At 47.0% G+C, this 1,153,433-nt stretch overlaps 6 protein-coding genes and 9 long non-coding RNA genes across 36 annotated transcripts; 9 read left to right on the top strand and 6 right to left on the bottom strand.

The window, feature by feature from the left end:
* Positions 1 to 26,056: 26,056 nt before the first annotated feature.
* Positions 26,057 to 47,927, bottom strand: TNFSF8 (TNF superfamily member 8). The gene is made up of 4 exons (XM_068211474.1): positions 47,284 to 47,927; positions 40,053 to 40,098; positions 28,725 to 28,796; positions 26,057 to 28,124 (listed from the first exon to the last, which is right to left on the bottom strand). Exons 1-4 carry the CDS (start codon positions 47,476 to 47,478, stop codon positions 27,733 to 27,735), a joined length of 705 nt encoding a protein of 234 aa, XP_068067575.1. The 5' UTR covers positions 47,479 to 47,927; the 3' UTR covers positions 26,057 to 27,732.
* Positions 47,928 to 77,150: 29,223 nt separating this feature from the next.
* Positions 77,151 to 149,578, bottom strand: TNC (tenascin C). Of its 7 annotated transcripts, XM_068211465.1 has the most exons (27): positions 149,261 to 149,578; positions 124,672 to 125,260; positions 122,506 to 123,726; positions 121,044 to 121,307; positions 119,928 to 120,043; positions 119,691 to 119,847; positions 118,846 to 119,115; positions 117,622 to 117,807; positions 116,777 to 116,866; positions 115,889 to 116,152; positions 106,127 to 106,399; positions 103,898 to 104,170; positions 102,554 to 102,826; positions 100,042 to 100,317; positions 98,162 to 98,434; positions 96,354 to 96,626; positions 92,026 to 92,148; positions 90,670 to 90,813; positions 89,331 to 89,450; positions 88,627 to 88,770; positions 87,411 to 87,541; positions 86,334 to 86,466; positions 84,257 to 84,408; positions 83,327 to 83,423; positions 81,787 to 81,948; positions 79,648 to 79,811; positions 77,151 to 78,451 (listed from the first exon to the last, which is right to left on the bottom strand). In XM_068211465.1, exons 2-27 carry the CDS (start codon positions 125,132 to 125,134, stop codon positions 78,341 to 78,343), a joined length of 6,153 nt encoding a protein of 2,050 aa, XP_068067566.1. In that variant the 5' UTR covers positions 125,135 to 125,260; positions 149,261 to 149,578; the 3' UTR covers positions 77,151 to 78,340. The 7 variants fall into 7 exon arrangements, with proteins under 7 accessions (XP_068067566.1, XP_068067567.1, XP_068067568.1 ...); XM_068211466.1 differs by lacking the exon at positions 100,042 to 100,317 and having other exon boundaries at positions 149,261 to 149,577; XM_068211467.1 differs by lacking the exons at positions 100,042 to 100,317; positions 102,554 to 102,826 and having other exon boundaries at positions 149,261 to 149,575.
* Positions 149,579 to 268,707: 119,129 nt separating this feature from the next.
* On the bottom strand, positions 268,708 to 290,888 carry LOC137486309 (uncharacterized). 7 transcript variants are annotated; one of them, XR_011005679.1, is made up of 6 exons: positions 290,476 to 290,888; positions 286,847 to 287,406; positions 281,595 to 281,696; positions 278,819 to 280,234; positions 269,150 to 269,976; positions 268,708 to 268,835 (listed from the first exon to the last, which is right to left on the bottom strand). It is a non-coding gene; the product is annotated as an uncharacterized lncRNA (long non-coding RNA). The 7 variants fall into 7 exon arrangements; XR_011005683.1 differs by having other exon boundaries at positions 268,708 to 269,976; positions 281,595 to 282,510; positions 290,476 to 290,887; XR_011005678.1 differs by having other exon boundaries at positions 268,708 to 269,976; positions 290,476 to 290,886.
* Positions 290,870 to 306,271, top strand: LOC137486310 (uncharacterized). Of its 2 annotated transcripts, none has more exons than XR_011005685.1 (3): positions 290,870 to 291,013; positions 303,922 to 304,019; positions 305,890 to 306,271. It is a non-coding gene; the product is annotated as an uncharacterized lncRNA (long non-coding RNA). The 2 variants fall into 2 exon arrangements; XR_011005684.1 differs by lacking the exon at positions 305,890 to 306,271 and adding an exon at positions 304,746 to 305,378.
* LOC137486311 (uncharacterized) lies at positions 298,462 to 301,664 on the top strand. The gene is made up of 2 exons (XR_011005686.1): positions 298,462 to 299,107; positions 300,254 to 301,664. It is a non-coding gene; the product is annotated as an uncharacterized lncRNA (long non-coding RNA).
* Positions 306,272 to 422,522: 116,251 nt separating the features above from the next.
* Positions 422,523 to 423,278, top strand: LOC137486414 (uncharacterized). The gene is made up of 2 exons (XR_011005720.1): positions 422,523 to 422,869; positions 422,979 to 423,278. It is a non-coding gene; the product is annotated as an uncharacterized lncRNA (long non-coding RNA).
* A 35,560-nt stretch (positions 423,279 to 458,838) lies between these two features.
* Positions 458,839 to 464,670, bottom strand: LOC137486298 (uncharacterized). Its single transcript, XR_011005671.1, has 3 exons — positions 464,517 to 464,670; positions 461,762 to 461,891; positions 458,839 to 459,222 (listed from the first exon to the last, which is right to left on the bottom strand). It is a non-coding gene; the product is annotated as an uncharacterized lncRNA (long non-coding RNA).
* Positions 464,671 to 469,475: 4,805 nt separating this feature from the next.
* On the top strand, positions 469,476 to 477,233 carry LOC137486299 (uncharacterized). Its single transcript, XR_011005672.1, has 3 exons — positions 469,476 to 469,660; positions 476,759 to 476,860; positions 477,092 to 477,233. It is a non-coding gene; the product is annotated as an uncharacterized lncRNA (long non-coding RNA).
* A 41,972-nt stretch (positions 477,234 to 519,205) lies between these two features.
* Positions 519,206 to 699,121, top strand: PAPPA (pappalysin 1). 4 transcript variants are annotated; one of them, XR_011005673.1, is made up of 24 exons: positions 519,206 to 520,115; positions 545,846 to 546,914; positions 570,517 to 570,662; positions 575,138 to 575,431; positions 579,292 to 579,484; positions 585,557 to 585,678; positions 591,155 to 591,662; positions 608,715 to 608,843; positions 610,427 to 610,518; positions 622,978 to 623,174; positions 640,465 to 640,578; positions 640,981 to 641,116; positions 644,697 to 644,910; positions 654,138 to 654,309; positions 660,815 to 660,998; positions 663,625 to 663,835; positions 664,433 to 664,604; positions 668,038 to 668,185; positions 670,731 to 670,840; positions 677,406 to 677,477; positions 681,723 to 681,821; positions 692,695 to 692,871; positions 693,229 to 693,311; positions 696,901 to 699,121. XR_011005673.1 is itself a non-coding variant. In XM_068211463.1 (22 exons), the coding sequence occupies exons 1-22, from the start codon at positions 519,719 to 519,721 to the stop codon at positions 692,800 to 692,802; spliced, it is 4,887 nt and encodes a 1,628-aa protein (XP_068067564.1). In that variant the 5' UTR covers positions 519,206 to 519,718; the 3' UTR covers positions 692,803 to 693,034. The 4 variants fall into 4 exon arrangements, 2 of the variants coding, with proteins under 2 accessions (XP_068067564.1, XP_068067565.1); XR_011005674.1 differs by lacking the exon at positions 696,901 to 699,121 and adding an exon at positions 693,846 to 694,517; XM_068211463.1 differs by lacking the exons at positions 693,229 to 693,311; positions 696,901 to 699,121 and having other exon boundaries at positions 692,695 to 693,034.
* LOC137486301 (uncharacterized) lies at positions 614,434 to 617,077 on the bottom strand. Its single transcript, XR_011005675.1, has 3 exons — positions 617,060 to 617,077; positions 616,755 to 616,962; positions 614,434 to 614,536 (listed from the first exon to the last, which is right to left on the bottom strand). It is a non-coding gene; the product is annotated as an uncharacterized lncRNA (long non-coding RNA).
* A 7,191-nt stretch (positions 699,122 to 706,312) lies between the features above and the next one.
* ASTN2 (astrotactin 2) lies at positions 706,313 to 1,026,141 on the bottom strand. The gene is given in 24 exon segments (XM_068211459.1): positions 706,313 to 707,254; positions 713,050 to 713,233; positions 714,459 to 714,559; positions 736,605 to 736,746; positions 786,325 to 786,473; positions 787,603 to 787,736; positions 798,744 to 799,009; positions 821,256 to 821,435; positions 822,862 to 822,966; positions 823,337 to 823,461; positions 840,885 to 841,073; positions 843,759 to 843,925; positions 856,862 to 857,012; positions 886,782 to 886,919; positions 887,349 to 887,423; positions 887,567 to 887,651; positions 897,040 to 897,207; positions 908,644 to 908,790; positions 922,075 to 922,182; positions 930,353 to 930,502; positions 945,402 to 945,534; positions 945,536 to 945,787; positions 974,346 to 974,533; positions 1,025,723 to 1,026,141. Coding segments are annotated over 24 exon segments (3,921 nt in total). The 5' UTR covers positions 1,026,069 to 1,026,141; the 3' UTR covers positions 706,313 to 707,016.
* LOC137486297 (uncharacterized) lies at positions 748,626 to 750,390 on the top strand. Its single transcript, XR_011005670.1, has 2 exons — positions 748,626 to 748,867; positions 749,759 to 750,390. It is a non-coding gene; the product is annotated as an uncharacterized lncRNA (long non-coding RNA).
* Positions 808,001 to 815,654, top strand: TRIM32 (tripartite motif containing 32). 2 transcript variants are annotated; one of them, XM_068211460.1, is made up of 3 exons: positions 808,001 to 808,042; positions 810,753 to 815,091; positions 815,125 to 815,654. In XM_068211460.1, exon 2 carries the CDS (start codon positions 810,820 to 810,822, stop codon positions 812,761 to 812,763), a length of 1,944 nt encoding a protein of 647 aa, XP_068067561.1. In that variant the 5' UTR covers positions 808,001 to 808,042; positions 810,753 to 810,819; the 3' UTR covers positions 812,764 to 815,091; positions 815,125 to 815,654. The 2 variants fall into 2 exon arrangements, with proteins under 2 accessions (XP_068067561.1, XP_068067562.1); XM_068211461.1 differs by lacking the exon at positions 808,001 to 808,042 and adding an exon at positions 808,602 to 808,727.
* A 40,191-nt stretch (positions 1,026,142 to 1,066,332) lies between the features above and the next one.
* LOC137486293 (uncharacterized) lies at positions 1,066,333 to 1,068,438 on the top strand. 2 transcript variants are annotated; one of them, XR_011005669.1, is made up of 2 exons: positions 1,066,333 to 1,066,535; positions 1,067,911 to 1,068,438. It is a non-coding gene; the product is annotated as an uncharacterized lncRNA (long non-coding RNA). The 2 variants fall into 2 exon arrangements; XR_011005668.1 differs by having other exon boundaries at positions 1,066,359 to 1,066,448.
* Positions 1,068,439 to 1,111,522: 43,084 nt separating this feature from the next.
* Positions 1,111,523 to 1,123,094, top strand: TLR4 (toll like receptor 4). Of its 4 annotated transcripts, none has more exons than XM_068211456.1 (5): positions 1,111,523 to 1,111,742; positions 1,112,417 to 1,112,519; positions 1,114,080 to 1,114,299; positions 1,115,086 to 1,115,252; positions 1,116,597 to 1,123,094. In XM_068211456.1, the coding sequence occupies exons 3-5, from the start codon at positions 1,114,102 to 1,114,104 to the stop codon at positions 1,118,851 to 1,118,853; spliced, it is 2,622 nt and encodes an 873-aa protein (XP_068067557.1). In that variant the 5' UTR covers positions 1,111,523 to 1,111,742; positions 1,112,417 to 1,112,519; positions 1,114,080 to 1,114,101; the 3' UTR covers positions 1,118,854 to 1,123,094. The 4 variants fall into 4 exon arrangements, with proteins under 4 accessions (XP_068067557.1, XP_068067558.1, XP_068067556.1 ...); XM_068211457.1 differs by having other exon boundaries at positions 1,112,414 to 1,112,519; XM_068211455.1 differs by having other exon boundaries at positions 1,111,523 to 1,112,519.
* The last annotated feature ends 30,339 nt before the right edge of the window (positions 1,123,095 to 1,153,433 follow it).

Raw genomic sequence — 1,153,433 nt, 5'->3', positions numbered from 1 at the left:
CCTGCTCTCTCTGGTTCTGGGCAGGATGCCCAGCCCTGAGCAGACCAGGATTTTACAGCTGATGTTACAGTTTGGTTCACACTGAATGAACACCAGATGAACTCACACAGAAATTTTATCATCGGCCTTCACTGCCAGGTGTTTATGGCCACCATCACCTGAACCAATTAAATTCATAGAATCAAAGAATTCCAGACTTATTTTGTTTGAGGAACCTTAAATATGATCAAATTCCATCCCCCCCGCCATGGCCAGGGACACCTTCCACAACCTCAGATTGCTCCAAGCCACATCCCACACTTCCTGAGACGGGACATCCACAACTTCTCTGGGCAACCCATTCCAGTGATGCCACCTAGGCTGCCCTAGAACAGAGACTGGAAGGAATTAAAGAATAAAGTAGGGATTTATTAAAAGGCCTCCATGGATCCGCCTTGGGCAGCACAAGAGCCCAGCCAGGGCTGCACCCAAGGTGAACCCAAATGGTCCCAAAATGCACGAGCGCTCCCGGGGGCTCTCACTGTGATCAGCTCTGCTCCATTGGCACATTGCAGTTCATTGTCCAGTTCCAGCTCCAGCCCATGCAGTCCCATCCTGCTTGTTTTTCTCTCTCCAGCCCACGTTGTTTGTGCTCCTGGGCCTGAGATTTGGATCATTTGTCCTTGGTGCCCAGCTGGAGAAGGAATTGTTTTGTCTCCCTGCTCTGTGCAGAGAGCTCACCATCCCCTCATGTGAATCCTAGACTTACACAGTAAAGTAGCACAGAATGTGAAAAATAGAAAAACTCAAACCTGAGGCATCACCAGTGCCTCATCACCCTCACAGTAAAGAATTTGTTCCTAAAAATAATGCAATAAATAAAAAAATTATTGCCAGGATTGATTGGATTAATGCTCTGATTAATGCTGGAGGTGTTCAGCTGCAGGTAGCAGACAACAGGCAGTGCTGGGACATTTCTGGAAATTACTCCCTGATATTGGCAACTTGTCATGGCTCCAGTGGGAGGAGATGGATGGAATCTCTGCTGGGTCTGGAGGCTGGAGCTGCAGAGTGGAGTGGGGGCAGCATGCGCCCAGCAGAGGATGAGGTGGCCATGCTCAGCCTGCTGCCCTCTTGATCAGGATTTTAAGTGACAATCATGTAATTTCCTGAGCAGGAATGGACCCACCAGGATGATCCAGCCCAGCTCCTATCCCTGCCCTGACCCCCACCAACCCCACCCTGGGCATCCCTGGCAGCGCTGGCCCAACGCTCCTGGAGCTCTGGCAGCCTCGGGGCCGTGCCCATTCCCTGGGGAGCCTGGGCAGTGCCAGCACCCTCTGGGGGAAGAACCTTTCCTGCTCTCCAGCCTGACCTGCCCTGGCCCAGCTCCAGCTGTTCCCTGGCTCCTGTCCCTGTCCCAGAGCAGGGATGGGAGCTGCCTCTCGGGAGGAGCTGCAGCCCCTGGGGAGCTCTGCCCTCAGTCTGTTCCAGCTGAACCAGCTTCTCCTCCTGGCCCTTCTCTGTGTAATAATTACACATTTCCTGCTCTCAGCCTTTCAGCCCACTTCATGTCCTCTGCAGAAACCTGATCCTTTGGGTTCCCAGTGGGATGGGGCAGAGCATCCCCTCCGGGCTGTGACCGCCGTCCCGTCTCGTGCGACCAGCGTGGGAGACTCCTCACTTGTATCACCCTTCCCTCCCTCCAACACACCCTTTCTGTTGGCTGCAGTTCTGAAGAAGCTACTTGCCCACACAAAACTCTTACTGAAATGAGGGATTAAGAAATAAATGCACTTAGCAGAGGCTGGAGAGTCTGCCTGCTGAATGTACAGTTCTTCAGGAGCTGAGCTTCCAACCAGTGTTCTCAGAAATGTGATATATCATGAGAATTTCAGTGATCCAGGTGGAAATGCCACAGGAAAGTACTCCAAGGCTAGTCTGGAATTTCTAGATCTCTGAAGCAAATCTGTGTATCAGAAACAAAGCAGGCTGGGAAAGGCATATGGTTTGTCCATGAATTTATTCTCAGGCTGATCTTATTGTTTCATCCTCTCTCTCTCAGAGGCTGTGGATGAAAAAGTGTCATTTTGGGTCTTTTCATTATTTCAGGCGGATTTTACTTCTGTTGACACTGAGATTATAAACCCATCACAGGTACTTTTTTGTGGAATGTGAAGTACAGATAAACAACTGCAGTTTGTTATTCTGACCCTGAAAAGAAGCAGGCATTTATCCCAGTGAGGGTAGAGCTCCTAGAGTTCACCTTGCAGTGGGATAATTGCTTATTGTTTATTGATCCTCCTCCTGTACAAAGTGACCTCATTTGTTAATGAAAGCAAATCTTTCATGGAATTGGAGCCCAAATCTTTGCAGAGATGGGAAACACCAGATTGTTGGGTGGACAACAAAGCACATTAAATTTCTTTGTGCTTCAAGACTTTTTGTCTCTACCTCTTTTCCCTGGAGAACAGTGGATAACCACTGGAAATGTTGCCAGGCTTGCAGGAGATGCTCAGATCTGGGGGGACAGAGACCTCTCAGGGCCAGCCTTTTGCCAGGTATGTCCATATGTATTTGCAGGGTTGTCAGTATATATTTAGATTATGAAGGATTATGTTTCTCTTTAGCCAAACCAGTTTTAAATTGAGCCTCTCTGACCTGGTGTGTGACTTGAGAGCAGTTGTCAGGCAACATTAAGGCTCTTCCTATCCATCCATCCATCCATCCATCCATCCATCCATCCATCCATCCATCCACAAAGTGCTGACCTTGTATTTCATCCCTGGAAGTTGCAATGTATGTGTCAGACAGTGTGTGATTATGTTCTCTGGGATTTGGGAGGCTGGTTCAGCCCAGAGCACAGCCTGTACAATTAAAAAAGACACTGTCAACACTCTGTGAGGTCTCATGAGTTGAGTGGGCAAATTCTGCTCGTAGTGAGCAAAGAAAACCACAACTTCCTGGGCTGTGAAAACCACAGCCTGCTGCATGAGAGGTGAGGACATGGGAATTGCAAAGGGGCAGAGGAAATTATCGTCATCTTGCACAAAATGTGTTGTTGTGCTTTTGAATACAGAAGTGACATAAATATGAGTGAAGAGGAACAGATTCCAGCCTTCACTTCCCTCAAGCTTTGTGGTTTTTCATACTGAACAGACTCAGGGATGATTAAAACACCTGTGGAAGCTGCACAGAAATGCAGAAACCTCTCAGTTTTACAGAAGTACAACATAATCTCATTAGCTCTAGGCAGCAGCATGTGTGGCTTCTCCCTGTGAAGTACTGGGTCAAAATTATCTTTACACCTGGGAAATTATTGTCCAGAGAAGCCCCTGGATCCCTGGCAGTGTCCAAGGCCAGGCTGGACAGGGCTTGGAGCACCCTGGGTTGGTGGAAGGTGTCCCTGCCCATGGAAAGGGGGGAATGGAACTGGATTATCTTCAAGGCCCCTTTTAACCCAAAGAAGTCTATGGTTCTATGAAATGCAGCTATTACAGGAACAATTCCTGACATCTGCTTTTCTTAGGCAGATCAGGCCTACTTTTCTTGAGCTGATGCCCAAAAGAAGTTGAAGAAAACTGTAGCTTCCCCAAAGGAAAAAATCAGTGCATTCCTGAGATGCACCATTTGGACAGGAGGAAAGCTGGGAAGCTCCTCCTAGTTATTTGAGGTGACGTTTGAGAGGCAGGAAGTCTCCTACCAGGACAAAATGTGTTTGCATTCATGTCTTCAAAGGAAATGCTTTAGAATTCATAATTTGATTTTGATTTGGGGTTCATAATTGGAACTGTTTGAAGAATGGAGATTGGTTGGAAGAGTTAATCAAGTGAATATATAAGAATGTGCCTTTAGCTTACTCTGCCTAACTACTGACCTGGGACAACAGAGAGCTGCACTTGCAGAGGGTTCACCCCCCAAATACTAACCAGGGAGAAAATAACTGCACCAAGCATCAGTGCAGACCACAAAAATGAGTAGCAATAAGACAGGACCTCTCCAGGGAAGTGCCCTGACCCCCAGGTCGTTGTGTAGAGGGGCTGCATGACCCAGGTGCTGCCACGAGCTGCTCAGTGAGTTTCCCATCCCTGGAGGAGAGTAGTCAAGGTGTGGAAGAAGTTTTACAGCGACTTCTGTGAGCCAGAGAGAAGTTTGATAAGAGGATCCTTATTTACCCCTGAAAGAATTTTCTACCAAGGTCGTTGTCACAGAAACCAAGAAAGAAAGCGGGATAAAGACAAACCTGCAACTGCCTGTTCCAATGAGCACTTGGTTTGTATTTCCTGACCAATGAGTAAAGTGTAAACTTTTGAGTTTGTAAGAATGTAGAAAAAGCATGCATGCTAGAATAAAAACAGTTTGAAGCCTTCTGAAAATGGAGTGTTGCTTTGTACTGTGACCCTCTCAACTATGACAGGCAGGAGACAGGCCTGAACTAGGAACATATCTGGCTTTGTGGGTGGATGTGGCAGCAGGATGAGAGGGCAGCAGGGGAAGAGCAGATGTGGGGAAGAAATAATGGCCAAATGTCATGGTCAGCCTGTGCAGAAGGACCTGCTGGAGGTTTGGAACTGGTTTTACACTTAGAGGAGCTGAGGTGGGAAAATGGGACTGTCACATCCAAGGAAGGTACTTGCAGCAGCTTGAATGCACCTGGATGGATGAAGCCTGCTCTGATACCACAGTGTTTTGGTGAAAGTCCTGGTGGAATTAGGATGGATTTGCAGCTTTGAAGCCATGTGAGGATAGTGCTGAGAGGAGCTGGTGGGTGTGACTGTGAGGCAATCCTGCCAGGCATTATTGCTCTGTCAGCTCCATGGGGGCAGTGACATCCTGAGTGGGGGAGGAAGGAGACTTGTTGGGACAACCCAGCCTGGGATGCAGGATCTGGGTAGGAGTCTGTGCAGGCTCCTCTTCCTGGCTGCCATCTGAGGTCAGGAGTTTGCTGCTTCTTAATTAGGCCTTTCTCGCACGCCAAGGAAGTTAATTAGTCAATTCCTGAAACTTTCCAGCAGGGCTGTGCTCCCTCATTTCTTCCTGTGGGCTCTCCTAGCACGGTCTCACTGTGGGATGAGAAGCCCTGTGCATTACGCACTGGCTTTGTGGGTGAGCCCTCACCCAGCCCATGACCACACTGCAGGACACGACAGGGGTGTGCCAGTGTGGACATGCAAATGAGGAAACAGAGACATCTTCTCCAGCATGTCCACGAGCCTGGAACAGTGATGTAACAGCCCTCAGCTCCCAGCCTTGTTGTTTGGGCAAAGCCAGTGAGTCAGGGAACTCTGGGGAAGAGAAAAAATGTTCTGCACCCAGCATCAAAGCTGAGATTTCCGGTGGGTGAAATAATGGGAGTATTGCTAGAGTACAGCAGTGGCTCATGGAAGGATCTGTTGACACAGGATGTGACTGCCTCCATCCAAATGTCTTTTGGCTGCCTGATAAGGCTGATTGCTGCTAATTAAAGCTCATGACTTCTGTGGAGCTGAACTCTGGGCTGTAGTAGGCAGTAGAAGTTATAGGTTGACCTATAGATAAATGAAGCAATAAAACTTTCTTTTTTCTTTTTAAATTTTTTTTTAATGGAATCAAATAATTAGTTGAAAAGCAAAATTCTCTAAAAGCTTTACATTTTTTCCCACTTGCAGCCTTTCTGGTATGGCACAATGAAAGGACAGTGGTTGAAGTGAAAGGTGTTACATGGGGAAAATGCTGAGAAACAGATGCTCAGCTTAATGGCTCAGTCAGTGCTTTATCACAAAATTATACCTAATCCTATACCTAATTATACCTGCAGGCTTTATCTGCAAGTGCTTGTCATTTCCCAGGTTAAACATCAGCTTGTTTTTGTAATGCCATCTAAACTAATTGTTACTTACACACAGCTGTCAGGACATAATGTCCTGCCTCCGGAATGTTCTATCAGCTGATCTGGTGGGATTTGAACCCCATAAATTAACACACTGCCATTGACAATGGGAAGAATTTTCATATTTTTAAATCTTTTGGAGTAGAAAATGCAGGAATGTTATGGATAACTGGAGGTCTCTTGTAGAGAAAGGTTGTTCCCTTGTACTCTCCCCCATTCAGTCATTTAAGGCAAATCACTTCTGGTTTTACACTTATCAGTAAAGTCTGGTCTTGGTTTGTCTAACAACAGAAGAAAGGTGAGAATTTAGGCTGGGGGAGATAATAATTCTATTAGACCAAATATCCTGGGGTCATCCTGGGGAAATAACAGAAATACTTGATGTTCCTTATCTGATTTCCCCTTGCCACACACACCTGTCCTGTAGCTCACACAGCAACACTCCCAGTTCTGGCCAGATTATGGCAGTGACGTGGCCTTACAGAGCCACTCTAGCCCCAGAGCTGTCCTGCTCCTCCAGGCACACAGTGACTCCCCAGTGGCAATCAATTCCCTGTTCCACCCAGCTCCACGGGTGGGAGGGGGACAGGGAAGCTTGGAGGGAAGTGCTGGAATGCTGCCAAGGTAAACAAAACAAAATGCAGAAGAGTTTTAGCCTCTTTTCCTCATCCATTTCTTTTCTGTCTTTCAGTGTCCTTACTACCAAGGTGAAGAATGAGGACCAGGACATTCAGAAACACCTGGGGAGTCTGAGCAACACACCTTAGAGGATCAATTTGGAGTACTGAGAAAGGCTCTGTGGTGTAAGACTCACTGAACAATGACAGCAGGGACACAAATCACACCCTGTCCCCCTCCCTTCTGCTGTCATAGGTGGGTCAAACAAGAGCAGCATGATTTCTTAATCTGCAGAATAATTTTGCACTGTGTTCTCACTTCTTTGTCAGGTACAAGATGGTATCAGCTATAGCTGAAGGACTAATGCCTGTTTCTTCGTAATGAGTATTGATTAAACTCTCCTGTTGCTGGAAGATGAGTTATTGTGGAAAGCTTTAACATCTGTCTGCACTGTGTAATAAAACTGCTATTTGTAGAAATGCCATGCAGGCTGCCATGCCATTCCCAGAAATTTTGCCTATTATCTGAAATTGTGAAGAATAGAAAGAGGGGAAAATATCCAAAATAATCTCATTTCCTTGAGTAAGCAGTGGTCTCGAGAAAATGAAGCGGCAGAAAAACCACAGGAGGATCATCACAGTGACTGCTACAGCTTTCAGCAAAACAGTCTTGATAAATAAAGACAAATGATTCATCTGTGTGTGTTCATTTGGAGCAGACACTGGATGAAAGATGCCCCTGTGCTTCCTTTATCCTGTTCCACTGAGCCTTCCGCAGAGCAGCCTTCCCCACCTGATGGGAGGAAAAGGAGCTCAAATCATGAAGCTGTTCCTGCCTCCCTACCTAATTTAGAGACTCTTCTGTTTTGTTTTTCCATCAATTTGTTGAGACCCAATTTCCCTCATCTTCCCAAGTTCTGCTTCCCTCTTGTTCTCTGGGTCATTCCAGTAACACATTTTTACAATGATGAATAGTCTTCCAAATTCCCAGTGGGATGTCTGAGCCCTCTGGATTTTGAGGGTTCTGCCTCAAGTCTTGGGCATTCATGGGGAAAATCTCCCTCACTGAATGACCTAGGACTGGTGTTTGGAATGTGCAATGGAAGGGCATTTGGGGTGATGTGGTATCAGTAATGCTGTGTTTAACGGAAATTAAACACAATTTAATTTTAATTTAATTAAACACAATCTTCCGAGAAGATTGGAAGAGAATTGTATTACTAAAAAATTGTTATTTTCTCACTGGAACTGTCTGATGGTATGACAGCTATAGGTTTGATCTTGCCACTGCTAAACAGAGATGATACTTGAAATTTCCTTTCTCTGGGCCATCTTCAGATATTTTACTTTGTTTTCTTTCAGTACAGAATGAAAAGAAAGAAGAGAAGAAGAGAAGAGGAGAGGGGAGGGGAGAGGAGAGGAGAGGAGAGGAGAGGAGAGGAGAGGAGAGGAGAGGAGAGGAGAGGAGAGGAGAGGAGAGGAGAGGAGAGGAGAGGAGAGGAGAGAAGAGAAGAGAAGAGAAGAGAAGAGAAGAGAAGAGAAGAGAAGAGAAGAGAAGAGAAGAGAAGAGAAGAGAAGAGAAGAGAAGAGAAGAGAAGAGAAGAGAAGAGAAGAGAAGAGAAGAGAAGAGAAGAGAAGAGAAGAGAAGAGAAGAGAAGAGAAGAGAAGGAAAAAACTAGGGAATCAGGCAGGAAGGCTTCTCTTTTATCTAGATCTAGATTCTTTTTTTATTTTCTCCCATGCCTTTCTCAAATGGGGCTTGATCCAGGAGGCTGCAGCACCTCTGCTCTGCCTCCACTCACTGCACGTCCCCACCCTGCAGGATCCTTCCTGTGCGTGCCAAGCCATTTGTGCCACCCCTGGGTCACGGCTGCATCCGTGCCTGGCTGCTGCCAGCAGGCAGCAAACACAGCAGGGAGAGCAGCTCTCAGTGTGGTGGCTGCTCTCCTGGCAGAGAAGTCACCTGGAAATCATCAGCACCCCTTGCACAATCCCTGGCACGCACGGCCCGCGGTGCTCTTCTTCTCTGGGCTTTGAATTTTCAACAGGAAAATACAGGCTGGGATTCTGAGCTTCTTACTTCACATAACCATTCATGTTGGAATAACCATTAATGTTCCAAGGTCATTGGTCCCAGCCTTTGTGAAGCACTTGATGATTTAATCAGAAATCGTTATTACTAATATTACTACTCTTAATATTACTACTGGTATTGTTATTGTTGTTATTATTATTAAGTAAATTTCTCAATGGCAGATATTGCTTAAATGCTAATAATATTTTCACCTGTAATATCAGTGTTGTTTAGATCAGTCCCTGCTCTTTAGGATTGCAGATCTAGTATGAAAATACTTTTTAAATCTTCCCAGATTGCATAACACAAAAATTCTGCTGTTTAAAATAATGGCTGGGAAGAAAAGAATGGCAGAACTCAATGTGCAAAGAAGGTGAGATGCAAAACCTCAATCCCAAGGTTCATTCACCCCTTGGCACCTCAAATTGAGTCATGTCAGAGTTAACAGAATCTTTCTGATAAAAATATTTTTCCTCTGGAAAGAAAATTAGCTTGAATCAAGTGAAAACTTGGAGGAATGATGCTGTCAAAAGCAAACATCAACAGTTTTCATTTCAATGATATTTGATTGTCCTGTTTCAACTTAGTTTGACTTAATTTCAAAATAATCCCTCTTTTCTCTGTTTTGGCAAAAATTAAAAAAACCCCATCATTCCTCTGCTGCAGTTAAATATTGGACAAATCAAGGGATTATATTCAAGGAATAATTTTCAGCTTTTCATTCTGTACTGAAAGAAAACAAAGTGAAACATCTGAAGATGGCCCAGAGAAAGGAAATTTCAAGTATCATCTCTGTTTAGCAGAGGCAAGATCAAACCTGTTGCTGTCACACCATGAGACAGTTCCAGTGAGAAAAGAACAATTTCTTAGTAATACGAACAGAATATAGAGAAGCACATGTCCAGAGCTGACTGTGTTCTGATTTCACTGATCAGAAACAATTGTTGCAATATTTCCCTCTGCAGAGTCTTTGTTTATCTATTTGTTCATTTAGAAAAACGATGTGCTAAAAAATAGCAGCAGAATTTTGAGCTGTTTCACGATGAAATGGTGCAATGAGCAGTGTGAGATGAGCCCAATGGCACAGTCATGTCCACATTGCTGTGGTGCTACTCCAAGCAACTTAATCCGTATTTGTCAGAGTTCCTATTATTAGCTCATATTCCCAATGTTGTTTGAGGTTACCAGAAGGAGGTCACTGGAGGTTCTCTGGACCCTCTGATCCTCATCACTTCTCAGCGGGACTTCCTCACTTTTATTGGAGGAGCCTGGGAGTGACTAAATGTAGAAATACCAAAATTCAGGTCTGAGGTCAGGCTTAGGCCTGACCCACGTTAGATTTCACCCAGCTGGGTCGATGGATTGTTTTACCTTTTGATACTTCCCCCGTGCCATGTCAAGTTCTCCTTGACAAGCTACAGGAGCACGAAGGCTCCTCCAGCAGCCAGAGGAGCTGGGGACAAACTCCTGAGCCCAGCTCTGCCCTCAGAGCCACACAGAGCTGTCCCTGTGTCTGCTGGGACCCACTGGTGTTGTTTGGTCCTCCAGTGCCCTGTGCTCAGGTGAGACCCCACCTGCAGAACAGCCCCAGCCCTGGGAGGAGCTGGAGCTGCTGGAGAGATCCAGAGGAGGCACCAGGGGGATCAGAGGGATGGAGCAGTTCTGCTGGGAGGGAAGGCTGGCACAGTTGGGATTGTTCACCCTCAGACGAGAAGCTTTGGGGTGACCAAACTGTGGCCTTGCAGGGCCTGAATGAGCCAACGAAATGGAGAGAGACAATTGACAAGGGCCTGGAGTGCCGGGACAAGGGGGAATGGCTTCAAACTGAAAGACAGTGGGTTTAGATTGGAGATTAGGAAGAAATTCTCCCCTGGGAGGGTGGGGAGGCCCTGGTACAGGGTGCCCAGAGAAGTTGTGGCTGGCCCTGGATCTCTGGCAGTGTCCAAGGCCAGGCTGGACCGGGCTTGGAGCAACCTGGGAGTGGAACTTGATAATCTTTGAAGTCCTTTCCAATCCAAGCCATTCTCTGACTCTGTGACTATGAGAACAAACTGTCGTTTTCTGCTTCTGTGGGGGTTATCTCCCTTCTTTCCCAGCTGGCAGCTCCTAAGGAAGCCCAGGATTTTCAAGATCTCTTGTTCACAGTCTCGTGTTGCAACAAGTCCCATCTGGTCACTCCAGCTTGGAGGCCATTTGAGGCTTTGTTGTGGTTCTTCATGGCAGCATCACACCTCCTCCACATGAGTTCCCACCAACTCTCTTTCCCACCATCCTGCATGTGTGAGAGGTGGGCAATCATGAATCAGAAGCTTTTGTGCATCACAAAATTTCTTGTGGTCACTTTGAACAGACTTTACAGGAAAGACACTTTGTGACAGCTGCCCATTGCACATTCCTGAGGGGAATGTTCTGGGGACAAAGCTAATGAGCACAACATGCAAGGACTCCATGCGGCCCCAGGTAAGGATGTGGTCCATGATTAACACAGATCAGAGGATTAAGTTGGAAAATAGTTAAGGAAAATTTCAATTTTTTGTTTTGGTTGATAGACAATATTCACTTTTCTCACTTTGCTGGCCAATCAGAGCAGCCCTGTTTAATTCAGGAAGCTCCTCAGCCATGACGGAAAAATACCCAAGGATGAGAGAAAAGTTCCAGAAATAGTGCAAAGCTTGATATTCTCACACTATTATTCACATTTCCAGTGAAAAATACCTGCTTCTATCTCTGGATGTGATTTACATAAAGATGCACATGGGAAAAAAAAAATAAAAATAAAGTGTTGGAATCCCACGCATGTGATCACAAGGGCTGAAAACCCCATTGCTTGCCTCAACACACCCTCTGAAAAGTGTTTCCTCTCTTCCACTGCGACTGGGGGTGGCTGAGAAGGCCACCCCCACGCAGAGAAACTGCTCTGCAGCTCCTTGAGGAGTGAGGCACCGAGGAATGACGTGGGTGGGACAACTCCAGGGAAACCCGGACCTGCCAGAGGTAAAAGGGATTGAAAACAAACTTTTTTTTTTTTTCTCTCCAAGTACTTGTGCTCGAAAGGAATGCAGTGAGAGTTACCAGAGTTGTGGCAGGGTGACACTGCTCTTTTGGTTCAGGGAGGGGAAAACACCAAAATGCAGGGAAGAGGAATTCCAACTCGTGCTGTGCGTGCAGCTGGCAGTGCTGTTGGGTTTGTGGCAGTGCTGGGAAAATTGGTACTGCTTGTTGCCAATCCAGTGAAATCAGTGGAAGGAGTTCTACAGCTTTTGGTAAAGATTTGGGACAGGCCTCATTTCACCCAAATGATGGCAAAACCAGGTGTTTTCTTTTTATCTTGTTAATAGTCAGGAGAAGAGAGGCCGGAAAACCAATGGGCAAGGTTAGGGCTCTCCACTTGGTGAGAGTGAGACTGTGTTGGGAATGTAATGTCCATTTCTGGATCAGGAGAATAGAATAGAATAGAATAGAATAGAATAGAATAGAATAGAATAGAATAGAATAGAATAGAATAGAAGTAATCTCAGTTGGAAAAGACCTACAAGGATCATCTCACCCAACTGCCAGACCCCTGCAGGGCTGACCAAGTGTTAAAGCAGGTTCTGAGGGCATTGCCCAAAAGCCTCTTAAACACAGCCAGGCCATTCCTCTCCAGGAATTCTGGTCCAGCCTTTAACCACACTCTCTGTGAAGAAGGAGTCTGAACCTGCCCTGATGCAGACTTGAACCATTCCTGTATGTCCCATCCCAGGGAGCAGAGATCAGCACTGCCTCTCCACTTCCTAGAGATGCTCAGGGTCCCACCAAGCACAACTTGGGAGATGTTGAGGGAGCTGGGCTGTTTTTGTTTTTTTTTTTGGCAAAAGGGAGCCAAAAAGTCCTGGTAGTGCCAGATAATGCACCCAGGATGCCACCACTGCCTTTTAGGAGATGGATGATGGAAGCTGGGGTAATCTTTTTCACTCAGAGGGTGATAGAGCTCAGGAACAGGCCCTAAGAGAAGTATCTGAAACCCTTCCCTGGGGAGATGTAGGGACTTGGCCAGAGAAAGCCATGACCAAACTGACCTTGTGCCAGTGCCAGTCTTGCTTTGAGCAGGAGGCCAGGGTACAGATCCCCAAAATCTGGTCCAGCCAAAACACATATTTATATCCACATGTAACTCTTTTAGCCAAGGACTTTGATTAATTAATGCTGATAATGTTATTAATAATCATTTAAATAGCACCCTTGTAGTGTCAAGTTTCTCATGTCTCAGATATTGTGCAAAGTGAAACAATCATTGATTATGCAGCCAAATTCCTGCTATTTCCTGACCTAACTTCCTCCAGCTTTGCTTAACTGGGAGAGTGACTGGCAAGACACTTTTCCAGCACATAACTCCAGTTTGGGATGGGTCCAGTTATCACTGCATAAAAGTTTACATAGCAGAGAAGTTGCTTTTCCTGAGATTTCTCTGGGGCAATGTTTGGATGCCTTTGGAGGTAACAATTGCTCCCTGCAAGGGGAGAGATGGCCATGTGCCCATGTGAGGGGGGATTAGGATGAGGCAACACTGGCCAGCAGAGCAGGCAGCACTGCGGATTTCTATCTATGTCATTGCTTTGTTTTCCTAATTGTGAGATGATGACCGCGATGACCACAAGCAGACGTGGAAAAAGCAGAAGGAAGACTAAAGCAACTGCTGTGAGTCAGCAGGGCCAGGGGTTTGTGGAGCCCTGCCTGTACAGCTGCCTGGCAGACCTTCCCTGGTATGGAATGTGCCCAGCACACAGCCAGGGCCCAGCTGAGGTTTCTCTGCCTTTGGGAATGTGTGTGGGGCAGAGTGCTGGCAAGGCAAGGGGGACCTCACCCTCCTTTTGGCCTCTTCTGGGTCAGAGGACATGCTCACCTCATGGATCCCGAGCAGATGTGGAGCACACTCAGCCTTCCCAGGGGATGTGCAGGTCCAGGAGGGCAGGAGGCTTCACCTGGCTCTGTGGTGGCCACTGGACTTCCTGCCATGGGAGCCCATGTGCTACGGATGGCTGGCAGCAGCCCAGGAAGGAGAAGGAGGACCCGGAGGGATCGCAGGAAGTATGTGGGAATGGGTTGTCACTGACAGCACAGAGGAGCTGTAGGAGAGGGATGTTCTCTGGGGCAGGGGAAGCCCAGTCCTTCCCACAGCACTTCCAGGTCTGTGGCTGCCCACAAGTCAATAGCAAAGGAAGCGTGGAAAAGGCTGACCAGTTTTTGGAAGCTCAGCAAGGCCATGGGGGTCAGACAAAGCAGAAAAAACAAGTCCCCAGAGCTGAAATATCCTTTTGTTTTTCCCTCTCTCCCTTTCTTCAGTGGGAGAAGATCCCAAGCTGCAGCCAATGCCTCTGATGAGTAATTTATTTAACTCTGTTCAACTTTCTTTTCTAAAAGTTTTTCTCCCCAAAACCAGTCTTCCCTTCCTGCCAAGGGCATGTTAATTGTTGACTGGATTGGCCCAAGTCCTGGAGTTGTTCAGCTCCCTAGCAAGATCCCACTGATTTTGCAATGTCTGGTAGGGCCTGGTCACATGTTGTCTTCCTGATTAAAGAACCCCTTATCTGTGTGCTTCAGAAGAAGACCAAGAGCAGCAGAAGACATATGCAGGGCTGCTTAACATGCACAGTGCAGAGTTAGGCATGAAGGAAAGAAATTAGGATGGGAAATGTAGTAGGACCTTGAGGTCTTGCACTGACGTTAATGAAAATAACAACGTAAAACAGTGCCCGATGGGCTGCTGGCTATTGTGTCTTTGATTAAAGTGAAATTGATGCCCATTTAATGTTTCAGGCTCTTTAAGCAGGTGAGAGGCAGTCTCAGGGCACTGTGGCCGCGGTGGAAGGAGCAGAAGCTGGATGCTTTACCTCACGGGCATGTCTGAACACATGTGAGCTGGGGATGTCCCAGCATCCCACACCGGGACCAGCCCCGTCAGGACGTCACTGTGCCCTCAGCAGGTTATGTAACTTGTTTTGTTTGATCCTCAGCAAGAGGCCAGGAGTGAAAGGGGAGCATGGAAAACAGGAGGCAAATTGGTTAACTCCTGGGCTTGTGGTTTTTGCCCTGGTGCTTCTCACTCTCCTCCACCCTCCTTAATTGAGCTCCTTGCGCAGTTTCAGGAGAAAGTGGCAAAGATGGGATCACTGCCTGTGCTGTCCCAGGATAAAGTCTAGCAGTGAACACATTTATCCAACCAGTTATCAGGCTGAGCAGCTCTTGCTGGCTCCTGTCTGCAGCACTCAATCTCAGGTCACTTTTGCTTTTAGCAGGACAGTACGTGGTAACATCAAATGTTACCACAGGGTTTTGTATTGTCTGTGATCAACCACATCTTCCACTTGCACAAGACTTGTGTGTGGGCCTCTTTGCCTGACTGACATGATCCCAGATTCTGCACAGATTCACAGTGGCCTCTCCTGCACGCTGAGCAAGCTGCCAACAAAGCCCTGCTGTTGAAATGTGATGAGTGCTGACTGCCTCAATGCTTGACAAAAGATCTATAAAATCACTGCTCTTTGCTCTGCCTTGAGTGATTCCCTCCTATTTCTCACCAAAATGAGTTGCTGGATGAATCAGAGCGTGGGGGTTTTGTTGATTTATTTGGGAACCTGCAGGATCTCTTTGGTTAGATAAAGATTTGCCTCTTAACCTTGCACCTTTATTTGTCACTCTGCTCCTGCTGGCTGGGAAAGGGGCGGAGTGCTAAAAGTTTTTTCCTTGAGCCACAACAGCAGGAGAAGTGCCAGAGGTCCCAAAGAAATTCTCTGGGAAAGAGAATTCACAGGGAAAGAAGGAAGGGAAAAGTACAGTTCCAGGGGTTTTCCCTGACTCACCATGGCCATGTGCTGCCCAGGCCTGGCTTTATGAAAATCAGTCTGTATGACTTCATGAATGCCTTGGCCCAAACAAAATGTGCTGGGTTCGTGCCTCAGCCCAGGAATGGCTGGGAATGCTGCTCTGCCAGCCTGGATGGGGGCTGGGCTGGGATGTGGCAGCTCTATCCCAGGGCACAGCTCGGGGAGGCTGAGGGAGTGTGGAACTCAGAATGCTTCTTCTGGGCAACTCTGCTCGGTATCTGGGAGCAGCGAAAGGAGGGGAGCTTATCCATTTTCATCCGAAAAATGAAAGTAATGAGAGCACTGCACATGAATAAATGCCTAAACAGCATTTCACAAGATGAAATCCAGCATCCAGCACTTCCAAAGGAAGTTGAGGAGAGTCTGTGATTGCTTACAGCCTGTGATTAATTTTTCTTATTATTTTCTAGAAAATAATTAGAAAAGGATTTAACTTTCCATTATATGAGACAGACAATTATTTTGCACCATAAGTTTGCATTTTTTTTGACCATTCCTTCTATCTCAATATAATATAAACTCTAATACCCCACATGTTAAGATCAAATTATTTCAAGTAAAATGAAATATCCTGAAAAACAGAAATCATGATTAAACAGCAACATTTTGGACAGAGGAATGCACTGAAATTCCAGAGAACTGAAGAGAATAGCAGAATTAAGCTTCTTTGGAAGACACCTCTCTGCTTGAAGTAGACATCAATATGTGATGTACAGTTGAAATGCCTCCAAACTATTTTGAGTCTACGCTTCATGCTGAATTGATTATGCTTCTATGGCATTTGGATGCTGATCAGGAGCACTGGGGGAACTGCCTTGGATCCCTTTGTCCCAGGGCTGATCCCATAGGGGTAGTTCATCCATATGCAATAGCGAAAACTCATCTGTGAGAGCTTCTGGTCTTTCTACAAATGCACCTGTCAGTGTTTGCAGTTTCTCTGAGAACATTAATCCCCAGGTTTTGAGCACCCATTTATGATGGGGAGTTGGAGTAGTGTTTGGTGTGTTTCAGGTGTGTTTTATTGTGGATCAGGAAGCAAGCCTCAGACAGGATATGGGCAGAGGTTTTCTTGGATCATTTTGTGCAAGTGCCTTTGGAGGGTGGTGAGAGCAGGGATACACCTCCAGCAGAGCTTGAAATGAAGACATCTCATTGGCCCTGACTTGCAAGAGCTTGCAAAGGATCCTGAGCCCAGCTTTAGTGTCCCTTTGCTGTCCTGTGCTGTCAGTGCAGGGACTGGCACAGCCAGGAGCAGGCAGCAGGACACGGAGTGAGGTTGATAAGGGGTGTGAGGGAAAGTGACCCTCACTGGGGGCCAGGAGAGCACCTGCCTGCAGGTGAGCCAGGCCATGGCCTCTGTCTGCCCTGGAGCAGCACCACTGCTCCCAGGATCATTCCTGGATGGTCCCAGCCTCACTGGTGTGGGATTTGTCACACCCAACCCACCAGCATTCCACACTGGGACTGCCCCATGCCAGCACCACACCTGAGACAAACTCTGCCCTCCGGCTGGTGTGGGTACAGTCATCCTGAGCTGTGGCAGAGCTGGGAATGATCAGAAGTGCTGTCATTTCAAGAATCTGCTGTCCAAATCACAGTGGGTTTCTAAGCAAGCTGTACGTTCACTCTTTCAGACTCCTTGGAAAACCCCAGGCAAAATCCACTCTGAGCTCTGGCAAGATGACAGATCATTCTCTGCAACTTGCAAAACAGTCTTCTTCTTTCTCCAACTCCCACAAGAGTTTCTTGTGAGAAGAGGAAGCAGGCAGTGGTGTCCCAGTACCCTTCCACTACAGAGTTTGTGTCTTACTGTGTTTGCAGGACACCTCCCAGTGACGTGACCCTCCCCAGGGTGCTGGAGGGAAGGTCACAGAGTGCAGATAGAACACAGAAAATCAATGTAGGAGAGAAAAGGACTCGAGGAAATGGAAAGAGGAAGAGCTGGCCAATGCCTTGCACTTCCTGCTTTTCTTTGTGGTGAGAGGAAATGACAAAGAAAAGTCCTAGCACATATTTTCCAGGGATTCCCTTGTTTTTAAGAGAGGAGTAAGAGCCTGATGGCAACAAGACAGTGAGGCAGAGCTGGAAAATCAGTGAGAGAGTGAGCATTCTTGTGATGCCTTGTGAGGGCTGCCCTGGAACAGAGGCTGCACAGAGCTAAAGAATAAAGCAGGGATTTATTAAAGGCCTCCATGGATCCACCTTGGGCAGCACCAGAGCCCAGCCAGGGCTGCACCCAAGGTGAACCAAAATGGTCCCAAAATGCACGAGCGCTCCCGGGGGCTCTCACTGTGATCAGCTCTGCTCCATTTGCACATTGCAGTTCATTGTCCAGTTCCAGCTCCAGCCCATGCAGTCCCATCCTGCTTGTTTTTCTCTCTCCAGCCCACGTTGTTTGTGCTCCTGGGCCTGAGATTTGGATCATTTGTCCTTGGTGCCCAGCTGGAGAAGGAATTGTTTTGTCTCCCTGCTCTGTGCAGAGAGCTCACCATCCCCTCATGTGAAGCCCAGACCCACAGACTAAAGCAGCACAGAATCTGAAAATAGAAAAGCTCAAACCTGAGGCATCACTTGGCTGCCCAGTGCTGTTCCAGGTGCTGCTCCAAGGGTGTGTTTGGAACAACCTGGAAGGATGGCACAACCTCCTCTGGGGAGTGATGGGCATTTCCAGAAGGCTACAACAACTATGGACTGTAAATTCTGAGCTTTTCTCTCAAACCCCCAAAACAAATAACTGACACTAATTTATCAGAGCTCCGACACAGAGATAGGGCATTCCAGTTCCCTAGGGGAAATCAGGTATTTTTGGACCACCAACCCTTCCAGCAGAGGAGTTTTACTGGACCGTCCCCAGCAGCAGCTCCCAGATTCAGTTTTCAGCACTGAGGTTCTTCCTTAGCATTTTTGGGACTTTTAAAAATCTGTCATTAGCAAGGAAGCACCAACGCTGCAGGCAAGGAGAGGGACACCCCACCAGGATGTTCTTAACCACGGGCACATTCCCGTGTTATTATCAGCAATCTGAGCAGGGCTGGGCCAGGTGGAAAGCTTTGCAGCCCCTCCTGGCTCTGGGAAGAACCAGATGCCCTGGATATTTTATGTTAATACCTCGGTCTTTCTGTGGTTTTGATCAGAAATTCCAGCGATGCTCTTAGCAACCCCTGTTGATACAAGCTCCAGTGAAACTGGTACTTTCCAGAAAAAGTGAGAAAATATTATGTCTCGGTGGAAAAATCCATGGCTTATGTTTCTGAGACATTGGTTTTCCTTATGGGGTGAGCCCTGAAAGCTTTGGGAGAAACAAACAAATCTTTTGGGTTCAGTTTCTTTTCTGTGACACTTCCTTTTGTTTTCAACATAAACTTCATTTTCATTCTCTAGTGGGTAATTCCTAATGAAGAGTGGAGAAACAAATGTCTTTTTTACCCTCTGGACTCTGAGTTTCCTGAAAAAAAAAAATCTGGAATGATAAGAGTTTACATATTCAGCAATACAGGTCCTATTAAACAGGGAAGAATCAGGTTGTTTGCTCTGAGTAGGCTCAGATTATTTTAGAACCCTGGAATGTAAACAAACTGCAGCCTATAAACTTGGAAAAATGATCCGGGGAAAATTTTCCTTCCTGTTAGGAGCTGGGATTCCTGCTAATGGATGGGAGTGGATTTTTCTTTCCTGGATTACATGTTGCAGTGACTGCTGTTCAACACACTCACTTTGAGAGGATTTGGGGAGAATGGTAAAAATAGACAGTTTCTAGGAACCCTTTGAGATGTATGAAACCAGATTAGCCGAGTTATCTCCCAGTTATGCAGGGGGTTCTGTGACTGGGCTGCTTTTCACTCTGAGTTTCATTGTTTTCTCTTTTATCCTCGAGCTTCCTCTCTGGGTGGTTTGATGACAGGTCCCTGGATTTATGCATTTTCCCCTGGTTTTTTTTTGATGGCTCAGGTAGCAGCAGGAGGGAAAAGTTGCAAAACTGAACAAAATCAGCCATGTCACCCCGAGTGAGGGCCGTGAGTCATTTCTGTTTGGGGGACACGGGGAGGAAACCCAAGCAGTGATGGCTCACCCTGGCTGAAAGGTGCTTAATTCAAAACAACCCAGAGGAGTTATTCTCCCCTTCACATTGCTGAATAATTAATTAGTCTGTGCTTGTTGCACCTCAGGAGGTTGCAGTGGTGGGACTTTAATGTGATCTCTTTTGATACAGCATGTCTAGAAGAGCTGAGACATCTCGTGTCAGACCAGGGGATCTCCTGGTGGGATGGACTGGGGCATGGCACAGGCCTTGCCCTTTTACCTGCTGGGTGCTCCTGGTTTTGACTCAAGACCAGCAGGTTTTGTTTTCCCCTGCAGTGTTTAAACCAGCTTTACTTCAACTTTACTTACCAACTTTACTTTTAAAAGGCTCGTGTTGCAGTAAGGTAGAAAAATTATAAAGAAAAGCCATATAAAATCAGGGCTGCTCTGGCTGGCCTGTCCTTTCTTCTAAGTCAAGCCAGCACTGTGCAGGTTCCCATGTGAAAGCAATCCTGGTGTGAGCAGTTCATTAGCATAACAATCTATTCCTGGGTCAAAAACAACTTGCACCTATATAAACTGTTTATCTGCTAGATTTTAAAAATCTGTTTTACATCATTAGATTAAAAAATGATAACTATCTCTCACAAACAACTTTCCCTGCACGTACACACCGAGGGTTTGAGTGACCAGTTAATACAGAATAACAAGTTGTTACTAACTAATAAAGTAATTGGCAAGAAAGCTCCTGACCAATGGGAGTCACATATGAGGTCTGTAAAGCTGTATAAAAAGGATATATGTGAATAAAGAATAAAGAAAATGGAGTTCCATGTGATTTAGTCCCATAGCTCAGCCTTCAGCTGGCAGTGCTGCCTCTAAAGTGCACCCTTGACAGTAACATCCTAATGAATCTGCTTCCATAAATCACATCCTTCCTTCATGAAAGCAAATGTCTGACCAGAAATTAAAAAAAAACAACAAATTTTGGAATTGTACATGGCATGTACCTCATGGGGCAGATAATGAGTAAAGTTATTTTCTACTTTCTTTATCTTTCTATCAAGAAGGAAGTTACTTTGAGTAATCTTCATGGAATTTAACATAAGAGATATGGAACGAGTCAAGTCTGTTGTATTTTCTTCTGAATAGTTAGTGTAGTTTTCTTTTCATTTTTAAAATTTTTTTTCCAACTAAACTCAGCTTAAGATTTTTTTTTCTCTTGTCCTGTTATCCTTTGAGTGAATTTACGTAACACCTAAACAAAATGCACATTGAAGTCCTTGTTGCTTAGTGAGTTTTACACTTTTTAAATTGATGTTAGTGAGGTTTACACCCTTTAAATTAAATTTATTTGGACCTTAAAACACCCCCCTAATGTGTTTTGTAGTGAAAGGGTGCCCAGAGAAGTTATGGCTGCCCCATCCCTGGAAGTGTCCCAGGCCAGGTTGGAGCAGCCTGGGATAGTGGAAGGTGTCCCTTTCCAAGGAATGCAGTGGAATTACATGACCTTTAAGGTCTTTTCCGACCTAAAAAGTTCAGTGATTCCATGATCAAAGCTGCAGGGAAAGACCAAGTGACTCATTAAAAATACTGGCACTAAACAAAGGTATCTTACTCACTTGTTGATACAACGCCGTGACCCCGAGCTGCTGCGGCACCTAACTCCTGCACTGTGACTGTTCCTGCTTAAAACCACTCCAGAATTTAAGTGGCTGTGTATTTTCAGAGCCTCTTGGTTGCTATTAAACACCTGCTGGGAGTGAGGGCTGCACTGAAGTGTTCCTCTGCGTCAGAGCACGAGCCCTCTCCAGGCCTGAATGCCAAAACTCGGGCTAGCATTCAGCTAAGTTTGAATCATTAAATCTTCACACAGACATTTTACCCTCGTGGGAGAAAACTAAAAACCTGCCAAGCACTGGAACATCCTGCAAACATCTCTGCAGCTCTGAAATGAATCAGAGAACCACAGGGAATGACAGAGTCAATTGGGTTGGAGAAGACCTCTGGGATCATCAAGTCCAACCTGAGCATGGGGTGACAGGACAGGGGAATGGCTTTAAGCTGGCAGAGGGGAAATTTAGGTTGGATATTAGGAAGAAATTCTTCCCCATGAGGGTGAGGAGGCCCTGGCACACGGTGCCCAGAGAAGCTGTGTCTGCCCCATCCCTGGAATTCTCAAGGCCAGGTTGGATGGGGCTTGGAGCGACCCAGGATAGTGGAAGGTGCTCCTATTTTCCTGTCTTTATTTTTCCATAAAAGTGGATGGAAAAGGAAATCAAACATAAATTAAGGAGAGAAAAAGGAAAGAAAGCAAAGTGTGGAGAATTTGGGAAAACATCCCAGCTGTTTGAACAGTTAAATGAGCTCTAAGAAGCTCTGACTCCAAGGATGTGAGGGATTTGGCTCCAAAGCCAGGCTGGACAGGGCTTGGAGCAACCTTGCTACAGCCCCCAGTGAACACTCACAGCACAGTTAGGTTTATACATGAAAAAAAAAACTCTTTAAATATAAAGGCTCTGCAATACTGCTCATAATTCTGCCTGCCAGAGGCAAAAGTCCTGCTCTCCCACCACTGTCCAGGTTAACTTGTCCTTAACTTCGTTGAGGCCCCTGGAGTTACATTCATATAGATTGTTTTAAAATTGCAAAAAATTAGCATTTTCACCATAAAACTTCTTTTTCCTCTACAGCATGAGATGTAGAAATTGCTGGTTTCAAATTGTGATTGATGTTAATATTGGAATCAAAGGATCCCAGACTGGTTTGGGTTGGAAGGGACCTTAAAGCTCATCTCATTCCCCCCATTCCTTGGGCAGGGACACCTTCCACTAAGCCAGGTTGCTCCAAGCCCTGTTCAGCCTGGCTTTGGAGCCAAATCCCTCACATCCTTGGAGCCAGAGCTTCTTAGAGCTCATTTAACTGTTCAAACAGCTGGGATGTTTTCCCAAATTCTCCACACTTTGCTTTCTTTCCTTTTCCCCATTTACCTTATGTTTGATTTCCTTTTCCATCCACTTTCGTAAAAAATAGAGACACAAAAATAGAAGAAAAGAGAGGAAGAAGCAGAATGACAAAAACCCAAGGAAATTAAAACTGAAGGAATGAAAAAATTGTCAAATATTTACTACACAGTTTTCTATGAGAAAAGTAGCTTCAAAAGTGACTTTCAGTTCTGAATTGGTTCTTAATTCCAAAACGTGTCTTTCCCTCTGTCAGGTCTGGACAAGCCCAAGGAATAAGTGGAATAAAAATGACCTAACAGGCAAATCTTATTCTTGTGTGGCCATAAATCTATCAACTTGCTCAGTTGTCATTGTGTTTTACCTCACAAATGTGTCCTGCTTGGAGGCCTCTGTCCATAAATTACCCTTGGAAAGTGGCCATAAAATATCAAGCCATACATTAAATAATCTTTTCTTTATCTGGAACTGCATGAGGCTGTTGAGTTTGAGGTGGCTGGACAGAGTAAAGACTCACTCAGCAGCTGAGCCTGGCTTTTCTAGGCAGCTATTTTGGCTGCTCTGACTCACCTGGAGCTTCCTGTTTTACATTAGCTTTAAGAAGGAATTAGGGAGCCTAAATTTAGAAGTTGTTGACGTGAAGGAAGTGGAATATCAGGACTGCAGGATATGGCAGCTCAGGAAAAACGGATGGCTTCACTCCTGGGGTGCAGCATCCCTGACTTACACCAGAGCACAGAGGCTGCTGCAATCCCAGGGAATGCTGAGCGTGGAGAAGGCTCTGCCCCCATGGAAATGTCCAGCTCTGGGGTCTCACAACCTTCCCTCTCCTTTCTCCTTCAGCCTGAATTTCAGACGGTGCCATGCTGTCCTTGGGGCTCCACCCTTTTCCATCCCAAACCTTCAAGCTCCTGGGATCAGCAGTGAAAAGAAAAACTGGGAATTTAAACCATGGGGGCTGGGGGTGGGGGGGTTCCAGGTCTGACTCCAGAATGTGCTCTTCCAAAACATTTTTCCAAGACCCTCTGTCCTCACATTCATTGAAACTGAGCCAATTAAAACCATCAGAAGCTGAGCCTGGAGGAGGTTTTGAGGTCACTACGTGCAGTTCCTGCTGCCCCAAGTGTTGCTCATCAGAATCTGCATTTGTTGCAGTCATTCTCCCTCCAGAAGCTGCCTTTGCTCTGAGGTTTTCTCTTGCAGTTCGCACCAAACACCACTTGTATCACTTCCACTTTCTAAAGACCCGTTGCAAGGTCCCAGATATAAAAGTTTCTTATTTATTTTGCTTTTTAGGTTGGTTATTTGTGTTGAGTAGTCCCTTTTTTATGTTATCTTCAGGATAGGGTGCTTGAAAACAGTAGAGCTGCTTTGAATTCTTCTCTCTAGTAACATTATGAATAATAATAATAATAATTATTTAAGAGCATGAGCAATTAGCCAAGAATTTTGCAGAGTGCTGCTTGTTCTCCCAAGGGATCTGTGTGGCTCAGAGCAGTGCAGAGTCAGGCAGTTGCTGCACAGAAGGTCAGGGCCCTATTGATCCAGGTGGGATCTTTAAATAGGCACTGCTGTGCATTTTTAGGTTGCCAACAGCCCCTGGTTGACCCTTGGCACAGGAAGGGATTTCTCTCTAAGTGACTGTGATGTTTTCTTCTAGTGCTGAACAAAAAATGAAACAAACCCAGAAGTGAAAGTCCCTCCATGAATAATGAATCTGTGTCACACAAACCATGGCTTCATTTTCAGAGCTGAGCTTTGAGGAGTTTGGGCTGGGGCCAGTTTCATGGGAGGTTTCATGGAGCCTTGTGAAATCTGATTGCTCTCGTGGTTTCAAAGTCTTCACGGCTCCAGCAGAGCTCAGATCCAGCTCTGTGATCTCTGATCTTAAACCTGATCAGATTTTGGGCTGCTGCCCTGGGGTGAGCTGGGATGGAAATGTGTTACATCAGCTTGACTGCTATTGAAATTCGTGTTAAAGATTTCTACAGCAATCAACAACAGACAGAATTGAGCCAATAATAGGAACTTTTTTTCTCTCTCAACCAAGATTATGGATAAATCCTATAGATGCCCCGTGGCCAAGCAGATATGAGATTAAGACTGCAGCTTTATCAGTGACTGGGGAGGGCCCAAACCCCTTGACAGAGCAGAGCTGTGGGATTGTTGCTGCTCCCTGTGTCTGCTGGAGCTGGCAATCACACACAGGCACAGAAAACCCCACATTTGCCCCATCTGAGGACTAGGGGAGGAATTTGTACAATTTTTCCTTGACTTTGATGCCTTAGGATTTGAGCTTTTCTATTTTCTATGTATTTGTAGCCCTGCAGTTCTTTAGTGTATAACTCTAAACTCCACACCCAGTGTGAGCTGCTGCTTTCCCATTTTGGGCAGATACAACAATTCCTCTCCAGGCCTGGCAATCAAGGACACCTCACTGCCTCAGGCCCTGAGAGATGGAAACAAAAGTGAGTTGTGGGGGGAGCAAACTTGGGGTAAATGACTTCATGACCTGAAGCTGGAATTGGCAGATGAACCCCCAATATGCAAATGGACCAAACTTATAAAAGTGTGAAAACCCGTGACCCATTGTCCATTTTGAGTATAGCCCCTGGGGGTCTTTTTCTGCCCTAAATGTATCTGAAGGCCCTTCAATAAATATTCCTGCTTTTTATTCCCTTTTTTTTTGTCTGGCCTCTGTTTTTAGGTAGTCCCAAAAGGCATCAACTTCAGTGCATTTAGGATTGCTCCCCTCTCCTGGGCTGAGCCCTGTGCAGGGGAACCAGAGCAAGGTGTGGTTCCTCAGAAGACCTGGGCAGAGCCAGGACCCTGCTGCTGCACACAAGGCAGGGAATTCCCCACAGGGAATTGCTGCTGATGCTGCTGGAGAGACACATCCTCGTGGGAAGGACCAGCCTGGGGATTTTTTTAAATACAGGTTTGTTGTCAAAATGACCCACTTCAAAAACTTAGGGAAAAAATAAATGAAGGAAAAGGGATGAAAGAATGAAGAGGCTTGGAGTGTGCCTGCCTCAGGGCCTTGCTTCAGTTAAAGCTATTTAAGATTTTTGTAACTGATGGGGAAATTGTTCACTATTAATGGCCTTTCTTTCTGGCTATACTTTATTCTTATTTCTCAGAGGCAATGGGGTAGAGGCCAGATTTCTTTATCCAAAGGTATTAAAATGCCTGGGGCTGAGCAGCTTAGTATTGCCTTGTCAGAATTTTTTCCATCTGGCAAAATAATAGAATAAAATCACCCTGTGGAGGGGGAGCTGCTTTATTTTTAAAAGAATGCCCTTTCTCTTTCAATTCAAAGCCTTGAGGGAGAGGAGGAGTGGTGGGATGTGTGAGGAGATGCATGTTTTCACTCACTGACTGCTTCTATATTCAGGAGCTATGATCCCTCACTGCCAGGCTTGCTTTAACTTCTCTGGAAACTGGTTGTGTGGATCAAAGTGGAGGCAAATAGAAGTTAAAATCTCTATTCAGAGACATGAGGGATTTGTAGGGCCCAGAGGGGTGAGGACATCCCAGAGGAGGTTCCAAAGTCATAGGCAGGGTCAGCTGACTCATATAAAAATAAATTTATCTTTGCTAAGAGAAAAAGAAAGAAGAGAAATCTAAATCCATGGTTTTTGTTTTTTTTTTTTTTTTTCTTTTTGATTCAGTTTTCTTTTTTTTTTTTTTTTTTTTTTTTTATTTTCCCTGAGTCATTAACAGCAAAAGGTATTTTTGTTTGCATCAATGTTCATCAGAACAGAAAGTGGGTATCTCTAGCAGTGAATCATATCAGTTGTTCCTGACTTTTGGAAAGTGTCTGGTGTAATTTGAAGTCACCTGGTGGATGAGACTAAACCTCATTGATATGCACCATCAGTTTCTGGTGATGTGAAACAAGAAAGAAATTACTGCTCTGAGGAATATTTGGAGTGTGTTCACACAAACTGAGCCACATCAGTCACCAGCATCCACTGAGCTTGGATGATAAACCACCGGGTTTCTGGAGCCAGAAACTCAGTCTATGACTAAATGTTTGCTGTGGAGAGTTTGCCTAGCTGCAGTCAGAGAAGAATGTCAGTTGTGCAAGGGGAAAAACTCCAATAATGGTGAGAATAGGCTTTCCCGAGTTCCCAGAGATAAAGGGGAAAAGGGGAAGGACTGAACTGGGACCAGCTTTGGGAACATCTTGGTCCCTTCCCTCCCCGCACTGTAAGAATGAAATTGCAAATAAATGTCTGGGTTACTGCATTTCATGAAACAAGAGGGTCTGAGATTCTTCTTTTATCCTGCATTCTTTAAATATTCCAGGCATCCAAAGAAGCTCAAATACCACCCATCCTCTGGCCTGCTCAAACATCTCAGCTCTCAGCCGAGGGCCAGTCTGAAACTGTCTTTGGGAAAGTTTGGACTTTGGGGAAGTCTGGAGCCCTGGCTTTCCAGGAAGTGCTGGTGTTGGAGGAAGATTCCCAGCCCAGTGTGGACTGTGTCACACAGGGACTGCCAAACTGCCAGGGCAGCACTTGAGTAAAATGCATCCTAATGAACTTTACTGTTTGCCAGATTGGCAACTCCATTGCTGTTTTAATGTTTAATGTGAAAAGGTCTGAGAACCCCAGGGGAGAACAGAGGCTGAGGACTCTGCTTAGACAAAGTCTCTGTCCCAAAGAGCTTTATATTTAAATAGAAAAGATGGATAAATAGTGACAAGGAAGACACTTGAAAGAAACGACATAAAGTCCATAGCAGAATGCAGCACAAAAATATCCTGTAAATCCCAAATCTCCTATGTCCTGCCCCAGAGTTTCAGCTACCAGCCCGAGAGTCAAGATATTCATAATTTCTGCTGTTGTACAATGAATCTACTCCAGAGTTGTCATTGAGTGCCTGTGGTAAAGAAAAGCTTTGACTACTAGCTTTGATTGATGGGTTTTTTGAAAGACCAGGTTAAAAAACTACTCCATAAAATAGAGTTAAACAGATTTCCCAAAGTCCTGAGCACAGGCATTGTGCCAGAAGTTTATGACCCTAAAAATTTCCGTGTTGTGGATTCTTACCATGATCTGTCTGGGTTTTAGTCTGTGTTTGCACAGATTATTTCGAGGAACCCTTGGTGGGTTATATGCTGGATACTCCAACAATCCCACCCGGAGCCAAGCCAGGGAACCTGGCAGGTGTGGCTTTTGGAGTTGTTTTTTTTTTCTGGGACACTCACAAAGTTCCTTGTTCACTGTAGGGATGAGGTGAGGTGTGAAATTTAAACCAAGGTGGTGCCTCATAAAAGCAGGCTGCTGGTGTTCAGAGAAAGGGTCTGGGCAGCAGTGGGAGATCAGGGAGCTGCTCACATTCAATCGCTGTACCTCAAGACCCCGAGAACGTTTTCATTGGGAAGAGAAACGTCATTCAGGAATTCAGGATGGTTCAGTGTTACTGATATTCGGTCCTCCACTTTCAGGTGTGTCAAGTGCAGCTGGAGCAAAGTCTTAAAAGTCTTGTCTTCGCACGTTTCCGACGCACAGAGTGTGGACAACGTCTGCCTGTCCACCCTGTCGTTCACCAGGAGCTCAATCTTGAGGTCGATGGGGCTCTTGGAGCAGTTGGGAAAGTGAAAGTTCAAGTGGCAGAAGATTAAGTAGAGGCCTTGTTCCCTGATCACCAGCTCCTGGCTCATGCACTGGATGGCCTCACAGGTCCCCTTCTCCACCAGGCTCAGCTTGGAGCTGTTCACTGAGCTGGACACTGGAGGGAAAGCAAAGTGCTGTTAGCTCTGAGCTCCACTGAGCTCCCTTCAGCCCCAGGACACTTCCAGCAGTGTTTCCTGCTAAAAGGAGACACCTGCTCAGTGGTTTCCTGCAGGAAACTCCAGGAAAACTCTTGGAATGACAGCTGGGAGCTCACACATGGAGGTGGGACACTAAAAATTCCAAGGGTTTACTCAGCCCTCGGGAAACCCGGGTCAGCGAAATGCATGAGTGTTCATCTCCATTATTTCTCCACTTGGCATTTGAAGGGAATTCATAGAGATGTACATTCATGTACTTTCCATATTCATGGAGATTGTACAGTTCATGGAGGTGTACATTCCTCTGTGCATGTGCAGAAGGTAAATCTTTATTTTTATTTATGTTTATCAAGTTGAAAAAAAAGGGTCCTAGGATCAGATAAGGGTTTGCCAATCACATTCCAGGAGAGCTAAGGAATTTTTTTCCTATAAAATGCCCATTTGGACAAAAAGGCTATTTGCTACTAAACCCAGTGTGAATGACATGAGCAGCTTTTCAGACAGCTCTGAAATTCCCTTTCCCAACCTTCTTCCCCCACCCTGGACTCCCCACTGACCTCTCATGTAGGCAACAGCTCCCTTGTCTGGGACACTCTGTTGGATTTTCAAATAGTCTTCAAAGGTGTTACCTGAAGAAAACAACAGATTAACTCATCGCTCCTGACTATTTTTTTATTTTGGTACTGTAAAATGCAACCAGCACTTGGTACCCTACTTCCAGCATGGTTCTTACTCCTTGGCTGAGAATATCTGATGTGCCCCGGGAATTCAGAGCAGTGTCACTTAACTGGTAAATCTATAACAACCTAAAGCTCTGGCAGATTGCAGCACTCGGCCATGAAAAAATTAAATTCCTTACCCTGCTTCTTGAAAATAGGAGTGTTGGTTTTAAATTAGAAGAGGGTGCACTTGGAATTCATATAAGGAGGAATTACAGTGAGGGTGGGCAGGCCCTGGCACAGAGAAGCTGTGGCTGCCCCTGGATCCCTGGCAGTGTGCACGGCCAGGCTGGACAGGGCTTGGAATAACCTGGGATTAGTGGAAGGTGTCCCTGCCCATGGCAGGGGGTGGAACAAGATGAGCTTTAAGGTCCCTTCCAACCCAAACCAGTTTGGGATTCTCTGATTCTATGAAACAGAAATTATGTGCAGGTAAGCTTAATTTAACCAAGTTGTTTTTGTGGTGCAATTACAGGAAGCTTTTAAACATTTAAGTGGGACATTGTTCTGAAAATGTCTCCTTGGGTGCTTCTGGAATGTTGCTCTGTTCCCTCACGGTTAAAATGTAGATTTCACCAGGACTTTAGGTTGTTCATATAATCCTAGAGTGCTTTGGGTTGGAAAGGATCTTAAAGCTCATCCAGTGCCACCCTTGCCATGGGCAGGGACACCTCCCACTGTCCCAGGCTGCTCCAAGCCCCGTCCAGCCTGGCCTGGGACACTGCCAGGGATCCAGGGGCAGCCACAGCTGCTCTGGGCACCAAGGACCCGAAAGCTGCTGCTGGAGGGGCCGAGCCGGCCGCGCTCCTGCCCCGCTCCCCCCGCGGGCACGGCCCGCCCGCCCCGGCCCCGCGGTTTCGAGCCTAGGGCAGCAGCCTTGTCCCAGCAATTCCCCAAATCCAAAGCATTCCCGGGAATGCTCCCGGGACGGGGAGGAGCCGGGACTGCTCCGCCAGAGCCGCGCGGGGACGGCTCCATCCCACAGGAATTGCTCCATCCCTCGGGACACGGGAATTACTGCATCCCACGGGAACTGCTCCATCCCTCGGGACACGGGAACTGCTCCATCCCACGGGACACGGGAACTGCTCCATCCCTCGGGAATTGCTCCATCCCTCGGGACACGTGAACTGCTCCATCCCACGGGAACTGCTCCATCCCTCGGGAACTGCTCCATCCCTCGGGAACTGCTCCATCCCTCGGGAACTGCTCCATCCCACGGAAACTGCTCCACCCCTCGGGAACTGCTCCATCCCTCGGAAACTGCTCCATCCCTCGGGACACGGGAATTGCTCCATCCCACGGGAACTGCTCCGTCCCACGGGATACAGGAACTGCTCCATCCCACGGCCGCGGGATATGTTTCCTCCCACGGGATGCGGGAATTGCTCCATCCCACGCGACGCTGGGATGGCTCCATCCCACGGGATGCAGGGATTGCTCCCTCCCACTGCCTCGCGGACTGCTCCATCCCACGGCCACAGGAATTGCTCCATCCCACGGCCGCGGGATCGGCTCCATCCCACGGCCGTGCCCGGCACTGCAGGCGGCCGCAGCGCAAGGAGGAGCCGAGTCCCATCCCCTGCATCCCGGCACCTCATCCCTGTGATCCAGTTCCTGCATCCCAGACCCTGCTCCCCACTTTTCCCCGTTGCATTTCACCTCCTTTCCCTCCATATTCCTGCCTTCCATCCTCTCTGTAAGTTTTTCCTTCTCTCACCATACTGGATATTCAGTTAATGGCACTGATTATCCATTCCTGGAAGTGTCCAAGGCCAGGCTGGACGGGGCTTGGAGAAGCCTGGGATAGTGGAAGGTGTCCTGCCCATGGCAGGGGTTTGGAATGAGATAACATTTAAGGTCCTTTCAACCCAAACCATTCTAGGATTCCGTCAATGATTCTGTGATTATTGTGTCTTTATTCTGCATGACACAGAACTGTCCCCTAGGTCCACAGGTGGATGGACACACAGACACGGTATGGATTCAGGAAAACCGTGCATACCCCAGTGCTGCAACCTGACAAGTGAATGGTTATTTCTCCTTGCATTTGCTCTCCTTTACATCTCCTGGCCCTGCTGTGGCTGTGGAAGTGCACAGGAGCTCACATGGCAAATTGGGAATTTTCTGTGTTTTATTCCACAGCTGAACACCAAGAATAAAGCAGGAAGGAGTTTCAGTAAAGCTTTTTCACATTATACTCCCTCTCCCAGGGTACACAAAACTCTGAAGTTTTCCTGCGACTCGGTTTGTAAAACTGATACCACAATCCCCAACCCTACAAGGGTCTCTGAAGTGTCAGTTAATGCAAAAAACTAAATCCTACTAAAACCTGACATCAGATGTTGTGTGTCATGATCCTCACATGTCCCAAATTGCTGGTGTGGCCTCACCTCAATCCCTGGGGGCACTTTTGAGAACCACAATTAAAAGAAAGATCTAAAGCTGTGAGAGAGTGTCCAAAGGAGAGACACGGGGATGGGGAAGGGTCTGGGTTGGCCCGGGAGGAGCAGCTGAGGGCACTGGGATTGTTCAGCTGGAGCAGGCTGAGGGCAGAGCTCCCCGGGGGCTGCAGCTCCTCCCGAGGGGCAGCTCCCATCTCTGCTCTGGGACAGGGACAGGAGCCAGGGAACTGCTGGAGCTGGGCCAGGGCAGGTCAGGCTGGAGAGCAGGAAAGGTTCTTCCCCCAGAGGGTGCTGGCACTGCCCAGGCTCCCCAGGGAATGGGCACGGCCCCGAGGCTGCCAGAGCTCCAGGAGCGTTGGGCCAGCGCTGCCAGGGATGCCCAGGGTGGGGTTGGTGGGGGTCTGGGCAGGGCCAGGGGCTGGGCTGAATGATCTCTTCAGTCCCTTCCAGCTCAGGATATTCTGTGCTTCCATGATTCTAACATGAGCTCTATTTATATGCAGAGTGGGATAAGGATCTTAAGTTTCATAGGATTCCTGAAACTGGGGGTAATGATAAGAGATTAAAATCTCCAGACCCTTGCTGTATCTACATGACCTGATTTCTAAGGGAGTTTTGATAACAAGGATGGACAAATCAGGGAGAAGCTGGTCCCACACCCAAGTTCCCCTGGCTGGAGGGGGTTGGTGTGGTGTATATCGCACCTTTTGCACTCTCCATTGGAGAGAGGAACTCTGGATATCTTTAAAAAAATTGCAATATTTCTCTGATTACAGTAGTTTAAAGACTTTTGTGGTGAACAGGAGCTCACTGCTCTCCAAGAATGAGTAAGTTATGTACCAAAGTCCCTTCACCATTCTGGAAATCCCCAAAGAAAAACCAAAGCCTACTTTCCTGGTGTTAGTCATGTCAATCTGGTGTTTTAGTGAGGGCAGAGATGTGGAGATATGGCTTAGGATGGGCAAAAACCCTTCTGGCCCTTATTTCAGCTAAAGCTGTTGTGGTGATAACAAGAGTCTGGTAACACAATCAGCATCCTAACCCCACTCACACTCCGTGTGTCTGCAGGAAGGGGGAGATTATTTCGGAAACTCAGTGGTATTTAGGGGGTTTACCCTCCAAAGGCTGAAAATCCCCTGCTGCACAAGCAGCCCTTGGAGGCTGCAGCCCTGTGAGCTGTGCCAAGCCAGGTGCTGAGCCTGCCCAGAGCTGCCCTGACCTGGCTGGGCCTGAGCTGCTCAGGGTGCCCATGGATTCTCTAAAGATCTCCCCTCTCTGATATGGCTGCACTGTGCATCTCCAGAGCTGTATTTAACATTTATTGCTGACAGCAATAAATTGGTTGGTATGTCTGCGTTTAAATTCAGTGACATCAGCTGCATTAGTCAGAAGGGAAATTATGGAAAAAAAATTGTTTTAGAGAGACAGGTCTGGTCCTCACTCTGCTGAGACAACTTTTATAACCATTTTCTACTTTTAATTCTCAAGTTAATTATTTTATCTGAAATATTTCCGCTCAAGCCAAGAGAGGCTGAAATTACAAGAGTTGCAGGACTGATCGATGGATGTGCTCACATTTCCTAATTGGCTTTGCACGAGTCATGGTGCAAATCAGAGGTAATCCCTCTGCAATCAGTGGGATTAGATAAGCTTAAAAATACTGTGAGGAGGAGGAAAGACAAAGCTACACTTGGGGCAAAAGGCCAAGGAGAACACACTGGTTTCACTGTGTGCTGTGAGGCACAGGCACTGCAGATCTGCTTTAAGGAGATCTGCTGGGAAAGGGAGGGGAAACCCTAAAGAAGATATCAGGAGATCACTCAGTTTTGTCTTTTTGACCCCTTTTATGGTCGGATGGGCATCCAGAGGGTGCAGCCCCAAGGAAAAGAGCCTGGTTGTTTCCAGGAGGTCCATGCAGCTTTTCACCAATGAGCCAAAAGGGGCTGGGAAATGGGACTGGGAAATGGGACTGGGAAACAGGACTGGGAAATGGGACTGGGGAATGGGACTGGGAAACAGGACTGGGAAATGGGACTGGGAAATGGGACTGGGAAACGGGACTGGGGAATGGGACTGGGAAACGGGACTGGGAAACAGGACTGGGAAATGGGACTGGGGAATGGGACTGGGAAACAGGACTGGGAAATGGGACTGGGAAATGGGACTGGGAAACGGGACTGGGGAATGAGACTGGGAAACAGGACTGGGAAACGGGACTGGGAAACAGGACTGGGAAACAGGACTGGGAAACGGGACTGGGAAACAGGACTGGGAAACGGGACTGGGGAATGGGACTGGGAAACAGGACTGGGAAACGGGACTGGGAAACGGGACTGGGAAACAGGACTGGGAAACGGGACTGGGGAATGGGACTGGGAAATGGGACTGGGAAATGGGACTGGGAAACAGGACTGGGAAACAGGACTGGGAAATGGGACTGGGAAATGGGACGGGGAAATGGGACTGGGAAATGGGACTGGGAAACAGGACTGGGAAACGGGACTGGGAAATGGGACGGGGAAATGGGACTGGGAAACAGGACTGGGAAACAGGACTGGGAAATGGATCTCAGAGAAGCTGCAATTTCACTGAGCCCCCAGGATTTCCCCCTGTGGTGCAAAATGAACCCCTGGGGTTCTCTCAGAGCATCAAAACACAGCAGCACCTTGTCCAGCCAGCAGGAAGCCGAGGGCTCAGATACATGAGGATGCATGGGCTGCTGCCAGACAGGTCCAAGAGGATGTGACTGTGCCGGGGAAAGTTCTCTCTGCTGCCTGCCTCAGTTTCCCCACCTCTGAGATGGGCCTGACAGGAGCACCAGCAAAGGGCACTGAAACCACGAGCTGAAAGTGGCTCTGTCAGCATGGAAGGTGCTGCTGCCCAGACAAGGAAAGCCCCTTGGGTGGGGTTCCTGAGGCTTGTCCTGCTCCCAGCCATCTCTGGGTGACATTCCACTGCCGTGGGGGTGGCATCACCTCTGGCTGGGGGCTGAGTGTGGGCAGGCACAGGAGCAGGGCAAAACCCTGAATTATTCTATGAGGTAAAGAAGTAAAAGCAGGCAACAAACAGCTTTTGATTCCTCTGTAACGCCCATAGATTTAAATGCTTATGGAATTAGGCAAGGTGATGTCACACAACTCTGTCAGCATGCCAGAGTTAGCATCATTTGCCTCATTTTATTTCTCAGCAGCCACACCCTGAAGTCCCTGTAGCTAATTTTAACTCTCTCCTGCCAGTCCAGTGCCCTGCAAACAGCAGCCAAAGGACTGGCCCAGCCTGTGATGCTGTGACAAGTGGCAGCTGGGTGACATCCCCTTCTGGGCTCCGTGACAGAGCTCTGGGCTCAGCTCCTGGCTGTGCCTGTCACACACACACTGAGAGCCTTTGGTCCTCGAGAGCCCCAGAACTGCCACTCAGGTCTGACGGGGACTGAACTCAGCTGGCCAAATTTCCTTCCAAAACCAGAAATTAAAGAAATATCCCTTTTTTTCCCACCAAATTTAGGAAGAACCTCTGACCCTCACTGCACACCTGAGTACTGCCAAACCCGTGGAATTTTAGGTCAGAACTCTTCAATTCTCTGCCTGCTTGCCAGTGTAGCAAAGGACACATAATATCATGAGCTATTCATATATACATATATATATATGTGTGTGTGTGTGTGGTGTGTGTTTGTGTGCGTGTATATTGATATATACTAATATATATTCACATATAGCTTGTGTTTTAGGTGTTGGAGAGAGGGCAGACCCAACACTGAGCATCCTGAGCAGTACCAATCAGCCCAGTTGTGATGTCCTCAGCCAGCAGCCCACCCTGCATGTGTGTGGCGCATGTCCCCTGATGCTGGCCTGCAGGAGGCCTCTGCACTCTTTCTAGCATTTGCAAGCCCAGGCTTGCCCAGATTTTTCAACCTGAGAAACACAACTCCTCTGCCCTGGCCTCAGGCAGGGTCACATTTATGCACCCAGACACCCCCCTGGACTGAGGCTGACAAGGGGCAAACCTTTATGGCCTCAGTGTGAAATACCCATTTCTGAGGAGCCCACTGCTGTGGGATTGGTGTCTAGTGCCCTGCAGTGTCATCACACAATCACAGGTCATCGAGCTTGGAAAGGACCTCCAGGATCATCAAATCCACCCTGTGCCTGGTCCCCACCTCAGAGCTCTGAGTGCCACCTCCAGCCGTCCCTTGGAAACCTCCAGGGATGGGCACTCCAAACCTCCCTGGGCAGCCCCTGCCAAGGCTTGAATTTCTCCTTTCCATGAGGAAATTCCTGCTGATGTGCACCCTGAGCCTGCCCTGGCCCAGCCTGGGGCCGTTCCCTCTCCTCCTGTCCCTGTTCCCTGGAGCAGAGCCCGACCCCCGGCTGTCCCCTCCTGTCAGGAGTTGTGCAGAGCCACAAGGTCCCCCCTGAGCCTCCTTTTCTCCAGGCTGAGCCCCTTTCCAGCTCCCTCATCTGCTTCTTATAATGTTGGGATCAGATTAAGTTGCAGAAGGCCAAAATGCCCTCTAAGACATGGCTGCAAATCTGAAAAGGCTCCTTGGCCCATTGGCTTCAGCCTGATTTTCTCTACAGTAGCAGGTTTATGACTGTCACCTGTATTATATTAATTTCTCAGAGCCACATTTTTATTTGGGAACATATTTCCCATTGAAACTGAAACAAGGGTGCTGGATTTCTTTTCCTGGTCTGTCGAGTGTCAGAGAAAAATACCTATAACTTGTGTGTGCGTGTGTGTTCATTTGTATCTGCAGTTTTGGTTTTTTTTGTTTGGTTTTTTTTTGTTTTTCCTCTTTTGTAAATGAGAAGAGATTTTGATACCAAATCTTTGCAGCTCAAATAACAAGAAAAGCCATCAGCCCAGATTACCCAATTCCCAGTGAAATGAGGCTCGGAGAGGCCAGCAAGGAGATGATGAGGGCTGTACCTTTCCAGGTCATCAATTTGTCTGTGAGTTCATTTTCCCTCTAAAAAATGAACATAACAATACTCCTCAGATCCACACTAATCGATGATTTGTTATTTGTGAAATGGGGATGAGTTTCTGCAGAGAAATGCTTCCACAGAAAGAACATTTCACAAACACTTGGTGATGGATTTAATTCCTTCCCCCTGTTGCTCAGGTACTGCACCGACAGTGGCACGGAGGATTGGAGGAGACCGATCCCATTTCTCACACAAACATTTAATGAGCTGCATTGCATCGCTCTCAGCCTGTGCCTGTGGATTCCTGCAGCCCATCCACTGAGGCCTGACAGCTGAGTCAGGGCTGGAAGACTCCCATAAATCTTCTTTAGTGCCCACTGGTGTTTAGCTAACAATGGAACATAATCTCATTGGAGATTTAAATTAAATCATTGCATCTCCCTGCTTTAATAAGACACAATTAATCTGTGTTGTGGCTGGGTCTGGGTTGCTGCCTGTTGGCAGCTCGGTGAGGTCTCTGCTTGAGTGACCTCAGCTGGACCGAGCACAGAATTTTGTGTCACAGGATCATGGAATGGTTTGGACTGGGAGGGACCTTAAAGCTCATCCATGGGCAGGGACACCTCCCACTATCCCAGGCTGCTCCAAGCCCTGTCCAGCCTGGTCTTGGACCCTTCCAGGGATGGGGCTGTGTCCCCCAGACCATCCCTGAGATGCTGGCAGTGACACAGGGTTGGAGTCAGGCCCAGCACCCAGCTGGGCAATGCTGGTTTTTCACTCCCTTGCCCATTTTAACAATGCAGGAGTCCTGGTTCATGGCTACAAACCACACCCAGTTTCCATCTGGGCTGCCTGGGAGGCAGAATGGATCCAAATCTAAATCCACAGCAACTGCAGCCTCAGCTCAGTACCTTTCCTGAATGTTTCTCCTGCTCCTGTCTCTGGGTAGGACCTGGCAGCAGTTGCCACAAGTCCCTGCTTGGTTGCCAGCAGGCAGCAGCTGACAGAGCTCCCTGTGAGGGGCCCTCAGTAAATTATCCACTAGGTATATTAATTAATTGTTGGGGTACACACAACAGAGAGTACTTTGGACCTTATTAGCATAAGAGATTTGATAAACAAAATGCCTTGGCAAGAGCAAACAGAACTTTGAGGATTAAATCAAGACTGCAAGAAGATTCAATCTGACGGGTTTACCAGAAAAAGAAAATTACATCAGACTTCTGCAAGCAAGAGATGTTTAAAATGTATATGTTTGTTTATGTGATCTTTAACCCAGTCATTGTAGTAAAACATTACTAGTCTCCCTAAAATAGTAGATAAGCATTTGTATCCCACAGTAAAATTGGATTCTTTGACCACCTCAAAGTCTCCCCCGTCTCTCTTCTTTGCTGATAATTAATAAGCTCTGCTTTATGCATTTTAAGAGGAAAATAAAAGGCCCTGCCAATTTGCTCACACTTGAATGCTCTGTTACCCTCCGGTAGAGACTGATGGGCTGGGAGAGCATTTCAATCCACTAAAACCAGCTTTCAGCAGCTCTTCCTCATGTGGGCTCTCACTCTCAACCCACTTCGGTCCTTCACTAATGGCATCATCTCAGACTGAGCAGCAGAATTCGGGAATTCAGAGCAACAGGCTGCCTGGGATTGACATGGACCTAAAGACAAATGTACTGGCTGATGAAACAGCATCCTGGCCATGCCAGGGGACAGCACACTGCTCCTCCCTGGCACCTGCCAGCTGCTGGTGAGGAGCAAAAACAACTGCATGAGTTGCTTGAGCTGAAATAAAATTGTGTGTGTGTGTGTGTATATATATATGGTTTATATATGGTATATATATATCTATATATATTATTTTATTTCATATAAATATAAATCAATAATATAAATTTGTTTTTTATATTCTGAATACATTTAAAATATATTTATAAATTTCTATTTATTATAATTTAAATTTATTTATAATTTTATATTTATATATTATATAAATATATAATATATAATATATGTAATCTTTATATAAATATTACATAAACATGAAATTATTAATAATATTATATAAACTAAAGTCAACAATATTAATAAATTGATGATTAATAATTATTTATTTTCATTTTAATTTTAAATTTAAATTTTATTTTATATAATTAATATAAATAAAAAATAAATATAAATAATAGAAATATAACTATAAATGGACTTTTGGGGCAGTGACATCTCTCTCCCTGCCCTGGGAATGCCCCTACCCCTTGTGCTTTGCTTGACCTACAGGTACAACCTCTGTGGCTCCTCCTCTGTGGATCATAACGCTCCGTACCTTCAGATCCTGCTCTATTTCTGAGCCTCTTCGGATACAAAATAAAGCACAAAAAGACTTGAGAAAGGCTTAAGAAGATTTAAGGGGATGCTTAGGTTGCTAGAGAGAAAGCAGTGTGTGTGCTTAGGGAGAGCCTAAGGGGAAAAGAAAATTCCTCCAGGTTACAGGAATGTTAGAACTTACAAAAAGTGATGGTCAGGCAAGATGTGAGGGTCTCAGGAAGGACATGGGGACACGCAGGGACTGCTTGGGGAGCTGTGGGCTGTGAAACAAGCCCAGCACGGGAGAGTCAGGGATTCAGAAGTTACCCAAAATGGAGTGGGGGTGTCCAAATGCTGCAAAAATGCAGCTGCAGAAAAGGTGATTGTGGGATTGGGACTCTCCAGACCTTGGGCTCCTCTTACTTAGAATTCTGGAAGCACCGAATGTCCTGAGCTGGAGGGACCCACCAGGATCACCCAGCCCAGCCCCTGGCCCTGCCCAGACCCCCACCAACCCCACCCTGGGCATCCCTGGCAGCGCTGTCCCAATGCTCCTGGAGCTCTGGCAGCCTCGGGGCCGTGCCCATTCCCTGGGGAGCCTGGGCAGTGCCAGCACCCTCTGGGGGAAGAACCTTTCCTGCTCTCCAGCCTGACCTGCCCTGGCCCAGCCCCAGCCGTTCCCTGGCTCCTGTCCCTGTCCCAGAGCAGAGATGGGAGCTGCCCCTCGGGAGGAGCTGCAGCCCCCGGGGAGCTCTGCCCTCAGCCTGCTCCAGCTGAACAGTCCTGGTTTCCTTCAATCTCCCCTTCTGCTCCAGCTCTGGATGAACACGGGGCTTCATTTCCCCACTGGGGTGGAGGCAATGGCATCTCCTGCCCTCTGGGACTGGGCACCAACTTGCTTTTGCAAGGAGTCAAATATTGGTGCTGAGATCTGTGTGAGGCAGAGTCAGGGACACGAACAGTGTCAGTGACATGAACAGTGCTCCTGATTCATGCTAAGGCAAAGCAGAATCTTGGTAAATTGTCTCTGTTAGACAGATTTTCTTATTTCAGGCTCTCTGTGCTCACACTCTGCCTGTTCCAGTTCTTTGCTCTGTGCCTTTTGCTGCTGGTCTCCCCTTGTGCCTTCTTGACCCACCCACTCCCTTCTCCCTTTTCCCCTCAAACCAGGAGCTGTTTTGGGACAGGTGGAACACATTTTCACCCCTCCCTCGTGAAGACGAGGGCTTTACATATATTTGCAAGAGACAGCATTTAAACTAAAACCTTAAAATCAGAATGATGTTGACATGTCCTGGCAAAAAGCTCTTTGGAACAGACACCCCAGGGCACATTCAGAAATATTTATTTCCTCAGCCATGCGCTGGTTCCTGGATGTACTGAGTAATTTGAAAGCTTTTTTCTCATTTTCAATTTTCCCTCCACCACTTTATTGGAAATGTTAAGATGTGCACAATTGACTTGTGACCCTGACCAATATTTGCATTACAGATATGACAAATTGCCTGTGTTGTTTAGGGGTCTTACCTGTCCTGATGGGTTTTTTGATGCCCTCCATGGCAGGATCAGCTACCTGAAAGAGAAGAAAGAGTAGAGATGGATTATTTTGGGAATAGGAAATGCTCATTTCAAGTGCAACTGTGGATCTGAAACATTTTTGGTTTTTTTTCTAACACAGAAAATCAATATTTCTGACACAGTCAGATTCTCTCAGTGCAGTAAGAAAATGATGTGGGTTCTGTTGGGGCTGTTTCAAAAGCCCAAGTCCTAAAAACCCCTCTCTGTATCTTTCAAGGCTTGGAGAGAGTAGGACAGAGTGGGACTGGACAGCCTGGAGAGCCAAGTGCCTGGGAAAGATCATTAAAGCCCCAAACAGGTGACAGTGATGTCCTGTTTCACTTCTCCTCCTACTTCTTGCTGAGATGTAAAACCAAGGGTGAAAATGGCACAGGAAATTATCCTCAATCAGCATGACATGAGAAATTCCCAAAAAACCAACTTCAGGGGTGAAATGCAGCAGGGTTCCTCTGATGACACCTTTCTGTCACCCAAACACACACCCCAGAGCTCAGGGCAGCTCATAAATGTCCAGCAATGCCCTCAAGGAGCAAAATATTCTCCCAACAGCTGAGGAGAGCACTGGGAGTTCCTTGTTGCAGTAAGGTAGAAAAATTATAAAGAAAAGCCATATAAAATCAGGGCTGCTCTGGCTGGCCTGTCCTTTCTTCTAAGTCAAGCCAGCACTGTGCAGGTTCCCATGTGAAAGCAATCCTGGTGTGAGCAGTTCATGAGCATAGCAATCTATTCCTGGGTGAAAAACATCTTACCCCTGTATAAACTGGTTTTACACTGTTAGATAGAAAAATGAAAACTATCTCTCACAAACAAGTGTCCCTGCAGGTACACACCGAGGGTTTGAGTGACCAATTAATAGAGAATAACAACTTGTTAACGAGCAATAAAGGAATTGGCAAGAAAGCTCCTGACCAATGGGAGTCACACACGAGGTCTGTAAAACTGTATGAAAAGGAGATATGTGAATAAAGAGGGTTTTTTCCACCATGAAGAAAATGGAGTCTGTGTGATTAATTCCCATAGCTCCTCACTGTGTGTCACATCCCTCCAGTCTCACCCTGGCTGATCCCACAGGGATTCCAGTGACACAGAGTGGGCTTTGCTCAGGCTGGGCTGAACCAGCTCCTCTTACCTGGGTGCAAATTACCTGGGCTAATTGTGCAGGCTAATCAGGCCAGGTCCAGCTTGGCATATTGGAAGGGATCCATTAAGTCCTTCTCCCTGCTCCTCACTTACCTAAAATTAAACCACAGAACCTAAAACCTCTCCCAGCTGCTCCTTGAACCCTGTCAGACTTGGTGGCCTGAGCACTTCCCTGTTCAGTGACTCACCAGGATACCCAGGAAGGAGAAATTTGGGAAGCTGTACCAGCTTTAAGACAAGATCTGATATCTCCTGGGAGAAATATGGCAATGCTGTGGTGGGAACAGCTTCATCCATAGTGCTGTTACAGCACAAACACCTCATTTCTGTGTGTGAAGCTGGATCTGTTTGTGGTACTTAATGTTCTAATCTTAAATGTTTAGGAAGGTTTTAATTAGATTTTGGCTTCATGTGGCTATGTTTTGAACAGCAGTGGAGTGTGGAGCTGCATCTGCTCCCAGCAGAGAGTTGTTATGCTTTGGTCTGATGCCAAATGCTGTGTCCTGCAGAGGTGGCAAAGCTGCTCCCAGGGGACTGGGCAGTGACAAGTTAATGGCTGGACTCACTGATCTTTGGGCTCTTTCCCAGTTTGAATGATTCTGTGATTCTCCAGGAGTTTGGAGAACTGTAATTTGTTCATTTTGTCTCCCCACACCTCCTGTGGGCCTTACACGCTGCCTGTGTAAGGCAGGGCAGAGTCGCCTGTTGAGCCAATATTTCTCCAGGTGACCTTCCTGAGCTGTGCAGGGAGGTGCTGGGCAGCAGAAGAACAGGAACTCAGAGATGGAATTTGAAAAAATAGATATCTCCAAGCTTTTTGGCCCTGAGACAACATCCTCCCTTGGGAACTCTCATGGATCTCATCACATATCACCAAATGTTAAACTGAGCAGGGTTTGGGCTGAAAACACTCCCAGGAATCTCTTCCAAGACCTCTCAGCCCCTTCCCTTGCCCCTGCCCTGGGCTGTTGTCTCACACACACTCAGGGCACAGGGAGGTGTTGCTGTTCAATGCAATATCTGAATGTTCCTGTTCTCTGTGGAAAATTCGGGATGTTTTAGGTGACAGAAAAAGAATGCTCTGCCCCCAGTGAGATTGCACTCAACGAAATCAGACAGCCAGGGAGATGTTTGCCTTGCTGGTGGCTCAGAGCCTGCTCTGCACTCAGGACATAAAAACAAAATTAAAATGGACTAAAGGCATTGTGTTCTCACCTGGAAAGGCTCCAAGCGAGTAAAATCAGCACATACCAAAGCAATTTATTTTAGTGACAATTGAGTAGATACTGAAATAAACCTTTAGGACTTCCTTTGAAATATTACTGGTATTTTTTCTTTCTTTTCCAGCAGCAAGAATATCACATGTAATGCTGTCATTTGGAATGCAAAGAAGTGCACAGGAGGAGCCCAAACAGATTAAATTCTACAGTGCCAGCTCAGAAAAACTTCAAGACAACAAATTTCTCCCTGTCTGGAATTATCTGGGGGCTGGTGATGAAGAAGCTTAGTCTTTCCTCAGCAAGCAGAATAATTTGAGTTTGCTTTATTAGCGAAAATGATAATCAGGTGCCAGGGAAAGTGATTTATTTCTTCTTTCCCTTAATCATTTTACAAGAAACTTTCTCAAGCTGAGGAAGAATAAAGGGTCATTTTCAATTCCTGGGTCACAACAGTGAATATTCATTGAACCAGACACCTCTGACACTTGGGAGGGTGGGCAGGCCCTGGCACAGGGTGCCCAGAGCAGCTGTGGCTGCCCCTGGATCCCTGGAAGTGTCCCAGGCCAGGCTGGACAGGGCTGGGAGCAACCTGGGACAGTGGGAGGTGTCCCTGCCATGGCAGGGGTGGGATGGGATGAGCTTTAAGTCCCTTCCAGCCCAGACAAGTCTGGGATTCTGTGAAGTCTTTTTCTACCTCTAGAAAGTCCAAGGAAGTTCCCCCAAACCACAGACCCCACAATGGGCCTGGGCTCAGGGCGACTGGGCCAGGGAGCATCTCCTCCTTGCAGCTCTGTGGGGAGGAGCTCTTTGGTCCCCTGCCCTCAAAGGAAATGCTTCAACTTAAAAAGAAGCCCCAAGGCTCTCCCGTGTTTTTGCTCAGCCTTTAACCACCATGATTTGAGCAGGAATTTCCCCATGGAAAGGGTGATTAAACATTGGCAGGGGCTGCCCAGGGAGGTTTGGAGTGCCCATCCCTTGAGGTGTCCCAGGAAGGGCTGGAGGTGGCAGTCAGAGCTCTGGGCTGGGGACAAGGTAGGGATTGAGCACAGCTTGGATTTGATTCTCTTGGAGGTCTTTTCAATCATTCTGGGATTTATTCTACAACCCAGCTCTGGCTGGGGAAGAAGATGGGGGCACTTCCCCCTGAGGTGCCAGGAGGCAAAGGTTGAAGCTGGACATGAGAGTGCAGGAAGCAGAGCACTGTCCCCACTGTCCTTCATCTGATAATGAGCTTCACAGGAAACAGAGTGAAAATCAGTTTTTCCTGTGCTGACCAAAGCTGTCAAAGTGGCACTTCCAGACAGCAGGTGACTGTCACTGCACAGAACATCCACAGCAAGAGCTGGGCCAGGCCAGTTTTCTCCTAAAATTCCTCAGTGGATTTTCTGTAGTGCTCAACGAATGGGAAATCTGCTTTTAGAGGAATTTTCAGTATTTTAATTTTATTTTATTTCTAAAATTTTATCTTCCTGTCTGTCAGGGTTGCCACAAGAGGGGGCCAACAAGCCCTGAGTGGGGCACCTAGGGCCAAAATGAGCTTTTAGGAGACAAAACCGCAATAAATAGTGCAGGGTTGTGCTGGCTGCTGTATGAGTCATTCACAAATCTACTGCTAAAGGTTCTTAACAGCCTTAAAGAGCAGATCAGCAAATAGAAAAACCTGCTCTGACCTTTAGTATTTGCTGGTGATAAAAAGGTTTTCCCCACACAATTTAGAGGTTCAATAGATGGAGTCTACAAAACCCAGAGCAGTGATGGACTAACCCAGATCATGGACTCCGGACATCCACACAATTTGTTAGTGGGAGGCCCAGGTGTCTGATGAACCTTTCTGTACAGCACCAGACTTGTGAGGGTCTGTGTGCCTTAAAATGACATTTTCCAGCCCTTCCTGTCCCATTCTCTGTCACTGGTTTGCCACGTCTCTCTCTAAACACACAAGTATCTCCAGAGGTGGGTATATACACATATATCCAGCAGTGAATGCGGCAGGCACAAGGTGTGTTTATAACACACTTATAAACAGTGTTAAGAAGAAATATGATGGCTCCAGACCACCTTACAGAGACTATGCTCATTCCAGAGGAAAATTGAGTCACTTGTGAAAGACCAACAATGGCCTGAAGCCAAGTCGTTCTGCAGATGAAAGCTGAAGAAATGAACTGACTTCAGCACTGCAAAGAGTTCCAAAAAAACAGAGTTTAGCTCTAAAATTGACCCTTCCCAGATATGGCACTAACATGCTGTGCCACCCTTCTTAAAAACAAGGCGTAAAGGAAATTTCTTGGGGTGCTGGAAAGTGGGGAGGTGTGATAATCTCTGGTAGAGGTGCTGTAGGATTCAGAGAAGCAGCTTTGAATCATAGTTGCCTTTTTCATTCAGCCTTTCATGTTGTGTTTCCCTTCTTTGGAGCACCCAGATTGTGGGGGTTGCAAGTGCCTGGTTTCTGCAGAGTTTGATTTTCCTTTCCCAATCTGTCTTCCTTCAACTTAAATTAGGCAATTATGAATTCATCAAAAGGCAGTCTGTGATGGGGGCAGGGACAGAGTGATCTTGTCACCACAAGCCTCTTAATGCTGTGGCACCCAAGGGTCCAACCCTTGCATTGTCCCTGTGACCCCCAAACACCCCTTGGAACAGAGGGAAATAAAAGCTTCTCTCTCAGCTCAGCAGAGCAGGGTGTGAAGCTGCCCCTGAACTCAGGGACCACTCACACAATCAGCTGGGAACATCTGGAGGGAAAACCTCATTGTCCCCAGGAGATGATGGCACAAAATGTTGGTCCTTTTGTCAGACTTATAGAGAAAACAATGAAGTCAGCTGGTGGTGCTCTGATCCCTACAGCAGCTCAGGGCTCCAAGGGTTTCCCAGCCCCTCAGGTGCTGGTGGTCAGTGCTGGAGATACTCAGATTCCCAAAAGATTCCGAGCCCAGCCTCACTCTGACAGTGCAGCCAAGAGCTGAGGTGTTCTGGAGCAAGCCTGGACTTCCCTGTGGAACCTGTCCCACAGAGCCAACTCTTTGCTCTGCTCTGGGAGAGGACTTGTTCTCTCCTCAGGACCAGGCACAGATGGGGGAAGACTGTTCGGCTTCTGAACTTCCTGAGAGCAAAACACAATTTGTGTTTCACTGCCAAATTCTCCTCACAGCGTAAAATTGCTGCTTGATTTTATTTGTTCCTCACACCCCTCAGCTTCGTATTTCCTCCTTCAGCCAAGCTCGTTTTCAAAGCAGCTGCAATGGTGTCATTACTCTTTTAAGTCAAAACCTTGGCTCTTTCAGCAATCTTGTTCCTCTGGCAACTCCTGTAACTGCTTTCTCCTGATGGAGAGGTGATTTAATGCTTGCTTCCATAATCAGTACAAATGAAAACCTCATTATACAGAAAAGCTGTGGCAAGTCTGTAATTACCTAGACTGTTATTTTAAAGATCTCCCCTGATAGCCCACTATTTCTCACTTAAAAAGCCCCATGTCTCATGGTAACTGTCCTCAAAGTGCTTCTCTTTTGGGAGAACACTGATTACAGGTAAATGATTCCTCTCTTGAAGGAGTATCAGTCAAGGCTTCCTGCTTTAATTTCTGGGTAATGTGCATACACGGGCACACAAATTGCACAGGGTAAATTTAGCAAGAGAAAATATTGAGTCAAAGGATCATATTTTGTTTTCCATGGCCAGTTCCTCCAGCAGCTCTGTGCTGGAGCTTTCCCTCTATGAACAGTAGTGGGGGTAGCTCAGCACTTTGATTTTTGCAATAAGATTTCAGAGACTATAAAACTTCTAACCTGACATTTTACCTTGGTAAAGTTGATGGTAATGCCCCTACAAGGTCAGAAATTCACTTTTTATCCTCACAACCATCTATCTCTGCTCTGGCTGTCACTGGTTCCCCATCAACCCCAGATCCATTTGAAAGTAGTCTTTATTTTAAGAAGCTAAAGTGACTGTTGGTAGAGGGAAGAGTTGTGTGTGTGACCTTGTGTCACTGATATCCTTTCTACAACTCTGGTTGTGCCTTAAAAATCGCACCCAAGGCAGGACTGAGGGGACAGGGGGCATGAGGGACTTCCTTGGCCCCCAGCACTGCTCTGGGTGCTTCAGGACAGCTCTGCCACACCACATCAGCAGGCAGCAGCACAGGGTGTCACACAGAGCTGTGGCATGTCCCTGCTGCAATCCATTTCAGAGGACCAGACCAAACCTTCTCAAGAACTGGTTGCTCTCCAAAGCACCAAGAGGAGACACACATTAAACCAGGTGGGACAGAGGCTGCTTGGCACCTTGGATCAGGAGTCTTCTCTTTCCATTTACAGAGTGGCAACTGCATGCCAAGAATTAATGTTATCTATGGAGAAAGGTCCTCTTTTCCTGAAGTTCTTTTATCTGTGTTTCATCTTTCCCCTAATTCATGGGTGTGTGCATTTATAACAGAGGTAGAAACCGTTCCTCTGGCCACAGAATAGGGAAGGGAAGGGAAGGGAAGGGAAGGGAAGGGAAGGGAAGGGAAGGGAAGGGAAGGGAAGGGAAGGGAAGGGAAGGGAAGGGAAGGGAAGGGAAGGGAAGGGAAGGGAAGGGAAGGAAGGGAAGGAAGGGAAGGGAAGGAAGGGAAGGGAAGGGAAGGAAGGGAAGGGAAGGGAAGGGAAGAGAAGAGAAGAGAAGAGAAGAGAAGAGAAGAGAAGAGAAGAGGAAGAGAAGAGAAGAGAAGAGAAGAGAAGAGAAGAGAAGAGAGAAGAGAAGAGAAGAGAAGAGAAGAGAAGAGAAGAGAAGAGAAGAGAAGAGAAGAGAAGAGAAGAGAAGAGAAGAGAGAATCAATCTCTTACCGTCCTCTGGACGACCAAGACCATGATGGTAGCCAAGGCAAAGACAAGCAACACACCCAGGGTGGCGATGATGAAATACAAACAGATTTTGTTAGTGGCTCCAAGCCTCCTGGGAACAGTGTCTTCATTCACATTCATGGCTGATTCATGCGAGTCCTTTGCCTGAGAAAGTGTTTGCTCCTGTTCCTGGCACATTCTTATATAGCTCTCCAGGAACTGCTCTGTGTCTCCCCTTGGTCAGGTTCAAGTTGCAGCCCATCTCTGCTCCTGGCAGGATTTTCCCCCTTCATCCTGGCTCATGTGATCTGGAAAAAAAACTTCATCAGTTGCTGTACAAAGAGAGGGCCCCGGGGGCGTGAGGCAGGACGCAGCTGTGAGCAGGGGAAGGAGCTTCATGTTCTTGCTCAGGGATTTCTCCGCCGAGGTCCTGTGCTGCAGCCGAGGTTTCTGATGTCACAAGGTGCACAGACAGCAGATCCCCCGCCCCAGGCTGTGAAATGGGGAGACCTGCAAATTCTCTTTCATTTTATACTCCGTGCAGCTGCAGTTGGGCTCAGGGAGTCACCCCGAGCTCTGCCTTCCTGTTGTGCACTGAAACCTCTGCTGCCTCCCAACAGGGAGCCACCTCCAGAGCTCTGCATCCACGGGTGGTCTTTGGGCAGCTCCACTGTGCCCTGGCGTGCCCCAAGCACAGCGTCACCAGCCAGGGGACGGAGGGAGGAGATGGACCTGCTCTGCCCTTCACCTCGAGTGCTGGGAGCAGTTTTGGGCACCTCAGCAGGACAAGGATATTGGACTCTGAGGGTTGTGTCCAGGGAGGGCAACCAAGGTGGTGAAAAAGGCACCAAGGGCAGGACTTATGAGGAACATCTGAGGTGTTGGTTTGTTCAGGCTGCAGAAGAGATGGTTGAGGTGGGGACCTCATGGCAGTCCAGAGCTTCCTCACAACAAGAGCAGGGCAGGAGCTGCTGATCCCCTCGCCAGGACAGCACGGGAGGAAAGGGAGTGGAGTTGCATCAGGGCAAGTTCAGAGTGGACATTATAGAAAGGTTCTACCCTGAGAGGGTGGCTGATCACTGGAATAGCACTAACCCTGTCCAAGGGTAAAGGAACCTCTGGGTGATCCTCTTGCTCATGGGAGTTCGTGTTGGGCACTCCTGGGAGGAGCAGGGAGTTGGACTCAATCCTTATGGATCCCTTCCAGCTCAAAATATTCTATAATTCTATTATTTCCCTTGACTGTGGAGGTCTGAAGATATCTGGGTGAGATTTTCATTAAGAATTACACAGAAATGTGTCAGAAATACATTTCTGATGCAGGGTGCAAGTTCTGGGCAGAAAGGAAGTGGTGGAAGTGGTGACACCGAAGTAGCTGAATGCAGAGGTTGGGATGTGCTCACAGAGGGTGTCAGTAAGCACAGGTTTATCTGCAATCAGGGAATTCCTGCTCACTTCTGTCCTGTCCTGGCCTGGGGCTATCACCCCGGTTTTGCACAGAACTCAAGTGAGATTTATCTGGAAACATTCCTACTCTATTCCAGTCTTAAAGGACCCTGCATGTTTTCTCTGGGATGACTCCTGACTTTCTGGCCAGTTCAAGTTTTCTCTGGGATGACTCCTGACTTTCTGGTCAGTTCAAGTCAAAAGACACCTGAGTCTTTCTGTCAATTTTTCCAGCTGGATGTGTGTCCCCTTTTGAATCACATCCATTCAAGCCAGTTAATTTATTTACCAGGAAAACAAATCCTGGGTTGTCTCAGCTAATCCCAATTTGATATTACAAGGACATCAGAGAGGGCAAAGAGGATTTTACCAATGGTCCATCGAGCTCAGCACCTTGTCTTCAGTAGAGAGCAACAAGACATTCCTTGGGAAGAATATCAGAACAGAAAAACCAGGTATTTATTGAGTGCAATTCTCCAGTTTCATCTGATTTGGGCTCACAGCCTCCCAGATAAAAGGTAGAACTTTTCAATTTTAATCCTATTGTTCTTTACACCCCTGACACGGCAGAGTTGTGGCATTTTCTTATCATTACCACTATCTTTAACAGAATCACTGGAGCACAGCACTACAAAGGCTTGTACAGATTTGCAAAGCATCATTTTTCACAGCATCCCTTATCACCATGGGAACAGGCACAACCTGTTTTAAGCAGAGACAAAGGGATGAGAAAATGGTCTCACTTGGTCAGACCTGGCAGGTTGGATGAGGTGGATCCTCACCTTCTTGGTGGATGCAAAACTTCTGGACAGCCATGAGCAGCAGAGGTTCTAGTTCTGGAAATTAATCTTTATTGGAATGGAAAGATTTACAAATTCTTCCTGTGAAAGTTCATTTGACCCCTTAAGGCAGCAAGTGCAGAGCAGCAAATCCACTCTTTGGGAAGCAGCACATGGAGATCTACCAAAGTAATTTCTCCCCAGCCCTCCTCAACAATGTGACAGTTCTGAAATGCAGGAAAATCCAAATTCCCAATGTCTTGCAGTCACTCTAGAGCAGGCAGTCAGCAACTCCTGCTCATGACTGAGCAGATCAATCCCTCACCAGGGTAGATGATATTCCAGAGGATAATGGAGGTGTAGTTTGTGGGATGTCACCTTGTGTGGTGTTATGAGGAGGGCCCAGTTCTCAGCAAGCTCTTAGGCTTTTACACTCACACCTGGATTGCAGGTCAGGTCTTCAAAGAGAAAAACACCTGTGCTAAACTCATGCAGGAACAGCCAGGTGGTGGTGATGGCTGTAAAAGGAAAAGAGATCAGTGAAGGCCAGTGAGAAAAAATGGGATAAATTTGTGCAAACAAGTGCAATCCAGGTGCACCAGACCTGGTGCTTTCTAAGATAATCTGGTCAGCCCATGAGCACAGCACTGCAAACCCACATGGTGAGCTGGAAAGGCTGGGAAGGTCCTATAATCACAGAATCCCAGACTGGTTTGGGTTGGAAGGGACCTTAAATCTCATCCCTCTGCCTGGGCAGAGACACCTCCCACTGTCCCAGGCTGCTCCAAGCCCTGTCCAGCCTGGCCTTGGGGCACTGCCAGGGATGGGGCACCCCCCATGAAATAGGGGTTCTGGGGTACTCTGGCTGTGTGTTCTGGCTTAGAGGTGGTGATGTGTTTTCAAACATAACAACATCACCCTGCACACCTTTCACACTCTCATCTGCGGTATGATGCTGATTCCCAGAGCACAGTTCACTATTTCATGTCTTCTGACCAGTGTTGCATCAGCTCTCCCCAGTTCTGGTTCAAGAGGTTAAATAGTTAAATTTGCCCCAAATTTGCATTGGCACGAGCTGTGTCCTCTGCAGCAAAGAGCTTTGCATAAAAGGGCAGGGAGATAGAAAACAAGCCAACCACAAAACCAGCAGCTCTAATTATTTCTTGGTAGATATTACAAGTGATTGCCTTTGTCAGGAGAAATACAAAACATCCCAGCCCATTGTTAGTACTTATTGTTCTGCTCCTCGGCTGAAAGGAAATGAACTCACTGAGAGCTGAGAACCCATCCGTGGGGTCACTGGAAATTCAGCCTTGACTGAAGTTGTGATAACTGAAACCTTTATCAAAGACAATAATGCCCAATTTTTGAGAGAAGTGTGGGCATCTAGGTGCCACTGAAATCCAGGGGGTGAAGAGTGTAGGTGCCTTTGGAGGTTCCTGGGTTTATATGAACTGTGTCCATTTCTTGGCAAAGCCATGTTTACATCCATGTAGTTGACTCCCAGAACCTCACCCAAGATCTAAGAGACAAAATGAACCATAATGTCTCTTTTATTACCCTGAGTGATTCCTGCCATCATCCTAATTGAGGGCCATTGATAGCAGGGATGCTGTCAGACTTCTTATGGAATCAGGGAATCACAGAGGGGTTTGGGAAGGAATGGACCTTAGAGATCATCCCTCTGCCATGGGCAGGGACACCTTCTACTACCCCAGGTTGCACAGAGCTCCATCCAGATTGGAATGAGATGATTTCCAAGGTCCTTTATGTTCAGTGAGAGCCCCAGTGGTTGCAGGGTTCTCCAGCCCCCTCTGAGCTGCAGCTGATTGCAGAGACATGAACATGTGAGCACATGTGGAGAGCATTTGATATGGAAATGCAAAATCAGTAAATTGAGGTGGCTGCAAAACACCCTGAGCACTGTGAGGATGAATCACCTCGCCGGAGGCTTTGTTTCCTCCATGAATCACTGCGGGGCTGTGTTTGAACTCCACATCTCAGCCCTTGGCCAAGGCTGAAAAAGTGGTTTGGGTTTATTTTTTAACAGCATTTATTAGAATCTCTGGGTGATCCTGAATCCTGATTAGAATCTCTGTCCATTCACATGGTCCTGAGCAAAGCTGATCTCTGTCTGAAGGAAATGACACTCCAATATCTCATTCCCAACACTGCTGTGAGGATACCTTTGGCTGTCAGCACAAAACACTCTTTTGAGGGAGATGCTGCCTATCTCCCATCTCTCATCCCAGCCTCTTGGAGGGTTTCCAAGAATAGCAACGTTCTTTACTCATTTTGTTTCTCAAATAAGATCACTGTATAAAAATAGACATCAGACAGGAGGAAAATGAGGGGGAAAAGGAAAGGTTAAAGCTGCCACTGAGTAGTATTATCTCATCGGGAAGCTGCAGAGGGTTTATTCATGCTGTGCTGCTGCCTCCTTGCTCAAAAGAATTATATCACTCAGTCTTGTAAGAATATGGAAAATCAGGTGTATTAAATTAGCTGAAAATTGGTTATGGGAAAAAAAAAACACCTCTTGATACTGCAGTGGATGTGCATCATCCATCTCCTTTGGAGCGCAGGTAGAAAGCAGAGGTGTTAGGAGAGATAATAAAATGCAATAATAAAACAATACAAATGGAACAGTTACAAAGGTGCAATAACTTCCACAAATTTGTCAGAGACAGAGTTTGCTCAGTGGGAATTATCGTCTGCTCCAGCACATCCAGAGTCCTTCCCATGTGGCAGCCCCCAAACTGGGGAGCTGGAAAGCCTGTGGTGCCTTTCAGCAGCACTTGAGAAAGTCAATCCAAATGGAAAACTAATTTCTGGGTATTAAACCCCTCTGTGTTCTGCTTATTGACCATAAGAAAATAATGCATGAATTGCAAAGCTGGTAGAAATGGAATAATTAATATAGTTAAAAAAAATACGCAGAGTTATTCAGAATGAGATTTTCAGGCATGTCTAGAGATTTCAATCACTGAAATTCTACTTATTCTGTTATGGAACACCAGAAGAACATTCATTTCCCACAAGGATCTTATAATTTCTTGAAAACCAGGCTGTGTGATTTCAGCAGCATAATAAACATATTGAGCTATATAGAAGTACATTCAGACTCTTGTGCATACTCTGGGATCTAATTAATAAAAAAAAAAAAGAAGATGATTGTATCAATTTCAAGTTCATTAAGAGAGAGAAAAAGAACATTTACACTTGCTGGTGTGAGTGTGGTTCTTAAAGTCTCTGGAAATCTTCGCCTGAGAAAATCCATGAGGTGGATTTGTGTCAGGAGGAGGAAATGCCAATGTAAGGATTTGGGTAGCAGGAGGAAACAAGCACTGGAGCCCATGGGTGTGAAGGGAAAAGCCCCATTTCCCTGTGCTGGGCAGGGGCAGTGACACTGGCACGGTGCCACACACACCCAAAACGGGCACAGAGAGGCAGCACCACCACAAGAGCATCACTGAAAAGGATCTTAACCACAAAATCTGCAGGAGAATAACAGGATTTAAGCCAGAAAGGGCTTTTTAGATCATATAATTTGACACACTGTTCAGGAAAGGGCACAGAGTTTTATCCCAAACCCTGGAAAATGAGAATTCTGCTGAGCACCAGGTGGGGGCTGAGCCGTGGGGCAGTATCAGCATCCTGCACCTGCATGTGGCCCTGTCACCCACCTAAGGGACAGTGTGAGGCTTGTGGGCTCCCAGGGGTGGGGATGAGCATTGGTTTTGGAAGTGAGGACACTGGTCAGGGCAGCTTGGGTGTCTTTGAGACACAGATCTGAGGGTCTGGGTTAGGACAGGCAGGACTCTGGAATGGCTCAGCTGTAATAATCAGAATTTCCCCCTGTGTGAGTATGAAATATTAATCACTGGCCATGGACAGAAGTGTAACTATGAACTAAAGGTTGATCAGTCTGATTTAGGGAAGAAGCTGTTATTTGTGTTCCCTGTGTCTAAGTATTGAAAGCTTTTGATAAAAGAGAGATGAGAGATCTGAGGTCAGATTGAAAACAACCAAACCTTTCTAGGGACCACATCTCTGGTTAGACTTCACTGGGAGAGCAGTTACCTCACAGCTGAATTCACCTGGCAGCATAAGGTACCCAGATTAGAAATAAACCCCCCCTCCAAAAGCTGGCATTCAGCATTTGACAGCTCTTAAATCTCCGTGTGTCGTACAAACAGGGTCTGCTCAGCATGGCATTCATACACTGAACCCTACTGGGCAATAATATGAGAACCACTGAAAAATCAAAGTTCCACCAGCTTGAGAGTCAGTCTGTACATGAAGGGAACTGCAGGAATGTGGGGTGAAAGTCTATTTATAATTCTGGCAGGTTGAAAGGCTTTGTGAGTTCACCTTTCTCAAAATAAGAAAGCTCTATCACTCTTCTGCTCAGGCAAGAAACTGTGAAGTTGTTTATTTTTTCCATCCCTATAGGGCAAATAAGGAAAGATCTTGCAAAATTTCTCCTGTAGAGTGCCTTAGGTGCCAGGGCCACCTTCTGTTCCTCAGCCTGGGGTGGGTTTATCCCCGCAGCAGCTGCTGAGGTGGGTCAGTGTTGGTGTTCCTCCTCTACCTCCCCGTTAAAAGGCTGAAATGAAGCATCAGAAGGTGGAAGTGCCTCTGTTTTACCTCGGGGTTAAACTCAGCTATGCCCTCCAGTCTGAGGACCCTCTTTAGGTGTCTGTGCCCCTAAAGGCCCCCTGAAGCAGTCCCTAAGACTCTGGGGGAGTCCTGGGGATGCCATGATTGGCAGACATGCCAACAGCCATGGTTGCCAGGCCATCACCACTGCCTGTTCATTTACACAAAACACAAAATGTGTAAATCACAGGACAACAGAAAAGGAAAATTAAAGTTGATGCAAACGACTCAGGAGCATGAGCACACACGGAAAAGCTGCAGCAAAGGATGAAGTGCTGTCAAAATCCCCCCAAAAAATCAATGTTAAAAACAAAAAAGTCAATGTTAAATGAAGGCAATATAACCTGTCTCCTCAGGGGGACAGGAGCTTTCTCTCCAGATGTGAAACTGGTAAAAGTCTTAAGAATGAGTTCTAAAATGCCTAAAGGATGGAAATTACCTGGACTTTATTCATGGTGATTGGAACAAGTTCAGCTTGAAGCTGCTGGGAGCTTTTGGTTACAAGCTGAGGCCTGGGACACCTTCAAGCTGGAGCTGCTTTCTTGGGTTCCCATCAGCACAGTTAAAGACAGAAATCACCAGAAAAGGCAAAAGAGAAGCTGGAAGTTCCCTCCTGGGAGCACTGCAGCACTTGGCTGGCCAACATCTCCAAACAGAGCTGTGGAGATCACAATTAATGATCCTGCTAATTGGGGTGTGCCAATGCACAGCTGTGGATCAGCACTGCTCTGCAGGGCTGGGCTTCTCACAGGCTCTGCTCATTCACAAGGGGCAAGATTCTAAAAAAAAAAAAAAAATTAGGATTAATTTATTCTGGGCTCCCCGGGCCAGTTCTGAAGGTGGCATCTGTGTAAATAGACAGTGCTTTCTTGGTAAATGGTTCATCCTGGCTTATCTGGCAGAGCACTTTGGTAATGTTTGTAATTACCAATACCAGGGCTGAATACAGAAACAGCCCAAGCAAGTTCTTTGGTCTAGATATCTCTGAGATAGATAAAGGCAGGGAAAATTACTGAGAGCATTTGAGAGAAGGAGCTCATTTGGGAGCAGGAGCCTCATTAACAGGCAGAGGGTCGGAGGTTAATTATTATTATTCTTGTGAAAAATCACCCCCAACTTTTGCCATCACCCTTCTGAGGGTGGCAGTCATCAAATAAGCATAATGCACCCTGCCTGGGAATGAAATTATGGAAGGCTGTCATGGAAAAGGGATGATCCAGGGTTTGGGAGCCATCACAGTCAGGTACATCCAGGGGGGAGCAGTGACAGTGGGGTAAGGGAATAGGGGCATCCCTGTGTCACACAACAGCCATGATTGTCAGGGCATCACCACTGCCTGTTCATTTACATAAGCCACAAAATGTATAAATCACAGGAGAATGGAAAAGGAAAATTAAAATATTCAGCCTTGAGTGACAGTCTTTGTTTGTCCCTACAGAGGTATTTGTCAGGTAAAATCCTGCATCTGCCAGCATTTTCTCTGGAACAGTTACCCTGAAATCACCCAAAGCCTTTTCAGAGCTGTTTTTCCTAGCTGCAAGACGGACACATCCACTCTGAATCCTGTTTGGCTTGCCCTCTGTGGAATTAAGTTTGGCATTTTTCTTTGATTCCAATCAGGACATACAAAAGCTCTGTGCATTCCCATTGATATTCACATCATTTCTACTCCAGCTTCTCTTGAATTAAAGAAACACCAGAATCTTTGCAATGTCACTCTCAGTTTATGCAGGTTGAACAATTTAATCTTGCCCGTTCTTGAATTCTGCCTCCCTCTTATTCTTTTCTTTGATGCCTTTGTGCAAATCTCTTGGGGCTTCTTGGGCACACCACACACAGCAGGTTTTGCTGGTGGAAAAGCAGGATTTTCCCCTGTCCAGAAGAGCTGGGCACTGAGATGCCTGAAGGACACTCAAGAGAAACCATCAACATGAGCCACTGTAACAAAAAGCATTTTTCTGGCAGTTCTACTTTTCCAAACTTTTTCCTTAGATTTTCCACAGTGGAGCCCTGCCAGCCTACATTGATCACAGAATGGTTTGGGTTGGAAGGGATCTTAAAAATCATCTGGTACCACCCCCCTGCCATGGGCAGGGACACCTCCCACTGTCCCAGGTTGCTCCAAGCCCTGTCCAGCCCGGCCTTGGGCACTGCCAGGGATCCAGGGGCAGCCACAGCTGCTCTGGGCACCCTGTGCCAGGGCCTGCCCACCCTCCCAGGGAAGGATTTATTCCCATTACCCTGTTTATCCCTGCCCACATTTATCTTAAGTCCAGTCCCCCTTGTCTCATCACTACCCATCCTCATGAAAGTCTCTTCCCAACCTTCCCAACCTTCTTCCTAGCCTTCTCATAAGTCCTCTCAAGCACTGGAAGCTGCTCTAAGATCTCCCCAGAGCCTTCTCTTCTCCCAGAAGAAGGAATGCCACAAGGGGAAGCTCAGCTACACCCTGCAGAGGTGTCACCAAGCAGCACTTGGGGACCTGTGTGTTCCCAGAGCTGGCTGACAATTCCCAAGGAGCTGAAGCCCTGTGGGATCCAGGAGCTGTGGTTTGGTGAGTCAGCAGCAAACAGCTCCCAGAGCAACTCAAGGTGATGCTGAACTCAGTGAGCAAACCTGGCCTGCGGTTTCGTGCAAAGCCTTTTTCCTTCTTTTAGTCTGCGTGGGTTCATGCCCCCTAAATTTCACTCTCAGTTTCAGGTGTGAATGAATTCACTATCTTCAGGTTGTATTCAGTTAAGTGAAACTCCCCAGTTTGGACTGGTTTCAGTACAAACCTAAGCAAAACCACAGAACTGCTCATGGTCTCCAGACCAAACCATGCAGTTCACCTTTTTTTGGGGTTTCATTATGAAAATTTCATGGAGTCTGAAATAGAATAGACACAAAGCTTTGAATTGTGGCCTGTCCTCTTCTGCCTACTGGGAATATAATGGTTGGTGATGGAAATCTTTGCTGCCGAGAGACATTTCTGTGCTCCCCAGTTGGTTTTAAGTGAAAATTGATAGATTTATTTGCCCTCCTTGAGTCTTGAGCTTTGAGCTTGGTTTTGGCCCTTGCTTTGGTCTTCTTAGCATGGATTCAATCCATGTCTGGAAGACCAAAAGTCACAGATTCTTCCTCATGGTGGGAAATCAGTGCAGGCATGGCATAGCCAAGCCTGTATCTTCTATATCTCAGTGTTTAAAGAGATTTAGAAAATGCTCAGACTCTGGTGTTGCTCTCTCTTACTGATTAACAGGGGATTCTTCCAGGGGAGATTAAAACTTGGATAATTTCTAAGTCATGGAAATGATGAAGCACTTGGTAATTCAGAGTTTCACACTTATGTGAGTGTGGTGCACATAAAAGACACCTTCAGCCTTGAATTTGTGACAATTAAATAGCAGAGAAATGAAAACGTGAGTGAGATGGAGGGTGGGCAATTCTGGAGAAAATTTGTAGAAATTTTGTCTTGAAATATTTTTAGTATCATTTTTAGTGATACACAAGCAGATGTGTGTATTTTTCCTGGGTACACTTCCAAAGTCTGTGTCTCACCTACTGAGCCAATTCTGTCATCCAGGATATATCAGTACTAATCCATTCTGCTGAATTCCTTAGGAATTACCTTACTGAGCACAAATGAACCAAGAAACAGCTAGACTGGAAGATTTCATTTTAGAAGACAGCCAGGTTTCAGCTCAGAGGCTTCCAGTCAAGATGGACTTGCCTCTTCTTTCAAGGAGTCACGACAATGTTTAACTAACTCCAGTCTGATGGATTTGCTTCTCTTTTCTGTTGGATTGACAGACCCGGAGAGAAAAGAGGAAAACCTTGTGGATTATTTTCCTTCAGCTGTCATTAACTCACATCTCACATTTCCACCGGTCTAAACTTTCTTTATTTTAACCTAAATTTGCATTAACTCAGGTTCAAATTTCCTTCTTTCCCCAGCTAGAATAAATAAATAAACAGACAAACCAAATTTGTCAAATGTCTCTTAGCAAAGATATTTTCTAGACCCCAAACCATTTGTTCACTTCTGTTCCTGTTGAACAGGGAAAATCTGTACCCAATTTCCCCTGTTCAACAGAGAGAGTGACTTCTCAAAACATGCAGGATGGGAAAATGCAACTTCAAACAGTGTTTTGAATGAATGAAATAAAAACACAGTAAACTATTGAAACATCTGAGGCATCCACTCAAATGCAAAAAATATGCCCTCCCTCTGTGGCCGCTGCTAAATGTAACGAGGCAGTTTCAGGATGTGTCTTGGTACGCTGCTTTTGGTTGGTTTGGTTGGGTTTGAACTATTTTCTAGACAAGGTTGGCCTGTGGGAAAAACCCAGACTGGGAGTAAATCTGGTTTCACATCTGGTGTCTGCCCAGGGCTGTGTCATGATGGTGTCCCACTCCGTTGGCTCTGGGAGAAAGGAGCATGGCATGACCTGGGAGGGTGTCAGCGTCCCTTGGAAGTGAGGCATCATTTTAGAGGAGATATTCAGGACTTTCCCTCGGGTTTCTTAGGCCAGAAGCCCAAGGGAAAAAGAGTGGGAGAGGAGCAGGGACCACTCTGCAAGGAGTGTCACCAAGATGTGCTCTGCACTTTTCTGCTGCTCCATGAACACCTTGGGAAGGGAAATGTATTTGAGACCAGCTCTGAGCAAAGCACCTCATTATGATAGTATCTATGTGTCTAAATCCAGCTATTTTCACCCCACAGATCAAATCTTATTAGAAACAAAATCTTCTTGATTTTTACTACTTTACACACAGAAAACCTCAGGCCGGGGCTGGAGAAGTGAAAAATGGAGCAGAGACTCTCCAAAAACTTGGCTGGATGAATTGGGCAAGTGAGGTCTGTGGAGCTGCAGTGGGGTACTTCCCTGAATTCCAACAGGACCATTGGCCAGAGAAAAGCTCCATGAACACTTGTGACAAGGGGTTGTCCCTGTTGTCCCAGCTGAGCCTGAGCTGGGCAAGGCAAGGAATCAGGGAGGGATGTGGTGAAGATCATGAGGAGGTGGTGGTGTAGGTTGTGAGAGAACATGAAGCAGTTTTGACACAAGCAGAGGAAACTTCACATTTGGAATTTCAAAAAGTCGACTCGACATTTCTGCCATAGCAGATAAACATCTCAGTCTCTTTTATGGCTGGGAATGGTCTTTTTCTGTTTATAAATAGAAAAAAAACACAATAAGTTATCCGGTGTTATTTCCTCTGGGGCTTTTTGGGGGTGGATATCTGTGGGTGGTAAACAGCCCACAAAGAAGTTGTTGTGATTAATAATCAATGGGAAGCAGGGGAGGGCAGGGGCTGAGGCTGAGATGAGCCAGGTTTGGGCTCACCACAAACAAATATAGGTGAGAGAGGGACAGCACAGCCACACTGCTGCTCTGGGGCTGTGATTATTGGACACAGTCTCAAGCTGCATCAAGGGAAATACAGGTTGGATATTAGGAAAAAGTTTTTCACAGAAAAGGTGATAAAGTTCTGGAATGGCTGCCCGGGGAGGTGGTGGAGTCACCATCCCTGGATGTGTTTAAATGAAGCCTGGATGTGGCACTGGGGTGCTGCACAAACACACTCCGAGGCAGTCTGGTGAGTGCAGCCTGGTCAGGTGGTGCAGAGGCTGTTGAGGAGGAGACGCACAGGACATTTATCAGGGTTTTGAGGCTCTGTGTCCCAGTCTGGAGTGCAGGAACTGCCCTTGTTCTCCTGGAGCATCCCCGGACTGGGCAGCAAAGCCTTCAGTGCTGGTCCTGCAGGGGATGGATCTGCCTTTGGGGAGAGGGCAAGAGAAAACCTTTGGAGTTGGAACTCTGAGGTACCCCAGGCATTTCTGCATGCCCAGGTGGGCTGTGGCCATGGGCACAGTCCCAGCAACTGCCAGCTGGTAAATCTGTGCCAGCTGCATCAGCAAACCCAAGATACCCTAAACCCTGTGGGTGCCGTGGCATTTGGGATGTACTGGGGATACATCTCGGCAGTGAGGCTTTAAAGTGACCTTCAGGACAACCTCAGCCATCAAATCTGAAACCAGCTGGAGCTTCTCAGGGTGCCCAGAGCAGCTGTGGCTGCCCCTTGATCCCTGGAATTGCCCAAGGCCAGATTGGACAGGGCTTGGAGCAGCCTGGGACAGTGGAAGGTGTCCCTGCCATGGCAGGGGTGGCACTGGATGAACTGTAAGGTCCTTCCAGCCCAAACCATTCTGGGATTCTGTGAAATATTGCAGTGGATTCCCCTCCTCTCAGAAATGCCATTTCACTAAAAGCAAAACTGGATTTTGGAAAGGTAATCATTCTGATAAATCTATTCAGAAATAATAAAAAAAAGCCCCTTTTAATAAGCTTGAAAGACACAAGTTCAGCATTCGGAGAACAGAATTATTTCATTTTTCTATAAAAATGACATTTTGTTTTGGAACTCTCCACTTGTTATTAATTTATTCAATATTTTTATTCAGCTTGAAACTATGGGGAAAATTAAGTCTTTTGATCTATGTTTGCTACATTTTAGTGGTGGAGAAAGGGACTTTTTCCTTGTGATACATTTCTAGGAATTTTTTTGTAAATAGAATTTATTCTTAAGCTACCTCATTACAAACCAAACACAACAGCTAATTAATTCCTGATGAAATATTTGCATCACTGGCAGTTTTTCAGTGATAGCAAACTCTGTCAGCACTTCTATTCAGCAGTTCAGGAAGTCTTCCCTTACTGCCAACCTAATGGATTTTGTAACACTTTAGAAAAGGATCAGGTTTTTTTTATCTCCTGAAGAAAAAAAGAATTCCTCACTGCAACAAGGGCTGGATGATGATGCACAAGAGGGGACAGGGACTTGCAGGCAGGAAAAATAGGTGATTATAGGAAGAGGTGGAGAAGGAAGGAGCTGTAGGGTTAAGTGAGGATTAGGTGGCTGAAAGATTAAACTTGTGGGTAAAAGGGAATGGGAGGGATGTTGTGATGAACTTTTCACAGGACCTGGGCACAAGAAAAGGTGTCCATCCTTGCAGGGCACTGTCCAGGGGATGGAGCCAGGCAGAGGTCAGGCAGCTCCAGCGGAGCAGCAAGCTGCTGCTGACTGGTGACTACACTGAATTTCTTTAGGAAATTCTTTCGGGCACCGTTTTTCTGATTAAAGCCAGCGGTTAGATCAGGGATTCTCCACACAAAGAGGAATTTTCTATCGGCAGCCTTTGAGACTTCTATATCTCTGTTCTTATAATGTCAAAATCTAAATATTTAGCCTGGCCTCCAGCTGAGTGTGCAGCACAAAGGGAAGGAAAGCAGCCAGGTGGAAACCAAAATGACAGAGCACATTGTGGACCTGCAAGTCAGAACAAATCCCAGTCAGAAGCAGAGTCTGGTGACCTCAACCAGAAGTTCACTGGGTGCAGCCATTGAAAGGCAATTAATCTGTAGGATTAATTGAAAGGTAGAGGAGGAAGTGCCCCAAGAGCTCAGGTTAGCACAGGATACAGTCCTAGACGGCTGCACAGCCCACAGCCCAAGCTTTCAACACCCTGCAGTGGAATGGGCTGTGATAGCCATCTCTGTGAGCAAAGATCTGCCTGCCAGGAGATGCTGGGGCTCTAAAACTGGGAGAAAATCATTCAGTGACTCATCAATTCAGTAGAAAAGGAACTTTCAGGTTGACCAAGCCTGTTCATGAATTTGAGTTGGGTTTTGCTGAATGGTTGAGGTGAAACCACAAGTATTGGAAGTGCTGAAACATGAGAATTAGACAAGAAAAAGCTGTGGTTTAGATCCAAGATTGCTTGCTTGGTTTGGCTCTTGCCAAAACCTGAGACATATGATGGAGGTATTTTTCCTCATCCATTACTAGGCTGGTTAATTTGCCAATGGTTGTCATAATAGCAGATGTAATCTCCTCTCTGAGTAATTCAGAGCACAGATTTGAGCAATCTTCCCCCATCTTCAAGAAATCATGACTCTGACAGCATGCACAAATTAGAATACCATAATCCGAATGAAAGCATAGGAAAATACATGATAATAATTCCATGAAAACTGCAAACTAAAATTCCCTCCCTAGGAGTCCCAGAATGAGTACATATTAGAGGAGTCTGTGAATTCGGCCACTGATGACCTCAACTCAACAGGAGATCAACAACCCTTTCAATATTAGCTGAGTAAAATGAAACTCCATCTTGGCTTCAAGTTCTACCTTTATTTCTATGCCAGGAGCAGTGATAGACACAGAAAGGTGAGTTCCATACATACTTAATAAATAAATAAATGAATACATACATAAATAAAGACATATATAAATAAATAAAACCATTCTGGAGCCCAGCAGGGACAGATTGTCCAGAGCCACCTAACCAATGGAATCACAGAATGGCTTGGAAGGGACCTAAAAGGATCATCTGATTCCACCCCCTGCCATGGGCAGGGACACCTTCCACTGGAGCAGGGTGCTCAGAGCTCCATGTAGCCTGGCCCTGGACACTTCCAGGGTCACCACCTGCTGTCTTTGGTCTGCAATGAGCACAGAGCAGCCCAAATGCCCATCCAGCCCAGTGCACCATCAGCAATAACTGAGTACCAGATGCTCTGGGAGAGAGGAAAAGCCACAGCTAAAATACATCAGGCATTCACCTGAGTGAATTCCTGCTTGAGTCCAGTTACACCCTGTGGCAGTGATATCCATGATTTAATTGTGCAATGTAGAAAACAAGCATTCTTTTCATTTATTTTAAGTGCTGAAGAGTTTGTTTTCCTGGCATGCTCCTTAGGTTTGTTAGGTCATGGCCTGGATTCATCTCTGGCTCGCTGCCTCCCCTCAGTCAAGATTTAATAGGGATCTTTGAAATCTCTTTATTTTGAAATCAAGAGTGAGAAATGGAACTTTTCCAAAGGGGATTGTCCAGTTTATTTTATGCCTCTGGTTCAGGAGAGCATGGCTCATGTCCTGTCCCTCCCCAGAGACTCTGCTGCCATTGGCTTCAGCTGAGAGAGCTCCATCCCTGGGACACTTCAGTGTCTGGGCAAACACAGCCTGGCTGGACAGGACATCACTGCCTGAAGTCTCAGACAAGGAAAAGAAGGAGGAAAATCAAAAGCAAGGTGTAGTCTTGATATGAATCCTGCAGGGCGGCCAGACCCAGAGGGCTGTGGCCCCTGTGGGACAACTCAGAAAATGCCTGAGTTTCATCTTGGAGCAAAGGCCATTAAAAGTGAGCTGAGTGAAAGGGGAAGGTGTCTCTGCTGGTTTCTAGGATGAAGCAGCTGCAGGACCCTGCCCCATGGGGAACCAGAGCTGCACCCCATCCCCTGCATGAAGAGCCAGCAGGGATCACAGAATCACAGAATAATGAGGTTGGAAGAGACCTCTAAGATCATCAAGTCCAACCTATGCCCTAACACCTCAACTAGATTATAGCACCAAGTGCCATGTCCAGTCTTTTTTTAAACACATCCAGAGATGGTGATTCTACCACCTCCCTGGGAAGACAATTCCAGTACTTTATTATTCTTTCAGTGAATTTTTTTTCTAATATCCAGCCTATACCTTCCCTGACGTAGCTTGAGCCTGTGTCCTCTTGTTCTGTCAGTTGCTGCCCAGGGGAAGAGACTGACCTCCACCTGTCTACAACCTCCCTTCAGGAAGTTGTAGAGAGCAATAAAGTCACCTCTAAGCTTCCTTTTCTCTAGGGATGCAGCCCTTCCCGAGGCCAGCCCGGCTGGGAGGCACTGTGCAGCTCTGCTTGGCCTTAAGTGGTTTATCTGAGAGCAGAAAACTCCAAAATCATGAAGAAAAACTGAAATGAAACAGTATTTGTTCGTTAAAAGAGCTGAGGCAGCTGTTTAGGTTTGTTTTCATTTCAGCGGATGCCAGGTAATTTTTAATTTTGATGTGTGTTCTTTCTCCCATCCCTACAGATGCGGGCACAGTAAGAACACACCTCAGGTTGCCTGACAGATTTCTGGTGTGGTTTTGTAAGGCTTCCTGAGAATCAGGGGACATTTCTTGTTTTGCAGCATTACAAAAACCCACAAGTGCCTGAGTGCTCTAACAAACAGGTCAGTGTGGGGAGAGGTTACCCAGGGGCACAAATTGTGTCTCTGCCCTGGTCAGCTCCTCTGCTGGCCCGTGGCACAGAGCCACACTGAGGCTCCTGGTGGCCCCTCAGGGGTTGGGATGTGCCAATGAGGTCCTGGAGCTGCAAGGAGAATGTGGTTCGTATTTACCAGCACCTGTGGCAAATTCATCTCAGAGCCTCCCACAGCGCACCCTGTGTGCACACAATGATGCAGAAAGAACAGGAGGAGGCAGCTGGTTGTGTCAGATGTTCCCCTGGTGCTGGAGAGTTTAGTTTTGAAAGAAAAAAAAAAAAAAAAAAAGCTTTAAGGTACTTTCTGTTGTTTTTTCAGTTTTTTTTTTTTTTTTTCTTTCACTGAGGACATTGGGTGGAAATTATTACAGCAGGAGCCAGGCAGGCTCTGTGTGTGAGCTGAGCTCTGCCCAGCCCTGTGCCTCGAGGAGTGAGGATGTGAAGGAATGGGGATGGTGGCAGAGCAGGGAGGAAGGAAAGGGATGATGCTTTGGGCTCTGGCAGTGATTTTCTCTGCTGGTTTGTGACTGTGCTCAGCTCTTGACACAGGTGAAATGGAAATCCCCAGGATTTGGTGTGTTTGAGGGGTTCCTGTAGAAAGTGTTTTCCAGCAGATTTCTCAGTGAGAAGAAAAATTTAACAGAAGAAGAGGAAAGATTAGGAACATTTATTTTACCTTCCTTGCCATGCCCACATGGACACCTCTATCTGGCTGTGCCAGATAATTTAAATATATAATTATTAGCTATATAATTATTTAATATATATAGTTAGATATATATACTATTAATGTATAATTAATATAATATAATATAATATAATATAATATAATATAATATAATATATAAATATTATAATATATCTAATTATATAAAATTAGATATATAATTATTTAAATAGATCATTATTAGATATATTTATTCGATAAATAAATAATCATTAGACAATACTAAGAATTATAATTAATTTAAATAGAAATATTATAAATAGTAAATGTTAAATTTAAAATAATTAGAATTAATAATATATAATTGTAATTTTGTGGTAATACAAGCAAAGCTTTAAGAAAAGGCTTTTTCCATGAAGAAAACCCTCTTCCCTAGGTGGGAGACAGCGAGGAGAATGCAAAATTCCAGAAAGTTGTAGAGCCAACGACACTGGGTGATTAATGAACCAACCCATCTGTCTTGCCCCGACCACAGCACCACAATGGACTTTCACCTTCTCCTGAGGGCCAGGCTGCTTCGAGCTGATGTTTCTGCACTCAGAAAGGGACTGGGCTCTCACAGGGGAAGGCACTTCTGTAGAATTTCTGGTATTGCTCTGTCCTGAATGATGTTTATGCCAGGAGCAGCAATAGACACAGAAAGGTGTGTTCCATGCATACATAAAATAATAAATAAATACATAAATTCATCAATAAATGCATATCTAAATAAATAAAACCATTCCGGAGCCCAGCAGGGGCAGATTGTCCAGAGCCACCTAATCCGTGGAATCACAGAATGGTTTGGAAGGCACCTTAAAGGATCCTTAAGCAGCTTTGAAACACTGCAGTGTCTCTTACACTGTAACATGTGAAACAACTCTTGAGATGATAAAGATATGAAAAATAATCTTGTGACTCTTGCAAGGACTAAGGGTGTAGCCTTCACATTAATAAAATATAAATCACACTGGTGCAATTCATTGCTGTCCACTCCCTAGAAGCAGCATAAGCCAAGAAATGAGAGCTGCCAGATGTGAAAACTGCCCAGAAATGATCTGCTTTTGACAACAGCACGATGTATCCTGCTGGTTGAAATCCAATAAAACTCATAAGAATGTGCTGACTACCTTCAGCCCCACTGAAAGTCAACATGGAGGTCCTGTGTCTAAGAAAGAGCCCTTGAAACATCTCACCTTGGCCAGGTGCAAATGAAGGCTTCCAAAATGCCAGGTGTGGTCACAAGGGCTGAATGAGAGCCATTTGTACCAGACTTGAGCCTCCCCCATAGGTCTGTAGGCTTAGAGCTGTATGCAGTTTGAAATCATGAAAAAAGGAAAGACTAATAGAATAGTAGAATAAAAGAATCAAAAAATCCCAGAATGGTTTGGGTTGGAAGATATTAAAGACCATCCACCACCACAGGCAGGGACACCTCCCACTGTCCCAGGCTGCTCCAAGCCCCATCCAGCCTGGCCTTGGGCACTGCCAGGGATCCAGGGGCAGCCACAGCTGCTCTGGGCACCCTGTGCCAGGGCCTGCCCACCCTTCCAGGGAACAATTTCCTCCCAAATATCTAACTTAAATTTCCCCTCTTTCAGTTTGAACCCATTCTCCCTTGTCCCATCTCTGCAGGTCCTGATGAAGGGTCTCTGGCTTCCAGCTGCTGTGAGGTGTCCACACAACCCGCTTGTCTCCAGGATGAACATTCCCAGCTCTCCCAGCCTGTCCCCATAGGGGAGGTGCTCCAGTTCCCTCACCAATTTCACACCCTCATGTGGACTTGCTCCATGCCCACGAGGGAACTTGAGAGGATTTTGGTGCCAAGACTGCACCTGTGGCTGCCTGTGCCTCAAAGGATGTTTGCAGCACCTCCAGTAAAACAAGCTGTGGCAACTTGAGGGTAGGAATTTTTCTTTCTGGTGAGGCCCATTGGGCAGCTCACCCACAAACACAGCCTTTGGGACCATGGTGCCAACTCACAGCCCTGGATCACTGGAATTTCTGATCAAAACCACAGAAAGACCAAGGTATTAACATAAAATATCCAGGGCATCTGGCTCTTCCCAGAGCCAGGAGGGGCTGCAAAGCTTTCCACCTGGCCCAGCCCTGCTCAGATTGCTGATAATCAACACGGGAATGTGCCCGTGGTTAAGAACATCCTGGTGGGGTGTCCCTCTCCTTGCCTGCAGCATTGGTGTTTCCTTGCTAATGACAGATTTTTAAAAGTCCCAAAAATGTTAAGGAAGAACCTCAGTGCTGAAAACTGAATCTGGGAGCTGCTGCTGGGGACGGTCCAGTAAAACTCCTCTGCTGGAAGGGTTGGTGGTCCAAAAATACCTGATTTCCCCTAGGGAACTGGAATGCCCTATCTCTGTGTTGGAGGTGCAAAGTTTTCGTTAGAAATAAATGGGCCAGTGGATTTTTTTCTACTTGAAGAGTGTTTGTTTTCTGTGCTTTAATTTTTTCCAGGAAGAGATAACTGAATCTCAGAACTGATGCACTCCCAACTCTTACACGCTGGCACTGCTTATTAGCTGCTTGCTCAGTGGAGAATATTCTTCCTTATATAGGTCTTTCAGAAAGTAGGTCAGGGGATTAACGTGAGTACTGCGTACTAAAAATCCTCTTTGACAGCCTGTCTTCCTTCATTATTTTCTCACTCTGCCCACTGCAGATGCCAACACCTGCCAGCTCCTCTGCTGTTTTCTCCTGGGGTCAGCAGGGATGACCACAAAAGGTTTCTCCACTTGGATCCCGCAAACAACCTTGGCCCGTTGGTTTTTCTGGCGTGTTTGATCCCTGACATCACTGAGCTTTGAAGAAGGAGAGGTTGTTTTCCAAAGAAATATGGCAGTGACACACCAGCCCAGGCATTGGGGTGATTTGTCAGTGGAAAAACACCTGGGCAGAGACGGCCTTGGCCACTGAAGGATGGAGCACTCAGATCCTTTTTGGGAGTTGCTGTTCTGAGAAAAGAGCAGCCGGGCCCAGTGCCAGGCAGGGTGTGAGGAGCTCCCACAGCAGCCCTGCAAGCAGCTTCATCTTCTCTATGGCAAGTGCTTCTAGGAAGTTCTGCAGGGCAAATAACAACGATCACCACCAAAGCCTTCTGTGAAATGTTTGCTCTCCACATGATGTCCTCGGTTCCGTGGCTGCTGGTGGTGCTGCTCGTGTTTGTGCTGATGGGGCATTTCTTGGGCTGTTTACAGGAGATACAGAACAGCTCTCTGTGACATCCTTACAGTCACACAATGGCCTGGGTGAGCAGGGACATTAAGGATCATTTCATCCCACCCCTGCCATGGGCAGAGACACCTTCCACTATCCAAGGGTGCTCCAAGCCCCGTCCTTGGGCACTTCCAGGGGTCCAGGGGCAGCCACAGCCTCTCTGGGCACCCTGTGCCAGGGCCTCACCACACTTACAGGGAAGGATTTATTCCTACTATCTGACTTAAATTTTCCCTCTGCTAGTTTAAAGCCAATCCCCTTTGTCCTATCACTACTTGCTTTTGTAGTCTCTCATATATATATATATATATATATACATATATATATATATACACACACAAAATACAAAATTATATGCCTATACATATCCATGTAGTCATGTCACCAATAAAAGATCTAAAACCCATCTTTAGAAACTCATTTGCTTTAAATAGAAATTATTTATGAGACAAAACACAATACTATTATCATATATTCACTTCACAGACACTCTTAAGCTGAGTCTGTGTCTGTGTGCACATCCACGCCTGTCTCGGAAGATGTCTGAGGGGCCCTCAGCCCTGGGTGTCCCTGTCTGTCCCTGCGGGTCCCTGGATGTCCCTGGGTGTCCCTGGGTGTCCCTGAGTGTTCCTGGGTGTCCCTGAGTGTTCCTGGGTGTCCCTGTGTGTCCCTAGGTGTCCCTGTGTCCCTGTCTGTCCCAGTCTGTTCCTGTCTGTCCCAGTCTGTCCTGGATGTCTCTGTGTCCCTGTGTGTCCCTGTGTGTCCCTGTCTGTCCGTCCCTGTCTGTCCCAGCCTGTCCCTGTGTGTCCCAGTCTGTCCCAGTCTATCCCTGGGTGTCCCTGTCTGTCCCTGTCTGTCCCTGTCTGTCCCAGCCTGTCCCTGTCTGTCCCTGTCTGTCCCTGTCTGTCCCAGCCTGTCCCTGTCTGTCCCTGTCTGTCCCAGTCTGTCCCTGTCTGTCCCAGCCTGTCCCTGTCTGTCCCAGTCTGTCCCTGTCTGTCCCTGTCTGTCCCAGTCTGTCCCAGCCTGTCTCTGTCTGTCCCTGTCTGTCCCAGCCTGTCCCTGTGTGTCCCTGTGTGTCCCTGTCTATCTGTCCCTGTCTGTCCCAGCCTGTCCCTGTCTGTCCCTCTCTGTCCCAGCCTGTCCCTGTCTGTCCCTGTGTGTCCCTGTCTGTCCCAGCCTGTCCCTGTCTGTCCCTGTCTGTCCCTGTCTGTCCCTGTGTGTCCCTGTCTGTCTGTCCCAGCCTGTCCCTGTCTGTCCCTGTCTGTCCCTGTCTGTCTGTCCCAGTCTGTCCCTGTGTGCAGAGGGCAGAGCAGGCCCAGGCTCTGCTCCAGGCCCAGCGATGGCCCCAGAGCCCCAGGCAGGGCCTGAGCCCAGCAATTCCCTGCCCAGGAGGCAGAGCTCCTGCCCCGGGCAGTGCCAGCCCTGGGCAGAGCCCAGGGAGGCTGTGGGGTCTCCCTGACTGGGAATATTCCAGAACCATCCGCCCTGTGCCCTGTGCTCTGGGGTGGCCCTGCTGGAGCAGGGAGGTGGCAGCAGTGACCCCACTGTGGTCCCCTCCAGCCTGACCCACCCTGGGATCTGTGGTTCTGGGATTCTGTGAACTAACACACATGGCCACTTAGCAGGGCAGATGTACACTCAACAGGGTGACCTTTGTGCAGAAATGCCAAGGGCAGAACAGCCCCCAGCCACCTGCTGTACCAGCAGTACCCGGGCAGTGTGACCACCTGGGAGGGAGCAAAGCCCTGGCAAAGGCCCTGGCTTTGAAGCTGGTCATGCAGCCTTGAAATGAAAAAGCAGCTGAAGTTTCTTTGGCCAGGGACAGATGCAAAGCTCAGAGCTTTTTTGCTGCAGAGACATTGAACTCTCGCTGTGTGCTGTCACTTTGCAGTTGCAATAAAAGCCCCTTGCCAGCCACTGCATCCTTGCTGCTATTTCTTCTCCAGATCATGGCCTAGCAAGGTGTGCACAGAGTTACCCCCTGTCATGTGAGCCCCCGCTCCTCACACAGCTGAGTGTGCCCCCATTTGCTTTCCAGCTGCAGACAGCCCAGCCCTGGTAGCCGCCTTTGCTTGTGGTGCCTTTGGGATGGAGCTGAGGGAAATTCCTATTTTTACTGCAGATGAAAATTGCTCTTTTCCTGTCCCAGGGGTGCTGTGTGTCCCCAGTTTTGCTGCACTGCAGCATTCCCTGGGTACCCACAGAGGTACCCTGATCAGGTGGTGATTATTCAGTGTTCAGCTCAGAGGAGGAAAATAGATTTTTTTCCAGCAGCCTGAGTGTCACAAAGCCTCCAAAACCAATGCTCTGTTGAGGTGGGAAATCTGATGAGAAGTGCCAAACTGTAGCAAGGAAAGAGGCTCTGAGGGCATAGTTTGATGAAATTTTTCCGTGGGAGATGCAGAACTTTCCAGATAGGAGCACTAAAGCTGGGAGTACACCTTTACTGTTTCTTTATTTCAATTTTGTTCAACACCTGCCCGAGCCTGAGGCACACGACACAAGCTCTGATCTGGGCTGAATCCCTCTCAGGACACAGACACCCTTTGGCTCTCCCTTTCTTTTCCTCTCATGTCCTTTGAAGCACAGACATCAGTGATTTTACAGGAATCACAGAACTCCTACTCATAATCACAACTTAACAAGAAAGAACATGATTCCCTCACTAGAATGAAGTGGAAGAGGGGGATCCATCCCAATATTTGGGAGTGCTGGTGATCCCTGAGTGCCTCAGGGTGGGGCTGAGGGCCACAGCAGCCCCAGGCAATGCTGTCAGCTTTGAGATCAGCACCTGCTGCCACCTGAAACCTCGGTGGTTTCCTCTCACTTTCTAAGCTGCAGGAAACACTGACATTTCTGCTGAGCTGGCAGCACCCTGGGGTCCGAGTCCCAGTGATGCTCCCAGCTTGGAAATCGTTATGTTTTATAATGCTTGTATTTATTCACATTTAGTTTTATAGTTATATGTGGATGTTTGTGGGCAAACACAGACATGGATAGTCCTTACATGTATATACACACCTCTGCATCCACATATCCTTTAGAGTTATGCACTAAAGAATTGCAGGATTACAAATAGATGAAAAATAGAAAAGCTAAAATCCTAAGGCATCCAGTGATGCAGGGGGGCTCTGTCCTTGTTTCCAGGGAGCAGGATTGCTGTGAGTGCATCTGCCCCACAGCAGAGCTGCCACAGGGGTGTCTGTGAGTGCCAGGACCCCTCAGCTGTGCCCTCCTGCCCCCAGACCGAGGGCAGGACTCAGCAGGGAACTGCCCTGGTGAAACCCCATGTGCTGGAGGATGTCAGGGCTCACTGCAGGTGTCACAGCCCGGCCACTCCTGCTCCATCCCGTGCTGCAGGACAGTCCCTTTGGGCTGTTTTATCCTGCTTGCCTTGGGAGAGCTGCTGTGGGTTGGGAGAGGCCACGGTGATCCCTTAGGATTTGAGCTTTTCTATTTTCCATATATTTGTAACCCTGCAGTTCTTTAGTGTATAACTCTAAACTCCACACCCAGTGTGAGCTGCTGCTTTCCCATTTTGGGCAGACACAACAATTCCTCTCCAGGCCTGGCAATCAAGGACACCTCACTGCCTCAGGCCCTGAGAGATGGAAACAAAAGTGAGTTGTGGGGGGAGCAAACTTGGGGTAAATGACTTCATGACCTGAAGCTGGAATTGGCAGATGAACCCCCAAAATGCAAATGGACCAAACTTATAAAAGTGTGAAACCCGTGACCCATTGTCCATTTTGAGTGTAGCCCCTGGGGGTCTTTGTCTGCCCTAGATGTACCTGAAGGCCCTTCAATAAATATTCCTGCTTTTTATTGACTTAATTTTGTCTGGCCTCTGTTTTTAGGTAGCCCCAAAAAGGCACCATCACATCCAAGAGCTGCTTTTCCCTCCAAGGCCAAGTGAGATGAGAAGGGTTTGGCATGGGGGAGATGGTTTGGACTCAGAATTGCTCAGGATCACTGAAATTTTGGTGGTTGAGAGGCTTTTCCCCATTTCAGTGAGAAGAGTTCAGAGCAGTGGCTGGAGCTGTGGGTGCTTGGAAAGGCAAGAGCAGAACCCATGAATGCAGGTATAGCCAGGGTTGGGATATATTGACACAAAGGGCTTCAAAAGAGACTCCTCAGGGCTGATGTGAGACTGCCAAAACACTGAGCTGCCACCTGTATGTACTTTTTATCAAGAAAAAATTGCAATTAATTTGACTGCTGTGCAAGTACTGCATTGCTTGTGGGGGTAATTTCCAGGTAGTCTTGCTACCATAAAGCAGAGGATGCACCTAGATTACAATGAAAACAAATTAAAATTATAATCTCAGGGGTCCAATCTAATTTTTACTGTTTATTTCCTAGGGAAAAGTCAAATGGTTCAGCATATAAGGCAACTCAGAATATGATTTTTTTACTTTTGTTTCCAGTTTCTCTCAGCCATTTACGCTTCTTTGGTTAGTCATAATGGAGTTGAAATAATCAAAATTGTCTTTTAAAACCTTTTTCTAGGGAAGACCTGGTGGGTTTATTTTTGCTGAGTACCTTCTTTGCAAGCAGCATTCTATTTGCATGAAAGCCTAGAATATCTTGTTAATAAAAAGTCCCAGCTCTTCCTAAAGCTGTGACTTTTGCAATTGGTGTGATGACAAAGTGGGAATTATCTCTCAGACTAAATCTGAATGCTTGTGCTCTCTAGTGACACAGCCAGGCATTTTTTCTTTCACTTGGACAAAACCCAGCCTTTTTCACATTATTTCTCCTCTCACTTTCACAGAATCACAGAACTAGAAGGACAAGGCACCAAGTAAAGTAAAAGTAGAGGCAGAGGAAGGGTGGGGAGGAAATGAGCACTTTGAGTCCTGAAAGTAGTTTCAGTTTAAGCAGGGGACCAATTTTCAGGTTGTTGCTTTTAACCCTCTCTGCTGCTCTAAAACAGGGGGATGCCTCTGGCAGAGTGAGCCATGCAAGTGGGACTGAAATGGATTATCTGCACCGAAACCACCGTGTGTTGGTTTTCCCCCCACCCCAATCTCTCTATCTGTGTTGGTCTCTTTCTCTCTTTCCTCTTTGCAGCACAGAATTTACAGTAAAAACACAGGAAGCTGAATGATTTCCTCTGAGGAAAGTACCTGACGGAGAGGTGAAGGAGCAGAGTCATCATCAGGCCCTTTGAGCCATCCCTGCCCCTGCAGTCAGTGGTGGTTTCAGGAGGTGCTGCCTTGGAACAAGATGTCTTGCAGGTGGTTTTTGCCAGGTCAGGCAGGCTGGCACAGGAGGATTGGCTTTTTCCCTGTGGCAATCCCAGAGAAGGGAGTCCTGAATTTGTGAGTAACAGCAGCGGTTGATGATCTGTGAATAACAGCAGATATTTATTTATTTGTGACGCTGCTCCCTGTGTACCAAAAACCACTTAACCACAGTCACTCTGCCCACAGTGGTGTGGAGGCCTCTCTGTGCCTCCAGGGAGTGTGAGATGGCCCTGGGGAGGGACTAAGAAGGCACTTAGGGAGGGACAGACACATTTTTACCTGCCATTCCAAACATGTCCCTCCCCTAGGAGCCAAGCTGGGACAGCCAAACAGCAGCACTGAGGAAGGAGACCTGTGCCCCCTTCCATTCCAAGACCCCTTGGAAAGCTCAGCCCAGACTTCCGAAATTTCAGAGGTCTTGAAAGGGGACTTTTGCCCTAAAAATACCCAAACCCTTATCCTCAGGGTCAGCTGAAAGGGCACATGTGAGTAACCCTGCAGATACCATCTCAGAGAGACCGTGAGCTCCCCACACTTCATGAGTGACTAAACCTGAAGTGGATTTTTCAGCTGAGTGGGCCTAAATGTAGGAGTGGAAGGGATACAGAGATGGGTACAGCACCAGCCTCTTTAGTTTGCAATAACTTCTCCTGTCCAATAACTCCTGCCCCCTCCAGGAAACTTTCCTTTAGCTTACAGAGCTGTTGAAATGCTTGTGTGTGGTTGCATTTTCCTGCTCCAGCCTCCACTCGGGATCTCATTGCCACTGCGAAGTGCAACAGGCCTGATTCATTTTGCAGCAGGAACGTGATTGATGCAAGCCCGGATGGAGACTCATTCTCAGCCCTGTGGAAATTCCTCACCAAGGCTGAAAGTCAAGTGAAAACCTCACTGTACAATCATCAGGTTGTGTTTCTACTCCTAAACCTTTTGGGATGGAGCCAGGAACAGCTTGTGAGCAGGCGAGGCTGACCCAGAAAGCCAGACTGGTTCTTACATCATCTTTTATTCTGGTTTTGTCTGTTGCTTTTTTCTTTTTTTTTTGTTGTTTTATTTTTGCTGAGAATCGTCTTTCCCTCTCACCTACATAAACTCCTTCGCTTTAGATTGAAGCCCTGATTAAGATGTGTGTTTTTCTAGGGCCCTCCAAGAATAAAAATCATCCGTGCAGTTCTGGCTGAGCTTTGCTCGCAGTCTCCTGCTGACAAACCACACCTTGTTTATCAGGACCAACATTTGTTGTACACACACAGAGCTGCTGGAGCTCTGAGGGCTGAGATTTCTGTACCTGCCGGGGAAATCACCGGGGAAGAGGTGGAGGAACAAAGGCTGGAGCAGAATAGAAAATGCCAAGGCAGTGCTGAACAGGGACTCCAAAGCTGCTGGGAGGGGTTCATGTCTCCTTTATTTTCATTTTATATTATTTTTTCCCACTTCCCATTAAATAAATGGTATCATTTTATCAGTTCCCTGTGTTTGTAACACTCTGTGAAGAATTCCACTCTGCCTTGAGCTCCTGATGGAGTGCAGAGAACCAGCAGCAACCAGCCAAGCACCAACTCAGCAATCCCAACTCTGTTCCTGGGTCATCTTGTCCTCATCCCTGGAAGTCAGAAATAGGGCAAGATACCTGTGAGGCTGATGCCACCTCCTTGCCATTTTCTGGGATCAAGCTGCTGCTTGTTGATGACACCTAAACATTTCTATTCTGCTTTCCTTTCTAATCAAATTCTGGTAGAGAATGTTCAGTGGGTCGAGCACAAAGAGTGCTGAGAAAAAGGAGAAGACAAAGATGAAGAACAAGATGAAAAGAAGAAGCAGAAGGAGAAAGGAGAAGGAGAAGGAGAAGGAGAAGGAGAAGGAGAAGGAGAAGGAGAAGGAGAAGGAGAAGGAGAAGGAGAAGGGGAAGGGGAAGGAGAAAAGGAAGAGAAAAAAAAACAAAGGAAAAAAAAGGTACTGCCCCTTCAGAATTTAAGAAGATTAACATGGCAGCTGCAAGAAAGTTTTTCAAGGCTGCAGTTTTGGATTCAGGTCATGAAGACTGATACCAAATGAGTAGCAGGGGCAGCCACTGGATCACTGTGTACTCAATTTCGTGTTTTTCATGCTCTCTGACCCTCAGTTATGCTCAACTGCTTTTAAAGCAAACCAAGCCAAACTTGTAATTTTGATTGAAGGGACATCCTTGGGCAGGAAAGATGGGAAATTTGTGTTTTCTGTCACAAATCACTGGGCTATTTATTCACTACTGCAGACTCAGGTGAGATTCCCTGGCTTTCTGGTGACATTTAGCCCAGCAATGGGTGAGATCAGTTCCGTTGGCTGGAATTGCATCAGGAGAGGAGGTGAGGGAGCTGCACCCAGAGGTGATGCGGCAGATGTGGGTGCTCCAGCTGAGCTGACATCAAGGTATTACTGTGGCAGAGGGAAGAATTTAAGGTATCTGTCATCTCCCACATCACCCTGGAGTTCTCTAATCACTGCACACTCATGCCTGGAGACAGAAACCACATCATTTAGCGGTTCAAGTCTCACAAAAAGCCAGGGGATTGAATAACTGGAAAGCTGCCATCAGTCTCACTGCCCCAAATTATGCATCCAGCTGACTTTTGCCCACCTGGCTTGAAGCTTTCACCTCACCCAGACTAAAGTATGAAATCAAGACTGAAGTCTTGCTCAGACTGTAGTTAAGGTTAGGACAGTGACACTGGAAAAGGAGTTTTCTATCCACTTGTCTCATAGATAGATATGTATACCTCATAGATACAGTCCTAACCCCATAAACCCCTCTCATGCCCCCAGATATCCCCTTCAGTGCCTTTAGGACCTTAAATCTGGCTGAGGAAATAATTTCGAAGCCCTTCCTCTCCTGCCCCCTTGAGGCTCCCATACTGCTTCATCACGTTAAGGATGAGCACCAGCACTGAGGCTTGGCAAGTTCATGAACAGATTTCAAATCTTAGCGTGTTTTTAAACTCTTCTCACAAGTTACAAACAGAAAAGGGGGACAAGCCAGTGAATTTCTCTTCCAGGAGCCCGTGGTGGAGCTGCTGGTCCCAAATCAAGCTCGTGTCAGCTCTGAAGGGTGTTTTGGCAGGTCTGACTCCAAGGATTTGCCAGCTTCCCTCTCACAGTGGGGATCACAGAGAATACCAAGCAGGGCATCTGTCAGTGAGTAATTACAGGAAATATCAGCTTCCTTTTGTGCAGTGTGTTTGAGTCTTGTCTGGGGCGAGGCACAAACCTGAGCCTGTCTCCAGGAGCTCTTTGGAGCTGCCAAGGTAAATGACACCAGAGGCAGAGCCAGGCAGCTCTGGGATGTTACCAGAAATGAGGCAATCATTCCATAAATGTCACTTCTTCCCCCGACTGTCTGCAAACAGACTGCCAGAGCTTTCCAGCGCCCAGAAACACGGATCCAGTGCCATTTCCTAATAGCTTGGAAAGCATCTGGAGAGAAGAGCATATTTCTTCATTACTGGATTTGTTCTCCTTTATGCTGCCTATCATTTACTGTGATAAACACCTAGGAAGGGTGATTAATTACAGAGAATTAATTTAATATAGTGCTGCCAGTGCCCTGGAGGGTCAAAGGAAATTTATGTTCCCCGTGCAACACAAACAATGTTCAGGAGTGTAACTTCAGTCGGGGGGGGGAGGCAAGAAACTTTTACAAAACATTTGCAAAATGTTTGCAAAATGCAGCCTTGAAGTAGGGCAGAGAGACCAGATTAAAACAAGAGATCTTTTATTGTCTTGAACTGCAGAGTGTGATACAGAGGAACTACATGGATTTTCATTCATAGAAAAAAAAAAAAGAGAGCCCTTTATTTACACAAGTGTTCAAACTGCCCATGGTACCTAACAACTCTGGGTTCTCCTTGTTTTGCTTTGTTAGTTATTCCCACCTAGATGGAGCAAGCATTGGTCAGTAACACTTAGGAAAACATGAAAGAAGCTTTTGGGCAGGAAAAAAAAAAAGAATTTCATTCTGAAAGAACCCAAATCTTCATGGGTATTTCACTGTAACAAAGCCACCAGAATAATTGCAACCACTCACTGACAAAAGGAACAGTTTTCAGTAGGGTCTCAGTAGCCTAATTAATCTCAGTCTGTCTTTATTTCCCCATCTAAGTAAATATATCCTGGACATGCACAAACTCCACATGGATGAAAAAAAAAGGTAGAAATTTATTTAAAAGTAATTGTGCTTTTATTTATAAAAAAAAATTTACAATCAGACACTGTCCTGCTGTGTTTCCAAAAGCATGGTTCTCTTAAAAATGACAAAATGTAGCTTATTATTATCATTATTATTATTATTACTTTGTCTTTATATTAATAATATTAATCTTATGCTTAACTTTAAACACATACTGCTTTCTCTTCCCGTTCCCTCCTTCTCTGTGGTACTTGATATATATAAAAAAAAAGGCATTCAAACCACCAATTATTTTCACTTATAACTAATAATAATAATAATGACAATTAATCTTACACATTTCTGTGTGTAAAATATGGCTGGTTCTAAAACAAACTACCAATGTACAAAGCTGTTCTCCCTCCCCTCCCCTGGGCCACCCAAGAGATCGTCAGATGTTGGAAGAACTTTATCCCAGACGCTTTCTGGCAAAAAAAAATTAAAAAAAAAATTAATAAAACAACACAGAACTCTTGAGATCGTTGTCTTTGGTGTGGAGGACATTCCTGGTGGGCAGCTGGAGCTGCTCTGCTGGAAACTCTGGGATGCTTTAAGGCTTTTTTTTGTTTGGAATGCTGCAAAGCCTCTGCCGGACCACGGCTCACCGATGCTTTGGTTCCAGTCCCAGCTCCTCACACCCCCAGGCCAGCGATGCCAGAGGGTCTCCCCACACCCCCCTCTCCATCCCCTCCCCAGCCCCTGCCCGCAGCCCCCGGGGCTCTACGCTCGCTTCCGACGCCCCTCCAGGTTCCGGAAGCTGGAGGGTCTCAGCTTCATCTCTGCAAACTGGATGGAATACTCATGGCCCTTCCAGTGGAACCAGTTGACACCCTGTGAAGGCAAAGGGGAGAGGTTGGAGGTCACACTTTCATTTGCTGCCCCTGGTTCAGACTGGGGATGTTTCTGGTTTGGGCACAGAGGCATCACAAAGTGGAGGAGCTTTGGGAAGCACAGGGGCTGTGGAATGTCCAGCCTGTACAACCCCACCCACATGACGTCACAGAATCATAGAAACACACAATGGATTGGGCTGGAAGGGACCTTAAAGATAATCTTATTCCAACCCTGCTGTGGGTGGGGACACCTTCTCCTGTCCAGCCTGGCCTTGGGCACTGCCAGGGATCCAGGGGCAGCCACAGTTGCTCTGGGCACCTGTGCCAGGGCCTCCCTACCCTCATAAGGATGAATTTCCTCCCACTGTCTCATCTAAACCTATTCTCTGTCAGTGTGAAGCCATTCCCCCTTGTCTTGGCAGTCCAGGTCCTTGTAAATCTTCTCCCTCCATCTTCCCTGTCAGCCCCTTCAGGCTCTGCAAGGCCACTGAGCTCACCCCAAAGCTTCTCCCCTCCAGGTGAACAATCCCAGCTGTGCCAGCCTTCCCTCCCAGCAGAGCTGCTCCATCCCTCTGATCCCCCTGGTGTCTCCTCTGGATCTCTCCAGCAGCCCCAGCTCCTCCCTGTGCTGAGCCAGGGCTGGGGCAGCTCTGCAGGTGGGGTCTCACCTGAGCACAGGGCACAGGGGCACAATCCCCCTGTCCTGCTGCCCACGCTGGGCTCAGCCCAGGGCAGGGGGTTCAGGGCTGGGGCAGCTCCAGCTCTCACCCACAGCACCCCCAGCTCCCTCTCCAGGGCTGCTCCAGCTGCTCTTCCCAGCCTGGATTGTTCATGGGGGTTGCCCCCACCCAGGTGCAGCACCTTGAGCTTGGTCTTGCTAAACCTCTGTCCCTCAGAGCTGTCTCTCTTTGCCTGGCTTTCATGGCAGGAAAAATATTTTTGTTTCACACGTTGAAAACTACAATTATTCTCTGCACACTTGGGGTATTCCCGTGGAAAATCAGACAAAGCCAACAAGATTCCACCAGCTGATGTTAAATTCTTGTTTTTTGACTGCCCTTACATTTCCCTATGTTCCTGGAGAGTGGGAGGAGGGGATGCTGTGATTTTTGGCTGGCTGAACCATCAGAAAAACACATAATTGCAATTCCCCTTCCTCTCATGCATTAGAGAAGCCTTCAGAGCCAAACTAACCTGACTGTGGCTGTTGTCACCATATCTGCCCATCAGGTTGACTCGGTGGCAGTTCTTGTACCAGAAGGCTCCTTTGTATGACAAAGCACAGTTGGTGATGGCAGAATCGTGGTCCTTGTCAAAGGTGGAGAAGGACCTTCCATTGTGGTAGGTCATGGAGTCACCTGGATGGAGGGACAAAAGAAAGAGCAAGGTCACTGGGTTGCCTGGTTTAGATTGCATGGGTGTGCCCATTCTGCAGAAAATATTTGGACTGTGCCTGTCTGCATCTAAATTTTTAAAAATTGACTTGTTTTAATACAGAAAGAAATGCACAATTTTTGGTTTTGCAGGCACATCAAAATATTTTTTCAGGTGGTCTCTAATCCCCAGTATATGAGGTGGTTTTTTTTGTGCAGCTCAATTTCTGTACTTCTTGCTAAAAGCTGGATTTTACAGTGTGGACAAGCCAAGACCAAAGAGGTGTTCACAAGCAAGGAATCAAGACCACACTGGAGTCCACACTGACTGAATCCTACTCATGGTAGCAGCTACTACTACTCTGCACTAGACAATTTGCATTAAATCACAGAATCATGGAATGGTTTGGGCTGGAAGAGACCTTAAAACTCATCTCATTCCACTCCTGCCATGGCAGGGACACCTTCCACTATCCCAGGTTGCTCCAAGCCCTGTCCAACCTGGCCTGGGACACTGCAGGGATCCAGGGGCAGCCACAGCTGCTCTGGGCACCCTGTGCCAGGGCCTGCCCACCCTCCCAGGGAAGGATTTCTTCCCAATATCCCATCTAAATTAAATAGACATTAATTCTGCTGCTGCATTTCCTGTCTATCTCTGTAGGCTGTGTAAAAGCTCTTGTGTGGGTCACAGAGCCCACAGCTCTGCCCTGGTTTATGTATCCAGCAGTGTGAAATGATCTCCTTTTAAGACATAATGTTAAACTGGATTTATCTCTTAATCCTGTGAAGCCCTGAAGAGGACTCACCAAGGGCTGCAGGGTTTGCCCCAGTGTGATTACAAAAGGCAGATGATTTGTTCAGCAAAATCATAAATCACATTACAGCAGGCTTTGCTGTAAATTCTACTGACAAGAGAAGAAGCTGTGCCAGGTTATTATTGGCTGTATAAATGACAGCCAAGATTGGCCAAATGAGATATATTATGGTTTAATACACTTGTTTCAATGCTGCCATAAGCAGGCCATAAAATATGGCACCAAAATGCCTGGAGGATATAAAACAGAAACATAAATATGTTGATATGTTTGATTTTTGAACACTTCACTGTCCTGGGTTGTAAGATATGGTTTGGGGGTATGTATTTCCATCTGTCAGAGGTGGGGCAGTTCTCTGCTGTTCATTGGGCAGTTTTCTTTATCTGTCTCACAACCAATCCTCCCTCCAGGAGATCTCTTCTGTTCATGGGCCATTAATGATTAATTATCTTCTGTTCATGGCCACTGAGTGTCCCTGCATGGCTGAGAAAATTCCACCATCCCATGGGGAGATGCTCCGCCCAGGGGAGGAGCCAAGCATTCCTACCTGGATACAATCTGACCTTGGAACACCACAGCAGCCTTTGCCCACTGCATTCCCAGAGGAGCAGCTTTCTTCCCCACTGCATTCCCAGAGGAGCAGCTTTCTTCTCCACTGCATTCCCAGAGGAAGCCCAGGCCCATCTCCACCAGCCCTGGAGCTTCAGAGGAAAACTCCACCCTTCCCCAGGATCCCTGCTCCAGCAGAAGCACAGCTGGCACTGCAGGAGGGCTGAGCCACCATGGGATGGGACTGCTGCCACCACCCTGACCCACAGGCTGCCAGGGCCTCTTCTGACTCTGGTAGTGTCTTTTTGCATACTGCATTTTAATTTTTACTTTTCCTATTAAAGAACTGTTATTCCTACACCCATATCTTTGCCCGAGAGCCCCTTAATTTCAAAATTAAAATAATTCAGAGGGAGGGAGTTTACATTTTCCATTTCAGGGGAGGCTCCTGCCTTCCTTAGCAGACACCTGTCTTTTCCAACCAAGACACTCACACAGGAGAGGCACCGGCTGATCTGCAATATCCACACGGTTACCTTGAGTCAGCGGGGAGCAAATGGGTCATTGGAAGGAGGACAGTCAGTGTTTGCCCTCACCTGCTGTGCCGCTGTAGCCATCCACGCGGAGGCGGTAGCGGCTCTTGGCGTCGCCCACGCTGAAACGGTCGTACACGGCGTAGGCTGTGTTTCCCTTGTCCCTCAGGTCCACCCGCAGCTCGTACTGGCCCTGGGAAGTGATTTTGTGCAGGTTCTCCAGACCTGTGGGCAGGAAGGAATGTTTGTGTTGATGTCAAATGTTTTTTTGCCTTTTTCCTTTTCTGTATTCTCTGTATTTTTACACAAGTATTTGGAGCTCTGTAGCCTATTGTTGCATTCCTACTTAGTTTTCCCAGTGCTTTTCCCTACCTTTTCCCCAGGCAGAAAGACAAAACACATTCCAAAGCCCCTATCCCAGGTTCTCCCTGGGAACCAAGGTCAAAAGAAGCTCTTTGAGACCCATTTTCATCAATAAAGTTCAGTTCCATCTGAGGGGGGAGGATTTAGAGGGGTCTCAAACTGTGGGGAGATTGCATCACTTGTGCTCCTAATTGGTGATTTTGTCAATTATGGTATTTTGTTAAACTTTCAAAAACTGTGTTCACCCCATGGAGGGCGGGGGGGGGGCTTTTGTGGACATTTTCCATTTTCACCTTTAGAGACCTTCAATAAAGATCAACCTTTACATTACTCCTATACTAATCTTATCTCAAAAATGTGTTGTTTGCTTCCCAGGCTCCTTAAGGCATCAGTCTCTTGATGTTTTTTTCTCTCCTGTGGTGGGTTCAGTGCTGGTCACTGAACCCAAAGCCATTCAACTGCCCCTGGACATTGCTGAAAGAGAGAAGTGGCCAAAGCTCTCCCTCCCAAGCAAAACCAGGACATTTGCCATGCCATTATTCCATAAATGGGGCCATACTGGACTGTTCAAAGACAGCATGACACCAGCACTGGTGGGGACACTGAGCTGGATCAGCTCTAGGGTGATGTCAGCACAAAAGCAAATAAATAGTCCTAGGCTGACTGGGAGAGATCTTCCCTTCATAATAGAAACAGGTTGGGCAAAATAACCAAAGTTGTGCTGTTGTGATCATCATCCTCAACATCATCCTCATCTTTCATTTACAGCCAGAAAAATGCAGCACAACCTTTGAAAATGTGGAGGGTTTACTTCTATTTTACCAAAATGTGAGTTTATGACTTCTACTTGCCCTGCTTTTCCTCTCTGGACTGTAAACCTTTGTTGCTGGGGGTGTCCCAGGAGGACAGGAAGCAGAACCTTCTTCCCAGGTCACCTCTGACTTTTCCCAGAGCCCCAGTGAGCATCGGGTGGGTTCATTTGGTGACACCAGCATGACATCCTTTGACTGCAGCTGGAGGTACTGGCCCTTTCAGTCTCCCTCATGTAGGGTGTCCCTGGCTCCTTTTCTGCTGTTCTCCTTTGCAAATACTCCTTCCAGCCAAATGGAGGCCTCTCAGTGGCTCCTGGACTTTTGGGCTGTGTTTCTGGTTTTTTTTTTTTTTGGTTTTTTTTTTTGTTTGTTTGTTTTTTTTTTTTTTTTTTTTTTTTTTTTCAAAAATACAATTTTTCAGCACTTACCTATCCAGAATTCATCCTTAGGATCTCCAAATCCTGCCACATAAGTATTCCAGTTCTTGTAGAAATCTTGCTTTCCATTCTGACGCCTCAGGAACACCTAAAAGCAGGAAATGTTATGGACAGACTGCCCTGGCCAGAAGGAAAGAGCTTTTACAAACACAGAGCTCAGTGTTGCTCCTGCCCTGCCTTTACCCCTCCCAGCAGAGCCTCACTGCAAGGACTGAGTTACACCCAGGCTGTTGGATGCTCCATGTAGTTTTTAGGTCTCCAGTTTCTCTGTTGGGATCCCAGGCTCCTCTGCATGACGTGGCCTCTCAGTATCCTGCTCTCTGCCCTATTAAACCCATCCTGCAGTTCTGGATTTCTCAGCCAAGGGTTTTTCCACCCCTCATCTCCCAGCCAAGCATTCCTCCAGCTCCTCCTGCCTTTCTGTGCCCTGGGTCCCTTTGGCATGTTCAAATCTGGGGATGTCAGTGTGGAGAGGTGGCAGTTACTGCCATTCCTTTGTTGGCTGGGTGGGATGGGTCCCTTGCACAGTGGCCTTGGAAGCCACTACACCCCGTGGCTGCTGAACAAATGCTTCCCCTGGGCTGTGCTTTACCCTCCCTCACTCCCTCTCTCATTCCTACAGAGTCAGTTCACCCTTCCCTCTCCCTGTTGATTATTTAGAAAATGTGTTATCCAATATGGTCATTTCAGCAGCCCTTACACCAGTGGAGAGGGATCAGGGTGAAACCAGGGGTGTGACCCCTCCTTTGGAGACACCTCTCTCTCCTCCAACTACAGAAAGTAGTGCTCTGGGCACTGGAGTGTCCTACCCAGGATAAAACTCCCCAAATTTATAGACCAGACAGCCCCACTGAGATAATAACACCCTGAGGGTGCCTGGGATGAGCAGGATGGGATGTGCTGCCCCTGCCCCGTACTCACGATCCAGCCGCCCCCGTCCTCGCCCATGTCACAGAACACTTGCAGAGGCTGAGCCTTGTCCCCATTCAGGTAAATTGTGTAGAGCCCAGAGGTGACTTCTCCATTCAGCAGAGCCTGGGAGCAGTCCTTGGGGTAGGGATAGAGGAGCCCAGCTGCACACACAGGGAAGAGAAAGCATTCCTTAGGAAATCAGCAGTTACAAGGAATGTGCCAAATGCAGATGGCTCGGGAAAATCCCTTGTGGGACAGCTACAGATCCCAGGAACAGGTTTGTAATTGCATCCGGCATGCACAACATCCACAGGATACAGCTGGTGAGGTGAATTCTTCTTTTGAATGTGGTTTTTCACATCTGTCTACACTTCTGGAAGTGCTGGGAATGTGAGATATCTACTCCCTGCTAGGATGGGAGTGCATCCTCCAGCTAAAGGCTGAAATTCAGGAGCTATGTTACAGCAGCTTTTGGGGAAAAACAAATCTACCAATCTCTGATCATGTGACAGAAAAGGGAGGTGGGGATACAAGGACAGGACTTCAATCAAAAATAAACTAGTTGTGAGCGTTTTGCTAGCAAGGACAATATAAATGTGTTATACACATCTAAAAAACAAAGCAAACAGCAACAGCTGAAACCTCAGGAAAATGTTGTTAAGCTTTTTTTTCTTACAGCAAGCCAATACAATCATTGCAGTCAGAATAATTTCTAACCTCCCCAAAATATTTTCTTTTTTTCTTTTTATTCACTCAGGTCATTAACTTTTTCAGCCAATTAAGTGTTGTTCCAGGTGTGTCCATAGGAGAGTTTTTATCTGCAGCTTCTCACAGAGTGCCTGCTGGTCCTTGCCAGTGTTACACATCCCTGCCTGTGCTTCAGCTCCAGAGAATTTCACAGAATCATGGCATTGTTAAGGTTGGAAAAGACCTTTAAAATCAAGTCCAATCATTAACACAGTCCCACCATCATGTTCACCACCATGTCCCCAAGTGCCACCTCCACAGGTATTTTGAATACTTCCAGGGATGGGGACTCCAAAACTGTTTGTTCCAATTCTTGCAACTCTTTCCATGGAGAAATTTTTCCTGATACTGAATCTAAACATCCCCTGGTGTGATTTAGGGACATGCAAGTTTCCACCAGCTTTGGGATTTGGAGAAAAGTGACTCTACAGTCACTTCAGTGTTTCCCTGTCACTAAATAGACACAAAAGTATTTTTAGAGTTAAGGCCATGCTTAAGCCTCTGCCTGCATGAGTCTGACACTGTTCACATGGCTGAAGGCACCTGGTCAGTCCCTGTTCATGGTCAATTTGCCAAACATCACCTAAATACCCCCAGATTTAATTCCTCTCCTGTTTCTGGATGTGTTGGTGAATTCATCCTGCTCTGCACAAGCAGTGACAGGGCAGACTTAGGGCTGGGTGACTTCTGTCTGTCCTTGGGCTGGAGTTGGTGCCAGCAGCAGGAGGGGGAATGGGGATGACAGAAGGTCCTGCTGGGTCTGAAAGGCTGAAAACTGGGAAAAGTGAGACAAATGACAGGCAAAGTGTCACAGCTAGTACAGAACAACTCCTTTTTTTAATGTCAGCTGTGAAGTGACCTTCAAAGAAGCCAATTTATCCTTGCAGAGCTGTCCTGTTGGGCTGGAGCTGACGTGCAGAGGAGCTTTGAGACAGCCTGTCTCAGAGAGAGGAGAAACACCTGCCCAGAAATCCATCTCCTCAGCCCCCAGGACTGATGTGTGCCTTTGTGGTTTGCTTCATTTCAGCTCCAAACCCTGATTTGTTTTCCCTGCTCGCTGGGATTGATACAGGGAGAAATCAAGGTGTCAGCTGGATTTTAAAGAATTCCTGCTGATATTTCACATGGGGAAGGCAGGATGTTTCACCAGAGAAAGGACTGTGAGGATGATGTGGATGGATATTGGAATTTCATACTGCCGAGGAAGAACAGGTCTGGGGGAACAGGGACTTTGCACCAACACTAGAAACGGATTAAAATCTTGTGTGGGGTCTGTGTGTCCTCACAGCAGAGCTCAGCAGTAATTTAGATTATTTTAGCTGTGTTCTAATGTCCTTACTGGTGGTGAAAATGGTCTGGATGGTTTTGCTCCTCAGGGCCCCACTCAGGGCCTGCAGTTTCACCGTGTACTGCGTGGAGGGGCTCAGCTCCGTCAGGCTGTAGGAAGTTGTCTCAGGGTTTAGGATGACTTCCTGTGGGGAAAAGAAATAATACAGGGAAATCTCAGGGAAATAAATCATAATGACCAGAATGGTTACATATTTTAGTCTGTCACATTATTTTTTGTCATAATTATTGGTGGTATCTTTAACCATCTAGATTAATTAATATAAAGCTACTCCTCTAAGATTTTTACCAAGCTAATCTTTAAAAGTTCAGTAAAGCCTTCCTGGAAATGAGTGTTTACCATCATAATGTACAAGCTGGGAGGTTTGAAAACAAGGCAGCGTTAATGTTTACATGTCCTGAATGTATAGGTTGTGAAATTCATAAAGAACTGGGAAACTCATCCTTTAGAACAAGGAAATGTTGCACTCCAGGCTTTAAAGGGCCGTTTTGCTGTGACATTAAAAGACTGATTTTCAGTGTGCTTGGGGAATTTGCCTTCCTGAAAATTAGCATCCTCTCCATTGATCCCGGCTAGGCATCTAAAATTTTCTTTTTTCTGGGATTCACCTGATTCATATTTAAGCATTTAGTGTAATCTAATTATTTAGGAACAAAATAAAATTATAGAAGAATAAGAGGTACTTCTACAGGCAGTTCATCCTTCATTAGACACCCCTTTGCACAGGGATTCCCCTGAATTTAGAAAAGTGAATCACATCCTTTGGGGCTGTGAGTTTACTCCATGATACAGGTCTGGAATGAAGGAAAATGTTTGTGCTTTTATCTGTATTGTGGAGGGATGAAAGGCAAAATTCAGTCTTCAGTGGAGCTTCTGTTTCAGGGTATAATGTACAAAAGTCCTTTAACAGCTTTTAAATGCATTTGTGTTCAGTCTAGCACTGAAAAGGGCAGTGAGTATTTTAAAATTTAGTGTTTAAATTAAGGCACACGAATATGTTGCATTGCTGGACACTTCAGAGCATCTCCACTGCCCAGATTTGAGGCACAGCCCCTCAGGTTTATTTACCTTGACTCTGCCATCAATGGATTCATAGATCAGGAGATATCCAGTGACTGGAGCACGGGGAGGCCTCCAGCTTATCACAGCTGCTTCTGACTGCACCTCAGTGGCACTCAAATCCCTTGGAGCATCCAGCCCTGCAGGAGACACCACAGCAATTACAATCACATCCATACAAAGTTAATTCCACTGGTTATCTTGTGGGCCATATATTAAAACAAGCCAGGAAAACAAACCTTCTCTCCAGAGAAATTTGAAATGAAAAAACACTTCAACCTTAACTTTTGTGGTTAAGAATTAATTTTCCCATTGGTAGTTTAAAACAAAGGTGTTAACTTTATCTAAGTTAAAATATTGGCTTGTTCCAGGCACCTTATTTTATGAGCAGTTGCACTGAAATGTCTTTTGAGACAAAATGGTGCATTTCATTATTTCTCTCAAGAAGACAGAGTGGAATTTACATATTCCCAGGAAATAAAACTCTGGTTCCAATTATGCTTTTTTTTTCGAATAGGAAACCTTTATAGAATAGGAAAACTTTTCCTGCTTGGTCTGGCTCCAATCTCCAGCCTCTCTTCCCCTCTGTGATTATAGGACTGGATTGGTGCTGCTCCCTAATTAATAACCTAATTAATACAAGCCAAGGCAGGAAAATGAGAACTATCCCTGTTTCCACTGATGCTCATGGAAAGCCACGAGTGTGAAACCAGCTGGGCACCTTCAGGAGCCAAAGAAGAGCTCCTGTTCCTCTCTGTGTGAGACTCTGCAGACTGGTGATCTCATATTTTTATAAGTTCTGCTCCATTTGCATATTGGAGTTAATTGTCCAATTCCAGCTCCAGCCCATGCAGTCCCATCCTGCTTGTTTTTCTCTCTCCAGCCCACGTTCTTTGTGCTCCTGGGCCTGAGATTTGGATCATTTGTCCTTGGTGCCCAGCTGGAGAAGGAATTGTTTTGTCTCCCTGCTCTGTGCAGAGAGCTCACCATCCCCTCATATGAAGCCCAGACCCACAAACAAAAGCAGCACAGAATGTGAAAAAAATAAAAGCTAAAACCTGAGGCATCAGGGACAGAAAACCATCTCTGATCAGCCACACCAGGCTCCCACCAGAGAAAGGTTGATGCAACCGCTATCAAAATTCAGGTTTCCAGTGAAAAAGGCACCAGAGGAGCACAGAGCAGGTGGGACTAGAAGGGCTGCAGCTGTGGGGTAGGATGGCACCTGTGGTGAAGTGTGTGGAGAGGCTCTCGCTCCTCTGCGTGTCCTTCTGTGCGTGGACGCTCAGCGTGTACTCCGTGGCAGGCTGCAGCCCCTTCAGGTCATACTCCACCGTGTTCCCTGAGACCATCTGGGTCACTTCTGGCTCTGAGAACAGAACACAGCAGAAAAGAGATGTTGATGTCATTCAGACACATCACGATGGGCTCAACTCTGTGCTCCACTCACTGATTTATTTTATTCCTACTTGGTGCAAGTGCAGAATGATAAAAGCTCGGAGCCCATGGCTGTGCTGGCACCTCTGCTGAGTCTGGGTTCCACCAGAGCCCTTTCTCTAAAAGTGTGAGCTCTCTCTAGTGTTCATAGGAATTATAACACCGCCTCTGCTTCCCAGGAATGTCCCTTATCTCTGTTCACGGCTGAATCGAGAGTGCTGAATTAAGATAAATTTTTAAATGCTTCCAGCAAAGCCCCTTCTCTAAATAACATCCCCGAGGCTGCCAGAGCTCCAGGAGCGTTTGGACAGCGCTGCCAGGGATGCCCAGGGTGGGGTTGTTGGGGTGTCTGGGCAGGGACAGGAGCTGTGCTGGGTGATCCTGGTGGGTTCCTCCAACTCTGGATATTCTGTGATTTTCCTGGAGTTACAATCAGCACCTCTTGAGAGCTTTAACCCTTCAGCTCCCCAACCCATTCCCAGCACCTCTCACCTTTCTCAGAAGAGTAGGACACCACGTAGTTATCCACAGCAGCAATTGCTGGCTGCCAGGTTGCCAGAGCCTCAGAGTCTGTGATGTTCACCACTACCAGGCCTGATGGGCTGTCCAGAGCTGGAAGAAAAACAGATTGAAGGAATTTGACAGTCTCAGCTCTGTGCAATGCTCTGCTGTAAATTCATGAGAGAAAATGCCCAAAACTCAGTGCAGCTTTTATGACTCCCTTTGGAATAATGGAGTTCTGCAGGAAAGATGTCGGTGCCTAAGAAGAGACACCAAAACCTCCACTGGAAAGGGAGGTCAGTGCTGGAAGAGATGAAAGTCTGGGAACAAACAGAACTAACTGCGTTCTCAGATCACTCTTGATACCATCAATCTCAACAGCTCTGTCAAAGCTGACATATTTCTCTCAACACCCTCAAATCTGGGTTGTTTTTTAGAACAAATTCAGGAGACAGAGCTGGGAAAAAGAACCAAAGTGACAGCAGCTGATGGCCCCTGTGACCTTCCAGCAGCTTGTTTGGAACAAAGCAATCCCACATCCAGCCAGGCATCCAAAATCCCCCCACATCCTGCTTTGCCTCCTCACAGCACTCCACTTTTCACACAGGTTTATGCTCTCCCTGAATTAAGATGGATCTTTGACTCCAGAACAGCTGGAATGGGTTATAAATCTCCTGTCATTATCCAGTACTCATCACCTTGTTCTTTGCCTCAGCTCTCTGAATGTTTGTTAGCCCCCAAGAAGAATACAAGGAGGGATCATCAGGATCAGAGTGAACTCTCATTTCCTGCAGGGATATTTAAAGAAAAAAATCAAGAGACAGAATACTGAGAAAAAAATCAAGAGACAGAATACTGAGAAAAATATTGAGAGAATATTGAAGAAAAAATCAGGAAAGAGAATGTTTTTGTGCTTAGGACAGTCTGGAACCTGGGACATGTGAAGTCTACAACAGCAACTGGTCTGAACTGCTCAGATGAGCTGGCCCTTTGCTCCCTCATCTCAAAAACAGCAATAATTACAAAAAAAACCCAAACAAACTTTTTTTGTTGTTGTTGTTTTTGGTTTTTTTTCCCTGATGAATTAGGACTGTAAATACATGATTTGTCTCTACCCCATAGGTTTATTTAGCATTTAGCAAATGGCAGCCTGACCAAATTTACAAGTTCCATCCTCATGTAAAATGCAAAGACAAAGAAGGAGTGGGGAAAAGAGCTTCCTACAGTTTGTGTGGGCAGCAAAAATGGGATCTTGGTGGGTCTGCAGCTCCAGTCTCTGAGTCAGATGATCCATTTAAAGAGCTGCTGTTTCCTGCTTTCATATTATTACCTGTTTTCAGGATGCCAGAGACGGGCTCGCTTTCTTCAAAGCCTTTCACAGAGATGACGCTGACATTGTAGTCCACACCTGGGACCAGCTTCACCAGCTTGGTCCTTGTCTTGCTCCCTTCAACTGTGACAACATTTGGAGTACCTAGGATGAGGCCAAATGCCAAGGGATGAGTGACACAATACTCCAGGAAATGCTTGAAGGGTGTTTTTCAAGTTAAAGACATTATGGCCACCATGGATGTGCTTCTACAGCAGGAGAGGAATTTTCTCCAGTTAGTTACAACCACTGGTGTCAAATATTGTTGCCAGAACACCTAAATGTAAATAGTTGTTTTGTATTCAGTAAGAAAAATTAACATTTTTAGTGGAAGGTATCCCTGCCTGTGACAGGGAGTTGGAATGAGATTAGCTTTAAGGTCCCTTTCTATGCAAACCATTCTGTGATTTCTGTTCAGAAAAATACAATTTCCCAGACAAGGTGTAAGCAGAAACCCCAGCAGTCTCTACATGGGAGTTCAAACACCGTGAGGACAGGACTTGCAGTTTAGATCTGCCTTGTTTGTGGTGAGGGCTGGAAGATTCTCCTTTACCCTCCTCATTTAGAATAAAGATCCAGTATATGTTATTTTAAAAGGTGCTCTGTGTGTGGCTGAGGACTTAGCACCCATATTTACTCCAAATCCTGGCTTTATTCCAGGAAAGCACTTAGACAACTGCCTAACTTTATGTCTGGATTCCTTTTCTTCTGTGGGACCACTGTATTTAAAGCTGCACGTGTGCTTCCAGGCTGTATTGTCTAAAGATCTAAATCTTTCCTTGTCTCAGTCAACAGCAGCAGTTTTCTTGGTGCTGATGTCTTTAGTGTTTGTTCTTTAGCTGTTTCCCTTCAGAGATGTCCCTTCAGAAGTTAAAAATCTGTTGAAGTAGAGGATGTTTTTGAAGTTGGACACTAAAACGGAATGAGACAATGCTGGGGAGCACTGAGTAAATCACTGCCTTGAAACTTTATTATAACCATGGGTTAGGATTATTATTTCCAAGGGCCATCTTTTCCAGTGTGCTCAGCTCATGAAATACCTACAAAATAATGACAGTTTGGAAACTAGTCATTGCTGAAGAGGTTCAGACAGAGACTTATTAGGAGTACAACCACTCCAGCATTCACCTCTGGGCCGCCTTACAAGCCCTGCCCATGGGATGTGGACACGGTGTCCAAAGGTTGGTTGCACACCCTCATTCCTGAAGAAGAAGAAGAGATGATCTGTGCAAGATCACCTGGGAGATGCACTGAAAGGAGGGATGGCAGCCCAGCAAACCCTTCCTGCTCTCCCTGGCACCCCCTGGCCCAGCTCACCTCCCGTGACGGGGACGTAGGAGATGCGGAAGTTTTCCACTCGGGAGCGAGGGGGGGTCCAGCTGACTGTGGCAGCATTTTCCGTGATATCAGAGAAAGAAATTCCCTTGGGAGAGCCAACCGCTGTCAGGGGAGAACAGAGAACACACCACACAAGAAGAAAAGGTAAATCATTTTTTATCAGCCCTTAGTGCTGGAAAACTGATTTGTTTTATCACCCTAAACCATGAGCTGGTGCTGTCAATGTTCTGCTCTGAACAACATTAATGTAGGGGGTACAAAACTGAAGGGTTTTTATTACAACAACAACCCATTTGGTCCAAATTTTCCTTTTTTTCAGGACCATTCCAGTATTGCATAGGTTAAAAATACCCAACATGTATCTACATATAAAAATAACAGAGATTTCAGTGCTGTAGAAAAGCAGGAGGAAAATGCATAGAAATTACATTCTGCTACCCATGGGATGCTGTATTTAAGATTTTTTCTATCCCAGTTTCACTTGGAGGATTTTTATACCTTCCACTGAGACATAGAGACCTCTGTGACACACAGCAATGACAACCATGGACAGATCTCTCTTCCTGAGCATAAAGTTCCTGATGCAGGATGCTCCAAGGACACCTGGACTCAGGTGTGGCAGCCCATCAAGGCTCCTCTCAAGGATTCACTCCTGGAACTTCTGTTGGCTTCAAACCAGAAGAAACAAGATTTTCCTCCTGGAATCTCTCTCTGAGCCCATGATTTTTCTTTCAAGCATATCCATCCAGAGAACATCCAAGTACAACCATCATGGGGAAGGCACCTGTGGCTCCACTGCAGCTCTTTGTCATAAAACTCAGCCTTTCCCTATCAAAACCTGAGCACTGCCCTTGCCTGCATAAATTAAATCTGTAAGCTGGGCAAATGAAGCCCAAATTTTACCAAAAATAACCCAAACTTAAACCCAACATGCATCTGAAACATTCCAGTTGGAGGCTTAATTAAGATCCTGAAGAACAAGCATGGAAAGGGCTTTGGAAGAACGTGGTAAAGAGAGCTGCCACTTCCAGGTTTACATTGAGCATCCCACTTCCAATCTTTCCAGCTTTTTTTGGCTATAACCAAAACAGCCCTGAGGTATTGCAAAATAAACAGCATGCACAGAGCAGGCAAAGAGGACGAAAAGAGGAGAGATCCCAAAGATCAGCCATGTGAAGAGGAGTGGAGACAGGCTGAGAGCAGGGGAAGGGGGGCAGAGGAGGAAAAAAAAATAGGGACTGGGCTTGAAATAGCTTGGAAAGAACGTGCCTGCGGGAAAGGAGTCAGAGGCTGTTTGTTCCATGTGTCCCCAAAGCAGCAGGGCACTAAATCAACTGAAAGGCAAGGAAAGAAAAACAACTGAGCTCTCAAGAGAAATGTAAATTATGTCTCTGGAGCTCACTAGAAGTGTTGTGTTGGTGGGGTTTGCTCACATGGACAAGCCAAGGGAAGAAAAGAATTACAGATAAGAAAGGAAGCAAGGTGGGGTTGGAAAAACTACGTGGCACAAAAAGGTGCTGCTGATTTGGGTACAGGCTGAAGGAAATCAGAGATAATAAAAGAAAATGTAGGAAAGATAGAGAAATTAAAATTAGATTTGTTTTGCTTTACATTATAGGTAGCCTGAGAGGCTGAAGAAAAAGGGAGGTGGTGATTTTGGAGACCAAACAGATGGACCAGCACTTAGTTTGCATACACATGGAGAATTTCAGCCTTTCCCAGAAAATAAAATCCCCAATCCATCCCACTTGGACTCTACTGTGCACATTTCCATGGGCCTCAGGCTTGTTTTCTGCACCAGGTGAGCTGCATGACAAAGAGCAGTAAGAAGAGCTTTGATGTGAGTTTTCCACATCCCCAAGTCCCCCAGCTGCAGCTTTCCTGGGAGAGAACCTGGTAGGAAATATAATGGACCATCAGAGCATCTGTCCTGGAATGAGTCCCAGAGATGGGAGAGATCTGCACCTTTGAGCACAGAGAAATGAAAAAGAAGTGAATGAAATCATCTTCTTGGGCTACCTGAAAGCCAGAATGAAGCAGGCATAGAAAGCAGCCAGCATGCTCCTGACCTGGCACTCACAGAGAACCTCAGGTCATCTGTTGGGCAGGCACAGGTGAATTATCTTTATCCTCCAGCATCATCCCCAAAGAGGTGTATGAGAGACAGGGAACTCTCCTGAGAGGCTGCTAAAGCATCCATGGTACCTGAGAGAGGCTGGTTTTTTTAGGGATGCTTTTTGCTAATTGTTCTTTCATTTCTAGCAGACTAGAGGAGGATGTTGCCTGGCTTTCTTCTCCCAATCAACGGGGAGCAGCAGGTTGCATTAATCACAAATCAAGAGCATGTGAAGTGTTTTGTGATCATCTCAGGAAAATAATGCTGTCACAATGTGGCAAAGCACCACTGGAAGAAGAGGAAAGGAGCAGCATGAGACTCACACCTCCCACAAGGATATTAATTGGACCATAGATGTGTTGTGATCTCCCAGTGGGGGATAAATTGCACCTTAACTGAGATTTTACAGATAAAATTCTAAAAGACACCAACTCTGAGAGCAGCAGTGGATAAATTCCCTCTTCAGGGATAGAAATATTTCCTTGCAACCACACTGGAAATGCTATAAATATCCATATGTTTGTGCAATAATCCACTCCTAAAAAAGAAATTAGTTGGCTGCCTTGGCAGCCACCCACCCAAAGTGGTGTAACCTGCAGCCCAAATTATTTAGCTGGGTTTTCGTGGCTCTATTGTCCATTATTCATGGGCTATTTACAGCTGACAAACATCTCTTGGGCTATTGGCTCCAGTAAGTGACATGTGCTAAATCTCCCTGCAAGGGCTGCACAGGGACTAGTCATGAGGAAAATGATAACTCTCAGTGGCTTCCCATAAATATCCTGGGAGTCACTGAGGATGGGGACCTGCTGCTAACAAGGGCAGTGGACTTTAAACGTCCCTCTCCATTAGGAGTCAGCGTGCAGGAGCCTGGCCAAGGGGGGCTGCTGATGCTCGTTCTGCTTCATGGAAGTGTCAGGGGGATTGTGAGGGTGGCCTGGCTGTTTATGGCAGGAGTGCAGCTGGGGCCTTTCTGCGCTTGCAGCTGAGCCCACAGGCAGCAGGGTGGAGGATGAGGGCTCTGAGGCTGCCTCAGGAGAAGCTGTTCAACACTGAGTTGTTGCTGCCTGGTGAACGCCTCCTTAAGGCATTCCTGTTGTTTTGCTCACTCATGGAGCTTAGAATCATATCCTGAGCTGGAATGGACCCCAAGGATCACCCAGTGCCAGCCCTGTCCCTGCCCAGACCCCCACCAACCCCACCCTGGGCATCCCTGGCAGCGCTGGCCCAACGCTCCTGGAGCTCTGGCAGCCTCGGGGCCGTGCCCATTCCCTGGGGAGCCTGGGCAGTGCCAGCACCCTCTGGGGGAAGAACCTTTCCTGCTCTCCAGCCTGACCTGCCCTGGCCCAGCTCCAGCCGTTCCCTGGCTCCTGTCCCTGTCCCAGAGCAGAGATGGGAGCTGCCCCTCGGGAGGAGCTGCACTCCTGGTGAGATCTCCTGTCTCATTCTTTTCCTTTCCTCCCATAATTCATTTGATTTCAAATTACCACATTTTCACATCAGCAAGCTCAAATATTTTTAAAGAACAAATTTGGCTCACGAGACATTGCATCACATGCTTCAGTCTTGAACATGTTTCAAAATGAAACCACGATTTTGATGTGGAAGAAAAGATTGAAACACTTCATTCAAAAGTGCCAAAATGAAACGCTTCAATTATGAACCTGAATCAAAGCTTTGATTTTGGAAAGAAACTCAAGTCAATTTGAATTACGCAGCACATGTTGCTCCTGGTAAGATCAGTCTAAATTAATGGTGCTTAGGCCTTTGCTGGTCAAGTCATAAATAAACTTCTCAATGGCCCTGGTAAATTCATTTTGTCATAACTCTTTCCTAGGGAGGTAAACTGTTGTGCAGTGCTGAGATGTAATTAGTCACAGAAAATCACTGAAAAAGGCTGATGCACAGACAATATTTCTTGGCTCTCAAAGACAGTGTTTTAATTGCCACACTCTGCTGCCTAATTCCTGATCATTAAAGTAATTCAATTAAACCATATTAAATAGACAGTGACGAAGATTGGGAAGCTGGGACTGATTACAAATAACCACACCACGCTGAACCAGTGACTTGGACAAGGGACATGCAGGAGACAGTTCAGGACACCTCTGGAACAGCACGAGCTGGCTGTGAAAAGGAGCTGCTGAAAGGAGCAGGGAATGTCACACTTTTCCCACTGCAAAGACAATACCTGTGGATGCTACTGTGTTTACGGGCTGGGAACGTTGTCCACTGCTAATTCCATAGAGCTCAATCTCATATTCAGTGCCCTCTTTCAGCCCTGTTATATCCTGGGTGCGCTCATGGCCTGGCACTATCAGCTCCAGGGGGTCAGATTTCCTTTTGGTGTCCCTGATTTTTAGAACAAAACTGTTGAAAACCCCGTCATCTGCAGTCCAGGAGAGACGGAATCCATCTGGGGTTGCGTCTGAAACCAGAAGGTTGTCGACCTCGGGTTCTGCTTCTAAAAAAGGAGAAGATAGCAGTGGGGAAAAAAATGATTTTTTAATCAGTTGATCAGAGACCTGCCTGAGGTCTGGCTATAGCACACTGCAAGAATCCGACCACAGTTCAAAGCAAGGGGAACAATCTGCCAGCTATTAAAAAAAAATAAAAATATTAGTGTTATACAGAACAGGATAAATGTGAGTGTGTGCAGGCCCATTCTAATTTCCACTCTTGAACAGCAAACCACTGCATGGACACACAGGTTTGTCTCCCACATGCAGAGTTACACATGCTAAAGGTGAGTTTCCTGGGCATTTGTCCCTCCCTACCTGTGTGACACATTTATGGCCAATAAAAACAAGCTCTTGTTACAGAACTGCATGTCTGGAACATCGGCAGACCTCTCTCTGCTAGGAGGACAACATAGAAGCCACTGAAAATTCTTTTACTCCATGCAAACCCCTTACTTCATGCACTTCTGGCATCTGTGATGATTCTGATCTGATTAATCCTTTACTGTGCTCTTAAACAGCAAAGGGGAATAATGAAAATTCCTCTCTTAAACAGCACCCTTCAATCTCAATGCAACAGCTGCTGCCTCTGGTTAATGAACCCATTCAAAAGGATCCCAAGGGCTCTAAGTTATTAATTACCTACAAATCACCTCTAACTCATATGGTCAGGCACCGTTAGCTAGAGAAATGCTGCTGGAGTGGTTATGTCCTACAGCACCTCCAGTGCAATCCTTCCTTCCACACACAGCCATTCCTATTTCTTTCCTCTCAAACCTCCCACCAAATGCAATCCTTCCTTCCACACACAGCCATTCCTATTTCTTTCCTCTCAAACCTCCCACCAAATGCAATCCTTCCTTCCACACACAGCCATTCCTATTTCTTTCCTCTCAAACCTCCCACCAGATCCGCCCCCCCCAGCTTCACTGCTGCCCAGACAGGAATGTGCAGATAAGAATTGATGGTTCTGGGGCTGGAGAATCAGCCTGCAATTATTTCCCAAGAAAGCTCAAGTGCTGCTGGAGGACAGCAGCTCTGATGTGGTTGGAAGTATGAGCTGGTTTGAGGAGAGAGGTGACAACTTTAGGGTGGCAATGATCCCACTGTGGGTGGAACCCACACGGAAAGGCAAAGAGAGGAGGCCATGGGAAGAAGTCCATGGCTCTTCCTGAAGGTCCTGATGGCTGGAATGTGGGAGAATGATGCTGTTGGAGAATGCTGATGTGCCCAGCTGTTAACAAGACGAGCTCTGCATGCAGCCATTCTTCTTTCAAGATTTTGTTAGAGGTACCTGCAAGACCAAAAGGAACTTTAACCCCTCAGGCCCCCACATGCTCCTCCACAGGATCCCTCAGAGGGAAACATCCAGTTAAAGGGAACAGAATTCCACTGGTGAACCCATCAGTCACGAGGCGTTACGTGGAGCCACGAGCAGAGAAGGATGCAAAAGCCAAGGTTTGCACAAAATGCCTTCTGTGTGAGAAGGAAAGTGAGAGAGAAAAGGGTGGAAGGGAACAATTTGCTCACATTGAAATACCTGTAACAGCCAGGGCACTCAGGGGCTTTGTTTGGTGCCCCTTGGCAAACCCATAAAGCAAAACCTCATAGCCAATGCCAGTAATTAGGCCTTTAAGCTTCAGCTCTCTCTGGGTTCCCGAAAGGAGGAACTCTTGTGGGTCCAGCAGCTTGCCAGAATCCACCACGACTACTAGAAAGTTGTCAAAGGCATTCTCCGATGCCATCCAGGACACTGTGAACCCATAGGGGTTCATATCAGACACTGTTAGGTTTTCCAGTGGGGGCATGGCCTCTAAAAGAAGGGAAGGTGCAAAAACACACACACACACAAAAAAAAAAAAAAAAAAAAAAAAAAAAGAAAAAAAAAAGTGAAAAACATTGCAAATTAGAAAGTGTCACAGATTCCATCAAACAAAAAATCACATTTTTCCCCCTAGTGTGGATTTAATAGCCAAGACTATAAGATGAGGATTTTCAATGGAGCTCAATTTTGAATTTTTCTCAAGGATGTCTCAGCACCTCCTCTCACAAGCTTCACTGAAACCCCTCCCAGATCCCTGTGTAAGCACATTTCTGCTGCCACCCTTGCACTGTGAGAAAGTTATAACCAAAACTGCTTTAGAAATGCTGCACATAAAGCTTTCAATTATTTTTCCTTCTCTCCACCATCAGTGCCTTAGGGACAAGCCTCAGTTTGGGCATTCGCAACTCTTGTATTTCGCTTCTTTACCTATTCCACATGAATATCTCCAGCTTTAGTTTTCAGTGCTGGAGGGGTCAGAGGTGCCAGAACAGGAACATTAATCACTCAGGGTCACAGCCAGTGCAAATCAGCTGCTGCTGTGCTCTATTGACAACTTAAAGAAATTCCACTGAGGGCTCCTTTTTCACATCAGTGTGGCATTTGTCAAAGCGAAAAGATGTGGAAAATGCTTCAAAATTTATCCACCAAGTCTCTAAGTCTCAGCAAAAAAAAAAAAAAAAAAAGGCCAAATTTTCACAAGATTCTCAGTGTATTTTGCTCACTCAAAATCTGACAAGTCAAATAGGAAGATCAGGTGGCTCTGCTAAGCCCTGGCCTTGATCCTGGAGCCCAGGCACTGCTTATATTTCTCTACAGTATTTGTCCAGCCTCGCTCTGTTGGCTCAGGAGCTGATTGAGCCAATCTTCCAACCACTCAAAATCCCACTCACCTCAGAAAACACCAGTTAGTTAAAGGCAGAACCTTCTCCTGAAAAGGGCTTTGGGTTTGCTTTTGACATTTCACAAACACTGAAACGGATTTTGTTACAACTTGCCATAAAAATTACCCCCAAAGAGTTATAATTTGGAATTCCTTATGTATTAATATTTACACATTTGAGTACTCATTTTAGACATATTTTTGCATCTTATTCACTTCTAATCAAGCAATCCCCAAGATTCACGTATTGGGTAGGTCTCTGGAAGGGAACATCCTGGGACAGGAGGTGTTCCACGAGCCAGCCCTGTCTGATGAACTCCTGAGCAGCAGGCAAATTTCTCCCTCAAACTTCAGGAGTTATAAAAGATTATTAGACATGGGAGAAAAGCTCCAGAGGGGTCTTAATGACAGAATCATGGAATCACAGAATAATTTGGGTTGGAAGGGACCTTAAACTCATCCAGTTCCATGGGCAGGGACAATTTCCACTATCCCATCTTGCTCAGAGCCCCATCCAACCTGGCCTTTTAACTCCCTTTAAACTAATCCTGCTCCTAGGAATTTTTTTAAGGTCAACATTCCTGTTCTGACCCCTCTTTGCACCAGGTTTTCAAACAAACCCATCGCTGCTGGCAAGCTACTCGGTGCTGGGGAGATCCTTTTTGGGACGTGCATTTCCCTGAGCCAAGAAAGGGACTCCAAAGCATGGAGGTACCTGTGGTGACAAAAGCAGTGAGGGGCTCTGTGTGGACACCTGCCCTGGTGGTGCCCTGAATGTGAATGTCATAGGCAGTGTGGTCTGTGAGGCCTGAGATGTGGGCGCTGCGGGTGCCCCCCGGCACCGTCAGCTCCTGGGCTTCGTGTGCCGCCAGGGAATCTTGGATTTTGATAACAAACGTGGCAAAGGGCCCATCTCGGGTGGTCCAGGACAGGTTGAAGCTGTCAGGGGTAACGTTTGTGAGGGCGAGCGTGCCCAGCTGTGGCTCAGGCTCTGGGGGAGAAAGGAACACAGGTGAACAGGCAGCTTTACTCAAGGGGGTGGGGGAATCAGCAGAGGGGGGTTGTAGGTGCTCAAAAATAATGTTTTAGTCTTGTTTTGCTGTGTTTGAATTAAAAAAAAAAAAAAATTAAAAAGCAGCGTTGCAAGAGCTATTTTGTCAGGTTTTGGAAAGCAGCCATGAAATTAGTGCTGACTTTTATATTTTTTCATTAAATTTTCTTAAATAAACTTAACTTGCCTAATGAAATCTGGGCCTGATTTACAGAAGCACCAACAACATAGACATACAAATTGTGGGAGTTCCACACCGGGAATTTGATGGGAATTCAGACCCACAGCAATTCCAAAATAGAGAAAGTAGGATTCAGGCAGGAATCCTTGAAATCGCAGTCCAGGTTCTGTTTGGTGTTTCTGTTGCCTGGAGTTTTAGATACATCTATTTTTGGACTCTAAGGTTTATGAGGGATTTCAGGGATAATCTCAGCACTAATCTCAGCCCAAAACCTCCCTGGACTCCATGGATAAGGTGTTCCTCATCCTCTGATTAGGCACAATCAGAGAATGTCTAATAAACAATAAAGTCCACAACACTGCTCTTGCTCTCCTTCCTGACGTTCAGTGGTCAGGGCATCTCCTTAAGAAGCCAAGACTTCCCTTTTATGCTGGAGAAAATTCAAATTCACATCTTTGCCCTGCCAGGAGGGAAACTTGTCCTTCAGGAGAGAGAGAGAGCTCCTTACCCATTCTCTTTTAAAACTCTTACACTTAGCACAAAAATCATTAAAGCTTCATTAAAGCCCAGAGAGAGAACAAACACGACCCAACAGTCAGAGGGTCAGAGAATCCTGAGTTTGCTCTCTGGGCTGATTTTCTAATTTTTATGTTGCCAATTAAGTAGGAACCAAGAACACCTTGGGAAATGCAGCCAGTGAGACACAGAAAAATAATGATGGAAGAGTGATCCATGCTGGGAAAAAAGTCAGAGAGAGGATCCCACTGACAGAGGGTGGTGAAAGAGTGAAATCTTTTTCTTTGCTAAAACAAGTACTGCTGCAAGATGTTCCAACTTTGCTCCCATCCCCCACTGCAAGACTTTTAAACCACCTCATTCTCTGGAATTGTCTGGGAAGAGGTGAATGGAAGTGGCCCCGATTAAGGACACAGATGTCACAGATGTCATGCTGTCAACCAGTGAGCATGGATGCCTTCATGGCTAGCAGGGAAGATACCACCATAGTGCTCTTGAAGACAGGCAAGGAGATGAGAAAATATCCACAAAGCAAACAGGCTTGGGTGGAAAACCCAGGAAAACTGAGCCCTCAGCCCCACATGCAGCTCAGAGAGGGCAAACGGAGCCTTTCCAACCTCATCCTGGCATGGCCACATTCCTTCACATGCCACCTGCATCCATGGTCAGGCACATTCCCATCATGACAGTCCGACTCCCAGGAATGTTACATGCAAAATGAGCTGTAATCATATCCTCAGGCAAGTCTTAGTGATCTCCTGCCATCCTGGAATCACCACCACCCAGGGAAACAAGACAGGCTGTGGAGACTCAAAGGGAGCAATGCAAGGGACAGAGTGGTGGGCTGACCACCAAGAAAAGGGGAATTTGTTTTTTGAGCCCTGCTCTGTGCTGAGAACATAAAAATCCTGGGCAGAGAAAATATCAGAACCAGCAGAAGGAGGCCAGACCACTCCATGCAGTTTGGGTCGATCATTTCACATGCGGCACAAAACGCCCACCAGAGATGCAAATGCCTTGGGAGACATTTGGGTTTAAGGAAGACAAAACTGACATGCAGGTGCCTCTCCAGGCTGAGAACCACATGAAGGCCTCTCTCCCACCCTCAGAAAAGCAAGTGAGGGTGGGATGAACAACTTAATTCAAGATCAAGTGCAAAGATGCTGAGTGAAACACATCAACCATCTGGAGCAAGGCAATTATATATACACTGAACTTGCAAAGAGGTGTGTATATATAAGGAAACCATCATGGTTTACTACTGCCTCTCTTAATGCTGGGGGCACTTTTTCAACCTTTTCCATTGCCAAAGATCTTTTTCCAAGCCCTCTCAGTGCCTTTCAGCCTCCCCTCATGGTGATATCCCTATAATTCCCCAAGGGAACGACGGTGAGTTGGAGCCACGTTTTAGAGCAGTTTGGTGGACAGCAAGAGAAAGGAGAATAAAAAGCAAACCTGGAAGGTGAAACAGTGAAATACCTGTGGTTGCCATGGCTGTCAAGGTCTGCCCACCTTGCCCATCAATTACCCCATGGAGCTGGACTGTGTAATTAGTGGCAGCTTTGAGGTTGGTCACTACAGAGTGCTGGGAGTCCCCTGGCACTGTGAGCACCAGGGAGTCCAAGGGGAAGTCAGAGTTCCTGACTTCCAGAATAAAGTGGTCAAAGGCCTTGTCCTCTGCCTCCCAGGTGAGTGACAGGCTGTCTGAGGTAGCGTTTGATACACTGAGTTTGCTAAGGAGAATTTCCTCTACTATGGGAAGAAAAACAAATGGAAATGTATCAGAGTTATTAAAAGCCAAAGCAATAAAATAAATTTCTAGAGAAGTTTGAATTCACCCAACCATGGGTCACAAGGGTCACCCAGCCTTGTGTTTCTCTATGTTTCCCATACCCCTGCTGTTACCCTGACCCTGATACCCATCATCAAATGAGAATATTCACCGTCTGCTGCTGCTGGAGATTGATATTATATTATCTGATAGCTGAGATTTGATATTTTGCTTTCACTGACCACATTACTCCATTCCTATGACAAATCACTATGGCAACTTTTCCTAGAGGGGCAAAATTTGGTGGAGGTGTTAAACAATCACAACATGAGCCATTATCTGCCTGCAATAACAATGTTCTGTTTCTGTAGTCCAGTCCTCACTTCCCACTCTCATCCTGAATATTTGACTTCGCTGTCTTATCTGGGAAAACTGTCAACTGTAAAACCTTGAAATGTTCTACGTGCCAACAACTCAGTGCCTGCCTATTCCCTTCTCTGACATCAACTCAAATGGACTTTTCAATCTCTCACCCAACACAAGCTGAATAATTGAAGCTGAATTCGAGCATTGAATGTGCCTTGCAGGATTGTGCTGGCACAGACTGAAATGTGCCTGACATGTCTTGGGAGAATCAGGGTAAATCTGTGTCTAGAAATCAGCTTATCTGAGAGAAACTGTGTCCTCTCTGAGCTGTGGGACAGGTGCACACACAAGTTGAAAGGTGACCATAAGGAATCATCTCCCACTTGGATCTTGGGATATTTGCTTTGCTTCTCTCCTGCCTCAGAGGCTGCCCCAACCTTGATGTCTAGACTCATTGTGTGAATGGAATCCCAGCACGATGTGATTGCCTGCCTGACTTTGCTGGATGGGATGGTGGCTCAACATTCACAGCTCCCAATGTCCCCGGCCGGGCTTCCTCGGAAGGCGTAGAGGCAGAGGATTGGGAAATGGGTGGGCTGTGGGGAAGCTGAGGGCAGGGAAGGGGGCACAACCTGTAAGGAAGAGTTCAAAAAAGCAGAGTTAGCACTGAGGTAGGTTTTGTGTACCTGTGGTAGCTGCAGCACTGATTGCCTGTGTGCGGAACCCACGAGAGATCCCGGAGAGGTAGACAATGAAATCAGTGCTGGGAGAAAGCCCTGAGATATGAGCAGTCCTTGAGTTGCCTGAGAGATTGAACTCCATGGGCTCCAGCAACCTGTTAGAATCAATAATTTCAATGGTAAAGGCGTCGAAGTCCCCGTTGGAGGCTGTCCAGGAGAGGTTGAAGCTTTCGGGGGTAATGTCGGAAACCATTAGCTCAGCAACGCCGGGCTGCTCTCCTGGGGAGGGAAACAACACCGGTCAGAAGGGGCCCCCAACCTCCTCCTGCTATCAAAGGCTTCTCTCTGCCACGCTGGCAGCGCTGCCAGCTGGGGAACAGGGTGTGAGTAAGAGCTTACTACAAGCAGACAGGTACTAAGGGGAGGAAATCAAACGAAAGCATCACAAAATGTTAGATAAGAAAAAAAAAATCAAAATAACATTTAAAACTATGGTTATTTCCCTTGCCCTTCCAGAGCAGCCATGTCTTTGAGGTCTGAGCATGAAAGCAGATGCAAAAGGACTTTCTTGAATGCCCCTGGGGCATTTGGAAAATATAGCTTCCAGTTTTAGGAGAAGCTAAAACCAAAGCTGTTGCTTTATCCAAAGGAAAATCTTGTGTTTTGTTTACTCTTCTACTTTCCCTTTCAGCTTAAGTCTGTGAAAGCTGGCTTGTAATTTTGGAGCTGGAGCCAAAATGTAAAACAGGGAGAGATGCCTTGGGGTTTCTTCCTCTCTGCAGACATCCCCATGGTGTTACAGGAAGGTTCAGATATTTTTTAACAATTGGAAGTCCCCAGAAGGGAAGATTTTGAAAAGCCGGGTGCTGAGCTTGACCTAGAAAGGGAAGGGAAAACCTCAGCAGGGCACTTTCTGCTGTTTTCACGAGGGTAAAGGAAGGGAGCACATTGCATATTGAGGCAGGACACCCATGATGTGTTTCCTGCTTTGTCTCTTTGTCCAGCACATTGCTCTGTTCTCCATGGGCATCTGCTCCCAGCTCCTGGTGAGGACTCTCAAAGCTCAGCACTTTCACTGGGACACAGCACAGACATTCCTGCCCAAGCCAGGCTGCTCTAAGCACTACAGAAACAAGCAAGCTCTGCTGCACTTCATGCTTTAATTCTGCTTAGTTCTCTCAGGTGCTTTCATCCCTTTCTGTGCTGGGTGCTGTGTGCTTGGGGGAGCCTGGCATGAGCCAGCTCTGGCTATCTCACAGAGACAGGAGGTTGCAAAGGCCTGGAAGGGAGCCCAAAGGCAGCAGAAATTGTCTACAAGAAATGATCTGAAGGAAAGGCCACTGGTGCCCCTTTAGAGCCAATTAATTCACACTGTTCATTACAGTTATCATAACACCTGGGAGGATCAGAGAGCCACACAGCAGAGATGTAAATATACATTTATCTCTCACGGTCAAAGCCTGTGATAAGCTCCTTTTTCAAACTGTTGCGTTTCACATGATTAGCCAGAAAATGATTTTGGGGCCCTTGATGAGCTTCATGCAAACTCCTGATAGCACAGAGCTCACCTGCCTCCTTTCAGGCCAGTTCTATCCCAGCATAGTTCTGTTGAATTTGATCTTTTGCATTATATCTTTTTCAGGCCAGACTGTTCCATGATCTTAGATGGCTTAATGCTTTTTATTTGTTTTATTAGGAATTAATTTGTGTCCTTTCCTATATGAGAACATATGGAAGGTGTTTGTCCTTGCTCTGAGTCGGGTACACACAACTTTACCACTCGGAGTCTGAATTCACACAGAAGCTACTGCAGAATTTCAGAGGCAGCTTCTGAAGGGTAAAAACTGAAAACACTCTCAAGCTTTGAGTATCTGGGCTAATAAATGAAAGATTTTTATAATTTTACCAGGCAACCTGGCCTTTCCCAAGCAGGTACAACATCCAGCTGGGTTTTGCTGTTAGTGTCAGCCATGTAAGTGAGGAAAGGGAACAAAAAAAAGCTGTTCTGAGGTGGGGTGGGGGAAAGCAGGGAGGGAAGGGCTGCACCAGGGCACTGAGGCTCTGGCTGGGAAGCCTGACCATGAGGCATTTCCATGCCAGAGATGTTCAGCCAAGCTTTAAGGAGCTCAGGGCACCCCGTGCAAGGCTGACCCAGTGAGCAGGATTTGCCCGGCACTTGCAGGAGCTCCGGCTCACATCTCTGTCAGAAAGAATGTGGGGCTGCAGGAAAGGTACCTGTGGCAGTCTCAAGAGAAAGGGGCTTGGTCCTGTAGCCGCGAGTGACCCCCTGAAGGGTGATGGTGTAAGGAGTGTTGGCCTTGAGGCCGGTGACATTCACAGAGCTCAGTGTCCCCGGGACTGTGACATTGCGGGTCTCCTCGGGCTTGCCAGACTCCTGCACCTGGAGGACAAAGTTCTCATAGGCCCCGCCGGCTGCTGTCCAGGTGAGCTGGAAACCATCCCAGCCAGGCTCTGATACTGATAATTTCCCCAGCTCAGGTTCCTCCTCTGGATAAGGACAGAGAGTCAATCTGTTACTTGGGTTGCAGAGGGGTGCTGATGTCGGATTATTTAATGAGGTTCTGCGTTAATGAATTTCACATTTAATCAAGGCCACAGAGATGCTCCCCTGCCTCCCTGCATTTACATTATCAGCTGCCTCAGATAACTTCAATAAATCCTCTTTGGAGATATGGCAAACAGAACAGTGAGAGAAGGACTGTAATAATTAATAAATATTTAGAGGCTGCCCACAGAAAGCAGCTCATAGAGAATCTTACAGCTATGAGTGTTTTATCAACATTAATCACAACTCTCTATGAGAAAAGTGGGTATTACCGTGACAACTTTACTCAGTGTGATACACTGAGCTGTGAAACAACTTTACTTCAGTGCCATTCTGAAGTGACTGAAGTGTTGTAGGGGTAGGAAAGGGTGTGGTTTAGAGTACTTGGGATACATATTAAAAGCACATTATGCTTTTAATTGCATCCACTTGAAGGATGCTGCTTATGTTTCCAAACTATTTCTAATACAAAACAACAAAGAAGAGGAAAATGCCTCGATGTCTGCATGTCTAGAATGGATTTGTCTCCTTTTGTCACATTATTCTACCCACAGACCCTTCCTGTGGGTGTAGACAGGACTTTCAGAGTTACTGATATTAATCTAAAATCAAAATGTTCCTTCACAGAAATTAACATTCTTGCAAAGCTCCACAGGGGTAGCCAAGGAAGCTGGGAGCCATCAGAGGTAACTGTGCTGTTACATCTGAAAGTAGAGGTCACTTGCTCAGCAAGAATGGAAAGTTCTTTGCTACAAAGGAGATACAACTGATTCCTTAATATTAACAGTCAGAGGGGAAAATGAGAGAGCACTGCCTGGTTTTTCTACCTGGAAACTCCTGTGTGCTCTATCACTGACCTGTGGCCTGTGATGATTTTCTAGCACTCTTATGATTTATTTGAATTGTTGCACAGAAGTGTTACAGTAAGAACAGAGTGTCTCTGAATAATCGCATTCTGCATGACTGAGAATTCATAAGAGATGCTGCATGAAGGGAAATGGATCTGATTTGTCAATTGTAAACTTCAACTTCATGCATGTTGTAATACAGAAGTTAAGGGGGCCCTGGAATAAATGAAATTTAGGCTCAGTAGCATCACTCATATGGAGTTTCTCCCTGTAAAACCAGAGTGATTGTTGCATGACTGCTCAAAGCCTTAGGCAGGCAGCTGGGACTGGATTTTCAGAGGTTGAGCACTCATAGATCATAACGATCTTCAGTAAAATTCATTAACAAATCAGTAAATTGCTACAATTCAGGAACACAAGTTCTGTTGAGCTTTTCCCATCCTGTTAGAAGGAAAGAGATTGTTTATGACATGATGACAATGTTCAACAACAATAAAAGAAATGCATTAATCCAGAGCTGTCTTCCTTTATCAGGAACAGAAAGGAGATTCATTGAGGTAAAATAGGAGTTCTGTCAAAATAGGACTGTTATCTGGAAAAGAGAAAGCAGAACAGAAAGGGAAGTGATTGTATCAGAGATCACGATCTGTTGGTGGCAACAAAAAAAAAAAAAAAAACCATTTCCTTAAAATGAAAGTGAAACTAAAGTTACAGTGAAGATAAATCTTTTAAATAGAAGCTTGGTTATAATAAGTAATGCAGGAACCACCACAGGTTGAAAGCAATTCTGATTTCTCTGAAAAGGCTCAGTTTCATTCTCCACGATGCACAGCCCCTTGTCCTGCCATTTGTTTCTCATGCATGTCTGACAGAAAAACAAACAACCTTCTCATGCTCTCCAGGGACCAAGGGGCTCTCCTGTGGAATCATGCACCAAACAGGATTTTTGGGGAGCTCCAAAATCCTCAGCCATCCAACAGGGATGACAAAGCAACCACAGTGTCATTGTAAAGATCAAGGGATGATGTTTCTTATTTAAAGAAAACAAACCAAAAAAAAAAAAAAAAGAAAAAAAAACCACAAAAAAACAAAATCAGAGAGAGCAAACCATGCAGAGGTGAGACTGGTCTGGCCCTGTGAAACAATCTTTGTGTCTCTACATAAGTAGTTTACCTCATGTTGGGAATTTGGTTTTGAGGATGGACAAGTACAGTCCTTAGTCTCCAGACCTGAGCTCACACCCTGGTGCTTTGGTCATTATTGAGCTCAGCCCTGTCACCTCATGAAATTCATGGACCAGGGGTAAGAGGTGGGAATTTTTGGAAAGGTGTCACAATCTTTCTTTTCTCTGACATCACCACTTCCATGCCAAGCTCCTTCCGTGTTTAAGCCCAATCCAGACAAGCACATGCAGCATCTCTCTGCTCCCACATCCCTTATGAGCAGCAGATGCATCAAGGTCTCTCTTTGCATGCAATTTGAAAAGAGAGATTTGATGCTGCATCACCTTCAAAATGGCATGGGGCATTGTCCATGCTGCAGCAGCCAAGGCTCTCATTCCATAGCTGTATGAGTTTCATCCCATGCAAAAGTTAGAATAAACCAGCCAAGAGGAAAAGCATCACTCACAAAGCCTAAAATCCATACCAAAGCCATATGGAAATGAAGTTCTGGATTTTGAAGCAGAAAAGGAACACGTGGCTGTGAATCCATGGGAAATACCTGTAGCAGCTAGAGCTTCCAGGGATCAAGAGAGCTGGCTTTGAGTAGTTCCACAGAGGTTAATCTGGAATTGTGAGCCAGCTGGGAGATTGGGAATTTCTGTTTCTCAAAGATTTCCCAGCAGAAATATTTCCTGTGTTCTGTTTAAAATGGACAGGCCTTTCAGAGTGATAGGGAACTGATCAAATACCTCATCCTGTGCTGCCCAGGACCGGGTGAAACTACTGGAAATTGTGTGGGTTATGTTAAGGTCATGAAGAGCCCCAGTGGCTTCTGAGCTGGGCAGGTGAGAGGGCACTAAAAGCAGAGCAGGAGGGTCAGGGCTGGGGGATGTTAAATAACTGAGCTGGGGAGGATCAAATGGTGTTTCACTGTTTAATTCTCCAGGTGTGGTGGCCAGAAGTGCTGGACAGAGGTAAATTGCAAGTTAAAATTTCCTGATAATAACCCCCCAAACAACAACTAACACCTACTCCAACACACTCGGTGGCTGTGCATTGGGAGCTCTGGAAACAAAGCAAACAGAGGAGTTCTCCTGGTTTTGGAGGTTGAGTCCAGGCCTCGAGCAAAGGGACCATCAGCACACACAGGCTGGTTCTCACAGAGCCACCCTGAGCAGCAGATCCAGAGCAACAACCAGCAAACAGAGATGAGCTGGGATGCTTCCAGGAGGTGATAGTAAAAGGGTTTAAAATCACGGGGATCTGGGGAGCTAGAAGGAAAACTAAGCTTAGTAGGCCCTGGAAAAATACCCTGGGAAAGTATAGGCCTTATACTTGCTAGAACTGCACCTGTGTAGCTGGTATATGATAAATGATGGAATTGTTAGATGTGATGATTGTTTAGTAATTAAATATAATTACTGTTTAATCATAAGAATAGTCATGGGAAACTGTGGTCAGGGGCTTGAGAAAGATCGCGAGAAATTAATTCTTGGATAAAGTCAATGTATACAATAGAACAATATAAGTTTAATAATTAATATGTAAGTTATATAATGATAGACTATAAAAAATGTTCAGCTCGAAAGCCATGTCAGAGTCAGATTTGGGTCTGTACCCCTGATTTCCAGAGCTCTGCAATAAAAGCACCTGCATATAATCATATCCCATGATTATGTGTGTTCCTGAACGCTAACAGAGGGAGCTGGCACATCCTCAGCTGATGGAAATCAGTTCTCTTTGATTACTTCCAAAGAACTTTGCTCATTTACATCACACTGGAACCCTGAGTATCCAAACATGCCCTTTTCCTACACCCATCAGTGAATACTCCTGATACAAACCATGAAGGAAATTCATGCCAAAAATCACAAACACATCCAAACCCAGGCTGAGAAATCACAGCAGAAACATGCTAAAGCTCCTCATATCCTACCAAAAACAGGCTTGGATAAGTTATCCTTTGTGATACATGCAGAAGAAAGTGAAGGGGACACACATTCTTGCCTGAAAACTAGGATAGAAAGAACTTTAAAAATATTTCTTATAGGAGATCCAGGGATAGAAAGGGGAAAGGCCTGGCTTTCAACATGCTGAATGATCTATGGATATATCCTGTAGAACAGTCAGATTCTGGAAATCTGAGAGCTGTGGAGGTCACAAGCAACGTGTTTCTGATCCCAGCCACAAGACACCAGGCAGGGGATTTCTCTGACATGCAGAATTATCTCCTCATTAGTGGGAACCCACATCATTTCACACCTCGGTGACTTCCTTGCTTTCATGCTCCACTTGCATTCAATAAGAGAAAGCAAGTCATCGAGCACCATCCATCAGCTCAGCACAAATATGTACTCAGGATTCATTACAGGTCTCCAAATTCACGCATTCATCACAAAGAAATACATTTTCAGAGGAGCAAAATCAATTAGAAATGTTTTCAAATAGATGCAGAAATGTTATCTTGTAAATATGCTCTCAGGTCTACTACAGGTGTGAAAACATTGTTTTCCCAGTGTGAGTTTTCTGCTCACCTCTGGGAAGGAGAGAAGCCTGTAAGGCACAGACTGATTTATATTTATATATAATATAAATATTTATATTTACATATGACATTGATACTCTTGATTTAGGTAAGAACTGCCCTTAAATCACCCCAGACATGATCTGAGCAGGCTCTGCCTATGCTGCAACCTGGAGATAACCATGTTTCCATCACATCAGCACAGCTACAATGCTCACCACTGCCATCTTCTCCTTCCCAGTAAACCACTGTCAGAACTGTTATCTGGCTGCTCCAGGGCTGCTGAGCTCATGGAACAAAGCAGGAAGGTTTGGAACCATTCTGCAACTCCCAGCTGCTTGTGCATTAGCAGGTGCCAAGCAAATCTTTCTTATTCTGGTTAGAGGCAAAAAATTACAGCATCAAGAGCCCTGGCACTTGCTTGGTCTAAAAGTTGTTCATTTAACAGGCACAGAGGTGGCTGGGCTTTGCTGGGAGAGTTACTGCTGAAGACAAGAGTGGGCAGCCCAATGGGGAAGAGAAGGCAGCAGTGCATCCCACAGGGACAGCTCCCCCTTGGAAACTGAATCCTGAACTGGAAACTGAAGATAAAAAGTTCAAAATACAAGAGGCAACATAAAATTAGGGTGGCATTACACTCCTGATGTTCTGAGGGTGTGTGAGACAACCCTGTGTAAGATCATAAAACTGGCCTCTCATTTTCCCTGACCAACCCACATTTCTCCCACATCCCTGCCTGTTCTAGCACAGCCACACAAGGATTTGGTTACTCCAGTCTAGGTGGAAAATGCAGCAGCAGTTCAAGTATATTATAAAAAAAAACTGAGGGACCAACCACCTGTGTGAGATTTGAGTCCAGAAATTTGCTGGATTCACAAGTGGATTTATTGTATTGCGCCAGCTTTGGGAGCTACATGGAGGTTGCCATGTACAGGTTGTTCCATGGAACATAGGGAATGTAATTATGAATATTACTTTGGACTTAATGACTCCACAAATGAATTTCTGGGTGAGAAAGAATGGTTTTCCTCTACCACAGATATTAACACTCATATATCCCACATTCAATTCATGTGTATCAGGGGAATATGTGGCTTTGTGTACAAACAAACAGGAGATGGACAAATTTAAATTCTATGAGTACATGGAAAATACTCTGATAGCACAGAAATATCAGTGTCCTTTGTTGAGCAGGCAGAATGCTGTAACAGATAATGGAAAATCTGGAAAACAATCAAACTGTAGAATAACAAGAGTGGTGGAGCTCAAACACTTAACAATTTAACAATGAGGGGAAGATTTAACAATGAGGAGAAGAGATGGGCAGAAAAAAAAGAGAGCTCTGGGAGGTTCAGGTGGGTGGGTGACAGCCAGAGAATGATTCACAGTGGTGAGATGAATGAACAGAGATTGAAGCTGTGTAAAAGGGAAACTGGATGGATAACAAACATACACTCCTTCCCAGGCTGGAATACTTCTTACTGTCAGCTTAGGAAATAGCTCAATATCTCCTGGTAAAATCCCCAGGCTGAGCCTGGCCTGAATATGTCTGTGGTGTGATGTTGGCCTTTTGAGGAATTCCACTGGAATGTTTCTCTGGAGGTTTTACTAAAAAGGATGCTCGTGACATTTCCCCAATTCCTTGGGATAGAGCAAGAAGTATTCCATATTACTTCTTGCTTCTGAATCTGGGATTTTAAATTATTCCCCAAGAGGGGCTCTCAGCCACTTTCCCAATCTCTTGTGTGAGACATGATGACCCAGCGAGGTTTTCTTTTTAACCCCCTTTGGCTAAACCACTTTCCCCTCTCTTAATCAGCTGATTAAATTGGGCTTGCAGTGCCTGTGCACCTCTGAATTTCATGAAGAAACCACTGCAGCACATCACAAGGCAGAAATACTCCAGAAATGGAGTAGCTACCTCTAAAAACCCTCATCTTGAACTCGGGCTCCAGGTGCTCTCAGAGGAGGAGTCAGCTGAACAAATGGACAATCTTCCCTGGCAAATTTAGTTTCCCAGTGCTCAGCACTGCACTTTCCCATGGAACTGGCCCACCTAATCATTCTTGATAATGTTTCTTTGAGTTTGTGTAAAAAAGGGTGGCGCAATCTGAGCCTTGGAGAAGCCAGGAGAGGAAGAGGGGCTGACGCACACCACGGACAAGGGCCTTTGGTAAACAGCATAAATCTTGTGAAAAACATTCAGCAGAATGGAAAAGTCACTTCTCCAAGCCATGCTTTGCTGTACAAACTCGCTTCCAGAGGCAAGACAGTATCACATCCACCATTCATCAACAGTTGCTGCACAATCTGGGTCCTTCAGCAGAGGAATTTGGGCTTGGCTCTTGGTTTCTCTAATGCTCACTCATTCATCTCCCCAGGCCTCTCATGCCTGATGTATTGCCATCCATCCTGCTCCAGGCCCCACATTGTGCTCTGCAGGCAGGGTTCCAGAGGCAGAGCAGGAGAGAACAAAGCTGCAGACTGAGTGCTGGGCTGCTCAGAGCTGGGCTACGTGCTCACCCTACAGATGAGCTGCTCATCTGCTGGGACATGCTGAAGGCAAGGTCCCTCCAAGGAGTAAAATAGCTCATTATCTTTAATTTCTGAGGCAAACCTTTGTGCAATGGCAGATGGGACCCTCGTGATACCTTCACTAATAAGGGAAAGGAGTTTCCAGCTTCCAGAGGAGCAGAGTGCTGCTCTCCAGCCAATGCACACACCTAGGTTTTATAGGAAGTGTTGGTTTGGAGGCTGTCAATCCCAGCTCTCAGGGGTTCTCTGGGCAGGAAGGGCTCTGCTGTGACACTTCCATGCACTCCAGCACAAAACTGCTGTGGGTTCCTGTATTCACACAAGACACTAAAGCTGTGTGGTCTGTTCCCCTCAGGACCACAAGGTCCCTCATGGAATTCTCCTGCATTTCTGAAGCCTTTGGAGCAAAAAAAACTCATTTCAGGGAGCTCCTCTGGGTCAGGACTCAATACTTGCATTAGGGTTACACTACATGGAGCTACAAGAGACAAGCAAACAGAAATGTGAAATATTCAGTCTTTCCTTTTCAGCAAAATTTAGCAAACTTCACTCTATTTTCTTTGCCATCCCTTGAGTGCAAGATCAGGGACGTCAGTTAAAAAACACTTTGTCGCTTGAGCTGCACTTCATCCCTGTGAAGAGACAGAAGCAACAGTGGCTTCCATCCTGTATTATGGAAGATTTTGTGATGTGTCCTTTGCTCTATGTTCATGAGTTCTGAATGTTTCAGCTTGCCTCCACAAGAGAGGGCAAAACAAAATTGTTTGGCTTTAGCCTGAGGACTTGGGACCTCCCAAGTGCTGGAACATGGATAAAGAGGAGTGTCTTGAGGGTAGAAGGAAAAGCAAACTGAAGAGACCACTTGTCTTATACCGCCCAGGCTTCCAGAGAATTTCTGCTCCCTGTGCTCTGTGTTTGGATTTGTCCATTCCTATGCAGGAGAAAGGTCACAGAGCCAGGTTATGTCAACTGCTGCTCCCAGGAGCCCACTGCAGAGCCCTCTCTGTTTACTGGTGCTCTGAGTAAAGACTTAAAATAAATACAGCAGCCAGATGAAGGTATTTCTAAAGAAAAAAAAATTAAAAGGCAAACAAGAAAAAAGAAGCCACCTTGTGAAGCTTTGTAAGCTGGTGTTGGAAAGACCAGGCTGTGAGATTCCACAGCACATTGTTTCTGCCTCTTCACCAGCTCTGAAGACTTCCTTGAAACCTCTCAGTCTTCCAACAGAGAAAGATGGAAAATTGAAGCTTGCTCACACCTGCCACACAAACCTACAATTTCCTTTTTTCTGTATGTGCCTCAAGGCTTCCCAGTTTTTCTCTGCACTGGACACAGGCCTGACTTAGGCATCAAACAACTCGTTCTGGACTGATGGTTTCCAGACCATGTAACTCTCTGATGGATTGCTTTCTCTATAAAGCATTCAGAGGTTGTGCTGGCATGAACACTGCCAGGGAATATGAACCCAACTTTGATCATTTAAGCTGTGTAGGTATTAATTTGTAAAATCCACAACATCTGGCATGTGCTCACCTTACAGATGGTCTTTGGGGAGAAAAGGATAAACACCTTGGTATCTGCTAAGGACAATAACTGTAGCCCAGCTGATTGTGATTTCACCATCTCTGCTTGCTTAGAGCAGTTAAGGCTTTGCCTCACAGGATTTAGGCTGAGAAACCTAAAGTTTCAGGACTTATTTGTGTTCTATACTCAGATATAATTCTCTATACAACAAACCTTGGCTCAAAATGTTTCACAAATGATAAAACCTTGTTCAAGAAGCCATCTGACACTGGTCAGAGGGAGTGGTTTGCACAAATGGAGATGGCAGAAACAGACAAATATAAGTCACAGTACACAGTGGAAATGGTGGCTTGGACCAGATTGGGGCAGGAGTCTTTCCCACTTTTGGACGAGAAAACTGAAATAGGGAAACATCAGAGCCCCGTTGGCCCTGCTGAGGGATGATGGCCTGCTGTGAAGAGAATAAATTAGGCAGGAACAAACATGTTAAACACATTCTGGTTGCTCTTCCTCTTAGGTTTTTGGCTGTAGAAAGCAAAACATGTTAAAAGACATGATGTACAAAAATACCCAACCTCACCTAAAGAAAAGAATGAGTTCTACATCCATGCAGGACCAGTGGATGAGCTCTTTGTGAGGCCTCTCAAAGGATGAGCAAGAAATCATTGGGAGCATGAAGGTGAACTCAGCAGGGAGGGACATACAGAGCTATCCTTCACTCTCATGCTGGCAGAGCTGTCTGCTCTGCAGGAGGTTCCCCAGATAGGGATTAGGAAATCAGGTGAAGTTATCCCTGGGCTAGTCCTTGCCCAGTGACCACCAAAAGCTGTTACTCACCTGTGGAGCCCTTGACAGTGGTGGGTTTGCTTTTGTGCCGTCCCTTCTCTGCCAGCAAGCTGATGGTGTACTCCGTGCCTGGCTCCAGCCCCCGCAGCAGGAAGGAGGTGCTGTCCACAGGGATCTCCACCTCGCTCTTCTTCCCTGAGGGACTGGTGTAAACCAGGCGGTAGTGGTCAAACTTGGCCACCGGCCTTCTCCAGTGGAGGGACAAGGTGGTCTCAGTGGGCTCACTGACTTCCAAGTCCTTGGGGTTATCAAGATCTACAGGGTGAAAAACAAGCAAAGTTGAGGTGTCTCTGAACTGCTCAGAGAGAGTTTTTCAGGCATCTGTAGAGGAACATCTCCACTGGGGGTCTGGCAGCAGCTCAGGGTCTGCCCACCTTTGGGACCTTTTGAAGTGGGTAGAGGATGATGGTGCTCTTCTTTACAGACAAAACCAGAACAAATTTCCCCTCCTTATACCTGAGAGGCAGAAATAAAGCCTTCAGATAATTCACCTGGGAAAAGGGTGATAACTTCTGGATTGGAAGGTCCATCAGGAGTACTGCAATCTCTCTTTGTCACATCAACATTTTGGCCACCACCATTCCTGCCAGAAACCCTCACAAATAGAGGAAGATGGCCAGAGAGATCAGTGCAAGCATCATTATCATTAGGGAGCTCACCTGGAGATGAAACTCCCAGAACATTAAGAGGAACAGGAAAAAGAAGTCAGATTCAGAGGTCATGGCCTTTGTGGGAATTCTTTTTCTTTTCCTTGAGGGGAAATGTAGCAAAATGAAATGAAGACCTTTCTAAAATATCTCTTCAGCATCTCTTAGAAATGAAAGAGTGGTTCCACCTGATTTGCCTCCTCCAGAGCTCAAATGAGATCAGGACACTCACCAGTGCCAGCATTGATGGTAGCAGGAGCACTTTCCCTGTCGTTCCTCACTGCTGTCACTCCAATGCCATATTCAGTTCCAGGCCTCAAACCTACGAGATGAGGAGAAGAAATGTGAGTTCCTGACCATGGAATATGCCTGCAGGCATTTGTTGGAATGAGGAAGGCTGAATGGATGCAAAGTAAGAGATCTGCTTTCCTCTCTGCAGACAATTGAGGTTTCTGTTGACCCTCCAGCTGACAAGCTGCAGACTGGCACCAGTGAATCCCACCCCTAGCACGTGAAAATGCCTTTTGAGCTCAGGATGTGAAGCCACTTCCACAAAACTGCTTAGAATTAGGGGAACTGATTCGTTGGATTCAGAGATGCATGTGGAAGTGAAATGGCTACATATCTTCTGCTGGCTGGTAAATCCCTTTCACATGGCTTTCAATTCAATTTGGTCTACTCAAATTATAGAATCATGGAATATTCTGAGTGGGAAGGGACTTAAAGATCATCTTGTTTGACCCCCTGCCATGGGCAGGAACACCTTCCACTGTCCCAGGCTGCTCCAAGCACTGTCTAACCTGGCCTTGGACACTTCCAGGGATCCAGGGGCAGCCACAGCTGCTCTGGGCACCCTGTGCCAGGGCCTCACCACCCTCTCACAGAATAGTTCCTTCCTAATATCTCATCTAGTTTCAAATTTGTAACCTCTTGTCCCAAAAAAATGTGCTTGAGAGCCCTCAAAATTTGTTTGCATCTCTAATGTATAGTGACCACAAGGACATTTTTTCTCCATGTCCTGTGCCCTGGAGTGACAGAAACAATGTGACATTAGTGACAATCTCTCCATTCCCCTACCTGTGAGTGTAGCTCTGGTTGTGGCCTGGCTGCCCTTGGGCACCGTGATCTCCACATGGTCCCCACCAGAGATGGGGGCAAATTTAATTCGGTAATTATCGACATTGGCATGGCTGTTCTTCCACTCCAGGGTGATGCTGCTGTCAGTCTGGGACACCCGCTTCAGGTTCCTTGGAGCATCCAGGTCTGGAATCAACCAAGCAATAAACAAATAATTAGGAATATTTCTCTTCCCACAGCAGTCTCTTGTGACAGTGCTTTTTAGAAGGTGAAATGGCCCATAAAGCTTCTTCTCATACGATCCTGTTATTTCTTAACTGCAAACAACAGAGATTTTCTAGCATGAAAAGCAGAGTTCACTGGCTTCAGTTCAAGAAGTTTATCTTCTATCTCCTGTGACAAAAATAACATTTTCACTTGCAATAATTAGTTTTTATTACAAAACAGGTTTGTGGAAAAACATATTTGGATGAAAATACTGTTTTCCTTTACAATTATCTCAGCTTTCGAAAGGAAAAAAGAGCAAAGAACTGGTCATCTCTAGAATTTCTCTCCAGTAACATCTTGTATTCATGCCTGGAAGGAACTCTAAGTCTTAAAAAAAGGTGAATATTATGGAGAAATTCAATTAACTTTCATTTTTCACACCTACAGTAGCCTCAAATCCTGCTCCAAAATAACAACTGTATTTTAGGATGAAAAGGGATGTAATTCGCAGCTCTCTTAATGCATCAAGCCTTGATAATCTGCTAAAGGACCCACACTTTCCAAAAACATTCCCAGAATCAGTGAGGAGCACAGTAAATTTATAAAAGAATGGCAGGAAATATTTGCAGAACTTAAGAAAAAAAAAAAAAAAAAAACAGTTCTCTGCTTCTAAACTAATTAGGCAAAGAGAAATAAGATGGAATAGGAACTACAGAAGATATTTAGCTCATCAGACAGACAAATGATCTAGAGGAATTTGCTTTTTGAAGTAGAGATTTAGGGTAAAAAACACAATACCTAATTCCCATTTTTAAAATACATTTAGATTCTTGTGGGGTGGTCTAAATATTTTGGTGAGCCAACAAGGCATAAAAGGCACAGGAAATTATTCTCTGCTTTCATGTGCTTCTAAAACTGGGCTGATTTTGTGTTGATCAGCAACTGCTAACTCCAGCAACAAGACACAAAGAGCACAGGAGGATGGGTGGTCCCTGTGGCACCTTCCCAGCCCCTCACCTGTGACAAAGACTTCCTTCACAGGGTCGCTTTCCATGTCCCCTCGACGAGAGACGAGCGTCACCTCATACTCCGTGTGTGGCCTCAGGTTGCCAATGGAGTATTGGTTCTCATCTTCAGAGAGGTCAATGGTTGTCCTGTCCCCTGGAATGTCCTTGGGGCCATAAGTGAGCTCTACACCTTCAACTTCAGCCAAGGGTTTGGACCACGTGATGAGAGCCGTGGTGTCGGTGACGTCTTTGGCCTCCACCTGGCTGGGGGCATCAAGCTCTGTCACCAAGCAAAAGAGAGGGGGAAAGGGGCTTTAAAAAGAAATCTTGCCATGAAAAACACCCATATTCTTATTCTTTTAATTGGTGATTCAGGACAAAATTAAAATTAGTAAATCCTCATTTACGCTCTTCCTTTAGTTCCTATAGTTTTAGACTCCAAATGGAATCAATCCATCAGAAACAAATCCATCAAAACTCCTTCAAACCAGGAGATGACAAAAGAAAGACAAGCAGGAACACTGAGAGCTTCCCCACCTTCACACACTCTTCATGCAAACATGATCAGGATGAAACAAATTCTAGCAAGAAATTCTAGTTTCTGCTGATGTGCATCTTGAAAAAGGAATAAAAGTGCATGCTGCCTGCTACCTTCTAGTTGGACATAAATTTCCCTTCTGCTTCAAACAGGGAATTATTTTTCCTCATGTATTCATTAGCAACTCCACTATTTCCTTTTCTCCCCCTATTAACTCACAGTGTAGAGCTTTAATTTCTCTTTGTTTACAAACCCCCAAACAGCAGATGTTTTGTTGGTTGCCAACTAAAACCAGACCAAACACAGGATGTGCTTACTTGTGGTGATGACTTTGGACAGTCCTGGTCCTCTGGTGTTGTTCTTCACTATATGGATGGACACATTGTACTGCTGCCCAGGTGCCAAACCTGGCTGCATGTAGGATGTCTCTGGCCTTTTCAAGCTGCTGGTTATGTCACCATTATCATCTTTTTTCTGGAACACATGGGACAATCAGTGAGTACAAACATAAAAATCCAGGATTTTTCACTCTATACGTGAAACTGCTTCCTCACCATATTATGGAAGACCAGCTCCCAGCCATCAAAAGAAAAGTTCAGAGGGTCCCACTCCACCTGGACGGATGTTTCCCGAACAGATTTGAATCTCAGACCTTCTGGAGCAGGCAGATCTGTGGCAGAAGAAAGGGATATTCTCACATGAGCAGCAAATTCCCATAAATAGGGCACTGGGGTAGGACATCTTTCCACTTCTAGAAACATCTGCCAGGTGGGGATCTGCAGATGAGGTGTTAAACTCTCCTCAGATCCAGTTATTGTGACTTTGGAGAGACTTTCCTGAGCTGGTTAAATGTCACCTTAGAATAAAAAGAATTTTACCTTTGAAATCTCTTTTTTGTGCCCTCTTGAAAGAAGACTGGTGTTGACTTTGGAAGTCAGGAGAGCTGCATCCTGCCCCAGCTCTCCAGAAATGAGCTCAGTGACAGAAATCAAAGAGCACCTTTTGATATTGGGATGTTTAGATATGACAGTGATGTGCACAAAACAAAAAGAAGATGAACAAGAGAAGTATAGACAGGCAGATAAAAGGTTAGTTGTAGTAAATCACAGCAAAGATACAAAAAAAAAAAAATAACCTCTACTTTAGCCAAAATAGTTTGAATGCAAGTGATTTCATATTGCTCTTGTACACGCTGCTACATTTTAATATTTTTTTCTCAGGAAGAACTACCAGAATTTTTAAAATGAACATTATAATAAAGAAATGTACATTATAATAAAGAAATGTGCATTTTAATAAAGAAGCCAAGGTTCTTAATTCACAAAGACCCTATAGTGGGAGACATTGGGAGCAGAAGAGTTTGTGAACTGTGCTTCTAACAAAGTCCCTGGTATTGGAAAAAACTAGAAAATGGAAGTGCAGAGGGCTGTTTTTTCCAGGCCAACATTTGAATTGGAAGTAGAAAATACAAAAGAAATGATATCTCAAAAACTGAATGTAAATCAATACATCTGAACTGAAAATAAAAAAATGCAGAATAAATTCCCTCAAGAAAGGGATGCAAGTCAACGCATACAAAGTGAAAACAGAAAATACAAAATAAGCAACACCTCTAAGAGAGATGCAAATGGAGTAGACAAAAGGATGAATACAGGGAATATTAAACTCACATGTGGCTACCCTGGCGCTGACTGGAATACTCTTCTTGTTTTTCAGGATTGCAAAGACACGGATGAAGTACTCCACCCCCGGCTCCAGCTCATGGATGGTGGCAGCTGTGTGGTTTCCTGGCACGGTGAACTGCATGTCCAAGCCCCCACTGCTTGTGGGGACATAGGTGACGAGGTACTCATTGACCAGGTTCTCGTGCTTCCACTCCAGATTGACAGTTTTATCTGTCACATTGGTCACAGTCAGCTCAGTTGGAGGAGACACTGGGAATGGGGTGGGGGGAAAAAAAAGCCAAACCAAAGTTATAAGAAGTTCTCAAGGCTCAGGAAATAATGACTTGCCCAGTTTCACATTTTCCCAGGAGCGGTTCCTAAGGCTCATCTCACACGCAGGGAATGGGGAAGGCATGTCCCACAAATTAGCTGCTGAGGAAAGGAATGCTCAGCTGATGGAGACTCCAGACATTTCCAGAAGCCGTGGGCCAATTTCTGCTCTCACATTTGCACACAGCCTCTGGCTGACTGTGTTCCAGCTGCTCCTCTCATGGCTGCAGCACAAGACTGCTATAGCTGGGTCCCGAGGGATTCATATGTTTAATTCAACTACCAGCAGCACGTGATTCTAGAGCTAGAAGTCCTGGGATTTGCACAGATTTTCCAAAGTAAAATAAAACATTATTATTTGAGTAAATACTTGCCATAGATCTGCCTGTGCAAGATCACAAAGTGGAGTTTAGGCACCTTCCAGAAGGAGGAGATGAACAATGAGAATTTCTTTTAAACGGTATTCATTGTCTTTTATAGTGTTCCCAACCCCAAAGTACTCTTTGATTACCAAAATTTAGTTTCACAATTTCTCCCCTGGATCTACTAAAGAAAACGACCTCATTTACGGTGTATTGCCTGTCATTATCAGGCTGCCAAAATTTTCTATCAATTTCTATAGAGTCAGTGGTCCTGGGAAACCAAGCATGTGACTTTATAGCTAAGTTTCCACTCCAGCTGATCCTATGATTTTCCTCTAAACTTCTGTGAGATCTAATATTCTCTGGAACATTTCCCTTTTCTCCTTAGCTAGAACAGCTTCTTCCAGCTATTTTTTTCCTAGCATCAAGAGGTACTGTGAGAAACTGAAGGGTCATGGTGACAAATCCCAGCCAGTGCTGGCTACACCACCAGTGACATTGTGGTGGGAGCAGAAATGGAGGTGACAAAGGCACTGCAACACCATCAGCAGCCTGTTGTACTGGTGACCACCAAAAGCCACCAGAAACTGCTACGTTACTTAGCCCTGATATTTCAAGATGCCAAGAGCTACTGGTGTTGTTGCATCTCTGATCCTGCTGTTTGGACTATGTTGGAAAAGCAGCAACAGGGCCCTGCTCTATGGAAAATCTTTGTGGAGTGTCCATAGCTGTTGGCTGGCCCAAGGAGAAGCAGTTCAGAGGGACACTGCACCTACCATCAGAGCAGTCATCCCCGATGTGGCCATCCTCGCAGACACAGCGCCCGTCCACGCAGCGCCCCGCGTTGTTGCAGTCATTGGGGCAGGAGCGTTCCCGGCAGTCCTCACCCACGAAGCCCTCGTGGCACACGCAGCGCCCATCGATGCAGCGCCCACGCCCGTGGCAGTTGTTGGGGCAGGCCAGCTCGCCGCAGTCGTCGCCCGTGAAGCCGTTGTCACACTCGCAGCGCCCCTCCACGCAGTGCCCGTGGTCGTGGCAGTCACTGGGGCAGCGCAGCTCGGCGCAGTCCTCACCCGTGTACCCCTCATCGCACACACACTGCCCGTTGACACACAGCCCGTGGCTGTGGCAGTCGTTGGGGCACCGCAGCTGGCCGCAGTCATCCCCGGTGAAGCCCTCATGGCACACGCACTGCCCGTTCTCACAGTGCCCGCGGTTGTGGCAGTCGTTGGGGCAGCGCAGCTCCCCGCAGTCCTCCCCGATGAACCCCTCGTGGCACACGCACTGCCCGTTCTCACAGCGCCCGCGGTTGTGGCAGTCGTTGGGGCACCGCAGCTCCGCACAGTCCTCACCCAGGTACCCCTCGTGGCACACGCAGCGCCCACCCACGCAGCGCCCGCGGTTGTGGCAGTCGTTGGGGCACCTCCTCTCGCTGCAGTCGTCGCCCACAAAACCCTCGTAGCACACGCACAGCCCGTTCTCGCAGCGCCCGTTGCCGTGGCAGTCGTTGGGGCAGGTGAGCTCCCCGCAGTCCTCGCCGGTGAAGCCCTCCTCGCAGAAGCAGGTGCCGTTCACGCAGCGCCCGCGGTCAAAGCAGTCATTGGGGCAGATGAGCTCGCTGCAGTCCTCGCCAGTGTAGCCCTCGTCACACACGCACTCGCTGTCCACGCAGCGCCCGCGGCCGTGGCAGTTGTGGGGGCACAGGGGCACGCTGCAGTCATCACCCACAAAGCCCTCGTGGCACAGGCATTGCCCACCCACGCAGCGCCCGTGGGCACTGCAGCCCTGGGGGCAGAGCTCCTGGCCACAGTCCGGTCCCGTGTAGCCCTCGAAGCACACGCACAGCCCGTCCACGCACTTGCCCTGGTCGTTGCAGTCCGAGGGACACGAGGCCTGGCTGCAGTTGGGGCCCTTCCAGCCGGGCTCGCAGACACAGCCGCAGATCTCAATGCTGTAGTTGCCGTGCCCACTGCAATAGGGCGTGGTGTCCAGGCGACCTGTACCAACGATCCCAAAATTCATTACCCCTAATGGTACTAGGATGCCTTAGGCCAGCGTGGCACATATGACCCAAAAGGGCTCTGATTTTCCTAGTTCCCTACAAGACATTGTTTTTTAAAGTTTTTAAATGAGAATCTCTCTTTCTTTCTCCAGCTAGATTTACTTTACCAAGAAAGCTTTAATTCGCTCTAATGCCAGGGAAGATCCCCTGCCAAAGACTTGGTAATTGAGCATGCTGGATTCCTCCTCCCTTCTCAAAATCCTCTCCCACTGACTGAGCAGCTTTCCTGACTGCTTCATTAGGGCATGCACGATGGAACATCCATTCACCCCAGAACACAAAAAGTCAGGCAGCACATTGTGTCATGAGCTGTGTCAGCAACTAGGAGGCTGATCTGAGCTCAGAGGGACACATTGCTCCGAAGAAGACTTGTATTTCTTCTCTTATATGACCAACCCCATCCCTCAGTTTAAAAATCAACCAGACAGACACAATTCTTCCCTCTTCTATAACTATTTGTGCTTGTCTATTGCCTTATGTCCTGCTGTATTTTTATTGGTCTCTACTAAAGAAAACTTGGAAGAGAAAATGGTTACATTGGCAGCTTCCTCAAGGGGACAAAAAGTGGAGCCAAGAACTTGGACTGTGAATTTTAATCTTAACTCCAACACAGATTTACCATGTCCAAGTGCTGTCCATGCTCAATGCCACAGCTACAAAGAGTCCCAGGTCACCTCCTGACCCACAGATCCGTAAAGCTGTGGAACTGTGAATAAATGTACCTTGCACGCTGGCCAAACACATTCCCAGTTTTGATTACGTTTCAAATGTAAGAGGTTGACTTGTGCTTATTCTTGAAAGAGATTGGAGTATCACTCTAAACCACATCTACAGCCAGCACAAGAATTTCCCCCAAGAGCAGCTCCCCAGCCTGCCTTACCTTCTACTGCCTGGGAATTAGGACAGCATCCAGCCCCACTGGCACACTGCTCCCGCAGGGAGGAGACCAGCCCCTCCAGCTCTTCTAGTCTGCTCAGCAGATCCTTAATGTCTGGGGCAGCTGCACAGCCACAAGCCCGGCGGGGAATGTTAATCCTGTGAGTGAAGACAATCTGGTTCCCCTCATTCACCGTGTGCTCCTCGTAGTTCTTGACAGGCTCAACTTCTGCCTTCAGGTCAGCGTCGCCGCTCGCCGTGTCCAGGTCCACGGAGCAGAGGGAGCCAACGGGCAGCTTAATGTTGTAGACATGGTTGAAAACCACAGGCTGGTTATCCTCTGGCAAGGTCACGTTCAGCCCAGTCTCCCTCTTCTGCCGGATAGTTCTCTTGATGAGTCCCCCAGAGACATGCTGGGACAGCAAAGCGAGGATGGCGCAGGCCAAGACCCGGCTGTGGAGTCCCATTGTAGTGCCTGGTTCCCTTTTGAGTCTGAGAGAGTCTTAGGTCTGCTTGGCCTTTGTAATCTGCAGCAGAAATAGGAGAGCCAAGCCGAACCAAGCTGGAGATCCTTTTCTTTCCTGGTGTGTTCCCTAAAAGAAGAAGGAGCAGTGTAAGGGATTAACAGGAGCTACACCACCCAGCAAAGTTGTGACACTGCTCACGTGCTGCATCCTCAGAGAACAGGACCATCACAATTCACCCAAGCTGCTGAGCTTGCTCTGATGTATAATAACAGTGGTTTTCCTGGATCTCAGTGTGATTCTGAAGGAGATGTCGCCTGACATGAAGAAAACTGCTGTTGTTTCCAGTTTAGAGCAAATACAGTGGGTTGTAGAAAGTTTAACTGCCTCAAGCAGAAGACTGTGGAAAAGATGGCTGCTGAGTCTCAGCTCAACTGAAAACAGAGGTTCATAAAATATATATGTGTTCTGTTATGATTTAACCAATGTTAAATTCTGTATTTCCTTCACCCTCCACTGTTTGAAGGCTGTTCAAGATTGGACCATGCAAGAAACTCGAGACACTGTCAAAAGGTGCATCAGCACCACCAAGCTCATTCTATCCCTTTTCTATATATTTTAAATTACTCCAAGATTGCTGTGGAATCTGAACTCCAGGACTGGTAGCTCCACAGTAAGTTCTACTATATGATGATTTATCAAGAGCAGGGAGATAAATGGAACTCTCTGCAGGTGGAAGGTTCTGGGGTCAGTGCTTGTATCACAGGGATATTTTAGTATAAAAGTAGTGAGACACAAGAGAAGCAGAGACTCCAGCAACAGACAGCAATAAAACTACATGTGTAAAAATGCCTTTTTAGCAGCCAATATCCCTTTCCATCGGGCACATTTCCCACTGTCTAATCTTTCCTCAGCTATAGCACAATAACTCGTGTACAGTTACAAGCACCTGGCTGGGCTCTACAGCTCCTCCTGAAACTCATTCCTTTCAATTAGCTCCACTATTTCCTCTTCCTCCTCAGACTGTGCATGTTCCTTTTCAATGGAGTGAGCCAGGGGAGTGGAAAGACATCCACTGACTTCCATGCAGGATCAGCCCCTCTGCACGTAGAGCAAGGAGCCAAAGAAGTAATGGACTGCCTGAACAAGCACACCTAATAAATGTCATCTCAGCATTTGTTTTCCTTCCCACTCCCAGAAGAGCTTGGTTTAATGGTTAGATCAGTGACTGTGCTTTCAGTGGTTGCAAGCTATGAAATGCCAGTAATGGAGGAAACAGCAATTTATTCTCTAAACATCACAGTTTTGATGCTAATTTATTTGTCAGATGAGAGTCCAGCCTCTTCCACCCTTCTGACTTCCCCAAAGTGGAGGGATTGTTTTTCCCATGTTATCCCAGCTGCTGTTGTGAGGGAATGGCAATAACACATCAGACATTTCACTGAAGTTTAGTGGGTTTTTTAGGGAATGTAGAGCTCACAAAGGGCAAACTTCACCCCTTTTTACTGAGGAATAAATCAGAAGTAAACAAGCAGCAGGGAAGGCTTTTTCCTTGTTACGGAAAACCGCTCAGCTTTAAGGCATTTCTAACACTTACCCCCTTTGCTCAAATATTTCTGCAAGCCCTGCCTGCACCAGAAGAGATCACAAGAATAACAGAGACAGACATGATCCAGGTCCCATTTCTGACTCAATCCCTAAACTGGGTTGCCAGTTCATGAAATGTGTTCACGACTGTATTTGAAGTGGGGTTTTAGTCTCAAGCACTCCCACTTGGGCTCTGCAAAGTGCTTCCCATGCAGTTCCATGTGCTGCTATGCACTTTTTGCCCCAGGAAAAGGTCATACAGCTAAAACTGGTGCCTAACCCTCAAGCAGTCATTGAAGGGACAGGCTGCTTGACAGATGGATAACCAATGGAAAATGGAAAAAACTGGAGGCAGCTCTGCATCTCATTCTCACTGAATTTTAGTGAAAGTTGAGCATCCATTTCCTTATGGCTACTGTAAATCCCAAACCACAGGAAAACAGGCCTTGCCCAAACCAAGGAAGTTGCACTTTTTTCTGCTGACCAATGTGAGTTGACAAATCATTTAATCATGGTACAAACTGTGATTTCTTTAATATGCCTGGAAAATGACAAACCCGCTCTGGCAACAGCCACTGACACCTTCACTACTGATGAAAGCCACATGAACACCAGGACTCTGAGAGGACACTTGCGGCATTAGAGGCAGCCAAACCTCTCAGCTCATAGATGATCCTGGAAGAATTAACATATCTTGGCTGACGCACTTTTGAAGTTTCTGGAGAAACATTGTGATGGTCTAGGGGCAGCATTCCCTGCCTGCTCTGTGACCCCTGTGCTTTGACACCTCGTGTGATGTCTGAGCTAATTCATCCCCAGCAGGTGTTTCCTACCCCACGTGCCAAGGGCCCAGCATGGTTAGCTGAGCTCCACTCTTGGATCTGACATCTACAAAACAAGACACCTTCCTCCAGTTCTTTATACATTAGCCATGGTCTTGGCTGGGAGAACAAAGAGGACATCCTTCTCTCCAACCCCAGCTCCTCAAACACATCCAAACAACAGCTCTGACCACAATCGACCACCCGGGAGCAGGAGAGAAATGAAGCCACATTAACTACCAGGCTCTGTTGTCCCTTCATTTTCCCTCCTCTTCCCTTCAAACAGCTTGTGTAGATTGTATTTTAAACCTGTCTCTTGGAGAAATCCTCTTGATATTTTCTTTGCAGACATCAGCTGCTGGATTATTTAGGGGCACCTAAAAGAATTGCAGCAAAGGCTGGCAAAAAATGACCCTTCCCAGCACGAGTTTGGCCTTGTGGTCTGTAGGAGGAGCTGAGTGATGTCTGACATCTCTCAGGTACTTTGAGAGGTCTGTATGACCCAGAGTGTGTTTATTTTTACAAATATTTTGTCTAATAGGGAACCTCTCTCATCCTAATGAGCTATGCCCTCGAGTCTTCCTGCCACCTTGACTACAAAAATCCTGGACACGATGATGTGGATGATCTGCAAAATGTTCTGCTTATCATGCAGGACAATAAATCCAGAGCTTGTGTTCTCCCCATCTGGTCATTGGCACCTTCCCACCCTCCTTGGGCAAGAGTTATCTCCTGCTCTCCTGCTCCCCGAGGCACAACCTCAATATAAATAAGAAGAGACTGTGTTGTGACCTCTCACACATCTTAAATATCTGATTAAAAAATAGAGATTATGAATTGAGAAGCAAATCACAGCATTTCTGCAGTACAAGCTGGGGCAAAAGGAGATGCAGGTAAGAAAAGAGTTTTCTTATATGAACATTAACTTTAAAAGTTAGATTTTAACGAAAGCAGAAAAGGGCTATTTCTAGAAAACACTTCTTAAAAACCTGATCACTGCCTGGTGATACACTTAATAATATGTGGTGGAGGTAAGGTGGACTGTCAATAGCACAAAGGGAAGGAATAATTTTCATTTCCACTGCAGCCCTTTCATCTGAAGATCTGAAAGCATGTCACAGTCTGGCTGTCAAAAGCTGAAAAAATGTTATTAAAAAGGATTATTTCTTTGTTTAGACATCCCCCCTTCCCCTCTCCCCCTCCTGGCATCAGAACTTTTTCAGGACCTTCCATTTAATTAGAAATTTGTTTCTTAATAGGAAATTTTCAATCAATCTTGAAAAAAACCCCCAGGAATCCTGACTCCTGAGGAATACTAAGCAAAGGTAATGCATGGATATTTCCCTTCCCTAAAGCCATATTTGCTGGAAAGCAGCAGGTGTGAGAAACTAAATTAATATCTGCATGCTTTAAAGTCCTGGTGTAGCACTCCAGTCTCTTCTGAACGTTCAGGAGTGGCAGAATTGTGAGATGATTTGTGGGTATGTGGAATGATAAATATGCAGATGAGAGCCCTGTGCAATTTTAATCAAAACAGATTGCAGCAAGGAAGGGATGGAGGTGTTAAAAACTATCTCAGCTGTCCTTCCTAACGAAGGCAGAAGGCTGATTAGATTTGCTCAGACACCCTCTACATGTCATGACTTGGAAATTAGACATGAAAATGGCAGGGAAAAAAGAGAGGGGGAAAAAAAGGAAACAATTCCTGTCTAAGAAGATACTTCCTACATTTCGGCAGGAGGGGTTCAAATATTGTCAGCACCATATTGGATTCAAGCACATCTTGTTAAAATCTGGGTAAAATAGCAGCAGGCTGGATTGTGACAGGGAAGACTCAGCTGGAGAAGAGCCAAAGCCCTCTCCAGGGAACACAACGAGGAGCATTTTGAGGTTTGTAAATTGCTAACCCCAAAACAGTTTTCTGTGAACTGTTAACTGCAGGAAGTTCATGTTTCCAGAGTTTCCACCAAGGCGTGCTGCGTGTGTTCCCTGCAGCCTGGAGTGCCCAGCAGGGCACTGTGGAAGCACTGACACCACGTTATCACTGCCCCCTCTCCTCAGCTACTGCCACAAAGACAGAAATGAGTTATCTCCTGGGGATATTGATCTGACCTGGACCATTCCCTGTCTGCAGACATGGGGAATTCGTGCATTTTCTGCAAGGAAAACAAGCAGTGCTGTTCCACAGGACTCGTTAATTGAGACCATCTGCCAGAGGGCATTTTCACAAGGCAAGGCCTCAAAAGATGCAACCTCTCAAAGCCAGAGGGCTGGGCTGGTTTTACCAAGAGCCTGTGACTCCCGAGGCTCTGGGAATCTTCTCCAGAAAAAGTGGATTGAATCTGAAGTCCCTTGAAATGTTCTCAAAGCAAGGGACTGGGGGGGACCTGGAAGTTTTGACATGTCAGGCCAAACCAGGAACGGCTCTGACTTCATCATCTTCCACTGCTGTTTCCACACATTCATAAGTGCAGAAAATAATTTTCTTCCCATTCCAATTCCAACAGGGTGAAGGAATCAGCAGGGATGCTCAGTGTAGGTCAAACTACATTAAATCACAGTGGAGAGCAGAAATTCGTAACACTCCTAAGACATCAGGCCTGAATCTTTTCAGCAGAAATTATCAAAGCCAAATTATCACCTTTTTTTTCCCCCCTCTTCTTTATTTACATTGTATCCTTTCTAAGGAAAATAATTTTAAGGCAGCCGAATTTAGAGTAATTCAGAAAACCCAGTGTGTTCCCCAAGGCTCCCAGAGAACGTGGGTGCAAAGAAGTGTGGCAATTGTTTCAACCCCACAGATATGAGCAGGCCCTGAGGGTGTGAAGCTCCAAAGGGAAATTTTCATAATTCAGGAATTTTATTCAAAGTCTTAAATTGGCTGCACAAGGAGGTGAAAAGAGGGTCATAACTTTCAAAGGGGACAGGAGGAAGCTGATTGCCTTTTTCTCCATGGTTCTAACAGATAAAGTGCAGAGTGATAAGCAGGAATCCATCCAAGTTGCAAGTTGAGGACTTACCTTGAAGTTATAGTCAAACATCTTCACTTCTACCTCCATGACCAGGTCACAAAGAATAAACACTCTGCAAATGCTCTACAGTTTTCTAGATAAGAAATCCCACATCTGGGAAGCCCACACAAAAGTATAGATCCAGGCTCGGTGACCTCCCTTTAATAAATAGCACAATGTGAAAGCACTGAATAAAAAGCCTTTGCCACCCCACCTATGCCAGATTTTCAGAGTAAAGCTCTTCCTGGAAATGACAAAGGGAGATAAGCATTAACCAAAATGATTTGGCTGGCTGTGGGAGTGCAACGAGAGTGAAAAAGAGGGGAAAAGCAAGAGAGCCTCCTCTGGAAAAACTCCATGGAGAAAGGAACAGAGAGGAAACAACTGGAAGGAAGTTTTAAAAGTTGTTTAACTAGAAGAGTTGAAGTGTAGGGATACAAGTGACACAAATCCGCTTTTTCAGTCACAGAAGGGACTCAGTGGTGTTCTCAGCCCCACAAGAGGAGCCTCATGGCATCCACATGTGCTGGAGGAAGGCAAAGAGCCTCTTCTCTGAAAGCTTTTTAAATTATAATGGATAAACAAAGCACACTCCTCCACTTTAAATACAGAGAACTGGGACATGGAGAGGCTGACTCCCAAGCTCCCCAGGAACCTCTGACTTTCTGCTGAGGTATTTTACCCACTGCAAGCCAGAGGAAGCTGATGCAGCTTTGCTGAGTCCCACCACAGTGGTTCAAACACCTCCCAGAAGGCATTTATGGCTCTTAAAGCACATAAAAAGCACATTTTCCTCTACATGTGCCTGCCTTTGTGACTTGAATCCTTCTCATTTCAGGACAAACCAGCAGTTTGTGTTTGATGTGGGTGAGCAGCCACAGCTCAGGGCTCTGGATGCCCCCTGGAGCCACCTGTGTCCCATCTGGTGCTGGCACTGCACGTTTCAGAGCAGTGGAACTCTGTGGGACTGATCACAGACACAACCAAGAACACTCTGAATGCAGAGATGGGAACTGCTCTGCACAGTTAATTCAGGATTGACTCCTGAGCTGTCACAAAGGACAGTTTTCAAGCCCAGAATGCTTCCATCATCCATTCCAAGGGCTTTGCCCATGCCACTGGAATTAGTCATAAAAAGAAGAGGAATTTTAGATTATCTTAAATCCTATGAGAGGTCCTGTGATCACCTCAGACTCTTTCAAAGAACTGCAATTAAAACAATTCATGGGTAGTTTTTGCCCCATGCAGCCCCTGAGATCCTGTATTAAATATCACTCAGCTAAGCCTGAACTCTTCACTCCAGCTCAGTTTTCACCTTTGGCTCTTAGATGATGTTCCTGTTTTGGGGAAGCTGTAAGTTCTCTGGTTCACAGATCCTACTGCACTCCATCTTGAAATAAAGCAACTTGGATGCATTTTAGCCTCCACCCATTCTACCTTGGCTGGAAAGCAGCACTGCCAGAGCTTTGCCAGGGCTGTTTTGGAAGGAATTTTAATTAATTGTTTTGTGTACAATTTAGAATTTAGCAAAGGCTCATATTTCAAAGCCATCAGCATGACAGTGCCACAAAGGGGAAGGAGAAATAATCCACTGAAGCCAACATCCATAAAATGTGAAAGAGCTCTGGTAAATTCTGAATGATAAGCATAAAAGGAGACCCATGAGAGATTAAACCTTCTGTTGTACAGTTACTATTTTGAGGTAAATGAGCATGATTATTCCATTATAAACTACTTTTGTTTCAGAAGTTTTGTCCTCTTAGCCATGGAAAATCTCTCCAGGTCTATCCTTGTTCAGGATCTCAGAGAGAGAACAGAACTTTCCAAACTAAACAATGAGTTTGGCTCTTTTTCAAAGCAGAGTAAAAATTCAGGGAGGTGGTCTTATTCCAGTATCAGTGGAATAAACTTTGGTCAATGAAATATTGAATATATTGAGCCAATCTCATTAATTAAATGAAAAATTAAATCAGCTGGCAGAGATACAGCTGGTAGAAAATGACTGCTGAAAACATGCAATAATTAAAGAAAAGTGAAAAACAGATTATGTGATGAGGTGCCTGCAATAACAGGATATGGAACCCAGCAATCAAGAGGTGCCTTCCAGTTTCTGGGTCCTACAGACTTTGCTGATTTATGATTCTTAGGAATTACCTGGCTGATGATGAGAAAAGCAAAGAAATGCTGCCTGAACATACCATTGCTATTGCTATTCCATCAGGAGCAAAGGAGCAAGAGCTCAGGGGAGAGCCAGGAATGTGGGAATGGCACCAAGCTGGGACTTGGGAGAGCTGAGATCATCCCTCACTTCTGCCATTTCAGCCCAGTCAGTATTCACCCTGATTTCTAAGAAGTCTAAACAAAGTACAAATAACTAAACTTCCTATTTCTATGTTTCCAACTGCTCTAGAAAGATTCTTCAGTTTACCCCTAATAAAAAGGCTTTCTCTGCTCTCAATTTTTGTGCATAAACTCTATGCTCTTCATGCTAGAATGTTAATTCTTTTAATATACCACCTGGATTAGAGGTAGCACAGCTCTTAATAAGGTTTAATCACAGCCACCCTCTAAATAGGTCACAGGTGGGGACAAGATTGATGGTGAAAAGGACAAAAGAGAACTTGGGAAATGGTACAACCTGGCAGGAGCAGAGCTGCTCTGACACCACCACTGTGGTGTTTAGGGCAGTACTTACTCTTCAGGCCAATTATTTGTAGAATAAACTCAAACCTTGAGGCTTTGCAACATCCCTCTCCAACAGGTATCCCAAGCACGATGAAGAATTCACATTACAGGAGCAGAGCCCAAGGAAATGGCATCTGCTGAGCCCTGTGGTATCCCAGCTCACCTTGGCTCATGTCCGAGCCTTGCAGCTATTTAAGCTGTTGTTTAATGAAAAGCATCCAACATGGCATTGTGTAATAATTATATATAGGCAGCCAGCCTCGGGAAGAGACCACACTAAAAACAGGAATCCAAAGCTCTTAACTCATTTTTGGTACCACCAGATTTAATAAAATTATCTACATTAAAAATGAGTGAAGGTAATTGCTGAGTGACTTAGAAACATGGTGCAGAATAAATCAGACCACACTGGTAATGTGGTGTTTAATCTTTCATGTTATTTCCTGCTAAATATGCATAATTAGAAACAAATAAATACATCTCAGTGTGAGCCACAGATGTGCTGCCTTCCAGCATGGTTATGAGCTCCTGACTAGGGATAATGGAGCTTAAACCAGGTCTCCAGCTTGGGACTTGACAGTGATGCCTCAGGTTTGAGCTTTTCTATTTTTCACAATCTGTGCTGCTTTACTGTGTAAGTCTAGGGTTCATATTATGGGATGGGGAGCTCTCTGCACAGAGCAGGGAGACAAAACAATTCCTTCTCCAGCTGGGCACCAAGGACAAATGATCCAAATCTCAGGCCCAGGAGCACAAACAACGTGGGCTGGAGAGAGAAAAACAAGCAGGATGGGACTGCATGGGCTGGAGCTGGAACTGGACAATGAACTGCAAATGGAGCAGAGCTGATCACAGTGAGAGCCCCCGGGAGCGCTCGTGCATTTTGGGACCATTTTGGTTCACCTTGGGTGCAGCCCTGGCTGGGCTCCTGTGCTGCCCAAGGTGGATCCATTGAGGCCTCCTAAGAAATCCCTACTTTTTTTTTAGCTCTGTCTCTGCTGTAGGGCAGCCTTCACAAGGCATCAACAGGATATTGCCTTTTGGTTCATTTTACTTCAAGAACTGCAGGAGTCCTTCCTGCATTTCCTTGGAGACCTTGTCCAGCAAAAGTGTGCCAGGGTGGGGAGCTGGGAGCTGCTCGCCACATCCTCCTCTTCATCACAGGGGCAACAGGAGCTAACTCTTGCCACCCAGACTGAGATCCCAAAGCACCTGGCTGGAAACCCACCAGCAGGGATGATATCCTTGGCATATTGGTGCCGTCCAATATTAGGTGCTAAAGGCCTTGAGAGCTCCCAGACACCACAATGGTGTCACTTCTCATCCATCAGGGAGGGATTTGTGCCACCTTTTGGCAGAGGGGGAGGTTGGGGAGTGCTGTGTGTGACCCCACAGAGCTGCTCCCAGCTGCCAGGGCTCCGAGCATCCAACAAAACCCCAACACACAAAGGGAGCTGGGAGTGAAAACCAGCCCTGCTCCGTGAGTGCATCCCTGTGCCAGGGCTGGCTGCCCCAGCAGGGCAGCGGCCCAAAGGCAGCTCCAGCCAGCAGGGCAGGCTGTTTGGGAGCAGAAAATCTGAATTTCCATACGTGTTTTGTCCCAGACACTGAGGAGGACATTGGCAAAGTGTATGCCCGGCCAAGGGGAGGTGGATAAAGCACTTCCCTGCAAAGGTTTATTTTGGGTGTGCTGGAGGCTGAATTCCTGTGCTGGAGTAATCCTGGGGATGAGGTCATGTGCTCCCTTGAAGGGGCTGCTTTGTAGCCCGTGTTAGTTAGCAACGCTTTTTCTCTTATCAAGCATCTGATTAAACTCACAAAAGAAGGGTCTTTAAAAAACAGGCTCAGGCAGAATCGAGAAGTGAATAAATAAATTGAATTTGAGGTTTTCTCTTTTTTTTTTTTTTTTTTCTTTTTTTTTTTTTAATTTTGCCCGACAGGAAAAGTAGACAGGAATAAGACGGGAAAGAGAGATGAGACACTGATTCCTTGTTCTGAGATGACAGAACAAAGACCTTAATCTATTTTCAAGAATTCTACAGAACCTGCCCTGTGGCAGACACCAGTTACACCCATCCATGTGGCAAATGTCACCTGGGAGGGACTCAATGCAGCACCCAAACAGCACAAACCATTCCACACCTCTCCCTGCCAGAGTGATCCAGCACCCACCTTTTGCAGCTGTGAAACCCTTCACCAGAACTGGGCTTTGGTTCCATTATGGAGGAGGTAAACTGAAACTGGACTCCAATATTTACTTGACTTGAAGAAAGACTTGGCTGATTTGCACTGATCTCTCTGTAAGCACTCAAGGATATTTATAAATTATATCTGCTGTACTTATTAGAATGACAGTGTTTCAAATCAGTTATTTGGTGGCATCAGTGGTCCCCTATATTAGAAGAAAATATTTCTCTTTGTTCCTCTCATTTTGTATAATTTCATTCAGTATTTCCCTCCATTGTCCTCGCCATTGGATGTCCAAAAAAAAAAAAGTGTAAAAGTTGTCTCTATAAAAGAACTGGCGCCAAGTGATGATAAATTAACAGGTACAACTGCTTGAAAGTTTTTCACAACACATATTTGGTCATTGAAAGGTGCCATTTTTCATTTGATTCTGAAGACTCAGCAAGAAGGAAAGTAAGAGGGAGTCAGCAGCATTTCAGGCGTTCCTATTCTTGAGAAAAAATTCCCTGACAAATCTTTTTTGTAAATCTTTGAAACCAGTAATGGCTTGCTTTGAACCAAATGGCCTGTTGGAAAGAATAACCACCTCAATCATTTCTTCAAAGGATTCTTGCTCCTTTTTCTAATAGAAGCTGGAGCAGCCTGGCCTTCAATTACTAAGTGAAAATTTATCAAAGTGAACCCACAGTGCTCGTGCTCTCCTGCACCCCAGGGCAGAAAAAAGAGAATTAATTTCATGTTCACTCCCACCTCTAAAAGCTCAGAGTTGTGCCCATCAGGGAGCAAAGCATGTCAGTGCATCTTCAAACACCAAACTGAATTTTCAGGCAGAAAAATGCTTCAAAAATACTGGTCCAGGAGCCAGAGGGCTCCTTATTGCTGGCTGCTCTGCCCAATTACCTTCAGCTTGTTACCATCTCCAAGCACAGGGATTCTCCTTTTCCCAAGACAAATTCTGCTTGTTATCCACCAAAGGGTTGTAACTATGGATGAATAACACTCTCCTGCCCCCCAGGATGTTTGGCTGGGAGTCAGCTTGGCTCGAGCTGTAAAACAAACAGCTTGGAAGAGTGGGCAAAGAGAAGAGAGCAGAGCTGGGGAGGGGCAGCAGAGGAGACAGACACTGACATTTCTCAGGTTTGGGATTTGATGGTGCTGCTCTGGTGTCTTAGACAGCTCCACTTCCCCTTTGCCTCCAAAACATGTTAGACCAGCTGGTGGATTTGACCCGTTGGCACTGCAGGGATTCACAGCAGCTAAAAATATGTGTGTGTATTATGTTTTTAAAAATCCTGATTTTGTGGAGGCAAAAAAAAAAAAAAAAAAGGGTAAGAACATTCAAAAAGGATGCTGCTGAATGAGTACAAGGGAATAATGCAGCCTGGAGTAGATTGGCTGAAGTAATGTCTCACTCATGGTTTATGTTGCTCTTTCTTAGAGGTGCAAAGCCCAGGAAATGAAAAAGCTGCATCTATAAAAAGCAAAGGGTTTTTCTTACAAATTAGATCTGTTCCCTTTAGGATGTGAGGAGGTGAAACTCTAAATGCTGAGCTGGAAAAGCCAAACAAATGCTCATTTGAAGTAATCTCATTTTTTAGAATATATTTCAGCTAACATTTCCAACAGTGGCATACATGTGGGTGTGATTTTGATCCTGGTTCTCATGCAGCATAAGGAAAGGAACAAATTCCTTCTGGATTTGTCCTGCAGGGACTTGTGGAAGGTGATGGACAGGAAAGGGGGCACAGAGCTCACCTGTACTTTACCACAGAACTTTGGCTTGTGGTGCTGTGACCTTCTGGAGAATATAAAATCTCCTTTATGGAATTTGGGAATACAAATTGCCAGATTGGTTTACCAGGGAGTCTGCTGAATGGTGGGGAAATCTAAATTGGAATAAAGTTTGAGGTGAACCAATAGGGCAGCCAAGGAATATGTTCACTTTGGAATTAGAGTTTAGTGGAATTGTGAGGAACAGTATTAAGGTGTCTTTGCAAAGTGGGAATGAACAGGTCTCCCAGTGAATGGATTTCCCAGGCTTGGAAAGACTACATCTCAACAATAAAGGTTGAGAGAAAACCTGCCTGACTGAGGGTCTGCCATCCCGAAGTCTTTTCCATAACAAGAGCAAGGGACCCATGGAATTGCCACAAAACCTTGTGCTCTCAGCAAAGATTCCAGAAAGTGCCCACAACCTTGGGGTTAAAGGTGTGGTCCCATGGTTAGGACTGAGGACTGAAACTCAGGCATCCTGCTCTGAAATGATTTCATAAATCATCTGCTGTGCCTCTGTTTAATGTCTGGTAAAACCTCACAGAGGCAATGTGTGTCCCTGTGAATTAAGCATTCGAAGGACCTCACAGTAAAGGTGCTGTTAAATCCTCATTTCCATAATTCAACATCTTCCTGAGGAGTGCTGTAAAGTCATCAGAAAATGCATCATTAAAAAGCAAACAGCTGGAGTGTTATCCCTGCAGTGTAGGAGAGAAAGAGAAATCTTCAGAGCTGCCCCTGCTCTGCCCCAAGCACAGGGAGGAGCTGGAGCTGCTGGAGAGATCCAGAGGAGGCACCAGGGGGATCAGAGGGATAGAGCAGCTCTGCAGGGAGGGAAGGCTGGCACAGTTGGGATTGTTCACCTGGAGGGGAGAAGGTTTTGGGTAATTGTAGCTTTCCAGGACCTGAAGGAGCCAACAAGAAAGATTGAGAGAAACATTTTATAAGGGCTTGGAGTGCCAGGACAAGAGGGAATGTGTTTAGACTGACAGGGTGAAATGGGATATTGGGAAGCAATTCTTCCCTGTGAGGGTGGTGAGACCCTGGCACAGGGTTTCCAGAGAAGCTGTGGCTGCCCCTGGATCCCTGGAAGTGTCTAAGGCCAGGTTGGACAGGGCTTGGAGCAGCCTGGGATAGTGGAAGGTGTCCCTGCCCATGGCAGAGGTGGTAGAATGGGATGAGTTTTAAGGTCCATTTCAAACCAAGCCATTCTATTGTTAATTGATTCTCTGAAATCTTTTGCTCTGAAGAAGAAATTCTGACCAGATATGCAGCACAAATGCACAGAGCCACAGGAGTGTCTGAAATTCTGGGGTAATAATAGAAAACTGCAGACTTACTCAGAAGCCAAGAGGTTGTGCCAGGCCAATTACCAGAATGAGAAGATGAATCCATGGAAATAAATTGTAAGGTTACCAAAACCCACAGAGAAAGACACCAGAGAATTTGAGAAAAATCTGCAACTGACCCAAAATGCAAGGGTCCAGCTCATTCTCTTACATCAATTGAAGGTGCTTTCATCTCTGGAAATTTTATGGGATCTGAGGGATCATTCCCACACATGTGCACGATCCTCCTGCACCTTGGTGTGCCAATGTTTGCTGCTGTTACACAACCCAAGTGATTCACCCCTGTGGATGGGAAGTGCAGGAGAATCCTTCATCCAGTCTGACCACAGAAGGAATTTTACAGCAGCCACAAGAAACAGCCTGGTTATTTTATAGAGCAGATCATTCAAATGTGTTGCATATAAAGTAAAAAAGAAAAAAAAAAAGAGAAGCAGCATTACAGGAGGTAACCATGGGAGAACTCACACCAAACCCGGCTGGTCTAACTCACAGGGACAGGGATGAGGCACAAGTTAACAGGGAATTCAGTCTGCCCTTGGAGCTTGGTTTTTGTTAAAGGCTCGGACGCTTGAGCATCAATTTCGGGAGTTCAGAAAAGAGAAACAAAACAAGCAGGTCAGTGGGGAGCTCTGGAGCTGCATTCAGGCTCCTGGCAGGGGGCACAGCAATCAGCCAAGTGGAGCAATTTGCTACAAACTCGGGAGAGGGGAAAAAAAAAGCCATCTGCTAAATACTTTTTTCTCACATCTGCAAAGCAACTTCTGTTCTTGCTGTAGCTGTCAGAGGGGGAAGAAAAAGCCCATGCCAGATACAGCCTGGACAAAAACTGTGGATTAGAAACAGCAGGGCACAACAGAGATGGGAACAGCAAAGACAACAATGGATTCAGAAAAACTGGCGCCGTTCTAAAAACAGAAGCAGGGCTGTAGAAATGGGTCACATCCGAGGGACTCGTGGAAAGCAGAGTTGATGGGACACACCTTCCTTTTGCCTGGTTTTTAATTACCTGGCTATCATGGCCAGACACATATTCTAAATGCAGCTACTGAAAAGGGAATACCTTTCTCACACCTTTGCATGTGGGTTTGAGTTCAGAGCAGCAATTCTCGGCACTGCTGCTGAAAATGTTTTTCCACTCTAGCACTGATTTACAAATATAAAGAATTACTTAATCCTTCACTGTCCTATGAAACATGTATACTACTAATTTCATAGCTGGGTAAATAAACCAGGAGCTTATTAAGGCCACATTTATAGAAGGAGAGTGTGCTGCAGCTTCCTTTTCCTTCATATGAAGTTATGTGCTAAGCATTTTCAAAACCAGGGCTGCAGAAACACCTGGTTTCTGCCTGAACCCCCTGTTTGCATTTCCAGCACAGGAGTGACTTTTACCCATCCCTCTCTGAGGACACAGGCAGAACTCTGGGCTGCTGAACAGGGAATTGAATGCAGGCCATGGCAGAGCTGCTGCAGACACAGAAGCCTCAATTAGTGCCTTTTACAATATTAAAAAAAAAAAAGACCCTTTCACAGCAAAAGCAGCTCCTGTACATAACCTCCCAGCAGAAACCACTCCTGCCTCTTTAGTACGTCCTGTACCTTTTAATAAAACCTTTGCTAATAGCAAAAGCATTTGGTTGGGCTCTTGGCTTTTCCCTGCTCGCAGCAAAGACGCGGAGCTGGAAAGGATCTACGGTTTTCTAAACTTGTCTTTGGAAAGTTTCTCTGCCAAGTTACACTTTGTCAGGAGCTCATTATTTTCTGGAGGCTTTGCTTTGAAATACTTTGAGGGCTTTGCTGATGCAGTTTCAGACCATGAGGTTCATGTGCTCGCTCGCATGAATCATGGCAACTCGTGTTCCTTCCACACACACAGCTCTGCTTCATTTCCAGGCCCTTCTCCACGCTGTTACTTCCAAAACCACCTATAAATTTTCCAGGGCCCATTTCACAAAATTCTAGGTGGTTTTGGGATGAGATGGGAAGAGCAGAAATTCAAGACTTCTGAATTTTCTTCCCACTCCTTTCATGCCAAGCAGGAGTTGCTGAGAACAAAGGAGCAGCCAGTCCTGGAGATGGGAACTTGGCCATTGTAATTTGTCTCACAGATTCATGATTTAGGTATCAAACATCATCCTTTTTTACTGATAACGAGAGGTAGGAAATAAGCCATCAATACAAATCAATAAATATAATAACAATAGGTGAAGGAATAGCTGGTCTGCCATAAAAAACAGATGCCAAATTAATATATAAACCAAAAACATTGGTGAAATTTGTGCAATAGAAATAAGGATCATTTATAAGAACCATAAACTACTGACATATTAAACTTATACACAGTGAATAGGCACTGAGATAGCACTGCTTTGTACAGCACCTCTGAGGAAGCTGTTTTTCAAAATTCTCCTGGAGGTCAGGAGCAAGAGCTCCTGATGAGCCAAAATTCTGCTCCACACACCCAACCCCACACTTTTCCATATTTAAAATCATTTTAGCTGAAGGAATGTCACGTACAGAAGCAAGAGAGGTTGAATTCTTCTCTTTTAACAGCTTTGCTGTAACTAAGAGCACGAACAATTTACATTTATATTGGTCTGGAAAAACTGAAAGTATTTAATTGTACGGATTGCTGCAGATGATATTGGTCAGCAGGCAGCGGGGTACTTTCAGAATCCATTATGAATATTTGCATGTGCTTTATAATTTTACTTTGATTTAACCATATACTTATTCAAGCAATAAAAATTACTCAGAACTCAGCCATAAAAGCCTGCACTATTCCGAGGGACCAGAATTATCATTCCTGTCATTAGCAGACTTCGGGCATGGTTTTAAAAGAGGCTGAGGAAACAGACGGGTAGCCCTTCACCGGGCAGTTCCTTCCTTTTAAACCTATTATGAGTTTCCCTGGGCAGCTTTTCCTCCCTGCTGGAGCTCCTCTGTCCTTGGTACTAGCACCTCAAACACACAGGAATGTGCACATTTTTCTAACTCACAAGACCACAGAAGGATTTCCTTGAAATCTGACTTCCAGTAATCGCCCCCGGGCTGCAGATCTGCCTGGCCTAGTTCTGTCACATGTGGTAGCATCAAGAATTTGCATCTTTGGCAAGCCAGGGAAGGATAGCAAACTCAGAGTAGAGCAAAACACTTCATGAAGAGAAGATGGAATGAAATCAACCATGGCTTGGCAAGGCAAAATGAAATATAAATGAGAGGCACAAGATATGAAACAAATTGAGTGCAAGGCGTTTGGAAAAAGAGAGGAGGCTGCTTCTGAAAAGTCCAGTCTGGGGATGTTTTGCACTGCTCTGATGTAAAGCAGAGGCACTTATGTAATGTAATGGAAATTGCAGCCATAAACACAGCCCTGAGCAGTGATTAGTGACTGAACTCGGGCAAAAATCTGCACTGCTGCCTCAAATCTCAACAAATTGGGCACTGCCACATTAATGGGAGACTTGAGAGATCTCCACCATCTCCGACCTCCTTTTCTTAACCCACAGTGACTTGAGCCCTGCCTGTGCTGAAGCCTTGGCTGGCAGCAATTTGAGCCGTGGGATGGTGAAAGGAGGGACATGGAGCTCAATTATCCAGCACCAGATCCCCGGTGAAATCAATGCCATTGTGTCACATGAGAATTTGGCTGGCAGCCCCTGAAGTCTGCCCAGGAGAAACCCATCCCCTCAGCAGGGCAGGCTGGAGGGGACAGGGGACAATGCAGGCAAAGAAGGGCGACTCTGGGCATGGAAAATGCTCCGTGGGTTCTGATTTCCCCTCTGGCAGCCTGGGTTTGTCCCTGTGCTGCTCCAGCAGCAGCACTCCTGACCTATATGAGCACAGACCAAACTGGAGCAGCCCAAGGCATCCTCTGCACAAAGATATCATTAAGGCAATGTGTATTCTGTGGACATCCAACACCCCGCATCAAAGGGAATTCAATCTTGCTCCTGTCAGCAGGAAAACTCTCTCCCATGTGGAGCTTGACATCACACACTCAGTTTTTTGGTTAAATAATTTAATTTTTAGTTAAATTAAGCCACACCTAACCCCTTTTTTCCCTTTGTAACTGGAATATTAGGATACAGGATTACAGGATATATAGGGCATAAATAACACAGAGAGGCTGTGGATTCCCCATCCCTGGAGTTGCCAGGGGTCAGAACAACCAAAAAGGCGTCCCTGCCACATGGCTGGTTGTAATAAACTGAATTTCCTTGTTTTCTGACAGCAGCCCTGGCAAATCCCAATGTGCTCTCGCTAAGACAAATAAACAATATATGAGGTAACAGCCAGAGAATGAAAAATATAGCAACAAATAATGCTGATGTGTTTGAGAATGGCACTCTCTGGGTGCTGCAGGCTTTCCATCAAGCCTGGAGCTGCAGCACTTGGAGTGCTGGCTCCCTGTGATTGACTTGCTAACCTGTAAAGTGGCTAAGTCGACATCATAATTAACACTTGGCAGTGGAAATATAAATTCCCTGGCTTGTAGGTGGTATATCCTCCTCTAAACACTCCACTTGGCCACCAAACTGGAAAAATAGATAGGACATTCATAAGGAGCGCTCGCCATGGGAAATGCCAGCGGGTTTTTTTTTTTTCCTGGAAACCGTGTACATGGCCAAAATCCTTCAGTAAGAAAAATGATCTGAGAACTTTCCCTTCATATGTATCCCGTTCTCCCGTGCCTTGTGGCCCACAGTGTGCAGCATTCATCGGGAGTCAGCCCTGAATTACTGTGGAACAAGCAATGCAGGAGGGAAGTACAAGCCACAAGCAAAGGGAAAATATGCATTACACTGGCTCTGGCCAAGAGGAATGGGCTGCCTGCAGATCACAAGCTACCTTTATATCTTTCTTGGCATAGACCTTTGTCCTGCAGCACAGAGAAGCTATTTAGGAGGATTCAGCATACCCAGAAGAGGCTGGCCTTCCAAAGGGACCTGGGGAGACAAAGAGCCAGTGCAAAGTGGCCACTGAGCTCCTTTTGAGAGGCCAACAAACAGCTCCTGACAAGATGAAATCCTGAGGAGGGAGATAACCACCAAGGGTTGGTGCTGAAGTGCTCAGCACACACTGAGAGTGACCCCTTCCTGTCCAAATAAAGGCTTTTCATCACAGCAAAGAGGCACAAAACCACTGTCCCCAGAGTCCTCCCTCACCCCACAACCCCACAGCCTCCCTCACCTGCTGGCCTGCATCCTGTGCCTGAGAAAAACCCCAAACTGACCAACAAAATCTGCCTCTTTCCAGGTCTTTTGATTTCTTGGCAAGGGAAAGTGAACTTATGTCTTGGAAATAAAGCTTTTTTTAGCCCTTTTCCAGCCTTTCCTTAATGGTGGAAATAACTCTTTAGCCAGTTCTGGTGGGCACACAGGGAAAGGATCTCTCAGTTTGATTTTCATGTGTAAGCAGAAGAAGAAATTTGTGTTCCCTTTTAGCTTTGTGCTGCCAGCATGCTGGAAAAGAAGATAAATTTAAAGAACAATCAAGACTGTTTAGATCAATATTCTGCTAAATATCCTAATTCCATAACAAAATTAGCATTTGCAATTTTAGGCTTATGAGCTTAGCAAGTTCTGGTGCACGTTGGGCAGAGTTAAAGCCAAAATCATTATAATGGAATTTCCCCAGGCTCTCAGTTTCAGCCTCCTGAGAGGCTCCTGGCCAATATCTATCCACACATAGTCAATGCTCCAGCCTGCCATGGGAAGAGGCAGCCACTACAATAGACCTCTGTTGAGCCCAGGATTCAAGCAAGCACTTTTGGAAAAATCTGTATTTAAGGTTTCTGTCCTACCACCCTGCACTTTCTCGTCAGTTGCTGAAGAGAATATGTTTTCTGAGCATGAAACAATATCATTTTTGTGGGCAGTTTGGAAAGCGAGTGCTTGTACGAACCGAAGAAAAGCTTCCTTTCTGTGGCCTGTGCGGGGCTGGGTTTGGGGAAAGGCCTTTCTGTGTGAGTAATCTTTCAAAGTAGGAAGCAGAGCTCCCCCATTGCTTGGGAAGAATGGACCTCCAGTGGGCTAATATGTGATGGATGACTGAATGCAAACTTGGCAACGTTGCCCTCCGCTCCCCAAAGAATACAAAATGTCACTGCCTATTCGGGCACCGGGACTCTCCCGTTGGAAGTGCTGAAAACTTGGCACCATCCCACCTTAGTTTAATTGAAACTGCAGACAATTAAGGATGGGAGCTTGGAGAAATTTCTTGCGACGAGATCAGCTCAGGATGGATTTGTCTTGGGTGATTGGCTCATGCATAAGCCAAACAAGAACATCAGTGAGGAGTTATTTCCCACTGACTCCAAAACCCGAGCAGCAAAATCTCACATTTGTTTAGGAGGGGTGTGTTGGGAGGTATAATTTATATTAATAAGTGTTATTCAAATTCTACATCTGGATATGCTCTCTGAAGCTATAGGTGGAGGTTTTTTGATGTTATTTGGTGAGCAAGAGTTCAGGCAGCATATAGGAGAGAGAAACTGCATTTAGAAAGCCAGGTAAATCTTACATTAAGGTCAATTCTAATTATAAGGGCACATCTATTATTCATTCAATGCTAAAAAGTGACACTAAATCATTCAAACTTTGCCCTTTTAGCAGAAGGATCCCCATCTATTCCTTCTTTTAATGCCCAGACACTTCCTGCAGGCTCCAGAGCCACCTCTTGTCAGGCAGGATCCCACTGACTCCTCCTCCCAGTCTGCCCATTCCACAACGTGGGGTTACATCATGCACTCAGGGATTTCAGTGGCTGGAACAATGCCCAGTCTCTAACTTTTCCCACATGTGGAAGGCTTTTAACTCCAGCTCTGACTGGCCAGAGGGTCAGACACACGAGTGGACAGCGAGCACCGAGGGAGGGGAGGTTTCACACTTGTAGAAAGCCTGAGCTTGGTGGAAACTGCAACCACTCAAGATTGTCCCTCAGGGTTCTTCATTTCTCTGCCTTCCAGTCTCAAAGAACTGCCTTCTTATTTCCTTTTTCTCTTCACTGTACAAAGAATTTTTTTGGGAATAGCTAATAAGAGGAATTGCAAGTTCTCTGTGGTAGAGAGCATAATTTATTAAACCTCCTCACTCCTTCTAGTGAGGCTCTAAAATGCTGGAGCAATTATTACAACATCAACCAACCAAAGTCATGGACAACAAGTCCTCCTTAATATCAAACAGTTTAATGAACAAAATTGCATCTTAAAAACTCATAAGCAATCTGTACACATTCCTTATTTTGAGCTCTTGACCTCAGGTTATGGTGTTTCCTGTCCAGAACTCATTAGTTACTAATCCTATAATTGCTTGCAGTTTTGAAGATTACTGAGCCTGGTAGATGACAAAATATTAACTTATTTCACTTAGATTGCTGTCTTCCTTAGTTTCCCACTTCAGCAACAATGATTTTTTCTGCAATATGACATCATCAGCTTCCTTAAAACCACTAAGGGCAGCTATTACATTTTACAGTAGTTTCAGACGTCTGCAGTTTATAACCACAGGGTTAGATCAGAGCTCAGTCTTTGAGCAGGGTGTGCTAAACTCACACTAGTAATTAAGTCTGAGAAAGCACACGTTGGTAAATCAGAGCCCAGTTTCAAAGCCCTGTATCTCAAACTGACACAGTTCAAAACGAATTCCTTTTATTATTGGAAAGCTGAGATTTCAAACTTTCCAGGGATGTAAATCATCCACTCCTAAGCCTGGAGTTTTATGAGCCACTAGACCTTAAAACTGTCAGTGGCCCTTCAGCTTAGCAGACTGTGATGGCACGAAGCCAAGGAGGAATTTATCAAGTCACAGGCTTCAAATGAGAGTAATTATTTAAGCACTCTGGATTTCTCATGGCACAGAGGTAGGACAGGTGAATGTGTAGCTGATAACCAAGCAGACACCACCCTCTGCATTAATCTTCCTTCCAAAGGTAATATTCCTCCAGGGATACCAGGGCTCTCTAGGGGATATGGGACTGGATGGAAACTCCTTCTCCCTTACATCCACTTCCACCAGATACCCATTGTCCAACCCAGGACAATTAAATGCCATCAGAACCACTTAAACCTTTAGACACATCCTACAAGGCTGGGTAGACAGAAGCACCATGGTGTTGTACCAGGAAAACAGCACAGAACTGGCCAAGCTGGTTTTCCAAATGGTTTTGCCAGGAGGGATGAAAGGGTTAAAGCTCTGGCTCCAAACCAGCATCACTGTTTCACAGACACTTTTGCTTTTTAGTTCTGCCTGACTCTTGAAAAGGATGAGAGTCCCAAAAGGCACAGACCCTGCCATTTAATCTCATTTTCTTATCAAAAAGTGAGACAATGCTCAAGAACAAACTTTGACAGCCTCTTTATAGCAAGCCAGAATGCCTTCACCCATGAATAGTCTTTGGCTTTTTTTAGATATTTTATAGAAAGTACTAATATGAAAAAAAAGCTGAATGTCAAACACTTTTAGAAATTATGTTAGAGCAACATGATAGTTAAGTTTGAGTGAATACTGAGGAGAAATGATCCAGTTTTAAAGAGCTGGGTTAATAAAAGAGGATGGCTTTCAAAAAGTCTCCAGCTAACAGTTTCTCAGAGTTTGTGGAGCACATTTTAGCCTGTGTTTAGGGATTTTCCCAGTAAGTTCTAACACCATGAAGCATCACTCTTTCAACAGGAGATTTGGGTTTGGTTTGTCTTTTCCATGTGCCCATGACCACCGTGTACCTGGAAGGGATTTCTTTAGCAGAATTTCTGCTTTCTCTCCAGATGAGACCTGACATTCTCATCTGCAGGCTGAGGGCTTTGCAGCAGATCCTTTGGCTCTTCCACAACTCTAGGAACACTGATAAAATAACTCTAGTGACAGGATTAAGGACTGGGACTTGCAAAGAAATTTCTCTAGGCTGAAAGGAGCCTAGAGGATAAAAATAATGAGCAAAAAATAAGGGAAGTGAATCCAGTTTGGTATTTGGGATAGTGACTGTGCCTGGGTCAGTGATGGGAGGCACAGCCCTTGTCACTCCTGTCCCATCACTCTGCTCAGCTCAGGTGCAAATCCTTCCCTGAGCACGGGGCAGCACCTGCACTGGGAACACCCTGACACCTCTTCCAGCTGCTCCCCATATTCCCTGCCAGGGAAGTTGAGCTGCAGACAGACCAGTTATCTCCTCTTGGCTAAACACTTTCATCTGGTCAAACTTCTTCAGATTCAATTTGCCCCTGCGTTCCCTGTATCAGTAAGAAACAACCCAAAAGCCATCACATTTCTGCAAGTTCCCCTAGGATTCAAAGGATGGTCCCTAATCCCCATTGTCCACCTCAGTTTTGGACTCCAGCACTCCTAAACTGTGCAGCCTGGTCTAATGGAAGGTGTCCCTGCCCATGGCTGGAGCTGAATGATCTTCAAGGTCCCATCCAACCCAAAACATTCTGTGATTTCACAGCTTTAAAAGGCAAATACACAAATCCAGCACAATAAAACAACCCCCACGTCACATTAATCAGAAAGTGGGTAAAATGAATTCCCAATATTCACCATGGTCCTAAAAAAATTAAACCAGGAGAGAAAACCAAACCCAAAAGCTGGATAGCAAGGCTTTTACCCAGACCATAGAATCACATCCACCTCATTGTTTTCTGTTTTTTCATTAAGAAAAACTTTTATAAGTATTTTTATTTTGCTCTTTAATTTTATATTTCCACTGTGCAACACAACACATCACCATCATTTCAAACTGAAGATTCCTTTCCACACTATGAGACAGACTTTTCAGAAGTTTAGATTAACTGCCAAAAACTTCTCTGTCCTGGTAGCCAGACAGAAAATCAGGCAGGGAAAACTCTGCAAAGGTGATGTAACACGAAGTCTTGAGTGAGTGAGTTTAGCTCCTAAATGAATCTAGAGTGTGTTCACCTTCTCCCAGCCAGCTTCTCCTTTTTAAGCCAATTTGAGCCTCTCTGGTAAGTGCAGACACAGTCATGCAGAAAATCTCAGTGCACCAGGGAGCAAGGAGCTGAGACTCAGAGCAAGTGCCTCTGTTTTTCCATGAGGATGGAGAATTTCACCCTCCCGCTCCCAGAACCCACCCAGCAAAGCAGGGGTAATAAAATACCAGTTGAATCTTCCTTTGTGCTTTGCTCCCCACTGCAGGCTAATATTACCGGACTTTTAAAAGTAACTGGAGCCCGGTGGGGGTGGGGAGGAAGGTGACAAAGGCTTTGGTGCAAGGAGAAAAAAAAAAAAGTGTGGGGACAGCAAATGACCAGCGGGAAGGGCCCAGCTCTCATCAGGTCACAGGCAGGAGCACAAGAAGAGTTACCTGGGAGGGTAAAAACCTGCGCGTGGATTTGGTCTGGCTCGCGAGATGAGGATGGGGGAAACATTTCTAGCACTCCAGGAGCCAAGAGGAAATCCCAAATCTGCTTTCCTGCCCTGCCTGTCAATCCAGGCTCTGTCTGTGCTGGTGTGGGTGTCCAGCATCCAGCCAGCTCCTGCTCCATTCATTCATTGGGTCGGGTGGCTGTCACCGAGACATTTCTGACATTACTGCAGCGGACAGTGACAGGCCTCGAGGCGGGCATGCTCCAGTCCAGAACGATTCCCTGACAGGATCCCTGCCCGTTCACCTGACAGTCCCAGCCACGAGGGTGATGCCGGAGCACGGGGTCACTGCAAACTTCTGTGTGAGAGCAGTCTTTAATTCAGGGGGGAAGCAGACTTACCTTAGAGACTCTGACAGAGCTTAGATCCCGCTGTGAGCAGCCTCCATGAAATAAATACGGTGTTCAAAGCCAGCTGGGCTCTCCTGACTTTGTTGCCGTCCTGTCAAAACTCGGCGAAGTTGCTTTGTCCGGTGCCGTGTGCGAGCGCCAGGCAGCGAGCTTTGACAGCAAGGCAAACTGGTCAGAGCAGCCAGATTCTGCTGGGTTTATATAGCTGAGCTGCAAATCCTGATCCTTGGCTCGTTCCACTGTAATAGGACGCCTGAAGGCATTTTTTTTTTTCAGTTTTGCTTTAAAGGAACAGCCTCTCTGTCTCTCTCTCTCTGGCGTGGCTTCTGAAAGGCGCACACACACACTCACACACTCACGCTGTCATCCACAGGCACACACACACACACACACATACACACACAAAAAGAATTTGCATGCGATTTATGGCTAAAGAAGGAAACCCCCTGAACCTTTCAAAAAGAAAGTCAGCTCAGGGCAAATGACTCAGAAAGCAGAATATTTTCCCTACAGCATCAGCGGAGTGCATTATCAGGAGTTTTAATCCCCTCACCCCCATTATTTTAGCGTTGTGAAATAGTAGCAAGCTTGCATGAAATCAGGGGAAATACAAGCAGGGTTTAAATTCTAGGGACTCCTACAGAAATTAATGGGTTTAATGTCAGTGTAAATAGACCCCACTCCACTGGAATCCACTGCAAAATTCAGATTTGCACAAACAGAGGATCTGGCATGTTCCCATCTTTTCAAGCCTGTGATCTCTTTTGCATCCTTTTGCCCTCGTGCCCTGAAGAGCTGGAGGCAGAAGAGTGGGGAATTCAAGAGAAAAGTGAGCAGAGTCGTTGCCTGAGTCTTTGTAAAACGAAACACAAACAAAAAATCCCCGAACTAAAATAGGAGAGATAAAAGCGCAAAGAGGACAACACAGGAGGGGTTCCCTTTCTTCTCAGATCAGATAAAAAGAGATTACGTGTCTGTCTGTGTGTACAGATAACCCGAGCACTTCTGTGAGGCTCAGGGCTTCCCTGCTTCCCAAACCGGAGCTATCAGTGACACTCAGAGCGCTCAGCTGGGACCTTTCCAGGGCTCTGTGTTGTCTCGGAGTACCCCTGAACCTCAGGCTTGTGGCAAAAAAGAGAAGATCACCGTTAAAGGACTCTCATTCGCACGGATTCCCTCCTCCTGACATTAAAACCCTGTACCCCAGCCCGCTGTGCTCTGGGTTTCTGTTTCCCTCGGGTTCTGTTGTTGGGGAGGTGGTGGCAGAGGAGGAAAGAGGGTGATTATTCTTGAACTTTCAGATCTGTCTTCCAGGAGAAAAGATGAAATCACTCTTCTGTGGGATGGTTTAGAAAGCAAGACTTACCCAAACATCTCTGAGGGCCATGAAAACAGAAACCTCTGCTCCTGGGATCCTCCTCAGGAGCAAAGATGCTCGTAAGGATAAAAACGGATTGCCTGGGAATTTTGGGTGATATTCCTCCCTGAACACATCTCCTCCCAGCTGGCCTTTCCCTGGCTCCATGGGCACATCAGTGAGGGAAGGGCGTGAATCTGTGTTGGACAGGCTCAGGCTGGGGATCAGGAAAGGCTCCCCAGGCTCCAGGAGCATTGGGCCAGCGCTGCCAGGGATGCCCAGGGTGGAGTTCGTGGGGGTCTGGGCAGGGACAGGGTCTGGGCTGGGTGATCCTTGGGGTCCCTTCCAGCTCAGGATATTCCATGATTGTGTGGTTCAGGATTGTTTTCCTTTTTGCTCCTCCACAGCACTACCAATCTTACATGTGTAGGAAAGGATGGGGGAATCCCTGACCCTGAAATTCTGACTATTTTAGAAGACCATAAAATGCAGAGCTTTTTTGCCCACTGAACTACTTAAATTTCACTTGCTGTGTCTTTTCTATACAACATTGACCTCCTGTGTGCCTGCTCTTATGTCTGATTACATCACTAAGCTCACCCTAAGCTCTCCACACACTGCATAAATTTTAGTCTTTTCCAAATATCAACACCCATTTCCAATTTCTGCATTAATTTTGTGAAATGCTGTGTTTCATAACAGTCATGCCCTCAGAGAAGAAATGAGCCTGTGATGAAAAGAGGGTCAGAAATATTACTTAATTCCTGCTAAAGGCATTGAACCCTCCTTGAGCACTGATTTCTTAGAAGAACATCTTCTTCTGGGCATCTCCACCAACCCCAAAGGGTTGTTGAGTACAGTCATCAGCAGGTCTTCAATTTTTGTGTGCAATTCTCAGAATCTTCTCCAGCTGGTCCTGCAGCCAGCCTGGGCCAGCTCTGCTTCAATTCAGAGTGTGAAATAACCCTGAGCTTGTTTGATCCTTCACTTCAGAGTTGGACTCAATCCTTGTGTGTCCCCTCCAGCTCAGAATATTCTGTGATTTAAGGATGATTTCTAATTTGACGAAGTGTGTATTCAAGACTAAACCTGCATGGGAGATGTAACACAATTTTTCCAATAAAATCAGAATGGGACTCAGGAAATGACAGTTCTCCATACAATGAACTATTTCCTGTCTCTTATTTCAGTAGTTCTTTCACAAAACACTTTATCTCCCTGTTCATTCACACAAGTCTACACAAAGTAAAGTCAAACTGAGGGAAGTAACTTGTGGGATTTATTTTGGGAGCATTTGCTAATGCCATTTTTTCCACCAACAGCTGCTGAATCAAAAGTTAAACTAATGTTTTCTCCAATAATTCACCACCCACTTGCTTGAGTTAAAAAAAAATAAATATGCCACGGGAGATAAGTTCCAGGTAAGAGTTCAGGCTTGTTCTTGTTTTATCTTTTTTGGGCTCACCCATCCTTAATCACAGTTTGTGGCAAACATTGAACCATTGGCTGAGTCAGAAACAAATGATAACATGAAAGAACAGGGAAAATGTATTTTAATCAGAATGTTAGCTCCAGGTTGTGCTCTCTAACGAGCAGGACCAGCACTGGATTCTGTGCCCTGCGGTGCCCTCTTTCATTAGATGAATGTGAATAGAAATTGATTTTCTTTTAAAATGAAAGGAACAGGGAGAAATTAAATAAACACTGAATATGCTGGAGTTTGTTGCTGTGGTTTTATGGGCTTGCAAGTCAGTGTTAGTGATGAAATTCAAAGATCTATAGAAAGTCATAAATTATAAACAAATCTAGGATTAGCTTGATATTTATGAAAGCCTAAAAGAGACCTACTAATTGTTTGGGGAAATATTAGTGAAATGCAAAAAACCTCCTCATTATCACCTTGGGACAAAATTGTTACAACACAGGTAATTAGATTTAGTTCCAATTTAATACTTGTGCTGGTTCACCCAGCCCTAGGAATAATCTGCTTTGTAGCAGCATGTTTGAGAGTGAAAGCTGCTCTGAATGTGAATTAACAGCACCCTTAGTGGAGCCTGAGAATCTTTTGCCATGCACAGAGCGCAGCCAATTTCAGGAGCACACAGATGGGAATGCAGTGAGCCTCTGCAATACAACATCTGAAACATAAATGACAAGAATTGAACAATTTTAGGAGCTTTCAGTGCTTGTGGCTGGAAGGAAATGTATTTATCAGAGAAAACTCATGTTAGAATAGAATCACACAATCACAGAATATCCTGAGTGGGAAGGGACCCACAAAGATCACCCAGTGCTGTTCCTGGCCCTGCAGACACCCCAGCAATTCTACCCTGGGCATCCCTGGGAGCTCCTGGAGCTCAGCAGCCTCGGGGATGTGAGCACAGAGCAGGACAATGCAGAGCGGGAGCCTGAGAACAGCCCCAGGTGAGTCCCAAGGAAACCATCCTGCTGAAAACAACTCCTTTAATTGCAAGAGGAAGAGGAAAAATCAAGATTTAAAGAGAGACACTGATATCACAGGGCTGATCCTTAAGGAGACTTTAAGATCCTTTCTGTGCTCCATTCTTAAGATTGATGATTTTAGGTCAATTTCTTTGACCTTTTTTCACTGAGTATTCTTTCCCTAAATTTTCTGTCTTTCCAGACCATATTCACAAGTTTTCCCTGGCACAGAACCAAGATCAAAATGCTTTTGTCTTTCCACCTGCATTGCCTTCATTCCTTTACCACTGTAGCCAAATACAGCTCAGTTAATTGTGGTTCATATTGAGCAAAATTCCAGCAATCCTGCTAAAGCTCTGGCTCTTGGATTACCACCTTATCTGCTACTTTTCTGTTGGTTTCCCAGGAATTTGCAGAATACCATGTGCTGCTTCTTCTTTGACAACTGTTTGCAAACAAACTGATTTTTATGAGAGCATTTCCTTACAACCACTCAACACAATTAAACAGGACACTTCAGGTTACTATCCCAGAAAACATATCAATTATTGCTTTAAATATCTATTTACAATAATTAATGTTATTTCTACACTAAAATTCCCCCTTCCCTGATGTGATGGCTCAAAAGGGCTTCTAAACACTGCACTGGTCACTTTTCCAGTGAAAATACTCATTTATATAATTATAATTTATATAATTATATATTGATAGAGCTTCCCAAATACTATGAGTAATGGTCAGACTACCATGCTGAAGACAACATTAATTTGGGAAGGGACTGGTGCTGACAGTTGCAGCCCATGTTAAAAGGTGCCCACAAGTTTGGGAGCAGAGAATGCAGAAGCTCATTCTTAACCCTGGGGAAGTCTGAGCTAAATCAAATGCAGAGACTGAAGGTGCAAGTTTACAACTCCTGCAGAAGTAGAAAACTGTAAAGGCAAGGCCCCATAACATTCACTGATATATTAAATATCACACCAACCACTAAAGAAAACAAAGAAAAAATACTTGACAATTTTGGAATTTTTAAGAGATGATCTCCAAAAAGGAGAAGGAAATTTCCTCTACTATTTGTATTTATTGTTTGTATCAGGGCATTTCCCAAGGGCTGCATTCGTTCCCAGAGTGAAGAAATAGGAAGCAGCTGTTGGGGACAGATCCACCGGGGCTGTGCAGTGCCTGGGGTTGTGACAGACACCCCCTCAGCCTCTCCAAGGAGCTGACAGTGTCCTGCCTGTGTTTGCCAACCCGGGAAGGCCACAGGTTTAATGACAAACAAGCAGGAATTGAGCAAATATTGGTGTTTAATAAAGTTACTTCCAGGTCTCTGATCACATCAGTGTCCCAAAGCTGTGGGACACCTGAGAGTGGGACCTGACCTCGATCCTCTCTTTCCCTGATCCATAAAATAAAAGTCCTTTGCAAGAGAGGCATCAGCACACTGATAATGACCAGACAAAAAATATGTTGTTAGTGATATCACAAACATTTACAAAGATAATCTCCAGGCAAAACTCCCTCGAGGAAAATCAAAATAAAAAGAATAAATAGACAATGACGACTATGCTGGTACATAAATATTTTCCATGCAAACTGCTGGTGTCAGACTCGGTGAGACAGAGTGACTTCTTTGGCTTTTATCATATTTGCAGTACATTTATTAGAAGTTTATGTGACAGAATATGGCTTTGGCTATGCACCAAGGTATGAAAACTGACAAAGAAGAGAACATCAAATCCCTGAGGACTGAGGGAGAAAGTGAAGCTCATCTGTGGGCTGGTGTAAAGTTTATCAGCTCATTAGCATCAATCCAAGAGTGTTTTATCCAGAGATGGCACAGGAAAAACAACTCAGCTGCTGAAAAGTTTTTATCCTGTGCCACAGCAATTTGTACCCTCTAAGTGCTTGGCTTCATAAAAATGCTCAAGTGCTTCTACACATCCCAAAATACTTACATGCACTTTGCTGCAATCATGTTTTTTAAGATTGTTGGTGTCAAAATTGCAGCTAATCATGTTAAACATATCCCAAAATGTCTTGCAGGCACAATTTCCCTACTGAAGCTTAAGTAAGGAAAACAGCAAGGCATAGATCCATAGTTCTTATCCATTCCAGAAGAAACGTGTTCCAATATGATGAAAACCAGCATGTGCCCCACAGGGAAGAGGACTCCTGCTGCTAGTGAAGGGCAGAGAGTGGATAATTATACAGCACAGACAGATGTGAGCACACCTGAGCATCCATTTGATAGAAAACCTGATGGAAATCCACAGAATCCCAGAGTGGCTTGGGTTGGGGGGACCTTAAAGCTCATTTCATTCCAGCTCCCTGCCTTCCACCAGGCCAGAGCTCCATCCAGCCTGGACCCTTCCAACCCAAACCACTCTGGGATCCCATGGTTACTATTCAATTCACTCCAATAAGAGCAGAAGGGACCTGTCTGTCTGTCTGTCCTTTGAGTAAAAAGAAAAATCTCCCCCAGAAGAAAGCCATCTGTGCAATGCTGAGAATCTCTAGGTGTGGTTGAGAAGACAAGAAAAATCCCCAAATAACTGGAAACCTGTTTGTGTTGGCCTTAGACACTGAAGTCTCTGGCCTTTAAAGCATATCCTAAAATTGCTTTAAAGTATTAAACCATGGTCATAGATTAGGTAAAAAAGGGATATTAAACCTCCCCCTCCAGCAGACAAAAACATCAGGGGAGTCAGGAATGTGGCTGATGGAGAGCTGAGCATTTGCTCTGCAATTCTCAGCCTCTGCAGGCAGCAGAAGGTGAAGGGGTCCCAGAAAGAGCAGAGAGGAGGAGCCAGCAGAGCTGTGTGAGCACAGCACTGGCACAGGGGTTTTGTGTGAAACTTGGAACTGGTCTGTGATTTTCCAAGGAAGAACTAAACTTTGGATGTAGAACCTCATGCTCAAGAGCAAAATCCCAGGAGCAGGGGCAGGGTGCTGGTTGGAACAATGCATATAATGAAAACATAATTTTGGCTTCCTCAATTACCAACAAGGAGGTTTTTATGGCTAAATTTTCCTGATTATTTCCTGACTGCTTGATAACATAACAAAAAACATGGTCAAGGAAAAGCAGACTTGTGGGAATTTCCACTGGGTTTCCCAGCTTTATCTTGATTTTGAGTGGAAAGTTTGAAGTAGTTTCTGTCTCTCCTCTGTTTTTTATCCAAATTTTTCCCCTGCCCATCTGGAATATCACATCCAAATTGTTAAATATTGCCAAGAGCCAGCTCATGATCATCCCCCCTCACTTACAGGAGCCCTCAGAACTGTGGGGACTGAGGAGCTGCTCATCTCCAGGTGTGAAGAGGGGGGAGCACAGCCCAGGTCCTGCTGCTGCCCCATTTATCTGGGATTTCAGTGGAATCAGCAAGGGGAAAAGAGCTGCTGTGTGTTCCCAGAGCTCTGACCCCTTTCCCTGGCAGTGAGGTGCTGGAGTTCTGGATGCTGAGAATTTTAAACTTTCTGTGCTGAAGGGCTCAGACCTGCAAGAAAATGCTGTATTTGACCTGGGGCCGTGGAGAAGGCTTCCAAAATGGATTGAAAGCACTGGGTGTGTAGTTCGAGTGTGTAGTTTAGTTAGAAGTGTGTAATATCACTGGGTAGAAGACTTAGAGTTTAAGGTTTTAGAAAATAGTGATATATATGGGAAGGATGGAGGTTTTAGGGCAGGGCTGGTTGCTCTTCTTCATCTTCTTCCTTTTTCTCCATGGGTTAAGGTGGTGTTTTGTAATTGCGCAGAAAAATCCACATTGCAGACTTTGAGTGATTGGGTTAAAAGTGAAAACAATTTAGGTGTCATTTCTTAATTGGATGGTTTAGCCTTAAAAGACCTTATAACAAGAGTTAGTTAGCGATTTTGTAGCTTGTTCACAGAATTTACAGAATTCACAGAATCACTGGGTTGGAAGAGACCTTCAAGATCATCGAGTCCAACCCAGCCCCAACCCCTCACCTAAACCCTGGCACCCAGTGCCACATCCAGGCTTGTTTTAAACACACCCAGGGATGGTGACTGCACCACCTCCCCGGGCAGCCATTCCAGAAATTTATCACTCTTTCTGTGAAAAACTTTTTCCCAATATCCAACCTAAATTTCCCTTGGTGCAGCTTGAGGCTGTGTCCTCTGGTTCTGTCAGTGCTGCCTGGAGGAAGAGCCCAACCCCACCTGAGCACAGCCACCTTTCAGGAGCTGTACAGAGTGATCAGCTCACCCCTGAGTCTCCTTTTCTCCAGGCTGAGTGCCCCCAGCTCCCTCAGTGGTTCCTCACAGGGTTTGTGTTCCCAGCCCCTCACCAGGTGGGGCTGGTTGTCTCCTCTGGATGTTGCCTCTTCTGGACGTGCTCAAGTGTCTCAACATCCTTCCTTTTTAGTAGAATCCTTCCTTGCTGTAGAACTCGCCACTTGTAATATAGATAAGAAATAATAAATACCTAAACCTCAACACAAAATATTGTCTCGAGAGCTTCAATCCCACTTTGCAGAGGTCGAAAAAAGAAGCCAAAAACCGGCAGTGAGAGGAGCTGAATGAAGCTCCTTCTGCTCTCCCCTCTCTGCTGAGGTCACGTCACCAAGCCAGAGCAGAGGAGCAGAGGGAGCCTCTCTTTCCTTGCCTTTTCCCCCAGCATTTCCGGAAGGAGCCCGGACACCTCTGCTCATATCCTGCATTTGGCTTCTTCTGGGACCAAAGGGAAACCTCAAAGCAGATGGGATTTAGCTTACTTACATTCTCTATAGTTAACTCAGATTTTATTAAACACAGCTGTAATCCCAGACTTCTTTGGATGCGTGAGCTCACTGCTGACGTCACTGCTGGGCCTTTGGAAATCCAGCCTAGCAAGAATTTTGAGGGGGAAGAAAAAAAAAGAATGAGACCAAGGATTTGTCATGAATTTGTCATGAATTGAGCAAAAAAACCTAAGTTTGTAACTGAGCCCTGAACAATCCTTTTGTTCTTCACATCCAGCTTAGACTGAGAGCAGAGTCCATCAAATAGCACAGAAAAAGAAAAATATACACCAGACTAAACCAGGATAAGGCTTGACTGACTTCCCCTTATACCAGCTGCCTTTCCCGCACTCTCCAAACCCCAGCAGCACCCTTTGACCTCCTCACAAATTTGGGGCTCTCTCAACATCAACAGCACATGAGCAAATTTAGTTCAAACTTTCTTTTAAACTTTCTTTCTTTCTCATAACCACCTTTCTCAGCCCACATTTAAGTTTACCTTTGTTCCAGAGCCAGCAAATAAAGCAAACCTCCAGGAGTGAATAATCCAAATCATTGCACGTTAAAACAAGGTTGATTTTATGACAGTGCAACAATAGACATCATGTAAGCTGCTTTTATTCTGAATGCAATCCTTTTATCCCCACACTGTTTGAGTGCCAGTGCTATGATGGTATTGTACAAATACTCCTCCTAAACTTCATTTACAGCATTGAAGTTAACTGAATGCATGGGTTCTGTCACAAAAGAACTGACGTTTCCTTTTTTTAATTTCCCTGCTGATATTGCACATCAGTATCAATAATTTAACAATACCTTTGTTTCCAAAATGACCCAAGAGAGAGCAGAAAAGTGTTGTTGTAAAGGGGTAAAATCAAGAAGTTTTTTTGTCCTAAACAAATGGCAAGCATGCAACTGAAATGTACATCTGTCTTGGGGTGGCTTTATGATGTTGAATTGTGTCCCCATTCATCTATTTAGCCCAGAAAAATTATTTAACCAAAAAAAAAAAACCCAAAAAAAACCCCAAACAAATTCCTGCTGCTGTGAGCAGGATCTCTAATTTAATTTTCCCTCTCCAGTACAGCCCTGATTTGTGAGAGTGCAGTTTAATTTTTTCATCTAAAATAATTTTTAGGACAAATGTCTGCATATGAGGGTTTTAGTGCTGCTGTTGTTTCAAACTGCATTTATTCTGGCAAAGGCAGTGCCTCCCACAAGGCTGAGACTGATGTCTGGAGAACAGAGAGAAGTCAGAACCTCTGTAGGTATCAAATTCCAAATATTTTATTTCTCTCCTAAAAGCTTTTTTACAGAGCCCGTTGTGCAAGGAGCTTTAGAAGCTCTTGTGTAACAGCCAGGGCTTTACTATCCCAAAATGATCCTGTCCAAGATTGCTCATTACAGTTAGGAAGTGATTCCATTCTGTAAAGCCAACAAAAGACACTTCCATGTCATGAATTCCAGTCAATTATAGCCAAATTCAGCCCGTGGCCTCCTACTGGAGTTTTCCACAACCTCAGCATGGCAACAGAAAAGTTTGTATCTCACTATGTGTTGCTAAATAAAAATAAACTACAAAAAAAAAGGATCAGTGGGGTGGGAAACTTGGAATTCAGCACATCAGGAGTCTGGGATTTCAAACTGGCTTTTGGCCAAGGTTCAGGAGCACTTGGGGACTTCACACGTATTTCTCTGATAGTATTGTGACTTCTGTTTTTATTTTATTTTCATTCCCCCCTGCCCCGTTCTCCTTACATGAGCAGAGTCTGTTCCCAATTTGCTGTGTAATGCAGTGACCCAGGGTTTAGAAACATCCCTTGGAACAGAGTCCACAGAGTCCCCACTCCCAGAGCTGCTGGGGACACTGGTGGCTCAGGGACCAGCCGTGCCCGAGCCCAGGGCAGCCCCGGCAGGGACAAAGCCCAGGCAGAGTCTCCAGAGCGGGCTGGGGGGAAGCAAATGAGGACACATTTTCCACACTATAGCCAGAGGCCCATCTTACGGGAAATTTCAGTCAGTAAAAGCAAAATGTTACTGGAATGTTGCCTTCTTTGGGCTCGCATGGAATTTTTTATTATGATTGAATTTGGAGAAACAGGTGTGAAAAATCCATCCCGATCCCGGCTGGGCTGGCTGGGATGCTGGAGGTTGTGTGGACTCTGCTCCTGCCTGGCCCAGTTACCTGCAGACAAATCCCTGTTCCCAATTATCCACAGGTGCTCCCCTGCCTGCCCATCCCAAGGCAAACCAGGAGGAAAACATTTGGCAATTACAGCGATATTGTGTGCTCAAAGAACTGCCAGATGGGCTCGGGGGCTTCCTTTTCCAAGGAAAGGCACTGTTCTCCCCTTTAGGAGCCCACCTCTGGAATCTGGACATTGTAAGGAAGTGAGCTGGAGCATCTCAGATCCTTGGGAGCAGCCCCAGTGGAATAAATTTTCCTCTGGAGCAGAGCATGCTCAGCCCCACGGGGTGAGCACAAGACCTGTTCAGTCCCTGCTCCTCCCTCAGGTGAGGCAGCACAGAAAGGATCCCCCAGAGCCAGAGGGGATCTTCCCTGCCTGTGCCCCCTCCCATCCCTGCTCCCGACCTCAGGCATGGCTGCCAGGGGCAGATTAACCCTTGCTGCACCCACTCTGCCTCTAGCACAGAGCCAGCAGTGTGAGTGCAACATTACTCACTTCAACATTCCCATTTAGGAGGTTTACTAAAGGTTTTTAATGAGCCAAGAGTGTAAGCAGGTATAAGCAAGCCCATGTCCTGTTTAGTGGAGGTGCCACAGTCCTACAACACTGGAAAATATCAAAGTAAGAAGCTCCTCAAGGAGGCAGCCAGACAAGGAACTGGGAAAAATATGTCTTTTTTATTCCCTAGGGCTCTCAGTTGTGAGCTGTGTTTGTTTAAAGACATTACAATTGAGGAAGGACAGCATAATAGAATTTACTCCTTTCAGCAACTGGCTCAGACAGCAGAAACTTGGATTCAGGGGGTCTCAGATCCAGAAATTAGATTTAATAAGTACAGAGAGAGTAACAAGCAGTGCCTCAGTGAAGCAATTTGCATCTGCAGGCTAATGGACACTTGAGGAAGTTGTTAAAATATAATCTTGGAAGTGACTCTTGGCACCTGTGCCTGTTCCAGCGCTGTGGTACAGATGAATAAAATAACCCACAGTAAAAGAGGAAAAGGATTATTTTACATTCTTTACATCGACTGACAGACAAAAGCAAACAGCCCAGTAATGAGAGCAGGGAACATACAGAACATTCTGGGTTTTCCAGCTTAACTCATGTCCTGTCCAGAAGCTGGCTGCAAGGGATGCAGTTGGTGTAAGAGCAATATTGAGAGGAACAACAGGAGTCTTTCAGGATTCCTCTTCTGAAAGCAATCCAGGGAATGCATACTTTCTGTACTATGTATAAAAAAATAAAAGAAAATACATAAAACACACAGGAAAAAAACACAACAAAACTTTCTGGTTTCAGTCCTTTCACCTTATTTTTTAAGTGCACTTTGCCAAGGTGAGCATGAATAGGATGTACTTACTACAATGGGAATTTTCTCTCCAGACCCTGGACTAAGGGAGTTCTCTCAAGGCAGCACTCAAAGTGAACTATTTGTTCCATAATTAACCATTTCAGAGACGCTGCCTGTGCTGCTGTCTAGACCTGGTCTGGCAATTCCCTTTTCCTTGTGGGGTCTAATGGAGTTGCTCATGTATCACATGTCCTTTATTTCATTTTACTTTTTTAACCATGAAATTAAATCTCTTACCTCATTAAAGAAGAATCTGATGAAAGGCAGATCTATTTCAGGGTGAGTTGATATATTTACCACAATGGTCGAGGACTGCCTGACCTCCAGGTTGCTGGGATTTAATGTGGGAGCCACAATAACGCCAATGTTTTAACTGGGCAGGAAGAGGCTGAGAGGAAGGAGAGCACTCAGGAGCAAATTCTGCTCTTAAGGGGGTGTAAATCAAAAATAGCCTCACTGAAAAAACATGTCATTACTCAGGTTTTGATTGGTGTAAATGAGTTTTGCCCCTAAATGACAGGTCAAGAGTTAGGGAGGAGGAAAGGAAGTGGTTAATGTTTCACTGCGCTGTAAAAATCCAACTGTGTCAATAGACTGAATTCCACCTGGAGACAGAAACTTTCTGAATGTGGTCAAATTTGACATCAGAAACGCAGAGCTGCAGCCTCCTCTGCAGAAGGAGGAAACACAAGGCCAGACAGAATTTGTTGCTGGGGTATTTTTTCACCTTGGGAATATGAATAATGTGATCATTGAAAATGTGGCTCGGGGACCCTCAGGACTCGGGGTGTGCGATTCTCAAATTCCTCCACAGGTTAATAGGTCTGTTTGGAGAAATGTCAACAATCTGGCCCGTCCTACAAAGCTTTCTCCAAATGCCCCCTGTCAGTTTGGCTTGGAAAGCAGGTTGGGCACAGCAGGAGCCTCTGTTCTCCTCAGAGACTGCCTGAGCATAATTTGATCATTCCTTGTCCTTGCTAAATGCAAATTGCACCAGAGGTTTTGAGGATTGCATAAACATGACGATGACTTATTTTTCTGGGAATGAAAGTTCCTGATCACAGACCCATCCTGAAGTCAATTCTTTTTGGGAAGAACCAACAATTTCCATTCTGCAGACAGAGTGGGCAAAGGATGTGAGTTGGCTGACACCCCCAAGGTCATGCAAGTCTGAGTGCACACCACCACGTTAGAAACCACTGGGCTCTTAGTGTGACTTCCCAATGCTGGATAATCATGGAAGATCACATTAGAGGACTTCACTGTCCCTCTCACCAGATCCTGGCACCATTATCCACAGAAATAATGTTTTCCAGGAGCAAAAGCTTACACTGATTCTCATTATCTATCTCTAAAATCATCTTTATCTCTGGGAATAGACTCAGACTCAGAGGTCTTCTTCTTCTCTCCCTGGGGATGCATGACTCTTCTCTCTCTGTCTGTTCAAACTTCTCACAGATTAGAACTACTTTACAGTCTGCTTTGGCATGGAGGCCCTTTGCTCCATATCAGTTTGAACATTTTAATCTCCCCATACCTTCACGTGTTAAAGGGAAAAAGAGTCTTTCTCCATAGCTTTACAGGAGGATTTCAGCCCCAAGATCAAGGCATCTCCTCATCCCTCCCATCTGGGACTTGACTTCTTCTTTTCTTTCTTCTTCTTCTCTTAACCAGCAGGGTTGAGGAGGGAAGGAGGTTTTAGAAATCAACTCAACATCTCTGTCATCCTCAGGACCAACAGCTCTCCCAGCAGTCCCTGGACCCTCATGCACTGGACAAGCCTTGTCCAGGACGTGCTGCTGTCACCAGACCACTGCCAAAATTTGCTCAGGGAAATATCTTTCCTTGTTAATTTTACACTCTTTGTGCAGACCAATCCCTCTGGTTCCTCCTGCCTGCAGTGGAAATGAGAGGTAGAGGAGCAGGTCCTTGGTAACTTCTGTTCTCCCAGCCATTTGTCTCTCCATTCAGCCTGAATTTGGGATCCAGGAAAAAGGTTATAAGCAGCTTGTAAAGGTGTTCATAAACTACCACGATCACAGAGTTCTTGCAATCAGCTGTAGCCTCTTTATTCCCTTTAAAAAGATGTAACATGGTTTGATGTCCAGGAAAAATGCAATATAAAAATTGTAAGACAGCTGATGCCAACTGGTTTTAGTCTGGATGTGAGAGGGTGTGAAGGCACAGAAAATCAAGTTTCTATACAGATTATTTACTAACATTTGCTTCACATCAACAGGTGTGTTTCAGAATCCCAGGAGTGTTCGAAGCCCTCTGAGCACCACAGAACTGAGGAGTTTATTTGTCTATACTTGAGCCAAGGTTAAACTTCTATCCCAGCACTGACCTGCAGTATAGACATCCCCAAAGGCTCCATAGAAATGTCTGGCTCTTTCAAATAAAAAGAGAAAAAGAAAAGCTAAAGGTACTTGCCAAATCCCAGAGACTCCCAGCAAGTGAAATATTTTTGGTAGTGACTTTTGGACTGGACTTTCCCCTTTTGCCAGGGGCTCTGCGTGGGTCCCTGGCAGAGCAGGCAGGACAGCTCTGCACTGGGCACAGTCCTGCCCGACTTCCAGGGATTTTCCACTTCCCATGAGCATTCCTGCCTGGCTGGGGTGACTTCCCTCGAGCTACTGAGCACTTCCAAACACATTTTAAGCACAAAAGAAAAGAATGTGACAGCTGAATTGGGAACTGCTAATAAAGACGGACTTTTTTTAAAGCTCTGAACAGATTGTAAAACTCATCCCTTTTTATCAGCTGAAAGAAGAATATAAATAACAGAGTAGCAGAAATTTTCTAAGAATCTTTGCCGTGGAAAAATTTTCAGCAATATGGAAACCCCTTCTATTGACAATGAGTTCTTTAGAGATCTGTAACATCAACTCCTTTTTAGAAGCTCCCAGGTGAGCTCTGCCCTGGAATAAAAGGGATCTTTGGACTTGCAGCAGTGTGATCTCTGCTGAAAAGGGTCCTGTTCACACACCCCAACATATTTTTGGGATTCAGTTGCACAGAAAAATGTAGATAAAGCTTCCTATGCTGCTGTCACTGTGGTGACACAGATAAAGGCTGTGATAAGGAGGTGGTGCTGGGGATTTGGCTACAACTGAAGTTGCCTTTGAGGGTCTGCTGGAGACTGTGACTGCCCAGTGCTAAAATCTGATCTTATTTTAATGGTCTTTACTATTCAAGCCTCCCATTTTGAAGCTTACTTGGAAATCCTACCCTTTGATGGTTTTTGTTTATCAGCTCTGTTTTGCTGGCCAATGTGAGGGCAGAGAGGACAGGTGGGCTCTGAAGGGAGTTCAATGCAGGCTCCTTTCAAAGCAGTTGAAGATCCCCTCAGTTATGGCACAAAATGACATCTACAGGCACTCTGCCTACAGAGGCTTTGTGAATTTGTGACAGAAATCACTCCATTGTTTAAGTGGGTAATGAATCACAAAATAACAGGTGCAGGTTGGAAGGGATCCTTAAGATCATCTCATCCCCCCACCACCATGGGCAGGGACACCTTCCACTAGACTGGGTCCTGTCCAACCTGGCCTTGGACACTTCCAGGGATCCAGGGGCAGCCACAGCTGCTCTGGGCACCCTGTGCCAGGGCCTGCTCACCCTCATAGGGAAGGATTTCTTCCATTTATTTAATCCAAACTTATTCTCTGCCAGTGTGAAGTCATTCCCCCTGACCTGGCACTCCAGGTGCCAGGTAAGCCTTCTGTCTCCATCTTTCCTGTACCTTCAGGCTCTGCAAGGCCACAGTTAGGTAACCCAGAAGCTTCTCCTCTCCAGGTGAACAATCCCAGCTGTGCCAGCCTGTCCTCCCAGCAGAGCTGCTCCATCCCTCTGATCCCCCTGGTGCCTGCTCTGGATCTCTCCAGCAGCCCCAGCTCCTCCCTGTGCTGGGCCAGGGCTGGGGCAGCTCTGCAGGTGGGGTCTCACCTGAGCACAGGGCACAGGGGCACAATCCCCCTGCCCTGCTGCCCACGCTGGGCTCAGCCCAGGGCAGGGGGTTCAGGGCTGGGGCAGCTCCAGCTCTCACCCACAGCACCCCCAGCTCCCTCTCCAGGGCTGCTCTCAATCCCTTCCTCTCCCAATGGTTCCCCTTCCATAGCTCTCACTCAAATTTCAGATGTATTGACAAACATGACTTTGCTCCCATTTGCACTGTCTGACCAGCATTTACTGCAAACCATTGTCTGGCAGACAATCTTGTGCCATCTTCAGTTCAGAGTTGTAGGATTTAACAGGATGTAGGATCTAATTGCTCCTACACATTGTGAGTTCCAAAGTAGGATAAATCCTGGCGGGATATTGCTCAGTGTCATGGGGTCAAGCAGCAGCAAGCAAAGTGATCTCATCAAAGACATCAAGTCACCTCTTGGAGACATTTGGATGCAGAGGCTATGTGGGGGACTGATTTCATTTTGTAGGAATCCCAGCTATAAACAGATTAGCAAATTATTGTGACAGACAGAGAGCCCTTCGTGAGAATGTTTACCACCAACTTCCACGGGCCAGGCTCTAGCCAAGCCTTCATCCAATGAGTCCAGACTTCCAGGAATCAGCTGCTGCTCAGGAAGGTGCTGCAGGACAGGCTGGGAGCTGAAGGATGGCTGTGGAAAAGGTGGCAGGGTGTTGGGGTTGGGTTGGCAAGACCCCAACACTGTGAAAGTCCTTTTTCCTTAGCCCGGCAGCCAAAGAAGACGTCTGGAAGGCGTGAAGCTGAGTTTTCAAGGTTGTTTATTTCTTCTTATCTAAAATATTTTCTCTCTGACCTGCCGAGGTCCAGCTAATACAGAAGCCATGGCAGTCTGCCCCGAGCCCCGGGCGTCTCCCACATTATAGACTCAAAATTACGTGTACCATGTTCACAGTTCCCATACCAATACCTAAAATCTACGTTGGACAGTGTGTCCCTATCCTAGGCCAATAGAAAAGTGTCACTATTACACCGAGACATGGAGGACAAGAAGAAGGAAGAAAAGGCTAGGGCACGCCCAGATTGCTCCATCTTGTGCCCCTGAATTACATTCTATAAAACCCCAAAATTCTACTTTTTCACCCTGTGTCAATTCCCTTATTTCACTACTCGAGCCCTTTTGGCTTGTAATTCCTCATATAAGGTTGGCAGCCTCTTCCATGGGCTAAAATTGGAGCCACAGGTGTTTTTGACTTGCTGCCAAGTTCCCTGAGCCCCCTGCCAGGGTCTCGAGACATCCAGAGCAGCCAAAGGAATGTTCTGGACTCCGACAGCAGGGTGGTGGGCGGTGACATTCTTCCTGGGCTCTCATTGCAAGAATCAATTCTGGCAGCCAAGAGATACCGAGCCAAGGAGCTGAACACATCTGGAACTGCAGAGGTGACAGTCAGGAGAGCCTGACAAATGGAGCTGTGCCCACAAACCCAGCCCCAGAGGTGCCAGGCTGGAGCTGTGTGAGGACAGATGTTTGGTTTGGGCTTTATCTGCTTCGTGTTAGAAGCATTTTACATTTTACATTTGGGACCTCACCACATCACTTGTCTCCTTGGTGTCCTGTGAGAGCTCCAGAACCTGCTGTGTCTGCTGCAGTTGCTGAGGTTTTCTCGTGGTTTATTTAAAAAGCCTCTCCTGTGGCAGCTTTTTCCTGCAGAAAGATATCAAAGTGTTGGAGTCATGCAGTGAAGGATGGAAATATTTGTAGAGGTAGTTTCCTAAAGGAGGAAGAATAAGTATTCTGGGATACCAATCTTGTTCTTCCTGGTGTAGCAAACAGCATAAAATTCTTCCTGTAATAAGTCAGGGCTAAGTTTGAAAGTTGTACCTGAAAAACAATGGATTGTGCATAAAAGTATTCCTTGTCTTTTCAATATCCTCTGCCTGGTGCCCACCCTGTGACACAGAAAAGGCTGCACAGGGTGTCTGGAACAGAGCCAGGAGCAGCCAGATCTCCTGGCACCCAGGAGCATCCTCAGCCAAACCAAACCCTTCATCCCTTCCCAAGGCTGCACTGGAATGTGTGGCTTCTGGGCAAGGCAGAACCAGAAAGGAAACCTTCTTTGGAATTGACATATCTGGGAAAAAACCATTTCAGCTTTTCCAAAAGGAGGAAAACCAACCTAACAATCCTTTCCCATCTTTTAAAAGTTACTTTTTCCTAATGACTCATGGTGTCTGTCAGAGCCTGAGCTTGCAGACATACTTTGAGCTGCAACCACATCACCAAATCTGTTGCACTGGTGTCACGTTGGCTCACTGGGGGCACAAGCACAAAACTGAACAAAGCTTATGGATTATTAGAGCCAGCAGGGAACAAACACATCACTGAAATCAAACTTCTGCCCTCAACAAAGCCAAACACTTTCTCTGTTTCTTCAGTACACTCATATCAACACAGGAGTAATCCTGAGCCTGAAATGAACATCTACAGCACTGCAAAGCTGCTCAGCTGTCCAGAGCTTCAGAAAGGTATCAGAAAGCTGGGGAAGTATATAAATTTCACTGACCCCCAATGTGCCTCAAGAGCCTCAGCCATGTTTGCCCTTTCCATTATTATTAATGCCAAGTAACAGCGCATTCCCTACCAATGATGGCTGTGTTCATAAATATTTACAACTGGCTGAATGAAATCATACTTTGTTCCATCCACCCATCCACACTTAAGTGTGTCAGAGAGCCTAAACTATTGCCCTGCCAAAATGCAGAGAACTCCATGAAATATAAAGCAGTGCACTTCAACTGTGCTCACAGAGAGTTCAGCCAATTTCCCTCAGCTGCAGATCAGGGTTTGTGTATATTTTACATTTAGGACCTCACCACATCACTTGTTTCCTTGGTGTCCAGTGAGAGCTCCAGAACCTGTTGTGTCTGCTGCAGTTGCTGAGGTTTTCTCATGGTTTAGTTAAGAAGCCCCTCCTGAATTCAGGGGGTTCTCACCCAGCCTGTCAGCCCTTCTGAGAGCCACACCTGGAGCTTTCTCCAAAGGCACAGCTCAAACACAGCTCTGGATTAACATTTTTGGCCCAGGGCTTTAGGTTTTTTCCCCCTTTATTACAAGGGGTTATTTACAAATGGATTATTTACAAATGGAAGGGAACTTTGGGATGGGAAGAAGAAGGCTCAGAATCTGCTCTCATTTCATCTTCCTCACAGAAAATTAAACAGACCTGAGGTCTCATCGCTGACTTTACTGAAGGAGCAGCAGCCAGGTTTTTTCTTAAAATATCAATTTATAGACAACGAGGTTCTACCCTTCTCAGTTTTGTCTCATATTTCTAATTACTGATAAGACTGGATTTTTTTTTAATACAACTATTAAATATAAATTGAGCTGTAATTTCAGCAGCTCCTCCTGTTGCTGCTTTTTTGTGTTTCTGCCCATTGGACACTGAAATTGCTATTTAATGAAGGTTTTGGCTTGCTGCATTTATTCTCATTGATCCTGAATGTAAATAAAGTTTCAGCTTGTTGGATTTCCGTTGACAGTGTGACACAATGTTCTGTTTCACAATATTCAGAGAGGGAAAAAAAGGAGAGAAATCAAGAAAAGAGCGAGTTCTCAAAAAGACAAAGAGTACTGCTGGAATTCCCTAAACCAAATCTGCTGCTTTTCCAAGAAAAAGCTTTGCCCGAAAAGGGGTCACCCATTTTCATGTGTATGTATCCCTTGCCTTGACTTTAGATAAAAGTATTTCTTTGTTATTCCCTGCAGTGGTAATCCAGCTTCTCAGGATTTAGATGAAAGCTCCTTCAGCTCCTTCAGAGGATGGCATGCTACATTTTCAGTGTACAGTTTATATCCATTTCAGGTTTACTTGTGCTTTCTTTGTTGCTTTTCCTTGTTAAATCAAAAGGCAAAACAGATCAATAAAACAGAATATATTAAATATGATCAAAGTTCAGAAGAATGTGGAAAGGCAATCTTGCAATAAATGCCCTGATAACCCCCAAGACACAGAAAAAAAAATCATATTCTTTGTGCCTGAGTTTCCTCATCCACTGATATCTGTCCTATATTTCTTCCAACTTTTCAGGTCTTCTGCCCATAACACAACAGATTAAAGCAGGACCTGTAGTAAGACAAGTAATGCAAAAAACCAATGGAATTGAGGAGAAAATTAGACCAAGATTGTTCAGTAAATGTCCTGCATCCCAGTTCTTATATACTGGGATCAAATCAGAATTAAGTTCAGTGTCAAAAAGAAAGAATCAACTCCACAAACCCCCATTTTCCACAACCCTGGGATTCAGTGACACATTCACATCTGGGTTTAAAGACAGGACACTACTGACTGCACACAGAATTCCAGCAGGTCCCTGCCATGGGGGTGTTGGAACAACTCCTCAATGTCCAGCTCCTGTGAGGAGAATTCCCCAGGCATTCTGAGGGGTGAGGAGGAGGAGGCAGCTCCCTGGCTGGCCTAGCACAGCCTCTCCATCACTTTCCTCTCCCTGTTTGGAGGGAATGGGAGCTTTCTAAACACCTGCAGGCAGGAGAGGCCATAGGTCCCAAATGCCCTCAGTGACTCCTGCTCCCTTCCCACACATCCCTGCCCGTGGCAGTTGGGTTTCTGCAGGACCTGCAGGGTTTGTTATTTGCCCTGCAGTGTTTAAATCTGCTGTGAGGAAGCTCAGGGGATGTTAAGCAGAGCTTCTCCTTTCCTGTCAAAATATGTAAACATGGACAAATATGGGGCCTGTCTGGAGAACATCAAAGTCAAGTCACACTTAGCCCGGCACAACAGCCCAGAGCTGGGGGGACTGAAGTGTGAAGGAGTTCTTGTTTTACATTGCTGCTGGGAAACGTCACCAGCCCGGGCTTAGAGCATGTGCTGGCTGGGATTCCACAGCCTCAGCTTCAGCCCTTCTTCTTCTTCGAGCTGCCTGGAGCCTGATTGTTTCAACCTTTTGTTTGCTTTTAAAGTGTCCTGTGCTGCTCTTCTCCAAACATCCCACGCCCTGCATGCCAGATGCTGCTTGTCCTGCTCTGCTGGCTGGAGGCACATCCTGGCCTCGTGGGGAGGGAGGAATCACTGCTTTAATGTCACACAGGACAGAGACAAATGAAGTGGCCACACCATGCTCCCAAACTGTGTGGGGATCCACACAGAAACATCTGCTGGTGTCTCAGCCACAGACACTCCAGCTCCAAACACTTCAGGGCAGAATCGCCCTTCCCATGACTCAGAGCCCTGCTGTGAATTGATCAGACCTGGAATTCTGACAGAGATATCAATCTGTACTTCTGTGAATAATGAAATTGATAAGTCCTGTATTTATAGACTATTTATGTCTAGAAATAGTTATATAGTCTCTATTTTCCTACATTGTCTATGTAGGAAAAAACTCTGCTGGGATTTAAACTTTTCAAGGATACAACATCCTCTAGTCTAAATAGACTGTCCAGGTTTTGGAATTCAGGGCCATATCTCTGTGCTAATACAGCACAGCAGATTTTGGGGAAGCCATGCTGAGTAACAAGCTGGTCTTCCCTCATTATTTCATCATTTTGAGTTGCCCTTGCTATTTTAAAAGACCTGCCTGGGGTTTCCCATAGCAGAGCTGACCTCCAGGCTGCCCTTTTGCTGTGATGACACAATAATTTCTAATTGCAAGCCCTGAGAAAATCTTGTAAGAACATTATGGACCATTCTTGATCAGCCTTCCCTCACCCAGTTCAAAACACTTGGCTCAGGGATTCAGCTGCAAAAATCAGCTAGAACCCTCCACATCGTGTTTTTACAGCAGCAAACCTGAATCTACACACCACATCTTCCCTCCAGACGGGGAATTCCTTCTCTCCAAAGGTCTATTTGAAGCGTAAATTGGCTGTTACAAGAAAAAGAACAAACTGCTTTCCTTTAATCCTGTCTAAAAACAAATTATTTTTCCCCACAGTGCTGGTGGGCTGCTGCATCTAGCAGGTGTATCTGGCCATCAGTAACATTATTAATTCTTTGCAGGAGTCCACAGCCCTCTGACAGAAGAGTCAAGCTCTCTACAAATCCTCAATGGGCAGCACGGACAGAAAAATCCCCTCTGACAATTTTGTCAAAGCTGTCTTAGAAGACCTGGATCTCTTCCCACATAAATATGTGTTTCCTTTACCCCTTACTCTCCCAGGAACGAAGAACACTTTCATCAGGACTTTGAGATGAAGGCTCCTCTTGCACCTTTTGTATATCTTTCACTGGAAAAGTCAAACCACCAAAACAAACTCGCTGAGTGGCAACTAATGAGCCATAACTCCATGTACAAACTCACTTTCCTGCCCAGCTCCAGCACCTCCTTCTCCATCCAGTGCCAAGTGTCCCCTCCAGAGGCTGTGAGCTGCCACTGTCACACGCCTCGTGTCACCCAGTCACTGACAAGTGAAGAGAATTCCCTTGTGAAAAGCGATTTCTGAAACAAAAGAACTTAGCAGAGGGATCCTACATTCAGTAGAGTTCTCACTCTAGAACAGATCTGCAACAAATTCACTTGAGGGCTGGGGTAAGTTTTTAGTCCTACTCCCTTTAGTGTCTCTCCATCTTTCCTGCAGGCTCCTTAAGGTACTGGGAGGTCACAATGTGGTCACCCCAATGCTGCTTTTCTCCAGGCTGAACAATCCCAACCCTCCCAGCCTTTCCTCAAAGCAGAAGTGCTAGAGGGACAATTGACAAGGGATGGAGGGACAGGACACAGGGAATGGCTCCCACTCCCAGAGGGCAGGGATGGATGGGATATTGGGAATTAGGAATTGTTCCCTGGGAGGGTGGGCAGGCTCTGGCACAGGGTGCCCAGAGCAGCTGTGGCTGCCCCTGGATCCCTGGCAGTGCCCAAGGCCAGGCTGGATCAACCTGGGACAGTGGGAGGTGTCCCTGCCCATGGCAGGGGTGGGATGGGATGAGCTTTAATGTCCCTGCCCAAACCATTCCATGATTGTAACAATTTACCTCCAAAGGCCAACCAAAGGTTGCAACCCAGCAAATCCCCACTGGGACAGGCTGACACTAAACCCGAGCTGATAAAGCCTGGCCTGCACACCCTGGGATATCAGTGCCAGCTCAGAGCTCACCCTGGCCAGGTCCGTGTTTGCCTCCTCCTGCTGCACAGCCACCCCCAGGCTTCCCTCAGTCCAGGCTTCCCTCTCATGAGCTGGGACTTGTGGAGGCACTCAGCAGAATGTCCACAAGAGACCTGACTGGAAATAAAAGGAAAATGAACTTGAAGTGCAGAAGTTTCACCCTGACTGACCAGCCCTGCACTCCTCTGTCCCTCTCTCTGCCCCACCAGCCAGGCAGCCACAAACTCTTTCTCCTCTGCCTCTCTGGACAAGGTCACACTACAAAACCACTTTCAGTAAATCCTTATGAAGGCATCAAGCCCCAGCTACACTCAACTCGAATTTTTTTCTGCTCTACACAGCAAATTCCTACCCCCCTACAGATCCATGACCTAATTCAGTCTCAAAGGCTCCAGCAGAAGCAAACAGAGACAAACCAACGAACGCCCTGGAATTATGACCTTGCATCCCTCAGACAGGACTTAAGCCATTCCATCCTGGGTGTGTTTTTGTTACCCCCGACAGTTCCCTGCGTGTGATTTGTGGCACGAGGCGGTGACACAGGGCACGGCTGCTGGAGCGTTGGAGCAACAACTTAACAAATTCCTGTTCACAGGGATCAAGGCAAAGTGACATTTGCAGAGAGCAGGATTAAGCTGCTTTTGTGTGATGCTCCAGAAGGCTTAGGAGCTCTTGACAATTATTTGGAAAAGTGTGACTGTTTTTTTTTCCCCTTCTTGAGGAACAAATTCTTAGGAGAAAAAGTATGTTATGGCCTCATAAAAAAACACGCAGGCAGAAATTCACATGGAAAAGGAGGCAGTGATGGGGAGTGGATGCAAATATTGGATGATTCAGGAGGGCAATCCCAACCAACAAAGTGGGCATACTTATCTGGAAAGGGAGTGGGAACATGTCCCAAAAACACTCTGCTGACTTGGAATGTGCTGGTGGAACTCCTGAAATCTTCAATGTTTAAAGACAGGGCCTTCAGATTTCATGGAGACAACTGTGCTTGACAGTGAGACAAAAGCTCTCTGCACTCACCGCCACTAAAAAAAAAAAGAGAAATCTAATTAATTTTTTCCATCTTGCTGTGCAGCACGTTCAACTTCTTCATTTGGAAGACAGAACAGACTGAATGGAAAGCTGTTGTTCATACATATTTTAGGAATCCCTTTCCTGCACTGACAGCTCCCAACAGAGTAAACTCCCAACATTCCTCATGGAAGAAAGCAACTTGCCTCCACTAATTGTACTAGACAAAGGAAAGCTAAGGTCTAGGTGTACTGAAGTGGGATGTTGACTGAATTTGGGCATCTCAAACAGCTTCAAAATCCCATTTAACTTTGTTGTTATTGACACTTTTTCCCACCAAAACTCATTTGATATCTAAAATTCTGTTTTTTTATGTCACAGGAGAGTTCAAGCAGTTCATGTGCTGGGAAGGGCTTTTCTCAACTTTGGCACTGATGGGAACCATCCCTGTAAGAAGAGAACCAAACAGTTGCTGAGTTGACAGAGGAAGGGTAGACGTAACATGCACTTTATATGAAACTGAAGTAAATTCAAATTTTTAACATAAAAAAACTGGGACAGTTCTATCAATCTAAACAGAACTGCACCTGTATAAGGAGTTGCCTATTTCTGAGGCCATGAGCAGATATAAATCCTCTGTATTTCATGGAAAAGGCACCAATTTAAGCTGTTGGAGGAAAGTGAACACAAGCACACCAGAATAAACACCAGTGGAAGACAATCTTCCACATTTGGTCTCCTTTTTGCTGAGTAAGGTGCTAAGCAATAACTCTGCTGAGGCTATAAAAACAAACAATGTGTCCCTGTCTCAACCTCAGAATTCACAGCCTGGCATTTAAGACCTGAACAGAGGAGCTCTAAGAGAAAATACTAAACTGACAGAAAACCTTGTCAATAGGTCCTGAATTTTCTTCTTCTTTCTCTTTTTTTCCATTTGACTCCCCAGTTAAAACCTGAACATTTTTCCAAGAGTTTAGTGCAAGTCAGGCATCCTTTATATAAAGATGAATATATTCCTGCAATGATGATGATAATAATAATAATAATAATAATAATAATAATATACAAACAACAAAGCATTAAAAGACACTTGTAACTACCAGCACAATCAACTCTCCAGTAGATTTGAAGTAAGAAAGTGAAAAATGTCACAACCTTTGGAGCTAAAATACAGTCAGACACGAAGGCAGAGAGAAGCAGTGGGATTCTCCATCACTTCATCTGAAAATTTCAGCCACATTATTTCACCTGATAGTTGTAATGATTTCTGAATACACAGATTGTGTCTTGCTTGCAATTTCTCTGCTAAGATGGTTGTGTAGATCGCTGAGACAAAACAAACAGGTTTCCAAAGGAATTATATGGGATAGCATGAAACAACTCTAATAACTAGGACAGCCTTACAGAATTCATATTTCCCAGAGAACTCCAAGTACCACGAACCAATTTACAAATCCTATGGAAAAACCCTTTCTGTGGAGCTGTTTTTCCTGCCTGCAGGGCAGAGGACCTGGTGAGAAAGCACGTCCAGGAGGGCTGTGCCAGACCACCTACTGCCCTGTTCAGCACATGCCAGCAGCTGCAGGATGCCAAGTGGGCCAGTGGGTTTCTCTCCCCAGATGAACTGTTTCTGTCCTGGCAAGGGCACCAAGTTCAGCCTCAAGACAAAGGCCCATTTCATTTCTCCTGCTTTCCTGCTCCACTTTTGTGGCTGCCTCTGAGTGGCTGTTGTTAAAAGCAAATGATTAATTGAGCACTGGGGAGCTGTCAGTATTATTTTTTTAACCAACGGACTTTCCTCAACTCAGATGCAAAGTACTTGGAGGTATTTGGGATTTTTTTTCTGGAAATTGTATGCTCATAAGCGCGTGGTTTGCCCTGGGTTTAGTTGTTTTCTAGGATTATTTTTGTGGGGGTTTTTACTTCTTAAAGGTTCTTTATCAGAATTTGTACTTGATGGAACACACAGTGAGCCCTTACAATGTGTTAATAAGGCTACAGCCAAGTCTCTCTCCCTAACTAGTGTAAAATCCAAAATAATTGTTTTCACTTCTGTAGAGAAGTAACATTAGGTACTGCAGCATAAATTAGAGTCACATTAATTCTGCTGAAATGGATCCCTGTTCATGGTGGGGGGGTTGCAGTTAGAGGATCTTTCAGGTCCTTTCCAGCTCAAACCATTCTGTGATTCTGTGCTGCTTCCACCACCCAGGGGCTGTTTTAGCTCTGAGGGAACCGTCAAAATCATGGTTTGGACCTGGTGGCACAGGTGGGCAAAAGCTCCATCCCAACCTTGTTTACTCAACCCTGTGTGTTTCCAAAGCTGAACAACACCTGGACCAGCCACAAGTCCCTTTATCCCCTGCTCTGGCCTGGCCTGGGGGACAGCTTCAAACAGACTCAGAGTCTGAGTGTGTGGAAAAAAACCTTTGCTGTGCCTTCCTTCGAGTCTGCCTCAGTTCAGAAGCTACAAAGCCTCCAGGATGCAAACAGATGCTTCTTGTGCACTTGGGCTGTGTTTGGCAGTGCCACTGGGACTCAGCATCACTCTGGGCAACAGAGCCTTTTCAAATGTCCCTTTAGCCCACAGCCAGGGAATGGTGAAGAACAACCAAAAGCACAGAAGTGAAGTTCTCTGCCCACAGACATCAATGGGAATTCTGTCCTTGACTCCACTGGAGCCAGGCTCTCATCCAATGTATTTGCACTTTAGGTTTCCCGTGGTGAATAAATAGAAATGAGGAGTGCTGGCACCAGGGCTGTGAGTCAGACAATCAGGAATGTGCAGAATGCATTTCCCTAAAAGAATCAGGCTTTGAGGGCACTGCTGTGGAGATGGCCAGGCCTGTGGAAGTGCTCAGGCACACAGCAGGAGCTGGTGAGCAGGACCAGCAGCCTCCTGCAGTTTGCAGCCAGTGGGGTTATCGGACCCCAGGAAGCTCTGCCGATCCAGATCTGCTCTGGGAAGCTCACAGAGCAACTGGGAATGTTGGGGAAAGAGGGCTGTGAAAAGAAGATTGTCCAAGCTGGGACAGCCCTTGTTGAAACCTATCAGGTATTTGAATAAAATATTCATTTTTTTCTGTTCAAGAGCTATTGATCTATCTAAATAGGCTAAATTAGGTTTTTTATGATAACTTCAGAGTTACCAGAGTTCTTCCCCCCTAAGACAACAGAAACCTGTGGTGGAAATACAGCTCTCCATGGAAGGCGAGTTTGCTATTTTATTACTCAGTTTACTATTTTATAACCCAAAGCAATATTTGGTGCCAAATAAGAATTTTTCCCCATGACCCATCTGAAAGATACTGTCCTTCAGAGGAACTTACAACACTAGGCCAAAAAGCATTAGAAAAAGTATTTCCACAATTTTTACAATTGTTAATCATTACCATGCTTTACAAACATGTGTTTGTCTCTTCAGGATTTCTCCCCACATTAATTTACTCTGAGCTGTTTGATGCTACACTGTAATTTTCCATTAGGAACATTTGACTGGAAAAAAATAATCAAAGCTATGTGAGGCTGATATTAAAATCATATCTGCAAATCTTTTATGCTGCTGCTTTTTGTTGTTTGGTCTATCTTTTATCTGTTACATATTGGAAAAAATTCACCATCCCTATTATGTATAAAAATCCCTGTTTTTTTTTCTTCTCTGATTTAAACACTTTCACAGAATGCTTTATTTTGTATAGATCTGCACCTGTACCAACTGTACCAGTTTGGGGCATCATTTTAGAATAAAAGTAAGTGAAATATAATAATCAATGCTCAGAGCAGGATTTTTATCATCTTTATAATCAGAAACATTCTTCTAATTACTTTTTATTGCTCACATCTTCTCCCATGCAAAATAACCCCCATCTGCTTTGTCAGATGGATGGAGGAGACATACCATTAAAACCAGGTTAAACTGGCATCCAGCAGTTCTAAAGGCAGGGTTTTCCTCTTTTCTCTCTATTTTTGGTTGGGTTTGATGTTGCTTTTCTTTCATAAGTCACAGGTCTGTGACAATTGTCCTTGCCATGTGTGTTTGAAGGCCACCAGTGACCTGAAAGCCACCAGTGACATTCCAGTGCTGCATCCACACCCAGCACACCCAGCACAGCTCATGGATACCAACAGGAGGGCAGGAGGAGCCAGACCTGGCCCAGGCACTGATGCCACCAGGAAGTCCCACGTTCTCCAGATGAGCAGCTGCTCTAAGAGCCCTCAAGGGAGCTGTGTCAGAAATCCCAGAGGTTTTTTTTCCTTTGGGTCATCCTCACCTCCCTTTTCTTCTTTGCTTCTCTGCAGGGGGCTCGGGCCTGTGCTTCACAGACTTTCCATGTCTGCAGTTGCTCAGATTCCCTTGTTGTGGTTTCTTGGGAGCATTCCTGAATTGTGAACTCTTTAATTCTTCCAGATCCTTCCAGCAGTGAAAGCAGCCCAAGAGCCTGGTATTCCCCCCTCGATGCAGACAGACAGAGCTCAGCTGGTTTGCATGTGGAGCCTGAGCTCCCAGCAGCTGCTGATCCTACCCCAGCAGGATCTAACTGCACATTTTCCTGCAGAAACATCATCAGTCCAGAGCCCCCCGAAACAATCCCAGCAGCTGCTTTCCTGGTTTTGTTGATGCAGATACCCCACGGTGAGATATATGGATTCCTGTGCCCTTTTCCTTCCTGCTGACTCCTTTTAATACCCATTTAATCCTGTTTACTGTTTTCCTCTTTAAGCCAAACGATCCTTTCAAGCATCTCAGCCTGTGTGAGTTTTGGGGAAAAGTAGGTATACACACATCTAGGGAGATGTTCCCTGCCCAGAGTGAGGGCTGAGCATGCCCTGAGCAGGGAGGACACCAGGGAGGGTGATCCACGGACAGCCCATAGACCACAGCTCCTGATTCAGGGGGGATGTGTTGTCACAGTGACAGGAGTTTGTTCTGCCTGTGTTCAGGTCAGACGGAGCTTCTGCAGCTGTGGACAAAAGTCCACATGGAATCACAGCTTGGAAGGGACATGAAAGTTCCTCTTATCCCACCCCCTGCCATGGCAGGGACACCTCCCACTGTCCCAGGCTGCTCCAAGCCCCATCCAGCCTGGCCTTGGACACTGTCAGAGATCCAGGGGCAGCCACAGCTGCTCTGGGCACCCTGTGCCAGGGCCTGCCCACCCTCCCAGGGAAGAATCCCTTCCCAGTATCCCACCTAACTGCGCCTTCTGTCAGTTTGAAGCCATTCCCCTTTTCCTGTCACTCCAGGCTGCTGTCAATAGTCTCTCTCTCTCTCTCTCTCTCTCTCTCTTGGCTCCCTTAAGGCACAGGAAGGCCACAATTAGGTCACCCCTGGTCTCTTCTCCAGGCTGAACAATCCCAATTATCTCAGCCTTTTCCCACAGGAGAGGTTCTCCATCTCTCTGATCATCTTGATATCCCTGCTCCTTTTGTCCAAACTAATGAGGTCTGTAGAGATTTGGGGTGTGCTGGCTCAGGCACAGAGCCCTACACAATTCTGTGCCTTTTGGTCACTTCAGAGCTGAACAAGCTCATATTTAACCACATAGGCATAATCTTAAACACCCTCCGAAACAGCAACCCAGCTCCTCATTTTCCTCCGGCTGATCGTGGTAAGGTTACTGTTTGTTTTGATGTCACCATGGTGATTACCTGGGCAGGTGTCTCTGATTCAGATGATGTGGTTTAAAACTATTAGCCCAAGGTAACAATATATTCTCCTCCAGAATTAATGTTTGTGATGGTGTTCACCAGGCTTCCAGCTGTGCTTCCCACAGACCTCCCAGGCTCTTGGGGAGGCGCAGCAGCTGCCAGGGCCGTGGGCAGGGGTGGCTCTTCTGAGGAAGATGCTGATGCATCAGCTCTTCCTCAAGAGATTCTGGTTACATGGCAGGAGACTGAAAAAAAAAAAAAAATCTTTCCCTCCTCAACAGGGCAAGGGAAGAATACAAGATGGAAAATGTGTAGGTTGAGATAAAGGCAGGGAGATCTCTTAGCAGCTGCTGACATTGGCAAAATAGGTATTTTTTAAAAATAATGTATTGCTGATTAAAATATGTTGGGAAACAGGAATTAAAAGATCTTTGCCTACCCCACCCCTGTATTCACAGGCTCACCTTCCCTCCTGACTCCTCTGCTCCTCCCAAGCCCTGCACAGTGCAGGCAGCCAGGGGATGGAGGGTCATGGTCAATCCACCACTCCTCCCTGACACTCTTCCCGTCTCACATTTTACACCTGTTCCAGTGTGGGTCCTCCCCAGGCCACAGTTCCTGTCAGCAAACACCAAATACTTCCCTGCTTCAGCCTGGGCTCCCTGCAGGGTCCCTGCTCTGCTGTGCTCCTTTCCCCAGGCTGCAGCAAAATCCCTGCTGGGATTTTGCAGGGCTGTTTCCTCACCCTTTTCTCCTCACCCTCATTGTCTGGCTGACATTTTGGCTCTTTTTAACTCCTGTTTTTCACCAAGGCACCCCCTGGTAACTCCCAGGCTCAGCAGTGCCCTGCTCTGAGGTGGCTGAAAAGGCTGTGCTGGGCATGGGGCAGCCCTGGCCTGTCTCCACAGAGACCCCCCACAACCTCCCCATACCTAAATCATAACTTTAACCATGCCCTAAACACCCAGCACACACTTTCAGAAGCTTTATTTAAAATGCAAGCTGGTTTTTCTTTTTAATTTTGGGTCTTTCCCCTGAAGCACAAAATTCTGTACAAATGGAAATGCCCATGATGCTCCTTCATTAAAATGTTTCATTCATTTTTCATTCCCAGCCATGAGAATTTTATTCAAGTGCCCTTGAGCTCTGAGAGCAGAGATAAGTCTACAAATATTAATGATTTTCTAATGATTTAATGAGTTTTGATGAGTGTCTTCTGATGATCCCTGTAGGGTCAAGGCCTGGTGCTGCTGGAGAAGTACCTGGAGATGATTCTGGCATCTGTTTTTTTGAGGGTCAAACCCAAGTGCTGTTGTTTATGGGAGTAACTACTAGAGGAATCCATAACTAGCTCCAGTTTTGGCTGAGCCACATTAAAACTGAATTGTTTTCCTTCCTCTCTCTTCCTGTGGCTACAACACCCTCCATGCTGCCGCTCAGACACCGAGCAGCACCTCCCGAGCCTGATCTAGGTTCCAGCTGAATCTGCCTCTTGCCAAGGTTCCCTATTCCACAGAAACACCGGCCCTGACGCAACAGCCCTCGGGACGTGTGGAATCCTGCAGGAGAGCACAGACAGCCCGTGCTAGCCCGGCCTGGCTGGTGATGAATAACCCAACATCCACCTTCCCCCCGCAGCTCCCAGCCCGTGAGTCAGCACCCCGAGCCGAGCCGTCCCGCTGCCATTCCAGCAGCACATGCTAACACAACTTCCACTGCTTTTTAAGGTCATCCCGAGCTGCTGCGTGGCCAGAGGCCAAATCACTTTGGCAGGGTTAGGCCAAGCCCTGCTCTGAGATGATCCCTGTGCTCCCCTGGCTTCCTTCTCCTCCGCCACCTCCGCCTGGCACTCCTGGGGCAACACAGGACAGCTCTGTCCCAGAAACGCAGCTGGAGCTCGGCTTTCAGGGCTGGCAAGGCAGGGAAATCACTCCCCAGCACAGCTGGGGCTCCAGTCAGATCGTAACTGGGGAGTTTGGGCCCGTGCTGAGGTTTCCTTTAGGGTTTGAACAATGTTTTCGCGTGACTGTGCATCCGGTGAGAGCGCTGTGGCCCACGGCCTTCGGCGTGGTGCAATCTCCTGTGCCTCCATAAATCACCCCGGCCTTCTGACTAATCCTGCCTGGGCCCACGGAGCAGCCTCGAGCCAGGAATGCTGCTCAGATGCAGAGGATGGAAGTTTTCCCTCAAGGTCACCTCAGAATCTCTCACTTCCTTGCAGTGAAGCACTTCTGAAGACACTAGAAGACCTTTCCCACTCTTCTTGCCCAAGGATAGAAATAAAAGGGATTTTAATGTCAGCCTTGGTCACAGCTTTCTTGCCGAGCACACCTCGTATTTGTTGTCAGTTCAGTGATATCCCCATTGCTAATAAAATATTAATGAGCAAAGAAAACCCAACCCTTAACCCAATAACAACTTGAAATATCAATAGATGACTCTGGGAGGGGTGGAAAGCTTCAGCTGAGAAGGACAATTAACAGTATGGAATCCAGCTGTGCTTAACCTTCACTTATTTCTCTGCTCCCAAATAGAGACCTCACTGCAGAAATAAATAAGAGTACTTAGCTAAAAATGTGTATTCAACAATTTCTCCCCAGCCAGAAACTCCATGTGGTTTCCAGCCACTCCTTCTCACCTGGGAACCCCCAACCTCCATCCTGCTTTACAGAGGTCCCACAAAGCAAAATATCTTCAACTTTAGGAGATGCTCTTTTAATTTCAAACCCAATGAGATTTATATCCTGATTTCAGAGCAAGAAAAGCGGACATACTTCTGGACTAGCTGAAAAATTCTACTTCTGTCTCAATTATAGGTTTTCAATTCCACTTATGTCAACACCTCATTTACCCCTAATCTATTCATGTCTTGAGCTGCAGCTGAGGTGAGAACCTGCACATTTAGAATAAAAACCCTCAAAGAACTGAATAAATAAGGACAGGTTCTTGATCCTATGCCCAGCCAGTTGGGATTACTAAGTAATGCAAACACTCCATTAATCTCTGTAACAAAGGAGGCCTCTCATGAGGTTTTGCAGCAGGACACCAACTATATCAAGCAGCAGATCACTGAAATATTAAAAACTACAAGAGAGAGGTGGACCATGAAGAAAATTCAGTTTTTCATTCTGGACTGAAACTAATTTTTTTTTTTTTTTTAATTTCTGGACTGAAAGGAGATGTTTATTTCTCAGAGACCATCAGTGCAGGTGAATCCCATCTCCACAAACCCGAAGAGACAAGTTGTGCTGTCCTCTTCTACTCAAGGCCAACAGCCAAAGCCATTCAGGGTGAAGGAGACTCAGGACCAAGACCCAGAGCTGCTAGATTTGGAGCAAGGATGGGAACCCTGGAGTCCAAGCTCCCACAGCAGCCACTAATTATCAGCTGGCAGCCTCTCAGCTTCTCCTCATGAACTTGCTCTGCTTTGTGTCACTGGCTAAATATTTATTGGAGCAAGGACAGGAAGCTGTTCCCATATTTTTATCATATTTCATATCAAGTGGAGCATTGGGAATGGAAGGGCAGCTCACCCCAGATGAGCTGCTGGACCAGACTCTATCCAAGTCTTTAAGCCAGGAAGAAGAATTTGCCACAGAGCCTTTGGGTAAAATTGAGCACTTTTACCTGAGCCTTCTTCCCAGCAGGTCAAAGCAGTCTCTAAGTTCAGCTGTTGAATCAGACCACACAAAGAAGGCAAAACCTTTGGTGTGGAAAGTGCCAGAACTTACCTGTGAAAGAGCTGCCAGCTTCATTACTGTGGTCAAGGAGGAGCAAAAATGAGCAGAAATGTAATCACTGTTGATTGAGTTAAAAATGTTCAGAGATTTGAGGTACAACAGGGCAAGCTGGCAGCTGAGTGAGAGTATAAAGAATAACTGCAGAAAATTTCTGTGTTCAGAGGGGTACACGAGGTCCTACAGAAAACCTTCCTCTCCTGCCTGGAATTGTAAAATCAAGTTCTCCTGGGTGTGAAAAATCAGCTTTCTCAGGATTTCCCCATTACAGTATTGTGAGAGCAGTAATTTTAAGCATATCAGGATTCTAAGAAATATTGCATGCACATTTTTAATTCTTATTTCAGATGAGAATCTAAGTGTAAAAAGTGTGTCCTTGACACCATCCAAGACTGAGTGGGTAAAAAAGGAGCACAAAAGTTCACTTGTCATGAAGGTCCCACTTTTATGTTGCTCCTCAAATCTAGAAAAGGGCAGTGAACTTCTCTGGAGTTCCCAATCTGGGCACTTCTTCAGTAGCAGCAAAGCAACAATAAAAGCTGGTGGATAACAATATGCTGGCTGGATTTTTATGAGGTTTATTTCTTAACAAGATGTTGATTCATTTGTAAATTAAGAACATGGTTTGTTGTGTAACCTCCTTTTACACATCAGTCAAACTTCAAATGGAGAAAATTAAATAGGGCCTCACTTACCAAGGAGAGGAGATCCTCTTTCAGTTAGAAGTTGTTTTGTCTGAGGGTTGGGATTTTTTTATTTTTGGTCCCAGCATATCACAAGCGTGCCAAGAACATACAAATAAAATACAAACAACATGTATTTCAGCAAAATAAAAAGCCAAGATTTGGTTTGAATTTAGGACAGCAAAGAGGTGATTCTTTCCATAGTAGTTGTGTTACTCATATGAGCTCCACACCAACCACAAAACTCTCCTGGTTTCTGCTGGGGAGAGTTAATTTTCATCCTAGGAGCTGGTACAGTGGTCTGCTCTGGGTTTAGGATGGGATGATGTTGATAACTCACTGCTGTTTCAGTTGTTGCTCAGCAGTGCTTACATCAAGTCCAGCACTTCTCAGCTTCCCACGTGGCACGCCAGCCTGGGGTCAGGAGGACACACGGCCAGGCCAGCTGTCCCAAACTGACCCCAGCTGACCCCTGGGATGTTCCATGCCATCTGCCCTCCTCAGCATCTAGAGCTGGGGCAGCTGCTGGGGGTGCCAGCCTGCTCCCTGGGGACTGCCTGGGCATCCCTCAGGAGAGCAGGGAGCAGTTGCAGAGTGTCACTTGCTTTGTGTGTTATTTTATTATTTTATTTATTTGATTTTCCCTTCCTTTCCTATCCAATTTAACTCTCCTTATCTCACCCTGCAAGTTTTACTGTTTTCCCCAATTCTCTCCCCCATCCCACCAAGGGGGAGGGAGTGAAATGTCTGTGTGCTGCTCACTGTCTGTTGGGTTAACCCACACCACCTCCTCAGACCCCAAAAATCTGCACAGACTTACGTTTGCTTGCACTGTCAGAGAAATAAAGAGTGGCAACCACATCAGGCACATTCCCTGGGGTCACCCACCAACCCTTATTTCCCAGAAAAAAAAGCCTCATGCTACAGGCACCAAAAGTGACTTATCCAGAGCCAGCTGCAGGCTTTTCTCCCTGGGTTCTGGCCCTGCTGCTGCCTGAGAACAGCACAGCTGCAAGGCTGAGCTGCAGCAGGACTGCAAAGCTGCTCAAAGATGCAAAATGGTTTTAATCTGAAAGATGAGAGGCTTAGATCAGATTTCAAGAAGAAATTCTTTACTCAGAGGGTGGGGAGGTGGAGAGGCCCTGGCACAGGGTGCCCAGAGCAGCTGTGGCTGCCCCTGGATCCCTGGAAGTGCCCAAGGCCAGGCTGGACAGGGCTTGGAGCAGCCTGGGGCAGTGGGAGGTGTTCCTGCCCATGGCAAGGGGTGGAATGGGATGAATTTCCCCTCCAACTCAAACAAGCCTGGCATTCTATGATTTTAAGATATACCATGAAGGTTTATAATGAGGTGTAAACATCCACCTGCCTTCAGCAGCCTTCAGCAGCCTTCAGCAGCTGAGTGCACCAAACCAAGTCATTTATAATGTAAAGATGAAAATCTGCAAATTGTGCAAAAGGTCTCAGCAAAACCTCTGGAAGGGCTGTGAAAACTGGGTTGAGTTTCCTGTAAGCTGCTATTACACTTGAACTGAAGGGCTGACAGAAAGAAAAATCAGCATTTTAGGGAGAAAACGTTAGCTCTGAAAGAATGAGCACATTGCAAAACAAACCTTGTGGAAATCTTAATGACACCAGAAGCAGCTCCTGGTTAGGGAAATGGATAGCACAGCTCCGTGCAGCACTCACCACCTGCTCGTGCTCTGACACTCAGGGTAATTAGGCAGAACAAACTGCTGGAGGGAATGGAGCAAAGACATTGCAGGAAAACATGGATTTCAGGAAACAGAGAGACAAAGTGATCTTTATCACTCCTAAATTAAACCCTGAGCCCAAGGGATACAGCAGTGTGCACATTTAGCCTGATTTCTCTTCTCATTGAAACAGAAAAAATGACTTCCAGTAAGGTTTTCCATTAAAAGGCTGGTTGTCAAAGTCACTTTGGTGAAGATTACTCAAAGGCTGCCCCTACTATGACTTTTTGTCATTTCAGGAACCGGAGGTTTGTCTGCTGTTGGTTGAGCCCATTAGAGTGGCCCCATTAGAGCTCAGGAAAGCAGAACTCATCTTTTTTCACTGCTGATCCCACTGAAGAGCCCACAGAGCAGTGACATTTAGAGTGACTGTAACCAATGCAGTGTTTTGCTATGAGGGGGACAATCCTAAAACTTTTCTGAAATAAGGTTTTTGTCTCTGTATTTTTACAACAGTTTCATCTTTCTCATATTGTCCCATGTGGCTGCTAATTCTTTGCCTAGTTTTGATTTTACAGAGGAGTGAAAATGCAGGGAAGCTCTGGTGTGCCTATGCAACATATCTTTTTCTCCTAAATGGAATATTCTTGGTTGTTAAAACAAAAAAAGAAAAGTCTTGCCTTAATCATTCACCCTCATTCCCTCTGTTAGTCAGGCGTGTGCATCTTTCCAGCAAGGGATGCATAGTCCATCGTGATTTTAATTGGATCCACACATTTTAAAAATCCTATTTTTCATCCAAACCATGCATGAGACCTGATTGTTTTTGCCTTCTAGAGGAATCCTTCTCCTTCTGAATTTCCTTCTCCTATTTCTACCTTGTTCACTGGGGTAGTCTAGAAGCAAAATTTTGAGCAGGAAAACTCAATTTCTTTGGACTTCCTTTCTGTAAGATACTTGAAAATTTTTTCCTATTTCATAAAAATGGTGTTAAAACCTACTAGGCTGTTGCAACACTCAGAGAATATTCTGCCAAATACCTCAGAACTTACAAATCTATAAACCAAATTAGTCCAGCGTTAATTTTCCGAAATGCTCTGCTCCCTTCTAGTGCCGAGCAGAGCTCTGGCCCGTTTTTCCATACGAGGCAGACAAGGATGATTTGCAGGGGCAATGAACGTCACTGCAAATTTCTCGGAGTCCAACTCAGTGCGAAAGCCAGGCCAAGACCAGGATGTTTAACACATGAGAGCATCGGGGCTAAACCAAGTCAGGGCAGCATCTGCACAGGGCATGGATCCCACAGACATGGGAACGTCTCTGGGAGTGCAAGTGGGACGCTGGGAGGAGGGAAATTCATGTCTGCCATCTGTGCCCAGACCGGGAATGTGGGGCAATCCCGACACAGACGGAAGTGGAACACGAGGTCTGAATCAGGGGAACATCTCACTGTGGTCCTCAACTTCCTCCCGAGGGGCAGCTCCCATCTCTGCTCTGGGACAGGGACAGGAGCCAGGGAACGGCTGGAGCTGGGCCAGGGCAGGTCAGGCTGGAGAGCAGGAAAGGTTCTTCCCCCAGAGGGTGCTGGCACTGCCCAGGCTCCCCAGGGAATGGGCACGGCCCCGAGGCTGCCAGAGCTCCAGGAGCGTTGGGCCAGCGCTGCCAGGGATGCCCAGGGTGGGGTTGGTGGGGGTCTGGGCAGGGACAGGGTCTGGGCTGGGTGATCCTTGGGGTCCCTTCCAGCTCAGGAGGTTCTGTGATTCTCTGAGAATGACACTGCATCAGTGCAGTGACTGTCAGAGCTGTTATTTTGGACAGTGAGAAGTGTCTGAACAGCAGATCCCAGAGGGTTGGAATCAATGGCACAGGGTGAGGTTGGAGGCCAGTCACTGCTGCTGTCCCCCAGGGCTCAATATTGGGCTCATTATTGTTTAATTAATTTATCAATGGCTTGGATGAGAGTTTGGTGCCTCCTCAGCAGCTCAGTGATGACACAAATCTGGGAGGAGTGGCCGATACCCCAGTTGCTGAGCAGCCCTTCAGAGGGACCTCAGCTGGTTGAGAGGAACAGAGAAAAACTGTCTGAACTTCAGCGAGGGCAAATAAAGGGTCCTGCACTGATGCCTCAGGTTTGAGCTTTTCTATTTTCACATTCTGTGCTACTTTAGTCTATGGGTCTGGGCTTCATATGAGGGGATGGTGAGCTCTCTGCACAGAGCAGGGAGACAAAACAATTCCTTCTCCAGCTGGGCACCAAGGACAAATGATCCAAATCTCAGGCCCAGGAGCACAAACAACGTGGGCTGGAGAGAGAAAAACAAGCAGGATGGGACTGCATGGGCTAAAGCTGGAACTGGACAATGAACTGCAATGTGCCAATGGAGCAGAGCTGATCACAGTGAGAGCCCCGGGAGCGCTCGTGCATTTTGGGACCATTTGGGTCCATCTTGGGTGCAGCCCTGGCTGGGCTCTTGTGCTGCCCAAGATGGATCCATGGAGGCCTTTGAATAAATCCCTGCTTTATTCTTTAGCTCTGTGCAGTCTCTGTTCTAGGGCAGCCCTCACAAGCATCAGCAGCTGGGGAAGAACAACCCCACTCACCAGTTCGGGCTCGGGGCCGACCTGCATTAATCACCACATTCACCATATCTCACACCTTCACCTGTGCTCTGTAACATGTTCTGGAACTTGCAGCTTTCACCAGAACATTCCATTACAAAAGCTGACCAAAAAAAAAAAAAATTGATCCATCTTAGAGAAAAGGTAAAACTTCAAAGGGATTTTTTTTCATGCCAAATTAGGATGAAATCAAACTATTTTCGTTCCATTCAGACAATTAAGTCAAACAATTTTCATCCTGTTCAGACAACAAAATATAAGCCCAAGACATCACTAAGAAATCAGTGGCCATTGCACTCCCAAGAATTGTGCTAAAGTGGGGTCAAGCCACTGCTCAAACTGTCCCATGTCAGGACAGAATTTTAATCAGCAAGACAGTAAATCTTTCTTATCAGAGCTGCACCACTTTTAGATAAGTAGCTGAACCTGACCTGGTCACCCTCCTAAATGGGACTGAGTTACCACAGTTCTCCTCTCCAAGAAGAGAATGGCTTGAATGTGACTTCATCCAGTCTAGCCTGGGACACTTCCCTTCCCTTGTCATCTACCACTGGTTCTGGTTAGGGACAAAGAACTCTTCCAGATATATTTAATTAAAATTCCTCCATTTCCAAGAACAGCTTTGGAAATCTACCAAGGTTTTAAAAAGCTCCCAATCACCCCCTCAGCCTTTTTCTCTTGGTAAAATGACTCCCTGCATCAAACTGAGCTTTATGTTTATTAAAGAATCCCAGCAGTGTTTGCAGCTTGACTCTGGGAAACTGAGCACTGACACTTCCTGCTAACACCAGCAGCACTGGATGAATTTGAAGGGGAATTTTTGAAGATGTTGCTGCCAACAGGAAGAAACCATAAGGCAAAACAGACCACTTGGAAAATCCCATTGCAGGAGGCCAAAGAACAACTGTGGCTATTTCCACATCTGAAGATTAATAGAAGTTTTTCTTATGATTTCCCTTTGGGTCTGGGTTTTCATTGGTTGTTTGCTTGGAGGTGGCTAGGATAGTTTGTTTGGCTTTTAAGTACCTTTTTAAAGCTCAAAAAGCAGCTGCTGGGATGGAGCTCCCCTCTGAAGGTCTTCAGAGTGTGCCTGCAGCAAGGGCAGCTCTCATACCACCAGTGCAACTCACACTGCCCAGCAAATTCCTGCACTTGGACAAATCTGGGTTCAGGAGGCCAAAAAGTAATTGCTGCAAGCTTCTCATCTGAAGACTATCAAGCTGCTTTATTATGATTTCAGGTTTAGTTTACTTTACTGTCTTTAAAAGAACCAAGTCTCATTTGTCACATAATAAATATATTAAAGTCTCTGGGAAACAGTTCATTGAAAAAAAAATCAAAAAGCAATCAGAAACCATTTGTACAGCATCTTCCCCTGGAAATTCAGTGCTCTTAACTGCTGTGTTACACTGATCATTTTTCTTCATTAGCAGGGAAGGAAACAAGAGTCCCATTTGTACCCAAGAACAAAGTTGATCCCCATGTCTAAATCCAGCTCCAAGCTCTGACACCACCTGATCAGAGTTGTTTCATTTTCTTATTTCCATTAAAAGAGGAAGCTGAAAGCCATGGTTATTTGTCACTGCCTGGATTTAGAGTGCCTCCCCAGGAATGTTTTCTCTCTAAACATTTTGGTTTGTAAATAAACAAGTTCCGACTGACTTGTTTGCACCACAGTAAAATAAATTAATACTTCAGTGCATCGTCATCTGCTGCACAAAAAAACCTCACTGAAAATATAAACAGATCCATACTCACTCCTTGGGCCATTAATACTTCTGTCAGCAAACACCCGAGGCAGAAATATTACTGGAGAAGGTTCACATTTTAGAATTTGGTCATTGCCACAGCAAGAACTGCTAAGCCCAGCCTAAAGTGGACTTTAACAGAGGACTTTTGTCAAAAATCCACTGTTTCAGCCTACTAAATTGAAAAATACCCTGGCAGATGGTCGAGCATTATCTGTCCCCAAATCTCGCTCATCACTAAACGCTGCTGGGTTTCTGCCATTTCTGTTAAAGTCAGTCTGAAGTGACAATCCAAAGCACAATTTTGTTAGGCCAACTGTGCTCACAGAGCCATCCTGGGAACACCATGGACTTCCCAACCTTCCCCAAAGGCCACAGCAGCTACTTCTTGAAGATTTTGGGGGAAGAGAGGGGAACCCATTCAACCCAAAGTGTTTCTGTTACTATTTCTCAGCTCTTTTCTCATTAGAGTGACTGAGGGAATCTGGGCCAGGCTCTGAGGTAGATAATGGTGTAGGTGGTGAGTGATGTCAGGAGAACCAGCTGGAGCTTTGAGTTTGGGTGAGGATGAACCAGCAGAGTAGAGAAGACATGAACTTGGATGGTCTCAGCACTGTCTTCTCTTTAGCTGATTAATTAAAATTAGAGAGCAGGAACCAGCCCAGGCAAGCCAGGGCATTTTTGAGGAGCACAGCCCTAAACTGCGCCCTTGTCCTTGGAACAGGCAGGCAAGAAACCACAGCTTGCCTGCTAAACCCAGAAATCCAAGTGATGCTGAGCATGAGAGAGTTTTTTCCTTGGAAATTCAGAGAGTAATTACCTTTACAGTGTCTTTTAGCTCTTTGGGACAGATTTAGTTGTCTGGTTTTCAGGCTGGTCCACAGCTGTGTTTGGTGAAAAGGCCAGAGGCAGCAGCTCCTCGTCTTCCTGGGCCTGCCCAGTGTGCTTTGAACAATCAGAACAATCTAGGGGGATCTGACAAATCCAGTCAGGGAGAGCAGAGTTTCACCATGCCCTGCTTTCCGGAACAATGGCCTCAAACTCAGGTACCACTTACATCCCTCACATCATGAGGGTGGTGAGGCCCTGGCACAGGGTGCCCAGAGCAGCTGTGGCTGCCCCTGCATCCCTGGCAGTGCCCAAGGCCAGGCTGGATGGGACTTGGAGCAGTCTGGGGTATTGGAAAGTGGGCAGAGGGTGGGTGGGATGGGATTTAATGTCCCTTTTGACCCAAATGATCCTGTGCCTCTCTGATTCACTTGGATTTGGCAAGGATGGGTTGATGGTTGCACTCAATGAGCTCAGAGCTCTTTTCCAACCTAAATGACTGTGCAGTTCTAACCTGGGGGCTGCCCTTCAGCTTTGCCCTGGCTTTTTGCTACAATTACATTCCCTGCCAATGTGTTTAGCCTTTCCCACCTTTTGTCACATCTGGAAGTTAAACATTTCCGTCCCCTTAAGAGAAAATTACCCAGGAATTTCTAGAAGTGCTCAGCATTGTCACACCCATAATTATTTTCTACACAACACACAATTTCAACAATTAAATTATTTTTTTCCAAGGAAGACTCCATGGTGTTTACATTAATAACACAAATCCCTGCAAAAGCTATCAAGTATCTGCAGTGATCCTGCTCCCTCCTGAGATGTTTTTTCTGTTAAAAACATTACTGTCTCACAGGAAATCATTACTTTTCATCTGTACACTACCTACCTCATGCTTTTTGGTCACATTACTATCCAAAGCTAAACTCAAAATTATGCTTAAGCTGGGATGGTCATTACCTGTTTGCACAGGCAAGGTACCCTATTCATGCACCGACCACACAGAGACATCCCCCTGGAAAATGCAAAAACACTGAAACTTCCTTATTTCCTTTAAAAACAGGCTGGAATAAAGGGCTCCTTCATTCGAGGGAAATCGGAGGAAATCGGAGCATTTTGTGCCCCCTTCCTTTGGATTACCTGCTAACATCTCCATTTCATTCCAAAAGCTGCCTTAGGTTTGGGCAGTAAGGGATGAAATTCCCTCTTCCAGCAGGAAAAGCAGCAGAGGTGTCCAGGGATTAACCCGAGGGAGCCCAGAGGAGGCTGTGAGCACACCTGGAACCTGCACAGAGCAGAGCAGCTCCACCTGCACTCCCTGCACAGCCTGTCCTTGCCAGCACAACTGCTCTGCTTTCCCTCCTTACCTACAGCACTTCTTGGCAGGGGAGTGGTGAAGAAATGTGGAAGAGGTTTTACAGCGACTTCTGTAAGCCAGAGAGAAGTTTGATAAGAGGATCCACGTTCACCCCTGAAAGAATTTTCTACCAAGGCCGTTGATATAGAAACCAAGAAAGAAAGAAGGAGAAATAAAAAAAACCCTGCAACTGCCTGTTCCAATTTTGTCTCTCATGACCAATGAGTAAAGTGTAAACTTATGATTTTTTAAGAATGTAGAAAAAACATGCATGCTAGAATAAAACCAGTTTGAAGCCTTCTGAAAATGGAGTGTTGCTTTGTATTGTCTCTGTCTCAACTACAAAGAAAGTACTGAGGGCAAAATGCAGCTCCCTATCCATGGCAGCATCACAGTCTGTAACCAGCTCAGTCATTTCCTACACAAAAACAAGGTGGGGAAGAGGGGAGAGTCTGAAAACCGGACTGAACTTTGTGGATCACAAATGTGTCAAGAAATATTAATTCATTCATTCATTCATTCACACATGTAAATGTTACGTTTTTTGTCATATGAACTTAGACTCACAGAATGGGAAAGGTTGGAAGGAACCTCAAAGCTCATCCCATCCCACCCCTGCCATGGCAGGGACACCTCCCACCATCCCAGGTTGCTCCAAGCCCTGTCCAACCTGGCCTGGGGCACTGCCAGGGATCCAGGGGCAGCCACAGCTGCTCTGGGCACCCTGTGCCAGGGCCTCACCTCCTCCTGAGTGAATAATTTGTTCCTAACACCCAATCTAAACCTGTCCTCTTTCAGTTTCAAACCATCTTGTGTTTTTGAGCAGTTTGGAGAGCTGAGGGGCAGAGTCATCATTGTTCACCAGAAGATAGAACTGAAGTGGTTCAAGGTGAGGCACAGAATTGGCAGAAGGGCCAACAGCAAATCTTTACTCCTAAGTCTGTTCTTATGAAATTTACATATGAGAAAGGCTGGGTGGGAACAAGCAGTGGAGTGTAAATCCTCTGTTCACTTTTTAGTATTTCCATTCATGTTCACTGTCCTTTGGTAGAACTGGGCTGCAGGAGAGCTGCTCCTCCCTACAACATCCCAACTCCCCTCAAGCCCTGGAGCTGCACCACACATCCAGCAAGCAACCTAACCTTTGAGATAAATCACTTCAATGCCAGCACCAGTGACCACCTTGTAATTCAAAACGCTTCATCACGTAACAGAAGTCAGATTGCAAGGGTCTGCCAGCTCTTGAAATCCAAAGCAGCCTGAGGACAGATACAGAAAGAGAATAAACCACACTCTTTAAAGGACTCCACTAGAGAAGCAGCACTGCAAATAACTGCCCACCTTCATTAAGTATTAAAGCAAAGACTTTCTGCTACCTTGCTGTCCCTGCAAATCTGTTCCATCAATAAAATCTCTCCCCAAAGCACTGGTGAACTGAGCTGAAATACATTCACCCATCTTCCTATCTATGCAAGCGAGCCAGAGAAGCAGCATCTCATTTCTCAGCTTGAGAATCGCCTCCATCAAGAAGCAAAAAAATCGATTTCTGCTAAACAGAAAACCAGTAAAGTTCATAAATCCCTGCCTTTACAGTTTCTAGGAGACAGAACAGGAACTGGAAATGAAAAAGTTTCTTATAAAGATCACAAGTCAACAACATTAATTATTTTAGTGCAACATCAATGGCTTATTAAGAGAAACTTTATATTGTTCTCATCCAGAACACATTCAGCGTCCCTTGTATCAATCACTATGAAACAAAGAGCAAACCCCAAATGGTCAGGCTCTCATTGCCTCCCTGGTTGAGCCCTCCCTCCCCTCTCTCATGTTCGTGTCCTTTGTGCCTCATTCCATCTCCTTTCAAAGGAGGGTTTTCCATCACCCTTTAGGGTGGACACCAAACTCATCTGAAGGGTTTGCAGCTGGAAGTCAGAAATTCATAACCCTCCCAGGAACGGGGAGCCACATCCGCAGTGATGACTGGGACACTGTTCAGGGAGTCAAGGGCAGCCCTGGCTGGGGGCAGCTGGAATTTGTCTCCTTTTGGGAAGCAGAGGCACATGGAGGGGAGGTCGGATGCTGGATGTCAGGCCAGGGCTCCAGAGAGTCATTGCAAAGCCGGAGGTTGGACTGGGAGCCCCGGGCCCTTGTTCCCCTGCTCTAATCAATTCACCACATCTCCTCTCCAGGATTTATTTTGTCTCTCTTGGCCGGTGACTCAGCTGCTGTGTAAGGAGGGCATTATATCCTATTCCGTGATGGGGGCTAATTCCTCCCTGACACTCGCTGGTGGGTATAACGTGACCCAGTGCTACCGAGATAATCAGGCCATTGTCTCAGCGTGTTAATTGAGACAAATGGCGGTAATGAGTCACGTTTAGGTGTCTGCTGGAGTTTCCTCTTTGTTTTCTGCTCCCAGATTAATGCCTTCATTCCTCAGAGGTGACTGCTGATGCTCCTCCTCTTTGAGGGCTGTTGCTGAGACCGTGAGTGTGCTATCTCACTTGCAAAATATTCTGCTTATTCAGATTTGCTATTTTCAGAGTCTTTGGGGAATTGTTTTTCCATGCCAAGTGGTTTTGAGGTTAAAAGCAGACGAGAAGAGAACAGCTCCTCTTCCGCCCCCACTCTTTACACGTGAATCAAAAATGTGAACCCATCATTAACAAGATTTGCCTTTTGGGATTCTGTTTAAATGAATTTATCAGCCAAACATTAGGCAGCTGTTAGCCAGTGTCATTCCTGCCTGAACTTGCAGGAGCCAGGAACATTAACTTACAGTGGATGGCCAGTAGATGACCAGAGGGCAAAGAGAGCAAAAGCCGTGGTACCTCAGTTGGCTACAGCAGAGTCTGATATTTGGGATTTTCCAGGTTCATATTTTCACCTTTGCAGGGGAATCAGCTACTCACAAGCAGCTGCCTGAAAAAACACCATCTAAATCACTCCTCCAGAGAGCAACCCCAGAGCTGACAACGCAGGCAGTTAAAATTCGAGCTGAGACCCTAAGCCTGAATTATGTGACACTTCCTCACTAATGGATTGCTGAAACCGGGGATCCACTTTCCTTCCTCTCTCAACCCCAGCAGGCTGGGAAGGATTGCTTGGAGCTCTTTGGCTGTGTCTCAGGCATCTCTCAGTGCTGGCACTCAGCAGAGACACCCAGAGAGCCTTTGGGATTTTATCCCACACACAGGACCAGCACTCATCCTCTTCACCTGTGTTCTCTGCAGGTTCATTAAACTCTTTGCAAGCAGCCACGTGCTCCTGCCCATGCTCAACCTGGATGCTGGGTGGGGCTTGGAGCGCCCTGGTCCAGTGGAAAATGTCCCTGCCAATGAATGATCTTTAAGGTCCCTTCCAACCCAAACAATTTTATAATTCTATAATTCTAAGTTTAAGCCTGGCTAGACTTGAGCCTACTCCAGGCTACCATTCCTGCAGAGCCTTTTCCATGCACCTCCAAGCCCCAGGCTTGTTGCCACCTCAGCAGGGCTGCTCAGCTCCTAGACAGAGGCCAATTCATACTCAGGTGACTTAAACAGGCATTAAAATCAGCCATAAAGCCATAGAGGCAGACTCTGCTTCTCTTCAGAAAGATCTATTTCTCTGTTTCACCAGGGGGGAGAAAGGAAATAGCCCTTCTAGAGACCCCTGCCATTTTTCTCTTCAAGGGCTTTATAATCCCACATATCATTTGAGCATATTCAGCAAATGCGGCTGAGTTCAACGGCTACACATTTTCTCCTCAGAGGTCAACGAGTTTTCCCAAATCAAAATATTGTTTAGTGTTAAAAGCAGAAGCTAAACATGATATTAAAGCTCGAGGATTTTTAGCACAGTGAAAGGCATTGAGAGAATGCCTTCTATTCAGTGGAAATTAAAATCTTCCCCAAGACATGCCCTGTGAATTAAGCCAAAGAATGCACAGAAGAAAAATCTCCCACAGAGCTGCACTGTAACCATCCATGGTCATGCTCAGCATCAGTAAATTACTGCACATCAGACACAGCCTCGAGGGAGTTCAGCAATAGTTGTTAAAGCATTTAACAAAAGGACACAAATCGGTGTTTAGACAAAGCTCAAACCCAGGCTTGAAGAGTCGGTAGAATGGAATTTATTCCCAAAGGCAGTAGCAGAGATGGTGAAAACCTGTCCCTTTTGGCAGCTTCTAAAAAAATTACCACATTAACCTTTGTAAGATCACAAATGTCATCAGACACTTCTGTGTCCCTGCCAACCACCTGCAGCTGGGGTTTCCTCGGGGTTCCTCAAGTGACAAGAGGGACACACAGATGGGAGATCTGCTTATATGGAATGGCTTCAGACTGCCAGAGAGCAGGTCTAGATGGGATACTGGGAAGGAACTGTTCCCTGGGAGGGTGGGCAGGCCCTGGCACAGGGTGCCCAGAGCAGCTGTGGCTGCCCCTGGATCCCTGGCAGTGTCCAAGGCCAGGCTGGACAGGGCTGGGAGCAGCCTGGGACAGTGGGAGGTGTCCCTGCCATGGCAGGGGTGGAAGTGGGTGAGTTTTAAGGTCCCTTCCCACCCAAACCATTCTGGGATTCTGGAATACAGGACAGGATCCGTGTGGAGCTGAGGAAGAGGCAGCAGCAGAGGGGAATTGAGCACTCCTGCATTTGGGTGTGATCAGGAGTAAACCATGAGGCAGTGATGCCTGGGAGTTTAGCTTTTTTTTTTTTTTTTTTTTCACATTCTGTGCTGCTTTGGTGTGCTCTGGGCTTCACATGAGGGGATGGTGAGATCTCTGCACAGAGCAGGGAGACAAAACAATTCCTTCTCCAGCTGGGTACCAAGGACAAATGATCCAAATCTCAGGTCCAGGAGCACAAACAACGTGGGTGAAGAGAGAAAAACAAGCAGGATGGGACTGCATGGGCTGGAGCTGGAACTGGACAATGAACTGCAATGTGCCAATGGAGCAGAGCTGATCACAGTGAGAGCCCCCGGGAGCGCTCGTGCATTTTGGGACCATTTGGGTTCACCTTGGGTGCAGCCCTGGCTGGGCTCTTGTGCTGCCCAAGGCTGATCCATGGAGGCCTTTGAATAAATCCCTGCTTTATTCTTTAACTCCTCCAGTCTCTGTTCTAGCTCAGCCTTCACAAGCATCAGCAGAACCCCCCAGATTTGGGGAAAATCAGCAGATGCCACCTGGGTGTCTCTTTGCTGGCCCCAAGCTCGTGATTTCAGTCATGCCCTTTGTAACTGGTTAAACCCCAGCCTCATTTGGATTTTGTTTCCAGCCTGGAAATACAACACATAACCACAATACAATCACATTGGAAAACATTCTGATGAAAAAAGTTGTTTCTTGATATGTGGTTAGACTGTCACTAAAATATTTGGCTGCCACTGTAAAGAAAGGGGAATCCCCTCTACGCTGGGCTGGCTAAAATGGACACACAGCTTTATGGGTCCTTCCTAAATAAGGACACAGCAGGATATTCAGTCTGAAACATACAGAAAACACTTTCTTCCCTTCCCCATTGCAGTTTACTGTTATTTCCATCTGACTGTTCCAGGCTGGTCCTCTCTCAGGACATAAATTCCCAAGGGAAGCTCTAAGTATCCAGACATTGCAAATAAAATATCTTTTTAAGACTATTATTGAGCTGTTTTTACATAGCAGAGACTAACCCGGGACCTTTTACTGCCTCAGCAACCCAACTCTTTCAGTTTTGTCCCCACAACCACACTCTTGCTCTACAAAGCTAAAAGGCTGAATTGTTTCAACACACCAAACTGAGCCTTACTGCAGCTGGGGAAGAGCAAACATCACAAGAATTGAACTTGAACTTTATAAAGAGCACGTTAAAGGTCACAGCTGCTATTTGACACCTGGAGTTTAATCAGGGGGGATGAGGAAAAGCCAGACACCCCCAAACCCTCTCCTTCCTTCAGCCATTCCCTCATGATGGGCTACAGCACACACAGCAAGCAGGACTTGGGTACAGAATATTCCAATTCAATTCCCAAAGCCTTGAGTGGAAATAAAAAAAAAAAAAAAATCTCATTTTTATGTGCACAAGTGTTTTTCTTGATAAATTTGTGGCCAAGAGTGCCCATTGAAGACCTTTCCTTCTTGCTGCCAAAACAAATACAATTCCTATTTATTGTTTGAAGAACAGTCAAATGATGCATTATTCACTTTTCACTGGATTTATCTGACACTACACAATGGATTTTAAAAAAGAAACAGCAAAAGCAAATTAAACCAAAGGATTCAAAGTGAAGAGATGAAACACAAGTTGGATAGATGAAATAAGAGTTTGAAAGCCAAGAAAAACATTAGTTGGAGAAGTGAAGGAAAAGTTTAATCTGTCTTCTTTTAACTGCTGCCCACCCTTGTCTTGCCTCCTTCCCTACCCATCACAAATCCTCCTGTGGCATTCCCAGACACAATCCTGAGTCTTTAACTGAACTTGGAATACTGCAAAACCTCTGCAAGGACCACTGAACATCCAAGCTGAGACCTACAGCTACAAGGAAGAGATTATTTTCTTTTGGAAACCCTTCAGGACCCCACTCTGCCCCTTTTATTTTCTTTGTCTGTTTTCAATGCAGAAACAGTTTTCAAAAAACAAAGGGTCCAGTGAATGATTTAATAAATTCTGGATTAAGTAAGAACTAAAATATGCCATAGACTTAATTTAAACAGCTGGAATATATATATATATATACACACACGTATATATATATATATATACACACATATCTATATATATATATACACACACGTATATATATATATATATACACACATATCTATATATATATATATCTTTTCAATGGGTTCTAAGAGGGGAGGAAGGAATTTAGAAAGGGAAGAGAGAGTGTTTAAAGACAGCAAAGCTCTGCTGCAGTTTTCCAGAGCCTCCATGGGGAAATACATATTCTCTAGAGGAAGGCGAATGAATGGGGACTACACACAGAATAATTTTACGGTGTGTGGCAGGGGAGGTGGAGGAAAAGGTGTTGGGTAACAGTGGCAGAAAGGGAAGAAAGGCTCCGGGGAAGGGGAGATCCCCAGGCAGACGCTGACCTTGGCTCTGCAGAGCAGATGCAGCAATTCCTGCCAGAGCAGCGCCGGGCTTTGTCAGCGGCGCTGCCGGAGGGCTCCGCACACTGCGCTCTTTGTAGCCCTGCCTCTAATGGTCTCCCATTCTTCCCGGGGCTGGCAGGGATGCAAAGGGCACGGAAAGACGGCGGAAACATTTCGGGAGGCTGAGGGACAGAAGGGAATCACAGCAAAACAGATTTCCCCAAGGGCTGCAGTGCAGGAACACAGCAGAGGTTTGAGGGAAAGTTGAATTGGGAGATTGAAACTCAAGGCAAGATAACATTTTCGTTTAGGGGCTCAGACTATTTACATTCCAGCTGCAGCTGTGGATGGTCCTGGATAACCCCCTGCCCCAGAACCCCTCCATCTTCTGGGGCTGACAGGCTCAGCCTGTGCCAGGCAGGAAGTTAAAGTGTCATTTATTTTCTGTCACCTCTGTGCCCAGAGAGGCTGAGGACAGGTAACCACTCTGCCAAGCTCTCCAAAGAAAATGCTTTATCTTTCCCACAACTTGAGATGTGAATTTTCCAAAGTACAGCTGTACTTCTACACTGGCTCAACTCCTTGTATTTTTTTTTATCCCAGATCTTATTTCGGTGAAATTGGAGGGTAATAGAAGACTGAGGTCTCTGTTAGGAGTGCTCACCTTTAAGGAGAGGTTGATAAAATGGATAATCCTGCTGCAGACTGCTGGGAGTTTGTTCAGGAAACCACACTCACACCTTGCTGTGTTTAGGCTTTTCAGTTGTTCACATCCCATAATTTTCATCCTTGGTAAATTCTGTGAGACATTTTGATAACAGATTATTTCAGTTTCTTGCTGTCTTTAAGGCACCTGTGCTCTCTGCTGCCTTCTCCCAAACTACCATCTTAAAGAAAAGCATTCAGAACAACCTAAAAAAGAAAATGTAGAAATAGAAGTATGGTTTCCACACCCATCAGCAATAAATCACCATCAAACCTGGGAGGTCTTGGACCTCAGGATACACCGAAATTCCTGGAGGAGCTGATTCAATACTGTGGCTTCTCACAAGTCAATTTGCACCATCAGGTGCCAACAGCAAAATGTCATGGTCTGAGTGAGGACACACCTGCTAAAGCTGCAGTTAGATCCTGTCATGCCAAGTCCCAAATTCATACAGAAATTCCATCTTCAACTTTCTCCTGTTTGGACAATACCTGCCTTTAATGATTCTTTCCTTTTCTGAGAGAAGAAACAAAACAACTTCAAAAACTTCAGTCTAAGGATCTCAAGATTTAGTGAACTTCACCAGATGGTACCAGCTAAGGGGGAAAATCCACACAAATCCTCCTGGACTTCCTAGTGTTTGTTCCCCTTTTATATTTGTCCACAGGCAGCTCAGGGGAAAGCAAACACACAAACGTTTGGAGGTTCAACAGCCTTCTGTGCTCAGGCTCCTGTTTGAAGTAGTGACTGCATCCCTCCTGAAATGCCTCTACATTCACCTGCCCAGCAACTCTTCCACTCGGGAATCCTCCCTGTTCCAGCAGAAAGAAACTCTGTCCTTCTGCTTAAATGTTACAGCCTCATCATTACAGCACCTGCTTGGAATGCCAGAGGCACAGGTTTGAGTCTTTTCAGGGGAGAGGAAACTGAGCCAGAATCTTACACCTGACTGAATGCCCCAACTTCTACAAAACAAAGTAGGAACACCATCCTTATGATTTTGTTTTGCTTTACTTGGACCAAACCACTGCAAGTACTCACAGTGAAATAAATTTTTTTTAAAGGATGGTTTAATTCCAGAAAGAAATGGAAAATACTGAAAACATAATTTGATTCAAACAGGTCTCTACATTCAAGCAAAGAATAAAGAGGAAAATACTTGCTCAGACAATTCTTATATTTGATCCCTGCTATTCCTGATTAAAGTGTCTTGGTTTTTTTCTTCTACTTCCAACCCAGTTTCTTTTTCCACACACTCCTCCCAGCTCCCTCCTGGTGTTGTCTCATTCTTTCAGCTTCCTCCAGGGAGCTGGGCCAGACCCTTACAGCTGAAAATGATGGGTTATACCCTGCAATGATGCAGTTTGCTGTCCTGGAACAACCCAGGGCGCCCTCATGGATCAAGCGCAGCCTTGACCCTCCTGATTTTCTGAAGCACTGCAGAATCTGAGCAGCAGGAACCTCCCACTTCACTGGACAGCTCAGTATTTTGTTTACAGGGACTGATGTCAGCTCGAACATGTGGCAATTGGAAAGACAACATTTGTACTCCGGGAACAGCAAAAGCTGTTTCCTTTGCTTTGAAATGAGATCTCCAAGCTGGCCTCAGCCTTGTGCTGCAGGAAAAGCATTTTTCTGAGCTTCCATCTTGCCAGTGGAGATCAGGGTCTGTCAGAATGCTCTAAAACTAGTCCTAAAGCCCATTCTGGGCATAAATCCCAATATTTTCCAACAAGTGGATCACAAAGGGGTCCAGCAGTGTTAAAACACAACATGAGAACGAGACAGCACTGCAGCTCTGGAGTGGGAATGTTGTGAAACCTTTGGAATCCACAAGCAGGGATCAGCTGCACCTTTGCACGTATCAAAGTCATGACATCAGGGGGTTCTGGCTCTTTCCACTGTGCTTTGCATGTCCACCAAGAAGTCCAAGCTCTCTCCTCTCTCCAAGTCCCGGCTTCCCAGCAGCCTGTGGAAAAGTCAGTGAAAAAGCCTGGACATGGCACTGGGTGCCATGGGGAAGTTGATGAGGAGCTGCTGGGTCATAGGTTGGACTTGGTGATCTCAAAGGTCTTTTCCAGCCTGGCTAATTCTGTGATTCTGTGGAGGGACACAAACAAATCCAGAGGCCTTCGGGTGTATCCCATGCAAAGTGTGGATGGTGCTCACCTCTGAGAGCTACAATGGTCACAAGGAGAGCTGTACCAGGGGATAAATCCTTTCTACATTTTGTTCCATACTTTACAATAAAAGAAATTCTGCAAGCTCTGGCCTGAAAATGCTTTTTAATTCCAAGTTTTCTGTGAAATATTGGAAGAGCATTGCCAGAGCCAATTCTCCCATTTTTAAAAAATAAATCTCAGTAGGAAATCCACATGGACTCCATTTCCTCCTGGGCCATTTTTCCCCTTCTGAGAGCAAAAACAGATTTTTGAAATTCTCCCAGCAGGAAACATTCTGTGATGTCTCTGCTCTAGCATGGCACCAACTCATCAGAAACCCCACAGTCCTTAGGCCTAATTTTATTCTACCAAAGTTTATTCATAGAACATCTTATTTTCATCAAGGAAATCCTTGAGAGCAGCTCAGCACTGGGAAATTCATAGGCTATTTCCCTCAATAAACTGATTTTAATGTCCAGGACAGAGCTGTATTTTAGGGTTTTTTATCATTGGCAATGCAGTTCTTTATCAGGCTGCACTTTAAACTGGGTCTGTGAAGTGAACTGCAATTAACTGACCTAATATATGTACCAGAGCTAAATCTATACTGCTCCTCTTTGTGATTCCCCCCCTCCCCACACACATCCCTGCTTTGTTTTCCTGACCTCGTTTGGGAAATCTCTGCCACCAAAAAGTTGTTCAGTACAGCCAGGACAAATTTAGCAGATTGGCAGCGTGTGGAGCTGGAAAGTGATTTTATCATGGGCTTTCCTCTGAGAGGAATCTTAACAGCAAATCATTCAATTATCCTGAAATTTTGAGATACTTTGAGAGGGGTGTATTATTTGTGGGCACATAAAGTAAGTAATGACTTATTCCTCATTAATAAAGCAAGAAATAAGAATGAGCAGTTGTGCTTTGACTATTTAGCAGGAACATTTTGAGAAATGCAATAATTAACTCCAAGCTCGGAGTGCCAAATGTTCGCAGTTTTTCCTAAAATAAGATTTCTGTTTTCCTGAGAAAAGCTGAGATTTCAATTAGAAAGCTGAAAACTCCCGATGAAAATTTAAATTTTAAGTTCTTTTTAAAAACATGTGCTTCTGCCTAGAGAATTTTATCAGGGCTTTTGAATTATGTGAGGAAAAAAGCTCAGGTGGAAAAATATCTGAGCAGTGCCAGTAATGACACAATCTGTCATTAGAAAAATGCCACACCTGCCATTCACAGCACCTTGAACCACGGTCTTGTTCCTGCTTAGGGAAGAAGTCACTCTGAAAGGTGCAGCAGCAATGGATGCACAAAAAAAAAAAAAAACAAACCCACAAAAACCCCCCAAAACCCCCAGAACCACAGAAAGTAAACAATACCAGTTTTTGATGGATAATAAACCTCACAGCAGCACTTGTGCTGATGGTGCACAAAGAGATTTTTCTGAAGCCTCTTTTTGCCTTTTTCAGGAGGTTTTATAAACAGCTGCTCATTGTTGACCACCCATCCCATTTCAAGAGTAAATTTGTTAGGGGTGAAGATTGAAAAATCAGTTCATTGTTTTATTTCCTAATTCAAAATGAAAAAAAAAGATCATAAGGAATCAAGGGAACTTCTCCTAGCCACCTCACTGTGGACTGAAGACAGGGCTTGATTTTGACTGCGCCATTTATTCTTCACTTGATTTCATGTGAAGTCAAGTAAAATAAAGCTGAGAACACTCCAGCCTGTTGTCCTGTATCACAATAAATGAATACACACCCTACAGCACTGGCTAAGCAACAGGTTTGAAATGAGAAGGCAGGAACTTTGCTCTGAAGAAATGGGAAAAAACCATAAATAATCACCAGAACAAGTCAAATTTGGGAGACTGTTTTGATTTTAAAAATCTCCATGCAACTATTGCTTCAGATCTCTGGAAACCAGAGCAGAGGATGTGAAGAGAATCTCTGATTTCAGCTCCCTCCCAGCAGCTGAGGGCTTAACAAGGAACATTCCCTGCCCCAACTTGTCCTGGGGCTGAATCTCATTAGCTTGTGGGAGCACAGCGAGGAACAGATGTGGGGTTAGAAATGGCCCAGGGTGTTGTAAGAACCAGAGCAAATCAGCCCAGACGAGGGGAGGACAGATGCCACAGCAATCCCTGAGCTCTTGTCCCCTGCCTTTGGGTGGCAGGAGGGGAGCAGGGGTGTTGTGGCACATCTTCACACGGTGTCACGGGCAGAGATTAGCTCAGCTTGCAGTGACAGACGGAGCCTGGCCCGTGTTTTCTCCCAAACATCACCTTTCCCAAGGCAGAGAGCATTGCCAATGAGTGTCACTTGTCAAATGGAACCTTCTGGCAGCACTTCCCTGGAATGACAAGCAGCTGGAGGGGAGCAGCACAATGACCCATTGAGGAGGGAAAGGAGAAAGCTTTTTGCCACGAGGCACTGTTACAGGTCTTTCTGAAGCTGAAGGAAAGGTAATTAGAGGTACTGGATAATCCATTCCCCTCACGTCACTGCAATGGAAAAAGGACCTCCACAGCTTTTCCACAAAATTTCTTATCCTGCTGGAGAATCCCTTTGCTTTGACCATATGGAATTCCAGTGTAGTCCCCGAGTGTGAAATCATTGCAGCACTGGAGAACTTTTGCTGTACAATGGCTCCACACATTTTTTGGTATTTCCAGACCATCTTACTCAATTTAATGTCTTTTGCCGCAAAAAAAGCTGAACAGCCAGGTCAAACTTGGAGTGTAAGACATTAAGAACACCTGACTGCTCTTGGGATACGGAATTAAATATTTCATGTCTGATCATGAGTATTTTGGTAAAGGTACTGATACAACAAAACCCCAACCCAAACAAATAAACCTGTTTCAGCATCCCAGACTGGATCTTTTGGAGTAAATATCCAAAACAAAGTTGTAAATTGAAGTGAAAAAAAAAAAAAAAAAAAAAGACATAACAGCATAACAGACAGAGCCAGTTTCACCTCAAAAATCCCTGCTATAATTAAAGTTTGCAAAAAAGTATCATAAAGTGAAAAGTTGTCCTGAAATGGGAGGATATCAATCATGATGGGAAAGGCAGTTGTCCTGGGATGAAAACACTTTTTAAAAAAAAGAGGTGACAGAATTGATGAGTGAAGGAAAGCTAAGGAAGAAGTGGCTTATGGCACGCGGAAAGTGTTTGCTAACTGCCAGGCACAACAGGTGTGTGTGGGAAGAACGATGTGTTCCCTTAAATGAGAAGGAGAAGGGAAGAGGAGCAAAAGGGGAAAAAAAAGGACAGAAAACATGGAGCTAGTGGCTTTCAATGTTTCCTGCAGAAGCAGCAGAAAGCTGAAGTGACAGATCCCTCTCAAGAACTTTTAAACACGTTGGAAGTGATTCCATTCCCAGCAACTCAAAGTCTGAGCAGACAAGGCACACAAAGGAAGGGGTGGAAAGGGGAATAATTATCCAGAATTCGTGATGGGGAACAAAGGGACTAAGTAACTTGTCACACAATACCTCGTGTTTGAAACACCTCATGTCACAGGCTGAGCAATAAAGACCACCCTTTCTCCTGACAGGGTATTTTTAATTGCACTCCATTCACAGGGAAGGAAGGCTCTGTCACTGAGAAGTACTAATCCTCCTAATTAAGTGGAGTGCTTGAAAAGCAGTCAAGAAAACAAGTGAAGGAGTGAAAGGAGCTGAATCCCATCAGAAATAAACACTAGACTTCTTGCTAAATATGACAGAGCCCCCAGGGAGGGCAGTGCTGGAGACAGATTGGTGTTTCTTGAGGATCATTAAAAGCTTGAGGAGCATTTTAATTTTAAGGCTATAAAAGCACCATGGAGCCCCTCTGGAGTGGGGCACAGCAAGTGGGAGGCCTGAATGGAGCCCTTCAGCTCCTGCTGCCTGAAGTCATTTCAGGCTCTTTTCTTGGCTCAGCATTCACAAGAGAAACAACCAAAATAGAAAGCTCACCTTGAAATAAGAATCGAAACTCAAGATGTGGAAAAAATCAGCAAACATTTTGTAAATGCTTCACCCAAGCCATAAATTTAGAGCATGGAAACCACCCCCTCCATGAAATGGTTGGACAGCTGATGGCAGAAGCAGCAGAGGGATGGTGCCTCGGAATTCAGATACTTTAAAGCTCCATTATCAGAGCCCTTGCAGATCAGCAGCTGCGTTGGCATGTAACAAATCAGAACTGAGGTTTCCCCAACTTGAATGGGAATAAACATTTCCAAAAAGTGTTCTATTGATGGTCTTTGGGACTCTTCCTCTACAACTCCAAAGCACTTGGTATTGCCTCCTTAGTAATAAATATTCATGGTATGTATGATAGCAATAATTTGGGTCTAATTCTTCAAGTTAAGTAAATTAAGTTCACACATTAAGTCACATTTTTAGTCTTCATTGTAGTTGTCAGATTTCCTGGTCTCATGTTTTGGGGCTTTTGTCCTCCATCTTTTCAAGCTTGGTTCAACTCTTACTTTTTATCTTTTACATATTTTCTTTTACTTCTTGGTGTCTGCAGCAGCTTTTCCCCAGCTCTTGGGTTCTGTCATTGAAGATGGCTCAATCACTTCCACTCTGAATCTGGATTCTTTATTTTACCAGTCCCATTTATCTATTAATCCCTTTACCTTCTTTTTTGTTTGTTTGTGGGTTTTGGGTTTTGTACATTTCTTTTGTTTGTTTGTTTCATTTTGGGTTTTTTTTTTTTTTTTTTTTTTTTTTTTTTTTTTTTTGATACATATTCCTGATATCTTTAACATTGACTGTAAATAAATTCCTGTCCTCTCCCATACTTGAGTCTGACCTCCACAACCACGAGTTCATTCCTCACTTCCCTTCAAATATCTATTTATTATTTTAAAACCAATTCAGACTCACTTTTGCTTCTTGTTTAATATCCCAAGTGCCTGAGAAAATGGAATTGCTCCGAAACTTTTTTTTGCAGAAGGCATAAAAGCCCTTAAGTCCTCCATTCCCCAGTTCAAACAATGGAATAAGGAAAGCCCTGTTGCCTCAGCACTGTCAAGGCAGCAATTCACAAAATTACAGCAGGGCTTGAAGGTCAGTAATGCAGCCAGTCCTCCTCAGCTGGAATTCCTGACACACAAGAGTCATTGTCCATCAGAAATGAGCAAAAGAGAATTACTGAAGATTTCTTCCTCTCTCTGAGTAAACAAGGTCAGACACGACATCCAAGAAAACCCCTAAGTCAGCAAAACAAAAAGGGATTTTGTTCTTCCAGGACAAATATGGTCAAAAGGAAAGGAGGAAAAGGCCTTTGGACCATGTGAAGAGAGACTTGTCAAAGGCAACTTTTATTTCATTGTGATGCTATTTCAGCACAACTCTATCCCAGCATTTCTAGAAGAAAAAAAAAATTGAAAAGCCAAATAATTGCCAAAGAATTGAAGTTAAACAAACAAAATACTGATCCACATTCCCAGAAATGGATTTCAGTAAACTTTTTATTTGATCCACTGAACTTTTAGAACAAGAAAAAAATAGAAAAAAGTCTTCAATTAGCACATTCTGGACTTTTGAGTCCAGTGGTCCAAAGCACAGAATATATTTAGATACAATAATTAATTTAACCTCAAAGACTTGGTTTCATCAGCCCCTCATAAGATTTTTCTTTCAGAATATGTGGCTTTATATTGGAACCTCTATTATAAAATGAAATCTTCAAGCATTGTTTAGAAAGTAACAACTCCTTTCTAAAACAGACGTTCCCCAAACAGTGTTGGTTCTCCCCATCTGAACAGATAATCAGGGAAAGGTTCTGTGCTCATTAAAACAACTCAGCATCAGAATGAGGAGTTGAGATTATAAAAAACCTACATTTTCCACAAACTCAAAGAAAAATCTGTAGCTGCAAAACAGTGTGACAGCTCTGAAAAACTCCACAGCCTTCAATTGCTGGTATTTAGTTTGGATTATTTTTGTATTATCTTTAAATGCTGTTAGAAAAACCTTTGGGAGATGTGGGCTGAATTTATAATTTTCTTACAGAAAGTCAATTTAATCAGCGAGGCAGAAAAAGATCACATTTGAGTACAGCATTAGCAAAAATTTAAATATCATCTTTCTAGCATAACCCCATTTGAGAAAGCAGCACTGCTCTCCTCCCAGGAGGGCTGACATTTAAATATTTATAGGATCAAATGCTAATGGCAGAAGATTTACTCAACCTTCTTTCCTTGACAAAAAAATGACACAGTTCTAGAATGTCTCTCCCAGTATTTTAATTGTGCTTCCTTTGAAGTGGCAATAATCAGGGATTTCTCCTTTTTGCCTTTAGTGGAGGTCAGCAGGCTCAGCTCCATCAGGCCTTGTCCACACCCTCAGTGTGGGTTCAGTCCAGAACTGGATGAGAGATTTTACAATAAAATATGTCAATGAATCAACAGCTTTCTAATAGCTTGTTATGTCAGCTCTAACTGCTCCTTTGGATCACGTTCTCACTGACATCAAAATCACGTCTCTAATCTTGGAGTATCCTGACTCTTAAGGTGATTTTACACTCATTTAACACAAATCTGAACAACCTGGGATTGCTAAAACTTCAATTGGGAGCTCAAGGTTGCTGTTGGTAAATGAACTACTACATAAATTCTTTACCTATCAAGCACTGGAATATTAATTTAAAGACAAAATGAAGTTTTAAGAATACACCTTCATAGAATCCTGGATTGGTTTGGGTTGGAAGTGATCTTAAATGTCATCCAGTGCCACCCCCTGCCATGGGCAGGGACACCTTCCACTGTCCCAGGCTGCTCCAAACATCATCCAGCCTCGTCTTGGACACTGCCAGGGATGGAGCCAACTTCCTTGGTCCCTCTGAGGAAAACACAATCTCACCCTAACATTGAGACTGCAATTTTACACATATTTAACAAGCAAGCCACAGCCGATTTTGAGCCAGTAATTCTGTGCCAAAAATTTGGGATTATCATTCAGGGAAAGTGAATTCACCACACAGGGGAGTTGTTGCTGTTTGAGGTGATTATGTCCCATGAACTGACAGGGTTTGATGTCTCAGGGCATGGGGGATAAACAGCTCCTTGGAAAATGAAGCTTTGCCTACATGACACAGTTAAAGTGACACAACCCCCCTGTGTATCAATGCATGAACCCTTTCCTTCCCCATGGGAGAGGCATAGAAACAGTCAGCTCCCTGCTGATATCAATACAACATAATCATAATTCAAGTTTCTCCAGAAAACAGTCACTTCACATGGTAATTTTTACTTTTCTCTGGTTGTCTCTGCAGGAATTAGGAATCTACTGCTACTCAAGTCCTCCTCTGATAGAGTTATGTTTTATATGGCAAAAAAAGGCATCAAATATTTGCATGAAGCACTGAATTAATTAAAATAAGCAGGTAAAAACTGCTGGAGTGATTCCCCTCTCTGATCACAACTGATCCCTTCTTGCTTTCTCCACTGAGTTCTTCAGCAGCACTGCTAAGATTTCCCCCAAAGCAACAACCTGAGCTGAAACAGTTGTTAATCACCTTCTCACCATTCAAAGCAGCAAATTCAGCCCCTAAATATCTCCAGGGTTCGGGGCTGGCATTCAGAGACGTGCCCAGAGAACCTTATTCAGCTGAGACCACTCTTGCCTGTGAGTTTTTATGGGTCAAGTCACAGGTCTGGGTAGAAAAACTTGCTCATTTATTCATCTTGAGCATTGTGATCTCACAGGCTTTAAGTGTGTTCCTCATTAGAAGTGACATTTGAATTTCAGGGGGTGGTGGATGAGGCTGCTTTGTTTTCTGCTCTATTTTCTAGCCATTTCCACTGAGTTGTTTTTTAAAGTGATTTTAGTGTTTGATGGGTTTAAGCAGGACACAATGTATAGTAAAATTTATGAATGTAAATGTATATATAATTTCATCTTCTGGAAAAAAGTCACATATCCCCATCCACTGCTCATTTTAAGCACAAATATAACTCATTAATCAAGAATAGAGGCAAAAGAACCCAACAAAATCTACCTGGCTGCATTATGGAGTAAATGATTGCTCCTGAACACCCCATACATAAGATGAGCTTTTCCTCCTCCTGGCACACCTCAAAGGAGGCCTTTTATCATGAGACAGAATGTCAAAGGGTTTAAAATGATTAAAGGCAAGAACAAATCACAATTCTTCCTCCTTCCCCTCCCCCAAAAAAGATTAATGTAAAGCACCTTGGGATTTGTCTGCATAAAAAGCTTGGTACAAAATAATTGTTGTAAAAAACGTTTGACAGCATTTGTCAAATGCTATCCTTTGAATAAGTGACATCTCTATTAGAACCCCTCTCCATCAGGATTCCATTCAGCTTCAGTAAATGGGAAGTGTCAGGCAGTCACAATATATTCCCAACTGATGCAACTAAAAAAGAATCTAATGCAAATTCCAGCAGGCTGATTCCAGCAGGCTTCAGATGCACTTTTAAAACACTTTCCTTAGAGCCTGTTTTTTTATTTGCTGACAGATGCTTTCATAGACCTGCTAAGTTCTGAAGCTGGCAGAGAGTAATCACCCAGGCAGAAGCTGCACGGGCAGAATAAGCACCAGTGAATAAAACCCTGTATTTTGAATGAAACTTGAGCACTTTTGCCAATATCAACAGGTACCACACCATTGTTTCCTGGAGATTCATCTGCTTGTGTAAGCTGTCCCAGTTCTCCCTGGCAGGAAAGGGAAAGCTGCTTTCAAATTTCACCTACATCAGCACCAATAAGGAACAACACCACAAAAACAGAATTAGTTCCAGTTTATATCAAGATTACGGAGGTTGAAGCCCTTGAAATTTCAATTTTCCAGTCAGTGAAATGAAGACAGCAAGTACTACTTACCCACCTTAGGAAGGATTTGGGCTGACACATTAACATTTGCTCAGCATTCACAAACTTCCAGTTCAAATAATTCACATATTCTAAATTTGCTTCGAGTTCATCCTGTACCTAATGCCAGTGATTTCAATCACCTCACACCAGAAGATGTTTGGTCAGCTTTTTTTCTGCCTGGAGCATACTATTTTCTGCTGCTGTGGCCAAATACAACAAATGGCATCTGGCCAAACCCAGGGCTTCTTACCTGGCAGCAAACCCCCAGTGCCAGCTCAGCGGCCTGAGTGCATCTACCTACATGAAAAACAAGAAACCACAAGGAACTCCAGCTAAATTTAATTTCCCTTCCCACTTTCCAGCCCATAGGAGTAAAGGATTTTTTGCTTCAGGCTTTTTAATTAAAGTTTCCCTTCTACAACTGCACTGGGTTCACCCTGGAGCTGTTCTTTGGCTTGCACAGCCCCTGGAGAGCCAAGAGCTGGAGATTCCTGAAATCCAGGAATGTGTCAGGCTGGACAGGGTGAGCAGGATGGCTGCTGGCGAGGCTGGGATCAAAGCACACACACACACAGGCTGGGCTGCATCCTCCCTTGTCCATGTGCAGGATCACCAGGAATGCAGGAAGGAACAGGAATCCAGAAGTCAGCATTCAATTTAAGAAACCAAAGGCACACAGGGATTTTAAGCCACAAAACCATACTAAAAATTTAATTTTCTTTGTAAAAACTGTAGGATTGAATTATCACCATGGGCTGTTGTTAAAATCCCCCATCAGTGCCTCAGTTTACCTCTTCAGATTTCAACATGGTCTTTAGAATTTCCTGCACTTCTGTGCTGGACCAGGATTCCCAGGCACGCTGTTGATCTGTTCCCTGCCTGTGCCCTGGCTGTGTGAGAATGAGATCCCAGCTCTGCATGACAGAGTCACAGAATCCCAGGATGGGACAGGCTGGAAGGGACCACAGAAGGGCATTTGGTCCCACATTCCTGCTCCAGCAGAGCACTTGGCATGGGATTGTGTCCAGATGGTTCTGGAGGAGCTTTAAAGAAGCTACAATAACAGGGAAGAGTTGATGGAAATAGAGTCTCCCTCTTGAGCTGGTTGCCAGATGCACCCAACAACCACACTTAATTTATTTTGCCACCAAATGGCAAAACAAGCCCATTACAATTTTTAGCAGAATTTTATGGAGAAAGTGACATGTGTTGGGGATTAAAATGAATGAAAGAGAACCAAAACCTCATCATTTTGGAACATCGCGTCCTGGAACACAAGAGAAAATCTGGACCTAAAAATCAAGATTCATTTTCACAGCAAGTATTTCCCATTTGCTGCCAAAGAAGACAAAGAGGAAATAGGAGAGTTAATGAAAAATAAGCCAAAGCCCACAACTTCAGTACAAAATAGGGACATGGATGATACCTGAAAGTGAATTTTATCCTTTTGGCTGTGTTGTTTTCCAAAAGAGACCACACATGAAGCAGCCACACAAAAGCTGGGACTGCAGTGCTGAGGGAAATGGATGCATTGGAAGAGTGAGGCATGAAGAAGGGCTGGAACTTTTTCTGAGACAAAAATACTCTGCAGCTGTGCCTGGTGAATCCCAAAATGTGGTAATATATGGACTTCTGTGTAGTACCAGGCCATTGATAAATTGGGAAGCGCATGAATGCAGAATTAGCATGTTGAACAAAAGAATTATGACAAAGTCTGATTATCAGGACACTCCTTGTTTAATGGGAGGCCCTGACTGGTTCCTCAGGCTGCATTTCAGCCCAGGTGTCACAATTTACCTAAAGCCACTGAGCAGTAGGGTTTTACCACTAAATACTGCAAGGATTTATCTTCAGACCGAGCTGAAATCCTTCCACTCCCAATCAAAATATTTTACATATCCCAGTAATTTTTTCCATAGATAAGTCCTCAATTTTTCCCATTCAGAGGAAGAGCTTCAAACAAAGGGCTGGACTGATGGATACAGAGAATATTCAGAACTATAATGAGGAGCTTTGCCATAGGGCCAGTAATTTTTAAATAAGGAGTTTAAATTTCTCATGGGTCAGTTCAGGAATCAGTCATGAACAACCCCAAATTACCCCACAGCTATCAGCACACAGTTAAATGGAGATGAGGTTAATTAGATAGAAGAAAAACTCTGCAGGTTAGTCCTCCATCTGTACATGAACCTTTTTACTTCATGAACTATCCCTGCAGGTGAACTCTTTCCAAATAGAATTTTACACCCTTAGGAATGTCCATTCTTCTACCTATATCCCTTTCCCCTAGAAATCCTTTGGGCTAGAAAAGACATCTAAAATGAAATTCAGCTGTTAACCCAGCACTGCCACGTTCACCATTAAGCCACAGGTCCAACTGCCACATCCAAGTGGTTTTTTTAACATTTCCAGGTGTGGTGATTCCACCACGTCCCTGGACAGCATGTTACAATACCTGACCACTCTTTCAGCAAAGAAGTTTTTCCTTATATCCAATTTCAATCTCTCCTGGTGCAACTTGAGGCCATTGTCCCTCATCCTGTCACTTGACCCAGGAGAAGCCCTTGACACCAACCTCACTGCACCTTCCAGCTGCACTCTGAAGGCAATTATCAACCCACAGTTCCTATGTTCAGCATCAAATTGCTGCCAGGGGCAGGAGAAAAAAAATGAGACCTTGGGTTCACCAGACAAGGTAAATAATCCATAAATTTCTTCAAGAGAGTAGAAAACAGAGCCTGCTTTGTGGGAAGGGTTGAGCAGAAGCTGCAGATGTGATGGGCAGAAGTAGCGATGTCCCTGTGTGTAGGAAATTAATTTGTAGAGAATTCTCAAATCCTAACAGAAGGCTCACGAAGTGTGCATCTCTATGTAAACTCTGAGATAAGAAATACTGACAGTAATGCCATTGAATAGAACAGACATTGTTGAGAGAGAAATGGAACTAGAAACAAGTTTCAGAGGATGGCCTTGCAAATAAGACTGGATACTCTGGAGAAATAGAACTGTGAAAGATGCATGGAGTAGGACCCATGAGGGGTAATTTTAGATGATTGGCTTTAAGGCATTTACAGCATGGTGTGGCTAAAGGTAATAGGCCAAGAAACACTTATAATGTATTGTAATTAAGAAATAGTTGGCTTCTGATTGTGATGGCGTGAATTATAACATCTGTATTGTGTCACCCGTCACATGAGACTGAAAATGGAATGAAAGCTTTTAAAACACCTCTCAGCTGCCCCATATCTGGGTCAGAAAAGGGCGTAATCTGGGTCAGAAAAGGGCATAGTCTGGGTCAGAAAAGGGCATAATCTGGGTCAGAAAAGGACATAGTCTGGGTCAGAAAAGGGCATAGTCTGGGTCAGAAAAGGACATAGTCTGGGTCAGAAAAGGGCATAGTCTGGGTCAGAAAAGGGCATAGTCTGGGTCAGAAAAGGGCACTGTCCGACACCCGTGTGCTCCGGCCGCGCTCGGGCGAAGGGCGCTGTCCGCGGTGCTGAAACACCGAGCGCGGCTGCCACCGGGACCTCGGCGCCGACAGCACACCCAGGAGCGCTGCCTTCGTCAGTCTTCATCAGTCTTCGTCAGTCTCCGTCAGTCTTCATTAATATTCATTAATCTTCATTAATGAACATTCACCTGCACCCACCCTGACCCAGAGTCGTGTGTCCAGTCCACTCCAGTTTTAAAAGAGCTGTATCCCAACGTCTGCCCACAAAGAAACTGCTGAGATGAGATCTTTCCTCCGTCTTTCCCGCTGTCATATCTAGAAAGGGATTCCTGGGACTTATCAATACAAGTAAAACCGAACCTTGGAGCTTCCTCCATACCCCAAACTGAGCTAGTGCACCTAAAACTCACATTTCCCCATTTCCCCCCAGTCCTGCACAGGTTTTGAGAGCAGGGAATCGCTCACAACATCAGAATGTTCTTTCAGTGTGAAATTTATCTGTGTCAGCTTTAATGTGTGGCACTTGAAATGACACCTCAAGGCCCATAGGAGCATCAGTAACAAATGAAATTGTCAGATGCAACTGCAACAAGAGGAAAGCAGAAACTAAAACCAATCCAGCTTTTCAACTACTGTTCACATTGTAACAGCAGAAGCAGTTATGGAAACACTCCCAATTTACCAAAGGTCTTAATGAATGTAATCACAAGCATCAAGATTTAACTGAAAACAAAGAGTTTTATTAATTGGCTTAAAAACTTAAATTGTTTTCATTTCATGTTATGATAAATATTTAAAGTTTTGCTCTACAGCTGAAACATCTGTTGGACTAAAGATGAGCAAAACCCAAAAATCCAGGATGGAAAATCGGCTCAAGCAGATACACAAGGCAGCTTTAAAATGTACTTCTGTTCACTCCAGTGAAAACACCAGGAGGCTGACCAAGCACAAACACTTTGACACTGCAGCAACTGTGGTTTGAGAAAAAGATTCATTAAAACCATTCACGGAAAATTCACATCTGCTCACAGCGATAAAAATAGAAAGGCAAGAAACAGCTTGTTCCTAATTCTTTCCCTGTTTGCCAGCCAAACCCTCTGTAGTTCAAATAATTTCTCTGAACTCTGCCTTTAAGCTGGATTTTATATATTCTTATATCACAACTGCTGAGAGGCAGTTTTCAATATGATTTAAATGAACAGCTGAGTGGATCCACAGGCTCCACATGCTGCTGAGGGGTTTCTCTTCTTGTGGGCTCTGCTAAGCCAAGCTTTAACCATAACATCATCACACCTCCAGCAACTGAACAGAGCAGGATCCCACTGTCTTTCTTCTGTTCCTCGATGTTCCTTGGCACCACTTAAAGGGGCTTTAAACACAAGAAGTAGATCTTGAAAGACAGAAACTCCTTCAGAGGCTTGAACCACTGAAATTAGAATCTCTGAAGAAATGAAACAGGGATTCTTATGAGTTTTTTGTCACCAAAGAAAACAGAGCTCCTGCTGTGGTAACCAAATGCTCAGGGCTGGGATGAAGACATCTGTTACCTGACAGGTTACATTTGCACCTAATTTCATGATGTTCTCTTTCTCTAGACATTTTACCCTCTCATTACTGCACCACCTGAACATCTGTCTCTGCACAAATAAACCTTGCAATGCCATGGGAAAAAAAAGGCAATAGCAAAATATCCCAGCATCATACAGAGCTTGCCAGGAGTGTTTCAAGGAAACAAAAATTCTGTATGAAATGCCACTGAAACTGATTCTTCTCTGTCACCAAGAATAAATACACCTTTTGGAAAAGTTTTTCTCAGGCGTAAAACTCTTTGTAGTCAATATACATATATAAACATATATGCAGATCAGGAAGGAATGGAATTGATCATGTCACATGTTTGACATGTCATAGATGTGGTACATATGTAAATCTGTACATTTATAAATCTGTACATAAATCTGTGGCACCTTTGTAAATCTGTAGATTTTTTTTTCCTCTTACTTGAACTTTACAATGAGAATCAGAGTCCCAGAGATGAGGAAAACAATTTGATTGTCAATTCTTAAGATCAGATGGTCCCACACACTTGGAATGGTTGAGAATTCTTACAGTAAAAGGAAAGGAGTTATAGAGTGTTAGACAAGAATTTCTGTCCAGGTTCAAAGGTCAGAACTGTGGGTGTTGTGAAGAAACTAAGCCCCACTGAAATTCTATATTTTCAGATTTTTTTTGTCCCTTATATCTTTACTTTCCTTCATAAGAGTCAAAGTAGATCCCTCTGTCTACACCACCAAAATATTTTCCAAACTCTCTTTCATTGTTTAGGCTTTCAATGCCTCTCAGCTGTGTCCCTAAACACAGATACTGTTTAATTTCTCTAATCATCCCCTTCCTCCTCCTGTTAGTTCATTTGCCACAATAATTACTCACCAGATAATCTGGCAGACAAATCCCAGAGTCTATCCTGGGTGTGCTGGCCCACAGCAAGAGGGGCTGGGAAGCCAACAATAATAATTGTTTTTCCACAGGCAAGATATCAACTGGAAGCCAAGGCAGTTATCTTCTGATAAACAGCAGCTTCTCACCCGGAAGTGAGGAATTTAATGGGACTTTATCTACACCACTGAAATCACTGCATTTACTTCATCCCAAATTAGTTTTGACTGGGAAAATGAACCCTTTCAAGATAACATTTGTGGTTATAACCACACAATCTCCAGGACCTCACACATATGAAGTATTTGTGGTTTCTTTAAGTGTCCTCCTGACTTGGGCACTGCTTGTGCTGCCCAGGCAGCAAAGCTGCATTTGCCAAAAGGGCCTAAAAATGGCCAAACAACATTGTCAAAAACAAGGATCAACTTTTATTGCTCTTTACGGGCCTTCAGAGCTTGAGGACATCTCTAGAAGTAGCATAAATAACTTTGTGGTAGAAAACAAAAACTATAAATAGTTATTCCTGTGGGGTTTTTTAAATTTGCCTTCTCTGTTTTACGGGGGTGGAGGAGTGTTTGCTTTTTTGCTGTTGTTTTCCCTAGAGAAAAAATCCTGTGGCATCCAGGGCAAAACTCCACAGCATCAAACTCCAGCCTAAGAACTTCCAGTGAAGATTGCCCTCATAAACTGCACATTTATATTTATTATACAACAGCTCCTGACCAAACTATGCAGGACTCAAAATAGCTGATCCCTGCCCCCTAAAAAAAAAAAAAAAAAAAAGGCTTTTTATGAGCTCTTCTCCCCACCTCATTTCTCCCAAACTTCTGCTTTTGAGATAAAAGCTGCCTCCAGCTGCACTAAGACTTTTCTGTATGTCCAAAAATTGGATTTTTCTGCTAAATGGCTGCCTCAAAAACAGGCAAGGTTGAATTCAATGATCCTGGAGATCTCTTCCAACCTTAACGATTCCAGGATTTTCTGAAGGGCCACAGCTCCCAGAAGCCAGTTAATGATGACTTGGATCCCAGCATATTAGAACACTAATTAAAGTTCCATTATGGTGACCATGCTTGATGCCCTTAATATGTTCAATTAAGCCACTAAGTTAGACAGGAGGGAAAAAAGGAAATGCAAACAGTCATGGGTGTAAATAATTCCTAGAAACTTCCGTGTCGGGCTTTCAGCCACTCTGTGGAATAAGCAAACTTGTCATTTGACACAACGGTATTTTATCCTGATTAAAAAAAAAAACAATAATTCTTGATTAACCTACAAAAGAAAAAAAAAATCCCACTAGAGCAACACCAAAATAAACAAACAATAACAAAATCTTTCCTGCCTGGGACTAATATTGAGGTGTTACAAAATATTTAGCCATTGGTCGTTGTGACAATGCTCTGAGGAGCTGGAGAACACATTTTCCAGTTTGTCAGGGCAGTAAAACCACACACGCTGAGGTTACAGAAGTCAAGTTTTGAAAGTAGTTGGTGGCATTGCTGTGATGAGACATCAGTGCAGTTGGGAGGGAGTGACAGACTCAAGGACATCCTTAGAACTGCACACATTTACAGAGACCAAAGATCCTGAAAATTCATTGACTTCACTCAAGTTGTTTCAAATTTCTGCCTCCAAACTACTTTTGTCTTTCAGAGGTTCCAGCATTTCTTTTATCTTGAGAATGGCAGCTCTGTGGAGGTCATTCTTTAGCTTTCTTTTTCAATTCACAACAGCTGAGTGACCCTGATTGCTCCCTTTCCTTTTGCTCCAGTGGAATGGCTCTGGGCATATTTTCATGGCTCTAAATAGCAAAAAGCTTCATCTCAGATATAATAATTACATTCAATGCTAAGGAAAACAGCCTTTTTCTTTAAAAAAAAAATCAAAATCAACAGGACACACGTTAGGAGTTAGAATTATGAAAACGTTTTTAAATTCCTGCTATTTGGAGTAATAACTCAAGTTATTAAAGGAAAATTATTTTACCAGCTATAAAAGAAGTCCTATGTGGTTTTGGACCAGTTGACTCTGACAATTGGAATAGAGAGCTCAGAAATCCTGATCTTGCAGGGCTGTGGACTGGACCACTGCTGAGCTCCCCCAGTTTGGGTTTAAATTGCTAAATTTGTTAGCTCTGCATTCCACACCACTGTGTACTCCTGTGACCGAAGAGTTCACAGCTGTACTCATCCTTTTCTACAGGAGAATCTCTGCTTTCCACACAATTCCTAAGGAAAAACCATCTCCACACTGCTTCTATAAAGCAGGAAGGAAATGATATATTGGAGTTCTAAATAACTAAAATCCTCAGAGTGACTGGGTAATGTATTTCTGGTGTCTCACTATATGATAACAAACTGGGCCATCAGTTGCCCTATTAAAATTTAACACTGGCTCTGAAGACAAAGTAAACAGGAATCGAATAAATTTGTCTGTTTTCCAGGTGAAATTGTAGCCCACATTCACAAACAAAAAATTCTGACTAAAGTTCAATGGAATTTTCTCCTTTTAATCTCCTCACCTTACAGATATGTGAAGGATTTCATCCTAGCAATTCCACGATTCAATGTCATCCTCTCTGCAGAGGAGAGAAGCCCTTGGAGCATTAGTAGGATTTACAAAGTGAATATACTTTATTCCTGCATTCATGATGGTATAAAATGTTTAAAAGTCCTCACCACAAGCTTTTAAAACTTTTAAACTCAGAGACAGCAGACATCTACCCCTGGATATCAGGTTTTCAGGGTGGTCAGAAGGGAGTACTCTGAAGTGTATTAGATGGAACAGGGAGCACTGAACTGGCTGGAGAGAGTTTTATGTGTCAGGAACAGCCTCCAACAAAACAGACTCCCAGTGACCTTGTCATTTATGCAGCAAGAAATAAGAGGAGGGAATGACAACTAAGGCAGGCAGGCTCTCTCCCAGAAGATTGGGCTCATCCAAAGCAGTGGAAGATCAGCACTGGTCTAGCAAAACCAAAATATGTAACTAAAATTAGTATTGGCTTTGATCTCAGATTGGTTTTTGATCTCAGTTTGTCATGATCTGCATTGGAATTCTGTTTTTAAATGCAGCTTCTGATTTATGTCTAAGAGTCAAATAGTTTTAAACTCCTAAAACATCAATTCTATCTGAATCTTAAGAGTTTCTTTATTCAAATGAACTGTGTGCTTGCTAAAAGGCTTTTTCAGCATCTAAGAGGTTCCTAAAGGTAGTTTAAACATACAAATAGGAGGGGTATAAATTTCTAGGTTGAACAAACAAGGAGGACTTTCATTTTTTTGCTGGAGTTGTGTTTTAAAAGCTTGGATCTGCAGCCACAGTGAGTCAGTTGATGAGCTGCATATAAAGCAGAGTCAAAATTTTAGGAGAGGAAATAGGTGGAATGAGTTTGTTTAATATCTACTCAGTGTTTCAGATAATTTTACTGTAATAATATCTGATGTGGCTGATACTGGGAACATCTGATGTGAGTCCAACTATACTAAAGGAATTTTAATCTTAAGGGTAGACAGTGTGCATTAATGAACTCATACAAATAATGGTTTTCTGGATAGAAGCAGTCTGTGGTATTACTGTAACTAGTAATATATAATATTATATATGTGATATATATATTATGGATATAATATGATATGTAATGCAGTTAACTCTGAAATGAATCAGGGCAATTAATTTGACTTTAACTATGTATTAGCAAATGGCATGGGGAAATCTGGCCTCCAATTTTCATCCTGGCTAGGGAGATATAGAAGCTCCAAATCCAAGGTGAAAGTCCACTGCAATAAACTAAACCAGTGGGTCTGGGATTTTTAACTGCATTGAAGTCGAGACTTGGTGGAATCCAGTTGGAGCCACTCCAGGCTCTGCTCCATCACTCAGGCTCTAATCAGACCCAGCCCAGGGGACCCTGACTGCCCAGCGCTGACTCACGCCCTTGGCACGCACAAAATAAATAAAAAAGCAGCGAACTGTTCATTTAGGGGACAAGCCTTTGCTAGAGGTGATACCTTTACAAATACAGGGCTATTCCAGGGGGTGTCTGTGTGTAAATTCCCCGTTGCTAAGGGGAGGACACGTTGTGAACGCAGCACGGAAAGCTCCAGGGCTCAGCACACCTATTCCTTCCCCTCCCTCTCCCTTCCTGCTAATTGTCTGACTATGTGTGGCTGAGGCAAGAGCTTGTCACAGTTTCCCATGCCAGGAGCCAAGCTCAGCAGGAGCACATACGAAATATTCGGGATATTGCAGCAAAACTCACAGGCAAGGACGCAAAAATTCCAAGCCTGAAAGAAATAGTTGGACACAGAACTCGCCGACCAAACATCAGAAGAGCTTTCTACTAATTATGTGTTTGTTCTTCTCACCAGTCATAATGTCCAGAGGGAGCTGGACAAGCTCGAGCAGTGGCCCACAGGAACCTCGGGAGTTTTCAGCAGTGCTGGAGCTGCCCCTGGGTCAGGAGAACCCCCAGGACCAATCCAGGCTGGGATGAGCAGCTGGAGCAGCCCTGGAGAGGGAGCTGGGGGTGCTGTGGGTGAGAGTTGGAGCTGCCCCAGCCCTGAACCCCCTGCCCTGGGCTGAGCCCAGCGTGGGCAGCAGGGCAGGGGGATTGTGCCCCTGTGCCCTGTGCTCAGGTGAGACCCCACCTGCAGAGCTGCCCCTGCCCTGGCCCAGCACAGGGAGGAGCTGGAGCTGCTGGAGAGATCCAGAGGAGACACCAGGGGGATCAGAGGGATGGAGCAGCTCTGCTGGGAGGGAAGGCTGGCACAGCTGGCATTGTTCACCTGGATAGGAGAAGCTTTGGGGTGACCTCAGTGGCCTTGCAGAGCTTGAAGGGGTCAACAGGAAAGATGGAGAGAGAAGATTTACAAGGACCTGGAGTGCCAGGACAAGGGGGAATGGCTGCAAACTGACATAGAGTAGGTTTAGATTGAATATTGGGAAGGAATTCCTGGCTGTGAGGGTGGGGACGTCCTGGCACAGGGTGCCCAGAGCAGCTGTGGCTGCCCCTGGATCCCTGGAAGTGTCCAAGGCCAGGTTGGACAGGGCTTGGAGCACCCTGGGATAGTGGAAGGTGTCCCTGTCCATGGCAGTGAGATGAGCTTTAAAGTCCTTTCCAGCCCGAGCCATTCCATGATTTATGATGTTCCCTGCAGTGTGCTTGCAGCTAAAGCTCTTCAGGGAGGGCTCTGCAAATTCTCTTCAGAGCTTCTGTACCCACAGCAGCACCTTGAGCAGCCTCATTGCTCAGGTTCTACTGACAAGTGATCTCCAAATCTGGCTGTCCTGAGCTGGACCTGGGCTGGTATCTCAAAACAAAGAGATGAACCTGAATATCAAACCAGCTCCCTGATGGAAATGAAAATGGAACAGCTTGGCACACAATTCATCCGTTCTACCTCCAGCAGTGATTTTGTAGTAAATGAATCACATCCCAGCAGAGTCAGATCCAAACTGAAGTCTGAACTCCACTCTTTTTCCCACAAGCCTCCCTACTGCTGGAAAACTCTATTTCCCCACACACCTACGTGCTGTTCCAGCAAGTCCAGTAACTGCAGATTTCCACAGCAGCACGTGTTCTTCCTGAGTGTCCTGATGTTCCACTGCGCCCTTGGCAGGGCCTGCAAGGGACACTGCTACACATGTGTGGGAGTTCTGTGTTTGCCTCCAGGGGACGTGGCCAGACAGACTAAATACACACATGAATACAAGCATATGCTAATTTGGGATTGTACACACTCAAATATCTGTGCTTGGCAGAAGGGGAGTCACTTCGGGAAGCTCCCTCCCCAAAGGAGTGAACCTGGCTGAAAAATCATAAGCCTGGAAAGAAAAATAGATTCTCACCATCTCACCTAATTATAGGAAGCCAGATTCAAAACTTCAGAGAAGGAAGACAAGTTTCCAAAATTGGGGGACTTTAAACTGAGGATTTCAGCTGGCAGGCAATGCTGGGAGTATCTCTGGTATTTCTTGTCACTACTGATTTCTGCACTTACTGGACTTAGCTGACATGGAAACCCTGAACCCAGGATGGATCCTGTTGCTAGGGCACAAACACGTGTAGGTACACACACTTAGATCCTGCAGAGCCCTCACTTGCCTGGTAGGCTGGAAAATATGGGACAATGGGGGGAATCTTCCTGGATGAGTCACTGCAGGAACTGCTTAGAACCTTCCAGGGCGGTCTGGGTGCTCTTCTGGCTTTTAATGTATTCCAGCAAAGACTGGAGGGCTTGGTGTAATCTTAATGAGATTCTTTCCCTTGGCAGCCGTCCACCTTTGTGAGGTAAAGACTGAGGTCTGCAAGAGCAGCAAGGCAAGAGGGATTAGTAAAGCAATTCTCAGTCACTCCCTAACCTCCTCCATTTCTTCTCCTCTTGGCTCTCAGAATTTCTTTCCCCCCACCATTCCTCAAAATGCACTTTAATTACTCCGTCATTGCCAAGCAGACCCACAAAATCCCTGTTGACTGATCTTCCACAATAAAACCCAAACACACACATATATAAATACACACACACTCTATAACAACCCCTTCAAACCTAGAGCTTGCAGTGATTTAAGACTTTCTAAATATAGCACCGGTTGTGGCTGGAAACCCCAGGGGTTTTATATTTTCCAATCTGGGAAACAAAGCTTTCATCAGTCTGAAAGGCAGCTCTCATAAAACCAGGGAGTGCCTTTCACTTGACATTCCCACAGTGGCCCAGGTGGTGCTGAGCAAGGAGAGGTCAGCACAGGCACCTCTGGGTGGAACCTTGGGAGATCCACAGCTTTGGTGGGAACCTGGAGAGTTTCTGAGCTTGCTGCTGATGCCTTGTGAGGGCTGCCCTGGAACAGAGACTGCACAGAGCTAAAGAATAAAGCAGGGATTTATTCAAAGGCCTCCATGGATCCACCTTGGGCAGCACCAGAGCCCAGCCAGGGCTGCACCCAAGGTGAACCAAAATGGTCCCAAAATGCACGAGCGCTCCCGGGGGCTCTCACTGTGATCAGCTCTGCTCCATTTGCACATTGCAGTTCATTGTCCAATTCCAGCTCCAGCCCATGCAGTCCCATCCTGCTTGTTTTTCTCTCTCCAGCCCATGTTGTTTGTGCTCCTGGGCCTGAGATTTGGATCATTTGTCCTTGGTGCCCAGCTGGAGAAGGAATTGTTTTGTGTCCCTGCTCTGTGCAGAGAGCTCACCATCCCCTCATGTGAAGCCCAGACCCACAGACTAAAGCAGCACAGAATGTGAAAAATAGAAAAGCTCAAACCTGAGACATCAGCTGAGGACAGTGTGACATGAAGATGCTGCTCCACTGTGACAGAGACATCCCAACCACCTGCCCTTGGACGAGAAGACACTTCCTTGGATAAGGGATTGCACTGACAAAGGATGAGCAAAATAATGTTGGTGAACCCACCAGGGCCCAGCCTGCCAGTGCTGCAAGAACTTATAAAGGCAGACTAATTGGCAGCATTTATTCTTGAGAATCATAATGAGCAGAAGCTCTGCTGATGTGGCTTAGCCTGATTTAAATCTCCTGAACTACCTTTAGTAGTCTCAAGTCTCTGGTACATTCTGCCCATGCTGTCTGAGCCCTGAACACATTTTCACCAAGACTCTCTCATTCCACATTCTCAAAAATCCTTCCAAAGATGGAGTTTATCACAGGGGATTGTTAAGAAAAATGGAGTTGTTAAGAAAAATAAGAAGTGTAAATGATTGGGCTGCTCCTCTTCACTACCTTATATCAACTTTTGTAAGTGCATCCAACTGATTCATGGATCTGTGCTGGGGAAGAGCTGCTAAGGAACAGAAAGGACCATTAGGCTACTGAAGATCCAGAAGCTGTTAAATGAAATCATAAGGATGGGCTGTCAAAGAAAAATTAGGCTCTCAGGACAAGGACAGTGCCCAGAAAGTTAATGGTGAGTGACACTCCAACCTCCTGAAAACACATTGTAACTTAAATGTTCATGGTTTCTCCATCTTGTTAAATCTAAAGAGTCACATAGAACTGATTTTCTACACTGAACTAAAACAGGGGATTTGTGCGGACCTAAAAATCCTCCTCTGAAGCAAAGCGAGACAGACAATAGCCCTGCAAGCACTAAGGTCTGAGTAGCACCAGTGGAGGGCCAGCAGAGCAGGAGCAGGAAGAGCAAAGAAGAGATGCCCTGAGCCCTGCTCCTTCAAAAAGGGGTGAAAGCAAATCTCAGGCAGCACAAGGCTTCTGCAGGGGCTTTGAGAGGCCTGCCTTCAAAAACTGAGTCCAAGCTCCACCACTTGCCCCAGATCTCCCACCATGGAGCAAACCAGCCAAGCCCTGCAGCTCCTGTGCCTGCAGCAGCCTCCCACAGCCAGCACATTCCTAGGTCTCATCCTGGCTTCTGGTCAGGCCCAAATGAATGCAGGATGCATCCCCCTGCTGCTCCCAAGTGTTTTGTGTGTCTGCTCCTTAACCTCACTGATGTAAACTCTCTATTCCCCCCCTTCAATATTTAATTCCTGTTTCACCCTAATGACCAGCTCAGATGGGTGTTTGCTTTTACTTTGATTTATTGCCAAGCTGTGTCTGAAAACGTAGAGGGGTGATGGAAATGTTTAAAAACATATTAAAAGCTATTAAAGCTCATTGCTTTTGCATGTTCCATGGGTTGTTTCCTTCTGTAAAATGAAGTTAACGTTGTTTGAACACTGGTCTCCCTCATTCTGCCTCCTGCCATTTGCAGGTGTTGTCCTTTGATGAGATGTTTGAGAACAGACCCTGTTTGCCTAAAGGAAAAAAAAAAAGACAAGCAAACCTCATTTTCCCTCCAAAATACAAAAACTTTACAGTGCAAAAGGGCCACTGCAAAAAGGGGATTATTTTTACCCATTTGGTGCTTTTATGCAGCAGTTCCTGAACTCCAACTCATAAATATTCCTGCACCAGCCCCAGTTAGGGGACACTTGCACTCAGAATAGTTCTGAGACATCCCAATCCAAAGATATCTCTATGTTGAAATAGCCAGGGCTCAGGAGGACCTGCACATATCCACAGAAGGCTGAACTCAATCTCAAAGGTCTCTTCCAACTTGATGGATTCTGTGTTTCTGTTTCAAATCTTAGGCTTTTAGACATAAATTAAGATGCAGTGACAGAATGATGCCAGATTTCTCATGTGAGTAATGACCAGAGGAAGCCTGCTTGGGAAGAGTGAATACACAGAATTTTACAAATCAAATTCCAATTTCATGTCCCTTTGTAGGAAGAGCAAAGAAAATTGGAGGGCTGTGGCCTCACTCTACTGACTTCTGGAGTTTTTGATTTTACAGTCAGTGTGGGTCAAGATAGAATGAGGAAAGAACAAAAAGGTGAAGATTTAGATGTAATAATAGAGCTGCTGTTATGAAGTGAATGCACATGACAAAGGTTTAACCTAAAGTTTTAGCTAGAAGAGTAAAACTACCCTGTTTTACTACAGTCAACACTGCAGCCCCAGGAGCAGCCTGAGCCTTTGGTACACCCTTAGAAAACCAGAAAAAACCTTTTTGTGCAGCCTTCTCTTTGAAGCATCATATTTGTATTTAAATAATGCAAACAGAGCAGGAATCACTCCCAAAATCCACACTCCAGTGTGCACAGAGTGCTGCCACTGGGGAGAGGATGAAAGAGCAAACCATCCCAGAGTCATTTGTCATGTAATGCAGTGGCACTGCTTAAACACTGCAGGAGTGGAAGTGCACCAAAAAGAAGCTGTTGGACTTGCTTTTGAGAACATGCTGTCCCTAAACAAGGTCCCTCTTCTTCATTTTTCATCCCAAAAGGAAAAAAAAAGGCCAAAATAAAGGCAGGCTGGGGTGCAGGATGTGCAGGCTGCAGACAACTGTCCGTGAGCACATGAGGTGTGGTGAATTGTCAGAACGTCAGTTCTTGTGGCACTGGGAGCTTGTTGATGGGCAGGGACAGTTTGTATCTATCCTTCATCAGTTTGTAACACAGACATGGAATTCAGAGAGGGGGAATTCCCAAAGAGAAGTTTCTTACTCTTCTTCAAGAGTTCTGGTTATTGAAAATTCCTTTACTGGGTGTTGATGCCAAATATTGGCTTGTTCCCACTAGGTGGAAGAGAAGCTCTGTCTCCCAGAGCTCTTCTTAGGACAGAGTGTCTGGAGCTAAAGGATGGCAAAGCAGCAAAAAGGGATCTCAGTGCTACTTCTTTAATGCCACCTGAGTCAGAGCAAGTTACAAGAGGGATATGGTGGTGGAAAATTTCTGGAATTGACCCACACAAGAATTTCCAACAGATAACAGCAAAGCCAGCTCGGTACTATTCCCTATTCTCCCATCCACAATTGTAACCTGAGGTATTAAAACTGCTTTGAGGCAAATTTGGGTCCATCAATTCTTTACATGCACATAAAATCCAGTCTTTTATTTCCTAGATACATTATATTTGGAAATATTTCCTAAAGTAGACCTAACTTGAGTCCATCTCACCTCCCAGGCAGTGCAGGGCTCAGAGAGCCTCATTTAAAAAGAGTTGCAGCAAGAAAAGAAAGTGAGAGGGATGGAGAGCAAGAATCAAAGAATCACTGAGACTGGAAAGGGTCTTAAAGATCATCAAGTTCACCACTAAACTGTGTCCCCAAGTGCCACACCCATGTTTTCTCAATGCTTCCAGTGATGGTGGCTACACCACTAACCTGGACAGCCTGGGCCAATGCTTTACAGCCCTTTCTGAGAAGAAAATTTCCCTAAAAAAAAAAAGCAATGTGTTACAAAATAATGCAAATTAATGAGTGCAAGTGTGATCAGCTCATAGCAGCAGAAGAATGGCCCAATGATTATTACAACTTGTAGGAGCTCAGTAAAAAAGCACAAAGACCTACCCAGATGACATGTTACGGTTCTGTGAGAGGCACTGAGCAGCCTGTGGCAAGAAATCCACAAGGCCACTTAGCCTCTCCTGTGCCTTTGCAGTGCTGTTTCAGCACTTTCTCACAATATTTTTACCAGCTAGCCCTCCCTTCAGCTTTAGCAGCATGCACTGGTGGCAATAAATACCAATTGTCTTTGGAGAACAGTGTTTTCCTCGGGCAAGCACATTTCTTATTTGGAATAACCTGAATATTCACCTCCTCAGCAAAACCACCAAGGCCAAAGCACCTCTGCCTTTGTGCACTCACAACTGGGAAGCAAAATACAGCACTGAAAGGCAAATCCTGGCATAATGCTTCCATAATGCATTCACAATTTCAAGTAATATTGCTAAAACAGAGTTATGACAGTAAAACACGTGGAAAAAAAGAGTCAAAGCAACAATAAGCTGTTATGTAAAAGCAGTAACAAGTGGAAAGTAGCAGGGGTACATCAGGACAAGCACTGAGCCACGTCCCTTGAAGCCACGACATGATACAGCTTGAACACAGCCCAAGCTCTCTGTTCCCTGTTGTCAGGGCAGCAGCTGTTTAGCAGCCCTAGGTATTTTTCCACAACAATTCAGAGGAGTAGGAAATATCCAATCTCCTCGGAACAAATACTTCACCTATTCCACTCAGTTTTGCAAAGAAACTCAGCACAGATACCTTCTTGTCATCCCCTGTCCCTCCTGAGCCTGGACATGCTCCAAATTAAAACCTGTGAACTGAATCCAGCTGAATTCTTCCTCAGATCCTCCCTCTGGACTAAACCTCCAAAGCATTGACTCTGCACCAGGGTCCTTCTAATTCCTAAGTGAATTCCACTACCTTAATGCAAAAGCTGCCAGGTGTTAAATGGATTTAATCTGCTACAAGAACTGAGAGTTAAATATTAAGGGAGAAAAAAAGAATGTTTAATAAAAGACAACACAATTTCTTAGCAGAGGTGGTGAATGAATTTCAGAACATCACATCCAAACAAAAGGCAGGATTACTGCCTCAGTGCTCCAGGGGTGAGGTCACCATATCCCTTGATAAAGAATCCCAAAATGGATTAGGTTGGAAGGAACCTTAAAGATCACCTCATTCCAACCCCCACCATGGGCAGGGACACCTTCCACTAGAGCAGGTTGCTCCAAGTCCCACCCCTTGAACAATTCCAGGGATGGGGCATCAAAAATTGTAGAGATGAAGTGCCTTCAGAAAAAAGTGCTTTAGGAAAAGAGGTGAGAAGATTCCATACAGGAGGAACAGGGAAATGCCTGGCCTGCAATGTGCACCATCTCTGAGCTCTTGCAGCAGCTCCCTGGAGCTGAAGCCGTCCTGCTGTCTTCCTTCTTTCTGCTGACTTCCCTCCCAGCTCAGGCATTTGCCTCTGGAAAGAAAAGCTGGGACAAGAAGGGTGTAGAGTCATGAACTGAACAAACACGAGTCTGGCCAAACCAAGAACTGGTCCCTGGTTTGCAGCAGCAATTACGGTTTTCCTGAGGATTTGGTCAGCTTTGGAAGGCCACACTATGTATAAGTCCACCTCCTCAGGCTTTACCAGCCAAATTATGCTTCTTAATCATCCCTGTCCTGTCCACGGGCAGCTCCCAAAGCCGCCCAGTTGTCTGGTGCCATGTCCCCTGCCAGCCATGACTAAATGACAACCTTCTTGCTGGCATTTCCATTTCAGCCCCATCAGCAATTCCCATGTCTGCCTCGCTGGCCAGGCTCCCAGCTGGCCAGTCCTGTGCACATCCTGCACGTCAGCCGGGCTCAGAGCTCTGTGCCCACACATTTCCATCGTGCCCACAGCTGGAAAGCACATTCCCAGAGAAACCAGGAGGGCAGGAAAGCACTTCACCTCAGCTTCCAAGCTGGAGAGCAGCAGTAAAGTTGAATTGTAATAGCACAGTTTGTTCATTTCTGCAGAATTCTTTGGTCCAGCCTCCTAAAAGCTCATAATGAAAAAAAAAAAAAAAAAAAGAAAAAGGAATATTTTCTGGAGCTAAATTGAGAAGCTGTATAACTATGGCTGCCTAAATGTGACTTCAGATAATGCAATGGTCTCGAGCTGTTCCGAGTGCCCAGTGCTCCCAGGCTAACAAATGAACACTGGCTGTAGTCTCCAAGCACCCAGGGACACAGCACAGCTCTGCTACACCACAGTGCTGGTGGAACATGATTGTCACCAGCCCCAGACCCCACAAAAGGCACCTCAGACACAGATCGGTGTTCTACACCTCATGACAAACACCTGTGACCACATGCACAGGTCCTGTAGGTGCTGCTCACTCTGAGCTAACAGGAATAAAAAGGGATTCCTGGCCTTGCCTCTTGCAGCTGTCTTAATCCAGGTTTTGTCACCATTTACAAGAGGCAGAACTTGTCCATACAAGTCAGGTTGTTCCATGTTCCATCTGCTTCAGAACAGGAGGTTCTGAAAACCTGAAGCCAGTGCAGCCAGACCAGTGTGCTTACAATTGTTCCACGTGCATTCATTAATTAGTTTTCAATTAGCATTCAATAACCTGTTTACTTTTTTCCTTCTTTTTGTCCATTAGCACTTTCAGGTCATACACATGATACTGCTTTTCATTCACTCCAGGAGGGAAATGGATTTTGCTTTCTCTTCTCAAAAAGTCACTGTTTTCTCCTTATATGTATTGTGCCCTACCTGCTCCAAGAACACACAGCATTCCAGTTTTCTGCTTAGACACAAGGGCTACCCTCTGTGGCCTGAACATATATTGCACAACAAAGCAAAGCTGCTGAGACGGCTTCAAACTTGCTTGAAACCATGCCAGATTCTCACATCACTCCTGCCCGCATGAGGTAAGGGCAGTTCACGTGTTCCTGTGGGACAGAGTCACCTTGGGCACTGAGAGCTTCACAGAATTCATGGAAATGCTACAAACTTCTACCTTAGACCTTTTCTTATTGATAGATGCTGATGCCTCAGGTTTGAGCTTTTCTATTTTCACATTCTCTGCTGCTTTAGTGTGTGGGTCTGGGCTTCACATGAGGGGATGGTGAGCTCTCTGCACAGAGCAGGGAGACAAAACAATTCCTTCTCCAGCTGGGCACCAAGGACAAATGATCCAAATCTCAGGCCCAGGAGCACAAACAATGTGGGCTGGAGAGAGAAAAACAAGCAGGATGGGACTGCATGGGCTAAAGCTGGAACTGGACAATGAACTGCAATGTGCCAATGGAGCAGAGCTGATCACAGTGAGAGCCCCCGGGAGCGCTCGTGCATTTTGGGACCATTTTGGTTCACCTTGGGTGCAGCCCTGGCTGGGCTCTGGTGCTGCCCAAGGTGGATCCATGGAGGCCTTTGAATAAATCCCTGCTTTATTCTTTATCTCTGTGCAGCCTCTGTTCCAGGGCAGCCCTCACAAGGCATCAATGCAGACACCTCCTTCAGCTCAGGGGAGACATTATCATAGAATAGAATCACAAGGTATCTAAAGCTGGAAAAGACCCATAAGGATCCCAGACTAAATTCCTGCTCCTCACAACAATATCTAAACTAAACCATATTGGCAAGAGCATTGAGGTCTCAGGATTAGTCCTGCTGACACACGAAAGAAATCTTAGATTCAGGGGTAGATTTTAAGAACAATCCTTTTTTTTTTTTTTAAACTGCATTTGACAAGAGTGATTTTTGCTCAAGAATTGTAGTGAAGCATTTTAGACCCAAAGCACAGCAGGTAGGCAACTGTAGCACAGAAGTCGTGATTTCAAGAACAAATACTCCCAGAGTTTAACAAAGACTTTGGGCAGGGGTTTCAGGTATGATTGACTGAACCTCAAGTCTTGCTGCCAGTGAAACCAACTGGAGCTGACTCAACCCTCAGGGGAGATGGTGTTTCACCTTCAGACCACAAACCTGGAGGCAGGATGGAAACAGTAACTGACTCCAGTACGGGAAAAGGATGTTCAACTACCTGAAGATTAAGATGGATTTGAACATTCCCCCTGTTCAGCACAAATGCAGCTGTTTGAGAAGTCAAATCACAAAAGGAAATACAAATTTCAGCTCTCATCTGAAGCTCCTACTAAGCCTGTTCTTTTCAAGATCTACTTAGAAAAAATGTCTCTAAGCAACAGAGTAGTGATTCAACTCCCTTTAAAATAAATTGAAGTGTGACTTTCTGCACCCAGTTTACATTGGATTGAGCCCTAACCTGGATAGCCAAGTGGCCCAAACCTACACTTGCAGAATCCCAGAATCACTGAGGTTGGAAAAGACCTCCAAGACCATCGAGTCTGACCTGTGCCCAATCCCTACCCTGTCCCCAGCCGAGAGCACTGAGTGCCACCTTGGCCTTCTGTGGACACCTCCAGGGATGGGCACTCCAAACCTCCCTGGGCAGCCCCTTCCAAGGCCTGAGCACCCTTTCCATGAGGAAATTCCTGCTGATGTCCAACCTGACCCTCCCCTGGCACAGCTTGAGGCTGTTTCCTTCTGTCCCAGAACTGGTGACCTGGGAGAAGAGTCTGACCCCCATCTTGAGAACCTCTCTCTCTTTTAAGGAGCAAATTGTTAACTCCCACATGTATTGAGCTAAATCAGAGCTATTGAATAGATTTGTAAAAGAGCAGGGCTGAAAAAAACTCCTGCAATGCAGATAAATAATTTTCCAAAATGAGAGGGTGACTGGGCAGCCAGCAAGAACTTCTACAGAGATCTTTTGTGGAAGGGCAGTCATTTATCCCTATTGTCTCTCCAGAACTCTAGGAGGAGCAAAAATACCTAGGATTTATAAGTGGCCATAAATACACTTAGAACCATTCGACTCCTAATGCAGCCCAGAAGGACCACACCATGCACTCAGGATCTGAGACTGCCCAAAGCAAGCTCAGAAATCCACACAAAAGAGGCTCAAACATGCAACAGCTCAGACACTTGAAATTGCTTATTCTAACCTGCTGCCTCTGTGATAACATTAAACTACCCAACAGCTTTATTTCAAAGCTTTTTGGAGGGGCTCTCTTCCCCCCCTATCTCTTTTAGCTTTTTTTCCTTGGATAACAGCCAAGGTCTCAAGGACAGCACTAATGAAGCATTAACTCAAGTGAAAACAAATTGGCCCTGAACAAAGGCACCCTCACAAACTGCCTTCCCCAGTGGGAAGGAGCCAAGGTTTCCTATTTCCTTAGTGACTTCCAACTTATGAAGCTCCCACAACAAAACAAGGTTTCTTTCAACAGTACCCAACTACTTCCAGCAGCTCTGGCCACCAGTCTTGCCTTACAGCTCACCTACTGCCCACCCTCTCTGGTCCACACTGATTTTCCTCATGTCTGCTTTTGTTTTTCTCCAGCTTTAATGTTATGCAAGTCCCAGGTTTTGCTCTTATTTCAGGATTTCTGTGTTTCATGTCCAGCTGTCCACTGGCCAGCAAACCTCCTAATCAGCAAAAACACACAGCCATGGTCTCTCAGAATCCCAAAAAGTCCTGAGCTGAGAGGGACCCACAAGGATCACCCAACTCAGCCCCTGGCCCTGCCCAGACCCCCACCAACCCCACCCTGGGCATCCCTGGCAGTGCTGGCCCAACGCTCCTGGAGCTCTGGCAGCCTCGGGGCCGTGCCCATTCCCTGGGGAGCCTGGGCAGTGCCAGCACCCTCTGGACTGTGATCTGCATCACAAAACTGGGCTTTCAGAGACGGTCAGCACCTACAGCTCCTCTTGTAGTTGGGAAAAGTTGAAGACAAAATGGAGAAGAATAGGTTTGCAAACACATAATTAGTGATGGATTTAAGCTATGAAGCAACTTAGATTTAAACTATGAAGCAGTTCAGAAGGTACAATTTAAAAGCCTACAGTTATTCTCTGAGGGTCAATATCACTCAGTGGATTATGCCTCTAGCACTTATATGCATGACAGAATATCAAATAGTTTCTTCCTATTCAGATTCTACTTAAGATATCGGTAAAAACCAGCATTTCTGTTAACAACAGGAGCTCTGTGCTTTTCTCACAGAGAAAGCGTTACTGGTGTTCTCTAAGAGCCTTCTCAGGGTTGCTTTTAGAAAACAAAACTAATCTAACTTTACTTTAGCCACTAATTCCATTGTCCTAGAAAGAAGTAGCATTAGTACTAAATTACTACTTCTATCTGGGGACTAGTCTGGATCAATTTTCTGTTAAAACACAACTTGTGCAGCACAGAAGCCTGCTACTTCCACTTAAGTACCACTTAAATCTTCTAATAATATTGTGACAGGGGTTTGTGTGGCCAGAAAAACACACAAATAAACCAGTGAGCTGCAAGTGAAGAATTCAGAGCAGCTGAGCTGACTAAGAACAGCCTGCAGCTCTCCCCAAAATCGAGAAACAGATCCTTGTGTCTGCACCTACTGTTGTTGGGCTCTGCTGGTAGGTGGTGCAATCCAGACAGTTCATCTGGAGAGAGAATTTAGGTGTAGATAAATTAGATTAATTCCTAAATGAAAATATGATTAATGAAGGTTAACTCCTTAATGAAAAAATTCCCTGCAAATGCATGCAGTGGTTACACAGCAAAATACATCCCACTTTGAGAGGTCTGAGTCATTAAACTCATGGAAAGGTTCTGTCACCTTACCCAGCTGGTCATCAGCTGTGGATAATTATCTAGAGAAGCCTTTTGTCTTGGTGAATCAGGACAAGAAGTAGGAGAACACTTAGGATGGAGAGACAAAGTTGACCAGACAATGCCTCCATCATGGCCAAATAATGATGTTCCACCAGTGAAAAAATGTTTCATTCCATGGCCAAGCCATGGAAGTCACTGTTTTCAGAGTCAATATTTATTTACATAATTCTATGAAAGTTCTTTTCAGGAAGTCTCTATTTTACCTCTTCAGATTTGTTTCTACTCCTGTACATCCTCTACCCTCCCACCTTTGGCTTGTTTTCCCTCATAAGTCTCGTATTTTCTTCTATGCTAATAAAATAAACAAGAAAAGACAGAGCAGCTTGTGACTTTGTCAAGCTTTCCAACACTCGAGTTCCATTACAGTCCAAAATAAAAGAGAATCTTTTTTAACCTAAAAATCCTTGGAGAAACTTTCCAAGCCTGGGATCAGCAGGCGTTATTGTGCCAAGCAAGGTAACAGAGGCACACAGTAGGCACTTCCTTCAGCTTCCCATATCATCAGCTCCAGAGGTGAATGAGGCTTTGCCTTACACATCCAGCAGACTGGCAGGGCAGAAAACTGAGCCAGGCTGCTTGAGGGGGAAGAATCAGCCCTTGGAGAAGACGACTGGCAGGGCTGTGCTCAAGAGGGAAATGCAGGAGTTATCTGAGCTCCTTTTCTGATGCTCCTCATGAGCGGGCTCTACATGCTGCTCCCGCCCTGAGGATGGGCTGTTTCCATTCTTCCCCACTCAGGATGGCATGGCCAAGGTTGCACAAGTATCCTGGAGGCTTCAAGCTGGAAGGAGAAGGAGGGAGGGCAGGATGACTTATGAATAGAGCTATTCACCAGATCCCACCATGGGCACTCTGTTCAGCCTGGAACAGCAGCTGGGCTCTCCAGCCTAACCACAGATGGAGGCTCTGCCAAAAGAGATGCTGAGAAAGGGGAAAAAATACCTCCTGGTTGATTTGTATTGAATCAAAGTCAGATTCTGCCAAGCCTCACACCATGCAGGGACTTCAGATGCCTCTGTGTCTTGAACAGTGGACTTTGCTGTTGATAACCAGACCTGGACTGGCTTTTTTCCCCATGCAAAAAAAAAAAAGGAGCCCAAGACCAACCAGAACCAGAATAATGCCAAGCTGTGGGAGTAGCTGTGGATAATTCTATTTTTAATTCAGAATGTCAATCTGTTCTCTGGTCTAAGAGCTGAAGCCAAACAAGACAGCACACTAATGTCAGGGTGCCTGAAATTTAAAGGGCAATAAACCCAGAAGCAGTTCCTAAAAGCCTGAGATGTTTATCAAGAACAGTTTCATCCCAAAGGATTTTCATTTCAGTTGAGAAATAAGCCATAAAGTAATTAAGTGATTTGTATAGCTCAAATACTTCACCCAGCCATCCAGAGGCAGGGAAGCTGATTGTCCAAGCACACAGCTCCTTCACTTCTTGCACATCTGAGCAACACCCTTGAAAGACATCATGCTCCTTGAGCAGCCTCTATTCTCTCCAGAATTTCTGCATTTCTCACCAAAGTCAGATTCTTTTGAACCTTCAAGAGATGAAAGTTCAGCTGTTGGTGAGATGTGAACAACTGTGCAGTACAAAGCTCAGAGGGATTTGCCATGGCCTTTGGGGACTGTGAGACATCTGCTGCCTTGTGTAAGCTCAGCACCACGAGAATGATTTATAAATTTTCTTTGCCTAAAAGAAAGGCTTAATCAGGCTATTTCAAGGGGATATATGGACAGTGCCAAAATTCCAAATACTTTTCTGTAGGAAAAGCCCAATGCAGAGCTGGGAGTCACTGTCACATCCCAGGAGCATCTCAGGTCCAGCTTATCTGGGAAGACCTTGCCCTAAAGTACTATAATTATATTTTTGCAAACCTGGACTTAAAAATTCAAATAAATTTTCCTTGGAAATATCTGGTTAGCTTGGACAGCTAAGTGACTGAAGTGTGATCGAAGCAGAGTTACTCCTATTCCCTATTTATTGTGCTGCAGTTTTATCCAAAGTGAGCAAATTGTGAGCTGGCAGCAAAAAAAAGTGTTACCTAATAACTGAGATATGTTCTGTCTGCACACCAGAGTGGTCCATGCACACCTGGCTAAGGTCCCAAGCCCCTTTAGGGTGTCCAACTTAACACTGAAGCTCTTTAGAAGATTTCAAAGAGCTTGGGAACAAATGTCAACATTGGAAACCACAAATTAATGTACCTTTAGCCACTCCAGGATTTCCAGCTGTATTGTTACCACGTCACTTCTGATCATGGTTCAGCAGAAAAACCCTGAACCAGAGTTCTAGACCAGCCATTTCAATTTGAGCTGTATTTTTTATTAATAAGAAAGTTAAGCTTGGACAGCAGAAGCATGTGCTTAAGAAGCCAAAATCCTAAGCTATCCTCTACAATACCCCATGTCATACCCCCTGGATACATTCAGGAGCCAGGGATAGAGCATTTGAAGGAACTGGTAAAGATCTACAGGACTGGAGGATGATGATTTTCCATCTCTAGATGGGGCATTTTTTTTATAACAGGCTTCTGGCAAGGAATTTACCTCCGAGGAGAAAAAACCTTGAGGTAAAAAGTCTCCAGAGGTTTCCTAATGAGGATGTGGGGTATAGGAAATTACTGCATAAGCAGACACAAGCTCCCGCTCTGGAGATTTGTCCAGTGAAAATCAGCTTCCAGCATGAAAGCCAGAGGTAGTTCTGCAGCTCAGATCCTTGAGCTGCTCCCTGCACTGAGCTGCAGCCTCAGCCCCAGAGCTCCAGGGCAGGCAGCTCTAATTAGCACAGCCCAGATGGACCCAGGGCCTCCCATCAGATGGTTCATGACCCAGAACACAAACAGCTTCAACAAAGTACTAATTCCACTTCAAAAGGCAGGGCATATAATGAATTTATACAAGCCCTGCGGCTACAATTACTGTCCAAATATTGCTGGTCTTAAAAAAAAAAAAGGAGGAAGTGAAGGAGGGAGGAGGTAGCAGTAGGGTAAATCATAGCCAGGAGCACTGGAACCAGACTTACACTTGATCTGGTGGTTGGGACAGTGAAGCAGCTGGGGCAATAATATAGGACTGCTGTAAAACCTCATTGCAGCTTCACCAAAAGTTCAATATTGCAGCACTGCAGGCATATTGGAGCTGTCAAAAACATGAGTGGGGCTTTAGAAGGGTTTAAGACAAAAAATGACGCAGCTGAGAAAATGCCTCCCCTGGGCCTTTTGATCCCTGAGTGAAGGGAAAACACCTCTACAGGTGATCTCAGAGAAGAGCCCAAGGCAGCACAGCTGAGCAGGATGGAGCAGGCAGGGGCTCCATCCTACAGCTCCCAGACCTGTTTCTGCCAGGGACAGACCAGCAGAGATGTTTAGCTGGCAGGCAGCAGGGTCAACACCAGTTTAGCACTGATGAGAAAAGAGGAGAAACACTGAAGAGAACCAAAGTCTCCTCTCTGCCTACTCTGCCACTGCCTGATCTATGACATAAAGGCAAATTCTTTTCTTAAATTCACAGAATCACTGAGGTTGGGAAAGATCTCCATGATAATTGAGTCCAACATGTCACTGGTCCTCACCTTGGCCCCAGCCCAGAGCACTGAGTGTCCTTGAAGACCTCCTGGGATGGGGACTCCACCACCTCCCTGGATAGCCCCTTACAATACCTGACTAATCTTTACATGAAGAAATTCCTCTTGATGTGCACCCTGAGCCTCCCCTGGCCCAGCCTGAGGCCGTTCCCTCTCCTCCTGTCCCTGTTCCCTGGGAGCACAGCCTGGCCTCCCTGGCTGTCCCCTCCTGTCAGGAGTTGTGCAGAGCTACAAGGTCCCCCCTGAGCCTCCTTTTCTCCAGACTGAGGTACCAGGCAGGCAGAACAGGCCAGAAACCTCATGGAGGTGATGAAACTAAAACCAAAATCCTGGGAACAGCAAGACCACTGCAGGCAGAGGGAAGGATTAAATACCAGCAGACGTTGTCAAACAACTCCTAAGTCTTACTGAGTATGAAATTTTAACATCACTCTTCTGGGATGTTGGAGCTGACCCTCAGTGGACGGCAGGTTTAGAGCCCATCTGTCCATAAAAATGTTTCTTCCCAATGCTGCTCAGGAATGTTTGCCTTGTAAGGTAAAGGCAAGCAGGAGAAAACAGCTGTTAAATGCAACACATGAATTGCACTCAGAAGGTTCTGAACTGTCTGTATGGGCAGTCTAAGCACGGCATGGGTAACAAGGGACTGAGGAGAGAGCTGCTGGTGAGGCTGGTTTTACAGGGGTTTGGCATTCACAGAACCCCAAATTCTATCCATGTACAGAAGGAACTTCACTACTTACTCCTCTCAGGACAGTGCTAAGATGGGCTGCTGGTGAATGAACCTCTTTTTCTTTCCTATTTACATCATACTTTATCCCTATATTGTTTTAAAGAAAATCTGCCTTAAATTCCTGGTCTCTGGTTACTTGGCTTGCCTTCCTTTACATAACAGAGCCCTGAAAACTGCAGAGTTGTGTGCACAACATGTTCAGTGATCTCTCTGCAAGGTCATTAATAGTCCAGCCATTCCTCTGCCTCAGCAAATTGCATCTTCCATATCACCTTCACTTTCTTACTATTAGAATTGAACTAAATTTGGCCCTAAACCACAGGGATCACTCTCAATTTAATTTCTGTTAATTTTTTACACCATCTCTATTATTGCAGGCCTTGTAAACCACAGTATTGGATGTGTTGCAATATTAAATGCTCATACCAATTTCACCAGCAGAAAATAAGATATTTTTTTCATAAAAAAATTTAAGAATACATTTAATTTATTCTTAAATTAAATTCAAGACATGGAGAATAAGCTGGAGAATAAGGTGGAAACCCTCAATCCCATTGAAAATACACACAAAATAATGACTTTAAGTCATTTAAGTCCCATGCAACAGCCACACTTTCTCCAAGCTCACAGGTATGGATATACACAGATATGGAATTCTTTCAGACTGCTCAGGGGCCTAAAATCAGTCACATGCTCAAAGTTGGTGGCAAGAGACACCCCAAAATATGTCACACTTTTCATTTTCCTAAACAGCAGTGAAAAATGTACAAACTCCTGTCAATCAGGCACCAGGCAACTTTTCCTGCTGCAAAGGATCCCATATCAGGATCAGGAGCAATCCACAGCCTGCTCCCAGTGCGGGGTCACATCCAGCACATCCATGGCAGACAGGATTTCCCAGGGTGGGCTCTGCACAGTTTTAATCCTTGCACCCAATTACAAAATATCTGCAGGGGCCAGAAACAAGGCATTGTCTTTCAAGGCATTATTACACTCTGCAGCTGATCAACACACCACAGCCTGAAATAGCTCACAGAGCTGGATGACTTGAAAAATAGATTTTCTAAAAAAGCCCTTTATAAAGGCACATGCCTTTGTCAGACTCTTCCTGGTTGCAGTGCACATCTCCCAGGACTGCTCTTTATGAAGACAAAAGCAAATATAACGTTGGCAGGAATCCCACCCAGCCTGTATCTGTCCAAATCATCAGCTATGTTTTTGATTTAGCTGCAGTTTAGACAGCCAACCTCAACATTCTGAACAAGGCAGAGTTGTTTTAAAGATGCTCTGCAAGCAGAGGGAGAGAAAGACAAACCATTCAGAAGCAGGGGCAGCATGGTCAGGGAAGGCTCCCGGGATCTTGATGGAAAAAGAAAGTGTTTGGTGTCTTCAGCACTCACAGATCCAAAACTACTTGGCAAGGTGGGGAAATGAACAGAGCTCTTCCTGTAAAGCTGGGGGATTTTTCTTTTCTTATTTTGGAACAAAACCAGCGTTTGTCTTTGTATTTGCCCTTGAAACTGTGCAAGCCCTCTTTGATCAAGAGTTTCTCTTTGCTTTGTCTCCTTTAGTGTTGTCAAATGCTGTCTTTTATTCATAAAACTCTGCTTATTTCTGCAAGAGCATGCAAGGGGCTTACATATGCCTGAGAGCACAGAAAAGAGGTGGTGTGAAAGTCTAAAGGACTTGGAACAGGTAAGCAAATCTCACCTCCAGGAGAATGAGGTGAGTGCTATGTGTTGGATGCTCTTTACTCCCCAAAATTCAGATCTCATCTTCTATGACAAGGTTTAAAATCCACATTATGACGAAAGATTAGTGAAATAATTTCCTTGAAAAAGAACTGGGAAAACCTTGTTCTGAGCTTAATTTCTCTTCTAGACTATATCAGAGTGGGTAAAGCACAGGAGAATTGCACTGCTTGCAAGGTGTCTGACGTTAATGTTGGATGTGAAAGAATGGCAGCATTGTATAGGGGGAGTAAGAACATTGGAATCATGAAATGGTTTGAGTTGGAAGAAGCCTTAAAGACCATCCAGTTTCAACTCCTTGCCATAGGCAGGGGCACCTCCCACTGTCCCAGGGTGCTTCAAGCCCCATCCAGCCTGGCCTTGGGCGCTGCCAGGGATCCAGGGGCAGCCACAGTTGCTCTGGGCAACAACTCTTTGCACTCACACTGGTGACCAATCAAGTAGAATCTCAAAAGAGTATAAAAGCTCACAATCAATCTTAGAAGAGGCAAAAAAATCTAAGGCAGAGATGTGTGAGGGAGGAAGATTTCACCTCAGAGAACGGCTGGAGCTGGGCCAGGGCAGGTCAGGCTGGAGAGCAGGAAAGGTTCTTCCCCCAGAGGGTGCTGGCACTGCCCAGGCTCCCCAGGGAATGGGCACGGCCCCGAGGCTGCCAGAGCTCCAGGAGCGTTGGGCCAGCGCTGCCAGGGACGCCCAGGTGTGGTTGGTGGGGGGTCTGGGCAGAGCCATCCCTGGCCAAGTTACTGAACTGGGAACCCCAAACCTCAAACCATCAGCACAGCCCACCCCTACAGTGGCAAGAGATGCACAGATGACAGCAGTGATTAACTGCCCAGGCCCTGCAGAGCAGTTACCAACACTCATCACAAAGTGATGAATGTTAAATACTCCTGTTTTTTTCTGAAAACATCAGGGACTGGCCATTTAATGAAACACAGACATTCCTAGATTTTTATCTCACTGCTTTCTCTTCACTGATCGGTTTCATTTTACAGCATAGAAGCAACCTAAATGCATCAATAACTGAATTAAATTTAGAACCTGGAGCAGAGTGTCAGCCACTCTAAAAAGGTTTTTAACAAGGAAGATTTTCTTTTTAAGAAAAGGTTATAAAGGTGGTCTTAATATTTATTGGTTTTAGTAACAGGAAAGGGGGCCAGATGCATGATTTCAACATGGAGAACTCAGAGTTTTGGGGCATTTCTGAAGTGAAGCAATGGTCCCTCCAACACTCTCAGCTCTATCAGATCTGAAATTAAGTCAGGCATCCCCTCCTGCACCCAGCACCCCTTTGAAGCAATGGGCTCTGTTTCAGCTCAATAGGCAGAGCACAAATAAAGGGAAGTTTATAAAAGGTGAGAGATCTGATATCTCCTCAGCTGTGCCACTGCAAATCCGTGTGTCCAGCCCTAGAGCACTGCTGCCCTTCCTGAGCACGCTTTGCTCACAAACCTGCCTGCAACGCCACCTTCTGATCCCTGGCTCCAAGGAAAACAGGATTTGCTGGCAGGACAGACATTCATTTACCATTTCATCTCGATTTCCTTCCTCCCCAGTATCAATCCTCTGGTACAGTTGTCACAGCAGCAGCTGCCCAACAGAGGCCCCCACCTTTGGGAGTCCTGACACCTGAGTTTTACAAGCCAGTGCTGCCCAAAATTACTGGGAACAACTATTGGAGCATGTAATTTGTTCCAAGATAACTCTACAGAAGGTAAAAGTCTGACCTTCACACTGTTCATTCCTTGCTCTTCAAACCCACAAAACCTTTCACACTGCTTCAGACCAGAGGCTCATCCAGGCAGAGGGAAAACAATACCACCCTGGAAGCTCTTCCCTGCAAAGCAGCATCCTCTGAAGGTATTCAGGGATTCTTTCGCCAGGATCCCATCTGAAGATTCCAAACTTAAAAAGGAAATTAACTGAAGGGGCTGGGTAGGAGAAGGAAAAGCCTATCAAGTTATAACACACCCCAAGCCAGGTACAAGCAGAGCAGGGAGGTTAGAGGTGCCCAGGAGCTGGCTGGGATAAATCCAGCATTTCCAGAATGCCCCAGGCCCCAAAAAGACTGACACAAGAGATACCAGCAAAACCCCAGGGCTTTCCAGTAGTTCAGTCTCTCAGACTAAGCTGGGTGTTGGCCTTTTGGATAACTTCTCCACTGTTCTGGCACCAAGTTTCACAGGGCTTTCCAGAAATGACTTGCTTTGTTTGAAAAACCTGCAGTCAGCCCAAACAAAGTAACTGGAAGCAACATCTTCTTTGTGCAAAGTGATGAGTCAGCCACTGGATTTCAATACTCAAAAATATTGGACTTGGTGAGAGCTTCTTGAATTTAACGCCTGCGTGTGTTCAGAAGAGAAGCATTTTTCAAGAAGACGGAGTTTACCAGAAATGAGTGATGAGGTACTGCTGGGGATGGTGAAATATTGTCTAAATCAGGTAAAGAAGCAGAAGGGTCCCACAGAAGGCAGCTCTGACAAGTGAAATTGAGAGGTGACATAAAAGCATCTCCACCATGCTCACAAGTGAGGCCACAGGCACTTAAGGAAAAAGGCACACCCTTATGGCATTTTCCCCCAATATTATCCAAAATCTAAACTGTTTTCCCCCCAGGAATTCCCCAGGTTTGTTGCTGTTTGCTGTTTCATGAGCCAGCTGCACAGGCTGCTTTCTGCAGCCCAAACCTCCCTGAGCTGCCTCACACTGCTGCTGAATTATTGTGGCCTCTGCTCTGCAAACAGGCTGTTTACAAGGGGAATGATGTTTGTAAACCTTTTGGTTTCCACAGAACTATTTTTCTTCTCGCTCTGCAGCTCCTCAGAATCCATTGAAGATGTGTGTTTGCATTGGAGGTTATTCCCAGAAGTTGCACACTTTTAGTCTTTCTTCCTTGAAGTTTTCTATGTAAAACTGAAGATTAAGCAGCTTGTTTCTCCCTCTAATTGATGTTTACTTTTCTGTTGGTTCACACACATCAGTATTTCCTTCAGCCCCTCAGAGCAGCATGAAGAATTACTAATTCTGACATGAGGAGTCACGAGTCTCTTGTTTACACCAAGGCACACACATGTCACTCATTTGCAGTTCTTTGGTAAAAAAAGAGAAATCAAAAAAGGCCCATTGAATAAACAAAGTGTCCAGTACCATAAATATTTCGCCTCCAGGCAAATGTTTGACTGTGAGACAAGAAGCAGCTGTCACTGCTTTCCACAGCCTTCACTGGGAGCAAGAGATGTGGTTCCTCAGACTTAGAAATGTTCTACTTGCACAGGGGATGGTTCCCTGCTCCTTCCCTGCCCAGCCATCACCAACCACAGCAGGCACAGAAATGCAATTCTTAGGTGTACCCACACTGAGACATGCCAGCTTCTTTGAGCTCTAAGGATCAGCTTTCTGAATGACTTCACTACAGGGATAAATTACTCTTCCTTATGCCAAATAAACCAGATTTAATGAAATATGTGAATAACATGAAAGTTAACAACTGGCACAAGATTTAAGGGCAGTAAGGAAACCCACAAGATAATGTAGCAATTCTTTGCACAGCCCCCACTATTCAAAAAAAAAAAAAAAAAAAAAAAAGTGATACAGTTCAAGGAAAAGCAGGATTACACCCCTAAGAACTAGCACTCTTCTCATAAGTCAGTGCAAATGCCATGAGCAGAAAAAAATTACACTCTTTCCTCTCTCAAAATTGATTTACCACCGAGAAAATATTCTGAAGACTTAAAAGAAGCCTTGCTCATTTTCATGCATCTCTTCTGCTTCATCCTTTGCTACTGATGGCAGGCAAAGGCAGCCAAGTTTTATTCAGGTCTGCTGGAAATAACTTCGGCTATCTCGTCCCTGCCACAGCCATGTCATTTACTCTGGGACTCTGATAGCTGAGACCTTGGAGCTCTAGCTGGTAATTTTAACCAGATATTTTATGACTAAGTTAATTTTTGCCCAAAAACACACACACGGGCTGAATTTTTATTAAGGATTCATCTAGAAAGTGTGAACAAGCCTGAGGCATTTGGGTCACAGCAGCAGTGATGTAGTCTGGCAAATAAATGATAAAATAGTTCTGAAGCACCAATTCTGCCTCTTCAGACAGCAGCCACTTACCCAGTGTTTGGGAGAAGTGATCATTGTTTTCCTTGGCCTTGTAGTTATCCAGTAAATGCTATTTTCTTATTTTTGTTACAGACTTCAAAGACAAATTGTTCTAGAACTCCCCAGTTTTAAGTCAGAGGCTCAAAACCAGTAAGTGTCTTTTCAGCTTCAGCTTGAAACAATTTTTCCTTTTCCCTGCTTTCATCTCCAATTCTCACTTCAAGTCTGCTATGTTCATACCATCCATAGAGGATTCCTACAAATCAAGCCCTTAATTCTTCACTAATTGGGTAAAAACTGGTTGTGTTGAGGTTTCTCCATAAAGTATTTCATAACCATGAAGTAATGAGTAAATCTTGATCCAGGTGGGAGACAGAGAGGCTGAACATGTACAGCTTATATCAGAATTGAGCTCTTTAATGCTTAGAACTGCCAAACAATCCAAATTTACAGCTTGGTTTTGGACCCACACCTGGTGTTTAGTGCAATAGTTTACATGACTTTAAGTTTTCCTAAAACTAGATTCCATGGAGATGTATTCCTTTGACACAACGGCTCACATCCCAAACTGATTTATTGGCTTGGCTCCCTGAGACCCAAATTGCATTGCAGCACTTCCTCATGTGTGCCTGCAGATGGGAAAAAGAGGCACGCAAACCTCTTCTCTGGTTCTGCCAATGCCCACCTGAGCTATGCCAGTTGCCCTCAGACTCCTAAAAAAAAGGAATTAGCTGTGAAGGATCCAGGGATGATTTTCCAGAAGCTTGAGACACATAGAAACACTTTAATCAGCTTGTAAGTTATTATAATATAATTACTGATGTCCTACTCCCATTTGTCTGAGTCACCAGTGACCGTGTCCTTGGAAACTGAAATTTGGAACAAGTGCTGAGGATGTGACACTTCCCAGCCAATCCCATTTACACAATACCCTGCCTAAAATTCAGGAGGGAGAGAAACACAGAGCTCCAGACATCCTTTCATGCTGTTAGAGCTATTCCCACTTTCCCCTCAGCAAGAGGATGGGGGTGAATTGTTCTCTCCAGCAAAGGAACTCCGATTCCTGACACTGTGTGCTCCAGGGTCAGAGCTCTGGGATGTCTCAGCAGTCCTCCTAAGAGTTCCTGAAAGCTCTAACAGCAGCTAATGGGTCTGCCAGACACTGATTCTTGAAAAATATCATCAGGCTGGCTGACGGAGACTCCAGCTTTCCTCTCCTTCTTGTTTCATACATATATTGTAAGTATAATTTCACTTGTGTTAAGCTTAAACCACTGCCCCTTGCCTCACTTCTGATTCAGTGGCATATCTCCAGTGCTACTGCTGAGGCAATAAATTAAGCATTGATCATGTTGTGTTTTCGTTACTTCCTAAGGAAACATAGGTGAGAAAAATATGGAGTTTGGTGTCTCAAGCAGAGTTAGGCCTTCCCCTGGCCTCCAATAATATCTATAAAATAATGCTTTGAGCATTGTTCCATTGGCTGGAGGAGAAACTTGTTATTACGGCTACATACAAGGACTTGTATGAATACCTGATGTTGATGCCTTGTGAAGGCTGCCCTAGAGCAGAGACTGGACGAGCTAAAGAATAAAGTAGGCATTTATTCAAATGCCTCAAACGGATCCACCTCGGGCAGCACAAGAGCCCAGCAAGGTGTCGTGGTTTGACACAGAAGTGAATTTTTTTCAGGAAGTTGGGTCAAAACAATCAGTGGTCAGGTTTGGATATTGGCACCTGGAGTGACCACTGAAGGCATGGACACGCCTCTGAGAACACAGGGGGCTAAAAGCAAGAACTCCCAGGGGAACACACTTTTTAGTTCCGGTCAGAGTGCTGTGCAGATCTCCCCTGCCCAGCCATGGGCTGGGGTGGTGGGGGTAGAGGAAGCCATGCAGCCTGGTCGAGGTAAGCCGAGGGGGCTGAAGGACTGGAACCAAGCCAGCTCCTGTGGACAGAAGGATGGAGAGAAGTGGAGATGTCTTTGTTCCACCCCTCAGCGGGAAGGAGACAGAGAGCCTGACAGTACGTGGAATTTGCCTGCAGAGGAGAAGGAGAAGTGGGGGGAAGATGCCCAGCCTTGGGAATTGGCATCTGGGCAGAGATTTCAGCCATGCAGGGAGTCTCAACTTTTAACCCTTTCCTGGGAAATTAGGGCTTTGTGAAATATTACTCCTCCTCGATTTGAAGTACAAGAGAGACAGTCTGGGACCTGAGATGTTGGAAGACTAAATTTTTGTGTGGGAGGAGATGATGGAGTGGCTTGTGGCTGGACTTTTCTTGCTAGCCATAGACTGAAAGAAATTCTCCTACAATAGAGACTGCATTTTAGGGGAATGCGATGGGATGGTGAACCAAGAAACCTACTACAGCAATTACCAACAGAGGAATGGAGGGAACAGAGAAGCTGAGGAGGGTGTGGTGATGTCCTTTGTCTTCAGGAAGAAGATAATCTCTGTTCTTGAGACCCTTAGCCCCAGGGGAGGAAGAAAATGGGGGGGACTGTGGTCCCAAGATTAGAAGCTGAACTGTTGTCTCTTTCGGTCCATGGCATAGCATCCTTAAAGGAGCCCTATGAGCAGTCTGCTGGGAGGAGTCTGTGGTGCAAGAGAGACTCCTCTCTCCCTTGATGGACTGAGTCTTGATTATCTGAAGGGTGGCAACTTGATCAGGAATTCCGGGTGGTGTCTCACTGTGGTTTGTTTGAAATTGGGTGGGGGGAGGAGGAGTGTTCTGGAGGGTTTTCATCCTGGATTTAGTGTGTGTGTCCCATATAGTAGTAGTAGTTTAATAAAGTTGTTTCCCTTTGTTAATAAGCTTGGGCCTGCTCTGCTCCTGATCACATCTCACAGCAATTATTTGGGAAGGTGCATCTTCATGGGGGCACTGGCACTGTGCCAGTGTCAAACCACGATACCAGGGCTGTACCCAAGGTGAACCAAAATGGTCCCAAAATGCACGAGCGCTCCCGGGGGCTCTCACTGTGATCAGCTCTGCTCCATTTGCACATTGCAGTTCATTGTCCAATTCCAGCTTTAGCCCATGCAGTCCCATCCTGCTTGTTTTTCTCTCTCCAGCCCACGTTGTTTGTGCTCCTGGGCCTGAGATTTGGATCATTTGTCCTTGGTGCCCAGCTGGAGAAGGAATTGTTTTGTCTCCCTGCTCTGTGCAGAGAGCTCACCATCCCCTCATATGAAGCCCAGACCCATAGACTAAAGCAGCACAGAATCTGAAAAATAGAAAAGCTAAAACCTGAGGCATCAACGTGTGCCTTCACCTGAAAACATCCAGACAGTTCTCCTGCTGCATTCCCTCCATGGATTGCAGGAAACACTAAAAGCCTATTTCTCTGTGAAGATCACCTGAACCACAGCTGATGCATCAGGGTGGAAAACCAGGCTGCCTGAAGAGACCTACCCTTCTAAATTCCTCACAACAAATCTCAGGTCCAAAAGATTTTTAGTCCTACTTTTAAAGCTTTGTATTTAAGTGTTCAAAAGAATCAAAACAAACAAAAAAGCTTCTGAATGCAGCAAGAAGCCCATGCTGGCACAGCCTGCTCCAGTAGCTGGCCTGCATCACACACATCGTAGCTAATTTATTGTACTTTTATTTAAGATCTTTCCGTTAAAGGTGACCTCAAGTTTCATGCTGTCCTGTCTTGTAAAATAAGCATATATTCTATTGCCATCTGTTGGAAGATGGCAGTTTTCTTATCTCTTCCAAGAACAATGTCTCCCTCCGGGGAGATATCTTCTGTTAATGAGCCATTGAATGACTCACTGCGTGACTGATAGGGTTGCATCATCCCATTGTGAGATGCTTCACCCAGAGGGAGGAGCCAAGCATCCCTACCTGCAAAAAATCAGCATTTTTGGGACATCAGAACAGCCTCTTCGCTGGATTCCCAAAGGAGCAGCTTCTTCTCCGCTGGATTCCCAGAGGAAGACCAGTCCCATCTACTCTATCACCAGACCTTCAGAGAAAACTACACCCTTCTACAGGACCACCGCTTCAGCAGCATTTCATCTGCCACTCCAGGAGGAGCAGCCACTACTTAACTGGACTATCACCAACACCCTGACTCCTCAGGGTGTCAGGTTTCTGACTCTATAAGTAGTGTTGTTTGTACTAATTACATTTTTTAAATCATTATTTAGCTTTTTCCTAGTGAAGAACTGTTATTCCCACTTCCATATCTTTGCCCAAGAGTCTTTTTATTTGACATAGTGGTAATTCGGAGGAAGGGACATTTACCTTTTCCATTTCACGGGAGACTCTAGCCTTCCTTCACAGACTCCTCTCTTTTCAAACCAAGACACATGCAGATGCACTTCCAGCAAAACTCAAGTTCTGAACATGGATATAGCAACCATGAAAACTTGAACCCAGACTTTAAGTTCTCAGGTGTTCTCAAGGTCACAGCTTTTCATTTAAAATGTCTTGCTTCTGATTATGACTTGAAATCCTCCAGGACAGTCTGAGTTTCCCCTTTCTCCTCAGTCTTCTTTACCACTGGGTTGAAAGTTTACAGCTGAACTAAGAACTGTTGCCCACAGCAGAAGCCCAAAAAGCAACTCTTAAAGACTCTGTGGTGATTCCAACAAGTTCTGAGTCACTGATTCCCCGCCACTCACTGTCCCAGGTGTGCTCAGAGCTCTGTCCAGCCTGGCCTTGGACACTTCCAGGGATCCAGGGGCAGCCACAGCTGCTCTGGGCACCCTGTGCCAGAGCCTCACCACCCTCTGAATAAATGATTTCTTCCCAATAGCCTATCTAACCCTGCCCTCTTTCAGTTTAAATCCATTACCCTTTTCCTGCCACTATCTGTCCATCTAAAAAACTCTCTCTCCCTCCTTTTTATAGCTCCCTTAAGATCCTAGAAGGTCACAGTGGCCGAGATGGTCACAAGGGCAGACACCACCCTTCACTGAAGGAGTTCTCAATCTCAAGGAGGGAAAAAAGCATCATCTGAATAGAGAAAACAGAGAGCATGCCTTTCTAAAATGCGACCTGCCTTGCCACATCCAGGAACTCTCATGTCTTGTGACTACTATCCACGTGCAAACCCTGCCAGCTTAGATACATGGAAAAAACAACTCTTTCAACACTCACTAATCCAGAGTTTATAGTTCAAACCTTTTCTTTTTTTCCACTAACCACCTCTGATTCCTTGCCATGGGTGGAGCCCAGCGAGTTCTTCCTACTGAGCAGCGTTTGCCCTTGTCCTTTCCTTTGCTGCCGTGGCTGAACCTGGACCTGTGGGAGCAGCAGCTGTGGGCACATCAAATATCAAACCAGATGGAAGCACCTCCTCCACACCAGTGAAAAATGGACATGCTTCAGCACTGGGTGTTTCATTGCTGCACTAGGATCACCTTTTGGAAAAGCAAGGGGAGCACACATGAGTTTTGTGGGCTTAAAAACCGAGTCAAGGGGAGCCCCAAGGTGTCTGTGACATCCCACAAGTGCTGTGGGGCTGCAACCCAGCTGGGAGGTAAAAAGTGATGTGAATCCCAAACTAAAATGACTTTAAATTACTCCAAAAACCCAAACTTACCAAAGAGATCAGCACCAACCTTTCCACAGGGAAATGTGAATTCACATCCTCTGTCCTGTGCTGGCCAAGAGCACGTGGCAAGGGAGGAGAGCAGCACATACCATGGGCTTTTTCTCACACTCTTTTTTCTCAGGCCGTATTTACCCTCTGCACAACCTCACCAGATATCCACAGATATCCAGATATCCAGCTTCCCCAGGAATCCAGACAACCTTTCCTTGGTGGATGCTCTGTCAGGAGCTGACCTTGTGGTGGGGGAACCTCTGCATGAAACAAAGCATGAGCTTCAGGAAAAATCCCTATGAGGCTACTGAGGTCCCTTACACAGCTTTAACCTCACATGAGAGCAAAACACTTGAGTTTTCTAAGTATTCACATAAGATCTTATTGGTTTCTGCACTATAAATAATTATAGCCTGGAAACAAACAGAAATTCAACATCTTAAGGCAGAGTTTAGGGTTTGCAGTCTAGAGCAGGGCCTTGTAGGCCAGACCCAATTCCAAAAGGAAGATCTCCATCAGTACTCAAGAGGGACACAGTAAGACAGGAATCCTCACAGACCAGATGAAGGATGGAAAGTACTTTGAGTAGTTAACTTGTAAATACATGGAACTTACTGACTGCAGCAACGGCAGAAAAAAAAAACCATCCAAACTAAACAAAACAAACCCCAGAAAACAAACCAAAAAACCAAAAATCTGACCCTGTTCTACCCCCTACACCCCCCAAAAAAAGAAACCCTCCAAAAAAAACAACCCAAAGAACATCAACACAAAGCTCCCAAGCACAAATCTTTGGAAAATGTGACCATTCAGTTGCATCAGACCTTCTGGCTGAAAAAATGGAATTTATTGAGACCTGATGATAGAACTGATTAAACATAATCAGTTTACTGATTACTCTTACTTGCAAATGATAAGCTATTGAGATCAAGGCATCTCCAGTCCACGTTCACAGTTATTTATATAAAAAAGATGTAGATCTTAACTACCTGAAAACAATCAGCTACAAAACAGTTGTATAATCAAGTTAGGGGAATGTATTAATTCTGGGCCAACAATATTTGAAAAATCTCCTTAACTTTATAATGGCACAATTCTCCACAAGCCCCTTCCCAAATAATACACTGAAAAACATAAATAACCTGCAAATAATTGTCTAAAGTACTGCAGTTATCCTTCATATCTCCACCAGGTCACCCTGGGTGAGGTGATTTGCTCTTGAAGAGATGAGGATGAGTTCCTGACAGAGCTGGCAAATTCTCCCTCAGCCCAGGAGCTCTTCCTGAGTGAGCTGTGAGTCCCAGGCAGAAGGGAAGCTCACAGGCACTTGTGCCCATGGGAGGATCTGGATGTGCCATGAGGACAGGAGAAAAGAGGAAGAAGAAAAAAAATTAAAGGTGTCAGGTGATCTGGGACCCAGTGAATAATATTTTGAATTTTTTCTCGAATAAGCCTCAAAAGATTCTCTGAACTTGAGAAGTTTCTGCAGCTCCTCTGGGCAAGCAGGTGATGAAAGTTCCTCTCACATGAACAAGCACATTTGCAGGACTCCTTGTTAAGTTCAGTGACTGATCATCACCCTGCTGCCTCCTGGAAGTCTGGCTTTTAGTTTTGGTGGAAGCAGCTTGTTGTGAGTATGCCCAGAAAGAGCTGAGTGGATTTGCTGTCAGCATCAGTCTTTCAGCTGCCATTAAATAAAAAATAAATATAAATAAATAAGTAGATTTTAAAAGCCTCAAACCAGATCTTCACCTGCAGGAGCAGTTTAGGCTTTTCCTTATCTTTTGTACATGTGCAAACCCCCTTGCCTGGAATGTTTGTGCCATACACAAATCCCCAATTCTGCAGCAGCAGGAACCTCTCAAAAGGGAGAGGAGATAGCAAACCCACCCCCAGCATTTTTCACATGTGGCTGAACCCTCCTGCATTGCAGCCAGCAGCACTGAGCTTCCCAGAGTGTTCTTCCAAGGGCAAGCACTGTCCTTGGATGAGCATGAGAAACCACAACCTGAAAAACAATCATTCCTACCTTCTCATGTTTATATATATATGGATATATTAAAAAAATCAGTTGCATGTGGGTTTTGTTGTGCCAAAACTGCCATCAACACAATGAAAGAAACCAAGTAAATATTAAAACTAAGGAGCCTCCAACACATGCAGGTCCCAAAAGAACACTCTGTGCTCCTCCTGGAAAGTTAGAAAATACCACACATGCACCTTTTTAAATACAAATCAGGAGTTTCCAAGGCACACAAGTGAGCTGAGCTCAATATTTTATGTAAGGTCCTACAGACAGTCCAGTTTATCATATCTGTGGTTCTAGTCTATATAATATTCTGCTTGATAAGATAATTTTAAATTAATATATCCAAGTTGTGGTTTCTGTCACCTTTGCTCTTGCTGTGACTCTCCCATCACACAACAGAGCAAGAAAACCTATCTATCTACTCACTGCAACAAAATAAAGAACATCTCCAGCAGGTTTATCAGTTCTGATAGTTCAAATCTATCAAAATAGGTAAAAGCAGGCACAGAAAGCCAGCCTTGCATTATCCAACTTAAACAAAGTAATCTGAAGTGCAATAATAATGAAAAAAAAAGAAATTTTAAAATATTGGGCATTTTGGAAATATCACAGTAGTAGAAACTACACAGTCAGGAAGTATAGGGGTAAGAAATGCCAGAATTAAGTTTTCCCCAGCTTTGTGGCAATCAGGCACTGCTTGTTAGAGTCAGGAGTGTGTGAGTGAAGAACAGCTTCACAAACTTTGGGGTTATCTCCTCTCACCTCTGACAAGGCAACTAAAGCTCATCCAGAGCTGCTTTAAAACCAAACCAAACCAAACCAAACAAAAACCCCAGACAACCAAACAGAGACTGAGCTTTTCTCAGTTAATGCTGTTTGGTGACAATAGAGAGGCAGTCTCCTGATAATAAGGCAGACAGGTAGTTGTTTCTGGTATTCACAAGCCTTCTAGGGAGACTTACCTTTCTCAAGATTTCTCCTGAGACAAGCTGTGAGAGAAGCAGAGAAAAGGGAATCAAAACAATCCTTATATCATTTGCTGTTTGTGCCTATGTGGAATGTGGTCTGGAGATTGTTTACCCGAGGTGATTGCTTGATTGGATTCTGGTGATGGTGTTTTGGATTCAGTGACCAATTGGATCCACAGCTGTGTTAGGACTCTCAGGAGAGAGTCACAGGTTTTCTAGTTAGTTAGTGATAGTTCTTGTTAGCGTAATATAGTATAATATAGTTTAATAAAGTAATTAATTAGCCTTCTGAAATCGTTGGAGTTCAGAGCTCATTCTTCCTGCTGGTTGGACACTGCATTTTACTATAGTTGTTCCCTGAAGTTTTTGAAGGAAGACACTGATTTCCAGGAATATAAACAAACCAGGAGACATTTTAAGACATTTTAAGATACATTGACAGTTAGAAAATAGAAGAAGAGACTTTAAAATAACATATCATAGATAATTAGATAAAGATATGTTAAAGTTTACGAGAAGCTAAATATAAGAAAGGTAACTAAGTAAATATAAGTAAGGCCTCCTTATATGCAGCTGGTTGTCTCAGCCTCATTTAATTTAGTGGAGCAAGTGCTACCCGATCTTTAGAAATGCAACGTGCAGCAAAAACTCTGAGGGTGCAAGCCTGAAACCTCATTCTCTGCTGCTCAAGTCACACACAGAGGCCACAAGGAGGGACTTCTATAAGATGTAGTCTCTGATTTGTCCTGTCTAAACAGAATCGGATCACTAACATAAATTTCCTCTCTTTTTTGTGGATTTTTTTTTTGTTGTTGTTTGCTTGTATTTTTCTTTTTAGTACTCTCAGTTTTCATTGCTCTTGCTAGGGCACAATGCCCAGCACGAGCTGAAAGGAACATGCAAAGCCAGAGCTCTCTTTTGATGACAGATTGGCCGTTACCTGGGCACTGTTCAATGCCCAGGGTGATGGGACAGTTTGCTTTTTGGGCGAGCCTATTTACAGAATAGGAATATTAATTACACTCACGGTCAGAGTAACTGTAATAGTGCAGGAGACAATTGAACCTGGTACATTTCCAGCACAGATGCTGCAGCTTGTCACCTGGAATCCGTGCTGTCATTTAACTCTCACACCAATGCTACCAGGCAGAACATTTTGCACCTACTTCATCCTTCCCTTATAGTGTTGTAAAGTTGATGAGGATCCTGCTCTCCCCTGAAACACTCCCATTACAATTTTCAGTGCTGAACAATGCTCACAGCAGCGAGCATCACTCTCTGAACTGAAAACAAACATCATTCAGAGCTAAAGAGTCATCACCACATGAATGTGAAAGACTGTTTGGCAACTGCTGTGGCTCTGAAGGTTTAAGTCTAATAAAAACTCCAGGAAGGAGATGTTTATGCTTTGGGGAGAAGCACATCCTCAGGCTGTGCCCCAGTGAGGCTGCAGCAGAGCAGACAAACCCCCTTGGTCCTGTCAGATAAACAGAGGACAAAAATGAGCTCAGGCAGGCAGCACACAGCTCCTCTGTCGCTGTCTGAATTCAGTGCTGGCTACACATTGTGAGAATAAATCACCACGGGACTCACTCAGGCCAGGGCTCAGGACACAGATTTTGAAAACAAAACACAAAGCTACTTTACATGGAGCTGCCTGGTAAAATAGCACCAGGCAGGGGTGGGAGGGAACACGTGGCTCACAGATGCTCAATGCTTTGTGGAATATTGAAAAGTTTTCCTGCAACACTTAAGGGTTTATCCTACTGATATCTGGTGAAAATGAAAGCTCTACATGCAGCAGAGTGACTTCTGCAAGTTGCTGCCCAGCTCTGGTGTTGGGATGCCTCAAATTCAATTAAACTCCAGGAGAATGAGCATTGTACCTTATTTAATGTGTTTATACCTTTAAGTGATGTCAGACACAGAATGAATTTTATCCAACAGGGAACTGTAGAAATATGGAATCCAAATCTGGGAACGTTTCCAACAGCACAGTGATTTCTTGGAAAATCCTGATTGAAGAGGTGACCTTAGGTGATAATTCCTGAGAACAAGTACAACCTGAACATATTGGATGATAGACTACCCAGGGAAAGCTGACAGTCTGCTGTGCCTTCTGCCACTCCCTCAGAATGCTCCAAAAGGTGAAATGTAATCAAATCCTTTGAAAGAGAGTTTAGACACCACCCCAAGGGACTGCACAATCCCCCAAAGTGCTGCAGCTAAAAGCTAATGAATTACTCTGAAACCAGCTGCAAATTCATGGTCACTTTGCCTGTTGGATTAATCCTTGGTGTTTAATGTCAGCAGAAAGTATCAGACAGACTGGGGAAAGAAAAAGCTCAGTGATAGTTTCTTGTTTTATTTATTAATAAGTGCCATGGCTTTGGATAATATACTCATCCCTGAGCCACGTTCAGATGCACTGATGCATTATTTTACATAATTTACACACACCAACAACAGAACTTGAACCACAGACCCAATGAAATACGATTTAGTACAAGCAATTCTGGCAAAAGTAATTAAGAATAAGCAGAATAGCTGTCATCCCAGCTTGGTTGTAAATAATATCCTGGTACACCTGGGAAAGTACCAGAATGAGAATTTATCAGAATTACAGTTCTAGGAGGTTTAACATCTAATTAATTCTCACAACTCATTTAATTCAAGACAAACAGAGGAAGCAGCAGGCAAAAATAAGGAGAAGAAAAATTTCTATTGTATATTGCCAAAGTAGGAGGAAGAAGGATCACAAAGAGTCCTGACATAAAGGAGAGAAGAAACCTGCTTTGGGGAAGGCACAGTGCAGAAACTTACACCAATAATTAACACCTAAACATAGCTAATTCATCCAATCTTATGAGAGAAAAACACTTCTCCATATGCCATCTTCCAGTATATGCTCCTTAAATATTTGGAAGAAATTTAGACGTGGCATTGCCTTCCCCCAAAAGGCTTCTCAGATCACTAAAGGCAAGGCAAGGACAGAAATGCTATATTTATAGTCCTAGCTGGAAAGACTTTTGAACAACTCTGACAGATCAGTAATAAATTACCATTATCTGGCTGCACATTCCCACCTACTGTCTCATGTAATGTGGAAGGAATGAAAAAGAATCCAGGCAGAAAGGAGCAGCACATAAAAACAGCTCCCTGGAGTCCCCTGAGAGGAAAAATGAAATGCCTCAAGAGTTGTTTTGCATGAGCAGCAGCCATGCTAAATGCACCATCACATCACCCTGATGGACACTGTAAATCTTCAAAATATCACCCTAAGAGAGGCCCTGGATCCACCTCCAAAGCCAACATTTCCCTCTGTGTGTCAGGGAGCAGCCAGGGTCAGTCACCCTACACAGCACAGCCAGGAGCAAAAGGACAAGGGTCAGAGATGGGTCTGGAAATGAGGGCACAGCACAGGCACCAGAGGCTTCCAGAGCCTGGAGCCAAAGCCAGGAGAGGAGATGAACCATGGACACACAGGAGGTGACCAACTCTCAGGAAAGCTGACAGGGGAAAAGGTGACAAAGATTAAAAAATGTATTTTGTATTTTCCAACCAGCTCGAGAAAATTCACTTTGCGTCAATCTACACCACTTCTCTCAGACTTGAATCTGTTTATTTTAGCTATTTCCTCTTTTGAATGCAAAAAACCCAAACCATAACTGTGCCTTAAAGGATTTCTTTTGAGTCAATATGTATTTATTTTCAAAGCAGAAAATACAGAAAATACAGAAAATACTGCTTAGAAACCAAAGAAAGCAAATTAGGGTGAACACATGACTTGACAACATTTTTATCTTTTTCAAAGGTTTTTCCTGGCCCAAACTACCTGTAAAGTTCAAAGTGCATTTGCAAAGAGCTTCAGCATGCCCTCAAAATCTTTTTCTTCTTAAATATTGGTCCCCTCACTTAACCAGTGTCAAAGGCAGGTCTTTATTCCAGCTCAACCACTGCAAATGGAAGTTTTAAACCCTCTCAAAGTCTTTTCCTCCTAAATCACTGATTAGAAGGGAAGACAGTGAAAAACAAAACCTATTGAATTTATGACCAGCAAAAGGCATCAAATAAAAAGTTTTCTTGTTATCTGCAAAAGTGTTTATCTGAGAGATTACGAAAATGTAATTTGCACTGGAAGCCTCTCTACGCTGAAGCTGGGTCAACCTAATTATTACAGCATTTTTCCCTTGGTTGGAGGACCCTTGAATGTGTTGCCAAGTGTCCTTGTCCCAGCCAGATATAAACCCTGAGCTGTTTTCCTTGCAGAAGGATTTCCTGTAACTCTTCCCTCCGTCCTTCACAGGTTTGAAGGATTGGCTGTGTGGCAGAATGGGTGTGACAGGTTATTACTAAACCACTACACAAGCAGGCAAACTTCTGGAAGTGTGGCAAGAACAGCATTCAAAAGTTCAGAATTTAAGTTATTTTTCCTGAATTTATTTAAGTTCCCAGCTCCCATAATCTATCCCATATTGGCTGTTTGAATTTTTCCTTCCAGCCCCAACTGTTGGCGTATTTGAATATTTCTTCCCTGATTTTAGAAATTAAAGCTGTAGGGAAAAGTCTTGAACATGGTAATCCTAAAATTTCAGAAGCTAAAAGAAAAAAATATGGTATGATTAAGGCAGGCTTGTGATTAAGTTGTTTTAAGCTTGGGCAAAGTAACACTGACTCACTGTAGCCATGTCAAATATCCCCAAACACCCCTGAAAAGCCTGGCCAAGATTTGTGTTTAAAAGTTCCAGCTGTTTATGAGCTATTTGTGTAGGGGAAGGATGTGGCAATAATTGCATCGCTTCTAATTGAAAAATGGGTGAAAAGATTTTCCTACAATTTCCCCAAAATAAGTGAGCGAAACCAACTGCAGGCAGGGAAAAAACCAAGAACAATTTACAACAAAAATAAAGTTTATAAGAGGAATCTTTCTGCACTTTCAGCTGTGGCTGGAGCTCCTTGGGGTATTCTGCGGTAGCCCATGGAAATAGGAGGTGTCAGGTTTTAATCAAAAAGCTGCCTCTGTGTGAAATTCACTGTTCTGACATTGTAGACTGGTAATATTTGGCAGAATTTTCAATGCCAAGACCAAGGGTATAAAATCAGTGATGGATCTTTAAAAGATGAAGCCTAAAATGGTTCCTGTCTCATCTGATTCTGATGCCTCAGGTTTTACTTTTCTATTTTTCAGATTCTGTGCTGCTTTAGTCTGTGGGTCTGGGCTTCACATGAGGGGATGCTGAGCTCTCTGCACAGAGCAGGGAGACAAAACAATTCCTTCTCCAGCTGGGCACCAAGGACAAGTGATCCAAATCTCAGGCCCAGGAGCACAAACAACGTGGGCTGGAGAGAGAAAAACAAGCAGGATGGGACTGCATGGGCTAAAGCTGGAATTGGACAATGAACTGCAATGTGCCAATGGAGCAGAGCTGATCACAGTGAGAGCCCCTGGGAGCGCTCGTGCATTTTGGGACCATTTGGGTTCACCTTGGGTGCAGCCCTGGCTGGGCTCTTGTGCTGCCCAAGGTGGATCCATGGAGGCCTTTGAATAAATCCCTGCTTTGTTCTTTAGCTCTGTGCAGTCTCTGTTCCAGGGCAGCCCTCACAAGGCATCAATTCCACCTCATCTGTCCCTGTTCTTAAATCCCAGCAGTCTACAACAGTGTCTTGGTACTCTGGGGAAAATCACGAGGAGAAGCTGTCAAATGGATTGTCCCAATGGATTTCCATGGTCCAAATGCTTTTGTTTGTTCCCTTCCAGGCCAGAATATGGTTTTAGCTCAATCCTTCCCCATACACAAAGACAAACCAAGATAAGCACAGTCACTTTAATCATTAAGGAATTGTTTCATCTCCACAATATTTTAGTTCTCCAAAACATGTTCATGGATATTTTTGCAAAACTCAGAGTTATCTTTGGAATTTTTTCTAGCTTTGCTCATTTGCGCCTTTGCATGTTCATTTGGTTTACACTTGCACAAGCTGTGCATCCTCCCTCAGCCCAAAATAGATTCTCCACAAATGCTGGAACCCTGAACTGCAGATTTTTGGGGCACAAGATGGGATTAACCTCAGTTTGTTTTCTAGAAGTCAGGTATTGAGCCCAAGTGGAATGTCTGGTTTGTGTTCCTGCCAGTGAAGAAACAAGTCCTTTAAAAGATTGAACAGCTACACTGAACTCACACTTCTACATTAAATAGGAGTTAATAAAAAGCAGTTTTCTGCTACAGATTATCCAGCACTAAGAAATAATGTCACAGTGGTTTAATTTCCAAATATACAGATAAATATAAACCCCTCTTCAAGGATCACTTTGATCCCGCAGGGACCAGGGTCTAACCTAATGTTGGATGTGCATTTTAAGGGTACATCTGGGTTTAAGAATCCTAGTGTGCAAATAAAGCAGCTTGGCTTCAGACTTGCAGGCAGAAATCCCACAGCATGTTCACAGCAACAGCTTTTTGGCTCAAATTTCTCTGAAGGGTCCCACTTTTTGTTTAATTACATTCTGTGTAAATCTTAAGTAAAGCTATTTTTAAAATTGAGAGTTCTTCTAGTGTTGGAGTTTGTAGAGAAGGAGCATCCACCAGGCAGGGCAGAGTGAGGAAAACAAAATCTGAGCAATAACTGACACCTCTCTGCAATCAAACCTCATTCCAGGTCCTGCTGGCTGCACAAAAGGTCCAGAACCAAATACTTCAGAGTTCCCAAAGGAAATGTAAAATATTATGAAGTCTGTGATTACTGGAGGTGCATTTCTTGCCTGTAAGATGGAAACAGAGAGTCCTCAGACTGTTGTATTGTGGAAGTTGAAAGGCAAAAACCAGGAGTAGAGTGGGAGAGAGTGCAGCAAGTTGCCTTCAAAAGGCTTGCTGTCCTCAGAGCTTCCACCTCAGCACTCACATAAAATCATAAAATCACAGAATCATCAAGGTTAGAAAAGATCTCTTTATTACTATCATTGATCAGCATCCCATCAATGACAATTAAATATTTCTAATGTATTTATAATAAATATGCATAGAAATAACACAGAAGTGGCTTAATTTTCTGCTGCCTGGTACCATTTACTTTTTCCTATGCAATAGAAAGTGCAAACGGATGTGAGACTTTACCACATCACTGTGTGAGTGTCCAAGATGTAATTTGAGAGTCGAAATGCAAATGGATCTAATTGCTCCTTGCATAATACAATTGTATGTTCACTGTCCTTAACAGGGTACCCAGAGAAGCTGTGGCTGCCCCTGGAAGTGTCCAAGGCCAGGCTGGAAGGGCCTTGGAGCAATCTGGGATAGTGGAAGGAATCCCTGCCCATGGCAGGGGGTGGAACAAGACGAGATTTAAATCCCCTCTAAACCCAAACCATTCCATGACTATAAAATATACATCCCTCATATATGGGTCAGAAAAACCTGAAATGCAACACCTCACTTTGAGAAGCTGGAGGGATTAAAAACCCCCAAGCTTGGTACTAAACTAAGCTGGACTTTTTCAGTAGCTTAGGCAAACAGAGGCCCAAGGAGAAGAAGCAAAGAACTGTGAGTGACCTTGCTCTGGCTGGAGGCTGTGAACAGGAGCTCGGGAGAACTGGCAAGGAGATGCGTAGGAGAAAATCTTGGACAGGACTGCAGTGGTCAGGGTGAAGGCACAGGGAAGGGGAAAAAAGAAAGGTGACTCAATGAATCAGTTTGAAGGCAAGCTTTGCTCTGGCTCAGAAAAAGAACTAAGCACAGTTCTTGCAATAGTCAATGTATCAATGTTTTGGGAACAGCGAGTGGAAACTTGGGAATGAGGAACGGTGCAGAGGGAGCTCAGAGGACTCAGGCTGGTGGGGAGGGAGGTGTTGGGGCTGCCTGGTGAGTTAAGGTGAATGGCTGCACCACCAGAGCCTGCACAAGTGTTTGCAGTAGTCCTCCCTTCAAGAAACATTCCTACAGGAGTGTGGATGTACACGGAACCCCACTGAACAGGCACAGTCGTGGTAAAAATCATTCTGTGAAAAACACAAACAAAAGTGTTTTTAAGCTGTGATACCTCTGTGAATGTCTTTAGCAGAAGAAAAGCTGAATTTGATGTGAAAAGTGAATTTTTCTGTCCCTCTTCCTTCTCTTTTCTGGTGCAAGCTCAGTGTGATTGGTTTGATGTTAAATGTACCAGAGCTTGCTCTCCACTCTGTCTCTGTGGAGCAGGAGAGCCACAGGGTCACGTCACCCAATCTGAGCAATTTCTCTCATGTAAATGGATACATCTCTGCTGGGAAATGATGCCCACAATTTCCTTACCCCTTTTCCATTGTTTCTTTTTCCGTTGTCTCATCTTTGTCTCCTTAGAGGAAGAATGTTTTATTTTCAGAAGAGGAACAAATAGGAAATCGTGAGGAAAAACCCATTCTGTGGTCAGCAGCCGACACATTTTGTTCCTTCTCTGAAATCTGCTGATATTTGCTTTAGATGTATATAATGGGGTTTGACCTTGCAGGTCTTCTACATTTCTTAAATCTCATAAAAATCAATAAAAAACCAGATGATCACCTCATTTGCCTTATGCTTGTTCTATGTTTATTTATTTCTATTTGCATCTCCTGTCTTTGTTATTCACCCATCTACCTTGTTCATAAATCCTGATGCTACTTTGTGGTTTGTTTTTTGCCTCTCCACACCCACCCCCCCCCCCCCCCCCCCCCATTATAGCAAAGAAAATCAGTGAAACCTGGTCTTATGTTCTACTTTCTTAAGGAAAGAGAATCCAAGAAAGATGAATTGCATGGTTAAAGCAGCAAAAGGGGAGAGGAAGGGAAGCGATAATGGGACAGATTTTGTTCCAAAAGTAAAAGGCCAACTTACCCAGACCTATCTACTGTTGACTTTAAAGAATTTAAACTCACAGAGCTGGGCTCTGGTTAAAGAAGGTTTGGCTGACTGCTAAAAATGTGCAAACATTCAGATAAGATAGGAACCCTGAGCTTTTCCTTCATAGTCCTGAGGAATGATGTTGCGCCAGAAGGAGAAGTGCTGTGAGCAAACATCCTCCTGATGGCACCGTTTTATTCTGAGCTTTTATTTGTCCCATTGCTCCCCTGTCTTCAGATCTCCCATCTCCCAGGCTCCTTCCTTCCTGCTGGGCAGGACTTCAGGGATGCACTTGAGAGAAGATGAAGAGAGTTGGAGGCACCCTGGAAGAGGAAAACAAGAATGATCAAAGGTTTAAAAACAACCATGACCTTTGGTGTATGAATAGGGTTTATGAAATGTGGAGAGGAGCAACGAGAGACACATAATGTTCTTAAAATACTTAAAAGTTAGAGGCAAAATGTGAAAATGTTCCCCATGTGCAACGTAAATAAGAACAGTAGTGAAAGTTTTAAATCACAGCAAAGGAAATGTTGTAACAGAATGTTCTGAGGAGACTGAAGCATTGAATTGCCGTGGGGTGGGTGGCATTGCTGTCATTGCACAGTTTTAAGAACAGAAAACTCCAACACTCTTTCGAGATGAGGTTAATTAACTCCAGTACCAAATCTCAAAGGGGAGAAAATCTGACCCTTTCAAATCAGTGGGATATTATGAAGAACTTCCTCATGTGGTTTTCCTTTTCAGTCTCCCCATGCTAAACAGAAGAATTTACTATAATAAACAGAATAATTTACTATAATAAAAACATTTGAATGGCAAAAAGCCCTTTAAAACATTGTCATATATTATCCCAAGCTTCACAAAGATGGTGTTTTGTGTGTTCTTCAGCTTTTGGTGACAATTGAATAATGTCTTTTTTTCCTTTTCTCCCTGAAATTGATGTTGGATTCATATCCCAATGGGAATCAAGAGTACTTTCTATCCAGCTCTCTTCATGCCTAAGAACAGCACTGGAATCTAAAAAAGTCCTGTGTGTTCTTTCGTGCTGGTGCATAAGAATCAGTGTTTGACTGAAGAAGCACAAAGCAGAGCTTTTTCTGATGTGCTGGTCATCTTCACACAGCCTTGGGCCTAAGGGGACTGGGGTTATGGATGCTGCTCCAAAGGTCAAGGTCTTGATCTTGCAGGATGAGCTACTGACACAGTTCCACCAAATATCCCTTGGCTTGGGATGATCTGAAGCTGGACTAAGAGAAAGGAAAAGAGAAGGACCAAGAGAAGAGGAAAAAAACCTGTTTTTCTTTTCCTCCAAGCATAACTGGCCTATTGGCCAAACCCTCCAGACCAAAGCTCCATCTTCCCTCAGTGTTTAATGCTCTCTCTGATGAGGGTGCTGTTGCTGAATCCTTGTCTTCAAGCCAGTTTTGGGTACACCCCAAACCCCAATTTTGGTTCTGGGACCAGTGTGTTGTTTGTACTTGCTCTGGGCAACAGCTCAGCAAAGAAGGAATTTTCTTCCATCAAGGATAAGGTTGGCAAGCAGTTGGCAGAATCTGTGATAGATCCTGTCTGGTCCCATAGATCTGTAAAAGCCAAGATATATTTTATTTATTTTATTTTATTTTATTTTATTTTATTTTATTTTATTTTTTGCACGCCATTGTGTTAGAAAGTCTGGCTTCTGACTCAGCCCCAATGTAAATAAATGCTATATGTCTGACCAGTGTTTGTGGCATGAAGGATAAACTGCAAGGCTCTGCTCAGAGCTGAAATGTGGTGCTCTTCATTAACTCTTTGATGCTTTGGAAGAGGTAAAAATATATCTTGAAATCAAATCAAATATATCTTGAATTCACCCAAGGAAGAGAAGAATTCTCTGCCTGATTGTGGTAAGGACACTCCAAAGCATCAACGTTTGTTTGTGCATGGTTTGATGAGACACTTAACTTCCACTGCAGATCTTCTAGGGAATGCTGCAGCCCATAGGGCTGCAAAATCCAAATTTTACAAACCATCCTCCTCTTGGGATGGGCAGCAGCAAGGCTATGAAACCAAACAGTTGTGACCTTTGCTGAAAGAGAAATTGAAATGAAGCTGTGGAAAGAGTGCGACATCTGAAACTCGGCCCTTCCTGGTGGGGAAACCTTTCCAAAGCATTGCTAAAGTTTGGTTTAGGGAAGATTTCAAGAAAAGCCACCCTGGCTGCTGGATCAGAGGCCTTTGGGTCTTGCATCCAAACATGAAAGAAGGGCTGGTGCATTTCCTGTAAAGATGATTTTGCTTTTTATTCAGCTGGTGGACATGTGATGCCCTTTCAGGGCTGCCTAAAAACAGAGGCCAGACAAATTAAGGGAATAAAAAGCAGGAATAATTATTGAAGGGCCTTCAGGTACATTTCGGGCAGACAAAGCCCCCCAGGGGCTACACCCAAAATGGACAATGGGTCACGGGTTTCACACTTTTATAAGTTTGGTCCATTTGCATATTGGGGGTTCATCTGCCAATTCCAGCTTCAGGTCATGAAGTCATTTGCCCCAGGTTTGCTCCCCCCACAACTCACTTTTATTTCTGTCTCTCGGGGCCTGGGGCAGTGAGGTGTCCTTGATTGCCAGGCCTGGAGAGGAATTGTTGTGTCTGCCCAAAATGGGAAAGCAGCAGCTCACACTGGGTGTGGAGTTTAGAGTTATACACTAAAGAACTGCAGGGTTACAAATATATGGAAAATATAAAAGCTAAAATCCCTGAGGCATCACATCAAGGCTTCAGTGTGGGGAGCTGGGAAGAGCACGGTTCTGGGGTGAACACAGACAGTGACTGATAGGATGCTGCTGGAGGAACAAGTGAAAAGCTCTGGAAAGGAATCTCAAGGTCATGTCCAGTCTCTATCAGGCATCCATCTCATAATGGCATCCATAAATACATCAAGATTTTCAAATCCAGGCTGAATTCCGCTGCTGCTGTGAGACTGTTACTTTAAAATCTTATCTGTAATGGTTAAAACTCTCCCTTATCTCCAATTTATTGGTGCTGCCCAGCTTATTGCCATGTATTAATGATGGCTTTGAACAAGGCTCCCAAACTTCATTTAATCAAGATTAAGTTATTGTGCCAACAGCCTTTATTTTTTACCTGGCTCTTTCCCTTACTGACATTTATACTCATAAATGCCACTCCAAATATTGCCACCAAGTTTCCATTGCCAAATGGCATTCCATGACAGAGAACTGGATTAATAGGACACCAATCCTCTTCCCTCTGCCTTCCCATCGAAAACAGCTTTTTAACCCTCTCCAAAAATTTGTTTTTCCCTTTTCCTCATTTATTCTATCCATGTTTTCCTCATCTGTTTGTGGTCTGTCAGGCCCTCCTTTCTGGGATATGAAGCATCCCTATCACATTCCTCTAGCTCTGGTTTTGCCAGACCCAACTCCCCCTGGTTCTGAGTCACTTGTTTGCCCCCTTTCCTCAGCTCATCTCCAGGAGTCCTCTGGGATGGAGAAATTCCTTTCCAATGTAAAATGAGCTCCTGCTCAGTAATTTTTTCTTAAATTGGAAATTTTGCTAGAAGCGATGAATTTCTTCAAGGCATCTTTTACAAATTCTAGCAGATCCTTTCAAGCTGTGTGTTTCATTAATTGGAATATTCCTTTGGCACCAAAGGTAAGATTTTGTGATGTTTGCTGCCAGCATCTTGGGAAATTCTGGATTTTTCAGTCTCTTGGATTTACTTCTAGAGTTCTTTGCCACTGTTACGTCAAGCTGGAGTAGTTTCCTTTAGGCCAGAGTTTCAAATATTATTTGTTATTCCCTTCAAATATTATTTGTTATTCCCAGAATACCCTGTGGATATCCTGTATCTTCTCTGGATAAAGTGTTTCATTTTGTTGATTTTTTTTTTCTATTTAAAAAAATGTGGGTTTTATGCACTTTCTCAGTTTTTCTCCAAAGTATTCCCTCCAATATTTGATAATTTGTATTAAGGTGGGCTATGTGCTTCTGATGTGAGCCTTTATTCCCAAAGATTTCTCATTAACAAGGAGAAATTACAATTACACCAGAACACTTCTCAACAGAAGTAGATCCCTTTGGATTTTTGCCTGCACTTTGCATTTTCAGAGGAAGAATCCAAATGCAGCTTGTCCTGATGGAATGGCAGATGGAGCCGGGAGCCTTCTGCTCCGTTTTATTGCACCACATTGTAGGAGAAGCTTCTCCATCTCACATCTGCCACCTCCTCATGAAGCTACAGAGTTCCTTGGGGAAAGAAATGTGGGAGAACAGTCTCTTCCCATCCCCTCACCCCAGTGCCATGGCAGAGAGGGAATATCCACCAGGATCAGGCCTCAGAGGGACAGCAGGACTTGGTGGTGGAGTTCCAGGTGTATTTAAGGTGCTAGAGGATTCCTGGCACCCAGTTGTTTGATGTGGCATCCAGCCAGGCTCCATTCTGGTGTGGATCCAACCTGCATCCCAGCAGAACCTTGTGCCACTGCTGGCAAACAGCTATGGGCCAGATCCCAGGATTTGGAGTTCAAAATATCCATGGATTCTCACCAGTTGTGGTCCGCGGGGGCCCCTGTATTGCCAGGTGGAGATCTCCCATCGTTCAGTCTGTGCTCTGAGATCCAAGGACACACTGTCCCCCTTGTTCCAGCTCTGGCCTGCCTTGGCTTGTGCAAATATTAACCTTGGCTTTTCCCGTGCCCAGACTGGCTCCTCACAGGGGGAGACAACACTGGTGTGAATAACATGAGAAGAATTTCTTATGGTGGGGTTGGGAAATGCAGCTTTCCTTGAGTTAGATCTGGAATTGGCAAGAGCCACTTGAGTTTTAGACTTGGCAGAAAACACTTCTTCTTTGGGGCAGAGGGAAGGGAGTCCATGGGCACAAGAGAGCTGCATTTGAAATAATTTCCATCAAAGACACATGGCACGTGTGTTTTTAAAGTGCATCCTGCAAACTGACATCAGGAATCGGGAGTGGTGAGTTTTGTTTCACAGGGAAAAGGACCGGAGATTGTGTTCAGGGGCCTGTGGCCCTGAGGGGGCAGCAACCTACAAAAAATCCGAACTGCGCAACATGTGTCCCAAACCCAGCCTGCCACCACTTCGAACTTGAGTTGCCTGGACAGCCCCAAGCACACCCTACAAACTGACATCAGGAACATGGGCTGGCCACTTTTCTTTCACAGGGAAAAGGGCCGGTCTTTGTCTCCAGGGACCTGTGGCCCTGAGTGGCCGGCGGCCTCCAAGAAATCTGAACAACCAAGGATGCATCCCAGAGCCAACCTGTCCCCACCTCAAACCTGCGCTGCCCTGACAGTCCCAAGGGAACCCTACAAACTGACATCAGGAACCTGGGGTGGTGAGTTTTGTTTCACAGGGAAAGAGGCCGGTATTTATGATCAGGGGTCTGTGGCCCTAAGTGGGCAGCTGCCTCCAAAAAATACAAAAGGTGAAGGATGTGTCTCAGACCCAACACGCCACCACCTGGAACTTCTGCTGCCTGGACAGCCCCAAACATACCCTGCAAACTGACATCAGGAGCCTGGAGTGGTGAGTTTTGTTTCAGATGGAAAAGGGCCGGTCTTTGTCTCCAGGGGCCTGTGGCCCTGAGTGGGTGGCCGCCTCCAAAAAATCTGAGTAATTAAGGATGTGTCCCAGACCCAACCTGCCCCCACCTCAAACTCCTGGTGCCTTGATAGTCCCAAGCACACCCTGCAAACTGACATCAGAAACTGGGGTTGTGAGTTTTGTTCCAGAGAAAATGGCTGCTGATTGAGGTTCTCTTTGTGGGAGCGACTCTTGAGCTCCATGGGATTCAGGTAGTCCCGGGGTGTCTCCTCAGACACATCTTAAGGTCAGATGGGAATTGTCCACTGGTAAATTGGGGTGCTAAAATTTGTGTATGCATTTTATCCCGACAGAAGGGGATTCCCTTGGCCATACCAGTTAAAAACCTTGCTGGTAAAATGGAACAATTGTTTGATTAATAATAAGAAACCCTTAAGTAATCATATCAATATTGTGTTCAGGAATGTAGGACAAACCTTTATATCTCATTCTAAATCTAACTGCAGCCCTCTTTTCATAGACTGTTTAGAACTTACTGAAAATGAAATTAAAGCAGCTTCAATTTTTGCCTGAACATAAAACTGAAATACTGAAATAGCGTGAAAAGACATTTTTTCTTATAGTAACTTTTGACCACATGAAAATAAGGAAGCACTACAAATCTTTCAAGAAAGCCTGATTTTATGTGGTTTCCAGCATCACTTCCAGATTAAACAGTTTTGGCTCAATGTTCAAGTCCAGGCTCACCTGAACCAGACACATTTGCTGAGATTTATGTCAATTTGAGCTTTACCCCTTTCATGATTTCTAGTACAGCTTTTGGAAAGTTCTGTTTATGGGTATATTTAGGGGAACTGCAAATGGATCAGCCTGAATCTCAAAAACCTGAAGTCAACCTCCAGCAGCTCACCTGGGGTCACTGACCAGATCAGTGAGAGCCTGACAAACTCTGCACACAGATCTGTGGAAAGGTGGCCCAGGTTGGATTTTAATTTTGACTTTTCTCAGTTTAGGGAAGGTGGAATATTGAGGAATGAGAATGCTCTGTAAAGATCCCTTGCTGTGTTTGATTTCCAGCTGTCTTGTAACTTCCACAGGGTCCTTATGTATCCAGAGGCTGTTGATTTTAATCACAGGTAAGGAAAATCTGGGGATGGTGCTCTGTGCTTCCTGAGCTGATGTCAGTGATGATTTCAGGATAAAAATTCCATTATTATGTGGCTGGGATCCTGCTGGGATCATCCTGCAGAGGTGATGCATTGTTTTTGTCTGCACAGAGACCAAATTCCAGGTGCTCAAGAAGGCTCTGAGGTGGGATGAGATGTAGGAATGAGGCTGAGGGAGCTCCAGCCCTAATGAGCTCTCACCTCTCAGCTTCAGTTCAGCTCCCAGTGGGATGGTGGGTCCTACCTGAGGGGTGTGAAAGGCTGTGAGGTGCTTCTTTATCAGCAGGACCATTTCAGGATTTTTAGATTGTGCTCAAGAAAAAGCAGCTGAATTAAGACCAGCTGTTACAAGGGAGATTTTTATTTTATTTGAATATCAGTGATATACAGAATCATGATGTTTCATCTAGGAAATCAAAATACTGCTTTGCTTCTTTTGATGTCTATCGAGTTTGTTTGTTTTTTGGTTTTTTTTTTTTTTTTTTTTTTCTGCTTCTGAGCTCTCTCCAGGTTTATTTGAATGTGAATGCACCAAGGTCACTCTATGCAAAAGCTGCATTTACCTGCCCTAGGCACAGATCAGCAGCATTTGGTTCTCAGAGCAACTTTCTGGGCTGCAGCAAAGGAGAGGAAAATGGTATTTTCTTATGACTACTGAACTCTATCTGCTTTCTTTCATGCTGCTTTTTACAAGATTCAGATGAACCTGGACAGGACGTTTTGTTCATTTTGTAGGGAAAAAAGATAAAATAAAGTCTCCAGCAATTTTAAATGGCAAATTAAATTGTTCTAATTCAGGAAAAAAATACTTTCAGGATAGTGCCCCTATTTCTGAAAGCATTATACATACCAGACTGGCATTTTGGGGATTTTGTTTATCATTAAAAGCAAAATAAGCTTTATAAAGGAGATTCCGCAAAGAAGTTACCCACAACAAAATCTAATCACTTTGGATATTTTTAGTATAATGAGATCCATGCTTCTTACAAAAGGCTCCTTGGGCTCCCAGTGGGAAGGATGTTTATAGTTCTGGACCTTCATTATTTTAACTTGATTATTTGCAGGCAACTTCATCTGCCTACTTATATAAGAGCCCAGCAGTTGTGTAATCACCAGTATGAGATGAAAAGTCACATGGTTTGAGGTTGGTTTCTGCTCAGCTGGTCCTGGTTTCTTGCCGGGTTGCCACTCTCTTGCCTGCACCCTCGAGGAGAGGGAGTTGGATAAGCATAGTTTCATCTTGGCTTTTTCATGCTTTACAACTTTGTTATGTCTTCCCAAACCTCCCAGCCTGCTAGGGAAGGAGCTTCCAGGATGAGTTTTCTGGATTAATTACACACTTCTGCATGGGGCTGCTCTGCGTTAATGGGTCAGCAGGAGTTTCTGTAGGGAGCTGTTTGCCCTCATGCATGGACAGCTTCCCACTGAACAGTTTGCACAGTCCAGCTCCTAACGAGCCCCAGGGCCTTGGAGAGCTCTCAGGAGCAATGTGGATGCAGCTCAGAGGATGGGAAAGATGGATGATCAGAGGCAGCATTCACAAGCAAACACACGTATGTTTGCTTGTAAAAGAAAATGGATTTCCTGGAGAAATCAAATCTGAATGATGTTCCTGAGGAATTGGGAATTCAACAGTTCCCACACCAGCATCAAAGGATTTTAACTGAGTGCATGGTTAATCATTCAGACTCTGCAGCATTTAATGCCTATGTCTTGTGCCATGCTAGTTCCTACAAGCTGTTCTTCCAAGTTCAGCTCCTGGAAATAAAAGAACAGGAGAAGAACATCTAATTTGTCCTGGATAAGAATTGGTTTACTTCCTGTAATGTTCCATCTGATGACTCTTTGTAGCTGTAGTAAAAACCATTGTTTGAGAGACAAATTGAGAGTGGCAGTAAACACAAAAAGGTTAATGAAATACATGATTTCTGGCTCACTTGTTGGAACAGGGAAAGCATGAGGGGTTTCAGTGTTTGGAATTCATAACTATTTCCTTTATTTACCCTGTACCTCATTTTTCTTTCTCTCTTGGCTCTAAGATCCTCTTCTTTCTTTATGGTTTCTTCATCATTCTCTTTTTTTATTTCTCCCACTGCATTCCCCATGGCCTGAGAGCTCCCTTGCCCCCACCCCAAGTCACATTCCAGAAACTCCACGTGGGTTTTTCTGCTCAGTCTTGTGCTTCAGTGCCCTTTCTGGCTGATCTTTGTTAGAACATATTTCAGGTTTGTTTTCTCTTCAGAACTGTACAAGGAGAGCTAAACACGCATGGAAAACTGTCCTAGCCTGGAGGGACACTGCAGGGGCTCCCTGGGATGTCTGCTGGAAGAAAATGAGAGTAGAGGTGATCTCCCAGCACTGGCTTTGTCTCCTGGAAGATGTAAATCTCCATTTGAAGAGCTGGAAATTGCTGAGCTTGGCTCTGCCCCTCGAGAGGTTGTGACATCTCAGCAGGGTGGAAGTGCCACCTCCCACAAGCTCATCCATCCCTTCACTACAAGACTAAAACTGCAAGCATTTTCCCAAGTTTCTGTGCCATTCTCCACGTGGCTGTTTCATTTCATTGAGTGATGGTGATGCCTGTGTGAATGAGCAAAAAGCCAATTCTTTAACCTCTGTTGTAAGCTGGTTTGGATTTTCCTTAACATAAAGCAAGCAGAGAACAATGGGTTGTATTGTGCCTGATTAAATTTTCTGAGCAAAATTCTAAATGTCCCCTGTGCACTATCTTAGCTAGGGTTACCTCACTGTAACCACAAGAGAAAGCTGAGTCAGCCGTGGATTGAGCCACAGGTAGTGTCTGAACCCAGCTGCTGGTGGGAAAGGCATTTCCCCCCTCTTCTCAAGCCTTTTCCTGCAGCAGTGTCCACGGGGATGGCTGTGGGGGCAGGATTCCATCACCAGGACACGTGTCTCATTCTCTGAGTCTTCCATTACTTCATCACTTGTAGTATAATAAAGTGAAAATCGTATGTTGCAGTCACTCCTTGAGGTGGGCACGACAGCCCAGCCCTGCCCTGGGAGACGGGGCAGCACCTCTGATTTTAAAAACCATTTGGAAAAAACCCCAGAGGATTATTAAGCATTGTTTATGTGGAAAGAAGAGTCACTATCAAAATGACAAGAGCAATCTCTGAGAGCAAAAACTCTAAACAGAAATTGCCATTTGGTGTATATGCTTGAGAGAGGTTTTATCCTTTCATTCCTTGTCTCTAAAGTCTGAGGAATGGTTTTTAATGGAATGGGGTAGACAGGGTCAAGCCAAGACATGGATGTAATTCCTTACATCTATAAACAAAACCACATTTCATGCTGAACTCTGCACAATGAGAGGGAGGATGTGGGGATGGGAATTTCAGCATTACACTGTTTCTAGAGAAAAAGGGCAGGAAAATGTTGATAAAATGTTGAGAAGTGCTTGCAGGCACTTCTGTTTCTGCCTGGGCACTGGAACTGATGGGTACTAGCACTTTTGCACTTGGTTTCAAGCACCACAGAGGGGATTATCCACAGATCTGCTTCCCCTTGGACACAGCCAGATGCTCTGGAGGCACAGGGTGGGAGCCAGGGTGGGAAGAGCAGCGTGTGCTGAAGGCAGTGGTGACAGGGAGAGGTGTTTGTTGCCCAGAGAAGCTGTGGCAGCTCCTGGATCCCTGCAATTGTCCAAGGCCAGGCTGGACAGGGCTTGGAGCACCCTGGGGTAGTGAAAGTTGGTGGCAGAGGTGGAATGGGATGATCTGAAGTCCTTTCCAGCCCAAACCATTCCATGATTCTGTGATTTGGTCAATTACAAAGCTGGAACTCAGAAATCACTTCATATTTGTCCAACCAGTTGCTCTTAACAGACAGAGTGATGGCCCTGGGAATAAAATGGTAAATAATCCACAACCTTACACTCAGTAGAAGGCGAAAAAATTGCTTTTTAGAATGTTTGTGAACCTGTTGGATTTTCTTTTCCATCAGCTTTGACTTCTGGAGTCCCTTAGTGTTACCAGCCAGGGGGGACTGAAGATACTGCAGTGATTTGGGGTACCTGGGAGTGGGTTATCTACAAGCATCCTGCTGTATAAATTTTGGTGTATGGCAGCATTGTTGTGCACTTCCATGAACAGATTTGTGCCAAATATTCCATTATATCATACACCTGTACTGGGGAGCAAATGTAAGGGAACTCTATTTACCATTGCACCTTAAATTATAATAAACAGGGTGTTCAGACTGGGCTAGTGCAGGTTTATCACCTCTACCCTAAGCATACCCCTGACAGCAAATTTACCAGGCTCAAGGGCATAGAAAAAAGCCATAATTGTAATGTGGAATGGTCTGTAGTGATAGCAATTTTCATCTAACCCTTGACTAACCTCTGAACACGTCCCCATTTCTTGTCCCACTTTGGGCATTTTGAAGGGCTCGCTGAGAACTGTGAAGTTCAATCCACCTCAGGATTTCCTCAGTGCAGGGAGCTTTCCATCATGGAGCTTGCTTGGCTGCTCTCTTCTCTCCAGATATATTTCAGCTGCTTCCCACTTCTTAGCTGATGCAGGCTCTTGATAATTTCAGAGTTAAGTAAAAGAAGCCAGAAAACTCTTATTCCTTTTGTCTCCCCTTCCTCACACACAGAGGACTGACAGGAAAATAAGCACTAATATGTCATCTTTAAAATAAGAAGGGGACATGCTTTCCTTATGAAGCAGTGGAAACAGTGACATCATGCTTGGAACAGCTTTTTTCCCCTTTTCCCTTCTAATTGCACAGAATTTTTTAAAGCCAGGGAATCAAATCTTCCCCTCTGGAGTAGGGGAAGGTTCCCCATAGGCTGCTGGTTGTCTGGGTTTGGTATGAATCACTCTGCCCCTTTTGCAGTTCATTGACAAATTAACAGAACCAGGAGCTGGGAACTGGGGCAGCAAAAGGAAAGAGCAAAAATGAAGTCAATTGGTGAAAGAACACAAGGAGGAAACATTATTTATGGAAAATTCACTGACTGGTTCCTTATTTCTGTGCTATATTCTCTTTTTTTCCACTTTAAAGGAAATGGCTCCTATAGCAGGAATGACTCACTGGTAGAAGTTGCCAGGGAGGAGTGTTTGCCAGTTTCTCATTTTATTAGCATTTTATCACAGCATGGTGCAAGTGCACGTGCCAGGTAAGGCCACAGATGCCAGAGCAGAGAAAAGAAACTGCAGGGGGTGGAAAAAACTTTTTTTTTTTTTTTTGGTCAAGCACCAGTCCTGTGTGTCTGCAGTAGGAAACTGTTCTTTGATGGCTGCTTGAGCTGACCTGAAATAGCATTGAGGGGCTTGTCCTGACTTCCACAGGGTCTGGAGTTTTGTATCCTGACAGAGCAGAGGAAACTCCAGCAGGCACAGTGGCAAGCCAGGTACAACACCAGCAGCTTTGTCTGCTGAAGGTTTTTCTTGCTGTGACACAGTTTGGTTGTGATGGCACCTTCTCCTCACCTCTGCAGAGCTCCTCACACATTCCCAGAGGGACCCCAGGTCCCAGCTCTTCCCTGGGGAGAATTTAGCCTTGTGCTAATAGAGATAAGGGCTGTAGAGAAGAAAGTGATGTAAGGAAATAATCTTTCTAGTTTTCCCTATTTCCTTTCTCTCCATGTGTCATGATTTGACACAGAAGTGAATTTTTTTCAGGAAGTTGGGTCAAAACAATCAGTGGTCAGGTTTGAATATTGGCACCTGGAGTGACCACTGAAGGCATGGACACGCCTCTGAGAACACAGGGGGCTAAAAGCAAGAACTCCCAGGGGAGCTCGCTCTCTTTGGGCTCACGGGCTGGGTGGGGGACGGACAGAAAGCCATGCGGCCTGGTCGAGGTGAGCCGAGGGGGCTGAAGGACTGGAACCGAGCCAGCTCCTGTGGGTGGAAGGGTGGAGAGAAATGGAGATGTCTTTGTTCAACCCCCCGCCCCCACCCAGAGGGAAAGAGACAGAGAGCCTGACAGCACCTGGAATTTGCCAGCAGAGGAGAAGGAGAAGGGGAAGGAAGGTACCCAGCCTTGGGAGTTGGAGTTCTGGGCAGAGATTTCAGCCGTCCAGGGAGTCTGAGACTTTTAACCCTTTCCTGGGAAATGAAAGCTTTGTAAAATATTACTCCTCTTCAATTTGAAAGAGAAGAGAGACAGTCTGGGAGCTGAGATGTTAGAAGAAGACATTCTAGGTGGGAGGAGATGATGGAGTGGCTTTGGCTGGACTTTTCATGTTAGCCATAGACTGAACCAATTTCTCCTGCAATAGAGACTATGTTTTTAGGGGTATGCAGTGGTGAGCCAAGAGACCTGCTTCAGCAACTACCAACACAGGCGTGGAGTGAACAGAGAAAAGCTGAGGAGGGTGTGGTGATGCCCTCTGTCTTCAGGAAGAAGAAGATCTCTGTTCTTGAGACCTTCTGCCCCGGGGGGGGGCGGGGAAATGGGGGCCTGGGGTCCCAAAATGAGAAACTGAACTCTTGTTTCTTTTGGTCCTTGGCAAAGCATCCTTAAAGGAGGCCTATGAGCAGTCTGTCCATGCATGGTGGTGAGAGCACTGTGACGTGGAAAGGAGGGTGTCACCATAGCAGATTTTCTCCGGGTGGTTGCCCTGTGTGACATGGAGACACAAGAGGTGGCAATTGTTGTTTCCTGTGGGTCTGTGGTGCAAGAGAGACTCCACTCTCCCTTGATGGACTGAGTATTGATTATCTGAAGGGTGATGACTTGATTGAGGGTCCAAGTTGCGTCTCACGGTGGTTTGTTGGAGTTTGGGTGGGGGGAAGAGGGATGGTTTGGAAGGTTTTCATTCTGGATTTAGTGTGTGTCTTTTATCATAGTAGTAGCTTAATAAAGTTCTTTCTCCAGAAAGAAATCACCAGATTATTTTGCAAGTAATACTTGATTTTCCCCAATGTGAAATACTTGCAGAGAACAGGTTTTAGACTCAGCAGTTAACAAGGCTGAGGCTAAGAGGGTTGGTGCTGAAGATGTGATTTGACATTATTCCAATCAAATCAATCCCAATAAAATCTTCCAGCAGAGCTGTTCTGCAAGAGAAGCTGCTGCTGACCCCTCAGTTACAGATCTGGAGAGGTCTCAGGGCACGGAATGCTCTGTTGGTGCAAATCTACTGCTCAATTAAAGGAGGTGCAGGAAAGGAGGAGGCCAAGCAAGCAAGGACTCCTCATTAAGTCTCGTTTGGAATCTCTTTTGGAGCAGTTCATTAAGCTCTGAGATAAATCTGCCCTACAGAGGCCTAGCTGTCGACAGGGTGGGCACAAGCCAGGGAGAAAATCTGATTTTGGAGCTGGGTGTTGGTTCCTGGTGCTCCTTATCTAGCAGAACAAACAGCATCTGGAATAGGGGGTAGAGTTGGGCTGCTCTGCATCCAAACAGAGGCATCCCAAGAGTGATTTGGGATTTATTTGTAGTGATGTGCTCTCAGAAGAAAACAGAGTTACTCAGGAGCCTCTGTGCTTGTTTTTATAACGATCTCAGACACACAGCAGTGAATGAACACGAAACAAGTTCAAAGCTTGCCACCTCTCAGATGTGGGAGAAGCTCTCTGGAGTGGATCAGGGAAGTGATTTTTAAATAGAAGCTATTAAAATGCCCTTAAACCCAGATAATTTTGTTTATTTGCTTTAGCGAACACACGACCTTGAACACGTCTGCAAAGAAGGTACAAAATGTTTCTCTTGGTGTTTTAGCCTTAATATGATTTACACCATAATCAGAAAGGAGTAGAGCATGTAAGACCATGATTGCAGCTAAATATCCTACAGAAAAACACCCTTAATTAACTTTCTCAGCATGCTCTAGCCCCATTAGCATTAATTCATGGCTCAACTATTGCACACGTCAGAATCCTGCACAAACCCCTTGGTTTAGACAAAACAAGAGACATGTAAGAAGTACACAGCTGTAATCCCTGCATCCACTCCATCCAAAGTTTGGGGTTGTTTTTCTTTCAGTTGATGAAATGGAAATTCAAATGTTACTTTGACAGTGCCATAGGAAAGTCTAAAGTAGGGACTGTAAATAGAGTTTGAGCTGACATTTCAGCTTGGAAGTTAGGGGAAGGAATGAAGCCAGCATGAATACTCACTTGAATCTTGAGGGAAAACTTAACATTTAAGAGACTTTTTTCCCCCTACTGATATTGTAATTTGTAAATTCACATCTGAAGGCCATTTGTTTTGGCACTCAAGATATCAATTCAAAACACACCCTTAGTTAACAGAAAGCTTCTTGTCACCCTCTTTTCTTACCCCATCTCCCTATTCCCTCCTTCGAATTCTTTGCAGTGATTCCTGAAATAGGTTGGAAATGAAGCTGTTTACCGGGCTGAAAAGATGAAAAGGTTTGGTAACAAAGCTCAACTTGCAGAGCTTGGTGTGTGCAGTTGGGAGCACTCCACATCACTGTTTTTTGTGCTGGCTCGGAGTTTTTAATTAAATCTGATCTAGTGCTGAGCCAGGCAGGATCCAACATCCAGAGGCAGCTACTCTGCTGTCTGGGGCAGCACCCTGAGGAGCAGAGCAGGGATGTTTTTGATAAGAACCTGCAGAGCAAAGCACTCAGAGGTGACTGAGACACAGGGTGCGTGTCAGAAAACTCACCAGGACTGGAAATTGGGAGAGCTGCCCATGGATCTTTTCCTTTGCATTTCCTTTCACTTTAGTATTACAATCATTAATGCTTTTAGTCTTGTGGTAGTTCTGGTAGATATTATCCTCATTTTCTGCATAAGGTCTTGGATGATCCATCTGTCTAGAGAGGCCCTGGTTTATGCTGGGAAATATTTGATCAAGCCAGGCTAGCAAAGAGGAGTCTCTGGGAAGTTACTCAAGCTGGCAGCCACATGAAAGGTGGTGTTTACAGGAAATCACCCTGATTTTCTGCTCTTTGGCCTCCTGAGGCTTTGTGTTCAAGAGCCCCAGGGTGGGGGAGCCCAGCTCGGTGCCCACTCTGGATTGTTCAGATTGCTGTGGCAAAGCTCTGTGTGTTTACTCTGCTCCTGTTCAGCTCTTTTCCTTTCAGCTCCTGTTGGTAACAAACCCATTTTCAATGGAAAGATAAATCTGCCTCAAAAGTAGAGTGGGCAGCAGGGCAGGGGGATTGTGCCCCTGTGCCCTGTGCTCAGGTGAGACCCCACCTGCAGAGCTGCCCCTGCCCTGGCCCAGCACAGGGAGGAGCTGGAGCTGCTGGAGAGATCCAGAGGAGACACCAGGGGGATCAGAGGGATGGAACAGCTCTGCTGGGAGGGAAAGCTGGGACAGGTGGGATTGTTCACCTGGAGAAGAAAAGCTTTGGGGTGAGCTCATTGTGCCTTTACAATTCCTGAAGGAGCCAACAGGAAAGATGGAGAGAGACAATTGACAAGGGCCTGGAGGGGCAGGACAAGAGGGAATGGCTTTAAGCTGCCAGAGGGCAGGGATGGATGGGATATTAGGATGAAATTCATCCCTGTGAGGGTGGTGAGGCCCTGGCACAGTGTGCCCAGAGTAGCTGTGGCTGCCTCTGGATCCCTGGAACTGTCCAAGGCCAGGACACTTGTGCGGGGCTTGGAGCCACCTGGGATAGTGGGAAGTGTTCCTGTACATGGCAGGGGTGGAACTTGATAATCTTTAAAGTCCCTTCCAACCCAAACTATTTTATGATTCTATGATTCTGTGACAGCAACAGCCACAACTTCCTATCTGCAGCCCAAGGTGTATTTTGATAAATGAAGTCTTTTGCGCTGTGAGTTTTATTTATAGTTTGAGCTCTTTTCACACTCTGCAGGCACACTGCCTGGGATAATCTGTGCTTCTTTTCAGAGCAGCACCTTGAGCAGCCTCTGAAGGTGGTGTTCACTGTGCTCTAGGTGGCAACATCTTCAAGTCCCAAAGGATTTGTTATCTTCCTAAACAATGACCAAAGTCTTGTCCTCATTAATTTAACTCTACTCTGACATGTCCTCTCCAAGGGAATACACTTGTCTGTCCCAGCTGGAAAGGAAGTATATAATTTACATCAGGCTATAGGACACATCATTCATTCTGCTGCCAGTTTCCCCTTTTTATTGGTGATTGCAAATACATTTAACTTGCAAGTGAATTTCCAAGGAAAAGGCAATGTTGACTATTCTATTGGCATGTGTGAAGCAAGGATTTCAAGCATTTTCACCTCATTTTTTACTTTTTAAACATAGGTAGTATGTCAGGAGCTCCCTGAAGTTGGAGGAGCTGGTCTCATTTAGGCTTGAGAGCACCCAAGTCACATTCTCTGCTGGTTAAAACCCTCTGTAAAGTTGATGTGAGATATTTCCTTACAGGTTTTTCCCCCCTCAGCTGCCTCCTTCTCATACCATTTCTTATCCAATGCTTTACTGACTATTTTTTCTCTTTTGACTCTTGTCCCAGTAAGTTCAAAGCAGCTTTCATTCCCAAGCCTTCATTCCAGTTACCATGACTTTTGGCCTTGCAGATCGAGGCTTTTTAGCTTTCATAAAACACTTGACATTTTTAGTCAATGGAGACAAGGACAATGAAAGCATCAGCACATTGATGGGGCTTCAAAAGAGTTCTGTGGCACAATACAATGTCTGACTGCTTTTTGGAACACCTACCTTTATTCCAGGTGATTCAAGATTCTAAAACTACAAGCAGCTCTTTTTCAGGATGTTGTTATTCCATGGATTGATACACTCCATGACTGCTTCCTCTGAATTTTAATGATGTGCTGTTTGTGAGTCTTTCAGTATCAGAGAGTTCAGCACTGTCCTGGAAGCTCATCCATCATAGATCTGTGGATTCACTGATCTCCCAGCTTCTTTCAAAAAAACAAATATGTTACTGCATCTTTCATGAGAGAAAAACACACTGAACATCCTCAGCCCTGTGCAGAGTTCTTTCAATTCTGTCTTAAGTATTCCAGTTTAAAGTAAAACATGTCCCAGAGTGATTGTTTTTTAGAGGTGAGTGGGATTTCTTTTTCGCACTGCTAGGATGTGTTTCTGCCATCCTGGAAATAAGAAGTTTATTTCCCAAAGTCCATGGATTGTTAAGGTAAAGGAATAAACTGTCCTGGTTTTGATTTTTACTGGATAAATGTGGATGTTGATGTCATGTGGGACTTTACACCCCTCTGGTTACCCTAAATGTCCCTCAGTACTCCAGGCTACCCCTCAGAATGGATCTATGTGGGCACCAGTAAGAATTCACCCCCCCAGCCCAGCCTGCAGCAGAATAACCCACAATTATCATCATTTTGCCCTCATTAAAGAAATCCAACAAACATTCTGGTGTTAATTCATGTGCCTGGCTCCACGTCTAGGTCACAGCCTGGACATTCCCAGTCTGGGGACCCTGGGGGTTTCCCACCTGCAGGGCTGGAGAGTGGGTGACATCCATGGGCTGCTGAGTGGGACCCAGCAGGATCTGATTCACTGTCTGCAGGCAGTCTGGGAGGGAACAACGGGATTCTGCTGCCTCCTGCCTTTCTGGCTTCTGCTGGCCTGGGAGTCCTTGAAGCACACTCAGATGTCCCCTAGGGAAGATCTTCTTTGCTACTAAAATAAACAGATGTCCTGGTGGTTTCTGATATCATAAGTATCCTTTCCTGTGAACTCATTCTACTATAAATAATAGGTTCATGCCTGTTCAAAGAGTTATTTTATTCCCCTCTCCTCCTTTCATCCCACATCCTTGCTGGTTTCTGGGATCTCCTACACGTGTAAAGGACATCCCTTTCTCTGTGATTATGTCAGCACATGGAGCTGATCCTAATGGGATTTCAGGGCCATCATGTGAGTCTAGGATGTGCCTGCTCAGGGCTGTTGTGTGTCTCTGTTAAGAGCTCTGCTGACAGCCATAGGCTGGTGGATTTCCTGAGAGCAGCTTTAGGCATGAACACATCCATCAGTGCAAATGTAAGGTTGCATTCCAAATTGATGTGACACAGAGGTATCAGAAACCATTCCTTGAAAAACCATTCCAGACAAGGAACTTGCTGGTGGGCAGGGTTTTTCCTTCTGGGCATCTGTTTAAGTTGAGGAAGAAATTAGGGATGGAGTGAGAATAGTCCATGACCTTTCTGTCTATAAACTCACACAATCACAGCTGAAATTTGCTTGAGGCTCCATTTTTTTCCAGAATTAGACCAGTGTTAGAACCACCTCATCTAGGAAGGACCATGGGATTGTGACACAGGCACCAGACACCTGGACAGAATCCTGCCTATGCATTTGAGGTCCTGACCTTGCTGTTCTACCGGAGTGAGGATTCAGGATACAGCCTGCATGAGTGCAAACTCCTGGATTTTGGCTCCACGTTGGATGTGATGACCTGGGAGGTCTTTTTCAACCTTGATGACTATGTGGTCCTAGAAGGGCATTTCCTGAGGCTGGAGTTACACTGTGCTTTGGGGTGCACATCAGGTTTGTGAGCTAAAGACAGACCCTGGCTGACGGCACAGGGCAATGCACTGCAGAGACTTTGCCCTGATCTCAGGAGGAGATTGCCAAGATAAGTCATCATCACTCTCTCCTCTCCTCTCCTCTCCTCTCCTCTCCTCTCCTCTCCTCTCCTCTCCTCTCCTCTCCTCTCCTCTCCTCTCCTCTCCTCTCCTCTCCTCTCCTCTCCTCTCCTCTCCTCTCCTCTCCTCTCCTCTCCTCTCCTCTCCTCTCCTCTCCTCTCCTCTCCTCTCCTCTCCTCTCCTCTCCTCTCCTCTCCTCTCCTCTCCTCTCCTCTCCTCTCCTTTCTTTTCATTCTGTACTGAAAGAAAACAAAGTAAAATATCTGAAGATGGCCCAGAGAAAGGAAATTTCAAGTATCATCTCTGTTTAGCAGTGGCAAGATCAAACCTATAGCTGTCATACCATCAGACAGTTCCAGTGAGAAAATAACAATTTTTTAGTAATACAATTCTCTTCCAATCTTCCTGGAAGATTGTGTTTAATTAAATTAAAATTAAATTGTGTTTAATTTCTGTTAAACACAGCATTACTGATACCACATCACACCAAATGCCCTTCCATTGCACATTCCAAACACCAGTCCTAGGTCATTCAGTGAGGGAGATTTTCCCCATGAATGCCCAAGACTTGAGGCAGAACCCTCAAAATCCAGAGGGCTCAGACATCCCACTGGGAATTTGGAAGAATATTACAGGGCTCTGTAAATTCTTTCTCTCTTCTGTAGTTTCTGAAAACTCCTCCTGTGTGCTTTGCTGTGACCTCTCTCCACTGAGTCACCTTATTCCCATCTCTCTCCAGCCCTACTTTTCCCTGCACTGTTCTGCTTTCCAGCACATGCTTCCAGGCACCATTTTCTCGAGTTTACCAGCCCTGATCTCTGCTCCCAGCCCACCCACTGACAAATGAAGCTGCCTCTAGGAGTACCTGCTGCCCTCACTGAGCAGCTTCCTTGCAGACAGACAGTCCCCTGGGGAGCATCAGTGATCCTCTCAAAATGCTGGGAGGAATATCAAATCCTCATGTTCTCTCTTAGGAAAGAGCCTCCTACTAGAAAGAGAAATAAACACTTCTCTTACAGGCAATGTGTTCATTATTTGTGCCTTCAAGAGGTTCATTCTCCTGGTACTGCCCTTTGGGACATATAAATCATTAGTTTAACTTGATATGTGTATTTTCTTGTCTTCTATTTTCAGGGCCGTGAACATGCTGGCATTTATCCAGCCAGACTCCCCACAGCAGTGCAGTTATTTTGTTTCTGCTCTCTTGAATGCAGCATCTGTACATTTGGTCACATATTAGATTATGGCAATGGTGAAATAATTCCTTTAACCTCCTTTGAGTCGGGGCTCAGAAGAATAGTCTGATTTATCTGCTTCATGGGTGGTACTTCAGGCAGTTAATTAACCCACGTATAAACGATGTTATTTACCTTGACTGTCTCTTTGTGTTTGCCAATAACATTTAATGATTCAAATTGAATTGGCCAGAGAAACGGAAGAATGCTCTCAGTGGTTTATTATCCTCTACAGGACATTCCAGGTTTGTACCTTCATAGCAAATCATGTTCCAGCCCTAACCCTGATAGTCCTGGCCACAGGATTGAGACTACAGCTGATAAATTAGAACAAACAGTAAAGATAATATTTAAAGAGATTATCTAATAGAACATACAGTAAAGATGTGATACTAAACTTGACAACTGCTCTACTCTGACCAGATGGAAGCAGCCAGGAATGGAGCATCCCTGGTTTTTAGCAGAAGGAACCAAAGCTGTGTGAGATGTCTGGAGCATGCCCAGGTCACACTCCCTCCCAGGCTCCTACAGGGAAGCAGCAACAGCCTGAAAGGTTAAGATGCAATTCCCTGTCTCAGTGAAAGTAAATCAGGCCTTCATTTAGCAAAATCGTGAGACTTTCTTCTCACATTTTAGCTTGTGTCAGCAGTAGGGAAAGGAGCAGCTCTGTAAAAAAGCAGTGGCTGTTACATTGAAGTGCCAAATAAGTGTTTGGGAAGAGAGTCTTTCTTATATGGTAACAAAGTGGAGATCTACTGATGTAATGGGAACTGAACTGAACTGGAACTCTGATCTGTAAGTATCAAAGTTTCCTTTAAAATCCAGCTTGTGAAAGAGTGGTTCCCATGACCCTTAACGAAATTTAACCCTTCAGAAAAAAAAGCTGGAGGAGGCAGATTTCTTCCTGCATGAGTCGATTCTCTAAAGCCAAACTCCAAGGTGTCTGCTTCTGATTGTTTATCCTCAGGGTGGGGCTGCAAATAGTCCTGCCTTTAAAAATGTCCCTTGATCTTGTGCAGCTAAGGAGGCCTCATCCTTCTGACAAGTTTGCTTCACATCATTAGAAAATGCAACTTCACCAGCACAGCTCTCAGAAGTTCCAGTGGTCAGTAAGGCTGCCTTAGTGGGGATAATGAAAAGGTCAAACTCCATTTATTTTAATCCCTAAGATTGAACTTAGAAATTACTAGGAAACAGTCCATGTCATCCGAACAAAGAACTGCTGAAGTGGATGGGAGCTGCACTGCCACCCAGGAGCACAGCTGGATTCATGGCTCAGACAGTTACATCTTATGCAACCCTGGCTAAGCAGCCTCTCAACACGAATAGCCGTTGTGACTATTGTTGTTATTGTTTTTGTTGTTATCATTATTATTGTCACCTGATTTGTTCAGCCTGGAGATGAGCAGGCTGAGGGCAGAGCTCCCCGGGGGCTGCAGCTCCTCCCGAGGGGCAGCTCCCATCTCTGTTCTGGGACAGGGACAGGAGCCAGGGAACGGCTGGGGCTGGGCCAGGGCAGGTGAGGCTGGAGAGCAGGAAAGGTTCTTCCCCCAGAGGGTGCTGGCACTGCCCAGGCTCCCCAGGGAATGGGCACGGCCCCGAGGCTGCCAGAGCTCCAGGAGCATTGGGACAGCGCTGCCAGGGATGCCCAGGGTGGGGTTGGTGGGGGTCTGGGCAGGGCCAGGGGCTGGGCTGGGTGATCCTGGTGGGTCCCTCCAGCTCAGGATATTCTGTGGCTCTGTAATTGTCTTCAATTAGTTCTTTGGGAAGAGAAATGTGGTTGTTTAGGGGTAGGTGGACCATCTTTTGCTCCAGTAACTCTGAGGTAAAATAATGATTATTTACTCATGATAACCACAAAAAGCAGTGACGTTCATTGTGGAAAGGATCAATTTTGCTGTGACAATGGCAGCAGTCCCCTAAGTGACTGGCACTGTGCCAGTTTGGCCAATGAGACAGAGCAGTGTTTGCCTGTAGATGAGGCAAGAACCATCCAGCCCCACTCCTGAGGAACCTTCCAAGAACTTGATGTGTTCAGCATGGCCCCAAACCCAAGGCATCTGTACAAGTGCTGACTTCATTGCTGGCACTCTCGTGGTGTCTGTCTGCACAGAGCAGTCTCAGGAGGAGCAAACTGGGTGCCTTGGCTCCAGCTCCTTCCATCCAGGAGATTCCATCTCCTCTTTGCTGTCACTTGCACCATCTCAGTCCCTCATGAGTTCAAAAGGAGGGGAGAAATAAAGGCAGACAGAGCAGGGGCAGAAAGTCCTTTTCAATTTAGAAACCAGCTGGGTACCACGAATTCTACCAGGAGATCAAAATAAGATCCAAGAGAAGGGAATCATCACCTTGACATAAACAATTGGATATCCATTTGGGACGTGTCACATCAGCTGGAGAGGCTTTGGGATTGCTCTGCTCTCAGAGCTTGCCAAGGCCATGGGTGAAAGGACAGCCTGGGAAAAGGATTGTTTGGGTTTCCTTGCTAACAGCACTTCAGAAATAATGGGCTGTGAGTGATGCAGAAGGTTTGAGCTGGCCTGTAGAGCATCAGTCCTCTGATGTGGAGTCTTTATGTGCACAAGGTCAAATTAACACAGAGCCAAATGCTGGAAAGCGCTGAATGTGCCTTCATGTCCCCCCAAAACAGGGTTAACTGGGTAAATTAAATTTTCTTCTGAAGGCACTTAAAGTCTGGCTGGGACTTGAGTCATAAAAACACAACTGGCCTGTGCTAGAACTGCTTACAAGCTATTGTGTGTTATCATGTACTGCAGAATAAATTTTGGTGGAGTGTGTGGACAGTAAAAATCAGCTTTGAAAATGCAGAAAAACACCCCTCCCCCCCAAATTTTTAAAGTTTAAGTACAGTACTTCCCTATAGGTTTTATAATCCTCTTTTCTTGGTTTTGAAACACATTAAATGAATCCAGCACAGTGCCTGACATCTGAACAAAACTGATTGACACAGTGGGGCTTTTCAGACTACAAGTTCCAAAAATTAATTAAGATTTGTACTTTTCTTTCTAATTTTCAATAGGAAGAGCATGAAATTCATTAATGTTTTGAATGAGCAGCAAGGAGGGATCAGGGCAGAAAGACCTAATTTCTCATTAATTTCTGGAAAGGGAAAAATAATCAGAAAGGTATTCTCCAACAGCAAAGCTCATTGAGAAAAATTCAAATTCATAGTGCGGTTTGCCTGCTTTTAGTAATGCTGAGAAAAGTGTGCACAAGGTTTTCCAGGAGAATGCTGAAGTGATCTTGCCTAAAAATAATTTTAAAATAAATTTCAGGCTTTAGCCATGTCAGTGTGGTTTCAGAATGCATTGCACAGCCACACGAATGGGAATGGGAATGGGAGTGGGAGTGGGATTGGGAATGGGAATGGGAGTGGGAGTGAGAAGGGGAGTGGGAGTGGGATTGAGATTGGGATTGGGAATGGGAGTGGGAGTGGGAATGGGAATGGGAACAGGAGTGGGAATGGGAACAGGAATGGGAATGGGAGTGGGAACGGGAATGGGAGTGGGAATGGGAATGGGAATGGGAATGGGAATAAGAGTGGGAATGGGAGTGGGAGTGGGAGTGGGAATGGGAATGGGAATGGGAATGGGAATAGGAACAGGAATGGGAGTGAGATTGGGATTGGGATTGGGATTGGGAATGGGAATGGGAGTGGGAACAGGAATGGGAATGGGAGTGGGAGTGGGAGTGGGAGTGGGAATGGGAATGGGAATGGGAATGGGAATGGGAACAGGAGTGGGAACGGGAGTAGGAGTGGGAATGGGAATGGGAATAGGAGTGGGAGTGGGAGTGGGAGTGGGAATGGGAACAGGAGTGGGAATGGGAATGGGAATGGGAACGGGAGAGGGAGTGGGAATGGGAATGGCAGTAGGAGTGGGAATGGGAATGGGAATGGCATGGAGGCAGCAGCAGGGAGCAGGCTGGGTGAACACAAGACCTTCCCAAATTGTCTAGAAAAACCTCACACTGACAACACTGGAAACTTCTCATCCTTATGCAACTTTGAACAAGTGGTTTCTCAGAAGTGTATCATAACACAGTGACTTTAATGGTGATATCTTCATTTTCCTTATCCTGGGAAGTCATTAAAGTCACCTGCATTGTCACCATGGGCTGGGGGTGACCCTGTTCCCCACCACTGGCCCTGATGCTGCCCTGCTGGCTGGGACCTGCTCCTGCCATGGTCTCAAACCTGATCCACCATGATGAATTTGTGGTGCTGGGGTCTCCTGGTAGAACCAGGCCACCACCCCTGGTCTGTCCTGAGCTCCTTGCTTAGTGATGGGGAGGTTCCTGCTGTTCCAGCCTCGGGATCCCTCCTGCTGTCCATCCCTTTGGGAGCAGCTGACACTCCAGAGAGGGCTACGAAACACTGTATACCAGTGCCAGCATGGCCATCACCTTGTGGACACATGGAAAAGTTTGCTTGCAGTAGCAGGGAACAGTAGCAGCCTTGATCCTTTCTGGTTGAATGCTGGTAAAAGGCACATGCAGATGTACTGAAGGCAAATTCTGAATTACCTGGAATATTCTAAAGAAATGCCCAGTGAAATGAGGGCACTGACTATATTGAGAAGTACCCCTTTAAAAGTGTGTGTTTAATAAATTCTTCCTGGTGAGATTATGGGATTTTTGGGAATAACTCTGGCTTGCTTAGAAAGCAAAAACTCTGGAGAGGGGATTGTCAGGAGCTGGTTTTGCTGTTAGCCTTATTCAGGTTGCTAAGCTGATTAAACAAGGCTTTGGATAACGTGTGTCATGTCTCAGCACCGGGGGATGAAGTGTTTCATGGCTTTTGGGAGCCAGAGCAGACTTAGTGACATCATAACAACTCAAATTTCACTTGAAAGCCGCTCACCTCTGCCTCCTGCTCCTTGTTCCTGCCAGCTCTGTCCTCCAAAGCCATTTCTGTCTGTAGGTCCTGTGCTCCAAGTTCCAGAAGGGACTGGGAATGCAGAATTAAGGGCTGCTGCTTGGTATTTCACAGCATGGAAAGGCTTTGATGCTTCACAAATGAGAAAGGGGGAAAAAAGCTCTGAGCAGGGAGTTTTCTCCTCCAACATGGCAGGAAACACTGGGGACAGGCTGTGCTTCACATCTCATTCCCTTCAAAATCTTGAAAGGAAGTATTTTCCAGGGAAAACAAGCTGTCATTATTTTAAATTTTTTTTTATTATTATCTTCTTAACTTAAAGTGTCCTCAGATTGGACATTGCAATAGAGATCTGATTTCCTTCTCCAGCCACAAGGCAGCAGCTTAGCCTTACCCCCTCGTTTGGGGGATCAAAGCACTGGAAATGTCATCTGCAAAGTGGAAACCTTCAAGCAGGAGGAAAGTGAAAATTCCTTGCCTCTCCACTGTGCAGCAGCCTCATGTTTCAGGCATTGTCCTAAGGAGAGACATCTCTGGTGTTCAGACTGCTCAGGTGAAATGAAAAATAAAGATAAATGAAATTTGGGAATAAAAGTGAGATTCAAGTCACTAAGTTTTTTCCTTTCTCTACAGAATACCTCAAATCTTCATTATTTAGTGTGAAGGAAGGAAGGAGACAAACAGAAGATTAGAAATGAAAAAACATGGTGGTGTCTTCCCCCAAAAAGAATAGTTATTTAGATAAGGTGCTTGGCAGAAAGGCTATGCATGACCTAATCTAGGAAGCATGCCATTATTTAGCCCCAGTTATCTCCCAAATACTATTTTAAAATATGAACCTCCTGGTAAATTAGGAATAAAGACCAGTGCTGAAGGTCTCTTTTGTGACACACTGCTGGCCTGTGGGAGAGTCACAGGATTTGCTGTACAAGAAATCCATTTCTGCTAAGCAGATTTTTATACAGAATGGATTGTTTTTGCCAAACTGGACTGGGCTTCAGAATGATAATCAAAATAAAAAGAAAAATCCTGCAATTACAGGCCTACACCCATTTCTGTGTGAGTATTTTGCACATAATTAATGTGCACATTTTATCTACTGAGAAAATAGAGTGAAACCAGCAGTACAAATAGGCCACCAAAGCACTGTTGGCTCGTTTCAGTGTTCATGTGTTGTTTGCCTGTAATAAATTCACTGAGAACGTGCCTTATTTTGTTAATTCTTCTCCTTTAATGTGTTTTCAGAGCTCTGTAGTTGGGCAAAAAGGCCAGTGAAAAAGTCGAGGTCTGTTTTTTCTGCTTGCTAATCATTTATAATGAAAAGAGACTTTCCCTCTGATTCAGGAGTGTCTCACTTGCCCATTGTACTTGTGACTGAAAAGGCAGGTTCACAACTCACTGCTGGGTTTTGAGACGTGATTCTCTACTTAGGCTGACTTAAGTTAGTCATTTCACAAGGATTATTCCTGAGTTATCCTGCTCTTTCTGAGGGAAGAGTCAAGATGGGTGATGTTTGGTTAAGCAGAGACATGTGGAGGGGGAGAAAAAAGCAGGAAAATAGGCTTAGAGAGCCAATACTCCCTGAAATACTTGTGATCAGACCTCAGCACAGTCACCTCACCTGCCACTGCACCAAACCTCCCACCAGTCAGAACAAATCACCTGAAAATGAGATTATAATGCTCTGCCAGTTTTTAAAATACTTTTATCCAAGAAATGCAAAGCCGAAGGAATTCCTTGCTAGAAGATTCCTAATCCCTGCAGTGATCTGCATTGTGTGTATTTCCCCACAATCATTTTCATATGAGTACTGGAATGCTTCATAAAATCCCTCCATTTGCCTTTGGGGGTGTTCCAAAACTCTTCCAGAAAGTCTAAAGTTTCAGGGATTTTCTTGGGATTATTTTGACTTCAACTGGAACGTGCCTCACTTGACTCCAGACAGAAGAGAAATAAAGTCAGCTTGTGTAGGTAAACACAGCTCTTCCCCTGGGAATTCTGTGCTGGAGGAGCCTGGGAGTGTCTGTTTGTGCATAAGAGAGGCCCCTTTGTCACTCAGGTTAGCAAATCATTATCATGATATGGAAAAATTAATAAAGAGGAAATGAGTTTACAGCGCGAGGAATTGCTTTGCCTAAAGGCGGTTCAGTGGCCGGCAGTTTTCCTGCAAACAACGATGTCCTTGTCAGAGCTGGGTTACAAAATGGGAAAAAAAAAATGGAGAAGGGGGAAAGATGTGTGGGAGGAATAACACACAACTGAAAATTTCAGTGCTGGTGAAGTCCAGGATGGTGTGTGGGGCAGTTGAGGGACATTTCTTATCTGCCAAGAGCCATCTGGGAAAGCCACTCCCATGGGAGAGGATGTGACTCCAGCATTTTTAAGCAATGTAACAAAGCCATTGTTTTACCAAAGTCTTCCTTTGTAAGGAGGGATGAGGCCCAATCAATGAGCAGGAAAGGGGATGGGTTTTCAGGTAAAAGTGACTGAGAAGAAAAGTTTTCCTTTGAGGAAGACAAGTCAGCAAGGGATGGAAACGTCCACCTGCTGGAGAGATCCAGAGGAGGCACCAGGGGATCAGAGTGATGGAACAGCTCTGCTGGGAGGACAGGCTGGCACAGCTGGGATTGTTCACCTGGAGAAGAGGAGCTTTGGGGTGAGCTCAGTGTGCCCTTGCAGTGCCTGAAGGAGAGAACAGGAAAGATGGAGAGCGAAGATTGACAAGGGCCTGGAGGGGCGGGAGAAAAGGGAATTAAGCTGCCAGAGGGCAGGGATGGATGGGATATTGGGAAGGAATTGTTCCCTCTGAGGTGGGCAGGCCCTGGCACAGGGTGCCCAGAGCAGCTGTGGCTGCCCCTGGATCCCTGGAAGTGTCCATGGCCAGGTTGGACAGAGCACCCTGGGATAGTGGGAGGTGTCCCTGCCCATGGCAGGGGTGGGATGGGATGATTTTAAGGTCCCTTCCAGCCCAAACAATTCCACTATTCTGCAATCTAAAAAGGGTTTTTTTAGCTACAACCTACCAAAATATTCATCTCTTTAGCCAGAAATTCTTACTAGCTCTCATTTTGAAATGAATACTCCTCAAGATGAAAGCAGATTAAACTCTTTTTAAAATTATCTTATTTCTCTACTGAACAATTGTAAGCCACACTGCACAGTGAAATGGCATTTTTTCACTGCACCAAGAACTGAAACTTATCAAGCAGAAGGTGAAACTTACTGAGTGATCAACAGAAGCAGAAAAACATGTAAGTTAACTATTGGGTCCCCAGTGCAGATGTGTGGCCCTATCTAATTCCCTAAAGAGCTGTGTAATGCTGTGCTGATTACCTGAAAGGTGAAGTGGGAAGAATCTTAAAGTCCTTCATCACAGGAATAACCAGAACAAATTATAAAAACTTAATAAAAAGGCTTTTCAGTTTGTTAAGACATGACAATTGAAACTTTCTGAAGGAGATTAAAGTTTCTCTTTAAAAATCTTGCTCCTGCAGAATTCCCTGGTCTCAAGAAAAACGGGGAAAGGATATACAGATATGAAGAAAGACATCTCCTCTTTGTTCAGCAGTGGATTATGTTACAAGATAAATTTTGGCAGCCAATTCATTTTTCACCTGAATGGCTGCAGATTTCACTTCTTATCCCAAAATATGTGCAAAAGGATTTCAGAGCTTCAGTACTTCTATCTGAGCTGTACCTACTCTTTTTTATCGTAGACTAAACTACTGAATAAGCTTCTGTCTCTCTGCCTTTGGGGTGATGGAGGTCACTCAAATGATATCAGTGCAGTTTTGTGGTGATCTGGAAATCTGAGCCTGTTGCATTTTCCAGGTGCTCATAGCAATCGCAGTAACTGAGCCAATCAAGGGTCTGTTCCCCCTCCCTCAGTATTTCATAGGCACTGCAGATGCCGTGGGACTGGAGGGATTTGAGGAACCTTTGTGCTGCTCCCCTCTGGGGGGTTTAGCTCCCACAGGCTGTGTTGTGGAGTCTTTAAGGTTCTTTGTTCTATTTAATACTTTGGAAGAGCGGTGATGTCACAGAGCTGTGAACTCAAACTCAACAAGCAGTGAAGAAGTGCTACCAAGTGTAGTGGTTTGATGATTTACTTCAAGAGGACTCAGAGAACTTTGTATTTTGGCATTTTTGCAGGTTATTTATCTGGTGGCTGATATGGGGAAGGGCTTTGATTTCATCCAAAGCCAATTGCTTAAGGTCCAGCTGAAGCTGAGCTGTTCATCCCCAGAGCCTGGGTGCATGAAGATTCATTACAAATTCACACACACCAGAGAAGAGGCAGACACAGGGAAGAATACTTTGAAGAACAGCAGAAAATAGGATTATGAAGGAGTCTTTTGGAAATATTTCAGTGTATTATGGGTCTTGACCAGTGCATCTCTTGATTCCAGCATTGTAAGGATGATGTTGTCTGGTCTGGATACTTGGCATAAACCAGGGCTAGTCCAGCCTGCAGTAAAAGCTGAGGGATTGTTAATCATTACCAGGAGCCAAATACAGATCTCTGTTGGCAGCAGCATTCCCAGTGACATTAATGAGGATGGAGAGAGTCTCCTTTCTAGATGAACCTTCAGCTTTGGCCTCTGAACATTTCCTAGCCCTGGAATTTTTCCCAGAACAAGGCAAGTGGGGCATAGCTTGTTGCACTTTCTTCTTGGACATACTGGTCTTCCTCAGCTGAAACCCAGGATGTGAGGAGAGCAAACCCAACTAACGTTTGTTTGCTTTACTGAATCAATAGCATAAAGTCTGGCACAACTAACAGCTTCCTGTAGGTTATTCTGCCAAGTTTAAAATCCTCTTCCTGGATGCAGCACATTTCCTTTCAGAGGGCATTCCTTCATCCCAGCCATTCTAATAATATTTACCCAGAGGAAGCGGTGTTTGCCACAAAGTGGTCCCAAGTCATGCCTCCATAAATCCACCGATTTCAATGAAATTATGTTGTCAACAAAGAAAATGGTGATCACCATTTGTTAATTACTGAGAGAAAATTGCCTACAAGTAGGAGAGAGATCAGGATGTGACCACTATGGAGAGAGTGCACTGGGCAGATCTGCCCAATTTTTTACTCCCTGTTTCTTTGTTAGCACTTTCTACCATATTATTAATCATGTTGTGCTTCTGTATTTTCATTGGCTCCTTCTTAGTTAATATTTATGTTGTGCAATATATTTCTCTGAAGGATGGGAAGATGGTTTTCTCAGACATGTGGCAATTCTTCAAAGTGTTCTATTCAGAGTTCAGGATTTGGGGGTAATTTAAGGCATGCACAAGGCCTGCAGGGATTCTGCAAAGATGTGGGAGGGGAGAAATGTGGAAGTCAAGATGGACATTCTTAAGATGCTTCCAGAGCAGTTTTGGCTGTGGCTGAAAGCTTTGTTCTTCACTCTCTCAAGCTAAAAAGGGGCAGCCTCTGGAAGCAGTGAGTAGAAGACCTCATTGGCAACCTGTAAAAGTCTGACTCCTGCTGTGGTGAAGCTGCAGCTGTTCTTTAAGATGAGTTTGTTTTTTTTTTTAATTAACCATCACAGACAATCAAGGAGGATGATCCACACCTGGTCCAAGTGGCATCATTGCCTTCCCAGATGTGAGCCCAGGCTCTGCACTGTCACCTGTCACTTATCTTGGACTGTTGGCTTCTAAATCCCAGCTGGTTACAGGTGACCCAGGTTTAGTCACTCAGCCCAACCCCCCTCTGAGCACTGTTGACATCCCAGTTGGGTCTTCTACTACAGAGGCTGCCACACCAGCAAACAAAAGTAGGTCACTCAGCTGTCACAAGCATGAGAAAAGAGTTCTGCCAGCATAGAAAATGTTTGCACTTGAGGTTTTAAATTTTGTTAGATTGCTGCACACAAAACAACAAATTAAAAATAATTAAAAAAAAAACCAAAACAAAAAAACAAACAACCTCCCCCTAAATAACTGGCAAGTAACGTGACCAACAGATTTCTTGGGTTTCACTGACTGTTTTAATGAGCTTCCTTAACTCTGAGAGAGGGAAAGCAAAGACGTGTTCCCCCAAGATCCTTTGAGAGAGCCCAGAGTCCTTCCAATGGAAAGTACCAATCTGGGAATCGCTCCCTGAGGTGTACTTAGGAAGACTTGCTTGGACTGACATCCTGGAAGTTGTCTGGGAATGCAGAGATCTGAGGTCAGAAGGGCTGATTTGGGTAAGGAAGTGTTTTGAAATTCTGCTTTTGGGAAACTAACCACAGCTGGCTAAGTATTAACATCTATTTCAAAGGAGGGGGTTATCAGAAATAATTAGGATTAATATCCTTGTTTTCAGGCCATTACCTTATCTCTTACTGCTGGTTATTTCAGATACTGGAATTTAAGTCAAGTGATTTGTCAAGCAGAGTTTACTAAACAGAAAATGGTTTATAAATGTGTTATGAAGGCAGGCCAGGAGCACAAGCACTGTGTGGGTGTGGGGATTGAACTGGTTCTCAGCTTTGCTACACATTCATATTTAAGACACTGAAAAGCTTTAAAGCTTCTCAAATTGATTCAGGTCTTTATAGACTGTGTGGTAAGGTGTCGGTGTTGGTTCCAGAAAGGGAGGAGAGAAAGCAAACCTTTTTAAATAGGAATGTTTATTGAGCTCCTCTGTGCCCTGAGCCTCTGCAGAGCATGGGAAAGGGGGGCTCAACTCTCTCTAGGCACAGCACTGAGCTCTTTGACAGCCTGACCACTGACCAGGAACTATGCCACACTCTGTGCTTTAAAACATCCCTCACAGGGTTCCCTGCCTTGGATTGTCCTGGGTGGGGATGGATTTCCAAAGGCAGTACCAGCCTGAAGCCTCAGGAGAGGAACTGAGGACAGCACTGATGCATGGCCTGAGCTGTGCAGAGGGAGAGGAGGAGGCTGCTGGGGTTACAGAGCTCTTCACCCTGAACTCTGGCATTTAAATCCCCTTCATACCTTTGGTACTCTGGCTTTCAGAAGGCTGCATGTGAAATCTGTGATGGAACAGAGAATCAAGCCTCCCTCCTGGCCTTAAATGTACTGAGCTGCCCCACTCCCCGGTCAGCATCTTCCTCTTCTGTCCACTGTGCCTACAAAAATATTTTTAAAGAAAATATTTATTGTAAAATCTACAAAAGAGTTGAGATACCTTTCTTTGTTTTCCTAAAGTGTTAAAGCCTGAAGATTTAGGATTTATCTAAGAGATTTAGCTACACTACAGTTACTCTTACCATCAAAGTACTCTACCAGCACATGTATATTTTGAGCTATTTGTATGCAAGTTCATTAAAAGATGCAAGGCCAAACTTTGAGAAGTTGGCAGAAGTTGGAATTAGTTCCTAAACAACCTCAATTTTGTCTTTTTATCTTTCTAATATTTTTTTTTTCTTTATACCTTAGATAAGTCATGTACTTTATTTATAACCATCAAATCAATTCTGAGTTTTTCTGTTTGTTACTTCCTTACTGTGCCCATCACAACATTTTAGCAAATACATACCCCTCTTCTATTCCTTTCCCTGTTGTTGGATACAATGGGATGGATGAGGAAACAGGGACACAGGATGGAATAACCTCTAACTTTTGCCTGTTTATTGAGAGATCCCCAAGGGCTGGTTTTTCCCAGCAGTCTGGAGCATTTATTAATTCCCAGCTTCCACTGAGCTCAGCTGGGGCACACCAGGAGCACACAAAAAGCAGCCACCTGGCTGAAATAACTGAGCTCAGCTTGGTGGTGACAGAAGCTGATTCCAGCCTAAGTCTGCATCCAATTGCCTGAGCTATGAGCTCATCTCTTCTTTTCCAGGAAATCCTTCCTCATGCAGCATGTGGGTCTTCCTAGAAATGAAGTCGGAGCCCAAAAGTTTCTATTGTTGTGCAGTACTAATTCAGTGCAGGGCATCTCTGGGGTTTTTTTAAACCAAATGAAATATTTTGGAGTGGGGAGGGAGGGAGGGGGGTGTGATGGCAGAGTGGAAGGGAACTTGGAAGGAAGGAAGGAAGGAATGAATGAACTCAGAAGGAAGGAAGGAAGGCATTCACTTATCTCTTGTGGGTCCACTCCAACTCAGGATCTTCTATGATCTCTGCATTGTTAATGTTGGGTTTTTTTTCTACCAAGTCTTTGTTAGAAATGTCTTCCTTCTTCCAGGTCTTTTTTCTTCCTGAGGGCTTTTTTTGATGGGGGGGAAAAGTTCACCAATGCTCAGAGATGGAGGGCTCTGGAGCACTCCCTAGGACCATAATCATCTTCCCAGACAGAGAAAAGCCAAGGGCAGCACACACCAGCTCCTGCAATTCCTTATTTCCCTGGCTATGCTGTTCCCACCACCAAATGCTGATGTGAAGGACATGGAAATGTTTCACTGAGGACAGTGACATTTCTAGTGACACTGAGAACATTCACAGTGACTCCCAGTTGTTTAAGTCCAGAAAGAAATAGAGGAACTATTGTGCTCATTCCCACCATAGTGATTTAAAAAAGGTTTTTCTCTAAAAAAGGATGGAGGGATATGTGGACAGAGAGCCAGAAGATGACAAGGAGAAGAGGCAACTCCCTTTCTATGTAAAGGATTATGAATAAGAAAGGTCCTTATAAAATTTCTCCTCCCTGCCATCTCTGTGTCTGTTTTCTCAGGTTTAATCTTTTGAACTGAATGCAGGACATGGCAATGATATGGAGATGAGCTAAGAAGGCTCCATTTTTTTTTTTTTAAGATAGCTTAAAAAGGCTCCTCCTAATCACCAGGTTCAGTTAGAGCTGTCGTAAGAAATCAGCTCTGCAAGTTTTCTTCAGTTATTGCTAAAGTACCCCAAATATTCCTTCTGCAAAGATGTCAGCAGAACAAGATGAGTCTGATGCTTCCTGAGGAAAGACTGGAGGTACTGATGGGGTTGTGTTGGTCAGTCACTCCAAGAATACTCCCAGAGGTTTGAATGAATACTCATTAAAGTGTCTTCTTTCATGTGGCACATGAATTAGCAGCTTTGAGATTTCTGACCTTTTTTTAACCAGCAAGGTGGAGGCAAACAGTTTGTGGTCACTGGCAGTGGGGCTGTGGCCCAGCCTCATCCCCAGTGGGCCCAGCTGTGAAAAGCAGGTGAGCAGCATTGACAGCAATGAGCCATGGAGTGCCCAGGTGTGCTGAGCAGCCACCAAAGGGAGCAGAGGGCACACAGGGGCAATGCAGGAGCGTGAGGGTATAAAAGGTTGGGCTAAAGAACAAGGAGGGTGCGCACTTGCAGCATTCTGCAGTGATGTTACTCTGTATGGGCAGACACCTGGAGCCTTCTGATGAGGTGTGGTGCTACTGTGTGTGGACTGAAGCTTTCTGAAGTTGCATGGTGATGCTCTGTGCATCGTGGCTGTCTGGACTGTGGTGTATGCTGTGACAGTAAGGGGCACTGTGAGTCATCCCAGTATTAAGTCTGGACATCAAAAAAAACCAAATAGGGCAGAAAGGTAAAAATCCTGCTTGTGGTTCCGTGCCTTGCAATGTCTGGTTCCATATTCCAATGGCAGTCCCACTGTTCCCCTCTGTGATAACACATTGCTGTCTGCTCTTTGGGGTGTTAATTCCTAAGCCTTTAAACCCGTGACTAATCCACCTCTTTAGTGTTTGCCTCCTGGAGTTTGGGCTCCTGTGTGGGAAAAAACTGATGAGTCAAAATGATTTTTTAAGAGATAACGGTGGCCATGGAAACAGAGTGAAATTAAAATACTGGAAAGGTAGGAGTGCAGAGCCTGAAGAGCTCTTCCGAGAACCTGTGTTTTATTTGGTTTAAAACTACTGGTAAATAGGAGCCACGATGAGGCAAGACTGGATTTAATATGTTGTGCAGTGCTCTATCAATGGAGCAATTAATCTGTTTCATAAATTACCACTGATTGCTGTTGATTCTTTCCCTGGTAACCTTAACTTAAACTCAAGTTTGCTACTAATCTACTTTAACTAAAATAGCAATTAAATTGTGGGCAGATGAGAGATGAGAGCTTTAAGCTGTGGTTCAGTATTTAGTAGCCTCAGACACTCCCTTGTTCAAAGCTAACAGCTCCAAATCCAGGAAGGGTTTTTGTTGGCTTTGCACTCAGGTAAGATCAAAGCTGTTGGGCTAGTCCTGGAGACCCAAAGCTCTGCCTGTTTGCAGAAGGGGTAAATCACTGGGTATTAATAAAATATTGGTCATCCCAAGAGCCTCATTCCATGCTGGCCTAGAGGTAACCTCTGCATTGATTAATAAAATATATTCTGAGACTGTGACTGAGGCCTTTGAGCTGATGTGAACATTTTCCCCCAAAACAGCACAAGGAGGCCTTTGGCTCATTGTTCAGTAAATCAATTATTTTCCAATGCACAGTCTGTGCAGTTACTTAGAAGTGAAAGCTCTGTCTTACTATCTGTCCCTCCTGCAATCCATTCCTTCCACAAATGGTAAGGATTTTTTAGGGACAATCCTGCCATGGAGATCCTTGTCTCCAGAGAGTGCTTTAACAAGCACAGACCAGTTTCCAAATTACAGCCATGGTGTTTGCACAGCTGCTTTTCTAACCAGGTATTCCAACCACATTTGAATGCAAAACCTTCCTAGTTGGCTTATGTTTGTATTTTGATCTTCAAAATATCCATCTTCACAAGTGGTTTGACCTGTGGGGAAAGTGTCACCTTCTAGGTGCTGATTCGCAGTAGATGATGGTGTGGTCTGGTAGAATAATTTCTGGTTTCAGCTCAGTGAGGCTGATAATATCCATGACTTAGACAAGGTTTTGTTTTAGTTTCATTTTCATCTTTCCATGCAAAATTGTACTTCTTGAGAATGGAGACTTAGTGTGAAGACCTGACTAAAGCTCCTGCCCATTCAGCTGCAGAGTCTGCAGAGGCTGAGTCCATAAATCCTGAGCAATCCACATGGGCAAATGTGGCTGATTCCCCAGGAACCTTGAGACATATTTGACTGCTTGCAAGATTCCCAACCTATTCTATTTTCTCCAGTACCCAAGGATGTGATGATCTTGAAAAAGTCAGGATAAAACTTATTTCTAGTCAGAACCAAGTCACAGGCAGCTCTTACCCAACATGTTCCTTTGCGTAGGAGCTTGGATCTGTTCCAGTGTTTTGTCAGCCAATATTTATGGTCTTCCAACCTCTTCCCCATGGCAGCTGGCTGAAGTTTGAAAGCAATTACAAGTCTGGGCTGATGTTTGTCAGTTTGTAGGAGGGAGTAACTAATTGCTAACCCTAACAACAATTCCCTTGCTCTGCCTGGAGGGCTCACTTGGGAGCAGATCCTTTTCTCTGGGTGAAATTGCTCACCCAGTGTGAGCACCAGGAGTTTGGGTGCAGTTCTGACGTGGAAAGAAACTCTCTTGCCCAACTTCTGCCTCATGTTTTCTTCTTCCAGAGTCTTTCAGAGGATCCGGCTCTACCCTGTAAGTTTTCACCAAACCTTAGATACGCCCTTTTCTGAAATAGCAACTATAACACTGTCTTCTCTGAGAAGTGTCCAAATAAATGTCTTTGCCGAGAATGTCTCACAAATGACCTCCTCACCAGGCACACAGCACTATTCCTGAATTTAGAACTGGGTTTTAAAGGAGTTTGCTATCACCCCTTCATTTCAGAAGTCATTTGGGTTATGTGTTTGACAGTCATGGCTGGATTTGGATGGTTAGACAGGTTGAGAATGTGTAGCAAACAACTCAACTTTTATTCTATTCACCTTCCCATGTCACTTTTCTAAATCACCTTTTCTCTGTGTCAATATTTCTCCTCCATAAGCAGAGCTTGCCATGTAAGAGGAAGGAGCTGTTACTGCTTTGCTGTGCAAAGCAACACTGATAAATTCATGACAGAAATGCCTAATTTCAACAAGCCTCGAGACTGAAGCCCTCTCCTTTGCAAAACACAAGTCCAGCTCATGCATGAGCAGCAAAACATCTTTTGTTTATCTGTTATGACTCTTCATTCTTGAAATCAATATCAAATCAATAACAGAACAATCCTCTATCCTAATTGCCTATGACACCCTCTGCTCATTTCTCACAAACTTTGGAGTGGCTCCTGGAATGGAAACCGTTCTAAATTGAGGATCTGCATTCAGGATTTCATCCTGACTTCATTTTTAGTGCCTCTGGAGCAATGGCAGTGTGAGTGCTGGTGGGTACCACTGCCTGCCCTGGTGAATCAGAAATGGTTCCTTTCTCTGACATCACCGTGTGATGGTCCTGGGAAAGAAGCTAAGCATGATTGAAGGGTAGGAAAAAGCCCTGAAAAAAAGAAATTACATTGGTTTGAGGTTAAATCCATTTGTAGTCCAAAGATGCCCTGGGACTGACTGTCCCTTGTAGCAAGATGTGGAGGGGAACAGTCACGCACAAATCTGGCAGACAGAGGAACCTTGAGATGGTTTGTGATAACCAGACTGAAAAATAAGGGAGTGGGGCTGATGGAAGCTGGCCTGGAAACATGCAATCTAAAAATCCCATGTGATTCCAATCTGTTCCTTCTCCTGGCTGCATTCTTTACATGCCTCTTGATTCTGTGCTGCATACACAGCTCCACATGCTAGACATAACTTATCCTGCAGCCTGAAATCATCCTGCAGGGAAAAATGAGACCACAAAAAACACTCACAGATGTAAAACTGCAGTCTGTAGATTAAGGGCTTAGCACCAGGCTGCTGGGCCAGACCACCTTGCCTGGAAGGTGGGAAGCATTTTGTGATGTTTCATGTTGTGTGCTTTTCTCTTCCCTTGTTATGACCCTATAGCTTCACATCTGGACCCCAGAGCACCTCTGGATGCCTGTTTGTGTCCCACTGAGGATCACATTTTTCACAGCTTTATTAAGAACTCCTACAGTGGACTGAAAGTGAGGAATTGGTGTTTTATGGTGGAGCTGACAAGAACTTCACACATTTTTTGGAGGTGTTTTTAGCCCAGGCAGTTTTTTTTTGCTGGCGACTTCTGAATGCACCCACCAAGGACTGCAGGAATGGGAATCCTTGTGAGCCCCAAACCTGCCCTCTGACAGGCTCCCTCACACCCCAGGGCTGCTCCCCAGCCAGTGCTCCAGGTGGGGAATAGCATGGGTGAGAGGTGATGTCATGTGCTTCAGTCCTTCACAGAACTTTTAAAGGGCTGGAGGATCATATGAGTAATGAATTGTTAAAAATGGTTCATGTCAAGAGGTTGCTGCTGCCTCTGCTGCTGTTGCAGGATGTGCCAGTGACTCAAAGAAAAGGCAAAAGGCTGATTTCTCTGAGCGAGCAGTGACTCATTGACATCTGCCTTTTTCTGTTTATCCCTGTGAATTCTCTCATTGACTTGCAGATTTTCCTTTCCATTCTCTTTTACAGTAAGACTGTTACTGTATCAGTCTAATTTTGCTCCTTCTATAGGCAACTTTTTCCACTGCCCTCCTCCACATCTTCCCTGGGAAGGATTTGGTGCTGGAAATCCTTTTCAGAGAGATTCTCTGAAGCCAGCCTGTCTGGGAGCACTGCTGCAGTGCAATCCTTCAGCACCAAAGTGCAAAGCATTTCACAGACAGCTTTTCTTAGAGGTATTTGGAAGGTGGGACCTGCGGGAGTGGTAAATCTGAAGGAACTGAGCTTCTCTACACCTCTGTCTCTCCCTGGAAGGAGGTTTCCAGCCAAGCTGTCCAGCTCTGAGTGCTGCTGATGTTGTCAATTTGGTCAGATCTATCTTTAGCTTCCCCCTCTGCAGGAATCAGTTGGTTTTCATGTTTTATCAAAACGCCCGGACTCAAAGTCAAGCCTGTGATTTTGGGTTTGTGTTCTTGGCTGCCAGCAGGGTGGATTTCTTTAATGACAATTTTGGGTACACACAGTTGTGCTGTGGTGTTTTCCCCTTCCAAAAATGCTGTGTGCAAGTGCTGGCAATGTTTCAGGGCTGACAAGGCAGTGTCTCTCCTTCCTCTGTGCCACTGTGGCCCAAATTATGGTGGGCAGTTCTCAGAAATCAAACTGCTCCAAGTCTGGGCACTAGTGGGGGTCACGCTCCCTAGGGCAGCTCCAAAAGCTTTCATTTAGACTTCTTTAGTGCTGATGTTCGTCATGAAATGGGCAAAAAGGGTTTAGAGGATAGAACTAAAGCTTTAACTCAACTGTCTAATGTATAAAGGATCCCAGTCTGCATCCCCAGCGCTTTCTGGACTCTAAGCTCCACGCAACTCAACTTTTCCAGACTCTTTTACATTCCTTCACCCCTCTTGTCTTGGTTGACTTTGGCCAGGAACTCTCTTCACTTCCAGTTCCTTCATTTCAGATCCAAACCTCAGCCAGAGCTTTAAATGTTTTCTTAGAGATGCTTATAGTTGTGACCACAACAAGGAAATCGTGATCTCCACTTAAATAATAAGAATCTGACAATTCATCTTTATATTTTTAGACACCACAATGTAGCAAAGGTTTGTGTGGGTGGGGGGCAGGGAGGGATTGTGGGGAAATGGAAGGCATGAAAGTCACAACCAGAGAGGAGTTTAAGCACATCCTGTCCTGTGATTTTTTTTGCTTATTCTCACAATAAAATGAGGGATTTGTTCATTTTTGATGATGGTTTGCTACTCAGTAATCAGTGCAGTTTACCCTCAGAACTGATGTTCTTTTTTTTTTTTTCCAGACTCCTTTTGCCCCCTGCTCTCACACCCATCCAAGTCTCCTCTGTATGGGGACCATGCTGTGGTTTTGGGAAGAGCAGGACAGCAACAGCACAGTTTCTGTCTGGGAGACTGAACCTGACCCACAATTTCCAGGGAAAAGGAATAACTTAAACTGTGGTTCATGCTGCCATGATGCTTTCTTTCCTTTCACTGAATGTTCTGAGCATGTTATGAAATAGTTTTAGGATGTCTTGGTGATTCAACACACTCGCAGATGAATCCATAAAAGAGAGTGAGAGTGGGGCACGGCAAAGCCTTGTGATCTCAAAGACATATTTTTCAAATGTCGTAGAGCCATAGAATTGTTTAGGTTGGAAAAGACCTTCAAGATCATCAAATCCAACCATTCCCCCAGCACTGCCAAGTCCACCACTAATCCATGTCCCCAGAGCAACATCTCCATGGCTTTCAAGTAACTCCAGGGATGGTGACTCAAACACTTCTCCAGGCAGCCTCTTCCAGAGTGGGACACTCCTTTTGGTGAATATTTTTTTCCTACTCTAATCCAGTGATTGGCTGTTGCTTGGTGAGATTTGAGGCTGTGTGTCTTGGTTTGAACAGACAGGTGTCTGCTAAGGAAGGCAGGAGCCTCCCCTGAAATGGAAAATGTAAACCGCTTCCCTCAGAATTATTATGATTTTGAAAATAAGGGGCTCTCAGGTAAAGATATGGGAATAGGAATAACAGTTGTTTACTAGGAAAATTAAAAATACAAATGCAATAGTACAAACAAAAAGAAACCACTGCCAGAGTCAGAGCAGGCCCTGGCAGCCTGTGGGTCAGGGTGGTGGCAGCAGTCCCATCCCATGGTGGCTCAGCCCTCCTGCAGTGCCAGCTGTGCTTCTGCTGGAGCAGGGATCCTGCACAAGGCTGGAGTTTTCCTCTGAAGCTCCAGGGATGGTGGGGATGGGCCTGGGCTTCCTCTGGGAATGCAGTGGGGAAGAAAGCTGCTCCTCTGGGAATGCAGTGGGGAAGAAAGCTGCTCCTCTGGGAATGCAGTGGAGAAGAAAGCTGCTCCTCTGGGAATGCAGTGGGGAAGAAAGCTGCTCCTCTGGGAATGCAGTGGGGAAGAAAGCTGCTCCTCTGGGAATGCAGTGGGCAAAGGCTGCTGTGGTGTGCCAAGGTCAGATTGTATCCAGGTAGGAATGCTTGGCTCCTCCCCTGGGCGGAGCCTCTCCCCATGGATGATGGAATTTTCTCAGCCATGCAGGGACACTCAGTGGCCATGAACAGAAGAGATCTCCTGGAGGGAGGATTGGCTGTGGCAGAGATAAAGAAAAGTGCCCAATGCACAGAGGATACCTGCCCCAGCTCTGACAGGTGACAATAGAATACACACCCCCAGCCACATCTTGTAACCTAAGGCACTGTGGCATTTAGCTGTATCTACATGGCAGCACCCACTGACTGTGGGGTGGAGACCTCCAGGAAATGCCTCCAGTTATCCCAGACACACACCCATGGGAATGCACAGCCTGTTTGTCAGGGCGACTCTTTTTACCAAAGCAAAAATAATATTGGTGCTGCTCACCTACATCAACCACATAATGAGGATGTGTATAGATGAAAATATTGTGAAAATATTGCAATTTTGTTTGATTCAAAAAATCATTCTGGAATACACTTGTAGTCATGTGGTGCTTGTCTTTGTCCTGCTGTTTTCATCATCCTCAGCCTGAGATGTGAAAAGACAGGATTTTCCCACTGCAAGTCACTTCATCCCTGTGGTGGAAGGTGAAATGTCCTGCTTGAAACCTTTATAAGTACACATAGATTGAAGCAATGACCAAACAAATTATCCTATACAACCAGGAATTCATAGAAGTTTCAAAAGGATAGAAAACTTAACCATCATGCACGATTTCCAGTGATATTCTGGAACTTAATTCCTGTACACTCAAATAAATATTTGGTCTTAGTGATCCAGGAAGGTCAAAAAATCACCTCCTGACACTCTGCAGGCATCAGCTGCAGCTCTGTGGAACACTCTTTTTGTTCCAGAGTGGGGTTGTTATTTACTTGAATGCTCCTCAAATGAGATACACCTGCTTTTCCTGGACTCCTCCCAGGGCCTTGGTACACAAGGGAAAATACATCTTCCATCTGCTGACTTCTGCTGCAGGTTTGTTTCTGCTCTTTAAGGCCTCTGTCTCAAACTCACAGCACCAGAGAAAGACCTGCTTGACCAAAATGTTCAGTAAGTGGTTCTGAGGAGTGGAAGTTGAGGAAATCCCAAAGAAATGGTTTGGATCTTCCCAGCAGGGAATGCTGGATGCACTCCTGGGCTCACCCTGGTGAGAGCTGCTGCCTCCAAACCAAGGCTTACGTAAAACTTCCAAGGAGAATTAATTCATCCTCTGCTCTGAACGACTTGTTTTGCTTCAGGAAAGATGACAACATCACCCAGAAATGTCCTCTGAGCTGGTCCCAGGGATGAGCTGCTGGAAGGAATCAAACATTTACAGCTCCAGAGGGACAGAGAGGTTTGTGCAGGGTGAGAGCTGCAAACACTGCAGGCATTGCACACCCCTGAAAACCAGGGCAGGTGTTTATGGGGGATTAATGATTTAAACAAGGAATTTGTGCAGGAAAAACCTGATGGGCCAAGGTTTTGCCTGGAGTAAAGCAGGGTTGTTGTGCTGGAATCCCTCCCTGGTGGCTCAGGTTTCAAGGGCTGGTCCAAGGGCAAGGGGTGAACAGACCAGGTCCAGGGATCTGGGATAGATAATCCAGCTCTCTGTTCATACAAATTGCCCGCAAATCTTTTCACACCTTTTTGAGGTGACAAAAACAAAGCTGGGAAACCCAACCTTTATTTCTTAAAACAATTATTATTTACTTTTTTAATTCTTGGATTTTTCCATGTGCCCAAATAAGCTGATTGATTCTCAAAGGTACCTATAACTCTTCCAACTGCAGCAGTGGGAAGCACCTGGAATGTCAGAGATGTGAAAATAAGTGAAAGAAAAGAAACCATGCTCAATCAAGCAAGGCAGTTAAAGCAAATTAAACATGGAAAAAGCAACAGATTAATTTAAAAGTCGCTGGCTGGGATTTGGAGAATATTTTGTACTTCCCCAGTAAACACTCCAGTAGACTTGGACCCAGAGTGTTCCTAGGCACTAGCCAAGTTGCCACAGTCTCTTTTAGTTTCCATGATCCATCTCCTTTGCAGCTAATTCAGAATGTATTCCTTGCTTTCCTGACAGCTCCATCACCTTTGGACTCTGAGTCTGTGGTTGCCATGTGTGCACATTTTCAACTTTCAGCAGAAGCACCAGGATTTGATATAATGCAGGAGGAGACACGTTTAATAAGATCCTTAATTGAGGCCTGTCCCTGTCAAGGCAATGAGAAAACAGATGCTAAGATTCCTCTGCTTCTTTCTAAAATCCTGAATCATGTCATTTTAACCAGGAAACATTTTTTTCTTCCAAAGGAAAGAAAAAAAAAAACCCAAAACAACTTTTTTAGCTGATTGACTGTGAAAATAGGGATAGAACTGAGTAATAAAACTTGGTGCAATCTTTCAAATATGAGCCAAATGCATCAAATATCTTATCTTTTCAGTAATCTAAACCCTACAGCTTCTCTCTGTTAATCTAGTCCAATGTCAAAGGTAGCCAAACTTGGTTTAGCTCATGATAGGTATTTTCTAAAACTTGGCTGGACTGCAAATGCCGTGTGCAGGCAAATCAAGATCTGACAGCCAAGACAATGCCAACTACTTAGTTTTAGTCTGATTAAACCTCTCTGTCCATGTCTGTCACCCTGTGCCTGGTGTGAATGACATTAAATAACCTGCATTTTGTTATGGTGTTGCTGGAATTCAGGCTTTGAAATGCTGCAAGTCACATTGTGCTTGCACACATTTTGAACATCCAGGGATCTGAAAAACTCATTTTGCTCTCTTCTGCCTGGAAGGTCTCAGAACTCCTTTGGCTTTTGTGTTTGGAAGGGTTTTAAGTCACTGTGAACTCAGCAGAGGCTGAGGGACATCTCTGCCCTGGGTGTCTCTGTCACTCCTTGCTCAGCCTGCCCACCTGGGTTCACCTCTGAGCTGGAGAGAGGTGCTGGACAGGGGTCCTGGGGTGGCTCTGAGACCTGTAGAGGGACTCCAAGTGCTCTGAAAAGAAATCAAATTACACTGATAATGTGGCTTTCTACCCAGGAGTAACCTCCCAAATCTCTGTATTTAACCTCATATTTTTTTCCTAGCAAATTATGATTGGAAAGTCACTGGTTCTGCGAGGAAATTCATTTTGGTCTAGAATGGAACAGGAGCTCAAGGTACAGTTTCCTTCTCTCTGAGGAGGGTGAGTCAAAATCCAGGTTCTCCTCCTCTGTTCACAGGTAATGTTGTATCACAGAATCATTTAGGTTGGAAAGGACCTTTAAAATCAACATGTCCAGCTGGTAAGGCTCATCTTAACTCTACAAATTTTATTCTTCCCTGGCAAGGCCTGATGGAGCCTGTATAAACTGGAGTCTTTGAGTCTATAAACCACAAATTATCTCCCAGAACCATATAAATCACATACTTAATGACCAATAGTCATAGCCAGACCATAGTTATGTCTGTGGAAGAACTGAAATGTGAGGTTCATACTGCATAATCCAACTGGTCACAAACAGATCTCACCTCCCTGGAATTATACAGTTGAGCTCATGCAGAAGTTGAGGCAACATCAAAATTCAGGTCTGGACCTGAAATCCCACCTGGCCTTCGATGTATTGTGGATCCCTGCAGCACCAGCGGCTCTGGGGCTCAATTTAAGCAGGAAAATGGCCCAGTTGCCTGACTGTGGTCCTGGTGAGCCTCTGGGCACAGAGTCCCCCAGTGCTGTGACTGCCCAGCCTTCAGCTGCCACCTCAGTCTCTCCTTCAGCACAGTGGCTTTAATTCACACTACTGGCACTGCAGAAAACACATTCAAACCTCACCACAATGATTTGTTCTCCTTCATTCAGTCTTGTTTTCACCAGTTTTATCAGTGCCAAGCAGGACCAGCCCTTTGAAGGCTTCCTTTGGAAGCCTTTTGATTGTGAGCATTGGGTGTCCCCTCCAGAGCTGCCCACGGAGCACCACACAGGGCCAGCCCTGCCAAAACCCTCTGAGAAACTGCTCTTCCCTTCCCTCACTCCCCACACTGCCTTTTGTGGCTCACTGTTTAGAGATCTGCAGGGAAGAACAGATGGAATAAATCGTCTGCTGGTAGCCAAGTGACTGAACCACTTCTGGGAAAGGCCGCATCTCTCTCTGCTGGGTTTGTGTGTGAGGTGCCCAGGAGTCACTCTGGTGTCAGGAGCAATTTGCTCTGCAAAGTGCTGTAAATCTCGGGGTCTGCTGTGCTTCCGGGAAGGCTCCCCAGCAGAGAGGCCTGGGTTCTGCTCACAGGGAGCTTCCAGCCAGCTCTCCTGCCATCCAGCACCCATTGGAGCAGCCAGGAATGAGGCCAGCCCCACCATCCATAGATCACCTCTGCGGATGTGGAAAACAAGCAGGGGGAAAATGGGGGAGGCACACATTAAATCTCACAAGTACCATTTTGTTTTCCCTTCCTCCTTCTCTTCCACCCTCCTCCTCTCTCCTCCTTCCAAGCCCCTGCTTTTTTTTTCAGTAGCTGATGGGGGTGGTAAAATTCCAGGGGGCCAAGACAAACTGTTAAACATTGTGATTTCTAATGGCTCCTCTTGAAAATTGCTGACAGATGCTGGTCCTGAGAGCAGAACAGCACAGGCTGCCAGCATGAGGCGTGGGGCCAGCTATTGATTCCCTCTTCTAACACTGAAATCTAAATCTATGCTAACTCTCCAGGCAGACACCATGTGCCACTTTTCTCAGAGTTTCTCCTTGTCTTCCCTCTTTTTTCCTATTCCCTTTCCTCCTTCACGAGACTTTACCCTTTCCTCTTTACCCTTTCCTCTTTACCCTTTCCATAATTTTAGTTCATAGCTTTTTGTGTCCTCCCCTGGCCCCTTCCTTCCTTTCCTGTTCCTTTTTGCTGTCTCGCTCCTGGACTCCATGGATGCTTGCCCAGCTACAACTTAGAGAAAGAGGAGTGCAGGAATTTGACTGATGCAGCAAGTTTCTCTCTTCTTTTTGGAACCTCCAACTCACAAGACAGCTTATTTGTTTCTCAAAATACTCTCTGGATAAAGCCAAGGAGGGAATGGAATGGGGTTGGGGTCAGTCAGGGTCTTGCAGGAAGAGATGGAGGGAAGCTGCCAGCTCAGGGCAGGAACGTATTCTGATTCCAGCCAGACGTGGAGCTGTGTTTGTGCACTCTGTGCATCCATAATGTGCTCCAGCACCTGACATAGCAGTCTGGGCTTTTTCCTCACCTAATACCAGCTCCTTGTGATAGAATATCCCCCAGTGGAAGTGTTGCAAAGGAGGAGATTAGCCACGGTTTAGGTTTTGCTGGTGAAGCTTGGAAAAGCACTGACACAGCCCCAGACATTGTCAGGAGTTTAAGGAACAATATCAAGCCTGGGGCTGTGGAGGAGAGGAGGTGTTTGTCCCTAGAAAGGTTCAGGACATTCGGATGGAATTGGGAACGGCTGTTCTGCAAGGCACACATTTCTGGCATTGTGCAGGGTTCAGTCCCCAGTTCACCTTTATTTTGCTGTGGCTGCTGTGAGAGGGGAAGCACCAGAGGTGCCGGGAGGAGTACCCAGAACTGGGTCTGAGGTCTTAAGTTCAGATAAATGGGCACAGTCAGGGGACCAAATCTGCTTTCTTTGATTCCTTCTGCGTTAGTGTGAACGCTGTGGTGTGGGTGATTGTGTTGGGCATGGGGGGAAAATCCTCACTGAGAAGATGCTGCAGCACTGAGCAGGTCAGAGGTTGTGCCACCGCTGTCCCCAGGGCTCTCAGCCTTGGCTGCCCTGATCTAGTTCTGGCAATAATCCAACAGCTGAATGGGAGCTCCGATCAGGAACCTTTACAAATCCTTTCCACCCACCCCTCCTGTGATGGTCAGTGCCAGCTGGCCAGGCCAGGGTGCAAACACCAGGAGGCAGAGCTCTTTCCCTGAAAAGTGAGTATCAGCACTGAGGTACCCAGCAGGGGTATCCCTGCTCCAACAACCTCATCATAACACCAGTGATGGCTATTCTTTATCTTTGATCTTCAGAAGCTCTGTCCATAAACCTCCAGGTAGCTCTGGGCTAGAAGTGACCCACTCAGAGCTGTGCTGCTCCTCCAAGTCTTCCTCTCACCAGCAATTCATGCATGGAAAGCCATTTTATCCCCTTTCCTGCCTGCAAGGCACACCAGTGTCTCCCCTCCTGCTTCTCCAGCAAACGTCGCAGACACAGCTGTGCCAGAGATGTGAATGCCCAGCTCCTCGGCTGGCAGCATTAATGGGCAGGCTTGGAGTGTTTCTGTCTTATTAGCAGCTGTCAGCACCACTAAGGGAATGCCTCTCCCTCTGACCGGCAGCCACAGGAGATTAACGGGTGTGATCCTCAGGAATTGTTTCTTCTGGCTGCTGATGGGCTGCAATTAGCACCTCCATCTCTAAGCTGGTACTTACTTTCTCATTAATACAATAATTACGAGGATTTCCTCATCCTTGGGGAGCTGTGTGAGGGAGGCCGTGGTGATGGATGGGCTGAGCAGAGGCAGAGCCTGGGAGCCCTGCAGATACTGCATCCCTCATGTCACCACTTCCTTACTGGTGATGGCTCTATGGCACCATGAGCACTCAGTTCAGGCAGGGAGCTCTCGGCACCTCCCAACGTCCAGAGCCTCCAAACGACATCAGCAAAGCAGACAAGGAGGAGTTGGAGCATAAACATCCACAGGATAGGCTCTGCATCCTCTCCTGGAGGATTATAACCAAGTTTTAAAAGGGAATCTCATCTCCAAGATGGGGATGTACAACATGTGAATATCCTCATGTCTCAGGACTGCAAAGCACGAGAGACAGCAGATGCTGCACAGTGTGTCCTGTTGTTGGAGGACACAGTGAAATCCAGGATTATCTCATCTTAATCTTACCCAGACAGGCTATGGATGCCCCAGCCCCAAAACTGTCCAAGGCCAGGCTGCATGGGGCCCTGAGCAGCCTGATCTCCCTGCCCCCAGCTTGGGCTGGAAGGGAGTGATCTTTATGGATCCTTCCAATCCAAACCCTCCTGTGATTCACAATTGCGTCTACACCATCACCACTGTGGAAGTTCTGCATTTTTAACAGGGGAAGTGTGAGAGGAGAAGCAGCTGCACAGGGGCATCCCCATGAATGGTTGAACCAAGAAATTCAAGCGACTGACTCACTGACTTGAGTTTGTTTTCACTACAGACTTCCAGCAGGGGAGAGCCTGCCATTTTGCCTTTTCCTAACTGTGAGTGGAGTCTGAATCTCTCCCAGTTTCATGGGGACCACGTTCATCCTGTCACATAATGCAAAAAAAGCAGGAAAACCTGTGTGTGCTCTGGGTGAGCGTTGTTTGTCCTTCAGTGCTGTGTTACCTGTGGCAGGTGTGGGTATGGTGTTATTCTCTCTTCTGTAGAAAATGTAACTTTTTGAGATCACTCAGACTGTGGCAGTCACAGATATTTCCCTCAAAAACAGAAGGAATTCTGTTGCTTCAACTCACAGGCTCCCAGCCACAGATGGACAGTTAATAGCTAATGACAGGAACATGATTTGAGTCTTCCAGCTCTTAAAATCCAAGTGCTACTCAGAGACTGAAAGCACTTGCCTTGCCTGTAAGACATGATGAAAACATATCAGTTGAGTAATTTAATTCAGTAGGAACAGGAGTGAAATAGACAAAGAAATTCATTGCGCTTTGATATTTTTGGCAAAATACAGAGTGTGTGTAATTGTGTTTTTCATTGCTGAGTTCACTGCCCGATCATAATGAATAAATAATGCAAGAGAAAGTGAAGTATGGTTATATATTTCTCTAAATTTCTCTGTTGTTGCTATTTATTATTTATAGTGTGGTAACACCTAAAAATCCCCTCAGGAAAAGCAGTTCTGTTATTTCAGGCACTGTACCCACCCAGAATGTCTGACACACACTTTGTGTTGACACCTTAGGACCTGAGGAGTGCTTGGGCTGGGAAAACGATTATACTCCTTTTGATGCCTTTTTTGGGGCTACCTAAAAACAGAAGCCAGGCAAAATTAAGGGAATAAAAAGCAGGAATATTTATTGAAGGGCCTTCAGGTACATTTCAGGCAGAAAAAGCCCCCCCAGGGGCTACACCCAAAATGGACAATGGGTCACGGGTTTCACACTTTTATAAGTTTGGTCCATTTGCATATTGGGGGTTCATCTGCCAATTCCAGCTTCAGGTCATGAAGTCATTGACCCCAAGTTTGCTCCCCCCACAACTCACTTTTGTTTCCATCTCTCAGGGCCTGAGGCAGTGAGGTGTCCTTGATTGCCAGGCCTGGAGAGGAATTACTGTGTCTACCCAAAATGGGAAAGCAGCAGCTCACACTGGGTGTGGAGTTCAGAGTTATACACTAAAGAACTGCAGGGTTACAAATATATGGAAAATAGGAAAGCTTAAATCCTAAGGGATCACCTTCACCTCAGATATCAGGGCAGTGGTTTCTGTGCTGGGAATGCTCCCTGTGAGCATGTTCTGTGCCTGGCCATGGGATGTGGGGTTTGCATGTGCACAGAGGCCAGAAACTGCTGAATGTCCTGCATCAGCTACAGGTGACACAAGTTCCAGATCCTCTTCTGAGGCTGAATTCTCCAGGCACAAACTGGAGGATCGAAATATGAACAGGAAAATGTAACCCTGAAAAGTGAGTCACTTGGGGTAGATGTGAAATCTGTGGGGATTTTATTTTCCTACTGCTCTGAGTCTCAGCCAAGAGCTGTGCAGAATTCACAGAGTCCCCCTGGGGAGCTCCTACAGGAGGAGGAACAACATCATGGTGTCTTGTCTCTGGAGTGTTTTGTTTCCTGCCTGGAGATGCTCTCATGGCAAACCAAGCTGTGATGGGAGAGGGATGGGGAAGAAAGACATAAATAATCATGGTTATTTATTAAAATGGTTATCCATTGAAAGGTCCAGAACACATAAATAACCATGGCAGGGCCTCTACAGAGCCAAATTACTTTGCACATGGGAAAAAGAATGAAAGAATGAAAGAATGAAAGAATGAAAGAATGAAAGAATGAAGAATGAAAAAACCCCTATAGGTTAAACTCCAGGAGATTGTCTGTGCTAAGGACGATCCATTATGAACAAGACTTGTCAAAAATAAATCCCTTCCTTCTCATGCAGGATTGAAAACACATTGGCTGCTAAAAGAGAGAGAGACAAAATGTTTTCAGTACCTATTATAGAAAATGTAGGAGACCCCCAAGCAAGAGATTTCTGTTCAAGAGGAAGGGAAAGTTTGGCTTTTGCTCACCCAGCAATCAGGCAGCTCTGCAGGTGGAGGGTACCAGGCAAGAACTCCTTGCTGGCATCTGCTGGGATCCACCACTGCCCCCATTGCTGTCGTGCACCAAAGCAGGGCCTGCACAGAGATCCTGGATGCTTTGGGTGAGAAATCCCACGGGTGAGATCAGCAGCTGCCTGGGGCTCCTGCCTTGGACCCGAATTCTGCACCTGTAGGAATGAACAGGCGGCTCCCTGCCACTGAGCAGCCCTGAGCGTGTGCTAAAGTGTGTCTAGACATCCTGCCCTCCCTCCTCTCCCCCAGATTTCCCTGGCTAATGCCCCTGCCTTTGTTCCCAGCTCCAGATGGAAGAGGAAGTGTTGAAAGGCAGCCCCGAGGAAATGGTGTTAATGTCACTCACACCCCGATTATGTCACAGCATCTGTTTGGTGCCCGGCAATAAACTGTTGCAGCAATAAACTGCATTTCTTGTCCTCCTTGGGGGCCTGTAAGGCACAGCCCACAGCATTCCCAGCCTCGGGCTTGGGTTTCTCCACATGGAAACTGGAGCTGGAAGGGCTGAGCAGGGTCGAGGCTAGGTTCCTCACAGAGTGGGAGCTTTGCCAGTGTTCACACTCAGAGCCAGGAGCGTTCCTGGATGCTGCAGCACTGCCTGGATTATTAACCACAGCCCCATAAACCTGTTTGTTGCATCAAACACCTTCTGAATTCACACCTGATTCATGGTGAGGGAGTTAAAAATCCAGTGGAGTGATATGAGAGGGATTCCTCGGGTTTCTGGGTTGCAGGATAGTTTGGATGAAGCTTGCAGAGAGGCAAATTCTGTGTGGTCCTACTTGGTTTTGGTGCTGATGAGGTTTTTAACATTCCAATGAAATACTGAAAAAAAACCCTCAATATTTTAATGGCAAACAAAACAAGCCCAGAAAAAAAAAAGAAAAAAGAAAAAAGAAAAAAAATGTTTTACATAAAAATTTCAATTTCCCTCTTTTTAGTGATCTCTTTTAATGGCTGTCTCACATAAACACTGTGACTCATGATCTCCACTTAATTTATCAGGTATTTTGATCAGTAACCTAAAATCCCACAAACACCCTCGGGTTGTTTCCTTTCTTTTCTAGAGCTGGCAGGTGAAGGGGCTGTTTCACTGCCGTGGTGCTTGCAAAGAGCCTGTTCAGCTCTAGATTTCACTGGAGATTTAGGTGACTTCAGTAATGCTCAGACAGTATTTCAGTGCTGAGATGAGGTGGATTTCCATGGGAATGAGGTGCTTAAATTCCTTGCAAGGAAGCAGATTGCAGGATGATGCCTGGCCTCATGTGCTGTAACAGGAGAGTGGCTGAGGAAACCTTCGTGGGTCACCTTCCACTGAGGGTCACAGATCAGCCAACACAGCAATTTCTTGATGTGTCTGAGCCCTTAGACTGGTTATTTCTCTGTTTCCTATTGGAAAAAAAAAAAAAAAAAAAAAAAAAAAGAAGATTTCCTATTATTTCCTCAGAATTAAGATGAAGTTCATAAGTTTGACCTACATTAAAGAAAAAGAGGGATATATAACAAGTGCTTGTAATGCAACACCAAAGAGGTTGTGTGATTTATTTTGTGTGACTTGGTGCTAAAAGGTGGGCCCACGTGTTCATTTGGAGAGAAAAGCTTTCCTTGTTCATAATTAGTAATTTTCTGAAGATTATCAGATCTGCCTAGCACCTTTTGGAGATGGATGAATAATTACCTTAGAGGATGAGAAGACAAGTGATTTATGTTTGCTGTTTCCCTCTTACACCTTGTTCTGTGCTGCATTGGTAAAGGTTTAGAAAAGTGAGTGATCAGCCACAACTCCTGGAAAGGCTCAGCTTTGGGTAGTTCAGCTTTTCCCAAATGCCTGCTTTCAAAAAGCCCCGTGGGGAGGCAGCAGCTGTGGGTTCCCCACACCTTTCACGAGGAGCTGGAGGCTCCTTACTGGTGCAGCCAGGGAAGGTGAATCCAAGGAGTAACGAAATGCAGAGCTCAGAGGGGCAGAAAGGGAGTGTGGGGTGAACCAGGCCATGTGGGAGGTTTGTTTGTCATTTTTGGAGCAGCACAGAGGTGCCTCAGTTATTGTAGGCAAAGGTAAGATGCTTCAGGACAGAGGCACAGTGGTAGACCAGGTGGGGAATAGATAATTTCAGATTTAGAGACAGTTTGTGTCCCCCTTGCATCACAGGCAGGGCTTCAATCTGTCTGAACAGGTCCTGCTTTGCTGAATCACTGAAGAAATTGTCCTAAAGTCTTGTAATTGTCAGAGTAATTGTCTTGTAATTGTGCCAGAGGAAGCCAGGAGTTGCCCCTGGATCCCTGGAATTCCCCAGGGGGCTTGGAGCACCCTGGGCCAGTGCAAGGTGACCCTGCCCATGGCAGGGGCGGAACTAAAGGATCTTTGAGGTCCCTTCCAACACAAACCACTCTGTGATTGTACAACTCAGAGCCTTTCAATCACAGCCCTTCCACCCTTTGACAGCACCTCTGGGTCTTCTCTTTGCACACAATTCCCCCAACCATCAGGATTCTCCCTTTTGTTATTCCCCTTGAAAAACCCTCCTGGTGTCTCTGAGGCAGAGCTGGGGACCAGGACAAGTTGTGATGGCTGTGGGGACCACGCCGGCTAGTGCCTGCTGCACGAAATGCACTCCTTCCCTCGCAGCTGCATCCTTCCCCTCCCTCCTCCCCTTTCCCAGTGCCCTGCGCTGCCGTGCAATTAGACAGGAGAAAATTAACCAGTAAATCACGGGAATTAAGGATGTCTCCAGAGCAGATGGATCCTATTAAGCCACACTTTCTGAGCCTGCAGTAGTTTTCCAGCGCCTGGGACAAAGTTGGGAATAGTTGGATTTGCAGGCATGTGTTGATGTGGCAGTCGCACAGGGCATGGCAAGTGCCAGACCAAGCCTAGGAAAGAGAGAACATATTTTATTTCATCTTCAGATTAGGAATAAATCCGTTTAGACAGACAGATCAAAAGATTACACCCAGATTGAGAGCACAACAAAACAAAACTGACAAAATCCCCAAGTCACCTTTTTGCTGTCCCCACAGCTTTTGACAGTCCCTGTAAATAAAAAAAAAAAAAAAAAACACTTTTCCAGATAGTGCCAAAGTGGTAGATGCCTCTGGGTAGATCCTTTGGAGATTCTGTGGTTTTTCAGTTGCCAATCATTTTTCTGAGTCTCCTTAGGGCTCGCACTTTTGGGTCAGTTTGATAGCTTGAACACGGTGCTGTGCTGCTGATGCCTTGTGAGGGCTGCCCTGGAACAGAGGCTGCAGAGAGCTAAAGAATAAAGCAGGGATTGATTAAAAGGATCTCCTCCATGGATCCACCTTGGGCAGCACAAGAGCCCAGCCAGGGCTGCACCCAAGGTGAACCCAAAAGGTCCCAAAATGCACGAGCGCTCCCGGGGGCTCTCACTGTGATCAGCTCTGCTCCATTTGCACATTGCAGTTCATTGTCCAGTTCCAGCTTTAGCCCATGCAGTCCCATCCTGCTTGTTTTTCTCTCTCCAGCCCACGTTGTTTGTGCTCCTGGGCCTGAGATTTGGATCATTTGTCCTTGGTGCCCAGCTGGAGAAGGAATTGTTTTGTCTCCCTGCTCTGTGCAGAGAGCTCACCATCCCCTTAATGTGAAGCCCAGACCCACAGACTAAAGCAGCTCAGATTGTGAAAAATAGAAAAGCTCAAACCTGCAGCATCACTGCCCACCCACATCTCAATGGCACTATTATATCAGTTTATCTCAGTTTTAGAACAGTTATAGCCACTTTAATAATAGCTCATCCCCTTTGATAACAATTTATACCCAGTCCTGACAGAATGGGAATGCATTCCTGGATAAATTTGAAAAAAAAAACCCCAAAAAAACAAAGAAATAATGGGATCCAAAATATTAATCAAGTGGAGAATTCACAGAATTCACAGAATCACTGGGTTGGAAGAGACATTAAATATCATTGAGTCCAACCCAGCCCCAACCCCTCAACTAAACCCTGGCACCCAATGCCACAATTCTTTAATTTCATTCTGTGGTTCTTAACTGGGGAAACCTCTCCTTAAAGAAATCCCCTGTGAGTGAGTAGAAGGTGTCACTGTCCATGGCAGGGGGTGGAATGAGGTGATCCCTAAGGTCCCTCCAACCCAAACTGTTCCAAGGTTCTATGTAGGATCTGTCCTGCAGCACAAGGCCATGGAGACGAGCACAGAGGGCTTTGGGCAGGGCTGGTGGTGCTCTCTCTGCTCCTGTGTGTGCTTCCAGAATTACTGTTTGTTCTTCTGTTTGTTTGGATATTTCAGCCCAGCCCTCAGGGCTTGCTCAGCCTCGCACAGCAGCTCATCCATTGTACAACATTTTTTAGCCTCAGCTGGAAGACGAGTCCAAGAGCTGAATCAGAAGGAGGAAAGTAATGCTCAGAGAATAACTCAGGGAATGCTGGACATGCCAGAGATCAGAGGGAGCTCCACAAGAGTTTAAGAAGCACAGAAGACATGACAGCTCTGGATAGCAGAATTTCAAATAACCTTTCTGGCAAAAAGCAGCTGTCAAAACTCTTCAGCACACATTTTAAAATCTTCCACGCAGATCTCACTTTTCTGCCAAGACAAACTTTCTCCCTTTGAAAAGCAGAGGGAGTTTTGCAGGAGCCTTTCTCCCATCATTCAGTTATTGTGATTGATTCCCACATCACCCAGGGCACTGTGCCCTTGGCTTTTCTTGTACCCGTCGTGGCAGGCAGGGCAGATAAGGCAGCAGAGGATCTGTCAGTGTCTCAGGAGAGACAGACTTCATCCTGTTGCTTGTGCACAACTGGAGCCACAGCAGGACTAACAGGATGATTCAGTTCCTCTGTACAGCAGCAGTGGGGAACTTGAAAACCTAAAAAAATTATGTTTGTGAAACCTTTTCCTTCTGACTCCAGTTGATCTAATTAATTACATGATTCCTCCCCAACAAATCTGTGGTGTCTTGTGTCATCACATCCCCAAAGCTCTGCTACTGTGACATAAGTCTGGCTCTGTAGGAAATGCAAAAACTTGTAAAGGTAGGTACAGAAGTTACATGAGGGCTGAGAAAATGCTTCAGAACAAGAATATATATTGTTCAAATATATTTAATTTGTAAAAGAAAATATTGAGAGGTGAAGTAAATATTTAAGTATATTACTGGGGAAAAATAAAATACTGGGCTATGTGGAGCTCCTCAGTTATTCAGCAAAGCAAGAAAGAGCAGATAGATCTGAAGCCGAATCAATTTGTCTGAAAAATTGTGTGCTGCTGGATTTGTTTATATACAAAGCCTTTCTAGAAGGGACCTTTTAGGCAAGCACAAATTGTTTTATTGGAATAATGAGGTGAAATGTGCCTGGTCCCTGTGAAGTGTGGGAGTAGGGGATCCAGTGGTCCCCCTGGTCAGCAGGACTTTGTGGCTGCCCACAGCATGGAGAGGGGGAGTGGGGGCAGAGGCTGAGTGATGTGCCTGAGGTCACACAGTGCAGGAGGAACCCCAAACCTCTGTCTCCTCCTCCCTGACTCCTCTGTGGGCTGCCTGTGTGCTGGCTTTCCAAACTGCATCTCTTCCTGCACACATCTGAAAAAGAGAGGCAGAGAAGGGGATTGATACCTCAGGTTTGAGCTTTTCTATTTTCACATTCTGTGCTGCTTTAGTCTGTGAGTCTGGGCTTCACACGAGGGGATGGTGAGCTCTCTGCACAGAGCAGGGAGACAAAACAATTCCTTCTCCAGCTGGGCACCAAGGACAAATGATCCAGATCTCAGGCCCAGGAGCACAAACAACGTGGGCTGGAGAGAGAAAAACAAGCAGGATGGGACTGCATGGGCTGAAGCTGGAATGGGACAATGAACTGCAATGTGCAAATGGAGCAGAGCTGATCACAGTGAGAGCCCCCGGGAGCGCTCGTGCATTTTGGGACCATTTTGGTTCACCTTGGGTGCAGCCCTGGCTGGGCTCTGGTGCTGCCCAAGGTGGATCCATGGAGTCCTCCTAAAAAATCCTTACTTTAACTCTGTCCAGTCTCTGTTCTAGGTCAGCCTTCTCAAGGCATCAGGATCAGCCAGAAGGACTGAGGTAGTTTCCTGCTCACTTGATGATTTTCTGAGCTATGGGGGCTGCCATTATCTCCTTACAACGAGTGGAAAATCCTGAGTATTGGGCTGATGATCACATCACGTGATGGTGGCTGGAAGGTCAGCTGGGATTCCTGAAGATCTGCAGCCCTGGCAACCCCCAGTGACCCTCACAGAGCTTGGGCTGCTCCTGGCTGTGACAGAAAATGTGTCAGAGAAACACATGCTGCACCTGTGAGTCTTTATTGACACAGAGCCAGTGGGGAAACTGAGGCACAGGATGATGTTTGACTTCTCTGAGCTATTACAGCAGGTCCTCCCCAGATCTGCACATTTCCTTCACATGGGCCTTTCTGTGATATCTCCTAACTCCTGATCCTAACAGGAAATCTGGGACTTCCTCAGCAGAAAGGTTGGACTTGATCTTGGAAGTCTTTTCCAACCAAGTTCAGTCTGTGATTAGTTCATTCTGTAAAAGGAGTAGAGCTGGGGACAGAAGAGTCAGACTTTTACAAGTCACCATGACTGAGGACCTGGGATTAGTTTGTAGTGAGTTTGTGGATGACTTAAGCCATTTCTATTTTCTTTGCAGCTATTTCCCATATCTCATGAGTGAAAGCTGCCAGACATGCCTGACAAATGAAGTGCCAGTGCCAAATAATATCTGGTAAATAATCATCTCAGCATTCATCTTTCTTTTCTGTTTGGCAGAAAGGCACTTTCTTTTTCTTGTTTTAAAGTTAATTGAACTTGAAGTTGCTTGGAATTTTATGCATTTCAACTTTCGAAAGGACCAGTGTCTGTGAAGTCACAGCCCATAGAATTGTGTAATGCAATCATTAAATGGTTGGGTTGGAAGGGACTTTCTGGCCCATCTCATTCCACCCCACGCCATGGGCAGGGACACCTTCCACTGACCCAGGCTGCTCCAAGATCCATCCAAACTGACCTTGGGCCCTGCCAGGGATCCAGGGGCAGCCACAGCCGCTCTGGGCACCCTGTGCCAGGACCTCCCTACCCTCACAGGGAAGAATCCCTCTGCTTTGCCCCATATTTCCACTCTCAATCTCCACAACTTCCCAACCAAAGGACAGGCTTCAATTCTGGAAATGGAAAGCACTCACGGAGCCCTTTTTGTGGGAGTTTTGCTGCCTGTGCTGGGCCAGGGGCTGAGGCACATCCCAGCTCCACAGGGTCCTTCTCCTGAATTCCTCACACCAGACTATTAGTAGTGAATAGTTTTGACTTTATTGTGCACAACGATATTCACCAGTTTCTCAAAAGATGCTTCAAAGCCTGACAGGCATCACCAGAGCTGTTGTTTTCTTTCCATTTCTTTTTGTAAACTGACTTAAGGCCAATATCAATATTTATCTAGAGCGGGGGAAGTGTTTTGCTGCCAGGAATTTGAGTGCACTGTTTTCTTTTGACTATAAATGGGGCAATTACTAATGAGGATATTTATAAATTGAATGAGTGGAACATTATTTTCCCTTTAGCCCCAGCCTCAAGTCACCCCACAAATAACCCTTTATATCTTTTGTTCTGATGGTTAACTTGCAGGTTCCATAAAAAAGAATATGATTTTATGATGATGTTTTGGGCATTGCTATTCTTCAGCTCTGAGTATCTGGTTGTTTTGTCCATGTTAACTGTTGTTGCTGGATTTATTTCTTCTGTGTTCTTCACTTGGAGCAACAGAACACATATTTTTTTTAAATACAGATCATAGAAAAATCTGAAAGGTACCTCAAGGAATGGTTTAACCAGCCCCATGCTCAGGGCTGAATTTGCTATATCCAAACTGTTCTCTGATAACAGCCCAACCTGCTCGGAAACTGCAACCTTGGCAAATCTACAGCTTCCCTAAATTATTCAGGAAACACTTTATTCCCTTCTTTTTGCAATTCCCTTCCACATATTTGAGCACTGTTATCACATCTTCCCTTTTGCCTTCTCCAGGCTTCAATGGACCAAGTCTCTTCCATCTTTCATCACAGGTCACATTCTCCAGAGTTCGGATCACTCCTTTCTCTTTGCTTTGGAGCTTTTCCAGCTGATTTTCCTGTCTTTTTTGATGTATGGTGCTTCCAGCCGAGGAGTTCTGCCAGCTGGAGTGGTGTGAGCAGCCTGGCTGGTGATCCATCAGCCCCCACAAAACAACCAGGAGGTATCAAATAGGGGCTGATGCCTGCATGGCATTGCTCCTGTCCCATTGTGGCTGTCCCTGTGCCGTGCCCTCGTGGCCCAGGTGACACCAACAGCCCAGGGAGCCTTGGGTCCCTCTGTACCTGCATTTTGGCCACCTGTGCTGTGACTCATTTCCTATAGGAGAGGTGAGATGGGTTCCAAACCTGCTCCTTTGTAGCCATCTATCACTGTTACCCCACCACACCAAATCCAAACGTTCTTTGATGATAGCTCATGGCCCTGGGGAGGAGAAGATTGGAAGCAAAAATGGAGAGAATGAGGCGTTCATTAATTATCCCATAGCAACTTGGTGGGAGGCTGGATGTTTTCCTAAACTCCCAAGCTGTTTTTTGCACACATCCTCCCCCACATTTTTGTCTGCTTGGTCCATAATTTCCATCCTTCTGCTGAACTCTTGGTGCTGCCAGTTGCCGAGGTAAGATCCTGCAAATTCTCCCTGGCTGCTGAAATCCGGGTCAGTCCTATGAATCACTCGGGCTGAGAGCAGTCATCCCATGCCAAGATGCTGCCGATGGACAGACTTCAAGGGGAGCTGTGACTTCACATATTTACATGTATAGATCAGCCTCCAGCTGGGGAAGGATTCCCTTTTCTCTATCAGCTCAGCTGGGGCTGTGATCTCACCACGTTTGCTTTCTCATGGACCACCTCCAAGTCAATCCCGGATTACTGTGGGAAGCTGTGCTGTAGGAATTGCCCTCCTCCATCCCAGCTCCCCAGCCAGTCCCTTCCTGTAAAGTTTGCACGGGGTCCCTATAAACCCCCCTGCTCATAGTAGGGGATTGGGGTCATGTCCCTCAACACCAGTATCCCAGATCCCATAACTCCTGCCCGTAAAGGAGCAACTTAACCCAGCAGTTCCATTTCTCTTTCCGAAACACTGACCTAAAGCTGCTAAATGAGTTCCTGATTTCCTATAAAAATTGCTGTGTTAGGAGGAAAGTCAGAGCAGCCAGAGCCCAAAGAGGCAATGCCAGATTTCTAACACACTTCACTAAAGCTCACCATAAATCCCTTCTTGAATAACACCCTGAAGGATGGGGATGATCCAGGCAAGAAGGAGTCTGAAGCTCTCTGTTTTCATCCCTGAGCTCCTGTTGGATGTGAAGTTCTTCCTTACCTTCATCCTTGTGCAGTTTATCAGGCATTTAAAACAGGAAATGGATGCTATTGTTAAGCATTTTGTTTCTTTAGGTATCTAATATGATGTACAGGGTAGGCACTCTGCCCTGACCAGGTGAGACCTCACCTGCACTGTTCCTGAAGGGGCTGACAATAACCATGGAGAGAGGCTCTTCACAGGGGCCTGGAGGGACAGGACACAGGGAATGGCTCCCACTGCCGGAAGGCAGGGATGGATGGGATATTGGAAATTAGGGATTGTTCCCTGGGAGAGTGGGCAGGTCCTGGCACAGGGTGCCCAGAGCAGCTGTGGCTGCCCCTGGATCCCTGGCAGTGCCCAAGGCCAGGCTGGACAGGGCTGGCAGCAGCCTGGGACAGTGGGAGGTGTCCCTGCCATGGCAGGGGTGGGATGAGCTGAATCTCAGGTCCCTTCCAACCCCAACCATTCCATGACTCTAGGAAAACACCTCTGTTACTCTATGTATTTGCCCAAAGGCTGGAAGTTGATGCTTTCTCCACAGAGGAGGCACTTTACATGTGTCTGGAACAGCCTTGACTTCCCCTGGCTGTAAAACACAACATCTCCTGCTGCCACGGCTGGTGCCTGGCTCTGAGCTGCCCAGGGCAGCTGCTGCATGTTCTGGAAGGCCACAAGCATTTGTTGGCATTCCCAGGGATTATCACCTAGGCACACCCAGGCTGGGGAAGAACCAGGCCTGGTTCAGACAGTCACGGCTTCTTCACTTGATACAAGCTTGGCCTCCAGCCTAGAACCCTCTCTGAGCCCACCAGAAGTGATAATATCCCAGAGCTGAAGAAATATTTGAAAACACATTTAATTAAGTTTTCCTGCCCTGGTAAGGCTCCTCTGCCACCCACAGGAGCAGGCATGAGCCTTGTCAGGGATGAAAAAGAGCTGCCACCTCCTCAGGAGGGCTCCCTGGAAGAGCAGCACTACAGAAAACAAGGCACAACCTTGTGATTCACCCTCTGGGTGAATCCCCAGGGTCTCAGCCAGGCCTGGATCACTGCATGTGCAAAGAGAGATTAATTGGAAAGCCTTTATTAATAATTTCAGAATAGGCTGACCCTTGGCTATGTGCTCATCCCTGTCAGGTTTTTCACACCAGCCATTCAGCCAGGCCAACTCCAACATGTGACATTTCACAGAGGTTCTTGTCTGCTCCCAGAGTGGGAAATAATGCAGGGAAATGCACCAGCCTGAGGGGAAGGAAATGCAAAGCACATAAACTGACACTGGCACTGTTCCTAAATCCTCACACAGTATTTGCCAGCACTGGGGCGAAACCTTGGAGCTTTCCTGAGGATCAGGCTGGAGCTGCTCCATGCTTTAGCTCCTCTCAAACCCAGCCTCTGGGCATCTGGGAAGTGGGAATCTGCTGCACCTCTGTGCTTTACCTATGGGAGACTGCACTCCACAGGATGACTGACTTCCCTTGAAACTGGGATAAACTGGGGCTGAGCATTGTGGATCAAGCTTAAGTTGCACTTGCAAGGGTATTTTTTTTTTTTTCTGAAATTGAGGTTTGGATGCATCTCATGGTCACCTGGAGATGTTCTGAGATTGTGGAATCACAGAATGGCCTGGGTTGGGAGGGACCTTAAAGATGATCCTGTTCCAACTCCCCTTCCCTGGGCAGGATTCCAGTTGCACTTCACACCTTCTACCACCCCAGGTTGTTTCCCAGCCCCAGGCAATGCCAGCAGGTCTCTGTTTTCCCAGCTCCTGCTCTGGTTGATATAAATGGTTCTGCAGAAACAACACTGCAGCAGTCTCAGGTCTGTTTGCAGTCAGCTGCTCAGAAAAGCCTGTGCATGAAATGTGTGCTCCAGGCACTCTGAGTGCTCTTCTCTTCTGGGAAAGGTGTTAAACTGTGCATCAACTTCCTCATGGACAGGAAGTTTGCATCTTCTTAACCACCTGCAATTAGCAGTGTATGGGAATTTTTGAAGGAGTTTTGAATGAGTTAGAGACGGGACCTCTGAGTTTTTTAGATGATGCAATTTATTTTTCTTATATTCTGCATAAGCAGGAAGGGTGAGCTCGGCTCACATCTTTACCCCATGGTTCAGAAGAGCACAAGACCCCTAGTTACAAGACCTTTTAAGGATTCATTGACCAATAAAACACTGCCAACAAGGATATTTCTGGTTTTGACCCAATCCTTAAATATTTCATCTTATAGACCCATGCTACAGTGTGAGCTTTCTTAGCCAACCATGTTATGACACACAAACCTACAGTGCTGCATTCTAAACTCCTTGTTTACCTTTGTTACTACTTTTATTGTTTCTATATCTTAAACTCTAAAACTCTAAACTTTCCTTTCCTTAGCTTAACGTGTCTCTGCTTTAAACTACAAATCCACATTCTGCTTCCAACACCTAAGTTTGGAAGCCTTTTCCAAGGTCTCAGATCAAATCCTGTGTTTAATTCTAAGCTTTGGCTTCCAGGCCAAAGTTGTGAGAATTCCCAGCATCTCGGATTCCAACAGCAGAGCCCATTATTCCTGCAAGCAGCTGGAGTCAAACACTGCAGTCCTTGCACTCACTGCAAAGGAACACATCAACCAGTCCTGGAGCAGGCCAGGGCAGAGAGGGCAGGATCCCTTCTTATGCTTCACTGTTGGCAGAGCAACATTTAAACCACATTGGCATTCTTTGTGCTTTCTGGTCTTATTGGATTTGGAATGGTCAAGGATAGGGGAAGGCCTCTCTCTCCATATATTTTTTATTATTGTTGTTGTTTCATTTAGAACTTTAGAAAGGAAGGGGTTTCCAGGGTGAGCTTAGAAGCTGGTTCAAAGCGGACCCCAAAATTGCTTCCAAGCTTTAAAAAAATATTATCACTCCCCACTCCAAGTGATCGATGGAGAATAAGAGAAACCCTTCCCTATCACACAACAATCTCTCCCAAACTGTTTCCTTAATGATGTTTTGTTTTACTGGAGACTCTCCCACTTCCATCTCCTCCACTTGGCACATTTTCTCTGCCTCCCCAGAGCCTCAGGGTCTGTGTTATCACGATCAAGTGAGGAGGAAATTACCAACATGGCATCCTGTAATATTTCATGCAGGAATCAAATGCTGCTTTGCCATGAAGTCATTTGGTTTAGACTCTTAAAATTCAGAGCACTTCAGGAGTTGGTTTCAGCTCCTGGACACCACTTTTAGACTGGCAAATAGAAGTGATCTGGTCCCACTTTGAAGACAACTCCCTGGTTTTGTGTCACAGCTGTCAGAAATCCCCTCCAGAGGCTTGGGGTGTGTCTTTCACTCCAGGCAGTGACAGATGATGGGATTTGGTTCCTCATTCCCTGTATCCCTGTGGCTCTGGGCCCAGCAATGTGCAGGGAGATGCTGACAGCAGTCCCTGCCTGTGGAAAGGTGTCCTGGGCATTTTAACTAAATCCTCTTGCTCACTTGCACAGGGAAGTTCCCAGTTGCCCTTGGCTGAAGGGTGGGGAGCAGAGGTCTGTGCCCTGGAGATCACTGCCAAAGGAATGAGGCAGTGAGGGCACCAAATAATCCCAGCTGGGACCTCCAGACAGACTGACCTGAGTCCAGTGAGCAGGGGGCAGGGATCTCCCCTGGCACAAACACCAGGGCTCATCTGAGGGTGCTCCAGGGGCCTTTCTCCAGGATTTCCAGGTACTCCCAGGCTGCTCTCAGACTGCCCTGCCTGAGCTGTGAGGTGGGGAGAAATCCTGGAGCCAGCCAGTGTCCCTATGCCTGGGCAGATGCTGAGACAGAGGAAGGGTTTGTGTCAGGCTTCCCCAGACCCAGGGTAACATTTCAGCTGCTGCCTTTAACCCACACATTCAAAGTTCTCCATCTGGGTCTGTCCAAACTTTTCACTGGCTATAAACAGGCAGCACTGGCTTCCTATGGACAGTCTGGCTGGACTGGCTTCTCACTGAGGACAATTAATTCTGGGGGCAATCATTTGCTGATATGCCTGATTAGTCTGTCAGTAGCTGATGCTGGTACTTGTATCTGTTCCATGTCAGTCAGGAAAAAGCTCTGAGTTAATTTTCCCCAGGTTCAGAGCCAGACCTAAGGACAAACAGAAGTGCAGACACTCTCAGGGGATACCAGGGCAGAGTCCCACCAGCCCCACCCCCTCAGATCCACCCCAAATTCAGTTATTTGCAGGGAAAAGGCACATTCAGCACCCTGCCTTCCATGCCAGCTGTCCGATGAACTCCAGCCTGCTGCTGAGCTTTACCTTGGAATGCAGATGGAAAAGGACAGTTGATGTGTTTAATTCTCTGCTGAATAACATGGAAGAGCAGATTTTTAACAGAGGTTCAAGCCTAGGCCAGGCAGGCAGTCCCCAGCAGCTCCATCTCTAATGTTTCATGGGCAGCATCTGAATTAATCTGAAATCTGAATTTGAAACTACTGAGGGCTAAAACAACAAATAAATTTTTTGAAAATCTTTACTCCCTTTGTAGCTAAAACTCAAAATCTGCAGCCTAGCAAATGCACATGGCAGGAGCACTGGCGTGGTTGGAGCCATGGCTTCTTCTCTTCTTTTTTTTTCCAGCCCCTCAGGAAAAAGTGAATGTGAACAGAGCTGTGAGAAGCCTGACTTTGTGTCCCTCCTCTCACTCCTGCCAGAGTCACCTGAGCAGGGTTCACCTTACAGCTCTTTCAGGTCCATCCACTGCATTCTGCAGGACTTGGGCTTCATCTCTGGAGTTTTGGGCTAACTCCTTCCATGGGTAATCCAGACAGAAAAGTGGGGAGCAGCTCAGTGAGGGTCAGTGGAGGGACTGCTCAGGTTTTTCTTCCCCCTTTCTGCTCCGGGTTTCCTGGGGCAGAAGAGGGCCCATGGCACTCAGAGCCCTTGGGTGATGTCCTCTGGCTCATGCACTGCTGTGTGTGGTAAGAGAGGGAGCAGGGAGCCCTCCAGGCACAGGAGGGAATGGAGGGCTGCCAGGGCTGCTCCCAAGTGTCTCATACAATTAACAACCAGCTCTTGCTGCCATGAATAATCCCAGCTCTCAGCTGGGATTGTTGGAGCAGCTCCGTTGAAAGTTGCCCCACACTGGTTTCTTTTCAATCCAAAGGGTGATTCCCTGCCAGTTAGGAGTTGCTTCCTTTGGTCTGCCCTGCTGATCTCTTTGAATTGTGTATTTAAATACATCTTCCACCTGAGAAAGATTTCATAGAATGAGGGAAAGGATAAAGATCGAAGGAAAATAAATTCTGTGGCTGCACGAAGGGAAAAGGAGCAGCCTTGGCTGCAGGCTTTATTGACCATGTAATAAATGCAATTATGCACCCCGAAATGCACACAAAGGCTGTACTAATATTTTCAAGTGCCTCCAGTTGCACTCCTGTGTTCGGTGATGTGACCAGCAGCTTGCAGTTGGTTAGGAGCAGGAAATGAAGGGAAATGGTATTTTTCCTCCTCATTTTGGATGATCCAGGGACCAGGAATGTGTTAATGTGGTTTTTGGCATGGTGTTTTTCTTGAATGTGTGTTTGAGGCAACCTGAGCCGCACTCCATGAGTTCCTTATCAATCTCTTCAGGTTTAACAAGACCAAGCTCAAGGTGGTGCACCTGGGTTGGAGCAACCCCCAGGACCAATCCAGGCTGGGATGAGCAGCTGGAGCAGCCCTGGAGAGGGAGCTGGGGGTGCTGTGGGTGAGAGCTGGAGCTGCCCCAGCCCTGAACCCCCTGCCCTGGGCTGAGCCCAGCGTGGGCAGCAGGGCAGGGGGATTGTGCCCCTCTGTCTCACTCCCACACGCTGGGACACAGGATTCCACCCCTGGAACAACCAGGGCTCCGTGGTCCTTTGCTTCCCGCGAATCCTGGGCTTTGGGAGCGGAGTGGAAGCAGAGAGTGATGCGAATCAAAAGCTTGCCACCTCCTGGACACTGAGTGCTGTGCCTGCCGCTGGGAAAGCGAAACCCAGCGCTTGGGGAAGTGCCTGGGTACGAACTTCAGGGATGAAAACGGAAAAAGAGGGATGGAGAAGGGATGTGACTGCAGAGTGCAGCACTCTGACCCAACCTCACCGAGGCTGGGCTGCTCAATTTATCCCTTTATGTTTGTGCATGGTGCTGAGCTTGTGAAAATTGTGGTACAGCTTGTGCCAATAATACCAGTATCCATCCATCCATCCATCCGTCCGTCCGTCCTCTATTTTCTCAGCCCCACCTACACGTGCTGATACCCTGTCCCCTCCCTGCACAATTCCCAGCAACAGATTCCACACCTGGTGGAAAATGCACCTGCCCGGGAGATCCCAGGCTGAGGGTGTTATAATTTTTTTAGATTTTGTTATAGGTTTTTAATAAATTTTTGTGCATAGATTTTTAATAAACAGGGATGGGAAACCAAAATCCTGTGGTAATAAAAAAAGTAAAATGCTGTAACTATGGGGCTTCAACAAGGGACTGAACCTTGGGCACTTGAGGCATCACAGGTATGTCTGCTAGAGCAGGGTCCCTGCTCAGAGCTTTTCCTCTGGATTAGGAAATCCAGATTTCCTGAACAAATCCTCTGCTGGCAGTGAATAATACTGCTGAGATGATGGAAACCTGCCTGGGTTTTTTTACCTGAAATCAAAGCAAAACAGCATACAAAGTAAAATATTTGTGATTTTCTTTATTTTATCTGGATTTTTTAGATGAGCCCATCATTTGTGATGGGTGTCTGAACAGCCATTTGTGCAGTCTCAGTACAGCTTTATTGGTCTGGCTGTATGATAACAGTTCTCAAAGTCCCCAAAATCAGTGCAGGCTCCCAGTCCTGCTCTGTGAAATTGGAATTTCACCCCGTTCACCTGGAACTCAACTCTCAGAGCAGGAACCAGGCCTGCAGTGAGCAGCTGTTGTCCCTGTAGCTGTGGCAGGTCTCAGTGACACTCTGTGGACATGCACTGGATGCTCACAGCAGTGACAGGGCTAGCACAGGGACACTGCTCTCAGACACAGCCCCAGAAGCCCCAGGCTCAGTGGAACAGTCCGTGGATCACTGGAGAGGAAATCACTGCTCTTCTTTCTGACAGGAGCTATAAACATGGGGTTTATTCCAAAATAAGGTCAGTAACATACTCCTCCAAGCTTAAAAAAACTTTCAAATGCTGCAGAAGACAATAATGGAAATAGAAAGCAGCCAGCAAGCCAAGGAGGTTGTTGCATCTTTACCTACAAATACTCCTTTGACTTTTTTGCTTGAGCCAGGATCTGCATCCAGCATCTCCCTGATTATTGGTACCTAGACATGAATTTAAAAAACATGTCCAGGCATCATTTAGGATGCAACCTCATCCCTAATACAATATGATTTAATTCCTCTAAACATTACAAGTAATTTATTTTCTGGACTGGTTAAGCCTGACTTGCCTGAAACTCAGATCAGGCATCTCAGATTAATTTAGTTCCTCCTCATTACCTGGTGGAGTGGCAGAAATTGCCCTCAGATCACTCAGATCCAGGGGTGGTACATTTGTCCTCAAGAGCAGAAGGTTGTTTCATCCCTCTCCTGCTGCTTTACTCTTGGCTTTACACAAGGAATGGCCACATTTCGGAAAACAAAGAGCAAACACAAATTTGCCTACGAGAAATAGAAGAAAACGTTTATACAGACAGACCCTTTTTGGGTCCCCAGGGATGTGCAACTTCTGGAATTCAGAACATGCATCAATCTCTCAGGTCTTTTTGAGGCCTTTGAGAGCTGCCTGAACCTCCTGCAGCCTTTGTTGGTGTCAGCAAGGTGGGACATGGCATGAGCTGCCTTCATCCCTCAGGGGCACCAGGACTTCCCTCCCTCCCAGCACAGCCCAGCAGCAGCAGAGCTTTTCCATCAGCTTTGCACCACGAATGCAAATGAGGGAAGTCATTTAATCTGGGCTGGCATCACCCTAATTACAGCACTGCCATCAACCTCTTTGCCTTCCAAAGCCACAGAAAGCTTGAGGGCACATGGGGCAGAGCCCAGAGAGCTGCAGGGCAGGGAAGCCCAAGGGCAATGTGAACATGTGAGGTGACTCCAAAAATTGAGTCCCCAGGCCAGGTGGTGATTTGAGCATCCCCTCCTGGCTGGGGATTCCCATGACCCCCCAGCCCCAGCATCAGCCCTGCCCATGGCACGGGGACTGGAACTGGGATCTTCCTTTCCACCCTGCACAGCTCTGAGAGCAGCTGGAATAAAGGTTTGTGTGAGCTGGTAATAACCCATCAGAGGCTCACCGGCACCCTGATCAGGGAGGAGAATGCAGCTGCTGTCACTGGACACTGCTACATCAGGTCCAGGCTGTTTTTCCCTTTTGAAGTAGGCAGGAATTGAATATCTGTCTCCCAGTGCTGTTGTTAGCAATCACCAAATTGCTGCCTGCTGTCAGCACAGGCAGTTCCTATTATCACTCACCTTTTAGCAGGGCGTGTAAAGCAAGATGCAATCAATCCTAGGCAAAAATCTGGCAGCTTTTGGGTTTTCTCACACAAAATAAGCTTCAATCTCAGAATACAACCCATGCAAATGCAGCAGTGTAACCACCTGGAGCAGCAACAGCCCTTTGACTCATATTTTCAGTAACTGCAGTGACATCAAGGTGTCCCTTTGGCTTGTCAGGCCACCACAACATGAACCTGAAGCCAACTTCACACCTCTCAGAATCAGGGCCACTCTAAACCTGCTGGCACTGCTGCTGAAGCTCCGTCACACAGCTGACACCACAGAAAAAGAGCCACCTTGCCCTGCAATATTGCACTGATGTCTGCAGCAAAACCCCAGGAGAGCCCTGGCAATCCACAGCAGACCGTGGCATAGCAACCTCAGCATTTGCAGGTGTCCCCTAATTAGTTAATTGCCTGAATGGGCATCACCTGTGTCCCACTACAGCTGGGATTGTCTGACTGCTCACTCTGGCCCAGGTGGTGTCTGGCCTGTTCGAGGCTTTCACTGAACTCAACACAACTGAAAATTGTTGGAATTTTCCATTTGCTGCAGAGGAGACTTTAGTCTAAATCCTTGGAGTTCCTTTTGTGTCTCTCTTCAGAAGACATCCTAAAATTAGCAACGTTAACCCTGTTAGAAATACCTTGTCCCACCAATACCAGCTACTGAATTTTGTGGCTTGCAGCTAAAGCTCCTCACCTGTAATGAACCTCTTCCTTGTTCCCAGGACAAGAAAGTAATGTCCAAGCCCTTCTGAATAAGCCCATGCTGTGCAGGGCTCAGGCTCACACAAGAGCCCTTGCAGATGTACTTGGTACAAAACTGCAGAGCCAGGTTGTTGCCTGAAATAAAACCTGCTTTTGCAGCAGAAATAACATATTTACGCTGTATAATTCTTGCACTTTTATCTTTTATCTTTGACATCCTCTCCATACTTAGCTCTCTCTAAAATCCTACTACCAAGCACAGGCTCTTAATTAAATCCATTTTTCTCACAGCATCTGCCTTTCTTTTAAAATTCCACGGGTAGACTTGGCTCCTTTTACACCTTGTCTAGCTTAGCCAGGACAACCAGGCACATAACTGGGCTCAGCCACACAGCCCTGGAGTTTGGGTTCCTCTGGTGACATCAGTCAGTTTTGGGGATCAAAGATTTATAGAATGGCTGTGCTTGGAAGGAACTGTGGGAATCCAGGGCATCCCTCTGGCTGCCCTGGAAGGTCTGGGACCCTGGCAGGGCGTCAGGAACCCCCCTGTACAGAGCCCCGAGAGACACTGTCTCTGATCTCTGTCCATGGAAAAGCGCTTTCAATCTTACAGGATGAATTACAAGCTCTGAGTGTTTGATAGAAGTAGTAATTAGTGTGGCATGGGTGCAAAAGTAGAATTTTAGGATTCTAGATAAGGGGTTCAAAGGGGGCAAGATGGAGGAAACTGGGCGTGCCTTGTCCTTTTTTTCTTCTTCATGCCCTCCACGTTTCACTGTGGTGTTGGCATTTTTCTGTTGGTTTGGGCTGGGGACACACTGTTTAACATGGGTGATAGGTATTGGCTCATTATTGTAAATATAGCACACGTAGTTTTTAGTATATAATGTAATATCCCACTGAGGGGCAGAGCCCTGTACACTGTCCTGCAGGACAGACCTGCTGCAGGTCAGAGAGAAAATATTTTAGATAAGAAGAAATAAACAACCTTGAAAACCAGCACAGACGTATTACAACTCCTTCTTTGGCAGCAGGGCTGAAAGACAGAGACTTTCTACAATCTCGAGAGCATCTAAATATCACAGATCCTGACAGGAACCTCAAAGCTCATCCAGTGCCACCCCTGCCATGGCAGGGACACCTCCCACTGTCCCAGGTTGCTCCCAGCCCTGTCCAGCCTGGCCTTGGGCACTGCCAGGGATCCAGGGGCAGCCACAGCTGCTCTGGGCACCCTGTGCCAGGGCCTGCCCACTCTCCCAGGTAACAATTCCTAATTCCCAATATCCCATCCATCCCTGCCCTCTGGCAGTGGAAGCCATTCCCTGTGTCCTGTCCCTCCAGACCATTGTAAAGAGCCTCTCTCCATCGTTCCTGTTGGCTCCCTCAGGTACTGGAAGGAATCCTGTATTATCCCACATTTTAGAGGCAACACAATTACCTCCCGTGGCCTTTTTTTTTTTTTGAGATGCAGGTTTTCCTCTTGCACCACCTCCTCAGGCCATCAGCTTGGGATTACATTAACCTGAAACAAGGAAAAGGAGCGCCCACCATCCTTCTCAGGCTTTACAGGAAATGCCTTCTCCATCCTTTTCTCACTATTGCCATCAAACCCTGACCTTGGCCACCCCGAGCCCCACACCTTCCACATTCCTTATCGCAGGATTCAGGGCATTTGCTCCTTTAAGGAGCAGGTGTGGGAGATGCCCAGCCCAGCCCATTCGGGTTTATTGGTGGGCGTGGGGCTGTGATGGGTCACACCAGTGAGGCTGGACAGGGTGACAAACCTGACAAACCGTGGTTTGAGATGAGGGGAGCATCGCCAGGACCCGCAGTGGGCTTAGAGCTCATTGGGGTTGTGAGAAATGAGACTCACTTCCAAAACATTTAAAAGGTTTATTAAAACCTTATCAAAAAATACAACAGAAGACTGAATAGAGGAAATGTTACGGTGCAGGGAGCAGAGGATTTTCCACCATGTGCTCACCCACACAATGGAGGTTTTGTCTTTCAACCCTTTAGCCCCCCCAAAGTTCTGTCCATGGACTCCTCCTTCGCTGCCCAGTGCTGGAGATCACTTCCTGACATCTTTTTTGGAGGTCAGCTGTTGCTGTGGTAACGAGCCCACCCTCCCAAATGTCCTAGACCCAGGGCACCCCTGATAACAACACAAGGGGGGGTAAAACATAGCTATAAATCTATAAAACTTCGCCTAACATATATCCATAATATTTGCATTTAATTGTGATAAAACATAGCTATGAATCTATGAAACCTCTCCTAACATATATCCATGATATTTGCCTTTTAATTGTGCGTCAGCCAACGCATTGCTCATCTAGCACAGGGTCTATCAGACCCACTAGATGGCGGCAGCTCCTTAAATTTGGGTGTTTGGTGTGGGAAAAGCGGAGGATGGGGTTCCCATGTGGGAGCCGTGGCAGGAGCTGAGCGCTGCGGCTCCCGGGGCTCCCCGCATCCTGGGGCAGCCACTGCCCGGGGTATCCCCACGGTTAAAAACAGCTCCTGGAGGGGTCCCTTCGTGAGCTGGAGACCTGAAATGTGTAATTTCTCAAATAAGCGCTGCCTCTGAGCACTCCCTGCTCCTCCAGACTGAGCTTTACTGGGGGGGTCTGAGCTGTGCAGGAGTTGAGCTTAAAGCCCTTAAAAAGGATCAGAGGTGTATAAATATTGTGTGTATGTGTGGTTTCCACCCAGGAAGGCCAGGGCTCTGCAGGGCTGGACCAGCCCTGGGTTCTCGGCTGGCAGCCAAAATGTTCCCGCAGCCCCAGCTGCTGCTCTGTGATTTCTGCTGTGCTCAGGATTAATCTTTGGGTTATCAGTGGTAGCTGCAGCCCAAGTGGGAAATACACTTGAGGGCTAATTCCAGATTTGTGGCAGCATAATTAAATCCCACCGGTTTAGGACAAGGAATGTTGTTCCATCCCAAACCTACACAGGCTGTGTTGTTCCTGTTCTTCACCTTCTGTCAGGCAGATTCTCCACTTAGGAGTAAGAACCCTTTCCTGGGAGGGGCTGCTGGGGCTATTAGCTGCTAATTTGACCAAGAAAAAAAAGGATGCGGGCTTTCAATACTGAAAGGGGCTTCAAGAGAGCTGGAGAGGGGTTTTTGACAAGGGCATGGAATGATGGGACAAAGGGGAATGGCTTCACACCGATAGAAGGTAGGGTTAGGTTGGATATTAGAAGGAAATTCTGCCCTGGGAGAGTGGGCAGGCCCTGGCACAGGGTGCCCAGAGCAGCTGTGGCTGCCCCTGGATCCCTGGAAGCATCCAAGGCCAGGCTGGACAGGGCTGGGAGCAGCCTGGGACAGTGGGAGGTGTCCCTGCCATGGCAGGGGTGGCACTGGATGGGATTTAAGGTTCCTTCCAACCCAACCATTCTGTAATTCATGAGTTCTTCTGAAGCAAGCATCCAGCAGTACATGAGGGAATTTTGCAGCCATTTGTGAACACCGTAAAATTCTCTGCTGTGTAACAGGCTACTCCAAGGTTAACTTTGTCCTAATCACACTGTCTGGTAAATGGGAGCACTTATACACGCAAACTTGTCAGCCTTGCCTCCTGCCCTTCCCTGGAGTGGCTCTTTGTCGTGGAGTGTGTTCTGGTACTGCTCCAGGGCAAAGCAGCTCCGTGTGCCTGGAGCTGTGTGAACCCTGGCCACGTTCACCATGTGAAACCAGTGCTGGCTGAACCCTCCCCTCTGCAGAGGCAGCGGAATTGTCACGTTATGCTAATTATAGACAGGGTATAAATGACTCGATGAAGGTCAGGTGAGAAAGTTGTGGCAAAGCTGGAGGAAAATCAGCACTTGGTTCATGGGCAAGGAGAGGCAGGACAGCTGCGTTGGCTCAGACATCTTAATTCCCTTCCCACAGCTGTTGCTGTTAGAGTTGGCTCTTCCTTTTGCAGGCTGGTTTGTAGCTCAGGTGTTTTCATCTGCTGCTGCAGCTGTGATACATTTCAAGGGAGGGAGCATTTCTGAGTGCCTGCCTGCTGTGCTGCTCCGCTCAGGTGCAATGCTGGGAAGGGAGCAGCATCCTTCATTTCTGATTGGTTCCAGGCTTGCTGGGAAGCCTTCAGGAGCTGGGCAGATTGCTCATGCTTGATGTTTCAGACTCATCTGTGTAGCTTTGTGGCAGAGTGTGAAGTCACATGGGCATGTCTAGGAGTTGTAGTGGGTGACAGGAACCATGGCTCTTGCTGTTGCCATTCCTAAAGGAGGGAATGTGCTTCATTGCAGCTCCATTACATGGAAACTGCTTTTGCTGTGATGTTTTCCTGGTGTTAAAGGTGGCAGGTTGTGTCCTATTGAGTCCACAGATGTGACAACACAACTTGGAAGTCACTTCCAAGGTGTGCAATCTGCAGCTCACCAGAGGGAATATCTTCTGTGCTGCTCATCCCACTTCTGAAGTGCTCACCCAGCCGTGCTGGTGAGGCTTGCTCATCCAGGCTCTGCTTTTCATGGAGCAGCCCTGTGGAATTGGGGACACTGATTTCCTGGAGTTCATTTGTGCTCAGCTTCCTTCCATCCACACCGTGGTGCAGTTTAATTGGGATGTGGACTTCAACCTTTTTCTGAAATGCCATTTCCTTCCTGCTTTCCTGCTATGGCACTCAGAATTGCCGCTGTCCTCTGGCAGCAGTTACAGAGCCAGCTCCTTTCTGGAAGGCAAAAGGGAGCTTGTTAACAGCTACCTTTGTGCTTAATTAATGATCCAGCGTGGTGGGGGAACTGCTCCCTCCTGCCCAGAGCAGCTCTGTCACTGTCCCCAAATCTGTGCTTTCTGCCAGTGTTAGAGTGGTGACTGTGCCTGATACCGACATAAATGGGACAAATATTGGTGCCTTGCATGGAGCTCCTGATTCCCCTCGTGTGTCTGCTCTGTGAAACGTTTGGAGGGCTGAGCAGAGGGAGGGAACTGTAGGATAGTGAATTTGAGGCCTTTTTTTTATTCCATTTGCTGAAGTCAGATGACTGGAATTAAATGTGACCTGTCTGAAAGCCAACCTTGTTTCCAAATACTGCATGGGGAGCCGAGATCAGAAGACACATTACAAACATTGCAGTAGCATAACTTGAGGCAAGTGCAATCATTTACTTGACTAATGAATCCCCTGGGCTGCTAGCAAGAGAGAAAATCTCTCATTCATCTTCTTAATTTAATAAGCAGAGGGGCTGGCCTTAAGGGTAAATGAAATGAGTAGTGATCCCATGAATGTTTCAGCAAATTGATGTACAATAAGATAAGGGAGATCCAGCGAACGGCTTGCTTTGTTCTGAGAGACTGTCAGTGGGCTTTAGGGAAAGGGAGAGAAGCTGGAGCTGATGGCTCTGTGTAGCTCTCACCGCATTTCCCAACCAATCTTTCCGATCTGTGCAGGCTGGAACACGGGGATTTTGTTAGGATATCATCGAGTGAGCCGCGTTCAGCGGTCAGGGCTGTTGTGCTTGGTGTTGCATGTAAATCATCCGTCGGAGAGCTGCAGAAAAGCTGCAAGCTGCAGTCCCTGCTCAGCCCGACACGCCCGTGGGTACCCACAGAGAGTTGCTGCACCTTGGAAAGGTTCATGGAGGAGCTGGAGAATGCCTGTGGGAGCTAATGAGGCTCGTTCCTGTCTTTCATGCTCTTAATTACTCCGAAGGACAAACCCGAGGTGTGAAACAATGAGGTGCTTTAATGGCCAGAACGGGGATTGCTGGATCTGCCACCACAGCAATTACCGAGAGATCACCTGAGTGCTTTGTGCACCAGGGAAACTGAGGCAGAGATTAAATCATAGCACTGCTGTAGATAATAAAAACAGGGTAAGGAAGCTTCTGACACAGGCAATAAACTTGGTAATTTTTTAAACAAAACCCCCAGAAGGGAATGCTGCTTAAACTCCTATTAAACCGTGAACCATATAAAGTGACTTTTGGGAGGCTGACTGAAGTATAAAGAAGTTGAAAATGGGAATGCTTGTTCTTGGCTTTTGTTCGAGAGAGGATTTTTAGGATTAGATGGTCCATTACTACTGAATGCACTTTGATAAGTACAATTTTCCAAGGCCCTTTATGGTGAACACACAATGGAGAGCAGCAAACTGAGTTATCAAAAAATGAATGGCTTCTGGAATGTCATGAATCTCAGAGTTCTTGAGATCAAATTGGGAGGTCAGGGGTTCTGTTACTGAAGGTAAAGCACACAGTTATAATGAGGATCATTTATTGCATTGCAATCTGAAATAATTATATTTGTCAGCTCTGCCTAATTTGATGGAATGGAGGCAAAAGAATAGGGATTTATGTTTTGAATCCTCATGTACATGCATTAGTGTAGGTCTGTTATAAGAATGTTTATAGCAGAGTGCTTTTGGATTCTGGCCAGTATTTGCAGGGCTGCTCTCCCAGAGCTTGGTGATTCTAATAAGAATGTGTAGAAAATTGCTCCTTTTAATTGAGGTAAATAGTTGTAGTTTTGGCATAATGTGAACTGTATTGTTCTATTTTGGGCCCCAAATTGCAGTTCTGAACATACCAAGGATTAAAAACCTTGGAAAACCTCAGTATTGCAGCATTTCTGATAGCACAAAGCAGAATTGATCAGAAGCATCACACTGGTGACTGGGTTTGCTGTGAACACACACAGATTCTTGCCACTTGGAAGTCAAGCCAAGAGCCAGCTCTCATGCCCCGAGTTCAATGCTGAAACAATGAAAACTGGAGTGAATCAGGCTGTTAATGTTTTGTGCCCTTTGCAGTCTTGTAGTTGTGTGAGATGGATGTTGTAGGAAGCATTTTAGTCACAGGAGAGAAAACAAAAACCAGGTGTTTGAGTTCCAATGGGCTGGGGCAGGGAGGAAGATTCCAAAGGGGAACAGCCTCATTTCCACTGTGATTAAATAAGAGGCTTGACATTAAATGGTCTGAGCTGTCAGACCTGCCAGGGAGCTCAAAGGTTTAGGCAGATATGGTGTAGTCAGGACTTCTGCTATTTCATGGAGCAGATGGCACCAGGGGATGAAACAAGCCCTTCAGATGAGTGATGCTTCCTGAGCTGAGAGGTGTCTCTGAAGTGGGCAGTGAAGGCCAATCCCATCCCCAAATCACATTTCAGACATAAGCACTGCTCAGGGAGAGGGAACAGAAGTGCCCTGGTCCCATGGGCAGGTGCAGAGGCAGGTGCATGAAGAGTCCCCATGGTCTGGAGCACTCCCAAGGTCCCTTGGCTGCTCACTCCTATTCCAGTTTTGCTGTTGCATCTTCATCATTTCTTGAGACAGGGAGAGTTTTATCACAGGAGGAACTTGGGGTGAAGGCAGGGACATGCAGTGGCTGAGCCTGAAGGACACATTGCTACAGGCAGAGAGTAGCTGAGAATCTCTGTTCTTGCCCCTGGTTCTAAAGTCTTCCCCTTCCTCGAAAGCTCATCAGGTGCATTGGGATGGGAATTTTAGCTCTTTGGGGTTTTTTGTTTGTTGAGCAAACCAAATTATCCCTCTTGGTATAGACACTGATTCTGGATGTCCCTGGATAAGGGATTTCCTTCCTTGACCCCTTGGTTTTTCTCTTGGTGGGTTATTTCACAGCTACTTGCTGCTGCTGCTTCAGCCAGACCAACGCTTGGGTGCCTGAGCCTGTTTTCCTGTGAGAATGATGAATTTCTTGGCTCTACTGGCAGCTGCCACTTATTTCTGAAGAGTGCAGCGTTTCCTTGGCTGTGCTGGGCGGGGAGAGCAATGAGTGGGCACGTGAAGCTGGGTCAGCTCCGTGCTCAGCTCTGCACACAGAGCAGAGTTCCTGTGTGAACCTGGTGAGAGGGGCTTGGCTGAGACATGGAATTTCCAGTTCAGTTTGGTGTGCACACCTCAGTCCAAACTAGGAATTTGTTATCAAGCGGGTGTCAGGCTCACAAGACACAAACCCTTTTGACTGACAGACCCCAGGCACTGGTCTCCAAGTGTCCCATCTTCCAAGCACCTTTTCTTGTGCTGCCTCTCTGTGTCAGGAAGGATCTGGATCAGAGCTCTGTGAGCTCCAGAGGAGCTTGCCATGAGATGGAAGAGCTGACTGATGGGCACATGCAAGTGCTGTAATATCAGCCAGGCCTCAGTTTGCACATTCTGGTGTCTCTGAGGGTGGCCAGTGCCAGATGTGTCTGAGAGAGGTGCCAGAAGCTCCTCAGTGTGCTCTTTTAAAATGTCAAGCTCTTCTGTCTGTTCCACAGAGTGAGGAGATATTTATGTCTTCAGCTGAGCCCCCATAATAAAAATGGTGGTTCTGTACCTCATTCCAGAACTTGCTGGGTTTTCAGCTGCCCAGAAGTCCCAAGCTCTCCTGCACTCCTGCCCCGGGAGGTTTAGCATTAATGCATTTATCTGTGTGTACAAGGAGAAGGGAACATTTCTGTTTTTACAGATGGCGTGGGTTCAGGAAATCCAGTCAGCTGGTGTGGGTCTGGAAACCATTCTGCCCTTATTAACACCCTCCAATGATATAAACAGAGAATCCCCTAAGCAAGGAACAGTCTAAATAAAACTCTGGGCCAAACCAGAATGTCTAAGGTGTGCCAGATCTTGCCTCAGGGAAAAAGAGAGGATGGGAAGTGCCAGGAAAGGGAAGATCTTAATTTCTGAGAGAACAGCCCCATGACTGAGGCAATTTTGTATTCTTGCCTCTCCCAGAAGGGAGAGAGGAGAGCTGAGGAAGGGATATCCTGGGGAACGGGCTTTTTCTGTCACTGCCTTGTCTCTTCTCTTGGAATGGATTGGTGAGATCTAAGCCAGGGATTGTCTAAAAACAGAGGTTGGAGGCCAAAAGCCTTTGTAGATCTGAGCCTGTATTTTCTGTCTGCCTCAGTTTCCTGTCTGTGGTGAAGGGAAAGAAACTAAAAATACCCAGCAGCAGAGCAGTACCTGTGCCTGTGGTGGGACCCTGATGTCCTGCTGTGTGGGATGCCCTTCCTGGGTGCTGGAGGGGGATCTGGTGGCTGCAGGTAGGTTACAGCAGGGCTTGGGGACGTGCCACTTGCCCCTGGGGACAATGCTCCAGCTCAGAATGGACATCTCTGCTGTGTCCCCTCTCCTTGTATTTGTCATGGACACTGTGGGGCAGAGCGATATTGAAGGGGGTGTTTAAGAGGCTGTTCCTGTGTCATCCCAAATGGACTAGGACATTTCTTCAAGGGCTGGCATCTCTGATCAGGACAGACATGGTGAAGGGGGTGGGAAAATGTCTTGTGACGCAACTTTGAGAGCTAAATAAAAAACAAAAAAAAACCTTCCTCTTCCTTTTCTTCCACTCTTATCTCTTTCTACTTTCCTTTTATCTTTCCTCCCTTTTTGTTTGTGTCTGTTCTTTCCCTGTAATTCCTAATGTAAGTAAGGAAGAATTTAATATGCTGAGACAGGAGAGAAGTTGCTCCATGCGTTTCAGATGCACAACATGTCTTCATTAACTCCCCATGACATTCAAAATAGCTCGAGATAAAGACAAACCAAATCTGGGAAGACAAATATAAATACTGTTCCCCCCCTCCCTCTCGCCCTGCGCGGCGCTGCCCCCCAGGGCACGCATTCAATTACTGAAGATGAATGGAGCGAAGCAGAGCAGCCTTCGGGATGCTGAGCCTGGCGCTGCCTGCTCCTGCCATCAGATGGCCCCACACTTCATGGAATGTGCTCCCGGCCCCGGCTCCAGCCTGCGAGGTGCTCCGTGGGGTCTGCAATCCCTCCTATGAGCTCTGACAGCATGGAGACAGTCGGGAAAGGCTGGCAGAGCCCAGAGCAGGGAGTGCTGCATCTCCCGGATCTGTGCCGGCGCTTTTTGTCCTCCAAAGGTGTGTGGAAGGGAAGGTCTTGGTGTTTAAGGCACCAGATGTGGGGGGAGTGAGGAGCTGGGCTTGTTCTCCTTCGCAGAATCAGAATATCTTCAGCTGGGGGTGACCCACCAGGATCACCCAGCCCAACTCCCAGCCCTGCCCAGACCCCCACCAACCCCACCCTGGGCATCCCTGGCAGCGCTGTCCAAACACTCCCGGAGCTCTGGCAACCTCGGGGCCGTGCCCCTTCCCTGGGGAGCCTGGGCAGTGCCCAGAACACCCTGCCAACCACCTTTTCCCTGCTGCAGAGCTGGGAGCCAGTGCTGGAGCTTCTCCCCTGGAGCAGGGACACAGGCAGGGAGCAGTGGGAAGCAGCAGAGCTCACTAGGAGAGGCTGCACCTGTGGTTGCTTCTCTCTAGCAAATCTAGATCCTATATGGGGAGTACAGATCTTGAGGCTGGGTTTTGTTTTGCAGGGTGCAGGCTGGAGTTGTTCACAGAATTCACAGAATCACTGGGTTGGAAGAGACCTTCAAGATCATCGAGTCCAACCCAGCCCCAACCCCTCACCTAAACCCTGGCACCCAGTGCCACATCCAGGCTTGTTTTAAACACACCCAGGGATGGTGACTGCACCACCTCCCCGGGCAGCCATTCCAGAACTTTATCACCCTTTCTGTAAAAAACTTTCTCCTAATATCCAACCTATATCCAACCTTGGTGCAGCTATCCTCTCCTAATATCCAACCTTGGTGCAGCTTGAGACTGTGTCCTCTGGTTCTGTCAGTGCTGCCTGGAGGAAGAGCCCAACCCCACCTGAGCACAGCCACCTTTCAGGAGCTGTACAGAGTGATAAGGTCACTCCTGAGTCTCCTTTTCTCCAGGCTGAGTGCCCCCAGCTCCCTCAGTGGTTCCTCACAGGGTTTGTGTTCCCAGCCCCTCTCCAGCTTCGTTGCCTCCTCTGGATGTGCTCCAGTGTCCCAACATCCCTCCCAAACTGAGGGGCCAGGACTGGACACAGCACTTGAGGTGCAGCCCTGTTCTAGGTGCCCTGGTCTCCCCAGCACACAGAGGTTTGAGTCTCAGAGCTGGGCTCCTGTGTAAGGAGAGGGACGGGGTTAGGATTGTGGCTGCCCCATCTCTGGATGTGCCAGGCCAGGTTGGATGGGGCTTGGAGCAGCCTGGTCTGGTGGGAGGTGTCCCTGCCCATGGAAGCAGGTGAAATGAGATGAGCCTTGAGGCCCCTTCCCACCCAGACCAGTCTGGGATTCCATGGGGGCTGATGTGCAAAGGCAGTGCAGGTGCAGAGGGTGTCACTGGGGAATCTGCTTGGCACAGGCTCTCACCCTGTGAAATGATTGTTGGTACTTTAGTGGGGAATGTGTCTGTACGGAGCTTCAGAATGCCTGGATTAAAGCTCAAGGGGGTTTTGGGGAAGAAGTTTCTCTGCCCTGCTGTTTGCAGCTGGGTCCCCAGAAGCTCTGCATGTTCTGACTCAGAGGTGCACAAAGAGTTTGTGGATCCTTTCCTGCACTCACCAGATTCCAAGTCCACTCAAGCTTTACTTGTGGAAGAGTCTCAGTGGTCTCTCAGAGCTCTGCTGCTGCTGCAGTGCTGCAGGAGTTGGGGTTGAGCTCAGATTGCTGCGATCTGGGACGAGGAGCTTTCCAAGGAAGGACCTGCCATCCCTTCCCATTAAAGTCTTTTCAGTTCCCTGCCTCTCTGTGCACAGCAGATGATTATCTTGCAAAAGCATTCTGTTATTTTTTTTTCCCTGTATAGTTCAAATTATCCTTTCCTAAGTGCATTACCTGGCATTTGTCTGCACTGAACTTCATCTGACTTTATGCTGTCCATCCACCCAGCTTGGTTAAATGTAATTGAAATTGAGTTTGGGCTGGGGGAGGCCTGGGGTTGATGTAGCAGAAAAGCAGTGGCCTGTGCTTCCAGGACTAAAGAAATAGTGTGAGCTATTGCAGTTGTTGAGTCCTGTTAAATCCAGTTGTGTTCATGTTACAGTGAGTTAGGTGAACATCGGAAAGGAAAAGGCAGGGCAGAACCTCTTCTGTGCCATGCCAGGCTTAAAATCAGAATAACTGAAGAGCCCTCCTTGCGTGGATTCGTGTTTTATGCGAGGTCAGAATCTGTTCCTTGGAAATTGTCTAGAAATTACAACTTTCTCTAGCAGGAGCAGGCCGAGAGTGCAAAGTGGGATTGTTCTCTCCTTTCTGAGGACACAACCCCTGAGGGTCCAGTGCAGCCTGAGCAAGGATCTGGACACAGTTTTCTCATTAAGAGGAGTATCTGCTTCCAAGGACTTGAGCAAGTTCATCTACACAGATGAGCTGGTTACAGTTTGCTCTGTTTTTTTCACGGTTTAATTGACTTCAAGTAAGAAGCTACTTGTAAGTTAAATCTTAATAAGAAAAGTGGGGGTAAACCCCACAAACTGTTGTTAAAATAAAGAAGCTCCTCTTGGATAGAATGACACAGCCCAGCCCAGTGCATAACTGGGGACTGCATTCAGCAACCCAGGCAACATCTGTCCAGCCCTTGCTGCTGAAGACTTTCGTGGTGTTAGGTGACCTGATGTTGAGAAGGACCCAAATTTCCCTTTGGAGGAGTGAACTCAACACGGTTACCTGTGGCTTGCATATAGGGTGGATGAAATGATATGTACAAGTTTTGTTTTGTGCAGGTTGTTTTGATTTTGTTTTGTTTTGGGTTTTTGGAATTTTTTTTTTTTTTGTACTTTTGGTATGTTTTGGTTTGGTTTTTTTTGGCAAAGATTCCATGAGAAATAAATGCAGAGTTCATATTCTCCTCACTGTAGGCATTTCAAAGGGTGACCCTCTGATGCCTTCTCCTTTTAGGAACAGCACCCCTAAACCACCTGCTCAAATGCTGTGATAGCTTGATGCTGGAATTTGAGTAGTAGGATGCTGAACCCCCTTTAAACTCCTTTAATATGTAATTTTTAAGCCTTGCAGCCCCGCTGTGAGGAAGAGGCTGTGCCACTGGACTGTATTTGCGGAGTGGACACCAGAACTGTGGCCAAATTCTGGTTTGCCCAGGGATCTAGAGAATAAACAGGGAATGGGGGGCATGTTTTGCAGCAGTGACCAGCCACCTTCTGCTGGACATGCCCCTGTTGTTCTCTGTTCTGTATCTTTCCTTCTGTTAGTGCTTTGAGGATCTGCTCGTCTCTCTCCTCCCTGTACTCCTTTTAATGATTCATTATTGCCTTAGTGGGTTTTTTCACTCCTTCAATGTCTGTGACTCTCACAATGAACAGCTCCAGCATCCCCATACAAAACCAGCATCTTCAGGTAATGTTTGGTGGCAATTAAGAGAGATTCTCCTCCCCCACCCTGCCCTTTTGTCAAATGAGTCTAAAAAGGCTTTTATGGGGGTGAGATGCAGGGGGGAAATTAAAAGGGTTCATAAAAGTGGATTTTAAGAAAAGCCTAATGAAGGAAATGAACCTCCTGAGAGATCAAAGCTGAACCTCCTATGCCAGTGCAGAGTTTCAGCTTTTTCTTATGTTTCCACTGGCATGAAAGCAACACGCACAAACATTTCTTCCAACAGCTTTAACTTTTAAAGTCCTGTGGGTTTGGCATTAATGGCCTATTTCTGCTTTGTCCAGTGCTGGGGCTCAACTGTTTCATTAGACATTTGTGTGATGCCTCCTCACTTCTGGAGAAGAGCTGGGCATCCTTGTGGTCCAACAGATCCAGCAGCACTGGGATGGCCCCTTCCCCAAGAGCCAGTTCAGCTCTGCTTGGCTTTGTGGGTTGCTCCTGCCCCTCGCTACAATGAGGAAAATCGTGGAATCTTTTAGGTTGAAAAGCCCTAAATGCTGTCCCAGGTCGGAGATGTGAAGGCAGTACCCCTCTCTTGCCCTGCTCTGCCTCCTGAGGGGGATGGTGTTTGAAAAGGGAAATGGCCAATCACCTGCTCCAGCAAGTTATGGAAATGCTACAAAGTCTTAAAATTCCATTTTCCTTAAATTAAAAAAATAGGGGGCTCTCAATAGGCTCTGAGGGGGATGGAAATGTTGACTGAGTTACATGTAGGGGAAGTTCCATTAATCATGGAAAGCAAAACTGAAGGCTCTTAATATTACCCAATTTTTGTAGGCCAGACTCCCCATACCCATAATTTTTCCATTACACATGTAATCTCCTCTCTGGAAAAGGCAAGGTTTGTTTAGCATCAATTTTTTGGGGGGGTTGTTGTGGATTAAAGCCTGGATGGTTCAAATTTGTCAGGGGCTGGCTCTGGTCTCCTCTCCTCATCTCGTCACTTGTCGCCCTTGCACAGGTCCCAGGGCTCTTACTTTTAAAGTGTTTCCATGTGTTTGGGAGGAGAATGGGATTGGGGCTGCACAGAGAGCCCTGTGCACTCACAGCTTCCCCGAGTGCTAATGAGGAACATATTGGCTGTAAGTGGCTGAGTGGAGCAGTTTAGCAGGAACAACAACTTGCACGCAGCCTTATTTATTGCAGGCCTGTTTCTATGAGAGAGGGAATGTCAACCTGGATTTGGACTTTCACCTAATCTTCCCTGAAAGTGCCCAGAGATATTAAGTGACCACCTACTTGGCTGCTGGACTTGGGTTTAAAAGCAGATCCTGCTTCTACCAAAGCAAATTGCTCCCAGGCACGGTGGTGGCTGTAGGTCGTGGCTGTAGGGCCTGGGCTTGGTATAAAACCTTTGGAGCTGAGCCTTTTGTGTGGAAATGGGGGTGGTTTTGCCGTGGTTGGAGTGCTGCTGGTGTTGGATTGATGGCAGGGGTGGGAGGAATCATGTCACTGGGAGGTGATCCTAAAGCTGCTCCGAGAGAGCTGGCCCAGAGTATGGTCTTCCCATAAGCCAGTCCAGGAGGAAACAGAGCTTTCCTCATGTCTGCATGTCAGGAAACAACGCTTCTGGCTTCCACAGGAGCCTGTCTGAGCAGGGGGGTGGGGAAGGAAACAACTGGGACCCAAGTCCAAGCTCAGTGATGTGCGCCCAGACTTGGGGAACATCATGGACTTGTACACACCCACGAGCAGAGCCTGATTTGTTGCCTTGTAGCAGGAGAAATGCTGCCTGAATGGCCAGAAGGGAGGATTTGTTCATGGCCCAGCACATGCTGCATTGCTCAGGCTCTGCCATGGCTGAACCCCAGCTGGCAGCTCAGCCTCCCTCAGTGGGACAGGGAGAGCATCAGAGGAGTGAGAAGGAGAACTCGTGGGCTGAGCTGGAGACTGATAGATAAAGTGAAAGCCATTCAGGCAAGAAAAGCAAAGCAAGGAATTCTTTCCTGGCTCCCCACAGGCAGGAGCTCAGCCATCCCAGGGCAGTCAGGCTCCATCATGAGCGGTGGTGGCTTGGGAAGACAAATCCCATCACTCCGCACATCCTCCTCTTCCTCCTTCCCCAGCTTGATACATGTGCATGGTGCTGTGGGATACCCCTTGGGTCAGCTGTGTCCCCCCAGCTCCTTGTTCTCCAGCCTCCACCCTGCTGGGGTGAGAGGCAGAAAAGTCCTGGACTCTGTGTGAGCACTTCTGAGCAAAACTAAAACATCCCTCGGGTACCAACTCTGCTCCCAGCACAAATCCAGGCACAGCCCTGTGCCGGCTGCTGAGGAGAATCAGCTGTGTCCCAGCCTAAGGCAGCAGGTTCTCCTTCACCTCAGAGTTTTGAACACAGTGTCAATGTCCTGGTCTGTTCTGGGCTCTCCACGGCCCTGCTCTCCAGCAATAGCTCTTGCTTAACACAGAAACCAAGGAAAAGTTATCCCTGCCTGCTCTTAAATCTCTGCTTGTGGCAAAAGCTGGAGATGGCAGACCGTCTCTCCTCTGCCACTGAGGTGCTTCCAGGAACCTGCAGCAGTATTGAATGTGTCCCAATGAAGTTTGTTACACTTCAAAAAGCCAGTTATTGAGTCAGTTCTGTAATTAGTTACCAGATGGGAGTCATGATTATCCTCATACCTCCTAATTGATTGAAATACCTTTGCACTGGGCTTTCTCTGCTTTTTTCCATCTACACAGATTCAATCAAAGCCATGATGGAAACACTTTGGCTGTTCCAGCACTGATCAGGTAGCAATTAGCTGACAGTTGCTGCAACCTAAAAACAGTATATGGCATTAAAGGAGGCTTCTTCAAGGTGAACAGATGAAATTTTTTAAAAGAGTGAAGTTTTTTGTTAAAAGGCTGACCCAGCTGCTTCCATAGTGCAAAACTGACATTGCTCTGATTTACCCTGGCTGAGAACTTCACCTCTGCATTAAATTACACAAATTACTCTGAATATTGCAAACTACAGTCAATCCCTTCCTGCCAAAGGATGAGCTCATGATTCCTCACTTCTCTTGTGAGGGTAATGATGACCTAACCAGCACTGAAGGTGCAAGTTTTTGCAGCATCTTTTGACTGCTGCTCGTAGCAGGAATGGTGACTTGTCTGCAAAGCAGCACTTTATCAGCAGTGATGTGGGAATGGCAATTCCTTTGTTCCTCCTGGGGCTGGAGGAATCTGTGTGTGAGAGCAAGATGGGTCTAAAGGCCAAGTCCACAAGTGTCTGCTCAGGTTGTCTGGCTGGTAGAAGGTAATTTCTGATTCTGTGCTTAGCCTGTTACCTGTTATTGCTTCTCCAAGGGCTGGTGATCGCCTCTCTTACCTGGGCAGGAGATTTGTCCCTGCACAAACTCGTTTATTTGCCTCTCAGACCTTTTACTGTTTATGCAGGGAATGAGGGAGCCGAGGCAAAGCCATCACCTCACTCGTGCTGAAAAACCTTGGAGTGAGGGAGGAAACAGGCTCAAATTGAAGCAGATGCTATGGTGGGAACAATTACCTGAGAGAAACTCTGGGAGGGAGAGTGGAAGAGATAATGAAACACCTAGGGATTTGGAAGTCAGCTTTCCAAGGAGCAGAGGGGTTAGCAGTTTAGAGCTGGAGCTTGCAGCTGTGGTGAGAATCAGCCTCCCTTTCTCTCTGCTCCTCCTTTTTCCCCATTTTCCTCCCACTGTGCTCAAGGAATGGAGGAGAAAGTGGCATTTGGAGCAGGAGTCACGCTGCCAGTGCAGAGCTGGGGCTGCAAATGCAACTTGCTGAGCTCAGCTGCTGCCTGCAGCAAAGGCCAAGAGCTGGGTGAGGGCTGCAGAGGGACATGTCTGGGTCCTGACCCCCCACTCCCTCACTGCCACAGGGGCAGTCACTGTCACCAGCTCCAGAGCAGCCTGAGCTCTCCATGGATGTGAATGTAATGGTCCAGGAGAACAAGAGCAGGGTAGGTGCCCAGAAATGGTCCAGCCATGGGCTCCCTGGAGCTTGAGGCTTGTCTGGTTTCCCTCTCCCTTCTCCTGCAGGCACTCCTATTCCATCAGCTCCTCTGCACGGGCCCCAGCTTTGTTTCCAGTTTACCTGCATGGCTTCCAGTGCTGTTGATGGGGATTTAGTAGATGTTAACAGTGTTAACAGCAGCCTGAGCTGGGTAACACTCCCTGGGTGTCTGTACCTGCCCTGCCAAAAGCCCACCCTTGGAGCTGTTTCTATTCAACCCAACAAAAAAAAAAAAAAACCAACAGAGTTTGGATGAATCTCCATCCCTGCCAAAGACCCTGCACTGCTGGACAGGAGTTGCTGTGTGGGGTCAGGCAGCATCAGTAGCTCAGTGGTGCAAGCAGCCACCTTTGCAATGCATCTGGAAGTAAAAACAGGGACAAATTTTGGCAGCTGGAAGCCCTCAATAGCTCCACTCACATCATGGAACCTTCTTCCCAGCTTGGTGTAAGGATCATTTTTTCCTCCATCCTTCTGTGTTTCAGTTCCTTTCTGTGTGTGAGGGAAGGAATGCTATCTGCCAGGGAGTTGGGCACTGCTCTGTCATTTTGTGTTGAATTTAGATCCTAGTTTGAAGGTTGGCTGATGCTGAAAGGCTCTTTTTTTCCCAGAGAACCAGTGATAGGATGAGGGGAAATGGCCTCAGGGTGTGCCAGGGAGGTTTGGGTTGCATATTGGGAAAATACTCATTGAAAGAGTGGTTAAACTTTGGAAGAGGCTGCCCGGGGAAGTGGTGGAGTCACCAGCCCTGGAAATGTTCAAAGAATGAGTGGATGTGGCACTTTGGGATATGGTTTTGTGGGCATGGGGGTTTCTGGTCAAAGGTTGGACTCTGATCTGGCAGGTTTTTTTCCAGCCTTAATGACTCCCATGGATCCCATGGTGCTGCCTGTAGGTAACACTTCTTTGTCTTCCAAACTGTGGCTCTTTGGAGCGGCTAAGAGAAAGTTGGAGTGTTAAAGGAGGCTGATTTGTGGGAGATGGGCTGTGGCCAGAGGTTGGATTGATGGAGAGACAAAGGAAAACAGGCCAGGAAATAACTGAAACCTCTGGTTTTCAACCTGTGGTTTGTGGCCACTTCTCAGGAGTTCCTAAGAGATCTTTAGAGGAACCTGTCACCAGCATGCAGAGATCTCTGTCTTGTGGGGGAGAAACCTTTGCATGAGGAACTGGAATAATAATAATAATAATACAAAAAAAAATTCAGTAATTTAAGTCTGTAATATGAATTTTTATATAAATCTTGTCAAAAATGTTATGTCTCCAATGCAGAGAGCTTCATCTTGTGTACTAAAACCCACATAAAATGAGATGTGTATAGTTTGCTGCTGCCTAGGAGTGTTTTTAACCCCTGCCAAGGAGTTTCAGAGGCTGTGCTGCCTCTCAGCCAACGTGCAATTTGGCCCAATTCATACCTGTTTTCTGTTCTCCCATTTTAAATCTGAGCAGAGGCTATAAAAGCCTTATTAGGTGCATGCTGGAGGAGGTTTGAAATGCTGCTTTCCAGTCCAAGAGATTACACCCTCATTTTCTCAGCTGTGATTAACTGGGGCTATCACAGGCTCACCTTGGCTCCGGGTAAAATGTGTCCAGCGAGCAGCAAGCACAGGGAGTGCATCAGCAAGGGCTTGAAACATCTCTTTGTTCATTATTTGTTATTGTTTCACCTGCCTTGAAATGGTAATTGCCAGCGCTTTGATTCATGGATCACAGTGTAATTTAGTTCCAATTGTTCCAGGCCTGTCCTACAGCCTCTGAGCCAGGCTTTGGGAACTTCCCTATCAGCACTTGGCACATCCAAGCAGATCCCCCACTCCTGCTGCAGCCATGTGCCTTCATGAGGAAAAGATATGGGCAGGGTTATCCCTGTTAAACCAGGGCATTGTGGTGATTTTTTTATTCCTATTGTCATTTTTTTTGAGCTTTGTTATTTAGTATATTTTCTTTAGATTTCATCCTCAGCAAGGAAGGGGCCAAAGCTACTTTGAGGGAAGCTCTGGCGCTGTGCTGACAGCAGCAGCTGAGGATCCTGCTTGCTATTTAATCTATGGATTTAGATACTTCCCTGTACCTGAAATATTTTCCCCGTGCTGTAGCAGAAGCAGCTTTAGCTCAGGCTAAAATTTGCAGTTGAGGCAGTGAAATGTTTAGAAATGTGTTTTCACAGAGATCAGGAGCTGCAGATCAGCGTTAGCCCAGTGCTCCCAGCAGGAGAGAGGCAGTGCTGGGGCTGGGGACGTGGTTGCCAGAGAACCACTTTGTTATTTAGCTGTTGGACAAGCTAGTGCCTGATCCCCTGAAAAACAAACCTCGGTGTTAATCAGAGAGGAACAATTCCAGAGCTGAGCACAGCAGCAGCGAGCCTGGAAAGGACCTTGAGAAGTCGTGTAATTCACTCTGCTGCTTGGAGGATGTGTTCTATCCCTGACATACCTGCTTAAGCTGCTTTTAATTTGCAGTGAGGGACTACCTGAAGAGACTGATTGAGGAGATTTTCTTGCCATCCTAATATTTCACCTTAATCTCCCATGGATCAAATTAGCCTTCTTATTCCTTGTCCTATCAACCAGGACCAGAGTGAAAAAATGGGTTTTGTTCCCTGTTGCCTTGTTGAGGGCTGAGGGGAACTCGTTGATCTTTCCTAGGCAGGACAGTCCCTGATAGTTCTGCCTTGACTCTGTCAGTGTTTTCTGTACATCTTACTCAAACTTGCTCCTGTTCCTTGCTTTGCTTAAAATGCAGCACAAACTGAACGTGGCACCTGAGGCAAACAAATATTCCTCTGCCTTGGCCTCCCTGAGCAGGGGATGAGATATTCATGTTTTATAGGGATCTTCTTTGTAGGTTTTTAGCTCTTTCCTCTCCTAGAGAACCCAGAAAAGGGACAGTTCAGGTCTGGCCAGGCAGATTTGTGGGATGCTGGATCTACCAAGGGATTCTGCAAAGTTTCTGATATCATTGAACACCCTGAGCTGGAACGGACCCACCAGGATCATCCTGTCCCTGCAGCCCCTGTCCCTGCCCAGACCCCCACCAACCCCACCCTGGGCATCCCTGGCAGCGCTGGCCCAACGCTCCTGGAGCTCTGGCAGCCTCGGGGCCGTGCCCATTCCCTGGGGAGCCTGGGCAGTGCCAGCACCCTCTGGGGGAAGAACCTTTCCTGCTCTCCAGCCTGACCTGCCCTGGCCCAGCTCCAGCCGTTCCCTGGCTCCTGTCCCTGTCCCAGAGCAGAGATGGGAGCTGCCCCTCGGGAGGAGCTGCAGCCCCCGGGGAGCTCTGCCCTCAGCCTGCTCCAGCTGAACAATCCCAGTGCCCTCAGCTGCTCCTCACGGGCCAACCCAGACCCTTCCCCATCCCCGTGTCTCTCCTTTGGACACTCTCTCACAGCTTTAGATCTTCTTTTATGTTGTGGTGCCCAAAACTCCCCCAGCACTCGGGGTGAGGCTGCCCCAGCCCAGAGCAGGACAATCCCTCCCAGGCCTGAGCAGTGATGCCGTCCCTGATGTCCCCAGGACAGGGATGTCCCTCCTGGCTCCAGGGCACTGCTGACTCAGATCCACCTTGCCATTGTCCAACAAAATCCTGAGGTGACACATGCAAAACAGACATGCAGGGAATCCCCAAAAGCCTGGAAGTCGGCAATATTCACTCTTGCACAGAAAAGCAGCTCGTCACTAACAGCCTTTAACGTGTTGCTGCTACACCACCGCACGTTTTCCCCAAGTTCTGCTGCAGGAGAGTGGATTTGAAGGTCAAGTGCTGCAGAGCAATTCATTTCCAGCCAAGCCAAAGTAATTCTGACGCTGTGGCACAAGATGGTGCAATAGGTTTGTGATAAAACCTAGACACGAGGTGGGTTTGTCCCTTCTGCTGCCACGGTGCCAGGGGAGAAGTTTTTTCCCTGCTAAGACTTGTCTCACAAACTTAACGTCCTGTTAATTGGTGAAGTTGCAGCTGTACACGTTTGCCTTATTATTTTCATGTCCTATTCACTCTGAGTATTCCCATAATTATGGTAATTAAACTCTGTGGGTTTTTAATTATTATTTTTAAAAAATAATCAGAACTATAGTTGAATTATGAGAGTGCCAAAACGAGCCTGGCAAATCGTAATTTTAGTTTTCTGGGTTATAAATCAAAAGCAGACTTGATTTCCCAGCTCACTGGATGTTTTGTTAACCAGATCACTGCAGCTCTCCTGAGACCTCCTGTGCCAAGAGCTGTCCCTGAAGGAACAATCAGGCTTTATAAATAGCAGCCTTAACAAGAGCATCACTGCCAGATGCTGCTGGATTAACTCAGGGACTGGTACACAAAGGAAACCCCCTCATCTGGGGCAGCTGGGCTGCCATCCATTACCTGGGACATGCCCCTGTCCGTGCTGGGATGCCTGCAGATGGGCTCACAAGCTCATTCCCACGTTTCTGGGCTTGCCAGCAGCTCCTCCTGGCATGGTCTGTGTTTGCAGGAGTTCAGGAGCTGAGCTTGGACTGTTCTGCCACTCAGGGACTCCTGGTGTGGAGCTGTGCATCCTTGGACACCACAGAGACTGAGCCCGCTCTGGAGGAGCCCTCAGTGTCCAGCCACAATTACAAGGGGTGCTCCAAGCTCCTGCCTTCCCTGAATCAATTCCTTAGCATCCTTTCTTGTGCCTATTACCAGTTCTTTTGGTTGGTAACACCAGCCTTTCTAAGCAATTAAGGTGTGTGATGGACACCATACTCCAGTGTTTAGATAAACACTGATTTTTAAACCATAGGATATATCTACAAGTCTCTGAAGCAGCATTGTTTAAGAAGCATTGGGTGCCAAGATCTGTATCAAATAAAGTCAGAAAACAGAGTCAGAAATGTTGGTTTCTTTGGGCATCTGGGTGAGGTGATAAGGACCCACTGGTGGTTAAACTCTGGGGTTTCAGAAGCTGGCAGGTGTCTGGCTGACTTCAAAAGCCTGAGCAGCTCCTGGATGGCTGGAGAGGGAATTTTCCTTAGCATTGATGTTCACACACCAGCATGGCTGTCAGGATAGAGCTGTGGCATGCCCAGAAGTGTGCTCGGGTGGGAAAGGAGGATGGGAGAAGCATGATGGAAATGAACTCTCTAGGATCAGACAAGCCATTTGGGGCCAGTGTCAGTTTTGTCTTGGAACTGAAGTATGGTTAAATACACTGGGTGAATGCTTTACCCAAGATCTGAGCATCTGCGGAGTTTCCTGCATCCACCCCTTCCCTTTAGTGCAGAGGATGGAAAGGAAGAGCACCTTGCTGTGGAAACAAGTGACTCCTTGGCACAAGAGAATTCTTCCCAAAATTCCTTCTGAATGTACCATAATGTGTACCAGCTGAATGCCTCTTGCTCTGCCTCACCAAAGACATAGAAATAGAGGGGCTGGGATGGTAAAATCAATTTAAAATTATACACTTCCTTCTCTGGGCATCCCTGTGCATAGGAATGTGTTGGTTCACCCCCATGTGCTGAAAAATAAGCCCTTTTCTTTCCATAGAACTGAAAATTTTGTAGTTACTTTGGTAGCTTTTTTCCTGATTTATTCAAATGTATTCCATACTGTGCAAGGTATATAATTTCTTTTATTTCCTGACTGTTCCTCTGCTAACTTGAGTTTTCAGATTTCTAGGTAGGGGAGAAGGGGAATCATGGGGGAAGTCATCTCTAAAAAGGGAGGATGATGCAGTTTCACATCTGGAGCTGTGTTTGTGAGTGAAGTCAAACAGTTTGAGGCTACCTGATTCCCAGCATGTGGCTTACGAGGCTCCAAACATGAGAGGCACAGTCTATCCCAAGCAACTGCTGGTCCTGAACCACAGTGTGTAAACATATCACCTCATGGGTGGAAATATTTGGCTAAGGAACACTTATTTGCAGCCCTTAAATACGTGCAATAAGCACACCTTGTGTTCAGCAGCAGCTTCTGTACATCTCTTGTCTACAGGAGGCTATCAAAAGGATCAGGAAAACAAATCTCATTTCAGATGAAAGCCTCAAATGAGGTTTATGGATGTGTATACATATTTGGGACGCTCCAAAAAACTTGTGTGTACTGGGGATCATTTCTGGGAAGCTGCTGTCACCAGCAGTGCTCCATCCTCGCTTACTCATAACCACTGGAGATGGGCATGTTCTGCTGCTTGGACAAACAAGAGCAGGAATGACCAGCTGGGGCACCACAGGGCTCTCAGAGCATCCTGAACTAACAAGCAAAACTTTCCCTGCCTTAACTTCACCCTGTGTTCATCACTGATGCCTCTTGAAGAGGCACTGCTTGCTCAGGGAGCTAGCTCTGTTCTGAAATGGGGGCTTTGAGCTGAGTCCTTGGGATGGCATTTGTCATCCTGCAGGGCAAAACCAGAGATGTGACGCTCCTGTCATTGTGCTTGAAGTGTTTACTCCCAATGAAACTTTGCACACTGCAGGCCTGGTGTAGGCACACAGTTTGTGGTCATTGGCAGTGGGGCTGTGGCCCAGCCTCATCCCCAGTGGGCCCAGCTGTGAAAAGCAGGTGAGCAGCATTGACAGCAATGAGCCATGGAGTGCCCAGGTGTGCTGAGCAGCCACCAAAGGGAGCAGAGGGCACACAGGGGCGATGCAGGAGCGTGAGGGTATAAAAGGTTGGGCTAAAGAGCAAGAAGGGTGGATACTTGCAGCATTCTGGAGTAATGTGGTGTTGCTCTGTGTGGGCAGATGCTTGAAGCCTTCTGATGCTGTGTGGTGGTCATCTCAACTGGGGTGTATGCTGTGACAGCCTGGGAGATCAGGTCAGGTGCATTTAAGTCCTTGCTTTCCGGTTTATTTTCTCCTGGTGTTTTTGCCTGTACAGTTTGCCTACTGCAGTAACCTATTCAAGCATCTGCTATGAAGTGAAATTCCTGAGTGCAGTGCACAGGGGAGAGGGACTCCATGGGAGGATCCACAGAAACCAGTGCAGGAAGTAGCTGGGAGCTGCTGGTGTTTGTTAATAGGAGTTGCACTGAGGAGAGGGAGGAAAACAAACACTGAGCTTGTAGCTGCCACTGGCTGAATTGGGCATTACTAAACCTGTGTGTCAGCACTTCTGCTCTGGGAAGACTGAGCAGAGCAATTCCTGGCATTATAAAGAACAAATGCCAGCCCAGCCTGTCTCTCCAAACTCTGAGAGCTTTGTCTGTGTGAGTTTTGCAGGGAATGGACACACATGCAAGTGTGAAATAGGGAGAAATGTGTTTGCAGCTCTTAATTTCTCACCATTAAGAATTATATATTCAATGAATGGTGTCTAACACTTTTTCTGCCTTTGCCTCAGTCTTCACAGTGCTGGGCTCGAGTGATATGGGCTGGAAAGTTGCTTGTTGTGCCCCTTTATTTCTCCAGAATTGTTGTCATGGTCTGGGAGATGTAGCCACTTTCAAATTCTCCTTGTGTTCTACTTTGTCCTTGCCTCTCTCCCTTCAGGCTTGCAGTGTTCTGTCTCTGATTTAGGGGTACTCTTAAGCCTGTCTAATTCAGTCTAAGCTGGTTGAATATGGGGAATCGAGTATGGGTGACTGCAAGAATGTGCTGGATCTGGGTCTCATCTGTCTTTTGTGGGGAATTCCAGGATGTTTTCACACAATCGTGTCCTGGGTTGTGGTACAAGATGCCCCTTTGCACCTCTCTAACAGCTCAGAGGTGCTGTGACCAGGTTCAGGGAGAGTGCAGCTCTGTGGAGCTTGCCTGGGGGTGAACACTCCAACAGGGATACAGAAAAATGAGTGCTCCAAGTACTCAGACTGAGCTGCAATCCTTCCTCTCCCAATGAAATAAATCTGAGACAAACTGCAAAGTTCTTAGCAAATCCTGCTGCATGTGTGGGTACCTCAGCCCGTCCCTGCCACAGGTCTCTCAAATATCTCACCAGGCAGCAGATCCACTGCCTGTTTTCCTTCCTTTCAGCATCCCTAGTTCCTGGGACACTTGTTCTTCTACCACCCACCTCCTCTCATTCCAGTTTAGGGCTCTGATCCAGCTGCCCTCTCCAATCTACCTGTGCAGCTCAGACTCTGCTCATCTGCCCTGCACGTTCTGTGTCTTAGGAGCAGAAGGGGGTGTGTGAAAGAAGGAATTTATTTACTAATGCAAGCCCCAAGCTCTGCTTTTAAAGGATAAGATGATTGGGGCAATAAAAATGTATTGATCAGGTGATGCAAATTTTGATCAGCTCATGGTGGTTGTTTTCTGCTTTTTCAGGCCATCCACCTACCACTTCTACTGCCCTTGAACCTTAACTCCATCCTTTCAAAGCTCCCTAAAATCCCTGAAGTGTTACTGCACGCAGCATTCTTTTGTATACAAAATATTCTTAGCTAAAAATACACTGAGTACTAAAATTATACAGCTCTTTCCAGAGAATCCTCCTAATTTCTGTAGATTTAGTACATGTCAAGAAGCGATTTAAAGGTCATCTTATTTCCTTATGTTTGTTTAAAAAGAAGTGCTGAGGGCTAACATTTTGGCAAATGCTTACTATGAGTTGTACAATTTGTCCTTGTTTTTTTTTAGATAATGGTGGGTTTCATCTTGTGGAAGGGAGCAAAATGGAACTTGATTTGAAAAATAGGGGGTATTGCAAGTCTCGTGCAGATAAGTAAATATAATTCCTGGAAAGGCAAGATGTATTTTGTCAAAGTCTTGAGCTAGTTGGAAAGGATTATCTTTACCAATTTTTGTATTCCTGCCTTATTTTTAAAGCAAATAGGATTTAAAAATGTCCTTCTAATGCCTTGAATTGCTGTTGTCCAACATCTGGCTGGACAGGTGTGGGAGCAGAGCAGTTGACTCCTGGTGGAAGTCAGGAGGGTGTTCCCAAAGTGTGGAATCCTGCCTTAAACTCCTCTTCACCCCCTGTGGTTGGGATGCACAGATGTTCCAAGATGTTCCATCCATCTGAGCAGCTGAGGTGAGAAGCTGGGATCTGCCTCTGCTGCTTTGAGTGGCAAGATGAAAAATCAGGGAATTTATGGACTGATCAAAACCTTTGCAAGCAGGGATGGGGATGTAGAAGTGAAGGAGTTTTCGGCAAATTCCCTGTGCCAGACCTGGCAGTGCAGCAGGCTGGGATAATGAAGGGGCATTTTTCAATGCATGGGTTTGGTGTACTTCAGGAGGTATTAAGCCAAATTCTCCTCTCCTAGTGGATCCGGAGCATAATTCCAGTTGTCTTAATGGAGATGGATTCCAGATTTACAGTGGTGCTGGAGAGAAGAGGGGAAAGATTATGCACAGAGTGGGTGGGTTGTGGGAAAAAACTCCCCCGTTTCTTTTCTACCACAGTTTTCAATGAGAAATCATGTAGACAGCGGCTTCCAGCCTGCCAATGCAAATTGAGACAAATTAGGGGGTAGATTAACTAATTATTGTAATGTCATGGTAGCAACGCTACAGTTCAGATTGCAGAAGGCTTTCAATTATCAGCTTTATTTTCCACAGTTACCTTTTAATTGGTAACGTATTTGTGTATAAATTAAGGCAAGAAAGCCTCTTGCCTTTTGTTTTATAGTCATTAAAGAGATGCCTCAGTGGGTTTGGGACTGGAGAGGGAGAGGGACCCTTTGCAATGATCGGAACAGACGGTAACGCCCCACCAGGGGCACATTTGTAAGGCTGGAAATTCCTTTTTAGACCTCACGGTGGAATAGGAGTTAGATACACACCTGATAAACAGGCTATTTTCAATCTCTGTTTGGGGAGATGAGAAAGTGAAATGTGCAGCTGGCAAGCTCCAGCTCCTCATGTTTCACTCCTCAGAAGTAGACAGTCGCCAAACAAAGGGCCTTAGTGCAGTTATTTTAGCAATAACTAATATACATACCTGTATGTGTATGTATGGCTCCCTCCAGAGCACAGCTGCAGGAAGAAGCTGTGCAGAAAAAAAAAAAAAAGACAGTTTTGTATCTGCAGTGCTTGGGATGGGACTGAAATTCTCCACGTCCCAAAAAACTTTGATGTGTGCTTTAGGTGTAAACTGAATTTCAACTCCTGATGAAAAATCCCTGGTAAATAATTGATCTGTGTTTGATGCTCTGTTTGAGGGGTGCTATAGCCTCAAAGATAGATTTGTTTTTATTTCATTTTTTTTTAATAACTGTAGAAAACCTGTGCTAGAATTCTGATTCTGTTCATATGTTGGGTTGTCTTAGCTGTGTTCCTTCCTTGCCTTATATGAATTAAATTATTAAGGCAAGTAAGACCTTTGAAACCTCATCAGAATGTGTGTGTGTGTATGTGTGTGTATATATATATATATATATATATATATATACACAATCATTTATATCTATTAATATGTGTGTGTGTATTGAAATTATCATCTTGGGACCATCTTTTTTTTTTTCTGAAAAATGGGTTAAATAACAGCAGGATGAGGAAAACTTGTGTGAAGAATGAAATTTCCCTTCCAAATGGAACCTCAGTGGTTTTTTTGAGCTTTCCAAGAGGTTTGGAGGGGCCCTGTACACCCTGCCTGTCTGTTTGAGGAGGGCTGGTGGCTTGGGCTGCCCTGGTGACACCTCTGGACAATTCCTTTGGGATGGAGCACTGAGGGCTTGTTCAGGGTGAATCAGATTATAGGAGGTGAAACTTCCTTCTTGTCTAGGATTCCTTCTTGCTCTCAGCCCACCAAATTCTTTCCAAGGCATTGGGACCTGGACATCCCACCTCTATGGTGCATGGGAATTGTCTTGGTAAGGCTCAGTGGAGCAAGAACTGACGACCCAAGTGGCACCAAGGCTGCTCTGAGTGGACGCTTTCTTGCTGTGTCAAGAGGAACCATTGATTTTTTTCCTCAAGAAAACAACAAAAAAGAATCGCAGTCCCATCCAGGCTGTGCCTGCAATTGAACTGAAAGCACTGAGACCCCTTCCTGCTCCTGGGAGCTTTCCATTTGCTGCAGTAGGAAGGGCTGTTAATTTAAGTATGCAATTGATATATGTCATCCAAATCAAAACATCTTGCACGAATGTGATTAAATGAAATTCCTCAAGTATGTTCTTGCCATCTGGAACAACTTTCCTATATTTTGTTGTCTCATTGACTTTTCAAAATTTAACTGAAAATGTATTTTCACTTCTTTTTTTTTTTTTTTCCCTCTCCTTTGGTAATGCTTAATTTTTCCTCCCCAATGCACTTCCATAAAAATCTGCAAATCATTTTGGAATAAGCATTAAGGGGAGGCAGCCCTTCAAAGTCAGAGCAGAATCCTGCTGGGTATTGGAAGCTTCCACTGCACTGTTATCCCATCACATCCCATCATTGCCTCTGGGGGACTGGGCATCCCTTTGATTTTAGCCCAGCAGTCCCATCCAATGAATTATCCTCAGAATTCAATGGGGAGGATGTGTGGCTGCTGTGGTGCCCTCATCCTGGCAGCTGATGCCACTCCAGCCTTAGAGGGGCCCGACTGACTGACATTCATCAGGTCCATGTGACCTCCAGAGAAGCAGGAGGTAAAGCTCCCATTTGGGATCCCAGCTGTACCCACCTCATGTTGGACCATCCTGTTGGGAGCAGCAGCCTTCCCAAATCTGCTCTTGTGGAAATCAGCGTCAAAGCACCGTGTAGGAATTCGGAGCATAAAATACAAGTGAATTCCTAAATCTGGGGTCAACTACAGCCTTGTTAAGCTTTGCTGCAAACAAAAGCTGCACGTGAGATCAAAGATCAGCTAAGCAGAGGTGAAATCCCAAAGCAGGATTTTGGGGTTCCAAAGCTGTAGATCACCACACTCCTTACTCTGTTTTACTGATCCATTTAAACACAAAAATATGAAGAAATTGTTGGTCACACAATGCTAAGTTGTGAGTTGGAAATCTGCTTCTTCTCAGCTACCCAGCCTGGGATTTTCAGATTTCCCTGCATTGTTTCCTCTCACTTTATTTCTTAATTGCATCTGATTATCTGAATGACTTGAGACAATGCACCATTACAGATTTTCAAGTTGGAATGTTTCTTTTTGCTAGGTTTTGCTTTGGATTGTTTTCAGTAAAAAACTAATGCCCTCCTACTTCCTAAGCTTGGATTGCCTGGGCTGCTGTGTGAGTGCACTCTGGAAATAACAAATAAGAGACCCAGCAATCAATCATTTAATAGATTTGAAAATTTTGAGGGATTCTGGCCTGTAACATAAGCAGCTATTTAAGTACTTTTTTTTGTGGCTTGCTACTCCTGATGTGAATAATGTACAGAAACAATAATGAGGGAAGACTAAATAAGGAGACATACAAGACATGAAAAGGAAGAAGCCAAAAGTTAGGGTCAGCTGGAAGTGTTTGCTATTTGCAATGTCTATGGGTTTAGGCAACTAAACATTTAAACCACAAAGTGATGAACAACTGACTTGAGAGTGCTCTGAGCCTAGTGTAGCCCAATTAACTCTTGTTTGAATTCTAGTCTTGGCCTAAATCTGATCCTACTGAAGACAGTTGGAACATCCCCATTGCTTTATGCTTGGATACTTAAAACTGGGTCAGTGCTGATGGTATAGATTCAGAGAAATATTTTTTTTTTTTTTTGCATGGCAGAAAGAGGAATTACTTCCATATCTGCATTAATTCAGTTTTTGGCATTTTGCTGCTGCTGGGTGCCAGTGGTGTTGGAGTCCTGGGAGAGATAAGAGGCATGGGGTAGGTGTGCACACCTTGACTCTGGGGAAGATCCTTTGGGAAGATGTTTTGCCCCTACAGTGAGCAGTGAAGGGGTATAAGGTGGGCATGGAATGCAGATCTGTGGTCAGAAGCTGAAGGGTGGTCTGGAGCCATCTCTGTCCTGGATGGGCAGAAGGGATGGGATTTCTGCCAGAGCTATGTTTGCCTGGTGAGGAGGCATCCTTTGATCACTCCCCAGCCTCTTGACTGCAGAAATTGATACAAATAAGGCAAACATTTTTGCAAGTTTTGGCCCACTCTCCTGCCTGACCCCAGTGGGCGTAGGGTGAATGCTTCTGACATTCCCACTCTCAACATTCCAGCAACTTCCTTTCTTTTCCCTGGAGCCCTCACCACAGATCTGCTGTGAAGAAAATGATGAGAAAATGTTGCTGCATCCAAGTTCTTGGTGGTGGTGGCAGTGCTGGAGATGTGCTGGCTTCCTGACAGGTCCCACCTTGCATCTGTGAGCTTCCTAACTGGGAAATCTGCTTGTGTCCCTTAAATAGATTTGGCCAAGAATGCTTTAATTAAAACATCATTTATTGCTTGAAGTCTCTTGAGTTTGGAAAGCATTCAGCCAGTTGGAGTAGTAAGTTTTCCTGAAATCCTCACCAGGAGGGGTTTCCTCAGGTTTGGGGCAGCTCTGTGGCAGTTGTTGGCCTGGGAAGGTGGGTAAGAGGCAATTCCTTGTCTGATTAAAGCAGACTGAAGGCTCTGATCTTAACCATTGCAATCACCCTTGCCTCCCACTAAATCTCTTGCAGAACAGTTGCCCCGTTCCTGCACCAGTGATGTGAAGATAAATTTCAAAATCTTGGAGGATTTAGGGGAGCAGAATTGCTGTTCTCTAGCCAGTTCTGTGCCATGCAAGTGGCTGAATCCTGGAGGACAATAAATTTCCATAGCCCCACATCCCCCCTCTCTGCCTTCCCTTCAAGACCCTTACTGAAAAACACCATGAAACAGGAAAACACTGTGGAGCATAAAATACTTATTGAAAGACTTTTAAAAACCAGGTTCCATGTTACAGTTCCTAAATTGGGATTTAGGTGGCTAATGCTGAGCATTCACCTCTAAATCTCCAGCCTCAATGGACAAGCTTTAGGTTATTTTTGGTTAACTTTTTAAGATGCAGGGAGTTGAACTGGAATTCTGTTTATCTGCCTGGTACCCCCAAGGAAATAGGATGGCAAAGCCACAAAAGGTAAAAAATGTCCCATCATTTGAAGAGTGACATGACCAATGAATGGTTTTCCATTTAGGAACTTGGACAAATGCCTGTTAGTGGTTGTATGGCAGCACCTGCAAGCAGGCTCTGGATCCACGTGGTCATTGTTCTAGATTTACTATTCCCTTTTTTAAAGGAATATTCTTCTCTAATCAAGTTGAGCACGGGCAGTATTTGTAGTTTTAGATATTTTATTTATTTATTTCTCTGAGGCTTATGTACACTTTCACCTTGACCAAACCGATCTCCTTTATCAAAATTCCCTTAAAAGCTGTGGAAGTTCTAGCCCAGAACTTGATCTCAGCTTTATAGCTTCATCCCTTTGCCAGACAATGTTAAGCTTTCTAAGCAGCACAAGTAGCTAGAATTTCTCTGTCAGTTCCTATTATAAGAATCTGATTTTAGTTGATTATAACTTTGCCAGACTTGTTCTGAGGAGCTGACATTTTCCATACTTGACTTTTTTTTTAATTTTTTTTTTTTTTTTTTTTTTTTTTTTTTTTTTTTTTTTTTGGTAAGCTGTAGTTAATATGGCTCATCTCTCTCCATGCAAGGGAGGGAGCTGGAAAATACCCTGTGTTGTTCATGTGGTCGTTTTTGAACTGGCAATTTTAGAAGTAGGGATTTTCCTGGTATAAGGAATTAATTCAGATGTCAGCTTTCTCATTTTACATGGGACTGGTGGCTTCAGGAGCTGGAAGTCGTGGCTCAGAGTATTTCTGTATTGCTGGTGTAGAGGTTTAACTAGTTTCTGAGGGGGCCAAATTCTGGTGTGGCTGCTGCTGTTATAGAATATCAAATTTTTATCATTCTTGACTAAAGAACTTCAGCCTTATTTGAAGTTTTTCACTTGAACTCTGAATTTTAAAGGTTTGGGCAGGAATCTTATCTCTTGATTATTGGGTATAAAATATGAAAGCTGGATTTTTTTTTTGTATATGTGTTGATGTAGCCAAGTCATAAAGAATTTATGGCCATAATCATGATCTTGCTTATAAAACGTGCGTGCTTTTAAATCCTATTTTGTTTTTGAGTACTTTTTGTCTTGACTACGTGTTTTGGTGGTAGACAAATCCACTTTACATGTCTAGTAAAAACTCGAGAACAGCACCCTGCCTAGAACAATTCTGAAATGGATTTGAACCATATTGTGTTTACTTCTGTCTCTAGGTTTTATTGCTGAATGCAAACACTTGTGAAAATGCAAAGCAGAAATAAGAAGGAAGTGAACTTATTTGAACTTTCAGGAAAGAGCTTAAGCCCCATTTAACTTATATAAAACGTGAGATGTGTGCCCAGGTCTGTTCTGATGCAGTTTGGATAAATGTTCCTCTCCTTAATCACAGCAGAGATCAGCCACTGGTGCTTTGTGTGTAAACTTTGTGCACCAGGGCTTACATTGAGGGTGAACTTGGGGGAATGATGTTCCTGGTCATAAAGCAATTAAACTAATGTGTCCTGGAAGAGGATTCAAGGGAAGGGGGATGTCCTTTGGCAGTTACCATCCCAGCTCTGTACATTATATGAAATTCTGGCTTTGCACCACACAGCTTTGCTTTTCCACTGTTGTTCCTCCACAGTGCTCTTTAAAAGCTGAGAATAATTTATCTTAGCATATGTAAGTTTATTTTTTATGTAATTACATGTACCATCATGTTAACTTTGTGCAAAGGTTGTGCCTATTGTCCTTAGGAAACCAAAGTGATTATCATTGGTTTGTTTTGTTACACAATTGTTTAAATTATAATAAGTTACCATCATTGTTTCTTGAGTCCAGCTGTGTTTATGGATTAAGATCTACTGACTCAAATATTTACAGTGTTCCAAAAATTATGAGAACATGCAGTGCTGGGGGTTTTCCATATGCTGCTTTATTTGACTTTGAGTTCTCCATCACCACTGGAAAAGGAGCCTCGGTGTCCAGAATAGTTTTGTAAGTGTCGGGTGCCTCTTGTGTCTGCCTGGGCCAGTGCTGTTTGTTGCTTTGATGCTGCTGTGGACACATAATTCCAGGTTTCCAGATCAGATTTCTGGTGAATTGAAGCCTGTGGAAAACATGCCTCAGCTGCGGGCACAGACTGAACCCTTGAAATCTGGCTAAAGCTAGTGATAACCACCTAAAATTCTACGCCCAGACCACTCCAGTTTAAATATCTTTTTGTGGGTTACCTCCTTCTGCAAGGAGTGCATGTGCAGGGATGTCCAGTTCCTGCACTGGGCAGCTCCCAGGCAGTCTGTGAATCTCTGCAGAGCAGATTTGTGTGTCTGAGTCAGACCAAGAGCTGCCTTTGCATCTGTGTTGTCATTATGGGCCAGGCACAGGTGTTCTTCACACAGGAGTTGTGTTTCTGGCAGGGAAAGACCAAGCCCTCATGCCCTGAGCCCTGGAGCTGTGGTTCAGGACTGTGGCTCTGTGCAGGGAAATGCTCTGTTCACTGAAGTCTCTCAGATTGAGCACGTGCCCATGAAGCCTATGTTTAATGTTGTGTTTGTCTTCAAACTCTTCCTCGGGCAGGCTCTAAGCCTGCTGCTCCTGTAGCCATAAGCCAATCCCAAATGGCAAGAGAGGACATGGGGGAGCCTTTCTCTCTGGACTGGAGCTGCTGTGCTTGGCCTCTGTAGCACTGAGCAGCAGCTCCTGCTGACAGCAGGTCATTAAACACGTTGGCCCCCAATCAGCCACTGTGGCAATCCCTGGGCTTCCAGGAGGGGAGAGGCCAGGATGTGAGAGGTCTCTGTCCTTCTGCTGTGTTCCTGCTGTAAATAGAGCAGAGAGAGTTTGTTGGAAGAGTTGACTCATCAGATCTGGTCCTGCTCCTTGAATCCGCCCTGTCCAGGCTGTCCAGGCTGTGGGCTCCTGCTACTTCCATTGCACACAACACATCTCATGTTATTTTTGGCACCTCCTTTGTGGTTTTTTTTTTGTCTTAGCAATAATAAACTCCCCATCATTTTCCTGTCATTCATAAACACGAGCTGTTAAAGAGCAAAGCTGTCATGGGAAGCAGATGAGATGCATGCCTGGCTTCCCAAGACACTGCCCCAGCATCAGTGTGGACGCTCTGATGGGACCAGAGTCTTGTAGACCCTTTCACAGGTGGTTTTTCTATGTCCTGGTTACACATCAGTTTTTAAACTGAGTTCAGGTGACCGGGGTGGTCACTCTTGTGCAGCCTTTGAGTGTTCCAAGTCTCTTGAACTAGTCATACAAGTGTGTGGGCTTTACCTTCTGGTCTGAAACCACAAATGTCTTCATTACTGTGGCAAAAGTTGTTTTTTTTTTTTTTTTTTTTTTTTCTCTCCTGTTTATCTACTTAGTCTCAAGTGTTTCGCCACAAATAGGTTTTTCTTGACCCACTCATGTGTTAGCACCTCAGTCATGAGCAAACCCATAGAAGCAAAATGCTCTCATGGTGCTGGTAGCCAGACCAGCTGTGCACAGCCCAGGAATCTCAGCAGATCAGCCCTGGGGCTGTGCCGTGTTTGCAGATCCTTGTGCCCTTGCCAGAGCTGTTTCACTGTGGGATTTCCATGTGGGATTCCCTAGAGTCAGTCACTGGGTGTCCTGACATGTTCTGTTCCACATGGCCAGCTCGTGTTTGAAGTTAGGGAAGAGTTAAGTCTTGTCTAGAAAGGAGGCCTTGTGGTATTCTGTTTCACTAATAACACTGCAAACCCTGGGTTCTGTCTGTCTGAGGGTTTTTAAAATCTCATCTCTATTGCCTGTAGTGGAATAAAAGTTATTCCCTTGTGCATTGGGAATATCACTAATGGAGCTACAGGCACTTTATATCCCTCTGTACCTTGCTGAGAAGTCACCTCATTGTGTCTACTTAATTACAGAGTGAAACACAATCCTCCGTCTGTCCCTATTGTTAATCACTGAGTTTGGATTAAAATATTAACCCAAAGCATGAAGTTGTATAAGTATGAAAGCAGCAAGAAGACAAAGCAAGAAAGCCATCTGTTCTCTCCTTTTCTTCCTTGGGCATATGGAGGCATGTTTTTGTAATGCTGAAGTCCACATATTCCCCCTGAGATGTTTGTTTTTGTTTCAGTTATACTTAATTTTTTAGTCACCAGAGTTTGTGCGGTTGTGTAGGTGTGAATATCAATGTAGTGATACAATGGAAGGTGGTTGGTGGAGCTGACGTGCTCAGTCTTTTTTGAAGACCTCACGCTAAGTGTCCAAAATGTTTTCACTGCCTCTGGGGCTTTGTTTTTGGTGAGTCTGTGAAAAACTTCAAGGTTAAACTGAGTAAAAAAATAACATCAGCTCTTTTTAAGGTTTTTCAATACTGTTACCAGGGGTACCTTGTGTCTGGAGGCCAATAAATATACTGAAGTGGCAGTCATTTGGAGGATATTTTTCAGCAGTCTTCAGGCAGCTATTCTATTTGTCACATGGACAGAGAGAACTGGTTTTGCCCCTATTTAAGATTATAGTTTTAACTTTGAGGGTTGCAGCAATTGGAACAAGTAGAAGGCCATGACAACTGGTGACAGGCTCCATCCTGCAGTTGTACAAACATTCACAGCTTCAGCCTCACCAGGGCAGGTCTGAAGCCAATCCCAGCCCTACACAATTTCTTCTACCAATTTAATTTAATGGAGGCTACTCCCAGTGATGGGTATGATTTTCTATCTCAGTGCCCTCTCTGAGTGGGTGGCAGGTCATTTCTGAGGTGCAGGAGGGTGCAATTTGTGAGCTATCGCTCTCTAAATGGACGATTTCCAGCAGAAAAAGCTGTGATGAAACAGAGCATGGAGGCTGATGGGTGTGGAATAGATAAATGGAAGGGGGAAAGTGGAGTTCTGAAGGAGGGCAGAGGAAGATGTGAATATTGTTAGCCCTGAGCCTGATCCTGGTGACAGCCACTGTGGTCATGTGAGAGAAGCATTTCACAGGGGTGAGCAGGGCTGGAGGTGTGAACAGGCCAGTGTTCATTAACATCAGTAGCTATAATGTCTATTTTTGCATGTGGTATTAAAAATAAGGACTGTTCTTGTGAAATCTGGTTCTTTCATCTGGGGGATTTCAGAGAGAAATATCAGCATAACACTCCAGTAATTATCTAGCACACTTATATTTTGCTGATTAGAGCTGTGAAGCTTCTGAAAGTTTGCATCAAATTTGACTTGTTCATTAAATCTCTGTTGGAACCATGGCACAAGTCAAACCTGAAGGTGACAGATGCAGCAGCTCAGCTGTGCTTGTGTAAAACTTGTTTGGCTCACCTGGATGATATCAAAGGATATCTATTTATTAAAAATATGGATATTTTTAACCCTGATGAATGTGTGAGAAATAAGCAGCTTTAAAAAGAAATTAAAAAGCTATTTTGGATGATTCACTTAAACCTGAACACTAATGAGCATTATTGTGCCAACAGTGCAGAGGAGATAAAAGAGAGAAAATAAAATAAGCTATAAATATCTGTGATAATTCTTTAAACCCCTGTTTTTATCAAGTTGTAGTGGATGAACGCTTGACCAGCAGTTCTCTGTGAACATAAGACAGAAATAGCATTCATAGAAATCTCAGATGATAACACATCACTAGCTTCATTGTATATTTTCTGTTTCATGGTGACTACAGAGGACCGGAGTCCACAAAACAGTCTGTGCTCATACAAAAGGCACCCCTGTATAGCAGATGAACAAAATGTTCTTGGATCAAACTCCAGTTTTTATTTTATTTCTTTTTTAGGCCAGAAAAAGTTATTTGAATGCTCCCACAGCTTTCCTCTTCACCTCTTGTACTGTTACATCCTCTGACATCATACTGTGCTTCCAAGGAGAAGTTTATGGTGTCACGAAAAGGGTCTCAGAAGTTCAAGACGTTGTGACACTGAGAGAAAGTGTCTGTATGTTTTCAAACATTATGGAAATTGTAAGCGTGCTTTCCAAAACTGTCAGGAATATATGCTTTGAAAAGATGAATGCTTGTGTGGGATTAACTCCTCATGTTACACACAGACTCTGGAGTGTGTTGTTTTCTCCTGCTGCTCTCTGGAGCCCAGTATCTCAAATGGAATCTGACACACCACACCAGATGCTAAATGAGGCCTTTCCAAATTGAGGTGTGTGTGTTTTGTGTGCTGAACGTAATCTCTGCAGACCCACTTTGTGGAAGTCTGATGGGAGCTGTCCTGCTCTTTTGGAGGGTTTCACCTGGCCCAGCCACAGCCCATCCTGGTGTGTGTTGGTGCTAACAAATGTGTGGGGATGGGTCCCTCCTCCCCCTGCATCCCAGTCAGCCCAGCTGAAATGTCTTGCTGGTGTGGAGAGCTGGGTGTGCATATGGAGAGTGTTTCTAGGAAATGTTATGTAAAGCAGTTCCAAAAAAGAGACAAGCATAGGAAAATGATATTAATTCTATCCCTAAAGCAGATAAAATCCATTTCATATGTTATTACTCTTCTTTTTAAGAAAGGAGAAGTGAATAATTCTAGCAGCTGTTTGTGCTATAAAAACCTGGCGCTGTCTATTCCTGATTAACACTGAACAACAGAGCTGCTGCAGATCCCAGGACTCTCCAGAAGATCATCTCCAAAGTCAGGTTTGCCTGGATGGGAAACAAGAAATGCTTCACTACCACTCACTCACTCGGAGTACAAATGGCAAGCTGGGATGAGCAAACCAGCTATGACAGAGATCCGGCTTGAGCAGGAGATGTCCCATCTTGGAGAGGGCCAGGAGATGAAAATCCACAAGTTTAGGCAAAGGACTGACCTGGTGGGTGGCACAAGGCTGGCAAAGCTCCTCCCTTCACATCTGACACACACGTTTCTGTGGCTCCTCTGCGGAGAGTTTTTAGGATAAGCAAGGAGGATGGGATGATGGTGATTTTTGGGTTTTTTTCCCAGTGTTCTTACACTGATGATTTGGGTTCTCATCAAGCTGAGCTCAGACCCATATTCCAGCCTCTGCCCCCCAGGAGCTCCTAAACACTTACAATTCACTGATATTTGAGCAGTACAGTGTTTCTGCCATGTTCAGTGTGGCACTGCATGAATCTGTCACCTGGTGATGTTGAGCTGTCTGTTAGGCTGTCTTCTAGATAAAGTGCTGTTAACACATCATCTTTTAAAGCATGAGAGTCTCCCATGGCACTGACAGGTAATATATACTTCTTTCCCTGGAAAAAAAAAGCCTTTTCCGTTAGCAATGACTTGCTGATTGCCTATTTATTTTCACAAATCTTCTCATGTCAAAATATTTTGATAAAAGTCTGGCCCACATTAAATAATCAAGAAAATAATTACTACTTCCAATTTTATTTAATTTTTGACTGTCAAATAATCTAACAAGCTTATTTTTAGATCTCAGGAATGCATCTTGTAAGGTGCTGCAGTGAGTGAGCAAAGATGGTTTGTACTCAGACTGGGGAATGGAGGGAAGAGGCTGATTTCCAAGCCTGGCACAGATGAGGAATGAGAGGGAGAGAAGGAAGGAATACTTTGTGTGCAATCTTGACCCAGCAACATTGGGTTAATGATCATAAAGTGGCAGCCAAATTGGTTAATTAGAGAATAAGTGCCTGCTGTTTGCATCTGTCTCATTAAGTTTGAAGAATAAAGCTGCTGAGGAGAGGGACTGAGCAGGGCTTGTAGGTTTGGGGACTGGGTTTCTGGAATTGGTTCTTGAATTGCTGGCTGACTTCTGGGGTGGTTGTGTGTCTTGTTGGGTACAAGGTCAAGCACTGACTTGTAAAATATATTTATCCTTAGCTGGATATGATGGTCTGAACCATTACTGTGAAACCTCTTCTTCTGAACACGCAGCAGGAATTTCCTGGATTTATGGCACTGATGTTGAAAATGCAGAGAAGAGGATGCAGGGAGGGAGGGAGATGAGGTAGGGCAGGACAGTGAAATGGCAGCTTAAGGGCTTGACATTTACTCATGGATGTGGGCTATTGAAACAAGGCCTTTGAGGCTGTACCCAAACGTCTGCCAAGTGTGAAAGCCCTCCTTCACCACCAGCCTGGCACTTTTGAGATTGGTGGGACCACACAGATTGTGTGAAATAGCCAGGATGAGATGCATAGGCCTGAGAGGATGGACTTGAGAAGCCGAAGTGCTTGGGCTGACTTGTTTTCTTATTTGTTTTGCTTTTGTGGCTGTTTTTGTTTTGTTTTTCTTGAAGGTGAAATCCAGTGAAAGGAGAGAGACTCTGCCCAGGTAGGCAACTCTCTGTAACCTTGCCAGGTTGTGGGGTGGGCAGAGGATAAAAAAGGGGAAGAAGAATGGGATGATACAGTAAAGCAAGGCAGGCCAAGAATAAAATTTTGGGGGATGATTGTTGTGTTTTCCCAGCAGTCCTTGCATGCAGAGGAAGCGTGGGGCGGGGTTCAGGCACTTATTAGATATTCAGAGTCTGGAAAGGTCATGTGGCACTGGGGAATCCAAACTGGCATCAGGAATGGCAAACTGAGGAAAACCAGTCCAAGGAATTGTAACGTGGGACTATTCCACTGGCATCCTTTTCCTTCCAAAGGCTGAGCATTAACTCTCTTTGGATATGGGCAGAATGGTGTCTTACTTTAGGAGAAAATGGTAATTCAGGACATTTTTTAAACCATTCCAAGGCCATCAGGGACCTAATCCAAACAAGTGCCTTTCTCCGTTGACTTTGAATCAGGTTGTTGCATCCTACAGCTGAAATTTCCAACCCCCTCACAAGGATTTTGGACACTTAGTCCCCCATGGAAAATTAAAATGAGATTAGAAGAGCTCAGCGTGCCATTCTAAGTGGATTGAATCAAAAGTAGGAACAGGCTCAGGGTTTTGTTAACAATCAATTGAAACTTAATACTGCAATCCCTTTCAGCATCCACAGGGAGGGAATGCAATATCTCTGGAAAAAGACAGTATTGTATATCACAGAACAGAATATTCTGTATGGAATATTTATTGGAAAATGATTTACATTCTCTTAATTTTCCCCAACAAATGTCTGCTCTTTTCTGCCTGGAATTGTCTTCCTAGCCACATTCCTGTTTCTGAAACTGCTAATAGAGCTGATTTAAGTTGTTCATAGAAAATGCTTTTTTATGGAGAAAAAGAATTGTTCTTAAAGTGCATCTGACTAAAATATGCTGAGGTTATTGGTGCTTCATATTTTGCAAATGAATTCATATATTATTTAAAATTTTAATAGAGCATATATGGCTTGCTTTTTTATAATAACTTTCCTGAAAAGATGATTCTCTTCCCAATAAAAACCAGACTGTGTTCAGTATAAAAAAAAGAAAATCTAAAGAAATTTTGAGCTAAATTACCCTTTCCCTCAAAAAAGATGTTTGAAGAAATAAAATAGAAAAATAGCTCCCTTTGGGTCCTTTTAAAATGCAAATATCTCTTAATGGGCAGGTTTTGCTTGGCTGTTAAATAGTTGTAGCTGTTCTTGCTTCATTTGGTTTGCATAAACATGGCCTAATTCAAAACTATTTATTCCTCGTGTACCTCTTTGTTTCTGCTCTCACTGAATGGTTTGGGTTGGAAGCGACCTTAAAAACCTTCTCATTCCAACTCCCCTCCCATGGACAGGGACATTTTCCACTGGACCAGGATGATCAGAGCTCCACCCTCCCTGCAGCTTGTCCCCCTTGCTGTCCCCTCCCCTCTGTCACAGAATCATTTAGGTTGGAAAAGGCCTCTAAGAGCATCAGTCCAACCCAAATCTGACACTGACAATCCACTGCCAAACCACGTCCCTACACGGAGGTGCTGTCCCTGAAAGGATAAAGGACACAGAGAATGGATGAGGTGACAACTCTGTGCCCCAAAGGAGTGGTGGAGGGACACAGGGGCCTGGGGGAAAGGGACAGGCAGTGGGGTTGTGTGCTGGATCCTTGGGCACCATGACCAGGGATCATGGGCTTGGACCTTGCAACTTGCCCCAAAAGAAAGCTCATTTTTGTCTCCACCAGGACTGAGAGGCTGAGTCCACCCTTGTGTTAGCTCTTCTGGCACAGTAGTGTTTAAGTCCACCTTCACCAGAGAACCCTGTCCCTATTAAAACCCAGAAAGATTAAAGCAATGAAAACCCCAAAAAGTGTTGATGGCAAGAGTAGAGTATGAAGTTTCCAACAGAGAGTTGCTCTGGGTTTAAATCTTGCCACACATAAACAAGGGCTCCACCAGTTGTGCTTTGGTTTTGGAATTAGCTTGATTTGAAATCAACCAGAACACTTGTCCTGACAATAGATCACTTTTATCTGGCATGTGGTTCCATTAGGAAAGATTTGATAACACTGTCAGGGTAAAATTGTTGATTTCAATCTTGTCTGGTTTCCCTCTTTGCACTTTGGCAAGTAAAGAAATATTTTGCTTTTTGTGTGTTTTCCATTGAATAACTGGGGCATCTCAGTAGTATCTTAAAAAGAAAATGCTGCCAGCTGCTGTCTTAATGTCTTCAAAGTGAAGCATCACAAACAGTTTTTCTGCCTCTGCTGACTTGCAGCTGCTGTGTTAATTTATTAAGGGGGGAGAGGGGGAGTCTATAGGATTTAATCTCTAATTAAATGTTGAGTAGAATGGGTGCTGGACATTTTACCAGGATGCACAGGACCTTGCCTTGCTGGGGTTGGACTCCAGCTCTTAGCTCCTGTAAAGATGATAACCTGATGTTAGAGAAAAGGGCAAAATTCCTGCCCTGGGACCCGGGTTGGACTGCAGAAGGAGCAGCTGGAGAAAGGTGGTGTGATGGCACTGAGATGTGGTCCCAGTTCAGCACCAGACCCTCCTTCCTGACACACTGTAGGGCAACGCTTCATCTTCACACTGACTTCTTTCCTCCCTCAGATTTAAAAAGGGCTTTAGTGAACGTTTGTATGGCATTTGGTCACTGCACTGCTGTGGCAACGCTGGTCTGTCTACCCTGAGCAGCCAAAGCTGTGTTTCCTGCCCCACTCAAAAATCAACTCTGTCCCAGGTGAGATCTGAGCATGTTTCCCCAACTCACAGGCACAGGGGAAGCTCTGGAAGAGCGGGAGAGGGGTCATGGCATGGGAGACCCCATCCTGAGTGAAATATTCCGGTGCTGACAATATCTCTGTTAAAATTGTTCAGGCAAATCTACGAGGAATAGAATTGGTTTGGATTTACATTTAAATCACAAAACTAAGTTGAGCTCTGAATTTCTAATCATCTTCTAGGCCCTGATGCTTTCTGACTTGGGCTTAGCTCTTACGTGTCCCGTTATTATCAGTGATATGTTAAAACTTTACAGCCAAGTACTATATTCCCTGTGATATTGAAATATAGAACATACTTGGAGTTCTTTGCTTTTCCTTCTAATCTTTCAGCAACCTAATACTTTCTGACTTCCCTCTCTCAAACGAGGGACAGCCTTTTTTCTTTATCAGGGAATTCTGGTTTCAATCAGAAGGTGTCAGCAGCTCAGACTTCAGGGATACGGTCAAGTAGTGTGAGATTATTGATAATTTTGCAAGAATGACCACACCAAAACGCTGTAAATGGTTGCAGATACTCCATGGCAAGCACAGGAATAAGTCTTATCGTGCCATGAGGTACATATGGGAGATGCTTTTATTTAATAAAAAGTAAAGAAAACTAGAAGCCACAAAACAAGAAGACAAGTTATTTCTCTAAACTTTTTTTTTTTTTTTTCTAAAAGTCAAGTGCAATATTGTGAGGTTTGGATCTAATAGAGACCCCAAATCTTTTAGATAGGGTGGATGACTTTCTTGGAGCTGAATATCTGTTGGAAGATAGATATTCTGGTTTTTTTTTCTTTTCAAATATTTCAGCCAAGTCTCCATCTCCTGCAGCACTTGTGCTGTGCAGAACCCTTTTGCAACTGCTCCTTTGAAAACACTGGAATTATTTCTCACTGCAGGAGCTCCAGACCTGTTTTACACCTGTTCCTCTAAAACACCTGTGCTTCCAAGATCCTCCTGGAATAGGCATAATTTATACTGACAGAAACTGCTTTTGCTGATGTTACTTGATAACCACGCAGTGGATGAGAAGTGCTGAGAAATATGCTTTTCTAGGGCTGCATTGGAGGAGCTTTTACTGACAAACACCACAAAAGCTGCTCCTGTTCCTCATTGATGGCCAGGCTGGCAAAATCCCTGTGTGGATTTAGGATCCGTGCTGGAGTCTGGCATTTCACAGACTTCTACCATCCAGCTCTTAATTATTTTGTGTTTGGTTTTTTTGTTTTTTGGTTTGTTTTTTTTTTTTTTTTCCCTAGAAAGCCAGAATTTGGGCATGGTAGGTTCATGTGTAGCAATCCCTTTGCTTGTGCCAGGCAGGTTGGCTTCAGCTCTGCACCTCCCTGGAGGAGCTTTGGTGGCTTAGAATTCAGCTTTTGGCAAAAGTTGTGCTGGGGAGTGGAAGAAAAGGAGGAGTTGGGCATTTACAGGGCCTTGAAAACAAAACGCTCCTTTTCACAGGAGGATTTTTAGGATTGGTTTGGGGGAGGGCAGCACAGAGCTTGTTGAGAGGTAAAGGGAATATCTCATTAATGATTTACTAATGAGCTGTAAAAGTTCTGACTCTTTATAACTTCTGAGGATGGAAAATGTTTCTTGGAATGCTGCAAACCTCACAAAGGCTGGGGCAGATCCTGGCTGCCTCTGTGTAGGGTCTTTGATAGAGTCTGACTTACCTCTTTCCTCCAGTCCCTTAGGCCTTAGAAAAGATTAATCACAGTGTGGTGGGAAGCACATGGAAATAGCAGAGAGATGAGAAATGAGAGCGGGAGAGAGGAGGAAAAAAGCCCCACCATGAAACACTGTTTTCTTTCTGGTAGGGCTCGGGCAGGAATAAATTGCCAATGATCTCACTTTGGAGTAATGTCAGTTTATTTGTACTGACTCTGAACTGACCATTTCACAGGGGCTTCTGGGCTCTGCTGTGCGAGGGAAGAGCCTTGGAATGACACGGATTTTATGGACAACAGGCCCAGGGCTCTGGGCTGGGGAGGTCCAGCCACAGCCCAGCTCAGCCCAGGGAAAGAGCTCTGGCTGAAGCCTTCGAGCTGTCCCTGTCAAATCAGCTTGGTGTAAAGGTTGTGCTGCTCACGTGCCCTCCAGAGGTGGGCACAGCACACCCTGCCCTGGGTTCTGCAGGAGAAATGGGGCAGACCAGAACCCAGCAAAATAGAGAGAATTAATTGAAACCTGACAGCTCTGAAATCAAAATCCCTGGAGTGTTCAACAGCAAGGGCTTGGAGAGAGTCCAAGAAGGGCCAGGCTATGGTATAGATCTGCCTTTCCTGCATTTCTAAGGCTTCCCTCTGTGTTATGTCTCTAGCTTGGAAGAATGTGATGTTTTTCTGCACTGGCTCTCGTGGCCTTTGTTGCTCCAGCAGTAGGTAAGGAGAGTGCTGGAGTTAAGGAGTGAATCTTGGAGTTGGTGTACAACAATTCAGACCCTGGTTCTACATGTGACCTGGGCTGCCATCACTAAAGTCATTTATTCCCTATAGGTTTCAACTCTCCCCCTAGGAAATTTGGTCAATGAGCTTTTCTTTGCCTGTTGTCAGCACAGGGATGGGGCCACTCCTGACCTGAGTGCATGTGAAGCCCCTCACAGAATCAGGCTGTTGCTTTGCCCAGGCCTGGGGATGTTTTTCAATGAAATATTACCAATAACATGAGTGGAAACTCCTGCTGGAGGGAGCTGGGAAGCCTCTGTGGCTTCCAGCTCGTGAGCAACCTTTGTCAAGCAAGCACAGCACACAGAGAGGCTGTGACCTCCCCAAAGCCCTGCCTGCACCTTTCCTTGCAACAGATTTTGCCTGGGAATGGCTCTAACCCCATAAATCCTCCTGCACGAGGCAGCACTCCCACCCTTTGCACAGCGAGGGAGAGCAGAGGCTGCATGGAGGTGCTGCACATTCCCAACCTTGTCCTGCTAAGAGTTGGAAGGTGCCCAAACATCTTTGTGAGCAGTGTTAGCACTTTGTGTTTTCTTAGTTGTAAAGCTCAAGTGTTTAGTTAATGTCTGCACAGGTGGTTAAATACAACGGCTCCCTCTGCCAAGTTACAAACCTGAAATTTACTGGAAAGCAAAAAAAAAAAAAAAGAAAAAATTAAAGAAAAGAAAAATCATAAAGTCCAAGTTTATTCATGGTTTTTGCAGGTTGTAAATGTAAGGAAATGAGACCACTCATGCAGATGGGCATAATGTATGCCTAGTGTGACACCTAAAAATGTTACTCAGTAATTACACACAGTGAGACTCAAAGCAGTGGACAGCAGTCCCCTGTAACTTTGTGGTTTGACACACAGTTTGTGTTTTACAGACCATGCTCAGGCAGTGACTGTTTTGCAAGCACTCTGCAGAAAGGCTGTGTATAGCAGAGCATATTTTAAACCGAGACCAAATACCTTTCTGAGCAAGAGCTGTCATGCAGAGGGTGTGAGATAGGATTGGAGAGGATTCTGCATTTGGCTGGTGACAGCCTGAGAGGTGGCACCACAAATAACAGTGCAAGGGGCAAGCACCAAAGTAAATCCACTCCCAGATTTGTGGTTCTGTTGACTTCATAATCCTGGGAAAATCTGAGTGACCAACACCAAGCTGAACATCCTTGGAGCAGCAGGCAAATTTTGATCTATTTCTAGATGTAAATTTAGTTTACTATGAGTAAACTAAGTAAGTTTACTGAGTAAACTATGAGTAAATTTAGTTTATCCATGAGTAACCTGGATAATTTTTTTCCATACTGATCACTCCAGAGGAGAGTTCCCTCCCTAGGAAAGAAGGACCTAGACATTTGTGGGTAATGGAGCCCTGCCCTGTGTTCAAGAAACAGTGCTGGGGTGTTTTCAGGAGCTGAGCAGGTGCTGGGACAGCAATGTCACAGGCTGCTGCAGGGGCAGCCAGGGTGCACCAGGCAGCCAAGTTCATCTTCCTCAGTTTAGCACCATGGAAAGAGGAACACGAAGCTGCTGGGGAGGTGTCCCCTCAGGAAATGGTCTGAAAATAACTCCTCTGAAGCATGGCTGGTATTGCTGCTGACCTGCTTCCAGCTTTGGAAGTAGATCACTCCTCTGGCTTGCTAGATAGAGGGGGAAAAAAAAATGGTTAATTTGCTTCTTCACCCCAGTTTCCATGTAATTTTTAGGTTGTTTGCAAAGAGAATTTGTATTCTGCTTGTGCAAGCACTGTATGTTCACAACCTTCCTGCAGTAGAAGTGCACTTGTATATTCATGAGGAACACACGTGGCTGTCAGGCCTTTGGAAGTGAGGCTTCATTTGGGAATGCTTGAGGATGGATGTAAACAGAACACCTTGAGGGGCTGAGGGCACCCGTTGTTGTTGGTTTTGTTATCAGCAGTATCACTGCTGTATTTTCTGAAGGCAAAGTGCTCAGGGGCTCTGTGGTGTCTCCGAGGTGGCCCTCCCATCCCTTAAATGCCCAGGGAGGAGTGCGGGCAAGCCCCAGTGCTGAGACAACAGCCAGGAGAGTTTTAATGATCCACCTTCTCTCTGGGGCTGAGCTGGCAGGCGAGGAGGTGCCTCCTGTGCCCCGCTGAACTTGTGGTGTTTGGATATCAGGATCTATTCGAAGCACCCCCAAGGAAAGGATGACAAAAGCAGCCCCCAGTGACACATGTTCCTCTCTGCTGCTTCACAGGAGAAGGCTCCAAGGTCTGTTGGTGAGATGGAGCTTCCTGCTGAGAAGACAACTCAAGCTGGCTAGAGATTAAATAACACTTTTAACTGCCTGATACTGTGAAGCTTAAAAGGAGGGGAAAAAAAAAGACATGCAGTGTCACCTAGGGAGTAAACCAAAGCTTGCTGAAGCCCATTGAAAGGTTTCCATTGAATTCAGCAGGTATTGGAGCGAGCTGCCAGGATCATGCTGATGTGACCTCAGGTTACAGCTGTGCCACTGCCACCAAAGGAGGCTGTTCAGGTTTGGAGCTCAGCATCTATCCCAGCAAAGGCAAAAAGAAAGGGAAGGGGTGGGATCGAATGTGGAGCTCATTTCTGTTGCTTGCAGTTTATAGACTGGATTTATCACCCCTAGCTACAATGATTTCTCAGTGTTAGACACCTGCCCTTCCCCATGGCCAGCTCATAAATGACACTGCTCTTTAATATAATGGCTTGGAAGGTACAAAGGGTAAGTTGCAGCTGAAGCAATGTTTAATTTGGCTTTTGTGGCTCAGACAGCAAAGGAGGTGTGGGCATGTCAGTTTGAATTTGTGCTGCAGCCGTGTGTCAGGCACCCAGCCCCAGCTCCAGCATGTACCACTGTGCCCCCAGCCAGGGCCTCGCGCTTCAGGCAGCGCTCTGCTTCAGGGAGCACTTAACATATGAAAGAATTCATTCCTGGTTTGAATTTGAGCAGCACTAGAGTGCATTGTACTTTATTACAATGCTTCTGAATTGCTTTCATAATTTCCCCTGTGCCACCACCCGACTGTAATTCTCCTCCCGTGCACGGCTCGGCACAGGGCTGGCTGCAGCTCATCGGGATGCTTTGCATTCCTCATCATCTCTGCACCAGCCTGCAGGAATTTCAATTCACACTAGTCCTGTATGGGGAACTGAGTGTGATTATGTCCTGTAAGTGAGGAAAAATATGAGGGAGAGAGATGAAGGCTGTGCACGAATTCGGTGGCAGCCTATGGCAGGAGGGAGATGTCATCTCAGCTGCCTACTTGATTTTGGGTTGGTTTGTACTTTTACTGCATTGTAGGGGGAAAAAATAAATCCTTTGATTGACTAAAGCTCATGGCCATCCTGGCAGAGGCAATGGACAGCCTTCAGCACTCACATATGTTCCAGTTTTAATTACACGTTTTTTGAGTTTAAGGGTTTCCCTTGAGATGTGCTTATTCTTCTGTTTGAACCTTGGGAAAGTGAGGTCAAATGAGAAGATGAGTTGCGTTCAAAATAAATATCCTTCTTCTTGCTGTCTTTTCTGGAGCTGCAGAGCCCTTCAAAGTGTTAAACAAAGCTATCAATAAGATTTACTCTCATCTTGGTTCTATGAACAATTTGGGATTATTGCATTAGGAAGGTGTTCAGCATCCAGAGACCCCCATCCTCTGCTGTGATTTCAGAGAAGAAAATTGGTGCAAAGTTCCCTCTTAATAAATGAGTCCTCATTTATCATCACTTACTGTCTTTGGAAAATGAGAGATTGTTTTTCCAAGTGATCCTGCAGCATTGGGAAGACTTCTGCAGATTTGACTCATTGTGATTATTCCCAAGTGTTGTCATCAGTTCTTCCTGTATTTATGTGAAACTGCTCTAAGCCTGTGCTTAGCTCCCAAAGCTGATCATAGTGATTTGAATAGGAAAAACCCCACACCCCCAGTCCCTGCTTCTGTTCTAAAACATGACTTGTTTCATTCACTCTCTTTCTGCTGGGAGATGCCAATCTGAACCTTCTACAGAGCTTGAATATTCTGCTTTCAAATATTTTTGAGGCTATTGCTCAAGATATAGGTTATATACACTGGTTATAAATAAGGAGGGGCTGAAAAGAAAGTCCTAGAGATCACTGTGCAATTATCATTAAACTTGTACCCCGCTGTTCTGTTCTCTGAATGCCTAACCATGCTCTAGCCATGATTTTCTGCTGCACTGCATGTAGTAGTTGCATCCATCAAAGCGGAAGTGTTTCTAAATTTGACTGTGGGTAATTAAACTCACTTTAATGTAAATGGCTATGCTGCAGCTCCCGGGGTGAAGATATGTCACTTACACTCCCTATAAACATTAGGAAGAATCAGCCCCACAGAGCAGGTCCTGATAACAAACTCCTACAATCCCAGAATCAGCAGAGTCACAGATTATCAAGTAAAGGGGTAAATGCTTATTAGTAAAATCCAGAAATTGTGTCTAACTTAGGCTATGGACACTAAGCAGTCAAAAGACAAAGGTGATCACAGGGATGGAGCAGCTCTACTGGGAGGAAAGGCTGGGAGAGCTGGGATTGTTCACCTGGAGAGGAGAAGCTTTGGGGTGAGCTCAGTGTGGCCTTGCAGAGCCTGGAGGGAGCTGCAGGAAAGATGGAGAGAGAAAATTTACAATGACCTGGAGTGATGGCACAAGGGAGAATGGCTTCAAACTGCCAGAGGGGGCATTTAGATTGGATCTTGGGAAGGAATTGTTCCCTGACACAGGGTGCCCAGAGAAGCTGTGGCTGCCCCTGGATCCCTGGCAGTGCCCAAGGGCAGGCTGAATGGGGCTTGGAGCAGCCTGGGACAGTGGAAGGTGTCCCTGCCATGGCAGGGATGGGATGGGATGAGCTTTAAGGTCCCTTCCCACCCAAACCATTCCATAATTCTATGAAAACAGGAGGTTTTTTTAACCCCGAGCTACCCCATCCCTCCTGCTGCCCAGGGCCACTGCTGCTGTTTCCAGATCCTGAAGCACAAACAGTGCTGAGGCAACAGCTGAAGCCCTGTGCAAAGGCACACATGAAAAGTGAAGTTTATTTCTGTCAGCTCAGTTTAGTTTGGAGCCTGAGTGTATCTGCCTGGGGCAGCCATAATGTGAGGATGGCAATCATGATTTTCTGTATGAACAGGGCATAAAAACTCGCTGTATTCTCTTCAGCAAGTAAACACTCTCATTTCATGCCAGGGTTTGTAATAAAGGCTCCTTTCTCTGATTCCTTCCCCATCCAGATGTTTCTCTGTTACCAGCATAACATAGAAACATCTTCAGCTCTTATGGCCACCATCAAAATATTCCCTGTGCCCCTGTCTTAATGTCGTCTTTTCTGTTCCATTCATTCCATTCCAAGCATGTACTGTATTTTTCTTTTTAGAAAAAGTTCAACTTCTTCTAAGAAACGTTTTCTCCCACACTGAATATCCTCCCCAAAGCATGAGAACATTCTACCCTTTCATTTTGCTCACCAGACATTGCACGATTTGCAATGGAAACTGGCAAGAACATTTAAAATAATAAAAATAAAAATTGTGCTCATCTCAGAACTGGGAGATGAGTGCATTTGCTGAGAGATGTAGGGGTTTGGAGCCCTGTGATTGAAGTCTCCAGGAATGTTAACTGAATTTTAATTTGTGTTTTACAGAACGATATGTATGGAGAGAGTGTAGGAGAGGTCAGGGGAGGGTAAGAGTGACTGAGCCACGCTGGGTAAATGCATCACTTAGTGCACATTGAGCAGGTTTTTGGTTACTGCAGTTTTCAGATTTGTGCTCTAATCTTTATTGATTTAACGAGGGCTCTCACACAGTAATTAATGTGGCATTAGTTGTGCCCAGTGCTCTTGGAAAAGCTGTGTATTAGCACTGCTCCTGCTGCTGTGGGCTCTGCTGGGGATGCAAGGGGAAGAAGTGTGCCTGGATGCTTGGACTGGATTATAAATTGTGGCTGTAGGAGGTAAAGGGATGTTTGTCTCCCCAGCTGCCTGCTCTTTTTGTGGATAAAAGCTTGGCCACCTTGTGGTTTTTTTCTTGGAATGGTTGTTGACTTGCTTCAGTCTTTCAGGATCCCATACCAGACCTCTGGCCTGGCTTTGTGCAGGAATTTGTTTCCCTAACATCTCATGAATCTTGGTCCAAAAGCAGTACATAATTTTAGCTTCACTCAAAGGGAAATAAGGAACTCAAAGGAAGTGTTGGAGACGGCCCCAAAATTGAGGAGGATTCCTTTTAAAATAATAATAGAAAATACTTGATTCCTCTGTGTTCCTTCCTTGGGCCACAAGACTGAGCTGATAACTGCAAAGCCAATTTTTAAATGCTGAGAACTTTCCAGGGAAACATCCTGTGTGTCGACTGGTGAAAGCAGCATTACTTGCTGTGTGTGGGACCATTCAAACCAGTACTGAGCTGGTCTTTAGTGGTTTCCCCGAAGCATGAAGTTGAGCTATACGTGTTCTGCTCTAGTTCTTTAATAATATTCCTTAAAAGTAGTTAGTCTACAGAAATATATATAGAATATACATTAAAATAAGTATGCAATAAAAAATACTTGTTCTTTAGCTGGTCTTGCTATAGGTTTTTGGTTCATAGCAGGGTGAGGAGAATGGCAAGGAAGCCAAAGAGGAATTCTACCGGGGGAAATCACAGTGGGGAAATCACCCCACTGAGTCAGGCAGTGGCACTCAAATTTTGTGGGATTATGTAATTATTTTGGGCAGAGACTTTTTGCTGGGACAGAACCAGTGGAGAGCTCTGGGTTGGTTGGTGTAGGTGGGTCAAGGTGAGTGCCCTCTCCAGCTTTTGTGCACAGCATCCTCCTCAAATGACATCATCTCCATTTTCATCTCTGAGAACACGAAGGTGTTTGGAGCCCGGGCATTTCTCCTGCTGTTTGGTGCTCCTGGGGTGTCTCCTGGCACAGAGCTCCAGCTGATGGAGCACTGAGGAGGAAGGGTCACGTGGCAAATGTGGATCTGAACTGAGGCACAGAGATCAAGGGGAGCAAAGGTTTGGCTTCCCCAGCATTGTCAGACCTTGTTGACATTTCTCACTCAACCCTTAATCCATAAAGTGAGACTGAAAAAACAGCCCTAAATACTGGCAGAGGGTATGATTTCAGTATCATTTCTGAGGTATTTGCATCCAGATCCTTGAAGAATTCCAGCATCTTTTTCCTATTTTAAAGTTGCTGAATGAAGCATCGGAATAAATCAATCGCACGGTTTGGGGCTGGCTTTATTCGCGAGGTTTTTTGCTTTTTGGTTTGGTAAAACCACAATAAACTCGTTTTGGAGGAAGGCCAGGTTTCTCTTTGAAGTCTGGTGAAGCAGCACACAAAGTTATGCTCCCTTCTCCTTGCTCCACACCAATAAGGGAGTGATGGACTGGGAGCTGCGAGCAGCAGTCCAGCTGTTCCCACACAAATCCTTCATTTGGATGAAAGGAGACTGTGGCTGCTAAAATCACAGCAGAGAATGGCATCAGAAATACGACAGACAGATGGATGTTACTGTAACAGCTGTAAAAGGCCCATGTGAGCAAACTGGGATAAAGACTCATTTATTCCACTTCAGCTCTATTGCATTGTTTTATTCCTGAATGGATTGGGTACATAGTGATCCAATGGCAACATAATTCCAATTGTAAAATGATAATGCACAATTAGCAAACTGTCAGGTACAGCCAGCTGGAGGACTGGCTGCTGGCATCCTGCCTTTGCCCAAATTAAAAAGTGGGAAATTTGTTAGCGAAACCCAGTTTCAGGGAGTGGGGGCCTGTGGAAGTGGAAGTGCTGTTTCCTTCCTCTTCAAGTTTTTCCTGTCCTTGGAAATGGGGAGCTGCTGCTCTCCAGGTGCAAGGGAGAGGATCCAGGACAAAGCCATTGAGGTTATTGGAGGCAAAAGGCTTGATGCCTCAGGATGGCTACTTAGAACAGAGGCTAGACAAGATTAAAAGTAGGTATTTATTAAAGGCCTTCAATAGATACACCTTGGGCAGTCAAAGCCTCCTAGAGGCTACACCCAAGCTGGACAATGGTCACGAGTTTTTCACACAATTATAAATTTGGTCTATTTACATATCGGGAGTTAATCCTCCAATTACATCTTCAGGCAATGAAGTAATTTACTCCAAGTTATCCCCCCCAATTCACTGTTGTTTACATTTTTCAGGGCCTGAGACTGAGACAGTCAGGTGTCCTTGAGTTTCAGGCCTAGAGAGAAATTGTTTTGTCTGAATAAAATGGGAGAACAGTAGCTGACAGGCTGTGGAGTTTTAGAGTTATACACTAAAGCAGTACAGGATGTGAAAAATATAAAAGCTAAATCCTAAGGCATCAGGCTGGGCTGGGAGGGGATGGAGCAGATCCCTACAAGTGCCCACAGCTCCTTGGAGGGGTGTTAGCCAGCTGGGGGAGATGCTTCAGTGCCAGATAGTAAAACAAGAGTGCGGGGGCTGTAAAAGAGCTGCTTGGAAACTCAGAGTTGAATATTAGGAAGAGAATTTTCCCTAGAAAGGAACGCCTGGCCTGGGATGGGCTGTCTAGACAGTCTGTGGAAGCGCCATCCTTGGAGGATGTGGAGCCTTGGCTAAAGCTGAGCCAGCCTTGGCCACGGGCCCATGCTGAGCAGCACTAGGAGAGGGCCCTCATGGCCAATAATTCTGTGATAAGAGAGATTGGAAGGGAGCAGCTGTATCTGCAAAAACATTTATTTTTATCTTCACCATCGGACAGAATCAGTTGAGGGAGGGCAATCCTGAGGAAAGCATTTCTTAGAAATGGGGACAAAAGAAGACCTTAAAAATCTAATAATACAATGAGACATTCAGATGCTGTACTGTACTTTAGGCTTCTTATAAAAACCCAAACAATTCTGCAGCATCTCAAGTGATACCCATCCATTTGTGTGCATGTCAAACACCAGTGGATCTATCACAGCTTTTCTTCACTTTGGGACAATTAAGCATAGATTCCACGGGCTCCTTATTTCCAGCACTGTATAAACAAGATTTGTTTTATTATGTTTACTCATTTGGAAAACAGCTAATACTTTGGGTGTGTATTCTAAGATTTTTTGAACTCACTTCAATATTTTTTCCTGTGTCATAATAGTTGGCTTGTAGCAGCAAAGTGGAGTAATCAGTGGGTTGTGGCTGAAATCAGAACCATGTACCAGAGGCTGGTTTGATCTTGTACATCAGTTGTTACTACAAAAAAAAAAAGAAAAAAAAAAAAGACTGCTTGGTTGAATTTGAAGATAAGAGGAAAATCTCCTGAGGAAAAAAATATAAAGGGATACTTGCAGCTGGTAGCAGTTATTTTGCTTTCAAATGATCAGGGTTTTTCAAAGATTTCACTCTTCTCCCAGGAAAGCATGAGCTGGCCCTGGTTTTGTGGAGTCATGGGAGAAGCAGGTGGGCACAGCCTGGTGACATCCCTGTCCCTGCAGTGGCACTCAGTGCTGTGACACCTCCAAGGACAGCTCCCCAACACAGGGGACAAAGAAACCCTGTCCAAGCTTGGTGCTCATGCTGGGGAGGTGATCTTTTTCTCCACATAAACTTCTTAAAAGCCTCTATTGGATCTTCCCAAGCTGCAGAGCAGGGAACAGGATCCCTGTGAAATAGCAGAACTCCTGAGACTTTTGCAGATCAGGCATTTCAGCTGTATTTTCAATAACTCCTGTCCTCTCTGTGATGTTTCTCCTACAAGATCACATCTCTTGAGGGCATGCTTGTCACACCTGCCATGGGGAAATTACCTTGAAGGTGCTCTGCCAGAAATCTCATTCTGGGCTGTTCCAGTTTGCTTCCTAATGGCTGAATGGTTGAGTTATTGTGGGAGCTTAGTCACATCAAGATATTGCTCAGAGCAAGCCCTGATTCATTTAGCTGCATAGGAGGTTTTGGGAGATGATGGCTTCATCATGAGTCAGTTCTTCATTATCACATTCCTGTGATGTTACGCAACAATACTGGAGCTGCCACAAGCAAAGGCAGATGAATGATAGCAGATTAGATGGACCTTGTCTCTGATAATGGTGAACGTGTCATGCCTCAGACGGATGCAAAGAGCCAAGTGCTGCATCAGGCTGCTCATGCGAGGAGACAGGAGCCTTTCCCAGCCCTGCCTGCACTCAGCTTAAATATAGAAATGGGAAAGTGACTTTGCAGCTTGATTTCTGCTATGCCTAACCATGCCTAATCATTCTTTTTGAAAAGCTTGTTAAGGTATTCTCGTCAATTAGCACTTGTTTCAGTGAGCTTCACGGATTAATTAGATGTTGCATTACAAAAATAATTATGCCTTTTAGCCATTTTCAGTTATTTACTTCCTTAAATGTTGGGTTTGTGAGGCAGAGGCTGGCTTGGTGCCACAGTCATTTGGGTAGAATCTAACACAGATTAATGAGCAAACTTGAAAAGCAAGCAGTGAGTTCCCCAGTGTTTTGTAATTAAGCAGTTTGATTAAAAACAACTGGAACAACTCTGTGCACTGAGAAACAAAGTGGGAACAGCTCTCAGAGCTGAGACCTCTGTAACAACAAGTATCAAACCCAGGGCTGAAAGCAATTTAGGGAGCTTGAAAGTTTTCTTGGCTACCTGATGGTTTTGTCAAAGAAGTTTTTGAAGAGCAGGCATTGAGGCAGTGCAGATGTTCTTCCCCGGCCTTCAAATTCACAAACACAATGAGAGAGAGATACACTGACTTGTTTTTGAGGCAGGAACTCAAATGCTTGTCTTGACATGCTTGTGCTGCTCCATGGACACAGCTCGTGTAGTTAAAAGGAGGTGGCTTTTGAATAGGAGCTGAAAATTTGTGCAATGAGCTTTAAGGGAGTTCTGCCTCACTGTGAGCCAGTGAGACCTAAACCAAGCCCTTAAAGTGCCTGTGCAAAAGGCCTGTGGCCAGAATGGGTTTGTTACCTGTGCTGGACCAAAGGCCCCAAACTGCTGCTGGGGTAAAACTCCAGCCCCAATTTTGGGGAAGTTTTGCTAATTTCCACCCTCTGACAGTCCTGCTCAGAGTGAAAACCAGGCACTGTAAGAGCCCTGACAGTGATTATCCCAGGGCTTCATCCTGCTGGTCCCTGCATGTGTGAGCAGGGTTGGAATTGATGTGAGCAAGGCTGGGCTGAAAAAGCTGATCCTGCAGCTGGGGTGTGAGGCAGAGCTAAATGTTGTTCACCTTGCATTAAGGGCAAGTCAGGTAGACAGAAAAAATACACATGTTCTTCTCTTGCTGGCCCAGCATTACCTGCCTGGCTTACATTTCTCTGGAAATATGCCTGTCTGATGCCTCAGACATCAATTTTTTCATATTTTCTAGCCCATTTTAGCTCTCTTTCACAGGCAGATCTTGCTTAGAATCAATACCTCCCCACTATCAGCCCCATTTAGTGTCTATTCATTTATTGGATTTTGAAAATGGAAAGTAAGAAGGCTTAAAAGAGAAAAAATGGGGGGTTTTCATTGAAGTGCATTATTTGAAATGCAGACTCTTTCTTTCAGCTTTAAGTATTACTGCATTACAAAACACAGTTGAAATGATTCATGCCCCAGCTTGACTTATAAAATCCATAAGCAGATTGCAAAGATCCCTTCTTTGAAAACTGAGGCATCAAAACTTGCTTGGACCAAAATTTTAGTCAGCTTCTTGCTCAGATTTTCCCTAAATTTGATCCAGGTTATAAAGTCTTTCATATCTGCCTTCTACCAAGCTATGGCACAGATTGAATTCCTGGAGACCCCTGGCAGTGGCCTGTCCCTTCACTGTGCCCTTCCTTTGCTGAAGGGTGGTCAGCTCCTGTCCTGATGGCACCTTTGATGGCATCTGTGGGGTTATCAAGGCTGTAGATTTGTCAGTTGTTCTTGCAGGGAAATCTTCTGTCTCCTAGAGAGTGTGTTTATGATTTGGATGTTTGGAGGAAAATACAAAAATAAGGACTGTGCCTTCCTCTTCCTCAGGACAGCGAGGACAGAAGAATTCAGTGAGGAAAATTTACTCATTTTCTGTTGGCAAAGTGCTTGAGGGAGCTGTGTGGGGATGGGGTGAGCAGGGTGTGTTTAACCCCTTCACCCGCCTGGCACGACCCTGGCATGGCAGTGATTCCTTTTATGAGTGATACAGGCACCTTCCATTGCACACACCTGCATGGATTGCATGGATATTGCAGAGCAGCTTTTCTGAGCCAACCCCAGCACACAGGAAAATGTTTTGTGAGGCAAAAGGGTAATGAGGAAACTGCTTTCTGCAGTAAAACAAACACAAACAGCACATACAGCTCTATAAGCTGGTTTTGGGGCTGTTACTCCTGATTTGCCTGAATAGAGACACAGCAGTGAATTCTCTCCCACTGGGAATGGGGACAGAGTCCACTCTGGAAATCCAGTGAAGTTGGAACTGTTTGAGAAGAGTCAGCAACATGGGATAGGGTGTCTGCAGAGGGTCGCTTACATCACATGTGGCTCCTTTAAAGCTGTCTGCTGTGTAAGAGGTTGAAGAAATAATATTAGTAATGGCACTGTCTTAAATCTCTGGGGAAGATGTGTGCCTGTCTGTAGAGCTCCCAGAAAAGATGCCAGGAAGGATCCAAAGAGCATGAACACCTAAAGAATTCCTTGGTACCTGCCTGCAGTGCAGAGCCTTCCCCAGGAACCAGGCCAAAAGTTTTATTGTGGCATCAATTGTCAAAAAGGGCCAGCACAGCTCTTCTCAGCAACCCTTCTCCTTTTGGTGACAAGGACAATTTCAGGGTCCAAGGAGAAGAGATGCTTCTGCACCTGCCATTGGGCAGAGACCTCAATCACATCCAGTACCAGAGGGAAAACCCTTTCTCTTTTAGGTGTCCAACCCAGCTGCTGGGCAGGTATTTGCTGTTGGAGGCTTCCTGCGTGTTAGGAAGGTTAGTAAAAAGCAGTCTGAGTTTGGAATAGAGAAATATAGACATAAAAATAAGTGAATGGAAGGTTAACTAAACTGAGTTTCCAAAATATATTCAGCACAGTTACTACAAGTGCTCTTTTCCACCTGTGGTGAAAGGGACTCAGCTCTGGTCCCAAACATACAGAGTGTCTTTAGTCCAGGCAGCTCAGGGGCTGATAAATCCGTGCCTTAGTAGTCCAGGCTTCAGTGCAAGGTGCACAGAGTGAATCTGAGAAGCTTTGTGCATGTGCAGGATTAATTTTGGCAGCTCCTGCTTCACTGCTCCCAGTATTCCAGCAAACCAGATTAAGGATACCGTGTGTATCTCTGCTGTAACACCTTCCCCCTCCTTGTAACAGATACACTTTCATGCAGACTTACAGTGGTGATTACTGTGAAGCAAATACTGCCACCTTTTCTTTCTCTTATGTCTGACATATCCCTTTATGTTGTTCAACTGTGAATTTCTTAGAGCTGGGTTTAATCTCCTCGAATTCCTGGAAAACATCTGGCAAATCATGGATTCAAGTGTGTACAGACAGAGATAAACCCCACCTGGGTGAGACTGCTTCTCTTTCAGTGCTTGCTATTCAGGATGGGAATCAAAACCAGGCAACATAAAGCTTCCTAACTCATCTTTTCTTTCCAAATTCCAGCACAGTGGCCCTGAACTCATGGCTCTCAAACCTCCTGTTCCTTGCAAAGCCCTGGGAGTGCTGGGTCTGGCCAGTGTCTGGGTTTGAAAGGACAGGTGTCTGCTAAGGAAGGCAGGAACCTCCCCTGAAATGGAAAATGTAAACCCCCTCCCTCTGAATTATTATAATTTTGAAATTAAGGGGCTCTCATGCAAAGATATGGGAATAGGAATAACAGTTCTTTATTAGGAAAAATAAAAATTAAAATGCAATAATACAAAAAACCCAAACCACTGCCAGAGTCAGAGCAGGCCCTGGCAGCCTGAGGGTCAGGGAGGTGGCAGCAGTCCCATCCCATGGTGGCTCAGCCCTCCTGCAGTGCCAGCTGTGCTTCTGCTGGAGCAGGGATCCTGCACAAGGCTGGAGTTTTCCTCTGAAGCTCCAGGGCTGGTGTGGATGGGCCTGGGCTCCCTCTGGGAATGCAGTGGGGAAGAAAGCTGCTCCTCTGGGAATGCAGTGGGCAAAGGCTGCTGTGGTGTTCCAAGGTCAGATTGTATCCAGGTAGGAATGCTTGGCTCCTCCCCTGGGCGGAGCCTCTCCCCATGGATGATGGAATTTTCTCAGCCATGCAGGGACACTCAGTGGCCATGAACAGAAGAGATCTCCTGGAGGGAGGATTGGCTGTGGCAGAGATAAAGAAAAGTGCCCAATGCACAGAAGATAACTGCCCCAGCTCTGACAGATGGCAATAGAACACACACCCTCATTTCCAACCGGAGACAGCCAGAAATGTCGAGTTGCACCATGTGTTGTTCTTCAGTGCTGCTGCTCCTGGCCCCCATAGGCTAAGGGTCAGTGCCTGTGTGTAAAGTCTGAGGCTGCAGGCGAGGCTTGCACAGAGGCTGTACATAAACTCCTCTGGTTAGTGTATTATTTTATTTATTTTGTTCATAATCTGACTGTATTCTGCTTTATTTCTACCTTTCTTATGGGTAATATGAGCTATATTTTGCTATTTTTCTAGGGAATACACTAATGTGCAGCAGAGGTGTGAAAAATATTGAGGGAATGGCCATAACAAAGTTTCTCCCAAAACAGTAGAGTCTGCCTAGACCAGCAAAAAGTTCACCTTTCTGCTAAGCACATGGAGCTGCTAAATGTGCAAAGGCTCTGCTCTTAAGCATTCCCTCAAGAGTAAAAAGCCCTTCATGGGGAGGTTAAAATAATGATACATACAGGCTTATTCAGAGTTTAAATTTCACCTCCATCTCTCTGCCTAAGCTCTATCAAAATCCAGGCACTACTGAAATCCTCAGGAGACCCAAAGGAAGATCTGAAGACCTGAATCTGAAGCCAGCCAAGAGGCAAAGGGACTCGGGAGAAATCTCAGCAGCCTGAATGTGCTCTTTAGTGCCTATTCACCTCTCATATGTTCCTTAGCCAGAACTCACATCCAAGAGTGTAATATCCTCCTCCTCCTTCCCCCTCTCGCTGTCCAGTCCTGCAGCCCTTATGTGAACTTAAAGTAATTCCCATCAAAGTCAGCTGGTTTGCTGAGCGAACTTCAAACCTCCTTTGGCTCTGGGTTTGCAGGTTTTAAGTCCTGGTAATAAAAAGAGGTTGGGGAATCTGCAGATAATTAACAAACCACAGGCCAACTCCATATCCTGCTCCCTGCCTCATCAGCCCTTTTCTGAAGGAAAGGTAACTCTGTCCAGTCTTCCCAAGACCAGCAGAGAGACCTTAAAACCAGCTACCTTTCAACTAAAGATCTGTCTGGAGATCCCCTTCCTTAAAGCCTCAGAATAAATTGTATTTTTCCTGTCCTAGCCGGGCAGTTAATGAGATGTTCTCAAGATTGACAGTCTCTGACAGCCCTCATTGCCTCCCTTTGATGCTCTCCTGACAATAGTTTCCAAGGCAGTAAATTAGGACTGGACATTAAGCCTTCAATAAGAAATGAAGGCTCTATTTTCTGCTTACCAACTCTAAATGCAGAAAGAGGCAGTTTTAAGCAATACACTTATCAGGCTTAGCTTGAGCAATGATTCAGCCTTCCAAGAAAGATACTACTTAAGTGGTTTTATTGCTGTAAATGGGACTAAAATTCACTTTTTATCAGAGAATTGACGTCTCTAAGCATCCTCAACATGTACCTCATCAAGAATATTATCCTGTAGCCCAAGTTGTTCTATTCCTAACTTCAGAACAGAGATTAAGTGAACCTGGTGTGTGCTAAACCCAAAGGGCAAAAGCCTTGAAAACATGCGAGCTGTAGTAGCTGTTTTCCTGGGCTCAGAGCTGCTTTTGACTTGTAGCTGTGCTTCCTCTTCCTGGAATGCTTTTGGGGTTTGCAAGTACTGACTTTTCCATGGTCTGACAATGTGTGTTAATGGGGGATTCATTAGAGATGAACCCAACAGGAGGAAGTGAGAAAGCCCCTCTTCCAAAAATGCCAGCCAGCTTCGGAGCAAATCACTGAATTTCAGGCCTCCTTTACTGATGTGCCTGAACTGCATCACTTCTCCTGCCCAGGGGATTGATGGCAATCTGAATCCATGTCTGGATCCAATATCTGGGGCTTAAGATCAGCTCACATAAATACAGGCATTGCTGAGAGATGTCTTACCAGGGGATGAGCACAGGAAATGCCAGCTCTAATGCAGCTTTCTCTCCTCCCTACTAATTGTTTTAGATAATGAGGGAGAGGAAGCACTCATGGTGTTTGAGCCTAGAGGGTTGAATCCCTGCAGAGTTGACTCAGCTACTCATCTTTGTAAAGCAGATAAGCTTGGTGGTCTGTGTAGTAGGAAATTTACCAAAAAAAAAAAAAAAAAAAAAAAAAATTAAAATAGCTTTCTGTGGTGGAAAAAGCCTGAATTTGAACAATAAATATAAGAATAGCCCTCCCTCAACAGAATAAAGGGAAAATCCTTGTTAGAAATTATTGCATGTATTTGGAGTTAATATTCTAATAGTTTTGACCAAGCTGAAAATAATTAAAATATTCCCAAGGCAGGAGAACCCCCAGCACAAGGAGGGGAAGCTTCACTGCAGGGTGAGTGATGCTCTGTGGCACTGCTGTTGGCTCAGGAACAGCTCCCACTCCAGTTTTTTTCATTTCCTACACTGGAGCTGCTGCAGGGGCTTATCTTGCACCTTTCATACACACTACCTTTATTTACTTTGCTAAAATACTCATCTGCACATGGCAGGCTCCTGTTTGCTGGGCCCCTGACCAGTGTCCTCTTGGTGATGCCCACAGAGCCTCTGGTGTGATGGCAGAGGGAGGAGCTGTGTGCTGTGGGGTGACAGGAGCCTGTCCCACTGTGTGACACACCTGGGTGATCTGTCCTGCCCAGAATGAGCTTTTTGAGACTCCAGAGGGGTTGTACCAACACTGCCACGAGCAAATCATTGCTGAGATCTGTGTTACTGAGTGAGAAGTGTGAGTAACCACCAGCTGCACCACAAGAGGTGATGGTGAAGGGTGGGCACTGCACCTTTGCATCCTTGATCTGGTCTCACACTGGTGCAGAGCAGTAATTCCAGCATCAGAGCAAATTGGAGTAGGGAAATGTCAATTATACATGGCTGGACTGATGGGTTGCTGCTCAAAGAATGGAATGATGCTTGGCCACGCTGGCTTGAAGCTGTGTTGTGTGAGGTTTGGGAGGGCAGAGATGAGTTCTTTCCTCCTCTTTGCCCACTGGTATGGATGTGGTTTGGAGCAGCTCTTTCAAGCCTTCAGGATCTGGGCATCATCATCAGGATGGCAGCTGGATGCAATGATAAAATGAGTTTTCTGTGTATACTCAGTTGTGCACCCCTCTGCAGAGAATGGGTCAAAGCCTGGGGCTTTCTCCAGGCACCTTGGGGTTATTTTAGCATCTTTTCTCAACGATTTTATTCTGAAACCTCTTATTTTATTTGTACTTTATACTTGTAACTCCATTATAGGAAGACTGGGGAGCTTTTCCAGGCATCTCTCTCAATGGGATGCTGTAGGTCAGAGGGAAAGTCCTTTTCCCTATATATTTTTCTTTATAAATATCCCATTCTGGTTATGTTGCCTTTACCCCTGAGTGCTGACGTCTCACATGTGTTTATTTTTTCCCCCATTTTCTTCAGGGACTCCCAGGAATGTCAGTTTTCAATGAGGAGAGGTGCCGCTGTAGCAAGTGTCGTGTTTACCCTGTGACTCTTGTTTCTGAAAATGGAAGAGTTTCCAGAGAGGAGCAGGGATGTCATTTGGGGAATCCACTTGATTTGTCCCCATAGTTTTCATGTTTTCATATCCTCTGGGAGGGGGGTTCTCCCTCTAGTCAGTTGATAAATCTATTTGTTATTTTTAGCTGTTTTTGAGAGAAGCCAAAAATGGTTTCCATTACTCATTTCCCACATTGGCCATGCAAAGGCCATGGCAGGGCAAGAACATGACCCTCAGCCTCTTGCCAGGATCCAGAAATGTGATGGGGACTCTCCCTACAGACTGTACATTAAGGGGAACTCCTATTCATGGGTGAGGGTTCACATTTTTCCTCTGGAGCTGAGGAATTCTCCTGTTCCCTCATCCAGAGGTTAAACCATGCTGGGCACCTTCCTCAACTTTGCCATGTCAGGGGCTCCCAGAATCTGACAGACTTTGTGCAGCATTAATCATCATGGATGCAACAAATACAGAGTTGGGCTACTTCAGAATGGGGATCACTTCCTCTCTTTCTATTTGGGCTGTTTGATGTTCATTATTTCTCTGTTTTACTTTTCTCTGTTGCTTTTCAGTTTCCTGGGAAAGTGAGACAGGCACTAAAAGGCAGCTTTTAAAGGTTGTTTGTCAAAATCTTTGCAGACCAAGTTGGCAGACAGGGATGGCATAAGGATGGAATGAATAATTCAAGGGTTTTAATTCTGTGAGCCTGATAATCAGTACTGTGGCATGGAACATCCACCTTAGCAAAGGCTTTGTTTGTTCCCTGAAATGCTTTGGTGCTCTAAAGCAATAATGACATTCATGATAATAGTAAAAAAGGTTTGTTGAGTTGTGGAGATGGTCTCTTTAAAGTAGGGAATACACTGAGTGTGGTAGGGACAGCAGTGTTGCCAAGTGGTAGCTTGGGATTGTTTGTTTTTGTATTACTGTCTGTACCTTCTAGCTTTGGCTGTACTTTTCTTATTTATTGCTGCTTTAACTTGGTCTGGAGTGTGCCAGGAGGCCTTTAGACAGCTCATATTATTCATAGCTTAGCAGAATCCTCACACTCACCTTCATTTCTTCACACCAGCAGTTGGAGCTGAAGAGGCAGAAGTGCTTGGCCAGCAGCACTCAGTGACAGAGCAGATGTTGGAGTCACTCGTGTGTTAGAGCAGCTCCAGGCAGCTCTGGGCAGAGCAGCCCTACCTGTGCTGCTCCTTGGGGCTGAGTCTGCCAGGAGAAAATGTGAATTTCTCCCTAGACCTCAGCCCTACCAGAAAATTCCTGATTCTTTTGTGTTCAATTGCATATTCAGAGCTCTGGAATGTTTTTCCTTTTCCCTTAATTGTGTTTCATATGTGATGTTACAGGTTTTGGGTGGATATTGAGCCCCTCTCTATACTGAAATTTAGACACATAAAGCTCTGGAATAACATAAAACTGAAAGCCATAAAGGGTGGCTCCTGTCCTGGTACACAATTCTCTCCTAGGAGAAGCATCTTAGCACTGCTCAAAGATTTTTTTTTTTTTTTTTTTTTTTTTTTTTTTACTAATTCTACATTCTGCAGAAATTTTAAGGAAATTTCCAGAAAGATCTTAAACAAAGAAGTCTTGTCAAAAGAGCCTCATACTGAAATAGATAATTTTTGAGTGCTTAACAAAAGGAAAAAAAAAATCAATGAAGAATTACCATGAAGTCTCTACAGTCAAATATATGATTCCCACTACTTCCCCTCCTTGCTCATCCAAGGCCTTTCTTCCTATTAATTTCATTCTTGCCTGCTCTTTCTAATTCTTTTTAATGGCATTATTTACCTGGCCCTGTGGCTTGCCTAACAACTCAGAGCCACAGAAACTCTGGGGTCTGCTGTTTTCCAGGCTTTAGCTGAAGCAGAATGAAAACTGATATCCCGTGTAGAAGTGAGAGCTCCATCACACAGCGAGTTTCTTTCAGCCTCCGTGGTTCCAAGTCACCTCTGTGGTGAGCACAGCACATGTGCCAGCTCCACTGGGCTGTGAATAAGGATATCCAGGGGAAAAAAAGAAGTGGGACGTGAGCTTGAGTTCAGTGAAAATACTTCAGGTTTTCTGGAAGTGCAGCATAGAATAAGTGATGAATATTTTACGTTTTAAAAAAGCCAGCACTGGTTCTCTTAATTTAAGTCATTTTTCATGTAGTTACCATTTATCACAAAGAGCAGAGACTTCAGCTGGTAAAAATTAGTGTATTTCCATAAACGAATGGATCTGGTCTGGCTTATTCCAGCTCAGCATTTGACTTACTACAAATAATGGAATTGGGAGGTAGGGATGTAAGGAAGAAATTAGCAGAGCTGCAGCTTGGCAGGGATCACGGAGCTGTTTGCAAGAGCCCTGAATGCTCAAGCCTAGAATGGGCCAAACCCCTCATTACAACCAGGATTAACAACTTTTCTTGTCGTTAAGAGGTTGCAAATCAGGGCTGCTTTGCTTGAAGAGCATTTGTTGTGCAGTTGCTGGAGGCAGCTCCGAGGGGTCCCATTCCTGCTCCGGGCCCCAATGTGTTTCCAATTCCCCTCACTGACGTGGGATCCTTTTTGCTCCCCCATTGGGCAACCAAAGCATTCCAAGCATGACAGTAATTAGTACCACACCGCCCCATTGTGCTAATTGAAGCTGCAGGTGCTTGATGTTGCTGAAACCTGGACTTTTCAGGGACTTCACCTTCGATTCGTGCTGTCACTCTGAGGGACTTTGGCCACAGACAAGACCCCACATTGTACTTGGAACTGTACAAATGCCAAAAAGATGCCCCCTGCTCCAGAGCTTTTACGATCCCAGTGATTTTTAATCCCATTGTTAAAAGTCACAATGCCTCGTGCCTTAGAACTGTAACACAATGTTCATGGACAGAGACAAAGATGCACTGAGAGACACGGAGCCCACTTGGAAATCAGACATCTGTCAGAAAGACTTTGGTCTGCAAATGTTACACAAATGACCTTCAGAGGTGCTGTCGTGGGTTAGGGTTTGGAGGGAAAAGGGGTTTTGCCTCTTTAGTTTGCTCCTGTTCTGTCTCTGGAATCAGTTTTATATCTGAGCTCTTTGCTTCCCACCCTCGTGACGTCCATCAAAGAAATTTCTTAGCAGTGAGCTTCAATTCATGATGCATCTTTTCTAGCCTGATGTTGTGTTAACTGTGACTCCTGCTTGTCTTAAGGGTGTCAAATCTGATTCTTCGTGTTTCCATAAGAATACACAACTTAAAACTTCCAATTTATTGCTTTTTTCCTTGTTATAATTATTTTCTATATGTTTAGAAATGTTCTATATGTTGTGACAAATAATTATGCATGGTTTTTTGGGTTGAGTAGACATGAGGATTTCAGATTTGCTAAAGGAAATGTCCTGCTTAGTTGTCTTGGAGAAGGTACATGGGTAAATCACATTCCCATCTCTTTATTTCCTGCAAGTCTGATGTATCAAGTTACAGTTTTCACTAAGCTGCTGCTCCTCAAGTGGTACTACCTCAATTTTCCCCTCCTGAGACAGAAACAAACAACCCCAAATCGAAAAGAAAAAAAGTAATCTGGGGAAGATTTCATTTTAGATGGTTTTGATTAAAAGACAGACTTAAAGGAGTGTGTGTTCAAAGACTCACGTCTGGTCATCACAATCTTTTGTAGGGAAGAAAAAGATATTATACTTGTTCCATTTCAAAAAGGCTTTTGGCCTTTTGTATTTTTCACAGAAGCATAGATAATTTCTTTTTTTACTCCTGACTTTTGTAAAAAGCTCTCTCTTCCAGAACTGTGTCTTAGAGACCAGCAAACTGAAGATGGAGACTCTTGAGAGTAACCTGTAGTTGGGAAACTCAAAAGCTTCCTTTAAGAAATACAGTTGTGCTCCTTCATTTAATTAAATGCAGTACTTAAAATGAGGGAATCGGCTCTGTGAAGTATCATTTATCTGTCATGGGTTTGTAAAGAAATGAGACAGCTTAAAGGTATGCTAATCTTTCCCATTATTCTGAAGCTAAGCTTTCAGCAAGAAAAACTGCCCTTCATAGGCAAGTGTCATAGTTAACACCTCTTTATAAAAGATAAATGATAATGGAAGAGGAAAACAATTACCATGGTGCTTTCAGTCTCGAGGAAAGCCCTGGTGGATGAAGTAGAGGTTCTTAGTGGAGGATCAAAACAGACAATGCATCATAAAACAAACAACCAAGAATGAGGAAAAGCTAAACTTAACAGAAAATTATTTCCTTTTATTTTCATTTCACTTGACTTACTTTCCCGTGGCAGTCGAAATTGATGTCTCTGGTGGAATTAGCATGTTTGTGACTATCTTTTGCTGTTGTAAATGTACTTTTTAAAAGAGATTTAAGGGCCCACCAGAGCTCTGAATCACCCCGTGGACAATCTTTTCTCTTTCTCTATTGACTGTAAGGCAGAAACCTTCTCTGGTCCAGGCTGGTTTGATGCCTCTGTTGTGTCCTGCTGTGCAATCTTTGAGCTGAAATTTTCAAGAAGCCCAGTGGGGATTCCACATTTTTTTGGCAAAAATTGGCCATAAAAATACCTTAGCCCCATTTGATGTTTCCAGCCTTTGTGTGTTTCATTCTCTGTTATCTCAGCACGCAGCTGCCAATGGCAAGGGTCAGTCAGGAGACCCAGATCCAGCAAAGTGCTCTGGCATTTGATTGCATTTAAATAGTGAAAAGCAGTGGCATCAAATCCTAGGAATTAGGAAAAGGGATGATGTTGATCAAAGCAATGGACACCAGTGCCTTGGAATGGATGGAGGGTCTGCCACAGAATCCCTGACTGACCTTGCAGAAGTCCCAACCTTGCTGTGCTCAGCTGTTGATCACTGCTTTCTCTGTATCTTTGTGAGAAACAAACCCAAGTATTGAGCGAGCTGTATTAATTTAGATGTTTGTAACTGCAATAAAGCACACTGGTTTTGGAGTGTCTGCTACCACCCAGAACCCCTTTCCCTGGGCTGAGCCCAGCATGGGCAGCAGGTCAAGGGGGATTGTGCTCCTGTGCCCTGTGCTCAGGTGAGACCCCACCTGCAGAGCTGCCCCAGCCCTGGCTCAGCACAGGGAGGAGCTGGAGCTGCTGGAGAGGTCCAGGGGAGCCACCAGGGGGATCAGAGGGATGGAGCAGCTCTGCTGGAAGGGAAGTCTGGGATTGTTCAGCCTGGGGAAGAGACCAGGGGTGACCTCACTGTGGCCTTACAGTGCCTGAAAGAGCAGACAAGAAAGATGGAGAGAGACAATTGACAAGGGATGGAGGGCCAGGACAAGGGGGACACTTGTCTGGGTTCACACTGCCAGAGGGCAGGGTTAGATGGGATATGGGGAAGGAATTGTTCCCTGTGAGGGTGGGCAGGCCCTGGATCCCTGGCAGTGCCTAAGGCCAGGTTGGAGGGGGCTTGGAGCAGCCTGGGATAGTGGGAGGTGTCCCTGCCCATGGCAGGGGGTGGAATGTTCTTTAATGTCCCTATCAACCCAAAACATTCTGTGCTTCCTCAATGCCTTCAGTTTTCTGGATAGATTAGAGGTGTATGAAAGTTGGTCTCTACCATAAAATCCAGGCAGACAGTGGCAACTGGAGCTGTGCAGTTGGAACTCCCTCACCAGGAGCACTGGGGTGTGGCAGGATGAGCTGCAGGTAGAGATCTCACCTGAGGTCAAGCCAGGTGTGCTCTTTGGGAAGCACTGGAGTAGGTTGGGCTGGATCCAGCCACCTGCTGAGGGCTGTGCCAGGTGTGGAGCTGATGAGGGAATCACAGTTCCCACAGAGTACAGCCCCTCTGCTGCTGTGTCTGCACACCAACCACAGCCACAGGTGGGAGCTGATGCTTGTGAGGGCTGCCCTAGAGCAGAGGCTGCACAGAGCTAAAGAACAAAGCAGGGATTTATTCAAAGGCCTCCATGGATCCACCTTGGGCAGCACAAGAGCCCAGCCAGGGCTGCACCCAAGGTGAACCAAAATGGTCCCAAAATGCACGAGCGCTCCCGGGGGCTCTCACTGTGATCAGCTCTGCTCCATTTGCACATTGCAGTTCATTGTCCCATTCCAGCTTTAGCCCATGCAGTCCCATCCTGCTTGTTTTTCTCTCTCCAGCCCACGTTGTTTGTGCTCCCGGGCCTGAGATTTGGATCATTTGTCCTTGGTGCCCAGCTGGAGAAGGAATTGTTTTGTCTCCCTGCTCTGTGCAGAGAGCTCACCATTCCCTAATATGAAGTTCAGAAGTACACACTAAAGCAGCACAGAATCTGAAAAACAGAAAAGCTCAAACCTGTGGCATCAGGTCTTTACCACCTTCTTAAGTTCCTGCTCAAGTCCTACCTTTAGTTTGTGCCAGCAGGGAGGTAGAATACAAACAGTGTAGCAGATTATGGAAATGCGTAAACACTTGTCATTTCCCCTGAGGTTTTCCTCAGTGCAATTTGATAGAGTGACTGAAATGAAGGAAGATTGCTCAGTACCCTTAAGTGTGTGAGATCTGACCAGTAATACATTACCAAGATAATACTTCCTTATCTCATATGTATGCTGGGAAGATTGATCAGTCTTTGCCTGTTAAATGCTGGGAAACGGGGAGGGAAACGTTATTTGCCATAAATGCCAAGCACAGCTCTTACTGTGGCATCTGTGACTCAGTTCCTTAGTTTTAAATAAATAAAAGTCCATGTCATTAACAACAACAAATAAATGTGTAAAAGCTTAGTCAGCTACGGATCTATGACTGACAAATTTGAATTGACAAAGCTTAAGTAATTAAAAGCATGAGCTAAACAAAGATCCTCAAATTTCTGAATAGGTCTGAGACCTGGAGCTCTGCAATGCTGAGAACTTTGAGCTTTCTATCTCAATGTATGTTTTTCCTACCATTTTTCTGCAGCAAAGATTAATAGTTTGGCTTTTATCTGGTCTCTTATTAAAACAAAAGGATATCTCAAACTCTGCGAGGATTGAGGGTTTCTAAGGATCCCAGAGCCATAAGCAGTAGACATCTGCAGGAGCCTGTATGTTTTGTTTTTTTTGTTTTTTTTTACCATGTACAGAGCTTAAATTTGGAGCAGTGTTGTGTTGAACCTCTTCCCAGCGTCACCAGCCTGGAGGGGAATGGGATGGGCTCAGAAGAAGATGATTTTATTTGATTCATGAAGCTTTGGTGAACGGGGAGAGAAATGCCCCCAGGTGGGTGTCTTAGGTGGGGAAGGCAGATGAAGGTGCTGAGAAAAAAACTTTTCTATGGAGCTTCTCCTTCTCTCTAGACTGAGATTTGCAGAGGGGAACAGAGCTGGGTGGGCAGACTTCATTTCAGATCCCGTGCCTGCCTTCTGTCCAGTTGCTCCATATCTCTGAGAACAACTTTCATCCCTGTGTTCATTCTGCAGGCACCACTTAATGCTTTCTGCTGGCTTCATGGAGTTTTGTACTTCTCTGCCTCCTGGTTTGTGTCCTTTACTACCACATCAAACTGTTAAGATCTAGTGGATTGTTTTTCCATTTTAATTCTACAGATGAATCGAAAAACAGATTCTCCACACTCTCTCACGAGTTTTTCAAGTGAGGAGATAAGCTCAGCATCTTAATGTGGTATTGATCTGAGCCCTGAGGAATTTGAATTTGCTTGACTTTGTGAAGTTTGCATAGGTAGGATATCTGAACATCAGATGCCTGTCAAGCCTGAGAGTGGCCTGTTTGATCTGGCTAACTCATAATTAATTGAGCTGTTAATGTGAGTATTTGATAAGAGCACCCGGGGGTGTTTGGCACAAAAGGTGCTGGCGATGTGGAGCTTGACAGATGGATGCTTTCCAAATTTAAATCAGGTAGGTCTTAAACAATGATTTATAGCTGGGGAGAGTGGAATGTAAAGTGATGTGATATTTTCCAAGTGAAGCAGTCTGATCTTTCTTGAAATCAGGATACAGGGTGGAAATGATCTGTCTATTAACAGCCTTCATTTCAGCTGGAACTGGCCTTGCTATTGTGCTGAGAGTCTCCCTAAGCACTTTGCCACGACAAAACACACAATAGCTCAGCTATTGAAGCAACAAATGGAGCAGTAATAATGCCCACAGCCCCTCCGTACTGGTTTAGGGGTACACTGTGACTTGCATATTTCCCACCCCAGGAAAACTGCTACAAGCCCACAAGGATTTCATCTCCTATGGCAGAGATGGGGGGGAATACGAAGAGTTCTTAATTTGCCTGAGTTGTATGCACAGAGATTGTCCCTCAGGCACTGCCAGGATTTCTGTAGCAGCCACAGTGATGTGAGCAGCAGCACACTTGCATGTTAACCAGGCCAGTCAGCAGCACCTCTCTCCTGCAGCATAATGAGTGGGACTGGAGAAGGAGCATCACGTTTTCTCTAAGGGGCATGGCTGGCTGGTAAAACTGAAGCACACATGGGCTGGCATTTATGGCATGGTGTGTTTGGGTGTCTCCTTATTCCTTGCTGATGAAACAGCTTTCCAGTTCCAAGTGCTTACTTGGTTATTCTTGCTGCTTCTGGTGTGAACAGCCAGCACAGGAGGGCACCCAGACAGTGCTGTGCTATCACAGAGTTCCTCCTTCCTTCCAAGTCTGGGCTTGCTGTTGCTGGTTCCTCACCAGCCTTGGCTGGTCTGGCCTAATATGGCAAAATTCAGAGCTGATGCTGGCCCTTGAACCTGAGCTCAGGCTTTAGGAAAGGAGAGACAACTGACAACCTCCACACAGACCTTCCTTCGAGGTGGGTGGAGGGGAATATACAGTAACAACTGATTATCTTTATATTACATCATTCCCAAATATTTTTAACCTCAGTTGTGCTAAGATTGCACCCAGAACTGATTGGAACACCTGTTTTAACACATCTTGGCTTGTTTTTCTCCTTAGACTGGAAAATTCCTCTGGGGAATGAAGGCCTTGCATGAGGAGGAGGGTGCAGGGGTTGTGCAATGCACCCCCAGCACCACATTCCTCCTGCACAGGACTTATATATAACATCAGAGCTCTCTGGGAAAGCTTGCTGCGGGCCAGCCTTGAGGATGGAAGCTTTACCGTTTGCTTTCTGATCAAACTCATCAGCTGCTGAGCCCCCAGAAATGTTCATTTACTCCCTAAATGTCCTCCCTTTGTGCTGGCTGCTGTTGAAGTGGAGCCAGTGCCTGCCCATGCAGTTTTGGACTTTGTGCTCTCGCTGTTCAGAGACGATCTGAACTAACCACTGTGCCATTGTGAGGCACATGTGAGAGCTGAGCTTCTCTGCCAATCTCTCCTCAAATTGCTTTTGTTCGCCCTGTCTGTATCACCAAACCAAAGGCAGCAAATTGCACTAGAAAGAGAATCCTTATTTCACAGGAGGCTCCGTTCAGTGTACTCACAGTCAGGGGCACTGCTGTTCACTGAGCAACATCAGAGGGGTTGGGGGGCCTGGACTCAATTGTGTTGTATTCAAGTCAAGGCATTTTCAAAATTCATTTCTGTTACTAAAAGACCGACTCTCTCTTCTTTTAGGAAAAGTACTGTCTCAACAGAAGATGAAATAGAGTGTAACTAGGTTGGGTATGAGGGGGGAGTTTGGTGTTTCTGGTCCAGCCCTCCTGCTGGACCCCTTGAGGCTCTATGGGCTCGCTCAGGGCTTTGTGCAGCTGGGATTGGGTTATCTTTAGGGATGAAGGTTGCAGTCTCTCTGGGCAAATTTGTTCCAGTACTTGCTCTTAGAGCTGTTTCCCCCTCCTTTTCCAGCTGAACTTTCTCTTGCTGTAACCTGTGTGTTTCCTCTTGCTCTTAATGCATCACTAAGAAGAGTTTGACTCAGTTTCTCATTATTTCTCCCCTGTTCAGTGATTGCAGATTGAAAAGATGTGCCTTTAGCTCCAGGCAGGACAAACCCACTGCTCTCTGTACTTCTTGTCATGGAGGTGACTCTAATTTCATGGAATTCCAGAATTATTTGGGCTGGCAGAAATCTTAAAGATCATCTCATTCCACCCCTGTCATGGGCAGTGACACCTTCCACTGTCCCAGGGTGCTCCAAGCCCCATCCAAGCTGGCCCTGGACACTGTCAGGGATCCAGGGGCAGCCACGGCTGCTCTGGGGACCCTGTGCCAGGGCCTCAGCAGGGGCAAATTTCTTCCTAATATCCCATCTAACACTCCTCACTGTTACCATCCTAGAACCTTTCCTCTGAGCTTGGCCCAGCTCAGCCTCGATTTACTGACCTTGGTTTTCCCTCTTTTTCCATGGCTATGCCTGAGACCCATTTCTAGCTGAGTATAAATTAAGGCTTTCTCTTGTTCTTTCAATTTGCTAATGCTCAGCCATGCTCAGATTGTTTGAAACCGGCTGTTGCTGGGAGTAGAAACGGAGAAAATAATCAAATAAAGAGGAAAATGTGCTCAAACTGTTTGTTCTCATAACTCAGTGCAAGCAGCCCAGGGAAGTAGGCATGAGCTTGCAGAAATACTCCAGGGTTTTGCACGTATCCAAACACATCCACTGTTCTTGCTTGCTTGTCAAATTCTTATATTCAATATCCGAAATATCTCTTAATCTGATCAGATCTATCCTAAAATGTTGACAGTCTTATTTCCTCAGGCCTGAATGAGGTCAATGGCCATGTATCCTTCTTGGAGACAGTCGGGAAATAATTAAAATCTGGAAATGATCATTCAGGCAAGGATGGAAAATATTTTCAATTTCCTAAGTAGCTGTGACACTTTTCACATGAGTGCTCTCTTTCTTCTGAAACCCCTCACTTTTCTCTTTGGCCTCTCAGTGCTCTTTGTTTTCTCTCTCAAAAAAAAAAAAAAAAAACCAAAAAACAAAACAAAACAAAAAAAAACCCACCACCACAACAAAATCCTATATCCTGGTGGGAAGCAGAGGCAGGGCTGGGGGAATGTATCAGTGAGGGAGAAGGCAGCTCCCTTCTGCCCTGGCCATGCTTATCTGTTCTCATCTTCCTTCTCCCTGTAATACCAGTGCTGCAGAATCCTGCAGCTTGTCTCACTGTTCCCCATCCATCTCCCTCCTTCTGGATAACAGTGGGGTTTTCCCTCAGGTGTTCTCAAGGGCTGGAGGACAGAGGCTGAAGCCAAGCTCAAGAGCGGATTAGGGACTTGGATCAGGGCATAAAAGCAGCAAAATCCAGATTTGTGGGTGTTCTCTTGCTGTCCCAGCTTCACCTATCTGTAGGATAACCTGGCATGGGATTCGCCTGTGCAGGCATCAACCTCTTTTGGGGTGTCTGCACAGCTGCCCCACCATGAGACTCACTCAGAATCCCACTGAAATCATGGTACAAACCCATTAAACTCGATTTAGGGACCTGGACCAAATTTCTATCTGTATAACCCTTATTTCTGGCTCTGCTTGTCAAGAGTGGTGGAAGGTACTGTTATTTTTGGAAGTGACTTGGGTTGTGCAGAGCTGAAATACAGCTGTCCCTTACTCCAGCTGGAGGCATTTCCATAGAAAACTTCTTTAACTTGTTGCTGTATTGCAAATTTATTTTGTGGTTTTTAATATCATAGTCTGCCCAGTATGGAGTATTAGCAAGAGTAAAATGACATGAATGTGAAATGGAGGAATTTAAACAGGCAAAGGGCATTAAATTAATTAACTTTCATTCTCTCACTGAAGGAACTGTTCTCTGTGTTTCTCCCTAGCCTTTTATGCCACACATACATTAAAACTTCACACTCAGGCTACTTTAATGCATTCAGGCACTGTTTCCAGTTCCTCTTTTCCTTCGGCTTGCTTAGCTAAAAATCAATTTGTTATTACGTGAATTGCTGCAGGACATAAAGCTGTCTATGTAACTAGCCCAATTAATTAATATTTTTGCACTCTACTTTAATCAAACATAATTGCCAGACTTTTAAATGTGACCACTCATCAGTATTTTCCAGTGGAGCTTATTTTTCATTATTAAATTATTACTGCAATCCATCCTTGTGCCATTCCCCTACCTTCATATTGAAATGAAATGTTCTCAGCAGCAGCAGAGACTGGGAAGGGAGAATAGTGAGGAGATGGTGGAGATTCTGCATAAATCTTTCAAATGAATGAACCAGTCCTTGGTAAATATGTCACCCAACAGGGTGTAGGTGTCATGGAGGTGACTCTAATTTCATGGAATTCCAGAATTATTTGTGTTGGCAGAGATCTTAAAGATCATCTCATTCCACCCCTGTCATGGGCAGTGACACCTTCCACTGTCCCAGGGTGCTCCAAGCCCTGTCCAGCCTGGCCTTGGGCACTGCCAGGGATCCAGGGGCAGCCACAGCTGCTCTGGGGACCCTGTGCCAGGACCTCAGCAGGGGCAAATTTCTTCTAATATCCCATCTAACTCTCCTCTCTGTCAGTGGGAAGCCATTCCCCCTGGCCCTTGTAAATGGTCTCAATCCATCTTTCTTGTCAGCTCCCTTCAAGCTGTGGAAGGGCACAATCTGGTCACCCCAAAACCTGCTCTTCTCCAGGCCGAACAATCCCAATTCCACAGTATTCAAAGGGGCACAATTCTGCTGGAGGCTGTGACAAAACAAAATATCAGAACCCTCAGATCTTTCTATTCCTCCTCGTCTCTTGTCCCTCTTGAGATCAGGGCTCAGTTTTCATGGGCAGAAATGTACTGGTACTGTGCAAGCAGAGGAATATAGAGAGAGCTTATTGTACCCATTTGGTTATTTTCCTATCTTTTTGGAGCAGAAGGGCTCAGACATAGTAACATGGTCTATAAAAATAACATTTTTACTTTTTATTGTGCTTTCTCCTGCAAGATGAAACACTGAGTTGGAAAATACAGTTGTTGGGAAGCATCTCCTTTCCATCTCAAGGCAAAAAAAAAAAAAAAAAAAAAGAGTCCAGGGCCAAGGACTTGGTGGGTGCTGGCAGCTGCTTGAAGCAAAAGCAAACTGCATGTAGGAACAAGTTCCTGGAGACTGTCACAGTAGTTTGCACTTCAGCCACAGGACTTAATGACTGTCCCCAACAACCTGAGTGCTTTTGGATGTGCTAAACCCATGGGCCAGAGAACTGCAGAAAACCTGGGCTAAAGAGGGCTTTGGGAGCCTTTGAGCTTGACAGTTCACCCACTATTTTAACTCGAGGACTATCTGGACTACTTCAAGAAAATATAAAGTCTATATTAACCAGCTTTGCTCCAGTTGTTTATTGCTCAAGTCAAGCAAATATTAGTCTAAACTACAAATATTTATGTATTGCTCTTTATTTGCATGCAGATGTGCGTGTACAAGTGGTTTTTACAATTGGTTTTACCTACAGCTTCCAGCACTCTTGAGACACAGACCAAGTTTGGACTGGAAGGATTTCCGTGATGGTTTCTTCTAGTTTTGCTTTTTCTGTTCCCTGTCTTTATTTCTGCCATTTTAGGGTGGAGAAAGAAGGAAGAGATGCATTGGTATGAAAAGAAAATGGGAGAAAATAGAAGGACTCTATGACCAAACTAGGAAATACCTAGAAGCAAAAACTCCAATTCAACCAATTCCTCTGTGTGTCCAATGTCTCAATGTGTTCCTTTTGGAAACAAAAAGCAGTTCTGATTTTCAGGAAATTTGATGTTGGTGTGTTGAAACCATGAATTAAAAAAAAAAAAAAAATCTGAAAAGTGGAACTCTTTTTTGCCAGAAAGATCCTCTTCTGAAAAGTTCCTGAATGGTGAGGGATTCACCTGCTGCTTCCCCAGAATCACTGGGTGCAGCAGTGATTCTGTCAGTCTCAGGTAACTGAGTTGGTGGTTCAGGTCCTTGCTGCTCCTCACAGCCTCCACAAACCCAGTTACAGCTCTCGCCTTAATTTAAAAAGTGCCCTTTCTGCTTTCTCCAGAAGTCCCCTCAGTGTGCACACGCAGCCTGAGGGATATTTCATTTTCCCCCTCTCCCAGCGAAGATTGCATAAGGATTGCTAGCACGTGGCTGCAGTGCATGGTGTGCGGCAGCCAAATAATCCTGGATTTAAGAGTCCCTCAGCTCTCATTCACACGCCAGACCGTAACCGCTCTGATTTTCCCCTTTCAGCAGCTGCAATACCCAGGCACAATGGGGTGACTTAAGGTTAAGGATGTCGTTTCAGCTTTAACTTGGAATGTCCTAGCTTTGATGGCTCCCAGCCAAATCCTTAACATTATTTTAATGTCGTTTTTCTTCTTCGTTTTATGTTTGCATACATTTAAAAACAGAGCAGGGGTTACTTATGTCACAGCTGTGCATACTTTCTAAGGCCAATGGATAAATACAGGCTTTATACTCCAAGAGGAAATTTTTTTGCAGGACCCAAAATGCAAGTTGGTGGAGAGAGTCTGGTTGGTGGATGAGATTGGCAGCTGGTGCAGTGAGCTGTGTCTGCCTTGATTTTGAAGGAATTGAGCTGATTTATCTCTGCCGAGGATCTGGCCCCATGCTCTTCTCTGAGCTCAGAACTTTTTTCTGGCTATTTGACATATATTTGTGTTTGTATAGAATTATCTATCTCTTCCCACCCATTTCCCTCTTCCTGTCTTTTTAAATTTAGGGTTTAATTTTGCACAGACTGTATCTATTTGTCTGATTTTTCTTTCTCAAAGAAAAAACACGCATTTATTTTTAAGCCACACAAGTGCTGCGTGTTCTGCATTGGTACCCAGGTGGCTGGGTTGAAATCTCAGCTGAGTGAAGTTTTCCAGTTTGTTTACTGGAGTCTTCCCCAGCAACTTGTCTAATTTGTCCTTTTCTGATCAGGATTGATGATGTGCTAAAAGGTGTTTTAGTCTATTTTTCTGGTATGGAAGCACTGAGCCAATACTATCTATAGTATGAAGTGTAAAAGCACAAAAATGCTTTAGGAGAACCTTTGAAACCAATTCCTTAGCCAAATACCAGAGAAAAGAATTGGTTTATTTTCTTTGGGTTTGTTGGTTCGAGTTTTTTTCTGTTTTCTTTGTCACAGATGGGAGATTTTTAGGATTAATGTCTATTTTTCCCCTTAGTTTTCTTGTTTTTATCCTGGATAAAAGTTTCGGCTCTTTGTTTTCCTTACAACCAGAATGCCTTGAAAATCTGGAAGCCATTTTTTCTACCTAAACAGCTTGGGATTTTAGCTTAGGAAGGTCACGAAAACCCAACAACTACAACTTGAATTAAATGCATGAAATTGCAATGGCAAAAATAAATGATAGTGATAGTAGTTGAGATTTAGTACATTGTGTACCTGGACCAAAACTCAGAGACATCAGTGGAAGGTTTTCCACTGACCTTAATAAGCTTCAGGTCAAGCCTTAGCCTTGTAAGACGAAGCTTAATTCTTTGGCATCCCTCTCCACAGCATGCAGCCATCTCCTAAGCTTAGGGGCTCAGCCCCAGCACATTTTCTCCCTGTTTGGGGGCTCTCTCTGGTTCCCTGCAGGCCCCTTTGGAGCAGCAGAAGAGTTTAAAGGCGATGCTCATTAACAGCTGCTCCGCGCAGTTCCAGCCTGGAGCTCCCGTGGTTCCTCCTCTCCAGGGCCGCAGGGAGATGAAACATTCATGGCTCCGTAGCCCAGCTCGCTGCAGAGATGGAGGATTTTCTGTAGTCACGCCATCCCTGCCGTGCACAGACTGTTCAGGTGAGCACTAATGCTCAGCCCCAAGGCATAATTGCAGCGTTTATGGTCAATGTAATTCTGGTTTGCCTCTCCCGGCAGATGGATTTCCAACGCGTTCTCCTCTGTGTCGGTGTTAGTGCAGAGGTTGCTGCGTTCCTGGGGGAAAAGGAAATGTTGCATACTCAGTTCTTTAGAAATCTGTATTATTAAAAATACATATTCTCTGTTTCTGAAAGTATGAAAGGGAGGAAGAGAGCACAAAGCAGCAAGAGGGGGAGAAGTTCCGTTCTGAGCACCAGGAGGGTTTATTCCTTTTGGATGTTCTGTGCACAAAGAATTCTCCCTGAGCCAGGAGTGTAGAGCTGAGGGAAGTTCAGCCCTGTCTGTGAGCTGCCAGCCTCTTTCTGGGGGCTGCTAATCCCAATCCCTGCATTTTCTGAGAGTCTGTGCATGAAGCAAAGCTTCGGGGGGCAGTTTCCTGCTTTGTTGGAAAGAGCCAGACAGACTTTCTGTATCCTGTCAGGCTGTTTCCCTTTGCTCCTTGGGGTTTTTCCCTCTCTGGTGCCTGAACTGCATCTTGCTCACACGTCAGCGGTGGCCCAGGGACTGAAGTGTCCCCAGGGTCAGGGCAGTGATGGCCAGGCAGCCTTGCCTGGGCTGGTTAAACAAAGGCTGGTTTCACAGCAGTACAGGGTGTTGTGAATTAAAATATTCCTGTTTCCCTCATGAGCTGTGCCCTGATTTCCCCAGCAACTGCCCTGTGGAAGGGCCGGGAGCTGTGAGGCTGGGCGTGCTGGTTATCCAGAGATGTGCAAGAGCTCTTGGCTCCTGCCACCCTGTTCCTCCTGTGCCTGGGGGCTTTGTGACAGCAGTTCTGACAGCAGCTTTTTCTTCCCATACTTTAGTAAAATGCACCAAAACTTAGATTTCTAGTGCTGAGCTGTGTGCTGAGAGCAGCACAGTTTGTTTGTGATCTCAATCTCTGCTCTGGGGGATCTTACTCTGAGGCTCCTGGCCATTCTTGCAGAAAGCCTGGAACATTATTACTTTTTAATGTATGCTTTGGTCATCTATGGGGCTCCTGCCCACCACCTAGTGACTTCAGGGTGGGGGCCACCAAGGTGATCAGAGGGATGGAGCACTCTATGCTATGAGGAAAGGCTGGGAGAATTTGGACTGTTCAGCTTAGAGAAGAGAGGGCTTTGGAGTGATCTAATTGTGGCCTTCCAGTGCCTGATGGGAGTCTGCAGGAAAGGCAGAGAGAAAAACTATTTGCAAGGACCTGAAGTGACAGGACAAGGAGGAATGGCTTCATGGTGCCAGAGGGGATCTTCAGATTGCATATCAGGAAGAAATCCTTCTCTGTGAGGGTGGGGAGGCCCTGGCACAGGGTGCCCAGAGAGACTGTGGCTGCCCCTGGAACCCTGGAAGTGTCCAAGGCCAGGTTGGACAGGGCTTGGAGCAGCCTGGGGCAGTGGGAGGTGAGGTTGGGACTTAAGGTGAGGTTGATCTTTAAGAACCCTTCCAGCCCAGGCCATTCTATGGTTGTCTCATGCAAAGCCACAACTTTCAGTGTCTTGACCCACCAGACCACTCCAGAGGTGGATGAGAGCTGGATATAGAGCCTTTTCCATACATATGTGCATATTCACACCTTTTCTTAGAGACTTGCTTTTCTCACTTCTGCAGATACTTCAGCATCTCCCAGTAGTGGTCACAGGTTGGGTGTGGATCTTCTGTCACACTTGCCACAAAACCCAAGGAGTAGTCAAAGCAGTTAAAAGCGAAACAGTCCCAAATGAGCAGAGTTAAACCTTTACCAAGCTTTGCACTTTGATTTCAAGGAGTGGAAGCTGCAATTCTTCCCAATTAAAGCATTTAACATTGTTAACAATTTTCCACAAAATAAAATACTTGTGTTTGGAAAAGCATTTAGAATCACAGAATTATTAAGCTTGGAAAAGATATTTAAGATATTTAAATCCAACCCAGCACCACCAGCCATAATAAAACTGTTCATTCTGAGAAATCATTTCAGCCATCTCTGGTATGATACAAACCTCACCCTGCAATAACCTGAGTGTCTTGGTTGGAAAAGACAGGTGTCTGCTAAGGAAGGCAGGAACCTCCCCTGAAATGGAAAATGTAAACCCCCTCCCTCTGAATTATTATAATTTTGAAATTAAGGGGCTCTCAGGCAAAGATATGGGAATAAGAATAACAGTTCTTTATTAGGAAAAATAAAAATTAAAATGCAATAGTACAAAAAACCCAAACCACTGCCAGAGTCAGAGCAGGCCCTGGCAGCCTGTGGGTCAGGGTGGTGGCAGCAGTCCCATCCCATGGTGGCTCAGCCCTCCTGCAGTGCCAGCTGTGCTTCTGCTGGAGCAGGGATCCTGCACAAGGGTGGAGTTTTCCTCTGAAGCTCCAGGGCTGGTGTGGATGGGCCTGGGCTTCCTCTGGGAATGCAGTGGAGAAGAAAGCTGCTCCTCTGGGAATGCAGTGGGGAAGAAAGCTGCTCCTCTGGGAATGCAGTGGGCAAAGGCTGCTGTGGTGTTCCAAGGTCAGATTGTATCCAGGTAGGAATGCTTGGCTCCTCCCCTGGGCAGAGCCTCTCCCCATGGATGATGGAATTTTCTGAGCCATGCAGGGACACTCAGTGGCCATGAACAGAAGAGATCTCCTGGAGGGAGGTTGGGTTGAGGGAGAGATAAAAAAAAGTGCCCAATGCACAGAGGATAACTGCCCCACCTCTAACAGATGTGACTCCTGGCCACATCTTGCATTTGCAACCTAAGACACTGAGTTTATTCTTATTATCTCTTCTCTGAGACTACTGCATGTTTGTTGAAAAAGAAACAGCAATTAATTATAGAGTGCAGACAACCAGGACAGAATCTTTGTACAGCCCTGCAGCAGGGAGCGGTTTGAATCCTGAAACATTGGTGTAGTGTTAGTTTTTACCTGTTTTAGAGCCTTGCTGTTGGTCCTGTATGGGTAAAACCACTGGTGATGTGAGAATCAAATGGAAAAGCCATTGGTGATGTGCAAATATTACTTGTGAATAGTGGGATTTGGGATCAAAATTTGCTTTGTTGCATCCTAGTTTAGGAGGTGACTTTAGCTGTTATGACTAACTGAGATTTTCCATGGCACATGGTTTGTGGGGGTGGAAAAATATTTTACAGACATTGGAATTACTGCTTCACTTAGGCAAAAGAAATTAATCCTAATTTACTGAATTCCACAGCAATTCTCTTTCTGCAACAGCCACATTTGTGATGAACACAATTTGAGCTGTTAGTAGAAATTGAAACTCTGTCCAAAAGCTTGAGGCCATAACTGTGAAGGAGAAACTAAAACCATGAATTACTTGGCTTAAACTAATACCCTTTAGCAGGGAATGGGAATGGAATTGCATTTTCTGTGGGATAGGCAAGTTTCACTCAGGTAGCTCCTGGTGCAAAAATGTTTGAGGTAGGAATAATCAGGATTCAGGAATAAATCCTGTCCTTAAGTGAACTAAAAAGCACTAAAATCAATCTCCAGTGTCATCTTTAACTTGAGGAAGCAGGACCAAGGAGACGCTGCAGATACTTCAAACATGGCAATTCCAAATGTAAATTGTTTTAGTTGTAGTTCTTTGAGGCTGTTGAACTGTATCATGAATTAAATCAAAATCTGAACAAATGCTGGGAAGGAATAATATGAATACTTCTAAACATGAAGAAGTATTATTATTCACTTCAGTAGGAGCACACAAATAGTATAATTACTGTGGCAATACATTTTTTTTTCCTTAAATCATTTCTTGTGGTGGTGAAAAGTGCCAATCATTTGCTAAACTAGTCAAGCCTTTTCACAGAATCTGTTCAGATTTATGGCTATGGAGGGAAAATTTGACTTGATGATTGAATAAATAGCACCAGCAAACTTGCTGTCATTATAGTCCTCATCAAAACCTCAATATTTTCCAGGAAGGGAGGCAGATGGACTCACCCAGAGCTCCATCCCTTTGCATCACAGTTTAAAATGTATCAGAGTCAGAAGTTCAGTGGACAGAGAAATAACTCAACTTCTTTTTTTGACCAACAATAAAGTCATTCAGCTGAAGTGGAGACAAGTCATATCTGGTATCATATTTTTATATCCTTTTTGCTTATTATAATTTATTTTTTTCAGATTGGTATTGCACAGAGAAATGTGCTGCATTCTTCCGAAATTAAATTTGAATCTGTATCAAGGCAATTTAATCCCACTCAGAGTTGGTGGATAAAGGAGAAAGCATAACCTTCAGTAATTCCCTTGCTCATTGTTGGCTTTTTCTCATGCAACAATTTAAACCAAAATCACTTTCTCTAATGAGAGACTATAAATTACTTCTTTAATGAGACACATGAAGTTTGAAGAGTTGAATTCCCACGTTTCTCTTATCTGTAAGCCTGGGCACCTCCAGGGATGGGAAAAGAGCCATCGTGCTGGATTTCTGTGTTATAATATCGCTCAGTACTGAGATGATTATTACAATATCATTGAGTCCCAGATGGGAATCTGGCCTTTGGCATGCTGAGTATTGTTTTCATCTAATGTTGAGAGTCTTAAAATGCTTAGAATTGAAACAAAAATTGGGAGGGGAACTTGGAACTGCCCAAAACCAGAGAGCAATGTGGTGACATAGTTTCTCACAGTTCCTCCTACGCTGTTCCTACAAGTGCACTGCTTTGTGTTTCAGTAACTTATTTTTTGTATAGATATTGACATCTGCATTCTCTCTTGGAAAAAAAAAAATCTGGAAAGGATTACTTACTTATTTCCTTACATAACTTGCAGGTTGTAATGTGGTATAGAGAGGCAAGGATCAAACCTCCAAAAGTCACAGAATCTCACACCATGGTTTGGGTGAGAAGGGACCTTAAATCTCATCTCATTCCAAGGCTCTGCCATGGCAGGGACACCTTCCACCATCCCAGGGTGCTCCAAACCCCATCCAACCTGGCCTCGGGCACTGCCAGGGATCCAGGAGCAGCCAAAGCTGCTCTGGGCACCCTGTGCCAGGGCCTGCCCACCCTCCCAGGGAACAATTCCTTCCCAATATCCCATCCATCCCTGCTCTCTGTGAAGCCATTCTTTGTCCTGTCACTCCAGGTCCTTTTAAACAGCCTCTCTCCATTTTTCTTTAGGCTCCCTTCATGTTCTGGAAGGCCACAATGAGGTCACCCCAAACCCACCTTTTTTCCAGGCAGTTTTTTCCTAGAGTGCTCTTTGTGAAGCCAGTCCCGTGGGTGTCCCATAGCACAGACTGTCAGAGCTCTACTGATGGGATCCTTTCTCCTGATCCTTTCAGGAACAGACCCTGGGGCAGCAGGAATCCTGTTCTGGTTGACAAACTGGTGGATCCTTGAAGAGAGGCCTTAGAGCCCTTGTGGTGAAAGAGGCCACAGAAGAATATACAAGAATGTACATAAGAATATATAAGAATGTGTAAGAAAACAGTATTTATGCACAATTAAAGATTTATATGTGTATTTGTATGTGAAATATGCAGCACTAATATATTGATCCTGCAGATGCTGTGCTGGCTTAGCCCAATGTATTCTTTGCTGTTACTCCTCACTCCTAAATGCAATCAAGGATTGGGCTGTGATGGCCCAGCTATTCTTCTTTCATAAGAAAAGACAGTTTGTTCCATTTATCCTCCTTAAACTGTCAAGTCCCTGCTCTGATAGCAACACAATTTAAGGTATAAGCATATTTATAAGCCAGCGTGTGTTCTAACACACCATTTCTGTTTGGAGTCACATTTAATACCAGTCCTTTGCCTCTGCCAAGCCCAGCCCAAGGCAGAGCTGTCTCAGCAGACGTTCTGTATTTGTGTTCTTTTCAGAAGATGTGTTCTTTGCAAGGTGGGCTCCCATTTATTATGTATTTATGCAGCTCTTAGCATCGTGAAAATCCTGATCAGATTGATTTCTAGGACTGGGGTGAAAGAAATGTTGTGCAACAACAATCATTGTCCCTTGTTGCCTTTCAGACACTTCAAATTTTAAGCAGACTGCATTCTTAAAAGAGGGCTAATTAAATAGAGTTGTTCTGCACAGAGAAACAGTGTTTCTCAAATGCCTTCAAAACTGTAAAACAAGCTGTGAGTAGCCAACAAAAAGTATGTTAACAATGGCCAAATCAAACAGTGATTCAGAATTTGAATTAAAGGTCATAAAAACCCTGTATGCATTAATCACAGAGCTCTGGTATGAATATTAATAGCAGCTGAGAGCTGTTAAATAGCTGGTTTAGCTTAATTTTAAGCAGTAATTAAATATTTATTAGAACTTAACTCTATAAATACTTTATAGATAAAAAGCCATAATAAGGGCAAAGCTGGATCAAAGTGTGGGCTATTAGTGCCACTTCCTTTGAGTTAGATGTATCATCAGGAGGACTCAGACTGGTGTGAAAATGTCATTTAGGAAATCATATTTGGAATATCTCAACCTTATATCTTGCAGGAAGGTCCTTTCAATGCCAGACTTTCAGATATTTGTGAAAAATTTGGAACTTTCAAGCTACTCCTGCTTCAGTTATCTAAATTATTTCTGCACTAAGGTTATATCAGGACATTTCTGTCTGCCTTAACCCAGCTCTCAAGCAATTCTTTGTGGCCGAGATCTGGTGGAAGAGATAAATGACATCTGCTCAGAATGGATGGTTTAATGGCTAATTTACTTCTCACCTTTAATGCTAGAAAAAATCCAAACAAAATGCCAAAAAATGTGAGTCAAACATTGCCCAGTGTTGTTTAGGTTTATGAGTCTCCCGAAAACAGAATTCCAACTGGCTTTGCCAGCAGTGAATGTTTTTCAATCTGTAGAAACACAGGCCTTAAACTTTTCTACAGGAACACTTATAGTCAAGTATAGATCATCACCTCTTTTTATTTCTGCTGTTCATTGTTACAGCAAACACTTTTGCTTGATTTTGATATTATGGTTTTATGTTGATATATCAAAAAGAGGGATGATAGCAAGTTAGATCAATTTGGGTAATAGATGGGAATGACCCAGGAAGTTAGAGAAAAGTAACCAGTGGAAGTTTTTTTTTAAGTGTCTGATGAAAAATACTGCAGAGGGCTCTGAGAGCCCTGCAGCCTTTCTCACTGCACCTCTGAATTCAGGCAGCCAAGGCCCTGTTCTGGAAGTTGCACTCCTTTAGGATAATGATCAGATTAAAATACCTGATATTCTCTGTTCCCCTGAATTCCTGTATCAGTTACTAGCTTGTTGTAGTGTTCTTTTAGCAGTGTTTCCTGATGAGCTGGGAGAATGCAAAGGGTGCAAGTGATTCTTGGTCGACTTCGTTGGCCTGAATTCACGTTTGCTGGATACGATGTAGAGGTCAGAACTCTGTTTCATTTCAGGAACTGCTCAATAACAGTGTCAGTGATTTACTGCTGTGAAAAGATGATTTAGTGCTTCAGATAAATACACCTTGTCCTTAAAATGCATTGGATGCCTCATTCTGGACACTGTGTGATTCCAGGGCTCAAAGGCTTGCTTTAGGAAGCAAGTGATTTGGAACATGAGGGATTACGTACCCAAAAGTCTGTATGTATCTTGAAAATCTCAGCTCAAACATCTGCTGGCATATGGCTGGAGCCAGGAGAAAATGTGTTTTGTTTTGCCTAGCTTGCACATGAGCCTGAACCACGGCCAGTGCAGGACTGGGACAGGAGATGTTTGCAGCATGAGCTACGGATGGGATGAGGGGAGCATGAGTTACTGAGCAGCAAAACTATTTTCCTTCGTGGTTGGATGCTCCATCAATAGATCTGGTAGTAGGAGTTACCTTGGAAATCTGTAAAATCAAAATTTGGCCTCTAGGTTGCTGAGAGGTCTTTCCAAATGTCAAAGATTTAGTCCAGGATACCTGATGAGTTCCAGAAGGTACAAACTGTGTTTGTGCCATGCTTCCATGGTGCAGTTTCCAGTGGAGATGATGGACTTCATCCATCGTGTCGTACCTGAGAAGCTGCTGCACGTGGCCTTTGTGGCAGCTACGTTTTGATGGAAAAATGCTAAACATGTTCCATGGGGGCCCTTGCAGAAAAAAATACAATGGAAATGTATTCTTTACATTAGATTTCTAGAGATCTCAGCTGACACTACAGCAGAGAAGTGGATCCTCAGGAGATGGAAATTAGTGAATGCCCATGTCTATCTGCCAAGAGTCCCTCTAGGATATCTTCCGTGGTAGTGCTCAAGGTGTAAGCAGGCAGGGACCTGTCTCTGGCTTCCTTGTCAAGCACTTGCTCCTTCATTTAAACCATCTTCTGAATCCAGAGGAGGTTTTCTTGGCTGGCCTAAGAGACAGTTACCTTTAAAATTGCTTACTGTTCTCCATTTGCCCCTTGTATGGTGTTGCTGTCCCCTGGGCTGTTGAGTCAGGCACAGAGTGGACTCTGTTGTGTGGAGACTGCAACATCCTCATGTCAGGAGACAGCCTGGCAATACCCTAGAGCAAGGCTGGTTGTCAGCCTCCCATGGCAGCAACAGGAGAAATCAGAATCACAGACTCATCCAGGCTGGAAAAGACCTCCAAGGTCGAGTCCAACCTTTGGCCAATCCCCACCTTTGCAATCAGACCATGGTACCACAGCACCAGGTCTGGCAGAGCTCAAGAAGTGTTTGCACAATGCCCTCAGGCACAGGGTGGGATTGCTGGGTGTGCCCTGTAGGGCCAGGAGCTGGGCTTTTATGATCCTTGTGGGTCTCTTCCAGATCAGGATATTCTGTGAAGGCACTCATTGCCATACCCAGCCGTTCCTTGGACACCTCCCAGGATGGGGAATCCAGCCCCTTCCAATCCCTGAGCACCCTTTCCATGGGGAAATCCCTGCTGGTGTCCAACCTGAGCCTCCCTTGAGGCCGTTCCCTCTCCTTCTGTCCCTGTTCCCTGGGAGCAGAGCCCGACCCCCCACCCCAAGCTGTCCCCTCCTGTCAGGAGTTGTGCAGAGCCACAAGGTCCCCCCTGAGCCTCCTTTTGTCCAGGCTGAGCCCCTTTCCCGCTCCCTCAGCCTCCCCTCACATGATTCTCTCTCCAGAGCATTATCCAGGGAAGTCCTGGTTGCTTGGAGTTCCCCAAGTTCTCCAGAGCTGCAGGTAAACCTGCAGAACATTCAGGCCCCTCAACCCCTTTGGAGAGGGTTTTATTGACAGTTTTGCACTCTTAAAATAACTTACTGCAAATAAAAGCCTGAAGAACTGAAAGGCCATGTGGGCTTGCAAAACTGAGCTTATGAAGAGCTCTCCCTCTGCCTAAAGAGGCAGGACTGGTTTGGAAAATTTTCAGTAAAAATATTAATATCTTCATGGACAGGAATAATCTGGATTTTTCTAAATTTCTTATGAGAAGGGCTCTGTTTTTTTTATAGATATTCTTTTATCCAACAACAAAGAATTCTAAATTATATAATAGCTGAAATTAAGCTAAATATAGAGAAAGAGACATGAAGTAAAAGTGATCTAAAGCAAAACAGGATATCTTTAAACTTTAAAAGGAGACCATTCCACTTTAGCCAAACTGCGTTTTCTCCCTTTCCTCATCAGCTTTTTTTTCCATAGAAACTTTCTGCAATTTCAGCTTTTTTGGGCATGGGGATGGGGGTATCTTCAAAATGCTGAAACTCTTTTCTGTCCAGGGCTAAACAAGAGAGAAATCACTTTGGCTTACAGAGATGACACAGGTAGGATGTATCTACTGCCCTAAATACTCCACAAAGTCTTGTGTACAGAATTGCAAAGAGAATTAACTTCCCTCTTGCCCTTGATGCTGGTTCATGGACTGCATTTCCAGCACTGCAGTTTTATTTGCATTTTAGCTTGATGAAGTAGCATTACAATTAGTTCTTCAGCTTTCCTGTGCAAGTTCTTTCATTCTGAGGTCAGAAATCCTTCACTCTGCTTCAAAGTTTCTGAGTAAAGGGGAGGCAGCAAAGCAGGGAGCTCGTTAGCAAGGCTGGTCTATGCTTTGGACTGATTTTGTTTTCTCTAATGGCTTGATCATAACAGTTGCACTCTAAATTTTGTACAGGGTTGTGCACATTTCAGGCAATGTAAATATATACATTGGCATGCTTATTAGCTCTGCTGTTTAAATTAGGGATATTTGATAGTGTATAATAAAACCAAGTGGTCCTGTGTACCATTTGTCATGCTGAGCTTGGACTCATCTCTTTATACTCCCACTCCACCCTTTCCAGCTTCATTATATTCCAAATGCTCCTCCTCGCTTGGAGCAAAATCAATCCTCGTTTTGCATTGGGTGGAAGAGGAGAAATGTGTGCTGGGATTTTTCTCAGTGCACAGAGCTGCGTGCAGACTTAATTCTTGGTTAAAGGATAAGTGTGGGGCTTCCCTGGGGAGGGGGAGCATTGTAAGACAGCTGAGGTCATGGTCACAGCCTCAGCCCCCATGTATTAAACTGCAGAAAGAAGGAGAAATATGAGAGGGCCCTTTGCACTTATCAGGAGAGAATACTACTGTGAATGCTTCTTCCCTGACCCTCCAAAGCTACAGGCAAAATAGTAAATCCCTGTAGCTCTGAGAAGTGATTTTTAAATCTTATTTAATCATCCCTTCATTTCAAAACCCCAGTTTCTCCCCATTGGCCCAATCTGTATTTCCCTTGCTGAGGGCTGGCCTATGTCACCAGCCAATGCATCAGGTCTGTGTTGGAATGATTGTACTGGATGTATTTTTCTGAGGATGAAGGTCTCTTGGTGGGATTTAAGGGATGGGATTTTACTCCACCACTCACCTGAGTGGCACTGGAACAGGCTGCTCAGGGCAACAGAAGAGTTGCTGTCCCAGGAAGGGTCCAAAAGCTGTGTGGATGTGGCCCCTGGGGACACGATTTAGTGATGATTACAACAGTACTTGGTTCACCATTGGACTTGGTGGTCTTGGAGGTCTTTTCCAACCTAAATAATCCTATCATTTATATCCACAGGACCTCAAAGAGGTTAAAATTGTGGCTTTCTAATTCCCCTGGGAGCCAGGTGTTGATTTACCTGTACAGCTTCCTAAGGGGAGGTGCCAGTGGTGAAGCAGAGATAGGAGAAGCTCAGGATAAATGTCAGAGGGCTTTGGTACCCAGATGTCCTCTCTGGCAGTTGCCCAGGAGCAAAGATGCCCCAGAGACCATGTCCCTGCCACTGTACTCCCAGTGTGGGGAGCCTATTGGGGTGTTTGTCCTCAGGGGTGTCCTTGGCCCTCTCCCCTTTTCTCCCCCAAAGACCAATGGCTCAGGCAAACCCTCAGAGTTTTTCCCTGAAGCTCTTGAAATTATCCAGCATTGCCAAAAGAAAGGATTTGCTGACAGTCAGAATCCTATTGGCAAACCTAGGTGGATTTATGATCTTGGGTGGAAACCAATTTGAACTATAATTTTACATGAATCTGATCCCTCTCCTGAGCCAGGCAAAACTTCATGATTCTGGCTGATTTTTCACACTCAGCTTTTGAGCACTTCTGTTCTCATTTGAGCTAAGGATGAAACTCTGGGCCCGCAATCTTGAACAACCCAAAACTTCCAGCAAATGGATACAGCTTTGTTCGCTGTTTCCTGATGTCTCCAGCTGTAGGTTGGATGCTGCCTTGAAGTCTTGGTTGCCTTTTCCCTCCAGGAGCCCACATGTGCTCCACAATATAAATTGTCAGATGTGTTTAAAGCATATGCCACCATCTTATGTAATTATGACAATTGTTGTAATTATTAAAATCTTTGCAATGTTAACTCCTCTATTCCTCATAGCTCCTTCCACCATTTGAGGTTTGTGGGCCCAGTGTCTGGTTCTTTGAGGGTGTCAGAGGCTGGACCAGGCCTTGTTCAGTAGGACAAGAGGAATGCTCAGGAAGTTCCACCTGAACAAGAGGCAGAACTTCTTCTCTGTGCAGTGCCCGAGACCTGAACAGGCTGCCCAGACAGGGTGTGGAGTCTGCCTCACTGGAGATATTCCAGAACAGTCTGGATGCAATCCTGTGCCCTGTGCTCTGGGATGACCCTGCCTGAGTGGGAAGGTTGCACCAGATGACCCATTATGATCCCTTCCAGACTGACCCATCCTGGGATTCTGCTGCTCAGTGTGACCATGGAAAATTACTTGAGGCTTGCCCACATGCAGGCAGAAGAGTTAAGTGGGTGCAGTGAAGTTGCCTGCAGATTTTCTACATGCTTCAGCCACTGTTTGTAAACAGGAATACACATAATAGGTTGAGAAATCAGCTCCAAAACAACAGGCATTGTTTGTGTGCTGAGTAACTCTAGTGATCTGTTAGGATCTGGAAAAAAAACATATTGTGTCCAGATGAATGTAAAACAGAGTCTCCCCTGCCAAAAACTCCAGCTGATACCTTGGGAAGTTCTGTAAAGCTTAGTTAACTTTTTTCTCTATGTTTGATTTGACTTCTGAGATTTGATGTTGATTTGATGTTGATTTTTTGTTTTTTTTTTTTTTTTTTTTTTTTTTCCTTCCCCTAATTTCAGGAAACGAATGAGACATATTATAGAAATAGTGGAATATCAAGTGAATGCTGACTGGGTGCACTTCTCAGTGTCATGTCCAGGCTTGTGTTCACACTGCTCAGGACTAAGCCCTGCGAGCTGCACTAGTTGGAGTTTTGTTGGGCAAAGGTTGTGTTAGGCTTGATGTGTGCTGTGAAAGTGGGGCTGTGACCATCAGAGTGGGTTTCTACCACCCTGTCGGTGATGAGGGTGCAGAAAGGCCATTATACAGCATGTCCCCTTAGCAGCAGGTGATACCTGTGGTCTGATTTGATAAGGTGTCAAGAATCAGAGATAAGCAGTGAACTCTGTTGGTATAATGGGAGCCCACTAGTAGCTCATGAGCTATCTCTGTGTCTATTTCTGCCACTGTCTATCTGGAAACTGATGGAAATTAGTCTCTAAATCACCTGGCAGAGTCCAGGAGATCTACAGATCACCTGTGGTAAAGACACGGGTTCATACAAACCGCTCAACTCTCATCTCTCTATTCCCTGTAATATGATGGAACATGTCAACATTTCTTCCCCATCCAAACCACCTGTGGGCACTGGGGCTTTGTCCCCACCTTGCTGAACACCACAGTTGTTTTCTGCCTGAGCTGCACCTACAGCAGCTCCTTCCTCAGCTGCCTTGGTGCCTTCAGAGCCACTCAAGGTCGGTGACCTTGCAAGGACAGCAGCAGCATTGTTTGTCATCTGGGGAAAGCACTTCAGTTGCTAAATGGATTTGAGTTGAGTTTGTTTTTTATCATCCTGAAATAACCACTGCTCAAACAATTGCAATTCTTCTGATGTCTTTCTGGGAAACATTTGGCTTGTTTGGCAGTGCAGTGTTGTGTAAATAAATATGTACCAAGCATCAAAGTCAAGGAGGGGAGGGTGAATTCTCAAATAATTATGTAAATAAATCCACGTAGCACACTCTGATATTGGCTGCCATGTGCATTTATATTAATCAGTATGGACATTACTGACAAGTGAATCTATCCTGCCTCATTCTCCTGAAGGTTTCAGAATTAATGCTTCATTTTGTTCCGTGTTTTGCTATAAGGGATGCAGCAGAACACCAGGGCTGGCTTATCTCAGCATCCCCTTCAGGTGTCTCTGGGAGGCTGAGACCAATCAAACTTTGCATAAATAAGTGCACTCGGCATGAGAGAGTTTACAAGGCTGATCCAGCACTTAAAAAAAAACCACATTGGGAAAAAGTAAATACGCTCATTTGCTGGACTGGCGTTTATTTGTCGATCTCATCTTGACCTCTTTGGGGAGGCTAAAGGACGTTCAGTGACTGTAAAGTGCAGAGACTTTTGTATATAGCCCCAGATGCACTTTTTCGATGCTTCATTGACAACAGCTGTAATTCAGCCAATTTGAGTGGCTCTCGATTTTTCTGTATCCAAATAACTCATATGTTTGTCTAGGATTTGGCATCTATGCCTAATCACAGAATAAGTGAGAAAAAGCAGTTGTTTTGCTGCTTCTGGATCCCTCTGAAAGATGAAACTATTGAAGGAGGTTGTAGGAAGGTGGTAAATCATTCAGTTTGGTGGTGCACAGGTCACCTGAATTGTGAAGTTGGATCCTCTTTCAGGGTTCCACCAAACCTGGGGCTAAGTACTGGCTATCCCTGTCCCTGAGGAAAAAGAGGGCTTGAGCAACCTGGCAGGAGGTGGAAATAAGGAATTAAATGTGAGGGTGCTCTTTTAGAAAGCAGGGAAATAATGAAAACAGCAGCTGAAGGTGGTCTTTCATTTGTGAAGTTTAAATTATATGGCAATCAACCCACTTGTTAAAGCCATAAGGGTCAGAGTGGGGAATAGGTGGTGGAGGAAGAAAGGGCTGTTGCCATCTCATTCAGAGACGTGGAAAGCAGGAGCTTTACTCATGTCTAGGACATAAAATCACAGTAAATGGGTGAGCTGAGCTGAATGCCTTACTGATTTTTAATTAGAGATGAGATGTTGCTGTCTTGGAGAGGAAAATTGCTGCAGCGCCAGTGAGGTGAATGCAGGGGTGGCAAATTAATGGGGCAGAGGGGCCACCTTGGGACCACAGGAGTCTTGTTAAAAGAAGCTGGAATTTGCCCATCTTTCCTTTTCTTTCTTTACAGCCTTGTGGCAGTTCCAGGTAACACAGGGGATTTCTGGTTCCACTACAGTCAGTGAGATTATTTGCATCTGAGGAGGGCAAGTGGAATAAGCCTTCAAAGAGTAGTGTGACTCCTCATGTTTCAGTTCTGGATTGATGCAGAATAGTTTGAGAAAGACCATGTGCTCTTTTTAATTCTTGATGTGTAAATATACAGATTCATTTCATTCCTACTCTTGGCCTTTTCCTTTTCTGTGGATCTGTGTATCCAGTGTACCCTAAATGTGGGCAAATTTCTTTTTAGTATCTGAATGGGGCTACAGGGAAACCAAAAAGTGGCTCCACATCAGGAACTGCAGTAAGAGGACAAGGAGTGATGGGTTCAAACTGAAAGAGGGGGAATTGAGGTTGGATATTGGGATGAAATCCTTCCCTGTGAGGGTGGGCAGGCCCTGGCACAGGGTGCCCAGAGAAGCTGTGGCTGCCCCTGGATCCCTGGAAGTGTCCAATGCCAGGCTGGACAGGGCCTGGAGCAGCCTGGGACAGTGGAAGTTGTCCCTGCCCATGGCAGGGGTGGAATGAGAGTAGCTTTAAGGTCCCTTCTCATCCAAACCATTCTGTGATTTAAATATGCACTGTGTGCATTGTTAAAATTCACTTCACCTCCAGTTGTTCAGATGCTCAGCAAGAGTAACTGGTAAATTGATTAATTACATCAATTACTTCAGTGGGTTTCCCCTCCCCACCCTCTGCTCTTGCACAGTTTGCTTCCAATATCAGTTCAGAATGACACTGCCTGAGTTAGGGGTGCGACTGATTCCTTCTCTGGGGAGTTTCTCCTCTGGCCAGAGCGCTGCAAGCTGCCAATTTGAAGCTGTTCTCTGTATGTGCCTAACAAATGGCTCTGGCAAACACTGCACTTTTACAATGTCATTTATTGGTGAGCTGAAGTGCACGGGTGCTCACAGTATCACCTCTTACTGCTCCTTACCACTGTTCTTTCACTCCTCCTTGCTGCATTTTGTTAAGCATGTATTTACACGTCAATAAAGGTTTATTGATTGCATGCCATTAATAGGGACAGTAAAGGCAAAACAGGTGTATTTAAATGGTGAAAAATCACAGCAAAACTTAGAACAGCTTTCAGCAGTGAAGGGTAACTGGAACAGACTGTAAGAATTGGGAAAAAATATTTCCTGAGAGGGTGAGCTAAGGGAAAAGTTAGATAAGGAAAACTGACAGAGCCTTAGGGAGCCTGAAAGCCCCAAGTTCAAGTTATCCCATTCAGAAACTATTGCAGGTGACCAGAGAGGTTTAATCATGAGCTCATCACTGACCTCAAATGAAAGAAAGAAATATGCAATAAGGAGAAACTAGGTCAGGCTCCCAAAATGAGAACAGAAGTGGAGCAGGGGCATAGACAGAATCAGAAAGGCCAAAGAACTAAATAAAGATACAGCATTTAAGAGCCATTGGCAGTAAGGAGATCCAGCTCTGTATCACTGTTACAGGAGGTAGTTTTGCTCTACAGTCAGGAAAAGGAGATAGCAACACATCAGCACTGCAGATAATTGTTTAATGTCTTCTCTTCATTTGAGGTTCAACACTAATTAGATGATTTCTGTAATTAGGACTAGTTATAAAGCAGTAAGGTCCCAACCTAGGTGTGAGAAAATGGGTTAGGGCCAACCTGGATGATTTAGGTGTTTTCAAATGGGTTGGAATTGTGAATTTAATTTTAGAATACTTAAAAAAAAAAAAAAGAAAGAAGAAAAAAAATAAAAGATATTTCAGTTCTGCAGGTTAACTTGCAAAGGAGAGAATCAGAAGCCTGTGAAAAGACCAGCACAGTGAGTGTTCCTAAAAAAGAAGAAAGAGGAGGAGTTGGGGAGCTAGAAAGCCACCAACTTAACATCAATTTCTGAAAAAGTACATGAACAACTACTCCAGCAACCTTTTTAAAATGCCAAAAATCTCATCAAAGCCATCCAACTTCCTTCTGCGAGGCAGCCCTTGGTTCTGTGGACGGAGGAGCAGCAGCAGATTTGTGTGTTGAGATTTCAGTGAGGGCTTTGGCAGCCTCTCAGTGACATCATAAGTTACAGAAACATTGTCTTAGTCTGCCTAAGATCTTAATTACTTTCAGGAGGGCTATTGTCTCTTTATTGATTAGAGTGGGGATCTAGGAGGCTTACCCTGGGCTTTGCCTCATGGACCTTCCTCTTAAAGGCTTCAGGAAGTGTATAAAGTGACAAGGGATAAATCTAGGCCAGTATTTAGTGCTGTCACTTAAAAGAAGTCCATGGAGTTCCCAGCAGAACCATGAGTGGAGATTTCCTCATTCTCCATGCTGTATACATTGTGCTGGTGCTCCCCAGGAGAGAGGAACCCCCTCTGTGGGTTTTCTGTGCTTGCCCTGCTGACAGGGGCACCTTGCTCGAGTAGATACTGAAGTGTGAAAGGAAATAATCTGTACCAGCTTCTCCCCAGGTGCCAACTGCTCCACAGGGTGCAAGGAGTAGGGAAGGAAGCCACTGTTGGATTAGGGATCTGGAATGACATCAAGGTGTGAGCTCCAATTTGTATAAATGCCCTGATTTGCACTCTTGCTGAATTTAGCCTTGTGCTGCCTCTTGTGCCCCAGCAACCCCGAGCAATAGCTTGGTTATTCAGTCTTAAAATCAGGCCTAATTGAAAACCAGGCCCAGTGGTCAAAGGACAAGAGTATTCCAAATGCCAAATATTTGTGAGAAGCCAGCTTGTCCCAGGGAGGGACAGCTGCTCCTAATTTTCCTGAGAGAATCATATTTTAAAGCTTAAAAATACAATAATTTTTGTACATAGCAGGGCAGCTACTCCCTACCCAGAAGGGTTTAGTATTTGTGTGCCTTGGCCTGCCAGCCGTGAGAGGGGAAGAATACTTGTCTGCTCAAGAGGCAACTCAGAGACATGCTGAATTATTTCAAAATATGCCTCTGAGGCCTTCAAAAGAAAAGTGCTGAATTGTACTCAGATTTTTAGATACTGGACCCTGCAACAGGTTAGCATTGTCCAACTGGGATTAAGCCAGGCCTTTCAGTCCAGAGGGACCCAGGGCCTCTCCTGGCATAACAGAACAAGGATTGGGGGTGTTTCACTCAGTCTGGGATTGAAAGAACCATTAATGAAGGCACAAACTCTTTAAAACTTAGGCTGTTTTCAGAGAAGATGGAAAGAGAGAGATGATTGCAGAGAGGACGTTTCAGAAAGGTCCAGCCTGGCTGATGGGACGGCCTGCACCCAGGAAGGGACGGAAGGACTGGAGCTGGAGCTTTCGGTAGCACACAGCTAAAAACTGTGTCCGTCGTTGTTGCTTTTACAGGTGGAACATCCTTGGGCAGCAGGGCAGGGGGATTGTGCCCCTGTGCCCTGTGCTCAGGTGAGACCCCACCTGCAGAGCTGCCCCTGCCCTGCCCCAGCACAGGGAGGAGCTGGAGCTGCTGGAGAGATCCAGAGGAGACACCAGGGGGATCAGAGGGATGGAGCAGCTCTGCTGGGAGGGAAGGCTGGCACAGCTGGGATTGTTCACCTGGAGAGGAGACCAAGGGTCTCATCTGTGGCCTTACAGTGCCTGAAGGAGCCAACAGGCAAGATGGAGAGAGACAATTGACAAGGGCCTGGAGTGCCAGGACAAGGGGGAATGGCTTCACACTGCCAGGGGTTAGATGGGATATTGGGAAAAATCCTTCCCTGTGAGGTGGGGAAGCCCTGGCACAGGGTGCCTAGAGAAGCTCTGGCTGCCCCTGGATCCCTGGAAGTGTCCCAGGCCAGGCTGGACAGGGTTTGGAGCAGCCTGGGACAGTGGAAGGTGTCTCTGCCAATGGCAGGGGATGGAATGAGATGGAAATAGATGACCCTTAAGGTCCCTTCCAATCTAGTCTATTCTGGGACCACATGATTCCATGCAATGGAATCAGCCATCCCAGGATTTTTGTTAGAAACTGCTTTTCCACGTGCTGCTATGAATTTGGGTCACTGAAACCCACACAGAGCAAACACCAACTTCGATAAAACGCAGCCATTCTGAGATGACTTCTGCCCCCCTCCATCAGGTGTTTCTCTTTGCAGATGTGGTACTGGAATCTGTGGTCAAAGTGACCTAGAATTTTGTTTTAAACGTTGGTGTCCTCTCCGTGTTCTCGTTGTTTATAGCCACAAGGTGGCATTGCAGATTAAAGGGAAAACAGCTCTTATTGTTCAGGGACACGGGAGGGAGGTGGGAGACTTGGGAAAAAATCATGCAGCCAGGTTGAAATTCCTTCTAGGTCTTGGAGAGATGCAAGGAAGAGTTCTGCTCTCAACTCCCAGGCCTGCAGTTTTGATGGCAGCGAGTGGGATGTTTGCTGAGTTATGGTCATGAGGTGTTTCTCCTGATTCTGCATCTGCAAATGGGAGCTGTTCAGAGCTATTTCTCCCCTGCCTTGTGAGCTGATGCAGCTTCAGAGCTGTGAGAAGGGTGATGGTGGCACCTCGCAGCCTCTTTTGTTTCAGTTTGCATGTTTAAATCCAGAAGAAAACTCATTTCTTTCTTCCCCGTCCTACTGCTTCCCCCTCCTCCAGTCACATTTCCCTTGGTTTTGATGCATGCACAATTTTGGCTAAAACTGGGCTTCTCTGAAAGGATTGACCCACTCTAGAGAGTAAAGTTAAACCCTCTAACAAAGGTTTGGATCTCAACGAAGCTTTAAGGGCTATTTATTTGTTTTCTTACAGAGAGGAAGGTGAACTGAGCTTGCTGTTGCTGGACCTTCTCTGTACTTTCCAGGTTTTTCTGTGATCCAGGGCTCAGCCTTTTATGTTCAGGGCAAGAAGACTCAGAGCAGGATATTTAAAGATTTTTGCTTCTCTGAGTCAGGATGAAATAATAAGGCATTTAGGAGATCTGAGTGAATCCTTCGGAAACCTGTTCTGCCCCCAAAAAACGATACCGAGTTTCTCACTCTGGAAATACTGATACTTACAATGAGAATGGGCTTCACTCTTTTATTTCCTTGTCTCTTTTTATTACAAATTCCCATCCCAGGAATTTTCCTCAGTCTCCTCTATGTTGCTGTAATATAAATGCTGAATTTCTGATAGATCCTTTCCGGTCCCAACTCTTCTTATCAGTGCTTGTTGCCTTTGTCTGTATATACTTTCCATGTAAACCAGGAAAAGGAGCTCTGCTGAAAGATGGATCTTCCCAGCAGTGGAAAAAAGTGCTAAATGGAGTGGGGGAGCACCCAGCCAGCAAAGGAAAATCTTACCTGTTTTGGAAAGACAGTGAAAATAATTTTATTTTTACCTCTGCTATGGAGAAGGAGCAAAAGGCAGAGGAAATAAAAAAAAAAAAGCTTGCTCAAGACCCACTAGAAGTGTTTGTTAGGAATTTTGCAGATAGATGGAAGATAATTGACAGTGTTTTACCAGGCAAGAGAAATACCCAGTTCTAACTTTTTTCTAAGAAGGAGGAAAGCAGCAAAAATTTTTCATCAACATTAACATGCACATGACAGCAGAGAAAAACACCATGAAGTTTTGCTTGGACAGTTTTCACCTGGTTGAGAAAGCCAGGGCACATAAATACGTATAGATTCAGACATACACACGCACACACGTGTGTGCATAGGACTTTCTGGATATATTTGACACATCTGATTCCATTTTTGACCATTTTTTTTTCAGAACCCTTTCTGAAAAATATTCCTGGTGTCTTAAACCATGTTTGCTTTGCCAAATTGTCCATAGTTTTATCCCAGTTTTCCCTGCCTGTCTGCCTCGAGGGTACTGCACAGGGTGGGAAGGCTCTTGCACACTCCAGCTGTCCCCAGGCTGGGAAACTGCTCCCAAAGACTGTGGTGAGGTGGCCACCAAAAGTGTGCAAAAATGTTGTTGGTTTAGATGGCGTGGGAAATGCTCTTCTTGACCAGTTTCTTGCTCTGTGAAGAGCAACTTCTGCCCAGAACGTTCCTGTGCCTCCTTTCTCGACAGGGGTGATGCTGCTCGGCTGTTCAGGCAGGACAGTTTATTCCTGCCTGAGCAGACACTGTCTCCCACTCTGTGGAAAGCATGGCCAGACTTGGACTGGGAGGCCTGATGGAATATAAACATTTGATGTTTATTAAATATTGTGAATATTCTGCCCCGACGTGTAAATAAGTAGTTGGCATTTCGATTTCTAGGATGATGGACTACGACAGAAATGCGTAAGGCTAATGAGAGAACATCCAATTCTTTTAGGATAATTTCAAAAGGTGTATATGCTCCTTCTGGATGCTGAGGACTTCTGGGTGGAAGCCAACTCCTAAATGATAGGGGTTAGGATGAGGCTAGCAAGAAACCTCCTCTCACCAAGGTTATTTCATAACTGCCTACTGCAGAGTTTCACATTTACCACTGGAGCAGCTGGTGCTGGCTCACCTCATCTGTCAGGCAGGGAGCCGAAGGAGATGTATTGCTGGACTGACCCCAATAGTGAATCCGATGTTCTTGGCTTTTTTTTAGTCTCCTGACCTGAAGGGAGAAGTGAACCTTTTGAAAAAGAAAAGTTTATGCATAAAAAATTCTGTGCAGTGCACATTTCCGGATGAATGTTCAGGCCAGCATTACTTAATGCTGAAATCAAAGCTTTGGGGATTCATGGACATTTCCAAGGCTGCTGTGATACTGCAACCCCTGTGTATAACCTCATGCTTAACACAGGGCTTTTATTCACCTTGAAGTTCCCTTTTGTTCTTCAATCAGCTCTGTTCTGGAAGGAGAGGGGGAAGCAGTAATAAGATTTAGCAGGATCTCTGGAGATGAGCAGATGCAAGCCCAGCTCTCCTGGAACAGAGACCTTTATTACAGTGTTTGTATTCCAGAGGAGGTGGTCAAGGAAATTTGGGACAGGATGAGTGTTTTCTGTGGAAAAGACATGCTGTTTAAACTACCATCTGTGTGTAACTTACATTGCAGTAGGAAAACAAAATTTGCTGCATCCTGGAGAAAATTATGTGAATATGTTTGGTAGAAGTTGTCCAGTAATGCTGGGATCTCTTGTGTGCCTGGGAGCACCTCAGGGAAGTCTCAGCCTTGCTGAATTCCCAAGGACGGCCCTCTTAATAGGGAAGTTGTGCCTCTGCTGCAGGGGACTGTTGAACAACACATGGTCTTGCTGGGTGTTGCAGAGGTTCAGACGTGTTCTGCTGCAGAATGAGATCACAAACCAGATTTCTTTTTTCTTTTCCGTCCTTTTATTTCCAAAGAGGATCTTTACTCTTTTCCCCCACTCCCCAGCCCAATAAGCTCTGTGGTGGCTCTCAGGACATTGACATATCATGATGAACACTTGAATTCAGGTGTTTTCTGCAAACCTGACAGATCTTCAACCTGCCCAAATTTGAGTATTGTAATTGCTCAGCTACTGTTGCTTAATGTGAATGCGAGGGCAGGAAGGAACATCTCTCTGCTTCTGCAGAACCTCAGGAAAATAGCTTTGGTTTTGACAAATTGGTATTTTCTTTCAAATATTTCTAGTGAATGTTGCAGAGGTCAAATGTTAAGGCCTTCCTCTGGAATGGAAGTTTGAAAGATTTATGTTGGTCTTCAAATCCATAGCCTGCTGTCACACTACAAAGGCCTGAGATGGCTGCCAATACCTCAGCACATTTTCAAAGTACAAACAGTGGCTTTAGTCATCATTAAGTTGCATGAATCAGACCATTCTTCCTTGGACAGTCCTCCTGCAGAGGAATTTTGTTTAAGTTTCTATTGTGCATCTGCTGTTCATGCTTTCATATGGGAACAATTTTTTCATGTGCATCAGAGAGGGGTGAGTAAGGGAACAGTGACACATTGACCTCAGAAGATCTCAGGAATTTTCTGGAGCTTTGGCCTGCCTGCAGGAGGGGGTTTTGTGGGCTTGCTCCACTCTGTGCTTGTTCTTCTGGTTCTCCTGTGTGCAGCTCCCACTGATCCACCATCCCTGTGGGGGTTTAGGAACACAGAGAAGCCTTCTCAGCACAGTAAAAACCCACAGGTATTTTGAAGGTGAGTGATGAGGAGAGGAGAGTTGATGGTTAGAGCTTCATACTATTGCTGGTTTTGTCCTGCCTGCTGTGTAGGTGCAGAGGAATAGCCTCTCACCCACTCGTAAATTGGCAATTTCTGTTCTTGGTAGATTCACTTCAAGTTTGGAGGCAGAGAAAACTTTGCTTCCTTAGCAAGAAACCAGAAGCCTCCAAGGCCCTGCTGATGCCCCAAACTTGAGAAGAAAGTTTCATTTCCATGGTGTGAAATGAAGCTTCTGTTGGCGTTTGAGATGTCTCTGCCCATGAACTCTCTCTCTCAGGCACCTGTTCAGCTGCTGTTACTGAGCTCCTGCTCAGGCACTTTGGTGAGCAGAACACATTGTTCATAACTCCTCTGCCCTCCTTCCTGTGCAAGCTTCAGTTGACTAAAAAGGCTGTTTATTCCCATTTGTTGTGGTGGAAATCAGGGCAGAAGAGATCTGTCTGAGCACACCCAGCTGGCTGGGACAGCACCTGGGACTGGGCTGGGAGGAGCACGGGGAAGCAGCACTCTTTGGGTAGTGGCAGGTTCAGCTCAGGAATCTCAGATGGATGAGTTACTCTGAGGTTCATGACTCTTAGGAAAGCCTTAAGGGAAGAAAAATCTGCATCTACTTTGGACCAAAACTATAGAAATTTGAAATTTTTCATGGAAGACAATTGCTCCCATTTTACTTCCTCCCCCCCATCCGTTTAAATATTGGAGTGAAATGGAAACAAGCTGGAGAGCTCCTGGCTGGTCCTTAAGAAGCTAAGCAGGAGCTGACAGCATGGAAGTTGTGGGATGACAGCTGAACCAGAGAATAAATCATTTACTCCTGAGCTTAGAAATCTGATGTGAAGCATGGGGTTAGCATTGCAGGAGCATGAAATCTTTTCTTTGATTTTTCCCTTGGTTTTTCCCATATAATTTTAGAATTACAATTAGAAAACACAATAACTGTTCTTGCACATTTCACTGAATAATTGCCATTAGTTCAATATCAGCCATTTCTCCTGTATTTTATACTCCACAGCTTTAGAGTGGAGACTTTGGGTTCTCTTCCTCTTTGCCTCCCTTGCTCTTTTCAGTGCTCATGGCTCATCCGGGACAGGCAGAACCGTGTTGTTGTTTGTAGTCCCAGAGTCCCAGAGGAGGATTTTTTTGGGAGCTAGTCATGACCGCAAACCTTGAGGCCCCTGAGTGACCCCATTTGTAATCCAGGGATGTTCTCAGAACTTCCTAGGCCACAGGACACCCGGACACATCCCTGAGCTGATGACTGCCCAGCCAGTGGCTGCTGTTGGATAGCTGAGTTCACCCTCACAGCTCTGCCTGTAGGAATATGGGATTGTTCATATGGATGACTGCTCTTGTGGTGAGCAAGGCTCTTTTTGCAATGGCCAGTGCATCAGAAGATCTCCTCTCCCCTCTCTCTCCTCCTACTGACCTTCCCTAACGTGTCCTTGACTAAATATGTAGTGCTTTTACACAAAAGGAAGGAATTCAGGAGTGTGTGAAGTACTTGCAATTAAATGTCACGCAAGCCACATGTGGTTTTGCTGCTCCAAATTCAGCTCAAATAAATGGAAAGGATTACAAAATGAGGGAACAACTTGGGTCAACCTGGAGTGTTAAACAAAATATGTTTTCCTTCAGTAGCATCCAGGAGTGTGTGGTGCATTTTGCCAAAGGGAGAAGACAGTGTGGAGTAGAAGTCAGGGGCTCAGGTGAGGTTTAACCTAAACAGGTTTAAGTAAGTTGCTTCATGAGCTTTGCTAGTTCTGGTGCTTGAAATTAGTTTCTCCTTGCTTTCTTTGGCCTGTGCTGCTGCAGAGAAGGGAATGTTTTCCATGCCTGCTGTGACAGGACAAGGAGGCATGAAGGTAGGAGTCGGAAGTGAGGTCATGGCTCAGGCTCACTAATGGGAAATCAGGCAGAGAATTCATGTTCACGTTGAGCCTTCACTAAGCCAGGCTTAGGGGGCTCTCAGGTCTTTAAGATATTTAAGATTATTTTCTCATGCTGGACCGTGCAATCAATGAGATGTCCCTATATGTTAGGTTTTATTTCCACCTCTCCCAGGGAGATGAGTGTAGTTTCTCACTGAACTCACTCACATCTCTGACATTCCTGTGATCTAGAAATCAATTTAATCTCCCGATGAGGAAATTTTCCACTGGGTTTAATTGGGAATTGCTCTGTCCTGGTAGAACTGCTCCACTTATTTTGTGAGTCAAAAAGCTCCAGCAAACCTGACAAAGATCTGTTGTCTTCTCGGAGGGGCTTGGTGGCATTAACTGATGGAGGAAGGATGTGTGCCTTTTCCTGAAAAGCTAAGGAGAATTATTTGCTCTCTCTATCAGCAATGCCATTGCCTTTCCCAGTCAACTACTGCCAGCTGTGGAAGGCACGTTCCCTCCTGCCAGCCACTCATTGTGCTTTTGCAGTAGGAAGAGGGGGGATGAAAGAAGGGGGGATCTTAATTGAAAAAATAGGCCTGGGGCTTCAGGGACATAACAAAGTCAGTGGGAGTGTGTGAACAGCAATTTATTTTGTCAGTTCAAGTTACAGTCTTTCTGACATGTGAAAATTGCAGATGCCAGTTTCTCAATGTGTCACTGTGACACACAGCATCCCAAATAAATAATGAAACTCTGGACTTGGTTTGCAGAGCTTCGGAAAGCCCGAAGAAATGAGATATAAAAATTGACAGATAAATTGAGAGAGTTTTCTTTGACATACGGGGCATGATCTTAGTTCAGCCTTTCACAAGATGATCTTCATACCTTTCATTGCTTCAGCAGAGTGTTCCTTTCCTCAGCGTGGTCTTCACAGAGTTTATGGCCTTCACAGCCTCTTTGGGCTTTGAAAATGGAGCTGTTTTCATGAAGAATCAAACAAACCTTTTCCCTTGAAACTGCAGAGGATTGGATAACGTGTGGCTGAAGTGTTGATCTGAGACTGAGTAGATTACCAAAGCAACTTGTTAAGGCTAGGGTCCAATTAGGAAATTACCTGTTATCCTGACTGACTATAAGCCTTTTAAATGTTCCATTGTTCTTCACCTGCTAAATTGGAGTGATGATGATATTTAAATCTCCTGTGTTTTCTGACTTAATTTAAATCTTTTAGAAAGAGCTCTCCTTTCCATGTATTTCTACAGCACTTAATATAACTTGGTTCAGCCTTTATTAAGGTATCCATTTATTATAGCAATAAAATCTCATTTTGTGCAGATCAAGTAGTTTCTATTAATGTTTGTTCACTGGGCTTACAGAAGTAGACAAATGGCCATTAATGATCAGGGGACCAAGTCAGAAGCATGAAGAGTTTATTAAAAGTTCAGTTAGAAAGAAACTATTCTGCAGAGACCTTTAGCAAGAGCCTGAGTGGCAGCAAAGACATTAGAAATCCTTAATAACGTGGCAAAGATGTGAATGGTTTCCTATCCCATTTCCCCAGTTAATCTGGTTTAGTCAGCAGGGTGGTCAGACAGAATGTGTGATTTCTGAGGAAATCCTGAAAAATTAGGCTCGTTTTATCTAAGGGAAAAAAAAAAAAGGAAGAAAGAATATGGCAAGCCTTCAAATGCATAAAAGGCTTGTACATGCAAGAAAAAACGTGTTATCTTTGGAGAAGAAGAACAGGGCAGGAAGCTGCAAATTTAAATTGCAAGGAGGTCTGTGTCCAGAAGCTGAAGGAGGCATCACCAAGTCCAGTGAGGGTGAGAGCTGGTGCTTTACCTGCAGCACATGGTCCTGGCAGGCTGGCATGAAAGGGAAGATACTGTCCAGCCAAGCCTTGCTCTAAAGCAGCATCTAAAAGAGAAATGCTAATAATTTTGCACAGTATTTCAAGAGGCTGAAAGTCAGTGCAGGCAGGAAGGTTCATCTGGGTTCATGACTTTGGAGGAACTGTTAAGCTGGCACTTCTCACCAGCAGGTAGATTGTGCCCAAGAGTGTTTGCTGGTGAAAGAGGATCCTCCTGCTCGTGGAACAGGACATTACTTTCAGCTGCACTGCTCTGTCTTGTCATGTAAACTTAAAAATAGGGGATGGATCCTCAGGAATTCAGAGCCAAACTGCCCTTCTTGTGCAGCAGCCAGGGCCAAAAGTAGAAATGTGAAACAAGCTGGAGAGGGATGAGCACCTGGTGACAGATGGGTGAGCTCAGTCCGTACACTTCCTAGGACATGGTAAAATATGAGCTATTTTCCATGGAAAAGCATCAGTTGGCTTTGCACCAGTGCTCTAAGGGGAAGCACTGCGCTGCCCTCCTCACACTTTGGAGACAACCCTCTCTGGTTCCTTGGGAACTACGGAAAGGAGCTAAATTAGGCTGCAAAGAATTTGACTTCATCCACAGCTGCCCTGGTCACATTCTTCTGAGAGCTTCCCTGGCTGCACAGACTTGGAGAGAGCTGATGCAGTTCCTTGAGAGCCCACTTACCCTGATCTTAGCTCAGTGCTTGTCTGTCCTCTCAGAACATGCGTCACTGCACACGATAATTACGAGGAGAGCTAAACTGCCAGGGAAGGATGATTGCATCATTAAGACACTGGAACAGGAATAACTAATTCTGCTCTTAACTCTTCATGTAACCCTGTTATTGACACCGAAGATCAGTTTTCTCATCTAAAAGGAATTTTTTTCCTACCTTATTCATTTTATTTTATTGTATAATGTTGCTGTGTCAATTATATTTTGAAGGGACAGAGCTCTAAGGAAGTTGTGTCTATGGCACCACTGATGAGGATCACATTCAGACTGGAACTTGTGCTAAAACTAGAAGTGTCCTGCACTAAGAATATTAACTTGATGTTAACACAATGAGTTAACTTGATTAAAAACAATGATGTTTTTATAAAAAACATCTATAAGTGTTTGGAAGATTAATCACAACAGAAACATCTAAAAGAAAATCAGTAGTGTACAATAGAACCTGGTCCATTCTTGTGTGAATTTGCAACCCTGACATCTCTTACTGAGTATTCTGGCAAGCTAATAGCACTTTCAAGGAAAGATTTAACAGCCAAGTTAGAACACACATCTCATGTTGCTTTTAGTTTATTATTATTGCAAAATGCACTATTGAACACTTACGAGTGCATCGCAAAATAAAATGCTGGGGAATTACAAATGAATTTTCCTCTTAAGATGAATGAGTCTGTGATTTAGAAGCTTTGACATCAATAGCACTGATGCTTTCATAGTAAAAAGGACTGCAGTTGTCAGATTTTCCTTCTACTTTGGAAGTTTTTGCACAATTTTTAGACAGTAAGTTTTGGTGAGGTTCTTATTAATCCTTTTCTCAAAAGTTCAGCTAGCTATGAAATAAGAGTGGTTTTGTGCTTTTTTGCCCTAGTTTGCCTATTTTCACTCTTCTAAATCTAACATTTTTTTTATGAAGTCAAACTTTTTCTACCTCTGTTCCTTCCTCCCGCACCCCACCTCTCATAGACAAAATTCTACAGACCCCTGGGATTCTGTTACCCATCAATTCTCTTGGCACGAAGCTCCTTTGTCCATGGAAGCTCCATTTTTGTGTGTGTCACATCATAAAAAACTATTTGTGTTATGCAAAATTGTCACAGCTGAGGAGCCAAGTCATTCCTTTCAAATTCACACTGCAAAGCAATAGGGTGAGTGTTTTCCTTAAATATTTCAGACAATGCTTTTATCAAAATGGGTCATTCTTCTGTCTAATCAGTGTGTGCTCCTGGCTGTGACTGGTTCTAGGTGCAAGAACTGCTGCAGTGGGCAGTAATGGATTAAATATGTCCACTGTGAAAGATTCTTCCTTAATTGCATTAGTTTGAGGTTTATTTTATGCTTGAAATGTGGCGCTGAGCCAAAGAGACCACAATCCACCTTCCTTTCCAAGGTCCAAGCACCAAACAGTATCCCTTTACAAGAAGGGTGCTTAAGTGCTTTTCTGAATCAAAGCCTGAGTCAGTACTTTAATGTACTCTGTTCATGCTTGGAAATGGCTTATATTCCACTGAGCAAATTTCCTTTAAAGAAGCTAAGCCTACTACAGTGTCTGAAGAATTCAATGTCACACTGAAAACTTATCCCCCAGATCTGTGTCTGAAGAGATCCTGCTTAATGGATGCTGCCTATTGCTTACTGCCATGCAGCATTCCTGCTTCAAGCACTGAAACAATCTGTTCTCTCTCCAGGCAATGTGACCATTTTTTCTCTGGTTCTAGGGAAGGTCACTCCAGTGGAGCACCAGTAGCACCTCCATATCTGTCATCTCATACATAGATTTGAGGCTGGCTCTGAGGCAGGAGCACGATAGGACTCACACTATCCAGCAGAAAGTTTAGGCAGCTGTTTCATGGAGGAATCATAGAATATGTGGAGTTGGAAGGACCCATAAGGATCATTCAGTCCAACTCTCTGCTCCTCCTGGGACTGCCTAGGAGAACCATAGAATGGTTTGGGTTGGAAGGAGCCTCAAATACCATCTGGTTCCAACCTCTGCCATGGTCAGGTACACCTTCCACTATCTCAGGCTGCTCCAACCCTATCCAACCTGGCCTTGGACACTTCCAGGGATGGGACAGCCACAGCTTCTCTGAGCAATCTGTGCCTGGGCCTCACAACCCTCACAGGAAAGAATTTCTTCCTAATCTCTAATCTAACCCTGCCCTGTGTCAGTTTGAAGCCATTCCACTTGTCACTACATGCTCTTATCAATAGTCTTCCTCCATTTTTCTTGTTGGCTTCCTTCAGGAAAGAGCATCATCCAGGATGCTTCCTGACAGGGTTGGTGCTATGGGGAGCCTGTTCCAGGGATCAACCACTCTTTCGCTTTCCCTAATGTCTGCTCTGAACTTCCCCAGATGTCGTTCCACTTCCTTTTTTCATGTCTTCTTGCTGGCTCCCAGAAGAGGGATGAACAGCTCCTGCTCTGCCCTCGAGGGAGGTGTGGGCTGCCCTGAGGACATCCCTTGCCCTTTGTCACTGCTCCTTTCAGAGCCCTGGGCTCTGTTTTCCTTTCCCCAAATCAGAAGCAGGTGACTGACCTGCCTATATGCTTTCTTGTGGTTCATTTCCAGCCGTACTGCTGACTGCTGCTTCCTTGTCAGAGCTCGAGGAAGATTCATCCCAGGCTGGCTGGGCTATTTTAAGGCCAGGCTTCTTTGTATCTGCACGAGCCTGTGTGCTTCAATTAGCTTTTGTCTGGCCTGAGCTGTTTTTGTTATCACCCTCGTTTTGCTGATAAAGCAGGAACATTTTTAGAGGTGATTTTTTTCCCCTCTGCAGGAGCCCTGGGATGGATGGGAATGAACTTTGTCAGGTGCTCAGAGTCAAAGGAATTGTCAGGATACCTGGCTCCTCTGTCTGTCCTGACAAACCACTCGGGGGCCTCGTGTCCCAGGTTGTTCTCTCTGCAAAGCAAGGCTAATATTTATTTCCATTATATATATTAATAGCACTTAGTAACTTTGAACAAGGTCAGGCCTTCGCTGCATTACACACTGTGCTAAGACGTGCATATATTAGTGCCTCTCTCATGCCTCCTTCGAAGGAGTGATGTCAGAATGCAGTGCCTGAGAGGCAGGAAATGATCCATAACGCCTGATGTATTCCAGGGCTCTGTCCTGGCACTCCAGCTCATCCCAAGGAGTGCATTATGGGCAGGAGATAATTTGGACTGGCCTTTCATAACTTAATAATCCTATTTCAGGTTTAATACCCCAGATAAGGATCTGTGACTAAAGGGAGGCAATGGCTGAGAAATCTCTGCAAAGTTTTGCTGCTGGAGTCATAAAGAGAGAATAAAGCAGGACTGCCAAAGTATGGGCACCTCCAGCACAGGTGACACAGGTTTTGTCTAGATTTAGGTCTCTCATTTTCATCACTGCCTCAGTCAGAGGAATCACTCTCCAGATGATCCCACACTCCTTCAAGTTCAGAGCAGCATCTCCCTGAATTGACAGATTAGCAGACAACAACTCTGTGAACTTCCAGTATGAATTCATAAATAGTCTGTCTCCAACCATTAATGCATCCCAGATTTAGGGCTGCCTGACAAATCATGTTCTCCCATTGCCACCATGACTTTGTTCTACACTTCAAATTTGAAAACCATGAAAAATAAATAATAGTTTGGAACGTCTGGTTGTTAAATCATCGCAAGCTCCTACTGGGGATGCACAGTGACACCACGATTGCCAATGTCTGTTAAACTGCTTTACAGGGCTCAGTTATTCTGGTGGGACCCAATTCTGTGAGTGCAGCAGGGATGTGCTGGGGTAGCACTGCTGAGGTTTTGGAGATGGGAGTTTGGATGTGATTTTTTTGGCTTTTTCCACAAATGAATGTTATTGGGAAATGGTGTGTCGTACTACTACCATGCCCATATACTCTGGTTCATTCTTGGAGGCAGGAGTTAAGGGTCAGGGTGGGACTGCTGGTGGTCAGATAACTGTTGGTGACAATCAGAGTGAATTTTGTCCAGGGCTAACCTGGAGTGGGCTGGGTTCTTGTCTCTGAAGTATTAAAGCAGGAATCATTAGCACTTGATGAAAAAAGTGTCATCTGAGCAAAACTGTAGTACATTCTCATCCTCTTTGAGGTGTAGAGGGGGAGCTGCAAAACCAGTGCAGCAGCAGATCTAAATCCTTGTGTCAGCAAGACTCAGGGAGACTGACACCAACACCAACCACTTCAACTGAAGTGGTTGTCATGGGCAAGCTCTAAAACAATGAATTTGAGATTAGCAGCACCATGTGCAGAATTACATCTTAATCCTATATGAAAAGATACAAAATCATTCATGAAACAAAGGCCAATTTGTGACAGGGTAGCCAGTTGCTGAATGGTGATATTCTCAAAGTTTGTTTAATGTAGAATTAGGCAGAAGTCTAAAATCTTTGGTGATCAAAATCTTCTGGCTTTCCATACCTATTTTGTTATAGAACCCTACTTCATAAAGTTTGAAAATGAGACAGAAGTTTACTGAACGCACTGAGTACAGTTTGAGAGAGGCTGGCTCATCATGCAGGGCAGTACTTGGGGAGAAAAAAAGGAAAAGCATCCACAGCTTTCATTCCAAGAGAGTCTAGACATTAAGCCACTGCATAGAATGCTATTGGAAATTCAAGGATTTCCTTACAAGTACTTGCATCTTTCTTTCCTGGCTTCTTCTGGAAGCTGCAGAGAGGTCCATTGACTTTTTGGAGATCTGTAGTGCCACATAAATTAGGTGGAGAGACTCCATGGGAAGTAGGCCAAAGGGAAAGATAGTTCTTAAATACATTATCTCTTTCAGTCTTCTCCTTTATACACTTCTCCCCATGGCAACTGTACTTAGTCAAATATGCTTTGAAGTAAGTTGGATTGCCAAAAAAGTAGGATTAACTGCCAGAAAATAGTTAAGTTATATTTTCATTCTCCATTCTGTGTGAAATAATATAGCAGGAATTAGTAAATATGAGCATCATGTTATTTTTGTGTTGTTGCAGTGGCTTCAAAAATCACCTCAAATTGTTTTGCCCATCTCTGTAAGTTATGAGGTGACGACAACACCGAAGAAGCAGTGAAGCAGGCAGTAGGTCCTGTGGAGCAGTTGGAATACTGGGTCTATTTTAGAGCTGGTGATTGTTTGGCTGCAGGAACTCATGGAAATAAACCCTGACTGTACAGCTGGTACCCAGGGAAAGTGCTGTGGAACAGAAATAGGAGAGTCACAAGTGAGGTGTCTGTGGCTGGTGGCAGGCAGGGACCGTCCATGCCTGACAGGAATGTCACTGCAAAGGTAATTTTCCCTGTCTCCCATTTCAGGATTTAGGGGTGTCAAGTATGGCTGTCTGATTGTTCATTTTGGCCAGCTCCCAGCTGCTTTTTGAAGATATTTATTTTTGTAACTGTTGCATTTATCAGGGTGGATTAGCCAAGTCTGTTGACTTCAGTTTTTTGGCACAGGCTGTCAGAAATTATTTTAGCAATGCTCTGCCCTGAACAAAGTGCATTTACTTTTCAACCTCTGCTCTTACTTCCAAGCAATGAGCTACTGAGGGTTTCATTTACAGTCAAACATTCAGTGGAGTTCCTATCCAGAGCTCTTTGTTGTACATTGGATTTCTGTTTGTGGAAACCAAAGGGAAGGAGAAAGGAACATCTCCACCTAATGGCTTCTGGCTACCAGTAAATGGTGGCAATTCCACAAGGAGGTATAAAGCACAGGAGGATGTTTTCAGAGAAGTAATAAATTCACTGGGATAGTCACAAGGAGTGCCAACATCACTTGAGAGAGAGGAACTTGTGGTCATTTCTTTTGTTCCATCTCAGACATCATCTTCAAGAAGGCTTGAATACACAGACCAAATGCTCTGCCCAGCAGATTTACAATTTTCCAGCACCAAAGGGGTGGCTCCTTCCTCTACAAACTGCTTAGGGTGACACCATGCTTTATTTTCAGTGGTTTAGGGTGCTGAAATATCAAACCTTTTCTTGGGTAAGTTGATTGGCCTTTGAGAGTACCTTCAGGGCTATGAAGAAGTTTTAATGGAATGTATTCCCCCTCATGCTGGACAAGGTAAGGAAGAATTAATTTTTAATTAAAGGCTCACTGTTTAAGAGACTTTCATTGGAAACTGAATCCAACAGAAAGTTCCTTGATTTTCTCTTCCAGAACTCGGACTAACCTTTGTATCCATATGTAGTTTAAAGGAAAGGCAACAACTAACTGCAGGGAGGTTTTTCACTCACCTGAATTAGTTTGCTCATTCCCATAATATTCCACTTGAATGTCACCGCAACCTCTGTGCTGCCACCCCCAAACCTGATCTCGTCACTCACTTCAAAGATGCAATTCCCTGCCAAATGCCTCACCTTCATCCATCTCAATCTAAACTCAGCAAAATGACCTCTCAAAAAGTACTCTACAGAGGCACTCTTTAATCAACATCTGTTTAGAGCTTTCCCCGTTAACTTCACATAGGCAGATTGTTTTCCATAATTAGGCACAGATAGGCTGTGATATAACCAGCTGACATATAGAATACATATTCATTTCTCCCGCTGACTCCTTGAAGGATCTGAGTAATGCACAAGAAACACCTAGTGCATTTAATACTAGTCTCAAGAGCTTCAGACTTGTCTAAGAGAGTCGCTGAAGCACTTCAGGTAAAACTCATGTCTTGTTAAATGAGAGGCTTAGGACAGTGTGATGCTCTTGATGAACTAAGAGGCTGTATTTAGATAAGAAATGGAGAGCAACGGGGAGCTCGTGTCTCCTTATTTTCCTTTGCCGAGTGGGCTATAAGGGGCAGAAATGTTCTTTAGGGGCAAGAAGATGGTGACATTAATAGAGCTGGCCCTGCAGAGTTTATGGGTTTGCAATTACAGCCCTGAACAGCTACTTGGGGTTCTGTGCTGTGGATTTTGCCTGGTCTCTATTGTCTGAGGCCCTTTGCAGAGACTGGTTCAGACAAACACTTAACCAAACGCTTGAAGTTCTTCATATGTAAAATACCCGTTAAGCTCTTTCTACTAAACATGACCTTGATCTCTTGGTGCTGCAGCTCCCCAGTGAAAAATGGAAATCCGATAACAGCTTTATCAGTCTGAAAACTCCCAGCAGTCCCATGCTACTATTTCTCACGTAACATAACAAAACATATCTATAAACGTGATAGTATTTACTGGCTTGATTCTGCCCTTTTCTCCTCGGCGAAATTAAATAACAGCCAGCTCCAGGGGCAGCCTGATTGATTTCAGTGAAACTAATGCTACTACTCAACAAGACTGAGGGCAGAAGGAGCCGAGTCAGGCACCGAGCAGGTTTTGTTATTCTCCTGTTACTGCCACAGAGCTCTGGTTATTTTGAGAGAGCCTGTCCATATTTTCTCTTTTGCCGTCTCCTCCTGATCTTTTCGCCTTTTCTCAGCTTCACACAGTAGTCTCAAATCTTATCAATTGACTGTCAGCTTTAAAAATCTCCTACTTCTGGAATTTTCAGGTTCCCCTCAAGTGAGCATTTAAAGCCACTGTGTCTCCAAACCATCTGCTGTTACCAGGGAACAAAACACCACAAAACACTTTAAAAACTGACAGCTGACTTTCAGAAGTCTTTAGTAATTGCAGCCCCAGTTGAAATTATTGAGACTAAATAGCCTGAAATGTTTTAGAAAGTCAGGGCATGAGCTGCATTCTGCTACCTCCAGCCCCATAATTTTCTACTCTTTTCAATGTGTTATTGTTGAAGGTATCAGAGTTTGAAGGTGATTAAAACTCAATAGTTCATTTGGTCCTTAGCATATTGTTTTCAAACATTTCCAGCAGAAGTAAATGCTTAAATCCCATTAAATTGGAGGCTAAATGCCTTAGGTTTCTTTACAAATCCTTCTGGTAGGCATCAGATATCAAACAGACAAAACAAAAAAAATTAAGTTGAAGCCAGGATATTTTTCTTTCCCTATGGGGAAAAGGGCATCTATTATGTAATGAATCTTTTGTAATGATTTGGTGGCTTTGACAAAATCCATTTTACTTCATTGTCCTTTTATTTTACATAATGTCCTATTATTTTAATAATAATACATAAAATGGCAACACAGAAAAAGTTATTGCTGATCAAAACAATTAGGATAAAGCTCTTGAGTTAGACTAATGTTACACAAAAAGCGACCTTTTTGAGCCAGAGCAGCTTTCTCAGGGACTGTATTCTGCATGAAATGGTAGGGCTTGTTTTGCAGCCCTTTAAAGCAGATTTTGTCTGTTGTCTTTATATAAGAAACAAACAAACAAAAAAAAAAAGTGGAAAAGTAGAAAAAAGGAGCTGGCTTAGTTCCTTTCACATTGTAATTAATGCCCAGCGTGTTGTAAAATAGCAAAGCAAATGTTACAAGGCAGGTAAATTTTAATCCTACCATGATCATAGGGGATGCTGGAAACTCTAGTAAAATGAAATTTTATGAAATTCCAACAACTGAATAATCTTTTTTGACATTAGGCTAAGGAAGACCTGAAACAGGATCTGTTTGGGAGACCCTGTTCTCATACGGATTCCTCTGGATTTCAGAGGGGAGGTCCAGCCAGGTGCAGGTGTGTACCCAAATACACCAAGTTCAAAGGAGGCTTAAAGATATTCCAGAGTGAAGAAAAAATTAATAAACTTGTAGGTCATATAACATTACCTTGTAGTGGACAAGCCTTCTGTAGGTCAATCCCTGAGCTGCAGAGGGAACATTTAAGGACAACAAAACCCCTGCCACAGTTCTCATGGATTTTTACTGGGAGCCTGACTCCCATTTGTCTTTGATTGTTGGCCCTTGGTTTCCAGTGACTGTAACTACCCCTCTTCCCTAAAATCCCTGCAGTGTCCCCTGTGGGCTGTCCCGTTCCCTGCCAAAACTCTACATTTTCAAGTAATTTAATCTTTTAAAAATTACACCTCTGATGAGGAGGATTCTTGTTCTCCCTCCTAATCTGAAACATGAAAAAACCTTAGATATTCAAGGTTAAAGTGATAGGTAGTGAGCAACTTTTTAAAAATTGCAGGCCTAGAAAGGAAATGCTGTTATTTCTAGTAGAAATATTAATGAAAATTATTTGCTAATTTCACACAGCCCTTTGGTGCTGAAGAGCTGTGCTTGATGATTGTGTGACCCCATGGCCCCGGGACAGAGGTGCTGGCAGGGAGCTTTGGCTGCCTTAGTGTGCAGAACTGCAGCAGCAGAGACAGGAGATGCTGACATTGTTACAGGAAGCCTTGCAATCAGCACAGGGTTCTGTAGGTGGGTATTTCTTTGGAGAGCAGTCTTTAATTAATCCCGAGCCTCCAGAGCACACTTTCTCATCTTCCTTCCCCTCACATAGGTGTCTCTGCTCATTAATCAAATAACTTTTCTGTTTTGGCCATGGTTTGAACACTGAATTTCTTGCCAGCCTGTGTTGGAGTGGAAGCCAAGGTATTTGGTGTGTGAGAGCTGCTGAGTGCTGCACTGCAGCTCCCTGCTTCTCCCCATCCCTGATCTCATCACTCCGATTTAAACACAGGGGCCACACTGACAGGGCAGAGATTTGTTTGGCTTTTTGGCCCCGGCAAGCTCGGGCCTGCCTGGACATGTCCACTGACCATTTGAGAAGAGGGAGTTTCTCTCTGAACACGGATTTTTCCTGCCCCCCTTCCCGGCACAGAACTCCTTGGCATGAGTTCACCCTCCCAAAACCTCAGTATTTACACAGGCTCCGTGGCTGGGGTTTACTCAGGGCCCAGCTGCTGGTGCTTATCTTCAGTTTTCTGAAGTAAAAGGTTGAAATTCAGAAATACAGGAGAGCACTTCTGCTGGTTGTGAAATCCCCCAGCTTGCTCCAAAATGGGTCTCCCTAAACCATCTCCAGCAGCTTGCAATTGGAAAATGTGCCCTGAAGAGGGAAAAAAAGGTGTTTGGGAAGGCCATCTATGTGCAAACAGGACAATTCTGTCCTTAGGAGATCTGGGAACATTATCATTGATCTGAGATTCTATCCATTAAGATCCTGGGTTCTGCTCAGAGAATGAGAGAGCAATGGAGAAGTTTGTAAGATACAGATAGCCCTGACATTTATTAAGTGCAGCTCTTCAGCACCAAAGGGCTGTGTGAAATTAGCAAATAGTTTTCATTAATATTTCTAGTAGAGATAACAATATCTCCTTTCTAGGCCTGTAAATTTTTAAGAAGTCATTCACTAACTATCACTTTAACCTTGAATATCTAAGGTTCTTTTGTGTTTCAGCTTAGGAGGGTGAACAAGAATCCTCCTCATCAGAGGTATAATTTTTAGAAGATTAAATTACTTGAAAATGTAGAGTTTTAAGCAAAAAATATTGAGTGCTTTTGTTCAGGACCCTTTAATAATGCAAATCTTCTAGACAAATAAGAAATCCTATTTTTAGGTAATAGTCTGGAAAAACCCACCATACTTAAATTAAATTAAATCACAATGAAATGCAGAAGACTTAAATAGATTGGCTGTCTGGTGTAGCTGCTAATTTGGCCCATGTTCAGTTCACCCTGCATAATCATCATCTATTCTGTGTTTGTTTTTCCAGACCCACTACATCCCAAAATATTTTGCAGAGTTAATCAAATACAACCTGAAATTCAAAGAAGAGGAGGACAGTTAAGATGTTCATGCAGGAGATAAATGTCTTGATTCAAGGTACAGCTTGGAAACAGGGGAAGAATCATCAGATCCATGAGGGAATTTTCTCAGAGCTGCTGTAGCACATCCAGTGACTCCTGTGAGACCTGCAGCAATTTCAGGGGCTCCTCAGTTTGGTTCCTGAATCTGGGGTCTGTGAGTTAATAAAGAGGAGATAGAAGATGTTCCATCACCCTGCTGCAGGCCAGCAAAGTTCAGTTGCCAGGTTTCTTTTGTGCCTAGGATACAAGCTGTCTGAAGGAATTAGCAGTGCTGCCTTGGAAATCAGCAGGGTTTCTCTTGCCTCTGTTCCAGCAACATTCGTCGGCACCACTTTGGAGGAGTTCAGCCTGAAGACCTCCAAAGTGAGGCACCTCACTTGTTTTGAGAATCTGGGATTTTTTCCCAGATGTTTTTCAGAGCTTTTGTGATTGCCTGACTCTTTTCCATTTCTCAAATTCCACATTTTTCCCCCCTGGCCTCCTCTGACCCAGCCTCATCCTTCTTTCCTTTCTCGGTGCCTCTAACCTGTTTCTTGAACCATTTACCTGTTTTTCTGATCAAAGAATATTTCAGTCTGGGTTTGGAAAGAAATTATTTTTAGTCAGTCTGTATCAGAAACACGTGGCCCTGTGCTACCAGACCACTCCACCGTCATCATTCTTAGCCAGGTTTATTCAAATTTGCACACAAGCCTGTTCAAAGTAGGAAATCAGGCAGAAACAAACCTTCTGGTTCCAGGCAGACACAGTGTTCAGAAGTCCTCAGTTCAGATTTCAGCCATTTCTAATTAAGAGCTCATCAAACCTCATAAAACCCTCAAGGTTTCCAAGGATCTCTTGCTAATGGCCACGCTTGGAAGAAAAGAAAAGTACTGTAAGTTATTTTGCTTTCCAAATGCACTCTGTACTTTTTTCCTCATCTTCCTTTGCTTTCTGTGACATCTGTGGACAAAATGTGTTTGGAGATGATTTGGTCAGTTAGATGAGAAATTATATATTAAGTACATTAGCGTGTAAATTTGGGTTTCCAAATGCTTTGGATCATCAGCTCAAAGAGAGATGCAAACACACACATGGGCTTGTGTACACTGGTTAAAACAGCATGATAAACTTTCTTAAAGAACAGCAAAAGCTTTTGCTTTTGTATTTATATTATTTAAACTTCTGCTAATTTCTAAGGAAATGTTGTCTTTTTTTTTTAAATTTAAATAGCTCTGAGTTAATTTTGAAGCCAAAAATCGAGCATAAACTCATCTGCTCACAGTATTTGAATTTCAAGATAATACACATCCTGCTCTCGCATTACATTACCCCCCATAAATCTGTCTCTGAGTCAAAACCCCTTAAAAACATAAATGCAAATATAAAAACAATGAGAGTTAAGAAAGTTAGCCCATTACTTAAAAAGGAAGGAGAGGAAATAACAAATGCAGAGAATGAAGTATTCAATGCCATTTTTGGTTGCTTCTCCAATGAAATAAAAAAAAAAAAAGGTTGATTGTGACTGTGTACGAATGCATTAAGTTTTAACAAGGGGGTCATCTGAAATAGCTAAAGACTATGCTGGCTAAAATTTGGGTAATTTAGATGTTCTGCAATTCAGCAGGACCTGATGAAATCGGCCCTGGGGTACTTCAGGCTCTAACTGCAACAATCCCAGAGTGATTAGAGATTATCTTTCAGAGTTCAAGATGACCAAGGTAGAGCCAGAGGCCCAGAGAAGGGTAATCACAAGGTCTATTTTTATATAGGGGGAAAATGAGAACCAGGGGGATTATGGAACAGTAAAACTGACTTCAATACCCAAAAAGTTTCTAGAATTAGCTGTTACAAGCACTCAGAGAATTAGAAGTTAATAAGAAACAGCAAATACAGATTTGTCAAGAGCAAATCACGTCAAACCAGTACAATTTCTGTGCAGGGGAGATGAACTGGTAAATAAAAACCAAGAGGTGCAAATGATGTTTGTTGGTATTTTAGTAAGAATTTGAATTCATGGCATCCTCATAGTCTAGGTAGAGGTACATACTCTGTTTCAAACTGAGAGCACAACCAGGTGTAAATTAAGGCTCAAAAAGTAGCTGTAGATTGTTTCCTGTCAAGGTGGGAGGGCACAACAAAGGGAGTCCCTCAGGGGGCTGCCCTGGGCTGGGAAGAGCTCAGGATTTTAGAGGCTGTCTCGTGTGTCATTACAAAGTGCATGTTAATAAAACTACCTGAGGTCCTGCTGGGTGGCATTTCAGCATTTTGGAAAAGAGAAGCAGAGCTGTGAATAATTTTTATACCTGGTTATGTGAAATTTGCAACCTGAAATGGGCTCAAACCAAATTGTAGTAGCTAGTGAAATAAATGCAAATGCAGAATAGAATGCAAACCAGAAAATACTCTGCAAGCGAAGCAGTGTTTAACAATGAAGACAGTGCAGAGTGATGGAAAATTCTAAACTGAATATAACATCATAAAACTGCTTCAGAAATGACAATTAATGCAACAGAGAATTTAAGTGGGGCTTGCAGGTAAAAGAAAAAGGGTAGATTTTACTTTTCAGACAACCTTCATACAGCCTTGGCTACGCTCTCCTTTGGTTGAGCAGTTCAAAAAAATTCTTGACAGATTGGAGAGGGACTAAAGGAGAGCCATAGGAATGATAAGAGGTTTGGAAAAGGCAACCTATGAGGAAAGATTGAAGGAATTGGATTTGTTTAGTCTAGAGTAGGGAAGACTGACAGGACGTGAGAACATTCCTCCAATATGTAAAACATTGCTAGAAAGAGAATGGTGATGAATTGTGTCTTCAGAGCAGCAGTGAGGAGAGAATTCACATAATTTTCCGCAGGAAAGATTTAGTTCAGATATTAGAAAAAGCTTCCCAGCTTCAAGGCCGTTTCAGCACTAAAATAAGCTTTGTCAGAAGGTTACTGGAGCTGCTTCCTTGGAGGTCTTTAAAAACAAGTTACTCATCTGTCAGGGGTGGCCTAGGAGGATTTGGTGTTGCCCTCGGTATGAGGGAACAGGCTGCAGCTTTGGCTATCTGCTGGCTCGTACATCTTAGTTTGTAAATGCATTTACAAACTAGGCTGAATATAAACAGATCAGGCTGAATATAATATTAGTAACTGACAGGTAGCTGTTTTTGTCGATTGTTTGTCCACTCTGCTTTCCAGGGACATGATGCTGTAGTTGCAGCTGAGTTCATACAGTCATGAAAGGTTTTATTCAACCAGCATCTGTGCAAGGGGAATTCTACACTTCTCACAGCGGGTGAGGAACAAGGCAGAGTAAGTGGTTTCATCAAGGTTAATCTGTATTATATCATCTCACTGGTTTGTGTAACCCAGCCACGTGCCTTTTGATCTACATGTCCTCAGGTTTGTGAGAAGAGCTCTGCTCTTTATCTCTGGTTATTTGGACAGTAGATAATTTGGAATAGTTGTTCACTATGTTAATAGTCTTCCTTGGCAGTTGTAGTTTCCATATGCTTCTCTACCTTTGTTTTACTTCTTCATGTTGCTGTGATTGGTAATTAACATGCTTATGTTTTTAAATAGCTTAATTTGTTATTTAAAGTTGACTGTGAGATAACCATGGAGAGTGGAAGGGGTGCAGTGATACATAAACAGAGAGCTACAACTTCCTGAGATGGATGAACAGCTCATTGCTGAAAGGAGAATAATTTAGGATGTAGCTGTGTTTTAGAGCTGTAAGACTGTGACTAGAATATATATGTTATGGGATGGGATTTGTTGTTCATGCCCCAAAGTCTAAAATGGGCACAAAGGAAACGTGGGCAGTTGTTGCACATGGTTTTGAGTCAAACCATGGGAGCAGCCTCTAGAAAGGTCAGATACCTAAAACCATCGGTATTTGAAATTCCACGATGCTGTTGAGAACATAAACAAGAAAACACCGTTGTGACCTTTCAAAATAACATGTTTCTGTGGTGTTTCCTCAGGCCTGTGCTGCCGTGGTGGGGAGGATCTCCAGGTGAGGTGGAGCCGAGCAGGACTGGCAGGCTGGCACTGTTATCCCACTCCAAACTGCCTTGCCCCAGGGATCTCATGGGTCTCTGAAGCAGAACCTGTGCAGTTATGGGAAACTGAGATACAGCGAGGCTTCAATCCCCATGAAATGCTTGTGGTCGTGTTGGCACAGCTCTGGGAGGGTGCTGGATACCTGGATTTTGGAGTTAATTTTTTTTTGTTGTTGTTAAGATATGACCCTAAGGACAATTTGGGAGAAGCAGCAGAGGTTTGCAGCTCCTCTGCTTTCACAGCACCCTGTCTCCCCTCGGTGGTGTTATTTGTGTGTCTGAGCAGCAGGAAGCATTTGTGCAAGGAGCAAGAGCCGAGTGCTCAGCCCTGATGTGTGTGTTTAGCCTTGGGATTGCTGGTTTTGTGCCTGGGGAGCTGGGATGCAGCCTTAGGTAGCCTGATGGTGGCTTGGAGGGAGGTGGTGCAGCATTTCTGGCTGCCCCAGCATGACCCTCACTAGGGCTGGACCAGCACAGTCCAGGCAGGACCTTTTCCAGCTGTGCTGATCATTTCCCAGATTCCAACTTTAAACCTGGGACCAGCAATATCCAGCAGGCTCCCAGTTTGGAGGGGGTAGCAGTGAGTGTTCATGGGCCTTTTGCTGCACAGCTGCATCATCCCAGAATGAACTACCCGAACCTGAGACAGGGACTGTGGACAGAGGAGATCTCTGGATCCCTGCATTGGTGCTCCAAAGCTGCAAGACTCTCTAAAATGATCCCACCTTCACACTTTGCCTGGGGAACACAAGAGGTTAAAAGCCAAAGCTGTGTGTTACTTTCCTGTGGTGATTTACTGCTTTTTGGATAAAGATAACAGGCGAGATGCTCCCCCTCCCCACATACACCTTTTTTATTTTTTTTTTCATTCCTCCCTGCTGATCCCTCCTTCTCACCCCGCTGCTGCACACATCACTTCTGCTGCACTTCACATTGTAAGTGGGGGAGATTTCTTGAACCAGGGGCCTCCTGCTTAATGCACTGAGGATTCAGCCAGGCCAAAAACGCCTATAGCATATGGGGAAGGGAAGGGCCAGCAGTGAGCAAGCTTGGACAGATGTGCTAGAGAGGGAGCGTGGTGCTAGTGGGGGTGGAGGGAGCTCTGCCCCGCTCCCAGCCGGTTCAGGGGGTGGCCAGTCGGGAGAAACGGACCCTTTTTAGGACCCCAACAGTTAGGGAGAGCCCCTGAGGCATTTTTGGCCGGGAGGTTGTGTGCACACACACACTCACACACGGAACAGTTCAGCAGCAGTCCAATCCCCAGTGACATGGAGCTTTTTCTTAATTCAGAGCATATTTCAGGCTTCAGTTTAAAGGGAGGGGGGGAAGCAACACCAAAAACCAACCCATAAACCATAAAGAATCTATTGAAACAATTGTAAGGGGAAAAAATAGAATGTGGCTGCAGCCAAGGTTGTTAGGGAGGAGATGTATGGGAGACATGAAAAATAAAAGGAACAATTACCATGTTCCTCACTGCCCTCAGATCAGCCTGGCATAGTAAGGACCTGGGAAGGCATTTCCCAGAAAACCAGAGAGGTGCAGGTGTCTCCCCAGCAATATCACTGCTCTCAGGTGAGCTCCTGGTTGAAGAGGGCTGTGTGGTGTGCCTCTGCTCATGCTCTCTCACTCACATGGCAGCATCTCCTGTGCTCCTCAGGGTTGGTTTACAAGCAGAAAGTTAAAGCTGGTGAGCAGTAATTTATCCTCTTGTTTGTTTGTGCACTCTGAGCACCTTTATTTGAGGATCTCAAAGCACATTGGAGCAAAAATCTCCCAAGATTTCCAGGGAAGTGAGGCCATCTGATGAGACTGCACAAAAACATCCTGTTCAGTGTGTTCAAGTGATTTTTAAAGGGTGCCTGGCAGGACTGGGAATGGCACCTCCAAAATCTCAACCCTCCTTCATAGAATGTCTCTACAATGGGACTTTTTCTGATACCAATTTGTTTGTTTGTTTGCAATTAGGAATTAATGCCTGGACATCAGCATCCTTATACAAAGAGCAATTGAGTCAGTCCCTGCCCCAGATATCTTCCAGTCTTCACTCTCAGGGATAATTTTCCTCTAAAGGCAATTTAGATGCACAAGACTCTTAGCACAGCTTGTTCATTACTGCCAAGGACCTGCAGTGCAGGATGCGTCTCCTCAGTTAACATCTGTTTTTTTGACCAAATTGCCTTAGTTTCTGCATGGGCCCACAGCTGATATAAAATGCTGAGAAATTATGACTATTTTTGTTGTTTGGGTGTTTTGATTTTATTTATTTATATATTTTCCTAAACCTGCAGTTCATTTTGGCATACCAAGCTGGATTTACTCGCAGTTGTACCCAGGCAATTATGATGTTTAAAAAATTACTCCCAGCTTACCCCAGTGCAGGGAGGTGAAAAACAGGGGAGGGGTGTGTGTGTGTCTCCTGAGGGGGTTTTTGGCATCAGACCAACAGGAGCAATCGGCATTTGGAGGGAAAAGATGCATGTGCACATTAGGAGGCAACATCTGGTCCTAGGGCCACATGTTCCTGCCACAGAAGAGAAATGCTGCCTCTACGCTGTCCTCCTGCATGTGGGGTTGGGTCTCTGTGGGCAAAGAGGGGTCTCTGGGGAGGTTTAGGTACCCTGACCCAGATTTTAGTTGTTATTCTCTGTCAAATAAGTCGAGAAGAAAGAAGGCAGGCAAACAAAATGCAGTTTGGGCATGGAACTGGGCACCTGAGATTTTTCTGTCCCCATGTTTGAAACTTTCATTATGCACTTGAGTCTTAAGGGACTCTTTGACTGCTCCCTGGACTCTGATTCCAATTCAGGTCAGTGAGAAATCAATAGGGGTGAGATACCTGGAAATTGCTCTCCTACTGAGGGGTTGAAGTGGCTTGTGTGCCGCTGACAATGCAGAAGCACTTTGTCACTCAGCTTTAATTGTCCCATCAGCCCTACAGCTCTGTTCCAGCGAGCTCCTGGTATGGTTGCTTCTGACCACATTTTACTCTTTTGCTGTTGTGGGTCTCTTTCTAGTCCTGACAAGGGTTGTCCAAGGCAGACAGGAAGACTTTGAACTAAAAGCAGTAGCAATAATTTCCTTTACTTTAGTGGCAGCCTTTGGGGGATCTAACATGGATTGTTTCATCTGCAGTTAAATTTTGGATCTGATGGTCCTGATTTAGGAACCTAGAGTCAGCTTTGAGTCACCTAAGGCAATAAAAGGCCTGGAAGACTAATTGTTGAGATTAAAAGGAGACAATGTGGCTTGCTGCCTTTTCCAGGGGATGCAAGACATGCAACCTCAAACCAAAACATCATTTATTGTCAGAGTCTCTCTCTAGTGAATTTGGAAAGCTTGAAGGCAGGAGAGAAAGAGAGCAAAGTGCAAGAACAGGGGATCTCTTTTCCTTGCCCCTTATTTGATACTATAGAAAGAGTTGTTAATTTTTATACTCTGCATTTCCTCAAACCTTTGGGCATATTATGCTACTTTCTGTAGCTCCCTTTGGACCAAATCTGAATTACCTGCCAGACCTCCTCAGTTTAGATTTAACTCTGTGTTGTGTTTGTAGCCTTAAGCTGAACTCTAACTTTTGTTTTGCTTCAGCCCTGCCTATTTTTTCACTGTTAAGCATTGAGACAAGTCTGCCCAGAGAGGTTTGGAGTCCCCATCCCTGGAGGTGTCCCAGGAAGGCCTGGATGTGGCACTCAGTGCTCTGGGCTGGTGACAGGGTGGGGATCAGTCACAGGTTGGACATGATGGTCTGAGATGTCTTTTCCAACCTCAGTGACTCTGGGATTCCATGACTCCACCCATGCACAGAAGTCCAGACCATGGGGTGAGCAGTGCTGGCTCCTCCTGGACCGTGTTGCTGGATGGGAAGGTTGGCTGTGCACTGCACGTGGAGGGGAGGCAGCACAGAGGAGAAAAACAAATGGGAAGATTCCATCACTTTCTAGTCCTGTGCTATGAGCAGTCCAGCCATCCTCCCACCACCTGGCTGTGGTAGAGACCTGTTGTACAAGAAATGGTGCTCCTCCTTGAGCACCATAAGCCTTGAGCCCCCTTCTCCTCTGCCAGGAGAAGAGCCGAGCCCACGGTGCTGCCAGCCCAGCACTCTGGTCACGCTGCTCTTTACAAGAGTATCTCCATCTTCTTGGCCCAATATACATGTGGGTAACTTCATACTTCCTTGATAAATTCCTCTTGGAGTTTTGTTTTGATTTGTGTGTCCTCCTCATGTGATATAAAGTTTTACTTAGTCTTAAAGAGCACTTGCTGAAAATCCGTTTTTTTCCTCACTGTTGTAAAAGCCTGAGTTTGGAAAGTGGGAGGTTTTGGGGAAAGTGTTGCAGAAGATTTCCTTGTTCCCAATATGTTTAATTTTCATCCGCTGTCAGGGAAGGGATTGGGGAAGAGACTAAATGGGCCCAGTGGAGTTTAGAAAATGCAAAAGGAGTTAAAAAGCCACTCCTTTTCCAAGTTAAGGGGTGAATTTGGGTAGCCACGTATCTGGATATGCTGGTGAAATCAAAGAGCTGTAAGTTCAAGTGAGTGTTTACAGCTCCCAAATTCAGTTAATTTATGACATGTTTAATATGTTTTCACAAATGTTTGTTGTACTCATGTAGTGACGATGCTGTATTTGGTCAGTAAAATTCCATCCTGCCTGCAGTACGCAAAGACCTGAATGTCACAAGGATGTTCTGTGTCTGAGGAAAAATATTCACTTTCATTTTAAACACTCCAAATTCTTCTGCTTTTTTTTCCTAGTAAAAACTTAAACCTGTCACTGAAACCACCAACAGGACTTTCCAATTCTCACTAACATTAGGGGATATTTCTGGTTTTTCTGGTTTGCATTCTTACTCTTTACCTTTTTTCCTTTTTTTGTTCCCCTTCACCCTCTTTCTTCAGCATAACAAGATTGGAAATTAGTGCTGGCTTGAGGCCATGGCTGCATCTATGAGGCCATTTAAAGTTATTGCTCTCTAGTCCCCCTGGGCCAGTAGGAAGTTCAGCTGCGATCACAGAGAAAGAAACCACCCCAAAATTCTACAAATAAGAATTTAAAAAGAAAGAAAACATAGAAGAATATGGAATTGCTTTTATGCATTTCAAGTTTAGGATGAAAAGACTTGTGAAAACAGGTAGAAATACTGAAAGGCAGCTTTTTGTGCTAAGGTGATGGGATTGCTCTGGAGAGATTTGTGGTCAGAGCCAGAAGGGAAAGTCTGTTTTACTTTGGTCTGAGTTTAGGCTTCTGGTCTTGGACTTTTACCTAGGTAGAGTCAGGATCTGTCCCCACTGAAGCTGGTGGGGTTCAGCTGCTGTGCAGTTGGAGTGAGGGAATGCTCTGAGCATACCAGCAGGTGGGGAAGGATTTGCAGCTTAATTCCCATTCTAGCTCTGAATTTTGCAAATCATCTTATGCAGGAACCTGGTCTGAAACAAGACTTTTAATGCAGCAGCATGGCCTGGGCTGGGATTTGGGAAGGTGGATGTAGGATAGGTTCATATGGGTTAGAATTTTAGTGAAAGCCCCTGCCTTCTTAGAAAATATTCTCTTGTACATGGATGGTTTTTTGCCTGCTAACAGGGGCTGGAGGTGGATAAATGACAGCATAAATAGCATTTTTCATGTACAAGTTGGTGTCTTTTCAAACACTTTGTGCACACCTCTCAAAGCATGTGGCATGATCTAGTTGGTACAAAAAAGCAGACCCTGGCTTACATGAGTGACAAATTCTCACACTCTTTTTCTTGTTTTTTCCTGAAGTTGAGTGAACTGGTCCTGCGAAATCTCTCCACACAAACTTTCTTTTCACTTCTGTACAGCAGAAGCTGGTGAGCAATATTTGGACTAGTTCCTCCTGGGATACAAAGGAGAATTTTTTGTCTTTAAAGACAGACATTTTCTAGGTGGGAATGAAAGGAAACCTCAAACACATCGACTTTCAGTGAAATGGTGAAGAGATTTTTGGATACTCTGAGTGAAGAGAGATAGATGTTTTTTAATGGATTTAAGCCTTCTTCAAGCACCAAACATACAAATTATGGCCCAAATCCGTGAAACAGGTTGTGTGGCATGTAAATTATGAGAGTTTAAAAGAAATGAGCCACTAGAATACTTTGGGTCCTCCTGATTATTTTCTTGTAGTAGCTCTGGATTTCTATTCTTTTAAAAATGTAAATTTTCCATTGAATTCTGAAATGATTAAACATCGATGGAGCTACTGGCAGATCTATGTGACATTGCCCATCCAAAAGGCTCCTCAGCTGAAAAGCAGATCAGGACATTATGTGGTGATTTAGTGATATTTTGTTGTTATTTACTTCACAGAACCCCCACAGACTTTACCTTGATGGCAGTCTCATTCTCGATGCTGTGCACATGAAGTTGATGTTCCTCCTTGCTCCACAAACTTAGAGTCAATACAGGTAAGGTAAATTTATTACATGTCCTTGGTTAATAGAAAATTCCAGCTGTTCTGCTTTAAGGCCATTTATCCTACAGCTCAAACCATTGCCACATCCTACAGCTCAGCTTGGTGCCATATCCGTTTCTCAGAGTATTTTAAATGAATGCAGGTCCTTCCCTTCACTGAACACAGATATTAACACAGTAATTGTTAACATTTAGGAGAATTCCTTGAATTTCCACCGTAGGGTTTCCCATTTCTCCTGTGGTCATTCCCTTGGCAGATCCTGCATAAGGAGCTCCCTGCTTCCCTGGTTTTCATGAAGGGTTAAAGCACAAACAGCGGCGTTATGTCCTGGGGTGCCAAACTTTTTCTTCTGCTCCGTCTCCTTTTGATTTAGAAGCTTTGTTTATCTCTCTGTAAAGTCACTGGCAGGCCATAAAGAGATATATTGCCTTGGTGCAGACAGCACAGACTCCGCTCCTGGGAAAGCAATGGGCTGTGAAGTTGAGTGTGTGTGTGTGCGTGTGTGGGCCCTCATAATTCAGGAAGGGTTCTCTTTTGGGAAGCTCCCAGTGGACACTGCCTGCAGCCGCCTGTGGCTCCTTGTAGGAGAAGCCTGTGTGTATCCAGGAGGCTTGGTCAGGCTCAGTGCTTTTGATGTCCTCATAAAGCCATCACTCCAGAGCTTGGAATCACAGAGCTATTGAACTCGGTCATAATAGAATGGGTAAAGTGCTCCCAGTGGTTTTGATTTTATTATATTTTTATTTTTTGATAGACAATATAATGTCATGTCAGATCCCTGCTTGCTCGGGCATTCCCTGCCATTGTACAGTGAGATACAACATCAGAATTATTGCTTGGCTTCTAAGTCACTGCCAGGGGTTGAACCTCCAAGTGAACATTCCTTGATAGAAGCTGTATTTTGTTGAGTGTTTGCAAACTCTATATCCCCCTGCACATCCCATGACTGCTCCCAGGAGTGCAGGGAGCAGCGCTTCTGGCTGGGATGAAAGGTAGGGTGTCTAGTGGAAGAGATGGAATAGGGAAATTATTTCTGGCTGGCATTTAGACTGCAGAAACTGCTGATTTAGCTGAGCTGAGGGTGATTGGGTTTAATCTGCAATGGAATTGACTTGTAATGTCCTTTTTACTTATCACCAGAGGAGGAATCTACTGAAAAAGAGGGCAGAGCACCAAACTGAGCTGAACCACTGCCAGCAGAAAGGTTATTGATTCTCTGCAGGAGGAGAGAGGAAGCTGCTTTCATAGAATCACAGAATGGTTTGAGTTGGAAGGGACCTTAAAGCTCATCCCATTCCACCCCCTGACATAGGCAGGGACACCTCCCACTGTCCCAGGATGCTCCAAACCCTGTCCAACCTGGTCTTGGACACTGCCAGGGATCCAGGGGCAGCCACAGCTGCTCTGGGCAGCCCCTTTGAACAGCAAGTCATTCTTTATGGGAATCCCTGTCCTGGAATCACAGATTTCCAGAGATCTCAGTCCAAACCCTGAGAAATGGAGCTGGGAAGCAGCAGAACCCTCTTTTGGAGAGTTTTCTCACATGGAGGATTGGCATGAGAACAGCAGATCTTTGCAATATGCTCCTCTCAATGCATCAAGTGACACACAGCCTAGAGCAGGCCCCTGGAAATTAATGCTTTCCACAGACTGAGTTTGTTTTGGGAAACTCTACCAACATGAACATAGCCCCTCAGCCTGCCACCTCCTCATCCCTGGCAGGCTGTACCCATCCTGTTTTTCCTTGTGGCTGGCCCAGAGGGGATCCAGAGCCCTCCCTGTGTCCTGTGCAGGCTGGGTGGCTGCACTGCAAAGGCTGTTAACTCCAGCCTCTCTGTGAGCTCTTTTGCCTGGGGAGAAATCATTGATACCTTTTTACAGCAAGGATAAATCTGAGAATGGCCTGAAAATCTGCAGGAAATTACTTTTCAAGTGACCGATGATATGACCTCTAATTTCCTAATGATCTAGGAAGAGTTCAAGCCCAAGTGCTTGTATATGCAGAATGCCAAATTTATATATACAAAACATCATAATTACTGTCATGGAGATTTACAGTGCTTTACAACTCATTAATAACCATAATAATAATATTTACCATAACTCTTTCTGGCAGATTAATTGCAATTCTCTTTGACCATTCTCAAACTACTCTTCTCACAATATCTTTCCCATCGGCATGAGAATGAAGTACACAAAATGTAATTTATTGGCATTAACGGTGGCTTTATTTCCATATGTTTATTTGAGACAAAACGACAAATTTGCTATTGAAGGAAATGCATAAGCATTAATGAATCAGAAAATCTTTTAAGACAGTGCTTTATATTGCTCCACTTCAATCTGGCATTAGCAGGTGATGTGTTGGTGACAGGTGGGATTCTTGATACTCAGTTAAGGTACCATTTTCAAAATTAAGTGTATAAAAGAAAGGCATAGCCATTTGCATGAGAATCTTTTTAGGTCCTTCACATCTGTTTTAAGAGGGGGAAACATCCACAGATGAAAAATTTCAAGTTTAGGCTACACTGACTGTTGTTTAGCTGATGAGCTGAGGTGATAGAAATTTCTCATTCTTCTAAATACCATCAAAATGGTGAGATCTGGAGAAAAGAAAAAAGTAAGAAAATATTTTCCCATTTTCTCTGCTTTCCTACTCCTCAGTGTACAAAATTTGTGAGCAGTGTCAGATGAGATAGAAAATTTTGGCATGCAATGGAATTTTTTAGCTTAAACTTTTGTATGCTGTTGTAATTTCTTATATTTCCTTGTATTTTTATAAGATAAGTCTTTAAAACTGCTGCAATAACATAGCTCATATGCATTTTCCTGCCCTTTTTCAACAGCCTGTACTATTCCTGCCAATGCCATGTGTTCCTCTTTAATGAATTGTTCTGTCTAGGTCTGATTTTATCCAGTACTAGAAATCTGGGGTTAATAGACCTTTGTTCCATGGCAGATGCATAGAAACATAGAATCCTAGAGTGTTTTGGGTTGAAGGGGACATTAAAGCTTGTCTCATTCCCCTCTCCTCCATGGGCAGGGACACCTCCCACTGTCTCAGGTTGCTCCAAGCCCATCCAGCCTGGCTTTGAACACTTCCAGGGATCCAGGGGCAGCCACAGCTTCTCTGGGCACCCTGTGCCAGGGCCTCACCACCCTCAGAGGGAATATATTTTTCCTATTACCTAATCTAAACATACTATTTTTGATTAATTCATTAATTTGAAATGGCAGTTAAATTAGTGTTTATGCTTTTTGACATTGTTCTGTTGGTCTGTTACAAAAAAGAAAAAGCCAGGCAATATTAACATTTTGTATCTTAGTTTCATGCTTCTCTTTGTTTACTCCTCCAAAGCACATTTTGGGTATAAAATGACCATTCCATTTATTGTGTTGGCATGACTGGGGGGTAGAAGAAATGATCTGCTGTTGTTCATAAGAATAGCACCCACTGAGTGATGGTTTAAAAAAGTCTGGCTCCAAGACACACCAGCCACTCACATCTCTGGTTGAACTCATCGTGAGCTGGGAGCACCATGTGTGAGTCAAAGTCACAAAAACACGTAACCTCATGTCGAAATCCTACTTCAAATGTATTATACAATAATTGAATAATTTGTCAGACCAACACAACCTTTAACTGCATCCAGTGTTGCGGAATCAGACTCCCCACTGAGATACAACAACCTGGATATTAAGAAAACTTCCACAAGATGACAGGCAGAAACCTCAAACACCCCCAGCCTCTGCTCTGTCTCATCTGACTTTCATCTCTGGGAGACAATTACAAAAGCTCATGTGTTATAATATAAAACACTGAACTATTAGTGCCTGCTGACATGGAGAAAAATGGTAATAGTATTTCTCTCCCACCTGCCTGTCCTTCAATTTAATTTTATAGCAGTTGTCTCATAATTTTTTGAAGTTTCCAAAAAAAAGACTTAATGAACCTTTTCTAAAAGAAAGTGCCAAGCAAGCTAAATAGAGAAGTTGCTGCCAATTCTGCCTTTTTAATACTTTTAAAACAAATACAGATTTAGAGGCACACTCATAGCAAAGCTGTGTGCCAAAGGCCATCGGAACTGAAGACATGTTTTAGAATATATACATATAAAGTGGGTCTGATGAGTCACATAATTTGTTGCCTGGAGACAGAATACATTTACACCATGTTCTTTAATCTATTTCTAATTTATATAATGTTCCTTGGTCTAATGGGTTGGTTCCCTGTGCCGAGTGTCCAGCAATAGACTCCTAACAAGGACCAGCCTATGTTTATTCATATATTCTCCCTTACGTTCTCCGTAATTCCAGAGAGATAATTACCCATGACTGTATTCTCCTTTCTCAAGTAAATTAAAGGGTTTCCCATGCAGGGTGTCCTCCTGGGACCACAAGGAGATTTCTGAGGGTCTGTGATGGTTCAGGTACAAGGAGACTCCCAGCTTAGCTGTAATTTTTGAGGTCCTTCCTATTTTCATACCGACACCTATGTCATCACTCCCATTACAGAAAAATTCCTCTAATCTGAAAAACCCTGCTGGTGGAAAACCTGCCCTCATCCCATGAAAAGCAAGAGGTACCATGGGGATGTTTTTGTTGTCAGTGAATCATATCTGGTAGGAGTTGTTTCTTTTCCTTGTGCCACAGCTCCAGCCCCCTCTGAGCCTCCCAGCCAATTGCTTTGGCTGCAGAAGCCCTTGGAAGCCCAGAGTACAGTAATTGCTTCATTGTGTTGCTTTAAGAGGAAAGGAAAATAGTTATTACTGTGAGCAAGTGCTTCTGGTTTTTTTCCCCTATTGCAGTTGTGTGTTTTGGTTACGAAACGTACCCTACTCTGAAGCGGGTGTTTTGAGACTTTCTCTTGTTGAGGTGGAAGGTTGAGAATGGACATCTGATTATAATGCAGCCACTGGTAATGACAGAAAGCACTGGCTTGGAGAAATGTTCTTCATTTATAAAATGGAAGAGAAACTATTGCTGATTAATTTTTGTCCTGATTTGTTTATGGAAGATGACAAAAAGCAGCAGAGTTGTGTTCCTGGAAAGTGTGCTGAGACTTGAGGCTGATGTACTTCCATCTCATCTTCAGTTACAGAAAACTTTATGAAGATTTAACTTTTTAAATACTGCACTTACTTGTTTACCCATCTGACTATAGGTGTAAATATGGAATTTATGGTTGGTCAGTGGCTGAGATAAAGCTCCCCTAAATCTTTGTGGCTGCCTGTGAAGAAGTCGTTTTTCCATAAGACTGTTCTGAAAAAAACTAACAGACAAAAGCCCAGCTCCAGTAAACTGAGATATCCCATTATTAGAGATATCTAGAAATTTATGACTGGAAAAGGTATTAGGTTGTGACCTGATGGTCTCCTGCTGCTGAGGCTCCAAGGGTGATTAGGAAGAAGTGATTTCATCTTCATGGGAAGGCTGCTGCCCTCATCCCTGTTTTATTTCTCATTGAGAAGCTGAACATGGTATTAAGGACTAAGAGGAAAAAATGCCTCCCCACACATCTTCACGGAGTGTTATCACTGCCAGCTCCTCTCTTCAAAGACCCCTGACTGAAGCTCTGTGTGACTAAGTCCACTTAATTCCCTCTCTAAGAGAAAAAAAAGTGGAGTTCAGAAGTTCAAGGAGCTCTCCTGAAAACCACACGCTTGTGGTTGTCTGGGCTGCAGGTGGAAGTGTTCGGCTGAATCGCTCGGTGTTTGGGACGTGGTCCCACTCAAGTGATGTCTTCATTCCAGGCAAGGAATGGCCTAAAAGGTGGAAAGTGACACACACTGCTGGTGGGACATGACCAGTCTTGGAAACGTTGCCTTAGATGTCACCTTGGGAGCTGCTTGAGATGAAGTATCTGGAAGCCTCATCCCAAGTTCTGGGAACGTTTAGCATAAGATTGTACATTCATGGCCTTGACAGGCTCGTATATAACCCTGAATAGCATCTCCCTTTCCTCCCAACTTGTGGAACTGCTAATAGTAGTAGTCTCCTGTAAAGCTTAAAGTACATAGAGCATTTAAAGCTTGTAACATTTATAGATTGCTACAGCAGGAGGAGAATCAAGCTAATGAAAGGATTGGGTGGGTGCCCTGAATTAATATGACCATAATCTAATTCATTTTAACTTCTTTCTGCTGCATATAAAACCTTCCTCTCTTCTCCAGCAGCACAATTAGGACCCAATTCACAGGCTGGTGGCAGATAATGGGAGGGTTCTTGCACAGTGGGGCTGAGAGGGTCTGAAGAGCAGGCCCTGGGCAAAGGCAGAGGGGTGATGGTAGAGGTGGTAGAGGTCCTCTGTGGGAGATAGTAGGACATCTAGGAAAGAAGGACTCAAAGTTTGAGGAGTCAATAGGAGAATCAGAGCCAGGAGGTAAAGATAAAAAGCTGGGTTTTGAAAGGGGTGCACTGATATAATTTGAATTAGAGGTTTTATTTTCTTTTCCTTTAAATGTCCATAGTTTAGAGCCTACTTGCGCCCTGATAGAGGCTGCTCCTTTCCATATGGCATTTTACCCTCCCTTCACTGCCCTTGCTATTCCCTGGAGAAATTGTATTTGGAGAATACTTCTTGTAGTTTTTAAGTGAGGTGAAATGCATTTGACTGCGCTGTCTCCTTTTGTTCTTTGTTTCATCTCAGTCTCCCATCTGTTTTGCTTTGTTTCAGCCCAAAAGGAAGGGTTATTGCATGCTCTGTAGCTCATCCCTGGGAAGCTCAGAGGGTGGGGAGGGAGCTGAGGACCTGCAAGCAGTCAGGTGGAGATGCTGGAGGGGAAAACAGGATTTGGAGAGCGAGCAACGCATTGTGGATTGTTCTGACAGAGTTTGTTGAACTGTGTTACTGGATCGCTGAGGCCAAGAAAACATTACAACACATGTCAGTGTAACAGCCAGTTCATACTTCTGACCTTTTCATTTGCTTCTCAGAAGAGGAGTGTGACACTGGTTTCTATGTACATGCTCTGACAGCCTTCCTTGTCTACTGGAGAGTTATGGAAAATAATACAATGACGTAATAAAGGACTATCAAATCCTTTCCCTTAAACCAAAACCCATGCATTCCATGCTAGGGTTTCAAAGCTTCTGAGTGCTCATAAGTTAAGGGATGGGCCTGTTCTAAGATGTGGAAAATTCAGTGAAAAACAAGGCGTTAAAGAAGGTAATAGCTGGACACGATTGAATGGAGAGCACTGTTCTTCACGGGCCTGTCCTGAACCCATGCACCAGCACAGCTTGAGGGCTGCTGTTGTGCTTGGAGTAAACCTAAAACCAAAGCTGAAGCCACTTGCACTCATTAAAGAACTCGTGGCTGCTTTCACTGTGCTGGATGAGCAAACCTTGCCCTGGTCAGACACATATTCAAGTGAGTCTCTCTTATGTGTTGATGGCAGCTATTTATAACACCTTATTTAGGAGGCTCTCTCCATCACTTTCTTTCTCCATTGAGTCTGTGAAGGCAAAGTACATCTAAATTAAGCTTCTTACTTCTCTCCTGCAAGTCTGTTTTTTTTCTTTTCACTAAGTGTACAAGAGTCTCACAATGGAGGCTAAGGTAGGTATCTGAATGTAAGTGGTGTTTACACCCTGGTCTCTAATTGTGTCCTGCATCCTCATTCAGATAAGATACGTCTTGTCCCTTCCTCCTCATTTGATGTGCCTTGTTAAAGTGTTTCCAAGGTGGCTGCACATCCATCCTGATTCTGTGTACTTCTGTGAATACCTGGATGTGCATGGGGGTGATAAAATCTGTTTTATCTGAAGGAGCAGGAAAATACTGCCTTAAATAGAGAAATGCTTGCAGGGATTTGTGTGTATAAGAGGTGAAGAAATAGCTGCAGTTGAGAAAAATTGTGGATTCCCCCCAGATAATACAAGGAACAACCAGTACCTGTAGATTTAGGGCTGAATTAAAGTTTAGGTGGATGAATACAGTTGTGCTACCCAGAGCTTCTGCTTCCATCAGGCCAAGATCTGGATGATGGGCTCTGCAGGGACAGAGGTGTTTCTCTGCAAACAAGGACACTACAGACATTCATCTCACAGAATCATTTTGGTTGAAAAAAATTTTCAAGATCAAGTCCAACCTCTCTCCACATCTTCTCCGTTTCCAGGCTCCACCTGCTCCATCCTTGATACCACTGTGAGGTGCCCATGTCAGATTATGCCATCATCTCCTGGAGGGTTTTGTGTGCTGCCTCAGGGGCTGCTGCTGCTCCCAGCCAACCTGCAGAGCAGAGGTGCTCCCGTGCCTCTCTGCCTGCTCCATCTGGTTGGAAGGGATGTGGTTTAGGATGCCAGCAGTGCATCCCACAATTAACATCTGCTTTGTCAGCCCCTGGTGTAATCCTCTAGATAATGCAGAGACCTCACTTGGTGCCTGCAGGGGAAAGGAAACCACAGCGCTGAAAAGGGCAGTGTCAGGATTCATGGAAAACTCAATGTGCTGTGGTGAAATACACCCATACTGGGCTGAAACCTGCTCACATTCTTTGTGGAAGAGCTGTATTTCAGAGCCTTCCCTTAAACAAGATATCTGCAGGCAAAGCTGATGAGATCCCATCCCTAAGGAGCACCTGCAGGGCCAAGTTTGTGCTCTCCAAACCACTTCGGGATGAATGGCAGAGCAAAGTTGGGCAGCCTTTAAATACAATTATTTGTTTATTTACACAGAAACTCCCTCCTTCTCCTTGCAGGGCCCTGAAGGCAGAGCTTCACTGGGGTCTGTGTGTGCTGGTTTGGGCAGGAAGCATGGCACAGGGGGCACCTGACCTGGTTGAAAGACATCTCCTCTGACTCATCAGCTGAAAGCAAAATGAGCTGTATATATTTAAAGCAAAGCCCTATTTTAAAAAATAATGATCTGCAAGGGAGAGAAGAGAAACTGCTTCTCTGTAATGCAGAAAAAGGCCCTGATGACCACAGCCTGGGTCCCTTTCCAGATGATGTCATCATCAGTCTAAATAATAAATTTTTAATGATGTGGAAAAAAAAAAGGAGGAAGAAAGAAAAAAAAAAGGGGGACTCTGTTTCAATGAGGAGTAAAAGTAGCTGGTGGCAACAGGGTCTAAGGAAAATATATGGTTGTGTGAGGTTTCTGCCCTGTGTAATTTAGATTATCCCAAGTGTAGGAGTGTGCTGCAAAAGGCACATTGAAATGCCACTAATTGAGTGCTTTGTGTCTTCCCCTGCCACGTGCCCATGGAAAACTGGGGTACTTGGGATATATAAGGCAAAGGGATATTCTATAAATGGGCTTGCTAATAATAGGCAGTCAAGATTAGAAGGGAAAGCAGAGGCTCTCATCAGCCCAGAGAATGGGGGAGACTTTCCCCTCATAAATAAAAGGCCACAAGAAATCCAGTCGAATGGATTTGTGTTGGGTTGACAAATGTGAGCAGTGTGTTACCAGTGCAATGCTCACACGGGCTCTTTAATGCAGTTTACATTCCTAGCAGCACATTCATCAGAAATGTGCTGGGTTGTTTCCTTGGACCCCCCTGGGAAGGTGCTGCCCGTGGCTCTGGGTGTGTTGTGCAGGTGAGAGGGCTCAGGGAGGCATCAGCATGATGGCTTTGTAGGGCCTGAGGCACCAGTGTGGGCTCATCGATGATGTTTTTTCACTTCACACTGACTCTTCATCGTGGGGAGCCCTCAGGCATTTTCCGTGAGACTCCAGCCAGAATTTTCACCAAAAAAAAACCCTGATCCAAACCTTAGCTAACACTGAAATTCTGTGGGATATCAGAATGTGTCTGAGGTCATTTCAAGCTGTATTTAAAGTGACCTGACTCCCAGATCCTTCCATTCAGGGCTTGAGGTCTGGTGCTTGTGTATTCCTGTAGGGATGAACCTCTCCATGAAGAACTTGGGAGCTAAGGAGACAAGACAGCAGCTATTCCAACCTGGCAGGAGAGGGGGCTCACTTGGCCAAAAGCAACACAAGATTCATGCCAAAACTGTGGACCAAAGCTGCATTTCTTGAATCTCAGTCTTGTATATTCCAAATGTATTAACTCAAATTAAGTTTTGTGTGGACCTCAGCGATCTGAAAGTCAGGTCCTGAGAGGAACAGATGGGTTTCATGAGGCTTGGGGGTCTCTAATGGGAGATTTCAATGGTTTTAATACCCAAATCCACACCTTCTCCTCAGACTGTAAGGGACAGATTTATGCCATGTTTTGTGGTGGGCTGATCCTAATACCCTTGTCGTGAGACAGATTTACTGGAGTTGTCCGGGCTGATTTGCTGTAGAAGTCAATACTTCAGCACACCAGTGCCCGAAGGAAAAAAGGCCTGGGCGTTTAACACCATAAATATTTTATTCTTGCCCTGCCATACAAACCTTGCTTGGTCTTTGAAAAACATCTCACTTCTATTATGCCCCAGTTTCTCATGAGTTAAGAGGGGATAACAACATTTCTGAGAGTGGAGTGAGTAAGGCCGATGAAATAAGGAGACTTCTGCCCAGGAAGATGGAAAAAATTGTATTTTCTCTCCTAGTCCCTGTTATTTTGTTTAAATGAATTTGTTCCTTTTTGCTGTTTTCATTGCTCCTGAAATAGTGACTGAATTTCCTTTCAGTTGTGTTCTGGTATGCAAGGGCACACACCTAGTAGACAACCTCCAGCTTTGTGGGTTGTTTAGTGGCTCTCTGTGTTTGATGCTACTATTCCCATAGTGAGGGAAAAAGTCACCTGGGACAGCTTTTGTTGGGGGTTGAGGGTGACATTTCCAGGGCCAAGAGGAGATGCTGAATTTAACAAGTATATGACATGGGTCTTTCTGCAGTTACCTGGTAGTGATGCAGAGGAAGACAACAAATATTCAGTCTTTACTGTCAAGGGTTTTTGTCTGCTCTGGGCCCCAGTGAGAAGAGCAGACTGCTGGCCAGGCAAGAGAGGATCAAGCAGAATCTGAATCCTCAGGTCACTGATACATCCTGTGTATTCCCACAGGCCTTCCACCACTGGGAAACAGGCATTGAGTGTGCTACAATCTAAACAAAACTCACATTTTACTGCTCTAACACAGGTATTTAAGGGCTCTTTTTTGTTATTAGTTTTCCCAGAGTCTGCCATGGATGGACAGCTCGTTAAACTTTGGCTCAGCTTGTGTGTGCTGAGCCTTTTATCTGGTTTTGTCCCCATCACAGGGTACACGTGTCTCCCTCTGTACAGGGCGACAGTAGGCTGATGACAAAGATGAGCAATTTGGATAGAAAAAGGACACCAAGCTGGCACTGAAAGCTGACACTGCAAGCTGCCCCTGTTTGGTGGAAACAAATAATGCTGCTGGGAAGACTGGAGTCACCTCACCATTTCTTGTGTGCATGGCACTGGCTGCAGTGGAGATTTTTTGGCAGCACACTGGATGCAGAGCTGGGAGAAAAAAGGGAAGAAGCTGCCAGGGGTTGAGTGGAGGGGCTGAGTCCTCAGAGGAAGTGTGAGCCATCACACTCATCTGCAGGAACCAGGCCTGCTCCAAAATGTGAGTTACATCGTTTCTCAAATGCTGGATATAGCAAGAAATGACTGGGAGGCCAGTGATTCATTCTGGGTTAATGTAAAGGTACCGGAGGGGCTAATAGAGAGGAAGAAAATTGATACTGGCTTTGCAGTGTTTGTGGTGCAGAAACGTGTACAAATGCTTCCCAGGGAAAGAGTGAAACAATCTGATGCAGTATTAAAGCCAAAAAATACCCACCCAACAACAAACAAACAGCCATGGGGACACAGGGGCTGGTAACAGTTGTTTGCAGGGCTGTAAATCAGAGCAGACTGCACAGGTATTTGTGCTTAGTGCTACATTTCACTGCAGCTGAGAGGAAAGGACCCTTGTGAGATGGTAGGAATTGTATGGGAAAATTTTGTTTGAATTGTAGCAACATGATTATTGTGTCAAATACATTTTGGTGTTCATCTCTTGAGTCACAGGAGGGACAGATTTGACCCTTTGGGACGAATACTCTGGGCAAATTAAAAGTGGCTATTAAAGCTATATATAGTTGAAAAGGCAATGGTAACATTTTATACACTTATGAGCATGTTCTATTTGTTACAGAAACCCATATCTGTAAAAAAGCAATTAGAAGTGCTTCCCTTAAAAAAAAGGCAATTGAGCACAGTGAATGAACTGCAGGAATTGTACAGTTTCCAGAAAATGGTGGTAGTGAAGCATTTGTGGGATCCATAAAGTCACCATAAATTCCTAACTGAATATGGATTCACTCTCCAACTCTAAAACCACAAGATTTATTTCCTGCTGGCAGGGGAGGTGAAGTTCTCGGAGCTGGATCTGCCTGGAGCATGCCAGCAGGTGGGGGAAGCACCAGTCTGCTCCCAAATGTTAAGTGTTCCCAATACCACCTTGACTGGCCACGTCCTTTCAAGATGAGAAGACAGGGCTGGGGTTTGGTTTTGTTTGAAGACCTGTCTGTGCTCTCAATACATGGGAAGTTTGTTCATGCACAACATGTGCTATTGGGAAAGAGGATGAGGTAGTGGGACACCACTGGTTTCACTCAGAAAGACCAAGTTTTGGCACAAGAGCTGACTTTGAAGTCACAAAAGCTCTGTCTGCACATGGGGAGGCTCAAAGGTGATTTCCATGTTGTGTGGACAAGGACACACAAGGACATGGAGTGACAGGGCAAGGGGGAATGGCCTCCACCTGATGGAGGGCAGGGTTAGATGGGATATTAGGAACAAATAGGAGTGGTGAGACCCTGGCAGAGGTTGCCTAGAGCAGCCTGGTCTGGTGGAAGGTGTCCCTGCACATGGCAGGGGTTGGAGCCGATGATCCTTTCCAACCCAAACCGTTCTGTGATTCCATGAGCGTGGTAATGCTTTGTTTCCTTTCCATGTAATCCATTTGTTCCCAAGCCTGAAAGTTTCATGCTCTCAGGAGGGGATATTGCTGTGGAAGGTGGAGGCTTTCCTTGGGTTTTTTCCCTCTCTGCACATTCCCACTGGGCCTTGGTTCCAGCTCATTTCCAACTCCTCTTCCAACTGTGCTGTGCTTCTCCTACAGAAGGTAAGGACACCAGCTGTGACAGACAGAGCTTTGAGTCTCTGACTGCATGCAATGGTGATGAAAATATGCATATTCCTGTGGACTGGGGATGGGGAAGCTAGAGAATAAGCCACCACTTCATGTTGGATGAAGTAAGACAGGGAGATACGGACTAAGAGTTTCTGGATTGCAGTGGAGAATTCTGAGGCTGCAGAAATGTGTAATTATTTACTCCCTGTCAGAGATGAATGGCTGTGTCTCTCTCTGAAGTCATTTGCATAGTTGGGTGAATGAGATTGCACTGATTTAATGTGTCTTCATGAGTCTTTTTACAACCACGGGAGCCAGAAATGGCTTTTGTTGTTGTTGCTTTTTTTAATGAAAGCTGACGTTCTGGAGCACAAGTCAGCAGGAAGTGAGGGTAAGTTTATTGGCTGTTTTGGTGGGGCCTGGAGAATAATTTTGCTTTTCTCCTGCCTTTTGTCTATTCAGACTGTAAATTCATTGAAGCAAGGACTGCTTTCTACTGTGTCTTTATAGCACTTGCTGCAATGGATCTGTGCTCTCAGCTAAATCCCCTAAGGCTTAACAAAATATAAATTAAGATAATGGTATAATAAGTTTAATGTTAAATGGTCATGAGGGGTGGTTTATTTACATGAATTATCACATTAAAAAAAACCAAACAAAGTCCTTCTGAAATCCTTGTGGGAGTTTTAGCTTTGTGGCAAAAACCGTTCATTACTCTACAGTATTGAGAAGACAGCACAATCTTATAGAGGTTGTGCCCTGTTTTAAGGAAGTGGTTGCGGGCTGGTTTCTTATACCTTGGAGCACTTTTCAGTACTTAAAAGGGCTACAGGAGAGCCTGAAAGAGATGTTTAACAAGGACACGGAGTGATGGGACAAGGAGGAATGGCTTCAAATTGACAGAGGGCAGGTTTAGATTGGATACCAGGAAGAAATCCTTCCCTGTGAGGGTGGGGAGGCTCTTGGCCCTTGTTGCCCAGAGCAGCTGTGGCTGCCCCTGGATCCCTGGAAGTGTCCACGGCCAGATGGATGGGGCTTGGAGCACCCTGGGATAGTGGAAGTTGTCCCTGGCTGTGGCAGGGGGTTGGAGTGAGATGACCTCTAAGGTCCCTTCCAACCCAAATCATTCTGTGATTCCATGATGATTTCAGACTTCCTGTAGTCTAAACCTCTCTCAGCTGAGTTTGCTGTTAGCAGTGGGAAATCACTCCTTGCAATTCTTTTCCACAGACTTGAGTGATTGCTGTGTGTTCAACAGTGCCTTGGGCAGAGCTTGACACCCAGGAATATATCCTGGAAACATAAAATAAATTCTCCCTCCTTCAGGCTCCTATGCAGAGTAATCTTCCATCTATTTTATTAAAAAAGAATGCAATGCTCAGCTGGGCAGATGTGACAGAGGTGTGCAAGAGAGCTGCAGCAAGTCCCCAAAGATCTAGAGCAGATTTGCTCATTTGTGTTGTGTGAAAAATTATAATCCTAATCCTGTTCCACAATCTGCCAAATCTGAGCCCCCACCAGCAGCTCATTCTCCTGCAGGCAAACCCAGAATTTGTCACATGCAGCCCCTCAGGTGCTTTGCTTGAGGCAGTGCTCACACCTGTGGGCCCATCCATAGTTCAAGGAAAACTGGTCTCCTGCTCTTGTTTTTAGTGTAGTTAAGGTCTTAAAGGAGATGATCAAGAAGGGATGACTGAGAGGGGACCTCATCAGTGTCTGTAGTGTCTGCAGGGAGAGCTCAGAGCAGGGACCCAGCTCTGCTCTGTGGGGCCCAGCAGGAGGACAAGAGGAACGGGCAAGAAATTATACCTAGGAAGTTCCACCTGAACAAGAGGCAGAACTTCTTCCCCGTGCAGTGCCCGAGACCTGAACAGGCTGCCCAGACAGGGTGTGGAGTCTCCCTCACTGGAGATATTCCAGAAGCACCTGGACTCAACCCTGTACCATGTGCTCTTGGGATGACTCTACATGCATGGGGTGTTTGGGCCAGATGACCCAATAGGGTCCCTCCCAGACTGACCCATCCTGGGATTCTGTGATCAGCAGCAAACCCTTCTCCTATTCCCAGATATTCTAAGTCCTCATATGAATCAGTGGCCTGTCTGTGTCAGTGCTGCTGTCCCTGGCAGCAGTGGCTGCTTTGAGGGGACCTGCCAGCTGTGTTGTCAGGGCAGCTGGAGGTCTGCTTGAGGCTTTGCAGCGTGAAGCAGCCCAAAAGTTGGTGAATTTTCCTACCATAAACCAGCCCTATTTGCAGGTTTCTCAGTGATGGGCTGAACATCCTGCATCCCTCCCAGCTCCTTGATGGTTCCTGGAGGCCAGAATACCCCAGCTGCTTTCTAGCACTCTTTGATTCCAACATTTGTGTACCTGCCCCTCAGAAGCACCCGCTTCTGTGATAGATCACCCTTGTTTTTCCATTTTCAGAGCAGACAGCACAGTTCAGACATGCCAGAGAGCCTCGCTCCAAATATAGACCAGTGTAAGAGAGCCAGACTGAGGCCAGGGGTCTGTCAACAGATAGTCCAGCTTGGGAGAAGGCAGGAACAGGATTTGCTGTCAGCTCCATGCCAGTGACAGCACCACGACCTTACTTGCTGTAGATTAATGTGGGAGAAGGTCTTTGCCGACAACCCCTGCAAAACAGCTCAGCTTCGAGTGGAATTACAGTGGTCCTTTTAGATCAGTGTATTTTTGCCAGCTGATCCCCAACAGCACTCCCAGCAGTGGGGAAAGCTGAGACTATTACTGTAAATACAAAAGGAAGACATACTTGGCATCCCTTTACATTAGAGCTGGCTCAGAAGAACGTCTGCGTAGCTGCTCCACTGCCAAGATGGATTGTAGTCAGATAGTACACATTGCAAAGGAACCAGAGCACACACTGAGATCTGTTGGGGTTTTTTAACAATAGTTTATTTGTGTTTCAAAGGGATAGTTACAGGAATCCAGATCAATATGCTTGTCCAGAACTGTGCCTTCCTATTTTAGGGCCTGGATGAATAGGAGGTTACTTGAGTTCACATGCATATTGAGGACCCATGCCTGCGGTAATGCAGCTTCCTAGGCTTGTTACTTTTCCTTTTTGAAAGCGAACGTGAAAGAACTGCAAGGCTGAAGTTGGCATTGTTCTGGCTCATGAAGTTTTATTTTTTTTTCCAGCAAAGTCCATGTGGCATTGCATGTTTGAGGCTCTTTATGAACGTGAGGTCGTGTCTCAGCAGGAGGTGGTAGGAGTTGAGCCGGCCGATTTGGACCAGATCAAACACTTCTGAAAGGGAAGGAAGATGGGGAGTTTCAGTTTAAAGGTCTGATTATTTCTTTTTTTTTTTAAAGGGAAAATTATAAAAGTTCAACTGCTTTGATGGAAATAAGTTTGGCGTTTCCCAACCCTATGTTCTGAAACCGTGTGTGTGTTTTCATGGTTTCAGCACTCTACACCATTTACTGGGACAAGAAAAATGGTTGACTAATGGAGTTGGTTGCATGGGACCAAAAAAAATTATGTCTGAGATTTCTGAGATCTTTTGAAAAAGCAAATAATTACTTATAACTTCTTGAAATTAGACCAGGAAGAGCTTTGAAAAGATTGCTTTGTAGCCTGTTTTTTCTCTTCTGATTTTGGTATATTTTTAAGGGACACAGGCAAAACAGGAGTTTTAATAGACAGAGGTTCTTAGATGCTCAGTGTAAGAGTGGGATATTTTTCTTTCTAGAATTATACCAGGCAGTACATTTCTGACAGTTTTAAGCAAGCAAGTGCCACCGCTGCACCTAGGTTTGTGGGGGCAAAATCATCTCCTTTACTCAAGCATATGCTAAAGATGGATTATTCTGCTCGTGCTTTGAATGGTGCCACTGCATATTTTGTGAAGTGTAGACTCAACAAAGGATATCAGCAGACAGAGCCAGTTTCTTCTGAATTTCAACCTATGACAACTTTCTCAGCACACATTGAACTACATTGATCCAAGGGACTGTCTTGATTGGTGCCTGCCAGTGCTTCAGAGGTCAAATTCTGGTGTCATCTGGCACATTTCTGATGCCTCTGGCCTAACTGATGACATCCCGTTACATGAAGAATTTTGGCTGGTGCATGGTGTTCTCCTTTCAGCTGTTTTGCATAGCTGAGGAAGACACCATCCTGACTAAGTGCAGTTGGCAGCAGCGTGTCTGGTCTTTGTGTGAGAAGGGTTTCTTGGCTCCTGCCTTATTTTTCTGCATTTTTTCCCTCCTTCCCCCATGTGTTTGTGCATTGCTGATGGATGATGAGGCAGTCACTGGTGGTGACACTTTTGGAGGAGCAAGAAGCACTGTGGCAGTCCCAGGGGAAAGCAAGAGAAAAGAGTTGTGGTTCAACAGCCCTCACTGTTAATAGCATTAAAAGGTGAATGATTGGGAAAGTTATGAAAAGGATGTGGATTACTTTCTTCAGTTTGGCACTGATTTTATTGTTCTGTTTTTACCTGAGCTGATGGGATGGGGGAATGTGGAAGCCTTCTTAGTCACGCCCGCACTGTGAGGAAAAGCAATGGAATCATAGGCTTTAAAGAAGCAAGGGAAGATTTCCAGATATGCAGGAATTGGGAACCAGGCATAATTGTGGGGGATATTATGAGAGCAGAGCTCTTCCCAGATCCAGGTCGCTTTAAAAAGAAACTTTTAGCATATTTCTGACCCAAGAGAAATAAGGGGCTGGTCCACCGGTGCTGTGATGAGAGGGACAAAGTGAGCACGGTCCAGAGGACTGTTGCACAATCCTTCCTGGCCCTGGCTTAGGACTAGAAGTCCCTTGCTGTCCTGAGCACAGTAGAAAACTTTGTGCACTGACATTGCCTCTCAGATGGGCTGGGAAAGGATTTCTTCAGGGCTTATTCTCCACCTCCACCCACACTTGCAGTCCCAGAATCACCAAAGAAAGTTTTAAAATATTCTGCCAAATATTTTCTCAGTTAATTTCTTGAGGCCTTTTGGTGTTTAACCCCTATTTTGATTATTGATTTGCTTTGTCCCTTAAGAAAATTTCCCTTCTGGGGGATGATCCTTAGGCATTGAATATGTGGGAGACTTGTACAGAGACTACCTTAGCAGTTGTCACCTTGCAAGTACCCACAGGCAGTGCTTTTCTCTGTGTACATTTGTGATCTGGGAGTTCTATTTAGCACTTCTTGATGGGAATCAAATCAGGTTGGATTTCAACACCTCTCGAAGAGAGGGAAGGCACGGCACTGACTGCATTGCAGGGAAAAATCCCAGTACGTCATGTGCCTACTCATTGCTTGTTCCTCACTTTGCTTTTACTGTTCCTTGAGTCGAAGGACCAATCTCCATCTGCCCCCGTTCAGGATTAACATCACTGAACGAGAGCAGTGACTAAAAGTCAGAGGAGTTCTTGCTTTGCTGTAACAAGAAGCTTTTTGCTTCTGCTTTCTTGTGCTTTGCACAACTTTTGGAATATACTGTAGCTCAAGATTTGTGTGTCAAGTCCACCTGTGCTTTCAGTTGAAGAATGGAAGAGAAGATATTGTGCCAATTCAGGCTCAGTCCAAGTCACTTAATCAGCTCCTCACCCTCAGAGAAACCTGCCTGGGACATGGTTCCAGCTCCTCCTGGCTTTTGGATGTAGAGGATCATGGACTGTCCCAACAACGGCTCCCCCACCCTGGGGTGATGGAAGTCCAGTAACTTTGATATACAAGCAGCAGTTCTTGCAGGAAGTTTACAACAACATGTTCACTTATCAAGATTTCCTATGTGTTTGTGGCTGGAGAGGGATAAATCCAACACATTTATTCCTTTGGGATGTGGGTTAATTTTGCCTCAGCAGTTCCTGGGCTGGAGGAAAGCAGGAGAGCTGTTCCTGCACACGCAGGGCAGCTCACTGTGAGGCGCATCTCGATGAGCTTCACCTCAGCACTGAAAAGCCTTGACTTCCTTAGCAGCTCTGCTCTTCAGCATCCCAGGAGAACCCCCAAATAAATTACCAATTACATTTTGTGCCTTAATTAAACAGAAAGGTGGGCATACGCTCCAGCTTCACTGGGAGCCGCAGCATTAACTAATCTGAATGATGTCAGAGTCAGCAAACTGGGCCACTGCTCTTTGCTTCTCTTCACACAGCAGTGATTTGCCTCACAGATCCTCCTGCGAGTGGGGAGTTCTGTGTCCTCCTAACCTGCCCAAGAGAAGTTTTGAGGCTTGGTGATGGTCAGAAGAGCCTTGAGCACCTGATGAAGTCACAGGGTGCCCCGTGCCATAAAGAGCTGGCTTGAAGGTGCTCAGAATGCTATGGCATCTGAGCCCTGTGTGTAAGACCTGATATTAAAGCAAGGAGTGTATCGAAAATTTGTGCCACAGAGGGAAGCATTGGCAACCTGACAGGAGCCCAAAGGTTGTGTTTCATTTGCATGTGTATTTGCATAATTGCAAATGCATGAGATGCACGTTAATAATCACTCCAGCTTCTTTATCATTCTCAATAAGTACAGAGAAAATTTCTTGCTCTTGGAGTGCATCAGCAATAAAAACCTGCAGTGTCCTCATTCTGTAATCACAGGGAATTAGGGACACCTTGGGAGGGACATGTTTTATCGTTCTGTTGATGTGTTTGCCCTTAAACCTGTAGTCCATACAATTTAACTCTGGACTTGTTTTGGGTAAGAGAAATTAACTATGAAGGAAAAAGTACATTGACTATTTTATACTTAGAGGGGGTATTTTGAGGAGCCTAAAGAAGTTGGGACCTGGATCCAATTGAATTTTAGAGGAAGCTTCACTGTCTTTGTTCAAAGCTTCAGCAAAACCTCATGGGGCATGACCAAGGATGTGTGTATATTTTTTTTGGCATATGAAGACTTCTTGGAACAGACTTGGAGTGTTGAGTTGGATGGACCTGTTTGCTCCAGATGTATGATCTGATACTGCTCCTGCCACAAACACTTTATTTCTCATGTAGGCAGAACTCAAACAAGATTGGAAGATGGAATGCAAAGTCAGAGGTTTTTGCATATTGGAAAAAGCTCTTTTTTGCCAGCTTGCCTTTTCTTTTAACCTTATCAACTAAATTTCCCTAATTCTTGAGCTTTGCAGTCATTCCTTCTGACACCTCTGCTCTGCATTTCACTGTGATGGCATCACTTTGCTGCTGAAAATCACAGTGACTGTTGTTTGGAGAAGGATAGATTTCTGCAGGTGAGCAAATTATGCAGGTGCTGCAGGAGAGCCTGGACTCTGGTGGCCTGGATTTGATGGACCAGTGCTGTGTTCCAGCTTGAAAAGTCTGGGCTTTGCTCATGTACTTCTACAATGTTTTTGTTACAGTTGGCCCGAAAATGAGTACTCAGTTCAACAGAAAACATTTTTTGACTTTCAAATGTTTGTTTTCATTTTTTCTCAGATTTAAATCTTTCAACATTTTTTCAGGTTGGGGGAGATGGAAGGATCCAATTACATCCATCCAAAACCATCACTGTCCAGTGGCTTGGATTGAGATGATTTAAATTCAGAGTCTTCCTTTTCTTTATCTGGGACTTGAGTCAAATCTAGGTGGGCATCTTAATCATGTTAGAGGACATTCTGGAATAGATTTATGAATTCCATCTTGATCTTCTTTAAAAACAATAGTGTAGCTGAAAATTATCACTACAGTGTTTGTTTCAAGAAATCAAGATTTTCTCCAAAAAACAAATAAAACAGGAATAATTGCTATTCTTCCTTTATCTTCTCTGCTGTAGATGTTGTAATTATGGAATATCAGCTTAATTGGTAGAGACAGGATAGGTTACGAATTCACTGCTGCAGCATCTCAGTCTAATTTCTCTCTTGGGATATTGGCTCCAGAGTTTTCTCAGTGAGAAAGGAAATCTTCATTAATTTGTCCAAGGAAGCAACAGGCTGTGCAGAAGGGGACAAGCCATTCTCAAGCCTTGTTCTGTATGAGAGGAGTCCCATGATTTTTCAACAAGCAAAGCCATGTTTCAGGCACCTGCTTTTCCTCAGGAAGATGAATTCATTGCTGTTGATCAACTGTTCCAATGCACAGTCTCTCAGGGATCTGGGAAATTGCTGAGCTTTGGCAGAATTGTCTTTGCACTTCCATTTCAGATGTCTTCAAATGTTTCTAAACTTAACACATAGGAGACTGAGAAGGCATTGATTAGTTTCTGTGAGGCTGAGATCTCTCATTTTCCTTCAACGGGATTTCGCTTTACCCTTCAAATAATGTTTGTGCCCTCAGAGTTATTGTGGCTTCTGTGCTTACTTTGAAACTGTATTGATCATGTAATTAAAGTGTCTTCTGCCCACCTCAGGAATCCAGCAAGATTGAGACCTAGGCTTCCTTGTCTGGTTTCAGAAACCTCAATCTGTCCTTCATTTTAATCTTAATTCCCAACGTGATTTTGCAGTTACTTGCAGGTCTTGCAGCCTCCTCAGAGTCTACAACCACACAGAATTTAGTCAGATTTAGATGGAGCTCAGTCTGCTCTGTGTTAATTCCAGTTTTGCATTGCAACTGCCTCATTTTAGTGGTAGCAGACTGCTGTCCAAGGCAGATTTGAAGAATCACTGAATGCCAAATGCATGCAGATACATTCCCTTGGGTTTCACTCACTTCCAGCAATGCAATGGGAATGATTCTAGTATTTTTTATTTAAAATTATACATCTGATGGAAAGATGATTGTAATAATCATCATTCACTGTTCAAACCCATCATTGGGTCACTTTATATGGTGTGTGGATGATGCCAAAGGTGTTTGGACAAAAAGCCCTATGGAAAGATGTTTGGTTGATTGAGTAAATTAAGTACAAAACGGGCCAATAAAAAAAAAGAAACAGGCAAGACAGTCAATCATACAATCTCTTTTCATCTCTGCAATATCTTTCACAGCTGCTACTTCAAAGCCCTTCACCAAGTTATCAATATTTCTAAGAGCTGTTAGGGATAGATAGCACAATTCCAGATGCAACTAAATTATTTTGGGAAAGAAAGGGTTTAAAAAATATGTTTTAAGGAATAAAATACACACTAGTAACTAGAGGAGGCAAGTCCAGAGTGAATGTGAGTACACTCTGGCAGAGAGCTGAGGAATATAATGCAAAAAGCCTATTGGCCAAAAGTTTTTTGTCCAAGACTTCCAAAGTCCAGCATTACCTATAATCATGTCCAATCTCTTGCTGATCCAAAAGTCAATTTTTCAGCTTAATTCTGAGTGAAATTAGAAACCCATGTAGCGATCTCAGATTGGTGAAAAAAGCCTGTTACCATGCATGCCAGAGATCATTCCTGCTGCCACATTCTGGACCAAGTGCAATTTCTTCTAATAAAAACATTTCTGGCAAAGCTGTGCATTAAGAGTTAGTGTAATCGAATCTGGATGTGAGGAAAGCATGCAAACCCTCTTCCAAGTCAGCAAGAGTTAGGCAGGATTTAATACTCCATGTATTTTTATTATGATATAAAAAGCTGTTATATTGGTATTTTTAATACATTTATCAAAAGGAAACTGCAAATCCAAAGTCACTTCCAAATTTCCCACTGATACAGGAATGAGTAGCTGAGACAATTCTGAAGTGAACTGAGGCAATGGGATTTTGTAATCCGTGTTCAGCTGCCAGGAGAGCAATACTTGGGTTTGACTTTTAACCAGTTCTCATTAGACCTGTGCAAACATTTTCACTGAGCATTTGCTGTAGCGTGAAGCTGATTTTTTCCCCCTGTCTGCTCCGTCCATGCACATTTTTGTTGGGTTTTTTTCCATGAACATTTTAGCAACCCAGGAGAACTCCTGGGATGACAAAGCCAGTCACCAGTCATGCACCAGCAGCTCCCACCACAGCCAGCACCACTTACTTAGGGGCCTAAGAATAGGAGGCGGCAGACATTTCTATTAAACCCTCTTTTTTTAAAAAAGCTTGGCTCTCATTTACTCATCTAAATAAGGTCCAGATTTTCAGAAGAGCTCCGCAGATTGCGTGCTGAACACTTGTGAAAATAGAGTCTACATTTCACGTCTTCTCTGGGGCTCAAGGCTCGCAGAAAACTGGCCTCAAATTTCTTGTTCTTGGACAAACAGGAATGTTTGGGGATACCTCGAGGTTGGTTCTGCCTGCCCGTGTTGTGGGGTTTCCACCAGTGTGACACCATCCAGGGCGAGTGGCAGGGCTGGTGTGGCATCCCACGGGATGCTGTGGGAGGAAGTGGTGAGGGGCCTCTGATACAGGAGACGGGCATTTCCTTCCCTGCTCTGCTTTTGGGGTCTTTGGCTGGGAGTTTCAGGCTGCTCAAGGGATGTTTGCGGGTGAAAAGGAAGAGATGCAGCTTTCGAGTCCTAAAAGTAAGATGCTCTGAAAGGATGTGACTTTGAGTCCCACCTCTGTTCTGTGAGGTAGATGGATTTGTGATGGCAAATGCATTAATGTTATAAATGGTGTTTGGGAACTAAGCTAATAGAGAGTATAAATCCCATGCATCCACTTTAGAGCAGCCATGGGGTATCTCCAGCTTTTTATTCCTCCTCAATGCCAACTACTTGTGGGTGCTAAACTACCTGTCCAAAAAGGCTGACTGTACTCCAGTAACTTTCATCCTGAAAACCCTAAAACTACACAGCAAATATATTACATAAACCGTAGAGGGATCATTTTACCCATCTTTAGAAAGCAGTTTTTGTGGGTTTGGAAACTGTGAGCTGAGAACAGCAGTGTTATGCAGGAAGCATCATTTTTAATCAGGATGTTTCATCTACAAAGTGAAAGTCCCTTGCCAAAAGCACTCTCATCTCTGACCCCTTATGCAGTGATATAATGTATTTCCTCCAGGGGTATGAGAGATGCTGAGGTCAGTCTTGCCATGTAGTCTGAATTACTGATATTAAAGAGGATTAAGTGGTATTTCTACCACCTGGTACAGTTAATAAGACAGCATCCAGATCAACTGTCTTGAGCCCTGTAAAATAATCATAAGGAGTATACAGTTCTTTAATGGCAATAAAAGAATAATAAGGTCTTCTAAACAGAGCAACAAAAGTTGAACAAACACAGTATTAAAACCCTATATATTATTAGATTTTTTAGAAGACCATAACAAGGAGATCCTTTGGCACACAAGTACAAAATCAAATTTAACAAGCAAGTTAAATACCCAATTAGGAGGGGGGATTTTAAACTCCTTTCTAGTCTCAGTTGCTCTAATTCAGCACAAGTGGAAATCTGCCTCGTGTTTTGCAAACTCTCACTGGTGATGGCTGTACCTGAACAGTTACCAGGGATTGGTATTTTTACAAAAAAAGAGAAGGCCTGATTCTCATAGTGGGTCAGATTCCCCAAAGTGACCCTTGCTTCCATACCACCCTTGTGTCTGAGTGCTTAACCAGCATGTTGGAGACCCCCATTCAGCTTTCTCTGCTTCCTGGGAGAATTCAGACCTAAATCTCCTTTCTAGAAAGATCTTTGACCAGAGAGCTGGTTCCTCTGCACTGGGTGAATTTTCCAGTATGGCAGTGGGTTTTACTGGTCCCTGAATCACAATGCAGGAGTCATTGGATAAGAAGGAGGGGTTACAAAACCTGACGCTTTGTAAAAGTGTCTTTGCCAATGACAGGAGACCTGAATTCCAGCCATAACTCCAAGGTTGTTAAAGCATTTCCCATGGCACAGCTGAGCAAGTAAAGAAGCAAAACCAAGAAGAACTTGGGGAGTTCAAAGGAAATGAGTAAGGTGCCCTTAGGGTTGGCAGAAATGTTTTGTGCATAGGGATCCAAATTCAGAATCTAAATCTGAAGATCCAAGTCCTATTTTGGCCTCATCCTGACGCACTCAAAAAAATTGCAATGGACCTAAAAAATGCATATACAGCAAGACATATTTTCTGTTGGATGAACTCTCCCAGGAAACCGTAGTATCTTCCTAGCTCAGCCACTGGGATTTTACTGGCAAATTGCAACTCAATGTGTGAGGTCCTCAGATGCTGCACGTTGGAGGAGCTCCATGACTGATATGCTGCTATTTGTATTTGCACCACTGCCATCTGAAGAATTTGGTCGCTTATAGCCATAAAGAAGACGAGCCATCTTCTCAGCTTTTCTAGCTGTTGAATCTGTTGTGGACGTCCTTAAAATAAGGTGGGAGTTTTAAACCCTTCTCTTCAAATGTTGTTACAAGAAGGATTTCAGAGGGATTTTGCAAAGCTGGACTGGTGTGCTGCCATCCCTGGCAATTCTTTGTTGATAATGGACTCCACCACCTCTAAAGTCTCTGTTTCTGCAATTATTGGAAATGTCATGGATGGCAACTGACAGACAAAGTAAAGACAACCAACTGTTGTGGAGGAGTGTGGTGCTTCAGCCACATTTTTCTTTGCCATTTTCATACAGCATCTGTCTTGCTCAGGAGTAAGTCCTCGTTTAACTCTCTGCTCAACAGCAGCATAGCAGCAATGCTGGCCCTGCACTCAGCACTAGATGTGTCCCTTTTCATTCTCCTTTGTATGACCGAATACTTGCCTTCAGTTATTTTATTTTTCCCAAAGAAACTTTTATCTGTAGCCACATGTGCAAAACTCTGAAATGAACTGTTTCAAATCTACTCAAGGTCACTGAAAAAAGATATTTTTAAAGTGGCTAGGGCTCTTAAAAGTCCTTTTGGATTCCCCAGAAGCAAAAAAGCAGCATTTACCCTGTAAGCCTTATAGATCAAGGACTTGAGTATCTTTCAACATCCTAATGCCCGTGCAGACTTTAAACTGGTATTCCCAGCTCATTTGCCAAAAGAAGAAGAGGAAAATGAAATGAACTGAAAGCTTTTGCCTTGAGGTCTGCTGCAATGGGCCTTCTGAAGTCTGGAGTCGGAATTGTTTCAATCTATGTAAATATCGGGAAATTAAATTCCATATGTCCCATGCCAGATGCTCCCAGCTGCTGCTGTTGTGTGGGGAACGGTAAGTAGACAGTTTAGCCTCGTCAAGGAAGGGGGGAATGAAAAATAAAAGGGGGGGAATCGTTATTTTGGGGTCGGGAGGGTAATGTGCAGAAGTGGCTATGCCAGTGAGCTGACAAGCCAAATCACTGCACAGTTGTAAGTGCTGTGTGAGCCTTAAAACTGGGAGATCCCAGTGAGAACGTTGCAGTTCTTGGCCTGAGAGCTTGGGCCTAATGTACATTGTTTATTTCAAAGTGTAGAGAAATTGTGTGCATATGGGAAACAGTCAGGTTTGGACCATGAGTGGCTTGAGTGGGTAAATCTGACTTTGTTGTGGCCTGGAAAAAACAGGCCAGAGCTGGGAAAGGTCCATCACTGAACCAACTGGCCGTGGCCAGGGACTGCACATACCACTCATTATCAGCCACTGCCACCCTGTCCCTGTGCCAGGCTATACCCCACTGTCACCCTCGTTCTTCACCCTGGATTTAGCCTTTAGGCCAGGCCTTATCCCTGCTCTATGCTGGGCTCACACATTGATTTCATCAGTTTGTTATTTCTATTCCAAGCCTTGCACTGTGGAAGGGAAAGAAGTAGAACAGCGCAACCACAGCTTTAAACGACCTGTTCTTAAAAAAGCCCCACACAGCCTAATGAAACTAGAGATTTAGGAATCCTCGTGGAAACTCCAGCTGCCTAAAAATAGGCAATGCCCCTCTTGTATCCACAGGGATCCTCTGCCGCGCTCCTGGCTGGCAGTGCCGCCGTGCCCCATCGCGGCTGGAGGCGTGTGGAAGCACTGGGTTCTGGCTGGCTGCTCCTGCCTCCCTCCCCATTTTTTTGTTTTTTCTAAGGTGGTGACAAAGTGGAACAGGCTCCAAGAGAGAGCAGCCTTGTGGCTTTGCCCCGCCATCGCTGCAGACGTTCAGTAAACACGAGGGAAGTCAGAGCCCCACGGCCGGGGTGCGGGAGGGAGCAGGCAAGGAGGGCTGAGCGGTTACTCAGCATTTGCTGTCTGAGGTGAGAGTTACTGTGGAAAAACCCGGCCGTTTTATTGTTCTAACCTTTATTTAAACATAGAATCTCTAACCTGTTTTTCCACAGAATTTAAAATAGCGGGTTTTTTCTGCCTTGCAATCTCCCCATCCAAATTCTGAGGTATCGCATACTCATGTGTTACTTTATGGAGGTGGCAGAGGGGGAGTCTAGGAGAAAAAAATAGCCAAAATAGCCAACGGCAGCATGTGGAATAAACCCATATGTGTGTAGGTCTCGCAAGGAAGATCAGCTGCCACGAGCCTGCCAAAGCCTGCACTGGCTTTTGACTTCTCCCTCCATCCTCCTCCCAGCACGAGGGGCTCAGACCTTGAGGCTGTCAACAAAAAACACTGTTTGGCCATGCAGGGCCCATGAGAAGAGCTTGGGGTGGCCACTGTCCCACCTGAAGTAATGATTTTTAACCTTCTGTAGCAGATGAATATCATTTGAAGTGATATTTTGTAGTGGTGTGCCTGGAAAAAGAAATGTGTGTGCGGCAGGGCAGAGAATGTCGAGTGAGGGAGTTTCCTCAGTGCTGCTGGAGCTGCTGGGCCTGGAGTGGCTGTGCTGCTCTGTGTGGGCTTTGCTGTGTTCAGGGATGCAGAACCTTCCCACCACTGCCCTACCCGAGACAGGCAGCAGACCTTTGGCTTCTGGCACATCAATGGGAACTGATGTCTTGGTGTAAAATAGCAAGGGAAGGTAAAATCAAGGTAAAATTACCAATCCTTTGGCAGTCTGTTTGATGGATGAAGTTGAGGAAGAGGGTTATTAATGTTTATTATTTACTGACCTCTTGTATTGCATAGTAAGAAAATAAAATTTCTTCGATGCTCCCAGAACAAACCTTTAAACTGTTTCAAATAGAGACCAAGGCAGTAGGTTAATCAATATGTTCTGGTACAGGTTCTTAGATCAATCATGATTTATGATGGGAATATACAGAAGGATTAAGAGAGTATTGTGTGCTTTCTGAGGGACATCAACCAGGCAGTGAATCAAAGGAGATTTCTAAGGATCTAAACTGAACAGAAATAGAGAGATGGGAATGATATTTGAAGATGTCTCCCTCTGTGTTTCCTCTGCTGCTGTCCAGTATGGCATCTAGGGTATTCACAGGAAAAAGTGACTTTTTTTTAGGTGTCCTTGTGTGAACATAAGTTGCTCCAAATGTGAATGTCTTTCTGACCAAGGTCTCTAAACTTGTGGAATGTTAACTGAGCTTTTTTCAACCTCTGTAATCACACGGTATTTAGGTTTCCTTTGAAGTCCTCAGTGAAAGTTCAGGTTGGTTTTTATTTACCATAATTTATTTACCTACTTTTAACTGTGAAAAAAGGGCACTTCTACCATGATGTCAGAGGCCCAGCCTTCCTCTCTGCTCCCCTCCCACAATGTGACCATTATATCAACATATGGCAAACATTTCTCCTATTCTGTGTTTACTCCCAGCAGTAAAAATTCAGTAAAAAGCCAAGGGCCTTCCATAGAGAGAGGAAAACTCAGCTACAACCTTCAGGACAGGAAAGGCAAATACACTTTTAACAAGAAAGTTATTGGGACGTTGCTAAATATTTCCAAGAAATAAAATAACAAAGGAGCTTGTATCCAAGAGGAGTCACATATCTTCAGAAAGTATAAGCATCATGGAAAAAAATCCTGAAGGATTATTATTGAAAGGTTAGCTGAAATTAAAAGCACGTTTGTGCAGCCAAAGGAGTTTTTGGGCTTTAATTCATTAGCTCAGGTTTCATCTACCAGGATTCTGCCCCCGGCACGTGTAATAAGATTAGTTCATTAATCGTTGAGTCCTTGGGAATTAACATACTAGAGGTGCTTTTCTCCCCCTCTGAAAAGTCCCCCTGGATATATAAACACAGCAGAGATTTTGTTGAACGTGGGATCAGAGTTAGTTGTGCCAGGTTTGGCTCAATGAGAATGACTGAATCCTATAAACAAGTGAACAGTGGGAGAAATGTATTAAGAAAAAAAAAAAAAAACCCACCCTGTTTTGTCTTTAGAGTTGTACTGCAATGTTTGGCTGATGGCAGACGGAAATCCAGTGAATTAACTCTTTAAAAAGGGAGGAGGTGGGGGGAAAAGGAAGGATAGAGTGGTTTGTTTTATTGAATAATTACCTTGGGAACTCAGCTCCCTACTTGCCATCCCAGGAGAGAAGTGAGGATGAAAGCTGGGAAGGGACCCAAGCAGCAGTGGGACCAGTGTGTGGCGTGGGTGTGTGTGGATCCCGGATGCTGGGGTCGGGCAGAGTGATACGGAAGCATTTCTGCCTCCCAGACATGTTGTGTACACTGGTGGAGGGGACAGAGTCCTGGGGCAGCACTGGCTGTGCTCCAGGGGCAGGACAGAGCCAGATCCTACAGCAAACCCAGGGTAGGTGGAGGCAGCACGTGGTCAGCGACGTGAACAAAGGATTTGGGGACTTTACTTTCCTTCCCTCACTCAGACCCTAAACAAGATCGAGGCAAGATGTAGCCCACTCATTCTCACTGACCCAGAGGGAAAGAGCCACCTCTGTAACAAGGCCTTTTTAAAAAATCCCCTGTGCCGGGCGCCCATTCACACTGTGCCATGTTTTCATGCAATTTAAGCAGATTAAAAACACATTTAACAAAGTGCAAGGAAGGAAGTGCCCTGATCTCAAGTGGCAAGGGTCAGAAGTGACATGAATGATTAGGTGCCTTATTGGGTATTTTGAGATGCCGGTGCTTAGTTCTGAGGTTCTTTAAGGATTTTGAAGCAGGGAACATAAGGCATGAGGCTCTGGGCTCCTGGGAATTTTACCTGCCAGAGGATATTCGGCTTTCCTTTTCTTGTAATTTCTGAATTGATTTTTTTCTTCTTGCTGCAATCAGATATAAGCTGTTTTGTAACAGGGGCATATTTCTCTCCTGGAACTGTAGGAAAACATTCCTGACATTGGCAAAGGGGACCAGGGAGGGATGATTTATGAGTAGGAGATTAAAAAGAGTTAAATATTGTTAAATTTGGTTTAAAATGACTAAGTAGGTATATGATAACTGTCTTCAAACACATAAATACTAGACAGAAACAGAAATGTCTCATTTGAGCCAACAGAAGCAAATCTGTAGGCAGCGGAAGGAAAATAAGTGAAACTCAGGCCAAATATCAAGAGAAAATTCCTTGTAGTGAGACCTCTCTAAAAAAATCTCAAGGTACAACAATGCTCCAGTTGTAATAATGTCATAAAAGCGTCCCAGTGCCAGAAATATTGTAAAGAGAACTGGGGAATTCCCATTTATTATGCCCAGGTGGGATTAAATAACCCAGGCAAAGGAAGGCTTGATTCAATCATTAGCCCCCACAAGGATCTGGAAGTAGTGCAGGAGAAAACTGGGTGAAACCTCTCAGTGCCAATAAGTGGAGGAGACGATGACCAAAGGAAAGGTGAATGTGAAATTATCCTATTTGGGCTCCAAGTGCCAAATGAATGGTGAATGCTCTTAATGAAAGCGTGGCTGCTAGTAACCTGATCCCTCCATTACTATTTTAGGCTGTAATTGTAGCTAATAGGAGGAAATGGATTTATATTTTGCTGGAATGCATTATTTATCAGTCAGAGTTTGAGGATTCATACAGCCTTGTGGTGAGAACTGCTTGATAAAGTGCCTGAGGAAGCTGCACTATGTGCACTGGCCTTTTGGGTGTGAACTCGGAATCCAGAGCAAAATAATATAAAAAAAAAGAATAGTTTGGGAATGACATGGCCAAAGGAGGCTTTGAAAAGTAAAGACAGCAAGAAATCCAAGGTGAGAGTGTAATGTCCCTGTGAGATATGGATATGTAGGCAAGAAAAGGAAAAGCTCTTGACCATTCTTAAGATCAAGGGGGCAAGGTGTTGAGTAGGACTGAAAAAAGCAATTGCAGCAACGTTTTCCAGACCTGTTGAGCTGATGACCAAGCTCTCATAAGATCAAAAAGGTTCAAGGGACATCTGCTTTCCTGGAGCAAAATCCTGTACATATTTCCTTAAAAGAGAAACTTTGTCTTGCCATGGGATAAAACACTGCCATCCCAGCCAGGTGACTCCTGAAGTATTTTCATTCTGTGCCATGCCCTTGCCAGGAAGGGAAGTCAAGAAAGGAGCAAAGTAGGGGAGAAACACAATTTTTGTTATTGGGAAATGTTTACAAGTGAAGGGTGCTGGGCTATGAAGCCATCACTGCAGTGGGCTGGTGGAATCCCATTGTTTAGGACTTCTTTAGAGCAGCTGGACAAAATCCTAGAAAACGTCCTTAAAGACAAACCTGCGCTGGCAGGGAAGCGAGCTGGATGCTTGTCCAGCTCCAGGAGGGGAGCTGAGGCCCCGCTCGCTGCCGGAGCTGGGGCAGGCTCAGATCTCCCCACGCTCCTGGCGGGCGTCCCCCAGCCCTGCCGAGGGGACACGGCTGTGCCGGGAATCCTGCTCTGGGTACAGAGTCATTGCACAACCCGGCCCTCCCCTTCGGAAGTGAGCTACCCTCATGAACAATCAGCCCTGCACACACTGGATGTGATTTCTACACCATCACTGCGGGTTTATCATCCCTACCTACGTGTTTGTGGCTGCTGCTTCTTTCAGAAACCAAAGGAAACAAAGCGAGCTATTCTATATTTTGTTTTTCTTAGTAATTTATGATTAATGGGGTAAATCTTGGAATCTCTGCTCAGGGGTTTTCACATTGCATTACCCAGGCCTTCTGTTTATACATGTTTTGTAACAGAAATAAAAAAGTATTTCCTTTTAGCCCAAGGCACCTAATCAGGATAAGGCCTGGAGCGGAATATTTGGCATTCTTGCATTCCAGAAGTACCTTGATGTGGAGTTATCTTTTGTTAACTGTAGATTGAATATTCATTTATTCTACTCCTTTTTTAAAAGGTATTTTAGGGCCTATCTGATCAACTGATACTGAATACAGTTATTCTCTGCTCTGCATTTTGTGGACTTGGGTCATCCTATGCATTCTTCAGCTGAAAGTTGATAATTGTAGAAGAATTTGGTTTGTGAAGCTGCCTTGCTAAGGGACTGAGGGATTTGGTGTGTATATACTACAAGCTGTGCAGCATTCTGCTCATGTCTGGCACTCAAGTTCTGAGTCTCAATTCTGCACTGAGCTCAGACTAACAAGTCAAGCTTTTAGTCCCTGGTTTACCCAGTATCTGCAGCACAACAGTGTCCTTATCCCCTCCTACCTGTTGGCACCGACTCCCTCTCTGCAGACCAAAGGGCACTAAAATATTCACAAGGAGGTGTGATTTTTATCCAAAATCAAAGCTCTCTTGCAACAGCATCTAATTTGCAGTTGCTTGAAATAGCAGCCTTGTTCTTATTGTGAAGGGGCTACAAGGGAGCTGGAGAAGAATTCTGCATCAGGAATTGCAGTGACAGGACAAGGTGTAATGGGCTCAAACTGGAGAGGGGAAATTGATGTTAGGTATTAGGAAGGAATTCTCCCCTGTGGGGTTGGAGAGGCCCTGGCACAGGGTGCTCAGAGCAGCTGGGGCTGCCCCTGGATCCCTGACAGTGCCCAAGGCCAGGCTGGACAGGGCTTGGAGCAGCCTCGTACAGAGGGAGGTGTCCCTGCCATGGCAGGGGTGGCACTGGATGGACCTTAAGGTCCCTTCCAACCCAAACCATTTTATGATTCTGTTCTCCAGTAAGTGAAGATGAGTGACTGGGAGCAAGGCAGATGTCAAATCATGGCAGTGTGCCCTAGATGCTTCTCAGGCAAAGCCTCTTCATCAAAGCCAAGCTGCATTGTAGAGCTTTTCTGCAATTACAATAATAAGCAGCTTTATTTAAGTGTAATTGCCTTAACTGAAAATATCTTAATGTGGGGTTCTTTGTTCCATCTGGTGTTTGGAAAATTCTCCATAGCTTTGAGTCACCTATTTTGAATTTTTAAAAGGTTTATGTCTAGTTACAGTACAGACATATTATTACACATCAGAGTCTTAGTCATTTTGTTCTGCTCTTGCATCCTGGTGTGCTTATTCACTATGGTTTATCTGGATAGAGAGGGAGGGAGCCTGGAGGGAGTGGGAAGGGTACACAGATTGAAGGGAAGGACCTGCTTATGTTTAGAAACAGTTGGACTTTTTTAGATTCTTACTTCATGAACTTATTTAAATAGTGATACGACTGTGAATTGATGAAAAGTCCAGAAAAACCCTGTTTTTCCTTAGAAGTTTTGTGAGCTCTACACTGGGCTGGAGGATCCCACTGAGCTATAACATCAGATCTCACCTCACCAAATAACTTCTACAGTGCATTATTTGCTGTTATTTTTATATGAAGGGATTCCTTGTTTCTGTTTTATTAATGTTGGTTTCCCTTTTGCGTTACTATGCCTGCAACATCCTCAGAAAGCAGCTTTGTTACAGCAGTGCTGGCAGACCTCAGTAGGAGCCGAGCAAAACTTCCAATCCCTTGACCTTTGGGTTTCCAAAATTAAAATTTGCAGCAGAAGTGTGTACCTTGGGCTTATCACCTAAAAACCCAGGCTGGTGCTTCTGGGTCTGGGCTGCAGTGAAACTCCTTCTTTTCTGCTCCCCACCCTTCCTGTTTGAGCTGTGGTCTGGTCAGCCACACAAGAGATCTTGAATCAGGGCTCCTGAACCTCCCTTTGACCCAGTGCAGGACTCTCTGTACAACATGAGTCACTTCACCATCAGCAAAGTTTGGCTTCATTTTGTCTGAATGTTGTGCAAATTACATCAGATGACATCACCAGGCTCTTGATGGGATTGCTGTGGTCGCTGGGTCTTCCTGGCCTGGTAAAAGGACACGGAGGTGACACTGCTCAGCACAGCAGTGGCCCCGAGGCAGCTTATGTACCTCTGTGCTCCTTGTCATGTCATCTGCAGGCAGTGGCAAAATAACAAAGTGCAGAAAAAATGATTATTAAACAAATCTCATGTGCCAGGAAAACAACTTAAGTGCAGTGTATGGAGGAAAAGCACTGGCCAGGTACAAGAATAGGGCATGGGAAAATGAGGAAGGATACATTGTAAATTAATATGAAGAAAGGAAGCTGGAATTCCTTTAAGCATGTCCTGAACACAGCTCTGTGTTTGCTTGTTGTTGCTTTTACCAACAGAGAAGTCAGCCTTTTAAATCTCTCTGCTGTGCAGGTGGCAGTGTAAGTAGAATAAAACAGAACTTGTCAAATCCAGGAATCTGGCTTGTGGAGAGCAGATCCCAGAAGGAGTGAAAAAAAAACCCAAACCCCTCAACCCCAAAACAAAACAAAAACACGATACCTAAACCAGACTTCCACTTCTGGGATCAGATCAAAACAACAAAAAGCCCAGAAAGATTACACTAAGCCCAACTCAAATTAGTTTATTGTGTTGCAAGTTTCTCGAGGCAAAAGAGTTTACTTTGGAATTAAAGCACACCCAGAGAACACAGCCCTCGACTGGACATTCAGAGCTAATAGCTTGCAGAGGAGTTCAGGCCAGTTGACTCTAAAAAACAGATGGGTGTCGAGAGGCACCGTCGAGGTCTCCGCATTCCTCCCCGCGCATTGACTTGGGGCTGTTATGCTGAGATGGTCAGAAACTCTGCAGCTGTTTGATTCCTCTGCCTGAGCAGCTCTGACACCCCCAAGGGCCCTATGGACCGTGCAACGCAGCCTCTGCCAGGGCCCATCCCACTGCAAACGGGGGGACAGGAGAGGGAGGGCACTCCACGGGCTGGGGACCTGCTTTGGAGAGGTGTCCAAGAAGTGGGTGGCTCCTTCAAAGTGTGTCTGTGTCCATTGTTCCTTGTGGCTGTGGGGCTGTTGTGTGAGAATTCCCCCTGAAGATTTCTCTCCTAGTATCGGTTGGTAGCGTTTTGTAATGTCTTGGCAGGCAGGATCCTGGCCACAAGTAATTAGTGGAGAGGTGGCATGAAATTGAAAAATGAATTCTGAAAATATTTGCTTTTAAAATTTCAGTGGGAGCTTTGGTGTCATGTTTGGGAATTGTTCCAGGTTTATCCCAGCTGGGTTGAAGATTTTGTGCTTTTCTGGGTCATTCCTCTTTCCAGGTGAGAGAAGGGCATTTCTTTAAGCTTGGGGTGTCCCCAGAAGTCCAGCCCCCTATGTCCTTTGTGAACAGGGAATGGTGTGCCCTGATAAGAAAGAATCACTGTGAACTCCCTGTGCAATGGTCCCAGGGGAGGTTGTTGTGTTCTCAGCAGGTCTGGCACAATGGGTGCTCATAAATCTGGGACAAGTTCACATGAAATGATGCTTCCAGGTAGAAGTGAAGCCAATGGCAAAACATCTGGAAACTGCTGCCCCGGCGACCCTCTTGTACAGTGTGGAACCTTCTCTGTTACTCTGAGGACTGGCCAAGGAATGGAGATATGGCCAGTCTCAGGTTTCTATTTTATTTACTTATTTGTCAGGCTGCAGCTCTGGTGATAGGAAAATTCCAGTGGCTGTTTGTGCAGGAGCTGCTGAGCTCCCTTCCAGAGCATCTCTAGGCTGTCTGCCCTGGGAAGAGCATTTCTTTCAAGGCCATCTCCTGAGGAGCAAGGATTGCTGTGTTCAGATGAGGACAGCCTCTTCTCTTTACTTCTCCAAGCCTGCTTGGCTGGAGGCAGTGCACTGAGAGCTTCCCAGTCTGGCTTACTGATAGGGCTGGGACATGATGGATGTGAACTCAAGGACAATTTCAGGAGCTGGAAGAGTAGCTGAGATGGAGAACCAGCTTCTCTTTCCTACTACTTCTACTCCAAGCTCCTCCTTTACCCCATATCATCACCCAGGACACAGCTGTGATGCCCTTGGAGAAGGCACAGGAAGAATTACAGGGCTCTCTGGGAGAAATTAGAGGCAGCCCTGAGGTGTCTCACACCCTTCCCAGTTGCCTGCAGCAGCAAATATCCTTGCTGCTCCAGCTTCTCTTCTCTGAGAGTGCCTGGGCAGCTGTCTGTGCTGGCTGGCAGCTGGAAGGAAGGTAAGAACCAGGGAGTGAGCAGAGGGTTGTTGGGAGAAGAGTTGCTGAGAGAAGAGCAGTTTAGAATCCAAGAAGAAGGTGTCAGAGGACTGGGATGCTTGAGGAAAGGACAGCCTGGTTTTCCTTAGTTTATTTTCACATTTGACCTTTTGGTTAAGGAATCCACTCAGTCCAATTCATTCCAGCATAAAGAAAATACACTGAATTTAATTGATGACTGGCAGTGGAAAGTCGCATTTTTGGGCTGGGGTTGTACACTGAGGGAATCTATTCATTAGCTCTCCTAATATTCTGTCTATTAGCTGCTGCTGCTGCTCTCTGATTCTGGTTTCGTGTGAGCAGTGTTTATGTGAGCTCTCTGCTTTGATGGCATTGGATGTATTCCCCAGGAGCAGCCCCTGAGGTGCAGTGAAACAAGGTGGAACAAGCACATGATAAACACAGCCACCTGACTCTGCTCTGGCCTCACATGCCCTCGCCTCTCTTTGCAGTCAGATGAGGTGTGAGGTGGGGTTTCCCTTGCACTAAATCTTTGTGTCTTTATACAGAGTTTGAGGTAAGAAGGGGGAAACTGCTTGGTTGGGTTTGTTTGTGGTTTTTTCGTTTTGCTTTCTAAAGGTCTCTCTCGAAATAACACGTAAGAGTCAATAGAGCTGTTAGTAGCTGCAGTGGGGATTATTAATCCCACTTTTGCAGAGCAATGGCAACTGTTAAGGATGGGTGCATGGTTGGATCCTCTCTAAACTGCAGCTGGAATAATCAAAAACTGAAATTCTCACCAGCGGTTTGCGGTGTTTTTGGTGTTTTCTCCGTGGTTTGGTTCCTTGCTAGGACTTGGCCACACAAGGGGCTGTACTTACCAACTCTTGTGTCCTGTCCCAGTGGAAGCAGAAAATATTGAGGAATCACAAGAAAACCATCCAAATCTCCATTAAATGAGAATCAGGATAGTGGTGAACAAACCTACTGATTCCTCCTATTATCACATGGCTGCTGGAGAGGTGGTCCCTGAAATCAGCAAAAAGTTGATAGAAACTGGTGGTCTTGAAGCTGGAAAGGGACTTTAGTAGGGCTCCAGGGAGCAAGGATGAAATGTTTCTTTTCTCCTTTACATATGTCTTTGCTGTATATTTAGAATATCTCCATGTCCCATAGCATGGCATCAGGGTTTTTCTAATTCCTCATTGATTTGAGGGAAGATTTCTGTTTGAAAACCTCTGGTACAGGGTGGCTTGTGAGTAACAGAGAAGGAAAACCCATTTTGTGTTTGTGTAACATTTGCTAGAATTGGTTAAACAGACACACATCAAAATAAATGCTGTAACCTTTCAATAATGTTTAGTCTCCCAGAGAATGAACATACTGTGAGTATGTGTGTTAAGTACACACCATTAATAGTCTCAGTGACATTTGGGCTGGCTCCGCAGGGGAGATGAAGGGCATGCACTGAAAATGGTATCAAAAGGGAAAAATAATCACCTTAAGACACAGAAATAAAATTTACCAGAGGTTGCAGGAATAAAAATAGGGGGTTTTTTTGGGTTTCCTTAATTGGGTTTGATCTCTGTGATGTCGCCATCAGAGGACACAGCTTTGGTCCTTTCATAGCCTGGGTTTCTTCTCTGAAGTTGTTAGAGGAATGAGTCCAGAAATTCCTGGAGGAGCATCACAGGTGATGGATAATTTTGGTTTAAGTTACTGCCATTACTTAAAGGCACTTATTTATTTATTATTTTTCATTCTGGCTCTGCTGGTCTTTTCTGTCTCTGTTTGGAAGGATATAACTCCAAGGAGAAATAACTAAGGGCAAATTCTCACCCTGGTGGTTTTCATCCCCAGTTCATTCCCAATGTCAGAGCAACCCAATGGTCTGCCAGTGGAAAGAATCTTCTGCCCTAACATGAACAACAGCAGGAGGTGAGGCTGGCCTGGGTGCCAATTAAATAATTCCATGAAGCAAAAGCAATTTTGAAGGAAAGGATGATAAAGTCAGTGAAGGTTCTGTTAACACTGATGGACTTGAATGCAGTCTTTAAAGAGTATAAACAGAATTTTTAAAAATTTTTTTGGTTGTTTTTTCTTTAAGAATCAGGCTTTACTGTTCTCTGCAAAACATCCTCTGCTCTGATGGTTTTGTTTTTTATTAACTCGGTGGCACTCAGGTTTATTTTCACTTAGACTAAAGCAGAAAAAAACATGACTTAACTGAAACTCTGAGTGGTATCAAGCTTTGCTTAGGCTCCAGAAACCCTGGTTATCCTCTTATTATCTTTTCTTCTCTCCCTTTATCTCTCAGTGATAAGAATAGTTATTATTCCTGGACTGTTGAGCTAAGAATATTTCAATTGTTTATTGGTCTATGAGGGCTGCTGTGATTTTTGTGGTGGATCACATCATCCTACAATAAACAGATAAAGAGAGATGGGAGCCCCAGCGTGGTGGGTTACTGGTGAGTTTTAACAGAACAAGAGATTCACGTGATGTTTTTGGACAGTCTCTAGAGATAAGACCATGAAGGTTTCTCCTCAGAGTGGATACACATTTAGTTTGGAGAAAAACTGTTCTTCTCATGGTGCACTGCCCAGCCCTGGGATGTAGTTGGGGTGAATGTAGTTGTTCATCACTTTATATAACTCTCTCACATCTACATCTTGCATCAGCCACAAGGTTTGATTTGATATTTTTTTCTGTGGCTCTTAACATAAACTGAACTGACAGAGAGGTGCTGCAGGTGAAATCTTAGGGCCTTTCTGGAATACCCTTGGTGACAGCAGGACTGGGGAGTCCAATGCAGATCTATTAATTTTGTATCACCTCTGCATCAGCCACAGCCTTGGGGAATGTTCCAGGGTGGACTGGAATAGGCTGAGATGGGAGCAAACCGGGGCACGGCTCAGACAGACCTCATTTGGCTGTGGCTCTGCCGACAGACAAAAGTGGTTTTCTAGAAGATTTTATCATTGGTGTGACTCAGCATCATTAAACTTGAAAGCAATGGCCAAACAGGTGATCAGAAAGAACTTGAGGACCATCTCTCAAAATCTGATGGTCTATAATAAGTCAGAGTGACATCCAGATGACTCATGTTCTTGCAAGTCTTCAAGCCAATGTTTTTCAAACACAGAAGGCGTTTGGATAAGCTTCTGAATTGGACCCAACCTTCCAATGGTTTGAGGTTCACCTCTTACTATTTTCTGTCTAACTTAGGCAAATGCTTAAATTTAGGAAAAAAAAATAAAATAAGAACTTAGTGTGTAAACATTGAGCACTTTGTTTAAATGTTAAGCATTAAAGTTACATGTTGGTTTTTTCACATGAGCATGGAAATACGTAACTTAATTTGCAAGTGTGGAGGCCAAATCAATTTTGGGACTGGATTGAGCTCAGCTCTTATGCTGTGTGTGCTCTTTAGAGTTATAACTCCAATGTTTGCAATTTCACTCTGTGGCTTGAAATAGTCAATATTTGGGATGAAAGAGAAATTATTTGCAATTGTAATGCTCCAGTGGTAGGAAATGAAATTGATAATGTCTGATTGCATTTGAATAAGCACAGAAGAACACAAACCCCCAATTTTGGAAAGGCTTTTGTGTGTAAACAAAGCTCTGCACCCTGGGAGTAGCTGCAAGAAGCAGCAATCATAAGGTACATATTAAGAATGTACATACACCTTTACAAGACTGGGGATGTAGTTATTCCCCCTCTGAGAGCCAGAAGAGTATGAAATGAAAGTATAGACTTTGCCACTGTGATGTTTGTTTGGGGGAATGTTGGAAAACAAGGAACTATTGCATAAACCCTTTCTCCTTGTTGAGGCTTGTGGTTTATCCTCCTCCCTCCTCCAACAATTACAGTTTCTCAAGAGCAACCTAAGAATTGTTGAGTAAAGGTCATTTATCTAGCATGGCTTTCTCTAGGATTGCTTTTCACCCTGGCTGTCACAAGGATTTGATGCCAGAAATTCCCTAATTCATTACAGAAATGACTTGCTAGCTCTGAGCTTGGATGTGGATGTTTGGAGGCAGCTGGCTGGAGAGAGGAAAGGCCTTCTCCTCTGTGAAGAAGCCATCACCTTCATTTCAGTTCATCACCTCTTTGCTTGTCATGTCAGTATCCAAAGAGAGAAAACATTTCTACAAATGAGAACAGGAATGACAGCAAAATGAAAAATCCCCCTCATTTACTTGGAATATCATCGAGATCTCCCCAGTTTGCTTAGATATGCTGCTTTCTTAGCCTGTTTGCTGCATACTCTGCATGGATTCAACCTAACTGATTGCATTTTGAAGTAGGATTTGCCAAAGCAGACCTTCCAGTGCTGACAGCAGGAGAAAATGTGTCGGTGCGATTTGTAAAGGAACTTTTCTATCTCAATGCATTTTCCAGAGATGCCTTTTCTACCTTTCACCCTTAACCAAGTGCTTTCTCACAAGCTGTTGTGTCTCCTGCAGGGTGATACTGTTCTCATGAATGCATCCATCTTTCAGTATGTGGGAATGCCCAGGAATGAGAGCTGAATGGGGAGTGAGGCTGTGAGTCAGGGACTTGGATAGCTTTGACAGCACATGCCATTAGGTTTCCTGTAACCAGTTTGCCATTCAAAGGCATCTTGGGTTATTGGTGTCTGAACGTTGTTGCCAGCAGATGATTGTCCAGGCAGCCAGGTGGTTTCAGCTCTGGATGTGTCAGAAGCAAACAAATCCCCTGTCATTTGTCTGGCTGCGGTTGTTGCACTTTTAGGCAGCTTTAACCAAAGACTCTTTTCCAACTTTTAGGCAGTTTTGACCAAATACTGTTTTCCATGCCTTTACCCATTCTCAACTGCAGGTGTTTCTCAAGGCCTGGACTTCAAGACTGGTTTGAGGTCGTAGCTGTTTGCTTGCAAGTGGTGAAAGGCACAAAAGCTGTCAGTCCCCAGATGGTCAGTGAGCCACAGAGATTCCCTGTAGGTCTGAGTGAGCCACGTAGATGGCTTCAGCTTTGTGAGCCTGAAGTCCCAAGGCTCCCTCAGTGGTCAAAAGGAGATGGATAAGACAAAGGTAGGCTCCTGCTCACCCTCACCTGGAGGGTGGATCATTATATAAATATAACATATATATATGTACATACATATATAAATAACTGTCTGTAAAGGAAACCCAACAAGATTAACCTGACAAAACCATGGATGCCCTGTGTGAGCACCCTTCACTATCACCCATCCAGCTGTGCCCTGAAGCCACTCTCCAGTGCTCATGATGACTCTGCAAGGTGCAAGAACCAGAGCCTGTGGCTGGGAGGGAGCCATGCGTGCACTGCAGCTGTCTGGACCATACCTATTATGTGGATAAGCAATCAGCTTCTGTCTCCAGGGCTGTCAATCTGGAACCTTTCACCAGTACTAAATTCACTTTAGAAAAATAAAATAGAGAGACAGTGAGATTAGTCAGACTTCTAAAATGCTTCGAGAAACTTTAATGTTATTATCTAAGCAGAAAGTTATCCAGCAATTCCTCAGCTATTTAACATAATAGGCAGTTGCTGACAAACGACGTTATCGAGAATACGCTCCTGAGTGAGAAAGAATGATATGATCTTGCCTAAATTGTATTTTAACAAACATGCCTATCTAACAATTAAGCTGGAGCAATTTTACTCTAATAGATGCTTTTGCTGCTTAATATAGAAATTTACATGTTCATTTGTAGCCCCCAGAGATCACACAGCTGCCAGACTCCCAGCTGCCACCACCCCATTCCTCCCCCTCCGACTTCTCTCGGCTTTGGCTATGAGTACTTGCTCTAGCGAAGCACTTTAAAATACAAATCCCACTGTTTTCTTGGCCGTGGAGCTGAGCTCACTGGGCTGTATTTGAAATAGGCTGCCTGCCAGCCAGACACCCTTACTCACCTAAGCTAATTTTATTCCAGTTGATGGCAAAATAGCCATTCCCCCTCCCTCCTTATCAGAATCCTAGTGCGTTACACGTAAAGCCGCGAAAGCCCAGAAAGGGCAATCCTCCTCCACAGAGCTGTCCCTTCACCCTAACCCTCCTCCCGTGGGGTTGTAGGGTCAGGACTGTCCTGCCTGGGGTCAGCTCTGATGCCATAGGGGGCAGTTTTGGGCAGGATGGGCACAAGAAGAGGCAGTGGCTCGTCAGTTGAAAATCTGCCATGCGATTCACGAGGCAGTTCCCAGATAAGGAGCTTACAGTGCGAGGTGGCAACAGGCAACTTGGGCGCTGGCAGCATTTTTCCATTCTCCAGTTACTCTGTAGTTCAGCCTGGGACAGGCGCGAGCCTGATGTAATACGCTGTGTGCTATTTCAAGGAGACAGAGCCTGTGTCCTTCAGGCCAAGCCTCGGAATGTTTGGGAGATAAGAAATCCCACTCTGAACGTTCCTTTCAGTCTCAGATGAGAGGAGTAGGTAATGCTTTCTTTTAACTCTGCCAGTGAAATATGGCTGCTCCACCTAAGCTCCCAGAAGTGAGGGCCCGTGGCATTCCATGGGTGCACACACAGACTTTTTGGGCATGGATTTAGCAGAAGGTGACAGGTAGGAATGGATGTGTGACTGGTGAAGGAAAGTTGGTGGGGAAACATGGAATCCAGTCCCTGGAGGCTGCCACACTGTGTTGCAGGTACTTGGCTCATGTTTCCTTTGGGAAAAAAAGCAGAGGACTTTGGTTTACCTGTGGTCTCAGCTGTTGTTCTGTCATGTGGATGAACCTTCTGGTCCTTGTGCTGGGCACAGCTGGATATGGGGTGGAGACTGGCTCTGATCATAAAGTTCCTCTAATGGAGGAGCCAGCAAAACTATCTCAAAGTAACTTGTCCAGCAATGTGAAAAAAAAGTCCAAACTTCTCCATGAAATTATTTGGCATGAATAACTCTGTGAGCTACAGACAAAGGGGCATTTTCTCCAGTATAAATCAATTTATGTTTTCTAGGGATTTGGCCTAGAGCTCTTTTCTGACTTGCATACCATTGTGTCACTTTTGTAAAACATTGTCAGAAATAATTCATTGTGGATTACCTTGTAGCATGATCAGCTGTCCGTAGCATAACAAGGGGCATCCAAAAAAGTTATTTCCTCCCCCTCACCCTTGCTGAGTGATAAACCTCCTACCAAAGGTGCCTGTGAGAGTTGGAAGGCCAGGGAATCTATTTCATTTGTTTTTCATTTGAAACAAAAACACTTTTATATCACCATAATCAAGAAGGGAGGCAACACAACTCCACTTGGCAAACAAACTTATAATAAGTGCACTTGCTGGAAAAATTTATAGTTTGTCCTGAAAAATAGACTGAGTGCACTGATAGTGGAGCACAATCTGACCAGTGCTTCCTGCATGGCAAAGGGAAGAAGCATCCTCCCTCAGTCTGGAGCTGAGCTCTCTCCTGCAAGGTGACAGATGCCTTTGTTAATAAATAGCTCAAATTAGAATCAGGATGATTCAATGAATCTGGGAAATTTCTACCCTCCCAGAGAGAAAAAAAAAAAAAATTAAATGACTTCTGATGTAGCTTTTGGAAGACAAGAAGCTACCCCTGAAAGAAAAGATTTCTGGGCTGCTCCAAGGACAGGCCAAACACCACATTGACATGTTTTTAATGAATATCTTTTCTACAGTCTCCTGGAAGCTTCCCAGAGATGAACCAAAATGCCCTTGCAGAGAACAGCCAGTGCTGCAAGTCATGGAATGGTTTTGGTTGGAAGGGACCTTAAGCATCATCTCATTCCAGCCCCTGCTATGGGCAGAGACACCTTCCACTGTGGAAGTCAGGAGTGGAAAACTTACTTCCAGGAAGTACCTTGGACTAGCAATTCAGCCAAATATGGAGGTGTTAATGCAGACAGCAGTGCCTGCAGGATTGAGGAGGATGCCTCTGGAAAGCATCTTCCAAACCACACCCAAAAAGGGAAAGCAGAGCCTCAGATAACCAGAGTCTTGGAAATATTTCTCTCTCCCTAAGATATATGCAAAAAGTCCTGGAAAGAGGCTCCTGCAGATCTTGAAAAGATTTCAGCCTTCAGAAGAGCTCTGCTGATATTTCATGCAATGGCCTCTTGTCTTTGCCACCTTGTGAAGTGCCTGTCCCTCAAGATATGGAGGGCATCTGGTTAGACAACAATTTTTGTGTAGCTCCAAATAAAGCATTGAATGCAGATATTCAGTGCTATAAACATAAATTGAGGTAAATATGGTCTCCAAACTTCAAATGGAGTGAAAAATTGATTCCCATCACTGTGAAAAGTTGGAACTGGAATATTTGGACTCTTTCAAAAGCTTTTGTTTTCTCTTAATTTTCATCTCTTTTGGCAGAACTATTCGTTTAATATTATATAGCTTCAAGAGGAATTGTGAATGGTCCAGAATTCCACTTGAAGCTTAAAACTCCCAACAAAACCAAAGCAAAACCCCAAACCTACACTAAAACAAATGCCTTCAGGTGTAGCTGCTTCTGAGCAAGGGCCAGGTGCAGGACAATGGCCAAGGTTATGATTTTCTAGTGCTGTCAATATAAAACTATGACTTTTTTTCAGTTACTCATGCAGGCTGAAATTTTTCTTTCTGGTTCATCTCTTAAAACATTTGAGCCAAAGTCATCTTCTCTTTCCAGGAACAAATTGGGAGGAAATTATTTTGTATTACCCATTAAAAAAAAAAATCCCAAACAAGCTCACAGCTGTTTGAATGTGAAACTCTCAAACATCCACACAAAAATACTTGACATTTGTTAATAGGATGTGGGGGCCTCACTCTTGTGATGTGCATTTCTCTCATCCTAAATCTGCAGCTAATCCTCCAACTGTGCATTGTTGCCTGGTTTTAGAGCCCATGTTCCTGAATTGTCAGTGCATGGAAGAGGAAGAGCCTCCTGTCCATGTTCATGAGCCAAAACCACCTTCATCTGCTCTGCAGTGCACTCCTGGGTCAGGGGTCTGTGCAGGGAGTGGGGCAGCCCTAAGGCTGATGTGATAACAGAGCACATGATTGTAGCATTGGTGGTGTTGCCGTAGTGCAGGGAACAAATTCTGATCGAGCATAATTCAGAGATTTCCTAATCACTGAAATCTTGACTCTGCAGCCTTATGAATTTTCTCCCATCTGTGGTGGTGTAATTCAGTGCTGTAATTGCAACAGATGGCTGGGCTTTTAAACCATGATGAGGCAAAAAAACTGAAAGAGGAAAAAGTGGAGAGTCTTGGGGACTGTAACGTTATGCACTGTGGGAAGTGTCAGGCTCTGGTGTAAACATACATTTGGCATTACCTGGCTGTAAGATGCAATCTTAATCACTATTGTAAAAATCTCTGCTGATATTTGTAGACAGCTCACAGTTCAGTTGTTTCTCTTACGTAGTGGCCTCTCATTGCTGCAATAACTCTTACAGCTCTGCCATGGCAGCTTCGTGTGGATCATCATCATCCTTAACCTACAGTGAGCTGACACAGAGCACAGGAGGAAGGTCCAAACTTGTCTTTCTTGCAGGCTGCCAGTTAAGGATAGGTGGTGCAAGTTTGGAGAAAGGAAATGTGTCTTTTCCCCTACATCTTTGCTTTAATTTACTTTGTGTTTTAGAGGAGATTCATTTTACCTTTGCAGAAAGCTTCAGCTTCCATAAACCAGTGCAACGCCTGGCTTCTCAGCACCAGGAATGTCAAAATGTCAGGGTTTTTTTGGATGATGTCAGGGGCAATGCCTGAATCCTTGGGAAAGTTTTCTGCCCTCCTTTGAATTTTGAAGAAGTGTGGAGAGCTTAGAGCAGAGGCAGCAAAACATCTGAATTTGGGGGATGGTTCTTCAAACAAAATTCTGAACTTCTGGAGGGTTGTAAATAATCTATGGAAAATGTCCTTATTCTCATATAAGGATAAGCAAACTAGAGGAAACTAGAGAACAAAGGTGGGGAGCAACCCCTCACTCGCATGTGTTGGGAAGAAATGTTCCTGCCTCAAATGATGTCTGCCCATCATAATTATCATTAAAATACACTTTGCAGAAAGGGACTGCATTTTACCTTTGCAGAGCAATTGCTGAGAAGTGACAAACTGATTAAAGATTACAATTTTTCTTTCCATTAATCAATCTTCTCTCAGGAAACTAGTAATAGATCAAGGAGAAAAGGCCTCAAGTTGCACCAGGGAGGTTCAGTTCGGATATTAGGAAAATTATCTTTACTGAAAGAATGGTTAAACACTGGAAAAGGCTGCCCAGGGAAGTGGTGGAGTGGCCTTCTTTGGAAGTGTTCAAAAAATGGGTGGATGTGGTACTTTGGGATATGGTTTAGTGGGCAAAGGAGTGTTTGGTCAAAGGTTGGATTTGATCTTGGAGATCTTCTCCAACCTTAATGATTCTGTGGTTACAAGAGAAACTTTGGGCTTCTAATAGGGGTCTACCACCCTCCTGCTCTCTGCCACAACTGCAGGGAATAATGTTATAAAGCCAACATCATTATTTTAAAGAGTTTTTTTTCAATTAATACGATCACTTGAATTTTTCATCAAAGCTGCCTGTGACATCCTTTTAATCTAGTAATGGTATAACTCTCTAACAGTCTATTTGGAACGTCAGCATGAGGGAAGGAGAGCTGGACAACCGGAAAATGTGCTCATCCCTAATGCAATTATTAGTACTTCTAAATAACTCATTCAAAAAGAGGGAGAGTCAGTTGCTGACTAAATGTTCAAAGCTTTTTGCCACCCTGGGATCCATTTTCATCCCTGGTGGAGGTGTGGAAGAAAGGAAGTCAAAGCAATGACATAACTTCTGCCTCTAGTCCTTTCTGGGAAAACATCCTGTTACACCTAATATCCTTCACAGCAATCCCTTCGTTGGCCACAACCCAGAAAAGTCCTGCTAAGGCCAGAGCCCTGTGCACAGCAGTCAAAGAAGTTGGGGACAGCCCCTTGTGAGGTGTGGCTCTGACTCACCCTTGGCGTTTGTGTCACTTCCTCCTGCTTACCCATCCCAAAACACATCCATGGAGTGGTGCCTTTGGCCACCTGCTCCTGAAGGCAAGCCTAGGGCCTCTTCCAGCATAGTCCTCTGTGCCTGAAGATGCTCCTGTGCTTGCTTTCTTTCTCAGTTTCTTCAGTCCCTTCCCCTCCATGATCTCTGGCCAAAAATCTGGATGGGTGCCACTCCAAGGTGTCCTGGTGGGAGGCAGAGGTTTGACTGGACACCTCTGTGGTGCAGGACAAGGGGAGCAGTTGGGGGTGTTTTATCTGCTCCCTGTTTTGGACAAGGACTGGTAACCATCAGGATGGATTCAGGAGTTGCCCTGGAGGCTCTCTTCTCCCTTCCCCTGTCCCCTTTGGGCACTGCTCTGAAATCTGGGGACAGAGTGCTTCTTATATGTTGATTTTTTTTTTTTTTTTTAACAGGTTAAGAGGCACAGGAGGAAATCAGTAATGGGAGACAGTTGGGATTATTTTTGAGCCATGTTTTATTCCCTCAGTCAACTATAATGGGACTGCAGGAGGCTTTATGAGGAGCTGTAAAAACTCACTGCTGAGTGTGGTGGTTTAATGGTCATAGGGACTTTCAAAAAAGAAGATAGTTTATTTTTATGGAGCATCCTTTAAAAAAAAAAGGAAGGAAGAAAAGTTAGGAAAAATTTTACAGGGAGAAGGTAAAATAGGCAGGGAGAGCTTCCAGGGGCTGGATGCTGATTTGGAGGGAGAAAGGGCAAAATGGTATCTAAAGAAGGACAGATACCATTTACAGGTGGGAAGGATGAGGGGGCTAGAATGGAAAGTGAGAGTAATGGAAGGAGGAACATGAATGTAGAGGAGTTGGACAATACAAGACTTGAAGGATCCAATTAGAGAATGGGAAAGAAGAGGAGAGGTGAATGTTAGATTTGGGGTTGGATGTGGAAGAACAATTTTTGGCAGGAGTGAAGAAGGATGGGGTTAGTGGGAGGTGGCTGCTAAGAGGAGAGGGAGAGGGGCAGGGCTGTGAGAGAAGGGAGTGTGGCTGGGAGAGGGATTTTCCTGGCAGAACTGGTGGGTTTCTCTGCTTCTTCTGAGGTGATGGCTGTACCCTGGCATGTGATTACTGGGAATTTAAGAACACACAATTCCAATATTAAATTTATTGGTCATACCACTAGTTTCTGTACCAGGAATGCAGTTTCCAAAGATGATCTCTGTATGGGATTTACATGGAAAGAAAGACTGATAAGCAGAAGAACTATCAGGTAAGACTGAGCTTCCAGAATCTTCTCTCAGAGATAAGAATACCAAAAGATAGCACTCAAAGATTGTGGGTTTAATCCTAAGTGATGAAATAGCTTCTGCAACATGCCTTGTGATGACAAACCTCAAAGAAAGGCAAGAATACTTTTGAGCAAACAAATTTTCTTGTATGCAGAATAAATGAGAAAGTGACTCTTGTAATCCCACTGAGCAATCAGGCCAGGAATATCCAGACACAAAATCTTGGCATGTGGCAGGATTAGAAGGACACAGAGATGTGGTATCTCCATCTTGGCACTTTCTGCATTTTTTATTAGATAAGAAATTTTTTTCTTCCCTGTGAGAGTGGTGAGGCCCTGGCACAGGGTGCCCAGAGCAGCTGTGGCTGCCCCTGGATCACTGAAGTGTCCAAAGCCACGGCTGGGAGCCACCTGGGATAGTGGAAGGTGTCCCTGCCATGGCAGAGGGGTTGGAATTAGATGTCTTCCAACCCAAACCATTTTAGGATTCTATGAATCTCCCATCATTTTAAAATCAGCAACCAACAACTAATCAGAAATCCAGCACCAGAGTATTTTAGTTGCAACCTGCGTCCACTCCTGTTAGAAGTTGGTGTTGAGCCTTGATAATGCTGCCCCCATCTTGAAGACTCCACAGGGCTTGAAATGATGCAGAGATAGGGAGGTCTGGAGCCATTGGCCAATTGAGACAAGAAATAACTTCCCTTCCCCTGAAGAATGCAAGTGAATGATTTTTTTGCTGATTTTATATACTCGGTTTAAAAGAGCGACACAACCCCCTCAACCAACCAACCCAAATCCCCAAACAAACCCCAGCATGTCTCATGAGTGGGGAAGGAAAGAGCAAGACAAAATACCAAGGAGACTAAAGGCTGAAGAGCTTTTCTTCCTTGCTCTGAAGAAGAGCAGCATAGGTTTAATGGTCTCAGGAGGAGGGATAAGGGAGCTCCAGGCAGCAGAAGTAATTATAGTAAACTGTTGTGGTTTAACCCCAGCCGGCAACTTGGCCCCACACAGCCGCTCCCTGCCAGCCCCATGTGGGGATGAGGGGGAGAATGGGAAGAGGAAAAGTGAGAGTGATGCCTTTTTCAGGCTACCTAAAAGCAGAGGCCAGACAAAACTAAGAGAATAAAAAGCAGGTATATTTATTGAAGGGCTTTCAGGTACATTTTGGGCGTGTGAAGCCCCCCAGGGGCTACTCCCAAAAATAGATCTCAGGTTTTCACACTTTTATAAGTTTGGTCCATTTGCATATTGGGGGTTAATCTGCCAATTATACTTCAGGTAATGAAGTCATTGACCCCATGTTTGCCCCCCCCCCAATTCACTTTTGTTTCCATCTCTTGGAGCCTGAGGCACTGAGGTGTCCTTGATTGCCAGGCCTGGAGAGGAACTCATGGGTTGAAATACAGACAGTCAATAGATAAAGCAAAAGCCATGCCGACAAGCAAAGCAAACTGAGGAATTAATTCCCATCCCAGCAGGAGTTCAGGCTTTCCACAGTGTGTATAAAGTGAAGACAAACTCCATCCCTTTGAGTGTTCCCCTTTTCCTCTTTCTGCCCCACCTTTGTGTGCTGAGCATGATGCCCTGTGCTGGGAGATGTCCCCCCAACTCCCTGGGCACCCCCAGCCTTTCCACTGGTGGGGTGAAAGGCAGAAAAGGCCTCTGTGGAAAAGAGTAAATGTGTAAAAAGGCCTTGGTGGATAACTGCTGCTCAGCAATACCAAATAAAAAAGTTTTCCCTGAGTTATTGACACTGTTTCCAGCACAAATCCAAAACACAGCCCCACACCAGCTACTATGAGGAAAATTAACTCCTCTCCCAGCCCAAACCAGCACAACTGTGCAGAAAATCAGCAGTTCTGAGAGGGGTTTTGTTTTGACAAACTGTCGGTGAATATTCTAAACTTTTACTTTGCATCCTTGCAAGCAGAAATATTTCCTACAAGGTGAAACCTTTGACAGCCCCAAGCTTTCCTTGGGGTGCCACAGGTTCCCTCCAGCTCGGTGCCTCTGGGGAGCCTTGTGCAAGGACACCCAGCAGGGCCAGATGGACAAGGGGTGAGCCATGGTACAGCCATGGAAGTGCCTCTCTGGATTTCCATTCAGCATCATTTTGCCTGAGATGAACCACTGGGAAAGAAAATTAAAGGGAAAAAAAAAAAACAAACTGAAACAAAAACCAACCAACAACAACACCAAAAAAAAAAAAAAACAAACAAAAACCCCACAAAAAAAACCAAAACAACAACAACGATGGAAAAAAAAACCAAAAACAAAATCAAAAACAGCCCAGAAAAACCCCAAAAAACAGAAACAAAAACAATGCAAAAAAATAAATAGGGAAGAAACTATCCAGGAGGGCAGCACTGTATTCCTCTGACCTGCTTTCCACCTGGGTATGTGCGTTCTGCTACCATAGGCATTAAGGCTGTAAAAGCTTATTGTCAAATCAATTCTGCTCCTACCGAGCCCGGGGAGACCAGGAGTGTGCCTTGAAATGCCTCAAATCTTGCCCCTCCCTGATGATTTGCAAAGTTTAATTTCTGTAATGGGCTCTGGTGACAGAGGCATTCACTGTTTTTCCAACAGGAATTGCTGAATGTATGAATGACTCATTCTGGAGGCGGCAGATATAATGGCAGCCTTCGATATCCTGATCTAAGGGTGGGGAGGTTGTGTGGGAGGGTAGGAATGGGATACTTTAAATTAAATTATCCACCTTGCTTCCCCTTCATCAGGCAGCCCCTCCTTCTCTCGAAGTCCAGGATCAGGATAATGCTGAAAGAAGGAAAGGGAAGGCTGAGGGACCTCCTGTGGGAGATAAAGTTTATAATATATGCATTTGCCTGGAAATGCCATAAGAAATTAATATTACAGAAACAGTGGGTCTGCATTAATATTTTAATATTAAATGAATATTTAATTTGAAAGCTTTGATTTGAAAGTGAATGAGACAGCCATGACATGAACAGTCGTGCTGTTCCTGTTAAGAAATGTTAATGATTTATTGACAATGTCGGTAGCAATAACTTTACACTGTTTCAGTTACATAATGCCTTTGAAATATTGGTAAAGTGATTACTGAGAACAAAAAGCAAGCTGGCTTCTGCAGCCCTTTTGGGAAGGGCTTCTGTTAGAGAAAAGTTGTATTTCCTGTGGAAAGAGGATCCCACCCTGTCCCTCAGAGCGGGGCTGGCTGGGGCTTTGGGCCTCCCTCTCCCCAGCATCCGACACCAGTTCAGGGCATCTCTCTTGTCTGGGATGCCCCAAGCCAACACGGTGCTCTGGCAGTGCTTCCTGAAGTTTAGGGCTGATCCTGGAGGAGCTGAGAGCTTCCCAGTGCCAGTTTTCTCAGCCAGCTTCCGACAGTCCCTCCTGCCATGGGCCTTGGCGCCTCTTACAGCCAAAACTGCCTTCCTCCAGCGTTTCTTATGGCTCTTCTGTCTGAAGGCAACTCAGGGCTATCTGTTAACTTTCATGGACTTTGTGATCTTCAACATCAAAAACATCTTAATAGCTCGAGCAGGTTTATTTTGTGCATTTTAAAGGGCTGATGAAGCTGCACCTGTAGTTTCTGGGAGCTTTCTTAGGGTTTTACTCTGGGAACAGGAACACAAACAGATCTGTTGCCTCATGAGCATCCTGAGTTTAATCTTAAATTGCAGCTGAAATGAGAAGTCCTGGGCTAAATGGGCCTCAGTGAACCTGAAGTAGGTGCCTACAGCCTGTAGGCAATTGTTCCAAGGAGTCTCTGCCTATATTTTTTAGATCTCTTGAAAACTCTTAGAAAAAGCTCTCCTTTGCTGAATAAACAGGGATGTGGAATATTTTTGTGACATGGTCTGTTACCCATTAGCTCAGAACAAGGAAAATTCATCTAAAAATAATTAAAGAGACACTTTGGCATGGTGTCTTGAAAGCTGCACCATGCTGTAGGTTCCCAATTCCAGAAATGTGTTTCTTCTTAAGGCCAATCTTTGCAAAAAATTAAGAGAAAAATGAAACCTAAATTCACAATGTGACCCAATCTAAACAGACAGAGTGCTTTTTCTTCCTTTCCCCCCACCACCTTCCCCCCTCTTCCTCTCTTAATTTCATGCTGTTGTTACAATCAGCCTTAGTAAAAGTAAGCTGGTGGAATGAGGAAACAAAACCCCAATATAGGATGCGGTTTAAAGAAATGGTTCTTGAGCCTGCTAATCTTTCTCAGTTTTCAATTGCATTTCTCTGATGGCAGTCTTGGTGAATTTTATGCTGGCAGAAGATGCTACACATGGGATGGAGGCTTGAAATTGTGTCATAAATGTCAGCACTGGTTTTGTCTACTGCAGTTCTGCCCTGGTCCCTCTGAATTGCAGAATGGTTTGGGTTGGGAGAGACCTTAAAGACTGTCTACTCCCAACCCTTCTTCCATGGGCAGGGACACTTTCCACTACCCCAAATTGCTTCAAGCTCCATCCAGCTTAGCCTTGGACACTTCCAGGGATCCAGGGGCAGCCACGGCAGCTCTGGGCACCCTGTGCCAGGGCTTCATTACTCTCTAAATAAATAATTTCTTCCTAATACCTGATCTAACCCTATTCTTTGTCAGTGTGAAGCCATTCCCTCTTGTTCTGTCACTCCAGGCCCTTATCAAAAGTCTCTCTCTGATCCTTTTTGGCTCATTCAGGTGCTGCAAGGCCACACTGAGGTCACCCCAAAGCTTTTCTTCTCCAGATGAACAATCCCAGTTCTCCCAGCCTTCCCTCCTAGCAAAGCTGCTCCATCCCTCTGATCCCCCTGGTGCCTCTTCTGGATCTCTCCAGCAGCTCCAGCTTCTTCCCACATTCAGGTGGATTCTAGGTGGTGTTTTGATGAGTGAAGGCCCTTGATGTTTTTCAACAAATGGGGTCACACGAGGCAATGAAAAAGGATCAGATCAGCTCCATCCCCTTGTCAAGTATAGCCATGGTTAGAAAAGATCAGCTCTCACTGCAACCTGGTAGAAAATTAGCACAGAATATGTAAATGTCACCTCCCATTTAAATTCTTCTCTTCCACTGACATAACTGGAAAAGTAGGCACCAGCATACCTTGATTTTGGGTAATTTGTCCCAACCTGTGCAGCAGGACTCATCACCCCACTCACCTTGAGTGAGAAAGTTCCCCACATTCCCCATGAAGTCATTGCTGTAAATTCCACAGGCAGCTTGTCCTATTAAAAGCTGGCAAAACACTCCTTGCCACAAAGCTTGTGCTGAATTGGAGCACATGACATTTTAAGGGCTGAAATATTGTGAATACTCCTAACAAAATTGATTTCATTTGTCAATAAAAAGCCTCACTGTTTTCCATAGGAGCTACTCAGTAAACTATTCCGACAACAACTCAAGGCTGATCAAATTAAAATCAGCCCCAGCTTTTTTTAGAGATGAACTGATCTGAAAAGGTTTTGGTATCCTAGAAAGAGTTGCTAACCTTTCTGGGCAGGTCCTATAGCATTTAATAACAAAGGGTACCTTCCTGTATAAATATTATGAACTATGGAATTTAATGAGATTTGTATTGCACTATAGAAATGTACTTTGGAGAATTAATTTTGAAGTCTGTAGGTTTAAATGTTTTCTAAAAATAGTACTGAATATATACAGGGCTTTGTGCTTCTATGTCTATTTAGTTGGGGAGAATGTTTTCATGTATTATTTGGTGCACTTTTCATTTTCCTCATCCTTTTTTAAAGCATTGGTGGCAAAAGAATGAAAGGAGGCTATTTTTTGCTCCAGGATAAATTTTGATATTTCAATTCCAGTTTTTGCCTCCTGAGGAATTTTCTATTTTCTTGAGATTCTTAACCAGGTCATTCACTCACTGATGGGTTTAATTACCTGCCTGAGCAGCGGAGCTGAGCTGCCTTTTCAGCAGCACAGCCCATGCAGCGTGTCCAATTCTGCACACGGATGTGCTCGAGCAATAACCATCAACTTTAAAAGAAGGATACAGGAGATCTCCTCCAACACAAACAAAGTTGCAGCTCTTTCAGGTCCAGTTCTCTGCAGCTTTTATAGCTGTCCATATGATGCTTTCTGGTTTTCTATGCTCATGGGCAAGCAGGGGCTGACACTCATTGGTGAGCTGTGCTGCATCAGAAGGATCTCCGACATCTCGCTGGAGACCCAGATATCACCTTCGAGAGCAAAGGGAATTTCTGAAAATGCTGTTAAATGCATTAACAATCAGCTGGGGATAAAGTCAAAACCCTGCTTAGGCATCTCGACTAAGAGTTGCCATACAACTGCAACCGGTGGTGGGTCTTGGCTGAAAATGTATTTATACATTTAGACAGATAGAGATGGACTTCACTTGTTTAGACTCAGCTTTAGTGCAGACAAAAGCAATAGTGGGTGGTGTGGGAAGCACAGGCTGCCACCACCCTCACATATGGCAATTGTTTCCTATCAAGCTTGCTATATTGCATTTATGTCATCCCCTGACATATCACAGGAGGCCACAGATGCCAAACTTCTAGCCAAAGAAACCCCAACCTGCAGCTTTTAGTGAGGGCTGTCCTCCAAATTATTTGTGTTTTGTTGTTGGTTTTCTTTTTCCTTCTGCTTTTCATCTGTCTGGTTTCTATTTCCACTCTTTCTGTTCTTCCCTCCTCCGTTTTGTTTTGTCTTGTTTTGTTTTTTTACCATGTTTGAGGAATCTCAGTTGCACTGGAAAGCCTGGGAGGTATGAGTGGAATGCTCAGATTTAATACATCCTTGCCTGAACTCTCTTTTGACAAATCAGTTCATATCTGTGGGCTCTGGGGGCAGAGCATTGGGGGGCACAGGAAGAAGAAGCAGCTGGGGTGCAGGGCTGGAACGAGGCTGGGGAAGCTTGGCTGGGATCAGGAAGGGAGGACTGGGGAGGGGCTGCTTCAGGTGCAAGGGGATGACACAGAAAGTTATGAGATTTTTCAAATTCTGGAGCTAAGCACATGACTGCAGAGATTGGCTATACCTTCCAGGCAGGCAGGAAGGCAACCACCTTGCTCTGCAGTGCCAGATCCTGCCTTGCTCTGAGCTCCAGGCCTAAGGGATGATCCACAGCTGGCAGAGGTCGGTTCCCATGCCAGGAGTGCTGTTTGGTCTGAGGAAGCCTCCTGTGCCAGCTTGGGGCAGAAGCTGCCCTTTGCTGATTGATGGGGGATCTCAGGGTGCCATGTGTTGCTGGGGATCAGGTGCCTATGAAGATCTGGGAAGATTTGAGGGAAGGTCTTGACTTGTGCCATGGGTGCTGTCAATTCAGGACAAGCTGCTCCCTTCAGATCTGCTGCTGAGGGCTGGGAGGGTTCCCCTCTTGGCTCCATCCCTGGTGTGCATGGGCCTCTGCAGCTGTGTTTTTCAAATGCCATTCAAATGAAAGCAGAGAGGGGAAATCCCGATTCACTGGGAATAGCTCTCAAATGTTGAGCAGCTTTTCCTCTGAATTCTGTCTTTTGGCTTCCTTGCTGCAGACTGACACATGCTGTCTTTCTCTTGATCAATTTGTTTATCGTTTGCTTGATTATCATCTCCAATAGCAAGACATGGCAGGTCTCTTTTGTTAATCCTGTTAGTACTGGCTTTGAAGCAGAAATCTGGTTTAGGAAAAAACATTTGGGTATGTTAAACGTTCTTGAAGATGCTGCCTGTGAATACCAAATCATGCATGGCCTGATGTATTTGAATTGTCTAGATTATTCCTGAGCCTTGCATTTCCATCTGTTTGGGTCCTACTCCTCATCTCTCCCTGTGTGTACACACATGCCCGCACCAAACTTCCCTTCTGGCTTTCAGAGCAGCTTGTGTGGCTCTTCTGAGAGAAAAGAACAAGCAGAACCCTTTTCTCCATCCCCATCTCCTGGACCCACCTCTCCCCCAGTGATGCCACTCTGCTCGAAGGAGCCTACCCTGTATGAGAGGCTGGAGTGTCACCCCATTGCTTCTCCTGGGCTCCTCCTCCAGGAGAGCTGCTGCTGACCTCACTCTCATTAATGTTTTCCAAGTGATGTATGGTTCGAGGAAGATATGAGATCAAAACCCTGGAAGAGTGATGACTTCCCATGTATCTTCTGCACAGGTACCTGACAGCAGAGGCCCCCTGTGCCTTCCCAAGGCAGCCCCCTCCTCTCTCTGTACCCCTGCAAGCTGTTTATCTTGTGGGGAAGACACTAGGAGGTCCAGGAGAAGAGTTTAGGCTCCAGAGCTCGGCCAGTCCTTGACCTCTGGACTGAGGCTTGCTGTGGGGAGGTGACAAATGAACACTGACTGCAGTGCTGTGGGTTGGGTGTGGATGCACGGGTGGAACATCTGCTAATGCACTTCATGTTTACAGAGCCAGGGCACCCCTGGTGAGTTTGTTTTTTTTTTTTTTAGTAAAAAGCAAAACCACGTTTTTTTAGTGGCAGAGTTACTTGGCTGTCTGGTGCTGTCAGATACATCTTTGGTTCAGTGAAATAGTCTTTTCTCTGACAAATCCTCACGATTTGATCTTGGCTGCTGTGGGAGCCTGGCTACTCCTGTGCATTCCAGAGGTGGATTTGATGTGGCCCCAGCAGATGTCAGGGTGGGCTTGGGTCATGGACACAGCTTTCTCAAGGGAGCCAAAACACAGTGACAGTGCTCATAAAGCAATGGCTCTGTCCCTCTCCTGCCAGCCTTAAACCAGCTACCAGTGTCTGCAAATCACCAGGAGATAGAAATCACCAGGAGTTTTTTCCTTCCTGGGCAGTTGCCTGCTTGTCTTGTTCTTTATTCCATCCCAACCAGATCCTATTCTCTTGCAGCTTTTGATCCAAGCCCAGAAGTACTGGAGGATGACTTTTAGGTGAGAGGGTTTGGGAACCACATCTTGCATTATGGAAAACCAGAGGATCTCCTCATGCACTCCACAGGGCTTTCCCTGTTTTTTTCATGGCATCTCCAGAATTCCTCATGGGGCAAACAATGCAGAAGAGATAAACACAGTGTTCTGCAGTTCTGGCTCTTACCATGATGATTTCATCTGGGAAGCTTAAATCTCTGAGTGAGCAGACTATTAAAAGAGGCATCATTTTAGGCTTCTTAACTGAGAGGCGAGAGCAGAAAGGTTTTGTGTTCTTGTTGGGATTTTAAACTTGTGTGAGAGGGGCAGGTGGCTCCAAGCAGTGCTTTTGATGGAGGAGCAATGCCAGGAAGGTCTGGGGAGGGTGCTGAGGTCTTGTTCCTGCCAAGGGCACACAGGGATGCCCTGGGCTGGGGGTGGTGCCTGGCTGGGCAGGGTGCTGTGGGCACTTGCTGAGACCCACGAGGTCCTTTCTCCTCTCAGCACCTTTTGCTTTAGGCTGTGATTTTGCTGCCCCCAACAGTCTGCTGGTTTTGAACCTGCCTGGTGCTCTCCCACATTGAGATGTGGCCCTAGAGAAGTGGGATGTCGAAAACACACCCTGTGGGACTCACTGGGGCTGATCCCATAAACCTAGTGCATCCCCATGTGCATGCTTTGGGTCACGGGGACATGGCCTTGGAGTGACACCATGCAGGTGAGGTCACAGTTGTTCTCTCTTCATGCCAAGGATTTCAGTCAGGGCAGGATTTCAGTGCCAGGACTTCACCTGGACAGCCCATCCTGAGCACGCAGAATTAGAGTACTCAGTCCAAATCAAAATGGGTCCACTATTTTAATCAGCATTTACATGGTTTAATTGAAGATTGTGCCCCTTACATCATCTACCGTGGCTTATCACTCTCACCACAAATGTAGAACAGAGATTTCTTTCCCCACCCCCAAGAATGTATTTCAAGAATGCAATGAAAAAAATACAAAGAATATGTAACTTTTTCTGGAAATGCAATATTTCATGAGGGAAGTTTGAAGGATAAAGTAACTGAATTCCAGGCAAACAGGCATCAGTATTGTTAGGAAATACAGCTCTCTGCAGGGGAAAAAAGAGTGGTATGCCAGGTTTAAATAGGAATTTATAGCCACTGACTGCAAATTACCTTATAAAATTACTGAAACCTTCCTAAAATCATCAATTATGCGTTTAGTCTTGATTGTCATTTATTGCACTCCTTAATTGTTCAGTAAACTTTTCTGGATTAAAGGGTGAGTTTCAAATTGACATGGGGCTGTTTTATTGATGTAAATTAAGAGAGTATTTTACAAAAGGGGCAGCTGAGGGAGCAGCAGCAGAAGAGTCTCTTAATAAAGAAGAGTCTCCACTAATAAAGGCAACACAGAGCTGGTGTTGTGATTTCAAGTGAGTGGAGTTGTGTGGAATGATGAGTGTGCAGGCAATAGTTATAAATCCTTGAAATCAGGATTGTTATCAGTACGGAGCGCGACAGTGGGGGCAGAGCACAGACTTGTATTCACTCTGTTTAAAGTAAGAGGAGGAATGACAGATAGAGAAAACAATGAAAAATCTGGTGGATTTACACTGAGTCCACGTTAGGTCTTCTGTTAAGTCTTTTCCAAGACAGAACATGCTTCACATGTTTTCACTGTTGGTTTTTTTTTTAGTTATTAGCATTTCATTCATTAGTGTTTCCTCAGGCTCACGAGGAGCTGTGGACACTCCACCCAACACAACCCCTGTACCACCACTATGTCAACAAGCAAGTGACTCTATTTCTCCTAAAAGGTGCTGGACTTCATGGGTTTCGCAAGCCAGGATGCCCAAATCCCCTTTTCTTTGAAGCTGTTCTCAGCTCTTTGGGTTTCATTCCGTGCTGTTCTGTGGAGGCAGTGTGATTCCGATCATACCATTGCTGATTGCATAAAATATGCCCTGAGTCCAACACGTTGTGTTAAAATCTGGTGTCTGGGCCCTGTCTGATTCTGAGCAGAGTAGCTGTTGGATTGTGTTCCAGCCATCCTTAACCCAAGCCAAGTTGGGAGAGACTTGATTGGGATATTGGTGAGGGGTAAAGACTGTGAAACCTCTGCTGTGATTGATGGAGTTGTGCATGGAGAGGACAAATATGCACAAATACTTATTCAGAAGAGTAGGGCCTCAATTCAGTTGTATCTGGCAGACTTTTCAGCTCAACTTTCAAGAAATATTGTTTTTAATTGACCTTCGTGTGAGTAATTTGAAGAGCCAGGGCTGCTTTTCTCAAGGAGAGTTTCAAGCATGGAAACTCCCATCGTATGTAAAATTAGTAATTTTACTGTATCATGAGTGATTAAACCTGACCCCCCAGGGAGCCAAAAATAATGCTGTGTGACTTCCTTGCCCAATTAACACAGAACAAATGTGAAAATGTGTACATTACAGCAAATTGTGTGCTAATTGGCCTCGGAGAAATACTAACGTCGAGGAAGAAACAGCCATGTAATTTCAAACATATTTGAGAGGTTTCGCAGTCTGCTTGCAAATAGGAGGGAAAAAAGTCGAAATTTGACAAAACCATTATTTGTTATGATTTATTCACTCAGCTCCAGTCTTGAACCTGGGAGTTATTGGCAGCTTCAGCTAAGATTCCTGCTGAGTATTTCTCCTTATAATGACTGCATACAGCATTTAACTCAATGCTATTTTTTGGCATAGTGTCATAAATATCTATTCTAATTCTTCTCTCTATATGTGTAACTAGTGTTAGATGCTTTTTTTTTTTTTTTTTTGCCTTTTTCTCATGGAAATACCTCTAGATGCAAAACAATCTCCTTCTCCCTTTCCTGAGGAGAATATCGCACTCAAGTGCAGCAGTAAGATTATTCTCCTTGGGCAGGAACCTCTCTGCCAGGTCTGTACATCATTTAAGTACTGGCTTAAGCAGAGAATAAATGTCCATCTGTGCAGGGGGGAATTTCATCTGGTCAGGGAAGTGAGATGCGACCCACAGGCTTAAGGAATCCAAGATTTACTAACTATTCCTAAAATCAAATATCTTCCACTTCATTTTCTGTCACATCTAGAGTTTATATATTACATTTTCTCTATGCTTTCACTATGTCTTCGGAATAAAACTGATTGAAGATGTAATTTGTGGGCTAGAGATAGATCCCATCTTTCCATACTTTGTTCTGTCTTCCATAAGTACAGGAAGCAGAGCTCTGGGCTTTTCCTCTGCAGCAAGAATATCCCAGAATTTGTCACTGGAGCTGAAGGCTGATGCACTGAAGTGTGATTTGGTCACAGTGAAACCCTTTTGTAAGATATAGAAGGTCAAGTATATCCAAAATTAAAGGATGCAGTGCTATCAAATTGAAGTGTTTCAGTAATTTTCCTTGGTGATTTCAGCCAAATCGTGATGTACCTAAGAAATACCACAATTTCACAGAATTAGCTTTTTCTCCTGGAAAAACTAGGACCAGCATTATTTTAAGAGCCTCTTCCAGCCTCAGCATGTGCAGAGTTCCCAGGGACCTCGGAGGAGTTGTCATGTGGAGAAAGCAGTGTCCTGGCAGCAGGATTCCTCCTGGTTTAGCTCTTGCTGAAGTTGAACAGGTTCACTTGAAACTTTAGGGGTTTTTGTTGATTTGCAGTGTCCTCTATGAGCTAAGTTAGAACAGTGCAGTGCAGCACTTAGCTCTGATCTTAAATTGTTTCTGCCAAGCAGGCACAGAGACGGAAGTGTCTTTTTCATATCCCTGAGAGTTCTTCAGGACATTTATAAGAGTTTGTACCGTTTATTTCCCACTTAAATATTTCCTCTCAGTTGTTGAGAGGCTTAATGGCTTGGAGGTCTTGTATTATAAACTTTGTAGAAGCTACCAGTATTTTGTCTTTCTTGTAGGGAGAGCTGTAGTGGAGGGATGGGCTGGAGAATAGAGAGGGGCTCTAAGGCTGTGGTTCTGGTTGACTTCTGGTGGGACTTTGTGGATAAACCCAGCACCACTAAAAGTGCCAATCATGTGTCATGGAGTGTTCAAATTAGCAAGAAACTTAAAAATAACGTTTTTTTGGAAGACTTGTGAGCATGCAACAGACCTTTCTCATTGGAAAAAAATTGATTTTTGCTAGTGTTATAATGTATATTTTAAGTGGAAGTTGTCAGAACTAAGCAATGCTAACAGGGGAGCCTGCAGAAGCAGAAAGATACCAGTCCCAAGAAAACTCTGGTGCATGATTCCTGTTGAAAATATATGGGAAAGTAAGATGTGAAAATCATCAATTTAGAGATGGAAGAAGAGAATGATGTGAGTGGTTTGTGACTGGGTTTGGAGTGATTTAACTTGGTTTTGCTGGATTTTTTCAGAGGAGAGCAGTGGCCCGGACACTCCGTGAGCGCCACTGCCAAGTCATTTCCACTGATTAAGGACTTAGAAAAATCCGTTTTGTTGCCATCAGGGGGAGCTTTTGAGATCTTTCAAGAGTGAAAAAAATATTAAAAAAAAAAAAAAAAAAAAAAAAAAAAAAGAAAAGAGGAAAAAAAAAAGAAACGTCCCAGCTCAGAAACAGAGATCTACAAACCAGCAAGCAGCCAGGAGCTTACCTGTGGCTACAACCAAGCCAAGGAAACCAGGAGAGCTGAATTTCTTAGGCTGAAAATTAGCAATATTGAGAGAGGATTTTTTTATTCAAACCACCAATAAAATTAATAATTGATTTTTTTAAATCATTATTTCTAAAAAATAACCCAGGAGTCTTTGGAGCTCTCAAAAGCCAAATCCTACTCTGTTGCTACAGCTTCTGGAAGGCAAATGCTCTTCAAAAAGCTTCTCTCCTTTTAGCTCCTGATGATTCGATGGGGACCTTTGATGCAACATTTGGATTAGCTGCACACAACTGCACTGAGGGGGACCACAAAAGGGGGAGCCTGGCTGATTGCATAACTTTGAGAAAATAATAAGAGGAAAAGAAGGAATTAGAAAAAGAGAGAGAGAGGGAGTGGAAAAGAGAGAAAGAAAGAAAGCAATTAAAAAAAAATATCTGAGACTCAAGTTTCAAGACTCTTTATGTGCTGCAGAGGAGCATAAGGTTTACCAGCAAAGTGCAACGGGGAGTCTGAGAGGAGAAATAGCTTTCTCTTTTGCCAAGAAAAAAAAAAAAAAGGAATGTGTGTTTTGGACTGGACTGAGAAAGAAAGCTGGGGAGACTGCAAAAAGGGGGGTGCCGGATTTTTGTCACATTGATCCATTCATCTTGATTGTCTTCTTTAAAAAATAAATAAGGGGGGGGGGTGATAGGGGGAAAGAGAGGAAGAGAGGAAAAGAGGGGGGAAAAAGAAAACAGCAAAAGTGTTTGAACCTCTGGAGCTATCTGCTCCTTCAAGCTGATTGATTAGTCATGATCCCTGCAGTTTTAATGGGAATCATTCAATTGGGAAGGTGGAGCACCCTAGAGTAGATTAGCATATTCTTGTTTACTCATCTTCTGAGGGGCTTTTTCTCTTTTCTTTCATTTTGTGGAGAAGAAGGGAGGGGGGAGGCTGGGGGAAAGGAGGGGGTTGTGGCTTATGTTATAAAGGAGGCCAAAAAATAAATAGATGAGAGCATCTTTTGGGGGGAGGGAAATCAGTGGGTCTGAGTCTTGGAGAAAGCTGGGGGGTTGTTTTGGTTTTTTGTTTTGTTTTGAGTGTGTGTGAGTGTGTGTGTGTGTGGTTTTTTTTTAAGAAGAAAAAAAATAAAGGGAAGAAAATTCAGCAGAGAAAAGAAGAGAGAGAGGAGTTCCAGCTGTGGAGGAATAGAGGAGAAGAAGACAGATAGAGAAGGAAGAACAGAAATACATTTCAACCAAGAAGGAGTTTTGATTTATTTGATTTTTATTTGTTTTAAGGAGAAAAAAAAATCTATAAGCAGGAAAAAGAAAGAAAGAAAAAGAAAAAAAGAAAAGAAAAAGCAACTGAGAAGGGTTATAAAAAGAGCAAATACCAAGAAGGGTGAACAAGAGAAGAAAGTCAAGGCAAGGAGGAGCCCAAAGCTGGCAGATCGGGAGGATTTGCAGGGGAGAAGGGGGGGGAAGATTGGAAATGCAGCTCTGGAGTTTGCTGCTGCCTCTTGCGCTTCTCTGTACAGCCCTAGCCAGTGGACCCGAATGTGGGATGGACGAGCGCTCCCGCAGGGCACGAAGGGACACCAGGCACAGCCGCCAGCTCCTCCACACTGCCCCGGGCACCTGTGCCACCAGGTTAGCCCGAGGAAGGCGCTCCACTGCTGGGCTGGAGCCTGGGCATGTCCCCCGCAGGAGGCAACAGCGGGAGGTAAAGGACGAAGAGGAGTCCCTTACCCCGAGCAGGGCGCTCTATTTCAGTGGCCAAGGTGATCAGCTGCGGCTGAAGGCAGACGTTGAGCTGCCCCGAGATGCCTTCACTTTGCAAGTGTGGCTGAAAGCCGAAGGCGGACAGAGATCTCCGGCTGTCATTGCAGGTAGGTCTGGCCGTGCCTGTGGCTGCAGCATCCCCGCTCCGTGCCGGGAGCCGGCGGAGCGGGCGGCTGGAGGCGTGCGTGTGTCCGGGAGCGGGGTGTGCACACCCAGCCCCGCGGGAGTGCCCCGCGGCGCACGGGGGATGGCAGCGCCTCTGCCAGCACGCCGGGCTCGCCTTCGCCCCGCCAGATATTCCGGGAGATCCCGGAGCTCTGCGGACCGGCTGGAAGTGTAGGCTCGCAGGAAAAGTTATGTAAACTTTTGCATCGGGGAAATGGCAGTGCCCTGGGGTAGTTTCTGTCTTTCTGGGTGTGCGGATTGAGGTGCAGGTAGAAGAGGCAGCTCTTACGGTGGGGTTTTTGTCTAATTTTCAGGTTGGAAAACTGTAAGTAGAGCATTTGAAAGTGGCTTGTTTGTATGTATGGAAAGAAATGTATGTGACTGGTGTGTGGCTGCAAAGAAACGCATATCTAAGGTCCCCCTACGATTTCCTTGGTTTTATTGGCTTTTTAGTGTACTCCACTGTTCGCTCTTTAGATGCAGTGTTAGCATGTGGTTTCCAAAAAGCTATAAAGGAACTTTTTGGCTATTGTGAAACCTCAAATGAATCAAATGAGTTTATAAAGTTCCCAACCCCTCGACACTCAGCTACGGCTGGGACTCGCACTGCAGCTAGAGGATGTGTGGAGTATTTTTGTCTCCCCTTAGAAATGGCAAGTGTAACATCAATGATTCTAAGGTCAAACAGCCCCATAAAATCATTTAGTACTCAAAGCAGCTACCACTCTAAGCTGTCTGAGCTGGACAATAACAAGGAGTATTGCACTTTTCTTATTTAAATTTTATGAGCCCATCCTGAATTTGGGTCCCTCTCCCCGCGTTCGCTCCCTCTCCCCCTCCCTCCCTCCACCTCCCGCCCTTTCCCCGCTTTAGTGATAAAGTGCAGCGAAGTTGTCGTGAAATCGGATACTTTTCGGAGGGTTACAAACCCTTATAAATGTCGCCACATCCATCTTTGCTCTGAAGGAAGTCATAGAAAATGGAAATGCCCTTAAAAAAAAAAAAAAAAAGGAAACAAGTCAGAAACAGAAACGGGTATTGGGGGGCGGGGGGAAGACATGTTTTACAGTTCTTCTGGCAAGGAGATTCCCTGAAAGTACAAGGTTTCCATGTCCTAGGATGCCTTAAAGAGACAGGGAGGATTTCCCCTTTCCCTTTAAGTGGAGTCACTTCCTCGCAGGAGGCAGCGCTGCCTGTGCCGGCGGCGCGGCTGCCCCGCCAGCCCCGCTCGCTGTCCCCTGCCACCCTCCCTCCTGCCACATCCCCGGCTCCGCTGCCCCGTGCCTGACCGGCGCGGCTGCTGTCTCGCAAGAAAGTTGCTTTGTCCTAAAGAAAACAAAAAAACTGAGATTAACTCAGCCGTGCTTTTCCTTAACTTTCCCTAATCGCAGCTGCTCCGCTCGCTTGTGAGGAGGGAGACGCCGTTTGTGCGGGGTTGCCGGGGTGGGCAGGAGGTGCCGGGCATGGGCTGGTCCCGTGTGCCTTCAGAGCAGTGATTTCATAGGTGAACCACATTATTCCTTGATTTATTCCCCCTGGCTTTCTCACACTCTGCTCTTCTGGTTCCCAACCCTAACTTAAACCCCAGGGCTCAAAGTGCTTCCCTTTCAAGTTAGGAAAGGCAGAATTGGGGTTTACACAGATCTCATCGGTACCCAAACAGGGTCAGCGTATTTTTTAATGTGTTTAATCCAACACCTAGGACCCCATGTCCGTCTTTGGTGCAAGTATCTCTAATTCTCACGACAGGGAGCCTAGACAAACACACACAAAGATCATTTGTAGTAAAATACTTTAATTGGATGGGGGAGGTTAGGTTGTTGCCTGTATAAAACACTTGACCCATTTTATGCATGGAAATAACATTCCACTGTGAAAAATGAAGAGAAATGCCCCAGTTTTGCACCGTAGAGCTTCAGCTCAGCTCGGGAGGACTTTGTGATTTTTATTTTATTTTTAAGCTCCCCCTGCCCTCCTCGCACACACTCTTGAAGAGGAGCCAGGTTTGGCTCTGTGTGTAAACACCTGGAAGAGGTCCAAGAGGAACTCACTTGGAGTATCCTCTGCACACCACAGCCTCTCAGACCTGCAGCAAGCTTAGGGAGAGATTACGCTTCCCTCAATGAGGAAATCAAGGGTTCTGGCTGCCAAAACTCTTGGCTTTCACATTTTCAGTGTTTTGGGATGTGACAGACTGAGAAGCTCCATTCTGCTGTAGAATTTGCATCTGTAGGACCCCACTGAAATCAAGAGCCCATCTGGTTGTCTGGAGGGGAAGGGACTGGGGCACATATGCTGGCAGTGCCAGAAGTGAATTTCTCCTCAACTTTCGTCCCAGTTGCAAAGTGGGAAGCTGTGTAGCTGTACAGATGTGAGGGGAGGGGTGAGACTGACTGGAATACACCTCTTTTTCAGAGTTGCTCTTGTGTCTTCCCCTACTTTCTGCCCCCCACTTTCTGCCCGTGACGACTGCTCCCCTTTCACCACTCCCTGCTGGCATATAAGAAACTACTGCAAGTGGTACCAGAGGAGCCCCATGTGTGCCTATAGGGGAAACCTGTTGTGTCTGTTAAAAATCTCATGTAGGACCCAAGCTGTTATCAGCTTCTGTGCCTGAGCCCTGACATAACGGAGTTCTTCTGCTAATCCAGGCTACAGGAGTTTCTGTCTGGAGCCAACTCTCCTTACGTCACCCTCTGCTGCAGTATTCAATTTGTTTTCATAAATGGCTAATTTTACAGCGCTGTTAAGTGGGTTCGTCATTGTGCCGGGCCATGCCCTGTCTCTGATGAGAGGCAGTCCTGGTGCCAGGCTCTGCCAATTTTCACGCTGCTTGGCAGCGATGCTATTGCCGCCCTGTTTGACTCCACTGATATCTGCTCTGGCATTTGTCAGAGGAAAAGCTGTTGGGAAACTGGAAGTTTGACCCATTGATCTGCGTTACGCAAAAGCTCAGGAGCCCTGTCGGGGCTGGGCTGCGCTCCTCGGAGCGGCTCCCGCGGTGCGGCTCCCGGAGCAGCTCCGGCTCCTGCGCACTCGCCCTCCCTCCTTCCATCCCTCCTTCCATCCCTCCCTCCATCCCTCCCTCCCTCCCGGGCCGCAGAGTTCTCGGACAAACCCTGCTGGGATGTGCGCACCTAGGCACATCCCTCTTGTAAACACGCACATGTGCACGTGGAGTCACTCAGGGGCTTCGGGCACCTTCCCCCGCGCAGCCTGTGGATGCTGGTGCAGGAAAGGGTTAAGGTGGGGCTGTGCTGGGTTCGGTAATGCACACACACCATGCGAAATGAGGGGCTTCAAAGCGCTGCTGACCTTGCTGCTGCTGTAATCAAAGATGTTTCAGGTCCACTGTGAAAACTCAACCCCATCCTGAGAAACGGGATCCTCCCGAGTCCCTGTCAGGGTGTTTTCTGGGGTGTGGGGTGGCTCATGTTTTCACAGGAGGGAGATGTTGACTCTTTACTGGCTGGGAGCTGAGAGGAGCGGGATGAATGATCGGCAGCGGGAGCCGGAGTAAGAAGGCGTGCCTGTTCTGAAGAGTGAAAGTTTTTGTTTTGTTTTGTTTTGGTTTTGTTTTGGTTTTATTTTTTTCCCCCACTTCTTGGTTTCATTCCCTTCTGTCTCTATTCCTCAGCCTGCCAACAGGGAGCATGATCCCAACTTAATAAAGCTTCATATGTAAGGGAGTGCCTATGTTTTCCCAACTTCAGTCCTTGATGAACATAAAACTGCAGCGGAATCCAAAGGGAAAGAAAAGCCAAAATCAGCATGGTGGAGCTCACTTAAAGCCATAGCCTTTGCATGTAAGGGACTGAGAAACAGCCATGTGAGGGTCCAATAATTAGGCAATTATAAAGACGCTGCATAGGTCTAGTCCCTCTACAGAGTTAAAGAATACATGTTTATTTTGGGGAGTTGTTTCTTTCTGAAGTTTTGGACTCTGATATTGGTTTAATACACTTCAGGTAGAATCGGTGAGCTGGGTCCTATGTCCAGAGCTGATCCTCATGCTGGGTGTGCTGGGAAGTTGAGGATGTTTTCAGTAGACAGTTTACTCAGAGTTTGACTGGCATTAAAACAATAGGCAGGTAGATCACGTGGCATTTTCTATGGCCTGTTGTCTTTCAATTGTATGAACTTTCTGGTTGTGTTCTGTGATGAAGGACTACAGTGAAGGAGAAGTCAAATATAAAACTTGGAGTTCTGTTGTTTAATTAGTGCTGGCACTTTCCAGGTCGCAGGGTGCTGGCCGTGGTGGGCAGAGTGGAATTGCAGGAGCTGGAACACCTGCACAGATGTTCCTGCAAGGTGACGAGGGTCAAAAACACCATTGCTGAGGGGTGGGGGAAGTCGTGTGGGCTTGGCTTCCCTGTGGGTGGGTTCAAATGATTATCCACTTCATGACTATGGATCTGGATGTGGCTTGACTCATAGGTCACGGAACAGAATACCCTCACAGCTTGTCATTTACTAAATATTTGCATTTGAACAGCATATTTCCTTCAGCCTGTGGAAGCTGGGACAAAAATCAGAAACTGATTTTTCTTTCTATAACATTTCTAATTTAATCTGGTCTCATTCTTTTGACCAGCTACACTCTAGAGTCAGAACAGCACAGTTAGAAGAAAGCTGGGATTTTTTTTTCCCTTAAAGCACTTACATATTGGCTGCTCTAATTAATTAAATGGTAATAAAACAGTGAGGGCAATTTGACTCTGTGTGTGAAGGGTGGCAAATTTAGATTCCTAAATGGTGTATGGCTATCTCCTGTAGGCACAGGGCTGTGTCCCAGGCTGAGTTTGCCTCTCCAAGCTTCATTTCAGCCTGATTTATTTCAAGCCAGCCTGTTTCAGTTAGAACAACTCGAGTGAGGCAGAAAGCAAGCGGCAAGGATGGTGTTTGGAGAGAGAGCAGGAGCAGGGCTGTCCTCAGGGAGTGCTGGAGATGTCTGGAGGAGCGCAGAGCAGAGCTGTGCAGGGCGGGCTCGGTGCTGAGGACGAGGGGAAGCCCTTGGAGAGCCTTCGCACGCGAAGCCATCGCCAAAGCCAGCCCTGGGCGGCGTTAGAGCACCCTGGGAATCAGGCTGGAGCTGCTCTCCGGGCCCCCACTCCCACCCCACGTGGTGCCAGGAGGGGGTTGTAGGTGGCCAAGGGGTGCTGAGGCTGTGGCTGCACTGAGCACAGGTATCTCCTGTCAGCCCCAGCCACACGTGCCATGAGGAGGGATGAGCTTAAATCCCAAATCCCAGAGGGTTTCACTGATGCTGGCTCCCTGGGAACCCTAACCCAGGCCCTGCACACAGGTAGGTGCCACTTTCCAGTGCCAAATAGGTCTCTGCTTGCACAGCTGACCCAGGTGTTTGCTGAGGCAGCTCCATGGTCTTGGAGTTCACTCACCTTTGCCAAGGGTGGGAGAGACCCTTGGCTGAGCACATTGACCAGCAAAGATCCAAGTGCCAGTGGACACCTCGCTGGTCACTGGGACCTGACTCTGCTCACAGGCAGCCAGCTGAGGGGAGCAGGGATTTTTGGTGCAGAAATGCCTTCCTTGGAGCCTGGTCTGGCTCTGCCAGGACATGGGTCTGTCACAGGAGAGGTAAAGCTACCATGCATCCAGGAGCACCCTTAACTCAAAAGTATTTTGTGCCCTGGCAGCCCAGAAAGCCAATTGTGTCCTGGGGTGTGTCAGGAGCAGTCTGGGCACAGGGGGGATTGTGCCCCTGTGCCCTGTGCTCAGGTGACACCCCTGAGAAGCTGCAGGTGAGACCTGCAGAGCTTCCCCAGCCCTGCCCCAGCACAGGGAGGAGGAGCTGGAGCTGCTGGAGAGATCCAGAGGAGGCACCAGGGGATCAGAGGGATGGAGCAGCTCTGGGATTGTTCAGCCTGGAGGAGAGAAGCTTTGGGGTGGCCTCAGTGTGGCTTTTCAGTGCCTGGAGAGGCACAAGAGAGCTGGACAGGGACTTCTGACAAAGGCCTGGAGTGTCAGGACAAGAGGGAACGGCTTCACACTGAAAGAGAATAGGTTTGGATCAGATGTTAGGAAGGAATTCTCCCCTGGGAGGGTGGTAAGACCCTAGCACAGGGTGCCCAGAGCAGCTGTGGCTGCCCCTGGATCCCTGGCAGTGCCCAAGGCCAGGCTGGACAGGGTTTGGAGCAGCCTGGGACAGTGGAAGTGTCCCTGCCCATGGCAGAGGGTGGAATGAGATGGCTTTTAAAGGTCCCTTCCAACCCCAAACATTTTATGAAAAATATTCCGGGACCAACATGGTTTAGGTACTCTCAAGGCCACAGGATTAACCAAGTGCTTTCACATTGGATTTTCATGCTGGCCTGAGCCAGGGAAAAAAAAAAAAAGAGCCAAAGTATAGTGTCTTTTTTCAAAAAGACATATTGAAAAAACAAAAATAAACCCTTCCATGACCGGGGTCAACTGAAATGCTCCCATATAATAGTTTTGCTTCTAATTTTATCTGTTGCTTTTTCAGCTCCCCTTTTCTTTTCTCCAATAAAAATTACAGGAGCAGAAGCAGAGGAGGGACCACCTGGGTTGCCAAATTCAGTCCCCTGCAGTGTCAGGGACATAACAGCAGATAATTAGTCCAAACATTCACAGAAAATCCACTTTGCAGGTTCTGATATAGCACAGGCCACAGAAGATTTCCCAGTGCTCTACTATAAACCAAAGCTCTTTAGCTAAGACTGAGTCACCATTTTAATGTAAGACAGGAAAAGAGAAGGACAGATCGACAACATCTTAAGTACCTAAAATCCAAAACATTGGTTTAGAAAACTGTTAAGTATGAGAAAGAAAAACATTGGCTGGTAAAAGGTATCAGCTTTGTTATTTTCAGAGAGTTAAAATGAATCAGGTGTTTTGACAGTTATGAAACTTCTATTGGAATTTTAAGTTGGAATATTTGCCAGAACTGATCCTTTCCCACAGATAGTCTGTTTTGATTAATTTCCCCTTTTCCTGAGAAAAATATTTTATCAAACATTTCCCTCCCTTCTCTGGTCTTAGCCTGTGTGGCAGTTCCTACATCCCTACAGTTGTACTCGGAATGAATGCTTTATTGTGTTTTTACTTCTTTGCATCTTACGTTTCAGATGATTTAGTAATTGCATCAGAAAATACTTGTTTGATCAAAATCCTCTATGTTTTTTCTCTCAAGTGTATCAGCAAGTCTAATATAATCTTTTTCTTCATTTACCCTCCTCTCTCAATGCTACCAGTTTTTCCATCTAGTACTGTTTACATGGGCAGTGTATGTTAATCTTCCTATTTCATAAATGCAAAATATAATGGGCTCTTCTACTGCCTGGGTTCTGGGCATTTGCTTCATGCATTCTTCTGGGCACAGTTGCTGTGCTGTGCATTTTGTTTCTTCGTTTTCCCAAAAAAGAGGCTTCTGAAGGTGAAGATGTAGCTTTTCCCTGACCTCACCCTTCAATTTCTCTGTGCCTATTTCCCCACCTGGGGGTTGCTGACATCTGGATATGATTCTTGATTTTATTTCACCTTTCTGTGGAGAAGGAATACTTGATTGTTGTGCTATTTTCTCTGTCTCTCCATATTTCCCTTCATTTTCTCTGCTGTGAGCATGCATGCATACACACACACCATTTCCAAAGCCCCTTTGATTTTCTTCCCAGATCAATAGAGCATTTAAACTCCAATGATCAAGGAGGAGCAGCTTGTTTATTTCCCCACATATCCTGACACAAGTGGCACATCTTGTAAACTGCTTTGATTTGATGTTAGTGCCTATTATAAAGTTTACTCTCCCCAAAGCCATCCATGAAGTTCAAGTACTCTTACTTTGAGCAGGAGCAGAGCAGAACTCAAAAAGGCAAGGTAAAAAGAGAACAGGAATGAAAAATCTTACCACAGAAATTTGCTTTCTGCTGTCCTCATTGACAATAATCAGAACAATTTGAGGACTGTTGAGTATCCATAAGTTTGGCAGCACCAAGTGAGGGTACCTTGTGCATCACAGTCAAAAGTGAACAAATATGAATACAGGTCAATTAGCCCTTGGCAGAACAGGGCTGTGGTTACACAGGAAGCATGGACTTGATCCTAAACCTGGTCAAGATCATGAAAAATACCACTGAGCTTGGCTGAATCTGGCAAAGGCTATGATTTCAGAGAGTTTTCCATACCCCTTCTCTACAGCCTGGACCTGTCTGTGGTCCTTGCTTCAGTATCCTTTATTTTGTAGACTTTTTTTGCTTTAGACATGAGAGAAGAAAAACTGTGAAGCCCTAACATCAGAGAAAGGGGACATGTTTATTTGGTTTTGCTGTACTCCAAATCTCAATTTGGCCTCTGTCTCTTTCAACCTTTCTTCTTTTTTTTCCCCGCCTCTATTTTTTCCCTTTTATTTTCTTAACGTTAAAATCTCCCCTATTCCAAACCCACTCTCCCATTTTCTGTTCTGCAGGGTGATGTAATTGTGTGACTTTCCCATCCAATCCCTTCACCCTCTCTTATCACCATCCTAGCCTTAGTTTTTCCCCTACTGTCTGGTGTCCTTGATTCCCCTGCTTTCCCTCCTTCCCTCTCTGCACATTCGCTGCTTTCCCGCTCCTTTCCCGTCGTCTGTGCTGCAGGAGGGTGGTGTCCCCTCCGAGGGTGGCCACAGGTTGGTGGCTTTGGCCAGCTGGTGTTGGAAGCGCTGTGGGAACACAGGGTAAGCAGGCAGTGTGCTTGTGTGCTCAGCCAGGCTCACGGGCTCGCCTATTTTCTGGGAATTATTGATATTGTTCTGTTTAATATCCATCCTCGCCGTGCACAAACAAGGAGCGAGCGCTCGCTCTCACAGAGAGGGAGTGAGGGGGAAGTGAAACTGAGAAGCATCTGGAGTTGGCCTGGTGAAGCAGCAGCTGAGAGATATGATACCAGCTCATGAAAGCAAAAGAATTGCTGTGTTAGAGAAACAAACCACTCTGTTCTGTGCTGGGCACCTCCTGGGGCCTGGTGGGCTCTCGAGTCTTCCTTTTGGGTGATATTTAAGGCTTTTTTATCTCTTCTCCTTCCTCCTCTCTGTCGTGTTTTTCCTCCTTTTCTTTATCTAATTTATTGTCTCTCTGTTTGCTTTAAATCACTTTCCCATATGGATTTCTCTCTTCTGACCCATCTTCCCCTCCCTCATCTGATTCCCAGGAGTCATCTGTCGTCATGGAACTGGGAGAAGAGCAGCCCTGTTCTCGACACCGAGCATCAGCTGCAGGCTCCTTTCCTCCTTCATTCTCTTCCTTGTCTGTTCTCTGCTGTTAGTGTTGGAAACATATTCACAAAGATCATCCACTGGATTGAGGAAACAGATTTTATCACCATATTTTGTTTGTTTTATTTAAGTCAGGGGATGAAATGGAGAGGAAAGTCTTTGCTGTTACCAGTGTTACTTAGTTTTGAATGGAGTTTTTTCCTCCTATACTAATGTATCCTAGTGCTGTTATTTTTCTTTATCTTTGCAGCAAGATTATGGTTTTATAGTCTTGAACTTGCCACAAAACTTTCTGCTGCTGATGGTGATAAATCTCAGGTGTGAGAGAACACATCCCTTAAAATCAGGGAAATTGAGGAATGGAGGGATGCTCTGACTTGTCCTGGATGTGGCAGTGTGCTGGTGACAAAGTCAGTAATCAAACCCATCAGCAGCTCTTTTGTTACATTTTATTATTGGTTTTTAGGGATGTTGATGATTATTCCTCAGCTGAGATTGTTTTCCATGTGGACTCACATGCCCTAATTCCTGTAGGATATTTCCTTGTAGCTGTTGATGGTTCTTGAGTGGATAATGGCAGTACTGAGCCAGTGGTGATGATGGAGTCTGTCACCTACCATGTGACATCTTTCTGGTGACAACACAGGGGCTGGGGGAAGAAGGCACTTGCAATTTGTGACATGAGCTCTTTGGAGATGACAGAAAATCAGATGGTCTGGAATTCATGTTTCTGAGCCAGACACACTGGTGATGGTTGAATCTGCAAAAATTATTGCATTTCTCAGATGGAACAGTGTGTGCAGCCCCCAATGGGAAAGAAAAACAAATATCAGCAAAGCACCTTAGTTCAGAGTACTCCAATTTAAATTGGAATATTTTGATATTTTTTATCTGTCTGCACATTGATTATTGTACTGACTTGCTGAAATGGCTTGTAAAACATAGAAGTTGTAACTGCTTATCTTCTTAGGAAATGCTGAAAATCTGCCTCTGTATATCTCAGGTTATTAAATTAAGGACAAGATCAACTCCATAAATCTTACCCCATAGTTAAATACAGGCCAGGTGAGAGGTTGCAGAAGGGGGCCCAGGGGATTTTTGGGGAGGGATCACCACCCAGTGCACACCCTCGTGGCTGAACAGCCAGTGTTTCTGTCAGGAGCATCACCAGGGAGGCTGTTCATCCACTCCACGGGAGTTTGTTCTGAATGAAGCAGCATCTGTGCTTGTAAAGTCTGAGGTGCTAAATTTGAAATCTGGAGCTTGCATTACTACTGTCTTACATGTCATCTGTCTTGTGGATAAACAGAGCAGCCTCTTGGAGGTCAAAACAGCACCTTTCACCAGTGATAATTTAATGAGAATTATTTTCAGTGTAAACTAGACAAGAATTGGAAGCCTCCTGTGCTGTAGCTCGTGAATGGAGATGTTCAGGGAGAAAAGGAGTACTGGGAGAAAAAGCAAATGTTAACTAAATGGATTACACACACAGTTTTGAAACATACTTGGCAGAGGGAAGGGCGAGCAATACAAGCCAGATTCTGCTGTTGAACACACCAATGTAAACCTAGAGTAACTCCTTTGGAGAGGAAGTCAGGGAGGGGGGCTGCTCCAGACCTGTGAATGTGTAGAATTTGGGGCAGAGACAGAGGGCATGCAATGGGGAAACTTACCAAGCTGAGAGGTGAACGTTGTGGAGAACAACCTCCAACCACCGTCACCGCTCTTGGTGGTTTTATTTGGGTGTGTAATGGTTATGGTGATGCAGTGGGAAACATTTGTACAATGTGGGGTTGTTTTTGCTTTTTGAAGTATTTTCTGCATATACCTATATCGTAATCCCTCCAGACTATGGAACTGGGCCATGTACCAGTGTTACAGTGAGCCCTTTGTGTTTCCGGCAACAAACACTCCTGAACTCTGCTCTCCAGGCTTGTGGCCTAAACTCCTTCACCCCCGCCCGTACTGTCCCATCTCCAGCAATAATATTCCCTCCTCTGTTTATAAACAAACACCCTCAGAGGAAGTTCACGGGAAGAAAAGTTAGTTAGTGAAAATCAACCACGCACCCAGGCCCGGGCTGTGGGTTGGAGCCAGCAGGGTTGCTGGATGTTTCCTACCCTGCATCTGCTTGTAGGAGATTCTTTGATGAGATGTTTGCCTGTCCAACTCTGTGTCTTCCTCATCTTTTCCCATCGTTGTGGAAAATATAAAAGAAGCGGGGAAAAATTGTGGTCTCCGTTTGCTTTGAAATCAGCATGGACAGCATTTGGGAACCTCAAGCAGGAAGGTTGACTTCAGTAACCATGTAGATTTTCTTCTTGGTAAATCCACTGATTCTGTCTGTTTTGTTGTTGTTGTTGTTTTAACATCAAAATCTAGATTCTGGCTCCTGGCAAAACTGTTGCTCTTGAGTTGCGCAAAGGCTGTAAAAGGACTAAAATAGCCCAAAGGATAATTGTCCACTATAGTCTGAGCACAGGGCTGATGGTACATCTGGTGTTGCACACCATTCTCACAGAACCACCCCTCAGGAGGTAGGAGTGAGCAGGGCCCAGGGGAGTGGGTAACACGGGACTGTGGTCATCATGGGCATGAGCAAAGCATGGTAATGGTGCCAGCAGCTGGAAAATACAGAATGTTTTTTGACTTGTTCCAGAGGTCCCACAAATCTCTGACAGCAAAGGAGCAACTGAATAAATAGTCCATTTTCTTGTGGCTGCTTCTGGCTTGTGTCTTTAGCACTGCACCTTGGTCTCAGGCACAAGGTGAGTGGATTAGATGTTTGTTTCCTTCCAGGAGATAATTGGATCCTCTAATAAGTCTTTCTGGCCACTCAAAATGCACAGGAAGATCATCAGATATAGGAAAGCTCTGGCAGTAAGGGAGGCAGCCTGGTCAGGGCCGTGGTTCTTCACTTGGGCAGAGGTGGGGTGTCAATGCAGGGCTCGTGCCACCGTTCCAGGCTCCCTCTCTTCCATAAGGAGTGTGTTTGGTTTGGAATTCGGGGCTAAGGGAGCTTTTACAGATATAATAGATGTGGAAGCTGTGGTCCCACTTTTAGTTCTAAGAGCCTCAAAGTTTTAGAAGTGTACTACAAAAGTCCAGTGCTGACAGAATCTCCATACCTTAAAATGGGATGGTTTAAAATAGTCTTATCTACTGCTTTGCTTTTTTTTTTTTTTTTTTTTTTTTTTTTTTTTTTTTTTTGAAAGAGTAGTTTCTCTTACTGAACAAATATTTTCTGTCAAGTCTTATCTGTAAGGCTACCCCAGTGTGGTCTCTCCACCTCCCATCCCAATGGGGGAAGAAAATCAGAGGTGAGCATTTTGCATTGCAGTGCAGCACGGACAGAGTTTATCAATTGTTGCACAATCCCTTTGCCTGCGAGCAGGTTAAATAAAGGAGCAGGGTGGAGCAGTGGTGGGAATGGACCTGATTTATACTGGTGAGCTTCCTCCAAGAATTCCAGCATAACCATCAACAGTTTCTCCTCGCAGGAAAGTTGAGCAATTCATTCTTACCCTTTGAGGAATTCTGAATTATTGAAGAGCAGAGGATCTTCTGCTGGGAAAGGCTGGAATTCCCCGCAGTCCTCTTGCTGGGAATGGTTTAATCAGAGAGACTGTTTACATTCTGTGTCTCAGCAGAGGCAATGCTCAAACGGCAGTGGTCTTCAACTGGGCGCTGTAGCATGGGGGTTATATTTTATTTTGTTTTAAACATCGGCATACCACCAGTTTTACTGGGAAATGGCCATCTGCAAACACCTGCAGGCTCCATGGAACAGGCCAGAGAGGGAAGCAACAGCAGCTGCATCTCACAGAGGCAAAATGAGACAGCAAGGGGACCATGTTTCTTCTCCAGAGGTTTCTGCAGGGCTGGGATTTGTAAGCAAAGGTGAGCTGGGAGCACTTGCACTCCTGGAAGAAGAGACCTTTCAGCAGGAGGAGGCTGAATGTTGGTCCAGACTCTTCTCTGAGCCTCAAACACTGATGGTAGAGGCAGAGAAGCAAAAGTCTTTTTGCCAAAACCTTGTGTTTTGCCTCACACTGTGAAGGCCAAACTGTTCTGTGAACAGTTTCTGTGCTCTCAGACTTAAGAGGGCTCAGACTGAATGAAATGGGAGTTATGTATTCCATGAGGGAGAGAAGAAGGAAATGAGATTAGGACAGTTCTCCCTACCACCTCCCAAATCTCCACTCCCTCAGGAGGAACATCTTTTGCACCTATATCAACAAACCAACAACCTATTGCACTTCTGTATGTCCAAAATTGGCCATAAAACTTGAGTCGAGGTTTTAACTTGTGTACAGATACTTTCTTTTTTATTATTTCTCTTTGGTATATTCTGGAAGTGATGTATTTCCGCTCCCCATGCGCAGGATTTTCTGTGCCTCACTGAGGAGGATGCACGCAAGTAGGCAATGTGGCCAACATTCTTCCAAACCCCAGCAATCCAACCAGCTGTTCAGCAGGGCTGTTATTTATTGAGAGCTGTCAATGTGTTCAACACATGGTGTCCTTTGCCCTGTCGAGCCAACAGCCTGGCTTTTATGGGTTTCTCTGACACTTGTCACAAACTGGTGACAGGACAAGCTGGAGCAGGGACATGGGTTTATGTGGACATTATTCTAGAAGGGCATTGCAACAAGATGTTCTGTAAGGGAAAGAGGGACAGAGACCAGTTGGCAGAGGAGAAAACAAAGGCTGTTGCAAAGGGTAGAGGTTCCTTTTTGGCTGGTGCTTTCGGAAAGAGAACAGAGATTTCCTTCAGCGATAAATTAGATGCTTGGGGAAAAAGAAAGGGTGTTTGTTTCAGCAGTGATGCAACTCCTGTGTGAGAGAAGCAGACTCCCTCTCCTGCTAACTCCAGCTGCTGGTTCTGTGGAAGTGCACAGGAATTGCTTTGGGGGTTTAGTTGCTCCTCTGCAATTGCTGCGAGGTGCCTTCAGCTCTGTCCTTTCCATCTCCAAAGGAGGGATATGGCTCTCAGCAGCCTGCAGAGATGCTGTTGTAAGGATGAGGAAATCATTATTTCCTCATGTCGTTAGTGCAGTGCTTCGTGAATGAAGCAGTGAATGACAAAGGCCAGTCCTTTGCACCAACAGGTTGGAATGCTCAGCCAAGAAGCCCTGTTGGACAGGGTCATGCTAGGTTCCTGTGCTGCTGTAAAGGAAAGACTGAGGTTGTGGAATGCCAAAGAGACAGAAAGACAGGGGACACATCTTGCCAATCTCCTACTTATCTCTTTGTCCCATCTTTTTTCTCTTGACTTGTGTAAGCTCGCATTCATGAGTATCACAGGTATTTATTTTCCCCCACTGAAAAACAGAGCCATTGCCTGAACAGTGTGACTCTGGCCACATTCCCTCCTATTCAGCACAATGCAATCTTGGCTCTTTACTAGTTAATATTTTCTGTCAACAACCTGCAAGGAAACAAAATCAGTGCTGATAAAATTTGCAGATGTTGCAGAGTGCAGGGAGTGGTAAACAATGACCAAAACAGGACTCTCAGTTGGGTGTTTTCAAAAGCTGAGAACATGAAAACTATGCATTAGAGTAAAGCCAAATGTGAAGTCATTCATATAGAGAGAGGGGCAGCAGGTCACACACAAAGGATGGATGGGAGGAAAGGATCTTTCACCTGGAAGCTGAATGTGGAGCAGCAACTGCCTGTTGGAATAGATAAAGCATGTAAATGTGAGCTGCCAGCGTGGGGCTGTGGCCAAAGGTTTGGAGTCATCGTTGGCTTGGTAAACAAGGAGATATTGAGCAGGACTGGGGAGGTTGTGTTACTCCTGTAATGACTCTGGAGTGGCTGTTGCCAAAGCACTTTGTCCCATTCTAGTGTCTACAGTTTAAGGGGGATGTTGTATGGAAGAGGATTTAGAGAGAAAACAATCAGTGGTGACAATAATTATATGATTTGTAACAAGTCTTGAAATGTTAGACTCAAGAAGATTAGGAGGTGACTTGATCACCATGATCTTTAAATGAATGTTTTGGGAATATTAAACTGATAATTGTGGGTTGGAAATGAATACTAGAGGATATGAGTAAATCCAATGGATCCAGTGGAGACTAAGCAACTTTAGAACAGAGTATTTTAGCAGTGTTTTAGCCTTGAGAGTAGTCAGTAATTGAAAAACCTTTCTGAGCAGAGTGGTGGAATATCTGTCACCATAGCTTTCAATATAGAACTAATTGTTTTTCCAAACTGAAAAGTCTTTAAAGAGGAATTAATTCAGTGATCACCCATATTGTGTCTAAGATCTTCTAATGTCAGAGTATTCTGAGGTTTTTTTTGTTGTTACTGGAAAAATGGTTGAAGCCAACAGTAAAGCACAAGCAGCGCTAAGACACTAATTTCAGATCTTTAATTTATCTCTTTTTAATTTCTATGGGCCCTCCTTGACACTGGTAGGATATTTGTGATCACCACAATATTTCCAGCTGATTGTAGGGTTTCCTCACCATCACTGCAGTTGAATTGTAAGGCTCATATGGTATTTTTAATTCTGTTTAGATATTGTCACCTTTTCCCAGAATGATGTGCTGAGCAATGACTTCTCCCCTCTGAAACAGTCCAGTGCACTGTCTGAAAACCACCTGAAAAACAAGACTGAAATATTTTCTCATTGAAGGTTGTAAGAGGTTTATTGCTGACCTCAGTGATACCGAGAGTTTACTTCCAGAATAGACTTGGGGGATAAAAAAATTATGGTTTTCCTCTAGAAGCAGGACTATTGGCAATGCCAGGAATGTGAAGCCAACACAGCAGACCCTTAAAAACAAAGTGGATGAGAAAGCAGAGAATAAGTTGGGGGTGACTTTAACTTGTCATCCCCTTGCTGGGTGGTCTGCCTCAGTCTCAGGGCAGAGCACCAGTCCAGGGGATGCAGGATACTGGAATGACCTATTCCTGTGATTTTAGCTGAGTTGCAAACATTGACCAAAACCCTGTCAAAGGTAATTAGTGTTCTGAGACAGGATTTCATTTCATTTGAGCCATCCCCAGCTGGAGAATGTTCCTCAAAACTCAAATTTAAGCCAAGTGCTCCAAATGCACCAGTCTGCTCCCTCCAAGCCATGTGCACATGTATATATAGGCCCCTGCACAGAGAAAATCGTGCCTGTACATGGTATTTTGTTAGTCTTCATTGCTCTACTTCCAAATTTAACCAGAAGTAGAAGGGCTGAAATAACATAAGAAAGGTTGGACATATGATATTTCCTGCTGCTCAGCTAAATACAAGAATTGCCAAAAATCTTCCAAGGTAGCTTGTTTCTTTTACATTTTTCTCCCAGTTCTGCAGACTTGAGAAGGTCAATTACTTTCGAGAAGGATTTAGCTTTGGCAACACTTATGGAAAGCGAAGCAGAATTGTGACCTTTTGGAGGTTTGCCCATCGCTGTCCAATCTTGTCCTTTAAGAACTAAAGGCTGAATTTTCACAGCTACAGTCTTCGTTTTAATAGGTGTGAATTTGTTTCTGTGCACTTCTAAGACATCATGAGTATCTGTGTGAGAATTTGCTTTTAGATGTCTATTTATTTGTGCTCACAGATCAAGTGATCACTGGTATTTGTAGAGCAGAAATACAGGCTCAGGTATTTCCAGGAGGAAAATCATACCAAAACAAATGAAATTGGATTCAAACCGAGCAGAATAATAAAGCTCTAAAATTCTGTACTTAGGTTAGTATGTGGTGACTCCAGCCTATCTGGAATGCATACTATAATAGTTATATCATGTTAGAGAGGCAGGTTGTTTTTTTTTTTTTTTTTCAGGAGGACGTTTCCTAGAAAGCAGAAATATCTCTGTGGTTTGTGTATGGGTTTGGAACTTGTGTGCAAGTATGGAGCAGGGAATTTGAGGCATGAAACAGTCAGGATTAGTGAAAGCCCAGATCCCTTTCATAAGCGACAGCAGAAAACAGGCATGATCAGCTCCCTTCTCCCCACTGCTATTGCAGTCTCCTCCTCTGTGGATTGTTTTGGACTCAGTTCTTTGAAGGCTGATAAATGCCTCAGTTGTTTCTATTAGTGCAGGAAAGATGCAGTCATATGGGAAAGCCAGATGAAATAAGATATTTGAGTCTGGATAAGATCTAAGATATTTTTACAATAAGATATTTAATTTTCACAAGGCAAAGTCCTTGCAGGGTATAAATCAGCATAAATGCACTGGAACTACTCAGTTTTGCACTCACAAAGTGTCTGCCCAAGAATGTTCTCAAAATCCAATTAAATAACTAGAACTGTTTCATGTGGAAATGCCCCTCAATTACAAAGACAAGTCTAAGCTATCATGATGTGATTTTTACAGTCTCCTCGCAGGGTGCCCTAGTTTGCATTCATGGAATTTTTTGTTTTTGTTTTGTTTCTGTAATAATGTGGATGTTGGCCATCTGTCTGATCCTGGAAAGGTTGTAAGGTTGTCCCTGCTCCCCAGGTTCTCTTCCCACTCCCTCATTGATCATAATGTTTGATTTAGGTGCCACTAGATTTCCTCCTTTGTTCTCCAGCCCTAACCTCCCCCCTGCAAACACACATGCATTGTGCAATGGTGTAAAAGCTCTCCTGGCTGCAGCTGGGAGTAGTAACTGCTCAGCTGGTTCCAGCGTTGCCCTAAAGCTGCTGTAAAGGTCAGAGACAAGGGAATTCTAAAAAGCAAAACAAGCCGTGTTGTTGTCCCCCCTTGAATCCTGGCTGTGTGTTTTGATCAGCACCACAAGCCATCTCATGTGCAGAGCTTCACTTCCAGCCCTGTGTTTGTGGCCATCCAGGGCAGCGTGTCGGGCGCTTTTCCAGCCCCACTCCGCGCTCGGGCGCTGCCGCAGCTGATTGACTTGCACTGCTTGTCAGACACAAAGCACATTTTGAAAGGAAATGCCATATTGAACTCCCCGTGAGCTGATGGGTATTGTGCACGGTCATCTGATGGCACAGATGTGCCCCTAATAATCCTTCCAGGAGGATATTTCCTCCTGGGATGCTCTGGCCATCTGATCTGCTCTGAGGTATGCTGACCTATCTTGACCCAGTTTATGATCAATTCGCTCTGCTGTTTTCTAAAAGGAGCCCAGAAATATCTCCTTATCATTTAGATTGCCTGGAAGTTATGGTATTCCATGTCTGTTCTTTCCACAGAAGATACTCTGTGGCTGCTCTCAAGCATTAACTCTTACAAAGGAGAGGAAAGCTACTCAGTGTGAGCAAGAGTAAATTTCTCTGTAGAGCTTTGATAGATAATCAGTGTTTGGCAAACAGCACAGGGAGGAAGAGGAGATGTGGATGCAGAGGTGGCTTGTGTTCCACCAAACATTGCTGGGTACCTTAATCTGTGTGAGTCCAGTGACCCTTGTGCTGCTGTGCCTTTATCTAGTGTCCTTTTTCCCAGGTTTGTGTGTGCTGTGCATGTATCTGTGGAAGATGAATGGTTTCCATGCATTCCTCCTGATGTGTGTCCATGTGTTTTACAATACCTGCTTTTCAAGTGGGAATGGTGTTAATGCTGGATTTCTCTGGAGGTGAATCAGCTGCAGGTACAATGGGAGGGTTAATTTGTAATCTGGTTCTGCTGGGCAGTGAGCAGAGATAAGCTTGGGAGTTCAGAGATGTGTAATGATCCCTTTCAGCAAACCAACAAACTTACTCAGTGTTTTCCATTCCTGATATTTGAAGGTTATCTGGGTTTTCATAAACACTAAACTCAACTTTTTAATAAGGCAACACTAGAGTGTCTAAATTGGCAGCCAAAATCCTGAATTCTTGTCTGAATCAAGCTGGATGCAAAGTTTCCCATATTTGTGACATACAGCAGTGATTCCCTGATGGAACACCAGAGTGTGACTTTAAGCAGGATCCAAGAGAAGCCTGTCTCTACTATTTTCACCGTTCCTATGCCTGTGTGTGTTAAAATCATCTCTAATAACATGGACACATACTGGTTTTCCAAGCTTCATCCAAAAATATTCAGTTGTTTCTGAGAACAAGGCAGGAGAAATAAATAGTTTTGCAGGTATTACAATATCCTTACCTTTGTCTGAAATGTTCACACGATCCCAGACTTCATAGCGGTGACTGAAGTTTGACCCTTGTGAAGGATGTGCATTTTTCTGTCCATCTAAAAGGCCACCTAAAACTGGTTATTAGATCATAAACAGTTTATTCACCAAGCACCAGTTTCCACTGGTCCTGCAGCTTTATTGTGAAATGCTTAATGAGGTCTAGATAAGGAGCAAACCTTCCCACTAACCCTTGTTTATGCTGAGGCTGTATATGAAAGAGCTCTTGGAAAAGCCATACCCAGTCCTGGGCTGGCCCTGCGATAACACTTGAAGGACTCAGCTCCTTCTCTGCCCTGTGCTGTGTGTTCACTTACACCTCAAAACCCTCACAATCTGTAATTTCTCACTAAGCCCAGCCTACCAGATGTATTTGCAGTAAGCTCTTCTATACTGTTAGAGGGTGTATTCCCACAATAGGCTCACTGGAGTGTCACTAATATGATTGTCCATGCCAGTGGCTGTTCTCTTGCAGCCCACATGATTTTGTTATCAACAGGGAAGGATTTATGTAATGTTCGTAACTAACCAGCCGCTATAAATTAATGTTTTGCTGCTGTAGTTGTTCTCACCTTCCTGTTTTCAGACTTCAAGGTATGTCATTGAGCAACTGAGTGACTGGGAATTTGAGAAACAGTACACAGCGTATGCTTAATTTGATGCTAAATTACACTGATATAAAGATTTTGATTTTAAAGAGCCTTGGGCTAAATTCTCAATGTTAATTAGGCATGGCTGTATTCGACTCTGTATTTCTACACTATGAAGTTCTTGTCTTTCACGGCAGAACAAAAAGAACTCCGTCCTTCTCTCTCAGATCTGAATCCTCTGGCACAGCTTTTAAAGGATAAAGTCTGGTGTGAATTCAGCTAGATTGATAGTAGCAGCAAACATCCCCTTTTTGCTCTTTAAGTAGTACATTGCCACCTGAGCAAGCCTTAGGTGGTTTTCTTGAACCATTCCTTGTCTCAGGGGGTGACCTCAGGAGGCCTCTTAGCTGTGTTGGAAATGGTATAGACAGAGATGTTGCCTTAAGTACGCTGGACTTTGAATTATTTAACTGTTGTGGAAGGAAGTGGGGCTGGGGGAAGCACAGCAAAGAAAAGGAGAGATTATTTCTCCCCTTTGTAAAACTATATTGGGTTCAACGTCACACCATGAAATATCCAGTGCAGAACTCAAGAACTGCTCCAGTGGATCTTCACTGACTTATCCAATTGCATGGAACATGGGGATACTTAACCCAAATCTGTCGGTTTTAATTATTTTCCTCTGGACAGATAAAAGCTTTCTATAGGTTCCTGTAGAATATTTGCTCTTTCAAGCGTTCTTCTGCTCTTTGATACTGAACGATTAAAGCATGCTAAAGAAAAAAACAGCCCCAACCTTTAGCTCCCTGTTCTTGGGCCCCCTGACTGCAGCTTTGATTGTTGACCTAAATTCCCCTTTCATAACTGAGTCCTGTCACCTCTGGTTGGAGTCTCCCAGCAAAACAGGCACAGCCAACTTCCAGAAGTGCAGGGCACTGTTTTCTGTTCTGCCTTGCGTGGCTCTGACAGCTCCGCAGCACCTGATGTGTTCAAAGTCAAACTGAGCTCCCTCTTCCCCTTCCCCCACCTCACCCTCCTGGAAATGAAACCATAACAAGGGTTGTTTTTTTGGTTTTTTTTTTACTTTTACTTTTGCCTTTCCCCCTCTCACTCTCCCCCCACTTCCCATTGCTCAGCAAAGAGAAGAAACTTTTCCTGCATGAAGAATGAAATTCTTAATTAATTCTATGGCTGGCTTGGTTGCTGCAAAAATTGCTGTTGTCCAGACATAAGAAATGGCACTGAAGTGAGAGAAGGAGGCCCTGGAGGATGTTATTTATGGCATTACAGTGGGTTACAGCAGCTTGTATGGGCTACTCCAGCCTCTCTTCTGTCAAACTGCCCACAGAGGGCTGCTTCTGGCTCCAGCAGCCTCCAGCTGTGAGTTCCTGTTGCTCTGCTCCCATCCCAGTTACAGCAATGCCTCCTGTCCTCACCCAGGGCTATCTCCCACAAGTTCAGGAGCTGATGTTCCATGCTGTGCTCATGCTACCAAACCCTGCCCAATGCACAGAGCCCACGTAAGGATGTGGCTCTATTTAAATCCCCAGAAAAGTCCTGAAAACAAAGTGGGTCTAAATGCTGGTGTTGGTTAGGGGGTCCTGGAAGAAGTCAGATGGACAGTGATGGTGGAGCTATTGTGGGTCAATAGCCAGACAACTGAGATTTTGCTTGTAAAAGGAAAGAGGGAGACTGTCTTTCTCATTTTCCATGTTTGGCTTTTGGCTTTGAGCTGCTGGAGTTGAATTATCCAGCTTTCCCCACTCTTTTGATGCCTAGGAATTTACTTTTCCTATAAGGGACAAACATCATAGGACTGGAAGAAGCCTTGTGGGCCATTGAAGTCTGTCTCTGGCCAAGCATAAAGGAATGTGGCATCTTGCTCTGTTTGTGCACTTCTCCAAAGTCCTCCAAGAAGTGACTCACTCCTTTGTGGGGAAGGGAGGCTTCCAGAGCCTCTTGCTGGAAAGCTGAACTAGCACCTCTTCTTTTTTTTTTTTTTTTTTTTTTTAATTAAATATAAAATTCCATTTCAATCCCTTGGGCTTTGGGAACAAGAGCTTTAGAAGGAAAAAGTCATTCAGACTAAGGAGTAAGAAGGGCTGTCAGTGTTCTCCTCAGCTGGAGCTCCATCCCTTTCTAGCAACTCAGGGCAAGCAGAAGTGAAGAAAACTGTTTGCTGCTGTATGAAACTTGTACATATTTTTTTAATCTAATTTCTGTGGGGAAAACAAACATCAGTTTTATTTCACACCATTTCTTGGCTCAGAAACTTCAGGCACATTCGCCAAATTGTGGTTTTTCAGTCATTGGCTGTGTCTCATTTACCATGAGGCCTCTTTGGTTGGTAAAGAGATATTAAGTAGCTAAAAATGTCCTTTACTGCATTATTGTAAATAATTCTCAGTGTAAATGAGAATTTAAACTCTGTACATTTTTCATGTAAATGTTGGTTGTGGTCACAGCTGACTTGAAATTTGGAGTGTCAACCATTATGTGGGGTGATTTTGCTCAAAACCAGCCTTGTTTGGGGTAAAAGAGGCCTCTTCTTGTTTAAAATGTTCTTAATTATGTCTGAGAAATAACTCATGGCTATGGAACCTTTTACTAAATTGAAATAAATTGTGAAAACATCAAATTATTCCGTTTTCAGAAGTTCTGGCAATTATTTCACATGCCCCTCTTCCAATGGCTTTGCCCTTATTAGTTGTCATAGAAGAAGTAATAAATTCTTTTATTATGACATCCACTGTCCCAGCTGAAATTAGTTTCATTGTGCTGGGGACAAACCGGAAAAGTGACACTCCCTTAGCCGGAGGATCCTCAGTCCAAAGCCAAAAGTAAAGTGAAGGATTGGGATAATAGGTGAAGCATTCAAGCAAAGAGGGTCATAAGGAGCTGGTACAGCTTGCAAGGGAGTTGGGTTTCTTATCCCAGCACAAGGGAGTGTGGGTTTCTTGTCCCTTTTTTTACATTTTTTCCTTTCTCTTAAGAATAAAACAAACTCTTGCTGCTGAAAGGCTTGTGCTCAGTCCATCTTTTCATCAAGAGTTGGATGTCTGCAATAGTAAAAGTTTGAAAAAATAATACTGTACGTGGCATAAGGATTCAGTAATAACCTTTGCCCTAAACTAGAAAATGCAAGGAACTGGAATAGTAGAGTGTTTTAGTTCATCAGCTTTCATACTGGTGTGTTCAGTGGTGTCCCTATTGTCATTGGATTTTTTCTTTTCCTGCCCTTCTTTGGCTCCCTGTAAATTTTGAATTGATGGCAGCTGTTTGAGCCCAACTCAAGACACATTGCATCACACCAGGGTTTAAAGGCTCAAAGGCAAGGGAGGATTGCTACTATTCTGTAGTATTCCTCCAGCAGCTCCTCATGCTCAGCTGAGGTCAATCACCAGCATCATGCAGCATTTCAGAAAGAGGAAGATGTTTTTTAAATGCTGCCTGGGAAACTGGATTTCCATCCTACAATAATTTATCAGCTCTTTGGGGGAATATTTCTAGCCCTGGTCAGTGTAAAGAGCAAAAAATTCTTGACCCTTAAAGTCTGTATGGTGGACTTTCCTGGAACTGGAGACCTGTTCCAGGACTTCCAGCTGTCCATCCAACCGTGGGGATCTTGGATGCCTGAAGAAACAGGTGGAGCAGCTTATGTGTGTGCAGCTGCTTTGTGATCTGCAGGCCTGGAGGATTTGGTCACTGGAGATGACAAATGAGACTGGAGATTGTGGGGATTGTGGCAGGGATGAGTTGTCCTCCTCTGCTTCTGTCAAAACATCCCAGGGAGTCCCTGGGGTTCCCCTGGCCATGTTGAAGACATGCAGATTCTCAGAGGGATTTGTTGGGACAAGCCCATTTCTGCATCACTTTTTCTTCTCTCACCATGTTGGCATTTCCTGGCAGGCAAAAACTCTCTTATAAAATGCCTGATCAGCTCTAATGGTCTTATTACAATAAGCTGAGATTTTTATGACTTATTTGGGAGAGGGACTTGTCTTGCCAGCTGTCTTCTTATTCATTGCAGTATTATCCACCCACTATCATTGGACAATACCTTCATTTGAGATGCATAAAAATACAGACTTTTATGGGCTCTCATCCATCTGAAAATGAATACTTTGTAAAAGTATTTATTTCCTAAAGAAAAACTTAAAAACACTTCAAAAACAGATTCCAGAAGGTTATTGGTAGCTTTGGCTCTGGTATCACAAGTTCCTCGGGTAAATACCCATCCCAGAAAATGTCATCTTTTTTTTAGCACATTTGTTTTTTCCTTGCCTGGTTCTCCTCCTCTCCTTTCTCATGATCAGAAGTAGCAGTATAAACCAGAAGCTGGTCTTGAAAAGGTTTTGAACTGAGTGCACCCTACAGATGAATAAACACATTACCTTCCGAACTCTGGGATCTCTCTTCCAAAGGAAACAGGAAAAGGGGGAGCTCAGAATCCCTAGCAAAATACCAGCGTGCAGAAAAAAGGCCCGTTTAAATGTTTTTAACTTTCCCATCAGAAGAGTTTTTTTTACAGGGGGAGGAGGTGGAGAGGGGCAGGGTGTGAGGAGAAGGGGGGAAGGTGGGTGCTGGGAGAGGGGAGGAAAAATACAGTGAATGCTCCTGTAACCTTTGCTCTGTTGATACTAGACAAGACTGCACTGTTAATGAGTGATTGTTAACAGATGGCTCTTGAGCAACTTAGTCAGAAGCAGAAGATGTTATTTGGTTGTAGTGAGGGGAGGGTGAGGGTACAGGGGTGAGGTAAGGGGATATTTAGTCTTTTCATGAGGACTGAACTGTCAGAGATTTATGATTTTCCTTTAGGCTTTTGGAAGTGGAGGCTCTGGGGAAGGATTGTTTTCTATGTGCTGATAGTAGAAAGGCCATTTGGTGCTGAAAGCTCCAATGATTTTGTTTTTGGTGAGGGGTGTCCTTGCAGCTCTTGGCCTTTGAGGACTGAAGGATGGAAATATCTGTCTTTAATTCGGCGAGCCTTGTGTCCCAAACTAGGGAGAAGTGGGCTCTGTCCACTGCTTGGAGCTGTCTGAGGGCTGGTTGAGAGACCTCTAAGTATGGATCTACCCTTTGGGAAAGAAATCTTTCCATGGTGCGTTGAGTTGTTCGGAGGTGTGCCTGTGAGGGGGCAGGAACCTTTCTGAATGTCCATTTCTGTGGAAGTCCATCTGTGTGTATTTCTTGCCCTTCCCCAGTGTGATGTATACCAGTGTATGCCATGTGCCTACTGGCTTTTATTGGGTATGACTTTGAAGGCAGCCTGAACACATCCCATGAACTTAACAAGGTGACTGCAGCTGCTCAGTGTTTCTCAAAGTGTGCAGAATTTAGATTTTGTATTTATTTCCCTGCCAGACCTTATTAGACACATGGTTCAAGGGTATGGGGGATGAGTGACATCAACAGGGATTGGTTCTCAAGACTGTTTTTGTTTTCAACCCTGATGAATGGCTTGAGGTAAGGGAAGAATCAAATGCACAGTCCAACGTTTTGCTGATAGGAATTTACAGAAAAGTTTTGGACTTTGGTCAGGAAAAATTTGTACACGCCACTGGCAAATCTTTACCTTTAATAGGAAGTCTTGACATGACCTCCCACAATGGTGCACTAGATGATTTAAAGTCTTCCTTGTGCACTAGCTATCTAACAGATGTAGGTGAGTGTGTGTATATACATTTAGAGAGATGTATTTACACAATTTAAAGACTAACGCCTTCATTCTGTCATCCTTATTTATTCATATTTCTCTTTTGGGGGCACATAGGACTGTATGACAAATGTTCTTACACCTCCCGTGACCGAGGCTGGGTCCTGGGGATTAACACCGTCAGTGACCAGGGGAACAGAGACCCCCGCTATTTCTTCTCGCTGAAGACGGACCGTGCTCGCAAAGTCACCACCATTGCAGCACACCGCAGCTACCTCCCCAACCAGTGGGTGCACCTGGCCGCCACCTACGACGGGCGCCTTATGAGACTCTACGTGAACGGTGCCCAGGTGGCCACAAGTGGAGAGCAAGTGGGCAGCATCTTCAGTCTGCTGACCTTGAAGTGCAAGGTGCTCATGCTGGGAGGAAATGCCCTGAACCAGAACTATCGGGGTTATGTGGAGCACTTCAGCCTCTGGAGGACAGCCCGGTCTCAAAAGGAGATCTTGTTGGACATGGAGCAGGTGATTCACAGGCAAGACATGCCCCTACCTCAGCTCGTTCTTCAAGACAGTTTACTGAATGTGAAAAGCACCTGGTCTCCCATGAAGGACGGCAGCAACCCTCAGACCAAGTTCAGCTACCACCACGGCTATTTGCTGGACACCAGCCTGGACCCTCCTCTCTGCGGACAGACAGTGTGTGACAATACGGACGTCATCGCCAGCTACAACAAACTGCCCAGATTCCGCCGCAACAAAACCGTGCGCTACCGCGTGGTGAATCTGTACGACGACAAACATCAGAACCCCACCGTCAGCCAGCAGCAGATCGAATTCCAGCACCAGCACCTGAACGAGGCTTTCAGCCGCTACAACATCACCTGGGAGCTGGAGGTGCTGGAGGTGAAGAATTCTTCCCTTCGCCACCGGCTCATCCTGGCCAACTGCGACATCAGCAAGATTGGGGACGAGAACTGTGACCCCGAGTGCAACCACACCCTGACGGGGTACGACGGCGGGGACTGCCGACACGTCCGCCACACGCTCTTCAACAAGAAGAAGCAGAACGGGGTGTGTGACATGGATTGTAATTACGAGAGGTACAACTTCGATGGGGGGGAGTGCTGCAACCCAGAGATAACAGAAGTCACCAAGACCTGCTTTGACCCATACTCTCCTTACAGGTAGGCAATTTGTTTTTATGATCATATTGATGAATATCTGTCTAGGTATCGATCATCCAGCTGGCTGTTGAACCCTTTCATTGTTGTTATTATGGGCTTTGGAGTTTAATGAATTAATTTTTTTTCTCAGTATTTAGCTCACATTGCAGTTTTCCAAATGCAATCTCAGTAATGGTCTCAGCAGTGTCTTACCCCTGAATTGGTATTCTCCAGCCAGGCTAAGGAAAATCTGTGCTAAAGACTGAAGCAGCCAATTTTGAGAGACCCATTAGGCTATGAGCAGCATATTGTAACAGTGCACAGTTTAACTCCAGACTCTGAGGAGTGGGGATTGGATGTCACAAAAAGCTCATGTGTATTTGGAGAGGGAAAAGGCCCTCAGGCATGAAACAGAACATGAATACTCTTAGGTAGACTTTAATTCTGTAGCACTTCTTTGAAGGTAGGTAGGTAACTCCATACTCTTACTGCTGTGTACAGCTCTCTGTGGGCACTACTGTGGAGGGCAGCTGAGTCTGGGGGTTGTGAGGAGGGAGGTGGGTACCAGGTTCCTGTTGCACACTCTGGGTGGGTAATGAAACTCTTCTGTGCCTCTTTCTAAATATAAATGAGAACAGGGGTAATGCCACTTCATTGCAGGGCAGTTTTCTGTAGGTGGATGTGAGCTCATAAAATCCTCAGCTCCTCAGCTCAGGCTTCCTTGGGCTGCAGTTTGAGTTGTGATATGGTCAAATAATTTGCATTAGGTGGGTACCACATACCTACAATTACTCCAAATTCAGACAAGTTAGTATTTTTAAGTAATAAGGTGTTTCTTGTGAATGAGTTAGAAGTAAAAGCACAGAAAAAATTAAGATTAAAGCTGAAATTCTGTTGTCTGCGTTCCATGTTACAGCTTTTTTAGGGCAATTCATGGAGCCATAGAGGGGAAACTTCTAAATGGTCAGAACTTTACCAACACTAAGGTTCAGGTGAAGAAGGAAAGTACAAGCTTTTCAGGAGTCCCTTCCATTGCAGCAATTCAGGCTGTATTTATAGCTTCCTTAATAGAGAGAAATTTTTAAACAACATTATCAGCTCTACTGGAGCTTTAAATACACATAATTAAGTTGGAAAGAAAAGCCAATTTTTTTTTTTACTCCAGCAAGGCTGTTGTTTAAAAAATCCTTCTAGCTCAGTTTGACTTCAGTGACTTACCAGTGAACAAAGCTCAAATGAGGAAATTCTTTAAATATTAATGCTTGAAAACATTGAAAGTAAAAATACCAATTTTTAATACTGTTCAAATGAAGAGGAGCTCAACTAAGCAAATATCATCAAAGGCATAATTCAAATTGAATTGCTTTAACACTGTAGTTCTGAGAACTCGAGATGTTAGCTATAGCAACTAATACAATTTTTAGGAAAAAAATACATGATTTTTAATCTGATAGTGGCCTTTTATCACTTGTTCTGTGACCAGCATAATACAGTTTGGAGACAACCACTTGGCTGAGCTTGTCTGGAGGACTTAGATCTCATGGCCTTGATCTCACAGATCTTCTATAGGTTCATTTGACTTGAGAAAAACCTCCTCTTGACCTGAAATAGTAGGGGAGGCCTGAAGATCTTCTTCCACAGCCTAGAGCCTCAGAAAATCCAGAGATGCTCCAAAGATTTTTTTTTTTTTTTTTTGTAACAGACACATTTAATTTATTTATCTTTGCACAGACATTGTATTGCCACATTGATCATTGGCAATGAAACCACAGAGAGCAGTAGGAGAAATTCCATGTCTCTGGAGCCTTTATTTGGTGGCTGATGTGCTTTTGCTGAGCTCAAACTCACTGCTGTGGTGGGTGCTTGTACTCAGTAAGGCAAAATAGAACAGTTAGGCCTGTGGATTTATCACTGAAGTTTGTAAGCCTGACTCCCACTGCTTTGGGAATTTAGGTTAACAAATACAGGTTTAGGGCAGTGACTTTGGCAGCAAAGCCTTTAGTGACTACAGGGGTGAAGATTCAAACCCTGTGTTTGACTTTGGTATTGCTGTCAGCCTCATCCCCTTAGAGAGAGATTTCCATGTCAATTAGTGGCAAAGTAAAAATTTGGTTGGCACCATCTGGGCCCATTTTGCATCCCCAGCCCCTCTTGTCATCGCTTTCATTGGCCAAGCGTCCTCAGTCCCCTCTAGTGCAGACCTTGCACCACAGCAGTGAAGATGTTGCAGCCATGGAGAACTCACATCTCATTTCAGGTACTTCCTCCACCAAAGTTCAGTCCAATGATAGCAGAAGAAAGGGGAAAGATCCTTCAATCTGTTGAGGAAAGGGAGGGAAGAAAGATGAAATGGTACCAATAAAATTTTTCCTGAACTTTATTTATAAAGGCTTTTCAGAGCCTTCCTTGGTACTGGGCTTTGTTCCTTCACACCCTCAGTGTCAGCAGTTGCAGCCAGCTGTTCACCAAGCAGAGCTTATTCATGAAATACTTCTGTCTTCTGGAACTAACCAAAAAGTGCTAATGCTTGACTAATGCTGTAAAAAACAGGAACCCTCCTCAGTGCCTCTTTATCCCCAAAAGATGATTTATCTGTTCCCAGCCACTTTCCTTCTTATTATGAGTCCCAGTCCATGAAGCTCCATCCTGGGACAGAGTTGCTCTGAGCCTTGATACAAAAACCACTGTGGGTGCTTTGTGACTAAGTGATACCACTGGAACAATTCCAAGACACCTCTGATCTGTGTTACAATTTTCTTGTGATCTTTTTGGGCACCTGGGACAAAGGGCTCAGGTACTTTGATGGTGTCATTCATTCACTGTGGTGGTGAAACTGTGGTGACTTCAGAGCTGATCCCAGCAGCACAGTTGGTTGGTTTCTTTTCTGTTTCATGCCAGTATTTGTGGCACCTGTCCAAAAATATTTAACTCCAAAAAAGCTGATGTTCTGTGCCATAGTGAGGTGGCAGAGATTTAAGTTTGTCAGAGGGACAGCAGTAAGAATGGGAATTCTGCTCTCAGAGCTGCTCAGCAGAAAAGCTGTAAACATTGTGGTACCAACTAGATCATCTCTCCTCTTTTTTAATAGCCTGCAGGGAAAAAACAAAGGACTGGTTATCATTAGCCACACAGCAGGCTTTATCCAAGAATATCTGCCTCACTTCTTTTCATTAATTTCATGAGAGTGGGACAAAATGTATTTTGTCCCAGCAGAAGGTTTGCAAATATTGTTCTGCTTTTCTGCAATTCTGGGAAATTAGAACATGCTAAGATCATACAGTTTGGCCCAATACAAAGGGAAGGAGCAAGAAAAAACACCCTTGCCAGAAAGACTCACTCTTTGTGTTATTTGGTATATTGCTGGTTACAAAACAGGGAAGATTTTGAGCCCATGACACCTACCATGGCTGCTTTTCAAAGAACTTGAAAGAAGAAGCAAGGGATCGTAGGAAATCATGCTCGGTAAATGCCATTTGATGTGGTGAGTTCTTGCACCATCCTATGGTTAACTGAGACGTTCCTTTTATGTAATATTGGGCTTGAACATTAGGCTTCACCACAGGATTTCATGGACAGATAAGGAGGCATTCGCCTCGGTGCCTTCTTAGGAAAACGTTGATGAAATTCCTGAAACAGTAAAAGTACTGGAGTCTCTTCAAACTACCTCGATCCATATGGCCTATCAAATACTTGCTGGAAATCACCCCAGAACAACTGTCCTGGGGACAGACTTTCTCAACATCCATATGTGTGTCCCAAAGGCTCACAGCCCTTCATTTCTGCCTAAACAAGGGGCAGGACAAGCTGTACAAGCTCTGGTCCATTTGCAGCAAACTCAGGTTGGCACAAAACCAAGGAATCATAGCATCACAGAATGATTTGGGTTGGAAGGAACCTTAAAGATCATCCAGTTCCAACCCTCCCTGAGAGCTGGAGCCTCTGTGTCCTTTTCTAGCACTTGTATTGGACAGTTCGGCTCTGTTCATATCGTGTCACACCACATTCCAGGCATACATAAATTAGACTTAAAATACATGCCTGACCCATTTGTAGGAATTTCTATAGTGGTTTTGAGCAGCAGTGGGTGTGAGAGAGCTGTGTGTGAGCACACTGGGCTAGGGCATGTGGGCCAAAGCAGTAGCATCAGTAGGAGGAGGTGGTGGCTAATCCATAGCCCAGGGCAGCCTCAGACAGGTGACTGAGCTGCACTTCAGGGCTCTTCCATGGATTACCAGCTCAACATCTTTTCCTTCTCTTGTGCTGGAAATCTCTTCCTGAGACATACTTGAAAAATATGGTCAGCTTACTCTGGAGGAGGGAGGCACACTGAATGCCCTTTTCCAGGAGCTGAAGTTGTAAGAAACACTCCTTGATTCCCAATAAAGCACTAATTTCCACTTAATCCTGAACACTAAAAAGAACAGAAGAAATTCTTCAAAGCTCTTCAGTTCTGGGAGCTTGAGAACTTAATCCCCTGCCTCGAAGAGACCATTGTGCAGCTCTTGACATCAAGGATGCCTGCACTCACATAGGTATCAGACAGATATATAGCAAATATCTAAGTTTTTGTCTAAGGATTCAGTGTTAAATGCCCAGTTCTTTAATTAGCAGCTCAAGGGCTGTTTAGGAGGCGAAGAGTAATGCTGTCAAGGATGGAGCTGCTGTATCTTGGTAGTTGTCACCCAAAAGCCAAGTCCCAACAGGAAATCCTCTGTTCTCTCTGTTTATTCTGTCCTCTGTTCCAGATGTCAGGGATGTTAATCAGCTGGGAGGAGTTGCATCTGTTCCCATGCTAGCAACTGACATTTATAAGTCTAGTATTGAATTCTGATACAGACAGGACTGCAGTGTTAAAGAAACTATTTCTATACGATTCCACACCCTAGAAACAGTAGGAGTTTGCTCAATTTAGCTTGACCCACAGTCAACTTTTCCAACAGCTTTTTTTAAGAAACATTTTTTCGCCAAGACTCATAGAACTCATGGTTTCTTTCATGGATGTTATCCATTAAGGAAAAAGATCACTGTCTGGTCAAACTGCAGGATGCTTGGGATGAAGGGGGCCTATAAAAATCTATGGAGTAAACTATCAGAGATCCTTGTGGGAGACAACAGATTAAAGTATTATTATACCCCCAGTGCTGATGCAGACCTGTTTGTCTCTGAAACCTCACGTGGAAGATTTGCAAGTGCAGAGTCTGCAGATCGGACAGGGATTGAATTTGCCCTTTGCTGCTGGGCAACACCACATCCTCTAGGATCAGCTGCCCCATGGATCCTTTCCAGCAACACCTTGCCAGCCTCTGGTTAAGCACATGAGGTGGGGCTCATCCCTTCCCACAATCTGCAATGTGGCCATGGGTATGAGCTGGTTGATTCTCTTTGCTGATCAGCTCAAATTTTACCTTCTCTCACACAGCCCCACAGTTTGATCATGTCCAACAGGCCTCTTTCAGGTGCTGTGGGGCTTTGTATTAATCCCCCTGTTTTTCTCCCCTAGCCATTTGTGTACAACCTCTCTTCAGCTCTGGTTGTGGGGTGACATTTATGTTTTTAATTAACGTCAGCTAACCTCCTGTGTAAATTCAGGAGGATGCACCTTTCACACTGAAAAAGATGCATAGTATAGTTCTGTGGCAAGCTTAACCAGGTGCAACGTTTACATTTGCAATTCCCATTCTGTCCCTCAGACTTCTTTTCTGATAGGGATTTAAGCCCAATTCTTGCAAGCAATAGCTGCCCCTTGGAGAAACACAGAGCAGCTACCTCCACTGTGTTCCATTTTCAGCACCCACAAACAGGGCACATTTGACTTTGCCTCTCTCATAGATTGCTGGACTCAGGCAAACAGTATTTCAGTTGGGCTTTTTTTTTGCAGGGGGCTGGGGAAACTGAGTGGATGTCTTGGTTTATCTTTTCTTAACTGAAGTGAATTAATTGTCCCTCAAACACCCCAGGATCGGGACAGTGTGGAGCTGTCCCATCACTTTTGTACCTGCCCACCACAAAGACACACACTTGTGCAGAGCAAATGGTGAGGCCAATTTCACACTATATGTGATGTCTTCTCCATTAGATGTAGGTCAAGACACCCATTGGCATCATCATCTACTCCTAAAACTTTGTTTGTGGGTGATTTGAGAAGGATGGAGGGGCTTCAGAGAGATGCTGATCATAATTTCTGTAAAGCTCTGAGGGGATGCAGTGACAGAGCCTCAAACAGACCTGTCAGGGCTACTGAGATATGCAGGAACCCCTTCAATATTTGCAAGGTGTTAGTGAAAGCTGTGCTGTAAAAAAGTGTGACGCTGATAGCCACTGTCACATTTCCTCCCTTGGAGCCAGCTTCATTGAGAAGTAGGATGGACACATCCCTACTCCATAACACAGCAGAGTGTTTAGACCAGGAATACAAACCACTGCTGTCAGAAGCAATTGTGAGATTGCTCCATTGCAGCTGGAGCAGAGTTCCAGGACCCACATACTGTGGAGGAAGATTAGGAGCATGTGCTCTGCTGGGGTCAATGAAATCCTGTCCTTCTGTTTGGTTCAGAGTAGATTTGCAAATTTGAAGTTTCTCAGGGTAACTCAACTGAGACTACCTAGTTTGCATGTAATTTCAGTACTCCAAATTACCATAAATTTGCAAGAAGTTTTTTTCAGGTTCATTAATAATGGATGGGTGGCTACACCATCAGAGTGCTTGCTCTCAGCTTCCAAAAGGATCAGGGTGAGCTGCACTGAGGAAACTTCTTTGAGTACTTAAATGCTTGGGGTATGAAACTCTAATAAACCCTCAAAAAGCCAGGAAATTTGGAGTGAAGGCTGAAACTCCATACCTAGTGCACCCTACTGGGTCTTTGTATTTCAGAACATGTTACGTTTGTTCACTGAAATATCTCCAATATGGAACTCTTTAGGGTGGAGTTTCACCTTTAACTCTAAATTTCCTGGTATGTGTGAGTTTGAAGTACATGCTTAACTTCTCCCAAGTGCTGTTTTTCATTTTTAATTTCCTTTCTCTTTTAAAGGAGGGACCCTGCTAGAAGGACCCCTACTAAAAAGGGCCCCCACTGAAACCAAAATTAGAGTGTTTGGCCTAATTTGATCTTTCTGAAATTCTTCAGGAGACCCAGCTTCAGCAATTTTTTTTTACCATTGTTTTAAAGACTCTTGTGGCCAGTCCACCCCAGTGAAAAAGATCAATAAAATCTACACCATGCAGACCAATTATTTTAGAAGGTACCCAGATGTTTGAGTAATATAGAACATCTCCTGTAAATTGCAGTTAAAGATCTGGCCATGGTCATTGATAGGGGTGAGCTGCTTGTTGCGAAATGCAGTATTTCCATTAATTCAGTCCTTGCAGAAGCAGCCCATGTTTGCTGTTGACACTTGTTGGTTACATCAGTGATGGTAAAAGAGTGGAAACAGCAGTGGTTTGGAATGAGAGCAGTGGCAATTACCTGCAATGCTTTTAAAAATAATTTTGGCCCCAGATGTTGAAAAGATGTGTCATCGCTGATTTGTGTGAGGGCAGCTTCAGTAGGCCAAAGTTACAAGGCTTTGGAGAATAAAATTCTTTTTGCTGCCTCAAAATGTATCTTTGGAGCTACATTGCCAGTAGGTAATACAGAATAAATTTGCTTCTCATGCTATAACCTTGTTGTGTCAATAAATTGTGGGCTTCACTGAGAATCTGTGGCAGTCAGTTTTCCCAGCTCAAGACTCTCTTGGTTTTTCAAATCACTCCCATTATCTTTGCAAGGAGAATTTATCCTAGCAAGATGTCTCAGGGAAATTGGCAAAGCGCTGAATTTATATGGCATTGGGCTTGTGAGTTCCTCCGGCCTCAGGCCAGGTGTGCTGGGAGTGTGGTGAGCCCCAGCCTGATTACTCTTCCCTTCCCTTCCCTTCCCTTCCCTTCCCTTCCCTTCCCTTCCCTTCCCTTCCCTTCCCTTCCCTTCCCTTCCCCACTGTGGCATTGCACATTTTGCATGAATAACCCTGAAATTCAGAAGTTCTTGAGTATTTTCAAGAACTTTAGTTCTCACAAATGAAAATTCAAGTTGAAATCTGGGGACAAGTCCTGCCACAGGGAGTCAGGTCCTTTGTCACCCACCAGCAGCTCCATGCTGGGACTGGTGCCCCGCAGCATGAGAGAGGAGGAGCAATTCCCTGTATCTTTTGCTAAGCTGAGTATTTCTCATTCCAACACATAAAAGCACTTTGTCACTTCAGCAGGAGACGATATTCCTCTCCTTTCACCCTCTCCAGTATGGCCCCATCAACATCCTTGTGTTGTATTTCCAGCCTCGACTTTGTAATACAGATCACAGCTGGTTGGTTTGAATTTCCCCTGAGTTACCCAGGATGCTGCTGAAAGCACAGGAAGAGCAGAAATGCTTTAATCAGTTAAATCAATCAAACAAAAAAAAGGTAGACTAGACCTTAAAATTTACCCTGCAACCTTTGCTACTCGCTGCGATGACGTCTTTGTCCTATTTCTTTAAGTGCAGGATTTTATTGGGACTTGGCTGAAGGGTGAAGTGAGGAAGACACGGGAGGGGGTTTGCTGAGTTAAAAAAGGAAAAAGAAAATGTCAATGAGAAAATGGAAATACCCTGATGTTCTCCAGCCTAGTGCTGGAGCCAGCCTCTCTCTCCCTCTTGCAGGGAAGGGGCTCCTTTTCCATGAGCTTTCCATGGCCATATTTAATCGGTTTGCTCTGACACGGAGCCAAGAAAGGGCTTTGCTGTGTGATGCCGGGTCCTGCGTGTGTTCAGGCATCCACAGCTGCTCCCTAGCAAGGGCTGCCTTTTGACTACTGAGGTATTTTTTTATAGCCACAGAGGGCAACTATTAATAGATGAGATTTACCAAAACACAGAGCTACGCAGTGTGGTGTGGAGGGGAAGAGGGAAACCTGTGGGATTTATGTCAGGAAATTTCCATGCTGAAATTTTGCTGGAAGATGCAGTAAAAATGAATATGCCAAGAAGGGGATTTAATCTGTAACTTTGGGCCATGCCAGCATTTCTCCTCCATTAAGGATCTGCCCCATCACATGAAACATGTTGTTGAATTATTTCTTCAGCATTAAACAGCACAAAGTGTACAGAGGATGAAGATAAGACACACAGACACAAAATATCATCTTTTCTGAAATGTGATTAAATACCAAAAGGAAGCAGAGGCATTCCAGACCTTGGAGACATTTCATTTTGATCATACATGGGATTAGAGGTAAAATGTGAAGAATTCCATATTGTATGGATAGGAGGAGCTGATCAGGAGTTTGCCTCTCTGTTTATTGATTCATTTCTAATTTCCATGATACAATGTAATGAGACTGGTGGCCCTGTCAGACACAAATTATATTTGCGTATCGAAGACAACAGGTTTGGGAGCATTGAGCAGAGGGGGGTGAGACAATTAAAGCTGCTTTTGAAGTCAGAACTCAGACATTGATTCAATATCATAAAATCCAGATGATATCAATTAATAGACCCATCACTGTAATCATCTGCACATTTTTTGTGCACCTTCCAAAGGCACAATGGGGAGTTCTGTTCTCAGGCCAAGAAAAGATCCACTGACTATTGGGAGAATGTGGGTATCGAAATCCCCTTTACACTTTGAAAAACTTTGCTTTAAGTAGCTTTGTGTTTCCTTAATTACTTAATTTGATTTTTTTTAATTGAAAAAGAGACAGGGAGAGATTAACTGGCGACAAATTTCAAGTAAATAAAGAGTGCTACACTCATTTAGAGAATGTGGGTAGACACCAGAAAAGCCAGAGCTTAGTTTGATTCACGTGAGTGTCAGAGAGAATGGAAATATTTCCAAACTATCTGAACTGCTTAGGTTTGCACAACTGGCCGAGAACAATTACAAAACAACATTTTTCTGTGATCTCCTGTTTCCCATGAGCTTGATAATGCTCTATTCCTGTCCTCAATCCCTGAAAATGGATCTGGAGGCAAACACAGGCATGCCTGAGGAATAGTCATAATTGCATAAACTTATTTTATTCAAAACACCCGAATAAGTTTGGGCTTGGCATTTCTGGTTAAGGGGTTTTATTTTGCCTTCATGCTGATTCCTCCAAAAATGTGAGGTGTCACTCTTACTGCACTGAGAGCTGAGGATGAACATTGGCTATTTGTAGTTGTTTCTCAGTTCCTTAGGGAACAGTTCCTGCCATCTGTTCACTGCAGGTATAGACATGACTGAGAGAATTAAATTTTAAAATCTTTATAATTGCTGGGAAAAGGTTGATCCTTCCACTAGGATTTAGAGCATCAAGTTTAGAGCCCAAAACCAGGAATCTAAATTCATTCACAGTTCACATCAGGCTCACCCATCATGCTGTGTTCTTAACAATCATCCCACATTTCCTATTTTTAAGTACATAACGTTGTTCCAAATGGATGGTCTGTCTGCCTGGACTAAGCTGCATCTCCCAAGCTCTTTGAAGTCCACAGAAATATTGAACTCCCAAAGACCTTGGTCTGTGGCTTCAATGTCCCCATCCAGAGAACATGAGAGGCTGGGAGCCTTCCTGAGACAAAGGGTGATAGCGCCGAGGAAAGCTCCTATGGAACAGAACTGCACTGGAGTGAGCAGGAGAAATGTTCTGGGTAAGGATTGATGGCAACAGTTCACAGCATTATAAAAATCACTTCCCTTTTGCCTTCAGCATTTTTACCACGACTGTGTCAGTGCCAAAACCCAGAACACAGTCACTAATTCCTCCAGAATTGATCGGTCATGATAAACTTCCAAACACAGAGTAAAATACTTCCTTCAGACACATCAGAGTGTTTCTCCCAGTTTGCCTGGAGAAATCTGTGCCGTTTGATTTCCCTCCCTGCATCCAATTTGATTCAGAAAAGGGCTGCAAGTTCCTGGCTCCCTCCTCATACACTCACTATTCTTCTGACAGATTTACTTTTGGGGATAGATTTATTCTCATGTTTGTGCTATAAAATGCCCTATTTATAAAGGGTGATTAGACACTGGAATGAGCTGCCCAGGGAGGTGGTGGAGTCACTGTGCCTAGAAGTGTTTGAGGAAAGTCTGAAGGTGGAATTTAGGGCCATGGTGTAGTTGACAAGGTGTGTTTGGTCATAGGTTGGACTTAAAGACTTCAGAGGTCTTTTTCAACTTGATTGACTCTGTGATTTATGTCTTAATTCAGGCTCAAACCTTCAACTATTCTCATCTTGATCAGACACAAAGTTCTTTTTATATCCTCCTGGGAACAATACCTGAAGAATTTCTACTTTTTGATTTATAAAAACATCATGAGGAGATAGTCCAATAGTGCTTGCAGGATGCCTTCTCAGGCAGGATATCAGGTTTTGCAAAGTGCTTGGGCTGGCACAGAATTGTGTAAGTGAGGGATTTCATAACAGTCCCTCTCTGCCTATGACAGGGAGGTGCAAGACATCTCATGCTAACAAAGGCTTTGTGAGTATGGGTTTGTTTAATTTGGGGTCTATGTGCAGGGACAAAAATGACAATCTGCAGTTTTTGCTGGACCCTTTGCAGAGTTGGTTTTGTAGCCATCAGGATCTTAAGTGCTGTAGAAGTGGTTAGTGACACATCACTGATAAATTACAGGAGCAAACCAGAGCAAAAGCTGATGTGTGGCTGAATGAGCAAATACAGTGCAAATTTATGGGGAAATTAAACTGCATGGCCTGTCCACAGCAGTCATGATCAGGGCAAAATTTGCCCAAAAAATTTGCCATAAAGGAAAATTAGAGTTTTCCTCCTATTGTGCTATCATTTGGCAGTGGAGAACAGATCTTTGCATTCTCACAGCCCTCTGCAAGAGGTCTGGGTTTGATTCACATGGATCCACATGCTTGTGGTGCCAAAACAGGCAATTTCTGCACTCGTGTCTGAAGGCCAAATATATGGGTATGATTTCCTATAGTTTACAGTTACATGCTGGATCAGAGCTGTGCGTTTCATAAGCTGCCAGTCCAATTTAGCAGGGTCTTGGGAAATGTGTCCCCCAGGGAACGCTTACAATCAGCCTTGTGTTTTGGGCTGATAGTGCCTGTTTTCTGGTACACATGTTAGCAGATCCATATGTGAGGAAATCCAAATGTCCTTCCATACAACTCCTGACCTGGGCACTGGCTCAGGCTGCTGCCCACTGCTGATTTTCTGCTGGCTACTTCCTCCAGTTCAGGAACTGTCCACTCTGGGAAGTACAAATGCACACCAGGGATCTGTGCAGGAGCTGTGGGTCCTGCACAGGTTTAAAAAACAGAAATTCTGAAAGTTCTTGAGTTTTTGGAAAAGGCTCATTTACATCTTTCCTCCTGCGTCTTGTCTTGGACTCAGCAGAGAGAAATGAGGGGCAGGAATTCAATGTCAAGGAGTTCATTATGTTTGTGGTGTCTGTTACAGACGCTGTTGGCATGTTTTGCTTCCCAGCAGTCTCCTTGACAAAGGTATGATCTACTACATCTCTCTCCTGCTCTTTTATTCATTTCTTTCTGTTTTCCTAGAGAGCAAGAGTAGAAATTGAAAAAAAAAAAAAATAGTTGGCTTTAGGAAATACACTGTCCGCAATATTTTCTTTTTGCAGCTCTGAACTATTTTCACTGCAGGTGTGTTGTTGTTTCTGCCAGATCACCTGGCAATTGACTGTGGATTCTGGGAACTTCAAAGCTAAATGTTCTCATGTAAAATTTCAGTTTCAGCGACTGACATTTTCTATTTCCTTGTAATCTCGTCATGGCTGGAAAAGAACAAGAGTAACCAGCTTTTGCAAATCTCATAATATTTAGTAGTCCTTTGCATCTGACTATTCAATTTTTTCTTTTCCTTAAAAATGTGTTCAAGGCTTCACAGCTGAAGATAAAGATTTATCATTAAGATCCATCAATATCCCCTGAAAAAACTCCCTAGAAACCAAATAGAGAGAAATATAATTCCTTTGTTGTGACAGAGATAAAAACAGCTCCTGAACCTTGAAAATGTGAGACTTCTCTTGCAGGACACTTGGTTTCCTTGAACTGAGGTTTCCATCACCAGACCATGTTCTTTGTAATCTCACTTGGATGTCTCCTACACTTTTCTACATAAGATAAAACAAGAGGAAATTTCAGCCAGTCTCATTTGAATCAGATTTTCATTTCGTTCTCACAAAAGAGGAAGATTGGGATTACCCTAACCATTGATGATCTTCCCACTGCAGCAGGACCCGCTTCATGCACAATCCTGACAGGAGATTAAGATAGGAGATTTGGAAGTCCATGAGTTGTAAAAATGAAAACAGAAAAGAAGCGGCATTTCCAAAGCAAAAGGGATGTTTTGCAAGCTGCATATTTGGAGTGGTTATTTTGGCCCATCAACTCCAGAAGGATCTGCAATAAACATGCTAGGTCCTTTGTGATTTTATGTGATTTTATTTTATTTTTTATGTTGATGTCGGCCTGATTCCAAGTCACTCTTCATTTCAATCTCAATGTATATCTCCCTTTGTGGCACGGGGTTTATGTGCAGGGAGGATTACTGTCAAAAAGTACGATGAAAGGAGCAAAGAATTTGATCTTGCTCTTTTTTCACCCTGCATTTTTTGCTGTGTGGTAATTAGGGAAGATGCTGAAGGATCAGCCCCTTAAAGTGCCAGCAGCACTGGCAGGGACAGTGCCACGTGTCCCCTCCTGCAGGAGCAGCAATTGCACTGTTAACACCCCATGACCACAGTACTCCCAACCCAGACCTGTGTGCTGCTCCCAAAAAATCCCAAATATTCCCACATACGTGACCCACAGAGCCTACCCAGGATCCGGACCCATCCCACCCACAAAAGGCTGCTACTGCAAGGGCAGAGGGCACAGGGAGCAGGAGCCCAGGACAGGGCTGTGCCCATGGGGTAATTCTATGATTTCCTGGACTCTACAGAGGGGACACAAATAATTTCCCAGTGTTCCATAAGCGCCAAACCAAGGTCACTCCAACTGTTCCAGAAGTGTCCAACCACAGTGACTCGAACTGTGGCTCCCACAGGTCCCACCAGCAAGGCAGATGTCTGGACAGGCTGCAAATGTGATCTCAAGCCTGACCCAGGGTGGAGATGAGGAAGGCAGGCTGGAGTTGAGCTTTAGTATTAGGAATTTTTTGAAAATTTGAATATAGAAATTGCTCTGAGTTAGTCTCATAATTAAAGTAAATTCTGTCTTAACGTCACAAGTTTCCTCTAGATCTCTAAATTACAGAGGCTCTACCTAACTCTCGCCCTTGTTCAAGGGAGTTATGACAGGCTGCAGTCCTGATCTCTGGTGTTTTCATTAAAAAATCAGGTTGATTGAAATCAAAATGTCCCTTACTTGAGCTGTTTTGCAGTGTTTGCCCATATCTATTGGTTGTTCTTGAAAGCTTTGTGTTGAGAGGTGGTAAATGCCAAATAATACAACAGTGGCTGCTCCCTCATTGAAAGCAGATCCTGGTTCCACAAGAATCTGTTGATGAAGTTAATGTGCTGCTTTGTCTTCAGGAATGATGAAATTGAGAGATTTGGGAAGGACCAGCTCATTGTAGGGAGTGCGAATGTTCCATCAGTGGAGCACCAGACCTTCAGGACTTTTTTGAAGATTGTAAAATACAAGCCAAAAATTGTAAAATATGAGTGAAGGCTCATAAAATATGATTAGTGGCCACCAGCAGAAAACTTCAAGTATCTGCAACACAGGACACCATTTATTTAAAAGAAAGATGATCCATATTACCAGAGAATGCAGGCTCAAGGGATAGAGGAGCTAATCCTTGCTGTCAGTTTTCCCATTCAGAAGACAAGGAAAAATATTCTGTTTGCCTATTTCATGACTTCTTCACTCATGGTAAAATTTCTTGAGGGGAGGCCCAGCACAAGGGGTTTTGTCTTGCTTCAGCATCACTTCAGCGGGTGGATGGGGCTTGGAGCAGTGCAGGGCTGGTGTCAGGGCTTTGACCAGAATGGAATTTCTCTCTTCATGTTTAGGAAGCTTTCTGAGGCCCAGAGGGGAAGCAGTGTGCAAGTGCCAAGCAGCACAACTGAGAGTTAAACTAGTCTGAAATTTATACACTTTCCTCTATGGGTTTAAATTCTCTCGTGTACGTGAATGAGGTTGGCTGCAGCCAAAAGAGGTTTTCATGAAATGGCAAAGGAAATCTGTTTTAACAGAACAGGTTCCTGAAAATATCCTTATGCTACTTCTCTCTTTATGGTTTGACTTTTCTCCTTGTTACAATGGTTCAGGCTGGAGAGTCTGGAAAAACATCAGGGTAACCAGGGCAGAGGGAATATCAGATGGAGATGAGGGATAGATAAGAGGCAAATTACAGTACATTTCTCATGGGTCATTTGGCTCTAGTCTTGAAAAGAAGAGAAAAAAAAAATTCCCAAAGTTGTAAAAGAAAGAAAAAGAGGCAATCAAAACAAATAAACCTGCCAGTGTTGCTGATTTCAAAGGCCTGTGAAATGTGCATATATGCTTCATAATGCTTTGCTGTTTTAAATGAAATGTTCCATCCTTTAATCCTACTCACTGTCTCAGAAGTTAATTGTACAGTAAGATCACAATTCTCTCTGCCAAGGCTTTCTCTTTGTTTTCTATTTTTTTTTCTCCCTGCAAGTTGGCTAGCCAGAGTATCCTTTCCTAGTTCTGTGCAGTTGGTTATTTTCTGTAGTATATTATGGAGCTCTATGTAGATTAATAATTTGTTATGGTCATGCAAGGAAATGGGTCCTCTCAGTTCTTGCTGCTTGACGGAATCAAAAGTTGCTCCACTCTTGGACATAGACCCTTCAAAAGCAGAAGGCCAGCGATCAGATATTTATGGTCTGTAGCACTGCAACTCTTTCTAAACCTACGTAAAGGTTATCTAAAGGTGGGGTGTAAGAACTGGGTAGTAAAGCCTGGAAAGATAAAGAGAGAAAAGGAATACATAATGTTGCATACATGAACAGCCATCCCAAGTTTTTGCCCAGAGCTCAGACAGAACATGTTAGACATTTGAAAATTTTTGCATCATCTTTTTCCCTTAGCCTCTGCTCTTTCTTATCCTGGCCAGAACCAGCAGCAGAAGTGCCGGGGGAAAAAAAGAGAGAGAAAAAAAAATCTGTTTTCACTGTATTTCTGAATCTGAGCCCAGGTTTGTGAAGGATTTGGCAAGGATTTACAAACCTTTGAGAGAATCCGTGTGGAGATCTGAGGAAACCCGCCTCCCTCCTTTAAAAAGCAACTTGCCTTGGCCAAAAATTGGGCAAAAATTGGTCGTTTCAACTGATGTTTCCTTTGAAATTTTGGATTTGAACCTGAAACTGCACTTTGAGAATCAAATTTTGCTCTAACTGTAGATTTACACTGGAGCAAATACATCATAATCAGTGCTGATATTTATGTGCAGCCCAGTGAGAGCAGAGGCTGGCTCAGAGTACAGGCTCACATGAACAAACCAAGAGAGGACCCAGCACAAAGTCTGGAGTAGTCCAGGCACCAAATTTATTCCAGCCTGTTGCTGTGGTTCAGCCTGTTAAGTAGATCGTGCATTAACAAACCTCCAGGAGTTAAGTGATTGCATGAAATAAAGCTGTACCTTTTACTGAAAGTCTTTTCTGAAGTCAGAGAGGGCTGGGCAGGGATGCACCCATAATGTTCTAAGATGATAATCCTGATTTTAGAATATAACAGAAAATAATTTCCTTTATGTATGGGGTGGGTTTTTTTCCCTCTCAGTCCTATAGATTAATTGTTACAGTAGAAATCTGTGTATTTCTAGGACTGTCCTGCTGGAAAGCCTGGGTTTCAAAGCAAATGGAATGAAACTGATAACCTGACAGTTGTAAAAATTCTCTACTTTCAAGCAAGGAGATGCTCTCAGACTCCCATAGTTTGTACAATAAAGTTCCTATTTTCCTTCTATATTTTTTTTAACATATTTGTTTAATTGGGTGAGTAAAGCCTGAGTCACTATCCTAGTGGTAGAATTAATTCAGTTTGGAAAAGGGAAATCTGGGATCAATGAACACCCAGAGTTTTCTAGCCATGCTGGCTTTTATTTTGCATTATTTTTTGCTTAGGGGTCAGTCTTAATGTGAAACCTGTCAGTGATGTAAAACCCCATGTCCAGGTTTAGCAGGCTCACCTGAATGCATTAACAATGTCACAGAGTGACATGGAGTTCAGCAGGGGCTACAAACCTACCCAAAGAGCTGGATTTACAGTGGAACAATTATCCTAAGTGGCTTTTCTTGGATCCTTATCGTTATTATATTTTTTTTTGCCAAAACATTTCTCCTCTCTCGTAACAGAAGATCAGATTTTGGGGCCTGTAGAGGACATTTTGCTACAGCAGATAAACCGAAATTCTTTCAGAGCTGCCAAGCCTGCATGTGCTGACAGTGCTTTGCAATTTATGCTTGTGGACATGACCTAGCGACTGCCTGGGTTGGATGTGGCTGGGATTACAGTTACACACTTGGATTTCAGTGTGCACACAGGCAGTGATCTGGATCTAAACTGGGACCTGAAGCCTCTCACTTGTAGTATTCTGGTTCTGCTCTGTTTCAGGCTCTGTCCCAATCACTGAAAGATTTATACCTTTATCAATAAATTATCATGATTTTTACTACACTTACACCAGTGTCTTAAATTAGCACTAAACTCAGTGTAGATGAGGCACGCTTCCTGCTGCACATGATTTATGGCAATCCATCTGAAATGAGGAGCAAAATTGAATTTGCCAGCAAAAGCAAATCTTTAACATCACGTCAGACACAATTTTTTTTTATACAGGTTTTTTAATAGACCTATAACACTTCAGGTTAAAAAAAAAAAAAAAAAAAAGAAGTTAGAAATATTTGGAGGTCTGAAATCTCTCCTGTGTCTTTGTGTCAGGTTGGAGGTGACAGACAGGACAAACGTAGCAGTTACATGGCACTGATAAACTCTCAGCTTGAGGGCTGTGTCCCCTTTTGATGACCTGCCTTTGGGAGAGATGTGGAGAGTGCAGATAAGAGTATCAGAAACAAGCAGAGGTCTTAAAAGCAGTGAGAAAGGCTGAGGAAATAAGATGGTTTTAGCCTAAGAATGAAATGATGTACAGGAGATATAGTAGGCTTTGAAATAAGTAATAGGTTTGGTAAAGCAGAAGGGAATCCAATCTCCCTGTCAGTGGTTGAATGGCACAAATACTCCTCTAACAGCAAAAAAAATATTTAGGCTGACCTTTAGAGAAAAAAAGAAAAACCTTTCTGACCGTAAAGGACTTGAAATAAGGGCTGCAGGTTACTGGGACAGTGACATAGTCCCTGTCATGTGTGGTTTTAAGTGAGCTAAATAAAAATTTGCTTGGTGACACAGGAAGATGCCTTAGCTTAGGGGTGAAGGGCTGGCAGCTGTGGTCTCTGGACGTCCTTTCCAGACTCACTTTTCTGTGACTCTATGACAGAGGGCAAAAGGCAGCTCTCACACTGGCATCAACACTGCCTCTTCAAAAGGACAGTTAGCTGTCTAACCACCCAGGACTGAGAAATCACAAGAGGAAAAGATAAATTACAGCTGTGCACATCTGCCAAATGGCCCCATTTCAAGGTCAGCTTTCAGTGCTGTTGCAGTCGTGGCTCTTGCCACTATCTTCAGGAAGAATATCCTTTATCTCAAAACTGTTCTTACTCTTCACTGCAGATACTGAGAATCTCTAGGTGTACAGTGCTCCCTGAAACCTCGGGCACTCGGTGTGAGTTGGACAGCCAGGACAGACACGTGCTGGGTGCCTGTCCACACACCGACTGCTGTGGTCACTGCTGCTCCACTGAATCCTGGGGCCAGGATGAGACCCGGAGGGACACAGGGAACACCACCGAGACCTATCAGCCACACCATGTAGGGAATCACACCAGGATCTGTCACAGGCTGATGGAGAGTGTTCCAAGGCTGTCCAAAGAAAAGCTTTCTCTTTGTCTAAACCACGCACTGTGGTTTAGGCTGGGCTGACACTTCTGGGAGTCTTGGGCAGAAGAGTGATTCACTGGGGCCCTGTGATTCCAGCAGATTTACCCTGTCCTGCTGTATGCTGAACCCAGTAGGTAAAGGACAGGACACTGCATTTCGATATTGAAATCTGAGATATTTTGAGGCTGACTTCCCGATTCAGCAGGTGCTGTTGGTTTTTGGCTGTTGCTGGTTGGGGTTTTTTAAGGATGAAATGTAGTGCCTTCTGTTCCTAACAAACTCACCAGGCAGTTGCAGACCATACTCCATAGTGAGCAGATAGCAAAGTTCTTACTCTGTGTTTGGATGGGATCTTACAAATAATCTCTTAAGTACCCTGTTTGTTTTCTTGCTGTAAAGTGACACTTGTCTTTGAAGGAAAAAACCAAACCAAACCAAACCAAAGGCAAATAGAGAATAACTGGGAGCAAACAGTAGGAAATTTCCTAACAATAAGGTCTCTAAGACTCTGTGTTCCTTGCAAAAACAACCAGGAGTGCAAGAAGCTGCAGCCCAGCCACATCAGGGAAACTTGGGGAAACCACTCTCTGACTTAGAAGAAAAGGAGGAAAAGTTGCCAACCCCCAACAAAACTGCTCAATTCTAGTCACCAAAACCAGATTTAATATGATTAAACCTGATATCAGCTGAGTTTAAGAGCCACTACCAGATGTGTGGCTCAGCATAGGGGTTTGTGGCTGGGTTTGGATGTGGAGGGAAGGTCCAGCAAAGGGAGCTCCTCACAGTGGCTCCCACAGGCAGGTGGGGCTGGTGGCCAAGTGCTTCACCTCATCGCCTGGGGACGAGTCACAGCCCAAATGGACAGGAAATGGGTTTGACAGATGAGACAGGCACGGGGATAATGGCTGGGTGACTGATGGGGTGGGCTGTGTGATGGGTAGGGCCGCCGAGAGACACTGCTGGGTGAGCTAAAAACTCCATTAGACTGAAACTGGAGCACTGCATGGGATCCATATCCCTGACTGAGGGCTGGGGTTCACTGGATAACGGTGAGCTGCTGCACAGAACAGTTTCAGAGGGCTCTTTGCACTGCAGCAGAGGGAAAAAGAAAACAAAACCCGTGCATTGAACAAATAAGTCGATGAAAAGATTGGGTGGGAATGTGAGCATTACCTGATATGATTTGGTGTCCCAAATGGCCTTAAACAGCCCATAGAATTTCTATGTCTAAAACAGATTCCAGCAAAGGAGACCTTTTATGATGCACTAATAGGCTCATTAGGCTTTCTCCAGCAAGGCATGCTCACAGCATCGTATGTTTTTTCCATTACAGGAATTACACGTGTTTTGTTGTGCTTTGGGTTTTGTTTTGTTTTCCACATAGACTTGCCCTGACAGTTCCCCCATTCAGGTTTATATTGGAGGTACCATCTCGAGCCAATGAATTTTATAAAATATGTTGCTGGCACTCACAGAGAGATGCATAAAGGAAATATTCTAATGACAGTTGGAAAGGCTTTGATCCCTTTCCAAGACTGCACTCATGTCTTTGAAATGCGAGTTTGGCAGTGCTGGAAAGGCTGGGCTCTTTGGCTCTCTCTGGCACGAGCCCATGTGACAGACATAATGTCCTCTGTCAGGGGACCCACATAACCTTGAGAAGTGTAAGCAGTGCTCGCAGATTGCGCTGGGTCAGATAGTCTGGGCTGATAACGAAGCAGGGGGGAGTCAGCCTAGTCCAAAGCAATAACTGAAAGCTGTTTTGACCTGGTAACTGCTGGGTCTGCTGCCTGCGGCTACGGAGTTGGACATGAACTGCAAAAGTAGTTAATTTATGCCTCCTTGAGTGTAGGAATGTGGCGATGATGGATAGGGATGGGAGGTTATTAGAAACATGGGGAGGAAGGAGAGGAAGGAATTCCAGCTCATGTTTTTATCTCTTGCACACGCACACACTGGTTCCTCACATTCTCTTGTCTGCCTCACGTGTGTGGAGTGTCCAAGCCCTCACTGCCACACTCACATCTCTGCTCCTGCACGCTCACACAGGCACACACTCACAATTTTCTAGGGCTCTGCCTGAGCTCACGGCTCGGACACGTTTACATGCTGGGGGTTACTGGCTGCTTCCATGAAGGAGATTGCATTTATTGCCTTCCAAGCATGATCTACTTACACCTACACCCGGGAAGATCCTTTGCTTAAAACCCTCTTGGCATTCTGTTCTTCCACCACTGAATACATTCTGCTCACTCACAGCCTTCCCCTGGCTAGCAGAGAAAAGTGGTCAGAGAAATATCAGAAAACCAAGTCCAAAGGACTAAGTAGGATGGATTTACATGAGGCATGAGTCCAGTCTCAGTGAAGCATTGCCATCACTGGCCAATTAGTTAAATGCTGTCTGCTCTGGATGTTTTTTTTGCCGTAATAATCCATGTAGCCCTGGATGTTGGAGCACATGGGCTGTATGGAAGAGAAAGAGCAACTGTGGCCGTGCACTGAGAGATAAATGGGGATTGGATTGTGTAAACGATAAGCAAAGAGACAGCTGAGAATAAAGAAATATTAGTTTAGATTATTTGAAACCCTGAGGGAAGAGGAAGGATAAAAATGATAATCTCAGGAGGGGAGTTGGATTATGGTTACTCCTACAGGGATTTGCTTGTGCATAAAGCATCTGCATCCAGAGCCAACAGCGCCGTCAGTCCAGGCAGCAGGACCTTCCTTCCCTCTGTGATACAAACACATAAACATTGTTCTAATCACACTGGGTGCTTCTGTTTCTGCCCCTCTCTCTTGCACAAAGCACCACATCACTCCCACACTCTCTCTTACACTTTTGCTCACTGTCAATGATGCTGCCATAGGTGCAGGCACACACTGTCCCCTCCCTGTGGTCACACCCCTGTTACACATTCCCTCAATGCTCTCACACTGAGAACATTTGGAAGTGCACATCAGTTCTCACATGTAATTTCAAGCTATTGCTCATGGATGTGTCTAAGTAGGAGACCATGCTTGGAAAAGATGTTTTCTAAGGCACAAAGAAGATCTTGGAAGTAAATGGAGCAGAGCCTCAGAGCATTGTGCCGATCCAGGCAGGACGAGCTCGAGGAGCTAAGGGGAAGGTCTGTGTATTTTCCATGGATGTGTTGAGAACACTGGAGAGATGAGAAATGTGTAAAGGGTCACAGAGCTGCCCTGTCCTTCAGGATGTCATCCCCATTTGATTGGAAGATAAACACTCTGTGGAACGGAAACATCCCCTTCCACTGGTGTCCCCAAAGAGCACATCTTCCTCCATGAGTCAGCCAGGGCCTGGGGACACCCAGCCATGATCTATTTTGGAGGCAATGACTTCAGCAAGTGGCAGGGGAAGCTATTGTGGAAATATGAATGTGTTTTCCATTTGGGAGTCCTTCAGGGAAGGACAAGAAGATCTTGGTGCTGAGCCAGCTCCCCCATTTTTTCTTCACCCTTCTGGGAGCAAAAGCCTTGCAAAGTATGCAGGGAACCCTTCTCAGAGCTTGTGGGGGTGTGTGGTTTGGGAGAGCTATGTGAGCCTTACACATCCATGCACACTCACAAAGGGGGACTCCAGGAAGCAGGAATCAGCCTGCTCAAGACCGTGGCGGTGTCTGTTCCTTACAGCCCTTGAACCACGCTTGGCTCAGAGTGATCCCTTGCTCTAGGGTCTCCACCTGTCAAGTGGACATACCACAACATATCCCCCTTCTAGCTTTTCTCTTATCACAACACTTCATATCAAAAGCCAGTGTGAGCTGGAAACAGAGAACCAGTGGGTTTAATATTACATTTTGTTTTCTCCAGCTTTACTGTGAGTTGGAGCAGCACAAGCAGTGCGGCACCATGGTATGTGCTCCTATATTCCAGTAATAGAAAATTTACTCCTTTAAAGGAGCAAAAGTACTTCCAACAGCCATCAAGCTTAAGGGATTGGCTTAGCTTGCCGGCAAACAGATTGCGCTGTGATTTCCAGGCATGCCAAAAGCTAAGAGAAATGCTGCTCACCCTGGGAGGACCTGAGGAGCCTTAGGAATTTATATCATGGTATGGTACCACTCCTGGGGAGACGCTGTGCAAGGGAACCTCTTGGCACAACTTTGCCTTTTGGGAACAGCAATTCCCAACCAGCTATGGGATGTCAGGGTTAGGCCACGTGGGTTTCAGCACCAGTGACTGCCACTGGTGCTAAAGGAGTGGCTCTGTGAGTTGGTGCTAGTTGTGGTGCCAGTCTGAGGATGTGAAACTTGTTATTGTGAAGGAAAATTAGAGGTAACAACAACAAACTGCTTAGAGGAAATGTGCAAGCTAACTGCTGGTGTAAAAAGATTTATTGACCATAATACTTGGCTAATTACATTCATAATAAATAGATTCCTATACTTATCTTGAGAATGTGGACAGCTTTATGTATTTACCTTGGATTTTGTGGCCTTAGTTAATCAATGGTCTGAAGTTTTAGAGGAGATTCACTACATGGATGCAAAGTAATCAAAGTTTGGGAGTGGGTTATTAAAACATTTCAGGTGATTGATATGCAGGGTATTATAAGACCTTTGCCTGGATTGCAGCACTTCTTCAGTGTTCTGTTGCTTTTGTGTCACCTTTAGGAAAAAAATGCTTTTCTTTTTCTACAGGGCATACTTGGATGTCAATGAACTTAAGAACATACTCAAACTGGATGGATCCACACACCTCAACATTTTTTTTGCCAATTCCTCTGAGGAAGAGCTGGCTGGAGTGGCAACTTGGCCCTGGGACAAAGAAGCCTTGATGCATCTAGGTGAGTGATAAAGATGTTTCTTCTTTGCAAAGCATTCTTTTGAGGCACTAAGAAGGAAAGACAAATATGCGTTAAGCTCTGTTCTGATTTCTTATCATTCCTCTAATATATAGTCAGGGGAAAAAAAGTATTTCACGATTCCCAGATACTGGCTCACAACCAGGAAAATATTAGGTTATAAACCCAAAGCATATTATGGTATTTGTAGATGATGTCAAGCTGAAAGTATTTCACCTTTTCAGTGAAGCTACTTTGCAGGGCATTCACTCCATGGGAGCAGTTTGTAGAAGATTGGGGGATAGGTGAGGGGATGAGACAGAGGTGAATCTTTAACCTTAGCCTGTTACATTCTGATCCTTAGTTCATTAGCAAGTATTCAATTAGCTGACAGACTAGCTAAAATCTGCTGCTATTTTCTCTACCAATGTGCAAAAGAGCAAACAGCTGAGGGATTGTATTTCTAATGTTCACTTGAGTGGAACTGGAAGGAGTTCACTACCCTGCAGATTGCCTGGTGTGTTTCATAACCAGGTTGCTGCTGGAACCCAGGGATCCAGACAAAGCTCTGCAGCCTCCCAAATGACTCACTGCCACCTGCAGTGCCACTGGACCTGTGCTCCCTGCAGAATGTGAGAGGAGCCTCGAAAGGTTCAGAAGGCACTGACTGAGTCAGTATGAGCTTCTCCTAATTTCACAAACCTCCCTCGAGCTGCAAACCTGGTCTGATCATCTCCTCTGAGCAGGAGTTCACATAGGTTTTCCAGATATTTCACCAGTTCATCCAGACCTTCCTAGGCTGGAAGTGAAGTCCAGTTTCAGCCAAGTTAAATCTTTGTGATAGACTGTTTCAGCCAGTTTTTATATTACACAACCCCATGTTGAGCTAAATAAAAAAGATATGGTGACTATAAACCTACATGAGGAGAACAAGCAGAGTTTATTATCCTAAAACATACAATGGAAGTTGAGCTGTATGGAACAGCCATCAGTCAGGGGGGCTTTTCCAAGCTCAAAAATACCCCAAAGATGAGATGTTACCATGTCTTTATGGTCACCTGCCTCCGCAGCAGAGAGAGGCTCTGTGGTCAGACCAAGCAGTTGGCACTGGCTGCCCTCCTTCAGTTTATTAAATGTTTTATTACAACATCCAGCTCTGCAGCTGCTCTGGAAGAAGTGTGAGCAAACTTCCCTTCCCAAGAAGCAGCACTTACACACTGACACTCCTGCTGAGCTCAGCTGGAACTGAAACCACTTCCACTCTGGCTTGCCTGCAGCCTCATCTCTGCAGGCTCCTTTTGGGAGCACCCAAACCAGAAGGTTCTGTAAATGCCCACCAGTGACCCAAGACAGCATCTGGCAAAAACAAAGATAGATCTTAACCCCAGCCTTGACCAGCACCCACAGTGATGGGATTTCTATCATTTTGGGATGACAACCAGAGTGGATTGCTGGTTGTGGGTTTGATCCCTGTGTGGGCCATTTGCTGAAGCGTTGGACTTGATGATTCTTGTGTGTCCCTTCCCAACCCAGAAGGTTCAGTGATTCTGTGAAACATTAGCCCCAGTCACTGTACAAGTGGGATATGGCCGTAATAGAGCTGCTTCTTCCCTAAATGAGGATTTTCACAGCTTCCCTTGGTGATGCCATGGGAGGGAGCAGAGAACAAGGGGAGAGTGCCAAGAAGAACCTTCTGCAAGAGGGCTGGGGCTCGCCCAAAGCCCTGATGAGTTCTTCTGTCACTTCGTTAAGCTAATTATCAGCATCATGCCTGAGTAAAACAATTTAAATTCGGCTCCTACAGAGCATTGACAGAGTTCATTGACCAAAAAAAGATCTCACAAGAAAAAAATAGACATTGGACAACAGATTAAATTTGACTTGCTAGGGGGAAAAAAAAGTAAAAAATAAATAAATAATGCTTATAATTTCCTGTCATAACAGCCCTCCCAGACCTGTGCTTGGTTTGTAAGAATTCATCTTTAATCTTTTTTACTCTCTTCTATAAATCCAATATGTACTTAATAAAAAATATGAAATATGTCCTGTGGTGCAGATCTAAAGGCTGGGATAGAGATTGTCTGGGTGAGGGAGTTTATCTTTTCTGTAAAACTGCAATTGATTTAGATTCTTGACAGCTATAAAAAATATAAATTTTCAACAAAGGCAAAAATAAAATCTCCCTCTCCAGCTGCCGCAGGGTTCTCCAATGCCAGAACAATTTGACCAGCCTTTACTGAAGGCACATCCTGCTGAGAAATTTCACCAATATTCCTGCCACTGGGAAAAAAAAACAAACGCTGGAATTCTTTTTGGGATAGAGAACCCCAAAAATATGTCAGGGTACTCTCTGTGTATAAATGGCTCCACCTTGGTGGAGACCAAGCACCAGAGGAATCAGAGCTTTTATTGTATAAAGGGGGAGAGAGAGGAATCATGGGTTTATTGTTGAGCTGCATGCTGGTAGGTCTGTATATAATTATTTGGGAATGTGGAGAACTGGTGTGAGGAACAGTTCAGTGCTGTGAAAAGGAGGTGCAGATGCTATGTGTGGCATAAGAGACAAGATGCTGCAGCATGGCAGATTTTATTTACTCTTTTGTGTACATATTCAAATTTTCTGTTCTCTTTTTTTTTAAAGCAATTTTTATGTATTTGTATATGCCCATGGGATTCCTCTCCACCCTGTGCACATTCTCACATGTGCCCCTGCACAGAGGGAAGACCTTTTGTCTCCTGATATTTTATGTGTGTGTCCCTTCAGGACATCCAAATTGCTCCTTCAGCACTGACACAGCTTCAACTGAAGTGCTGCATGTTGTGTTTTGGACGTTGTTCTTAGAGGAAAACCTGAGGTAATGGGGAAAATCAAAGCAGAACCACAGTCAGGGAGGTCTAGGAAAAGGGTTGAGCTCCAAGAAAACACTGAAGGGATTACAGTGATTCAGACTGAAGGGAAAGAGCCTGAAGTGGGGATGATGACAATCTCATAAAAGCTGATGAAAGGGGAGGAGAATCTTCTGTTCTTCATATCTGTGTGAGGAAGGACTTGAAGTCATGAACTTAAATTGCCAAAAAATCAATTCAGATTAGATGAGAGTTAAATCCTTGCAGCTGTAGGGATGCTGAGTGCTGACATTGATTGCTGGGGCAGTCATGTCATCAGGGGTTGTGAAGAGGCAACAGGCCAGAGTGTGTGAGGGATGGTATAGACCTAATTGGTTTGAGAGTGGAATTTAGAGGACTTCTTAAGAATGTCACGGTCTCATTTTCCTCTAATTTCATGGTTTTTACAACCAAGTCTCCAGGCAGATGAGGATGAAATGTCTATGGTGCATCAGAACCCGGTGATCTCATCTTCCCTATGCTACAATCACTGATAAAGTTCCTGCTGCCGAAACCTTTTCTCTCCTCATTGTCAATAAGTTATTAGAGTACCATGTCCAAGATTTATATTCCCACTATAACTTTTACAAAGCAGTCTCCTCATGATAGGCAGGACACAAATAGAGTTTTAAATAAAGGGCCTGGAAAAGTTGAGATCAACAAGCTAAATAATGAAAATATCAAGCATATTTTAAATACAAAGGTACATCTAACTGAGCTAAAAACATAGTTCATATTATGAATTCAATGTACTGCAAATCCTCACTAATTTGCCATTTGCTTATTTGCACATCCCTTAATTCATACAACAGAAAACACCATTAGTTTTCTTTGCAAACATTTAATAACCACATAGTTCTTCCAGGGTCATCACATTTGAGGATTTCATATTTTTTTGACACTTTAGACTTAATGCATATTCATTAGTGGACTGTGCAGTTCAGATCAAGCCAGGCTTCTCTGAGTACATGAACAGTGTGTTTCTGACAGTTACTACAAAGCTGCCTCCACGACACCCTGAAAAAACTGCTCCAGCCCTGGGTGTGCACACTTCGCTTGGCCCAGCTCTTAATTTGCAAGTATTGGTTGAGTCTTCTGCAATTCTCAGGGTGTTTCAGAAGTTAATAAGCTTTTCTCACACCTTTACCCTGGGGAATATTATACACAGGTGTGTTTTGTTTGACTCTTGGTGTCAAATATGTTGCTTACACCTTTCTGGGCAGAGTCACACTCTTTAAGTACATGAAATTATCTAAAATAGCATAGTAGGAAGTAATTTCATGCAGGATTTTCCTATAAGTTAACAAAAAACCAAAAGTGAGTTTATTCACTTGAAAGACTGATTGTTGCAGTGTTTTTGGTTTGGGATGTTGAGCTTTGTCCCACAGTTCCTCCTCTTTAGAACCCCAGATTAAGGGTGAGATGAAACTTCGCTGGGCAGGAAATGTGTCTGGTTCTGCAAAAAGCTGTCTGTGCTACAGAGGATCCAATGAAGTGCCAGAGGACCTACTCTTAGGAAGGTGTTTCCCCTTTCTCCTGCTGTCCTGAGGAACACAAGGCAAACCTAGAAGCCGTTCTCTTTCCCCTTGCAGGTGGCATCGTGCTGAATCCCTCTTTCTACGGAATCCCTGGCCACACGCACACCATGATCCACGAAATTGGGCACAGCCTGGGGCTCTACCACGTCTTCAGGGGCATCTCTGAGATCCTGTCCTGCAGTGACCCGTGCATGGAAACAGAGCCCTCCTTTGAGACTGGGGACCTGTGCAGTGACACCAACCCTGCTCCTAAGCACAAGCTCTGTGGGGACCCTGGGCCTGGCAATGACACCTGTGGTTTCCACAGTTTCCTGAACACGCCCTTCAGAAACTTCATGAGCTATGCAGGTACTGGCCTTTGCTCGGGTTTCTGGGGGGGTCTGTGGCTAAGCAGGAACAAAGAATTGAGGTATTACCCCTAATGTCTCAGTCATCTTTATTTATGCTGATAAAGGCCTAGGTCCAAGCTTGATGAGGGATTAGACCTGATAGCCTCAGGAATCCCTTTTAGTTCTCCTTTTATTTTATCCCAGTTTTCCCCAAATTCACAGAGTTTCATGAGAAGACCAGGCAGAAGGTTTGGGAGATGGAAGAAACGAGATAAGCATTAAGAAAACAGCTTCTAAAGGCTCCACAGCAAACCTGACACCCTATTTCTCTGAGATCTGGATGTCTGATCTATGAGATCTTTGAAAAACTCAAATCCAGAGATTGTTTATACTCTCCCAAGGAGATACAGAATGTCATATGAATATTGATACCATCAAAGCTGTCAGATAACCCTGTGACAAGTGGACAATTAAAGAGGCACTGCCCATGCCTCCAGGTGTCTGTTGAAATGCCATGTTTGGGTTTGATTTGGAATCACATCCCAGTTCCATCTTTAGAATGTGAATAGTGGCATTCTGCCTGGTCAAGGACTACCAGTGTGCTGTGCTGGTTTGTACTGGGAGTGCAACAATAGAGGCTCCATATCAGTGTGGTAAAACCACCCCTCAAAGCAAAAGCTGATGTGGTTACAACTCTGCAGGCACAGCTCTGCTGCCCAGATGTGCATTCTCCCAACACAGCATATCCCAAAGAGGGCATTTGCTTCTGTGACCCTGCCCACTGGATGAGGCTGGAGTGGGGTCCTTGATGCACCTCTGGAAGCTCAAGGGGAGCTGAAAGCTCCTCTGTTATTTCTCAGAAGGAACAGGGAATACCTTGACTTGTATTTCCCCTTATTTTGGGCCGCAGGGTCTCTCTGTGGTGACAACAACATGTTAAAGGCAACCAATATGCTTACAGACACTGAAGGGCACCTTTATACTCTAAGCAAAAACACAGATTTCCCACTCAAAAGGTCACAGGAATGCTTATTCTGTAATAAAACTGTAGAGAAGCAAAGTGTTTAATGTCATCTGGGGCATGGATTGAAATGATTTATAACCAAAATGCTTTTATGCCCTTTGTGGCACTAGATAAAAGCAATGCCAAGTTTTCTCTCTATTTTTCTATTTGTTTAGAGGGTGCTTTCAGGGACAAACACACCAAGTCAGCTCCTCAGTGTGCTCTTTGCTGTGGTGCCTGTGGTCAGGCAGGAAGCCTGAGCACCAAGTCCAGCCTCATGGTAACATCCCTCCGATAAGACAGGGCTACTCCAGATGACAAAATCCCCCCATCAAATCTGTTCGTGTGGATGTGGTGAGAGGTGGAGCACGCCTGTTTTAAAACTCTGAGCTCTTATCTTCCAAAGAGAACTTGCCTTGCCAGCTGACTCGGGAGCTGAGGCAAAGGCAGACCACAGAGATACCCATCTGCGCCTGGGAGCTACATGTGTGCTGGTGTTCTGAGCTGAAACCTCTTCTTTTTCCTTGAAAAATTAAGTGAAGTGACATGATAGTTATCTCTAGAGCTCAAGCATGAATCTGTTTGCTTTTCTGTTGTTGCCAGTGGAGTAAAATATATCAGGATATCAAATTGCCATCAAAATATCTTTGAAACATGTAGGTTGAGGTCATGCAGTTCTAGGAATTGCCTTTCTTTCATTTCTGTTTTGCTGCTCATGTACAGCTTGATCCTATTGTATTTGTCTGTCTGTTCCTGTCCCATCCATCTGTCCAGCTACCCCCAGCCCTGAACAAAGCACAGACTTTGACTGATAATTTTTGTTTTTCCTGGAATAACAAGTTACAATGGCCAAAAGATTAGGTAGTGTGAGAAAGAGGACTTGTAAATTATTTTTACAAGTCCAAATAGCTGTGGTGTACCCAAATGAAAGATAAGTTAGACTTTCAGATGACTCTTCATGAAATCATTACGAATTCTTCCTCTGAATTCTGTTGGAGTAGTCATCCGAGCAAAGTATAGAATTTCTCAAATTATTGCTTTATCTGAGGATCTCGAACCTTTCTTGATATTGAGTGGAACATCTTTCTCCCTTCCCCTCTCCTCCCTTCCCCTCCCCCTGGCACAGGCTGTGCTGACGTTTAGACAGATTGAGAATGCAGGTCATCTTTCTCCTGTGCCATTGTCCCACTGCTTTGTCCGATATATATTTTATTGTTCTTTTATGATGGCTATTAAGGGCATTTGTCTCCTTCTGTGCTTCCGTGAAGAATATTTATGGCTCTTACAGTGTGCTCAGGGGTAGACCATCGATAATTATTGAGGAAATCCAGAGATGTCACATTAAAGCAGCTTTTTGCATACCCACAGGGATTTGTAGATATTATCAAGCGGGTGGTGTGTGTCTATCTGCTGTGCATGTTTGATCAGAGGAGTGTCACTGCTCAGTGGAATTGGGAGAGACACAGGAAAACACGTGAGCTGGTGTGTCCCTACTGTGGGAGGGCTGGAGTCTGAGCAGGATCCTGACCGGAGCTGTCTCCTTTTGCCTGCATCTCTGGGAAGATGTGGCCAGGTTTTAAATTAGCCAGCAAATACCCATTTGTCTTTAGAAGAAATTAATATTTTCTTGTTCCTCTGGAGTACCACAGGGCACGAACTTGCAAACATCAGAGCACATCCTAACGCTGTCACAATATTGAACTTCCACGCGACTCCCAGGCAGCCTCCAATGACCTGCATCTTCCCAGAGAAGTGCAGCACTTGACCTGTGCAGAACTGTCATTGTTGTTTGGATCCCAGCTGGGACCAAGCTCTGCTGGGCTGGGAACACTGCAGACACATGTGAAGAAACACTCTGTGTTTTCAAGAGCTTTTCAACTGATGGGAAGAACACCAGAAAAATGGTTGAAGTGCTTAGCATCGAGTTCCTCAGCATGGCTTTGCTGGGTGACTTTGCACAACATATTTATTCCCTCTGGGATCTGCACAATAGAGAAACAGCAATTTTCTGCTTCTCTGGGACATTGTAGTTGTAAAGCTGTATGGTGTTCAGAGGGCACTGGATGTGTTCTTGTTGCCAAATCATGTTTGAGGAAAACAAGATGAAATGAGAAATGGGTATTTATGGGAAGTCATCCAGCATAATTATTCCTTTATTCTGAATGAAAAAGAAATAAGAAATATCAAGAAATGTTCAGAAAGGGGTTAGAATCATAGTGGTAATGGGGGAGATTTTTTATAGGACTGAAGTTATTTTCTGCACCAAAAAGAAACATTTTTATCAGTATTTGGAATGATATTTTGAGTTGATCTTTCAGAACATTTTTATTTGCTCATTAGAAAATTTAAGAACTTTAAAAGTTATGCATTTTTATATTCTTTGGTGTTTTAATCTAAAAGATCTGACAGGCTGTTGCCCTTACTTTGCATGACTACCAGTCAGTATTTTCTCCTTTACCCTTCCATCTTCCTTATCTTTTTCTCAGAGATATTCTTTTAAATGTGAAATTCTTTTAAACCCAGAGCTTCACTGGTGGCCCAAACCCTGAGCAGAAGGTGCTGCACTGAAGCTTTCTGTTTCTTTCCCTCCATGTCTCTGCCTCATTTAGGGATGATCTCTGGGTGCTTCAGGTGTATCCCAGGTCAGGGGGAGGGAACATTTATTGATTTATTTTCTTCCTTTTTAACCATTGTTTCCTTTCACCTGCCTCCACAAGTGATGGCTGCGCTAATTCCTTCACAGACCATTAACTCTGGAGTGCTGTGGGATCCCAGCCCGGCCCTTCCAAGGAGCTGCCATTCACCAGGTCATAATTCTTCCCCTTGCTCCTACCTCCTCTCCCATGTGGCTGACGTGGCTTCTGTTTGAATTCCAGACGATGACTGCACCGACTCCTTCACACCCAACCAGGTGGCCAGGATGCACTGCTACCTGGACCTCGTCTACCAGAGCTGGCAGCCCACCAAGAAACCGGCTCCCGTGGCAATTGCCCCCCAGATTGTGGCTCGCACCTCCACCTCTGTCACCCTCGAGTGGTTTCCACCCATCGATGGCCACTTCTTTGAAAGGTGACCATGCTCTGCTCTGTACTTTCATGCTGGAAAAATGGGAAGGGGAGAACTGGAGGCCCCGCTCCAGGAGCGCAGCTTGATCATGTGCTGTGCTCAGCCTGGGTTAAGTCTCTTTCCTAAATTGGTTCATGCTGAGGAGGTTATTGATCTGTTGTCTGCTCTTCCTTTCTCAGCCTGTAGCACTCAGTTGAAGGCCATTGATTTGCCATGTAAAGGGCAAATCTTTCTCCATATGTTATGGGAGGAATTTTCAATCAAAGATTCCAGCCCTGTGATTCCTGCTGCTGTTGCTGCTCACGAGTACCTGTGGGCTTTGGCTGTGCCTGCACGTTCCCCCCTCCTCCCCTTGCACATTCCCTTTGCAAGGACAAAGTGGATCTTGTTTTTACTACACAGAGCTCATGGGCTGGAGGAGGTGGCTGGACTGGGGACAGCTACAAATGCTGCCTCTTCCTCTGAACTGTAGAAGTGAGATGGGAATTGAGCAAGGCAGAGTCAAAGTCCCCGACCCCTGGATATGATGTGAATGTTGTCTTGTAGGTCAGTGTAGGTGTGTGTATTTCTGTCTGCCAGGCATGCAGTTATGTGATATCAATAATGGAAAATGTAGGGTTCTGGGCAGGAATTGCACCTCATTGCAACTCACATTCAGAGCAATTTTGCCCCAGTATGACCTGAGTAACTGGGTAGTTCATCTAAATGCTCTTGTGCAGCTCTTGGATGAGCTGCAGGAGCTATGGGAGTCCTGGCAAAGAACTTCCAAAATCACTGACCTTCTCGCATTACCATTAACTCACATCCCCGTTTGCACTTCTTCTCCACCTCTCAGTTTGTTGTTTTATAGAGAGCAAACTTGGAGTGTCCTTCAGGAGCGCAGCAGTTCAGAGCACAGGAGGCCAAATTTACAAGCGTATTAGCACCCAGAAAGCTGCCTCAGCACTGCTGCTTTGTGCTGGGAGAGCACCTTGAAACCACTGCCTCCATCAGGGATGAAACTCCTTCCAGCACTGCTAGGACACCATGGCCATTTCAGTGGACAGCTTGCACTTTATCCCACTAGGCAGAGAGCTGTTATTTTTCTGGTCAGATGAGATTTTCCACCCTTATTGCAGATTAATATGGGGAGGGAAATCAAATCCTGTTAGGAATTGATAAAGAGAGGTCTTGTGCTCTGAACAGTGTTTGCTTTAATTATAGTTTTGTAACCAAATCTTTTTATTCCCTACCTGCAAAAAGGACTCATATAGTTCTGAAAATTAATTCAGAATTTTTCAGCCCATAATCGTTTTTAGGTAAATTAAGTTTCTCCAATTTAATTTAGATTTCAGAAGATGCTTATTGTGTGTTAAATAAATGCCATCTGCCTCTAAAAAACACATTGATGCAGAGTTAATTGTTATGTAACCAAATATGTCTTTATTACATATTTCTTATAACTCAATCAATATGTTCTTAATAACCTCTAGTTTCTTGCTTCTTAAATAACACACAGTAGATAGCCCGTTAAATCTAAAATTTCATAACAGAGTTATCATATGTTAAATAAAGAGTGATTTTCCAGGGAAAAAAAAAGTCCTTTGGGTTTTCAAATCTGTGTGCTCAGTATTACTGAGGAGATTTAAAGAGACAGCCTCAAATACTTTGAGTCCAATTCATTGTTAAAATGAGATTCCCACTGCTAACGGATACAGCAATGTTGCCGTGACCATTTCAAAATGTCACTGAAACATAGAAATGATCCTGTCTAAAACATGCCCAAATTTTTGATCTGCTAATCAAAACAAGGATGATAGTATTATTCTAGTGACTAATCCTGGAAAAGCCCACGTGCTGAACTTCCAGAACTGCCGTGTCCAGCTCTGCTCGGTCAGAGACTCATGTCTGTATCAATTTGTGAAATTGGGTCACTGTGCAAGACAAGTAGGAGGTAAAATTGGCCAAGTATAATCTTATCTGTGTGTGGGAATACTGTAAATCTTTGCAGATATTTTTACACAAAGTGCACACCATTGGCCCAAATTTTACTTGCCTCACTTGAATGAATAAACTCATTCACTTCAATGGGACTATTCATGTAAAAAACAGAAGACTGATACTCAGCTGCTGAGTGCCTTGGGCCTGGTTCCTAATGCACAGAGGCCCCTTCCTTGCTGTTTTGACAGTGTAAAAGGGCCTTCAAAGGATGAATGGCTCTGGCTACATTAGCAAGTGTTGTGGCCCAATAGAAGTAGATCTCCAGCGCAAAACAGTTGTTAATGAAGACCTGACGTCAACACCGCAGGGGCTCGGGGGGCTCCCAGTGCTCCCACAGGAGCACATCAGGTGTGGTCCTGCAGCACACCTCCACTCTGGTTCCTGGCAAAACTGGGTCCAGCTTCCCTGCTCCAGGACTGTTCCGAGTGCTGGAAGCAGGGAACAGGAGGAATTTCACTCCCAGAGCTCACTCCTGATCCCAATTACAATGCTGCTGTGGGCGTGCTCGGCGTAACTCAAGTTCCTTTTATGTCTCTTTTATTCTCCAGAGCTGTGCACAGGCAGTGACCTCTGCTTAATGAAAGTCAGGGAGGGAAAATTTAGCCTTCTGTTTAAAAACGTAGCACTGGACTGGCTGTATCTGTGGGAGGTCCTGACATGTTGAAGGGAGATGGGGCATGGAAGTAAAGACTGTGTGTCTGTTCCCTGCTGAGATGCAACTCTGTCATAGGTGCATTACATGCTTTCCTCATAGGGTCTTCAAATTATGTGATTACTTACATGGATTTAGGGGCAGAAAGAAATGTTAACTCCTAGTTGCTGTAAATTTGCGGGTGGCTCTCCTGTGTTCTCACAATAGCAAAAGTAGACACAGGAGTTGTGCACAGCAGTAAAATCTTCTTCCTGATGGACCCTCCTGGCCTCTTCAGAGTGTTCAATTGGTATTTGCTCTCTCACTCTAGAGTCACTTACCTGCATGGAAATTTATCAAGATGCTTTGGCCCTAAGCTCCAGCAGCTAGTTGGGGTCCCAAACATCCCTAATAATCAAATATATCAAGAACCAGCATTTCTTCTTGTAGGTCCTGTTCACAGGATTGGAATCCTTCCCATTCTTCATCCTCCCTTTCAAAAAAGCATGAAAAAATGCACAGACAATAACATGTAATATTAAAATAACAATAAAGCAAATGAAACAAGTGAAAACAAACAAGAAAAAGAGAAGTCACTTCATTTCCTGACTGTGTCCATTGGATGTGTTCATCTGCTGTCTCTGAACATCCATTCATGCACCTCCTGTCTGAGATGCGTGGGCAGATGTGAACAGTTATTGTCATGGGGCTCTGCAGCAAATTTGGGCAGAAATCTTTGAATGCATCTTTCTCCAAATTTTCATTGAGGTGACAGCATTAATTTCCATGAATCTGATTCTATCTCAATTCTTAGCAAGCAAATATTTTGGTCAGTGTGGTGTCCCAGAGATGGCTGGGCTTGATAATCACTTGGTTAAACCTTGCTGGAAAGTTTCAGTGCCTTAGAAGGGAGAGGACCAATCCTGAATTTCAAGTACAGCAGCTCAAATTTAGTCTATAAACAGACACTCTTTACCCAAAGGAATGACAGATTTTTAGTGGTTTTGAGTTGCCTACTGAACTGGTGCTGGCCCTGAAGGAAATGGTCTGTTTTTCACTAGTAATCTTTAGATTTTAAACCCACTTCACTGAAATATCATGCTGTAGGAATGAATTCCTCCTGTGCTCTGAACTTCACAAGCTGGAATTTCCCCAGTTCTTGGCTTATTAGAAAACAGAGAAGTCTAGATTTTCCATTAGCCTGCACTTTGGGCAGTCATTTGCCACATGTGCCACATGTACCATGTGTATAAGGTGGCAGATATGGCTATCATTCCTAATTAATTGTGGTTTTTGAACTAATTTATGCTCATTTTTTTCTTGTCTATGGCTTCATAAGGTACAAGGACCCGGCTTAGGTTTTCATAAGCCTGTAAATGCAATTCCATAATTAGGTTTGACATTCATGGCTCTTTATAAGATTTGTGTGCAAGAGTCTGCAGACCAAAAACTTTAACCCAGGAGTCATCCCCTGTGTAAGTCCTTTCAGCCAGTGGAGTTACATCAGGGTTGAGTTTGGCTCCCAAACTGGAAAAGTAAAAAGAGAAAGTTTGCTCATAGCCTTTCCCACATGATGCTCCTTGTGATTTCTCTCTTACCTCCAAGTCCTCACTGGTAAAAGGAAATGTTTGTCCATAAGTCTACAGTTTTTTTCCACCATGGCAGGCTGTGATGAAATTGTATAGCTGCTAATTTGAGTAAAAAGCAGTCCTAATTGTGGAAACTTGGCTTCCAGAGCCCTCTCCTCATCCAGGACCAAGTGCTAATGCAGAGTCTCTTTGTAGAGAAACTGAAAGATTATTGTTGCAGGGACTTCTATCCTGACTGGTCGTGAAAGTGTCTGGAGAACAACTGCACAACAATAATTCTCCATTTTGATTTCTCAAGACCATTTATTCAGGTTTCTTGGTTTTTCTGAAATTTTGTTTTTGCATGTATTATTCAGGCATGCTGAGTCAGACACCTAAACCTCTGCTAAATAGGCAGCTGAGAAATGAAATAGGGAGGCAATATCATGCCAGTGGTGCAGGTGGGTGAAGTGAGACACGAAGAGAAGTTGCTCACAACATGCCCACATTTTTTCATTTCCAGTGTTAAAGACCATGAAAGGAAGAAGGGGCCACCTTTGTCTCCCTCTTCTTTATTCTGCCCCATTGCCATGTTGTATTTTTCAGGTGTTTTCAGCAGGTTCATCCCTTCCTGAGCTGCACAAGTTCAGCCAGTTACTGTCTCTCTCAGGGTGGCTCAGCCACTGAGGATCCCAAGTAACCTCGGCCTGAGGATCACAGTCCTGTCTCCAAAGCAGTGCTGAAATAAATCATGCAGTGGTGGTTATGATGGTTAAAATTTGCATAGCTGATTATAATAGTTGATATAATTTATTTAATAAATGACTCAAGCTGTTCTTACTAGAGTAGCATAGAGAGTACACTGTGTTGCACACAAATTGTTTGCCTAAAACTTCTGTCCTTTCCGGTGCATTTGATCATCAGGATAATTAATTTTTAACTTTCCATTTCAGCAGAAAGTGTTCTTTAAAGCAGAACAATTAATTCTGAATAGTGAGCAGCTTACTGGGGTAAATAACCATGTACTTTGGGTCATACAGAGTTCCAAATTTGTGACCCCAAGGAACATAGGGCTGAACTGTGTGAATTGCATCCTCAGCTGATATAAATCAGCTTAACCTTATAGAGAATATTAGAGTTACTCCAGTCTACATCAACTTAAACGCTGATCTTGTGAATGTATTAGCAAAACAATTTGAACTGACAGAGGGTAGTTTTGGATTAGATCTTAGGAAGAAATTACTCCCTGTGGGTGTGGTGAGGCCTTGGCACAGGGTGCCCAGAGAAGCTGTGGCTGCCCCTGGATCCCTGGCAGTGTCCAAGGTCATGCTGGATGGGGCTTGGAGCAATCTGGGATGGTGGAAGGTGTCCCTGTCATGGCAGGGGGTGGAACAAGATGAACTTTAAGTCCTTTCCAAATGAAACCAGTTTGTGATTTGTGAATTGCTGTTTAACTGGATATCCCTGCTCAGCCAATCTTGCTGGTGCAACAATCCTAAAGATACTACAAGTTCAAGCAATAAATAAATCCATGGTGAGAACAGAAATAGATCCGAAAACTCCTGTGGCAAATTTCTCTGCTCTAACCCCTAAGCAACATGTGTTTTCTTTTGTTATGGTTTGGTCCAGTGCAGAGGAGAAAAAAAATATAGGTGAATGTGATTTCCCAGGTTGCTGTCATTTTGTGTTGGATAGAGGGCTCAAAAATGCTTTCTACATGGGCTCTTGACTTAAATCTACAGTAGGTCAGAATCAGAAAACACTTTTGTCAGTGCCTTGAGAAAAGGGGTTAAGTGGACCTGAATTCTAAATCTTATTGCTTTTAATATAGTTGAATAAGCAGCTCATTCAGCTGTTACTAAGTTGGTGTGTTTTCCTGTTTTCCTGGCCTCCTAGAGAAGTGGGATCAGCATGTGATCTGTGTGCAGAAGGAAGAGTCCTGGTGCAGTACGCCTTCAGTGCCTCTTCTCCCATGCCCTGCGATCCCTCGGGACACTGGAGCCCACGGGAGGCAGAAGGTGAGTCACAGGGATGGGAGCAGACACACAGTGGGAGAGAAGGTGGGACAGAACAAAGGGAGAGCCACAAAGACAGTGGGAAAATCTGGGAGTGATTGGTTATACCTGCAGGTAATGTGGACAGAGCTAGCGGGCAGAGGAACACTGTGCCCTGAAGGAATGCCACTGGCTCAAATACCTGTGTTCTGGCCCCTGAGTCCTGCCCCTGCCCATGAATTAAGGGAATTCCAGGAGCTGAACATGAATTTCACAAAGCAGCAGAGTGCCAAGAAATGCTGACCATTCACATCTGCGAGATGAATTCCTCAGGGGAGCTGTTTTCTCCCTCTACTCCAACTCCAAAAGTGAGGAGCTGTTATTTATTTGGGCCTGATTTGTGCTGCCTTCACTTGTGGTGAATAGCAGTGGGCTGCAGCTGCAGCCAGGCTGGAAGGAGGTTGCCCTTTGGGCAAGTGCCCTGCAGCAGGAATGCAGCTGACCACGTCAAGCCCTCTTGTCCAGGATGTTTTGCAGGTCATTCTCTTGGAGCCTGTTGGAGGGAGAATGGTCTGCAGGGCTGGTTGTGCAGTGCCATTAGATCTCCATCATTAACTCCTCCACACGTCCCTTCCGTTACGTCCCTGTGTGTATGTGGTGGAGCATATTTAAGATTGTACCAGGCAAAGGTCAGTCATCCCAAATCACAGTTTGGAAAGAGCAGAGTATAATTTCAGCCTGTCCCTCACGAGCTTTCCCTTCCGGAGCAGCCACGCTTTGCCATGAGCACACAGGTGAGCTCACTGAGCCCCAAGGACAATCCTGGGTTTTGCAAACTCATTATAAAAATGCCTCCTTATGTTAAGGCTATATTTGTCCTGCAACTAAAGCACATGGGAGTTATTCTGTATGGAATATTATTTGGGCTGGTGCCCAGGAGCTCTCCCTTGTCATAAAGTCATCATGTGCAACGAGCTGTGCCCCTGCTGCTCGATGGGACAGTGGTCAGTGTCCTCTGCCCCACACACCCATGTTCCAGGTTGGGGGCCCAGCAGAGGTTATGTTTCACTCTGGCTCACCCCCTAAATTTAGAACAGGGTACCCAGAGAAGCTGTGGCTTTCCCATTTCTGAAAGTGCCCAAGGCCAGGTTGGATGGGGCTTGGAGCAACCTGGGATAGTGGAAGGTGTCCCTGCCTATGGCAGGGTTGGAGCTTTAAGGTCCCGTCCAAAGCAGACCATTCCATGATATTATGACATCCAAGGCTGCTGGGCACAGCTCAGAGCACACCTGGGTGGAAGCTCCATCCTGGGAAGCAGTGCTCTGGGTATGGAGGTGCTTGGATCACCCAGTAAACAGCATTAGCAAAGTTTGGATCACTTGCAGTAGTAGTTCAGGGTAGAAGGTGGAATTTCCACTTAGCCAAGGATTACAAGACTTTGAAACCTGTTTTCATTTGGAACAAAACTTGAAGCTTTTGAAATTCTCCATGAAGAAAAATTAAAAACAAAAAGTGTTTGAGGCTGGCCAAAATGTTTTGTTTAGCTCATATGAACTTTGGTTAAATTATGACATTTGAAAATATATCCTTTTAGTATAGAATCTAGGGCAAAAGCAACTTTGAATATCAAAATGGAAAGTGTTTCAAGGTGCAAAAGCGAAAAGGTTTCTCACAAAAATGTCAAAACACAGTGTTCCAATAGTGTTAAAAATTTCTTGCCATTTTCTCTTCCAGGATAATATTTTGGCCAAATAAACACAATTTTGCAAAGTGTTTTTATTTTGAAAGGACTGCATATTCCATTGAAATATGCAGTTCCATCAAAATTTCTCCACCGAGCTTTGATTTGAAAACTTCTAGATCTCACATGTCTTGCCAGAGGCATCATTCCTAGAGAAACTAAGCTACTCTAAGATTTATTACTCAGCAGCATTTTGCATTTAATTTCCTCTTCTTGCTGTGTACGCCTGCATGTTCTTAACTATGAAGAGTGCAGTCTGATCCTTATCTGTCTCATTTAGCTGCTCCTGTGCCATTTCTATGGAACAGAAGTTTGGTAGTCATGTCCTCAGGATTAATGAGTTGTTGCCACTTTAGGGTAGAAAATATACCAAGTGTATGGTGTTTGTTGCTCCATGATTTTCTGTCTCCACTATCACACTCCCTGACATTCAGGTCCTCTGCCTATTTGCACTTGGTCTGAGTTACAAATAGCAGTTAGATCATTTTCTGGCTTCTTTAATTGTCTATCTGTGAGTGCTCAAGCCGTCAAGCTTTAAATTCACTTTCTGCAGGGGTTCTTGGGTGTAAATCTCCACTCCCTGAATGTCCCTGGAAAATGAAGACAAAGGAGGCACAAGCACGGCCAAAATGAACTCGTTTTAAAATCTGAGATGACACTCACGGAAAATGTTCTGTAGGACTCACCCAGCTTCTGAGCAGAAAACCACACTCCTCACGTGTCTCTGGAGCAGCTCTGGTTGGTCTGATCTCATTTTCCTGAGGTCTCCTACCCCAGGCAGCTGCACCAGCAGTGGCTTGGACTATGTGGGAGCTGTGCCCATTGCAAAACCCTGCTGTGGGCAGTGTCCTTCCTAATTCCCTGCTCATTCCTGAGCATGGTGGGATCCAACACTGAGGCTGGGGCATCTCATGGTTCTTTTTCAGCCAGTTGTGGCCCCTGCACGAGGGTCTGCTTGTTCATTGGCCGGGGTTGTGGGAAGGCTCATGAGATCAGGCAGCTCTGATTTACTCTTTATCTTCACCGTAGAGCCAGAAGGCTCTAACCTACCTGGATTCTCACCAGCAGCACCAGCTAGGTCAACAAAACTTACAGCACCTCCATAACTCTGTCAAAGGGGGGTTTTATGTAAGAAAGGTGATTTTGGCTCAGGCCCAGTGGGTACCTTTGCTTGCTGTGCAGTATATGCATATATCAGTCAGTTCCTTCTGCCTGGCTGACTGCTGACTGAGAGAAGTGTGAGATTATTAAAAAAATGTTGCTGTCTTGCACTGCTCTAGAGCTCAGCCTTTTCCTGGGCCTAATATTTCCCTCAAGAGCAATTTCTTCTGTATTCTAATTATCCCAGCTGGACACTGGAGTCCCATTGGGTGGTTCCTTTATCTTGACCACCTAAGAAATGTGGCAGGTGAGTTGCAATTGTAGCAGGGGTGATATCCTGAGAGACTCCTGATGCCAGATGGCCTCTGAGGCTCTGTCCCTGTGCTAGGGATTCATCCCAGGGGCTGCACTTAACTGCACAATGAAGGATTGACACACCAGGCTGTTGGACAGCATTTTAGGGAAAGGCACCCTCCTAACCTGCCATTCCTGCTCTCCAACCAGGACATGGAGTTTGGCTCTTCCTCACAAACCTCACATTCCTGTTTTGTGTTAGGCAAGACGTGATGTTGCATGAGATGCTGTTCTGTGTCTGATCTGTCTCATAAGGCAAAGGATTTTCAGAATCTGAGTAGAGAGGGAAGAATAACTTCTACACCCTTTCTTTTTACATACAAATATGTGTAATTTTCAGAGTATTTACCTATTTCTAGAAATCCAGTTATATGAAATAAGGTTTTCGTCCTCTTCCATAATTAAATTAATCTTTCTTACCCAGGTCTAGGTGTTGGATAATATTTAAGAAAAAGTCTCTTTATCTCAACTTCATTGAGGTTTTTAGTTTATTAATGACTGCAATCTGCCACCTGTTTTGGGGTAATGCTCTGTGTGCTAAGCTCCCTGGAGGCTGAGTCCAATTCATGCATCTCCAGGGATCGTACACTGATCTACCAAAACGTGCAGGCTTGTTTGGAATTTAAGTCTTACTGAGGCCTTGTACTGACAGAGGTGAATTTGCAGGATCCCAGGTGGGGATGTACTGGGCTGTGAGCCATTAGCTCCATTTTCTTTTCTGAGAGAGGGCAGTGGTAAAATTCACACATCTTTCCCAAGCCCTCTGAGATACTGGAGTTAAAAAAGACCTTAGGGCTGCAGTCAGTAGTTTGCTGTGGGTCTGAGAAAGTCGTCAGAGGGCTCAGCCAAGCAATGAGGGTGAGATAACGTGAGCTGAATGGGGTATTGCTGCTCACAGTGGTTATCCACAGGGCTCACACACTTGCCAGGGGGGAAACTCGAGCGTGTTAAATGGACCTCTGGCTTTCTTCAAAATGTATCACTGCTGTGGTCTCTCCAGATGCTGGTCTTAGTGGCATTCCTGCTGCTCTGTGCCATGTGAGGAGGAGAGAGGGGCTCTGGGATATGGGAGGTGAGGGGGAAGCATGAAAAGTTGGGCATCTGCAGGACAATAACGTTGAATTGCAGGAAGGCTGCCAGGAAATCTATTCTGCATCTGGGTTCATTGGGTATGAACAGGAGAATTCCCTGAGCTGTTTATCCTTGACAAAAGAGACACATTTCTAACACTTCATTGAATCACAGACAATCAGAATAACCTTCACACATTGCCCTTTTCTCTTTAAATTAGTAGTGATGTCCTGTTTGTCCATGTATGCCCAGTAGTTTATCTTGCTTTTTTCCTCAGTTACAAACAACTGTGCTGTCCCTTTTTTCCCCTCTGCCTTCTGCATTTCTCTCCTCTCACTACCTTTCTTTATCTTCTTTTCTGTACTTTGCCTTCTCCCTGTCATGCTTGCCTCCCTTTTTGTGTGATTATTTGGGAAGGAAAAGGGAATTTATAGCTCTCACTGGATTCTGTTACCAACTGTTCCACCCTTCTGACCCCTCTGGATCTTGCAGTCCATGACTCCACGCCAAGTTGTAATGTTACCATAGTATTTGGGAACCCAGCAAGCATTGTGGCTTTCATTATTTTTTAGTACTACCTCCCATGTAGTTGAACACAGCCAATGGTGAGAAGAGTAAAAGCACAAATGCCTGTTGTTTCATCACAATGAGAGCAAAGAGACAGCTCAGACCTGTGCTCCATGTGCCTCCAAAAAAAGGGGCCTTGCACAACATGCTAGATCAACCTGTAAATGCCACAGGAGTTGCCCCTGAACAGCACAACCACTTCTTGGAACAAACAAAGGTTCTTTTCTTGTCTTTGTTAAAGGGAAAAAGATTGTATTTTTGAATGAGAGGCAAGGGAATAAGTAGGAGGTGAACTGGAGGCAAAGTGACTCTGTTTATCAGGTAAATTACCAAGTGGAAGAGGTAGAAAATACCATTGTTTGGCACAGGGAAAAACACTAGAAATAGGAAATTCAGGCCCAGCTGCACTGGCACAGAGTGTGTTGTGTGGTGTCCAGTCCAGCTGGGCACTTAAACTGGGTTTGTGTCTCCCACCTGGCCAGGAGACACTGGTGTTCTGTTTCTCCTCCCCATGCCGGCCACGCCTGTTCTGGTGAAGTAAATAATTGGTTTCCTGGACAGATATGTTCTCCTGCCACCAGTCTGCTTTAAACTGATGCCAATGAAAACTCATGTTCTCTAACTGCTACTTCTGTGCCCTCTCTTTGCTTCCTTCTTCCTTTCCAGGGCACCCTGACGTTGAGCAGCCCTGTAAATCCAGTGTCAGGACGTGGAGTCCCAATTCGGCCGTCAACCAACACACGGTGCCCCCAGCCTGCCCTGAGCCCCAGGGCTGCTACCTGCAGCTGGAATTTCGCTACCCCCTGACTCCAGAGTCCCTCACAGTCTGGGTGACGTTTGTTTCCCCAGACTGGGACTCCAGTGGAGCAGTGAATGACATCAAGCTGCTCACCGTCAGCGGGAAGAACATTTCGCTCGGGCCACAGAACGTCTTCTGTGACATCCCACTGACCATAAAGCTGGATGTGGGACAAGTGGGAGAGGAGGTGTATGGGATCCAGATCTACACCTTGGACGAGCACCTGGAAATTGATGCTGCCATGCTGAGCTCAGTCCCTCACAGCACCCTGTGCTCAGGCTGCAAACCAATCCAGTACAAAGTGGTCCGGGACCCCCCTTTCCAGTCTGGATCTCCAGTGGTCATCTCAAACCTCAGCAGGAGATTTGTTGACACGTAAGTAGCTGCTTTCCAGAGAGCTGGATAGATCAAAACAGTGCCCTGTTCTTTTCATCCTTCTAATGTCCAGCACTACAAGTGATTGTTAAGGTGTTGAACTGGACACACATGCCAAGAATTACCAAGACAGGATGGCCTCATAATTTGTCTCTGAAATCTGGAGCATTAAAGCCAAATGAGATAGCCTAAGATTTCATGGATAGTTTTTGAGAAATTTATGGGCTGGCTGTACAGAGATGTGTCATTTGGGCTTTCTTTAACTAGAAAGGACAATGCAGTCTACCTAAGATATGACAAATTAAATGTTTAAGCTAACCTAAATGAGGACCTCTGGAATAACTTGGTCAGCATTTCCTTGGCAATCTTTTGAAAGTAATGTTTTGGTAGAGAAGGAGAGAGCAAGGCTTTCAGTGCTGGAGCACTGATTAACTGCTCAGTAAAGTGTGCAAAGAAATGCACATGCATGTTCAGGTGTATAAATGTGTTTCACTCACTTCCATTTTCTGCTTTCATGGGTCACTAAACCAAGTTGTGTTGGTGTGAGATTGTTTTGAAATGGGAAACATGGCAAAGGCACCAGTTTGTTGTAGAAACTGAGTGTCATCCCAGATGTAGTTACAGTCATCTAGTAAAAGGATGCATTACTGTTGAGGAAAGTTCAAAATATTTACTAATTTCAAGGAGATCCGTGATCTACCCATAAGCATTTGCCAGGAAGAAAAACATCTTTTGCATAACATGATTCCCTGGAAATGATTCACTCATCTGTGGGAGCAACATGAAGCTCTTCTGAAAAATGAACACCAGATAAAAGGAAACCTGCTAAGAAAACTGCACTCTAATTTAGAAAAGATGATCTAATTAGCACAGCTAATATCAAGGAAGCATACATCATTATGGCCTTATAAAGCATATTTAAATAGAATTAAAATGATTAATTAACAATTCAGTAATCACTAGCTACCATCCCTTTTCATGGCCCAATTATGCATCTCAGAAGATGCAAATTGTCCCTACAGATTTAAAAATTTAAGGTAACTAACAATAGTGAATCTAAACACAAAACACAGGACATCACTAAGATTACGCATGTGCTGAAAGTTAAGCATGTGCTTAAATGCTTTCTTGGGTTGTAGCCTTGTTCAAACAATTGCTGGCACTTAGCATGAGATGGATATTGGCATATTGGAAACGTGGAAAGTGGTGAATTTTCCCAAGATTTTGCTGTGAAAGCATCTTTGCCTGAAACCTAGCCCACTCTCATTGGAAAATGGGACTGGTTTGGTTTGAAATATTTGCATACCTTAGCACAAGTTCCCACAGAAACAGGTCCAGTTTTGACTTCATAACATAATGTGAAAGGAAAAAGAGAAACCCAAAGCATAACTTGCATTCTGAATTCTATTTCTTCATCTTTTATTATGATTTTGTGGGTCACTTCTAGCTTACAGCTAGCTCAAGTGGGGAGTGCTCTAAGAATTAAATCAGTAGCCAGGAATTAATGACAGTTTTCCTGAGGGTCATTGATTAAATCACATTGGGTAACAGCACTGTCCCTGTCTTTATGTCTCAGGTAGTTACACAGCCAGCTAAAAATTCAGACAGAACTTTTAATTTAGTCTTTCCAAGCTCCACCTGTGATCAGTGGAGAGAAATGGATGCTCCTGGAAGCTCACACAGCCAACCTCACAAGCAAATCCCATCCAAACCCTCCAGGTTAGCTGGGCTCACTTCCTCTGTGTCTTACCAGAGACCAGAGGGAAAACCCTGCCAGTGAGCTCTGGCAGAACACTTGGGAAGTGAAGTTTTAGTCACTGGGTGAGGAGATATGCAGATTCTTAAGCACTCGTCATTGGCTTTGAGACTGTTTTGGCTGAATGAGGGTGGGCAGGCCCTGGCACAGGGTGCCCAGAGCAGCTGTGGCTGCCCCTGGATCCCTGGCAGTGCCCAAGGCCAGGCTGGACAGGGCTTGGAGCAGCCTGGGATGGTGGAAGGTGTCCCTGCCCTTGGCAGGGGGTTTGGAGCAAGACGGTCTTTACACCATTCTGAGATTGTGTGATTCAAGACTTCTGCATGTGTTTGAACTTTTGAGAAGTGAGATGATTTTTTTTATTATATCATCCAGGCACAGCACTGATCTGTATCTCCTGGTGATGGGGAGATCCAGAGGCTGCTGCTGGACCATACCTTGAGACACAACAAACTCCCAGAAACTCTGCATAGGGTTGTGGTTTTCTGGAAGAGGCAAAAACAATATGAATTTTCCACTGAAACCTTGTGCAAAGACTAGCCAGAGTCTTTGCCCTCCCTAAGCAGGAAGGAAAGGACAAGGGAATTCAGGGACAGAGGCACTGGGCCATGCTCCTACTTATCAGTGTGTGTAGAGGTAAATGCTGTCTCTCTCCCCTGTTCACATCTGCCTGTTTACCTCATGCTGCACCTCTGGAATTCAGCATATTTATGCAGCCAGACTTTGCAGCCCCTTTATCTCCCTGTGAGCCCCAAGACAGTTGCCCCTCCTTGGTGCCCTTACATGTTTTCCATATTAAATAAAACAACACCCCCACATGTTCTGTGGAAGGCTATTTTGAAGGCAGTCACATATATTTACTCTTGCCTCCTCTGACCTTGATCTTTACTTTCTCTTTTTCTCCCAAAGAAAATATTTGCTTGCACTGTTATCTGTAAGCAAGATCCTTTCCCCAGGTGTGGCGATGCTGAAACAAAAATTAATTTCTTCTACCTTCTTCCTGTCAAAGAGAGGGAACTTCCTTTTAAGCTGAGAGGAGAAACAGCCTTTAATGGATAGCGCTTGCCTAGTCAGCACTGGGTGCTCCACAGAGGAGAGTAAATAACTAGAACAATGGAAACATTTTATTAAGAAATGCAAAATAATATCAGACCTTCTGTTCTCAAGCTGAATTTTAATCTCAACTCTTGGCTCAAGTTGAGGCTTAAACATTAATTTCTGAGGGACAGGACCTTATCCAGGACCTTATCATTGGGCCTTACAGAAACCAGGCAAGATACACTCAATTGCACTATGTGTGATCAGCCAGAATTGCTGGTATCTGGGATACTAAATGAGAGTCAGAGCCTAGGAGAAGAGAAGAAACCTAAATAAATCAGTGGGGGGAAAAAAGAGGTCAGGCCAGGTGCAGCATAGAAGTGCTGAGTCTTCACACCACAGCAACTGATAAGGAAGGAGCCTCATCTGCAAGTCTCAAAGTCTCAGCTCACAATTTAATCCGATGTGTGGGTTGTGCACATGCTTATAAGTTGTTCTTTAGAAACACTGTGTGACATGGTCACAATGGCAATTGAGGTAGTGCTCTTCACCATTACTGGAGCTTTTTTACACTCACATTGTTGTGTTGGACAGCAAGCATTGCTGATTTTTTAAGAGCTCGGTGAGCAGGCCGTGCCCAGAGCTCTCTGGATGGTGTCAGAGGCACAGCTAGGTGTCAGCCCCACCAGGGCAGTCTGGGGTGAGCAGCCTGTGTTCCCCATGGCACTCCCAGTATCCCAGTTTGTGAGCAGGGAGGAGCAGAGTACTCTTACAAGACCTACATGTTCTCCTCTGGCAGACCAAGCCAAGACACACTGAGGCTGGTTTTGGAAAGTTGTCAGATTAACTGAAAAACTTTCAAAGAGTTGGAAATTTTCCCAAGTTTTCCACCACAAACTTTGTAAGAAGCCTCAAAGTGTGGTGGACAGCACTGGATCAGGTTGTCTTTGTGGTGTTAACCAGTAGGGTTTTTTCAAGACAAAGACATTGACTGAAATAACCTGAGAAAGAATCTCAGCATGAAGCCCTGCTGCAAGGCTTGGGTTTGCAGAATTGAGCTTCGCTGAGAAGCCAGTTTGCAGTCCTGTGATATGTTATTCTGAGCCATTCCTATCAGAGCTTTGGTAGCGAGCTGACACATAGAGCTCCTGCATTCAGACTTCAAAAGAGAAACACTGAGAGAGAAGCTTGCATTTTCTTGTACAGGGAATAGATTTTTCTTCTCAGTTTTGGCTATTTTGCACTGACATTCTATGGCTAAACCTTTTCTGTTGCTTGATAATACTTGGAGGGGATTGATCATCATCTGTGTAAACAGCAGTTCTTGTTCAAGTAAGTACAATATTTTAAAATATGTTGTTAGAATCAGGACTTCCATTCAGTGCTGAACTTGTAAAATTCATGTCATTTCTTGGGTATTAAGTCTGTTTTAACACCTCAAGGTGGTGGACTAAGATCTCACTCTGGCTTCTTGGAGTGCTTGCAGAATGACAGAGAAATTGCCACCCTCAGGATGGCAGGTGGCTGGGGGGCTCCTGTGGCATTGTTTGTGGGTCCTTAGTGTTTCATTGCCCATGGGTCCTTTGCAGTTCACGTGCTTTAGCCCTCTACTTCATCCAACACAATTATTTCTTTCCAAATTTGCCTTATTGATGCATATACCGTTTGTTACTGGTCCCCACTTGGAAGGGGCATATGGTCAGTGACTCGTCAGAAATCCCAGATGAGGAGAAGTTGAGTAAAATGGAAAGTGACTCTTTAGCCTGAAGGCTCCTACAAATATGAACAAGCAGGCATGCTGGAGAATCAGCAGTAGCTGTTCATAATGACCAAGACAAAGGATTTTCTTTTTCCATGGACAAAGCTATTTTGAGCTTTCCTAAGAAGTGAACACCTTTCTGTCCCATCAGGTTTCTCCTACCCCTGTAATTTCCTTACAGCCACTTATTGGTGTGCCTTTTAGCCCCTGAACTCAAGAAGAAAAGTGCATTTACCTGACCTTAGCCCAGCTGAATGGGACTGGGAAATTATGAATATCACAGTGATGATGTCTAAACCCAAGTCCCTGCAGAAAGCAACACTGAAACTTCACAGCGACGTCTGTCCTTATTATGGCATTCCTTCATTCACCTCAAAGATCTATTTCTCTTTTTTTTTTTTTTTGAAGGTCTACCAGCCAGAGGAATGTATGATCTAAAGCAGATAAAATGAATTGCCAAATCTATCTGTCATGAAGATAATTAACACCATATTTCCACCCAAACAAGATAGAGATCACTGGGTGGTTTTTCTCCTGACACCAAAAGCTGAAGCCCATATTATCACCCATCTTCTGCTCATTTCTCCTCCATGGTTACTGTGCCAAACCTCTCTCAATATGCCAGGAAATACTGGGGAGTATCTAAGATAGGACTGAAATATTAAGAAAAATCTTTGCATGCCCAGATTTATCTGCAAGGTTGTCCATGTGATACTGGTGTGCTACACACCTGGATTCTCAGCTGGCTTTAAAACTGTAGATGGCATTCCAGCTGTCCTTGTGCATCAACACTTACCCAGCTACCCTGGAAAGGCCTTGCCTTGTTGTGTGCAAGGACCTCCTGTGCTTTTTAATCCCCCTCATGGTTCATAGTTGCCTTGCAGTTGAATAAATCATAGAATCATAGAAATATGGAATGGTTTGTATTGAAAGGGACCTCGAAGATCATCTCATTCTAACCCCTGACATGGGCAGGGACGCCTTTCACTAGACTAGGTTGCTCCGTCAAGAGCGCCAGCCTGACCTTCCAATTAACTGTTCTCTTCCCCTCTCACTTGCAATAAAAATTTTCCAGTTTATTCTGACTTTCCTGGTCCTAACATGTGCAGTATTGTCTTATACCAACATATGGACCACTTAAAGACATCCAAACCTCTAAGTTATTCATTTCTGCATTACAACTCTATCTTTCTCTGGATTGACTGAACCTATTCACCAATTCTGTATGTCTCTGGAAACTTGAACTTTTGGGTTTCTGATCTTTTTTTTTTTTTCAGGTAATGTTTGTTATTCAACCTCAAAGTGATAACTGAATCAAAAAAATTCCATTTTCATTCAAATTTATCTTTCTATCCAATCTATTGCTGCTACTAGATGGAAATGCAAAACAGTGTGTCTGTTGTTGAGTCACTGAGTATTTAATACCCACTCTCACATCACACACTACCAGGGAACTGCCATTATTAAAAGCATTTTTCCCTCATCTCCAGCTAGGAGGTTTCTTTCCCATAATTGCACAATTCTTCATATTATTTTTTATTTAGTAATAGGTTAGAGATCCTTGGCTATATCCATGTTACATTTTACAGCTCCTCTCCAGTTGAAACACTTTCACCAAGCTTCAGCAGGAACAGATTTACTCTTATTCACACTTTCTCGCTCATTTCTAAGAGCTTCCCTATCATTAGCTTTCCATGCTAGCTTTCCATGGACAAAGCTATTTTGAGCTTTCCCAAGAAGCAAACACCTTTCTGTCCCACCAGGTTTCTCTTACCCCTGTAATTTCCAGTTTCAGGTTCAAGAACTTGCCTTGTTCTTCATCCAGAGACCTTTTGTTAAGGGGTAAATGTTTCATTTTTCCCTTGCAGACCCTACTTTCCCAGCAGGAATAGTGACCATGCTGTCACTGCATGAAAACCTTGTCAGTGAAGAGCCTTGAGTGTGTTGGAGCTGCCTGTGGTCAGTTTTGGCAAAGTTGTGATGTTTGATATGCAGCTGGTGTAGGACAGTGTAGCAGTCCTGGTGCTCAACAAGGGGCTGGCATTGTCCCTGTGCTGCTCTGAGGCCATGCCTGGCCTTGGCTGTGTCATCAACTCCTTCCTCATGCAGCCAGTATAGATTGCTGTTCGTGCTTACTGAACCTGGAAATCCCCCATGATGAAAGAGCAGAGCAATATGGGACAATTGCCTGTCCCACACTGTCCTTTGTAGGGCAGGGAGGCACAGGGGTGACTGCTGCTGCTCCCTGTGCCAGGTAGGAGCACACAGCCCTGCTCTGCACTGAGGGCTTAGTGAGCCAGGAAGGGGAAAAAGATGAAAACTGCTCTTATTCCATCTCCTGTTCCTGCCTCTCTCCCTCACGTGCTGTGCAGTTAAATCCCGAGCTAGTGGTTGTTATTATTTATAGCTGCCAGTGGCGTGCTGGGTGTTTAACAGAGGAAATGCACAGAGTGCCTCCATCCAAAGAGCTCCCAATGAAGTGTTGGGGGCCAGCGGTGCTGCTGCTCTCAGGGGTGATGCATCTCTGCTTGGTTGATGTGATTTGACAGCTGGAAGCCACATTCTGATGGCTTTCCTTCTTCCCTGCTTTCTTCATTAAAGGTGCCAGGTTATCTTTGCAAAAGAAGAAAACCTGCTTCCTGACCTCACACGCAGAGCAGATAGAGCAATTTTTTCCCTTACCACCCTCTGCCAAATTGCTTTAACCCTGCCCTGGAGAGGAGAAAGAACAAATTGACACTCTCTGCCCATTCAGGAGGCAGCTTTTCCGCTAAGCCTGTGCAGAGAGGCCGTTTGGTGCCAGCTGTAGTGATAGATTTGTGGTTCCTCGCTGTTGCGGTTTCTTATGTAACTCTGTAACTAAAGCTGGCACTTGACAGAATCCATAGCTCCTGTTCTGGCTCGGCTGCACATGATGCAAGAATAAAGGTAGTAAGGGCGGGTTGATATCTTTATGGTTTTGTGATCCCAAGACAAGGCACCCCACAGGAATTTTTCAGCCTGGGTCTATTACTGAAGGATGAGATTGCTCTAAATGCCCCACAGCCGCCACTCCTAAATAAATTATTTCAGGAAAGAGGGACTGCCCCATCTGGGGAGTGACACTTGGCTTCGGGATCAGCTCTGCTCCAGCCAGGGACTCCCCAAGGACTGCTGCTACATTGGATTCCCATCTCCAAAATACCTCTTGGGCAATACACAGAGGCTGTAGAGAGATCAGCCTGTAGACTACAACTTAGCCATGTGCAAATGTCCCTTAAAAAGTGAACATTACCAGCTGTTCTATTATTATCCAAAAATATACTATTAGAAATTGATATATTTAATCACTTCCAGCCAGTGTGGAATTTGAACTCATGACCTAGAAGTAGTAGCAGAGTTCTTAGCTGCAGGAGAAAAAAAAATAGAAGGTCAAACAGGACTTTTCCTGCTGGGTAAAATAATTTATTGCAGGTGAAACAGTCTCAGATATGTGGTAAATTAGGCTGTGCATTATCTCATGGATAATAACTTCTCTCTGATGTTTGGCTTCTTGTGTGCATCTTTATTTTGGGCTCTAAATAAGATAAGAAGCACCAGAAATCTCCCAGGAACAACAAATGCATTTTCTTTGCTTGATTGAGGAAAGAAATATTGGATAGACATGTGTTATGCAACAATTTAAAAATAACTCTCTTGTAAAACTTGGAGTGAGCCTCAAATACCACAGAAGTAGCAGAAATGTGTTACCTACCTTTTTATCAGTCAGCCAATACAGCTTTTCTCAGCTACTTTTGCTGAACTATTGGCCTGATCATTTCCTGGGCATTTTGTTTTAATATATTTTCCTAGGAAATGCATTCCAAGTCTCTGTTAAATTTGAATCTACACTCAAGCAGGCAAGGGTTTGGAAAGAACACTGCAGTCAGACTGAAATACCTGTGCTGTCCTTTATATCTTGTGGGACCCGGTGACAGATAAGACAAGGGTGTGTCCAGGCTATGTTGGACAGGGCCCTGAGCAATCTGGTCTAGTTGAAGGGTTGAAATAAGATGAGTTTTAAGGTCTCTTCCAACCCAAACCATTCTGGAATTCCATGATTTTAGATGCATCACTGCATGGCATACAAGCTGCTGGCCCTGCTGCAGGCCCAAGGCACCCATCTTGTGATTGTTTCACCCAAACTTCTCTCAGTCTTTTTGGTCAGGATGTCCTTAAATGAATGGTGGCATTGGGCATCTCTGTGCTGATAGCCCAGTTCCAGGATTTTCCTGGTGCTTTTGTGATTGCAAGAGCAAGGTGGAAAGAAAGCTCCTTCTTCTTTTCAAATTTACCTCAGAGAGAGTGCCTGGAATTTGATACCCCAAATTATCAGTCCCTGAAAGCTCAATGCAGTAAACCAGATCATTTATTCACAATGGTACAGCATTTTTTTAAACCGTAAGACCAGTTGCAGATGTAATGACAATAGAGGAAATTAGCTCATGATGGGATTTTAGGAAGAGGCTAGTGGAAGTATGTTCAGTAATGTTCAGTTATTAAACCATTAGAGATCCCACTGGAGACCAGCCAGTAGGATTTCTCATAATCTGCAGTGGTTTACGGCAAAACACAGAACCCCTGAGGAGGGAAATGACAAAATGTTCCTCTGGAAGAGTTGCCTCATCTCCTCACCCATGTCTGAGCTCTGCTCTGCTCTTGCTGTGACAGCACATCCTTGTCTATTATCCCTCCCTCCTCCTAAAGAGGAGGACGGCCACAGCCCTCCTGCCTGGAACCCCCTAAATAGGTCTTGGTGAGGTGGGATGGTGGATGTGAAACCAGAGAACACTGCAAACATCTGTGTTCACTTGGGGCCCAATCTAAGCTCTACTGAAAATGCATAAAATAACTTCCACTGCCTCCAGGAGCCTTCAGATCAGACACTGTGAGTGTTTGCTCCCATGGCTCTGTTCACCATTTTGGTGGGATTACAGGGAAACAGGGGGGTATTGAGTTCTGAGAATCAGGTCTTGGCTCAGGCCTGTTAAAAAGAAATCCAAGAAGTCAGGTCTGGATTCAGAGAAGGTGAAGAAGATTATTCTACCAAGCTGACCACCCTAAACTGGGAGGACATTTCTGCCGAAACTCAATGGACTGGCACGGGGCTGAGGGCAGCACCTGAAGGGCTCCCAGTCCCAGTGGTGATCCAAAAGTTGAGGGGTGATCCAAAAGTTGGCTCCTTTTTGGTGATCCAAAAGTTGACTCCCAGGGTGTGGTGGGCAGGGTGTGCATCAGGCACTTCTCCTGTGCTGTGTGTAACCTGGCTGGCACTGGTGTTCCTGCACGGAGAAACCGTGTCACAACTGGGACGTGGTTAAGGGTGTCAGGAACCAGGCAGTGCTCACAGACAGGCATGATGCAACAGGCAGGGCTTCGTCAGTGACAGTGATGGCCTTGACAGCAGTTATCCTGTCCCAGCCTGCCTGCCTGCTGGCTGCGTTACTGTTTTCTCCCTGCTGCACCGGGACACCGAGCAGTGTCCTCAGGTGGAGGATACTGGCATCATTCCCTCAAAATCAATGGAGAGCTGCTGGCTTCTGCCAGTTGGAAATAGGGTTTTCTGCATTTCATGTCCCCAGTCTTTCCTTCCTCAGCTTAACCACACCAACCTCCCCCCCTGGGGTGGCCACAGCTGAGCCTCACACTGAGAAGTGCTCCCATCTCACTCAGGGTCTGAGTGCAGCAGTGAAGAAGAAAACACGACAGATTTTTTTCCTTTCTTCATTCCCTGCTTTTAATAGCAACCAGGTGCTCTGACACTTAACCTGTGTGCTGCCGTGAAATTGCCTGTCTAGTGCAAACACCCATGTGAGGCCCAGGGCCTCGAGGATTTACTTTATCCCAGGATTTGTAACCTAATCCCAGTGAGATTGTATATATATATATATATATACACTTATATATAAATATTATATATATAATACAAATATATAAATAATTATATATAACATATATTTATATATATATATTGTCCACCTTAAAAATTCATATTTTTGTTGTTGTTAAAAATGAGAGGAGAAAACAATCTCTTGACATTGTTTTTTTGATTTTTGTTTTTTTTTTTAAGAACTATCTTTAAGGCCTTGGCTGCAAACTTTGGTTTTTTATTAAACATGCTACTGTGTTTTAAACTGATAGCAGGGCAAATGCTTGGAGAATTATATCAAAGGCTGCAGGAGTTAATCAGTTGCATACATATCTATAGTTTTGCTACTTACAAAACTTAGCAGTCCTTGCATGAAAGACAGAGGAGAGCAGTATGTGTTAAAAAAAAATGGTCAAAATCAAATGTGTTTAAGGTCCTAAACAGGAGCTGGGTTTCAGAGCAGAGGTGCTACAGGCAGACATGTAATCCTGCCCCAGGGCACCTTGTGCAAGCATGGAGCTGCTCTGAGCACCAAATGCACCTCAGAGGGACAGATGAACAGCTGAATTGCAGTGGTTTAAACTGCAGTATTTTGCTGAGTTACTTCAGATTTACACCAATGGAAGCGAGAGCACAGCTGCAGACTACTTGCCTAGTTCCGATTTGTGGTGATTATGAGAGTTGGTGGTGGCTTTGGTTCCTAGAAATATTCCAAGGATCAAAGGATATTTTCCTTTTCTGATACACTGGATCCTTTAACCTCTGACTTCAGTCCCAAGCCCGTGGGTTATTGCATAAGTGGGTAAGGTGGCTGGTTTAGGTGTTAGTTAAACTTTCTGACACAGCCAGAATCAAAAGTTGAGTCTGGGCTTCAGAAAGCACAGAGTCCTGCTGGTACAGAATGTACCCACAAGTGCTCAGCTGAGATAATCTGTTCAGGCCATTGGCTGCTCCATGGTTCTTCCTTGGGAACACCCAGTTCAGGTTTAGGTTAAGTTTGGGAGCAGAAATCCACCATACAGTCCCCAGTCTCCCACCCAGCCCCTGAGTGTTCATTTAGTACTCCAACTACCCTGTTTTGTAAACAAATCCTGTGCTTGTAAACAAAACATAAAAAAGCTGGAGGGCACAGAGCAAACCTGTGGCCATGTTAGCACCTCTCTCCTCATAGAGAAAGAGAGAAAAGCCTCTCCAAGACTATTTCCTTGGCATTTGTGTCTTCTGAGTCAGCTCAGTATCTGAGAGAGAGAGGCAAGAGAGTTGTTTTGAGACCTTTGCACCTGCCATGTTGCTGGACTTATCCAAACAGGGAGAGCTTGGACCACAGCTGAAATAACAGCCCAGCGCAAGAGCTCGGGATTTTTGACGTCCTTCTTGTGTTTACAGCATCCTGCCCCTCCTCTCTCCCGACTACAGAGCCAGGCAGGAATTCTCTTCATTATCTTCTGCCGTGCTTCTCATGCCATTTTTATTAAAAAAAGGCAGAGCAAGGGGGAGCATGTGAGAGAGGAGAAGAAAACAGTTGTATTTGTGCAGTCAACGGCAATGAGGGGAAAAGAATGGAAGTTGGGGAGCAGATCTATTTGGGTTGTCCTAAAGTGACCTTGTCCCCCTGGCTTACTCTTTATCAGTTGCTTTTGGAGCACCTGAGGATAGTGAAACCTGTAAACACCATGGTGTTTGTGGATATTCAGAGTAATTCAGGACCTCTGGAACTGGCAGTTTCGGAGGCTGTGAGCAGCATGTGGGGACAGACTGGACAGCTCCAGGCTGTGTCTGACAGGGCAAGGGATGGTGTAGACTGTCAGCTCTTCTGTTTGTGGTTGTAATCCAGTCCACCCTGGCAGCTGATCTAAAGCATTGCAACGAGGGAAGATGTGGGGCTGATGCTGTTTGCTGCCAGCAGATTTCCTGTTTTGCTCGGCAAGGCTTCCTTGCTAGAGAAGAAGAGCAAAGGTGACAGTGTTAGAGGGAAACAGGGCTGTCACCAGCAGACCAGGGCTCATTCTGGGCTGCAGAGAGATGGCAAGGAAATGTCATCTTTTGTCTCAAGTGTTTGGTGGCGGTTTAAGGTCAAAGACAGACGGGTCCTTCATAAGGACACTTCAGGTGTAGAATTTGCCCGTTTCACACAACACTGGCTGTGACAGCCATAATTTAATTGGGGATGCTTAAGCCTGTGTCATCTTGTCTTTAGTAAGAGGAGCACTGTCTGCTTTCACTGCTGTCTGACCATTTGTCTTTCTATAGGGCAGAAGCTGGGCTCAGCCTTAAGGATATTTTCAATTCTGTTGGAAACAAGTCTTTGCTGTATCAGAAACCCTCCTGCTGTTATTTGTAGTAGGAAAAACATATATGCCATGGTAGTAGGAAAAGAGGCATTGGATATTTGCTTTCCCTCAGTGCTTTTACTGCATCTCGAGTGTGACCTCAGATGCTGAAACCTTACAGCGAGCACAGAGTAGATGTGGTTGGGGCAGTGTCAGCCCTTGCAGGTCTGCTGGAACTCAAGAGCATGAGTGTTTCTTCTGTAAATTCAGTGATCCTGTAAACCCACTTTGGTCTGAGTAAAAAACAACTTCCCACAGGTATAACTTTTCCCATTAAGTTTTCCAGGAACACCCAAACTGAGAGCAGAGGTCCCTCACCTGGGCGAGAGAGAGAGCAAGATTAACTCAACTGCCCAGCCTCCCCAGTAAAAACAGGAAAAGAATTAGAGGGTTCTATATTCCTGACCCTGGATCTGTCACTTGCCACAACAGACAGGAAAGTTGCCCCCGTGGTATTTCACACGGCACATCCTAATTCCCCCTCTAAGCAGAGGGCTTGACTCATTGCTTTTTAATAAGGCTGCCTCCCCACAGGTGGAAGCTACAGCGATCAATGAGGCTTACTCAGTTCTAGAAAAGGTCATTAAAAGACCATAGATATGCATTTGAAGAGTGTTTGTTCACATCCTTGATGTTAAAGATGTTCTTCTCCATCACTTCCTTAAGTTGCATCTCACAGAGCCACCATGCCCTGGGTCCTGCCCGGCAGTGGAGTGGAAAGTGCCCCTTGTCCCTGTCACTGTGCCACCAGCTCCCAGGGAGGGTGGGAGAGGAAATAAATGGTCAAAACCCAAACTTTTATCACCACTTGGAGCACAGATTGTCTTGCTCACTTCTCCAAATACAGTCAACCTTGGTATCCTATAGCTATAGAGAGGGAATAAACCCTTCCCCTCCCTGTTCTTGCATTCCTCCCTCTCTCACTATAGGACTGGATTACTGCCTGGGGTATTGCACTTATCATCCCTTTAGCAGCTATATTTTTCCAAAATGTGGGCACTGTGAAGGAATGCTGAAACTCTCAGTTGCTGCCAATATGACACATTTAACAGTTCAGGAGGATATAAGTATCTCACGTTCCAGTTGTTGAATCGTGAAATGCCACATGCATCTCAGTCAGCTTTTTGTCACTCGTGTCAGGCCAGGGTTAGTTGAAAGAATGATGCTTCAGTTTTGAGTTTCTGAGGTGTTTTTTTGATGTTCCAGTCCAGCCACATCTCCAGCTCTGTATGTGTGGTGCTGAAGAGCCCCTCTGGAGCAGACATCCCATTTCTGAGCTCCTCTGGACACAGCTGGTTTGTTGGCGCTGCCCTGGATGTCACACCCTGGGGTGCCCCTGCTGTTCCCCAATGCAGGGAAGATTGTGAAGCAGGTTGCTCAGAAGAGGATTTGGGATGAGGATGGGGAGGATTGGCCCCTCTGGAGACCTGCCATTGCTCTACAGGGACCACATGTCTCCAGACATTTGTCTTCCCTTTCTTTGTATTTTAACCTGAGACAAGGATATTGGGGTGTCATGAGCATAAATAACTTAATAGCTCTTATTTTCTACCCAAACTGCAGAGGAGTAAGGGGAACCAGACTGTGCAAATAATGTGTAAAGAGGCAGAGATTTTGTTCACCTTTTTTTTTTGGAGAATAAATGGGTTTAGTTAGGGGATTTTTTGTATCACTAAATTTGAAGGGTCATTTTCCTGTCACAACACAAGGTTCCAAGAGCATTCCATCTTTGAGTAGGTTGCAGTTGGATATCTCTCCTCCCTGATGTGCAGCAGGTGACAGGGTTAGAGCCACAAAGCCAGCAGCCAATGTACTCCATACAAAGTTTTCCATTGCTAATCCATACAATTAAATTGGTCAGAGTTCTCCCCACCTAATAACTTTCATTTCCAATTTTCTGTCTTATTCACCCAGGTACACATTCATCTCCAGCCACCTCATAATTCATAACCACCACATTCTCTCTTGTGCTTGATTTGATTCTAGGTTTTCCTCCACTGTATTATGCAAACTTCCAAACAAGTGTGAGCTTTTCCTGTTGTCCCTTTGCTTACATGTGCACACAAATACTTCCCTCCAGCAAAACCCATCTGCAAGAAGCACTCATTGCTCTTAGCCTGCCTCATCACCTGGAGGTATTGTGGGAAATCACACCAAAAATCAGAATCTGCTAACTCCTATTTTGCGCTCAGGACCGCAATCTCGGTGTCTCAGAAAGCAGCGTGGCCTTATTTATTTTGCAGCTGCCCCAACTGTTCATTTGTTACCATTTTGAAAAAATTGAATCTTTTTTTTTGTGGTTAGCAAATCCCCAGTGACAAAATCCACATTTCTGCAAGTGTGCTTGTTAATCTTAAATATTTTACAAATGGTTTTGAGACAGAACTTGAGAAATAACTGCTCTTTAATAATCAAAGCTTGGCTGTGCTTTGATTTCATCAGTATATATGAAAACCTCACATCTTAGTAAGTGGATTTATCTGGGAGTGAAATCTAGAGGAAAACCCTCATTATTTTACTACAGTGTGTGTTTGGCCACTTTAGTTACTTCCTATAATTTTTTTCCCCCCAGAAAAACAGTTGCTTTAAACAAGTCCCAAGGGGCAGAAGTTTGAAACTTTTCACTTAGAATAAACAGTCTTACCAGTATCTGGGTAGACATCTCCCTGGCCTGTAGGTGAATTAAGATACTGTTTGTGCTACATGAACTCTCAAATTTAGCTAATAGGAGTCACGGACTGTTGCTGACATGAATCAGGTGCAGAAGGAATGAGAAAGCCAGTTCTGTTTTCCTTCCACTGAGTTGCACTCCCATTCCATTGCCATGTGCAGTAACAAAGAGTCAGATCCCAGTGCTGTTGGCTTGCAGTTCATTCAATGCCAGTTTTTTTTTGCAGGCACAGTACCCATGAGAAACAGCTTTGTTGTAAAATATAATGTGGGATATTGGAGTTTAAATAATGCTTGTTAATTTAATGAATGTTGTAAGGAGATACTTATTTCATGAACCTGAAGATTTCAGTAACTCATTGATATCCACTTCAATGGCTTTGCTGCTCTGAGTAGTAGATTTATCTCCTCGTAGTACACACTTCATTAGTAGATGCTTTTTGACCAAGTTCCTGTGACAAAAAGCCAAGTATATTGCTGTCAGTAATTGGGGCAATGTGAGTGCAGTGAGCAGAGGATTGGCGGGGTTAGGGAAGAGCTGGGCTGCCTTTCCTGCTCTGCAATTAACCTGATAGATGATTTTGAGCAAATCATTTTGCCTTGGCCACTCCATGGCTTTACAAATCAGCACAATGAGGACAACAAATGAGTTTCTTTGAGGAAGGTTTTGAGTCTTGATAATGTAAAAGACATTGTGAAAGAGCTAAACATTTTTATTAGGATTATATTATTCCCATGTTCATATGAAAAAATATTATTCCTCATTTAGAGATGCACAGGTTTTAGGTAATTATGGCTTTGCATAAATATGTAACAATTTGCTAATTCTTTCTGTGAATATTTCGATGCTCATACTCTGATCCTGTGCTGTGGTGTGGATCCTATTTTTTGCTCTGCAAGAAACCAACTTTTTAACTCTTCTCTTTTAATGCCCATATGTGATGTGGATAACTTATTTGTCCATCACTGAAACATCCTCAGCTTACACTAATTATGACATTCCCACTGGCTCCAGGTGCAGTTGGATTGAGCTCAGGGTTGCTCAGGAAATAATGAGTATTTATAATAATGATGAATAACAGGGTATTTTAAATTCCTTAAATGAACAGAATTGCTGGTCGCACTATCCCTGGTGTGGAACAGAAGTGTCCAGGGATGAACACAGTGAGGCACAGGCCTGGTTCCTCAGGTGTTGAAGTACTTGTTGACTGTTGGTGATGCTTTCAGTGTTTCCCACTGCTCATGGTGAGGGTTGGCACTGCCACAGTGTCACTGCAATGCCTACTCTGCAGTGAGTGGAGATGTAAGCAGCAACTCACCAAAATGCATGGTTTTCATCAGGAAATAGTTTAGCTGTCTGGTCGTCAAGAACTGCACCTATTTTAGAGTCGTGCATAAATCAAGCATAGACAAAGGTAGTGCTGATTGTGCTCACAAAAAAAGACACCCAACCAAAAAATTAATCCCATCAAAACAAGGTAGGAACGCTGGGAGGAGCTGATTGAACTGTACCTTGCTTTTTTGGCAGCCAAACCCTGCTCCAGTCCCTCTTTCTCTGCCCTTTGCTGCTGCTGCCTTTGTTGTATGAATGACTGACTTTCCTTTTGTCTGGCAGGGAGCTGAGCGACAGGACCACGTACAGATACCAGGTGGTCATTGTGTCTGGGATGGAGGAGAGCGAGCCTTCCCCTGCCCTCGTTTACATCTCTGGGAGTGGATACTGTGGAGACGGGATTATACAAATGTAAGTCTGGAGCGAGCAAACAGATAAATCTGGGCACATCTCCTCAGCCAGAATCTGAGGCTAGGAAGGAATTGATGACTTCTGATATCTCCTCAGGTTAGGCTGGCTCTCATCTGTAGATAATGACTCACGTGCTTGATGATTACTGGGATGATGACATTTAATTGTAATGTAGGCCCTTCTCTCCTGGCACCAGGAGATACAGACAGAGATACAGATAATGGAGTCCAGACAGCAGGATCGATAGGCAAGGACGCTCTGTGCTGTTTATTCTGTTTGCCCGTGTATCTGTATCGTTATACATGGATGTGACATTTCCTGCACAGACCTGGTGCTGGAAAAATTCACACAGCCTTCACTGCTGTCCTTAGCCATGCTGTCCCATGTGTGTGGCAGCTGGGTAAAACCCTGCCACGTGTTGGGGCCAAGTTCCTTTTGCAGCCCCTTGTTTGACTGATCACCAGAGCTGGGATGCATTTGGAAGTGATAGATTTGGCCTCTGAGGGAGAGTGCTGGGAGCTGCATGTTCTCAATCAGCTCCCCTCTCTCACCAGTCCCCAGGCCACTGAAAATGTAAAACAATCCTTCACAACTATGTTAGAGTTTATTCCTTTACTATGTTGGCCCTTAAGGCTGCTGCTTCAAAGCTTCCTGGCATTAGGTAATTTAATTATTTAAAATATGGAAGTAACAACAAGCAAGTGCTTAATCCAGCCAGTATTATTTGCTTGAAATAATGCTGATCAGCAATCACACAGCACAACTCTGTCAGATGATATACCAGGCAGCAAATATTTGCAGGAAGAGGCCCAACAGGCAAGGAAAGCAAAGAAAACAATCAAACAACATATGAATCCAGGGCAATCCTGGAAAGAGAGGTGGAGAAAGACAGATTAATTTTGCTTTACATAACTTTTCTGCTACTGTTATGTTTGCACATTCCTCAAACATCACTTGTGGCTTTGCAGCAAGTGTCAAACAATAGCTGAGCTGCCTCAGGAGCGAGCAGGAACCAGACTGCGTCATAGCTTGGTTGGTTGTGGCCCCACTTGCAGCTGTGGCAGCCCCTTTCTCATCTGGTTCCCACTCTTCTCTCCACACGCTGCCACAGCCGTGCGGGTTGGCATGAGGCAGGACTCTGTCCCCAACACCCCTTGCTCCCTGTTGACTGCTCTCCTCCAAGTGCTGCCACCTGGAATAGCCACGCTCCAGGCTTTATGCCTTGTTTTTCCCATGCTGGGGTCACAGTCTGGCCCTTCCAGATTTAATACAAAGAGTTTCAGAGATTCCTGTTCTCTTTTTCCCCACCTGCTGAGCTACAGCCACACCAGCTATGAAGGAAGTTGCTCATATCCTCATCAGAGGACAGCAAGTGGTATCCACATGTGCAGGAGGGAACTGGCCAGGCGAGCCTGTGAAGCAGAAATGATGAAAGCCCTCCCTTAAGGAGGAAGGGAGAGGTATTTTAGGGGAGGGCACACAAAGACGCTCTACCAGATATTAGGGCTTTGGGGTTCTTGAGAGGGGTTGCACAGACCATCAGGTTGATGCTACTTTGCCAGCTGACTGCTTTTTGCCTGCAGAGAACTGGGGGAAGAATGTGACGACATGAACAAGATAAACGGTGATGGCTGTTCCCTGTTCTGCCTGCAGGAGTTGTCCTTTAATTGCATCGGTAAGTCTGGCTCAGAGCCCTTCAACCCACGGTGGGCAACAACTCAGTGCAGAGTGCAAGGGAAAAACCAGCAGTACTTTCAGCATTTCCAGCCAAAGAGTTGTCATGGGAGAGAGAAAAAAGGTGGAATTTGTAGGTTTGAAAGGTGAACATATCTTCCCAGCTTCTGGTCATTTTGATGGGAAATTGGTTCTGCTGGCTTTGAAACAGCCCAGGACTTAGGGCTAAGTCAGCCATTGTGGGACTGATCCAAAGCCCATTGAAGTCAGTGGGTGGTTTTCCACTGGCTTCAATAGGCTTTAGATCTGACTACGTGAGAAGACATGAACTGATTTTTTCTGGTAAACAGGAGGAGGAGTGAAAGGGGAAGGGACTGAGACCAGCAGCAAGTCCAGCTGAGGTCACACCTCCTTTGAGTTGCAAATCAATATCTGAGGATCAAAGGTCTGGCTAATCCCCTTTTTCAGAGGTGAAAACTAGTTAATCAGATTTCATTTGCAAGCCTGGTTTGCTCTGATTAGCAAAACCTGTAAGCACAATGGCCGGAAGATGCTCGAACTATCGGGGCTGCAGTTTCGAGCTTTACATATTTATTAAACTCTCTAGGAATGCTGGGGGCAGAGAAGGGAAATGGAGACCAATTTACACTGCACTTTCTGTGGAGCAGCCCCACGTTGTGGGGTTGCTTTTTCCGCCCAGGGGTCTTTGAGGTCTGGGAAAGAACAAAACATGCAGAGCTTCAGGAACCAAAGTTAATGTTTATAGAGGGTCGGCTTTTTCTCAAGACATTTTATGAGATTCCTTATCTGGACTGCCCAAGCAAACACCCTGCCCCATGTAGTGATGCCATGCCTTCAGCTCAGGGCTTCAGTCCTCAGCAGATCATGTAATGTTGGCAAGTCTGAAATTTGCTCTTTTTGGCAATTTGACCATTATCTCTTGTGCCTGGAGTGACATAGAATGGACCTCACAGGCACCATGCTTCCCTTGGGTGGTAAACTGGGGACTGCTTGGCTCATCACAACAGCTACATTTTTACTTCAGCTTCCCACACTGTGAGTGAGACTTGAGGCCTGATTTGGTGATGTACTTATTTACATATGTAAATAATTCTATTGAAATCAGGGATATTTATGGTCGAGACTAATTGCGACAATTGGTGGTCTTGAAGTTACATTTGTGTTTCAAGTAACTTGCTGCCTTAGAGCCTCAAGCACTGCAAGATTTTAGTCATAATATTTTGAAAGTGGGATAAACACTTACGCAAATGTTTTGGGTTCCCCAGACATCAGGCGTGGTGTGAGGCCGGTTCCAGCAAGGGTTTGGGCTGGTGCTGGATGGTTGTGTCTGTATCACCCTGCTCCACAGCAGGGCTGAATTCCTTGGTCCAGGTCTGTGCTTTGACCACATCCCAGCATTACATTAGGACGTGACCCAGGTCCTCCCCTGTGTCCATCGGTTTTCCAGGAAACCAGGTGATGTGAGCTGGGTGGGAGCTGCAAATGCTCCAGGTAAGTCCATGGACAGGAGTAAGAGTGGGGTGTCCCAAGCCTTGGACCACCCAGTGGTGTGCCAGGGGTATGCAACACTCTGCTTTATGCTTTTTTTTTAATATAAAATCATGGCATTGGTTATTTTGGGAAAACCTTTTACATCATGGAGTCCAGTTGTATCATCCACCCACCATCATCCAACCATTCATCTCCCATCCAACTCCAGGAGCAGCAACAGGGCTTCCTGAGAGTGTGGGACAAAGCTGTCTGACAGCAGCCTGACTAGAAAATAAAGCAAATAAAACATACAGATTTTTCTACTCCATGACAGAGGAAGTGGGTTTTCAGATTTGCTTGTGTTGGAAAGGAGAGGGGAATTCCAGGGGCAAAAAAGTTGTTTGTTTGTCACGGGCTTTGGAAGGTTGTGGTTTGCACAGATCCTGGATTACAAAACAAATGATATCAAATTCCTTGTGAAATATTGAATATAGGGACTCAGATGAATCAAATTAGCTGAATCAAAGGGAAGGTGCAGGAACAGAGACCTTAAAAATGCTTGGTTGTGTGACTTTACAGTTGTGCTGGTGTGACTGCTGTGGTGGTGATGGGCTCATTGTTTCTGCAGGGTCTGTAAGGGCAACCCCACTGCTATTTTCAGGCAAACACTGCCTTCAGGTCTCCAGGAGAGGTTCAGAGGAGCTAATACCTGTGAAACACATCCTGTTGGCTCTTGTTGGCTGGACCACCATGAATTATGACCCCAAGAGCTAAGGAGACACTACCAGTTTGTCTTTCAGACAAATGAACAGTGCTGATTTATATTCTGCTTGGTATATCAAGCATTAAAATCTCACCAGAAAATATAAAGATGTTGGGGAAGTGAGTGGCTGTACATATTACATAATAAATAATAGTAAAAAAGAGCAGAAATTCAGCATTCTCCACAATCTAACAGTATCACACCTAATCCTCTGCCTTAAGCTGAACAAAAGTCTTCTTTGATATTGGTGGGGTGTTTTCCTGGAAAATACAGAATTCTTGAGTCCCCGTTTCAGGAGCACAGAAAAATAAGTGTAATTTATTTCCATGTTTACAAGGCTAACACATGTTATAATCCTGTAGAACAACAAGCAGTTATTTCAGAGAGTGTTATGTTTCCAGTGATGTTCTTGTTGTATTATGTAGCTCTTCAGAGCCCCGGGAATCACTCCCCTTCACCAAAGAATTCAGTGAGCCTCAAACACATGTTCAGAGGCTTTGTTGAATCGGGGACCTCAGGGTTTGATCTTGCAAATGCTTTCTTCCAGGCATGTTTCTGAACTACCACAAGGCATTCTTTAGACTTCAGCAAATCTAACCACAACAGTGAATGCAATGCTTGTCACAAATTGTCTGCAGGATTGGGTCCCACGTGGCTGGACAGAACTGCTAAACATTTTGTTTGCTAAAGACGGGGCTGAAGGGGCGTCGTGGGCGAGTTTCAGAGGAGGAGGTTTGATAGCAAAGCCCAAGTGGGCTCCTGCCTCCTAAAGCAGAGACCACGCAAGTCACCTCGCTCGGTAGGAGAAAAATACAACACAGCCCGCAAGCACCACCAGGCTTTAGATTCAGAGCTGTGAATCACAGAATAATTTAGGTTCAGAGGAGTCCCTGGAGGTCTCTGGTCCAAGGAGGGCCAACTTCAAAGTTAGAGCCAGCTTCAAAGTTGGAGCATGTTGCTCAGGGTCATGTTCAGCTGTGTTCTGGATGTTTCCAGGGATGGAGGCAGCCTGTTTGCAGGTGTCCCTTTGCCTCTCTCACACCCTTTGCCTTTTAGGATCATGGGGTTTATGGGTTTTTTTAATTGGTCCAACTTTCCTTTGACTAAATGGCACAAGACTCTCAAGACAGTTTGCACTAGTGCCTGTAATAAAATTAAACCTCTTTTTATTTTTTTGTCTTGCTTTTGTTTTTCCTCCTTCTTTCCTCTCTAATCAGATAACCGTGGATCAATCTGCTCTGCCAGGGAGGAGGGGTGCGGGGGAAGGAAGGAGGGAGGCAGGGAAGAAAACTGTGTGGTCTCACTGTCAGGCTGTCCTGGCCTTCTCCAAGCACAAAGCCGAGTAACAGAAAACAGAGAAGATTAATAGCATTTTCTTCCTGCAACATGCTGAAGAGCGACAGTGAGATTAATTAATTAATTAATGGAAGCATCTGGCAGTGCTCCTTGTTTTAAGTTCTGCAGCACTCTTGCCCTTCTCCAGTGTGAAATTTATCATCTTTACCTTTTCTCCCCCCACCACAGCCTCTTCCTGTAGTGGATTTTGCATATTTTTATCTTTCCACGCAGAATTTGGTCCCACAGGGAAAGTTTCACTTTGCCTTTTGATTGGTAGGAGCCAGGTGATTCAAAGCCATGTCCGTGTGACTGATGCACCCCTCTCCTACCTCTGGGCTGCTTTCCTTTCACCTTGCTCCTGATCACTCCCGGGATAACAGATTTTTGCGGTTACCGCGGATCTCAGCCAAGTTCAACCCGACGTGTCCTGTGTAAAACAGACCCCATTTGTAAGAGTTATGATTCGCAGTGGTGGGAACCCGGGGCTTAGCACTTGATCCATTCCCAGCGGAGTGCTGAGAAATGGGTGTCTAAGGCACAGCTGAGCACCTTGTCCTTGGTGTGCACTCTCCCACACAGCAACACTGCACACCCAGATATATGTGGGACATTGAAAAAAGCCCGGCTTTCATTTGCATTCCTTTTGTGGAGTGGGATGTGCATTATGCATTGATTTAGCTCACCAGTGCTGAAGAAAGAGAAGGATATAATAAAAAAGATGCAGAGATCAATAAAAAGGGAGGGAGGGGGAGAGAAAGTAATATGAAAAGAGATGAGTAAAGACTGATAGACACATTGAAACACAGCTGGGAAGTAGCTCCAGAACTTCTATCTCCCCTTAAGTTTGCCAGGTAATTTATAGGGGCTTCAGTCACATCTTATTGGTGTTATTATTGCTATACTTTATCTCCTTTGCTTATAAGGGACTCCTGGCTAAAGCCTTTTTACAGCAAAACAGGGCAGAGCTTCCACTGAATTCCAGATGGGAGTGGTCACCCTGAAGAATGGGAATGTTTCAGGTTAGACACACATCTCAGTGGTGTGTGGGATCAGGGCCTCAGGGATATAAAATACAAAGAAAAGACGCAGAGCAGAGGCAAAGAGAAAATAAATATATCTAGCTCTTGAATTTACCACCAATTTCTGGCATGCTCGAAACATTAGTCACTAGTGGTTGTTCAGGGAGAAGTATGATTTTAATTTGACAATGATCCTTAAACACCTTTTCTTTTGCTCCTGCTTGGCCACAAATGTTTTTCTACTACCTTACAAATCTGGATCTGTCTTCCTCCTCCTCAGAGGCCTCTCCCTCCAGCTGTGAGCCTTACCTTTGTGAGAGCTCTATCCTTTACCTCTCCCATTATCCATAAATTAAGCATAGCACTTTCCCCTAATCTTATTGTTTGGCGGGCTGCATTGCATTCAGGGAAATGATTAATATTCATGAGCCTGCTATCTCTGTTTGGTGCATAATCCTCTGGGGAAATTGCAGTGTTAAATGAGTGACACAAACCTAATTTTATATGTCTTTTCTTTCCTTTCTTTCTTTTTCCTTTTTTCCCTTTCTGACAGAGAAGTAATGTGCTTAAAATAAATTGATGGATGACCATCCATATTCATTGTGGGCATGCTTTGAGAGCGCTCCCATCCTCTCCCCCTCCCTTCCTCATACTACTGCACAGGAACACAGCTTTGGCTGCTCAAACCGTGGCCCCATGCAGCAGCTAATGGTGATTTTGCCTTCTTTCACCAGCATTAAATAGGCCTTGGCTGACCCTGCTGAGGGCTTTCAGTAGAACAACAGCATGGGAGAAACAGAGCCACCTTGCAAGAGAAACTCAGCATCTCCCAGGGCATCAATAAGGTGAAAGCATTGACCAAGGAGCTTGGGAAAGAGTATTGCTGTTGTTAAAGCAGCTGAGGTTCTATAGCAGAATTTAATGGCAAATAGTAATGAATTTACTGGCCGGGGTTATTCAGATGATATTTGTGTGACTCCTTCAGCTTAAGGCAAATACTTTGAAGCTGACTGTTTCCTGCAGCTCGCAGAAGTGTGGCTGCATGTTCTGAAATGTCTAAACACTCATTTGGCAAGTTAGTAATCACAGCATCCTCGTAAAGTCTCTTAAAGTGATTTTCAGACTGTCATCATTAATAGTGCAATCCTAGGAAGGCCAGCTGAGCCACAGAGCAGAGAGAGCAGACATCTCAGGCAGCAAAATACAAAGGACAGATGCTTTTTTGTGGGGGAGAATGTGGGCTGGAGTGGTATTTGCCTGCATTTTTCCCTAGGCCAGTGACTCCAACCCAGCTCAATCCAGCTTTAGTTTTTAGGACACAGTTACAATGAGCGTCCAGCAGGAGAACTACTCTTCTACTTGATGCATCCCTCACACTTTACTCTCCGTGGATCTGAGAGGCTTGCACAGCTGGTCATACTCCCTTTCTGAGAGCATCCTTTGTGGCTTAACAGCAACTGTGCTCAGAGGATGAGGCTGAGCACAAGTCCTTCCTTTGCAGTAACATCCAACCATATGCACACACGAGCACTTTTTTTTCCCTGGGGAATGGCACCTCTGGGTTTTTACTCGTGTTCCTCCTCCCAAACAAGTGTGCCAGATGTCTCAAAGGGCCATGCTGGCCACCTTTCTCATGGTCATAATGGTTACTCCCTTGTGTGGCAGAAACCTCAAGACTTCCAGCTGAACAGTTTCTAAGTTAAGCTGATAAATCTACATAATATCAAAATCTTCTTGGCACTGTTTTATCCAATCATCCAGTGGAGGAAACAAGGTGAGGTAGGAAGAGAACAAATGTGTTAGTGCTCTTTCAACAATGCCTATTTGCCAGGGCCTGGGGAGGGCTATGTTGGGTCATGTTGGCCATGCCTGGTTGCCAGGGTTGGGGATGGCTGTGTTGGGTCCTGTTGGCCATGCCTGGTTGCCAGGACTGGGGATGGCTGTGTTGGGTCCTGTTGGCCATGCCTGGTTGCCAGGGTTGGGGATGGCTGTGTTGGGTCCTGTTGGCCATGCCTGGTTGCCAGGACTGGGGATGGCTGTGTTGGGTCCTGTTGGCCATGCCTGGTTGCCAGGGTTGGGGATGGCTGTGTTGGGTCCTATTGGTCATTCCTGGTTGCCAGGGCTAGGGATGGCCGCTTTGGCAGTGATAGCTCAGACAAGGTCTTGCTACCACTGCCAGCCATGGGAAATATCCTTTCTCTTAAGTGACAAAGACTCATGTTCTTGGAGGTGAAATATCAAATTTCAGTGCCAGGCTCTGTGAGGGAATTGTAATTGTATCTGTCTGCAGCAGGCAGATCAATTGCATAATTTTTGTGCTCTGACTGCTATATCATAGCGAGGAGCCGAGTCCCAACACACAAAGAAAGCCAGTCACGCCCAGGAATGCATTTCCACAAGCAGCTGAATTACCAGGGAGCCGTGCTCCGCAAAGGCATTATCCCTGCCTGCTCTGCTCAGGAGATGCTCAGACATGATTGTCATATTCCACGGAAAAAAAGCCTCCTGCGAGGCCCCTGGATGTTCCGCAGTAGATTGCAACACCCACGCTGCCTTCATTCCCAAGGTGTCTGTTTTATTTCATTGAAGGAAGACGTCACCATTTATTGATATGTGACTTTATTCTGAAAGGCCTGCCCAAGCTCCATGTAATGGTTTTCCTCCTTTCAATCAGAACATCCAGGAAGTAAAGTAACCCTTGAATATTTTACTGTAGCAGGAAATATCTCTGTCTCTGCCTTCTTCAATATTAAAGAAGAGATTAGCAGATATCCTGGAAGCAGGCCATATTATTCACTCTCTTCCCACTGAAGCCAAAGGTGAAACTCCCATAGAAATAAATGGAGCAGGTTCTGCGGTCACTCAGCTGCCGAGTTCATGTGATCTGCAGTGGAATTATTTCCCTTTTTGTGATAGAAACCTCTGGATACATTTCTTCTCCTCTGTGTGAACATAAACACCAGTGCTGGAGATGCCGATTAAGTGACGTGGTGGTAAAACCCTGCTTCTGCAGAAGCTGCTGACTTTGGTGAGCCTGGGGTTTGGCCTTTGCTGTGTCTGAAAGCCTGCACACCTCTGGACAGACCTTTCAGGGGTTAAAATGCAAGTCTTGTTCTGTTCCAAGAATTTGTTTCTCTGAGACAATGCTTCTGCATTTTTGTCCCCCCCTTATTTTTTTTCCTTTTCTTCTTTCTGGACAACTAGTTATGTGGCATGAGGCTTGTTATAGTTGGAAACATCCCTAAGTAAACAGCTGAGCTTAAAAATACTCCTTTTTTTTTTTTTTTTTCTGGCCTTTTAAAAAAATGGTAGTTACTGCACAAAAGAAGACTATGCCGATGCCAATCACCGTGTCCTGGCTGAAAACAGGAAACTGCCCCCAGTGTCTGTCCCCAGCACTTTGACAACCCTGCTCAGACATTCAAAGCCTAGTTTGAGGATGTGCCCTGTGCTATGAATTGGATCTCTTTATCTCTTTTTTCTTTATTTCATGAGGTGGAAGGCTGCCTATCACAGATAAGTGTATATCCTGTATGTCTGCTTGCTGGCCTCTATCAGGCTTCCCTCGTTTTGCTGATGATTTTCCAGCTTCTCCTCAAACTGATAAAGGAGATGGGGAGTTACCTGCTTATCCAGACCTGCTCTGGTAGGTGCTTCCTAGTGCTCCCTAAACCATCTGTGCTATCTCAGGCATCCTTTTATTTCTGAACCCCAGAGGAGAGATCTGTATTTCAGTACAAAAAGCTGCCTCTTGCACTGTGCTCAGGCAGCTTAGGAAGCAAGGAGAGATGGAGTTTGCATCATTTTCTGGTGCAACACACAAGAGCCCCAAGACTATTTTGGATCTTAAAGCCTGACTTCAGGAGTTAGCAAAACAAGTCTTGCCAATTTGTTTCCTCAAGTCACACTTCTCCAGGTTGATGCTGCCACAGAGCCTCCTTCAGGGTTTCCCAGATGTCACAGAAATCTTTGCTGAACTGGAGACTGCCTTTTCCCAAAACAAGGGCAAGGCAGGAACTTTGGTTTGGCCCTAATGTTCTTCTGCCTTCAATAAGAACTTTCTAAGGGAAAAAGGGCTTGGGCTGCCTGAATGAAAATGTGTTCCCCGAGTTCAGTTCAGCATCCTCCAGCATCTGTTGTCAATTCCCCAGAGATGCTCTCTCCTGCTGCCAGGTGCTATGCCTCCAGACAATTTACTGTTCTAGATTTAAGCTGGATTTCCCGGCAACTGCTTTTTAATTTTTTGAAGTAATTTCTTCCTTGAGGACAAATCAGATATCCTTTATGTTCCCTTCTTCCATATCTCCTTCAAATCAGATTCATCTTTGGAGTGCAAAGTCCACAGTGGTGATGAACAAGTCCATGGTGCAGGTCATGCATGACCAATCCCTGACCATCACCAGGTCTTGGGAGCCTCTAGACCTCTGTGGAGACAAAAATTAGCTCATGTTGCCAAGGCCACGGATGCATTTAGTGCCACAGCAGTTAAGAAGAGAACAGAAAAAGTATTTTGCATCATTATAGGAATAAAGCCATTAGCTACTCATTCCTAGAAATACACCACTCCTGACACTGTCCTCTCTGGCTCTGAGCCTGTAGGACTCTATGAATATAACTGAGCTCTCTTCCCACCACTGATGGAAGGGGAAAAACCTGTCAGTTTTTATTTTGTGAGGGCAATTGTAGGAAGAAAAAATCTGGTTGTTCTTTGCTTTGCTCATGAAAATGTAAAGCTCAGTATGTAACCTGCCAGTCATCAAAGACCACCAGCAGAATCTGGAGTCAGAGCTGATGCTCAACACCTGAAGGAAGAACCTCTGCTAGTTTTTGGCAGCTCACACAGTGATGCACCACATTTGGCTGTTGAAGGTTGTTGCCCTTGTGTCTGAGAAGGATTTAATAGCAATCCCCTGTTTGCCATCACTCAGAATTGGGAACCCCACTGGCAGGAAAGGTCTTCTCCTCTTCCCACCAGCACTCCCCTCAATGCAGAGCACTGCACACGGTGTGTTGAGTCAATAGTGAGACCAACAGATCTTCCTTAAAAGTAACCAGGGTTGTAAAGCCAGTTTCTCTCATCATTTTTCAGAGCACACAAAGGCGAGAGGGTGCCTCATCTCTCAGCTTCTGTGCAGTGTTGTCCCATGGATGCAGTGGCTCTCCAGGGCCAGCACAGCTCCAGGGCTCATGACAGTGCAGTTCAGCAGGACTTGGTTAATCATTTAGGCAGCCCCTATTTAATTCAGACATCTCAGGCTCTCTGTTAGGTTCCTCCCTCGGGTTTTGCAGACTCTGAGCAGACAGATTTATTGGGGTCTTAGGCATAATCAGGAACAAATTAGCCTCTGTTAGGATCACACACTGTCCTGGATCACAGCTATTCAAAGGCTGCTTTCCCCTCCATGTGAGTATGAATTAAGTCATCGGGCTGAAGTAGGCCTTGAGTATTCTTTTATCCCAAACACATGATCTTATCAGAAGCCCATTACGTTTATCATCGCATTAGGAGGGAGCATTTGGAGCCAGTGCAGGAGTATGTTGCTCTATAAATGTTGTGCTTACTTCAGTGCCTGTCGTGAAAAGAAGTCAGTGCTTTGGGAAGGCTGGGAAACACTGTCTAAATGCATGTGCCTAAAATTAGGCTGTGAGTTTGTGGGTATGTGTTTGCATGGGGGGTGGCTGAGTCGGGGATGTGTAAAGGGAGCGCCCGTGCGTTTGTGTGTCAGTGTTTCTGTCAGTGTTTCTGTCAGCGTGGGTGTGCAGCAGGGTGGTGATGTTTCACTGTACGTGTGCATATCTGACTGTGCATATGTTTACAGGCTGAAGGTCAGGTCTTTTTAACAGGGTAGGTATTTTCCTTTCATCCCCCCGTCCCCCTCCTTTTTACAGAAATAAGCCTCTTTTCATAAAATGACAAAGAAATGCTTTTTTCCAAAAATGCATATTTGCATCTGTTTGGCATTTGTTTTTGAGGATTTTTGATTGCTGACCTCAGTCTTTTTAGGGCTGAATATTTCTCAGAGATTTCTGTTGGGCCTCTCACTCAAACTGGGACATAGTGGGTAAGCCAATTAATTGTATCCTACTGTCCTGACACCTGACTTATGTCTTGATATGGGAGAGGAGCCGAACAGGAGATGCAGAAGGATTAGGTGAAGGAACCAAGAGCTTGTCTCCATGGCCATCACAGTGACATTCTCATTCCACCCATTCCTTGAGCTGGCCAGACACAGGGCATGGCTCTCTCAGGGATGAATGAGCCCCATGGGGGTAGCACTGTTTGGTTGCCTTAGGGTCCATCAGCACATCCACCCAGATGCCCCAGGAGCTATTGTCATCTCTTGTCTGTGAAACACTCCCCCAAGCCCTCCTCTGAGCTCTTTGAGGGGTGGGATATATGTTTGGTGGCTCCCAGACAAATGAAGATGTTAAGATGTGACGTGTAAGGGGAAGAAATTTGGCCACCCTGGGAATATTGATTCAGGACTGCACTCATACAGCTGAAACACTTCCAGACTTGTGCTCCTTTTCACCTGCTCAGAGCTCTGGCCTGTCAAATACACAGTTCCCTACATTTATCCATGTACAGAAGCTGTCCACAGAGGCTGTGATGAAATCAAACCATAATGACATTTTTCCCTGATAGACTTCCCTATTCTTTCAAAGCTCCTTGTTTTAAAGACCTGGAATCTTGCAAAGGAGGAAAAGGAGTGAAAGTAATTAAATAATTGAATAGCAATAAACTGATGTTTTCTGGCTCATGATGGTATTTCACTGTGTAAACCAGGAGAAAAAATAAACAGGGGATTTAGTAGATTGGAAGTAGCTCAAAATTGAGCAGCCCTTGGATTTTGTGACACCTAGCTCATGATAGTCCAGTGCTACTGACAGGATTCTCCTTAGGGATCCTTTCCATCAGTCCAGCTAGCAGCTCTGGCTAATTTCCTATCATTTTTTTCAACAGGCTTATTTGCCAGACAAAAATACAACAGGCTGTCAGAACTGGATACCTCTGGGGACTGGCAATGATAATACAATACAAAATAGGATACCAACAGGTCAAAGGTTTCCATTTCACAGAGTACTCTAATGACTGAAAGTCATTATTGCTATGCAGTCTGTTTGAAAAGAGTAGATGGATCTCAGTTCAGTTTTTAATGGGCCAGTGTTACAGAAACAACCTCAAAAATTTGGCATCTTTGTTGGCAGTCTCATTAGAGAAGCCACAGAATAAATGGGCAAGGATAATAAAGTCTCCTGCTGCTTTTGATCCTTTCAGGTCAAATCTGAGTCATGTTGGTTGAAGCCGTGTGTTTATGTGGCAAACTCACCCTCACACTGTGTGTACTGTATCTGCCTTGGATAAACAGATCTGTTTGGCCCTTTGGTCACTACAACTGTGAACTTGGCAGTTTTCACCATCTCTACAGCCACAGTTGCTATTGTTGTTGTTGATTTGCAGATATCTTTTAAAAACAAAAAGGGAAACATTTTAGACCAAACCCTCTGCTGGCATTTTTCCATCCCAGCTGGTGGAATTATGCCAACACCCACATTTGCCTCTCTATGTATTTTCTATCTCTGCTTTCTTCTGTGTCTTTGAAAAGGAGATAGATGAAAATAAGCAGAACCCCCCTAACATTGGGAAATATCTTCAGGGAATTGCCCAATACAAAAGTTGGCTATTGTTGCTTGGCTTTATTTAAATCACTTTGGTATGACCTAGAAGTGACCAATGCTTCCACCTCCTAGTGACCTGACACAGTAGATACATGACCACTGATGGTATCAGGTCCTAGGAACTACCCTGCAGACACGTGTAGTTTGTTTTCTCTGTTTCCCCTGGCAGATGAACCCAGCAGGTGCTATTTCCACGACGGTGATGGAGTCTGTGAGGAATTTGAGCAAATGACCAGCATCAAAGACTGTGGCGTTTACACTCCCAAAGGCTTCCTGGATCAGTGGGCTTCCAACGTCTCTGTCTCACACCACAGTGACCAGCAGTGCCCAGGGTGGGTGATCATTGGTCAGCCAGCAGCAACCCAGGTAAGGACAGCCTGTTCCTCTTCCTCTCCTGGAAGTCCAGCAAGGAGCAATGCTCTCAGGTGGAACTCATTGGGTGGAATTCAGGGGTGCTGCTACCCCTGCCTGTTCAATTGTTGCTTCACCAAGGATGGCCCCTGGCAGCAACTTCTCTCTTTCTGAGCCTGATTAGTAGTGATGAGTTGAAATTCAGTCCCAGTCACCCAACTGGAATTGGCTGAAGTTGTGGCTGGGTTGATTCAATGAGCTGTGCAGGAGTCACCTCTCCCAACCATCATCACCACAGACATAGACAGGCTCTTCACAGCAAGCACAGGGAATGAGCTTGTGGCAATGAGTTCTGAAGGCTAACAACGAATAATACAAAAGACTGTTCTTTCTTTTTTAATAGTTTTGTGTTTTCTGCCTCCCAGTTCCATAAAAGCACCCTATTGTTCTATTCTGAGAAAGGTCCTGTCCATTCCCAAAGCCATTCATTAGCTTTAACCCCCTTCTCCTATGTCTCCTTTGTAACATAAATAGCTCCAGTTACCATAACTTTACCTTTTGTCTCTTTGAGAGAATTAGATCCAAATGAGTTCAAAAAAAACATTAGATAGATGTCTGGAAAACAGAGTTGTACATGATGCAGATGCAGCAGTTCAGATGCAACCTGATTTGGGAAAGCCCACATTGTATGTTGATGATTTTTAGAGGGAAAGGCTCTTCATATTTAAGAGCTGCTTTGTGTATTCCTCCTTCAGCCCCCACTGTTGTCCCTTACTAGAGACACAGAAGTTATCACACTAATCAACTTTGGCTGACTTCTGGTTGGATGCAGAAAAGTTTTTCTAAGAATCTAATTATCCAAGAGGTATCTTGAGTGGGCAGTGCAGAGAGGAGTGCCGTGTCACAGATATGACAAGCAGATCTCTCTGTGAATAGTAAATGTTAAGCATTTCCAGTTGGCTTGCAAGAGAAAACATCTTTATGCAAGAGACTTGGCCTTGCTCACATTGCACAAGTCTGTAACAAATTAATGACCAGGTCAGTTCTAAATGCACAAAGCATGGTTAGCTGGCAGAGAATCAAGACAGAATCCCAAGCCCAGTATTGACTTTTTGTCATCGTCTCATTTATTATTTCACACTGCAAAAGGAACTTTCCTCTGGACCCTTGCTTGTGCCTTCACAACTTCTTTCTCATTCAAGATCCTTGTGCAGACCAAAGGCCAGTGGCTCCAGTTCAGGTGCTGCTTTTTGGCCATGTCCCCAGGCATTCTGTCCCCCTGCAGCTGCTCCAGAGCTGCCCTGATTTTCTCTGAAGCACTGGTAGGAGCACAGCCACACCACACAGTAAGTAACACATGGTCCTGTGGTGGAAAAACCACCACCATGCACACACCCAACAGAAAGCCCTGCTGTGTAGACACAACTCAGATGTGTTTGTTGCACCCAGATGGGATGAAGTTGTTACAGCCTTGTTTAAGGAAAAAAAAAAAAAAGGCAAAAAAAGCTGTTGTATTTATAGGCAGAGCAGTGGCGTATCACACACTGGCAGAGTGAATGGGAACATGCCTCTTGTTATTGCCTGGCTCCTGGCGAGATAACAGTGTGCTATTTACTTCTAGCAAAAAGAATTTTTGCTTTAGCTCAGCTGGTCCTATTACACCAGTTTGAGTGCATGGGGTTCATTGACCTTTTTAATCATATAGATGATGGGAAAGTTTTTGCTTCCCCCAGGAACAAGACAGTTGTCTTGGGAAAGCACCTGACTCGTCACACTGGAGAGGTCAGGTGGGGCAGCAGGTCATCAGTTTGTTAGCTTGTGGAGATGAAAATTAACCTAAGATCTCCTCTAACCGCTGCATGTAATGATCACTGGTGTGTAAACATGTTTGGCTTCATTATCTGCACAAGCACTGAGCCTTAGGGGTTTTCTGTATTGATGAAAAGAGCACCTTTACTCACCCAGATACCTTTCAGAGTAGGTTGTGTGCTTGTTGGTCTTGTGCAAACTTTTCATGTTGCTTCTGGGTAGCTTCCTGATTAATCAGAGTGGTATTTGTGTTGGCTTCTCATCAGGAATGCCATGAAAGATATGTTTGAGTGCAGTGCCCAGCAATATACAGAATACATAAGCTGCCTGTTTGTCAGCCATCCCCGCCTCTCATCATTGCCCCAGCGTTCTCAAGGTGCTTTAAAACATTTTAAGCATGTCCTGACTTAAAATGTTTCTCATCCTTAGATATCTCAACACCAGGTTCTCTGCATGACTGTCATAGTTCTGTCAAGGCTTTTTCTGAGGAGTTTGCATCCCAGGTTGGTTGGTCGTGGTCATATCTCTCAGCAATATCTGCCCATGTGCCTTGTTTACCTGTTGGGGGATTGCTGATAAGCACAAGCTGGAGAGCACTTTCTTGTTACTGTAGGGCTGTTTCTGTGACCTCTTTGCTCAGTTCACTGCTGACATTGCCCATGTCTGCAGCTGGCTTTTCCTTGGATACTTAGTTATTAGTTTGAGATGGCTCTTACATCACTTGTTAGTGTGAGGCTGTCGACTGGCAACATAGTAACGAAGATAAAAAAGAAAGTTTGCAGTATAAGATTTGTTTTGAACAATAAAACGCTTACAAAGAATGACACAGTCTTGGCGAAGAGATACAGATTTGAAAAATGGAAAGGTCAAACAGCCCCCCCTTTAAACAATCGCCCTTTCTACAGAAGCAAGACTGAGAGACAGCCACTTCTACTTTCCTGGCAGCCACCCTTCAGTGCTGATTAAGAAATATTCTCAGTACTGACAGCATCATTTTCAGAGCCAAAGAGGGCCAGTCAGCAACACTGCACCAGCACAGCAATGCAAACACCAGTGCAGGGTAGTTTTGCAGTTTGATTTCTAATCTTGTGTCTTCCACAGACCTGGAAGCAGATGCTGCTCACTACCTGTTGTCAGCTGCAGGAGGAATTCAGGAATAAGGGCTTTACTCACTCTTAAGCTGTTGGGGTTTTTTTCTTCCTTCTGCTGTGAGTTTGCAAACAGCCTCTCCTTGCACATCAGTTTTCTTTTGCCACAGTTTATGCTGGGTGAGTGCATTAGCTCCTGTTAGTCTCTCTTGCTTGAGTCAGTTGCATTGAGCAGGAAAGATTTGGATATTTTGCTAAGGCTTCTGAAGGAAACCTCTGACAAGCCTGTTCCAGGAGGGATTGTCTAGCTGGAGTGAGCAGAGCACAAGCAGATGAGTGCAGGCTGATCACAGGACACTGGAGATGCCATTTCTCCTTTCTTCTTGCTGGTGGCACTCCTGCTTTTGGAGAACTGATTGACCTGAAGCTTCCCTTTGGGCCTTTACAACAGAGAGTTGTGGGAAGGGACTAATGGGTCTTTAGGTGGCTGATTCTTGACCCTGTTACTCCTGTCACAGCCGTGTGTGCTCAAGACTTGGCTGTTGGTGTGAGTTGGTGATTTAGAGGGACAGTCCCTCAGGAACTTCCTTTTGTTGCATTTCCTCCCAGCTGTGCAGAAATTGTTTAGACTTAGTAACCATACGTGTATACAAACATATATATATATATATATATATATGTATATATATATATACACACATGTAACTATTTTTTGCCCTATGCCATTGTTTGAGCTTGATTTTCCAGTGTATGGAAAAAGCCACACAGCTCAGGCACAGTTAACAGAACGGGGACTCTTTCCCAAGGCTGCTGGGCACAGACAGATCTTGGGATTCGTTTCCATTCCCGGACTAAAGAACACACCCTGTTCTCCTCTGGGTACCCCACAGGGGCTTCTATGGAGTAAGAAGTTGTGGAAGAGGATTCTTATTACATCTTTCCCACAAACAGAGGCCCCCTCCTGCCCCATTACCATTCCCACAATTGCACTCATCCAGACTTGCTGCAGCAAACCTTCCACCAGCAGCAAAGATGTCTAGAATTGCAGTATGTCTGGAATAGTCCACAAAAGGAGAAGACAGGAGCACAAAAATATCCTGACTACTAAAAGAAATAACATGGTAGAGCAAGGCCTCCAAGAGTGGTAAGAAAATACCATAAGAAAATTAAAGAGAAATATGATGAAGTTCTCTGCCATGCAGTTTTATTCTGTCTAATAAATATAATGCTGAAGATAATTCCCCAAAGATCCAGCAGAGCCAGCAAATAGAGTAATCTTGAACAGGAGTGGAAAGAGAGGAAACCTGCAACTTTTAATGGAGAAGCCATTCCTTTCCTTTGGGGTGATCTTGCTGAGAAGAGGGAGGGTGTCTGTCTGTCGGCTCTGCAAGTGGCCCTTTTTGAACTTCTCAATTCACAGCCAAGTCCTGTTGCTCTTCAACGGTAAGAGTTTTGTTGTGGTTGGAGGGATAAAAAATCCCCATTTTTAATAAGATGATTTGCTTTGCAAATGTCTTTGTTATTTATAGCTGAGCCAGACTTTGAACCACTAAGCTCTGGAGGATGAGGGCAGAATCCCACTAAGCAAAACCATTAATGGAGGAACCATGAGTGATCAGAGACCAGTTCTGGAAAAAGATGAACTGGACACTGTGCACAGGCTGTCACAGGAGGAATGTAGGTTTGCTCTACGCGGCTGAGCTCATTTCCAGTACTGGCTGATCCACTAAAGGGCTTCAGCTTAGGTTACACAGTCTCCCAGTCTAAAGTTAGTTCCAGGGGTCCAAAATTTTGTCTTCATTTCCCCTGGAAACTACAGACCAGCCAATTTGGTCTTTTGCCTGAGGCTGGAGAGCTGCGTCATGAGCCTGGCCCTGACTGTCAGGCAAATTCAGGCTGGAATGCTCCTTCCTTGGATTAAGTGATGATATTTTTTTTTTTTTTCAGTGTGCAGTGATTAATTAAGCCTTATCACAGCCACATTGCTTGGTTTCTGTTCCGTTTAATGGAGGTGGAAATGGGAGGATGGAAAGGTAAAGCTACTGTTTGAGGATTAGACCTCAAAATCCTTCAGAGACATTGCAGGCACTGGGCATTACTAGGCCTAAACCTCCCAAGGACTAGTAAGTTCAGGATGTCTTAAAAGGGAAATGTTCCCATCTTGGATAAAAAATAAACTGTTCAGGGCTTGCTGAGAGTTGCTGCCTGGGAGCAGAGCCCTGGAGGGGTTTGAGGTCATTAAATCTGCATTTTAGCTCTGTCAGCCCCCTCACATCATCCTGTTTGTGAATTAATCAGTCTTGATCCTAGCACAGTTTGGCTGTTCATTCTCAGTACAAAATGACTGGAAAACTGTCCCACCATTTCCTTGCTTTAATGGCTGGAAATGTTGCTTCCCACCTGACTTGCCGGGAAAGCTGAATTCTGCAACCTTTCTGCCAAAGGAACTCCACTGCTCCTTATTTGCAAGTTTGTTTGCTGCTCCGCCTATTGGAGGAGGTGGTCCATGCCAAGGGTCTGAGGTGGGGGATGCTACAAGGATGTGTCACATGTTGTCAGTGCCATGACTTAGGAATGAATTCAGCATTCTGGGGAGTTAAATGAAATGAGAAATGGGATTTCTAGGTAGGCTGGCTTAGAAAAGGCTCATTTGCAGAGAGATGGCTGAGGAAGAGCGTTACCCTGGAAGTCAGTTCAGAGCTGGCTGGAGGATGCTGCCCCTCACCTGCTTGCCTGCTCCCAGCAGGACAGACAGGGATCCCCTCCACCCCCATGGCTTCTAGTGCTCCTTTGCTCCTGGCTGGAGTAAAGCTCAGACCCCATGGCTGATGTTGTAGCCTCTGCCTGATTTGTGTAAGGGGAGGATGGAGAGAACACAATGAGATGTCAGAGGAGATTCCAAGCAATTTTGACAAACACTCAAGGGATGTTTTTTTTTTTCCACTCCCTTCCCCCCCCCTTGGTTTTTAGAATAATTTTTCAAGAGCACATATGCAAGTCATCTAAGGGAAACAGAACAGTGAGTACCAGGGGCTGGTACACTGTGTTCCCTTTGTGTACTGTAGAGAAAATAGATAAAAGAAACAAAGAATGATGCAGAGAGCAAAGCAGCCAACCGTACTCTCAGAGAGGTTCAATCTGACTTTTTCAGAGATGAAGGTCAAACCAAAAATCCTCAGGTGCCGGAAATTGGTCCCATCTTCCTAGAACCAGGAGAGATTTACCACTAATGAAACAAGAGCAGAATTCCATGCCATTTGTTGTTTCTAGAAGCAAGAAGAAAGGCAAGAAAGGAATATTGTCTTGGGCAGCAATAGGGATTATGTGCTTCTTTAGGAAGTAAATTACCATTTTATGATCATATCTGCTGTACACCCAGCCACCCACCCAGATTAGAGGCATCAATAGAGAACAGCTTGGACCCCCCTGGCACTGGCGAGCCGGGCAGCCAGACCCTCCGACAGAGGCACTGCTCATTAACATGCACTCCTCTGAAAGGAGACTCCCCCCCTCCTCAGCCCTTGCCCCTCAACCTGCCACTCTCCCCGTCTGCTGCTGCTGCTCATAAGCCTTGGGATGCAGAGCATGTCCAGCCATGAGCGTGGGATAGCTCCCCTGCATCCCATCCAGGTTGTTTGTCTTAGGTCCCTCTCCATTCAGAGCAGAATGATTTTGCATAAATGCATCGACACGTCTGCTTTGTTCATGCATGAAGGGTTCTGGGCATTTCTCATCCCACCCCCACCCCGCTGTCTTCCCCCTGCTCCCTGGCATGTGGCTTCAGTAGCTTTTCGATGATTTCCCTGTGCAACAGCAAATAAACCTGCCTGAAGTAGTGCCAGGTGACCCAGCACAGTTAAAAATGCCCAGATAGATCTAAACCAAGCAATGGGAGAAGGGGATGGAAAAGGGTACAAGAGCAAAGCCATAATGGCTTTTACACTGTAATTTGGTTTCATGTTCTGCACAAGGAAACATGTCAAATATGTAAACAGAGCTCTCCAGTGTTGTAATATAGCTACAAAACCACGGATGTACAGGCAGGCAGGGTGCTGCTCTCCAGCAGAACGGAATGCCATCCCCAAAACCACACGGTCATTTCTTTAAGCTGAAAGTAAACTTTCTCATGCCAGGAGCAAAGAATTTATTTTTTTCTTGTAAATGAAGGATTGTCTTCACCACTTGTTTGGAGAACCATGGGCATTTTAGCCCACATTGTCATAAGACACCTCGTATTTTGAATGCCAATGAATTTCAGGGTGACCATCTTAAGATGTCTCTAAAAGGCATGGTTTTGGAGGATGGTGTTTACCCAGTACTGTCCTGAAAGTGTCTTGAGTCAACCCCTCTGTCCCCACCTGAAAATAAGAATCAGCTTTAATAATAATAATAATAATAATAATAATAATAATAATAATAATAATAATTTTTTTAAAAAGAGAAAAAAAGAAACCAAACAAACAACACAGTGGGGCCCATTTGGATACACTGTTGAGCTGCTCCATGTCTCTCCTGAGTTGTGCTGCCTTAGTTGGAGCTGTAACTGTGGAAGAACCCCGCATCTGTGCTCACTTTTGGAAGTGCTGCCTGCAAAGCTGGAGGACCGCTCTTTCCTCTGAGGTCATTTCAGCAGGGAATCTGATAAGAAGATATGATTCACCCTGGTAATTCAAATTCACATCTGGTAAGTGGCCCAGCTCCCCCATGCTATCAGCAGGAGTCTCTTGGGGACTGGGTTTCCACTGTCGTCTCAGGGTCTGGCTCCAAGCTCTCACACGTGCCAGGAAATGGTTATTTGCAGGATCAGTGCTATTATCTGCCCCCACATGTACCTCCTCTCTGGGAGAAGCCCTCAGCTCAGGAGAACATCAAGTTCTGCTTAGCCATTTTGGTAACTGGGCCAAAATCCCTACACTTAGTACTGCTGGCAGTGAACGTAATTTTTCCATTTATTTGGTAATTAACCCTTGCATCATCATGCTCAGAGGAGACAAGTCACTCTTCAGAGAGAGGAAGGTGAAGCACAGGGTAGAGATGACCTTCTTCACACCTTTCTCCATCCAAACCCCATTGAAACATTTGGCCTTCCAGCAGAGCTGCTCTGTCACTGTGCATACACAGTGAGCTGGACCAGCTGGAGAGGGAAAGCCTCACTCTGTGGAAATTTACCTGTTTCCCAAAGGTTGTTCCTGGTGAGTAAGGCTGAGCCTTGGCAGCTGGGTCTTCCTCCACCCCCTCTGCTGACAGTCCATCTTCTCAGAGCCTGCTCCTAGAAGGCAGTGAGGGTGAAGAAGTTGAGCTTCCTCTTTCACACACTTTAATTCCTTCAGTAACTTCTTCTGGGAGCAGTTGGGAGTTCCTCTGAACTCCCCTACAAACCTAGGACATCAAGGACTAAATGCTTCAAACATTTTGGCTTAATTTGTTGGAGTTTGGGGTTTATCAGAGCAACCAGGGTTGTTCCAAGGTGAGAGGGGAGCGACAGGCTTCCCCAGACAAACCTTTTTGTTGGGTGGAGATGTGCACGGGTTGGAGGCAGCAGCTGCTCTGTGGATCTGCCTGGATGGTCCAGCTCATTCAGAGGAATTTGTTTACAGCATGGTGGTTCCCTTACTCTGCAGTTTCAGAGGGAAAAGCCCAGTGAAGCAAGGGAGAACCTTTAGATTTACATACTTCAAGCAATATCTTCTGGTAGTGAAAAACAAGCCAGAGGGTTAAATCTCGATTAATACCCATTGATGTAGGGCTGATAGTTGGATGGGAACTGAAAGGTTTTGCCAGCTGAGGTGTGACTGCTCCCAGGAGCACAGGGCAGCTCCTCCAATCCCCCCTCCACATTCCCCTGGTGCCTCCCTTTTCCTATTAAATTCAGGGCCTCTTCCCAATGCATCATCTCCCTGGATGTATCCAATTAAGGCCTGTTGACAGCCCAGAGCAGACTTACACCCTTAGGATTAGAGGCATGTGTACGTCTTCATATAGGGAAGGACAACAACAGGGTGTCTGGCAGGCTCACTGGGAGCACAGTGGGGAAAGCTGAGCAGCCTGGAGAGGGAAAAGGAGCCAGGGAGAGAGATTTGCACCCCCAGTTATCCCAGCCTGTGGAAACGCTGTGTGCTGAGTGCAGTGTGTGGTTTACACAGTGTGTTTACATGGGCCATAACCCTAAACAAAGCTGAAAAGCACAGCTTTAACTCTGGAAATAAAAGTACTGGAAACCCCTGGTTTTCTGCACACGAGAAAGTTTTGTTCTTTAAACACACAGATGTTTTTAAATGAAAAATCACTCTTTTGACCTTTTCTGAGTGTGATCATGTGGTCGGGGCTGACATTAACCACTGCATGGCTGTTTGCCTCAGGCACAGGCGAAGCTTATTGAGGGGTCTGCAGGGCTCAGGGTGGCACCTGCCTTGGCTCACATCTCTGGGAAGTGGCTCCTGTGCCCCCTGAGCACTAAGGGTGGTGCAGGGAGCTGGGATGAGGTATGGCAATATTTAGGACTTGCTCCTAAATTACTGGAACCAAAAGCAACAAGGTTTTTTTTTCTGCTTGAGAGCAGAAAAAAAATGTGGCTTAATTTCTTTCTTATGTTTCTCTCCTTTTATTAGTGTCATTGTCCATGTGCTTCTAAGCATCTCTGTCCACCTCAACCAGTGTGTTATCTGATGGATAACTCAAGTTCTTAAGGGATTTGTTGTTATTCCTTTGTGTTTTTTTCTACTTAGCTGTGTGTTTTCTTCATTCAAACAAATGTATTGCACCAGCTCTGGGAAGGAAGGAGGGGATGTTACCAAATGGATTGTACCAACCCTTCTTTGCCTTACAGGAGCTGCAAAAGTACAACAAACTTAGTGAGCCAGAACTAGGAATATAATAACAAAAATATATTTAAGATCCTCCTAAAGTGTGGCCCACATTCTGCCTTTGACAGTTTGATTTTCTGGTGCCAGCTGCTCTCGAATGAAACGCTCCAGTCAAAGGAAAAACAAAAAAAATTGCTTTTGCTCTTCTCCTCGGTGATGAAAGCTGATGGGATGGGATTGTTTTGCTTTGCTGCAGCACCCCCCGGCCAGCCTTGGCTCCACGAAGCTGTGCTGCAGTGGACCTGGCCCGCTCAAGTTAGAGACGGGCAGCTCGGGAACCCAAGCGCTCAGCCAACAATAACGTTCTGGCTCCCGTATTTGTTTAACCTTGCTCTCCAGTGGATGGATATACAGTCTGCTAAAGCACTTATCAGTCTATAATGCCTTCACACTTCTGTGAGCAGTAATGTGGAAGCTGTAGACAGGAGCTTGTGCTGCAGCTTGAAAATGTCTTTTCGTTTTAATGAGGCTGATACTTGCAGAACTGAAGGCATAAGTTCTCGTTTGGGTGCTGCTGCTTGATCCTGAGCTGGGATCCCAGCAGTGCTGGTGTGGAAGATGCTGTTTTTTGAGAGCAGCATCTTTATGTCCTACTGCCAAGCTGAAGAAATAGCAGAGGACTGACAGGAATAAGCAGGAGCACATGTCAGATCGCTGGACAGCACTTTCATGTGCTGCAAAGGAGACTGTGTTGTGCACTCAGAACTATCTCTTGATTCTTCATCCCTTCAGTTTGCATCTCTGAATGGCAAGACAGGCAGGGCCATGTGCAGATTGCACCCAGGAGCTCCAGATGCTGGGGTTTGCTTGTGGGCTGCCGTAAAAGACGAGTTGATTTTTAAATCCCATTTGTGTAATTATTTCTTCTTTTTCTCAATCTATTTTTCTGTAGTTTCTGACCTTGGCTTAACTGACATCCTTGTGGTGATCCTTTGAACCATGCAGAAATAATCTAGTTAGGGTTTTGTTGGAAAATCAAAACTCCATATTGTTTTTTTCCATGAGTCCAGCAAGCATCCTAGATATTTGATTACACCTGGCTGGCTGTCAAAGCCCATGTGAGTTTGGGATAGGGCCAGTCAGAACTGATTTACAGTTTTTTCAGGTATGTGAAAGTGAAGTTTATGGTTTGATGTGATTTTGATTTTAACTCACTGGTTTTAAATGAAGTTTGCTTTGAATCTGGAGATAACAGAAATTCAAAGGGAAGCTCAAAGGATGCAGGTCTGTACAATTTAAAAATGGAAATATATTGTTCATACCATCGCTTTGGAAGTGAAATAACTGCATTTTTTGAGAAAGCTAAAGTTAATAACACACCTTGAATACACATGCAATCTGGGCCATCATCTAATGGAAATCCCTGTAGCTCCTTTTCACTTGCCTCAAACTAAACCAACTTATATGACAAAATGAAATAGCCCTTGCATCTCCCACTCATTTCTGAATCACAGCCCTGTGTTACACCCAAAACTCTGAGGACATTTCCTTTTGGAGATGAACACTATTGTTGTAAAGTAGAGGAATTTATCATCATGTCACATTGCAGGCAAACTACTGGTGCCCTGTCCGTGGTGTTTTCACAGAAAGGTCACTTTCCAATTACTAAAAAATCCAGCCAGATCTTCAGCTGAAAATCGTGGCTCTGTGCTGAGGAAGCTGTAATATCATGCTAATGGTATACAGAGTCTGCAAGGTCCAGACACATCAGCTGCTCCAGGTTCAAAGTGGACGTGGCTGTGCTGAGACTGGACATAGGGACTGGCAGCAGGGCTTTATTTCATCCTGCAGGAGATGTAAGCTGCTTCCCAATCCCACAGCCAAATCCTGTTCTTCATTACACAGGGAAAATTGACAGATGAGATTTCCTCTGACTTCTGAGCCAACTGAATCTGGGAGTAATATAGCATCAATGTGTTGCCCCAGGAGTTTCATCAGCTTCCAGTTGACAAAGCTTTTCTCTGGATCACCTGCCCACAGGCCTTTGTCCTGGAGCAGGACACGCTGCTGTTTTTCATCTTTTGCCATCAGACCTTTTGGGACCCCAATGAAAACTAGTAATAGCAGACAAAGCACATGGAACAGTAAAACTGTGTTATCAGCCACAGAGGACAAGGAGAGTTTTGGAGGAGAATCTGTAGTTGATGAGCATCAGAGATGAGGGGAAATTGCTGCTGTGGAAGTAGCAGTAGACTGTAAGGTAAGGTGGCTGTTGAAAGAGAGAGACTCAGGTTTCTTCCCTCATTTTATGTTTAGACTCTCTGCTGCTGAATCTAAGATTTGGTTTTAGTTTTTTGGGTTTTTTTTTTTTTTGTTTTGTTTTTTTTTTTTTTTTTTGTTTTTTTTTTTGTTTTTTGTTTTTTTTTTTCTGCAACATAAACCCACTGGTAGTGCACATAAAATTAAATATGTGTACCAGATTGGGGAAAGTAGCTATGAATGTTTCCTTAAGTTCTAGAGGCCAATGTGGAATGACCCAAGACTGACATTCACAGTTGGGCAGGCAACTCTGGGCTCAGATTTCTGATGGGATAAGTCCACTAACAAAGGCATCTGATAAAGACACTTGTCAGAAAGCACTTCTGACCAGAATCTAGAAGAAAACCCAGAGCAAAATTCCTTGTGCTGCTGTGTGTACAATTTCCATTTGAGCTCTGTGAGCTCCTGGGGTTTGGAATGGTCAGAGAAATTGGCTGAGGTTTGAGGTGTTCGTTGGAGGCCTTTTAATGGTTTGGTGCTCACTCGTGGGCAACTTCATTTTTCCCTAACTCCAACCCAATTCCCAGCCTAAATGAGAAAAGCAGTGCAACAGCTTTGGGAACAGATTGGAGGTCTGTGCTGCAGTCGGCAAACTGGGTGGTGTCCATGTGGCAGTCAAGGTGCCTTAGAATACTGGGCAATAAACAAGCAGGAACCTTTCTGATATTTAGCAACCGCACTATAGTTTCTCATCCTTGGGTAAGATTAACCTTAGGTTAGCAAGAACAATAACATATTTAAGAATAAAAGGGCTGGGTGATTGCCAGCACCCTGGTCTGGCAAGGGAGGGAGAAAGTTTTCAACTGTAAGGGATGTGTTAAAATGCTGCTTATGTCATGGTTGGGGTCCTGTGGCATGTGTTGAGTTAAATACAAATAACATTCTGCAGAGCAAACAGATAAATATTGTAGATTATTGTACAATACTCTAGGTCTCAGTATGACATCTGAAATCTGTTCTTTAGCTGGACCTTCAAACAAGAGAAGATGTTCTGTTTGTGCCTCCATGGGTTTTGTATCAGTCTGTGAGTTTTTCTGTGCACTTCTGCAGCCTCACTGAGGATGTTTTGTGCTCAATAAATAGCTGGTACTATGGGTTTTACCAAGAGATCTTGTTCCTGCCTGCTCCGTGGTTGCAGTTTTGCCAACAGGACAGGGTACAGCCCGGTTCATCCCAGAAACACTGAGTTGTTTGTCAGGGTGCAAAAGTGTCAGCAGCACAGTCCCCTGTAGAAAGGAGTGAGGAGAGGAAGATTTTGGAACACAATCTCCACTTCCACCCTCCTCTCCAGAAGGAGGATGCTTGCCACTGCCTGACCAAGTGCCCACGATGCCCCTCACAGCCAGACAGAGCTTGAGGACACGGTCTGGAGGAGGCCCTGCCATGGTTCACCAGATGGGATTTTGGGAGCAGACAGATCTGTGCACTGGAGGTTTGCTCTGTTTCCAGCTGCCCCTGGGCATGCAGACAGGCATGTCCGCTCCAACCACGGTGCCAGAGCTGAGTAGGGCAACAATCAAGCTTAAATAGCAGCTTTTCTGTCTGCATTTAGAATTATTTTGATGTAACTGCTGAGAACCACCAGTGTGTGCAAAGCCTGTGGTGTCTGACTGTGCTTGCTCAGAGGGAAGGTCAGAGTGGGATGGGATCTGTGTTTAGCCCACTCCTGTGCGGAGCTGTATCCTCACACCTGTGTGTGCTCTCAGTGACATCTGAGCATCTTTTTGTGCCTCATAGCTCATAGCTTTCATCCTCAGCACACCTGTGTGGCGTGGGGGAACATCATCCTCATCTTCCAGACAGGGAGCCCAGGCCTGGAGAAGCCAAGTGCTGCCCAGAAGGTTGTACTGGGGTCATGCACTGCCACAGTCGGGCTGGGATCTAGTCCAGTGCCCAGTCCAGGGGATTTGTGATCCTTAACATGTAGTTCAGCTGCAACAGGAACCCATCAATGCAAATTCACATTGCCTGCAGTCATGGGATGGCTGGGAATCATTCACAAGGGCGCCTTCCAAAATTTGCTCTTCAGCAAATTTTCCCATATTACTTTGAAGGAAATGGAGTTGATTGCAATAGTAAATGTGTTTTTGATGTGGCAAAAAGCTAAGTGCTCCCAATATATCACTTTTCCCTTTCTGCTGACACATTCTTCAGTCCCCCTGAGTAAGGGAAGGAAAACAGGAGAGGCAGTTTGAAGAACATGTTGTGCCTTTGATTGACAAGAGGTTGTATAAATCAGTCAAAGGGAATCCTCCAGGCATTCCCTCTTGTGGGAAGATCCCACAGTGCTCCCTGGCCTTGATCATTCTGTCTGCCGATGTTTGTGTACAAAATGTGTGGGTGGGAGACGAGCTGGATTTGAACCTCTGAGAGGAACAGACATCAGCTCTTCTAATTGAAAGCAGCTTCCTCAGGAGGGGGATGACATGGCCTTCCAGTAACTAGACACAAATAGTCACTGCATACTTTGGAGCACACACCAAGCTCCTGTGGATATCCCACTTGCTGTGTGGGTCTGAGAATCTGGATAAGCCCCAGTGAGTGAAGTTTGGAGCATTGTGCGATGCTGTCATTCTTCAAAGCAAATACTTCAGTGTTTGGTAACACCCTGAAATGAGAAGTCTATCTATGCATTCTTCCCTCCGCAGCTGTCAGGTGCTTTAGCTGCTGGTTTGCATCACTATAGCAAACTGGAGGACGTTAGGATATAGTCAGTTTCTCTTAAGTGTGAATTCCTGTGAATAGCAATGATGAGAGATGATATTCTGTCTTCCAGGCCATTGGAAATTGTAGTTCTAAAAGTGTTGGCACTGCAGTAATCACATTATCATTTAGCTTAGAAAAGATCTCTAAGATCGTTGAGTCCAACCATAAACCTAATTAATTAATAGGGGCCTTTGGGCTGCTTCCACAGTCTAGTGATGCCTTAAAAGTAGAAGTGTGAAAGACTCTTCTAGCAGATGATTCTCAGGCTTGGCAGGTGTGATGTGACATTCAGAGCCTAGGCAGAATTGAAATGGGGATGGATTTACCACGTGTGTTGGAGCCTGGTGAGATGCTGGAGTCTGCAGGTGACAGGAGCTGTTTATCCAACCCAATTCTTTCCAGAAAACTTAAAGAACTTTTTATTTTGCCATTAGCTAAGTTTACTGGCCAGCAGCGAGTGGAGAAGAGGCTCTTGAAGCCATTCTTCTCTCTTAGACTTTTCCCACTCTTCTCAAGTAGACTGTTCTAAAGGAGTCTTTTACCCCAGGACCACTTTGAAACACTTGTCTGGTGGCAATGGATCAGCCTCAGCAGGAGGAAGCTTATCTAACCTGCTCAAACCAGGCCAGTCTGACAGCCCACGTGGCCTGAACACAGGCTTTTTATGCAATGCTCAGATGTTTGCTAATATTCTCCAGCAGAAGCAGAAAGTGCTAGGGTTCACACACGCACACAAATCAAACAAGGCATTTAAAAGTTATCAGAAATTTCCAGCCCACCTCGGCAGGGGTTTATTTTGGGTTAGAATCAAACTTTTGGTGAAGGTCTGGGTGATTTCTTAGTACAAGTTTTCACTCATCCATTAAGTGGCACTTAAAAAGCACCGAAAGTCAGTGCTTGTGTTTCTTTCAGCCACCTTTTTGGAGCAAGAGAGCAGGAGGAGAAGTAAGAATAAGAACAAAATCATATAAAAGTAATGAGACCTTTGTTCATGTCAAAGAGCTCTCTGATCATGTATACTGCAGATGTGGGTAAGATAAATTCCCTAGCTGGAGAGGTATTAAAATAAAAACCATGCTCCCAACAAGAGACAGGCTGCTGAAAACGCAAGAAGGGAGAGTTGCGAAACGGAACATGTCGAATTGCTGGCCTGGATTTCAAATGCCAAAGATAGTTTATGTAAAGCCTTGCTCTGCTGTAAAATGTAACACTATCCACTGGCTAGCCTCAATGAAGCTTGGTCCCAGTTGTTTAAAAAAATAAATAAACTAAAAATCTTCTTCCAGCCCATTAAAGCTGATTTATGTTTTGCCTGTAAGATTCCTCTATGCTGGATCTGGAGGGACTCAGATTTTAAAGGGGATTACCTCACTTTTAGCCAATCTGGTTTCTCATTCCCAGTCATCCCAAGCTTTCTTTGCAGTGCCCAGACTTTGCCTGTCAGGACCAAGAGGGCATTTCTATGCAGGATTATCGAGTGGGCATAGGATTTTGGATGGCTTCTAATTTTTTTGTTTCACTTCAGGGTTCTCTTTTTGGATTAATATTAAAATTGCTGATGGGAACAGCTTTACTGACAGTGCATCAGCACAAGGAATTCCATCTGTTTCTATGGCAATGACAGTCAGTGAGTTCACCAAAGGGTTGTGAATCCAACAGGTACTTTTCAGGTGCTCCAGGAGTCTCAGGTATAAGGATCCTTCTAATGCAGTAATAACCTTTTATATGGTGGACATTCCCTTTTTTCTGTTCGCTGTGGAGGTGAAGTCTGTGGTCATTCATGCTTCATTTTTGAAGCAGCTTCACTGAGCAGTGTGTTTCCAGGGTAATTCTGACCATTTCTTGCAGCTTCATTTTCACATCTGACATACTGATGGCACTGCAAGGCTCTCTGGTACTTAGATTCTGGCTTTTTTTTTAGCTCTTCACCCATAACAGGACTTGGGAACCATGTACTTCATTGAAAAGAGCAGTTTGCCTCCAATCTCACTGCTGTCTGCCATGGAAAGGCTGCAGGTGCAGGAAGAAGGTGATTCCACTTGAAGAACTGATTGGTGAAAGAGGAAACCAGTTTGCTTAAATTGGGTTCTAGAGGCAGGACTTTCCTGGCTACACCTGGTTCCAAGTTTGCAGGCTATGTGTGGCTCCCCTGGGGTTACAGTAATATCAGGTTTAAATAGGGCAGTGCTGGAGCACCGTGGAGGCAGCTCCACACTGTCTGCGCTGGGAGCTGGGGTGCTCAGAAGTGATCCTCACCTGGACTCCAGTGGGAAGATTCCTGGTCTATTTAGGGGAGCAAAGTTGTTCTAAATGCTGACCAGTGACCAAATTCAGAGGAGATTGTTGGCTGCCACCTGCTGCTGTGAGTCTTTAGCTCCTGTTCATGTTTCAGTTTTTCTTACTGAGGTGCAACACCTGGAAACTTAATTTTGAATAATCTCATAGAATTTAGAAGCACAGTTGTTGTGCATTACTTTATCCTGGGAGTGCACCTGGACTTTGTTTCCCCACTTCAAGCAGTCAGAATTCTTCCTTGCTGTCCTCTAGGTCAGTTTTGGTGTTTCTTTTTTTCTGCTGCAGATGTGTCGTACCAAGGTGATCGACTTGAATGATGGTGTGTCCCAGTATGCCTGGTATCCCTGCACGGCCAACTTCCAGTACTCCCACATGACACAGACCATTTTCTGGCTGAAGGTAGGAAGTTCACACATCATTCAGAAGTTTCTTCTTTGCCTGCCTCTACAAAGATTCTCCAGCAGGCAAAATATTGTGGGACAACCATCCCAGGGCCAAGCTGCTCTTTTCTGAAGTATGTTTAGAGCAAAAGAAGAAAACAATGTTTTTGAGCACTGTCTAGAGAGTCAGTAGTGAAGTCCCCTCATGTGAGACAAGGCTATTGAATTTCTGAGGGAGTTTAGCTTCAGGGCTGTTTGACTTGAGTTTATCTAGTTTGTGTAGGAGAGATTGGAAGAGAAGATTTCTGTGTGACCTGGGATGGGAAATCTTCTTTTGAAAGTCCTGGACTGGCTCCTGGGGATTTTTAAAAGCCCACCACAGTTCTCCACCTCAGACTTTGTGGGGTTTGTGTTTTCCCAGGCTTATTTTTCCCAGCCTATGGTGGCTGCCGCAGTCCTTGTTCACTTGGTCACTGATGGGACCTACTACCTGGACCAGAAGCAGGAGACCATCGGTGTGCAGCTGTTTGACACCAAAGAGCAAAGTCATGACCTTGGTAAGACTGTGTTGTATTAAACTCCCTCTTTACTGCTTGCTTAATCTGGTGATGCCCCCATTCACCAGTACTGCTGCTCAGTTTTTTTTCAGAATTAGACACTCAGTTTTTTTTCAGAATTAGACAAAAAAGGTGCTTGCTCAATGCTCCAATCCCTGAGTCTCACAGAGTTTGTTGAAGATGATGTGTTATTTTATACAGACATTCCTCCATAGCTGTTCACTATCTGTTCAGAGGTGATTAGCTCCTCCTCAGTCACTAAAATCAGCACTATCTCAATGCTTCACACCCAGCACTGCCCTGGAGAAACGCTGGTGGTCCTACAGATGAACCCCTGGGAGCCGGGAGTGAGGGACCTGCACCAGCTGCTGCAGCAAAGGCTTCTGTTTCACAGGGAGTGCTGGGTGATCTCCAGTCCTGCTTGCAGGGAGGTCTCCAGAGCCGTTTAATGGCCATAATTCCCCAGGTGAAGTATTTCAGTTGGTGAAGGTCCAGCTCCAGGGCCCTGCCAGGCTCCTGGCACGGCCTCAAGCAGATGTGCCTGGCAGAGGCAGGACCTGCTCTTGTGCTGAAGTGCTGACATAGGCAGGTTTTGTCTCTACCCCTGGCACAGGACCCTAAACTGGGGAAGTTGTGTCTGGTGATGTGATCCAGGCTGCATTTAAGCTCCAGAACCCAGGAGCTCTCCCTAGCTCCCAACTCTGTGTCAGGGTAGGACTTGCATAATCGCTTTCCAGATGTTCTCTGCCTTTTTTTTTTCACTGAGGAGAAAGCTGGCCAGGTCACCTTGAGAGCAGTTTTTAAGGAAACATAACTCCCATCCCCCAGCTTTCTGTTTTGCCATAGCATTTCAGTTTTAACAAGCTGAAACTCAAATGAGCTTCCCACTAACGATGAGAAGAAGGGACACAGAGTGACAAGTGTTGGATGAGCATCCAGGATAATACAGAATTTGGTGGGGTGTGGAGGAGAACAAATGAAATACGTGTGGTGTCTGTTGTCCAAGAACAAACTGAAATTTGTAGCAAGTTGTACAGGTTGAGTCAGGATGGCTCCCCGTTTGCCAGAGCCCTTGGATTAATTTTACCCTCCTTTTGCAAAACAGTGGCACATAGCTCTATCCCTCTGAGAAATAAATGATGGAGACACGAGCATGCCAGCAGTACTTAATGTGACATTTTATAGGGACAGACAGGCAGACTGGGAGAGAAAGAGAACAAGAAAGAGGAGCAAAGAGGAAACTGAGGGTTAGGTTTTGAAATCTTCAATGAAGTTGCAACATGAGTTTGGCATGGCTCAGCCTGATGTCTGGATGTCTTCCCAGCTGAAATGCTGCTTTCATCATGGAAAAGCCCCTTTGACCTTTCAGAAGAGGCTGCCTGGAGCAGAGGAGAGGTGTAGGTGGGCTACCCAGCAGCTCTTACTCAGGCAGAGCTCCCCATTGCTGTTCTGTTTAAGTTCTGACAGGGACATGAAGTGCTTTTCCTGGATATTGTGTTTCATGTATTTGAATTATCACCATGGCAAGCTGGAAACTGCAGCTGAGATGCAAATGTTGGCATGCACTGGGGGCAGGACTGACTGAGACACTCAATGAGCCTTAAGCAGAAGTTTGTGGCAAACTAAAAGTACATCCAAAAGGAAGTAGCAGTAATTTAAATCTCCATCAGTCCCCGGTGTGCTGAAGACATTGCCACGAGCAAAGAATATCCTATCCAGACATGCAGTTTCCTGCCTTGATCAGAGCAAGTGGACTCCCAGAAAATAACGTGAAGCTTCTTCTGAGTGCTGGTAGGAGATGGAGAGGCTGGGATGCCAAACACCTCAGCGCTGTTGGTTCAGAGCCATCGTAGACACCAGGGTTCAGCTGCTGAGCTGAATAGATGGGTACAGAGCCACGGAAATAGAGGTTATCCTGAGACAGTTCTGCCTGCCCCCATGGGCACCTGTACCATCTTCATGGGTATTTCAGGGCAATTAAGAAACCTTCACCTGTCCAAGCACCGTTTTCCTGGCCAGGGTCAGAAATAACCAGCAGCACAGCTCTGAGGGTCTGTTCTGTTGTGGACACCACCTGAGTGCAAGGAATGAAATAGAAGTGAATAAACAGCCTCATACCATAAGGTCTTGGCTTTCCATCAGAGAAGGCAGAAACTTCCAAGGAATTTGGGAACCCGGGATTTTGAGTATTAACTGCACCTGTTTGTAAGTGAGAAACGTACACCGTTCCACAAGGAGCTGATATCAAAAGACTTCTGGGAGGCAAGTAGACAGGGAGGTTATTTCAGGGTCAGGTGAAGACCAAAACAAAAAGAGGCTTGCTTTTTTTATATTTTTTTTTTTTATTACAGGAAGATTTTTTTTAAGTAGAGGGTGGGAGATAGATGTTTAAAGAGTGTGTCTTAATTCACAGGAAATCACTTTCTAAGGAGAAAAATGAAAGCCTTTTTATTCCTTCCCTTTTGAGTCAAGAAATTCAAACTGGGGAAAAAAATAATAACAGAAATCCCTGAGCCAGTTAAACATGCAAATAGAATTTATTTTATTTTCAAATTTGTAAGTGTATCAGGGTAGCTAAGGGGCCTGGGCCAAAGCCATTGCTGGGGGAGCTCCAGTGAAGCAAATGGATCTGGAGCCAAGCTGATCCTCAGAGTGATGCCATGGGGCTGTGGAGGCAGAGTCTTGCAGGCAGCCAGCAGGCCATGAATCTCAATGAATTTTGAGGGCAGCCGACAGCTGTCTGTCCTCTGCCTTCCCCCTGAGATGGGTTTGACTCATTTGAGTTCAGGTTGCTCCTACCTGAAGGTGGGAATTTCTTCCCAGCTGTCACTGAGTGTCTTATCCACTGGACAAACGGGACTCAGAAGTCTCCTTGCCACCTCTCTGGTATTTCTGTGCACCACAACCTTGAGATGCTTTTATTTCCCCAGAACACAATTATTTTCTTCTTGAGTGACATCACCTGTAAAATCCTCAGTGGCTCCATCACCCTCATTTCTGTCTCCAGGACCAAATCCGCCTTTTTTTTCCAAAGAACGAGATACTCTAAGGCTCAAAACTATTGAAGAAAAAATCAAATCTGGGCAAATTTAGTGGAAAACTCATGCAAAAAAAGTTTTACACTGAGCGCTAATGATATGCACAGCTCCAAACAAGCTGCTGGTGCCCCAGCCCTGGTGCACAAAGCCCCCCAGCCTGCCGGCACTGTTTGATCCTGCATATAAAAGCTCCAAGTGTCCTCCAGGACCCGTTTTACAATAGTGTGACTCTGCTTCCCCCGTGCTGGTTGCTCCTGATTTACCAGAGCACAATAGAAACGTAGCTGTGGTCTAAAGGAGCGGCTCCGAGGGCCTGCCGCGCTCGCAGAGAGAATGGCAGCCTTTCTTCAGCTGTCTGGAGGGATCTGCTTCTCTGCTAAGCTCTCCGCAATGATTTGGGAAGCCCCTCCAGGCAGCTTACCATAACTTTTCAGCTCTATAGGGCCATTCCTCTGGGTGAAATGCCTCTGAAGTGCCCACGGCTTCGGGAAGCAATTGTGTTAAGCCTGACCCTTCCTCTGATCTTGTCTCTCCTCTGGCAGGTGTCCACGTCCTGAGCTGCAGGAACAATCCCCTGATTATCCCCGTCATCCATGACCTCAGTCACCCTTTTTATCACACCCAGGCTGTCCTCATTAGCTTCAGCTCCCAGTTTGTGGCCATCTCCGGGGTGGCCCTGCGTTCCTTCCACAACTTCGACCCCATCACCATCAGCAGCTGCCAGCAAGGACAGACCTACAGCCCTGCGGAGCAGAGGTGAGCGTGTCAGCCCTGCTTCCCTCTGCCTCACCCACCACCCCCAGTGCCGGCAGGGGCTGGGGAGGAGGCAGGAGGGGCACAGCAGCTGAACCCTGCTGACCCCTTTGTGTCACGGGTAAAAAACCGGCAGTGTTCTCATTGATCAGGATGGATGGGACATTTAACCTGCACGGGATGCTGTTAGTGAATTATTTCCTCTTCCTTTCTCCTCCCTCCTTTATGCCGAGCCTGGAACTGGGGCCAGTTCACTCTGCACACATTCCCCAGCCCAGCATCGTGTTGCTCACTCACACACCAGTTCAATCTGAACCCTGTTGTGCTGCCAGAGTGCCAGGGGACCTCCCAGGGAAGGGACCACGAGGACACAGAGTGATGTCTGTGCCCTGGAGGGGCTGGATCCTGCCAGGTGCTCAGCCCTGGGCTGCAGGGCCATGGCCATCAGCATCTGCCATGCTTTTATGGCTGGGTGATGCCCTCAGCACCTCTCTGGATTCGGCCCCTATTCTGAAAAGCTCTGTGGGACCCCCCAGGATGAAAGGTTTATGGCTACCGTTTTATTCTTGTTGTTATTACAGACACATCAATAGATCACCACCAACCCCTCTCAGTCTCTGCTTTACAGCATCCCACAGAGATTGTGACCTTTCATGGCCTCTGGTGCAGCAGCTTCATGGATCCTTTCAGTGAGGCACTGAAAAGAAGAGGAGAGAATTTAGCAAAACCCCTGAAAGAATATTTTTTTTTCTCCCTTTGTGAATTCCAAGTTGTGAGCAGTTGTCATACCATAGCAGCAGCAATAGTAAAACAAGTTGCATATCCAACAAACCTCTGCTCAGCCTCCTAAGCAAGCTGTCAGGTTTTTTGATAATGTTCTGGCTTGTTTTTAGGACCTGCTTTTATTCCAGGAAAGGCGGGAGAGTGAGAAGGGGGAGAGGAAAGGGAAAATAAAATTAAAAAAAGAAGTGTATCTATAGCTAAATCAATCCAGTCAGTGTGTTCTGACCTAGATTCAAAGCGTCTGATCATTGTGTGCAATAGGTTGTATAAATTCAGAGGCCCAAAGACAGCAGGATCAAGTTTCAGATGAGAAGTCTGGTGGTGGAAGTGTGGCCAAATCCCAGCGCCGAAGCAGGACAGAAAAAGGGCAAGAAAACCCCACTGGAAGGAGATGGTGAGAAGCAACAGGGAGCTCAGGAGGACTGAGACACAGGGCCACATTCCACTGCCCTCTCAAGTTTTCAGTAGGAATTGAACCATTTGTTCGCTTATTGAACTAGAAGGGCTCTGTGTTTAGAAAGTTATTTCCTTAATAAAAGATGCATCTCCCTTAGGCAAAGCTTCAGTGAGCCTCTGCAGCCCAGCAGCCCAACCTTTAGAAATCCCTTGAGGAAGAATCACCCGCCTTTTGCCTCTTATGTTTCTTCTTGATTTTTTGGCATCATTTTGTTTTCAGGATGCACTGAACCCTCTCAGCCCCCTGCTCTCACAAACCCCCATCTGAGCCTCACTCTTTCAAAGTAATGTTTTAGGTCTTGCAGGTTCCAGCACTGGATTTATCATAAAGTTTCCCATGTTTGACAGGGAACTAGAAACTCAAAAGTAAAGCCCTGGTCCAAAGGCAATTGAAATCAGTGGAATTATTTCCACTGATGACAGTGTTTCAGTGGAGAGTCAGACCCCAGTTTTCCTTGTGCTGGGATCATTTGGGGTGGCCAGATCTGTTTTCTTCTGGACAAAAAACTCCAAGCAATTTGGGTACCCAAGATGTAAAAAAAGTTGTGCATTAAGCTGTGCACCCAGGAAATAGGTGACAGCTTTCCTTTCACCTGCTGTCTTTTTCTTTGGTTATTTTACCCAATCCAGGAAGAACAGAGAAAGATAGGTTTTAAAAATGGTTTCTTAACCAGCTCAGAGGCTGGACATGGGTTTTCTACCTCCCCTGCTCACAGTCTGCCCATCAGATTCCCTTGAGGTGCCAGTTCCACACTGTCCATCTTTCCCTTCTCCCTTTCCCCACTGATTGCATTTGCCTAAGATGGTTTTTAAGGTATTTATTAAATTTTTAAAGGAACTTGCCTTCCTAAGGGAGATAATCAATTTTACCCTCTTCATTTTCCTTAAGTCAAAATGGATATTTTTGCCTGCTTTTTGGCTTCTCTCTATAAGAGGTATTATTTCTCTTTTTCAAGGAGAATTATTTTTCTTGGACAGGATTTATAGCCAGATACAGATATTTCTAGGCAAGGGTGCAGATATTAAAATTGTGAGGGAAAAGAAATATATTGTCCCTTAAAAGTTAACACAGTTTTTATTTTGAGGGTGAATGGATCTCTCCCATGGGTTAGTGGCAACTTAATGACTGAAACTAAAACATGCACTTACTCTTCTTTCTTAAAATATGTATTATAGTTAATATTTTAGAGAAAAATGGGCTTAAATCTAAAAGTCCAGTTGAACTTTATAGGTAGTTGTCCTCAGTCGTCATTAGTTTTGAAAATCCATTCCATCCTCCTGAAGACATTTATAGTTTGAAAATTCCTACTCTGTCCTTTCCAATTTAATTCTTCCAGTTGTTGGTTTTTTCTGCTGCCAGTGACTACAGGCTCTTTTTTTTTTTTTTTCCTTTTCAGCAGAAGTTTACCTCACTGCTGGAGATGTGCTGTAAAAATGACACTCTTTATTTCCACATTGCATCCTTAGACCAGATATAATGGCCTGGTTAGTTCTTCTCTTGTGCTTTATAGCTCGAATTATTATACTTTTACTATTTCCTGTGTAGCCTCATGCAGTGGACGGTGAAATTGAGTGTGCAGAAGCAGAGGTGTAATTTCCCACCCCGCAGTCACTCAAGCAGAAGGCGGCCTGATGTGCTGTGGCTGCCTTTGACAGTGGTTCCTCGAAAATCAGGTTTTTGTCTTTTTCACTGGGTAGGAAACATCAGCTCTGTGTCACCCATCCCTGGCAAAGCAGTTCGTGGCAAGTGCTGCTTTTCCTTGGTGGCACTTCCCTGCCATGGCCACCAGACATGTCCCTTTCACCACCCCTCCTGGTGCCACTGTTCCTCTCCTGCAACCTGCAGGCAGGAAAGCCCAATTCACCCAATTCAGCTATCAGAACTGTGCATTTCAGGAGTTTCCATCTTTCTAATCCACCGTTAACTCTGTGTTCATACTGAAGACAGGTCCCCCCTGGCTGCCCACAGCTCTCCTTGCCTCACATTGTCACCACCTTGTGTTTTCTAATGTAGCAAAAAGATTTTCCTTTGCTTTCTCTGGTTAAACCTTGGCACAGCCTCACTGCTACAGCTTCAAAATTGCTTCTGCAGGGGAGATTTTGGGTTTTCCTCCCTCTGTAAGTGTGTATATCTGGGTGTTTGACACCGTAGACCAAGACCCACCCCTGGCCACCACACCATCACCTGCTCTGGCCTCTGTGGAGACGTTTCCTTTGAGCTGCACCCTTTGCTGCCCCAAACAAGCCCCAGGGATTCAGAGCCCACTCCAGCTCTTCTCTTTGTCTTGTTCTCGCCTGCTGTCAGCTTCACCAACAAGAAATGATGAAGATAAATCTTCAGCAGCAGAACAAATGAAACCTCTCTTTACAACTCTGGTTATTTTTTTTTTTCCTTTTCATAAGGGGGAAAAAAGGGTTTCCTCATCTCTTTTTGTTGTGAATTAATGCAGCTTTCTCTTTCCCGGATCGGCTGCCTTTCCCCTGCCCTGCATTCTGTCATTAAGCACAATCTCTGTCAGCTTGCTTCGGGTGAAATTAATGAATTTCTCACAGAACTGTTAATCATAGAAGCTTTGGTCCGTGACATGTGTTATAATTCAATGGGTTTTTAACCTTCGCCCCGTTTTGGTAATTGGCAAACGGCATCATTTGGCTTTTATTAAAGTGGAAGGCAATGTATTTTCTTTGTTTGCCTGGACAGACTCTGGCAGGGAGACCTGTGGGGCTGCTGATGCCCAGGGACACAGTCCCACTTCCAAGCTGGCAGGGTGATGGGGCTTTGAGAGCTTTATCAGTTCAATATGGACCCCCTTGGCAGGAACGGCTCACACCATGGGGTGCAGGGAGTCTGGAGGCAGAGCCTGTGCCAAGGAGAATTTGCCCTGCCAGTGATAGGGACAGTGAGGGGGACATGCTGGCTCATGCTTCTCCTTCCCCTGGGGCTTACCTTGGGCTGGGGCAAGGGTTTTCTGTAAACCTTTGGGTCTAGCTTCATTTTGACCCTTCAGTTTGAAATAGGGGCTTGCTGGGATTGCTGTCAGAGTCAAACCCAGCAGTAATGAGGTGCCAGCGCTGAAGGGACCATAGGTGACACCACTCGTGTTGTCGCTGTCATGGATCAGGTTTGAAGGCAAACACCTTTTCAAGAAAGGGCTTGATTCTTCTTCCAGTCAGCACAGGTTCACCAGTCCCCATCCAGCCCAATGGATTTGGGTAGATATTCAAGATTTTGTGTTAATACAAGGAGGCAATGTGCTTTAGCTGAAGAATGAAGAAGACAAAGTCATTGTCACCTTTTCAGCTATTTTCTTTTACATTTCTACAATAAGAAATATGGCTAGCAGCCTTTGCATATATGTAGAAAGAGAGAACGCGCTCTTGCCTTTAGAGTAACCTCTAGGGAGGAGAACACAAACCCATTGTAAGGGTAAATATGTTAGAAAAACCCTCAGAAGGCTACACTTGTGTGAGCTGTGTGGATGGTGGTGTAGGACATAACCAAATTGCACTTCAGATCTGCAGCCCAGGCTGGCCCAGACTGTGGAAAAGGGAATTTTTTGCTCTGTCCAAATGATAATGTTGTAGCCCTTCTCCTAAAAAGTACCCACCATGAACTTTTAGGCTCACCTGAGCTTAGATACGTGTCAGAGTGATCACAAAGGAAACAAATAATTAAGGCACCGTGTTAAGATGAGTTCTTGGAAAAGCGCTTGACCTCAGGGTTAGGAAAAGAAAGTTTGGCTGCTGTAAGCTTTTTGAAAGAGGAAGTCCTAGATTGTTTTTATGTGAGGAAGGAAGAGCTCCACTTAATTGTTATAATTTTCTATAAACATGTTAAAACACAAATGTTTCTAGGATTGTGTCACTGAAGCCCCAGTTTAGCAAAGCCCTGAGCTATTTGCTTACATCCCCCTGTAGTCAAATCTATCAGTGGGACTTAACTGTGCTTTTGAAGTTAAGCACATATTTAAGTGCCTTGCTGAATTGAGGCCAATATTGGCGCAGAGAAATACAGATTTAGAACCTAATGACTGAGCTCATTTAGATTTGGGATGGGCAGAGTGGATTTGAATAAAGTAAGAACTGGCTCAGAACTTCAGACTACATGTGGAAGCTAACTCAGTCCAGGGCTTTTTACATCGTTGAAACAGCCTTCCTTGATCTGTTTTGAACATGCAATGGAATGTGTGCAAGAAATCCACTGCTCCTTGCACTCACCTCAGTGTGAAGATGTTGTTTTATGAAATTGTACACTGCCAGGGCAAAAAGAGGACCAAGTGAATCCTGAAGGGGACCTAGTAAAATAAACACCTGTCAGGGAATGTCCCAGGCACCAAGACTTGCTCAAGTAAATCATCACAGTGGTCCTTTGGTCCTTTGTGTAGCTTTGCTCCAGACTACTTTGTACTTTGGTAAGGATTTTTGGGAGTTAGGATAGTCCACGGATAATTTGAAATAGGCAGTTTTGATGAAGTCACAATATTTTGACTGCAAGAAAAGAGGATAAACTGTCCTATGCCAGGAGTCAACATGAGTTAAAGCTGAAGCAATTTCATTCTCAGATGCTCTTATATTGTCTCTTTCCTGAGGAATGCACATTTTCTGGAACATGTGATGATTGACCACTGCTAAATGGCAGTACCCATGCAAGAGCTTCTGTAATCCACAGATGGATGTGATGGGTTCTTTGTCTAAACTTCCTACTTGGAGATATTAATTTCTCCTTCCCATTTCTGCATTTGCAGAGCTCAATTCAGGATCATGACTTCAAAATTTATTGGGATTTATGGCTGACAGTAGCTGATACCAAATTGGAACCAGTAGCTAGAGAACCAGAAATATTTAAATTAGAAACATTTGGTGGCAGTGGTTGTTTTTTTACAAAAAGTGAATGGTTGTATTGTTTGTCACTGAAGTCATTCATATAGAGTTACAGACAGAGAGAGCTGCCCAGATGATCTGCTAACCAAGGCATAATCTGGAGCCTGGAGGGGGTGGCTAAAAATGTTCCCTGGCCATTTCAGAAGACCACAAGGGGACTTGTAAACAGAAAGAAGAACATCACAATAAGTGTTTCTTAATGCCTTTGTCTGTGGCGTTTCAGTTCTGTAGGACTTCTAAGCCTAGGCTTGCTCATCTGGTGTCCTGATCTGAACTCCAGAAACCAGATTATTTTTCTCCTTTACATTGATGGAAATGAAAAGCGATGCCACTGACTGCGGTGACGTTGCTTCAGATTTCCTTCTGTGCAAATTACAAGGGTTTTCTTGGGCTCATCCTTCCCTCTGAAGCCATTCAAGTCTGAACTCAGTGCTTCACTAATTCACATAAGTATTTGATTAAATAAGCCTACTATTTTTTTTTATTTTTCCAACTTTGATGGAAGAAGGCTTTCAGATTTTGAGGCAGTTTTGCAACGGGCAGTCGAGGTTTGCAGTATGTGCTTCTGAGAGTGGCTTGGCAATAGTGCTCTTTTTTTTCCCCAGTGAGTCAACTTCCTCAGCACTGCAGCCCTGGCACAGGAGACACTCGTGCTGCAGCCTTACCATCTGAAAAATGGAGGGGAGCAAAGTGAGAGTTGGCCCTTATGGGCCAGTCTAACTGGGGCGTGTAACAGGGAGGGTTCCACAAAGCATCCTTCCATCATTTACACTCTCACTCAACATCCAGCATCGGATATTATCGCTGATGTCAGCTGAGGATTTAAACAGCAGGACTATGAGGTTGGTAGGGTTAGGAAGAGGTTGGTAAGGTCCTGCTCTGCTTGGGGACATGCAGGATGTGAGAATCATGGTGTGAAAGGAGTGTGTAAAGCCTGAGGTTCACACCCCTGGGTGACTCGTGTTGGGCATTTGCAAGGCAACAGCACCTAGCTGTTCTCCTCAACTTGTTTCTCAGGTGATGGCCACCTGGGTACAAGGATGTGCTGCTCACTTGCTCTGCTGCTGCTCCAACCACAGCCTTGTCGATCCTTATGGAGTGAAATCCATGGCAGTTCAAATCTGTCTGCCAGGCTGTGAGATGCAGTGACTGGAAAACGTGTGAAGTCCTTGGTTGGTGGGTGGGGATCCTCCTGAAAGCAGGATCACCCTGGATAGGCTAGCTGTGGCAGAGGATCATCCATCCTGCAGAAGTGAGGAGCATCACAGTTGTGCTGATAGCCAGCGGTTTGTTGCATACAAGGGTATGGAGTTGGCCAACACAGAGGTGGATTTCTCCTTCCTCAGCTCTGTCAGCAGTGGTGCTTTGTGCACCATGAGGAAATAAAATATTTCTGAATGTAGAAATTGTTTATGGCTCATCACACTCCAGGGAAGGGACAAGCAACCTTAAATTACAAGCAGTGGGCACTTCCCATGTAGCACTAGGCTGGGACAGAGAAATGAGTTGTGCAGGTACATAAATACTGTCATTTAATCTGATCTAGAGCTCAGTAGAGACATGTGCAGATGTGCTTCTCTATCAGTAACATGGGGATAACAATACCAGCCCAGATGTCTCGCAGGGGTGTCACGAAAATTAATTAGGTAATGTCTGCACGGTGCTTTGAACACAGCAAAACACCATGTACATGCTAAGTCAGGGCTTACTAAGCTGAACTGGGCTTTAGTGGCTGTTAACCCTTTTTTCTAGGAGACAGGAATAACTGCTTGTGATCTATTTCAAAATATGTGTATTGATACATTGCTTTCCCTTCTTTCCATAATTTTCTCTTTCAGGTTCTTCCCTAAAAAAGCAGATGGTGAAATAAGTTAACATTTTCCCTCCCCAGAACTAATTTAACTGTATTAAAATTAAATTAATTTTTAATTTAATCAGAGAAATATCACTGTGTATCCCAGAAATTTTGTCTCTATTCCAGAAACATTTTGCACATAGAATCATGGAATGGTTTGTGTTGAAGGGATCTTTAAAGGTCATCTGCAGTATACAGACACATCTTCAGATCTGATTGCTCAGAGCACTGTCCAACCTGGCCATGATTTTTTCCAGGGATGGAGCATCTCTGGGCAACGTGTCAGTGTTTTACCAGCCTCATTGTAAAAATGTTTCTTCCCTCTCTCTAGTCTAAATCTCTACTCATGCTTTAGGACCCTCAACATTTTCATTGCTGTTTTGTTGAGGGACTACCCCATACTCACATTTGAAGATGTGCTATAATCTTTGACTCTGTTTTTGAACTCTGACTTTGTTTGACTCTGGTTATCAGAGATGGTGAAAGAGTTTGTGTCAATCAGACTTCTCTGTGTATATAAAAATTAAACAAAAATCTCTTTTTGCTAGTAGTGCTAAATGCTACAATTATTTTCCAGAGGGAGAACAGACAGTTGCCATGGGGGAAAGATTTTATGGATGGCAGGAGAGCAACTGGAGAGATCTGAAATGACAGCATGCTGCTGAGTTTGATAAGAGCTTATCAACACAGCTACACAGCTGATGTTTGGTGTTCCTCGTGAAGTAGAATAAAATGAATGTGATTATTTCAATCGAGCTTCTCAAAGATAAGAGTGTCTATCACAGAAACCCCCCCCTCACATGTGCACACTTATCACTGCCAATATCAGCACTCCTGAATTCAGCAGATTTAAAATTGGATGGGGCATGAGGACTGCACTTGGAGGGAGTGTTTTCACACAAGGGAGGGAGGGATGGATGGATGGATGGATGGATGGATGGATGGATGGATGGATGGATGGATGGAGAAATGGACATTAATACAGGAGTCGGGAAATCATAGTGCAGTTGAATATTGCAGAACAGAAGGTACTTCTGCAGAATTGGCAGGCCCTTCCCTTTTGCTACAAAACCTGTAATTGTCATCACTGTGCCCACTGTCTCTGTCCTTCAGGACACGCACCAAGAGGCTGTGGAGCCCTTTCTTGAGCTGGCCTCTGAACTCTCTGACCAAAGTCAGTCAGTCAGACCCTATTCTTGTGGAATGGATTGAAATAATCAAATAACAACACCACCTCTCCCTGTCTCCCTCCCAGCTGTGTCCACTACTCCTGCGAAGCCACCGACTGCCAGAGGCTGGAGATCGAGAACGCAGTGCTGAACTGCACTGGCGGCACCGGCTGGGACAGCGGCGCCCAGTGCAACGTCAGCTGCAGGGCTGGCTACATCCTGCAGATCCACAGAGATGATGATCTCATCAAGAGCCAGGTCTGTCCTGCCAGGGTGTTTTTTTATGATGCACAAGACCAGGATGAGCAAACAGCTGTGGAGAAGTTGAGGAATAACTCAGGGTACACCCTGAAATATCAGCCTAGCCTTGGGACAAGGTCTTGTCCAAATGCTTGTGATCAGAACAGGAGCCCTTTGACTCTGTAGGAAGAGTTTCTGGCAATGAGCAAAGCTCAGATGTTCCCTGAATTTAGAAATTTTCAAACCAAAATGCTTTGTGTTCAGTCCTTGTTTGATCTCACTGGCTCTTCTCAGCCAAACCGTTTGGTTTGGTTGAGTAGAGGGAGTAGAGGGGTTGGTGTTTTGGGAGAAGGGTGCTTGTGGTTGTACATGACCAATTTCTGGGTAAAATACCTAATTTTTTGTCCTCAGATTGAGGCTAACAACATATTTACTCCTTTGCAGCATTTCAGTCCATTTGCTCCCAACCACACCCTCACATGTACAGCATGGAGGGCACAGAAGAAGAACCCAAACCTTTTTGCTTCCAGACAAATCACCAAAAACCTCCCACAGAAGGGCAGGAAATGCTCCCCATCGTCTCTAATCCATGCATTAATAATCCAGTCCTACAAAAGCAGCACATCTTCATACAGTGAGAGGGATATTGAGGAAAACTAGCAATTTGTTTAAACATCAAAAAAAAAAAAAAATGCAAGTGCTTTGTGCTGGGGAAGGTAGATGAGATGCACGTGCAGCATGGCCCTGGGAGCAGGATGGTGGGGACAGGGGGATGCAGGGCTGACACCCCACTTTGTGCCCTTGTCTCTAACACTGCCACATCCTCTGAGTGAGACCTGGGGGTGGTTTCCCCCATCAGCACCTTCTCTCCCTGGTTGTGAGGGCAGCACTCACATCTGGGGCAGCACTCACATCTGGGCCGGGGGCTGGGGCAGCCACACTCAGCAGCCTGTCTGTACTTGTGAAATACTGTGTTCTTCATAAGCTCACAGAGGGGGGAGACAGAGTGGAGGGGAATGAGTCAACCCTTTCAACTCAATTACAAAAAAAATACAGGACCCCGCGAGCTGGGGCCTCTTCCATCCTAATTGGCATCAGCACCAGAACCCCAGCTCCAGCTGAGCATTTTTACAGAACAGAAAACCAGTTCTCAAAGTGAGCCTGAGTGGCTGAACCAGGAAATTGTTGGAAGGGATCTGTACGTGGGGTACATGAAGCACAAACCAAATAAAACAGCCTGAGCATGCTTCACCAGCCCTGTGTTACTTAAATGCAAGCATTACCTTTTGGGGAGGCTCGGCCAGCTGGGCATGGTTTTGCTGGGAGTAGTTTGGTTTCAGAGCCTTGATCAGACTCATATGACAGGAGCAGAGGATTTTAGCACCCTCGCTAATGTGATTCACTGCCTATTACAACACACTTCCTCTCACCCTGCTCTGCGATTGCACTTCCTTGTCTTTTCCACCAATAAAACCCCCTGAGGCCACTGGCTTTGTTTTGCTCAGTGCTGTGCATTCACTGTTTAAATCAGGGAAGGAGTGGAGCATCTTAAAGATACCCATGACCAGCTAAGCACATTAAACACATGCTTTTAAAGTTTTGTTAGTGTGCCTCAGAAATCCTCTGGAAAGGAACAGACAGTTTCTTTCACTATCATCTTGTTTTATTTCTTTGTGTCAGGTGCTTCAAACCAGAACTTGTGGAACATGTAGGCAAGAAATGAATTATCTGAGAAAGTCCAGAATTCATGGTCTGGATTTCTCATATTAAAAGGCATTGTGCTTCTTCCATATTTGCTTCCCAGCTTCAGTTCCTCTTCCAGTCACAAGCATTTGGGGGTGAGAAAGGGCACGTGGGTTGTTGTCCATGGCCAGAGGGACTTTCTGTCATGGCTGGAGAACCTTGCACAAAGATGTTCCTTGTTTCATTTTTGTCATTTAATTGGTTATTTCACTTGTTTGACTAATTGGAGGGTATAGATACATTTTTTTCTCATTCAACTGTCAGTGTGTGGGGCTGCCTGAGGAAGAGGAGGAAGGAAGCAGCTCTGCACATGTTGATGTTTCACACTCTTAGGTAGGAAGGAGGCTGGGCTGAGATGAATTGTCTCAAAGAGCAGACTGACCATCAGTGGCCCACGACCACTGCATGCTGGTGAAGGTGATTCACAGACCAGTGGAAACACCTTCGCTTAGCATCTGAACCACATTTGTCTTCCCTATTTCATTGAAAGACAGAAAAAAAAAGGGCAAAGAGAGAGACAAAAAGTGACATTTTCAAAAGCACCTCGGTGGTGTAGGGGCACAAGTCACATTTCAAATCAATCTTTTACATCTAAAGGTCTTTGAAAAATCTTCTCAACAGTTTCTGCACTTTCTAGACTCTATGTCTTCTGAAGCCACCATTTTAATCAGTTTTAGGGCAAAACATTCATTCATTCCCTCTGTGAGAATGTCCCTTTCCCAAATTCTGTTAAAACCCTGTAAAATCACCAAACCCTAAAACTCGTCAGCACGCTATGCAGCAGACACTGTTTGCTGCTTGAAAAGAAAAAGAAAGCTAAGCTGTTTACAGACTCTTGGGCTCTCTCTCATCCTCATTTAGGGACTTCAACAACAACAAAGGGGTTTGCATAGTGATGGAGCAAAATCCTTCATGTATCTTTCTCACAAAGAAGATCTTGGGGATGTTTTCATTCTTCCTCCCTGATTTCTTCCCACCCCCCTGACAACTCCATCGCTCTTTCTTGTCTTCTTCCTCTTTTCCCCCTTTGTCTTTCACTGCTTTCCTCCCCCTTGTCCTTCACTGAAAGCCCTGCTCATTCAGTGACTTGTTGTCATCTCTCCTTGAAGCTACCACCACTGCTGCTCTGGTCAAGAGGTGTTATTTAAAACCCAGCAGCTCCCTAATGTTGTGCAAAGGCATCATCAATCATGCCAGGAAAAGAAAGCACAGCTCATGTGGGTTCAATTAGAGGCACAGTAGTGGGCAGAAGTGGAAGAATACTTAGAGGGGAGGGCACAGCTGTTCATTTTTAAGGAGAGGAAACTTCACACGTGAAGCATCGCTTGAAGAAGGGGCTGGCTGGGATCTTGGGCAGCAGGAAGGAGACATGAATTCTCCCAGGCTGTTAAAAGTCCCGAGAAACAAATTTTTCTGGCACCAGATTTGTTAAAGTTTGCATCCTCTTCACTGTATCTTTGGAGGCCCCTTTTCTCTCCCCCCTCTTTCCTCCTTGCCCACCCTCCCTCCTTGCTTAAGTCTCTTTTGGAAGGCAGGACATGAAGGGAAGCAGTTGCTGTGATGCCAGTCAAAGCAGCACAAAGTGCCCAAAGTGACAGCTAATAAACCAGATGAGAAAGCCAAGTGTTTCGTGTGGGCTGCTGTGAGCTGGGTGACCTTGTCAGATCAGACAGGCGAAACAGGCACGTGCCTGCTCAGCTCCGGGTGGGAGAGCTGCAGAGGCAGAGGCAGATGCTGCCACTAAGACCCAGCACCAGATCCAAGGGCTGAGTCTATCAGAAATACCTCCAGGGTGTGGCATGGAGCTGGGGAGGGACAGGATCCTGCTCAGCAGCCAGGGGTGCTGTCCCTGGGCACTGCAGTGGTCCCACCCTCAGGTGTGACACTGAAAGAGGGGAAAGTCAAAAGCTGGTGGGTGCCATCAGCAATAATTTCTGTGGTAGGTTTGTCCTCTGTGTTTCCAATCAGAGCCACTGGTCTTTGTCTCCATTGCAGGGACTGCTCTCTGCTGTGTCCTGCTCCAGAATTACAATGTGCTTCAAGTGATGGCATGATAGACATGCTCTAAAATGTGCCATTATTATGTCTGACCTTGAAAACCTCAGCTTCCATCATACCAAACGTGGAACAAATTACTGGGAAAAGCTGAGTAGCCAGGGTCTTACCTCCATGGGCACAGCTTCTCTTCTTGGGAATGGTCTTCCCAGCGTGCCAGGAAGAGGAAAATCCATAGGGGTCTGAGAGGACTCTTACAGAGTAGGTTAGGGGCTTTGTGGGGAAAGTACCATAGGCAAAGTACCATGGGCAAAAACCCAGAGATGAAAATGTGGAGATGCTAGTTATTAACATTTTGATATCAAGGTCTACAACAGGGGCACAGAGAAGGGACAGTGGGAGTATGGCTGTGGAGAGGGATCCCTCCTAAGGAGAGGGGATCCCAGGCCTGTAGCACTTCCAGCAGGCTCTGGTGTCCTGCTAACAAAGGCCATAGGCTGCAGCTGAAACACTCTTACAAGTGGTAGCTTGGGCAAAACATTCCTTTGTTAAGGTAGGACTGTCATACACAGATACTGCTTCTGTTTAAATTTTTGTGTTATATTCTGGTTTCTGTTTCTTTGGTGTTCTCCAGAGGTACATCTCATGTGCAACCCTCTCATTAGAGAAACTTCCTCGTGCACCACACTGTGTTTCAGAAGCCAGTAGCAACTAGTCGGAACATTCATTTATTCCTAAACTAGATCACAGCAGCACCAATGACTTAATTCCTGGAGCTGAATCTCTTATCATTGATACAGCTTCCCTCTGTTCATCGTGGATCCAATATCCAACATGAAACTATGCAAGACCTATATCTTCTCCATAACACTTGGATAGCCCCTGACATCATTAGCTTGAATTTATTGACATCAATATCTTGGTTTTATGTTTAAAGTTCCAGCAGCCACGTGTCTACTGTGTTTTTTGATAATAGCATCTGTTAAAGGGAAGTGGATAGATGGCTTTGCTGGATGCTGGAGCTCATCCTGGAGTACTGATGTTTTGCAATACATTGGAATATGCTTTATTATCCATTCTCCTGTGGCCATCACACTGCAACACCCTGGAATCTGCAGGACATCAACTGCCTACAGTTTATATACACTTTTTAATGGCACAGGTGTTCTGATAAGCAACAAAGGCAGAATTAACAACCACTGGGGAGTGAAATGATTGGGAATGAGAACACATAGTATCATCTCACCTGATGGCTCTGAGTATCCCAGAATGTGCTACTCTGAGTTTGTAGAAAGACATTTTTTTCCATCAGCAGTGCTCCCTGTTTAAATAAACTCCACGGTCTAGAAAAGGGGTTTTGTGTCCACTTGGGAAGTGTCCAGTTTCTCAGCTCAGGGACTGCTTTTTCCATTCTGAATGCAACCATATATCAAAGGGAGACAGGTCTGAACTTCTGTTGAAACCATTAGGGTGTTTTTGCAAAAAGGGAATACAGGTCCCTTTGATGTGTGCTAGAAAAATTCCCTTTCCTTTTATAAACCCAGATCAATGGCCGGCAGTGCAAATCTCCTGTGAGCATACCAGCCCTGAATAAAATATTCCCTGGAGGCAGAGGAGTGCTGCTGTATGGCTTGGTCAGATTCCTCTCCAGCATCTTCCCCTTCTCATGTTTGGGTTTCTCACATTTCTTAACCTGTGTCCCTCTCTTTATTCTGGCGTGAAGGGAAGAGTTAGATTCTTCACTTCTAGCTTTTAATAATTTTCCATTTTTAATTAGAAAGTGGATATATTGTTTACTCAGTTCTCTTTGCCAACATCTGTTTGTCCTTCAGTCACTCAGTAAATTCATCTTAGCTTTAGATGGGTGGCTCCTTTACTTCCCTCATTTTTCTTACTTGCCCCTAGCACTCCAGGATTCCAGTGTGCTGTGCAGTTTGGATTATTCCTCAGATCCACAGAAGTTTAGTTTCTGTGTAGCTGGGACGGTAGAGTGACTTTGGCGAAGTCAGAGCACAGGCACTGACTCTGTGTACAACCTCTCAAGTTCCAGGTGCCAGTTATGGGCAGGACACTCTTGGGTCTGCCCATGGCAAACTTCTCCTGGAAAAGGTCTGTCCCTCAGGCATTCACGTCTGTGGTGTCAGGACAGCAGGGCCCTGATTCTGTGTGGAGCCTTGGGGCACTCTGCCAGAGAAGCCACAACAGCAGCTGTCAGTATCTGCACACAATGTTGACGTGGCCCGAGGCACTTCCCCTGAGATCCCCATCCAAGGGTGACTGACACCTCTCGGGTGAGCCTCAGATGCGAGTCCCAAATGGCTTCATGTCAGCTAGGCTTTTACTTCAAACCGAAGAACGAGTTTGACTATTCAGAAGCACAGGGGGATCCCCTTGGAGTGGCTGTGTCACCGCAAAGGTGACAGGGATGGGGGACAGCTGTCAGCTCCAAACAGCCCAGGCTTGTGCTCCTTTCTGATGGCAGGGCAGAGCAGCAGGTTCCCTCCTTGTGTCAGGAGGCCAGACAAGAGTTTGGGTTATTTGTAGAGCTGTACTCTTTCTATGGAAGTGCTTTGGTGTCTTGCCCCAGAGGTGGCAGAAAATCCTTTCTCTGACACTGTTCCTTATGAGCCTTGGTGGGTTTGGTAGCTGCTGTCCAAATGATGATGGTAGAGACCAGACATGGCTGTGCTTAACTTGTGAGCCAAAATTATAGCTATTAGGCTTGAAATGGTTTTGATCTCTCCCTTGCTGGCTGTGGTGGCTGTAGCTGTGTCTCTTTTTCCAGACGGAATCCAGCGTCACCATGACTTGCATGGATGGGAAGTGGAACAAGCAGGTGACGTGTGAGCCCGTGGACTGTGGTGTCCCAGACCAGTATCATGTCTACCCAGCCACCTTCAACTGCAGCGAGGGGACCACCTTTGGCAAGAAATGCTCCTTCACTTGCCGACCTCCTGCTCTTCTGAAAGGTATTGGGGAGGGTGTGTGCAGTGACCTGAGAAACACAGCTAACACAAACTGCTCCTAGGAATGCATGTAACTCTTGCTGTTGGTTTAGAATTATTCATGATATTTTAAGCAGGAAGAATTATGGGACTATATGGAAGGTTTATTTATATTAGAAGTTAAGTTCCTTTACATCTCTCTATTACCTTGTTTTGACCTTTCCTTGATCGTGGCTGGCCAGGCAGTAATGACCGGGAATATTGCTTCCATACAACCAAAACATGGAAAAGTCATGGGGATAAATCAGATTGAACTCTCTCATCTTCTTCCCCAGGCTTTGTCTATTTCCACTGTCTGCCTCCCTTCTGTGCCTCCTCCATGTATTTGGAAGGCCAAGAGAAGACTGAAAAGCCCCACATCCCAATTGCACAGACCCTCATCACTGTTTTTATTAATCCACCATCACCCTTCTCCTTTTCCACACTTGTTTTGCTCTACTCTGACCTTCCTGTGCTCTTCTTGTTTGGCACTTTTTACGTTTTCCTTTTTTCTTTTATTTTTTCCCCTAGAAATTACACAGCTTGCCGCCCTCTGTCTTTTCCTCCTCTATCTTCTTCCCTGTTACTTTTCTGCTAACATCCCCATCCTCTTCTCAGCACCATCAACTCATATGCTCACTGGCACATTTCCCTTTTTGATCTGGGCCTCAGGAAACAAGAAAATTGTTAATTTGGAGGAACTTGTCCATCTTGTAAATAAACTAAATTGCTGTTGTCAACTCAGGTACAAACACTGTGTAAGCTTTTTTGTACCCGTGGTATCTCCTTCTCTGCCAAGATTCATTGCAAACACCAAAAAGGAAGGCATGGGAAGTATTCTTCATTTCAGGGAAAAGCTATGTTGATTTCTTCATATATAAGCAAATTGCTTAATTCTTTTTAATTCTGATGGGAGATAACCAAAACCAGCTAACACACACTCAAAGTTATGTATGACTACTCTAAGGATAGTTAAGAGAAAATTAAGACTTCTTTTTAGCAAAAACCTCTCTTTTTCTGTTTATACACTCACAGGGCTATCTTCAACAAAAAGTGTTTTTTTTTTTTTTAAGTGCTTTAAATTTTTTTGAGCGGGCGGTGAAAATAATTATAGTCATCATGAGCAACTAGAGCTGATGACTCAGGCAGGGGTAGCTGGAGGGATGACAACCAACCCCAGATCAGGGGCTGCAGCTCTGGTGTAGCATCACTTCACTTTTGTCCAGAAACACTGAGCTGTGAGGTAAAGGCACCGTTTGGTGTAGAGCCATCACTGATGACTAATAAATGTTGCCACTGAGCTTCTGGAGAACAGTGTTGGAATGACTCATGCCTAATTCAATCACTGACGTCATGACAGCCACTGTTGGTAATGTCACAGCTTATCGCTTTGCAGTGGCAAGTATGATATCACCACGGCTGGGCTGGGAGCTGCTGCATGAGTCAGAGCAGGGGAACATGCTGGTGCTCCAGAAAAGAGTTCCCTTCTGCACAAAATACCTCTGCAATCATCTGCAGTTGGGGAGGGGAGAGAGAAATCCAGGGCTGATTTAATGTGGCTTCTCTTATCTTTGAGGGCAGGGCAGGAGGGCTCCTCCACATACCTTCCTGAGCCCTCAAGAGCCTTTTGTTTTCTTCTTCTTTGAATTCCAGCATCATGCCCTGGTTCTCTTCCTCCCCTCAGAGAGAGATGGCATTGCTCCGGGGTTAGCAGTTTGTCAGTATTATTTCAGATAACTCCGAAGTTGGCTCACTGTTGAAAATATGCCTTGTGGGTTGAGAAGGTTCCTGCAGCAATGCTCAGGGATTTCAATGGAATATTAGGGATTTTTGAAGGGTTAGTGGCTCATAGCTGTGCTTTGTTTCTTAGGAAAAGCTTATTCCTTTTCAACATATGGTATAAAATAACAAAGAATGTAAAATACACTGAGACTGGGCTACTTTTAGCTTAACCTTCTGAAGTCAAGTAGGTCATAGCAGAGGCAAATAGATCTATTGTACCTTTTACCTTTGAGGTGTTGGCCAAGAAAGATTCCTGAGGAAAATGAGTGCCTAATGAGTATTATGAATCATATTTATCACAGTAGTCCCCAAGGACTGAGAGTCCCCAGCTGAGAATGGCTCCTCATTGTGTTGGAGTAGTGACTCTAATACTAACAGATGCTGCTCCAAAAGGTTCCAAATTGAAATAAAAGGGACAGATTCAGGGAAAAGATATAACACAGAAGCAGAATGAAGAATGTGATGGCACCAAACCCTCTGTTGAAGCCATGGGTTTGGAGAGGAGGGGGTTGGTGTATGAAACAAGCTTCTTTTCAGAGAGGAACAAAATAAGGAAGAGAAATACAAAAGATGACAAAGCCCGTGTGGCTTCCCCTATGCTACAGCATTTCCTGAAATAAGCACTGCCTGCCTGTCACCTGAAAGCAGAGTCCTTAATGATTTAATGACATCATCTGGAGCGAGAGAACGCACAGGACATATGAATGTTCAGTGCAGTTGAAATTGTTAAATCGGCTGAAGGGGCTTTTGATATCTTATGGGTGTAACAACATTTCAAAAGAAAATAGTCCTGCTGAACGTTGCTAACTTTGCTCACTGCTCTTCTCAGGAAACAACAGCAACCTGACCTGCATGGAGGATGGGCTGTGGTCCTTTCCTGAGGCCCTGTGTGAGCTGATGTGTCGAGCACCCTCCATCGTCCCCAACGCAGATCTCCAGACCTCACGCTGCCGAGAAGACAAGCACAAAGTGGGCTCGTTCTGCAAGTACAAATGCAAACCAGGTTACCACGTCCCTGGATCCTCCAGAAAATCAAGAAAGTACGTGAAAGACTAAAGCTATGCCATCAGCCTGGTTCAGAAAGCCATGAGTTACAAAGATTTTGGGAAGGGGGTGTTTTTCACAGACTCCGTGTGCTGTAGGGAACAGCATAGAGCAATTCCTTCATGCAGATAGCTGTGCAGTGTCAGTTTAGGCACCCAGCTCACTTAGGCTTCTTTAAAAATCCTGACCAGTGCTCAAAAAACAGCCTTTACCTTAGAAATACCCCTTTGATATGCAGCCTGGGGAGTCCCCTTTGAAACCCTGCAGAAAAGGGTTGGTGCTGTCGTATACTTCTGACTCTGCACATACCCACTTCAAACCAACCACAGCCCACAAGCCTGGGAAGCTGAATTCTTGGGAGATGTGTCCAAGGCCAAAAGAGGAGTTTAGGCTGGGCAGCTCAATGTTGGTTTTGCAAATAATCATTATTTTTCCTCAGAGCCCTCATGACGCAGATTCACAACTTGTTCCCCAAGTGTTAAAAGCTCGAGCACACCCATCTCCTTGCAACCTGCTAGCAGAGCTCAGAGGCTTTAGAGGCTCCCAGCTGACTCAGCCACTCACTAAATGTTGCTTTTTTTCTGCACAAAAAGGCGAGCCTTTAAGATCCAGTGCACACAAGATGGCACGTGGCTGCCAGGCGCCTGTGTGCCTGTCACCTGTGACCCTCCACCTTCCAAGTTCCACGGGCTCTACCAGTGCTCCAACGGCTTCCAGTTCAACAGCGAGTGCCGAATCAAGTGTGAGGATGATGACAGTCAGTCGGTGAGTCTCCCTTCCCCAGATCACCTCAGCCCATACAAGTCTGGCTTTTTCATATCCTCCCTAAGGACACTGATCTTGGAGAGGCCAAGGGACATTGAGCTCTTCCAAAACCAGGGAAATGCAGAAGGGAAAAACATATTTAAAGTTGAGGGAGAGCCTGGAAATATTATTTTTATGACAGTAGTAACAGTATTAACTACTACCTGTAGAGGATTAGAAGTGACTGACTTAATGTTTCTGGACAGTAAGTGGCAGAAAAATCTGCCACAGTGGCTTTATGATCTGGCTAGAAAATAAGGAACAACAAATAAAAGTAAGTAGAATGTGAGTTATCTTATGTACACTTATCCCATTTATTCATGTTATGTACACTTATCCCATTTATTCATTCTGTTTTACCTCGCTTTTCTCTCTAATTCTTACCAGTGTATGTCTGTGTGTCTTGTGATAATTTAGCACCATAGGGATTACAACTATTCAGTTGAATTCTCTATAAACTTCCATGTTTTTCTGGCTGTGAAGGTGTCATTTGGCACCAGAGGTCAGATCCCCATCTGGCACAAATCAGCATATTGCCTTTGGCTTCCTGGGAGCTGTGTTCACTGATATGAGAAGGTCTGGCCTCTACTATCTTATTTGAAATGCCTAGTTTTCCTCACCAGAGGTAATTATAGTTTGTGAGATAAGTAACTTCTCCCAGAAGTGCTGCTGCTGCTCCCTCTGCTTGGGAAGAGAAGCTGGGGATGTGCAAGCTTCAGCAACTGCAGGCACTGCTTGGAGCAGGGTGTGCTCTGCCAAGAGTGCTTCATATCATCAGAATTCAGATCATCAGATCATGAGATCAGAATCTGAGGACCTTTAGAAAGGTACCAACCCTGCTCTAGGGGCAGTTATGTGAAAGACACCTCTGGTACCTGCTCCACATGTTAAAAGCCCTTGTTCCCTATCCTCTGGGCTGCCTTCTACAAGGTGACAACAAGCAGAGCCCCAGTGTTTCACAGCAGGGCACCTGGAAAAGTTTTCCTTGTTTAAGTCTTGGAGTGAGGTTATGAGCAGTGTGAAATGAAAAGTTGCAGGCATGGGGAGATGGGGATGGGAGCTCTGGGACACAGCAGCTGTGGCTTTGTGCATCCACCACTTGCTCAGAGGGGCAGCATGGCCTGTGCCGTGTTCCAGCACTGCCAGTGTGGGGAAACTGGGACACCCAGGGCAATGACAGCTGGTGGAACGGGCTTGTGTTTGCTTTCTAACGAGGTGAACACGAAGGGGAGCAAGCAGTGGAGTCAGGGTTACAGCAGTAATGAAGTAAGCTCTGGAAAGGGAGAGGTACCACTCTGTCTATTCACAGGGAGGGAGAGGAGTGACTGCTCAGCTGCAAAAGCACCTTGGGCAAAGGAGCAGATAAATCTTGAGAAAGGTATTTACAGATATCAGTGAAAAGTATTTTCAGATATCCCAGAAAATAGGCTACAGAAGAAGAGCAAGGACTCCTGGCACAAGCCAGAACCACTTGAGAGGTGTTAATTATTTAAGGATTAAACCCCACTAAGTCTCTCTCAGCTATATAAGGTGATAATACACGTTGCATCCAAGCAAGAAACCCAGCAGGGGTTTTCACAAGAGATTTTGCAGGTCAGGGAATGATGGACAGTATGTTACTATAGCAATAGATATCCTGGGATGTCTGAGTATGTTGCTGAAACTATACAAGAGTACCCTCAAGTACAGCCAGCTCCAGGAACATAAATCAGGTTTCATGGCTCATCTTTGAGAATCACATTTGAACCCTGGTATGGAAATTGCAAGGGAAGTGCACCACACTTGCTAAAGCAGCAAATTGTGCTCAATTATAATTTAGCAATTTATTCCTGACTTTGTCATCATGCTGGAACACCATTACTTGGCTGCACATACAGCATCTCTTAATCACCAAGAATGTAATGGTCATTTAAGCAGGTACCTCCCCTGGCACCAGAGCAAGGGTCTTCCATTTCTGCATATTGTGCACAAATCATATCAACAGTCAGATCTAAATTAATCAATCTCTGCCAAACTGGCCCTTAGGTGAGAATCACCAAGCAGGATCTCACCCTGAGTCCATCTGCTCCATTATTCCTTTCATATGATTTCCTTATTACTTCTGGCAATGGCCAGATGTCTAGAGAAGGGGAAGCAGGTCCCACACTGTAGTCTGCTGCTAATACCACTTTGCATCTCACTAAACACTGTGTTCATTAACAAAGCTGAGCAAAAAAAGGGAAGCATTAGGATATTAAGGATGAGACTATCACTGAAGACTGAGCCCTCTTCCATGCCGGTACAAGGGGCTTGTGCAGGTCCCTGTGCAACAATGACTGTGAGCTGTGGGGCGGAGCTCCTCCAAAAAGTTCAGCAGTCCTGCAGGGATCCCAGCATGGATAGCACATTAAAGAATCCCCAAAGATATCCAGCACAGTGTCCAAGAGCAGGGTGGGTAGATTGCAGGCAACATGTCTGGCATGATAAACGAGTGAGGAGAAGCAGAGACCCTGCATGATTCTCCCACCCAGTAAGGCCCCCACAGGAATTTTGGAGCCCAACTACACCAGACATCCTCCTGTCGAATGTCCCACATTGCCCCATGGCAGTTGGGCTCACAGATCCCACAGAACAGCTTGTTTGCACAGCAATCCCCAATGCCGTGTGGATAGATCTGACAAAAGATTGCCTGTGCACTCCTTTGTTGTTTTTAAAGGGCATGATATTTCCCCTCGGACTTTGGTATTCATTCTTCAGTATCATACGAAGAATCTCTTCTGTAAGAGAAATGTCATATTCTATTCCTTGCCCATTCCCACACCAGAGGTTTTTTTCGTCCATCCCACCTGCCTCTGTGCGTGTCTGTCTCAGCCCCTTTGCCTGCTGTCACTCAAGGCAGCCAAGCTCTAAAGAGCACGTTCTGCCCTGCTAAGCTCATGTCCCGCTCTCTCTTCCTCCTTCAGATGGCCATTAGGGATTCTTTCTTTTTCAAGAGAGATGATGTAACTGGTTAGAAAATGCGAAGAGGAAAAAGGTTGTCTGCATTCGACACCAACCTCTCTGTAACAAGGAGGAAGGCAAATGGGGTGAAGGCACCTTTTTTGCAACAGAAGTGGGGCTGTTCTAAGGTGTAGACCTTGCAAGGGGCTTGTAAAGACCTTGAATTGCACAGAAGAGATGTTTGTATTTCTCTGTCTCTGTGTGTGTGTGTGTGTGTGTGCGCGCACTGTAGGTTTCCTTTCCTTTATTCTTTGGAAGAAAACTCCTTCTTGCCCCTCCTAGGGCTGGCAGTCCCAACCAGGGGCTTTTCCAGCTCCAACAGAACTTTGCTCCCAGCTCTCCTCACTCCTCACCTCTCAGCCTCTCCTTGCTATTTTTTTGGTCAATCCTCATTATCTCCTTCCCTCATTCCCAGGGCCGTGGGAGCAACGTGATCCACTGCCGGAAGGATGGCACCTGGAGCGGGTCCTTCCACCTGTGCAGGGAGATGCAGGGACAGTGTGCTCTGCCCACCCAGCTCAACAGCCACCTGAAGCTGCAGTGCGCCGGCGGCTACGGCATAGGTGGGTGAGCACCCCGACACCTGTCCCCAGATGGGAGCAGGCAGCAGGAAGAGGGTGGGAATGGCAGGGAGGGAGGAAGGAGTCCTTCAAATAACCTGTTTGTCCGAGTGAGAACCTGCTATGGGAGGCTTTTCAGGGAAATGCTTTGAGGAAATGTGAAGCTCTGAGAGGCCAGGCATCATGTAACATGCTCTGACTGCAGGCTCCTTGCAGGGCTTCCAGTTTCATGGTGTGCCTTCTTGGACAGCTGGTTTTTAGACTGTGCCAGGGAGGGATTGTACCTGCTTTTGCTCTTAATTTTTCATAATGCCCCACTCCTTCAGCCACGTGCACAAATCTACGCTCCAGAAGCTGAAAGGCAGGGAGGTGACAGGAGAATGCAGCACTTGGGTAATTCAGGTCTCCCCAGAAACAGTATGAGACCAGCTGAGCACTTCCTTTGGTATGATAGTTGTTTAGGAGCTGTTTTAAAGGGTCTGTTTCCTTCTTCTTTCTGGGGTACCTGTTCCCTGTGCAAGGGGTCATCACCCCTGTGCTCAGCTTGGCTTTATGTAACCCAGGCACAGGGAGGCACAGACACTCAGAGCTCTACACACTATATTGTACTTTCAGCCCCCATTTTGGGGGTCTCCCTGCTGTAAGGGCTGCAACAGGAGCTGCACTGCCTGCAGCCCACACAGGTTTGCGAGGCCCCTTCCTGCAGCCCCCCTCCCAGCCCCTGCCATCCCCCTCCTGCCTCCTCCTGTCCCTTTGAACTTGGAGAAATTTCCTCCTTGCGCGGCTCGCTCATTATATCGCAGCCATGCGGAGGACTACGAGCCTCCTTGTGTTCCCTCCCCAGGGAGGAGAACACGACCTGGATGAGATCACCGCTCTGTAATGATGCCAATTACAGATCATATATCAAAACAATTCCAACCCGCTCCTCTCCACGAGCGTGGTGGAGCACGGGAGAGCGAGCGGCGAGGAGGCTGCGGCGACTCTTAATGTGGAGAGGCGTTTTACCCTTGAGACGAGGTTACCTCCAGGGCCAGACAGGTTTTTGCAAGAAGAGAAACCCCAGTTCCTGGTTTGGAGGGGAACATCTCAGTGCTGGGTGCCTGCCAGCACCGGCTCCTGTCGCAGTGACTGTTGGCAGGTGCCAATTCCAGGGACTGGTGGGCCTGACCCCAGGATGGGACCACACAGCATCGTGGAGGTGAGGGATGCATGGGGCAGATCCCCACAAGAGTGTGGCTCTCTCTGGAGAGGGATTTAGAGCTCAGAGAGGGCACAGTGGCCACTGGTTCTCGTTCTCAGCAGATGGAGACATACCACACACTTTGTAGGCTCACCCAGCACCAACTTTTGGGATCAGATGTTGGGGTTTTCCTCTCTTCTTTGCATTTTTGAAAGCGTGATCAATGTCCTTTTGAAAAAGTGCCCACCATGCTCATAGAGAGGAGGCAGTCGTTCAGTCTGGGGGTGGTGTTAATAGGCCTCATCCAGTAGGTCCTTGAAGCCATTTCCAGGTGTCCTAGGAAAGCAAAACAAACCTCAAGCACTCCCCATCTTTCCAGCCTAGGTCTGGCTGCTCCCACTGACTCCTCCAAGTGGAGAATGTGAGAAGGCAGAAGCAGGTGGGAAAAATAATAGCAACCAGTCGTGGTCACTATGAATCCCACACACCTTCAGTAATTCCTCAGACACCTAATCTGCCCTTCCAGGCTGAGGCGTGTGTTGAGCCAAAGGTTCAGCTCTCCAAACCAGTGCAGAGATTAATTCCTCCCCCAGCGCTGATTGGAGTGCAGAAATCCTAATGACATGTTTGCAGCAGCTGTGCCATTCAAGAGTGATTTTCCAGGGGGGAAATGGTAATGGTCCAACACACAAGGGCTTATGGTTGTGTCACCACAGGGCTCTGGGATATTGCTGCAGAGTATCACAGCATGTTTTAATAAAGAAAGGACAGGATTCCCACTGGGCATGACAGTTAATCAGAGAAAAAACAGGTTTATGTGTGAACAAAGCCATCATTACCTTTCTGCGTACTTCTTATTGACTGTGGAACTTGGGTGATAGCTGGTCCCCAATATCATTAGACTTGGTCACCCTTTGGAAGATTATTATTGGATGTTTGTAAATCTGACAGATCAAACAATAGGTTTCTGCCATGTCATAGGTGAGATGAGTTCAACAGTCTCTCCTGAATCAGCCCCACTGCTTGAAAGAGCAGTTGAAATGGAAAAACCTTCACATTGTCTTGATGATCTGAAAGGGCAAAACCTGACCCCTTTCTTGGAGTTAATAGCCAGAGAAATACTTAGATTTGCAGCTTGTTCAAAAAGGCCTTGGAATACCTGCCACCCCCACGCTCTCCTGCTTAGTACAGGGTTGTACTCAGCACTTCACATGTGTCTAGGAGATATGTGATAGTTATGCTTGACTGCTAATTGCAATTTAGGAAAAACGAGCTGTAATCCTGTCCTTCAGCTGGAAGGATGCTGGAAGGGTCAGAAGCTGCCTGCTATATCCTTTAGCTTTATCCCCTTTGTGTTTTGAGCAGGCACAGAGTGTACCACCTCCTGTCTGGATCATAGTCACGAGCCCATCCTCCTGCGCGTGAACGAGACCGTGCAAGACATCCAGCACTGGATGAACCCTCAGAGAGTGAAGGTCAGTGCCTGGTGACTGCACGAACCACATCCTTTACTGCATGTTTATGGGCAGTGAGTGGTCAGTGTTACCTGTGGAAAATGGGAATTTGGACCTTTAGGAAAGAATTCCTCATTTTTCTCGTGTCTGTTCCAGTAACATAGTGGCTTTCTCTCCAAGTGGCTTTCTCTCTGTGTTTACCAAGTGAAAGTCAGTTCAAGGTAGAGGCCTCACATCAGTGGGGCTTGATCTGGAAATGGGATCCATGCCACAGGAAGATGTGACAGACAGCCAGAGAAAGGGCACTGGCCAGGCTTTATTTTTTCCTCCTGTTCCGTATTTTGCATTCTTTGGGTGGCAGGGCTGGATTTTTCTGTGCCACTTCTGGATGACAAAAGAAGCTGATACAGAGGGTTTTTCATTTCCCGACCCTGCAGAGCTGGCTGAGCGCTCCCCCCGCTCCTCTGCCCGCATGTGAGAGCTGCCTGCTCAGCATAGCCCCTTCCAGAGGTCACCACTTCTCCCTCCTGCCTGCTGCAAACGCAGAGCCAGCATTAGCTGCTCACAGCTCCCTGTCCTGAGCGTCCTCCAGCACACATCAGTAAGCAACGTGCCCTGATGGGGACGTGCACACCCACATGCAGTGCCTTGCACACACACACTCAGCCCCACTGGCAGCAAACAGCTGCTGGGTGTCATGCCCACACTTGGGTGTCAGTGGGAGACATACTCACCTAACTGTTCCTGGAAACCCTCACGTTCCTACAAACAAACCAGGTGTTTGTGGGTTTATGGTATTTCTGCAGGTGTGGAAGTCTAACTGGACACATTTGAGCATGTGGTGGAAGATGGTGGCACATCAGGTGTCACCAGGGTGCAAGTTACTGATGGTGCTTGAGCAACACCTCTGGCTTTCACATACTTGGTCCTGGCTTTGCAGGAGTCTGTTTTACACACCTGAACTCCATTAAGAAGTAGAACAAGCAGCCAACACAGCCCCAGCATGTCCTGAGCAGCTTTGACAGTCTATTTGCTTCTCTACATGCCTAAATGTATGCCCAGGGTTTGGGATTTTTGAAATCTGGCCTTGGTTGTGGGTAGCAAGTGGCTCCAGAACTCTCCACAACTTTGAACTTCACTGTTTCACACAGAGCAAGAGAATAAATCTGGGAAAGGAGTGGGAAACCTAAGTCCAGAGAATATGACAATCTCATAGTCCTTCCCAGCTTCCCATTTGCTCCAGACGCTGAGGTTCTGTGACTGCCTTAAGCCAAGGTTTTGCCAAGTTTCTGGCTTGAAACATAAAGAAAACCCCTATCTCTCTATGAGGGGCAATTTCTCACTGGCCCTTTCCTGAGTGCCAGACTTTAAAGTGGTTTGTAATTCATGGGGAAATAAAGTGACAGCTTCCCTCCTGTTCTCTCTGCACTCCTTCACTTATTGATGCGGGTACATGGAGGGAGCTGTAACGAGTTTTATACCTGCAGGTCTCTGGAGGGCTCATTAGGCAGCAGGGAAAACAGAGTAGTAAAGGGGGAGACAAGGGCAGTGAGGGATGGAGGAGAAACCATGGTTTCCAAGAGCACAGCAGTAAATAAGCCCTTTTTTCCCCCGATGGTGAAGATTTTGCAAGAGATTTAGGCCCTGAGCAGATACAAGTTGCACCCTACAAATGCTTTGTAACTAGAGGGTGAGATATGGGCTAGAGAACTTGTGTTGGGAGCAATGACATGCCGGAAGGGATTAAAAAAAATCCTTAATTAAAAATTTGGTAACTGTAAAACATCCATCTTATCCAACTCTGCAGATAATGGGATGTCACCCATGGGGAACATGGCTCTTGGGGAGCCACCAGGAGAAACGCTGCTTCTGGTGGGAGTGGGCACGTCCTGGAGAGATGGGGCTGGGATGCCTTGGGGGAAGGTCCCCATGGCAATGTGTTATATATCATTAATAACCCGTGTCTCTGTTTATGGCCAGTGACAGCTTTGCTGTTGTGCCATATGAGCACAGGGAGCAGCTGGTTGCATTTACACGGCGAGTCTTTGTGCATCTCAGAGCGCTTGAATGACGCAAAGGAAACACTTTTTGTTGCTTTAATTTCAGGCACAAGTAAAGTACAAATGAGGGCAGGATGGGAGGAAGATAAAGGCAGGACTGATCTGTGGTGCTTACCTTTGAGGGGATGGGGACAGAGAAAACATAGGGAGAGCTGACAAGAAAAAATAAATAATTTGTCTGTAGCAGCTCAAGCAACATCTGTTATGGAAGCAAAATGGAAAGAAGGAACTATCCCTTCTCTGAGGGTTGTTTAGAGCAGAGCTGTGCAAATCATTTGATTTTTCGGTTCACTCAAAGTTCTCTTACATAGAAAAAAATAAAAATCCCTAATCAAAGGGACCCTTTTGTTATTGTGATTTTTGGTGAACCAAAAAATTGGAAGAAAAAACATGTTGGTTTGAACATAACGTAGCATTTCATTTCCAAGGAGATTTTGTAAACTTTTTGTTTAGTGAAAATGAAAGAAAAAACAAAAACACAGCGAAGACTTAGAAATTAAATGTCCTCTCAAACAATAAACAAAAACAGATATTTCATTTCACAAAATGTCTAAATATTTCTGTGTTTTTCAGAATTGGTTTAGGTTGACTTGCTTTGTTGGGTCTGAAACAGTTTGCTGAAATCAGTGTAAACTGGCAGAATCTTCCAAATCAGTGTTTTCAGCAAGAAAAAACTTTTAAAAATCACCTGAAATCTTCTGTGCCTCTGTTCTGCTGTGGGATGTGTTCAGAGCAGTCAGTGCTGTCCCCACAATTTTCCCTTCACTGTGTGTGGCACATGGAGCTGCTGAAGACACCGATGGATAGAGCTGCCAAGACTGACTGTGCAGGCAGTGGGGAGAAAAAAGGGAAATATCTCCGAGAGACAGCTTGACAGCTCTTTCCCATTGACTGCAGAGAAACAGAGCAGACACCTCATTTCTTAGGTTGTCTGAACTTGGGTTCTTGCCTTAGTGCTGAGTAGGGACAGGCTAAGTAGTGTGCAGGCATGTGCATGCCTGGGAGAGCCTTCAAAGGGTCTGCATGTCCCAGCTCTGCTGGGCTGAGCGTGACCATGGCCCCTCTTCCCATGCAGACTGCAAGCCCGGGGATTAAAAATGTCCAGAACTCATTAGTGGGAATGCTCCTTAAAGACTCCCATAATCACTTAAGCTTTGCACTTTTCTTGTTTCCTTCCCCTCTCAGGTTTTTTGTTTGTTTGTTTGTTTGTTTGTGGGGGCGTTTTTGGGTTTGTTTTTTTTTTTTAATTTGGTTTGGTTTTCTTTTGGCGGGGGCAGTATTTTTTGGTTTTTGGTTTGTTTTTTTTTTTTGGTTTTTGGTGGGTTTTGTTTGTTTGGTTGGGTTTTTTTTTGGTTTTGGAGAGTTTTAGGCTCATTTCACAGCAGGGAAACTGAGTCATGGAACAGTGATGTGCCATACTGTGGTGCAGCAGCTCCACTCCTGGGAAGGCAGGAGATCCCATTCCATCTGTAGCTACAGGAGGAGGCAGCCCCCAAGTCCCCTTTCCTGGCAGCAGTGGCCGATCCCCTCACTCATAAAGCCCATGGTTAATTGTCCTGTTCCTGAGGATCGAGTTAGCTGAGAGCAGGAGATGCCAGTCCCTGGGCTTCAGCCTGGGGGGACACTTGACCCATCTAAGGTGGAGGAAAGCTCTCCACCGGCCTCTCTGGGGGAAACCTGATCCCCTCCGCAGCCCACCAAGGGTTGACATCATTGTGTTAGTCCCACCACGGGAGGGAAGCGCCGGCACCGGAGGCACTGGGTCTTCCTTCACAAGGAGAAAATGACAGCTTGATTTGCTTCCTTGGCTCTTTGTCACCTGCTGTGGGAGCACAGCGGAATCCCAGCCACCCACTGCAGATGTGGCAGGGTGGCATTCCTGGGGTGGGGACAGGACCTGAGTCAACCCACCTGGCTGCACAGCTGTGCTACAGGAGCCGATGAATGAGGAGAGCTGGGGCCACGAGGGCAGCAGATGTCACCCTGGGGGCCTGGAGCACAGGGCAGCACAGGGAAGGGACAGGGCTCCCAGGGGCAGTGGCCAGATGGGCTTTATTCCCCAGGCACCACCTGGCATGTGGTGGATGTGGAGCTTCCGTACACCATGCCATCCTTTGCTGGCATTCTGAGTCTACACGTCTGTGCACAGAGACTCCATCAGATCGTCCTCATGTACCACCTTTAGCCATCCTTGCTTGCTTTCTCTACATTTGTTTATTTCAGGTGCCCCAGGCAGCATCCTGTGGCACCTGTATGCCTGTTTGAGCTGCAGGAGGCAGAAACAATGCCCAGCAATCCAAATCATTCCCAATTTCTTGGTTTTCTAGCCCAGTCTCTTTCTCTACTCACATCCTCTCTCCCAGTGCACACAGCACAGCAGCAGCCTGAGGGTACAAACAGGCTGGGTGGTAGGAACTGAGGGCTTGGAAAACCAGAAAGAGGAGTAAGGACTATGGCCTAGGGTCCTTCCCTCTGCTTCCACCTCCAGGAATGTTTGCAGGATTGAATTCAGCTCTAGTGGTCTCCGCTAGCAAAGGATGATCCAAGGGGAGGACAAAGCAACTGGTGTGTAGCTGTTGGCAGGTGCCACTCCAGAGGAATGGGAATGTCCAACTGACCCAGTGATTAACCTGGCTCCTGGCTTTCCTGTGCTGTGGAGAGCATGGGCTCATTCCCATTCCCTGGAGGATGCTCAGCCCAAGGCTGTGTTTGGGATTGAGGATGACCTTGAGTTCTCACTCACAGAGAACCGTCTCAGAGACTTCACCTCCCATCCATTCCTTTAAGGGAGGTGCTGGTGTTTTAATACTTGAAGGGTCAGGAAAACACTCAGTGCATCCTCTGCGAGGGATTGCTCTCATGTGGAAAGCTCCTTTCTGAAGAGCCTGGTTCACGGCTATTTGGTTTCTTTTGTTCACTCTGCATGCTCACACACTCACACAGAGCATGAGGTTTTGTAAATATTGATGCTTCTTACCAGGGGAATGTGAGGTGCTCTTTGGAAGTGCACTTCTTCCACTTATTGTCTGCTGGCCTTGGATACAGGAGACAGACTCCTGAGTTTTTCCACTTTGTTCTAATTCTTGGGTTTAAATGCTCTTGAACTGCTTCCTTTACTCTCCCTGCTCCCACTCTGTTGATTGGCCTTGTTTATTTTCAAACCTAGAAAAGTTTCCTTTCTTTCCCCTCTGAAGTGCAATAACAGAAGGGGGTGGGGGGAGAAAAACCCTCACCATTTGTGGCAGGCAACAGCCTGGAAATCTCTAGCTGTCTGTCAAGAGCGTGCCGGGGGAATGTGTGACACCGCGGGGCCGCACCTTGCAGCCTCCCTCCCTCCCTCCCTGGGGATAAACAACATCCTCCCCTCCCCAGCCACTTCTCTGCTCACACAGACAGGCCCTGTTGCGAGGCAGGTGGGGCAAGCTGGGCTTGACTAATAGTGGAAAATCCAAGAGCATCGGAAAGATAAACAGCCCAAGTCAGATAGTATAAAAGTCCTTTTTCCTCGCACACGCCAGGTAAGCCTCAAATGACACAAACTGTAAAAACAGGCTGAGGTTCCCCTGCAGATGGAATAAATTAGCCCTGAGATGAACAGGGGAAGGGATGGCTTGTGCATTGGGTCTTCCCAAATGTTAATCCCTTCCTTCCCCAGGCCTCCATCCAACCCCAAGCCCACACTTTAGGTGAGTGCCCGTGTGCTCTTCTTGCTCAACCGGACACTGTAGTTCTTCATCCATGGGCAACAAACCCAAAGGAACATTGTGCCTGATGCCCTGCTGGATGGATGGGAGTCCTATCTCCAGGACACCCATGGTGTGGAACCACCATCTCCACTGACCAGCCAAAGTTTTAATTCATTCTTTAAATCTAGGTGCTCCTGTAAGTGTCATTATCTAGGAGGCTGGTCATCATTTTTGCCCAAATCTAAAAGTGTGCAACATTTTTCTATTGACAGAGTTGGTAGAGAAATTGTTATACAGCTCATACAATGTAGCCAAGGATGCTGTCATGTCTGGGGGTTATTCTGAAGGTGTGTGGTGGGAGGTGCTTTCATTTAAGATGGTGCTAAAATGTGTCTGAAAATCCATCTTTAGCTGCTTCCATCTTCAAGAATCAAAGGTATGATGGGCAGTGGAAGAAAGCAATTCTTGGCAGCACCAAAGAAATCCCTAAATTAATTCCTAGAATGCCTCCCCCCTACCCAAGAGCAAAAGTGGACCTGTGCCTTTGCCTTTCCCTGCCACGTTCCCCCACCATGAGTGAAATATTGGGCATGACATTTTAGGAGAACCTCAAATATTATTTTAATCTCAAATGCTCTGTTATTGCAAGTGTCAAGTCCAACACTTCTTGTAAATACCTGGAGGACAGCCAGGTCCTGAGAACACAAGAGGTGTTAGGAACTGAACTTCATTGGTTAAGTACTGGAGAGCCATAGGAGCCAGCACACTGACTTTCTGTACACTGATTTCTTTGTCTTAACCTGTTGCTTTTTTTTTTTTTTTTTTATTTCTTCCCTCCAGAGTGTTGTCTGCACGGCAGGACTCAAGTGGTACCCTCACCCTTCCCTGATTCATTGTGTTAAAGGTTGTGAGGTGAGTTTGGCTTTAGCTCAGGTGGTCCGTGGTGACTCTCCTAAATCTTACAGAAACAACCACTGCAGGCACATGGGCTGTAAATTCTAGTTTTCAAGTGGGGCAAGCAGGATTTTGCCCTGACCACCCTATCACACAGACTGATTGCCTGCATTGATCCTGACACTCAGTAGGGAAATCGGTGGTTTTACCAGAGATGATGGTTGGTGACTCTCACAGGAGTTAAATGATCAAGCAGATCAAAAACATTGGTTGACCAAAAGAATTTCCCAGAATTAGGGAGTTTCTGGGAAGTTGCAAAAGCCTTCTCTTGTTTTTCCTTGATATTGACTTATTTGAGGGACAATTCTTTCCAAGGCCAGCCAAGCTTTGGGCATTGGTGTGGTCAGAGAAAGTTTAGGAAAGCCAGAGATGATACCACTGGGTGGACAGCACAGCTGGACATGGAGCAAATCACATCTCCCTCCACTGGCCACCTCTGCCTAAACCAGAAAAGAATAATCAGAAACATGCAGTTACATTTCAGCTGTGATAGACTTTTAGAGTCTTGCAAGTTACTTGAGAAAAAGTAATTATTTTGAAGGATGTTGTTTCTGCCAGCAGCAATTTTTGAAATGTCTGAGAAGACTGAAGATGCTTCTGTGGTTAAACAGGGCTGGAGCACCTCTCTCTGTGTGACGGCACTCATGTGGTTTCCATCATGCCAGCCCTTGAGTATCTCACTCACAGCAAGGATTCAATCCTTGTGGTACCTCTGGAAGGTTGGGAAGCTCCATATTCATTTTGGAAATGAGCTGGCTCACAGGCAGAAGCAGAGATGGAGATGGGCAGTGGCAGAGCTGTGTCTTTCCTCCACGTGTCCTGAATTTTTGCCACACTGACCAAGCTCTCAGCACCTAGTAACCCAAGCACTCTGAAGTTATTTGCCCAAAGTGTCAGAACATGGGGCTGAATTCCTGAATATGACACAAAGCTCCAGACCACACTGCTGTGGGATGTGATTTGTCTTGAAGTGAAAGACAGGTTTCCTTCGCATACAAATGTTGGGCCCACGAGGGTAATAACTCTCCAACAATGTAATAGTTTCTGTCTAGCTGTTCCCTAAATGAAAAGCATTCTGCTGTCAGTGCTCTGAATGTCATGAGCTGTCTCACGCATCGCATTCATGCAGGCTGGCTGGGTGCCCCCATTCTCCAAAGAGAGCTGAAATAACATCCAGCCACCATTAAAAAATGCCATTCAGGTGCTGATGCACCACTGGATATCCATCCTCCTGCTGTTTAAGGATAGTTGTTACTGAGACAAACTTTGCAATGATGTAATAATTTACCAGAAGCCATTATAACTGACATGCTTCTTCTCAGCATTTTCTCCCTTTCCATCACTGCTAATTGCCAGAGCCCTCTGCATCAACAGGAACTTTCTTCTTTTCAACATTCATTCAGCAGTGTCACTGCATCCTAATCCATCATTTGGGAAGGCTTTGCCCAGACAATTGATAATGGCCTCTAGCATCATTTTCAGAGCATGATGCTTCCAGGATCCACGGATGGGCCAGAGCTTGGCATTAAGATTTCAGAAGAAATGCCATCTTCACCAAGCCTTTTTTTTTTTTTTTTTTTCCCCATGACTATGGAAACAGAGACTAATAAGCCAGTAGGTCAATAATTCTGGGCCATTAAGCTGATACAACCCCTAATGTATGAACATCCTTAGCATTAGGGAGGCTTCCCCGAACGGGAGGCTGTGAGTGGGGCATTATTTGGCTCTAGGTGATCGCAGTGGGAACCCTTGCAGCTGCTGCAATGTGATTTTTTGTCGCTCCCTAGTGGCAGGAACAGAGGCTTATGAGTCAGCCGCGTGCTTGTCTGCACTTAACTTGGGTGTTTCAGTAGCAAACGGGTCCTTCTGGACTTAATGTATCGTCCTCCAAAAATATCAGAGCACTACGATGTGCACGAAGAGCAACAGAGAGCTCACCCTTCACAGCCAGGCCTCCAGGGTCTCCCAAGCAAGGATTTTGGTCCCAGATCAGAATAGATGCTTTTTGTCCCATTCTTCTCCTCCTCCAAAGGACTGGCTTGTCTACTCTGTGCCAGAGCAAATTCTTCCATGAATTTCTTTATGGATTTTCCAGCATTCAAAGGTGTAGGGTACAGGCATAGGGATGGAAATTTAAAGTCAAGATTTCCCATCAAGCAGGCACAGCCAGGCAACACAAGAGAAACATGGAGAAGCCTGCAGAATTTCCTGTGAGGTTGAGCAAAGTTCACCATTTTAAATATGACTGTGTTGGCCTCAAAATATCTCTTCATCTATTTATAAATCATTCCCTTTTAACTCTTGGAATATTCATTAAATTGGAAAGGGGGCTTTTAAGTCAAAGTCTTTGCCTGTATAAATAAATCAATATCTGTGGAAATCAGTGGAGTTAAGATAGTTTAGAGGGACAGGAGCCTCACACTGTAACTCTGATTTCCTTGTCAATATTTGCAGTATCTGCACGTAATTAAACAAGTGGCACTCATTGAGTCTGTCCCCTCCTGGAAGTCCTGCTGTGGTCTGATATTCCCATCATTGCCTAGGTTTCCTCTACCTGATAGAAATATTTAAATTTACAGCACATCAGCAGTAAAAGTGTTCATTTGCCCCGCTCCATTGAGTTCATTTCAATTCTGATGAGTGTGGCCATGGCGAGCTCTGGGGAGAGCATGGTGATCTCTCATGGCTGCTTCTTCAGGTATCCATCATCTGAGACACTCTGGGTCTGCAATTGATGCAAAATCCTCCCAGGAAACCTCCCCACGACATCCTGCCTGCTCTGCAATGATGTCTTCTTGCAGGAGACTCCCTGGTGTGTTTTTCTCAGTGCAAAATAAGTGAATTTTCCAATGAGCAGATAAAATGGGAATGGCCTCATGAGCCTGTGCGTGGAGAGTTACAGAGATATGACTGTGCTCTCTGCTGATCATTCATTTTTCTGAGCTTTCATTGCTGCTTGGGATTCTCACACCTAGTATGGACCTTTTTTACTGTTGGGTACAGCTTAGACTTCCATGGAAGACTTCTGTACTTGCAAACCAAGAGGGCTCCAATGTGTAATGAAAGACTTTAGGCCTTTCCTTCAGAATTGTGGTTATTATTCAGGCCCTGTGCAGCACATGGACTCGTGATCACATTGCCCAGCCTAATGACCACTTTTTTTTTTTCAAGGTGATTTATGAATTTTACTTAACAGCACTCCACAATGTCCATCTGAATAATTGCCATTATCCCAGCTTTGAGCTGTGGAGTGGAGGAAGATCACGTGCCATGGCCAAGGTCTCCTTCTGCTGTTCAGAAAACAGGAGAATATGGTCCCTGTGCTGAGCTCAGACCTCTTCCATTCCTCCTGGTGATTTGTTTTATGCCCTCGTTGCTGACATGTGTTGTGAAGTCAGAACTGTGGCAAAAAGCTCAGCTATTAAAAGCAAGCCCATTTTGCTGCAATACATAACCTTTTTCTTATCCCACACAGTTTAGGAAGGTTAGCTTAAAATTATCAAAGGTGCCACAATTTTAGATGCCTGGATGCTGTCTCTGGGCCCAGTCAAATTAATATTCCTGAAGCATCCTCTTATGTGGGATGTGAAGAGGCAACAAGGGCTCATTTCCCTTCCATCTACTGTCCTTTTTTTTCTGTCTGTTTTGAAGGGAGAGGGGAATAATTATCTCTTGCTTTTCAGGGCAGCTGGTATGTTGCAAAATATATGGTTCCTTCAAATTTTTGTGGTTTTCTTCTGAAATATTGTTACAGGTTTCAGGATTATAGAATCATAGAATGCTTTGGGTTAGAAGGGGCTTTAAGGTCATCCACTTCCAATCCCCTGCCATGGCAGGGACACCTTCCACTGCCCCAGGGTGCTCCAAGCCCCAGTGTCCAAGCTGGCCTTGGACACTTCCAGGGATGGGACATCCACAGCTTCTCTCTGCCAGGGTCTCACTGCCATCACAGGGAGGGATTTCTTCTGGACATCTAACCTACATTTCCATTCTTTCAATGTGAAGCCATTTCCCCTTGTCCTGTCACCACAGTTCCTGATGAACAGTCCCCCTGCAGCCCCTGCAGACACTGGAAGGTGCTGTGAGGTCTCCACACAGCCTTCTCTTCTCCAGCCATGACTTTCTCACCCTGTCTCCATAAGGAAGGGGCTCATTTTATCCATGTCCCCACTCTCAGCCTTTTCCTGGTTTTTCCTTTTTCAGCCTTTCATGGGGGACAACTACTGTGACTCCATCAACAACAGAGCCTTCTGCAACTATGATGGTGGGGACTGCTGTGCCTCAACAGTCAAGACCAAAAAGGTAGGGATGCCCCTTCCTCTTTTCATGGGAATTCCTTGTTGAATGCTGCTATGTGCCTGGGGAAAAAAAAAAAAAAAAAAAAAAAAAAAAAAAAAAAAAATTTGCTCCAAAAATGAAGGTCCAAGGTCTCAGAAGGACCTTCAGCCCAGGCATCAGCTCACCACAGGCACTGAGTTCTTGCTGGTTCATTTATCATCCATCCTCCAAAGGGAAACTAAAGGTTAGAAGTCATTAGGAAAATAGGAGAGAGTAAAAGAAAAGCATCATTGTGGATCTGTTCTTTGATCCATGCGTACCCACATGTGCCTGGCTTGCTGCTGACTGTCCCATCCTAGAGTGGGACAGAGAAGAATGTAGAGCAGGGCAGCAGGGCTGGGCGGAGATGTCAAATATTTTTTGCACAGAGACCACATAGAACAGAGCTTTGCAAAAAGAGACAAGCTAGTGACACAGATCTATAAAATCCTTATTTGAGGTAGAGATGATGCTTAGGAAAGTAAAATCCATTAGTTTTTATCACTCAGCAATGAGGGGGTGAAGTGGTAATTTCCTGGAAGCAGGATCCAAACAGACAAAAGAACATCTTTATTGGCACAGTGTGTGTTTGAGTAATAGAATGCGTTGCCACAGAGTATTATTAAGAACAAAATTATATTTGAAATCAAAAAAAGAACAGGCCTATTTGTGGAGCTTTGCTCTATCAGTGACTTTTAGACACTGTGATCTGGATGCAGTTTCTGGCTGAGGAATATTTGAACCCTTGGCTGTTTGAGCCTGGGGAAGAGTCCCTCCACACACATCCCCCCTTTTTCTGCTTATTTAACACACATTTCTGAGCACGGTTAGAGACAGTGAGTGGGGTGATAGAGCTTGTGGCTTGGAGCAGTACAACATTTTATAGGTTTCTAACCAGCAGGGATTTGGAACTATATTCCTCCCCAAAAATAAAGCACATTTTAGCCTCTGGCAGGTGAATATTTTACCTTATCTTCCAGATTTGTGTGTAGAACAGAATGAAAAATCCAGCTGCATTAAGTATCTGATACATATTAATAAATAACAAAACCTGAGGGAGCCTGGGCTCAACATATGACACCATCCATGTTACCCAGCTGAGGAAGGAGATCCTGTCTGCAGAGGAGCCAGCTTTGTATGGAGACTTCTTTTCCTTGGTTCAGCATTGTGGGCTGTCTCTGCTCCATTTGGGAACACCGGGAAGGTAGATGGACATGCCCTGGCAAGTGGAAGGAGTTAATTTCTCCTCTGGGGAAAATGCAGGGGAAGAGGTTGTTTCCCTAGCTGTGCTCTTTTTGGACAAACATTCCCTTCTATTGTGGTGTTTCTTTTGAAAAAAATGTCCTGGGAGCCACATGCAGGGAAGCCTAGGCAGGGGAGCTCCTCTGTTCCCCACCGGTGAAGTAGGGCATGGAGACCCCAAAAGGGGCTCCCTGGTGAAACAACCACTGAAGAGATGAGCAGGATGACAGACAGTGGCTCATCAGTTGTCTCCAAGAAAAGATTCCTATCTCTGGCTGATTTTCCACCTCCTTGGGAGGAGCAGCCCAACAGCAGCGTAGCTTGCTCACTGACCTCCCACCAGCCGGGAGGGCAGAGCTGGAAGTGCCCGGTAGCTCAGCATGGTGTAGGTCTTCTCCTCCCCAAAACAGCCTGCCTGGGAAACTTTATCTCACTGCCTGCAGGCTGGAGAGCAGGCGATGAAAAATCCCAAACAGTGTCAGAAGAACGAAAGCGAGGTGCCTGGGAGGGGACCGACCCAAACCAGCCCCATCAAGACAGGAGCTAAGGGCACAACTGAAACACGAGGGATGTGACAGCTGAATTGAGGGGGGGTGGGGAGGGATAGGATCAAGGTTTGGGAGCAGAATTTATTGCTGGGCAGGGAGTTGAGACCAAGTGGGATCTGCACAGAGTTGTGAACACTTACCAGCCAGGCGACTCACGCTCAAAATATCTGCTGCTTCCCTGCCACCCAGAAACCAAGTGACCTCCCAAGGAGGGGAAGCACTTTGTAGCCCAGTGGGTTGCTGTTTTCTGTGCTAAAACTGCTTGATGCAAAGGGCAAATGGTCAGAGATGGGCAGCTGGTCACACATCTGAGGGATTTTCTCCATGGAAGGGGAGGTTTTGTAGCTTTTTGGAGTTAAGTCTGCTTTTACAGACTTCCCTGGGAGCTGGGTCGTTGTGACTGGGGAATTAGACTTGCCCTAGCTGGCAGTTTAGAAACCCCCATCCTCGAGATCACACAGGTGGAGGGCTGAGCAATGGAGCCCATAACATCCCTGGCATGCATCCAACTTCCAAGGTCTCCTCCTCTTTCCCAAAACACCAACAGCATCCCAGGAGCTGAATGAGATGCCTGGGAGAAGTGAGGAAAACCACCTTCTCCTTGGATCTTCCACACTAAAAGCAAGATGCTAAGTCCCAGTTTATTACATTTATAGGGTAAAAGGGGGAATAATAACCCAGCCAGGGGGGCTGTGGGGTCAGAGTCAAGGAGGCAGCAGGAGAAACTCGCTCCTGCAAAGCGGCTGCCGACACCTGCGGCAGCAGCCGTGGGGCTGTGGGGCTTGGCTCTCCCAGTTATTTTCCCATCTGAGGCCTTTGACTGAGACCAGATTTCAGGCCAGGCTGTTCAAATACAGCTCTCCCTTTGAAGAGGTTTATGAGTGGAGCATTACAGGAGATATTCCAAAGGGAAAAACAATGAAAGGTGAGAGAAAAAGGAGCTGAATAAAAATACTCCGCATACCAAATCCTTCCAGCACAGTTTGCCACCTACTTAAAAAGGCACAGTTTTAAAATTCACATTGGGTGTAAAAGCCAAAAACCTGGAGGAGACATAGGGAGGGGCGAGTCCAGCTCTGTTAATTCCAATACCAGATGAGGATGTATTTTCATACGGTTGTAGAGAGAGTGAGACACATGAAAGAGACTGCTTTGCTCCTTTTCTTTCAGGGTTACATACTATGTGGCAGATGTGTCAGTCTTTTAAAGCCCCTGCAAGTTTGCCCATAAATGTCCAACATTTATGCAACACCTGTTTTTCTCCCAAAATGTCACAGGACATTTTAAAAGCTTTAGATTTATCATCTTTTCCCCGCAGCAGCCATTGCTGAGGTGACACATGGTTCACATTTAAGAGAACATAGCAACTCCACACATTATTTTGGGAAAGGGCTGAAGATTAACATTGCACCATGTGAAGATTCAGGAGTTAACAGTCGAGTAAGAGCTGGCTTCAGATCTTTAGTGTCCGCAAACTGTCAAGACTTAAGTTTCACTGCAGTCCCACTACCCTCCCAAACACACTTTGGGCTGCACACAGTGCTGTGAACAGGCTGCTTGAAAGCAAAATGCTTCAAGCCAAGTTCACTTTAAATCCGAGCCCTCTTACTTAATGTGAGACTTTGCACGCTCCTGTTTTGTTGCCCTGAAAATGCACAAGGGACTTCCATGCTTATCCCATGTTTTCCCTTTGCATTTGAGCATTAGCAGGGAATGACCTTGTGGATTCCGTCAGCGAGCGGGGAATGGAGCAGTGTGACTTATCTGACCAAGCACCAACTAATCAGCACTGCTGCTTAGATAGGAAATAATGAGTATTTGCCCTGCACTGTTCACAATCAGGCTGGAGAGCTTAAAAGAAATCATTAAAGGCCTCTTTTGAATGCTGCAAGTGGCAACGAATAAATTCAGTCATAATCTGGGCATAAATTCGAGGCAAGTGCAGTCAGAAAGCAGGAAAAAAGAGACATTCATCAGCTTAATTATTTGTTGTGCGCTAATTGATGAGCGTCGCCCTGCAGTGGGCGAGAAGCCAGGGCTGGCACAGGGACAAGTGCCACCCAAGGAAGCAGGGACGTGGGCAGCCTGTGTGGGGAGCAGGGGGCTGATGGCAGATCTGTTGCTGGGGCAGGGGATGGGGCTGTGCTGCTCACAGCTTGCCCTGTTCATGACCCAGGAGCAGCTTTGAGAGACAGGAAGGCCATTGCTGGCCAACCTCCAAGGGAGAGAACGCTTCTGTTGTGTATCTGGAGGGGATAAAGTCTTCCGTGAAGGACAAAGCAAAATCCCATCTCCTTTTAATCTTCCTCCCCTCCTGACCCAGCACAGGTTGCCAGCTCCCTTCTGCCTGGCTGCTCTAGGAAGCTGCTTCTTGCTTTGTATCCTGCTGCAGATTAAAGAAGACACTATTCTCTAAAGCATTACATACGTGACACCGCCAGAGTGAGGGAAATAAATAACCTGGGCATAACTGGCTGTCTCTGGGCTCTTGGCCACCGGTGAGGAGCTTGTGGGGTGTGCAGCATTGCTGGGAGAGGCTCTGGCTGTTTCCTCTGATTCATTTCAGGAAATCTTCTCTCCAGTAACTGTCTCCTCCACTTCTTTTCTTCCCCATCCCTTTTATAAGTTTTCCCTAGACAAGGCTGTCTAGAAAGGCCTCACAGAAATCAGTTCTTTCTTTAGGCTCTGCTTACGTACTTTGTTCCAGACTGGGATTGCAGATTTGCCTGGTTGAAGGTCCTGCAGTGTGATCCCTGTAGATTTAAATACACTGAATTTGCTGTTTTAAAATTCCCTCAACTTCATCCATTTGTAAGGGTGAACTTTCATCTGTCTTTCCCTTTTTGTTGCATAAGGGATAAACCTACAGCTCCCATGAGAAAAACCTGCCTCACTCAATTATCACTCAGGTTTTCCTTCAACTGCTTTGCCCCATAGCACTTGGTAAAAGAAGAGAAAAATTGTCCTGTCCCTTCAGCCTCTTGACATTTCTGTCCAACACCTTGGAGAGGAAAACCAGCAAGTGCCTTGGCGGAAAACAAATGAGGGCTTGTGGTAGATAGAGGGCTGTGTGGGATTTATCCAAAGCTTTGCTTATCTAAAAGATAGGCCAGTTATCAAAACCTCTTCAGAGACTTTATGGCCGAGAATTCAAGGCCTAAAGAAAGGAGCTTTGAACTGAGGGGCTGCTGCTGTCTCCAGCAGGGATTTCCAAAAGCTGTCCTTGTCTCCCTGGGAAGGGGAGGGATGAGTCTGCACTCCTACCCCTAAGCCAACAGAAAAAAAACAGTTCTTGGTATTTGGGAGCAATAAGCACCTTCTCCCAACTCTCTGACTGCAACACAGACGTGTCTTAGGCAATCTCAGATCTTTCTCCATTGCCACAACATGGTCTTGAGGCAGTTTGGTGCCATTAGAAGCTTAAGAAGCCTCCACCCCAGCGGAGGAAATCCTGTTTATCCATAAGAACTGATGCTCCTGCCACGGTGCTGCTCCTAACTACTCGCCTGTCCCCAGCTGGATGTGTTTGTCAGCTCTATAATTAGCCAAGGAGATAGAATGAATGGTGGGTGAGGAAGGCAGGATACAAAGCTGAGTGTTGCTTCATGCCTCTGGAAGCGGCTGAGCACTCCAAGCACTCGGGTTCTCCCCAGCGTGTGGGTGAACTCACTTCCTCACCAGCCCTCGGTCACAGGCTCAGTGGCTGTAGCTGTTTGCCACGTGAGAAGAGCGTTTCCAGTCAGGGTTGGTTGGGATGGGAGCTTATTTTGGGGCTCAGAGCTTGGTTTCATAATCCTTCAGGGAGGCTTTCCAGGCGTCAATAAATTAAAAGCAGTGATGGTAGCAGCACATGTTGCCTATCCTGAGAGAACTGTTCTTGGCTTCAAGGGACATGGGGCTTCCCACAACATACGGCATTCCCAGGGGATGTGCTGGTGGAGGGTGTTTGCTTTGCTATCCGACCTCACTTCATTAGCAAGTGTTACAAAAAACAGCGAACAAACCTTCCCTGCTCCACCGCCAGCTATTTGGCCTCTGGGTGGTCTGGCTCCTATTAAATCTTTGGTGATTATTTAGACTAATTACATTCATGTTTGCACAATCAGTAGCACGAGAGTAGGAAGCACAGCTGATTGCTGAGCAACTGAGCTCCGTGTGGTTTGGCAAACGGGCTCCCTCGCTCTGCTCCGCAGGCAGGCGGGGATGCGGGATCCATGCGGGCTGGGCTTTCCCGGGAATCCCTGCTGGCTTTGGGCCATCCTGCTCCCACTGGTTCTGGTGAGGCAGCTCCCGATTTGCACACGATGGAGAGAGCAGAGCATCTGTTGTGTTCGGCTGAGCTACGACTCGGTACACCACAGTTGCTGGTTTGACTGGGAGAAAGTTCAGTTTATGGTGGGGTAGTTAACAAAAACTCAGGCTTTTAGAACTGCATGTGCTGCATGGAGGGGAGGTTTCCTGCCAGCTTTGTCTTCCCAGGCCCTCTGGAGCAGTGCCCTAGGTGTGAACCCACATACCAGCACTCTGAGCTAAAGGGGGCTCGCTCTTGCTCCGTTATCTCAAACTGGTGACCTCAATGCTGAAAACCACTGGGAAGACCCTTCCAAGATGCTTTTTTATCCCACAAAGGCCTTGTCAGGGAACAGAATAGTCCCTGGTGTTTGAGCTGGGAGGCTCTGGGGAGGCACAGGGCTGTGACACTCAGCACAGGCTGCCACACTTATCTCCCAGGCCACACTGCCCGCCGAGGCTCTGCCTGCAGCAGGGCCTCCGCAGCCCCAGTGGGGCCTGTCTGGGAGATTTCGCAAACACTTCAGGGCTGAAATCTAACAACAGCCTGTTTCCCAACACTTTGCAGCCCTCCTCCCCTGCTTCCCCCTCCCTGGGCTTGATCCTGCCTGCCCTGGTGCTGCTGTGAGCCAGCCCCAGGCATGGGCAGAAGGCACAGCCAGGTCAGCCTGATACCAGACTCCATGAGGGACGAGCTTACAGCCTTTGCAGAGCTGTTTTCCATCCCTCCCTCTACCTGTCTGGGATTTCTCCTGTCAACATTCCCACCAATTCCCTACAGACTGGCCTTTCTCAGCGGGGATCAGCCTTGGGATGTCACCAGCCTCTTCAGATAGGTGCATGTAGTGAGGAGTTATGACCTCTCACTCGTTCCATGACCTGAATCCCAGCTCTGCATTGCTCTGTCGCATTGTTGCCTTTGTTCCCACAGTTGGGAGCACGGCATCCAGCACAAATCTAGTCCTGTTTCTAAGAGACAGTTTGAGTTTATCCAAAGTCTCATCACTCAGTGTGGGAAAGGATGCTTAGGGTTCCCATGCCTTGGTGGAGAAAGAAGTCTGAGGTCATGCACTGTGCAGCAATGGTGATGAGTTGGTCGAGGTGTTTTGGATCCCCCGTGAGTTACACCTGGGTGTCTGTGCCAGCCTCCCACCCAACCTGTGAGCCCACACCTGCTGCCCTTGCTCCTCTACATTCAGAGCAGGATGTGTCATGTCCTGCACACTCCAGGTGACAGGAATGATGGAGGTTGTGCCTCTTTTCTCTTGATGATGGATAGTCTGTGGTCCAGTGTGTTTCTGGTGTGACTCACATTCCCCTGAGCATTGTTGATCCAGTGCCATGACTGTTCTGGATCATCTCCAAGAGCTGTGTGCATAGGTGTGTGGTGCTGTGTTCTTCACTTATATCTTTTTCAATCTACTTTAGCTGGTCTGAAGATACAGTATTTTGCATTACTTTATCAAATGTCCAAGACAGACCCTAAGTTTAATTTTTAGCTTTTTCTTCTTACCCTCCTAGACTTTTTCTGGGTTTTCTACATGGGGAGATGGACATAGGTGAAATGCAGGGCTTGTTGTTTTGAAGGAAGAGGAGCTGACTCCTTACTCCTGGCTCTACCCTGGGTCTATCTGGAAATTCCAATGCAGGTCGTGTATTCTGGTAATGAGTTGGGCTTTCACAGACCTATTTAAAAAGAAAAGAGGCAGTTAATCTTGGAGTATGTATATCTGGGCTCCACACCTAAATGGGCTATCATTCAGTGAAAGGCTCAGCATTTATTATTTCTAGCACATCCAGCAGCTCTATTTCATGGCTGTGTACTCCAGAGGTTGTCACTGTGCGAGCCCAAGGCAACAGACAGTCCTTCTTCTAAGGGCTTTTACAGTTTCCCTGAGCTGGGTACTTCAGACAGTCCCAGCAGATTCTGTGTGTGGGTTAAATTCCCTAAATACCGATGGAAATCAGGTCCTTGGGGAATTCAAATGTGTATTTGTTATAAATGTTGCTTAAAGTGGAAAATCCGGTAGTACTGCTAAGTTTTTGGAGAATTTTGTCATGTCTAATATGACTGTGACTGTGCTTATTACCCATAGAAATCTCTGCCTTTTCACATAATAGAAAACTGATCTCTGGAGCTCACTGCCATAAGACAAAACAATTCATCTATCTGGACAATAGCACTGTAAAAATCAAATTGCATAAAAAGCCTCCATAAGGGACATAAAGTGAATAAGACTGATCTGATCAGGAAGAAACCCTTTTCCATCAGGCTACCCACTGCTGGGAACTGCTGCTGAGCCACAAAGCTGTCTGCTCTGGGGGCCACAGCTCTGCCTCAGAGAAAGCTTCTGCTCTTCTATCCATGACCACTATTGGGAGACAATAAACAGCCAGACATTTCTTTGGTTGCTCTATCTCCCCAGGAATTGGCTGTAATGCAGCAGCAATCCAGTCTCGTACGTGCACCTTTTCAGGTTGCTCCAGGGCTGAGCACAATCTGTGAGAAAGCAAAGAGGAAAACAAGGGATTCATGAGGAGAAATGGGAGGAGAGAGAATGAAGGAGGTAGAGCACTTCAGGCAACATCAAACTCATGCCAGTTTGGGTGTCTAAGGCTGCTGTTTCAGCAGAAAGTAGGTGAGGGGAATGTGAGCTGGTGGTTTGGAGACAGAGCCATGCAGGGCTTTCTCTCCTGGCTCTGATGTTCCTGCAGGTGAAATGGGAGCATGTTTGGGATCTCCATGCCTGCAGCACACCCTGCTTAAGCCTGGACAGCAGCAGAGACAAAGTGCAGTAGGCTGTCACCACTAATTCCAGACACTTTACTGAAATGCCCAAATTGGGTGTGTAGCTGACCTGTGTTCAATGCAAAGTGTGGATCCATCTTCCCTGCCTCTCCTCTGAATGAAGGGGCTACTTAATCTCCTTTGTCAGGTTGTTACAGGCAAACACAGGGAATCCAGGCCAGGGAGAGGAAAAAGCTTGATCAAGACAAATGAAAGAATCAGGTTCCCAGGTCTCGGCTCCAACCAGTAGCTTCATTGTACATCGGGGAGGATTTTTAAGTCAAAATCATTGCCAAATCGAGATTGAACTGAATGATTCAGGATTAAAAAAATGAAAATAGGGGAAAACTCCAGGCATACTTAAATGTTTTGTTTGAGCTTTTTCTAAGTGAAACAAGCTTTTATTTCAAGACATAACTTTTGCTGCGAAATAGTCTTTTTTATTTGTTTGTCTTGAAGGGAAAGGTCAAACCTGAAATGTAGCAGAAAATCTAAACCAAAATGTTTCCTTCTACACTGAACAGAAAAACTCAATTTTTATTTTGCATGTATCTTTTCTTTTTCCTTTCCAGTATTTTAACTTAGTCATAAAACAATCCCTCCTCGGCCTCCTCCCCTAACCCCATTGTTTACAGACTTCTCTGTTTTCCTATCTAAGAATATTCATAACACTGTGATATGAGACAGTCCTGCTCGGGCTGGCTTCTGTTGGATCAAGTGACCCTTAAGTGATCCTATTGTTTTCTGCAGTTTACAAACTTATTCAGTTGCCAGTTATTTGGATTCATTAGCTTCTAACTTTTTGGACTCTTGCTTCTCTTTGCAATCCCCATATTTGTGCAATTGTAGATTCAGATTATTCACTGGTTATTTAGTTCATAAGTCACCAAGGCCATGGTTTGATGAAGAGTCATCACCCTATTCCACCTGGAGGGTCGGGTCTTCTGTGAATGGAATCAAAAGCAAGGGGAGGAGGCTCTCTAAGCCCTGATTTGGTGATGAACGTTGGCTATTTAGTGTCTCTGTCAGCATGTCCCTGCCTTAGGCTACCCAGTTGTGAAATAATGCTCCACACCCCTCCTTCCCAAATTGTGTGCGTCAGGAGAAAGGCATCCTGGAGAGGGACAGGCAGGGACTCGTGTGGAAGGTCTAGATGGAGACGACAGCACAATGCTGGGCCCGCATTCCTAGATGGGCTGTGGGTGATGCATAGGGAACAGCCAGACTCAGGCATCGTAGCCTGGAGAAAAGTGTTTGTGAAAGGGAGAGTGAACGTGTGGCAGCAGAGCCAGGGGGAGCAGACAGAGCGTGTGCAGCCCTTGCTGGGAACATTGGAACAGGTTGTGGCACTGCCTTGGAAGGAGTGTAAAGGAGGGGAATGAGGTCATTTGTTCAGTCTGTGCAGATGGGAGAAATTCTTGGGAATTCACTTCAGGGCAAGTGAGACACTTGTCCTGTTACCTTTTCTGCAGGTAAATACTGTGATGCAAGAGGCCCAAATCAGCTTTCAGTGGGCAGGCTTCGCAGGCTATTGTTTCAGCTCCTTCCCACGCTTCTCCAGAGGGGTCACAGAGAGATGACAGATGGTGAATGCAGCAGTCTCCTACTGCATTCCTCTGCTGTGCCTCAGTGCCTGTTAGCTGCATCTCCTGACCTCAGACACAAGAGGTGTTCCGAGAAGTCTCTGCTGGACTCCAGCTTCCCTGATCTGTGAGACAGTGCTTGGTTCTGCTCCTGAGGAACTGAACCCAGGAACATTCATAGTCAAGTGCACAAATGGACTTAAATAAAGCAGCAGCACCCAAACCATAGACCTTAGGAACCTCCGTGCAGCACCAGCTCAGCAATAACATAAATTACTGTAAAAAATAGCATAGTGAAGATTGCAGCTGATCTCTGAAGATTTCACCCCAGAGACCTTTTTTGTTCTCCAGGCTGCTGTAGGTGTGTTCCTTCCCTCATGCCTTTGTGTTTTTGGCTTCTTTCCCAGGTGACACCGTTTCCTATGTCCTGTGACCTACAAGGAGAGTGTGCTTGCCGGGACCCCAACGCCCAAGAGCACAACCAGAAAGACCTCCGTGGCTTCAGTCTTGGGTAAAGCCAAGTGACGTGGAAAGGAGGACCACACTGCTCAAGGCAGGCTAGGAGAGACACCACATCCCTTTTGGTATCGTTTTTAACATTTAGCTGCTCAACTGGATGGCATTTCTGCACCAGGGACCCTTAGAATTCAACCAGTCTGCCTTTAATTTTTGTCCAAGGAGAACTCAAAGTAGGGGTTTATGTATTAATTATATCTTACATAGTGATCATGAGAAAAAAAAAAACAACCAAGAGTCAAGTCAAGATGACTTCATGTATCAAAACAGCATGTTATGCCCACCTAATTTGAACAGTTCATATCTAGATTCAAGGCAAGAAACAAACTATTTATGTACACATATTTATAGAAATAAGTGGAGAAAGAGAGAGAGAAAAAGAGTGAGAGATTATGATCAACGCAAAAACACTTTCCCCTCCCCAGCACTCACAACTCAGACCGTTCGTGGAAGAGGCTGAGCTCTTGGAGGACTCCAAGCTGAGCCTCTTCTGATGCTGAATGCCAAGGTATCGCATGCTCGGGGCACTGTGGTTGGGGTGGGATCTCCACAGGGCTGGGCCTCTTGGCAAGTGACCTGCCAGACACCCAGCCAGCTCGAGATGAGGGATGCATCTGCTCCTCACAGGAACGCTACTTCCAGCCAGGCAGCTCAGCAGACTGCAGTCGCCTTTCTGTACAGCTCCTCCTTCTCCCCCTGCCCTCAAAGAGCCAACAAAAAGTCCCTGTGTAGCCTGCAGGGCTTCTGGGGCATTTCTGTGTGGAGCTGGGCAGGTGGTCCTGTGGTGGAGTGAGGGAGTGGGGAGTCTAAGGACTGGCATTGAGGAACATGGATGATTGCTTCTGAGGAGCACAGAGAGGGGAGCTCGCACCCGCACTTGTCATTTGAGCATGTCTGCTGCTGCTACTCCTGCTGCTATGTCCCATACAAATAGTTTCCTTACTGTGTCAGGACAGGGTGAAAAACAACCCCATGGAACCAAACAGTCTGCCTTAAAGCTTACCTGCAACCTGCCTTTCAAACCCTCTGGTCTCTTCCTCAGCACTGGGGCAAGAAAACAGGACACCAGCCAGCCAAAGGAATCTGCTTTCTGGTCTCCACCCTGCCAAGTGGTTCTCTAGGCCTCCTCCACCCCACTCTTATGGTGATCTGATTCTGACAACTGCTTCATGCTCCTGTTTTCTTGGGAGAGGGGAAGAGGAGGAAGAGACACTTGCCATGAGGAAAGGCCCATAGCAGACAGTATTAGAATTTTGGCCATATTTGTCAGTATTTAGCTGCCAGGCCAGTGGGTCGTACACTTAGGATAGACCAGGAGCCTAGCTGTTTGTAATCTTCCAGAAAGAAGGGCATTAGCTGCAGCAGATCTCACACTTCCCTGTCATCCTCCTGCTTCAGCTCAGAGGGGAGCATGTGCCAGACCCTCAGTGACTCCCTTCCTTACAGGGTTCATTACATTGAGATACCCAGGGCATCCAATGCTGCTGCTGCTACAGCCCATCCCAGGGAAATCCCAGAGACCTTTCCAGTATGGCTTGGCCATGTGCTCCAAGCTCCTGCTAAGAAGAGCACACATCCAAAAGAGCATCCCTCCCAGTGTTAAGTTTGTTTCCTCTTTGGAACTGTTGTGACTTGCACGATCTACTGGGTAAAGAAAAAAAAGATTTTTTTCTAACTCCTGCTTTAGGCACTAGAGCAAGGTCGAAGGGTAAGGGCAAGGAGTCATTTAGGGGCAGGGGTCATGGAGATAGATATAAAAATGATTTGGAGAACTAGAAATGGAAAAATTATAGAATAATAGGGGCAGGGAGCCAGGTTCTTGTTACCCACTGTTGGGGTTGTTTCTATTGGAATAAACCAGAGAAGAATCTCAATAACTAAAGTAGAGGCCTGGAGAGGGGATTGTCATTAAGAAGGTGAGGAGGTCTCTTTTGTGAAGCTCCAGCTATTTCTAGGGAAGGCCTGGCCGTGGGAGCTGTGTGGATGGCTCTGCTCCCTCTGTGCAGGAGTGTCTTGGAAAGGGAGGTGTAGTGGGATCAGGGTTCCTGCCATGGAGTTCCTGCCATGAACATCCCCCAGCTTAGAGAGCAGTGGCATAAGCTTCCACTTTTGCCGTTTGCCTTCTAACTGATATGGGAAGTAAATAACTGTGCAAAGGTTGCTGCTTCCTTCTGGTCCCTTTGCCCTCCCCTGTTTTGTTGGCAGTTTGTTCATGTGCCACCCAGCCTACCAGAAGAGCTCACAACTTCAAAAGCCTTTCAGACTGACGACACTTCACATCCTCAATGCCTAAGGTATCTTGGCATGATTTCCCCTCTCCATCCCACCTGGGTTTCATCCCAGCAGGAAGCCTCAATTCAGCTCCTGAGTGCATCCTGAAAATGCCCTTCCCAGTGCAGAGCTCAGGATGGAGGAGATTTCCCATCTGCTTTTCCCCCTTGGACAGTGCCCAGGAGAAACAGGTCTGTAGAGACATTATTGCCATTTGCTGCTGTGGGCTCACAGGAGCTCAAGGCCAGCTGAGCCCCTCTGGCCAGCCAGGGCCAGCCCCTGCTTGCTGAGCTGGAGACCTCAGCTCAAGGGAGAGTGGCTTCTCACCAGCACAGCCTCACCCCTCAGCTTCCCTCCTGCAGTCCTGGTGTGCCCCAACTCCCTTTCCCACCGGCAGGCTTTCCATGCTGCTATTTGGTTTTTAACTCTCTTTTTAATTACTATGTTGGCACTGTCCATCTCCTCCAGTAGGGCTGATGGGATCAGGAGTGGAAAAAAGTTCTGCTCTGAGTCATGTTAAATCCAATGGTTTGTTGTTTTTTGGTTTTCCATTGGGGTAAATCCCCTCTGCATTTTCAGGTGCTGTACCAAGCACCCAGAGAGATGCCACGAGGGGAGCTGTGGGGAATGGACACATGCTCAGGTCTTGTCCCCTGTGCTTCCAACCTTGGGCAAGGCCAGCTGGATCCTCACATCATCTACCACTGTATGGGCCTCAAATGCCCAGTGGTGTCCTAGGAAAGACCCTCCCTGACTGTGGTGGCCAGGGGGTGGAAAGTGAGAGGGACATCAACCCCCACCTCCACCCACTGAGCCAGTGGCATAGGACAACATCAAACCAGAAGTTTGGGGGAAGAGAAGAGGGTGCTGATGCTGGTGAAATTTAGCTGCTCATAAAGTCCAGTTCACATTAGCGCCAAGATCTTCTCTGTCCCAGATAGTGAGCCAGGGCTGCACCTTATGTGGGGCCACCAGGCTGTGGGGGATGTCCATGGCCAGCAGGAGGGAAAGCTGGAGCAGAAAGCGGTGAATGGTGCACGGTGGGGTGGGAAACTCCAATCAGCTGCTACCCCTCTCCCTCCCCACCATCTCACAGACAGGCTGAGCTGGTGTCCTCCTGCTTTTCTTGCATTTTCCGCTGTCACCCCCAAGCTGAGAAAGGAGGATGGCACCAGAGGATTCTTGGAATCGGGTTCCAGCTACCTCCCTTCTAGTTTCAGTTTCACTTGGTTGTAACTGTCGGTTTGTTTTAGGTTTTACCTGTGTCTAAGAAAAAAAAAAAAAAGGAAAAAAAAAAAAAGAGAGAGAGAAAAAAGAAAGCCCCATAGCCAACAAAAGTTTTTTTTTGCTGCAAGTGATTCAAGTGGGGGAAAAATATATAACGTGTGAGGCTTTACAGAGGAATAGGAGAGAAAAAAAGAAAACAACAAAACCCATAAAAATGGAGAAAAGAAAAAGAAAAGAAAATCTTCATAATCCAAATCCAAGAAGAGCAAAGCCTATTTTTGTGTGTTTGAAAGGAAAACACCAATTCTGCCAGCTGAGTAGAGAGCTAGATACTAAGTGTAGATTTCCCTAGAAGTACCGTGAGGTTTTATAACATTGTCTGGTTTTGTTTTCCTCGTGTGTTGTGATAAGTCCAGGAACTAAGGCTAAGGGGTTATCCCCTGGTATATTGTTGTTTGTGGGGGGAGGGAGGGGGTGGAGTTTGTTATTTTTTTTTCCAGATTATTTTTTTAAGTGTGTATTTGTGCTTATTTTTACGTTATCCAACTGTACATACGCATTTAATCAGTATTTCACTGTGCTCTAATTACTGCACTCAGAAGCACTGCACAGTCTGAATCCCGGAGAGCTGCGAGAGACTGGGAGGGAAGGGGGAAGGAGAAAGCTGCTACCTGATCACACAGGTGATTCCCACTTTGGGGAAGCGGGGTGCTGACCACCGCCTTCCCACACCCCAGCCCATTGTGCCCATTAGAAGACAGGAGGGGATGTGGTGAAGTCAGCCAAGGCTGGGATGTCCAGAGGGGTTTCAGAGATGAAAGTCTGGCCTTTGAACTATTTTGGATGCCATGGAAATTCCCAGCCTTTCTGCAGGATCTTGCACTCTCCTGCCCAATTCCTGGAGGCCCCAGTGAGAGTTGATGGGCATGTTCATATCACTGGGAGAGGACCACATGCCTTGCAGTGATTCACTCTAGGTATCTCTAGATATCTTTATGGTTGTGGGCCCCATTTTGGTCTCAGTGGTGCAGCTGAGCTGATCTGTTTTAGATTTTTTCCACATTACCCCATCCTCTGGGGAGGGCCATCTCCCTGTTGTGGGTGCAGCAGCACTCCTGCCTCCGGGTGACCTTATATGCTGGGTGTACTGAAGCCCAAGAACAGTCCCATTTCCCTGGAGGACCTTGACCACTGAGTTCAGTGGGAACATGAGCAGAACATCAGCAGGAGCAGGTCCAGGCGGCCCAAGATGTATTTCCTTGGAGCTATGGTCAGTTTGGGCAATAGGGACTTGGTGTTGGGCTGTTCCTGCCACCTGGGGGGGTTCAAGCCCCCCTGTTTCTTTTAGCAGGAGCAAAGCAAGGCTTAATGTTTTGTTTCTGTCTTTGTTTGGCAAACTGTGTTTTCCCCTTTTCACCGGATCTACACATCCAAGATTCATTAAGAATGAGAATCACTTCCTCTGAGGCCACATTCAAGAGCTTGGGTTGGCTTCAGGTGTTCAGTGAGGAGTCTTGGTGCTACTTGTTGGTAGTTTTAATCCTGTTGGGTCGAGATGCGGAGCTAACGAGTCCAAGTTGTCTTTGGTTCCCATTCTGGCTTAGTTTTTAGTCCTTTGTTTTTTCCTTCTTTTGGTGAGGCCACATTCAACCACCAGTTTCCATCTTCTGAGTGCAAAGAACCAGGGCTTTAACAAAACATTTCACCAGCAATTCAAGAGGGAATTGGAACCATTGTGGAGTTTGCATTGTACGGCCTCTGTAATTACGTACCTGTCTGCAGATGAGAGGCTGAATTTTGCTCCCCATCAAGTCAACACAGGTTTTTGTTGTTGACTTCACTGGGAGCAGGATTGAGCCATACTATATATATAAATATATATATAAATATATATGTGATATATATATAATATTATATGTGTAATATTATATATATATCAGTGTAATATTTACAAATAAAACTGTGATCTCGTCTAGAGAAAAATGTAATCATATTACCAACTGCTCTTCCATATTTATGTATCATATTGTATCTTTTTATTATAATTATTATGATTATTATGGTTATTATTATTATTATTATTATTATGGAATCTTTCTTGGCACCTTTTGGAAGCCACGTCAACCAATACTCCAATGAAGTGCTGAGGATCTATTTTCACAAGAATTCTACTGGTCTACTGTATAAAAGAGAAAAGAAAAAAAAAAAAAAAGAAACAAGCAAAATACAGTTCAACCCTTAATTCTGTACCTCACGCCTGTACGTTTGCTGCTCCAATTTTGGGTTTTATTTTGCGTTCGTTTGTTTTTAACGGATCTAATTTAAGTCTCCAAGCAATATATAAAGATGTAAATAGTAAAGCTTATTTATTAAGATTGTCATCTTTTTTAATTTATATTTACACAATTGTTCATCTAATTTATTTTTTTCAATACAGTTTTTAACAGTTGTCCTTCTTTGGTTCATGATGTTTTTTAAATCATTTTCACAGAATTTCTTTATACAGCTTTTTCTCTTTCTTTGAATAAGCAACAGCTTCCTCTGGTCTTTCAAAACAGGTCATGTTTCACTCCAAAAAAAAAAAAAAGTTATGTCAGATTCATCAGAAATATTTTGCCATTGTTGATTCCTATACCCTAAAGTTCTATATTATATAAATATATAATACCTTGTATGCTTAAATATTTAACTGTGTGATTTTGTATATATCTTCATACACATGCTCACACACATATGAGAGTTAATGTCCCCAGATGTTGGGAGAACAGAGAATCAGAAACACAAACAATATAAGCTTGTATTAAAGAGTTCTGAACTGGACCCCTCACTCTTGCCACGTCTCCTTTGCTTTCGGTCGAGCCGGTCCTGAGCAACGCCCACAGGGGTGCCCAGCCTGGTCAGTGAGTGGCTGTGGGGTCCCACATCTGGCTGCACAGCTGCTCAGCATCCTGCTCCAGCTCTTTGCTTTTGGGGCAGGGGGTTGAAAACTGCTGTGTTTTGCCGGAGGGCTGCAGTGGGTGGAGGGAGGCAGCGCTGGCCAGGGCCCTGTGAGGCCATTTCGCCTCCAGTGGGTTTGGCTCTGCCAAGGGGGTTCAGGTCCTGTTTCTCTCCAGGAAGGCTGGTGGAGGTTTTGGTGTGAGAGAGCTTGAAAATCAAGTTGTCCATATTCTGCTTAGCTTCTTCCTCACATACAGAACATGTTCACCCAGAAAACCACTCCCAGTGGGAGCCTGCCTTGGCTCAGGGGTATTATCTAGAAGGGAAGCAAGGCTGAAAGCAAACTATGTGCAGCCACAGACCTGAACATCCCGATGCACAGAGCCTTTGGACACATGAAAAAACAGACAAATAAAGATAAATCAATCTCCAGTGGTCTAGAGAGTGCTGGGATTGCAGTCTCCCCACCAGAGCAAAGCCTTGTGAGGTGTGCACCAATATTTTGTGTGTGGTGAGGGCAGTATACTGAGGGATGAGAATAAATAATTTTTTTTTTTTTTTACTCGGCATAAATAAGTCAATAAGTCAGTAAAAAAATGTTTTGCATTTTACCAGTGAAAAAACACTGCAACATATTGAGCAGGGAGAGACAGAAATCTCATGAGCAAGAATGCATTGTGTTTTCTATACTGTCCTTGTCTTTAGTCAATGCATTATTAATGGAGTATAAGTGCGTCACACACAGCCCTATCAATAGCACATGCTGCAGATAAAAAGGCCCAGGAATGAAGGATTAAAGGGGTTGTGTCTATAGCAATGCACAAATCAATTGGCTGCGTGTTGAACTATCTATTAGGGATTAATAAAGACCTGAAGGTGGGAGCAGCCATGAAGGCAGGGAACAGCAGGCAGCTCACTCCTGCTGGGCTCTGCTCAGCTCCACTCCTCCTGCACGTGCAAAACCGCCCCAGGATCAATTGGAATGCACAGTCAGAACAACAGTTTCTACGTCCAGGTTACTTGTCTCGTCTGGGGATCAATCAATAAAGAAAGCTGGGGAAATTGCTCTGAATTCATGTAGCAAAATCCTGTCCTGGCTCAAAGTCACAGCTTCGCAGACAGGTGACTGTGGCAATCACAGAATCACAGAATGGCTTGGGTTGGAAGGGACCTTAAAGATCATCCTGTAATGGAAAAATGAAGCTGTTAGCAGCAGAAAAAATTCATGTCAAAAAGACAGAGGCTTAAAAACTTCCATAGGAGGACTGTAATATAAAGAAAACTACTCACAAGTAAGAAAAAAAAAAAAAAAAAACAAAACTCCTTTGCATGTAAACAAGGACATCTGAAAATCAAATTAATGTTCAGGCTGGCAGGTTTGTGCCCATGCGTTCACTTGCTTGCACACATGTAGACACACGAACTCAGCAAACCCTTTCTGGTCCAGCACTATCTTTTCCTGGACTTGTTCATTTCATCTCCTCAGTTTTTCAGTTTCTAAGGCACACACATCTGGAAGGTAAAGAAAAGTGAGTGGATCTGAGGCTGGAATTCTGCTTTTTGCTGATCATTAACTACCACAACACTGTGATGGCCCCAGATTGTTGCCTCTGCCCTGAATTGGAGTAACAGCTGCCTACATCATTCAAGTCAACAACTGGCCTAAGTTCCCTGATAGAATGCAGCCAAAGGGCCAGGGTCTTCAGTTTTTTTTTAAGTACAAGTGAGGCAATACTGTGTCAAAATAGTTTTAAAGGTCTTGACAATCTTTTGGCTGACTTCTCTTGGGGCTGGGGAAGATTGTTAGTGGTTAAAAACAACTTCCATTATTTTTTTGTCACATAAAATGTTATTCACAACTTTTTGATCAATTTGCTTATGATGAATGAAGAACTAATCCAAAGAGCAACATCAACCCTTGTAGCCACCCTCCTTGCCCTGCTTTTAAGATGTTATCTGCCAGTTTTTTTATTTATAAATCACTTCCCCAGTTATAAGTTTTTTTAAAGAAACCTAAGAGCCCCATACCTAAGGTCGCTGCTGCTCCCCTTTATCCTCTCCAGCCCTCAGGGATGAACCTACTCATGCTTCAAGTCCATTGTTTTTTTTAGTGAAAGAGTTGAGATATGGGGATGGTTCTGGCTGAATGTCACCACTGTCTTTGGGCACTCACCTTATAACACAGACCTGTTCTTTTCCAAACACCACCCTAATAACGTGGGTTTTCCCAAGCCCTGGTGCTGCAGTGTTTCCATAAGGCTCCATGCCTCGGTGGCTGCTAAACAGCCTTGGAGAGATGGGAGGGTGGGCATGTGCAGGGAAGGGAACAGGAGTTCTTTTAATTGCACACTTTGTTACTACTGCAATGCTCAAACTTTCCACCCAAGCACTTAAAGCCCCCCAGCCCTCATGGCACAACAGGAAATGCCCAAGCTGAAGCACATCATAGTGGTTCAAACCAATCCTTGAAGCCCTGGAAGCTCCTGGTGCCCAGGACCAAGAGTCTGTTGGCAGATTTTTGTGCCCCCCAGCACCAGCCAAGTTCTGTGAGGGACACTGGCAAGGCCAGAGCTGCCCAGGGCATGTCATCCCACCATGGTGGCACTGCGAGCCATGGACCTGGCTTAACATCACGACCAACAACACCCGGGGAGGCACGCAGGCCATGTGTGCTTAGGAAAATAAACCAGAAACGTTTTCCTTTGAGCACATCAATTCATGTCATGATGCTCAACTTCTGGACAGCTAATCCTGCCCCTGGCCCAGCAGGTACAACGCGTGGTTTATATCCTCCCAGGGAAACAAGGCATGAGTTTGCAGGCTACTGAGTCATCTGTGGCACTGCAGGGCACCACCATGGCTAAGTATTAGTGTCACTGCAAGGCTTTGTCCCGCCAGGAACCCCCTGGGATGATGAGAACCTGGGCTGCCCACACAGCACAGCCACTGGCACTCCCTTGGCTTCATCCCCAGGCTCAGCAGAGTCCCATCCAACCAAGGAGAAGGTTTTTTTTTTTTTTTTAAGAAAAAAAAAAAAAGAGGAAAAGCAGAAACCAAACAAATAAATAAAGGAGCAAATGCAGCACTTGACTCCAGAGGCCTCTGCCGTGGGAAGAAGCTGTCCCAAAGTGGTGTGTCATCAGCAGCACAGAAACCCAAACAATCAGCCCTTCTGTGTGCCGTGCCAGCTGCAGCCCGGCCGGGACCAGGGCAGGGGAACAATGGCCGTGGGGACAATGGGGATTGTTCAGGCTCCTCGGAGGGAACAGCCCCATGCAGCCCTGGGAGGGGACCTGCAGCTGTCACCAGCTCTGAGCTGCCAGACAAGTGGCAGATTTGGGGTGCCCTCACGAAGGGCGTGTGCCCGGTGGGACTCTCATAGGATGCTGGAAGTGGCAGTGAATGCTTCTTAAAGGTTTCTCTGCAGGGAAACCCTCTTCCCATGCTGAGCTGGAGTTTATGGAGTGCTGGGGTGCATGGATGGGGGAAGTAGGGCCAGGCTGTGCAGGAGGCACCCATGGCTGCTCTATCAATGCTGTTACCTGCACATACGCTCACTGCAAAGACACATGGAGAAGGTTTCTCCTCCTGACCTTAACTCATCCTAAACCTGTTCACTCCATCCAGGAGCCATTGAAGCCAAGTGACCCTTCCCAGCAATGCCATTAGGGAAACAATTTCAGCTTTTCAAATGGATGTGGGTTGTTTGTCTATTAAACATGGGTGATAGCTTCTTTTTGCCCCTCTCCCCACTTGTTTGTCACGTTTCATCTACCCCTTGGTGCTCTCCCACCTGGGACAGCATCACCCCTGCTCTGCCAAAGCCCAGGCACAGCAAAGTCAGGGTATTGGCTGGCAAAAAAAAAAAAAAAAAAAAAAAAACAACAAAAAAAAAAAAACCTTCTGCTCTTGAAGAAGAAGCAATTTTTTTTGGAGCTGGGGTCCCTTTTCCCCGAGGGAGTCAGAGGAGTGGCAGGGGTCTGTGTGTGTGTATGTGTACACTATAAGGCACAGGTCCATCTGTCAGCATTGCTGGGCTATGACTACAAGTGTTTATCTTGAAAGCCAGAGGGTTACATTCTCCAAAGTTTCCAGGGAGAAAATACAGACCCTTCCTTTCAGCTGTGTGCTGGAGGATGTGTAGCCTCGACGAATTCCTCCGTTTTGTTTGGCTTGGGTGCGCTGTGCCAGGTAGCATCACTGGCCAGAGGCTCTCCTGGCTTTGATCTGGGAGCTAGGTGTGCTTCACGACAGGTTAATGGCCATCAAATTCTGCAGCCCAAAGTCTAGACTCTTCCACCTGCTCTGTACATATTAACACAGGCTCACACACAACTCACTCTGTGCATGTACCCATATGAGCAGCCAGTCTCACCACGGATGCAAAGCAAAGCTCCTCAGCAGCCTTCCAAAATAAGCAAACTAAGCCTCTGCAATGGACACAGCTGCACTGTGCATCCAGGGGACAACCAGCCTGTGCTCCTGCTATGTTCCCAGTCAAGGCTACCAGAGCTGAAGGTCTTCTTTTCATCACCATCTGCAACAAAACATCCCCATGCTGCAGCTCTGTCCTTTCCCCAGAGCTCTGTGAGGGATGCACATCCCAGGTGCAAAAAACACCACTGTGGGGGAGCTCACGGTGTCAGAGTGGAGAAAAACATGCTGAGGGGCAGCCAGCCAGCTGCTGCCTTGCATTTTGGCTGGCATCTCCTGTTCCTAACACCTAGCACCACACTCACAATGGAGAGGAATCCCAGGGGCAGCATTATCCCTGTCACACCTCCAGCCCAGTCACTTACAGAAAACACAGGCAATTTGTCCCTCAGGTTGGTCAACACTGCCTGCAGTGAGACCACAGAGCTGCTCCCCATCGCTGTGTGCTGCACGGGCTTCCAAAAGAAATGAATCATCCCTGAGCCAAGCAAACAAAAACAAAATAAACCCCTGTGTTTATAAAGTACAGGGAATGGCACAGCTGTGGGCCAGAGCCTTGAGAAAACAAGACAGCTTCAAAGCACCTGGAGCTGCACCCGGTGAGCAGCAGGGACAGGATGGACCAGCCAAGCTCCCTGTGGCTGCTGCTGGTCCTGGAAGCCTCGGTCTGAGCTGTGTCCTGCCCAGTGTCCGGGGGAACCTGTCCTACAGGCAGTAGAGGCACTGCCTGCTCTGCAGATGCCAGGAGGGGATGATCATAGCCACAGGATCATGGAATATCCCGAGTGGGAACGGACCCAAGAGGACCAGAGCCCAACTCCTGTCCCTGCCCAGACCCCCCAACAAGCCCACCCTGGGCATCCCTGCCAGCACTGTCCAAATGCTCCTGGAGCTCTAGTAGCCTCAGGGCTGTGCCCATTCCCTAGGGAGCCTGGGCAGTGCCAGCACCCTCTGGAGGAAGAACCTTTCCCTGGTTTCCAGCCTGACCTGCCCTGACATATATTCATGCCATTCCCTCAGGAACTGTCACTGGTCACCAGAGAGGAGAGATCAGTACCTGCACCTCCATTGGCCTTGGTGAGGAAGCTGCAAAATGTGGGATCATTTCCCTTCAGTCTCCTCTTCTCTAGGCTGAACACACAAAGTGACCTCAGCCTCTCCTCGTATGGCTTCTGCCCTTCTTCACCATCTTTGTGCCCCTGCTTTGGGCATTCTCCTATGCCTTTAGATTTTTCTTATACTGTGGCACTCAAAACTGCACATCAGTCCCAGTCACTACATCAGTGGCTCCAAAGGGAGATTTGGGGGTTTTTCACCTGAAGTGCACACCCTGGGTCCTAGAAGCACATGAAATGGGCAGCTCGGTCTGACACCAGTCTGGGCACTGGCCAGGCACCCCTACACTGGCATTCCAAGGCTTTTGCTGTGTGTTGTTGCAGCTCCAACCAGGCAAAACCAAAGTCTCCATCTGACTGCAACAAATTACGATCATCTCCTTCACCCCCACAACCAAACTCCAAGGCCACCACTCACCCCCAAAAGGCCAAAGGGATGGTGAAGAGGCAGCAGCAGTGCTGGGCACTTAGATTTTAACACATGGTGGTGCCATGATCCCCCCTTGGTCTTTGTTTTCAGTGTGGTACAACCCTCAGAGACACACAGGCCATAGCCCAGAGCCCTCAGTGTAATCCTCTTCCCTCTCTCCATCAGAAAAAGGGACTTAGCCTAAAAATTAAGACCTTGGGCAACCTGCAATACTTTGGAGCTTGTCTTACAGCTGCAATGTCACAGCAAAGCTTTCCGTGATCTTCAGCAGGACTTTGACCAGGTGCTGGAGTCCTTCCCAAAGCACATGAATGTGGCTCAAATGAAGAGACATAACCAAAGAGGGGAAAAAAAAGAGAAGTTCAGGAAAAAAAAAAAAAGGAGAGAGTTCAGAAGGAACAATCAGAATTATTTGAGTGGGTGCAAATCAGGCAAATAGGTTTAGCTCAAGAAGAAAAAGGTCTCTGGCAAAACCTTCTCCGCATCAAATTCTGCACTGTTGTTTGGTTTCAAAACATTATTGCTTTGAAACTCACCTCCTGTTTGTTTGATTTGATGCCAAAGGGTTAACTAACCTGAAAAACTAAACAAAACTATTTGCTTTGGGCTGACTAAACTGATTAATTCAATCTACACTCTTCTCTCTTCATGTTCGTTCGTTGTTCTGCTTTAAAAAGGAAAAAGCAATAGCTTTGAGCTGATCTGATTTTTGTATTTTTTCCCCTCTCACCCTCTTGCACTTTTTGGTTTGGCTACCAGGCTGAGAAATCCATTACCCACAGGGAGCCCAGGCCAGCTTAACCCACATCTGACAGTAAAAGAAACCAGATTCTCCATGTCTTTTTAGCCCCTGGCTTTCTTCTTGGGCTTTCCCACACACTTCCAGCTCCCACTGGGACCAGTGGCTCCGCTGAGTGTTGAGGAGGGGAGGACCCTGTGTGAAAGGCTGCACGTTTCCCTCCTTTTCATGCATCCATCTTGGGCTCCCTCATCTCAGCCACATCCCAGGAGTGCCACACCCAGAACGGAAACCCCAGGGATGCCCAAGCAGAGGTGAGACCGCGTCAAGAAGAAACACCAGGGAGGCAGCGAAGATGGACTTGATATTAATCTTTAATGCACAGAACAAGCTGCCGGGAGCCTTTCGAATGAAGGCTGCACTCGGAGCCACCCCGTCCACTCGGAGCGGTACAAAAGCCCAGCTTGCCTGCAGCATCCCGGGCACCCGCCTGGCTCCCTGCCCCGGGACCCTCGCTGGCAGCGCGGTGTCACCGGCCACCCGCGCCACCTCCTCCTGGCGTCCTCGGCCACCACGGCACCGGGGCCCCTCGCCCCACGGCTGCTGCCCGGTGGCAGGGCAGGCAGGGCAGGCAGGGAGGGGATCACCCTCTGCCCATCAGCTCCCCTCTGCCTGGCCCTGGCCTCGAGTGGGTATCTCCTCCTCCCAGGGTTTTGGAGCGTGTAGTCCAGGAAATTCAGTAAGAAAAGATTAAAAAGGAGAGGCTTTTATGCTGAGTCAAATTAGGTAATTTCTTTTTTTTCTTTTTTTTCACTCTTGAAAAATTAAAAAACAAAAACAACCAAAAAAAAAAAAAAAAGAGAAAAGAAATTAAAGTCCAACTTGCTCATTTCTTGTTTCTCTGCTGTCTGTGTGAGAAAGTCCTGTTTGGCCTCGCTGTCCCCTTCCACCCCCTCTGAACATCACCCGACCCCAAACCCCACCAGCCACTCAGCACATCACAAGTCCTCGACTCCTCGGAGTCCCTTTGCCTCCCACAGCTCCAGGCCTGCTCCTTCCCTCACCGCCCCTTGGACTCCCCGTAGGTGTTGCGCAGCATGGAGACCATCTTCTCCTCGCAGGTGACTTTGGTGTCCTTTAGGATGCTGTACCAGACCATGCCGGGCGGCCGGACCTCCTCGCTGCGGCAGAACAGGTAGGGCATGGTCTCGGTGCGGCTCTGGATGTAGGCACTGCGCAGCAGCGTCGAGCAGTGGCTGCTGACCTTCTCCAGCCTCCTCAGGATCAGGTGAGCCTTCCTGGAGGGGACAGAGATGGGAACAGAGCAGTGCAGGCAAGACACAGAGGCCACTAGGAGTCAGGACTTCAGCCACCAGCTCTGTCTTGTGGCAAGAATGGACAAGACTCATTGCCTAAGACATTGTCTTTCCTGTTCCAAATGGAGAGAAGCTCTGTTTTTCCTAAAGTTCTGGGTATATCTACCATTTCACAGCACCAAGACATCAGGTCTGACCCACTGGAGCAGCTTGTAGGCCTTAGGACAGTCTGCCCCAGCTAGATTGTCACCACCACCATATGATCCTGGCCAGCTCCAGCACCTCTGATGGCCCCACCTGGCACCCTGGTGAGACCCCCAGCACCTTCCTGCCCCTGACAGATGAGCACAGCCCTTCCTTTCCTGATTTCCCAAGTCTGCAGGAGGTAAACAGCCCCAAAAGACTGACACTAGAAGAGTGAGGGAAAAAAGCACAACACATTAAGACAAAACAAAATAAACCCGTAAGAAACCAAAAATCCCCTTGTGGGAGTCTGCAAAGTGCTAAATCAAACAAAGGGAGGGAGGAGGATTTACTTCAGTGGTCTGAAAGTTTCAAGATCACAGATTATTTCCTCTCCCTCTGGTGCCACAGGAAAGCTCTGGATTCAGGAGTCAGGGACTTCACAGTTCCTGCAGGAATGTAAATTCCCGATAATGATATGTCAGGGGCAGCACTGTCAGTCAGCAAGGCATAAACATGGGGATTATTTGATTATGAAAGCTGAGTGGTGTTGCAGCTCAAGCTGTGAGCTCCCAGTCTGGGGGGAGTGTCAGGAGCCTGATGTCCGGGGATGGGGACGCCAGGGAAGGGCTGGTCAAGGTCACCTCAGAGCCAGAGCAGAGGGCAGAGACAGTGGCAGGAGGTGAGAGAGCATCCTGGCACCCGCAGCCAACTCAGACCTCTCCCTTCTTAGTGGGAACACTGGATGAAAGGCTGTAGGAAACCACTGCTCCTCCAGAGCTGCACATGGAAAACTGTCCCACTACTCCCCAGGATGATGTGCTCTGGGTCAGCTTTGAGGGCAAAGGAAGAACAAAGGAAGCTGGCCCTTCCTGGACTACACTCCATGATATCCATTTATGGATTTCATCCACAAAGACACAAGGCAGAGAATAAAAATTTTGTAATAATAAAAATTTGAGGGCAATTTGAGCCTCGTTAGCTGCACACACATCTATAATAGTGAAGATGTCATGGGCTGAGCTGTGTCCAGCTCTGACACAACTCCTCTACTCACCTTACTCTCCGTAGCAGCCACCTGACCTTCTACAGCATCTGGTGCTCCCACCCACACACCAAGACCTGACACGCTGCCAGGAACAGGTCCTGTGCTGCTGGATGTGTGCCTCTTGGAGCCACAAATTCCATGATGGCATTAGGTGCTTTTGGTGAAGACGGATTGATTCAAGCTCAACTCAGCAGCAAACCGAACTCTGTAGTGATTGTCCCTACAACTGCCAAACTTCAGTCACTGCAGCTGGAAGGGACTAAAAGCCATCACCTGTGCCACTTCCTGCTGGGATCAACCTCCCTGGATGAATTTCTTCTCACCTGTTCCTAGAGTCAGGAGCTGGTGATCTTCGAGTGCTCCCCATCCTCACGCTGCCAGATTGTTTCTTAACATCTGCACTGGTTCTCCCTTTCAGGGAAGGCTGAACAAGCACAGGACCCACATCATCTCACGGGATGGACTTTTATGTCAGCTGGCCATGCTCAGGAGGAGATCACTCAGCCAGAACACCCTCACAGAGGAGAAATCTCATCTCTCTAAGGCCACAACTCCAGGATCATCCCAATTTATCGCAAAGCAGCTCTACTGCCAAAACGGGGTACTGGCCCTTCCCCAGCCCTTTATCTTGTTCTTGTGTTGGTGTCCATGGACCTGAACGCTGTTACAACATGGGGAAGTTGTTTATTCAAAGGTCAAACAAGCAATCATTGGATTTTCCCCCCAGACTGGTTACTATTCCAGCTCACCGCAAGGCCTCTCCCAGCCACAGCAAGAGGGGAGCAATGAGGAGTGGCCATGACCAGCCCTTGAGGAAAACCCTCGTGGTGGGTAACCAGCAACAACACAAGGAGTGGATATCTCAGCTGGCCAGTAGCTCTCTGCTAGCCATGCTTTCCCCTTCCTCTATTCCCTTCTCACCACTTCCTCTATCCTAACCTCCACAGCTTTCTTCACCCATCTCTCACTTTTCTCCCACACAACCTGCCTTTGCCTCCACTTCCCTTGGCCTTCTCTACCTTCCCATTTTCATTACTTGCTCCACTACACTTTAATGATCACCTGGATATTGTTAGAACTCACCATGTGGTCCTTGCTTCCTGATACATACTCAGGCCTCTCATCCAGGCAAATATTCCTACATGTGACAAGCACTTCAAGGATGGCAAGAAATTCAGGGGTCAAACCACCCCAGCCTGCTGATGCCTGCTGTGCCAGAGGCTGTGATTCTCCTGGAGCTGTCTCCACACACCTGCTGCATCCACAGCTTGCTCTGTGCAGTCAGTCCCAGGAAAAACCTGTGTTTAAGGATGGGATGTGGCACATGATGGGTTGGCCCTGTGAGATACTGAAAACACACTGAACTGTGATCACTGAGGAGGCAGGGTGACAGGGGAAAGGGAATCAGGCCCCTCGCTTCTGATGTCCAGTGCCAAAGCTCCAGTTTTGATGGGTTTCACTGCTTTGAGTCATTTATTTTAGCAGGGTAATGAAGTCATGTGTAAATGTTAGATTTAGCTTTTGGCTGTCAGCTGTTCCCTCTTAAAAAAAATAAGGAGGAAGAGAGACAGAGTGGGTGAGGGGAGGGGTGAGAAAGAGAGAGAGGCTTTCTGGTGAAGACTGGGTAATAAATTACAGGAGCAGTTCTTGGGCTGCCAATTTAACACTATAAATCAAGTCCTGGGTATTACCCAAGTGCTCCCTACGGAGGGCTGTCGGGTCAGAACGACCACCTTTTCAAATACTGGAAATGAAATCTTCCTAAATGCTGACCAACCTCATCCCTGCCAGAAATTGCAATTTATTGCCTTATTAAAGGGCAGGAATTGGGAGGGGACACCAGGGGAGCGAGAGGGGAGTCACTCTCCTGGCTGCCTGTGGCTGGACCCCAAGCTCTCAGTCCCCAAAGGGATGAAGCGACGCCCTTCCCCCTCACCCCACAGCCCAGATGGGAATGCTCCCATGTTGGTGTGGGCCAGCAGTGCCCTCTCTCCCACCACATGCCCACCACAGGAGCCAGGGACTGATTCTGGACTGCACTGAGGTGGTGGATTTAGGAGGTCACAGCACAGTCACAAATGATGAAGAGGAGGATTTAAAAATAGTGACAGCTCTAAGCAGCCACTTCCCCCTGCGGTGCCTCGTGGCATGGAGGGGGAGAGGAAACGAGAGGGGATGGGAGTCTGCTGCCAGGGCACTTTCCAAGGGCTCCTACATGAACCAGTGTTCCCACTGCACAGGAGACAGGGCCCTGAGGTCCCTGCTGCTAGCCCCAGCTCTGCAAGGATTTGCCCGAGAGTAGGAGCTTCCTGTTCTGCCCAGTGCCAGGGGTGCTCCTGCTGGGATGTTTGTCCTATCCAGCTGCACAGGCAACAGCCAACACTCACCTTGAGGGCTGACAGGGATGAAAATATATCCAGAGCCAGCCAAACCCTGCCCTGCCTTACCTTGGAGGGAGGTACTAAAAGAGGGCGAAGCTACGTGAAGGAGCCATTAAAGAATGCTACCTGGGCTGGAAGGAGGAATGAGATTCCTGAGACTGCAGGGAGGGGTGCCTGCCTGGCTGCTGTGTTCCTGTATGAGGTGATTTTGTCATGAATTCAGATTTTCCATTCTACTGAGAACTGACCTGGGTCTTTCAGACCCTCATGTGTGAGGACAGTGAGTCCAGGACTTGATGGCCTCTTATCACATCCTCCCATCAGAACATTGCATTCCCCCTTGTACCAGAAGGCCGCTGCTCTGGAGATGCATTTCATGTCCCTTGGCCAGCCCAGCTGCCTGCCTGGGTGAGTGGCTGGAGCAGGGGACAGATTGTGAGCCCTTGGCTGATGCCACGTACTGACCCCGGTGTTGCTGGTAGCCACAAATAGGGGCATGGAAAGAAGTTTTTAACTTAATTATTTGTTCTGTCTCCTCTTAAAAGCCATAGCCTGCTTGCAGTGGTCATCAGAATCATCCTGAAAACACAGTAAGAGAAAATAATAGTGAAATCTCCCTGTGACTGTGTTAGGAAGCAGGCTGGCTGCAGGGATCCAGAGGTCTAGATGCACAGTAGCATTAAAGTTCACTGATTTAGACAGATTCTTCTGTCTTGTTGGAACAAATTAACTGTGTGAGATGCACTCGGTGCCTGTGAAAGGAATGGGGGGAGCAGGAAAGGGGCTGCTGTTGCTAGAGGAGATGAGCAGGATGAGGCAAGCCAGGTGTTGAGATGCTGCTGACCACAGAAAATCCTGGTTTAGGGCCACCTATGAGCTAAGTTTTTAATGTCTCCTTAATGTAAACGGTCTGGCTGGGACATCTGGCTGTCAGTGTGTCTTCTTGCCAGCAGCTGTTTGCAGTAACCTGTGGCTTTCATGGAAACTGGGCTCACGGGGACCTCAGTGTGATGTATTTATTACACAGAGGCAATCGACTCCCCTGTTGTCGCTCCGTTTTATGAGCGAGCATTCACTGTGAAGCCGAGGCTCATCTGATAAACATTTCAAGGTACAAAAATGCACATACCCCTGGGAAGGAGAACAGCCTGTCAATTAAAATCCTGTTATGAGATGGCCTCCCTTGGCAAAAGAAAAAAAAAAATCCTCCTTGCCTCCTGCTGTGTCAGTGCCTCTGCTTCTGTCCAAGCTCCCTGAGAAGCCAGGCTGGATGGCAGAGCTTTGCTCTTGTCACGAGCCTGGCACTGGCTGCCCTGGCTTTTATAGATTCACCCTCTTGGCTGCAAATCACGTATTTCTCAGGGCAGAGGAGTGCTGTGAGGAACTCCCCTGGCTCAGTGAGGACAATAGACAGATGCCAAATTGACCCTGGGCTCCAGATGTAGCTGGGTCCCGGACCTGGCAGTTTAAATGTCACCCTGCTGTCCCACAGCTTGAAGCAGGTATCGGGTTAGACCACATCCTTCAGAAGGTTGGATCTCAAGTAACAGGGGAAATAAAGATGTGTAAGAAGAAGCTGATGGTTCCCAGGGATTCAGTAAAAAAGGAACAATTGCAAAGGACAAGCAAGCCTGCAGTGTCATCAGAGGGAAGGCAGGGGGAAGATGAGAATGGATCTGTGCCAGAGGCCACTGAACTACCAAAGAAACTACGAACAAGGTCATCTCTGGAGGAGGACAAGACCCAGGCCAGCGTGGATCTATGTCCAGAAGGGGTGTAAAGTTGTGAGGTGTCATCCTGGTACTACGGAGAGATCCTCAGCCACATCCAACAAGCAGATAGAAATAAAGGGAGAAGGAAAAACTTTTCCAGGCCTATATTACACCCCTTTCCCCCTACTCCTCAGTGTTTCCAAGCCCCCAGCTCACCCACTTGGTTCGGGCTGGGTGATACAAACATTCATGCAAAGACCAGCCAGCTGCCAGGTGTCCCACCAGCATTCATCCAAGGACTGAGCAGGACCTGGTGGTCCAAGGGGATGCAGGACAGCTTGGTGAACACCAAAAGGGGACTTCTCTTAGCTACAGGGGGTCACATCCCCAGTGGCCAAGCAGAGGGGTGCTCTGGGCATGGGGCAGGGCAGGACACAGGGAAGGGACAGGTACCTGGGCCCCAGCTCATCCTCACTGCGCCACACGAAGTCTCCAAACTTCTCATAGTGGGAGTTGTAGTGGTGCTGGACTCGGAAGAGCATGGAAGCAGAGACCTCCATCAGGGTGTTGTAGGCTGTCTGCTGCTCCTTCCCGCTCGTGTAGCCGTTGTAGAGGTTGTAGATTTTGTCAGCTATCTCTGGAAAGGATCAGGGCATGGGATTAAGGACCAGCTGAAAGTGCTAACATGGGAAGAGGAGGAGCAGAGCCCTTGGCAGGGCTGGCAGCAGGGGCTGGCAGCTGGGGTGGCTGCCAGTCCCTTGGGACTGCCTGTAGTGGGGGTCAGTGACTGCAGAGCATTCAGGCTCAGGCTGATCCTGCAGTGGGTACCCTGTATGAGCAAAGCTGGCCCAAAGACTCCAGCAGTACTCCATGAAGGAGCAGAAGGAGGAGAGGCAAAAGCTGCCAGGACAGGCAGAAAGCCTTATCCTTCCAGGAAGGGCAGGCAAGCTCTTCCCAAATTCACCAAACCAAAAGCCCTTCGCAGCTATAGTGCTAAAGAGTAGGAAGAGATCAATCCTTGATCCCAGGCAGGTCCTTCAGCCAGAAATGCAGCACCTCATCGTTGTGGGCATCAGCTGGAGCAGCTCAGGTGTGTTAAACAAGAGCTTCAACTCTCTGCTGTAGAAAAAAATCTCTTTCTGGAGATGAGAAAAGCACAAAACTGAATCTCCTTCTTTCTCCTTAGTCTCCTGTTTGCTGTTTTTCCATGGGAATGCTTTTCTTATTGAACACAGAACTAAGCACTAACCAATTTTTTTTTTCTGTGTGATATTCCCAATGGAAAACAAGCAAGAAAGAGAACAGGTAACATGATGGCAACATAGAGGAATCCTTTTAAACCTGAAAGCAGCCAGGTGCTCTGGTTTGGGTGTAAGGACAAGTGGAATCAGTTTCAAAACTGAACAACGCAAATTGTGCAAAAGTAGCTGGGCTTTTACCAACATTTCTGTTTCCAAACTGATCCAGCTGCCTCTAGCATCCCTGCAAACCAGAGCCAAAGGTGCCCTGCATGGCCCAGCCAGGGCTGCTTCTCCCAGGTTTGTGAGAAGGGGTTGCTCTTTTTCCAGGGGGCCTGTGTCAGACACACAGCTCCAGCTCCCACAGCCATGCATGGGAAGGATGTCTCTGTGGCATCACACACTCATCAGCTGCCCAGCCAAGGACACTTTGCCCCGGGACACTCCTGTAGTTTGTCACCTATCCCCAGATAAACGTCCCTGTGCCCGTGGGTGAATTTAAAGGAGCCTTCCCACTGGGAGAGAAGGGCCCGGGCAGGTTTGTGGGAGTGCAGTGAAGAAAGAAAAATCAAAATCTGTGGGAAATGTCTCCTGGCGTGGAACACAAGGCACCTGAACACTGACCTTCAGCCTTGCTGTCATCTACCAGCGGGCAGGCTGTCCTCAGGGTGACCGTGCTCAGCTCTGAGTGTCTCCCTCGTGTATCCACCGCGTACAGGGTAAATCTGGAAGGTAGGAAGCAAAAGGAAAACAATGTCTTGATCCCTCAGTCCCACACCACCAGGTTGTTAAGGGAGCCAGCCTTCAGAGGAGAAAGGAAAAATGTGATCCAGGCACTATCAGTCCGTTTTGGCATCTCGAGGAGATGTGAGATGATCTCTTGGAACAGAGGAGAACCCAGGGATAAGAACCAGGACTGAGGGGGCAGGCCACTTCATCCCTTTCTGGAATCTGCAGGACTCCATTCCTCTCCCCTCATCCCAGAGGCCCCCGTGGGGCTTCATCCTGAACCCTCCTGACTGCAGGGAGATGCAAACACCTCAGGGCTGCTCTGCCATGCACTGATGTGAACATTATAACGTGGTGGTGTTTGCGAGCCGGGCTCCTCTCTGGCCCTTCTGGGAGCAGAGCAGTAATTCTTGCCATAAGTGGGCTCTGTGCTGACAAGTGACAGCTCGTACTCATCCTGTGAACGGCCCTTGAGTTGTTTGCTCCCTCATTTCCTCACAAGGGTGGGGCTGGCAAAAGGGTGGGAATAATAATTTCACACTTGAAGCTAATGGAGAGCATCTGACAGTAAAATATGGCTTTTGTGCCCGACGGAGCATTGAGTAAACAGGCTGTGGCTGCATGGAACGTCCCAGGATGCTGAGCTCAGAGTCCTGCTCAGAGCATCAAAGCTCCAAGATGAGAATGCTTCTTCACAGCAGGGCTGACAATCTTCTGTCCACTCTCCCAAAGGGCATCAGTTCGTGTTTATTCACTCTGAGCTGGGCATGGCAACCCAAGCTGGCTTTGACAAAGTGCAGGGGCTGGTTTGAAACTCTCCGAGGTCTGAGATGCCTGGTGATGGGGTACCCAGCCTGAGAAATAACATGCCACCCCTCCTTAGCCTAAGGTAAAACTGACCAGCTCTTGCAAGTGAGTGTAAGGAGTATCATAAAAGCAGCTGAAGCTTAAATGGGATTGAGCCCCTGAGGTATGTTTATTTAAGTAATGGTCCTAAGTCCTTAGCATCCTTGGGGGTGGCAGAATAAATGCCTCCCTCTTTCTCACACCACACACGAGCACTGCCAGCCCCCTCTCTCCTCCCTGCAGGCCCTGCACATCCCACATGTGGCTGATAAGAACTGACATTTGCACGGTAGCAATTCCCAGCACAGGACATATTCCCTCCAAGCAATTAGCATTAGTTCCCTGACAATACTTGCTGTCTGAAAGGATGCCAGCAGACTGCCAAGGAACTAACTCACTTGTGTGCAGGGACAACTCCCATTTTCACAAAGCTGGGGCACACAGGGGATGCACACGCTCAGCTCACCCAAGGAGATGCTTTTTAATCCTTTTGGCATGACATAATTTCTTTAATTTACCAGGAGCGTTGCTCAGAGTGGGAGTGTCTCAAGAAGGACATCCACACTGTGCCACTTCACAAGTACCACACACAGGCTGTTCTCACTGAGGGACACACACAGCAATAGGGCATCACAGAATTCCATGCAGGAGTCTGACTGCAGGGCTTTGCATCCCATCCTGAAGGTGCCACCAGTCCTTTCCCTCCCTTCAGTCCAAGGGGAGTGAGGAGTCTCCTGCTGGCAGCAGGGAAGGTTTGTGTCTCAGCAACACCAACAGGGGCACCCAGTGCTGGGCAGGGGGACTCCAGCCCCAGGAGATGAGGAGCTGCAGTGGAAGAACAGGGCAGGGACCCCCAGCTGCTCACCCACTGCAGGGCTTTTCTTGCTCATCAGCAGAAGCACAGCAAGAGGGCTCAACATCAGGGTTCTGCTGGGAGCTGCTCCCCATCACCATCCTGGGGTGCCCTGCCGAGCCACAGTGGCTGTGCTGCTGCGTTTGCTTTGGGAAAAGGGTGAGCAGAGCTAATGTGCAACCTCTGCTCTGCCTGCAGCAGCTCAGGCTGGCTCCATTAGCTCTGAGGCAATCAGTGCCAGAGCACTTTCCTTGGAAAACAGAAGACTTTTATCAAAACATAATTGTAATATTCAGCAATTAGTGCCCATTTCACCTATTCCATCGCCAGTGGGGTCAGGAGGATTGGTTGGGTGTTGAAGCACATCCACCCATTTGGGTGATGCTGAAGACCTGTGTGAGCCTTTTGACTGCACTTCTCCCCTCTGCCCAGCTCACACAGGAGCAAAGTCACTCAGCTGCCAAGAGCATCTCTCCTGGTCAGGCCTGGGTTAAAAAATAGATGTCAAAAAATAAGCTCTCATTTCATTTTTTTTATGATGTAAGGAAAAAAAAAAAAGCCAAAAACAATGTAAATGGAAAAACATCAGAATCAAAGTGATTTTGATCTTGTCAAAAATTCTTTTTTTTGAGAACAAACCCAATTGCTTTACCTCACCTGGAGCCAGTCCTCTTTCAAGAACCGTGGAGGAAACTCTTTCATCTCCATTCCTTGTGAATGACATGTTTTGGACTCAGCATCCATCACCCCAGCTGGGGTGGAGGCTGGCAGCCCAGCAGCACACAGCCTCTGCACCTCTCCAGATCCTTCCAGCCAGTGACCTCAGAAGGTTTTAACATTAATTACAGTCCAAAAGATCACCCTGAAGCACAGCAGTATTAAATAGCTCTGTTTTATCGACAGTAAACAGAGACATATGGGGTGAAGCATCGTGCCCCGGAGAGGCTCAGTGACATGAACAGTTTGGAAACTCAGGAGATGATGGTTTCCAATCTTGTTCTCAAACCACTTGACCACCCAGCCTCTGCAGCAAAACACTTTTATGGCCAGTTAATGGCACTGTGCAGAGTGCTGGGGTTTAGTTTTGTTCTTTTATTCCCGGAAACGGACAATCAAGAGAAGGGAGTGCAAAGACCTGTGTCTCTGTGCAAACACAGCATTCACATCTTGCTGGAAACCTTCAGCAGATGCAGGCAAGGAGCAGTCTAGGACCTAATGGGACATCAGTGAGGTGGCCAGTGGCAGGAGAGGCCACCACTGCATGGGAGGGATGGGGATGTGGCTTTAAGCTAAAGGAGGGCAGGTTTGGATGAGGTATTAGGAAGAAATTCATTGCAATAAGGGTGGTGAGGTTACCAAAACAGGTTGTGGACTCCACATGCCTGGAGGTGTTCAAGACCAGGTTGGGCAAGGCTTGGAGCATCCTGGGATATGGAAGGTGTCCCTGCCCATGGTAGAGGGTTGGAATGAGATGAGCTTTAAGGTCCCTTCTAGCCCAAACCATTCCATGATTCTGCACCTACATGACAAACCAGGGGAAAATTCAAGTGATCACGCTGAGGGAGGGAGCTAAGCCGAGGGCAAGGTGGGATTTTGCAGCACTCCATGGAGATCCTCCTACCCCACTTAAACCTATTACAGTGTTGTGGGCCAAGGACCAAGCCAGGCATCATTCCCGCTGATGAGGATAGAGCTGCACTTGAATAGGCCAACCCTGGTAATCAGTAAACAAATGAGGCCAAAGAGCGGTTCTGAGCGCTTGCCCAAGGCAGAGATCTCTGGGGTGAAGTCAAAGCCAGAAACTACAAGGTCTGAGACCTACAGTCATTGCACAAAACCACGTCAGACAACCTGGAATGCCATATGGTAGCTACGATCTGGCAGAAGCTTCTTTATACCCTGGAGATGTTTTGTTTAGTGATAAACTTTCCTCACCACATTTCCTCATCCTCTCCCTGCGCTTTCCAAAGGAGCTCCAGACTCCCTGCTACTGTCTCACAGCTGATCCTCTTCTTCACCTGTGCCTTCAGTAAGATCCTAGACAAAAACTTGTATTTCTAGACTATATTTTACCTGAAGAGGTTTCAAAGAGGTCCAAACACATATGCTCTTGGCAGGGATCAGCCCTCCATGCCTGCAAATGCTGCCACCTCTGCAGCAAATCACAGCATACAAAGTCCTATAAAGTAATGCTGGTTAAATGTTTACTTCTAAATTCAAATCTATTGGGACCTGAAGGAACTTTCAGGGAGAGATAGAAACCAATCAACATTTGCCTCAGGAAATGTCAATACCTTCTTTGTAGATTCCCCACCCAGTGCTGGCTGAAGGCTGGGTTTTATCACCAGGCTCAAGATGCTTCTTGTGGGAGGAAGAGAAAGCAAGAGGGGGATGTTAATGCTTCGGTTCCTGGAACCCAATGGCTGTTGAGATTGTCCAATGCATTTCAAGAGATTTAAAACCCTGAAAAGAATGTTTCTATCCTTTCTCAATGCAGAGAAAATAACCCAAAATACAAATTTATAAAGGCACAAAACTCTTGAGACTGATAATGAAAGCTCAAAACATGTTACTTATTTATAGACAGCATGTTTTCTTAACTCCCTCTCATGATGCTCATGACGTTTGAGTGCTTCACTCATGATCCTTATTTGCAGGAAGCCAGATAAGGACTTCTGAGTCTGACCTTCCTTAGCTCAGCTGCTGATTTCTTTATATCCTACAGAGATACCACAGGCATTTCTGGTCTGCCTTGTCTGCTCTTCCCGAGGCCTTTGGGCTGGTGCAGCTGCTCTGTGAGATGCTGTACCACATGGGTTGCCTGGGCTGTGGAGAAAGGCTATGATAAGGAGCTCAATTAGCACTCCCACAGATGCCAAGCCCCCACGCTAATTAAGCGTGTTTCTACTGGGAGCTGGCTGCACCCAGCAGCAATGGCTGTGTGGCCAAGCCAGGCTCTGAGAGGAGCCCATGGGAATGAAGGACAAGGCAGAGGTGCTGCTCCGGAGCCCAGTGTCACGCAAAAACACGGCCTCAAGCTTTCCAAAGTGGTGCAACCACAAGATGCTCCTGCCAGTGGGGCTTGGCTTGAGCTTGGCTGATCTGCCTGGGCTTGGTGCCGTGTTCCTGCAGCCACGAGACTCCAGCAGCTCGGCAAGGGCAGCCCTGGCTGGCGTCCCACACACAGCGTGATGGATTCTCCCTCCCCTGGCAGCATGGCTACCACCACCCGTCATGCCGAGCCTGAAAACACAAATCCTGACTTGGCGGAGGTGTTACATGCACGTCCTGCCATCACTCCCTGGCTGGTCACAGCTTGTCCGTGCCTCCTGCACAGCCCAGGCTCGCGGGGCTCGCACGCACCCAGCCCCACGCCGCCGAGGCAGCTCCAGCGTGCTGACACACACATCACACCCTGCCTTGCCAGCCCTTCTCGCTTCCTGTTCCAGCTGAAAAACAATGCCGAGGCCTCCCTTTAAAAGCCCTCAGAGGAGCAGCTCTTGGCATTCCGTGCTTCCCTGCTGCCCAGTGATCTCAGCACGGAGACTGGGCACGAGGGATGGGGGCCGGGCTCAGGCTGTGCCAGAATGTACAGAATGGAGCTGCCAGAACGGTGCCCCCAGACACTCATGGGTGTGAACAGACCCATCAGACCCTGCACTGTGCATGTCCCTGTGCTTATGGGACCCAAACAAACTGTTCTCTCCCATTCTTGTAGTTTGGGAGCATCCTCACTCCCAGACACCAAGGTGAGGGGCTCTCTGGAGGGAGGCCAGGAGGCTTGAGTTGGAAGTGTGTTTCCTTGTCCTGATACCCACAAGTAAGCAGCATTAGACCTTCATCCCAGCATTTCCTGGAGTTAAAAGCATCCATAAATTACACACGCAGTTTCCCTAAAAGACTCTTTTTGAGCAGTGTGGGAGCCCAGGGCTGCTGTGGGGTGGAGCAGAGCTTTGGGTGTTTCACCCCCAGCCACATGCCATGGGCTGTGAGTGGTCCAGGAGCCACCCACCCACTCTTGCCTCCCCTCCGTGGGCTTGTACATCCCCTGCAGAGCCTCCCAGCCACTTCCATTGAGGAACATGGAGCAGGAGTGGGGCTTGCTTGCCAGCAGCTGCCTGGGCAGGCATGGAAAGGGGTGTGTGTATTTAGTGCAAGCATTCCCAATTCAGAAACCATTAGAATTTAAAAAGAAATCAAATCAAATAAAAAGCAGCCGGTTCATACAAGCCACAGGAATGCAGCTGAGCTTATTGACGACTCTGTGATTTGCAAAAATTAAGAGAGGTAAATGAGAGCAATCCCCCAGTCTCTGCAGCAAATGTTGAGCAGACAATTAGCAGAGGGTGGTTTAGGAAGGAGAGGATTTCTTGGTCTATTTTTTGGGCCCTGGCTTTGGGCTGCTCATGCCATGCCCATGTCCATGGTGCCAGGGGAGGGCTGGTGTCCTGGCAGGGGACTAACCACACTGCATCCCTGCCAAAGGCCCTGCTGGAGGCTTGGGATCTGCGCAAAGCTTTACAGAGAAGCGGTCACTCTTGTCCCATCTCCCTGGGGCTGGCACTGCCACAAATGTCTTCTGTTGTTCATTGTCTTTGCTTCCAGCTCTGCTTTTCCATGGTAAGAAAACAGTGGACAGTGCAATCCTGAAAAAAATCCCATCTTTTAGAAAGCTCTCCTCACTGTTGTACTAACCAAGAAAAGCACCTTTTATAACTGAGCTGCTTTTAACCATCTGTGACAGCTGACCTGCTCCCATCAGCATGATGGAGGAACAGGTTAGCAGCAACTGGTGCCACACTGGAGTATCAAAGCCTTGCCATTACACCAATACATGGGGCTGTCAGTAAACTGTTCTCACAATTCACACTTCTTTTTTACCCAGGACAGCAAATGTTGCAAGACTAATCGTTATCCTTCAACAGATGCCTCCCAACAAAACCAGACCACAGTTGTCAGATGCACCTGCCAGGACATGCCTCAGGTGTCTGATGCCTCACTAAAACAGTGCCCAGCAAATACTGGAGGAAGGAGGCAGGAGGAAGGCACAGGCTGCTCTGCACAGTAAGAAGCTGTTTGATCAGGGAGGCCTTGGGAAAAGGGAAAAGGAGACTTGGTTTCTGAGACAGTGAGGGCAAGTGAAGCTGCTGCGGGGCTGGGGACAGGCTTGCACAGCCTGGGGTCCACCTTTGCTTTGTGTCAACCCTGGGAAAGTCACCCAGGGTTATCCACACTACAAGGTTGCCTGAATTGCAGCAGATGCCATGGCCATGCTCAAAAATAGTGACTGGAGAGCATAGTAGTTCTCACGGGAGGGGGGCAGGGCCAGTGATTGCTGGTGAACTACAAGGGTGCAGTGTGGGACAGTGTCACTTTGGTGCCACAGCATCCCACACTGTGCTGTCCCATGTTTCCTGGGCTTTCCCTCTGAGCTGCAAGGCCACAGAGAGCCAAAACCCGGAGTAGGCAGGTTTGGATGCTGATCCACTCAACCCCTCGGCAGCATCTGCCCTATACCTGAGCCAAGCTAGGATGCAGATTTGCTCAGCTCTCCCTCCTTTGAGCACTTAATCAACCTCCTTTTGTTTCAGATCCCTGTTAAACAAGATACAAACAAAGGGTGAAGGGGAAAGAAAGAAATCAATTAATTAAAAATCTTGACCACTCCTTGCTACTGCCTGGATCTATTGTCTCCCTGACAAAGAAATGCCCAGCAGGGCATTCACCTTCCCAGCCTTAATCGTGGCATCTCAATTTCCCAAGATTTCCCTCAAAACCCTGTCAATAATCCATCAGAGTAGTGATTCCCATTACTGCCATGGCTGTGAAAGAAGGCCTTGATACACAGGCCACCTTCTGTTCTCAAGAACCCTGCTCCTGAATGATACCTATGTTGGACGGCCAAGATTCCACCGGAGCCCCTCTGCCAGCCGGACACCTTGTGAGCAGCAGTGCCAAGACTGCCTCAGGTGAAAATGTGTTTCACTGGAAATGAGGGGAAAATGCCAGACAGGCCATGGCTTCATCCAGAAAATGCAGGAAGGTCACTGCCACCCTCCTGGTCACTGCCACCCTCCCCACAGTGTCTTCATCACCACCCCAGGGCTGAGAGCTCCAACAGAGCCATTGTGCCTCCTCGCCTTTTTCTCTGCCTTATGATTGCCTCCTTTGTCCACCCTGATCCTTGCCAGCTGTTGCAAGAAGCAGATAATGACTCCCCCTTCCCTACCTCTCTGAGTACATCCTTTCAGGAGCAGCTTTACCCCACCAAAGAAGGAAGAGCAGAGCAATCTTCTCTGGAGAGAAACTTGGAGCTTCTGATGGAGATGGGACGTGGATGAGAGAGCAGCTCCTTGGCATGGCAGCAGGACAACACACCCTAAACAGCCTCCCTGACTCGAGATAACATTAACACAGCTCATGTTGCAACACTGGGGCTTCAGCTCCTAGGCACTCTCCAAGGAGCAAGGAGGATTTAATTAGCTTGGAGATGCCCCAGCAGAATTCTATGGTGACCCATAGCGATGGCTCCCAGCTGTGAAGGCAGAATGATGGCAGAAAAAGCAGGATCATCATGGAATTACCAGCTTTGGAGAGGATGGATGGAGGGTGTTTGAGGTCCGTATTTCTTGGCAGTCATCGTGCCCTTGCTTTCGTCCTGCTGGCTGTGAGGATGAAGATTTGCAGATGTGCTTCTAGAGGCAATGCAGTAAGAACTGGCCCAGCTATTCCCAATCTTCCCTGTCTATCTCAGGGCTTGAGGCAAGGTGTTCCCCCCACCGTCTGGAAAGGCTACAGAAGATCTCATGTTAGCCAGAATGTGAATTGTAACATCCTTTGGTGGAGTGAAGGACCAGAAGGAGGTGATAATAAGCCACTGCAGGCTGGTACTTTTGTCTCCAGTGAAGCAACAGCAGCTCATTAGAGTCTGTGAAGTGCCAGAGCCCCTGTTCTGCTGGGATGCCCAACAAAGCTCTTGGACACAGGTCAGATGAGTTGCCTCTGACTCCCTGTGCTGCTGGAACAATTCCTACTGTGCCACAGCTTGGGTTGGTGCCCAAAGCTGCCAACTGAGGGGCTGGTCCCGCTCGGGTTAGAGAGCTGGTGATGGATCAAACTGTCCTTGGCGCAGCAAAGGAGGGCTTTCCTCAGGCTCTGCACCCCACGTGTCCCTGAGGCCCTGCCACAGCCTTTGCAAGGGCACTGCAATTCACATCAATCCCTCCAGCTCCTCAGGGCAGGGTATTCCCTGGCAGCATCTTCTCTTCCTCCTGTGCAATACCTGCTGCTGTCCCCATCAGTTTGGGACACCCCAGCCCTGTTCCCTCAGCCACAGACTCTCCAGAGCCTCCAGGCCCAGCTCTGCTGAGGTTGGGACTTTGAGGGCAAGTTTTGGTTTTAGGGGAGGTTTTGCTTGTCTTTGCACCGATCTGTGGGTGGGTGGATTTCAGCCTCATCTCACAGCATTGGTCCTGTGTGCCAGGTGGGTTATCCCAAGAGTGAAACATCCCTTTAGTACCTTCCTTGGGCCACTTATGGGATGGCTGCCATCCTCCTCCATGAAGAGACAGCAGTGCTTGGCTTGTCTGTGGCTGCAGGCGATGAGCAGGAGAGCAGGAATAAATATTCAGAAGGAGAGAATGAATACTTTTCCTCCAGATGTGCCAAGGAGAAAGGAGAGACAAGCAAAGCCCTGGACCCCTGCAGGGAGCTCCACAATGGGAATGTTCACAGCTAACCATCCCTGCTGCTCAACCTACCAACAACACTCTGCAGAGCTTGGCCATCACCGGCCCTGGGGACACAGGCAAGAGGAAGGTTGTGACCCCTGGAAAATTGGGAAATCTTTGCCCCTCCCAACCTCATAGTCCCTCTAAACAAGAACCAGACACTCCACAGCGTGCTACCCCTGGAGATCCCCTTGGTAGGGCTTGTTCTCATTCTCCTGGGGGCTTGGCTTCCATCTGGACTGCCGGTTGAAATCTAGCCCGGGCTGGTAGTGACTTCAAAAGGCAGTGTCATCTGAGGAACAGTGGGTGGTCCATGGCAAGCAAGTCGATGGCTGACTGTTCTTATAAAAGGCACCACAGTAGGACCCCCTGCTTTCAGAAGAAAGGCAAGGGCTGCACTGACCACAGGGAGCAGAGCTGGTCCTCGGCCTGAGGGACAGTCACCTTAGTGAGCTGGCACAGGGAGGTGGCTGTGCACCCCTGAGGGCAGAGCTTTTGATCTGTCTCCATTGGGTTTGTCCCCAGCACCATTGGCCAGCCCTGGCTTCCCCTTCCACAGGCAACAGTGCGAAACAAAGCCCAGCAATAACGCACACAGGAGAGGGGCACCCTCTGAGCATCCCAGGCAGGATCCCAATGAGACAAACTCCAGCTGGGCTCTGGGAGCTCAAGGGCAGCCAACGGGGCCCTGCAATGGCCTCAGTGTTGGCACAGAGATGGTGGCAGGCAGGAATGCTGTGCACCAGCCAGAAGGATGCCAGCCACATCTGCAGTGCCCACTGTGGCTGTGCCCCAAGGCCCCCAAATCCAGGGGCACAGGGCAAGGAACTGGCAGTGGGCAGGAGATTCTCACAGGTCCAGCAGGCAGACAGGGAGGGTGGAGGGCAGGATGGGGGGGCAGGGGGGCCCAAAACAAATAATAAAAACAAAATCCCAGTAAGCATGTTAGAATTCGTTTGAAGTGCAGAGAAGCTTTCAGGCAGGGTTATGCACTTCTCCCAGCCCGGCATGATTTACACATTCCTTGCAAGCAAAGGAATCTTCCCTGATTTGAAGTAAAACAGATGTTTTGGGGTTTTCTTTCCCCCCCTCCCCACCCTCTTTTAATCATTTCTTTATAGAAATGATAGCTATACAGCCAACCAGCTCAGAGCCAGAGCCCTGCTACTCCAGAAGCCAGGACTGGAGACCCTCTGTCCTGTGCCATGGGAGAGCCCCTTGTCATTGCAGTGACTGTACTTGGGAGCTCCCAGAGGTGTGGAGCCAGCCCTGCTCTCCTGCAAATGCTGCTCCAGAGGCATTGATCCCTGCAGGTTTCTTCCCTTGTTTTTCACTCTGCAGGGAAGGATTGTAACTCCCTGCAGCTTTTCTTCCTCTGCAGCTACAGCTGATCCTCCACCACTGCTCCAGCAGCCCAGGTCCAGGAGATCTTCTAACCTCCACCACCAGTCCAGGAGATGTGTTTGATGGTGGGACTCGCCCTTGTTCCCACACAGTCATGTCACCCCAGCTGTGCTCTGTCCCAGCAGTGTGGATTGGGAAGGGCAGCCTGGTCCATGCCCAGGGACTGGCAGCAGCAGTGCTGCTCACACACCCCAAGTGAAACAACCCAGCACAAGGAATGGTGTTGGGCAGGCTGGAGCTGGGATATCTGTTGATTTCAGCACTATGTGATTGCAGTCAAGTTACTTTGCCTCTATTTTTGTCACAAGTTTTCCGCCGAGGAAAATTATTTGGGGAAGGAGCATCCATTTCCCAGAGGGATGCAGAGCACCAAGTGCAGTGGGGCTTCTGAGTGCTGGTTGATGCTGCAACCTACACAGCCATGCCCTTGAGTTTACACTCAGAACAATAAGTCATGGCCAGTAGCAAATCCATCCAGCTGCCCCATCTTTCTTTTTCTATTTTTTTTTTTCCTTTTAAACCCTGTTGTTCTTTCTCAGTACTTCGTTGGTGGCAGGGTGGGAAGGTTTTTTGTAACACATTCACGTACCAGTGGGACTCACTCCCATTCCCGTCTGGTACAAGAGATTGCACAAGAGAGAGAAACAAATGGGGATGAGGAAATGCGTGTTTATGAGAGGCAGCGCTGTCATCGTGAGCGAGGGACCCCCCGCAGGAGAGCCGGCCTGGGAGCCAGTGGATTTCCATTCTCTCCTAACACTCCATTCATGCCTCGTTTCATACCTCCCTGGAGACTAGAGACTGGCCGGGGTCCCACGGCCCCGCGCGGGACTCCCACCCCCCTTGTGCCGCCTTCTGCGATATTTGTTGTTGGGTGGAAAGAGGGAGATGTTGTTGGCTCATAAAAATGATGAGTTGAGAAAGAGCAGCAGCTTTTGCCATTGCATGCACTCCTTGTTTTCCTCCTGCAGCAGAGGAAGGTTTTCCCTCCTGCATCACCTCTCCTTTGCCACGCTCCTTGCGCTCCCCGGCTGCCCATCCTGGCAGGGCTCCTCCCTAACGTGCCCCACGGAGTCTCTCATGGACTTTCCTGCTCATGCTGTGGTTGCTGCCATGAGCCTTCTCCTGACCTGATCAGGAACCCTCCCTCTAATCCAAACCACATTGCTGCCTGATACGATACAGTCACCGGTAAATAACCTTGACTGCAGCGGTCTGGAAGAGCCAGGGATCCTATATCATTGCTAGTAATGATTTAGGATTGTGCATCATTTGCAGATGACACAGAGAGGGTCTCATCCTTACTCCCCCCACTCAGCCACCTCCTCCAGAACGGTGCCTGCCCCCCATCACTTCAGGTGGGTCTAAGTGAAAGCCACCTGGGTGACATATCCTCCTGCCTGACGCTGGTGTGCACACAAGAATGGGAATGGCTGATTTCTGCACTCCCTTGTGTGCTGCAGAGCTCCCAGCAATGGGGCTGGGGCTCCCCCACAAACAGGTGGGGTATTAATAAAACCAAAAGTAATCGCCCAGGCACACATACTACAACCCACTTGGGTCCCTCTCCTGTCTGCTCCTGCAAGCCCCCTGCCTCCCCCCGCTTTCTCCACACACCTCAGTTTCATTATCTCTGATCTGGAGCTGCCCATTACATGCTTTTTGCCAACATAAATATTTAATCCCTGTGCATTGCACGGGAAGGCCCGTGTGGAGTTAATCCTTCAACTCATGTTTCCACTTGGAAAACAATTTAGCTTGTGGCAGGGCAGCAGGTACGAGGCAGGGGCAGAGCCCAGAGCTGGAGGTGGCCTAGAAGAGCTCGGGAGCTGTGTGTGGGGTGATGTAGGTGGGCTTTATGCTGTGGGGTGGGCTTCATTCCATAGGCTTCATCTAGGGGGTGGGCTTCATGCTGTGGGGTGGCTCTTCTGGAGCTCGTCTTCACTGGGGTGGCTCTGCTGGAGCAGCGATCGGGTGGGTTTGGATAGGTCATGGAAAAGCCACAGGGGTCACTGCAAGCTGCTGCCTGGGAAGGGAGGTACAAGGGGCACTGCCAAGGGCGACTCCAGGTGCAGCATTCTGCTGGGCTTCAGCAGGGTTAGGGACATCCTGTTCTCTGCGTGCTCTCGGTTGCAACAATGTGGAAAACCCAGAGTTTATCAGTTTGCTTCACCTGCCAGCGTGGGTCTAAGCAGCCACACGATCCCACACTGCTCCACCGAGCACCTCTAAATTCTCCTGCGCACCCAGGGGCTACTTACAGCAGGATCTGGCCATGATTTTACCTGTGGGCTATGGAGTAAGGTTATGGGATGATTGGTGTGTTTATGGGGCTGTTGGGTAGCACTAAGGTACGGGACAGACCCTCAGCAAAGTGAGATGCCCCAGCACCAGGTCCAAAGCTATGAAGAGCATGGACAGAAATGCACCCTGCTCCTCATTCCTCCACCTCTGTGCCCTCAGGAGGGCAGCACCCATGGGGATGCAACACCACAAAACATCCATCAACCTCACAAAGCCCCCAGACCCAGAGGGGAGGGACACAAGGGGCAAAGACTGCCCTGCAGTGTAGGGCCAAGACTACAACTTGTGGCAGCTGAAATGGTTTGAAATCCTTCCCCTTACATCAGCAGTGACGTGTCAAAACACTGAACAAGTATTTTGGTTTCAGTTGCTTTGTCTGAGAGGTTCCCCCAGCAGCCTGGGGTGGGTCTCCTGGAGACCAACCAGCCCTCCCAAACATCCCCTGCCCCACGTGAGAAACTGGGATGTGCAAAGCCTCCTGTGTGCTGGACACATCCCCACAGACCCTGCCCAGAAAGGCTGGAAGACTGGGATGTTGCAATGATGCAAACCAGAAGGAAGGAAAACATGAAAGTATCCCAGCCCTTCTGTTTGGGGGTTGGGCAATGAGATTAGGAGGAGAGGCCACTCCTGTAGCTGCAGGCCAGTGGGAGATGCTCAGAGGGAAGGAGAAAACTAGCACGCTCCAGACCTAGCTCAGGTTGCTGCTGCCATGGGCTGCCCTACAGTTTCCCTGGCAAAAATCAAGAGGAGAAAAGATGGAAAAGAAGCAACAGACCCTGATCCAGGGGTATGACAGCCCAGAGTTGAGGCAAGATATGTCTGAGCCCAGTTCACTGCCCAGGTATTTGGGCAAACATGTTCCTGTGACCCAGCTTTGTGCTCCTTTCACACCCATCCTCCACATCCAACACCATCCAGTGAAAACAGGACCCCACTGACCCCTCCTTGAACAACCAGCATCCCACAGACCCTATTTTTTTTTTTTTTTAAACTTTTACATTATGACATAAGCTTTGGCTCCAAGGGTTTTTAGTGAAAGGCAGAGTATGCTTTTCCCCCTTCTCGTAACAGAAACCATATTGCTGTATAATCGAATTTATCTCATTCCTGATGAGGGAAGCAAGTGTGTGTGTGTGAGGTGACCATGAGCAATGAGGGCACGGGTGGTGGGAGCAATTGCTCTGAAGGTACTCCAAGGAAATATCCTTGGGAGTGGCATCAGATGGGGGTGACCAAGCAGAGACCAATGGGCCACAGCCCAGCACAGAGCATCCCCCACAGCAAGCCCCACCTCCCCACGTGGTTGCCATCTCTGCAGCCCAGCAGAGATGCTCCTTGGCTTTTTCTCCCATTTTACTATGGATCTCCTCACTGTATTGGAAGCCCAACAAAGGGTGTGGTTCAGTTTTAATACCCGTTTTACAGGTGGGAAAACTCAGGAAGAAGCAGCTACTTTGAGGTTACTTTTTTGATGTCTGTTTTACTATGTCACAAACTCAGCTGAAGCCAACGGGAGCTGTGGCTCTGACGGTGAAACCTTGAACGTGATGCTCTCAAAATGGAGATGTCTCAATTTACCAGCAACTTTTGCAAACACAGGCGGGGGGGAAACAACCCAAACCCCAAGGAATAAATTAAAGGCCGTTTGAGATCTGGGCAAGGGCTCCATTGCCTGCAGCTCTCCCGTGACAAACTCCTTGCAGAAACTCCCTGTTTCTTTGGGAAAGAGCCATGGCCCTGAGGGGGAGAAGAGGTAGCAGAGCTGGAGAGGTCACTTTGTGCTGATAAACTCCAGTTTGGCATGATCAGGAGGTGGGCGCTTACTGATGTAATGTTCTGCACAAGTCAGAGATTAAAAGAGATTTATTTTTTTTAAATAAATAACACACACACAAAAGGAAAACAAAAATAACAAAGTGTTCTCTGGGAGACAAGGCTGGTGAAGGACTCTCTGTGCTGTTGTTGTTACAAGAAAAGGATGAGCTGGGATGTGCTGCAGGTGTCCTTTGGAAAAATGAAACAAAGAAAAAAAAGTTTGACTAGTTTTATGGACTTGCAGCCATATGTGAGAGAAATGCACAAATGTATGTTGCTGGGCTGAGCTGGGACAGAACTTGTAGCTCATGGCATCCAAACTTTGCTTTTCAAAAAGATGAGCAGGTAGGATTAGCTTGTGACTTATCTTTTTTTATTCAGAGAAGTATCACTGTCAAATATCTCCACCTCTGGGCACCTGGGGTCCCACCCAGAGTCTGTCTGAGCTGATTGACCCCCCGGGCTGTGGGGATGGCTCTGGGTTCAGATAAGACCTGTGGGTTCAGTAGGAGCTGGTCACGTCCTTCCTTGGGTAAGTTTGTGGACAGAATTGGGCTGCTTTTGGCCACTCCTTAAAGCTTCAATAAGCCCAAATCTTGAGTTGTCTGGAAATATCAGGTTGAGCTGCTATGGGTGCAGGACAGCCATCAAATTTCCCACTCTCAGATACCTGGGTCCCAGACTGCACAAGGAAATTAGGAAGAGGATACAATTCTTTGCAGGGAGCAGTTCTTAATCACCTGACCAAAAAAGTAATTCTTCTGAAGTGGGGCTTATGTGAAATGTCAGGATGGCCATCCCTCACCTTTGCTCAGCTCTAGATCACTGCGGAGCTCCAGGCATGTCACACCTCTCCCTCCCAGTCTCCCTTGCTAGGACATGGCCAACAAGGACATTTGCCCTGCTCCTCACTCCCTTCTTCTCTACAAGATAAAAAAAAAGCAGGATGTGTCCTGTGTTCCTTGTGTCCTGGAAATGGAGTGTGTTCAAACTGTGCTGGAAGAATCAAACCACCATGGCCCTCAGCTTTCCAGCCTTCAGGACGAGGGTGCTCTGCACCATGGAGACGTGATGAACAAAACAAATGGCTCCAAGGCAGTAGCACAATGCAGCTTTGGCTAGCTTAGAGCAAATCAAAGCCAGCAAGGCCCGTGTTGATATTTATATCACAGCTCTTGCACTCCCTCTCCCATTAGTCCATGAGATAAGACTTGGACGTGGAGCAGCATTAGGTTTCTACACGGTCAGGAATAAGAATACTCTCCAAGTTCTGTGACTAAAAGGGGTTAGTGATATGGGATTGTTGATGGGGAAAAGGTGGAATTGTAAAGATCCATTTATCTACCAAGGAAAAGAGGCCAAAATCTTCCTCTCCACCCCATTGCCATTCCCAGGAAGTATCGTATATTGGCACACTCCCCCAGCTGCAATACCCCACAAAATAACCCCTCCATGCCTCCTCCTCCTTCCTTTTCCTCACTACACCACTGCCAGCCTTCCTCCAGCCAGCTCCAGAGGGACAATGTGAATGGGCCTGGGACAGGTCTGGGATTTAGATGATGGCAGTTTTTAGGGACAAAATCAAAAATGTTGTTTCAGTCTGATTGTGCTGAGGAAGGAGCAGAGAGGAGACAGCCATGGGAGGCAGCAAAAGCTGTTCTGTTCTCTCTGTGGCATGAGGTATGAGCAGAAGCAGAGAATTTGGGAAGAAAATCCTGGTCTTTCAGCAAAAAGGTGTGAGATACCCATAAACTTGGCAGATACTAAAGAAGAAGGTTTTACTGAAGTCAGAGAAAGGCATCTCCTGACTCCAGATCTGTCCCAGGTGGTTGAGTACTGGTGGCAGAGACTGATCAGAAGGAAAATTCAGGCACAGACACAACTTTTAGAAGGGTGATGGCAAATAATCAGTGTAGCAACACTGCAGCAGCACCTGGAGGCCTTGATCTGAGCCATCCAGGACAGGCTGGATACAAGGACAGCACGAGAGAGATAAAAAACTGAGTTTTTAAAGGGGACAGGTAAACAGGTGAAGATGGAAGCGAGACAAAATGTTTTCCTTAAATCACTCAACAGAGTAAATGGTGAAGTTGGGGAGAGCCCCCAGATTTGACTGGCCATGAAAAAACCATGAATGTTTTCTCTGTGGTTTTTAGATGTGTATCCTACTGATACTGGAACCTCAGCAGGAGCCCAACCCACCTCCATAAATGGGACTTCCTGGAAATGAGTGCAGAGATGATACCCTTCTGCTGAGCCCCTGAGCTCCCTGTACAGCCCATCTTTCATGGGCCCAATCCCCCTGCAAGCCAGTGATCCACACACAGCCCAGGTGAGCCCAGAGGGTTCTGTGCTGGACTCACTTCAGCAAAAACAACCACACACCTGAGCCGGCGCGTGGACAGCCTGGCTCTGCCACAGCCACAAAGCGCTGAGAAAGAATGAGCCTGCATTTGGAGTACAGGCTTAGGATTTAGCAAAATCATCTCCTGACTTGCCTTGTTTGAGCTTCTGCAAGCCAGGAATGCCTGAGGAGAAACTACAGCCATGCACCACTCAGCTTTGGGAAGCTGGAGAGCACGTGGAATGGGAGAGGTGGATTCAATGAAGCAGCACAGCTCCTGTGCACACAGGGGACCCGGCCAAGGGCTATAACAGATGTGTTTTAACCCATGCCACGGAGCTATTTGGGATCTGTCTCCGATTGCTCCAGCGCTCATTCACGTGTCTTCCTGACGAAAGACCAACAACAACAATTAGCATCATATAAGGAGCAGGGGACTGCTGCCAGCATTAACACACTCTTGAGCAGCAAGGGTTTTCCGTTCCACTTTTTATCCCAGCTATGCACATGGCAGAGGTCACTCTGCGTTAATCAGCCTTGCTCTGGGCCAGCTCCTTCAGCACGTTCAGCCTGTGGGATTGCAGCCGCTGCCTCTCCGTGCTCTGATGGGCTCTCCCTGCTCCACATCTCTGCCTTTTTCCTTAAGCTCACCAAAAAAGGGATGCTCCATGTTATCCCAAGCTGAGCCTGGCCATGCTGTCGATGGCCTGCAGACCCTACAGAGGGTGACACTGCCTGGGCAGGACTTGGTGGGTCCTGGCTGCAGATGGGAGCCTCGTGTTGTAATTCTGAGCTCCGATTGAATCCCCTTCCCTCCAACAGCAGTCCTGAATCTTCAACCCCTAGGAAGAGGTTTCCACCTTTCCAACACCCCTGAAACGTGCTCTCCCAGAGCCTTTGGGCTGGTTCATGATCACCCTGGGGAAAGCCCATCTGAGCCAGCAAAGGGAATGTAAAGTCAAGGCTTCTTCACAGCATATGAACACACTCCAAGGAAAGGCTCTGGAAGGAATCCTGATGACTTCCATATTATTTCCAGTAAATTTTGTGCTGATTCTTGGCACAAACACTGGAAATGAATAGGCTAGGTCAGGAATGTAAATAAAGTGAAACATTGGGATTTAATCTAATCTATAATTATAGTATCTGTGGCGCAGGGAAGAGGTTGGTGTGTTTGCACTGCAGCTCCATTGAGGAGCTGGAGGGGGTTTTCATTTCCCTTTCCAGAATTTCCATTTTTGGCTGAGGGATACTTGGTGTCTCCCCAAGTATTTGAAGCAAACGTGCTGGGCTGGCAAAGCTGCCTTCTGGTAGCCAAGCAGGTACAGCTCAGCCACGAGGCATCCCCAGGCATTCCCTGAGCCATGGGGTGAAAGCTGAGATGGATGAGCTGGGCTGAATGCTCAGGGAGGCTGTGGGGTGCCCAGGGGAAGCTCCTGCCTCCTCAGTGAAGAGACGGATGGGTTTGTGGGGTGCTCAGTCCTCTAAGCTGAGTTTGATCTCTGAGACAAGCCAGAGCCCTTTCTCCTCACTGTTGTTTTGGTTTTGGTTCATCACAAGCTGCCTGTCAAAGTCTGGTGCTCCCAAGGCTCCCAAACCATCCATCTGAGTGGCACTGGCTGCTGTCCAGGCTGGCTGGTCCATGCAAGGTGAGCACTTCACAGACACATCGACATCTCTCCCTCTGCCCTTCTCACCTCATCCTCTTTCAGATCCACCTGGGGGGAAGCTTGACAGACAGCTCTAGTCCAGCTGACCTCAGGGGAGAGCGATCCCTTCTCCATTTCACAAGAATATAAGATATCTGCTTTTGAAGAACTGCAACAAAACTCAACAGTCCTCAAGGACCATCCTCAGTATCCATGCATAGGTCCATGGGAGTGCATTCCCATGAATGCAGCATGGATCTCCATGGATGGGCACCCGTGTGTGGCAGACTGGCAGGAGTGTGCACACGGGTACATGAGCCTTTGGAGCATGTGTCTGTTGACATGATCTGCTTGCCCTTGAAAACCCTCTATGCAGGGACTGACATCTTAGCCCCAATGTGCTAAAGGCAAGGGGAAGAAAAGGGCTGACAGGCAACATATTTTCCTCAAACTGAAACTGCAAAGGACAAAGAAATTAGTTATCCTTTGGTTAATTTATGCTTTGGAATTACAGAAGTCTTAAAAGCAAAGGAATCAATCAGACTTTGTTTATTTGTTTGCTCGTAGAACATTTTTTGGGTTTGTTTTCATACTCCAGCCCAGCTTTGATCTCAGGCTGGTAGTACTCCAAAGGAATGGTCCACAGCAGAGTGTAATTGCTCTAGGTACTACAGAAGAAAAGGGACAGGATGTTCAACACATTTACAGGGCAGAAGAGACTTCCATGACCTCCCAGTCCCCTTGCTAGGGTTATGTGATACCCTCAGACTACTGCAGAAGCAAACAATTTGTTTTTGAAGAGCTCTGATGCTGCAGACTGTGTGCTTACCTCCCAGCTTAGAGAACAGCACAGAGCCCTGCAAGTGGCTATAATCAGGATTATACCCAGCCCAGAGCTATTATAGATAGCTATTTTTCCACAGAAACAAATGAAACAAGCAGAAGAAATTCAATTTAAGAAATGACCCCATGCCCGTGTTTGTGTTGTTGTTCTGTCTGTGCGGGCGCAGACCAGCGCTAGCCTCACATTTCACTGCTCTGGCTTTCTTCACGCTGTGTTGCAACCTTGTGGACATCTGAGCAGAGGAATATTTAATGGGGGTGCCTGTGTATCTGAGAATGCTCAGTAAACATGCTGGGCAGGGCCCAGGTTGGAGCAAGCGGGTGTGTGATGGGCAGGCAGGAGCCACGGCAGCTCATGCCAACGGGGAGCAGGGGGATATCAGTCCATGCCACGTGCTGGGGCAGGCAGCAGCAGCCAGCGAGGAGGGGGTGCTGTGGTGTGCCCACATGCAATTTTTTTGGACGCTCAGAGGTGCCCCAGAGGTGCCCACACGAACATGTGCCCGTCCATGTGCGCTGTGTGCACCGCCCTGGGAGTGGAGAGCCAAGCCCTGCTGAGCATTAGCTGTGGGACAGAGCCAGAACTGTGCGTCACCCTGGGGCCTGTCCCCACACAGGACAAGCTCCAGAGCTCCCTGGTGCCAGGGGACTGCTGGCTGCTGGCTGCCTGCAGCCATGGCTCCCAACAAAAGCTGCTGTCCCTTGCCCAGGAGCACCCACAGAGCAGGGGCCACGCCCAGGGCACAGGGCACTGCCAGCTCTGCTGACCACCTCCGTGGCAATGTGCCTTGGGGCTGGGAAGCAGAAGACTGGCTTTGACCACAGGGATGACAAAACCCTGGACAAAGCCCTCTGCCTTCCACCCAAGGCTCTTCCAGCCCTTTGCAGACACCAGGAACTAGATCACAGAGCCCCTAAAGTGACGGGTGAGTGCAATTACCCCTGCCTGGCAGATAGGGAAGATGACTTGGCAGCCCTGGCTGCCCAAGAGCCAGACCTGCTGGCTCCCAGCTCTGTGTGCTCACCACGGCAGCAGCCTCCATCAAAACCAGTGGCTCTTCCCTCTCCCAGTGCCCCTGGCAGCTGGGAGCTGAGAGCTCACAACGGGCCAGTTTTATAGGCACTGAGTTATTAGCAAGCTCTGCGGTTGCTCCAGCCTCTCCCTGGCACCTTTTCAGAGCAGCCCAGTTCCCAGAGATATAAATAATTATATTTATGCATTATAGATATTCAACAAGAAAATGTCTGATATTATTAAATGGCAAGAGGTATCACTTGGAGCCCACTCCTGGAGACAGCCCTGCTCCAGGGATGTGCAATAAAGGCTTTGGAGGCTGTCAACATACTTAACTGGGGGGCGGTGGAGGGAAAGTATTAATCAAGGTCTTAAAAAGTTCTCGCTGACAGACTATTTGCCAGCTCTCACTTTAAATGCTTTTGTGGTCCCATAAAAAGTTTCATTACTCACTACAAAATGTGTTTTAATTATTGCAGTCACTCTGACATTAAGCCCTGGGTGTTTCTCTCTTGCTTACTCTGTCTCTCCTCTGTCTCCTTGCCTCTTTGCTCTATTTTTCCTCTCTTACTGATCTGACTCCTGATATCCCTCTCAAGACAGAGGATGCCCTGGCTAATGAGCCAGATTGGAAAGCCCAGACCCTGTCCAAATGACACTAAAGGAGAAGTTAAAATTGAGTTCTTGATGTTATCCCTTTGCTCTGGAAACTAATTAATCCACAAGATTCAAACAGAAAATTCAACCCCCAAAAAGTATCTCAGAAGAGTGAAGTGTCCGCAATATGTGGGCGGTGGGCAGAAGGATTTGGTGTCTCTCTGATCTCAAATATGTCCTACTAAGAGAAATAGCAACTTATAAACACTTGTCACACTTTTGACATCTATTTCATCCCACCAGGCACTTGGCAGCTTGCTCCAATCTGACCACATCAGCTTAGTTCTTCCATGAGAGACAACCCTGTCCACCAGGCATGGACCTGGAAACCCAGAATACTAAAAGTAGGTGCTATCCAGGAGTGTCCCAGGGACTCCCAGTGCCTCCAGCACCGTACAGGCCGACACTGGTTTTCCATTTCACCAGCTGCGTGTAACACCCAAAGCAACAGGAAGAGTGTGACCATTTGTCCTGTGTCAGGTGTAACACAGTGCTGACCAAAAAGGCCAACAACAATTCAACAACAGCACTGGAGATCCCTCCTTGCCCCCAGCAGCTCCCCACGTGTCTCTCCTTACTTGTACAGACCATCTGGTTCCAGGCACTTGAAAATGACTGAATAGAGGCTGGTTTCAGGGACATCTCCATGGCTCCGACCCGCTGCCACGCAGGAGGTTGCCAGGCCAGACAGCAAATCATCTGCAAAGCTCAAGGATTCTCCTGCAGAGCAAAGAGAGGAGCGAGACCAGAACATCAATACAGGTATAGAATTACTGCTAACCACTTGAAAAATCACCGTAGGAACATCTCTACACCGGACATGCAATCAATGAACTCCAGCTGGCTGTGGCTGTGGCACGTCCCAAGTCTGTATGGAGAATGTCACCTATGGACAAAGCAAGTAGGAAACACACCTGGGCCAGCAGCTTTGCAGGAATGGGGGCCAGGGCTACGTCACTGCGTGGCCAGCTGCAATCACAGCACAGAGGGGACGTGTGGCCTCACTGCAGACACTGCAGGCAGAACCACCATCCAGAGGTGGGCTACAAAAGATCTGGAGGCCTGGCTAAACAGGGATCTCTTGCCCTTGCTGCATGTCCAGTTCTTCAACAAGGCATGGCCTTTTCCAAACATTACCTGCCACAGCAAAAGGTGTTTCTACTATGTTGGACTAACAGCAAAAAAGACAATTTTAGTGCTTGGGTGGAATTGCTCTCAATGTGATGGTTTTATTTTTATTTTTAATTTTTTTTAAATTTAATGACAGCCAGTAGCTTTGCATTCCCTTCCATCTGCACTCTTCCAGCTCCTGGAGCTCTGACTGGATCTCCTTCAGTCATGTTGAAGAACACTTGCTTTTTTATAAGCATTCGAAGGAAAAAAAACACTAATTAAAAATACTGAAAAAATCTTTCTTTTTATCCTTCTGGCTTATAAAGCCTATTAAACACTTAGATCATGACCCAACTGAAACTGAAAATGCTCCATTTATTAAGGTTTTTGGGCATGACTGTCCACTGCTGTGCAACCTGTCTCGTCACAGTGGGCAGCCTGTTTATTGGTTAGAGATCATTGCATTTAATTCCTGTTTCACACTGGTGTAACTGAAAGCCTGAGGTACCACGGAGGAAAATAAGACAGAGCATCTGCCCAGGCTGTGCCCTATTCCCAGTGATGGGAATCAGAGCAAGGGCTGCTGTAGGTGGTGGTTGTGCTGGTGTAAGCCAAGCTGGGCCCAGATTGCTGTGCTGGGTACCTTGTGCATGTGGAAATGTCAAGACATCGCAGCAGAGGGAGGAGGAGAATTCCCTTCTCAGCACTTTTGTTTTTCTAAAGGCAAAAGTGACTGAGGAGCACTGAAACAAAGGATCAGTTCTTGGTACAGACCCTAAGGAACAAGCCAGTGGTATAACCAGCCCAGAACATCCCACTGTGAAGCTGAATTATCCAGGTACAAGAAAAAAAATCCCCTCATCCCCAGCCCCCTAAACTGCATTTGCGTCTTGTCTCCAAACACACAACTCAGTAACAAATATCCCCCTTGGCTAGAGAAAAGAGCAGCAATAAATTCTTTTCCTCCCTGAAGGAATACAAGCCTTAATTATTCATTTTAGTGCTCCCAGCACGACTTGTTCTTTCCAAGCTTTTTCAGGCAGCTCTGTCACCAGTCTCTGTAGCTCAACCCAGCTCCTGGACACAGGTCTGTCCCAAATCCCAAGACAACTCAACAGGCAGGTTGGGTTGGCAGCAGGAAAATCCCTGCCTGGAAGTCACGAGCGCTGCCCAGCCTTCAACAAGTCCCTCAGCTCTGGGTTTATGGTTTAAGCAAACAAACAAACCCCTATTACTCATTTCCAATTTTCATTTCCATCTCTTTTCCTACAGCATTGGGCTGGATTGGGGAACTCCCTGTCACCAGGAGTCATTGAAAGCAGACTCTGCCATGACTGACAAACCTGATGAATCACCAACAAGGACCAGAAGGTGCTGTTGAAGTAGAGCAAAGGACTTTAAGGCTCTTCCAGCCTCAAGCAACTTCCCTTCTGACCAGGAAAAAGCTTCATGGAGGGACAGATCCTCCCATGGATGAATGCTGTGGGATCTCACACCTTCCTCTAAGCAGCTGATGAGGGCTAGGAAAGGAAATAGCTGGCAGAGACTGCAGTGAGAGCTGGGCGAGGCCAAGGAGACTTGGAGTCCAAGATTTGGAATGGGCAGCCCCCAGGTAGGAGGATCAGCCAGGATATCTGTGCCAGGGAGCACAAGAGATGTGATGGGCTGAGACAGGGAGAGGGTGGAACCAGACTTGCAGGAGACTGGAAATGAGATGGAAAATGTCATGTGCAACCACTGAATCAAAGAATGCATTAAGGCCAGATTGGACACAGCTTGGAGCAACCTGGTCCAGTGGAAGGGCAGGACAGGCCCAAGGCAGGGCAGTTGGAATGAGATGATCTTTCAGGTCCTTTCCAGCACAGACCATTCTACAATGAAAATTGCACAGCTAACTTTCTCTAGGACATGCACTAACTTCTGAAAGATCATCTTCCATGGTCTTTCTGGGTACTTTTGAGGGAACAGGCTGGCAGGGAGCACTGCCCTGACACACAGCAGCAGCTGCTTCCCACAGTGGTCTGGTTTGCCATGGATCAGACCTGCTCAGGGAGTGGAGTGCATTTCTGTCCCCCTGCACAGGAGGAAATTAAGATTGCAGGGTCTGCCAACAGTGTCTCCACTTGGACTGAGCCAAAACCCTTGCAATAAAATCCACAAAGCAAGAGGGTGCTTTTTGCTCAATCCTGAACCTCTGGGGAACTCTCCTCTCTTGTTGGCTCTGCAAAGCAAGGAGGTTATTATGAAAACAGCAAAATAGATGCTATCAAAGATGCTGGAACCTCAGCCCCAAGGCTGCGAGTTTTCTGTACCTGTACAAGCAGCAGTGAGATCACTAGTGGTGCCAGACTGCATAGACCATGGAGCAAAGACAGGGAAGGGACACCCTGGGGACAAGCCAGCTACCCAGAGCTGTCAGCCTGCAGCCAGTGCAGGGAGCTGCTATTCCCTGCTCTCCCCTGGGCAAAGCAGAGCACACGGAGACTGTATTTGTTCATCTCACAAAAGAGAAGGCAGAGAACCTTCAGTCCTCAGCGCTCTGAGAGAAGCTGGAATGAAATTTCCTAAGCCTTCTTTAGGAGCAGAAAACAAGTTATTCCCTAGATTTAGACTGGGACCTTGTCAGTGGAAGAGAGTTAAAGCAACAGCTGCTTTTGGTGGAATGGTGAGAGAATTATCATAAATCACAGAATGGTTTGGATTGGAAAGGACAAGAAAGGTCATCCCCTTTCACCTCACCCCCAACCACAGGCAGGGACCTTCCACTAGACCAGGTTTCTCCAAGCCCTCTCCAACCTGGCTTTGGACACTTGGGCCACTTGATTGAGCAGTAATGTTGCCCTACCAAGAAAATGTGATCCTGGGATCATGTAGCAGCAGGAGAACACTGACCCAGCTGCATGAGGACTAAGTGCACAGCATTCCTCAACTGTGCTCAAGACCAAGGCACAGGAAAAGAAGGAGAGAAAATTTCACAGCGAAAGAACAAAAAGCCCAGGTTTTCCAATAAAAACAGGGGGAAAAAAGGCCAAATAGAGACACATGACTGTGAACACATCAACAGGGCAGGCACTCAGATGGAAAAGCAATAGTTAGGTTAATGGGCAGTAATGGCAAGAGGATGTAAATTGGACATGGATAAATGGTTGGTCTACTCCTGCAAAGGACAAATAACCCAACCATCTTTTAGGAAGGAGTTTGATCACTTTATAAAAGGGATTACATGGATAAGTAGCTCGTGATGGAAAGCAAAGGGGCTTTTTTTTCCCATCTGGACTTGTGTTCTCACACATCCCGCCAGCAAATATAAAGAAGGATTTCAGCCTCCCAAAGCAGCCCTGAAGCACAAACCTTCTAGATTGCCTGAGTATCTTTGCTCATGTTATTAAATTTCAGAAAGAATCCAAAGGTTCTCTGCAGAGTAAATGATATCTAAGTAGATCATCTCTGTGGAGTAGGAGATATTTTATTGACCAGACAGACATCTGTGTCCTTCATTAATAGTAATAAATAATTGATGTCACACTAAATAAAGCAATAAGCTGTTACAGATATCAAAGGACAAATAACTAGCTCCTATGAGGATGCCTCACCTGTGTTCACATCTCAGTAGTAAAAACCCAGAGCAGAGCTCAGTATCACTATGGAAAATGTTGTGCACAGAGCAAAAAATGTCACTTGCTGCTCACTGATTACAAATTATGGGGCAGTTGTGCTCAGCAATGGGATGCTGGCACTCCTAAGTGCAAGGAGTTAATATCCTTGCAAGACTTTCTTCTCCCTCATTTCCATGCCTTCCCAGGGCTGATCTACCCCAAAGCATCCACTTCCCCAGGCAGCTTTGAAAATCCATCTCTGCTCTACTAATAACTGTCAGGAAGGTGCAGCTCCCTCCAGGTGGCATTTCCCTTCTCTCCCCAGTGCAGCCCCTTGCTACTGCCTCGTCCTCATCCACAGGCATGGCTGTGGAGTTTGGCACATCTCCTCTTTTTGGTTTTCTAAGCATCTTTTACACTGACTTTGATGGTGTGGCTCTCCTTAAAACAGAGCAAACTTGGAGCTTGCAGAGGGGTTCCCATTCTGGGAAGCTTTGCAGACTTCTCCTGGCCACAGCAGGCATAGCCAGGGGTCATCCCACTGGTGGCACTCTGGGATAACCAGCCAGGAATTCAACTCCATCTCAGGAAGAGGAGGAGGAGGAGGAGGAGGAGGAGGAGGAGGAGGAGGAGGAGGAGGAGGACATCCCCAGCTCAGCTGCCTGTCTGCAAGGGTGAGCTGGCAGTGTGCTCTTCAGAGAGCACATTTCTCATGGCAGGAGGCTCAGAGGAGCAGGAACGGGGGCTGAGGAATGAAAATGGCTGGGAGCAGGCTCAGACCGCTCGCACACAGCATCCAACAGCCTCAGTCTGCCTCAGTCCTTCCACTGTGGCCGTGCCAGGGCCCTGCAGTTGCGGACAGCAGGCTGGATGAATCACCTATCAACCATCCCACCGAGGACAAGGCGAGCTACGGCGCTGAGTTCAACCAGACTAAACAAGAGAGCGAGGCCAGCAGCCTCCAGGAGGCTCGAGGAGCAAAAGGAAGCTCTGGGACCCTCACAGGCGTTCCCACACCTTCAGCCCGTGTGCCTGTGCCAAGAGCAGCATGGAGAAAACCCAGGTGCTGCAAACCAAAGTGGAAATTAAGATGAGAGGAGACCTCCCTGCTGCCATTCACCTTCAAGATTCCTAGAAAGAGCACAAAGGGGAAAGTAGGAAGGCACCAATGTCTCTGTCTTGACAGCTTCTTTACTGGGTTGGATGAAACCAACCCTGCAACGTAACCAGGCGCTTTCCCCTGATTGTGGTTTTCTCTCCCTGTCTTTCTCCCCTTTGCTTTTTTTCAACCTGTTTTCAATTTACTCTTGTGGCATCTCTGACTGTGACCTCATTCTGGTACTTAAGGGAAAAAAAAAAAAAAAGAGAGAGAGTGTCCTTTAAAAAAGAAATGAAAGAAATCATATTTTATTTAGTTTGGTTGGTTTTGAAGCTTTAGCAGAAGAAAGATTAACCTTTTCTGCCTAACTTAATGAAAACAAGGAGAAAGGCTGTATGGATAAATAAATATCTGTGTGGGTATGGAGCAGGCACGATCGTGTTACAGCCCCGGTGGAGCTGTAATGGGGAACAGGCGCGTTCCTGCGCAGCGGCTCCCAATTCCCGATCCATTTTCAAGGAAAGAAAAACAGAGTAGAATGTCAGAGGCCCAAGTGGGCATAAATGAGGGAGCCAAGAGAAGGCAGATGGGGCCCAGCGAGGACCTCCGTCCCCAGCAGTGACCTCCAGAGCAATGCCAGCGCAGCAGATGGAAAAAGAGACCTTACTCCACTTCCCCTTGCCAGGTTTTGATTCCTGAAATGAGGAAACAAATGGCATGCTCAGCCCTCCAAGTCTGTCACCTTTTGGGGGTCTTTGCCTCACCCTCCTCTTCTCCTGAGGCTTTCCCTTGAAGGAGGGGAGGATCAGAGAAGGGCTGTGAGCAGAAGGCTTGGACCGGGTTTTTGGATGAGTGGATGTGGAGCACAGGTTTGCAGGGTGGTTCCTCCACCATGAGGTTGTACCTGGGTTTAATGTGTTTTGGATCTGGCACTCAGTGGGGGAAGGCAGTGATAGGTGGTTGGTTTGTCTTGGAAATGATGGGCTGATTTAAATTAGTGCAACATAACTTCAGGCGACGGAGCTGTTCCGATTTACATCAGCAGATGGTCTGTCTCGCAGCCTAGATCATTAAAAGCAAACCATCCCTACTGATCCTGGTGGAATGATGTCAAAACCTCCTTCCCTGCACGGCTTGCCAGATTATAAAAGAAATAAAAAAGGCACAGTTATTACTAAAAATTTTATGCCCACATTCTGGGAACATCCATGCACACCAGCCTCTCACGTTAGATGGGAGCTGAAATCCCACACCCCAAAACCCTGTAGCCTCAGAAATAATTTCTTTGTCATGGCTTTTCTCAAAGACACATCCATCAGGGATCTCTCTGGCTGGGCACAGGTTCTCTAGGCTGAGGCAGAAAAGCCAGTGATTATGCTGCAACTTTGGGCACAGCTTGTGCTTCACTTCCCAACTTGTACAAAGCTGCAATTTGAAGTTCCCTGAACAGCTTCACCATTTTTAAAGTTATGAATTTTGGGGGAACTTGCTTCCTATGTGTGTATGCTACCAGACATATTAATAATGATGAAGAGCTTCCCTCTGGGCTTCCATCTCCTCTGGGCCTCCATCTCCTCTAGGTGTCCATCACCAGATCCTCTGCTGATGGAGACAGCATTTGTAGATGGGTAAATTTAAGGAGTAAGGCTTTGGTTGAGCTAAGAGCAAAAGTTGCATTCCAGGATCACAGAAGTCACTCAAATGCCTTCACTGGTGCTCTTCAGGGTTGGAACTTGCATGGAGTCACCAAGTGGAACTGAAAGATGAGCTGTTCTCATCAAGACAGCCAGTCAAAAAGAGGGAAATTATCTTAATTTGCATGAGCTGCAATGTTCTATGATGCACGAGGTTAATCATGAGTGTATTCTTCTCTCAGGGTCATCAATAGGACTCCCTGCTTCTTCATCTGAGCTCTTCACAGACTGCTTATCACAGGTCTTTCACAGTCAATATCTAAGACCTCAGAAAAAATGATTTTACTCATGTAAAAACACATCCCCAAAGCAGTGTGTTGCTGGAGAAGAGGGGGAATTAAAGCATTTCATTCTGTGCTGTGAGCCCTCCAGGATTTCTCAAGGTTCACTAGGTTGCTAAGGGTCAGCCCCAGCCAGACACGAGCTGACTCTGCTACGCTCGGAGACATCCAGGCATGAGTTCCAATCTCAAAGCCACGTATTCACATTAGCACGGTGGAGAGTCCAAGTGAATGTCTCTATTCCCTGGAGTTTGTCTCAGGCTCTGCAGCACATTAAAGTAGTTACTTGATTTCAAGGCAAAGTGGGAACCCATTTGTACTGGGAGTCGTGCAGGCACGGAGCAAAGCTCTGTCCTCAGATCCTTCTGTCTGGCAGAGGATTGTGTCCATCACCACAGAGCAAGTTCTCACTCTCATCACCACAGATCTCATTCCCACCCTCATTCTTCCTTTCTTTTAATATTTAGCTTCTTTTAAATTAGAGATTTCTAACAATGCACCAATGGTCCAGACCACTTGTGGTCCCCAAGGCCCATAGCTGGCAGCCTGTAGCAGATCCAAGGACTGCACGGAGCCTTACATTCACCAGGAATCCCACCAGCCCTGCTCCAGCCCCAGAGCCACTTTCTCCAGCACAAACTGATGTGTCAGACACTGCAGAGATGGCAACAAAACCTGAATAATAATCTCACTCTCCTTAAATGTACCAGGGCACTCTTGTAATTCCTGGGGGAATGAGCTACTATCAGAAAATTACTACCAAATTTTGGATGCAAACACCGCACCAAGCATCTGAGCTTCACCAGTCCAGAGGGCTGGGAGGTTCCACCTTCTGTTGGGATTCAGATGGCTAAATTTGAAGGAGAGCAGTTTTCACTGTGAGCTATGTCTGAGGACAAATCCTGGGAAGCTTCCTAAATAAAGGCCACAAATATTGAAATTCCAGACCAGCAGGAAGGGAAAGGAACAATTCCTATAATTAAACTCAGTGTGCAATTAATTGCTAAAACCATAATTATGTCGGGTAATTTGTCAAATCAAATTCATGTAAACCTATGGTGAAAAGTTATCAACTGGTCTGTGCTTCATATCTCCTTGTGCTTATTGGGAAAGTGGAATTTTTGGGCTTTTATATTGCCACTGTTGCCTGACCCTGTTCCCAGACCCTTCTTACACTTCACAGCCTGGTCCTGGGAAGTGGATCAAACCTCAACCTGTAATGGCAACAAATTCAAAGAAAGTCTTCTTGAAATATTTGAAATATTGAAATATTTTTGGCCTCATTTATTCTAAAATAGAGGTCATGTGAAGAGATGCTGATGAATTAGTGATAAGACTTTGGACCAGAACATTCCGAAGCACTCAGCAAACCTAGCTGCAGCCAAACCTGCAGGCTGCCATCCAACCAAGACTTAAAAAATTGGTCCTTATGGAGGAACCTGCGTGGAAGCAGACATCTTATTTGGCCCTCCTCTGCAGTTTTGAACATTTGAGAATGGAGGGGCAGGTCCTCAGCTCATAAAATCTCCTGTAGCTCCCTTGAAGTCAATGGAACAATAACAATTTACACTTGTTGAGTTTCTGCATCCTGGCTGTGAGCTCTTTGGAACAATGACACCATAATGATTATTACAGATATTCTTGATCACTTGTCTGAGGCAGACTAGAGAACAGCACTGTGTAAGAAAATAGAGGGCTGGTTTGCTATGATTTCCAAAGAATTATTGACCCATATCTTGCAAACATTTACACATGTTTAGCTTTACTCATGTGAGTTGTTCCATTACACTCGTGTGCCAGATAAACTAATGTACATGCTGCAGAACCGAGGTTAAAACTTGTGCAAACACAGCGAGTTCTAAATATTTTTGTAGATACGTTGTTACCTCAGACTCAGAGGAGAAAGCCTCTCATTTGGCTGTGCCTCTTCCCATAACTCTCCATCTATCCAAGCAGGCATCACAAGAGAAGCCAAAGGCAATACCAAGATAAAACTGAAAAAACAAGCCATTATCTGACCCAGCTCAGGAGCTAGAAAAGACCCACTTGGTCAGGACAAACGTATGCAAGAGTTGACATCAGTTCTTGAACAAGGAATTACCTAAATTATTGGAGTACCTGCACAGCAGCTTTCTTAACATAGCTCATAAATCATTCACTTACTGATTTTCCAATAATGGAGTTAACATTTTTCTTCACAGTTTTCATCCATTAGAAGGCTCAAGGAATGAGGAAAGAGCTGGGACTCTCTTGTTTGTGAGGAGTCTACCTCAGCACCCATCATCACCTCAGCAATCCCTCCATCTTTTTCACTAAGACTGCAAGGCAAGACAGGATCTCCTGCCCCACTGACAGACCCTTTGCTCACAAGAACAGAATATAACCCTTAATTTCTTAAAATGAGGTGATCTCAAGGACCACAGTAGTGCCAGTGAGGTGCCTGACATGTGGAGACTCCACGTAGGCCATTAATACCTCTGACAGTGGCATTTACACCCTTCAGCCAAGACTCGGGTTGTGCCACACCTGTGTCACAGTGGCTGCAGTGTCACGACAGACCACAGCCAAAGGAGCAGGGGTGCAGAGAAATTGCTTTTCCAATATAGCAGGGAAAAGGCAGATCTGAGGCTATAACCAGAGGCCCAATCCAGCTCTCTCACCACGAATAGCTGATTTTCATCCCTAAAGGATTATTAATACTTTCTTACAAGTGTGCAGCCTCCAGGCGCAGAGGACACCTGCCACTGGCACACAGCAAGATGCTGGCGTGGCAATGCCTTCTGCTCCCAATTTTAAGTCATCCTAGAAACCACAGCAAATTAATCCTGTCCTCCACAGGGAAGGGGAGATGTTAATAGTCAGATCTGATGGACAGTGTGCCCTGGGAACCCATCTCACCAAAGGCACTCTATGGTGGGAACAGCCTTTTGACTCCTAAATGTCCTTGGCAAAGTGAGGTATCTGGGCATACTTCCCACCCCCAGGACCACTGATCCCTCGAGGATGGTTCATTGGAGACGTGTCATCGCCAGCAACTGTGCAACATCTGACCACTCAGATGACAAAAGACAGATTTCCAGAATGAACAGAGCAGGATTAAGCCAAGTGGTAAATGGATTCCAGGGCTGTTCCAGGATCTGTGCTGACGAGGGAAGCCAGGGCCAGGTACCCAAGCCGGAGCTCATAAAGTGAGGTTATCACTTCCCTCTTTTCTTCAAATCCCTAAATAGAACCCAAACATCACTTGGGCCATGTTAGAGAGATAAGATGAGTCTCTCCCATCCCTTGCAAAGCCTGAAATAGAAGCCCTGCTACTCCATATCCGAAGCATCAAGCGTAGGATGTTGACATTTAGCAGTAGGGAAAATTGCCCAAACAATGAACCCTCTCAGGTCTCTCTTCTCCCTTCCTTTTCCCCAGTCCTCTGGAAAATGTTCATAAAGTGAAGTGGAAAAAAAAACCACCTAACCCAAACCCCAACAACCCAAACCCAACCTTCTGTGGAAATAACATGTAGAGGAGAATGAGTCAGGCTCTGTTAACTATGCAAGGATCACCAGTCCTGCAGACAGGGATGATTCACCAAGGCAGCAAGAACTACAAGGTAGAAGAGACCAAACAGAGGATGCAGAACCAAAGTTGTATCAAAGAAGAGAAGGAAATAATAAATTAAATGGTTCCATGTTGCAAGACACCTTGCTCTTTACCAAACATCACTCAGCTGACCTAGGATGACTCACTTGACAATGGTGAGGTTATTCATTGGGTGCTTTGTCCAGACTTTCCGTATGAGGAGGAGAGCCAACAGTCTGTAAGACTTCAATCCATCCCCATTTCCTGCTCCTCTCTCTCTTCTCTCCCTTTCTGAGATGCTCACTCACTGAGAGCCTCATCTCCCTGTTTCTTCTGCTTCCACTGCTCCTTTCCCACACCCATTCCCTTTAAATTCAGCAGCATTATGTGATTCTGCTTTCCCTATAGAAGATGCCTTCCAGGAGATGAGAAAAGCAGAGCCTATTTAGGAGCGCAGCATGCCATGGGGAGGCCCTCCTGGATGCCACTGGCATAGAAAGTACATTGTCACAGGAGATGGAGAGGAGAATGTGGGGCTCAGATGCCTGGGGTGAATTCTGCCTGCCACAATGCTCTCCTGCTATTCCTCCATTCCTTCTTCCTCTTCAGCTGCCCTCCTCACCCTCCTTTTATCTGATAAGCATAAAAATTTAAACAGAAAATACTTGCCCTGAAAAAAAAGCCAAAAAACTAAACACAAAAAAGGGGAACAAAAAAAAAAAAAAAAAAAAAAAAAAGTCCTCCCTCTGCACTTCACAATGAGAGCTGTAAAACTTTTTCTGCTTGGAAAATTCTCCTGGTCAGTTTTTCCTACTGTTTAATCCCTGCTTTGAGTTACACAGAATGAGTAAACACATTTTATAAGGTTCTAATTCATACCTAACCCATACAGTTTATGGCTTAACATAGTAAAATACACACACACACAGACACACATGCACTTTTTATACACATACATATATATACACAGAGCCACAGACACACATGGATAAACCAGCCTTGGTCCTACTCCTGGAGCCTGCCAGCAGCAGGTCTGATCTCTCCAGCATGTGCTGTGCCTTGAAAACAGCCTGGGCTGCTGAGGTGTGAGCTAGGTGGCCTGGGGATTAGTTTCCACCCTAGATTCCTGCAACCTTCTTTGCAATAAATGATTAGTCAGTGTTGTTAAGAGAACAGGGGCATGCACTGCTTTGTCCTTGGAGGACTGAAGAATGCCACCACATGGTATCCCAGGAACAATTTTTGCTCATTCCCTGCCCAGCGAGCACCTGGAGTGAAAGCCATGGCAGGGAGCAGCCAAGGCTGTGCTGGAGGAGCTGCATGGAGCTAGGATGCCATGTGGCCTTGGCCAGGTGTCAGGCAAGCATCATCGAATCATGGAATCATTAGGATTGGAAAAGACTTCCAGGATTGTTGAATCCAAGTTTTGACCAATCCCCACCTTGTCAACTGGGCCAGAGAACTGAGTGCCACTGATCAGGCACCGTTACATCCTTGGTTTTCCTTCTCTTCATCCCTTCTGCCCATTGCTGCTGTTTCAATTTTTCAAGTGCAGTGATCAGTTTGAAGCCTCAGTCTCTTAATTCTGGGAGCTTTTTAGATACACAGTTCTATTCCATACCCTCCACGGGTATGGAAAAGCACTCCAGGTCATCAAGATGGGCTCATGGGCACCATCCAAGGCCATCCTGGCCACTTCTGTGATAACTTATGACTGGAAGGCACAGACAAAACCCATGGCTCCAGGTGGCAGTTGTCTCCAGCCACCCAAAATGTGAGGGGTGGACTTCAGGCCCCTTAATGCTATTTTCATTCTCCTCCTCCTCCCCCCAAGAAAAGAAACCAAGTGTTTATTTCCTGAATGTGCTGGTCTGAGGGCAAAATTTTCCTGTGGGAGCCAAGTGGCTGAAAAGGGAAGGGGAGGGAAATATTTGCCAAATTTGTCAATGACCTCTTATTCCATTTTTCTTATTAATATTTATTTAGACATAATATGAGACAAACCTGCTCAGACCACAGCAATGCGGGTGATTCCACTGTTATTCTCCTTGTGCCAGCGACTGGGAGGGAGGAAGGGAGGGAGGGAGGGAGGAGGGAAGGAAAAGCAGAAAAGTGAAAGAGTGTCAAGGAGTTTGCGGATGATTTTGAGAGAGTCACGGGCTTTCATCTTGGCTTAGCAGGAGATGACATGCCTGGAGAAAGTCAGTGCTTCCATGGACACATGATGGGCCAAGAGGCTGGATAGCCCAGCCTTCCTTGCTGATATTCAAGGCACAGGTGTAGCTTTGAGAGAGAAATGTATGTCATTATAGAGCCCTCTTTTTTTTTTTTAATTTTTCTCCTTTCTTTTTTTTTTTTTAATGAGATGAAGACAAGGAAAATAAACCACAACCCCGGGTTTAGTAAACTGTGTAAGATGAGCCTGATGCATTTCTTCAGTGAGACAGTTCATTCCCCAGACAGCAGAGCTGAGGTGCAATCTCATTTATCTGGGTATCCAGAGGCACCGTGATGCGACACAGGTAATTATTAGGTATGCTTGAAAAGATGGGAATTAGCAGAATTATACAGCAGGTAAGGGACTGAGCATGGACAGATGAAAACAGACAATGCTGAGAAGAGAGTGATGGGAACTGAGTTATCACTACCAGAGCTCTTCAATAATCAGCCTTGTAATCAATCTTATTTCTCACTGGAAATACAGCAGTGGTTTTAGCACCGATGAAGTGGTGCATTATTAAGGCAGCAGGGGATCAGTCAAAAGAAATTAAAATAACTTGAGGGTTATAGCAATGAAATTGAATGAATTTTAATATTTTAAAAATGCAAATTAGGTTAAAGATGGTCATAAAATAGCTCTTTTGTTAGCAGGAACTTCTCCAGACAGAGACAAAGGAGGAGAAGGAGGAATACCTGGATGCACTGGCTGGTCTCAGCAAAACCACATGGGAATTGGAGAAAAGGAAAGGAAGTTCTTGGATCTCTTTAAAAGGATCTTCCAGGTGAAATTAGGAAGAATCAAACTGTTGGAGAGCAAAAGGCTGAATGTCGTGGCCCACTACCTGCCTCGAGAGAAAATCAGAGTCTCCAGTCCAGCCTCTTCAAAGTGGGACCAAATGTGGAGCCAGAGCATGGCTGCTAGGGGCTGAATTTTGGAAAGCTCCAGGGCTCATCCATGAGCCACACAGCTGGTGTTTAAACCACCACTCTTCAGGAGCTGAAATCCCACTGGGCTGTGGTGTCCATGAGGAAAGTCCAGGGACAGCTGGGAGCATGTCCCCTGTTGCCCTCCACTGGATAGCAGGAGAATGTCACACTGCTGTGTCATGTCTGGGGACAGCACATCCCCAAAGCCTCTCCTCTTTCAGCTGGGGTAAGGGTTTGTGCTCTGCTCAGTTCACAGCAGCTGAACTCGGGCTCTGTTTTTGCTCTGGCTGTGTCTCATGTAGCAACAGCTGGGGGACATAGGTTTGCTCAAACCACAGCCAGACGATTGGAAATAAAAACGATGTTCATATATTAATTAACATCTGGTTGCTTGTCTAATTACATGATACAATGTGCATGAGCTTTTTGTTCCCTCCATATTTTATGCATTGAATGAAAACTAAACAAATGTTGCAAAAGCAACACTGCAGAAGCAAAAAAACAACCAGAGTCCAAGTCTGTACTTATAGCACTTACTGAGCCATCAGTTTAATTAATATGCAAAGGAGGACATGACTAAACCATGACCATGAAGATGGTGGTGACACTGAACTGGAGTTAACATCCAGCCTGCTCCGACCTGGCCATTTTCCATTCCGTTTGCATGCATTCCTTATAAAAAATAAATAACAATTTGTTAAACTGAGCACCTCAGGGCCTGATTTAGCAAATTATTACTTAACCATTTTCAAAAGCTACTTTTAATGAAAACAGACCCTAAAAACATGGCTGTAAAGCACAATCCCAAAGAAAAGGAGCTGATGTCACCCTGCCTATGCAAACCATCTGACAGCGACTGGTGCTTTCTGCCACACTTTGGGGATGGAAATAGAAGAGCAAGCCAGATTAACTAACAAAAGTCATCACTCAGGTGTCTGGTGGTAATACATCATCCTGTGCAGCTTGCAGGGATGGGTGACAGGACAACTGGTGGCTCCCAGGGAGGTGATGGGGACAGTGTGCGTCTGCATGAAGGTGTGGTGGGCAGGGAAGAGAAAAGCTGAACACAGCTTAGGGCTGGGTGTTTTGAGGCAGGTGTTTTTTCTCCAAGAAAGCTGGAGAGGGACCTGAAGTGACAGGACAAGGGGAATGACTTCAAACTGCCAGAGGGCACGGTTAGATGGGACATGGGGAAGAAATTCTTCATTATGAAGGTGGTGAGGCCCTGGCACAGGTTGCTTAGAGAAGTATGGCTACCCCATTCCTGGAAGTGTCCAAGGTCAGGTTGGATGGGGCTTGGAACAACCTGGGACAGTGGAAGGTGTCCCTGCCTGTGGCAGGGGGGTGAAGGACTGTCAGATGCCATCCCACAGGGCCACATGCCACCCACTTAGAGACCAAAAGCACAGACAGCATAACCTAGCAGCACATCTGCAGAGCCACGTGGACATTGCCCCATTAGAGCTGCCCACAGGGGCAGAGCTCACTACCCTGGCCCATGGGCACCAGATGGGCTGGAAAGCCCTGGCAAAGAGCAATGCTCAAACCAACTCTTCTCTCCAGGGCTGTATGCTTCAACTCTCCCCTCCCTAAATGGGAATCACAAGAGTTCCTTGTCCCAGAGATGGGTGCTCAGAAAAATAAAAAATCACGAGAGATTAAATACTGATGGAATAACTCAGAGCAAGAAGTCAGAAATTCATCACCTGGAGTATCTCACTTCCCTCACTCAAATTCTTGGTGCCACCTAGAACTGAGTGGGGCTTACACCTCACTCCCTAAATTGGGACATCTGGTAAGTAACAACTTGTTCTTTATTTGTGTCTGCTCTGTGGTCTTCAAGACAGCTTCAGTCTTCAGGGCTCCTACCCTCTGCTCCTTCACCAGCACCAGGAAATGTGCCAGGAGGAAGGAACAGAGAGAAATCCGGAGGAGACAACTGTCATGTGAAACTCTGGCACAAGTGGCGCAACCGGTTGCATGTCAGGGGCTTGGGAAGGGGTGGTGGGAGCTGGCAGGGTGGGCAGTTGCTCAAAGGAAACCACAGAGGACTGACCAAGCACTTGGAAGATTCCACGCATACCTCCCAGATATGGGGCTGTTACAAAATAGGGTGGCGGCATGCCCTTGGGGGAAAAAAAAAAGAAGAAAAGGAAAAAAGGAAAAAACAAAACCCCAACCGACCATTCATGGGGCAGACAGAGGGCTGCAAGTCTTCTGCTTTCATGAGACACCGCAGGCATCAAGACATTGCTGGCCTGGAATTTGGGCTATGCTTGCGGTCCATGAGGCGACTTGAAGCCTTCCTTCGGTCTCATTAAGCAACATTACATGATAATGCAGCAGCACTCTCAGGCTGAGGGAGAAGGAAAACAAAACAGATGACTCTGGATGGAAAGGCATTGCTGTAAACCTGGGAGGGAGAAGAACATTCCTTCGGATACTCTTTTTGGCTGGTTGTGTCCTTTCCTCCCAGCTCCCACCTCTCTCTCCCTTTCCCCCCTCCTCCTCTTGGAAGATTGGTGACAGCAAGGGTGTTTTTTTTTTTTTTTTGTTTTGTTTTTTTTTTTTACTAATATTTCCATATTAAATAAAAAGGAAGAGTGTGAAAGGCCATGCAGAGCGGTGGCAGCTAGACAGTGGAATCTGCAACTGAAGGGTGGAGTTGGAGCACTGGAGAGGTGCCGGTTATTTATAGGGTATGAGAGAACACAAAAAATGTCTGGCCCCTTTAAGGCCCCTTAATCCAAACAACCAATGGAAAGGAAAAAAAAAAAAAGGAAAAAAAAAAAGAGAGAAAAATAAAGAAAAAAAAGAGTAAAAGGAAAAAAATGAGGAGAAAAGGCATCACTGTACCAGACTGCAAAGTGTGAAGGACGATCAGGGGACGGCCTGGCACAGTCCTGCCCCATCCCTTCAGCTAAACCTGTGCCCATGGCAGGGCAGCATCCTGCTGGAACAGCAGGACCAGCACCAGGGCACAGAGCCCTGTGCTCCTGAGGCAGCCCCGAGGCACAGCTGCCTCGAGGGTGGGACGTGGCAGCTGTTTAATCCATGAGACAGCAGCGCTGGGCCGGACGCGCAGATGAATGGTGCGCTCAGGAGATATCAAAGGGGACAAGTTGAGAATGTCTGGAATACAGCCTGGAAATTCCCTTTCTTCCATCTGCATTCATGGAGCAACCAGGGATCTCTGCTCTCTGATCCTACAATAAGATTCGTGACCTCACTGATTTTGGGATCTATAAATGGGGGAATCACCTGTAAGGTCTCCTCATGTCCAGGTATTTCAATGTAGATGTGGATGCCCTGGGAAAGCTGCTGGTTGGATCCTTGTCATGGCTGGTCTAAGCAGGGTTCTTTGGCTCCAGGTCTGGAAGACCATGACTTCCAGCTCTTTGCTAGCATTCCTGATAGATTGTAAGCCAGATGAGTAATGCCTTTCCTCTACAAGATGTCTTTCCTGAAGAGGAGTGAGAGGAACCTTGGTGCAAAGAGGTGCCATACAAACCACAGTAGTTTTGTGCTTTTAGTAAAACTCCTTTTTTGCCTCTTTCTAAAAGAAATACACAAGGTTATGCCTGTTTTTTCTAAGGCATAAGGGAATTGTGAAGAGGTCCTGGAGGACACTCAGCACTTGGGTGATTTAGTGTCCAACAAAGTGGGTAAGTCATCAGCTTCAATTAATATACACCTGGAACCAGGAAAACTGAAGACAGACAATTCTGTGGATAGAAAGGGGTCAGGAAAGAGATTCAAAAGCTCAAGCAGATGACAGTGACACTAAATCCTCAGGCCTTTTCACAAGCCCTGCTCTTATTCCCTAGGATCCTGTTGAACCCATGAGCCTCCACTAATAGGTTTCATTCTCCTCTGCCAGTATCAAATAACAAATGTCAGATCTCATATGGGAATTACTAACAACATAAAAATGAGATTTATATGGAAAAATGAAGTTCAAAAGAATAGTTAGAAAGCCCAGAAAGGTTTTGTTTGTACCCAAGCACATACAAATAAAATCAAAGTCAAAACAGTGAGGTCAGATTTGAGATCACCATCACTCATAACCTTTTCCCACCATCACTGTGACTTTGAATGCTGGACATTAGCTACAAGTTAATTTGCTGAAACTGAAGAAAATGCTTCCCTGATGTGTAAATAGGAAAAGGCTGAACATGCGTTAGGTAACTTCAAACTTCCTTTAACTGCATGCTAATACTCCCTTTAGCTCCACGAACTCCAGAGCTCTAGATCTGCTCCCAACCTTCCAACCTTGTGAGAAGGGTGACATAAAAGTCCTCAATTTTTTTCTGGTGACCACAGAAATGCCTAAAGCATTGGAGATCTGGAACACATGGAGGCACAGAGAGGTGAAAAGACTTAGTCATGGTGGGGCCTGGACAAGAGAGGTCTCAACACAGCTCCTCTGACATCAGTGCTCCAGGGAGGCTGGACTGACATCAAGGAGAGCAGTGAGGAAGAGGAGGGCTGAGCCTCTTCCTGCTTGTCACAAGGCGAGTCCAGGAAACTCGGACCTCAGCTCTCCTGCTCTGGACTTCAGCCACTGGCTCCTCCGACTTGGAGAATCTGTCAGCACACCTCAACCCCTGAAAGCTGGGGCTTGAGCCAAGGCCCTCAAAAGGGAGCAAAAGGAAGGATGGGAGACAGAGTCCAAAAGTGTCTTTCCGCCCTAAAGGTGAGCCCTTTGGAAGAGGCTGCAGTCCCACACGCCCCGCCTGGGGACGGCCTGCCAGTGGTTGTTTGATATGTGGAGTGAATGGAAAAGTTACCCCCACGCAATGATGTTCCAGCACCTTTCAGCACCAACTTGCCTTTTCCTTTATCTTTATTTTTTTCTTTTTTAACACAGACTCTTGGGAAAGTAACTCAGCAGAGCAGAGACAGAATAGAATTGTCTTTTTTTTTTTTTTTTTTGGCTTCCCATGCAAGAATGCAAAGCATTGTCTCTCTGGGAGGAGAATTAAGTATGGGCAAGTGTTTTGGCAAGAGAGCCACAAAGGAGAATGGAAGGCGAGGATGAGGCGGGGGAAGAGGAAGGGAGGGAGAGCTGAGGGTCAGATGGATGGTTTCGTCTTTTATAAATCTTGGATTGGGAAGAGGCACACAGATGGCTTTGTGTTTTAAAATGATTCTAATAAATCAACTCCATAATCAAAATGCCCTTGTCTCTCTTTTCCCCCTCCTCTTCCATGGATCACAGCTGAGCAGTGAGGCTGGAGCAGGAGTCTGGTGGGAGGGAATGGCAAGGACTGGAGGTGAAGCTCAACTGTGGGGAGGGAGTGTGCAAACCCCTGTAGCATGTGTGAGCCACCACAGCACTGGCCATGTCACCTCTGAATGAACAAATGACATGAACAGGAGAAGAAATGAGCACAGGGGACTCTTCAGCCAGCAAGGGTGGGCATATCCTGGCATGATCCCGGACATTTCTCGGGAGCAATGTGCCCATACACGTAGGAAGAAGGTCTGAGTGTGAGAGTGAGTCTGTAGCTATCCACAAAGAGAGGAGCTGCCCTGATGGTGGGGGAAGGAGTGGGAAAAGGCAGGGCCTGGTCTCTCCCAGGCAGGAGCAGACATGCTGGGGAGGAATGCTGCTCCGTCCCAGTGCTCCGACTTGGCTGTGAGGAAGGTGCAGCCTCTCCTCCTCCAGCAAGAGCCACTGGGCCTGGTCCGCGGGGGAAGCGGAGGCTCCTGCAGTTCGGGTTTTCCATTTGGAGCTCCACGTGGCACAAACTCCCATCAGCTTCCTTGCCAGAGGGAACCAGGTGGAGAGAACAATAAAAAGCAGAAGGCGCGGGGCGGGGCGGGATGGTCCAGAGCGGATGCAGAGGATGGAATTAATCAGCTGTCCGGGAGGAATATTAGAGCTCTTCGGCTTGTCGTCAACGCCTTCTCCTCCTTCCCAAAGACAGACACAATGAGAGACCAAGGAACATTTCCTATTGTTACAGGGGATTTGTCCACAAGGTCCGGCCCCATGTGGAAGTCATTACTGGCTGGGAGTGGTAGGTATCCGCACAGAACATGCAGCGAGACAGGATGGGGGAGGGCAACTGGGAAAAAGTTGAGAGACCAGAGATGATGTGTCCCTGCCTAACTGATTTAAGCATCTCGAGGGAGGTGGTCACCACAGCAGCCTGGCTCCAAATCCAGGGATCACTGTGGGCTGAGGTACAAAGTGTTTTGCTTTGTGTCACCCCCTGGGCTGAGCCAAAGTCCTGAGTGCTCCTGTGAGAAGCCATCAAGGGTAGTTCAGCACCAACAGGAATGGATCATGAATTTCACTGCTGCTACTGAATGGGGAAAAGAGGGACAGTTACATCAAGGTTTTCTTTTCCCTTCTCTGACCCTCCCTAGACAGAAAACCAGAGTGGCTGCAGCAGCAGCTGTACAAAGCACGAGGTGAAGAGCTGACCACTGCCCACCTGCACGTCCTCCTGCTCCAGCAGAACTTGGCCTTCTGCATCATGCATGGAAGAACGTAATTACCCATGGGTGAGGGCCCAGGACTGAGTGATCAGAGAGAGTCAACACCTCCGTGTTCTCAGGGGAAGGCAGATCCTTTTAGACATATTACATCTAAGCTCAGTTTTTTCCCATTAAATCATATTTAAGACAGCAGTATCTCCAGAAGCGGTGATGTCAACATCCCCAGGACAGCTGGAGGAAAGGGGCATCTCAGAAATCCATGGGAAATTTGCATCCCAACTCAATTGCTGCCAGGTCTCAGTCTCCCTGATCCTGACCTGTTGGGTGCTGAGCAGGACTGAGCTGAACAGATGTTGCTGTAGGTAAAACAGTCCTGTGTACAACGCAGCTGACCTCTCCAAGTCCTCTCATGTCTTCCCCAGCCATCAAGGAGCAGACAGAAACAAAGTCAGTCATGTATATTGGGGTAAAAAATGATTGTATGAAGCCTGCTTGGGCCATTTGGTCTGTCAGGAACCATGTGATGCACAGGAAAGAGAAATGAGACAAAGAAGGGCAGGCACACAGTCCAGGGCACTATGGGGACACAGTACATGGGACAAACAGTGTCTGCTGGGGTTTTCAGAAGGTTCCAGACTCAACTGCCACACTTAGAGACAGTACATGGACCTGTCTCAAACCACACCTCCCCAACAGCACTGGGGAAAGAGGAGAACACAGCTGTGGGGACACAGGAGGAGCAAGGACTCTCAGCCACCTCGACATGCTGCAGGACATCCCGGACAGCTGCCCCAGCAACAGCCTCTTGTGCAACACAGATTAAGCAGATTTCACCAACCTTCTGCCCTCCTGCTCCAGTCCAACCCCACCACACCCCATTTCTTGCCTCCATCAAATTTGCTGCCCACAGGAGCCCTCACCAAGCCAGACATGGTGATGCGATGTTGTGCTGCTCCTCTTTAAAAAGTAAAACAAAAGAAAATAAGAATGCTCATTATACTTCCATGGAGATTATCAGCGGGAATCTCAGGATGCTCAGCTCATTTATCTCCAATAAATTTCACCTCAATTGAGCAGGATGTTGGGATGTTGCTCCCCACAGGACAGCATTCACTTGGGCACTTTTACCAGCATGAACAGTGCAGCTTTCCCTTGTAAATGGTGTGAACATTCTCCTTAATTTATGTCCTACAAGAACTCATTTTTACCAACATTTATGCATCATAACCCATTGCCCTCATCCTGCAAATTCTCAACATGGGCACAGCTTTGTGTATGCCTGAGATCTTCCTGGTTCCAGTGAGCTTTTCAGCAGCAGCTTGCTGAAGAGGCTGAGGCTGTGCTTATGTTTTATGGATCTGGAAAAATTATTACATAGCAATAGGGTTCAAACAGGAGTCCCCAGATCCATCAGATGTTTGACTTGCTTGGTACATGCAGTTTAAAATGGAAACGGGATGGGAAACATAATAAAATGTAATAAAAATGTCTATAAACATTTCAGGTTATTGAAAAGAATCTCTCTTTGTAAGTTCCCGAACTTTTGAAATCATGAACATGTATTCTTACAAAGCTAGACTGAGAAGTAGCTCACATTTAATTTAAATTTGCATTGTTCCAATTACACCTACAAATACACGACATTTACATGTATAAAATGCATTGTTTCACTGTAAAATATATTTTTATGTAATTTAAATTAAATTTAAAATTAAAATCATACTGAAAAAAATGTTTTTTTTTTGCCATATGTATTTAGGGGACATGCCATCCTCATCCTCTGTTAACAAAGAATATAAAAATTAAGCTAAATATTGAACTAATGGAACTCTCTTTTCTCTTTTAGCTCTTTTTTTTTCTTTCTCTTTTAAAACATTAGCTGGATTTTTAGACAATCTTTTTAACACCATATGCACACCCTCCACTGTGCCACTGAGGCTGACATGAGCATGGTGTGGATCTGCTCTGTCCATAGGGGGTAGCCCATCACCCCTCCAGGAAAAAGGCTGTGATGGCTCAGCTGCACAAAGCCACCCCCTGTGATAGCAAAGAGGACACGGCCACCATGGGGAAGGCAGACATGGAGTCCCCACTGTCACCAGCCAACACCAGGGCTTCTCCAACCACCCTTCTCCCACCTCCCTTCCCGCTCTCCCCCCACTCCCAGCTCTCCTTCCCCTTCCCTCTCTCTCTCTCTTTCACTCTCCCACCACAGCTGGTTAAAATTATGCTGGAATTTTGTTTTTCTGTCAAGTGAATTTGGACCTGGTAAATCCCTCCCAGCCATTCCAGTGGCCTCCTAGTGAACATCCAGGCTGGATGTAATGCACATGATTTAAGAAAGGTGCTGCTATTTCCAAGCACGTTCAAAACATGGAGCTGGGGGCAGCCAGGAGGGGCTCCTGAGGCTCACAGACACCCAGGGAGGGATGTCAGGGGGTCCACATGAGGAATGGGCAGGAGAAGGAGGAGAAGTCTGAAAGCATGGCCTGTCAGCTGGACCAGCTCACCTTGCAAAGATGATGGAAAACAACAACAAAAAAATTACAGCAAAAGAACACAAAAATATCTCAGGCTTGGAGAAACTCCAACCCTTTTGTCTGGAGAGATCACAGGAGCAAACACAAAAAGCCTGGTGTGAGGGAAACCAACGGGGAGCTGTGGCACGGGAGCAGAAGGACACGTCCTCGGCTAACCTGGGGAGGTGGTTAAAACACGTGGCTCCAGGCACGTACCTGCACACCAGTGCTCGTGCCTGGCACACTGTGGGGGCTCCCAGTTTACGCCTGGGGGGCCAGCAGTCCTCAGTGGTGTTTGAGTCACCTCTGCCTCGGGCTGGCACAGCTCAGCTCGGGGCAGCTCCGAGTACCTGGGCTGGTGGGTGGTGGCATCTGGCAGGGATGTGGCCATGCCCAAGCTCAAGAGCCTCCCCTGCTCTGCAGCTTTGGTGGGAACTCAAACAATCCCAAAACTGGTGTCCCACCTCCAGCATCATCCCCAAGGAACTCCAGGATCTCCCAAGAGACCAGGCAGCAATTATGAGAAGGACTAGTTAGGAATTTAAGGTCAAAACCAGCTGCACAGCAAAAAAAGTCCTTCTATTAAAAATAATAGGTTTAGAAATAGACATACAAGTCAAAGAAATCCTGGGTTGGGGGAAACAAAGTGAGGCAATCCCTCTGGTAGCATTGAAACTGCCCCATTATGACATTTTTGGAATGGAACAATGCTATTTGAGCTTTCAAAATTACTTTTTTTAAAGACAATCACCAATGGTTAAAAATACTAAGTTCTGAATAGGTCAGGAAGAGAAAAAACTTTTTGTTTTTGCCCAACAAAACCTCTAAATTAGCCCTAAGTGGGTTTTATGAGTGGGCAAGGATGGGAGGTAGGGGCTGTAAAGGGCAGATTTTATTTCATGGAATATTTCGAGTTATTTCAGAAGGCAAGAAAGGAAACTGTTCCTTTTGGTCATAATTAAATACATGCATGTTGTGCATATATACACATGTATATATCCATAAACACCTCTTTCCAGACTCAACATCCAGGCCCTCTCCAGATTTAATTAATACCTCGCTGTGCTGGGCATGTGGACACAATCCCTGTCCTGGACAGTTCCTGATCCCAAAAGAACAAACCAAAAGATGAATTAGGATCTAAGGGCAAAGCAACAGCTTAAAACCCCTCAAAAGGCTCAGCAGCAAACCTGCAAGCAGAATCCAAGGAGCTCTAAGTATCACTCAGTGCAGTATGCACTTGGCCAAGTGCGTGGAGGAAAAGCTATTTATAAGGTGATGACTGAACAGCTGAACTTGGGCTGGGTTGGATGTGAGCATGGAAGAGAGGAGAGAGATGGGCTGTGCATGTGTGCATGCCCACAGGCACGTCCATGCCCCCCTTCAGGAACCACCTCCGAATTCACCCCAAGGAGATGTAAAGAAAAGAATGAAAATCAAAGGCTGAACTTGGTACTAGTCCATATTCCTCCTCCTGTCACCCCAAACACGACAATAAAATGGTAAATTAAGTTGTTTTTTTTTCCCCTTAGTCTTCTCTAAGATGACATGAGAATATTTTATATATAATCTGGATTTATGATTTTTTGTCTTTCAGTTAAATGCAGGGTTATGAAAAAAAAAGAAGTCATGTTTTGGTCATAAATAAAAAACATGTAAACAGAAAATAATTTAGATATTAATATTGCAAACCTGACGCCTGCATTTTTATGTATATATAAATATGTATTCATACATACAAAAAAATATATAGAACCAAACCCCATGCTTATATATCATGTTTATACACTACATCTAAGTGTACTTATAGTGAATTCACTTACTGACTTTTTTGGTGCTTGAAAACATGCCAGTAAAAAGCCAAAATGTCAGTAAACACAGTGGATGTCGTCACTGTTTTCCCTCTTCAGGTTGGTTTCCCTGGTGTACAAAGGTCAGCTCCAGCTCCAGCATAAATTATTGCTGCCTATTTGACTCATAATAACATATCCAAATAATAACCAACACATGCTGGATGCTTTATAGATGAATAATTCCTATCCCAAAGAACTGGCAATTTAAACAGTTTAGATGTAGCGAAACTGGGAGAAAAGTCGCATAGCCCAGGTTGTGTGGCCAGGGGCAGAGTAAATCCTGTGCTCAAAGAAAGCCTCCAGGACTGAACCATCTCTGCTACACATCCACATCTGCCTTTGCTGGACTCAAGGCAGGAGAAGCACCTGGGACATGTTCAAGGTGGACAAACCTCTGCGAAAACCCAGGGAACCTTTGGGTGCTCTGCTTTGAAGCGGAGCTGTCGCGCTTTGGGACGCCCAGGCGGGTGTAGAGGAGTACAGCGAGTGCCAATGGATGGGACACTGCCCTTCCTTTCCTGGACGGGGTCTGGCTGTCACCCACCCCTGCCCTACAGGACCTGCTCCGGTTGAACACGTGGATGAGACCCCTCCAGCCTCCACGACTCCCCGCACGTGACGAGCACGAGCACAAACTGGGCCGTCCCTCGGAGCGCATCCTCCGCCTTTGCTGCTGGCTCCGTCCCTGACATGTAAATAATGACATACCATTTCCACGGCTCTCCAGCCTATTACGCTGCTCTCTGGACCTTGCCTCCCATCCGAACAGAAAACCTGCGTCCCTGTGTGACCCTCCTGGCGCAGCCAAAGCAAACCAACGTGCTATATTTGTTTTTCAAGCCCTGGCCAGGAACGATTCCCGTAAGGCTCAGCCTGGCTTAATGGAGCTGTGTCTGTGCACTGCCTCTAAGCCTGCACTTGGCCACAGGGCTGGAGCTGCTTTTGTGCTGGCTCGGGCAGGACGCAGCGGGGTTTGTGAAGGTAACAAAGTGAGAAGCAGTGGCAGAAAGGGATGGTGGGGCAGCGGGGGAGGAAGGAGACAAGAAACACGAGGGAAAACAAGGAGGAGGGGCGGACCGAGGGTGCTCCCAACCTTCCCAATGTATTGTGTCTGCTCAAGACAAACTTGGCTGGGCAGCAGCTTTGCAGCAAGGAGCAAGCGCAGCGAGAGGACAGTAGATGAGCTGTCACCAGGACCTCCTCACCACCTGTGTCACACCACCACATTCATACGCTCCAGCCTCTTGCTTGACCACAGCAGCCAGGGTGTTTTTCTTGGAGGCAGATGCTGCTCCCCACTTGTTTCATTTACCCCAAAGAGTGATGTTCTGACACAAACACAACGACATAAATCTTGACTTAAAATAGACATATGAGATGCTGAACTTTTTTTCCATCATACTAATGCCCTGCCCTCTGTTCTTGTGAAGTCTCTTGCCACCCTCATGGGTACCTGCTTTACTGCAGAAGTATCTGCAGTACAGAGTCCTGCATATCACCACAGCAGCCCATTCAGAGCCCCCATATACAGACAGTCCTGGTAACAGGGCACAGAGAGACTTATTTTTCCAGGAGACCTCTTTTGCCAGCAGGATTTCCTCACTGAGGGCACTCAGCAGAGGATCAAGCAGGTCTGTTCAGCCACCGATGTTTGCAGCCAGTCAAGTGCATGGCCACAACCTGCACTCACGAAGCAGTAAGATGTTAATTAGGGAGGTTCATAACAAGTCCTACCAATTGCATCAGTGAAGTGCAAGTGTCCCATACACTGTCCTGTGAGGACACCCAGACACTTGTTCACTCCCCCTGGTGTGCCCAGACCCTGCACACCAGAGCAGAGCAAAGGTTGAGGCTGTGGAGTCTCCCTCACTGGAGATATTCCAGAACCATTTGGACACAATCCTGTGCCATGTGATCTGGGAAGGCCGTGTGTGAGTAGGGAGGTGGGGCCAGATGATCCAATGTGGTCTCTTCCAACGCGACCCACTCTGTGATTCTGTAAAGCAGTTAAACCAGGCTCAGCACAAAACCCAAGTGGCTCCACTGCTGCCAGACAGGAAAAGCTTTGTGGAGGATGAGGACAGCATGGCTATTGGACCCAGATCTCCTGCTTAGTGTTGAAATATGTCCAGAGCAAAGCAGGAGAAAGGAGAGATTGAATCTGCAAAGCTTGGCTTAAGAGCCAGACCAGGAGCTGAGTTCACTCAAAGTCTGGACGTATTCAATTGGGAAAAGATTCAGCTCCTTAGGAAGAGAATGGCCATGAAGTTTGGACCCAAAACTAAACTCCTACTGAGTTTGTACTGCTGGGTTTCTCTTGGCACCCATCCTATGAGGAAGCACTCACTGCTGATGGCAGGTGGGACTTCCATACTCACACTGCAACCCTCCCAAATGGCAACCACTCCAACACACTTCATGCTTAGGAGATGGGAGAGTAACCAAATGCCCTCACTCTGTGGCCAGCATCACCTTGTGTTCTGTGAACAAGGAACCTCTGAGCCCACCAAACCTCACCAAGGTCAGATATAACAAGGATGAGACACATCTTCCCCTGAACATCCTCAAAACCAGCAAGCAGGTTACCCACAAAGCCACCAGAGAAGCACATCTGGGAGGCCAGGGTGTGCCTGCACATCCCAGGTTGCTGCAGTCAGGCAGGAGGGAGCACTCCAAGGCCATCTCTCAACAGCAGGGATCCTCTATCCCTGAGCAGCACATGCAGGGGGAAGAGGCAGCTGTAAATGGTAAATGTAAAACATTTAAATGTAAAAGTAGAACCTCTGCCCAAAGGGTATTGAATGACTCAGCTGTGCAAAGGAGCCCCTCACCCCTGTGGATCCTGGGCACATGGGATCACAAATCACCATTTGTGTTGGGTGTAATTAAGAGCATTGAGTCAAATTCCTGACCACAAGCACAGCCACCTGTGGGCTGTGGCTATGAGGGAGCCATAGTGACCACAGCAGCACCTCAGAAATGCCACCTCTGGCCAGGAGCTGCCCCTGACCCCACATCAGTGTGGGCATCTCCCACAGCCTCACTGAACACACAGGACATCAGTCTCCAGCTGGAATGTTCTGGCTTCTTTCCCCAGAGAGGAAACTCAGTGAGCTAAAATTATGTCCTCACCACTGACACCGTCCCTGGTCCTGCTGCAGGGACAAGGCACAGCCGTAGGAAGGTGGAGGGCATGGCGTGGACACGATGCCAGAGATGCCAGTCTTGCTTGGAAAGCCCGGATGGGCAGGAACACAGGCAGAGCTGCAACTGCACCTCGGCCCTGCCTGCTCCTGCCTACCTGCCTTGGGAGGGAGGGAGGAAGCGATGGTGCCACACATCCCTTGGGATGCCAGGACAGGGAAACGCAAGGCAAGGCAAGGCAAGGAGCACACAGGGAATGGCAGGGCCGGGGCTGCCTGAGTGCAGAGCGACCCAGACGGGGCCCCCTCGGCTTCCCGGCCAAGGCAGGACGGAGCAGCCCAGCTGCTCGGGCTTGGCTTCTCCTTGCATGGCAGCTGGGGGGGACAGCCAAGCACAGGGAGAGACGGGGAGTGTGTGCGTGCACAGGGGGCTGCAAACGCTCTCCCCTCCAACATTCCCTCAGCCTGGGGGGGAAAAAAAATGGAATAAGGAATTAGTAATTAGAAGGTGAAATCAGGACATAAAAGAAGCAGAAAATTGTCTCAAAGGGTGCTTTTTCTTTTTAAAGGTTTCACCAAGATTTTTGCTTTTCCCCAGGGTGTCCTTTGCAAATCAGGCCTCACTGCAAAGGCTATTGGATATGACTCTGACGTCAGCAGGGAAAAGGTCCCCAGACTCTCATTAGAAAGGGGAAGAAAAAAAATAAAAGTCTATCCTTTTTTTTTTTACTTTTTCCTGACCAATTTAACCTTTTCAGAACAATAAACAGACTGGTTACAGGACGAAACCAAACAAGCAAAAGGATCGTGTGCTTTGCTGCCTGGGGACAAGGGAAGGCACGTGGTGGCAAATGCCAAGGGCTTGAGCTGGCACTGCAGCTGGGCAGCCCCGTGCTCCCCATCCTGGCTGGCTCAGCACCCAGGGGCCCCTGGGCAGCAGCACTGTGCCCACAAACAGAGCTGCTTTTAACCCTCTGCTAGTCTGGGAACTGAACATTTCACCACCTGAGCCAGTGTGCTGGCATCAGAAAGGAGTCCTGTGAGGCCATGGGATACAGGGACGGCTGCCTTGGGACAGAGAGCAGCCAGTGTACCCAAAGGCATGGGTGGCTTTTGTTCCTGACTCTGCTGCTGACACAGCCACAGTGACAGAAACCAGTGAGCAGGGTGAAAAGCTGCTCTGCCTTGCCCCAACATGCAGGGACAAACTGAATTACAGTAATCCCATCTTGCTGAAGTGCCTCCATGGGTGAAGTCTTGCAGCAGCTCCCCAAATGCCCCTTGAAGACTTTCCACACATTTTGGAAAAAGCTTGGGTGTCATGATCCTTGTACACAGGTTCTGTACAGGAGAAATGTAGGGTTATCAGCTGCTCCTCAATGGAAAAATAAAGCATCAGTGTTCAGAGCTCTTGGTTGCCATTTTGAGGGAGGACAGAGGTGTGAACGAGGCCCTGAGCGGCTATAAGGACACCCAGGAACTGTCCCAGCCATAGAGATTGTGCCCAAGTCTCTGCAAAATAAGATATTTAAGTTTTAAAATGGTGAAGGATCACACCTAAATGAAACAGCCTCTTCCAAATTATAAACATGAGGCTTGTTGGTGTGCAGTACCTGGGACTGTGCTGATGGAGCCTGGGACACCGAGGGTGGGCACAGCCCAGGGGGAATATTTGCTCATCCCATGTTATTTTGGGCCTGATTTTCCCAGCCTGGGGTGGGCAGATGCTGCTGAGCAGATCTGACAGGGCTCCTCATGAGAACTGGGATGCTGCCCTACTGCAGGAAGTGGAGGAAAAATCACTGTGCATGGCAGATCTAGCTGATGGAGAGGGGAGGACCAAAGGGCTGGGCAGCTTCTCCAGCCTTCCCATTCCATCTGGAGCCATGCTGAACCTCCCTGCTCCCCACACCCTCGACGGGTTTGCTCTCCTGGGGGATTCTGCATGGTTTCCCTCTCCTCTTTCTGGGCACCCTTGTGCCCTGAGCAGCTCCTTCCCTTGGCCCTGCACCTTTTCCTATGCTTTCCATGGAGTGAGGAGACAACTCCCCACCTGGCACGGTGGGACTCTGCTTTAAACCCTGCACAGCCGAAAGCCACAGCACCCCATCCCACACGCTCTCCCATCCCACTCCAGGAGTTTTCCTTGGTCCCCACTGCACTGGAGGGATGCACAGCTCTTCTCCCTGCTGCCAGTGATGGAACCACGCCAGGGCAGGATACCAGTTGCCCCAGTTCAGCTGTGCTGGCGAGAGAGAGGACGGCAGCTTTGGCCAGATCTCCACCCAGCCACGTCCCTCCAGGGTGGGGAGGGAGGAAGCGCAGAGGCCGCTCGCTCCGGCTGGCTGGCCCCAGCCTTGGCTTGCCTGCGCTGGGGCGGGTGCGCAGACAGGGCTCTTCCCTCTCCCTTTCCCTTTCCATTTTGCACTTCGCTGTCCAGGGCAGTGAACGTGGAGCCCCTCAGCCCAGAAAGCTGGGATTGCTTTCCCACCACTCCCCTGTCATTCACACCTTCACATCTGTCATGTGGCACTGCCACACACGGTCAGACAGAAGCCTCAGCCCTTCCCTGAGGTTTGATGGGCATCTGCTGGGCTGGACAAGCCCAGGATGGGTTGCAGGGACCTTTCTGGGACAGACAGGTGATAAACCCTGTGCAACAAGGCTGGAACCTCTTCAGGTTGGGTCCAGGACATTTTCTCGGCTGACACTGAACACACGAGGGGGTGGAGCTCATCAGCAGTGGATAGGGAAAGCAGTCCTGTTATTTTTGGGATTTGGACACAATCTCCTCAATTTCCTGCCTCTGGCAGAGTCCCTCCTGCCCTGGCCATGGCTCAGGACTTTCTCAAACCCCACAGAGCATCAAAAGGTGATGAACCTTGTCAAAGGAGAGAGGGCAGGAAACAACTGGAGATTCCCAGCTTCTTTTTCTCACCTGGTCTCAAGCCTTCACCTTTACAGACATTCATTCCAGCTTTCTGTTCTCCCCTTTCGGTTCCTCACCCTGGCTAAGCCCCCAGCACAGCAAGGCCAGCCTGACTCAGACATCACCTTGATTTTACCCCAAGGAGGCTCACGGAGGGGATGCCCGCCTGCCAGCCCCGAAAGCAGATTTGTGTTGTACAGGGTAATCCTGGGGGGGTGGTGATAAAAATCTCCTCATCCCCATGGAAATTGAGCCATGTTCCTCACATACCTCCACTAATTCAATTTTACACTGTGTGAATAGACCTGCCAAACCTTTATTTTCTTTCTTCTTGAGAAGTTCACAGCAGAGAGGTACAGTGGGCAGAGGGAGGGTGGGGGGCACAAGGGAGGGGTGGGCTCTCTCCTGCCTCTCCTGAACCTGATCTCTGCAAGAAATGGTCATGCTTGGTCCTCTTCAGGCATGGTTCATCACTCTCTTTTCAAAACATGTGGCTGGGTATGAAGGGGAAGAGAAATCTGGAGTAAATATGTAATTGCTTGGAAATACCTGGGGCAGGAGGCAGTGGATCTTGGATTTAGGTGAGAATAAGGGACAAAAGCCCCTGAAAAGCATCCACTGCAGTTCTGCTATCATAGCTTAGCCTGGCATGGACCACAGCTTGCCTCACCCTTAGTCTCCACTTCTGAGATGCCCCAGTTGGGACTTCCAGCCCCAGAACACCCTCCTGGTGCCCTCTCCTGTGCCAGGGCTTCCCCAGCAGACCTTTGCCCTGCCCTGCAGGACCTCATCAGCATTTACCCAGGGTCGCAGATCAGCATCACATCAGAGAATCATAGAATGATTTGGGTTGGAAGGGACCTTAAAGCTCCACTCCTTCCCATCCCCTTCTTGGGAGACCTTCCAATGTCCCAGGGTGCTCCAAGCCCCATCCAACTTGTCCTTGAACACTTGCAGGGATCCAGGGGCAGCCACAGCTTCTCTGGGAAATCTGTGCCAGGGTCTCACCACCCTCACAGGGAAGAATTTTTCCAAAGATCTAATCTAACCTCCCCCTTCAGTAAGGACACTAGTGGCTTTGGCACACCAGTGCTGTGAGTGCTCACTGTGGCAGGGACCTGGATAAGGGCAATGTTTGGGAGCAAAAACATGCTGCAAAAAGTCCTTATGATCTTCTGGATCTCTTTGAGGGCTCCTTGGGTTTGCATCTGCACGAGCAGATGTTTTTAGCACCTGCAACAGCATCTGCAGCTAAATGGCTTTGCAAAACCCTGATGGATCGTGTGACATCTGACACAGCACAGGGTCTGGCTACAAGAAATCCAAAAAGGTGTCTTTACATAGACATGATCTTTTAAAGTCCATACAAGACCCATTCAGAGAATGCACAGGGGGAAACTGCTGGCTCCATGTTCCTGAGTCTGCCAGGAGATTTCCTGGTGGGCAAATAACTGTACAAGCATTTTCACAGGAGATTTGGTCTGGAGCCCTGGGTCTGGTCCAGCACCGGGGCTGACACTGGAAAGCAGATGGAAGTGGCCTGTTGAGCCATCAGCCTGGAAGTCTCAGCCTCTAATCGCAGCTGGGACTCTGAGCAGCCTGGTCTAGTGGAAGGTGTCCCTGCCCATGGCTGGGTCTTGGAAAATGTGATCTCTAAGGTCTCTTCCAACCCAAACCATTCCAGGAGTCTATGATTCCTCACAAGCCCTTCAGGTGTGATTTCCTGCATGTGGGGCAGCAAGCACAAGAAGGCAGGCCAGGATGGAGAGCCAAGACCAGGTACTCAGTTTCAAAAGGAAGTCTGATTTTAAGCCCTTTCAGAAACTTATCCCAAATGGAACATGGATTGATCAGCTCCATTGGTGCCAAATGCAACTGTTCAATTGAACCTGGACAAATGTGAAGCAAGGGCTCAAATGCCACGACTCTGATGAAATTACTAATGAGGGTGTGCAAACTTCTGGAGTTCCCAGTCATCAGAGATGAGAGGCAGAAAGAGGAGGGAATTTGGATTCCAGTAATTAAATAGAATCATGGAATGGAAGAGACCTTAGAGATCATCTTATTCAAACCCCTGCCATGGGCAGGGACACCTTCCACCAGACCAAGGTGCTCGGAGTCCCATCCAGCCTGGTCTTGAGCACTTCCTGGAATCTGAAGTCTACAGTTTATTGGATATAAACACATAGAAAATATGGATTTCAGTAATGCTTGCAGGACTTAAAAAAAAAAAAAAAAAAAATATATATATATATGAAAAACCTGATAAGATCTAACAGTCACAAAAAGACTAAACCTGAGGGCATTTTACATTTTATTATTTTACATATTACTGAAGCTTTGATGTATTTCATACTTCCAAACAGCCTACACTAAGTAGTTGTAATATCTACAGCCTCTCATGGCTACTTGAAATGCAAATTAACAACATATTCCAGTCTGATTTAACTTTCACATTGAATAACTCAGGGTTTGGTTTTTTTTTTTCCCCTTCTCTCTGCCCTTTTTTCTAATTTTGCTGTGAGATTACCCACTAGTTTTCTTTTAAACCTTAAATTACTCTCATGCATTCTCTACATTAGTTCCACACTGAAGCTATTTGTTTGGGATTAGTTATACTTACCTAACTGGAGGGGTGCAGGGAGGATTACTGGGAGTTTGCAGAGGGCTCTGGCAGTGGAAAGCACTATCTAAATGCTAAGTATTATGAAGTGAGATGAGCTATTTACTGACCCCCATTGGTAATATCCCCCCCTCCAAATTGGACACAGAAATTGAAAGAGCAGAATCCTTTTTTTGGAGAGACAAATAGTGACAGAAGGCCAAGGCAAGGTCCACAAATAAAAGAAATCCTAAAACATCACTTAAGGTCAAAAAGGGGCTGGGTTTATCACTGATATGAATAAGCACCAGGACCCAAAGCAGGCCAGGGAGACTGCAGGGGGGCAGAAGGCAAACCCACCCTTTGTAGGACCTTCCCTCCAGCCTTTCCCCATCACCCATCACACACAGCTCCTCTGGCAACAATGTGCAGCCTGGCTCTTAAAGAGAGAGACTGAGCTCCTGTTCTTTATAAAGAGGAGTTTTACTGATGCAATGGGACCTTTCCCTGGGCAGTGGTATCGACTGTTTCATCCTGCAGGTCCCAGGAGAGACTGGGGTCTTGTTGGGAGAGGTTTTATATGCATACATATGAGCAGACAACTCCTGTCTCAGGGAGTTGGACTCAGTGGTCCTTATGGGCCCCTTCCAACCTGAAATATTCTGTGAAATACTGTCACCATCACAGTTCAGACACAGATGGAAAAAAAAAAAAAAAAAAACAAAAAACAACTCAAATCAACCCACGTCTTCAACAAATTTACCACAATGGTATTTACTGAGGTGGGAGGGTTAAGGGGAACACGGCCTTTTTACCCAGCACAGACCCTGCACCTTGAGATGAACCTCTCCCAGCCACAGCCTGGAGAATCCAGAGGGAGATGGAGGAATGAGGGAGAAGGGCACAAGGATGAAGAGAAAAATGGCTCTGTGTACACATGGAAGGTCTGGGACAAAGCTTTGAGAGAACATGATGAGGAGATGGGGACAAGTGAGAGGATCCTTGTTGAGGAACCTGTTGTGGAGGTGATTACTTTGAAAGTGTTGAGAAGAAACTCAGAGATATTAAAGAGGTCAATATCCAAGAGGAAAAGGGAAGAACTAACATTACAGGGTTGAGTAATGGAGCTCTGATCAGCCTGGTTGAGTTGAAGATGTCCCTGCTCACTTCAGGGGAATTGGGCTACATGGCCTGTGAAGATCCCCTACAGCTCAAACTATTCCATGATCCTAATATAGGCTCTGGGGTGGGATTCTTCTCCCAGAAAAGAATCAGTACAAAGCCCAAGCTCTGCTGTCCTCAGTTCCTCAGCTGCTGGCATGGGCAGATGGTGAACAGGCAGTGAGGACCTCCATGGGGAGACAGCAGCAGCCAGAGGGGTCTGATCATGTGTGAGGAGACAGGCAAAGTGAGCTGAGGTCTCACACCTCCCAAATGAGCCACTGGAGCATGAGGAGAGTGGGGAAATGGTGTTTGGGATTAGCTTCTGACTAGCAGAGGACTACGTGTCCAAAACCTGGTCCTTTTTTTCCCATTTTCTTCTCCAGGTATCAGAGTTGTCCAAACAACAGCTACAACCTCCCCTAACAAACCCCATCTCACTGAGTATTTCTCCAGAATGGAACTGAGCAGGAAAAAGTCAGAACAGGCACCATGAGTGCATCTGCACAGATGCAGCTTCTACTGCATTGCTGGACAGGACAGGAAATTCCTCATCCACAAAACCAGTGGAAAAACAGGAGACAGCATCCTCCAGCCCCCACGCTTCACCCACCAGGGACCAACACATCTATACCGTCCTTTTCCCCGGCCACAATTATACCATGACTTTGACCTTGAGTTTTGTAACAGTCTGGGGTGCCGAACATGCCATTCTTGACATAGCTGATGTTTGTGAAAGAAACAAATGAAAAAAGGAATAAATAAGCAAAGGCCCGGCCGCAGACTGCGCCGGTTCCGTTGTGGTTGACATTTACAGCCTGCGGTGGCTGTGGTGAGGATGACAAACTGGGGTGGCCAGTGGTGCTGCCAGGCAGGGCACCGAGGGCAGGGCTGTGGGGTCAGGGAAGGACTGGTGGGCACCTACCCTGCAAGGATCCCTCCCAGCCCTCAGCATGGCTGCAAACACTCACAGGCTCTGCAGTGGGTGCCTTGGCTCTATGGCTCATCACAGTGGTGGGATGTGCTTGCCCAGAAATTATTCAGGAAAGCTATGGGGTGAATTTGTGGGGGTTCAGCCTTAAATTCTCTCTGGCAGAGGTAAAGTCCTGTTAGTCTGGCCTTCCTGACCTACTCAATAACCTCAGGCAGGTGCCTCCAGCCGCTCAGGCCATGGGCAAGGAGCTGCCCCAAAGGGACCACCAGCCCCTAACAGGCCCATGACACTTTGTGGAGGACTCTTGGGAAGCTCCCTCAATTATCCAGGAATCCAGACAAGCTCCCTAATTGGGAAAAGGCCATCTCTTGCTGATTGCTCCTACTAGCAGAGAGAAGGGGTATGGCTCCTCATGCTCTCTGCAAGCTTTAAGAGCATGCAAAACACAGCATTTGCAAGATAATTTGGTGGTCACAGGGGACTGGGTTTTATTCCTCAATCGAAAACTGGCTATTAAACATCATTTAAAGAACAAAATAAAAATAAAACAGCAATTTCTTCTTTTATTCTCTCCCTATCATCATCATTAACCTTCTATCTGCGTAATATCCCTTTGCCAAGGATCTTCAATGGAGCAATAAAATTTTAGTACTTAAACCTTATCAGTGCTCTGGAAGGGAGTATTCTCCTCATTTCAGAGAGAGGGAAACCAAGGCACAAAGAACTGAAACGACCTGATCAAAGTCACACTGAAAATTATTAATCAAGCCAGGAATAGATTCCCCACGCCCTGAACCCCGGGAGGCAGCGGCCCACAGGTATGCTGCTCTTACAGGCCAATTAGCTTTTATGGAAACGTTTAAGGAAACATTTCCTTTCACAGACTCTGCCTGCTAATTTACTCCCAAGCTTTGTCATCTGCGAGGGAAAGTGTCTCAGTTTTAGGCTGCCATGGCTGCTTCCCTGGCTTGAGACAAATGTGCTTTCAGGCTGATCTGACAGCACAGAGCACCCCGCTACACACTGCTTGGAAAGGGCCGGGAGGGGTTTTTCTGTGTGTCCTTGTCTAGTAATTAAGTCTGATTGCAGAGAGTTGGTCAAAGCAGAGGGCTCTGCACGCAGACACAACGCTGGGGACGCCAGGGCTCCGGGGGCCGAGGCAGAATTTGCTTCCCAGCACGCTGCTCTGGGCAGGGCTGCTGGGCTTGAGCTGATTCTCCACCCAAATCCTCACTATCCCAGGCCCTGCCTTTAAAAAAGGAAGGGAAAGTGAGGCAGGGGCCGAAGAGAGGAGGGCAGAAAGGATGGGAGCGGGTGAGCTGGTGCAGGAGAAAAGCAGCCCCTTGTTTGCTTTCCACTGCTCTCCGTGGAGAAACAGTTAATGGGTTGGGAGGTTTCCACCCTTCCAGGACGGAGCCTTTTCCTCCCCTTTCGAGTGCCCCCTGCCTTCCTCCTCCAGCGACTGGGAAGCTGTGACTGCTCTACACCGCTGACACCTCGGCTGCTCTGGAAACCCATGAACTGCTTGAGAAAGGTCAGCTGGCAGCCGCTGCATCCCTTCTCCTGCCGTCCCAGCCCTGATGGCCTTGGGCAGTGCAGGAGCCCCCTCTGTAGGCAAAGACTCACAGTTACCAGCTTATTCTGCTCCTTGACACGTTTTTTCTCCCCCTTTTTGTCCACCCCGACCCCTCTTAATCCACCCCAACCCAAGCCCCACTGTGGGGCCAGAGGGAGAGTGGGGTTGCAGAGCTCGGTGCCAGCTGGAGATCAGGGCTCTACAGCCAGTCCCATTACACGTGACGTGGACTGAGGCTGGACATCCCACCGGACAGCAGATTTGCCATCAAAAGAGCTGATACCGTGCCAGCTTGCTGAGGCAAAATAAAATTAGCATGACCCCATAGAGCACCAGGCTTTGGTGTGTTTCCCAGGTCCTCTCTCCAGGCTCTCCAAAGCCATCACCTATTTTTCCCTGGTCTCTTGCCAAACCCAGCTCCCCAGAACTGCACAAGCCCTTTCCCAGCCCCTTGGTGCTGTGGTGCACTTCTTCCCAGTACAACACAAGGAACTCATCTGCTCCTAGTGCTCCTCACTTCCTCACCCTAGCTCTGCAAATCATCCAGGTGAGGCTCCCCAGCATTGCCACATTTGCCCCAAAACAGTCCTAAACTCAGTTTTGCTTCAAAACAACCCCATTTGGTCCATAACCTATGCTACAAAATCCACCCCTGAGAACTCATGAACACCCAAACTGGAAGTAGCAGAGGCAAAATTCCTGCCTGGATGTAAACAAGCTCATTTCTTCCCAAAAGAGGAGCCTTTGTGGGTGTGGGAGGTTAGCTGCTGAGTCAAGGTCTTCTGGCAGTCATTATCAGCCACTACTCCCACAAAAACTTGACCACAGCCTTTAAGAAAAGTGTGAATTTGCCCGTGTTTACTGCTCTCTGTCCCCAGCAGTTACAGATCCTCCTCCCTGGAGATGCTCAGCCTGTGTTCACAGCATCCCTTTCCATACTGCCAGCCCTGCCACGCCCTACACTCCGCCATACACCCAGAACGTTTCCTGCAGCCTTGTAAGGATTTGCTAACCTACAGAATTATAGAATCATGGAATGGTTTGTGTTGGAAGGGACCTTAAAAACCATCTTGTTCCAATCCCCTGTAATGGGCAGGGACAACTCCCACTATTCCAGGGTGCTCCAAGCCCCATCCAGCCTGGCCTTGGGCACTTCCAGGGATTCAGAATCAGCCACAGCTTCTCTGGGCACCCTGTGCCAGGGCTTCCCCACCCTGATAGTTGAGAATTTATTCCTAATATTCCTTCTAATCCTGACCTCTGTCAGTTTGAAGCCATTCCCCTTTGTCCAGTTATTCTCAGCCTGTGTCCAAAATCCCTCTCCAGCTCTCTTGGAGCCTCTTTAGGTACAGGAAGGGCCCTGGAATTTCTTCTCCAGACTGAACAACCCTAGCTCTCTGTTTCCACAGGACAGAAAGAACCCCTCATATTTGAATGGTCTCTAGTTGGGAGAAACATCTTCTTACCCACCCCGGCTCTGTCTGAAGCCCAAGAAGTGCTACTGCTCACACAGACATGCCCCATGACAAATGTGGGGGGCAAAATTAGAAAGGAAGATGATGAAGACCCAAAGCCAAGTTGTAGGCACCCTGAAATAACTTGATTTCTCTAGTGTTCTGGGAGCACTTCTCTCCGAGACATAACATTACTCATTTTCATTTGGAGAAGTTTCAGTGTGTAGCAAAAATATCTCAGGCTCAGTAATGAGGCAAGAAATCGTGCTTACGTAGCTGAGCAAGTAACATCACTCAACTTTCCTGTCCTTGTGGTGGATGAAAAATGATTGGAGAATAAATTAATCCTAATAAATGCAGGATTCTGATCAGGCATACAGGATGAGCAATTGATGAAGTCATTGCTTCAAAGGTGCCTTGATGCAATTAGTCACCTGTAAAACTTGCAGCAGAGGAGAAAATCCCACTCCTTTTGTTAAGGAGCAGGAAAATGCTCCATGTGTCTGAGTGATTTATGGGATACAGTGCAGCAAAATTAGAGCGTGAGGCAATTAGGGTCGTTCTCTTGAAGATAAAAGGCCGGGGGGGAGATGAGTGAAGGGATGGACAGGATGCAGAAGGGCCAGATGGAGGCACAATGCCAACACCACATTTCTGTGCTGCTGGTTTTTAACAGGGATTATTTCCCCCCTCACACAAATCGTTGTGGGGGGGAATCGGGCTGCACATATAAAATTGGTGCCACTGAGGATGAACCAAGCCATTAATCACCGGCGTGAGTATCCGTAATTAGAGCTGCTGGGAGTCACAGGAGCAAGAGTCAAAGGCTCTAACAGGATTATGGATACATCTGGATTGTTTTATGACTGATATTTATTAGCAGATAAAAGGAATGTGCTTGAGGATGAGCACAGGGGCAGGGAGGAAGGTATTTCCCATCCCAACCCTGCTGCCCAGCTTTTGCACCCACAGCACTCTGTGCCCACCACTGACCATTCAGAGAAGGAAAACTGATAAATTCCACCAGCTCCACTGTTCAGAATGGGAAACTGAGGCACTCAGCAGTAATGGCCAAAAATCACGTGTGGACTCTAAATCCAGAAGAGCCAGTTAAGAGCAAGGGCTCACAATTCAGGTACAATTAACAGTTACTGTGCTGGCTGCTCTCAAGCCTCAGAAGTTCACACTTTGGCTGCAGATTATTTCCAGATCTCAGTTCTGTGGGCAGAGCACCCTCCCTGCAGCACACAGGGTGCAGGATGAGCCCAGGGCTGGGAGTCAAGGGGAGCTGGCTGACCCGGAGTGGGGCTGGTCCCAGTGCAGTGTTCCCATGGACGTTCCAGCTGTTTGCAGCTGGAGGACACAGCAGATGCCAAGCAGCCCACCCTCACACAGCTGCAGTGCCTGTCCAGCCACCCACCCCTGGCACTATCCCAGCAAACTGGTGGCTTTCCAGTGTCCCCTCCCCTATCACAGGCCATCTCTCTGGCTCATGCACGCCTCTCTCCAGTTCCCAAGAAGCCCTGACGTGCCTTGCCTGCTCTGAGGACAGGAGGGAGCAGGCAGGCTGGGAGCTGGAGCCAGGCAGAGCCAGCCCCAAAAATCCTCCCAGCTTTCCTGGGAAGGGAATGCACAGCCACTCCTGAGGTCTGAGGGCTGCAGCACCCAATTTTAAGCATCTACTGCAGCTCCTCTGAGCTCATCTGTGAGGACTGTAAAAGGTCTGGTAGATACCAAAGAAAATCCCTTAACTTCAAAATGGGGACAGTGGATTCATGCCTTTATCCTCAGAGGGGAGGGTGCTGAGATGGGGTTGTGCTACTATCCTGGGGGTATCCAACAGAGGCAGCTCCATCAGCTACAAGGCTGTGGGAAGACCCACAACCAAGTCAGGATGCTGGGGAGGAACAATCCCTGCAGCCACTGCACATTGTCCCCAGAGGGTGTGGCACACCCCAGGGCAGGCAGATGGTGTGGCCACGTCCTGCTGATGAAAGCTCAGCATCAGGGTAGGGCAGACACAATGGTTTCCTTGGAGCTGGGGGTACCTATCCCTCCTGCTCGCTGTGTCCCAACTCGATGGACACATCCACCTGTGTTTGACACTCCCCATCTACCATGACAACTCCAAGGCTTTTTACAGGAACTGTCAACTGAGATCTGAAAAAAGCTGCAGCCAAGGAGTTGAACTTCTGGGGCTCGAGAGCAGCCAGCACAGTAACTGTTAATTTTACATGAATTGTAAAGCCCTTGCTCTTAACTGGCTCTTCTGGATTTAGAGTCCACACATGATTTTTGGCCTCAGTTCCCTAATCTGAGCAATGGAGTTGGTGAGATTTATTGACTTCCACAGATGACAGAACAGGATAAAGGAAAGCCAGGTATTATCTGTTACACTGTACAAGCTCTCCTCTCACAGCCCAGCCTGCACTGCCCTCCTGAGAGTGCCACCAAGGGGGTGGTGGGGAATGGGGTCCCCCAGCCACACCTCAACATTCCCTGACCCCACCATCACCCCAGGCAGGGGTCAGGGCAGGCAGCAGGGAAACTGGAAGTGAGCCTCACCCAGCTGCACTGGGTCCATGGGTATCTCTGGAGCTGAATCCAGCTCTTCCCAGTGGGGGTAATCATCATACTGGGAAGGTGCTAGGACAGCCCAGCCAAGGATGGCAGAATGACGGTAGAAGCCTGGCTGCTCTGTGGGAAGAGCCATTGCCGTACTCCAAGCTCCAGTGAGGTATTTCCCATCCCAGCCTCACCCTATTTCATCAGGGTGAGTCATCAGACCACCATGGAAAAGCTCAGGATCTTGCTTCTGCAGTCATGATCAGAAACATCCTTTATTAGATTAATGACCATCCCATATCTGTCATCTCACTGTTAATAAAAAAGAAATGAGTGCTGGAAGGAGTGCTGCAGACTAGTGCCTGGAGTCAGGCTTGTCTCTGCAGAACTTGTGTCCTGCTCCCAAACACAGGAGGAGAACACAGCAGGAACGGGAGGGGGTTTTAACTCACATAACCAAGGCAGCATAAATGGGGTGGCTCTCCCTTCTCCAGGACACCTCGGGACGCTGCTCCAGTGCAGGGTTCTTGGCCAGTACAGCTCCAAAACACTTATTTGGCCACAGGGACAAGCTCATCTCACTGGCTCAGACTAGATCAGCATGACACCCTTCCTCAACTACATCTCTCATGTGGGACAGAGGGGCACATGCACTTAAATGCTCACTAAATGATCCCCTCTGGGCTGCATCAACCCCTTCCCCGCTACTGGCACTACATGGGAGAGCAATGAGGAAGATCTTGGTCCAAACAACAGCACTTCAGAGTACAAAGGTTTTTCTTTCCCAAAGATCCTGGGGACGTGACACCCATTTGAGAAAAGACACCCTCTCCCCTGTGAACAAGCCAGCACTACCAACCCCTCCCTTCTCCAAAGGAGGGGTCATGGTCCTGTGCTCTGGAAGAGCAGGATTACAGAGTTCACAGAGAGTCGCTCCCAGCAAAGCCCAAGTCAACCTGATGCTGAGATAAGACTGTTCCTTGACCCCACCATGCAGGCCCCATTAGAGGGAACCCAGCAGGGGAATGCTGCAGAGTATCCACCCTATCCCCCATAACCCAAACTAGCCAGAGCAGTATTTCCTATTATGTCTCCATAACCTAATCTGACCCCCTCTAGGGTCTCCAGATTAATATCTGGAAAACCCCACAAGCCCAATCACCCAATTACAGGGAGGAAAGGTTTATCCTATCTAAACAGCACAAAATGTAACCTAGACCCAGCTGCCCCCCCACTTCTAAGAGCCAGATCTCAATCCCTGGCAAGCTGAACAAACTGGGAAGGGGTCACAGGGGAGGTGGGGAGGGTCTCTCTTGTATCATATGAAACCTGCAGGAGGAGCAGATATTTTAATTGGTAAATCCCCTGACTCAGGTTTAATCCCTCTCCATTTTTACTGAACTTCCCTCACACTGGAACAACATGGGGAATAGATGACAGACCGCACCTTGAGCCACTGCCCAACAAGAGGAGGCCCCTTCATTTTGGCGAGCAGAGGATGATGGTTCTCGGGGCACACAGTGTGCCCAGCCCAGCCTGGCAGAGGCAGAGGGGAAGGGCTGGTGCCACCATGTGCCCTTGAACGGGGACGTGCCTGAGCAATGGTAATGGTGAACGTTAGAGCAGAGCTGATGCTGGCAGGACAGAGCAGGCACCAGACATGATCACAGGACAGGACAACTGCAACACCCCCAGAGCACCTCCTGTGCTGGGGCTGAGAGGTTTCAAACAGAATAGGCTGTCCCAAGGCACTCTTTGTGCCTCTTTGGATCTCTTTTCTATCCTTATTTCCTTCCAGAGAAGTGTGGGGGGACCCTGGCTAACTTTTTGGATTGTGTTTCAGCCACCTGACAACACTGAATGCATGGGAAACCTCAACTGCAGCCAGAGGACTGGAAAGCAGAGTCCCCATCCCATTCAGGATATCATCCCAGGCTTTGGCTAGAATGAGAGCAATATGCAAAATCTCCAGGAAGATCCTACCCTGGCAGAGGACCTCATTCTGGGCGTCACTGATAGCCCATCCAAAGGGAAGACACGGATTCTTTGCTCCGTGAGAATGCCCAAGTTTCCTCCCAGAGTAGGTTGTGTTGCATCCACAGATGCCCCAGAGCCTGTATTTTCCACATAGCTCAGGGCTGCATTGCCAAGCACCAGCTTTGCAAACACAGACTGAGCTTCCCTCCAAATTCCAGCCACAGTTTATTGATTAAAAAAGCCTGTCTAGTCAATAAAGGCTCCCATGAAAAAGTTCCACTGCTCTGCACTCACATGCCGTTATCCGTCTGGCTGTGTTAGCAGCCTTGGCTTTTGATGCTTTCTGACAAGATGGATTTGTGGCCTTGACTTTTCCAGATCAGGAGAAACTTAATCCTGGAGGATAAAATTACAGACTAGTAAAAAAACTCCACAACTGGCCTCATTAACTGCCATGTAAGAAGTTCAGAGGCTTCTTAGCTAGAAGTCAGCATCTACAGCTGTCCTTGAGGGAGAGGCAGCTCTGAGCAGACAGCACAAAGCCCTTGGCAAACACGGCTCTCCTGAAGTGCATGACACACTCGTGGCACCAGCCAGGCTGCTCCATCCTCTGCAGACAGCAGGAAAAGGGCAGACGGTCCCAGGTCTCCACCTATAAAGTGATTTGGGAGAAAGCAAAGATAATGCCCAGTTCTGGCCAAAAGGTGTCTGGGCAGATAAAAATAAAAAACCCTGGAACAACCATATGGAAATGTGAATTAATGAAATTTTTCAGCAACTGACTCAACCCTAATTGAGAGTTGAGAACCCTCCACCTCCCTTCTGCTTTCCAGGATACAAAAATGACACTGGTAGGTGGAAATAACTATAACTGTCCCAGGGAGAGAGAAATCTGAGCTTCACAGCGAGGGTAATGGCCAAAATTAAGCACTTGCTTGTTTCTATTACACAACACATCCCAGGAAGCAGCTTCCAAAAACCTGACCTTCACTTCAAAGGCTTCTTTTTGAATCATCTTTCCTTCTAATAACAAGTGAAGTGGATTCAGCACTCAAGAAGGGCACTCTGGGTGTTGAAAACATCTTTATCCATGTGTTACCTGCAGATGAGGCAGGGGCAATGTTCATGTATTTACCCAGCTCCTGGCTGGACCTCAAGCTCCTACAGCTTCCTAAGGGCAGTGCCAACTCCTCCTGCTGCTCTTTGTGGTGGCCAGTTTGTCAGTCAGCACTCTTAAAGATGATTTTAAGGCTTATAAAGGGAGTGCAACATGGTTGCATGGAAATTGCACTGACTCCTTTCTGACAGGAACAGGATTTGCTCTGGCCAGACAGTCTTTTCTCCTCTCCTCCCAGCCTAGCCCAGGTTTTCACAGAGCAGTAGCAGCACAGCTTGCACACAAGAGGGTGTCTGGAAGAGCTGGTTGCCATAGCTATATCCATACATCCCGAGCCATCCAGACATGTCACAACTGTGAAGTTATTTATAAATAAGACACTCCCGAGCCTCAATTCAGAGCACAACTTGCAAGTGTACAAAACACTCAGCCTTCTGAGTTGACCTCTTTCTTTTATAGACATGATGCTGAGCACAGGCTCCTCTGCAGAGCAGCTCTGCACCGGAGCAGTCTGTAGTGCCAGTATGGTGATGTGCACAGGTTTTATAGAACCATTCTCTCCCTTCCTGCCCTGTCTGGTGTCCAGACACCTTCCCAGGTTACCTGCTGGTTCTGCTCCACACCACAGTCCTGTGTCTCAAGGGTCCCAGTACAGCAGAAGGCTCTGAACTAGCTGCCAGACTCTGCATTCTCCTGCTCTGAGATCTCCAACAAGCTCACTCAGCAGGCTGTGCTCCTGTTCTCCTTTCTTTGAGGATTACAAGCTGTTCTGGATGAGGTCTACTTCTTATGAACTGCCCCAGCAAAAAGACTCCAGAGCAACCAGGATCCCTTGACATCCTCATAGTTAAAGCCTGGGACTCTCTGCGGAGATCTCACCTGTCCTGCTTGCACATGGCATCCCAAACCAAGTGCTGTGTAGAAGCAGGTGAGCTGTTTACCTGTTTGTTGTATACTTTGTTCAGCCAAAACCCCACAACGTTCCCAGCTACCCCGATTCAGCTGTCAGCACACACCGAGCTGCAAAGTACCGCAGAAAAAGGGCAAAACCACAGTGCGGGAGCCAGCACAGAGCAGGACAGAAGATGAAGGGCTGGGAGAGGGGCAGAGCCTCCTAATCCTTCTGTGATTTGCCATCAGCAGCACAGAAACAGCAGTGCATTGGGACAACACCTCATTCACACTCGCTGTCGCCCTCAAGCACGGGGACAGCAAGTGATGTTTGTTTCTCTGCATCTCCCCAGCTGAACCCACTTTGATACTGAAGCACAGGCAGGAAGAGGTGGGTTCATGCTCATGGACACAGCTCTTGCCTGTGCTGTGCTCATGTCCAGGTCTGCTCACCCCAGTGGTGGTGAAAGACTGGGGGATGCAGATCGGCTCAGTGGTCAGCCTGAGGGTCCATGGAGGAGTGACCACAGGACAGGGCACAAAGCTGGGGGATCCAGGACCTGCACCTGTCTCTGTCCTCACAGGTGAGCATTGCCCCATGCTGAGATTAATTCACAGCTCTTGTGACCTCAGGGAAGGAATTTTATCTTTGTCTTGTTTTGTCCCCTCCGTTTGCAGATTAAGGGAGAGTCCATTCTTATGTCAGAGTGTTCAAGGTCTGATTCATCACCAGAAGAGTTCTTGGAGGTACCCTCAAACCATCCGCTCCCCAACTTCCTCACCGTGCTCTGTGCAGGCCCATGGCAGCCCCCCCAAGCCCCCAGAGATGGGTGTTCAGAGACCCAGCAGCAACAGAGATGTGGGCACAAGGGGAAGAAAACTGCACCAGGGAGAGAACTTTGAGAAAGGGACTGAGAACATCACAGCAGCAACACAGCCACCACCCCAGGAGCAACACAGCCCAACCCACAAACCCCAGTCCATCACACAGCCAAGCCCAGCCCTTCCTCCTCCTCCAACCATCCCCCAAAATGTTCTAAAAACACATTCAAAGCACTTTTTTATTTCTAAACCTTGCATTACACAAACTCAAAGCAGCCTCCCCAAATGCAGGTGGGTGCGACCTCCCAGGTGGGCACCAGAGAAAGTCCAGGTGGTGTTAAACCAGACATAGGTCTGCCTATTCCCTCCTGAGGATTTCACCCTTCAGCTTTCAGACAAGGCCTCCCAGCTTAGCTCCCTAGCTCCCAATGCTAAAACCAGGGTAAGGATCCTTCTGTGTCCCAGCGCAGGCTGGAAGATGCTGCACTCCCCATGCAGGGTTGGCTCAGGTAAGGGGGCCTCAGCTGGTCCAGGGGACCTCCTAAGCTAGGGACAACAACAAGAAGTGGTGATAGCCCAAGGGCCAAGTCTGGCAGATGCAGGGACACATCCTGGCTTAGAGAATGGAGACATGAAAAGCACTTTGCATCACAGCCATGTTATCCCCTCATCCCTCCCCCTCATCCCCTTTGGAGCTTCTTAACTTCAGAAACCTTCCTCCAGAGGAGTGTTGGAGTGACAGAAAACATTTTCCAAGCCTAATATCAGTTCCAGATGTTCACAGCCATTTCAGTTTGTACCTCACCCTGTAAAACACATTTCTCCCTCTCCCTCTCTCAAGTGCAGCGCCTGCTTGGTCCATGACATAATGCGCTGGCGGGCTGGCCGCGCACGCACACACACACACACACACACACACACGTGTGTGTGGCTCACGCCCTCTCCGAGAGCCCCACGTTCAAACAAAGAGCATCACTCAACTACAAAGCCGTCGCACACATGGAGTTATGAGTAATTTCCACAAGTTTTAATAAACAGTTTGGGATGTAATTGCTCTCCCGTCTTCCCGGCTGGCTCCCGAGCACGGAGCCGCTCGCTCGCCGCGCGCTGGTGTTGAAAGCGTGGTTTGTTTCACACACAAGTTCACCTCCTCTCCGCCTCAGATGGGCCAAGGGCTGTGTTTTTCTAAGCACCAGTAACAAGCCTCTTAAAAAACCTCATACAGCTGAGGGCAAGCTACCCACACAGGCTCCTGGCTCCCTTCGCCCTGTCCTGCAGCATCCCTGTCTCATGTGGAGCCCAGCAGGGAGCAGAGGGGACCCACATTAGACCAGTCTCAAAACTCCCTCCTGACTCTGCTCCAAGAGGAAGAGGAACAAATGTTTTCTGGCTCAAGGGAATGGTTCCATCTTCCAGTTGCAGAACAAGGCGGAGGCCAAGGAGTTTTGCAAGAGTGAGAGACTGGAGGCTTTTGAGGGGCAGGAAGAAGGCAGAAGGCAGGTGAGGCTGGGACCAGGTACCACCTAGTTTGCCACAGGAACTAAGAACAGGTTGGCAGAGCTCTAGCCCCTGTCAGTACCAGGGATCCCAATAAGAAATGCCTACGATTGGAATAAAGCAAACAAAACCACCGTCCAAGTATAAATAACACACTCATTTACACTCAAGAGTTCCAAGGGATGAGTGGCAGCATCCTCAAGAGCTCTACAACCTGGCCAGATCTTCCCAGCCCAGAGTTGGCTTGCTCTGCAAATACCTGTGATGTACCTCCCAGCAATGGGAACAACCTGCTCCTCCCTGCCAGCAGCTGGGAGACTGATGGGGAAGGAAGATCTGCCCATATGCACCAAAAGCCATCCAAATTTCATATCCCACACACCCCTCCCAAAGACTCCCCCTCTGAGGCTGAGTTATTGTTTTTGTGGATGCTGCTCAGATGGGAGAAGCTGTGGTGCAGCAGGATGGGTGGGTGATGGTGGTCAGGGGATATCCAGGAGAGGATTTTTGGCTGTAGAGAGCTGCAGCAGTCAGCACCTCTGCAAACCTATACAAGGCATTTAAAGGAATCAACTCATCTGGCATTGGAGGCCTGTAGGGTAAGAAAGGAATGAAGGCAGGAATGTTGTTTGGTTATAAACAACACAGAAAAAAAAAGGGAGAGATTTAGGATTGGCTTTTCTCTTTAATTGTTAATATGGTCATTCTGTCCCAAACAGTCCCCCAGAGCAGGCAGAGGGGAGGGAAGCTCCCCACAATGAATTCAATTGCCTGTCAAACACATGGCAGTCATAAAAGGAAAATAATAATAATAATCTGTATTTCCTACTCTGGCTGCCAGGCAAAGATTCAGCCACTACAAAGGAGAAACCCCATGTTTCCCTGGTCTGGCCTCACCTGACTGATGTGTGAGCAATCTGGAATCCCCATCCAAAACAAAGCCCCTCCTTTGGTGGCTTGTTTTCTTTCTCCATTGCTGCAAGGTGCCCCTCCAAGATAAAGAACAAACCTTCTTCCATGCCGTGAAACCAGAGACATAACCCAGCGTACATGGCCACATTGGGCAGCTTTGGGAGGGGATGCTGGCAAGATGTAGGAGAAAGGGCCCAAGGGATGGGACTGGTGTATGAGCCAGGGACCTCCTGCAGGTCTCCTGCTTGTGGAGACCCCTGCTCCTTCTTGCAGGGCTCTCCACAAACAGCTGGACCCCCCAGGAGGTGGGGATGTGGCTCTCTGCAGCAGAGACAGGCCAGCTCTTGTAGCACGTGATTTTTGGATATGGTGGCATCTATGCTGCAGAAGCAGAATAGATGGGCTTGAGGTGAACAGAGAGGGTGGAAACTTCCCTGTGGCTTTGAGGTCTAAATGATCTTCCTGAGCCTGTCTTCCCAACAGGGAAACACAGCTAAACGTCTTGCCAGGGTGCCCTGGGAGCCCATGCAAGTCTGCATGTGGACTGTGAGGTTCTGCACTCCAACACCAGCCCTGTCCCAGGTAAGTTTCCACTTTCATCAACTGCCCAGCTGCCCCTGACAACTTTTGTGAGCTTCTTTAAAAAAACTGCATCCAAAATCCTCAAGGAAAAAGCAGTAGGTTCTGCCTGGCTTTCCCTGCAGCGCTGCTATCACTCAGGGTCTCAAGTCCTATTTTCTGAAATCCATCATTGACTCACCCAAATCAAGTCCCATCCTTCACAGCACTCTGCCTTGTCCAGCAGCCCCTGGAGCATGGATTGAGTTGCTGACAAAGCCTTTTTAAGGTGTAGAGCATTCAGTACAAGCCTGAGAACTAAACTCCAACCCAGGGAAGTTTCAGGTTCTCCTTGAGAAATTTTGTGCTCTTTGAATGATCTCCCTAAATATTGCAGGTTTTGATTCCTTTGATAGGTGTGCAAGACAACTGAAAATATCTTTTCAAAGGTGGGTCACTGGTCACTCACTGGAACAGACCAGTAAAGCTCTTGAGCTGTTGAGGGATGACCTTCCCCCTACCACCACCACCCTGTGGCATTTCAGACTGATCAGATCAACACCCACTTCAGAAACTTCAACTCACAGCTCTCCTGCCCAAAAAAGGACAAATAATTTCCTTCTGCCTCACTGTGTTTTTGTAATTCCGTTTCCCCTCAAATAGCCATGTCTGCAGAAGATTCCAGAAACCTCTCCTAAATGGAGTGGGTTTGATACCTCATGTAACACCTTGGCTCTATTCTCTACCAAAGCAGCTGCTCCCAGCCATGTAGGGCACAGGAAGCATTGCCAGGAGCCCTCTACACCACAAGGAGGTTGCCCTCCCTCACACCCACCTGTGTAAAGGTCTGTGTCCGTGTACTCATCCACCTTCTTGTGCTGCAGGACATAGTCTGACACCTTGGTCCCGATGGCAGGCTGCACATCCAGCCACTCCAGAGACACCACGGTGCTCGAGGGCTCCACGTTGGGGGAGAGCCGCAGGCTGGGCGGGAGACAGTGAGAAAACAAAACATGAGCTCCCTTTCTGTGGAGGAATCCACATCTCTAAGCAGCACAACCCCTAGAAGGCCCACATTGACACATTCGGGTGTGCCCACAAAGCCCCAAGGACAGAGGTCACAGGGGCAGAGCAGGCTTGTGAGCATCAAAAAGCTGAAGTTCACTTGAGTGCAGCCAATTGCAATGTATGCCCTTGGGAGCCTCCCCCTGCTCCTGGAGAAGGCAAGCTCATGCAACCCCAAATATCTCATCTAAAGGGCCTTCATTGTCTGGGAGAGCTGCTGAACTTCAGCAAGGTGAGCACGGACCAGCACCCCAGGAGCAAAACAGGAGAAGATCCAGGTTCTTGAAACCCAGCAGGGCTGAGTCCACAAGAGGGGAGGGTCAGGTCTGAATCACCAGTGAGCAAAGGTGAGGGAGAGAGGGGGAGAAGCAGCGTGAATTCACTCAGCTGCAAACCTCTGAGGGGCGTGGGCGAGAGCCAGAGCAGGGCAGCTGTGCAGGAGCTCCTGCCCAGAGCAGGAACAACGTGGGCTGGGATGAAGGCAGAGGAGCTCTGTGCTCCTGGCTGTGCTAATGCAGAGGCGTCCACTCCCTCCGCTCCAGGGTAGATGACAACACCAAGTACAGGGCTACAGAGAGTCTGGCTCCAAACACGCAGCATGTTTGCTGGACTTGAGATGGGAAATGAATCCCCTCTGAGGATATTGGCTCACTAAGAAGGTGTTCTGCTCCTTGTGGCTCGCTGGAGCCAGTCTTCCGGCTTTCTCAGCTAATTCCCCATCAGTTTGCTCCTGATTTGCTCTTGCTCTGACAAGCCACAATGAATTGCACTGTAATTCCATTTCTTTCAGCATTTGAAATCCCATTCTACAAGCCCTGCTAATCAGGTGATGAAAATCTATAAGAAAACCTTCCAGGGCCACAGCCAGAGCCAGGATATCCTAAAGACATCAGTCACACAGTGAGGAGGGCTGGACTGCAGCCCCCAGGCCCAAGGGTGCAGAAGGAGGTGCCCATGGGCTGAGCCCCTGGGAAATGGGGTGGTTCTGGGGGCTGTGACCCACAGGAAAGGGGCTGGTGATCCCTAGAGGGCTCACAGGGATACGTACACAGGCGGAGGGAGAGGGCTGCAGTTCGGGAGTCCGTTCTCATCGAAGGCGTTGAGGTCGCACCTGCACCAGTCTTCGATAACATCACCTTTCCCAGAGCACCAGTATGAGCTCATCAGGGCTCCCTTGAAGGCCTGATGTGAGAACAAAAAGCGTGAACATGTGTGCTAAAGACTCAGCGAAATCTGGCTCAGCTCGGGGCTGAGCATCGTGGGAAGTGTGCAGAGCCCTGGGATCAGGAAATACGGGATGGGTTGGGGGCATGTGTCCTCCCCAGCTTTGCCACGGCCTCTCTGCATGGCCCTGGGCATGGCCCTTCACCTCCCTGGGTTTAACTCCCATGTGTTGAGTGATGCTGGTTCATCCCTGAATGCTTTAGGAGTGGGAATGGGGATGTCCTGTGGGGGAGGACTGAGCTGCCTGAAGAAGCACAAGTCCCTCTGTGACAGTGAACAGAATACACACGGCACCTGCACACTGCTGTTGTGTAATGAAACTCTTCCACTCTTCCCCGTGCCCTTCTGCCCAGGTGTTTCTGTCCCTCTGAGAATAAAGTAATGCCCAAATTCCCAACAACAGAGACCCCTTCCATCTTTCTCACAGGTTTGTTATTCACACAAAGCACTCTCCTGCAAGCAAACTGCTGCTTTATTCACTTGTCTAAGGAACACTCGCAAGCAAAACAGAAGTATCTGGAAGGAAAAAATAAAACCTGGAAAATACTTGCAGGATGTCCCCAGGAGCCACCCTGACAGCTCCTAATAATACCAATGAATCCCTGGAATAATAACTGTGGTCAGAACTGGCAAATCCCTCCAGGTGTCACCCCTCGGTGTCCCTGCTGTGCTCATGGTGCTTGGTGTCAGTCCCCACACCAGAGGATGGGGCATCCCTCACTCCATACCCTGCTGTAGTTTGGACCACGTGGTTTTATAGTGGTTTCTCCCACTACCCTTCACCTGGAATTAAACTTCCAGTTTCAAAAACATCTCCTTCACACACACAGGGCCAACATCCAACCCAATCCTGCAAAGCCACAACACCCATCTAGAATAATCAGAACACCAAAACACCAGCCACTAGAACAAAGCTCTGTAATGCTTTTGACTTTTCAAGAGACACATTTGGGAGCTGAAACACCTCCACAGGTCCTCATCCACATGGAGCAGCCTTACTTGTGGCAACACTGTTCTTCCCATGAAAAGCTGCCTGCGGTAACCTGGCCCTGGTGATACGGCCTGTGCTGCAAGGGTACGCCTAGAATCAAATCTGTGCCCTTTGAGGAGCACAGGGACAGCTCAGGCAGCAGCATTGAGCAGAAAACTCTAGGAAAAGCACCATCCCAGGGAGGTTTCTGAAAGGAGGAGGTATAAATAGAGCCTGACGTCAGGGCTCCCATTGTCTGGGGTTTTGTCGCTCTCCCCAAACACCCCCAGCACCTTTAACAAGGCGCCTCAAGGCTCTTGCGTCTGCAAAATTTTCTGCTTCCAGGCATTTACAAAATAAGATTGTTCCAGATGGGAAAAATGAAAAAAAAAAAAAAAAAACCAAGGAAGGAATGAACAGGTGAAAGAAAGAAAATGTGACATATTTTACTCTGTTCTTTAGAAAGTAATTGAAGTGCTAGGCTGGAAAGGGCATCCAAAGTAATTGCAGAGAGGGATGAACAGAGGAGTTTATCTGACACCCAGATAAATGGATGCAGACACACGAGAGAGAGAGCGCAGCGGGTCCGTGCAGGAAAGGAACAGCAAAGGATGTGTGCAGATGGATGGGAAAGCATGTGCTCTCCCTAGGAAGCAAGATAAACACCCTGTGCTGAGGGTACCTGTGTGCACAGACAGGCACTGCGGGCGAAGACAGATGTGGGTGATCCCGGGAAGAGCTGCACTGTCACACTGCTCCACTGTCCCCCAGGCCCAGCCCCTGTCACTCTGCACACCCCCTCCCTGTCCCCTAACCCAGCTCCTCCCTGCTTAGGAAAGAAACCCCACCCACCCCATCCATGCCCTTTAGTAAATCCAGTAGTCAATTCCTTGTTTTTCACGTATCCTGCTGTTAAGCACTAGCTGGATGAGCAATCCCTCTTGCTCTGCCTGCCCAGCCTCGCATAGGTTTTAATTAGATCCTTCAGGTGCCCAGCTGTCATCTGCCTTGTGTCACCCTTCACACAAACGAGGTTAGGGGATGGATGCTGTGCTCATTACGGCGAGCACACCTCCACTCCCTAACCAGGTTACAGGGGGAACGGCCGCCCCAGCCCGCTCCTGCCTCTGTCCTGACTCATGTCAGGGCCAGGCTGGAAGAACCAGGCAGCCAGGGCTTGTCCCTGGCTTGTCCCTCTGTGCTGGGCACCGGTGAGGCTACACCTTGGGTGCTGTGTCCAGTTCTGGGCCACTCATGACAGGAAAGATATTGAGGGGCTGGAGTGTGTCCAGGGAAGGGAACGGAGCTGGGAAGGGGCTGGAGCCCCAGGAGAGGCTGAGGGAGCTGGGAAAGGGCTCAACCTGGAGAAAAGGAGGCTCAGGGGGGACCTTGTGGCTCTGCACAACTCCTGACAGGAGTGGACAGCCGGGGGGGTCGGGCTGTGCTCCAGGGAACAGGGACAGGAGGAGAGGGAACGGCCTCAGACTGGACCAGAGGAGGTTTGGATTGGACATCAGGAGGAATTTCTCCATGGAAAGGGTGGTCAGGCATTGCAAGGGGCTGCTCGGACAGGTGGTGGAGTCCCCGTCCCTGGAGGTGTTTAAGAAACAACTGAATGAGGCACTAATGCTGTGGTGTGACAAGGGGGTGATTGGTTAAAGGCTGGACTCAGTATTGGAGGTCTTTTGCAACCTGAATGATTCTGGGATTCTATAACTTTTCTTGCTTTCCAGTGGAATTTCGAGACAGTGGCTCCTGGGATTTTCCCATTGGTGCTGGGGAGTGCATGTTGAGGGGTGGGGAAGCATCAAGAGCAAATTGATGGGGAGCAGAAATGGGTAAGACCACACAGAAGAAGGGAAGGGCAGCTGCCACCCAAACAAGGAGCCCAGTGGCACAGGAGGACCAAGAGCGATGGACAAGGATGCAGTGAAGGTGCTGAGATCCATCCCCATGGGAAGCTGCAGCCTTTGGGAGAGCTTCAGGTGGGAATGAAAGCACAGGGACCTTCCTGATCTCTGGTGGTTGAGAACCACCTTCCCCTCCTGCCTTGGGCTGGGCTCTCCACATCTCCTGTCCTGTCCTGCCATGCTCAGAACGTGCAGCGAGTGCCCTCCTCCCTGCCAGGAGACAGCACCTACACGAGTCCATCTCAAACATGACCACTTCCACTTTGGATGCTTCATCATGGTGGTCATGTTTCCACAGGCCCAAGAGGGTGTGGAATCACGAAGGGCTTCCCAGGAGCGATTGATCTGCTGGGAATGGCAGTGGCCCCCAGTGCACTGTCCTGTGCTTGCCAACCACTCCCCGGGACCCCAACACCCCTCTGTGCCCTAAGGCAATTTTATCTCTCATTTAAAAGTATCCAAATTGTATTGTTTCCCTGTGAGTCAGCCCATTTGGTTTATGTCCTTCGGTGCCAGAGGGGAAATTTATGAGATGAGAAACTGGCTCGAAACGTTTATTTTCTAGATGACGAGTCATGCCATTAGATATATAGCTTTATGAATCATAGGAACAGCATCTAATTTGCTCTTAAAGGTATAATAGGTCTGATTCCCCACACCCATGCACACACATATATTGGATTGATAGTTCCCCCCTAGGATGGCTAGTTCATTTGTTTTGACACAAGCAAGACTTACAGGACCATAAAGTCCCATCTTACCATAAGCTAAGCCTATTCATAAAAAAAATATTAGGGAAACAAACGATCAGCTAAGCACATTTATCCTACACTCGATTGCATATGGATCTTTCTCCTGTTGTTATTTGTGCTCAGGGGGAGGCCATTTGGCCCCATTTTATAGCTGAGACACTCTGTAACAGAATAGAGAAGAACACTTCCTTTGTCCTCTGTTAGACCTGGCTGATGGAGGGAGAAGCTTTAAGTTATTTCTAACTGTGGGTTGTCTGTTGACATCCCAGGAGGGGAAAGTGATAGGACATGAAGGAACCTTTCAGATCAGCATTTGCAGGACTCAGCACACACCACAGGGCTGGTGTTTGCAGATGGGATACTGGAAAGGGCTTGTGTTGGGTGCTTGTCTGTGAATATCTGGTCTTCTCCATGGCTGATAGTGACATGAAAATCTATCTCACTGAGTCTAGGATGCACATCTTTGTTTCTGGAAAAATTAAAAAGGAAATACAGGGAGATTAAAAAACAAACCCAGGTGAACATGTAGGCTGGACAGAGATGTGCTGCAGATAAGAGGAGATGATCTGGAAGCTGGAACTTAGGTTCATTTTGGATTTTGCACTGATTTCCCAATCTCTGTTTGCTTTTTTGTTCTTCTCAATGCAGAAGGAGAGAAGGACGTGTGGAAGCAGGCTGAGCCATGGCAGCAGACAGGCTCCATCCCATGTCCAGGGACACGGCAGCAAACAGACACATCCTGTCCTTTCCTGTTGGCAGGATGGAGATGGGGCCTGCATGCCACCACCACCCTCCCTCAGGCACAGGCAGGGGCCACTGGAGGAGGAGGGAGGCTCCAGAAGGGCTTTCACAGCCTGAACAGGATTGCTACCATGATGGCAGGGTGGCTGGAGGAAAAGCCTTCCATGCCCTTCCAGCAATGCTCAGTGCTGTTCACAGGAGGTAAATGCCACTCCTTAGTCTAGACATCTCTGGAAGGGGGGAAGAAAAACAAAAAAAAAGGGGAGGAAAGCTAAGGATTTCCCAGGCCAGAGACTCTTTCCAGGATGATGCAGTTCATGTCCGAAAGGCCAGGCTCACAGCAAAGGAGGATGCTTTGCTGCTCCAGCTTCACAGCAAAGGAGGCTGAAGTTTTGCTGTTGGCAGGTGATCTCATCCTGTGCTGTTCACACCCTCCCTGCCTCTGGCTGCCTCTCCCCCAGGAGCAGCATCACCAGCACTTCATCCTGGAAAGGGACATCAGTGGTCCTCTGGAAAGGTCGGGGTGCTGGAAGGGACCCGAGGCGGGCAGCATCCTGGTTTCTGTTTTTTACAGAATAACAGGATCCGAGGGAGCGGCAGAGGACGCTGTAAAACCTGGGAAATCAGAGGGGAAATGAGAGCCCTGAGCGCTGCAGCGAGCCCTTCTGGGGAGCCGGCTGGGCTCTCACACCTCGGCACAAAGCTCCCCATTATAGCCCGAGCCAGGCGCAACAATGCGGCCATTCTTCCACGGGAAAGGCGAGCTGCATGCGGGCTGGAGCTGCAGCGCGATGCTCCAGGGCCAGAGGAGGAGGACATGGGCCAATTAGCAGGTATTAAAACAAAGCAACAACAAATAAAAAGAAACACACCCCAGACCAAACCAAAAAACTCACCTCAACCACAAGAACACTGTCCCCTTCGGCCCAGGCTCCCTGCCAGCTTTGGCAGTGGAGGAAGAAATCAGTCTCTGTCTCCCCAAGCCTTCAGGGGCTGCTCTGGGGAAGCTGCGTGTCCTCCAGCAGCTCTGCCATCGGTGCTGGATTGGGGTCAAACTGAGCCCATGGCCTCAGGGACACCTTTCACCCTGGATAAAAATGCCCTGCCAGCCTGGGGACACTGGACAGCGGTGGCCGTGCTCTGCTCTGCAGGAGATGGCTCCTTGGCAAGAGTGGGGAGAAAAAATGGGGAATTTTGCTCCAGCCTCACTTGCCATCTGAGCTGGTGACCCCCAGCACGTGAAGAAGCTGTCTCCAAGAACCCTGCCAGGGTCCCAGGCACACTCTGGGCTCCTGCTGAGGCCAGTGTGACCAGCAGCACAGGGATGTGCCCCCCAGCAAGCCCCCACACCATGTGTGCTGCGAGGAGGCCATGGCTGCAGCAAATGCTGAGATTACTCAATTTTCGAATTAAAGCGAGGTCCTAGGGGTCTCCTAAAAATCCAGGCTCCACATCCATTTGTCTCCTTAAATACACACAGCAGGAGTTTGAGTCCATTTCCCAGTAGGAGCGAGATTGATCTCTCCTGCCTCCCTTCTCCACACCCCCCTCACCACACCATCCTCTAAGCATTTCTGCAGCTGGCTGAGCTGCTCCACAGAAGCTTGTTTCAGGATTTTTTGGGGGAAAAATGAACAGACCACGAACAGGAGGGACCACACTGCCTAGCATACCTTGTCTTTTCTCCTCTCCACTGGCCACGGCTGCCCCGTGGCTCTGGACATGCACACGTGCATCCCTGTCAAGGATGCTCCTGGGAGGGGATGGGGGAAGCAAGGTATTCCCTGCCTTCCTGTAAGGGACAAGGACATTTGCAGATCGTGCACACCTGTGCTCTCACTCTCAGTCTGTGCCTCTGGGTGCACTCTGGGGCTGTGCTGGGCAGTAAGAAAGATGGTGTCCATCCTATGGGGGAGAGGGCTGGCAGAAGTATGTTTAAGGTGGAGGAGGAAAGCCACCATAACCGGAGGGTACTCTAACTGGGGTGAGGAGCAGCTCTTCTCTTTGACTCTAGGACGTTTCCCAAAGGGAAAGCACCCGGGGTCACCACCGCTCTCTTCTCTCCCACCACATGCACTTACAGCATCCAGCCCTGGAGGTGTTGAGAGCATTTTGCCAGCAGAAAGCCCCACCACAGAGAGGAGCTCTTTCCTGTTGGGCATGGCCAGCCACTGACACTGGTGGAGGTTTCCTCTGCAGCCCTGCAGTGGAGAATCTCCTCCAGTTTCATGTGGAGGGATCACTGTGCTCTCTGCACTGCTGCAGAGCACAAAGGAAGCAGAAGAGAGAGGTTAGCTTCGATCAGAACTGATGCAGGATCCACAGAGCTCCATAGAAGTCCCTGGGAGATGACAGCCAAGGTCACAGCTTCTCTGTCTCTTTGCACCTTTTGAAGTCCCAGTGTGAGCACTCAGACTGAGGAGCTTTGACAGCAATGGTCCTATAGAATACTTGGATTAGCTGGATCTCACCAGGTGACCAGGGCTGGTGCAGAGGGGACTCCAGCACTGCCTCTGCTCCAGCAAGCACTCCTTCCTGTCAAACCTGCCACCCACAGCCACACCAGTGTGACAGCTACAGAAAAGACATTCAACAAAGCCCTTCAAGAAGTGCTGGAACCTCCAAAAACATCTCCTTCACTCTGGCAAGCTCCAGCACTGCCACAGTCCCCAGCCAGGCTGCAGTGACCAGTGATGGTGCAAATTCTTTGACCAAGACTATTAAACCCCACAGGGGGAAACAAAGAAACTCCTGACAGGATCTCAGTCTGTAGTTCTCACTGCCTACAAGAAGGAAAAGAGGGGCCTGATACTTTTCCTCATACTGAGATTGGTTCTCCCCACTGCTGGGAGCAGGAGTCGTGCTGGAGCTGGGCTGGGAGGACAGATCACACAGAGCTGAGAGTTGCCTTGAGGACATTTCCTCTGGATAAATTCTCCCTGGACAGCAAAAGGCAAAACTCTTGGAGCCCTTTACATTTCAGGCCCTTGCTTCAAAGCAAGAAGAAAACAGCAACTCCCACTGACATGGAAATAAAGAGTTTTTTAACTCATTTCACATGGGCAAAGTAATATATTTTCACCTCATCTCCTGCTTGGAAATGCTCAGTTTTAGCTGAAATCAAACATGCACACAAAGAAATATCACAAATCAGTCCACAGCAGACACCCAGCATGGAAAATGAAACCCCAGCATTTAAGAGTCTGGCAAGGTCATCAGCAACCGAGAACACGGCCTTGGACAGGGCTGTAGCTGTAAATTTTAAAAAGTTCATAACTCACTGCACTAAGGCAGATGAAAAGACAAACCTATTAAAAAATACACATGCTGAAGAGGGCAAAATGTCTTTACCTGTGTTTTGCTTCATCTTTGCTGCTCAGCTTATAAAGGAAAACTTTCAGCCAAGTTTATAGAAGTCAATATCCACCTTGTTAATGACCTTGTTATCTGTCTGTACAGCATTGTCTTTGTGGACATGTATGCAAAGAGAACTGTGTTTACAATTGTTGTTTTTTTAACACTACAGGAGAGTTGGGATGTGCCTGCAGTTCCTCTAAGGCCAGCACTCACTGTATTGATTGAGAATCATCTACATGAAGGGAGAAAAGCAGGCAATGGAGCACTCAGGATTGAAGATGCTGGACTTGGTTCAGCCAAGGCAAGTGAAAATCCTATTTATGGCACAGGAGAATACCACTCTGCAGTGCCTGGGATGCCCCTGGCCTCTGTTTGGTGCTGAAAATGGGTATTTCATCACCCAGATGATACATGAGATGCTCCTGGTGGGACACGACCTGTGGGAGCCTCTCAGTGCACAGAGCATGGTCACAGTTTAAACTCGGTGGTGGTCTGGCTCTCTGCTGGGTCTTGGTTGACAGGCTGATGTCCCTGTGGTGGTGGCAGCTCCTAACCACCCCCAAAACCCTTTCTCTTCCATGGCAACCCTCCCTTCTCACAGGGGAAGGAGAGGGAAAGACGATGCCCCTGCCCTCCATGAGCATCCATCGTGCTCAAGCTCCACAAAAGGATGGGGACACCTTTTGACAGAGGCAGCACTATCCCCACACCAAACCATCCTGTCCAAGACAGGGACATGGCCCCCATGAGCTCCACTTCCTCCAGAGAGGCAGCTACAGCTCTGCCCAGTCCAGGCTGCCTGGAAAAACCTCCAGTGTGGAAAACCAAGGTTTGTGTACAGGTGGCAGCAAGTTCCTCAGCAGTGGTGGATTTCAGCCTTCAGGAACCAGGATTTGTCCCTGCTTGTGGTGCCAAGGACAGTGGGAGAAGGAGAGGGAGAGGAGAGGGAAAGGGAGAGGGAGAGGGAGAGGGAGAGGCTGGTGGAGAAACAAGCTGGGGTGAAGGGATGGAGGGAGCAGGACAACCCAACAGAAATGAGCAAGAAGGGAAAAATGATGGAGCTGATGCAACACAAGGGATTCATGCTGAGAGAATGGGAATGACTAGGAAAGAGAAGTAGGGGCAGGGAATGCAGAAAATACTCCCTTGTGTCCCGCTGGAGCAAGGATGGGGATGGTCTGAGATGGGTTGTGGGAGGAAGGGATGAGAGGGCCTGCTGTCAAGAGAAGCTGACAGCTGAAACAACCAGACACAGCTAAGGAGGGGGTGGTAAGACAAGACAGCATGATCCCACCTGCTGCCCACCCCAGCACCTTGCACTGTGGATGGCACAAAGTGACCTGTCCTGGCATGTGCTGCCAACTGCCAGCTCCCTTAGTGCCTGCTCTGGCAGCATCCCCCTCCACCCTGCAGCTGACCTGAGCCCTCAACCTGTCACCTCTTATGCCAGCCCTGCCCAAGCACAGCTCCCTGGGGTGAGGGGGGAGCAGACACAGCACCCTCACACAGGGACAGGCTCCCATGGCATGCTGCTCCACCCCTGGGCGAGCAGGTGGAAGAGGAGGAGCGATGCAGGGAGCACAACCCCAGGGAACATTGCTGGGGTGTCTCTGCTTTGGTTGGGGTTTTGTTTGTTTGCTGGTTTTCCCAGCACTCAGCAGAAAGCACAATGCGGGCTGAGCTCCAGCTGCAGCTGATGGGGCCAGCCCCAGCTGGAGCCAGGGGAGCAGGGGAGGGAGGGAAGCAGGGCGGAAGGGAGGCTGCTGGTGGAACAGACTACAGCTCCTCAGGACAAGGAGGCGCCCCACGTGAGCCCAGCAGTGTTGGCAGGACTGAGGGGACAGGTGAGGAGGAAGACGAGGAGGAGGAAGAAGGGGGGAGTTTGCAGCCAGGCCCAGAGAGGCAGGGTGGCATTGTCACCTGGGCACAGGGCGATGCAGGGGTGTGGTGAGCAGGGTCCATGGAAATCCTTCAGATCCTGCTGGGCTCTTCACTGTTATCCCCTCCTTGCTGGCTAACCTACCTCTTGTATCCCTAAAAGAATGTCTTCCTGCAGATTGCTGCTGGGAATCATATCTTTCTTGCCTGAAGGGAAACAGCTTTCTCACTGCTCTCCCTGTACCTGTAGTGCCTCATCCCAGCACTGCCCTGGGCATGCTGACAACAGCAGATCAGCCTCTACACAAGAACTGCCCAGCAGGAAGAGCAGGTGTGGGTGGGGAAAGAATGCAGGAAAGACACATAGTGGGAGAAAGGGAGTTTGAGGGAAAGACCCAGAAAGAGAGGCGAACTGAAGTGTGGAAGTCAGGCATGGCTTCATGCAAGGACCAAGAGGGTTGATGGATGGGAAGCAGGAACCAGATCAGGAGGTAGGCAAGGATTGACAGTCCCCAGAGACGGTACCCAGACATCTGGGTATCAGGAGAAGCATGAGGACTTGTTGTAGGACTCTTCTCCCTATGGATGTGGGAAGGGGATGAGGCATCTTTCTTGGTGATCACACCTCCACGTGCCAGGTTTATTTCCTGACCTGCAGCCTCTGCAGCACACCCACAGCTGCTGCATGCTGGCTCACTTGAGACATCCCAATCAAGTACAGGCTCAGTGCCAATAAGTGACTTTAAGCAGGTCTGTCATTTCTGGGCTAGAGATTTGGGTCAGAGGGCTGCAGAGCAGGGTGGGAGTGGCAATGAACAGAGAAAGTGGGAACTCAATCTCCACAGGATTAACACTGAAGCTCCTGCAGGAGCCCAGCCCCAGGGACCGGTGACCTCCAGCCTGGTTGGTCTCTCCTGGAGTACCAGGGACCTCCTGTGACTGTGGGCCTGTCCCAGGGGGGTGGTTCTTCCCTTCCTCTGCATCTCTGCAAAGCCACACTGGAGCCTTGGAGGACTTTGGCTACCCTCAAACAGGTATGTACTAGACCTTGGAGCCAGGAGTGAGGGACTGAGCTGGTGCTTGGCTCTGAGACTTCTCCAGAGGATACATCCTGCACACCAGCATGGACACTGGGAATAACTGTGGCCTTGTCTGCTTAGGGTATTGCCTTGAACCTATTGAAGGCGGGAAGATGCAGGTCTGAGAGGGCTGTGGGCAGCAGGACTTGCCAGCTCCATCACTGACACCATCCCACACATGAAAACACCCCCTCGCTCCAGGGAACCTGCGGAGGGGATCTCAGAGGGGATTGAGTGAGGTCACAGAGGTGGGGCTGGCCCGTCGCAGGCTCACTCACCTCCCTGGTGTCGTTGTCCTGGATCAGCGCGTACAGAGGCACCACCCTGTTGATCTCCAGCAGAACCGGGGTGGGGCTGAGCTGCTCCTTGCCGGGGCGTCGGCACAAGTGGCAGGTGGACGGGCAGCGCCCTTTCTCCTCGCAGTGAATCTCCACGCCCGAGATGAGGTGGTCATCTGACAGCATCTGTGCTGTCAGCAGGCCTGACAGGTACGTGATGAAGGGCATGGATTTCAGCTCCTTCTTGTTCCCAAGCTCAGTTGTTTCTGGGTTAGGGAGAGGGAAGAAACCAAACAGTATTAAACAAATCTCAGCACAGGCCTCTTCCCAAAGCCAAACTGTGCTGCAGCCAGGATAAATGCAGCTGCTGAAGGTGTGGGCCAGGTGGGAGCAGGAAAAAAAGACAGGTCAAGGAGAGAAGGAGAAAAACAGGACTTTCAGATTGCTCCTTGGAAGTGTGAGCTTTTCCAGGCAAGCACATCTAAACTGACAGAACTGATTGTTCTTCTCTTTTCTAACTCGTGTTACTCTTTTTTCTAACTTGCATATCCACTTTCTGTGCTCCAAAATGAGACAAAATCGCCTCAGTGTTATCTTCCCTGCCAAAGAGAAACATCCCCAAAGGGACCAGGCCAGGGAGCTGAATGACCTTTATCCCCACCCTAACACCAGCCCCCTCTAGTCCTTGTGGTCCTCAGGTCACTCTTGTGGGTGACACATTATCCAGGGCACTGAAATGTATCCAAAGAGGCTGCAAAAGGACTACATGGAGGGAGGGAGCCCCTTGGCAGTGGGGAAAAGCAGGTATGAGAACGAGCTCACTGCATGGAGAATAGATGGAGGCATTACCAAAACCAAACTGCCAACATTGCTTTCAGGAAACATTCAGGCCTATGAAACCCACTGGGAAACCTCCTGGTGGTCTTAAGCACAAGACAATAAACCTGGAGAACCTTCACTTTGTTCTGTGTTCATCCAAACACTTGCTAAGGCCAAGGTAAGTATCACACTTGAGCAAAGGAGACACAGCTCCAATGTCTGCCCTGCACACTTCCATTTAAATTCTTTGTCTATAGCTGGGTTGACCCAAGAAGGCCCAACTTTTATAACCTGGTGACAGACCTACAGAAGAAAAGCTTTCTTCATCTTAAGGCTGTTGCCTCTAGCAACAAATTCTCAGTCCTGAGAGGAGTGGAAGAGGAGCAAGGGCTGTCTCAACACGCTCAGCTTGCAGTGACAGGCAGCTGATCTGGCAAGGCACAAGCCATTTGGAAATACAAGCAAGCAGCATTCATTCATGACTCCCAGAGCCCTCGAGGGTAGGGACAGCCCTTCCCTGCTGTCTGGCTGTCTGGGAACACTTCTGTGCACAAGATCAAAACTGTCATGGGGAGAACGAGCAAATTCCAACCAACCCAGGTTTTAGTGGAATAGAAGGGGAGCAGTTGCTAAGATAAATTAGAACAAGGTTGTAGGGAGATGTTTCAACATCTAGGGAGACACTGGTGTACACAGATATGGGAAACAGAAGTTGGAGCTGCTTCTTGGACAGTCTATTTTCTAGAAGATCAGCTCCAGGCAACTTCAAGTCCGATAAGGGAAAGCCATGAAGCCTTGAAAAACAGGGTGGCAGAGAAAGAAGGAATTTATAGGGGGATATCATGAGCCTCTTCTTACTTGTCAGTAAGAGTAGCATCTTCTAACATCACTACTGAAGTACACGTAGAAGAGAAAGGAGATAATTACACTTCTGGGCTGCAAAGCTTCTTCACCAGAGCTCAAACAGCTTTAGAGATCCTTCATGGAGAAGGAAGTTTTGGAGCCATGCTTTAAGGAAGGACATGAACACAGGGCTGAAAAGACAGTGGAATCAGTTATCTCATGACTGGCAACAGGATATCAAACCTTCCTTCTGAATTATTTGCCTTATAGCTAAGAACTATAGATCACTATAATCCAATCAGTGGGAACAAAGCCATTTCAGGAGCAGCAGCGTTCAGGTGGAGCTGCACAGGGGAAGGCCCAGAGTTCTGAAAATGAGGTAAGGTAGAAAACTGTGAGCAGAACAGCTGCCCTTCCCCAGCAGCCATGGGCTCAGTGACAGATTAACCACAAAGCTGGGTGATTCATGGCAGACCTGTGAGCAGAGCAGGCTTCATGGCTGAGGTGGAATTGGCTGTCTGCAGTTAATCCTCTTTAGAACAGATCCCAGCTGCACTGGGGAGAAGGATTCCTTTGCAGACTGACAAAGATCCATGGTGCTTCCTCGTACGAGGGCTCTGGGTACAGCTCCAAAGGAGGAAAATGAAATAGGATGTGGGTTAGGAGAGGAAAACTGCCTTCATTGTCACTGAAATTGCCATCCAGACAAACACTTAGATGGCATCAGCACTGGATGGCAATTCCTGGTAGCTTTTGTTTGATGTGTTTGGGGTGCTTATGTACAGCCCTAACAAAATAATGTCCCCATTTCTGCTATTGGAACCTGTCTGGGAGCCCCAGCAGCACACCCTGGTTGTGAGCCAGCTCCTCCAGAGCCAGAGGGAGGCAGTGAGGAGGAGATGCTCCTCATCTGCTTACTCAGGTGCCCCATCCCTAGAACGCTGGAGGTTTCCTTGCTGGACACAGTACTTCCCTCTCATCCCACCCACATCCCCCATCCACCACTCAGGGCAACTCACAGAGGAGGTTTTTAAATCTGAGAGGTTTTTTCCCTCCAAAACATATACCTGCACCTGCCATTGCAACTATAGCCTGGGAAGATGGGATTGGGGTCCCTGTTTCCCCCTGCCCTACATCTGACATGAGTTTTGGTTTTCTCTTCAGCTCCGTGCATGCAAGGAGAGGGCTCAGCAGTGAATTGGAGAAGCCCCACAAGTTCTTGTAGGCTCAGCCTGGCTTTTATTACCTATATGGAACAGGATAACCTCCCAGGACACTCCTGCAAAACCTCTGCTTCACTCCTGGGGAAGGGCTTTGCAGGTGACTGCTGCAAGGACGCTCCCAAGGTCCTTTCTGGGAAGAGGAGGAGACTCAGCTGCAGCAGAGAGGATATGGGGATCCCTTATCAGCCCGTGAATCTGAACATGCTGTCACCAACACTGCTGGCAACTCAGCTGAACCCTGGCAACATCTGTTTGGGAGCAGAGAGCCTAGGCTGCAATTGGACACATCACGGCAACTTGTGGGAGTTATTGGTTTGTTTGTCTGAAATATGGATTTAAAAAAAACAAAAAAAAAACCAAAACAAAACAAAAAAAAAACATAAAAAAAACCCCAAAAACACACACACCACCAAAAAACCTACCAACACCACAAAACAAATAATAGACTCGTGCCAGGCATCAGGCCTTGTGTAAGAAAGGGAGAATGAGCAGAACAGGGTGTGCAGAGGTACTGTTTGCATGCTGGGGTGCCTGGCTCTGTTTCTGGGCTCCACCAGGATTTTACAATCCCACAGCACGAGGTGTGTGCCTGCACAAAGGGGTCCCTGCTCGAGATGCAGCAGTTGCTGATGTGGGAAAATGCTTCCAGCATTGCCAGCAGCACCTCCTGGTGCCTGGACATGAGGGAGCAGGGTAACACCACTACTACAAGAAAAACAACGGGATAATGCCTAATTTGTATTGGAGTGCTGTCCTGTCTTGAGAGCTCCCAGGAGAAGATGGTTTTTTTAGTGGCTCATCATTTCATACAACACCTCTTCTGAAAGATCCCCAAGTCATCCCAAAACTGGGAATCATTCCACTTGCCACAAGAATGCAGCCATATCAGGGGTAGGATGTGATATCTCCTGAAGAGCAGAAATGCTTGGAACAAGGACAGGAGAAGGCTCTCCAGCTGGAGTTGTAGAGGGAACAGTGGGAACAGACCCAGGTAGGGATTCCTACAGACTCAGCAGGTTAACCCCACCAACACCAACAGGCTGCTGAGCTGGGCTTGATTTAGAACCTGGGATTTGCATTTTATGCAAGGAAGAGGGAATTATGGTCCACCTTCCCCATACAGAACCCTTCACTGGACAGACCTAGTGCCACCACAGGCAGGACAGTGGGGACTTGTGGCCAGGACACATCCACTGACACAGGCTGCCTGTTTATCACCTGGTGGAAGAATACCTTTTTTTGCTGGCTAATCCATCCAAAGGGAGTTAGAAAGGAAATCAATAGATGTATTTGCCTGGGAATTTCTCCTGCACTGAGATACTGTCAGTGCAGTGGCCACCAGGTCTATGAAGAGCTTGGACAGATTTAATGCTGCCCACTGTTAGTGATGGGTGAACACTGCTGGGGCTGCGAGGAAGGTGTGGGCAGTGTCCAGGGGCGTGAGTCTGGCACATCCATCCATGCGTGCAGGAAGGATAGGACAGGACAAAAGGGAATGGCTGGCAGAGACCAGGGTTAGATGGGATATCAGGAAGAAATTCTTTCCTGTGAGGGTGGGGAGGCCCTGGCACAGGGTTCCCAGAGAAGCTGTGGCTGCCCCTGGATCCCTGGAATTGCCCAAAGCCAGGCTGGACGAGGCTTGGAGCAATATGGGATAGCGGAAGGTGTCCCTGCCTATGGCAGGGGGTGGAACGAGATAAGCTTTGAGGTTCCTCCCAACCCAAACCATTCTATGATTCCAGTCTTGGCTGAGGGGGAAACACTGCGCCAGCCAAACCAGCAAACAACCACCAACACCCCAGTCCCGGAGCTCAGCGTGGGCTGGGCAAGGGATTACTCCCGAGGAACCGCTAGGCGACTTTAGGGACACGCGGCACGAGTCCCGGCTGGGAATGCCATTCCCGCGTGCTCAGCGTGCCCGGGGGGTTGCGGATGCGAGCGCGGAGCTCAGGATGGGCACTGCGGGGGGGGCGCGGGGCCGCCCGCCGGACGCTCCCCGCGGCGGGTCCCGGCCCGGCGGGGCAGCGGCGGCCGTGTCGGTCCGTGGGGCCCTGCTGCCCTCTCGTGGCACCGCGGCGGGACGGCGCTGGGATCCCGGCGTGCGGAACACCATCCCGCCATGCACACCATCCCGGAGGGTGGTACACCACACCATCCCGGGATGTGGCACACCATCCCGGCATGCACACCATCCCGGAGGGTGGTACACCACACCATCCCGGCGTGCGGAACACCATCCCGGCATGCAGACCATCCCGGAGGCTGGTACACCACACCATCCCGGGATGTGGCACACCATCCCGGCATGCACACCATCCCGGAGGGTGGTACACCACACCATCCCGGGATGTGGCACACCATCCCGGCATGCACACCATCCCGGAGGGTGGTACACCACACCATCCCGGGATGTGGCACACCATCCCGGCATGCACACCATCCCGGAGGGTGGTACACCACACCATCCCGGCGTGCGGAACACCATCCCGGCGTGGGCACACCATCCCGGGATGTGGCACACAATCCCGGCATGCACACCATCCTGGCGTGGGCACACCATCCCGGGATGTGGCACACCATCCCGGCAAGAGGCACACCATCCCAGCATGGGCACACCATCCCGGCATGGGCACACCATCCCGGCAAGAGGCACACCATCCCAGCATGCACACCATCCCGGCATGGGCACACCATCCCGGCATGGGCACACCATCCCGGCGTGGGCACACCATCCCAGGATGTGGCACACCATCCCGGCGTGGGCACACCATCCCAGGATGTGGCACACCATGCCGGCATGCACGCCATCCCGGCATGCACACCATCCCGGGATGTGGCACACCATCCCGGCATGCACACCATCCCGGGATGTGGCACACTATCCCGGGATGCGGCAGACCATCCCAGGATGCGGCACACCATCCCGGCCATGGGCACACCATCCTGGCAAGAGGCACACCATCCCACACATCCTGCCGCCCTTGCCCTGCAGCCCCTCCGTGCCACCCACGGGGTCTCATCGTTCCGTCCTCATCCCAGCCTCGGGGAGGGGAGTGCAGCACAGCCAGTGTGTAACATCCCCTGGGTGTCAGTGCTTGATAAACTCCTGAGCGTGAGGCTCTGTGACCCCTTTTAATCTCCTGTTTATAGAATGTGAAGGGGCTGGAGTGGACCTTAAAGATCATCTCGTTCCAACCCCGTGCCATGGGAAGAGATGTCTCCCATTAGACCAGGTTGCTCCAAGCTCCATCCAACCTCGCTTTGAGCATGTCCATTGATGGAGCAGCCACAACCTCCCTGGGCAACCTGTGCCAGTGCCTCACCATTCTCATAGCAATAAACTTCTTCCCAATATCTAATCTACATTTCCCTGGTTCAATGTGTACCCAGAACTCCTTGTCCTGTCACCACAGTTCCTGGTGAAGGGTACTTTTATGTCCACACTGCCTCTGCCCCTCTTCACACCCGCTCTCTCTGAAGATGCTGTGCCTGCTGCTCCCAGCTGATCAACCAAACTCAATTAAACACAAGCCCGATGTCCAACACCAAGGTGTGAACAGCGAGCTGCACCACCGTGCTTGTGACTGATGGCATGTGTGACCCCCGGGCTGCCACAGCCTCACTGCCCTGGGGATGATCCCAAAGGTATCCCCTTGGGAAGGCTGCCCTAGAACAGAGACTGGGCGGAGTTAAAGAATAAAGCAGGGATTTATTCAAAGGCCTCCATGGATCCGCCTTGGGCAGCACAAGAGCCCAGCCAGGGCTGCACCCAAGATGAACCCAAATGGTCCCAAAATGCACGAGCGCTCCCGGGGGCTCTCACTGTGATCAGCTCTGCTCCACTGGCACACTGGAGTTCATTGTCCAATTCCAGCTCCAGCCCATGCAGTCCCATCCTGCTTGTTTTTCTCTCTCCAGCCCACGTTGTTTGTGCTCTTGGGCCTGAGATTTGGATCATTTGTCCTTGGTCCCCAGCTGGAGCAGGAATTGTTTTGTCTCCCTGCTCTGTGCAGAGACCTCACCATCCCCTAATATTAAGCTTAGAACTACACACTAAAGCAACACAGAATGTGAAAAATAGAAAAGCTAAAACCTGAGACACCACCAGCAAGGAGAATCTGGGGGCAGATCATCTCTTCTGCCTGCAGGATCTCACCTCAGCTTCAGATGAGACATTTGCACACTTGCAAGGCCGAGGTATTAAGAAAAAAGAGCCCTTAGAGATCTCTGATAAGCCTCTATAAAAGGGGATTTTGAGAGTATCCCCTGTAACACAGCTTTGGCAAAGGGACTTTGGCAGGGTGACCAGGGTCCCGGGCTGGACAACCTTCCCATCCTTCCTTGTCATGTAGGGTCCCCATAATCACACAAGATGGATAACATCGTCAGCTGGTCATTGTCACCTCTAATTAAATCCAGAGACTCCTTTGTTTTCTCCCCAGGATGCATTGAAAGATTATTTCCTATTTCTACCATTGTTTTTTCCCCACACTGTTCATTTTCAGGTGTGGGTGGCCTCACAAGATCTGCCGGACCACCCTGGTTTCAATGTTTACATCCATTCTTCTTCCCCATGTATCAGGGACTGAGAAAAGCATTTCCCTGGTGAGGCCAGGAACTGGGAGTGAACCCTGTGTCCCCTCCCTGGGCACAGCAACACCCCCAGGGAGCCACTGGGGCTGGAAACAGGGCACTCAGTAAATCTCCCTCCTTTTCTTCCCTTTGCATCTGCTCCTGCTGCCTCTGAGTGCATCCACTGCCCACACTGCTGATCCCTGCTGCTCCAGGGACGTAGATCCCTTCCAAATGAACTATTCTTTTCTAAACAAAGTGGAAAAACCACCAAGAGCACAAGGTGGCCAGACTTGCTGCATTATGCAAGTGCTCGCTTCGGCGCAGGTCGGGGGCGGCTGCAGCAGGTGAGCAGTGGAAAAGCGCTGCAGGCGGAGAGGCCACGCGGAGGGAATTTGGGAAATGGTTAAACCGAGGACTCGCCTCTTCCCCAGGCAGAGGATTCCTGTGAGCCTGAACCTCCAGCCCTGGGCTGACCACGAGACGCTGCCTGTGGCACCGGGGCTGTGAAGGACACAGTTCCCCTGGCTTCCCCCCGCTGGCAGAGGGGGCCCCAAGCCCTGACACCCCTCAGTGTGCAGCCCCACAGGGACACAGCAGAAGGGTCTCTCTGCCACCCCTAAAGCAGATTCATGACATCCAAGCAAAAATGGGGTTAGGATGGGGTTGGTGCTCCTGATGGTGATACTGGCTCCAGGAAACACGGGGCAGAGCCCAGCCATAGGCCAGTGGCCAAATCCCTGCTTCTGGCTACCACTGCCAGCCTCTCACACTGCAGCTGGACCCAAAAATAGTCCTTTTTGTCCCGGAGTCTACTGAAACGAGAAGCACACATGTTCAGTAGGTGATGCAAAACCCATCCAACACTCAGGAACCTGCTGGGGGAAGGGAAGGGGAGAGAAAAAGGGAAAAGGGGAGGGGAATGGGAAGGAAAAGGGGAGGGAAATGGGAAGGAAAAGGGGAGGGGAATGGGAAGGGGATGCAAGGCAAGGGAAATGAAAAAGGGAAAGGAGAAGAGTAGAGAAAGGAGATGGAAGGGAAAGGGGAAAGGGAAGGTGAAAGAGAAGGGGAAGGGGCTGATCCCGCAGCAGCACTGCCTGGTCAGGGAAAGGGCAGCGAGCAACCCGCGAATGACACAAAAAAAAAAAAAAAAAGGGAATAAAAAAAAAAAAAAAAAAAAAAAAACCAAAACCCCAAATCCGAAAACACATTCCTGCTTCCCCTTTGTTACTTTTAACCCTTCCTTTCAAAACGAGCCGGGGTCCCTCCCCTCCGCCACAGCCCCCCCGTGCCGGTGTCGCGGTGTCCCCGCGGTGTCCCCCCGGTGTCTCCGCGATGTCCATGTCCCCCCGGTGTCTCCACGGTGTCTCCGCGGTGTCCCCGCGGTGTCCCCGCGTTGTCCCCCCGGTGTCCCCCCGGTGTCTCCGCGTTGTCCCCGCGGTGTCCCCCCAGTATCCCCCCGGTGTCCCCGCGGTGTCCCCGCGGTGTCCCCCCGGTGTCTCCGCGGTGTCCCCGCGTTGTCCCCCCGGTGTCCCCGCGGTGTCCCCCCGGTGTCCCCCCGGTGTCCCCGCGGTGTCCCCCCAGTATCCCCCCGGTGTCCCCGCGTTGTCCCCGCGGTGTCCCCCCGGTGTCCCCGCGGTGTCCCCCCAGTATCCCCCCGGTGTCTCCGCGGTCTCCCCGCGGTGTCCCCCCAGTATCCCCCCAGTATCCCCCCGGTGTCCCCCCGCCGCCAGCCGCCGCGGCGCGCCCGGACTCCATCTCCCGGCAGGCCCCGCGGGCGCGCTCACGTGACGCGCGGCGCGCGGCGCACGCCGGGAGCGGCGCGGCCCGGAGCGGCGGCAGGTGAGGAGCGCGCGCGGGGCCGCGGCGGCGGCGGCGCCCCCTGCAGGGCGGGGCGGGCACGGCGGGACCCCCGGGCGGGCGGCGTGAGGGGACGGGGGCGACAGGATGGCATGGAGGGAATGGCATGGAGGGGATTGGAAGGGGGCCGCCGGGCCGCGCCCCGCGGCGTGGGCGCTCCCCGCCGCGCTGAGCGGTGGGAGCGAGGGGGCCGCCTCGCTGCGTCCCCCCCCGGCACCGGGCGAGGCAGAGCGGGCTGGAAGCGGGCCCCGCCCGCCCGGCTGCCATTGACCCCACGGCTGCGGCCAGGCGGAGCGGGGCGTGTGCTTTGTGCGGACAGAGCCCGGCACGGGCCGCTCCAGGGCCGCCCCAGCCCTGCCGTGCCCAGGGCCGGGAGCAGCCTGGCCGCTGGAACGCGTTCCCCCTGCCCGCGGCAGGCCTGCAGTCAGCTCGTCGTTAAGGTCCTTCCAACCCAGAACCTTGGGCTTTCCAGTGAAACCTACCCAAACCCAGGGCTTGTCCTCCTGGTTCTGTTGTTGTGCTGCTCATTTTGCAGCATTTCCCCATTATTTTCCCTCGTTAATGACACGAGCTCTGAATTACAAGTGAAGCCGGTGTTCTCGCCGCAGACACTCACTAAAAACTACCGGGTGACAAGAGAAACCACGGCAGGAAATTTCTTACGAATGTAAGGAAACCAAAGTCGCATAATTCACGGTTTTATGGGCTTGATCCTCAGCTGAGGCTTTCTGTAATACCCTGCTCTGCGTCAGAGGAACTGCCCCGGGAGGGACCGACACGCAAGAACAACTCGCTGTTAAGGAAACTTCCATGGAGGCACAGCCGAGTGTGAGAGGGAGATAAAAGGAAAAAATAATGTCCCATTACTGAGGGCATGCTGACATTCCGATAAAGGGGGTTATATATGAAAAGAATGTCATACAAATCAGCTCTCTAAAAGCCCAACCTGAGTGAAAATCCCATCTACCGTTGTTCTTTAATGAAAATATTTGTTTTAAAGGTAGCTTTTAGTATAACTCTCAGTACTTGGTGCCTGTGCTGCTCCCTCGTCCTTTCCTAAGCGAGTCTTTTGACATGTTTCCAAGGAAAGTAGGAATAATGAACCTGGTATCCTGTGTTTCATTTTTTAAAATCATTTTAAATCACAGATTTTTCCTCCCTCAGAGGAAGGTTTCTGTTCTCCATGGCAGTGCCCAGGTTTCTGCTTCCCCAGGGCCAGGGCCATGCTACTCAACTTGCTGCTGTCATGCTAACCCCAGCATGGTGCCAGAAGATTCTGCCACACCACTGAATCCCTTCCTGAAATACAGGCTTTAAAGGACTCTGAACTGCAGCTGACAAATTAAAATTAGGGGGCTTTCTTTCTTTTCTGTATGAGCATAAAGATCTTTTCTTCCTTGCAGTTGTTTTTCGGCAGAGGAACACACAGCAAACTGAAATACACAGAATCTTTCCCAAAGAGAAAGGCAGCAGACCCAGCAGGGAAGTGAGAATGTGTGCATGCAGCCATTTCTCAGAGAGAGCTGTGTGTTCACATCTCTCTGCCTCTGTCTCTTCATTTCAAAGACTTAACTACTTCCTTCTCCTCCTCCTCTTCCCTAGAAGAAAGGTTTTCTTCCCTATTTTTTAGTGGCTAAGCAGTACAATAACAAAGGATTTGAAACCCAGTCTAGTGAATAATAACTTAATGATGTGAGCCCTGTTCTGTTCCCTTTGAATGGATGGCTGCTTTGGCAGGAGAGCTGCTGGGATCTGCTCCCTGCTGGGAGGGATGTGAGGGTGGAGAAACCTGGATTGAAGCTGAGCAGCAACCAGAGCGGTGTAAAACTGAACCAGGGGACAAGAACGAGGTCAACGTTGCGAGATTGTGAAGCGAGGAGAAATTAAATGCAGTTAAGCTGAGTTCAGGAGTTAACAGTGAACACTGGGAGTATGTTTGGAGTTCAGATGTTTGCAGATTGTGTTAAGTCCATTATTGCTAATACCTGCCTGAGCTGTGTTTAATTGCCATGAAACATGGTGCAGTGTGGCAGAGGTTACTGAGATGCACTGGCATCAAACCTTCTCTGTGTGTTTTCAGCATGCACAGTCACCCCCAGAACTAGTGGAAGCTGACAGAGCATTCCTGCTACTTTCACTTACTGGCAAATATATGAAACCTTGAAAATGTGTTTTGGCTCTCTAGCAAAGCAGAGTGAACCGAGCACATTTATTTTGTTGGTATCTGATGTCACATCTGAATGCAGGTCTCCAGAGGTGATCTATTAATGTCCTAAAGCATCGCACCATCTGGTTCCTTCTTTGATGTGCAACATTTTGAATGCCTGGTTTAATCTCCCTGGGTTTCAGTAAATTATGTAAACTCAGAGGCTTGGCAGCAGGAGATGGGTGCCATGAGGAGATGATTCAGTCATCAATATCTACTGGGCTTCCATATTGGTGCCATTACACTTCTTTCAGTGCTTCTTTACAAATTTTGCAAGTGAATAATTCATCGCACTGGGAGCTGCAAGTTAGTTTTGAAATTTGCCCACCCTGAGATTAGCTATGACTAATCCATCCTTCCCAACATGGAAAAGCTAACTGGGTTTCTTTTTCTGCAGGGTTCGGCGATAAGTCAGAAATAAATTGCATGTATACATAACTGCTGGTGGTGACATAAATCACATTTCCCTTTTTTCTTCCTGGACAGAATCGGAGCACCTTGGAATAGATGTGAGCACAAGGCACTGTGCTGGATAAAGCTGCCTCGGAGCACCATGGCTGCCGCCCCTTATCTCAACTCGGACGCGCTGCGAGAGGTCCTGGAGTGCCCAATCTGCATGGAGTCCTTCACCGAGGAGCACCTGAGGCCCAAACTGCTGCACTGTGGGCACACCATCTGCAAGCAGTGCCTGGAGAAGCTCCTGGCAAACAGCATCAACGGGATCCGGTGCCCCTTCTGCAGCAAGATCACGCGGATCACCAGCTTGGCTCAGCTCACTGACAACCTCACCGTGCTGAAGATCATCGACACGGCTGGCCTGGGGGAAGTGGTGGGACTTCTCATGTGCAAGGTCTGCGGGAGGAGGCTGCCAAGACACTTTTGCAAGAGCTGTAGCTTGGTTTTGTGTGAGCCGTGCAAGGAGGCTTCGCACATGCCCCCAGGACACAGAGTCATGGCTATCAAAGAGGCAGCTGAGGAGCGTAGGAGGGAATTTGGGACGAGGCTTGCCAGGCTTCGAGAGCTCATGGGTGATCTTCAGAAAAGGAAAGCTGCTCTGGAGGATGTTTCAAGAGACCTGCAATCCAGATACAAAGCGGTTCTGCAGGAGTACAGCAAAGAGGAGCGCAAGATCCAGGAAGAACTGGCCAGGTCACGCAAGTTCTTCACTACCTCTTTGACTGAAGTGGAGAAGATAAATAACCAGGTGATGGAAGAGCAGGCTTACCTGCTGAACTTAGCAGAAGTGCAGATAATGTCTCGCTGTGACTATTTCCTTGCCAAAATAAAGCAGGGGGATATAGCTCTCCTGGAGGAGGCAGCAGACGAGGAAGAGCCAGAACTGACGAACAGTCTGCCGAGGGAGCTGACTCTCCAAGAGGTGGAACTCCTTAAGGTGAGCCATGTGGGACCACTGCAGATTGGGCAGGTGGTGAAGAAACCCCGGACCGTTAACGTGGAGGAATCTCTCATGGAAAATGCAGCACCCTCCTTTGTACCATTTAGGGAGCCTGACGTGGTGCAAGAGGAGCCCAGCTGCACCCCCCATTCCTCGCCAGCCAAGCCAAGGATGCCTGAAGCAGCCACGAGCATCCAGCAGTGTTCCTTCATCAAGAAGATGGGCTCCAAGGGCAGCCTGCCAGGGATGTTCAACCTCCCTGTCAGCCTGCACGTCACCAGCCAAGGCGAGGTGCTTGTGGCAGACCGGGGCAACTTCCGAATCCAAGTTTTTACCCGCAAGGGCTTCCTGAAGGAGATCCGCCGGAGCCCCAGTGGCATCGACAGCTTTGTGCTCAGTTTCCTTGGAGCAGACTTGCCCAACTTGACCCCCCTTTCTGTCACCATGAACTGCCACGGGCTGATCGGTGTGACAGACAGCTACGACAACTCTGTCAAGGTGTACACCATGGATGGCCACTGCGTGGCGTGTCACCGCAGCCAGCTGAGCAAGCCCTGGGGCATCGCCGCGCTGCCCTCGGGCCAGTTCGTCGTCACCGACGTGGAAGGGGGGAAGCTCTGGTGCTTCACCGTGGACCGTGGCATGGGGGTGGTGAAGTACAGCTGCCTGTGCAGCGCCGTGCGCCCCAAGTTTGTCACCTGCGACGCTGAAGGGACCATTTACTTCACTCAGGGGCTGGGGCTCAACCTGGAGAACCGGCAGTACGAGCACCACTTGGAAGGAGGCTTCTCCATCGGCTCCGTCAGCCCAGATGGGCAGCTGGGACGCCAGATTAGCCATTTCTTCTCTGAGAATGAGGATTTCAGGTGCATTGCTGGGATGTGTGTTGATTCCAGGGGAGACCTGATCGTAGCTGACAGCAGTCGTAAGGAAATCCTGCATTTTCCTAAAGGAGGCGGCTACAACATCCTAATTCGGGAAGGACTCACCTGCCCAGTGGGTATTGCTGTTACTCCTAAAGGGCAGCTGCTGGTGCTGGACTGTTGGGATCATTGCATTAAGATCTACAGTTACCACCTGAGAAGATACTCCACCCCTTAAAGGCTTGGTTGTAAACAAAGCCTGTCTTGGCAGCGGAGATTCTTGCAGCCTCCTCACAATCCGACTGGAACCAGTGTCAAGCCTTCAGGAAGATTGTGCTATAACTGAAGGGGATTTGGCATAGAGGTCATCATGTTCTGTGTTTAGAAACAAATTAGCTTTTGTGGTGGTGGTGTTGGTCTTCTTCTTTTTTATATAAAATCCATACAAGTAAGAACAAGCGCGATGGAAAGGATCCATCCTTTGCAGTCTTGGTTCTTGTGACTTGTAACTCCATAAACCTCTTCACCTCCTTATGCCACACAACTCCTACATTTCCAGCTTCAACCATTGTGTCTTTCTTTGTGCCATAAACACTGACTGACTGCTCTAAATCACCTTCCCTTAGAGAACTAGCAGAGGCAATCCTGTGGTACTTGCAAGGAACTGGGTAGCAGTTGTCTGGGCAACTCCTAGAGAGAGCAATTTGTGCTTGCAGCACTGCATAAAACGAAATGGCCACTTCAGCCGCGTGGAGATGAAGCTTTGCTTCCAACCTGACGAGGCAGGGTTGTCTCTCCCATTTTTCTGGTGTTCAGGAGATTGCCCCATCGTGCCATTTGTGAATTGTGTCTGTTCTGTGTGAAGTGAGTACTGTGCAATCGTGGGAAACCGAGCTGAGCCAGAAAATTGCCCTCTTTACTCCTGAGTTGTAAGAAGACAGGGGTTTTATTAGTAATCAGAGTTCTGCTAGATAGAAGGGGGTAAAAAGGGAGGGGGCTGGAGAAAAAAAAAAAAGAGGGGAAACCTAGGGTTGCTTTTTACTGTTGTTTTACTATTAAATGTATCCTGGAAACTGTCTTTGGAAGCTCTATTTGATATCTAAAACTTCCTGGGGAAGAGGGGAAGAGCTGGGGGAATAAGAATGGGAGATTGTAGGAAATGAGATTAAATGCAACGTATTGTATGTTCACCTGCAGTTCACTACTCTGCATTCCAGACCACTGCATTTAGCAATAGCTTTCCACTCATCTGCACCTCCTCTGTGCAAGTTACTCACTTCTGAGATAGGGATGGGCAGGGGGGACTATTTCACTTCTATTTTTTTAAGATTTGGGAACACATCCATTGATACACTGCCTTTTTTTCCCTTGCACAGCAAAACGCTACATTCCTCAGATTTTTTTTTTTTTAATTCTCTTTTTTTTTTTTTTTTTTTTTTTTTGGTAATTCTTTTTTTTTCTACGACACCAGCAGGCACCAGCGTTTCTGCTCATCAAGGCTTTGGGCCAAATGAAGCACAAAACTGCAGCTGTGTGAACCAAGGCCCCCACAGTGCTGCTCTCCTGGCTGATAAATGTGTACCTCAGTGTGGTGCTGCTCGCCCAGAATAGTTTATTGAAGGAAAGATGCATTTAAATAGGGCACAGTGGTAGCATGTTAATCTGCCACAGATAATAGTTACACTGCAGTGCATTTATTTGTTGCCATCAACAACGTAGTTGCAAATTTGGAGCCACGACAGACAATAAAAAAGCTGATTTTACAGTGGCTGCCATGCTCCAGCAAATTGTTTGCTACTTGTCCTACAATGTTTGCAACAGGTGATTTGTTTTTTTTTAAGCCCATATACTTTTCCCTGCTGAAAACAGCAAAGAGGAACAGGTTGGTTAGCTGCTGCTGCTCTAGCTGGATGTTTGGCAGTTAAAGGGACTGCAGAAAAAAACGCTGGAAGCAGGTTTTGGTGGGATTTGGGGTTTTTTTCCCCTCTCTTTGTTGAGCTCAGCTAGTGCTGAAGGAGTAAGCACACAAACAGAGCTGTGTGATAGAATTTCCATCAGGGCAACTTCCAATTTCTCGTGCTGTAATGTACTGGAAAAAGCTTGTGGAGAAGGGAGCTAAGACACGAGGTGGTTAATGGTGCTGAGGCAGCCCAGGGGACCCAGCTCCCCTCCTGAGCTGCTCCGTGTGCTTGCCAAGGCTACCAACTTTTACACTGCTATTCACATTCTCTGCTTCTCTTTTTTGGGTGGGAGGGGGCAGTTGCCCAAGGCATGTGACAGCAATTTGAGGAGCCTTTCTCATCTTGAATATGTGTTTTGGGGAGGTGATGATGATTACTGGGCTGTGCTGCAGTTCATGACATTGTAACTGAAGGCATTCTTCCAATTTGATGGCAATGGCAGTTCCTCTCCTTCTGGTTTCTTTTAAACATTTCTCCTGCTTCCAAGAACTGCTCCACATAGGAGGCTACCATGGACCTGAATAATTAAAGCAATATTATCTATGATAATATGTACCTCTGTAATTTTCTGTTCCCGTGGATTTTTTGTTTTGTCGTTTTTTGGGGTTTTTTTTTTTTGGTTTTTTTGCAATAAACAGCACAACTACTACTAGCAATAACATTTCCTGGAGTGCTTGAAAAAAATTTTGAAAAAATTAAAAGCTGGTGTAGTAAACTGAGCAGTTGGTTACTCAAGCCTATTCCTGGTTACAGAGTTCAAACAAAACGTCTGTCATCTGTTTCTCACTCAGAGGATTAAGAAAAATAACACCACCCTGTGAGGCACTGGTGGGCCAGGACACTGCAGTCAGCTCTGTCTTGCCTGCAGCTCTTCCAGTCTGAGGTTTCAGGGAGAAAAGGGAAAAAGAAAACCTGCTGTCCCTCACCCAGGGTCTGCACATCCCCTGACAAGACTTGACTGTGAGATGATTTTACAGAGCTCTACTTGCTGTGGTGCTCCCACACAGTGTCATGACCATCTGCCAAACGAGGTGAAATGGAGTAATTAAGGATTATGTTGAAATAGTTTGGCTCCTGCTCTGTATCTGGAGGAAGAGCTTGTCTGGTCATACGTATGTGTTTGGTTTTTAAAGATTGTGTAATAAAGGAAAAATTGATCCAATTAAAAGTGCATTGCAAACGGCTCATTTTCTTATTAAAACACTTCATCTTCTCCCCTCAGTGGCAGATTGGATTTTACAGCCAGTGGGGATTAGATTGGGAGCACAGTGGCTACAAGACCCGTTTTATGTGTCAGGTTGCCAAGGATAAATCTGATCCTGGCAGGCTCGTGGAACTTCTCCTGACACTTCCCTACCCACCTTATAAACAAATGCTGTGGTTTTGTACCTTAACTCACACTGCCTCAAGGGCAATATCTCCCTTGTCACCTGATGTTTCAGAAGTCTGATTTCAGTTCCCTGGCTCCAGGAGCTCAACAATAAAACTGATGGCTGAAAACTCCATCCCCTGTGTCCCTGGCTCATCCATAGTCTGCCAGTGGGGACCTGTGGTGCAGCCAGGTGACTGGACACATCAGGAGCCATGGGCTCACCTAGAAAACCTCAGACTCTGGTGCACTTCCACTGTGAGGGTATAAAACACCTGGGTTTCCTCTGTTTGTAATCCCCCTCCTTGGAGGCACCAGCTCGGGCTGTTCTTCTGATGTTGCACCATGACTAAATTATTTTTAGATCAAAACTCTGCCGTGGGAGCTGAACTGGTGTGGAAACCTGGTGTGACTGAGTGTAGGGGTTGTAGACCCCAGCTCGGGTTGTGCCAGAGGGGCTCCTGGATGCTCAGCAGGGACATTTCCTCAGCAGGTACATCCACAACACATGCAGGTCCTCCCCTCCCTCTGCAGCCACCTGGCTGATCTGGGTGAAGGATTTAATCACTTGGGTTCATCTCAGCTCTTTAAACAGGTATGAATTTCTGTTTATCAAACATTATTCAACCCTTGCAGAACAGCTGTCGTGTGGTGCTGTTAGACCTACCCTGTAGCTTTATCACAGGTTTGGATTTCTTAGGGCAGAACAGCTGAGCCATGGACATTGTTCTGGGCAAAACTAGGAGCCAGGGAATGAAGGGATGAGGAGGAGAGCCTGTTCCTCATCAAAGGGGGTAGAGCTACAAAAGTAAAAATAAAGCCAGATGCTTTGAGTTGTTCCTATTGTATAGCTTAAGTGATTTTTCTGGGTCATTACTCAATGTGAGGATTTAAAGTTATTTCATTTTGCACAACTAATTACTCAATTTGCCTGGCAATTCTGGATTACAATGAGAAGGGCATAAGGTCATTTAGCAGACTTACTCACAGCACATGTTTTTGTCTAAACTAAATTTCATGACAACCAACTAGATTGCTTGTACCTCCTCTGAACAAAATGTTGAAATCTGAGGGTTTGAAATAATGACATCAACCAAGCAATTAAGAGTGTTAAAAAGGTAATAGAGTGGTTGTACATAGGGACAAACCTCAAAACCAGCGAAATTCTATGTGTTCTACTTCTGACCAAGCACATATAAGGGAAACCCATTATGTCCTTTAACAGCTAAAAAAGTAGCTTTACAGCTTTCTTAATGCACCTGATTGATCTCAGAAAGGAAAACTAAAGGTTCCTGCAGACTAGTTCAATCTTAATTGTGTTAATGGCAGTATCAGACCTGAAGGGAGACAAATGGAGCCTCTGAAGGACAGGAGGGAGCTACAGGCCTCACTCAGAGGAATATGGACTGCTATTTTAGCAGAGCCCCAGGCTCTATCCTTAATTTTGTGAAGCATATTTGTGAAGATCTGTCAGAACTGCTGAGCTCACAAGAAAGCATGAACGCTGTCACCTCTTACAGGTAAATGTGAGTGGAATGTGGTCTGGGAGAAGAGAAGCAAGTACTGGGGAGGGCAGGGAGCAGAAAGGCTTAGGGAATGTGACAGGACCTGCCACAACTCAGCCCCTCCACGGACTATTCCCATAAATGATCGATTACTGGGAGGGAACATGAACATCTTTCCCATCTGCAGCAGCCACAGGCTGAGCTTGCTGAGCACTCAATAGGGCTAGGGAACCTCAGCCAAGGAAACTCTATCTAGAGATCATAGGAAATTCAAGAAAAACAAACATTTCCCTCACTGCAGACCTGCAGTAACCTCCCAGCTGGGCAGTGAACCCCTCTGGATCGCCCCCACCCAGGCACACACATCCTGAGCCCATCAGCATCCCTTCCTGCTTCCCAGCTGGGCTTCTCCAGTGGGAATAACCAAACCGGAACAGCTCTTGCAGAAATCTCACCAGGGCTGTCAGATTTTGCTCTCAGAGCAGCTCTTCCCCTTCCCTAAGCAAGCTCTCCTCCTCCTCACCAGCCAGAACAAGGAACCACAGAGCAATCAGCTCTCTGATGAACTTTTATCAGTGAATGAGATGGTTCCCAGCAGGGGGATTTGCTGGATGGAGGGATCACTCTCTTTCCTGAGGTATGATTTCTGAGTCTCTGAGGTGGGGTGACTCCCAGCCTCCACCTCCAGGTTTATTATTATGGCACTGTGTGGTGAGGAATAGCCCAGTTTGGGTCAGCTGTCCTGGCTGTATCATCTCCCACCACCTCATCCACCCCAACCTCGTGACTGTGGGGACAGAATGGAGAAAAAGAAGAAGTGTGGGTGCCATGGAGACACTGCTCAGCAGCAGCCAGCACTCCAGGGTGATCTCCACAGTAGTTTCTCCAGAAATCCACTGCACCACTGTGACAAAGCCGGTTCCCTCTGTCCCACCAGGCCCAGCACATTCTTACACACAGCTAGAGCTGGCTGGAGACATCATGTTTGTCCCAGTTGCCAAATGAAGGTCCTCACACAACTGCTACCAACTTAATGAGGCGCCGTCAGCGTTAAATGCTGGCTCCATGGGGATGAAAACCGATGCAGGCTCCCATGGCACAGATCAATGGCTGGGTCGATCTCAAGGTCCCTGCTTGGAGGCCACTCAATGTGTTAAAGCATTGCTTGGCTGCACAGAGCCAGAGCAAGCAGCACAAAATATGGGCTTTTAATCACTCTGCATGAAGCAAAATTTGCTTTGGTGTGCTCGCAGACTGAGGCTGTTCCTGTGAGGGAGCCTGGGGGATGCTCCCTGGGGGATGCCTGCCCTGAAGGAGTGCAGTGCTGGGTGTGCCACAGCTGTGCCACCGTGCCTCTGGCTCTCCATTGCAGGATTCACTCCTGCAAACCCTTAGGAACAAGGGCAGGCTGTTCTGTCACCTCATTTCCCCCCACACACTCCTCATCCACCTGCAGGAGGAAGGGAACACTTGTCACTGCTCCAGGCAGAGCAGGCTGCCTGCTCTGTGCTGTCCCTGGCCAGAGGCGGATCCCTGTCCCTGCCCTTGGCAGGGGGGACAGCTCTGCAGATCCTGACCCACGTCACAGGCACTGGGGCAGCTCCAGGCCGGCACAGAGCCAGGGCCTGCCCTGGCACCAGCAGCATGAGCTTCTCTTCAAGACCATGTTTTCAATTAGGGCTTGACGTGCAGATTGTGCCTTTATTGTTGAAGGCCTCCTCCTGAGGCCCGGCGATTGATTTATGAAGTTGATTAAAATATTAAAATAATTTTGTGCGGTGCTGCAAACACCCCATCATGTGCGTTTTTCTCAGAGCTGGTGCCATTCCAATTAGCTTGAGACTCTCCTCTCTCCCTCCTCTTGTGACCTGTTTTGTCCACTAACAAATTACAGTTATTCTGGCCCTACTTTTATATTTATTAGAGCTGATGCATATGTGTGCTCACTGAGCAGTTCAGAACGGGCTGGTGAGCAGCAGGGAGCTCGGCAAGCCAGAGATGTTCTGAGTGGAGAAGGCATCCAGAACTGTCTAGCTGGAGCTATTTATTCCTATCTGCCTTATGTCGCTGGCAAAATGAGGGCAAATCAGTAGAGAAGTTGGGAATAAAATCCATCTACCATGAACAGCAAGCTCTTTCTCTTGGCTAAGTGGGGTTTCCCTGGGACAGAGCTCTGGGTTTCCCATGACACTTTCTCTGTCCACAAGCTGATCTCCCTGAGTCCTGAACATCCTTAACGTCCTTCCAAGAGCATTTTCTGACCATCAAAGAGCTGAATACAACACTGGCCATCTCTACATTGCCCACAGCCCCAAAGTTCAAACTCACCGACCCCATCAGCTACCAAAGCCACAGATGGAGCCATGCACAAAACACAAGGTTGGGGCCAGCCTGGTGCCCAAATGCTGCACAATCAGGAGTGAAAAGTTTATGTCCAGGCATTACATGCAAACCCTCAGGGGATCCCTGGAGCACCATGAGTGCTTTGGTGCTTCACAGGCACTGGGAAAGGATGCTCTGGATGCCCCACAAATGCCAGGGCAGCCAGGCACAGCTCCGGGAGTGGGGGCAGGACCCAGGTGGGGAGCGAGGGATCCACCTCGGCCAGCTGCATACCATGGACTAAAAAGGAAATTATTCTGTCACCGAGGCATTGCTTTGCCTTTAGGCCCTGTGTCACCGCAGAGATTTGTGGCTGAGCCCTGAGCCACTGCTGTCCTTGACATGGGGAGGTGAGAGTGAAGGAATGGGAGATATTTCACCACCAGATCAAGCACTGTTCATGTCCCCTCTGGCCCCAGCATCGTGGACCAGCAGCAATGCTTGTGCCAGGCCTGGACTGCAGCAGCTGCCTCTCATTCCCACCTCTCGTTCTCCTAAGAAACCCTTGTCTGGCTTTGATTTGGTCCCAGGTGATGGCACTGGGACCATGGGGTCTGCTCCCCACCAACACATTTGCCCCTGGATTGCAGGGAGTGCTCCCGAGTGATTAATAACATCATGAGTACATAAACAACCCACCTCCACGTGCCTTCTCCTGCTAAACAGGGGCATTGCTATGGCAAACTTCATTTATCACTATTTAAAACCCAAACAAACGAGCACAGGGTGTTATAAATATGCTTACAATACCAGCTACACTGGGGAAACAGAGAAGAAAATGAGCCAAGAGCAAGGGAGGCGGTGTGTGGGAGAACACCTCTCTCTGCTGGGTTCCAGGGAGCGAGGCTGCTCCTGGCAGTGGCACCAGAGCAGGATGCAAATGCCCTGATGACCTCTGTCACCATCAGCCCTAAGGTGGGCTCTGTGATACACCACAGATAATTTTGAATAGAAAAATATCAGATCCAGGGCATATCCCCAACTCCCTGGAGGAGAGAGATGAATTGGCAAATGGAAGGCTACAGCGATAAGGGAGTTTTTATAAACATAACCTAATTGTATTACTTCAAAGTCCTGAAGTTTATTGCCCTGTTTAATGATGTGTCTCGTTATTTATGGTGTAGCACAATGAGTCTGCTATTGATTTAATGCACTTCCTTAAAGACTGTCATTGTCACAAGCAATAAAACAAAGCCATTCTGAGACAGCTCATTTATGTCACATCTCCATCAGCTGACCCCGGGCACGAGAGGGCCACCGTGGGGAAGGGGGTCACCTTGGGCAAGGATGGAGCTAGAGTGTGGGAGCTGAAGGGCAGGAGCAGGCAGGGTGGCTCAGGGATGCTGCCAAATGACACGTGCCACCTGACACTGGGCACTCAGTTTGGGACAAGCCTCCTGCCTGAGCCTGCCAGCATGGTGATGGTGTATGCATGGGAAAGGGGGTGATGGATGGAAACCAGCACATGACACCTGATGTTTGTACCCCTGCCCATTCCCATCACCCTCCTCACCTTTCTGGTACTGGAGCCAGAGCTGCTGCTGGACCTTCTTGCTGGGGAAGTGGATGGTGCAGCTGAACTCGGAGCCGTACAGCGCCTCCGCGATGTAGTGGGAGCCAAACTGCTGGATGAAGGAGAGCAGCTCCTCCCGGCTGCTGTCCTTGTTCAGGATCTTCAGGATGTTTGCAAAGCCTGTGGGAGGGAGGCAGGGGGTGGACAGGTCAGCCAGGCAGGGCTGGCAGCCACAACCCAGGAGAAGGAGCCCCAGAGGTTCCCTGATCAGGTCATACAAGGCCCCACATGGGTGCAGTTCCTCCTCTTTTGCCTCCACCTGATCCTTTGGAATCCACAACCTGTTATTACCCCGGGCTGTGGCTCTGACTTCCTTCTGTGATTCCTCTTCCTAAGAGATTTCTCAGATAATTTTACAGGGATGTGCACGTGAACACGTGCACACACACACACACACACACAAAACCTCCATCCTTGCCAGCTCATCTGCTCTTCAGCCTGCTGACACATCATTGACACTCTCCACAGAAGATGTGCTTGGCCTTTGCTAGGCTGTATCCATGACCAGAGATATTCCATACCTAGTGCAAACACCCAGCACAACTATTTTTAGGAAAGCTGGAGACAGCCCAGAGGGACATGCAGGGCTGGGCTGGTGGCAGCTCCATGGATGTGCAAAGGTCAAGGCATCACTTGAGCAACACCCATGCAGACAGCAGGGACCTCTGGCAGGGGACAAGGACATGGACCTTGCTGCTCTATGGAGGTGAAATATCCTGGAGACACTGATGACTTCACAGCACTTCAGCATCACTTAGAGCTGGCTGAAAGCACCGTTTTGGTTCAGTGGTGGAACTGAAAACATACTGCAAGAAAATACGTCATAACTGTCACCAAAATGAGATTATCTGGCTGGTTGGTTGGTTGGTTTATTGAAAGAGAAGGCTGTTTTAATAAAAAAGCCAGGAGAATTCATTTTGAGCTGAACGAACCCACATATTTTTTTTTCAGCTCTGAGCAGGTTATTTCATTTTGGGGCTGTGCAGCCTGTTAGCACTAAATCTTTTTTTTTCTTTCTTTCTCCATTTAAAAACTCGTTGATTTTTAAATAAAAAATGCTATTTTGAAACGAAAAGGCAAAACATTTCAGGTCGCAACAAAGTGTTTCAGCATTTCTGAAACAAAATGTGTAGCTGTAAAAACGTGGCAGTGAAATGTTTTGACATTTGCAGAATCCTCCCACCCACCCCTTCTTCATCTGTGACTCCCTGCTTTATATGACCTGCTTTTCCAAGTGCTTTGGTTCCTTTTGAAACCACCTTTTTTAAGGGACTGACTGGTTTTTGTATACACACAGCCACCCCAAAACAAATCCTTCCTGCTCATTGCTTGCTGGCTTCCTCCTGGCTTTGACCTCCCCTCTTGCTGTATAAAACTCCCTGCCTCAGTTTTCCCCCTGTAAAAAAAGAGGCGAATCTCCCTGCCTGCCTTTGCAGCAGCACTGGGAACAGAGCATGGAGGTGGGAAATGTCAGTGGGATGCTTGGGGCAGAAAACCACCACCCACCCATGCAGACACACATCTCCCTGCCCCTGGAATCCCTCACCTGCAGAGAGCGTGATGGAGCTGAGCTTCACCCTGTAGAGGTTGCTCCTGACCCGCCAGTGCTGCACCATGGGGTACCCCATGGCCTCGTCGTACTTGATGTCCCCTGCAAAGACAAAGCAGGTGGGTGACACTGCTGACCATGCTCTGGGGAATGCTTAATGCTCCCTCCCACCTTGCTACGTGCTGCAGGGGTGAGAAATGGGGTGGTGGAAGGGCTGGAAACCTCAGTGGTGATGCTGTGGGGTCCCAGGACTGCTGGCAGGACCAGCATTGGGATGGCTGTGACTGCCAGGAGCTCACAGGGATGGAGATGATGCTGCGATGGACTCACACATCCCTCAGATTATTTCTGCCCCAGGCACATAGGAAAGGTGATGATGCCCCTCAGCTATCACACTGGGACCCAGGGTGGGAGAAGGGGTTGTTCCTCCTGGGCTCTCCCCTGGGACACTGACCCCAGGGGCAGCTCGTACCTGTGAGGAGCTGGAGATCGGGAAGGGGCTCCGAGAGCACACCACGGCACTGCTCCTCCACGGGCAGAGGGATCACCAGGAGGCCGTCGGCCAGCTGGGGGAAGTCCTTGATGAAGTTATTCTCCCTGCAATGAGAAAAAGACAACTGCAAAGCAACGATGCAGGGCATGGCCGGGCAGTGGAGCTGAGCCACCCTGGTGGCACCGGGACAGGAGGCTCAGGAGGGTGGGGGACATCTCCTCGAGCAGGAGCCCTGCCAGGGGATGGGGTTTGCAGCCTCCCCACCAGCCAGCCTGGCTGTGCAGCCCTCTGAGATGATGTTTAATGAGCTCCCCAGGGAATGCAGCTCCATTAGTGCTCCAGAAATATGGAACTGCTCTCAGCCTGGGGACCCGGCCACTGGGTTTGGCCCAGATTTTCAAAGTGGGCCCCTGGAGAGGGGGCAAGGAAAGAGGAATGGCTGCTACCCCTCAAAACTGCCCCTTTCCACACCTGCAGCATCTCCATGTGGACAGTGACCAAGCCCTGCTGGGGCTCCCCAGGGAGCATCACGACCTCTACATTTTCCCCCACCCCCCAGTGACTCGCTCTCCAAAAGGCAAAAGAAGTATAATTTACAGACAGACACAAAAAACCCCACTCTCGTGTACAGCTCACAGTACAATTTTACCACACATGCAGGATCTTTTCTAACCTTGGCAGGTATAACATTGTATAATAGGCCCCTAATGAATTGTTTCTAGAACAACGGTACCAGGGAAATTATTTGAAATGGTGAACAGACAGGTCTCTGGGAGACAAACCTCCCCCGGTAAGCGAAATGCCTCGCGCCTGCGCCAAGGAAACAGGAGGGGGGATTTTAAATATTGATCTTAGAGCCAAAATATAGGCCAGGAGGCTTTGCATCCTCCGGGTGTGGAGACAAAAGGGCAGCAGAGCAGAAGAAAGGGAGGTTCCTGCAAAATCAGGTCAGCCCCAGGAGCTTGGGGGAGGTTCAGACTGGCACAGCCTGCCCCAGCTGCATTTTTTGTAATATATTTTCCTTTAAACAGTGGCTGATTTCACTCATCTTCCCTGGTTTTACACCCTGTAGCCTGTGCCTGGGGGATGATCCATCATCCTGTGGTCATCTCACAAGTGGGGACGCCCTGGTCACTTCCATGGGTCCCAGCACAGCGAGATGCTGATTTCAGGGAACACTTCCCTGGGATCCTCCCATTGCTCTGAGGCCAAGATGTGGCCACTGCAGCCTGCACCAGAGGTGAGCAGGAAGCCATAGGCCTGTGCAACCAGCCTGGGGATGTTCCCAGCCCCAAGGCAGGACAAGAGCAGAGCATTTGAAGGTAGGGACACATGAGCGGGGCACAGGAGGTGTTCAGAGTCAGACTGGATGGGTCTTTAAGCACTATGCTCTAGTGTAAGGTGTCCCTGCCCATGGCAAGAAGGTTGAAATAAGATGATCTTTAAGGTCCCTTCAACCCAAACCATTCCATGATTCTCTGGCTGCACAGGCAGCCTGCCTCATGCTACACCCCCATTTCAGAGCCACCAGCACCTGACTGCATCTCAGGAGCCTCACTTTCTGCACTGCCTCAGTGCAAAAAAGAAAAAAAAAAGTGCTTTATTTTTCTGAGGGGAAAAGTTTCTCACTCACAGTGTGCTCACAAATCTCCGATTGATCCCGCTGGGCACGGGATCCCCATGGTGGAATGTTCTGCTGCTCTGAGCCCTTTGCTGTCGCAGCAATTCCAAATGGGGAACTGCAATTACTGCCGGAGCTGGGAGCCATGTGGGTGGTGGGAAACAGGGCTGCAAAATAAAGCAGCTTGGTAGGGAACAGGGGAAGAAGCATGTTGGTGTCTTTGCTGCTCTGCCTCTGCAGAAAAGGGAAAACATCAACGCTGCCAAATCCCAAAGCTGTTGAGAAGTGTGATGGAAAAGCAGGATGCAGCTGCACCGAGCCTGCCTGCCATCCTGGAGCGTGGGACTGTCCCTGTCCTGACAGGTCAGCTCCCCATCCTGCACCAGGATGAGCACAGGGGCCAGGAGGGTCCCTGCCTGCCCAGCCCCATATCCCACCTCTGAGAAGATCAGGATTCCTAGGAGGAGGCTGGTGGAACCTTCCCAAGTGCTGTCCCACATGAGGGGATGGACCTGGCATACCCCAAGGGACACAAAGAGATGGCATGACAGGTGCCAGAAGCTCATGTTCATCCAGCGCCCTGCACCCTGGCACTGGGCAGAGGAGACACAAGGAGGCAGCATCTCCTCCTACCCCCACCTGAACCATCTCAGCAACACCCACCCATGCCATGAGCCTGTAGAACAGCTGCCCCTGGGCATATCCCAGCTCCTCCATGAGGCAGGACAGCCCCGGGGGCTGTGGCCTATGCCTGGGCAGCTCAGGAGGGAGAAGCTGAGGCATGAGGGGACCCACAGAGAGCAGCTGCTGCTCAGAGGAGCTGCCTCTGTAAGAAGGCATTTACTGAACAGCCACGTTCTGCAGGACCACTCTTGTTATCCATTTATTTAACTGTTCCACACTCAAAAGGCCAAGGAAAAAACAGGGGCAAGTGGGAGCCAAGGAGTGGGCACATGCCCACAATGTGCTTCCATCATGGGAGGGAGCAGCAGTGCAAGGCAGGACTTCAGAAGCACTTCCATGATACATTCTAGCTACCAAACCCTTCCTGCATCTCTTCCAGCTCTCCCCACTTCCAGGCCCCTGCTCCCTGCCATCCCAAGGCAGGGATGAGCCAAAGCCATGCAGGGGGAGCACCTGCTGGGCAGAGGGTCTGGGCACAGCACTGTCCCTCTGCAGAGTCCTCACTGCAGGGGCAGGATGGCGATGGGGACATGCCAGGCAGGGCCCACGGCTGCTGGGGTGTGCCCAGGGCACAGCATTCCATGGATTGGCAGCTGGCAGAGGGCTGCAGCTCCTCTTCCACAGGGCCTTCTTAATAACCCTGCGGCTTGCACGCTGCTCGCTGTGCAGGCACAAAAGAGTTCCTGCCAGACTTTTTCTGCTCTCTGGAAGCTGTGATCAAAGCCAGCGGGCTCTGTGCAAGGGGCAGGGACATGGATGAGGGGAGGAATGTGACAGCAACCCTATGCATGTGTTGCCACATGTGCCTCCAGCTGGGGCACAGCCGAGCCACTGGCACCTCTGCAGGGGTGCAGGGCCAGGCGTGGGGGTCCAGTGGGATCAGGCAGGATGCAGACAAACCTGCCAGCCCCACAACATCCTCCTGTGTCTCTTGTTCTGCTCCTGGCATCTTCCCAGTAGAACAGCTGTCCAGGACTCACTGGAGCAGTGAGCATGCAGCTCTCTCCAGCGTGATGCACACGGAGTCCACTCCCCAGCACAGTGCTCTCCTGCTGGGGATCTGAGCATCTCCCAAGGCGTTGTGCAGATATTGAGTCATTACACAAGGAAATGCAGTTTCTCCCAGCAGCATCTGACCCAGAGCACGTGCCTGCCTTGGAGGGAACTGATTCCTTATAAACGAGCCTGATGCTGGGAGAGGTCAAATGGCCAAAGGCTTTAGCGAGCTAGAACACTGGCAGGGTGGGCTGAAGAGGAAGGCAGCCATCTGGATTAAACTGAGTTCAAAATCCTGGCTTTGATGGACACTTGGTGTATCCTCAGCCGAGTCCCACAATGCACCCATTGCCTGGGGTGACACACAGCTGAGAGCAGCTCCCACATCTCGGGGTGCTGCTGGGGTGACAGCAATTAGCGGCTGCTCAGGTACCAGGAGCAGGGCTCAGGCAGCAAGAGCCTGCTGTGCCACTGTTCTCCTGTCCTCCTGAAGACAGATGCACAAACCAGCTGTGTTTTTGGGGACTGTGACCTCTAATAGCACAGCCAAGGTCATGCAGCAGAGCCGTGCTGCAGCGCTGGGCTGCATCGCTGCACTCCGCAGTGCTGGCAGCAGCTCTCACTGCTCGTGAGAAGCCTCCAGAAAGGACCAATATCCCAGGGCAAAATGGGGTTTGGGGGGAGCAGGAGAGCTCAGTGCAGGCCCTGGGGAGGAGGTGGAGTGTTGTGGCCTTCCAGGACTGGGCCACGGCTGCTGGATTCTGCTCCAGGGCACAGTTCTGCTGGCCCTGGGGCACCATGTCTCCTTGCTGAGATGCTCAAAGCCACAGCCAAGCTGGCAGTGGGATTTTGGCCTGCAGCAGGGAAAGGTCAGCTGCTGGCTGATATGCATTTCATTTTCCTGTTAGCAACACCGCTGGGCGAAGGAGCAGCTTCTCCTCTTCAGCTCAGTCAGCTGTGGCTCCCTCCCTTGGCACTCTGCTCCCCCAGGACATGGCCTTGAGGATGCACTGTGCAAACCAAGCCTTCCTTGCAGCTGTAAAACTCCCACTGCACATTCCAAGCATCAGCTGGCATGGGGCTTCCTGCCTCCACCCAACACTGACAGCGGATGCACACCCTGCACCTCAGCACCTGGCCAAGTATATTCATGAAGGGGTAAATATATAATTATTATATATAAAGTGACCCCACAAGTGATTAGCTTATGCCCTGAAGCGTGAGATTTAATTACCCTTATCTGAGCCAGCACAGCTACAAATGTTAATCACATTATCATCCAGCAAGCTTATGTTCAGCAAAGTGACTACTCCTTTCTGCTATGCAAGCCTGAGAGGATGCCTGCTCTGGCAAAGAATTAGTTATTAATCTTACCTCTTTCTGTCCCACAATGGCTCGGGGAGAACACGATGGATTTGAGGCTATTTAGTGCCAGCTTTTCACCCAAATTTCTCTTGGAGAAGCTGCCTGCTGGGGTGGCTGCAAGATCAGCAGAGCCCAGTCTGACACTGGGACATTGAGAAATAGCTTCCCTTTAGCTTGTCATCACCAAAAAAAAAAAAAAAAAAAGGATCTGGAGACACTGGGAAACAGAAAAGAGGGTGTCCTGTTGCCACAGCCACTTAGGAGAAGGTAAGCACACTGTAAATCTCCCCCAGCATGTCTCCATGACCTCAGGCCCTGGTGAATTATAAAGGTTTAATGCAAACCGGGTGAAGCAGCAGTTACTCCAAATTTACTCAGCATTAATTTCAGCGAGGCCTCACTCTTGTAGAACGAGACACGATAAAAGAGGAGAGACCAGTTGGATTTTGCCAGGTTCAGGAGCCCCTTCAGTTCCCCAGTTCTCAGCCTTAACCACGACTTGCAATGAAGCGTGGTTGGACCAGGCTGCAGGGAAAAAGCAGAGCACCAATATCATCCCTCCAGCAGCCCCTGATGCTGTGGGTAGGACCTGTCCCTGTGCTGCTCGTCCATGTCCCCAGCCTGTCCCACTTCAGTGCCAGCAATAAACAGCCTGACAATATCCAATAGCTGCCTTACCCCCTGGCTCAGGGAGAATTAGCATTTAAATTGAGGTGTTTCAGGAGGTAAATCACACCAGTGCTGGGGCACAGAAGCCCTGGTGCTCCGGGGCTGGTGTGAGGTGTCTGCACGGCTGCTGCTCAGCACCATCCCCTCCACACTGCCCCAGGCTGAGCCCCAAAACCCTCCATGGGGCTGGGAGCTCCTGTGCTCCCATCAGCATTGTGCTCTGCCAACACTGAACCTGATCTTCCCACAGAGCATCTCCCAACATCCCCCAGATACTACAGCCCTCCTGAGGGCCACACAGGCTCAGCAACGCCACTGAGCACTGAAGGGAACTCAGCCGTGGTGCCCACCACTGTGGCACTGAGAGTGAACGTGAGGTTCATGAATCACCTCCATGGAGAAAAAGTGCATCCCCTCCTGAAGCCATTTCTAAAGGAAACACAAAGGAATTTGCTCTGAGAGGAGAGATGGAGAAGCTGTAAGCAACACAGAATCAGAAACACCCGTGGCTGGAGAAAACCAAAAGAATCGCAGGCTCACAGATTTGTGATTCCAACAGGGTTGGAATGGACTTTAAAACTCATCTCGTTCCACCCCCTGCCATGGCAGGGACACCTTCCACTGTCCCAGGTTGCTCCAAGCCCCATCCAACCTGACCTTGGACACTTCCAGGAACCCAGAGACAGCCACAGCTGCTCTGGGCACCCTGTGCCAGGGCCTGCCCACCTTCACAGTGGTTCAACAGCCTTGTCCTGAGCCTAGGACCTGGTAGCAGGGCCACCATGACACATCTGGGCTGTGTGCCATCCCTCCTTGAGTGGAAGGTCTGGGGAATGCCCAACACCTGTGGATGGAGAGAAATCTGCCCATCTGCAAGGGGCTGGAGCTGCTCAGAACCTGCCAGGAGGATCCATGTCTTGTTCCATGTATCTGCTCTTCACGGTGTCTCCCTGCATTAGCTTTGTCACCACTGACAGCCAAAGGCTCTGACCTTGTCAGCTTCCGTAAGTTCAGCAGCTTCCAGCTCTTTACGACTCGATGGAGAAGACGACAGACAGACCTCCTGGAGCAGCTCATGTTGCTCCTGCCCACCAGGCTGTGGCCACTGCGAGATGACCTGGGCACAGCTTCCCTATGGGAATGATTTGTCCAAGCTGAGCGAGCTGGAGCCAGGCTGGACACGTCCTGTGGGTGCAGATTCCAGTGCTGAGCTGAGCCAAGGCTGTGGATCCTCTCCCACAGGTTGTTTGGGTGCTGTTTGCAATCCTTTCCCGAGTGCTGCTCCTCCTGGCATTGTTGGTACTTGTACTTTCCTTGGCATTGTTTGTAAGGAAGCAACAAATGCAAAACTCCCACTGACTCCAGAGGAGCCTGCACTACCCACTGGGGCTTCCCGAGGAGGCTGGTGCCTGACTTCATCCAGTTCCTCTGGGATTTGGGCACAGCATCCTGCAGCCAATGGCTTCTCCGTGCACCAGCAGCCCCAGTTTTCCAGGGAAACTCACACCCCAGCTGCAGTGCCCTGGGAAGCACAAGCACAGCCTTTTAATATTAATATTTGCCTTTCCAATGTAAATTCAGACCCAGCTCTCCACTCAGCACACACATCCATTCTCTTTAACAATTTGAAATCTTAAACACTTATTTTTTTTTTCCCTCTCCTAAGCTTCATTGTTAACCTTTAAGATGAAGATAAGGCATAAAGGTTTGGAAAGGAATTAGGAGGGACCTTGGAAATGAGCCAGGAGCAGTGTTAATACTGGGCTGCACATCATATCTCTTTGGTTCTTCTCTCCCCCCAGGGTGACTCGGACTGCTCTTGACTACCACCAAGTATTACAAACTCTAATGAGGTTTGGAAAATAAGAAACCCACTGCGGCGTGGGAGAAACTAATAGAAATTGTTTTGTCTTCTCTCTATTAGTCATTAGAAGCAGAAGAAAAACAGCCACAGGCAATGGCAGGGCTGCAATACCACCACACATTTCATGTGCTGGCACTCTGACAATGTCATTTCAGCACAGTTACTGCTCCCACTTTCCCTCCATACCAGACCTCCCGTACACCAGCGTGGGCTCCAGCTGTGCCAGCAACCCTGTGCCACCATCCCCAGCCCAGGGTGACCCCAGTGCCTGTCTGAGGTCCCCATGCAAGGTGTTTGGCCAGCCCGTGGCTCTACCAGCACGGACCATCACCAACCTGGTGTCCCCAAGGGACAGGGGCAGGCAGTGCCCAGGCAGGGGACACTTCCACAAGCAGCAGCACTGCCAGGCAGCCAGAACATATGGAGAAATAGCTGGGATTTGTGACTGCAGCTGCAGAGCTGTGTTTCTGTGTGTGAACTTAATTACAGAACCACAAAACTATGCACAGGGTGAGGTGACAGCACCTGCAGTGACCTCACCCCTGCCACCTTCCCAGGGAACTGTGGTGCCAGGAGCCAAGCCTCAATCCTGGGCTCAGCGAGGTGCCTGGAGCACCTCCCATGTCCCTTCCCTCCTCCCAGCTCTGCAGCCATCACACCCCGGGTGCCTGATGACAAGTGGCAGTGCTGCCACACCTTCCAGATGTTTGCCTGCTGCCCACGGGCACGGCACAGATGGCGAGTGCCAGCATTCCCTGGAAAGCTGGGGCCAGGCACGCAGGCTGTTCTGCCTGTGCTGGGCTCCTCCAGCCTGTGCTGGGGGGAAATGAACCGGCACAAACACCTCGAGCTTTCATCTCCAGGGAGTTGTTACGGAAGGCAGCAGCCCATGGGACACTCCTCCTGCAGCCCAGGCAGGGGCAGGGCACCACAGCAGCAAAGGGCATCGCTGAGGCACAGGGAGGAGGGCGAGGGATGCTGGGCCTGTCCCCAACCCCTGCTCCAGCTTTCCTCTGCACAGAGCCACCAGCATCCAAACCGGGTCATGCCGCCCAGGAACCAGATGCAGAGGAAGATTTAGGGGGTCTGGATTATGCCACACGGGACAGGAGGGCTCCCAGCAGAGCTTGTCCACCACTTTTGGGACACTGGGTACAACTGATGGGGCCCAAGCCCAAACCCAGCACTTGTTTCCAGGTTTATGCAGTCACGAGCTGCACTGCAACAGGCAGAACAGCAAATCCTCCACCTCTGGAGAGGACACTTGGGATGGGGAAGAGGAAGACAAGACTTCCTGCTGCACTGAGGACTGCATCCAAGCCCTGCTGCTACCTTGGAAGCAGGTATGGCTTGACAGCTGGCATAGCTGTGGAGTGCTCAGATGTCCCCACGCTGGTGACTGCTCCTGACTGCATTGCCTGGAGCAAGGATTCACATTGCTAAGTCAATGTCAAGCTGATTTAGTCCTTGCATGGGGAATCTCCATCAACCAGTGCTTGCACTAGCAAGGAAGAGCAGTGACGGGCTGCTGAATGTCAGCCTTGTCCCTGGAGGTGACACTGAAGGGGCCCCATGGTGTGAGCAGCACAAAGCCACAGCCCAACTAATGGGGACCAGCACAGCACACATAAGACGATGCAAAAATTCTGCTATCACATCCTAAAGTCATGTGGTCACAATTTACTGCCTCAAACACTCCTGTTTCACTCTCCTCTTGCTTTTCAGCTGAACATAACCTGTATTTCCATGTGTCCTGAGTGGGTACAGTGCTCCCATGGCCCAGCTGCAGCTCTTGTGAAATGAGGAAGGAAGAAGCAGCAATTTCTCTCTGCAAGGCTATAAAGCCAATAAGGACCCCCTGGGATGAAAGGTACTCCATAAATCTAAGCTGTTATTATAAAACCAATCTCCACCACATCTCTTCATAATGCAGATTAACTGTGCAGTACCTCTATTATAATTAATATCATAAAAGTCAGAGATGGGAAAGGCCAGCAGGCCAGCGAGGACATCCCATGGATTGCTCCCCACAGCACAGGGAAAGGGGAAACTCCTGGGTGCCACAGGAGCTTGGGACAGTGAAGGCAGGTTTGGCAGTGCCGGGCACCATGAAGGGAGTGGTGACAAGAAGGGGGTGGCACATGGATCACCACATCTCTGCCAAAGCCAGGAGGGGAGCAGAGCCCAGCTCCTGGTTCTGCAAGTATCCAGAGCCAACCTCTCATCCCTCCTCTCCTGTCCATACAGTCAGGGAATTACTTAGGTTGGAGAAGACCTTTAAGACTGAGTCAAACCATTAACACAGCACTGCCAAGGCCACCACAAACCACGTCCCCAGGTGTGACATCCACACACCTTTTGAATCTCTCCAAGGATGCTATAACTTCACTTCTGACCTGAGAAGTCTGTGCCAGGGCTTGACACCACTTTTGGTGAATAAATTTTTCAAATATCCAGTATAAGCATCACCTGGGACAACCTGAGGCTGTTTCACCTTGTCCTATTGCTTGTCACCCAGGAGAAGAGACCAACCTCTTAGTGTTGCCCCTTGTGTCTCCTTTTCTCCAGGCTAAACACCCCCAGCTTCCTCATGGACTTGTGCTCCAGAACCTTCCCCAGTTCCGTTCCCTTCTCTGGACACACTTCAGCACCTCAATGTCCTTCTTTTTGTGAGGGGCCCAGAAGTGAGCCCAGGATTTGAGGTGTCCTTCACCAGTACAGAGTACACAGGGACAATCACTGCCCTGGTTCTGCTGACCACACTATTGCTGGTACAAACCAAGATGCCACTGGGCACACTGCTGGCCTCTCTCCCAAATCCTTATGGGTGTCACCATCAACTTTTCACCAGGTGGACTCAGAAGACCTCAGGGAACCCCCTGACAGCTGTGTGGGGACATGGGTCAGGGGATGTCAGTGTGGAATGACCATGGCAGGGCAGGCTCTGTGCAGGAAGAGCCTGTGTCCCAGCCTGCCTTCCCAAGGGATGAGCATTCCCCCAGACCCTGCACCTCCCGTCCCACAGGGAGCATCCAAGCCAGGAGACACAACCCTGCCATACACACACAGACACCTCAGCAGCATTCCCAGACTCAGATCCCCCTGCCCAGGGACCAGCACTGCTCCTCACTGCCTCCCAACCCACAGAGCACGCCCCAAGGCACTCTCCCTTCCTCCCCATCCCTCTCCCATCTTCCTGCTGTCCTCCGTGCTGCACGTGCATGGCCCTGGCACTGCTCCCTGCCTGGCAGCGTGGCAGCGGGCAGGGCAGGAGGGACACAGCCCTGCCTGGGCACAGCCCTGCTGCTGCGTGGCAGCTCCGTGGCGTGTGCTGCGGGATCAGCTGTGGGAATGCAAATCTGCGCCTCCCCCGCCAGCAGCCGCTAACAAGATAATGAATATTTTCATCAGCTGCAGAGAATACAAACATCTGTGCAGGCTGGGGGAGTGGGGAGCAGGGCTGGGGGGGAGGAACAGCTCCCTGGCATCCCTCACTGCAGGGGCAGCAGCTCCACTGCCAGGGAAAGGAAAGTTCTGGTCCCTGAGGCAGGAGAAGCCCATGGATGACATTCCATCAGCTCCAGTGGGTGCTGGCAGTGTCTCTGACAGCAGTGCCTCGGCTCTGGACTGTGCTGGTGTCTGTAAGAGCCTTCCACGGGCAGGGACACCTTCCACTGTCCCAGGGTGCTCCCAGCCCTGTCCAACCTGGCCTTGGACACTGCCAGGGATCCAGGGGCAGCCACAGCTGCTCTGGGCATCCTGTGCCAGGGCCTCCCCACCCTCTGATTGAGTAACTTCTTCCTCATTTAAATCTCACAATCACGGATGTACAAAATTGGGTTTAGGCTCTGGCTGCAGGGTCAACTTCCGCCGTGGCCATCCCTCTTCCTCTTCCTCCTTCTCCCAGGGGCTGAGGCACATGCTGGGAGCAGTGGGGTTCTCACAGGCAATGACCAAACAGCAGAGGCTGACTGTCAGTGAGGTCATCCTGCTACCTGCACAGACAGGAATGAAACAGAGCAGCTCAGAGGTGCATCCAGAGCTGGGATGGGGCAGCAGGAGCAGGAGGTGGCTGCCATGGCCATGTCCATGTTCACCAAGGATGTGATGGCCCATTTTCTAAATCCTACCTGCAGCTGGTGCAGAACCACTCTGAGAACCTCCAGTATTTGAACAATCTCAGTTACAAAGCATCTCTTCCACCCTGGACCCCTGCATTGTCTGACACTACACCCGCTTTTGTTTTTGTAGAATAAAAAATGCTCCCAACTTCCTGCAGAAGCACGTGGCTGCAGACTGGGCAACACCAGCTCAAAACCACACAATCTGTCATCCTTTTTGGTGGGATGAGAACTTTGAAATAGAAAGGGATGCAACAGTGACCTAACTGATGGAATGCTGTGCTAATTGCATTAGTCATTTATACACTGGATTGGAAAAAAACCTCACTGCTGAGCCTGTCCAGTGAAGATGTTCTCAAAATACAGTGTGTGTTTGTGGGCTCTGAAACATCCCATACATGCCACAGCAGATTCCACCCTCACAGAGCTGCTAAACTCCTAAAAACCCCTTAGCTGCTACTCAGGACCACGGCATGAGGTGTTAGCCTGGCTTGGAAAGACATCATTGCCTCCAACTAGCGTGTCTGAGGCTTCAAAGTTGTGAACAGGTAATAGAACTGCAGCAACAAACAATAAAAAGATGAATGAAATGGAAGGCAGCCACTGGAAAAGAGATCCATCCATTATCCTGGCCTGAAGGGTAATAGGTAAACAAGGCACTGGTGCACTGGCTGGCGCTGGACTCGGGAATAATAAACAGCACAATTATAACTCCTGCGCTTGGAGGTTTCAAAGAGAGAGAGAAAAATGTGGGGGGAAGGGTGTTAATGTACCCACTTACAGACATGACATTCGTGTTGCTGAGGGGGAAGCAGGATGTCCCTGCCAGGGCTGGCCCGTGAGCTCCAAGCCAGGGCACCAGCAAAGCCCCTCCAGCCTCTCACACCCAGGTGTGATGCTGAGCCCCCATCCCAGTGCCTGGCAGCACCCACCAGGTGAACAGTGGATGGGTGGAGATGTTTCCCAAACAGCCCTGGCAGGGGTGGCACTGAGCTGCCAGCTCACCCTGCTACCACTGTGCTGGTTTATTATGGGATGAGAAGCATCGAGGGGAAGAAGAGACAGATTTAAAATGAACTGGCCAAACTCCCCATCAATCTGATGAGAATTGCCCACATCATCTCAGCGACCTGACAGCACGAGCAGAGCTGTGTGGAGGCAGAGCCTGCTGGAAGCAGCTGGGGCAGTGCCCATCCCTCCCTGCAGCACCCCTGGCACCTCAGCACCACCTCCAACCTGCTCCCTTCCCTTCCCCAAGGCTGCAAAGAAGCAGCAGCCCTCTCTTATAAGTGGGAATGGAGAGAACAGCATCCTCCAGGGACTGAGCTGCAGAGGGAAGGACTATTCCTGTTTGCAGGAAGGTGCTTGGCATGGCACAGCACGGCAGCCCTGGGTCCTCCACAGCCATCCTCCCTGGATATGGAGGAGGGAAACCACTTGGTGCTTAGCAGGGAGGGAACACCAACATGAATGTTCTCCCTGCCTCCAGCCATCAAACCATTCTGGCTCCTTACCTGCCCTCAGCACCTCAGAACTCCCCCAGCTCGCTGCACCTCTGCTGGGAGGAATCAAACAGGGGCTGTGGGGGTGTTCCTGTGTCCTCCTGGGGCTTTGCCAAGCTGGAGCAAGAGCCAGGATGAGAGGCAGAGGTAGGGAGGGGAAGGGACTCTGCTAAGGGGAGACAGCTGCTCCCAGCTGCCATGCATTGCCCTGACATCCCATTTGCCATGGAGCAATAATCCAGCAAATAAAGCTGGCTCCACGGGCAGTTTTGGGATTTCTCCATATTAATGGCATAAAAGCAACAGTCTGAAACTGCAAACAGCTTTTAAACAAAAATATCTATTCCCTCATGGCAAAGAGACAACACAAAACCAGATAAAGAATGAACAAACAACCCATTTGGAAAATAACTCCTCAATGATTTGGGAACGGCACAGGGCTCAGGCTCTGCCCCACCGTGAGGCAACGGGGGAAAATCACTCTAATCTAGTCTTTAGTGAGCTGCATGCATTGCTGAGCCTCCCAGCTAGACCAGGAGGTGTGACTGGAATAGATCAGCTCCAATCCCATCTACTTATTAACCTCACAGAGCATTTTGCCAAGGGGAACAACCTTTTTTAAGGAGAGGAGAGGAGAGGGGTGCCCAGAAGAAGATGGCTCTGAATGTGCTTTTGGCTCAGCAGTGGAAGGACCAAAGGAGGCTTCTGGTGAGTGATGGAAAATCCCCCTTCAGTCCCCTCCCAATGTGCCCACGAGGGACTGCACAGGAGAAGCATCACTGGAGGAGTGCTCTGATTTAAATCCTTGCAATAAGGCAGCAGCAGCGATGCCATGGTGCACTCCTCCGAGCAGGAGCCCTCATGCTGGCATGTCCAACAGAGCAGCTGAGCACCCCAAGCTCCACACAAGTCATCAGTGGTTATTAAACCACCTCAGTAGAGAAGAAGCTGCTCACAGAGCTCCTGACTGCTGATGGCTGGGGCAGAGCTGCAGGGATGCTGTGGAGCTCCCACCCTGCTGGGCTGTGGCTGCATTGTCACAGATGGATGGGGAAAAGGGTCCTTGGCACCAGCACAAAGGGCCATGTGAGCAGGGACAGGCTCTAGGCAGCACAACGAGGTGTTCCATCAGTGCTGGAGTGCATGTGGAGCACACAGCAGGAACCAGGCTGGCTGCTGCCCAGCCCTGCTGGGGTACACTGGCCTCAGCAGCCAGAATCTGCTTCCTCCACCCATCCCCTGGGTGTTGCCATCTCCTCAGTCACACAGCTGAAGTCTTTGGATAAATGCCTGAGCCCTTAGGATGAAATGACATCTATTAAAGGGGAAACACAAAATCTGAAGCAGCACTGACTGCAACCACATGTTGGTCTGAGGCCTGAGAGCTCCCAAGCTGTGCTGCATCTCCACACCCACCTGTGCTCTGCATCCTGAAGGCACCCACTGCACATCCCCAGCCCTTCCAGCTGGTCAGATACCATGAAGCCATCATTGCTACACCTGATCCATCCCACTGGTGTGCTGAGCATGGCCAGGAGGGCGCCAAGAGGATGGACCAGGCTCTGCTCAGTGATGCCCAGCAATGGGACCTGAAGGAGGCAATGGGCAGAAACTGCAGGAACTGCTCCTGCAATGGGCAGGAACTTCCCAGGAAGTTCCATCTGAACATGAGAAGGAACTTCTTCACTGTGCAGTGAGTGACCAAGCACCGGAACAGATTGCCCAGAGAGGGCGTGGAGTCTCCCTCACTGGGTTATTCAAGGACTGCCTGGATGAAATCCTGTGCCCTGTGCTCCAATTGGACCAGATAACCCAAAGTGGTTCCTTCCATGGAACCTGGCCCATTCTGCAGCCACCAGAAGGGCAGAGACTCTAATTAATCAGTGCTGCAGCCCCTTAGGTGGCAAAGAGACCTCCCCGACCCCCAGGGGATGGAAATTTTGCAGTAACTGATAAGTGTTGCCCAGGCCAGGGTGTGCAAGGCAGCTTTTCCCAGCACAAAGGCTCCCTCCCATCCTCATGCTGACATGCCTGGCAGATTGAGAATATCCTGTTTATTAAAGACACTGAAGATGTGGCAACATGGGAAGCAGACACCATTCAAAAGATTGTCACATCTGCATAGCTAAAGGATCCCAGCAGTCATAAATCCTTCTAAAATACTCAGCCCCTTGTTCTGATAGCAGGTTCTTGCTCCTACTTTGCAGAAACAGGCTTTTAATCCCTAGTATTAGGCAGCTTCCTGCTATGTTTCAAATGCACCAAATTAAGGGCTTCTCTAACAGCTGGTGTCTTAATGCTCAGAGAGGTTCTTGAATATCTATGAAAATCAGAGGCAAATTACATCTTTTAGTTAATAATTTCTTCTCCATTAACCTCCTTCTCTTCCCTTGTTAAGGGATGATGTAATGGTGCCTCTACATCGTGACCTGCAGGCACCCCTGGCAGCCTGGCCCTGGGGGAGGACACTGCACGCAGGGAGCTGAGCCCTTCTCATCACTGCCTGCTGCTTTTGGAGCCTCACTCAGATGGGAAAAGGGCAGCTGTGCTGACCTTCCAGGCTGCTGGAAGCATTTCTGGAGCACGATGTGCTGTGAGCTCTGCAGAGCCACTTCATGGCACGGCACAGCCTGCAGCACGTGGGCAGCCTGGCAGGCTGCTCCTGTTCCAGACCGGCTTTCTCCTGCCCCTCACTGCTGCTAACTTAACATATAATAACAAAACAATCACAATTATAAACATGTTAGACACAAACACAAACATCACAGCTATTTCTTATGTATTTTAGCCTGAAAAATAAAAATTAATAACACCTTTAAGCTCCCTCACAAAGATTAAAAGAACTAGCTTATATTTACAAAGTAAACATATAATTGTCATTACAAAGCCAGAAAACAAAACTATTCATCCCTTCGTTATACAAAACCCATCATAATATAAAGAAAAAATCTCATCTCAATAGAGAACAAAAATAAAAGTATATTTTTTATTAGTCACAAAAGCACTCACTACCCTAAAATTAACCTAGAAAACAAACAACCTAATATAAGTAAACCGGTAATCCCTAAAAAAATAAACAAACCAAAAACTAAGTACTCTCAAAAAATTAGTAAAAAACAATCATGAAAAAAGCCACATTAAGACAATAAACAATCTGTAGAATTCTCCAGTGCTCATCATTCACCAAAAAAAAAACCTCTACTTCTGAAATTAATTCTAATTCTGGGACTAAAGAGACTGAAGCCCCTGTGTGTGACAGCAGGTTGTACAAAGAACTTGGCTGTCACTGCACAGCTCCTCACAGGGAAAAGCTTCTCCGCACTGCACAGCCCGGCCAGCACGGCAGGAGTGGTGCCAGCCCTGGGAAGGAGGACTAACAGCCCTTTTTTAACCACAAAACCCCTCAGGCAGAGCCCCAGGGAGTGTTTCTGGCCCCTGGAAGATGCCATCCCAGCACCTCAGGTGTTTTATTCCAAGGGCAACCCCGGCAGGAACTGCTCCTGGTCCAGCTCAGGACTGCCCAAAGCTGCCATCCTCAGGGTGTCCTCAGAAGGGAAGACTTGAAGAAGCCACGTGCCCCAGGAGAAACCAGCCCTACAGACAATCCTTGTGTGCTTTCCAGATGGAATTCAGCCCTGAGAACAGGGGATACATTTGCTACTTGGAAACAACAAAACATCCCTTAGAGCCACCAGCTCATGGAAAACTTCATCTCTGCAGCCCTGGCTCTGCTCTGATGATTCTGATGATTCCAGTGACAATTCTAACGTGAGGGAGAGAAAGCAAAGAGGAGTCTACTGGGAAAATTGCCTTTGTGTCCTGTCAGTTCTCACCCCCAGCAAAAGCTTTTGCTGATGCAGCTTGTGATGCCTCTGTCATCAAGAGAGCAGAAGGCCAGAGCTCAGCTTGAATCCACAGCCAGGGAAGGTTTGGCCAGCTGGGCAAAAACACCTGGAAAACTCTGTGGGCAGCAGGGATGAGGACCCACAGCTGCAGCTAAAATCAGAGGCAGCAATGAGGTGTTGGTGCCTGCACAGGAAATAAACAGGTGCTGGGCAGGGAGAGCTGTGTCTGGATCCTCTCCTGACTGTGATCAGTGCTGCTGCTTCGAAACTCACAGAGCCACCCTGGCTTACAGCTGATCAAAACACAGCTGCATTCAGAAGACCTGAAGAAAAATAACTAAAAAACTCACCTGCCAGCCCTGAATTCAGCAAGCTCTCCTCTGTGAGCCCTGCAAGGTGAAGGCATTTACCTTCAGCTCATTTACATTATTTATCATGCTATATCCACAGCTCCTCCCAGCGCTGTGATGGGGGCACTGAATAAAACCAGCTGGCACAGGCTGAAAACACAGCAAAGGAAATGCTCTTTCACACTACACACAACCAAGCAACTCGTTGTTGCAGGATATCATGGAGACGGAAGACATCAGTGTCTAGAAAGACATGAGGCAACACTCCTGAGAAAGGCCCACAGAGCACAGCTGGATGTGTTTCATCCTGACAAGACACGGAGCAGCCCAGGGGGGTCCTGTGCTGCTGCCAGAGGGAACAATGAGCAGGTAGGAAAGCCATGGATGCTTTTATCCTCTTGCTCTCTTCCCCTCACAAGCAAATCAGAGATGCTGGCTCTGTCCCACTGGACCTCAGTCCCAGCTCACCACCCTGATATTCCCCAAACTAGGGGCAGAACCAGGACATACCTGAAAGTCATCTGGAACACCTGCCCTTGGTTGACGTGCTGGCTCCTGTTGTTGTAGCCGTGCAGCATCTCCCCAAAAAGGGTGTCATTGAACTTGGCATCCGACTTCAGGCACTTGGGGCCCTCGCAGATGTCAGACAGCATCAGGCAGGACTTCCCATCTGGGGCCAGCTTGTACTCCTCCACACACCTGTGGGGCACCACAGGCCACGTGAGATGAGCAGGCACAGAGCAACCCACCCCACGAGCCTCTGCTGAGCCCAGCCAAGCACCACCAGCACCTGCAGCAGTTGTTTGGACACGTGAAGGGTCACAGAGCCCAAATCCTCTGTCCTGGCTGGGTTGGGTGACCAGTGAATGGGGGCTTGGTTCCCAGCTCCCCTCCCTCCTGCAGCAGCGTGGCCCATCTGCCTGCAGTGAGGTTGGGTGGGGCTTGGAGCACCCTGGTCTGAGGGAAGGTGTTCCTGCCCTTGGCAGGGGGGTGGAATAAGAGGAGCTTTCAGGTCCCTTCCAACCTAAACCATTCCATGATTCCATGCTGTTCTGCCTGGAGCTGTGCTGGAGAGCAGAGCTGAGCCCACTGTGTGTCTGGTGCTTGGGTACAAACATTCCCCATGGCACAGCAAAGCAAAATCAAGCCCCTGCCCCTTCTTCCACCTAGAAATAGCCTCCTGCGAGGAAGCAGCTCCAGCCTGGCTGCTCCTCTGCTCTTTGATCCCACTTTCAAGCCAATTCTGAGTAAGATTCACATGTTCATCTTCAATTGACAGGAAGGGAAACTGAGGCAAGCAGCAGGGATGTGATTTAACTGCAGACACTGGACACCACAGTGGAATCTTTTCTAAGTGTGCCATCCTGCCTCTCCTCCTCTTCCACCAGCCTTTTTGTCAGTTCCCACCATACTGGGAATCCTCTGTTCCCTCCCTACTCCTTCCTCCCCACAGCCCCAGTGCTTAACACCACCCTCACCTCTACCCAGGCTTGCTTCCCTCTCTCCTTCCTCTACTGCATTTTGCTGCAAGCAGAGCTCCCACCCGTCTGTCACACTTTTCCTTGCCTGCTCCCAAAGCGCAGCTCAGCCTTGAAAAGGGATTATGAAAAAAGAAGGGGAAAAAAAAAAAGGGAAAGAGTCTCTGTCCTTGAGGATGCAAGGCTGAAATGCAGATTCGTGTGGGTGGAGAGCATGGAATATCCCAAGATTTTCTAGACCCTCCCCACAAAGGATGCTGGTGCCCACATGAATTTCTGACCCCTTCTTCAGGCACAGAGCAGAAAACGTGCTCTGTTTTGGTGACTCAGTCACTCTGCACTGCTAAACAATAATAAAAAAAGGTAGTGTTGGGGGGGGGGAACCAACAAAGCAGCAAAAATGGGATAAATAAAGGAGAAACTGGCACGGGCAGAGCTCCCTGGGCTGCTCTTCCCAGGGACCAGCCAGCAGTCAGAGCTGCGTGAGGTCTTTGCTGCACCTGCAGGCATCGGGACTTGACGGATGCTCCTCGGAGTTACTGCTAGGAATTCACTCCTCTTCTTGCTTGTGGGCATTTTCTTTCCAAAAGGGCTTTTTTCCCTTTTCTTCATCCTAATCTGTCACACTGGGACATGGAGTAGGTTCCTGAGTGTGCCTGAGAGTGTGAACCAGCCGTGGGGCTGGGGCAGGCGATGGATGGCTGCAGCTGTGCAGCACAAAGCCAGATAATCACTGAGCTCCTTTTAGAGCACACTGCAGCCAGGGAGATTTTCCTGAGAGAAAATGCTAAATTGTGTAGGATTATAAGATCCTGGCCAAAATCAGGGATGACACTCTATTTTTAAGGGAGGCACAAGGGAAGAAAAAAAAAGTAAATTTTAAGTGATATTTTTTAAACAAATCCTACACCTTCCCCTCCAACACACAATGTACAATTTTTGGGTTCCTTCACAGTGAGTCACAGATCAAACTGTACTGTCACAGTACAGTGGGGGAGAGAAGGAAGGTGCATCTGCTCACACTGCTCCTCACACTTCCCTCAGGAAAACCAGGTGCCTCTATTCCCTGCTGGAAGTCAGCTCCATCAACAGCCTTTTTCTGGGACACTCAGCTCCAGGCTGGGTTGGGATGGGTGGCACAGGAGCTGGCAGGGACGGAGATGGTGTGAATGAAAGTCATGTGGTAATTCCCACAGGAATTACTGGAACATCATGGAAAAGACAAGAATTTTTGATTATAGGTAAAGACAGAAGCAGTATTTTGGGGCTCATAATTTATCCATCTCTCGTTTTAGCAAATTGTAATGAAGAATTAACTGGTTTAGCTCAGGCTTTGCACCCACCACTGGTAATTCCTGAAAATACTCCAAGGGCCAAGGCTATTGCTTTACCAGCACACACAACAGAGCAAGTGATGCCAATACAAGATCAGCAAGTGTCGTTTGAACGTGCAGATTTAGAAAATGCTGTTCTTTGGATTAGGTGTGATCAACCACAGATAGCCTGCAGCTTGGTGTATAGTAACAAAACAATAGTTATAGGAAGGGGCTGCTCGTTGAGGAGCCTTGGAGGGGACTGACTGTGGAAGAGGTTTTACAGCGACTTCTGTGAGACAGAAGTTTGATAAGAGGATACACATTCACCCCCGGAAGAATTTTCTACCAAGGTCGTTGACATAGAAACCAAGAAAGAAAAGATAAATAAGAGAAACCTGCCACTGCCTGTTCCAATGAGCACTTGGTTTGTATTTCCTGACCAACGAGTAAAGTGTAAACTTCTGAGTTTGTAAGAATGTAGAAAAAGCATGCAGGCTAGAATAAAACCAGCTTGAAGCCTTCTGAAAATGGAGTGTGTTGCTTTGTATGGTGACTGTCTCAACCACAACAACTGACTAGAGGGGACTCACCCACAGAACATGAAGATGGTGCTGGACGAGGGGTCGTGGGGCAGAGGGAGGGTCTGCTGGAGGCAGAGCTGCTCGCAGCCGCCGTTGAAGCCGTCGGAGCAGTCGATCCCTTTGGAGTAGTCGTAGCAACCGGTGCCATCCTTCATGGGCCGCAGGTCCTCAGGGCACTGCAGCGAGACAGGGCACAGGAAAGGTCACCTGGGCGTCCTCCCCCACCCTGGAGCCCCTGTGCCTCTCAGGGCACAGCCCATCCCAGAGCCAGTGCTGCTGAACTCCTTTTCCATCTGAAGGAGATGAGTTTGTCCTGGGAGATGGATGGGGTAGCCCTGCACCACCTTGCACAGCCCTTGGGAAAGGGGCAAGGGCCACGGGGCACGGATTTGGTCTGCTGCCAATGCCTCCCCCCTCACCCTCCCTCTGGAAGAGGGTGAAATCCTTGAGGCAGCAAAACTACACAGCAATAAAGCCTCAAGCCAGTGTGGGGTAAAACTTCACAACCCTCTGTGTTTGTTCCCTGTTCCTCCAAAATGCAGAAAAATCCAGTGCAACCCAGAAATAAACACCTCGACACCTGGGACCAACCTAGAGAACCATCTCAGTGCTTGGGAATGACCTAGAAATCCATCTGAACCCATGCCAGGCAGGTCAGCAAGCATGGCCTTGGCATCATGCCCAAAAGGATCTTGATGCCTGCAGTAGGCAGGACCAGCCCATGGCAGAAGCAGGACTGGGGGCAGCCAGGATGGCAGCCCAGGCTCATCAGTTTTCCACAGCTGAGGGAACCGTGGCTCTAATTTCTAATTCCAGTTCCCCAGCTTGTTTTCCTTGCCCCAAAAGATAAAAGCCAGCAGATGGCAAATGCCATCGATAAATTGTCACCCAGACTAAAGCACACTTCCACTTTGGTTATTTATCCCTTTTCACCAAACAGACACACACACAAACAACAACAAAAAGGCCAGTCCTTGAAAAAATAAATAAATCTTGTCTGGGAGCAGCTCACAATTAAAAATGCATTATGGAATTTCTTGAAGATGAGTTCGACTGGAGATGGCACAGGTAATGATAAAGGCAGCTTATAAATGGCCTTTGTCAAGCAGAAGAAAGGTTATAAAACCACTATACTTCGTGCTTAAAAAAAAAATCAATTTTCCATGTGAGCAAAATGCTGTACATATTAATAAAAATTCAGGAGACCCTGGACCTTGTGTTCACTGACACTGGCAGGGTCCTGATGGGAGATGGGCTGCTGAGCCTCACTCACTCTTGGCTACTTAAGAAGCAAAAAGGACAGCAGAAAGGGGCTTTAGGGAGTCCTGGCTCCCTCTGAGCCATCACAGAATCCTAGAATGTTTGGGTTGGAAGAGACCTCTCAAGACCGTCCAGTTCCAACCCTACTGCCATGGGCAGAGACACCTTCCACTGTCCCAGGCTGCTCCAAGCCCTGTCCAACCTGGCCTTGGACACTGCCAGGGATCCAGGGGCAGCCACAGCTGCTCTGGGTACCCTCACAGGGCAGAATTTAATCCTAACATCTGATCTAAACCTCCCTTCCTTCAGTTTAAAACCATCACACTTGTCCTACCCTGCTATAAGGTTCATCCCCATCTTTCTCTCCACCTCCTAGAAACCCTGTGCCACATCCCTACAGCAGCAGCATCAAAACTGCTTCTGCCACACCTGCAGCAACTGGGATGTGCTGCTCTCTGTGCCAAATGTCCCTCAGATCCCTCACTGCCTCCTGTGCCCTCAGCTCTGAAGCTTGCAAACCTCAGCACCATCCTTGGGGACACCGGGTAAGGTGAGAAGGGAAGGCACAAGGCTTTTCCATCCAAAGGATCTTGGCAGCAAAGGGCTCTGGAATAGGATGCTGTCCATCCTTGCAGAGCAGGCAGGGTCCCAAAGACACAGCTCTGGAATTAGCAGCAGGAAGCAGCAGAAGACTTGGGAGCAGGAGCCTTCCCAGATGCATGTACAGAACAATGAAGGAGGAGAGGATACTGAGAGCAACCTGTGCTTTCCACCACCCCGGAGCTGCCTGGGAAACAGCACCAGGATGAGAGCGTTTGTGAGTGTGCAGATACAGCTCTTATCTCCTCCTTGTCTGCTCCAAGAGCAGAGCTGTGCAAACTGGCGGAGAGATCTCCCTGGAGGACACGGGGAGGTCTGGCTGCAAACAGCACCTCTGCTTCACGGCACTGCATCCCCCCCACATCCACTGGGACAGGGAGGGGCAGGGCTCTGCTCAAAATCCCCTGGAGATCCTGAGGGATCTTCCAGGGTGCTGAAGGCACCTGGATGGGACTGTAAGGCAGCAGGAGCTGCAGGACCACAGCCAGAGGATCAGCCACAGCTTTTCGGTGCTGTCACTTGGAATTCTTGCCTTGGCACGGATCCATGTGCTGAGCTCAGCACCTTCTCCAGCCCACAGAGGAAGAAGATGGTTCTTTCCCTGTGACTGGGTTAGTGGGTCAGCAAAGCCCTCCCTCCACCCTACTCTGCTTGAGGCCACCCTTGGGATAGTCCTCCAGTTTTGGCTCTTAAGCACCAGGAAACGTGTTTCCTTTCAGTTCATAATTATGCATCCTAATAGTCATTAATTACAGCAGGCAAATAGCTCAGCACAGCATTTGCAAAAGAAAGCGCTCCTGTCTCTCCACATCCATCCCTGCTCAGAGCAGAGCTGGCTCTCCAGTCAGCTGCTGTGCTGCAGCACGGAGCTCTCCAGGGACAGAAAGCACTGGGAGCCAACGTGAAACCTCAGGATGTGTCCCTGCCCGTGAGAGCCACGGGAATCAGCAAACTTGGCAATTAATACTGGCCAGGCAACACCAGCCTCTCCATGGAGGGTTTTGCAGGGATGAATAGGTGGATGAAGCAATTACTGAGCACAATAAATCACAGAATGGTTTGGGTGGGAGGGGACCTTAAAAATCAGCTCAACTCCCCAGCCATGGGCAGGGGTGCCTCCCACTATCCCAGGTTGCTCCAAGCCCTCTCCAACCTGACCTTGGATACTTCCTGGGGCAGCCACAGCTTCTCTGGGCTTATAAATCTTTGTAATACACCTCCCTGCCCCTGGAGCAGAGGATTTCCCATTGGGATGCCCTGCTGATGGATCAGACTGGGGGAAAACTGAAGTCCATTTGAGTGCAGCTACGTTCTTGCCCACAGGAGTCAGAAATGACCATGGAAAAAGCCAGTTTGTGTTAATCCTGACTCCCTGATGGATCAGCTTGGGCTTCTGGACGAGCTTGGAAAGCCAGCACTCACCCTGTGCTCACCGTGCTTTTATAAAGGGACAGATCTGCTCTTGCTGACATTGATTTGCCTGGCTTGGGCAGCAGAGAACCAATAACTACAGTGAGTTTTAATCAATGCCCCATCAATTTAGGTGCAGTTCAATTTGCAATCTGCCTTGGCAGTGACACAGGACGGGGGGCTCTGTTGGAAAATGATTACAAAATCAATAAGCAACTCTGTCAATAACTTTGTCTGGGTGAGCACGGGTGGCACGTCCCACCCTGGTGGGAGGAAAGCTGGTGCCCCAGCAGGTCCTGGGCAAACACCTCTGCACACCCCTCATCCACACATGGATTTATTGAGCCAGGAAGCAAAGGGATCCCACACACTGTTACCCAGAGATACGAAAGAAAAAGCTGTTTGTGGTTTACCACGTTAGAGTCACTGCATGCATTCACTTCCAATTCCCAGCCCATTCCTTATCCATGGAGCTGACCAGGAAACATAGCTCAGAGCTTGGGAAAAGGGTCTGCTGCTTAATCCATGCTATGGAGAGGAAAAGGAGATGTAGGGGGAGACTCCAGCTCATGGTCTGCTCAAAATCCAAGGAGAAGCTGTTACCATACAAATATAATTCCACGGTCTTGCAATTCCACTCCATCTATGCAGAAATGAACTGATTTCTCTGTGCTGACAGACAACCCTGAAAATTGCTCTTGGCATTGGGAAAGAAAACTTTCTTTTCTTGTTGTGTGTTAGCACTGATAACACAGGTCCTGAAGGCTAAACATGACCCTCAGCTCCAACCCTCAGACCCTGCTGTTGCCAAGGGGTCTGAGGAGAAGGAGCCACCAGCAGCTCCACATGGTTTGGCTGATGGCACAGTTGGACACCAGCCCATCCCCTCCCATCCCAGAGCACACGGGTCCTTATTCCTGTGATTGCAGTCAGCAAATGAATTTTGAGTACTCACAGGGAATGGATGTGCTGAATAGGAAGTGCTATTTTTATCTGTTGTTTTGCAAAACAGGCTTTTTTCGCTTTGAAATGACATCTCCAAAGTGACTCGGAGTGGCAGATTTGGCAGGGCCTGCTGCCACATGCCCAGAGCCACCCCTGGGAATACACCAGATCCAGCCTCACCGATACACAGGAGCTCTGGTTTGGAACAAAATGGGATACCTGTGCCCACTGTGCCCACTGCTGTCACCCCAGCACAGCGTGTGGCACCGTGTGGCCTCCTGCCACCAGGACTGGGCACAGCTCCTCTGCCCAGCAGCACCAGCAGCATCCCCAGCACAGCCAGGGCAAACACAACGGGAGGAGGATCATCTTTGGAGGAAGGAACGCAAGCACACACCAGAACCTGTGTGAGATTGTGCCTTAGGAAAATAAATACCTGGACAAGTCCCTGCTCATGTAAAGTAAAAAAAGGAGCTTTTGCTCACTTTCTCATTTGCAAAGCTCGTTAGCAGCAAGATGGGTGAGGGGTCACTGGAAGGCAAATCATTACTGACACGGATCCCCCAGGTGGGAGCACATCCGCTCTCCTCCATCTGAGCTGCCTGCCAGAGCTGCTCAGCTCAGCTCCTCTCCTCCATTATTAAGTTTAAAGAAGCAGAATACTTTATTAAGTGTTTCTGTAGAGAGTAAACTGCCCTTTTTGTTATTCCACTCTGTTTTCTCAACAACAGCAGCCTTCTAGTCAGAGCCTTCTGCATCAGGTGCTGGAGGTGATGCTCTGGGTACAGACGAGTTTGAATCCCCCCAGCTCTTAAAAACACAGAGGGAAGCTGCCACCAAACCCCACTCCTAGTGCTGCTCCAGGCACCATTCTCATGCCTGGATGCCTCCAGAAGTGAGACCAGGACCCCAGGCTGCATCCCCAGCACTGCTGGCAGTACAATCAGCTGGTGGCTCAGTGCCACAGAGCACCAAGGACCGTTTCCAAAGGCCCTAATGACCCCCCTTTGCGCTGAGTCCTCACCGAGGAACCTCCTCAGCGGGAGACAAAAACATTAATCCGAGACACTGCTAAGGTGCAAGCAAGTGCCAGCATTTTAATGAGCTCTTGTCTATGCACTGGCATGTGTTTATTTGCTTGTTGGAGCTCAGAAATGATACAAATGCACTAAACCCCTCTGTGTCCATATATATATGTGGACAATTCTAGCTGATTCTGCCTTGTTTTCTTGACTCAGAAGGCCCCTGGTGAGCAAAGCTCCACAGTAGCAGCAGGACAGAGCCTGGCTGTATGCAGCTCAGTCTCTGTGTGTGAGATTTATCCCTCTTCTACCAATATTTTGATAAAACAGGGCCAAAATGCGGGTTGCTAAAGGGCTCTCCAGAGCCCCCTCAGGGCAGGGGTGTCCCCAGCAACCCCAGCTGTGGCAGAGCCCTTCCTGACACCCCGCTGAGGGGGGAAAATCCTTCCCAGAGGAGAGCATTACAACCATTTTCTGAAATAACAGTCATTAGCTTCCCACTCTTTCTCCCCCTCCCTCCTTTTCCCCTGCTTCCTTTTCCCTTTAAAGATCATCAATCATTATTTTAGCCTCAGAAAATCAAATCCATCTGTCTTGCAGGCTCCCAAGAGCATGCTGCTTGTGCTTCTCAGCCTGGTCCCTCTGTGAAAGTGGGATGGGGGATCCATGGGGAAGATGAGGCAGCATCTCCTCACCTCTGGCCACCACTCCAGTGAACCCTCCAAGGCAAGTCTCTCAGTGTCTGTGTGCACCTCAGTTCCAAGAGGGAGGGATTTGTTTCAAGCAGCTGGTGGGATGCCTTGCACTCAGGAAGAAGTGTTCCTGGAGCAAGGAAATCTGCTTTCCTTCCAGAAGTCACCACCAGCCCATTTTGGGGTGTGCTGGTATCTCCTGCCTGTCAGGGCATTCCCAGTCACAGCAGAAGCTGGCACCTCCAGAAACCTTCAGAGAAACAGAAATTTAACCCCTGCCCCACCTGACTCACCCATCAGGGTGCAGCCCAGCCACAACACTACAGACCAAATCCTATATCCCAAACCAATCCCAAAGCCCCAAGCCAGCTGTGATCACAGCACACGAAGCATCCCGGTCTGGTAAGGAGCAGAGGGGCACTGGCCAAGCCCTCAAGGAACACTGCTGAAGAAGTCACTACTGGAGAAAACAGGGCTTTTATCATCCAAACCACTCCTTCCCTGTACAGGCAGAGACCTCCAGCTCACCTTGGTGCTTCCTGAGCTATTCCCTTTGCTTTTAAACCAGCCACCCCTTGCCCACGAGGTGCAAACCCCCTCTGAAAGCACAGGCGGGCGGGTGGCTTGCTCCCACCCACCACCAGCCCTGACCCCAACAGCCTCCTCCTCTTTCCTCCTCAAATCCCATTTCCAGCACAGGTATTTACCTGGATTAATGAGATAAAATCCAAAACCACAGGTTCCTTGGAGGGGGCCTTGCTGTTGAGTTCAGGGGGCTTCTGCTTCCAACCACAATGTACAAAAGGAGTCAGCTCCTGCTCCAGGGAGCCAGCGAGACTTTAAAGGGATTAGGAGAGACTGGTTTCCTCATCTGCCCCCCTGGTGTGTGCATCTCTCCCATAATTAGCTAGGTGCCTCTCAAGGCAGGGATGGGTAAGTTTTTATTTTTCAATGAACAATTGTCTGTCAGAAAAATGCAGATTTGATGAAGCTTAAGTGCTTTGTGGGATTCCATCAATTACATCTCAAAACTCATTGGGAAATTAGGAGAGCATTTAATTTTGACAAGGTTGAAATGTTTTGGTTTCCATCACCTAATTTTGTTTTTATTTCAGGCTGTACACTGGGATAAGGCAATATAAAACAAAGCTCCAGATGATAATGGTGGAATGAAACATTTCCCTCTCCTTTATAGACGGGAAACGTTTTGAACCAAGTATTCTGGAATTTTCATGTATGTAAAGCATTTCTGCACAGCGTTTTGGTTTGGGCTGAAACTCCCAATCACCCCATTTCCCCCCAGGAAAAAAAGTTCTCAGCATCACCCACATAATTTCAAAGCATCTCTCCATGGTCCCTAAGCCACCTCTGAGTGGCTTCCCTAAACGTCTCCCATGCAAAACCATGACACTTGTGCTGGAAGGAGGAGACAAAAGCAGTAGCCACTGCTCTGCTCCTTCATCTCTAATCCCATTTCTCCCCAAAACGGTTGCACTCCTAAATTAAGCCATTTCTCTGCCACACTCTGCAGCAGTGAGGAACAGCCCATCATTCAGGTGGGAGAGAGCAAGGGAAGGATTAGCCCCAAACAAGCAGTGCTAAGGCTTATATGCCTGTGTGGACCGTGCCAAAATTCTCCTCCTTCTGTGTCTAAAGAGGCTGGGACCAACACCACACCAGTGTCACCACAGGCCACAACTTCATTAAGTCACTCTCTGGTAGATGTTCTCTCTCCTGCATCTGGCTGAGCCAAATTCCCTGCTTTGTGATGGGCTGACCCCACTATCGCAGGGAGGAACAGCTCAGGTCATTCTTGTAGGCTAACAGCACTGTTTTCTTGCTCAGACTAGAAATAAATCTCTGCCAGAGGCACCTGAGGCTGTGAGGATGAGCGGGGTTTCGTGTCTGTACAGAACAGCAGCACCCAGTGCCCAGGCTGGGCAAGGCTCTCCCAGCTCTTGCCAACACCTCTCCCACGGTGGGATGGCTCCTGGAGCACAGCCCTGCTTTAGCCCTTCCACATCCACCTGCAACATCCTTGGCTCCTGCAGCACTCTAAGGTGACTTAAGGAAGTAACTCACCAACCTCTGCAGGCACACAGCTGCTGCAGAACCCTCAGCCCACACCACCTGCCCCCCCTACTGCAGTCAGGCTCTCACACCTTAAACAAACAAGGGACTCATTCTGGTAATTCTTGGCCCAGGAGCCCGAGCTGCCTTCCTCATCCCCAGTGAGGCAGCTCATGCCCTTCTGCTTCTCCAGGTGGTCTTCACAGTGAGGAGACCCCATCCTGGGAGGCATCATGGGGCTCAGACACCTGGACCTGCTGCTGCCTCCTCCCACAGTGATGCTGAGGATGCCAAAATGCACTGGAAGAGAACAGAGCACCTCCTTGCCCAACTCATGTGCTAAGACCAAAGCTCCCATTCCTTTGGGAAAAAAAAAACAAACAAAACCAATCTCACCCCTCTTATTTTCAATAAGGCTGCAATCCTGCCTTTCTAGGCTCAAAAATGCACCTGGTCACAGGGCAGAACATGGAAGCAAACCCCCCCCTTCTCCTCAGGAGGGTGAGAAGACTGGCACCAGGGAGTGAAGCCAATCTGAGAGACAGCTGGGGAAACCTGAATTTAAGCCATGATGCAGGTGTTTCCTTCAGTCTCTAAGGGCCAATTCACAGGTTTTCATCTCAAATTATGAATCACCAACACATGAGGGTTAAGCATTTTCCCTTCTTCAGCATCCTCCCTCCAGGCTGTGCAGCTACCACCATGCCAGCAGAAAGGATCAGTAATATTTCATTTACAGAATATAGTCTGAATTATTCCTCTAGAACACTTTCTCCTGGTTTGCTGTGATCCCTACAAGATGGTAGGAAACAGACACGGGACTCAACGTGCAGAGTCACTGGATTCAGAGAGATTCACTGGGCTTTTGTTTTCTTGGGAAATTCCCAGAGCTTGACCAGATCCATCAGCAGTTCTAGAGTGCAGCAAGAAAAAGCAGCATGGAAGCAGGTTTTCTAAAGCTTGGGGGCTGTTTGCTTATGTTAGGGCTCAAACACAAGGCTCCAGATAGCGATGCCAAGGTCTTTGGCAAGGTTGCAGCTGATAATTCTTAAAATTACCTGAATAAAAAAAGGCCTCCGATAAGAAAAGAAGTGCAGAAACCCTTTGTGCATTCATGCCATCTACTGGGTACACAGAAAACTAACAGAAAACCATGGGATGGGGGGGAAAAGGGATCCCATGGGAAGTGGGGGATGGCAGGTGGGGAGCTGCTCCCCCTGTGCGTGGGAACCCTGCTGGAGAGGCTTTAGGGTTTTCAGGTGATGCCTACAAAGACAGATTTTAGCTGAGCAAAATGATGCCCTCTCTCCTCCACCTCGTCAGCCCAAGGGGACTCAGCCAGGCTCCAGCACAGAGCTGCGAGCAATCCGCCCTCGACTTTTTAACCCAGACCTTTTAAGGGCAAACAATTGGGTAATGGCAGAGCCCACACCACTAAAAACCCAGAGATAAATGCATCCCAGTCCTCGCAGAATTACTGGAAGCCGTATTAAGGGCATGAAGGAACTGGTAACAGATGATGATTATACATAAAAGGAATAAGAAATCTTTGAGATTTGTGCTGCTCCCTGGTTGAGCCACTCGGCTCCAGCTCTGTGCTGTATTAATTGCTTACAAGGCTGCATGTATATTTTACGCTCAGTACCTGCCTGGAACATTTGTTGGATTTAGCCTTGATTGATGAACCACTGATTATATACTTCTGTGGTCCACAGCAAATTAATAAACTGTTGACTGGTAGAGATTAACAACATGTCATGATTTGTGAATCTGTGTCCAGAGTAAAGCTGGAGCAAACCTAGTGCTAAAATTAGTAGGCAAATGCTCCCTGAACTCTATAAAAAGGGGATAGCTTAATTAAATTACATCCTGATATTGCCCATAGCACTTACCAAATTGGCAAATTGAGTTCACAGCAGTTCAGCTTCAAAACTACCTGACATCCCTGAAAATTTGCAGCACATGACCCCATCCCTTCTTGCATTGGAAGCCCAGCTCACACCCAGCAGGCTCCAGGACCAGGAGTGGGATGAGGAGGAGCAGCACAGGCATGGGCAAAGAAAGTACCAGAACGTCTCAAACCGAGCCTGTGTGAGCTCTGAGACTCCACTCCCAGCCCCTCTGATCCCACTCTGCACCATGAGCACCACCCAGGGCTGGGGGCAGTGCTGCCAGCCCACCCATTAGGCTTTTCCCTGGACAATGGCCGTGGAGCACGGTCAGAAACATGGGGACAGTTCCTTCCACACCTCTCCTCACACCCCTCCTTTGCCAGGGACCGACATTAGATGATGAGAATAAAACATTGTACAGGGCTGGGAGAGCTGAGAGGCAGCATGGGCTGGTGTCAGTCCAAAGGGAAGCAGGGAGACAAGGGCTGGGGTGGGATGCAGTGGCTGTCCCCACACTCCCCCTGGGCTGCTCAGCTCTGCTGTCCTCAGGCTGGGACTGGGGAGCTTCACCCCAAGACTGGGAGCTGTGGAGAGGGACAGAGCAGCCTCGTGCTCCTGCAGTGGGGAGAAAAAGGGGTGAAGAGCACAGTGGGGAGAGAGAGAACTGTCTCCTGTCCCCATGGGATGCACGGCCCCAGGACCCTGGTGTGATGTGTAGCATACGGGCTCCTGTGGTCCCCAAGTGTCACCTGTCACCCACAGCTCTCGGGGAGGGGATGCCCTCCAGGAGAATGCTCCTGCTGCTCCTCCCTTGTCCCTCCACCATACATGGTCCATCCTCTTTACACACAGCCTCAGTCAGGCATTACAGAAGCTGGGGGTCTGTTTTCCCCAAGTGACACTGTTTTCCTTTTCTGCCTCTCCACGTGCCAGCACTAGGTCTGTAATTTATTGACAATTTCTATCCTAATATATCCTGACTTTAAAAAGAGGCACCACCTCCCAGAGGCGTGAGGTGATCAGAGCCCTGATTGCTTCTGACCTGCATTGGCATTCAGAGCAAAATGACACCATAACAAAGGGGGAAAACACCCCAAAAGACTAGAAATGGGGAAAAGGGGGAAAAGAAAAAAAGTGACAATGGGAGAAGAAAGGAGGAAGGGGAGAGGAGCGGCAAGGGGGAGATGGCACCAGGTTGCTGGTGACACATCAGACTGTCATGCTAAATGGCCTTAACAAGCAACCTGAGAAGGGGATAATGAAAACGCCTCCCCCCGGGACAGCACGGCTCCAGCCTGACCTTTCCCAGCTGCCGTGTACAAACATCTTCAATAAATAAAGAGACACTTACCTCCTGTCTCTGCTGAGACGGGAGGGATGTGGTGAGGAGGCCCTGCCTGCAGTGATGTGAGGGGTTTTAGGGGTTTAGGAGCCGTGAGTGTGTGCTTGAGGGGCTGGTGGAGGGGGTGACAGCTCTGGACCCCCTCGGGGGTCACCATGGCTTCCTGGCAGGCAGGGGCTTCAACAACACACACAAAGGTGTCTCCAGGTTTGCCCCGCTTCCCAAGGCTCTGTCCTGTGTCTCTGCAGTCATCCTGGATTCACACAGGCTGCTCACGCAGGGAAGGGGTGACTCTGATGTCAAGGTGAGATGGGTTAGAGCTGGGCGAGGCGCTGAGCTCTGCTGCTCCCAGCTGGAAGAACAGCAAAACCCCTCTGGTGGCTGGGAACACCTCCCTGGAACTGCTCACAGCCGGGCTGCACCGGGCTCTGGGTAACCTGGTCAGTGGAAGGGGTCCTGCCCATGGCAGGGGGTTAGGACAAGATGACCTTTAGGGTCCTTTCCAGTTCAAACCCGTCTAGGATTCTGTGATTCAGAGCCTCTGCCCAAAACTAATGGTCTAGGGTCTAGAAGATCTTCTGGACTCTGCAGAACCTGGGGCTCAGTGGATTGTTTGGTAAGACATCAGCATGTTCAGAAACAAATTGAGACTCTGAGGGTGTCAGAGATGCCCAGAGGTGGATATGCTGGGGGGATGCTTCATCTTTCGTCTGCACTGGGAAGCACAAAGCAGGAGAAAAAGCAAGACAGCTTTCCACCCCTGCTTCTTGACAAGCAGGAAAATTACCACCACACTCAATCTTTTTTTTTTTTTTTTCCTTTTGCTCATCTGAGCACCTGGGCTACTTCCCTGGAATCTTTAAAGCATTTGTGATTTGCCATGAAGGCCCCAGGACTGGGGGAAGTCCACCTCCAGCACACACATCCCCTCAGCCACAGGAAGAGGTCACATCTCCCTCTGGCTTGTCCCCAGACCAGAGGACAGCCCTGAGGACCTACCCCACATCCTCACTAAGTACCCCACAGCTCCAGCACCTACCCCACAGCTCCAGTGTGCACCCCACAGCTCCAGCACCTACCCCACAGCCCCAGTACTTACACTAGAGCGCCAACACCCACCCTACAGCATCAGAACTCACTCCACAGCCCCAACACCTACCCCACAGCCCCAGTACCCATCCCATAGCCCCAGTATGTACCCCACAGCTCCAGCACCTACCCTACAGCCTCAGTACCCACCCCACAGCCCCAGTACCTACCACACAGTTCCAGTACCTACTACACAGCCCCAGCACTCACCCCACAGCCCCAATACCTACTCCACAGCCCCAGCACCTACCCCAGAGCCCCAGTACCCACCTCACAACCCCAGTATGTACCCCACAGCCCCAATACCTACCCCACAGCCCCAATACCTACCCCACAGCCCCAGTACCCACCTCACAACCCCAGTATGTACCCCACAGCCCCAATACCTACTCCACAGCCCCAGCACCTACCCCACAGCCCCAGTACCCACCTCACAACCCCAGTATGTACCCCACAGCCCCAATACCTACTCCACAGCCCCAGCACCCACCTCACAACCCCAGTATGTACCCCACAGCCCCAATACCTACTCCACAGCCCCAGTACCCACCTCACAACCCCAGTATGTACCCCACAGCCCCAATACCTACTCCACAGCCCCAGTACCCACCTCACAACCCCAGTATGTACCCCACAGCCCCAATACCTACTCAAGAGCCCCAGCACCTACTCCACAGCCCCAGCACCTACCCCACAGCCCCAGCACCTACCCCACAGTCCCAGTACCCACCCCACAGTCCCAGTGTGTACCCTACAGCCCCAGTATGTACCCCACAGCCCCAGCACCTACCACACAGCCCGTGGAGTCCACCTTGCGATCCGAAACACACTTGAAGTTGCGGGTGCAGCCGCCGTTGTTGCGGGAGCAGTCGCGGACGGGCCCGAAGGAGGAGAGCAAGTCATTGATGGTTTCGAAGTAGGTGGACAGCATCGCTTCTTCCCTTGGAGAGAAAAGGCACCGTTAGGGCTGGCAGGGAGCTGGCAGAGCACGGGCACGGGCAGGGCAATCCACAGAGAGCTGCTCTGGCAAAATCCCTGGTTAGCGACACCGAGCCAAAGGAAGCTTCCCAAGGAAACGAGGGGTTTGTGATTATGCTGTACAATAAATCTGCTGCATAACTCTGGCATCCTTCACAGAATCAACCAGTCGTGGGGTTTCAAAGATACTATCCGCCAGTTTTATGCAAACTAGCAACGAGGAGATGCTTTATTAGTAACCTGGAGCTGGGTGTGAATCTAACCCTGCACTACACAACAGCAAATCCAGAGCCATAAAACTCTTCCTGAATGTTTCACAGCTGGGCCAAGCCTCCCTGAACATCCACACCCTGTCCATCACCATCACCACATCCACCCCAGGGACACTGCCAAAGCTGGAAAGACACATGAAACTTGGCTTTGTGCTTGCTGGGATGTGGATGTGGAACAGATAATGCAGGGATGGGTGCAGGCACAGCTCTGCTGCTCTGCTCCAGCCCATGATGGGCACAGCCCCAGGCATTGCTGTGCTGTGACACCCCTCAAGCAAGAAGCATGAGCACCCCGGAATAATTCCAAGGCCATGAGAAGCCTTGGGAAGCTCCCAGCCCTGCCTCTCGGAGCTGCACGCGCAGCAGATTTTGCCTCTGACAAAGCATTCAGGCACTTTGCCTTCTGCTGGATTCCTGCAAAAGGAACACACATGCTTGTCAAGAGCTTTAAGCATCTCCAAGATATTTTTCATCTTCAAAGCACAGTTTATATGTTAACCAATACCCACAATGCATCCTGGACAACAGAACCCATCACCTGACAGAGAGAGACAAAATGATGAGAGAGAGAGAGGAAGGTCACAGGAGAAGTCACTGGTAGTGACAGACTTGACCTCCACAGGCTGTTTATTAGATCTTTACCCACAGGAGGCTGCAAATTAACCCTGACCCCTGTGACCTCAATACCCCCGAGGCAATGCTGGGAGTCCCAGCATGGTTCATTCTCCTTGAGCCTCTCTCCTGCTCTGCCATCAGCACAATGACCCAATGCCCAGCTCTGCTGTCCCTTTTTGGGGGGGTTTAATGTGAAAACAATCTGCTTGGCAAGGAAACAGCAGTACAGGAATATTCATCAGCCCTGGAGGGCCGTGGCAGTGCTGCCTGGAAGCAGCCCTGCATTCTCTATCAGCAGAGGGCCCCTGAGCTCACACGCTGTCACACTCACGCACGCAGCCCTGCCAACACCGAGCGCTCAAGAAATCATGAGTCAGGCATTGAAAAAGAATATAATGCAACTGGCACTAAAATGATGAGATTTTAAAAATAAATCAATTGCTGCGCTGTTTTGGGTGGGTTTATTTTTTTTTTTTTTTTAATATTTTCCTCTCCTAAATTTGCTTTAGCATATAACTAAGCTTTTCCCTGCAAACTCGAGGGCTAGAAACTCCTCAGAGACCAAACCCAAATAAAGCCTTATGCAGTATTGACATGATCTTTTAGATTCAGGATTTCAAGGCAATCACAGAATTCCAAAAGTTGGGACTTTCAGTAAGAAAAACACCCTTAAAAGCAGTGAGAAATAGTAAATTGGCACATCCCCATGGGCTGGGGTGGCTGAGTTATCTCAGCACTGGGGCAGCTCCGTGTTCACTGTGGTGTCCCACATAGCAAAATCATGTCTGTGCTGCCAGCTCTCACCCCAATTAATGCTTCCCAATTAACTTTTCACTCGTAGCAATCAAGCTCCTGATATTCTCCTGTTCTTGGCCCACCTCCGAGATTTTCCAGCATATTTGGAGACGAATCTCCCTCTGTCCTTTCTTGGTCATGTTTCAAATATCTTTAGAGGCCGTTTTCTATTAGCACTCTGTTCCCACCAGGATCTGCAGCTCCTCTGAAATGAGGGAGTGAGAAAGGCAGGATATATTAGATCAGGGCACATGTTTCTGCTGGAGAGATGGGGGGAGGAAGGGGATATTATTTACTAACTAAACCCACTGTTTATTAATGTAGGGAGAATTATTTTTAAAAAGCCAAAACCAACAAACTGTGACAGCTCCTCCACCACCCACCCCAAAAGCTCAGCCCCATCTGGTCCTCTCAGGGGGTTTCTCATCGTGGGTGGACAGCAAGGAGAACCATGCTCCCATCCTCCCTCCTGGCTTTTCCACTGAGCCACCAAACAACCCACATCCCTGGAAGGAGAAGGTGAGGAGCTACAGCTGCTTTGGGTGGTGGAAAGGAGATTCTGGGGCTGGGTATTTGCACAGGATTGCTCCAGAGAGACAGAATTCTGTCAGGAGACATCGGCTCATCCCACATGGCACCAGGCTGGGGCTGGCAAGGGCAGTTTGTCATGCTTGAACTAAAACTTGGAAGCACAAACCAACCTCCTGCCCTCGGGAGGGCTGAGGATGGGAATGGGAAACACTCTCTCCAAAGCCTGACATAATGGATGACCCCTGCCAAAGCCCAGGAAGGGCTGGCGAGTTGGAATGAGCCATTAAGCATATTAAAATATTAACCTCGCTGGGAAGTGTTCAAGTGCCACCTGTGAGAGGAGCGGGGTGAGGGCAGGATCGGTTCTGTGTGGCCATCGTTCCATTAGAGGAGCTTCACTTCAACACAGAGCCCTGACAGGGATGGCAGCTCATGAGAGCCTCACGTGATGCTCAGAGCAAGCTGGGAGCAAACTTCACTTTCATCTGCCTCTGGAGGGGCTGGAGGAGCCCAGCTCAGTGCAGGAAGGTGCAAGCCTCCTTTTGATTTTGGGAGTGAAGAGCAATCATTAATTACCTGCCTTCTGCAGTGACACATGGCACGGAGCAGATCACTTCCCACCCACACAGCTCTGCCTGTCCTTCCCTGCCCACTGTATGGGGCTCCTGCTCTCACATTCCAGAGCCAGCCCTGGGGAGAAGACAGAGCCAACAAGGCAGGGGACACTTGGGGAGAGATGGCAGCATCTGGCCAGCACTGCAGGGAGCCACTGGGGACAGCCAGCCCCACCATCGCCCGGGTGCCAGATTAGACCAGCCCTGATGCATGAATCACTTGCCCTGCAGTAACAGGCTGCCTGCAAAAGAACAGCTCTTGCTCTCCATCTCTCTGTGCTGGATTTCAGTGAGTAAGCCCCGGATCTGTTCTGACAGGGCGGGATGAAGGACCGGCTCCGTGTTCCGAGTACATCAAAGAGCCAGGGAAGCTGCTGGTGGCCCTGGCTGGACCCAGATGCCAAAAGCCCAGGGAGCAGGCAGGGCTCAGCACCTGGTGCACTGGGAAGATGGGGAAATCCATCACTGACCCGAAGCTAGGTCTTGTCAAAAAGGGCATTTTGGAGACAGTGACCTAATTTCTGGTGGCAGATCCTCTCCACAAGCCCATGAACATCTATGAACACACACACACACACACTTCTTTAACTCTCCAGCTCTCCCAAAGACACCACCACCAAATGATATAGTTATAAATGAAACACACTCCCCTCCCTGCCATGACCCTCTCAACACACACTCAGCATCAGGGAAACCCAATTTTTTATCAACATCTTGTGGCACAAATGTCCAGCATGGTGCAGCACTGCAGGGCTCCCCTCCTGACTCTGCTCCCATGGTGCAGACCATGGCACCCAATCTCACACAGCCCCATTCCACCTCCCACCACCTGCACTCGACTGGATTCTCTCAAAAACACTTTTTTCCACTCTCTCCCTTTGTTCCAGGTCTCCTTAATGAAGCAGATTCACTGACAAATACCACTGGGGGTTATTTATTCATGAAATACCAACACCAAGCAATTCTCAAAGCTTCCAAAGCACTCATCCCAGAATAAGCTCTAGAGCTTTGCAGTGGCTCTTCTCTCCAGCTCATCCTGAAGGGGATTAGTGGGTGTTATCCAACTCTGCTGCCCCTTTTTATTGCCTGCTAATGGTTAAAGACTTCAGTGCCTTGCAAAGTTCACCATCGATGAGATAAAATAAAGAAAAGAATGTGAGCTGGAGAGTAAGCCAGTGCCATCTGCTCCCTGAGCTGGGTTTGGAGAGGGATCAGGGTGGGAACTCGAGGTTCAGGAGTTTCTAGAGACAGGACCCCCTGGCAGTACAGGGTGTGATGCTGTGTCACCTGCAGCTTCACCCCGAACTGCCCAGCACAGCCCAGCCAGGAGGGCTCATGCCCAGCACCTTGTGCTGTTTCCTGCTTCTATTGAGCAGGGAACTTCAGAGCTGCTGCACTTGCAAACCAGGACAGAGCAATTTACACCCAGATTCTGCATTTTTCAGCCCAGCTGCTGCTTGCCTGAGCAATTCTGAGCAGCTCTCCCATGATGCCCTGGAAGATTCATCACAGAAATGGGCACAAAGGGTGAGCAGCACACGGATCCCAGCTGAGGGTATACTGCAAAACTCATAATCACTTTTTTTATATAATTATATATAACCAATAAACCCCAAGCTGCAGCTACAAATCCCAGATTCAGAAGCAAAGAATTGATCAGCACGTGGGACTGGGACCTTGGCTGCAAGTGGAGCCTTCAGGACCCCTTGGTGCCACCACCTGCAGCCCCAGCACCACGCTCAGCACATGGCATTCCTGCCCTCAGCAAAGGCAGAGCCACCCCTTCCCCAGGGGAGTCCCCTCCCAGGACCCCTTGTGTGTCACATACATTCATGTTTGCTCCCAGCTTCTGTACACTGGGGGTGATGATTTTTTTCACATTTTAGACAGGCAGCCAAGGCGACAAGAGAAGAGGATTGAAAGTGCTCACCGCTGCTGGATGGCCAGCTGAAGATGCCTCCCTGGTTATTTATAGTACTTTTAGCACTTCCCACACTCACACTACAATTCCAGCTGGGTCTGCTGCACTACAGGCTCAGCTGTTCCATACTGAGAGCCATGCAGTTAAACACCTAAATTATAATGAACATGCAATAAATGATCACCTGAGAAAAGTGGTCTCCAATTTAAATGCAACAGAATATGTTTTTTCTGGGATTTCAACCCTTTCCATTTTTATTCTGCCTGCAGCAAGAGACCATTCTCTCTACAGCCCTTTCCTTCATCCCTACAGCATTTAATCATGGATCACAGAATGGTTTGGGTTGAAGGGACCTTAAAGCTCACCTCATCCCACCCCTGCCATGGGCAGGGACACCTTCCACTATCTCAGGCTGCTCCCAGCCCTGTCCAGCCTGGCCTTGGATGCTTCCAGGGATCCAGGGGCAGCTACAGCTGCTCTGGGCACCCTGTGCCAGGCCCTGCCCACCCTCCCAGGGAAGAATTTCTTCCTGATATCCATATCTGTGGGGAATGCAACACCCATCTCCTACAGCACTGAACCATGAGCCAAGCAAGTCCATTTACACACTGACCAAGCTGGAATGCTCTGGAAATGCTAATGCCCATCCCCAGCATTGAAGGAGCCCATGAGGGTGTGGCAGCTTCTCACCTGGGGACTTCACGGCCTGAAACTTTGGCATGCTGCAGCTCCTGTCTTTAACCAGGTGCCCCAATGCCGTGCCTGCATCAGATTTATTATTTCATGTAGGAAAAAAAGTGATTTTCTGCCCAGTACACTGACAACCACTTTTCAGCCACTGTAATAGTGCTGGAAGTTTTGAAGAAAAACCGCTATCCAGGTCCTCAGCTGGGAGAAATCATCCTCACTTGAGTGACACTGGAGAAGGCATTTCAACGGTGCTGTGCTGACATTCCACAGCTGATGAGCTGCTTGCTATAAATTTTCTGGGTAGTCTCGCTTCTTGTGGCAATACTATAATAAACACTTGCAAAAACGCTCTCCCAAAAACCTTGAGGTTCAAAGTGTGAAAAATTCCCCACCAAGCATCAATAATTTGCTGGAGATTCAATAAAACTACCCTTCCACCAGAGTGTTTTGAAGCTCACCTCTGCAAGCAAAGGGCCAGGAATTTAATTACAGCCAAGCAAAGCAAAAACAAACACTCTGGGACAAAAGTGAGCTGGGAAAGCACATCCCAAGGGATGCTGGGGTTCACAAGGACCCTGCACCTCACTGCAGCCCCCTCAGAGCCAGCACAGCTCTGCCACATGAAGGACCAGGGTGTCACAGATGAATTAAACTAGATAGTTTTAATTCTGAGTATTCTCTTGCTTCAGGGAAGGTTGTGGCTGTGGTTTCAACCCTGCACGAGCCAAAGGAAATGCAGGAGGTGCTGGCTCAGTCTCCCAGGCAACGTCAGTGCTGGGAGGGTTAAGAAAAGGCACATGAGCCTTAAGAGGGATGGCAAAGCACGGTCAGGAAGTGTGCTGGGAATTACATGTGCTGGTGCCTGCTGTAATCTGTCTGTAATCCATCCCAAATTCAGCAGGATACATTTCCAGTGTGCTGGATACTCCTGTGCATCAGGAACCTCAGCAGCAAAATGTGGGGTGGGATGGGATGGGATGGGATGGGATGGGATGGGATGGGATGGGATGGGATGGGATGGGATGGGATGGGACAGGAGCTTGGAGCACTGCAGGTGCTCTCAATGGGACAGAAATCCCACAACAAGCACCTGGGGACACCAGCCAGGAGGAAACCCAGCACCACCAAGCATTGTGTCCCCCCGACCACCCCAGCAGATATGATGGGCACTGCCAGGGAGACACCAAGGTCCAACAGGCATGCCAAGAACAGAGCAATCACATTGGCCTTGGCACACAGAAAAGGTGCAATAAATGAAATTATTGGTGATGCCAGGACAATCTTAATGCAGTCTCTAGTAATTTAGCCTTTGATGAGGGTGTTCACGCCAAGACCACATCCAGGAGGACTATCCTAAGGACCCATCTCTCCCCAAATGCCAAAGGTGATGGTGCCAGGCTGCAGCCAGGAGCCCTGGCATGCCTGGAACAGTCCAGAGCTCAGTTTAGGCTTCCCAAAACCCACCCCTGGGTACCTATGAACATCCACAGCTTCTCAGCCCCCTGCAAATGACTTCCTCTGCAGCTTCTCAGCATCTTGTTTTTTCTTCCTTGGAGGACACACAGCTCCTACTTTATTGTACTCTATCCAGGCACTGTTCTGCATGCACAATTACTTAGCTCCTCATGGAGCTTATGCTTGCCTATGCTTTACTTGCTTATGCTTTACCCAACACCAAGAAGCAGCAGTATTTCACAACAAATAAAGTGATTAAGTTCCCAATCTCCCTGTTATCATTCCCATTTTACAGACAGGGAGCCAAGGCACAGGCACAGTGATGTAAAAAACATCCACTCCGCTACGAGCACCAAACCTGAGACATTTAGATGTGATTTTTCAGAGTGCTTAGCATTAAATGACACTTTCCCTGCTCAAAGTACAGCTCTCATTGAGTTCAGCTGAAGTTTTTACAGCTTCACATTAATGCAGATCATTCCCAGAGCAGGTTCATCAGCCGTGCTGAGCAAGGCAAAGGTGAAAAACTAGGATATGATCATGCCATTAAAGATGATTCCATAATGCTTATGCACAGAGGGGCTGCCTGAAAGCTGCACAGCAAACTAACCCTGGCACTTCCACCTCTGGAGTTCTGCAAACTTGGTAACATTTGCTAAAGAGGAGCTGTTTGGGGTTTTATTCTGGGCAGGGAGGAAGGTGTTCAGCCTGGAAAAAGGACATTTTCCAGCAGCAGCTGCAGGACGCAGCATCACTCCACCTTTGGTGGGCAGAGCTCTCCCTGGGGCAGAATCACCTGGACAAGTGCTCCCTGACTGCTCCCTGCCCGTCCCAGTATATCCCATTCCTCTCCCCCACTCTCCCAGCTCCCCCACCAGCCCCAAACTCAGTGATTTTGACCAGCTGCTGTCTCTGTGCTCAGGGATGCACAATTGCTGCTGGCTTTCATGGCTAAAACCAAACAAGGCTTCACGCTGTGTGCAGCAATTCAAAAAGCAAGTTTTTCAAAATGCACTTCTGAGCTGGACAAATTAAGGCAATTCTTCGCCTCTTAAAGAAAGACCCTCCACAGAATGCCTGCCTCAATCCTCTGCAACAGCATTGCCTGGAGGGGAGAAACAGAAATCTTACAATAAAACAGCAATCAAGCAAAAGCCGAGACAGAAGGCCTGAGATCTCTCACCCTAAATTATTACAGGCTGAAAACATTGTGAGATGGATCAGGGCACTCCAGTACCAGGCAGTGATTGCAGCCCTGCCTAGGCAGGTTCAAATAGAACACAGATTCACATGGATTCCACGTGACATGGTAAAAAAATGTCATTAATGACAAAATTGCCATTAAACTCAGTGCTGTGAGGAGCTCTGGGCATCTCCTCACCACCTCACCTTTATCCACTCCCAACGTGGGAGGTCACATGCTGGAGAGAAAAGGAGCATCCAGCCACCCTCCCCCTGTCTTTGCCCTTCCAAGCCATCAGCAAACCAAGATTTCAGGCCCCAGCTCGTTCAGCATTCCCAAGGCATGAGCTAAAGGATTTTCCCATTTAAACCAGATAGATATTCCAGCCCAAACAGGAACTTGGCTGTGCCAGTTTCCATCTCTCCACCCGGCTTCCTTGCCTGAGAAATTGGGAATTTGCTTGCTGGTGGGGCTAGGAAGACAAGAGAGGAGGTGGAAGGACCCCAGCCCATGTACAGGATCCATCCCTGCTCCTGGGCCCCATGGCCCCCCCACAGAAGCAGAGATGTCCTACACTGCCCCATGGGACAGATCAGTATGGGGGCTTTGGTCATCCCCAGCACTTTGCAATGGCAAGCTGGAAAATGCCAGCTTGGAACTCAGACTTCTGTCTCTGCTTAGGCATGAATGACTCACTGGGGTTTTCCTTCCCTTTGACACCTTTCTGGGGTATTTTGGACAAGTTTTTTATCCTAGTGGGCTCTTGTGGATCTAATTCTGGAGCAGTCCATGAGTGTCACACGGAAAAGTTGAATTTTGGAGGGAAACTGGGAGAGGGAGGGGCCCACAGCCCAGACCCAACCCCTCTCATTGCCTGGCGGCTGGGGGGGTTTCCAATACACATATAAAGTGTCAAGATGTGGAGCTGATAAGCACTTCAGAAACGCTGATAGAATTAGATTGGATAAATAGGAAACAGTGAGGGCTGCTGGATCCGATATCCATGTCCTGATTTTTCACAGATGTTCCTATCGATCCGCTGGGAACAGACAGCGTCGAGCTCCTCAGAAACTGGGTGCCAGGGACCAGCCATCTCCACGCAGGCAGGAATGGCTGCTGGGAATGCAGAACCCAATGGAATGCTGGCTGCAGGCAGGATAGCCCTGGAGGAGCCAGCTCTGAGCCCCACAGCTCAGCAGGAGCAACACCAAGCTCTGCCATAAAGCTCCATCCAGCTGAGCCCTGCTGAGACCCTCACACCTGGGTGACCTTCACCAACCCCTCTGCATGACACCAACCCCTCTGGTGACTCCCAGAGTCACCAGATCCCAACTTCTGTGGCTTCCAGCCATGGCAGAGGGTGAGCAAGCAGCCCACGTCAGAGAACTTGCACACAGCTGCAAAAAGAGAGGTATGAGAGTCCACAGGGAGCAAAATTGAAGCTTTTTTTTTTTTTTTTTTGAAAACAAACCTGTCAGCTGTACTATAGAAAACATCACACACCTGGGTCAGTTACTAGGGATACATTTATGCATATGCATCCATATATGCATAGCTTTGCTGCTATATATAGCACCTTCCATCAGCAACACTCACTGGCTCAAAAAAAGCCAGATGAATGTCCACATACAGAGGAACTGAGGCACAACCAGATTATTTACAGCTCATTTCCAGAAGTACTCTTTGAAGTTAGAATCCAATTAATTTTATACCTGGGGAGAGATTTGCATTGGGTTTTCCATCTGTCTGGGCAGGTTTTTCAAAAGGGCTTGGCTCTCATCTAGGCACCTGAAGCAGACTGTGTTTTCCAAGGAGCTCAGCATCCAGGGGCAGCTCCGTGGAGCACAGGTGGGTTTGTCACAAGGGCAGCACTCTGTTCTGGAAGCCACTGGTCACTGAGCTCTTCTGAGGACGCCACCTCTACCGGACAATCAGGTGACCCCCGACAGGAAGAAATGAAGATGTCTGGCTCCAGATCAGAAGGCTGAAGGATAGTTTTATTAAAACTGTCCTATATTTCATTAATATACTATTTAAAGAGATACTATACTATTCTACATACTTACTTCTTACTTACCTGTCTAACTCACTCAAACTCGTGACTCTGCTGAGAGCCCAACACAGCTGGGTCCCATTGGTCACTGACCCCAAACAACCTTCACCAGAACCAACCCAGTAATCACTGCAGGTGAACAATCTCCACACCACATTCCACATGGGGAAAACAAAGGAGCAGAGATAAAGATTGTTTTCTCTTCTCTCTGTGCTTCTCCTGACAGAATTAGGTCTCTCTGTCCAGAGCATGTAAATGGTTCACACCTCCATGGGTCTGGTCTCCAGAGGTGAGGAGCAACTTGACCTGCTGCTGCCTTTGGTAGGCACCCATCCCACCCTTGCCTGGAGATGTTGGCACCTCAGAGCAAAGAATTTCCTACCCTGGAGAGAAAGAGGGGCTTGTGCTGGTTTGGGAGAGACACCACTGCTGGCTCAGGGGAGGTGATGGGCACTGGTGGCTGGGGAAGGTCTGGACCACTCTGTGCAGTAGGCACATCTCATAAAATCACTTCGGTCATTACCTAAAACTGCACCCACACTGCCGGGAGGGTTCCTCTTCTGCCTGCCCTGCAAAGTTGTGCCACTCTGGCTGAGGGCACTGCCTGGGCAGACCTCAGAGCAGCCACACACTGATCCCACCTGGAGAACTGCTTGGGGCAGAGGCTGTGTTTGGCCCTGCACTCACAGCACCCCTCCAATTCCTTCAGTGAGCCTTTCCTGATCTGTAGTGCCATGAATATCTCACCAGAGACATGTCCCACATCCCACCCCCAGCACAGACACGGAGCCCACAGCCTGGGAAGCTCTGATCCAGGGAATGGCTGCAAAGCATCACTTTTGGACTTCTGAGGAAGAGACAGAGCTCCAAATGCACATGAAAGCACGCGAGGCCAACGTTTCCCAAACAAACAGCTCCCACAGGAGGGCACGGGCAGCCCTGGCTGCAGCATCCCCTGCCTGTAATGAGCTGACCCGCAGGCTCTCTCCTGGCTCTGCAGCTCGTGGGGTAATTGCTGCACATTTTTAGCCTTGCCTGCAGCCATATCGTACAGCAAAGGCTGCCAAGCTGTGTCCAGGGCCAGGTGTGTTCAGGAAAAAAAAGAATAATCAGCACCTAAAAAAGGAAGGGGAAAAAATTAAAAGGAGAAAAATCTGATACTAAACTCTGTTGCATCTGTGGTTTTTTTGGATGAACCAAATTGGCTGCCATTGAAGCAAATGGCAGATGAAGAAAACATTGACTTTCTGCTTGGGTCAATAAACAAGATAAATTGAGTGGGGAGTTGGACGTGGAACAGGGGACATCACCATTTGCTTGAGGAGGAGAGAGGGTTAAAGGCAGAGAGGCTGAAGCAGGGCATAGTTTTATCCCATGTAAGGGTGTTTCACCTGGGAGCTCAGCACTGGCAGGCAGGAATTGTGCTGCCTCTGCCAAGGCTTGGAACTATGCCATGGGACTGGGTCTGATGTGTTTAAAACAGATGATCCCAGACCCAAACCCTGAGATAGATGACAGGGGATTGCATTCCTGCAACCGAGCATCTGCTGGTGCCAAAAGCTTTGTCCAGAATGGGTGCCCAGCCTGTGCAGGGCTGAGACCTGACTGCTGCTGGTCCTGGAGTGGCCAGACCAATCTTGTCCCAGACCTGAGAGGCCAAGCATGGGATTCAGCTCATCCACAGATACACACAGGACTGGTTGCTTTGGGCTCCTCCAAACTCACAAGGAGAAATTGGCTCATTTCTGGATGATCCCCCTGCCTTAAGGCAGTGAAAAAGAGCTGATCCACGCCCTGAGCGCCACAGACCAGATCTCCAGTGGCTGGAGAAGGCAGCCTTGGGGATTAGCTTGGATACAGACCTAGAGGTGCTCTAAGCCACTCCTGAGCACCACCAAATCAGTCCCAGCCTACTGCCCTGGAACTGCTTGCAATAGATGCTAGGGAGATGGAGGAGTAAGGCCTTGAGATCACCCATAGCATTAGACAGGTAAAACACCACTTGGGAGAGACATTAAAGGCCTGCAGTAGAGCTGCATGATGGCAGGGGTTGCAAGGAATGCATCAGGGAGTCAGTCCCACAGGCAATGATGAGAGCTGCAGGTAGGTGTGTATGTGATGGGAGCATTCCTCCCCTCAGGCCAGCCAGATCCCGGCCATCAGGTCCGTTTCAGTTGCCACAGCGTGTCGTGGTGAAGGATATTAGGTTTGAACCACAATTCACAGTGGTGTAGGACGTGGTCGTCACCATTCCTGCCTGATTAGGTCTGTCAGAATCCATCAGCAGGAACTTTGCCTAGGAACCCTCTCTCCAGCCTCACATTTAGCAACAGGAGATTGATGACAGGAGATTAAAAAAAAAGGGTAAAAAAGAAAGACAAGAGCATGTTTGCACACTGCAGACCCACCCTCCTTCTCCTGCACATCATACTTCACTCACCACCTTTATTTCAGTGTCTGTCTTAATTAAGAAGCCTAAATGGAAAAGCCTCCATGCTAATCCAAGGTCTGCCTCGAGGGGCCGAGGAGAATGCCCAAAACGTAATTTGCTTCCTTTAAAAGGCATTAAAACTGCCACACAGACATATGGCCTTCCGTGGTTATGTCCCACCACGAACCCTGCAAACCACCGGAGGGCAATGGATGAAGATCTGGTGGATGCCAGGAGCATCCCTCAGAGTCCAGGGCAGCCTGCAGGTAGAGAGGGGAGTGTGAGCATCGGGAGGGCTCTCAGAGTGGGCAGGGAGCAAGGGAGGGCTGAACCCCTCCCCAGTGTCTGTGGCAGGATGAACCCCACTGCTCATCAAGGGGGGATCCCTCAGCCTGACTCACTTCACACCGCAGCGGCAAGAGAGCGATGCCAGCCCGGTGGCCTGTGAGGAGAGGTGAGGATTACCCAGAGCCTCGCCCAAAATACAAGCCAAGACTCCCCTCTGATTACACACACAAGGGCCAAAGCATCAGTTTCTCAGCCAATAAGCAGCAGCAGAAGCAAGCCTCTGTAAATGTGACTCTTGAAAAAGAGTCAAGCTGGAGGTTTTTGGAGGCAGAGCTCACTGGAGAGGCAAACCTGGGGATTTCTGAGCAGGAAAACAGTCAGTGGTTCTATTTTTGCCATTTCATCCAAACAGGCTTCTCCAGACATATTAGTGAAAAGGGGGGATCATAGCAAAGACTGAGCTTTACATGCTTGTCCAAGTTTTTCTCCCAATGGAAGGAGCACTGCAGAGCTGGAATACTGCCCAGTCGCTGGCCGGAGGGCAAGGAACTTGCTTTTGGCATTTGGACTAATTCATATTAGAAGATTCTCATTTGGCTTCAGCAATATTCACCTCCATCTATCCAAAACCAAACTGGGTGTAAAGAAATGCCAATGACATCAGAACTCCTGAGGGCCTGCCCTGCCACAGGAGAGCATTCCCAAGAAAAAAGCTCCGAGCAGGAGCTGGCATTTTGGGATCATGTGCAGAGCCAGAGGGTGAAATACTGTCTGACTGTGGGCAGGCTGCAGGATGTGCCAGTGCTCCTGCCTCCTCATCTGTAAAACGGGGACAACAGCAGCTACCTGCCTCCCACTGTGCCACACAGTTAATTAATGTTCCTTTGAGTTGTGAAGATTAAAAGCGGCGTAGAACCGCAAAATAGCAGTTTATTATTATTATGAATGAAGCCTCCACTCGTTCCATCAGTGCCCCTTAAAGCAGTGCTGCTGCAGACACTGTGAATTGCTCCCAGCAGTTCTACTACTGCTGGCATTCACAGGGGTTTGACTGTAGACTTCCAAGTAAGAGCTTTGAACATCTTGGGGAAGAAGAAAGAGAGAGGGAACAAACAGAAATTTCCAGCACATTTTGTGCTTCGCACTTGGAGATGATGCTCCCACGATGCTCCCAGGGGCTGGAACAAAACAAACCACAGACAACAGCATCTCTTCACCTCCCGTTCTCTCCTGTGCTTCACCTCCACAGGCTGCCATATCCTGGCATGGGGAATGTCAGAACAGGTTGTACTGCGAGGGCACAGAAACACCAAACTGGGATTTCACTGCTTTGGGAAGAGTTTAAGAGACTGCCTCTACTTTTAACAGGTGGGAGAGTGTCACCACAGGCCCCCAGCTGGGTCATCATTAGCACTGACTCCATGATTGCAGAAGGCTGATCATTGCTTTATTAGATCATCTATACTATATTATACTGCACTTCTTAAGAAACTCAGTGACCCTCACAGCCAGTCTGATCCAGCTTTGACCTAATTGGTCAACCCATCCAAACACCATCCAGAGTCCAATTAAGAAACCACCCTTTGGTAAACAAATCTCCAGGACACATTCCACACGTGCACAACAGCAGGTGCAGCAAGTGGAGATAAGAATTGTTTCTCATTCTTCTCTCTGATCTTCTCACAGCCTTCCCTGGGAAAATGCCTGGGAAAGCTGTGCCTGCTCTAAGTGCCAGAGAGCTGCTGCCACAGGAGAGGTTTAGTGCAAGAAGCAAACCAGGGGCAGAGCAATGTGGTCTAATTATGCAGGGGTATGGACAGACCCCTTGTTCCAGCTGTTCCCAGATGTTGGCACCACCCAAATCATGTCCTCTCCTCCCAGGGGCACTGCAGGGAGGGGCCACAGGAGCCCTCCTCACTCATCCCCTCACCCTGGGGCTCTCTGGCCCCTACAAACCCTTGTTTACCCTTACCCAATGCCATAGGCATCAAACTTGGAGGAGCAGCTGCCCAGTGCCAATCACAACCCCTACGCCAATCCCCAGTCCCTGCCCCAGTCCCATTCTCAGTCCCTGTCCTGCCACAGGTGGTTTTGAGTTGGTAAAACCAGATTTACACACAGAAAAAGAAAGTTCAGATCCTGGTTCAAGTACTTCAGGCAAGTCTCCTTGCCTGAATTATTTTTATCCCTCTGCATTATTTAACAGAGGACCAGCATTATTTCCTTGGCTGCCCCTTGCACATCTTCAACCTGCATCCCCCGAGGCAGAACCCCCTCCTTTGATGCCTCTGCAGCACCTGGCATTCTGCTTTCCTGACCCTGCAGCCAGTCCCTCCATGCCCTGCACTGCAGTCCTGACCTGGCAGAGCAGTCTGTGGCTCTCCATGCCCCCAGCACTGCCATTCACCTTCTCCAGACCCTTGCAGCATTCCTGGCTGAAGCACTGAGATGCCTGCAGCACACAGTGCCTGTGCTCCTCCCGCCATGCACCTTTCATGTTTAATTCAGTGGCTGGTTTAGTTAATCTATTTTTTAATAATTCATCCCTTCCATCTTAATTTTGGTAGTTGTTGAAAATCCCTAATAAAACATTTAGGGGCTCTTTTACTGGAGCAATGGCATGATTTACTTGATGGAATCCAGTCTTTGATGTCCTATCTTAATTCCCTCCCTCCCACCGTGCCTCAATCCTGTTTATCACGGTGCCGGAGGTAAGAGGTTCTTGTCGAGTTTTGTAGCACTTGAGACGCTTGGTCAGTGTTAATAATTCAGCTGCCCCACACAGCTTAGACAAATCTTGTAGCAAAACAGCCTCTTCCTTTTATTAACAGCTCCCTCTGCCACCATGGACACAGGAATGGGCCAGGATGCAGAGCAGAGGGACCAGGCTGAGCATCCTGACCTGGCAGAAGCACCAGGAAAACTTCACAGGTGCCAACTGCATTGTTGGAAGAATATACACCCTTTTACAACACTTGTATTTCATCCTCTACAGCCCGAGTGGGGAAACATGCTGGGTTTCTGCATCTGTAATTGGGGAAGAACAGATGGTGGAGGCACAGTTGGAAGTAATACGGCCATTAAAATAATCTATATGGCTTGTAATTCCCCCTCATGTGGAGGCAGAGCAGGGCCTGCCTCTGCCCCAGTGCCCATCCAGGCTGCAGGAAGGGTGGGCACAGGTTTGGGGTTTTTCTGTTGCTGGGATATTTTGTTGGGTTTTGGTGGGTTTTACTATTTCCCTTCACCTGGGATGCTCCTCGTGCTCATCTTGAAGTGATCTGAGGAGCCAACAGCTGAAGCAGAGCTGCTTCCACTGGGTAGTATTTTACTCCCATGTGCCATGTGGAGCACATTTTCTGCCCATATCACCCACTTAAAGCAACTTCTAGCTTTATACATGTCTTAATGATAGAAAAAGAGCAGGAGAAAGCCCCAAGCACTTCAGAGAGATCAGGGCATCTCCACGGTTAAATTTCCAATGGAGATGATGCGAGAGAGAATTATGGAAAAACCCTTCTGTTGATTCATGAAAATCGAAACCTCTCAGGGGAACACACAGGCTTTGCCATCCCCTCTGTCACCTACAGGTCCTGAGAGTGAGAAAATGTAAAATAAGAGCAGGAAAGTTGCCCAAAAAAGCCCAAATGTACAGCCAATATATGGAAATTTATGTCCTTGTTCTGCATGATGTAGGTCATGGTTTCAGGGACCTCTGTGCCCTCCAAACACCCCAACCACCACTTTGCCTGGTACCTCTTGATGGATGAAGGTTTTCCTCTAGGATTTGATTACTGCTTTGTGGCCAATTGTTTCTCCACACAGTCATACTATGGAAAAGGTCCTACTTCAATACAAAATTGAGAAAATGGATGAAATCTTTAAAAAATCACGCTGGAAGGTGTAACTGCTTCCTGCTCAGACCCAGAGGCATCCACATCCTGATTGATGGAGGGGAGAAGGGAAGGGAATTGCAGCAGTGTTCCCTGGCCCTGAACCCAAGCACCCCAGGTCGCTTGGACACCATGCTTCCCTACAAGACCTCCCCAGGCAGGACAGAATTATTTTCTCAGGTAGAAACTTCTCTATTGGGCTTAAAATCTTCCTTGTACTCAGAGAAGCAAATCCAAATCCAACCTCTCCAAAACCTTACTTTGCGCCCAAGAACACTGGGGAGCCAGCAGGATGTTACCTTGGCAGCTGGCTTTGCTTTATGGAACTGTAAATATATTTTTTTAATGGGCTGGCGGCAAGAAAGATGTGTTTCCAGGCTCAACAACATCCAAAATTAACTGCAATTCATTTCAGAAGGGGAGAAGGGGTGGAGGAAGGGGGGAAGACAAGCCTGAAACCCGCAGAATATAAAAGCCTTGAAAGAAATTGCCAAAAATCCCCTGCATTGCTGCCTTCTGGCTCTGGAAAAGAGATTAAAAACCTGAGCAGCATCAGGCTGAAGCAGACGTCACGGAGGCCACCCCGGGCCATGCTCACGCTCACATAACACTCTTCCTCCTTGTTATTTTCCAGCCTTTGCCAGCACAAAGCTCTGCCCCTCTCCTCCCCTCTCCTGGCACACCTGAACCAAGCAGGTGCTGCTGCCTCATGTGTCCAGGGATTCCCACCTCTGCAGGGTCCTTGGGGATTTCTGACTTCAACATCAGCATTTCTCCTTGTGCCAGAGCATTTCTCCCGACGTGCCTTCGTTAGCCCCGGTGCAGCTCTCTGACACCTAATTGGAGTGACCCTTTAGTGACTAATTTAATTACCCCGGCCCACAAACTGACAGACAGCTGTTAAAAATGGTTATTGCAGTATTAATATGCTCCAGTAATTTCCCATTAAAACTATACTGTTAATAATTTTTTCCCCTGTATTTCTTCCCTCTTAATTAGTCTATTTAAAACTTTGAAGGAATATTCTTTTTATGGTAAATGGGAGCATCGAGCAAATTACATTTTTGATTGAATACTTCTGTGATAGGCCAGCAAATAAGACCGTTGAGTTGTTAATTATTGTCAGAGTTTCACACGATGCCTGCTAATGAGGCAGTCAATCTTCTCTGCCATTCCCAGAATATTAATGGAAGCCATTGGTATTGATTTTGTCACTGGGAAAGGCAAGAACTCCTCCTACTTGGGGGACTCCAGGGAGGGCAGGGGGGATCTGCACTCGGAGGGGACACTGAGGGGACCAGAGACCTTTGGGATGGGGTCAGGCAGGAGGGCTTGGGAGCTGCTGGAAGATCTGGGAGCTCTTGTATGTGCCACTGGCAGCTCATGGACCCAGCAGGGGGGTTGAAATCCCATCCGCAGGCACACCCAGGCAGGACAAGTGACAGAGGGGTGACACTTCCCACCAGACACGCTGGTCCCTGTCCCCTCCCTCCGTGTCTCCCTCTTGATTTTGAAGAATATCAGATTCACCTCTTATCTTTCTGTGATAAGACAACCTTTATCTTTTTTTTTTTTTTTTACTTTTTTTAAGGAAAGGGAAATACCTGATCTGTCTGGACTTCAGTAGATAACTTGATAGAGTGATGCACAGAAGTTATGAGTAAAGTAATGTGGATAAGGATCGATATGAAACCACGAGGTGGCCCAGAGACTGTAGAAAAACAGCCTTTGAGTTGTGCTGGGAGATGTGACAGGGAGCTTTTTGTACCATTTCTCAAGCCCTTTGGGCCCTGATCCTGTTTGATTTTCACACTAATGATCTCACTGGAGAATGGAGGAGTTTGGCAGTAAAGTCTGTCTGTGTTGAAGTCACAGGAATCCTTTTCCCCACAAGGCTCCCACTGCCCAGCTCAGAGAGCAAGAGCAGGGTGGAGCAGTGCCTGGTGCTATCCTCAGTGCCAAGGCCATCTCCCTGCTAACAGCATCTTGGCCAAGCCAGAGTGAATCCCACCAAAAAAGATTTTGTCACAGGGTAACTGAGACGGAATGAGGCAGCCCACCCCAGAGCTATGCGTGTCTGTGACCAATATTCTGGTTCTCCCATTAATTCCATCCCCCTGGGTGGGCAGGGATCTACAATTCCCTGAGTTCTTTGGCACATATGTGTGGCAGCAGCTCTCTGGCACAGAGAGCAGGCACAGACTTTCCCAGGCATTGTCCCAGGGAAGGCTGTGAGAAGACCAAAGAGAAGAATGAGAAACAATTCTTATCTCCACTTGCTGCACCTGCTGTTGTGCACGTGTGGAATGTGTCCTGGAGATTTGTTTACCAAAGGGTGATTTCTTAATTGGACTCTGGATGGTGTTTGGATGGATTGACCAATTAGCTCAAAGCTGGATCAGACTGGCTGTGAGGGTGACTGAGTTTCTTAAGAAGTGCAGTATAATATAGTATAGATGATCTAATAAAGCAATGATCAGCCTTCTGCAATCATGGAGTCAGTGCTAATGATTACCCAGCTGGGGGCCTGTGGTGACACATATGTGCCATTGAAAGGTGCTGCAGGTGTCCTGCTCCTGCATCCAAAGCAAGGATGAGCAGCACAGCCCCTGTTCCCCTTGGGCTGTGGAGGCCGGCCATGTGCGGAGCCCAGCCACAGGCGTGGCCTCCTCTGCCTTTGGTGGCCACACCGCCCTTAGCTCATCCACCTGAGAACTGTGGGGCTGACTTTGCCAGGACTGTGCAGCACCAAGTCCAAGCAGAGCCCTGGATTTCCTAAATAGGTCACCCAGCACTTGCTGTCGGGTTTTATTTCCGTGGCGTTGCAGAGGAAGCGCCTGTGTGAGTGCTTGACCCAGAGCCCTGCAGGACTGATGCTGAATGCAGACACCGTGCTGGCCCTGCAAACCCGCTCAGCTGCCTCTGAACTGCTCCAGCCTTCCCAGCCCAAACCTCCCCCAGCCCTGCTCCCACTGGGAAAGCCAGGACAGCCTGGATGAACCTTGCAAAACTCATAGTCCATTTTAGCAGGTGACCTGCCGACACAGGTCATGCTGCCACAGCTGCTGCCGAGAGGCCAGAGCTCAGGGACATCACTCCAGCCACTCCAGCTGGGCTTTGCACAGCCAAACCCACACCCTCCCCAAAAATGAGATCCTTTGGGGTATTCTGGGAATGCTCTGCCTGACCTGGAGATTCAGGGAAAGACGTGTGTGTAGGAGAGGTGGCTGGAGTATCTGTGGGAAGGCTCCCAACCCTCTGTGTGCCCTGTCACCCACAGCTGCACAGCTGGAATGACACCAAGAGACAGGGACAGATGGAGGACAATGCCCAGCCTCCACAGGAGCAGCCTCCCATCCCTCCCATTCCAAGACAGGATTTTCTGTGGTTTCTTTTCCACCTTGGAAAGCAGCATTTGCATGGCTGCTCCCCAATTGCAGGTGCTGTCCCCCCACCCAACCACCCCTGCTGCTTCCAAGTCCATCTGCTGCCCACTTGTGCTTTTTTAAGCAAGCCAGGTGCTATTTTTACTGCAGTGAAGTTTTCCATACTAAAAGCTCCTTTTCTTTTCCCTTTATATAAAGCAAGCTTCAATAATTCCTCAGGGTCCACTTCCAACCTGGTATTTTATGATTCTGTGAAAAGAGGAGGTTTCCATTTATAATGAATTGCCTGTGATGCAGCATATCCCAATTTTACCAGGAAGAAGGGATCCTGTAACCCTCCCTGAGCTCCCAGTGAGATGCCATGAAAAGCCCTTCAGGACAATAGCATTGCCAATGCTATTCCTCTATCTGTATCACTTATCAGCTGTGTTCAGGGAAAAATTATGGCTTTTACCTCTCAAAAAAGTAATTTTGCCCCCCTGGTCTGGTACTGAGGCAAATCAACACAAACCCAGGAGTGCTCTGTCCCCTTGGACCCAGCTCCCAGCACCCAGGCAGGAGAGTGGGAGGGGTTGGCTTGGATTTGCCTATGGTCACATCAGGTAGGAATGGCCTGCTCCTCCCTAAGTCCTTGAGAAGTTCCTGTAGGGAGGAGAAGCAGCCAGGTCTCCCAACACACCCAATCTTTGGCTCAAGTAAGCAGAGTCATCCCTGCCCCCCAAGCTCTCCCTTCCCTCAGGGACATGCAGGAGCCAGCAGGAATGGGGAGTGTGAGCCACCGTGGGCAGGGGGATTGACAAGATGATCTTTGAGGTTCCTTCCAACCCAAACCATTCTGTGCTTCTATGATTCCATCAGCTGATGAGCCATTTATCTATTCAATCACAACTTTATCATAAATCTTTTAAAACTCCTCATCTATGGCCCCAGAGAACCCACAGTCCAAACCCAGAGCACCCACAGTCAGAACTAACACCTCCAGCTCTGGCCTGTCTGTGTTGGATACACACTGATTAAAAAAAAAAATTAAAAAATAAAGGAAATGTGGACTGAAGAGAATGAAGAGACTTCTCTCTGCAAAAGCTCAGTGCATATTTACACAGCATCCTGCCTTAATGCTCAGCTGCTTCATTTGTGTCACTTTAAGCCCTCAGCAGAAGCAGGGAAGTATTAGCTGGGGTTAATTGTGTGCTGCTGCATCCTGCACAGCTCCCCACAAGCTGCTGCTGGGAGAGAGCCCTGTGGCAGGGCTGGGATGGATGTGGGAGGCAGTGACAGGGGGCAGCCACCAGCCAGGAGGGAGAGCAGCAGCAGGGGACACTCGCCAGCCTGGGACAGACGGAGGACAGCTCTGCCTTCCACAGAAAGTAAAACATCAGTTTGCATGCAGCCACACAGCCCTGTGGCACCTGGGGTGAACTCTGCTGTGCACTGCCCAGACCTCCTGTTTGCAGGAGGCAGGAGTAGGTTCTTCCCCCAAAACTCATCCAGCTGCTGAGCCAGCACTCCTGTCCCAGTGCAACTGGGGGCTCCTCATCCTCTCCAGCCTGCTCCACAGGAGCCACTTCTGTTCCCTCTGCTGGAGGTGAAACAGGCATGGATAGGTTACACACAGACTGTGGTCCATCCCCATCCCTCCTTCCCAGCACTGCCAGCCCAGCCTGCACTCAGATCACCACTGCTGCAGTCCAGCCCTGAGCGTGGCACAGCCTGCAGCAGTGGGTCCCCAGCTGCACCCATCTAACTTTTGATAAAAGGCACTAGGTTGCAGTCAATAGCATCTCATAATATCAAAAACACCGCAGGAAACATCAAGAGCTGAATTGATTATGGCACAGTAATTCTTCAGGCAGTGAAAGCAGGGCAATTCCCAAGATGGGATTATTTTTTTGCAAGGCTTCACCTAATTTTCTTGATGTTATTTTCCCCCCACTCACTCGTCAGCCCTCCTTCCAAACCTCTCCAGCCTTGCACTGCTCTTTGATTTAGTCCCTGAAAACAATATTTTGCTTAACACAGTTAAGTTTCCCAGCGAAGTGCCTGGGAAAGCATCACCACCTCCCAGATTGCCGGGTCTGAAACATGTGCAGCAGGAAAAAGTCAAGGAAGATTTTGCTTTTGGCTCTGCAGTCAGCAACCCACTTTGGGGAGAGTAGAAAAAGCCCTGACCAGAACTCAAAATATCTAAATCAGAAAAGGAGACCAAAAGGGGAATGATACAAAATCTTTGCTGCACACTGGAGGTAAAGGGCAGTGGATTTTCAGTCTGATCCAGCCTTGACAAAGCATGAAAAGGTTTTGTGAGCCACTGGGCAAGGCCACACAGGACACACCATTCCTGCCCTGTGCAACACTGGACTTGGCTGCAAGCCATGCATTGAACTTCTTGTTGCTTTTAAACTCATTTTAAGCTGATTTTGCTTCTTTGCCTGGAGGTGAGAGGGACAGGGAGGGCCTGCAGAGCATCTCTCCTTCGTCTGGAAACCATGGAACGAGAAGGAGCAGCACTGCATGAGCAAAGTTACTCTGAGCTGCCTGGAAAGTGCTGCACTAAAGCCACAAAGGGCATTTTTTCCTAATAAATCAGCCCAAGAGCAAGGGTGACATCCTGGAGTGGAGAAAATCCCTGGAGGGCAGCAGCCAGAGCAGCAGGGCACTGCTCTGAGGAGTGGAAACATCACCCTGGCTCTGCTGCTGAGGAGCAGGAGCTGAAACTAATTAACTTCACTTGTCTTCATGGAGCCCAGCTGTCCTGGGTCACTGGCTGTGCCCAGCCCTGGCTGCCCTGGGGTGAAAATCAAACGGGAGCTTTGCCCCTTGGCCTGAGCTGCCATCCCTCATCCCTCCACAGTGAGACCATGTTCCTCTGCAGCAGCATGTGCATCCCCTTTTTGCTTTTAGCAATCAATAAATCCCCATAAAAATCAACCTAGAGGTCTCTCTTCCATGGTGCAGCTTTACCAGGAAAAAAGGAGCCTGGGACTCTCCCTGAGCTCCCAGGCCTTTCCAAGCCTGCAAGGGTCAGCATCTTGCAGTGCCCTAAAAGAAGGACAGAGCTGCCCTGCTTGTGTCCATCTCCATTCCTGTTGTCTCCACAGAGGTGGTTTTTCCTCCCTGGCTGTGGAGCCTGTCACAGGTTCCTGGCACACTCCCAGGAACTTTCTGGCTCCACTGAATTTTATTAGTTTTGTCCTTTGGCTGAAGTGATCCAGAAATTGTTACAGGAAATAAAAACAGGAAAGGAAAAGTAGATTCCATCCACATCAGGCAAGTTTTAGGCAACTGAAATCTCATCAGAACTGGCTTTTGGCTAGTGCCAGTTCTTTCCACTGAGTTGTGTTAAGAAATAACTGAAAAAAAGGCATTTCCCAGTGCCACTGCCCCACCTGGACATCATCCCAGCACCCTGTCTGGGCCAGGGTAGGAGCTGCCTGGTCCTTCCTCCTGCAAACCTTCTAGTCCCTTTCTCAGGCAGGAAATGCAAACAAAAGCAAAGGTAATAAAACTCAAATAGGGGTAAAAAATTGTAATTCAGGAAAAACAGTACAGAGAGGCTGTATAAACAGAGAGGCCAAGGGGCTGTGCTTTGAACAGGCAGCTACAAAGCACACTCCAGCCGCTGGTTAACAGAAAGCAAAGGCAGCGACATAAAAACAAATAACAGCATCAAACAGGGAGGGAAAAACACCTTTCAACGCAGGAACCCAAGGTCTGATTTTGCTACCTTGCATCACCCTTCCTGCTAAACATTCACAGCGTGTTAGAGCCTGGCCTCCCCCTCCAAACCCTCAGTACCACTGCTGGCCTCAGCCCTGGCAGGATCCTGCTCCACACGGAAGGGTGGATGGACACACAGCTACAACAGCAGATCCCTATGGAGAATGTGGAGAAGCTACAGTGCCCAGTGCCAAACCCTGCTCTGTGACAGGAGATCCCAGAGACATCAAAGGGAATCATTCTGGGTGTGAGACAGCGTTTGCAGATTTGGCAAGTGTGGGGTATTTTTAATTGTCTCAATAAACATATAAACAAAATCTGTTCACTCACTGGGGTTTTTTTCCCTCCTGGGCTCTGCAGCACCATGGACGAGAGGAACTGCAATTGCTCAGCTGCCAAACTTGTAACTGGTGCTGGTGCTCCCTGTGAAGGATTTTCCTACAAGCCAGGTCCAAATTTACATCCCCTGTCCCTAAGAGGTTTGATCATTTTCTGTGCAGTTTTACGACACAGCATTAAGACCTCAAAAATGCAGTGAGTTCACACAGCAGAGCACAGAGAGTGAAGCTCAGCATTATTGCAGCAGGAGTTACTAAAAGCTCAGGATGAAGGAAGGCTGAAATGTTCCCTGGATTCTGGGCATGAAAGATGCCAAGGCTGCTGATGGACCAGGAAGAGACGGGCTGAGGGCAGTAAAATTCCTGCACTGTCCCAGAGCTGCTGGGTTGATCCACATTTCAATTCTGACCTACCCTAGATTCTTCCTGGGTGATTTCAGCTCCATTTTTTTAGGGGGGAGGTTCCTCTCTTTCCCCATCACACTGCTCCCCTAATCCTCTTATTTTGCTGCTCACACCCTTCGGTGGCTGCCGCAAGATTACATCTCCATTTAGTCACCCCCTGGCGAAGTGAGACGTACCTGACTCTTCTAACCTGCTCTCATAAATCACAGCGAGAGGCAGGCAGGAGGAGAAATCCTGGTAAGCAGCCAGGACAAAGCTCAGCTGACAGCTGCAGGGCAGGGGCTGGTGGCTGCCTCTCTGTAAAGCATCTGTCCCTGCTCTCCAGAGGATGAGGCTAAAGGCTGCCTCTCTCCTGGTGTTAACACCAAAAGATGCTTCTCCACCACTTTCTGAGGGACAACAGCGTCTCGGGGTGATAAGAAGTGCAGGCCAGAGCACAGGGACGTTGTCTGTGGGGATGAGGGTGTCTCTGTGATGTGCACAGTAATGAATTGCCCTCTCTGCAGAAATGAGGAATTTGTGCCTGCCGATGCAATGATCAATTTGCTCCATCATGCAAAGCTGTCCATTCATCATGGCCATTGACTGCAGCCACTCACACCTTTTTATTGGCCCCAGCGGAGCAGGAGAGCCACGGCCCCTGCTCAGGAACAGCCTGAAAAAGGGGCTTCTCCTCTGCCCCAACTTCCTGGCCGAGGATCCCTATGGCACTGAACACCCCGAAATCACAGCCTGCTCTGCTCCAGGGGGGCAGCAGAAAGAAAAAAAGGGAACAAAGATCAAGTTCCCATGGCATCCCCTGCACAAATGGCAAGAGCTGGCAGAGTGCCCTCTGCCTGCATGCCATATCCCATCCCACACGGACCTCCTGACCTTGAGGGATGCTCACCTGCAGCTGCACCCATTCATCTGTGCTCCTGCAGATCAGGAAGGAGGTTAAGGCACAGACAGATGAGTTTTGCTGCTGCAAACAGCAGGGACAGCAAAGCTGTTTCCATACTCTCCAGATGCCTTTGCCTTTCTCATCCACTTCATTTTTCATCCTCCTCCACTCCCAGGGAGCCTCACACCACAGTGATCACCACTGACTTGCAAAACCACAAGTGCCCAAATCACTGCAAAACCCCTTCAAAATAGCACTCAAAACCCCTGTAAGGCTGGGGCAGCAGTGAGGCTGCAAGAGCACAGCATGGCTGAGCTGGGGAATGCCATGGGCAGGGAGAAAAAGCTTTGCTCCCATCCTTGACAGAAGACGGGACTCATGAGGGCACAGAGAGGGGGAGTAGAGTGTTCTGCCTCTGAGAGAATTGAAAATAAAAATAAACAAATAAAGAAAAAGCAGAAATAAAAAAATCCAGTTGATTGTACTTTGGCAAAGAATTCAGAGAGCAAAGGGGCACACTTGGGAGCAAAACGAAGATAAATCGACAGCGAGTTCAAGAGAATTCATTCTGCTGCTGAACACTTGTCTCTCCATCAGGACATCTCAAAGGCTTGTCAAGCGAAGGCAAGGCTTTTATTTGTTTCTATGGTTGCCATAACGATGGAGCTATATGTCATGTCAGGCAGCAGCTGAGGCTCGTGCCTCTGATTTATAGCTGCTCAACAGAAATTATCAACTTTTCTGAGGAGTGGGTGGCACAGTGAACCGTGACCCCTGGGTGTCTGCCAGTGCTGTGCTCTGCCCCCAGGGCTAGCTCTCCTCTTGGTCCCCCACAGCTGTGTGTGCCCCAAGGGATGCTTTTATTATCCCCTGCAGAGATGCTTTTATTATCCCCTGCAGAGATGCTTTTATTAGCCCCTGCAGGGATGTTTTTATTATCCCTTGCAGGGATGTTTTTATTATCCCTTGCAGGGATGCTCGGTGCTGGGGCAGTAGGACCTGGGGCCTGTGGCTGTGGGTTCTTCCCATACACTGCCACAACTGGAGCAATTCCTGACCCACAGGACAAGCTGTACCTTCCAAAGGCTCAAGCAGAGATGGCAAAGTGTCCAGGGAAGGCCAGCAGAAGGATTGAACACCTAACAGTAATTAGTTTAACACAGAGTACTGCGTTTAACACCGGGTTATGGGAAAAGTGCAGGTTAGAGAGAGAGATGGGAAGGGAAACAAAGAGGGCTCTTGAAAACAAGCCGGACAAGGTGGGACTGGGATGTATTTCTTGTCCTGGCAGGGGATGTGCTGCCAGGACAGTCTGCCCAGCCTGGGACCCCAGGCAGAGGCTGCCCAGCATGGGGAGAGCCCTGCAGCACTGCTGGCCAAGCTCATCTGAGCAAAGACATCACCGTGAGCGTGGCTGTCACAGTCCCAGGCTGTGACTGATGCGATCCTTGTGCGGAGGATCAGACTCCGGGGCTGAGGAAGGGATGCTCAATATGGTCACTGATAAATTATATATGCAAGTTTCATTAACTCTAAGCACTCTCATTCCTAATTTATGACACACAGCCCTAAAACATCCAGCACCAAGTTTTGCACACTGCTGTGTCCTGTCCCCTGAAGCCCCTAGAGCATCCTGAGGGGGATGTTTGCATGAAGCCTGTTGGCTCCTCTTTGCTAGAAGTTTGTCTAATGACTTGGCTGCAGCAGGGGAAGGTTTGGGCCCTTCATTCCCATCCACCAAAGTAGATTTTGTTGCACTGCCCAGCAGTGAAACACACAGAGAACAGCATTGGAGGCAGCATTTCCCCAGAGAGCTGCTGAAAGGCTGAGCCCCACCTGTCCCTCTGCATCTCAAGCATCTTCATAAAAACACAAGACCACATTTGAACCTTTAACCCACTGAGTTGTAAAGACTTCATCACTTGTTTTCTCCAAAGCAGGCTTTCTGCCATTTCCCTCCATTAAACTCTTCAAAGCAAGTGACCCCAGAGCCAAAGGTGTCAGACTAATGAAAGGTCTGCAGGAATGCAGCACGCTCATCATGACAGACACAGAAGGAACAGAGCACTGAGCCACCATCACAGTGACACAGGACAGCAAACAGGGCACGCCGGGTGCTGAGGCACGGCTGTGCTGCAGCTGGTGGAACACAGCCCAGGGTCTGCCCCGTGGCATGGAGATAGGACTGTATTAAAGCACAAGCACTGCAGGTTCAGGAAGAACTTCTTCATTGGAAAAGGGCTGTCAAGCATTGGAAGGGGCTGCCCAGGGAGGTGGTGGAATTCCCATCCCTGGAAATATTCAAGAAGTATCTGAGCTTGGCACTCAGTGCACTGGTCTGGGTGACAAGGTGGGGATTGGTCACAGGTTGGATTCAATCCTTGAGGTCTTTTCCAACCCAAATGATTCTGTGATTCACCTGCAGGAGCTCCCAGCATGGAGGGACAGCAGTGCTGTCACAGTCCCAAAGCCAGGAAACTCCTCCAGGCACAGGGAGGGATGGCTGTGTTTGAACACCTACACTTTGGATCACCTGACATGCTGGATCACCACCTGAACATATGAACCACCAAAACTTCTCCCCTGAGAAGCTGCTTGTGTCAGTCCAGAGATAAAGCAAAGAGGCTGCAAGATAAGCATCTCTGAAACTATCTTATTGCATGAAAGTGCCCAAGAACCTCAGAAGAGGGTTCCACCCACCCCGGGGTGCTGAGGATCCCGAGCTTGCAGCTGCTCATTTGAGAAGTGTTTCAGTTCTAATGTAGAAATAATAGATTGCTTTTCACTTCTCACTGTATCTGTGAAACCTTCCATAATTCAACATCAAATATTTATTATTGCGTTTATTAAAGTTTTAATAATTCAGCAACCCCTGTGTGTAAGATACAAGTGCCGTGAACTCACACCTCCCATATTCTACCTGAGCCACTCCAATATTTATATCTGGAATTCTCAGTTCAGGTTCCATTTATGAGGGGAGCAGGTGACAGCCCTGTGCCAAAACCTCTCCTCCTCCTGCCTGGCATTCATCCATCCCAACAGAGACTTTTCCACAAGGAGCAGTGCCCAGAGACAATTACTGCACTGGAGCAGAAAACAAGCTTCTGAGCCTCTACCTTCACTGAGGCACTTTTAATGAAGATGTGAGGAGGAAAGAAATAAATAATGTTCTCTTGGCACTTTGGCTTGGAAAATGTTAGCATAAACCCCTTCCTTTCTCAAATGAAAAGCAGAAGTTGTTGCAGAGAAGAAAAGCAACAGTCCTAAAAGAGCCAAACTGTGATAGATATGTACCACCAGTCTCTTTTCACAGGAAAGGGAACAAGCACTAATTAGCAACAAAAACACACACACTTGGGAGTGAGGACATCTTGGATGCCAGTCCTGGCTCTGCCATAGCTTTTGTAGGCACTTGCTTCAACTTCAGCCCTGCCAAGATGATGGGACAGAAGAATGGAAATCCATTCCTCCTCACTTTGGGAAAAGACAAGACAGAAAGGGCTGGTGGGATACAAGGCTCCTGCTGGTGCCCAGGGAGATGATTCATAATACAACCAAGGATTTTCAAGTTAGGAAATTGTGTCTGGAGTCAACAGGAGAAAGCAGCAAGAAGGAAGGGAGGGAACCTGGAGTCTCCCTGGCACCCCACAGTCACATGCTCAATCTTAATTTAATGGGAGAGAGGGGAATACACACTAAATACCTTCAGAATTAAACTCTTATAATTTACAGTTAAACACTTGTAAACCAGACCAAAGAGGATAACCACTACCAAGGTGATCAGCAAAATGTCCAGGCATTCACTCCACTCCAAAAAGGGAAAAAAAAAAAAAAAAACCTCTAAATTGTATAATTATTGGATAAGCAACATGGCCTTTCACCCTTCATGAGCATCCCAGCAGATTTCAGTGGCCAGGTGGATGTGATATAGGGATGAGTTTCAGAAAGATGACAGCCCGTCCATCCCAGTAAATGCATCCATTTATGCACTGCACTCTAACATTACATTTAAGCCACTCTCAAATTGCCTTGCCACAGGTTCCTACCAATTCACCTGCCTGTACTGGCAGATTTCAGAGTTACACACTCAGGCCTGGCCCAGACCCATCAGCCCAAAGAGCCTGGAGAGCAATCACATCAGACTTCTTATTGGAAGGAAATTAATCAAACCTATCATCACAGAAATTACTGCATCCTCAATAACAATTTAAAGAGCAGTATAGGCACTGAAGCATGAAGAAAACGAGAAATCTGCTTCCTACCTGACATCTGCTGGATCTTCGGTCACCAGAACATCTGTCTTGCAGCTGGCAAGGGGATTGATGGAAAGCTCCACAGGGGGCACCACGAAGCTCTTACTGACTGGCAGCCACAGCCCTTGTCCCAAACTGTAGGTGGACCTGGAAAAAGGACAAACATGGCACACAGGAACAGAGTGTCCACAGGGAATGGTGGCCATCCACTGCCTGCTCGGAAGGCAGAGCAGTGGTGGCACCATGAGATAAGTCAGTGATTTAGTCTTGTCCTGAAAGCCAAATAGGGGAATGACTTGAGGTGTGACAGAAGAACATGGGGATGGGAAAAATCATCTTTTTACTCATGGAGGAGTTTCTGAACATGCTGTCCTCATGTTTGCTGAAGGGACAAGAGGGGAACCCCCCTGTGCCTGCCAAATATGGACAAATCTTTCAGGTCTGTCACAGACAAATGACACTTGTCCCCTCACCAGCACAAGAATGAGCTGGGATTGACCAAAAGGTTGCATCCACTGGGATGTCCTCGTGGCTCTCCCTTCCCAAATGTCCCAGGTGAACCCTCCTCTGACTCACCTGAGTATCTTCTCTGGTGCCTGCTCTCCTGTGACCAAGTCATATCCCCGCTCCAGCGTCGTGTAGGGCCAGGGCCTGGGAGGAGAGAGGGCAAAAGCAGCTGAGCACATCACTGGGCTGGGCAAGTGGCCCAGTGACCACCCAAGGGGAGGAGAGCTGGGCTCCTCACCACCAGGGGAGCCGGGGCAGATCCCCCCCAGCCCGGTGTCCCCACTCACCCCTCGCTGTGTCCCCAGTCGCTGCGCACACACAGGTGCCGGTGGACGGGGTCTGGAGCGTACCCTTCATGGCAGCTGCACTCTCCTAGGACAGAGCAGGGAAGGATGAGATGGCTCTGGCCCAGAGGCATGGCAGGGGCTGCAGAGTCAGGCCCTCCCCCCCTGCTGCCCATCTCTGGTCCCTCCTGTGCCTCTGGAGCACTTTGGACTCCAGAAACCCCCAGGGGTGTGGAGAAGGAGATGGGGAAAGCTGTAAGAAATCCATAGTTATTCTCAGGGAGGGGATTACACGATGCAGCACCCACAGTAGCTGGGGATAGGGTTTCATGATGCAGAATGTCTGTCCTTAACCAGTGTTCCTGTGCAGTCCTGCAGCCAGGGGTTCACTCCTCTGCAGGGATCTTGACCTTCCAGTGTCCACCCTGTGCAATCCCCAGGGTGAGCACCACAAACCCATCCCACATCCCCTTCCCCACTCTGCTCTGCCATCTGGCACCAGGACAAGAGAGCAGAGTTTCCTGCAGTGCCAACTCCCTCTGAAAGATGCAGAACCCCCCAGCTTCCACCCTCCCCAGACAGTTCCCATGCTGTGTCCCCATCCCACAGCAAAGGGGCTCCCAGCCCTGCTCCCCTCTGCTCTCTGGGTGCTGCCTCACCCTGCTCCTCTCTTTTGACAGCAGAAGTCATTTTCCACACCAGAAACCCGACCACACTTGGCCCAGATTGATTCAGTGTTTGGTAGAAATACATAACCCGGAGCAAGAAACAGCAAAATCAAAAGATTAATTGGATTTGCACGTGGAGTTTCTGCTACAAGCTGCTGCCAGTGTTTTCCCTCCACCCTCCCCTCCTCTCCCCATCGTGCCTGACAGTGCAGCAAAGCTGAGCTGTAAACACTGCTGAGGTGGGGAGCTGGGGAGGATGCTGGGGAGGTGGGCACCCCCCTCACAATGGCAATGCAGACTGGCAGCCACCTGCGTGCTCCTCCTTAAGCAAGTTCTTAAAATGCCTCACAAGGATTACAGTAAAGAGCTTTATTGTCAGGAGGGAGCAAGATGGGGATTCAACCACTGAGATTTTTGAGGAAGAGACGCCTGGGAAGGGAGAGGCAGCAAAAAAAGGAAAGAGTGGGGGGAAAAAAGAGACGGCTAATGATGTGCTAAAATGCAACAGCACCTTCATGAAATATTCACTGCCTCAAACGCGTCTAATATTAAAGATTAAATGTCCTGGGATTTGTCCTAGCAACTTGGAAGCACTGATTTATGATCTGTCAAAAGCTGCTAACCTCATGATTCATAACAGGAGCGGCAGGAACATTGCTGCTCCAAAGGGAAAGAGTTGGGAGAGAGATGGCAGCGCTTGGCCCTGCTCAGGCTCTGCCGTGCCTGGGGGCTGGGGCGGTCTCGGTGCAGGAAAACACGGGTCCTAATGGCTCCATCAGTGATTTTAAAAAAAGAAAAGTTATTTTTTCCTTGGGTGCTTAGTACGCAAGTTTCCCCAGCCGTGCTGTGGATCATTAATTCCTTGCACTTATTACATAACAAATATATGCTCTGCAAATGAGAGACATCTCAAAGTGCTGGCGAAGCAGAGCTGGGAGTCTTGGGGCACTGGCTCACTCTCGGCTCCTGCCACAGAAATCAGAGCAAGTAAAGAATAAACACCGACAGAGGTCAGCATCCCATGGCCCAAACGCCTCCCCTGTATCTATGGCAGGGGGTGCTGGGTGGTGAACCCCCTTGCCACGGTGCAGGAGGGTTTATTTTGTCTGCTGGCTTGTTTACTGCTCCATCAGTTTGGCATCAGAAGGAGGAACTCTATCAACCAGGGGAAATATTGATTTTATCGACTCGAATCCTGGAGTTTCAGCAGCTACAGCCGGTGCTCAAGACTTTATTGGGAGGTTTATTGGGAGGTTTATTTCAGTAAGTGAGAGGACAAGTGGTGGCACCAGCTGGGGAGAAGATCCAGGGCAGCAGAGAGTGAGGATCAGCTTTCCACCGGTTTCCCAGGGTGATCTACACCCCTTTGGCAGGGTTTTGGAAAGTGGATAGGAAGGCTTCCAGCACAGGATCCGCTGAGTGCTGCAGTCTGCTGGAATAGAGAGGACTCCATCACCATGGGTCAGATGTTTTAGGATGCATTCCTCTGTCAAGAACTATGAATTGACAATAAGTGGGGCTTCAAAAAAATTTCAACAGAACCTGCTGTGCTCTTAGAGGTTCTCAGGAGCTTTTGCCCTCTCCCCAACAGCATCCACCTTCTTTCTTTGGCTCCTCAAACTACTCTGTTATTTTCAGTCTGTCCCCATCCTTCCCAGAGACAATGCTGAGCCAGGGAGGATGCTGAGCCTGGTTAACCCCCATGGAATAAGAAACACCTCATAAAGTGCCTGGAGTGGGGGGAACAGGGCTCCATACCTCTAAGCCCTCTTTAGGGTGTGTTTTTCAACATGCTGCTAAAATGAATCAAACCATCAAAAGGCTGCAGGATGAACGATCAGCATGCCAGGATAAGCCTGTTAGCCTCATAAAGTGCCTGGAGTGGGGGGAACAGGGCTTCATACCTCTAAGCCCTCTTTAGGGTGTGTTTTTCAACACACTGCTAAAATGAATCAAACCATCAAAAGGCCAAACTAAAGAGCCTTTGTTCAAAGCAACTGCATCTGAGATGGACACAGATATCCACTCAAACCCACTGCAGCTGAGTTAGGATTCAAGCTGAGCTTGAAGCCAAAGTCAACCACAGTAACCAAGTTTGACAAGTAACTGCCCCTGGAGCTGGATGCAATTTCCACAGGTCCTGCACACGCCTCTGTGCAGCGTTCAGCTGCTGCAGGAGCACAAATGAATCAGGACCTACCAACCCCCAGAACAAGAATCCTGCTCCCACTGCCACCACCCTGCACCCTGCCCCTGGCATGCACAGTCCTTCCTCTGCCTTTGGATTCAGAAGCCACAAACCACGCTGGATAATCCATGGCAACCATTCAGCTGTTACAGCCAAAGGAAGGATCACTGCTCACTCAGTATAAATGAGGGCAGGTCCCAGTGCTCAGCTCTGGAGGTCCAATATTGTATTTCCAGTGTGTTATTAAGCAGGTGGAGGCTTCAGCTCTCTTTTTTGACAGAAAAGCTGGAAGTTGCTGAACTATTCCTTCACTACAGACTCCATGCTGTGCTGCTGCTTCTGCTGGAATGGGGAATGGGGTCTCACACTGCACCCACACCCTCCCTGCCCATCCCCACAGGGCCTTGGAGCAGCAGAGCAGGGCTGCAGGATGAACCATCAGCATGCCAGGATAAGCCTGTTAGCCTCATTATGGAGAGAGTGATCCATGGTGATAATGCTGCAAGAATCCCCCTAATCCACCCGCCCAGTGCACAGCAGGAATGGAGGCTCCCAGAGTCCCTGTGCTGCCGGGGAAGCTGCTCTGCGCTGTCACTGGCACTTTTATTTAAGGAGCTGGAGGAACTTTGGCAGTGGTGGAGCAAAGCTGCTGCTTGTCAGCCTTCTCTTGGCACTGTTGGTGTCCGTGATTCCCTCCTGGCAGCACCTCCAAGGCTGGCACTCCCCCTTGTCCTGGAGGAATGCCCTGCTGTGCCAGGGCTGTGTCCCAGCTGCACAGGTACGCGCTGGGGACAAGTCCAGACCCCAGCTGGGTTGGCAGCCTGGTCCATCCCAAAGGCTGTGGGGCTATAAACACACACCTTCCCAGCTGTGTGAGCACCACACAAACACCCTCACACCTGTTTCAGGGCTGCCTCTCCCACCCAAAGGGATACAGAATTCAGCCCCAGTTTTTGTGTCCACTCCTCTCCGGACATACACACACCCCCTGCAAGGAACACACCAGCCCCAGCACAGCATCCTGAGTGCCACTGAGCCTCAGAGCTGCAGCACCACGTTCCCAGCCTCCCAGTAAAGCTCTCTGAAAAGCGCCTCTTCTACCCCTGACACCTGCTGTTCCTGCTCTTCAGGGATGGCACTTTCCAAACCTGAGCCTCTGCTTCATCCTCATGAGAAATGCAACTTTTCCAGAAGCAGTTTAGGAACAAAACAAAGAAAGTGGCTCCTGCCCAACCGACCTGGAACAGAGCATGGAAGGAAAACATGGAGTGAATTTGACAGTTATCCCTCCTCTACCCCTGCTGCAAGTCACCCTCCTCACCCTCATCCATCACAGCACTTAAATGCAAGCTTAACCTCCAAGCATTGAGCCTGAGTTTTACCTCTGCACAGATTTAATTCTCATTATCATCTGCTCAGCTCCTACACCACACCTCCAAGGAACACATGAGCTGATGCAAGGAAGCAGAGAGGTCCCGAGGGTGGCCTGTGTGCCACAGCTGTCACCTTCTGGGCTGGGCACTGCCCCAGAGCTGGCCATGGAGGGGTGAGAAGCCCCTGCAGCACCGGTTGGGTGGCCCAGTCAGGGGGATGGGTTCAGGAGCAGCTCCATGCAGCAAAACCCATCCCTCTTCCCTCCTCCCTGTGCTCTTTAGACAAGCACAGAAAATGCCATTACAAGAACATTAGCAGCTGCAGGATTAAACACTCTAATGGCAGAAAATGAGAGTGCAAAGACAGCACAGATAACCTTAACTCGGCCCCTCGCAGGCACGGGTTTGGATTGCTGTTTATGTATAACACTTCAGCCTGGAGCTAAATTAGCTTGGGACTTAACTGCCTGCTGCCCTGCTTGGTGCACGGGGCAAGCTGTGCCACCACAGGAAAAGGAATGGCATATTACATGGGTTTTGACCAAGTTATTAAACTCCATACCTTAGAGAGACAGAACCTCATCCTATAAAAGTCTAAGTCAATAAAGGCACCGGGATCCTCCAACAGCGAAAACAGCAGAAGAGCACAAGAACAAACAAATATTACTTGATGTGCACAGAACCTGCATGGTGTTAAATTGAACTGTAGGAAGGGGTGGCTGTTTCCATAAACACAAATACAGCCTCGTCAAGGTTGGTCATCTCCTGATTTACATGCTCAGCTCTGCAACCTCCAAATCCCCTTAACAGGTTGCCTTTAAAAAAATAGCTCTGTGTAAAATGACTTTCATCTGCCTCCTGCCCACAACACAGCCCTGTCCTACCCAGACAGCAGTACCATCTGTGGCTCTGGTGACAAACTGGCCTATTTGGATGATGATGGAAACCCCTTTTTTTTTTTTTTTTATCTCCTCCTGCCAATTTCCAGGAAAGAACCTTTGCTACTACATTTCATCTGGTTCTTTCAAGCTCGTGCTTACTGCTTTGGGGAGGGGGAGGGCTACCAATTGTGGATGCAATGAGAGAATTTTGATGAAGAAAAGGCTGATTTATAGATGGGGGAAAAAAAATTCAACACATTTGCACCTGCTAATCAAGGTAGCTATCCATCTCATTTATGCCACTGCTCCAGCAAGCCTGACAGCACAAAATCAGAGGCTGTTTCTTCCAGCATTTGGCCCTGAGGGACTGATTCTCCAGCAGGTCTCTTCAGCAATGCCCACAGAATGTGCAAGTGAATCAGTTTTGTGCATACAAAGCAGGTAATTGTGCTCACAAATCAGGATTTGCATATGCTGCTGGAAAGGGATGGCGAGGGAGGCCAGAGAGGCAGCAAGCACTCCTGGATTTTACCCAGGGGTATCCCAGTGTGTGGCACGAGCGGCGGCACCGGCAGTGCTCCCACATCTCTCAAAATATGGAGCGTGAGGAGAGCTGACAGCCAGTCCCACAAGACAAGAAACCTTCCCTGTTCTGGTCTCAAACAGCACAGAGAGCACCTGCCAGGAGGATGGGGGATTTTGGCTGAACATCTCCAGCCAAGGAGCACATCCTGCCCCGGAGAGGTGCCTGTCCCATCTGACCTGGCAGCTGGGCATGTCACTGTGTCACATCTCAGCAGCGTCCACTTGTCTCTGGATCTGCAGTCAGACCAACCAGCTTGGCTGTTTCCAAGGCAGGAGGGATGAGGGAGATGACATTTTGCTCGTGTGCAGATGTCAGCGCTCCCTCTGAAATGCTCTGATGAGCTGGGGCTTCACAACACAGGTTTCAAATTTGTCAGGGGGGCAGCAATCATTTAATTACAGCGTGAGTCACACGACAGAAATGCAAGGGAAGGCAAATTAAGGTCAGGCAACAAAGTGGATTTTGGCATTTCCTAGTGTTTCAGAACCTCTGTTTTCACTGGGAATTGTTCTCCACACTGAAGTAGTACTGGGTGTCCAGAGTCACAAGTCAATACAGTGTGCAGACAAATCCCATCCCACACTCCAGCCCAAAGAGTGTGCTGGGAGTGGTAAGAGCTTGAGTGTCACCAGAGAGAGCACATATGACCTGGGGCTCTCTGTCCTAAGGTGTGCCAGGAGCCCATGGCACTGCCACCAAGGATAGGTCCTGCCCACAGAGGTCTGTCTATACCCAAGGGAGCTTGGGACAAGGCTGAATCCACACTGCCATGGAGTGGCTCCAAGGGTATGGCTGAAGTCAGATTAGCCATAAATGTGCTGGAGGAATTCAGTGCTGGCTCTGCTGCTCTTCACAGGGGCAACTTTGAAGGCTTTCAACCTCCAGAGAGGACAAACTTCAGTCCATCATTCTCATGGACGTTCTGTCCAGCCTGAGAAGGCAGAGGACAGGGGAATCCCTGGCACCCATCACTTGGGATGCTTACAGAGAGGATAAAATCCCTGACCCGAAAAGGTTGAAATCCAGACAGGATTTATGTGCTGCCATAAAACCACAGGCCTTCCTCTCTCATGGTGATAAAAATAAATCACCCTTAAAAATAGAATGACATTAATAAAAATAAATCTGAAAGTACATGCAGTGTATCATGGGGTTACAGTCTGCCTCAGCCTGCTGGGGAAACTTCTCACCAGTTAAAGACTGGTCAAGGGTGATGAACAGACACGGTGCACAGGGTTATGTCCTGGGGTACAGGGTCAAGCAGGTTCTTCCAAAGGCCTAATTTCAGTTCTTGTGAAGTCTGGACCTCTTAAGGGAGTTTTAGATTTAGGCTATGAAGGTCAGCAGCCCCATCAGCCAGTCCTGCTCAATCCATGCAGATCCAACTGGCAGAAACAGAAGAAAAATTCTGGTTTATTCATGTGCACACTCCCAGGTTGGAGCGAGGGAGAAGAAGCCCATGGACAGATTTCAGGAGAGGGAACTGAAGGCTGAGATGCAGGCTTCTCTGCCCTCACCATGGGCAGGCAGGGACCATGGGCACCAGGGTTGGGAGTGCAGAGCAGCTGCCGAGGTTCAGCTCCAGCACAACTCCCGGGATAACGAGCATCTCTCACTTCCCTGCAAACAAGATCTGACACTTTCCTCTCAAGCGTGGGGCATCCAGCAGGAGGGACAAGCTGCTCTGGGAGCTGGGGTCGCAGTAGGAGCAGCAGCTGGGCCGGCACGGGAGAGCAGCGCTCCTCACAACCGAGGCACACCAGGATCAGCCAGCCCTGCTCGCTGCCAAGGAGGGGGCTGGCGAGGGGAGCCACAGGGCCCTTCCAACAGGAGAGTCATGCTCTGGCTCCATACAGTCTCCCCATGGCTTCTGCTGGAGGCAGAGTTGTTTCTCTCCTCCTCTGAACCAGGGGACAGCTGAATGCATCTCCCCTCTCCCACTGAGGTGGCTGCGTCTTGCCAATGCCTGAAACAAAAATTCTTCTGCTCTGCAACATCTGGATGAGAAGAGCCTCCTTCTGCACCATCTGCATCTGTCAAAGTGGCTGTTGGCACCTCCCAGCCCTCCTTGGGGCTTTAGGTGATGGCCAGGGCTGTCTACACAGGGAATTCATCCAGTGTCACCGTTCCGCTGCAGCCATGCCTGCCACTGCCTCTGTGCAGACAAGCCTTGAGGAAAAGGAATACTAAGAAGAGAAGATTGTCTTGACCAGGAAAATGAGTTTGTAAGACCAAGTTCATTATTTGCATCTCAACTGAGCAGGGAGGGATGAGAACAGGGTCACCCCCACCACCCCATGAGAAGTTCATGACTCTTAGGGATTTCTTGTTCTAATCCATGTATTAATGAGAGTCAGGGGCTTTGGGAGTTTTAGGAAAAGCCTTCTCCACAGTGAGCCATCCTTTAAACCCTCTGGCAGAACATCCTTAGCTGCAGCCATGAATCTCATACACACATGAGGTGAAGAAGCTCACGGCTGAGGGGGAAGCAGCTCACATGGAGAGCTGTGACTAAGCTGGGATGGCACCTCTGTGCAAGGAGACAGGGGTTTGGGTGCTCTTCAGACACTCAGCAAGCCAGGACCACCAGAGACACTTCTCTCCACACCACCAAGAAGGCATCCAACCCAAGGCTGGTGAGCCACTGGTGAGTCACAGCACAAAAACCCAGCACAGTCCCCAAGCCACCTTCCTTGCAAGGTCCTGTCACCCTGTGTTGTTTGCTGTGCTCTGTGCTCTTGGCTCACTGCAGACTCCAGGAATCCCATGTGTCATCCAATAAAGACAGGAGGCAAGGTATTGTAAAATGCAGGTGAACCCAGTGAGAAGGAATGCTGCTGTCTGACTCCAGTTCAGAAGGCTGAATGATTTCTTTATTATAACTATGCAATAATACATTAATATACTATTTAAAGGAGATACCAAAACTACAAACCTACTTGTTCTAACTACCAAATCTAACTCACAACTTGTGTCCCTCTCTGAGAGTCCAGCCACAGGTGGATTGGATTGGCCATCAGCTCAAACAATCCTCACCAGAATCCAACCAAGCAATCACCCCAGGTAAACAATTCTCCAAACACATTCCACATGGGAGAACAAGGAGCAGAAATAAAAATTGTTTTCTCTTTCTGTCCTCTGTGCTGCTCTATGAAAAAATCCTGAGAGAGAGAAGAATGTGCCTCCCACAGGCAAGGTGACATTTGTCCTTTGCCCAGCCCCACACCTGAGTCCCAGCAGGGCTGGCTGCTGCTCCACAGGCAGGTGCTGCACACCAGCAGAACACACTCAGCAGAACACTCATCTAGAGATGAGGGAGGATGGCAGAGTTCACAACTCCACCAGGAAGGGCTGGAGGACAGATCCAACCTAGGTAACCACCAGGCAGGAGCAGGCACTAATGGGAATTGTGGTGATCTGCAGTGAAAATGGCCAGAAAAGAAAAGGGATGGAGATGGGGTAAATTCACTAGTAGGTTTTCCAGACGGGACGGCACAACAACCCACCTTAGAAGCAGGTAAACTCCACGTGTCTGCAGCTGTCACACCAGAGAACTGGTAGATCCACCGTTTCCAATCCCCATCTTGTGCCCATCTTCTCCACATTTTGCTGATCGGGGTCACCATTTTGTGACCCTGCTAGCACGTCTCAGTCCCCCCATGCCTACCACCAGGCTAGAGCAGAGGTGAGCCAAGAGGGTCTCAAAATACCCAGTGACAGACCTTCTCCCCCACATCTCCAAGCTTTCCAAGGTTTTCACTCTCCCCCAGCTTCCCTTACCTGTGTCTTGGTCACACAGCTGCTCACAGGCGTCAGTGGTCCTCTGTCCACAGAGGTCTCTCACCCAGGGGGATGTGGCATTGATCTGATAGTACAGGGACAGCTTGGCTGGGTTAAGCCAGTCAGAGATGTCCAAGTAGCTCCCCTCACTCACAACGAAGCTGCTGCCTGGGGGGAGTGGGAGAAAAGTGTGTTAGGTGAGTATAGAAATCCAAAAGAAAAACCCCAAATGTGCATTTTGGCCCAATATCAGAGCACTGCACAGAGCACTGCACTCTTCAGGAGCTGCTGTGATGACAATATCTGTAAAATAATAATGACTTCACTGACAGCTGGCCCCAAAGAACTTCATGTGACCATTCTCCTCCAGAGGAATGTGCTCCAGCAAATGGCCCACTGGCTCCTCTGCCCAGACACTTCCCTCCCCTTAGACTACTGGGATTTGATTCCCAGGTCTCTGCAGAAATGTGGACCAGTGTAATTATTCTGATCTGTAATCAGAGCAGCACTGCCCCAGCTCAGGGAGGAGTTGACCAGGAGGCACCTGGAGCTCAGGGCACAGATGGGCAGCAGCAGCAGCAGGGCCTGTTCACCTTTTGTTGGAGCTGAGTGGATTGCCCCAACACACAACTTCTTGTATGAGTTGTTTCACACCAGACACCCCCCCCCCCAACTCTCTCCCTCCTGTGAGTTAGAAGTGAATTCCTGCCAAAAATATTTTCTTACAAAATCTTATGCTTCTTTATTTTGCGAAATGTATTTTTCCCCACTGGCATCTGGGAATATGCATCATCTAATTAGCCAAATAGATTTTCAGTTCAGCCCAATCATTTCCTTATCTAACATCTGAGGCCCAGCATTGCTTGGGGGATTTTGCAGGCACAGAGGTCCTCATTAACTCTGATCTTCAATTACATTGATTATAAGACTGCCTCCATAACAGTGCTGCACAGATCAGAGAGGAGCCAAAAACCTCTGCCATTAAGTGGTGTTTTGCAAAACTTACCATGGTAAAAGCCTCTAAAAAGAGGCGAGAAGAAACCTGCAAGGAGGAGTGGGCAAGGGGAACTGCCAGGTAGTGCAGGAGCCCACAGCCACCTCTCCACTAAGTCTGAGGACTTGCAATGTGGGCAAAATTTGCAACCGCTGTCTGAAGATTGAAATCCTTCTCAGGAATTACCCAGGGATAGAAAGTCTACAGATGCAGGGCCTATTGTCATGAAACTGTAAGGCTTATGACCCTTAGTCAAGGACTAGGACACCATTCTTTGAAGCACCAACTTACTTTGATGAAAGCCAAGAGATTAAAAAAGCAGGACAACAAGCCTGCAGCAGCAGCCACCCCACATGAACCTGCTTGAATACAAGCTCTGGATCTCCTTTTGAAGAGGATCCCTGATGCTTAGCAAGAGGGGGCCCTTCTCACCCTCATCCTGCGCCACATTAGCCATGCAAAGGATAAAACAAGCAGAGCCTCGAGTCAAGCATCCCAGTGAGTGACCTCATTTTCAGGTATCCCAAGATCTCAGCACCATCCAAATCCAAGCCCTAATTTCCCATAAACTTAGGTCTTTGACACTCGGAGTGTTTATATACCATAAACATATTCACAGGCGCATCTCTGCACTCTGCTCAAGCAAATGAGAATTAGACTTTGGAATCCAGCAGCTCTGGAGACACAGCAAGGCAGGAGCTGCCCCGCCAAGGCTGCAGGATACATCTCAATCAGACACAAGGCAGCAGTAAATCACTGGGTAAACCCCCCAGCAGCACTGGAAAGCAGAGAAACACTGAGCACAAAGAAGTTTCTTAGAGCCACGTGGTTTTATCTCTCATTATTCTTTTCAATGAATTTTTAAAGATAGCCTTACATACCAATAACAACAATTACTGGTTTCTTTTCCCAAACAGAAATGCATTGTGCACCCTTTGGGAGTGTTTACTATTTACATGTAGGTGTCTAAGTAGTAACCTGTCAATTTTGTTTTCCTCCTGATTTCTGCAGCTCCCTAATAAAGAGCAAGGCTTGGGAAGCACGTACGGTTGTTTTGAGACTCAGCTACAGACAACTCCCTCTGCACCCAAGGACTGAAGAGCAAAACCAGCAGCTCTTGATTAAATCCCTACTTAATGAACCCCACTTCTGGTTAAAATACAGCTTCGAAGTAACAGAAGCAAACCCGACACAAACCAGACACATCATTTGTACTCAGAGAGATGAAGGTGGCTGGAGCTGGAAGAGGATCTTGGCCCAGGACCTGCTGTACCTGCTCCATGGTCAGGTGGGTGATGGAGGGGTGACCTCTGCAGCTCCCCAGCATGGAATTATTCAGGTGGAAAAGACCTCTCAGATCATCAAATCCCAAACCTTTCCCCCAGCACTGCCAGGGCAACGAGGCCATGTCCCCAAGTGCCACATCCACACACCTTTTAAATCCCTCCAGGAATGGGGACTCCATCACTGCCCCGGGCGGCTGTGCCAGGGCCGGACAACCCTTTTCTCTGAAGAAATTTTTCTTTTTATCTAATCTAAACCTTCCACTGGAGAAGAGGCCAAACCCCACCTGGTTCCACTCTCCTGTCAGGGAGCTGTAGAGAGTGAGAAGATTCCCCCCAAGCCTCCTTTTCTCCAGCTCCCTCAGCTGCTCCTCATCAGACTTGCACTCCAACCCCTTCCCCGACTCCAGGTATTTTGAAGTTTAATTACTTATTTTGATTTTAGTAAGTCTGATTGTAAAATCATCCTCATTACCAGGTTTTTCAGGGGGTTTGTTTGTTTGTTTGAAAAGCAGCAGTGAAAACATTTCAGTCCAATGGAGGTTTTTCTGCCTTAGTCTGAAAAAACCCAAACCTAGGGAAATTAAAGGTTTTACTTTCCTTCCTCCTTCTTTCCTTCCCCCCTTCCTTCCCTTTCTTTTCCTACATTTCCTTCCTCAGAGGAGGGAGGGGACAACTTCCAGCAAGGAAACTTCTCACATCTCTGAAGCTGAGTGTGTGGCAAGATTTTGAGAGACATTCACAGACACCCTCATCACCTTCCCTCCCACTGAAAACAAACAAACAAACACCCCAACCTCGATCCCTTTATAGCTTGCCTGTGAAATAAATAACAGAAAAAGGCATTCTACAAATATTTTGAAAGCTAAAATTCTGATGATTTCAAAGCCTTTTCACAAAATTTTTCTCTTCACTTTCAAAGAATCCATACATAGAAAAGAGTTTTCAAAAGTCACCACCGTGTACATATCAAAACCACCTTGAAAAGCTCAGAAGGGGCAGGTTGAGGACAAATCTTTTTAGAAACTACCAAGAACAAGCATTTTCCAAGCAAGAGCTGTTTCAAACACTTTCAGCTTGCTGGGAACATCAGCTGGATTTGTTTTCCACAACTGCAGTCTCTGGATGGAGGGAAGGGGAGTGATAGCGAACTTGAGGGGGGTAGAACCCACTACAAACCAGCCTCCTAAAACCTTCCTTGAGGACTTCAGACCCTACTAAATCACCCCCACACCCTGTTTGAAGCACCCCATCAGCTGCAGTCCCCAGAGCAGGTCCCAGCACAGAGTCTGAAGACACCTGGAGGGACTGTCCACCCTGCTGTCCCTGCTGCCAACATCCCAGGTGTCCTCCTAGACACAGATTTCAGCCTTCCCACCCAAAACCTTGCTGAAATCTCCCTTGAATGGAGATGTTTGTCTCAGGGTAAAGCAACCATCAACCAACCAAGTGAATACAGAAACAAAATGACAACTCTGCCCCCAGCACCACCTCCCAGAAACCCCATACCAGGACATGTCCCTCAAATGCCGTTGGCTTCACGAGCCAGCCAATGCCAGGGAGCAGCGTGGAGAACACCAGGACACAGCTACAACTCCCTCCACGCTCCACAAGGTCCAGCAGCCCCTCAGGGGATTGATTTGTCTGGGTTTCTGTGTGTGTGTGTTTTCCACTCCCCCCGTTCCTTCCCCAACACTGATCAAAGCCGGATGAGTTAAGGCAGCGTCAGAAGTTCATGTCTCTCATGCTGTGGTCTCCTTCAAAGTTCAGCGGAATTGCTTAAGCCCTGACAAAAGAGGCTTGAAGTTTTGACATTTCAAAAATAATTTTCAAGAACACAACAGGATAAAACAGCTCAGAAGAGATATCTAACAAGGGAAAAGAACAAAGCACCCAAAAGGCAGCCAAAAGGGTTTGGCTTTTCCTTTCCCTTTCTTTTCAAGGCAAAAGATCAAAATTTAATTTTTTTTTTAGAACATCTATTTCTTTCTCCCTCTGCTCTTTTTTGTCATCTTTGCTCCATTCACTGTTTCTTGGCCAACAAAACTCCTTTTCATCTAAAATTGGTATTTTGTGTTGGGAAGCAATGGGAGGTCATACTATAGGTTGCTATTAATGCATCCAGCCCTATGCTATCATACAGTTCTAATCCTGTTACAGATAGTTTTTATAAACACTAGAGGGAAGATGATCCCTCAAGCTTCATTCTGTAGGTACAAAGAATAACCCTATTTGATTTCTTTAGAGACCCTTTCTTCCCCTTGTTAAACTTGAAAGAACATTGCCCAAAGAGACAACTCCTCCCCTATCAGCTCTTCCCCTTGATCAGCTCTCCTTCTCCTGTCCTGAGCCCAGGGCATGAGAACTTCTGCTTTTTAAATTTCTCCCAGAAAATGCCAAAGAGCAGGACAGACTTGGGGTGCCCAGGACACACATGAACTGCCTTAAGCAAGGAAATGGGTCTTGGGGCAGGACTGCACCCACAGACTAACACAGTGCTCAGCTTCACCATCCCTCTCCAGCCCAGTGCAAAACCAGGTGATTTGGGAATAATTTAAATTGTTTTATGTCAAACTCTAAGTTCCATAGTCTATTTTGAATCCAGAGACAGCATCACACCAGGTTGAAATCCAAGCCAACCCTCTTTACTCTTTTTTTTTCTTCTTTTTAATTATTTCTGTCTATGAACAAGGTGAAATTCTTAAACGGAAAGCTATGATAGAAATATTAGAAAACAGCACCAGCCTATAGACACATCTTTCATTCAGTCCTCCCTCAGCTGATATAAACTCACAGTTTATATCTCACAGTGCTTGACTCCAGGGTGTATTTTCAGCACATAAACTGCACCTCTGGGCTCTCACCTGCCCAACCCAGTGATGATCAAACCTGGAGACCCCCATCCCTCGAAACACCACCAAAGCTTTTCCACCCTGGAAAAGAAGAAGTCAATTAGCAGTACATGTCTGTGTGCAATTACAGCTCAAACTGGCACCACCTTTCCTGTGGGAGGAGCAGGGTTACAATTTAAGTGTTGAATTGCACTTCCTTGATCATTCTGACAGACTCTTTCTTTGGGTTTTCTTGTCAGTCAATCTTGATTTCTCCAGGGCTGAGCTCCTGACAAACAATAAATGTATTTATAAGGAGGGTGAAGGCTCAGCCAACTTCTCCTAAACTTAAGCAAGAAGGAATCTGCCCACCCTGCCTTGTGGTCAAGCTCATGCTGCAAAGAGATCTCCCATGGCAGCTTTAGACAGTGTAATTGTGGAGGTGTTGGTAAGAGCACATCTCTGTCCTCAGAAGTCATCTGGGCCAGCAGTGGCTGAGACAGAAATGAGACTCCTGAAAAAAAAACCCTTCTCCTTAATGCTCTGCATCTCCCATCTCCCACGCTGCAGCCCGGGGCTCTGCAACAGTGATGCTCTCCAGATACCAGAAAAGGGTTCAGAGAAATCCAGCCTAAATCTAATCACATCACAAAGCACAGAAGAGCTGTGATAAGCTTGTTGTATGAATGCAGAAGTCAAGTTTGCATCTTCATCTATGGGAGGGAGAGCAGTTCAGCTGGTCAAAGATGTGCCCTCCCTCCCAAATCAGAGGGTAAATGGTGTTGGTAAAGCTCAGCAGGTGCCAGGAGATGCCCCCTCCCCACAGGGGTGGGCACCTCCTGCCTCTCTCAGGATGCAACACATCCCAGCTCTGAAGCAGCTCCGGCTGACACCATCCAAATGCCAATGCCAACCCAATGCCAATCCTGCTGGCTTTGCTCCAGTGAATCCTGCAAAGGAGAAGGAAGAAGCATTTGGCTTCCCTTGCAAATGGAGCTGCCCCAGCAGCTGGGGATGCCTCTGGCAGGCACAGGGCTGGGGAGCCAGGCAGCAGCTGAGCAGGTTCACAAGTCTGTCAAAGCCACGATAAAAACATGATGTACTTCAGCCTCCAGAATCTTATTAGTTCTTCATGCAAAGAGCATTCGTGCTGTAAAACCGTCTTGGAATCCCTTTGATCCACGCTGATACAGTTCATAAATTGATGTTAATATTTAGAGTTCATGTCTGGTAACACTGCAGCCATTTGCTCACATTTTCTTGCCAGGCAAGCAGACACGGGAGCAGGAGTGAGCTGTAACACAGGCACGGAGGTGACCCTGGTGATTGCAAGCTGGTGAAATAAAATGCAATTTGTAAAGCTGCCCCCAAACACGGCCACCTTACATGGAACACACGGGGCCTGCAGCAGCCAGAGGTGACACGGAGTTTGCAAGAAAGTGTTACTTCTGTCAAAGCCCTGACCCAGGTCTCCACAGAGCAAACCCCTGGGAGGAGAAAACAGCACAAGAAAAAAAAATATTTTCAACCAAATCCTTCTGCTGATTTCAGAAGGGACTTATGGATCTGGGAAGAGCTGGTGCACATGGGAGACCCCCGTTTCAGAATCTTTCTGAAAGCCTGAAAAGATCACAGCATCACAGAATGCTTTGGGTTGGAAGGGACCTTAAAGATCATCTTGTTCCATCCCTCTCCCATGGGCAGGGACACCTTCTCACTGGAATAGATTACTCAGAGCTCCATTCAGTCTGACCTGAGATAGCTTTGAGACCAGATCTCTTTTTCCATCCTTCTGGTACAAACCTGGGGAGCTTTGCCTGTAAATCAGAGAGTGTCTCCAGCTTCTCCTTACTGCCAAAGGGGATGGGGACACAGCCAGTCCCCCACCTCCCGTGGCTCATCTCTGTGTGGCCACATGTGCAGCACATCCTGAGTGCCCTGAGGGCACGAGGTAATGCTTGGTCACCTCCAAGAGTTGCAGAAGATTGAGCAGGAAATGTCAAAAACAAACAATTTAAAGCAACACATTTAATTAAAACCAAAATGAGAAGTTGTTGCGAGTCCCAACAATTGCAGTCTGCAGAGCAGTCTTCAGGGAAAATTAACACAGGCTGCTAATAGCAGCATCCAATTCACCAGCATCTTGGAGGAAACAGTGCTGGGGGAAGGTAGGAAATAATCTGCAGATGAAACAATTACTGATCAGCTGCGTGGCAAGGACAGCACGGCATCGTTCAGGCAGGCAGATGCAGATGCACGGAGATTAAAAGAATAAACAAAAATAAGCTCCCTCCACCTCTGCCATCTTGTCGAGTGCTCCAACCTAAACACAGTCTTGAGTAGAAATTCCACTTCTGCTGGCCTCTTAGATTTCCAAGGGGGGGCCTGGGATTGCTTCGGGGCAGCGTTCATCCTGGGAGAGTTCATCCACACTTGCAGGAGGGACAGAGCCAACACATGGGCAGCTCATCAGGGTGGAGACACTGCCCAGACTGGGCTCTGATCCCACAGCAGGATCCCTGCCTGCCCACACTGAGCTCTGATCCCACAGCAGGATCCCTGCCTGCCCAGACTGAGCTCTGATCCCACAGCAGGATCCCTGCCTGCCCACACTGAGCTCTGATCCCACAGCAGGATCCCTGCCTGCCCACACCAAGCTCTGTGCACCTCTCTACACCCATCCCAGAGCCCAGTGAGGTGCAGAGGGATCACCACAACTTCCCTGGCACACATCTCAGAAGAGGAGGGAAGAAGGCTGTAAATGCCCAAGATGTCTTTGACAAAAACCTGCTTTATGCCCTTTGCTTTATTTCCACTTATAAAACAAAGCCCTACAAACCCCTCGCTAAATGCAGCTCTTGCTTCCCTCTGCACTACTGGAGGATCTCACCCACCTCTCCCACTACAGTACAAACATCCACCCACACCGTATATAACCTCTCACAGGCTGTAAAAATGGGAAGCTTTAATTGATACTATATTTCATACTGTTGTGCAGCAAGGACATACTCCAGGCTGAGCCCTCCAGAGTATCTTTCTCCACCCTGCCTTCCCTGCAAGCCATTCCCATTGCTCCAGCTCTACTTTTTTGAATTATTACTTACAAGAAAAAAAAACAAAACCAAAAAAACAACTATTGAATGTAGAGCTGAGTGGCTCCCATATTCATAAGAGGTTTTATTACTCAGATGGAGGGACTCTCTTTCCTTTCTTCACCCCTTTGACACAGCTAAAGGGTCCTCTAAATAATGCCTTGCATTTCCATATCCTCATAAAATCCACTACGGTTCTTTCCATAAATCTGAGCCACCTCTGAGATCAGAACAATTCCTCCAGCTCAGCACGGGCAGGGGCTGCCTCGAAACACAAACCCTGGAGCAGCAGAAGGGAGGAGAGGATGCTCCAAGCACAGTGTTCGAGAGAGGATTTAGAGGCACCAACCCGTTTCTGGGAAGCAGGAGGTCCCAGCCCTCCCTGCCAGCCACGGCAGGTCCTGCCAGGCTCTCCTTGATCCAGCTGCTCCATGAAGTGAAGGCACAGCAGCTGTGCAAACCAGGCAATAACTGCTCAGCGGGGAGCGAGGCAGGGGCACCCCATCGAACGAACAAAAGGAATAAAACAAAACGAGGGAGAAATAAGGGCAATAGAGACAGGCTGGTTATTATAGAACTGCTGCTTGGAATATATCCTCCCAGCTTGGCTGCCAGTTGGCTTCTGGTCCCAGTCCTTCCCCTCCCTGCCACTCCAGCAGGCTCTGGAGCTGCTTTCTCTAACGCCATTCTTGCTGCAGCAGGGAAAGCTGCTCTTCTCCAAAGCTGGAGACATTTGGGGAGGTTTTCCCCCTCTTTCTTTTCTTGGCTCTGGCTGCTGGCACACCAGAACTGGCTGGCATCTATTTAAAGTTTCTTTCAAAGGCGAGTTCTCATCGTCTAGGAGAGCGATTTCTTTCAGCCTCTGCCTTTGTTTGGCTTCTCCTGCAGAGGTGCCGGTAGCAGCTCCGCTTTCAGATTTTCCTTGGCTCCTGGTGCCTATTGAAATTCCACATTTCAAAAGGGAATGAGAGGGCACCGCTCCCTCGTATGGGAACATCTCCCATGAATGCACCATCGCTGCCTCCTCGCAGAGCCTGCCTTATCATCCTGTGCAGCACCAAAGGGAACAGCTTCGGGAACCAGACGATTTCAGCGCAGGGCGACACTCGCGAGACGCGGTGCCGCTGTCGGGTGCCACACCAGAAGCTGCTTCAAGACTGATCAAAGCTCCCAGACTCTGCCAGGCCAAACACGTCAGCTCTGTTGTCACCTCGATGCCACAGGGATGCTGATGCCAACCCCCTTCAGCAGCCTGTAAAAAGCAGATTTAATCCCCCACGGGAGATCTCCAGGGAGGAGCAGGTCCCCTCTTCTCCATCAGCACCAAACTGCAGGTGCTGGGCCTTGGCAAACGCATCCAGCCACACTTTTCCTGGGTATCACTGAAATTTACCAAACCAGCTCAGTTCTGTGATGTCTTTAAATGCTTTGTAATATTTTGCTGACAGTTGGGTGGCTCCTTGGGATTTGTTGTTATTCAAAAAGAAGGGACAACTTTAAGAGCTTTTTCTCTTCCCAGGCAAGAGACTGTCATCGCATAAAATGCTGAGATTTCAGGGAAAGTGATAGCCACTGCAAAATGTCTTGGCTGCTTCTATGTGAAGAATTTGACTGTTTCTCATAAAAAATATTTTTAAAGTTTTTGCAGTTTGTGATTATATTTTACAGTTTCATTACAAAGCTCATTTTAATTCTTCTCCAAACCATTGTTACCAGTCCTGTTGCCACTTTCTCTTCAGAAAAGTCATTAAGTTGGGACTGGAGATCATCCCATTTCCCCCAGTTTCAAGGATATTAATCTGCTTTATTGGTATTTCATTGTCATTTCATTCGAGTGTTCCCTGCATCTGCATAATTTGCATTGCCACCCCTTTCCTGGTGACAAGCACAGGTTCAGCTTTCCACTTTCATTCTACGGAGTCTCACTGCATTTTATTTTCTTTTTCAGGACACACTGTCTTTCCTGGGCCAGAACCACAAGCTGGGAGCAGGATGCTGAGGTCCTGTCTCCATCCCTGCCTTCCTGGCTGACCTTCAGCAAGTACCAGAACCAGTGCGAGCTCCCAGTGCTGCCAGAACTGGCCAGTGCCCATGCCAAGGGGACACAAGTTAGCACTGGAGCAACCTCATGCCCCAGATGCAGGAGTTTGTGTTCTCCAGCTACTTGGAACCATCTGTGAAGATTTCAAATATTCATGTGTGGCTTGGACAATCATTAAAACCTTTTAGAAATATGTCAAGGTGTAGGCAAGTCCCTTGTTTCAAATCCTTAAATCACAGAATGGTTTTGCTTGGAAAGGACCTTTAACATCCTCTTGTTCCAACCCCCTGTCATGGGCAGGACCACCTTCCACCACACCAGGTTGCTCAGAGCTCCATCCAAACTGGCCTTGAACACTTCCAGGGATGTGACATCCACACCTTGATGTCATCTTCATGTCTCCACTGCACTGGTGTTCAGTTCCTCCAATGTGTGAACACAAAGTCGATGCTCTCCTCCTCTTTCCTACAAGGGCCAAGCTGTGACCACTGGGCTATCCCAGCTACCCAGAGACCACTCTTAGCAGGGCTAATCCCACTTCAAACATGCCAGTGACTCCTAGTCTGCCATGGGGTGATGATTTCAGCCCCTCTCCACCAGTCCCTGCAGCTCTCATGCCACTGTGTGTCTTTAACCATCTCCCCCTCCCCAAAATATTAATTCCCCAAGAGCTGCCCTCCACTCCAAAGCTCGCAAAGCAGGGGCCTGTCCCAGAGCTGGCTGCACCAGGACACCCCAGCAGCTGGTGATGCATGCAGCATGTTTCTGGCAGAGAGAAAGTGCCCCCTCTGCATGCCCCAAGCAGTGAGATGAGTGCAGGAGCTGAGGAATTGGAACCGACTGAATAATGGGTCCTGTCTGCTGGAAGAAAATGAAATTTGCCCTCATGTTACTGAAAACTTGCACTCGACGCTCACTGCGCATTATAAAGAAAAGGTCAGTGAAACACAACAAATGCAAGGAGCCCAGCTGGAGAAAGCAATAAATAGTGACAGCAGCACTTGTCTAATTTATCAAAGCATCTCTGCCTTTGCTCAAACCCCAGCAATTTCCCTCCATGCTGCTGCAAGGGCTGGGATGAGCAGCTCTGCTGCTGCAGGATGAGAAGCTCTGCTGCTGCCTGTCTGTGCAGCTCCCAGGGCTCCTCACCGAGTTTGGAGGAGAACAGAAATATCCATCAGACACAATTAGCACCAATGCTAACAACAATAATATTAATTGACATGACTGAGATTTTGGCCTCAGGCTCGCAGATGTGCTTGTGGGAAGGGAGATCCCTGCACTCAAACACAGCTGGGGCATTTCTAAAGAGAGGGATCTCCATGTCCCAAACACAGCCAGAGGGGCAGCAGGAGCGTCTTACCATCAGCGATGAAGTGCTCGGGGACGTGGAGCGTCACCTTGACGGTCAGCGGGCAGGAGAGCTGGGAGCCGCAGACCACGGCCAGGATGCAGGAGCTGACCGCGATCAGCGTCAGCGCCGTCTTGTTCACAGGGCTCTTCATGGAACCTGCAAGGCACACACAGGGGTGGGTGGGGGGCCAAAAGGGCAAGCTGCACCCAGGGCTTTCTCAGCAGAGGCAGGGGAGCACCAGCATGGGGAAGGCAGGCATTGAAAACAAGGATGGGAGCTCAGCAGCAGTCTGCACATGCCAGGGCTCCCATCACACATTGTTTGGCACGGGGCTTCATTTGGCTTGAGGAGGGAAGATCTCAAAAAAATCTGCCCAAAGCCCTGTATAGACCCTCTCCCTGGGAACTTCTATTCTCTGGAATCACTCATCACACCTGCCGTGCTCCCCTGCTGAAACCACCATCACTTTTTGTCAACATTGGTTGGCTTGGCAACCCACTGTGAAACCCTCGTGGGGCAGGACAGCGTCAGGATGGCTGAATCACCATCAACAGCAGCTGGGTGGGACAGAATCCCCAAGTTTCATAGGGAATGTGGGGAAGCTGTGCAACACAGAGAGACCTGGCTGCCCCAGAAGATTCAGCTGTTCTTATTGGATGCAGACTGGAAATGTCAGGTGTCCAAATGAGACCCCTTCTACTGATGGAGATGACCAAGAACTGTCCCAGACCACCACCAGGTCTCCACTGCCCAAGCAAGGAGTGCTTGGAGCCTGCATCCTTGAGGCACAGCTGATCCCCCTGGACCTGGGGTCTGCCCTGCTGCTGCTCTGACTGCACTCCATCCCCCATGGCCCCCTCATCCAACACCTTGTGCCAGCACCCCGCTCTGCTCCAAGATAACGACGAACACCTCACAAGGTTCCTTCTCCACGGCTTGGGATGCACCACTTGCAGAGTGTGTCCATGGCAAGGAGAGGGCACAGCCCAGAAAGGAACCCAGAGGCTGCACAGCCCATTCTGGTGCAAGCTGAGATGACCCAGCTGCCGGCAGAGGTGACCACAGCCCTGCTCAGGATTCAGGTGAGGACACCTCTTAATTTTGGGAAGCAGCCTCTCCCCACTTGCACCCCAGCCCTCACCACCTCATCAGCAAAGCGAGATTTAAAAAGCATCAGTTTGAAAACTGAATTGGAAATGGATCCAAGTCAGCACTTGCATACTCTGTGATTTGCCTAAAGCTGCTGCTGGTGCCAGGCCAGGGATCTCATGCTCAGCACAACCTCTGCTTTCCAGGCAGGGCACCAAGCCCCACCACAGCATCCCCAGGTTGGAGCCTGCACAGGGGATGCTCCAACCAGGATTTGTAGGACGGGAGAAGTGGCTGATCTGCTGGAAAATACCCCCATCACTGAGACCAACAGGAGCAAGTAAATTGATTATTTATGAAGCATCTTCTCCTTTCCTTATGCATGGATCATCTAAGCAGCCATCCCACTCCTATTTCACAGCTTTATCACCGATCCCCTGTGCCCCTCACCTTGCAATCCTCTTTTTTCTTTTCCAATCTTTATTCATATCATCAGCATAAGTTAGCACTTCCTTGGGAGGCAAAATCCTCCTCTTGCTGGGCATACTGTGCCTGCCACAACCCCTGCTTGGCTTGAAGTTATGACATGAATGCAAAAAAGAAAAAAGAGGGGCGGGAAAATAAAAAAAAAAAATTGCAAGGAAAAAAGCCCCCATGAAGATAAGTGGACGAAATCAAATATACAATGGACCAGACAACGCTGGATTTCACCCTTATAAATCACCTTTCAATCCAGGGTCTTAAAGTGCTTTGCAAACATTAAATCATAGATCCCTTATGAGTGAGACAAGTATTATCCCCTTTTCACAAAGAGCCCAAATCCCAGGTATGATGGCAGCTTTCACCAAACTGCAGCCAGAGTGGAGCTGGAGGAATTAGGATTTCACACCCTTGCCGGTCCATGTGGCTTTTTCTGTCCCTGTGACTCAGAGGAGAGCAGCACAGGGGCTTGAGACAGCAAAAATGCTTTTACAGTTCCATGAGTTTGAGCTTGGCTGCTCAAGGAAAGGGACAATTGCTCCACGTCTCCTGTAAGTCCCTTCCCTCCTGCACTCTCTCATTTCCACCACTGCTAATCACTGACCTCTAGAAGTGCCTGATGTTTGGTTTCGACCAACTGAACCAAACCAAGGGGGCTTCTGCTCGAGCAGAAATTGGGTTTCCAGCTCAGCTCTTTATTGTTCACAACCAGTTAGCTGCCAGGTTTCAAGGGAGACTGCTGGAAAAGCATTTAAAGAGAGGGACTGGGCTTTTGTTTTCCATCTCTTTCCCTGCTCTGCAGATTGCTGTTGCTCCAGCACTGCTGTTGCTCCAGCACTGCTGTGCTGCATTTAAACACCTATCTGGAGATAATCAGCTTCACTCCAAACCTTCAAAACCACAAGCAAATGTATTTTCAGCAAGGCCCTGCTAACCAAACCCACTTCAGCAGGTTGTCCAGGGCTTCACCCTGCTCCAGAGGTGAGACAAACTGATCCCTTCCTTCTTCAGCCCAGCGAGGGGATCCAAACCCAGCTCAGTAGCTCAGGCAGCTCCAAATAAACCAAATGCCATAAATGAGAGGTTGACCTGGCTAAGCCTGGGCTTTCCCTCCTCTCCTTGTCATCTCCAGGCTTTCAGGGAAAGACAGATTTGAAACTCCAGGTGCACCAAACAATCTGGTATCAATGTCCTTTACCAAGAGGAGGAAGCTGGGTGGGGAATACAAGAACTTTATAGATGGTTGAGAGCCCCAGCACCCAACAGAAGTCCTGGTCTGGGTCTTGTGGGGTCCAAAAATCCCAGGAGAAAGATGGTAACCAGACATGGCTGAGACCAAACTCACTCCCCAGATCTCTCTCCCCTCATAAATGCTTCATATATTAAGATAATCTCTCTGTACCTTTAATCAAAGATGTTTCTGTAGTGTTCTGAGAGGTTGCAACAGAGTGGATCTCCAAGTGTTCACCCAGGCAGTTTTGAAGGGAAAAACGTGGACCATGGGGATTCCCAGGGAGTCTGCACCCAAGCAGCGGGCAGGGCACATCTCCAGGACAAAAAATAGGAATAAAGTACTTCTATCCAGAGAGAAGTAACTTCTCCCCACAGCCCACAAAATCCAAGGAGAGAGAAGCAGAAAGGAAAGGCAAGGTGCTCCATTTCAGGGCAGAATCATACCTGACATGCTCCCTGCTAGTGATCCAAGGGTGGCTTCATTAGACTGGAAAACAAGAGGAGTGTCCAGCACCCTGGTCAGAAGCACGCTGGCCACCACCACCGCCTTCCCCACCCAGGATTTCTTTTTCTCCCCTCAAACCCCAGTGCAAATTATCCTGGTAAGGATGTGAGTCCCTGCTCAGAAACCGCTTGCAAAGCACCACATTCCCCTGAAGATTCTGCACCTGCTGCAAGATGAAGATAAATTCAAAGCCACTGGTGTAAACACTCAGCAAACAGCCCCTCCAAACGCACCGTGTCTCCTTTGAAATATCATTTCCTCATGTATTTAATTACTCACTGCTTTGTACACTTTCCTTTGCCCGCCCAAAAGACAACGAGGGGGGGGAAAACCCAACAAAACTCTGGGCTCGAATCTTCTTAATACTGGCAGTACTGCCTAAATTTAGGGGTGAGAAGAGAAAAAAGGAAAAAAAAAAGAGAAAAGGTGTGCTCAAGACCACGTATGGATTTATGAGCAACACAAATATCCTGTGTTCTCAGTAATATGCTGTTTCTAAATCAGGCTCATAAATACATGCTTGGGAGATTAGTCTATAAAAAAAAATAAACTTTAATTACCCCCTCTTTATCAGCACACAGCCCGTGGTGTTAACCATATGTGGGTGTTAAACGCCAAGTGCTTTGCAATTTTCCCCGCCCCCCCGGGAGACAATAGCATCATAGCATCACAGGGAACATTCCGTGGCCACTCGGATATGGAAATGTATTCCCAGCACCCGGGGAAGACAGGGCTGGGGAAGGCGAGCGGAGAACAGCGAGTGCCGGGAGAGCTTAGCAACCCCTGCCGAGCTGTGCTGCATGCAGAGCGCCCAGCTCGGGGACAGCAGCACCCCTGGGGGACAGCAGCACCCCTGGGGGACAGCAGCACCCCTGGGGGACAGCAGCACCCCTGGGGGACAGCCGGCCCAGCCCAGCCCAGCCTGCACCCCTGGGATGCTCCCGGAGCACGCCGGTGCTGCCGTGCCGGAGGAATCGGGCTCCTAATGATCCGCTGTTGTGTTGCAGCAGAGGCTCACTAATAGGATAGAGCAGCGTTTCCAGGACAGCCTCACACACAGACACATCCCGAGGTGTTTTACGAGGGGCAGATCATGTCCAATCAAGTCAAACGCCAATTAAGATGAGCAGTGGTGGTTGGCAGGAGGCTCTGGACATGGAGCAGCCCTGCATGGGGAGGGAGCAGCACTGCCTGTCTCCCCTCCTGCCCTGCAGCCTCCTCTTCCTCAGCAGGATGGTCCCTCTGGGGGATGGGATGGGATGGGATGGGATGGGATGGGATGGGATGGGATGGGATGGGATGGGATGGGATGGGAAATTGGGATGGGATGGGATGGGATGGGATGGGATGGGATGGGAAATTGGGATGGGATGGGAAATTGGGATGGGATGGGATGGGAAATTGGGATGGGATGGGAAATTGGGATGGGATGGGGACGGCAGATCCTTCTTCCAGTCAGACTCAGCTCTCCTGCACCATGACCCCACCATGCCTTCACACAGTACCCAGCCCCTTCCTTCTAAAGGGGAGGGATGTGGATGCAATGAGCCCCCCAGGCAGGGGCTGAGAGCACAGGCAGGTGTTCCATCACACACCATCTACACCACACCTGGTCCCAGCCTCTTCTTGAAGCATCTTCTCCACTGCAGCCCTGGACAAATCCCAGTGAAAGTGCCCACAGCTCCAGCCCAGATCTGGGTCAGAGCTTGGGCACTGGGCAGTCTCCAGCCTCATCCCAGACTCAGCAGGACGTGGATCAGCCCTGAAGTGGCAGCTTTGCTTGCCCTGTGTTGGGGGAGACCCCTGAGGAGACCCTCCAAGGACGCAGAGAGTGCACAGAGGAAGGGATGGGGGAGTGGAGGAGGAAAGGCAGCCACGCTGTGCAGCAGAAGGGTGAGATCAGTCGCTTCTGGATTTATAGAGGATTAGATCTTGCTGAGCACATGCTGAATCAGATTAATACTATTAACATTTATGAATTATCCTCTAGCAATTAGCAAGACGTCCTCCAGCACAGCACAGGGAGCTGCAGAAAAGGCAGCGCTGGGCTGTGGGTCAGGAGGGGAGGATGCCAAGGGGTGGCTTGGGCACTGCGGGGAGGTTGGGGTTGGGCTGCTGGACCCCATAGCAAGGTCAAGGGCTCATTGACTGAGCTCCCAGTGAGCTCTTGTGCTCCTCCAGCAGCCTGAGCCTCGGCTCTTCAGGTGCTCCTGGAGTTATAAAGCCTTATGTACTGAATAAATGTATTTGTTTCCTAATTATACAGCTGTTGGTGGTGCTCCCCCTTTGCTCTAAGGCATTTGCTGCAGCTGGCAGGGAGACCTCACCAGCAAATTCCAACCACGAGGAGGAAGGGGGCAAAGGCAAAGCCTTGAAGGCTGGGCAAGGAATGAGCAGCTGAGGAGAGGGGGGAAATACAGATGACCAAAGTGGCACAGGCTGAGGTGCTGATCCACCAGCCCCATCAGCACCAGGGTCACCACGGGCAGATTCTCCTGCCCACACATCTTAGACTTTCTGGCACGGCAAAGGAGGGAAGAATTTGTGCAAACTCAATTTGCTCTCCTGGCACTGTTATATTTTTTTGCATTTCTCTGGGCAGGGACAATTAAAATCAATGAAGTCAGTTTTGCTTTCATGTTCTCAGTGCTGAATTGGTTGAGATAAAATCACATTAAAGAAACAGCTACATATTTAAAGGTAGATATTGCCTGCACTGGAATTTTCTTTCATGAAAATCAATGAAAGCACTTCTCCTGGAATTAAGGCCTGATTTTTTTTTGTTTTACACTCCAAATGAGTCCCAATTTTACAATATACAAGCACAAAGGCAAATCTGAGTAGAAAGTTTCATTTTAAGAAGGGAAAGCAATTTTCAATACAGTGTAGCAAAAACATTATTCCTACAGGAAAAAAAAGGGGGGGAAGTAATCATTATCTATGAAATAGTTTGTGTTGAGTCACAGCCCAGGGAGGATTGTGCTCAGCAAGTGAAGGGCTGGTCAGACAGATTAATTGATTTTAGAAACCAGGAGGAGAGCAGTGATGGAGGCCAGGGTGGCAGGAAGGGCTCAGGACCTGGCAGATGTCCCAGGGGCTGGTGGCAAGAGATGTCCAAGGACTCAGGGTGCTCATTCTGGCTGGATCTTCACCACACTGCCCCACTGTCCCACTGTCACCCTGCAGACTGAGCTGGGATCAGGGAATTGGGCTGCAGTCTCAAAAAAAAAAGTCCCAAACCATCTTTTGCCTCCATCCATTATTTCTGGAATAGGTGCAAACTGACAGAACAGGATGAGAATGCAAATCTCTGCTCTGCAACAGCTCCCCAGGGTTGGGGCACATCCGTCCCTGCCTCAGTTTCCCCCACAGCCAAGCATCACACAGGAACAAATACGACATCCACCACCCTCTGCTCCCTTTCCTGCTGCAGCCAGGAGACAAATCCATCGTGCCACAGGAATCCACAAAGAACCACATCTTCATTTTCCGAGCGGCACCAGCCCTCGCCCTCCTCCCGCCCGCATCCAGCTCCGTGTTTATGTTCGGCTTCCTGGGAAACAAGAGGCTCGTTACCATGCGGAGGGCGACAGCAGAGCGATTAGTGAAATTTGTTACCCACATGCTCTGAACAAAATTAAATTAAAAGTGCTGCTTTGCTGTCAAGATAAGGGCCAAGCCGGAGAGATAATTTTTCACTCTCAAACACTCAATTACTCGCTGAGGCTGTATCAGATACAACCGGAAAATAAATAAATAAATAGGAAGACCCGCACTGCCTCCAGGAACAGATGTAAAAGCCTTTATCTCCAGCGCAGTCCAGGGAAGTTAAAGTGCCTGTGGCCACCGCAGCTCCACCAGCATTTACCTGCAGCCCCTGGTGCTGCCCAGCTCCAGCTTCCAGCAGCAGCCCCTCTCCCAGCAGCTCAGTACCTCTGGCATGGGCAGGAGCATGAGTGCACCCCCACACCTACAGCCACCAGCCATTAAGGGAGCAAAGAGGCAGCTGGAGCAACCCCAGCCCAGCTTCCCTGCACAGCCGGAGTCCAGCAGGGATGGAGAGGGACTCAGAATGGGTTTTATGGGCTGTTGCAGTGCCTCATTGCTCTGCAGGCAAAATAAGCCATCATGAAAAAGCACCACACTTGTTCACTAGCTGGAAAAGCAGCATCCATGACGGAGAGCAGAGCACGGCTGGGAAGGAGCAGCATCCCCCACTGCCACACTGCCCTGGACATCACAGTGTGAGCATGGCTGTGGTGCCAGGGTGCAGCCTGCAGGGAGACAGGGACCTTGGTGCTCTGGGGCATAAAGACAAGATTTCTATCATGAAGGCAACTCATTCCTGAGATTTGGGGATCTGCAGGTGACATGGGAGCTGCAGTGTCCCCTCTGGGGTGCTCTTCCCTGGCCTCACAAAGAGCAGCACAGATCCATGTGCCATGAACCAGCTGGGTGTGCAGCACCCAGGCTGACCTGTCCATCTGTCCCTGCAGGGAGCAGCTTCCCTGTGTGTCCTTTCCTGAGGAATCCTAAAGGTTCTGTGTCCCTTCCTGAGGAATCCTGACAGCTCTGTGTCCCTTCCTGAGGAATCCTGACAGCTCTGTGTCCCTTCCTGAGGAATCCTAACCTGTCCATGCCATGGGCTGACCACACAAGGAGGGGATGGACACAGGGCTGCCAGGAAGGGAGAAGCATCCACAAGGACAGACAGACAGCACCAGACACAGACAGACCCAATCTGTCATTCCTTCCTTCATGCTCCTGGAAACAGCCCAAATTGACATGTTTGCTTTATCACCTTTTGTCTCCCACAACATCTCTCCCAGTTTTGAAGACGAGTCAAGCCTAAGGCAGAGCAGGGAGGCAATTCCCTGAGGAGTATGGAAGAGTGGAGTGATGCCCTGCCTGCAGCATTCACTCAGCTCCAGCGAGGCCAATGGAGCCAGCAAAGAGAGCAGTACCCAAATTTCATTCTGCACCTCGTTTAGTTCCCCATGAAATAATAAGTGCCTGCTGCCTCTGGAGATGGGAGAGGATCAAAGCGAAGCTTCCTCATATGTAGTAGACTCCGAATACCTAATATTCCTTTATAAAAGGCCTTGTTTTAAACACCAAATACAGAGGCAGATCAAAGCTCAGCTTCTCGTTTCTCTAACAGCCCTCAGAAAGCTCTGCCAGCCAGCCCAGCACACACGCACACGGGGCTGACACCAATCCAAGGTACATAACTGAACTCTGCTAATTTGTCAAAACCATCACCGCGTGCTATGGAAACAGCCAGGTGCTTTGTTCACAGACACCTCAGCTGAGGAGCATCCCAAAGCCATGCCCTCCCTTCCCTGGGGTGCTGGGGAGCTGGAACAAGAGCTGTGCAGGAAAACAGAGTGGGATGTTCCCCCCCTTCTTTTTTTAACAGGAGGTGCCAGGAGGGGTCAAGAAATCCCAGACCCAAGCGTGGGGGAGCAGGCTCAGGGTGGTGCAGCTCAAGCTCAAGCAAATACCAGAGACAGCTTGAGGAGCAGCAGCCAGCTGAGGACACTCCATGAGACACCCCAGGTGGGTGGACACTGTGCTGGGTGCCCTCCAGCACACCTCAACCATCACAGGAACAAAAGTATCCCTTTGCCTTTGCACACCACGCTTTGTGTCTGGGTTTCCAGCAGCTCTGTACCTGACCTCTGCTTGCTGGGGAGTGACATCAACCCCAGACTCAGGGGTTGGCAGCAATTGTGGGGATCTCCTGGCAGGTCCCAGGGGCTCAGACACAGGGGCTCCCAGCAGGTCACAGAGGCTCAGACTAGAGTGCAAGGGAGGGCAGAGAGTCTGTGGGTCTCCAAGACAAATGGGCTTGGGATGGCTCAGCCCCTCACAGGGTCTCCGTATGACATCATCACTTTCCCTGCCTCAGTTTCCCCCAACCCAGGAAGCTGAACAGCATCTGCTGCACATTTCTGTGCTGCAGAGCAGCTGATCTGTGGCCTGAGAAAGCAGAGGGAGGTACAGGAACCTTGCCTGTGCCTCCCCTCCAGCAAGGAGGGGCTCATTATACTCACGGAATCCTCAATGAGATGGGCAGGGAGCTGATACAGCTTTGGAGTTACAGTGCTGCTGCTGATTCTCCCACACCTTTCACTATTTGATTTCCTCATCAGGCAGGGGCTGCCTGTGACCAGGGGAACTCGAGGCTGCACAGTCAGACATGGAGCTGAATCTATTTTGCTGGGCACAAGGCAAACCCCACCCCAGAGCAGGAGGGATGGAGCAGGAGTGGAGATTGTGCACAGGACTCTGCCTCCTTGCTTTAGGGGGATTTTTCTACTAATATTTTCCTCTCAAACTCAGACTGGAACCTGACTGAACACATCCCACCCTGAAGCATCAAAGCTTTGATATCACCCTGCTGGCCAGCAGGGGATATGGATTCACATCCTTACAACACTGTCAGGCTCTCTCTCACAGCGACTTTAGTGCTGGTGGAAGGTGTGATGACCGACAGCCCTGGAGACAAAAGCCATCTGTGCACCACAGCCAGAATGCAAAGAAGGTCCACAGTTCCTGGTACTTCCAGGGGAATGGGAATAGGAAAGGGAAGCCAGCCCCCACAGCAAGCAGAGACTTGCAGTGCACAAACCTGTTGCAATTAAGTTGCAAGAAAATCTGATTTCTGGAAATCCTCGAGGAGTCAGTGCTGAGCGTCAGCAAGAAGGACCAAACCTGCCATCCCTGGCTCCAGCTGAGGGTCACTTCAGCCTCTGAGCCCAGAGCTGTGCAATGCCTGACAGCCTCTCTCAGGACTTGTTTCACTTGGAAAAGCAATCTGAATTCCAGCTCTCTTGAGAATGCATGCTACTAGAGCAGAGCTCACCCTGATCTGTCAAAGAGAGGTGGAGAGTGGGGAGCTGGTGTGGGCACAGGCAGGGGACTGTGGTGAAGAGAAAGGGTGTCTCACTGAAGATTTGGGTGCGAACAGAGCCCTTTTTGGCATAAGCCAACAGTGCCTCTCCCAGCTCAAATCCCAGAGACGGGGCTGAGCCCAACAGCAAAGACCAAGACTCCAGGGGAAGATCTCTGCTTTATTCCTTACACTCTTCTCCCCTGTAATTTCTCTGGAGCCTTTCCAAAGATATGGTAACATCAGTGTAAGGGCATCCCACAGCCCTAGAGGCTGGGAAGGTGAGTGCTGCAGCATGCTGTGGCCACAGAAGGTGCTGCCTCTTACATCTCCATGTATTCCTGCGCTGAAAACCAGGTACCAATGGGTCTGCTGCTCCTGAGCTACCAGAACAAACTCTCCCTTGCTGAATTTTGTCCTGTGGGAATGTCTCTCTCTAATGTGCCTTGCCAAAGCATTAGAGAACCTGCTGTCCTCCTTCTCCAGGAGACACAGGAGGCCACTTAACCAAGCTCAAATAAAAGCAAACCTGCAGACCTCCTAAGTGGAAACTTCCCGTCGCATCATCTGGGATCAATGCCTTGACAGTGCAAGTAATTAGGCTCAATCCTACAAAATCTTAACCGAGGAGAGAAACCCCAAGGAATCCCTCTCCTTGGACCTGATAACTATCCAAAGGCACCTGCAACGACACGCAAGCCTGGCGAAATCGATAGGGGAACATCATTGTAAGAATTAACTGTATCTGACGATGCATCCTTCTCTATTAGAGTTACGATCCCGTCCAATTATGGATCTTGGCTGAACTTGTAATTATGAGTTCGGTACTACGACTTCCCACTACGCTATTGCTTTGCTTCCATGAGGGAGAGGAGAGTCAATGAAAGGATAATGGAAAATTCCTTTCAAGGATGCAGCGATGGCCAAATTTATCTAGACAGGAGGGGAAGTACAATGGGGACTTTATGCAAGACAATTCCCTCAGTTAGCCCCCAGTGAACATGAACAAACCAGGTTCTCACAGCATTGCTCAAACACTAAGGCAGATCTAACAGGCAGCCCTGTGCGACGGCGCGAGGCAGCTCTGCCTCCTGAATTCCCTTCAAACCCAGCCATCAAAGCTGCCCAGGTGAACAACAGCTTATTCACAGGGAAAGAAAGGAATTCTTCCCATTCATCTGTTCCTTTATATTTGCCCTACAAGGAAGCTAAAACCAACAACCAAAAACCAACACAGACGTCAATAAAAATATCTTTGTACCCGACATCCAGTATGAGCCTTTTTCAAGAGACTTACAGAGCAGTCGACCTCAAGGGGAATGGCATCAAGGCAGACTTGCAAAGATTTATCTGCCTCTCATTAAAACACAGTTTTCCATACCTTCCCTGTGCCCGATCACCCCTTTCCCTAGTGGAAGCTGAAAAAACCCCAAACTTCAGTGACTTTTCCAAAGTACCCAAGGGTGTCACAGCCTGCCCAGTATTCCTGAATAAGCCACTGCAAAAGCTACTCTAGCACCTGGGAAATTTGATCCCTGAATTAGCAGTGTTTTAGAACACTTTCTTTTGTCCCTGTTTGCAACATAACCAATTCCCTCCTCCTGTCACACAGGCACAAAGATGATCAGAGGAGTGGAACATCTTTCCCATGAGGAAAAGCTGAGAGAGTTGGGATTGTTCAGCCTGGAGAAGAGAAGGCTTAGGGGCGAATACCTGCAGCCTTCCAGTACCAGAGGGGAGCTGGAGATGGACTCTGAAGAAGGACATGAACAAGGGGAAATGGCTTCAAACTGACAGAGGGTAGGGTTATAAGGCAGTTTAGGCTTAAGCTTATTGGGAAAAAAATCTTGACTATGAGGGTGGGCAGACCCTAGCACAAGTTGCACAGAGAAGCTGTGGCTGCACCTGGATCCCTGGAAGTGTCCAAGGCCAGGTTAGATGGGGCTTGGAGCAGCCTGGGATAGTGGAAGATGTCCTTGGCCATGGCAGGGGGTGAAACAAGGTGATTTTAAGGTCCCTTTCAACCCAAATCATTCTGGGATTCTGATTTTATCATTTTCCCCTCAATGCAGCTGTGTTTGTATCACAACAGGTAAGGAACTCACAAATCATCTCATCCTGTTCATCAAAAGCTCATTTTAAACATGGTGATGATTTCTCTTGCTTCTAAAACACATGGAAAAGAATAAAAAAAAACACAACACACCAAAAAAACAACCCCAAACATATAAAATTGCAGGCCCAGCCTTTGAGCAGGAACAACTGCAGCACACCCCTGTGCACGCGTGAGTTTATTCCCGTGCGTAACCATCGAGCTGATCAGAGGTGTTGAGGCAATTTCACATTCAAATAAACACACTGGAAGCGTTTATGGGAATGGCTCATCATGGAAACAAATGGGGCCGCGTGCTGCTGCGGTGGGCACCGGCATCTATCTGGCTGCCGCGCTCTGCCGAGGCCCGGCTCCCTGCACAAAACAAATGGAGGGAGCAGACCCACTGTGCAATTTTTAAATTGCTTCCCAACGGAGTTATTTCCCGACAGTGATTTTTCAAACCCAGTAGCAGCAGCAGCAGCAAAACTCGTCCTCTCCTCCACCAAACAGCTCGGGCTGAGAGTCCCGAACAAAACCAATCCAGCATGATGTGACGAGAGGAAATGCGGACACTGATTTCAAACTCCAGATGATATTTCAGTTTCTTGGCTCCTCTAGCTCACAAAAGAGCCTAAAGGGACTTGGGTCGACAAATCCCTGCCCCAACCCTTGTTTTGAATTTGTTATTTTTAATTGCCTTTGGGCCAAGAGGAAGGCTGGGAAATTTTCATCCAATGAATGTTTTGCATGGGAAATAAAAGGCAGAAAACAGGAGTTTGGAGCAAGGAATTGCCTGGGAAACCATCCCTGACAGCTGCACTGGTGCCAGGACAAGGACAAACACAACCACTCCCCACTGGTGCAGCTTTGGGGAAGTGACAGGGCGTGTGGAAGGTAACTGATATTAAAAACCACCAAAGAAACCCAGAACCTCAGCAATATCACTGGGAAATGGGATTTATGGCTCCTGCGCGGTGCTGCATCACACAAACAGCACATCTTGGGATGTGCTTACCACCACAGACTGGTGTGGCTGTCCTTTAGACTCGGGCAGTATCAGACACCATCGCCCATGGGCCAGTCAAGGTGCTCAAGCCTTTCTTTTCCCTGACACCAGTGTGCAGTCACAGCGTCCTTTCTTACCTTTGCTTCGCCTCCGGCTCCGATACTGCTCCGTGTAGAAGGTGAGCTGGGTTTCATCGTCTGCCTCTGAGCCAGAGTTGCCTTTGGCACGTCCAAACCCGATCCCACCTGCAGGCAATAGAGAGGAAAAAATCAGCCCTGGCATCTGGGATGCTCAGGAGCAGGTGGAGCCAGGAGCTCCTCAGCAGAGCTGAGGATTTGGCCAGCAACCCCCACTCCTTGCTAAGGTTCTTCGCTTGGGGTCACCAGTAGTGATCAGGAACTTTTACCACTCATGATTTCATCAAAAATCAAAGCCTGACAGTGCCTATAGTGATGTGAATATAAGCAGACACTTTCTACCCTCAGCTATAAAAACACAAATATATTTCAAGGGACTTACAAAGAAAACCCCTGAGTGTGGCAGCTGCTCTCCCCAAGGACACCTCCATGGTGAAATGCAGTGGATTTTAGCAAACCCAGCAAGGACAAATGGTACAGGGGGAATACAGCCCTTGGGGGGCACCCAGGACCCCCCTGAGGGTCTTTCCTGCTCCTCAGCAACCAGTTTGGCCCATCTGCTCCCCCAGTTTGCTGTGACAGCAGCAGTCAGGACTGACAGGAGCAGGGCTGGCCCATGGTTCACCCGGCCTGCTCCTCTCCAGGTATGGTGTGGGATGCAGCAGGAGCCCAGCTGGCATCATCCTCAGAGCCACCAAAAAGCAATGGATGCTTAAAAAGCACCACAGACCATAATTGGCAGAAGTTCTTCAATCTTTGCAGAGCTTAAAGCAAAGAGGCCTCTGGGGGTTGACAGTGGCCCTTTAAACTGCCATTAAAATATTTTACTGTTTTTAAAAAATCTTTTATTCTAGGCAGCAGCACAATTTCCCCATTTCTTGGCAGGAGAACAGAAAATGAGCAGTGCCTTCTGCCCTCTGAAATCCTTAATCACGGTGATGAGAGGTGGCTGGCAGGAGCCAGAGAGACATCAGGAGCTCGGCACGTGGCTCCTGCCCTGGCCATGCCCTGACCTGGCCGAGTAGTGCCCTCCAGGGCAGTCTCAGCAGCAGGGCAGGAAGGGGCTCTGCTGGCTCCTTTCCTCCTGGAAGCAGCAGGAAGGGTCAGTGCTTGCACACAGCTGCATTTAGTGCTTGGCAGGGGACTGGGGGGTTTAAAGACCCCAAACCATGACCCATCATCAACCCCTCTTCAGCCCCAAACACCACAAAAAAACATCCAGTGCCATGATGCACCCACACCAAGGGGTTTGAAAGGCACAGCAGAGTGGTAAGACCAATAAGGCTTATTTGCATGAGTGAGGAAAATCTTAATTAACCTGGGCTTCTAATGCAGGCCCTTGGGCAACCAGCCAGGGCTGCAGCCCTGCTGCAAATCTTCTCACTAAGCAGGGGCTGCTGCAGTGGCCAGGGCTGGGGGACAGACGCCAGCTATGGGAGGGTCCCCCCACTGCTGAGAGCTCAGCACAGCCATTGCCCCGTCCTGGGAGAGGGACCTGGATGCTGCCTGTGCAGGTAGGACATGGCACATCCCTCTGTCACCTTCCCTTGCACCAGAGCTGGCCCCTTTTGCACAGGCAGATGGCTGGGGTGGACGGAGGCAGCGACGGGGTGCTCTCTGTGCTGTCACACCCCTCTGAGGTGACCAGGCAGCTGGCACACGCAGCAGCTGCTCTGCCAGCCACCGGCCCAGCCCCCTCCGGCCACTCCGCCTTTGTGTGCCGGCTGCGTCTCCGTGATGGATGGAGCTGACATGTTAAATTACTCAGGCTGGATGTCTTCAGAGAGCTGGTGACAGCGATATTGCATTTTCTGATTACCCGGCAGGATGTATAAATACAGGAGTTGTGAGACCCGGCGCAGGTCCCCAGCCCGCAGCGGAAACGTCTCCTCTGACCCAACATGCAGTGCCAGAGGTCAGCCTGGCAACACCAGCCTGGGGCACACACACGCCTGCCAGGGATGTGCTTTTAATCCTCTGTGCCATCAAGGATGCTGGACCACATCTTGGTGCTGGTTTTGAGGATCTCAGAACCCGGCTGAGGCAACCTGGAGAACACAGGGACACTAATCCTCAAGTAATCCTGTCATAAACATGATTTCATCTTTAACTGGCCCCAAAATCTGACCAAATTAGCCCAGTGAGATGTTTACAAGTGGGGTAATGCCTCTTCTTCCAGGTCCATTACCAGCCTTGGTCACAGGCTGTTCACCAGGGCACGGGGCTGAGGATACTCATGATGGGACCAAGGATGCTCACGGCAGAGAGCACCCACGAGCAATTACTGATGAACAAGGACAGCATCGAGGTAAAGCCTAGCAGTTCTGCCTGGTCAGCATTCCCTTTTCTTCAAAAACAGGGAGAAAATCACCCAGTATCAGAAAAGTAAAAGATCCTAATCACTGCAATTGGTTACAAACTGGAATAAGATGCTTAAAAGACAGAGAACAGGGAAATGGCAATTTTGAAGTGCTGGGTATCAGTAATGCACTGGCAACTCTCTCCAGCAGCTCTCACAGGGAGATACACCCTCTTTACACCCAGTTTACTCTTGCTTTTGAGACTGGAGAAAAAACAAAGCTCCCCTTCCTCACCCAACCCCTCATCTCCTGCCCAGCTCGTTCAGCAGGCAGTGGGGCAGGAGGCAGATGGGGAAGGGGAGCTCAAGGAAGATGCTCTTGTTTCTAATCCTGTTTGCAGATTTACAAGCTTGTTAATCCCTTCAAATAGATCTCAGCTCAGGCAGGCGCCAGGGCAGGGCGCTTGTTCTGAGTGCAGCATTAATTTAGTGGGGAGCAAGGCGGGGTGCCAAGGCAAACACCTCGTTATGGTGTAATTAAAGACAGTCCCGTTAATGTAGAGTGGGGATAAGGAAATAAAATTCAGGAACCAGAGTAATCCCCAATGACTTCTCGTTAGCTGAAGCCACGTGTATATTTTTAAAAGTGAGATTTTTGTCTTTAAAGAGGAAATAAAGGACAAACATTACATTTTTAATCCTTTCCCTGAAGCCAGGAGGTTGTAGAACATCTCAGGGAATGAGCTATAGATGTAAAAGGAATCAAAACTGAGTTAAAATAAAGAAATAAGTAACAGTAGCTGTTTGGATAACTCCTATCTGAGGCCAAGCTGACCTCAGCTACTTAATCCTGCAAAGTTGGATGTTATAATAGAAGTGGAAGCTCAGTTTTGTCCCCAGCAGTGCCATCTTGGGTGACATCTTTGTGATCTCCCTGCCCTGCAGCCACTATCAATGGAAAAAAGAATTCTCTGCATCCTTTTCCTCCAGGAAAAGGGCAAATCCCTGTACATACCACAGAATTCAAGACCCGCAACTGCCCTCATCAACCAGGTTGGGTTCACCTCATTCCATGCTCACTCACCCCATGCACTTCTGGGGGTTCAACAAGGCGCTCTGTTCTCAGGCTTCCCAGTAAAAATGGGATGAGGAATGCCCTCCCCAGCACAGCAGCAAAGTCCATGCACTAAGAGCTGGCAGGGCAATGCAATTAGCTAAGTGGAAATTATTCAGTTTAATTAATTTAACCCTGAAAACAGCACCAGAAAACTGAAAAAATAAATCTCAAAAAAAAAAAAAAAAAGTGTGGTCAGACAAAGGTAAATTAGATGCAGATTTAAGGAGGAAAACAAAAATACACAAACATTTTCTTTTGAAACTTACCCAGTCAACCCCAAAACCATAAAAGTATAAAGAAAAAAAGCCCTTTAAAACAAAGCACCCTATGGCAGGGGTATGTTCACACACGCTGGCTTCACACACAGCTGAGGAGAACTCTTCCTCCTCACCAATCTTTCCTCTTCCTTCTGTCTCTACCCAAAACACCCCACCAGTGCAGGAGGTGCAGCAGCCAGGTGACAGTGCCATGGGCTTCCACTGTGAAAAACTGGGATCATGCTGATCCCAGTCAGCAGCCCTTGCACAGCCTGAAGGGTTTCATTTTCACCGAGGACCAACTCAAAGAGCTGGACACGATATTATGACTCAGGTGATGTGAAAGCTCCCAGGTGAACTCCAGAAAAGCCTCACAAGCAAAACGTGGTGCTCCACAGGCACCACAGCACAGTCAGACAGGGCAAGGTGAAAGCAGAGGTTTCCTGGCAAAAGCAGGGACCATGGATTAGCCCAGCTGAGCCTCAGCTCTCCTCCCTCAGGGAGCTTTGGCTAACTCAGGGCACAGCCAAGACCTCCAAACTACAAGAACTGCAGCTCCGGCAGGCAGCAGATGCCGATGGACAGCACATTGTGTCTCAGGAGAAGGACCATTATGGGTTATTTCTTCCCAAATCCAGAGTGTTTTTAAAGCCCTGCCCCAGGAGAGGGCACCAGACCCCCTCTCTGCACACAGCAGCCACCCCCAAGGCCACCTCCCGGCCCCGGGGCTGGGCACACAGCAGGTCCATCAGCCAAACCCACAGCCTCAGCCCCTGCCCTGCTGCCTCTCCCCAGGGCATCGCTTCCCGCTTCTGGGGCAGCCAGGTTGGGATGCTCTGGGGCGGCATTTCAGGATCAATGAACGCTCTGGAATGCAGCATCCCTCCCTCCAGGTCTGCCAGCCCCCAGCAGAGACTTCTTCCTTCCAGCCCACGCCTCCCACCCTCGGCTCTCTCCATCCTCGCTCTCCCTCAATTATTTATAAGCTCTGAATGTGCTTCACTCCACAGAAGTGTTTAGGGAGAAAGGTTGTATGAAAGAGTCATTAGACAAAATAAAGTTATATGGCACTGTAAATAGAGAGGGTGGTGTGGTCTGGTGGGGTTTTTTTTAAGTCAATCTACTAGGGAAAACAGCACCTTTCCCAGAGCTGCTGGAAACACTCAGGGCAAAATCAGATTTAATGAGGAGCAATGGGCAGCAGCTTATGCACAATCAGAGCAGGGAAGTAAAGCAAGGCAAAGTTTATCCCAGATTTGTTTCCCTTGGGCTGGGGATCAGGTTTGGATGGTTTATCCCATCCTTCTGAAGGAGTAGCACTCGGAAACCCTTTCAGAGCCTTTCCATAGAGGGGGAAATCCTTCTGCTGTGTGCAGCTCCTGCAGGGAGAGTGCTCCAGCTGTAGGTCTTTGATGAGGTTAAACATTAATTAAATCAAACCACAAGAAAATAATTACACACATGCATCCATCAGGCTGACTTGTCACTACCCAGAAACAAAGTTGGATGCAAACTCCATCAGCGGAACTGTCACAGGGTTGTTAGGAGGAAATGAATGTATCCCAAATGGACAATTTCATTTAAGGGTAGGAAAAAACAACTCTCATGGATTGCAATGGATTAATGAGGCAAAGGGTTTATGTTTGCAACTGGATGGAAAATGTAAACATCCCGAGTTGTGGTATCATCCTTCACCCTGAAGGGCTGTTTGCACTCCAGCCACTTGCCTGCCTGAGGCACAGGTAACCACAGGCTGTAAAAACAAAACCTCCAGCACAAGAAGCCAGGGAATGGGCAGGGAAAGGCATGCATAGCTCAGCAACAGCACCCAGCCACCATCTCTACAAGCAAAAAGATATTTAAATTAAGAGGGAAAGAGGATGGATGGGATGGGGCTGTGCAGAGCAAGATCTCCACTGGAGACATTGGGACTACGCGGCTTCTTGGGGATTTCTGAGGACTGAGAGCTTAAAATCTCTTCTTTAGGGTGTGCTGGTGAGGGATCCCCATGGCTGGGGACACTGGGAGTCAGAGTCCCCTCCTGAAGCCCGTGGGGTACATTCTGCCTCAGGCTCCTCATCCCTCACAGACTCTGGGTACAAAGCAATCTCATTTTCTCAAACCGAGGAAACCAGTGGGGAGCGATGGAGAGAGATCAAGGGCGCTTTTGTCACTGACTTTCCCATGGTCACTAATAGGCAGAGGAACCCTGGGGAGTGGGAAATGGGGTGGGGGTGTCTCCAGAGACTGGGGACAAGCCAGGCTGGCTCAGGGCCACACTCTGCTCCCACTCAGCCAGAGGCTCTGCCTGCAGCTGGGCACTGTGTCTCCTCCTAAGCTCAGCTGCAAGGATTAACTGACTTGTTCCATTAGTGAACAAAAAGCCTCTTACCTCCAGTTCTAAAATGAAATAAAAACACACAAAAAAACCAAACAAAACCAAACCAAACAAACAAACAAACAAAAGAAGCTGGAGCAGGGAATCAGGGAAACTTTCCTTGACAGTCCCCATGGACCTCAGAGCACCCACACTAAAATTCAGAGACATGCATTTAAATAACTGCTAGAAAACAAACCAAATAATTTAAACCAGTTAAAGAGTCAGAACACTTTCTTTACACTAAGTAAATAATTTATGGGTAGAGCTATAATAAAAAAGCCCTCTCTAGGCCTGTATTGCAGGAAAACATATCAGGAATAAAAGATCACATTTCACACTCATAAATAAATGAAAAACAAAACTAACAGTAAATAGAAAGAAAAGTACTGCCTTCCCAGCTCCCAGAGCTGACACAAAGACCCTCAGTGCACTGGGCAAATCACGGCCAAGAGACCTTCATCCCCATCATCCCTGAAGGGATCTGTTATCTCCTCCTCCTCCAGAGATGGAGACCTGGACCCAAACCCTTGGCACAGCCTTTTGTGTGGTACAGCCTTTAGATCCATGAATGCTGTGCTGCCACTGCCTTTGCAGCTCCTAAAGCCCCCAAGCACTGGGAAAGCAGAAAGAAGAGATGTCCCAATGATGTGAGTGACAGCCAAAATGAATTTCACCCCTTCATGAAACTAAAACCTGACAAGAAACTGTTTCACTGTGTTCTAGCTGGGGCAGCTGACAGGGACTCTGGGCTTGCAGCAGGATCCCTTGGAGGGGACACGATGTGACACAACTCACAGGCACCTCCACCAGCCCACCCAGAGGATGCTGTGTGGGGTTTGTCCCTCTCTCACCCCTCCACAGAGGAGCTCTGGTGTCCCCATGCTCAGCAGTGAGGGTGAGGAGGCTCCCACCTTCCTCCCCAGCCAAGCTCCTCTGGCCATAGCTGATGCCTTGGAGTTGCTACCTAGACCAGAGGCTAGACAACATTAAGACAATAAAAGTAGGTATTTATTAAAGGCCTTCAATAGATAGACCTTGGGCAGTCAAAGCCTCCCAGAGGCTGCACCCAAGCTGGACAATGGTCATGATTTTTATCAGACAGAAATAAATTTGGTCTATTTGCATATGAGGGGTTAATTCTCCAATTACAGCTTCAGGAAATTAAATAATTTACCCCAAAGATACCCACAATTCATTTTTGTTTATACTTTTTGTGGTCTGAGATAGAGGGTGCCCTTGGTTCTTGTGGAGACAGATGGACATGCCAGCCCTCTCCCTTGCAGAGGTATCCCTTGAATGGGCTATGATAAGAGCTTCTCAAACTCTCATGGACTGAGCAATCCTCCTTGGTCATGGTGAGTTCCCAGCAAGCTTTGGAACCCCATGTAGATTTGTTGGGACCAATTGTTTTTTCCCCTTTGTACCACCCCTGCTTTTGCCTATAAAAACCCCAGTTTCTGCCCTGTTCAGGAGGGAGCTGCCGTCACTGGCATCCTTCACAGGGTGCTGGAATAAAGACTACCTCTGTGGAGCTGCTATACTGTGCTCCTGTCTCCTTGTCCCTGTGTTGGCCAGGGTACACCTCGCAAGGCAGATCTGAAATCACTGCTAGGAGCTGAGCTCTCTGCCCCTTGCTGAGGTTACCTGGCAGCTGAAGGACTGCCTGAGACTCCCAGAAAGTTGTCTCTTGCGGGACCCCTCTCTGAGAAGGTTGAGGTGTCCAGGTCGAGCCATCAGACCTCTAACTGGCTGTCTCTACAGGTTCTCAGGCTTAGAAGGATTGCTTTGTCTGACCAAAACGTAAAGACAGTTAACTAACACTTGTAGCCCTGTTCTTTTGAAAGTGTTAAGTTCTTTTAAAAGTTTGCTATGCCTTCTGATGTTTACATATTTCTACTGGAGTTTCTCACACATGTTCATGTAAATAATGATTGTTTTGCCTTCTTTGTGGGAGGAGAGAATTGATGGACTGTTGGTTTGACCAGTGTGGTTGGAGCGGTGGCAATTTGATCCTCCAATCCACTGCCACTTTTGGAATTCTATATATTGCGAGGTCAGGAATAGACTTCCTCTCTTTTCCCTCTTTTGCATCTAGCGTGAACGTGTGAGTTATTTCATGTCGTAACGCGACAAACACTTCATAGGGAGTTTAGAGTTACACACGATCGCAGTACAGGATTTGTAAAATATAAAAGCTCAAATCCTAAGGCACCGTGGCCACGTACCTCGGGGCCGGCTGCGGCGTTTCCGTCTGCCCACGGAGGTGCTGCGCAGCGCGGGCTGCAGCTGCCCGATCTCGATGGGCGTGTTGGTGCGGAAGCTCTCCTTGAACTTCTGCATCAGCGACTCCACCGTCTCCTGCGTCACCTCGGCAGCTGCAACACCAGCAAAGGGGCTGTGGTTACAAAACAGCTGGGCCACCGTGTCCCCACTGCCCATGAAAACCTTTCCTTGTGTAAGCTGGAGTTCAGTCCTGGACAGGAGTTCTGCCAAGAACCTCTGACTTCACCCACAGAGACCCATCCAGCACATTTCAGATCTTACCAAAGCCACCCATACTAGAAAACTGGGATTTGACAGAAATTGTTTTCCACACTGCTTTCCAGCGTTTTTGATTATTCCTTGCCTCTTCCCCATGTGCACGTGGAAGTGTCATGCCTTTATCCATCCTGAAACGTCCAAATCATACAGGGCACTGAGCTGGCTTTGGGTCAGGCTTAACTCTACACCAGAAGCTCAGAATTGTACCCCAACCTTGGCAGTCTTTTAGGGTAGCAGGAACTCCCCAACAGGCAAGCTTGAGATCATTGGGAGGGCTGGGGTGGGAGTCAGGAAAAGAGCAGCTGGTCCAGGAATGCTCTGAGCTGCAGCAGGATTCCTTAGGGTCTCCCAGAGGCTGCATTCATGTGCTGGGATGCAGCACCTGAGGTCAGGAAACAACTTCCTGCAACGTCCCATGGCATGTGTATGGGTTGAAGCTTTCTGAAATTGTATGATGATACTCTGTGTATCATGGCTGTCTCAACTGTGGTGTATGCTGTGATGCTCATAGGTGATGAGGTGATGTCCTCAGCCTCCCCAGGGTGCTTCTGTACCCCTCTGGGCTGCAGAGATGGTTCTGAACTCTTCCAGGGCCATTGGGAGAGGGAGAACCAGAGAGCAGATCAGGAGGGCTCAGGAGAGGATCCCTCAAGCCAGTGCTGCTGTGCTGGGAGACAGAGGGAGAGCAGCCACCCAGGCAACAGAGAAATAGGGATCAAACCCGCTGCCTGAGTTAAGTGGCAGCAGTGGGAACCATTTCAGGAAAGCTCCAGAAAGGGAGGGAGCTAGGGGACCAGCTGTGTAATATCTTTGCATTTTCCAGTACCAGGCTCCCCCAGGAACCACAGATCAGAGACAGAGCTCTGCAAAATCCCCAATGTTTATGGCAGGCACAGCTGAATCCTGCAATGTCAGATGCCCCAGCAGGCAGCATCACATGAGGAAAAAATATATCCAGAGCAGGGAAAGGTCTCCAAAGAGCATCCAGTCCCAACCCCACAGCACACATCCCCTCTGAGGTGCCAGGGAAGGATGCTGTGGCAGCACTGGGGTGGCTCAGCCTCCTGCTGCCATGTTCACAGGGGAAAGCCTGACCCTGCAGCTCCCTTGCCCAGCAGAATGTGTGGCAGGGCCTCCCCTGAACAGATGGAGAGTTAGTCAGACCTTGGGGCTGTGTGATACAGGACTTGTGGAGGTGGAGCAGGGAGCTCTGGAGTGGCTTGCACAGCTGAGGCTTATTTACCAAAAGGAGGCCAGCAGGAGAGCACAGAGGGAGGAGGAGGAGGAGGAGGGGACCCTGCCTTCAGTGAGGTCACAGCAGCCTCATGGCCCCTGCTTGGCTGATGGGACCATGGTGACTGTGCCCATCTGGCCACCACGCTGGCACAGCCATCCTCAGGCAGCTGCTCCCACACCTGTCACAGGAGTAAACACCAAGAGGGGGGCAGTGGGGAGGGAGGGTGGTCCCTCAACCACTGGCTGTTTGGGATGATGCTACAAATACTGCAGGGATTGGGAGCAAAGGGCTGGTGCAGCTCGCTGCTCTGCACAGTGCCAGCACATTGTTGGCTTCTCTGTGCCCCTAAGCTCGGGGGTTTGGAGAAAGGAAATGGGAAAGGGAGGCAGGAGGGAGGAGAGAAAAAAAAAAGCAGGGGAAGAAAAGGAAAAAAAAAGGAAAGGGAAGGGGAAATAAAAAAAATTAAGGGAAAGAAGGGAAATGAGAAAAGACCCTATTGACACAATCTCAGCAGGAAGAGTTTAGCATGGGTGGGCAGCATAGAAAAAACCCTCAGTGACAAATGAAAGATAGCAGAGCTTCTGTGTGAGCATGAGGGGTGAAGAAAGAAGGGACAGCCCTTCATGCACTGCCAGCAGTGCCAAAAGGGACAGAGAAGAGACCACTGCACCATAACAGAATGAGACAGCACTGGCTGGGGCCGTTCATCACATCCATCAGAGAGACAGGCCACTGCAAACCAAACTGCCCTCTGGGCCTCCCCACAGCAGCTCTTGGAGGTTCCAACTGGTCAGAAAAGGATGGGAAGAAGCACTACTGTGGGGTAGACAGTGTCTTAAATAATTTGCTTTAAGTACAGGCCAGCCCTGAATTGGTCAGGCAGTTGGATTAGCTGATCCTTGTAGATCACCTCCAACTGAACTACTCTATTCCACACAACCCTGCAAGCCCCCCTGGACTGCCTGTGCCAAACACAGGCTCAGCCAGCAGCTCCTGGCACCTCCACAGCTCCCACATGCTGCTCCCCAGCACGACACAGCCACGTCAGCAGCGCCCAGGCACCAGCTCCTGCCAGCACTGGCCGAACACGACACATCCCAGAAGCATCAGGACTGTCCTCCCCTCGAGCAGAGAGTGCCAAACGCCTTCTCTTCCCTCCCCAGCTTCCAGGATAAATCCACCCGGGCTACTGAGCTCACAGCTTTGTCACCTTCGTGCTGAGAGATTCTCCATCCTGGCAGAGGTGGTGAGATCCACCCCGAGGTTTGGCACAAGGCCATGATCTCCATCTCCCCCCAGGAGCAGGGGAATCACGAGGCTCTCCAGCCCCCACAAAATCAGCTTCCCTCTCTGGCAGCACTTTAAGGACACAGCTGAAGGTCACCCTACCTTTGCAAAGCACAGCACACATTCCTGACAAACACCTCCCTCCTGTCCACCCCCATATTCCATTTGAAAAGCGATTTGCTCTCCTTATGGCTCCCCTATTCGTTTGCACGTCTCCCACAAAACAATTCCTACCCAGAGCCATTCTCTCCTCCTTCCTTTCTGCTGGCACAAATTGCAGTGGGGAAATATGTTGTTTGGCTTAAAAATTACTACAACAACAACAACAAAAAAAGTAGTCATCAGCTGAACAATATGAGCAATGTTTGGGTAAAATCCGTTGCAATGGAGATGGGAAGCAGCAGCATTCATTCGAGCACAGCCAGGAGAGCTGCACCCTCCCAGACACACTGGATGGGTACAGGGGTCTGTTCTGGGGACATGCCACAAGCAGGATCTCACCATCCCAGGAGGGGTTCCCCATCTCTGAGTCCCAGGCCTGGATGAGTGTAACCAGCCACAAACCCTGTGTGAGAGATGAAGTATTTGTGAGCCCCCACCAGCTGCGCTTGGGTGTTGTCTCCACTATTCCCAGACATTCTCAAGACACTACAAAACCCCTCTGACTATGCAACCTGTTCCCAGCCAGCAAAGCCAGGCAGTGATGGAAATACCCCTTAGAACTTAGAAAAAAAGCTCTCAGATTTGCTGAGGTGTTTTGGTCTTCAGACATGGCCTTGAGGACCCCAGTGGAGCAGCTTCTCCCCAGACCAGGCTCAAACCTCATGGTGCCATTGGGTGGTGGGAGAACTGGACAGTCCTACAGCTTGGGTTTTGCATCTTATTAAAACAGAACTGTGAGGTTTATGGTCTGCAAAGGTGCCAGCTTCCCTGAGCCTCAAAGTCTTTGGTGTCTGGCTCAAAGGTTCTTTTCCTGGAGCCACAACCATCCGTGTTCTCCTCACACAACACCTGCACTCCCGCAGCTGCAGGAGGACGACTGGCAAGGCAACAGCAGCTTCTATCAGAGCTTCCCACACTAGGTATGGACTAAAACATATTTTTATAAAATACAGGTTTTTAAGCATCTGGTTTTCCCATTTCTCTCTTTGATTTCTGGCTGTCAGAAGGCAAGTTATTGATCCCTCAGTATTAACAGTGGTCACAACACTCCCAGAGTTTCAGGGAGAGGACTAACTCCAGAGCACCTCAAGAGCTGCTCCACTGAGCATTTTGAAACAAAACAAACTCAATCAAGGATTAAATGGAAGAAGTTTGGGTGCAATTAAAAGCCAAGGTCAGTGTGGTTTCTACCTCCTGGCCTGCATGGTCACATGGAGGATGCAGCCCACTCACCTCAGGCTGGCTCTTCTCAAAGACTCTCCTGCCCTTTCACTGACTACTTCCAGTATTTTTCACATCTGCTTTTTTCTAGGCACAGGGCAGGGGACTCTCTTGGGAATCACTGATGTAGGCTCTAAAGGTCTAATACATCATCACATCCCTAACACACCACAGGAACACCAGGAAAGTGCCAGTGTAATAATGTTATAATTGTTTCCTCCAAATCAACTCCCTGATATTCAGCAAGCTCATTTTGATGTTTCTGGATCAATATTTTAGAAATTTCTGTTCCACAAAGTATTTCAAGAAATTGACTTTCTGATCCTATTTTGGAACAAGCATAAATTTCACAATACTGGAAGTTTTCCACATGGTGGAAACCCTGATTTCTCACCAGCTCTAAATAATGGGTGTTTGTTGCTTTTTGAAGCATGAAATAACTAACGGTGTTTGTTCTGAGACTGGGATGTGGACTGATTTTCAACAGTGCCACCCTGAAGGTACTGAGCTCCACAAAGCACAGAGCTTTAGTAGCATAAAATTAGGTAATTACACTGATGCTGATGTGATGACAGTGGATTGTACAGATTTGTACAACAGCTTCGCACGTACTCAGAGGAAAACACATCTGGGGAGACACATCCTGCCTCAGAGCAAGGGAATATGGCAAAGGCAGGAGAAACACTGGGAACTTCACCTCTCCGTGTGTTTCTCCAGCCACCAAACCTCTCTCGAGCAGGAGAGCCTGTCCCCTTTGGTCCCCTGATCTCCAGCAGTCCATGTCAAGTGCCACATGCAGCCACTGTGTCCAAGAAACACAGGGAAGATGCTGGTTGCATTCCACAACCAACTCAGGACATATATATCTGTTTTATTTAAATACATACGTATAAATATATCTCCATATATTTACTTTTATTTAAATGTATATTTCTATATAGGGACATATACAAAAAACATCAAAAGCAAGGATGAAGGATGATCTCCAAAAAGTTCTTTTACGAAGTGGGGTTCTCACACACAGCAACAGAGGGAGAGAGGAACCCAGGAGCATTTTGAAAACAGCCTTTTTCTATGTCGACTTTTTCTTTCTTCTCCCTCCTGGCCCTTTTTGTTGAGTTTTAAAATAGAGGCTGTATACATTTTTTAGCACAGCTATTAATATATAGTTATTAATACACAGCTATTAATACATTAATAGATTGTTATATACATTAATAAATCTGTCGCTATAAAAATAGATCTTTATATGCAAAAGTCTGATTTCAATTGCAAATTGGAGGGGGAGGGAAGCAGAAGAACAGATAAAGTTTTATTCAAGATGTCTCCTTTGAAGGAAACTGAACAAATGTACTTTCCTCCTTCATATATTCATGAGATGACTGCTTCCCTACCCCATTCTCCACCACCCTCAGCTCTGGGCTCGGAGCCAGCACAGCCCTTATCTGGTACAAGGCAGGGGAAAAAAAAAGTCCTGATAGGATCAGAAGTTTTCAGTAGTTTAACAAATCTGGGAAAAAGCCTCCATTGGGTTCTAATAAAGCTTTAGGAGTGTGACGGGCAAGGGGATGCTGGGAAAGGCTGGTGTGCAGTGGAGGGGGATGGAGAACAGCATCCTGCAGTGGGGACAGGGACCTCAGGGCACCCCAAAACCCTTCTGGACATGCACCCACTCTTTGCTTTTCGCCTTTATTGCCAAGCTTTGCCATTTCCCCCATCTGCAGAGAGCAGGCGAGAACATCAGCAGCTCCCACGCTCGCTGCAGCTGGGTGGGCAGGAGCTGGCAGGACCCCCATCCCGCTGGGAAGGGATGGGCAGAGCCGGAGCCCACGGCAGCACCCAGCCGGCACCAGCTGCCCTGACCCTGCTTCATCCTCTCTCCAGTCACGGCGCTCAGTCGCTTCCCAGCTAATTGCCTCCACTCATGTGTGCAAACTCACCGTTTACCGGAAAATGTCACGGAATGTTAATTTCATTCGGAATGCGCTTCCATGTTTTTATGATGGGAAATGAATAAGCATTGTATTAATAGCATAATTTCCAACTCCAACCGCAGCCGTGGCCCCGTGGATGGAGGCTGTGAGTTACTCATCACTCTGCACCTTCCCTGCCTCTCCAGCTCCCTCCTTTCCCTCCCCCCGCTCCCCCCACTTCTCCTGTTGGTAATTAAGATAATGCAATGTAATTATAAACATATTAGGAAAGATCAAACGCTGAAGAGCCGCGGTCCAACAGTCCCGCCTCTGCCTAGAGAGCACCTCCTGAAAGTTGATGGGTCCCTGCACTCCTGGGGCTGCTCCAGCTGCTTCTTCCCAGGGGCTGTTTCTGGCCAGGAAACCCTCAGCTCTTCAATGGAGCAAAGACTTTCTAGCATACCCCTCCCCTAGCATGTACAGGGCATTCATTTTTCTATTCCATTTGTCCTGCAAGGAAAACCTTTGGTGGTGAGTTGCTGCCCCATCTCCCCCCACTGAGGAGGTCCAGTCCAACAGAGACTACATTTCCAATTTTTTCAGCTCTAATAAAACCCTTAACTTATGGTTTTTTATGAGACATCATAACTTTTTTGCTTAGGCAGCAAGCAGAGAGGATGAAGGAAGATGGGCAGACCCTCAGTATCAGCTAATGCTCCTCAAGTTATCAAATAATTGAAAAGTTAAATAAGAACCCTCTGGAGGAAGCTTCCCGATTTGGTGCTAATGGGCACACGGAACAGTCGGGGCTAATGTTGCGTGGAGGAGAGACAGTGGCTCGAGAGCACAGCACTGACCTCCAGCTCCCTCCCTCCACCACACAGCTCCTGCAGCTCCACAGAGCCAGAGGAGACACTGCCCCATGGAGCCAGCTGGGGCAGGGACTCACTGAGAGCAGAAAAAAGTCCCATCCCCATCTGTCTGAGGAGCCACTGCTGGGGGACGAACCTGGGGGCAACAGCACTTTGGCATCTGTCAAGTGAGTGTGAGCAAGTGCCAGCACCCCAAAGGATGGACGTGGGCAGGACAGGGCTCCAGGAACAGCCACAGCTGGCCAATATGGGTGGGAAATGTGGCACAGTGGCCCCTGGCCAGTCTCCACCACTCCCCAACTCTGTGCTCAGCAGCATGGTGCAGAATTAACTTTTTAGTTAGAAAATACATTTCCTCTGCCCAGCAAACAAAGTGACATTTTTCACAATACTGACAATGCTGTGCCATGTGCCAGGATGAATGAGGGAGTGATGCCAACTCAGGGGAGAAGGACAAACTACCAAAGTCTCTCAATGTGGCCAGGAACTTCAGCTCCAAACGCAGCACCAAGAGGACACAACCTGGGCACTGGGCAGCACATGGGTGGAGGCAGCAGGCAGCAGAGAATGAGCTGAAAGCTGGTTTGTTGGCTCAGGAGAAGACCTGGGAACACCCAGAAAGCCCAGGATATCAAAACCAAACCTATTCCAAGCCCCACAGGTAAAGAAGTGAGGCTGAGCACTGCCACACTCACAGGACCCAGTGGGAGAGTCGCAGCAAACGCCGTAACTCAGCAGGGCCGTCAGAAAGGATTGATTTGAAGCACCTTGTTAATAAGTTTCCTCTCCCACTGGTCCTTCAGGGAGGTCAGTGCCTAATGATGAATGGGGCTGGAAGGTGCCTGCAGACCCAGTATCAGCCTCAATCCATCTTCCTTAGGAGCCAGCTGACAAAATCGTCTCGGTGCCATAGCCAGGTAAAACACAACCGATGGGAAGAGGACATGCAAACAGAGTGAAAAGGTGGTGCTGCAGCTGCCCTCCCTGCTCCCTTCCCCATAAAACCCAAAGTCTGGGATGGAATAATGGGGGGAAATCTCCACATGCTGACTGGTGGAGCCACAATGCCACTAAAAAACCAAGGAGAAAAAGGGCTGAATGCTGTGGTCTAAGACCAGCCCATCACTCTTTCAGGTGACAGGATCCAGAGCAGCCTCAGCCCCGAGCCCCACATCCCAAGGGCTGAGTCCTAACCAGCATTTAGGTACTTCCAGTAGAAATGGGGAACATTGTGGGATTGTTCTCCTTCATCCCACATCCTCTTCTGATCAGTCTGACTTCAGAAACCAGCGGCAGGTTTTCACTCCATGCTGATACCATGGAAGCAACATCCCTGGAAGTGTCCAAGGCCAGGCTGGATAGAGCCTGGAGCAACCAGGTCTAGTGGAAGGTGTCTCTGCCCATGGCAGGGGGTTGGAGCAAGATGGTCTTTAGGTTTCTTTTAACCCAAACCCTTCCAGGATTCTGTGACAGCCCCAGTCAGAGCTGAAGCTCTCCCAGGTCTTCTGCATTGCACACAAGATGCAACCCAGCCAAGAAACTCAGGAGAGGCAAGGACACCTGAGATGCCCCAAGGCAAGTAAACAAGCAGCATATTATTTTTTTAGATTTTCCATCAGGGGAAGGGAAAAAAAAAAAAAAGAGAAAAAGAGTCATCTTGAAGCTAAACTTGGTCAACAACTGTCCCACAGCCCGGCTACACCTTTAAATAATGTAGTGCTTTATCAAACATTCATAGTGATGCACAAAGTGATGAACAATGTGTGCCTGGCATTTATATAAATATAGTTCCTGATGGCTTATTTTCCTTGGACAGCCAACACTTCACAGCTTATCTTCTGTGAGCTTGTGATTTCGCCTGGATGGAAAACACTTTGGACACCTGGGGAATCAGGGCTACTGCACATGAAACTGCCATGACATCCCCACTGGGCATCTGCAGCCCCACAACACTCCACAAAAATCCTCATTCAACAGCTGCTGCTGACTTCTGAGGAGTCAGAAATCACCCAGCTGTGGCTGGAAGAGGGGGCAACAAAGGGTATTTCTTCAACTTGGGATGTTGTGGAGTGTCAGGGTGAGACCAGTCCAAGCCTTGCAAAGCAGGAGGACTTCACAAATCCAGCATCTCTTCAGGATGCTCAGCAAAATGCTGGCATAATAAACCACCCTGTTTCTGTTCCAGTCCCTATGGCACCATTCAAAGCCACTTTTCCAACTGCTTCTTCCCTCCTCTGTCTCATTAAATTAATGAGCAGGTTGTAGCAAAGAGAGGGGAGAAAAACATTAAAACTCATCAGGAGCCCACCCCACCAGCCTCTTCTCCACAGCAACAGTTGCCATGAGCCAGGAAGAGCCCTGGCTGACCCTAGGTGTTTAAACCTTAATTTGTCATTAAGCATGGGCCACAAAACCCATGAGCCACGGGCTGCAGGACCAGAGGAAAGCCACAAACCCCAGGAGCTTCCCTGTCCCTTGTGTGCCGTTCTTAGAGGCAGGAGTATGTTGGATATGGCTCTTGTGGGAGAGGTGCTGAGTGTGCTCCCACACATCCATGGTGCTGCTCTGATCCACTTCCTTGGGGGTGTAAGGGAGGGGGACCGTGTCCAACAGCCCCACTATTCCCTCCCCCCACACTGGGGAGGACAACCTGGATTTGGGGTGGAGGTAACCATTCCAATGGGAAGATGACAACAAACCTAAAACTCCAGCCTGGCAGCTCTCCATTGAGATCTCCAAAGACAGTTAATACATTAATATATTAATTATGACTGTGTTTATCTCTGCAAAGCACAGCTTTTCCCTGGCAGGTCAGGACATTTTCAAATCCACACTGAAGCCTGAGCTGGTATCACCACAGAACCAAAGACCCAATGGCACGGCTGCTGTAACCTCTCTAACAGGGGCACTCATTCCCTTCATTAAAACATTCAATTCAGTTACAATTGAACATGCTGGGCCTGAAAACAGTTTAAACGTCTTTATTAACTAGAGACACTACCTAAGCATGTCTGGAAGTGCCTCCCTGAATTAGGAGCCAATTCCTGCCCTGTCGAGCCCCCACCTTTTTTTTTTTTTTTTTTTTTTTCTCTTTTAATTTCTTTAAAACTGAAAGTTGCAGCTATTTTTTTTTTTTTAGAACAGGACTATAGGACTGCAAAAAACCACTTTTCACTGGCAAGTTATGAGAATACACATTTTCAAAGGTCCCTATAAATTACAGAAGGAGTTGGCTGGGATTAGAGCTGGGAAAAGCTGATCACGTACAGAGAGGGTCACGATCCCATCAGGTCACTGGAAAGAAGAGCCCCAAGACACATCAGATGCTGGCCTGACGCAGTGTCCCATTTTAGCCTCCAGCCCCAGCAAACGTTAAGCAATCACTTTATTTATTAAAGGCTCAGAAAGCCTCTGGTTAATGCTGGGAATCAGGGTGGAACTGCAGCTGACTCCTCGAGCCAACAGCAGCAGCAGACAGTGGTTCCAAGCCCCAGCACGGGCACTGGGGATGGCACACCTTGGCACAGCCATGAGCCCAGCCAGGCACCAGTGTCCCCTCAGGGACACCAAGGACATCATTATCAGGCCAGACATCTAGTAATTGTTGCCTGAGTGCTCTCCCTTCTCCAGCGAGGAGAGCAGCACCATCACCTGTCCATTGTGAGGGTGTTGCCCCCAACTCACACCCGTCTCTAAATCTCATCTCCAAGACACTGCACAGCTCAGGTATTTGCAATGAATGGCAGCTCTAGGGAACAGCTTGACTACCTGCCCTCCTCTTGCACAGCTCAGCCCCCAAAATGTCCCTTTCCACAGTCCCAACACCCTGCCCTCCAGCAGAGCACTGCCTTACCTCTCCCCAGAGGAGACTCCACTGGCAGCAAAAACAATTCTGAGATGTGGCCACCAGAACAGCTACTCCAGTGCTGGTGGGGGGCACAGGAAGCCCTCTCTTGCCATCATCAGGATCCTTCCCCTGCTTTTTGCTGTTACCTCAAAGCCATTTGTCTCCCCTGCCTAAATCCCTTCTCCCACCGTTCTCCTGGGCTGCGCCACCCAGAGCAGCTTGGCTGGGGGGACCACAAACCCTGACATCAGCAGTTCCCAACATTTCCTTATGCTGCCCTGCCTGCTGTCTGACTTGGCTCCCTCTGCAACCCCCAGATGAGGACTGGACCATTAAATGACATGACCAGGGCTATCAGAGCAGCCAGTAGCAGAGTGGAGTTGGATCCACATCTCCAGGTGCACTCTAGGAGCCAGACCATCTTTCAGGAATGCTCAAAAGCATCTCACTACCGCTGCTGAGAAAAACATCCATGGATTAAGTAAGAGAAACTTCAGAGGTTTACCTGAGCCAACACAGCAGGGGAGAAGTAAGTCCAGGAGAGGAATTCAAGATGAGTGCCCAACCACACCTTTGATATGCCCATGGTATTAATCATTGGAACCATCAGTAATAAGTCCTGTCTCCTGTCTAGACTTGGAGGCCATACCCAGACTGCAGAGCCTGTGAAGCCAGCACAAAGGCCTGCTTGAAATGTTCTTTTTTTGAACATGAAAGAAACCGAGAAATAAAGATGGGTCCTTTGTTGCAGGAGTGGAATTGCAGATAGTCGATTTTCAAGTCTGATTTCTCCTCAGTTTTCACCAGGCAGAAGTTCTATTTCTTGCTGATCCTTAGGAGATTTGGTTTGGCAAAATCTCTCTGAGGAACTTGTGGGCAATCCCATCCTGAGGTTGCTGGACTTTACCTTTGTTTACCAACTCCACCACTGTGTATCCAGTGCATCCCAGACAGGGATGCAGCAGTGCCACCTGCAATGGACTGGGGCCCAGAGGCCCTCAAAACAGGACTTGATGGACAAAAGCAAAGGGCTCCTGCTGCTGTAGGATGAAGCTGTGTCTGTGAGGATGAGAGCTGTGTATATTAAATGAGAAAAGCACGTGAGGAATTCCTGAAGGGATGGAGCTTGAGGCCATCTGCTTGGGAAAAGCAGAGAGCAGAACCCATGAGGAGCATGGACTGGAAACTCCACAGTGAAGTGAGGACAGAGGCGGTGAGGAAGTGACAACACCTGCACAAATGTACCCAAATTCCCATAATCACTGAACCCCATGTACTTACTGGGGCTGAGTTCAGAGAGGGAGGGTCTCCCCAGCAAAGACCAAGACCCCAGAAACTGCACCCCACACCAGCAGACCCCACTTGGCACCATGCACACCCACTGAGCACAAAACCCTAGAGACCTTTTAATTGCCAGAGAGAACCCAAACCCACAAGGAGACAGAGTAGCCCCCGCTCCAAACCAGCTCAAGGGATCCTGCTGGATAATTAGGACAGCCTGGCTATCGCTTCCTGCCTCACTCCATTTCATTTTATTATTAATTAAAAAAAAAAAAAAAAACCACCCAAAAAACACTACTTTTCTTCTTTTCTTCCTAAACTGCCTTGGATTTTTCTCCTGTCTAAATTCATCTGGGCTCTGTACAATGTCACCAGGTCAGCTTGTGCTCCTGCTGCAATTCTAATTTTGTCAGCTTTACATTTTCTAGGCAGTTGGGAGATTTTTCTTTCTTTGCTCCTTTTTTTTTCCCCCAAGTCAAAAATGATTTTGCATAACAGTAATAACGTTAATGGCCCTGCACAGTGCATCCAGATTACAACTGCAGCTAGGGAGAAATAAACATCTCATCTTTGCCCTGCTGTTTATCTCCCCACAGCAGAGCCTGGTATCAGGTCAGAACCTGTAATTTCATTAACTTTATCACTCAGACACGCTTGTTGCTAGATGTCATTATTCAGCACATCACTCCTGTGTTTTGTTTGTGCTGGGATTCACTTCAGATGCTCTGGCACCACACGGGAGCATCCCTCCCATCCACATCACTGACTGAGCTGGGGAGGAAAGTTTGGCTTGCTGAGCTGTGATCTGCAAAACATTTGTGCTGCTCAGGCCTCCTGGGCAGGGACTGCATGGAGCAGAGCCATCCAGAGCAATTCCCTGCCTGATTCCTTGACTAGATACATCCAGAAGTGGTGAATAAAAAAACCCCCACAGTCTTCCTCACAGAAAGAAAAACTGACCCAACAGACACCAAGCGTGGGGTGTGCAATCCCCAGTGATGGGAAGTGCACAACCCAGCACCTGCAAATCAGTCAGTGCCCAGCACAGGGGGGAAGCTGCAGCACAGGCAGGTGGAGGGTGAGCAGAACTGCTCCATCTCCACTGGATTTGCCATCCCTGGTAATTAATGCTGGGAAGTGACACTTGAAAGAGCCTCTGCTGACAGCCCCTGCGACGATACCGTTTGGAGCCTGCTGACAAGTCCCAGCTGATGCCTTATCACAAGGCAGCTCAGCAAGAGCAGCGAGGAGAGCTTTTCCCAAGGGAGCTGGTGGATTCCCTGGGATGCAGGCACAGCTCCACACCCATCCCCAGTGGCCACAATGAAACCTGGCAGTGCCAGCTGGGCACCAGGGAAAGGCTGATCTCACTGTGGCACTACAGCCATGCTCCAGCTGGGTGTCCCTTAATGCCTCCACCTTCAATCCAGCTGCAAAGCCATGCCCAAGCAGAACTGGCTCCCAGTCCCTGGGGATCTCCAGGTACCAGCTGCAGCTTCTCCACCCCACATGCCCCATCCCCACAGGAATCTGGCTGTGACTGCTGCTCGTGTGCAGGCCAAAGCACCTGGGAGCAGCATGTCTGAGTCACCACCTTTCCCCTGCCTGTGCCACCAGGTCAGAGTGGAAAGCCCACAGCACATCTATTTATATCTGCAGTCTAGAAACCCTAGATCTGAACCACAGCCACCTCATCCTGGGCAATCCAGGCTCTAAGCAGCTTCAGCAGGGAGGGGTAAGTAGCACAAACCATAGCTTGGCTCCTTCAGCAGAGCCTCATCCAAGAGGGAAAAGTGCCCATCTGGGAGGAAGCATAGGGTGAACTGGCACAGTCTGGAAGGATCAGACTAGGCAAGGCACAAACCTGCCTCAATCCAAGGCCCAAGGCCTGACAGCATCACAAGCAGAGCTGATGGGAGCATTTGGAAACATCTCTCCCAGCTCAGGTATCCCACAGGCAGCTTCCAGCTTGGGGCAGAGGATTCAGTCATGTAAGTCCATTTTTGCCAGTTCCTGAAGCCCTTGGATAGTTTAATATTCTGCTCTAGATCTTGTTTGCTATTTTGTTTTGAAGAGCACTGAAATGCAGTTACTGCTGTCTTCCCCACTCGCACAACTCTAAATAATTTATAGAAAAGCAAAACAAAGAAAAGAATATGAAAGAAGAAAGAAGGTAGCTCAGTTATGAGATGTGAAGGCTTTCATTTGTTCCTTCTCACTGAGCAGAGGGCTGAGGAGACATCTCTTAACCCCATGGGCTGGTAACAGCCAGACACACACCAGGAGATGCCAACAGGGATGCTCAGAGCAGCACTCCAGGATGGCAGATTGACCCCTGGGCACCTCCAAATCTGCCTGAGCAAAAATACCCATCACAATCATCACAGCCTTGTTTGAAATGAGAAAGAGTAAACAGCATTTTAAGGGTGGAAGAAAAACAACCTCAGCCACCACATATGACCATCACAAGGGCAGGGAGCTGCTTTCCAGACACACTGCATCACCTAGGCTATCCCTGGCTCCTCCATGGAGCCAAAAAGAGTCCCTGTCCCCACCCCTGCCACTGTGGCTGCTAAGTCTGTCTGGAAAGCCCACACAAGAAAGGAAGGATGGTTCAGCACCACCCCAAGATCCCTTCCCTGCACAGAGCAAGCCAGCACATCCCTTCCTTGCTCCTGCTGGAGTCACTCACAGCACTAACGTGCTTTGCTTTTGTTTATTCAAATGCATTTTACTGTGCATTGCAGGTGAACAATATTAAATGGCTCATAATAACATTTCAATAAGCAGAGGTGGGTGTAGCAGCCTCTGACAGACAGATTTTAGAAATGCAAGCAATCAAGTATGCGTTAGCTGAAATACCCTGGGGAACGCGCTGCTCCCCAGCAGAGGAGAGAGAGAAAAGCCACAAACCTTTCTTCTCATAGTCAGGTTTCTCCTCCCCGCCCCGGCCCAGGCTCTCCAGCGTCCTTGTCACCTGGCTGCCAAACTCATCCTCCCTGGTGCTGGGCTCTGCCCGCCGCGGCGTCTCCTCCTCCTCCTCGTCCCTCGTAGTCGTCCAGGATGGGGGTCTCCCGGATGGGCACCCCGATGACGGAGTTGTGGGCCTGCAGGCGGGAGTTGCGGAAGCTCTCGCGGGCCTGGGGGCCCAGCAGCACCGAGGGGATGTAGTGGATCTCGTGCGTGGCCTCGGTGCTGGCGCTCTTCTGCGGGATGCGGCGGCGCTTGTGCCAGCGCCGCTGGGCGTACAGGGCCACCATGAACACCAGCAGCAGCAGCAGCAGCGCGATCAGCCCACCCTGCAGAGAGAGCACAGAGCACTGTCAGGAGTGCACCGGGTCCAGGGAGGGGTGATGGGGTGCTGCAGGGTCCATAGAATCATGGAATGATGGGTGGATGAGATCCTAAAGCCCATCTCATTCCACCCCCCTGCCATGGGCAGGGGCACAGAATTCACAGAATCACTGGGTTGGAAGAAACCTTCAAGACCATCCAGTCCAACCCAGCCCCAACCCCTCACCTAAACCCTGGCACCCAGTGCCACATCCAGGCTTGTTTTAAACACACCCAGGGATGGTGACTGCACCACCTCCCCGGGCAGCCATTCCAGAACTTTATCACCCTTTCTGTGAAAAACTTTTTCCTAATATCCAACCTAAATTTCCCTTGGTGCAGCTTGAGACTGTGTCCTCTGGTTCTGTCAGTGCTGTCTGGAGGAAGAGCCCAACCCCACCTGAGCACAGCCACCTTTCAGGAGCTGTACAGAGTGATCAGCTCACCCCTGAGTCTCCTTTTCTCCTGGCTGAGCGCCCCCAGCTCCCTCAGTGGTTCCTCACAGGGTTTGTGTTCCCAGCCCCTCTCCAGCCTCGTTGCCTCCTCTGGACACGCTCGAGCGTCTCAACGTCCTTCCCAAACTGAGGGGCCAGAACTGGACACCATCCACTAGGGCAAGGTTGCTTCACCCCCATCCAAACTTGAACATTTCCAGGGATGGTGCACCCACAGCTTCCCTGGACAATCTGTTCCAGTGCTTCACCTCCCTCTGAGTAAAGCCCCAGAACACCCTTCCATCAGCAGCCCCTGAGCCACACACAGGTGTATTCGTGGAGCAGCCACCTCTCAGGTGTGAGGTCACGGGCAGGTAGATGAGGATGCCAGGGGTGGTCTTCAGCTGGGAATAGCACAGCGACACCTCCAGCTCAACTCTGACCATTCTCCCAGGGACTTTGTTCTCTCCACCTCACTCCTTGGGACCCCCAGGCCCCCTACATGTGGGGAGAAGGGGAATGGGGATAATCACTGTCCACCAGTTAGGAGAAAAAACCTCATTAAAACAACCCAACAGTGACCCAGCAGCAATAAAGCCTTAGCAGAGACATGCATTTCCCAAAAATGATGGTGCAACAAATGGCCCCTCACAGGCAATGCTCCCAAGGCATGGTTACCCCAGCTCCAACATTTCTGGTCTGATTTCCCAGTGGTTTCAAGATCAGCTGCAGAGCTGGGGCACAGCACATCAGACTTTTTCTAATAAGCTCTTGTTTTTCCCCTCCTCCAAATTTTATTCAATACAGCTCTCAGCAACATTAAAAATAAAAATCTTTAACCAAAAAAAAAAAAAAAAATCCAAATATCTGTATGTACATGGAAGTAGCACATCCTCTCAAGGGAGCCTGGCTAGAGAGTACCAAAGGAAGCCAGCTCTGCCTCTGGCTGATCTGGAAGTTAAATTCATCCCTACACACACAAGAGCTGTGCCTGTGCCAGCTCCCAGCCTCTTAATCTCTGCAGCATCAGAGCAATTTTATCCCGTGGCAGACAAGCACGGCAGGGCATGTAAATCAGGAGCAGCACGAGTGACCAGGGCTTTGCAGCATGACAGGAACAGCCAGGGCAGGGCAGGCGTTCCTTGGGCACCTGGGATGCCACGGCCCAGACTGCACCGAGCTCTACAGCAGAGCAGAGGCGTGGAAATATTCCCTCTGCATTCCATACAAAGCACCAGGCTCCACCTGGAGCACAGCTCTGACTCCTAAACAGGAGCAGCTGTAAGGAGGTGGCAGTGGAAAGTGCAGTTCACAGGATGAGCTGCCTCAGGAGACGTTTTCCTGCCACAGGAGGGGCCCAGCCCAGCACACCCCACATCAGGATCCCCTCTTCTCTTGCAAAATTTTCCTAACACATGCAGGACTCAGGGGGTTCAGGATACTGCTCAGCTTGAGTTCCCCAATTTGCATGATGTGCACCATCAGCTCAGGAGAGGTGTTTTGCTGTCCAGGAGATGCTCAGGGATCCCTGCATGGCAGGGGGCAGAGCTTGGTGAGCTGCCAGGTTTATGCCCTGCACTACTAAGGCACTTCAAGGACCAGAAGGATGAAGACCCACCACGGCCTTCCATGCTCAGAAACAAGAACCAGCATGGACACTTCAGCTGGGACAGCAGACATGAGTTTCCTTGGATTTGCACAGTGCCTGATGCATGGACACCTCAGAGCATCACAGGAGCTCCTGGCCTGAGCCACCCACACCCCCTGGCATTTCCTCAGACACCCAGTTTGCAGGATGTGACGTTCACATTCTCTGCGACAGAGAGACATAATTCTGTCTCTCAGGATTTCTTGGAGAAGCACAGAGAGAAGAAGAGAAAACAATCTTTATGTCCACTCCATTGTTTTCCCTATGTGGAATGTGATATGGAGATTGTTCACCTGCAGTGGTTGCTGGGTTGGTTCTGGTGAAGGTTGTTTGGGGTCAGTGACCAATGGGATCCAGCTGTGTTGGGCTCTCAGCAGAGTCACGAGTTTGAGTTAGACAGGTAAGTAAGAAGTAAGTATGTAGAATAGTATAGTATCTCTTTAAATAGTATATTAATGTAATATAGTGTAGTTTTAATAAAGCTGTCCTTCAGCCTTCTGATCTGGAGCCAGACATCTTGATTTCTTCCCTGCATCTGGGGTTCGCTGCATTTTACTATAGCAGGAGAGAAACCATGGCACACCAGAAAGGGAGGCCAGGCCAGGTAACAAGGACACAGCAGGGCCACAAACTTCAACACAACAAACCCTGCCGCAAAACCAGGTCTGGCTCATGTGCCAGCATCTTTACAGCAAAGAGAGGGTTCTCGTGGTCCAGAAGGGCTTCAGAACAACACTCCTCGATGTGATTGCTGGGAAAAAATCTTCTCCAAGGCCTTCACCACCAAATCCCTGAGCTGCCCAGCTGGATATCACTCACTTCTTTGTGCACTCTGCCACTGGAAAGGGGCTGCAGGGCAGAGCACTCTGCACCCATGGGCACACAGGCACTCACTCTCCATGGAAAAGCAGAGCCAGAGACATTCCAGATGCTCAGAAAAGGTCAGAGTGACAGAAAAAGCCTTGCAGAAGGAGCAGCTGTGCCACCTGGACCCAAGGAAGGGTTTTAGGTACCCATGGCAGGCCTGGGACTGTGGACCTTCCTGACTGGGCTCACCTTATATGTGCCCCTGGGAAATGTCCTGGAGACAATAAACCTGTTGGCATATTAAATAAAGATATCTCTGCTTAGAGACCTACAAGAAGACATAAAGGCACAGATGTTCCTGGTGTGCCATTCCCCCTCTGACTCAAGAATGACAACGCTGGCTCAAGGAAGCCAAGGGCTCCCAGCCCAGCTACAGCTCCCACATCCTTTGGGGATGAGCCAGAGATCTCTGCTCTTGCCAGTCACTGGGACAATGGCCCCTGGGAAAGGGCTGGGGGTGTCGGTGCCAGCCCGCTGGGTGAGCACCATGGGCTCATCACAGGCAGCTCAATTCCAACATGCTCCTTTTGTCCCTGACCCCGTGCTGGCAGCTGCTTGTTTAACAACACCATGCCTGGAGATCTTCCTGGGGAAAAGGGGAAAAAAAAAAAAAAGTCAAACTTAGGAGGCGTTCAAGCCAGCCTCATTTTAATCTATTTTTTTGTGTTAAATTATCCAACTGAGGGAGCGGGAGAGAGAAAGGGGAAAGAAGGGATAATATGAGAAATGTTTTATTTGACAACGTGTCATTCGGAAACTGATTATTTCTGTCTCCGAGCTTTTTAATATTCCCAAACAATGGCCGAGCCACGTGGGGATTTGGTATTCTAAGGCTGGATTTATAATACTCTGTTCTGCAGTGATAAGAACACGGGCCTTTAATCCTCTGAGCTGTGAACATGCATATTCTCCCACGTAATGTCCTTCCTGCCACGCTCCTGCTGCCCTGGGCCGGCCGAGCAGGGGCCACCAGCACCAGAGCATTGCCAAGACCCACAGGAGAGGAGAAGGAATGGGAGAAGGAAGATGGGGAGAAGAGGGATGGTGAGAACAACCCGCATGTGCAAAGAACTGCAGGGCTTGTGGCACCAGAGTGAAGCTCAGCTGAAGCTGAAGAGCAGAAAGGCTGGGAGTTATTTGAAGCTCTGAAGGAAATTCAATGGGAAAGGCCACACTGAAGCCCAAGAGACTGGAGTCTCACATAAATTATGAAGGCATCCAAGCTGTTGGATTTGAGGGCCATGACTCTGCAGGAGTCTCTGAGATGCTGAACAATTTCTGGGCAGCAAGAGGATGCATTGCTGCTTTGAACACAACCCCCAACCTGCCCTACCAAGCTAGTGAAAGACAAGGGAGTCCCACTGCTCCTCTGGAGTCCAGACAAACTTCCTTACAACAGCCTCAGGCCTTTCAGCTCTGCTCACCACAGCGCTGGGATGTGGTGTGATCCCTTGCAGGAATCCCCCATCCCTACAGCCTTGCAGTCACACAGGGACAGTCCAGCTGGTCAGAAATCAAGTCCTGACAGTCTTCCACCTGCCACACCAAAAGGGCTGAAGTCACAGAAGAAAATCCCAGGCTGGAGTGGATAATTTGGGCTGGGCAGACCTCTTATCCCACAGCAGCCCTTGTGTAGGTCAAAGCAAACCCAGTGCAAACAGCAAAGCACTCAAGTTTGTGCTGACCTGGGCTGTTCCTCCCAACACCAATGCAAATTTTTGTCCTCAGGCAAGAACATCCCTCTTTCTTTCCTAACTTGAAGCCATTTATTGTCCAACATTGGGCTGGCAACCAGCCCCATGGCTACTGACCTGCTGCCGGATGAAGCAGGGCTCTCACAGCCCCGGACACGGCTCCAAGGACAGTCCCCCAGGCCTGCTCAAGGATGCCCCATGGGCTGAACGAGCCCCCAGTGCTGGAGCATCACATCCCCTGCATCATCCCAGCAGGTGAAGTGAATTAAGGTGAGCAATCAGGTACCAGCAATAACCACACAACCCTCGGGGCTCTTCACACTGTGTACTTTTCCTTTCTTTCCTTTTTTGCTGTAAAGGTAATTAAACACTAGGACAATTTACCAAGGGGTGTAGTGGATTATCCATCATTGTCAATTTTAATATTTTTTTAAAATCAAGCCTGAATGCTTTTGAAAAGTCATACTTTATTTCAAATGAGAAATAGAGGCTTCAGGGCATTCTTGCACCCTGTGCAGCTCTGAGGGAACAGCAGATTATCCCATGGTCCTTTCTTGAATTCCCCTCACCCCCAATTTTGGCTTTCCCACAATTCAGCTCCACAGCATCTTATCTCTCATCTGGGGCACTTCATGCCCTCCCAGGCAACCCAGACACACAAAGCACCACCAGACCCTGGATGCAAAGAGAGGTCAGGCAGAGCCCACCCCCATCCACAAATCACAGCCACCCCCTGCCAGCCCAAACCCCCACGTGCTGCGGGGCCAGCGATGAGCCCATGGATGAGTGGGTGCCAGGCGGGGAAACTGAGGCAGAGCGTGGGGTGGGACCAAGGACAGACAGTAAGCCAGCATGAAGGCTAGAGAGGAAGAGACAAAGACCAGGATTAAAATATATATACTCCATGTATATACTCCAAAGAGATCTGGATCCAGTCCTGACTCCAGACCAGTCAACCCCACCTCTCTCTCTAAGAGACAAAGATGATACACAGGGCAAAGCTCCTAAAATCCACATTTTCTCCCTGTACATTTCAAATCCCCATTCGAGCACAGCTTCACTAAGGTGCCTAACCACACACTCAACTTTAAAAATGTGTTTAATTCCCATTACAGTCCATGAGCCTAGAGCACACGCCTCAGTGCTTTGCTGAGCAGGGACAGCTCCTTGAATTGCAGCCCAAAGAGAGCTGTATTACATCTCTTTTTTCCCCTCTTTCCACAGCTCACCACCTCACTGAGCTAAAGATATGATTGGGGCACTGTTTGCTGGGGGTGTTGTTGTCACAACTGTGTCGCCTGAGCCACCCTCTGTGAATGGATGCAAGGAGCACAGGATGTGGCCCAGGGCTGTAAGAGGAAGGTTCCCACAGGATGGCTCCATCCAGACCATGCAGATCCTCCCACCATGCTGTGCATCCACTCACAGGGCATAAATTTCATAGTATATACAGTCCTGTAAAGTACAGCACACACACAAGCAATGAGAGTTACAGTTGCTGTGGGAACCATAACTTTAAAATCTCTGACTCTTCCATAATAAATAATAATAATAAAAAAGAACAAGTCAGACAAGTCACATTTTCATATAATTTTTTGTTTTTAAGCCACGCTCAGTTTTGTTTTGCTATTTCATCCAAGAAGGGAAACAAAAGAAGGAATGAACCTGCCAATCAGCCTTTCTGTGCTGCTCAGACATGCAATGTGATGTTTCAGTAAATGTTTATTTGAAAGGTCTCCCAGGCACCGGCTGTGTGCAAGCACCAAAACACACAACCCTCAATCACAGCCAACGTGCCTGCGTGTCCCGAACTGCACATCTCGCTAGGATAACAATTCAAAATGACTCCTAATCCATTTTTATTATGTAAAAAAAAGGCATTTATTTGCAGCAAGCTGAAAGAGGAGGGCTGGAGGTGATTTTATTAAGTACCTGATTGCTGGCTCTTTTTAAAGCCGGGCGCAGATTGCATAAATTGTGATTTTAATGTGCGCTAAACGGTTCACCTCAATGGGCTGACCTGCTAACCCAGAGCCTGCCCTCAGAGAGGGAAGATTTTAAAATTCATAAGGTCTCCTGCGCTTGCGCTCATGTTTTCCTAATGTGGGCAGCCTGGGAGCACAAAGCTGAGACAAAAACAAAAGCTTTTCCTTCCCCCCGAGGAGTTTGAGTTACAGAGCCCCAGTCCTGCTCCACGCTAAGCCAACAAGAGAGCCCTGCACGTGTTCATCCCACTCCACTCATCCACCCCGTGCCCGAACTGTGTCTCATCCGTATTCCAAAGAGGAGGGAAAATTCACTTGAATTAAGGGAAAACGACCTGGATTTTCGATAAAAGAGACCACCTCACCCACAGTAAGTGTCTCCCAGTGCAGGTGAGGTTTCACCGGCCAGGACAACCATGTGCTGCAGTGGCAACACAAAAAGCACCTGCCAGTGAAACACGGGGCTAAAGGAAAGTCCCTCAGGGCCACCCCTGACACAATGTCCCTCCCTGCAGCATCCTCAGCACAGAGCCCAGACCCTGACTGTCCACGGGAGCCCAGCTCAGGTGAGGAGCATCCCCATGCCACAGTCACAGCCCAGCAAAGGCAGCTCCTGCCAGGGAAAGGGCGAGCTGGAACCCACCCAAACTGACTGTGTGTGGCCCTAATACCTTCCCAACTGAGAGTGAAAAGCAGTGAAGCCCTCCAGGGTTCAGTCTAAGCCTGGTTTCACCAAATTCACCAGTAACACTTCCAGGGATGGAAGACACTTGCCATGGGACCTCCCAAAGTCACAGCCACTCCAGGATCTCTGACCTACCCAACCCTTTCCAAACAAAGGTTTAGCAAATGCTAAAGCAAGGTCTCAAATTAGGAGGATTATTACAATATCCGCCAGCACAGCATTTGCTAGCAAGTAGTGAAATATAATTAAAAGTAAAGAACACTTGTCAGATAAATGACAAACACGTACTGCTGTTGCAAAAGTACCTTTGCTTGTTTTTTTTTTAATAACTGTGTTTATCCGCTTCCTCACTAATTTGCAAAAAATGCAGTTAATTCTCAGTGGATCTCACAACCATTAGTGCGAATTAATGCTGTTCCCACTGTATATTCTGCATATATTAGAAAAAAGATTAATCTAATAAGAGATGCACATCTCCGGGTGAGGGAACACGAACACGATTCACATCGTGCCTGCAGCTCCTGAGCCCCTGAGAGGACACGGTACAACACCCGCTCTGCTCAATTAACCAGCTCACTTTTTGGGGGTGCCAGACCCTGGCCACTTGTCCAGAAAACGTGGCAGAGGTGCAAAAATTCACCACAAGTACAGGGACTTCTTAGAGAGCCAAACCCCATTGATGGACCAGGTCTCCTCTGCACTGGTTGCTCTACCCATGGTGAAGATGGGAGAGAGAGTGCAAAAGGGGTTTAGCATTTATTTATGGACTTCTCAAACTATTTTTGGAGATGATGGGATGATGGGAAGGTGCTATTGTACACACAGACATGAAGAAAAGAGCTTGTTTTGTTGGCTGTGGAGTTTTTCTTGGTTTTTTGTTTTTGGTTTTTTTTTTTTTTTTTTTGAATAATCCAGCCTACTGTGTAAAATAAAAAAAACAGAAACAACAACCCACAAAAAAACACCCTGCTTTACCATATTTAAAGTGCAAACATTTCAGCATAATGAACATCCACAGCTCAGTGAACACAAACCACAGCTTTCCAGAAGGAGAGGGAGGGTATTCAAACATAATATCAAGGATAAAGCCTCTGTGCATGTGCCCATGTGGCATTTGGCATCTGAAGGTACCTTGGAATTCTGGCATCATAAGTCACACACCACAGAGCCTTCACTGGTACCTGGAGCATCACACACCAAAGGGAAAAAACAAACCAAACCTTAATTTTTATCAATTTTCATGTATGATTTCATAAGAAATTTGGAAACTGTGCTGCCCCTCCCCCCGCCATGTAGAACAGAGCAGGGAGACCCAAGACTTTGATTTAAAGACAAGATCCAAGACCTCAGGAAGCCTCCTCTCCCAAAACACACAGCTATTCCCAGCAGGCTCTTAAGAGCCCAGTTAAATACAGCACTTAACCACACACTTAACTCCCATTAACTTCACTGGAACCTTGCACACAGATAAAATTTATCCTGTGTTTCAAGGCTTTTTCATCTCCCAAGGCTTTTTCATCTCCCAGGGCTTTTTCTTCTCCCTGACAGGAACTGAGAGTTCCCTCATCCAGCTCTCCATGTGATGCCTCCAAACCACCTTGGGGCTCAGCACAGTGGAAAAACAAACCCATGGGGATGGGTTTTCCTGCTCTACAGCTCCCACACTCATTGCTCACATGAGTACACACAAACCTTTTTGTTCTGCAGCACATCTTGATGAAACTGCTCCCTTTTCACTCAGCCCTCTTGATGTATCAATTGGGAATATAAAAGTATGGGAATGCATCAGATTTGATTTTTTTCTTGTTATTTGAAGGGTGTGAGACCAGTGAACTCTTTCCTGGAAGAAGGGGGACAGGGCACCCTGCCACTGGGCTGGGAAAAGCTGGATTTGCACCTCCCGAAGGGCCCTTTGAACCCCCAGCTCTGAAGAGCTCTGCACACCCTGGGGACAGTCTCCATCCCCAACCTCCTGAAATTCAAGTACTTTTTTTTTTTCCCCCTATGGATGCAGGACATCCAAGCCAACAGGAGGAAAGCAGAGGTGACAGCATGGCAGTGATGCCACCTGGGTGCCACCAAGATGACCTGCTAAGCTCCCTGGTATGCTACAAGGGGCTGAGACAATCTTTGACTTGCTCTTTCCATCCCAGCTGGGAGCAGAGGGTTTGGAGTGGGATGCACGGATGGAGAAGCAAGAGCTCCTTCACAGATGGAGTGAGGATTGCAGGGCATGGCTGTTACAGCTGCTCCACCCCACTCAGCTGCACCACACCATGAGGGTGGTGGTGGAAAGGCTGCAGCCCCCCCTCTCCAGGCAGCAGCAGCTGAGAAAGAGCCTGTTTGGAAGCGGGAAAGGATTCATTTCAATTAAACGTGCCTGGTGCTCCAATCGAAACCAATTCATTCTCCCCATCTGAAAGCTGATTAGCTGGGCTATCTGGGTAAATGGATAATAACAGGCTGAGAACCCCCTCCCTGTGCACACACCGGGGCTGCCCTCAGGTTTTTGACACTGTGTCTGCAGCCTAATTGCAGCATCTGTGAATAACTGTGGAGCAGATCCCAGCTCCATCCCTGGCAGCAGGCAGGGACCAGGTGAGGATGGCCACTCCAGAGCCAGTCTGAGACCCCATTACTGCTCCCAGGCTTCCAAAAGGGCTCTGGGCAGGGAAAGCTACTCCTCCAACCCCAAATCTCCCTCATCCCCCTGGAAGCTCTCCTGGGCACTGGGATGGCAGTTCCCAGCTCTCCAGCCCTGTCCCTTTCCCTGGCTGTTATTAGCCAGTGTTTAACTTTTAACTGTTTATTAGCAGTGTTTAACTGCTTTCCTGATCCTTCTCCCTCTGGAATGTTCTCCCACCCAGCGCAGCCTGGAACAGCAAGGTGCCGAGATCAGAGCTCTGCACCTCACCCCAAACCAGCCCAGCAGCCCCACTGAAGCATCCTCCACTAACCCAGGCTCCTGGAGCTGCTCCAAGGCTCAGCCCCTGATGTCCTCTGGGAGTTCAAACAGCTGAACCCAGCCATGGGGATGGCAGCCAGCAGCAAGGGAAGGCACTAAGCCATCCCACCCTTTGGTGACCCTCATTCCCTCCAGTCCCCACATCACCACTAATGCCACCTCAGCCCTGGTGGCACAGCCTGACTCTCCAGGTCCCAGAAAAGGGGCAACAGCTGGGGAGCTAGTGGCTGGAATTCTCCATCTCTGCTCCCTAGTTTTTTCCTCACAACTGGAAAGTGTTGACTAGCTAAAACCCACTTTTCCAATGATATATTTTTGGTTAAGAACAAACGCTGAGCCAAATTGTGAATGGAGAAAAACAAAGACTCAATCCTACTGCCATTTTCTAATCAAATTTCCTTTTACTAATTTGACAGGCCTGTTTTGAAAATTTAAATGTAAAGCTCAAATGAAGTTAGTTTCCACAGCTAAATGGGAATGGAGGCAAAATGTTTCAAATGGAACTAATAAAGTCCTTCTGCCCACACCTTTGGGCTCACAAAGCTCCTCTCCACTCCTTGTTTGTTGAGTACTGAGCTTTAGTTTGCTCACTCCCCCTGCCACGCACAGGCATCCCCCCGCAGTTTGTTTTTAGCTTGTAGGAGGCAGAAACACAATTTCCACCCAGCTCCATCTCATCGATGTGGTGCCTGTCCTGTGGCTGGCCTGAGTTCACATCTAATCTAAATTAAGCCCAGTTTATTCAGTGCTGTCATCTTCAGAAGAGCCCTGCAAAAGAAACAGCTTGGCCTGAGGGGAAAGAATGACTGGGAGATGAAGATCCAGCCGTGTGTGCTCCCAGAGAGGCTCACCTGGGTGGCAAGGAGAGGAGGGAGCTCCGGGGTGCAGATAAGTGCCCTTGAGAGGCAGCACTGTCCTGCACAAGCTCCTCCACCTTTCAAACCCTCACCTTGCTCCAAACAAAGAGCCTCTTACTCCCCAGGGACTCAGCTGCTGTCCTCAGCATCTGACCGTCTTTCAGGCTTTCATCACTCCAGAGTAATTTCCCACAGAACAAAGGAAGCCAAAAAAAGAATGGAGTCTCTAGTTAGTGCTACAGACAGAGTGCTGGAAACTTGGTGGTTCAGCCTTTGTGGTCCATGGCTGTGATCCTTGGATAAGCCCTTGGAAAAGCCTCCTCAGGGAACAGCCCCGCCCATGTTTCATGGCAGTGGGACCAGAATAAATCCATAAATCCAAGGATAAATGCAGTAGAGTGTGCTGGGAAGCACAGAAGAGCAGCACAGTTACTGATCAAAGACCAGGTGCCTTCACAAAAGCTGGACAAGAGTGTGAGTTTTAAAACCAGAGGCTAAATGTGTCTTGCACAGACCAAACAGGAGCTCCAGGGAATGAAATCCCAGAACTCAGAGCCTCAGCAATTCACATCTCTGCCTCAGGCACCAAATGTCCCTGTCCCTGTCTGGAGGAGCTGCTGGACAGAGAGGAGGGGACCTGGCATCACAGAGCAGGGTCGTAACCCAGTGTTCAGAGGGCAGCTTGAAAAGAAAACCAGCAGTGCTTAGAGCCCTCCTCTCCAAAGGCAGCAGCCCTGGTTGCCCTCCACCCCTGCAGCCCTGGGGGATGCCAGCCTGCATCCCTGCATGCTGCCAGGAGCCAGAGACCTGCAGTGAAATCCTCAGAGCAAAACATTTACAGGAAAAGGCTTTCCATCCATCACTTCAAACCTCCTGCTCGTTTAAATCTGTCCAAACGGTGCAAAAGTGACCTGAAATCCTCAGCTGTCACAAAGCTGGGCTGGAGGCAGAGCACTGGTGGGGCTGCTCGACCCTGATCCGTGTCAGACGGGGCAGGCTGAAACATCGCCCACAGGGACCGGGAATTCTTGCAGAGCAGGACAGGCAAACATCCATCACCAGTGACAAAGGGCTATTGATCCTGCCCGGGGGCACAGAGCTGGATTCAATGACCGCTCCAAATCCCTCCGGCTCCACAGAGCCCATGGAATAGCAAATCTTCATCCTGCAAAACCCTTGACAATGAAGTGCTCCTTTGAGTGTCCCCACGGATGGCAGTGCCATCGACAGGACAGGGCTGGCACTGTGGAAGGGTTGGGGCACTGAAGAAGCAACTCCCCCACTTATAAAAAACACACAAGCCAAAACCAAACAATCAAAAAAGGGCCAAACAAAAACCAAAGAAACAAAACCCTGCAGTCACACCTTCCACAGCCAAACCACTGCAGCATTAACCTGAAAAACTTGTTTAAGAGAACAAGAGGAAAAGGTATCAAATGCACTCGTGCAGCCTGGGGCGTGCAGGTGAACCTTCCATCCACACCCACACCTCCCAGCCCCAGGGAGCGAGGGCAGCATTCCTGAGCACAGTGAGAGACACTGAGAGGTGCAAGGAGAGCCAGGGTCATTGGCTCATCCACTCAGTGCTCCAGTGTTCAATATTTGCACTGTCAGGATGTTTTCCAAACACAGATAATCGTTTCAACCCAAAACTTCTTAGGAGGAAAAAAAAAAAATTGCAGGATTTGCAATTCCCCCATTAATTAGGAAAGGAAAAAAGATGTCCAGAATTTGTCTGCATAAAACAGAAAGGAGCAATGAAGTAGCTACACTGAAAATTAAAGTCATGGTTCTTATTTCTGTGCATGGCACCCTTCAGATCCCAGCTTGGTAAAAAAATAAATATACATACAGCTATATGGAGTTTCTATTTCATGGATATACATGCACACATGTGAACAAAGACATGGAATATCAAGCAGAGCTCTGGTCCTAGTCAGCTGCTGAAGGGTCCTGGTGGGACCAGGGGACTGAGGGGACCCCACGAGCTGAGCTGCTGAACAAGGGAACAGGCATGTGGGAACTCACATCAGCTGTGCCACGGAGCGAGTCAGGGAAGCACAGGGCCTGCACACAGGGTGCTGGAAGGGGATGACCTCACCCTCCTCAGCAGTTTTTAGGGCTGGTGCATCATTAGCTAGGTCTCCAGCTGCCCTCCCTCCCAGGGACCAGAGGATCAAGTGTGTTTTTCTCTGCTGTTATACAAGACAGGAGCTTGTGCACATCCTCTGATGTGATACAGCTTCAAGGCTACAGGGTCAACCTTCCAGGGCTTGTCTGAGCTCCCAGAGCCCTTCTCCAGGACAGCCACACTGCTGTCACCTCACTCAGGGACAGGCCTTTTTGCAGGCAAGAGACCTACTGAGACACACATGCAGCAACTGGGAAGACAGCCCACCTTTCAAGCTGGTATATTTCCCAGAGAAGGCCGAGTTGTTCCCAAAATCAGGAGGGGTTTCACACTCAGCCCTCCAGCTTCTCCATCTATTCCCCCATCTTCATGCTCTACTCTTCTCCTGCACCCAGCCCCATTTCTCTCTTGCATTTACACCGAGCCTGAAATCCCTTCCCATGCAAACTCGTTTCACTTCAGAATCACCATGAGCTGTGAGGGGGATCACAAGACCCCTTTCACCTCCCTTCTCAGCAGAAACCCCCCTTGCCTTCACCTCTCCCTTTTCTGCTCCTCATCCCTCCCCACGTCAAACGAGGATGTTCCACAGCCCTGCCAAGTGCTTTGGGAAGAGCCTGAAGGACACAAGAACATTTCCTGAAGAGCAGCTTAGTACTGGCTACTGCATCAGCTGCTCTCCTGACCAACATCCCACTGCTGCTGCCTGTCATCTACAGGATGTGCACGCCAAAAACCAGACAAGGAAGACAGGAGGAGAAATATCTACCTGTCTCCAGCTTACCAAGCCCAGGAACCAACAGAATTTGAGGTCAGACACAGCTCCAGCCCTGCACAGTTATTTCACAAAAGGGGGAACTGGGGATGAGTAGAAGCACCCCAATAACACAAGAGCTCTCCCAGCTTTTTGAAGACATATGGCTCCTCTCCATACTTCAAGCAGTGACTCCTGCACGCTTCCAAATTACAGCTGCCTAAGCTGTTTCTGCAGATATTTCCTCTTTCCATGCAATCATTTGGCTAATAAGATGAGCAGGTTGGGCTCATTTATTTTGGACACTGTTCGTGGGTCATTAGCAGAAAGGCTAATCATTGCATTGGCAGAAAATATCACTTCTGCTTCAGAGCTGGCTGCACAGCACGGGGAGGGGGAGAGAGCAGGGGCCTGACAGAGCCTTAAAAAAAAAAATAATAATAGAAAACCCAAGTTGCACTGCTGCAGAAGTGGAATTTTCCTCTGCTGTTTCCCAAGGTGCTTGCTGTTAGGTTGAAGGGACAGACTTCAGTGCCCGAGGCAGCTCTGCGCTCCCTCTCTCTCATGTGCCGCCTCCAAGGGCCCCCAGGAGGAGAAGGAGGAGGAGAAGGAGGAGAAGGAGGAGGAGAAGGAGGAGAAGGAGGAGGAGAAGGAGGAGAAGGAGGAGAAGGAGGAGAAGGAGGAGAAGGAGGAGAAGGAGGAGAAGGAGGAGAAGGAGGAGAAGGAGGAGAAGGAGGAGAAGGAGGAGAAGGAGGAGAAGGAGGAGAAGGAGGAGAAGGAAGGATCGATGCTGGCAGCAGCAGCCCGGCCCCCCTGAGCCACAGCAGCACAGCAACACATCCTGGAGATGCTCAGCCCTTGGGGAAACATCGTCATCCTCACCCACGGCAAATCCAGGCGGGATGCCAAGAGCCCCATGGCACAAGAGCCCTTTCTGGGATGGTTTGGGGTTAGCAGAGCAGATCAGTGTGATGCCTGTGCTCTGCCCGCAGCACCTGAACGCTATAATCCACCTACAGAGACGTTTAAAGGGCAATTTGCATTCAGTGTGAAGGCTGGAGTGCCAGGGGGGATAATGCAGAACCTCAGGGCATTTGTGGAGCTGAAGCCTGAATTTCCAGGAGACACAGCAAAGCTGAGCCCTTCCAGTTTCTCTCTTGAGAGGTGACAACAGAAGCAAAGACTAAATTCTGAGACACAGCTGTGCCAAAACAGCAGCATTGAGAGCAATGCTGCTCCCCAGGCTCAGCTGCTCCACAGCCAGCTCTCTCCAAAGGCCCTGGGAGAAGCTCTGCCCTGCGGGTATCGTGCCCAGGCATGACAGGGACACAGAGCTGCTCCTGCTCCCACCTCATGGCAGCTGCTGCCTTCACCCACTGACCTGGCAAGGACAGAAATGAGGTGTTTGAGGGGAACAGCTGGCCAGGGCACAGGTTGTCCCCTTCCCCAGCAGACACACAGCCAGCACGCCTCCCGCTCGCCTCCTCCAGCTTCTGCTGCCCCAGATGTCCCTGCCCTGTGTGCTGCCAACGGTGCCGTGACCTTGGCTGCTCTCAGCAGCATCCTTGGGGCAAGCACAGGATGGGGCTCCCACCTCCCCTGGGAAGCTCTGAGCAGATGTCCATCAGCTCTGTGCTTCCCCTCCTGCCCTCCAGCCCCACAGCCAGCCCCATCACACTTCCCAATGGGTTATACCAGGAGGGAGCTGGGCAGGGGGCAGCGTGGCAGTGCGGGAGGAGGGACACCAGGAATTTGTCCCTGGAGTGCTTCAGCTTGCCTCGAGCCACCCATGCTGAGGCTCTTCCTGCTATCCCCATGGGAACATTGTGCTGTTTCTCCAGCCAAGCCTCTCCAGCCCCACAGCAGAGCCAGCTGCTCCTGGGGAGCCCCACGGCAGAAGGGGAGCCAGGGCTGCCTCTGAGGGGCTCTCCAGCTGGAGAAAGGGGAGAAGATGATTTGGGAGCTAATTTAGAGCTTGTATTTCCTAGGTCTTTTCAGACACCGAGGCTATTGGCAGGCAGTGTTACAGCCCCTGCCAGCCTCAGCGGCTCTACAATGTCCTTCCCTTGGCAAGGGCAGCAGTGGGGAAAAAATAACACACAAAAAACAAGGGACATGTGATGGAGAGCTTGGCTGAAGGTTCCCTCCCCCCACATTGATCTGCGTGCCAAGGAGGAAGAGCTTGGGGGGGGGGAAAAAAGTTTTAAAATGAAAGCAAAAAACCCCACACCACTTGTTTTGCTATGTCCAGGCTGTGGGGATGGCTGTGGCAGGAGGTGAGCAGACGTAACCTGAAGCCATTGCTGTGTTCAGGCCAGGACGAAGCCATCACCCTCCCCACATGCCCCAGCCTGCACAGGGAAAGCGAGACAGGAAGGAGCACTGTGGCACACCCTCCCTGCACCCCACACTGCTGTATGGAGCCCCAAAAGCAGGACCTGGCACTCACCCCAGCAATCCCACAGAGATAAATGCTGCTGGGTGCACACTTGTGCTAACAGGATTGAGTGCATGGGGGTGAAACAGGGATGTTGCCTCAAAATTTCATGGCCCAAAAAGGCAGGGTAGGCAGAGCCTCTCTCCTCCCCAGCACATGCAGACCCCATGGGGGTGGCTCCTCTGCTGAGGATGCTGTGCAGGAAGGAGCTCACCAGCACCCAGAAAACACCAAGGGTGAAAAACCTGCTGCTGGAGAATCACAGCGTCTCAGGGAATGACAGGATGAATCCAATATTTAATTAACATTTTATTTTTCAAAGGCAAAGGAAAGATCAGAAGAGCATGGGGACAGCTCCAGCCATCCAACCCAGGAACAACCTGATGGCAGCACTCACACACAGACCCCCCTGTCAGGGTGACAGCTGAGCAAGGGGGGATTCTCCTGAGGAGGGGTGTCCCCCCCCAGCCACTGCAGCAGAACAGGTGATGGGAAAACACTCCAGCATGGAAAGGAGGGAGACTGGATGCTAGAAGAGACACAAATATCAGCAAAGGCATGGTCAGGTGAAATGTGATCGTTTTGGCAGGAGCACACAGCACATGACTGTCATTGACCTGCTCGTTCTGCATCACATCAGCAAGCTGGGCACCAGCTTCCTCTGCAGCCTCAGCTGCCCCTGCAACACCTGGGATGCTCCAGGCAGCCCTGGGAGCACAGCCTGCTCACCTGCACCCCACCAGGTCCCAGGTCAGGGTGGGGTATACAGGGATAGAGGCAGGCAAATCCAAAGCAGTCAGGATCCTAAGGCAGGAGCAGCTTGGTTGAAAAATCTCTCTGTGTCACTAAACCCTCCCTGCAGAGCACGCCGAGGCTGCTGAGATGCTCCTGTGAGCCCCGTCCCTGGCATTGAACAGCCCTGCTCATCCCTGCCTTCCCAGCACACAGGGCAGAGGGGGAGAAGAACCAGGTCACTTCCCTTCTCTGGTTTGACCAGGCTATTCCCCAGCTCCCAGGGCTCAGCAGCAGCCGCTGGAACACCTCGGACTCCTCGTCCTCCCCTCAGCTCTCAGACAGCCAGAGGAGGAGCTGGGCTCTGTGGCAGAGGCAGTTCAAGTACACAGAGAATTCACAGAATGACCAGGTTGGAAGAGACCTTCGAGATCATCGAGTCCAACCCAGCCCCAGCCCCTCACCTAAACCCTGGCACCCAGTGCCACATCCAGGCTTTGTTAAACACACCCAGGGATGGTGACTGCACCACCTCCCTGGGCAGCCATTCCAGAACTTTATCACTCTTTCTGTGGAAAAACTTTTTCCTAATATCCAACCTGTATTTCCCTTGAGAAACAGAAGAAAAGGAGAATCACAGCATTCATCCCAGCACAAGCCACCACTGTCCCAGGTGGCTTTGTGGGAAAGAGCAGCCCCAAAAAGGATGTCTCAAGGCAAGGTCAAAGTAGCCCTCAAAGGGGAAGCATAAATCTGTGAGTTCAACCAGCACGACCAGTCCCAACATGCCCAGACAACTGATTCTCAAGGTGTTTGGTGCAAAACAGGATGAAAGAAAGAAAAATAAAAAAAGAACAGCTGGCTGTGGCACCACAGGGTCTGGGGAGCTGCAGGCAGTGACAGCACCAGCCCTCCTTGTAGTTCTTGCAAGGTGGGCAGAAAAACTTTCATTTTCCACCATTCCCAGCCAGGGAGGGCACGGCCACATCCACAAACACATCCACCTCCACTCCACAACCTCAGCCTAAGGCACCAGCCTTACCCGATAACCAAACCCTCACCACACACAGCCCAGAGACATCTCACAGCTTGTCCCAAGGAATCCTCAGCACTGCTTCAGGCCGTCCCTGGAGCTGCTGGCTCATTCCTGTTTCTTTCCATGACTCGCAGCAGTCACTGCTTTTGTTTGCAGTTTGTAAACAAGCCCCTTCCTTGCCTACCCCTGCAGCCACCACTCCATCCTCACCCCACCCTCCCAAACCAGCACCCCTATATTCATCCCTCAGCACATCCCAACTCTGTGAGGGGATGAAGGACCGATGTTCAAGGGGACAAAGATGTGTCTGAACCCACCTGGGAGGGTGTAGGAGACAGTGTGCAAGAGCCACGCACCCCAAATCCCCATCATGAGGAAGAGCAGTGGGAGAAGCAGCTGCCCTGAGCCATCCCAAGGTCCCAGACATCCCAAGGATACAGGTTGGGATCAGATCCAGCCCAGCTTTCACCTGCCTGGCCAAGCTGCACCCCAGCACTGGGATGAGCTGGGAGAGTCATTCATTTCAATCATTCATTTCTGAGGCAGAAGAAGGCTGGCAGCCTCAATGCTGCCCTGAATGATGATGGATCTCTTGGAAATGCCAAGTGAAACCTGCAGCTTAATCATGGTGAGAGACTCCCTTTGGGGCACAACCCAGCACCCTCCAGCCAGACATTCCCCACTGCAACTTCCCACTCCCAGCACATGGAGCTGCCTGTCCCTTTGCTTCTGCATTACCCAACCCACCCCAGCCTCTGCAGATGATGCTCCAAAGTTGCCAAATAAGCAGTAAGATTCAACACTGGGGCTCTTGTCTGTTCCCCCAACAACTGCTGCTCCCACCAGGCTGGTTTCACCCTGAGCCTGAGTTTGGTGCATGAGGAAGACCACAGCCAGGGCAGCAGGAAAGCTCAAACTTGCCTGAGGAATGGCTGGTGAGGAGCTGCTGCCCAGCTCCAACTCTGGGAAGGGAAATGGAATTTAGCCTGACACTGCTAAAGCATCAGTGGTTTTGCTGCCATCCACCTGCAGGGTTCCTCCCCTTCCAACTGAATAAAAAGTGAGTGGTCTCCTCTCCCCTGAGGAGCTAAAAAGGAGGCAGCTAGAAAGGAAAGCCACCAGTTTTCCTGTTGGATAAAGGGAAACACAATGAAAAAAATATCCAAGCTCTGAAATCCAAGTGCATCCCAGCAGGGCTGGGGCTGATGGTCCTGCTCACTCCCTCTCCAGCCACTGCCATAAATCCAGCCCCAGCAGGACCCACCTGAGGCAAAGCTGAGCCAGTCAACCAGCTCCCTTCATAAACAGTTATTTTCCTGCAGTTTTATATAATTGGGTTTTAACAATAAGCACAATTCCTTTTTTTTCCTCTCTCCCCTTTTCCTTCGCTGCACACCGTGAGACTTCATGACGAGGTTCCTGCTTGGAGCTGGCAGAGACCTTTTCAAAGCTGAAACAGAGCTCCTTCCCCCTCACCCCTGGGGATGGGGGAGGGAGGAGGTGGAGTGGGAGCAGCGACAGGTAAAAATAACCATACTTGGCCTGATGTTGCTCCCAATTATGCTGGTGGGAATTTTGCCCAACTTCCAAAGCAGCAAGACCCAGACACACACAGAAAGTGCTCTGCTCTATGAGCAGCCTAACGATGGCCAGAGAATATCATGGATACCTGAGCTTCTTCCCCCTGTGTCCTGCTGGTGGGAGTCTGAGCATCCCTGCCCCGGGGCCAGGCACTGCAGAGGCTGCAGGCACTCGAGGGTGATGATCAGACCCACAGCACCACATCTCCCCTGCTCCAGGCACAGTTACTCCACACAGAGCCTGGAAAGGATTTTTTTTTTTTTCCCCCAGGAAGGGTTTATCTGCTCAGACAGTTTCACATCAGCTGAAACTAAAGTGTAAGTGGTTTTGGGGAGGATATAGAAAGTGTTGAAGAGTAGAAACATTTCATTCTGACACTTCCCTGAACAAAAAGCGCTCTGCCTTTTCACAGCATCACAGTGCCTTGTGAATCCAAGTCCAATTTATTTTTAAATGGGGAAAAAAGGAAAGCCCAAACTGAGAACAAATATATTTCTGGGGACAAATATGATATTGCATTTCATCCTGTCATTAACACTTTACTCCCATCTTTGGGATTTGCCAGTCAAATGAGAATTCAGCCTTTTGTGGTGCTGTAATGGAACATCTTTCACAGCCACCTTGAAGCTGTTCTGCATGAGGTTGGGCACAGTTCACCTTCACACGAGCCAGCAACTGACACCGACAACTCTTGAAGGGATGCAAACATTTCCAGCTCACATTCAAACACAAGTAACAACTGAGAGGAGAGAGAACTGCAGATAACACACGGTTTGAAAGAAAACAAATAAAAGGCATTTTGCTGCTTGTCTGAAGACCAGCCCAGCTTTCAAGCCCACAGGGATGTGAGAGATGGGTGAGGCTCCTCGCCCTGGGCCAGAGCCCATATTGTACCAACAGAAAGATGGAGATTACAATATTCCTGCTGGGACTTACGAGTGTCAGGTGTCCCACAGCACAGCCTCACCAGTCAGGAGACAACACCCTCCACCCTGCCAGCATTCCCAGGAAAACACTCTCCATTGTGAGGTACAACCCCAGAGCCAGGGGCCACCCACACCCAGCCATCGCTGGAGAAGGCAGCATCCACAGGAGTTTTCCTGGAATAACATTTCCTGACAATTTTAATGCCATATGTACTTTGGAGCCTGGCAGTTTAAAGCAATTAGATCCAGGATGGGAGCTGCAAAGTATTTCTGTGTTTATATCAGTGTTTCAAAGGTACCAATCCAGTACTCCCAGCACTTTACACACAGGATTAACACAGGGCTCCCACGTGGAATTGCTCTCTCCAGGAGCCCAGCAGCTCGGTGAGAAGCAACCTGTGGAGGAGAGAGATGGAAACCAGGAGCAGAGGCAGAGCCACCCCACTGAAGCCTGGATTTCCATCTGCTTGTCCCACACCGGGGGGAAAAAAAACACCACCAAAAGGTCAGGCACCAGCTACACCCTGCAGTGCTGTGGATGTGAGTATTTTTCCCAGACAGATGGTGGGAAGGGGAAAAGTGAGGAGGAGGAAGGAAGGGAACAAGTTCAAGACAAGCCTCTGAGATCAGCAAACTGATAAAAATACTCTCTGGGTGCTGCTGGCAGCAGAGGGACCCAGCCTGGGGGCGATGGCGGGCACAGAGCGTGTCCCACCCTGTGCCACACTGCTCTGGTGCTCCTCACCCCACTCCCAAAGTCTTCCCTCTGGCGTTTTTTCCTTCATCTCCTCACGACTTCAGCATCCTCCTTCCCAGCTCTCACACCCCCTGACAACACCGGCCACTTTTCCAATAGGAGTTTTTACTTTTCCCCTTCCGTGCTCGATTCTCTGCACGTTGAGGCTGGGGAAATCTTCTCAGGTTGCAAATCCCTCCCACGCCTTCGATGCCATCTGCACAAACCAAACCCCTTCCCATGGCTGCTTTTCCCCCCAGTACCAACTTCAATTGCTCTGGGGATGAGATGAGAAAGTTAAGTTTGCTGCTCAGTTCAGATGAACTGAGAGTATTTATTCAGCCTTCCTTTATCAGAGATGCAAATCAAATACTCCAGTTACATATTTTAACACAGTGGGGTGGAAAAAGTCTGATTCAGAGAAAGCCATAAAGGGTCTAATGTATTCACTGGAGCTAAGGTGGAAAACTGAGAGACTGGAGAGAAATTATTAGCATAACAGGTGCCATTGTCACAAAAGTGACAATTTGAAGACAAATCCCCCCAAAAATAATTCCCTAAATATCAGAGCACATCATTAACTACATTTAGTCCCTGTTTTATACAGGCTCTGCAAAGGAGAGTGGCGAGGAGGGGGAAGGTGGATGAAAGAGGCTCATTCTCCCAGAAAGCAAAATTGGTTAATGGCACATTAAAATTGAAATGGAACTTGAAGCCAAAGCATGTCCCATCCTGAGAAAGAGCAGATGCCACCACAGTGTCAGGGCGAGAGGAGTGGGACTTTCTTCCAGCATGGACCAGCAACAACTCCTCTGTGCACCAGTTCCAGTGCTCCTGCATGACTGGTGGCTTCAGCTTCCAGCTGGGCTGAGCTCCAGTCCCCTGAGCCACAGAGCCTGCAGGCACTCAGCCCCTCTGACCCAGCAGAGATCCCACCAGTCCCTCTGGCCACCCTGAAGAAGCTCAGGAAAAAACTGAGGGCCACTGTCACACTACGACATGAAACAACTCATGCACTCTAAGATGCAAAAGAGCAAAAGGAGCAAATTTTATTTCTAACCTCACAATATATAGAATTCCAAAAGTGGCAGTGGATTGGAGGATCAAATTGCTACCTCTCCAAGCACACTGGTCAAACCAACAGTCCATCAATACTCTCCTCCCACAAAGAAGAATGCAAAACAATCGTTATTTACATGAACATGTGTAAGAAACGCCAGTAGAAATATGTAAACATCAGAAGGCATAGAAAACTCTTAAAGAACTTTAAAACTTTTTTAAAACAGAGTAGCAGGCCACCTTCAGCAGCGTGGGGAGGATCGGTGAAGGTCTGAGGGTTGCTTGGTTTGCCATCAGCACGGAGCCTGCAGCTCCCATCCCCATCCCAGGGATTTGGGGATGCTGAGTCCACCTCCACGTCAGGGTGGGCAGCTCCTTGTCCTCTCCCCACACGTGATTCTCACACAGGGGCATGCTGAACCCAGGGGCTTTAGAGCTTTTCTTTTAGGTTTTGTTTTTTAATAAAAACAGCTCATTGGAGATCAATTTAGCTTTTTAATTCCTTTCAGATAAGAAAATCTGCTGCAGTAGCAATTCTCTCCCTATCTTAATTAATTTCTAAACACATCACAAGCTGGAAGTGCATGTTTGATGAATCTGGTTGACCTCCTGGTGCAGAAATGATGACACAGATGTTGTGCCTTCTTCACTACCTCATTACTCATGTCACACCAGGGTTTTTTTCTCCCATTGAGCTGGCTGACAGGAGCTCCAGTGCTGCCATCAGCAAGACAAGCTGCAGGGAGCCAGAGGAAGGCCTGGGCAACCTTTTGCATCTCTGGAGAAGCCAGGTCCACTGGTGCTGCCAGCAATCCCACAGGACACAGCAGCCTGCAAGCACAAGGGAAGGAGGGAATGGAACCCACTGGGAAGTTTTGTATCAAGGAGGACAAAATACTTCAGGGTAGGGAAATGAGAAACCCCACAAAGAATGGCCAACCTGAGGGAGTTCTGGGGCTGAAGGAGCCTGAGTAGGGATCCCACAGGATCTGGAGTGATCCCTGAGAGCTGTTTGCTGGGGACAATGGGAATCAGCCCAGCTCTGAAAAGGGTTTCAGCCTCCTCTCCCCTCCCATTTGACCTGGGATAAGCCCAGTTGCACTGGTATGATGTTATATCCACCTGTGGGAAGGAGAACAATCATGGAATGGTTTGGGTTGGGAGGGAACTTAAAGCCCATCCAGTGCTACCCCTGCCATGGGCAGGGACACCTCCCACTGTGCCAGGTTGCTCCAAGCTCTGTCCAGCCTGGCCTTGGGCACTGCCAGGGATCCAGGGGCAGCCCCAGCTGCTCTGGGCACCCTGTGCCAGGGCCTGCCCACCCTCACAGGGAAGAATTTTTTCCTAAAGGTGATCACAGCTCCTAAAAACTTGCTTTCTGTTGGAGATTCCTTAAGGAACTGGAGAGCTGCCCCAGCCTGAGGCAGTCCCAAGGACAGGGCCCAGGACACACCACAGGCTGCACTGGGGCACAGGATTCCTTCCCAGCTCCACCCCATAGCAGGATGTGAAAGCAGAGGGAAGAGCTTAAGAGCACAATTTTCACCCAGCTCAGGGGCTGATGGAGCACAGGAGCATCAGCTGATCATTAGGGAAACATCAGGACATATGGGAAGAAGAAAAAAGGAAACTCCACAAATATGAGTTAGAGAAAATCCTCTGGGAGATCTAGAAGCCAGCAGATAACTTGTCTGCTGCCAGCACAGCCAGCAGAAAGTGGGCATTAAAAATAAAAAATAGTAATTTTTTAGAAAAGCAGCCTGATGAGGTCTGGTCACCTTTTACTCCAGACACTTTAATGGTCCCTTGCAAGGTGAGGGCACGAGATGCAGCAAGGCTTTTCCTCATGCCCACTCTCCAAAAAGCCAGCTTATTTCTGCTGGAGCTGGAGCAGAGGCAGCACAGAGCAGGTTTCTAAACCTCCCAGCATGCAGGGATGGTCCTGGCTCTGGTATCCCACAGCAAGACTTTTACTGACATCACTCACAAGAGATGAAATCCCACCAAACCATCAGCAGGACGGGATGGGGCTTTGTATCCTCTTCCCAAACCTTCATCCCAGCACTCACAGGGTGCAAGATCAAAGGGTCAGTGCAGAGATAAAACCTGTCTGCCCCACCCTGACCACCCCTCTACTCCTTAGAGCCTGACAAACCAACCCAACCCTCTTTGGCCAAAGCCTCCAGACACGCCCCAGGGCTGGATTTAGCACCACACAAAACAAATTAGGACACAAGGCATGGGGAACAACAAAAAAATAAATCTCTCGTATGTTTTGTTAAATTCAGCAATTTACAAGGCTGGAATAATTAGTGGTTTAAAATGTTTTGACACAAGCAGCCCCAATAATCATGATAAATCATATCAGGCATATGCCCAGATCCTTGAAGTGACAGATGACAAACAGAGCAGTGACAAGACGCTCCATCACGCAGGGAATCATTGAGTTAATGGAAGAATTATTGCTTCTGAAATCCACTCTAGTCCCATTGTGGGGAACATTCCAATTTATCAAAGCCAAATGAACATTAATTGCTGCAGCCTGGTAAGTTTTCGAGCTGCTGTGACCTTCATTGAATTTTAATCCAAAACAGATAAGATTTACTTCCACACAACAGGAAACAACACAATTAAACCTAAATGACAGCTGAGATTATGGTGAAAAAACACAACAGCCATAATGACAAAAATATTGATTCCTTTCTACTTGACACTGTGCTTAAAAAAACAGTAAATAAATAAAATCTTGCATTTGCATATTTGTTTTTCGTTTCCCTTTATCCCCTCTTTTCATTTGGGAGACAAATTTCAGATGCTCAAGCCAAGAGGAAATGGGTGGCAGAGAGTAATGGAGACTGAATTCCCTTTAACTGCAGTAATTAATGTTATGTCTCATTGGGGAGAGATTAAGAAAAAACAGTTAGGAAAGGAAAAAAAAAAAAATTAAGTATTATCTTGCTGTCAAAGATGCCCTTGAGCTCAGGAAGGGAGGTGTGAAGAGGGACACAGGCAGTCAGTGCTTTGCAGGGGTAGATGGTGGCCACAGGGACAATGGGCCATGGACACTTTCCTGCTGCACTGGAAGCAAACCAATCCTGAACCAGAAAGCCATGGACTGACACAGCCAGAACCACTGGAAGGAGGAATAAACCCAGGATTTGCACCTCCCTGGAGACCCCAAGCAGCACAGAGGGGGTCTTGGATTTAGAGGCAGAGCAGGAGCTCCCAGCCAGGCCATAAACACCTTCAGAAATCCAACCAGTTCCTGGCTTGGAGATGTCTCATTGCCCAATAACTGTGCCAAGTGCTCCCTAAGAGAGGGATTAACCAGATCCCCCAGGCAAACCTTCCCCAGCTCCTACAAATCACCTGGAACATGAGGAGAGAGATAAAAAGAAGTGTTAGAGCCACTTAAAGGAGGCAAAGGAAGCACTTTGCCATGTCCCCTGCTGTCCCCTGGGGAGGGATGCTGGGCTGATGATGGACAGGGCACACAAAGCCTGAATGCCAAGGCAGCACTGGGGTGGGCAGGAATTCTGTCCATAGCAGTGATGGTGGTTTAGTTCCTAGAAAGCACACAGGAGACACTGGGCTTCATGGTAGGGAGAGGAAGGAAAAGTATTTGGGAAGCTGGGAAGAAGGACATGGGCTGTATCCCAAGGCAAAAGGGATACAGACATAGAGAGGGTGTGGGGACAGGAGGGGGAGCCAGGGCTCCCCTGTGCCAAGCACAGCACAGCCAGGGAACCCCACTGCTGGGGTAGGAGAGCTGAAGTGATGGGGGCCCTCTGGGATGTGCTCCAGCTGGGGTCAAGAAAGGAAATAAAGGAGTGGGAAAGCAGCCTGGGGACATGGGTGAAACATTCCACCCAAGAAACAAATAGCTGTGTCCATTTTATTTCCCTCACAGAACTCCACGAGGCCTCAAGGAAGAAAAAAAAAAAAAAAAAAAAAAAAAAAAAAAGAAAAAAAAAAAAAAAGAAAAAAAAGAAAAATAACAAAAAAAAAAGCAACAAACCAACAAAACAGAATCATCTTTGCTGGTAACTCAAAACTTGGCTCAGGTTCACTCAAAAAGTTAATGAACCTTCTGAAAAATCTGGGCAAAGTTACAAGCCTGTGCTGCAATCCTGACCCAGGAAAGGGATCTGCAGGGCTCCTGCCTCCCCAGGGACACATGTGCAGCCCAGACCCAGATCCATGCCCAGGACCTCAGCACCTGCTGCAGGGAATGTCAGAATTTATAAAGACAGTGGAATTACAGCTGACTGTGTATGGCAGGAACAACTCCTCTCCTGTCCTCCTGTTGCTTTTGCAGAAGGGAAGAGAGGTACGGGGCAGGAATTAACTCACAGCAAAGCCATGGGTGCTCCCATGCCCCTGGCAAAGCACATCATTCCTGGCTAAACTGGGATTAGAGGTCAAACCCATTCCTGTGACATTCCTGTGACCTGGCCAGCAATGCTGTCAGCTCCATCCTCCAGCACCACTGCTCCCCCATTCCGAGGTGCAGCAAAGGAAGGCTTGGGCCAGGAGCTTCTCAAAGGAACTTTCCAAGCATCCAGTCATTACAATCATCTCCTGTATTTTAGAGATCATCTTCAGCAAGGGCTGAGGAACAGGACTAAATCTCTCCCTACTACAGAAAATCTGCTTTTCAAGCAGGAACCAGCAGGCTGCAGAGAAAGTGTCACCCCACAGACACAGGACAATTCTCCAGGGCTCTGGTTTGCCCACAACAACCAAACAATCCCATGCTCAAACCTCCTGCCAGGGAAGGAGCTTTTCACACCCACACATGGTGTGCTGTTTTCTTTCTTTGTTGTCTCTCACTTATATTTTCAGGCTCATTTTCCAAGTATGCAGTTCTAACCCCTTCCTCCTCTCCAACGCCCCATCCCATTGACAATTTCAGCAGGACATAAAAACATTCCCTATCCAACTCAGTAAGATGCAGCCCCCAAGTCCTTTCCCTTCTGTCATCCTGCATCTTATCTTGCCCAACAGCCTTAATGCAAAGCCTTTCTCCTTTCTCACATGCATTCAGTGCGAGATCTAAAACCCCACTGAAAACACACTCAAAAAAACAGATTTAAGTTGTAAAAGCCAAATAGATGCTTGTTCAAATAAAAAAAAAAAAAAAATAAAGGATTTGTGCAGCCATTGTCTGTGTTCCTCCTTCCAAAGCTAAGGACAGAGCTGTGAAGACAGCCCAGATTCTAAGAGATGGACAGGCTCACCTTTTGCAGAGGGTCACTCTGCTGGGATCCTCAGCCCTTAAAAGACTTGCTTTGGCAAATGAGTGGCATACATACATACTGGATATACCAACCGAACTTCTTTTTTCCTGTATCTTATCCCAATGGCATTGAAGGGACAATACACAATCCCATTTTACAGATGGAGCTCTAAAACACGGAGGAACCATGGACCAGATCCAAACACGTAGGCAACCACCTCATATGATACTGAAACTTTAAAAGGCAGCACAGCACATAAACAGTGCATTATTAAAAGGTTACAAACACCCCAGATGGAGACATTCAAAGCACTGGATCATCTTTTTACTTTTAGGTCAGGCTTGTCCTTTGCAAGAAATGCTGCAGCCCTTACTCACTTCACAGATAAACTCCAGCTTCAAAATGAAATGGCCAAGCCCAAAACCTTGCCTTTGCACAATGCCCAAACACAAAGATCAAGCAGAAATACTCCACTGGCACTTCACCACTTTCCAGCACAGACAGGAGGAACTACAAGGATCCTTTTTACCTCCCCAACAGCTTCTTCCCCACACTCTTTTGCTTTGTTTAATTTTCTCAGATCAAGTACTCTATTTTTCTTTCTCCTGTCCCGTTCAAACACATCTCTCTCTCTTTCTGAAGACCCAGCCATGAAGGGACACAAACATTGCAAACTAGACTCACCACCCTGCCCCTCATCCCCCTCCTCCAAGGGGGTCCCTCCATCCCCTCTGAAGCAGTCAGAGCTGGGACTCACCATGACTGAGATGTGAAGAATGTGCATCTGCTCCTCCACGATCTCCGAGGGCTCCTGGAGGCTGGGTGGGGTGGCCCTGGAGAGCTGCTCAGCGCTGCTCATGGACACGTGGAAGTACAGGGTGCCATTCTCCAGCCACTGCTGCTTCCAGTGCACCAGCGAAATGTCCGACACGGTCCCCGACATCTCTGCAGGGACACAACGCGCAGCTCAGGGTCAGTTTTCCCCATGATGCCCAAAGGTGTCATTCTAAGTGTTCAAGGAAATTGGGACTTTTGAGTCTTACCCCCAGAACTGCTTCTATTTAATTTTAGCCTCTACCTGTTACTTCCCTTATATACGAACAGAAACATTTGTCTTCCTTAATAAAAATCAAGGGGCTACAGAGTGCCTGGGGATTTCTAGAGTAGGAGGGCAAGAACAGTAAAACACACAGGATGCCCTAAACCTCCTGTGGCTTTCCTAGGAAACAGGCTGGAAGAAGCTCCCAGGGAGCTGCAGCCAAGCCCAAGGGAGTTTCATGGCACAGGGAGGCTACTCTGTGCCAGACAGGGCAGGGCTCAGACCGTACACACTTTGCTGGCATTTACAATGGAAACCTTCCAGCTGTGAGGCAGCAGCACTTCTGTATTTAACAGGGACACTCTCAGCAACAAACTGTAAGCTCCAGCAAGGGAAAACCTCCAGGCTTGACAAATATCTATTGACATTGGAGCTGCATTTGTCAGTCACCTTCTTCAGCTTCTGCTGGTTTTACATCCCACCCGATCCTGATTTACAGCACAGGCACCCTGGCAGCCAGGATTACAGCACACACCACCAGCTCTCGCTGACCTAGGGCACTGCATGGAATTGAGGGTTTGGAGAACCCAAAGGGCACCCCCAGACCTGCAGACCCTGTGGAGGCAGCAGCTCCCATCCTCAGCTGCACCCCCTGAGTGGGTCAGGAGCACTGACAGCTCCACAGCTGCCCAGCACGTTGCACACGGATCTCTGCAGAGAACGGGTTTGGCAGTTGGGCAGCTGAATCAAAACAAAACGAAACAAAAAAATACTAGTACAAAATGAGCCAAAATATTTCTCCTTCCACCACATTTTTTTTGTGTTTGTTTTTCCATTTCCAGTATAAGCAATGAGAAGCAAGACAGGTCTTCTTAGTCACTGGGCCCACAGCTTCAGCAGCTTTGAGGAAGACCCAAATTCAATTCCCTCCTATTTGGGAAGAGACCAGCTCTGACAGCCCCTGACCCACTGTGTGCAGGTGTGTCTGCCCCAGAACAGTCAAGAACACAGGCTCAGGTACTTCTGGCACCACAGTGGGAACAGAGACAAGGTTCTCCTCCTCCTCCACCTTGGCTGCAGAGGGTCAGTGGGAAGGACAGCGCTTCCTCTGAGGGCAAAGCAGCCAGGGAATGCTGGCAGCATTTTGCATTTCATTACCCTGAACCCAGATGGGCAAAAGCCCATCCACTTCCAGCTCCCAGTGGAGAGGAAGGAAGGAACAAGCCCAGCTGAGGCTGTCCTGAGGAGCCACCCACACTTTGAAAGACACGATGCTTCACCAAGACACCTGGGAGGTGAGCAGCCACTCAGGCTACAAGGCCAGGCACTTGCACTTCTACAAACCCACGTCCCAACTCAACAAAAAAACCTCTCAATCCTTCCAGAACAGTTTTTCTCACCCCTGAAATCAACATATTTTCCAGCAGCAAGCTCCTGGCTTCCCAACGTGGATCAAAAGAGAGACAACCAAGCTCTCATGGAGAAGACCCCATCACACCACAGGTCCTGCAGGGCTGGGGGCAGGGCCAAGGCCACCCCATTACTGCCAGATCCCTGATTCAGCACCTCACTGGTGACACTCCTGAGCCACCACCGTGTCACCTCAATCTCACCAGAGGGGTTTGATCATTGCCTCTGCCCCCCAGCACTGCACCTTCCTTATCCCCAACCCCTGTGCACACCTGAGCACTCAACAGAGAAGAACCAAGCAGCTCCTGACCACACCTGGATCCATCAAGAGCTCACACTTGTGCTTGGGAGGGGATGCACGAGCTCCCTGTCACATCCCTGTCACTGCCCTGACATCCTGCTAATGACCCTTCTCTCCTCTGACATAAAAGGCTCTTTGCTGCAGCAAATCAGCAGCAAGAGGGTGTTGCTTGTACTCTGGAAACTGTAAATCACAGCAGCCCTGCAGCTCCTTCAAGACCTGGGAACCTCATGGAAGGAACCCTGTGTCTCTCCCCTCCAAACAAGGCTCAAGCAGAAGGTTTCTTACAGCAGTAAAAAGAAGAATAAAACGAGAGAAATATCAAGGCTGCTTAATTGCAGTCATCTTCCCAGCAATACTTCAAAGGTCTGTACTGAAAAGCATCTCCTTGTCTAATTAAAATCAAAACAAATGCTACTTTTAGGAGCAAAAGCACTCGCTCAGCTTTGCAGCAGAAATCCAAGATCATCCACAGAGGCAAACAGGCCATGGGAGAGCAGGGAAGCATCAAGGGAAAGACTCTGCTATGCAAAGCCATAATCTTAATTCTATCCAGAGGGACAGTCACCCACAGGAGGGGATGAATTTCAGTATTACACACTCATCACACACATCTCCTGCAGCAGACCTTTCCTAAAGAGCTCAGGAGGGAGGTTATATCACCCAGCCCACAGCACAGACCACGTGGATGCCACCAGGACCCCACTGCTGCAGTTCCAAAGGCTACATCACATTAGGGAAGCAAGGAAAAAACCTCCAGGGTCAACCTTTCTCCATTTTTTTCCCTTACACACACATTTTTGCATGGGATGTTTAAAAGGATCACAGAGAACATTTCCCAGGAGTTCTGAAATATAGGCAATTTTTTGGATTTTAGCCTAGACTGAAGATAAGCCTGTTTCATTTTCAAAAGGTCTCTTCCAAAAGTAGAAACTTCAATTTAACATTCATTTCACAATTCTAAGCAAACCCAGCAGCCAGGAAATTTGTGACAAACACGGACTTGCCAAGGCTGGGTACCCATTCCCACACACTCATAAACACTTGTGTGCTTGAGCTTCCATTTCAGGGCACCTGGTAACTACCCCAGGACACCACGAGCCTTCAATCAAGATTCACCACTCACAATACAAATAATCCTAAAAAAAGCTTTTTCAAGCCCTGTAGCTGCAGAATCCCTCAATCCCGAAACACAGGGAAGTTTCTTGGCCTCATATACCTGACACTAATATTCCACTGCCTGTGTTTCACTGGACACACATTGTCACTCCACTGTCTGCTGTAGTTACAGCACTGAAAAGTCGTCCATCAGACAGAATATAATAGTCTGCAAAAAGATTGCCTGTTATCAGAGCTTTCAAATGCTTTTGGAACAAATAAGGGGCATTCCTGCACCAAAACTGAATGAGATACAGTTAAGGTTTTAAATGTGCAGCAATGGAAAAGCACTCTTGGTCTGTAGCTGTTAAAAATCTCAGTATCTAGTGGATGGGGAGCTATCAGATGGGGTTCAAACAGCCCTTTGTGGGTAAAACACCAAGTAAAACAGCCAAACAGATCAAACATCTGCCATGCCACCTTCCTACCTGAGCTCACTGTGCTCAGCCGAGAGGGGACATTGAAGAAACAAGGAGGATCCTCCTTCCCCACAGCAGGCAGCCAGACTTCTCCCCTTCCCCTTCTCAAAGACCCCAGGCAAGCACCACCTCCATCCCAGAGCAGAGGATCTGAGGACTCTCTTCTCCCCAACACCAGCAGATCTTTCCCCTCCCAGCCTCCACAATTGCCATCATCTCCCACCACACAGCTCAGCCGAGCCCACGGGCAGCCCCCACCAGCCTTTGGTACCACCTGAGGATGGTCTGAAAGTAAGAAAAAGGCACGTAGAGCATTTCTGCCTTTTCTGCTCTTCCTCCAGCTCTGTGCCTTACACAGCTTCTACAGTCTTCAACATCTGCCTTGGAAATCAAACAAGCAATCCAAACAAAACTCTTCCTAGGGCTCAGCCTCTGACCTGGGCTCGTGTCCATCAGCAGGTCACCTATCCAGGACAAGGCAGGGGACAGCAGTGACCACAGCACGATCCCTTCCAACCAACTGTCCAATCCCCTTTTCCCCTTTGCTGCTGCTACAACCCTTCCATATAAACATTTCATTGAAATCTTCAGCTTGTATTACAATCAAACTTAAAAGCAAAGGGGCCTAAATGCATTTGGTTGGGAACCAAGACAATTCCCATAAAAGCAGATTATGCTGACGTGATGAATACAAAATGAAACAGCCGATATTAAAGTTGCAGGATTGTTGCTCCGTGCCTCCAGGCTCCTGGCCATCCTACCCACCTCCTCCCTCCTCTCCCCCTTGGTCTCACTGAAGCCAAGGACAGCCTTTTCACCTCTGCTTTCTCCAGGGCAGCCTGCCAGGCTTGAAACATTCACCAGCTCTCCCCAGCTCCCACCCCAACCTCATGCAATGCCTCAACATTCACCACTTCTGGGGAGGTTGCAGCCCTGCCTTATCTGTCATGGTGTTTTACAAGGCCTGTGTTGTATTTAATTGGCTTGTTCTTGCTAATCTACCATGATTATTGTATTTTTATTTCGTTCTTGAAGGCCATTATTAAAATAAGCCCTTTTGCTCAGAGCACTTCATCCCCACAAGGTTCCCTGCCCCCTGATAACCAAACCCTCCTGGTGCTTCCTCCCAGCTCCCCGGCACAGCTCAGACCTGCTGGGCACCTTTCCTGTCAGTACCAACTGCTTGGGGAGATGGGTGAGGAGCCAGTGAGTAACTTCCAGTGCACAGAGCCAGGCTCCTCTGGCCTTCTTCCTCCCCACCTGCTCCATCCCAGCAGGAGCTGCACCCTGCAGCCAGGCTTCCTCATCCCACCTGCACAACTCAGCATCCCAACCTGGCAGAGGAAAAGCTGGAGATCTGGTTAGTGACTGTATTTCCTTTCAGAGAGACACAATTCCAGCTTGTGCCCCCTTCTTCTACACCCCTCACCCTGCCACCCCGTTCCATCTGCTGTTACACCAGGGGCTCTCCTGAGTTAATGTTCTCCAGAGGCACCAACCTCTGATAAAGTGTTAGTTTAGAGATTCTTCAGTGCTAGCTACCTCTTATGCTAATAAAGCAAATTTATGCAGAAAGTCATAAACAGAGAGCTCTCCCCAGTGCCCTTGCCAGCGCAGGATTGCTCCCTGCGGAATAGATTATCACACTCAGTGCAGACTAGTTCCAAAATTACTCTAGCAATGGGGCTTCCCCCCTGCTCCCAGGGGTGCTATTCTGCAGTCAAACAGGCCCTAAGAGCTCTAAGAGTTTGGGTCTTTTGGTGGCAATGTGGTGGAGTTTTTTATCTGAATCATTAGCTCAGGTTTTTTTTCTTCCCTTCTCCTCTGCTCCTGTTCCTTCCCTTACACACCTCCTCCCCTGCTCTCCCCTCACAGAGCTCCCTGGGGCAGCACACAAACACAGCTGCAGATCATAAAAAGTAATAGAGAAGCTCAGAAATTTAAGAAAGGGAAAAAAAAAAAAAGATATGACAACCTTGCTCTGATCATCTCCTTTCAAAGCCCCTGTCTGTGAGAACACAGTGCTGCACCTGCAGGGAATTTTGGGGGCGGCTCTGGCACGGTGGGGGTCTGCATGGATACAGATCCAGGGAATGGTTTGAGTTAGAAAACCTCTCTGAGATCATCGAGTCCAGTCGTGATCCCAGCAGTGCCAAATCCAAGGAATGATGCTGGATGGAGGAGGGCTAGAGACAGTCTGGTCTTGGGGTGGTCCAAGGGGGACCAAGTGCAGGCTGGAGCACTCTCTGCACCTCATTGCCAGCAGCACCACACTGACCTTGGATGGGCCAAATGGGATCTGCAGTAAGGGGGGTTTGGCTGTTTTCAGGCTCTGCTGGAAGGACAAGAACAAGCAGCCAGGTTCAGGCATGCTCCTGGGACCAGTCACCTCAAAACCACAGAGATGTGGGAGGAACTGAGCTGCCACCAAAGGGGTCATGACAACCAGAGCAATGCGACTGACGGTGAGGGCAGATCCCAAGCTCAACAGGAACCCAAAAAACAAGAAAACCTCCTCGGTTCGGAGGGAGAGCTTGCAGACTGCATCATCCAGGAGATGAGCCAGGGCGAGCAGGGAGGACAGAGTCAGCCCTTCCAGGCTTCAGCCCCTGCAAACACTTCAGACAACCAGAGGGTTGGGCTGCCCCAACTCAGCTCTCTTGGTCTTAGCTCTGGAGCCTTCTGCGCCATCACCACATCCCTTTGGCCTTCCTAATCCCAGGTTTAGGGTCCCTGAACACATCAGGGAGCAGATATTGATTTGCCTGTGCTGCCCACAGATCTCAGTCTGATTCCACAAACCCCAGAGAAGCTCAGCACACTGCGTGCTCCTGCAGCTGCTTTGATTGCAATTCAGGCTCCAGCACATTACCCTTATTTATAATGCCAGGGCTTCCGTGTGGTGCCTCAGGCACTCTGAAATTATTACAGGGCCCTTTGACTTTCAATTCCCTTCCATTCAATTCCATCTTTACCTGTCAGCAGAGGCTCCCCCTGGCCAGTGGTGGGAGCCAAAGGCACAATCCTGCAGGAATTGCTGGCACATGGATGAAACATCTCCGTTGGAATAAGCACCAGGTATAGCAGAGCAAGGGGGAGAGCACTCCTGGGTGAGGCTTTCTCAGAGAGAGGAGAAACCCAGGCTTGGAGCAGCACCAGGGGTGCTCAGCCACAGCCCCTCCATGGTGTGATTGGGCACTGGAATTGTCTGTCCAGGGAGGTGGTGGAGTCACCAACCCTGGATGTGTTTAAAAAAAGCCTGGACATGGCACTTGGTGCCATGGTTTAGTTGATGAGGAGGTGTTAAGCCATAGGTTGGACTTGGTGATCTCAAAGGTTTTTACAACCTAGTTCATCCTGGGTTTCTGTGATGCAGCCACAAAGAAAAAGCAGGTGAAGGAATGTGACTTCAAGCACCAGAGCCCCTCTTTTGTGCAGTCTGCAGAGAGATGGGTGTGAAGGGGGTGCCTTGATGCATGGATTTTGCTCTCCTTCCCCAATCCCCACCCCTCTGTTCAGGCACAGGAGTTTTCTTCAGGGTTTTAGTAAAAAGCTCAGCTTTGCCACTTCTCTGGAGTCTCCTGGCCCACCCAAGAGAAGTACAGGATTTACTTTTGAAGCAGCACCTGAAGGCACAAGGAAGAGAAAAGAGCCAACTCTTTCCTCATGTCCCAGGAGAAAGAGCTGCTGGTCCATGAAAGCTGCAGTTGTGGCACTGCGTGGGGAAAGCTGGGACAGTCCTCTGTTCCCAGTTACTCCAGATCCTCAAACCCAACAACAGACAGACCTGATAAATGGGGAGAAAAAAGCCTACCTAAAAGGCACAAGCATCATTTTGTGATGGTCCAACTCTCATTCTCTGTGAAAGAAGCCCGTGTCTTTGATGGTGAAGCTTTTCTGAAGTTAACTGGCACACAACACTGGCCTGGCTCTGTGCTCAGGGTGGATTAAGTGAGACAGATTTTCATGCAGACTGTGGGGATTTCCTGGCTCAGGAAACCCAGTGACGGGCAGTGAACGAGCAGATCTGCTGTATCAGCACAGCAGTGCTGCCCAGCCCTGAGCCCTGCATGGACCTGGCCTGCCCCACAGGACACCTCTCCATCACTGCCCCAGCCCTGCATGGGACTCCAGCCTGTCTGAACACCCAGCCTGGCTCCTGCAGGACCACTACAAGCCTTAGAGGGTCTATTCCTACCACACATGCAGAGGAATGGCCGTTGAAAGCCTTCACAAGGCACCTAGATAAGAAAAAAAATCCCTGTTTAATCCCTAAGCCCTGGCAGAGCTCAGCCATTTGTGCCTCTGTGGTGACACCAGAGCTTTGCTTGGAGCCTGTACAGATCTGAAGTGTCCAGTGACACAACCACGGGCTACTGGGAGAGCTGCTGCCTCTGATAACCACGAATCTGAATTTTCACTGCAGCCGAGGAACCCCAGGGCAGGTGGCTGGGGAAGGCACAGGGAAGGACATTGTGCATCACCTGCAGTGGCAGCACACGGTTCCCAGGTGCACAGGAAATGCTGGCACATGGAAACGGGGCCAGATGGGTTCTGCTGGTATCATAACCCACAGAAGGAGAGGGAAGGAGCCCAGTCAGCCCCCACATGCCTGCATTGCTGCTGCTTCCCTTTCCTGGGCACCAGGAGGGCTGGGGTGGGGACGCCTTTTCCCAGGACAGCCTCAAACACAGACACCAAGGCAGCAGAGCAGTGTCAGGGTGGCACTAGATAAAGCTTGTGCAAAGGGAAAACGTTTGGAAAGCCACCCCTATGGCCTCCTCCTTGTGCAGGTAACAACAGCAATTTTCCTTTTGTCTGTGAGTTGCTGCAGGAGCTGAGAGCAGGGAGCAGGGTAAGAGCAGCCCAGCACAGCAGGGTGGGCATCAGGGCAGAGCAGACCTGTCACTAAGGGACTGAGAGGGAACGTGCTGCTGTTCCCTGCAAGCTGTGACAGGAGCAGAAGGGCAACATGACCTATTCAGGTGATTTGAATAGTGTGGCAAAGCCAGGCAGGCTCCAGGAGAAAGAAGGGAGAGACGTTTGCTTTACAGCTGCTGAGGAGCAAACACCAGCCTCGAGGGGTGAGCACGGCTCCAAGCTCCATTAGAACCAACCAAGAGCTTTATAAGTCCTCTGCATTTTTAAACCTCTCTTTGGGAAACAGACCTCTTAAAATGATAAGGCAGTTTGATAGCTCAGGGCTCTGCTCAGACTGTGAAGTAATTTTTCTACAATAGTTCCTCCATGGACCTGCCCTCCCAAAGGGGAGGTGGAACAGGCAGAGGAGGAGGAGGAGAAATCAGGGGAGGGGAGGTCTGGTTGCCTTCTACAAACGCTAAGACAGTTCCACCTGCTGAGAGATGGATGCCCTTTTCCAAGGAGAAGGAGCTGGTTGGGTGTTTTCGGGAGGGGAAATAAAGCAGCCAGTGGATTACTTGGGATCTTCTGCCTCTGTGTCACCTGGAGCACCAGGTGGGTGCATCAAAAGCCAGATAGGCTGAAGATTCTGGGTAAGCCCTTGCCCAAAAAGGCAAAATTATCAGTTACCAGGAATGACCAGTTGCTGCTGCCCCTCCACCTGGATCGTGATGGGGGCTCCTTCACTCTCAGGGTCCTTTCTCTGCTGTCAAGGCAGACATCCACAGTGCTTGCCAAAGGATTAAGAATCTTACCTCTTCTCCAGGACAGGCTTTTGAGTGCTCACTCCCTGAAAAGCCCCTAGAGAGCCTGCCAGGTATCCAAGGTACCACTCAAGTACCCAGGTTTGTCTGGGCTACTCAACAAACCCCCAATCCTCTTACCTACAGAAATGAGCTCTTGTAACCTCACAGAAAATTTGTTTCTCTCCAAGACTATGACAACTTAACCCAGGAGCAAGCATGCATGTTTATCTACCCCAGCAGCCAGCGAGGCTCCCAGGACACTGACAGGAATGGCCCAGAGTGGCCTGGCCCAGGACACTGCCATCCGCCCAGTGGCCAAGCACCACCAGAGTTCTGCGGGAAGGAAGCCCAGCAAGGGCTATGGGAGAGCAGACTGCTGCTCCTGAAGATGCCATCCCAGGGTGCCAGACCCCGCCGAGCAGGACAAATCGCCTGAGCAGCCTCAGCCCTGGAGCCAAGGGCTGCCCTTGCAGGCTGCAAACCCTCAGGCTGCCCAAAGCAAAAGGGTTTACTGAGATCAGCTGTGAAAATTCTCGCCTCTCTCCTGACTGACTCCCACTGCAGTGACCTGGACTCAAAGCAGCTGATGTAAGAGCACAGCAAAGTCGCTGCAGGGCTCAGAAAGTGGCATCGTAAGATGAGGAGACTTTAAAATCCAAAATAATAAAAGCAACCGAATTTATTAAGGCTTCTCAGAGCCTTGGAGCAAAATCATTTTTCCCCATTTAAAAGCGGGTAAGGCATAAGAGAAGCTGAGCAATTTGTCAGAGATTGGAAGCAACAAAGTGGCAGAGACCAAAGCCTGAAGCAGACACCACACACAGACACCACCCAGCCACCCCATTCCAGCCTTTTTCCGGCAGCTTCCCCAGCAGGAAAGGCTAATCCATGTCATTATCTGGTTCCACCACCATTACCACACCTTTAGATCCAACAGCACCGTGGTCTCATTTGCTGTCCTAACAAGAGCCTCAGTGAAAGCTGCACAGGAGCTGCCCAAAAAGGGACACCTACACCGAGACAGAAGAGACACAGAGCACTTTTCCCCTTGATCTGCATACACAAAGGTCATGGGAAAGTGGCAGAGGGGGATGAATCCTGAAGCCTCATTAGAGGGAAAGAAACTGTTTCTGCAAATAATTGATTTCTAAATTTATGGTCTAATTAAATAGGTTCCCTGGACGAATCTGCATGCAGGATGCAAGGTGATGATTTAGTGCCTGGCTTCCTCCCGGAACGCATCAACACATGTTTGCAAATTGTCTCTCTGCCAGACTCAAAGGAAGGGTGATCATCTCCCCACACCCACTCTCCTGGGCCCCTCCTGACACCTGGAGCCTCGGCACACCTGGCCGAGCTCCCTCTGCACCAGGTTCATCAGAGCCACAAGCAGGGACAAGGATGTTTGTCACCTGTCACCAGTCCCCATGCTGCAGAGCAGGACACCCACCCCTGCTCACACCCTGCCCCGGTGAGAGGCCAGCCAGAGGGGTTTCTGGCAGGCAGCAGCTGAAAAACTACGGCAGGACTGGAAATGCACTGCCCAAACTCAGCACATAGTGTGGCAAGAATGAGAAACATTATCTCCAAACACGCTCTTGCTTCCTCCATCAATTCCATGGCTGTTCCTGTCTAGTCACTTTGACTTTTTCCTACAGACACCATCAGCTAATAAAACCTCCAGAGACGGATCCTGGGATAAAACCAGGCTACAAGCTCTGCAAAAATTAAGCACATTTATCACTCTTCCACGGAGAGCTCCTTTTGGAAAGCAGAGAGCCCTGATGCTCTCAGACAAGCATCAAAGGGCTTGGGACGTGGAAACTCCATGTTAGCTTGAAAAAACGGCAGTGCCAAATGTCCCTGCTGTGACAGAGCCCTGGTAATTAACTCCTGCTGCCTGGGACAGTGAGCAGAGCCCATAGCCTGTCCATCTTCGCTGGATCAGAGCTCTCCCTTCCCAAAAAGGGAGACACTTGCCTGCAGTTACACACTGTCCTCTCTCTGGAAGCAGCAGCAATAACATTTTCCATCCCCTCCTCTTTCCTCCCTGCCAGCTTTCCACCCCGTGAGGTCATCTGTGCACTGGGTATACAGGTCCACCCTCCTTCAGCCTTTTGGTGCTGAGTCTTCAGGATCTACAGATGCAATTGTCCCCCTTAATGTCCCACATTCTTGCTCCTGGCATGTGAGGCTCACATGGATTTAGCCATAGGTTTAGATTTAGTCTAAATATTAGGAATTCTTTGCTGTGAGGGTGGGCAGGCCCTGGCACAGGGTGCCCAGAGCAGCTGTGGCTGCCCCTGGATCCCTGAAGTGCCCAAGGCCAGGCTGGACATGGCTTGGAGCAACCTGGGACAGTGGAAGATGTCCCTGCCCATGGCAGGGGTGCACAGGATGAGCTTTAAGGTCCTTTCCAAAACAAAGCATTCTATCATTCTGTGATTGTAGAAATGCAGCCTAGAGATGCTGTACAGTGCCCATCCCTGTCACACTAAGCAAATGTGATTTTCTCCCCCCACCTCCCCCCAAAAAATAGTCCTCAAAACTGGAGCATCTCATGGCATTTTGGATTTCTCAACACTTCTGGATAAGAACTATCTTATTAAGTGAGTTCTCCATCAAAAAAATCACTACCACAGATGGAGCTCAGGCCCTAACCTACTTCTGCACTCAAAAAAATAAAAAGCCATTAGGTGGCTAAATACTTTAGGAGCTGTGTCCCTTCATCTCCCTGCTGTGGTTTTCCGTCTCTAGCAGAGCATCCTCCTCTATAAATTGCCTCCGAGAGCCTCTGATCTCATCTAAAAGAAAACAATATTATTCACAGGATGGGAAAGAGATGGAAGAGAGCTAATTAGTCCTCATACAAAGGAGTTTGCAAGATATGACATTTAAATGAAGCCTGATTTTCAGATGGTGGTGCTAATATCTTCATGTTACGTCACTGGCTTTTTCTTCCAGAGGTGCTTTTTTTGCTCACCTTGAGCATTTTTAAAGGCAAAAAAATTTCTTTATGTACCAAAGCAAATTCATAATCCAGCTCTCCAGCACTTTCCAACCTGAACAAGTTAAAACTCCACTAAAAGCAGAGTCCTTGAGGCCCTGCTCCCCAAGGATGTGTGCACATAAAGCAAGGAAAATGTGTGGTTATTAGAGTTTAGCTTTATTGTTTCCAAAAAACACACTGAAGATTGTGTTTATGATTCTGGAGAAAATAAAAGCCTCTCTCCAATTGTTAAAATAGTGAACATGAGATACTCCAGTGACTTCTAAACAATCAAACTGCACAGCACTCTCCACTCGGATTCCAGAAAAGTCAGTGCAAGAGTGAGAGTGAGAATGAGCCTGAGTAGGGATAGGAGATAAACCCACACCTCACCTTAGAGCCAAAGGAAGCAGAATTAGCTGATACAGTCATTTCATAAGTTACATGGAGGACAAGAAAACAGTTGAAAACTCATTGCAAAATTCCATTAGAGCCAATTTTGTTGGTTTTCAGAAACATCCTGGTTTCTGAATGATCAAATGCCTTTGAAAGCCAGACTCGAGCAAGAGAATAATTTAGACACACTCAAAACCAAACTAAGTAAAATCTTAGCTGGAGCTTTCTCTCTGGCCTTTGCACTGGTTTCTTGCAAAGCCTTCCCCACCCAGCATGACATTCACACCTTCAGAGGGCTTTTCCTGCCCCACATCCCTACCATGCAGAAGGTCTGTTTGTATCCATCAAACAGCATTCCCCAAAAAAACCCCAACAGCCTTCACCACTTCTGCCTGTCCATCTGCCTGGAGGAAGGTCAACCCACCAGGTATTTTTTATCCCCCTCCTTTAACTATTACCAAGACTCAGTGAGGTTATAAATTATTGAATGGAGCTGTCCCTGCAGTTTAGGATGAGGATGATGATGGGAGGGAAATGCAGAGAGGCCATGTCCCCAGCACAGGAGTGGGACAGGGAGCCAAGGGACATGTCCAAGAGGATCCTTACCCACTACTCAGTGTCTCTGCCCATCTGTCAGAGCCTGACACCTGCCTGGCACAGTGGGGATCAAATTCATCTTGGAGGAAGCCTAGGGAAATACACCTTCCACAGGGAAGGGAGGGAAACTGTTCACACCCTGTTCATAACCCTGCACCCCGGTTGAAAACCCTGGACTGAGACTCTCCTGGCCATGCCTGGTGGGTAACCTGGACTGGCTGACCTGGCAGAATCAGGTCTTCCTTGGAGTTTCGGCACAAGGAAACAGACTGGGGGTAGGGATGGAAAAAGCCCTACCTAAAAGATAGTGAGGAGAGAGATCCTGAGAAGGTGATGACATAATCCAGCCTCCAGACAATTTCACAGACACTTTCTGGAAGATATTACTGGCAGCTCTAAAACAACCTGTTAGCATGGGCCTCTGGGGCTTGCAATGAAAAACAAGATATATTTTTCCCAGGTTAGATAGATGGCTGAAAATTAAAGGAACAGACTGAAAAAATACATCAGTTCCACCCACCCCTTGTGTACTTTCACTTGCAAGCTCCTCAGAGATGGGGATCAGCACCAGAGCAAGGGAGCCACAGCTGCCTTCACCCCAGCGTGGGAGCAGCATGCAAACCATGCCCTGCTCCCAAAGCCACCTTGGTTAATGGCTGCATTCCAAGAAACACATAACAACACTGAACTGAGTCTTAAACAATTTCAAAGAAACACCAAATTCAACACACACAGCCAGATCTTTCAGTTGAGGCAGCATTGAGTGTGCAAAGTAACTCCACAGATTCTGCATGTTCTCCAGAAACACATCCCAGTATTGATCAGAATGGAAGAGTTTCCAGGGGCATACTTTACCCTCTTCTAGAAATTTCTTCTGCAGGTCTCCTTCTGTACCACAGCATACGTCACAGTTGAGACAACCACAATGCACAGAGTATCACCATGCAACTTCAGAAAGCTTCAGTCCACACACAGTAGCACCACACCTCATCAGAAGGCTCCAGGTGTCTGCCCACACAGAGTAACATCACTGCAGAATGCTGCAAGTGCGCACCCTCCTTGTTCTTTAGCCCAACCTTTTATACCCTCACGCTCCTGCATTGCCCCTGTGTGCCCTCTGCTCCCTTTGGTGGCTGCTCAGCACACCTGGGCACTCCATGGCTCATTGCTGTCAATGCTGCTCACCTGCTTTTCACAGCTGGGCCCACTGGGGATGAGGCTGGGCCACAGCCTCACTGCCAATGACCAAAAACCGTGTGCCTACAACACAGCTCCACTGCCAGTGACCACAAACCGTGTGCCTACAACACAGCCCCACTGCCAATGACCACAAACCATGTGCCTACAACACAGCCCCACTGCCAGTGACCACAAACCGTGTGCCTACAACACAGCCCCACTGCCAATGACCACAAACCGTGTGCCTACAACACAGCCCCACTGCCAATGACCACAAACCGTGTGCCTACAACACAGCCCCACTGCCAATGACCACAAACCGTGTGCCTACACTTCTGAAAAAGGCCATAATCAAAACTAACATACTACCCCAAAGACGTGAGTTTTATTAACTGAACTCTACTTGGAAAAAGCTGAGGATCAACTTTTCCTGCAAGAGTTTCGCCACTATGGCCAACGTTGGCCATCTAATTGCCACTGTGGCCATCATATCACACACTATACTGCTACCTGCACCCAGGGTTAAGATCCTCATATAAACCACAGAAATTAAAAGTATTGTGTCTCCAGTGGTGCACACCAGAGCTCTGCTCATTCCAAGCCTGCCCTTCACCTCCACAAGATCCCCAGCTCATCCCCTGCCTGTGATGGTGATCGATCTGGTCCCTGCTTGGCTCACAAATCCTGCCTGCTCGCTCTTTTTTTCACCCTGGATATTAAGGGAAGGAAATATCTGGATCTATTTGAAATGAATTATACTGCAGTAATTGCAGCTCCTATAGGGCAGTATTAGGTCAAACTGCCCTTTTTGTGCTGTGTCTCAAGCACTGGAGATGATGAATGGGCTCATTTTCCGCAGGGCTGGATGCTCACAGCTCCAGGTGAAGCCCACGCAAACCACAGATGCTCGTTGCTCCGACACCACAGCTCCTGCCAAGCCCTTCCTTTAATAAAACATCCAAACTCACACTGTACACACACAGTTCTGGAGCACATTCCTTGCCACTCGTTGTCATTGTCCCATGGGTCCTCAGCACATGGTGCCATCCCCACTGCTGTCCTCTCCAGGCTGCACTTGACTGCTTAAGAAATCTGTGCCACTCTCTCCCCAGAAGGACCTTTTCAGCCCAAAACAGATACTCTTCTCCCATTCTAACTTTGTGTTAATTATTAAGATAGGGTGGGATTGCAGAGACTAATTACCACTGTAAAGTTACTCTCCTGAAGGCTGAAAAGGGAAATAATTAGGATGGACAAGCGTGGATTACAGAGCTCTAAATTTCTCTCTCTCTCTTGTCAAGATAATTGTACTACTCAAGCTCACAGATGACAAGAGAGTCCATCAGCAAACACGAAGCAGTGGTGGAGACCAAACAATGGGCTGGACCTTCCCAGACTCCACAGAGCACAGACCCTTCCTGCTGCAGCACAAGGGGGACTCTTCTCCAGCAGCTTCAGACTGGAAGAAGCCTCCAAGAGGTAACTCCGAGGACCTCAGCACAGACACCCTGGGAAAAAGGCACAGAGCCTGGGAAATCCCAAGAGGATCAGCCCCGTGCATATCTTCCAGCCACCTTCCATCCCATGTTCATCAGCTGGTTTGTCCACATGCCTCACAGGTCAGGTACAGCTGTGGCAGCTCAGAGGACGTGGTCTGAAGTGTGACCTAGTGGGTGGCAGGGGATTGGAGTGAGATGATCCTTAAGGTCCCTTCCAAGCCAAGCCATTCTCTGATTCCATGGTCTCCACAAGGTCCACCCTACAGGACCTTGCATGAGGCATTTTGTGGCTCACCAGAGCACAGACACCCGCAGGACACGTCCCTGTGCTCTGTTCAGAACCTGCAGCTCTCGGTGTTTGTGCAAAACGCAGCAGAAGTGAGGGTTGAGCTCGGGCAGAGCTGCCAGCACCACCGAAATGAATTTTCATCCAGCCAGCAGAGCTGAGCACGAGCCAACTCACCCCAGCTCCAGGCAGCTCCTCCTCTCTCCCAGCTCCCAGGGTCACATTCCTCGGCACATCTCACATGCATTCCTCATGCATTCACACAGATTATTTTCCTCTAACGATTTCAGGCACCCTGCGATAGAGCATTTATAACTAATACATATTCTAATGTTCCTGTTCACCTGAGACACCCGAAACTTTCCTGGCTCATTTGTCAGGTTTATTTATTTATTTTTTTAAAACACCTTCTTCCCCTCAGGCCAGTCAAATGAGTCCAGTTAATTTTCATTTCCATGGACATGGAAAGTCGTCTCAAGGTCATTTTTGGGTTATTTTACAGATTCAGATCTGGAGGGTTTTGCAGGATTTGCAATTGAGGCTTCTGGTTATGTACTGCATATTGAAACAAAAAGGAACCAGCTGAGGAAAGACAGTGATGAAGCACCCCATTGACACCCAGGTAATTAAGGAGAAACAAACATGTTTGTTGGCTGAAACAAGGGAAAAAATGATGCAAACCACTTTATTCCAGAAAAGGAAGAGAGGAGGGAGGAATGAAAAAGCAGCAGCTAATGGGTTTCCATCAGAAGGGCATGCTTTGCTCAAGCCAAAACCTTCCCAGTGTGTTTGCATTTCAGTGGGAAGGTTGTCGGGTGCCACTGGGAGGCTTTTGTCACTTCTGATCAGAAAGAGAGCAGAAAAAAGAATCCCAGTAAACTGCAAAACACAACCTTTGTGACGCAGGCAGATCAACACAGCCAGATTCTGAAAGGAAAATACAACATATATCCATACACATCCCCAGGGTTTGGAAGCACTGAAGCCTGGAGGTTTGCCATAGGACATCTCCTCCTGACCAGCTTCAGCACTGAGCTCCAGGAAATTATTCCCTTGGGAAATGGTGACTCCCGGTGTCAGCCAGCCTCATGGCCAGGACCAGAAGATGCTGGAGCCAAAGGAAGAAACAACTCCAGCAGTGATCTTCAGCACTGGGCTCCCAAAGCTCGCCCGGCGCAGGCGTCAGGGTTTATGAGATGTTTTTAATATCTCGTGGCAGACGGAGAAATACAATCATGACTGAGCCACACATCTCCCCAGGTCCTCAGGGAGCTCGGCTACAAGGCTGGCTTTGTTTCTTTCCCAGAGAACAATCAAGATAGCGGCTCAAAGCTCTCCTCACACGCAGTCTCCAGGGGCTGGGGACAGTAATTAGTTTGTGTGCACTGGAGGCATTTTGGGTTTCAGGGAACCAGGCAGGAATACTCAAGCTCTGGGGCAGCAAGTGCCCTCAAGAGACCTAGAGCTGATGGTGAGTGCTGAGCTGGTGCAATGATTGCCTCAAGTTCCCCAAATCTGGCTTTGTCCCACTAATCATTTGCTATCCAAAAAGCATTGTTGATTTTTGTTTTTGTTTTTGTTTTTGTTTTTGGTTTTTTTTCCCATGAACAAGCAACTTCCAGAGAGGAACAGCTATGAGAAATAGCTTATTTTAGTCTCCTTAAAAAAACACAAATCCTATTACTGAGGAGTGATTAATTCTGCTCCCCCAGTCCCAGGAGATGATGCTTCCCTTCCCAGGCAGAGTGCACCAGGTCTGAGGTATCTGCAGCACCTCCCCATGCTCACAATAGCCTGGGAGCACTGGGGACAGGGCTAAGCCACAGCCCCAGTGGCACCAGGACTCAGGGGAGGGTGAGGAACATCAGTGAGGGCATTGCTGGACCACCAGATCGTAGGATCACAGAAGGGTTTGGGTTGGAAGGGACCTTAAAGATCATCTTGTTCCATCCCTTGCCCTAGGCAGGGACACCTCCCACTCTCCCAGGTTTGCTCAAACGCCCATCCAGCCTGGCCTTGGGCACTTCCAGGGATCCAGGAGCAGCCACAGCTGCTCTGGGCAACTTGTGCCACACCCTCAACACCCTCACAGGGAAGAATTTCTTCCTGTTATGAGCGATCCATCCCTGCCCTCTGGCAGTGGGAAGCCATCCCCTGTGTCCTGTCACTCCAGGCCTTTGTCCCAAGTCGCTCTCCTGGAGCCCCTTTAGGTACAGGAAGGGGCTCTAAGGTCTCCCCAGAGCCTGGCTCCAGAGCAGAGGGGCTCCAGCCCTTGGAGCAGCTCTGGTGCCTCCTCTGGATCTCTCCAGCAGTTCCAGCTCCTTCCTGTGCTGGGCCAGGGCGGGGGCAGCTCTGCAGGTGGGGTCTCACCTGAGCAGAGCAGAGTGGGAGAATCCCCTCCCTCAACACATGCTGGCCATGCTGCTTAAGCTCAGTTTCAGTTCTGCTCCAAGCTAAACTCAGATCACCTTGGAGAGGTTTAAACACGTTGGTAACAGAGCTTTCCTCCCACAGCTGCCCCTTTCCCTGGTCTCACAGGGAGCCCTGGAAACACAGGGAGATGCAGGCACCAGGCAGCCTGCAGCGGTGACCTGACACCTCCAGCTGCTCGGGGCAGGTCCTTGCAAGATGCTAATGCTGTAAGAGTAGAGCTGAAGTCAGGACTATTTTCCTGCTGACTGTGAAATTGGTGTAAAAAAAAAGAAAAAAAAAAAAAAAAAAGGAGAAATGTATTGCCATGTACACTTGTACAGCCATACAGCCACAGCAGTACCAAAGGCACAGTGCACAGCCTTGAGGTTTAGTTGGTTTTTTTTGTTGTTGTTGTTGTTGTTGTTGAAAGCACTAAGGAAAAAATAAAACATCAGATGTTTTGCTGTGAACTCAATGTTTAATTTGACAATTAGTTCTGAAATACCTGAAACCAAGCCAAAACCACCCTAAATTTTAGAAAAAGATCATTAAATCACTGTTGGGCCAAACCTATTAAAAAAAGAAATGCTTAAGTCAGAAAAATCTCAACTCTGCTGTGGGATCAGCCCAGTGGGAATGACCCCTGGGCACCAGGAAGGAAAGAAGGATGGAAACCCATCCAAGCTCATCCAGTGGAAGGAATGGTCCTGCCCTTGCCCTTCCCAGAGCACAGCTCCCACCCTGCCAGAGCTCCTGTGCCCATTTGTCAGCATGGATCTGGCCACAGCACCCTGCCCAGTGAGGATTTTCCAAGCTCACGTATCCAAGGGCTGGATTTAACACTGGTCCAAAGCTCCTGCCCCTCTGGTCAGGGGGATTAGGTGTGAGCAGACACAGGGCTCCACCGAGATGCAGTGATCAGCAATCCAAATTAAACACAATCCAAATTAAACCCTGCTGCTGCCAGCCCCTCGGCTGGGCCAGACTCCCTGTTCTGAGCCAGAACGAGCCCCTTCTCCACACACCAGTGACCACAGGAAAAAGCTGCTGATTCAGCACCCTGCACAGCCAGCCAGGAGCAGGGAACCCTCACCAGCTTCACCTCACTGCTCCTTCTGAGCTTCCCTTTTGCTCACAGCCCCCCAAGCGCTCTCTGCTGTCTTGTTTTTTTAAGGGAAAACTACAAAATAATCCTGAATGAAGGGATGTGACTTCTCCTAACAGCAGCCCCTGGGGCTGTGCATCCCTCCTGCTGCCCAGCTTGGTGCTGCAGGGATGTGCCATGGCCTCTGGAGCTGGAGAGGCTCCTGCTTTACAGGGATCTGTGCTGCTGGAGGAAAGAGGGAGCAGTGAGGAGATAAGGACTCGCTCCTGCACATGGTGCAGAGAAGGATTAGATACTTACAAATATTTTATCCTAGCTAAAGTAATTGCACCACTTGCTCTTATGAGTCAGAGCTATTTATTTTCATGCTTCAGGGCATCAGTTGATCACACCAGCTGAGGTCAGGCAGAAATTCCCACTGCTCCTGTAAGCATTTTGCATATTGCAGGGATGTGCATTAGCACCATTCCCTGCAGCCTGGCACTGCCCCATCCCAGTCACCCTCTCCACTCCCATGCCATGCACAGGACACACCAGCACCTGAAGGGAGATGACAAAAACGGTGAGGAGAGGCTTTTTGCAAGGGTGTGTTGTGATAGAACAAGGGTGAATGGCTTCACACTGACTGAGAGTAGGTTTAGATGAGATACCAGGAAGAAATTCTTCTCTGTGAGGGCAGTGAGGCCCTAGCACAGGTTGTCCAGGACCCCTGGAAGTGTCCAAGGCCAGGTTGGACAGGGCTGAAGCAACCTGGGACAGTGGAAGGTGTCCTGCCCATGGCAGAGAGGTGTAACAAGATGATCTTTAAGGTCCTTTCCAAGACAAACCCTTCTGTGGTCCATGATTCTATGGTATTAAGAAGTACAACACAACAAACAGTCACCACTCTCACCAGTTTAATGCCTGTCTGTGGAACAGCACATCCCACACTCCCACCCTAGGCAGGAACCTCCTGGTACCTCTGGATATTGGGCCACATCCAGCTCCACTCCAGCCTCCAGGCAGGAACTGGGCAGAGAGACCAGCAGGAAGAGCATCCAAATGAGAAGGGATGGTATAGGTTGTGCAGGAGGCAGAAATGAAAATCACTCCTTTTGACCCTGGAGCACAAGAGCCAAACTGGGGTCACTGAAGCTCTTTTTGGTGGCCAGCAATGCCATGGCCTCTGCTGGGAGCAGACACAGATAACTGCTCGTTCCTGAGTGCTCATGGACATGCAGCTCTGTGTCACCAGCGAGAACCCTCCCCAAAACAATACTTAGCCAATATTAATAAATTAAAACTAGGCAGCATGTGCTTGGTAGGGGCAGAGGAATGCAAGAAAACAGACATGAGCATTGGACTGGGAAAAAAACACCTCCCTGGGCTAACCAACCAGTTCCAGTAACCCAGAAGCAGTTAATAAAGGTCTGGGAAAGGAACAGCCCTTGATCTCCGAGCACTGAGCATGAAATGAAGCAGGAGAGGCCAACACACACCAAATAAAATGTTTCCTCCACACAAACACCAGGTTGGCTGCTCTTGGAGGAAAACACATGGTTTGTGGCAGCAGGGAATGCAAAGTGCTTCAGTGTCCCTGAGTGCACACACAAACTAGGTCAGAGAGTGTCCCCTACCCTGCCTCCAGCCTGAAACACCTCCAGGAGCTGCAGCAGCACAGGATGTCTCCCTTGTCCCTTTCCTGTCATCCTGCTCGTCCCTCAAATCCACCCCCAGCTGTCCTCCCAGACAGCATCGTGCTGCCTGCTCAGCCCTGCTCCCAGCTCACCACAGCCAGGTAAATCCACGTTTCCTCATCTGCGCCTCACTGAGCCCCATTAGTAATTACACTGCAGCAGCGGCAGCTCCATAACTTTAATTATAAGACAATTTCTGTTCTAATCCCTGGTTTTGACTCGCTGCTGCAGACCCCCATTCTCTTCTCCCCCCACCTTCTCATTTGGTCATTTCAGAAGTGAAGTCATGCGGCCAAGGAGGAGTTTGAACAATTAGGGATAATGATCATTCCGACATGGCTTTCATACAGATGCCTGACACGGCTTCAAGGGCAGCACCACAAAGCCACCCGCCCTCAGAAGCTCTGCCATTCCTTATGTCATCAGGAACACCACCAGGATCCTTCCTGGAGGCTTGAATTCATTTGCTTTTCAAACAAAAAAAAAAAAAATGTGTTCATCGTTTCCACAGCCCTGGGACACCCTTTTCTCAGAGTTGGCACCTTCACCTTCAGCAGAGCCCACCACGAAGATGGGCTGCAAACTCAGCAATCCCTCCACATCCAAAGCCATCCTGATCCACAAGCCATCAGCATCCTCTGGTGACATTCCCTGCAACACAGCTGGGGTACAGCGAGGGCATCAGGAATTTAAACCCCCCCAAGTCACAAGACAGAAGCCCCAAGTTTCCCTTCCAGATCTTCAGCTCAACTCCCTCGATTTCACCTCTCACCCCCCCACCTGTCACCAGGGATAACATTTTTTCCCTGACACGCTTTGTTATTCAGAGATAGAAGATTCTGTAAATGCTGAATTATTATCATCAAATTACAATACTCAGAACACTGTCTCCCTTTGGGATTGGTGCTGCAGAAGGAGAGAGCACAGCACAGGTACCCGGAGCTGAAATGTGCCACGTTTAGTTCCCTTAGAGATAGCAGGGATGGATGCTGCTTTAGTACTTTCTCTCTTCCTCAGCTGTCCTGGAAGAGCTCCTCTGACAGGTCTGCTGGAGAGAACTGAACTATATTTGAAAGGTAATTTTTGAGCAAATGGAAACAGAGCTGTCAGAGTTGTCATGATGAGATTTTATGGAATTTCCTTCCCAGTTCAAGGAAGGGAAGAGAGAGAAATCATTGTTTCCAAAATGGGATAGATCCTGACGCTGCTTCCAGCTTCCCCAGGCTCCTTGAAGGCTGGAGGGCTCCACAAAAGCCCCCAAAGGGGAATCATTCACCCTCACACACTTGGTTCTCTCTCAATTTCACTTTCAGAAGTAAAAATAAAGCAGATTCCAGATGGAAACACTCACAGTCCAGGACAAAGGGACAACCAGTTGAGGTTCCTACAGGGGAAGGCATCCTCCTGCTCTTGCAGGACCCAGCACTAACAGGCATCCAGCCCTGAACCTTTTGACACACACCCTCCCCAAACATGCAGAAAAGCCAGCCCACGTCACTGGGACTTGTCAAACTTCCAGCAGACAAGCACAGAGCCAGAAACATCCACCCCTGGTACCCACAGGGCTCTCCCTGCACTAACCCATAGGCCAGGAAGCACCTTCAGGGAAGAGCCTGGGGAAGGACCAGCACCAAGCCACTCATTCCTGCTCTTTTTAAGCCTTCACTTGGTCATCTTTGAGAAGAGGAGAATTTTTATTTTTTTCAGGATTTTTCAGGAATTATTTTCAGGAGAAGAGGGGAAAACAGCCAAACTTCTGGAGCTGGGCAAAGGCTAAAGAACTGCTAAGCACTGAGAACCAGGAGATTTCCCAAAAACAGCCCCACAGAGCTGCTCCAGTGCCTGCCTGTTCCCATCCCAGAGGCCAACAGCCCCAGGAATATTGCAAACAAGTCACGGGGAAAACACAAATGCTGCAGGCAGCAGCAGCGTGGCACGAAGCCATGGGGCTGGTGAGCTGGAGAGAGGAGAGGCAGAGCTGCAGCCTGCAGCTCAGGATGGGAGGTTCTGCTCCTCTGCTACAGAACTCGCCAGCAGCTTTTGCCTGAATGCTTGTGGGGTTTTTTCCTGTGAAACTCGCCCTGGTCCCCCCTCCCACGAAGAGTTCTGTGCAGCAAAACCCCAGCTCGTGAGGGCACTGGAAATGTCAGCCTCACCAGCTCTGCTGGGAAACTGGGCTTGCTGTGCCCACAGAGCACCGTGCCAGCACCCCTGCCCCATGTGGGCATCCCAGCTCGGGCACCACTTCCAGCTCACCCCAGAGCCCCCACTGCAGCCTTCCCAGCTCCGAGGGGTCCAGGCACAGCACCCAGCACAGGCTGCTCCCCATCTCTAGGTGCAGCCTGCTCCCCTCCTCCCAGCACACTCTATCTGTCACATCCAGAGCTTTTTCCCTGGGAATGATGACAGCAGATGATACAAGACCTTGAATTTAATTGCAGTGGAGGAAAAAAAAAGATAAAATTAAAAAATGTTCAGAGTGATAAAGAACCCCTTTCATAAACCACATTATTTGTGTCTCTTTTCTAAATAATTTTAGAGTTTGCTCGGGGATTGGTTTTGGTTTTGCAGTTCAGGACCAAGGCTTGCAAAGAAAGAGGTGGACAGTTGGGCAGGCCAGGGTTTTCCCAGACACTTTTGGGCTGTTCCTTCCACAGACCTCGTGCTGGCAGTGAAGAACAGGAATGGTCATGCAGTGGTCATTAATAAATTGATTATTTGGGCATCGCAGGGAAGGGTCTTAACGGTGGAGGGGAGAGCTGGGAGGGGAAGAGGCACCGTGCCAGCCTCACTGGAGGGCAAACAGTGATTAAATATTTATAGATTTTAATGCATTGATTTGTTAAGTCGGGAAACAGTTCTTTAAGAGTTTCAAGATGCCTTTCAAGGCAAATCTCTAATCAGCAACCCAGGTGCAGCAAAGAGGAGCTCAACAAGAGGCAGAAAGCACTCCAGAGGAAAGTGCAGCAAGAGAAGCTCTTCCCTCCTCGCTTTCAGGGATCTCTGTGGCCAGGGTGGGATGGGGGGGCACAAAGAGATTTATGTCCAAGGCTTTCTAATTAAGTTTCTCCTGTAAAGGATTTGGTTTTGGATAGCATTTCCGCGGGAGAAAATTAAATGACACGCTGCTTAGGAGAGACAAACTGCAGTATTTCGTGCTGCCCTTCCAAAATGTGCGTGATTTGACCAAGGAGAGCTGCTGCCTACACCAGCCTCTGCATCACCAGCCGTACACCAGCTCCCTGTCTGGCTTTGGGAGAAAACTCCACTTGAAAAGCATAAATAACCCAAAAGCAGGGATGTCCTGCAAGTGCTGATCTAGGTGAGGCAGCACTGCTGGGTCTGGCACAAGGTCCAGGGTACCTACCCCTGCCTGAGCTGGGACAGACCTTCTGGGGAGCACCATTTGTCCTCTGGAAAGCTTTCAGTGCCACAACAGCAATGGGGTTTAGGCAGGCATTGCTCCTGAACAAGTGCTACTCACCGTGCCTGGGCCTCTGCTGGTGGCAAACCTGCCTCCCCATCCCTACTGTATGATGGAGCAGAGCTGGAAGTAGGGCACTTGCCCAGCAGAACCCCAAACCTCCTGCAATTCAGCCATGAAAAACAATATGTCAAAGCAAAATGGCAGTTTAAATTCTAATTCAGCCAACTAGAGGGTACAAATTAAGTGTTCCCCCATGCTCCCTCCCTTTTCCCAGTGAAATTATATTTTCTAAAGGGAAAGCTGTGAGAAAAGTTTTGGATGCTCCTCTCTGGCTGTGTAACATCAAGAAACCCCAGGGCTGCAAATACAACATCCCGCAGCCCATTTAATCCATTAGCTTACTTATCAATATGAGATTAATTATTCCAGTTCACAGGATGTTGGGTCATTTTTTAGTGCTCCAACGACAACATCCAGAAGAGCTGAGATGCTCTGCCTTTAATTAGCTGCTCCTCATGGTCACAGCTTTTAAGACACAAGGTGATGCCTCCTCTGGGCTCACAAACAAAATGACAAATGGAACCCCATCTCAGGAGCATCTGCTGATGCCTGGGCTGAAAAAATCAGCTCCTGCAGCCCCATTCCGGGAGAGTGCTAGAATCTCACTTCCACTGATGACTCAACAAGTGCAGCAAGTGTGCCTTGAGTTTGGGTTTGTGCTGCCGAATTTTAACAGGAGAAGGGAGGAGTGGGACAGAAGAGGGAGGGAGCACACAAACAGGAGAGTACAAGAAACCGCACACATTTTGTTCCTGAATCCTCCAAACGTGACTCACTTTGCTCTATTGTGACAAACTGAAACGCCTCTGAGGAGTTCATTTCACGTCTCATCCATTCTCTGAATAATGGGAAAATCCCTCTTTGTTTCTCTAAGATATCAGCACGCACCACGTGCAGCCGCTGCCATTAGACATAATGGAACCAGATTGTCCCAGAAGTTGTTTTCAATTGCTTGAGTGCATCCTTCATTTAGGGAAATGAGAATGTATGAGCTGCTGTGCCCCAGCTGATGTGAGGACACAATCTTTAAGCTGGAGCCAGGGCCATTTGTTTCCCAGCTTTGGCATGGGAGGAAAGTTGTCGTTCCCCCAGCTCCAGGACAGGGCTAACCAAGGTCTTGGCCATCCTGCTGGGAATACCCAGGCTCCTGCCAGCAGGAGCCCATGGGTAAAACTAGAGCTCCTGTGGCAAAGGGATGCTTCCATGAAGCCTGGAGATGCCTTCGTGCTGTGCAGAAGGATGCTGTGGGATGCATCAGGGATGCCTCTGCTTCCCTGGCCCTTTCCCAGTACATCCCATCGTGCAGCACATCGTGGTGACAGCTGCACAATCAGAGCGCTCGGGAATGCTGGAGACCTCAATAAGGAACAACCCCCCTGCTTATCTGCCAGGGAAAGGATCCCCCAGGGACAGTTCTAGATGGCTGCCTACAATTTACTTTGACTTCTTGGGACAAAAGAAAGTTTGAAAGCCTTGGAGACAAACCAGGCTGCCTTAAAGACTCCTTCTGTGATAACGACGTTGTTAACATTGCTAACATCTCTTCTGCATTCAGAGGAAACCGATGGGGCTTAGTGAAGGGAGAGTGATGGATCACAGCAGCCAGGTTTGGAGCTTTGTTATTTTTAATTGACTGCCACCTTGAGAGAGTTCCTCTTCCCATCATGAAATAAAAAATAAAATGAAAAAAAAAATCCAAACAGAGCAAACGAGACTGTCAGATCTGTTTCAGCAGAGCAGCGACCTGAAGCCTCAGCAGTGGTGGTGCTGAAAGCTGAGCACGTGCCTGGGCTGTGCTCCTGAATGGGGACAAGAAAATTCACACCATTACAGGCCAGGACAGTCATTCCCCCAGCCACGCTGCACTCTGGGGACTTCAGGCCTTTGAATTTAACGAGTTTCGGGTTTTCCTCTTGCAGAAAGTATGAGATGTGAGAACAAACAGAAGGGCAAAATCTGTCCCCTTCCCCCAAGCCCTTCTTTCCCACTAAATACTTATTTACCTTTCAGATTTACCTCTTCAGCCCTTCAGGGAAGGAACAGAGCAACACCTGACAGCAGCCAGACCAAATCCAGACCAGCAAGCTCCACCAGTGAACACTGAGGACTGTGGGGAGAGGAGTGAGGGTCTCAAAGGGAGGTGGTTCCAGGCTCTGCCACAGCCAGTGTCACCTCCCTGCTGTCCCCATGCCCAGCAGCTCATCCCAGCCCCATCCTAATTTCCAGACAGATGAGCTCTGGGTCACACTGCATCATATCTTTTTTTTCCCTAGAGCTGGCACCCAGCCCTCCCTTTATAGCTTCTCCTGGCACAGTTTCAGTGGCAATAAGTTTTATTATTCTGCCTTGCTGCCCTAATTCTCTCCGCACTCAATTTTCCATTGACCCTCTGCTGCGTTTGCTCGCTCTGGGCAGGCAGCAGGCAGCATTCCCTCACCTGCCCACACGGAATGGGAGTAGAGGGGCAGGCCAGGCACCTCCTGGTCCTGCTGCCATCAGCACAGACACAGCCTTGCAGGACAGAAACGCCTGGGAAGCTTCTGAAGGGAGCAGGAAGACACCGAGGGGGAGATGGGGAACAAAAGGAAAGACAAGGAAATAAAAAATGATGCAGCACAAAGAAAGTGAAGGGTCAGGGGAAGAGAAAGGAGAGCAAGAGCAGCAGAAATCCAGGCAATGACATAGCAATGCTTGATAAATGGGTGATAAAAGAGCTGCATGGCACCAGGAGGGAGGCACCAGCAGCGCTGGCACAGCCTCGCCTCAGGGGAGCACTCCTGGCCCCAGGAGCCACCAGTTCAGCCCTGCATGGCTTCTGGTCACGTTTGCCCTGGGACATCCAGCAGAGCAGCAGGGACAGATGCAGATGGTTTTGCTCCAAAGACAGCAGAGGCTGTTTCTTCTTTCTCTTCTGGCTTTTACTCAGCCCACAGGCTGGACAGAGGGATGTGGTTGCCCTCTGCTCATGGCTGGAGTTTCCCCCAAAAAAGTGCATTTCTCCTCGAAGAGGGCTCACCGCAAAGCCAGGATTACAGCTCTGAGTGCTACATCCCTGTGCCTCCAGTGGCACAGCAGGCAGGACGGGAGCCTCAAAAAGAAACCTCATTTCGCCTCCAGCCAGGACTTTCCCCCCTTGCACATCAGACAGGGATGCAGATACACAAACACAGCATCCCTAACCTGCAGCCTCTGTCCCCCATGACACTGGCTGCCCCCAGAAGTCACCTCACCTGCTGCCACAGGCTTTTCCATGCCATCCCAGCCCATCACAAGCCTTATTTGCAGAGACCATGCAAACTCCGGCACCCTGACAGGGGTGAGAGCGAGGGGATCGCTGCCAGCACAGCCCAGGGGGCTCAGGGAAGAGGAGGAGAAGGAGGAGGAGGAGAGGCTGGCTCGCAGCTGGCTGCTGAACACAATGCAGAGATGCAGAATGGCCCGTGATTACAATTTGAAGGGCTTCTATGCACTGAAAGGGAACTGATTCAATTGTGCAGCAACTCCTGAGAAGCTGTCGGCAATCAAGGCATTCTCCCGGCTACAATCACCGGAGGCAGGGTGGAGAAAGCAGGAAAGTATCGCTCAGGTGATGCCTTAGGTACAGCAGCCAGGGTCATTGGCAGCTGTGATTTCCCTCCCATCAGCTCCATCGTTAGCAGCACCGGGGACACAGCGGGGACAGAGGAGAATCCGGCTCATGAAACGCTGCTCTGGTGAAGGCTGGATGGCCAGGCAGCCACCAAACCGTGACTGCAGGAGCAGGGGATGGTGAAGGGGATGAATCTGGGGTGAAGCTTTTGTGACCGCTGGTTTCTGTGAGCTCCTCTGCGTGCACCACATCCCCCTGGGCTGCCAGAGTGAAGGAAGCCAGTCATCCTGCTCACAGGCACGTTCTGCATCCCAATTCCTGTCCCTGGATGCAGGTAATGGGCAAAATTCCAGCCCAGCCTCCCTGTGCAGACCACTGGAAACAGCTCCCAGCCCAGCACCCATCCTTTCACTTGGAAATCAGAAGGAATGGCCTCAGAGCTGCCAGCTTTCCCTCCACTAATTCCAGATCCAAGTGCCAAAACCCATCTAACACCTTGCTGCAAACTGCAGACCAGGCCAATAAAACTTTTGCACAGACAAGTGAGAACCAAACCTCCCCTTGGCCCTCCCTTGCCTGTACACCACTCTTCACAGGGAGGGAATATTCACAGGGAGCATTCCAGGGGACGGTGACAAAGCAGGTGCAGCCAGCTAGTGCGCACCAAAGCCAGTGACAATGACAACCTCTGCCTGTGCCCAGCACCAGCTCCCTGCAGCCCCCAGCAGCACCAGCAGCTGAACACTGCTGCTCAAGCCCAAAATTCAACATGCAGAGCTGGGAAGCCACTTGGATTATGTTTCAGGTTTTGGGGCTGCAAGAGATCGGAGCTCTCTTTACGAAGACAGAAGCTCTTTCTTTGCCACAAGCTCCACTCAGCCACTAATCCCAAACCAGCCACCACTGTGCACATTAGGGTTAGGGTTGGACAAACTCTTCCCAGACAAAAGCAACCCCTATTAACTTCAGCACCAGGGCACATGCCCAGCTCCATTGGGCACTGCAAAGGGCAGAGAGCTGGAGAAGGCCAGGAGGTGCCACAGCAGCCCTGAGCTCTGTGGGGACCCAAGGGAACAGCTAGAACTGTGTCAGGGGGGTTTAGACTGGATGTTAGGAAAAGATTCTTCTCCCAGGGGGTGTTCAGGCTCTGCCCAGGCTCCCCAGGGAATGGGCACAGCACCAAGGCTGCCAGAGCTCCAGGAGCATTGGGACAAAGCTCTCAGGCACAGGATGGGATTGCTGGGGTGTCTGTGCAGGGCCAGGACACTCTGAACCCTGTAGGTCCTGTCCAACTCAGGATATTGAATGATTCTAGGATTCTCCCTGTTCATCCAGCTGAAGGGTTTTTCTAGCTTTGCAGAGCTACCACTAAAGAAAATGCAGCTCTCCCAATCGTCCTAAAATCAGCAGAATGCATTACATGCATGTTGGTAGGTAGAAGCTATCCTATTATCCAAGGAGATTATAATTACCTCATTTGCCTATTAAAAGGATACTGTGACAATATTTAAGTTAGAATGCTTTGGTTATTTGCTTAAAAATTATGTGGTGGCAATCAAGTGAAAATTGAGACTGTAATGCAGCTACAGCAATATTGCCAGTAATTTGTGGAACCAATAAAAATAATTTTTAATGTATCAGCCAACATGCCTAAATATGCTTTTTTATACACACACACATATATATATGTGTACATACACACACACACTGATGGGCAGCATGGCCTCAATTTCCCTCCACTTTCTGAAAGCTGAGACCTATGAAGCATCTTTCTTAGAAGCACCACACGCTGCCAAATTGTTGCAGGAGAAAGTCCCCCATCAACCTATATGATCACAGCAGAATAATTCCCTGAGTCCCACAGGAAAGGACACTGGGGATGGGAGGATGTGGGACAACAATTATTTTTTCCTTCTCTGCAAGCCCATCTTGGGATCAGAAGCTCTTCCACCCCGGTATTCCCAAGCAAAATGTCTTGAATTCTTTCTCACAAGGATTCTGTAGCTCTGCTCCAGGTCTTTAACCTCCATTTTTAATGTAGAGCCCACCCTGTGTGCAGGGCACAAGGTTTTGTTATTTCTAAGCAATAATAAAAAAGGAAATAGACTCATACATTTTTACTTGGCATTGCCCTCGGAAAATGGAAATCTGATTACTTATTCCTTGCAATCCCAAATCACCCCTGCCAGGCCAGACACAGTGAATAAATCCTTGCTTTTAGAGATATCCTCTCCATTACAAGTGCATAATGGGACCACTATCCCATTGACCTGAGGACACCAGGAGCTCCAGCTGCAAGCCCCCGGGTGTGTGTCACTGCCTCCCAGGCACCAAGCAATCCCCAGGAGGGATTAGCAGGAGAGCCCAGAGGGATGATGCATCTCCCTAGCTGAGAGCAGCCTTTGGGAGCACAGACACTGAAACTCAATTTCCTTCTCTGCTGTGGCATTTAACCTCCGAGAGAGGAGTGAGAGGATGGGGGAGAAGGAGGAGGAATGCAGGGGAGGATGGATGTTTCCATTCAGAGACAGCCCTCCCGCATCCCACCCTTCCTGAAAAGCCCAGGAAGAACCTGGAATAATTTGTGGAAAGCATAGAAAAAGAGCAATATCCCAGCCTGTTGAAGACTCCCAGCATTTTGAGCCTGGGAGGGAGCTGCCAGCTGAGCAGCGCTTCCAGGATCCAGCTGTTCCCAAATACAGGATCGATCACAGCAATCCCACAGCACAACCTCCCACCCCACAGCGTCCTCCTGATTTCATCTGGGTGTTGGAGCTTCATTTTCCACCTGAATTTATCTAATTTCAGCTTCCAGCAGCTGGGTACAACTCTGCCTGAGCTTGCAAAGTGGAAGCTTTGCTCTGAACAGCCTGATTTTCCCAAATACAGAAAGCTGCTCAAGCAGTGTGATTTTTTCCCCAAGCTTTCACACCAGGTAAAAGGCCACAGCCACGTGCCTTGAGAATGGGCAACTTTTCCCAGCCAGGAAAGACAATAATAATTGCTGCAGCCTCCCTGTGCACAGGAGGACTGACCCAAGGCTGCTGTCTGCAGGCAAACAGCTCTTTCACAGCTCTGCCTGCCTTCAGGGGTCAGCATCTCCTGGAAAAAAGCCCCTCCTAATCAAATGAGGCATGAATTACCAAAAAAGCTACACCACAGGTGTTGGGAATTCCAGGCAAGGTTGGATGGGGCTTGGAGCAACCTGGGATAGTGGAAGGTGTCCCTGTTCATGGCACAGGGTTGAAATGAGGAATGCTTTAAAGTCCCTTCCCTCTCAAACCATTCTAGGATTATATGTACTTAGCCAAACTTGTGCATCCTGCCTGCCAAGCTAATTTCACTCCTACACATCTGAAAAGGCTTCTTAGCTCAGGTGCAGAGTTGTATCAAACTCTAATACAATTCCTGCAGTATCTGCCAAGCCCTGGATGCTTTTCCTAAAAGCTGGGTAAATAGTGAAACGGCTGCAGCATTATTTTTTTTTTATTGTTATTTTGTTTGTAAAAAGCAGCAGGCCACAGCTCCAGGACCAAAGAACTAAATACCAAACTGCAGGAGCCCAAGAACTTCACTCAGAGTCTAATTAGGGGTCAGCCAGTGTAGAAGGCAGCAAAGTGGAATCTGAGCAAGGTCAACAGAACTTCCTTAAGGAAGGGTGGAAAAGAGGTGTGCTAAGCAACCTGGCAGTATTATCAGCAAAAGCAAGCCTTTAAAATAAATGAAGGTGATTTGGAGGGTCTCATTTCAGCAGATTTTCAGAGAGCTTAAGATAAAAGTACTTCATAAAAGATTAAGGAAAATAAACAGCTACCCAGGAAGGGGCAGCAGCAGGCAGGGATTACAGCTGGTAAGGCAAAAGGAAACAAAGACAGTGCTTCCCGAATTGCTAAGAGGTTTGTGGGGGACAACTGCACTATGGGAACACTGCAAGATGCAGACAGCAAGTCACAGTTTGTGCAGCATCTTGAGGAGCTTGGGTTTGCTGTGGCTACAGGGGCCGGGCGTCTCCGGCTGGATTCATTACACGCCACGGGAGGGGGACGATGAAATTTTGTTTAGGCGAGTAAATGAACATGTTCTGCCTGCAGAACCACGCACCAGGGGAAGGGGGATGTACTGAATAACCATGCTGAGCCTGTGTTTTATTTGATTTACCTCCCATACTGCCAATAAAGGAGGCTCGAAGGTGGATGATGAGGCTGCATCCCTGTGGTGGGATGTATCAAGAGCCCTGGACAAGAGGGAATGACTTCAAACTGACAGAGGGCAAGGTTAGATTGGATATTAGGAAGAAATTCTTCCCTGTAAGGGTGGTGAGGCATTGGCACAGAGAAGCTGTGGCTGCCCAAGGGTCCCTGGAAGTGCCCAAGGCCAGGTTGGATGGGGCAAGATGGGCCAAGGCCAGGTTGGAGCAAGATGGGCTTTAAGGTCCCCTCCAACCCAAATAATTCTGTAATTCCATGATGTATTTTGGGAGGTGTTTGGAGGGGGCTGCCAGCTCAGACAAATTAAACTGAAGACAAGCTGGTTCAGTGCTCTTCATTAACAACCCTCCAAGGGAGATGGGGAATGTAATTCCCAAGTCTCAGGTAAAAATTATAAAAAAATAACCAGCGGTTTTGCTCACGAGAAGCTAACACAGAGTAAATCAATCAAACTCTGCTACCCCATGACAGGAGAGGATGCACCATGGAGCAACACTCATCATTCCCTGTTGGTGAGAGATGTCCTGAGAGGTGGCTCAGGGGCCAAGGTGGCTCTAGGGCCATACAGGAAATGCACCTCCCTGTCCCACCCCACAGGCTCCCAGGCACTGCAAAACACCTGAGGCATTTCACTGACAGCACCATGAGACACAAATCACTCCTTGGGTGTCACCACAGGCCCCCAGCTGGGTAATCATTAGCACTGACTCCATGATTGCAGAAGGCTGATCATTGCTTTATTAGATCATCTATACTATATTATACTGCACTTCTTAAGAAACTCAGTGACCCTCACAGCCAGTCTGATCCAGCTTTGACCTAATTGGTCAACCCATCCAAACACCATCCAGTGTCCAATTAAGAAATCACCCTTTGGTAAACAAATCTCCAGGACACATTCCACACGTGCCCAACAGCAGGTGCAGCAAGTGGAGATAAGAATTGCTTCTCATTCTTCTCTCTGATCTTCTCACAGCCTTCCCTGGGAAAATGCCTGGGAAAGTCTGTGCCTGCTCTCTGTGGCCAGAGAGCTGCTGCCATTCTTGGGCAATTTCAGACCTTGCCATTTTTCCAGGCATCCAGGAGGGTGCCACATTAGCAGCCTCTGCTCAGCTATGATGAAGCTGTTCAGCTACAACTTCTGGAGAAATCCAGAGACAGAACATGTCCATCTTCGAGTACTAATGACATCAATCAGAAAGCCAGCTGAGCTTCCTTCGCCCACTACCCTGTGACATTTCTTCATCAGCATCTCTAGCAGCATTTGACAGCAAGAACACGCTTCCAGCAAATCCCAAGCAAGGCACTTCCATCCTACCTAGAGGAAAACATGGAGCCTGAGATATTTGATGCCCCAGCACAGCCATTTGGTCAAGGAGTGACCAAATACATGCCAAGGGCCACCTCCACAACTCCCTGGTGGCCCCCATGGTCTGTACAGCACCAGGGTTGTCCTGCTCAAACACCCAGAGCCAAAAGTTCAGGATTTTAACTGTGCACTGGACACTGAGCAGGTAAAGCCAGCACTGCCACATCTCTATGTATAAAATCTCTTTACAAGCACTTGTAAATAAAGGCAAATAAATTCCTAAGTAGCCCCTTCAAGTGGGACAGAGACAAGGACATTTCTCCCCCTGCACTCTCCTTGCTGCAGGTGTATCCCCAAGGCTCTGCAGCAGAGAGGCTTCTAAAAAAAAGCACAGAGGTTATAAGGGACAAAAGTGTTTGCATTTAGTCTGAGAGTCTCAGAGAGTCTGAGAGGGACTCAGACTCTGCCTTACACCCCAGAGGCATCGCTGGGCACCAGAACAGAGCCCTGGGGCAGAGACTGGGAAAAGACATTCACTGAATCTGACTGGAAGAGAGAGAAAAATCACTGCTCCACGGGGGCTCCATGCACAGGAGCACCCCAGGGGTGAGCATGCCCTGATGGCAGCACATCCCCAGCCCACACTCCATCCTAACAGAGACACAGCCAAAAGGGAACGTGCTTGACATGTCCCCAAATCCCCCTCTAAGCCAGAGCCGGCAAACTATGAATTGGTCAAATTTACACCTCCATGCATGTCCAGCATCCACTGTCTGTGGAGACACTGCTAGGGAAAACCCCTTCAAATGGGATTTCTCCCCACTGGGGCTTTTTCCTCCGGTACAAATCTATTTGAAAAGAAGATAAAGCATCTACAGTTGGACTGAGGTTTTATTCAGAGAAAGCTCTGGCTCAGAAATAATTGCCATTTGCTATAATTGGTGAGATGCAGGAAGGGACTAGATACAAGTGGAGTCTGTGCAATTTTGGGAGATTTGTTACGCTTAGCTCGCTTCTATCAATTTCAGTGGCTCAGACGCTTATGACCTGTTGCTCGGCTTATTGTGAAAATGGCTTTTATTTACTGCACTTCCATTAAAAGATGAAATCCATGCATAGGGCTCACAGGGCAGAAAATCACAGTTTACGTCTCAGCTTATCTCCCTTCAGCGGCCTCAGCTCATTTTTGCCCTGGCTCACTCCCAGCTGCTATAAAAAAGTATTTCTGAGCACTGTTTGGAGTAGCCAAGAGCCCACGGGGCAAGAGGCGTGTTTAGGCTTTAAGGGAGGGCTTGGTGCTGCAGCTGCAGGTCAGATGCTATGGGGAGGATGAGGGATGGGGATGCTGCAGAGGGACAGGAATGCTGTGGCACAGCCATGCTTCAGTTTCCAGGGCACAACCACCCTCCAAGATCCAGCACCGCTCTGATGTCAGGCCACCAGCTCCCTCCACCTGCAAACTAAGGAGAGGGACTTAGCCAAGAGCATGGCCCACACTCTGCTCCTGGAGGGCAGGTTCCTGCTCCCTGCAGGTCCGGAGCTCCTCCTGATGCAGTGCAAGACCCCAGTCCCTGCAGCACAGGTTACAACAGTGCAGCAGTAGGCTCAGCACCTTCTGTTGCACCAGTTCCCTCCCAGTCCCTCTCCCAGAGCTGTGGCAGGTAGAATGCCCAGCCTGTGCATCAACAAGGACAAAGCAAGCAGTGAAGGGACATGGGTGCCACCACCTGTTCCAGCTCTTGCTCTCCATGACAGGCACCACCACGGGGAGGGAGGACAGTGTGCAGGCATCCCCAGCTCTCCTGTCCTGTGAGAGCCCAGTTGAACACCAGACACACCATCTCCAGGGGTATCGGAGCTGGTCCCCAGCAGCAGCGTGGAGTTGCTAAGGTTACATCCTCGGCTGCCTAATTAGAGGAGCTGTCACTGTCTCACAGAGATCAGGAGATTCAGGTACACGTGGGGGAGCTTTCAATCACACAGAACATTTTTAGCTGATTAAAGCAGAGAGAAAACCCAATCTCCTCACGGGACAGTGTGTCACAGCCATGGGCAGAGACAGCCACATGCCACTGTCCCACTGTCCAGCTGCCTGCTGAGCGTGGGAAGAGCTGCTGGATGGAGAAGCACAAAGAGCTTCCCCAGCTCAGAGAAGCAGCAGATCCTGGTCTGTCGAGCCCACTCACCCACTTCTTTCACTTCTGGCTCTGCACTTGCCCTGATCTCCTCTCCTCAGCCCTCTCTGCACCACCAGCCTGCAGGCAGTGTGGCAGGAAGGGAGCCAAGAGGGTCTGTCCCTCCCACCTCCACATGGGAATTTCACACCCCCTCAGTAAAGCCAAGGGGAGCCCCTGCAGGCTCCTGCAAAGAGTGGGTAAGAAAGAGGTACAGGAACTGTGCTCACTCTGTCAAAGTAATTTCATGAGGAAATAGCAAAGCCAAGAGGAGAATGCCAGAATGACCCAGAATTGCTGGATTTTGCACCAGATTAATCCACACACCCCCGGATGCTTCCTTTAACTGCAGCTCAGGAAGACCCCGAAGGGAAGCTCCTTCCCCCAGGCTCCAGCACAATTAAGTGATTGCTTTCACCTCCTGAAAACCAGATCCCAAATACCATAGACAAGGCCAGGAACCAAGCTGGGAGCACAGAACAAGACACAACATGAAATACATCACCCCAAGAGGCTCAGGGGAGCATCCTCTTTTGGGAATCACCCAAGTATGGAGCACACATCCAGTGTAGTGGCAGCCAGCTCCAGGCACCTTCCTGCCCACCTCCAAGAGCAGAGGACCCCTCTCCATGCTGTAGAGGAGGTAAGACATCCCCATCCACAGATCTGGGAGTGCTGGGCAGGGGAAGTCCAGTATTGGCACCACTGGGAGAAGCCCCAAGCAAGGCAGTCCCTGTGTCCTGACCTTCCAGGAATGGGAGCAGAGATATTCCTGGATGGCAGTGCTGCTGGGGCTGACTTTGCTGGTTCAGAAAAGTTTAAGAGCAGCAGGATTAAAAGGAGATGCAGCCAAAAATGCAAAGAGATCCTGGATCTGAAACACTTGCCAAGTTTCTCCCTTACACTTCAAGACACCCACTCATCCTCCCCAAGGGTTTGTCAGACTCACATGGCAAAAAATACACGCTCTGCACCTACCCAAGCCCAAAAGAAAAGACCCTGAAATAAACCTGGAATCCAGGGCTGGCAGGAAGACAAAGTTGGGGGCGGAAGAGGAATTTTTGGTGTCTCTTTTCTAAGGAAGGAACTGCCTGACAGCTCTGCTGCAGGAGACCACAGCTCACGGCCCCGTAGCTCACACAGCCCCCTCAGACATGGCAATAGATTGCTTTTAATTACATGGCACCCACTCAAAGGCCCCCGGGTGTCCAAGGGACTGTAATGGAAATTGGAGCTTTACAGGAATAAAAAAGAACCATCATAACAAGCTGGCGCATTCAGGTGCTCATGGAAGAGAAAATCCCAAGAAAAAGTGGTCCGTGTGTGACCACCGTTGCCATTTGCTAGCCCTGACCAGAGGAACTGCAGGCAGCTGGCAAAGGGGAGGTGGGCTCAGAACACCCTGGGCACCTCCTGGTGTGCCACACCCACGGGCAGGGGGATTGGAAAGAAAGTCCCTTCCAACCAAGGCCATTCTATGATTCCAAGAGGCTGCTCAGCTCAGGCAACAGCAAGAGGGGGACTGGGTTAGGCTGGGACTGCAGCTCCAGCTGGCAAGATGCAGCAGTGGGATGGGGAGCCAGTCACTGGATGGAGCCCAAGCTGCTGCACATCCCCACACACCCCAAGCCTTTCCCTGTCGTGCCAGCAGTGTGCCATGCCAGCCTCCACTTCCAGCCCAGCTTCTCCAGTGCCACTGGGTGAGCTGGAATAGCACAAACTGGCAAGTCCTGTGGCACAGCTGAGGGCAGAAGCAGCCCAGAGCTGCTGCCAGGCATGGGCAGCTCCAGCCTCCCCTTCACTCTGCACTGACAGGGTGATGTTTGCCTAAGCCATTAACTGATGCTTGCTAAACATGTGGAAAATCTGTTTTCACAGACCAGCTCAAAAGTGCAGTGAGTGCTGTGAGGTCAGAAGTGGCGAGGACATGGCTGGAGGAGCAAGGACAGGATTGGCACATGTCCATGCTTCATCCACATCTCCTCATCTTTGTGCCCTCCTCCTGCTGCTCTGTTGGCCATCAGCTGCCTGGAGAGCAGGACACACTCACTGCTCCCTCCATCAGGGCTGTGCAGATCCCTCCCTGCCCAACACACACCAGTAACACCAATAAAAACCACCCCACCATGCTGGACACAGGGTCACCAGCAGCACCTCAAAATGCCTTCAGGGACAGCCACATCTGATTGTGGCCAGGCAAAGTCTTGTTGAGAGCTGTCTTTCATGAAAACTTTTTCTTTTCTTTTAAAAATGTGTCAGTTTAAGATTGTAAAAATACTTTCATCTTCAAAACAGTGTCACAACTCCCCTTCAGCATTTTCATAACAATGCTGCCATTCTGGCTTCAAAACATCTTCCCAAACTTATTGTTCACACATTCACCGAACTTTAAAGCTCAGAACTGAGGGACTGCGATGAAACTGGAACAAGCTGCTCTTTGAATAAAGACAAGTTTTCCTTTCATCTCGTGCTAATTAACAGAAGCATCCTTCCCTCTGTGCCAGCCCCTGGTCAGCACTCGGCACATCCCTCAGACCTCAAAGGAAAACCTCCCTCTTCCCTCGCTGCATCCCCTCTGTTGGGCACAGTGCAGCATCCCAGGGACCAGAGGGATTTCCCATAGAGGCCAGTGCTAAGGAGATGCAGGGGGAAGATGCAGGAGCTGCTGTGGGACCCTTTCAGCTCAATCAGGACAGGCATTATTGCAGCAGGCAGGCAGGAGCAGCCAAAGGCCAGCAGCATCCCTGAGGCTGGCAGCACCTCCAGCTCTTGGAGCCTCCCTCCTGCCCAAATCCCAGCTCTTGAGGTCACAGCATGCTAAGGAGCAGCTCCAGGGATGATCCAGAGACCTGTGTCCCATTCCTCACCTTCTGCCACCACAGCAGAGACTGCTGGACAAAGTAGATCTCGCTGCCCACTGTGAGACCCCCCTCCCAGCCCAGCCTTTCCCTCTAATTCAATTCATGCCAGGAATAAAAACGTCCCTGGGCAGTCCCCTAACTACTGCAAGTATTTGCAGAGTTGGAAGAAGAAGAGCCTGGAGAGGAGTGGGGAAGCTGCAGAGCCATTAGCAGCCACGTTGAGGCTGCAGCCTGTTCCCAGCCAGGTCCAGCACTGGCCTCCTCTCGCCAGGTTTCACCTGCCCTGCAGCTGCCACGGCTGAAAGAAGCACCGTTCCAACCAACAGCCTTCCTACCATCTAAATTCTTTCCTCTACTCAACAACAGCAAAAAAAAAGGAGCAGAATATCAACACTAACACCTGCTTGTTTGCCCTTAGGCACATCCAGAGCAGTTTAGTAGAGAGATGATCAAAACAAGCAGCGATTAAAACCCACGGGCCCAGAATCCACAGAAATGCTTTTGCTTTTTGAGCCACAGCAAAAATATCACCTTCCTTCCCAGCCCAAGTCCCTCTGCTCCCACAACAGGAGAGCTAGGCTGCAGGACAAGGGTGGTTTGGAATGCCCTTCCCAGGAGGTGACCACAGACCTGTTTCAGCTGTGGCCAAGGTATCCACGGATAAATTTGCACCATTTCTGCTGGAGAAAAGCTTTGGAGACCGCAGCCTACTAAAATTTGGCTTTACATGACTTAAAGCATACCTCAAACCAGAGAAGCCTTTGACCAGTGGGAAACATGATTTTGGGGAGGAAATGCAGCTGAGAGATGCCACAGGAGAAACACCAATGGATTGCTTAGGAAATAACAGGCTCTCACAAGGCTCAACTTTCCTGCAGCATCCCCTACAACCACCCTGTATCTCACACCACGGCAACTCGGGCAGGAGGAGTGTTGCAAACAGGATTTTTTCCTCCTGTTTTGCTTTTAAGTGGCTCATTGCAACACACTGTAAAACCCTACATCACCGAGGAGGGAGAAGGTTTTACAACAGTCTTTAAAAAGCAAGCCCAGGCAGCAGAGGATACTTCCTTCAGCACACACAGTTTTGGGCAGCACACGGGATTTCAGGCAGCACTCCTGGGGAGCAAAATCCGAGCTTGGCAGAATCCCTGAGGCCGGCAGCATCCTCCCCACCTCCAGCTCACAGAGCCACCATCCTGCCCAAATCCCAGCTCCTGTCCCTGTCCCCACACACCGCTGGGCCACGGCACGTTAAGGAACAGCTTGTCAGCCAAGCAGCAAAGGCAGCTGCTACAAAAGCAGAAGAAAATCGAGTACAACAAGGAGCAGCGTGTCTGCCGTGCAAACTGCTGCTCCGGCAAGACCCCAAGCTGGCTACGAGCAGCCCCTACAGGCAGCGTCCCCGACCTCCGTCCCAGCTGCCATTCCCCCAGATAATGGATTTCCTCAGCCAGGAACAGAGAGAGGACAACGGCACTGCTGGCCTGGGAAGCGGCAAACACGAGCGGAGGAAATGGCAAGGGCTGGAAGATGCAAAGCAATGTAATGGAGTTTGTGTCTTCAAGCAGCTCTGGCTTCTTGAGTTGTGTTAAAAGGCAAGGCTGTTGCTGTTTGATTGAATGCACTTCCAGCCTTTCTGATCACGCTCAGGAAAATTAAAGCAAGAAACACACGGCTGTTGATCCAGCACAAGGCATGTGGCTGCAATGGCTACGGTAAGAACAGCCACAAACCTCTAACGCCTGTTGGAAACTTGATCAATCTTGAAGGTTCTTAACGTCCAGCATCTGTGAATGATGCTGGCAACAGCACACCCAATTCCTTGTGGCCTGAGGAGCCACCTCAGTGGGGCTCAGGGAAGCAAGCAAAGCTAAAGGAGCAGCAGGAGCCAACAGCTGTGCTCCTCGGGATGAGCTTGGGAAGGTTTGGAGCAAGAGCAAGTGGACAAAAGGGCTGGTGATCTCCTGAGATATCCCTGCTCCATCCCAGCAGTGCTCACAGCAATTCCCGTACTCAAACCTGACAGAATCACATCCCTCAGTGGTGTGGTTTCTCCTCCTGAAGAGGGGACCTGAGGCTGGCAGGCACCACCACCCTGCCTCTCCAGTGACGCGCTTGATGGGAACACGGAGAGGCTGCTCTGGGTTTTACACTTTGTTTATAGCACACATTTGGGGAGCTACACAGAATGGGAAAATGCTTCCCATAAACAAACTGCTAAACAAAACAGGCTAAATACGTACCACTCCAAACCTAAATAGATTCCAGCTACCCGCCGTGCTTCAAGCATATGCCTCTGACAACAGCTTCGCTTGGGCCCCTGGTCCCGCGTTCTGTTTTGATTTTTAGGCTCTGCCACCTAAAAATGGCAGCACCTTCAGATGCCTCCCACAGCTCCAGGTAAGTCAGGAACAGTGAAAATACACCCAGCTGCAAGTGGTGAGCAGCAGGGGTGATGGAGGCATCACCCTTCCCTGCTCCCACCCCACAGACAGCCCGCCCAGATGTTACCAAAGGCTGCAGGACTTGGACGTGAGCCATCAGCTGCCTCGGGGACTGACTGCAGAGGCAGAAGGGAGCATTAGGTGACAAAAGACTCACACAGCAAGTATTTCAGGCAGACATTTAGAGCTTCCCTCCCAAGAACTGCCCCACCAGCTGAACTCTACCACCCTGCTAATGCCCAGAAGCAATTCCTCAAGCGTTTAAACTTTATCATCCCCTCTCTGGGGCTGCACGGAGGGCACATTCCCCTGCGAATGCCTCTTCTGTCAAGATGCAAAGCTGTTGAAGCTGTGTGAAAGTAATTCCCACCCACTCCTACTGCCCCAGGAAAAAATATTTCTTTGGTGGTTTTGCATAACAAACAGCTACACGGTTTGCCTGTTTCTCCTGAGAAACTCAGGCTTAGAGGAAAACACCATCACAGCACTACTCTGAGTCCAGGCTTCATAAAGTTCCCCCTGCAAGGGGGGGAAATACTACCACAGAGATTAGACTGCCACTGCTCCTGATAACATTCAGTCACCCTGGCAGGCTGCAGCACACCGAGTTTGTAAAGCTCCTTGGGAATCCTTCAAGATGAAAGGTACAGTATGATACGGATGTATTATATCCATGGGCTTTGTTACAGCACACATTTCCTAGCATGGTTTTATTGCTGGAACACAAAGTTCAGCCGAAGCCCGGGGGCTCTTCAGGTGACGAATGCACCCCTGCAGCCCTCCCTCCCCTCTGTGGGGGAGGAGAAATGCCAAAGCCCCTGATGGGAGCAGCCACCGCCCTGCCAGCAGCAGCGGGCGAGGACCTGCCTGCACAGATAAGGCCAGCGTCACCTCTGCTGGATGTGCTTTCAGCCTGCAGCATGTTTGACTCCCAAATATACCTGTCAGCTTCCCAAAATGCCACTGCTGTCATTGGCTCCTCTACAGAATCCCTCCTTTCCTGCTGGACCTTCTTCAGCGCCTTCTGTTCCAAGCCACCCCCAGCAAGGGCCAGGAGTCTCCATCAGTTGAGCCAACCTTAATTAAGTGGTACCCAGCACTGGTGTCCCCTTAAATACCCCGAGCTGCCCGCCCTGAACATCTGCTCCAGGCAGAAGAAGATAATGGGAGAAGTTTGCTGTGGACACAGTTTGACCATGGGCTGCCCAATTTGGATGGCATGGAAGGGAGGGTGGGGAATACAGATCCTTTTGGATCACCTGCCGAACACATTGCTCTGCCTGGGCACCTCTCTCTGGCCAGATTTCTCAGGACATTACAGGTAGACGAACAAGGAGTGTGACTGAAACAAGAAGGCTGGGAGGAATTCCCTGGGCAGGGCAGGACAAAAGAGTTGAAACCCCTCTAATTCAAACAGATGGGAGGTTGAAAGGACATGGAAGAAATGTGACAGAGGTAGAAGGAAAAGGGACATATCAGGATGCCCTAATAAGCCCCCAAAGCTCTCCAGGGCCCCCACCCAAGCTGAACCCACCACACAGGTGACTGCTCAGGCCCAGCAAGCCAAGGTAAAGGGTTTCCATCACCCTTCACCCCTGAGAGCAGCCTGGGCAAGGCAGGGCTGAGTAACGGTGAGGTGGGGACACCTGACAGCACCTGCCGTGGGAGCCCCATCACCCCAGGAAGCCCACCTGAGTTGGAAACTGTCTGGAAGAGCAGACCTTGCTCTGGGGACACCTGCACAAGGAATTCATCAGGTCAGTGGCACCAACTTTTACCTCATCAGGCCCCCTGGTAGCAAAAGCAACATCCACAGCAAGAGTGAGATGGGGGAGAGGCTTTTCAGGCCAGGGTGGATAAGCAGCAGACCCTGGTCAGGGCTGCAGGGAACAGGCTCTGCTCCAGCCCCCCTTCCCTGCTCACACACACAGACCACCCCATGTTCCCATCCCAGCACGGGAGCACTGCAGCAGGAAGCTGATGTTACTGAGCAGTTGGCTTGAGGCAACAAAAACATTCCTATGCTGTTGCCAGCTCTGATATTCTGTCACTTGACCCCACAGTTTAGGGATGTGCTGTGCTCCCTGGAAGGACATTGCTTGAGAACCATAGAGAGCAGCAAGGGAAGGATCTGGGCTGTGAATGGCCTTGGGACAGCCCCAGGCACACTGGGGAATGCCAGCTCATGTTGGGCAAGTGCCTGGGCAGCCAGGAGCCCTGGGGTGGCCAGGGATCCCAGCCCACACAGCACAGCCAGGGCAGGCATCCAGCCACAGGCAAAGCCACCCTGCTGCCCTAGAGAGAGAAAAGGGAGGGAAAAAAGGAAAAAGAATCAAATCCTCAAAGGCACCAGCACAGCTGAGGTCTTGGTCATGGCTGGGAGCAAAGCTGGGGTTCCCAGAACCTGCACCCCAGTTATACAGCCCTGGAGCCATGGGAGGGTGGGCTCACCTCTGCAGTGAGTCCACCGCAGAGGCAGGGCAGTGCCCCTCTGCAGGCACATCCCATCCCACAGAAAGAAATGCACCAGGCAGCAAAACCCCCAGCCTGGCCCCAAATCAGGCTGGAGCCCGACATTCCCTCCTCCACTCTCATGTTCCTGCCCAGCCCTGGGGAGCCCCGCTCCCTGCCCCCACTGCAGCCCCGGAGTGCAGCTTGCAGTGCCACTTCTGTGCCATTGCCCTGCTCTGGAGGAGCAGATGGTGGAGCACACGAGGTGCCCAGCTCCATGGGGCCTCTCCCTGCACAGGTGACCTTTAGCAGTCCATCTCCCTGTGTGTGCCCATCCCTTGCCTCCCTCTCCTAACAGGATCACTCCCTTGCACATGCCTGGGAGCAGCACCATCAGCTCAGTAATCTTCCTAAATACAGCAGTTACCAGGTGACTGGGAAAAAATCTCTTATACTGCTGATGCTGCTAATGGAAAATTTCTCCCCTTTTGCTGCTGCTTTCAAAGCCAGTCGAGGTTTCCTACAGACTTTGTCTTGCACTAAGACAGGAGAGGTGAAAGCACACAGAAAGGAGTGCGGGAGTGGTGGGGGATGCAGAATGGGAAATAGAGGGAACTGCTGCTTCTGCCCCCTCCCCACCAGCCACCTGTGCCCACAGGCAGAGCCCTGACTCCAAATCTTGTCTGCCTCATCTTCTTACAGGCAGCCACAGCCCAACCTCCTCCTGCAAGGAATCCCTTCTTGCCCCTGACCTGCCGCAGGACACTGGAAGCATTCAAGAGCACTGCTTCTTGCAGGACAAACAGGGGAGGTGCCCAAAGGGACAATGGGCCAAAACTCTGTGATGTTTTTCCCCACTTTCCCCCTTCCCAGGAGACAACCAGAAAGCCTCACCCAGTCAGTGCAGATGCAGGCAGCTAAGATCACTGCTTGTCCCCTCTGCCTGCCATTCTGCTTCTTCAATACCATTAAGTGTCTCCATACTGTCTGGACACTCGAAACCTTAACTGCATTAGCTGAGACCCGAGCAGCAGCACAAGCATTCAATTCTTTTAAGTGGCCCCATTCTTAAGCTGGTTATGCACAAGAACCATCTCTGCTCGATGCCATCACGCACCCCACAGGCAGTGATGGGGCAGGACTGGGGAGCAGCATGGGAACACAGGCCAAAGTTCATCATCCTCCGTTTCAAATGGTTGCTACAGGAGGAGGACACGTGGGCACGGGCTGTACTGTGGGTATTTCAGATGATGAAAGGCATCAATCGAGACATCTTTTCTTCCAGCTCCAAGCCCAGCCCGCTCCACACTCTACATGGCATTTTTGGTGTGATGGCAGATGTTTCTCAAGCCACCTGCACCTGCAAACGTGTTAAAGAAGCATAAGTTCAATATCTCATCATTCCCACACATGGCACCAATCAGCTCTCCCGTGGTCCCAGCCAGTCCCATGCCGAAGCTCCTGTCACACCAGAAAAGCCCCAGGGCTCAGCCCTGTTTCACAGCCAGCCAACACCACACATCAGCACCGTGTCACCTGGGCAGCACAAAGGCTCGTCCATCACACAGCTGAGGTTCTCACTTTTAAGGCTTAGGAGGGAGCAGGCAGCAAGTTTTGGAGGTAACATCCATCTGCGTGGTGGCACTCAGAGGTCATTCACCACCCCATTCCCCACGGAGGACCGCAAGCTCTCTGCATAATTCTGAATAAAAGCTCATTATTTCTTCCTGAAAAAGAACAACTAAAGCCTCTGGCACACAGTCATCATGGAAAATCAGCTGGGAGGAAGGGGGAGCAAGGGGGATCCCCAGCCACCAGCCTCCTCCCGTGGCAGCTCAGCTGCAGCAACCAGCTCCTCTCTCCCTCCATAGTTAATCTTCTGTTGCCACTAGCTGGTCAACGCGGGTACTCTTGGAAAGCAGCAGCTCCCCGAGCACAGCCTGCACTCAGCTACACATTCCCAGCTTTAACTGGGAAAATCAGCCCAGAAAATAGCCGAGATGAAGCAAAATCCCTGTCAAGTCCTCACCCGGCCATGCTGGACAAGCCATGTTCGACCTCACCTTTGGGGAGGGAAGGGATGGCCTCAGGACTGACCCATTTTCCTGGGCATTTCTTACCTACAGCCTTTCAGGGGTTATAGTGCTTGCAGACCTGCAGCTCGGCATCCACATCACCAGTACCACCCCACCCTGAGCTGGGCTCTCTTACCAGCTATAAAATCCAACATCTTGGAAAGCTGGAGTAATCACACAGTAATACAAGGAGGGGAAGAAATTACTACCAGAAGGTTTTCCTCTTTCCTACACCCTCACCAGGCAGCCCCCACCACCAGGGACCTGGCCCAGACCCCAGAGCACACACAGCTGTGGATAGGAATGGAGGGGCAGGGAAGCAGTCCCACTGTCAGATCTGCAGCTTCCCCTGTCCCAGGGTGCCACCAACCTCTCTCATCCTCACCACACCACCTCACAGAGGCTTTTGGGGTGGAAGATGTGACTCTTTACCCATTGGATTAGCTGGGGAATAGAAACAATATAAACAAAAAAAAAAAACCCATAACAAATTAAAAAAAAAAAAAAAAAAACAACAAAAAAACAGCACTTGATTAACCAAACCTCTGAGCTGATACTCCAGGCATCTCAAGCCTAGCAGGAGGCAGTTAATGCAAAGGGAGGTGCAGAAACCAGACTTCACTCATCAGGTTTTCTGCAGAGATGACCCCATGTTTAGATGCCAAGCCCTGATGATGGGGTTGCACACAGTGCTGCTCCAGACCCCACAGGCCAGCTCAAAGCAGGGAAGGGCACTTCTGAACAGCAGCATCAGTAAGTTGCAATCCCAACCACACTCCCCAGGTGACCCTTCAGCCTCCCCACCTGCTCTGCAGGAATTGGTGACCAAAATGAGGGTGGCTAAACCCTGCTCAAGCATTTCTAGGAACAGCAGTAAATACAGTCAGCCCATAGGGAACTGAGTGCTTTCCATTATTTTAATGTATTAATAGAAACTCAGAATGACTGAGGTTGGAAAAGGCCTCCAAGATGAAATTGAGTCCAGCCTGTGACTGATCCCCAGCACATTGTCACCCAGCCCAGAGCCCTGAGTGTCACATCCAGGTGTTCCTGCAAGACTGAACACTCCTACCCTAAAGAGAAGTGCAAGTTACAAGCTGACTTTGGGAATAGTTAAGAAAGAAGATAAAAGAAGGGGCACTGAACTGCTGAGGAGCTGGAAGAGCAGGGGACAATCATCAATCAGCCACACACAGGGGCCACAGGGGGACACCAGGAATGCAGACACACGAGCCTGTTTTGTGAAAACCACCAAAACAAAGCCTCTTGAAGCACTGCAGAGCCGTCAAACAGCATCCATTAAAGCCATTTATGAGAAGTGCATAGTAAACTGTTCTTATGTAAGCCACTACAGGGTAAGAGCAGTGGTGAAAATTGGTCTGCCTCTTGCCTTCTCTCTCCTCTATATAAAGCTGCTCACACATAGACAGAGCTCATCTAAATTAGCTCGGAAGCAAACTGCCTCATTCCCTGAATTGCACTCGGAGCAGGCTACGCCGTGGTGGAGCAGCTTCTGTAGGGAACACATGGCTGCTGACTGAACCAAGATCCATACCTCAGAGAGACCCCACTGGGCAAGGAGAAAGTCAATGATAGGCTGCACCGTTTGCAGCAGAGTAACTCTAGGAGAATTAGAGAGGCCGGGGGGGAAAGCCACAAAGCATCAGGAGTATCCAAGGTTAAGGAAAGGGCAGGATGCTTTTTCAGGAAAGGGGAGGCACAGCAATTCATAATGCACTGGTGGCACCTACATTTGTCATTTCCTGCCACCACTGGGCTTTGCTGAGTAATTTTATAGTAACGTAACTGGGGGGTAGTGGGAGAAGCATCCTTCTGGTCTCCAACGCAAGAGGGAAAAAATAAACCGAGGCGTAGGAAACACAGAAGCTGTGACACCCCACTGGAGGAGGGACACCGAGCACAGGGAGCTGCCAGTGGGTGTTTCAGCAGCAGGTCCCCGCTGCAGCCCAGGAGGGATGCACAAAGAATCAAAGTTTTCTACCTTTGTTGGGAGAGGATGAAGCCATCCCCAGCCTGGGCTCCCCACCTTCCTGCAGGCGCCGGGTGCCCACCGAGGCACAAAGAGCTGGAGCTACTGTCCAGCATCCTGAAGTGCCCACACGGGCACACAGGGAGAGTGGGGAGCATCCCCAGGTACCCTCCTGTGAAGCATCCCTGGTACCCTCCTGGGCACAGAGAGAGAGCTGCTGTGGAGCATCCCCGGGTACCCACCACCCCCTAGTGGGCTCCTGCCTTCCACGAGCTGCTGCTGCTGCTGCTCCTGATGTTGCCAGCGAGCCACGGGCCCAGGCTCAGCTGTGTGGATGTTTCCTAGTGCTGATTTCTCCTCCATCTCAGCCATGCAGTGGCTCCTGCAGACCAGGCAGCCCCACAGGCAGGGATGCTACACTGGAAGCTCTCGCTTTATGCACTTCAGAGAATAAAATCTCATATAGTCAGGGAACAGATAAAGTCGTTTCCTCCCTAGAAGGAGGAATCCTTTAAGGAAAGAGGACACTGAGCACTCCACGTGTTTTGTACCAGCCATCAATTCAGGGCATATACCTGGAGGATGTGGCACTTCAGGACATGGTTTAGTGGTGGCCTTGGCAGTGTTTGGTTTACAGTTAGACTTGATGATCTTAAAGATCTTTCCCAACCTACAAGATTCCACGACTTTAAGTTTCACACCACTGCAGACAAGGCTCTGGCACCTGCCAGCCTTTAGCTGCAGATCACCCACCCTCCTTTAAATGCCAAGGAGTGAGGAGCAGCACAGGACCCACTGCAGCACTAGGAGATTTACTGAGCTGGGACTTGCTGAGCAGACCCAGGAGTACAGCCCTAGCTGCTTAAACTCATTGCCACCAAGAAAAGCAACATTTTCTTTCCTGCCTGCTGGCCTGGACAGACTTTTGAGCCCTGCAGAACAGAGTGGCCTCAATTTTTTCTCAACTTATTTCACTTCAGAGTCAGTACCATCAGCACCATGTCTCAGCTCTGACAGCTTTATGCTTCCTTTTCTTTTTTTTTAATCTCTTTTTTTCCTTTCAAAAACCCTCCAGGATGCCAGTCAGGGTGGCTGTCCTGAGCTGTGTGCTTTAGGAGGTCATCCTGCCCCATCCTTACCCCGCTGAGGCCAGAAAGTGATCTCTGCTCACAGCAAGATCCTGCACTCCAAGACATTCAGGAGTCCTCAACACATTTGCAGCCGGCAGGACGTCAGCTCTTACGTGTCCTCCTGAGCTCATGCCCAGACAGCCACTAAACATGTCCAGCAACACGCATAAAGGGATACAATCAGCTAAAGATAAGGACCTGCAAAGATTCTGCCAAAGAGAATCTCTGTCCCCACCTCACTCCCAAGCCCTCCCGCGTGTAGAGTGATTTTCACCTCCAAGAGCCCATTACCAGGCAGCAGCTGCTCTCCGGTTCCCAACCAACAATGAAGTTAGAAAAGGATGGAGAGGGAAAAAAACCACCACAGAAAACTGCAGCCTTAATTCCTGCTCTAGGAAAACCAGCCAGCAGAAATCCTCCACATCCCTCACCCAGAGAAGAGTTAACAGCGAGCGAGACAGTTGCCACACTAGGAGATGGGGAGAAATGCAACAAATTTCAAATATCAGAACATCCACAGCAATTCATGAGCTAGACCTTGGGGAAGGACAAGTGTTTTACCTTCTCTGGAGGCAACAGACTGATTAATTCCAGGACCATGATGAAGCCATCCCACCATAGGCTCAGCCTCCGTTTGTCTTCCAAACTGCCTCACGCCTGTGAGTCCAAGGGAACAGGAGAGGATCTTTTGGGGTCTTCTGTTCATGAAGGGGCAGGAAAACGCCCAGAGATTTGCACAAGACATGCTTCATATTTATGAGTACACACATAACCAATATGCCAGGCAAGTAAAAGAAATGTTTAGATGAAGACATGGTCTCTTTACTGGCAGGCACTCACAGAAATAGGATTTGCTACACAAGATCGTGCCTCTGATCTATCAAGACAAATTTCTCTCCTTCAACTTGAGCTATTATCTAAGCTCACACTGAGGGGTTTCTTTGCTATCTGATATATTTAGATCAGTTCGCAATTCACACCCAGTCTCTGAAGAAATTGTACTCTAATCTGAAAATTAACTCAGTGAACCATGAAACTTCTTGTTACTTTGAACCACGGTATGGTAAACGTCATTCCTACTGCATCAAACCTTTGATTTGTCACTTTTGTTAGTGGAAACAGAGTATCTGGTTTGTTTCGGATTTTTGTAGTTGACCAGCCATGTCTAAGGAAACTGCAAAGCAGGAACCCGAGAGCCTCAGGAAGTACCACCAACTTATTTATTAGGGCGTTTGCTACAGCAAAGCTTCACACAAGGTAAGATGACAGGACTGGGGGCACAGACAGGCATTTCCCTACCCCTGCTCATCGCACCCAGTGAAAGGCAGGGACTTGGGGTCAGCTGCCCCCAGTGAGCCTGGACATGGGCACACCTCTACACACCTGAGACACGCGGAGAGATCCGCTGGAAGTCACAATCCCGTGTGTCACGAGATACCTGAGACCCGAGTTAAGCAGGTACCCAAATTATCCTAGGTTTGGATGCCAAAAAAACAGGGCAGCTGATGGATAAAGCAAAGATCAACAAAAACCCTTCGGTGACCTGGCAGAGTAAACACTGCACTGCCCAGGTGACATTAGGAACAATTCTCTCGGAGGACTGGCTGATTACGGCACAGAAATGGGTAAAAGTGACAAGAGGCATCTCGGGCACCCCATCCGAGACAACAGGATCCGGCATCAAGACCGAAGTACGACCACAGAATTGTCTCTATTCCCATCCCCCTCCCCACAAAGCTGAGAGCGGAGGAAAGTCTGCAGCGTTCGCACAGACCCGGGCGCTGGAGTTGTGCGTGAAGCGAGAGCGAGCCTCGAGAATTAACACGAAGCATTTATAAAGCCAGGCTCTGGCTAGGAAAAAACAGCCCTTCCCGCTGTGCCAGGCTCAGCGGCACGTCCTCGGGGCTCAGAGCTCAACTTGGAGCACACGAGGCAGCCCCCATCACTTCCAGCCTGCGCGGGGTTGCTCTCCTCCTCCCGGGGAATGCTCTTCTCCTCCCGGGGCTGGCAGCGGCGGCAGCCTCAGGCCCTGCTAAAAAATCCTCCCCGGCAGGAAAGGCAAAAAAAAAAAAAAACAAACCCAAAAAAAACCCCATAAACCCAAAAACCAGGATGCAGCACAGGGACAGGGTTAGAAAGCCCCAAAACACATCGAGCTGCCCGCGGAGCGGGGAGGGCGGACACAGAGCCGGCACGGCGGGTGTCGGATGCTCGGGGATGCTCCGGGATGGCGGGGCGGGATGCGGGACGGGACGGGGCGGGAAGCGGCGCGGGCGCCTACCGAGGGTGAAGAAGGGCAGCTCGGTGTTGTCCAGATCGTCCTGCACGGCGACGCGGCCGGGCAGCTCGCTGCGGACGAAGAGCAGCAGGCGGGACTCGGCGGCGGCGGCGGGCGGCGGGGCGCCGCTCCAGCTGATGTCGTTCTCCCGGAGCACCGGCAGCGTGGACACCGTCACCGTCTTCACGCGGCAGGGGCCGGGGGGCTCCCGCGACGCCGCGGCGCCGGGCCCGCCGCCGAGCAGCACCGCGGGCGGCGGCAGCAGCAGCAGCAGCAGCAGCAGCACCGGCGGCGGCACCGGCGGCAGCGGGGGTGGAGCGGCGGCCCGGCGGCGCGGCGGAGCGGCCATGCCGGCCGGAGCCAGGCGCAGGAGCGGGAGGCGAGCGGAGCCGGGCGCTCTGAGCCGCCCCAGCCCCGCCGCCGCCGCCGCCACCGCCCGGGCCCGCCCCCCGCCCCGCCCCGGCCCCGCCGCCGCTCCCCGCGGACCCTCCGCCCGCCCCGCGCTGGGAACGCCGCTCCCCGCTCCGAGAGATGCGCTCGGCAGCGGCCCCGGCCCCGGCTGCGCGCTGCTGCCGCGGCCACGCCGCTCCCGCATCGCCGCCGACCCGCACAACTGGGGGGCTGGAGGAGAGGGGCTTTGGCAAGGGCACGGAGTGACAGGGCAAGGGGGGGTGGCTTGGAAGTGATGGAGGGAAGGGTTAAATGGGATGGTAGGGAGACATTCTTCCGTGTGAGGAGGGCGAGTCACTGGCACAGGTGGTCCAGAGGAGCTGTGGATGCCCCTGGATCCCTGGAAGTGTCCAAGGCCAGGATGGACAGGGCTTGGAGCACCCTGAATAGTTGAAGACCCTGCCCGTGGTGGAGGGGTGAAACCGGGTGGCCTTTAAGGTCCCTTCCAATCCAAATCATTCGAGAATTCTATGATTTTATGGAAACCCCGCTGTCCCTCCCACTTCTCCCCCATCCAGCTCATTGCCACTCTTTCCTCAGGCTGTTCCTTCCTTTCAGGGTAGTGCCAAGGTACAAAAGCACAGAAATGAGTTTCCTGAGAGCTGCTACTAATTATTATCCTCTCCTAAGTGAATAGGCACCTCCAGCATCCAGGACACACAGGGATGGCTGGCAATGACAAACCCGGAGGGGACAAGCTTGTGACCTAGAGCAAGGATTTTTGATTTGCTGTTTGCCAGCCAGCTTTTAAATGGGGGCCAGAAGGATAAATGACCCTGAGGTCTGAGCTCAGATTCCTATACCCCTCCATCACATGGATGCCTCGGTGCCACCTGAAGGCTGGAGCTTGTGCTTGAAGACAAAACCACGTGAGCTCCACCGCCGTGGTTTTGCTCACACTCTGGTTTGAACTGCGGTGGAGCCACCTGGCTCTTCCAACTGGAATAATGGGGATGAGTTTAGAGGCAAACCTGTCCCTACAGACAAAACACACATTTGACCCCAGCCCCAGAGCCCCATGAACTCCTGCCCACAGTCGGGCATGACTAACAAAGACAAGGAGAGACAGCCTACAGGAGCTGTGAGTCAATGACTCACAACAACAATTTCCTAGTGACTGCTAATCTACCTGATTTTATTTGTAGATGTACATATAAAAGAAGATGTCAAAACCCTAACAAAGCATGCTTAATGCTCAGGCTTATATTATTTTCACAAGCTAATTAAGAGCAATTCATCACATGCCTATTGAGGCAAAACAGCCTTCTGAGATACCTAGGTCATCAAATGTTAAAACCACAACAAGGGCAGAATGGCAATGAATATGAAACCCAGCAAACCAACACCTCCAACCCCATTCCCAGGGGCCATTCCCAGCTCCAGCTTCCAGCCTTAACAAGCTGTAGCCCCGCTGTGGTGTGAGAACAGTGACTGTTTCCAGCTACAGGAATAGAGAGAAAGCAAAAAGCTCTCACCAGCAAAACAGGCAACTTATTGCAAAACACTAAACGTGGGACCTTGGTTCTGTCTAAGTTGGAGAGGTGAAGTTTCTAGGCATGCTGGAAAAAATTATTCAGAGAAAAATGCAGCCCTGTCAGATGTTTGTTGAGAAAAGTGTAATACTAGGAAAAAGGTTTCCTTTCCTTTCCCTTTCCTTTCCCTTTCCTTTCCCTTTCCTTTCCCTTTCCCTTTCCTTTCCCTTTCCTTTCCCTTTCCTTTCCTTTCCTTTCCTTTCCTTTCCTTTCCTTTCCTTTCCTTTCCCTTTCCCTTTCCCTTTCCCTTTCCCTTTCCCTTTCCCTTTCCCTTTCCCTTTCCCTTTCCCTTTCCCTTTCCCTTTCCTTTCCTTTTTCCTTTCCCCTTTCCCTTCCCCTTCCCATTTTTTTTTCTTTTTTTTTTTTTTTTTAAGGAGGAAAGGGTAGATTTTGGACTGTTATTGGTACATGTGCTCCTTTCTTTTTCTTATTTTTTAACATTTCTTCTAGGCAAGGAGTTCAAAGAACCAGTGCAGCATGGATACACAAAATGGCACACAAGTAGCCAATAGAAGTAAATTTTAAATATATATTTTTTTAGAACTGCAAATCCTGAAAAAAAAAACAAAAAAAAAAAAAAAAAAAAACATCTCTTTCTCTTTAAGGAGAGAACTACTTCTATCTCCTTGTAGCCACTTGCTGAACAACTGCATCCATTTGCCATAAACAGAGATTTTTTGCTGTCGGGTACCAGGAGATTGTGGTAAGGGGCTGTCCTTGGGCAATGAAGGGGATCTAGAGACCCCCACTGCTGCTGCCCCAGCTCTGAGCAATGCGGTTCCTTCTCTCAATTTGCTGAGGGTCCAGCTGAACTGGGGAGCAGGACACGTTTTAGGTGCATCCAGATTTTCCCTGACCTAGCACACGCCATGGAGCAGCGAGGTGAATGTTCTCCAGGGCTTAGAGATGGAAAGCAAAGGTCAGGAGACACAGGCTGACACGCCTGCTTTGCTACTGACTGTCTGACTCCAGGAGAAACAGAGACAGGAGAAAACAGAGGTCCAGCAGCTCTGTATACTCATTTGGTCCTATTTTGCCTTACTTTTTATATTGACAAAGTTCTGCTAACAACTCTGTGCTGAGCAGCACACCGAGATTTTCTCAAGTCCTCCTGTACAAGCACGGACACGATGATCAAGGGGAAGGTTCTGCAAACCACTGCCTGCAAATGGGCACATTCAGCTTCCATTTAGTCTGGATCCTTCCCGGTGTAATGCAAATCTCTGTTCTCATTTTGGGGAGAAAAGGATTCCACCTGCTTTTTCCTTCCAAAGAATTGAGCTAAAGGCAGAACTTCACTGTTTGAAAACCATCAATCACATTTTCAAAGGGGAATGTGTTAATCCTGCTTTAGAACTGAGGTAACAGGTTTCTATTATCCCCCCCCCCCCTTTTTACAGCACGAAAGTAAATGGCACGAACAGAGTTCTGAGAGTTTCACTTGCTGAAAAAATATTCTAGGAACACTTACAGAAGTTTGTCTAACTTGCAAATTTGGAGATGCTTTAAATCTGAACAAACTGGGGATTTTCAAGCCAATTGCGTAGCCCGTAACCCAGATTGCTATTTCTAAATGAGGCCTATTTTTAATATCTTTTTCTTATGCTTCATGGATCCAGCTTTTCCTTGGGGATGCCAGTGCCTGCCTGACCGTCGATTTCGATAGCACTGGGGCCAAGAAAGCAGCAGAAACTGCCGTTCCCAGCAAAAACTCCGGATGGAAATGGAAATCGTCTTGCAAGTGAAAATGCATTGCACTGACAAGACCCATCTGGGCAGGGTGAGATGAGGGACCTGACAGGTTGTCAGGAAGCACCAGCTCCATTCTCACCTCAGCTGCTGAGTGTGCAGCTTGGGGGCAAATCCCTTCTTTTGTCCCCAATCTCTTTTTTTTTTTTTTTTTTTTTTTTAATTTATTTTTTTTTTATTTTTTATTTTTTTTAATCCTCTCTCACATACAGGAATGCAAGGAAAATAATTAGTTGCTGGATAAAAATGGATAAAAAGAGATACCGAGGGCTGTGGAAATTATATCTGTACTGGTCCCAAGCGTGGGGGTTTCCACACAGAAAGCAGAAACATTCTCAGTAGGAGCTGGGAGCTTCTCCACGACGGAGAGGCAGCAGTGGGCTGCTCCCGGGTGGAGCAGCCTCCAGGAGAAGGCAGAGCATATGTTGTGTGTCATGCAAACCAGGAACCTTGGCTATGCCTCTATATGCCTTATGCCTCTATCTGCCCACATTCAGGCCTGATTTTCACCTGAGTGGATTTTTTAGCCGGAGCTTTGAGACATTCAATTTATTTCTTAGTCCCAAGCAGAGCAGTTCAGCCCCAGGGTTATTTCCTTCTTCATGACAATACCCCAAATGGGATTGAGGCAAACCCAGGATTTTGTGCCTCTGTGGAGAGCTTTGTGAAGACATTTTGCTGGAAAGTGCTTAAAGTATCTGTATGATCTAAGTTTAAAATGGATGGTGAAGGGCAAAAAAAAAAGTAATTCTCATTTAAAGGGTCACAGATGAAGCATTCTTTGACTTTCAATCCTGTGAGCCGTATTTCTGGAAGCCCAGAACTAATGCACCTTTTATTGGCTGGCATAGATGAGGAGGTTATTGCAAAGATACCAATAGCAGCTTTCTGAAGTGGTTTTCAATTGGCCCTATTACTAAAGGCATGTACATACAGCAGGGATCATTAAAATGCACTATGTATTTACAATACAGAGAGCAATTTGTGTTTGTAATGCCTGTATGTTGAAAATCCTGCTGCTTGCAATCAGAGGAGAAAGTCACTGGTAGAGCTCTGATGTAATCAGTGGTTTGTATTTCACCCTGCCAGGGCCATATCAGCATCAATAACTCTGCTGAAGGAGTGAGAAAGATTTTTTATTATTATTATCGTGAAGTAAATGGCACAAAATTAATTTTGTTTCCAAGCTGCAGTGTACAAATGCTGCTCCCCAGCCACATGGTACCTGACTGTAGTTGGTGACCACAGGGCTCAAGCTGTGCTGCTGCCAGACACAGGAGACAAGCTGGGTCAGCAGTTCCAAGGAACGCCTCCAGAGAGAGGAGGGGGTGCACTGAGTGCCCTTTGCAATTCGGTTCTTGCTTCTGGGTTAAGGGCGAGCCCACGGCCCCTCGCTGTGCTCGGAGCTGCAGGAGATGCTGCTTTCTGACACAGCTTCAAAACGGGAGCTTCCTGAGCACTTCCAGAGAAGTGCCCTGAGGGGACACTGCCAGCTTTAGCTGCTCTGGCAGCCAGCAGAGGCTGAATTTTCTCCTCCCTCCTCAGGTACAAGTAGTTGGTTCCTGCCTTTTACGGGAGAGCTGTGAACCGCCAGCTGTGTGCTGGGAACCAGCCCCTGGCCTGGGCTCAGAAGGGCCTGCAGCAGGAACAGGGAGCTGCATCATCTGTACAGCAAGGAAAGGCTGTTCAGCATTTGGGGCTGAGGTGCAGACTGAGCAGCTGTGTTAAAACCAGCAGCTTCACTCACCCAGGGAAGGCTGTGCTCAGGTGCCCACGGCCATGGCATTTTCTAGTTGTCCTCCTCTGACATCCTGCTCTTTATAGCTCCCCTGGGCTCAGTGGGGTTTCAGCCAGACATTTCTTGTGTATGGTAGCAGCAGAGTCTTAGGCATGTCCAGGACCAAAACCACCCTGGAAAGGGACCTTGCACACCCCAAGGATGGAGTCAGGCAGGTGCTTGTTACAATCCCCCTCCCAAACAGCCCCATTGCCAGGCACGGGTCAGCCTGGCTGTCAACAACCCTTACAGAGGAAGGGAAAACCCAAGGAAAAGTGGAAAGCAACCTGTTGCTTCAGCCAAAGTCCAAGGAATGAGGCCGTCCCACCCCTTCCTTCAGAACCCCATAACCACTCCATCACTGCTTGCCCTCTGACACAACTTCATGAGCAGCAACAGCCTCCAGTGTGGCTCCTCTCCTTGCCAAGATGAAAGAAACCTTCAATGCATGTAACTCTTGCACTCTACTTAATTAATCAGTTTTTGCATTACAACTGAAACTTCTTTGATGCATGAAATATTAAGGAGCAGCACAGGGAGGGGAAGGAGGGGGGTGGTATTGGCTTTCACTGCCTGAGAGATGGATGGGCTGAGAGAGCCAGGGGCTGAACTGCAGGCAGCACATCTGCAGCAGGACAGCCTGCCCAGGTAGAGAGAGGTGCCAGCCAGCAAAGGCATTCCCTTCATTCCTTGCCTCTCAAGCAGATGGTTTTTCTCCATGTTCAGGCCTCACATGCTCATCAAGGTTTGCTCACACAGGCATAGGAAGGGGACAGTGGGACAGTGCCTGATTAAACTTTCATGAAAAATAATCTCTGGTTGAGTCTTTTTTTTTTTTTGGTTTTTTTTTTTTTTTTAATCTCATGATGGCTGCAAGAAAGTGAAGTGAAATGAGTCTTGGGTGAAAAGAAACAGCTCCGCTCTGGAAAAGCCAGACAGGCTTTTAGTCAGATGAGGCTCTCCCAAAGGATGTGTGAGTAGTTATCTGTGTTACGGGTTTGGAAGTGCCATTTCCACGCTGAGCTCTGAAGGAGGGAAGGCAGAAATCCACATATATCAGTGTGGATATTCCTGCAGCTCTTCCTCGTGCACAGCAGTGCCACGGTACCAGGTGTGTTTGGCACCAGAGAGCCACTCTGCTCTTAGACAAAACTCCAAACCTCCTTTTTCTCCCAAACCATTACACTTGATCAAAGTCCCCTGGTAACTCTGCAAAGGAGCCCAAAGCAGAGCCCTGAGTCTTTGCTTTCCACCCTGCTCCTTCCCAGCTGACTCATTCAGGAGCTGTGTTGGCTTCTGAAAAGGAATCCATCAGTTCAAACCTGCTTGTACTGAACCATCAGCCCTCCAGAGCATCACCATGGCCTGGCTGCCGCAGCCCGAGCCAAGCAGGCAGGTAACATATTCCCCATAAACAAATGGCAATGGTTGGGCCTGCATTCGCTGCATAAAGGGTAATAAGGGAATAAATCGGTTAATTATACCCACCACAGAGTTTAATTAGACCATCTCTGTTCACTGTGCTTCAGCCAGAATCTCAATTATAAATCTTTATTTTCAAGGTTTCACAGATTGGACATAAAAATTTGCTCTGGGCTTAAACATGACACACAAGGTCTTCTGTTCAGGGACTGCTCCAGTTTTTTTAACCAATCTTTCTTAAAAAGGTCAGGCTGGGAGACCAGATGGCTTGAGGGGAAGGTAATGAAGATGCAGGGCTTTTCTGAAAGGGATGGCTGGATGAAATTGTGGGCAGCTTAACAGAGCTGAGACATTATTAAAGGCTGCTGGGTGAAACCACACTTGACTCTCCCTGATCCCAAAGAGGAGTCCCGGTTGCAAAATGCGACTGGGGCTCCTGCTAAGTGGCATCCCCACTCCCCACCAGCAGAGATCAAGGGCTGCAGGGGCTGGGGAGAGGGACCCTCTGGCCCCCGGGGCAGGGCCAGGCAGGGGGAGCTCACACACCTGGTTTCTGCACAGGGAATGTGCTCCAGGGCTGTCAGGTGCGTGCTGCTTCCCCCAGCAGGAATCACTGCTCTGCCTCCTCCTTCTCCAAGGAGGCCAGCTGGGTGACCTGGAGTAGCTGGAAAAACACAAGGCAGATGAGAAATGATTCCACTTTTTAAATTGTTATGATTCTGAAGGTAATTTAGGACCCACCTTTTGCTTTCTGGAGTTGACGGTATTGAAATCCAGTACTCTGTCTGGTTAAATGTGCTCTGAAATATTCGGATCATTTTAAAATGTCAATAGTGTTACAGGAAAAACAGAAAACTTGTTTACCAGCAGCAGAAGCATCTACAGTCTCAGGTCACATCTTCATCCAATCCCAGGCATGCTATTCCATATTCCCTCATTGAGTTAATTAGTTGATTTGCTTTCCATGCCCTATGCCAAGCCCCCACCTCCCTCTGAGGGAAAACAGGGATTGTCAGCAGAGCCCAGCTCAACAGCCAGCCAGGAGAAGATTTTTCCAGGCAGTCCCACTGGTCATCCAGACCACTGGTCAGCCCAACTTTTGGCTCAATATATATTTTTAGGAGCACTGCAGGTGCCTGCTCCTTTACTATCATGACCACCCTGGCACATGAGAATTTTGACAATATTTTCTCCACATGCCTGCCCCTAATTTCCCAGCAATGCTGTTCTGCACATCCTACCTGTCCTAAATATTCACTGGGTAAGCCAGACCAGATCTTGGGTAAGCCAGACCCCAGGACTGCTGATTACATCTTTAGCCAGCAGGTCACAATGGTTTATTTTCTGGTCGGTTCACCACAGAATTTAACCCTTTGGAAACACTGGCTGCCTGATCTGTGCCAAACTCCTGCTCAGGAGGCTTTGATGTATGGCACGAATTACCGGTAATAAAGAAAAAGATATATGGGATGGATTAATCAAATCATAAATTTCTTAAATCTCTGTGGCACTCCATAAATCAAATTTGGCTGGATGTTACTGGCCTTTTCTCAATGTACAACAGGAAGTAGAAATGACCTGTACATGCAGAGCAGGGATTTTTTTTTTTTTTTTGGTGGTAAATTGGGAAACTCTGGTTAAATTATTAAAGAGAGTGAACAGCTTTTCTATAAGGAGCATTTTTATGTATTTCAAGCTTCATTATTGAAAATGTGTGCACTTTTTGGAAGGTAAAATGTGTATATTCCCACACTAAGAGTTAAATCAGACATAGAACAGCTACTGGATAAGGCTAAACATGGCACAGCTTGGGTTAGATTAACTTTGATGAGGCAGAGACAAGCACTGGTGACTATCCTAGTCAGACCTTCCAACCATTCTGATTTTTTAGGGTTTTGCCCCATTTTGTGTGCAAAGCAGCTGGAAACCCTGGAACAGAACATACTTCTGGGAGCCCAGTAATCAGCATCCTTTCCCTGCTGAGGTTCAACTGGATCCCAAAAAGGTCCTGCTCCATCTGGGCTGATGCACAAGAAATACACAACTGAGAGCAGCTGAATACCTGTCTTACCCCTACTTTATTTCCAGTAAAAACTATCACTTGGAATCATCCCTTCAGACTAAGTCCTGGCCCAGCTCAGCCTGACCCTTGTTTCTAGCCCTCTTAGAGGCACAATTCCCAGCTCCTGTGCCCATCATCTCTCTGCTGGTTTTATCTGTGGGGCTCCCTCCAACACTCCCATGAGCCCTGCCTAACACCAGTCCTCCTCTTAGGATCTTTGCTGTCCCCCTCAAAATTGGATGAATGACCTTGTCATCAGGCAGGCTCCCTGGCCTTTGGACTTCTCAGATGTTTGGGTGTGAGGTGTTCACAAAATAGGAGTGATAATGTGCCCAGAGTGAGCTGCCCCACAGCCCAAACACCAATACGTGTTTACCAGAGGGAGCAGCAGGCTTCAGAAGTTCCATTTCTTTTTGGCTGTCCACAGACATGAAACAAGGAGATTAAACACCAGGAATAAGCACCTATAAATAAAACTGACAATTTAAATCCACCAAAGCCAGGGCATTCATTATGAAATCTCCTGCTCTTCTCCAACACCAGCACAGCAGTGCTTCTGATTTTGTTTACAGCTGCACAGGACAACAGAGCATCAACCTTCACTTTGAACCTGGCTGTTGCTCTGCCAGGCTGTGGGGAGCCCTTAGTCACTAATTATCAAAGCCCTGCCTTGACCAAGGGACTGCAGCTGTGGATTATTGTTCCCCTTCCCCAAAGGAAAAGTAAAGCACTCACCGAACAAGCCCACCTACTTAAAAACCTCTGACAAAGCTGAACCTGAGCCTAAGTGGGAGAGGGTTAAAAAAACAGCCCTGAGATGCTCTTTATCTGGAGCCAGGAACGGGGGATGCAGCAGGAATTTTCTGCTGTGCCTGGCAGCGGATGCCCTCTGTTGGCATCTTTCAGAAATATGATCGGGCCCACAGGCTGGCAGCTCACATCCCTGGAAGCCGCCCGCTTGTTTAGCCTGTGCCCTCGCTGCCGGGCTGATCTACCGGGCAAACAGCAGCAAACAAAGAGCAGCCCCTGCCCTGGGCACCCCCCGAGCCACCAGCGCTGCCCCGGAGCGCCACGGGCGATATTTGCACACCCCGCTCGGTGCAGCGTGGCAAACAGCGGGGAGCTGGAGCTGCCGAGCCTTCCCACCAGCCTGCTCCGGCTGGCAGCTGCAGGAGATGCCCATCCAGCCCTCCTGGCTGGGAGCAGGGCCACAGGCTGCCCGAGCAGCAGATCTCCGCAGGGATCGGCGCTGTCAGCAGCTCCGGGAAGAGCATCGGAGCTGCAGCGGAGCAAAGGGAGCACAAGGCAGGGAGGAAGGCAGTGAGGCACGAGCAGGGGACCGCAGCGTGCAGAAACAGAGTTTGCAGGCAATCATTTCTCCTCTCTAGCCCTTGAATCACATGTATTAAAAAAAAAAAAAAAAAAAAACAACAACAAAAAAAACCCCAAACATGCAGCATCGCCTCTCCTGGCTCTTGCTGCTGCCCCACAGGACAGCAGGTTGGGAAACTGCTGGGCTGTGATGGAGCTTCCCCCTGCCCCACACACCCCCAAAGCAAGGCTGATGCCTCCTGGCAGAGAATGAGCACAGCAGGAGGAGCCTGGATAAACAGACAGTTTTAGGGAGAACTTGTGGCCCCAGAATCATGGAATATCCTGACGTGGAAGGGAGCCACAAGAATCACCATATCCAACTCCTGGATACCCCAACAATCCCACCCTGTGCCCAAGCATTGTCCAAACACTCCTGGAGGTCTCTCAGGCTTGGGGCTGTGACCATTCCCTGGAATAAACCAGCTCAACGCTTCTAGAGGTCACCATGACACATCTTGAAAGACACATCCTTCCTTGGAGAAAGGCTGGGCATGAGAAGGTGACCTGGACGGCTCAGTTCCAGTGTGCAGCATCACCCTGGGACAAAGAGCCCACCTGGGGACTCCAGCCTGCCCAGGCCCCATTCATGGGTTACAGTACTGCTGATTTTGCCTTACCTGCCCACCCAGCCCTGCTGGTGGTCAATAAACAGCAATGCAAATGGCACTTCTGACCCCAATATCCCGGTGCCTCAAGGGCTGCTGCTCCCTCAGGGCCAGGAGCTGAGGAGCTGCTGGCATTCCCAGCCCATCTCAGTATACCTGAGCAGGGCCAGCCACAGAGACCCTGCAGCACTGGAGAGGTTTGTAGGGACAGGCAGATCCAACATCCACCCAGAGGCCACTGGGTGGGACACAGAGGAGCAGCATAGCCATGACAAGTGTAGGGACAGCCCCGGGGAGGTTCAAGAACTCAGTCTGGGGTTAAATATCACCTGTGATGGTGCCTGGGGTGGGGCTGCTCAGGCTGTGAGAGCCCATTAACTGTCCCTGCCCTGTCACCACTGCAGAGGCCACATGTGGGTCACAGGGAGATGGTGGCTGTCATTCAGTCTCTACTGAGGAAGATCAGTCATTCCCAAGGACTGTTCTCCCAGCACAGCATGGCCAGGCTTTGGAAGGGTCAGCTGTGGCTTTGCAGAGTCCTGGGGCTCTGGGCAGCACTGCCCTAGGAATTGGGGTGTCCCACCAATGTGATAAGTGACATCACTCATTGACATTCACTCCATCGGCAGGGGAAGGTTTTTAAGCTGTAGGTGTTGAATATCCCCTTCTCCCAGGAGAAGGAGTAGGAACCTTTCAGGCTGGGACTAGAGGTCATGTCTCCAGTTGCTGGGCTTTGCCTCAGACACTGCTAAAAGCTAAAAGCAAGAGGCACAGGGAGGGCATCATCTCTAAGTTTGCCTTTCATGGCAGGTACAAAGTTGTGATGCTATCATTCACCCCATCCTCAACAGCTGTCTTTAAAATAAAGACAATAAAAAACAAACACAACAATTTCAGTGAATGATTTGTGGCTATTTTATTGCCAAGGAAAGCAAAAGCAAACTCTGAACCAGAAGAAATCATAAACAATAAATGATCATTATTGCAGTTACAGTCTCCACTGTACTTCTCTCCGAGGACACTTTGTAACAGAGATTATATATGGTAAGAGTGGATTTACCCTTGGAGGGGATCTAAGTACCTCTTTCCTAAAATGAGTTGTAATCTTGTTTTAATGGTAGATAAAAAACAAGGCACAGACATGGCTTGTCTATTTGTAAGCAGGGGGAAACTTGCAAATCCTATTTTGGTATTTTAAGGATAACCTAAATAGCTGATAATCAGGAACATGGATAATCTTAAGTAAAACCTGTGAATCCAGTGCAAATACTTAAGTCACTTATTCAAAAGAAACAATAGCAAGATGGACTTTAGGAAAGGCACATAAAAAAATAACAATGCTTATATCTGAATAAAATCACTGTCTTGCCCTGTGACTGAAGTTTGGGCAGCCTCTCAATTGCAAGAAAAAAATTCTAACCAATTTGGTGTTTCCTGGATAAACTCTCAGAATTATGAGTTGCAAAAGTATCTGATATCTCCTTAAAAGTGAAACATGGAATGGTTTGGGTTGGAAGGGATCTGAAAGATCTCTCATTCCAACTCCCCTGCCATGGGCAGGGACCCCTTCCACTATCCCCGGGTGCTCCAAGCCCCATCCAGCCTGGCCTTGGACACTTCCAGGGACCCAGGGGCAGCCACAGCTTCTCTGGGAAATTCTCAGATAATTTTAAGAGGTTTTTTTAATTTATTCAGTCAATCTTCTGAGTAATTCCTCCACTTTCACCAGAGTTTAATAGTGAAAGAAATTCTGTTTCCAATAAGCCCACAACCTCCCTTTCATGTATAGAAACCTTCCAGCTCTCCAAATAGATTTTAATTTAGTTAATTCTTAAAGAGTGCCTTGAAACTTGAGCAGCCATTAAAGAAATTATTGTCCTTTTTTTCTTAACAACGTTTACAAAGGTGCCTCTTGACAGAGGGCTAATTCCCCAATTAACACAAATCTTCTTTTCATATCAGTGCCTGGCTGCAGCAGCACCTGACCTTGCTGTGTGTACCTGGAGCACATCCCCAGCCACAAACGCAGAGCAGGGGGAGGAGGTGCTGGGAGTGCCTCTCACAGATGCACAGCACTTGTCATTTCCAGCATTTAAGGAATCACCCAAGCTTTACAGCAACAAGAGGGAACACGAGCTGAACAGGAGAAACAAACACCTTCCACAGCCTGATTTCCTGCCCTCGGTTTGGTTTGCTTTGAAGTCTTGAATGTGTTCATAGGCAAAGTTACTTTCAGTTAGAATAATACATGTCTCTCTTCTTTTGACTGAATTTAAGCATATATTTTTCCCCAACTGAAAAAAAAAAAGCCTGATTTTTTATCATATGGTTCTGATAACACATTTTCCTAAATTTTCTGGAAGTTTTTTTTTTTTTTTTTTTTTTTTTTTTGTTTTTTTGTTTTTTTTTTTTTTTGCAATAAAACTCACACCTCTTCTAAATTACTGTCCTATATGTTGGTTTGTTGTGGTTTTTTTTTTTTTTTTTTTTTGTTGTTGTTTTTTTTTTTTTTTCCCTCTTGTTAGCTGTTGTGCATTGACCAAATGGTTTCTGGCTTTACAATCTGTCACCAGTGCTACATTTACAGCTTGCAATTAAGAGCTTCAATTAAATATTTTGCACAAAGAAGCATGTTCCAATAAGCAAACCTTATATATTTTCCAAAATATATATTTAAAAAAAGATAAAAGTATTGAAAAGTAAACCAAGATTGAAATTAGAAAAATGGCCTATAGGCCTGGATAAATATTCAGAGTGTTTCCTAGCCACGAATGTTATCTCTTTTGATACTGAGGTTGCCCTTGGGTGACAGAAGGCAGAATCTTTCTTGGATTTCCATAAATGAGACTGAAAGCCTTCTTTGGCAAAGCTGGGCTGACATTCACGGCAAGCATCCCGGATATTTTTAAAATGGCATGTTTTTGATGACTTAGCATATGTTAGCATGGCATACATTAGCAGTGCTCCAAGGCATTTCCTTCCTCCGTGCAGATATCATCCCCTTCATTGCTGTAGGAACCCCTGTGCTCTCCTCTTTCCCCCACAGGGGCTCTGAGTCACGCCAGAGGTTTCTCCTGGTCCCCATCATGCCCCCAGCTGTGATCAAGGTGTGCCTGATGCTCACCCACCTTGAGGTGTGAGAGGAGCAGGTCCCCACAGCCACAAAGCCTTTGTGCTTGTGCCATCACCCCCGAGTGGATTTCACACCCACGGTGGGTTTGGTGGCCGAGTGCCAGCAGCTGGGACCAAGATTTGAGGACAGAGCAATCTGCTGGGTGACTGGAGGTGGCCAAGTGCCACCAGGAGGTGCTTGCCAGGACCAGCAAAGCTGGCATGTCCAGCACAACCCCGGGTGGGAGGGAAGGAGGACAGCACGCTGTCCTGGAGCCCCTGAGCGGAGCAGATGTCAACCAAGCTGGGCTCCTTCCCGTGCCCTGGCCATGGCAGCGGGGCTTGGCAGCCTCCCAAGGACACAGACAAAAGGGAGCTGAGTGTCTGCACACCATTTCACACTCACTTGGCATGCAGCATTCTCCTCTGCCTGGATCTTGGAAGCAGCATGGGCTGAGGAGCAGGGGAAGGCTGGGCCCTCTCTCTGCTCCTCTCCTTGGCTTCTGCCCATCTCCCAGCAGTTACTGTGTGCTCCTGCTTCTTCATTAAACAGTGATCCCGCAAAGGAAAGCCCAGTTATTTCCTGCAGACACACAGCAGGGAGGCTCTCCGGGCTGCACCTGCTCTATGCAGGCCACTTGCACCCGAAGGCTTCTCTGTTCAGACTCTGGGGTCCATTTGGGATGGCCCAACAGGATTTTCCCTGCTGTCTGCTGCTCTCTGGTGGAGATGCTGCTTCCAGGCTTGCTGCCAGACTGGTGAATGCCTTCTCCAGTACCTCCTCCTGACCCAGAAAACCAGGTGCTGGAGGATGTCTTTCCTTAGAAATAAAAAACAAGACCCTTAAAACCAGCAGATTAACCCAAAGTTTTTCCTTCTCTGCTCAAATCTCCCTCGGGTGCTGCAGAGCAGCCAGCAGCAGCTGGGATGCTGGCAGGGGTGAGGACTCACATCCCAGCCCAGAAGGTTGTCACTGTCACCTCCCAGGTGACCATGGCTCTGGCACTTCCCCTCCTGCCAGGCCTGCAAAAGCTGCAGGAGCCGTTTAACCAAAGGAAAAACATTAAATTAAACATTTCCCCAGTCTGTTTGCAGTGCAGTAGTGGATGCTGGGGCCACACAGGGCAGTTTCCAGTGATGCAGAATCTGGGTACATCCTAAGCTTTATTTGCACCCACCCACCCATCTTCACATAAATCTTCAGTCTCTTCTCCCAGGTCTCCCCTGGGCTGCCCTTCCCACCCCTGCCTTAGGCTAAAACCTTTAGTCCAATCCTAACCCCTGGCATAAAAGAAATTGCTATGAACTTCTCCCTCCAAAACTGGCTCTATAAACAAGCCTTTCATTACCCCAAAAATCTTCCACCTTCCTTCCTTTCCAGACTTTTTTTTTTTCTTTTGTGAATAATTTCTTCCCATTCTCATAATTCCTGTTGCTTCCCCCTGATTTCTCTGCCATTCTCCCACCTTTTCCTTCCTGTGTGGTAACTCCTGCAGCCATGGAGCTCTGCTGTGGCATGCCTGGTCCCTGGGATTAATGATCTGCATCATCTGCCTTCTTACACAGCCCGGGATGATGTTTGTCATTTTTGTACCAGCTCAGTATCACTGAGTTTTTCACTTAGTGGAACAAAAGAAACCTTAGATCTTTTTCTGCTCACCTGTGCACTCCATCAGCCCAGGGCATATTACTTTCTGTCTGTCCCAGCTGAATCCCAAACTCTTATTTTTTCAGTCCATTTCTTCAGTTGGTCACAGAAGTGGTTAAAGAAGGGTGTCCTTGGCAAATCCATGGTCTCCAAGATTGTTGTCCTCAGCACCTTCCAGATAACTGTAAAGAATGTATTTATATATTTCTGTCAGGATTTTTAATGAACTGAAGATAAATTGGTCAATCTAGAATTCCCCATATTCCCAATACTTCATAAAAGTTAGGCATTTTTTGTCTCCTTTCAATCTTCTGGTGCATCCAGGGAAAATCACTGATGACTCTGAGATTACCATAACCAGTTCTGCAAGTATCCATGGCTTAAATTCACCAGATTTGGAATAATATTTCCAGGAAGGTTTTCCTCCTTGCCTCTGTCAGTCAGCAGCTGGCTTATCACCAGGAACAGATGGGATTATATCCCTTGTAAACATTTTATTCCCTTATCTATGGATGTCCATTATCTGTCCATCACTCTGGAGCCCTTGCCCTCTGTGGGGTTTTTGTAGCACCAAGTTCCACAAATCAGACTCTTCCTTGCACCCAAACTTCTGTGTAATCAGAGCCACAAGAATGAGTGGCATCCGGCACAAATAGCAATAAGGGAATTTTGACTAGATATGAGGAAATGCTTTCCCAAGTGTGGTTGAATGGAGCTTGGATGAAGTTCCAACCCTGGAAGTGTTCAAGACCAGGAGGGATGAAGCTTTAGACAGCCTGGCCCAGTGGAAGGTATCCCTGCCCATGGTGGGGGCTGGAAATAGATGATCTTCCAGGTGCCTTCCAGCCCAAACTATTCTAGGGGTCTACAACAGAGGTGGTTGAATAGATCTTGGATAAAGCTCCAACTTTGGAAGTGTTCTTGGCTCAAATGGGCCAGGCCTGAGCAGCCTGATCCAAGTTAAACCTGCTTTGGGCAGGACTCAGCCCCTTTAGAGGTTCCTTCAGTCTGTGGTTTTGCAGTGCAGCATTTTCCTTCCTCCAGCAGTGGCTGAAGCTCCTGCTACATCCCCCCTTTTTGGTTTAACCACATATCCCTCCTGACCAGGCTAAACCATCTTATCAGGGTGGAGATGTGCTTTGGGAAGGTTTGTCTTGGGGGTCTGGCAGTCGAGGTGACCCTGAGATTGTAAAAAGTCTTTTTCTCCCAGCCCGTGCAGCCAAAGAAGGAGTCAGAATGTGCAGGGTTGGCTTCTCAAGGTTGTTTATTTTCTCATATCTATAACATGCTTTCTCAAGGAGCTGCAGTCTGTCTAGCAGGTCAGTCTGCGACAGACTCCCACTCCTTTGGGGTGGTGGTTACATTTTATACCAAAAACTATGTGTGCCATGTTTACAATAACGTGCCAATATCTGTCATTTCTGTTGGGCAGTGTGTCTGTGCCTTAAACCAACAGAAAAGTGTCACCATCACAGCAAGACATGGAGGGCAAGAAGAAGGAGAAGAAGGTCAGGACATGCCCAAATCCCTCCATCTTGTACCCCTGAATCACATGCTAAAAAGCCCCGAAACTCTACTTTTCCACCCTGTGTTAATTCAACTACCACACTACTCAAACCCCTGTGGCTTGTAATTCCTCATACAGAGTTGGCAGCTTTTTCCACGGGCTAAAATTGAAGCCACAGGTGTTTTTGACTTCATGCCAAGGTCTCCAAGCCCCCTGCCAGGGTCTTGAGACAGCCAGGGCAGCCAGAGGGATGTCCTGGGTTGCCACAGGTTTGGGGATTGAGAAATTGATAAAAAAGGGGAGGGGAGTAGGAGCAAGTAAGAGACAAATGAAAAACCTCGTTTTATTGAAAATTCCAGTATGGCTGTCACTGATGGAAAGGGATCTTAGACAACAGAGATACTTCCAACTGAAGTGAAGCCCTTCAGCTTTCTCAACAATAGGAGATCAAAACCCAAATAAGATGCAATTTTTAGGTATCTGAATATCTTAATGGGAAAGTCTCCAGGAATTGCTCATCTATTTTTATCTGCAATTACACGTTAACATTGCAGACCAGCATATTTTCCAGATGTAAATAGTACAAGGTCTTGTCATCCAGTTTTGCTATCACAGCCCCCCATTTTATTTTTTTTCTTTTCCCCCCTTATCAGCATCACTGGGGACCTGATGAGGAACACAAGGGAGAGAAATGCCCAGGAAGGGCTGTGAAGGGAGATAATAAGAAGATCTTTGCACTCCTGTGTGCTTGCCTGGCCTCTTATTGACAGAGCCTCCAAGATGCTCACAGATAGCCTTGCTGCAGGTCACAGTTCCCTAAGATTTATTCCAGTGCCATGGAAAAGTGAGGAAGGTGAAGGCAGAGCAGGGGAGGACTGAAAATGTTGCTGCGGGTAAAGTGATTATAAAAAGAATTTCTTTTTTAATGCAAAAACCTCTAGCCTGACAAAGGCTCCATCTCTGGGAGAGGTTTTTCACCATCCAGTCCCCCACCCCTTTGCATCAGAGCGCTGCAAAATGTACTTGGAAGAGCAGTGAGTTCGTTTTAACCGATAGCATTCAGTGCTTTTTACTGTGCTATTCATCCACATGACAAAGCTGAGAGGGGAGCCCATACTTCTTCCTGACTTTTTATTGCTTTTCAGCCCAGTGGGAACCAGCAGACATGAAAAAAAGGTGGTTTAACCGCAAAATATGTTTAAGCTCTTTTCTTTTTCTTTTTTGGCATGTCAGGGAAAAGGAGGAGGGGGAGTGAATAGCAGTGGCAGGATAGCCAGGAATTAACAGTCATGAAATGAAACCAAAATCCTAATGCTTGCGAGCCTGATCCTACACATAAAGGGTGAGGTTTGAAGCTGAGGATTGGTGACAGCCTTCAAATGTTGGGATCACCATGTTATCATAGAATCCCAGAATGGTTTGGGTTTGGAGGGATCTTAAAATCCCATCCCATTCCACCCCTGCCATGGCAGGGACACCTCCCACTGTCCCAGGCTGCTCCCAGCCCTGTCCAGCCTGGCCTTGGGCACTGCAGGGATCCAGGGGCAGCCACAGCTGCTCTGGGCACCCTGTGCCAGGGCCTCCCCACCCTCCCAGGGAAGGATTTCTTCCCAATATCTAATCTAAATCTGCAGTCTGTCAGTGGGAAGCCATTTGCTTATGTCCTGTCATTACAGTTCCTGATAAAGGCTGACTCAATGTGACTTTTTCTCTCAATTCCAAGTAGCTTTTTAATGTATATTTAAACATTTAATGTTTCCTAAATAAGAGAAAAAACCGTCTGCTTAGCAGAACTGTTGCTCATGTATATCACACCAGGAAAGTCTAAGAAGTAAAACAGTATTTACATGATCCCAGATGTTCCCTTTATTTGAAACTAAACCTTCATATTAACCCAAAACCAGGCATTTCATTAATTCTTTGGAAAAAAAAAGCTTTTACATTTTATCAAATAACAAAAAAAAAAAAAAAAAAAAAAAGAATAAAACCTGCCTTTGATTTGGGAAATACTTTTGTGAAGAACAAGTAGGTTTTCAGCAGTTCCCCATCAGAACAACATCAAAAGTCGTACCTGGCTGCACAGTGCCCCCACCTGCCAGCACCCCCAATCCCCAGCTTTAATGGGGATCAGGGAGCACCAAAATCTGCCCCTCCAAGAGAGCAGCAGAGGCTTTCCCAACACGCTCCCGGCTTCGAACAGCACAACTCCCCACCAGCTCCAGCTCCACTCCAGAGTCTTTTAAGAGTTTCTTTTTCTCATAACCCCTCCTGATGAAGTGATTCTCTCCAGCTGAGCCCAGCCTGGCTTCAATCGGGCTTGTTCAGGCAAACATATTAACTCCTTCCCCGCCGAGAGCCTGCGCAGGGCGTCCTGGGGTGCGGGGCAGGGTTTGGAGCATGCTGGGCACGGTGCTGACTTTGCTGGGGTGGAAAGAGCCTTGGCACTGAAGTCACTTTGAATAATTGAAAGGGCTTTTTTGGGGAAAGATGGGTTATTTCTGTGAGATCAGTTTTTAATAGTAAAGTGTGCCTTGGACAGGAAAGTTGGGAGAAGTCAGCCAGTGTCTGCAGCTGAGAAGGAGTTATTGATTTATTTTTTAAAAACAGTCATCAAAAGCATTTGTTTCTTGTTAAAGCACTGTCATGTTTGTGGAGTGGGGGCTGTGGTCAGTGCCAGGCACAGACAGGGCTGTTCTGTTTTTCCATTCCAGAACTGCATCAGATATTACCCCTGAGCCCCTTGTGAAGGGGAAGGCTGCTCTGCTTCTAAGTGATGTTGAGTTACCAGGCCTCCAGCTGACAGCCACAGGCAGTGTCCTCCTCCCCACTGGCCAGTCTGGATGGCAGTGTGGTTGGAACTAGATAATCTTTAAGGTCACTTCCAACCCGAACCATTCCATGGTTCTCTGATTTTGTGATTGCTGAAAACCTGGTTCAATAGATGGGAGATGAGATCATCCTGGGGTACTTTGTGTAAAAAACAATTAGAAATATCAACCCTCCCTTCCCCAGGTTGAAGAACAAGAGTAAATGAAGAGTAAATTGTTCAGAGGTGATCTATTTTGGCTCAGAAATCTGCTCAGGAACTTTTTTCCTAATGTCTTTTTCCCGACCAGGCAGCGCTCTCCCAGCCTGCCTCCTAATGACCAGCATTAGTTTGCATTAGATGGATTTGTGATGATTTCTTTCTGCCTGGCTGCTAAGCCTGCGAGCAATTCAAATGAAGTTCTGCTGCCTGTGCCCCATCTGGCAAGAGCAGCTCCCCTTTTTGGGTTTGCTGCCTCCTCAGCTGCTCTCCCTCCCTCTCAGCCCACAGGGGTTTGGTCTGCCTGGATTTTGGAGTCCCTGGGTGCTCACAGACACCTGCCAGGACTCAGTGCATCCCAGCCCCAGTCCTTCCAGCAGTTTGCTCTTGGATGCAGGATGGGGATGCCCAGGAAAGGGCTGGGGAGAAAAGGTTGGTGTTCAAGTGCTGCTTTGCAGGAGCAGAAAAGAGAAGGTGCTGTGGTTCCCCACTGGTGTGCTGCAAGGAAGTGGAACCCAAGACACAGAATAATGGAATTGTTTAGATTGGGAAAGCTCTAGAAGATCACCGAGTCCAACCATTAACCCAGCACTGCCAAAGCCACCATTATCCACATCCACAAGTGCCACATCTACACAGCTTTTAAATTTCTTAGAGGATGATGACTCCACCAGTGCCCTGGGCAACCTGTGCCAGTGCTTGACAACATTTTCAGTGAAGATATATTTCCTAACATCCAATCTAAACCTTCCCTGGTGCAACCTGAGGAGATTTCATCTTCTGTGGCTCGGTACCTGGGAGAGAAGACCGACTCCAACTTGGCTCCAATCTCCTGCCAGGTACTTGTAGAGAGCGTCAGCCCAGGAGAGCTGAGCTGGTCACCTCTTGGGGATACAAGGAAGATGTAGGGGTGGGACCAGAGCATGACCCTGAGGTGGGAGCTGATGGTCCCCACCCTCACTCTCTCCTCTCACACCCTGTTGGTGTTATCACCAGGATTAAGACAGGTCTTTGGGAATGTAGCAGGTTATGCTGAGGTCTGTCTGTTCTCCCTGCCAGCACAAGGTCATAGTGCCCTCACAGGGTGAGAGGAGCTGGAGCTTTAGCTTTAGAGATTGAAAATACATAAAATAAGGTGAATCAGAACCTCCTTCTGCCCTCTGTGGCCTAAGCTCTCACCTGGGGGGAAATTATTTAGGAGGAGGAGGGGGGATTCTTTTGGGATGCTAAAACCAGGGGGAACTACACTTGGGGGCAGGGGAGGTGGGAAATGCCCCTTTATCATATTTTCCCTGTGGCTGGCTCACATTTAGGCACTGCCTGCTCTCTCCTGAACACATGTGCTACCAGGAGACAGCATCAAGGTTCATCTTGACTGTCCACCAAAGTACCCTGTCACCAGGGGATCTTAGAACATGTCAGGTTATGCATATTTCAAACCACCCTGTCTTTTCTGGCAGCAGAGACAAGGCTGAAGGGCCTGGGAGAGAAATGGCATCGGGTTTGTGTCCTTCTCAGTGATTCTTTGAAAACATTTGGTTTCTGCACCCTTGAGGTGACACTTGGCTGCTGTCAGATATATCTGATGGCCGAGGACAGCGTGGATGGCTGTAAAGAGGTGTCATGTCAGAGCAGCAGTGATTCTTCTCTCTTCCCATTGCCCCTCCTCATCCTTGGCACTGGGCTAATGACACCACCAGGTACCCTGCCACAGGGAATTGAGCTTCTTGTTTTTTCAGTGAAAATGAATGAGAAGTGCCTGCTGGGTCACATAAAACTGTCAAAAGAACAGTCGGGGCTTCCTGCGAGAAGGATAATAGTTAAGAAAGCTGGAATTCAGACAAAAGGGGATTATGAATCACCAGTAATATTTACAGTGCAAATCCCTATTCCTCATATTTCCACTTGATTCTTTCTCCTTTCCAGGGCAATTATTTCCAGGAACACACAGCAGAGCCCCATGGTAGGTAAATAAACCAAACCCAAAGGGTCTGACAGAGTTCACAGACACCTTGCACCCCTGGCCCTACCACCTGCTCCAAACAAGGGGGGTGAGAGCAAACTGGGTGTCCCTTGGAGGGTGGCAGGATGTCCCCTCAGCTGTGCTGTGAAGCTGCTTGTGGCTTAGCAAAGCATCCTACACCAAATCATGCGGGGCTGTGAAGCGGGCAGAACATCTGGGCGGCTGTGCTCAAGCACCACAGTTCTAAATTATATTTAGGCTTTCTATTCCAGAGTTATGAGTCCTCAGATGGTGCACAGACCTTCTGGGGCCATCCCACCTGGGGTTAAAATGTGGCTGAGCATTTGCAGCCAGGCACATGCAGCCCAAAGCAAAGCACTCTCCTTTGTGATGCTCATTAGCACTTCTTCCCTGGAGGTGGCCAAAGACAGTGTTGGGCAGGTGCCAAGGGAGAGCAGCACACCCCTGGATGAGAGGGGACTGTGAAGTGGGACAGGAAACATGCAAAGAAGCAGAAGGAGCAAATGGTGGTTTGTGCTGGGCAGGTGCCAGTTGGAAATGTAAGAGCAGATCAAACACAGGCGGGTTAATGAGAGAGCCATTCCCAGGCCTCCCAAAGTGGGGAGAGCAGGGACAGGCTGGACGGCAGGCACTGAGTGATATTCTGTAATTAGCTGGCAAATAGAATATGATCTTTAGTGTAATTGCTCGGAATAATGTCTCTCAGCCCGATCCGTGCATTACGCACCGAGCGCTGCATCCCAGCTGCCACAGCAACTTTGCTTCCCTTTGTTTCCCCTTGCCTGTAATTTCCAATCACATCGTGCCCAAATTTGGTTGCATCACCACCGAGCGTTGGTTGCCAGGGCAACCCCACAAAGTCATTACAGGCATGAGATGAATACCTTACCCCCTTTGAGGACAGGTTATCTGGCCATCCCATTGTGACCCCCAACTTGGATTCCTTTGTCCTTTTTAAAGCAGATGTAAGACCAGGTGAGAGGCTCATCCCTGACTTCCATGGGAGCAGAAGCAGTGCAGGGAACTGTCACTCAAATGTTGGACAAAAAGACCTGAACAAATGGAGCAACTCAACATTAGAAGTGGGGCCACCAGCCAAGCCACGCTGCTGCTGAAAGCACAGAGCTGGAGTGATGGTGGCTGGACAAATCCCTATCCCAGACCTCACCATGGCCATTCCCTTCCATAAACACAGGGAAAACTGTGGTCTGTGTGGGATTTCTGCAGCCAAGGGGAACATGTGTGCATCTGGACAGGGGATGGCACACATGGCCTGTCACACATGGCCTGTCACAGCTCTGCTGGCCAGAGAAGCAGCAGTGGTGACTTCAGGCCAGGTTGAATGTGGCTCTGACCAAGCTGCTCTAGTTGAAGATGTGGAAGGGGGTTGGACTAGATGGCTTTTGGAGGTCCCTTCCAACCCACACCAGTCCAGATTCTATGATTCTGTGTCATGGAAGAGGCTTCAAGAGGGACCACCAGAGCATGCAGCTGGTGCTGGCACGGTGTGTGAGTGCTGGGCAGCAGAGCCACCTCCAGCTCCATCTGTCCCATCTTCCTTGCCACCGAGCCCTGCGTGAGGGGGTTTCCACTGGACGTGCACATCAGTGCATGCAGCATTCGAACTTTGCTCTGGGTGCATAGGGGAGCCTCTGGGCAGTGAAATCTGTGGCTGGGAGGTCTGCAGGGCCAGAGTGAGAGAGTTGGTGTGGCCCCTCATAAGTCATAAGGATGTGGCAGGGTTCGGCATCACCCCCAGCCCCAACATTTCAAGCCCTTTCTCTCCCAGCAGAGGATGAAGCCCTCCTCAGCAGCACTCCTGCTCCCCACCCCAGCCCTGGCTGTGTCCAGCACCATCCTTGCAGCGGAGCCAGCTTTTCCCTTTCCCACACCAGCACTTCACTGAACCTGGAGCCAGGACGGGTGTGCTCCCAGCCCCCAAAGGAGCAAGGCAGAGAGATGGAAGATATTGTTTTTCAGGTGGAATAGCTTCCAAAACGCTACATTTGCAGTCAAAGTGCTGTTTGGAATGCATATGAACCACTGCCTGCAGCAATCAGAAACAAAGCCATTAAAGTTTAGATAGCAGTGTTTTTATTTTTAACCAAATGAGTCAGTCTCCCCTCCAGCTCTGAGCAGGAGAGGGGGAGAAAGTTGGGCAGGGAGAGTTCAGAAACCCTTAACCCCACTGGGACCCTGCTGCAGGGAAGGTTCAAACAGTCTGCTCTGTTGAATTTTGCCCAGAAAAAGAGTATTTTAGATTAATTCTTGATGGTGCCTTGGCAGGGTAGAAATTTAGTTTGTTTCCCTGGATTATAATTTAAAAAATAGTTTCAGGACACCTAATGGATCTCTCCTCCCTCTGCACATCCAGAAGGCCTCATGTTGCCTTTCCTTCTCCTGCATGCCAGGCTGGGGGAGGTGAGGACCAATGTGTTTCCCAGTCTGGAAGGTGGGTTTGGGATACTGCAGGCTTCCCTTTGAGCTTCCCTGTTAATAAGAACATGCTGAAGGAAGAGGATGGCCAGGGAGCCAGCCTGGTGCAGTGCTGTGTGTCTGTGCTGTCTGTGTGTGTGAGGTGGGTGCACCTCCTGCCAGACCAAGGCCAGGCTGCAGCTCCTTGCTGAGCACGTCCAGCACCAGGCACCAACTGCATTTCAACAAGATCATGGTCCTGGCTGCTCCTACAGCAGTTTCCCTCTCCATCCCAGCCTGTTTCCAAGGTTCCTATCCCTGTAGCATCTCTAAGAAGACATATCCAGCTGTTAAAAAATGCCTGTGCTTGTGCTGTCATCCTGAGCTGCTGCAGGAGGCTCAGCCCTGCAGCTCCAGACACTTCAGCACATCCTTAATTTAAACCTCAGACCCTTGTGCTGAATTGGGCAGTGAGTGCTCGGCCACTTGCAGGAGAAAAACCCCAAATCCACGGAAAATTACAAAATTACATTCCTGCCTCTATTTATTGGTTTTCCATGCCATATGGAAATTTATGTGAATACACAAATGAGAAAGAAGCCCTGGAGCTCTGTTGAGTTTGCCAACGAGCGACCAGTGCTCCAAATATTGGACACTGTTGATGCTTTAGGAGATCAGAGGGAGAGAAATGAATTCTGGCTCCAACAGTTGTCCAGAGACATGGTTTCTTTTCTTTTTTTCCAACATGATACCTACTGTTCTCCTGAAAAGCCATCCCAGCCTCCCCTAGCTGCTCCAGTGAGTGATGGCTGTTCAGCCCCATCCCAGCCAGGCTCAGAGAACCAGGCTGTTCATGTGCCTTTGGATGCAGAGCAGGATTTTTGGCAGGCAAATTCTGTTTACCAAATTCTGCATGCAAAGTGTGTGAATTGGTAGAGGAGCAGTGCATGGCAACGTTAAAACTCAAGGAATGTGCCCATTCTAGCCCATTGATGGGGGTTGAGGCTCTTCCACTCCCCACAGGAATAAGGCTTGACCCCACATGGGCTTCTCAAATGACTCCAATGCTTTTCTGAAAGTAGAGGTGGCAGCAGGAGGCAGAAGGAGAAGCTTACCAACCCTTATATATTATAATCTCATTTTTTTTTTATTATTTGTTTGTTTGTTTGTTTGTTTGTTTGTTTTTTGGTTTTTTTTTCTTGTTTCAAGTTATAGGGTGATGAAAGCTGTTCATTTTTGGGTCCCACACCTTGGGAAACAGGCAAAAACACCATGAGCTAGGAACCATTATCTGAGCTCAGCTGGACCAAAGGTTCATATCCAAAGTGTGAGTTTTGAGTAGCTTTTTATACATATAAATACATTTATATGTCTATTAAAAATGTATGTCTGGCTATGTATGTGACTAATTTGTGTATATCAGTTTTAAAAAGTGGTTCACTTAGAGAATCACAACTTCCTCTCATTTTCCTTGTTTTTTCTGAGACTCAGCAGTCTTTTTTTACAGGATGAGGCTTGTTTTTATTATTATTTCTTGACTCAGCTTGGGAGAAAAGCTGGGATCTGCAGAAGACAGGGAGAAGTCTGAGCAAAATCTTCCCAGTAAAAAAAAAAAAACCAACTGCTTCTATGAATTAAACCTGGAGAAACACCTTTCAACTATACAATTTCCCTGCTTGTTATTAATTAAGTTCAAGTTCAAATATTTTTGACATAAACATTAACATTTGTGCTTTGAACATGCATAATGCTTCATATGCGCTAGATGCTGCTACTGTTTCAAAGGATTTATGTCTTGAGTAAATGATGATTTGGATAATTGCATTCTGTCCACCCAAATCCATCCTGCAGCTTCACTGGAGTGTGGAATCCACCTTCCCTCCCTGGCCTGCACCACTCTGCGGTGCTGCCGTGTGTGATGAAACATCTGCTGCCCGCTCCCTGTGGGACAGGGGATGTGTTTCAGTGGTGGGTCAGGGCTGCTCAGGTGACACCACTCAACAGAGGTCTGCCCACAGCAGGGAAAGGCAGGAGCGTTGAGGCCATAGTGGATGGAGCAGTTGGAAATGGATTTGCTTTTCCATCATGCTCACAGTTCCGTGTTGGGCTGGGCAAGGAGTCCATAAGAAGCTCCAGATTTTGTGTGACCAATGTTTGGCTCCTCACCAGCCTCTGCCGTGGAGAACAAACACACCCGCAGGCTGGTGGATGCTCTCTGGGAAGATGAGGGGAGTCCCACGATGGTGGTAGCTTCCCATGATGCGTTGAGCAGATGCTGATATTAACAGGGGACTCAGACTCTCATGGTATTTCTCTTCAAGCTGCCCATCCCTGCTCATTACGCTTTGCAGTTTTGGTAGATATGGCCAAGCTGGCCATGGTGTGCTGGCCCAGATCTGGGCTGTGCCATGGCCAAGCCTTCCCTGTGTTTCACTGGTGAGCTCTGTAACTGTGCATGGAAATCCATGGGCACATCACCCCTGCAGGTGCACAGGGATATTAGAACAGGGCCTTTGTAGGGGATGGAAATGGTTCTGAAATGTGGGCCATATCAATCTCTGGAGCTCAATTCTTTGGTGGAGTTTCTTTGGTGGAAACAACCCTGAACCCTTAAAAAGTTTTGAGTTGAGTGTGTAAAGTCACTTATCACTTGCTTTAGGCTTCTCTTAGCTCTGCAGTGGGCATTGGTTCAGGCACAGACAAAGCAATGAACGCCCACAGCTCTGTCTGAAGGGTCCCCTGAAGTGCCTGCAAAAACTGGTGCATTTGGAGTAAAAAAAGACAGAAAAGCTTCCATCAGGACAGATTTCCTTCCCTGGCATAATTGCACTTGTGGTATGAATGGAAACAGCAAGTTCCCACTTCAGTCAACAGCTCTTGGGAGGGATCTGATGCTCAGCAAATTCTGAGGCTCCTTCAGCTCCTTCCAGGGTCTCAACAGAAACATTGGGTGTTGCTCAGTGCTGTGAGCCCCCAGCTCTCCCAAACAGGGAGGGGAAAGGATGTGTTTGCCCTTTAGCTCTGAGTACACCAGGAACAGGAAAGTGGAACTTGAATTTCTTTTTTTGTCATTTTTACCACAGTCCCTTGGGTTCAGAGCTGCAGCTGTAAGAGGAGAGACATGACTCTACTGATAAAAGGAGAATCAGCCTTCAAGGGCTCTCCAGTGGGCTGGCACTAACATGAGTCATCAGTCATGGTGGTGCTGGGAGTATTAACATACTTCTGGCTAACATTTGCCAGCAGGAATGCAAAGTAGAAATGAATCGGACAAATCCAGAGTCATGCAGCCTCCTGTGATCCGGGGAGTTCCCAGAATGTAGAACTCAGAATTTCTGCTGGGGCACATTTCGTGTTCACCCTCAGAGTATGTGCAGCCCAGGATGTCCTGTACACAGCTGGTTCTCCAGGCAGGATTTCTTTTGCAGAGCTTGTTGCATCACATTCATGGGTATTTTCAGACCATTTTCCATATTTTTCAGATTGGTGTGGCTGTCTATGGATAAATGGATGCAATGGCAACAGTGCATTCACCAGGGAGCTGGGCAGTGCAGATGTGAAAGGGTTGATGTGTCCAGATGTGCAGGACTTGCTGACCTCTGCTGTGGAGGCCATCTGTGCATTTGGAATTCTATTGTTGTTACTCCAAGCAGTGAGTGAGCAGACAAAAATAAGTCCACAAACTCACCCCAGATCAAGTTCTCAGGTGGAGAAAGAAAATACCTTTTACCATTCTCAAATGAACAGTGCAGGTTGCCCAGATAAATTGTGGATATTCCATTCCTTGAAGTGTTCAAGTCCTGATGGATCTCTGAGCAACCTGGTCTAGCAGAAGGTGTCCCTGCTCATGGTGGAGGGGTTGGAACCAGCTGATCTTTAAGGTCCCTTCCAACCCAAATCATTGTGGGATTCTGTGCTCTAGAATGAGCCTGTCTTGGGGTAGATTTTCTGTCACCCCACTGTACTGGGGGATGCTGTTGAACACCTATGGAACCAGGAAGAACTAAAATAAATGTGGGCAACAGAACCATTAAGAAGCTTCCTCTGCTGAGAGCTGGCTTTTCAGTTCTTGGGAATTACTGTTTTTCCTGGTAAGTTCAACAGTTTTTGAGGGTAGGAAACGTGACCTCGCTGTACTCACAGAAATTTGCTATTTTATACGTTACTGCCAGCATGGATCTTAATCAACCAGAAAAACTCAAAATGACAAACAAACAAGAGACAGCTTTGCTATCTGAGGTTCATTAGCTCCCAGCGACCTTTCAAATCCGCAAGAAACCAAAGAGAAATGTTCAGAAAACGGGAGGGCTTTCAAGGCATTTTGCCAGTAATTTCCACTTATTCCCCAGCTCCCACTCAATAATGAATGGCATTTCTTGATTGTTTTCCCAAGATTTGCTTTTATCTGAGCAAATGTGGAGTGGAACTTTGACCCACACCATACGAGGATGGGAGGCAGAGTCTCCCTAGAGAACTGGCACACTCGTTGTGTCTTGCAAAGTTATTTGAAGCTGACTTTCAAGGGCATCGTTTTTTCCATCTGGGAGGCTGCAAATGTGAGCAAAGGGCAGTCTGGCTCATGCTTGGCACAAGCACACACCAGGGAGCCATCAGCACTCAGTGCTGCAGAGGTTACGTGGGGGTTCATGAGGAGGCAGCATGGACCTGGGCTCTGGAATGCATCCAGCACTGGGAAAAGAAAGAAAAGTGAGAGCTGAATGTGGATGATACATTCTTTGGGGTGCCCCTGGGCCATGTGAACAGACAGCAGAGCAGAGAGCATCATTTCATGGATACAGACAGGCCAGTTTCAGGGTGCTCCTCCATGGCAGGGGTGAACAGACCCCACTTTTGGTCTACCTGAGTTTACCCCTCTGCATCTGTAGTGGCAGTTTGCCTTCCTGGGGGATTTTGAACTGGTGGGCTTTCTTGCCTAGCAGAGGCGGCAAATGAATTCCTTCGTGGAATCAAAGACTCATGGGGTAATTTGGGTTGGAAGGGATCTTAAGTATAATCTCATTCGGATGTCACTGATATGGGCAGAGACATCTGCCACTACCCCAGAGTGTTCCAAGCCCCATCCAACCTGGCCCTGGACACTTCCAGGGATGGGGTAGCCACAGCTTCTCCAGGCAGGCTGTGCCAGGCCTCACCAACCTCACAGGGAAGATTATTTTCATAACACCCAATTTAAACCTACCCTCTGTCAGTTTGAAGCCATCCCCCCTTGTCCTGTCACCCCAGGCCCTTGTAAATATTCTCTCTCCATGTTTCTTGCAGGCTTCCTTCAGGTCCTAGAGGGCCACATTTAGGTCACTCCCAAACTTCTTTTCTCCTGGCTGAACAATCCCAATTCTCTCAGCCTTTCATGAGGCACAGAATCCTTCCTCTCACCAGTCATTCATCTTGAGACCTTGTCACCTTGTCCAAGTAGAGCAATGACAAGAGGATCATTGCTGGGGTGGAAAGAGGAGGACTGGTTTAACTATAAATAAAACCACTTGAGGCCATGTTGTATCCTCTCAGAAAGTGCTGCTCTGCTGGGACCACAGCTGAAGAATGACTGAGTGTAGATGGAGAACAGAGAAAGGCAGACAAAGCGTCAGCAGGAGATGAAATGTTCAGAGTAGGCAGAATAAGGGGGCCCTGAGGGCATCTCTGGAAGATGTTTTCTGTGTTTTACTGACTTGTTTTGATGGGGGGAAAAAAGGATTTTTCAAAGAAGAGACATAAGATGTCACACATGTATTTACAAGACTGTAGTCCACCCTGACAACCTCTATAAACTCCTTGTATCCAGGAAAGAAGTTGAAGAACTTTTGAAAAGAGATGAAAACTAAAACATGAAAACATAGGCTGGAGGATGGAAACTCCTTTTCCTCCTGCCAAAAGAGAGCTTGTGCTGGGATCTTGTCCTTTCAGCCTGAATGCAGCCCCCCACCAAGATCACTGGGACTTACTGAGATCCAGCAGGACTGGAATCCAGTTTCAGCCAGGCCACTGGCAGCCTGGAGGAGCAGGAATGAAGAACGATGAAGCCAGAGAAGGTCTACGTCACACAGGACCAGCTGGGTAGGATAATTTGCCATCTGTGCTGAGTGGTTTCACCCCAGTGCTGCTGCTCACACCAGAGACACCTCTTATTTATTGTGGGGAGGGGAGGCAGAGGAGGGGGAGAAACCATCTGTGTTCTATTGCCCATAGGCAGGCCTCACAATGGGCTCCTGGTTTTCCATGTTCACTAATCCTTTTAAATCCTTCACAACATGCCATATTCCAATGGGATCCTACTACAGCCAGCTCTTTACTTGTCATTGAATGGATCTTTTACCTCATCAAATGACAAAGACAATTGTTACTCAACATGAAATATTTGCACAGATCATTATTAAGGCACGACAGAGGTTACAAACGTTGTCAGGTTGTGATTTTGAACAAATTTGTGTACCTATAACTACTGTCTACCAGGATGTGGCCTTGGAGGGTCACACCCAGAGGGGGCTGAGCTGGAAAGCACCTGGCATTTATCTGGCATCTGTGAGAGAGTACAACAGGGATGCTGAGAGCAGCTGTGGGAAGCACATGGCTTGGGCTGTGAGGGGACAGCAGGGACAGGCTGGTGGTGTAAGGCATTGGGAAAGGACAGGGGGTGCTGACTGTTCTTTGTTTCTACAGCATCGGGGTTCTCAGCCTGGGGGTCTCCCAGCCTGCCCTGCCCTGCTGCTTCGTGGATTGGGATATGCAGTGGTTTTGGTTTTCTACCTGTGGAAATTGGGAGGAGACAGCTCTGGGTCTAAGAAGGGAGGGTAAAGTTGGCTGAAAGGTGTGTAGGCGCTGGAGAGGAAAAGAAACACACTTTAAAGTCACCTGTAAATTCATATGGGAAGCCCTAATGGGCTTTAATTTCTTTAATTTACAGGTCTACTCTTCAGTGCCTCTCTTCATTCCCCTCCCAGCCTGGAAGACCGGTGAGCAGAGGATCTTCTGAGCCGAGGTTAATGCACTGCAGTGCTGGGGGCAGCATCCTTGACAGGATGAGCTCCCTTTGTTTCCCAGATTTCTGTCAGCACTGCAGCCCTACAAGAAACCAAGGGGAAAACAAAGAAATGTTGATAGGCTTCTCTGGACTTGGACTGTTAATTCAAATCTGGCTGAAGGCCATTAGTGTTTTCACACTATTACCTTCTAATGGCTTCTTGCTCTTGGCTCAGCTCTTCCTTGGCAAGTCACAGCTGTGAGCTTTGCTAGCTCTAGGCTCCCAGTTAGCCTCTTGCTGGGAATCTCACTCAAGATTATGACTTGTGTCCGTGTTAGGAAAATAGCCCGCGTGTAGCAGCTGCTGTCAGACCCTGCTCCTTCCAGCACTCCCTCAACAGGTGTGAGGAGCTGTTTTCCTGCCTCCATGGGTGGATCAGCTGTTCCAACAGAAGGTGCACTTGTAATCCATCCCCCCTCGCTGTGCTGCCAGGGTCACACGGAGCTGCTGCTGAACCCGAGGCAGGTTTTGCTGAGGGAGCTGCATCTTTTATCTCAGGCTCTGGGGACTCTCAGTTCAGTCCATTGGAGCTCCAGGCAGAACAGCAGTTTTGCCTCTGGATTTTATCCCTGAGCCTGTGCTCTCCCCTCAGGAGCTGCTGAGGGAGCTGTCACGACACAGCTATGTGAGATATCTGCCGCAAAGTGTGACTACTTCCCATGGTGCAGGTGTAGAAGACTTCACACTCTTTAGTCCGTGATTTTTCCAACCTCATCCATCAAGACTGGATTTTTTTTCCAGTATTTATACTCCAGGAAAACAGCAGGTAAAGCCCATGGTTTCTTACACCAGAGGTCAAACCAGGTCATTCCTTTGGCCTTAGAATCTATATTTCCAAGAGAAGAACACATCAAAGAGCTGTGTAGGGCAGTATAGCCTTACCATTTCCAGGGCCAGATCCTTGAGAATCAATAATCTCCAGTGTTTACACAGCTTCTCCTCTGGGATTCAGGAAGAACTGTTGGACATATGGGTTAAGAATCAGCCCTACTGTCTCTTTTCCATGCTTATTCTGAGGATGACACAGGAGACTTCAACGTGCAGGTCCAGCTGACGGGTGTGAAATTAATTTAGAATTAAAAAAGTAAATTGGGGAAAAAAAATATCCTCTAAGAGTTCCATGGAAAATCAATTACCCAGCACATGAAGGTGACTATGACAACACTGCTCCACAAAATAAGCAAAATTTCCTGCAATTCTAATCTCTTCTTCCTGCAATTTCCCTCCATCCCTTGTGATGCTTTAAGAGATGGATAGCTTTCTTTCTCCAGTTTTAGATATGCTTATTGGGGCTGGAGGGTGGAGAGACCAAGAGAGAAAAGACTGCTCCAAAAAATGTAATTAAGGTAATATTACGATGTGAATTACATATTACATTTTGTTTAGAGCTATTATTGGCTGGAATGGCTCTGAAATTGAATTGTGCTGCAGATTTCTCGCTGATTTTACCCACACTCGCTCATGGGCAGGGATTGCATTAGACCTGGGGAAGAGGAAGGTGTGGATGGAGGAGGGGATCCAGCTGGAAAGGAGGGCTCTGAAAGTAATTTCTTCCCGTGCAGAATCTTTCATCAGACACACAAAGAACCACTCTAAAAGTGACTCTACACCCACCAAGCCAAACTGAGTCAATGTGTTCACTGTGAACTGGTATTTGGGGACAGTGAGGATGTCTCACTGTCCTTAATCAGATCTTCTCTGCCAAAGTGGTCACCTGTGGTGGAGGGGCTCAAGGGGCATTTGCTCACCACAGGCTGTCTGAGGAAGGCAGAGGTGCTGTACAGCCACTAAAAGCTCTGACTTTCCCCTGCTTTCACTCAGGGCTGCTCTGAGATGGGTTTAATCAAGCAAACAGCTCATCAATCTCATCTCTGCTTACTCTCACACCCTCATGTCCTTCTGGAGCCAGGGATGGGCCAAAGGGTAACAGCATCCCCACCTGAGAGGTGTAGTGAGAAGGGGAGTGTGAGAAACTCACTGTAAGACAGAAGATCCTGGGTTTTCTCTGGTGCTGCTGATTGTGGCCTCTCCAATGTCTGATAAAGCTCCTATCTCTTTCCTCCAGTTGGGCACCAATTTCTTATGCAACCTGTGGGAATGTGATAGCTTTGCATTAGCTCCTCTTAAATTGGTTGACACTGGCATTCAGGTTCAAAAATTATGAGGAAAGGAGGGTTGAAAGAGAGAGAGAGACAGAAACACCCTGCCAGCACAGCCACAGTAATTCAGAAAATGAAAAAAATATGAGATGCTGCTGTGCAAGAAAGAGCCACAGCCGAGGGGTGGGAAAGGCAGGTGAGAGGACATAGAGCTGTTGTGTGTTAACATTGGTGTCCTCATTCTGCAATTCTTTGTTCCAGCATTCAGGTTTTTGTGTCTTTGTTCCCTTTTGTACTGAGGCATTGCCCTCTCCCACACTGCCCTCTCAGTTCCTCTGCTTTGGTGTCTCAGTTTTGAGAGATGAGGATGCTGCTCGTGGGGGGAGATGTTTGCTGGGTGATCTGATGCGCTGGTGTGGTTTTGGCAGTTGACAGATGTGTCCTGGGAGGGCTGTGCCAGGGAGAGGCTTTAGATGAGCTGCAAAGGCTGAGAGGGAAACTATTTCTTACCTGCTCCTTCCTTAAACCACCTCCCATCTGAATAAGGTGGGGGAATTAGAAGGGGATTATCCACCAGCAGGAGAGGTGTAATTCATTTCTGCCACTGTCCGTGTGTCAGATTTGATTTTAATTTCAGATAATGTCAAAGCCAGATTAAAGCCCTATCTTCTAGGTAGGAAAGGAGACCCATCTTTCCCCCTCACCTCCCTGAGCTGCCAGGACAAGGACTGCCATCCCTCCCTCTCTCCCTTCAAACACTCTTGGGTCAGGGCATGCTATGAAGGCTCCTGCATGTCAGGCTGGAATCCCTTCTCCATCTCCTCCCAGATCCTGTCCCTGCACACCAGAGCCCCCTGACCCTCCAGAAACGATGCTTGTGTGGAGTCATGGTGCTTTATCTAAGGATAAGGAGAGGGATCTGGGAGGCAGAGATGTAGTGTCAGCCGTGGACACTGGGAAAATGAGATTCCAGTGCAGAAGAGTGTGAGAAAAGCAATGAGAGCTGAGGAATGACTGGGTCAACAACTAGAGAACAAAGTGAAAACAGCATTTGTAGAGTTCCCCGTTGTGCCTGGCTGTTCCCCAGTGTCCTTCCAGAGGTGCCTGCAGAGCAAGAAAGGGTCATTGGCTTTGGAGGTTTATTCCTGGCTCTGCCAGAGACATACAGAAATTAGGAACACTTAGAATGGCATCATCGGATGAAAAAGACCCCTAAATTAGACACCTCTCTCTGTACTTGACAGCTAATGAGAAGCAGTGTGCACGGAGGGTGTTTTACCTTTCTGGGAAGTCATTCTTTGGTGGTTTAATGTTATTCCTCCCTCAGCCTCTCCCTTGTGCACGCTGGGGCAGAGTCAGCTCTGCTGAGCTCCAGGAGCCTGCTCCAACTCCTGCTCCTGCTACCTGTGGCTCTCCAGACTTGCAGGTTTGGGTCCCTCAAAAATGGAGCCTTTTGGCTGGGGTAAGGATGTTTTTAACTGCTTTGAGATCTTTGTCTGGAAGGAGTGGACGTGGCTGCTTATGCCTTCTTCCCTGAGTGAACACAGACACGCAATTCCTGCTTCTGCTCATGCAACATTTAAAGCCAAGTGCTTCTGACAAACAGGAGGGAAGATAGACTTTATTAAAAATAAAAATAAAATCTCTTGAGATCTGATCAGGCACTGATAACTCTTCCTGGGCTTTGCTATTTTGTTCTGTTTCTCGGCTATCACAGGAGGCAGCAGTGAAGAAATTCTACTCTGATATTGATATAACAATCCTGTGTGTGCAGGTGGAGGGGTGATTTTGATGTTTATCAAGACAATTAATGTGCTACTGCACTCTTTTTATTACAACTGTATTGAATCCAAGACAGAGTCAGTCCAAACAACTGACTGGGCCTTCCCACTGAAAAAAATATATTAAAAATATTATTATTTTGAAATATGATTTAAAAATAGTGAATATAAAGGAATGGCCCTGATGCTTAACGTGCTTCATCCTTTGTTTGCTCTCTCCATCCTTCCCCAGCTGAAATTCAGCAGCTGTTCCCATCTGTGCCATGGGTACCAGCACAGCGCCAGCCTGGAGCAGGCCACTGGGGGAAAGTAATCATAACCTTATCATCTTCTTTTACAAAATTCAGGTTTTAGAAAATGCAAATAATTTTTATCTTGCTGCATTCTACCATGTCTGCAGTGAGTGTGACCCCAAAAGCATGTCCTTGGGAAGAGGCCACTTTGCTTTTCCAAAGTACCAATTTGCACTGTGGTTTCCATGTCACCTTTTGGCAACAACAACAATCCATGAAGCAACTCCCATGTCCCATGCAGTATGGGGGGGTCATAAAGCAAAGAGAGTGATGTGAATAAGGTCAAATTTGGTTCATCTGGCCCAGCTAGTGTGAGATTTGCATGCCTCACTGCAGGATCCCAAAGAAACCTGAATCCAGCTCAATTTTTTTCTCATAATTCATCATGTTTTGCCCACCAGCACCAGCAAAACCATGAGTGTCTGCCTAACTCTGCCTTGCCTGGCTGTTGCATGTCCCAGAGGAACGGGAGAAGGGAACACCATGGATGGAGGATGTGGCTTGGTGGATTGTTCCCAAAGAAGAAAAATTCTATGCCTCAGAGCTCTGCATAAATCCAAGATTTGGAGGATTACCAGGTGCTGGAGAGACCTAAAGCCTAAGTTTGGAAACAGCTGGTGGTGGCTGTTTAGATGCTTCTCAGTGCTGGTGAGAAGCTGGGTGTGCTTCAAGCTGGCACTTCCTATCTTTCTGCTGGGGTGAGGGCTCCAGGATCCCCTAAATCTCTGCAAGGCCTTTGGTATCACGCTGAGAGTGCAGGCAGTAAATGAATTGACACCACCACACACCCAGTGCCACTGGACTCTGTTTTGGGGCACATCCCTCCCAGCTGGGGCCTGTGAGCTGGCACTGCTGGGTGAAATGCCCGGCAGTGGCTCAGTCATGGCTGGTGAAATGTCTGGGATGCACAGCTCGGTCAATGAGAAGAGTCTGATGCTAACTGAGTTAGCCCAGGGATGAGCAAAAACCTGTCATGAGCCAACAGATCTGATTTGTGTTTGAAAAAATCCCTGGTGTGCCATAAATCTGTCAGCTCTCAGGGAGACAAAACAAAACTGAATAATCCCCCTGGTCCGATTTAAACCTGGGCTTGTCTCTCAAACAAAACCCTCCTGTCTCACAGCCACAGGGGATGGGGGAAACTGAGGCATAGCAAATCGCCAGCCTCCACCCCTGCCCTCCTGTGTTATTACCTTGCACGGCTACGAGAGCAGAGGTACACAGAGGAGCGCTGGGAAATGCTCCTATTGATCGGAAATGAATAATTATCACCCGCTCCCCGTTCCAGGGGCTCGCGGTGAGCGGAAGAGCGGAAGCACTAAGCAGGATTAATAACTACTTTTCATTACTTTTAATGCAAACTATTGATTTTAAAGTGTTGTAGGGTATGACAGTTTATTACAATAAGACAATAAAACAGACTATATGAAATAATTGAGAATAATCTCTTCCCTTTTCCTGCACGACACAAGGACATTATGTTCTGTGCATGTGGAGACATTTATGGCAAACTCTATCCAGCAATGGCAGCTTAAGCACTCTATAAAACAGCACTTTGGAGCTGGAGTATTATAAATAATAGGCAATAAAACTGGTAAATGGGGCTTTAATTTGATTCCATTATGTCACCGAATGACAGGAAGGAGGAGGCAGAGCAGGGAGGGGAGGTGATGCCGAGCTCTGTTTGGGAGCCCTGGATGCTCCGTGGTGGAACAGAGCACAGCACTGCAAGAGGGCCAGGTCGTGCGAAACCCCAGCCCAGCCGTGGGCTCGATTCTGCCAGGTGACTTCCAGAGAGTCCCTGCAGGGCTCCTCGCTGCAGCCAGCACTGGGCTGGCAGCAGGGGCAATGCTGTCACAGGGCTGAAGGCTCCAGGAGCATGGTCAGGTCCCCACTGAGCCAGGTACCAAATATTTGGGGTACTATCCCAAAACCTGCACACTGCTGCCAGGTCTCTGGCTGCAGGTGCTCCTTTTTTCTGTGCCTCCTGCCCCAAACTGGCCAGTGCTGCCCTTCCCAGCCTCAGTTCTGGTGAGCACAGTGACCCTGGGGAGGTTCCTGCACAGCTTTTACTGTTCTCAGCACAAACCCTCCTCAGGAAGAGCTGCTGCCTGCCAAGGACTGGGGTACACCTGATCATCAGCCTCAAATCAAGTATGCCCCAGAGGCTGCTCAGTCGAAATGACCACCAGGAATAGATGGATTTTATTCCTCATGACACTGGAAAATCCTATGCAAGGGGGGGGTCTCTGCAAAGCCCCTGGAGAAACCACAGTACACCATCACTGCTTCCCAGCAGGAATGCCCCTGGCACAGAGGGTGGTACTTGGGGTGGGCTGGGGGTGTAGGGGACCATAAGGACCATAACAAACCACACAGCCTCTGGCTCAGGGCTCCTGGCTCCCTCCGGAGTGCTCAGACTGGGCCATTACCCACTGATGGCTTTGCAGGGCCAGCGATTTGTGAAACGAGCTGGGAGTCCCAGCCCAGTGCTTTCCACTAGAAAGCTGTTCCTGCTAATTGGGCACCTCCTTATCAAGGCTGGGGAGTGAATGTGCCCCAGAGATCGAGGGCCAAAGGTGGAGAAGGGCCTGAGGAAGGCCTGGACATGTTTCAATGCCCTCTTGCATGGTTCCCTCCAGCCCATCAGCTCATGTGTGGAGCTCTTGTGCTGCCCATGTACCCTCTGCTCATCCTCACCCCTCACACTGCCTAAAAACACCTCAGAAAAAGGACTCAAAGGCTCTGGTACAGAAAATCACCTGGGCAGGGGCTTGATGCACAGTTGGGTCTTTTCCACTCCCTCAGGTCCTTATGAACCCAGAAGGATCTGAAAGGTGAGAGAGGAAGCAGCTCATCATATCCCTGTGCCTGGAGTGTGAAATGAGGCTGATCAAGACCCACATGGACCTTCCATGGCCCAGTGGGATCGTTCTAAATTGCTGTGCACTGGCCCAGTTAATGTGGAATTGGGAAGGACTGGAGAGTAGTGAGCAGCCAGGACCTGGAGACCATGGGTGGGATGGTCACATCTGGCCTGAGCTCACTCCTGCAGATGTAGCACTGGGGGCTGCCACCTGCATTCTGGAGCCCTGAAGAGCCTCCACCAGGACCGTGCTCCCCTGGAGCAGTGCTGTACCAGCTCCCCTCCTTCCCACCCATCCTGTCCCACTCCCAGACGTGTCTGCAGTGGCCCCAGCTCCCCAAGCACATCATTACTGCTGTGAGGGTTTTTGCACAGAGAAGCAGTGATACTTCTGCACTTTGTTTTCAGTTCCAAAACCCCAGCTCTTCCCAGATTCTTCTGCAGAGAATCGTGGTGTCCCTTGGGCTTTTCCAGCCTCTTCCCTAAGCATATAATCAGGGCTGTTTTAAGAGAGGGGATTACACACACAGCAGAGCAGAGGAGCCCTATTGTAGGTATTTGGAGCTGCTCTATACCCAAAATAAACAGCACAAGGGGAAGCACTGAACTAACTTTGCTGTGGAGGCAAGAAGGAGGTTTGGGCTCTGGATTTTAACGGGCTTTTCTTTTTGTCCCTGAATTCTGATTGCATCAGGATGTGCATGCCCCATCCCGTGGCACTGAACACTGCTGATATTACAGAATAATGGAATGTTGGCTGGGTAACATTGCACACTGGGTAACAAATCAGATTTTTGTGGACAACAGGATCATTAAGGTTGGAAGAGATGATTAAGATCATCAAGTCCAACTGCAGACAAGTCGACCCAGGACTGGCAGCTTGGCACAGAGGAGACAGACTACAAAGAGGGCAGGGAGCAAAAGCACTGGGAGAGAAGGAGTGCTGGCTGGGACTTTGCAGTGTGTGAGGAAAGGCTGGAGATGGGAAAGAGACCTGCCAGAACAGGAGGGCACAGCTCATTCCTGATGCAGATCCAGGGAAATTACATCCAGGATTAATTGGGGTCTGCAGGAAAGGGGAGAAGACAGGAGAAGGGGTGGAGGGGAGCAAGCTGGCTTTGAGGATAGGTGGAAGCAGTGTAGGAGGACAGGTACATGATGGTCTGTGTGGGGTGACTGTTGCCTCTACTAGGAGCCCTCCTGGGTGGCTGCAGGAGGCTCTGGTGAGGATGGGCAGCTGGTGCTGCTCCTGCTGGCTGTGAGCTTGCTATGGCAACCAGGAGAGAAAAGAGCAGCATGAACCCCATGGCACTGTGGGTGTGTGATGCCCACTGCCTCCTGACCATGGAGAAGGCCTGGTCCAGCTCTCCTCCTTGACCAACCACCCCAGCTTAGCTTCAATTACACCTGGACATCTTCATATGACTCCAAACCACACACTTTGCTGCTCCAGAGGGGCACCCATGGAAAAATTACCATTTGGAGACATCTGTGCTCTGGGAGAGCTGATGAGGAAGAAACACTCTGCTCTGGGTTACTTTCATTCCATTTTACTTTAATTCTTCTGGTACCCAAGAAAGGGCTACAGAGGGGATACAGATTTCTTCATACCCTTTTGTCTGAGCAGTAAATCTGCCAGCTAAAGTGTTTCAGGAAATAAAGGGTGATACGCTCTGAATGCACAAACTCCTGCACACATGCACACACAGACGCAACTACTTTCAGTGCTTGGGGAAATTGGTTTCATTTCCTAATGGAATATCTGTACTTAGGCCCAGAAATGGCTTTCCACATTTTTTCTAGTGCAGCCCTGTCATACACCTGCAAGAATTAAGCAGTTGCCTGTAATTACATGGCTAATGAGGGGAATTGATTAACGAGATGGGGTCAGGTAGCTGCTGTGTGGGGCAGGAGGGGCTGAGCATGACCCCATCATAGAACAAAGCCCCGGGGAGGGACCCGGGTGGACAAGAGGAGCAACGCAAAAAGGAAGGTGAGACAAGGAGAGACAGGACTTTGCCAGGAGGCTCAGCCAGACTCTCTATCTGAGAAATCAAGCTGTGAAAGCAGTGAGAAGCAGGTGGGAATGGTTTTCTGCCTGCCTCAGGATGGGGTTGGGATGGAAAGCTGGGGTGATGCAGAGGAAGAGATATTCCTGCATTTAATGTCTCTTCCTGCGCTGGCTCCAGGCCACCCTGGCTGAACACTCACAGTTTGTGTAGAAGTGTTGGAGAACTGAAAGGGCCTGAGGCTGTGCTGGCTGGTCCCTGGCATCTTGCATTTCAAATGCCTTGAAAGTGTGGATTTGATGCTTCCCCTTTTATTTATTATATTTAAAGCAGTTTTGCCAAGGGCATAGCTCTAGAGAACAGGCAGCTTACTTCCCTGAGGATCCCAGGAGCTGGGCTGTGGGAGCTGCACACATGGCAAGGCAGGACCCCACCAGCATCCAGCTGTGCCAAAATTTGGGAGCAGAGAGGAGCTGGGGATGGCTGGGCTGGCAGGAAGAGTGTGCCGGCCTGGCTGAGGAGCAGGAGCAAGCAGGGAGTGTGATTCACTTGCTGTGCTCCCCTCCTGCCAGCCGGGCAGTTTTTATCAACACGAGGCAGCTGTAAATGTTCTCTCAGCGGCAGGGACCTGGGAGCTGAGAGTGCAGCTCAGCTGAGTGTGTTATTGGATTATCAGCTGATTAGAGCTGTTAAGAGCCCACTCTTGAATAATCAACATGGTGCTTTTTGGCTGCTGGGTACCAGTGGGAGGGAAAGGGAGGCTGTGCAGAGCCTGGCTGACGTTGACTCGTGAACGAGCCCTCGTGTTGCCATCAGCAGGCCCTGCTTGGTGGGCAGCTGGGATGCCCCACCTGGGAAAGCTCCACAGGGGCTCCTCCTCTTTCCCTGGCACGGGTTTAAATCCATAGGGGGAGGATCTGGAGAGTCTTGATCACGTGGGGAGATGCCCCTGCAGCCTGGTGGTGTGCTGGTACTTGTGGTATGCTTGATCAACCCAGAGCATGTTGGAGACTTGGCTGTGAGCTTGTGGTCCTGCAGAAGGGGGGTCCAGGTCTTGTATGTGGTGATGGAAGAGCTGAGTCTCTGCCCTGGCTGAGATTATGGGTGGGGATGTGGGTGTCCCATTGCAAAAGGGGCTCACTAGCCAGGGTAAGGAGCAGGGAGACTTTTCCAGTGGCATAAGAGGGGGCAGAATCTTAGAAGGAGCTTGCAGTGATGCACTGGAGTGTATTCCTGTTGAGACAAGGCAAGACAGAGGCCCAGGGATGGAGCTGTGTTAGCAGAGATTATGCTGGGAGCATTTTAAATGAAGACAACACGATGTTCCCTTTCCTCTGCCTCTCCTTTGTACTGACTACAGCAGTGTTTGGGCGACAGACAGAGCAACAGCAATGTGCCTGCTGGCCCTTCTTTCTCTTCCTTTTCACCTTCTTTCTACTTTTAAAGGTTGGTTTGGCCTGCTGCTGAGTCACAGTTTCCCCTGGAGAAGCTTCCTACAGCCCCCCTGCAGCAGGAGTCATCTTGCTCTCCTTTGATGTGGAGTTTTTGCTCCCTGGAGTCCTTCTGGGGGTCTTTGGCTTGGATACCACAATCCAACGGTAACTTCATGAGCCGTGTTCTTCCTGTCAGTCACAATGTTCCTGTCCCCAGTAAAATCAATGGCCTGACACCGGTGTGAGGGGAGAATTTGATATTACAAGGAATAATAAATCACAAGCATATTGACTATACCCTGATATTCATGGGTCCTGAGTGATAAAGACAGAATATCCCTCTCTCCAGACCCTCCTCTGCTCTCTGTGCCTCTAAGCTCTTGGACATGTTTCCCATGGGATATATTTCTTGAGTTTACATAGTAGTGAAACCAAACAAGTTCCAGGCTGGAAGGAATGGGTCTCAAGTTCATGGACAAAAGGGTTTGAAGAAGAAAGACTTTAACAAGAGTGTGGGATAAGGGAGAAGAAAAGAAGCCATGCATTAGATGACATGATTTATACATGTACAATGCAATTCAGGAAAGAGACCGTGTCCTAATTAGAACTTGCAACCTGCCAAAGAAGGCTCAGACTGAAGACTTCTGCCTCCTGGTTTCTTAGTAACTAGTAATTCTGTAATTACGCAATGGTTTGGGGTTGGAAGGGACCTGAAAGACCATCTTGTTCCACCCTGTGCCCTGGGCAGGGACATTGTCCACTATCCCAGGTTGCTCCAAGCCCCGTCCAACCTGGCCTTGGGCACTGCCAGGGATGGGGTTACTGCTCCAAATAGCCTGATCCTTCTACCTTTTTTTCAGTGGTGCCCAGTGACAGGACAAGGAGTAATGGACATTAACTACAATACAGGAAGTTCCACCTCAACCTGAGGAAGAATTTCCTTCCATGGAGCGTGGCAGAGCTCTGGAACAGCTGCCCAGGGAGGCCATGGAGTCTCCTGCTCTGGAGACATTCCAAACTCACCTGGGCTCATTCCTGTGCCACCTGCTCCAGGTGACCCTGCCTTGGCAGGGGGGTTGGACTGGGTGTTCTAACCCAGATGGTTCTGTGATTCTACAGAGAAGGACAACTGAAATTCTCCCTCAGCTGAGCCTCACCCAGTCTCCATCTTCATTCTGCAAGGTCCTTGTGCAGGCACTCCTCCTGGTCACAGTCAGACCCCTCCCCACGTCTGCACCGCACAGAGCCCAGGGAGGCAAAAGAGGATCTGGCTGTGCTGCTCAGGAACACGGACCCTTTCCATTATACAATAATTAAATTGCCTGTAATTATGTTCTTGACAGTGAAATGCAGGCAGTAAATGATCCTAACATTCCACGCTCCTTCCCTCTTCCCAGGACTCCCCCAGCTGCCCCTCCCCTCTAAATGCCGAATTATTTTACAGTTGATAGTTCCTTAGATTTGCCGACCTTTAAAAACTGAACACTACATGCCTGTTGAATTTTAATCAATTTATTTTTTTCAACTGGAAATGTCAGACTTCTGTACAGAATTACTTGGTGCTGGCTGATGTGACAAAGACTCAAAGTTCAGCATCTGAAGCCGCGGAGGAGCAGCGCCTTGCGTGCATTAGCACAGATAATTTGCAGGATGTGAAAATGAGAGCAGGAGTGAGGGAGCATATATTTTTCATTAGCTTTGGTTTAGAGGGTTCGGGAACCTGCATTTATTTCATCCGGCGAACTCTGGCCTCATTAAATCCAGACAGAGGCTGGTGATGACTGGAAGTAAGAAGCTGCGAAGGCCACTAAAGGGCAGGAGGTAAAGTGAGGTCACCAGTGGAGCGTGGAGGGGACCTTGGTGGGAGAGCTCTGCTGTGCCCACTCAGGGGTACCCAGCATGGCACAGGAGTTGCCCAAACCATTTCCCAGCCTCCACTGGCCTGGTTCATTAGAGCTCGTTGTGCCACACGCTGCTCTCTGGCCCTGAAGACCCCCGGTTGTGGCCTGAAGAGCCCAGCAAAGGCTTCACCCGCTGTGCCAGCCTTTCCCTGCTGAAGGACATTAACCCTCTCATTAACACTACCTGGGAGGATTGCACATTCCCCAGCTGGAGCAGAGCCACCTGCAAAGCAGGGAAGAAGCTGAATGGTAAACCCAGTCCTGCAGGTTGAGTGCTGCTGCTGGGGAACCTGTGGCACTGAGCGTGCACCAGTCGGGAGCCTTCTGGTCTCTACTGGGGTTTGCTGGTTTTCATCCTGACTTTGGCATCACATTTGTGAGCTACAGCAATTCTGGTGGTTCTCTGCCTCCTTGCTGAGCAGAATTTCTCTCCCATCACTGGCTAGGACATCCACATCAGTCCTGTCCTGCATCACCTGCTTCCCCACTATCAGTCATTCAGGCATAAGTTATCACCTTCTGTTTTCTTTCTGTCAGCAGTCACTGGTGTTTCCCTTCAGTGCTCCAATCCTGGGCCATGACAGCCCCAGAAACATGTTTCTGACCTATTAAAATTTAATTCCTCCTTTGGAATAGCGACTTCTCATCACACACAACCGGATGGATAAATGTTTGCTAAGGTGACAAGGATTGAGTATATTTAATCTTCCTTCCTTCTCTTTAAAAAACTGTGCCCGTCGTTGCCTCTTGGCACAGGTACATTAAAATCAATAATGAACCTTACAAACTGATCTGTGATAAAATATGGTCTATGCTCCTCCGATGAACCATAATAAGCAGCTTTTTCCAACCCATGCACATACTTGTGTGCAGCAAAAGTGATGTGATGGCTGTGCGTTGGTTCAAGGAAAGTTCCGGGAGATTCTAAGGCTTGAGGTGCCTTGAACCCAAATGTCCTTCCAGTGGCACAAACCAGCTGTAGTTAGAAATGTATTTGGAAACTGCCTGACCCAAAGGGCCATTCCTTATTTATCCTGATCTTACACCTTCTCTGAAGCTTTGCTCTGTGAGGTAGGGGCCAAGGAACCTTTGGTCTGACACAGCACCACAGATCCTTTATTATGACTTCATTTCCCTGAAATGGATTTTAATTGGAAAATGCTTGTGGGTGGACATCAGCTCTTTCTAATGGGGGATGAACCAGCTAAGATGAGTTCATAACTGGAGCAGGACAAGTCTAATGGACAAGGATGCAGAACTGAGTCGAGGTGGGACAAAGGATAAAGAATGACTGAGGTGTGATTGACACCAACCTTGCTCTGAAGCAGGTGGAGTCAGACCTGAACCTACATTTATCTAGCCTTAGATGACTCTGCTCATCACAAATACACTGACTCATCTGAAGGAACATGTTCTTTGTGCTTCCCCTCTTGGTTCAGCCCATAAAATTTTGAGATCTCATTTTTGCCCTGAAGAAGACAAAAAAAAATCTTTGAATTTTGAGTTTTGCAAGAAAGGGAACCATCCCTGCTGCGTAGCTTTTCTTTATTTAGCTTAGAGGTCCTGCTTCTCAAATCTTCCTGCATGAAAAGCCCTCAGAGAAGACAGAGCCTATGGAAAGCAGCCCAGCCCAGGCTTGCTAACTATTCATCAGCCTTCCCTTTAAAGGAGGCAAATGTTATTATTCCCTTTGCCAAAAGGGAGTGTGAACACATCTGCTCCTCCACCCACCCTCTTGGCACCCCCTCCCAGTGCAAACTCCCACAGCTCACCCTCTGTCACAGCTCCACAGCCACGACAGAAGCCTGAGTTTAAGCGAGGTGTTGCTCTTCATCTGCAGCCCTCAGTCGCTGGGATGGGCCCCTTCCCTGCCCTTTGTTTCAGGTTAAGCAAATGTCAGGCTCATTTGGAGGTTCCTCACCCCCCTGGCTGTGCTGCAGATATTCATGGTCCTCTCCCAGCCGCAGGACTCTTGACATTTACATCCCAGCCAGGCAGGATGTAATTGTGGTTCCCTTGGATTTTGCTAATCACCGGTTATGTCCAGCTTCAGAAACAAGCTCAGGTGGCCAAAGTTTATTTTCCTCATTTCCTCTCTCACATTCTCACATCCTCATCTACCTCTCATCTGCCTGTGGTCTCTTGATGAAATACGAATTAAAATTAAAAATTGCAAATGTTGTGGAGGAGATTAGCATAGCTTGAATTTCCTTCTCCTTCTTTCATGATCATCCTTCCCAACTCTCCCCACCAATTCTGAACCCAGTGGAGAAGATGCTAAAACCTACTGGTAGAGCTGGTGATGAGGGAAGTCTGAGTTTGGGATCTGCCATGCTTATCTGAGAGACCCTGGGATGTGCTGGGTGTCAGGGGTGAGGTGAACTCAAAAAAGCAAGCAGGTTCTGCCCATTGCATTTCTCTAGTCCAAACACAACACCAACCGTAAAACGGACCTGGCATTTCTCCCTGCTGGAGAATCTCCTGTAAATGGGGCTGTTTGACAAGGGGATGGATTAGGTGGCATCTGGAAGTCCTGTCCACCTCCAGTTTGCTGCGATTCTGCAAGGCTGACATTCAAGGATCAGATCAAGACTGAAACAGTCACATCTGCGGGGCTCTACTAATCACAAACTCCATTCAGATTTGAAAATGAGTTTTGACCAGGGCTATCGATTTCCCTCTTTGTTTTGCTTTGCCGGTGCGTATGCATATGTGTGTGTTTGCAATTTTAACCTGAAAGACAGAAAGGCACCACTCCCTCCTCTTCCTGACTTGTGTGCACCTCCCCTTTGAAGCCCCAGTAAGGGACTTCATTAAGAAAAAAGCAAACTGCAGCAGTCAGGAAGTGCAAGGGGAGGAGAAATCAGAAGAACTGATGAGGACAGCAAGTGTTTAAAAGCTGAAGAAGAGGAGGAGCTGTGGCAGATGTTGCCAGCTGTTGCTCAGTGCGTGGGTGTCACATCAGCCCACCCCTACAGAGGAGAACAAGCCCACAAATTAAATCTTTGTTCTGTGACCCTGCTGCTGCTGTCCTGTCCTATTTTAGCTGACACCTCTCCCCAGGCCCCTGGCTGTCCATAACCCTCATCCACCAGTCGGTCCTGGCTGCTCCGTTCCGTGCTCTGGCCCTCACTGCTGTGTCCAGTGGCTGCCAGCCAGCTGTGAACAACTGGGGAAAGACATCTTTATTCATAGGACTGAAGCCCTCTAAAATCCTGAAATCAATCCAGTCTCTGTTTTGTGTATAAAAAGAAAAAAACATCTACTTGTTTTATAGCCTCTCTCTTTTCCCTCTTTCAAATTTGCTTGTTTTCCTGGAATGACACTTTGTTCTATCATCAGAAAGGGATTGCTGACATATATTTTTTCTTCTCCATATTACACTGTTCCCTGTATAAGTTATCTTTTACCAGCCTCCAGAAGGTTTTCTCTGAGCTGTCAGGATATTCTGAAGCTCCCCCATGCAGAAGCAACTTTCACCTCACACCCCAGCCTTGCCTATCATGCAACACAATCACATGAATCCTTCTGATACCTTCCTTCCTCTTCTTCTCCCATCTGACCAAAGAATATTAGTAAAATATTAAAATGTTACTATATTAGTAAAATATAGGATATTATTATATTACTAAAATACAGAATATTATTTTTAAAAGGAAGAAGTTGTATAGGCAGAACTGAAAGGCCAGCTGTCCATCTAACCTTAAATCTACCCTGTATTTAAACTCATTATTCCATCTTTATTCTTTCAATCACTGAATATTTTCTCCCTAGGACTTTCACCTTATCCTGTATCTAACACTGGAATTTTCTGAGAGTGGACTGGTAGCAGAGGAGATTGTATTGTGGGACATTTGTTTCATTTTGTGCAGACAGTGATCTTTTCTCTTTTGATCTGTGCTGGCTCCTCTGTGACCCCTTGGCTCCAACTTTTATTCCTGCTCCTGCTTTCAAAAGTCAGCAGAAGAAAGTGAAAACCCCACAGCCCCTGTAGTTCCAAAGGTGTGACCCTCCCTCCCCAAACCCCCCAGCAGCCGTTCAGCTCCACCACATGCAAATTTTTACAGCCTATCAATAAAAGGATCTCGAGGCCAAATGGAAATGGAGCAGCTGCTTAAATTGCTTGAGGGGAAAGAAAGCCATTCAAAGAGAGTTATTATTATTATTTTAAACATTCAAATGAATGACCCAATCGATTTCAGGCCTCTTTGTTCTGTGAGCCCTCGCCAGGAATCCCTGAGAGCTCCAGCTGCAGGACTAGCAGCTCTGCCTTGGATAATTCAGAGCATGGCTGAAGCCCCACTTCTCACCCCCCATGTCCCTCCAGCCCTTCTGGGGTTGTCATTTCCCCAATTTCCTGTCCCTCACAGGCTACAGCATTCTGAGGATTTTAGCAGACAAATGTATTTCCTGAAAATCCCTCTGTACTGGATACAAGGGGGAGAGTCCTGGGAAATCCTCCCTCTCTTCCAGGGCAGAGTGCAGGGTGAGTCCTTATCACACACATGGGGCCGTAAAAAAACCTTTTGAGGGAAGGGGCAGAAACCAGCAGGTGACCAGAGGGGCTTCTCTTCAGCCCATGATGGCAGAGTAACCTGACTGTTGCTGTGTCTAATATTGGCTTTGCATAATGTGATTAATTGATGGATTTTCAGAGAGTGTGACTAGCACTGCACTGGACTTCAGTGCATTTCCACTTTGAAGACTCTAACTGGAGACCCACAGCTTAGTTTTAGTAATCAATACTCAGACTGGAGCAAGGCTAAGCTGGCCACACGCTTCTTTCAAAGCCACGCGTGCCATTCCTCATCTTTATTTTCCTTCTCAGTTCCTTGCCTGCTGACCTCTCCGGCAGCAATCAGCCTCTCTGGCCTGTCATTATCCTTGCTGTAATGATGAAATAATAGCTCGCTGCCTCCAGCCTGCCATCAGGATGGTCCTGAGTGCAGATGGCCTGGTGTGCTCTCCAAGGAGATACATCACTGCCTGCAGGAGCATCCGCAGCTTCAGTGGGCCAGCTCTAATGTCCTTCCTCAGTGGCCCTTCTGCACAGCCCTCAGGGACACAGCTGCCAGCAGCCATGTGAGAGTGCAGGTCCATTCCTTCCCTCAGTACCCCACAGAAAAATCACTGAATGGGTTTATTGAATGGGCTAATTGTGTTTATTTATTACTTTTTTTGGTGAGGTGCTGGATCATCATCAGGAGACTCTTTGGATTGATGCACTGCCCTTGGGAAAAGTACTTTTTGTCTCTGTGCACCTGTTTACCTGCGTTATCTTCTGTGCGTGTGTGTCTTATTAGTGCTGACTGCAAACTTCATTAAGACTGAGGATGTCTCCTGGAAATATTTGCATAACACTCGGCTGGAGAGACACCCACAACTGTGAGTGACTGCACAGGCTGCAAGAACAGGGCACTGCAGGGCACCACGCACTGCCCTCCCTCCTGAATAGGGCCTTTCTGCAAGAGTTCATCACTGCAAGAACTTCACTTCCACCTGAAATGACCTTGTTTCCACCTGTTTCCAGACTCCACAAAGTTGGCAGCCCCTGCAAAACTCAAACTAACTTCCCTGCTCATCCCCCTCTTGTTTGTTTGTTATTTTAATCTTCCTCCCAGTCCGCAGAGTGAAAGAGAAAGGGCTGATTGACAGCTAAACTGTTTCAAATCAATAGAAAGAGCACTTGGAGATTAAAGCAATTCAAACAAGGTGTTTATGTGGAGCTAAAACTGCACTTGAAGGAAGAAAGCACAGGAGCTGAAGGAAGTGGGTCAGGCACAGACACAGAGAACCTGCCTGAGCAGAGGTAAGATTACAGCAATAGGCTGGGGTGGCTTTTCATCACAAAGAGATCACTGCTTTCCATAAAGGAGGCCTAATCTCGAAATTGCTTTAGCTTTCCACTGATTGTTCCATCGATTTAGACGTGCGGGCCCTGCCCCTCCCTCTGTCCGGGTGCTCTAATCTCTGGCACATCTCTCTCGTTCGGGCTGGGATGCGCAGTTTGTGTAACCGGGCTGTGGAGACATCCCTGAGCACCTCGGAGCTGTCCCCTGGTACCCAGGTTTGCTGGGCTGCAGGGCAGAGGCAAAGCCCAGCAGTGCTAAAACTCCTGCCTCTGCTCATCAGGTACCTCAGGGGCAACTTTGAAACCACTGCAAGCTCCCATTACATTTTTAATCAATGCAAAGGCCCTGTCCCCTTGCTAAATTGCTTGATCTCCTCCCCTCCCCAGGCTTTTAGGTAATTGCTGTAGATGAGCACTACTGCCTAGCAAGGATAGCTGAGCCAGGGCTATTGATCAATCCAAATGTGCTGTTGGCATAGTTTAGAGGAGCTTTACGAACTCACCCCACGGGCAGATCGGGTTTTTCATGCAAATCAAGCACTTTTCCTTGCCCTAATGAGGTGGTACCTGAACCCTGCCCTCCCTGACACCCACTGGGTGATGGCAATCATTTGGGAAATGCCAACCTTTCTCCAGTGATCATAGGAAAAGATCAGACTGTTGGTTTATATTTAATGTGCTTGAATTTTGGGCAGCTGAAGTTGGAGGGGAGGGATCCCATAAGGGAGCAGCACCATGTGAAGGTGATGGGTCTGTTCTCCTCACACCCACTGAAGATGTGACCCTGTGTGGAAACAATCCTGCAGAAGATACACAACCTGCTCCAAAGAGCTGGTACTGGAGAGAGATCAGGTGCTTGGAGAAGCTCAGTGTCAAGGACAGGAAAACCTGTAATTACAATGTTCAAATCTCCACTAAATCTGCAGGCGTAAGTCAGCAAAGCCCCTGACCTCCAATCCAAACACAAAGGATGACAGCTTTTGGGGCCACCACAGAAGATAAGAAGTCCTCGAGCCAGTTTTAGCCAGGCTGTCATGGAGCAATTCCCTATTTCTGTCAGTCTCAGGGAGGTAATGTCAGGTCCCAAGTCCCAAGCAAGGACGTGGGAACAGTGTGGGTGTTAGATTTTTGTTTACTTCCCGTGTCCCCAGGAGCATGCAGGGGGATTCTGCCTCTCTGGCTTCCCAAGAGCATCAGGTAGAAGCACCTGCTGCCTTGGTGGGGTATCTGAGTGTGTTTTGGAGGCCACCACAGCACTGCTGGACCCTCCTTCAAAGCGTTTATTATTTTCTTGGTAATAGGAGACCAGCTGACAGAATAACTCGGGTGGTGCCACAAGAGCTGCCCCAGCTCTGTGCAGTTGCTGTGCCTGACAAAGCAAGGCCCATCTTCCTGGGGGATGTGGTGTTTGCACTGAAGTTCTGTCACTTGGCTTGTGAGCTCCATGTCAAAACTTTCAGCTGCCCTGTCCTATGCTCCAGGCAATGCTCTGGGGCACAGCCTGCAAAGCTCCTGGGTCATCCAGGGGCGTGGGTGAGTGCATTTATCTTGGTATAGGACCTGACCAGGGCCAGGTTGGAGCATCCTGGTGGAAGGTGTCCCTGCCCATGGCAGGGGCTGGAATGAGATGATTTTTAAGGTCCTTTCCAAGCCAGACTGGTTTGTGTTTCTATGCCTCAGGTAACTGGACGGGTTTGCAAGAGTTCCTGTTCCCCCCACCACAATACAAAGAGCTTTGCTGTGTTGTGAGTGCCATGGCTCATCTCTGAGTCAGGGATCACCATAATTACTTACCACAGCATCTCTTGGAATATGTTTTCCTGGAAGTCCTGCCTGGTGCCTGACCCATGCCTTTGAAATGCACCACTTGTTCTGTAGAGAGGGGACAGTGGCCTGTGTGCAGGGGCAGGACTTCTGGAGATGATTCATTATAAGCAGCTTTATTTAACCAGAGGCTGGAGGTCTGAGCAGGGTATTGGTTGCTGTGCAGAGTCCAGAGTCACCCAGGCACTGACAGGGACTCACAAGCTGTGAGACACAGCCCTAGCACGGGCTGTCACTGGTGGAAGGTGTCCAGCTGAACCAGTGCCAGCTTGGGCTCCTGCCATGCAGGGTCCAGCCTGCAGCTCCTCTCTGCTGTGCAGATGGGCTGGAACTGGGGACTCTGGGTGGGTTCTCAACACTCCACTGGTCTGACACGGGGACCCTGTGACTGCAGACCCTCCCACCCACAGCAGTGCTGGGAGCTGGCAGCAAGTGCCATCCACATCCACCCAGGAGAGGGGCAGATCCGCTCCTGAAAAGTTGGCTCTGCCCCAAACACCCTGCTTCTCCTTTTCTGGCAGTTGTCGGCCATGCAGGTTGCACAGAGGGCAGGGGAACTTTTCATGGAAACAGCAAAAACTTGGGATTAGTTCAGCATCAGCAGATCTAAAAAACCACCAGCCTCCTGTAGGCTATTCCCTTTTAAATGGGCTGGGAGCCTGCTGGAAATGGGGAGGGAAAAGCATCACATTTGCAGCTTTTACCCCCTTCCCTGAAACCTGCATTGGAAATCCTGGGCCTGTGCCATCCCTCCCTGCCCACCCGGAGCCAGAGCACATCCATTATGTGCCAGCTGACAGATTCAGCAGTGACAGATTAGCTGAGCTGGAGAAAGGCCATTTGGACCCCGGGATGCTGGCAGGAGAGTCCAACATCTGGGGGCAGGAGCACAGGGAGCAGAGAGGTGCGTGCTCCTCAGGGAGTCCCAGTGCAGCCAGAAAACCCACGGAAGCAAGAAGGGACATTCAAGCCATGGGGATGGATGAAGGATTTTTTACTACAGGTCCTGAGCTGGCTGCTCCTGCCTAAGGACTTTTGGGTGGCTTGAAAGGTAATCACCCGCCTGAGAAATGCTCTCCAGCATATTTGCACTATTTGCATCCATCCATGTTTCCCCACGAGCACAGCAAGTTTTCAGCCATGCAGAGCAGGAGGGACTTGCCCTGGAAGCCCCTTCCCCACATTCCTCACGCTGGCAAAGGCTGCCACGTGGAATGGAGAAGCCGTAGGGAGATGCAGGTGTGATTGCATGGGTTGGGAGCAATGTTAGGGAGACGTGACAGCAAAGCAAGGTCAGATCTGATGCCTCCTCATGCAGCATCAGAGGATGCTTTAGCATTGCCAGCCACTCATCTGTGCCAGATTGCACCAGCTGAGCGCTTGGGCCATGAGTTTTGTGTGCTCATGGCATACAAAATGTTTTACGTTTCACTGTGTTGCTTGTAAAGATGAAAAAGGATTTTGTTGGAGCTAAGGATGGATATCTTCAACAATGTGCTGAATAAATACTGTGCCTTATTTATGAGACTTTAATTCTCCCCCAAATTAGAACCTGACTAAAACATGAATCTATTCCCCAGTTCCTCACACAACACAGAAAACAATGCCTGTTTAAATGCAGATTAATTCAATTTTTGAATGTAAAGGCAGGTGGAAAACGCACTGAATTCCCACGTGTCTAATTCTTACGACTGTGACATTCTTAGGAATGTGACATTATTAGGAATGTCTCCATTTATCTGCTGGGGAGAAGGGGCAGCTCAGCACCTGATGGTGCAGATGAACCATAAACCAAGGGAGGTGGAGATACCCAGCAGAGTGTCCCAGTTGCTCAGTGTGCATGCCACACCCATGACATCTTTCCTGGATTCAATATGCCCTCTTGTCATCGCCTTCCTCACCTAAACATGAGGAGGGTTTGTGTAGACAGCAGGGGCACGACATTGGGAATGAAATGCCATGGCTCTCCCTGGGAAAAAGCAAACTGTGACAGGAGCTCCAGATTTCCCAGCTCATCTCTCTCATGGATCTGTGAAAAGCTAGAGGGTGATTGCATAGAGGCGTTAGGCTGCTCCTGATGCTCTTTGCCTCTATGGAAATAGAGTTCCCTCCTTGCTTTTAGGAAGCCTAGGAAGTATTGCCTTTTGTGGAACTGGTTCCCTGTGGGGACAGTGCCCTGCTGAACACCCTCTGCTCTCATTCAAACCAGGCTGTGAGATGTCAACTGCAAAAATCTTCTGTAGGGAGAGGGATTTTTAATTGGAGGCCACCAAAACAGCACTGCCTTTCTCCTTGTCTGCTGCTGGCCAGTCCCACCAGGGCTGGAGCAGTGGGGAATTCTGTGGCTGTTGCATTGCAGGGTGCAGACAGTGAGGATTTCTTTAACCCAATAAAGCAGGAGGCCATGGGAGCCTGCAAGGAAAGCCAGTGTTGTTCAGCTAACTGAAGGAGTCAAGCTCCTGGCCGTGCCTCACTGAGCAGCTGCACACATTCTGAGGGCTGCCAGCAGGCAATTCCAGGGGTAATGGCAATAACCCAGCCTGATACAGCTCCCAGGCGTGTGAAAGGTGATGGAAGAAGATGGGGGAATTTCTTTCCTAAGGCTATTCTTCCTGTGCATTCTCAGGTTTGAGATTTCCATTCTCCCATTCACAGGTATAATGACATGCTCTTAATGGCTGTAAAATTACAGAGCTCTTTCTTAACTCCAGCTCCAGCACATCACTCTCTGACCTCCTGCAGCAGTGAATTACATGAACTGACTACACAGTACATCAGCTCTGCTGTTGGTTTTCATTTTTTTCTTTTGACCTGTATTAAATTTGCCTAACCATTAATCTAATCGAATAAGATCACAGTTTCCATATTATGATTCCAAGGCAAGAAAAGCAATAAATTCCTTTTCTCTAAGACTCTCATAATTCTGCAGTACTCCTGCCATTAACATTCCTCCCCAGGCTAAATACCTTCTGAGAATTCCTACCACATGGAGTGGCCATAGACAAACCCCATTTAGGTCTTCTGTTGCTTTTTGTTTCACTTCAATTTTTCAATCTCAATTAAACAATGATGTCTTCCCCAGTGTGAACTGACTCAGAACACCCCGTGCTAAGGTCTAAGTATATCCAGGCTAGATTTGGCCAAATATATCCTTCAACACCTAGGAGCCATGGGCACAGGCTCTTTACCCCATGCAGAAAATTCAAATCCAGTTTCCCAAATTCCTTCTGTTCCCTGAAGTAGCAGAGCTGTCCTGTGACTGTCCCTTGATATCCTCATACCTGGAGAAATACTTGAAAGACCCTTTGCTATCATAATTTTGATGATCTAATGTGATCCAATTCTTTCTTTGAGTGGAATATGTTGCTGGACTAACTTTACAAGAGCCCAGTACTGCCCTGGATGTTCCCCACTTTGGAGTATCAAACCCAGAACTCCAAAATATTTCAAAAAGCAGAAAGTAACCCCATCCTCTTCTTGGTGAATAACACATTGGAAAGATTATTCCTGGCATAGTATTAACCAATAATATAATATTTCCTTTTGTTCATCCTCCTGCTCCTTGGCTGCTCTGATCTTTGCTGATCTCAGACCTCTCCTGTGCTGTCTGTTGATCTTTTACCCTCTGACCGCTCTGCCTCAGTCAGCAAACCCTTCCTTCAGCAAAATCAGGTCCCCTAAAAGCATTTTTGAGCTGGGCAATCCAGTGCTGTCTCCACAATAACACTGCCCTGTGATTGCAGGGAATCTCAGAGCAATCTGAAAAGGCAGGAGAGTGTCATTAGCCATGTTTCACAGCTGGCAGGCACAGGGAAGGAAATGATTTATTTGAAGTCGTCCCTCAAGGTGGAGATGGAGGCAGGGAAGGAACCCAGGAGTCCCTACTTGCAGTGCCATTATGGAGTGTGAGAGGGAACCCACGGAGTACTTAAAAGTCTCTCCAGGTGCAGGGAAGGCCAGGGCTGCTCTGGCAAAGCTGGCTGCTGGCCAGCCAGAGAAAGAGAACACATGTGGGACCCAGCTAAAAGAAATTAAATCCTCCCCTGGGAGTTCCAGACTTAATTGGCTGCTTTATGACCAAGTCAGCTAACAAAAATCTTGGGCTACATCCCTTTGCTGCAGCTGAGCAGGTTGTGAAGTCCAAACCAAGTCCTATAAACACTGCTTGAGCCTCCAGAGACCCTATTTCTGCTTTGTGCTTATCAAGATGTGTCCCTTCTTCCATAAGATTAGGGTTTTTTCCTTTATTATATATATTTTTAATGGACTCATCTCAGTGGCATTCATAAAGGAAACAACCAAGAAAAGATTTGCAGGGGCTCTGAGGCTTCGGTGTGGATAATGCAAATGCTTTCCCAACACTCCCCCTGCAGACACCTTCCAAACCAGCTCCAGGTCACCAGGAGACACCTATACACCAGGCAGGCTCTGAAGAGCTCCAGCAAGAAACCTGCTGTCCCTACCAGAACATGACACATACCCATGGATTTCTTTTCTCTGCCCTTATCTTGCATTTGCTTTTCAGTTCTGGTACCACTTCACTTATAAATTTCCTTTTCCTCCTTCAAGTCTCACTTTTTCTCCCTCTCCCCTCCTCTCCTGGGCTGAGCCACAGCCCCACTCTGCTGTTTGGCAAGGACAGCTGTACAAATAGAATATGGGGAGTGATGGAATTTGAGTTATCTTTTAGTGGCATCATTACAGCCCTTGGAGACCTGGGCTGAATCCTGGGGTCCATCCCTGAGCACAGCTTCTATTCCAGCCCAGGGGGAGGCTGTGGGGACCAGAACATCCTACACAGATGACAAAAAACAGGATAAAATCCAGAAAAACAGCAGGCAGGATACAAAGATCTCCTTAGAGCTGGTTGCTCTGACAAATATGTGCCACCCCTTGCTTAGAGCAGAGCCCTGTGGCCTTGGAATGGCATGAGGTGGTGACAAAAGGGATGAGGAGGAGGGGAGGGCCTTGTGATGGAGAGGCAGGAGAGAGACAGGAGAATGCCCCTGCAGCAGGGGAAGGAAGGATGGCACAGGAAGGATCCACAGCAGAGAGTAAGGAAAGCAGATACCCAAAACAACACCCTTGGGGTCAGCCTACACTCCCAGCACAATGATCACTGCTGTCACCAGCCCGGCACATTACCCTGTGCCACCCTCCCTCCCTGTTGTCTCAGCTCCAGGGGAGCTGTACCCTGCTCCTGGAGACCCCTCTGCTGCTGGGAGGCAGCTCCCACTCTAAACCCCCCCGAATGCAGATCTCTGACTGGCAATGAAGATGTGCCCCTATTCTTTTTCCCCTTTCCCATTTTCAGGGTTGCAAGGAGGGAATCAAGCCTCTTCCCAAGTGCAGTGTCTTGGTTTAAGGCAAATTTGGGAGAAAACCTCCAAAGGACGTTCCTCTAGAAAGCAAATTCAAGTGGCTCCTCCCACAGCTGGTTCAGGAAAATATTTCCTTGGAGTAAAGTGGGGAAAAAACTGTTTATTTAACAGGCAAAGCATTCACCAGCACAAAAATTGAACAATATTAAACAATAAAACCTCTCGCTGTTCTGAAGAGATGACACACTCAGAAAGTCCCCTTGGTGGGCTGTAGCTCGGCTCACTCAGTCTCTTATCAGTCTCTTATCAGTCTCTTATCAGTCTCTTATCAGTCTCTTATCAGTCCCTCTGGCTCTGGAAATGCCAGGGCCCAGGCCCAGCCTGGTGGGCTATAGGTGAGAGCTGCCAGTGCTCCTCTGGGTGTTCAGTCCAGAGCAGGTTTAAACAGGTCCAAGAAAAAGAAAACCCACATCCAGGGAATTTCTCTGTCTCAGCTAGAAAAAACTAAAAGCTAAGGAGAGCTCTGTCCTGCTGTCTGTCCATCCACAGACAGCACAGTCCAGGAGCAGGAATGTGGAGGGGTGAGTGCAGTTTCTGAAAACAAACTGAGCTTCTCTTTCCTCTTCGCTCTCAGAACCAGTCTTAAAGGTGCAAAACTCATTTCTGAGCTGAACAGATGAATGGAGTTACAAGCATCCTAAAGTCACCCCAGGACATGCAGAAATACAACCTGCAGAGTTTGGTGGTGGAAAGGGCAGAGCAGGGCCCTGCCTCCCACAGTTTGTTTCAAGTTTGTTTGCTTCAAAATGCCTTGAGTGTTTTTAGACTTTCACTGTTGTCAAAGGTGGCAGACAGGGCAGTGCTGTTATTCTGTCGAGGGAGAGAAATAAAGATATAAATATAGAAATAAAAAAATAACAACCATGTGCCATCATTGTGACTCAGAGTCACAGGAGACAGTACAGGATAAAGGAGGACCTGGGACCTCATCTGCTGCCACCCTGTGTGAATCCAGAGGGTTCTGTAACATCTTAAATATCAAATACAGCCTCAGGTAGTCTGATGAAGTCTGATACTTGCCTGTCAAGCACTCAGATATCAAGAGACCAAGTCCTTTCTCTGCACAGGTTTGGGCTGTATTTTGGAAATGGTTAAACTGTTGGTGTTTTTTTTTTCCCCCAAGGTCACTAATCCAAATACTTTAGCACCTCCAGAGACGATACTCTGAGAATCTGCTTCATCAGGCAACACCGATACCCTCAGCAGTGACTTATTTGCTCTTCTTTTGCAGGCAGGGGAGAGAAACTGATACCTCCGGGATGCAATCTATCCTGTGCTGGTGTCCAAAGCAGGTGAAATGAATCATGCCCTTGAGAGCCTCGTGCATCCATGGCCTGGAAAAGGCAGTCTGGTGCAATGGAGCCAGACAAACAGCACTGTGGACATCCAGAGTAAGGAGAGGAGACTTTCTGGGCTCTTCATGAGAGACACTCCAAAGGAAAGCAACCAGGAAGGATTATTTGGGAACGTTTACACACCTTGGTATGGATAGTTTGTGCCATTCCCCTCTCCTTTAGCTGCTGCCACTCGTTGTGCTGGCACAGAGCACCAGGTCTCCTTTTTGGGGGGGGCTTCAAAGGCGTTTGTACTGCAGGTCTCCTCCACCCCACCCTCCCAGGGACCTTGACAAGGACACTTGGCTGCTCTTGCAGTGGCCTCATGATGGAGCCAGAGCCCCGGAGAGCTGGGGAATCCCACCTGCCAGGGATGGGGCAGGAGCATCCGTGCAGCTCTCTGTAATTCCTCTAATGGCTTTCTTTGGCTTGATAGATATTGAAGGAAGCTTGTTGCCGGGGCAATTTCCATGGAGAGATAATAAGAGATCATTTTCAAGTGAGCAAAACTTTAATGGCACATTCTGGTAATGAGGCAGCAAGGAGAGTAATGACCGGAGAGCACATTGTGAGAGGGGGGAGAGCTCTCAGTTCACTGCTCAAGGCAGACTTTGGAGGCCTGATCTGTGTCCCCTTCTGCTCAGCCTGGTGTGCTGCTGACTGCAGTGGGAGGAAGATTAAGATCCAAGCATTAATAATGGGGCTGGATGGCTCCATGGAGATGCCCCAGTGAATTCACTGGGGGAGTAGGAAGACTCTGTAGAGCTCAAGCACCAAATGCTCCAATCTTTTCCTTTAGCAGAAGAAAAATTGAATAAAAAAAGTCAAAGGAGAGCTGGGTACTACTGTGCACAATCATGTGCTTTCACTCTGAAAACAATAGGAACTGTTTTAGCCTGTGTGTGTTAAGACACGGTTCCTGGAGAGGGGAGGGAAAGGGCTGTAACAAAGGGTGAAGGTCCTGTCTGGTTTGGGCTCTGTGTTCTGACAAACATCTGCAGAAATCCTTAGGAAGCAGGTCTGAAATTCAGGGATGGCGGTAGAAGCAGAGGGTGTGAAGGCAGAGATCAAGAGTCCATGGATAGGGAAAGACAATGATAAAGGAAAACTAAAAAAAAAAAAAAAAAAAACATTATTCCATTAGGTTAGATCCAATGAGGATCTATACCTATCCTTTGGCAAATTCTATGAGTGTAAATATGAACTCAGCAGCCAGTATAAACATTAAAGCCACTCTGGAATTAGGAGAGGAAAATGTCCCCATATTAGATCACTGCAAAGTCACAGATTACAAAAGACCATGGAGAACCTGTATGGGCCCAAAGACACCTAAGGTCCAGGACTGTGCATTCCAGTCAGTTCTGAATGTCTAAACTGAGGAAAACTTGCCCAGAATTAAAGCACGGAAGAGGCTGTGGATTTCCTGCCTCCTCCTGGAGGTATGAAGCACTTTCATGCCTCTCCATTTCTTGAATTCATCTCTGCAGCTTGGCTTGGTAGTGATTTTAAGGAAGGCTCTCAGTCAGCTGCTTCTAAAGGGCAGCCAAAGGCAGTTGCTGTTTACCTCCTCTCAAAAGAAGGAAGGTGAAGGGTCTGTTTTGCTCCAGCCTCGTTAACAGTTGTTTCATTAATCACAGCTTTCCCTTCAAAACCAGAGACAATCTGTCCAATTAACATTAAAGCTCTGGCAGTCGCTTGTGATGCTTGTGACGTGGGGAACTTTGCAAGCAGCACTTTGACAACCATCACTGTAAGTTTCACATTTTTTAAAGCTGCTCACAAACAAACCAGCCCAGGCTCACCTCGTTAATCCCCTCTGCTCCCTGCTTGCACAGAGCCAGCCTCCTTCCCATTCACTTTTGAATCCCAGCAGAGCTGGGTTCCCACAGTGCTTCTCCAGACCTCTGGGATTATGTAGGCATTCCTTTGTGTTACACCCTGACACTGGACTGCACCTCAGCTGAAGTAAAAAAGAATCATCATATTAAAGTGCAGGTCCAGCAGAAAAGGTCGTTAATACTATCTTGTCTCCAAAGCCACCTGATCAGAGAACAGTAGAAGTAGCAACATGCAGAATAAAGTTACCCAGTTAACTCCAAGCTTCTTAGTCTAATCTTGACTGGAGATTTCAAAGTGAATTTTGAAGGAAAGAACAATTAAACACGCAGAGATAAAGGGGAAATGAGATAAGGTGCAACATGGGTTTACGAAATGTAGATTGTGTCAGACGAACATGATAGCTTTGTTTTGATAAGATACCTGATTTTCTAGACAAAGGAAATGCTGCTGATCTCCTTTATCTAGGCTTCAGTCAGGTATCTGATAGGTGCCATGTAGGAAATTATTAGTGAAGCTGAAGGAAAGGAGGATTAGTAAACTGTAAGGTGAGGTGCAACTCTCTGGAGGGAATTTGGGAAAAGACTTTCTCACAGAACAGTTTGGGAACTGATCTTTTCTTCCTGTGGATGATCTTGGCAATGAAAGCAAGATCCTGAGGCTAAAATCGCCCAGGACGCAGAACTGGAAGTTTTGACAACGCAGAGAAGAATGAGAGTACAAGTCTGAAAGAACTAAGTGACCTTGAGAATCAGAATAATTGAAATGAGAGGGCAAAGAGAAAGATTGAGATGACAGGTCAGGAATGTGGGGACTTGTGATAGTCTGAGATATAATATAGGAGATGGTGAGCAGCAAATTGTCAAGGACTGTGTGGTCTGAGTGACTGCAGCCTGACTGAGATGTCAGGCAAAGAAAGGCAAATGCTATCCTTGGATGTATCAGGAGGGATATTTCAGGAAATAAAGACAAAAAATGGAGTCACTGACCATGTCTGGCTTCTTAAGGTCAGGGTGGATAAGCTTAACCGTACTTGAATGCAGAGGAGGGTTGGAAGATGGAAAACAGAACATTTGCAGGAGGTCAGAAGAGTCAGGAACAGCATATTTAATTTGGTAAAAGACAGGTCGACAAGGGAGAATTTCCAGAGAGGTAAAATGGCTCCAGAAGCTGTTGGGATACAGCCCCTGAAGCAGCTGTGGCACACACACAGTGAGAACACGACAGGGGAAGAGGTTCCCTGCCTGCTGGCAGAGACAAAAGAGAAGGTTTTGAGGTCTGAGCTTTTCCTTTCACACCTGCAATGACAAGGAGCACCCTTGCTAGCCAGAATGTCCTTGACATTCCCATTTTCCCAGGCAGGGCTCTTTCCCTCGAGTTTTCCCCAGTACCCAGAACAGCTTTCTCATTCCTGATGCTCTCGAGAATCCCTCCAGGCTCCTGACAGAGACTCAGAACATCTGCGTGGGAAACTGAAGTGATGATTGCAGCACACATAAGAAAATCTCAAGTCTAATGTAGCCAGAACAGGTGAGAAAACCAGGAAAAACAGGTCAGGAGAGGAGTTAGCTGGGTGTGAGAACACAAACTGTCTGTCCAGGCTCCTGGTGATCTGCCTGCTATCCTCTGCTATCCCCTTTTACTGCTCCCTGTTAGCATTTCCTGCCACATTCTTCCTACTTTACATCAACACAGGACAATCCCCTCTGTATTTTGCTGTCTAAAGCTGCCTAAAGCTGTAAACTGGTATTTGGAACCCAACGTGCTGATAACATTTGAGCAGTGCATGTTTTCCCCTCCTGCCTGTTGCTTCTGTATTAGAGTAATTTTAACTCGAGCAAGCTCTTTTCTCTGGCTTTCTATTTGCCTCATTTTCAGGCCTTTTGTGAAACTGGGACAAGTGCTTCCTGATGAACTGCCTCTGGATTTGCAGAGCTCGCTGGGAAGGCTATTTACCGGGTGGGTATGAACTGGGCTGAAATCTAAAGGAACTGCTAATGCCTCGTCTGGCACAGGGCTATCACACGTGTCACAGCTTTGATTATTGCTTCCTGCCATGCTGGGAGGTCAATGTGAGATGAAAGAAGATTGGGAAACAGTCAGATTTGAGCAATCAAGGAGATACATCCCTGGATGGGGCTGGGAGGGAGAGAGGAGAAGGCTTTGGTGAGCCTGCAGGTTTTCCTTCTCAGCTTTGGGACAGCAGCACATATGCTGTAATTTCATGTAGATGCTGGTGTCCTGGGGAGAAAGCTGTTTAAGGGAAATTCTTGCAAAGTTTTTCCCCCTGCTGGGATGATTACATTAACAGGTGCCAGGCACAGGGGAGCCTGGAGGGCCCTGAGGGAGGAAGAGGCAGGAGCTGAGATTTAGAGATTCTCAGCGAGTGACTTGTTGCCTATTAAATAATGCAGCTCAAGAACCGCATCATGCCTTGGACACGGGTCTGTCTGTCTGTCTCTCTGTCTGCCCCACCTCTTTAACATGCAGTCCTTTAGGTGTACCTGCTCCCCTGTGTGTTGGGAGCTCTGCTAAATTCTAATTGTCATTGTTCTGTTCTCTGTCTGCAGCTCCCAGCTTTTGTAACCCAAGTTCTGTTCATGCACAGCACGACAGAGAGGCTGGTGGGCAGGACTGGGATTGGGGTCTCAGCTTTGGAGGGGCTGGGAACAGGCAGTGAGGGCAGCAAGGGGCACCCTCACTCCCATAGTGTGTTGTCATGCTGGGCCATTTGTCCCAGCTGGTGGCAATTCTGTGTCCACAGAGTGGCTTTGCACACTCTCCTGGATCCACACTTGCCATATCTCCTAAAAAACCCCATAATCTGTATTTTTCAGAGCAGGAAGCTCAGGCACAGGCAGTGAAAGTGGTCCAAAGGCAGTGTTTACAAACATAAAACGTACTCTGGAGTTTTTAGCAGTTGGCGCTTGAATCAACATTAAATGAATCCAATTCCCACATGACAGGAGCATCCTTCTCCCACTCCATCAGAGGTGTCCTAGCCCAGCCACAGGTATGTGCCTGGTGGTTTCTGTGTCACCTGCTCCTGCCCCTGACCTTGTCCTTGCCCCAGCTCTCCCTAGAGCAGGTCTGGGTGGGGAGCAGAGCTCTGCTCCTGTCCCAGCACTCTTTCAGATGCTCATGTAGTGTGCTAGGCTTTCTCTCCCTGCCTGTGTGGAGCTACCAGAGCAGGAAGCTCTCCTCCCTTTCCTCTGGGATCTCTGTGCTGGCAGATGGGTGGTGAAACTCTGAGTGGTAGTAATTGTCCCCTCCAGAAAAGGTCATGCCCAGCACTTGAGGGCCATGGCACCAGGACCTTTTCAAAGCTCAGACAGATGGCAGAGGCTCTGCAGAGGACGGCCAGGGCAGGAGGGCAGCTGGCAGCCTTTCCAGGAGTCTGTTCCTGTGGCAGGATGTACAAGGCTCCAGACACAGACATGTTCATGGACAGCTCCTCAGCGGCTCAGAGCTGCTTTACAGCCAGTGCCTTCAGTGGGGCTGTGGTGTTTGAGGCAGTGCTCAGCCCTCGATGCTTCTCTGCTTCTGCCTGAGCATGAGTCAGCAGTGCCCTGGCAGCCCAAAGGGCTGGTCCTGGGGGGACACCAGGCCCAGCATCACCAGCTGGCTGAAGGAAGGAATGGTCCCACTCTGCTCTGGGCTGGGGCGGCGTCACCTTGAGTGCTGGGGTGGTTTTGGGTACCACGATATAAGAAAAGGATCTGAAGCTGTGAGAGAGTGTCCAAAGGAGGGACACAGGGAAGGGTCTGGAGGGGCCATAAGAAGACTGGCTGAGGGCCCTGGGATTGTGCAGCCTGAAGAAGAGAAAACTGGGAGGAGACTTATTGGGGTCTGCAGCTCCTCCCGAGGGGCAGCTCCCATCTCTGCTCTGGGACAGGGACAGGAGCCAGGGAACGGCTGGAGCTGGGCCAGGGCAGGTCAGGCTGGAGAGCAGGAAAGATTCTTCCCCCAGAGGGTGCTGGCACTGCCCAGGCTCCCCAGGGAATGGGCACGGCCCCGAGGCTGCCAGAGCTCCAGGAGCGTTGGGCCAGCGCTGCCAGGGATGCCCAGGGTGGGGTTGGTGGGGGTCTGGGCAGGGGCAGGGGCTGGGCTGGATCATCCTGTGGGTCCCTCCCAGCTCAGGATATTCTGTGGTTTTGTGACTCCTTCACACTCTTTGAGACCACTTAACTGATTTGATAATCACACTCCAAAGGTCTGACTTTCCCCTCCGTGGTGCTGAGGGACTCTTAGCCCCACACAGGAGATGTAAGAGATGGATCCATTTCTGACCTCTCCACCTGAGCCATCCAATCTCACTGTCCATGCTGACCTGGACCCAAGGCTGTAGAGCAGAGGGGACAGTTTTACTGCCTGCTACTAGGTGCTCTGCGTGAGCTCACTGCTGGGGAGCATGAAGAGAGGTCAGAACTGAACTTGCAGGTGATGCACAGTGCTGCCCCTCTCAAAAAGATGCCCTGCTAAGATATTTCCTTGATATGAAAGCAAAATCTAAATTATATTTGCTTTTCAGAGCCCATCTACATCTCACTCTGTGTCAGGGTAAGAATTATCTTTCCCCCTGTATCAGTATTACAAAAACAGGCTGCAGGTGTATAGCTCAGAAAAAAACCCCAAAATATCTAGTCCAGGGTCCTAGCAGATGAATTTCCCATGTGATTTTTTAATGTCTTGGTTTCAGGGTGAGACATGAAGTTCTTTGCTATCTATATGAATCAGTGAAATGCTGATCTCCACCCCACAGATTTAGAGACGCTCAGATGCACAACAGAATTGGGACTCAGATCCAGAGCTGTTCCAGAACAAGGAGAATACACAAAGCTCTCGAGAGAGCCCACTTGGGTAAAATTATCTTCCTGGCCAAATGAGATGAAGCATGGAGTATGTTTAATTTGTGTGCTACATTCTTGTTAATAACAATATCAAATTAAAGCATCTTGTGACATCTTAATGGGCATGATAGCAAAAAAATCAAGGAGGTTTTTTAATTTTTCTTTCAACTCCAGCTCTCCAGGTTCGAATGAATCCATCATTGGAGACAGTGCCTTGTTTGTCTGATTGTCTCTTCAGCACAGCCATGTAAGCTGTAGCTTTATTGTCTAGAAACTATCCTTAAATTAAACTTGTCATTCTTACGGAGATGATGATTGCTTGAAGGGGAGATTAACCTTTACGATGTGCTGATGGAAGTTGTTGTTCATTTCAAGAGCCCCTGAAGATTGCTGGGAGCTGGAAGTGAAGGAAACTGGACTGGGATTAGGCACCACAGATGAGGGAATGGAGTTTGTCTTTGATGGGGCTCCTCACGCTGATTTCATGGCAAGATTATTATCTAGGTTAATAATAATAACATTATTATTATTATTATTATTATTATTATTAATTTTATTTATTTATTTATTTATAAGAGCCTAAGTCTCATTTGTATTTTTTGTATGTGTGTGCAGCAACTCATACAATAAGATCCCTATCTCTGTCTGGGAGCTTTATGTGGTCCTAAATAAGAACAGGGTGATTTATCAACAGCACAGTGGTGAGTTTAGTTTGTTACATGCTGAGCATTTCCTCTCCTTCTGCTGCTGGCTTGGAGAAGAGACAACCACGTTGTCCACAGCCTCTTGCAGATAAAAAGCCTTTGGGATTACTCTTCCTATCATCTTTTAATAAGGAGGACATGAAGGCTGTGCCTATCCACACTACAAGCCCTGGCCCCTGAGATTGTGCCACCACTAAAGCCCGAAGGATAACCTGGATTGTGCAGCTGGAGCTGTGCCCTCGGGGAGGGAAGCAGAGCTCCAGGACAGCTCAACCACAGCAAACCCAAACCCTCACAAAGGTTACACAAGCCCAGCAAGGACAGGAGTGTAGCCCTGACTAAACAGTTCTGTGTGAAATGACACAAAGTTGTTTTCAAGCTCTTCTGTGTTTGATTGATCTCCTGTAACAGGACATGTGCAATTAGCCAGCAGCTCTGCTATTAATAACTATCCCCGAGCATGTCGATGAAATGAATTGGTGTCTCTGTGGATTATTGCCTTTCTCCATCTGACATTTCTCTAGATGAGTGATACAGAACAAAAAGGGAGTTTTAAGAGTATATAATTGAGTGTGTATTAGGGTTTATGAAGAGATTCCTACAATAACTGTCATGTTCTACCTGATGGAGTAGCTGTTATGTGAACATGCCAAAGAACCACTTTCCTTGCTGTGATCTTTGTTCTCACTTGCTTTGCCTGCATTATCTGAAAATCTCCTTTAGCTGATGCCACTGAATACAGCCTGAGTAATGACTTGAGTGTAAAATAAGGACAGGAATAAAGAATGAGGTGAACACTCACTGTCAGAGGCCTCAAACTGGGCACCAAAGTGAAAGGAGACCCACGGTTTCAGAGGCAGATAGTGTGTGCTGCTTCCACCAGTGACAGATCCTCTGGAAACCAGGACACCTTGATTTATATCCTGGTGGAAACTGAAGATCCAGGCAGCACTGCACGGTCAAACCTCTGCTCCAATGGGGACAGCTGCATCAGCAGAGGAAGCACTGGGAAGAGAATGGAGGCATGGAGGGATGAAGCGATTTGCTTTGTGTGTCACAGCAGGCAGGTAGCACAACCAGGAAAGCAGCTCTGGGTGCTGGGTGTCCCAGATTCTCAGCTGCAGAGTCCTGGCAGGGTTGTGCTGTTGCCAATGTGAGGAAAAGTGATTCCTCAGAAATGAAAACTTGCCTATGGTCTTAAACATGGCTTTGTGGAGGACCCAGTAAGGTCTGTGTACCTTTATGTACCAGTCAGTGGCTTTTGCTGAGGGTGTGCTGGAGCCCTGTGACCCCAGGACAGAGCTGCCATCCTGCTGTGATACCCAACGGCAGCAAAAGCTGTGGGGCCTCTGGGACCACCCCATGCCAGGGGGTGAAGGGGGAGATTTGCTTTCCCACTCTTTGAGGCCTTGCTGTGTGTCACTGACCTCAACAGAGATATCTGCTGCTCTCACCTCCATGCCAACAAAATATCTTGGCTCTGAGGAGTGGGAATCCTGTTGGGATTTGGTGGTGTTGGGGTGCTGTCATTACAGTTACATCCAACAACACAGAGAAAGTTCCCTTTGCATCCCAACTTTCCCATCACCAGCCCAGACCTTTGTCATTATTGGCCTGGATTTTTCCATCCTGTTTTCTTTCTCTGGCCTTACTTCCTTCTCTCCCTCCATTTTTCAGTTTGGTTTGTCACACACACATAGGAATCACACACTCAATCCTCTCAAAGCCCCAGGCCTGCCAGCAGATCTCGAATGCAGTGGGGCTGAGGGATGCCCTGTCACCTCCTGCCCCTCCACATCTCCCCTGCCCTATTCCCCACTGATCTACTGCAAAGGACAGGTAACCTCAGACAGAAAGATGGATGCCACAATTACATTCCCCTCTTCAGGAGCTCTTTCCCCTTGCCTCTTCCTGATGGAAATCATGGGCAAGAAAAATCTATTATTACTCTCCAAATCATATCAAATATTTATCAGGGTAATTCTCTAGTTATCACCAGCGATTGCAAGCCTCAGTCACGTACTAAATCTTGTTAGTGTCATCCCTGGGAAGGTGGCTCGTCTGTCTCCTCAGCGCAGTGCTGCACAAACCAGGCTGCCCCAGGGGAGCTTGGCTGGTGGAAAAGCTGTGGGGAAGGAGGAGGTGGAGGCAATCAAAGGTGGGTATGAGCTTCCCCTACCCCCAGAGCTTCCCATACCCTCAGAGCTTCCCATACCCCCAGAGCTTCCCCTACCCCCAGAGCTTCCCATACCCCCCAGAGCTTCCCATACCCCCCAGAGCTTCCCCTACCCCCAGAGCTTCCCATACCCCCAGAGCTTCCCATACCCCCAGAAATTCCCATATCCTCCAGAGCTTCCCCTACCCCCAGAGCTTCCCCTACCCCCAGAGCTTCCCATACCCCCAGAGCTTCCCCTATCCCCAGAACTTCCCATATCCCCGGAGCTTCCCCTATCCCCAGAGCTTCCCCTATCCCCAGAGCTTCCCCTATCCCCAGAGCTTCCCATACCCCCAGAGCTTCCCATACCCCCAGAGCTTCCCCTATCCCCAGAGCTTCCCATACCCCCAGAGCTTCCCCTATCCCTAGAACTTCCCATACCCCCAGAGCTTCCCCTATCCCTAGAACTTCCCATACCCCCAGAGCTTCCCCTATCCCCAGAACTTCCCCTATCCCCAGAACTTCCCTTATCCCCAGAGCTTCCCCTACCCCCAGAGCTTCCCATACCCCCAGAGCTTCCCCTATCCCCAGAGCTTCCCATACCCCCAGAACTTCCCCTATCCCCAGAAATTCCCATATCCTCCAGAGCTTCCCCTATCCCCAGAGCTTCCCCTATCCCCAGAGCTTCCCATACCCCCAGAGCTTCCCCTATCCCCAGAGCTTCCCCTATCCCCAGAACTTCCCATACCCCCAGAGCTTCCCCTATCCCCAGAGCTTCCCATATCCCCAGATCCTCCCAGGGCACGAGGTGAGCTCTGCTCAGGACAGGGCCAAGGGCGGGGCAGGCAGGTAGGATGTGGGAAGGGGAGGGCAGCTGGGCCACATCTGATGGTGATGTTCAGATGAGCTCATTCTCAATCAGAAGCTGAAACAGCCACAAAAAGACAGATATATTCTTGCCCAGGAGTTACCCAGGACTGTGTGGGAAGTCAGCGGCAGAGACCAGAACACGGCTCAAGGTCTCTGGCTCTGATGACATGATTGCTCCTTTTGGAGCTCAGTGGCTGGTTGGAAGCAGCACTGTCCTGGGGGTCCTGTAAGTCAGGGCAACCTTGACAGTTCCCCTTCCACCCACTGTGTGCAGGACTAGCAAATGCAGCCACTCGAGCTGGGCTTTTGTTGTCGTGGTTCTTGGCACCAGTATGTTTCCAGATTGTACCTATTTTTAAACTCTTTATTGGGTCAGATCTGGACAGCTTGGAGACACTTCAGCTCTTCCCTCTCTCTACCCCTGTGCACACAACTTCTTGCTGCAAAGGGAAGAAATGAGCAGCAAATTCCCCCTGCCAGAACCAATCAGTCTGGCACCTGTCATCAGCATCACAGCAGCTATAAAATATTTAATTTCTTAATGATGAATTGGCAGATTGTTTAAAAAAGACAACAAGGAAACAAAGAAAAGGAAACAGACACTCACAATCTGCAGTCACACTCTTTGCCAGGCTGAGCCTTTGGAGCTGAGAGCAGGAATGTGTTTTTCCATCCCAGTACCTGACAGTGCTGTCTATTCATAAAACCCTGCTGGTTGTCGTGGGGATTTTCCTGCTCAGTCACTGGACCCCTGATTTACCATCCTCGTGTCCCACCACTGATTCCTGAGCAAATTCAGCCTTCAGAGGGGGATTTTTTTTTCAGAAAACAGGCAAACAGCTTCTCAATGGCACAGATTTTACCTCCTACCGTGCTGTACAGTGGAATAAGTAAGGAAATAGAATGATCAGGCTAGGTCAGAGCACAGCTACATCCAGCCATGTATTCCAGTTCCAGCAGTGACCCATAGTTCATGTTTTGGGAAATGTCTAGGAATAGTTCAGTCAGAAAGTGCTGTTTCTCTTACAGCCTCCAGCAATCTGCAGCTCAGGGAGATCTTTGTGGTTTCTAGCTCCAACTGGAATTTTCTTCTGTGAGTTTGCCTAGTCATCTTTTAAAGTTATGCAAACTTTAGGCATCCACAAAAATCTTCACTCAAATAGTCCCATAGTTCCCCTGTGTGAAGCTGAATATCTTATTTTGTTTTCAGCATATCTCCTACTAATTTAACTCGATGTTCCCAGTTACTGCATTAAAGAGACAGTGAAAAATCATTCTCTCTTCACCTCCCATCCCTTGAACATGTTTGGCTCACAAAACAGGGAGAGGCAGAGAGAGGCCTGGGTTAATGGAGAGCAGGATTGGGAATTTGCAGTAGACCATCTGATTCCAGAGGATGTCAGCTTGTGTGTGCCTGTGGATTCCTTCTGCCTCCAGTTCCTACAGCTGTGAGCTTGGAGGGGAGCCAGAGTCCTCACCTGTATAATGGATTTTTTGGAAGTGCATAAGGTAATTCTGGTGAGAGTCACCTCAAGGAATCCTGTAAATACAAGCAAACCAAACTGAATCCTGTATTGCAAATATGGTGATATTTGGTGGGATATATTTTGTTTTATTAACTTCTAAGTCCTATTATTGGGACCTTTTAATTGCAACAGAGCCATAAGTTCTCAAAATAAACCAAACAAAAACTTCCATCCATCACAGAAAAAAAAAACTGGAAATCACCTTTAACAGCTTGTGAAAGCCTCCTGAACTCCGGGGGAAATGAAGAGGAAGGAACATTTGTCACTTAGCACCGTTTATTATTTTTAAGCCGGTCTCATGACGGGGAGCAGTGACGCTCCTCGCTGGCGTGACCAAACCTACACTGTTCCTCTGGGCTGGGGAGTTTGGCAGGCGTGGGTGGCTGGCTGGCAGCTCTCAGGCACAGCCTTCCTGCTTCCTCCTCTGCCTCTCCCAGCAGCGTGTGGGGATCCAGGGCTGCAGCAGAGCTGCTGCTGGGATGGCAGCACGCAGGGGATGCCAGGGTCATGCAGCATCTCAGCTCAATCCACCAGGAGATACCTGGCAGAGCCCTCGAGCTCTGTCTGCTCTGGTGATTTGGTTTAGCTCTCCTGTGTAAATATGCAGACCAAAAGCTGCTGCTTGTACAGAAAGGGCTTAGCCTGCTTTCCAGAGGGGTTAACAGAATTTAGGAACACTCCCGTGGTGGCAAAGTAACCCCTCCCTGCTGGTGTGGGTCTGCTCCAGGGCAAAGCAGGTTTCCCCCATCCCCGTGCAAATTCTCAGCCACAGAAGGATGTTTCCATTGTGCTTTGGCACAGGGATAAAATGAAATCAAAGGACAGCACTTTGGTGTCAGGCAGCTCTTTCCCCTTTTCACTCTGAGCCTCTGTCTTCTGCAGCTGCTGTTTAAAGAGAAGTTTGCTCCACTGATCCTGCCTAATGTCTCTTTGGAAGTTCTGCATGGAAAACCTCCTGCTTATCTCTAATCAAAGCTGGATTTTCTCTGCCTCTGGGCCAAAACATTGCAACAGGCTTGGCCCTAGTGGGAGTAGTGGATGCTGAGCAGTGGAGCTGCCTGCTGCCTTTCCAGGCATGGGAAGAACCTGAAAACCCACCTCATCCCTCCTGTGCCACCAGCTGCAGGGTTTTGGGGTATGGAAGGGAAAATATGACAGCAGCAAGCCAGCAGCTCTAAGCTGAAGCACAGGGAGTCTGGAGAGGCATCGTTTTCCCATCTATTAAAATAGATCCCACTGCCAGCAAAAAAACTGGGAAGTGTGACTCAAAGTGGGGGAGGGAAAAGGGATAGGGCTGATCAGCAGCTAGACACCCACATCAGGACAGCATCTCAGAAGAACCAGTTGCATCCCACTGTTGTCAGCGTGGTTGAACACGTGCTGGAACAGAGAAGGGACTGAGGGAAGAGTTGCCTGTGGGAAGTTTCTGGCTCACAGTGAAGGCACGTGGGGGGTGTTCGTGGGTTGGGCAGTGCCAGAGTCCTCTTCACCACAGGCCTTTCCCAGAAAGCTTTAACAAAGAGCATGAGCTTAAAGAGATTCTCTATTGCTACCCAAAATCAGCCCTGGACACTGCTCTGAGGGTGTCCCTCTGCCCTTGACTCCTTGCCAGCCAGGCCTGGCTGAAAACCTTCCTCCAGATGGAGCAGGCTAGGAAAGGTGTGCAAATGCAAAGACGGAGGAAATGTGAATGAATGAGCACCCCTAATTTTATGTTTTTGCTGTCATTTAGACTGCTATAAAATGAATAAAATATTGAGTAAAAAATGAGTAATATATTGTGATTCCCCTCTAATACTTTTTCATCTACTTATGCTGGAATACATTTTCTCTGAATCGAAATTCTTGTCAGAATGTGATTGGGGCAGATCCTTTAGTTTATTATTTGATTGCAAAGAACCGACTTTCTCCCAAATATCTTTTTTGTTTTTTTAATTAAAAAGTGATAACAGAAGGTGGTGAGCCATAGCCACGTGTGGCAGTGAAGGCAGAGCTGGGGTGTAAGAGGGAAATGGGAATATTTTGGGTGATGAGGTGGGGGCATCACCAAAACTAATTATAACACTTTCAGCCTAAATAGCTTGGCTCCTTGTCAGTTGGATTTAAAAGGTCAGATTTTTTTTGACAGAGGAAGGGTTTTGGCTGAGTGTTCAAGGGAACATTGTCCCTGCCAGTCCACTTCACCCTGGGTGTGTGGTGTGTCCATTTGCCCCTCTGTCCGCTCCTTCCCACAAAACCTGGCTGGGGATGAAGCAGCAGAGCCTGGAAAAGCAGTTTCTCATTTAAAACAACCCCCTTGCTTTGGTGGGTCAGTGTTATCATCTCCTAGGATTTCATCCCCCAGCCCAGGCAGTGTGCCCTGAATGGTTGGGGTTTTCTTGCATGAGCTCATTTTTCCCTGCAATGGCTCGTTTTGTCCTTGCAGAATTTTCTAGGGCTTGGTTAGTCTCCAGGGCTTGCTTGCATCCTTGCTGCCTGTCTGAGGTTCAGGGGGAAGGCAGGCTGGAGCTGCAGGAGGGCAGGAGGGATTGACAAAGCCCTGGGCTGGAAAGCTGGTGTCTGAGCAGTTGGAGAAAACAGGTGGATGGAAGGAGGCTTTCACTTGGAATTGTGCCTTGAAGGGGACTTGTGGAACGGGCAGAGGCAACAAGCCCAGCCATGGCTCCACAAGATCAAAAGGACATTAAGCCATTGGAGAGCATCCAAAAGAGGGACAAGAGGATGGGGAAGGGTCTGGAGGGGAAGCCAGTGAGAAGTGACTGATTTGACTTGGTTTGCTCAGCCTGGAGGAGTGGAGACTGTGGTCTTCAGCATCCTCAGGAGGGGCAGCAGATGGGCAAGCACTGATCTCTTCCCTCTTGTAATCAGTGGCAGGAGCCAGGGAACGGCTGGAGCTGGGCCAGGGAGGTCTAGGTTGAAAATCAGGGAAAGGTTCTTCCCCCAGAGGGTGCTGGCACTGCCCAGGCTCCCCAGGGAATGGGCACGGCCCCGAGGCTGCCAGAGCTCCAGGAGCGTTGGGACAGCGCTGCCAGGGATGCCCAGGGTGGGGTTGTTGGGGGGTCTGGGCAGGGCCAGGGGCTGGACTCTGGTCCTGATGGGTCCCTCCCAGCTCACCATATTCTCTGATATGCTCAGGGTCCCTCTCAGCTCATGATCCTCTGTTTCTACGATCCTATGATTCCATGATTCTGTGACAGGAGTGGGGACCTGCCATGGTTGGAGCAGCTTTTATTAAACAGCAGGAAGGGCCTGCTAGGAAATCCCCAGGATAAGGAATATTCCACATGAAACAGAGGGCAAAATCCCCATTTTCCCACTCCATGGCTCTTTTGCTGAGGGATCCTTATCGATTCCTCTTTGAGATCTCTTCAACAGCCCTGTGGGTGTGGGGCTGGTTGAGCCCTGTGCTGGAGGACATGGATCGCTGACACATTGGGTCACCCTGAGCTGCTCTGCACCCGTGGCAGGGTGGCAGAGGGTGCTCGGTGCCGGAGCAGGCACAGGCAGCTGTTGCTGTCCCCGGCCGGCCCTGCAGGCTGTGGCAGCCTGCAGTCTGTGCAATGTGCACCTGCAGCACATGATGGCACTGCAGGAGCGCGCAACGCTCCGCTCCTCTCGCTGCCTTCGCGCAGCCCGAGCCGGGCAGGTGCAGCCCGCCAGGGATGAAGTGTGGAGGGACACTGAGGGATGCCGCACCCAAAGTTCTGCTGTTCCCGAGTAGGGCAAAGCTTTCTGGAGCTGGGATGCCCCATGTCCTGGGGAGATGGGGAAACACAGAGCTGCAGCGTGGCCCGGCAGTGACACTGGGCTGGCACCTGACACGATGCACAGCGGCTGCTTCCCCACTGCTCCACACACCCAAACCTCCCTGGCACAGCTCCGGCCGTTCCCCGGCTCCTGTCACTGATTACAAGAGGGAAGAGATCAGTGTCTGCCCATCTGCAGCCCCTCCTGAGGCTGCTGGAGACCACAAAGAGTTCTCCACTTCTCCGGGCTGAGCAGAGCTGAAAGACCTTTCCCTCCTTCCCCAAAGGTCTGGCTGTTCCCAGCAGCAGCACAGCTCAGTCCAGGGCTAATTTGGGCAGCAGCACCTGGAAGGCAGCGTGCCCCAAACTCCTCCAGCGCTGAGGAAAGCTGCCCTGGGCTGCCTCAGCCCCCGTGGCTGCCAAATCTCCGCTTTCACCTCCTGAGCTCCCCCAGGCACAGAGATGGGCTCCAAAGGCGCTGGGCAGAATGAACCCCCAATGCAGGTTTTGCATGACAATAACATGCTCGGCTGCCAGCTGGAAAAACAGAGAGAAAGAGGAATTAGTTGGGTTTGGGTTGGGTTTTTAAATTTTTTTTTACTATATATAAAGAAAGAGGAATTTGTTACTTTGCTTATTCCTGAAGGTGCAGATCCTCCAGCCAAAAACCAGGGAGCACCGTAGGGATGAAAAGAAAAGCTGTAACAGCATTTCCATACAGAACAGGCTTTTTCCTGAAATAATCCCCGCAGGAGAGAAACTCTGTTAAAATATCTGGAAATGACAATCCTGGTATTTATCTGGTCTTATCTATAAAGATTTTGAGATGTATAAACGCAGCGAGTTCTGCCCAAATTGTTGTCAGATCGAAAACAGTGTGATCCCCTTCATGGAGATTGTCTGGAATTGTCTGGTGGGCACAAGGTGGAATGGCTCTGCTTTTTCTCATCCTTGTCCCCCCAGGAAAAAAGTTCTCACTAGGACTTTTCCATAAGAAAGAAGAAACATATCCAGGAGAAAATACACTCACAATCAGGAGAGGAGGGGGGAAAAAACCCTATTCCAAGAGAGAAGGACAGAGGGGATTTGATTCCTGCAGCTCTTGTCCCTCTCGCTGGATGGAGCACTCTATACTTGATAGCTCCCTGTTGTAAATGCAGCTGATTGATTTTCTTTCTGTTTCTTCTTTTGCACTTGTTTATTTTAATAAAGATAGATTTATTTCATTTGGAAGCCTGAAGCAAAATGTTCCTGTGTCTCCACCCACCCTTCTGGCACTAAGCGCTGATGGTTATTTCAGTGGTTATAATTTGATTTCTGCCTCTCCTGCTGGGCTGATGTGAGAGAAACAATATTTAGAAAAGCTGATTTTTAATTTTTTTTTTTCTGGAGTAAGAGAGACAGAGTCTGGGAGTGGTATGAGAAGAGGGAAACAGAATCAGCCAGAATGCACTCACATTTTCTAGGCATTTGATTTCCAAGTTTGGAATCTCTGATGGGCAAAAGGGACAAGGTAACTCAACGCTTCCATTGCTCTCTGAAGGATGGAGAGTGGTGCATCTTTTGGGGGTTTCTGTGTTATTCTTGGTCTATTGCAGGGACTCATTGTAGCTGCTCTTTGCCAATGATTCCAGGTTTGTAGCCTGAGCTATGATAATTTCCATTTTGCAAGTGGGGAAACTGAGGCACAGAGGAGTAAATCAATAGTAAACCAGTAGTAAATCAGTCATTTTTCCTTCAGATCACCTATCACCAAGAACAGTATCAGGAACAGGACTGATTTGCAAATCCAGGATGTTGTCAATACGCACAAACCACTCCCTTCAGCACTGCCATCTCTCAATTAAACTCAGACATAATGAAATTTTTCACCACTGCTTAGCAGCCAGACCTTGAGCAGCAGGTTTTACAAATAACTCAGCTACTCCCCAGCTCTTGATGTTTCTAAGAGAAAAAAATCCCGTATTTTGCTAAGGGGAATTTTTTTTTTGCCAGCGAAAAAAAATCTGACCCTTCATTTCAAGACACAGAATAAAAACTTGTCTATTACTTTTTTCCTACTTTTTAAAGGATCAGCCTCCCTATTTTTCCTTTTGTCTTTAATTTTTTTGGCTTCTAGAAAAAGGGCTAGAGAGTGCCTCTGTGCATAGCTGAAGATAATAACTTAGCTAAAGATTTTTTTTCTCTTTTAAAATATATATCAAGATTGCCTGCTGCACAGTTTACATTTCCTGCTGTGGAGACAAATACTTTAATTAAAATGGGAGAAAAAACCCCATGCAGAAAAAGAAAAAGCCTCTGTGAAAAGAATCCTAAGAGGCTTGAAATGGGCAAATGAAGCCCTTTGGCAGCCAGGCTGCATTTACATATATGCAAATATAAATATTTGTTTTGCTCAAGGCAAGGAGGTGTTGGTGAAAGCCAAACTTTGAGAAAGACCTTTTTGAGAAAAGGTGTCAAACTGCTTGACCTCCACGTCCTCCAGCCCCTGCTCCAGTCCTGGTGCAGGACAGATGGAATGGTTTTAGATGATCATGTCTTGACAATAAAAAGAAAAGAGAATTTTCTAAATGCTTTGGCCTTTTCTCTTTCCTTCACTTAAGCACAAAGCATTACATTAATTCCTTGTGGTTGCTGCATTTGATTATGGGACCCCTTGTACCTGCTCTCCCTCCCTTGTCCTGAGGGAAACCCCTCAGTGTGCCAGGCTGGCCCTACCTCCAGGCACAGAGCAGAGGGATGGGAAGCTGCAAGTGCAAAATCACTGCTCGGACCTGAAGTTCTTCTCCCAGTGTGGAATTACAGGCTGAAAGATTCACATCTGTTTTTTCACTGCAGATTTTGGCAATGCAGGAAAAAGGGGAAGCCCTGTTTATAAGGAAGAGCACAATGTGAGACTGCAAGCCTTGTCTGGAGGAAAAATGCCAACAGAAGCCTTTTCTTGCATTTTTAATCCAAAAAGAGCAGCCTGTGAAGGGTACCCTCTCACTCCACTCCCATGCCTGCAGTAGGTCTGCAGCCAGCAGAGATCAGCTTGTTCTCTCTAAGATATTTCCGGAAAACACTCCCAATATCTTTTCCCTGTGGTACATCCATCCACGCAGGAAAACACCCTGCCTTCCAAAGCACACCAGGCTCTCAGGGCTTCCCCTTTAAAGCCAACCACTGGGGGATCACTGGAGACCCTCAGCATGATCAGGGGGAGCAGCAGCTGCCAGTCCTGAGTTCCGGAGGGTGGTAGAGAGCAGTAGGATTTGTTTGGATGGATTAATCAGACTTCCAAAGATCTTTTTCCCGGCCAGGGTATAGATGGATTGGGAGTATGGTAGTGTGCTTCCCCCTGCTAAGCTGGGATTTGTATCAAGCTCATTGAGGATAATTAAATGATCACCATCAGATGGGGAAGCTGAGCTCTCACTTTCTGCACCCTCCCTCTAAGAGAGCAGAATATTGTTCCTGCTTTTCCCCAGCCTGATCCAGCAATTGTCTCTTTGAGCTGTGACACTGTCCCTGTATAATTAAGGCTGTCAGTCACATTCAGACACTTAAACACTCTAAACTCCATGGCTTAGCAAGGCTGATCATAGGACTTTAGTGCTTGGCAGTCAAAGCAGCAATTGCAGGCTCCTTTCCCATGCTGGTGAGGCTGTGAGGGGGAAAGATCCCTGGGAAGCAGTTCTGTGCCCCCAGAGCTTCCAGGACCAAGGGCCCTCTGCAGGTGCTGGGAGGAGCTGTGCTGATCCTGAGCATCCTTTCTGCTCCTGAGCCCGATTCTTGCCCTCAGGGTATTGGTGGGACCTGCCTGGCAGGGAGTTTGGGTTCCTGTTTATTGTCTCAATTGGCCAGAGCACCCAGGAAAACAGGGAGAGAAAGGCTTGACCCACCCAGCTCCTCTAGCCCTCACATATTTTATGTGGCTGGAGGACAGCAGGATGAAGCAGGGTCTGTGCCAAGGAGATGCCTCAGCTGGACTGCAGCAGATCCCCTGGTGCTGATGGTCCCTTCCAGAGTGCCTGGTGGCCATGCCACAGCCTGTTCACTGCCTGGCTTCATCAGGAGCAACAAATGAGGCTGACCTGAGGCCAAGGATTTTCTAAAACTCAAGCTGTCCAAGGTCCTGAACAGCTTGACATAACTTTGGCAGTAGCCATCCATCTGTTTCCACCTAAATTCCTCTGTGGAGGAGCCCTTTATTTGCTTGGGAAGAGGCTGTCTGTTCATGGAACTGAAGTGTCCAGGAGCTGGGAGACAGGACAAAATGGTCATGAGCTCAAAACCCTGCACTTCTAGACCCCTTGTGTGGCAACCCAGCACATCCCTCTGGCTGCCCTGGCTGTCTTGAGACCCTGGCAGGGGGCTTGGAGACCTTGGCACGAAGTCAAAAACACCTGTGGCTTCGATTTTAGCCCGTGGAAAAAGCTGCCAACTCTGTATGAGGAATTACAAGCCACAAGGGTTTGAGTAGTGTGGTAGTTGAATTAACACCGGGTGAAAAAGTAGAGTTTCGGGGCTTTTTAGCATGTGATTCAGGGGTACAAGATGGAGGGATTTGGGCATGTCCTGACCTTCTTCTCCTTCTTCTTGCCCTCCATGTCTTGCTGTGATGGTGACACTTTTCAGTTGGTTTAAGGCACAGACACACTGTCCAACATAAAGGATAGACATTGGCACGTTATTGTAAACATGGCACACATAGTCTTTGGTATAAAATGTAAACACTGCCCTGAGGGCAGACAGAATGCCATGGCTGACTTGCTAGACAGAGCTCAGCAGGTCAGAGAAAGAATGTTATAGATAAGAGAAAATAAACAACCTTGAGAAGCCGACCCTGTGCATTCTGACCCCTTCTTTGGCTGCACGGGCTGGGAGAAAAAGACTTTTACAATCTCAGGGTCACCTCGATCTCCAGACCCCCGAGACTCTTTAAGGGATCTCCTGAGCTATCACTGACTCTCAGGCCACAATCTGACAGCCTTTAGGAAGGGCTGGTACGGAAGGAACTCGGTTTCTTTCACAGGAAGCATCCTTTGTGTGGAGAAAGGCCTTTCTTGGAAGGTTTGTTACCCATGCCTTGTGTGTCTGGGGAATTTTGTTGAATGAATCCGTGCCTTGGTGGTTGCTGATGGGTGGCAGCAGCCTGGGGTTTGTGTGCAGATAAACAGGAAAGGAAATAGGGTTAAATTCAGTGAAGTGTTGCCCACTGGCATCTGGATACCATTGCAAGTGAGCCAACAGGCCAGCAGAATGTGGGATGCAGACAGTGAGGAAAATGTCCCCTGAAGGGCAGTCAGATGATGCACTGTCCAACTGATCCATGCACAGTGAAGCTTTGTCATGGGTGTCAGGAGCTCTGTCATGAAATGAATGAATAAATGAAATTAGAAATGGAACTGGAATCCAGCCCCTCTCTCCTCTTGTGGACAAACAATGGGAGGATGAATAAATGCTCCTCAAATGTGCACAGATAGAGGAATAACCAGATATAAAACCCTGCTTCAGGTTCAGAGAACTGCTCCTACCAGGAGAGAAAAGCTTCCCCCCACTCCCTTCACAGCACTGCAGTGTAATTCTTATTCCAGTCTGCCCCACCACCATTCTTCAATCAAATCCCTTTTCTGAGTTACATTTCTGTCCGTGGTTCCAGACCCTAGATAACCTGAGAGGTTCTCTGCTGATGAGCAGCTGTGCTGTAAGAGCCCTCTCACACATTCCTGTGCTTTCCCTGTCTGAAGACCATTACTGATAATTAGTTAGTGTAAAATGAGAGGAATTTTGTTTGGCATTCCTCAGAACACTCTCTTCTCCCAGCTCTCTGGCCTGGGGCTGGCTGTTACACCATTGCTTCTGGAGCACAGCTTTCCCATCACTGCATGATGGAGGATTATTTCATTAATGGATCTAATGATACTTTGTCTTTGGTGCTGACGATCTTTGTGGCGGTGCTGTGCAATCTTTAATTAACTTTGAGCCTGCCAGGCACTACGAGGATGTTGATAACCTGCAACAAATGCAGCAGAAGCTTGAAGGCCTGGCGTGATGAAATAACCTTGTGCAAGGCCACACAGTGACTCTTGGCTGGGTTCAGGTTTGATGCCAAGTCTCCTGGTGAAGCAAAGCTGTCGAAAAAAGTACATTTCCCTGCTAGAAAGTGTGAAGTGGGGTAATCCAGGCGAGGAATGTGAAGTGCTTGAGGGACCAGGGAGGTGTTCAGGAGCGTGGTGGCTGCACTGCTCAGTCCCACGGCTGTCAGGGCAGTGTTTGAGTTTGCATTTGGCTGTGTTGGCTTTGCATGAGCAGGAGCGGGTTTTGCAGCACACAGGACAGGGACAGGCATTTAATGTGAGGATTAAAGATGAGGTGTCACACCAGGGCTGCCAGCAGGGAATACACACTCACAGGCACATGGGGAAGAGGGAGTTGCAGAGACCTTGTATGGGTCCTGTCGTGGATGTGGATTTGTTAAAACTATGCTGATTTCTTACAGGATTTGTTAAAAAGTGTGGTGATTTCCTACAGGATTTGTAAAAAGTGTGGTGGTTTCTTCCATTCAAAGCTTTTTGAGTCCCATGGAGCTCTGTGTTTTACCAACCCAGAAGCTCTGTGTTCACGAGCCCTCATCTTCTGACCAGCTTTCCATAAGATGCTCCTTGTTTGAGTTTTGGAGGTGCTGTCCATGCACCTGTCCTGTTTTATTTACATATTTTTTTCATGTATTGAGTGTGGAAGAAGCTGCTGGTCCCAGCTGCAAGGGCGTAGCTGGTGTCAGTATTGTAAAAGCGTGAGTTTGCAATCCTGAACAGATGCTTGCTCTTTCCCCTTCCCAGGGATCTGCTACCAGGGGAATCATTGCTTTGGACTTAAACCCTCCATATGTGCCCAGAGGTCAGTGCTGAAATTTTGGTTACCCTGGAAACCAGGACAAAACTGCTCCAAGCCATTATTGCAATATGGGTCACTCATGGTAAAAAAAGAGAGAGAAAATCCCTCCCCTTCCAACTAAGGTATTTTCCACAGGGGAACCTGCAGGTTAGAGCAGGTCACAGCTTTTCCTGTCTCCTGTGGGGTGGGAGATGAAGCCCTGGGACTCAGAGCACTTTGCTGGCCCCTGGTTTCCACTGCTGACTGCAGAGGTGGAGGGTGGGATGTTGCACAGTCCTTTGGCAATCCCCTCCTGTTTTGTAAACAGCCACCCTGTGCTCATCAGTTCTTTGGGAAAAGCACCAAAATGAGAGGCTAAGCCCATCCTTAGTCCCTGAGAAAGGGAGGGGACATGGTTGCTATACCTGCCATGGGATTTCAGATTGTTTCCTAAACATATTGCAGTGAAAGTCACACTCATCCCTTTGGAAAAGGGCCAGGTTGAACACTCAGAGATTTCAGTGATTTGCTAATTGTTGGGAAACATGACTGTCTGCAGGAGGCAAGAAACATTTTTTTATTGTTCTGTTTAAGAACAAATGCACTTCTGGTTTCAAGGAGTTGACTCAGTCTTGTGGGAGAAGGAATTTGGGTGAGAACAGGTGAAAATTACCTTCACATCTCCTCTGAGGTCCTCCCATGGCTTCATGGCCTTTCTTTTTTTATTTATTATTTTTTTCCTTGGCATGCTATCAGAGCATTCCATGTCTCTTCCAGCTTGTTTTAAGCATGGAGCCACCCTGCCAAGTCTTTGTGTGATGAAGATCTTCTACATTTAAGGAGCCACCTTAAAACACCACTTACATGTGCTGGCTCCTGTCCACATTCCACCTCTCGAGCCACACCCTCTTCTGCTTTCTCCCAGGATGCAGCTATGTTATATTTATGTTCTGTTTTCCCATCTTTACTTCCCTTGTTGCTGCTTTATTCCTGGCCTGTCACCTTCACGAGTTTACCTCAGTTGCAACCTCTCCAAAATGCTGCTTCTGCAGCAGAAAGGACCTACAGTGATGGATTTGCCGCTGTACAAGCACCTTGCTGCAGCCTCTTAGCTGGGTGTTCCTTGGGAAGAACACTCTTCCTGCCCAGCTATTAGAGGGCAAACCCTAAAAGTGGGGCTGGTTTGCTTTAGATCAGGCTGTGTCTCTGACAGCAGCTTCATTTGAGTTGTGGGAATATCAGTACAGCTGCTATGTCCATGGGAAGTGAAACTTCTGCCTTTCCTCACATTTCCTTCCTCCCTCCCTGCCCTTCACTGTGGTCAGGCTGTCAGGACACTTGCTGTGCCCTTTGTGCTACTCCTTTTCCTGGGTAACTTCCCTTCTGGTATCTCAGCCCTGCCTCCTGACAGCTTTCTATAGCACCCAGCCTTGTGATCTGCAAAGGGTTAATGCTCTTCCTATGCTTCCCCTGCTTGGTTCCTCCTCTGTTGGAACAGAAGTGATTTTGTCCTGGTTGGAGCAGGACTCAAGGCCAAAGAAATGCTTAAAAAATCCCCCCAAAACATGCAAACTGAACAGAACTGAGAGAAAATCAGAGTTTGAATAAATTAATCAGGAACACTGCTTCAGGTTTTACTCTGTGCACAAACAAGTCTTTGCTCTCCAAAAAGCACAGAACAACCACCCAGGTTTTGTAGATTCCAATACACAGCCCTCCAAGTGCAGGCAAACCTGCATCTGGATCTGTCTCACCCACTCTTTTGGAATTTATTGCTTTGCAAGTAATGAAAGTGGGCTCTCAGCAGTGCAGACAATTAATATTCTGTGTTCTTCTCCTGGCAAATGCCATAAAAATGTTAAAATCTGGGAGCTGATATCTGAAGCATGCCATGAACTAACCCCAGGGAGGGCTTGCATTTTCTCTTTGGGTAATGTGTACACAAGAACTTTGCCACGGCTTGCAGGAGCTGGGTCTGCACTTTCTGCTGCAGCCATTGCAACATTTTCCTGTCATCTAGTGTCAAGTCATGGCAGTGAAACCACAAACATGAGGCTCAGGAGTCTTGGCACGGTCAGTGCCCGTGGCAGTGCTCTCAGTATTGACAGAAAGCAGGTCTGCTACACAGCTTTTTGCTCTTATGGTATGGTTTTCCCTCAAAGCAGGGATCTGTAATCTCTCCAGATCATCATTAGTGCTGCCCCTTGTTTCAAGCTTTCCCAGAGTGTCACAGCAGTGCTGCAGGGGCTCGATATTTAATCATGCTTCAGTTGTGGTCCTGACTCCCCAGATCAACCTTTCTTTGTCCAGTTTAAAAAGTCTGAGCTCTGCAGTGCTCCATGCCCTACACACCTTTCATGTTTGATAGTCTGAATAAATCCTTGCCCTACAGCAGACTCATTAAGAGAAGTGGGGGAGAGGAGGTAGAATAAGCAGGATAAGTCACAGCCACAGAAATACAAAACATATGTAAATCAGGCTATGAGACACCATAATAAAGTTGTAATGGAGGGAGAAAGAAAAAGAAAATAAGTCCTATTGTTGCTTCAGCAGAAAAGCCAGCACCAGTCTGAGGTGGCCAATCCACCTTTCTCAGGGCTGTGGGAGGAATTTATACTCCCTCTAAGCACAGTGTTCCATGCCAAGGCCCTGTGGACACCCTCACCTCCATGGTGCCAGTGAATCCCTGGCTCTGGCCAGCTCAGGGATGACCGTGGTTCACCCCAGGCAGAAGGACAAGGTGCTGCTGGGCTGTTTGGTGCCAGCCTGCCTCTCTCCAGGGGTCCAGGGAGCTCCACTGTCATTCACTGCCTGCCCACGAATGCTTGGCAGGCGAGGCTGGATGCCTCCACCATCTGTGTGAAATCCTTCCAGCCATTTAGATTAAACAGTAAAATGTAGGGCTCCTAATGACCTGACATAATCCATATGGAGTAGCTGCCACAGATAGTGACTATCTTGACACTGATTAATCACTTCTTCTAGTAGTGTATTTGTCCCTGGTTACTTGACACAGTTCTTCCCTAATAGCTTTGGAATTGTTCTGGGGTGTTCATATGACCTTGGCTTTGGGGAATAGCCCACCTGATAGCACACATTGCCTACTCCAGTGCAGGCCTGGCTGATTTTCATCAAACCAACTTGGACTCTGGCTTTTGGGCTGTTTTTGTGCCCCCTGTGTAGACCAGTCTCAGTCCTTCTCCGTAATGGGAAATTCCTCAGCCATGCTGAACTCTGCTAGGTGCCACCACTGTGTGCAGCACAAAGAGACTGTGATGCCACCTCCATGCCCTTCCTGGACACTCAGAGGCACCACAAGCAACCTGCATTACAGATCTCCTTGCTCTGCAACTGCAGCTGGAGTCAATCACTGCTCAGACAGAGAGAGAAGTGATGCTGGGTCTTCTTTGGGTCTGACACCCCAAACTGAATGTGCAGTTTCTCAGCCTGAGTGTTGCTCTTTTTTTCAAAGCTGAGAGATCCAGAAGGAGAGGCAGGTGTTCTTCCAGGCTGATCTTCCATGAAATGTGAGTTGTGGTTTTCCCATCCCTGGAAGTGTCCAAGGCCAGGTTGGATGGAGCTTGGAGCAAGGCAAGGGTTGGAATGAGATGAACTTTAGGGCTCCTTACAATCCAAACCAGTCTGTGATTCCATTATTAGACCCACTTTGATGCCTTAACTTTTAACTTTCATATTTTTTAGATTCTGTACTGCCTTAGTGTGTGACTCTGAGCTTCAGATAAAGTGTAGCAAGTTCTCCTCACAGTTCAGGCAGATAAAACAATCCTTTTCCAGCCTGATCACCAAGGACACCATTGCGGCTTTAGGCTCGAGGAGTACAAACAACAGCGAATGGAGGAGAGCAAACTGGGAGGATGGGACTGCATCACCTGGAGCTGGAATGGACAATGAACCCCAGTATGTAAATGGACCAAAACTTATAAAAGTGTGATTAATCATGACTGGTCGTCCATCTTGTGTCCATCTTGGGCAGAGCCACCGCCAGGCCCTTGCACTGCCCAAGGTGTATCCTTTGAAGGCAGTTTAATAAATCCCTGCTTTATTCCTTTAACTCTGCCCAGTCTCTGTTCCAGGTCAGCCTCTGTAGGCATCAACTTCACATGGGGAAGCATAACAAGTGAGTGTTACAGGCATGCAGGCTCTCTAGGACATGTCATGATGAAATCAGTGTCTCAGCTCCCTCCCCAGCCTTGGTGCAGGCTCTTTGTGCTCCAGCACTGCCTCTGTCCTGGGCCTGCCAGGTCAGGCAGGGGTTACTGAGCCAGGAAGTGACTCCCCAGGTTCAGGAAGCAATGTGTTTGTAGAATGTGCAGTAAAAAGATCTTAAAGATGTTTTCAGATTATTCTTTCTGCCATTTTTCATTGTAATTTATATAAATTGTTTTTTCCCAGCAAAATGGCTGGGAAAATTCAACTTGCTGTTAAATTTGTGCCACATTTCCTGTCACTCTTCCTTTCCACTCAGACAACCTTTCAGACCTGGACAGGTGACTGACTTGCTGAGTATAAGGACTGTCAGGTGAACCCCAAGGATTGGTAACTGCCTGCACCCCCCGAGCCTGGATCCCTCCTGCAGAGTGGCTGATTTCAGCCTAATTCACCACAGGTGACTGCAAGGCTGACTCTGTGATAGTTAGGAAGGGACATGTGGCCAGCCCACCTGAGAGCAATGCTGGCTCACCTGGTGCATCCTGAGCTTCTCAAGGACTTTTGGAGCCTCTTGTGGTGTTCCCCAAGCTTCACAAGTCCTGTGCTGTGAAAGTGCCAGCACCTTAGGAATGTTCCCTGCTCTTTCATCCATCAATCTCTCCCCTCTGATCCACAGCTCATAACCAAATAATTGCTAGAGATGGTTCTTTCACATAAAATAAGACCTGATTTTGTTTAATCTTGAAATAGTTTCTGTCATGTTCCTCAGCCTCTGTTTGCAGACAGACTTGGGGAAGTGCTTGAGATGACTCCTGAAGCAAACAGAGCCTCTCTCCAGGGTAAGAGCTGCTCATCTGCATGTGGTACTGGGTTAACTGTGACCTTGAAAGCACCTAGGGACAGACAATCCTGTTTTTATGGCTCTTACCACTTGTCCAAGAGTTTAGCTAACTTTGCTTTTTGGCTGGAGTTCCCACATAATTTTCTTTTAAAATAAGCAAATATAAGATGTTTTGTCAGTCCAGCTACATTGTGGCTGTCTTATGCTCTGTAATACCTTGCTTGAGATCACAGAGGCTGCATATGCACTGTCTGCATTGTGTTATTTATATTATAATAATGTTCAGGAGCACAGAGATGACTCAGGCATGTGTTTTTGGAAACACAGATTCTCTGCAACACCTCCTTGCTGAGAGATCTTTAATGATCCCAGTAAATTGCCAGAGTAGTGAATCATGTTTGATTTTAGATGTTATTCTTGTCGCTTTAAGGGATTCCAAATCGCTCTTTTGGTGTTTGTGAACAATCACACAGACATTATGGCTTTATCCACACTGCTGTGTGCCAGCTGAGCAACATGAACTTAACCAGCACTGACTTTCTAAACTGGTGGCTGGGTTTAGTCTGCTAACTTGCATGTTTTCTGCTAGTGCCCCATCCCTTGCAGTGTCTGTAGGACTTGTCTTTGAACAAATGACGATGTGTGCTGTGAAACTGTCCCTTGTGACAGCAGCAGTGCCTCCTTTGAATGTCCTTCAAGCTGCACTTCCCACTTGACCTCTGAGCGTGGCTGTGGGAGGGATTTTATGATGCTCGCAAACTCTTCAGCATCTTCAGTAAGTCTCCATTGAAATGGTAATTTCTGGAGCATACTTCAGGCTCATCTCAGCTTTAGATAAAAATTAAATGTGGATTGCCTCATTCCACATATTGAATACTAAGGGATGCACTCATTTGTTCTCTCTGCAGACACACGATGCTCTGCCAATTTCCTTAATCCAGGCACAGAAGCAGTCAGCAATTGTTTCCATTCACTTTTGATTCCATCTATAAAAGGAAATACCTGCAATCACCAGAGGCTTTTCAGAGCTGGGATTTTGTAGAACTTGCCCAATTTCAACAAACTTTTTGTCTGCTGGCTTAATGGGCACTATCTGGCTGCACATCAGGGTGTCAGTTTTAGCTCCCATTGTGCTGCCACGTGTTTTTTATTGCAGAGATCATCAGTTATTTTAGGATTTCCCCATCTCTCCTAGGCTCTCTACTAACCTGTCAAAAAAGTCTAACCCCCACCTCTGAAATATTTTAAACTTTTCTTTATAAGTGGATTGCTCGCTGGGCTGATATCGCATCTTATATTTAATATCAATTTTCACAGACGTTCATGAGTCGTCACACTTTATTCCATCTTCCTCTAGACCAATATTCCACCCTTGTCTCATATTTTTGCCACTTCTCTGTCTATATGGTGTTGATAATACCCAGCAACCCTATGGCTGGATCCCCTGTAACATTTCTTAGTTATCTCCACAAAGACAGGAGGAGATACATGAATGCACGACCATTTATCAGACTAAATGAAGGCAGGGAGCTTTATTAGAAGGCTCACAGCCGACTTAAATTAATATTGCCCACAGTGAGGTTTTACAAAGCTTTTTTTCTTGAAACAATGGTCTGCATTGGGAAGTCAGCATTGAGATGTTCTGTGGCAGGCATCAAACAGAGATTCAGGCATGAGAAGGGCAGGGAGCAGCTCTAAACCCAGCTCAGGGTGTTTGTGCCTCTCCTTTTTGCTGCCCCAGCAACTTGTCCCACAGGAAGGGTGGGGAGGGGTAGAATTTCTGTGACCACGCCTCTGATCACTCTGTAAATCTCCTTGTGCCTGGCCATATTCCTGCAATAATTGCAATTAAGGTCCAACCAGATGGATAAAACCTGGATGTTTATTCACAAGAGCTTGGCCAGAGATAAACCTGTGCTTACCTGGCTTGAGAAAACCTCTGCCACAGCTGAGCTTTTCTTCAGTGCTTGCAAGGGTGAAGCTGGGAGCATGGCAGGAGTGTGAAGGCAGACAGTCACCCTCTCTAACCAGAGCATTTGAATTATGCGATGTGGAGCATGAAACTGGGCTTAGAACTGCACAAAATATTCTGTTAGTTTGGGGTGTTTTTTTGCCAATTTGACCTGAGCTAATCAGAGGCAATCAAGTCAAGTGGCACTGATGAAACCCATATTCCTCTTCAATTTCTAGCCCAAACTATATCCATCACTACTTTTTTTTCTTGTTGGCTTTTTTCCTTTTAAACAATTGCAAGAAGAGCAGTTCACCCAGAGTGTGTGTAGAAACAAGGCAGTGACCAAGTTTCACTTCCTTCCTCATTCCCTGCAACTCTCAGAGACGTGCAGTGAGAAGCAGGAATGATGAAACACAACTCCTGGCACTGCAGGAGGTTTCTATCTCCAGGTTTCTCTCTCCATGCTCCTTTCTCCTGCACACCTGGCCTCCTGAAGATGCCCAGGAGAGGAGCCTTTCCTGTGGGGACACTCCTGGTGCTGCTGCAGCTGGCATTTGTCCCGTCCCCACTGGCAGGCTGCCTCCTGGATCCCTGTTTGGAGGTATGTGAGCTCCGAGTGAGCACCAAATCCTTCTGTTTCTCTGGTGCAACTTTCCCCTTTGCTTGGGAGATTTGTGCCTCAAGCCTCTTAAGAAAGCCCAGATTTTTTCCCCCCAAGGTTGTTATCAAGGTGATTGAAGTATTTGAAATAAATTCTAGTCTCGAAAACATCTGAGAACCAGAACCAGCAGCAAGAATTTTTTCTTCTCATTGGCTTTCTGAACCTCTGAGGGTGCTGCAGTGCAGTTATTGTAATAGATTAAATTTCCCTTGGAAGGGATCCAAACTTGTCTAATTTCTACAAAACACAGATTTTTGCCTGGTTTGTGCAGTAGAGTGATTTCTCCGAGTACCTGACACAGACCAACTGCCTTTTGCAAAGTTTTGCTGGCAATGATTTGCTTGCAGAATAACTTTGGTTCAAGCTGCCTGGTTATGGGCAGGGGAAGAGAGCTGAGAGCTGTTCCTGGACATGTATCCATGAGTGTTTGTCCTGCTGGCTCTCTCAAAGGTTGCTGCTGGTTCATCTGTAACCTCAAGGAATGCTGTTCTGTAGTTTTGTCCCAGCTTCAATCAGCAAGAAATGCAGCTCTTCCTGGGGAGTAGGACTGCTTCTATTAGAAATGAGAAAAATGTTTAGGGTATGTAAGATTATTTCCTAAAATTCAGGGCAGCTCTTTTAGAAATGCACTGCTAGGGGGGTCATTCTGCTCCTGTTCTCCTGACAGTGACATTTTCTGATACATAGAGCAGATGTTGACCATGATGGGATCTGCCTCTGTTACAGATCACCCCTAACACAACTTTCAGATGCACTGGACTGAACATCTCTGGAGTTCCTGATGGAGTCCCAAACACCACCCAGAACTTGGACCTCAGTTTCAGCAATCTGAAATCACTGGGGTCAAATTATTTTGCATCAGTCCCTGAGCTGCAGTTTCTGGATCTTTCAAGGTAATGGGATCTATTATGTGGTACTGGTAAATTTTTCTTCACCAGCTGGGTTACAATGGTGGCTTATTTTGGGGTCTAATGGTCTTGGCTGTTTATTTTTTTTTTCTTGTGACTTTGTCCCTGTGTCTGTCATTTTGCACATCCCCGTGGTGAAGTGATGTGCAGCTTTTAGTCCAGTCACTGAGTGCACACCCTCCTCTCAGAGCTGGGTCTGTCAGTCTGATCTTGTAGGTTGCAATGTGAGAAGGAGGAGGAAGATGTTTCACTTGTCTGTGAACAACAAAAATGTCAGACTTTTCACTGTTACAAAAACTCTGAAGTGGAACATCTTGGGTGAGCTGTTTTTCTAATCACAGTTTAAAAAAATAACATGAAGGTACATTCATTTTCTAAAAGGCGGTTTTAAAATATCAACATATTCTCTTTTGCCTTCTCCTCACATATCTGGGGGAGGAGATGGGGGAGGCCTATTAGCAAATTTGAATTGATGTATAATTTCCATTGACTTCAGACAACAGTTTCTCTGGGTAAATTGTTTCACTGAGAAATGTCACTCAGCCCCGTCACAGCTCTAGCTCCAAAGTGGCTGAGTGGCAGAGCACGTTTGCCGTGAGGCACTGCCTGGATTATTAAACTAATTCTGCAGGGATTCACTGCAGAATGGATTTGGGTCTCAAATTCTGGATCTTCCCACATCAAACAAACCTTAGGGGGCCACGCTCATTTTCCCCTCTTCCTTTTCTCTTTCAGAGCCAGCACAGCCTGGGCTCTGCTCCCTCTGAGCCATCACCAGAGATCAACTGCTGACAGAGCTGTGAGCTCCGCCACAGCTGCACTGCTCTGGTGCCAGTGGGGCTGCCCAGGTGTGGCTGAGGTGGCAGTCAGAGGGCTGGGGGGATGCGAGGGGTGAGGGAATGCTGGCTCTGGTTGGTTCTTCCAGCAGTGATTTGTCCTGTCCCCACTGGCAGGCTGCCTCCTGGATCCCTGTTTGGAGGTATGTGAGCTCCAGGTGAGCACAAAATCACATCATTGTCATCACAATGTCACTTTGGTCTAAACTGATGGCTAGGATTCTTCTTTCCTGCTGCCTGTACCAATTTTTGATCTTCACCAGATCTCCAGGTCTCTTGCTTTGAATTTAAGGCTGGAGAGGAGGAGGTGAGAGGAGGTCTACTGCTGGAGGAGTGTTCCCTCTGCACATCCAGGGATGCTGGCTCTGCCCAGCACATCAAAGCCAAACCAGCCCCCAGTGTGAGGCTGAGCCTGACAGTGTCACAGCAGCACTTGGTGAACAAGGAAGGGACAGTGTTTCATGCATTTATATTTTCTTTTCATGCCCAACAGGTGCCACCTCCATACAATAGAAGATAACTCCTTTATGGATCTCCATAGACTTTCCACCTTGGTTTTAACTGCCAATTCCTTCCAGCACCTGGGGAAATCAGCTTTCTATGGCTTAACATCTCTGAAAAAATTGGTTCTGGTGGAAACCAACAGGACCTCTCTGTCTGAGCTGCCTATTGGCCACTTGCATACTCTGCAGGAGCTGAATTTGGGCCACAACAGCATTACTTCATTGAAGCTTCCCAAGTATTTCGCCAACATGACCTCCCTCCGGCACCTGAGCTTCTTCTCTAACAAGATCGCATCTATCTCCAGAGGAGACCTTGATGCCCTGAGGGAAGGGAACAGGCCCAACCTCACGCTGGTGCTTTCCTTGAACAACATAAAATCCATAGAGCCGGGGGCCTTTGCAGGGATTCACCTCGCTGAGCTGGCTCTCAGGTCTGCTTTTGAGAAATCCACGATGCAAACTTCTCTGCAAGGCCTGGCTGGTTTGCAGGTCAGCAGACTCATAGTTGGGGGGTTCAGCGACAGTGAAGGACTGAAGGACTTTGAGAGGGGGCTCTTGAATGGACTGTGCCAGGTACAGATGGAAGAGTTTGTCTTAATCTGCCTCAGGGAGTTTGAGGATAACACAGACACTCTCTTTAACTGTGTAGGCAACGTCTCCACTATTCGCCTGGTGGACCTCGGACTTGAGGAGATATCACAGGTTCCTATGTGGTCTAAAGTGAAACAGCTGGAATGCAAGAAATGCAGTTTTGAGGATGTGCCTGCCCAGAAGCTGTCACTTTTCAAGGCGCTGAGAGTGCTTCGTATTACCAAGAACAAAAATCTCAAAAACTTCGAGCAGAAATTTGAGGGTCTCAGTAACCTGGAGGTCATTGATTTGAGTGAGAACAGACTCACCTTCAGCAGATGCTGTTCCCCTCAGTTTCAAAATTGTCCAAATTTGAAACACTTGAACTTAAGCTTCAATTCTAATATCAGATTGACTGGAGATTTCACTAATGTGAAGAATTTGTTATATTTGGACCTTCAGCACACAACCTTATTTGGTCCTGGCTCCTACCCTATCTTTCTGTCCCTTCAGAGACTGATTTACCTTGATATTTCCCACACCAAAACCGAAGTTAAATCCCAGTGTACATTTTGTGGCTTGAACTCTTTGCAAGTGCTCAAGATGGCAGGAAACTCCTTTGCAGACAATAAGCTGGCAAACAACTTCAAAAACCTAAGTCACCTCCACACCTTGGATATTTCAAGCTGCAAATTAGAACATGTGGATCAAAGTACTTTTGATGCCCTGTCTGAACTAAAAGAGCTAAACATCAGCAACAATAAGCTCCTGACCTTTGATCCTGGAGTCTACCAGCCACTGCAAGCCCTCAGAGTCCTGGATTTCAGCAGAAACCAGCTGACTGTTCTGTTGGACTCAGCCAGGGAAATCCTGCCTGATGGCCTGGTCCTGTTGGATATCTCCCAAAACCTCTTTGATTGCTCCTGTGTGTACCTGGACTTTCTGAAATGGGTCAAGGAGAAGCAGGAGCTGCTGCAGAACAAGGAGCTGATGCTGTGCCACACTCCCTTGTACGTGGCCAATGTGAGCCTGCCAAGCTTTGATCTGTCCTCCTGCCACATCAGCGCAGGCAAAGTTGCCTCCTCAGTGATTGTGTTGCTCTGTGTAGTGGTGCTCCTCTTCCTGGTTTACAAGTACTACTTCCAGCTCTACTACTCCGTGGTGCTGCTCAGTGGGTGCAAACACTACGCAGAAAGAGGTGACACCTACGATGCCTTTGTCATCCACTCCAGCAAAGACCAGGAGTGGGTGACAAAGGAGCTGGTGGAACCCTTGGAAGGGGGAACACCTCCCTTCCACCTGTGTCTGTACTACAGGGACTTCCTGCCAGGGGTACCCATTGTCACCAATATCATCCAGGAGGGTTTTCTCAGTAGCAGGAATGTCATCGCAGTCATCTCCACTGACTTCCTGGAGAGCAAGTGGTGCAGCTTTGAGTTTGACATTGCCCAGTCCTGGCAGCTGGTGGAGGGAAAGGCTGGGATCATCATGATTGTGCTGGAAGATGTGAATAAGGCCCTGCTGAGGCAGAGGCTGGGGCTGTCCCGGTACCTGAGGAGGAACACCTACCTGGAGTGGAAAGACAAGGAAATAAGCAAGCACATCTTCTGGAGGCAGCTGACAGGAGTGCTGCTGGAAGGCAAAAATTGGAATCATGAGGAGGCAAAACTCATGTGAAGAGAAAGAAGGGTTCTTCCTGCCCTGTCTGCCATCCTGGCCTGCTGGGTGGTGCTGAGAAGCTGGTTCTTCTGTTGCTGCTCAGAGTCAGAGGGAGTGGACGGAGGCACTGCCACATCACTACAGAAATTCCTGCCTTGCTGGTCACCTTCTCTCAAGGAAATTTGCAAGTTAAGGAGTGACAAGGGTCAGAAGAGCTGCCTGAGCTCCGTGTTTGGTCATGGCTGTCACCCACAGGTGGCCCAGCAATACCTTAGGTTTGGTGGGTATAAGAAGAGACCAGTGCTCTTACAGTCATCTGGCTGCTTCTGAAACTGGATTTGGGTCCTGAGACCATTTACCCAGAGGAACTTCACAGTCTGTTGCTTTGAGTGGACCCCAGAATCTCAAAGGCAGAGTAATAACACAGGATTTTCAGCTCTGAAAACTTTGTGAAACAGAAACGAGGTTTGGATTCCAAAAGTCTTCTGCCTGCCACTGCAGGTACCCTGACTTGGGACAAGCCCTCCAGGGAGCAATGGGGCATCCTAAAGCCCAACTGGCAGCTGCTCAGGGAACCTGAGAATTTTTGTCATCAGGGAAAGAGGTTTCTGTGGTTGGGAAATTTGCCCAACATGTTTCTTTCAGTTTTCTTTAGACCCAGGCTAAATATTGAAACCATTACCTGAAAATCTTATTATATCCAGATTATATAGCATTTGAGAGGGCATTTTTGAGTTTTCTTGGGGGGACAGGAAATGTGTAACACCTCTAAACTGAAATACTTCTTTGCTCCCACTGCTTCTCCTCATCTAGTGTTTGTGGATATGCTCTGGGACTGCCCTAAGCAAGCAAAATTGAGCCTGAACTAAGTGTTTCAATGTTTACAGTCAGACATTTCTAGATTAAGGCTTTTCATTCTCTGGACCAGCCTTAATTCACTGTTGGAAGGTGCTGCAACAGCCTCCAGGGTTCGAAATGGGGTTCAGACCTGCCTGTCTGCTCAGCCTTTCCCAGGGGTCAGCTGCTACCTGGATCAGCACTGGGTGGGAGAGTTTTGCTTATTTTTCACAGAGAACATGCCTGGCATTTTGCAGGGAGAAGAGGTAGAGGGGAAAAGTCTGGGTTATCTGAACTAAGTGTACCCCAGCACTGTCCTGAATCAAGGGAAGGGAAGTCTGAATGCCATGGAATCCTGTCACAGAGCACACCATTGATATGTGGGATATTGCACGGGGCAGGAGTGTTGCTCTCTTTTTACCAAAGGCTTTGGCTGGGATTCATCACTGAATGACTCTGGTGTTAATCTTGCAAATCCTTCTATGATCAGTGATGTTCTGCAGAGGTAAGACAGAAGCCACGGAGTGGTGAATCAGATCTGATATTTATCCGCTCACTTTTCTAAGCACCAGACAGGGACATTTCCATGGAAGCAGGATCAGGGATCAACATCAGACATTACTGGACAGAGAGGGAGAGCCAGTAACAGGCCTTGTGCTGGAAAAGTTGAATCACAGCTCCTTCCCTATGTGCTGTGTCAGACAACACTACCAAAACCCCCCACAGCCCTCCCTAAGCTTTTTTTTGTGACCCAGGAGATGAAGATTTAATAAAACTACACTTGATGCTGCGTTCCCTTGCCCAGAGAGTTTGTTCTGTATCTGCTATATGCTGTTCCAGCAATTCCCAAATTGAAGTTCTCCTCACCTCTGCTGGCATTGATGGGTCCTGCAGACCTTCCTCCTCACCCTTCCACCCCCACCTTCCTCTTCCTCCTCCAGGAAGCTGCTGGAGATGGTGGGGGAGAGTGAACCTTGAGGTTCCCTGGACTGAGACCAAAGGAGAGCACAGAGGACAAAGCAAAGATTAGCTTGAATTTCAGCAGCTCCAAGTTAAATTGGGAAACAAAAGAGGAAAAATTAAATAGAGTGGGAGTTCCTGCTCCTGAATTGAGCAGCACTGAAGCCGCATTTCTCCTTCACTCTTTCTCTCTGTGGCTCCTCTGCAAACAATTCAGTGGATGTGTATTTCTGGCACAAAGCACAGAGTCCTATGATTCTTGATTGTAATTATAACAATGAGTTTCAGAAAGCCTTCGAGTGGTTCTGGGCATTTATAAAAGGGATTTAGGACAGTATTGTTTAAAAAGTCAGTGGTTTTTTGAATATCAAAGCAATTTTAGGAGAGCTGGAGTGATGCTGAGATGAGGCTCCCACCAGTACAACTTTAAAAGAAACTGGTCACTTGTTTTTCTCTTCCTATTCAGAGTCTCCAAAGCAGACATGAGTATGTGAGTTGCCCCTGGCTTCCTCATTGTCCAAGAAAAGGCCACAAAACCAATCATAACTTCAGCTGCTCCTCTGTGGTTCCTTCCAGCCTGGCCCACTCTGTGATTCTGGGACCAGCCCAGGCAGTGCTGAGGTTTATGAGTCCAAGATGGACAAGGCTGTGTGAGGAATTGCATTTTCACCATTTACCCAGCAGAGAAACAGTAGATTTTTTTTTTGAATATTCAAAACAGTTTTCCCCAATACTATAAATGGGGGAATATTGTCGTTCCCACAGAAACACACATACTCATTTGCCTTATAGTAGGAAGCAAAGGTCCAAAGGAAAACTCAACATTCTCATGTTTCCAAAGCTGCTGGCATGCACTGTTTGAAGCTGCCCACTCTGCAGCAAGTGGCTTTGATAGGATTTACTCACTGAGTGAAAAAAAATGAGCAGCCAAGCAAACACCCGTGCAGGTCTGCATTCATCTCTCATATAAATATCTGAAAATACTCCAGTTATTAAAGCATCTCTTTTGCCCAGGTCATAAAAACAGATGGAGACAAAACTCCAAAGGGATGTTCCATCTAAGCTATTCCATTTGCAATGGGGACATGCCCTGATTTCACTCTGAGCTTCATTTAACCCATGCAAAATGCCAAGACAGCTGCAGCTCTCGACTTCCTTGCCTTGTGGAGGGTGCTGTCACTGGGGCAGGACATCCTGGTGTGCTGGCACTGTCACCAAGCTGTGCTTTGCAGCGAGGGCTCTGAGCAGAGCATGCCCTCATTAGTGTGATTGCTTTGGTGCTCTGTTGGAATCCAAAATGCAGGGAATTCTCACAACTTTGGGCCTGGAAGCCAAAGCTTAGAATTAAACACAGGATTTGATTTGAGACCTTGGAAAAGACTTCCAAACTCAGGTGCTAGAAGAGAGAATGTGGATTTGTAGTTTAAAGCAGAGACACATTAAGCTAAGGAAAGGAAAGTTTAGAGTTTTAGAGTTTAAGAAATAAAAATAAAAGTAGTTAGAAAGGAGTTCAAGGAGTTTAGAATGCAGCACTGTAGGTTTGTGTGTCATAACGATTGGCTAAGAAAGCTCACACTGTAGCATGGGTCTATAAGATGAAATATTTAACGATTTGGTCAAAAACAGAAATATCCTTGTTGGCAGTGTTTTATTGGTCAATGAATCCTTAAAAGGTCTTGTAACTGAGGAGCTTGTGCCCTTGTGAACCATGGGATAAAGATGTGAGCCGAGCTCACCCTTCCTGCCTATGCAGAAGATAAGAAAAATAAACTGCATCATCAAAAACAATTCAGAGGTCCTGTCTCTAACTCATTCAAAACTCCTTCAAAAATCCCCATAGTGCTCCCCACACTGCAGCAGCTGGAAAAGCTGGAAACCAGAGCCACGTGCAGCCCTTCCCACCTGGATCTGGCTGGCTACAGGAGCAGCACTGCAGGAATGCTCCCCTGGCCCCCCTGAGCAGGAGCACAGATTTCCAGTGTCACTTAAAAACCCAGCAGAATGAGGAAAAGCAGCTGCTTTCCCTGGACCGACTGGTACTTGACAGGAACAGGTTGAAACTTCTCAGGGAGAGCATTTGTCCTTTGGGAAATGCTATTTTGTATGTGGTTTCTGCAATTTAATGAGGTAGCATGGTGAATCTATGGAATGGGAATTGTCACAGCAAAGTTTCTGGTTTACTGTTGCATGTAATTTTGGAACAGATATTTTTTATGGAAACAGTGATTTTAAAAAATGGTTTGGAGGGGCTGAGAAAGGGATTTCTAATAAAAGTTAAATTGCTTCCCAATGTTATTTTAAAAAATGTCTGCTTAGGCTTATGCTGTTGTTTTTCAGAGTACCTTTTCATTTAAAGATTTGTTTCTATTTACACAATCTCACTAGCCTCCCAAAACAACACCAAAACATAAAAATATTTCCCACACACCCAAAATAAAAACCTTGGATTTTGTTTTGTGGGATTTTTTTTTTTTTTTTTGGTATCATGCTGAAAAGTATTTGGCAAAATGGAAATCCCTCCTTACTGTGACCCTCTTGGGGTCAAACCTTCACCTTCTCATGCCCCACGTGCAGTTCAGGCAGCAAAAACCACTGACAAACCCCTGGAATGAATTTCACTAAGTGCCTTTTGCAAAACATCTTGAGTAGATGCAGTGGATCGATAGGACCTGCCTGAGAGCAGCTGAACAGGGGAGGAAAGAAGCAATTCCTTAATAAGTTGTTCCTTGCCATCACCAGCTCAGGCTGGGAATTGGGACACATGACAGCAAAGTATGATTTGCAGAGAGGAGCCCATCTGCCAGGAGCTCTCACCTTCCTCAGCCTCAAGGTCACCCAGAGGGCACAGTCGATAATGCACCAGCCTGGGCCTGGCTGTGCTGCTCTGAACACACAGAGGAACATTGCATGACTGAGGGCAGCTCTGCTGAAACACCTGGAAAGCCAGAAAAAGGAAGAAAATGAACAGGGAAAGTATTAGTGCAGGATCTCAGGGTGGGAATGAGGCCACAGTTTAGCTGGTGGATCCCAGATGCTGGAGGTGGCTTGGTCCTGGGGTTTCCAGTACTAACCAAAGCACCTGCAGGCAGAAGGTTTGTGGTGAGTCTGTAAGTGCTATTTTTTTTTTTTTTTTTGCATAATGATAATCAGAGGGATGGAAATGAGCACTGCATGGGTACCAGCCATGCTTTGAAGGGGACAGGATGGAGCCCTTGGTGTCCAGCAAGGACAGGTGACTGGGATGAAAGAATCCCAGCATCTCTGGAGGGTAAAAGAAGCCCAGCCCAGACCTGCCTTGGTGCCTGCCAGCCTATCCAAAATACAGAGGGAGTGACCTTTGGTCACACACCTTTTGTGTGACCAAACCCTTGACCAAGTCTACAAATCAAACAGCAGGGAGAGGATATTCAAATGCCACACTTCCAAAATCCTTCCACCAGAGCCGTTCAAAATACATTTATTATTGGTGATGGGGAGATCCTCAGCTGAGGTAAAGGGTCACCCCATAGGACTGGGGCCCAGGGCCCTCCAGCCAGAGGATTTTCAAGGATAACAACTGCAGCTTCCCCTGCTTGCAGCTCCTTCATCCCTTATCGCCGCATCTTGAGTACTACAACGCAAATAACAATAGGGTATTGTTAGGCAAAAGAGATTTAATTGCAGCCTACACTCCCTGAGAGGGTAAGATAGGCTTTTCTCCAGATCTAATCTTCATTCTTCATCGTTTCTTCTCTCTCTTTCGTCCCTTCTCTCTCCTGGAAGTTTCTCTTTTCTGTCTTTCCCAGCCAGCAGCAAGTGACCAACCTCAAACGTAAGAAAGAGGGAGGGGTGTCCTTGTCGCTTCTTCTTTTTCTACATTTTTGAATAGCCTTTAAATCCTTTGGAGTGTTGTGTCCCACAAGAAAGGATTAGCAGTAATTCCCCTGCCATCTCCTGCTTCCAACGCTCTGACAATTCATTCTCCTGAGATCCCCTAAACTCACCACAGAATACATTAACCAGAGGAAGCGGAGCTGGCTTGGGGAGAGTGACATCCCATGGCCCCCTCCCTACAGCCTGCTGCTCCAGCTGAACACACCCACCCATCCACCACGGGCTCCTGGATCAGCACTTCTACTTCTAAGCGACCCAAACCAACCCCAAACTTGATGTGGGGTGCTCTGAGTGGTTCAGCTGCCCCTCTGGAACTCCCTCTCCTTTCCATGTCTCACCATGGATGTGGTGGGAGCCTGTGCTCCTCCCCTGCTCCCACACTGCAATCCCTCTGTTTCTTTTCCAAGCAGAGCAGTCTGCTGGGAAGGGCTCTCTACCACCCCTGCCTGGCTCTGGATGCTGCCAAGCCCCCTCGGATGATGAATGGTGCCTGTTATCTCTGCCCTGCTTTGCTTTCCTGTTGGTGAAATGGGGTTCACAACCTGCACGCTGTGCTTTACAGGAGTGCAGCACTAACAGACAGACAGGGTCTAGATCAGAGCCCATGAAAAGGCACTTTCTGTTCCTCAACTCCATTTCCCTCAGCCTGGGATTTTGAAATCCTCCTCTACAGCTCTCCCCCACGCCAGCAGATGTCTGTCTGAAGCCAGAGCCTTCCATTCCCTTTGCTGTCACTGGTTCTATTTGTGGTCACTTAAGTTTTGCTTTCTTTAGGGGAAATAAGTGCACTGAGAGTAGCACAAAAAATGAGTAGTACTTGTCCCCCCAAGACCCTCTTTGCAATTCTGCTTAGCAGAAAAGCCTTCCCTGCCCAGATATTTCTTCCTGCTGTCTCTTCTCTCGTACTGTAAATATTAAAATAAGCTGTTAATAAGAAAACCCATAGGCTTCCCCCTCTCGGCTCCTCCTGAGATTGTGGCCCATGTCTTTCTGTCCTGCATGGAGTCAGCAACTTTCAGTTCCACACCGCTTGCCCCCTCCAGCAGCCAGGATTTTGCTGGGTGCTGAGCACTGAAACTGCCTGAGCTGTGCCATTTAGAGCCCTGATGGGAATTACAGGATGTCTGCCTGCTAAAAGGGCCCCGGTGAGAAGCCACCCTCTGCTCTGGCTGGGGTGATGGCCACAGGGGTCCCCTGGGTGGTGGGGAGGTGCTGTGGGATCTGAAGGTGCCCTCCTGTCACCTCTGGGGCAGTGACAGGGAGAGAAGGATGACAAAATGCTGGGACTGAAGCCTGAGCCAAAAGTGTGCAGTTTCTTGCCCTCCTTGATAGCCATTTCTCCTGGAAAAAAAAAATGAATGTTTTATAAAGAGCATCATGAAAGCAAAGTATATCATGATTTCAGTGTGAGCAGACAGCAAGAGAGATAGGAGCATCCCCTTGGATTTGCCTGCCCGAGGTTATTTACCTCAGGAAGCTCCTGAATAAAAGATACAAAAATACAGCGGAAAGTAGTATTATTTGCTCATTTCAAAGCATGATGGGAGGCAGAAAAACATTATAAGGGGTATCTTTGAGTCTTGCCAGCCTGGATTTGTCAGGGCAGTGTTTTCATGGAGCGCTCTCCGGGTGACCCAGTTTCTGAGACACAGGCACAGACACACACACGTCCACACGCACAGAGCCCAGCCACAATCCACAACTTTAATAGCTCTGTGACATACAAAGGAGATTTTGATGCAAAGTGGAGCTGACAGAGAAGTGGAAGAAGTATCTGCTTTTTTTCTTTCTTTTTTTTTTTTTTGCCTTTTTTTTTTCCATCCAGTGCCAAGCCAAGATTACAGTCAAGGTGGTTTCAACCTTCAGCAAGGACTGATGTTACCGTGGGTTCTGCTTTTAATGACATTTAGCAAAAAGCAGCAGCTCGGGGAGGGGGAACAAGGGTTTTCTTTTCAGGGGGAATTTACTTGGGCTGTCAGGATTAAAGGCATGAAGTGAATGCATATGGGGCTGCAAATGGGGCTTAATGGCTTTGCTGCTGGTAAGGACAGCGCAGCTCTGAGACAGGCTGTGCCAGGCCTGTCAGGCAGCTGATAAAACATCTGTGGACGTGGAAAGGTGCACTGAAGAGATGTCATGGTAGTGTGGTCACGCTGGGGTGACTCTGTCACCCGTGGTTTCCTGGCTGTGGTGACATGAAGGTGTCATTATATAGCAATAATCTCTGTTTCAGAAAACATCCCCCCGAGGGTGAGGTGGCTGTCCCAGTGCAGCTGATGGCTGTCACTTCTCACCATGGCTCCATCAGACTCTCCTGCAGATCCTGCAGGGAGCAGGCACGAGCCTGTGTGGGTTTCACAGGAAGCCAAGGCAGATGCAGGCTGGATTGATGCTCCACGTTGGGCACCCACCCATCCAGCTCAGAGCTGGCCTGGTATGGGTCCAGACATCCCCAAAAGCTCCTCAGTCATGCCAGGTTGTTGGGTTGAATGCACCCAGTCTGATTCCATGTCCTCAAAGCAGCAAAGACTTCATTATTGCAGCAAATGGCCTTATAAAACCTGGGGCTTAGCAAGGAGCTCTACTTGGAGAGGAAGGAACAGCAGGCAAAACATCCAGAGAAGATAAATGCTGGGCCAAAGTGCATCCCTTCTTGAGCTGCCCCAGGATTTGCTGGGGAGGGTCCCTGGAGTGGTGTTTTGGCTTGGGCCCCCATTTAGAAAACTACAAATCAGCTGGTGATGGTTCCAGGAAGCTGTAAGTGCCTGGATTCAAACAGCAAAGGATCAATGGGTGAGGCAGCACTACCACAGAGCAACTGCAGCCCTGATGGTGAGAGCTGGCAGAGGGCAGTGGGCACAGCTCAGTAGAGGTGGTGCCAGATAAAGAGGAGAATGAAAGGAGGAGGTGCTGCTGCGTGTGGGGTGTGGTGGTGCTGCAATTCCCCAGTGCACTGCAGTCACCTGAACTGCAGCAGATGGAGGTTGGTGTTTGCTGGACTGTGCTGGGAGACCTTGTCAGAAATCCCCTGGGGTGTGGAGGCCTCCAGCCTGTTCCTCTGCAGAGATCCAGATGCAGAGGCTCTGGCAGGGACCTTCTGCTCCTGTGGACTGACAGCTCGGAGTGAAGGGACCTGGCAGAGAGTGCTCAGGTTCAGCAGGAGGCTCTGGTGAGAGAGAAAACGAGCCAAGCAGGTCCCACACCTTGAGCAGGGTAGTGGCAACTTGCTGTGAGAGAAATGTGGCAGGCTTGACTCATCTTTGGGAAAACTGCTTGTTTTATGACTTGGGGAATTTTAATGGGGCAGGCTGGGGCTGTGGTGGGGAAGAGCCACATCATAGCATGCAGTGGGGAAAGGCAGCCTTGAGCTCCAATTTCTCTGCTTGGATGGGTAGAAGCATCAGGCACCAACCAGGCTGCTCTCCATGCCTGGATGTGATGGAGCAGTGACAGCTCCATGTTTTGTGGCTGTTCTTTGCATCCTTTATACAAACATGGTGCAGGGAAGGGACAGCAATGTGTGTCCCCCTGACACCCAGAGAATAAAGTGATATTGCTGTGGAAATGAGGCTGCTGCTGCACGGCTCAACTCTGAACCTTCCCTCTGCCAAGCAGCTATGATTAGAATCTCATCTCGCTCTCTGTTGCACAGCACCTGCAGGAGAAAATCCCACCCAGCAGCACAGAACTATTTTTAAAGGCCTTTTTCCAACAGGCTGGGAAATGGGGATGGTGAGAATCCTGCTGGTACTGTGGAATTCTTTCAACCCCCCTTGCAGAAGGGCATGGAGCTAGACTTGGAGAATGAGAGTCAGAGAAAGGAAGAGGCAGAATCTTCTTGCCAAGTCTGAAGCTTGTGCCAGCTCTTTGCCTTGGGAGGCTGAATTTCAGGATCTTCTGGGTCTGTTGAGGTTTTTTTTTTTTTTTTTTTTTTCCAGGTTTGCTGTACCTGACTCAGCGAGACACCTCCAGCTGTCAGAAATTTGCTGAGAGAGATTTGTGTGCTTTGAGCAGAGGGGCACAGGGGTCCATGGAATGGGAACTGGGGGCAGGAACACGTCCCAGGACTGCTGTGCTCTCACCCAGGGCTGTGGGAAGGTGTTGCCTGCAGCTTCTGAGCACCACAGAATAAGAGGTGGAGGAAGCAAACAGGCAGAGAAGACCAAGAGGCTGAAAGAGTCAAGTCCTTGGGGTGTGGGATATGATGAGCTGTGAATTCTGGGCTGTCAGTGCCAAAAGGGTTTATTCACCTACCTTTTGGAGGTGAATAAATGTACCAAGAAGCCTCAGAAGTGTCTGGGGATGGAGAGGGAGAGTGAGGTGTGGGCTGGTGGAAGCAAAGCCCCACTGTCCCCTTGGTATGCTGCTCATGGATGGGGTTTGACGCTGTTCAAACATAATTTTCTCTCCTTCTCTGAAAGGAACCAGGGAAATGTATTACATTTATCTTCATAAAACAAGGGGCTTTGGAAGCAGTGGAACAGAGGAATTCTGGCTTTCCACGGTCATCTCCTGTGCGGATTCTCTGGCTGAGCTCATGTCACACCCTGGGAGCGGGATGGAAAATGGAAGGGCAATGGCAGAAAGTGCTCATTTGAGAATATCCTCCTTTAGAAAGCTTGTTAGGACTTCATTCCTCAGAGATGCTTCTTCTTCCATCAAATCTGATTGCAGGCCAGCAGGTTTGGAAAGCTATTGTGCAGTGCCTATGGTGCAACAAGTCCAGTCTGGTAAACCTTTTTTTCCATGGGTAATTATGTTAAAAAATAAACAGAACCGACCTGAAATTCCTACAAATTATTTGTCATTACACCCCACAGAGTTCCACTCACATATCTGTGCTTTTCATGCTGGCATTTAGCACCAGGGTGCTGGAGCTCAAATGGAGATTGGCACTGACCTGAGGAAAAGTCCCACTTAGGATGTACCATGGACCATACAGGCTGCAGGTGGAGCATGCAGCATTAAATCGATGTACCCAGCCACAAAACCGCCTCCCATTTTGTATAATACAGGCCAACAGGGATTTGAGAAATGTTCCCTTTCTGTATAGAAGGACTATTTTTAAAATTGAACAGCAAGTTAGTCCTCTATTGACTTTCAATTTCCATCCTCTCCCATTTCCATAGCAACTCTGGCCATTTATGCATTTATCTTCATATTTAACTTTCCTCTCTCATATAATTTCAAGTGGACTCAAGTGCTACAAAAGGGTTAAACTAGTCTTTCAAACACCTCCCTGTTTTGAAGCAATTATTTGAAAATACATATATGTATGTGTATTTATATATACACTAGGCTAAAATGACAAGTTTGTGGTTTAATGAAAAGTGTCGCTGGAATATTTGCCCTGAAAAACCCTTCAGGGCAATAATAAGAACGAGTCACAGCCTCTCTCCTCTCACCTTTCCTTGTGTAATGACTGTGTTCAAAATTCTCCTCTGGAATCTAAACTTGCAGCTGCGAGAGCTTTGGGATTGGCTGAGCTCAGGATTTGGCAATTTGAAAAGTATTTGTATGTGTATTATATAACAGTCAGAAGGCAGAAGCACTTCACAAATTTTGTGCCTCTGGGCTTGGGGCAGAGATGTGAGTTCACCGTGACCATCTACAGTGCACTGATAGAGTTGTCCCAAGGATCTGGAGGGCTTTTGGTGGGAATTCAGTGACCTTCTCTGGGACTGTGCTGCCCAGGAGAGCAGCCAGGCAAGTGGTAACCTTGGGGAATCTCCATGCCTGACACCAGAGATCTCCTCCAAACAGGCATTGCTGGCTGAGCTCCTTGGAGAGCAGGTTGGTCTTGAAGTCTTGGTCCTGTCTGCATGAGGCACCGGGAGGAAAGCTTTGAGGTCAGTAATTCTCTTTTAAGTCCACACTTGAAACTCCCTCCCTATATTTCCACATAGTGTTTCACAGTGGTTTTTTTGCAGTGTTTTTTGCTGCAAAGTCATGTGGGATTTTCATGCTGGGACTCTCTTGACTCTCAATTTCCATCGTCATCCTGCCTATCCTTTAGTGCCTTCCCAGCCCTCCTCCATCCAGGTGATTATTTTTACAGATGAAAAATATCCCCCTGTCCCCAAGAAAACATGGATGGCTTAATTGCAGCACAGAAAAAATAGAACATGATTCCCTGGAGTGCTGCTCACATTCCACAGGAGCACAAGGTGACCATGCTGTTTTGGGACAGCTTTGTCACCCTGGCTCTGTTCACTGATAACCTGCACAAGGACCTGCCCAACTGACCAAGGTGCTGAAGTGCCAAAGGCATTTTAAAATTTTATTTTAATGGGCCTGAGAGTCTAAATCTCATTGACTTTCAAATTGACTGTGCAGATCAATGCACAATGCCCTGACAAGGCAGGATGGTTTCCTACAGAACGTCCTCCTGCACACCACCCTCATTCTGCTCCAGCAGCTTGGGATTCAGGTCTGATCTCCTACTGGGGGATTTCTGCTGAGTCCTACAGCCAGGCCTTCCAGTTGTTTTGTGCAAGGATATGAGTAAGCAACTGGTGGAACTGTTCAAGTTATTTAAGTGCCTAATTCCCTTTGAAACCTGCTTAGATGCACTTGAAAATCCTATTAGAGCACTTGCCTGCACCTTGAAGCACCTAAACACCTTTGAAAATGCATTCTTTGATTATTTAGGGATTGAAGGGCAGAGTTTCCACAGGATTTGTGCTCCTAACTCACTTGCTGCTCCTGAGAGAAATCTCTGGTTTTGTCTGTGTTGTGCCAATGTCCCATGTCACCTTCCCCTTTCATTGCATCACTTGTGCTGTTCCTTGGGGAAGGACTCTAAATAATTCCTCCCCCTGCCTTACTGTTGACACCTTCCTGAGTATTTGCAGGGCATTATTAAATCACCTCTTTACTCATCCTTTATCTGAGCTGTACATAATTAGTTCCTTTAATCTTTCTTCATAGGTCAATCCTTCTAAACCCTTAATCATCTTTATCTCCTTCTGCTGGAGCCCCTCCAATTTGCTGACAATTTTTTCTTCTTCATTTTATTTTGCATCAAGGAACAACAAAACCTCCAAGTTCCAAGGGCTCTCTGGGCTCACTGATGGCAGTGTGGGGCTGTGCCTTTCCCTGTGAAGTTGCCCCTTTTTGCTTCTGACCCAGCCTGGGTAACAAAACTGATGTTGAGAGGGAGAAAACCATCCCTGCCCCATGCCTGGAAGTGTCCAAGGCCAGGCTGGATGGGGCTTGGAGCAATGTGGGATAGTGGAAGGTGTCTCTGCCCATGGCAGGGGTGGGAGGAGAATAGCACAGCCTGTTTTGCTTGGCTTGAAAAAATCCTCTTTCTGTGCTTCACATTTTTTAAAAGTCTTTTATTTAGATTGTATTTGTCCGCAATTCTTCACTCCAAGGGTCTGTGAACCCTTCTCAACTGATACCATGATCATCTTCACAAATTCCTTGGCTGGCACCAGCAGGAAACTGAAGCACCATGGAAGGGATGGAAGGCAGAGCCCTGATCCCCAACCTGGCAGCAGCTGCAGCCCTGCTCTGTCTGAAAGCACAGGACAACAACCCCAAAAAGAGCAGAATTCCTGGGGGAGCAGAAGGGATCTGTGACCACTTGGAGTCTATTTAGGCAGCGCTTTTCTTGGTTGTTTTATCCAAACAAACACTTCTCCTTCCTTTAGAAGCACAGCTTCTTCCTTCCAGACAGGCGCACCAGGCTGCTCCCTGGCACACACCTGGATGAAAAGCAAAGGCCTCCTTCATCTCCTTTCCTTTTATTAATCATAGGTGACCTCTGGGTTGAACTGATTGCAAAACCAACAGAAGCCAGGAGAGGGTGGTAGAAATTTTCAGCTCAAACCTGTCTTGTGGCACTCCTAAAACACTGGAAGCCTAAGCCTGTTCCACTGAACTGGGAGCTGCGAGTGACCGCGACCAGCCCTGGGGAACAGTCCCAAAGTTTCTGTGTCCCTTGGTGCCAGGGAGCCCTGACAGATCCACCACAGTCACAACTGTGATGATAAAACCTGCACCTGGAGGGATCTCTCATTTTACAATGACTTTGCTTTCCCTTCTGCCACCCAGCAAAACCTTGCAAATGGGGTGTGATAAACATCCTGAGCCCTCGGAGGATGGCTGGAAGTCAGACCTGGGCTGGCACACCACAAGCAAGGTGAGATGTAGCTGGCCTGGTGGAAAGGAGCTGGGCTTGGGCTGTGTTCTGCACAAGTGGCTCCCAGATGTGCTCCATGTGTGGTGGGAAGGATCAGGCTGTGGAAGTGGACAGGTGGGGTTAATAGAGACTGTCCCTTCAGTGTGCTGAGAGGTGTCCACTTGTGCAGAATGAGGATGGAAAGCTACATGTTTATGCAAGTGCTCCAGGAGATGGGGGAGCTGCTGACAGGGAACTTTCTGCTTGTCAGGGATGTGAAAAACTCAATCAATGCAGCAAGAGTCACCCTGGAGCTCAGGCTGGAGGCAATGTGACCCTAGAGAGGAGATGAGAAGTAGTTGTGGTGTTGCCACCCCTTTCTTGTGTCCCTCCCAAAGCCCAACAGGACAGTCCAAAGCCCTCGGGGAGCCCACTCTTCCCTGTTCCCTGGCACCAGCAGCAGGCAGACAGCCCAGGGATGCTCCTAGTGCCCTGCAGCACTGGGAATTCCTAAAGTTGAACAAGGCTGGTAAAAAGAAGAACTCCAGGCCACTGCCAGTCTAGGAGCCACATTGTTCCTCTCCCTGTTCCTGGAGCAAGGGGAGGTGAGCACTGCCTGTGTCACATCCTTGCAATGACTTTTATGGAGCCCCATCCATCCACCTCCTGCTGCTTGGAATTGCCACAGCCATTTCCAGCCCTCTCTGAGCTCTGATGTTTCCAGATGGGATATTAGGCTCCCTAGGAGTGCAGCTGTAAATATGTGCAGAAATGCCACCCAGACACTGCAGGAGCAGCACTGCCACCAGCTCTGCCTGGCTCCTGCTCTTCTCTGCAGTCACGGGAGGGGCTGGGGCTCCCTGAGGGCTCCAGAATCAGCAGAGCTTTGCAGCAGCTCCATTAGCAAAGTCTGCACTCCATAGAATCACAGAGTGGTGATTCCTGCCATGGACAGGGACACCTTCCACTATCCCAGGTTGCTCCAAACTGTGGCATTCACATTCTCTGCGACAGAGAGACATAATTCTGTCTCTCAGGAGAAGCACAGAGAGAAGAAGAGAAAACAATCTTTATGTCCACTCCTTTGTTTTCCCCATGTGGAATGTGGTGTGGAGATTGTTCACCTGCAGTGATTGCTGGGTTGGATTCTGGTGAAGGTTGTTTGGGGTCAGTGACCAATGGGATCCAGCTGTGTTGGGCTCTCAGCAGAGTCACGAGTTTGAGTGAGTTAGGTAAGTAAGAAGCAAGTATGTAGAATAGTATAGTATCTCTTTAAATAGTATATTAATGTAATATAGTGTAGTTTTAATAAAGCTGTCCCTCAGCCTTCTGATCTGGAGCCAGACATCCTCATTTCTTCCCTGAGTCGGGGTTACCTTTTTTACTGTACCAAACCCTGTCCAGCCTGGCCTTGGACACTTCCAGGGATCCAGAGGCAGCCACAGCTTCTCTGGGCACCCTGTGCCAGGGCCTGACCACCCTCACAGGGAACAATTCCTTCCTAATGTTGAATCTAAACCTCCTCTCTGTCAGTTTGAAGCCATTTCCCCCTTTGAGCTGAAAAAACCAATAAAGCCAAAGCAATCAGGGCATGGCTGGAGTGGGATGGAGCCACCCTGTCTCTGCCACTCAAGTGTCCATGGTCACCTTACTGGATTGGTTTGGAGTTGCATGTCTATGAGTCCTTGCAATGTGGGAATGTCTTCTGTAATGTGAACAGCCCACACACCAAGTTTTTAGTAGAACCTTTACCATAATGGGAATAATAAGCTTATCAGTGTCTTTTTTCTTTTTGCCAATAAAAGTAACATTGTCATGCCCTTCACAAGATTCTTTTTTCTGTGTATTTCCCTTCTGAGGAGAAGGGTAGTTGTGCTGCTTCCGCCCAGAATGTGTTCTGGTGGCACTGTCAGTGCTGGAGGTCTGGAGGCAGCTCACTGAATGTGAATCAGAATTTGTGCAGCACAGTAGCCGTGCCACGAGCTGGTTCTGTGTCCCTGAGCTAGGGCAGGCTGTGGTTCCCCTTCTCCCCTGCTCACCTCTGCAGTGACTGCCTGCAGTAAAGGGGGAAATCCCAGGCTCTACTCAGCTGGGGGAGTTGAAATCTGAATTCTGTGCTGTCAGCTGTGGCAGCAGCTCTCTGGCCACAGAGAGCAGGCACAGACTTTCCCAGGCATTTTTCTGGGGAAGAAAGAGAAAAGAATGAGAAACAATTCTTATCTCCACTTGCTGCACCTGCTGTTGTGCACGTGTGGAATGTGTCCTGGAGATTTGTTTACCAAAGGGTGATTTCTTAATTGGACACTGGATGGTGTTTGGATGGGTTGACCAATTAGGTCAAAGCTGGATCAGACTGGCTGTGAGGGTCACTGAGTTTCTTAAGAAGTGCAGTATAATATAGTATAGATGATATAATAAAGCAATGATCAGCCTTCTGCAATCATGGAGTCAGTGCTAATGATTACCCAGCTGGGGGCCTGCAGCGACAGTCGGCATTTTAGGAACACAGCAGTGAGAGTCAGCAGCAGGTGCCTCACTCTGGGAGCAGTTTCTTGCAAAGCATTCAAAATATTCAGTTATGTTTTACTCGGGATGCTGTTCCACAGGGCTCCTCCCTCCCCTTCCTGCATCACAGCGTGAAGTGGGGTGACTGTGATCTTATCCTGACAAGCAAAGGAGGGATTCTCCTGGACTGGGAATGCAGAGTCCTTATAGCAAGCACTTTCCAACGCAACATTTGCTCCCAAATCACTGCTGTCTCAAGTAATTTTAAATATCTGAGTCCATCCCTCCCAGGAGAGGGATCCTGGACAAGGCTTTCAGGGAGGTATGAGCCAGCCTGTGGTTTAGGAAAAGCTGTTGTGTTTACCAGGACCTGCAAGACACCAGGACACTCCTTACAGGATCCTCTTTACTAGGAGTAGATTTTTTTAAATAGCAGTGAATAGGGGAAATTAGTAACTCTTTTTCTTTGCAACCTGGGAAACAAATTTATTTTAATGCAAAACATGCCACACTTCAAAATTACTCAGTGGATGGATTTGTCAGTAGAAAGAAGACTTCCCTTCCCTTCCCTTCCCTTCCCTTCCCTTCCCTTCCCTTCCCTTCCCTTCCCTTCCCTTCCCTTCCCTTCCCTTCCCTTCCCTTCCCTTCCCTTCCCTTCCCTTCCCTTCCCTTCCCTTCCCTTCCCTTCCCTTCCCTTCCCTTCCCTTCCCTTCCCTTCCCTTCCCTTCCCTTTTTTGTCTTTTCCTGTATTTGACATTAATTTCTTTCTTTTTCTTTAGGTCCCAAACATATTCCCATCCCTCCTGGAGCTGCATTTCATTACACATCAAATGGATGGATGGATAGCACAATTGACAAAAATTGAAAACTAATTAAAAAAGTATAAAAGAAAAAGCCAAACTGGCCACATCCTGAAGGACAGGGGGATGGATCAGCTTTTTCTATGTGCACTGATTCACCTACCCACAACAAACTGAGACCCAAATGGGACCTCCTCACAAGCCAAACTTCTCGAAGCAGCCTTTTTCTAAACCAGCTTCCATCCAAAAGCACAGAGCTCCCAGCCCTGTCACCGTGGTGCAGGCAGCAAAGCTGCCAGTAAAAATATCAGCAGCAGCTCAGGCTTTAGAAAAGCAAAAGTCACCAGCGAGCCCCCCAAATCCCTGATCCCTTCTGCAGGGGTGACCCTGGGACCTGCTCCCCTCCCTGGAACAACTCCCCCAGTAAATACTTCCAAACAAAAGGCTGAGCAGCGAGAAGCAGAACGTGGGAGATGCGATAAGCGAGGCTCTGTCCCCTCCTTCTGGGGATTGATGTGCAAATAGCGGCTGAGGCTCGCTGAGCTGTTTTCCGCAGCCTCTCACCGAATCCCGGCATCTCTGCGGGAGCATTTCCACCCACCCCGCTGAACTGCCCCCTCTTCATACACTGCATTCCAGACGGGCTTTAAAACACACCCGGCCCTTTCAAAAGGCGACTTTGAAAACCCAGACTCCCTTGGCTCTGTAGGGCTGAAGTGAGACAATTTCACACCTTGGAGGAAATGATTTATAATATATTTACAACAGAAAAATAAAAGATAAAGACTATTCTCTTGTCTATCTTTTTTTTCCTTCTCCTTTTTCTTTTCCCCTTTTCTTTATTTACCAAAAGTACCTCCAGGGCTAATGGCATTTTCTTTGGCCGCTGGGAGCAGAGGAAGATAGAAGTCTGAAATATGAAAGCTTTTCTCTTGGTTTTTAACAACTTTGGATCACTCTAGTTAACTCTCAGTCTCAGTTCAAAGCAGAGCTAGAAACTAAAAGGCTGGTTCTGTTTTTCTCTGAGAAAAACTACATTACTATAAATGATTGCTTATCCCAGAAAGAAACATAGAGGCTTAAAAATCCTTCTCCTGGTATGAAAGAAGTCAAAATCACTGAGACTTTTGTGAGTTGTAACAAAAAATAAAAATAAAAATAAATAGTCTGCAATACTTCATTTTGATGACATCAAAGTGTTTGATGCATGACCTGTTTTTCATTTTTAAAATATATTTTTATTGTAATCAGCTTAAGTCTCAAAACAAAATGACTTTGAATAAAAAGTGGAAACAAGTTGTCTTAGTCTCTCTTTTTTTTTTCTTTTCCCAGTAGAAGAAATTCATCAAACTGGGTCTCTTTCTTCCGAGCATTTCAACAGAGATGAATCTGCCTTTTCCAAACTGGAAGAGATATCTTAACAAGATATTCCTGCCTGGCTCTTGCTGTTGCAGAAATAGTGAGTTTCTTGGAATACTGATGCCTGATGATGGCAGTGCAGATGACAGAAGTTTTGGGACAAGTAGGGTTCAAAATGCAAAATGGAAGTCTTAAGGAGCCAGGGGTGACAAGGATTTCAGCCTTTCCCTAACTCTGAGGTCCTGAAGGTCTTAGCTAATCCTAAACAAAGGGATGGCTGTGTTAATGCTATTGATCTGGGATTTCCAGCTTGCCTGCTCAGGTGCATGAATGGCCATTGATGTGTTATTTTGGTGATCCCCTGAGGATATAGAAGTCCAAACCCAATTTGGATAAATTAACAAATTCCTTTTAGCTTCTGAAAAACTCTGTGATTTCTCTGGGCTGGCTGGATTTTGGCCTTGCCTCCACAACAATTGTTTGGCTCAGGCAGTGTCTATGTCTCAGGGTTAAGGAGGTCAGATCACAAAGAGTCTTTGCTTCCCAGCCCGTACAGCTGAAGAAGGAGTCTGGAATGCTTTGGATCACGTTCTCAAGGTTGTTTATTTTTTCTTATCTATAACATTCTTTCTCTGACCTGCCGAGCTCCTTTCAGCAAGGAGGCCATGGCATTCTGCTCTGCCCTCTTGGGTGGTGTTTACCTTTTATATCAAAAGTTACGTACAGTCTGTTTACAATAACATGCCAATATCTAACACCTATGTTAGACAGTGTGTCTCTACCTTAAACCAATAGAAAAGTGTCACCCTCACACCAAGACATGGAGGACAAGATGAAGGAGAAGAAGGCTAGGACATGCCCAAATTCCTCCATCTTGTACCCCCTGAATCACATTCTAAAAACCCCAAAATTCTACTTTTCCACCCTGTGTTAATTCAAATATCACACTACTAAAACTCTTGTGATTTGTAATTCCTCATACAGAGTTGGCAACCTTTCCCATGAGCCTCCTTGCCAAGGTCTCTGAGCCCCCTGCTCGGATCTCGAGGCAGCCAGGGCAGCCAGAGGGATGTCCTGGACTCCGACAAGGCAGCAGCTCCTGAGGAGAAGTGCCAGGATGGGAAAGCAGGAAGGGGCAGTTTGCTAAATCCTGGTTCTTCTGTGAGGAACCATCCTGCTCCTGTGCCTTACCCACCTCCCCAACAGCAGTGGGTAATGGGGATGGAAAAGCAAAATCAGAAATTTAGTGTTAGGAGGATCATAGCAATTTTTTTACCTCCCAGACAATTGTATCACTACTTTATTTAAAAAAAAAAAAAAAAAAAAAAAAGCACGGCTTGGCTAGGAGCCACTCCAAGGTTCAGAGATAGACAGAGAGATGACTTGATGCCCTAATCTTTGCTCTTCTGACCAGAATTTGTTCCACAATCACAAGCTTCTCATTTAATCCCCCTTGGACATAGGTTCTCCAGGAGTGGAACAAGTATTCAAAACACCCCTGGAGTTAACCTGTCCATCCAAATGGTGGCCAAAGATTTTATCACCCCTGAACCAAGTGGATGTAGAGATTGAACTGATTGTAGGAGAAGACTAATTTCTATATTATCCTCTTCTTCCAAGCTTCAGATGTCCCAGGATTTCTGGTGCATCAGCTTTAGATTTCATAAACTTGAGCCTTGGCAAAGTGGACAAATAGGGTGAGAGTCTCTTTCCCCAGGGGGCATTTCATCAAGGTGTTTTATCCTGGCCATGACAGATGTTCTTGTACCCAGCATCTGCAAGAGGAAGATTTATCCAGAGTCAATACATTCATTCTTAGCTCTGGTTGCGTTTGTGGATAATCTAGGTGAAGTGATTTTTTTTTTTTTTTAAGATGGGAAGAAAGAACCCCAAAAGGTTTGACAGGGAATTAGCTTCAACTTAAGAGAAGGGCAGTGCTAGGAATAGGATGGAAGATGTTCTCTAGGGGGTGAGAAAATAGAAAGGAGAGGAAAAAAGCAGATTCTTAAGGGAATGAGGTCTTGGCCTCAGCTATGGAAACAGGTAATTTCCCAGTACAGATAGATAATAGGGATGAGGATTCAGGGAATGTGGCATCAGGGTCTGGTGAGATTCAGCCTGGCAAGCTGACACCACTGAAGAGATCACAAATGCTTTCCCTCCCCTCCTCGCCTTCGCCTTCACCAAAGTTTAAAGTTTACCTGCTAATTCCCTTATCAGAAGTTTGTGCTGAGAACTCTTATCTGGATTTTACAGGCAGCTCCTGGCACCAGACCAAAAACTGGAGGAAAGCATTTGATTCTTCTCCAGTTGTTCAATGAAAGCAACATTTGAAACCAACAATATTATTGTCATTAATGGGATGGGACCGTTAATGATGGGAATGTGTGTGTTTGGCTTCCACATGAGACTTGCCATGTCTCCCTGCTCCTGACCTGCTGCAGCTTAGTGGGGCTAAATTGCTTTTTAGAGCTGCTCAGAATGAACCTTAATTGAGGCATTAAACCCAGGTTCAGTTGCTCTTGCTGTCCCCCCAGCCCTGCCACTGCTGGTGGCTGCCCTGGGCTCATGGGGCAGGCAAGAGGAGTGTCCCCAAAACACAGCCAGAGCTCCAGAGTGTCTGGGTTTGGAGGAGTTTTTTCTATCATTCCCCCCAGCTCTCCCTATTTTTCACTTTCAAATGTAATTAAAAGTCATTCTTTTGACTTTATTTATTTATCAGCTTGCTACATTTGAACTTGCAGGCGCCTTCATCTCAGCATTCATTTCCTTGCCCTTTAATGTGAACCTGACTCAATTCCCCATCCCCTTCAAAGCTCTTTTTAAATTCTGCAGTCCTTCCCTCACCCTCAACTCTTTCTCTGATTCCATCTTCCTCTTCATCTGCCCTGCAGACAAAGAGCCCAGGGTTCTGGGCCAGGCTTGGCTGGAGATGTGACCTGGGCTGTGAAGGTGGTGACATCCCCCTGAGTCCCTCAGGATGCAGCTGAGGGAAAAGGCAGCCCTGAAACCTCTCTGCCCAGGTCCTGTTGCTGATGAAATCACCCCTGCACTTCATGGTGGAGGAGCTCACCTTTCCCTCCCGTTCCATGGTTTGAGGTGCTGCCTCCCCCAGGTTTTGGGGGCAGTTTTGGGGGTCCTTCTTCCCCTCCTGTCAGCTGTGGTGTGTCTGACTCCATAATGAGTTAGGGTTGCTGGCTTTTGTTCTCTCTCTGCCAGCAACTCTCAGTGCCTGAACCCACCAGGCTCCTGCCAGGAAGAGCAGGGGATTCAGGGGAGGTTCAGCAGAGGAGCCAAACACAGGGAATGATTCAAAACAACGCCCAAGTCCTTGATCTCCAACCTCCTTCACATGGAAGTCCGATGTTGATTTTGTCCTCCAGCTGAGGAAACTGAGGCTTGGAGCAAGGAGATGCTCCGCTCTGTGTAGCTGGGATTCCAACCCAGTCTTCTTTTCTTTTAAACACTTCCAATTCTTCTTCTTTTAAATACTTTAATAACCTTCCCCAGCAGGAGCTGAGGTCCAGCTGCAGAGAACCAAGGGCTAATTCCTCCAAGGTTCCAGGCTCTGGCCCTGCTTGGCTCTGCCCAGGCACAGAGTTGAAGCTGCCTGCAGAGAAAATAAACAACCTGCTCTGGATTTGTCTTGCTGGGAGTTGAGTTTCTTCACTGCCTTGTCACTGAGATGTGGTGATTAAAGAGATCAACTGTGGAGCTTGGGGCACAGTGAGGGGACTCAGACACTTTGTAAACTGTCACCTCACACTGCCAGCGTGAGTCTGGTGCAGAGGAGAGCTGTGATAAGGCAGCTGTGTGATGGGACATCAGTGCCTGAGGCACTGTGAAAGACTCCATGGACCTCTTCGTACTGATGAAAATGAGTCTTTTACTTTCTTCCATTTTATTTATTTGATTACTTTACTTTATTTTCATTTATTTTATTATTTTTTCCTCCCCACCAAGCCTCTTTTCATCCCCTTATCTTCTCCAGTAGTTAGTAGATTAAGGCATGTCTCAGAAAGATAAATGCACTTTCAGATCTTCAAAAGGCAAGGCAGCCTCTGAAACCAGTGTTTACAACCTCCTTGGCTGGTGCCAAGGCAGGCAGCATGACATGACATGACATTCAGTTTAGCTCCCAAGGTCAAACTGAAATGCAGATCCTGGTCCTGTAGAATTTGGGTTTACCTCTATTCCCTGCCAGGGCAAACTCCCTCCTTCTGCCCCCAGGCACTGAATGAGAGTTTGGGGATGGAGGAGGAGAGGGAAGATAGAGTCAGGGACAGGGAGCAAGGCAATCCTCCCCAGGATTCAGCACTGTGCAGATATTGAGACTTTTATTGGCCCCAAATCCTGGACCAGGACACAGCAGCTGGAGATGTCCAGCTCCACAGGGCAGCTCACTGCTGTTCTCCACCAGAGCTTGCCCTCCTTGAAGGTCCAAAGTCCAGTACAGGTCTGTCTTGGCCATCCCTGAACATCCCATTACACATTAGGATAGTCACCCACGGGCCCCTTACCTTCCCAGCCATGCTTTAACGCTGTGGCTAAGCCACACACAAAGCCCTGAACTTGATATCTGAGTGCTGAGGTGGCTTTGAAATACCCACTTTTCACTCCAGCTCTATCCTCCATCATCAGGAGGCAGAGTTTGGCAGCCCTGGCTGGGGTTTGCCTCACAGCACAGGGAGGAGGAGCAGGGCTGGGGATGGCAGGTCCTGCAGGGTCAGAGGAGCAGGGCTCATGTGTACAGAGCTTAAGTGGTGGCTCCAAGGTGGGAGAAAATGTGATTGTGTTTGAGCTGTTCTCAGGCATTTCCAAGCTCATCCCTGTGAATTAGGGGCCGAGTGAAGTCATTAAACCCTAATCAAAAGCAGCTAATCAGGAATCAGTGGGAGTTATTCCAATTAATTGCAGCTGGAGCCAGAGATGGGAAGGGGGGTGGCCTTAAGGAAAGGAGAGCAGGGTCCTGTGCCAGCTTGAATAGTGGGTCTCAGGGTCTCAAAAGTATTTAGGGAATCTCAGAAGACACTTAGCTGTTGGGGGGTCCCCATGATTTCCAAGACACACTTTGAAGCAGCTGTGGTGGTGTGGATATTCTGCTGCCTCATGGTGATAGGGGTATTACAAGGCTTCTCTGCCTGTTGGAGGGGGAGAGCTCTTACTCAGAGCTCTTAGCAGAGATCCATTCCCCCACATCTCTTTACAGCTGAGACTCTCTAAGTGCTTTACAGACTTCAGAGGTAAATATCAGCATCTCGACTTTACAGGAAACTGAGTGACATGCAAGAATTGCTCTGACATGCCAGACTTTGCTCAGGCTTTGTCTGCAGCCCAGTAAAGATTTCACTGCAGTTAAAACAGAGGTTTGGGAGCTGGATGCAAAGCAGCCTCAGCTGTGTCAGGATGCCCTGCAAGGGAGGACACTCTCAGCTGACATTTTCCTCTTCTGCTAGCTCACATTCACAGCTGAGATGAGAAGCAGGCTCTCTGGTGGGTCACTGAGTAAATAACTTCCCACAAGCCCAAGGCACTGCTCTTCTGATGGGACCATTAACGGGAGCAGCATTTGCATTGCATGTTCTCCTCAGTTTGGCCAGGGTCAGGCTTTCCCACCATATCCTTCTAGACTTAAATCTTTCCCCTCACCATCCCTGAAGTCAGCAAATAATTGTGCCCCATGAAAGCAGACAGTGTGGGGAACTGGGGCACTGAAGGTGCCTGGACCCCTGGGCACCCCTGGGCCATTGAGTCACTGGAGCATACCTTTACTTTGTGCTCCTTCCTATTTGATGATAAAACCCCTCAAGGACACAATCAACTCATCTCACCCTTAAAGACATCTGGAGAAGAGCAGAGGTATTCTGCTGCTTTTGGAAATTCCCTTGCTTCCCACTCCAGAGAAATGTCTTTATAAATCTTGTTGAACCTGTAAAATGCCTTCCTGTTCTTTAGCCTCTGCTGGGCTCCCCTCAACATGCCTGTTCCACCATTGCATTCAGGCTGCTCTATAAAAAGAATAAAGCGCATTGTGCTGGACTGAGCTCGGCTGTAAACCCCTGCCAGCCTAGAGTCGACACAAATTGAATTCCATCATGGCTCTTCTTGGGAGGGTTTGCCAGCTGCCTCTTCAATTCACCAGGGATGAGATGCAATTTCATTTAAGCAGATAAAGTGGAAAAGTGCACATCATTGTTGTAGAACTTTACCTGAGAGGTTCAGGTCTGCAGGAGTAGGAGCACTTCTCTGTCCAAAGAGCCACTGCTCTGTCACAGCATATGTCACAGTTGAGATGGCCACAAGACACAGAGCATCACCATAAACTTTCAGAAAGCTTCAACCCATACAGAGCAACACCATACCTCCTCAAAAGCCTTCAGGTGTCCACCCTTTTGGTTCTTTAGCCCAACCTTTTATACCGTCATGTTCATGCATTGCCCCTGTGTGCCCTCTGCTCCCTTTGGTGGCTGCTCAGCACACCTGGGCACTCCATGGCTCATTGCTGTCAATGCTGCTCACCTGCTTTTCACAGCTGGGCCCACTGGGGATGAGGCTGGGCCACAGCCTCACTGCCAGTGACCACAAACCGTGTGCCTACAACACAGCCCCACTGCCAGTGACCACAAACTGTGTGCCTACACTGCTCACAAATGCAGATGACTGCAATCAGCAAGCCTGAGTTCAGGTTTGTAGGTATCATCCAAGGATTTCAACCCCAAAAGACAATTTTCCTGGAAAGTCACCTCCTCATACAGCAGGGTGGCAGCAGAGTCTGATAGAGCCCCCAGAATGTGCAATCTGCTCTCAGGTATCTTTTAGGGGATGTGTGTGTCCATGAAGGTTCTCCCTCTGGCTTGAGATAAAGATTTCAAGGCCAGCTCATGATCTAAACATGTTCCTGCATTATTGCATAGCCCCATGTTGGCCTCACTGAGGAAGGTGCTGGATCAAGGATGAGGGATGTCTGAGGGTCTCTGGTACTCACTATGTGACCAGAGCACTTTGATGTGGAGCTGCTGCTTGAGAGACTTCTTGACTGTGATGCCTTTAGGGACTATCTAAAAACAGAACCCAGAGAAAATTAAGGGAATAAAAAGAAGGAATAATTATTGAAGGGCCTTCAGGTACATTTCAGGCAGACAAAGACCCCCAGGGGCTACACCCAAAATGGACAATGGGTCACGGGTTTCACACTTTTATAAGTTTGGTCCATTTGCATATTGGGGGTTCATCTGCCAATTCCAGCTCCAGGTCATGAAGTCATTTACCCCAAGTTTGCTCCCCCCAAAACTCACTTTTGTTTCCATCTCTCAGGGCCTGAGGCAGTGACTTGTCCTTGATTGCCAGGCCTGGAGAGGAATTGCTGTGTCTGCCCAAAATGGGGAAGCAGCAGCTCACACTGGGTGTGGAGTTTAGAGTTATACACTAAAGAACTGCAGGGTTACAAATATATGAAAAGCATACATGATAAAATCCTAAAGCATCACCATCCTTGTGATAACACCCAGACAACTTCAAACCAGAAGATTTCTACACACATTGCAGGGATGGCAAATCATCCTCTGGCTGCTGGAAACCAACATTTGAGGAAAGGAAGACATGCCCAAGTCAGAAAGAAAAGCTGACTTGGGAACAAAACCCTCAAGGTTTTGTTTCCTACCTACCACCCTGTGCATGTGCTACTTTCCTCCTCCTCCTCATCCTTTCTGTGGCTGTGCTGAGCTATTAATTCCTGCCTTGCTCACTCTGTGGATTTGGGGAAGGGGGAGGGATGTCCTCAGGGTAGGTCAGGATAAATCAGCACTCACTCCATCTCTGCCTTGGCTTCTGCATCCCTTACTCGAGGTCTCCATTGCATCCTTGTTCCTGTCACAATTTTTCTGCCAAATGCCATTTTTACCCTCCCCACACGTCCCGTGGGAGCTCTTATTTATTGGCCAGTGCAACAAAACTGAGCGACACCAGCTGTTTCCCAGCCTGCAGGAGCACATCCATCATGGGGGGCTTTAGAGAAAGCCTTTTGTTTAATTATGGGATCACTCCTTTTCTCTCTCCACTCCCTTGCCCCTCCTGGCCTCCTCTTGCATCACTCCAGTGACGAGGCCAGGAGGTATTTAATTCTCTGCTGGCAACTCCAATGATTTCTGGATGTTCTCAGTTCTCCTTCCTGCTGGTGCAAACCCTTTTTCATTGCTCAGAACACTTAACACCTGTGAGGAGAGGGTAAAGGGTCCTTCTCTGCACAGGCAGTTTGGGAACAATAAATATCATCCTACAAATATTTTTTGCAGAAGGACATGCAGTGGCCCTGATTTCTGTCTTCTTCCCTCGTATGTAGTCAGGGTGTTCTTTTGATGAAAAGGAAAAAAAAAATCATAAAGGTTTCACTGAAGGAGCATGACAGAAATTTTCAGGCAATCCTTTCCTATTTACTCAGTTTCTGATATGGCAGATGCCTTAAATGGTTTGGGGTTTTGTTTTGTTTTTTGTTGTTGTTTATTTTTCACATAGCCCACTGTCTGGAAATGCATCTTGAAGTAGACTGAAGTTCATCCTCTGTGGCTCAGACTCTGAAAAGTCACCCATCAGTGACAACAGGCAGGTAAAACACCTTTTGGGCAAGTGCCTGCCCAGGGGGGAATTCAACACCTCCCACTCCCTGGCAGAACCTGTTTATTAGGAGACTTGTTTATTCTGAGAGTTATGAGGAGGAGGAGGAGCAGAATTTTCTTGTCTGAACCTCTCAGAGCTAGAGAAATGGATGGTGCTGGATGGAACATTTGGTTCCTCTGAGGCACTGACATTGCCTTGGTGATGATATGAGGCAACAGGAATGGAAATGCACTTCTCCAGGAGAGGGAAAAGCTTGTGAGCTCAGACTTGACAATAATTCACCTGGCTGCGTGTCTGGCCCTGCGCCCCAGGATCCCTTCCCAGCTCTGCTTTGCATTTTGCAAATTGTTTCAAGAAATGCCCAGTTTTCATGGGCCTGTCGCAGGGTGATAGATGGCTGGGGACGCCCAGCGAGGATATCTGTCTCCACCAAGGCTCTGTGAGTCAGCTACCCCATGTCTAGCTGCTACTTTTCTGCCTTAAAAGCCTCAATATTCTCCACTCAGCTCACCTTCCTGCTCTTTCCTGGTCTCCAGATCCATTAGTCTGTCTGGGCTGGTACCCATTAAACTGCAGAACATGGGCTACTCCGAGCAATCTCATCAGAGCTGCTGCTATTAAAGGCAGAAATAGTAAGAAACTGAGTCACCAGTGCAGGCAGTCTGGCACTTGGATTTAGACAGAAGTTTTGTCAAGGCTTGTTCTTGTTTGTGGAGAACCACAGAAGCTGCTGTGGACAATATTTGATTGCTGTGCCAGTGGTGATTAATAAATAGTTGGCTAATGCAAAACAGCTGTGCCCTGGATCCAAAAGTCTGAGTTTTGCAATGTTTCTGGTACCAGTGGCCTCTGTGCCACCTCCCAAATGTAGAGAGGTTTCTATGGGGGGAAGAACTTACACCCCCAAGGGAGGAAACTGAGGCACAGGGGTTCAAACTGTGGTGCCAGGTTGCTCAGGCAGTGCCTAGGACAGGTAGATCTGCAGATGTGCCAAGAGGCTCATCCCTGACTGAGACAAGTCCTAACCTGCCTTGTGGGGTTTTTTCCTCATACAAGGATTTCTAGAGTGTTTTTTTTTCTGCTGCTGATGGTACTGGAAAAAAAAACCCTGAAGTCCAAAAAAACCTTTGAACCACGTGTTTGTTAGTGCAACGGCTGGGATGTGTTGCTGTGTTTTGGGGTTGGTTTGGGATGCAGGTGCCCACAGCCGGGTGCTGGCTGGCCCTGGAGCTGTCCTACTTTGCCCCATCAGAACAGCTCTTGTCAAGTGTAAATGCGGCTGCAGGTAGGGGTGAGGACACCACTGGGTTCCATGTGCCTTCAAAAGCCCTGCTGAGCCAGCCATGATTAGAAGCATCCTTGTTCAGCTCAGCACAAGCAGATCCCAGTGAGATTTCCCAGGCTGAGGGCAGTAATTTGACAGTTATGGGGTCTGATGGGAAGGCAGGGTGGAATCTGCCTTTTATTCTGAATTTTCACCCATGTTCATTTGAGACATAGCTGGATGGTTTCAGCCCTGAACCTTCTGGCTGTTCTGTGCCACCCTTATTCCTGTTTGCATGAAGTTTTATCTTAGATTAGATCCCATCTTTCCTTGAATCTATTTCTGTGCTTACTTGTTTGCATCATCTGGTAAATCCCTTGCAATGGGGCTTTTCAGGAAGAAATGTGTTTTCCTTCACTGTGTCAAAGAGAGAATCTTAGTTATGTCTCTGGAAGCAGGAAAAGCAGTTTTACAAATCCCAACTCTACCTCTGGGTTAAGTGTAAGAGTTTGCCTGGATTGCCATCCTCGAAAGCAGCTCTTCTACCCCTGGGAAAAAATTGCTTTGTCAGTTTAATTTGCTCTCAGCTCAGCAAAGCCATGGAAAACTGGCCAAGAGTTTTATTGGCACATCTGAGTCATAAAAAAATGAAATAATTAAAGAAAGCTATTCACCCTTTTAACTGATACAGCTCATGCTGGCCAAACATTTACATGTCCACTTGGCCTTTATATGAGGAGCTTTAAACCTGCAATAATGGAGTGTTGAAATGAAGATGTGGGACCATAGGTGTGCCCCTAGCTTCAAGAGCTCCCAGGTGAGAATTTGCTCACTGGTGACATCCCATCCATCAGCAATGCTGAGGTTTTGTCACAGTTCCCAGGAGGAAATTGTCACATAAATCAGGAAAGGTGGGGCCAGTCAAGATGTGGGACCTGTCAGTATTTCTTGTCAAACGAGGAGCTGCACACTGGGAAATGCTGGGGTTTGTGCCCTTGTGTTAATTGAAAGAGAAAATAAAGCAGTTAATTCCCATTTTGGATGGGAAGGAGTGACTGGAGACCCTGCTCCCCCTCACCTCCTCCCCATGGCACAAGATTTAGTTATTTTGGCATGTGCACATGATTTAGTTATTTCACACTTGGCCTCTGGGAATTATTGGTACAAATCCCTGTGCACTGGGTGGAAATACATAATCATTGGTGCCTGAAGATGAGTTTTTCTGCCCTCCCAGATGGTGTGGGAGGGACCCTGCTGGCTGGGCTGGGGACACTCTGACTGTGAAGGATGCTCATTGCTTGTTTTTTTTTTTTTTTTTTTTTTTTTTATGGGATCTTTTTAAAGTGTAGGGTTCTTTTAGTATTCAATGGTGTTTTTTTTTTTTTTTAAATTCCTGCAAAGGGCTGCTTTCAGATGATGGGCTGGCTGCTAAAAGCCCTCACCTCCAGCCAGAAAAGCAAGTTTGAAAGATTTGCTGAAGGCTGTGGAATCAGATGTGCCCAGAGAACCTGGGACTGGATTTTCACCATTAAAGCCAGTTTTCAGATGTGACCAGTCTGAATCCAACACGAAAATTAGTTCTGAGTTTCGAAGTCCTAATGAAAGCTGGAAACCTGCCTAAAAGGGCTACTGTGTGGTGAGTGGTCCCAGACTTTTAATTGGTGTTCGTGCAAGACCTTTTCACTCTTTGGGGAATTTTACTTTGAATGTGGATGAGATGTGGAAATTTGGAACTTTTGTATGGAACAGAAGTTGTCACATTTTTCAGATTAAAAACAGCCAAGAGTTTCATCCAGCCCATTTGTAATCCCTTCATTTAGATGGAATGAAATGTTTCGTCCTGATAAGGTCAAAGCATGAAAATATGAATATATTAAAATACCTGTCAAAATGAAGGTAATCAAAGTGAGAACTGGAGCAAACACTGTTGAAATAATTCACTCGTTTCCCTCCCCCCCCCCCCATAAATTTCAGTGCTGTGGACATATCCTTATGAAATGTTTTCATGGGAAAACTCTATTTTTCCAGTAGATAGCTACCCTGACCAGCGTAATAACATTTTGATCAGCTCTTGGAAAAATACAGGTTTTGGGAGAGTGATGCCTGAGGTTCCTCAGTGCTGCCATCAATCACATCCTGCCTCCAGGCTCGCTGGCAGAGGAAGCTCTGGTACTGCTGGTGTTGCTGCTGTGACCTCTGTCACCAAGAGGTCCCTGGCGACCCAAAGTTTGGGGTTTGGGAGAGGGGCTGCACAGAGGCTGCTTGAAATCAGCAAATCCTAGAATGGTTTGGGTTGGAAGGGATCTTAAAAATCATCTTGTTACACCCCTGCCATTGCAGGGACAATTTCCACTGTCCCAGGCTGCTCCAAGCCCTGTCCAGCCTGGCCTTGGGCACTGCCAGGGATCCAGGGGCAGCCACAGCTGCTCTGGGCACTTGTGCCAGGGCCTGCCCACCCATTGTAAAATACTTCCTTCTATCTAATCGAAATGGACCCTCTTTCAGTTCAAACCATCATCCCTTGTCCTGCAGGCTCTGCTAAAAATTTTGTCCCCAAGTTTTTACAAGTCCCATTTACATACTGGAAGGTGCAAGAAGGTCTGCCTGGAGAAGGCTCCAGGGATCCCAGTTCTCTCAACCTTTCCTCACAGCAGAGCTGCTCCATCCCTCTGATCATTTTTGTGGCCCCCTCTGGACTCTCTCCAACAGGTTGATGTCCCTCCTGTGCAGGGGATCCCAACGATGCTCTGGGTGGGATCTCCCCAAATCACCATAGAGATAATGGGATGTGAGAAATAGCCATTCACTTTTCATAAACTTAGAAAGGTTTACTAAACCATGTCAAAAATACAACAGAACACTGAATAGGGAAAATATTACAGTGCGGGAGCAGAGATTTCCCCACCATGTGCTCACCCACACAATGGAGGTTTTGCCTTTTAACCCTTTAGCCCCTCCCAAAGTTCTGTCCATCAACTCCTTCTTCGCTTTCCAGTGGTGGAGTTTACTTCCTCAAATCCTGATTGGAGGTCAGATGTCACCATAGTGACAAGCCAACCCTCCCAAATATCCCAACTGCAGCTGTCCCTTGATAACAACTCAGGGGGTAAAAAAAAAAAAACCCTTTTATGAACCTATATATGTGATATTTGTCTTTTAATTGTGAGTCAATCATCTCATTACTCATCTATCACATGGGATTTAATTCATAATTCTCCTCTGGCATGTCCATAAAAACCTTCTGGGCTCATCAGACACCATCTCTGAGGTTGCACGTGCTGTCCTGTCCCCTGTAGGACAGTCGTTCAAGAGGAGGGAATGCAATTGCAAATGCACACCTGAAAATTGATCCAGGCTATAATAGTCTACTATAAAATACAGTATTTTAATTGTGCCTCTCTCCTCCTCATTCCATGGCAATCAATTCTTCTCCATCGAGGCCGTCTCTTCTCCTTTTCTGTCTCCACTTTGTCCCTCTTGGTCTGAATCCAAACTCAATGCATTTCCTAGCAAAACATGAACACTGTGTTCCCTTCCAGGGGTGCTCCCTGGCTGCCCTTTCCCAGCCACCAGCAGAATTTCCAGCCTGGAGGGGGATCTATAAAACATGACTCGTAAAGAAAAAGAGCTGGCATTTGACTCCTGAAGGGAAAGAGATGGTGGAGAGCTGCGAAAAAGATGGATGCCCCCCTCCCCGAAATATAAAGAAATATGTGCAGAAAATGAAAGAGATTTAAAGCAGCTATCAATCGGTCGCTGTTCCAACTTTAAGAGCTGTTGAAACAACATAATAAAAGGCAATAAACAAGAGATTTATGACCTACCTGCTGGAAATTGCTCTCTGCAACTCTGGTGTGGGGTGAGCGCAGCGCGCCAGGCTGGGGGGAATCGGTGCCTGGTGAGTGCACGTGCTCCTAATTTGGGGCCCTGCACGTGGCCACAGCTCTTCCCTCCTTTTCCCTCTCCCTCTCCATCCCCTCTCCTGTCCCTCTGAGCCCTCGTATTTATGGCTTTGGCATTTGGTGTGTTAAAGGCTCGGTTTTGTTCAGTTTGAGCAGTAAACCCAAGACGATTTGTTGCGATCGATGGCAGCAGGCTGGAATTTTAAGGGCCAGGTATTTTACCATGGGGGCTGGACCCTCGAGCTAAATCTTGAAGGCAGGGAAGGTGAAAACACACAGTACTGCCTAGGGCAGCGTCGGGAAAGGCTTGTAAACTGCTGGCACGTATTTAAATTCCAGGAAAATCACCGGTTGGGGCGGGGGGATAAATCTACAAAAAACAAAACCTAAGTGAGAAGAAAGTGAGCGGCTAAACATGGAGATTTCTAATGGCTTCTTCAAGGCTGTCCTTTTCAAGAAAATACAACTTTCACTCCTGCCCCAACCCACAGAGGGCTGAAACTGCAGACATTTGCAGAAAATAGTGGCGAGGCAGCGTGTGTCGGGCAGGATCTGGGCTGTGAGGTTTAAGCACCATGGACACAGCACAAGTGCAACTCTGAAAGTCTGGGGAGACAGCACGGCTGGAAAACGGGGTGGGGACTGGACATTCACCTCCAAAATCCACTTGCAGGCAAAAGTGGTTCCACATTTCCCAGCCCTGGGTGTTGCTCTGCTTCTTTCCAAGCCTCAAAGCCTTCCACTGAAAATCGTCCTTCTCTCTTTCCTCCTCAGAGAGTTTTCCCTCCCGCCTGTCACTCCGGCTCTCCGGCCAGGAGTTCCAGGATTTTGTTTCACAAAGCACAGTCCCTGAGTCGTGACATGAGGAGCTCTGGCATAGCTGATGCTGTTTGTTCTTTGGGAGGGAGGTGGGGGGAAAGTGAGCAGGCTGAGAGGGCTAAATCAATCCACTTTCTGGAAGGAGGGATGCAGAATGGCACCGTGCTGTAATCCAGCAGAGCGGGGGACTGCTGGGGAGACAGATCTGGGACGGAGAGAGGAGGGGCTGCCCTAATCCTCTGCCCCTCCGAAATCCCCAGCATGGAACAAAGCCCTTGTTAGCAAATAAGGACGAGGGAGTGGTAGCAATAAGCTAAATAAATGCCCTTAAATTCAGCTGTAATGAAAACCTGGGAGCCAGCACTGGAGTCTTCTCATAAACGCTTGGGAACAAGATTGTTCTAATTATAAAAGCCCAATCAGGGAGACCAGCAGGCATGAAACTATGGATTAATTCAGCTGCTTGAATGCCAGTGCGTGGCAGAGAGGCAGCAAAAACCTCCTCCCTCCCTCCCTCCCTCCCTCCCTCCCTCCCTCCCTCCCTCCATCCCTCCATCCCTCCATCCCTCCATCCCTTCCCTACCCTGGAAGAGTTTGAAGGCTCTTTATTTGGCCTTGGTCTGGAAAGGTGTCCTGACAACAAAAGGGGAAAGGGCCCAAAAACCAAGAGAAGAAATGGCTTTGGTCCCAAGGCTTTCCCCCATGTGCTCAGAAATGTCTTCTTGGTGTTTCAGACTGTGGGGATGTGCAGGAGCTTGTCTGTCCTGTTTTCTCCTGTGTCTGTCCATCTCAGCAGGGTCACGGACTATTCTCATCCATTCCCCTCCCTTTTGACTCCTTCTCAAATTAGTTCCTGTCTCCATAAATGCAGTGGGAAAAAAAAAAAGAAAGAAAAGGAAAAGCTAAATTTTTGAGGGTAGCAGGTTTGAAAACTGTCAGGAAAGGATTTGGACTCCTTGAAAGGAAGAAAACAACAATTTCCCTTCATTTCAAATTCAAGCGTCATGTGCTCCCAAAGCTATGTCTCCACTGGAAAATATTTAAGATCGATTAAATCACAACCTGTGGTTTCTTTCAAACAGTTGTAGTTTCAGAGTTGGCTTTCTAAAACTTCTCTTGGAGACTCCAAAGGTTATAAAGTTCCTGCTTCACAAGAACCACAGAAAAATGGCTCTGTGTGAGTGGTCAGGAACTGCAGGAAAATCTCCCTAATCACAAGACTATGAAAAGATCTTCAGAGCTGGAAACGATCTTGGTAAAGTTATTTTGGAAATTTGAGTGGGAGGCTATTCCACACCTATGGATGCTTGGAGAAAGCCTTGTTGATGGTGGAGGTAAAGAATCCTCAAACGGAGGAGATTCCCACCCCAGGTCATTATTTCTACTTCCTCCTCTGCTGCCGCCTCTGGGGATTTCCCTCATTTCAATTTTTCACTACATATACCACAAATAAAAACAAACCAAACCCCTACTCCTGTCCCAGCCATTTCTCCTGCTCCACCTGCAGCAGCCCAGTTTTGAGGCAAGAAGCACAGAAT

The sequence above is a fragment of the Anomalospiza imberbis genome, chromosome 21, assembly GCF_031753505.1.
Source record: "Anomalospiza imberbis isolate Cuckoo-Finch-1a 21T00152 chromosome 21, ASM3175350v1, whole genome shotgun sequence".
Lineage (NCBI taxonomy): Eukaryota > Metazoa > Chordata > Aves > Passeriformes > Viduidae > Anomalospiza > Anomalospiza imberbis.
Note: the sequence above shows the minus strand (reverse complement) of the source record. Positions and strands in the feature narration are given on the sequence as shown.

Excerpts from the sequence above, each read along its gene's own strand:
- TNFSF8 (XM_068211474.1), bottom strand. The coding sequence starts at position 47,478 with ATGTGCCAGGAACAGGAGCAAACACTTTCTCAGGCAAAGGACTCGCAT. Across the intron at positions 28,797-40,052 it reads CAAAAAACCCATCAGGACAG|GTAACACCTTTGAAGACTAT; the intron begins GTAAGACCCCTA and ends TGTTTTCTTCAG. Across the intron at positions 28,125-28,724 it reads AGCTGTTGCCTACATGAGAG|TGTCCAGCTCAGTGAACAGC; the intron begins GTCAGTGGGGAG and ends CTTTCCCTCCAG.
- TNC (XM_068211465.1), bottom strand. The coding sequence starts at position 125,134 with ATGGGACTCCACAGCCGGGTCTTGGCCTGCGCCATCCTCGCTTTGCTG. Across the intron at positions 119,848-119,927 it reads AGCTGGTCTTCCATAATATG|AAAAAAGATGATAATGGTGA; the intron begins GTGAGGAAGCAG and ends CATGTGTTCCAG. Across the intron at positions 92,149-96,353 it reads AAACACAGTAGCATCCACAG|CGGTTGGCTCTCCCAAGGGA; the intron begins GTATTGTCTTTG and ends CTCCCCTGACAG.
- PAPPA (XM_068211463.1), top strand. The coding sequence starts at position 519,719 with ATGCAGCTCTGGAGTTTGCTGCTGCCTCTTGCGCTTCTCTGTACAGCC. Across the intron at positions 575,432-579,291 it reads AAACTTCATGAGCTATGCAG|ACGATGACTGCACCGACTCC; the intron begins GTACTGGCCTTT and ends TTTGAATTCCAG. Across the intron at positions 668,186-670,730 it reads CGCCGGCGGCTACGGCATAG|GCACAGAGTGTACCACCTCC; the intron begins GTGGGTGAGCAC and ends TGTTTTGAGCAG.
- TRIM32 (XM_068211460.1), top strand. The coding sequence starts at position 810,820 with ATGGCTGCCGCCCCTTATCTCAACTCGGACGCGCTGCGAGAGGTCCTG.
- TLR4 (XM_068211456.1), top strand. The coding sequence starts at position 1,114,102 with ATGATGAAACACAACTCCTGGCACTGCAGGAGGTTTCTATCTCCAGGT. Across the intron at positions 1,114,300-1,115,085 it reads TCCTGGATCCCTGTTTGGAG|ATCACCCCTAACACAACTTT; the intron begins GTATGTGAGCTC and ends CCTCTGTTACAG. Across the intron at positions 1,115,253-1,116,596 it reads CAGTTTCTGGATCTTTCAAG|GTGCCACCTCCATACAATAG; the intron begins GTAATGGGATCT and ends CATGCCCAACAG.